Source organism: Halictus rubicundus, chromosome 17, assembly GCF_050948215.1.
Source record: "Halictus rubicundus isolate RS-2024b chromosome 17, iyHalRubi1_principal, whole genome shotgun sequence".
NCBI classification, from domain to species: Eukaryota; Metazoa; Arthropoda; class Insecta; order Hymenoptera; family Halictidae; genus Halictus; species Halictus rubicundus.
This window is the reverse complement of record NC_135165.1, coordinates 6,806,719-7,960,151: the sequence shown is the minus strand read 5'-3', so window position 1 is coordinate 7,960,151 and position 1,153,433 is coordinate 6,806,719. Positions and strand designations below refer to the sequence as shown.

Here is a 1,153,433-nt window from a genome sequence, read left to right as displayed (position 1 = left end):
CGACCGATCTACACCGATCCACCTTTGTGGGAGAGTCGGACCGATTTCATGGTCGTTCGCTGTCACGGTCCGGTCGTCTCTCCTCATCTCGACGGCGGCTTTGTTGCCTCCTCCGGTCCGCGTGTTAATTGCATTAGTGTAGAACGAGGCTTCGGGATGCATCGATCGATTGCAAGAGTTTCCGCGAAGCTGAAGACATTCATCGCTCCCCGGGTTCTGTCTGTGTGTCGCAAGCCGACCACCATCGAGCAGCAGCGGGCAGATGCGTCGAAACGTTGCATCGACCCGACGTTATGAAACCGATCGGGACTGGCATTTCCTGTTGACCCTTAAACCGGCCCACTGTTTCGTTTCATCCGTCCACGGAATCCGGGGGAGATTAATTAACCAGCCCGGCCGAAGATAGATGCGATCTACCATTTATATTTCTGCGCCGATCCACCGGACAGATACCGGGCAGAAAATTGCTTGCACGGCTGCTTTCGATACGAATCCTACGATTTTTTTAACTCCCCAACGATGCACTGATTGCATCCGGCTTGGAACACTGTTCAACAAATTTTCTTCTCTTTTGCGCTTTGATAAGCAGCGAACGATTCGAATTACTTGAGACGTATCGGGACTGGTGTCTCTTGGCCCAGTTAAATGACTGTGCTATTAAGCAAAGGGAAACAGAATTATTACCTTATATTTACCCTAATTTTACCCTAAAATTATTAACGAAACAGTGAAATTTTTATTTAACCCCTAAAATGCATATAGATAATTTTTATTAAGCAGAAAGATCCGAAGCCAATTAAATAGAAATGTTCAACCAGTTTTAAATTTCAAAATATAATGATATATATTTCTGATGTTTGATCAATTGGAAGATAATGGAACTTGTCAGCCCAAGAGTTAGAGATTTCAATATTCAGTTAAAAGCCTGGAAAGCTTTATTTCGAGACCACTGTGCGATCCGTAGACAGTACACTGCCAGAGGCACTTCAGAATATCGAATCATCCTACGTTGCGAGCACCGCAAAACTACAAGCACGACTGTCCGAGGGATCCGATCGGATCTTTCGATTAAACAGAAAGGGTTAATTGAAGAGCACGTACGCTGGACACCTTCGACCTGACGACCCGAAGGATGACACGATCGCAACTTCGTTAAAAACCAACGTCTCTTAATATTCTGGTACAACAATGATGAAGTTGTGCTCGCTTGCAAGCTTCCCATCAACCAGTATTGCAACTTGCTCCTCTTCGGTAACATGGTACTATTTTATTCATTTCGCTCTCGTACAATGAACGATTTGTTTTATTGCTTGCGTTCCTCATTGTGTTCAAGAAGAACCGAAGCGTTTGATGCAGCATTGTACTATTGTTTCGGTTCTTTACTTTGTTTTTGGGAGAACTGAACCGTTTATTGTTGCAACCTGCGATTGCTTGGGTTCATTATGCTTTTAGATGTACCAGAAAATTTATTGTTAGATGCGTCATGCGATTGAAGAGAATTAATATGAGCCAACTATTGAGTCATCGTATATATCACAAATGTTCAATGTTCAATTCCTAACATTCTACAACGAGTTTTCAATGCTCAATCTTGAACATCTTTTGAATAAGGCTGAATGTTCAATGTTTAATGCTGAACATTCTAAACTGAATTTTCAATGTTCAATTCTGAATGTTCAATGTTCAATGTCCAATGCATAGTACTGAATGATTTATTACTTAACGATGAGAGTCAGTGTTGAACTTTCACAGTTCAATGTTGAACGTTTAGTGTTCAATGTTCAATATTCGATGTCACTGTTCAATATTCAGTGTGCCAAGTTCAGTGTTCAATGTTCAATGTTCAATGTTCAATGTTCAATGTTCAATGTTCAATGTTCAATGTTCAATGTTCAATGTTCAATGTTCAATGTTCAATGTTCAATGTTCAATGTTCAATGTTCAATGTTCAATGTTCAATGTTCAATGTTCAATGTTCAGTGTTCAATGTTCAATGTTCAGTGTTCAATGTTCAATGTTCAATGTTTTGTGTCAAATGTTCAATGTGTAATCAAGGACAGCTTGCCACGAACCTCTAGAAGTTGTTTCAATTAGTACGAAAACTCTCAATGAGTTGTAACCATCGGAAGGCGAGACCTAATAGTTCTCCATCACGAAACTGGAGTGTGAGAGTGTTTCGAACAACCGCGAGATTGTTTACGCGCGGTAGCTTGGGAACACTTTAGATTCAATTTTCCGTATGCTCGCGTATTACGTACGCCGGCCTCCGTAGAAAAGTAGTTTAACTCAACCGTTAATTGCCTGATCGCGGTTAATTCAATGCGCGGTCTGCATTTCGTTTCACGGTCCGCTGGAGCCAGACTCCGGCGCGGCGGGTCTCTCGTTCAAAAATAACGATGGAAAAATTCCAATTAATCATGGTAATGCGGGGCTCGGTGCTTGCCGGCGATCATTGTCGGCGTTGGTCACGCGCGTACTTCGCCTCGGACCCGATGACCCGTTGGATGACATCATAATTCCTTTACGGGGCACTGCTGCTTTTGCACGATGCTTTCGGATGACATAAAGGGGGACGGGAGTTCCTGCCCTCGGCGAGGACGCCTGATTAACATAACTAGAATGCGGATGTTTATGCTCTTTAAATATTATGAAATAACATGCGAACATTTAGACGGTAATATATGCACGCAGGAAGTGTGAGACGGAATGTTCCACAAAATGTGTCCAATGCTCAATGCCTAATGTGTTCAATGCCTAATGTGCTCAATGTTCAGGACGTTCAATGTTCAATATGCTCAACGTTCAATGCGTTGAACATTCATTGTGTTTAATGTTCGATGAGTTTAGTATGGAATGAGTGCAAGGTTCAATGTTCAATGTGGGGTGTGTTCAATATTGGATGGGTTCAATGTGCAATGAGTGCAATGTTCAATTTTCAATGTTCAACGTGTTCAATGTTCAACGTGTTCGATGTGCAATGAGTGCAATGTTCAATCTTAAATGTGTTTCATGTTCAACGTGTTCAATATGTTCAATGTGATCAATGCTCAATGTTCAATGTGTTCAATATTCAATGTTCAATGTTCAATACCAAATTGTCCTATTCCGAGGATGATGTTTTACACACTGTCTCGGGATTTTCGCAAAGGATTGGAACCATCGAGTCCGAGGAATGAACAGTTACGTTCTCGGAGGTGTCGGGTGTAATTGGCTTCGGAATCATTAAGCGGAAATGGGCGATTCGGTGGCCATGAACAAATTCACAACGCGACGTCTCACCGATCGTGACAGTCGACTGATCAGAAATTGTGGGACCGTGAGATGATGATCGGCGAACTATCAGAAAAACAATGGTGAAGGGACCAGGTAAACAATATCAGCGTCGCCAGCAGCGTATCAACAGGCTTTTAAGCCCTAACCGCAATGACTGACTATTTTTCGGATCATCGGGTATCCCGGCGAAATCGTATACTGTTACCCGGCTCTCGAGACTCGTAACGCTTCCATGGCATTGGGAAATTAATTCTACGATCCCTGTTTAACTATTCTCCGACTGAGGTATCGCAGAATTTCAAAAAAGATCTGTTGCATCGCATCTTTGTTTTACGAACACTGTGAAATCATTGTTTTTAGAACAACAGGAACACTAGTGAAAGCGAAAGCAGTGAACCCGTTCTCGTAGGAATTTGACACGTTTTTTGTCGTACCTACCGAAAGTTGTGATGTAATGTACACTGTAACTTTACTATTTCTGGACTAGTTCAATTATTTTTAAGCATCGAAAGGCTGACCCTTTTAACAACTGAGCTATTGAGAATGCTTGGGAACATTTGTAATTTTATTTTTAAACTTTTAGATATTTTTCCAAGTGCAGACGCTTCACCAAGCGTTAATAAAAAGGTTGTGTCTTGATACACAATTTATCGAATTCTGATGATTGAGCCGTTCACAATAGCGGATATCCACGCAATCAACCACGTACTTACGTGTTTAGACGAGGCCAAAGGTCACCAGTAATTACCATGTATTTCATTTGTTTGTCTTATTCACAGAATCAACTCGATCTTAGTACTTTCCGATCACGTTCAGTCCAATTTCGCTCGTATTTTTCCGAGATCGTCCACATGTTTATTATTATCATCGCATTTACGACCGATAATCAACGAACTCTAAATAATTTTTTACCAGAATAAACTTGTTTCCCGACGACTCATTAGCTCTTCTTACACCGTTTTCAACGTACAATTATTACGATTTCTATTTTTCTACATCCTTAACACGTAACGGGAAATGCACTCATAAGCACGGTAATTATGACCCTTTTTTTGCCAATCCTGATAGGTTAATTGACCTCTATTAGTGCGTAGGGGAGTGTAATTTTTAATTTTACCGTATGGATCCTGTATCGACCGATTACAAGGCTGATCGTTAATATGAGAAACTTCGATTGTCCTAGTTATCAATCTTGATACGCAGTGGTGTGCGTCAATTGGTCAGTAACAACCAAAAATTGTGTTTTGCAAGGAACATATACCAGAAGCATTTTTTTTATTCCACGTGGAGAGCAGTGCAACAATTTTCTTCCGAGTTAAAAATAGCAGAATGGAAATTTGCATACATGAGTGAGCACAATGATGCTAGAGACACCCAAAATTAGTATCATTCTTTTTTAAATTGAATATGCACTGTTTTCTGTTTGTAAACATGCTTACACATTAATTAAATTTATCGACATTAAATGCGACAGTTTTAGTTTGACATTAAGCATGACATTTTTACTGTGACATTTAATGTGACGTTTATTGTGAAATCTGTACTAAATGTTAAATAAGATTTAATTTTGTAGACGCAACTAAAAATAATGTTACTTATGGGTACCTCTGATACAATGTAAAGAATTGCGTATATTAATATTATTAAATTGTGTATATATTATTTTTACACCAATCAGTGTGATGATACAATTTTGCCATTAATTAGCTGCTAGAAACACATTCATATTTATTCACATGTTTCGTAATCAACTCTGGAAAATAGGAAACTGGAAAAAATTTCTAGAAAAAAAGTAAAACAGCGTGAACTTTGTGAACATCAACTATTTTGCACCTTAGTATACCAAAGGCCGAGCAATATGTAAAAGTGAATGAATATCCAAAAAATAAATGAAGATCAATTTTAGTAATATCATGAAGCTCTCCGACGATCCTAAAATGGAAAAATTTAAGGCGATGCTTTTATGAACTGTGTAACGATCGGTAAGTGGTTCTCGGCGGTTTTTGTTGTTCGCATGATCTCCGGAAGTGGGCGAGCACGGCCAGCAGCCGATTAGGAGCATGTAAAGAGACACTTCCTCGTGAAATCCCATTGCCGGGCGACACGAGAGCACACCAGCAATTAAAATCGTGCTTGTACAGTTCGCGAAAGAGAAACGGGATCGGTCGAAGGGTCGAGCGTTTGCCGGGAGCAACGTCCCCGGCAACCTTGAACCAATTATGCACGCTAATTATTTCGCGAGCTGCTCGTTTTGCATCCACAGGCGAGGTTACCACGTCGGCGGTTGCTCGGCTAAGCGCTCCTGACAGCGTCGTAAATTTAACTGGTCGTTCTCCGGACAAGGTGCGATAGAAAATAGAACATAGTATTAATAACAGGAGTGGTCCCGAGTTCATTATCTCGGCCGTGCGAATCATTTTTGATACGCTGATATTCCCAGCGGTTGTGCTGCCTGTTACTGTGCGAGATGGAAACCTTTCTAAACTCTGCGGAACTGCTTGTGAATTGCTTGAAACAGATCCAGAACGGCCAGAGAGACCAGAAATGAAAACGCAAGGTCCTCGGAATGAGAAACATTCCAAGGGAAAATAAATATTAAGCGGTCGCTAAACTCGTCCACGAGACAATTAACCTGCTCGGCTGCTGGACGCTATCTGAATCTAGAAGACCGACAAAGCCATCCTCAAACTGGTATAACAGTCCTTTCTTCTCACGCTTGTATTCCGCGCTATCGGAATTTAGCCTAACCCGTTTGCTTCAAGGGCGGATTCGTTTAACGGAAAAATGTGTATTAAAAATTATTTCTGGTCGGCACAACTTCTAAAATTTATTTTTCTATCTTCATGAATTGAAAGTACAACGTTTGACGAGTATGTTCGCTAACTTTTGAGGTGGAATTCGCAAGGATAATGACGTTGCAAATTATTTAGTGCGACAGCTATGCAAATAATCCACGGATTCCAGGTAATTAAGATATGCAAAGATAAAGACGCGCCTTTAATCTTTCCTGCTATTTTATTGCCCCAAATAAAATGTATACGATAATCATTCACTTTCCAAAACCACATATCAGTGCATATAACCGCGCAAATCAATCAACTCCACGTATCTGATACGAAAAGTTCGTATTAATATGTGTAAATTACGTTCCGATACCTTCTTGTTTCATTGGCCGAAAGGATATTGAAGGTAGCTGCAACGTAGAAGCCGCATTAGCATAGATAAGCCACTCGAACAACAACGTAGCAGGAAATTTAATGTACTCTGCTAGATTCCCAGACTTCGCTGCACCGTTTGATTACTGGTTCCCACTTTAAAAATCACTTAATTAGATAAAGACCAGGAAGCGTCGTGCTGCATCTTCGGAGGATACGCACAAATCAAGTTTATCACCTGGCTATAGCTAATTTCAGGAAATGGGGCTAAATCCTCCGCAAAAAACTGTTCTCCCTTCTTGCATGACACTTGCACTTAGCAAAGCGGTGCATATTCTTGTAAGCTTGCTCTTGTTCCACCAGGAAAACACTGCATTCGTTCTTAAAAGTTTCAGTAAAAAATATTTTTCAAAGTTAGCGTCGAAAAATTGTTTTTAACAATAATAGATTCTTCAGATATTCATACTCAAGACTCCGCCGTAACGCCCCAGGCTCTAAACATTTTTCTATTCGATCTACGAAAGACTCTAGACATTTTTATACTTGACCAATCAATCCTTGGCAGGATCTAGAAATTTTTATACTTGATCTACCAACCCCTATCAAGCTCTAGAAATTTGTATACTTCATCTACTGACCCCTAACAAGCTCTAGAAGTATTTGTACTTCGTCTACCAACCACTAACAAGCTGTATACATTTTTATACTTGATCTACAAACCCCTAACAAGCTCTAGAAATTTGTATACTTCATCTACCGACCCCGAACAAGCTCTAGAAATATTTGTACTTCGTCTACCAACCACTAACAAGCTGTATACATTTTTAAAATCCATCTACCAACCCATAGCATACTCTAAAAATTTTAATAACCCGCCTACCAACCCCTAACATGCTTTAGTATTTTTCACTAAATAGCCTCCTACATTTTCGTATGAGTACCGCGAGACCTCCATAAAATTTTAGAAATGCCTCTATCTTCTTCAGACAAAAATAAAACCCCAAACAGAAAAAAAAACAAATTCGTTCTCGCCTCCAATTTCAATAAATCAGTCCACGAACTCCACATTTGCATAATAAATATACAAGTCCGGTAACCGCCCACGCAAATATCGAACTGACATCCGGTTGGAGCTGATATTTGGCTAACTGTGCATCGCCGAGGCTACGCGATCGCCTAATTGCCCTAACAGATCACGAGAGGTGGTCGCGATGGTTTATCGCGGCGATTGCTCGACGAAAACGCGTTTCGCAATAGGCGACGGGCGGGACACGCGATTCGGACAACGCGCGGATTTACTTAATTACTGGGAACACCGTTAACGGCCGAGTGCAGCTCGTCAACTTTCAATGGCGCGAGCAGGCCGTGTCCCCCGGTTGCCCTCGCGAAATTTACGAGGCACGCTTAGAATTTCCGCACTCGTTCCCCTAACTGCCCCGCCCCGTACCGAGGACCGTTTCGAACTAGAAACGGGTACAGTTAGAACGGAGATTCAAGCATGTCTGGTCACAAAGAAGTGTGCTCGATGTGGCAGGAAGGGAGTCGTTAGTAGATGACAGTTTCGGGGCCTTTGACAGCGAACAGTGCCATCCATGATGTCAGGCAACGTGGGCCGGTCGCCATTTGTACGAAACGTGATGAGAGACTGCAGATCTTTGTGCAAAATCAAAACTTGTGTACCGGAATCACGAGAAACTAGAATAAAATACTAATTTATTTTAGTAATTCTTTACTAAGTCCAATGGGTTAAAAATAATATATGTTTCTATATTCTTCTAGTATTTTTTATTCTTTTGTGATTCCTCTCCTCATTCACAGTCTGGTAATGAGGACGCAGTAATTCTGTCTTTTATTCTTTTCGTTCGTATAATAGAGAACGGTTCTATAACTGGAGTTTTATTTGCGTGAGTTAGAAAATTTATTTATAGTCTCAATTTTTATGTAGCACTTAGTTTTATATATTTATTATTACTTTTATGTATTTATGTCGTTTTTGATTTGTTACAAGTTGGTATAATAAATTGTTTGCTACCGGTAAATGTGTTATTACCAATTAGTAGATTGCGGAGTTTATGCATTTATTTAAAAAAATGAGTAGACGAAATATAAAACAGTGAAAACATTAAATTTAGAAATACTGCTGTACCACTTTTAACATATTAAATTGATTTTAAAAAGAAGTAAGCATTTATGCAGCTCCTGTACCTTGCAATTTAACGTAAATTATTTATATTTTGTATAAAATTCTGCAGTCTTCTCATTAGAATTAATTGTTTGTACATTTAGCTGAGAATTTTCATGGGAATAAAGTTGAACTGTTTCATAAATCAAAAACGCCCTTATATAATAACGTCGAAATAAATAAAATGAGGTAATACAATTTGCAGAGACAATGTTGTAGACATTTAAATTGGTTAAATTGAGAAATTCCACTACTTTGAAAAATACAGGTGTTTTAATCATGTCGTGTTTGTAGCTCACAGCGAGTTCAAGTACACAATCTGGCGAGCGGCAGAATATTAAACGGTACTACGAAAAACGTTGAAGATCTTAATCAGAATTTATAAAATTCCCGACAACAGGAAGTTAGATGTTATTTAAATGTACGAAGAGTTTCAGATTCGTAGAGTTTCGTGCGGAGACCTACCGGACAGCAGTTGGACGGGTTAATTACCAGGTACAGACCAGTTTTATCTTTAGGCGGACAGCCTCTAACCGCGAAAAGTTTCTCGACCCCCCGTAAATTCAAGGATCACTTGTTCCTGGAATCGTAATTATATTCATTATACCTTGAGACCCTAATACCTTCCAACAAATGGGCATTGTACCCTAGGGAGGCTGAACTTGGACTGCCTAACAATTGAAATCAGGATTACATTCAAACTGTGAGCTGAAAAAAAGAAGATATTTTATCAAGTGACAAAACACCTTTCAATCTATTTATTAAACAAATATAGAATCCAGACTTCCAAGTGATGACGACAAATCAGAAACAGGGAAATATTTTACAAATGAAGCCACCCTTAGAATCTATTTATTAAACAAATATAGAACCCAGACTTCCAAGTGCTGACGACAAATAAGAAACAAAGAGTCAAAGATTAACAGTAGACGAACAAGTTTTTTAACAGAGATTCTTTCGTTGTGTTCAAGTGCTATCTAAATATGTATAGTGAACTTAGGATTTTCCACCGATTGAAAAGATGCTCTTCACAACTTCCAAAGACATCCTCTTCTTTCAAAGAACCATAAATTGAAAAGAACTTCCATGGAGGACCGAATGGAGTGTTCCAATTTAAGTCCACGTGAGCTCCGGATTCAAAACATAATGCTGTGAAAAGATCTGAACCTCATTAGGGTTACCTCTTATGAATGACGTCTCTCCCAGGGTGCTAACAAGTTCATTATACATCTTACCACTAGCCTATTTAAAATTTTATATCACAGCCATGGGTTTGTAAAATGCGGAAAAATCTTCATATTAACCAATAAAACTCAGAAAATTCTCGAATCAAAAGTTTCCTCTTCTACCTATTATAAAAAATACTTAATACCCAGATATTTATACCATTTAGAATTCTGAAATTAGACGGGACACCCTGCATAAAAATGTCAAACTTTTTCAGTCTGATATGTTCATTCTTCCTACTCCAAAAAATACTTATTAGCAAGTTACTTGAAATACTTAGAATGCACAAGTTAGGTGGGTCCCCCTGCATAAAAGTGTTTCAAACCTTTTCAGTCTGATATTTTCATTCTTCCTATTCCAAAAAATATTTAGGGTACTTAGAATGCACAAGTTAGGTGGGACACCCTGCATAAAAATTTATCAAACTTTTTCTGTCTGATATGTTCATTCTTCCTACTCCAAAAAATACTTATTAGCAAGTTACTTAAAATGCTTAGAATGCACAAGTTAGGTGGGTCCCCCTGCATAAAAGTGTTTCAAACCTTTTCAGTCTGATATTTTCATTCTTCCTATTCCAAAAAATATTTAGGGTACTTAGAATGCACAAGTTAGGTGGGACACCCTGCATAAAAATTTATCAAACTTTTTCTGTCTGATATGTTCATTCTTCCTACTCCAAAAAATACTTATTAGCAAGTTACTTAAAATACTTAGAATGCTCAATTTAGGTGAGACACCTTGCAAAAAAATTTGTCAATTTTCCAGGGGCAGAATTTTACCAAAAAATGGACTTGCCCAGGATATCTGTAGCAAACTCCTCAATTTCATCTGAACTGAAAATTTTGCACCTCGCGTCTCGGACCAGTGTTCTGAGGTGATGTTTTTGCATAATTCCGTGTTACGCAACGGCTCGTCATCTCCTCGTCTCCAGAGAATGGTACCTTCCGCGTACCTGAAGAGCATAGAACGGGTAAAATAATAACGGCAGGGCCCGGGGACGGGCAAAACCAACGCGAGACCCGGCCGTCGCTATTTAGCCGGCGCCGGCAACTATGTAACGCGTCACGGGGCCCGCCATTAATTACCACGGACGTCCATCAGGCTTAACAGGGCAACGTTGCGTCCATTCATCGGGGCCCCGACGCAGAATCAAAAGACTCTGGTTGCCCCGATCCGGTAAAAAGGGGGCGACGCACACGACGCGACGGGACCGAACGCGATCGCAAACGCGCGGATCGGAAAAGGCGATCGTTGAACCGGCATTGAACGATCACCGGAGAGCTGATCCACAGCGGCTCGGTAATTGCCTTTTGGATCGCGGCTGATATAGATTTCGACGTGCACGACGCTGATTTCATTGAACCAGTCCTCCGATGACGAGCCGATCCGCTTCCCACGAAGAATTCGATTCGCCACGGATACCCGTTCGAGGAAAATCTAACCGCTGTGACATTCTATCGACATGCTTTTTGACCATCTCGAACTGCAGTCCCGTTTGCCAGGTATCATCGGCTATCAGGAAGATGTTCATTCCGAATGCGCGTTTCACACCGGCATTGTTTGGCTAATGGAGGAGCGGATCTCTTGCTTGACAACGTCTGAAAGCGATGTTGCAGTGCACAAATCGACCGTGAATCGCTTATCTTTCCTGACGGATTTTTGCCTTGTTTTATGCCATGCTACAATAGGGTTAACGCTTTGATTAGGCGATGCGAAGGTTTCTTGTCTTGATGCTACACAGTTAGAGAAGTTGTGACTGTCAGATCTAGATGTTTCATTGTGTTCAGAAATGTTGTCTGATGTGGAACGTTTTGCGCAGAAAGAAGGGGTAAGTCACGGTAACCCAAGGTAGCCCACGGTAGACCAAGGTAGCCCCATCCAGCCCAATCTAGCCCAATATAGGTCAATATAGTCCAATGTAGCCCAATATAGTTCAATGTAGCCTAATATAGCCCAGTATAGCCCACTGTGGGGTCCTCCAGAGTTATTTTGGGCTACCTTGAGCTACCCTCGTTCGTCGGTGACTGGTTCCGAATCGCGGTCAATAATAATAACAATAATGATTCCTTTTGGAGACAGATCAACACGCGAGAATCCTTGATTAACGCTTGTGATTTTGCAGAACAGATCAGTATCGCGATAGCTCGCGCAGAGCCTTGCCGCGAGGACGAGTCGGTCATGTCCTGATAACCAAGGACGTAGGAATCTCCTTGCGAATTTTATAGCAGATTCGAAGTAATTGGAAGAGTTGAGCAGGAAGAATGCCACGAAAAATACAAATTTCTACCACCATCGAAGTAAATAAAATTTTATAAAATACCCAAATCATCTAAATAGCTGTTACCGCGAAAGATCGAACGAAGTTTAACCCTCGTTCCCACAGCATCGCCTAGAGACACTCGCCCCAATCGATCATTTCTCACGGGCCTGGCAAAATCAAGCAAACTGATCTCTCACGATGCGAGATCCTTCCCTTCTCATAAATTTCACCGATTTTTAAAGGTCGGAAAACAAGACCGAGAAAGACGGAATAAGGTTCAGGAAATAGCCGTGTTCCTAACACGCAACTCCATACGTCGGTATCTTCCAATTTCCTTCCTTGACGCAAATCAATCGTGCTCGAACGCTTGACGATCTTCGATCGTTCAGCGGCGGATCCGAGGACTCCCATCATCTTCCCCGCAATCGCAGACGCGTGTATCCCACCGAATAAATTCTCGATCAACTTTAGGCGAGCGAGAGTTTGACCCCGGGGGTCGTTTCAATCCCCCTCGCGAAATTAGATTCCATCCTGTTCGGGTACCGTGGTATCCGCGGAACGACCGATCGAAAAGAAAAGTAACACCGAACGAGATCGAGCAACTCTCGCTCGGACATCGTGTACCACGGTGCCGGCAACGTTGCATCATAGCCTGATCAAAGAGATTAACGAGGCATTCGTACCGCAGGTATAATGACTGGCCGGGAACGAGCAGGACACGGTGCAACGTTGACAACGGGCGTCATTCATTCAGCTGTCGATCGCTGTTGATGTCCTCGATTCAGTTGTCGATCTGCGAGTGATGCTGTGCGAAAGAGTTTCTTGGGGACAACGTTGTCTTTAACCCCTTGGCATACAAATTAAATGGAGAGATCCTGCAGCCTTTACGTAAGCTCATTGGCAATATTTATTGTTAACCCCTTGCCGTACCTTTTAGCTCGGAAGACTTCGGGCCCAAGCGCCAATTCGTGTTTGGTTCCAACTTTTGAATACGAGTCAGACTTGTGATATACAGGGTGTCCCACATAAACGGGAACACCTAAATATCTTTCGTATTTACAGTCCTATCAGAAAACTTCAGAGGACAAAGTGACACTATTGCAGGGGGCTATTTTAATGGTGAAGAAAAAAATTTTTGATGTCGTGTTTTTTAATGAAATTTCAAGGTGACCGATGTTTTTTTAAATGGAATAGTATATTTCTTGTACGATAGCATGATAGACAATAAAAAACTGAATTTAGTGGATACCACCTTTTTGACCTTGAAATGACCTTGAGCAAGAATAATCATGTTGAAACGGATGAAATGTGGAACTTTAAAACTTACGTGTTTCAGCAAAGATTGCGCGTTGGTTACGTCGGGTTGACCTCTACATATGATAGTAAATGTTCGAAATGTTGACCATCCTCATTTATGCAATGTTGCAATCTTTTAATAAATGATCTGTAGGCATTGTCCATTTCCTGAGACGCAATTGAAGCACATGCTGCAGTAATCCTTTGCCGCATATCCTCTGGCGTTGTGGGTTTATCGTACTTTTCTATTTGCAGTATTCGTGAAATACTACTTCTGCTAATATCGGACTCTTGTTCGAGTTGTCGCAAACTTACATGTGGATCATTAGATACTTCAGCTAGGATATGAATTCTATTTTCTTCGTGAGTTACAATTCTTTGTTTATTACAATTTTTAGAACTTACACTACCGGTATTTTTAAATTGTTATACCACGACGGAAAGTGCGTGTAACGAAGGACAAATACGATTCACAAATTTTTCACGATACAAACGTACTGCTTGCCTCAAAGATTCGTGGCTTTCGCCATAAGTGAAAACCATATCGATTCGTTCCTGTACAGTATAACGTTAACGATCTCAATGATACATACTCTAACATAAACATACGCTGTTTACTATGAAAACTATTTCGAACATTTATTATGATATGTAGAGGTCCACTGAAACACGTAAGTTTTAAAGTTCCACATTTCATCCGCTTCAACATGATTATTCTTGCTCAAGGTCATTTCAAGGTCAAAAAGGTGGTATCCACTAAATTCAGTTTTTTATTGTCTATCATGCTATCGTACAAGAAATATACTATTCCATTTAAAAAAACATCGGTCACCTTGAAATTTCATTAAAAAACACGACATAAAAAATTGTTTTCTTCACCATTAAAATAGCCCCCTGCAATAGTGTCACTTTGTCCTCTGAAGTTTTCTGATAGGACTGTAAATACGAAAGATATTTAGGTGTTCCCATTTATGTGGGACACCCTGTATATGTTTGACGTGATATTACGACTACGAACCTGACTCGCAATGTTAATGTTTACGTTTGGTCCGAAATTCTCATGACGAGCCAGACTCGTCAAAGTATGGCAAGGGGTTAAGCAACAGAACATTGTTTTTATCAGCGGTTTTTATTCAGTGGACATCCTTTTTATGAAGAGGACATCGTTCTTCCAGAGACGCCATCACTCTCAAGAAGAGAACATCGCTTTTACGAAGAACACTTTTTGGAAATCGTTTGGAAAGGATCCAGGATGGAAAACGGCAATTTCATTTGCAGATCGTTCGAGGAGCTTCCATGTGCCGAACAATGGTTTTAATTGCTGCGTGTGTGTCCACCGCGCGGCGAGGACGGTACCCGTAGTAGATTGAGTCGCTTCTTCAGGGTGACAATCCTGGCCCTCGGCCTGCCACTTGGCTGCTCGTCGGTGGTCTTCAAGGACCTGTCACGGGGACTGCTTCGTCATTGTCACCGGAAGCTGCGTCCCCGCAAGCCTAGAAGCAATCGGGAATCTCGACAAGTGCGGCAGAAGCTATCGAGTTCCCCGTGTTATTTTCGCTGCTCGTGAAAACTGAAGAAGAGTTCTTTCTTGTCCACGCTCCGCCAGCGAGCGTCAAATATGCTTAGAGCAACGCGGCAGAGGATCACGGGTGGTGACTGGTCACTTAAGACCGAATAAAACGAAAATCCAGACACACAGTCAGGTCACCGTCTCTCTCTCGCTCTCTCGCTCTCTCCCTCGCTCTATTCCTCTTGCTTGAGTCAATGATCTAGGGGTCGATGCTCCTCGATCGCTCCCTGTTTCAGATCCCCGTTGACGACAGAATGAGCCGCCGTTAATCCTCTTTACCTAATGATACTCAGCGTAATCATTTATGAAACGATGAACCAAGTTGTCTCCGAATGTTTGCGCTACGTCGGTGATCGAGATCGAAGGATCGTTGTAACCACCTGAAAAAAAATCGGACGATCATGTGTCTGGGATAGTTTCAAAGGGTGAGATCTTTACTTTGATACAGCTGAGGTGTTGTTTTTTACAGAGATGCTTTGGATAGATTGCATTACGCGTTGTTTCATGCAGGTGTGGCTTTGAATTATTGCAACGTAAGCGGCACACCTTTCGTTTGAATTGCTGTAAAATGGATATAAAAAATCGTGCATCGTTTTGTGAGAGCTTGTTTTAAAGGGGAGTGCTCAATCTATCAATTCGCAGTGGTTTGAGTCGCGGAAAAAATGTTTTGAAGCCTGCACAGGTGTTTGTATCGGTAAAATCTCTTTATAAGCTGAGGAAAAGATCGTCTCCCTATTTCTGCTAGCTTTATAGTACAAAAGGATTTTTTAAATAAAACAGATACAGCTAGTGAAAGTAGAGACTTCACGCTTTAAGATGAGCCTAGGTAGAGTGCAATCGAATAATTTTTCACTAAGCTATATCAGCTTGAATATCGCGAATTTTTCACCGGAGATTTAGCGATCTTTTAACTTTTAACAATGATTAAATCTTAGTTGAGACTGCTTCAGATGTCAGCATGTTTTCGAAGCGTTAGGGTTCTTCATGAACACCCGAAGCGTCTCAAGCGATCGGAAAAAGAGGCAAGAACGAGTCGAGAAGAAGCAAACGGAAAGATCCTAAAACAATATCACCGGCCCGCGGCAATTTTCAGTTTCACTGACTCCAGCGGAAGTGGCTTCCCGTGTTCACGATGGAATTGAGACGTCGTCGTTGTCCTCGTCGTGGATCGTGGGCAGTCGACATCGTTGGATCCGGCCTAGACAAGTATTACTGCGTTGACTAAGAACGTGGGTGTTGCGGCAAAAAGTCTAGAATGTTGTATAAAAAGGTCTCATTGTGTCTAACTTGCATTCTTGAGCGACGTGAACGTTTTCCTTTGACACCTTTTCACGACCTTGATCACTATACGATTCTCACTTTTCGCGTGGGTAGCTCTGACGATGCTCAAAATAACGCGAGACAATGTATAAAGGGTAAACAGCTACACAAATTGACAATGTAAATAAACGCTGAAGATCTAACGAACTTGGAGCTGTCGACAAACAAAGCACTTCTTTTGTGAAAAATAAAAATGTTGAGACCAAATGAAAATTTCATTGGTTCTTCAACAACTTCGATGGGCTAGAAATAATTCACCGTTATTCTTAAACGATTTCTTGAATTTGTTAAATTGCACTTGCTCGTTTTCATCGTAAACGCATAAGATCCGCTAACGACTATTAATCCATTTCACCAGTCGAGTGAGCCCATGCGCCACCGTCGAAGGATTAAACAAACTCAGAAACATTCTCCGAACCAACAATCTCGCCAACATGCACCAGAGAACGAGAGATAACCATCGCAGAGTCGAAAGAACTAAAATGATCATCAACTTTGACTTTAGCCTACATACCATCGATTCTTCATCGTTCGATAATCACGCTGGCATAATCCCGGGGAATCATAACTCTCGGCTCGCAGTTTGAACAGAGCACCTACCGAATCAGCGACGATGGAAACCGCAAACTCGGCGCGTTTGCAATCTCGCGAGGAAATCTCGCGAGCAAAGAAAGTTCAGCGCGAAGAAAACAAGAGTCGCTCCGGGACTCGGCGAACACAAGTCGACGAAGAAGAAAAGGAAGAGGAAGAAGAAGTAGTAGAAGAGGGTGAGGAACACGAGAAGCGCAGGAACCACGAAAGACAAGGATCAGGAAAAGGTCGCGAACCAACGGGAAGCGAGGAAAGTCAGGCGAGGGAGGGGTACGAGGCGGAAAGAAAGAATCGAACAAGAACAGTAAGGAGCGAAGAGTCGCACGGTGCTCCCATGGGGATAGCGGGCCCCGACATAGCGGTAGATGCCTCTTGATAATACACTCTCATTTACATAGGCTACCGCATAAATGAAAAGTAATGCGATGATGCATCGGGCGGCCGCGCATATCGCGTACGAGTTACTTAGATCTGGGTGAATGTGGATGCAGCAGCCGGCTGCTCGAGCCGCACACCTTCCGACGATTATTTTCGACCTCGAGGAGACCCGCAATGCTAATCCACTTAACCCTTTCGCTCCGACATGCTTTTAATAAAATATAACCGAATCGAACGTGACGCTCGCAAATTGGTACAAACACGATCTCGACGATCGACGCGAGCTTGCACACCGTGTATCATCTACAATCGAATTTTCTGTATGCAAAGCGTGCGATCAAGTTTATTCCAGTCATTTTATTACATACCCTACGTTACTGATATGAGTGTACAGTAAATAGTGTGCTGAAATTCCTGCCCTATTTTGAGCTAGTACAAATTTAAGCTGAAATTCCTAGAATAACTTAAACCAGCAAAAATATAAGATAAAATTCCTACCCTAGTTTGAGCTAGTAAAAACTTAAGATGAAATTCCAGCCCTATTTTGAGCTAATAAAACTTTGAACTGAAATTCCTGCCCTATTTTGAGCTAGTACAAATTTAAGCTGAAATTCCTGGAATAACTTTAGCAAGTAAAAATATAAAATGAAATTCCTACCCTACTTTGAGCTAGTAAAAATTTGAGCTACTCAAAATTTGAAATAAAGTTCCTACACTATTTTATGCTAGTTAAAACTTCAGATAAAATTTCTGTCGTACTTTGATCTAGTACAAACGTAAATTTGTAAGCCAGTAAAAATTTCAGGTATAATAATTAATATAATTCCTGTCCTACTTTGAGCTAGTTAAGCTTTTGACTGAAATTCCTGCCCTATTTTGATCTAGTGAGAATTTGAGCAGAAAATCCTGTTCTAGTTCGAGCTGCTCAAAATTTAAGATGAAATTCTTGTCCTATTTTGAGCTACTTAAACTTTAAACTGAAATTCCTGCCCTGTTTTGAGGTCGTGAGAATTTTTAGATGAAATTCCTACCCCAGTTGGAGCTGCTCATATTTTGAAATAAAATTCCTGCTCTATTTTATGTTAGACCAAATTTAAGATAAAATTACTAGCCTAATTTAAGCCAGTAAAAATTTAAGATAAAATTCCTGCCCTATTTTGGGCTAGTAAAAATTAAAACTGAAATTCCTGTCCTCTTTTAAGCTGGTTAGAATTTAGGCAGATTATTTTTAAATGAAGGAAGAAGAGAATCATTGTCAGTGAGTCGTTGCGCCACATTAATCACAGTCATTTAAATTTCTGTTCGACAATGGCCGTGGGAAGCAACGTAAATGTAAATAATTATCCGATGATATGGGTTACGTGAATATATGCATTTTTCTTTCGTATGTCGGCGATTCGCGAAGGCAATTAGGTCTCGGTAATAAGACTTTGCCATTGAATTTCTAATTTCATTAGGCGCTTCGTTTGATCGTCGCTACTGTCAGCGTTTGTACAGCTTCCATAATTATTAGATCGCGGAATTTGCGCATTTAAAACAAAAGTGCCTTTGTTGATTAACGCGTTCACTGTCAGCTGTTTCACGCAAGCCCCGCTTTGGCTGTGCATTTGATTATTGGAGTCTTTTGAATTGGGTTAATTAATGATTATGATTTAAAACTGTGATTACCAATCTAGCAACCTGAAAACGTCTGTACCGTTAAAGCAAATCATTCCGCGAAATAAATATTGAAAACTTAACATGTATAGTACTCATTATTCTTTCAATATTCTTGCATTTTACAGATGCTAACAAATATGGTACACTGAATGTATTAATGCAAAAATTCCTTTTTTTAGATCTGGACAAACAATGCAGTCATCCATATACAGGTGACATGACAGGCAATGTGTTAAATTAACACCTAGCACTCAAATGGCGACTCTGAGGCGCCAATAGAAATTGCTATATCATTGTTCACAATATCTTCTACATTTTTGTCTCTATTTAATAAATTACGGAGCATGTAAATAAAATGGAAAAAATTATATAATATTGGAATATTCTAGATCGGAAGAAATTTTTCGAGTTACAATGACTCCGAGTGCGAAGGGTGAAAAACACAAAGTAGATGGTTCTTGCAATTTACACATGTGTGACGCTGTTAACGCACACCTTAAAAATAATTTTCAATTACCACAATGTTCCGCGTATTAAATTGTAATTTAATGCTCTGTAGGACAGATTTGACCCTGTTAATTGGAATTTCTGTATCACCAGACAATTTTTCGTGTCCACGTGCTGTGAGCGAGCAAACATCGTCCCGTGATTGGATTGACCAGCTGCCGCGACGCTATAATTCGTCTTCCCGATCGCAATCATTACACGGCCGCTACACTTGCCATAATCTCGCTCGAAACTTCTATAATTTCGCCGACAGGCTCGTCGATCCATAAAAATGGCCTGAAATTAAACAGTGGCAGTCTTCGCGTCTTCGTTCATCTGTAACATTGTCGATAATTCGTTTAATGATGATTGCGCAAACTGACCGCAGTCTGTGACCGTTTCGACGTTTGGCGTCGTTACAACGTCTTTTAAGCGCGAAACTAACTAATTGTAAGTCACCGTCGCGTCGGTGACTTTTGATCTCCGACCGCAGTTCGATTTAATAGCCGCGGTTATTCGTACAATTATTTCAGGAACAGAAAAACATTATAGACAATACCACCGGGATGGTGCAGTTGTCGCGGCACGGCGGCACGGTGATTGATCAAAGGGTGCAGCCAGCGCTTGAACGCGGCCGTTCGACCGGTGCACTCGTTTTACATCTTCCTGTCATTTCTCGAAGTTACTCTTGGGTGGTAACACTAACGTTTCCACGCGAAACATTCACGGTTTGCCCGCTGTTAGACAACGAGTCTTTGAACAACTTTTAAACACCGCCGGTGGCTAACATTTATGATACGCATCCATTAGCCCCAATCTTCATTAAGTGTTTCTTTCCCGTTCTTCTGCAAACAGTATCGTGGCAAATTTTTTCCGGGATTGAATCTGGCACGGGTTTGAAGATCTAAACGTCCCCTTTACAACGGCGTCTTAAAAATTGGTCTACAATCTTTTTTATGGCGTTTATTGTACTCCATGAGGGCGAGTACACCATCAGGGCTTCGCACGAGTAAACACATTCCTCATTTTTGTTCTATAAAATAATTTTTAAAAGTCGTATATTAAATTCTGGAGCCTCCTTATAAAGGGAAAGTTCTAATCTCCGAATCTGAGGTGGTTTCAGTTCGGAAAAAAATTATTTCACATTTCCAGAATCGTTTCTCTTCGTACCATTTTCAAGAAAATTCTTACGCATCAATTTCTCAGACATGTCCCCCATTTTTGTTGCACAAAACAGTTGGAAAAAATCGTACATTAAATTTCCAACGACGGTTATAAAGTGAACGCTCCAATCTTCGAAACCAATTTGATTTCGGCCCCTAAAAAAATTATTTAGCGTTCTGAGAGACGTTTCACTTCGTACCATTTTCGAGAAAATTCATACGCATCAATTTCTCAGACATGTCCCCCATTTTTGTTGCACAAAACAGTTGGAAAAAATCGTACATTAAATTTCCAACGACGGTTATAAAGTGAACGCTCCAATCTTCGAAACCAATTTGATTTCGGCCCCTAAAAAAATTATTTAGCGTTCTGAGAGACGTTTCACTTCGTACCATTTTCGAGAAAATTCATACGCATCAATTTCTCAGACATGTCCCCCATTTTTGTTGCGCAAAACAGTTGGAGAAAATCGTACATTAAACTTCCAACGACGGTTATAAAGTGAACGCTCCAATCTTCGAAACCAATTTGATTTCGGCCCCCAAAAAAATTATTTAGCGTTCTGAGAGACGTTTCACTTCGTACCATTTTCGAGAAAATTCATACGCATCAATTTCTCAGACATGTCCCCCATTTTTGTTGCGCAAAACAGTTGGAGAAAATCGTACATTAAATTTCCAACGACGGTTATAAAGTGAACGCTCCAATCTTCGAAACCAATTTGATTTCGGCCCCCAAAAAAATTATTTAGCGTTCTGAGAGACGTTTCACTTCGTACCATTTTCGAGAAAATTCATACGCATCAATTTCTCAGACATGTCCCCCATTTTTGTTGCGCAAAACAGTTGGAGAAAATCGTACATTAAATTTCCAACGACGGTTATAAAGTGAACGCTCCAATCTTCGAAACCAATTTGATTTCGGCCCCTAAAAAAATTATTTAACGTTCCTGGAGACGCTTTGATCCGCATCGTTCTCAAGAAGTGCCATTCGATTGATGTGTTCGATTGTGCACCGAGACGGGCCGGAACGAATCGCGTCAACAGGCAACGAACTTTCTTCTGTGCCCTCTCGGTAGACGATTCGAGCAGTTGGTGGCGGCAAACGTGATCGTTGTCGACGGAGAACGGCAACGGATGTGTCGGTCGATCGCGAGGATTTCGCGGGAGAGTTAACAGTATCGGGCCTCGATGCGGTTCCGATGCGACTGGCTGCCGGCGGCCGTACCCACGGCTGCGACCGTTTTATTTCCCGTGGAAAAGAAACGATCGAGCGAATAGCGGCCGTGAAATCGCGATACGACGTCTTCGCGCCCGTAAAGAATGATTAGAGCGCGCCGTATCTCGGTCTCACGCGCGAGCACAACGCTCTTCCAAACCTCTTTTTGCTCGACATATATTTTTGTTCGTTTTCGTAATGCACAACGATTCGCGCGATTCCTGTATCGAATCGGCGAAACACTCATTCGTTCGCCATCCAACGAGAGGAAACCGTGCTCGCTTTATCGACACTGGGTACATGTTCCTACAGTGACGCCGGAGAAGTTGAGGATGCTGAAGAAACGCGGTTGATTTAGTCATACCTATAATTGAATGGCGAGAAAAGGGTTTGATCGCGCGGTCGTTAAATGATTCAACGCGTTGCAAAGTTTCAATGTTTCAATTCTGCTTGTCCTTGCGGAGATCAATTATTAGCCCACCTCCCCCACCCCTCAACAAATTATTTTACAGTTATAGTGATTAGAACTTCTTTGTAATTTCTTAAAAGAAGAATGTTTTTATTTACTGTATGGATTCTCCAATGGCTGTACGCTATTGTAAACTCACCTTTCTAAGATTAAGTCATTCGTTTTTAAAGTGTGTCCGAATATTTTTGTCCCCCACTGTACATATTTAGCAAATTCTGTTCGAAGCCTTCGTCACGAGTCGTACTCGGTATTATAGTATAAGAGGTCAAAATGGTTCCCTAAATTAATTGGCCCAAGAAATGAAAAATTCTTCCGACGAGGGATCCCTTTTTTATTTGAAAAGTAGAGGGAAATATTATAGAAAAGAACGCTTGCAATCCGAGAGGATTTAATCGAAAATTGTCCAATTAGTGTCGAGAGAATATAAATAAAAGTTGTCTGCTCTCAATTTTCCCAATCGTGTAATGTCAATTTTCAAATTCTCGCGAGTGTCAAGCGAATGCAAATGTTTTATTAGCAGCTGTAATTGCCGTGGCCGTAAGAATCGTCGAGGTGAGGAAAAGAAGCAAATTGTTGCAACCTGTGAATACGAACAATTTTCCGAGCACGTGAACCAGCCAACGCTAGTACGCCATTTATATTTAAATTGGACTAACAATGTGAAGCTGTTCATAGTAAACGGCGCTGCGTGAATGAAGGAAAAACGGGGGAGCAATGCCAACACGTTTTTCCCCGAGTGTGTAACACGCGTTCTGGACGCATGCTCGCCTTCCGCAATTTATTCGGAATGCTGTCTTAGGCGCCACGCTGTTCTTATGTGGAACGACCAAGAAAATGCGGAGCTATTCCGAACGATTCGGATCTCTTCGTGTTTTCTCTCCTAGGGACAGTTCGAGTAAACAGACGTTCGTTTCTGATCACCGCGAGATGCACAAACGCATTGCACTCTGCGCGTCGTCGTGCGTGTAACTATTACGATGTTCATCGAATGGTATATGCATGTTACACCAAGTCGGTTCGAAACACGTGCATTCAAAATTAAATCATTGACTCCGTTAATTGACTCACAGCCCAGCATTTATTTGTCTAAAAATAGTTTTCAATTAACTTAAATATACAAATAATGTCGTATATACACGCGCGTATGCGGAAAAGTAGCATATGCGTTGATTAAAGCGATCCTGTAATTCTTAGTTAAATACAGACGATAACACTGCTAATATCATCCGCACGGAGAGATACCAGGCTAGATACTTTATGGTTAATTAGCGCTATCAACGGCACCGTAAATATGTTTCATCCTGAGGCTGACCCAAAGATAACTTTTACACGCAGACTTTACTTGGAGCACATCGGAAGCAGGAGTATAAATAAAAAGAAATAGAAGAAATAGGACTAAATTCCTCGATGATGAATACTCGTAAGTTCCATTATCACGTCGTGAAGCTGATTACAGCAACTGTTTTAGTGCTGGGAATCTCTGCACTATTCCAGTAAGAGGATGAAACTCGAAGAGAATGGTACATAGCTTTTATCTCATCAATTACCTACAATTACTATCTACGAACTAAAAATTCCAGTCATGTCATCCAGACATGAGAAAAACAGCGACAACCTCTTCCTTCGCGCGGTCGCCATTATGTTCAATCGATAGCAACTATGAAAAGGCAATACCTACCAATTTCATTCATTATTAGATTGCGGATGTTATGCGTTTATGGCGGAAATGAATCGATGTTATTCAAAGCCCTGGAGACATTGGAAGAATTTCAGAACATTGTTACACCATTTATTAAAATTTTTTAAAGGAACAATTTAAAATAAAATTCCTGCCGTATTTTGAGCTAGTCAATATTTAAAATTAAATTCCTGCCCTATTTTGAGCTAGTTAAACTTTAAAATGAAATTCCTGTCGTATTTTGAGCTAGTACGAATTTCAGCTGAAATTCCTGCCCTAGTTTGAGCTGAACAAAATTTAAGATTAAATTCCTGTCCTAGTTTGAGCTGAACAAAATTTAAGATTAAATTCCTGCCCTAGTTTGAGCTGAACAAAATTTAAGATTAAATTCCTGCCCTAGTTTGAGCTGAACAAAATTTAAGATTAAATTCCAGCCCTACCTTGAGCTGCTCAAAATTTAAGACGAAACTCCTGCCCTAGTTTGAGCTGAACAAAATTTAAGATTAAATTCCAGCCCTACTTTGAGCTGCTCAAAATTTAAGACGAAACTCCTGCCCTACTTTGAGCTGAACAAAATTTAAGATTAAATTCCAGCCCTACCTTGAGCTGCTCAAAATTTAAGACGAAACTCCTGCCCTAGTTTGAGCTGAACAAAATTTAAGATTAAATTCTTGCCGTGATTTATGCCAGTCAAAGTTGAAGATAAAATTTCTGTCATAGTTTGAGCTAGCTAAAATTTGGACAGATCATATTTATGTCAACGAAGGAGAGAATCGTTGTCAGTGAATCATTGCGGCAGATTATTCACAGCGCCATTGAAATATCTTCCACAATGCCCGTGGGTTGCAACGTAAATGCAAATAATTATCCGATGATATGGGTTACGTGAATATATGCATTTTTCTTTCGTATGTGATTTCTTGCGATACGCGTGGGCAATTAGGTCTCAGTAATGAGGCTTTGCCATTGAATTACTAATTTCATTAGGCGCTTCGTTTGACAGCGTTTGTTTCAGCAACGGCTTTTATAATTATTAGATTGCGGAATTTACACATTTAAAGCAAAAGTACCTTTCTTGGTTATCGCGTTCACTGTCAGCTATTTCAGCCAAGCCTCACTTTGCCTGCGCATTTAATTATAGGAGCCTTTTGAATTGAGTCAATTAATAACTATGATTTAACACTGCGACTACCAATCTAGCATCCTGAAAAAGTCTGTACCATTAAAACAAATCATTCGTGAAATAAATATTGAGAACTTAACATGTATAGTACTCAGTATTCTTTCGACATTCTTACATTTTACAGACCCTAACAAATGTGGTACACTAAATGTATCAATGCAAAAATTCGTCGTGCGTGCAGCCATGACAGTGTTAATCGTGTAGTGTATGCATGTTACACGAAATCGGTACGAAACACGTGCATTAAAACTTAAATCATTGACTCCGTTAATTGACTCACAGCCCAGCATTTATTTGTCTAAAAATAGTTTTCAATTAACTTAAATATACAAATAATGTCTTATATACACGCGCGTGTTCGGAAAAGTAGCCCATGCGTTGATTAAAGCGATCCTGTAATTCTTAGTTAAAGACAGACGATAACGCTGTTAATATCATCCGCTCGGAGAGATACCTGGATCGAGTGGATCTATTTGGTACTTTATGGTTAATTAGCGCTATCAACGGCATCGTAAATATTTTTCATCCTGAGGCTGACCCAAAGATAACTTTTACACTTAGACTTTACTCGGAGGACGTTAGAAACAGGAGTATAAATAAAAATAAATAAAAGAAATAGGACCAAATTCCTCAATGATGAATACTCGTACGTTCCTTTATCAAGTCGTGAAGCTGATTACTGCAGCCGTTTTAATGCTAGAAACTCTGAACTGTTCTCGTAAGTGGATGAAACTCGAAGAGAATGGTGCATAGCTTTTATCTCATCAATTACCTATAATTACTAACTACGAACTAAAAATTCCAGTCATGTCATCCAGACAAGAGAAAAACAGCGACCAGCCTCTTCCTTCACGCGTTCACCATCTTAGCAACTATAATAAAGCGTCTACCTACCAATTTCATTCGTTATTAGACTGCGGATTTTATGCATTTATGGCGAAAATAAATCGACGACATGCAAAACTCTGAAGATATTGGAAGAATTTCAGAACATTGTTACACTATTTATTAAAATTTTTTAAAGGAAAAATACATTTTTACTCCATTTCTGTTTCTGAAAATGGACTTAGAAAATGTTTATTTTTATTTAATTAGGTTTATATATTTATTGCATAAGGCTCCGCAGTCTGTTCACTATATTGCTACAAAAATTAGTCCCTAAAATTGGAAATCTGACATCAGATCAACAGTCTAATCGTAAAGTACTATTTCCAAGGAACAATTTTCTATGCGTCTTTTCGAGCAGTAGATTTATCCGCATGGGACAGACCAGATAATACAAGCTATCGACAATTGTTTCTCAACATTTCCCTTCGCTTAATTGTTTCCAGAAGAGCCTTTCAATTAAATTGTTTCTACACTCGTTGTCCTAAAGATGAACACTAAATGAAATTGTACACTATTGACATGAAAATAAAAACTAAATGTACACTCATTCTCCTGAAGAATGAACACTACAATACATAAAATTGTACACTCATTGCCCCGAAGGTTAATTGTTCGATTAAATTCTTTCTGCACTCATTGTTCTAAAAATAAACATTGTACACAGAATAGTACACTGTTGCCTTGAAAGTGAACACTAAATGAAATTGTACAAACCGTATTCTGCGAATGAACATTCAATTAAATGAAATATAAATTCATAGCAGCTACATTTAAAAAAAAACACAACCTCTTAATCATTGCCAATGTGAGTTAAAGTTTAACTCACACATCAATAAATTAATCGCGCAGTTCAATCTACTAAGGAAGATATCAAGAATCGAAAAAGTCTATAAAAAATCCTGCAACTTTTCTAAAAACGAGCTGAAGATAATCCGTAACTGCAACGTAATTTATAGCCCGTTTTAACCAAAAAAATTCCAATAGTTACTTCAATAGTGTAGTGAGACACTCTTGCAATTTCAAAAGCAATAGCTTAACATATTGATCAAAATAAATTCACAAAATCTAGTCGCTTTTGAATCGATCATATCAGGCTCTCCTTCGGAGTCATTGAGCAGTAGACGGCGGATTTTTATGCAAAATGAAAAGATACAGGAGCTACATGGACGTTTATTTCTCTTCTTAATAATTTTAGTGAGTTGAAAATAACTAAATTCGCAGTCTACTGAGCAACAGGAGTATCCACGGAAGATCCTGCCGAAATCAAGGAACGTAAAGTGATCATTTAGAGGTTGACAGGACGAAGAATACGTCTGTTAGGCCAATCGAACCTCGGCGAGGGAACTCGAGCGGTCGCAATCCTGGCAGCACCTTGACTTTCTCCCATTGTGCAGATCGCCGGGGCGCATACCTATTTTTCTGGACACGCGTAATTACTCGATCATCGCGGACGTGTCGAGATCCCGGGCGGCCGATAAATCCTCGTCCACACGAAAGCCGAACTCCGAGGTGTGTATACGGGATCGAGACGAACGAGCATGTGGGTGAAGGCTGCGCGCAGGGCTCTCCAGGATGTGTCGAAAGTGAAACCCAAGGCCTCGCCGCGTGCGGACGCGCTTAAGGAGTCGCCGTGGCTCGATGATCGTCCTCGACTCGTCCGATCATCGTTTCGGATCGGTATCGATCTCCGGCGAGGCTTCGAATCTGACCGTGAACAGAAAACCGCGCCGGCGAAATACCCACGATCGACCCGGTCGGTCATTGTGCAACCGTCATTCTCCTCCCCAGTCGGGTGATTCTCGCTTCGATGAGCCACCACACTAACTCCTCCGGCGCACACTATCCTATCGCCGGTATACTCCGTCGTAACCTTTTTCTTTTCTTCTTTCCACTTTTCCACGCGGCTTTTACGAGTCCGTGCGATTTTGAAACACGCGAGCACGATGCGAGTGAACGATTGTTCGCCGACCGGATCTCCAACCGAAGCCAAAAACTATAGAGAACTATAGTGAAATCCGGGCCAGGCCAGGATACGATCCATCAGAATCCCGGAGAGAGAGAGAGATATATACTCCTTGGCCGGATAACTCGATATCGTGACGCAAACTATGGCTCTTTCGCCCCGATCTATTCTCGGATGGCCCAGTTACCAGATATTTCCTCCAGATGAAAAGCATCTCCGCTTTCCATGGAGAATTACTGCGAGAACTTCGGACGAAGTTTGAATTTCTAAGGAATGTGTCCTTTTTATTACTCCGGCCTTCTGGATCGAGGCAGCAGACATCCTAGGAAGATGCAAGCTGAAAGGGAGCAGAGTTACAGTGGTTTTGGTGTCGGAGAATTTTGGGATGAGGACGTTTCGGGATTCTGTTGCTTACCTAGTACGAACATTGATAGAATTAGGATCGGAGCTAGGCAGCCGTATTCTAAGAGCACCGGGAACACCATGTTGCCTATCATTGAGCCTGTTCTGCCGAAACACATCACTAGACTCACTGCCATCGTCCTGGGGGTGCAAATTGTCTTGTTGGTGGTGTTAAATATTTTTCTTTGGGTTATGCGATGTGTTAATAGCAAAATAAAAATTTTAAGATTCGAACCTCAGAGACGTCGGGAAAAGGACAACAACCACCCCAACGACGACGTTCACGGCAGTGTTCATCATTCCCGTGAAGACGCAGGTCAGCGCCAGCGTTATCATCGTGTTCGTCGACCAAATCATGTAAACTATGCAAGATAACGCAACCCCGTATGAAATAACTGCAATCAACCGAAGAAAACGGCGATTTAGATACCGAACAATGTAGACGTAACAATAATAACGTCTAATAACGCGGACACTCACAGAGCAGATTCTTGTGGGTCAGAACCTGCGAGATGAAGCTGGCCGATAAGAGGAGAACGCTTCCTGCGGTGGATATGACAACGATGTTCAGGTAAACGGACTGACTAACGACGATCTAAACAGAGAAGAAATCCCGAATGCAAATGCTTGCAAATTCTCTGGCATTCTCGGAAATTTCGGGGGAAAAAATTCTCCACGGCTCTCTTACATTCGCGCAGGCTGACTGTTCGACTTCCGCTGCCTTCTGCGCGGTCGAGTAATCCAGGATCTCGCAGAACGATGGATCCCGCTCCGTCGTCCCATTATAGTTCACGGAATCGAAATTGTCCAAAATGGTGAATAACTGAGGCTGCCATAGTCGAATCGTGTTCATCCTGAAAGCAGAATCCGCGGATGCGACAAGGCCGTTCGGGGAATCAGAGTGCGAACTCGATTAAAAATCTGACGTTGTGTCTCGGAATTGTGTAACAATTATTGCCTCGATTGCGTATGCTCCCTAATCAATGATCTTCAGGACTGACGTCAAGAATCACGAGAGAGCGTCAACGCGTTTTCCACTGGCGAAAGCAAAGACGACGTCTACGCAGATAAAACGAACGTGTCGCTGGTAATGACGGAACTGGTTCGCTGATACGTAACTCCTGCGCGCTGATAAAATAGCGTAATCGTATGCTAAACAGAGGTCAACGATTACACGGCCGCTCTAGCACGCTCTTCGATCTTGTTAATCACGAGCTGTTCGTTCAATTACTCAACTTCGCGAAATAAAAAGCATAGAACGTTGATGGAACAGCGATTCTAAAAGTTCTCGCAATTTCTGTCAGCGTTGTTGAGCCCGATTGTTAGACTGCAATTTTTAGGCAAAGTGAAAATTACATCGATTGTAAGATACAGGAAATAAATTTCTTATATTGAATAGACTGCGGATTTCATGCATTTATGACAACAATCTAGTAATTTCTTTCATAAAATCCGCAATGTAAAAGTGCTTTCACGAGCATTTTTAGGTAAATCGATTTGGCAATGTTTATACGAAGACACACTCAACGAGACTGACAATAAACACGTGCTAGCACGGCAAATACTCGGTACGCGTCGAGTGTTAAATCGTGGGTGGACTCGTCTCGTTCAAGAAAATAAGTGATGGAACAAAGCACTCACGTCAGCATCGTTGCGAATTGCATAGTAGCGACCAAACAAAGCCGAGGGCAATGAGGATACGACAAAATTCTTGCCTTTGTGTCTTTCTCGTTGCCTTTCGACAGTTTCCTTAAGGACCTCTCCTCCAAACATTGAATCTTGAATGAGAACAACTTCTATTAACGAGGGAATTTCTCTTCTCTGGCGAAAAAAATCGATCTTTTACAAAATCCTACAATTCAAGTCTTTAAGAATCTCTGTATAAAATGTGAAGCTGTATAGATCCTTTTTAATGTCGAAAATATGGAAAATTTTGAAAACGGAATTCTGAATATGGAAGTTTTTGTTTGAATTTCGATTTAAAGTTACTTACCGGATAGTCCGCCTCAGGTTTTCCGGTGTTCAGCCGGTAAATCGTTCGAAAAACTTTCAAGGCCTCGTCGTTGCGACCTTGAGACATCAGAAACTTGGGACTTTCCGGGAATACGGATAGGCAGACGACACCTAGCAGCATTGGGACGCCACACAGGGAAAGGAAGATCCTCCAGGAGTTGTAAACGAAGCTGCCATCTGCCAGGACTATGGACCAGGATTGGGGAACCACCAGCCATGCTAGTACTGAAACAAAACATGATTTGGACAATTTCTGATACGTTCACAATCTCACATCCCATACCATACATAATCCATTAAAATTAAACAAATTGAATAAAATCAACTTTAAAACCTCGTTAAAGTTTATAGAACTATACTTGAATAATAATTGTATTTCATACTTTTATATCAAAGTTTTTGGAGTTGGAAGAACGCTACCTAAAAGATGACTGATTGTCATCGCTTCAAAAAGAGCCCTTGGCAATCTATATGTTTAAGGTTGAATGTTCGGGCAAAGTGTTAATATTAAATTTGGATTGGTCCTCTAGGTCATTACCTGCAGTCACGATGTTTCCAAAAGTAATGGAGAAACCAAGGATTAGCGGGATCCTAGCTCTTCCTTTGATTCCGTAGAACTCTGAGCAGTATGTTACGGTGGCAGCATGGGGGCCGCTTATGCTGCGACGAAAAAGTTATTTGTACGTGGCAAAACAGTGAAATTAGTATAAAAAATAATCAGCTCTAACGAAGCTCTATTTCTTCAATTGAGCTTCCCAACTCACATAAATCCGCTCAAGAATTTAAAAAACACAAGCGTCCAAAAGTTCTGCGAAAATCCTGACAGTACATTGCAAATCCCGTCCGCCAAATATCCATAAAGAAACACAGTCCTTCTACCTCGGCGGTCAGCTATGTAACCCCACAGGAAACCACTCGACACCATTCCTATTAAACACATGAAGACATTATTCCCAAATAAAATAAACACTTGATTAATTAGACCCACCTACAAACGTAACTGCGTTCAATAGCCCTTTTTGAAAGAACGTGATCTGTAGATCGCATTCTGCCGACGGTAGTATGATCGAAATGTTGGAAGTGTCGATGCTGGTCGCCCAAGTCACGGGAATGATCGTCAGTAGCAGCAGATACTGAAACTTTCCGTAACCAGCGGCGGCGATTGCGGTCTCAAAGTTTGCGTGCTCTTTCCTCTGAACTTCTCCATCTGGATAACGCAATACACTCAAGAAAAAATTGAACAGTTATACTTTAGCTTGCTATGACACACTGAAACCCTCCCCAGACCCTGGAAAAATTTATACATCGATTTCCGCTACTATATAGTCAGGCAATTGCAATCAAGAAATTTCTTTCGAACACCTAAAAATCTTTACAAAAATTTTTACAGAATTTTTGGAAATAACTACTATTTTGCAATTTGAGAAAACAAGATACCTTGGCAGGGTTAAATATGTCTGACCCCATCGAACTTTTATGAATAGTTTCAAATGCATCTATTTTCTGTTCCAACCCTCCTAAGGCGAATGCATTTAGCGATATGGTGGTATTATTAATATAATTAAAATGTGGAATTAAAATGGAATTAAAGCACAAAATGGATGAGCATCGACCGAAAAGCTTCGGTAAAGTTATTTTAGAGGCACATGTGAGGGACAAGTTTTATGATAGAAGAAGCGTGTATTCGATAAACGCAATCGACATACTTGCATCATTTCCACTCTCGTGAGCCAACTTATCGACGACAACGTTGACACTGTTTCTACTGTCGACGGGCATCTTGAAGCAAACCGCGATCTTCCATTCGATTCGACGATCTACGAAGAACAGCACAAAAACGTTCCTCCCTCAGTCTGGATCTCCGGCTTCAATTAACGCGGCCTCGTGTGTGTGTGTGTGACATTCGTCTGCGGTCGAAAACGAGTTAATTCGCTCCAATAATGAGTCCCGCTTGTACCAGACCCTCCTCATGCATCGCAAACAATTTTATCGCGTATGCAAACACCGTCAATATTTTCGCGTTTCCCGGTTCGAATTGAGCTGTCATAGCAAACCCGGTGAAACGCCACGCAAATTCTGTTCCTCAATGTCGAATTTCTGATCACGAAGACGTCAATAATAAGAGATTATTAAGAGATGTCGTTTCACGACAAACATTTGGTTAATTTGATATTCGAATGGCGCAATCGATAGACCGACTGACGTTACATAGTCTTGTTCGGTTTTATATCGCGATTCTGCTCGTTTGTCGAGCAATTCGACCTCTTCTGGACAACTGTTTGCACAGTTGTCACATATCTGCCAGTTACGCGCTCCCAGCGGGCTCCTGTGTAATAACTCAGCTTGTTTATTAACGACTTTCGTCGTTTTCGAAGTTTACGAGGCCTTAAATCACTGGCTGATGCTATTATGTAAATATCCTGGGTAAAGCACCGAAGTATTCCGACCGTGTTCATAACTGTTCACTGGTTGCTCCCCCTTTGCGTTGATCGCGGAAAATGTACAATCAAATTGCATTATTACACAAAGGTTTTTTGTCATTTTAGCCCCTACAATTTTCTGACAACTTATCCAATGGATGTTTTCCAGGATTGTATGATGAACATGATGAGGTATCATTTAGATGTCTCTTCTTCAATGGCAGGAGCTGGGTCTGTTTTGACCCAGAATTGTAAATGTTCCAGCTAAATTTTCATTCTTTAGCTACCAGTTTACCACTCACAAGTCCAGTAAGAGGAATAATAACTTAATCAATTTTGGGGCTGAAAGAAGTGGGTTCAAAAATGTGTAAACTAGAAATTGTATAGTAAACATTTGAATGGATCTAGCTAAGCTTTCTTTTTTTACCAGTCCGATTACTCTTGTAATTTGTTGTTGGATAAGAGTAGCTTTATGTCAGAGTACTTTCTGCTAAAGATTTGACTCCTTAAAAAGTGAACGAAAATCTAGTAGAGGATTAAATGAGAACCGATGCGGTTAGCGTACAATTCCAAGTGACAGATCGTTTACAGATCTAAGAGAGATAAAAAGCTGGCAGCAAAACAGGCCACGTGGACGAAACAAACGTGTCGCGTAACTCGCCGGCTCGAAATTATGCAACTATCCTTTCTCGTTACATCGTTACAGGACAGTTGCCAAGGTACAACATCGCGGATTCACGCTCACGATTTTATCGATCAAATTATGCTTTTCCGTTCACGAAAACCAGCCACTGTGTTTCAAAAGTGTTCGAAACGAACGTTCCGCGTTTCGCAACGGGTATCCGGTATCCTTCGCTTCCGATTAGGCGATTGCAGTTGCTCTTGTGCTGCCTTCGTGTTGGAATGCGTTACTCTATTGTTTACAATCGTAGAAAATGTGTTAATAACTAATATTCAGATATTCAATATGTTCGTTAAGCTGTTGCAACTTACGGAGTCCATTTTGCAAGTCTATTTGTGTTGGAAATGATTCGTTTCACTTAAATAGATTGTTATTTTGTCTGGAATATATGGATTTCCACCAACTAATTCAGTAAAAATGGACACTAAATATGCATTGTGTTGAGTCACAGATCATTTCCATATTGAACAACAAATTGCAACGAAGCATTTGTCATTCTAATGACTCATTACACTCGAACCGCCTCGTAAATGACAAAAAGTAATAGCAAATAGTGGCGAGCATGTAAATGGTTAAGACACAATTGTTACTCCATTTACCTGGTAGACAATTCGGCGTGCTGAAATAGAAACTATTTACGACTCGCCCGAATATATTAATTAAATTGTAATTTTTTAAAACTAATCTGAAATACTGTTGACTTAAACTATAGTTTAGAGCACGAAAAGTGACTATTTCTCGTTACTTCATTTTTTTTTATATATAGGTACCGAAGAAATAAATTTGTTGAATAATTCCTCATGGATGCATCTTTGTAACCCCGATAATCGCAAATTAAAAATATTATAACGCGTGGTGTTGATGATAAATTTAAAATGAAAGGTGAATCTGCCGGTTCAGTAAAAATACCAAAAATAGACGAATGACGTTGTTGCAATTTTCGAAGTCAATTTTGAGACTCTACCTGATAAAAACGATTTGCTTCGAGAAAACAGTGCGTTACTTTCTCCGAATTGTCAGAGGCGACGGTTCTGCTCGAACGTCCTTCTGGAACCGTTTATCGAGCCTGCTCAAACGATACGTCTCTCGGAAATCGGCGGCACGTAATCATAAATCATAGCACGTATCAGAAGGCAGAAGAAACAAAAAGCGCGCGTAACTGCGCGCGTCAGTCCAGATAAAGTATTCGTTGCCGCGTACGGTGGAAAATGGTATGCAATCTCGACGGCTATCAATGCCAGTTGCCCGAGAACGGTCGTAAACAATCGATTAAAATATTCCGAAGGTGCATCATTGGTGCATCGACAAAGTGCATCATCGGTGGATCGACGAAACCATGGGAGCAATTAAACGGATCGTTGGGATCTTGTTGACGATCGAACGAGCGCGCCCGGTCATTTTCTTTTAAGCCGAACCAGCTAGTTACACGCTTCGCGTACTTTGCCCGCCGCTTTGTTCCTTTGTTGCAAGCAGCCCGATACAGGAAATATCATGTCCACCCTGACCTTACGTTCACGATACCCCCGACCAGATAGCCGTTGAAAATTATCCGAGTTCCTACAAAACCGACGGCCATTGTCTCCTCGTCAGTCACGTGAGAGGATTACACTCGTACGAGTCCTCTTATCGCCGAAATTCTAGTTTTCCTATTTGCACTCGATGGCGCCGTTGCATCATCGCGTCATGCGCTGAATCATCCGTAGGGTCGTTAATTAGGCGCGCATAATTTACTCCACTTGTGGATTTTGCGGTGCGTATATCGTACTGCGCGGTCAATCTTTAACTGCTAATCGGTAGGCTGTACGATTTTATACATTTATGGCAAAAATGAGTTGATGCAATTTTAAATAATTGACTCTCCGTGGGCAACCTAGGTCGTTTATGTATGTATTAACACTAGTTTTACGGGTTGCGTTCTAATTGATTGTAAACATGAAGATATAATAAAGATGCGGAATCCATGAAGAGCTTGTTATGTCAAATAGTCCTTTTAAGTGCTCCGTAAACCTAGTGTTAATGCTTCAAACATTTGACGTTCCAACAATTATACATTACAATTGGGACTTCAGCAAATGATCTAGAATTCATAGAACTGACCTCAGATTTTTTGGAAGCCTAGGAAAATAAAAGAGAATTAACAAAAACGACCCAAGTTATCCAGGGAAGGCGCAAAAAATTTGGGAATGTCAATACATTATTTTCATAAAAATTGGTGAACCAATTTCAATTAAAAATTGTACAATTGGGTATACATATAAGTAGATCAACGGATCCATCTAAAATGCCACTAAAAATATTTTTAAACCAATTGATGGACAACTGTCTAAATGGAACTAAAAATTGCGATATAATAATCTTCCGTCTTTTGAGTGTTAAAGTCAATATAATTCGCCTCGAAGAAGCTTGTCTAGTTCCTCATCCACTTCCGAAATCCGTCTCACGTGTTATGAAATTTCCAAGCAGTTATACAGACAAACTACGCATGTAAATACAGATAACTCTGTTGACAGATAGTGTACACAACATTCCACGAGAAGTTACGTTCGCCATTTATCTCGCGAAAGTAATATTTCGAGCGTGCCGTTCGCGGAGCAATACGCTCCCTCGGCCACCGCGGCTGCAAACTTATCTTAAAAATACACGGGTTCGGAATCAGTATCAAAAATAGCACGTCGCGATCAAACCGTCAAAATATGGCCCACAAAGCAAAGACGCAGACCGGGATCGAGTAATTATGCAATGTTTTTATTCGCCGACATTTGCGTCACGGCCGACCACCTTCTTGTCCTCGCAATGCGAATTGTTTATGGTGTTCCGAGAGACGCGAGAGGGGCTTCGATGACGCACAAGGGACCGTCTTGGTTGAATCTGATTCTCGCGATCGGCTCTCCGCGCGCCTAAAATCTGATAAGCCTCTAATGAAACTTACCTTCGGCGCCGGTAATTGCTACACCGACAATACTAATGTTAGTTCAATACTAACAGAAGGTCACGACGCTCCGGCGTCTTGGTTCGAGCTCGCGAAACCCGGAGAAATGTTCCCCGTCGTCGGTGAAGAAAGAGAGATACGGTAGTGAAAATAGCATCGTCGGAACGAAAATATTGGCAAAGCGCGTGTTTTCTCAATTTTGATCGTTTACGGGCGGAGGTGGATCTTTCGGGGTGAACAATCGCTGGTTCGTCTTCATCTTCTGCACGTGGTAGTCCTGGCTGGCCTCTCTCGCCCGACGATACTCCAAAGAGTTCATGTACTCGGACACCTTCGGCGAGAAAAGAGTTACAAGGTCAGACGGAGAATTGCCGTATCGGGAGAACGCGGGGCTCGTTTCGCCGGAGTAATTAAAGTTTCCTGTTCTAAACACGCCCGGGGTCGTCGTTGCGTGTCAAACGGCCTGTTTACAGCCCGCTCAAACGACTCCCTGGTCCTCTTTACCTTTCTAAATCCTTTTACCAGCCGACAGACGTCCCTCGGACGTCCGCCAGCCGACTAGAGAGCGAGCTTCCACCTCTGACGTTTCCTCAACCACGCATTGTAGCCTAAAAAACAATATTTCCTAGCCGAAACTCGAGTTTTTCAACTGTAATATTTCTACACTGTAACGGCCGCTGTCACGTGTGCGTGAGTTCGTTAAGTGATGATTATCGGGCTGGTGTCATTAACACATCTTGCGCGGGCACTTTGCCGCCAAAGTCTTACCGTGTTGCATTCATTCTTGCAACGCACGTTTTGTATTTTTGCAACGCGTGTCTATCCGATTTTATTGTACAAACACATCGATAACAATAATCCATCAATAATCCGTGGAAAACGACTTTAGTCGCTTCCCGCGCAAGATGTGTTAATATATATCCTTCTCATGTTTTGAACAATTTGTTCTTTTTAATATAATTTGTGCGAAACGATCCTGAATACTGAAGCTATAAAGTTATTCGTTCATTTTGGCTGCTCATGCCAAATGTAACGCACCTAATCGCACCCTTGACACAATCTCCCGACCGCGAATAAATTCCAATTCCCATGAAATGCAACATTGAAAATTGCAGCGAACCGGCACACTTTCTTCTAAAACAACAATTTAGTAGTGTTTAATAGTCTAGTTTTCAACCGATTGACCATCAACGCCTAGTTCCGGTGGAAACGCGAGAATTCCGCAAAGATGAGAGATCGGACCACATCGAGACCCACCTGAGCAGTTAAAGCTCATTAGGCTGCTGCTCTGTTTCGCCTCTTTGCTACTTATTCAGGATACACGGCGATCGCATAATCACCGCATGCGGCATTTAACCGTTCCTCTAAGAAATGATTTCTGTTATTCGACGCGTTTGATTCCGATCTAGGTGTTCGCCGATCTCTTTCCGGAGTGTGTCGAGCTTCTAGCGGGATTCGTAGCGGTAAAGGACGATTAATATACGCAGAATCGCAGTCGGATAATCGGTTTTTCTCCCCCGGGGAACTCGGTTGGGGAGAGAAAAAAATAGGAGAAATGTACGTCGGAGACGATAAGATGGATATCCGAACGGCGGTGGACATTCGCGAACGCTTCCGCGATGTGCGAAAATTAATCGAGTCGCCTTTCTGTCCGGTTGACGCATCGGCCTCTATTCTAGAGCCTTCTATGATTTATTTCCCGGTGAAATTGTATTTCCGCGAATCCAGAGACGTCTTTCGAAAAACCCCTGTATCTACTTTACATATTTGGTAACTGGGAATCAGAACCTACCATCGTCAATCAAATTCTTCAGTTTACAACTGAAGACGTTGGTACAACTGAGCAGTTTAATGCAAAAGCGACGCAAATCAAGACAGTTATTGCATAATGCCTGGACAGTGGATCTTCATCCAATATAAAATTTGTCCGAATCAATTGTAAGAAATTTTTAATAAAAAAGTACTTCTTCTTTCAATAATGTCCATAAATTTTCAAAAGCCAAAAATTGGTTGCGTCAAATCCTTGTTTTCAAAGGGTCTCTCAGTGATCTGAGCTTATTGATCCTCGAAACCGTCGACCTCGACCTCATTGAAGTCTCAAAAAGACTTTGGTTATCCCATAGGGATTCTTTAACGGTCGCTTTAATATCTTGAATTGCTCGGACCTCTTTCAATAAATATTCGCAGTCCCTAACATGCTTCGATTACGTTCGAAGCCTCCTAGAACATCCACGAAAGCTCCGGTAAAATGTCGATTTGCTCGAGAAATTTTCAGAAAGAGAGTGTCGGACGCGTTAAAATGTGGGTCACTGGCGCGTTTATTGCTCGCGTGACGTTCGCTCGATTGGAAAGCGACTTTTCGCGACCGCGTCACTAATTAATGCTAAATTCTCGGCCGCGAGTTTGCACGCGTCGCATCATTATTAATCAGTCGTTCCGAGCAACGTTCGAATCGCCGCTCGAATACGAAACACGGTATCGCGTGTTGCGCCGCGTCACTTATGCGATGCAATAACAATGTTGCAGATTTTACAGGCGAACGCGCGCGCAGAATTCTGTGTATCGAACCCGCAGAAGCGTAATCGAACAGTGCGGTAATTAATAGTACACCGGCTGCCATAAATCTCGCTGGGCCCGCGGACGCATTAAACCGAGACCTTTTATGTGAAAGATTTTACACGATCAATGTGCTCCCTAATGAGCGGTGTCGACACGTTGAATTGATGATAGTGTCCGAGAGTCATTCCCGACCGCTCCGCCGAACAATTAAATCGAACGGTGATTTACGGAGCTCGCATAATAGCTCTCTTCCACGTTCGACGATGGTCGCGAAGGAATTCGGGACTGACCGAGTATGCTTTGAATTGTTTGTTTCCCGGTGGACTTAATTGTCCGGTTAACAGCCCGCTGGAGCAACATCGTTCTCGCTAATGGCGTTAATTGGCTGCCGCGAACGACCAATAACGAATATTAACCTCTTTTTCATACTCCTGGTGACCCTTGAATATCCCGTAGGACATCACGCCGATCATCGCCAGCAAGATCATCCTCTGCACCGCGATCCTGCTCGATAGCCATCTGAACTTGACCATGATGCGTCGGAAGCGTTCTAGGATCTCTTCAACACGAGTGCAATCATTTTAAGCAGACTTCTTAAACGGTCTTTTACGTCTCGGTCTTTGCCAGACGCTACTTGCAACTCGTTTCTTCGATGAATTTGATTAGGAAATCATTTTGAATGACACAGAAAATTTATACATTCGCGGTTCGACTAAGCTCTGCGTCGCGAACAACTTCAAGAAAGATATTGTTGGTTGATACGTTCAATTCAACGAAATTTAATTATGATATAACAGAATTGCTTTTAGGATCTGTGGATCTGTTCAATAGGTATTGGATCACTTTAGGCAGACTTATCGATCGAATAGTCTTTGTTACAGGATAATTTTAATGTTTCTTGGGTAAATTTAGTTAAAAGTACATTTTGAACGACGCAGAGAATTTATGGATTCACGACTGGGCTAAATTCTGCGTCGCGAACAACTTCAAGAAAGATACTGTTGGTTGCTACGTTCAATTCGGCGACACTTAACCATGATACAACAGAAAAGTTCTAGAATATGTTGCACAGGGTGATGCTATTTTTGCATACCGTTAAATGATTAATTCCTTTCTGTGTCGTGAGACACCTTTAAAATGTGACGCAATAAATGAAATATAATTTGTTGTTTTATAGCAGAAGTGAGTGCAATATTATCCTAAATCTTTCCATGTAACTATTTCTGAGGAATGTATGGCAATTAGGACCATTTTAAGCAGACTTCCTAAACGAATAATCTTTGGTAAAGGCTTTCTTGAATGTATCTTCGATGAATTTAATTGAAAGGACATTTTGAACGATACAAAGAATTTGTGAGTTCACAGTTAGGCTAACTATAGTGAAGAACCACTTCAGGAAAGGTGCTGTTACTTGCTCGGTTCAGTTTAGGGGAGCTGTGTGTTTCAAACCGCTCAATAGCATTAGAGGTTCAGTTCGAGAGGAAAACAAGTCCAGCCGCTTTCGCAACGTAGAACTTGACTTTCCAGGCGATAAAACAATCTCACTCGAATTTACCATGGTGCAATTTATTTGTCACGCTCGATGTCGTTCGTGATCAAGCGCCGTCGCCGATCTATCACGCGAGAGCCGACTTTCTTCGGTTCAGGTCGGACCGCGCATTCAATTAATACCATTCACATTTGTTCATTGATAAATCTCGCCTTCGGGCTTATGTAACGACCCGTTTCGTCATTGCTTTTCTATATTAGTTTTGTTTCTACTATCGTGAGACAATCTCTATTTCAGGCCGGATGCGGTCATCGAGCAGTGCTCGCTTCTTCCGGCGCGAGGAAACAATCTACTGTACCTGCTGTTGTTAAAGTTGACTAAAATCGCGGTGTTAATTTTTTAATGATTTCTTTGGTTGTTTCTTTTACTTCTCTATTTTTGGAAAAAAATGCTTGTTGCATTTAATATATTGGCGACCGGTTGTTCTTCACACGGTTAACGAATCTGTAATGCTTTGTGATTTTATTACATTTTAAAGAAACTATTATAGTTTGTTAAGTAATTGATACGTCCGACTTATGTCGGAGGTGAAGACAGAATTTTGCAGAATCTAAAAACGCATATGGGCGTCACCCGGAGCGAATGTGTTAATTAAAGAAAATAGCAAAATATTTTTTCGAGCACACTCATTATTAACCCATTTGCATTCTAGAGAAGAATAAAAACTCCATTTTCTTAATTATGGTTAAGCAGAATAATTGCAAACGATAATAAAAAAAACTGCATATTTCAAAAATAGCGCGCATCTACATACGCAAATGATGTAAATGGGTTAAACACAAACATGAACAAAACATTAAACGAACTACTTTATAATTATCATCATTCATTTCTAAAAACTTCCCCACATTCTCAAAGTAATATTAAAAAAATACAATATTTCTAATAAAAAGTAGCTAAAAGAAACTTAAAAGAAATTCACACACCTTAGTAGTTTAAAAGCAAACGCAAAAATTTAAGGGGGCGGGGGGGTATTCTGGTTTTTCATTTTCAAAAGATCGCTTCTCCATTGTATACCGCTATTTTGTAAATAATCAAGATTTTTAATTCCATCTGATTCGGACGATAATTACATTCATACCAATTAATAAACAAATCCATTTTTTTGTTTCCGATCAGCAGAAAGACCGGAATCATGGCAACCTCCGATCCATATTTTTCAAAACATGCTCTATAAAAGAACACACAACTCACGTAATCTTGATTATTTTTACATAAAAAAACGTCACGCATGTATTTCAAGTACCAATAAATATGTGTGAAAAATTCCGATGCAAAAAACTCGATAATTCTTCTAAAAAATAATTCGTAAAAATTCGTGCAAAAATGGCCTCTAAAATCCGAATAGTAAGCAACTTTAGACTCTCAAAAACCAACAATGCTTCGAAATTTTGCGCACACATTCAAAAACTCTGCGATATTTTCGTCCCGATCGCGATTGTCGAGTTCCGACTTCTGCAATAAATATGTGTGAAAAATTCCGATGCAAAGGGTAGAATAATTTTCGTATAAAGATTCTGAAAAATTCGTGCAGTAACAGGCTCGAAAACAAGAATACCCCTCTGTGTAATAAAGAGCGGATCGAACGGAAGGGGTGATCGAGCAGAATCGCACAACAAGCCGTGTTCAGAAGCGGGTTCAACCGTTCGTTGTAAGATGTCGCTGCGGCCGGTGCAAGATGGCGTCCGGTCAATAGGCGAATAGCAGGGAGGCCGGAGGCGCTCTCGAGGTTCGTGGGTGTTCTCAGCCCGGAGCTGGAGAGGCTTTAGGGCCGTGCTTGTGCCGTCGCAATTTTCCTGTACGGTGACCGTACATCGGTGGTACGGTGTGGTGATCCTCCGCGAGAGAAACCAGTGGTGTTTGTCGTGTTGTTCGCGGTATCTTTTTGTGGCGATGTACGCGGGACTGCGCGTCGCGAACGCGTCGGCCTGAGCCTTCGGCGTGTGTTCAACACCCCGGACTCTCTTCGAAGATGCTGGCGTACGAGGCGGCGACAGAGGAGGCGCGTTCGCGAAACTGTCAAGAAGATCGTCCCGGCAGTTGTGCGTGAGTCAGTGCAGGTCTCCCGTTGTGGATCGAAGGACGAGACACGCGCGTCAACCACAAAATGGCTTCGGGCGACAATGTGGACGTGATCGAGGTGGTCGAGACGAGCTTCACGGGCCCGGCGCAGACCGCCGACGATCATCTCAGGCCCGAGCTGACCGCGGACGACGACAGTGAGTACTCTTTCACTGTACTACCTCGGAAGAAGACTAGCGAGAGGAATGCGGGGTCTGATTGGTTATCGGGCGCACATCATTTCGCTATTGGTCCGAGTGACAATGTCACCGAACCAAATTGCAAAAAGCTTTTCTCCTGCTGCTGTTCTACTTTCCAGCAACGCACCTACGTTGCTACTTTCGAGGACTAACGAAAGGGTTCGATAACCAATCAGGTGCACATCATTTGCTATTCGTCCGAGTGACAATGTCACCGAACAAAAATTACGAAAAGTTCTTTTCCTGCTGCTTGTCTTCTTTCGAGCAACGCGCTCACGTTGCTTCTTTCGAGGACCAGCGAAAGGGTCAAGCAGAGACAATGTCAGATCAAATTATGAAAAGTTAGAGTCATCTCTGGTCTTCTTTTCAGCACTGCACGTTGTTGGAAAGAAGCCTAGCGAAAGGAACACGTTCCTGATTGATTATTAGTTATAATTTTGCTATTGGTCGCTGTGACAATGTCAACGAGTCAAATTATGAGCAGGTAGAACCTCTTCTTGCCCCTTTACTGTCTCGCTAGTCTTCTTTCCATCAATACACTACACCCGTCGGCCCGCGTCTCCCAAATGTCACGAACATAACCTAGAAAATCGGGAGCCGCGATACCAGACGCTCCCACAGATAGCCCCACTCTCTCTCTTTCTTTCTTTCTCCCTCTCTTTCTCTCTCCCTCTCTCTCTCTCTCTCTCTCTTTCTCTCACTCACACGTTCTCGGTCTTCCTCCCTCTCAGTCTTTCTCTCTCTCGGCCAGGCCAGACGAGAGGAATAGGCGTGATCGATCGATTCCGGACGATCGGATTTTCGTTTCGCTTCCGCATGCCCGCGCCACGCAAACGTCCGTTAGAAACTCGCCTGTCACGCGATCAACCGTACACACTACGGCATACGGCCGTCTCTCCCTTAGCTAGGCTAATCCAGTCCGCGATCTGACAGCTGATGGGTGTCAACCGTACTGTCCCCGGACTACCAGAGATGGCAACGAGCGCTCTGTGCACTCTGCCCGATGCTTCGAAACAGACTAGGACGACAAGGGTTTTTTTTCGTGTGGGCGATCGTGGGACGAATGGCCCTGACATTCGAATGCCTCGGGTCGAAATAGCGTCGAGTTTCTTTTTGATCTTGATTATTAGCATTGTCTGAGGAGTTTAGTTTGGCAGCCCTTGGGCCATGTATCATGCTGTTGTTACTAGATGGAGAGGTTTGTGGGAGTTTATAGGTTTCGGGGACCGGAAGTGGAAGAATTTGGTTCTTGTGTTGACTCGTGACGCGACGAGTAGAAAGTCAAAAATTTGTTTTATGACTAGACTGCGGATTTTTATGCGATATAATAATTTTATTCAATTTCTTTAAATGTTTTTACTGTATCGTACTTGATCTACTCGTTCTTTTCATAAATGACTGGACGACATACAAAACTGTGAAAACATTAAAATCTAAGAAAAAATCAATCAATCAGAATCAGAGCAATCAACCAGTCAATCTGAATCTAAAAATGTTACTGTATTACTGTCAGCTCATTCAAATTATTGGAAAATGAAATAGATGTCTATTGACAATTTTTATTTTGTGTAAAAATCCGCAGTCAATGACATAGAAGCTGAGTAGTTGAGATTAATTATTGCAACAATTTTGAAGGAAATTGAAGGTTTTGGTAAATTAAATTGTCGTTTAGGGAAGCACGTATAACGTCTATGACATAGTATTTAGTTGTTACATCTCATATGTAGATGATTTTACTAGTTTCGGAGATTAAAAGAACCGGAAGTGGAGGAATTTCTTGTTTTAACAAAATTGAATTCATCCAGCGTACCATCATTGAAAATTAATTTTTTAATATACATGAATTATTGTGACACCTGTGTGCGAGTGACAGCAGCTGTCAAAGTGTCAGAATTTAATCGAACAGAATATTATGGGTCTAAATTAAATGATAATGCTTTAAATGAAGTTTATACATTTTAAATCGTCAGCATTCTAATTAATATTGATACTAAGTTACTGGTACTCGAGTTCGTCTCTCGATAGTAATAGCTGCTCCAAAATGTCAAGTCGATCGGTCTAAAAGTGGATCACTCTGTACTTAAAACAACTAATTTGGACAAGAATGTCTATGATACATTCGTACGGTATTTAATTATTTTAAATACGTAGGAAATTATGAACTTACATAGACAATTTCTTTTTGTATTCTGCAATCATAATTGAATTTTATTCCTTTGTATAGCACTTCGTGGAACCGTACGGAGCCTCTGTGTGCTTTCAACGGGTTTTTGCCTCCACCACGTCGTCCAATCGTCGTTAACGCTCCGTAATAGAATTATTTTTCACTTGGCTGGCGCCGCAACCCAGCGCTGAATCAACTTCCACGAAAATCGTAAGGCTCATTGGAAAGTCCTGTTTCGTCTCCTGCCTTTCTTTTCTTAAAAAAAAAAAAAATACATTTCTATAACAAGCCTCTATCTTCATTTTTATTCCACGTCCCAGTGTTTATATATATGCTCTTTATCTCGGAAGGCGTTATCGATAAAAACTCTCTTCGCAAATATTATTGTGTCGCAATCTTGCATTTCGAAGATCCACGCGAACACTACCTGCAGTGATTACAACTTCTTAGAATCCCCAGATAAAAATCTCTCGACAGAACTACCTGATAGGGACGCAGTCTAATCTGAAATCGCCATCTTAAATCAATACGTCCACTTCATCATCAATCACATCTTTTTGGGGCAACTAGTGTGAAGAAATGAGACAGTGATCTTTAAAATGACATGTAGGGGTCACTTAAGAAGTACATACCTGTCGAAACGAAGTGCAACTATCCTGCACAACTTTAGAAATGATCGCTCAGAAAATGACTCCCCGACAAATGACTTCAATGTATGTACTCGTCGATATACCTAACCCGAACCTTGTGACCTACAGATAACTTTAAAAATAGCGAATTGTCCTTTATGATCGGTTGATATAAAAATCGCGACAGATTTGTAACTTTGATTAGCAATAACAATTTACTGATTGAGTGCCAGGAGTATGTTCGTGAGACATTATTTGCTCGAAACCATGCTGTTACTTAACAAGCCATTTTTCACCCCTTTAGGGTGACAGCCACCATAAAAATAGTTCTATGAGGGTAGTTTTCTGTCATCCTAGACTTCCACGCACCAGGAGATCCCTTAGGTTAATCTCGCTTGCAACGAATGAAGTATAACTAACAAAGATATGAATCGTGTCTCTGTTTCGGGGCAAATTGATTACTATGCGACCACATTATAACTGGATCAGCCAAGTTTCACCCCCCTTTAGAGTAACACAGCCCCAGAATTTTCGAATGAACCGATCACTCTGATGATTGTTAGGAATGAAATTTTGTCGATGTCAGGGAATAACGGTGTTTTCGACGTTCCCGCTGTCAATAGCGACTCGTGCACCCGGTGCGTGTGCACGACTTTCGTTTTTGAACTCGGTTAACGTTCCACTTTCTCGTTTCTTTCCCGGAATATGCATCGGTTTTAACTGATCGCACGGGCATGCGATTCTCGTTCCACCGCGGGCCGCAACTTAGAGAACGGGACTTCAGTTTCATTCACTAATGGCCGACCGCGTGAGTATGGGTGTGTACGAGCACGGGCCGACGGTTACGTGACCCTATTTCACGGCGATACACATGTTACCTATGCTTTTTTCGATATGTTACAGATAAATCCACGGGGGACAAGGTGACGGCGCTTGACGTAAGTTCGAAACTCGCATAGTTCCATAATTATGATCTTTCCAGACGCGAAAATCATGGCTCCCCTTTCCAGGTGCCGTAAGCTAGGGCTGCGAGTGTGGCTCGAACTGTTCGATTTGTTGCAAACCGGTTAACTTCTTCAACTTGTTGCTTTTACCCTGTTGAGGCATTTGATTTTGTGATAAATTTAGTTCGCCAGCAGCAATAATTAAAAACTCCGCAAACTCCGCGAATTGAATTACAAGCTCGAAAGTTCGAACGGTTGCATCAGCCCTAGCTGGAACCTGGAAGCGGACTATAATTCCCGTATGAATTATGAAAGCTTTTACCAAGAGAAATCGAAGGATACAAGAGAAGCAATCCACAAACTAGTTTCGAAGAGGGCTATAAACTTCGGTCGACTGAAGAGTGCTATTTTTGCAAGCGCAGGAAATTGAAAATTGATTTTACATTCAATTAATGTTCCGCCGATGAACTTGTGAACTAGAAAACGTGCGTACAGCGTCTACCGATAATTAAACGTGTTTTTAATCAGTGGCACTCTGGTCCGTTAGTTCCCCGTTACAGAAATTGTTAAACGCGAAGAAGCGAACCGTATTACGGTGAATTTAAACAACAATTTAATATTGTGCAGCGTTCGCACTCGCATGATTCGGTGCGACCCGGTGAGCGGAATAGATAACCGATGTGGGCACATTATCGAAATTCTAGAGGCGTATATCGCTCTTCCGCTCCACCGGTTTGTTTCTATGGCTGAACCGCAACCGCATAAGATGCATTCAACAAGAATTTATATTCGAGCTTCTAATCAGGCCCCTGAGTTTTTTCAAACCTTTAAAACCACTCTAATAACCAACATTTCGTGCAAATAATCATTCGAACATTTAAATAATGAAATATTTTTCTGTATTTCAATCTCTTGCGATAGTCGAATCGATTAAACAAGGAATGCACTTCCTTTAAACCTAAATAAAATTTTAATTTCGATAGGTATAAAGTTAATTTTTCTATAGGAACTGATTAATGAGAAAAAAATTCTCATTAAAAACTATATTAATATCATTATATATATATATATATTATATCATTAGAAACTATAAAAATGTTTTCACAAGAAATGATTTAATACATTTTTTTATTTAAGTACATATTGCCATAAAAATCATAGGAGATCTGAATCCTATTATTACTATAAAGTACATCAGTCGAGTTTAAAGCTCAATGGTTCTACCGTCGAACCAAATAATGACATTTTAATTTCGTTCATTCTGTTTCTTCATATTGTACAATATTAATCGTATTACATCAAAAAGATTCAATTAAATTCGTGCGCGCAATCTGGGTGATTCTCGCGAATGTTTAAAGTAAACTACCAAAACGATCGGCGCAGAAGCAGCAACATGGCGGATCGTCGAACGGCGCGTTAATTATAATTGTTAATACAGCGTACTATAGCTGACTCTATCGCACAATTACTTTCGTTCCCTGGCGTCTAGGTATAATAAATCGCTGTTCGTGACTGAGCTCGTTACATAAAAAAGAATCCTGGTTATTTATGTAACCGTAGGTGTTTGCATCGGTGCTAGATTTAAATGAAAAAGCGCGGCCAATGAAGTAACGATGCCACGGAACAGATGTAGCTCACAGACACGGCTGTTATGTAAGAAAAATCCTTGCTATCTCCCGCTGTTCGATTCGCGCATTTTCGCACGTTTCATTCTTGCTCGTCGTGGAATGTCGACAGTGCCGCGTCGATTTGCCGCGTTCAAGGTACATACACACTGTTTCCGACCGATTGCAATTTCCCTCCGTCCGTGGACTCGCGAAAAAAAAACTGAGATCAATCTCTCTCGCTCTCTCGACGCGCAAAAATAGCATCGCTTCAAATCATTTCGCTTTCGTGAGTTGACGGAATCTTGGATCACGCTGCCGCAGAGCCTCTTCGAATTTCAGTCGTAGATCGTTTTGGTGAATCTCGAATGCATTCTCAGAAATACAATCATCCTCGTTGATGTAACACCCTGAAGTATGCAATTAACACCACAACTAACATCCACAATCGATGACGTAGATACGCGCTAACATCCACAATTGATGACTAGACTGCGGATATTTATGCAAAATAAAAATTGTCCAAGTCGATTGTAAAGAACAGAGATCAAACGAAAGTGTATTTTCTCTTTGAATAATATGACAACATCATTCAATTTGCCTAATGTATTTACACTCTTATGTTTCACCTATCCTTTCTTGCCAGAGATGCGTAAAATCCGGAGTCTAGTAATATTTGTATGTGACGTGTTCCTCGGTCTCGAATTGTCAACGATCGCCAGCCATGCGGCAGTTGTGAGGTTAAACGCGTGCAAATTCCCGGTTTGCATAGATATCGACGACACAGCGATCCCATTGAAAAATCCGCACGATCCAGGAATAGCGTCATGCACATGCACCAGTATGCGTCACCATTGTCACTCGGTTCTTCAAGGTTCCATCGCCGTCGAGGACCTCGAATGCACACGGCCGGTGGACAGAGACACAGGCTGTATCGATTCCTTTTAATTTCCTGTCAATGGTCGGCCGAACGCGTCGCCCGTCGGCTCATTCAGCGGAATCGCAATCTATTTTCACACGGGAGTGGCGTTAATCAATCTGTCGTCGTCGATACGGTGACGAAGATCGTGACGTGAGATTACGAGCGATTACGCGCGCGCGTCTTTCGCGATTCGATAAGCAGCGTTCCCTATCTTTTCGCTCCGATCCGAACAACTTCGAAAACTGCAACACACATTTGAGCATAATTCTATATGACAGCAATTTTGCTCGTTCCCCTCCTTCGGTGATTCAAAAATTTGCACATTTTTCAGAATTGCCCAAGCTTTCACACAGATGAAACACAGCGACTAGCGATTTTAAAAATTTCTTTACTCTTTTGAGAACGAATGTCGTCGCTTTGGAGACAGCAGGTATTCAATTTTAAAGTTTCAAATCAATCATTTGCACACTCTTCATAATTGTTGTAGAGTCTAGCAATTTAAAGAATTTCTTTAATCCTTTACAAGTATTATTTTTAGTATACTATTCGATGAATCGAATTCGATTAATTGCCAGATCACTACCACAAAGGTCTTCCACAGAAAATCAAAATTACTCGATTGATGGAACCGAAATTGATAAAACGAAACTGAACGTACCACGATAAAAATTACTTAATTAGAATTTGAAAAGTAGACTTTGATATAAAGACTGCGCGTTGACGACGAGCGAAATGTACCTCTTATCGCGAACACCAACTTTAACAAGGTGAATCGGTTTTCTGAGGAAAAGTTACGCGAGCGATAAAAAAAAACGAGCACCGACTAAGCGTGGTAAATAAGACAGCGTGATCGTCGCGAGCTAGATAGACAGCGGCGAGAGACTAGAATAGTCGTCTAATTATTCATTCGGATGACGCGTAACTGCTTCCTCTTATGTTTGTCTTCTTGCCGATAAATGGTCACGAACTGTGTCATCGGACTGTCCGTCGAATTGCCCAAGCTCGTTGAATTTTGAAATAGAATAGTGGCTGAATGGGATCGTAGACGTTAACGTGAATGGCTTTTGCTTGGATCCTGGACTGATCCAACTTCCATTTGCGAAGGGTTCATTCATAAGCTAGAGAAGTCATAAACTAGTTCCATGCAAATCCTCGTGAATAAATTTTACGTATTTATTTTTTTTTTAAATATTGTTCAGTCTACTCTTTTGCTTACTTTCATCGATCCTTTTATTTCTGTCGAAGGGTAATAAAAAACTGAATTTAGTGGATACCACCTTTTTGACCTTGAAATGACCTTGAGCAAGAATAATCATGTTGAAGCGGATGAAATGTGGAAGTTTAAAACTTACGTGTTTCAGCAAAGATTGCGCGTTGTTTACGTCGGGTTGACCTATACATATCATAATAAATGTTCGAAATAGTTTTCATAGTAAACAGCGTATGTTTATGTAAAAAAAAGGAGGCCAATAATAGGCCCGTACTTTATACAAGGAACTCTTACTGGTATAAAGTATGCTGCATTTTTACGCCAGGAGTTGTCGGGTCTTTTAGAAGAATTACGTTATTCGATCGGGAGCGCATGCGGTTTCAACATGATGGTTGTCCAGCGCATTATTCTAAAGTTGCTAGAACGGTGCTAAATACGAAATCTCCTGGACGCTGGAGTGGGCGACGAGGACTAATTCCATGGCCAGCCCGTTCTCCGGATCTGACACCATTGGACTTTTATGTATGGAGCAAGATAAAATGTATTGTGTACAAAAATAAACCCACAACGCCAGAGGATATGCGGCAAAGGATTACTGCAGCATGTGCTTCAATTACGTCTCAGGAAATCGACAATGCCTACAGATCATTTATTAAAAGATTGCGACATTGCATAAATGAGGATGGTCAACATTTCGAGCATTTACTATCATATGTAAAGGTCAACCCGACGTAAACAACGCGCAATCTTTGCTGAAACACGTAAGTTTTAAACTTCCACATTTCATCCGCTTCAACATGATTATTCTTGCTCAAGGTCGTTTCAAGGTCAAAAAGGTGGTATCCACTTAATTCAGTTTTTTATTGTCTATCATGCTATCGTAAAAAAATATACTATTCCATTTAAAAAAACATCGGTCACCTTGAAATTTCATTAAAAAACACGACATAAAAAATTTTTTTCTTCACCATTAAAATAGCCCCCTGCAATAGTGTCACTTTGTCCTCTGAAGTTTTCTGATAGGACTGTAAATACGAAAGATATTTAGGTGTTCCCATTTATGTGGGACACCCTGTATAAGTAGGTAATAATTTAAGTTGACTGTTAGAATTTGGATGGAATGAGAACCCTGGGTCAAAATGGACCCAAGTTCGCCATCAGCAGATTAAACTCTGCAATGCATTTCGTTCATAATCAACATCAATTCTTTTTTTTTTATTGATCTATAGATTTGAATCTATAGAAACTTTTAAGCACTTGCAAAGTTAGATCAGAAGTACATGTAATAAAGCAACTAAAACAAAAATTTTAACGCTTTCTAAATCTTTTCAACGCCCCCGTTAAGAAACTGTGGCTTAGATCAACGATATTTACGCTATTACTCGGGCACCTTTCTTTCAAATTAAATTGTTAGTTATACGAAATGTGTGAAATGAAAGAAACAAATTTTTTGCTTATTTTTTAAACTAGAATCACCTAAAAGTGACAATATGGTATAAACAGATGGTCTACCATTACACGTAATGTTCACCGTATACCAACAGTTCCATGAAATAAATCTATTAGGGTTTACCACACCCCATATGAGTAATGCTGGGTGAAGGGTGAAAACTACCCCTGAGCACGTGTAATGCGAGACCTTCCCTCCTTGTCACATGTTATTCGAATTATTAAATCTACGAAATCTAAATAAACCACAGTCGCTAACAAATTTTTTCTGCTACATAAAATGTTAATTCGAATTGTCTGCATACTGGGTCGTTTTTGTGACAGCTTATTCTTTTTAGGCCTTGAAGGCCTTATTTTTATACATAAACGTTGGAACGCAAAATGTTAAAAGCATTAATAGGAAAAAATAAATGTTGGAAAGAAAGAAATTCAAGAGTGACCCAGGCTGCATACGGAGGGTTAAACATAAACAAATTGAATAATGTAAAAAGTATTTTGGATAATGATACAGTCATTTCTAGTGGCGGCTCAGAGTCGTCACTCGAGGGCTAAGGGTTGAACAATGAACTTACGTATCCTGCACCGCACCGATGCAAACCACGAAAATCAAGTAGCGTCATCAATCACAATTAGTGGCCCCAAACTTGCTGTCACTTGTCACAGTATTCCTGCGACGAATATACTGCAAACTCTGCCACAGGTAGCAGCAACCCCACGAATTGAAATAGCATCGTAGAGAGGTTAACTTGACCTGTTCAGCGCAATCAAGGTATTAAGTGGGGGGGGGGGGGGGGGTTGAGGTGGTGGTAATCAACGGAGATGATAAGACCTCCAGGAGAAAGCTTCTTTTGTAGACTTGAATTTCGACTGGCAAGCATCACTGCTAGAACAGCCGTCGTAATTGTATTGTACTGTTTGCAGAGCTCGGTAACACAGCATGGCACCACGGGGCTCAAAACCCCTGCGGGGGTGTCGAGGAACAAGTCGGAGCGAGAAAGAAAGATTGGCCACAGAAGAGTTGGGGTGGGAGGTGAAATCACGTACAAAAAGGTGAAGTATTGAATTCTGCAAGAACGTTAATCGATTCGCTTCAGATGGAAAAGAAATTCTAGCAGGAACAGAGGGTGTTGGGGCGAACGTAACTCTAATGCATGTACTTTAAAAGAAAGTCTCCAAGAAACTTCCCAACGTGATGAAATATTTTGAGTAACGAGAAACTTGTTGGCCATTCTTTATCGAATATCCATCGCTAGCAATGCCCTGCAGATTTTATGCATTTTCGACGAACATGCAACATCTAAGGAATTTGAAAATACTGTAATATTTTATTGCTAATTGCAATTATTAAGAAAATAAATAAACGTTTATGTAGCTGCATCTTGCAATTAATACAGACAAGTTTTATGTTGCATATAAATCCGCAGTCTAGTCATCAATATTATTCATTGCTAGACACTGCAGATCCTTATGCAAAATAAAATTTTTATTAATTGCAACAAATCAGATAAAAGTTTCCTCTTCTTTTACTGATTGTTGCAAGTTGGAAATAATATTCTTAAATTTTCTGAATCTTCCTGCTGCTTAATATGTCATAAGTGCATAAAATCTGCAGAATTTTTTCGCTATTTAATGAATCATTCATCTTCTCTTTACGGTAAAAATCATCTTGAAGTAATAATATTATTCATTGTAACGGTATTGCTATTTGTTGTAACGGTATTATAATATTGATTGTAGTTTGTCAATTATTTGAGAATAGAGCTGAATAGTGATTCGTTGCTCGAGCAAAGTAGTTCTTCACTTTTATCTGTAATTGCATTAGAATTTTGGCTTCCTCTGAACTTTGTATGGAACGTTGCAAATTGATTGTTATTTTCTATTATGAATTTGTGTAGATCCAAACGACACAAATCATGGGATCGATACAATTGGGCATACAGCACGCGGTGGGCGGTCTGGCGTCAAAGCCGGAGCGTGATTTGTTGATGCAGGATTTCATGACCGTCGAAACGACGAATTTCCCCAGCGAAGGCTCGAACCACACCCCGGCTCACCATTTCTCCGAGTTTAAGTTCAAAAACTACGCACCCATTGCATTTCGCTACTTTCGAGATCTCTTCGGCATCCAACCCGACGACTTTTTAGTGAGTAAAACGTGCTGACTCGTTCTGTGTAAACGGTGAAGCAACGACGAAATCGCTTAAAATTCCTTCACTGCTTATCGACGATGCTAATCGTTGTTTACAACGTCTAATCGCTTGCTTGAATATTCAGATGTCGATGTGCAGCGCTCCGTTACGCGAATTATCGAACCCGGGCGCTAGTGGGAGCATCTTTTACCTAACCGATGATGACGAGTTCATCATAAAGACTGTGCAACACAAAGAGGGAGAGTTTTTGCAGACCCTTCTTCCGGGATATTATATGGTATCTAATTCGACACTGAGAAATGCAGATTGTTTTCGATGAACCTACAGAACAGCTGCTTACCCTCCGATGTCGATGATTTTTGGATATGTTGTAAATCTCAACATTTTGAACAATTTTTCCCTTCGCACGATAGGGGCGGTCTCGCTTAGTTTACGAGATATTCGCGAAAACTTGTCGGTACCACCAGTGTCGCCAGATGAAGGGAGGGAGCACGATTTGAGGGGAAAAAGTTACCCTTTCTCTGCCAATACCGGAGTATGAACGACAGAGACGAAACTCGTCACGTGACCGGGCCGTAGCGGAAGCGTGGGGAATAGCGTGGTGGAAGGGGAAGTGAGAGTGGGGACACAAGTCTTGATTCCCCTCCAGACCGGGGAAATTGAGGGGAATACAGTTACCCTCTCTCTGGAAATTTGTCTCCCACTCTACCTTACCCTTTCTACGACGCCATTCCCACATTCCTTACGCTTCGTCTCCGTGGGCCAATTAGAGCGCGGCTACACAAGATCGTAGGGTGGGCATTGGCCGAGCCAGAATTCGTCCGCTGAAGCCGCGCTCCGATTGGTCCTTGTTTTTCGTTAATAACTCCATAACAAAACCGCGGAGAACATTTTCGCAAAGGGAAAAGTTACTTCAAATGACCTCAGGAATCACCCCTTTCAAGGAAGTACATTTTTGGGACACTCTGTATAAAATTGTTCGAAATATCGATTTCTACAAGATATCCAAAAATCATCGAAATCTAGGTAGCTGTTCTGCAGGTTCGGTACCTGTTTTCCTGAATTTTAATTTGTTTGATTCTTTCGCAGAACCTGAATCAAAATCCGAGGACGTTACTGCCAAAGTTCTTCGGGTTGTATTGCTATCGATGTAATAGTAAGAACGTTAGATTAGTTGCCATGAATAATCTGCTGCCCTCGTCGGTCAAGCTGCATCAAAAGTACGATTTGAAGGGGTCAACGTACAAACGAAAGGTAATATTGTTCATGTATCATTGCTCAGTGGTTTGTTGTATTGGGGATGTTTATTGACGTTGATGGTTCTTCTTCAGGCGTCGAAAACGGAAAGATCCAAGTCTTCTCCGACGTACAAGGACTTGGATTTCATGGAGCATCATTCTGACGGGATCTTCTTGGAACAGGACACCTACAATGCTTTGGTGAAAACGATCCAGAGAGACTGCAGGGTGTTGGAGAGCTTCAAGATCATGGACTACTCTCTGCTCGTCGGCATCCATAATCTCGATCAGGCGGCGAGAGAAAAGACGGTAAGTGTGTTGCCAAAATTCATAAAACACTGTTACATTATACTCAACTTCTTACTACTTACTTCTTCAACGTACTAATTTCTTTTAAGTGGAAATGAAATTCTATGTCGTTCATGTTGATACGTAGCCATTGGAGAATACACGGCCAGATCTAAATAATTGAAAATGGTATTGTTTGGTTGCAGCAGGAGCAGAGGTTATCGGCCAGCGGCGACGAAGAGGTTGGCGACGTGGCAGGGGATGCTTCAGGGCCTGCTCAAGCGGAAAGAGAACGGGAGAGAGAGGATAGAATAGGAGCTGGAGCTCTGAACCGATCGCGAAGCATAAACCGACAAAGGTTGGTCGCGCATAGTACCGCTATGGAGAGTATCCAGGCCGAAAGCGAGCCGATCGACGAGGAGGACGATGTACCGTGAGTATCGCCTACCGATCCTCTTTACGATACTTTACACCACGGATTCTCTAATAACGTGATTTTTAATTGCATTCCTGTTCCCTAGCAGTCCAGGTGGGATCCCAGCTCGCAATGCTCGCGGCGAACGCCTCTTACTCTTCCTCGGTATCATTGATATTTTGCAAAGTTACAGGCTTAAGAAAAAGCTCGAGCACACTTGGAAATCCATGATACACGACGGTGTAAGTAACATCAATTCTCATATCGGTCGAGACTCTTCGATTCTGTCCCCCATATCAATTTGATACAATTGGACACGTTTTCTATTAATTCTGTAATTTATTCCTACTCTCTGTATGCTGTATACTTTGTTTAACACGTAGAGTGCCACGTCAATGTCCATAAGAGTCACTTAAGATCAAAACTAGAAACTGATCAAGAATAGAAAGAAACAGTTTATCGGAACAATAATTTTTATGATATTCTCACACCTTGTAGAACTTAATAAAATTTGGTTTAATAGATTGTAGTAAAAGTTGATTTTCAAATTTAGTAAAAAAATTGTGGCACTCAAAGTGTTAATTTCAACTTCTCAACTTCTATTTGGAACTTCTCATTTTAACTAGGATTTTCATTTTTGAAAAAGCTTGCAAAGTTTATTACGATTATATTACGTTTATAAGTTTATTGACGATTTCTCACTGTATCAATGTGATACCAAAGGACAAATTAGGTTTGTAAGATAAGGGATCGACGAGTGTTAAGAGGAATTTATGTTCAATCTAACTGCAAAATTAATTGTTAATCTCGCCAACTGATGACTATTTAAAGCCAAAAACATCGTCGATTTCTATTATATGATAGGCGAAATGATTGTAGAGTGGGCCACAAGTTGTACCTTTATTTAAATAATTAATAACATTCTTTTTGTTTTGTCTGTTGATCGAAAGAGGAGACTCTAGCTCTTATGATTAGATCATTTCGGTTTAATACACTGCCGTGTTGGTTATACGTAAATGACACAATTGTTTGTTGATTCTTAAGAAGCTATACTTTTCCGTAACTGGACTGCAACCTTCATGCATTTATGATATAAAGAAATGTGTAAAGTACAAAAGTATACAAAAACATGTACATTACACATTTCTTTATTTCCAGAAACATGAAAATATTTTTAGTTAAAGTACAAAAGTATACAAAAACATGTACATTAACTAAAAATATTTTCATGTTTCTGGACCTGGAGCCTCTCTTTCGAAAAACACAGAAATTCGACTTCAAAATGTAGAAAAGAATAGGCGAAACAAATACTGAACTAAGCAAAATGTTTCTAATTTTTTAAAAGTCACCCGGCCTACCCAGAATCGAGTGCAAATGATGAAACGAATGATTTGTTTCCGCAGGACACGGTATCGGTGCATCGGCCGGGCTTTTACGCGCAACGCTTTCAAGACTTCATGGCCAAGACAGTATTCAAGAAGATACCGTCACGTAAGTACCATCCTAATCAGCCTCTTCTAACAAACCTGACCTCAATGTTAACACTGAACAAGGCTCATTCCTAATTTGTAAGCGGTCTCCTTTCTATCAGTTTCCAATTCGCGCGGCGTACACGTATCGTTTCGATTGATTTCCTGTTTCTTTCATACCTGTGTGTCTAGATACAGGAACCGTCATAATAAGTACGACACACAATTGTTTATTTCGGCTTGACTCTCTCGTTCGAAGCATAAAGTACAAGTGAAATTCTAGGCTTTAAGTAGAGTTTAGTAGAACTATATAAATATATATACACACTCACCCACAGCACACACACATACACGCACGCAAACACAAACATCACGAGAGAAAAATTTTTGACACGCAAGACTTTTTTTGGAGTAACTCTGTGCATCGATCATTGTGATTCGACTATTGGACACGATGCGAATGTTTCGCGTCTTTTATCGGATCGATGAACAATACAAACATAGAAAACAACAATAAGTGAAACCGGGGGGAGGGGACAGGCGTACGAAAAAAAAGAAAAAGGCTCATAAAGCGTTGTACTTAAAAAAACGTTACTCTCTGCCGTTTACGATTAAGTAGCAATGTACCATTGTCTTTGTTACTTAAGACATTCCAGTTTGTATAGAGCAGTAAGCCATAAGCTAGAGTTACGTATACACACATATATACATATATATTTTTTAGCTTCTTTATTATTATATATACATACATACATACATATGTACACATAAACGAATCGCCATCACCGAACGTTCAAATTTCGTTCGCCGATTCGGATAAATTACGCTTTTACAACGAGTTTACGTTCGGCGACGTGTCGGCATATCGTGTGTTTAGCACAATCTACGATCGAGATCGAGCCAGCCGATCGAGAGAAAAGTATACTAGATACAATAGATCTTCTTTTATGTTTTCCCGTCTTCATCGAGCGTGCGCATCATTCGCTTTTTCATTTTCGTCAGACGATCGAAGCGAGAATGAACGAGTCTTTGTTTCTATTCTTTCCTTTTTTTTTTATTTGATTTGATTTGATTTTCATTCTCCCTCGATCACACATCATCACCACCACCAACCATCATCATCACCATCATCGTCATCGTCACGAGAACAAACTTAACCGTCCAAGAGAGATTCTAACGAACGTAATAGTGACGTAAGGTAACGAAAGAGAAACAACAGATCAATGACTGCAGAGAATGCGACGAGTCCTGTGCGGATATCCGAAAGCCGAGTATATCATATGACAAAAATCAAAGACAATGCAAAACGAGAGAATCGATGATATCATTAACAATTAATCAGCAGCCCGACGTTTCGGATACCTGCATCCCTACGATTCACGCTGTCGAAATCATCCTGAGTTTGGTCGATCATTCGATTAACACTTCGAGCGCCGCGTCTCTCACAAATGGGAGACGACATTGTTCGTGCGGATTTATAAATAAATTTTAGCGTTGCGTTTAATGTACCGCGCATCTCAACTTTTTAACTTTTATCTCCTTAAATAAATTATCTCACACTCGAAGTGTTAATCTTTGGGTTTTAATTTGATTGAATTTTTATTAACTAATCGCTAACACGATATAACTGCACATGGTTTGTTCGACCGTTCAGTTTCTCACGACATCCCACCAACGTTTGCTTCTCCATGTTTGTTTGTTTTCTTGTTTGCTTTCGTTACGTATTTTCTCTTCGTGTTCACGACCTCATCGTTTCACAGTCAAGATTGTCTTCGAGGCCGGTTAAAGAAACAAAAAAAAAGATAAGAAGAAAAAAATAATTGATTGACGAGCACAAAATGACCAGTCCACTGGTGTCCACATACATAGCTGAGTATTTTATGCATCGGTATCGTGTTGATCATTCCTTTGTTTCGCGATCTGCGAAATCGTGCGCGCACACGAAGATTAGGCGTGAAGCGCACCATTGCGAAGACAATTACGCTCGTTGCCGTCCTTCGTACGCTCAAAACGAACTATCGGTACGTCGAAAATAGTTGCGTTAACAGGTGCCGGTCGTCGGCTACAGGACGATCGAGGTGTTATGTTCGTTGAGAACCTCGGTTATGGTCACTGTTCCAGTCGTCCCGAATTCTGTCGGTAGACGTCCGAAAGCGACGAATTCAATAATTTTTAACGAATTTCCCAGCTGCAAATCGTTAACGTTTCGAATCAATTATATAACCGCTGTTAAGTAATGTGTTAAACGCAATCCAACTTTGTACTTTGTTGGTTCTTAACCCTCGTGTCAACAACCATAATTTTCTACGATATTCGACGACGCTGCACTTTATAGTTTCAACTACTTTTCTGCTTCATATGTAAATTAATCAGCCATCGCTAGACTGTGGACTTTGCGCGTGAAAATGGGTCGATGCAACATAAAACAAATGCAAAAATAAAATAACTGAATAATGATATACTATTTGTTAAAATTATGAGAGAATAAAATGTGTTTCTGGCTCCCATCTCTTGCAGTCTATGCAGACAATTTTGCGTGAAGATCCACAGGCTAGTGATCAGAAAAGAACAGAAAAATCTATATCATCTTAATTAAATCTATAATAATTTTTATTTCTATATCGATTTTAAAAAAGGAATCAGAAGTGGGTAGCCGGGTATTGACACAAGGGTTAAAAGTGTTTAGACACTATGAACGCGCAAAGATGAGCAGTTTGTGATTTTTTGCTTCGACGCGGAAAGGTTGTGATTAATGAACGGTGACCGTAAACCGAGTATAGTTCGCCCGCATAATCGTGTGATTTCGTGTTCGAAGTTCCTTGTTGATAACCACGTGCCAAAGGTTTTGTAAGACTACCGCGAGCCTCGTGTTCCTAGTAGTGTACAGGGTAGACGCAGATTTCGATTTCGAGGACTGTGATCGAGGCTTTACATGTCACGGATCGCACAAAATTCACGAAATTATAAATCAATTAAGAATCGATAGCAATTCGCGAAAGTAGAAACTGTGCCGCATACATTAGCAATTTATCCTCTCCGCGAGGCTGAATAAATAAAGATTGTTATTTGCAATTTGATGCGAATTTCGTCTCTTTCTTCTCGCGTATTCGAACGATTTTGTGCGATTTACTGATCGACGTAGTCCTCGAGGTGTGTATAGTTGTCGAGTATATTTTTCGACGAAGTTAGTTCCGATGTGATAGTGAGAGAAAGAAAGACAGAGAGAGAGAGAGAGAGAAAGCGAGAGCGAGAGAGTACAAGAAAGTATGTGTGAGAGATACGGTAGAAGTAGATGAATTTCTTTTTTATTGTGAAAATATTCAGCTATCGGCTCGACGTGGACACCAATGTACATATTTATATATTTTGCAATAAACATTTTCGCTGTTTACCAACTTCATTTCATTTACGAAGCCTACCCGAAACAATTAACTTTTCTGTATAACCGTTTGTCTGTTTTCTTCTCTTTAATTGATTCTGTTTCACCCCTTCCTACCACTATACTCTGGTCATTGCTATGGCTACGTCGTGATTGGGTTGTCGCAGGAATTCTACTACGGTAACCATGTCTTTTCACCTGACTAACAATTTCTAATCTTTTCGATTTTTCACTCGGAGAACTGACTGTACGGTTCGACTAAATTTCTGGAATGTGTTTGCAATGTTTCCCTAATGTTTCACTAACCAATTGCTTTTCTCTGTTTGGAGTCTGTGCTGTGTGTGACGAGTACATTCGTCGTGAGGAGATGGCAATTTTTTGTGTTATGACAAATATACTCGTCAAATGAAAGAAATAATTACTCTTTTCTTAACTTAGATCAGAATTTTTGTGAAAATTACAGCATATTCGTAAAAAAAAGCAATAAAAATGTATACAATTCACATGGAAAATATTAAGCACAACGATGAAATATTTGCCAATTTTAGCTACACAGCTAAGAAATGAATTTTTACGTAGATTCTGGATCCTACTGTGGCTGTGAAACGTATCGACAGAGCAAGGTCACTGCCCCCACCATCTTTTGCTCCTCCCACCGACCAAATAGTGGGGATAAAGTGGGAGGAGCATGGCTCGAAGTGGGGGCAGCTCTTCTGAGGAAAGCACAGTAGTTCATACAGAAAGAATTGCAACAGAATTTCTACTGCGGGTCAATACTAATTCCAAAATACTATTTCATTCACTACAGCAGAGGTCGGCAAGAACTTTGTCCGGTTTTAGAGGGTTACGCCCCCTTTTCCGGGCCGCGCGTCTCACTCCCCGTGACGGCCCTAGTTCTCGAGCCAGCTCAGGCCCGTACCTTATGAACTGCGTGCGGCGCATTAGGGTGACACCCATATCATTAGATTTAAAGATAGAGGATAGGATAGGATAGGATAGGATAGAGGATAGGATAAGATAAATGATAGGATAGGATAGGATAGGATAGAGGATAGGATAGGATAGGACAGAGGATAGGATAGGATAGAAGATACTATAGGATAGAGGATAGGATAGGATAGGACAGAGGATAGGATAGGATAGAAGATACTATAGGATAGAGGATAGGATAGGATAGGACAGAGGATAGGATAGGATAGAGGATACTATAGGATAGAGGATAGGATTGGATTGAGGATACTATAGGATAGAGGATAGGATTGGATTGAGGATAGGATAGGATAGGATAGGATATGATAGAGGATAGAGGATAGGATAGGATAGGATAGGATAGGATAGGATAGGACAGAGGATAGGATAGGATAGGATATGATAGAGGATAGAGGATAGGATAGGATAGGATAGGATAGAGGATAGGATAGGATAGGATAGAGGATAGGATAGGATAGAGGATAGGATAGGATAGGATAGAGGATAGGATTGGATTGAGGATAGGATAGGATAGGATAGGGTAGAGGATACTATAGGATAGAGGATAGGATAAGATAAATGATAGGATAGGATAGGATAGGATAGGATAGGATAGGATAGGATAGGACAGAGGATAGGATAGGATAGGATATGATAGAGGATAGAGGATAGGATAGGATAGGATAGGATAGAGGATAGGATAGGATAGGATAGAGGATAGGATAGGATAGAGGATAGGATAGGATAGGATAGAGGATAGGATTGGATTGAGGATAGGATAGGATAGGATAGGGTAGAGGATACTATAGGGTAGAGGATAGGATTGGATCGAGGATAGGATAGGATAGGATAGGATAGGATAGAGGATAGGATAGGATCGAGAATAGGATAGGATAGATTTACTCTATCCTAGATTTACCGCGGGTGTCGCCCTCGCAATGCGCCAAGCACATTTCATACGGCACGTGCCTGAGCTGGCTCGAGAACTATAGCCGTCAAGGGAAGCGAGACGCGCGGCCGGGAAAAGGGGGCGTATCCTTCGAAAACCGGCCGAAGTGTGAACTTCTTGCCGATCTCTGCACTGCAGGATTTGTTCATCCCTCAATCCGTAGTCGTAGGTTCATCTAAATTTGATTTTCTTATCACTTTTTGTACTGTACCGATAACGAATCGTGCGACATGCGTTTGTTGTTTGTGTTTCAACGTGTGTTTATCATCGCGAACCCAGCGATCTCAATCGCTGATTAGAATCAACTAAACTAATTAGAATCGATCAAGGACCACTCAAAAAATCCCATTCATTTTTTTATTCAGTCACCTACACTGCTGCTCAATGTGTGGACACGTCATGTTAATTTACTAGATCAGCCTACCGGATGTAGGATATTTATTCGAAAATATTCGTTTATATTTTTACAGAATGATATATTCTACCAAATAATATAAAGAAATTCTTCACCTGATAAAAGTCAAGAAATGAATGTTAAAAAACAAATCTTGGCGTCAAATTCATTTTGTTGTCCGAATTTAAAACGAACAATACATGAAAAAACAAAATGATTTATAGGATGGTCGAACATTAAATACATTCATAAATTGTTTCGCATAAAAATGATTTAACAGTTCGCACACTTTCGAGCGGCAGCGTGCATGTAATTTACAACGCTGAATAATTCGCGCAGCGGAGCCTAGTTTCGTTCGAGCTGTTTGCAAATACACAAATTGGCCGGTTTGTGCCTAAAACGTGTACACACCGCCGCGGTTTAATTAAAAACGATCGTTTCGTTAAATCGTTTAATTAAAACGCCGCTAATCGAATGCAATTAGAAAACCAACGTTCGAGACGCATGGAATTCGCGAGATCCTCGAAAAAGAAAAGAAAACAACGGCGAAATCTTGGTGAGGAGGGGGAGGGGGGAAGTCTCTCCGGGAAACAAGTTGGCGAGACTAACGACGTAGCCATTTAAAGACGAAAAATCATTACAGTATTCTCTGTGATCGAGATCCAGGTCAGTGTTCTGCCGGTCAAGGCAGCCCCGCGGGTAAACACGCTCGAATAATCGAGGAGTCCGCAAGGACGGGTCCAGCAGGGATCATTAAAAGGGAATCTCGTCCGCGATGATCGGACTGAACGCTGATGACTTGACGGTGACGATAGAACGACTGTTGATCGTCGCTTCGTTTTCTCTTTCTTTCCTGCACCGGTGCTCGAAACTTTCTTAGACACTCTAAATCATCATCAGAATAAAGGATTTACATTGATCTTTTTATTAAACAGTGCACTGCACGGTAACGAGGAGCTGTACAATTCTAATGAACATCTTAGTGAATTAATTGAACAATGCAAGACAGGTTCAGGGTCGATGCACTTGGAAAAACATTTGAGCAATGCTTTGTGATTTTGAAAAAGTATTACATCTTCCTAGTTTACATTCTACAGTGTATATACTAGAAAAGTTCAATTTAAACCAAGGTAATAGAGAATTACATTATAAGACAGTACTATCATTGATTATTGTAGTCCAAGTGAAACTCTATTATTTTCGCTTAACAGTTTGTCTCTGTACATAATGATACAATTATGTACATAATGGTGCACATTGTTCCTGTTCTCCATTATCAAAGATTTTTATACAAAGTTAGTTCTTTAACCAAAATATTCTTAAAAAATCCTCTTTCACGGAAGGTTGAACTAATTTAATAAAGATTTATCTAATTTATAAAGATTTTGATTACAAACAGACGATTCTGTTTCACACGAAATACAGTGATTTCTCTATATATGTCGCCAAGGCCTGGATGATACACTTCGCGGAATTATCCCCACTACCGCGGGGTATACCCCGTGAGGGGCCTCGGACGCCGAGGAGTATAATCATAACACAGGTCGGGTATGTCTCCTGGACGATACACGACGCTGACAAGACCCGTGTTGTTGACATATATCGAGAATTCACTGTGCTATTCGATATGGTACGAATCCTTTACGCTGATGATTTTTATGGTGTCTTTTAATTTCGCCCACCTCTGTACCTATTTCTCTGTCTCTCTATCTATCTCTCCCCGTTTCTGTATTCATTTATCTCGACCCCAGCCCGAGGCAAGAACGTGTGGCGCCCGCTTTCCTTAGTTGTTGCTATAACTATTATTCTCGGCAGTCCCCCGGTGATCTATGGTTCTGAACACCGAATATATATATATATATATGTACATATATATATATAAACGTATATATGTATATATACACACAACCATCGTCTAAGTACCGCTATTATACAAAACGTTCGAAGCTAAATGTTGATGTTTTTGTGTCCCGTGCACTTCTTTCCGTGTCAACCCCCAATGACCTGATCTGACCTGCTACCGATCGAAAACTCGAACAATCTGAATACCAAAAGTGGACCTGCCTGGGATTAAGGGGAATCATCGCAAATTCCGTAACCTCGTCACCAGCTACATAGGTAACTTTGTCTGTCTGTCTGTCTGTCTATTCGTCCGTTTGTCTATCTGTCTGTCCATTTTTCTGTATAATTGTACACGTATGTTCATTTTATTTTCAATACAAACCTCCTGTATCCAGAAAATTTTAAGAAGTCTCTTCTCTCTCTCTCTCTCTCTCTCTCTCTCTCTCTCTCTCTCTCTCTCTCTCTCTCTCTCTCTCTCTCTCTCTCTCTCTCTCTCTCTGCTTGTTTGCCTTTCACAATATCTATTTCTGATATTTCCTTGGATCCTGGATCGTACTCGAGCCCTAGATCCTCCCTCGATTCTGCTTCGATTTTATTTACCAATCACCTGTATCATCGATTTTCCTCCAGTATGCATCTTCAAACGACTTTTTACGCTTCTTTAACCGTTTTTCTTTTGGCTGGCGTCTCTTTGCTCAATGCGATTTCTCCCGATCTAACAACTCCTGATAATTCGGATTGTACCGTAAACTGTTGAGACACCGTTTGGTCATTGTGTCGATTGTCGCATGCGAAACTTACAGAGTACGTTTGTCCCTTGTTCGTAGTTTTATAGATCCTGTATGTAGGAAGATTGTACACTACACCCCCCCCCCTTTTTTTCCCGCTGAACAACGCTCTCTCATATTCGAAGCGAATTGCGCCTGTTCGTTTGAATATGCAACGTTGTTTCGCTGAGATTCGCTTACGGTTTGAAATCTTGACTTATCTTGACTTGTTTGAGCTTGTACTTTCTGTACTACTACCTCTTGTATATTCTAGCTCCCTTGTTCTTTAACACTTTTACCCTTGTTCTATCAAAACCCATACAACTTTGCACTCGTGTTTGCGACGACGGACTGCAACGCTTCTTTTCTTCTCACCCAATCAAACTAACTATAAGTCTTGATATATAGATGTGAGTTTGCGTGCGCGTAAGTATGATCACACAGGTGTAAGGTATTTGGACACTCGAAAGAGTGTTGCAAGCGTTTCTGCCGGCAATGCGACGGTGCGTTGAGAATTTGATGTGATTTTTGTGTTTTTCTTTTTTTTTTTCTTTCGGAAAATCTCCTCGTTGTCGGCAGGAACGTCGGATTGTATTGTTTGCAACAAAACCGGATTGATCTCGTGTTACTATTTATACTTCTGGCCCAATTTCTGCTTCTGCGATGCCCGTGGGATCCGTGTGTGCCTGGACAGAGTCTCTTTCCCGTTTTGTTCACCACTGTCTCACACCTTTTTCTCTCTCTCTATCTTTCTCTTTTTACGCCTCGGACACGTTCACTGTTGAGTCAAGGACACGTTGTCAACAAGTCAACCACCCGTCGCTGAATCTCGGGTTTCTAGGTCGTCCTTATCTCGAGAGGAATACGTCGACGCCGGAAATTTATTCACGTCCCTCGAATTTTTCGCGAGGTTTTTGTTTTGCTGCCCCCTATATCGTCCCCTTTTCAGTCAAGTTGTCAACAGTGAAGATGCGATTTGAGAAGAAGAAGTTGAATAAGTGGAGTCGGAGACAGAGTTGAGGCTGTTTTTGATGAGACGGAGCTGTCGAATTTGATTAAGTATTTTCTTTGTAATCGTTTAGTTGGGACGCAAATGGCGATTGTTAGACTGCGGATTTTTATGCGAAATAAAAATTTTTGTCTATTATTTTTCGTCTATTGTAAGAAATGAGAGCAACGCAGAAATTAATCTCCTTTCTTTGTAGGTTTAACAGGTTGAACATAACGATACTTTGTCCAACGTTTGTATTGTTTCTGCTACACATTTTTGTCATGAGTGCATAAAGTCCGCAGTCAAGTGATAGTATTATGTGTACTAATTAATTCGTGACCTCGTCTCCGTTTTGTTGCTTTCAACAAAACATATTGTCTTGCAAACAATCCCCATCATTCTCTATGCATTTACATCATTTTACAGGGATCTGTTGAACCCAATGTAATATCGAACTTAATTCTCGTTGAATAAACATTTAATTTAAGGGTTATGAATTAATTTGTACACCTAATTTAACATGAGGTTATTGGGAAAGTTACCACCACCGTATGCACTGATTATTCGTGTTTCTAGTTTTATTAAAATTGTTTCAAAACGTGTTCGAAAGTTTAGAGACTTCCATGCAGTTTATGAATGTTATCAATTAGTCTGTTTTCATAATTCAACGTTAATCGCGCCTCAATCTTGCTCAATTAATTCGAATGAATTATTTTATTAGCAATGTAGAGTGTGTCGAAAGTTGTATGATTTAAAAGAGGTGATTCTAAAAGAATGAATCCAAAACAGATTCCAGACCTCTTTGAATTTCTGATTTTAACTTATTTTTTCATAGAGAGCCAATTTAACACTACTGTTATTAACAGTTCTAAGTGACGTGCAGGTGTCGTGTAGAAATTAATAATAAATATAAGAGGAAGATTTCATTACTTTTTCAGTATAAAATCCATTTCAAATGAATACAGTGACTAAGGTGGGGGTCAGTGACCACGATCAACCCGGTCAGTGACCACAATAACCATGATCAGTGACCGTGATCACTTCGGTAATTATCTTTCCCGTGTCGGATCGATATGATCGCCAATATTTGCGACAAAAAATTCGATTTCTCTTCACCACGAACTACAAATGGTTTGAAAGAGGAATCGCTGTACCGTTTTAGAAACATTGTTCCTTGCATAATCGAATTAGCAAGACTCACGGTATATCGTTCCGGTCTAGGATCAAACGTCTCGCTGCGTGCCTTAACTCTGTCGCTCATTTCCCCATCGCACGTGTCAGAACACTTTTGCACAGACCCGTGGCATCTCGGGACGCGCCTCGTTCTAGTTAACATCATTATCCGGATTTTAATCAGACCTGAACCATCGCCGAGATATTAGTTTAGCCTCTAGCGCACCGGGAGAAACCGCTCCAACCAAGTCTGTCGCGATTTCTATATCGAACCGTCTTCCATGTACGTATCGCATACACACACACGTATAAATTAGCCAAATGTGAACGTTCTTCTCTTTGCAACTAATCGTTTCAGTTACAGAGGCATGACAGACAGTAAGCGTAACCGTCGAGCGACACACGTAACGATATTAGCGATCGGCACTGGTCGACGAAATTGACGTTCTCTTTCTCGTCTCTTTCATACCAACTAAATCAAGTTTCATGCCAACGATTTCGAATAGATCGCGGATCTTTGGGCGAAATAATTATTGGCATCGATTGCGAGAAACTTTACCCGTATAGACATCCCTTTTCTTCTTTAAGATTATGCTTACCAGCAATTTTTTAGTCTTTCCAAAACCAAAGATGAACAGAAGTTTTCAATCGATTGTTTAAAAACGACAACAATTTCTTTTATAGTTTAACAAACTTCTAGAATTAATGTAATGTAACAAATCCTTCTAAAATTACTATTTAAAAGAAAATTGTTGAGTTCTGTTTATATACAGCTCAGTTATTAAAACGCCCATTAATAGGCTGATTCATGTTGACCAGTGTTAGAGAAGACGACGAAAACACACACTCTTGTTGCGGTCTCCAAGTCGTCGGCCGCGAGAGAGCATAGAGAGCTTTCGGTGTTATCGGCTTGATTACTATACTATCTCTATCTATCGTCGTCTTACGATCATCTCTTAGACACCAGAATAGCTCCTGCGAGGAGGTCGATCGTAGTTTTGCGATTTCTTTACGTAGAGAAGTATTGTAGAGGTATACATACGTCGAAGAAACGTAGCACCGCGGTGAGAAAGTTAGACATAGTTCTTGGCAGACAGTGCTGTAGCGAGAAGCGATCCGCACTGGTGCTTTCGGAGGGTTTTTAGAAGTTTGATTTTGGGATTGAAAATATTTAGAATCGTTAATCCCAAAAACACTGGCACAAAACTGGAACTGACGTCTCCTGAAAATGAAAAAACATTTAGGTTCCCTATACGCTGGGGATCAACATTCTAAAAAATTAATTTATTAAGCCCCTCGGCAACCCAAAATTTATTTTAAGAAACGTTCTAGTGACCCTAGAAACTTTATCAAGACGAACAACTCTCTGAAAATTATTTTTCCAATGTTCCTGCTATTTTCAGAAAACGAAGTTGAAAAAGTAAAGTTTAAAAAATGGTCAGAAACGCTCCTGAAAGCTCCTGTGCTAGCCGACCATCGTTCTAACGAATACGAAAATAAGTCTCTCTCCCATAATGCGATTACACAGAGTACTGCGTACAGTTATTGCGCACGCAGAGCAACTGGGAGAAAACTTTTTCAAAACAAAGTTGAGATGCTTCACGCCTAAGCTAACACTTGCTACGGTACTGACGTCAGCTTTTGTAGCGTTACCTGGTTTGATCTAGCCTCGATAGGTACCTGGCAGACAGAGGGACCTAATCGAAACGTAGACTTTTAACGATTAAAATGATCTAGGGAGTAGTGTACTCGAGTTGCTTGTATTTACATGACCGTAGACGTAGAGAATTGTTTACAAGATATTTAACGATGAAATCGTGTAGTCGAGTTGGTCTGTATTCGTAGAAAGTAATTGCACTGTCCAACAATTTTCTGGCGAAACTCAAAAGAGAAAGAATCAAACTTTGTTGGACAGTGTAATTTTTAGAATAATCGGCAAACATCCGTAACAGATTATTGTAAATATGTAGAGCTGTAAATATTCCAGAGAACGTAGATGTGTACAGTTTGTAAGCATACTATAGGACTCGGTTATCTGGTCGCAGCTCTGATGACTATGACGAATACGTCCAGATAACTGCGATACCAAATATCTCGTAAGCTATCAATTTTCTAAGTCTGAAAAAAGTTTATTCACAGTTCTAGAGTCGCAACCTGTGATTCACAGTGAAACATGACTCAAAAGAAAAAGTCAACGTTTTAATTGGTTCTTCTTGCGACACTTCCAACGAATTTTTTCGATCTCCGCATCGATGTCCTTCTGCAACTGAATCATGTGTTTGCATTTATAACCTTGGCGATTTGTGTTTCAGCGTTGAAACATACCCCGCCGAAGAGAAAAAGCATCGGCGGCCCGTTCAGGCCCATGGACGACGACTTCGTTTCCACCGGTGAGTTTGCACACGCGTTTTATAAACAAATATTTTGTTCAAACAATCTTTATGCTTCACACGGTGGCCACACGTCCGGAAGTTCATCGATTTTCGGAACTTTTCAAGACATGCCAAACATTTTTAAAACATTCGAGACATTTAACACGTTTTTAAAGCGTTTCAAACATTTCTAAGACAGTCGTTCTGCATTCGATCGTTCAAAATTGTTTTTGTCTGTACAAAAGAATGAAAGAGATTTCTGATGCTATAAGTAAACGTCATTACCACTAGATTGCAGATTTTGTACATTTACGATTTGAAAATATGAACATACTGCACGTATATCACTAGAATCCAAAGTAAAAAAGAATAGAGAGCGTCGTTCTAATTATTTTTTTATGGAGCTTTTACTAACATATTCTTCACATTTTTCTGGTTAAAATGATACCAAACACGATACAGTTTGGATAATATTTACTTGGTTTAATTCACGATGAAGTTGAACCTCGATTATCCGAACTATTCAGAAGAACGTAGGCAGTAGTTGCAATGTTAAATTAAATCTTTACAGACTTGTACAGTGAACAATATGCTGTATATATATGGCTTCAGATTGAACTCTTTATAGCACGTTCATTAATATAATCGGTTCGGATAATCGAGGTTCTACTGAATCGTGAATTAAACAAGTACACATGGTCCGAATGGTGTCATGTTTGGGCTCATTTTAATCAGGAGAACGTCGCAAGTACATTGCCAATCATCTCTTTCTAAAGATAATCAATTTTACCGTTCAGGATTTGCAAATCAATTTGATCTTCCACTAATATGAGAAACAGACTGCGTGCAATTTATTTACATCGTCACTCGAGAAAATTAGAAAGCGACGCACAAGTTATTTGTTTACAGCTTGCAATCGATCTCTTTTCTTGATCTCTCGGTACAGACAACAGCAACACAGATTTCTTGCTATTGGTATTTGCTGAATCGACACAGATCGAGGCGTAATCTGATCAAGGGTCGAGCGTTCAATCCTCGGGACGAATGCGAGGATGAAACGCGATCGTTTCTTTGTTTCGAACGAAAATATACGATCGTATCCGTTCCGAAAATCGTGCGGATGATTCGAACGAAAATCTTCCACGGTTCTATTATTGGCTTTGCGCTGAATTTCACGTGTGTAGCCAGGCACAGCGATCAGTGCAGTAAACTTAGATGCGGCAGTCCCACGATACCCGCTTCCAAAACGTTCACCATGCTCCCTGTTCATCGCGGAACCAAGAATCCCTACTGAATCATCCCTTATCGGCGTGCCGTTCCATCCAGAAGGTACCCTGTCGCTTTTACGAAGATTGCCCGCGCGTGCTTCCACGTGCTAATGACGTACGCCTATCGTGTTTCGTGCTGACAGGTAATTTACTGTCACGTTGCACCGGGTACAACAAAAACTACCACGAATCGAGACACTCCAAAAACCTCGGCTGCCGAGAAACCATGTCGATTGCACAGGCGGTTTCACTAAAAACAAACAATCCAAGCGGCTGATAATTCGAATCGAACGCAGACTTCGTGCCCCTTTTCTTGCAAATTTTTAGAAACTACTCTGCCAAGTAAATGAAATAAAAATTCAATTAACGTGCTGAGTTTCTTTTTTATGATTAACATGTTTGCTATCATTATTCTTTAATTTTGTTTTGAAAAATAGTTTTTATAATTATTCCGTTATGAAGTATAGAAATTATGATATTGTCGCACGAAGTTCTCTAAATTTGCATAAAGATCTCTGTGCAAAGTAAAAATGTTCTACCTGATTTGCAACAAACTAGAGTGAAAGAGAAGTTTTACTTTCCTACTATGTTCGATCTCGCGTTAATCTTTATTAACATTCTTCAACGGAGACGCTTCCGATTGTTTTTGTTTGCGAAATGTTCTGTGCACTCGGATTGTTCGGTATGTTTGGTATACGACGCTGTTATCACAGCGTTTTACAAATTGAATAATAACGAAAGTGTTTATTGGATTTGGTCCGAGAGAATAGTCTGACAGATTAGTTTATGTCTGTCGAGCGTCGAATCGGCTAAAGTTCCGTTCGATTCTGTCTACAGACGCGAAGACCGTACGTATTATACAGCTTTCTATCGTGAATGTCAGTCGAATGCGCGCATTCCGACCGTTCAATCCTTCTGTTTGCCTCGAACGTCCCTTAAACTCGAATCCCTGTTTCGTCTTGGGACACTCTTCGATACGTGACTGGACAGAGAAACTTGCAATCGATCAAGAATTCCGAGACTTTTCTATGAGATCATCCCTGAGAATTTGTTCCGATCACACTGTGGATTTTTTATACGAAATAAAAATACTCTAAGCCGGTTCTAACCCTTTGCTAGGCACTTGCCATCTGTGAAACTGTAATTTGCAAATTTTTGTAATTTTTACCAGGTTTACACGGTTTTAATTTAATTTGTGTTTGTTGGGGTATGGATGAGAGAAAAATTAATGTTCAAATTCAGTTCTTAACTCTCACTTTTCTATTCGCTCCTGATTGGACCAGCCAGAAATCAAATAATACTAATTAAATTCTTGTAATATCTTCTACGGTTTTAATATAATTTTGCGTTTATTAGAGAGTCGATGAGAGAAAAATAAATATTTCAATTGAAACAAATTTCTCGTTTTCCCATTCGCTCCTGATTGGAGAAATCAAATAGTACTAATTAAATTCTTGTAATATCTTCAACGGTTTTAATATAATTTTGCGTTTATTAGAGAGTCGATGAGAGAAAAATGAATATTCCAATTGATACAGATTTCTCGTTTTTGCATTCGCTTCTAATTGGACCAGCCGGACACCAAATGGTACTAATTTAATTCGTGTAATGCCTTCACAGTTTTGTCTTTCTCATCCACGGAATCATGTCACAAACGCATAAAATCCGCGGTCTAATTAAATCCGTCTCTCGAAGATTGGAAATCTCTCTGTCCGATCAAGAGACGCACTCATGGTGATACGGTAATGGTACATGGTGTTATGTGGTGGTTTAGCGGTGCCGACAACCGGAAGTACGACAATGCATGCTACGTCACCCACGAAGGCCGGTGAGTCTCATATACAGATCATTTACTTTCCTATCGTCCGTTGTCGTTTCAGTTCTTCACTCTCGGTCTGTATGGAGGATGTCGATGACATTCGCAAAAATGTTTCCTAGACAAAGGGTATCGATCATAACAGGACCGTCGATAGTGGAACTTAGCACGAGTACTTTAGTTTTGATCATGCTCATACCACCCCTCTTTTATATTAGCGATATGTTGTACGACGAGAAATTCAACGTTGCTTCGATCTTGACCGCGAGAAATTAATTGAACGATCTTCGACGACCTTAAATGATCTTGGACGGCCTTGAATTATGTTGAATGACCTTCATATAATATAGGTCATTGTCCGAAAGCGTACTATTCGAATATGAATTAGAAAATATACTACTTTGTTGGAAGAAACATGGTTGAGGCCTTTATGTCTACGACCAATAAGAAAAATTAATGAAATTAAATTATAGTCCTGACCTGTTAACTGATCTAGTGACTTGTTTGAAGTGTTGGTTACGTACAAAGTAGTCTAATATCAACAGTTTCTGTACATTTGACGTGAGTTGATAGCTAGATGTGTTTCCTTCCCATCAATTTTTGTGGAATGACCTATCACCTACCTTTATGGAATCATTTTCTTTAATGGAATCACGTCACGTCCGCTTGTACCACCATTCCTTGGACACCTTGTATATTATTCACTTTTAGTTCTCGGTACGTTGAGTGTTTAACCCTCGTATCAATAACCAACATTTTCTATGATACTCGATACTTAGTCGTTTCAATGCCTATTTTTATCCCTCAAATGTAAATTAATTTTTCACCGTTGAAGAACATAAAAATCTACAATAATTTTGCTATTTGTCGACAAAAATATTAGGCAAAGCATAAAAGGAAATTGAATGTGGTTAATTGACGAAGGGTGAAGAGTTGACGGTCTACGTTTGACTACAGTTGAACAGCGCACAATTTACCAGAGATCTTTCTCAACGAACATTCAAATGTACAGTCGAAAAGAAAGAATTTCCGCAGTCAACGAATTGAAACCAGCTATATCAATGGCACGTAAAAGTCAAGGTCCTGGTCGAAACTGTCGAGGAGTTGAGCTCAAGGTCGAAGCAACGTTACAGATCTCGCGATCACTTCACAGTCTCACCGAGCTTCTCTGTTTCTCTCTTTCACCCGTCTGCGCGTCACTGTCCGTTCCCCGTGTTGACCCCTTCGCCTCTGTTCGTCGTCGCACGACCTTCGGCCGACCTTCGTGCGACCTTGGCCGAAAATCAGTGACGCCGACAGACCCAATGATCAGCACGACCAGCACCGCGGTGTCCGCCGGTTCGGCGCCGATCGCCACCTCCACCCCGGTTAACTTCGCCAGCGGCCCGGTGAGCCCGCCCCCGTTGACCTTGGCCTCGGGCCCCGCCCACCAAGAACCAGTCCAGGCGAGCTCGACGGCGTCGAAGGCGAACGCGAACGCTAGTTACCCGGCGGTCCTGAAGGGCAGGACCGCCGCCAGCCCGCCGAACCCGAACCTGGTGCCCTCCGGCAAGGTGCCGCCCCCTGTACCTCCAAGAGGCACGGGTCAGTCGAGGGCCAGGTCCTCGGAGGAGCACCGTGGCCCCGGAACGGCTACCTCGACGTCCTCGATCACGTCCAGCCGAGGTGACGAAGCAGCCATAATCACCAGATACCGCTTGCATGACCGTTCGAGCTACCCGCACCACCAAAATCCCTCACCCGACAGCCACACCACCGCCAACGTCACTAACAATCAACACCCCGCCAAGGCTGCGAGTGCCTACCACACTGCTAACACCACAACCTCCGACTACCATGCCACTTCATTCACTGCCACAACAACAACCACGACTCATACATCCGACGTACATACGTTGCATGCACGTGCGTCGACACCCGCGTACCTACCCCCGAAGTACGACAGCCTGGCGATGATCGAGCGATCGAGGAACGTGGCTGCTGCCTTTGATGCTGTCTGCGAGGAAGACGATCGCTGGGACAATTGGGAAGAGAATATCGAAGAGGATGATGAGTTTGTCAGCGTTGAGAAGGTGAACGGATCCTACGTGATCAGAACCAGTCCGTTCCCTTTCAGGCCCGAGAGAGGCAACTTTGTGCATCCTAGGGTGCAGCCTACACAGATTGCACCTGCGAAAGAGGAGCAGACGAAGCCACAGAGCGACACCATGGACAAGTTCACGTACTTCTTGAACCCCGCTGCTAGACCCGAATTGATGAACTATAAGATGTCCAGGAAGGATAAGAAGCACTCCGAGACGTACTATGAGAGGATGAAGAGGAAGCAGAGGGAGCTAGAAGCTTCTCTGAATACTATCACCACGTTGACAAGACGCAGCGAACACGCGACCAAGGTTTCCGATGAGAAGACGATCCAGAAGGCTGATAGAGCGATTGCTAAGATAGATAAAGTGGAGAGGATCGAGACGAAGAAGATCGATAAATTGCCGGAGAGAAGACGAGAGAGTCGATTGCTGAAGAAGATCAGGGAGAAGTCTGCGCAGAGGAGGAAAAAACTGGCTCCAGAACCGACCCTTTCGATTCAGACCTTCGACGCTGTGAAGAGGATCGATTATAGCTTGAGGGATTCTAGGAAGAAACCGGAACTGCCTTTAAGACCTAGCTTCATCAGTGAACGGTTGGCTAGATCTACTGGAGATGTTAGAGACCTGCAGGCTGACAAGGCTTTGCAGTTGCAGTCAGAGAAGAGGACGTTTATGATCACCAAAGTTGAGGAACTGAAACGCGAAGGCTCCGGGCTGATTTATGCTTCATCACAGGTTAAGATTGAAGAAGAGTCTAGGTTGAAGACAGGAAATGATGATGAGTCCTTGAAGCATGATGATTATCATCACAGTAGAGAGAATGTTGCAAGAGTCCATGAAGCGAACACTTCGAAATGGAGCGTAGAGGCCAAAGAGCAGTTGAAGAAGGACAAAGGTCTTAACGAAGGGTTAAAAGGCTCGAAGGAGGAGATTCGAGATCGATCCTCTTCGAGGTTGAAGCCTAATCGATCCTTCTTGCACTCCTATCAGCTTAAGACAAAGAGATACTAATTCCCTAGTTGAAGAGGAGTTCATTGTAGAAGTTACACAGTCTTGAGATGTCGAAGATAGAAATAACGAAGTAGAAGAGGAGTCGGACTTGTGTCATTTGAACAACGAGACAAGGGACCAAGTTAGAGGATTTTAAGGTTTCGAAGAAAAGTACCTGTTTAATTTGAAAATTCAGACAATGACCAAGTTATAGATTAAAATGTCGAAGTAGGAAAGGAATCCGACTTGCTGAATTTGAAAGAGAAAAGGGGGCCAGTCTGTAAAAGCTTAAGATTTCGAAGCAAAAAAGAAAAGGATCCAATTTGTAGTAACTTCAGATTTCGAAGATGCAAAATTCCGAGAAGAGAAGCAATCTTGTGTTGGAATGCCGGCAGCTTGACCAGAAAATTGAAAAGACAAGGGACCACGAAGATTTTTAAGAAGAATCCCAGAACCTCTCCGAGACAACAACTTTCTCTCGTGCATGCGCAAAGTACACATCACTCCGAGTTACTTTTCGTTCTCTCATCTCATCACTCGATCTATCTCTCGTTGTCAGTTTTGTCATACGGCGACCCGTTCGAACGAGTCTTCCTCTATATGTATAAGTAGCATCTCTAGAGAGCGAGGAGAAGTTCAGTGGCTCGGCGACTCGCGTCCTCCTCGCCGGCTAGATGCGCTTTGTTGTTAACCGTTCCATTTTGCGCACTTCGTGCCGTTTTTCCCCATCGTCGATTTTACGGCGTCGACGAGAATTGCCGTACTTACTTTCGCGGCCGATGTCGAACCTACGATCGGCAGAAACACGAAAGTACCACGTTTCTAGAACTGTCGTAGTGTGTAAGGATTGGTTTTCGTTTCTTGTACCGGTTGACAGTGTGTCTTCTGCATGCGTAGACCTTTCTCGTTGACGGGGATGGACGCGATCGATCCGAACGCGTTCAATTTATTAACACTAAACCTACCATCGCTGGTCAAATAATTCCGATTTTTAATTCCGCAATTATTGAAATTATAAAGATGTTTTCATGAGAAACGTTCACGAAATTTCATGAGAAATAAATCCTAAACGAGTCGAATCTTTCAATTTTTATAGTTCAGTATCTGTCAGTCGCGTTTAGAGCTCGGTAGGTTTAATGTGAAGCAGTTCATCCTGCTGAAAGTTCGCTTGAAGAAGATTTTTGATCATGTTGAAGATGGTCGCGTCCATTTCCGAATCGATCGATCAATTTTCTACTTCTGTCGACACATCGTCGTCTCGAACGATCAAACGGGAAACGATCTTGTAGGAGTGATTGTACGGTGTGTGCTCTCTGTATCACAATAAAGGGACGTTCACACGAGTGTGCTCGTTACACTGCTAAACCTGTGTTCGGCTAGTTCGCCTACTCTGCTGGCTACGTAGCTTGCTGTTTGTGCGCCTCTGTAGACACGCAAGTAGATGGTAGTGTACACCTTGTTGGTAATCGTTGCTGTTTTGCGGACCTTAGAATGGCTTGTTCGGACTGACTTCAATAGGAAACGATCGGTCTCGAAGGTTTCGACGAATCGATGTTGCGACCGATGACGTTCTCCAACGTAACACGCTTGAGATGCTGTTAGTGTTACTTGGACCGTGTGCTTAGTACATGTCACCGACGACACAGCGTTGGCTAGTATTAAACCCCTGTTCCCCAATAATGGAGCTTGAACTCCTCGAATTAACAGAAAGTTATTTTTCGGACATTTTCTTTTTTTTTTTTTTTTTTTGAAAAAGAATAGAGATCAAAAGAAATTTTTACCTAGTCTCACGCTTAGCTTACTGGTTCCACCGGTTGATATTGGCTTTCTGTACGTTTTGAATAAGTTGTCTCACTGTTGCAATCGGTGATTTTCATTGTTTGTCGTTGGTGGGAGCGACGAGGAGCTTTTTGTGCTAGGAACACCGAATCCCTTTAGAATGTCCCTCAGATGACGAACCAAGCACACCGTATTCTGTTCATTAGGGCTAATTGTAGTGCGCTTTTTGTAGGTGGCACCCTTCCTTCCACCTGCTCCACCCCGCCCCCGCCTTTTGACGATGCAGTGCGCTCGAACGACCAAACCCTGGCTTCCGGTGGTCAACTGCAGCAGGGTACGCCGACCACCAACTTAACGAGCAGTCTGAGCAGCGCTCACTCCAAGCAGAACAAGGTCGTGCACCACGTCACCCTTACCAAGACCTACCACGATGCCGTCAGGTGAGTCAGTCGTCCTTATCTGGATCTATCCCTTGGTCGTCCATTGTCCCCTTTGATTAAATCGCCGCCGAATCAGTCAAAAGAATTATCACCAAATCTACAAACCTTCAGTCACGTTAGTTGTCCACTCTACTCCAACAACTTTAGACCCCCAACTGATTTCACCAACATATCTGCGACATTTTTCTGATTAAAATGAGTCCAAACACGACATCCTTCAGTTGAGAATTCAGTAGAACCTCGATTATCCGAACTGATTATCTAAATACGCGTGTTACAAACGGTTCAATACAAAATCGTACATATACAACACGTTTCAGTGCACAGGGTGTATAAAAATGTCACGCCTACCGTAGCTGTTAAAAAAACGCACCGCAAAATTGGGCTTGTCCCTGAAAATCAAGGTCAAAGTGTCGAAAAACTTTTTTTCTTGCATCGTATAGTAATTTTTCGACACTTTGATTTTCAAGGTGAAGGTCAATTTTGCGGTGCATTTTTCCAACAAATCTCCACCGATCGAGAGGTGTACAATCACGCTATGGTGGTCGTGATATATAATTTTTATACAGCCTGTAAAATCCTGTAAAGATTAAATTTGAAATTTACTAGTTTGGATAATCGAGGTTCTATGATATCGCGAATTAACCCTTTGCACTCGAGTGGTGACTCTGAAGCCCCACTAGAAATTGTCGTGGCATTATTTCAAAGAAATTACAAAAAATATTACAAAATATTTGTTACATTACAAAATTTGTATTCAATAGATTACTAAACATTTCAATATTATATGTAGAAATCGGATCAGTTTCGTATGAATAAAATGAAAATATTGTAAGACGGAAGAAAAATTTAGTTTTAGATTGAAAACAGCGCCGAGTGCAAAGGGTTAAACCAAGTAAATATGATTCAAAGTGTGTAATCCCGACCGTACTCTATCGGATTGAAACGTCGGATCAGAAATAACAAGTTGAACGGACGTGTTCTAGTATATCCGACGTGCATTTGGAGAGCAGCGGCAGCGGAAGTGGCAGCGGGGGAAGGGAGACCAAATCGTCGTTGAGCGTCGAAAGTGGTGGTAGCAGTCGTGGCGGTGGTGGTCTGACCTGGACACCACCTGCGGGCAGCAACGAGGGCTCGACACCTACTTGGACCGAGGGCACTCCGTCCTACACAGAGAGCTCCAGCAGCGGTGACGCAGGTAAGTTACTCTACGCGCTGAGCATCTACTACAGCTCCTGAAGGGCCCCGCTACGTGCCTCGAAGACTCCTTCGTTTTCTTCTTCTGCTTCTTCTTCTTCTCCTTCTTCTTCTTCTACTTCGTCGTCGTCGATCTTCGCGGCGAACGGATTTGCATCGGCCGTTGCTGACCGGTTGATTGCCCAATCGATGATTCCTTCAGGTTATCGTTAACTTAACCCCTTGCGTTGGTAATCAACATTATTTTTTATATCATTACTATAGATCAATAACGATCCTAGAAAGAGCTGACGGCTCGAAGAGATTCGTATGCGTACCTCGAGATTCTTGGAGAATGTTGTTGGTGTTTTTGTGAAAAATGCAATATTGAAAATTGACCTCTTCTACACTGTTCTTTTGTATTTATTTTTTGAGATAGTTTTTAGAGAATTCGTTTATTGAAGGTCTGAAAGGAGGCTATTCAAAAGACAATTAATAATTCCTCTGAACAAAAATTAATATGAAAATCAATCACTGGTGTTGGTGTTCAGTATCACTTTTTATAGCATTATAAGAAGAATCAATTTTGGAATCCTTCTCGAAGAAGTGCGTAATATAAAGATAATTCACATCGAGAAATAGCAAGTAAAATTTACAATTTCTTTAGGAAGAAAATAATATTAAAAACCCCACCCCTTGTGGTGATATTTAATACCATTTTTTGTATCATTATTATGGATCAATCAAGAAATAAAAGCTTCAAGAGAAGGATCCTTGAAAACGAAAATTACAGACAGAACTACTTCCACAAAAAAATAATGGTAAAAATCAATTCCTCGCGTTGACATTTAATATTATTGATATGGCGAGGGGCTCCGAAACTAGAAATTGCGAAAAACGCTAATTCACGATGTTCTCAAATAAAACCCTACTTTTACCATCAACTTTTTGAAAACCAGGATTAGATAGACTATTCAATTGAACAGTAGATAGAAGTATACTAATATAAACTAGAGAATAGAGGTCACCAGATTGTCTTTAAAGGTGGACTATATTTTTACTAGTAGCTTTTACAATCTCACTCCGAATCACAAAACTCTGGTCCACCGAGAATTATGCCTTCGACTATGTAGCTAGTCCCTTCGTATACAAACAAACGAATCAAAACAATCTACCATAAAAAGATAGCGTCACAGACTTCAACTCAGGGGGTTAAAAAAAAACGACGGATCACTGTTTTTAAGAAACCAAATAGGTCCTTGAAGGAGACAGTGAATTAACCGAAAAAACGTAACCGAAGAGAACTGCAATCGAATGATCGGTGCAAGGGCGTTGTAATTAATACGCCGCAAGGCCGGATGCACCGGCGAGGATAAATTAAGCGAAATAGACGTTTTAATCGTATCGAGTAACGGGCAATCAACGCGGCTCTCGCGCCAGCAACCTGAAGTCTGATTAACGTGCCACGATTTTGAGGTATAGTGTTCGAAACAAAATGGAGCTAAAACGAGAAATAACAAAGAAAAAAAAAACGGCAACAATGAGCGTCGTGTGTATCATCATTAAATTCGAGTAGCTCGGAGCAAGCACACCGAGGGCATTGAACCATTTCAATTATACGTAGATACGCAACAAGGAACCATAATCTCTGTAAGAAAACGAATCCTTCTTCTATGTAATAAGCGTATATGGTAAGCCGTACGATTCAGATATCGACATAATCAAATGTAGCTATGAAGGCGATGTAACCATGGTACCGGAGAATAGCTTTTGCCACTCACGCGAATTTTAGTTGTATCGTAGCATCAACCATAACCGATACACTCGATCAGGCTTGGTCGGTGCAAGATCACTACATAGTAGCTACCTCAATCGATCTCGATCTATCGCGCTCGAACGGCACCGACACACCAATCATCAGGCTTGGGCATTGTTCAGAGAAACATGAATTGACATTCGCTTCGCCTACTTGTTTCTGCCATAAACGCACAAAACATCCACAATCCAGTCTGGTTATTATTGGACTGCGGATCTTCATGCAAGATCAACATTTTCTACATCAATTGGGAGAAACAGGAGACAAATAAAATTCTTTAATCATTTCTGCAAGATTAAAACAGTACATCGATATTCTTGAATTCTTTTAGTCCTACTGTATTAACCCCTTAACGCACAGTTAAAAAAAAAAACCGGCCAAAAAAAATCAATTTTTGATATACTAAACTTTCGTTCCATGGAAAAAGGCTATATTTTATTCTTGAATAAATAAGTGTTATAGCTTACAATCCCATGTAAATGATAAATATCATTAAAACGATTTTTTTTTCCTTTGCTTTCACATTGTTATTTTCAATTCTCGATTATATTCGAGCGTGAAAAATTATAGCAGCATAAAATACAACGCCGCTCGAATTATCTCGAGTGTGTGCAGTTTGGTCTGTTTAGCGCGCTCGAATTAACTCGAGCGTACAAGTTAAGGGGTTAACCCTCCGTATACTATGCCCGAGTCATTCGTGACCTGTAGCGGTAGGGATAAGGTCGAGATAAGCTATCTTATTCCGATATAAGATGACGCTTTTTATTTCGAAATAAGAAGTCCGCTGTTCTCTCTTCCTCTTTTTCATCCGAAATACGACGAAAGCCGGTCCCGACACATCGCCCTATATCGAAAGAAAACTAGTGAAATATCGGCGTGGGTCAGAAATGACTCCGGCATAAGCCTAGAACTCGCAGAGGGTTAAATTTCATCTACTCAGTTTTGCCATAAACGCGTAAAATTCGCAGTCTACCTATACTTTTTATTTTGTGTCGAAGAAATTTTTATTTCAACTATTTCGCAGTGAAAATGTCTCTGAAGTGACGCACAACTGGACTGCGGATCTTTATGCAAAATAAAACTTTTCTGTGCCAATTACTGGAAATAGGAGGCACAGAAAAAATGTATTTCTTCTCCTGGTAATTTTAATTTTCCCACAAGAATGCGTGCTCTTAATTCTTCTGTACTTCGCTCGTTTTTGTCATAAATGCATAAAATCCGCAGTTTACGCATAACGCAGCACGAATGTCTTTTCGACAAAACATTTGAAACAAGAGCAACCTCGAGGGAATATACGATTGTCATTAACAAACTTTGAGTACTCTATTAAATTTGCTTCTTCGTGTCAAGTATGAATAAATTCGGATAAAACGGCGAATAATCTCCTCACCGAGATTGTATCACTAGAGATTATTTGTTCTTTCGTTCGAGCGATCTAATTCGCTCCGAAAAGAAGTTTCTTGAACTTCCCACAAAATCGAGTTACACTCTCCGTATTATTTTCAAAATAAATCTTTATTAATATACAAAGAGAACGAGCCCAAGCCTGCCACTGTGACCGAAGAAAGCGTGTTTGTGTTCGTCCAAGTTCCATCAGCTGCGTTGTGTTCATAGAATGATTAGAGCTAGTCGGATCCGTCGACTCGAACCGGAAGTTCCAGTGCCTAAAGTTAATCTCATTGTCTATGTGTTCTAGATTGTAGTTCAAGGTTGTCGTCCGTAAGTGTTACTTCAGAGAGAATCGGACACACGAGATCACACTTCGACGTGTTGCATCGTGATCGAAGGTGCTCGTCGCGAAACAATCGATCAGTCAAAACGCGATTAATCCGAGGCAGTAATTAATCGCCTGGCGGGCGAACACCTTCGACAATGCGCGATCTGTCAACTCCATGAACGTGTCCTGCAAAAGTACAATCGAACAAACACAGTGTCTCTCACATACACATACAAACACACACACACGATTAGTCCTGTCTAGGTAACTACGTTGAAAGCCTTGTCAAAAAACACTCTTCGAGAACTTTCTTTTTTTCTCTTTCTCTCTCTTTCTCTCTTTCTCTCTATTCCCTTTTCCTCGACAATGAGAGCGACAATAAAGCGACAATTGCAGAAACACCGGATCTCACTATCATTAATGAAACCCCAGTTTTCACACGCACCCAGAACTTTTTACTTGGCCGTACGCACTCGAAACGACGACCGGTGTGATACCTCGAGAGATAAGTTTTGATTTTTTCTCTCTTTTTCAAACTTTATCTATCTATCTACTCTCTCTCTCTCTCTCTCTCTCTTTCTTTCTCTCTGTACTCGTTCTCGCTATTAAGGCATATATACAATTAGATACACACGCTTCTTGTCACCTGTAGACACGGATTCCTTAGGTTCTGCACGCTTTTCTAATCTCGATCGCATCTTGGTGACATTGAATGTCTGGTGGATCGCTCTGGCGACCAACACTGGCTCACATAATTATGAATTGTTATCGATCAATCAGGAAATTCAAAAATTTCAACTAGCAACAGCACCAGGAATTTCATATGAATTATTTTACATTTCTGTTAGCTGTAGGAATTAATTCGTGGACTCTTCTCCATAAAATTATTTATGCACACACGATTTGTACACGTTTACTTCGTCTTGCAGTTGAACGGTGAATCTGCTCTTGGAAAAAAGATTGTTTAGCTTTGTTACCAAATCGTGTTGAAGACGACGAAACAGTTGATAATCTATCTAATAATTTATTTTGTATGGTGAATATACTGTAAGCTAAAGCATCGTCTCTTTGAAGCGAAGCATTTCTTCTTTGACCTCGAGAACGTTTCTAGAATTGAAATACAAAGTGAATGCATGTTAGATATGCTGCTTAGTAGACAGCGGATTTTATGCATTTACGAGAAACATGAGTAGGTGTAAATTAAAAGAGTAAGCATTAGAAGAATTTCAAAATACTGTGATTTTGTCTTGAACCTCTTAAACATGCTAAGCAAGAAAATAAAAAGCTAAGCAAGCTTTGTAACAGGTAGATCATTTTTATTTTGTATAAATATTCGCTGTCTACTTATTACTCGACATCGTACTCGGCAATGTTCCATGTTCTTGCACAGTTCTGTTATGTTCTTTTCGTTTTGAGGATTGACACTTCTACCTCATTAATGGTGAGGGCCACGAATTAATTTGTACACCTAACACAATTTTAATTTAGCCCTCCAATTAAAATAACTCCGAGTGCAAAGATTTAATAATCTGACCTCGTGTAATAAATAAACAGACATCGTCGTTAATAGGTTGATCAATTAATGGTCAAACGAAATGATTCTTTCGTTACTCTGTATACGGTAATTCAGCGAATTTCACCAGTAAATTAGAAAGCGTGGCAAAGAGATTGAAGAAGTCTGACCAGTATGAAGTATAATGTATGGTCGGTAGAGTCGTCAGAGTGATCCTTGCGGAGCTGAACACTTGAGTCCACATTTTCTACCCCCTAGATTGCCGACTCGACGCGAACTCGACTCGAACACAATCGCTAGGCAAACACGTATCTGCGATCCGGTGACCGTCCAGCTGCGACCGGCGCTGACCTTTCTCTTTTCTCTTGCACTATGACGACTAACGATCATTTTAGGTTGCCCGACGACGCCGATCAGGGGTAGCCAGCGTCAGGAGGACGGGGGGAAGATCGCTGCCACCGTCGAAGAGGCGCTAGCCAGTCTCACTACCGAAATGGTAAGTTGGTAATCGTAGCTTTGGACGATCGGTCGATCGGGAAGACAGAGTCAAACATCTACCTCAAAATCATCATCCTTTTACCTTCGATCTTTGTCTCGTTACTCGATAATCATTCTTTGAAAGCGCACCCTCTATCAAAGAATATTTGTTAACTTCAACTACAGACAGAATTACTAAATCTCGAACTTGATAAAGATCTCAAACTCTTCTCTCGAACACTGACTATAGTAGAATTAAATGCCATGTCTCTGAGTTAGGGGAAAGACTATAAGACTATAAAGTCATTTTTTGAAAGTGCACTCTCTGACAAAGATACATTTTTTAACTGCAACGTAGCTATAGCAAGAATTTTAACTGTTAAAAAATCTTCTCTTGAACCACAGGCCATAATAAAATTTAATGTCATGTCTCTGAGTTGGGGGCAAGACTGACAAGATTAATGTCACCATAAGGGTTGATACCACCCTCAAGATAATCGTCCACTAAAATAATTGCTTTGTCTTATACACTCGTAAAACTGGATCAAAAACAAGTATTTCTGGTTCAAGCCCGTGGTTGCTTATTGAAAATATTATTTGTGATTGTAATCCTCGCAAAACTAAATTATTAATCAGAGTTTTCGAGACGCACAACCCTGTAAGTTTGCCAGCAGCATTAAAAGAAAGAATTGCTAAATGAGATCTGAAACCAAAATAGCAAGGGTTGATTTTACCCCAACCAGATAATTATCTGCTGATGATTTGATTGGTCGCTCGTGAAGATTAACTGAAATCAGAATTTTCGGGATGCGCAATTTCGCACGTTTGAGGGGAAATGGTAGCCAAATCGTGAAATGCTAAAATCGTTGAAGACTCTGTCCTCCCCGACCGATTCCACCAGAGGGTAAGTGCACCAAAGTCGGTGGCCTATCGATCGGACTGTGTAAATGTTTCCCCGAGTGGCCGAGGGTTTCTTTGTAACTAATAAAACAGCCCCCCTTCCCCCAAAAAAGACGTCGACGCGCTGTCAAGCGAAAAGAAACGTCTGCATCGCTCAGCACTGTCGTCGGCTAGGCAAGCGAAACGCGCCGACGAACGGTGACACGCTTCGAAAGTCAGCATTCAATCGTCGTGCTTATAGTCTCTCCTGTTCAGTTCCCTGTCTCGTAGAATCCCCGATGGAGCGCCGCTTCAGTCGCGACTAGAGCGTTCCAAAGCGAGCATTCAGCTTCATCTTAGAAAAATTCCTCTCGTTTAGGATCACTCGTAGGAAAGATGCACGAGGAGTACTGGTTACGGAAGATTTTCGAGATCTTCCTCTTGGCTTTGAGCATCTTGGGCTGAGTCTTGGCGTAGGGCAATTCCTTAGCTTCTTGACCACAGTATTGCCTCGATTTATGTGGAAGAAATATGTACAGTATTTGTTAAAAATTGATCTCGACTTTTTATCTTGGATTAGTATTTTATGATACTTTTACCAACGCATTTATCACATTTTTGTGATTGAAATGAGCCCAAACTTGACATCATTTGAAGTATACTTGTTTGTTTGATTCACGATTTAGTAGAACCTCGATTATGCGAACCGATGATAATTCTTCATTATGTGATATGTAAATGTGATCGAAATTGTGTCGAGTTTGGTATCATTTTAATCAGAAAACTGTCAGGAATGTGTCGATAAATGTTTCATACCCGAAATAATTATACGATATGAATGACATTTCGAAGTTTACACATATATCGAGGCATTGCTGCATTTTCATACTTCACTGAGGCATCCTTTTAAAGGATATTGCATGAAGATGGTTCGAGGAGCTCTCTTTGCTTCTGTGCCTGGTGATAAGCTTGTACATGGAACCCATAGCGAGCCTATAGAGAGGTGAACAGGCTTTTCTCAAAAGTATCATTGTCAAACCAAAGAATTATTTTGAATAGCAATTCGAAGGAGTCGAGCGACGATAAATAATTTTGTTAATAAATTTGAAGCTGGGGAAACGATATTTTTCAAATTTTACAATTGTAGGAGGCTCGAAGCTATGTGGTTTTTCTAAAATTAGTTCACAGAGCTAAAAGTTTCATTTTCAACTTGAAAATTGTGAAATATACCATCGTTAACTAAATATTCGATTAAATGTGCATTGTTGCGAACTATTGTGAATTGTGGAGCTGCAATCTTTTGAATTGGTCAATAATCGAGTCTAGTCATCGACTCTGGGGTCGAAGTTCCTCGGACCACCGGCCAATACCAATTTTTCTTTGCCGCGTGACGCCACGTCGTACGCATCCTCGAATTTCTGCACGCTTGCATCGTAGTGTACGCAACCAAAGATCAACCGTATCAGCGTTTACTTCGATCTTTTTCGCCAGTCGGTGCATTATTGCACGATTCACACGCAAGCTCTCGGGTCGTCGTCGTTGTTTAAAAACTTGCGACACGCGAAAGAATGCTGTGTGCGTTGCGGCCGCGTCAAATTCTCCCCAGGTAATTCCATATTAACCCAGTATCACTTCGGGAACACCTAGCGAAGCATTTCGAACGATCTTGTTAGCGAAACAACTCCGACGCATAACTGCGGACTGTGTACAGGGTGCTTCGACCCGTTTTATCACCATAGTAACATGAATCATGAATTTCTTCACTGTTCATTGTTAGGTTTACGAATATTTTCATTATTTATTCTCAAGTTTATGAATTTTTGTTCACTATTCATTATCAAGGTCATGAACTTGCTCATTGTTCATCCCCAATTTTTGTGAATTTGCAGTTCCTTGATGCAGACATTGATGCAGTTATGATAAGAATGGATGAAAGAGAAAAAAGATATGGAATAGTAAAATTACCGTAAGATCTCATGAATATTCGAATGTTATTGTTAATGTATTGACATTGTTGAAAGAGGATTTAAATATTGATTTCATTTCTGTTTCTTGCACGTGAAAATGTTCTTATATTATTCTCAATGAATATAAATTATTAAGAGATGAACTTTTTTCAACTCCTGTTTGTTCCATTTAAAATTATTTGTATAATATCCTTAATTTATCAACTGCTCGCACTTGAAAATTTTCTTATATTATTCTAAATCTATTGGTATCATTACGGGATGAACTGAATTTTTACTTTTGTTTTTCAATTTTAGTTTTTCGAATTTAAAAATATTCTCGTATCACTCGCGATTCACTACAGCCATTAAGGGATGAAATGAACCTAAGTTCAACTCGTATACTGTAGAATCGATGCTCAACATAGTTATTTCGTACAAAAACTTCTAGTAAATTCACAACTACAAATCTCGGACCACAAAGATTATTTTTCAGCTGGAAAAATCTGATAAAAATCAAAGATTTGTCGAACTGCAATTTTTGCGCACAGCAACGGCGAATCGCCCTGTACACCGTCGAGCAAATTTCCAAAGGATTCGAGGTTTTTCTCCGGGAAGAATTCTGGCGTAACGAAACACGCAGTCGAACAGAAATCATTCGCGTTCCGGTTTTTTCCACGGAATCGCGATTTCCGCGCCGAAAGCGAGACGAACGCGCTTTGGAACGCTCGTTCGCGAGTAGATCAGCTGCGATCTGAATGCTTTCTCTCTATTTCCTCAAATCAGGAGATACTGCAGCGCGAGTGAATGCACACAACTCGTCCCTCTAACCCTCCGTCGGTTCCGTGTGCAGTTTTGGATGGCCTGCAACCGTGGAATCTTCGAAATACAAGACGATGAACGGGAAAATTAAAAAAAAAAAGAAAGAAAGAATGTTGATAGAACAACGGATACAAAACAATAGAAAACGTTTGAACGAACGGGTGGGTGGGGAAGAAGGATTTTTATTTCGTTTTCTTTTCGCGCGAGTCGATTTTCGTGATTCGCATTTTTCTGTGTCGTAGACGGTACGATTGTATATTCCATACTCTGTACTTAAACATTTTCGACTGGTTCTTTGAGGGGAATTCCTTGAGGGGACTATTAATCATCCGACTTATTAATCTTACATGTATCCGCGGCGCGATAAACGATTGTCTAAACGATTTCCGCGAGGATCATTCGATGAGGGCTCGTTTTTTCGAGGTTTCGGAGGTTTCTCGTGGCTGGGAAACGCTGCTTGTGTATCGTGATATACGAAACCACGGCCTACAGTATTACAGGACTGTGTATCATACTTATTCAGGATCCTAGTGTCCGTGGATGTTTGCTATTTTGTAATGTCGGGCCAGTTCGCCGGGTAGAGATTCGTGGTTACTTGTCGTCGATGATGTTTGCGCGTCGAACTGACTGTGATGACTGGATGCTAAAAATCTTACGCTCGGTTTCCTCGTGCATTGGGGAAATGCATTTCGCAAATTTAGCAAGATAGGAGCAGGCTTTGTTCAATTTCATTTGCTTTGCCGATGGGTTAAATGTTTCAAGATTGGAGGAAAACTGTTTTACTTTCTAGTTTATGATTTTGAGAGAATTTATACGAGCCGTAAATTGGTACATCGTTGCTGGGTTCTTGGGGGATTTTTCAACCTGAGTTGCAAGTATACATGTGTTCCCAGTAGAGTATGAAAATGTAAATAATACCGGACATCTCGGAACAGAATAATTGACAAGTTGAGGAAGAAAGTGAATTGCTGTTTGACTCTTGTTTGGGAAACAATGACTAGACGAAATACACAACTATGAAACATTTAAAAAATCGCTCTGCATTACTTTCAGCTCATTGAAATTGTAGGGAAAAGAAATAAATATCCATGTAGCTCCTGTGTCCTGAAATTAAATCGGGTTTATTTTACATGAAAATCCTACTAGTTGGACTGCGGATCTTTATGCAAAATGAAAGTTGTCTACATCAATTGAAAGAAATTGGAACCATAGATTTCGTACCTTCTTGAATTACTTCGAAAAGCTGGAAAACAATGCTTCGATACCCTTAAATTCTCTTAAATATCGTATTCTGTCAAATTGCATAATTTTTGCCATAAATGCACAAAGCCCGCAGTCCAGTTATCACAGTCAGCTCGCCGTCAGAGTCCGAGGCAGCAAAACAATCGAATCGAGTCGCTCAGGTTCAGCGTGAGTCGTCGAGGAGACTTATCTCTGCTCACCACCCCTTCATCGTTACTAACAATTACCTCTTGTTATATACATATGTATATCGTTTAATAATAAATAATTGTGAAACGCTGAGAGAGAGATCGAGGCCGCGCGCACGCGCACGACAACGATCTACGAAACGCAGTAAAACCGAACAAAATGGTATATGGAAAGAATGTAAATAATTCCATTACGATCCAATTAGGACGCAGCCTTCAGTCCCGTTTTTATTACGATTTAACAGTAGAATCGCCAGTGGGTGTACCTAAATTACATGTATACCTATTGTCTATACATATATGTGTGTGTCTCTCGCATTATTTCTGTCTTCTTCTGTACGTATAAAATTATGCATACGATTCTATACACAATGCGCGCGCTTTAATTGAAAGCGTGTGCACAACGCATACTATATCGGGTGGCCAATGAACTCCTGGGAGTGTGCTGAAGGCCGAGATAGTCGTTAATTTTTAATCTCGTTTTAATTCATAAAGTACACGACGATCCTCTTTTATCCGGCGGATTTATATCGTTCGCCATTTTCACACTTCGAGCAGAAACTTAATTGAAAATTGCAATTATGTTTATTTTAATGTAGGTGAACTACTAGCATTCAAATCAATGAATATTAGAGGAGGGATTTAAAATTTTTAATGAGCATTCTGTGAACACGAATAAGTTGATCTGTCCAAAGAATGGACACTTAAACCCTGCCACTGTATCGCGATGAAGAATTCGGACAGAGATATGTGTGTAATTAATTTCCTTCGAATCAAAATAAAATTCGATTTTGTTATAGTTGATATTCGGCCATGATCTTCTTTTTCAAAGTTTTCACGCGACAAAGATATATTTGCTATAACCGTAAAATAAATCATAGTGCAAGAGGTTAACTGCACGTCGCGGATTTTATGCATTTATGGCAAAAATGTATGGAAAAGATGCAAAACAGTGAAAACTTTAACACGTTGACTGCCATGTCACCCATATGTGAGTGACGGAATTATTTGCCCAGGTTTTAAAATGAATTTTTATGTTAATATATTCGTTGTACCAAATTTGATTAGGAGCAGTACAATGTAAGAAAATTGGAGGGCTACTCAATATCATACATTTAATTTTTTTCAATTTTTATTTCATTAAATAACTTACTTTGATTTTATGGAATTTTTGAGGTTTCTAGTGTGGCAGTCAAAATGTTAAAGCAATTAACGAGCACTGTTCTGTTCTTTTCAACTTCTTAAAATGACTAAAACAGGAAACACATTTTTATTCGACCCCTGTTCCCAAGAATTGATCGAGACAATATTTATTTTGCATAAAGCTCCACTGTCTAATAATGATCTACAATTTCTGCATTTGAAACTGTATTTTTTCACTGGGCAGGTCAGCCTACATCGTGTTCATTCTTCGAGTCCAAATCAAAATTTGCAACGATTCTATAGCGTATTCGAAAACGGTGATTACCATTTACAGATAAAATGAATGAATATTTTAGAAGCCAATCAAAGATTTTTAATAAGTATTCTGGGAACATATAGTTTTTTTGTGTGGATCGCAGTGAAACTCGGATTACTGCCCCGGTTTAGTGTCACTGGGAGTCGTTCCACGCTCTTTTTCACTAATCCCGAGTGACTCGCTTTAGCGAACGTGTTGTTAGACGAGTCTTGACAGCCCCCCGGTATAGTGATTTCCACGAGTCTATCGCTAATCCGACGGCGTTGCACCCCCTCTGAACAATTCCAGGATTGTGTCTGGTATCCTTGACGCAAGGTCATTTTCGTTCTAGACGTTATTGAACGAGTCGCTTCAGGTTCTACCGTAGAGAAAACGAACATTTGTCGTCGGAGAAGTATCATTGGCCATCCTGACGCATATTATACATACACACGACTACGCAAAAAAAAAAAACAAAACAGAAAAGAGAAACAAAAAGAAACTGTATTATACGCGATACGACAGACGTTAAACAACGTTAAACAACGTTAACCGAGTGATCGCCGGGATTCCGATGCTACCGTGTACGTATATACATAATTGAACGAGCAAGATGTTTATACATATATAGTAGATGAGAAAGAAAGAGAGGGAGAGTGAGAGAGAGAGAGGAAGAGAGAGAGAGTACATGAGGGAGAGAACGGTAGAAAGCGAGAGTGAGAGAGAGAGAGAGAAAGGTTCCAGTAGTCGCAGAGCAAAGAAAAATATGTAAACCGCGTTGCTAATATTTAATAATAGACGTGAGAGTTATCGTGAACGTTTTGAAAAACCAAAATGTTGTTCAATTTCACGTATTACATGTACGTGTGCGTATATGGATTATGGTATTGTCCTTGAGAAAGCGCTTTCGACAGTCGATAAATATATATATATATAAATATATTGTATTTAGGAAGTGGTGGTAAAAATGAAAAATCTAGTCGCAACTCGGTGATCGGTCCGCGTTCCTCTTCGACGGATTTCGTAGACTTAATCGCGTTGTTACGCTCTCTAGACTTTTTTTATTCTCTTGTTTCTTTTTTTTTAGGTTTTTATAGTTTGGTCTTTATAGTTTTCCGAAGTCTTCATAGATTTTTATAGTCTGCCGTGACAGATATAATTTTTTCGTGTACAGGCTTTTATTTCTTGGTTCTCTTGATAGTCTCTTGTAAATCGATCTACAACGATTATTGTGTAAGATGTTCGATGGGTTTCTGTTTTTCTGCCGCGATTTATATTCGCATAATGCGGATCGAGCGGCCGAGAGAGAGAGAGAGAGAAAGAGAAAGAGAGAGTGAGAGAGAGAGAGAGAGAGAGAGAGAGAGAGAGAGAAGCTTGATAAACTCGTAGCTTTGTTAACTCGATACTCTTCCACGAGTACCAATGTATTTATGATCATTGTTGTTATCGTAGCCATTGTACGAGGGACAGTACGGTCTTTATTAGCGATCTTGAAAGTGTGATATTTTTTTAACGAACATATCGCAACGTAACGTTCCGAGCTCGGCGAGTGATTTCAATGCTTGCGGCGTAGAGAACGATCTCCGATTTCGGAGGACTGAGAGAGGATTAAGAAACGGGATCGATGGTGCAACGATCGTAGATCGAATCGTGTTAATACGTTTGTCCTTCTTCTCACCTTGGCAACCAAAGAAATCTTTTTATCTTCTTTGTCCGTTTATTCCGATTTTTCTGTCATTATTCGAAACATTTTCTCTGCAATTAGATCAATACTAATGCCAACAATTTTTACTGTTAACGATGGATAACTAAGCTAGGTAACTAACATGCTTGCAAATTAAAAACATTAGTGTAATTAGACCTTTTTTATTTAGAAATATTTGACCGTGATAAATGAAACGAAACAATCATATTTAGTTATACACAGACTGCGGATTTTATAAATTTATTTCGGTTAAATACAAAACTGTAAAGAGATTAGAAGGACTGAATGAAATTGGCGTATTGTTCTACACTTATCAAAATCATTAGAAGAGTAAATACATTTTTATTCAATTTCTGTTTCCTACAATTAGTTTGGACACATTTTATTTCGCATAAAGATCCGCAGTCTAGAATTGATTAATTGAAACATTTGACGTATCATCTAACATTACGAGTCGTAATTGTTAACGGTTAAATAATTTCTGTTTCAATCGATTCATCTCGAGCACCGTCGATTAAAAACGTATTAAGAATAAAGATCTGCTGTTTGAAATGTGTATCTTGTAGTTTAGTAGTTTGTGACGATTCCAATAGTAATTCCAACGCATTGAAAAATTCTCAGGGAGAATAAATCTTCGATTGCCAAGCGTTAAATAAAATAATTCCAGGTTAATCGAAGATCCGTCGCTTCTTACGCTTCTCTTTGTCGCCACATTTCGTGCTTATCGATGATCGTTGAGCTGGTAAACCGGCATACTATCTCGTCTTTTGTTCCGTGTGTGCTTTGAAACAACAATTCGATAAGGAGAAAAAGAGTGCACTAACCTTGTTTAGACATTAACCGTCCATCGTTGATTAACATTGATCGTGGTTTGTGCTCTCTCACCGTTCACGTCCTGTTTCTGTGTGCTTCCTGTTACGTCCTTTCGGCGAACACTAAATCGTTCATATGGCACAACAGTCGGAATTCAATTGCAAACATTCATTCGATTTCAATCCCTTCACGGCATATAGCAATCTTAAAAATTGGGGATTTTGACAACTTCAATTTGTCAGTCAGATCATTTTGTATTTAAGAATAAGAGCAATTTAACTGACACTGTGACGATCAATTAAAAAAATGTTCCAGAAATAATAAAATTGTAATCCCTTTACTGACTGAAATCATGAACATCTAGGGAGACACTACGTAAAATAAATAAAATTGACATATCAAACCTTTTGCTGCAAACCTAAATATATCATAGTTTGTACCACTATGGATATTATGATTAGACTGCGGTCTTTATGCAAAATAAAAATTGTCCGAGTCAATTGTAGAAAACCAAAATTAAATGAAAATGTATTTCCGCTTTCAATCATCTTGAAAACTCGACAATAATGGATCAATGTCCTGAAATTCTGCTAATGACTTCGTCAATTTTGCCATAAATGCATAAAATTCGCAGTCTAATTGTGACGCAATACAACGAAAGAACTACTAACCGAATTGAGAAGAAATTAAAAATTTTAGGTGAAAGAGTTCAAGAGAAATACATATAGTGCAGTTCATGCCAATATGAATATCATGACACAATAAAATGAGAGAATCTGTAAATTCTTTACAGAATCTTTTTGTAAAAATGATCACTGTGATCCCAGTGATAATTTTTATTTCATTGCAAAATTACTTTGACTTTGTGAGATTTTTTGGGGCTAATTGTTCTGTGAAGGGATTGAAAGGGGACGTTCATTTAGCGGTTAACGATGTTGTCTGTCCACAATTGTGAATGTAAAAAGGAAATAACAGGAATCTGAGGACTGATCTGTTTTGTGCTCGTGTTCAGAGGCGAACGAGTGACACCGCGATGGATCACGTGGAGCAAAGATCATCCCTTTCGATGTACAGACAAGTGAGAACGAGTTTTAAACGCGTCATCGCGAACCACGTGCCGGTCATGCGGAGCAGGCAAACAGTATACGTTGTTGTGGATCGGAAACCATGAAGGATCCGAACGTGTAGAATCATAGGAATTTCGTAAACATAGAATTAGATTCTACGGCTCTAGAATTCTAGCGGTATCCACGGTGTTCCGCGCGCACAGACGATCGATTCAGAATCAGTTCTGAGATCTGTGCTCGCGCGAGAACCTCGGACGATTCAACAATGTTTGACGATCGAACAATCGCTGACAATATTGATATTCGGAGAACTACGAACGAAACTTTCCGCGGAGCGATCTAGGAATTCGGAAAGTTGGAAAAGACTCTCTAGGAAAATTCGAAATGAGTTACCTCTATTTTCGAGCCACCAGCACCTGTTCGAGTTTGCTCGGCCATTCGCGTTTTCTATTTTTGTAAAACAAAATTCTTGCGGACCTCTTCTAACAATAACTGTCATCTCGATTCTAGCACTGAAATGTTAACCATCGCACGGTTCCTTGTTGTCTCGCTGACAAATTGCTGTAATTATCACGTTTAGTCTCGTGTCATCCTTCGTGAATGAATGTTGCTATTGCAGCAGTAAAAATATTAGTGGATCCTTAGACAGAATAAAAATTGTTTGCATTAATTGCAGGATAGAGGAGCGATGTAGGAGTTCATTTCTCTCTTTTGTAGTTTTACGAAAACAACGATGCTCTCAGATTCTTTTAATTTTTCTACTGGCTCTAATAACACCAACCCACTTTACTCATGGATGCATAAACTCCGCAGTCTACTATTTTCAATTCATAACAATTAATGTTATTATACTATAAGGAGGGGAATTCAACTTAAACAATGATCTCTTCAGATCTTAATTTTATTTTATAAAGAGAAAACAAATTTATTGAAATACAATTTTTAAAAAGTACTCCTCCGCAAAGGATTGCATGTTCACCTCAATGTTAGAATGTAATAGTGATTACTAGATCTTCTGCATTTCTATAAAAAATGAACAAGTGCATAGCACAGGCACAGATTAAAAAAGTGCAAAAATATCGTTGGAGTAGTTTACCAAAATTATTAAGGAAAGAATAAAACATTTCTGGTTCTCGAAAACGATGCAAACAATTTTTATTGTGCACAAGGATCCGTCCCGTGATTATGTTCGCGAGGATAGCTCATCGAATGATGCGGTAAAGCAGAGAGGCTTTTCTAACGGTCACACGGAACGTCACGAAAACCGATGCCTGTTTCCAGTTTCATCAACGATCAGGCACAATTTCGGTCTTAATCCTCTCGCGACTGTAGCTCGTCGTCAGCCTTGCGTCTAAGTGTCTACTTAACTAACCGGGTAAGCCTTAGTTCGTCTAATTCTCCTTTTCGATTACAACACCCCCCCCCCCCCTCCGGTAAATTCTCGCGCGACCGTCGAGAGAAAGCGGTGCGAGGTCCAAGAGAAAAAAAAATGTCAAAGCAATAACGCAGGATCGTCTTCGCGAGAGATTACGCGTGCTCGCTCGATGAACGACCTCGCGATTTCGCAATTCTTGGCCCGAAAAACGTGCCAAGGAATCCCGCAGGACGATCCGATCGGACACACGGCTCGCTTCGCGATTACTCTTGTTCGTCCTTTTTTCTTTTCGCGTCCTCGGGACCATTTTCGTTCTCCTCGCTGAATCCTTCGGCAGTGTCGCAGAGTTTTCGAGATCACGCAGTCGATCGTGCGCGTGAACATTGAACCAAAGGCGCGTGGGAGACGCCGCGAAATGGCGAAGATCGTTCATTTTAGCCTGTTTTGCGAACGAATACCGATGAAGTTCGATCTTCTTGGTTTTCGAAAACTGGAGAGAGTAAACTAAAGAAATGACAGTAGCGTGGGAGTAATAACAATTCGAGGAAAATGATTTATGCTCGAAGCTACGAAACTAATAGAATTTCTTGTCACTGTTTAATTATTTGCTTCAACGATCGAGAAAGTTTCATTTTGTATTTTTTAAAGGCAGAGTACTTTCTGAATATCTTCTAATGTGTTTTAATAATGTTCGCCGCGGTTTTTATTCGTTCGGAAAGATTGTACTTTTGTTCGAGAGTCGTGATTTTTAGTTCGCGCATGATTTACTCGTGCCTACAACTACTTAGACTACCTAGGTTACCTAGGTTACCGTCGGACAATTCTGTTGAAATTTCGCAATGAACGTTTTATGCGGAGTGACGAGACGTCGTAGAACCAATGTGCCATGGGAAAGGAACATAATTAAGTGTGCATGCACAATTGGGGTTGGAAGAACTGATGCGAGCGAGCTGGGGTTTTTAGGACTAATTAACCCTTTAACAGTACTGTTTCTATGAAGAGAATGTTCATAGATGAATCACTAGACTGCGGTTGTTGATGCAAACTCTCGTGTTTCACTGCATAATCTTACGAAATAATGTTCGACTTGAAATAGTGTTTACAGTAAACTTTACTCGTGCAACAAGGTATGCAACATTCCCGCAGTCTATAATGTTCTAGTCTGAATCAGTGATAAACACTAAATGAAATTAAAGCCTTGATTCTTTGATTGAAGGTTAAATTTTATTCTCAGCCTATTGAGATCCTTGACGAAATACGGATATTTCTTTTGTAAAATTATTATGTCTTCGAGCTTGCACTGGCGACCATAATTAACACGTTCACAGCAATTCTTTTTCATTCTTTTGATACCAAAGGACGATTGAAATTTAAAAATTGAAAAACTGTCTATCGTGAGCTTTCATCATTGAGATAATGATAATAATTACGAAATCAGCTCGCGAGAGACCGCAAATCAAAAGCTTAGGGGAATTAGAAGCGCTATTTTAAATAAATTATATTCGCATCAGTGGTTGCGAATGTGTGAAGAATTTCGCAAAAGTGCGAGCTATGAAGCACATATTGTTGTATAAAACGAACGTTGAAGGGTTAAAAGGGAAGAGCGAAGGACAGCCATGGTCTCGGGTCGCAGAACCTAATCGCCGACCATCTTGTCGGCCGCCATCTTGGTTCGAACGAACGGAAACGCTTCGACCCTATTTTTATTAGCTAGGGAGGTTGTTTCTCTTCGGGTTGAAGACGAATATAAATATCGAGATATCGCGGCGACCGGTCCATTTCTGTCCGACCCTGATATCCGACCGAAAACGAACTATTCCACGTTTGCCATAAAAATTGATGAACAAACGTCGCCGAAAACGCATCCGAGAATGCTGTTCACGAAGCGAGCTGTCGCTTGAGCGAGACTTCCGGCAATACATATTACGATTATTACCATTACCATTATGATGATTACTATCACCATGATTACTGATATTATTTAAATAAAGCAGTTACTATTATTCTTACGATTGTTTCTGTTGTACACACGAATCGAGCCGATCATTTCCGCCGAAAGCATTTATGTATACATATCATCAACGTTGTTTCATCAGCTGTTCGATCATTTTTCAACAAATTTTCGTTCACTAAAATTACCGGGTTCTTTCATTAAAAATCTAATAAAACGATCGGTAATTTGTAAGGTTTTCTGAAGATCGTTATGGAAATGGAAAATGGTCGATTCGTACTCGTACTTGCGAATGTAGCCGATCATTTTCGTCAAAATTGTTACCTTTGTGTTCCATAATTTGTTGACTGTTTTCTTCCACAAAAATTTAGTTATTCTTTCGGTAAGAACCTTATGAACTGATCAGTAATGTACAGGCTTTGCTGAAACTCGTTGCGGAAACGGAAACACTGATGTTTTCCGTCGATAAATTTTCGGTTGCCTTGTATAATTGCTTTGTTTCCGTTTTAAAGTTTTCTTTCCCCCTGTTTAGAACGATCGATCGTCGATCGAGCATCCACCCACGTTTTCCACCCTCGGCGCACTTTATTTTTACTTTCTTTTCATCGCAATTTTTTTCTTACCCTGGTTTCTTTATTTGCACCCTTTTCAGACCCACCTGTAGCGAAGCGAAACGAAGATAGTTCTGTACAAAGACAAAACGAAAACGAAATAACGAACACTAGTACGCAAAAAATTATTGCATGAACGTGAGAAAGAGAGAGAGAGAGAGAGAGAGAGAGAGAGAGAGAGAGAAAGAGAGAAATTGACTGCGGAGCTTGTGAACCCTCGCTCTGTTGGCGTATTTAGAAAACCCTCCCCCTACGGAATTATCGTGAAAACGCATTAGGACGTTGATGTAAGTTCACCAAACCGCGTAGGCATAAGTGAGCGGAGCTTAAAGTTATATTTATAGGGTGTTCCGAAAATATCCGACCGAGGAAGCCGCTTCGCGTTTCCGACACGCGTTCCAACGGATCTTTCCGTCGAAAGTTAAAAAAAAATGTTGTTTCCAACGCCTTTTAACCTATCTGCAAACTTTACAAATCGAAAACCATTAACAATCTTAACGCTAGGTTTACGGAGCCCTAAAACTCACCATTTTACATTACTTTATAAAAATAACAGGAATGCGTCTATTCAAATTTCTAGCTATATTTTTAATTACATGTATTCAGAGAAATAAATTTCTTAAATAATTTCTCATGGTTGCATTTTTATGATAATTTTTTAGTAATTGTATATTCAAAATATTAGAACACGTGAGGAATATCAGTAGTATATCGATTACTATTCCTGATTACTTCCTATAAATTCATTGTCAAGCTTCGGTGTTACAGGACAGAGGACAGAAAACTGACAAACCCAACAAAAAAGTGACTTCGGATAATTTCGGAACATTTTATATCTCTAGTGAATAAGCGATCGACCCGAGACGGCCATTTTATCACCCACGAACGTGGATGGTTTCCTGGAGGTTTTCTAGATCTCGATCGAGTCAACATAAACTTTGCATTCCGAATTATTTTTCAATGTTGTCCTCGATAATTCTCTGTCATTTTAATGAAACGATAAAATGATAATAAAATAGAAAAATAATAGAAAAGCCGATCGGGCCGATCTCGGACGACCGAACTAATTTATTTCATCTTCCCCTTTACCGTCACGAATTTTCAGTTTCCCTCGTAAGCGTTTCCTCTTCGGGACAGTCCGCGCGTTAGTATCGTTCACTTCCTCTTTTCCCCTCGTCCGAGTATCTCGCAGATGATCGGGGAAATCTCAATCTGCAATAATTACGGAACGATTACGAATGCCACGCGGTTCGATTTCTCGGCTTTTCCACCATTATTCCGTCATCTCGTCTCTCGCGGATCGTGTTTTCGTTGTGTACACTGCCCAAAAGGAACGATAGTCGCACACCGTCGCGTTTCGGTCGTTGCGCTGGACGACGATTGCCTGCAATTGTCCTTCGGAGAATGGTGTATCGTTTCTATAAAGACCCTTATGTCGTCCTAGTTTAGCCGTAAAAATTCGTGCAGCTATTATTTTAACGGTCACGCGAGATACCGGTATCAGAAACGCCGATCGCGAAGTTTTCGCTCCAGCAAATCTCGTGCGAAAATTGTGGCGTGCTCAATCCATTCCCTAGCTTAAAGCTGTGTCTCGTAGCTGTCCTCTTCGAGTTCGATTTCTTGTCGCGAAGCCAGACGCGGGGTACAGACTGTTTTATAAACTGTGGACGACCTTGGAGCCGAGCATCTGCCGTGGAAAATTGCGGGAAGGTTTCATTAGTTCTTTATCAATGGTATCTGTCTTTACGATTAGGTATGACGTGCACTCACGAACAATTATCTCCTGTGATAAGTCACGCTTTGGAGAAAGTCGCTTCTCTTGTCTAGAAAAAGATAAGGAACAATATCTTGAAACATGAAAAAAGCTAGAGAAACAGCACAACATTTATTATTAAAGAGTTCATCTTTATCAAACGTACAGTTTGTACATTGCCAGTGCTTCTATCAGCTAAATATTTCTTCGCACCTCGCAAAAGATTTTACAAAGAATCGCGATTACAGTTTTCCAAATCGTCCGAATGAAAGCGTGTCAACAATTCTTTAACAAATTCGAGCACACGAGCACAGTTTATGGAGCATTCTGTTTGAACCACGGCTGGCACATCGAAAACCGAAGACGGTCGATCGATGCAGCCCGCAATAATCACTATTGCAGCCCTGCATCGTAATAAATGGCATCATTGGATTTTTGCAGGAGAGCTCGATACGCTTGGCGTGATCCAAGCGTCTCTCGCGACGTTCTTCTCTGTACATATTTATTTAGAGGATATTTCCATTCATGTATAAAAGGAGAAATATATATATATATACATATGTTTATATAAATCTGTACACACGTAGATGGGCTCGTCGAGTGTATGTATACGTCGAATACATTTATATATTTGTGTGTATATATATATATATATATATATATATATATATATATATACATATACATATACATATATATATATTTGTACGGCGCGATCGCGCGCGTTCCTGCATTTTCCTCGCGGCGTTTTCGTCCCGATACCTCATTCTAGCGCGTGCAAAAGATCGCGGCGGGTGTACGATATATATACACATATATATATTAAGGGAGATGATAAATTATTATTATTATTACTATTATTATTAGTATTATTGTTGCGTTCTATTTATTTAACCGGGGGGAGCTGGTCCTCCCGCGGAGAGAGAGAAAGAGCAGACGCGATTTAGTCGAAAGGTTTCCGCTCGGACGCCCCGAGGGACGATCTTCCTGGCAATAATTGTTGTAACAATAAAGATTTGCGAAGATAACCGGTGTATAGTAATCTCCTGAAACACACCCTCTCTCTCTCCTTCGATTTTCCTTTCGTTCCACAGGTTTTACTCGCCGAGGTAAGTGTTGCAGTTAACCGTGTTCCTGCACATTGCACTCGTGTTCAGCACCGGATCATTCCTAGGATTGAATTTCTATCTTAAACATTAGGAGTCCCGTCTATTTTTAATTTGTTAATGATAATTTTATGTCAAAGACGAGTAGGTATATACTTAAAAAAACGCCCCTAAAATGGACCGTTGCTTTCAAGGACTTTGAAGGACATTCGACTGCGGATTTTATGCACTTAAGATAGAAATGATAAAAACTAAACAGCGTGAAGATTGAGGGCATTTAGAGTATGCACAAATTATTTTCAACTCGTTGAAATTATTAAAGAAACAATGGAATTTTTATCTGACACCTGTTTCTGGTAATTAATGAAAGTTTTGCAAGATCCGCAGTCATCAAGATCATGAACATTTGGGGAGCCGTTCCTGGCAATAACAATACTAACCACCAGTTGTCAAATACACCCTAAACACTACTCTGTTTGGTTCAATCTTAGTTCCGCAGGTTTTCATCGCGGGTTTCAAGGTAAGTGTTGCACGGAGATTCGTCTGACGCATTCTCATTCGCCTACTCGGCGAGCATGACCGTGCTCGTGTTTTGAAAATCCTCAAAACGAACCGGGATTTCGAGGAATTACTGGGTCGCGTCGCAGATACCATCGCGGACGACGGAAATGGACTAATAAGTCCGAAGAAAAATGATGGTGCCTGAGAACCGGTCGCCAAAGCCAGTGACGGTGGAGAATTTATGATAAACAATGTACTGTTAACTGTACAGCGGCTTGGAAAAGAGAAAACTTGATGTATATACCTTCAATTTAACGAGATCGAGCTCAAAGTTCAGGCACAATAATCATTTTTATAGTTTGAGAATTAATTATTCTTTTAACGAGCTCATTAATGAGTGTAAGTTGACGTGAAGAAAAATTGTATGCTGTCTATTTGCTGGGCGGTGAAATTAATAGTAACGTAAATTACGAAGAAGAGAACGTAAAACTAGATAGATGTTATCAACTTATTTCTTTAACGATTCAATTAAAGTTATTGCGGCAGATAAGTTTGAAATAAAGAAAAATATGCTGTTACAACTTAGACAGAAACACGACCAGCGGATATTGCGTGTCTCTTAGTTTAATGTAATTACGATGGAGACTCGGTCGCAAAAAGTATCTTATGGCTGAGGAATTAATTATTTCTTAAACGGTTCCATTAATAACTCATTTCTGTAGGTCAACGTGAAACGAGAAAAAATTGTGTGGCTGTTCAATCTGCTGGATAAGGATGCTGCAACCAGGAAAGATAAAAATACTTTTGCATGGTCCGTACACGAGGATTGCTGAAGACCCAAATATAGTTTCAAAGCACCGCATCGATATAGATTTACAGTGGCTCACGAAAGTATTCGAACGCTTACGTTTACAAATTTTACTGAATAAAATAAGATGTACTAAACTAATCTGTATAGAACAATTTGGTATCTGTAGTAAGGGGGAAGTCTCAAGATTATGTCAGTAAAATTTGAAAAGGATACAACAACGTAGGCAGAAGTTATGATATATTTATTAGAAACATGCATAATAAGTGACTCACAAAAGTATTCGAACGCTACAAATATTACTACATTATTTAATGTTAATATTTTGTTGCACCACCTTTAGCATGTGTCTCAATCGACGTTCCATACTCTAAACCAATGATTTTGTAAAAGTACACTCAATGGAATTCCATACTTCTATGATTTTTTGTTTCAATACCTCCTTTGAAGTTATTTGATATTTATTTAATCTTTTTCCGATTTCAGCCCATAAATTTTCAATTGGATTTATGTCTGGACTTTGCGGTGGAGTAGTTAACATATGTCGTGTGTTATATATGATCCATTCTTTCACAATTCCTGCAGTATACTTGGGATTGTTATCTTGTTGGAAGTGGAAGTCTTCCAATAATCCTAATTTGCGGGCACTTTCTTTAAGGTTGTTCTTTGAAATATTTAAATACTTATATTTATCGAGTATTCCATCAATGAATACCAAATTTCCGGTGCCACTTGCTGCCATGCACCCCCACACCATAACCGATCCACCTCCGTGTTACACTGTTTGGTGTAAATTTTAATTTCCAATTCCGTATTTGGTTTTTTCCAAACATAATTTTGACCATCTGAGGCAAAGATGTTAAATTTAGACTCATCCGAAAAGATGACTTTATCCCAGAAAAAAAGATCTTCATTGAGATATGCTTTTGCAAAACCAGTCTTTTTTTCGATTTACCGCATTAATATATGGCTTCTTTCGTGGTACACTGCCATGAAAATCATTATTTCGTAAGATTCGTCGACATAATTCGGGATGAACTTCTTTATGAAACATATCAGCTACCATATTTGTGAGTTTAGGAGCGGATATAGTAGGATCTTTTTTTATTTCGCGAATGATAATTTTCTGTTCTCTTTCAGTTAATTTCTTTCGTCGACCTGATCGAGCGTTGTTCGCAATTGTTCCTTCATTTTTTGATTTTTTAATAATATAATGTATTGTAGACTTACTTCTGTTTATAATTTCTGCAATCTCGTTATATGATTTTCCATCCTTATGCAATCGAAGTATCATTTCTCTTTCACACTTTTGCGTTTCTGACTTTTTAGTCTTCATTTTAACTACTACTGTGCACAGTTCTACGTTGCTGTTACGGAATCGATGCCTTAACATCAACTGAACATACTAATGTTTTCATTTAGTAGTAATGAGTACATTCCTTTCTAAGAAAGATGAAAACATATCGACAGCGTTACAGCGTTCGAATACTTTTGTGAGTCACTTATTACGCGTGTTTCTAATAAATATATCATAACTTCTGCCTACGTTGTTGAATCCTTTTCAAATTTTACTGACATAATCTTGAGACCTCCCCCTTACTATAGATACCAAATTGTTCTATACAGATTAGTTTAGTACATCTTATTTTATTCATTAAAATTTGTACACGTAAGCGTTCGAATACTTTCGTGAGCCACTGTAATTCTTTCTTTTCGGTTGCGACGATCGATCGTCCGAGTTATTATCACGAACGTGTAAATTCTAGAGAAGAAAAGAAATTGTATGACAAAGTAGGGGCTAACGAGAAGGTGACTCAACTTACTTATAAAGCCTTATGTCGATACGTAGAATTAGGACAGAAGGTGGCCCGACCTCGCCGGTGCAATATATCCTGCATAAGGTAAGTACTAACTAAGGACACTCGCGTATATGCGTGCGTACAGCGATATAATGACGGGCAGTGTTATAATAAGCAGCCTAATTGCCCAAGGATGTCTGCCTTGTTAATTGCGTGAACGCCGAAATATTAGGTCGGCCGTATGCAAATCAGCTTTTTACTTTCGAACAATCAATAATCGTTGCGCAAAGCCTTAAAAACGAGACTTTCCCACTTGTCCTGCAACTTCAGAAATCATTACGAACAGACTGTTGTGGATCTTTGCGCGAAATTAAAATTGTCTACGTTAATCGTAAAAGACTAGGGCCAACTAGACATTTGTTTCTTTCGTGAATAATTTCAACGATCTTAATTTACTCTTTTTAATTTAATCTTAATTTACTCCCTCGTTGCCATTTTTAAGTTGCGACTTTGTTAAACATTCACAACCTCAAAAAAAAATATACCATTCGTCAGAGTCTACGGAATAATTTTACACGAAAATCATCCTCCTGTCTTTTACAATTTGCTAAAAAAAAATTTCTAAACTCAAAAATCTTGAGGACTTCTCCTTTCGAAATGAAATTTCTGAAAAAGAAAAACCAATGGAGGAAAACGACTTCGGTATTTGTGTTCGGCGGATCGAGGTCCGTAGGAGCCGCTAATTGATTTTCGAAACGCGAGATCGTTGTTAGCGTAATTAATAAATAGTTCCGCGAAAGTTGCTCGCCGTGTAGCGCTCTTGAGGAACGCGAAGATCGCAGATAGCGAAATCCTGCTCGGGTTCGTTCTAGTTTCCGATGGCTGACTAGATCGGTGTTCACTGGCGTCGATCATCATGAACACGCATCATATTCATTGACTGTTGGCCGCCGATCGGTATTTAAAAAGCGTGCGCTCGTAGACGCGCCGCGCGCCGGCCGGTACTTAAACAGGCGGGTATATATGAGTCAAGGCTGCGCAGGGACCCTTACCTACTTTTTCCTTTTATGGTTGTGAATCGGACCCGATGAACGTATAGGATGTGGCGACGACCGATCTTACGCAAAGGACTTCAGGCAGCCGACAAATTGCGGCGCGCGAAAATTTTATTGCTCTCCCGTCTCCCCGAACAAGCGGGGACTGACGAGTTGATTATTGTCTGTGCATGAGCCATCGGTGCGTTGTCAGGAAAGGTGTTGAGAAAGGGATTGTCAAAAATGTTGGTCACCGTTTTGCGGATCTTCGCGATAAGGAAGGCGCTCGAATTATTCGATAAATCGCGGAATAATTGCGCAACCGCTCAGGCTAAAAGCGTTGTCCGACTCATTGCGAATTGACCATGACACGAGTTGACTCAAGGAGATCGAGTGAGGTGCCTATAACCCCAATGCCAGAATTACCGCTGCCTAATATTAGGACTTTCCTGCTGGACACGTTCATCGTTCGTTTTCACACGTCCATTTCACCTAGTTTCATAGACACTACTAACCACTTCCTGGTTGACGACAAAATTCGATTGGTTAATTGGAGACTGTGGGAAGATTGAAAGAATTGTAGAGTGTTATATTTTACATGTTTCTTTTTGTCAGAAGTGCACCAAATCTACAGTACATTGCCCGAGAACGAAATCATAGTTGAACAAATCAAAAGTACCATTTTTATTAGAAGACATACTCTTACACTTTTATTAGGTGTACACGTTCATTCACAGCGCTAATTCGTTTTGATAAGATTTTATATCGTGTAACCTTCATTTTCACTGTAGCAGATAATTTAATTTAAATTTAATCCTGTGTCATAATAATTTAATTTTGTATCACGCAAATTTCCAGGTGCATTGAAGTTGCACACACAAATTGTATGTGAAGAGAACGAAAGGAGCACAAAATGTCTACTGTTTTGTTTTCTGTAGAATCATATGATCCCAAACAGTTGCACAGCAACGCAGCGACCTTTTGTCGTGAATCACCGACTCAGCCTTTTGTAGACCATTAATTATGATGGATCTTGTCCCCGCACGAAACTCTCGTGCCATTTAGTTGTAATTTATTTATGAGTCGCGGCTAGGCCTAACGTGTCATTAGTCGTTTTAGCGATTGTTAGAATGCTGCTACATGCACAAGATAATCGTTTGCCCGATAAGTGCGCGGCAACCTTGCAAGTCCGCGTGACTTTGACTTTGCCGGGAACTAGATCAAGGAATCAACCGGTGCGATCTCGGATGGATCTTTCCCTCCGACGCGCGAAACTATTCACTTTCCCTATCGAATTGCAGTATCCTAGATTCGATTACTCGATCCGGGCCGGTCTGAATACACTTTTACTATTCTGCTCGATATACGTACAGTGAATTCCTCTGCAATGTTATAGCGCAGACAGAATTTGCGCAAGTTTCATTTACGGGATGCTAAACCGACCTTAATAAATAATGCAGCAATGCAAAAATATTGCAGTCGATCTCTTTTGAATGATATTCTCTTAACAATTTGATTGTCAACCTAGCAGTCTCACGAAATTCTCAAGATCAAAGTAATTGATTGGATATAATGATAATTGAAAGGCTAACACGTGCAATACCGAACACCCTTCCAATCTTCTTGCATTTTGCAAATGCTGATCGATACACTGAACGTAATAGTGCAAAAATTAATTTTTAAATTTGGAAAAATAGTTCTGCCTCTCATTTCTAGAAGACATGACTCTCGAAGTGTTAAAGAACACTTATATTAATTTTCAATCCTGTGGAACAATAATTTCACTGTCTTAAAAAGGGGAAATTTAACGTAAGCATCAAAACTTTCCTATCTTTATTCTGCTTTAACACTTATCACTGAAGTAATATTATCAAGCATTCTATTGCAATTGATAACATTGTTATCACAATTTTTGTGTTTCAATGTACGCGCACTTACAGTACGCCATTTTTAGCTACAATAGTACAAGAAACGTTTTCTGTGCGATTTAAATTGAATGCCTATGTTTTATTATAAAGGCCATAGACTTCCAAAAATTATAAACTAATCACCGGTAGGTAATGCGTTAATTTTGACGTATTAATTTTCGTCGCGAATGCATAAAATCCACAGTCCAGCGATCACCTGCAAAGGATTAACGCCGCTCGAGACTCTCCCAGCATCCGATCTCGATATCTCCGTGAGGATCCTCTATTTTCCTCTTCTCGGATCCTGTTTACCGAAGAGCATTCCGCATCCCTTACCTCGCGTATCGCTCGCAGGATCAGCCCATAAAAGCCGCACGAACATCGACATACCCCGAAGGAGCCTGATCTCGCATCATCGGAAGCCATTGTCTCTATGTTCCTGATCCTCCTATGTGTCTCCAGTTTCGCGAGAGCGCCGCGTTGGCCTCTCCAGGCCATCATCAAAAAATAGAGCCCTGAAGAAGAAGCGGCTCGGTGGGCCCGTGGCGAGCCCGTGTCGCCGATTCTAAAGATAAATTCCGCGCCGGTGTACGTTTTCAAAGGCCCGTACGTAGGAAAATCGTGGGCGAGGGGTTTGTCGGGGGGAGCCAACCGGAGTGAGAGAGAAAAAGAGAGAAAGAGATAGAGCGAGAGGATCGCCTTCTCTCGCGAGGGCCGACGTCATCCTCGTCTTTTACGATCACGAAGAGCAGAGGAGTAGCCCCGCAAGAAAAGGTGGGAGCCCCGAGAGCCGTGTGTAGCCGTGGCTTTCAGCGGCCAGTCGAGACTTAGCCTGCGAGTCAGACGCATCCCGGACGACGAACGAACCTGAGCACTTGCCCCGTGAGTAAGCATGTGCATATCTATCTTTCTGATCCTTTTCTTCTTGGTCCCACACTTCCTCCTCGCCCGTTCTCTTCCTCGCCCATGGAACGCGCGAGCGAGTTCTTCAGGTGTGAGTGAAGGAAAGTGACGTGAGGACGTGGTTTTCGCCGTTGTGGCCACAAGAGTGAAAGATCTTCGGTCTACCGCAGCAGCATCCCGATTTCTGAGGACTTCGGGGTCTTCTAGAGGAGCCTCTTGCTGGAGAGGTCTCAGCTACTTTCGCCTCCCCAGATACCATTCTAGAGAGACGCGATAAAGATCTGTAGAGATCTTCGATCAGCATCGATCTTCAGGGACTCGATCTTCTTCAGGAGCTTCTTGCTAGAGGTGTCTAAGTAACTTTACCTTGAGAAGTAGAAATCCGTAGAGATCTTCGTTCGCCCAGGATCGATCTTCAAGGACTCGGTCTTCTAGAGGAGCTTCTTGCTAGAAGAGTCTAAGTAACACTCTAGGGATCTATAGAGATCTTCGTTCACCCGGTATCGATCTCCAGGGACTCCTCGTTAGAAGTGTCTAACATATACCTCCGCAGGTACCGTTCTAGAGAAACATTTTAGAGACCTCTAGAGATGTGTCTATTTCTAACGAGAATCGGTGTCTATTTAGCCCAGTACTATAGTATTTAGTACAGTACTGTAGGACTATTTTGCTCCCTTCTCAGGATTATCGTTCCTCGATTGCTAATTTTGAGCGTCGGGCTTGCGTAAATCCGGCAAGTGTTCAGTCGACGACTGTGACTCATGAAAAATTTCAGGCATTCCCGGCTCGAAACCGTGTGACAACATTGTCCGGACTGCGCCGATCTCCTTTCGACGCGGCCAGGAATTTCTGCGAACGACCGCGGCCGACACCATTGTCCGGATGCGAGCTGATAACCGATTCGCGAAAGAATGCACGCCGGTGCAAAAACGTTGCGCTTTCGACCATCGCGAAACAGCGACGAACAAAGCACGACGGACGCTTAATTGGAGCTCGCGATAGATACTAGAATAGATCTTATCTGGTTACAAAGTGTCATCCTATTTTTAAAATCATAGCGATGCCAGTGCAAAATCTGTTCGATCGTTCCATTTGTCTTCTGATTATTGAATTTAAAGGGATCGTTGAATGAAATTGGGATTTTCGATGCTTGATACACCGTGGAGAGCAGTTGTGAACGTTCGAGCGTGTAGAGATTTGTGGGATTCGTGGTGGAATTAATTGCGGAATTGTTGAGGAAGGGTGTAAAATCCTCTTTCAGCGTAACTAGACACCGATCCGCACGCAGAAACGAAGCTCTAACCCGAAAAGGTTCGACGGCAGAGCGACTGTTCCGCCCTCTCCTCTCTCGCGAGTAAAAATAACCCTCTCGCGCGATACGCAAGCTTTTAGGACCCGCCGGCCACGCTTATTTTTCATGTTACGCTATTTCGAACCCACGATCGAACGCTGTCGATCCTCCACGCAACACGCTCGGAATCTCGACTCCCACTTCGAGGAATAAGGGACTTTGACCTCCATTTTGGTCCGACATACTTCGACGCTCGATCAACAATTTTGTTTCTCGATTTCGGAATGTGGGAGTACTGGTGACCTCCATCGAGGACTGGTCTTTTGGAACGCTATCGATTTCGAAGGACCTTCGGAAGTTTTAGTTTCATTTCCGACTTCAATACATAGGAATACTCGTGACCTCCATTTTGGATCCATTTATCTTTAACCTCCTACGGTGTTCCATTTCCTACATTATTCAGAATTTGTAGGAGGTACTGGTGACCTGCATCTTCGACTATATTTCAGTTCTTTTAGAATGTTATTGACGATCATCATTGATTTCGAAGGATCTTCCGGGAAACTTCCGAGGATTTAGGATTGATAGTTTCGGTTTTCGGTTTGCAACAGTGGATTCAATAGTGAGATCATCGCGTCTAGGATTCCGGGTCCGTGCAATCACACTGGAAGTCCGTTTTCCTCTCCCTTACTGCTTACCCAGCATCTCTGATTACCAGCGAGCTCGGAATCGCGCACATTCGCTCACATGGATACCAATGACGCGGCTACAGGAATCTGCGCTACCTTGCAATGGCGTAGATTCAATGATCGGTGACCAACCCTCCCATAAAGTCTATGGTATCCTTCGCGAGATAGTATTACATCTGCATGATGTTCTTAGAATATTTATATCAGGAAATCATCTGAAAAAATCAATGATCCATCGTAGCATTTTAGTTACCGCCTATTAGTCTATTAACCTCAATTAATTACAATGATTAAAACCTTTAGAAATCATTGTTCAATAGTAAATAGAAAAATAAAATTTGATTGCCTTTTAAAGGAAATTAATAACAAAATGTATTATAGTAGATTTTGAAATTATCATCACGAGTTTGATTATCTGACATCAGAAGACAAGGGGTTAATAGGATTATCAACGACTGTGACACAAAAGGAAGTTTATTATTTTAAGAGAAATGATTGGAATGATTGGTTTCCGCGAATGACAACTTCTTAATTGAAAATTAATTAATACTGAAGAATTTATTAATGAAATCCTCAGTACCCAATGTGTTCCTCAGTTACTTACCTTCGACAATCAAGGATTATTAGCAAAATTAATAGAAAATTCGGAAAAATTTGAAACGGCTTCCCATCAAACGCGGAATTCCAGAGTCTCCAGTCTCTGCTTAGTTGTCCAGCGAGAATTAAATTACAGCATCTTGTTCGTTTTGCGGCGGAACCCTCGCAAAACGGGCCTGCCGTTGCTCCATGGCGAAAGTGTCCAACCAGTCCCGAATAAAACCATTTCAATCCCTGGTAGATACATTCCAAACTTCCTGAGATCAACGCTGTTATCAGGGGTGGTGCGAAATTCCCTGTTGACGAGGAGTCGACCCTCAAAATGATCAGATGCACGTTAGTGACCAACCAATCCAAATAAGACAATATTTAAATCCCCGAGTATAGATGTTCCAAATATTCTGGGACCAAGACTATCAGTAGACCGCGGATCTTAAGCATTTCTGAAAAAAATTAATAAATCCAATTTAAAACAGTACAAAAATCAAAGAACCTAAAGATCACATGTTCCATGTAACACCGTGGCAGTCGCAGGCTCGCATAACGCATACAGGCAAATATTTAATACCTAAAAATGTTTTAATAAATGAAATTCACATATTGTGCCTGGCATCTTTTACTTTTCTAAAATAAAAAGCTATCATTTACCAATAATATCGACTTATTGAACCAATTTCTTGATTTTCGCGGATCACTGAAGGACTTAATGGTGGAAATTGCACTTATTCTGTTCCCTCAAAACGGACGCAGAGATTATTTTTCTTTCGCATAGAGTTCCGCAGTCTAATTATCGGGAACGGTGCGAAATTCCTTGTCGTAAAGGGCTCGGGAAGGGCGAGCTCGAGGAATGTTTCCGCGAAGAGAATTAACCCGTTGGTCCCAGCGAAGCTCCCTGTTCTGGTTCGCGACGTTTCACCGCGGCACTGCTCAGCTCGGCGAGAGAAAGAGAGAGAGAGAGAGAGAGAGAGAGAGAGAGAGAGAGAGAGAGAGAGAGAAAAGAGAGAGGAACGAGCGCATAAAATGCGAACGGTGCCGGCGGAGGATCCTCTCGATCCGAGCCGGTGTTCGTCCTGGAGGATCGCATACCTGAGCGGCTGACGTCACTTTCGCGAGGAAGAAGAAGAAGAAGATGAAGAAGAGGAAGAAGGAGGAGGACGAAAGCTCGCGGAGCCCCGAAGAAAGATGTTTGATTTCATATGTACATATACACACGGACACGGTACAGAGGCCCGGGCCTTCTTGAGCAAGAACCTGCCTCTATAAATAGGATATCCGGTCGTTCGCTAATTATACTTCGATGCACGCTGTCCGCGGTTGCCTCGCAAGCGAACGGCAAAGCGAATCTCGGCCGGTCCCAGAATTTCCACGGCAATTATCCCGCCGCCGCGGAAAGTAGACAGCGAGACAGGGAAAATAGGAACTAAAGCGAGCAATTAAGACGAGTCGCCGTTAATTGCGAGGCCGCGATATTGTCTCACGGTCGTTGAAATCACCGGGCGTTGAACGATGAACGCCGCCGAGGTGAGATTCCCTCTTGGGAATCGATCCTCCGGGCGATGATTAAAAAGCACCATTTTTTCTGTAGACTGGCGCATGGGAAGCTAACGGAACGATCTTTCGATGATTTTTCCAGATATCCCCCTTTTTCTCTCGTGAACGAGTAGCGAAACAACACCGCCAACATGGACGCGATCAAGAAGAAGATGCAGGGAATGAAGCTGGAGAAGGACAACGCGATGGACCGCGCGTTGCTCTGCGAACAGCAGGCTCGTGACGCGAATGCCAGGGCCGAAAAGGTAAACTGCAGGCAAAAATTGATGCATCTCTTTCAGCTTCTTCGCTTAAAAATTACTTAACTTTATGTCCGATCGATTAAGAATTTGACAAAGTTTAGGACGCGTTGTAAGTTGATGTATCGTTCAGACTCTTTGCTAAAAAATTACTAAAGTTTTCGGCTTGATCCGTTAAGAAACGAATATATTGATGTACCATTTAGTTTCGTTGCTAAAAAATTCCTGAAGGCTACACCTAATCGGTTGGTAAGTGTAGGATGCTGTGGTATAAATAAAAAAAGAGTAATTTGATATATACCGTAGTTCCAAAATTGCCTGTTTACATTCCTACCAGACGAAAATAGCGATGAAATAATCGCACCGTAATAAAAATGCAATATAGGTTTGGCAGTCGTTCAAGAATTTTAATTATAGATCTGGAACTTTCGCATTCTCTGCTTTGCTACATTATTCACCGTGTTATAATTTTACATGTTACCTGTTGAGATGGTTACGTTGAACTGTGATACACAATTAAGTGACGGGGAGATTGATTTGAGCGTTTGTTGTTGTTGAAAAGGCTGAGGAAGAGGCGCGTGCTCTGCAAAAGAAGATCCAGACCATTGAAAATGAACTTGACCAGACCCAGGAAGCCCTCATGCAGGTCAATGCTAAACTGGAGGAGAAGGACAAGGCTCTGCAGAACGTGAGTACAAAAACAATTCATAAAAAATCGACTGCGATCAACAGTCGGTAATTATTATTACATATATTGCAGAAGTCTATGCATTTATCGAGTATACTGATGCATAAAGACTGTAAAATGAACATTTTCATTGAACGTTACTTCAAAAAGAAAATATACTTTCCAAATATCATTTTTATGAATCAGTGTATGAAATTGTAAGTGAATATACACTTGCAGTCTATTTGTGATAAACAAATTCAAATAAAAAATTTTAGATTGCTCTTATAAATGTCTCCCAGAAATCTAAAATTTCAGTGTAAAACTTAAAGACTTTAGAAAACAAGTTTATTATTTCAAGAATTGTAATAAATGTAACACGAACGGGAGACTCTTTTAGGGTAGAGCTTTTTTACTATTAGCCTGTGGATGTTGGTCAAATAAACAATTACTTTCTGCAGGAAGCACTGTAATCCTCCATAACACCATGATAACTTTCAAGTCAGACGGTCAATGTTTATTCTATGTTTTAAGCCTTTCACAGCAACCAAGAAATATGTCTCTTACGACTTGAAATTTCTCTAAGATGAATACCATTACACACTTCTTTAGAAAAGCTCTTTGAAAAATGGATTATACAAACTTAACATACTCTTTGTGAAAAAATCTTTAAAAATTGATTGTAGACATCTAAAGAACTACCCCGTAAAATGCGATTAGGAAATTCTGTCGAAAAAACACAATTCACAGTGTCCACATACACTGGTATATCGTTTAAATTGATTTCTAATTGCATTATACCAAAACATTCTATACTTGCAGAAATCGATCTTTAGAATATGTGAAACCAGTATACTATCATTAAAAAATTACTGAGAAAGACTATGTACACGCGCAAACGTACATGTTATTTCTGCAATTTTCTAACGGCACAACGCGTTGTCCTACAATACGGTGTCTTATTTCAAATTCGAATGCGTCAAGCGCGGGAACCCGTCCAGTTACCCGTGACGCGTCGTTACCGACGACGCAGTGACGTGTTCCGATTGGTAGATGTCGCTCGGGTAGTGCGCAGCCGCGGCGCGCCGAAAGATTTCAGATTCGCGGGCGAAGTGGAGATGTCCAGTCGAGCGTTAGTACGCGTGGCCACCGTTTCGTGTGGCGCTCGCGGAAGGTTTTCGGCTGGTTGTGTTGGCGGCGCGGGTGGAGGGGGTAACCTGGTTCCACGGATAGAGCCAGTCGAGAAAGAGAGAGAGAGAGAGAGAAACAGAGCGATAGAAAGGAGGATAGAAATCAGAGCAGGACGGTGCAGAGAGCGGAGACCAACGTGTCTCCTCTCGTGCATGCGTTCGTCCGTGCGGCACACGGTGTGTGTGCGCGTGTCACACTGAGCGAAAGCGTGAGCGTAAGAGAGAAAGGGAGGGGGGTGACAGCAACAAGAGAGAGATAGATAGAGATAGCGTGGCGGTGGGAGGGAGAGGGAGGCCCGAACAGAGATAGAAGGACGTATGCGTGGCGCGGTGAGAAACGTGTTACGAACAGTGACAGACAAGATGGCGGTGAGCCTTGTGCGGTGGTAGTAACAGTGGTGCGTGTGACACGTTGAGAGCAAAAGAATAACACGACAGCACGGTGCAAGGAAAGGGGTTGGAAAAGGGTTGGCAGCTGGATAACGTGGTATGGAGCCAGCTCTTGCGTCGACCACGAGACGTCGCGGTCATCAGCATCATCCGCGACACGCTACGCGCCGACGTCTCGACGCCTCCAGCAGAGGACCCGCGCAGTGTGGCCCTGCTGGCACAGTTACAAACACAGCGACCGGTGTCGAGGAGACATCCTCCGCATCGGCACCGGCCAGGCTCGACGAGAAGAGCTGTGTCACCGAGAACAAAGATTGCAGCACCCCGGTGACACGAGCGGCGACCGTCGGCGCGAGGTGGCACCGAAACCCGGCCACGGTACCAACGATCACCAAAGAGATTACATCGTCACCGAAGGACAACACAACGACGACGACGGACATCCGACAGAGGCTCGCGCAGTGTAGCCCGGATGTCCAGGACGAACGACGCGAACCTCCTCCACCTCCTCCTCCTCCTCCTGCCAACCGGTCCTCCCAGCGCAAGAAACAGGACGAACAGAACTACGACATCTTGGAGGCATACTTGGATGCGTCCTCCCGTGCGAGACCACATGGCAAAGACACGTCCGACGACGAGGTTCTCGAGCAAAGAAGCAAAGAGACATCGCCGGAGCCTGAGCACGCGGTCGCGAGGGCTCGCGGCGACGGGAACTCCGATGACGACGAGGATCCCGAGCTGGTCGAGCTGGCCAAGCTGAGATGTCCCAGCGAGAGGGCCGAGGTCCAAGCTGAGAAGGAAGCGAGAAGGCGAAAGAGATGCGCCGATTATCCTGGACTCGCGTTCGGCTCCTCCATATTCTCCAGCGAAACGATGATTAAGTTCCGGCTGATTAAGAACGAACTGCAGAACACTATGGGCAACCAGCTGAAACGGGTCAGTATCGCATGATGCGGCCGGTATGTAGACGCGTGGGAAGGTCACCGCGTGACGTGACCTTGACGAACCGGTGACGTCGGGTAGCTAGGGGTCATTCGGCGATTGATAATGGGCCGAGTCATCGGTTAAAGTCCTGCTTTCTCTCTCTCTCTCTCTCTCTCTCTCTCTCTCTCTCTCTCTCTCACTCTCGATCTATCTCTTTTTCTTTCTCTTCTCCGTCGACATTCGTTTTGCGCATAGGCATCTCGTCATTATTTGTCCGCTGTCTGTCATTTCGAGCATAGCTTATCTACATGCAGAGGCAGCGGATCAAAATGCGAGTGGCTAGGTGAGGTGATCCAGCGGTTAGCCGCCGTGACGTTACGCGGTCCATTAAATCGAGAGCCGTGTTCGAGCTGGTAATTAATACCGTTGTTGTTACTGCATATCACTCGCTTTAAATGAGTTCTCGTAGACCAGAAAAATCGACGGCCTCGAGACTGATTAGAGAAAGGCCGATCCTCGCAGCTGTCGACGACTGAAAATCGAAATCGCTTGGTTTCATGAATAATGCGCCGCGACCGTCGTGATGTCCTGCAATAATAATTAAGAGGCCATTAGGAGCGGTCCGAGCGCCAATGGACTTCTCGTCGGTCTTAACGACGCACGAACGCCCGACAAAGAACACTTATTGTTAGGGTTAGTGAACGGGGACAATGGGTTAAGCGTGATTCTCGCGCCCGGTACGATATAAACGACATTCTTATGTGTATAGCCGGCCAGACGATCTATGGATCGAGTATCCCTCTGATTATTAACGAGCCCGTGTCGACGTGCCGAGGCAACGTGTTTTCACTGGTTCATTTTTGGAACGCAGCCACACCTTTCGCTAAACATGACGTGACTCCGGTGCAACGATACCAAACTTGGCGGTATTATCAGTTCTCCGAAGCGGCACGGTTCGATACGAAAGCAAACGCAATCTCAAGATAGCGACAATTTCATAGATAGACTAGTACAACTTACGAAGAGTTTATAAATATCGCGAAAATAATTTGTACCAGAGAATAAAACTCTCTCGAGGGGACTGCTCGGTAGGTCTAGAACTGGTTGCTAGCCTGCGGTGTTTCCACGGGATAGGATTCTTGGTGGTCGTTAAAATGCAGTTTCGTGAGGAGAGGGGATGTGGAAGGATCTTGTGTAGATCGTTCCGGGTGCAAGGCTTTCTTTTGGCTCGGAACTGTTTGAAATACTGATGTAAACCAAACACGCGAGCGGCCGTCAACATTCTAAAAATACATGGCGACCCTGCACACGGATCCAGCAGACTTTTATTCGGCGCTCCGAAGAGGGCATTGCGTAAGCAACGCTCCGGAACCCGCGCTCCCACAAATCCGGCTCGTTAGCAGCGTTTAAACCGACGGCGACGTGTTACGGTATAGTGAAACGTCGTTGCAAAACGTCCGTTCCGTATTGGTCGCGAATTTAGAACGTGTTCCGTATAGCACGTCGATCGACGACCTTTGGAACGCCGGTCGAGTTTTCTTGGATCTTATCTGCGACGTTTATGCGTCGCATTCCGCGATTTCGCGCGATCATGCTGCCATCTGTGCAGCATTGTTCACTCCTTTGCGAATTGCAGGAATTCCTCTGCAAAATTCAATCTGAATCCAACTGATTGCCCCCGATTCGACTCGGTGGTTACTTTTGACATTCGAATTCGGAGTTGGATCGCGGAATGCTAGATGTCGCTACTGTGGCGAGAATTGCTCGAAGATCTAGTGCGCACAATCTAGGCGAACCAAGTCTTGAATCATTTGAAAACATAGTGAGGGATCTAAGTTTTTGTACAACTACGAGATGGATAGAAAGACTACATTTCAATTAATATTTGGTGTATTATAATCGTGCGTTATTCAAATGAAAGGCGTTTATAAATTAAATAAAATTTGAGTTTGGCAATAAAATTGAAACCTTGTCCTTGAGTAATGATCACTATGAAATATTTGAATTGTGTTTCTATATGGATTTATTAAGGCAATCAATTGTGTACGTTATTCTACTTTACACATTCGAAAGTGGTAATCGATATAGGATATATAGTTATTTTTAACGTTTCTCCAGTACAAATTCTTCCACTCTTCACTATATGATTTAAATTAACAATTTATCATTTCAAGCTCCATCCAGATTTAAATATTCAGCGCTGACGTCATGATTTCATTCAGCCTTACCACTTATCAACAGAATAAAACGGTCGTGTCACTTTTAATTTCCGTTTACACGGCGCAGTCGTAGATGGCGCGTGCATATGTGTTTTGTACCGTTACAATCTGCGCTAGAAACCGGTCCAATGATTACAGAACAACACTTTGATCATCGTTAGCGAACATCGAACATCAAAACAGACGACGCATGCTTGAAAGTAAACGTCAGATTTGTCCCCGTTTTCATCCAGTTCAATACAAAGCCCGCAGTTTGGAACTATCGGCAGTTGAAACATGAACGAGATATAGGAATAGTCTAATCACCATATGGAGTGTATGTCACACAGAGTGACATAAGTCGCGTGGTTCTATTTTTGGAGTAGTCCCGTTCGAAATTCTAAACATCAGTTTGTTATCGTTAGCAGCCAAAGTACAATGTAAATGTACTTTATCTGAATTTACATAATTTTCTTTTGTTGCGATTACCGGCGATGACAAATACGAACATTGATGAAGGTAATTGGGATGGGAGATCGCTTGGGATTAAACTTTTCCCAATTGAGAATGAGGTACATCTCAATTAAACTGAAATGTTTGAAGATATGAGTTATGTTTTGCCTTGTAATTGCAAAAACAAGCAGAGATAATGTCTGCGATATGGTTGCTCTGTTGACAATATGCCGATGATAAGGAACCGTTCTTATTTTTATTAAAACGGGATTTCTACATTGCCGTGTATTTTAACATTTTGTGAACAATATAAATACGCGAAGATCTATAATTTAACTAGGGTAATTATTCCAGCAGTCAGCCATCTTAAGCGTTATTATTATTAATATATTATTTCCCAACTCCTTTATACGAGGACATGAAGAAGGTATACATTGAATACACTGACCACAGCGCTCATTCAAACGTATAGAAGTTTGTCAGTAGATTACTTCTCTATTTCAGGAAAGCCGTCTACTGGGTGGGGGCTGAAATAAGGCCAATTACCCCATATTTTTTGATTTTAATTCCCATCGCGAAGAGCGCTGTGGTGTAAAACCAGTTCCAATCGATACGGTAGGATGTAACGCGAAAATGGTAATGGGGCAGTGCTCGTCCCGCATGGAAGATGCATCGGCTGATTGGGACGCTTCTATATTTCGCGTATAGCTGGAAGAAAGGAAGTAATCGCCATCGATATCTGAACAGGGAGACGCGGTGACCCTCGAAGCGGATGGCAAAGCAGGATGATGCATCGAAACAACGCAGGGATTGTTGTCGAGCGTCCATTCGAATGGTTGGGCGCGCTCGGGACGGGCGCGGTATTTCCGGGGCTTTGCGCGCGACGACACGTCGATCGGCGTAGCAATACTCGGCGTGCGGCGTCGCGATTCGTGACGCGGTCGCCGAAGCTTGCAAAAATGATCGTATCATCCACCCGAATCCTCCCATCGTGGACAATCGTCTAACCCATCGTACGATGATCATTCTTCCATTTAATCCATTCGAAATATTTCAAAGAATCGTGCGAAAGGGGTACAGGAACATCGATGGGGGACTATTTGGCGTCCGCCGAGCAGCGCAGCGCGCATGCGCTCGTCGGCCGGGGGCGGCCATCTTGCTTTCCAGCGAACAGCAGCCAGTGGTCGTCAGTGCACGACAGCTCGGAGGCTACGAAACTCTCTCTCTGTCGCACGGGTGCCGGTCGCCTCTCTTAACACTGAAGTACACATTATTCTCGATTCTTCGTCGCGTCGTGTAGACCGTAGTCCACCTTTGTGTCTGATCATACTCGAGTGCCGAGTCGTAGAGAAGCCGCGAGTTCCGAGGCTCGCGAGAATCGCCTTGTTTCGAGCCAGTGTCAGAGGAGGAACGCTACACGCGCCATCCGGCCAGCAGCATGTCGACCCAAATGCAGGGTAACCTTCTCGACGTGCTCAAGAAGAAGATGAGACAGACCAAGGAGGAGATGGAGAAGTACAAGGACGAGTGCGAGGAGTACCAGAAACGGCTGCAGGTGGAAGTGATGCGCCGCGAGGAAGTGAGTGAGAGAAACCGCTTCTCAGCGAACCACCTTTTCGCCATTCCCCCCCACCCCCTCACCCCGCGCACACCGTCTAGTCCATGTCCTCGTATCTACCTTGTGTACCCCGGGTATCTCGACGGTTCCGATTACTCCCGATCGTCCCCTCCGGTGTCGGTTAATTCGCGAGAGAATTCCGCGCGGATCCGCGACGACACCTTCATGGAAACGTGAACCAAGCTGGGACTCGGACGCTGCGCGCAGACATACAGGGTGTTCGACTTCGCATGGCATTCGACGGGCTCGGACAATGCGAAAATGCACTGTGATCAGATTGCAATCCGACTCCGTTTTCGAGATAGCATCTTCTCTTGGCAACGGTGGTTGTAGCGTTGAACCCTGTTCTAAAGGATGAGACAATGCGAAAATGAACGGTGGTAAAATTGCGAGCCGACTCCGTTTTTGAGATGGCATCTTCGTAAAGGTGGTTGTAACGTTGAGTCGTATCACAGAGGTGACTATAGTTGGGTTATTGACTTGTAGGGTAAACGTGTCTTATCTCGACCTCTACCCGGTAGTCGACCTTTCTGAAAATAAGTTGCTTGAAAATAGGAGATGTCTGCTAATTAATTTCTATAAATTCGTGCGAGTAGAATAGTTAGCTAATTTCTCACTTTCAATGTAGACACTTCGTGCCTTCGTATACAAAATTTAAAAAATAATGCTTAAGATAGCTGGCTGCTGGAATTAACCTAGACTGTTTTTCAGATTTGGAGAGTTCCGTCTAATATGTGACTCAAAATCCGTTTTAAAAGACCGTCTGTGCACATTTATGTGAATGTACAGGAAAAATAAACAAAAACATGTTTGGAATGTCTGTACACCTACTGTCACAAAAAATACATACACACAGTCGTTTCAAGCAATCTTTTATCACGTTGTTGATAATAACGTTCATAATAGCTGTCCACCTTACTCCTGCATTTTATATTCGACGAAACAGGTGTGCGGTGGACATCTATTATGACTGTGGGTGTTCTTAAAGATCTCTCTCGAAAACAGAGTACAACAGCTCTGCTTGTTGTCAGAATTTAATTGTCCTGGCGTGTATCGATCTACAATTTCTCGCGTATGAAATCGGAAAGTTGGTGGGTGCTATGCTAGAGCTTACGGACAGATGTGCACAGAATTGTCTCGGGACGAAAGGGTTAGCAAGTAAAGTCCGTGAACAGCCCCGCGCCGGTCAGCTTTCTATCTCTGTCGCACTCATAACGTCATTGATGTGACTGGTATCGAAGAGATTTCGAATCACCGATGACTCAAACGCGGATCCGAAACCGCAATTTCCTGAGTTTTCAGTTGTCTTTGCGTCATCGGCGCCTTTTGAATATTTATTGCGTTTCGAGTGGTCTCGTGCGGCAGGTGGCTATAGTAAGATTTAGGAGCCCGAGGATTAGGAAAAAATTGTAGGGTCAGCGAAAGGAAAGTTACAGCAGAAGGTAGCCAGGAGCAGTGCATTGTCGTAGGACCCGAGGACTATGAAACAATTGTAGGGTCGGCGAAAGGAGAGTTAGAGAGGAAGAAAAAGGTATCCAGGACAGTTCAGCCGACGTTGAATGCGAATGGTAGGGGGTGAAGGGACTGATACAAGGTTGCTCGGGGCCTGAGAGTATAGTGACGCGGCCCTGACGATGTCTAAACACCCGGTGCTCTCTCGGTATTCGGTTCGAACTCTCTGTTCGTCGCATGACGCGAATCCTGCCGGTTTCACGACGGATTGATTCGTCTCACGGTCAATTTCATCGTGCACACGCACCGTGTACGCACCGCGGCGTGCCGCTACAACGGAAGTACGGTGCTCAACCTCAAAGGACACTCGGTCGAGAAAAGTATCGATCCCCGGCGATGGCCGATGCGTCAGTTTATTCACCCGGGAACCCGGTGATTTTCCGATACGACCGCGATCGCCGGCCAATCGAAACAATCCGAGACGGTTCGCCTCGAGACGTGCCGCTGGGAGCGCCATTATATCGGGAAACGGAGGAATTTTTACACAACGAGTGGCAACAAGAAACATAATCTTGCTTCGGCAATCGACAACAGAATAGACAATACTGAACCGAAACACAAGTTTCTTTTCTTTGTTAACACTGATGTGGGTACACCGGGTACCCAGGTACCCGATTTCGAGGTCGTTTTAAAACTTCTTTAAGGTTTTTATTGACCAATAACAAGATTATTATGACATTATTATTTATGGCAGAAATAAGTAGATGCTGTTTAAAGCAGTGGGCATACTAAAAAGATTTAACGCTAAACATACCACGGCCAAATAACCGGTTCATATTTTGTAATTATTGCTGTGTTGTCATTTTCATAAAGCAACATTTATCAGGTACTTTTAATGTTTGGTAGGTTAGTGTTGAGGACATCAGCGTCGTAGTTTCAGCTCAGTAAGATAATTAAAAGAAGAAAGAAATTTGTATTGTGCCTAGCAACCAATGAGAATATTTTCTATTTTGCATACAGATCCGCAATCTACTTATTGTAGTTGTGGAACGAAGAATGTTAGACTAATGAGGAGGAACGTGAAAGATGGTTGAAGGAATTGAGCTTGATAGAACGAGTTATCTCGTCCTACCCCAGTTAAAGGGTTCGTGGGGATTAGGGGTTGATGGAATCAGTATAAATGAACTTCCCCACAGATCACATTGTGTTTTAATTGTGCTATTATTCCTAGGAACCAAGGAATCTTAAACTAACAAATGAGAGCGCGGAAAATACTAGAGAAATTGACAAACCGGGGACCAAAGAATTTTCAACTAACAAATGGGATCGCGAGAAATACTCGAAGAATTAAGATCGATGGGACGAATTAACTCGCGGTAACCCAATTTTCACGTTTATGGGACCTGAGGATGGTTGGAATAAGTGAACATGGAATTTCTAGGGACACTGGGTCTTTGGTCAGAAGAACAACAGGATGTGATCTTTTTCATAGCGATGGAAACGAGCAGAGCCGGCGTCCACACGGCTTTAGAATCGATCGTGAGTGTCAGGCACGTCGTCAGCCTGGGTTGTGGCTCTGGAAAGAAGAGGGGTGGGGAGGGGGGTTGTGGTAGGGACACCACCGACTCGACTCGCACTCGAGACATTCTTGATACAACGAGGAGACTCGCTTGAAAACTTAGCTCTCGGTATATTCCCTACCGTCTGCCAACAATCCGTGCACCTGAAAATATTCGAACTGTAATTTGGGGTGTTGATCGGTCTGCGCAATGCGCCGAGCGGGTCCCATTTCTCCCCCGTGTTTCTACGCGATCCTTTCGAAGCGGAGCTGGTCGATTTCTGCACGCGAACGAAGCCCTTGCTGCGGGGCAAAATAGAAAAAGTATCGACTTGATTGGGGTTGCAACCCCCTGGGGAACCTGAGTCACTAGGAGCAGCTAACTCTAATCTGACTGGGCACAAATGAGCTCATTTGGCAAGTTGATTAACCTCACGAACTGAAAAGTAGGGATGACTGATGGAACAGTGTGTATACCTTCTCAAAAGTTCTCTAACAATTTTTTGCGTTCTGCGGTGTTAACCCTAGTCGTTAAGAAAATTGATCTCAGATGGTTAGACTGCAGATTTTTATGCAAAATAAAAATTCATTAACCGACAACACATAGAAACCAAACGGGAATTTATTACTTGAGTAGTTCACAAAGAATTAACAAAGGACTGTATTAGCATTGTCTAGGAATTTTTTTCTTCCGAAGTTTGACCCAGTACTCAGTTCTGTTTAAACAATAATTAAGCGACATGTATTGGCACTTTCGAACGTTGAGTCAGTCGAATTCAGGGTAAACGTTTGCAAAGAGCACACAGCAGCGAGGCGGGCATTGAATATCCGTGGTCTGAGCGTCCATTTAACGGATTCGCACTATAATCTTGCTATTTTTGCTCCTTTTTTGCTCGAACAGTGCGGAACGCGCTGCTCGGTAACCATGTTGTAAGAGATGTTCGAGTTCTTGAAGCACCTAGGCCTCGAGTAAAATTCGTTTTACAAAACCAGCTTCAACGCCCATTTATTTAAACAATTCTACAATCCAATAATCAACGGTGACCCCAAAGAATTACTTACTCCACTTAATAAATACATTAAATATATCGGAACGTATTTAGTAAACTCTGTTCGAAATTTTCATCCGAAGTCTGACTCGATATCACAGCGCGAGGGGCCAACAAAGATTATGAATAAGTTATCGAGCGCCTGTCTACATTTGCATTACCGATTCGTGTAATTACCAGAGCAACGCACAGAGGGAGCAACAATTCCCCTAATGAAAGATGTAAACCTAAGGGCCTGCCTCCATTTGAGAACAAAACTGTCGCGAGTTACTCTCGAGAGTCATATTCGTCAGTGTACACGCTATTGCGAGTGCTATTCCTTTCGTGCAACTCACCGGTACCATTCTCAATAGCGTGTACACTGTACACTGACGAATTTGACTCTCGAGAGTAACTCGCGATAGTTTTACTCTCAAATGGACACGCACCCTAACATCGTTCCCTCTCGTCGTGCTCGAGTACTCAACGTAAACAATCTCGTCCTCGCGTTTAGGTTCCGTCGTAAACGCACGAACGCATTATAAAGCAGATTCCCATAATGCCGGATACGTGAATATTCAACGTCTGAATATATTCGAGTAAACCCGGCCTCTGTACTCCCGACTGCGAGTGCATACTCGAATAACTCAACCGGTTGATTCACCAAGAAGAAGAAGAAGAAGAACTCGTTGAAATTCTATGGCCGAACATCGGCTTGGTAGAAATTCGAGTAGGATGACGATGCGGCGACGGTACGTGCTCGCGTATCCGAAACCGTTGTTTCCTTTTTGTATAGCTGTTACCCCCCCCCCTGTAACCTTTATTTACACCGGTGACGTACACTGTCTAATATTTAAGGTCGAAATAACATTATCCCGTGACCTTTTTCTTGTATCGAGGAAACACTACCCTGTTGGCTATTGAATTATCGATTAGAGCTGTAATTAAAGGAGACGTCTTCGTGCGAGTATCATTTTACGTGCTCGTCGTAAAAACTGTTTCAATACAAACAGATGTCTGCAATGCAGATCGTTTTGATTTCGTTTCGTGTAGGGTAAGGGACACAGTTACTGCGAGGGTGTCAATTACTGTGCCTATATTAATTATACTTACTTTTGAACCATAATGAATATTAAAAAAAGACATATATAACATATATATTAACTGATTTTAATATACAAAATGTAACATCTGTGTTTTAATATTCATCATGCTGTGAAAGTAAGTATAATTAATATAGGCACAGTAATTGGGTTCCTTACCCTAATTCAGGGCTGTTTAAATGCTATGTTCATGGATCAATTGCAGGAAATAGAATCCTAAGTTTTTTTCTTCTTCAGTGATCTTAATGGATTGAATGTAAGTTATTAACATCTTTAAATTCTGTTAAAGGCTCGTGTCTTTTGATTCTTAAGTCGCTTTTAAACAAGTTCGCTACTCAAAGCCCAAGCTTCTTGATAAATTTTTCTACTCTCCGACAATATCCTTTTACCAAACAATTAATTCTATTTATCGAACCATTTCTGTCGCAGCTCTAATGTTTTTTCCATTCTAAACACCTTCATCAACACCCCCAAGTATTCGTCTTTCTAAATGCGTTCCTGTTCTCGATTTTTGATGGTTCCAAAGGATCCGATCATCTCGCAGAAAATGCTTACAATTACCGAGGCAAGAGTAGACCCATTACGTCCGATTACACCATACAGATTAACCTTGGATACGTTCCAAAAAAAAAAAAAAAAAATGTCAACGTGTCCCGGTGACAGCGCGCAGTTTATGGCAAGAACGGCTGGTCCTAAAAGGCCAGCGGGTTCAAGCTCGCTGAAGCTTCACTAACTAGCTTTTGTCATCGAGCAGTGAAGTGCACTGCCGAGGCGGACTCCTTTTTCGTTTCCTTTCGCCTAACTCGATAACTGGCCGACACGCGCCTCGGTATAGCGTTTATTGTCTCACCGGGGAACTACTCAGCTTAGCCCCTTGCGATATTGACGTCGTCTTCTGGGATAACGGGGTACCACACCCTGCTTGTTACCATGCGCGAAACCTTTTCGGCATGGACTCATGAGCACGTTAGGGGAAAACTGCAGCCACGTATCTCCATCCATTTATTATAATTTTTCCCTTTGAAATTAAGAAACTTCCCCTTGAAGTTCGAAATTGAGCAGTTGTTTCGTCGAATGAAATCATCGGTTATAATTACTCCTGCCGAATGCAATAGGAAATTATTTTCAACGTGATTGGCGCACTGCGAATCGCATTGTGCTTCGGAATCGAGAGACTTCGGTGCAGGGATGATTTTTCTTTTTTGCCGCCACTGCACGTCAAAATCAGATGGTGGACAGGTGGTTCGCGCACCCTTTGTCAAACGAGGCTCTTTATGTCTTCGGGTATCGCGGACGTGAAGCGTCTGGTTCATTGATTCCCCCGGCGTCGACGGATTTAGCTTGAATCGTGAAAGTGACGTTACGTACGAGCCTCGACGAATGCACGTGGCGGCTTTATTGACCGGTTTACATAATCCAGCGTCGATTGACTCCGTCCCGTCAGCGAATTTATTAATAAACAAACAAACATCGCGACGTGGTCGTGTTAAGCCGATTAGACTCGTTGATCTAAGGTAATTGACCAATGTGCGTAGCTTCTGTGCCAGATATCTACGATCTTTTGCAGTCAAAGGATTAATTCAGTCATTAGCGGACATTTGTGATAAAAATGAATTGCTCGAATATAACACTGAAAAGGCATTAGAAGATTTTCAGAATATTCTTCTATTATTTCCGACCACTTGAGATGATTAGAAGAGAAGATACGATTGAAAATAGATATTCAGTTTCTTACAATAGCCGTGGACAATTTTTATTGTGGATTATTTATTATTCTTACTTGAAGTACATAGGGTGTCCCAAAAATGTTGTGTTTGTTATTAATGTTATTTGAAGTAATTTATTCCTTTGCGAAAATGTTCTCCACGGTTTATTAAGGAATTCTCAATAAAAAAAAGGATCAATTAGAGTTCGGCTACAGCGGACAGATCCCACTAAACGTGACGTTGGCATTGGCCGAGCCAGCTGACTGGCCCGTGATTTTCATTAATAATTCCGCCGCGGAGAATATTTTTGCAAAGGAAGAAGTTGCTTCAGTTGACATCAGTTAACTTTATTGACCAGTTGGGTCGCTGATCGAAGGAGAAGGCTTGAAAAAATATTTTTTGATCTTGAATGAACGTTGTCTAGCGACTGTCGTTGTCGAATAATTATATTTGTGATTATACGAGGCAATGGGGACAGTGTGAAGCGTATAATTTTTGTAGAATGCATTAAGTTTTCTTAGTACACGCCAGATGTCTTAATACCCGTGGGCGGGAATGCAAGGATTTAATTGCGAGTCGAATGACAATCGTATCTTTGACTCATTAACCGCGCGATTTTTGATACTTGATCGACCGCGGAGGTAGAATTCGAGGTGAAGAATGCCTGGGCGATATTCGTGCGAAAATTCAGTTCGCAGTTATAAAATTGCTGATCGGTCATTTCTAACATTTTACATGGCCAGAATAATTTTGTAAAATAGAATCATAGTATTATTTTATTAGGTCACTGCAAAAGTGCGTGTCTAATTTAGTATCAACAACAACGAATCGGGCACGATTCCAACAACGAACTTTTGCACCGACCTAATAAAATAATTTGATATTGTTTTCACCACGACTCTATCTCATACAATTGCTGCGACTGCGACGAAAACAATATTATTATTCTCTCTGAGTGAATTTAGAACCCTTACTAAAATGAAATTTTAATCTCGCATCGCCCATCTTGTTCAAAAACTTTCTGCCACCAATTAGGGTACTTATTCACAGTTTCCATTCTCGCAACATTCCATTGATGCAAAACAAACGTGTCTGTCTCAAGTTCGTATCAATTTCGTAGGGAGTAGATTAATTGACAGGAATTTCTACAAAAATTGGTGACAGCAGCCGGCGCCAAATTAGCAGAGCATAATGGAGGCGCACCGGAGGGTGATCCATGGCGGATGTTTGGCACACTTACCAACATTGCCGTAGATATAATCGTCGAGACCTGTTCGACTATGGCATCGCGCGTGGGCGTGTCAGTTTCCTTTAAAACACAAAGTCGGTGCAACGTTGACGAGTTAATTGTCCAGTTAATTAGGAATCGTTAGACAGGTTGCACCAGCGATTGAATTACTGTAATTCGATGATCGCCTAGCTTTGACTTGCCACTGATCTAATTCGAACCAGAGATATAGTATATCAGAAAATTTCACTGAAATCATCAGACAAACAAGATTCAGTACTGTTTCGATTCTTATAGCTGTAAATTAGGATGCGATTACACCTAAGAGCTACGTTTCTAACGTTATATTATTGTTATTAAACATTATGCATTTATGATCGAAATGAGTAGCTTCTAAATTCTTAGAAATTTAAAACTTTTTTATTTAAATTTACTGCCACATTATTATCAACGAAGATTATTTTGAAACGATATTGCTCTTTAATTCGTACTTCTTGCAGTGCACGCAATTTTTATTTTGCATAAAAATCTGTGGCCTAATTATTATAAATATTCCACAGGTTTTTTTCACGTTCATCGTCGTTGCTTTGAATGTTATCCAGCAGGGATTCGTTGAACTCCTTTACTCGGTCAACGAGCATTTAACGGGACCCTACTAAATACACTCCAAGTTCACAACACATTTCTAGTTTCAGTGTGGTGATGAACGATTCATTGTCTCGCATAGTTTTAGCGACTTGTTAATGTTCAAACCTCTTTGTTTCGAAAATTGCCAATCGTTTATGGAACAATCAAACACGATTGACTTGCAAAGATACTATTTTAAAAATTGAACCTGGTGATTTTGTTGGATTTGTGATTTTCCTTTGAATTTTTCGGAGGGGTTCGTTCACCGAGTTCGCGAAGCGTTTCGCCAGATATGATAATCGGAGCCGAATCGGTTCGTTGTTCGACGACTTCTGATTGACAGGGGGAAAACTAGGCGTGTCGAACGATCCGGATGCGAGGTTCGTAGTACGTGGCCGGGAAACAGTAACACGTGCATAAAAGCGCGCGTAACGCTCGGCGTACCCGCGCGATGAATTCGAATTGAACCGTTCTGTGTACACAATCGCCGCAGGTGCAGCCGGTTAACGGGGACAAGGGCCTGGAATTGCGTGTATACTCGTGGTACACGTGTAATCGAGCGTTAAGTCATTTACATTTGTAAGGGCCCACGGTTCGCCTCGTGTCTGACGTAACGCCGAATAAATCCCTTGGACCGACCCGAATCCACTCAAGTTCGATCACCCGGCTCGGACGCGGGACTTTTACCGTTTCCCGATTCGTACTTCACTGTGAACCCTCTATTTTCGATCTAACTTGTTAAATTGAGTGTGCAGACTGTCCGGATATTTTTAGCAACATTTTTGTTACGGTAAAACATCCCCTAGATTGATCAGAAGCCATTGCAATTCGATTACCAGGTGCAAACGCGTGAATTTTTCTATTTTTTCATTCATAGTTCAGTTTGTACCTCCTCTTTTTTATGTAATTTGTTAAATTGAGTGTGTAGCCAGTCCTGAAATTTTTAGTTATATTTTTGCTATGATAGAACATCCCCTAGATTGATCAGAAGCCACTGTAGTTCGATTACCAAGTGCAAACGCGTGAATTTTTCTATTTTCTAATTCATACTTCAGTTTGTACATTTTCTTTTTTTATCCAACTTGTTAAATTGAGTGTGTAGCCAGTCCTGATATTTTTAGTAACATTTTTGGTACGGTAGAACACCCCCTAAATTGATCAGAAGCCATTGTAGTTCGATTAGCAGGTGCAAAAGCACGAATGTAAATTAAAGAGTGAATGTAAAAATTCTTTTCTAAACCCGAGCAAATAATTACACAAAACGCAAATAATTACGATGCTTGCATACGGATGACGCAGCGCGTTGAAATGTGACAATACTACTTTAGCGATAGGATTATCTAGCAGCTTAACTAGCGCTCGCAGACGTGTCGCTAACGTGCGAGTTCGCTTAAATACTTACGGTTACATTGAAACTGTGTGAAGCGCTAAATGTGCCAGCACTGTCAATGTACTACTCCAATACAATTAAAGCACTTATTGGACTATAGATTTCTAGCAATTGCCATTTTGTTTCGCGAAAATCCGGGAAAGCAACAGAAACCCTATTTTGTCGGTTTAAAAATATTTCCCAGTAAAAGTAAATTAAATATCTCACCGGTGAATATAAATATTATCGCATCTACTAAAAATTTTAAAAGCAGTATTGTGCATTCGCGACAAAAATCAGTTGGGGAAACACGAAACACCGAGTTCAAAAAATTCAAGAATCCATTATTCTCAAATTTTTCAAACTCTCAAGGCAAGAAATAAATTCTATATCTCACACAGTATTCGCAATGTTTCCAGCAAAATGGAAGCGACACGAGAGCGCACTCGTTCCAATTCCAAGCAACTTCGCGTCACGAAACAGAATAGAAACACGTCTGAATTTAATTAACCGAGATTATTCGGAATCGGCTTTCGTGGGGGACATTAGAGACACCTATTCCATTGCAACAGGACTGTGGTCATTGTTTCACTTTTGGAAAGGGCGAATTTCGATACGTTTTTCGTGGACGGGAAGCAAAATGGCGCGGATGCTGGGATAGTTAGTGACGCGCTCGCTGACCCGTTCAATTAAATCGGTTGAGCACGAGCTCAAGGAAGCCGTGGGTCATTGATATGCGAACGGAGCGAAGACCTTGGCGATCTCGTCACGGCTGTTCCGTTCTGACGAATCGCAATCACGTGTCGCACGTTTGCATACCGGGTTTTCTTCGTTTTCTGCGATCCAGGGGAATCCGCGGTGAATCCTTAACGCGAGAACTACCTTGCGAGACGGTCTGACCCATTTTTACGCCTCTTCTCCTGCGAAATTGATAATTGAGTTTGTCTGCCCCTGGAAACGCTCATTTTTATTCATTCGTTCACGGTAGGACTACCAAAATGGAGAGACTGATCAATTTCTGGACTTCTTGTGCGAGATTATTAAATGCATTTGTTCACCTCGGTGAATGCGCATTTTAATTAATTCTTTGGCACTGGAACTACCAGAATGGTAAAAATGACCCACTTTAGACTTCTTCCTGTGAAGCATAATTGTAAATGTACATTTAGAACCACCAGAGCGATCGAGATAGATCGTTAAAGATCTTTGAATATTTAATACATTATCATGTTTTTCATTATTTATTTGATAGATCACTATTGATTAGCAGATTTTATGCGTTTCCGGCAACAAGGAGTTGGTGCAATTTAAAACGGTAAAGAAATAAAAAGAATCTAAGGACGTCGATATATATTAATTTCAATTCATTATGATTATTAAATAAAAAAACAGAAATTTGACTATGTCTTCTGGTTCTTGCAATTGATCCAAATGGTTTTCATTTCGGATAGTGATACGCAGTCTACTAATGAATAATTAAGGATGGACTATAATGCCTACCTTTTACGTAGCTTGATTTTATGAAAGTTTCTCATTACCAATTATAGAATTTCATCGCCCATAGGTGCAGATGAAATACCAGATACACTTACATACATCATCATATCTGGAAGAATGAGCCTCAGCGATTTTGATGGGTAATTAAAGACCAGTTGGTTTAACTTAGCGAAACACATTACCGGAAGGTAGTTAATAAGCCTCTCATACGAGGATTTACAGCCGAGAACCTGTTAGTCAATTTTTGTCCTCCGTCGCTAATTCCAAGTGCGAAGTAATAAACCAGTTTGAACAATAAATACAACGTTGTCGCCGTAGAGAAGCGTTTTAATAGGAATTACTTAAATCCCCGTTGAAAAGCGTCGTTGGCGAACCACTAATTGGTTTTAAAGTGGAAAAATGTTAACACTGTGTCTGTAATCCGTTAATTAGTATTCCTGGGAAAATAGAAAATCAACAGATTTTTTGACACTAGAAATGTAGGTGTCGACAAAGTAGCAAGTTTGTGAATTTGTAATTGTTGAGTGGAGAAAGATGCGTTTATGGAGAATTTTATTTGAGTAAATTTACTGTTAAAAAATCCAAGTATAATGTGTACTTGTTACATATTACAATTTATTGATCAGTTGATGTAGCGTTAATAAATTGAATCACAATAATTTCAGATTGTTTTCTCTCACAAAATAGTATAATAGATACCACAATTTATGAAAAAATAGAAAATAAACCGATTTATCGATCAGTAGACATACTGTTAATAAATTTAGCTATAGTAATCTCAAGCAATACAGTTTTCTCTTGAAAATTTTATTTAAAAGGTGTAATAGTCTAGATGCGACACCGTCATTGGAAAACGTGTGAACCCTCCGTATGCTATGCCGGAGTCATTCGTGACCCTTAGCGGTGTGGATAAGCTCGAGCGACCGTCAATATATACAATTTTATTCCGATATAAGACGACGCTTTTCATTTCGAAATAAGAAAATGGCTATCCCCTATTACTCTTCTTCATCCGAAATACGACGAAAGCTGGTCCCGAGCCATCGCCTTATATCGAAAGAAAATCGGCGTGGGTCAGAAATGACTCCGGCATAGGCCTAGAGCTCGCAGGAATCCGAGGGTTAATAAGCTTCTAGTATTTAATCTGTTAATAGGATAAAGAGGTGTTGGCACATTTTGCACCATAAATCCTAGAACTTCCTCATTTCAATGAAAAACTATAGCCATTTACACAGCCTTCTAATTCTTGTTTAAAATTCTGGAGCAATTTTACTTCAAAAGCAACGCGTCTTTAATTTTATACACAAATTCTGTCAACAACCTAGTCAATTTTCTACGCACCATCAAATCATACAAACTTCAGACTCGTGCACAATTCATTTGTCAGAAGACAAGAGCTCGAATTAATTGGAGAAAATTGTAAGATTGAGAAGGCGGGAAGCCCACAGGGTCAGGAAGGATCTGTTTAATGGCTTTGTTTAGCTTACAACAATAAGATGGTCACATCCGAGGCTGAATCAGTTAAAAACAAGCAAGCACTCTGTGTCAACATAGATACCGTATCTTTCTCTTTATCTGAACTCCGTCAGTTCGTTTACGCGCTGACAAATGCTAGCTTGCAGTTTGCCAGCTGAGGAAATCTTAAACGATAACTGGAACGTACACGTTCCGATATTCCCGGAACATATGTACCATTTGTTGTTTTCTTTTCAGGAAGAATGAGCTGATTTAGCTGGTACTTCGTTATCTTGTACTAATACGTTGCAAATTATCTCGGAGCTGACGACACTGCACAAATCTAGTCGATAGGACTGTGTACACTGCTCTTGCAATTTGTCTGGCTCGAATCTGTGCGAACACACCTTTACGGAGCCACTTTGCAAAGTGTATTGAGGAGCGGAATGCTTTTGATATGTCATCTTCAAAATGTTCTTAAAAAAATATTTCTTTGATGTTCTTTGGTAATATCCAATTAAATTTAATTGCTGGTAGTAGTTAAGGTAATCAGTAGACTGCGAATCTTTATGCATTTGTGGTATTTACATATTTTAAAAATACATGAAAGCATGTTAGCGTTAAAGTTAACGACACTTTTACTCCATTTATTCCAGAAGGAATTTTCTAGTTGATAAACTGAATTTCTCCGTCATTCTGGTTTTTATAAAATAATCTATGAAAATTGGAATTTGCATATAGATCCGCAGTCTAGTTACAAGATTTTTTGGGACTGAGAAATTGTTTAGCATCAAAAACATGTGGAAACACTTTGCTCGGCAATGTTTCAGACTTGGTATTGCGAAACACTTTCATAATCGCGTCATTGTCATATCAGTGTTGCAAGTAGTTTCATCAAGTGCCTAATACCGTACTGATATCATATCGCTATTAAACCATGAGTCTGTACCTCGGGAATCAGTATTCAATCTATCAGGACAATAACTATTCCAACCAGAAGAATTCTCATGCAAATATCAATCTCAGTAGGCGATGAATGATAGTATCAACTAGTATGCTATTATTAGGCTTGGGTAGCCTTGTGCGCTCTCGGCGTATGGAACCATTTAACAATGAAAATTTTTGAATTTGTTTTTACCGAGGAGAATCTTCTAATCGGTGAAAAAAAGGTCCCCCTTAAGAATAAGAAGTCTATACACATTGACCGTCTGTATTTAATTTTATTTCAAGAAAAAAGTTAAATGACCAACTCACAAATAAACATAGGATACAAGTCTAACAACGAAGTTAATGGTTAACCATTTTCCTCGGAGAAAAATGTCTATTTGAATAGCATTGTTAAATCCAACCCTATACCAGAGTCGCCAGATCAAGACTTGTTTCCCCCACTCCAATTTCCCCTTCTACCGCGCTATTCCTTCATGCTTCCGCCACGGCCCGGTCACGTGACGCGTTTCCGGTACTGGCAGAGGGAGGGTAACTCTTTCCCCTCGATTCGTGCTCCCTCCCCTCATCTGGCGACACTGCGTGTAATATATTGGCCATCTCCACACAATTTCTCTTCCGGAGAGCGTTAAAATGACGAGCCGATAAACGCAGCTCGCGACTCGAACTGCCAATTTAATGATTTGTCCCAGACCGAAATGAAAAGGCGTCCGAATTAATTCGCTTTCTCGTTTGATTGCAGGCTGAATCCGAAGTCGCCGCCCTGAACCGTCGCATCCAACTGCTGGAGGAGGACCTTGAGAGATCCGAGGAACGCCTCGCGACCGCCACTGCTAAATTGGCAGAGGCGTCTCAGGCCGCGGATGAGAGCGAACGGTAAACGACGCCGCATTATCGTCTTCATTTCTCCTCGATGACGAGCGGCCGAGCGCGACCGACGTAATTTTTATAAATACCCGCCTAACGAACGGGGCCGGTTCTGTGCTGTGCTCCTTAATGAGCAACTTCTCTCAATGGGTATTTATAAAGAAGCTAACTTGCGTCGGAGACGTGTGGCCGCCTCTGATACTCTCAATGGGCGGATAATAGCAACCGTGGGACTTATCGATTCAGGAAGAGCAGAGTGCACTTTACTCCGTGGAACTCGTGGTGTTCTTTTTAGATTGGAAAAGTTGCACCTTGAATGGATAAAGTCGCAGTATACTCTGCATTGCAGATGCAGGTGATTGCTTCAGTTTGTGTAATTGTAGTTTGTTAACGTGGATGCTGAAGAGATCCGAGGAACGTTAAAAATTCAGTTCCCATTTGTCTCATTTATTTTGATTTTAATCTTATTAAAAAATCTGAGGGAATTTCAGTTTTCAATTGTTTTGTTCACTTTGATTTTAGACTTTTTGAGAGAGAAAAATTGTGAGCAGGACTGAGATTGGAAATTTTGATGATGCGGGTCGAGTAAAAGGAGACTCTGCATTGGGAGCTGTTAGCTAAAGCAACTTAAGAAAATTGTTATAGCAGAAGCTATGTAGCACTTTATTCAGAGAAAGTTACAATCTGTTTCGTATCAATTTTAATCTACTGAATATTCATATTAGAAAGGCCACTAATAACGTCGTTTTTATCGTTTGCTTGAATGAAAAACTGCTCTAGATGGTTCGTTCCGCTATTATCTACCCTGCAAGAGTCTAAATAATAAATTGCTTTCAGGTTGCTCTGCTGAAGTTGTTGTAAGGAAGATTAATTCTATAACTTCTTTAAAATTAAAACAGTCACATTAACCCTGGAGAACTAAACTATCCTGCATAGAAATGATGCCAATTAAAAACACGAATAGAGTTATACACTTTTCATTTAACGACAAAGGTGTTTTACCTTACAAAGAAGAAGGATACATGAAATGAAATAGTTTTATTTAATATTGAATTTATTGATTGAAAAATTCCAGTCGTCATTTTTATGAAAGATTAGTTTAGGGTTGAAAAGTGATTTATCAGAAGACATTTGAGCTTGAAATTTTTGAAGATCATATTCCAATTACGACTTCTTTAAAAACATAAAATAAACCGTAGTTCCTACAGCTGAGTGAGTTCTTCAATACAAAATGAAAACTCAGACTTATTTTTTACCCGTTCCAAAAAATGATGCTTATCATTTCTTTTACAACAACTTTAGCAGAGATTTGAGCGAGCAGAAGGGAAGCGATGTTTGTGTGAACGAGCACAGAATCGAAATCAGCATCGGTTGTTCAAAGAAGTCGAGTCCAAAGGCAGCTATCCTCGAAATTAAGTGTTCTCGATCAGATCTATAAATAAATCGCAATACAGTGCCGCGTTATAATCATTCAGAAACGGCTTACACTTATCTAATAATCGAACGCACTCACAAGCGTAATTTTTCTGCGGAGAGGGTACGAGGCCACAGGCAAAGCGGTAATTACCGATTTCACACGAGGTGGGCGTTTAATTAGAAAATCATGTAAACACTGCCACGGCGTTTGATTCAATATCGTTCGATTCATTATACAAATTGCTGTAATTTTTGTTCCTTGAATTATAAATCAGAGAGACTCTGCGTGATCGATGGACTGGGAATGTTTATGCAGATGTCTACTTTCAAAGCATACTAAACATTTATCGACTCGATCGTACTTTGAAAAATTGTACATAATCGTGAAAATTGTAATATTGAAATCTTTTCCACTGAGATGAATCTCTTTGAAATTTATAGAAGTCAAACTTGTTGAAAAATTCTATAAGAATTTCTAAAATTCTTCAGAAGTGTCCTAGAATTATGCGAATTACAGAAATTCTTCTAGAATTCTGTTAGTGGTGTAGGAATTACAGGAATTCTAGAATTCTGTTAGAATTTTAAGAATTGTTATAGAACTTTGTTAGAATTTTAAGAATTGTTATAGAATTCTGATAGAATCATAGGGATTCTTATGAAATTCTGTTAGAATTTTAGGAATTCTAGAATTCTACAAAATTTTAGGAATCCATACAGAATTCTGTTACAATTTCAACAATTGTTATCGAATTCTGATAGAATCGTAGTGATTCTTATGGTGTTCAGTAAGAATTTTATGAAATCGTGTATTCCGCAGAAATTTTGCACTCTCTTAGTGTATCAATGAATCGAAGATATTGCAAATGCTAGAATTAGTTTTACTTTTGTTTCGACTTCGTTTGAACATCAGAATGCTGTTTATCGGTAGGACTAACCTTTCGACGTTGAAAGAACTTCGAGATTACTGTTCCGGAATTCTCCGTCCCGACTGTTGCCCGTACCGATAAGGATCGTCGATTATCAGAGCGAGTTTAAAGTCCTGTTGGACTATTGCGATCGTGATTGCACGCGCGTACGCAAAGTAGTCGACACGCATTTTATCGCGGTTGATAAGAGTATGGCCTGTTTGCGGTTTCTTGTCGCGAGTACGTTCGATTCTTTGCCGTGTAGTTCACAATTTTGACACAGAAAACTTCTACGAAAACTTTGCAAGTTTCATGGAAACTTACTCTTTTAAAGGCACTTTGAAACCGTTTCCGTTCGAAATTAATCGTGCCTTCAATTATACTTTACACGGCGAAATTCGCATAAGAATGTTGTGTTTGAACGGATGTAGAATTTCGCGAGATCGTTTAAAATAGGCTTGAGAGGATCGACGAGACCTTTAATCGTATTTCTTTCAACGACGACTAAGTAGACGCTAAATCTCGAATGATAATCGATCGCTAGGATACGCAAGGCACTTGAAAACCGTACCAATATGGAAGATGACCGGGTATCTTTGCTGGAGCAGCAACTAGCACAGGCTAAACTGATTGCTGAAGAGGCGGATAAAAAATACGAGGAGGTGGGTCAACTGCAAAACAGGATTTTGTCTATTCGAGCGAATTGTCGATATTTTCTAACGAACCAGGTTCTTTTCTTTAACCTCACAACCACAAGAAAAGATTCCTCTTCCCCATACTGAGAAAAACAATTCTAAGAAATATCAACACGTTGACTGCTACATAAACTGCTAAATAAATAAATATTAAATAAATATGAATTCTGTCATCGAGCAGCAAATTGAACGATGGGGAATTATAGATTCGATGAGAAACAGTATTTCTTCCGTAGCCGCGCGGTTCTACTCCGCCATCTTGCCAACTGCGTGCCCGCTGACCAATCAGGGCTTAGGTAGAATAGCTTCCACTATTCCCGAACGACTCGCCGTGTTTTCCAAGTCGCTGTTCACTATGAACATCAACAATTTATGTATTCCAGTGTCTAAATTAACCATTTCTTCCGATAAATCCTCACCAATATAAATTTGTAAACTCAATTCCCCGAAAACAAAATGGTTGAACATCTCGCGATAGCTTCCCAAGTGAAAAGGGATCAAGTTCTAAATTCCTGGTTGCTTAATGTTCAAACAAGCCGAGTTTCGCGAAAAATATTCGCAAATTCGCTCGATCAAATGTAATTTCCAGGTGTCTAGGTCACGACTAGCATCACGCAGCAGAGCAGCTCGGTTCCAGAGCGGCGGATCGTTTTAGTTTAAGTCTGAAGCCGATTATCGCCTGTACAATACCGTGTGTCGTTAATCCGGATTCTTTGTGGTAATTATTAAAGAGCCCGCAAGATTCTTGAGAATCGCAGCTTGGCCGATGAAGAGCGTATGGACGCCCTCGAGAATCAGCTGAAGGAGGCCAGGTTCCTCGCTGAAGAAGCTGACAAGAAATACGATGAGGTTGGCGAGCTCGCGGGTCTGACTTGTGCTGGCTGCAGTGACAATGATAACGATAAAAATAACGATCACGGCGACGAATTGATTCCAGTCGATGGTCGTGATAATAGTGCCTAACCCCGTAACTCTTTTGTTTTCTCTCTGTGTGCTCGAAACCCCGCGTGGCCCGGATAGAAATCTCGATCGATCGATCGGTTCCGTCGTCGATCGATCCCCGATTCGAATTCTCTGATCCGCGAAGCAACTGGTGAACCGCCCCCGATCACCGCCTCTTTAATTGATGAAAAAAAAAGTAAAAGAAAACGAAAAGAAGTGATTCGAAACGAGGGAAGTCGTGAGTATAATGATCGTCTGTGATTTTCAGCAAAGTGAGTCGACTGTTAGCAAGTGCAGTGTTCGCGCGGAATTGAAAATATTTGAAAAAGAAATTTGTTATAGATACACAAATTGTTGTCGCATTTGAGAGAGAGAAAGCAATTTAGCAAAATGGGGGAAAAAGTGGTGATAAGCGTGTAGATATCAGTGTCACGTGTTTTTGAGCGCGACTTAACGTAGAACTACCATATATCTGTGATTTCCGAGTGTTTGTTCCAGGAACAAAAACCTTAAAAGAGTATATTATATATATATATACATATATACTTGGAAAAGTATATGTATAAGTTTCTCAAGTGCCAGTTTCGTAACGAAAATTCAGAGAGAGAAAAAGATGAGAAATTAGTCCGTTTGATAGCAGTTTTTCACCGCGATTTAAAACGATCATCGTCCCTCGATCGTCGATCGGCCCGCGTGTTGTTCGGTTCGTTCCTCGAAACAGAAACTGGCCCCCGAGTTATGGTTAACTCTGTGTTGTGATACGCAAACATGGGACCTGGTTCCTGGGTCCTGATGCAATAATGGTGCTGCTTTTGTCCAAAGACCTTACCCCCCGTTCTCGCTTTGCCGGAATTTCGGAAAATAGCTCCGAACTCTCCGAAAAACCAAAATCCATCCGTTATGGTAGGTGGAGATTACGGTCGCGTCGAAGTTACTGCAATCGGACTGCCGATCTTTGTACCGAATAGAAATTTTCTTCTTTCATTTTAATAAAAATCACTGTTCTAAATTTCACCTGGAAATTTCAGCAATCAATGCATAAAATCTGCAGTCCGATCGTTATGAACCATTCGCATTCCAAGCTGCTTCCTCATTTTTACAATGTAGGGTGCTTACGTAAATATAATCGAGTCCCGAGAAATTTAATTCCGAAGTGACATGTTAGATTTCTTTTTTTAATTGTATGAGCACATTTTTATAAAATCGTAAGGGCACATTTGTTAGGAACTTTTACATAAATTCAATCATCAGTACTTTTGCAATTTTTCATTAGAAATTAAATACGAGTCACTCGAATTGCTCGAAAATTCTAGTGTGAATCATCAGGTACTCGTGTTACATATCAATTTTGATGGTATATCTTATCTAAAATCAGAACAGAAGAGAAATTTGTTTGTCCTATTAACAGTTTTATCGCATTTCACAGACGATAAAAATCTCGTCAAATTTTATTCAAGGATTCGTACACTCATTACGCAATTTTCCATATTTTCTGTGGCAATAGCCTTCGCTAATCGAAAGAAAATGGTACCTTGCATCTTTTTACATCTTTATAATCCATAAAATTTTGTTCAAACATTTTAAAGGACTCGTACACCTTGCACGCAATTATCCATATTTTCAAATTCAAAAATACTGCGCCAAACATTGCATCCAATGGCCTTCTCTAATCGAAAGAAAATGGTACCTTGCATTTTTTTTTACATTTTTATAATCCATATTTCCAAATTCAAAAAATCCGTGCCAAACATTATTTCCAATGGCCTTCGCTAACCGAAAGAAAATGGTACGTTTTTATAATCCATAAAATTTTCAAACTCACATTAAGAAATTCATTGCATTCTATAAAATAATTACAATCCACAAACGGGTAAATATGGATAATTGAATAACTGCACGCGTTGCTTCGATTGTACATACAGTGACTCGAAAGTTGCTAATTTCGAAGCCAGTGTTTATCGTCACGGTAGAGTTATGGGGACTCGATTATGCGACGGTGAAATTCGGTTTCCACTTCGACGAAACCAAAATTACAATATTAAAGAAACCAGACATGTTCGTGGACCGATAAGCACGAATGTATTACAGGCCGTGCGTGATGTTAACACAGTTGGTAGCGTTTGCCGGGCAGAAAAGAAAGCTCGGCCAACGTGAAAACAGAATCGTTCGGTTTGTTTCGTGCCACTTGTTCTGGTTTTCACTAGAATCGATACACGAATGATTATCTAGTTCTGAAGTATCCGCGGAATTCGAGCCTCATCGTAACTTCGACGTTGATCTAAGAACCCAGATATCTTCGCGAACGAGTTCGCTTTAAATCATCCTGAGAACATCTTCTTGCTCTCTTCATATTTTTATATTAACCAGATAGATCGGTGGTAACCAAGGTGTGCCGTTAATTAACATTTTGATTGCAGTGGAGTGGCGTTCGCTTGTAATAACGATTTAACAAAAATTATTGCAGAAACCGTCGGGGAAACGAGACTTAACAGCAACCATGAGTGTGATCATTCCTTTCCTTTTAGTTCTGTTCTATCGATGATCGTTTACCTTTCCACGGTGATGCGCGAGCGTTACGCAAATCACTCGTTAAATGGTAAATTTATGCTGATGTTGTTACGTCACTGGGATTGCTGACCGGTGAAAACGTTCGCTTTGGAGCGTCCTTCTGATGCTCTTCGGACGGATTAATCATTGCCGACGGCCCTTGGACGTGGGGGACCATCGTTTTATCTCATTTCTTCCCACCACAAATATTGCCTTTTTTGGCGTTGATTTTTGGAACGTTGGAACCCGATCGGGGAAAATGCTGGAGCTGGCACACGCGACATTACAACTTGAAACATCGCCGAAATTGGTCACCAAAAATCCTCCTTTCGTTAAATTCAAAGGAATTGTGCCTCCACAATTTTTCTGCTAATTATTGTTTGCAAAATAGCTGGAGGCTCAGGCCCGATCAATTAAAAAATCAAAGGGCTCCAACTAGGGAGAATTTATTTTGTACTTCTAAATTCCTACAAACTTTTTTGATGTGTCAACAATCAGAACTGGGGGTATAGAGACTAGTAAAAATTGTTGCACTGCAAACATGCAGTGGAATGAAAATATTACTCGATATAAATTTTTTAAACTGTAGTTTGACTCTTACTCGGATGGACTGTTGAATAATTATTGCACATAGGTTCCCACTATTGGAAATCAAAATCAATTGCACCAATTGGACAAAAATTAATATTTCACATTTTCCAAGTGCAATCGAGAAAACTCATTGAAGGGTTCACCAGCCCTTGAAAAATCCCGCAGCCTCGCAAGCCCCCACGCTTCATAAAAATCGCGTCCGACAATCGTTTCCCACAATCATTTCCAACAATCGCTTCCAACGACCTCTCCCAACAATGAAAAATCCCCAATTAGCATACGACCAAAGCCAACTCCAATCAAAGGGGGCCAACGTTCCGTGCAAACGAAGTGCATTATCGATAATATCTCAGCGTCCGGGGGCCAAAGGCAGCTGCATTCGATAAATTCATTTCGAGTAGTCGATCGAGCAATTTGCCCGATACCTTCCATTAAAGCTGTCACAGTGCCTGGCTAGCAGAGCCATCAGGAAATTCATTACCGAGTGAAATTGACGGGAGGAGCCATTTTTCCGAGGCAGATTGCGTCACGCTCGTCTGTTACATGCATGATCGTCGTGGACGAGAGCGACGGAGACAGAGGGCCCGGGCGATCGACAAGAGCCAATCGGCAGGCTATCGATTTCGAGGTCGACGAGGATTCCTCGATTTTTCTGCGGTGACCTCGGTCCTGTGGGTTTTCCATCCGTGTTCGTGTCGATCGCCGGCTCCAAGTCGCGAAACAAGCCTGCTTTTATCAGCTGGCTGGCCCTCGAGAGAATCTGCTCCGCGACTCGAGCTTAGGCTCGTTTTCATAGTCATTATCTGCGGTCCGTGCTCGCCAGTGGCCACGAAATGTTAAACATTGGGTTGGTACGTTTTGTTATTCCCTTTTTCGTCCTTGGGGAAACTGTCCTAAACAGATGCCTATGTGCTCCATTGTTCCTCTACATTGATGACTGTGACCAGAGAATTCAATTTTTATGGACACCAAGATCCTCCATCAAGATAGTGCACAGGAAACCTTCAGCATTGAGTTGTCCCATTTTTGAAAACCCCATTTTGGATTTTCGAATGTGAAAATCGTTCTCCGTGTCTAGCTTAATCAATGATTATAACAGAAAAATTCTAGTTTCACAGACATACAAGCCTCCGTTAGAAAAGTGGACACAATATCAGTATTGCAATAATTTTTATGTAGAAAAAAAATTGTCTGAATTAACTGCAAGCTACAGAGGCTACATAGACATTTCTTAACATTATTAATGGGTTGGAAATAGTATAACAGTATTTTCAAAATATTTTCATTGTTTTGCGTTTGATCTGCCCATTTTTACCAGAAATGCATAAAATCTGCAGTCCAGTTATTTCATTTTGAGCCTCCGTGTCTGAAAACCGTTCTGCATAGCTTCTCCGATGCACCGCAACTCCCTCGAATCGACGACCATAATCAGAGAATTCAGGTTTCTCGGATCTTACGAGAGCCTCTATCGCGAAGGTGGACATCAAACACGCGTTCAACCGTGCATTCCTCTCTTGTTCGCGGAGCGAGCACAAAGCTCGTTCCGCGAGTACAGGCTTCTCTCTAGTCCAATATTTGCGATTCCATCGCGAGGAGTATTGTTAACCTAACCTAGACCTAACCCTTAGGGGCCTCTGTGTTCACCGATGGAGATGTTTGCGATGGAATGCGGTAGATCTCTGCGACAGAGGAAATAGAAATTCCGCGATTGTTGTGTGCACTTTCCAAGTTTGTTGGTTCCTGGTCCGATGAAGAAGATCAATGGCTGCTGCACATTCTCGTTAAATCGTCCGACGTCTGTGAATCGTCTTTGACTCGACTGATTTGCAGTTGTACTTTTCCTTCCTCTGGCTTTCTCGTTAAGAAAGCAAAGAGACTTGTAGATATTAAATATTGGAGACGTTCGAGATGCAGTTTTAATCGTAGAGAAAATTATTGATTCTTACAGAATCGCTAGGATGAGTAAAATTGTAACTTCGATGATGAACGATCAAAAAAAGAGACAGCTTCCCTTGCTACAATCCTTAGCAAATCCTTCCTCCATAAAACAACAGAAACACCATTCTTCGCCACACTTCCACGAAACAATTCAAGTAAGTAACATCTCCCAGAGTAGATCAAGATCAAGGGAACGATCCTCAACTGATCTCTATCACACGCACACAGCATCCTATCCTCTATTCTCGAATAACCTTCACGACCACTCTCTCGACTAACCAAAGCAATTCCGTGCGATTCGTTTAACAAAATCGTACTGCTCTCAACATCCACTTGTCTTCCGATATATCCACTGTGTTTCTTAACACGTTGACACAATAATGTCGAAGTTTGATTTGTCTTATGCAAGCCACGCCAAAATTGTATTACAATTGTTTAACGGCGATTGGCGGCGAAAATGAATAGGCTTCCGGTAGATAAAGTGCTAACACGAGATCATTCAAATTCCTTGAAACCCTGATGGAATCTGCGAGCATGGTCGCGAAAGAGGTGCCCGCACACGAAAAACTCGCGTGATTCAACGATCGGACGTATAAGGAGCGGAAACGTCTTCGTAGATCGCGGATTCCTCGAGTCGCGGAGCAGCGAGATCGTCGATCCGAGATCGGGAGGCTGGGATCGTCGATCTTGGCCCAGATACTGGGAAACACGGCTAGAGAAAGAGGCTGGAGAGGCCGGGAGAGACGAAACGCGCGCGATCTCTTTGGAGAAACCGTTTCTGTATGTGTCGTTTACACAGGTCGCCCGTAAATTGGCCATGGTTGAGGCCGATCTAGAACGTGCCGAGGAACGTGCCGAGGCCGGAGAGTCGTAAGCATCCCTTTTTCAAACTGAAAACAGTTTTGCATCCCCCTCGCCCCCGAAAACCTGACGCACAACACCCCCGAAGTGACCAGCGAGTTTTCCGAACCCTGTTTTCTGCCGATCGCACCTAATTCCGCATCTCTAGGACGTGTTTAGCACTCACCCCCCTTAGAAACCTTAACGAAATCATGTGTGAGGATGTTCCATAACATGTTTTATCTTCTTTTGCCATGGTAACACCCCCCAGTTTTAGCTAACGAAACTTGCGTTCGATTGCGATTGTTCATAGAATTCACAGCTGGTTTTTCACTGTTGTTTTACTTTGGTGACCAAAGGGAAGGTTGCTTCGATGTCTGACTTGTTAAAATTTGAGACATCTGGAATTAATTCTTTATGGTTTATTAGGGCGGTCGCAAGGTCTTTGCATTTTTCTTCTTAGTCTAACGATGGTTGTAATTGCTAGAGTACATTTTATAACGAAATAATGACACTGCGAGGTGGCAGAATATTTATATTCTTTTAGTATTTTATCAATTTTAATTTCATAAAGTAGAATTTATCTGTGAACATTGAAAGATGTAAAGAGAAGAAAACTTCAAATTGCAATTAACACAGTACATGTAATGCTGAAAGATCAAAAAGTGCAAGAAAGTGACATAAGTATGCAATGCTCTTGGATCCAAAAACATGAGAAACTGAATTCAGTATGCAAAGCTCAAACATCCAAAAATACGAGAAAGTCAATTAAGAATGCGACGCTCAAAGATCAAAAAGACGAGGAGGTGAATTAAAAATGCGACGCTCAAAAATCCAAAGATATGAGAAAATAAATTAAACATGTGATGCTCAAAAATTCAAAAATATGAGAAGCTGAATTTCCCTTTGGTCTCCCATCCAAGAGAATAGTGATTATTTATGGGTCAGATTAGTCTCTACTCGTATTAGAGTCCGTAATCATTCTCTTGGATAGCGGAACAGGTTTTCAGAATGCGGACTCGATGAATTTCGAGCGGTTCAAGGACAACGACGCTGCAGTCCCAGGACAACGTTTGCATGAGACACATATAATTTTTCTGTTCTTTCTCTTCATTTCTCTTTTGTAATGGTTCTCTGTTTTGTTTTTAAGTTCCTATTGTTCCTTGCTTCTTTTTCGCATGACACGTGTGGCTGTTGATCACAGGTCGCCAGAAAACTAGTCATGGTGGAACATGATCTCGAGCGAGCCGAGGAGAAGGCAGAACTATCGGAAGGGTAGGTGATTCAATTTGTGCACGAGCTGTCTCCCATTTTCGATCCCTTGTCCGACTATACTTGTGTCTGACGTGGACGAACACTGGTCCCCGCAAAGGAACCATCAAAAATTTCACAAAGACAACGAAAAATTAAAAAAAAAAAATTAAAAAAAAAAGTTTACTCAGAAATTAATTTTTACTTTTTATTAAGAAATCTTAATCATTTTCACAATCAAGCGGATGTTTCTGGCTATTAAATAGTTGACGACGATTCGGTCCATTTAGAGTCTAAATTACAATATTAGTCAATATCAGATTTTTAGTAACATTTTTGAATCGATGGATTGCCAGCGTCGGTTCATCTGCTATCGACTTGAATTTATTATTTTTATTTATTTTATACGTATCAGATATATTATTTTCAATTTATGTTTAAAATAAAAACTTTCCCATTGAATTGTGGGGAAGTGAAATGAAACGAAAATGTAACAGATTCGTTTGATATCTTAAAAATCAGCAATCCACTCGTGACGAATGAAAATGCATAGAAAGCATGTTCGCAATTTTATTCGAGAGATCATAAAGCAATTGTTTACTTAAATTCAGCGCATCCGTGATTATAAAGTGCTCTAGAAAGTTGAATATTAAAGAATGTTAAAAATGTAAATTCGAAGATAGATTGAATCGAAATATTCCAAGGAATATCGATCGTGTTACCGGATGATTTGAATTGGTATTAAACGATTGTGTGAATGGAACGGGGCCAAGTGTTCGTCCCGAAGGAAGAAAACTCGCTCAGGTAGGAATCGCTTCGGCGGGTCGAGATCAGGATACTAAACGCTGACTCGTTTTACAGGAAGATCGTCGAGCTGGAGGAGGAACTGCGCGTGGTTGGCAACAACCTGAAATCCCTCGAGGTCTCCGAAGAGAAGGTAAGCGCCACGGACGATTTACAGTACAAAAATATTCTATACACTTTCTCTTCCTTTCGAATTCACTTTCGACGGAACCGCGACAAATACGCGGGGACGAACGTGTTCGTTCTTCTTGGTGTAACGAGCGCGATGAACCTCCGATGTAATCAACTGCTTCGTAGTAATTCGTACGTCCTATCAATTGAATCTATGAATTTTCTCTGTGAATTGTCTACATGAATTAATTCTATGAACTATTTTTATGAATTCTATGAATTTTGTCTATCAATTATTTTATATGAATTGTTGCTGTAGATTCATTTTCCATGAATTATTTTTGTGAATTGAGTATAAATTATTTGTATGAATTCTTTCTATGAATTGATTTTTAAAAACTGGTTAAATCGCGGAGGTTCTGATGTACAGAATGTCGCAGAATTAAAGGATTATAGTGAGTCAGTTGATCAAAGTATTCCGTGGTCAGAAACCCGCATTTTCATAGATAAAGTATGCCTATCTAATTTTGTGGCATCCTGTACGCTCTTTTCACATTTACGTTAAACAGATTTAAACTCTAACACCTTTCACGCACTCGGATATTATAGTGCACCAATAAATTCAATTCATATTAAACCATATGCAATATAAAATGTTAGTTTTCATCTGGTTCCCCAATAAATATGAAATACAAAAATAAAGTGAAAAATAAAGTATAAAAATTGTTAGACTTAGAATAAGATGTGTGAGAAGTTTTTGAATTCGAGTCAAAGAATTGTGCGTTTTCGAAACGAACAAAATTTCGTACGTTTTTTCGATAGCAGACAAATAGAAGTAGAGTCATGGATCTATGATCTTCCAATTGGATCGATAATTTGTATTTTCGAGATGAATAACAGTCACGTTACTGTACGTAGGCCAACCAGCGCGAGGAGGAGTACAAGAACCAAATTAAGACCCTTACCACTCGCCTAAAGGAGGTACAGATCCTTTGAGGGTGTTCTTTTTTTTTGCACCCGGTTTTCTCTGACCAGTGTGTGATTTGTCGTCGCGAGATCTATGGATCGTTAACCGCCTAATCACACTCACCCCCCAACAAACCACTCTACTCTGTCTTTTCTAACCGATTTCTCTTTTCTACTTCCGTTCTTTTTCATTTTTTTTAAATTTTTGTAATCCTAACCTGAGCTCGTTTTTTTCTCTTTTTTTACGCTTGACTAAAAACAGGCGACACAAAGAGAGGAGACTTTCGTTGGACAGGTCAAGATTCTGGATAGTCAATTGAAGGAGGTAAGTAAACCGGAAGTTGGGTCACGAGGCGGGAAACTTGAAAAGAAAATTCAAGAAGAAAGTCCATTCACTTTGTTACGATTTTTAGTATTTCTTCTGGGGTCGGTTAATCAGTTTTCAAATCATAATCGTTGGTAGCTTTTAGTTCACCTCTTTTGTACAGTTTACTTTTACATTTTTGCACACCTTTCACGTTCCGGTAATAGTGTTTTCGCATATTACGCATAAGCAGTAAAGATAATTACGGAAACGTTTCTCTTAATAACCGATTTATATTTATCGATATTTAATTTTGAAGATATTTAATCTCGGCTGAGGGATAGAAGGAATTCGCGATTATGAGGTAGGAGTGTTACAGTGTTTTTGTGGAGAATATCGAATTGATAACAGAGCCGAATAGCGTGTGCAATGAACTAACGAGTTGATTTATGAGAATAAAATTGAAGCATGGAGTGAGGCTTACTAAACGAAATAATCAGAACGAGTTTGCTAATATGAATTTTCTAAAAATGATTCTGATTCCGTCGATTTTAAAAGAGGCAATCTATTTTTCTCATTCTTAAAATTTTCTAGAGACATATTCATTTCTGTTTGTACTAGTCGATCAAATATATTGTTCACATATGCGTGATACGTCTTGTAAATTACCACCGGACTGCAATTTCTGTGCACCGATTTGCTTTTATTTCATTTGATGTGCATACTTCGGTGAAAAATTTCTGTCTGGAAATTTTTGTTTAATTTTTGTTTGTGGTCCAAATGTTACGTACGCATGAGGACATCTCGTAGAAGTAGACGCACAAAATTTTAAAATCGACGACAAATCACGTAAGCTCACGACTTTGTCCATGTGTATTAATATATTTTCTGTGGTACAGGCTGAAGCTCGTGCTGAGTTCGCGGAAAGATCCGTGCAGAAACTCCAGAAGGAGGTCGACAGGCTCGAAGGTGCGTATTCAGACAGCATTTCGTTCTATTCATTTCTCACCACGTTATCGAAACTCAATCTCACAATTTTCATGAGTTTTCTTAGTTCTTAGCAGTGATAAACATAGATTAGACACCAATCTCCTGGTACAAGTAGAATTTTTGCAATTACGTTGTAAAAAAGAGAGAGAGAACTGCTAAGCGAGAATTATAAATCGAAGGGAGCTAAATATGAACACTGAGAGGATTAAGATAATTATGTTAGGAAATTATCGATGACCATTTACTATCAACTTTATACGAGAAATTTTTCTTACAATTAGTAGGAAAAAAAGTTGTTCTAATTGCGGACGACAGAGTACAACTTAATATAAAATATTTTTTCATAAGATTGAACTTTAAACGCTATTCAAAAGCTTCTTCGGTAGCTAGTTCTTCAATTGATTATGATTATAATGCGAATTTTTATGTATTTATAGCATCGGCGAGTTGGTAAAATACGAGAAAACGTGTAAAAGAGTTAATTTTTCTTGTATTTTTATCAGGAGAAACTTGTCGGACAACAACAGAATAAGAATGTTTGCCACATTCTTTTTTTTTGAACCTATATAGATATACATAGTATACTAAATATACATAAATATTTGCAGTTTAATCACGATCATTTTTAACATCTCTGTCGTCTGCAAAAATATCAGAGCAATTTAAAATCTGTCCCGAGAGCCCCAACCCCTAACAACCCTCAAGGGAGGAAAGCACTGACCTAGAAAGTAAGACACGTTATGAATTTTTACTGAATGACCATTGCAAATAAATCAATTTATTATTTATTGCAGTTATCATGCCATTGTTGCGGAATATAAACAAAAATTTTCTACCAAATCAACGACACGCTCACTTTGACAAGAAGGGGTGTGCACGAAACGCACGGTTGAATTTGGCTGAAAATATTTGTGTACACTCTGCAATATATGCACGCGAACTGTAACTAACAATAAGTTAATTTACTCGCAGCGTTCGTCCGGGAAAAATTCCAGAAAGTGTACTTACCCATCGGGTTTGTTGCAAATTACCTAAAATTGTTTTCCCCCTTGAAAATGATCTAATACCGCCAACCACCGGCGAGAATCGCCGGCAAAATTGCAAAAAGCGTGCACCCTCATTGACTAACCACCCCGCGGAGTGGATTTTTGCATCGAACTAGCGTGGCTTGGCGTGTGTGCGCTTTCCTCTAACAAGTAATCTTTCCAGACGACCTCGGCGTCGAGAGAGAGAAAAACAAATTGCTCCAGGAGGAGATGGAAGCCACCCTGCATGACATCCAGAACATGTAGATCGTGTTTCGGGGCGGACAGAAACACGACTAAAAAAAAAATAATAAAAAGAAAACACACACACACGAATCAGAGAGAAAGAGAGAGTGAGAGTGAGAGTGAGAGAAAGAATCTGGGGGGACGGAGAGCGAGAGATAGGGTTAACGAACAAGAGGGAGAGAGAGACACGTTGGTGGCAGAGAGTGTTAGAGATAGAGGAACGATCGCAAAAGCAAAATGGCGCAGCGAAAATCGCCGTTCGAGCGAAAAAAAAAAAAAGAAACGATGGTTGACATTCTCGAAAAGAACACGCGGCGCGAGCGCTTTCGTGTGTACGGTGCACATCATCCCCCATTAACTTCCACGGACAAAACCACACGCAGTCCCTTTTAGAATAGAAACTCGCGCGTCTCTCCCCTTTCTTATTGTATCAGCAACAAGCCGGTTGCGCATTTCTTTTTCATGTGTATGCTCGTGTGTCCGATCGTATGAATCCTGACTGCTGCTGCACGCGCGTGTATCGTATGGGTGCGAGTGCGTTTGCGCTTTTGCGCGCTGCAAAAGCGAGACTAAGAGAGAAAGAGTGTGTGAGAGAGAGAAAGAAAGAAAGAGAGAGAGTGAGAGAAAGGCACGATGACGGCGAGATCGAGAAACGACGGATAAAGTTGGGGAGAAAAAGAAGGAAACATAGGGGTGCGTTTCGTCAAAGGGGACATTATCGCAAACCATTGTTTCTTCCCTTTTACAGCAGTCTTCTGATTTTTTTTTCTTTCGCATTCGACGTCCGAGTGGATTTTTTCCTTTTCCGCGAATCCACGTTCCCTCGATGACGATGAGACACATTCTTTGCGAGCGAAACGTTGCGAAAGGATCGAGCGATCGATCGATCAAGCGTGCACACTCGTCGAGGAGGAATTTCCAAGCGGCTGGGCCAGCTATTTGCTATTATTGACGCGTATAGCGGTTTCCATTGTCCGAGGACTTTGTATTCTCCTATTTTACCTCGATCACGCTGATGATCTCTTTCATAGCGTCTTTTTGGACACGCTGGATCCACAGTTGACGAAGTTACAAACCGAGATCTGGTTATCGCGTGTTTCCACCGTTGTTGGTGACAACAGTCTTCTAATTTTATGACGTGAGTTCCAACGTCCGTCGCCAATTGGAATGTACTGAGTTGTCCGTTGGTTGGATTAAAAGTGAACAATTCAATGTTCAATTGATTAAGACTTGACTGGTTCGATTTCGCGAAGAAATTTCTTCTCGACCGCTCGCAAGACTCCTTCTTCCACGAACAATCGTTCTTCCATTGTCAATATTCCATTGTTTGTTTCCTTTTTAAGAAAAAAAGAGTAATAACGCTCACTGCCAACATTCCTAGATAGAAGACGATTCGATTGCTTGGTAGAACAAAGTAGATGTAGCTAGGTGAATCGTATCTTAGCCCGCCACAGCCTGAAGTTTCTCATTAGTACCGCTGACGGCGACGTTCTACAATGAAGTTTTGTACCTTTGTACTCGAAATCTATACAACAGACTTCCAGCAGACGCGATTCGATCGAAACGAGCCTGTCATCCGATTCCTCGCGAAAAAACAAATCGAAACTGTCCTACAACAATTTCCCTTACGAACCTCCGTCTTCGACTAAATCGCGATCCAAAATTCTCGGAGAGCGCCGGTGCGCATGCTCCGTTGCTCGCGCGAACTTTAAACGCGATTTACTCCGGAACGGAGAGTCCTGTCGAAAAAATTCTTTCTACATTTCCGATGCAGTTTTTCGCGACGAATCGCGTTCGAGGTTGGCTCGAACCGCGTCTTTTAGGATTCGACTGTGTAATTAGCGAGACTCGGACCATTTTGGCAGATGATCTCGAGCTTGTTTCGGCAAGATCAGCCCCGATCGAGAACCTGTGATCACGGGACACATTCCTGGCTGGCGAGCATATGCATTTAACGAAAATCGATCGGCTCAGAGCTCCGGACGAGCGAATCGACGTTCAACAATCGTGCCTGTACATATTTATTCTAGATGTATAATCGAGCGGGGAACACGATTTCGTATACGAACCGTTGGTAGAGGGAAAGCGGGCCGAATCCGCGTGCAAACGAAAGGAAAATAATCGAACGGGAAAGAGGGAGAGAGAGAGAGAGAGATGGGAAATACAGAACTTCCATTCCGCGACGCATACTTATTCGCATGTTAGGTCCGCCGTCGACGCCGCTGATTCTCGCGAACGATTCTTGTCGGCGGGATAGACTCTTTTCTCCTCTTTGTCACTCGGAACTGCCCCGAACCGTTTCAGAACGCGGTTCACAATACTCGACGATCCTCGTTGGTGCGATTTTCATAGTGCGTATACTCCCCAATTGTCTTTTTGAAGTATGATCGCAGTTTGAAGACGCTGCTTACATAGTTGGAGACGCTGCTCTGCAATTGAGAGGCAACTTTTCTGTAATTTTTGTAATTGTTAAATTGACTGCTTTTAACGTTTCCCGTAAATTGACAGTCAATATCTATTCCATACTCAATGCATTATTTGAAATGCATGTTCATAGACTTCTGTATTCAATGTGAAACTTGTATCTTTTTCAAAAAGAGACATTTTTGAAATTATTGAACAATCTAATTCTAATTGGATAGTATTAGCAAGGTAAATTATGTGCCTACAACGAAACGTTGTAGTGGCAACAATAAGATTTCGTTTCCACAATCATGTATCCTATTTCTTCTTATGAAAACAAAGAATTTTGTTTCTCTGATAAATTGGCTGTATTGAAGGTGTGATGAAAAATGACAGTGTTGACATTATGCTTCTAATTATCGTATAATAAATGCACTGAAAAACATCATATTATCACCTTGTTTTAAATAGGATGTGGAACCAACAATTATAAAAAATGGAGTCCTCTTGATTGCAGGGAACGCTTCAATTCGTGCAATAACTTCAGTAGTTTCGTTAAAGATTCGATTCGTACTATCCGCACAGTCACGGAACGTTTCCGTTTCAGAATAATAATACTTCTTTTGTTCAGTTTCCGATATGTGTCCGTGCTGATGCGAACCGATAGTAGAAACACCTACATTAAAATGCATTAAAGAATGTTTGCTCGGTGCTGAACGTTCGCCGTACCGGGTCTGTGCGAATAGTACAAATCATTTGTTTTAAAAATTGATTTACTCGAGTGTGTTCAAACAGACATTTTGGGGAGAGGCCGTACGTTCTCCAGCACGACGATCGAAACGAAGAGAAAGCACAATAATTAAATGATTATCTCCACGCGTCCTATACCGTTAACGAATATAACGATTTTTGTTATTCCGATTTTTCACCGAAGAATGGCTGAAAGAAACAGAGAAAGAGAGAGAGGGAGAGGAAATAAAAGGGAAAGAATGTGTGCGAGAAAATTTGCGTGTCTGTCTCTGTATGCATGAGAGAAAGATTGTGAGAGAGAGGGAAGAGTATAAAAAAAAAGAATAAAAATAAACAAAGGAAACGCAGATACTTGAGTTCACGAGAGAGTTTTAGTTTATTAATTTACTTAATATTAATAAAAACGAATGGAACGATAATAACACTAATATCATTGTAATGATAATGATTATTATATATATTGCTATTATTATAAAACTGTTTATAATATATATTTTAATTTTGAAAAAATCAGTGTGTCGTTTTGTTTTTTTTGTTGTTACGTTGTTTTACGTCAAGCTAACGTTAATCCACCACTACTCCCACAACCCCCCCCCCCCCGCCACCCATGCTACCCTAAAACCCTTGACAACCTTTTCTCGAACGTTAACAACTGACTGCAACGTGTTCCACGCGAATAACAACGCTGCGTTGTGTTAGACAGTCGTGTGTAGTTGTTGCATGCCTCGTACAACGCCAAGGACCTGTGGTACGTATCAATACGGAAACAACGGTGAGTAAAGTTGCTTGTATTTTTTCATGGCTATCTTCACATCGGGAAATTAATACGTACTCGCCTTGCATGACTCCGTCCACTTCCGGTTTTCTCGTTCTCCGATCCCCTGTTATCTTTTTTCTCACATGGATAGTTAGCTCATTTTATTTTCCGAGCTGAACCAATTTTCGAAGCGGTTGGACGTAGCAAACAAGCTCTGTCAAGAATAATTTCGTTCTCTACGCGAACAGTATTACTAAATGATAAATACTAGTAGACTGTTAAAGATTGAAAATATTTCAGGACTATTCAAAATTGAAGATTAAAGATTCGATTAAAGTATACTTCAGGAGATTTTCAAGATGGATTTTTATCTTAAAGTTTGGAGGATGTAGGACAGCAAATAATTAAATGATTTAGTTCCCAAGACTATTAAAAGGCCATTAATTAGTAAAAGTGTGCTCGAAGTCAATTGTAGCACTTGTCAATAGTGTAATAATTTGTTAAATTATTGAATCAGTTGCAGCAGATTTTGAAACTCACAAGACAGTTACATATTTATTGTGTCCTTGAAAGTAGAGAATTAGTTTTAAGTTACGGTGCCTAGAAAAATGCAATATCTATTAATTTATTATATTATGCTCGAATTCAGTTATAGCAAGTTTCTAGCTGTTCTAGCATTAACATCGGGCAAATATTTACGTAAACTAGTAAGATTAATAGTGATTTCAACGCATGGTATCCATCATACTACAATCTGGAGAATCGAAATTATCAGAGCTTCACAATCGTTGCTTCAATCCCACATTTTCAACGCAATCTTCAATTTCATCGGAAATAAAAACGATAAAATGTGTAACCATTCTCAGCTATTACAAGGAGTCCTAGTTTCCACGTGAAAAAGCTAAAGTCAATAGTCTAGAATCAGCTCTCATTTTATGTTTCTCTCAACGTATGAACCGCCAATTAGGCAATCAAATTTCCATAGACAACTGCATGAAAGAAATAGCATAGTCTAATTGTAAGAATAATTGTAGACTTCATGCTCCTCTCGATCAACGCGGATCCTAGCCAATTACAGGATTCTACATTCTAGACATATTAGATAGAAACTAACTAACAATCTAGAGAGTACTTTATATTTTATACGAGACGACTAACAATTATAAATCTGAGCAATATTTCTGATATATAATATTATATAGTTTTAATGATTTACTGGATGTTCGACGTTTTCAGGAAAATTTCACAGACCACATATCATTCATTCTAATACCTCATCCTCGTTGACAGACTCGACACTGACTCCCCTCTAATCCTCTTCATAAATTCTTCGCAAGGCTTTATTCGAACACTGAGCTTGCTAAACAATACGAAATCGAAACTACTGTTCACGGGACAGCCGGTGCAGACGATTACAAGAGCGAATCGTGCGCGCCAAAACGCTTTTCGAATAACATTGCGAATACTTGCAGATGAAATGGTGGCTGAGAAGGAGAAATTCAAGGAGATCGGGGACGGCTTGGACCAGGCGTTCCAGGAGCTCTACGGCGTCTAACGAGCCAACTAACCGCAACCCTTCTAACGCTTCGATAAAAAAATCATCACATATCAAACAAACTATCGATCATAACTTTTTCATAGTCTCGCTTGCTCTTAACAATCTTAATCTGTAAGTTACTTGCGCTACGCTTTTTTAACACAACTTTCCCATCGACGCCTAACCGATTCATCGTTCAAAGAGTCGAACACAAGCGACTGCCTTATCCGCGACACCTTATCACACTGATAACCCTCTTCGATGAGCCATCCTGTTTTTCTTGTCTTACGCCGCGAATTTTTTGACGATTTTTTCATATCGACAATCGTGCCGCAATGGGTTAACAGAATTATTGTAGTATTTTTTGTTTCTAATTTTTACTCGAGTCATTGGAATTATTTTGCTTGAATTTTCGGATATATTTTACTTGAATCATTGGAATTACTTTGCTTGAACCTTTGACATTATTCTACTCGAATCACATTGGAATTATTTTGCTTGAATCTTCGAATATATTTAATTCGAATCATTGGAATTATTTTGCTCGAGTCTTCGGATATATTTAACTCGAATCATTGGAATTATTTTGCTCGAGTCTTCGGATATATTTAACTCGAATCATTGGAATTATTTTGCTTGAGTCTTCGGGTATATTCAACTCCAATCATTGAAATTATTTTGCTCGGATCATTGGATGTATTTAACTCGAATCATTGGAATTATCTTTCTCGAGTCTTCGGATATGCTTTACTGGAATCATTTGTGTTATTTGAATCCATGGCACTATTTTGCTAGAAGTTTTGTAGCCACGTCGAAGTCCCGAGCTGTTTCACTTTTTCTAACAAAGACAAGAAGTTCATGTTTGCACTAATTTTCATACTTCACGAGATGCAGAGTACCATTGGAGGAATAAACGAGTTCCCAGAACACAGACACACCTTAGTTATAAGAACGCAATTTCTGGACGTGTTTTCTCTGGTATTCGATTATTAACATCACCGTTTTTACCTTGCAGACGAGCTTGTACACGAGAAAGAAAAGTACAAATACATCTGCGACGATCTGGACCTTACTTTCACCGAATTGATCGAGAAGAATTAATCGATAGTCGGCGATCGAACGTGTCCATCGGCCGTCGAGGATCATTGGCCGCCATCGTAAAGGAACGACCGGATACGATCATGGTCGTTTTACCGAGCCAACTCGCTTACGCGTAACTTTGTTATTGTAACCAACAACAAAAAAAGAAAGAAGGACTACGTTTCACCGAAAAAGAGAACCGAAAAAATACGCGATCAATCCGGGTCTTGTGTATTTTTTATTTGTTCATCGACGACTCTGGTCTGCGTTCTTTATTCGTTCGTTTTCTTTTTTTTTTGTTTTTCTCTCTTCTTTTCCTCTTCTTTTTTTTTTAAGTTAATCGACTCCCTCGATCTAGAATCGCAGTCACGGTTTGTGGATCCGTTGTTTTCGGTATTTTCTATATTTTCTGTCCCACTTGCTCGGTAAGTACTCGCTTACGGGGTTTTCATACGGATATCGAAAGGAAGCGTCGATCCATGTAACCGGACAGACCCAGGCTAATAAAGATTCAGCCCAGAAACGGTGTATTTATTCTATCAGCGGATTATCACCCGAAGATATATTGTCCAATCGACCATGTTGCAATAAAAAGATCTGAGAATTACGTGATTGTTAATCTTCAAACACCTGAATTCAATTGCAATCCCTCTCCGAATTGAACCCTTTGCACTTCGGTTACGAGCTGAACCATACGCTCGATGGTAATAATTACCACACTATGTTTATTTGTACTAAAATGAAGCAAATTAACAGAGAAAATAAAAATTTTGTTCCGATAAGAGAAGATTCTTGTTTCTCAAGAATTTCCTTTGAAAAATTAGGGTTGATGATGGCGTCAATAAATGCTCGAAGTGCTGAGGGTTAACTTTTCGACAACACTGAACAACTAGTCTGTAAGGGTGTAATTTATAAACATTTTCCTATGGGGAAGTAAATATAGAAATATAAGAAACCTATGTCTTTAGTAATTATTGAAAGGTTGGACTGATTAACAAACCCTACTAACGACGACAACTTGTTCCTAGCTCCCTTACTAATCTAAAACCTCTCTCTCTCTCTCTCTCTCTCTCTCTCTCTCTCTCTCTCTCTCTCTCTCTCTCTCTTTAACGACACTAAGCTGCCCTAAATAATAAAACTTCTGTTATTCTTCAAGTGTCTAAACTTAAAAACATGCACTAACTTTCTCAAGTTCTAATTATCTTGTAAAATATTTAAGACACGAAACAATGTTCATGAAGAATCATGTTCATTTAAAAACTATAAAATTTGTTTCGTACATATTTTAAAAGATAATGCTTTATAGTCTATATATACGGCACCGTATCATTTAAATGTTTAATTTTCTGCACAAGTATTTAGTACATTATATCCGTATCATAATTGTGTAACAATAAAAATAACATTTTTGAAATTACAAAGATCTTGCCAAGAGAAATGAAACAACAAATTCAAGCACATATACCCCGTGTCTAAATAATTTCAAGCTTGTTAATTTTATAAGGCAACACATACCAGTTACTTTTAGTGTTTACAGACTAAAGCTTCATTGAGTAAACTTAGTATTACCTACTGGTGCTCATCACCATTACCTAATTACACTAAAGTCTTGATCTAAACCGGATTCTCGGATCCGTGTTTCGACATATGTACATAGTGTAGGGCCAGTGTCTCCAGATGAGGGGAGGGAGCACGAATCGATGGGGAAAAGTTACCCTCTCTCTGAAGAAAGGGAAGAAGGAGTTAGAAGGGCGCGGTAGAAGGGGAAATTAGAGTGGGGGAAGAAGTCTTGATCTGGCGACCGTGTGCACGGCTACTATTTTTTGTGACCTTACCGACCGTACCGAACGTAGAAAAGGACGGCGCACTGTATAGCGTCAATTAAATCACTAAATACAATTCAAATTATATCGTGTTTAGTGTCATTTAAAAGTCCCATAAAAAAATAATGAAAAATAAAGAAATTTGTAACTGAATTAGTAGTAGTTCACCCGTGGTTGGACCCGGTATAGGATTACCCTCTCTTCCTCCGATTAGTATACCGCTCGCGGAGGGGTTAGGCAACTGACTAAGATCGTACAGCTCCGTCCGGCTTAGATCAAGACTTTACTGTGGTACTCATTGCCATCCTCCGAACTTCAAACCCCCTCTTCCACACCCAATTAACAAAACATCTAACACCGTCCAAACTAATGCCAAATTCCCAACCTTTTTGCATTGCAGATGTGGTGGTAAACGAGCGCTGTAAGTACAAAGCGATCGCCGACGAGATGGATCAGACGTTCGCCGATCTTGCCGGATATTAGCAGCCTTGAAGCAGCATTTCTCGAAAAAAAAGGAACGGGGGCGTAAACTACGTGCATACACATGCGTAAACACGACACACACACACCTATAATTGCGTATACCTAGACAACAAACAAGAGAAAAAGAAAACGGACGAAAAAAAAGATATATCGTACGAAAGAACCATGCCACGGTAAAAAGAGACACTGCCAGCACGCGGACCTTTCAACGCACGACGCCCAAAAATGAAAACTATTGTTCATCCCCAAGACAAGAAACAAAAGGACGCCCTGGCGTCTTCTAAGTGACACCTGCACAGCGAGATGGATCGCCGAGTGTGTCGATCATCGGTCATCGATCTTTAGATTTCGTTTAAATGATTTATTATTCTTGAGCGATAGAGAGGAATTTAAGTCGTGAAGATTTTTTTAGCAGTCCATGATAGTTCTCTTTTTAGATTGGATAACTGTAATATGTAGGATTATTAACGGGGTACTCTTGTAGACTTTTTATTGTCGAGCAACAAGATTAACATTCTGTTTTTGGGGTCGCAAAATTGTGAATTTAGGTCCAAAGATTGCCTGAGCATTCCATGACAGTTCCATTTTTAGATTTGATATTTTGGGACGTAATTTTTTATATCTACTGTCTTAGATTCTTTATTTTTAAGCAAATAAGTTTGATAACCTGTTTGAAGTTCACTGAAAATACTGTTGTAGCATGACTGTCTAATTTTTAAACTTGACCACTTCGAGACGTGATTTTTGGCACTAGATTTTTATCTTGAATGATCTACTCAGCAATTTATTTGAAACCTTAACAAATAAGATCTAAAGATTTTTATCACGATAGTTTTGAGTCGAAGGATGAGATGTAATTTTTTATTCAGTCATTTTCTATTAGTGTTCGAAGTGTTATAAACTCGCTTAGAATATCTTGAGAATTGATTTAGGAATTAGTTAACTTTCAGACTGAAATCCTTCCGTTTCTTCAGCAAAGATTGCATCGTTAATTTGTAAAGCTTCTTAGTTAGTGCAACATGTATTCGAATCTCTTGTTTTTATAGTTTAAGCCAGTAATGATTTTCCGAAAAATTTCTTACCTTTACTGAATTGTTTACTGAAATGTTTTTGTAGCTTTTGTTAGAAGAATTCCGTTCTTCCTTTATTTTATAAAGACTTGTACCCCCAACATAAAGAGACAACGTAACCCAATTATGAACCACCATCCACGTGACTGCAAACCATATTGACGATTAAAAATGGCGTGCTGTCTCTTGTCAGTATTTTCTTCTATATCGATTTCTCTCATTATGCGCTCTACGCACTCCTTTCTCATTTAACGACATTTTAATTGTAAACGATATTTTAACACGTTCACAATCCATTGCCTCATACTTATACGAAGATTTAGACTAAAATGTAGCACACATATTTAGGCAACAATTTCTACAAGTAAAGTTAACTTTAAAGCCTGTTTAAAATTTGTAGAATAGAATAGTGTAATCGACTTAAGAGGAGACTTGTCATTTTTAAAAGAGTCATTGACTTTTTCTGGTGCTCGAGCTTAGGATACTCGGACTGTGAACGTGTTAAGGACAGCGAACCTGTTCACGTTTCGTCGAACAAAGGTTCTATCTTGTTTGAATGGATTCATCGCTGTGTAGGCAATCCCCGTTGCATTTCACCCCTAATCGCCCATGGCTCCACGCTCGCCAACGAGTTGGTCGTTCAGTATAGCTTGCCACCGCACCATTAACTATGTCGTCACGTACCTGCCATCATTTCTCGCCCTGAAAGAAACGGCTTTACTTCGTGCCAAGAAATCACGCCAGCCTCCGGCGTGCGCCGGGAGCAAGGGTTAAACCGATGTCCATATCGTCGAAACGAGACTCTCCAATTAGCGCGAATACTTAGGAATGATAATCGAGGAAAGTCTGGTAGCGTCGCGACAAACAGGAAAGTCGAGTTGCTAGGAATCGTCTCCGAAATCGCGTTCCATCGAGGAAAAAAGGTAAAACAAGCAGACTCGTGCATTTCGTCGGTGCGATCGAGGAACGCGATCCATCGATCATATCAGCCGTGTCTTTTAGTATTTAAGTTCGCTGTTGCATCGATCCCCAGACTGCGAAACATGCAAAATTAAAAATAATAGTAATAAAAGCAAAATTTAAAAAAATAATATTAATTATGATTAATTAATTAAATTAGACATTTCCTTCTTCAATAATTTCAGTGAGTTGCATCGGTTCTATAATTTTCCCGATTGTTTTACTTTTTGTAAATTACACCCACCAAATTTTCTCATAAAATGCATAAAGTTCGCAGTCTTTTGATCACGTGTCGTCGTTCCACGCTTGCTTCATATCGCCAAAACATTATATTTCGCGAAGAAAAATTTTGGACGCTTCGGGTTCTGTTGTCTTTCGATCGAGGCGTTGATTTCTAGGTAAATTGTCGATCGTTGTTGCTGAGTTGGGGGGATGCCTGTAAACAAACGATTGCGAATTGATCTGACGGAATTAGAAAAAGTGTTTCCAGTTCAACGATTTTTTGTTAGCCGAATTTTTCGATAACCAGACGCGTCACCGTCAATTGCCAATCGCGACCAGCTCCGCAACAGAATTGGGCATTTTTAACAAACAGATTCTTAAATCTTTCGCTTTTGTAACCTCGATTTGTTCTCGAAATTGATTGCTCGTTAGATGAGACGAATCGTTGCTTGAGTAATCGTGGGAAACATATTCTTCGCCCAAGTCTGTTCCACGCAGCTCAGTGTCTAAAATGCGCACCGATCGCTGCGACTTCAGTTTTATACAAGATTAACCCGTCTACTGTACTTATATCACTTTCAATAAATCTGCATTTTTTATACCTGAATGCCGATCCCGTTAATTGCTGTTTGTGTTCAGTTGCGAAGCGTTCATTCGTTGTGCTGCTTCTCGTTTTGTTTCATAATGACTGCCATTTAAGACTACACTCATCTTTTCAACCTAACAAATTATTGAAATGAAGATTTTGCTCAATTTATGGAAATAGATTAATTTTTTAGTTAGTCCTTGTACGATCCTTCTGAATGGTTTTGTAAAAATCTTGAGAGAATGCTTCCACTATTTTCGTAGCCATTATGCGTAACCTGATTTTATGCGATAATGTTCAAAGAGAGTGTCCTGCTCCAAAAAATTCAATTCTAATTATTAAAAATTTGTACACAGACTTTTATGTTCCATTATACATGAAATAATCTTCGAATGCAACGATGAATAAAGTCGGGAAGGGATCAATAACGAGTCAACAAGTTTACATAACATATTCATTGTTTATGATCTCGTTTCATAATATAATATTATCTGCTTTAAACAACACTAATATATATATCTATATATATATTTCTGTATGTTTCTCATTCATAATCGTAGATCGTCTCGTCGGCGTTCTATTAATTACAAAAAAGAAAGAAAAAGGAAAGTATCGCTAACACGTTTCCAAAAATATGAATACATATATCTCTCTGTCTCTGCTCGCTGTATCACGAAGTGTCGAACGACGGTCCCGCAATGCGCTCATTTAACAACATTGCTGATCATCCGATCAGTTTCTCTCGTCGTTTCGCAATTTCATCTAAACCTCCTAATCTCAGGTAAGAAATGCATGCGATTACGTTTCTCGGGCTAGCGAATTTTCACAGAAACTTGAAAAAGTAGAAAGGAAAGAAGGAAAGAATCTCCACGATGGCGGCAAGAGACTACTCTTCGTTGCCGAAGACGCTCCTCGATCCTTTATAATTATTATCTGTACATCAACTGGACGTTAGGCGAGTAGAAAACTATTCTATGAAGATCGAGAGACCATCGCGGAGATCGCTCTCGTATTTAATCTGGATCCTATTATGCGGGAACTTGTTCCAGAACGCGATCGAATCCTTCCGGCGCTGTTTTGTGTTCGAATAAAAAACTATACGAGATAATCTACGGGTTGATAACTGTGTAACTGCATGCAGTTACCATGTAAATTTATCTATATAAAGTAAATTAACCAGCGATGTGGGTTTCGTGGTATAATTTTGATATTCTCTTCGAAACGAAGCGTTTACATTATTGGTTTCCGAAGTATATGGAAATAAATAATACTAATAAAAGATTATTTACAATAGGTATTGTCATATTGTTACTCATTTCAAGAGATTCTTGATGCCTGAAAGATCCCATGCCAGTTCTGGAGGAAACAGAATTTAACTTTACTTTTGCCCTCAACCGATTGAAATTAATTTTATTTATTGCATCTCTTAATTGATAGAATTTCATTTACGTTCAGTTCTTTGAACCTCGAACTTTTCTTTTACTCAAACGAAAAATTTCGTTGCAGAATATCCTGTAGACATTTCTTCGCTACCATCAAGATGGCGTCACCTGTTAGCACGAGCGCTGCTCCGGTGATTTCAATGCCTGGTCGAGCGTCATCGTCGTGTCTAACATTTTTTACAGTTTATTTGTCTCACTTTTTGAAAATCCTAAACTATCTTATTTGCTCGTCAACGTCATCGCTTTTATCCAAATATTTTTTAACAATATTTTAAACTCGTTGGTCGTTTGAAATTAAGGCACGTACGAATGTGAATAGATATATCAAAGTTTCGTTGATAGATTTCTTAATCGGTCAAGTGGTTCACAATGCAGCACTGCAATTTAAGCCACTATAATATTGTCTAACTTCGAACTCCTGTTTACGTAACTTCTACCACCCTAAAAATATTTATTCATCGCGTTTCCTACAATATAGTGATGATGACAATAATTATTATTCCTAAAAAGAATCTTAGAAAGATTTAAGGGGTGCCGAAGTGATTTACCCCGAACAATAGCAAGTTAAATCCAAAAGATCACAGTGAAAGTATCCGAAAAAACAGGACGCAACGTTCCAATACCTCTATCCAGCGCCGGAAGGATTTTAGAAAGCCGAAGAAGCGTACTTCGCGTGATAAAACTGCACAGCTATTAGGTAAATGCTGGTTAATGTCGTTAATTAATGAGAACAGCGGTAATCAAGTTTTCAACGGCCGTTACTTTCCTCTGTAGTTCATCGTCGAACAGGCAAAATTGTAACGAAACAACTCCTCGTATCAACAATAACATTACGCTCATCTCGTTAACCTAACTAGATTTCACTTTCAAAAAATATAGTTCTATATAAAAAAAAAAAGAATTCGGGAGAAGTCGAAAGAGACAAAAAAAAAGGGAAAATAGAAAGAAGATGATATCGTTCAACTCGCGGGCCACGTATACTCGACGAACAGACACGTGCTGCTCGCGAATCTCTTTCTTTCCTGGTCCGATCTGGATCAATCCTGGATCGATTCGATCGGATCGTTTCTAATTAGGGATCTACGTATATAAGGCACATTCGTTCCTTCTGGATCACAATGAACGGTGCGGCGTAGCGTAGCCTGCGCCATTTCCTCGTTAAAAAATTGACACGTTCGGATATTGTCGGTCCCTCCGATAAATAATAACTGTTTGAACGTTAACAACATTCCGTGGACGGTTCACGAACAATTGGCAACGTTCCCAAGGCAATGGACAGAGACTGATGGGCGAAAATCATCGACGATCGTCGAGGATCATCGACGATACGCATGCACATACGAAATTCTGCGTACGTCTCGCGATTCGTGTTCTTAACCCTTAAGCGAACTACATATGCTACCGATGCATTATGCAATTTTAATAATTCTCGCAGCAGTACTGGGAGCAAATGTGATTCTTCTTACAATAAATAAACTCCTTAATATATTTTTTTTTTCCTCGCTATCTGAAGATTTACAGACGACCGAAATGTACAAACAAATTTAAAGCTTCACCAACTATAATTAAGGAGGAGAACAGATAAAAATTAGTGTGGAAAATATAAAAATGAACTAAAAACAATCTCAAATGAGCTAATCTTCCAAATTCATCTCCAGAAGTTCACTCGAGGGTTAAAAATCGAAACGGGACCAGAAACCATGAACCTTCCTGGGCTCTCTCGCGAATAGTCAACGACAACAACAGTGTGGAATTAAAATAAAAAACAGAGTGGAATCCTCGAAGCAGCGGAATGATCTCAACAAAGCTCGCAATGAGATGCGGCTACGATAAAACAACGGTGTTTCGTCCGGTTCCTCGTGTAGTTCGTGAAAGGCACTTTTGCGAGGTGTTTCAGGCGAATCGAAATTGGTCCCATACGTGGAATAGCTCATCCAATCGGCGACTTGAATGCGAGCACTCGGTTGCTCAGAAAGAGAGAGAGAGAGAGTACGAGAGAACGATCGATTCTCTGTATCGCGAAACAACTTCGTTCCCCGAGTCCTTCAAAACACTCCCCCAAAAAATGAAGATCGACGATTTCGAATAAAAACAACGGACGGGACGAATCGAGACAACCGGGATCTCGATTCATCGATCTCGGACTAAATTCGCAGACCTCTCCTCGCAGATCTCTCGATCTCTCGATCTCTCGTTTCGCGAAGAGATCTCTGCAAATGGTCTAGAACTCTTTACTTTGCAGATCTCTCAATTGTGGATCTTCTCGCGAAGAGATCTCTGCGACCGGTCTGGTACCATTTAATTCGCAGACTTCTCTCCGCGGATTTCTCGATTTTGAATCTGTTTCGCGAGATCTCTGCGACCGGTCTAGGACTAATTAATACGTAGATCTTTCCGATTATGGATTTGTTTCGCGAAGAGATCTCTGCGACTGGTCCAGTACTATTTAGTTTGCAGATCTTTTCGCGAAGAGATCTCTGCGACCGGTCTGTTGGCATTTAATTCGCAGAGATCTCGGTTTTGGATCTGTTTCGCGAAGCTCTGCAAATGGTCTAGAACTATTCACTTTGCAGATCTCTCAATAGTGGATCCTCTTGGGAAGAGATCTCTGCGACCGGTCTGGTACCATTTAATTCGCAGACTTCTCTCCGCAGATTTCTCGATTTCGGATCTGTTTCGCGAGATCTCCGCGACCGTTCCAGGACTAATTAATACGCAAATCTTTCCGATTATGGATTTGTTTCGCAAAGAGATCTCTGCGACTGGTCCAGTACTATTTAACTTGCAGATCTTTTCGCGAAGAGATCTCCGCAACCGGTCTAGGACTATTTAATTCGCAGATCTCCCGGTTTTGGATCCGTTTCGCGAGGAGACCTCTAGTCTAAACGCAGTTAGGCGACCGCGATCGCAGAGATTCGAGCGATCGTCGAGCAACGGGAGGGAAGACGTCGACTGGCGCGGCTTCCGTCGTCTTTTCTGATCATCGTTTTCCTTTTGGCAGAGCCTTCACCCTGTGCACCCTGTTCACTGTCCGTCTATGCGCGGTTCACGCGCGCCACTATTGTCGTTCGCTCGGGTTTCTTTATCTTTTGTTGTTCGAGTGCCCCGACCACCGCATGCGGGAAAACGAGGACGATGAGGACACGTAACACTCGAAGGGTGATTCCTTCTTTGATTCGTTTAGATCTGAGCCGGCTCGACGTAGTTCGCTGGCAGCATGCCGTGGCGGCCCGTGCGCTGCACCAGACCGGTCATCCAGCCCTCGTCGATGGCCGTGCAGTTTACGATCAGATCGCCGTCGCAGAAGCTCACTTCGTCAAGGTCCTGGGCCTCGTAGTCGTACATCGCCCGGTACACTCGCTGGAAAACGGAATTCGTTAACACTTTGATCAGCTGGTCGTGAATCTGCGTTTTGTAAACCGTTTCGAAGAGATTCAGATCGTTCGAGAGAATTGCTCTTGCCTTCTCGTTATTTGTGCAAACGGATACAGGGGGGCGTGGCTTCGTTGCTCTTGGACTTTGGGGAGCTGGCACGGTGCCACAGGGGGCAGCTTGGGCACAAGTTTAGGTATTACATTCTCTAGGAATCTTACTAGAGAAGCTACTACTGGAGATTACTGTAATCCTCTATTCTGAATTTTTCCTTTTTCACTAGCAATAAGTAAATGTTTATGATGCTCTCCCTTTGTGGATTGCTCCGGTGGGCGGGGCTTCGTTGCTCTTAAAGTTTGTGCCCGTATATTCACCTCATAATAATACTATATTAGAGAATACTCGAAGTTGAAAACCTCTAACTTTATTCGAACTTGTCTCCATTACTATGTAAAATATCCGAATAAACCAAACAGCAAATAGTACCTACACATTATCTTTACATCGTATAATTTTTTCAAAATTTTGGGTTAATCGTCGAGGTTAAAAAAATTACGATGAATTTAATTAGTGCCCTGAGCTACCCCCAGGACTTGAAGGTATGGAATAAAAATATTGTTTTGCTTCTTTTTTTAAAATGTTGTTAGGGTAAGTTGTCCCAATGTAGCAGACATTACAAAATTTATTACCACTAGATTATGAACTCTGTGGGGTTGCAATAAAAACAGCAAAATGAATTGAAGTTTCTTTGAGCCTGAATGTAATCAGACATTTTTGCCAAGATTTGCAAAAACCATCGATTCAAATCAGATTCTGCCATTTATCTTTGTGAAATCATAAAATTGTTGTAAAGGGTTCGTTAACTTACCCCGACGTTGGTGGGTGGAGGTGGCGGCGGTTGATGTTGTGGAACATGGTTGTTGTTCGTGGCGGGCGTCAACGATCCATAGTACTCGTTCAGAGGGTCTATGTCCGCAACGGAGCCGATCTTTCTTGTTGGTGGATTCGTCACTAGAACGATTTACTTGATCATTTACCGGGCAATAGCCATCAATCAACATAATCTCGTTGAAATCATCCTTGGAAACCAACAACCGACAGTGAAACCATCCGAGAAACGAATGTTAACAGGCTCGAAAACGGTGTCGAACGAGTTCCCGGTACGGTATGTACTGTGCAACGAAAATGGTGAACAAACACGCCGCGAAAGCGGTAAGTGCGCAACAAGATACGATGAAAAAATGAAGGATACTTTGACACGAAACGGAGAGAAATACTGTCGGGACCAGCCACCGTTAGCTACAGAACAACTCTCTTGACTCCGTATTAACTGCACACACAAGGAATGGAAAAGAAAAAAAAAAGACAAAGAACTCACCGAATGCAACGAAATGAAACGAAACAGAGTGTGCACATATACATTTGTGTATTAGAAACGCAACATCCAAACGATAGGCGTTCGAGACCCGGTGTGCATTGTCCGCGGGAGAAGGTAATAATTGACGTTACAATAGGAGCGGCCCAAACCGTATCCACCTATTCGAACTAATCCAATTAAAAGCCGATCTATTGAAACTAACTGCTACCGGTTGCGCAACCAATGGCCAACCCATATGGCCACTCGCGCACAGAATAGGGCAATGATATACACCGCTCAACTATTGTTTCACTCGGCGTTCCATTTACCATGATAAACATATCCGAATAAATTTCATTTTGTTCCAAAGACTCGTTTCAATCTGGTGACGCTTTATCTTCTAATTTCGAGTTTCGTTTTCGGGGAACGTTAGCCATTGCTAGACTGCGGATCTTTATGCAGAATAAAAATGGTATGTATAAGTTACACTTATATCATTACACTTATTTTCGTCAGAAATGCATAAGATCCACAATCTAGCCCAGAGCTGTTCAACGTCTGCCCGTTCGGGCAGCGATTTTCTTGCCCTGGGCGTACACAGATCGGCGGGCACGAAGCCACGCCCCTGCGGGCGAGGCTGCATGTATTAGCCGCACGCGTTGTCGCAGCTAGGTGCCAGCTACGGCTGTGTTACGGCTTACCCCCACTCCGCTAGGTCACTTGCCCGTAATTGTGCCCACGGGCATCGGCGGGCACCCTTGCCTGCTAATAGGCATATTGGGCAGCTCTGTTCCGGGGGTTGTTTTGGGGATCTATCACGCGAAATCGGCGAGAACTCACCTGGTCCCTTGTCGCTCGTATAGATCACAGTGGTGGCGGCTTGTCTGGCGGAATAGGGGCTGGGTCTGGCCTCGCTAAGGGGATCGTAATCGGCGATCCTACCTGGTGTCCTCTGCACCGGCGAGCCCGCGCTTCTCGCCGCCGGAGGATTCGCGTTCACACCTGTTGTAGGCGCGATCGTACCGTCCGTGTACTCTACGTACTCTAGATCCAACAAATCACAAGCTGCCGATTGATCTCGACGAACGAGCTACGCCGGGAACTAGACGCTATCTCGAGATCGCCAGGATCTACGCGCGGATAGCGGTCTAACTAGCTTTCGATAGAGGTAGATAGTGTTGATAGACTAGCTGGTGCAGGCATGTCCAAGCTAGAGCTCGAGGGAGCCAAAGTGGGCGTGGCGTGACACGCCTACGAGCACGGCCTTGAGCCAGGCCACGCCCCTACAGAGTAGATAGAGCCAATAGAGTCTGCTGGAGCAGACATGTCCAAGCCTCAGTTCCCTGGGAACCTATTTGGACGGAGCGTGACACGCCCACTAGGCAAGCCACGCCTCTCGGGAGCCAGAAAAATGTGGTAAGGATGATTGGTTTTAGCGAAAACTACAAATGGTACTAATTCTTGGCGATATCTGATAGATTAATTTTCATTGTATCATAGTCGAGTAGATCAAATTGGATTAGGTTTTGGATTCCAGGCGTGGTTTTATTAATTAAATTCCTTTGATTTTGTGGAAGATTTTTAGGATTTTGATCCGGTGGTGAACGTGTTAAGTTCTTCGTCTGGCTTGTAAACCAAGGCTTTGCTTGGACATGTCTGATCTAGAAAGGCGTTCGTACTGTATTCATATGTACATCTAGAGATCTAAAGTATTAAGAAGACTGAAGAAGAATTGTTTTTTTAAAGAGATTATAGCGTGAAAGAGACTTTCAGGCAGAGATCATTCTAGGTTAGTTCATAACATTCCGCGATCATACAGGTCGTAGGTGTTTGCTTCAGATAAGACGATAAGAAACGAACTAGCATTAGTCGATAGCCGAAGGAAAAGTTCAACGATATTCACCTCTCAAGGTTCAACTATCCTCTATTTAACCCCACCCACTTGGCAGCTGAGTGGGGAAACGTCCTTGAGCAGTCAATATATTCTACCCTCGTCGCAATCTACAGACTCTACGTATCGTTCCATAGACAGTTTGCTGAGAAAATGATAGAGAAAGGGAGGAGGAGCACGTAACGATAGCGATTGCAACCTACTTTCTCGGTGCTAGTATCGAAGATAAAATTCTGTTCGAATTCCTCGCGTGTAGCAAGCGTCAGCAGTCATTAATTTGCCGGAGAAAAAAATGTGCGAAGCGCTGCAAAAATCGTGATACAAGGTAATTTCCTCGTTGGAAAAGTAGGTTCGCTTGTCTCGGTCAGTGTAATCCGTGAAAGTTGTTTCTTCGGGAGAAGCTTTAACATTTCAGACATATAACAAATAACACACGCGCACCGAAACCAACCAATCGTTAACTCTTGTTAGACAAATGTACCACAATTTTCACCACGGTTATGCTTACACACGTTAACGCTACGGGCGGTGAGCATGAAATTTAGGTCTCTAGACTGCTCAATTAAATCGTTGTGGAATCATTGCGTTACTTTCTTTAGTGTACGTCTTTGCTGTCAATCGCAATGGCGTTGTCGGACAAATCTATTTATTGTTCTTGGTTCTTGAAGACCTTCTTGCGAAAATTAGAGGAACCCATCTTTTAGTAAAATTGTACTTGCTGAAGCTTTTAAAACTTTTTCAAACATTACTGATCATCACGAAAATTTAAGAAACAAAGACATACGATTTTTGAACCGACGTTGGTACTGAAATTTTGCAAGCCATCCAGTGCCAGCATGCATCAACCCTTGCGTCCATATTTCAGCTTCTACATCTCACCTACGTTCAAAATATTTTTGATTCCGTGAAAAAATAGCGAAGCTGATTGGAACTCAAATTTCCTGAACAATTCTCGCAAAAAGAACGAGACAAAGAATGCCGAAGCTGTTCAATGACTTCAGCAAAACGATGATCGACGCGAGGGTTGAGGGGGGACCAGTCTAGGGATCAATTCACGATCTAGCGATTAATTCGCAGTCTAGGGACTTCGCAAACAGCTCGACTAAGGAATCGATAAGTTGAATAAATCTCTACGGATGCGTGTACCATCCAGAGCACGTTCAGCAACACATCGAGAATGTCTGAATGGTCCCGTTCACTCAGACCGTCGGAATGGATGCAAACATTGAAACGACAAAGAAGCGCGTTGACGGGCAGAGAGAGAGAGAGAGAGAGAGAGAGAGAGAGAGAGAGAGAGAGCGTGCAGAATGGAAGAAAGACAGAAACCCAGGGGAGTAGGGAGAAGAAGAGAGCGCAAGAAAAAGAAAGAGGGAGAGAGAGGAGCTTGACTCACCAATTTGTTCGCCGTTCTCGCCGGTCATCGTCCTTTTCTGCTCCATGATCGCCTTCTTCTGGAGCTCACCGTGGTACGCGACGTTCGAGATGATCTTGCTGTTCTGCTTGATCCTCAGGGTCTCCGGGTCGTCCGCCACCTGGGTGAACTTACCCTTCGCCTTCTCGAACTCTGCGTGGTACTTCACGTTGCTCTGGATCTTCGTGTTCTCCGCGATACGCTTCAGCTCCGGCGTCTCTGCCATCGTGGTGGCTTTCGCCTTTGGTATGTGTCTGAAACATCGCCAAACAAAATTATTTATTACGCGAATCAGGTGCGAGGTATACGGAAAAACATGGTACAAGATGGGATTGCATGAAAATGCTAGTTGAAAAAATTTAGACCAGAATGTGGGATAAAGAGTTCCTCCATTTTTGGGGCCTCTCTGGAAAAGTTCTCTGAACGCTATCCTGCATTTCATGAATTTGTACAAGCTAGAAAAATGCATGAAGATGCACAGTCTGCTAACGATCAACTGTCTAATGCAACTAATAAAATAGAATTTTATTGCCAGTATTAATACAATTTATTAATTTCAGCAAATCTTCAAGAGCTCCCGACCCAGATCCAATCACACTGATGAATAGATCGGATTTTATGCAGTTATAGCAAAAATGGGTAGGTCCAATTTGAAGATTTACTAAAATTGAAAGTATTTTTAGCTTCTTGAAGCTATTAACACTTCGACTGCCAAACTAGAAACCTCAAAAATTCCATAAAATCAAAGTAAGTTATTTAATGAAATAAAAATCGAAAAAATTAAATGTGTGATATTTTCAGTAGTCCTTCAACTTTCTTGCATTTTTTTACAGATCCTAATCAAATTTGATACTATGAATATGTCAACGTAAAAATTCATTTTAAAACCTGGACAAATAATTCCGTCACCCATATATGGTTGACGTGGCAGTCAGCGTGTTAAAAAAGGAAAGAAATTGCTACATGGTTCCAACTTGTTGCAAACGATACAACAAATAAATGTCTATTTCACATAAAGATTTCTGAACCAGTTATTTCAATTTCACGGATCAGCAGCGAGTCGTTGACAAAGTTGGTCAACCAAAGTCTGCGATTGTACAGCGTTTCGACGATTTAATCCCGTTCAATTCAGTTCCTCCTCGTTCTACGCTCTCTGTCGGACCGTTATCAGAGTAGTTCTGCAAAGGATGCGCGCGATAGGGAGCCAGCGTCATTGACCGCTTGTCGTTCGCTCGAAACACTTCTTCCCGCCGATTTCCATATATTTCTCTTCGCGCAGGAAGTTGCCCGCTGGAAAATATTACCTCAATTGCAACGCGAGTGCGTTCGTTGCATCTGGCCGATCGTAATCTTGATACGGGGTGCTCTGTCGGCCGTGGATTAGCTTCAACATTATTGTGTTTAACGCGTCGGTGCGCCAACGGATCGCGCCGGAATTCGATCGTTGCATCGCCGATCTTTGCCGCTCGCCGTTGCTAATTGTATTAGGGGTACCCATAAGTAATCAACTATTTGCAAAGAATTTGGTTCGCCTTTAGTTCTGTACCGATCGTTGAAGAGGAAACGCGTATTCTTTTACAGTTTTCGGTAAAGCAGCCTGTGTTCAAAATATTCTAAAAAGTATAATTTTTTTACAATCCTGTAATAAAATGGCGGCGTCCGTACCTTCCGAGGATCATATTCGTCATTGCATATTTTTTCATTTTCATGCGGGATTTAATGCGACGGTAAGAACAAAGAAAATGTTGTTTATGGAGATGTATTGAAGGTCAACAAGTGTCAACGTTGGTTCAGAAGGTTTGCTGCTGGTGATTATGATCTCTCTGACAGGCCTCGAAGTGGGCGACCAGTTGAATTTGATATTGACACCCTAAAATCTCTAGTGGAAGCTGATCCAAAATTAAGTATACAAGAATTATCGAGAAGCCTTGGGTCCACATGGTCAACTATACAAAGGCACCTACACGAAATGGGAAAGCCATATAGGCAAGGAATATGTGAACCGCATCAATTATCTGAGATCAACAAGAATATTCGTCGATCAATTTGCATTTCATTGCTATCCTGATTTCGTAGAGATCCATTTCTTCGCAGAATCGTTACCGGTGATGAAAAATGGATTCTTTATGATCACATAAAGCGTTCCAAGCAATGGTTTTCTGCAAATCAAATCGCAAAATCAACCCCTAAACCTAGCTTATCATTTAGAAATGTGTTACTGTGCATTTGGTGGGACTGTCGTGGCATAATTCATTTTGAGTTGTTGAAACCTGGAAAAACAGTTACTGCTGAGTTGTATTGTCAGCAATTACAACAGCTGTATTCAGAACTATTGAAAAAGAGGGCATCTTTAGTCCAGAGAAAAGGTATAATACTGCAAATTGACAATGCCCAGCCCCATACAGCGAAACTCAGTCAGGAAAAAATCAAAGAATTGCAATGGGAAGTTTTACCGCACCCCCCGTACTCACCGGATATTGCTCCCTCTAACTATCATCTTTTTCAGATCTCTGGAGCATTATTTAAGAAATAAAACATTCATTTCTGTAGAAGATGTAAGGAAGCACCTAGAGTCAAATTTTGCTTCACGAACCCTGGATTTCTATAAGAGGGGGATTGAAAATTTGCAAGGAAAATGGCAAACTGACCTTGATAATGATGGAGATTATATAATAAATTAAGAAATAAAAACCTGAATTTACTACAAAGTTTGTTTTAGATTTCAAAATAATTGACTACTTATGGTTCCCCCTAATATATAACACCATCGAGAAGTTAGTTGACCGCCGCACAGTGGTCCAGAATCGTAAAGTAGATGGACAAAATTCGCAAAATTGGATGACATGAAATGATTTAATATTTGGTCTACAGATAATTTAATACTCCTCTGAATCCTATTCAAAAAGTGGCGGTCATTGATCATGTAATAGTTTAGAACTATTCAATTATAAACATTCAAGCGTTGATGTTCTCTCGAAACAGTAATCAATCGGTGTACGTGACGCGACGATTGAAAACACCATATATTTTTTCTACGAAAGATTTATTTCAAATAAATAACGAATTCCTCTAACACTGATATTTATTCGCTTTTTTTTTATTTTTAAGAATTTTTAACACTTACTAAAGTAGTAATTTGCTACTACAGTTTCACGTCAAAATAGTAGATATCTCCTAAATGAAGGTTATGTTAAAAATGCTGTAACTTTTTTAGTGCAAATAGGTGCATAAAAATTTTTTCAATATCGATTTTTGTAAACACTATTGTTATAATTAAACTAAAATTTATCTGCGTCTGTCTGTGTCTGTAAACGTAAGACATTTTTTAAAAACATGCATTTTTACATATTATAAAGCCCGTTATCAGAGACTGTTTCATTCAATAATTAAATAATTGTTAATAAACTATATAAATGTGTAAAAAACATCTAATTAAACAAAATTTGATGTGATGAATTTATAGAGCTCCATTTTTATAATGACTTTCACCTAGAATTCTGAAATATAAACTTTCATTGATTTCATTAACACTAATTTTTTAATTATACAGTTTCGTGAGTATGTTTACATAACACTATATGTCTGAAATGATGTTTTAAATCAATTAGAGAATTTTCGATTTTATCGGATAAAACTCCCCCTCCTAAGTGTAGCTTTATAAGGGAATTTTTTTATATTAGCAAAAAATTAATATCAGATTCGAATTCTACGAATTGAAAACCCCTAAAGCTACCTTCTTTATAATAAATACTGCAAAGTTAAAAGAGATATGAATTTTGTCCAGTTATTTTACGATTCTGAACCACTGTGCGCCGCGTCACAAGATGGCTGACACTACTCTGGGGATCTTTATGCGAACTAAAAATTGCAAGATACAGAAGCTAGAAATATGTATATTTCTTTTTTTAATAATTCTAGAAAGTAGAAAATAATACAATCTTTTAAAAAATCTGTAAATATTTTCACTGCTTTGTTAGCAGCATTAAAAATAAAAAGTTCTTTCTCTTTTTAACGATTTTAAAAATTTGCAGCGATGCTCTCGAATTCTCTTAATGCATAAAATCCGCAGTCTGGTCTGGTCAATTTTATCTTTCGGTGTTTGGATTGCACTAACTAAATGATTTTGATTTTTCGGGAATTTTTGAAGGCAACCGACAGCCAACCTATTAAAAAGACCGTACACATGTATATTATGCGGCAACGACTGGATAAACTTTTTGATAGCGTGAGCCTGTTACAAATCGATTTTAATTAACGCGTGTGACATTCTCCTCTCAACAATTTTGATTAGCAGTCGAAGATAAGCTAACAGCGTCCTTAACATGCAAATTAAAACGCGTTCAGCAATTTTCAATAAAAATCAACCGAAAGAGAGCAAAAATCGGCGGACCGGTAGCAAAGAAAGGCTCTCCGGACCGTGAAGAAGCTGGCTAGGATCGCCGAGTCAATTTCTCGGACACAAAAGGTTAAACACTGAAACTGAATTATCATTCGATCGAATTGATAGATCTGGATCTAGAAATGCACCGTGAAACCCGGTGAAAGAGCCCCGGACACCGACTCATTAATCTCGCTTAAGTCTCCGGGGCTAACCGGTAGCTAATCATCGACACACTAAACGCATCGTCATTGCCAATCTCTCTGGCAATTAAATCCCTGAATCGCGAGCGTAATTATGCTTTCTTGAACGCTATCCGGCGTGAATTCTAAACCGCCTCTACTACTAACCGATCGACAGATTCATTTCCGCGTGGTCAAAGATACGGAACAGTTTGAAACAAGGATTTCGTTTTTCATGGGAGGCCTGTTTCTTTAGAAAATTAATTGTTGCGCGTTTAGCTGGGTGATTGAATAGGCAATTAAGTGCAGTGATTTTGCGATCGGTAGACTGACAGCCTCCGTGCGTTTTTGGATGATAGTGATCATTGGATTTGTTTCGTTTCTACGTAACAATATCAATATCATAAACTGCCGCCAACATATATAAATCCATTTCTGCAAAAAATCACACAAAAGTCAAGTCTTTGAACTCTTCCAACCCTCTTCTAAGTATCAGACTGTGAACGATCCCAGACCGACAGCGAGAAGATCGGATCTTTACGAAGTAATTCAGGAATTAACGCTAGCTCGAAGGGGTTAAGAATAAATATTTTCTGGGCCGTAAACCGATGGCGGACATGAGAAAATCTGTCGACGGACTCAGCGCGCGTGAAGAATTCGGTACGCGGGACCGTGAAAAAATTTTCCACGAACGAGCCGCGAGGTATTTCTGTAATTACTGGTAATTCGTGCGCGGTCGGTCATTTTGATTCTCCGTAATTAAGTCCGAACGAAAAGGAAAGCGCAAGGACGGCCAGACGAGACGGAGGAGGAGGAAGAGGAGAAGGAGGTGGAGAAAAAGAAGAAGAGTGGAGAGGACAAGCGTGGAGCCGCGTCGCAATTAAAATCACAAGCCTACTGATCGGTCGACGTTAATAAGCCAGGCCCGGGCCCGGATAGAAACGTTTTGCTGAACAAGCCGGTCGATTGAATCGATACCGGCTCGTATCGGGATCGAGATCGACGGACACGTAAGATCGACATGTGTGTCGGTGTATTTGGATTGCTATACCGCGGATATCGACGAGGTTATCTGCGCCGAGGGTCGATCCCGAACGTGGCGTAACTAATTTCGAGGAGAATCGTGCGAACCAGCAAAAATTGCCAGTTTAAAAGCATTTTGCTTTAGGAGAAATCTGGTATGCTTGATTCTTGGGTCACGGAGTATCACTATGACCGAGGATCTTTACGTAATTTTTCGTTTCCATGAAATGTTTCACGGAAGTCGGAATTTTCCACTCTTAGGGAGGTTAAAAAATTAATTAAACTGCGACGAAAAATTGTAGATTGACTTTTACGGGCTCATTGTAAAGAGGAGAGTTCCCTCTATAAGATCACATCGACACAAACACGAAAAAAATGTCTGAAGCTTTGTACAGTCATTTGAACACAATTGTTTATGCATAAAATTCAAACGAGAAACAGCTTTTGATTTTTAATTCTCCTCGTAACAAAAAAAAAATTGTAGATCAACTTCTGAGGGGTCATTGTAAAGAGGAGAGTTCCCTCTATAAGATCATATTCATACGAACACGAAAAAACATTTCTTAAACTCTGTAGAGTCATTTGAATGGAACCGTTTGTATAAAAGACAAAAAGAGCAAAGCAGCTCCGTATCATTAATTCTCCTTGTGATAAAAAAAATTGGAAATCAACTTTTCAGATCTCATTATAAAGAACAAACTTTGATACAAACGTGGAAAAAATTGTTTAAGCTTTGCAGAATTGTTTTAATGTAATCATTTATGCATAAAATTCGAAAGAATAAGGGTAGCTTCAGATTTTTAATATTTCTTGTAAGACAAAAAAATCGTAGATCAATTTTTAAGGTCTCATTGCAAAGAGGCAACTTCCCTCTATAGTATCACATCGATACGAACGTGGAAACAATTTTTTTAATCTCTGTGCAGTCGTTTGAACGCAATCCTGTGAGTGTAAAATTCGAAAGAAAAATGCAGTTTCGGATTTCGAATACTTTTTATAACGAAAAAAGATCAATGTAAAATTAAGTTTAAGAGAAGAAAGAAGATTTGAGAGGATTAGCTGGAAGTTTGGATTGGAAATAATTGCGCCGATGTATCGTATGCAGTTCTATCGATTAAATGTCACAACTCGAATGCATCGGTGGTGCATCTCGTCGATGCAGGCCAGAATGCGATCCGGGAGGGAAACCCCGGCGACAGGAAGTGTTCTAAGCAATGAAATGGTGGCACAATGTAGGGGCGCCATCAACGGCAGTGTTTCGCGGGCCGGGCCGGGTCGGGCCGAGCCGGGCCGGGCCGACAAAAGGCCCGAGGTGTACACCTATTATTCGTACACCGCGCAACAACGTGTTACGTAACGCCGCTGGCACAATTACCGGCTGGTAGACAACGTTATGGTTACCGTATATGGGAAACGAACTCGTGACACAAATCTCGATTACGCTTGTGTGCGGCGGAGTAGCTCTCGCCTTACCTTCGCGTCTTCGAAGAGAGCGCACCGAGGGACAGATGGAAACGTATTCGCGATCCGTGCCGCGAATTCGAAACGCTAACACTCTTTATTGCCTTTTAGAAAATCGCGAATAAAGCCTTTTTCATCGTCGAATTAAACAAAAAAAAACAATCGTAAACCTCGTAGGAATTACGCTACTCCACAAAACTAAAGGATCGTAAAATCTGCAGTCTAGTAATACCGTTTCATTATTTAGTTCTCCTATAATAAATGCGACCTGAGAATGTGGAACATTGCGCGTCTGCAGTCTAATTGTAATATCGGAGTGAATCGAATATTTAAGTGCATCCTTGCTTGCGTCTAAAGAGATTTTTTGAACGCCGGAATTCAGCGTTCCCAGGCATTTCTTTCCTTTCAACAGAAAAGTCATGCAGTTCCATTATAATGGAACACAGTATCCTAATTCGGCACGTTGCACGCGATGAAGTTGCGTAAGACGTGGAAAGATAGAACGTTTCAGAGATCGTCAAAGTATAGAGTCACTGCAATAAATTATAATTAAAAGAGTCGTTAGTAGCTTAACTTAAAACATGATATATAAGACCTACCATCTAGCTTGTATGAACATAGTTTTATTTATATACCGGAAACTGTTCACGGATGTGGCTCCCAAACTTTTTTGTCAGAAAAGATTTTGTAATCGAACGGCGACAGAAATAAATGCCACGTAACAGTTTTTATTTATACTGAATCTATACATATTTGGACAGTGTATGAGCGAACGAGTGAGTCACTGCATCCAGATGCCTCTAGAATCTAAAAAAATTCAATCTGCTGGAATAAATCGCAATAAAACTTGATTAAAAAATAACACGCTTAGAAGTGCATGGTCCTAAAATGCTTGGTACACGAATGCCCCAGAGACCGTGTAACCAATTGTCCAAAAAGACGTTTCAATTAGGATATCCAATGACATTTAGCTTAATGAAGCAGCCATTGGACGCACGTAGCTCGAAACATGGCAAACGCAGTACCAATTTGCATCATTGGTGGACAAAGCTCGTTATCGAGGCGTTCGCATCCAGTGTCCAATAATTTGCACGGCTCTGAATAATAGGGTTGCGCTCGCGTGCGCGCGCGCGCGCGGGCGCAAGTTGGCGCAAAATGGAACACGACAAATCGGTCGCTCGTTATGCTTTCATCGCGGCTCATTGAATTTCCCTCGGCTCGGTTTTATTAGATATGCATCGTATGCGAGAGCCCGCATAAGAATGCAGCGAGAGTTCAAGTGTATCTGCAACGCGACAGAACACGTTAACGAGCCTTCGAGCGGCCGCGGCGCTGATTAGTCATTGCATTACCATGCGCGGCATAAATTATATTCAGCCGTTTTATGAATCACGCGGATTGGTACGCAGCGATACCTACGCCTTTTTCCAGAGTTCTCTTTCCGTTTGTTTTTTTTTTTTTCTTTTTTTATTGTTCGCGAACTGTCCGAACAAACGCGCACACGCACACGTCGCATTTTCCTGCGCGAATTCATTCACCTGATCGGCTACGGTCGCATGGCTCTCCACGAGTATGCCAGCGGGCAGCGGGAATATGTATTTAATAATCCAATTTGCGCGTAATAGTATTTAATCGATCGATCGAGTTCAATTTCGAGGGCGACGACCTGGAGGATCACTGGCAGACCATGTCTCCGACGAGGGTTGAATGAAACTTTCTGCCGAAACCGCCATTCATAGATTTTACTTTCTTCGAGGCGGAAGAGAAGCATTTAATTGATGGCCGTCCATTGTTCTCGGTAATTAATTCTTTCGTGGGAGATTAGCGTTTGTGATCTAACAGTCTTCACTCGGAAGTGTACAAAATTACCATAGACGAGGCTCAGGCTATATATTTTCCCTGGGACCACTTTGTTTTGCCCCATGGGGCAATGTAAGAGAGAAAGAGTAGATTCTCAATTATGCGATTTAGGCAGTATCGATGACAGGAGACTGTCTTGGTCTCTCTAGCTAGGGGCGTGGTTTCGGCGAGTAGGCGTGGTTTTGGTGAATAGGCGTGGCTTCGTTGCTCCAGATGAAGCCACAGCTGTGCCCCGTAGGGCAATCAGCACCTAGTCCTGGTTTATATCCTGCACCCTCTAAAAATCTAGCTCCAAAGGTTACAATAATTTTTCTCTCTGTCATCTTTCCATTCTTCGCGGAAATAGACGCGATCGACAAGCATTGTTTGTGTTGAGAGTGCTCTAGAAATTGTCCCTAGAGGCAACGTTGTTTAAATAAACTACTCAGAGAAATAGTCAGAGAACTATTTACCTACTCTGTCAAGATTACTCTAAGCGGGCGTGGCTTTGTTGCTCTCGGTTTCAACGAAGCCAGAACAGTGCTCACCGAGCAACATATACCCAGTGATCTAGATTTCTCCTACAAACAATTTTAAAGTAAGCTACCCCGAAAAAGAAATGGTAGATTATTTATCTTGTTCTCTGTGTATAGATTGCTCTGAGTGGTCGTAACCTCGTTGCTCCCGATTTTAATAAAACTAGAACAGTGCGCTAGAGAGTCTACGTCCAGTGTTATAGATTTCTCCAAGGGACAATAATTTTTAAGCAAATTACCCCAAGAAAAGCACATACTAGATTGTTTATCTTGCTCTCTCTCCCTGTAGATCGTTCCCAGTGGGCGTGGCTTCGTTGCTCCCGATTTCAACGAAACCAGAGCAGTGCCCCAGAGGGCAATCTATGCCCACACTTACTCCAGAACCACTAGAAAGCATTCCCAACTTAATTCCGCGATATCTTCGCTGGAAAAGGAACAAGAAATGAATAATCCACTGCAGTGGACTGATTAAAATGCATCGAGATGCATACCCTGTGAATCCGCACTGATCGCGAGTACGGTTATCAGGTCACGGCAGACCGTATCGTATAATTGTCGACTAAAGCTTCCTTGGATTACAAGCTGTTTACAAGCAGCGATAGCGACCACGTGATTTATCGAATCGGGGGACGATCCGACACATGCTTGCTGCTTGGTCTCTAGCAGCCAATGCACCGGCGATGATAGTGCAGCTGCACCTGGTTATCGTCCCGTGAGGAATCGATACGACGCTTCCACGTTCAGAGTATGTAGATCCGTCGAGCTTCGAGCACTGTTCTCTCTCCCAAGAGAGAGAGAGAGAGAGAGAGAGAGAGAGAGAAAGAGAAAGAGAAAGAACTTGCTGTTTGAACTTCAGCTGCGCGGCCGGACGCGTGCTGTGCTCGAAGATGCATAAATGCAACGGAATGCGGACGAGCACCGAGCTGTTTCTCGTTCGATATCGCCGCGGTGCGTGACCCGTGACATTTCGCGTCGCTTGTCGCCCGCATTGTGCGATTATTTTGTCGATTTTCCGACGATCTACAATTCTTCTCCGCTCGAAAATAGTATCTCTTCCGAGCCAAGCTCAGCGAATCGTCTCGAACGATTTTTATTCGCATGAATGTATAATATTGCTTTATCCAGCCTTGCGGCCAAGAATTGGTCTCGGTTTACAATAACCTATAATTACCACAAAATAACTATCTTATCCACGCATTCTCTCTCTCTCTGTCTCTCTCTCTCTCTCTCTCTCTCTCTCTCTCTCTCTCTACCCTGACTACTCTACCTATATTCTGCCTATTCCTATTCTTATTCCGATTATTGCACCATTTCCTACTCTGTTATCTTTGGTTTACGCTTCCTTATATTACATTTATATTTCTGCTCGCTTATCTCTCTTCTTTCTATCCTGATCCTTCCCTCCATTTCCCTGCATTCTCTTGTTAGATGCTCCAGATTGCCATACCTGTCCCCACAGCATGAATGTATTCAATGATATTTTGCATAAAAATCCGCAAGTTCATTTCGTCCGCAGAAGCGCGTCAAGCTAGGAGAAGCTCGCAACAAGTGACACGACCACGCGAATCCCGCAAGAATTTTTGTAAAAGAATTTAGTGGAGGAAAGTGGCTCATCCCGAGAATGGTTTGCAAAATGGCGTAATTAGAGGCGCACGGCGCGCTTGTAGTGGAACAGGTATCGTTCGGCCAGGCAAAGAACAACCACAAGGTCTCCTTTTTCCAGTGACGTCTCGCCAGGAGAAATTTTTCCGAAACTGGTCTTATTGGATTCCGTTACTGCGGTTAAGTCCGCGAATGGCTTCGGAACTTGCCGGCGCGCGCCGTCCTACCAACAGAACGAAACCTTACTTCGACCGCATTACTCGAATTCCAACGAAGGCCGAAACGAGATTCCCGGTTTTTCTCGTTGATCCGCGGGATCGCTTAAAAATATCGACGGATGCACATTCCGCGGGGAATTAACGCGTCCCGCGCGTGCCTAGCTCGATCAAAGATCGAGCCGCGTCTTTTCCTGCATCGGGCCGTGCTACGAAGTTTTCGGAGTTTTGCAGTATACTTGGTTAAAGGCCCGGGTTTTTTTCACGTGACTTTTTCAGAGTCAGCAGGCGGTAACTGCTGTATAATTTCCATTCGCAGCCTTCAGACACAGACTTAACCCTTTGAACTCCGCTGTCCCCTCTCATGGGACGTCGTAAGTCTAGCATATCACTCGGATGTCCCCACTCATGGGACATTAAAGTTTATTAGTGATTACGGGGAATTAAGTTATTTCGGCGCAACTTTTTGAGACATGCATGTTTCCCTGAAGTTTTCTCTTGAAATGGCACAAGAAATCAAATCGAAATATAGTAAAATTACTAAGGTATAGAAAAAAAAATGTCAACGGGTTTTATCGCACTTGAAAAGAGCGATAAGGAGAGTTTGTAGAAGAAAGGTCGGTACTCGCACTGTATAGTGAGATTTATAAATATAAATAAACAAGTCTAAAACTGGAGGAAAAGATTTTCAAAGCTGAGCTCAGTCTGGTTTGAAGCGTCAAGCGGTATAGATAGATCTAACGAGTGAGAAAATCGGAAAAGTGACGCTTCGACGTATTGTTTTCTCCGTAAGTCGCTGAAATGGTGGAGGAAGTTATTTTTTTGGGGGTTGGAAATGTGTGTCATTAACTCCTACATTATTCACCGCGTCTCAAAAGAAACAAATAATCAAACGCCAATGACGCACCACAAGTTTGTCAAGGCACTCATTGACCAGTTGAGAGGTGATTTTCGTGAATCGAGAACGCGTCCATCCACATCTTCTGCGGACAATAGATTAGATAATAAATTACATATTCCCGATGTGGGACAAAGAAAACGGGATTGCATTGTTTGTTCTGACCGGAAAACACCTGGTGGCAGGCGTCAAACGACTTATTATTGTCAAACGTGCACAAATCAGCCTGCAATGCATATTGGGGAGTGTTTTAAGGTTTATCACACTGTACAAAATTATAAAAAATAAAATATTGATAATTTTGCAAATATACATTTCTCGATGTCAACCAATTCATATAAGTCCAATATCATTATAATACGTTACTTGGTTCCAAAACTATACTAAATAATACGGGGGTCTGTAAATACACGTTTCTGCCACAAAATAGCGCTGAGTAGCTGATAGCCAACGTCCAGAATGGTTCGGAGTGCAAAGGGTTAAGATACGTGTTGGTCTTGATCCGACGGATCTTAAGTCTGTAACTAAACTTGTCACATTTTTTGCTCTGTATTATCGATATTATGAATTCTGACGTCAGAAACGTGCTTCAAGTTTTCGGCTTTATTTCGCAGAAAATCAAGACAAGATATAGCTCAATTTGTAGCTGGAGATATTTTCTAGCACGCGCTACTCCCGATTTCATCCAGAACTCTCATCCAGTGGCATAAAAATGCTTGGATTCCACGGCATGCACATCGTTAATTTTTGGCCTACTTCTATCGCTTATATTTCAAAATATCTGCATAATCTCGTCAGCTCATGACCAGCGCGCACTAGATTGAACCTTCCTCTTTCGAATGAGCCCTTTCCCAGCGAAAAATATTCTCATATAAGGACGAAAAGTTGAGGCACGTAAAACCATTTTTCGCCTATTTTTGTCGGTAACATGGTCACTCTACCTTATCGCGAATCTACAGAGTCTTGGCCCTTAAAGACTACGTTAGATGTTAAAATATCCGGCATAATTTCGTTTCATTTTTATCAGTAGATCACCATGGAAAATAAAAATTGTCTGCGTCAATTACGGGAAAGCAGAGTTACACGAAAATTGATTTCTTCTCTTAATCATTTTAATAGGTTCTACACAATGAATCTGCAGTACTTTATGCAAAATTGTTTGAAGTCTCATTCTTTCTCTTATAATTTTTTTTTTTTGAGAATTGTTGGGAATTCACGAACCGTTAAAAATTGTCCGGACCTCGAGAAAGAACGTAGGAGTTATAAAAAATATTTATAAAAGCTGTCATGTGATATGCTAGAGCAAGAAGACAAGTGCAGTTGTATAGAAAAAAAAAATAATAAAATTGCAACTGCAAGTCTAACGTCTGCTAACGTGTAAATGTCAGACCAGCATAAAATTCGAATTCCCGAGCCCTAATAAAGAACGTGAGACGAACGTTGTCGCAATTGTCACGAAGTTTCATTCGAACAGATTGTATGAGATGTAAATTTGCCATGGCGACGTAACGCGACCGGTTCCGCAGAGCCGATCGACATTCGGACGTTTAAACCCCATAGCGTCAACGATTTATGCATCTAGTTGGCTCATTTGCTGCAACATTTCACGTTCCATTACTCGAAACCTCCACAGTCGCCGATCTCGATCGATGTCAGCAGATTTCGATCGATACGAACTGTACCGTGTCACGGCTCTTTCAGAATTTCAGCACAGAAGCTTTCTTTCAAATTAGCGCGCGCAACATGCACTAATCAGCGAGCTGTTTCGTTTCGGTTCATGCACGACGTACGGATCTTCGATACGCCGCGCCGGAAGAATTTCCACCGAGTGGGAAAAACACGCTGTCTTAATTACACTAATCAACGATAGCATCGTCGTGGCAGTCGCTTCCTAGTGTCGCGTTGCATACTCCACGGCAATTAACGTCTCGTAAACAAATTTCAACCGACCGCCATTTTCTATTTATAGAGCCTCTGGTCCCAGGATACTTCGATGAAAGTTGAGATTAATTAGTACGCGATCTTCTTGGTTTCCTGTTCTGCTACTCTACTGGAAAAATACAAATTGATCGTCTGAGATTAAGAAGAGTGATCGAAGAAATTTAAGTAACATTTCTCTGATATTGAGAATTCATTTAGAGGCTCTAATCACAGGATAATTTTATGAAAGTTGCGATTAATTAGTACCTTTAATTAGTATCTTTTCGGTTTCCTGTTCTGCTACTCTACGAGAAAAATCCAAGTTAATCGTACGAGGTCAAAAATCGTAATTGAAGAAAATTAAGTAACATTTTTCTGATATTGAGAATTCACTTGGATCAGTATAAAGTTTCAGAGAATCCTATACAATTTGTCTGGAGTTACTAAAAATTATAAAAATAAAGTGTGCTCCATCTTAAAGTTAAAACACACATCAATAATTTAAAAGGCTGAATATAAGTAATATGTTTAACACGTTAACTGCCACGTCAGTCACATATGACTGACAGTGATATTTTGACTGGGTTTAGAAATTCATTCTTATTATGTGATATCCAGATAAACCGAATTTTATTGGAATCTTTCGAATTCGAAAGGATTAAGACAACGTCCCCTATAATACATTTTAAATTTCTAGTTTCGGTTTCATTAATCAAACTACTCTGATTTTGTAAGTGTCTCTGGGGTTGATGTTTGGCGCTTAACGTGTTAACGAAAATTAAAGAAAAATTTTTGAAATTTTCCAAACCAGAAAAATTCTAAAAAATTATGAACAAATATCCTTTAAGAAATATCGGAGTCGTACGGTGCAACAAGAGGCAACGAAAGTGATTCGGAGCACATAATCCCAGTAAAACATCGCGTACAAGTGTTTTAACCGGCGCTACAGCCGTGTGCAAATATAGTGGCCCATTTGGGCCATGAAATAAATCGGAAACATGAACCAAAAAATTTCAAAAAACTCTGGACAAGTACTCGTTAGGAATAGAGAGCAGCGTACAGAGAACAAGAGGCAAGAAGAGTGATTCAGATCGCATGATCGAGGCAAAACATCGGGGAGAACCGGACCAACGGTTGTGGACGAGAGTGTAAGTCTCGCCGCCGTCTCGAACGGTACCAAAAAGAGCATTATCGCTGCGAGCAGCATCCTTGTGTCTCGCAATGCATCGCGCCGGTTGCGGAGCAGACGGCGAAGTGCAGCGCGTGTGACACACAGGGTTGTAAAATTACATACTGGCTGGCATGGTGGGGCACGGAGGTGCATTGTGGGACAAGGTCGGTTCACCGTAGCCATGCAGCCGGGTCACGCTACGCTGGCCACCCCTTTTACTACTAGCTGTTAAATTGCTCCAAGTTAAAACTGCAACGCGACAGACGGCTATACTTCCGGCCCCTTTCTTCCTCCGGCCGTTTCTCACGTGAGCCACTTAAACCTCCTAACAGTCGCTTCTTCTTTCGCGAACGAATCACCGTTACTTCGATTTATCGCTCCCTGTAGATCCAGAGAACGTTGCTCGATCGCCGAGTAAACGCGTTGTCTCGTATCGTCGAAATTCGACGTTTAAAATTCATTTTCTACATTGGAGTTCACGTCGAGCTCCAAGTCGAGATTATTAACCCTTTGCACTCGAGTGGTGACTCTGATGCACCACTAGAAATTGTTGTGGCATTATTTCAAAGAAATTACAAAAAATATTACAAAATATTTGTTACATTACAAAATTTCTACTTAATAGATTGCTAAACATTTAATTATTATATGTGGTAATCGGATTAGTTTCGTATGAATAAAATGAAAATATTCCAAGAGGGAAGAAAAATTTAGTTTTAGAATGAAAATAGCGCCGAGTGCAAAGGGTTAAGAACAATGGGGTTTCGCGAAGATTGTACATGTCCGTAGCGTTTTCGTTAGTAAATAAATACCGAGTGCGACGGGAAATGGCGGATCACGCACTCGCACGACCGAGAAGATTATCTGTAAGTGGCCTTACATAAGCCTTCATTATTTTACTAATGATATCTTAAGCGCGATGATATCACTCTTATCGCATCTATTCTATTCCGCGACCAACCGAGAGAATGTCTTCTAACGCGTGCGCGCACTTGATGATTTGATTACACAACTTCCAAGTTGTAATGTACAACAACGCTTTGGACTTCAAATGACCATTCACGAAAATGGCGTACGTCATTTATTTATATTATAGAAGAAGGGATTAAATAAATTCATCCTCGTCGCATTAAAAAATTAAAATAATTGTTTCTAATTTCCAAAATAAAAATCATACGAAATTGAACAGCGTTCAAATACGATTTTAGTTGGCTAAAATTTAATTTAAAGAAATACACAGGTTCGTGTATTAACCCTTAGCACTCGAATGGCGACTCTGAGGCACCACTAAAAATTGCTATATCATTATCCAAAATATTGTTTGCATTATTAAATTTGTTTGTACTTACTAAATGACTGAACATTTAAATATTATACGAAGTAATGTATCAATTTCATATGCATAGAGTTTAAAAAAATCACGCGGAATGAAAAAATTCTCGATCGGAAGAAATGCAAAGAAATGTAATACCAATCCATTGTACGTGACATTTTTCTTGTCAGCGATTATAATCGACGGACCACATGAATAAAAAGGGCCGAAGGAAGTCGCAGAGTTGCAAATCACGAAGTGACTCGAAACAAAGAAATGGAATTAAACGATTGTGGCATGAACGACAGGTGTAAAAATAGGATAAAGGGCGAGTTGCAGCAGAGCGATCTGTCTCGTAACGAAAAACACGTTTCACCGTGAAGGATCGTTCAAAATGGCTCCGAAGAGGCGCGTACACGCGTAATGACCGGCGTTTTACGGTTCTCGAGTTTCCCTCCGCGTCAGATTTTGTTCTCAAAGGCCCGTGTCTTATTACACTAATCGTCACATTCTTTGGCCGAGTTGCTGTCAGCGGAAGCGCGTGTCTCTAGCCGAGAAGAAGACGAGAAAGAACAGGAGGAGAAGGAGGAAGAAGGAAAAAGCAAGAGGAAACAGAAAGAAGCAAAAACCGTGAAACGGTGTTCGCAGCGGTGCACCCGCGGCCGGAATCATCTGAATCAGAGAAGACGAAATGACTTGAGATAATTAGAAACGTTTATCGTCGTTTGAGGTGAACCGCACGCGTTACAAAGCACACGACATCCTTCTCTGCGTATTCTAAATAGGGAGGAACGAGGGGAAGTGACTCATTCGTGGTGAACCGATGACGATCCGCCTCGAGGATGACATCATTCCCCGGGATTTATTAAAATATCACGCTCGATCCTCGATCGGCACGGAATCGTCGGCAAATTCACCATGCCAGAGATCTAGCGACGCAAATGAGGAAATTTGACTCTCCTATTAGGAAAATTACCGATTCTAAAATCGAGCGAGCTTAATTCTATTTTTATAGAATTTTATTCTCGCTTTGGTATTTTCGCATTGGGAAATTGGCCGATTTCAAAATCGAGAGACTCGAGCTCTATTTTTATAGTATCTCAATCGGAACTCTGAGATTTTTCTATAAGGAAACTGATCAACTCTATAAAGTAGTGACTCGTGCTCCATGTTTATACAATTTTAATTCTCGCTTTGGTATTTTTGCATTGAGAAACTGATCGATTTCAAAATCGGGGGACCCGAGGTTCATTTTTTATTTTAATTCTACTTCTGACATTTTCGCATTAGGAAATTGGCCGGTTCCAAAATCGGGAGACACGAGGTTTGTTTTTAATTTGAATTCCACCCCTGATACTTTTGCATTAAGAAATTGGCCGATTCCAAAGTCGGGGGACCCAAGGTTTGCTTTTAATTTTAATTACTGATACTTTCGCATTAAGAAATTGGCCAATTCCAAAATCGGGGAAATCGAGGTTTATTTTTAATTTTAATTCCACCCATGATACTTTCGCATTAGGAAATTTGGCGATTCCAAAATCGGGGTACTCAAGGTTCATTTTTAATTTTAATTCGAACTCTGGCACTTTTGCATTAGAATATTGGCCGATTCCAAAATCGGGGGATCCGAGGTTCATTTTTAATTTTAATTCGGCCCCCGGTATTTTTACATTTGTGGGACACAGTAACGACAGAAATCTCATGGCGAGGGAAAATCAAAAGGAATCAGCCAAGCAAAACCGACGGAACACGTGTTACCTTTTGCCATAGGCCGAGGAATACTAAATTCAGCGCACGTCGGACAGCTCGCAACCCGGAACAAGTGTCCACGCGCATTTGTAAGTAACAACAGTACGTACACCGTGCTCCCATCGTTCTTGCAATTTCAATCATGCTTTGTGCTAGTCTAGACGAGGGGAGAATCACTGGGACACTGACACGGACTAGTCTTCGCGACACATATAAATAGCCTCTGTCGAAAAATTCCTACTTGAAATTTTCTATTTCGATTGTAACAAACACCGATTAACCCTTATGTCAATAACCGGTTACCCACTTTCAATTTCTTTCTGAAACTTCTTTAATACTTTTGTTGACAAATAGCAAACTGTTGTAGATTGTTATATTCTCCTGAGACAAAAAAAAGAGAGGTGTATAAAGTTACTGTTTCTTGCAATTCATGCCAACAATTTTTATTTTGCATAAAGATAGGTTAATTTACATTTGAGGCATAAACATATGCATTGGAACTACAAAATGCAACATCATAGAAAATGTTGATTATTGACATGGGAGTTAAATAAATATATATTTTCTTGCTCACTAGGTTTAATAGGCTGCATGCATGTTTTATTCACCCAGAGATAAGAAAATATTAATTACTTGAGGAAGAAATCAACGAGTCCGAATGGATGCCATAAGACAAGAGGTTAAGAAACGATGGTGTAATCGTGACAGCGATGAACATGAAACACGAGCAGATTAGAGGATCCCACAGGAAGCTACGGAAGGCGGTGAACTTCGGGTTTCAACGTGGAAGGCATTAATTCACTGGACTGTACATCCACAGAGGACTGTCTCGCTTGATTCGAATTATTTTCGTCGGTCAACGACGTGGGAAACATCTGGTGGAAGGAAAACGAGATTGTCCGCATCGATGACGCTTGCACCGCGCGAACTATACTGGATATACTGAATCATAGATCGCAGACTATGATAGATCGGGAGTTCCTGATGAAATGCAATTGAGAAGACAACTGCGTAACTTCGGAATCTAGTTGGTACCAAAATTCTTGTTGGTACTCCTCCATTATGCAATCAGAAATATGTATAAATTCGCATAGGATCTGTAACAATTACATGCAGATTATTTGCACATAGTCGTACGGGAATACATACTGATGAATAGACTGCATATTTTATGCATTTATGTGCAAATTTGAGAAATGCTAGCACAGTAATGTCTTGATCTAAGCCGAACGGAGCTACACGATCTTAGTCAGTTCGCCTATCCCCTCCACTGGGGGGTTATCACCGAAGCTCGAGATGCATAATCCGATACCGGATCGAGTATATCGGTGTGAACCACTACTAATCCAAATCTAAAACTTCTTTTTTTCATTATTTTTTATGAGACTTTCACTAACTTATACGTGGCATTTTTCTGATTAAAATGACACTGAACACGATATAATTTGAACTGTATTTAGTGGTTTAATTGACAGTATGTAGAGCTGTCTTTTTCTACGTTCGGCGCGATCGACGCGATCACAAGAAAATAGTAGCCCTACACGATCTATGTCTAGTGTTCCTTCTCGAGAAATTTTATAATTGATTATTTCTCATTCCTCGAGAAAAATTACAGTATTTCTCGAGAAATTTAAATTTAGGAAATTCTTATGAATCTCATTTATTTTATAACGTATAAATTCTTAAATTCTCTTAAATTCTTATTCAAAACTTTAGAAAAACTGAATACTGAATTGAGTAATGAATTTCTTGTTGTTAGTAAAGAAGAAATATCTAAAAGAAGAGACAAAATCCAGAATCTTTGCAAAAAGGTTCAGAAGATACATTTTTTTATTTAACATCCAAGGCAGATATGTATAAAATGGCAAAACAAATTCTAAGCAGACTTTATGGAAAATATAAGAATGATTCTTATGAAAATAGTGAAAAACTTTCAGATTCTCAGAATGCGGAACTATCACTGGAAAAACAGTTGGAATTAGAAATTGCAGATAGCCTTCAAGAATTTAGTGTCAAGAGTTTAGCGGCAGTAGAAAATAAATTCCGGATTCTAACAAACGAATTCCAAACTTTTGAGTCCACTGAAAAAAGGACATCCAATCTTCAGCAACTTTTGGATGTTCTGTATACGATAAAGCCAACATCCACATAAAATGAAAGAAATTTTTCTACGGCTACAGATTTTGTTACAAAAAAAAAGAAGTAGATTGTCTGATTCTACATTAGACGCATTATGCTTCTTAAGAAGTCCTTTCAAAACGAAAACGTAACGTTTCACTTTATAAAAGTTTGGTCAAGGTTCCCAATATTTTTTTATGCTATTAAAAATTCTCGAGAAATATAGTCTAATTTCTCATTTCTCGGGAAATGAAAAATGTCGAGAAATCAGGAACACTATCTATGTCACAGCACGGACGCGAGGATTGGGCTTGGATTAAGACTTGACTGTAAACATCAACAAGAACTAACAAAAATTCAATTTTATTTTTACAACTAATCTTTCGGTAGATGAAGCAAATTGTGTTTTAAATGCTTATTAAACATTTATGAAACAACGAACGAGAATGAGAAGGGTTAAATTGATGTTTTCCATTGGTTAGAAGTGAAAATTTTCATCGGGCCGGTCGATGCTCACGAAAGAGGTCATCGAGCACCGTGCATCGGGTCGCAGCCCGCACATACGGGCTTATAAAAATTAAATGAACGATGGACAGACGCGAGAAAGGGGGAAGATAAAGCGCAAGGGAAATGAAGGCGAGGATGCGCGGGGGGCCTCGAGGGGGCGGCTACCAGACGAATGAATGAATCTCACGACTCACACGTGTTCTGCTTTGCTTATTCGGCCCATCTCGTCCGATTCGACACGCATTGCCGACACATGCGCCGCCTGGCTAAATACCGGCCCCGTAATTCGCGAATCTTAACCAGATACTCGAACATCTGACTGGGAAATCGATAAATCGAGTGCGTATGCGCCGATGATTCAGGCTGCGGATCTTTCTGCAAACTAGTAATTCTTCCTTCGTTCGGTAATTTTCAAAAATATTGTGACAATAAATTCCTTTAACGTTCTTACAGTTTTGTTCTGCGCTCATGTAAGATCTGGTAACCACTTAGGTATTTCTTTAAGAATTTTGAAAAATTGAAAATTGCATAAGGTGGAGTGGGGTAAAACCGATTCAGAAATTGTAAAGTTTACTTTAAACTGATGTATTTTCTATCTATTCCACTAAAACCTAATAATCTTAGTGTTTTTATTTAGCGCATGGTTTATTCTTTAAGTTGCATTAATTTGGATTAAAAATATCTTCTGAAACTTGTGATTTTCTTAATAAATTAAAAACAGTGCTGCTAGGGCGGACTTCCCCGGAACTGGGGCAAAACTGCACCTACCTGTTTAAAAATTATTGAATCTTATTTCCTTATATTATGGGGCAAAAGCGGAATTATTATTAGTAATAAAATAACTTAAAAATAAAAATTCAAATTTTTATTATTATATTATCCAAGGTTAACAGTCCATCGGAAAGACGTTTTTCATTTTCACGTGAAAGTACGGTGTTTCTTCCTCGGGATTCACTTTTTTGTCCACCTTTTCCTCGGATTCGATCACTAATTGTATTTTTTGGTATTTTATAGTGCTTACTAGCTCTGTAAACAGTCATTCGGACAGCTTTAATTTCTGCCAATGCTTCAGCCAACATTTCCTTTGTATAGTGCGGTGTTGTTTTCTTTACATAATTTCGGACCATCGTGGGGTTGCAAAAGTATTATCAGTCTAAAAAATTCAAAATTAAATGCCTACCAAGAAGGGAATTTAGTGAAACAGTTGAGTAAGTAAGAATTAAAATGTAACATTGAGTAAATTCGTACTATAGTGCGGTTTTGCGCCGATGGATAGTCCGAATTTGCCCCGTGCTCAAATATTTCCTGAGTGAGGTTAGACTATTACTTTATTAAAAAATATCAAAGAACTGATATATTTTATTACTATAAAGGAAACTTACCTTACTATACGTTGTGCCTATCGAAGATAAACACATAGATTTGTAAACTATTGCTTAAATTATCGTTTTATAATGCTTAACTCGATCTTTGCTCTGCACCTGGAAACACCATGCACTTTGTCGAACGAGTTAATCGCGGGAATCGCAGAATACATGGCAGCTATCTATGTTGATCATTGAATACTAACCAAAGGAAGATTTCTACCTTACAGTTGGTACAATGCAACGTATATTCGAATAAATAAGGGCCTAGGGCCTTTACCCCACTGCACCTTAATTCTTCCTTCGTTCGGTAATTTCCAAAAATATTGTGACAATAAATTCCTTTAACGTTCTTACAGTTTTGTTCTGCACTCATGTAAGATCTGGTAACCACTTAGGTATTTCTTAAAGAATTTTGAAAAATTGAAAATTGCATACCGATTCTAACCTTCTTCGTCTTTCTACGGATTTAAATTTCTCCTATTCATTTTGTATAAAATCATGAATTTGTTTGGAATTTTTACTTACACCTCCACTTTCATAATCACTGGCACGATCCAGCAATTGCGCAGAGGTGGTTCCACGAAACGTTCACAGCCCTTCCGAAGAAGAATCTTCCCGGCCGTGAATGGCGAAACGGGTTACGCGGCGAATTACGCGGCCGCGGGCACGTAACAGGAGAGAAATGCAGACTCGAAACCCGATGGAAAATGATTTCGTCATCGCAGATGCTCGAGAGCGGAATACTCCGCGAGTCACCGGACCCGTTTCACGGTGAAACGTTGCATACCGATGTAACCGGCCCGCGAGAAACCGCGATCGATCGATTCCTGCTCGCGAATTAAGTTGTCGATAGACTGAGGACCGGTAATCCTTATTTAGACATTGAACGAGGCGATGGTTGGAGCACATTGAATAATGTCTGCACCTTATCTTTGGATCGTACGATAATCAAAAAGTTTGAAAACTGCGTCAAAATTCGCCAATTGACGACTCTTATCTCGATTTGTTCCCTCCCCCCCCCCCCTAACGTCTCGTGACGCAGTCGATGATGGTTCTGTTTGTTCTATAAGTCATGCGCTGTTGACTAGTTGCTAGCAAGTGGGAAGTAGAGTAGACTGTTCGATAAAGAACAGGGATCTTGATGGAAAATAAAAATTGTCCAAGTCAATATAAAAAGGCAGAAACTAAATGAAACTATATGTTCTTTTTTAATAATTTTAATAAGGCGAAAATAATGTAACAGAATCCTTAAATTATCCTAAATTCTTTACAGTTTTGCGTTTGACCTATTCTATGCATTTATGGAAAAAATGAGCACAAATGCGAGAAAATAAAAATCAATCATTTTCCACTTTTTAGAATTGTTAAAGGCAACAGGGAATTTGTATTTGACTGCTGTCGTTCACAATTGATGCTGTAAATTTTGCATGAACGTCCGCCAAAGTTCAGTTACAACACATTAATAATAATATTTACCAAATTTCATTGGGAATGTACAAAAATTCGCTGGGTGAATGAAAATTGTGTTGTCGAAGTTTCTGTCAACTTTGTCGGATGCTCAGAGTATCGTGCATGATTTCAGTGTGCAGAGGTCATCACAAAGTAGCGTTAGACTGTGCACGCTCCTTCCTCGGTCCTCGGCAAGGTGCAAAGCACCATAATTTGATCTACGTCGGCGACGCGAAATTGAACGTGGCTCGAGATCAATTTCGTTGCATCGTCCGACGACGATTTATCAGCGGAGAGCTTTCCGATCGGTGGGACCGGATGCGTTCGTTAAATGATCGATCTAGCAATTGAGCCTATCGAGGCCACAGAGTTCGTTCCTCGTTGCGCATGGGCGTTACCGATTTTTACAACTCATCCTGCAATATTTTTCTACAAAATAAAAATTAAGAAGCTATCCACACATTCATTTTGATTTCTGAATCGCATTCGAAAATAATGCATTTTTAAATTTCTCAAACGCTTCGACTTAAATCTGTGTTTCAAATATATTTTTTTTCTACCACTCGCGGTGAGTTTTGCAAAATTACTTTAACGTATTTCTATAAACAGCTCAAGCTACATCTAATATTTTTCATAGATCCCAATACTGATAAATATAATTATTTAGCCTCACCCACCCCGACTCAACAAACACATAAGGATCGCCGGTTAAGTAATAAATTTCACGTTACGATAACTTACAGCCATAAGTTTTTCATGTAATGGAAAACGGTAGTGATAATCAGCTGTAGGATGATCCCGCATCGCCTAACGAGGGCTCATTGATCAGCCGGATAACATAGTATCACCAAATCGAGCGTTCGTTAATATTCTATCGGACGACTCGTTATTAGAGGATATTAAAGACTTCTGCGGTAAACACTGTAATTATGCTGTGCACCTGATTAGCGAATAGGACAACTTTGTCTTGTCATTCATGTTAGAATATAATTAACAGAGAGAGAGAGAGAGAGAGAGAGAGAGAGAGAGAGAGAGAGAGAGAGAGAGAGATACCATATCGCGTTCCTATTAAGTTCCGGAAATCGTGAAATAAGAGGATCGTTGAATGTTGATTAAAAATCGTATTTAACAGAACTTTCCACTTGGTGCTAGCCTAACGATTTCCTGGGCGTGAATGAAGTGAAAAAGTATGGGTACGGGATCATTTATCATCCTTGAAACCGGTACACATTATCGGCCCGAAAATGGTGTTGAGCTTTGCAGCTAATCGTGCCACTTGTTGCACGGTTTATCAATATGGGAATCACAATGTGTCCGTCCTTTATGCGTTTTCATTAGTTTCTTATTCTTTACATTGTTCATACAGTTTGAAATGATAGATATGAGGTAAACCAAACGAGGTTAAAAATAATTATTAATGCGTTTAAAGAAATTGTGCGTAACACTACGGATTGCACGCTACGATTCGCAATTATTCAAAAGTTACGTCTCAAGGATACCAAGTAATTTGTAAAGCGTTTCTTAGAGGCATCGACAATAAAAGTTTCTCCAGCACGCATCGCTGTCGGAGAAAAACTATTTCGAAATTCCTAGTCTATTTACATTTTTCAAGCATTAAACATTCCATTAAGAAACCTTCGGATACTTTCGTGACTCACGGCGTGCACCATTATCCTTGAAGAAATTAAGAAAGCTGAGAAACACTGGCTCTACCTACGAACAAACTTTCGCAAAAATTGGATCAACCGATCGGACACGTGGATTCGAGAGCGAAATCGTATTACATAAATGAAAAATAAATTTAATGACTCATTCCCCATAAACGGATCTCCTCAGAAACTCGATAACCCGTTTGTCAATTTTTACGGTTCCCGTGATTCTAGTGCTTCAATCATTTTTATCAACTATCCACGGTACGATAAAAATCGCACGCAGTCTTGAAGAAACTGTGAAGGAGTTATATTGTAATTCGCGCCTTTATATATTCGGCAGTCATCTGACGTGAGCCACAGAGTGTAGGGGGGCTAGATGCATGCGCTAGAACAATAGACGACTACTCAATATGGCGATTTGTAACGCGGAACGTGCAGAGCACGTGTTTCTGTAATCTAATTTAATCTTTATTAGAATAAACGCATTCGTTAAAATATATAGTAAGGAGCAAAACTGAACACACATACGACATTTTAACAAAACTAATTTTTTATTCAATATTTGCATGTAGAATACAAAAGAAACAGAGTACGTAGTATTATCTACAATCTTTTGGCTTTTCAAAACAAACTTAACATTTGTGATATTATTATTATTTCGCTTCACACAATTTTTTTTCGTGTAGTCGGTTTTCCACCGTACTAAGATTCTCGGGATTAGGAACTGTAAACACAGATTTTGTAAACAACTTGGTAGTCCATCACGGTCAATGCCACGACCAGGAGTGCAGTAGTCATTAGTTTATCGTTGTTCATGCGTTAACACGCACCAATATAACATCATGAAGCCATTATCTGAAGATATGAAGAATAATATCATTTTCGTCAAGAAAATTTGTCGTCAATCAGGGAGTTGTACGTAAGATACGGAAAAATTACTGTAGTAAAGTCCCTGCATCTTTTGGAGGCCGTCCAAAATTATTATCTTGTCAGGAGAAGAGAAGATTGACGAGATACATTACTTCAGAAATTGCAACGATGGCATCAATGGCTGCAAAGTTATTAGAAAGCGATGTTGGAAAGAAAATTAGTAAGTGGACGGCTCGAAGGGCATTAAAAGAAGACAATTTTTCAGCAATTGAGAAGAAAAAAAAACCTGCTCTATCAAAAAAGAACGTCAAGGCCCGTCTGAGTTTTGCAAGAAAATATTTAACCTGGAATATAGAGCAATGGAAAAAAGTAATTTTTTCCGGCGAATCTAAAATCAATCGAATTTCATCGGATGGACGTTCATGGTGTTGGAAGAAGCAAGGCGAACCTCTTTTACCGCGTCATGTGAAGCAAACAATAAAATTTGGTGGTGGTTCACTTATCGTGTGAGGGTTAGGTTTAGGGCGTACGGTGTAGGTTCACTACATCGAATAGAAGATACGGTGAACCAGTATACGTATAAGGATATCTTAGAAAAAAATTTACTGGAAACAATTGAAATTATGCCGGTACCAGAGTGTGATGTCGTATTCCAACATGACAACGCTCCTGGGCATTGTGCGAAGAGCGTAAAGAATTGGCTGCAAACTCAACCATTTCAAACCATGGAATGGCCTGCTCAAAGTCCAGACATAAACCCGATTGAAAATGTCTGGGCATACTTAAAAATGAAGTTACAGAATAAATATAGTGCTCCCCCAACAACGATAACTGATTTGTGGCAAAGAGTGCAGGAACAGTGGTATTCTATTACACCAGAATATTACGAAAATGTAGTATTAAGTATGCCTAAACGTATTCAGGCAATTACCAAGGTTAAAGGTTCATGGACGAAATATTAAGTGTACGAAAATCTGACATGTTTACTCAAAATTAGTTGCGGTGCAAAACCGTCTACACGAAAAAAAATTGTGTGAAGCGAAATAATAGTAATATCACAAATGTTAAGTTTGTCTTGAAAAGCCAAAAGATTGTAGATAATACTAAGTATTCTGTTTCTTTTGTATTCTACATGCAAATATTGAATAAAAAATTATTTTTGTTAAAATGTCGTATGTGTGTTCAGTTTTGCTCCTTACTGTATATCCACGCATAAACTCTAACAGAAACTGCTTCAACAATTCTCCTAAATAACTGCAACCGGCCCGTTTAATGGATTGCTCTTTTCACAGCGAAAAATAGGCGATTGCGGATAAAGGAGCAGCTGAAAGATTTCTCGTAGCAACACGTAGAACAGACGCCGTAGAAGGTGAAAGAGGAGAACAGTCTGCACATTTCCCGTGAGCAGATCTACAGGTCTGTCCAGCATCCCGGTGCTTCAGGATCCTTTCACCAGGATCCTCGAAAGAAACGTTACTGTTAGGCCACTCGCCGTTGCACCGCTACCGTGGACGCACGGCAAGGACGCGCGCGCGGCCGGTCGAAAGGAGCCCACGAGGATAAAAGGAGGATCCCTTGGAAAGCTACGACAGCCGTATATTATCCTGACCGCAGGACCGCTCGCTTTCGCTGCATCGACACGCTTGGCATGCGTTTAACTATCAAAAGACTCGCAATACCGCTCGCAGGCGAACGGTCCCGACCTTCTCTCCCGTCTGCAACACGCCTCGAAACCCGCGTCTCGTCGAATTCCAGTTTATTAGCCAGTAAATTGCTCCCTAGGACAATGATATCAGCCGGAGTCTGCACGCGAATCGTCGACCGTGCTCTAACTCGTTGGCAATTTTGTTCGCTAGCTCATGCTCGCATTTCTTTCTCCGGGAGTGCGGCTTGCAGAATTTTTCTCGGAAAGACTGATTGAGAGAAGTTTATGGAAGTTTGCAGGCTTGTTTACCTGTGTTTGAACTGTACATGTTAATTTTTTTATGTCGTTAGCACTAAAAGTGTGGTACATATTAATTCATAAATGTACGTGTGTCAAGAGCAAGTGTAGAGATCATTTTTCTTATCAGGAGGTTGTGTTTTGGGAATTTTTTTTTAAGGAAACGAAATGTTGGATTTTGATGAAACTTCGCAGGCTTGATTGTGCATATTCGGACTGCATTTATGAATTTTTTCTTTTGTATAGCTATCGTTAAAGTTGTCGTACTAATTAATTTATAAAAACAGTACAACTAAATTTTGAAGGTATTAGAATTGTTCTTTCCAGGGTTGCATTTTGAGAACTTTTTTCAAGATTACCGACCGATATACGTTTTTGAAACTTTGTAAGCTTATTTATGCATGTTTGAGCCACATTTATAAATTTTTTCATATCGCTATCGGAAAAATTCAATAGCTATTAATTAACATATCGATAGTAAGAAATTGAATAGAAAGGAGTTATGAGTATCGAAACGATCTGGCGATAATATTGTATACAGATTAGGGTTAAGAAGCAAATAGACGAAGTAGGTGCGTCCCGAATAAACTCAGGAGCGGGAAAGACAAACAGAAAAGGGCAGACGGGCTATATTACTTACGCCTCACAGTATGGCTGTTTGTTGAACCCTTTGTATGTCCGCATGTTCAGGATCATCCCGCAACCCTGACATTTGAAGCACTGTTTGTGCCATATCTGAAACAATAAAGCAGTACAAATTAGTATAATAAAATAGGAAAATGCACGAAACAGTTCCAGCATTTTTATATTTAAAAATAGAGAGATTATCGAATGTAAAATAGAAAAATTATATTCCAAAAATCGCAAACAACGCTGGATAAAATTAAATCGTTGCGACGATTTATTTAATATCCTAAAAAAATTCGATTTTACGTAATAAGGGGACAAACTATACATTAAATATTGTCAGAAAAATTGTATGAAAGAGTTTCAGTATTTTAATATTTAAAACCCTTGCGACAAGTTATTTATTATCCTAAAAAAAGTTGATTTTACGTAACAAGGGGACGAAATATACATTAAATACTATCAGAAAAATTGTATGAAAGAGTTTCAGCATTTTAATATTTAAAACCCTTGCGACAAGTTATTTATTATCCTAAAAAAAGTTGATTTTACGTACTAAGGGGACAAACTATACATTAAATATTGTCAGAAAAATTGTATGAAAAAGTTTCAGCATTTTAATATTTAAAACCAGAAAGCGGACGATGCATGGAAGATCGCAAACAGCGTCGGATAAACGCGAACCGTCCGGCGCGAACTATCGCGAACTTTCCGTCGCGCGATCCGGCGAAACAAAAGGATTCAACGACCTTTGTAGCAGTGTTACTCATCGCGGGCATCTATTATCTGCCGACGAATCCTCGGTGGCGTGCGTTTTCCGTCGTGCCGCGGCCATAGATCATAGTCGATGCGCTCTCCGGTGCTCGCCTACGCGCGTTAGATCCGTTTCGAGCGCGGTAGACAGGCGCGGTGAAATACGATCGTTTAACGTGCTCGATAAGATCGTGGACCGCGCGATCCGGCCGAGTGAAAAGCGCAATTATCGTTTGATTCCGGTGGCCAAGGTCGGAGAACCGACTTCTCTCTCTCTCTCTCTCTCTCTCTCTCTCTCTCTCTCTCCCTCTCTCTCTCTCTCTCTCTCTCTCAGAGAGAGAAGAAAAGAGAAGAGAGAGAGAGAGAGAGAGAGAGAGAGAGAGAGAGAGAGAGAGAGAGAGAGAGATCTCTCGATGGGTCAGCTTCCTCTGGGGACCTTGAACGGCGGCCTCACCACCACGACCGACCACGATTCGGCCCCAACTATACTTTGCTCTGCACTGGTCTCCGAGAAGGAGACTCTCGGATTTGAATTACAATTAGCCACGTTCTAAGAACCGCTGTCGGTACATAGATACACGGTGTCTCGGCTGACCCAGAGATAACCGAAGGCCATCGTAGGCGCTCGTTGTTCGCCGATAATTGGCAAGGCTGCCGCCTGTCGGATATGTCGAATAAGGTCGCGGATCTACAGCCGAGAATCGATCCGAAGGTCTCTGTCTCTTCTGAGCTGAACCCGCGCGCGCGCGCACACACACACACACACACACAGCCGGAAACACTGAACTGAGTCACAAGCCAGTGAGTCAACTTTGAGGACCACAAAGGGTTGGAACTGAGTCGTGAATTTTTTGCAATTTTGTTTAACCCCTTGCGGTCTCTGTCGTCCAGATTGACATTTGTCCGGTTTCTTATTTTATCGATTCACGTCACACATTCGTCAATAACGTCACAGTTACAAGGAAGTAAAACTGCAGCGTTTCTTATCTTACATTGGTCAATAGAGCTGCCTGTGGGAATATAAACGGACCGTATAATTTTCCAACGAGTTCCGAAGTAAAGGGTTAAATTTAAAGGACAGAGCACATCTTGAGCTGGTTAATTTGTTCAAGTAGAAATCAGATATCACGGAAAATTGTTTTTCTTAGCTGATTCCGTGCCATAAACGCATAAGGATCCGCTGTTTAAGTGCAATTGAACTGCAGATTTCTGTGCAATTTAGATTAGATAAATCGGAAAGAGTGGAACGCTTCTTTCGCGGATTAGCCCTGTCTCCTACTGTTGAGAATTTTTATTTTGAACATCGCGGTACAATTAATTAGTTTCCGAATAGAGGAATAACAGACTGGAAATTTTACAGCTCTGACAAGAAAACGACAGGTCGAAATTGCAACACTGGACTCAACTTTCTGCCCAGGGCGGCGCCATTGCAAAACCTGGGAAACAAGAGACCGGAAACTGAAAGGCGGGGCCTCGATCCGCGTTAACGATCGTTTCGAAAAGTCCACTTTGCCAACAGTTACGACATTCTACCGCTAATCAATAGTTGAACGCGATCAACTATCATCGTTTAGATCGACCTGTTCGCCGGCTAACTTTGCGCCGTTAGGAACGTGCTGACGGAATCGGCATACATGATCCTATAATTAGTATAATTTTCAAGAGTTGCTTCGAGTAACTAATAATCCATACAAACAACTAATTAGATACAGAAAAGCGTAGGGTAATCGGGAATTTAACAACCACGAATTAAGATAAAGACTGGAGTACACGGTTACTATTTAAATAAATTAACATTAATGGAAAGATTATAAACAGTAGTAAAAACATTTCTGGAATCAATGAAGATAAAGACTATTACATAAATGGACGATAAGACTAATCTAAGCAATACAAAATCTGAAAGAAAAGTCTTCCATTCATCAGGCAACTTTCTTAGTGAATAATTAACCCTTTGCACTCGAGTGGCGACTCTGAAGCACCACTAGAAATTGTTGTGGCATTATTTCAAAGAAATTACAACAAATATTACAATGTATTTGTTACATTACAAAATTTGTATTTAACAGATTACTAAACATATATTATATGTGGAAATCTGATCAGTTTCGTATGACTAAAATGAAAATATTCTAAGACGGAAGAGAAAAATTTAGTTTTAGAATGAAAATAGCGCCGAGTGCAAAGGGTTAACACAATTTTTAACCTAGTCACGTATAAAAATTCACAAAAATAGTTTCAACATACACAAATAAGTCCGCAAAGCTCCGTAAAGCTATCTCATTGATTTTCTCAGAAAAAAATTCGCAAAGTGCATCCTGCACCGGACGAGATCACAAGATGAAAATGATCGAGCAACAGAATTTTAATATCTGAAAGATCCCCGATGATTTACGATTTAGCAAGCAAAAGAGCGAGCAGGAAGGATTCGGAACGATCGATCAGAGGAATCCTCGGCGTCCAGAAAAAGGAAAAGAAGAGGAGAGAAGTACCGCGCGTGCAAGTACCACTTCGCGCGCCGGCAATGGCGCATTCGCAAACGCGGCACGTTTCGATTTCTAGACGATGCAGGTCGTCAGTGTCAATCCGTGAGCCGGGACGGCGGAATGCAGCGTGCACTGAGTGCAACGGTACCTTATTTGTATCGCTCGGCCAATGTTAATCGTGCGAGGAACACGGCTGTTCCCAGCGAACGACGTTGCATTCGATCCGACGACGTCCGACGCGCCTGCATCGAGCACGTGGATCTCGTTGCTTCAATTTAGTTGCAATTAGTTGGCCGCGATTAGCGGTAATTACCGTGGTCCCGCTTTTCGAGTCGTCCACGGAACAGTTAGCCGACGGCCGAACCCTCGGACTCGATTTTCAAATTGCTCGATCAGTACCTACAAACTATACGATTTTAAATAGGAAAATGATCATTAAGAAATTCGTTTATAGTTCTGCGTTGTGCAATTTTGTCTGCTTTAACAGCCTGCAAAGCTTCAAAATATTCTCAAAGCGCACTTTCCAAAAGAAAACTGTCCATACTCCGAAATTGAGAATTTGTGCTACTCTTACTTACATGAATTAATAAGTACGATAATTTTAACGATAACAGTACGAAAAAATTCATAAACGTAGATCAAACGTGCACAAATAAGCTTGCAAAGTTTCAAGAAATTCCATAGTTCTGTTTCCTTAAAAACAATTCTCAAAGCACACCCTCCAAATGAAATCTGTTCATACTCCAAAATTGAGAATTTGTGCTACTCTTACTTACATGAATTAATACGTACGATAATTTTAACGATAACAGTACGAAAAAATTCATAAACGCAGATCAGACGTGCACAAATAAGCTTGCAAAGTTTCAAGAAATTCCATCGTTCTGTTTCCTTACAAACAATTCTCAAAGCACACCATCGAAAAGAAAAATATTCATTCCCCAAAATCGAGAAATCGCTCGTGCTATTCTCTCATTTATGAATTAACGAGTACTGCACCTTCGAAGGTAACAACCCCAAAAAATTCACAAATATAGTTGAAACATAGACGAACGAACCTGTCAATTTTCGCAAAATTTCACCGGTCAGTTTTCACGAAAAAAATTCGCACTCTTAGAAGAGGAAATGCTTTTTTTTTTTTCAAGCTTTGCAACTTGAAACAAAGTAGTTCGGAAAACGACATTAACGTAAGAAATCGATGAAAATAAAGACACGGGGGCCGAAGTGGAGCGAGAATAAATCACGGTTGACCCACGTAGAAATATTCTGGAGGCTCGTGTCCATATTTGATTCTCGTTCCTCTGGCCTCTTGCGAAACGAGGACCGGGCTGTAGCGCGACCGAAAAACATTCGAAAAACGAGTGAAAGTGCACCCTGTCAGCGTTTCGCGCCGCGGTCTGTTTGTAAATATTACCTGTGGATACGAGATCCGAGCGCAAACATTGTAATTGAGTAATCGAGCTGAATCGCCGCGGATCCTCGCGTCATCGTTCGATTGCGCGAATTCAATCATCGACGGGAATGACGAACTCTGTCTGCCGGTCACGTATATATGTACACACATGGACGAAATCGTTTATTACCTTTATCTTTATCGCGAGACCCCTCGATGATTCAATTAACTCGGCTGATCTGCCTCCGCTCGAGAGCAGAGCAAATAAATTTTATGCTCGGGGACCATTGTGCCGGATCACGATCTGCAGCGGGATGCTGGAGTCAAGTGGAAATTCATATTCCCCCGAATGATTTTGTAATCGATTCATTTTTCAAATTAAACAGATTTGCGACAATATACATCTTTCGTACAATCGAACCGCCATAGCATTGCGAAAAATCACAATTTTTCAACGAAAAAGTACTCTTCAAGGATTGGGAAATATGACCATAAAATTTTAAGCTGATAGCTTCGTTAGTTATGTCTTAAAAAATTCCGGTTGCCGCATAAATTTATTACGCTCAGAATAACAGCCTCAGGTACAGGTGTACCTTATCCAGATTTTCTATTTTAATTTTGTTTAGAATAAATGGAGTATGTTTTCAACTGGCATGCATTCTACAGAACGCTGAAACCACGCAACACAGTGTTTCCTTTGTGCAAAGGAGACATTAAAAAGTAATTGAACAGTTTCGCTGCATACATTTCTTAAAGTGGTCAATTACGTTTAATCACCCTGTATTATTCTCGGTTAAAGAGGCGCACGCATAAATGCTTCCAATCTATCTGGAATCTTATCGGGAAGAGTAATTGTATAAATCAAATGTATAACGATGTTGGGGTCGCTGCTGATTCTTTTCGCAGATATGTATTATACGTTTGTGATTCTTTATCTGGTGCTGAATGATAACCAGCAGTCGGAACCACAGTTTATAACTCGTATCGTGATCTATAATTTGTCGGTGTTGGAGAGTGTTCCTTCGGCAAAATGAATAAGTCCATTCTGCCGACGGACGATATAAGCCGCCAATTACACGACACCGAGTTTCGTCGACTTGAATTAAAGTTCATTCTGCTACCGTAAGTTCGAATCAAAATGTTCGATTCTTAATTTGACCACGGGTGTTCGTACATTCCTAAAACGCACATTAAAGAATCAAAAAAAAAATATTACACTGATAAACAATTTTAAGAAAGCACAAAAGTCTAGGAAATCTTTTAAAGCACATTAAAATTCCCTGTACAAGAAACTTTTACGTTTACAAATTATTATTGAACTGACTACAGGTGTATGTGCATTTTTAATCGGTACAACAAAGAACTTAAAAAAATACGGCACTGCTAAAAATTTCGTGACAGCACAAATGTATAGTACAATTTTTAAGACAGTTAAATTCCCAGTACAAGATACAAATTAAATAAATAAACCCTTTGCGGACTAGGATTTTCTGAAATTCAAATACCTTCCTCAGAGAACTAGACAGCAAAAGCTTTAAATAAAATATGTGCTGATCCATTGGCACATGCATAATTAAATTATACATTTAAGTACTTCAGAAATGAAATACATGATCCAAAAGTTGTAAAGATTGCCGGTCAACTCTGTATTAGTGCAACTTCGCATAAATGTTTCATCGAATAATTTATCGGGTGGATAAGAGTGACTTGTTCACCGTGTCCAAAAATATTTTCGTTCGATAAAGCTAAAGTTAACTCGACAGATTGCAACCCGCTGCGCTGGTGGTACATAGTGCGCAACGTTTGATATTTAACGGGTCGCAAAGGTCGCCGGAGATCATTCGGCTGTCATTGTTGCGGACGAGCAGCAACCATAATCCGGCAATTTGCTATAATACGATCGAGCTTTCACTTTCGTCGACGACGACGACGACCATGTAGATTTGGTCTCGATATACGTAATTCCGCTGCGCACTTTTACCAGCTGATCCAATTTCCTGCGATGCACTTTCTTCGTCGGGTGCAATGGCCGCCATTCGTACTGATCACGGTTATTTAACGACTGATCGTGCTCTTACGGGATTATTATTATTTCGTCGCAGTTGCCAGGTTTTTCTTCCTATGCCGAAGACGTATTTCGAATTTATGAGACAATTTTCAGGTGTGCACGGTAAAAGATTATGTATAATAAAGTGCTTTTAACCAATTCGATGTGTTTAGCAAATACATTTAATTTTATGTTTCGAAGTTTATTTCGAGAATGAAATGTGCTGGCTAATTAGGGTGAGATTGCAAAATTTTTATGCGAAATAAAAATGTTTTGTATCGAATGCAAGAGACAGGGACAAAATAAAAATATCGCTCTTATTCGTTTTTGTCCACAGTCTGGAGACGATTAATTTATAATTTTATCGAAAGATTCAACGAAAACAATTTTTGTAAAAATTATTTTAGATTGCAGCAGTGTTAAAAATATTCCTGACACTGAATAAAATAAAAATTGTCCTTCTCAACAAACAGGAGTAAAATAATAATTGTTTTTCCGCTTTTAACAAGCTCAACATGTTAAAAGTGATGTAACGATGTTTTAAAATTCCTCCGACATTTTTACCATGTCTTATGTCATCTCTTAACAAAGACAATATACATACGCAACATGTAAATAAACATTGCGAATTTATTTTCCGTCCAAAAACTTCCAATCATTCGCGAATGACGCAAACATAATTGATACGATTTTCGGAGTTCTGATTAGCAATTGAACATGCCAACGAACGAAGTCAACAAAAGTGGATAACAAAATGAACTCATGACCGTTCAAATAGGTCATTGGTAAACTTTTCCGCGAAGGAGATTCACGAGGAGAGTTCTTGGTTTCTTTTTTCCACTAAGAGTCGGTTATGTTTTATCGTTCTTGTAACGCATGACGCGGAGACCATTTTTTTCCTGGTAAGAGGTGTCTAGTAGATGTTACTCGCGTACGCAGAATAATTATACGCGCTTTCGCAATAGACAGTGGGAAACAACCGGATGCCGCGTCGCATCGTTGGCATAACAGAAATTTCTAATGGCTGAAACCGCGATTCAGGGATCCGAGAAAGTAAAAGGCTTCTTCTATTCCCGTCGAATTCCCGGTTGTTGCCTCAGACCATTTGTTACACGATCATGTAATCTTCTAAAAATAATCGTCCGCTGAGAATTTCTCGACGACTGTAATCAAAATCGCGTAAACCTGCTCGCGATACAATTCGAATTTTCTACGCGGAGTCGCTTGGAGATCCTGGAAAATCAAGTGTAGTTGTCATGCTCTGAATTTTAGGCTTGACGACATTTCTGTGGCATGAAAAAGCGGTCAATCTTCGCGACAATTATGTATGAAAGTCGGGTTAAGTCTGGCTTGAGCTGTAATCAATTGTATTTCATTAAAAAACCCTTGTCTTGAGTTACGATCAACTGTATTTCTGAAATGAGAAAATCGCTATCCCCTCTTCTTTTTCTTCATCCGAAATACGACGAAAGCCGGTCCCGAGCCATCGCCTTATATCGAAAGAAAAAGATTTATAGTGAAATATCGGCGTGGGTCACAAATGACTCCGGCACAGGCCTAGAGCTCGTAGGAGTCCGAGGGTTAACAAATCTTGCAGTTTCATATCTCTTTTCACTGCAACAATTATCACATAATATTTTGCGAAGATAAATTTAAAGCCTGCAGATAACAAAAGATCTGATAAAGTTAAAAAATGATTAACGTTTCGAAATAGTAACCTACGCCTGCAATCTAACAAAAAAGAAATATAAAGAAATAGTGTTTTTGATGTTCTAACGCACTAACAAAAATTATCACAAAATATTTTGCGAAGATAAATTTAAAGCCTGCAGATAACAAAAGATCTGATAAAGTTAAAAAATGATTAACGTTTCGGAATAGTAACCTACGCCTGCAATCTAACAAAAAAGAAATAAAATGAAATAGTGTTTTTGATGTTCTAACGCACTAACAAAAATTATCACAAAATATTTTGCGAAGATAAATTTAAAGCCTGCAGATCACAAAAGATCTGATAAAGTTAAAAAATGATTAACGTTTCGAAATAGTAACCTACGCCTGCAATCTAACAAAAAAGAAATAAAATGAAATAGTGTTTTTGATGTTCTGACGCACTAACAAAAATTATAATTGTTTAATTAGAACTGGGTGCGACATAATGCGAAACTAAAATCGCGTGGGACCCAGCAGAGTTGAATAACTTCAAATCGCACGAAGTGAAGAAGCGGTCAAACGAGTCTTACGGGAATTAATGTTTCTCCTTCGCTTAATTGACAGTTCTTGCTTGGCTAATTAATAACCAAACAGCTTATCGCAAGATGCTCAGTCCCTGCTGGTTCGTGTTAAATGAGCAGAGACGGGAAAGATTGTGGACGGGAGATGATAATGGAAATCGATAACAGAAAATAGAAATGTTTGTGATCCGGAACTGGAATGAGCTCGGACGCCACGGCTGATCGAAAACATAGATGGTGGTGTAAGATCGACGTATTTTTGATACGACGTAGGCGCAACAGGTTGCGAATGACTCCCACCTGTTGCAATCGTACGCCAGACCCACGCGCAACGAGCAACCTCCGACTGGAATTCGATTACAATTTCACCGAACCCTGTTCTTCTTGGGAACCATAACCTGTGCTGCGATACGGCCGAAGGAAAAGTTCGCTTTCGAACGGAAGGATACGTTTCCTAGCATATTTTTTGCTGTGAATATACACTTCTTGCTGCTTCCTGTCAACGCTTGGAGGCACGAGGTCGATTTCAGGTGCAATTCTGATGAATTCGTGCTGCAAACCTTCGAATTCACAAGCAACATTCGAACACAATATTTCTGCAGACTGCAGACTTGTATGCAAAATAAAAATTGTTTAATCGTCAGATACAGTAGCCACATAAACATTCACTTCATTTCTCAGCGGTTTTCATCGGTGGAAAATAGTGCAACAGCATTTATAAATGGCTTCCACCGATCTTCATTCGATCCACGCATTTTTGTCATAAAGTTTTAATTCACTTTCCAACAGAGTTCAGACTGTAACCACCAAGTTCAAGCTTTAATTTCAATTTCAACGATTAATTACAGTCTCTGATAATATTTTAACTTTGAATTACAATCTAAACATTCAGAGGATAAGCTGAAATACAAACGTGTACTCTAATCGATAAAATCGAACTGAAGCTTCGCGATTGAAAGGGAGATTCTAGTTTCGAAGGGAAAAGCGCACGTTCGCAGGCCCGAAACGCGCGTCCAAATAAATTATTTGTTTCACGGCCACGCCTTAATTCGATAGCCGCGCACACGAAAAGGGACAGCAATAATATCGTGGGTAGTGGGTGAAAAAACAAAAAAAAAGCGGCGGGCGGTTCCTCTTCATTAATGGGACGTGGATTAATTGCCGCTACACCAGGATGCGTCTGGCGCATATGCGGGTCGGGTAAGTCGAAACGAGACGCTGTTCGAGCGCAGTGCTGTTCTCGATTATAACGAGATCGAACAAATAATGAACTTACTCGACAAACGTACACCTAGCAGTAAACACAGCAGAGTGCATATATCGCAAACATAAGTGCAAACACAAAAGTACCACGCAGTTCTAACATAAATAATAGATTAATCTGATCGCTTCTAGACCGTTTCGAGCGACTGCATTTAGTCGCGCGGCTCCTCCGATGCGTACAGCCTCGTTTCGCGAGTAAAAACGAAAAGCGAAGCGGCGGCCAGCTTCGCCTCGCTTTTAATTATTCGTTGGTGCGCTTTAATTCGCCTGTTCGCTCCGTTGACCGCGCTCCCCGAGCGAACGTTTCACTCTTTCGTTCGAGGCCCTCCGAGGAGGGACCGAGAGGAACGGAAATGGCGGACGAACGGCCGAAGAAAGAGAGAAAAAGGGAAAGAACGAAGAGGGCGGGATGAGAGACGGAAAGGAGCCGTTCTATACGCCATTCACAAGCGTGCGAGTACGAGCACGAGCGAGGCGAGTAACGAGCAGTCGCCGCCGCCGCAGACCAGGGACAGGAAAAATCGGCGAGCGTGCTAACGGAGCTCTATCTTTCGCAGAAATAATCATTTCATTCTTCGCGAGCCTTCATTTTCCTCTCAAACACAATTTTAGTCGATTTATCTAATCGGAAGCTTCCGAATTAAATCAAAAGAACTGCCCCGGTCCTTCGAGGACGAGAATAAAGCAAGAGTTAAATTGAGAAAAAGTTGTTACGTTCAGTGAAAATCTAGTTAACATTGCTTGGAAATATCCCTCTATGCACTCTTTGCCCGAGAACTTACCCACTTTCTGTTTTCAGATACTCCTAAATTATTTGTATATTGTGATTTAATCTATAAGGTTACTTCCTCCAAGTAGGATGCCTTATGCAGGATTCTTCCGTGCGTTCCAGAACATTTGTCCTCGGCGGTTTTTAATTTTGTTCGCCATAATGTGCTGGTATTGATAGAAGCACGCAACTAGGAGCAACCCATTAAATCTTCAAAGCGTGAGACAAGCGCCCTACAGAAGGCTACCAAAATATACAAGATGGCGGTAGGAGTTACATCAACATCTTAATAGGAAACTACCGAAGATTACAAGCAAGGCATAGAACACTCCAAAAATATACGACTCGACTACAAAGAGGCGTGGAGGTAGAATTTAGAAAACCAACGTGGCGATTGCGTATCTCGATACATCCAAATTTAGGAGAGGTCGCCTCTTCTTGACTCGAGCCTGTTTTCCGCCTACGCGGTTCCGGGCTTGTTAGAATCTTATGCTTCTTAAATTGCCCCTTTCAGAACCAATAGAAATTAAATACTCGTTTATCCAACCATTTTGGTCGCGGGATATTTAACAGTAAACCTGACCACCGCCGTAATGACCGGTTTCAGACTTTTTCTCTGACAATTATTCAAATTGTACAAATGCCTTCATGAGAATTGATTCATACTTTATTCAAGTACATATTATAATAAAAATCTAAATAATTTCAGTCTTATTATTTTTATAAGACGACACAATTAATGCTCATTAGTGTAAACGCATTATCTACAATTATTCCATAATTTTTGGAAGTCTTCAGGAGCAACAGAAACTAAACCAACAACTCAACGACTAAATCTAATAATTTCGTTTCGGGTTATCGTGTAAAAGAAGATTTGAAGCTTCCATTCGGTGCAGCACAATTATTCAAAATTTACGTAATACGCTTCCGGGGACATAAATTGCTCTATAATTTTTGGAAGTCTTGAACAGCAACAGAAACTAAACCAACAACTCAACGACTTAATCGAATAATTTCGTTTGGGATTGTTGTGTGAAAGAAGATTTAAAGCTTCCATTTACAGCTCAATTATTGACAAATTATGCGATACGCTTCCGGGGACACAAATTGCTCCATAATTTTTGGAACTCTTCAACAGCAACAGAAACTAAACCATCCTAATAATTTCGTTTGGGGTTATCGTGTATTAACGAAGATTTGAAGCTTCCATTTGGTACAGTAAAATTATTGAAAAATTATGTGATGCTTCCGGGGACATAAAGAGTTAAGCGCGATGCACCGTACACAGCAATAAAAATTCTCAACACGGAATTGGTTGTTACCATTCCACGGAAAGCTTGGCGCGCAAATATTTGACTTGCTAGCAGACGTTTCGCCTGGAAATAGTAGGATGACGCGTTTTCAAATACGCGTTCAAGTGCTCCGCGACGATGCAACGTCGTTAACGAGTTCACTTTGGCGGAAGTGTTTTGCGTATAGTGCATCGTGCGCTGTAGGAAACTGCACGTGCCGAGTTCGTTGCTATTGACGCGGTAGCTAACCCACTGACATTTCCACAAAGACTTTTCAATGACTCGGTTGTTACTGGAACGACTTCCCCGGCGAGTCTTCACCCCTTCAAGCCGCCAGACTCGCCAGTTTCTTCACACGAAAGTGGACTATGGATTTTCAAAATTTTAGAAATCAGTTACGGGAAGCAGGTGCCAAGTAAAAAATTATGTCCCCTTTTAAATGTTCTTAAACAAAGAATATGCTCTGTCCAGGTGATCGAAGTTCGAATAATGGAGATTCCACAGGAAGGTCCACGAAAGGGTCCCATGTGTACAGCGTTTCAGTCTCGGAAGATTAGCCAGAGGGAGGAGCCAGGTCATTTCTGACCTGCACTAAAATTTTCCATTAGAGTATTTTAGAATCACTCGAAAAACGTTCATCTTCCCATGGGGAACATTTATGCGAAGCGACAGATGGAGGGAAAGCTCGACAATTTCAACTCTCCACCATTTTTAACAATTCTCGTATACCTTTCCAATTTTATATTCTTTAAACAGGAGGATGTTATTTTAAATATTTTCGAGTAACTAAGCAAACTAAACTTACTTTGTAACACAGGCTGGCCCTGTCTAAAAAGAAATTTACAATGACAAATATAGCCCTCCCCCGACAAAATTTTGCAATAATACATTTGGAAAAATCACTCGCGCAAAATCGAAATGCTCCATCTGGAAATGAAAATATTTTGTTTGGAATAAAGGCAGCTTTGTCAAAATATTGCGCTTCCTTCTTTGAACGCACTTGCAAAAATCGCTGGAGCAAGTTCAAAATGTTTCACCTAAATCTCTGGACGGAATAGAAATGTTCTGAGCAGCTTCCTATGAAAAATATTATTTGAAGCGAGTGCTTGGTAGGTTGAATGGTGCCGGGAGTATTTTTTCTGCGAATGTTAGCCAGCTCTGCGCTTCAGTAAGCGGAACTGAACGGGAACGGTACATCCAACGATCTGTTGCAAAAAGCCTGCTCACCACGCGATCCGCTCGCGCAGCGGGATCGTTCTCAAAGGATCCTCCAAGAAAAGGACGTGCACCAGAGAACCACCAGGTAAACTTGAACGAGAGAAAGGACCTCTTATTGAGCCGATGGATTCGTGGTCGAACCTCGGATTGCTCCGTGCCTGTTCAACTGAAAGAACGTGAAACGCTTATGGCTCGAACCTTATCTCCCGATTAGAGATTACGGATTTAATTATCAGCGCAAAGTCCGTCTGGTGTGGATCTAGTGTAATTCTGACGTGAAACAATTGTACCATTAGTGTGAAATAGAAATAGCGGTTGAGAACCTTGAGCAACCGGAGACTCAAGGATATTTTCATTGACGACCAAAAAACAGCTTTGTTATAGGTCTTGAGGTATACGTTGTTCCTTTCGGAGCGTTTAATTATTTATTTATTACCAATTACTGTGCCTGTATTATTAAAGCATAATGAATATTAAAAAAGAGATACATAACATATATATTAACTGATTTTAATGAAAAAAATTTAATATCTCTTTTTCAATATTCGTTATGCTTTAAAAATAAGTATAATTAATATGGGTACAGTAATTGCTATTAATTAAATGGAAATTATTCCTATGGCAATAATTCACTAGTTTACTACAAATCTCATAAAACCATAATTAAAAAATTAGTATAGCGATATTGTACGCTCCCTTGAGTCGAAATAAACCCTAAAACGACGAATCCTAATTGACAAATGCAGGATCAATTTGGATCCACAATAATTCGACAGAATCACACGCTTGTATTTTTTGAAAAGGTTTTCTATTTGTTTAATTCACAAATTATCTGCGTCTGTAATGAATTTCTATAAAATTTCATTGAATTGCTGCAAGAGTTGTTATTATTGTATGAAAATTTAATTCTTACAGTTTATTTTACAAAGGAAGATATCTCGGGTTCATCAATGGTCACAGTCACAATAGCTGTCCACCCTACTCCCGGCACAAAACATGTGTGTTACCGGAACCCGGTGGACATCTAATATGACTGTTGATGCGTCTCAGGTTTCTTATTTCAAAAAACAAATCACAGTTACCGTGTTATATCTAATCTCGCTATGCTATACATATATGTTAGTTCGTATCTACAGCCTTATTAATCTTTTAACAGTCGGCGTGGAAAAATGTTTAATAATATCGAACAAGATCTTCTATCGTCACTGGAAAAACATAAAATTGTAATTCCTCGTCGGAATAATACCATCAGCAGAGTAAATACTATTTGTTCGATTCCATATTCTCGTTTCAGTAATTATTCTTTTATCAATTGACAATAAATATCACGGGGTCCGAATAGACCCAGCAATCGCAGGCGAGAGATAACCTCTCGGCCGCGATCTATCGATCAGAATCAATCTTAAAACCAAATTTAAAATCACCCTCTAAACATTAGAACGATAAAACAGAATGTTCGCGGACTTTTCAAGAAATTCCCTGATCAAGATCATTATGTATTCACAAACAGAATACGATAGGATCAACTGACGCTCGCGTCAACTTCCCGAGACCTGTTTCGTCAGACGCAACAATGCTACTTGCAGAGAACGAAAGCAAAGCTACAGTATACTATTTACACTTCCCAGCAGGATGCGTTTCCTCGCCGGGCAAAATAAATTCGCTAAGATCACTGCTGGAACGATCACTGTGTTTCGTGTTTGCGGCGGAAAGACGTACCTTGTCGAGGCACTTGAGCTCCTCGATCGGGTAGACCGTTTTCTCGCAGCGGGCACACGTCTTGCTCATCTTCTGCTTCTTCTTCCTCTCCTCTCCGTCGGTCGTTCGAAGTCGCAGTTCCGCGTACGTGTGTATCTCTCTTCGTATTCTTCGTCCTCACGAAACACTGCGCGTACGTAAAAGGAACACGTGCAACACTAAGGACACATCAGCGCGGCCCAAATCGCGTCGCTGCCGATCCAGAGAAATCGATGATTCTTATTGAACTCGCGATCTGCGATTGATCTACGATCGTTCGCGTTTGCTCGATCACGGGACAACTGGCTCGGGAAAATCCACGCCAAACAGCAAATCGAGATCGGGATGCACGGGTGCCACAGAGCCGCACCAAACTGCACTGCCCTCTCGTCCTCGTCTAGCCACAAAAACTCCTTGAGTGACAGTAATGGTGGGGTACCGTACTAGTCAAACCACCGTCCGAGACTCTTCTCCAAGTTCCAAGTCTACACTTTTCTTGCGGAAACAGGCCTTGAACCTGAACATTCAATTAACTGTATCGCACCAGACTGATTTTAATGGGTTTCGAAACAATTTCTGACGGGTGTTTATTGTCGCTAAACTTGACTATCCATGCGCTGCTGGGTCGGTAAAGTAGAGCGGCTGGAGAATTCTGGATAACTGTAAACAGAATTTATAGAATTGTTTGTTTCGAATTTGGATTGTTAGATTTATAAGAGAATGTTGTAGGGTGTGTGTATTTAAAGGGTGAAATTGTGGAGGAATTTCTAAAGAATACATTTTGAGTGGAAAGTGTTTGAACTGGAGATGGGATTGGCACACTGCGCTAATCAATGGAGTAATGCGCGATGTGGGAATTTATTTATATTAGTGTTTTTACGGTATTAGAACTAAGGTTGGATCGTTAATGCACATTTATTGTTGCGTTTGTATACTTCAGATGAATGTAACGTTGAGAAATAAGATGTCCATAAATGATGGAATATCGATAAAGTTGTTTCCTGCTGACCAAATATAAAAATGGATTTTTTTTGTTTGCGATTTGTTTCTTTATATTTGGCGTGTCTAGGTTGTATTACTTTGGATGCCGAGTAATGTACAACAATTTTTTATTATTTTTTTTTTTCTTTGTTATCGATATCCCGCAAACGACCTGTCACCTAGTGCCCTCTATGCACCCATGTTTTCATCAATAATCATAACAATAGACCGGTTGTAGAATTCTCTCATCTAGTCTCTGATATTCTGTTACTTATATTTCTTCTGATTAAATCCCTTGAGACGAAGATTTTTCTAAATATTCCTGTATATTTAAAATATTTTTATGATTTTTCTGATCCATCTATTTTTCGTGTAGATTTAGTTAGAGTGTTTCCATGATAGATGGCGAGAGCTTTGCGATGTCCATGGCAAGCCAATTTTTAAAAAAACTATGATCATAAATAATTATGAAGTTGTGAATAGAATACATCAATCAAATATACAGGGTGACCCACATAACTCTGAACAGCTCAATATCTCGAAAACTATGCCATCGATTTTAAAGTTCTTAGTCTTAAATTGCATGGAACTGAAGGGCCTTTCTGACTACATAAACGTGAAGTGGCCTCCCTTCCCCTTTAACGGGGGAGGGGAGGTACCTTTGTAATTTTAAATGGAACCCCCTATAAAATGTTACATATTTAGATTCTACCGGAAAAAACAAGTCAATTTTGTCTGAAACATTTTTTTGTCAGATACTTCCATGATGAGATATAACAGTTTGAAGTTTCGAGTTGTAGGTACTTGAAGCGCTCGGAAATAGCGTTATGGAATTATACGCGCTTGAGTCCTTTGCTTATTCGTGAAGAAATAAAATGCACTTTAAATTAAATGTTCAAAATGTCCACCACGGGCTTGTAAACATTTATTTACTCGAAACATCCAAGTTGTTCTAACATTTTTTAACATTTCGGGAGTCACTGAAGCGCAAGCGTCGCGTATTCTTTGTTTCATATCCTCTTTTGTCGTCGGTGGTTCAAACATAACTTTGTCATTTACATATCCCCATAAGCAAAAATCTAATGGTGTTAGATCGGGGGATCGAGGAGGCCATTGACGAGGTCACCCACGACCTATCCATTTGTTCCCAAATTTTTCGTTCAAAAATTGCCTGGTGATGATTGCAAAATATGGAGGAGCGCCGTCTTGTTGGAACCATATTTCTCTTCTAACGTGCAGTGGCACATCTTCCAAAAGCGCAGGCAAATGATTTTTTAAGAAATCACAATAACTTGCAGATGTTACAGTTTCTTGAAAAAAATAAGGTCCAATCACAAAATCTCCTATTAGGCCACACCAAACATTTAAAGACCATCGATGTTGAAAGGGAACACATCGCATCCAATTTGGGTTTTCCACGGCCCAATAATGCAGATTATGTCTATTTACATGCCCTGAATTCATAAAAGTGGCCTCATCGGAAAAAAGTATTTTGCACAAAAAGTCATTTTCCACAACAGCCTGCAGCCACTCACAAAATCTTACGCGGTGATCGTAATCTGCTATCGAAAGCTCTTGTGATAAAACCATGTGATATGGATGATACTTTTGCCGTTTCAAAATTCGTTGAATTGATGAACGACTAATATGTGATGTTTGTGCAACTGTACGTTGACTAATATGAGGATTTAATGTAATTGCAGCAAGAATACTGGCACTATTATTTTCATTAGTGACAACTTTAGGTTTATTGCGAGTTTTTTTACACAATTCACCGTGCTCGCGAAGCCGCTTTTCTAAATTCTGAAATGTTGCATGACATTTTTTGATCCCATAACGTTCAAAAAACATCACTGCTGCACGCCGATAATTTTTTTGGCATTCACCTAACGTTAATAACATATTCACTTCTGTGTCAAAAGTAGCCATAATCACAATGTTACTGCTTGAATAATAGCTCTAAACTGAAAACGTTTTCATAGACAAGTGAGTCAAACTCAAGAATTGTAAATATTATTGTTTGTGTTTCTTCATGAATAAGCAAAGTATAATTCCATAACGCTATTTCCGAGCGCTTCAAGTACCTACAACTCGAAACTTCAAACTGTTATATCTCATCATGGAAGTATCTGACAAAAAAATGTTTCAGACAAAATTGACTTGTTTTTTCCGGTAGAATCTAAATATGTAACATTTTATAAGGGGTTCCATTTAAAATTACAAAGGTACCTCCCCTCCCCCGTTAAAGGGGAAGGGAGGCCACTTCACGTTTATGTAGTCAGAAAGGCCCTTCAGTTCCATGCAATTTAAGACTAAGAACTTTAAAATCGATGGCATAGTTTTCGAGATATTGAGCTGTTCAGAGTTATGTGGGTCACCCTGTAGAAGCAGATCATCTCCAGTAAATAAAATATTTAAAAAAAACATCAGCAATTCATATTATCACAAAGTAAAATATATCTTTATTGAAGAAACGAACAGACCAAGTCAGTGACAATTACTTAGAATACAAAATCTCAGTCAATATCACTTTCGCCCCTTCAAAAACTGATAAACGATACTGAAGTCTTTGTCCGAAAATCCCTGCGTTATAATCGTCCTGAAGATCTGATGCGCTATAGATCCCAGCGGGATAGCAGCCTCCACTTTGGTCGCGGCAGATTGCGCCAGTCCGAGGTCCTTCGCCATTAAAGTTGTCCCGAAACCACCCTACAATTAAACCACACTAGCCACCACGCTCTCAAACCAACCAAGAAAATCTGTCCGACGGAGTTTCCAGCGGAATCCGCCGAAATTCAGACATTCGTTAATATCAGAGATCCAAGTGACCGAGTTACCTCGTAATTCTTCGAGCTGGGTACATTCTCGAGGAGACCGGGAACAGGGTTATACAATTCTGACGACCAACACCTGCCGGTGCTCGAGTTCACGATGTCAGCTAACACCTTCGCGTCCAGACCGAGCCTGTAACACGATCAGCTTAATGAGACGAATTGGATCGGTCATGCAATGTTCGCTGAAGCTTTAACGCGTTACTTTCGGCCAAGGTTGAACGCTTCCGCTGTGCCGATCATGCTGATGGCTAGGAGCATGTTGTTGCACAGCTTTGCAGCTTGGCCCATGCCAATGTCCCCGCAATGGACTATCCTGGCACCCATCTTCTCCAAAAGAGGCTTCGCTAGCTGATAATCGTCCTGGGATCCTCCGACCATGAATGTCAGCGTGCCATCCTTGGCTCCATTAACACCTGGGTGAAAATTTAAAAAGAAGATTCATCCGAGGAGGGCCCATATTTCTACATTTCACATCTACATCGAGGACAATAGAACCAGTCGAGGAAGTAGACTTCAGCTTGCAAGAAACTCAATTTTTTTCGCTCATAGTTATTTACAGTGGCATACACTAAACTTTTGTTGATACCTCCAGAGACTGGGGCGTCTATGAACCTAACTGCACTTTTTTCAGCTTCTCCTGCGAACGTCTGAGACACGAAGGGGTCTATCGTGCTGCTGTCGATGCAGAGCGTCTTCTCTTTCGCTGAACTGAAAGGTAAAAGAACTGTACAGGTTATAAGCGAATTGTTGAATATTAGCATACCTTAACACTCCTTGCTTTCCATTGTACACGTCCAGAAAGTGTTGACTGGATGGCAGCATCGAGACGATCACTTCAACTTCTTTAGCTACCTCTGCAGGGCTCGAAGCGGCTTTTGCACCTGCTTCAGTCAGTTTCGACACGGTCGCTTCATTAACGTCGAAGACGGTCAATCTGTGGCCCTGCAATCGTTAGCATTACCAAATGAAACTCGACTTCCGAGGAATCCCGCGCCGGTGATTACCTTCTTCAACAGGTTCCTTGCCATGTGGCCACCCATGTTGCCTAAACCGACAAAACCCACTCGCGAGAAGCATCTTGTTCCTGTATAGAGCACAGAGTAAAACGCGTTAATTAGTTCTGGCACACGTTCGTTAAACGAGAAAGTCACGGAAATTGATTGTCTCGGGATATCGGCACCTGGGCGTTAACAGTTTGCTTAACGAAACCCCGTTAACACCTTAGTCATTCAAAGACCGCGGATGTTTATGCAAAACAACATTTTTTGAAGTCGATTGTAAAAGCAGAAGTTCATTGGAAATAATCTAGAGGCTCTCATCTTTGCGACAAAGTGTAAACACGCTTGTCCGTCTCAAAAGGAAATAACGAGAATTTATTGTTAAACAATAACCCTTGAAGGAACTAGCGACGATCGCTATGCGCGAAACAGCTGGGCTCATAATGGCGCCTGATGATTCTTCAAGTAATTGTGTTTGTCTTGTGACATTCGCGTAATCGCGAAACAGCTGACAAAAGCGTTAATACAATTATCACTTTCTACAAAGAACATATGTTTCAACAATCACGATCGACTGCAAGCCACTATTTGAAAGTAGACACTGAACGCAGTTCACACGGAGTACGGGAAGACACTGAATAACATTCTCCATCGCAACAACAAGCCTAATCGGGGATGCTTTTCGCCTACATTACCTTTTTATCGCACAGATAAACCTTGTTGATTCTCTGCAGCCATATGTATAATCACACTAATCGCATACGACATACGAGTATTGCAAAAGAGCTCTCTTGATACATTATATAACGATAATTAGCTACTTTATTCGAACGTTCGTGATATACAATCAGCTGCTTGTGAACGACTTAATAAAGACAATACAGTGATTACACTACATTACCGAGGCCATTACAAAAACAGTTGTAAAACACGGGTCAAGTTATTTTATTCAAAGTATATGCGTTTATAATACAAACGAGTGGAGCAAATGTTGCCCTATGCCGGGGTCATTTGACCCACGCTGACCCACGCTGATCTTACTACATTTATCAGTTGATATAGTTAGAGTTGTATCAAATATGAATAATGATCACATTTTTATAAAAATTGATCTGGTTTTCATAAACAAACAACCTATTTTAAGTTATTTATAATTAAATATGAAATACAACTGATTTTAATAATGGATTTTTTGTTTTCTCAGTTATTGTACCGTAAGGTATATATGTTAAGATATAATACAAAAATATTCCATTATGTTATGATAAATATGCTTTTTTAATGTCTGGCTCTTCGGGCAAAAATTTCCGAACAGCGTCGTAGAAGTTCAACTTTACGTAGACCTACAAAATGCTGTTGGTGCAAATTTTTGCAATAATGAATTTATTGATTCATTGCCTTCAAGATGTGACTAAGCAGATAAAATATTTCAAAGATCAAAATATTTCAATTTTTACTAAGCAGTGTTTGGCTACTTTGTATGGTACAGAGGGCACGAAGACACGACTGCCGCGACTTTGCCGACAAGCTTGCCACTTGATGCCAGTGATTTCTCTGTATATGTCGCCAGGGACTAGATGATAAACGTCACAGAATTATCCCCACTACCGCGGGGTATACCCTGTGAGGATACACGAAGCTCGAGAGGCCTCGGACGCTGAGGAGTGTAAACATAACACGGCTCGGGTATGTCTCCTGGACGATACGTGACGCTGACAAGACCCGTGTTGTTGACATAAATCGAGAATTCACTGTTTCTTATACTTAGAAGTATACACTGCTATTCCAATACTATGTATACTTTGTTTATTTAATGAAGAAACAATTGATAATTTCCTCTGATTTTATGCCAATACCTGTCGACGAATTCTTCAGTCTTTCAGTGAACAATGTATGGTTATATGTTTCGACGCAAGGAAGAAATTATTGAATAATGATCACTTGAGTTTGTATTTAGCAATATCGTGTCTTTAAAATCAGTTGTATTTTATATTTCATTGTAAATAACTTAAAATATGTTGCTTGATTATGAAAACCAGATCAATTTTTATGAAAATGTGATCATTATTCATATTTCATACAACTATATCAACTGATATGTCCAGCTGGATTGCCTTCTGTTCCGTACGAAGCACACAAAAACCGCGTAATAAAAATTGAAATATTTTTACCTACAGCACCTCTCGGCAGCTAAACTTAGTTGGTCACATCTTGAAGCCAATGAATCAACGAATACATTCGGCAAGAATTAGCACCAACGAGCACCAACAACATTTTGCAGGTCTATGTAAAGTTGAACTTTTACAACGCCATCCGGAAAGTTTTGCCACAAGAGCCAGACATTAAAAATGCATATTTATTATAAGATAATGGAGTATTTTTGTGTTAAAATGCATAAAAGTATCTAATAAATAGACTTTGAAACACTACGTTCTTTATAATTCACAAAAAAAGGGCTACGCTACATAGTAAAATAGATCGACGGAACGGTCGACTTTATCAGGTGCGATGGCCATTATACGTCATAAAATTAATTTATAGATGTGGTTTCCCTTGTTCCGGACCTTTTCCAATAACTTGCAAAAAAAAATTCTGTGATGGTCATCAAAATTAATTTTGTCCAGCTAGACTGGCGATCCTTTACACTGTGCCACGCCGACATTTCACTACTGTAGGGATGTGAGTGTGACTGAGTCAGGATGTATGGTTGTAAATGCGACTATGTGTGGTGTGAGACGCTGAGCCGCGTCGATAGCGTTTTGCTTTTCGAAGGAACGTTTTTGTTCGTCGTAACGTTTTTGTTCTTCGTAACGTTTTTGTCCTTCGTACCGGAGCAGGTTCAGTTGAGCGAGAGTCGCGAGCGAGTTAGTTGTCGAGACAGAGCGAATATCGAATTGTAGCTTGAGACGTCGAACTAAGATAAAGTATTTTAGTGAAATCGGTGTCAATCACTTCACCCGATACGTCACACCTGAGACGTAGGAGTTCAACATATTCCTACACTACAGTTTTCTTTCGATATAAGGCGATGGCTCGGGACCGGTTTCGTCGTATTTCGGATAAAGGAGAAGAATAGGGAATAGCGATTTTCTTATTTCGAAATAAAAAGCGTCATTTGATATTGGAATAAAATTGTATGTATTGATGGTCGCTCGAGCTTATCCCCACCGCTACGGGTCTCGAATGACTCCAGCATAGCACACGGAGGGTTAAAGAATTTAACACAAGAACTACTGAGCCCGAAACGAGACTGATGTATATACCTTTACAATAATAACAGGATGAAATTTATTCAGATTGCATATGATTTTTATAGTGACATGAATAAATCAGTATAAGAAAAAACATCTCAAGAAAATATTTCTGTAACTTCACAAATTGTAAAAGAATCCGTCGTTTTGACGAACTCGGTGGTACTAGCGTTAAAAATACTGTTGCATTATTTTCAACTAATTAGGATGAGTACCAAGTAAGCGTAGCTCTTAATACAGATAATTTTTATTTCGCATCCCGCAGTGTACTTCAGAGAAGTAAATACGTAACGATACTCGTTTCGTCGTGTAGAACATATTGATCAGCGGTGAGCAAGCATAAACGCGTCGAGCCTGTAATAAAGCTATTCTTCTGTCAGTGGTAACTATCGTAACGCCAATGACAAGTCTTAAAATGGAAGCAAGCCTGAACAAAGATAAGCGTGACCGGTCGTTTATGAAATAAACGCGAGCAATCGAGGATCGTAAAGTGGCAACATCTGCATAATATGAATACGACCCGTTCATTACAAGAGCAACCGCCGCGATAACAGAAGACCGGACAGCAAGAAATGTACGCTGCGTTTAAATTACAGTACACACAAAGATAAAAAAGATGAGCGACCCCGGTGTAAAGACTATACGCTAATCACACTATCCGATCGGCATCGTCCTCTTGTCTCTCGGCGAGGGAGTCGTTCGCGAATTAATTTCACGAGCAACACGGTCGTAAATCTATCCGCGGGCGTAAAGGGAAAGTGTAACACGCGTAACACGGTGAATTAGGTTACCTTGATCCACCAAGTCTGACAATGGACGGGCGATACGGAAGCTCGTCAAAAAAGCCCCGAAGCTCCCCGGTCATAATTACATTTATAGCGTCGGCCGGCGGCGGCTATAATTCTGTTTACACCGGCTTCTTTATCGCACCGGTTATCTGTCGTCAAACTGCACCTTGAGCATCCATTTCCCCGCGACTATAGTTCTGAAGGGCGGCTAGACCGTTACACCGCGCCTGTATGCATACGGGACAGTTGCATATACAGGCGCAAAACCGTCAACCCCCTGCGCTGAATCGCATACTCGGAACCGGAACGCATTATTGCGAGAACTGCGTTCGCGTGCCGCTCCACGGAACTGGAAGAGCGAGGATCGTGGCTCAAATCGCGGGATTAACAAGCGGTTCCCCTTGTTTAACTGTCGTGTGAGCGACCATCAGGTACACAGGTATACAGTTCACATATTTTCTGAAGCGATTTCGTTCAAGTTCTTATGATAATTGGCATGGAATCCTGAATAGTTTTTGGAACTGTTAGGTTCCGGGTTTTAGGTGATCATAGGGATTTTTAAGATTTTGCGACCCTTGCAAGCAGGATCATTTTGAAGATCTCATGGGAATCGTGGATAGATTTATTCGAATTTTTACGTATCATTTTTTGTATGTTAGACTTGAACCTACTTCTTTGAGATCTGTTTATTGGGTTGTAGATATGCTAGAAGATCATTCAAATATTATATAACTAGATAATCGTTTCCACAAACTTTATTTTTCAAAAACGTATTAATCCTCCCCAGTCTTAGACTTATTACTTGCATTGCTTTTTTTTTTATCTTAACTCAAAATAATAACTTTTTTGCCAAAATAATGAATATTATTGTCTTAACTCTGTATTATAATAAAGCCATATTTATATAAATCTATGTTTGTAGAATGTTTGTAGAATAATTAGAACGTTCGTTAGAATTAAGATTTATGTAAAAATATTCTATGTACACTATAGTTGTGATATTATTTGTACATTCTCGTCATTGTGGCAGGAGCAACGAATGACGCTTATTTCCAAGGATTACGGTTCACCATGAAGATCTTCGTGCTGTGCATCATCGAAGTGGTTCTTCAGGCACTGGCGAGTAGAAGCGACATACGCGAGCCTGAAGGCAAATCTTGGATCTCTGATCAGAATTTCGAGATTATGGTTAGATTGTCGTTCCCCTATTCCACGTGCTGCAATGTTCTTTTTAATGGTTGGTAGTAGAAACAGCTGGTTCCTTTATAACAAATCTTCGGGCTACAGAGGTTCTCGGAAATGGATCTCTTCGTGAATCTAGAAACACGTAGACTTTTGGAGATTTGTCGGTCTAATAATTGTTCTTGTCGTTGACGCAAAGTTTAAGAAGCTTTCCATTGCTGTATCGATTCTGACATTTTGTTCAGCCCCGATCGGAGACACGGAGATACTGTTTAGCCAGTTCAGGAGTGTCTACCCGTACGAGTACCTCTTGAGGCGAAGCACCTACGAATGCAACGGATACTTCTTGCTGGGATCGAGCGACGAGGAGATCCTGCGACTGATCGAGAAGTATGACAACGGATCAATCCGATCATCCTTCGTCATTTAATCGATCGTTCCTCCGGCGCAGAATACCGTCGTTAACATGGAAAACAGAGATCCTCGTCGTCGTTGCGAACAACCAGACTTCCGATAATTCCGGCATACTCGACGATTCCTTGTACGAAACGGCGAACGTAAACGTCGTGTCCCGATCCGGGATTTGGAAGCTCGACGAGAACTACTTGAAGCCGCGTCTGTTCACCAAAGTTAGCCGGTAACAACGTTCAGAGCTTTCTGCGAGACAATTATTCGATCGATATTCAACATTTGTATCGCTTAGGCTAGTCCTTCGTAGAAACAGCATAGATTCGATAGATCTACAAGAAACATATTTGTCCCTCTGCACTCGTATATGTTAAATATACAGGGTGATTCACCGGATATCACCACCTTGATTTTTGTCATTATTATACAGGGTGGCCCACATAACTCTGAACAGCTCAATATCTCGAAAACTGTGCCATCGATTTTAAAGTTCTTAGTCTTAAATTGCATGGAACTGAAGGGCCTTTCTGACTACATAAACGTGAAGTGGCCTCCCTTCCCCTTTAACGGGGGAGGGGAGGTACCTTTGTAATTTTAAATGGAACCCCCTATAAAATGTTACATATTTAGATTCTACCGGAAAAAACAAGTCAATTTTTCTGAAACATTTTTTTGTCAGATACTTCCATGATGAGATATAACAGTTTGAAGTTTCGAGTTGTCGGTATTGAAGCGCTCGGAAATAGCGTTATGGAATTATACGCGCTTGAGTCTTTTGCTTATTCATGAAGAAACACAAACAATAATATTTACAATTCTTGAGTTTGACTCACTTATCTATGAAAACGTTTTCAGTTTAGAACTGTTATTCAAGCAGTAACATTGTGATTATGGCTACTTTTGACACAGAAGTGAATATGTTATTAACGTTAGGTGAATGCCAAAAAAATTATCGGCGTGCAGCAGTGATGTTTTTTGAACGTTATGGGATCAAAAAATGTCATGCAACATTTCATAATTTAGAAAAGCGGCTTCGCGAGCACGGTGAATTGTGTAAAAAAACTCGCAATAAACCTAAAGCTGTCACTAATGAAAATAATAGTGCCAGTATTCTTGCTGCAATTACATTAAATCCTCATATTAGTCAACATACAGTTGCACAAACATCACATATTAGTCGTTCATCAATTCAACGAATTTTGAAACGGCAAAAGTATCATCCATATCACATGGTTTTATCACAAGAGCTTTCGATAGCAGATTACGATCACCGCGTAAGATTTTGTGAGTGGCTGCAGGGTGTTGTGGAAAATGACTTTTTGTGCCAAATACTTTTTTCCGATGAGGCCACTTTTATGAATTCAGGGCATGTAAATAGACATAATCTGCATTATTGGGCCGTGAAAAACCCAAATTGGATGCGATGTGTTCCCTTTCAACATCGATGGTCTTTAACTGTTTGGTGTGGCCTAATAGGAGATTTTGTGATTGGACCTTATTTTTTTCAAGAAACTGTAACATCTGCAAGTTATTGTGATTTCTTAAAAACTGATTTGCCTGCGCTTTTGGAAGATGTGCCACTGCACGTTAGAAGAGAAATGTGGTTCCAACAAGACGGCGCTCCTCCACATTTTGCAATCATCACAGGCAATTTTTGAACGAAAAATTTGGGAACAAATGGATAGGTCGTGGGGGACCTCGTCAATGGCCTCCTCGATCCCCCGATCTAACACCATTAGATTTTTTCTTATGGGGATATGTAAAGGACAAAGTTATGTTTGAACCATCGACGACAAAAGAGGATATGAAACAAAGAATACGCGACGCTTGCGCTTCAGTGACTCCCGAAATGTTAAAAAATGTTAGAACAACTTGGATGTTTCGAGTAAATAAATGTTTACAAGCCCGTGGTGGACATTTTGAACATTTAATTTAAAGTACATTTTATTTCTTCACGAATAAGCAAAGGACTCAAGCGCGTATAATTCCATAACGCTATTTCCGAGCGCTTCAAGTACCTACAACTCGAAACTTCAAACTGTTATATCTCATCATGGAAGTATCTGACAAAAAAATGTTTCAGACAAAATTGACTTGGTTTTTCCGGTAGAATCTAAATATGTAACATTTTATAGGGGGTTCCATTTAAAATTACAAAGGTACCTCCCCTCCCCCGTTAAAATGTAGTCAGAAAGGCCCTTCAGTTCCATGCAATTTAAGACTGAGAACTTTAAAATCGATGGCATAGTTTTCGAGATATTGAGCTGTTCAGAGTTATGTGGGCCACCCTGTATAAGGTTAAATGGTTTCGAGAGATGCATACTTTGGTGTTGTCAGTTTTTTGTAGGTGGCCGTGTAGAAGAGATATGAAGGTCATCAGTATTTTTTTAAATGGGATCGTATGGTTTTCCTGCACCAATCGATGAATCGATATTCTCTACAAAAATGTATTGACGTATTTAATATCGAAAAACCATTAGTTAAGGAAATATTTTAATTTTAGTCTTGTTATGAAATCACCACTCTCTTAATAATGTTGTAATGATTTTATTCACAGAAAAGTTTACATCGCGACATTCTCTGAATCGAGAACGTTATTATTGTTTTATATTATGTTATAAAACTGGTGGTATGTTATTGCATTCGGTGACGATACGATATTTCATATCAGCAATTGAAGAGCTCAGGGCAACACACGGTCGGCTCGGATTTTCGGAATCGTTCGGAACAACAAACAGTCACAGCGACTGTAAACATTCGGGGCAATAAACGGTCAGCTCGATTTAGACATGACTGTCCACTTGGAGTTTTTAAATTTTGGGAAACAGTCAAAAACGTCTCATGATATGACCGTTTGTTGCACCGAACTGTCGAAAGAATTTGTTCTTTTACAGTGAAATCGAAATCGAGCTGACCGTTTGTTGCCCTAATCTCTTCAATTGTAGTCGGAGGCTCAGCGTATACTTTATCTTTCAAGTACCCCCATAAGAAAAAGTCGAAGGATGTTAAATCAGGCGATCTTGCCGGAAAATGAATGGGACCACCCCGTCCTATCAAACGATTCAGGAATATTTGATTTAGCGCATTTCTTGTTATTCATGCATAATGTGCAAGACAACCATCCTGTTGGGGAAAAATTATGTAAAAATCCATCGATACTTACATTTCACAACTCTGTTGACTACATTCGTAAACAAAGCTGGCATTAAGTAAGAGAATAACATCGATACGGAAAGTGTTGCAAAATGTAAATAATTACAATTTGTAACATTATCAATAGAGTCGTGATTTCATAACAAGACTAAAATTAAAATATCTCCTTAACTAATGGATACTTTTTCGATATTAATATTTCTTTTTCGATATTAATTCGATTTTAATACTTTTTCGATATTATTATAATACGTTAATACTTTTCTGTAGAGAATATGAAGCTTCATCGATTGGTGCAGGAAAAAACATAAGATCCTATTTAAAAAAATACTGATGACCTTCATATCTCTTCCACGCGTCCACCTACAAAAAAAAATCTCGCAACACCAAAGTATGCATCTCTCGAAACCATTCAGTTTTATGTAGACGTTCTTTGCTACGAATAATAATAACGACGAAAATCGAGGTGGTAACCAATCTACTAAATATGTATCAAGAGAAAATCATTATCCGAGCGAACAGGTACGAAGGAATGTTGCACAACTACGACCATATCAACTTTCGAGGTAGAAAGTTACATATTGCCAGTATCCATCGTCCGCCGATGACATTCTACAGGCTGCCAGTTAAAAAGACTATCGACGGCCAAGAAATGGACGTTTACCCAACAGACCACGGTAAAACTATCCACCTCTAATCCTGCCATACTCTTATTAATTAACCACGAAATTAGGGTTCGACGGTATCGAGGTCCAACTGTTCCTCGTCATCGCGAAAAAATTGAACTTCACTTGGACCGTGAGGAAACCGGAAGGAGATCTGATGCAAGTATTTGCTATATAAGAATTTGCTATCTTTGAATTGAGTGCGAGGTTGTGGACGTCACGTATCTGTGACGGCGGTAGCGGACCATTCTATTGTTTTAAATTGCATCTACTTATTTTTGCCACACACGGACAAAAATCTGCAACTTCATTAAGTTTAATTGCTCACAGGTGGGGCGAAGTGATCAACGGCACATGGGAAGGTGGTATAATAGGAATGATCTGCAATAACAAAGTGAGATCGCTAGTTAATGACAGGTTTTCAATGTTTTTTTTTTGTCTCTGTTGAGTCTATTACGTTTTTCCCCCAGGCGGACATAGCTATCGGCAGCATTTTGGTGACGCAAAAGCAGAATCACTATGTTCAGCTCTCGGAGCCTTGGTACAAAATGTACGTGCACCTTTTGGTGCCTCGTCCACGTCGCGTGACCAGCTTCTGGGCGATTCTCAAACCGTTTCCGGATAAGGTCTGGTACATGCTATTGCTGGCGATCATGCTTTTCAGCGCATACACCTATGCTCGAGCTTGGATCGATCCAAAATTCCCGAAACGTAAGTTTATCAGAGCACGTGTGCGCAATTTGCGCATCGAACTATGGTTTTTTCTGATTCGCTGAGTGCAGAAAATTTCACGTTTCCCGTATCTGATTAATTCGGATTAAAGTGGCCATCAAGCGGCTTCCAATAATAGGCTGAAACGAATCGAAAAGCTTATCTCACTCTGTTGACACGCGCGCGGGTAAGTTTATCGATTCATGTTGACTTTGTTCCTCGGAGAGTGCCGCTTTATATCTTTTCGATCTTGGTCAAAATAATATACGTATACAAATTCTTTTGATCTCTCTTCCGTTTTAAATTTCATTTATTCATACAAAAAATCTTGTTTTTTCTATTCTTATTTTGTGAAATGACCTGCTGCGATTGTTATACGTCTTGAAAATCGTTGAACGCAATGATTTACCGTTGAGGTCATTCTATTGATCAACATTTCTGAGAACCGAGTTTCGATGTGCAAGGTAATAGAGTGTTCCCAATGCGTCATGGTTAATACGTGCGACGATTACGATAATTGCACAGGATAATCCGTATTCTTCAGGTTTTCGGAACTACCTAATTACCGTGACCGACCTGATCGGTTGTTTGCTGAGCAGTTCCGTGCCGAAAACTGTTGCGAACAACAAACTCGAGATACTTCTCTGGCAGACCGCGGGATGGTTAATAATTACCGCTTATTGCAGCAGCCTAGCATCCAGACTAGCAACTTCGGAATACGAAAGCAGGTAATAGCCGGTAGAGTGCCGGAAAGCTTCGGGGTTGTTTTGCGAACGGGAATAAAGCGGGACGGTGCACCCTCGTTGATGCGTTTCCAGAATCGATACCATCGAACAGTTCCTCGCGACGAATCTGTCATGGGGGAATATGGGTCAGAAGCCGCCATTCGAGGACTACATCGATTCCTCGGTAGGTCCGATTAACACGTTAACAATTACAACTGGACTGCGGATCTTCATGCAAAATAATAATCAAGGACTAGGAGCTACTTAGGAATGAGTTTCTCTTTTCTGTCGAAAGCAATGTATTGACGCTCCTCAATTTTTCTTAAGCTTTCCCAAATTGTAACTATTTCTTTTTATCATACATGCATAAAATCCGCGGTCCAATTATGATCGTGTAAGAATCACGCTGATCATTAACTATATAAATAATTGTATATTGGAACATAATTTTATTAAGGTTTGTAGAACGCAACAGCGTTAGAGTTGCGTTCACTATGATCAATTTTAACTTTCTGGTACAGTGAATTCTCGATATATGTCAACAACACGTGTCATGTTAACACACCTCGGCGCCCGAGGCCTCTCTGATAGTGGGGATAATTCCGCGACGTTTATCATCCAGGCCTTGGCGACCTGTACAGGGTGGGACAATAACTGTGTCCACTTTGAATATTGCCGTTATTTGTAATAATATGAAAAAATGTTATATACAAAACTTACACGGTATAGAGGGGAGCATTGAAAAATGCTGTTTATCAAAAAGTACCCACTACACCAGAAAATATGAAGCAACGGATAATTGCAGCATGTGCTAGAATAAGTTCGGAAAGGTTAAGACATGCACGTGGTACAGCGATACGAAAATTGCAACTTTGCATTGACGCACACGGTCACCATGTCAAAAGTTCATTTTACTATCTCACTACATGTTTATTTGACGATGTACGACAATTTCCTTTGGCAGAACTGCATATTAGCAGGAAATTCATATTATTATTCATTTAAAAATCATTTAACAATTATTTTCATGCATACAAATTTTTTTTTTGTTCAATTCATTAATTTTATTGTTAAATTTAATTTTTTGTGACTAATTATCATTACATATGCATTAGTGACCAAATTTAGATTTTTGTAAAAAAATTTGGCCATGGAGGCACTCTCTAAAGTGCCAAAAATCGAAAAATATTACATTAACTGTAAATGAGGGTGCAATAATAATTTTGTGTAATGGAAACTGTTTACCAAGGAATATGCATTCTTTTTACATTTAATAAAATAGATTTATTTTTTGTACAAATTTTCAACGGTGGTTTTATTTGTTAATTGCATATAAAACTTCAAATTAACATAAAACAAAAACGGCAAAATATATCCTGAGATTCATGCATATTCGGATACGTTACTTATTATAGTTTAAGAATTTCATAGTTTTGTCTGCCACTTTTTGCGACTCTTGATTTTATAAACTTTTTAAGAAGTGTCCATACCTTTCCTTTAGGATCTATCGTGGAAAATTGGTTATTTTCTTTTTAAATGTATTAGTTATATTGTTATATTTCATTTTCTGTGAATAATTAACAATAAGTATACATTTGTAAACAAATTTGGATTTTTGTAAAAAATTTTGCCATTTGTTCGCCACAGTTACAGTGGGGAATTTACTGGAAAAGTTCAATATTCGTGTATATCACGATATGAAATACATTTCTTTAGAAAAACATGCGTATTAGGATGGAAATTGTTAATAATAATCATATAATAATCATTTTTATGCAGAATAAAATTTTGCAATAATTATATATCAATCATTTTTATGTATTCTTAATTTGTTTTTAATATATGTTTGATATGATATATGATGATATATGATTAGATTTATACATTAGATTGAACATTAGATTTATACATAGAAAAATACAATTGGTACTACATGCGTATAATCATATATAAAGTTAATTCATGGGTGTGACATTATTAGTCATTTTGATGTCCCAATGAGACTTCTGTCTGAGGAGGCTTTAGAAGCGAGACACAAAGAAATCAGAAAATATTGTCTGAATTATACACGAAAAACCAGTAGACAGGACACAAACACCGACTTATTCAATTATCTTTTACTCACATCCGATCCGCTTATTTCAACACATCGAGAAACTACAACAAAAAGCAAATCTTGCACTTTTACTGAAATTGATCAGTTCGTAATAAGAAATGAGCAAGATCACGAGAGTCAAAGATTTTGGATCGCAATCAAAGTACTGAAAATGACTCGAGTAGCGAATAGGGTTTTGTTAAGTTTATTAATTTTATTTGCAAGTATTATAATTTGTTTAAATTTATTATTGTTAATCTTATATATGGTTCATTTATTATTAATTTTGTTCTAAACTTGTGTGGCATCATGATAGGTCGATGAGAGAGTGAGTGAGCGAGAGAGAGAGAGAGAAGAGATAGAGAGACACGGCGCGGCAAGCGCGATACGGGAAAGGTAACAGATCGGTTGTAGCCGCTAAGAAGTAAACACGAGATTTCGCACATACGCACCTTGTATCTTATTATATTATACTACTAGCTGAGTCGTGTAGCTAACACTTGTTAGTTTTTAAAAATGAATTTGTTAATTTTTAATAATACATTTTTTTTAGATTGTTATTTTTTTTTTTTTTGTTAAAATTATGAATTATATTGGTAAATATAATTGTCTGTAAAAAATTTCCTCTATATATACATTAATAACCAAACTACGAGAAGTGCCGAAAACAGGCCATTTGTCCGCACTGTGCGTCACACAATGGGCAATTTGGACAAAATCGGATTCAAAATCAAGGAACTTTCGATAGGAATCAGGTAGAGCGATGAAATTTTTTTTAAATGAAAGCTGCAACTTTGTAGAATGTGGGAAAAATAGGGAGATTATTACCATCCAATTATTTCAACGAAAAAATGACTTCATTAGTTTTTGTCATAAAAATGTATTTTTTGCAAAATCCTGAGGTCGTAGACTTTTGAGACCAGATTTGAAATCAGCGTGAAAAAATCTATGGGAAATGATGTATAGCATGTTAAAAAAAAATTTTTTACGCGAATTTATGCGCGTTTAACGAATTTTCTCGAGGTTAAAAAACGTTTGTACCACAATCTCTCTATTTTTCCCATATTCTACAAAGTTGCAGCTTTCATTTAAAAAAAATGTCATCGCTCTACCTGATTCCTATCGAAAGTTCCTTGATTTTGTCCAAATTGCCCACTGTGCGTCGTCCCAACACTGGCTATCACATCGCGATAAAAAAAAACATAGCATTCCATTAAAAAAATAGAGATGACCCTGAAATCTCCTCTATGCCTCCACCCACGCAGAAAATGTTTGTGTCACAATATGTCCCCCTCTATACCGTGTAAGTTTTGTATATCATATTTTTTCATATTATTCCAAATAACGGCAATATTCAAAGTGGACATAGTTAGTGCCTCACCCTGTATAGAGAAATCACTGTATCGGGTTTATTGTATGGGGATTTTTGGGCTTGATATTCTTAAGGTTTTAATTGAAATTAAAATACGCGAATGTCGTACACCTGATTCTCGCAGGATCCTCACTCGGCGCAGCTTCCCAGCAGGTTTCGACATGTTGATAGCGTCGCGGAGTGGAATGAGCTTACTGCACGGACCAATTTCGTTGTTCCTGGGAAGATGATCGGCTCTTGCTTCTTCCCAGAAGAATATGTGCCAAATGACGCTCTAAAGGTGTGTGATACTGATCGTTGAGCGTCCAGATAAACGTGGACGTTCGCTATTTTCTTTCTAATCTCGCCCATACGTATTCATTTTCTTCTAATCTTTAGATTAAAATAAGACTCTTTGTTTTAATGTAAAGTCTATTATTATATTCACCTCAAAATTGGGGTTGAACATTTTCGTATAATTGGGACTTAGTTCCATAAATAACAAATAACAGGTCATTGCAAATAAAAGTAACATGAAAGGGTCTAGGTGGATAAGACAGGTCTAGCGGCCCCGGCGGGAATTTTATTGGTATTGTGTGGAAAACCATCATTTTAGGTTGAAAAACAATCCCCTAAAATTTTAAGTCGCTAACCCTTCATTTAAAGGTGATATGAGGGTAAACACCCTCAACTTTAACATTTTTTTTCTCGGTTGTTAATTAAGATATTGAGATGAAATAAAATCGAAAATATTCGAACTTACTTCCTTCATATCATATATTTTTTTCATAATTGTAATTAAATTATTAAGACTAGAAAAAAATTATTTAATTTTTAATTTTTTTTAGGCGTGGGGGTGGCAAGCAACCCTTCGAGTGACCACTTCCAAAAAATTCAAGAACAATGTTCTGTTACCTATCTAATACGTACAAAAGTTTCAAGATCGTCGGATTGGTGGAACATAGTTAAATATTGAAAAACAAATGAAATTACGCCATTATAATAGTATAATGTGTAGTGCAGTGTTTCTTACGACTAATTATTAATTAATAATTCTTATCAGGAGATTATGTCCCTCCTTGATCAATAATTCGCATCGTATTATATTCTATTCCTGTCTTCCCGAATTTGCAATATAAATAGACATTATGTAGGTGTAAAAGAAAAGTTTAGGAATCATAATATAGATTTATTCAATCTTCGTCACTATTTTCCTCAATTACTGGTACAGTATGTGTCGTATCAAATATATTGGTTAATATCTCCGCTTGTTTTACAATTTTCGATTTAAATCGCCCATGAGATAAATAGTAAATAATGGTAGCGACATGGGAGCAGCAACCTACTGTTCTGTTGCCATTAGCACAGTCGCATGTATATCGTGTAATAGCAGTATAACTAATCGAATGTGGTACATATTCAATGTAGCATTGATAACTTTTGCGATTAATATGCCTCGAATGAACTTTCACCCTTATAATATTTTTAGTTTCCTTTAAATATTCCATATTTAAAATATCATCATTCCTCATTAACTCCGCTAGATAGCATACTGCCTGGGTTAATTGAGGTACCTGTACATAATATTACATAAGTAGCATATAGTTTTATATGTGATAATGTTATACATATGCAAGAAAGTATGTTACCTGTGAATAAGATTTTCAAATCTTTCTCAGTCATTTCTGGAAAATCCATTACAACGTTTTCTACGGCGATTTAATTTTTTTTCCTTCTACTAGTTCCTGAAGCGTGTTTGTTTTTATCCGTTGATTCTTCATATAATCAATAATTAAATCTATTTCTGGATCTGTATCTAATCTTTTACCAAATTCATTGTGTAGAAAGGATGCTATTCGACACAATGATTTAAGACATGGTAGAAGTTTATTGTCCATTTTGTGGTGTAATAAACGATATTTTTGTGCAATATCGCCATGGACAGCTTCAACAATCCATCTTATTTTTGTTACGAAGCGTGATGAATTTGCTTCTGCTGTTGTCAATTGTGCTCGATTTCCTTTACAAGCTGGCATTAAAACATTATATCCTCTATTTTTATATGCTCGACAACATCTCGAAAACCACGGTCCACAACGCAAAAATCATTGGATTGTAAAAGTGAACTTATTCCGTTAGGATCTACTAATAAGATTTTCATGATTGACGCATCATTCATGGTACCATTAAATGGTCCTGTCGTGTCAATAATATATCCATTTGTTGTGCAAATTGTAAACGGTTTACATAATGATGTTTTCTTCTGTCCAGAATATGATTTCCTTTGATATACATTATTTTTACTTTTCTCGTGTCTAACATATGTTCCATCAAAAATGACTACTAATTCAGAATCTTTTATTTCAAAAAGTTTCCTTGGTGCGTACGCTGTTTCATTTAAAATGAGGTCGGCTCTGGATTTTGCATTTATTCCGAAGTGATTTCCCAAAACATCCTTTTCAAATGCGTTAATTATTTGATGGAAATATCCTGACACTTGTTGTTCATGTTGCAGACCAAATATATTTTTAATAATTACTTTAGAACTGCCACTTCTAAGTTTAAATAAAAATATAATTAATGCTTGTTTCACAGTCGAGCGCGATGCAGCGGGTGTTTGTGATTTTGGGTTCAAGACCGAGCGAGTGTTGGGGACTTTTAAGTGGAAGTCGCAGAGAAACCGAATGAGTCTAAGAGTGCCACGCTGAGAATCGTAGCCAGAGTATCTTAGAATCAATAATAAATACATATTATCAGTAATCAAATCTACCACCAATAGTACTATCCCTACTTTATAATTCCGTAATTTCATTTGTTTTTCAATATTTAACTATGTTCCACCAATCCGACGATCTTGAAACTTTTGTACGTATTAGATAGGTAACAGAACATTGTTCTTGAATTTTTTGGAAGTGGTCACTCGAAGGGTTGCTTGCTACCCCCACGCCTAAAAAAAATTAAAAATTAAATAATTTTTTTCTAGTCTTAATAATTTAATTACAATTATGAAAAAAATATATGATATGAAGGAAGTAAGTTCGAATATTTTCGATTATATTTCATGTCAATATCTTAATTAACAACCGAGAAAAAAAATGTTAAAGTTGAGGGTGTTTACCCTCATATCACCCTTAAATGAAGGGTTAGCGACTTAAAATTTTAGGGGATTGTTTTTCAACCTAAAATGATGGTTTTCCACACAATACCAATAAAATTCCCGCCGGGGCCGCTAGACCTGTCTTATCCACCTAGACCCTTTTATAGTGGAAATTATAAAAGTGAATACACAGCAAAATCTTATAGGCATGCAATACTGAATAATTGGATTGCCATGAAAGCTGATAACAACTTTGTTAATAATAGAGGAGACATTTATAGTAAGGCAAGCGATAAAGAGGTTGATATCTTTTCAAAGGTGTATTTGATAATTATTTCTTTTAATTTAGGCAGGAATTTATTAATCTAGCATATTCTATACTTTGATATCAAGATTAAACGTGAAAGGAAGTCACAATTAACGTAGCATGCAAATACAATTGTGCGCAGGAGGAATAAAAATTGAAATATGCCCCTCTTACATCTTGCGATGTCGATCTTTTTTGGCATACAAATTAATATTAACTAAAAAACGTCATAAATTTAAAGTTAATAACCTTGAAAAAACCATGGTAATTCAAATTGCAGCAATAAAAAATGACAATGTAAATGATACTACGTTTCATTTATGTGCTGCATATTTCGTGCATATTTACTTACACTTTTCTTGCATATTTGTTGCATATTTGATCAGTTTATCCGCAGTATAATCATGACTTTCGTTATTTTTGATCGATAACAGAATTACAGAGTCATGAAGACACCGATAGGAAGTTTCTACACAGCTTTCGGTCTGCAGCAGTGGCTCTTAACACCAGTGAACAGGGTAACAATATATCGATCCTTTCATTAGATAATAGTCTTAGCTGATGTTGAACGCGGCAATTAACGCGCGTGAACTTTGACACCGGCAACATGCTTCAGCTACTTTCAAATAAAGCTGGGACAAGGGAGCCACTAAATCTAGAATCACAATGAGAGATTTCTATCTTCAGAGAAAGACAGTACAGAAATTGTTGTCGCGTTCGCTTCGAAGCTCTTATGATCACTGCGGAGTTGAGTTTCTCTATGTTTTCGCAGATAATGTTATCGTTAAAGGAAGCTGGCATTGTGGACTGGCATCTGAACGACGTCACGCGCCGTCACAATAGTTATAATCTTCGCGAAGTTCTCGTCGAGCATGACGGATACGACGGAGGGGTGCAGGTCCTCGGACTGATGCCTCTAGCAGCCGGATTCTCCCTGTTGCTTCTCGGTTCCTCGATAGCGGTGTTTGTATTTTATATGGAGCTGAAACGCGCCGCAAAATCGTCCTCGATCCGCCATATTCTACGAGCCATCGACGGCAAGCGTAAACGCGCCGAGGAAAATGACGGAGAGCTCCCCAGGGTCTCCGAGCGCAACGGCTCTGAAGTATTCCTGCCTCGATTTCAATCGTTTCCGAATTGATCGGCTTGGTAAATTGATGCGAGCCGATTCTGGAATACCCCTCTGTCGAACGATTATGATTAGACTGCGGATTCTTGTGCATTTATGGCGTTCTTGGTCCTCCGAAACACTGCTAATCTTCAGAAACGCTTGTCCAGGTCTCTATCTGTTTGATTTGTTTCTCGTTTGCGATTATTCCAAATTGCTTTGCCAAAATATCCGCAGTCCAGTTGTGAGAAAAGTGTGAAAGGCTATTTTCCATTTTTTTTTTCTAATTATACAAACAATCGATATATGTTTTACGTATTTTTATGTATCTTTGTACCTAGAAAATGATAAACATCTATTGCTTTCTAGAGGAAAAAATGACATTAGTTGATTTTTCTGCTGCACACGAGAATCCCTCCTTTGAGTTGACCTTGCTATTTGTTATTCTGTGAAGAGTTCAGAACGGACAGCAGAAATCGGGTGCAAAGCGATAGTCTTCAGAGGTAGATAAGCAGGAGTTAACGCAGTGAGCGATTACAGACGTATTGAATGACACAGATGTTAGGTATTCTAATTTGTAGTGCTCGCATGACTCATTACCAAGTGCCCGTACATTGAATCTATAAATTCCTAAGCAAAGAGAGCATAAATTATTGTTTTTAATTCGACAATCTCTCGAATCTCCTTCCTTAAAATAATAACTCAAGTTCAAATGTAAAGTTCAAAATGAAATTAAATTTAATACTTCATCTTTTACGACTTTCTGCAAGTCAATGCATTTGAAATTCTAATCTGAAGTCTGAACATTGTATCAATAGAGAGATTGCGGAAGGAACGATGAACGTAATGTCAAATTTATTTTTGCTTGCAATTTATAAGCGAAGTCGTCGGGTGGAAAATTTCAGAGAAATTCTATTGGCTAAGTACAAATAGGCGAAACTCTGATAATTATTTATGCATAGGTTTTTACAGAACCCAATGGAAGTTTTAAGCCTTTGTTTCAAAAACATGTTGAGAGTTTTAATGAGATAAATAAACCGAAAATATTACCGACAAATAAAGGTAAAGATAATTGGTATTTTTATTATAACGATCAGGATACCGGTATCTTGATTAAATATTAATTATCATTCACCAGAAATAACGGTTTGCACTGCTATTTTGTATTTCGGTGAAAGTCCCTACAGTATCCCCTCCCCAGTGACCGGGAACACAAACCGTTATGGTATCGCGAACAAAACTCCTGTTCTTCCTTGCTGGCGCTGGCGGCCATTTTTCCGACTAACCGTGGAAAATTCTACGAGTGTGCGGATTTAATGACAGTTGATCGGTGCAGACGACTCAGTTGCACCGCGTGTGCAGTCGCAGACGCATGAGGCGTGTCTAGTGTATTGCATTCTCCCGGCTGCGATTCTCTCCTCGCTCAACTCGTGTGTTGTGAAACGCTGCAGTCGTGCACTGCACATTATTAATCTATCAGTGTGATTATATCAGTTGTTAACCTACATTTCTACCTACATTTCTCGTGTAAGTAGCAAACGATAGGCAGAAGATCATTGTCACAGTGACAAACTGACAATGACAGAGTTATGGTAAAAGTGCGCAGAATAAAAGTGTACGGAATAAAACGGATTATGCAGCTGGAAATAAATATAAATAAGTTTTATTTATAGCTCAGCTTTTGGCCATCGAAGTAGGAGGAATATGCCGATCTTTCAGTTTTATCACTGAACGAAACACGCACACGCTGCATTAGGATGATTAGAACCAGGAATTGTGCAACACTGATTGTTAACGCTAATCCTACCAAGTATTCAAAGTGAATAAAAATGACAAGACTGAATTTATTCCGATTCAGCGTCATTTTTATCGAAGCATAGATTTCATCAAAGAAATTTCTTCAACAAATTTTCATGAAGACGTCCCTATAATTTCAGTAATTGTGAAATAAGACATCGATCGTTTGACCTTGGTAGGTTTAGTGTTTAGTGTTAATCTACTAATGACAAAAATTATTATCGCCTCTAGATAATCGAGACACGCGATGTAACAATGACGATGATCTTTGTCTGCACGCGTGCATAGCGTGCTGCTCACGAATTTAGTTTGAAAAGTTAATAGACAGAAGTCCAATTGAAATTGCAAGCGGCTTCTATTGTCCTGCGTGAGAGAAATAATTTTGTAATTATGTCGTTGGTGTGTAAAAAATATAGTGATTATCTCCTGATTGCGTTTTTGCTTCGTGAGTACTATGTATAAGTGGACTGCAGATCTTTATGCAAAATAAACAGATTCAATATTTTTCGACCAAGAACTAATTTTTTGCTATAATATATCGGAGAGAATTCAATTTTATTAGGACTGAAAAATCCGAAAGGGTTAAAGGAATAATCGCTATGATTATCTTTCCACTTTTGATTTTACTAGTAAAATTACTTTGATTTTGTTGGATTCTCTGGAGACTGTGATTTGGCAGTGAACGCGTTAATCATTTTAGCGTTGTTCTTCAACTATTTTCATTTCCCTCCTATTCGAAATTGCACGAACGCACTTCTTTTGTAAATCCACAAAATCTGCAGTTTACTGACGTTGGCTAAATACTTGAAAGTTACGCATGATGCCCGTTGGTGTTATCATCGTTTATCGAAGCTATTATCGCGCTATCGACTTCGAATACATATGACTCGAGGAATCGTCGTGCTAATTAGTCGTTCGTCATACTTGTTACAGCGTGTCTGTGCCGTTTGTGAACCATGAAAAAGGAAGCGCACATCGACGATGGTAAGAGCGAGGCTTTTGTAGTTTTCGAAGCGTCGTTTCTCTATTGTTTATTCTGTTTATTGTTTTGTGACAGTTCAACCACCCTCGGTGGAGGAACACTTTAAATTGCTCATGGAGGATAGATCCACCATCGATCCGGAGTACGTCGAGATCACACCGAAAGATCTGCCGCACTGGTTCGACGAGAGGCTGTTCAAGATGTAAATAAAATGAAAATGTTGAACCAAGTTTGTAGAAAATATTCGAATTTGTATAAGAAAGAAGATGACACAGTGTGCGGACAAGCGAAGTCAATGGCTTCGCGCAGTAGCGTTCCGATCAGAGTTCGTTCAGTTCAAGGATGTTGTATCTCTGAAACCAGCAGAAGCTTTAATAATCATTAATAAGATATATATTATATCAAATCTTTTTACAATGCTCGCGTTCACGAAAGCGACTGATTACTTTCACTTTTTCTTTTCGCTTCAGAGGTCAAGATTATTATATGAACAATTTGCTAGCCTTCGCAGTCTCGCACTCGACCGGCCTAATGTCGATATTATGCGTTCCTGACATAATAGAGGTAACTGTGGCGACATATCGAGATCGATCTCGAGTAGATTCAACATACACGTGAAGTTTTAATCATGCAGGTGATGCAGTTCACGAAGAAGAGTGAAACCGTCCTTTCATCCTTTAAACGATACGCGGAAACGGTGCTGCTCATGATCGACCTGTACAAATCGGATATGCTAAAGCCGGATTCTGTGTGAGTTTTTGTTAAACAAACAATACAGTGTTTACTGGATATATGTCCAAATCAAGGGTCTAGCCAGGGACAGATATTGGCCAGGAGATACTATTCTTTGATCCTCGTCGGACGTAGAAAAGGACAAGCCCCTCACGGAGTATACTCCGCGGCAGTGGGGATAGTTCTAGGACTTTTATCGGCTAGGCGTTCGGGACATATATAGAGTAAACACTATCTAGCGCACATCTTTGCTTGGAATTTATTTTTATTTATGAGAACATACTCGTGATACTTTTCTTATTGAAATGACACCAAACACGACAGAATTTCGATCATATTTGCTTGATTAATTCACGGTAGAGTAGATCCTCGATTATCCGAACTAAGTGTTTAGCTACAGTGATGGATTAAATATTCACTAGAATAAATCATGTTGTGCATGGATCGTTTTAGGTTGAATTATTTATAACACACGTGTTGAGATAATGGAGGATAATCGAGGTTCTACTGTATCGTGGGTTAAACAAGCAAATATGCTCCGAATTATGTTATTTTCGGTCTCGTTTTAATCAGAAAAATGCCACAAATATGTTGAACAATTAAGAATAAAAATGTTTTGTAATCGGATTACTATTATCCCACTGATATCTCCAGACAGTGCTGTAATCAGCATGTTGACGTTTAAAATAGATTGCATCGTCCTTATCCATTTAACTCGTTTGTTTCATTATTTAGTTGTTGTTCTTTGAAAATAAGATAGGCGTCAATAGTTTCTTTCACGAAGCGATAACACTCGCAAGGTCGTCGCGTCGCGTCGGTAGAAAAATTACGCCGACGGTCGTCAGTAAATTTTCTTAGCTCATTGTGAGATTTTTATATGCTAACATTTAGATATATATAGTGTTCGTCTCAAAGTCTGCACAATTAACCGAAGTATACTCTGTAATACACACTAAAATCGTCCTCACAATTAAATCTGTATGATATATAAAAAAAATTAACAAAAATGCAATTGCTCTCAATATGCAGAACTATTCACCTAACATAAACACTCTAAATATCACATGTTTCATTGCCAATAGAAAAAAGTTTCACAGGAAGAAATGATTAACCAGTTAGCTGTTGCGACTTCTTTGAAAAATGTGTACCTAAGTTGCGTCGCAAAAATTAACCGCTGTTTGAATTATAGCTGTTTTGACGAGTATACTCGTCATAACACAAAATATTGCAATTTCTTCATGACGAGTATACTCGTCAAACACAGGTGGTTAAGCATGAGAGCACTTTCTCATGGTCACGATGTTCGAGATTTCATGGTTATCAATGTTTTACAAAACATTTAAGAAAACACCGATGACCCTCCTTGAATGTTTTGAGAACACATCGATAACCTTGAAGTGTCGAACACTGTGAGCTTGAGAAACATGTTTTCCTTGCCACAATAATAAAGAAGACACTTGGACGAGTCCCATGAATCGTCCTGTGCATTTATGTGAATATTTCAACGTTCAAGGTGGTTCAAAGCACTAAACACGATACGATGGAGGCACTCGGTTGTGAGCAAACGACGCATGAAGCAAGGACTAAATGCAATCTACCAAAAAGACATGGTGATCACGCAGTTCGGATTCGTAGGGTTCATAATGGTATGTCCTCATCGCGTGGGACTAGCGCACAGCACCCTCGAAGAACAGATGGGCTACAATCACTTCTGGCGAGTGACGGGTCATCTTCTGGGCATATCAGACCGGTAATTATATCGAATCCCTATAGAAATCGCTTTTGATACGACCACCAGGACTTTCCAGGTTAAACTTGGCTCGCAAATCCGTGGCGGAGACAACGGAACTTTGCAGGAGAATCGCGGCAGACATGCTTTCGAAGCACATGAAGAATCCCACGCCGGAATTCATGAAGCTGGCTGGGAACGCGATTGAAGGCTTGTGGTACGTCGATTTCAACTTAAACAAGGACGCCTTCTTCGAGCTGACGTACTCTTTGGTTGGTTCGAAATGTGAGTTTTAATTTTTAAGATGAACACACAAGGATTAGGGAAAATACTGCATATGAATCACATTGAAATTGCTGTGCTTTAATTTATTTACACAGAAAAACAATATTTTTATTTCTAATTACATTGCATTGCTAATCACGTTCTTTTTACACATAACACTGTATCGTCATCATTTGCTCCTGTCGAGAGGCTGTTTTTATTTGCTATTAAAATTTGATTACACACAAAATGGCTTCCTAGCTGGCAATCGTCGAGAGTTATCGTTTACATTCGAGACTATTAATTTTAGAAACATAACGCTCGAATTATATGCAGCGTTTTCATTACTTTGCCCAACTTTTGGAACTTCTTTCAATCGTCTAACGATTTTTCTTTGTAGATCCGCAGCCGCTTGACTGGTACGCGAGTTTCAATTACAAGCAACGCGAGTGGATACTATATCTGCAGAGTAAGTAAAGGATTTAGAAGAGCAAAATGACTATTGCTCAAGTCTTTTAACCGATTTTATTGCTATCCCAATCTGAATTTGCCTCCTATATTCTAATTAAGACTACTTCGGATTGCAGGTGCTCCCTATATCGGTATAGTGTTGAGAACAGCGTTTAATTACTTCCTATTGGGACTCTATTGGATGCTTAATAACTATCCAGTATTGGCGTGGCTCAAATTTGGCAAAAAGGAATCGCAATTCTGCGTCTATGCGAAAATAAAGTGATTTTCTCGATTCGATTGTAGTTATAGATTATTTGTGTAATTATAGTCTAATCGAGGTAAGCAATGAATAAATGTATACATTTTGTACTCACAGTTACGAGCATCTTTTCAAAAAGATTTTTAAAGGCATCGTCGGAGCATTACCTATAGTCGATACTAATGGAATCGCGAGGAGAGAGGTCCGTTAATCATTCTGAGCGCCAGAGTTCGCTGCCTGTCGCAAATCACTAATTAAATATCTCGGCAGAAGTTGCCGATAGATTTTAATTCATTTCTCGTTAATTAATACCGTTAACTTACGCCGACGATTCTGGCCAGTCTATCCTATTAATGCTGAGATTGTTAATGATAAATCCAATTTGCGAAGACACAGAAGCGCTATTCTGATGTCCCTCCTTCTAGCTTACTACCCCCTTTTAAAAATTTTGATTATTCAATACACAATATACAAGGTATCTCAATCGATAATTTTTGAGCTTCAAAAAACCATTAGATTTCAAATAAAGATAATAAAGAATAGAGAAATAATTGCACCCCCTAGATCTCTTCAGCCCCCAATTTCAATTTGAAACTCTGCGTGATCAATAGTTTTAAGAGTAGCTGAACTTACAATTTTTTATTTTCATGAAATAATTGGATTTCAAATAAAGACAACACAATATAGAGAAATTATAACACCCCTAGATCTGCTCAGTGCACTTCCATTGAAATATGCACCGGAAGGGGTTAATAATCACATGAGACCATATTCGCGGATCAAAGTGCGCTAGAGTAAAAGGACCAACGCTCTAAAACGACAGAGCTCGCATGACTGTGATATCCTGTTGGATCTACGGTACAATTTTCACGCGAATTGCCCGATTCTAACTCGCAGGGTCTCAGTCGTTACGAAACTGTAAAGCTCTTAAGGCCTGGACGATCCATAGGATCCGAGATACGATTTTTATGCGAGTCGCGTGATTCCAAGCACGAGGGTTAGGACCGACGCCGCTATAAACCTACAAAGCTCGTCGGGCTTCGACATCCTGTTGGATCTATAGTACGATTATTATACGAATCGCGTGATTCTATGCTCGAGGGTTAGGGAACTGGTGCTATAAAGCTGCAAAGCTCCTAGGACCTATCCTTTAAAACTGCAAAGCTCGAAGGACCTTGAGATCCTATTGGATCCGCGGTGCAAGTTCTACTCTAGGCGCTTAATTTTATGCTTGCAGAATCTTCGACGCTCTCAAACTGCAGAGCTCGAAGGATCTCGACATCCTATTGGGTCCTCAGCCCGAGTTCTCCGCGAGTCATGTGATTCTACGCTCGCAGGATCTTCGACGCTTGAAAGCTACAAAGCTCGCAGGATATAGGGGCCCTGTAGGATTCTCAGTCCGACTGATACTCAAACTGCTTGACTCTATGCTCGCAGGATTTTCGACGCTCCAAAGTTACAAAGCTCGCAGGACCTAAGAGCACTCTGGGATCCTCAGTTCGATTTCTCCGCGAGCCCCGTGGCTCTATGCTCGCAGGATCTTCGACGCTCCAAAGTTACAAAGCTCGCAGGACCTAGGAGTCCTGCGCGATTCTCAGTACGATTTCTCCGCAAGTCATGTGATTCTACGCTCGCAGGATCTTCGACACTCCGAAGTTACAAAGCTCGCAGGATATAGGGGCTCCCTAGTATTCTTAGTCCATCTGCTATGCAAACAGCTTGACTCTACGCACGCAGAGTCTTCGACGCTCCAAAGTTACGAGGCTCGCAGGACCTAGGACTCCTCTGGGATTCTCAGTTCGATTTCTCCGCGAGTCCGGTGACTCTAGACTCGCAGAATTTTCAACGCTCCACAAATCTTGCAAGACCTCACACGTCCTTTATGATCCTCGAGCGCAATTTCCTCGCGATGACCAAGAAGTGTCGATCGCTGGTAGCCGGTCGCATCGGATTGCGTGGGGATCGTTGATCCACCGATCGGCTCGCGCTCTCCGGGGCAGGCCACACCGTCATGGTACCAATATAGGGGACCGTTGGGGAGCGTGCACGAGGAAACGCACACCTGCCCGTATTGGCGCAGCGCGGCGCGGCGCGGCACGGCGCGGCGTCGCGTCGTACATGGAGAGGAACGAAGGCGTATGTAACACGGTTCCCGAGTACATAATACACAGCCATATATCCTTCTGTCCCGTAGCTACTCTCCCTCGACCCTGTCGCGCCTCTCTTCTCGGTTCCTTGGCTCACCGGCCGTTCCCCTTCCCCTCGGATACCCCTCCGTCGACTCCAACAACGACAACGACGACTCCAACGTCGACGACGGTGTTCGCATCGCCGCAGCCAACGATCCCTCCCCCTCAGTGCCACCCGGTCCTCCCGACGTCGTCGTCGTCGTCGTCGACGTCGACGTCGTCGTTCCCGTGGCATCGTAGTCCTCCTCGTTCCCCTCTCGCACCGCGCCAGGGCGCTTGCACGACCTAAACGAGATGACTCGTCGCGAGGACAGAGAGGAGAGCGGCGTCAGAGGAGAACGATCCTCTCGGCTCTCTCTTTCTCTCTCTCTCTCTCTCTCCCTCTCTTTCGTGGTTCTCCGGTCGAGTTTCTCTCTCGCATCAAGGAAGAACGAGGATGAGAAACCGGCGGGACACGGGCTCGCGCAACGGAGGGGAGAAGGTATCAGAGGCCGTCCAGAGAGGAGAAAGAAGATGGCCCTGCGGCCCTCGTGTTACACAAAGAGATCCGCTCGCTAGCACGGTCGGCTAAAGCCCGATCCATACGCAGGCGACGCGCCGCTCTTTCTCTCTCTCCTCGAAATCGTTTTGCGCCGCTGTAAATTGCCAGACATCGACGCCTACGACGATCATGCCACGCGGTACTTCCTCTTTTGAACTTCGCCAGACGTAGAATACGCGAGAAAGGTTCTTGGGGACCGCTAGGAGATCTATCTGCAGGGGTGTGGCCCTTGCACCACGGAGTGAGCACTGTTTTTGGAAATGAGCTGTTGATTGTGATTGCGAACGTTCATTGCTTTGTCTCTGATTATCCAGATTTGTTCGTGGATCATTTACATATTATTGAACGCGTTTCTCAAGTAGACTGCGGGTCTGTGTGCGAAATAAAAGATGTTTCCGTCGGTTGCAATTCGCAGAAACCAATCAGAAATTTATTACACTGTTTAATGACCCTAACAAGTTGCAAGTAATGTCTTGATATTCACAAATGCCTTTATTTTTATATCGTTTTTGAAGTTACACACACCCAGTTTTGTCACAAATGCATAAAATCCGCAGCTCATTCTTCAAGTACTTTTTCTTGTAGGCATGTTAGTATCTTTGTAGCTTCCGTCCTAATGCGACGTCTATTTGATAAACGACGCGCCGTAAAAATACGAACTGCACGCATTAAAACCATGAAGTCTTCTCAAAGCCATGGACCTCTCAGTTTTTATTTTGCTTAAATTGATTTCAATGCTTTGATTTCAATTTCTGTGGTCGGTCAGTCAGCGATCAACGCGTTAAAGAGTGTTTATGCGATCTTGATCAACGGGGATCGTTAGCAGATCATGAAATTACGAAACCGTTCTTGATTTTGGCGATTAATCAACAAACCACTAGGCGTTCTGATAGAACATAGTCATTGAGACGGCTCCCGGTAAAGTAATGTGGTAAATGGAAAGTGCTCGAAACAATGGAAACGAGAGGGGTGAAAGAGAGAATGTGCGGATTTGTGGGAAGAGAGCTAAACTGCTTGGAGCCCATGTAACAGCACCCCCTCCCTCGCTGCGTCGAGGAAGGGCTGGTTAGAAATCAACGTAACATAAACCTACAAAAAGGAGATCGAACGTCCCGTTGACCAGTATGTCTCACTCCGATTTCATTTAGTTTTTACCGTCCCCAGCTTGTTGCTCGCACCCCACGTTCGCACACGCAGTAAATGGAAGATCATCCTGCGCCGTGTTACAGCGTGCACCCGGATCGATACGCGGTTATGATGCAACTCGGAGATTCTATAACACGTGTTCCGCGGTGCAACAACGCATTAGCGATAAAATTGTCCCACGTTTCTGTTCTCCCGAAGGTTAGGGTGGTGGTGGCGTATATGCGACATGGGGCACGGGAGAAGAGCACCCTAGATGAATCTAGGAAGTAAGAGCCTGCGCATGAAACTGTGTCAAGGTTACAATAAATATGCTCCCGCGTCGCTTTCGAAGGGATCAATCCTCGTTAATCTTTCACCGGGTTGGCTGCACATATACATACCTAACGCACATGCACCAACACACACACACACACACACACACACACACGTTCGTACAAAGATTCTGGACGCGCGCGCGCGTCAGTGTATGTGTTACGTAACGACTTTGCATCTTCGCGGATACTTCGCGAGTCGAGTGCCGAGGCCGGCCGCCTACTTGTTCGCGAAAATATTTATCTTCCTCGCGGCCGCGAATCGCGCATTTACGAGGCCCGGCCCGGCTTCCCCGTAAACACTGTACTAAACACCCCTAACATCGAAACATACTTGTCGAGTACAGAAACACCCTGATTATTTCATTCGCTCTTCGTATCGGACTCGATACTAATAGCTCATAATTAGAGGATTTCACGCATTCATCGGAGAAATGGGGTCGCACCATTTCAAACAGTGAACATATTACAATCATTTCACCCATGCGCTGCGTAATGGTGTAAAATCCCCAAAATGTGGCAAAAATCCGAAAAATATTTCTATAGTTAAGATCAGGATATTTTGTGATTACGTAAAATAAAGTGTACGCATGTAGAAATGAATTATTATAATAATAAATCAAAAGAAAAATTAATAATCACCATCCAAATGTGTTTATTTTAATTTTTATAATTGAAAGTAATGTTCTCACTGCACTGAAAAATATTAACACTAGGTTTACGGGCCACTAAAAGTGACTATTACCTTATAGGAAGAGCAGAAACGTATTTATTCAGATTTTAGCGATTTTTATCATAAATATGCCCACTGAGATAAATGTATTTACAGATGCATCTCTATAATCTCAAGAATGGTAAATTAACCCCTCGCACTCCGCTGACCCCTCTCATGGGACGTCGTAAGTCTAGCATATCACTCGGATGTCCCCTCTCATGGGACATTAAAGTTTATTAGTGATTACGGGGAATTAAGTTATTTCAGCGAAATTTTTTGAGACATGCATGTTTCCCTGAAGTTTTCTCTTGAAATGGCACAAGCAATCAAATCAAAATATAGTAAAATTACTAAGGTATACAAAAAGAAATGTCAGCGGGTTTTATCGCACTTGAAAAGAGCGATAAGGAGAGTTTGTAGAAGAAAGGTCGGTACTCGCACTGTATAGTGAGATCTATAAATATAAATAAACAAGTCTAAAACTGGAGGAAAAGATTTTCAAAGCTGAGCTCAGTCTGGTTTGTAGCGTGAAGCGGTATAGATAGATCTAACGAGTGAGAAAATCGGAAAAGTGACGCTTCGACGTATTGTTTTCTCCGTAAGTCGCTGAAATGGTGGAGGAAGTTATTTTTTGGGGGGTTGAAAATGTGTGTCATTAACTCCTACATTATTTACCGCATCTCAAAAGAAACAAATAATCAGACGCCAATGACGCACCACAAGTTTGTCAAGGCACTCATTGACCAGTTGAGAGGTGATTTTCGTGAATCGAGAACGCGTCCGTCCACATCTTCTGCGGACAATAGATTAGATAATAAACTACATATTCCGGATGTGGGACAAAGAAAACGGGATTGCATTGTTTGTTCTGACCGGAAAACACCTGGTGGCAGGCGTCAAACGACTTATTATTGTCAAACGTGCACAAATCAGCCTGCAATGCATATTGGGGAGTGTTTTAAGGTTTATCACACTGTACAAAATTATAAAAAATAAAATATTGATAATTTTGCAAATATACATTTCTCGATGTCAACCAATTCATATAAGTCCAATATCATTATAATACGTTACTTGGTTCCAAAACTATACTAAATAATACGGGGGTCTGTAAATACACGTTTCTGCCACAAAATAGCGCTGAGTAGCTGATAGCCAACGTCCAGAATGGTTCGGAGTGCAAAGGGTTAAGATACGTGTTGGTCTTGATCCGACGGATCTTAAGTCTGTAACTAAACTTGTCACATTTTTTGCTCTGTATTATCGATATTATGAATTCTGACGTCAGAAACGTGCTTCAAGTTTTCAGCTTTATTTCGCAGAAAATCAAGACAAGATATAGCTCAATTTGTAGCTGGAGATATTTTCTAGCACGCGCTACTCCCGATTTCATCCAGAAAACTCATGCAATGGCATAAAAATGCTTGGATTCCACGGCATGCACATCGTTAATTTTTGGCCTACTTCTATCGCTTATATTTCAAAATATCTGCATAATCTCCTCAGCTCATAACCAGCGCGCGCTAGATTGAACCTTCCTCTTTCGAATGAGCCCTTTCCCAGCGAAAAATATTCTCATATAAAGACGAAAAGTTGAGGCACGTAAAACCATTTTTCGCCTATTTTTGTCGTTAACGTGGTCACCCTACCTTATTGCGAATCTACGGAGTCTTGGCCCTTAAAGTCTACGTTAGAAGTTATATCCTGCATAATTTCGTTTCATTTTTATCAGTAGATCACCATGGAAAATAAAAATTGTCTGCGTCAATTAGGGGAAAGCAGGGTTACATGAAAATTGATTTTTAGCTGATAGCCAACGTCCAGAATGGTTCGGAGTGCAAAGGGTTAAAACGATTAGACCCCTCATTTTGACGGGTCTCGTATATCTCGTGTTCTATTACGATCTATGATCGATGTATTGTCATACTGCCACATACATTTTGACAATAGCGATTCCATAGTGAACGAATTATTGCCACGATTTGGGAGTTTTGCGCCACTGTGCGCCGGCTCGAAGCCATCGCATCGGGGAGGACAGTCGTTTCCCATCCGGAGGAAGAGAGGAATGGTCCGTCGGTTCGGTCGCGTACCTCGCGAACCACGACGCGTAAAGAAAGAAGAAAAGGAACGGGAGGAGTGAAGGGGAACAGGGGCTGAAGGGGAACACAGCGGCGGAGGCAGCAGCGGCAGAAGCAGCAGCCTCAGCTTCAGCTTCAGCAGAGAGACACGTTGCGAGGGCGAAAGGGGCTGAGAGGGGATTCCTGGATCGAAAGACGGTGGAAGGGATGTTTGAGGGGGGCGGGCGAGAGGGGGCTCGGGACAGGGAACGAAGGGGGCAAGACGGGAAGAAGGGAAAAAAGGCACGTCGCCGCCGTCCGAATGGATGCGATACGCGCCGGAGATCGTACGCAACGCCCGTGGCTATCTAGCTTAAGGGGGCCGGCAGGGTTTGAAATCCATATGCTTATGCATGGGTCAAAACCTTTTCAAACTATCGCTTCAATATTGCAATGAGCAGTTTAAAAGTGGTCACTTGTGTTTCCTAAAAGTCCAATTTATGTCTGTATAGAGCCCAAATTTCGAATTTCCACCTCATCGCGGAGTAATTAACAATATTCGGCAGAAAATTCGAATTCTGAAGCAAGTATGACGTCACAAGATGGCTGCCGCTGAGAGATTCTCTTAATTTCGCGAGATTTAGTGTTCGTATCGAAAAAAGGGCTCTATACAGACATAGCGAAGACATGTACAAACACGGTGGTATGCATTTTTAATTGATTACTTACTTATTTAAGACGTAAAATGTCTAGAAAAAAGGCACAGGATAACATAGCGTGACAGTCAAGGCCAAATGCCTGCCGGCCCCCTTAACTCGTGAAAGCCTAACGAACACTCTCCTCTCCTTGCCGCTCCTGATGCCTGCGTGAATTTCTGTCCTCCGCTCGCCGTCTACGCCGGACACCTGCGAGATAATGCCTGGTAATAGCTAGCGCACCGCGCGCTATGCTACCATAATCCTCGTGGATGACTCCAACGAGAAACACATACCGATCTGACATCCACGGGTCCCGATGAAGCCCGGGAACGACGTGGTTTTTGCACAAATCGTTGACGAAGACCTTCTTTCTGCGGTCGTCGTTCGCAAAGGGTGCTAACAACCCTCGAATTTTGGAGATCGGATTTATCAGGTCGAACGTCTTAGAAATTGTTGAAGCTAGAGGGACAGTATGTTCGAACGAATCGAATTTTATTAGTGTCTTTAGAATGCGAAAGGGTTAGCAGCCACCATGACATAGTCCAGACGATGCTGAGAAAACGTTTTTGGGTACGTAATGTCGAAAAGCGTCAGTTGCGTTTCATGTACAAGAAGACGCAAGGACAATTCGTTGCTGGACGCAGCGATGAAAGAATAGGCAAGTGTAACATGCGAGTTATAGCATCTTTAATGCCACCGTCGAGTACTAAAAGCTTTGCTGAAGTGATTCGTGCATCACAGTGGCACGCGTTCGACAGAAAAACTGGTTCAGAAAGTTTGGAACATGTGCCCTTTTATTAGACACTCGTGCAATTACGTTTCCACCGTATTGAGTTTTCACTGTCGCGCCAATTTGACATTGGGGGACAGATTAAACTGTGGAATTGAGGGCTGGCAGAGGGTCAATGGGGTGTTCTGCTGCCCTAAAATGCCCTAAGATCGCTTAAAGCTATCACACTAATGAAACGATTTCGTTGTAGAGCGTATCATTAAACTGCGGATCATTGTACAAAATAAAAATATTGTGCATCGATTGCAGGAGAGAGGAGCAGCATATTATTTCTTCTCTTAATAATTTCAATAAATTACGAATAATATAGTAGTACTTTAAAATCACAAGGTATTTTCACTGTTCTCATTTTTGCCATAAAATCCAGTCTAGCGATCATAATAGCTGATTCACCCTACACAATTTAATTTACACGTCGAAAAACCGTAGTTTTAGGAATCTCTCCCTTCAAATTCCTTTACGAAGCCACAGCACATTATTCCTCGACCCCAAACCACCGTCGATTCGCCCAAAAAACAGAAAGTAAGCAGGAGAACGTGTTGCGCGTTCAAAGGGTCAACGATGCAATTGATACCGATAATTAACAGCGTAATGAATCGGACTCGGATCGGCAGGGGAGGGGGTGTGGGGAAGCAAGAGCAAGCGGAAGATCATTTGTAAGTAGATTATTGGTAATTAATGGGTAATCGCGGTCGCTTTCCGCTTTCGTTGCCACGGGTAGAAATAACCGGGGCGATGGCCCCGGGTTTATCTTGATCCCGAAATGTTGTTATTATCGGGGAATAAAGTTTCTCCGGTCGCATGGCGTCGTCTGTAGCATCGGTGGATGTGGATGCTACGGCGTCGCGGCGCTACCATCGACGCAGGCATTCCGATGTCGCGTTTTCACGGATATTGGCAACACGGGGGCCGAAAGGAACGGCTCCTCTTTCCCTCGGATAAGAAACGAGCGTCCGCCAATGGTTTCGAGTCGGCGCAACGCGAACGACTCCCGACGTCGACAACGACAACGACGACGACGACGACGACAAAGTGCGAGCCGTTGTAATGAGTTTCCTTGAAGCCCCTCTATTTCCAAGATTACATCGAACGACAGCCACGGTCGGATTCGTTGCACGCGCTCGTTTTTCTTCGTTTTCCCGCAGAAACATCCGTCCGCAGATGTAAATAAGGAAGCGCGCATTATGACGCAACGAGGCTAATCGCACCGCGCGATAACGGACACGGGAAAAAGTGCATAGAACGCAGATGCACTGGTCTGCGTCCTGCATGACGTAGAAAATCGTCCTGGAAAGTTTTGGGAGTCAGGGAAATCTCTGTCTCGGTCTCGACGATGCTACACTACGCGGACGGATGTCGCTGAGGTTGCAAGAGAATCATTATCGTTAAATAATATCGAACCAATTTGCATTGGAGCAGCATGTTCTTTTTTCATTTAGTTCTTCAGTCTATAATCTTGTTCATTGATCTGCTATTCAAGAAGACGTAACAAAGATTTCAGGATTTGTATTCAGTTAGGTCTTGTACGAGTCGGAAATCATCCTGGAAAATTGAAAAAAATGAATGATGACGATTAATTAAGTTACCGTCTTAAATTAGAGTTCGGGTATTAAAAATTCGAACTGTAACACGGAGACAGAGGTCGCGTAGAGCGTGCAGGTTGTTCGGAGGCCAATTAACGTAGTTATCAGGAACGGAGTACGAGAACGGCGAAGGTTTGATTACGACGCGAAGGTAACGAGCAAGCCGTATCAATCATGTCGGAGTTGTACGCCGACGAATTTCTATCGGAGCGCGATTATTGCTAATAAAAAAGTTTCACTTCACGGGGCGCTAATTTCGATCGTTTAACGAACGAGCGAGGCTGATTTAATAATTGTGTGTACGTGTTGTGTAAGCGAGCGCCGGACAGATTGAAAGAGGAAAGGGAACGATTGGAAACTGTGTTCCAAGACACCCGTTAGAGGTAGCTTCGATTCTTCTTCCGGCGTTCGCACACTAGAGCGAAAGCGAAATCGGCAGTAACGTAACTTTTAATGTATGCCCGACGCGGCTTCCCGAGAAATGCAGATTTCGAAGATAATTCGCTTTTCCTTCTACCGCCGCGTAGAAAGCGACATCGTAACGAACTGCTGGATGTTCTTTCATAAACTGATAAACAAGGAGCCGTGGCGAGGGGAGAGAAAACGGTGTCCGGACGCAATTAACGTTACTTATGCATTCGATCAATTTTATGTTTATATTAGGTTGCTTCTGACGAGGATAACGGTGATCGAGTTTGAACGGCAAGATTGTGTTCCAACTAGTTCGGGTTGTTCCGGGCCTGTTGCACCGTAACAGGCCCGGAATGCAGCCGTTGCTGCTCCTCTGCATTTTTCGGGGACTATCAACCGGTTGGAAATATTAACTACAATTTGTAATTAAACGCTCTATAGGTCTCTATAGGCTCGAGCGATTTGAATGCAACAGTTTTTGTTCTAGTGGAATGAATATCGTGTACGCCTTCGTTGCGCGAGATTGTTGATTGCGATGCAAATTGTATCTATAAGAAGAGAGCAACAAGTTCGTGTTTGTTCACGTTCGAACGATTTGGATGGTGCAGGTTTTACTGTACTAACATGAACATATTGCCCGAGGTTGTTGATTGCGAAGCAACGTGTATGAATAATAAAACAGCAGGTTCGCGTGCGAATTAGATCAAATAATTCAATAATCTTTTTTTCACGTCAAGCAGTAAACTAATCGTTCTAACTTCTCAAAGAAGTCGTAAGGTCCAATATTAGAAGATTTATCGTCCTTTTAAAAGTGTTCGAGTATTACTGTGATTCGCTGAATATGCATTATTATTTCCTGTATCGTGACAGGACGTGCGATAGTAATGTGTTTGTAGTCTGTACTTTACACAACAAAATGCATAAAATTAATTTGACTATTTACAAGCACGTTGCCAGACTGTGGTTGTCGCATATTCGCGAGACGGCGCTATTGAACGTGTTAAGGTCGATTGACAATGGCTGCTCGGACACGGAGCGGTTCCGTGCAGTATAATAATGCTTTAATAATATTAACGGTCCGGAAGTAGTTCAAGTTTACTTCCCACCAGGTCCAAACTATTTTTCATACGAAGAGAAACTGTGGACTCAACATTTTTAAATTTAAATATTTATATTACTAATTATTTTGATTTTTGCCGCCATATACGCGGCATTGGACCCGGTAAGTAAAAGTGCCATGCCGCTTATATGGCGGCATTTAACACTAGGTTTACGGGACCCGTCAAAATGGCGGGTTCTAATATTTTTAATTTACGATTATTGAGATTGTGAAGGTCCATCTACGTGGAATTACTCAACAAACTTAATTCCTTAGGTACATATTATTTAAAAAATGACTGAAAACTTGGACAGACACATTCTTCTTATTTTTATAAAGTAATGTAAAATACTCACTTTTAATGCTCCGTAAACCTAGTGTTAAGGATTAAGAAGCGTAAGCGGTATAATAATACTTAAATAATGTTATGAAATGTTTTGTTTTGTTGCGATCGGATAGTACAAACAGCTAGGGTAAGGGACCCAATTATTGTGGGGGTACCAATTACTGTGCTTATATTAATTACACTTACTTTTTAAAGCGTAATGAATATTAAAAAAGCGATATAAATTTTTTTCCATTAAGATAAGTTAATACGTTATGATACATCTCATTTTTAATATTCATTATGCTTTAAAAATAAGTATAATTACTGTAGGCACAGTAATTGATTCCCCCCCCCCCCACAGTAATTGGGTCCCGCAGCCTGTATTCAAATGCATTAAGGAATGTTTGTCTGGTCGGTGCTGACCGGAACGGTTCCGTGTCTGTGCGGATAGCGTAAATTGTAAATCGACGTTAAATCGACGTAAAAGCCAAAGAAAATCCAGAGCGAGAGCAGCGGATCCACGTTTCCCCGAAGATCCTCCGCTAATCGGAGCTCGAAATTCCCGTTGTATCTGTTCGGACACCCGTTATATGGCAGTGTAGTAAGGGGAGGCGGGCCAGGTGGTCCGTCGGTGCGAATATCCATTATAGATTCGGCGGAGTGTAGCTGTCGTACGACCCTACTCATTTTCCGTGTATTCGTGCGCGGCGTATTTCTGGCATCGGCTAGGGAGAGCGAGCGAGATCGCGCCGCCTGCACACAGAGGGGCCGCACGCACGTACACCGATCCACCAATACCCCGGCAAGGCGATCCAACGTCGCGGCGACCGTGTTGGTGGGAGTGTCGCGCGCGTGTTGGTTCCCGGAAAGGCGCGTTAGTTCGCGAGGGCGCCTGTGTCGGGTCTCGCGGCGCCACCGGTTCATTCCGCCATCGGCGCCCGCGACGTACGGACGTGTATAGACGCGATCGCGACACCCGTTCTGGGCGGACAACGTGAAAAACCCCCCCTTCGGAGAAAACTGAACACCCGACGAACCGGCTTCGGGAGAACCGTAATCAACCGTGTACACGATCGCCTGTTCCACGGAGAATCCTGTGATAGGACCACGGAGGAAAACCCGGCCGGTGGAAGAAATATCGGACGCGGCTTGCCGACAGAGAAACTAAAAAGAGAGAAGGAAAAGAGGAAAATAGCGCCGCGGGGACAGCGTTCGCGCGGGTTCGCTTGTGGAACGAAGACCAGTGTGCGTACCTCCGAAAACAGTGGGAACGAGGAGAAAGGAGAGGGGAGGAGAAGATTGTCCTTTGTGTGATCCGGGGCTTCTCGTTCCTCGGGACGCCACCGCGACGTGTCGTGCCGGGGCACAGGAAACCAGTGAGAGAGCAGTCTCTCTCGGCTCCGTTGTCTCTCGTCGCGTTCGAGAGGCCCTAACGTCGTCGCGTTTTGTTATACCTGTTCTCTCTCTCTCTCTCCTTCTTTTTCTCTTGTCCTTCTCTCGCCAAAGTGCTCGGGGGGGCCCCCGAAGGTCTCTTTCTACGGGTCTCGAAGGTCTCCCTCGGCCTCGTGTGCCTGCGAAGACAGACGTGGAATGATACCTCATCCAAACGGAGCTGTGCCGATCGCGAGCTCAGGCTCGTCTGCCGCGACGACGACGACGACGACGACGACAACGACGACCAAGACGCAGACGACGTGACACGCGAGACTCGATCGGATGATCTAGACGTCTCTCGATCGCGGTTTTGCGGAAAACATCGGCCCCGGTCGGCGAAATACACGGGTCTCTTTTGGTGAAGTTAGTCGTACATCACGAATGTACAGTTTCCTTGTTGCAAAGTGCGGGAACAAGAAGGATCCTTGAGGTCCGAGATATTGTGACACGGTTGTGCTTCGGTGGATAAAGAAGTCGCTCGATCGTAAACCGATATAGGTGAGATCGACGTACACACAAAGCCGCGCGTTAGTGCCTCGTTCACTTTTTTTTTTCTCTTCTTTTCTTTTCTTGTTCGCGTCAACGCTCGTCCGGAGAGATATAGTACATGTATATATATATATATATGTACGTATCTATACGTATACGTACGTATTGTGTTTATCTTGTTAACCGAGTACGATCTTAAAAGTGCAAGCAAGATAAGCGGGCAGGCGTGGACGCACGAGGAGCCCAGCCGTTTTTAGGTAAGATACATTGTGCTCGTCCACGTTCTATTCCATTTGGATTTTCTGTTATTGGGGACCGGGTAACGGTACGCAGTCTTCGCGTTGCAACGCGACCAGGTTAGGCTAGATACCTGGCCCCTAGAAAGATCCATTGTCCTGTCGCGATCCAGACCCCCGGACGAACCTGCGATTCCAGCGAAAGAATCGAACGGTGACGCGCGAGACCTGACAGCTTTTGAAACGTTTCGAAATGCGATTCGAGATTCGAGGAACATCGAGGCGAACTTGGTCGCGCGCGTTGACTGCCGGGAATATTTGTTTCAACCCTTAGCACTCGATTATGTCTCCGAAATTAGAACGTTCGGTGCAGCCCAGAGTATTTTTGCGACGTACGACCTTTCTCATTTTATTCACATAAAATCAAGTGTATTTACTGACGCCATGCTCGAACGTTCAGCAATCTATTTAGAAAAACATTTCGGAATATTGTTTTGAATTGTAGTAATTCTTAATGGTGCCTCGTAGGGGACAGTAGAGTGCAATGGGTTAATATCATTTTTCCGAGTAACTTTTCTGTTTATAATCAGACAGCGGATCTTTATGCAAAATAAAGGTTTTCTACAGGAATTGCAACAAGCTGGACTGAAATAAAATTTTGTTTTCTTAATGTGTTTAATAGGTTGAAAATAATATAACAGTACTTTTAAATTCTTCTAATGTTTTTACTTTTTACTCATTTTTGTCACGCATGAAATCCGCTGTCTAATTATAATAGAGTGTTAAAGTATTATTTCGCGTTGCTCGCGAACGTGACAGCGTTGTGAGCTAAATGCGACTCGAGGAAATAATTCGAGGAATTATTTGTTTTTAATTTTGTTTTCGGGAAAGTTTTCGTATTAGTGTGATCAAGTGTTGGCGTGACATCTCTCGAAACATTTGATGTGATTCGAAGGAATCGAGCATCGAAGAGATACATACACTGCCGGAAATATGTTATTTAATATTTGGCTTCGATGAAACTTTTTTCTGTTATAATAACGGCGTGGAATATTAAGTTAGGTTGAATTGCGCGAAATTGTCAGGTGTTTCGTGCGGCTACCCGTGACCTACAGGTGCAACTTCAGTTGTAATTTGTTGTGAATGTTATAGAATTATTGAACTTGAGGAAGACATTAAATATAGGTGGTCTATGAAAGTGTTTTTGTATGTACGGTCAAAGACAAGTTTATTGTATTGATTTTTGGGACGATTGTATGCGGTTTGAGTGTTTACTATTGGCTTTGCCATTGACCTTTGTTGATTGAGAATTATAATTTCGCTGGATGCAACGATATTGCGCAAAGACCGCACGAAAAACATCAATGAAATCGCTGTATCTAATTGACACAGTGACTAATTGAAGATTTTCACCTGGTTTCCGAGACTCGTAGCTTGAAAACAGAAATTATGTCACCGAAGAAAAAATGGCGTGGTCAATGAAAAAATGGAGTAGCGATCAGTGTTGAAGGGTATTATGAAAATTTTGAATATTCGTTGGATTTATAAACTTGTGTTATTTATTTGGGGAAATTTCACATATTTTTATCGAGTTTGTTGACTGACCTCCAACGGGGTCAACTGAGAGTTGCAGCGCCGGTCACCGGTGACCGTCAGCCAGTCAGCGTGATGATCCATTAAAAAAATCACGGAAAATGTGATTGATTAATTGGTGCTCCATTCGGTCTGTTTCGAGTGCGTACCCGTGAAGTTCGATTATTTATTGTGAGCAAACTGTGGAATTTCGTGTTTTTATACGCAAGTGTAGAAAAACAGATAAAGTTGATAAAAATATTCAGCTTAATTTCGGAAAGCATCGTTTTATTTTGCAGTTGCTGTGAATATCGACACAGAATAGAAGGTTTCTGTGAATTACCTCATAAAAAGTTCACAAAATCAACGGTTAAATATGTGAACAATTAGAATTAAATTTTTTCCAACCCTTATAGCGAAATCTTTTCACAAATCTAGCGACATTTTTGTGTCATCATCGGTCATGTTAGTTTTGATCACTGTACGAGAGATTCTTGTGCATACTTCAAACCAAATTTTTACCGCGAGCCTAATCTCCTCCGTTCCGGAGGTATTTTAAAGTATAATTTGCATTAAAATACCGCCGCGAGCCAAACATACTTAGATTTTTACTTCAATTTAATTTAAAGTGCCACTACACGCGTTTCCACCGTACGACGCTAAAACATACTTACTCTCAGCGTATCCCTTCTTAATTATTACTTAAAAACTAACAAGCTCGCAGTACGATTAACGGACAATTGCACAATTAATTAAACAAACCGATAAAACGAACTTTTCTTCAACCAAGCATTTAAATCGCTTCGAGAGCAAAGGTTAAAATTATACTATTCAAATTTACTTCAAGCGCGCGGTTATTCTGTGACGCGTGGCGGGATATTCAAATCTGCGATTGCTCTTTGTTAAATTGTTTAACACTTCCATTTCAATTACACACTACAATTTTTTGACTGAATTTAAATATTAATTCCTGCGATAACAGTAAAATTTCTCTAGGATCAGTACAAAAAAGTTAAAATAGCAGTGACTGATAAGTGTCCGCTTATTAGTCACAATTAAAAATTTAATCAGATTTCTTTTGACTTTGGTGCATGCTGGTACTCAACGTTACATCTACCCCTACCGATTAAATGATCGATTTCATTTTAATTTACAATTATTGCAATTGTGGAGATACCTTCAAGCAGGTATTATAATAATTGATAAAAATTTACACAAATTCAAGCTTGTCATTTCTGAAGGATATATTAATCAGTTTTAGTGCTCGGTAGTACTTTACCTACCATAAGCAAATTAACACTTTGACTGCCAAACTAGAAACCTCAAAAATTCCATAAAATCAAAGTAAGTTATTTAATGAAATAAAAATTGAAAGTAATTAAATATATGATATTGAGTAGTCCTCCAACTTTCTTGTATTTTACAGATTCTAACCAAATTTGGTACAATGAATATATTAGCGTAAAAATTCATTTTAAATCTTGGACAAATAATTCCGTCACCCACATATGGGTGACGTGGCGGTCAACGTGTTAATAAGGTGTTCAATAATTTTGTAGTACCAAAAGGAAGCCCAGAAATGATCTGTTACGTGAGGTAACGTTACCGGGAGTGACTCGTTGGCTCGCAATTGAAATTTCTGTAATTGCTGATCCACTAAAAAGTCCCTATCCACGGACCATAAAAACTATGCAATCCGCCGGTAAACAATTAACGTGCTAGCACGTTGCATACGTGTGATAACTGTCCCTGAGAACAGATGCCGTGAAACCGGTGGAAGGAAAATGGGGGAAGGCACGGGAATTCTGGGACGACGTGCGATACCCGAAAATTATTGACGTGCTGTGCCGTGGTCGAGCGACTATAAGCTCGGTTTTTACGATGTCACCGTGTGCCTCGGCTCGTCGAGCGTAAATAGCGGTGGCAGGGAAACGCGCGGGTCTTCCGGGCGGCCGGTGATCGTTTGAAACCGTGCAACGCTCAAGAACGTTCCACGGTGACGCAATTTTCGTGCAGGTGCAATTACGCGCGGTCGCGGGGCACGTCAGCAAAATCGAGAGCCGTCGTAACGGGTCTTCGTTTGGTTTCGCGGGCGCAAACGCCGCCGTTTTACCGTTAACGACCTAAATCGACGCCGGCGGAGGAACGAGATGCGCGCTCTTTCGCGAGTTCCTACCAGTGGGCGAGAGAGAAACAGAAGAGAGAGAGAGAAAGAGAGAAAGAGAGGTTTTGCTTCGTCGCTGTCGAGGGCCGCAGACTGGAGCAAGAGAGAGAGAGAGAGAGAGAGAGAGAGAGAGGGAGAGGGAGAGAGAGGCGGCTGCGATGCGCGACCGAGTTCGTAGTTGGCAGAAGTCTTTTCGACCGTTTCATTCGATGACTTCAGAGACGGCTCGAGGAGCATCGGGTAGCGCGGATGATCTTTCACGGCGAATGCGCGTCCGCGAAAACGCGGAACGCGTTCTAATAGCGTCGACGCTGCGACCTGACATTGGCGTAGACGCCGAACGAACTCTCGCCGAGGCTGGGTCTCGGTTCGAATGTTCTCTCCAACGTTATTCCAACGATTCTGATCGCCTAGACAGCGTATTCGGTGATTTTCAGCTGATAAACGGTTCCTCGGATATTTGGGATACACGATTTACGGTTTGGGACCTGGTGGCCAGGTAGATTTCACAATGGCGTAGGCATTTAGCTCACAGGCGGTTTGGAGTAAAACCCTGTCCTCGTCGTTCTTCCAATGATTCTGATCCGCTAGGCTGTACATTTGCTCGTTTTGCAGTGAAATACGATTCCTCAGATATTTGGGAAACGTGATTTGCGTATCATTGGCGTAGACGCTGATCGTATATGTTGAGGGCAGTGTACACCGATTAGAGATTCTTGTAGTAATCTTGTCAATCTCTTTCGTTCACAGTACAGTAGAAACACAATCACTACCATCATTTTCTTCGTTGCTTATTCTCATCATTCAAATACTTTGCTGACTGCAATGTACCTCCTTCATGTACCTCCTTCGAATCTTGAAACAAGTTAGCAAAGAAAAATCGTGGAAAGAGACTCCTGAATATTATGCTATGCTGTACGATTTTCAATAACAGGCATAAAATTAATTGGACCAGTTTCGCGTAGACTAGAAGATCATGGGCGTCACACGTGCGTGACAGTGTGGTATCGAATGTGTTAACCTTTGTAGGTTCTATTATTCTATATGTAAGAGCTATTTGCTCGTGGAAACAATTCAGATCTCAACGACCTCGATGAACAAACTTCTACGGTACAATTATCGAACAACCCCGCTGTTAAATGAAACCTCTTCAGCTCCCCGAAGCGTCAGCTCAGATCAGCGCTGGAGCATCGCCGTAAAAAGCGGCAAAAAATAGCAAACGGAGCAGGGTGCATTCTAAACGAACCCATGGGTAGGTGTGGAACCGCGTCACGGCGCACCGTGGGAAATGGGGTGGCCGGAGGGTTGAAATTCGTGAACACCGCGCGTCGATCGGCTGTTATTCGAACAACGTTTCGAGCCCGGTGCGAGCTGGTCGCGCGTTGCTAGAAAGCCACGAAGAATCGAGCATGATCGAACGCGGTCCGTAGGTATGCTTATCGGTGATATGGGTGTCCCGTGTGTGCCGAAGGGGGGGGGGGGGGGGTGCGCGGAGGGTGGTCATGGGATCGGTCAAATGATAACGCAACGGAAGCACGTACACAACGATAGCCCCTCATTCGACCGCGCGCGCGTCTCCTCCTGGCTTTCCAGTGAAATTGCGGGGTCTACGGCGTAATCTCGACGCCGATGCAGCTTACATCGATGACAAATAGATCGATAACATCCCGAGAAACAGTTATCCGCTCGCGGATAGCCGGAGACCGGGTTTCCACGCAGCCGCGATGCTTTATTTCCGCGTTTCGTTTCAACGATTCGGGATACTTCGAGCGTGACGCAGCTCTACGTCCGCGAATCCGCTTCGTCCTCTTCGAAAACTCGAGCAGAACCATCCCCGGAATCGACGGGGGATGAACCATTTTTCCCCTATCCAGTGGCTACTGTCACCCCCCTCCCCTCTCTCTCCCCTCCCCAACTTGTTCCTTTGATTGTTTATTCCGGTCGAAAATGAAAGGGAAACGACAAAGATTGGAGATTATTCACGCTTGATGGCACACCAGGCAACCTTGGACCCGATTGGTTCATGATGAGTCTGATGGTCTTGGAAACGGTCCGTTGAACTCGCAGAAACTATGATCGGTTAAACAGTGTTGTCTTTGACGCGTTGCCGTGAGTCGGTGGTCACAAACCTGAAGCGAAAGGAATTTCCTGGATCGTAACAAGTTTTTCATTTATTAACGCTTTTACTTAGTGCCCGCCCATTCAGCAGCTGAAGACATTTTAATCGATCGGTCGTGTCGTTCCCGACTGCAAGTGGCTTCTTTTCGGTCACAGTCGTTTACATTTGCAACTGAATTCCTTAACTGCGAGAGATTAAAGTGAAAAACATTACCTGAGCGACGAGTTAATCTTTGGCCACTACGATGGTGGCCAGGGACAAACTTGGGAATTTTGCGTAACATGTTGGTTGTGTATACGTGCGAATTTTTCGTAAAGAAAGTTCAAGTTTTCAATGGAAAATCGACCCTCTTAAGTAAGCAAATGAATTTTTACTTAACTACCGTTCGACATCGAAAATTTTTATATCACATGAACATCAACTGGCCGACATAACACGTTCGCGGACGCAAATGCTACAACATTCATTTTCATAGTGATGCACAATGACGTGAATGCTATAGCATTCAAGTTTTAAAGCCAATTTTTATTCATTTAATTTTATACAACCTTAACCCTTTGCACTCGAAGCTGTTTTAACTCCGAAAGGAAACATTTCTTCCAACCTAGAATATTTCCCTTCTATATATTTGTTTTCATGTTATACAGACGAAAATGGTGCGATTTACGCGTACAGTATTGAAATGTTTAGCACTTTATTAAATACAACCAAATTTAATAATGCGAAACATATTTTGAATAATAATACAGCAATATTTACTGGTGCCTTACAGTCACCATTCGAGTGCTAAGGGTTAAGTTTTTGTAATTAATATACATTTCAAATTGAAATTTGTCTTTGTAATTAATATACATTTCATTTGTCATTACTAATGACAGTTAACTTATTATTATTGTTTATTTCTAATCAGATTTCGGATAGTACGACTAGTTTCAAGAAAAATTGCCTGTCTATTTTTGCAGCTCACTGAAATGTTTACTGTCCGTGAACGTGATAATTAGGCTCGGTTGGTAGCCAGGCAATTTTTCTCAAATTAATCGCGACCCGCGGATTACGCAACAAGCAGTTCACCCCTCGGGTGCTGGAGTACCGTCCGGCTCGTAAAACTCGCATGTTCGAACGATAACTGTCGTTGGAGAAGATAAAGTGCGTCGCTATTAGAGAAAGGTGATGCAGTACGGCTCGAGTCGACGAGGCTAGAAAGAGAGACAGACGGATCTTCGGGAATCGATCGTCTTATGAAATCGAAACGTGACTAATCACGGAAAAAGACGGTCCGCGTCGGTTACTTCGCAACGTCCTTTTCCGTCGACGATCCGACGAGGATAGATCTCCGAACAAAAAAAAAAAAAAAAACAGAAAAAAAGAAACAACACCGGAGACGTCGTCGTGTGTAAACGTTTCGCCCGTTTCCCGCTGGTGAATCTCGTGACTAATCGGTGTAATCCGCGGTGCGGCCATTAGCATACATGAATAAAGAATCTATGAATCCTTTAAGTCAACTAACGCGCCGTGAATGAATACGTATTTATAACTTGGCTCGCGGGGCGAGCCGAGCCGAGCCGAGCCGAGCCGAGGAACTTCGAGCTCGCTTCTTCACTGGGACAAATTCGCGAACGGAGAACACATACATATACAGTTCGCCAACATTTTCGTAGGCGTCGCGTCGCGACGAAATCGAGTCGCGAATGCGTCTACTCGAGCTCTGCGAATCCTACTTATTGAAAAGAAATTCTGCGGAATGCGACGTTATCGCCGCCTCTGGGAATTGAATCGCTGATAACGAAGCGAACTTCAGATTCAGACTGGACGGTTTCGGATTGGATTTGCCGGTTTCGCGATTGCCAGCGATTTTGTTATTTCTCTGCGGGGAGTTTGAAAGAATTTCCGATAGGGGGGGATTGTGAGTTAGTGATCTGCTTGTTTGATCTTAAATTTTTCTCAAGTTTACCATTATTATGCGGATTTTATGCACTTATGATGAGAACGAGTAAGCGAACAAAGAATTTGAGAACATCGGTGCAATTGATGCAATTTTTCTTTTGCGTAAAGAGACACAGTTTGTTAGGGTTCATTTTGGACGCAATCTTTTTCTCTTCGAATATTTTGAAAGCTCTTTCGAATTACGAAGTCTCAATTTTTATATCACGTCTCGGAATCGCCATCGAACAGCAACAAACTCGAGTTCCTTCGAATCATGGCCTCCCGAAGCCAAGGGAACCCTGTCATCCTCTCCTTTCGCGGCAGGAATCGTTGTTTACGGGAACAGTGCGACAGAGGGCGGCTAATAAAAATGTAGGATCGTAAAGTGCGAGGACAATTTTTCTTTTTTTCGAGTTCGTCGCGTCGTTCGCGCCGGTTATCGACGTTCAGCATGACGAGAACGAAGCCGAGTCACTTTATTTTCCCAGCGATGCACGTCGACGGCAGGGAATAAACTTTCACACCGATACCCTAAACCTTTTACCGCTCTCGGCGAATTGCTCCTCGTTCTCTCCCCCCCTGACCCTATTTTATAGCGCGGGCTAGTACTCCATTCAGAATCGACTAAACGCGGCTAACGAATGCCGGACCGCGATGGCGGGTAAAAAGTAGAAAGAAAAGAAAGAGAGTGGGGCCTCGTACTGGAATGGAGTTCCCAGATTTTTCTTAGCTTTCACTTGTTCCGGTACCTTTTTCCCTCTTCGGTTAACCCTCGATCGGGATCGTTTGGTTCCGGTACCTTGTAATCGATGCAGAAAAAAATGTTTATTTTGCCTAAAGCTCCGCAGTCTAATAATTATACGATTTCAAATTAAAATCGTGAAAACAATATTTTTGCCTTTCGAGTGCACTTTTAATTGCGTTTTCCTCGAAAGATAAAGCCCCACCGACTTCGTTATTCTTGATTTCCGTCTCGTTCTGGAGGAACAAAAGGAACGGTGGAAGGGGAAACAGTAACTCGAAGGAAAGTTTTCGTGGGCTCGTTTTCGGATCCTCTCCCGCCGTTTACCCACAATCGATTCACCTGTTCGCCCGTATAAGTAGCCCCCGTTTACCGCGAAACGGCTTAAGAGCTCGCAGGTACATCCAATCATTGGAATTCGTTTAACCGGTTGCCGGGAAAAAGGGTACGACGGAAATATTTGCGAGGCTGCTGGGAACACTGGAAATAACAGAATTACCGCTTCGTTTTTAATGGATTAGTCGGCCGCGGATTTTATGCCTTATTGCATCCGTGAGCGTATAAAACCCCCTGACAAAACAATTTATTTGAACCCTTTGTAGGAGAATTGCCGCCCCTATTCTCAAATAGTGCTGAAGACACATTTATTACACGTGACACACTTTAATTCTGATGCGGGACTTCAGTGCCTTCGGAACTCGCGTTTCGCGGAGACTATGTAACGAAACATGTAATTAGATACAGCCATAAAGACGCAGCAAATGTCGCAAAATTCAATTTTTAATGTCGAAACTTCAATTTTTACCTTAGTCGTTGCCTTTTCTCGTTTCTCCGTATTTTGTGAAACCTGAATTTTTCTGGACACCTAATTCATTTTCATCAAGAATTAATCTTTAAATGTAGACAGATGTGTTACTAGATTGTTGGTGATGAACACCGTAGTGCAAGCACCATATTTTTACGAAGGAATGGTTTTGCAAAGTAGAGAGGGAATATTTGTATTTGCATAAATGCGCAGACTGGTTATTAACACGTGAATGAACAGTGAAAAACTTTTCCTGTATGTAAGCAAGACTGAATTCAGTCTAAATATTTGTACGAGCAAACTTTTCAATAAATATTTTTATTTTTGTAGAACCAATATTTGGGAAGAACGGTTACGATCGAGTGAATTAACGATTGTTTTTATTATTTTACAATCCGTTTGGAGTAGAGAAGACGCAATGATGCTTTTGTGTGAAATTATTAAAGAAAATTTGAATTTCTCATACGTTTATTCTAATCGCACGAGATGTTTTTCGATTTCTATGTAGAAATAAATTGTTTGAGATAGGAATCGAGCAGAAATGCATTCCTTATTTTAAAAATTTAATAAATTCTGTCACCTATATTCAGTATCTTCGTTTATTAAACAGCGACAACATTAATTGAACGCGGGGTTCTTTTATTAAAATGACTACCTGTTATATCGGAATCGAACTTATTCATGCCATAACCTGATATATTAACCCTCATCAATTCATCAGGTTGAAAATGGTTGTACCTCTGTTTCTAGATGACAGAAAATATTCTACATTCCTCCCGTACATGAGAAAACATAATAAACATTATTCAGTACAACAAACTCTGCAAATAAAATTAGCTATGAAGTCTACAGTCACTTCGAAGTTCATACGACAACACTGCACTGTATTTACAAAACGACTGTTTGTTATCGCATTTTAAAAAAGTCCTTATGCACGTGTCACACTTCATAAATCTCCAGTTTCTTCGAATCTCTGCAAACAATTTTTCTGTTGCACAGAGATCCACAGTCCACGTATAAACAAAGCAAAATCTCATTGCAATCTTCAGTGCAGTGTCCCACGACACTGGAGACCCTCTGCGGACGAAGATTTTCTGAAACATCAGAAACCATTTCCCCAGAAAACGGGACTATGCATCTGAAAAGGAAAACACGTACCAATCTGGCATTACAAATTCAACTAATTAACCAGTCTCCCCGCAACTCCAGGAAACAACTGCTCGATGCTCAACCGGTCCTCAATACACACCAATCCACCTAAACTCCTTCCAAGTATAGTGCATTGCGTATCAGCCGTAAAACTGCTCGGTGTACTAATTAAAAACTGTTCGAGCAGCGAGGCTCTCGTCACGCCCAATCCTCTCGGTGGGCAATCAAGCAGCCATAAATCCCCCGTGCCAAAATCATCCGAAGAATGCCAGCCGAAATGGTCGCCGGGTCTCGTCGTTGCCTTTCGAAAGACCGTAAAAACCAATTTCGAGGCGAAGCCCCGTCAGAGAGTCAGGGGTTACCGGGTAGGTAAATATAAAATTTCCTCCGGTATTCCGCTTGTGTCCAGGTATTCGAGTCCGTGGCTCGTAGTATCGCTTCCGTCGTCGGACGAAAGAGAAAGAGAAAGAACACGCGCGCGCAAGAGAGAGCGAGAGAGACAGAGAGAGAGAGAGAGAGAGAGAGAGAGAGGGTCGTTGGGCGGGTTGAAAGCGGAGCCGCAGGTATCGGGCATAATTTTCCATCTCGCCCGGTAAATTGATCGGGGGTTACGTCTCCCGGTCGGTTCTAGTCGGTTGTAAGAGAAAAGCGTTCCCTGTGCACCGTCACAGAGAAAGAGAGAGAGAGAGAGAGAAGGGTGATCTGCGAGCCGCTTATTATCGGGCTTCGTTGGTCGTCGTTCGGTCACGCGAACCGCTCGGGCTTGTGTATCGTGGGACCAGGCTGTCGAACGAGCTCGTTTGCGATCCGAGGAAGGAAGGAAGGAACGAACGAGAACGACTGTCGTTCCGTGTCCGTCCGCGTTTTCGATGAAAAATCGATCGGCCCGTTGAAAAACGCCCGTCGAGCGCTCGCACTCCGAGGAGACGTTACGTGCCGACCTTTTTCCGGAGCCGTTCCTCGCAGCCTTCGGTTCCAGGGGCAAAAAGGGTCCCCGTGGCACTCCCTCTCTCCTTTCCCGCCCCCTCTCCCTCTGTGCTCGTCCTTTCGTCCTGACTCTCCGGTACCCCTCCTTTTCTCCACGCCTCCCTTTCTTTCCATCCGCTTCGACCTCTGTCCCTCTTTCTCTATCGCGCTTTGTTCCCTTAGTCGGTTTCTCTTTCGCTCTCTTGCTCTTCTCTCCCTTAACCCACCCCTCTCTCTCTCTCTCACACACCCTCAACCTCTCTCTTTCCCTCTCTTTCTCCGTGAAACTCTGCGCTTCTCTCTCTCTTTTCCTCTTTCCCCGGTCGCACGCTTCGGGCAACTCGCTCTCGCACTCGACGAACGGGGCGAGTTCCCGAAATAATCGTGCGTATCGATCCCCACGCGGGGCGTGCAGGGTGAATTTATTCTCGTGCACGGGGAGAACGAGAGAGCCGAGGCGACTCGTACAAGCTCGCCTCGTTACTTAATCGTTCCGCGTTAGAAACGGAGGGTCTATAGCGTGGAAACTATAGCGGCCCGTTCTCCGCGCCGCCGCCGACGCCAGCGTCGCGCGTCGTCGACGTGGCCTCCGTTCCGTCTATCGTCGCCGGAAAAATTCCCGGAGCCTCGCCGCTTTCGCCTCAGCTTTTGGGGAATCGTGCCGAAATTATGCGTTCTTCAGGGTGGCTGCAAACCGAACGGGACTGCTATCATAAGAGGTCGTGAGTTCCCCACTGCCCGCAGAACTGCATTAATGCACTATTATCAAGCATCTAGTAGATGATGCTATAAACTGTACTATTATATACAATCTTGTAGATGAGGCTGTAAACTGTACTATTATAAACAATCTAGCCAGACGAGGCTATAAACGGTACTATTACAAAATAAATACTAATCGAATAATACGGTAGCTGAATTCATTTCTTCTTGGAATAATTGCAATTGAAATAATACGACAGCACTTTTAATCTTCAAGTTTCTTTAAGTGTCTTTAAATTTTGTAATCTAGTTAATTTCAGTAGTGATAAATTGATATTCGGTGGCATTAATTTTATGGCAATCACTCCTAACCCTTGACACTCGAGTGGCGACTCTGAGGCGCGACTAAAAATTGCTGCAGAATTCTTAATTTTGTTTCTGTGCAATGAATTACTAAACGTACATTGTACGAGTAAATTTCAACAGTTTCATATCCATAAAATGAAAGAAATCTTATTGAATGGAAATATTCTAGATCGAAAGAAATGCTAGAAAGTGCTAAGTGTTCCGAGTGCTAAATGCATCAAATCCGCAGTTTACTTATAAACAATCTAGTAGATTGGGCTCAACTTGGCACTTTCAATACGTTTAGATGATTTCTTCGATACGTATGTAGATTCGATCGGTTTCCGGTGAACGATTCTCGGAAATTTCTGTTTACTCTTCGCTAATTGGGCTGAATGCCACTTGGAGAACAATATTGCGAGCCGGTGGGTTGCAGAGGAATTTCCATTGAGTGGGTGGTCTTTTTGACATTTTGAATGCCGAGCATGGGTCACGCGATTGTTTGGATTTGCAAATTGATTTGTAAGTTGATTTGTAAGTTCGTGTGGCGGATGGCATTTTTTTGACATTTTCGTTGCGTGGGTTAACTGCAACTGTGGATATTAACGGTAGATGTGTGTATTAACCAATGACAGTAAATTGTAATTTAAAATTGTAGCGTTAAGAAGAAATTGTTGAACGAACTTTTTTTATTGAAGCACCTATATATTGTAACAGGCTGCGGATCTTTGTGCAAAATAATGATTCAATTGTCAGAAGCAGAAATTTAATAAAAATGTATTGTTCCTGTTAATTGTTTGAATAAGTCGAGAATAGTGTGACAATATTACAATCCAATAAATTCTGTTCGAATATGTTGTTAGTAGACTGCGGATCTTTGTGCAAAATAAAAAATATTTTCATTAATTGCAAGACACAGGGGCGAGATAAAAATTTCTTTCTTCTTTTAATTATTTTATTTTGCTGAAACCAATACGCCGTGCCCTTAAATCTTTTTAATATGTCCACTGCTTGAAATTGTGCTTGCCCACTTTTGTCATAAATATAGTTATTAGATTGTGGATTTTTAACATAAAAATTTGCATCGATTGCAAGAGACAGGAGCTGCATAGACACTTATTTCTTCTGTTAATAATTCTAACGAGTTACGAATAATAAATTGCAATTCTTTCGACATTGCCACTATTTTGTGATTCACCTATCCATTTCTGTCATAAATTAATAAAATCCGTAGTGTAGTAATGAACTGTATAACAATATGTTTGGCTGTGTTCAAAATGTTGAATATGAGTATGTACATTCGAACAATGCTAGCGCATGTAGTTTGTTCGATGTGGACGTCTCTCGCGTACACAAACGATGAACACTCGAAGTGTACATTCTTTTATGAAGATCCCGATAGTTTATCGGGTACGTTGTTCTTTATCGCGCCGCCACTTCCATTTTCCTATCCATAATGAGATCGTAACCATTGTTACTCTGCGTGTTGGAATACATGGCCGTACTCTAGATACTATCAAAGTCCGTGTATCCGTGAAAATCATTGGAACGTACGAACGGCACGAGTACGCGTGAAAATTCGCGGTGCGGTATAGCACACGAGTGGTCTGAGATTTATGGGTGCTCTGTAAGCGTTATTGCTGCTGTTCTCGCTCGAATTATATCGTGCTTGAAAATGTGAAGCAGGTTCTAAACTTCGGACAACCCGATATCCTTTCAAAACGTGGTTGGGAGTACAAACATCTAAGCTATTGGACAAATTTTTAATCTTTACCAATTAGCCAACGGCATTCTCTAAGGGACTTTCTTCCGAACAAACGGCTACGAATTCTACTTTTCTACGATTTCGATAAAACCTTCGCAATAATTAGTCAAACTGGACGCACACTCCGCTAACCAATGCTCAATAAACATTTCATGTCACTAAAGCCTACGTAAAATCGTCAAAGACTAGAAAAACAATAGAAACGTCAAACAATAGAAAATCTTGCAAAAATCGTCGAATCTTCGGAAACGACGCTCCATGATCGATTTCTTTCTGCTCATCAAAATTGATCCAACTTTTAAAAATTCTTAAAGGAAGAAACAAACGTTTTATTTGGTTCCAGTACCTTGTTAATGACGCAGGGAACGTTTGTATAAAGATCCATAATCTAATAATAGCAGACAAAAGTGTCTCGCATCGAATAATCTACCGAGTATACATAATCAATTATAGAACACGTTACAGAGTTGGTCCAGTATGCAGACGTCAGTAATTATCAAAGATCCACAGTTTAACAACAACAATTCGGTTTCGGACAATCGGGCAACCCTCGCGCAAGATTTTTCCCTGGTTGCAAGGCCGCTTTCCGTACTGGCATCCAATTAAAGTGTACTCGGCCGATCGAAACGCGGTCGAACAAAGATCGAGCGTCCCCGATCGACGTTGATCGACATTAGCAGGATCCAGATAGTCTGCTGGATCGGTCTGGTCGTCGTGACACACGGAAACGTCCACTCCTTGACCATTTCCGCGGCGCTATCTCCGGCAGTCGACGAAAAGGCGTGTTGCGAATCCCCTTTTCGATATCTCTCTTTCTCTCTCTCTCTCTCTCTCTCTTGCGTGTCCTCGCGAACCACGTTCGCGTTCGCAAACCAGTCGGGAACAAGTTTCGCGTCGACTGACCACAGAATCCTCTATCGCTGGAATCCCCCGGAGTAAAAAGAGCAACGGAAAAAAAGAAAAAAAAAAAGAGGCGAACAACGAAGCACGCGCGCGAACGTTTCTTTCGCGTTTTCGCTTAGGCGAGCGGTGTTTTTCGAGCGAGTTTTTCAGGATCGAATCTCGCGCGTGTTTTTCGCGGCGTATTGTTCGCGTTTTGTCCGCCATCGCGGCGTATTGTGCTCATTGTTTAGAGGCGAAGAAGAGGGCACGGAAAGGCAGGGGAGCCGTCGCGTCGAGGAGGACGCCTTTCCTTTATTTTTCTACCGTGGCATGGGGTGGGGGGGGGGGGGCTGTCTAAACGCGGCTGGAAACTCCTTGCCAAAGCGCTATGATCAAATATTAATTTAGTACAGTCTGCTGATCTTTATCGATTTTAATTTATGGAAATTGTTCGGATCAATTCCAAGAAGCAGGAGACACATTTCTTCTTTTCTTTAACGATCTTGAGAAATTGAAGGAACTATTTTAAATTGCACCGATTAATTTATTTCACCAATGCATAAAATCCGCGGTCTAGTAAAAATAATAATGTTCATTTAGGCTGTCTTCGCAGCCCTGCAATGTGGACTTGGTTTTACTGATTTTTCCCTAGCTTCCGCTCATTCCTGTACCTGCTTCCTTTTATATTTATCATCATGGCCTTTTAAAAATGACAACATTCGACATTTATTTAGTCCTGTTTCCGAAGAATCGTTTAACCACGGTCCGTTCAGTATCGAATGCAAGGGAAAGTTGTTTCGTTGGTCAGACGTCGTTCCTCAATTAAAAGCGATTGATCAATGGGGTAAGTCGGATTTAATCGTGTTAAAGTTTCATCGAGTGGATCGAAAGAAACGAGCTTTATGGGCCTTGATGATCTACGTATTCTCAATTTAATCAGCTTTTGAAAACTGGTTCTTTATCCCTGTTTTTTCGCATTTCCTCGTTTCTGACAGATCGTTTTCCGGTCTTTCAGATTGCACCATAGTTTCGGTTCCGCTTATGGAGGATACCGATCGCGGTTTGCCATGGAATTCTTTGTGTCGTGCCCGAGAAAAACTGAGGAAAGAATTTTCCCTTGTACTTAATACTCGCAGCCGTTCTTCGCGATCGTTGGTATTCGCGTTCTTGCAGAAGTGGAGCGATTGATGTAGGTAGCATTCGTGATGCATCGAATTGTAAACGCTCCACGCACGCATGTGTCGTGTATCGGCTTCAATCCGAAGATGTCTGCAACGAAGATTGCCTGTGAATGTGATACGTGATATAATGGGGAATTGAAATTAGGGATACGTTCGTCTCTCCCGCAAAACAACATTTAATAATTCCCTGCAACAGCTGAAACTTCATCGAGAGACCATTCAGAATTTCCAATTTCCTTTCCTCGGAAGTGGGTCATTTTTTGGACATCCTTTTCTGGAATAATACTTCCTCATATCCGATGCGGATCTCTTTGAACTACGGAAATTAATTTTCTAGAGTAATACCGAAAGCTAGGAGTGGAAGGAAATGTTTGTCTATGGTTGGGACAAACATGAATTAATTTAGTCGTTCGCTTTCAAGCGGATTTTGGAAAAACAATTGCACAGAAAATGATGTAGTAATTCAACTAGCATTTTGTATTTTTAACAGCGGCCTGTTTCAAATAAATGATTACAGTTCAGACAACAGCTAGAACATGTTCATACATAAGACTAACCATTCTTCAATTCACATGAACCGGAGTGGCGAGGTCACGCTCACTTCATCATTCAGCCTTTATGCGCATTCCACCTGAACTTCAAACTACCATTACTTCAAAAGTACCAGTACATTCGAAGCCACAATTTGCATACATTATCTTTAAGGGTCAGTGAAAGAGCTCAACAAATATCCAAGCTGTATGTTCATTGTTTATATATTTAAAAAATTGTCAAAACGGAAATTGACAGGAGAAGGGAACAAAGCTCGAAAGGAGTGAAGAAGAGGTGTAATCTGTGCTTCAAAGCAGCATGATTCCAAAAGTACCAATCCAATCTAAGTCAAATTTTTTATACATTATTTCCAAGGTTCAATCAAAGTCCTCAAAAAATATCCAAGCTGTATGTTCATTGTTTATATATTTAAAAAATTGTCAAAACGGAAATTAACAGGAGAAGGGAACAAAGTTCGAAAGAAGTGAAGAAGAGGTGTAATCTGTGCTTCAAAGCAGCATGATTCCAAAAGTACCAATCCAATCTAAGTCAAATTTTTTATACATTATTTCCAAGGTTCAATCAAAGTCCTCAACAAATATCCAAGCTGTATATTCATTGTTTACATATTTAAAAAATTGTCAAAACGGAAATTGATAGGAGAAGGGAATAAAGTTCGAAGGAAGTACAATGTCGTTTCCCACTTTTAAACAAATTGACAATGTAAAATTGACAACAAAGGGGACCAAAGTTGAGAAGTGGGGAAGCTCGCAGAATTCCGCGACCAGTGGGGATCGGTTAATTTCTCGCGTGCAAGCCGGGAACGGGTATGGTCGCGTCTCGTTCCTGTGGAATTCTCGTGCAGGAGAACACGCGAGAGCGGGCCGGGTAGCTGCATCGAGCAAGTAGTTGCAGGTCGGACTCGAAAGTTTTCCGTTTACCGTTAGTAATCCCGAGGACCGCCTCGGTTAGGGTCGTTGCGACGACGAGTGACCGTAGGCAGTTTTAGTATACGTGGCCATTAGGCCGTGCGATCCGTGCCTCGTCGTTCCAGTCCGATAAAATCCCGGGCCCGAAAACGCAGCTTGTTATTTAACAGCTGGAATAATCGTTTGCTGTAAAACGTCTGTTGGATCGCGCGCAGAAAACGCCACGCTTTTGTGCTCCCTAACAGCTCCGAAACAGTCCTGTTTAATTTAATAATCTCTGTTATTACCGTCGGGGAAACGGGACGGTAATGATCGGTCAGATTCCCTTTCGAGAAAAGCGACGAAAGGTGAAGGCGAAACACTTCTTCACTTCGAATCAAGGTGAAAACCCCGGAGTATTCATACGCTTTCAATGATTCAATTCAATTTGTTGTGTACATCAACGGAGCATTAAAACTGAATGATGAAAATACTTGTTTAAATAGGTTTAGACTTGTCACTGGTGTTTCATGGTAGAAACTAATCCTATTTTGTTCACTAATCATTTTGGATGACGATTTTGGGTGAAACGCAAACGGAAAAAGTTTCGCACCTTTCACTGGATGAACCATCCTGGATGCACGTCCAAAGTGAAAAGTCTGAATCCGCTGCGAGGCTCCGAGGAGCTCCGGATGATTTAAATGACAATGACCGCGCGTCGCGGCCCGAGTTAGTCCCATCCACTCGATCGCCACTCGTTCTCGCCATTATGATAATGAGACGTATTGTCGCCGATCTCCGAGACCGAGATCCGCTTAAAAATCGATCGCCTCGAACCTCGAGCGTTCGTCTCTGTCCGATTGATTTCTTCCACGGTAACCGGATTCTCGGCGAATCGTTCGCATAGCAAAGCTTTCAAGGCGTTTCGTACCGAGATTGCGAATCGTTTCGGAGCGTAATCAGATCGTTTATGTGATCCGTGTTAACGGGACACGTTTACTCTGCACAGCGAGAACTGTTCTATAATTATTGGCTTCCGTCGGTTCATTCGAGGGAGTTTACATCCCCCTATCAACCCTCCGCGCGTCACTATTGCTCGAATTATCTTTAGTAATTGCCAGAGGATCTGAGAATGTGCACGGCAAATGTATTTTACGGGGAAGAAAATATTTTCTCAACTTCGCGGGGCTCGTTTATTCAATTTTTTTCTTCTGCATTTATGCCAGAGGCCCTAATTAAATTAATAGGCAAGTTTGACGATGCCTGGATCTGGTACGATGTTTATTTTTTTATTTTATTGAACACATTTGTTAAAATAATTTTCCTAGGCTCGTTATGTTTGTTTTATTACTGCGGATTTTATGCATTTATGGCCAACACGAGTAACATAAAATGGTAAAAACATTAGAATAATGTGAAAATATGAGCAAGCCGATTTCAAATATTAAAAATTATTAACAGAATAAATAGATTTCTAACTTCCTTTTTTTGCGAATGATGCGCAAACATTTTATTTTGCATAAAGATCCGCAGTCTATTTAGTACAATAAATTGGTTCGAGTTGATCGTCATCATTTAAGGATAAAACCAGTGTAATAAGTAAACTGCGGATTTTATGCGAAATAAAAATTGTCCGTGTTAATTGCCAGACACAGGAGCTACATAGACACTCGTTTATTTTCTGAATCATTTTAATCAGTTGAACATAATGCAACAGTACTTTTACATTCTTGAGATGTCTTCGCCGCGTTCCGCATTTGATCTATACATTTTTCTCATAAATGAATAAAATCCAAAGTCTAGAAATGACTGACCGAACTAATCCGAACAAAAATTCAGAATATCGCAATTTTTGCAGTTTATCAAAACTCTTGAAAGAAGAAATACTCTTTGATGGAACCGCTGTTTCCCCACAATAGGCGTAAAACATTTCGCATGAAGACGCGCAGCCTAATGACGATAATCAGCAAAATGTTGTGCGGTCATCAGCGTCGAATAAAGCCGGAGCGAAAAGCGTCGGCGAAAAAAAAAAGGCAAAAGAGGAAAAATAAATAAAATAAGCGAAACGCGCACGCACCGGGCAAAAAAAAAAAAAAGAAACGCGATAAGGTTTGCACAATTCGCGCGCCGTTCGTTCGTCGAGAAATCTTTTTTGTGTTTGTTGCGCAATGCTTGAAATTTTCGCCACGGCCGCGTAGTCACGTTGGTCGTTACGCGCAACGCCCGTTCGAAAATCCCCCGATTATATCGACGTCGTTATTCACGATGCCCGCGCGACAGTTGTTACCGCTCGTTACGTCTCCGGGTGTCCCTGGTTTATTTAGAATTTCGGGGCGAGCGCAAAACGCGTCCTCAACCCCGCTATTTTTTTTCCCTCGCCGATCTTTCCGAGCCGCCGCCACCGCCATCGCCTCTCCACCCCCTCCCCGTACGAACTCTCGCCTCACCCCCGCCCCTCTTCGATCTTCCTCGCTCGCAGTTTTATTTCCGCCGTGTTAAAAGCGAAACGACGTGCGCGCTAGTCTCGCTCGATCGAGATTTTGTGGAAGGGAATCGGTATAAGGAACCATTTCGGATGATTGGATCGTACACTGCGACGTCACAAGCCCGGACAAATTTTTGAGTAATTTGATTATACGAGTACTTGAAATCGGCAAATTAAAATTGATCATCAAAGTGCCTCCTTCCTAGGGTTTCCTTCTAGATACCAGGTGAGTAATCGAAGACCTCGGTGCAAAACGGAGCTCTATATGCTCTTAATTATTGCTGTTGACCCGAAGCAAAGGATTAAACAATTTTCAAAACTGGGCCGAAACTGCACTTTCAATTAATTCATATGTAGCCTCTCTTATAATCAAACTCGACCATTCAGTTTTCCATCGACTTGAGTCCAAGTCGGACCTAAATAAGAACCTAACCCTTTACGGGCTTTATTCTCTAGATACAAATTAATAATGAATTCGCAGATTGGACAAAAATTGAATAATTGACAATAGCATAACTTCCTTGTTCATGTAGGTGACATGACAGGACAGGAAACGTGTGTTACATTTTCCGTACCAATACAATTAGATAAAAAACTATTGATATATCGGTGTGTGACTTGGAAGTTACAGGGAACTAATAAAGGGTTAAAATTTCACACGAATGAACAGACAGCTACAAGAGTCGAATCTTCACTATTATCCCCACTTTCAGCTACGGAGCTAAGAGACGAGCGTGCCGTTCGAAGGCAACAGAAGCATTATTTCCGATTTTATTCGGCATTCGGCGAACCCATACAATAACCCAAATCCTGCTGCATCGATCTGCGTCCGGCGGGACGCTATTTTAAGGGGAGACAATCAGCCATCCCCTTCGTGGCAATTACGAGCGCTGTCTCCTAAGAAACCGACCAACAGAATCGTTCTGCCCTTAGCTCCCTCGCCGGTTCGTGTCTCGGCTCGAGCCAGCCGATTCCTAGTTTTTAGGGCACGCGAGCTTGCAAGAGAAAGAGAGAGAGGGAGAGAGAGAGAGAGAGAGAGAGAGAGAGAGAGAGAAAGCCATCGGAGGTGGTAGCTAACTTGGCTAGCTATCGCACGCGGTGGCACTCGGGCTGGTATCGATCACGCGACAGCTCCGGTGTAAACGCATTTCTCCCCTTCCCGCGCGACCCGCCGGGCGACATCTAATGTTATAATGATTCGATAGACATCGTTAGAAGCGTTCTATAGGCGAATTCGATTATCGTCGGCGGCTGGTGTATCGCGAGGCCGCCATTAGTGTCGCCGCGCGAGGCCTCCGGCTCAACATTTTTCGAGAAACCAACATCCTCTCCGTCGGAGCAGAATTTTTGTTTTCGCTCGCCACTGTGTTTGCGGACGAGAACCTTTTTTAGTTTATTTCCCGATGTCTCAAATGTACTTTTCCCTGTAAAACAAGAGCTGAGCAAGAGTTAAACGAACATCCCGTGGTTAATGACAATTCGTGAGGTATTATCCGAGAATTATTATTATTCGAAACTGTTGACCAGAGTACTGTCCCTAGTAAAGTGTTCGTGCAAATCTTTCACACGGAAATTACTATATTATGGCCTAAGGGAGTAGAATTTATAGTGATTTTTATTGTATGACAATTCAGCAATTTTGCAAAGGACCTTCTGGTCAAAAGAAATATTTCTCGTTTTCCTTATAGAACAATCGACGACTATTTACAGTATGCACAAAAACTGCTAGTTATCAATGCCTGTCCATACGGAACTCCCGATCAGACTAGTCTATGTGTCTGTGTCAGAATATGCAGCTAGGTCTCTAAATCGAAAGGTGACCGAGTGCGATCCGCGCAAATGTAAAACCGCATGCGGTCCCTTCGATTATACCCTTGTAAACAGCATGCATCGATTGCGCGACTCTGGACAAATCCTCCGGGCATTATTTATCGGGCAAGCGGAAGAATTCTAATTAATGGAATGAGTAAGCACACGAGTAAACACTTGTAATCCGTTTCTATTCATCATCCGGTACCCGAGAGCCGTTCTAGCACAGAACGCTCGCATCGTTGGCCAATTCCTAGGCCTGTCGGGTAGCAATCGAATATATTAGACGATTGCACAAAATTCGTGGCCGATTTGAAAATGAAACGCAACCAGTTACATATTAAAGTAACATTTTTATTCGTCAATAATCAGTTCTCTATCACGTTGACTGCCATGTCACCCGTATGTGGGTGACGGAATCATTTGGCCAGGTTTTAAAATGAATTTTTACGTTAATATATTCATTGTACCAAATTTTATTAGGATCTGTAAAATTCAAGACAGTTGGAGGACTACTCAATATCGTACATTTAATTTTTTTTAATTGTCATTCCATTAAATAACTCACTTTGATTTTATGGAATTTTTGAGGTTTCTAATTTGGCAGTCAAAGTGCTATAGTCAACACCATTGTATAGTGTCTGCCAACGTTTTGCAAGCTGGTGCATTTCTTTTTCATAAGAATTATGTGACTTTTCAGAAAGGATCTTCGAAAATCGAGCATGAACTGTTGCAATTATTTAAAATCTGGATCTGAATCCTCCTTTGAAATTCTCTCTTGATCTCCGAATTCTGTTTTGATCTCTGAATCCTCTCTTGGTCTCCGAATTCTCTCTTGATCTCTGAATCCTCCCTTGATCTCCGAGTTCTCTCTTCGTCGCTGAATTCAATCAGAGCGTAACTTTGCATCTATTAGGGGTACCCATAAGTAATGAATTATTTGCAAGGAATTTGTTTTGCCTTTAGTTCTGTACCGATCGTTGAAGAGGAACACGTATTCTTTTACAGTTTTCGGTAAAGCAGCCTGTGTTCAGAATATTCTAAATCAAACTTGCCATCAGACCGCAATATCAACCCCTAAACCTAGCTTATCACTTAGAAAGGTGTTACTGTACATTTGGTGGGACTGTCGTGGCATAATTCAATTTGAGTTGTTGAAACCTGGAGAAACAGTTACTGCTGAGTTGTATTGCCAGCAATTACAACGGCTGTATTCAAAACTATTGAAAAAGAGGGCATCTTTAGTCCACAGAAAAGGTGTAATACTCCGACTCTCATCTTTTCAGATCTCTGGAGCATTATTTAAGAAATAAAACATTCACTTCTGTAGAAGATGTAAGGAGACACCTTGAGTCATATTTTGCTTCACGAACCCTGATTTTCTATAAGGGGGGGATTGAAAATGTGCAGGAAAGATGGCAAACTGTCCTTGATAATGATGGAGATTATACAATAAATTAAGAAATAAAAACTCGAATTTACTACAAAGTTTGTTTTAGATTTCAAAATAATTAATTACTTATGGGCCCCTCTAATACTATCTGCAAGTGTCAACGAAAGCCCTGAAAAAATAGTCGAGCAGTGCAACTTCGTCTTCCATTGACAAAAATTGACAGGAAAGGGGAACATTGTTTGTCTCTGAATTCTCCTTTGGCCCCTTTCTCTCCTTCTCTTTCTCTTCAGGTTCTTGTAGGAGTCGAGACAACTCAGTCACAGGTTTTACGCTTCCGAGCGAGATTGCATCGCGGACCACGTCGCTCTGCGTCGTTCGACGATTACTTGTGCGTTTTAATATTGACCTTACCGCTATCCACGGAAGCTCGAGATAACGCTGACGGATATTACACGGTACAATGGAACAATGGCAGCGGGTGGAGGAGGCGGAGGAGGAGGAGGTGGCGAGGCGAACTGGGAGATCGCGTTCGCGCGATCGCAGCTCACTCTCTCTCTCTTTCTCTCTCTCTCTCTCTCTCGCAACTCGCAGCTCGCTCGTGCACGCACGAAACTCATAATAAACGAGGATGTATGTACGGGGAACGCGACTCGGGTTTAAAATCACGCCGAACCGCGTACACAGCCGCGACGTTTGCTGAAACGGGGCACGCCTCGACGAGAGACCGCGCCAAGACGAACGGACGAGACTCCGAAAACCTTGGCGAAATTCGCGAACGCTTTCCGCGCGTGAAATGTCAATTTCTGTAATTTGAAACAGCAGAAGGATTCAAAAAACTGAAGCGTATCGACATATCACACCAACGACCTACGAAAATAAAATCCGCAGTCTACCGATCTCATTTACGATTCATTCAACGCGGCACTAAAGAGAATTGCTCTTTGAAATTCATCCGAGAAATGAAGATGCAAATAACCCATCGTACAAATTCGCATTGCTGTAGAATCTACGATCTCATAAATCTACAAATCTTATAAATCTCCGGGCATTCGCCAGATACGAATTTAGAGTCATAAGGAAGAAAAGCCGGGCGGCAACATTTAATTCGGCATTCCGGTTTGCCGGCGAAAAGTATAATTTTACCCACAGTTTTCCGATTTTCCGGGACGCGTCGAGACAAAGGGTGGCGGATGCACAATGCTATCCCGGAATGATTACCGTCCCCGTTGGATTAATCACTGTGAAAGTACGTCGGTTCACGTCCTTATGCGCTGCGGGCGCAATCTATTTTGATTAAGATTAATTAATCAATTATCTGCCGGCTTATCGGGGCCACGGACACGCGAAGAGTCGAATTCACGGATCGTTCGGAGGCTCGATTCGCTCGTTTCTGACATTCTCGATGTTCGGGGCTTGACACGGTATTATTGAATATCGGCCAGATAGATAACGAGGGAGAGAGACAAAGAGAGCGAGCGAGCGAGAGAGAGAGAGCGAGAGAGAGAGAGCGAGAGAGAGAGAGAAAGAGAGAGAGAGAAAGAGAGAATGGTAGAGGACAAGAAAAAGAGATAGAGGAATTTACACGCCTCAACGATTATCGAATTGCGATCGAAGGGAGACGGTCTGATATGATAAAGCCAGATAAGAATAGATCAGGCGAATTATTAAAGGAGACGAGCTGTAGAACGCGCGCGCAACGTGTCCCGGTTCTACTCGCCGTTCGTTTCTGAATGGAGGCCCCAACGGTGGCAATTTGTGTGTTGAATCAATATTTAAAGCATAGCTCCGAGCCCTCCCGGGGGGAGCATAATTACCACTCGATCCGGAAATTTCTTCTCATTTTCTTAGCGAAGCAATTACCCCGTCACCAAGCGCAGCTTCTGTGATCCCGCGCCGCGTCTGGATCGCTCGATCCTTCGCCGATTCCGTGTCCGGTCGCAGTAACATTCCCCGGTTTTTTTCTCGGCCAGGCGGGAAAAATCTCTTCATGCCGCTGGCAGGCAGTTCGACGATAGAAATTGCTCGAGATCGCGTTGCCGGTCTCACCGGGAAATATTGAGTGCAGAAATGAACTCGGTGTCCTTGCCTCCGTTGACTCGTTTCAAATCCGTGTGGATTCCCCTCGAAGGTGCCAGCTTCAACGTTTATACACCGCCTGTATAATTCCACCGGAACTCTTCGACTTCGAGGATTAATGGATTTGGACCGTTCTACTGAAATAACGAGCCTCGCGAATTTTGCGCGCTTGTCTCGCACACTTTGAACCGCATTTACATATTTTCGCGGTATGATCGTCGGTGATCTGTTTGAGCATCCTTCGATCTTATTTAGCACGTTGACCAGCAGAAAATTCCAAAACTTTTTCGTTTGTATAAACGATCTTCAGGTTAAACTTTACCTCAGGAAACCAGAATTTTTCAACTTTTTTAAATGTAATCCCGTAGATTTTGGCGAGGAAATGCCGAAAATCCAAGTTTCATCCTAGGAGAACAATGGTTCAAAAGTTATGCGTGTGTAAAGATGTGCGATTTTTACCCTTTGTGTCGCCCGACGATTAACGAGCGGAAAGTTAAGCCGATCTTTATGTAAAATTTAAATTGCAAGATTTAGGAACCACATAGGAATTTCCTTCTTTCGTTAATGACTTTAAGAAGTTGAAAATTACATATCGTCTAATTTTTCTACTGCTTCAAATCTCTCGTACTTATTCTTTTCATTAAAGTGAATAACTTATTTCAAACGAATGAGAAGTTTTTTAGATGAAGGAACATCTTCGATCTTCGCAGCTAAAAACGGATGGCCCTTCGCGGAAATGAACGATTCCCGATGAAGACAGCTTCATAGGAAGTATCAGAAGCTTCCAGGTGCTCGAAAATATACGTATACCGATAGACTATTCAGTTTCCCGATAACGAAGGCAGTGCAAATTTTTCCCCTCTCTGTCGTTTATAGCCCCGGAATTCACCAACGGAGCACATACAGAAGTTAGGGGGTTGTTCTGGAGAGGGAGAGCGCTGGACACAACTCTTGTCTTAGCGGGCACGGATCGACCGCTGCTGGAAGTAAAAGTGCAATTAATGCGAGTAATTAACGTTCCCTTGCCTCTGAGCCAACGTTTTCAACCGTCAAAGAGAATACTTCTACAGCGATGTATACAGACGTTAAAATTACGTCTATATACACTTAACGTATGCAATTTCTAGCGAAAAAATTCTCAAATGTTGCCCAATATACTCGAATGTAGTATTAGTAACGTTTCAGTGAAATTTGTCCCCAAAATAATTAACAAAGAACAGTTTTTTGGTACTTGGCTGAGTTGTTGGTCCATGGGAGGTTAGACCACTTTGAGATTTTTTTTTTTTGGAGGAGTGGTGGACTGAATTAAAAAGTTTTTGCGTGGGCTTTGTTGCTGGAACCTTGAAGAGTACTAAAACATTTTTTGCTTCTCGTTGTTGTATAAAACAGTGGTGTTGGAGACGAGACTCTAGATGTGTGCTTTGGATGAATGTTTTCGTGAGCGCTATTTTCACATTTTTTGGCTGGTTACCTTGAAGTTTAGTGTGGGGACTCTTCCGCATATCTAACACGCAATGTAAAGAAGTGTTTAAGCATTGAAAAATTATTGCTGGTCAATGTGTTAATAAACAGTATCGCAACATTTTTATAAATGGACCAAACGACTTCAGTTTTTGATGATGTGATGATCATTTTGGAAAAATTGCCTTTCGTCTGAATTATGAAAAAATAGTAAAAATTGCATGCGACGGTGCTGAGAATTGAACACCACACGGTGACCTGCCGAGCTAAAAACGTTAGGCAACGTAGCTATGGCGCCACAGTTTTGCAGAGTGAGACATAAAAAAATAAGTTTGTGTTCTCAAAGATGCACATGGTAAAGCCGTAATAGCAATTGTTTCGACCAGTGTTGGTCTTCCCTAGGAAAAAATGCGCAGCACAGCTATAACTGTTAGGCCGTTAACGAACCCTTTAAACGGCGCGCGGCGTAGTCGTAACGCGGTTTCCCGTAAACATGTAATTATCTCGAACATATTAGACAGTCGGGTTCGCCTCTCGACCCGTGCGCAGCCAGCGAGCGGAATATATCCGCGTCGGTATCGCAAAGATCAGTTATCTAATTATCATACGGTCTGCGCGTGGATCACGCGATCGCTTGAGACGATTTAATTCGCGCGCGTTGTAATTATCGGGTCGAGGCTCGAAACTGGAGCGATTGTAGGTCGGTGTGAGGCCCATTAACCCCTCGGACCCGACGTCGGTACACGGTACGCGAGGAGTGTTTAAAAAATTGGTGACAGAAGCTAAAATTATTAAATACGACTTGTTTTCATTTTGTTGGCTTTCTAGAAAATGAAATATGACTGGGACACGTGTTACAACTACTGCGGATTTTTGTGCAAAATAAACATTGTTTACGTCGATTACAATGGACGGGAGCCAAACAGAAATTTCTTTCTTCCTTTAACCCCTCCAAAGGTGGCATTTTTTGGTCTAATGACAAGTGTAATCGTGTATGAAAAAAATTTGCATTTGTTGAAAAATAACGCTAGCTTAAAAATGAAGCAAAACGGTTAACAGCTTAACCCTTAGCACTCGAATGGCGACTGTAAGGCGCCACTAAAAATTGCTGTATCATTATTCAAAATATTTTTTACATTATTAACCCCTCAACGCACAGGTTTTTTGAAAAAAACAGACCAAAAAAAATCAATTTTTGATATACTGCGCTTTTGTTCCATGGAAAAAGACTATATTTTATTCTTGAATAAATAAGTGTTATAGCTTACAATCCCATGTAAATGATAAATACCAATAAAACGATTTTTTTCTTTGCTTTCACATTGTTATTTTCAATTCTCGATTATATTCGAGTGTGAAAAATTATACCAGCATAAAATACAACGCCGCTCGAATTATGTCGAGCGTACAAGTTAAGGGGTTAAATTTGTTTGTATTTAATAAATTTCTAAAGATTTCCGAACTCTACGAGTAAATTGCACCATTTTCGTATGTATAGTATGAAAAAATATATATAGGAGGGAAATATTCTAGGTCGGAAGAAATGTTTCGTTTTAAAGCTAAAATGGGTTCGAGTTCAAAGGGTTAATCATTTGGACGAGCTGAGATTAATGCCGATTGAATTCTTTTAATCTCCTGTTTGAAATTACACCGACTGGTTTTTACCAGAAATCCGCAGACTAGTCGCAACATATAATATAACGTCGACCGTACAGAAGAAAATCGGTTGATAAGGAGCCGTCAGTTTGTTGCTCAAAAGTGATACACTTGTCCGATTACGCAGGAGGCAACGGCTCGACCGCCTCTGGCAATTATTCGTTTCGCGACACGTACAAACGCGTACACTCGCGTTTATTTCCTTCGGCTGTTTCTCAGGCGTACCTGCCCGCACGCGATTCCATATAAGAAGGTCGATGCTGAGGCCTCCACAACGTGCCTCCTGAAACTCGATACATCCATGTGTGTGCGAGCAGCACCACGGATTCGTGCCACACCGGCGCACACGCACACATGCCACACTGGTATTATCGACTGCAGTTGCACGTACGCGACCGAACGCATACACACAGACGCGTCGTACAGCGATCGAGCGAGCTGCAACGTGCTCGACATTTTTCCCGCTCGACTGTGCCCGCACAATGATCCTAGGCCCGTTCTCGCACAGCTGCCGAAGAAAAAACCCCTAAACGGATCCATGAAACGCTTCCGACCGTCTGCCGGCACGCATTCAACCCCGGAAACGGAAGCTGCAGACCCGAGGCTCGTCTTTCGTCGATTTAGAGCGCTAGGAACACTGTACGGATCGCGATGGATCGTGTTAGGTTCACTGTACACTCAGATTTTGTGATTTTATCCAGTGCCGGAGCTAAGTGCTCCGTGGGGCCTGGCCGTCCAGGAGACCCGCGGGCCAATAGGCCACGCCTACTGCGTGGCGAAATAAGCCTCTGGTGTGTTTGCTCTAAAGTAATACTCCCTTTGGGCAATCCACTTTCTGCGTAGATTCCAGATTTTATGCATTTGTGACTAGACTGGGAATCTTTATTCAAAAGTAAAGTTGTTTGTAGTAGTTGCGGGGGACAGGAGCCACACAGGAGTTTTGTGACTTTGCGTAGTTATTTTATTAAGCTACTGCTTCCAATTATACACAGCCATTCTTGTCGTAAATGCATAAAATTCGCTGTCTATTTATGGCAGACATGAGTACGTGTAATTTGAAACAGCGAAAAGATTACTTCAGAACTTATTACAAAATTATATAGTTCATTTATAGTCCCGTAGGTAGCGCTATCAAACTATTTAGAACAAATAAGAAAACATACGTGTGGGTTCGTTGGAATTTAGATAAATCTTATTCGAATCTAGTAGTTCATTAGTGGCAAAATAAAAATTCAGAGTGATGGGTTGATCATCAGAGTTACACTGTTACGAGATGCAGAATTTCTGTGCAGCACTGCTCTGGGTCCGTTGAAACCGAGGGCAACGAGGCCACGCCTCCTCAAGCCACGCCTATTCAGAAAACTCTGATGGTAACTTCAAGTTAAAACTTTAAATTAATACGACTATTTTCGAGTAAATTTCGAGATTGCGAATCTCACATATGCGCGACGGTGGTAACGAACGCGTTAACGCTCGCGTTATGATCGCCGCAGCAGATTCTTTCGGGAGCAGGCTCGCGATTCGCGATATCGGTTTCGCAGAAATCGCGCGCAGCGATACGGTTCGACTTCGTTCCCGAAGAACGCGCTCCGTTCGTCGCTTCGAATGGGACAAGTAGATATTGTATATGTATGTATACACGGAAACGGTTGGTTTACGGGGCGAGCGGAGGGTGCTCCAAAGTTTCGAGCGGCGGAGAGCGCGTATCCCAAGTAAACAGAGAGGGAGAGAGTGAGCGACGTCGAACTGTTTCTAAAGAGACAACACCGGGATGCATAATACGCGGGCCGAAGTATAATCTCGGATCGTAAATAGGAGTCGTGAAATTACACCCGTCGTTAAGCCGTAGCAGTTAGCGAAAAAAAAGGGAAAACTGAAGAGAAACCAAGGGAGAAAGGAATACACAGAGAATGGAAGAAAGAGAGAGAGAGAAAGAGCGCGTCAAAGTGGAGGAGATAACGGGCAGTTAAAATAAAACAATCGATAAGACGAAGAAAGAGAGAAAAGAGAGAGAGAGAGATAGAGGGAGAGAGAAAGAGAAAGAGTGAAAGGTGGCGGGAGGCGAAGCGGAAACAGAATAAAGAGGAAGCCGGCGCATCGTTGATCCGGAATACCGAATACATTAATCAATAACAAGAGGGCTGCCCGGTTCTCGAATAAAACGGGAACAGGAAAAGCGAGCGATTTCAATGGAGGGACGCGGCCGCGCAATATAACGTGGAAATCCTGAATAGTGGCATTAGTCGGTCTCGCCGGTGAGCCGTTCAATGCTTAATATGTCGTAATTAACGTCGACCCTTACGTTTTTATCGCAGACAGGATCTTCGGGATGCTCTTGTACCCGCGAAATCAACCGCGGAGAGAGAGAGAGAGCACGCTGCCGGTTACGCTCGTTTTATAGTGGTTACATTTTTGTCAGACGACATCGTTTTCATCGAACGATGAATGCCTCGATTCGAGAACTAGCCGCCGTGCTTCGACGATACGGGAACCGCATTATCGACTACAATCTGTAAATCACGATCGAATAATATCTCGCGCCGTAGATACGACGGAGTAGAACGGACGGAGTACTGCATCGACTTAAGATAGGATTAAATAGTGTTTCAGATTTTGTTTGATCAAGTAAAAAATGAAACGATCAATTATCTCAAATAAATTCCAAATAACGAAATAACCGGAAGGAAAATTATTTGCCTGCTCAAATAAAATGACACGCAACAAAATAAGATGATATTTATTTGGATAGTACCCAAGTCTCGTATACATATATTGGAATTCCCGAATTCGCAAATTTTCAAACTCGATTTTCTCGAAAACGATGCCCCGTATGAAAAAACTGTGTTCCTTATTTTCGACTAGATTTTATGTGAGGAATCATCCCCCTGCGGGTTGTACCACGATTTCCCGAACACCATGTATGAATGGTGCTGTACATGAAACGCTTGAGATTGAACCGATTAAATGCGTATTCGAATAACGAAGAATTCGGACATCGAAGATTCGGATAATCGAGGTTCTACCGTATTTTATTCCCTGCGTTCTCGCGCCCACTTCGCGCAGAGTCTAGCCAAGGGGAGGACCCAGAGTAGAGCCCAGCCAGGGTACACAGATTCGTAAGAACCGATAAACCGCGATCAATGATCGCCAGGAGTTATGTGTGTCACGGGCTGATAAGATAACAATGCCGCACGTCCGACGACGATCTGACGGACCGCAACCCTCCTAGGACGCTCCAGCCTTACGCCCACCATTAGATTACCCGGGGGGAGGGGGGTGGTTTAATGCCGAGTATGGAAAGCCTCGAACGAGATACACCACCACCCTCGGGGGTGAGAAACACACAGGGGTTGTGCAAAACGGGGCTCGAAACTTTCGTCGGCGACGATCGATGCCCGGCCTTCTCTGAAGCTCTCTCTCGCGTAAATACGCGGGCTGTTTTTGTTGCTCGGCTTGATTGATTTATGAAACGGTGCCGGTAGAGTATTAACACTAAACCAAGCACGAAACGTATAAAAGTGAAGCACCTTTTAAATGCGGGAAGATTGAATTTACTTAAACTTGGTACGGTTTTCATTGCAACATGTGCTTACATAAAGAAGTCAATTCAGTCGTTTCCTATGAAAATGTTTTTATAATTTCAATGATTGAAGAGCTTAGTCGAGGGACTTGTTAAGTGACATTTTTGAAAAAATGGAGATTTCCCGGCGGTAGAACATTTGATGCATCCGCTAAGCTCGTAAATTGCGAAATAGAAAACCGGTCACTTGACCCTGGTTGTTTTAGTGTTAAAAACAAGTCTCTCGACGAGCATCATATAAATTAGCAGAGGTGTGTAACTACATGTACAAGAGTCAGACAATATCCAGTCTAACTGAAGGGCCAGCAAGGGTTCATGGCTCCTGAGATGTCTCACTCTCCCAGGGCGACAAATTCATCCCCCACTTTCCAGCACCGAAATTTCGAATCTTCCATCCCTGGTTGAAATCCTTCGTCCCAGGGTCCGATCTGGCGATCATGGTCGAATCTTCGGTGTTAGGTACGCTGGGGCCCGATGCACTCTTGGTCGGCCTGTAAAAACGCAAGCATTTCGCCGGGCTTGTCGGTCGTGCGAGATGCGCGACGAGTGGAAAGAAAGAAAAGAAGTCTTCGGCTCTGGCGGGGAGATGACGACTACGACGACCACGCAGAGAGTCAGGCCCGGCAAGTCAGCAAGCAAGCAAGCAAGCAAGCAACGAAGCAACTCAACGAAGCAGGCAAGCAAGCAAGCAAGCAAGCAGGCAGGCAGCCCTGATCTCTCTTCCCTGGTCGTCTTTCTCTGGAAGGGCCTCTCTTTCTGGCTCGCAGCGGGCTCTGCTCTTCACTCGTTCTGTAATCTGTACGGCACGGAGGGCCGCGATTGGACCGCGGGAGGGGTCGCTCGTGGAAAGGGACGACGCAAGAGAGAGAGAGAGAGAGAGAGAGAGAGAGAGAGAGAGAGAGAGAGAGGAGAGAGAGCGAGACAGGGGTCGTAAGCGAGGAAAAGGGACGCCGGGACACGACGCTGTGGAAGAGGATGAGGAGGAGGTGGCTGGTGGAGGGAGGGTGTTACCGTCGCATTTCAGAGAGGACTTTAGCGCTCTGGATGGAGGTAGGCTAGCTTGGCGAGCCGGAGAAAGAGAGCGAGCGAGGAGAACGCGAAACGGTAAAGGCGAAGGAGGAGGAGAGAGTCGGCCGAGGGAATAGCCCGTGGGAGAGAGAGCGAGAGGGTAGGATGCCAAGGGGATCCACAGAGCCGACACGTCTCTCTGGCTATGCTGTATGCCGGCAGGCTACCCTGCTTCACATTGCTGCTCCATCTTTCTCTCGCGTGGCCGTTCCCTCTGTCGTTCGCGTTCGGAGAGCTCTCTCGTTTCTCCTACCCTCTTCTTCTCTGTCCCGCGTTTTCGCCTGTCTCCCTCGGTCCCGTTGCTCGCGTTCAATCTCTCTCTTTCTCTCTCTCTCTCTCTCTATCTCTCTCTCGCTCTGTTACTCTCTCACTCTCTTCGTCGGTCGCCGGTGCCTCTGGTCTCCTGGTTCCTCTCCTCGCGCTCGTTCGTTCAATACTCTGGGAGAGAGTGAGGTAGGGGGTGGGAGAAGGTGGATGAGGAGGAGGAGGAGACGGTTGCGAGGGGAGGCAGAGGGAGAGGGAGAGAGAGAGGAGAGAGGCCAGAGGGAGAGAAGCGGCAGCTCTCTCGCGCAAACCCGACGGACTCACGGAACACGATTCCACCGTTGGTTGGTGGGCTACGGATGGTTTGTTCGCACGATCGAAACCAGCCCGGCCGAAGGAGAGCCAAGAGAGAGAGAGAGAGAGAGAGAGAGAGAGAGAGAGAGAGAGAGAGAGAGAGAGAGAGGAGGGAAGAGAGCGAGCCTCGCTTCGCTGATACGGAATGGAACCGCGATCGGCTGAAACGCCGCGCCGACGAGCTCCACGCCGAGCAGAGCCGAGCCGAGGCTCTCCTCTGAGCCTCTCCGAACACAGTGTATCGCTTCGAAATAGTCGACGACGCCGGCTACGAGGCTAATGTGGTTTCTAGGTCGATGGCCTGACACCGGGAACGAACGCTCTTCGAATCCGACGCTCTGCGTGCGTTCCTTACCGATGTCTAATCGCGATCTAAGAGGATCCAGGTTGATCGCGGTGTACTGGATCGCGAGGGATGCCTGGAGGGTTCAGGTCGTTGCGTATGGGGGATCTTGGATGTAGGGTTGTCGAGAGTTGACCTCTCAACACGTCGACTGCCTCCGGAAATTTTATGCAGTTCGCCCGAGTTTCGCCTATTTCCATCGTAGAAGCCATCCATCAGCATCTTTGTTAGTTACTTGATAATGAAGCTCTCTCGGCTCACGCTATATTCCTGTTAATTTCAGCATTAATCCTCCGGAGGCACACTCGGTCCAAATTTCACTTTTGAATCCTTCCAAAGGTAAACGAGGAGAGGCCTTCATTTTTCCGAACTTGCGAGATTGTGATCTTCTACTGATACAGATATTAAAGTGGAGACTTGTATAAGTATCCCAGAATTTTTTCATATCTTTTAAAAGCCAAAAGCAGTGAGAAAAAATAGCCCTGGGCATGAACGACCCAGTGTGCCTGCGGAAGGTGCGAAAAATAAATGTGCCCACGGAGGGTTAATAAATTGATGTTTGCTGGTATTAATTTTATGATAATCGTGTCTAATTTCATAGCGCTGGCTACGAGTGACCACCGTAGCCTTCAACGTGTTAAATGAGGAATAGTGGCGAACATGTTGGGTGGACGGTGGCTAGGTTGCCAGTAGAGCTTGAGGTATGCGTTCCGGGTGAAAGAGACAGTGAAATAGGGGTTATGGAGGGTAGAGGCTATTGCGTATGGAGGTGTTGGTCGTGGAGGGGTAATTGGTGGGGATTGACCCCTCGGTGTTAAGGTTTAAACGTTTAAGTGATGAGTAGAGGTGAAAATGGTGGTCGGAAAATGACTAGTTTGCTTGCAATTCTCTAGCAACCTTCTACCGATGTTGTTGGAGTCATTCGATCTGAGTGAAGGGGACAGTGAAATAAAGGACTAGGAGGAAAATTGACGCATCATGATCTTGGCTGTAAAGTGGCGGTTGTTGTTAATCCCTTGGTGTTATAGGTTAACCCTTCAAATGACGAATGGGGGTAGAAAATCGGAAAATGAGTAGGTTGCTGGTACGACTTGCTTTTGTTACTCCTTTGGGATGAAAGAAAATGTGAAATGTAGGCTTATTGCGTATGGAGACCTTGGCTGTGAACTGCCAATTAGCGAATAGACGTGAAAACTGTGATTGGAGAATGCATCAATTTCCATTAGAATTTAAGTTAAGTAATTCTTTCTAAAATAAGCAATGAGATGGAATTACGATCTGTATCTCAAATGATGACACTTGAGATATGTACCTCGCTAGTAGTGATAGATGTCCATTGGATTCCTTTAACCTACATATCAAGCGCTCGAAGTAGGATGGATATCTATCATGACCGTCGATGAACTTTAGACCCCCTCTTTCGAAAAATATACTGTGCCGGTACCAGAGACAATGAGAATCTGAGTTTAGCAATTGCAACGAGGTGGATATCTATGGGATTGAATACAGTGTGAACTACTTTAGGTAGTTGCGTTGTTGCGATCAGTTCCCAAGTGTCAGAAATTCTGTGTATATTGGGTAAGCAACGAGATTGACAATTACACAAAGCTTTTCGCTACCTGTATACTAAATTCGATAACCGCAAGCTTTGCCTATTCATCGATCATAGATACTCGGACTAACATAGTTGATTTTAGGGATGACTGTAGGTCTATTTGTAGAGCCAAATGTACGAGATTTTACAGGGCTACGTTGCATGCGAAAATGCAAAAGAAAAATGCTGAAATAGCAAACTTAATTTGAAAATTCACGATCTAACGACGATGGGGGTTCAAATAAGGACATTCTGAATAGCACTCGAGTTGGCTAAATTGTGTGGTGTGGATGAAAATCACAGGACAGCATCAAATCGATCAATATTTATATTCCGTTGTCTAGTCATTTAATTATGCATATTTATACTATGCATTTATGGCAGAAATGTGTAGGAGCAACTTAAAACAGTAGAAAGGATAAAATGATATAAGAATGGTAATTGATTATATTCAGCTTGTTAAAATGATTAAAGTAAGACTGAATTACGCTATCTTGCAATAGACGCTGACAATTTCCATTATCCACAAAGATCTGCAAGTCACGACTAGACAGGCGTGCAAAATTAAAATCACCTGCACCAATTGCAAGGAACAGTAGCTACATAGAAATTCCGATTCTGTTAATCATTTTACTGTTTTCGATCGCAGCCACTCATTTGTGGCATAAACGCATAAAATCCGCAAACTGGTCACGACTCAAATTCGCGACAATCTCAATAACGAAAACTAAACTGCCATCCCGCCGAACAATTACCGCACCCCTCTCCCCATCCCAGAATCCACTTCACGCGCTAACAGTGCCCGATAATTCACAGCCACCCTAATATCAGTCTTCAGACAGCAGCGCCAGCAGTGTACAAGACGCGGACATTAAACGCAAAGCACACGGTAGCCTCGGGGCTATTGTTCCCGGCGGGAAGTGCCCTCTAACAAGGAGAGGGTCCTGCGGAATCACCCAGAACCCAGGATCTTCCTGAATCCTCGGTCAATCCTCGATCCTCCCATGAGGTGTGCTCAAAGTAAAGAAGTCCTCGCTGGGTTTGTATACGGAAGTAGTCATTGCAGAGTCTTGGTACCGGTGAACTGCCAGGTTGGCAGGCTAGCTAGCAACCAGGCATAGGTAGGCAGGCTAGCAGGCGAGTTCAGTCAAGTTAGCAGCGTAAAGTCGTTGTCGGTTCGTCGACTACCTGTCCGTCTTTTTCTCCCCCGTCCCCGTTACTCCCTCTGCCTCCCTTCTCCCCCCCCCCTCTCTCTCTCTCTCTCTCTCTCTCTCTCCATGGGCTGTGTTTCTTTTTGCGCGGGTTCTCTCAATACCGCGGTCGCCTGCAATCGCGGCGAACGAGCGAGCGCGTGTGCAAGTGCAGCACACTGTGCGCGAGTCCGCGTTGCACGTGCATACCTATACATATGCACACATTTACCTATCTCGAGTCGTGACCTCTGGTGATCAATACAGAGTGCCGCTCATTTGCCACGAGCTGGAACGACTACTACTCTTCCCGTCTCGTACCCTCCACCCCCGGTTTCGCCCACCCCCGCAGCCAACTTTTCGTTCTCCCTCTTCTCTCTCCCTCTCTCTTTCTGGGTGTCTTTGCGCTCCCGCCGCGTTCTCTCGCCCTCTTTCGCGAGCGGTGACGATCTTCCTACCGACACTCGACGAATAATTAGGACGGGTTCGTTGTTAGCATGGAGATTCGTCGGCGAGTTTTACTTTCTACTCTCTCGCTCTCTCGTCCCGGTTCTTTTCCCTCCCCCCACCCCCCTTCTCAAACACGCTCGAGTAACTTACGCTCGGAGATAGAAAGAGAGAGAGAGGATCGACGAAAAGACAAAATGAAAGATCGAGGATGCCAGCGGGAAGAGAGAGAGAGAGAGAGAGAGAGAGAGAGACGCCAGAACCGAGATCGCACCGAGTTTGGGATAAAATTCAACGTGGCCCGAGCCTCTCCTTCTCGGACCTTCGGGCTCCTCCCTCTCTCTCTCTCTCTCTCTCTCTCTCTCTCTCTCTCTCTCGCTGTTTCTCGAGTCTCTCTTTCCTCATTTCCCCATCGGCTCCTCTCTATAGACTCCCTATCGCCCCACGTTCTCTCTCCGTTTCTCGTTCTCTCTCCGCTCCAGTCTCGTTCTCCCTCGGTGTCTTTCTCGCTCTTTCCCCCGGCGGCTCTCTTTGTTCTCTCTCGCACGAAACGTTGCTCTTCGTGGCAAAAGGGACTCTGCACTCGTTCCTTCACCTCGCTCTCCGGGAGTGTGCGTTTTTTTCCAACTCGTTTCTCAGGTATTCCGCCGCTCTTAACGGCCGGAGAGCCGGCCGCTGCTGCTGGAGAGGAGAGCGGACGAGCTCGAGAGACGTTCTTCGCCTTCTCCTTCCCCTATTAATTTTCCACAATTCGTTTTGTTCCCGAGGCCGTCCGTGAGAAACAGTTATCGTTACCGGTCTTCCCACTCGACTAATTCCCCGATACTATACTCGGACACGCGGCGATACCACGATCGCGCGCAGTGTGTACGGTAATGATCGCTTAATGCGAGGAATACTGATGCGCCTCTGATCGATCGAGCTTTTATAGAGCTCCTCGGGAAGAAGCATTACGTTTATCGAATTGATGTAGTTCGCGCGATTCGCAATTTCACTTTTTTCACGAACGTCGCCTAGCTAAAAGTTCTACAGGTTTGTGATACAAAAATCCTAAAGCCGCCTAAGGTATCTGGTTTATATAGAAACCGATCTCAATACCTTCGCAACATAATTAAGTATAACGAGCTTAGTTTTGGTTTTCCCTTTGTCAATAAATTCCTGGATACTGTTCAAACATGAACAAAAGCGTCTACAAAACTCCCGTAACAGAAAGTTCCTCAGTTTCGTATCTAAAAAATCCCACAGTCATCTAAAGTGTCTGATCCAGAAAACCTCCACCAACACTTCCATAACACAATTACAATAAGTCTAATTTTGATTTTTCCTTTGTCAAAAAATTCCTGAACACTGCTAAGTCTTGAATAAAAGCGTTTGAAAAAGTCCCACAATGAGAGGTTCCCCAGTTCCGTACGAAAAAAATCTCAAAGTCGTCCAAACTGTCTAACCTAGAGAATTCCGTCAACATTTCCATAATATAATTACAAGTTTAATTTTGATTTTTCCTTTGTCAAAAAATTCCTGAACACTGCTAAGGCCCGAATAGAAGCGTTTAAAAAAAGTCGCACAACAAAAAGTTCTCCAGTTGCGTTCCAAAAAATGCCAAAGTCGTCCAAGCTATCCATACCTCCCTAACCGAGCCGTATTGGTTCCGTTTTGCGACCAATATCAAGGCAGCCAAACGATTCGGCAGCCATGTCCCTCCACTGACTGTCACTTGACGGCCATAGCGCGGAAATATCGAGGTGGGGATGACAGTGCGACACTAAACGGGCTTACAGTGCAAACGGCGAGCGTACAAGGCTGCAATTTGTTTTCGCGGGACGATATCAAGCCGGGAATAGCCACCGGTGAAATAAGAGACGAGAATAGACTTTTATCGCTCGAAAAACCAGCTCTCGGGAACGTTTGCTCGCGGAAAGTGCAGGCTCAGGGCTGGTAGATCGTTCCTCGAACGAACGAAGCCTCCGCGTTCGAGTTTCGCCACGCAACAAGAGGATCGAGTCCTCTCGGATCGTCGCGTCGCGTCGCGTCGCGTCGTTTACGCGTTCCCGCAAGGTCACCAACATCGTCATGGCCGATCTGGACTCGATCGGCGTGTGTGTGTGCCGCGATCGTAAATCCAGGAAAGGCGCGCGTTTCACCGTGAATTAATCTTCGGGCCCGGTCGGATTGTACACCGGCGAATTAACCGCGTAGCGAATTAATTCGATTCCGAGCGGCGGGACGCGATTACATATTCGCTCATCGGCAGTCTCATCGTCCGCCATTGCAATTACCCATTGCAGCACGCGAGGAAACCGTTAGGCCATCGAGCCAGACAGAATTAACCCTTTCTGCGGGTACTCATTTCTGTATATCTGGCTCAACGGCCCGATCTTTTCTTTCCTCTTTTTTCCTTTGTGGAACTTTTATAAATCCTCCTCGGGCGCCCTCCTCATCCCTCCGTCTATCGTAAAACGCGCTTTCGAAATGAGATATGCTAAATTTTTCGCAGTAAAATCTTCGAACTTATACGCTCGTTCGCTAACCGGTTTACTCGAATCGAGTACCTGTACAGAACACGTTGGAGTCTGTAAATTATGAATGAAAGTTCGACGTGGTAATTGTGCTGGATTTTAAGTTCTTAATTAGCGTTTGTTTACCGCCAGGAATTGCATGAATTATAGTGGGATATTGTGAATAGGAGCTGGATGGTGTATTGGGTCGATTCCTTTTTGGAGAATGTGGAATGGAAATTTTATCAGGGACGAATTTGTTCAGTATCTTAGTAAAAGTTGTGCTCTGTTTGATCGTATTGTCATACCAGACCATGGACTACGATTTTAAGGAAGCTTTTCTCGAAGATCGTTCAAATCTGTACATTTTATTTTAGTTCGCGTGTTCTTTAACATTACTTCCGTAATTGTGAACGCAATTTCGACTTTTCCTTCATCAAAACATTCACGAATACTGTTAAAACATAGATGAATGTATACACAAAAGTCCAATAGTGATAGGTTCTACAGTCTCGTAATAACAAAAATCACAGACGTTCAAAGTATCCAGACTAGAACGCCTATTTCAATACCCTGTTTTCGCGATATAATTACCACGAGCTCAATTTCGGTTTCCTCTTCACCAAAAAATTCACGAACACTGTTAGAACATGGAAAAGAGCGTCCGCAAAATTCCCACATCGAAAAGTTCCACAGTTCCACAACAAAAAAATCCCAAAATCACCGAAGTATGCAGACTACAATACCTTTAATTTTAGTACCCCATTTCGCGATATAATTACCACGAACTCAATTTCGATTTCTTCTTCACCAAAAAAAAAAGACAAAGTTGCTTCAAACCTCCTTCCTATACAAAACAATCCAGCCTTCAACAATCGCAGAATTCACAAGAATGAAAAGTGTGTCCGATCAAAACAGTTACCAAACTTGAAACTGGCTCTGGTAGCAGACAGCCCCCTGCACGATTTATGGCGTGGTACAGCGAATTTACGACATGGTGTCATCGATTATGCGTTACAAAATGGTGCCGTATATCTGCCATATTTAACGATACGAACGAACCTTCTCGATAAACGGCAGGAATGAGGAACCCAAAGAGAGTAGAACTCGCCGGTTGCAAGAAAACGCAACGGCGAGACGAAAGGGGGACATATCCGGATGCAATGCTCCAGAAGGCACGTACCGGGGGTCTTCCTTTGGCCGATGCACCGAATCGCAAAGGGCTTTTATCGCGATATGAAAGATGAAACGGAACGATAAACCGTGGACCGACGTGCGCGCCACGTGCGTTCCCCGGCGAAATTGAAATGTATTGCCGCGCCGTTTCGCCTTGTTCCGCCTCGTCTCGTTTCTCCTCGCTTCTCCACGCTTAGGCTAAAGATTATGGCAAGGCAGGTGCTCCTCTCTCGTCGTACACTATCCGGCTGCAGTTTTGCCTGAGCAGTTAGAACGCAACCGGCGCGGGTCATCCGATACTCTTCGCCCCGCGACATTTAGGATCATGGTACGCGTAACTCTTTCGCTACGACGCCCTTGCGAGACTCGTGTACCTTTACAGCTTCTTTACAGGCGGATTCAAACGCTTTACAATGCTCACGGCGCGTGTTGATTGCCGCTGTAATTGGGCCGACGCGACGGGTTTAACTGTTTTCGACCGGCGCGAATTTTAATCTGATTTCGTGTTTATCCTGCTTTTGATCTGCTGCAAACCTTCCGAAATTCCACTTCGACCCGCGACGCGCCCTCTGAGCCTCGCGATGGGTGTCTTGATAGCAGAGTCCTCGGTTTCACCCATTAATGATTCGTTTTTGTGGACGTATGAACGATGCTCTGGCCACACGTTGCTGTAAGTCACAATCAGGCTGACGGATTTATTTGTGCAGAATTGGAAATTAATTTCTGCATTACTACTAGGTTGCTGCATATGAAATGTTCGATTTCTGACAGAGGCATTAACACTTTGACTGCCAAACTAGAAACCTCAAATATGCCATAAAATCAAAGTCAGTTATTTAATGAAATAAAAATTGAAAAAAATTAAATGTATCATATTGAGTAGTCCTCCAATTTTCTTGAATTTGATAGGTCCTAATCAAATTTGGCACAATGAATATATTAACGTAAAAATTCATTTTAAAACCTGGACAAATAATTCCGTCACCCACATATGGGTGACATGACAGTCAACGTGTTAAACAAACATAATTTTTGTCCTAAGTAAATCTTGTTCACCGAAGCAAGCACCATTGTAATCAACATGATCGACTTGATCTCATTACAGTAGAAATTTAATTATTTTAAACATCAGTTTTGTATGTATCTTGAAGTTGTGGAACCTTGTAGTTAATATAATCAACTGCTCAATTTTCATCTTGTTACACGTTTTTTGAACTTCGAATGAAGTTCTCTCAGATATTTGAAAATTGTTATGCGCAAAGGGACAATATGTTCGATTAATTTTCTACTACTCCGGAATACTGCAAACGAAGTAAGAGCTACTCTCTGATCTCTACTCTACCCCGAACTTCATTTAGGTTCGCCGTAGATACTCGAAATCCGCAATCTATTTATCACGTTCTACTAATTGGCTATTATCCCTTGATGGAGCCATAAAGTGGTCAAGAACCATCGCCGTTGGTGTAGGAATCGGTAAAGCAATTATCAGTCTAAATCAAAGCCACTGATAGGATCAGGTACACTTAAGAATCACTCGATAGGCTGTAACTTTATCCTGCTGCGAGATCGGTCTAATTTAATTGAATCGAACTTCGAATCTGTTGAAAAAGAACCATAATGATTACAAAAATCCTATAGCAATTCTACTTGTATCTGACTCCTGCACTCACGGTAGTCTTTGCCTAACTTGCACAGACCTTTTCTTTGACTATTAATTAAATAGAGAAAAAATCCTCCGAAAAAAGTCCTCTGAAAAAATTTCAAAAATAAATCGAAACAATTCTACTTCGACGGCGGAGCCTGGGTGCATTTTGACCCGGAGTATCGATATTAAATTCAATTAATAGCTGTTATATTAGGATCAACAGAAAGACTAATGTGTCTGCGAGAATCGCCACAAAAAATATGACTGAAAAAAAGGTTGATAAATAAAGCAGTGAAGTCTTGAAGATCATCAATTATTATATTGTGAAAATGGTGGGCCGTCCGAGTGTTAAGCGAGCACTATACCGTGATTCCAAAATAGTTCACTGGAATTTAATTTTTCATTAATCCAGCTTTCAATGATTTGATTTCCTTGTCTGAGGATAAATGAAATCGAGTCTCCGTCGTGTTAATAAAATTCCAGTGAACTGACTTTTCAACGCACGGGGCACCATGGTAACCCAAGAATACGCGAGTTCAAGAGACCGACGAAAGACGAGCCGGTGTTAACGCGGGAGACGGTGCAAAATTTTACGTGGTCGTTTTTACGGCTTGTTATTTCCGATTGCGTAACGCACCGGCGTGACGTAATGAAGCACCCTTTATTCTTGAACGATCTCCCGTAGCAGCTCCATTCATGAAACATCGCTCGTCTGCTGAATCGTATTTCAAACAGCGATTACGTGCAACATTACCTTAGAGAGCGGCACAGAATTTTGTCAAACTTTCTACCTCGTTATACAGCGCTCGCAAATGTTCCGCTAAATATCCAGAATTAAATCCGGGAATCAAAGCGAACTATCTTCACTTTTTACTAGAATATTTCATTTGTATTCAGTATTTGTTACAATGTTCCACTAAAAATCTAGAATTAACTGCAGGTATCGAAACGAACTATTTTCTATTTTTATTATTTTATTTGTATTATTTGTTTAGTGATTGAACAATTTCCTAATCCTCGGACTCGTGCGAATTCTTCACACCGATATTTTACTAATGCAGTTTTATTCTGATATAAGACGATGGCTCGGGACCGCCTTTCGTCGTATTTCGAATGTAGCGGAAAATTATAAAATGGCCGGCCGAGCAGAGATACAATCCTTCAGCGATATCTTTCGCTGGAATAGGGTAGAATATGACAACTTCAAAAGAAAAGGGATAGTGATTTTCTTATTTCGAAATAAACAGCGTCGAGTAATACCACTATCGCGACGGGTCACGAATGACTCCGGCATAGCATACGGAGGGTTAATGTTGATGAATAATATAACATGTAGAAAAATTGTTATTTTTATATCTTTTACATTTTATTCAATTTAAAATTCTTCTTTATGGATTCTAGCCGGGTTTTTTAAAAATGTTTTACTGTCGATTTTTAAAATAGAATTCATTAGTAAGTAAATATTACTCAACTCTATTCGTAATTCTATTCGTAATGAAATGTTATATACAATGTTTGGTTTTCAAGAAAGAAAATTATCAAAGCGAGTGAGACCCGCGCGCTGTTGCGGTTTGAGTAATGTGTCTGATCATGGCACACTGTTTCTACTGCTGGCAGCAATGCTTCTACGTTTGGCGAACATTTCGAGCCGATTTTCTCTTAAACAAAGCAACATACGGAAAAATTATATTTTATATTTTCGACTCTATATTCTCCGGTAGAGTTCACTGGGGGATGTATTCTTTTTATTGTGTGCACCAATTGCACCAATTGCACCAATCACTTTCTCCAAAAGCATACTCAAAAATGATATTACGCATATTCGACTCGCTTTTATCTCACAGAATGAATTCGTAGAGTTCCCTGCCACGAAATCCGGGCTCGTCTGTATGAATCAGCAGTATTTAGGGCAACAACCGAGGCTTCTAAACGTTAATTAATTCTGCGTTCCTCGCAACGATAATTCCTCGTAGGAACAAATGGCGTTGTTCGACGCGCCGGTGCATGGGCGCGCGCGCGCGCACGCACGCCGATCCCGCGGGTGCATTAAATCGGGAATTTCACGGCGAAACGCATCCGCGGAAAAGTGACCGGCCGGTTGCGTCGACTGGAAAGATGAAGTTTCGTTATTACACCAATCGGTGCGTTATAAATCGCGCGAGCAAGCGTGAGTCCGCGTTACGGTGATTCACGGTTATAGACGTGCCGTAAATCATTGGCAGCCAGCTCGAAATTTTCCGAATTACGACTCGCATAATTTCGCGGCCGCGTCGCCGCGATATTTCAGCGGCTCGGTAATCCTTCCATTAGTAGGCAGTTTTATGCTAAACGTCCGAAAGAACTGGCTGCATAAACGCCTCTCCGTCCGACAACGTTCATGTTCGCCGCACGAATTTCAGGAAAACGGGAATACAGTTTATTGTTCCCAGCTCGTCGTTCCTCGATCCGAGGAAGATCATTATGAATCTGGAACACGTGTTTTGTATTTAGTATACATTCTGCGTGGTGTCCAAACAAACACTTGGGCTCGCTTCGACCGTAAACAACTAGGCTATTACATGTGGTGGACATTATTAAAACTTTCAATTGCAACAAGCTGGTGTGGATTTATTTATTTTTCTTGACAATAACCCATGGTGTTAGAGGATCGTCTGATACCGCAGAATTTAAATTCTTACGAAATTATTCTTTTCAGTCGTTTTTACGAATGATTAGTTGAATCCATTCTTTCTTATTGAACTTAACGCTAGATTTACGGGACTCGTCAAAATGACGGATTCTAATATTTTTAATTCACGAATATTGAGATTACAAACATGGATCCATGAGGAATTATTTAACAAATTGATTTCTCTGGGTATATATTATTTAAAAAATGGCTACAGATTTTGATAGATATATTCATGTTATTTTTATAAGGAAATGTAAAATAGTCATCTGGCTATTAAACAAATAAATAATTAAACAAATATTAAACAAATTAAAATCATTGATCTGGCTATTAAACAAATAAGAATGTACATGCAACTTGTTTCTAACTTTGAGTCCAAATGGGATTCGGTCCTGCAATCTACCGGTTTTTGAAAGTTCGTGAAAAGAAGAGGCCAGGTGGAATGATCCAGCGGCGGGGATCGAATCGATCATTCCCTGTCAGAAGAATTACAGAGAAGGCCAGACGGAGTGACAGTAAATCACCGAGCAGGACAAAGAGTTCGATACATCGACGATACTTCATGGTGTTAGGGGTAGCGGAGGAGGGGAAGGGGTGGGGGTGGGGGTGTCACCGTCACGGATAGGATCGAGGAACGTCGAAATAAGGGTTTCCTTGGATTTATCACCTTGTCGGACAGGTGATTGGTCGCCGGTGTACCGGAAAGCGTCCCCGCGAAATTTGATTCTCGAGATATCCCGCGTTTAAACGAAATCTCCTCTCGATGACGTTGGCGTCGCGTGCGCGAGCCCGGGCTCCCTCCCTCTCGAGCTGTAAATCAGCGGAACAATGAACCCGGCCAGTAAACGTCCACCTCGATATAATTTATTTCCGTGCGCGAGCGAGCAAGCGATAATTAGCACCGACACCGTGGCACCTTCTCTCGCGGAGCGGGAACTATAGGTCGCGATTTTTTACGGCGAGATCAGGTGCCGCGCACGCTAAAACGATGCATCGTTGCATTGCGCCAATGGTGCGTGTGTATGTTTGTGTATGTCTGTGGTGCTCGTGTCGATGCATCATCGGCCGCGGCCGCATCGACGACTCGGACGTAACAATTCGTAGAAAGCATTCATCATCCGGTGACGCCTGCCGATAGATTACGCTGATAACAACCGTGATGAATGTTAAGGTATCACCGGGGATAATTAAGTTCGCCCGGCCGACGAATTAATTAATGAGCGAACGATACACGCACGGCACCGGGTCACTGATTTATCCGGAACTTTCTTTATAGATCGGCGGGGTGGTGACGGACCTCGCTATAGGTCAATTAGCGACGATTAGACCGCGGATTCTTATGAAAAATTCAAATAGCAACAATTGCAAGAGACAGCAGTCGTTTCAGAGTTTTTTTCTTCCGTTAGTTATCCTAATAAGTTGGATATAGTTCGTCAACATTCTCGAGTTACTTTTATATTTACATCGTTTGAAATTTCAACCTCTTCTTTTTGTTATAAATGCAGAAAATTCGCGGTCTGGCGATGATAATAAATTGGACTTGTTGGGGGATGGTTTATTGTTACAAGTCTTATGGGAGCTTTTGTGGAAAGGCCATTTTTGTAAGCATTTTTCAGTAGAATTGTACTTGTTGAAGTTCTACGTATTTTCATATGTTGCCTATTGTTTGAAGTAAAAGTTAAACCATTGTCAAATTCTGTACTTGGTTTTTTCACCATTTGGATCGTGAATATATTAGGTATACGAATTAATTAATGACTCTCACAATTCAGTCAATTATAACTTTGCTTTAAATATAAATTTGTTGCCAGATTCGTTAGTTACCTATCTGTTGGTCGGATATGTGTATAAATAATAATGGGAATTGTTTTGTAGATTTGTACTTATTTCAACATTTCTTAAATAAACAACAATTTTATGAAGAAAAGACCACGAATTAATTTGTGCATCTAATTGCATTTTTTGATTGTTTGCGACTGTATTTTTGCAACACTACGTTCACTGTTGGATATTAATGTAGAAAATGATACTTTGTTCAACTAAAACATATGTATTAATATAATGATTATTTGTGTTTCAGGTAATGTCTGGTTGAATATCCATCACTTCCCCAGCGAGAAAAAATAATTATGGCTAACGGACCGCAAAGGATTAACACTAGACCTACGGAGCGCTGAAAGTATTATAATTATTTTAGAGTAACTATACTTAACAACTCAATGTAAATTAACAATAACTCTAGCGATTCTATGGATTTACGACAAAATTGAGTGGGTGGCTAAACTTATTGACACGTTGGACGCAATGGGGGTCAGCGTTGACCCACGCTATGAAATTACTCAAAAACGATTGTCATAAAAGTAGCACCATTGAATATCAATCTATTAACGCTGAAATTACCTAGATTACAGTGCATGGTGAGAACTTTTTTATCAAGTAATCAACAATTGCTATTGATAGCACCGATTGCTTCGATAAATGAAACATTTTTTGCCGTATCTTGCAAGCAATGCAAAAAAATTGTATTTTGTACAAAGACCCGTAGCCTGATAATAACAATAAGCTTAACATTTCTTTCAAAATTGATGTAACGAGTCTTCGCTATCCGCAGCTCTCGAACAAACAATCTCATAATCGACTTGCATCCGCAAAACCATGCCATATAAACTTTTACTGCTCATTGTACCTGCTCACTTGCACCACATCCTCCTTACGAGACAAAAAAAAAGCAAGAATGACCACCACCGCAGTGCGTGCACGTCCAAAAACGAAAGAAGCAAATCCTCTGGTGGTCGAGATAACAAGAAATCGAGTCGGCATGAGTATGAAACGACCGTCGAAAAATCGGGCCCGCTAATTATCGACCAAATTTGTCCAGAATTCCTGCTCGACCCTCCCCCCCCCCCTCTCTTTCTCTCTCCTGTGAGAGCAGGAGCGATAGGAACACTTATCGCGTTCGTGCCGGTATGACCTAAGTTAGGTATGTACGTCGGGGCTGGCCGCTCGAGAGAGGACGCAGAGCATCGCTGACTCCCACTCTCTCTTTCTCTCTCTCTCTCTCTCTCTCTCTCTCTCTCTCCCTCTTTCTCGGTTTTTTCTCTTTCCTGTTCTGGTTCGTCGGCTCTTGAAACCGCTATCCTTCTCGCTCCGCATCGCTCGTATGTTTACTCGTCGTTACCATCGTCGTCGCCGCTTCTGTTCCTGCAGTGGCTCTTTATACTCGACCACACGCACACACTCGCCTCTCCTATCTGTCTCCTTTTGTACGTGTGCTCGCACGTGCGTGCACATGCTCGTTTATGTGTGCGTATGTTCACGCATGTATGCACAGGCACACGAGCCTCTCCCGTCTCTCTGTATTTGCGTGCACGCGGACGTCTTCGCGTACGTGCATATGCATTCGTGGAGGTGTGTGCACGTCCGTGTATATGTGAACGCACACACGAGCCTCTTCCGCGTCTCTGTATCTGTCTCTCTACGCGCGTGTGCGAGTGTTCGTGTAGGAATTTTATATGTATACGAACAGAAGAAATTCATATGTGCACGCACATACACACACACCTCTTCTACGTCTCTGTATCTGTCTCTCTGTGCACGTGGACGTTCGTGTCCTGCACATGTACGCGTCGTTGCATGGCTGTATATGTTTGCTCGCGAGTGTACGCGGCCGCTCGACCGCATTTGGATCGGCGCACGATTCATGCGACGGCGCGGCGGGTCACTCTGCACGCGTGAGCGTGAACACGAGCGCGAGTGCATCCGATATGCATCCGCGGATAGGCGCGCTCGCCCGCCTGCAACATGCAACTGCAACGCCGACGGTGGCGGTGGTGGGGATGTATGCAACTGGCCGCGAGGAAAGCGCGTTTAGCGCAGACACGCGTGTTTTGGATACGCACGCTCCCGATCTGTTTGTGCTCGCCGCCGGTGAGCACACACGGGAACAGAGGTAATTAGTATGAGCGCAAACATCCGAGGTTTTTGAGGCGAGCCGCAACCGGTAGCTAGCCGCTCATCGAGTGTCGTTCGGCCTGCGCGAAAGTTCCTCCGTCTCTCCCCCTCTTTCCCCTCACCCCCTCTACCGTCCCGGTATGTGGAACCACTTTCGTTTTGGATGATCGAGAGACCCGCATTAGAGACTTTCTGCTCTTTTCTTTTGATCTTGTTTGCTTTTCTGCGGTTAGTTTTTGTGAGGTGGCAAAAATTATTATTGTTGTCCAGCTGGGGACTCTGTGTTTAGGCGAATTTGAAGACAGCTGCTGAAACTGGCAGATGCATTTTTGGCATTTGGGTTCTCTGAGTTGCTTCTTTCTACAAATATTTTTGGGAATTTTATTGGTTGACACTTTGTAGTCTTTACCATTTGCTATATTTGATCTTTTTAATTAATTATATCTTTTAACGTTGGTTTAACAGCAGAGATCATTAGCAACGTGGTACAATTTAACAAATTACGACTTAAATTACAATCTAATAAATTACTGCCACGGTGGTTATGCGTGACACGCTATTCTTCGTTCACGGTTTAATAAATTAATTTTTATGGTCGAGTAGATTAAGTTGAATCAGGATATGAAGAATGTAGTTCAAGGAGTAATTAATATAATTTTGTCTCTTCAGTTTCGGTTTTATTAATTACACTCTTTTGATTTTGTGGAAGATTTTTAGAATTATGATTCGGCAGTCAACGCGTTAAACTAATTGATAGTAGCATCTGTATGTGAATTTCTTATAAAAGAATAAAAGATTTGTCATCTTTAGAAATTGAAGAAGGTTTGTCTTCGTGCGCCTTGTATTTTGGGGGAATTCTGGCAGACAGTTATCCGAGCAGGTATTTTCTAGCTACTTGCAATCATTGCATCTTTGTGTGGCATACATTTAGCAGTCGTAGAATGAGTACGTCAACGATGAAGTCTCACGGAGAAAACTGCTTGGTCACTAACGACCGGTGCAAGTTTTTATTTGATAGTATTATGATCCAGCAAACATTTGTAATCGGTATTCACTGTCCCACCGTGATTTACATTTCAAATGAGTCGTCTGCTGCACCGCGGTGTTACGTTGTACACTTATTAAGCAACGATATAATTACAATATTACGCAACCCGCGTCAACAACGGTGATTAACGACCGATTTTAGTCGAGAAAAGAAAAGGAATTCCGATTTACTAATCTATATACAATGTTAATCCAACCACGTTCCAACTATTAATAGCGCGGTATAGGGTTCAGATGCACAGTCATCGAATTAGTTTCTTCACTATTGAACAATTAGGGGTTTCAGTGGACACTTATCGGGGCAAACAGATACTTTTTGATTCACAGTCGATTTTAGTCGAGAAAAGGAATTCCGTTTTACTAATCCGTATACTGTTTTAATCTAACCATGTTACAACTATTAATAACGTGCTATAGGGATCAAATGCACAATCATTGGATAAGTGACTTTACTATTGCACGTTTAGGGTTTTAGTGGACACTATCGGGACAAACAGATACTTTTTGATGCACAGTCAATTTTAGTCGAGAACAGGAATTCTCTTTTACTAATCCGTATACTATTTTAACCCAACCATGTTACAACTATTAATAACGTGCTATAGGGATCAAATGCACAATCATTGGATAAGTGACTTTACTATTGCACATTTAGGGGTTTTAGTGGACACTACCGGGACAAACAGATACTTTTTGATTCACAGTCGATTTTAGTCGAGAAAAGGAATTCCGTTTTACTAATCCGTACACTATTTTAACCCAACCATGTTACAACTATTAATAACGTGCTATAGGGATCAAATGCACAATCATTGAATAAGTAACTTTACTATTGTACATTTAGGAGTTTTAGTGGACACTTATCGAGGCAAGTACGCATTTTTTGATTCACAGTCGATTTTAGTCGAGAAAAGGAATTCCGATTTGTTAACACATATGTATTGTATAAACTTTGATCCAACGATGTATTAACTATTAACACGTTGACCGCCACGTCGGCCATACTTGGGTGGCACAATTTCTTGTCTGTCTTCAAAAATTAATTTTCCTCATAACTGCGTATACTGCGGATTTTATGTATTTATCCCATGGATATTAATATTCCTGATACATTATTTATGACCTATTACAATTATTCAGAGAAGAAGTCAGTTTTTATGCAACGCCTTTTTCTTGCAATTAATGACTTTCATTTTGCGTAAAGATCTGCTAAGCTTTATCTCTGCAGTTTATGTACTTTATGAGATTTTTGCGAGGCGATCGCTCAACAGCCAACGTGTTAATGTCGGGGTGATCAATAATACGCTCGGTCATCGTATAAGTGACTTCCCTCTTGGTGGAGTTATCGAGGAGTGATCGAGGATACGTCGAATCTGGGCACGAATTAGAAAGAGTCTCGCGTTAAATGGACACGTGTATCAAAGGACAGCAGATAAACGATTCGCATGCGCCAGCATCACGGGACACGTGACGCTCGCGCGTCCATTGGAAGATCGTATCGTCTGACTTTACATGTTCCTCCTACCTAGAAAGTCATCTCTCATCGCCTAGCTTTACATATGTGCGAGTGCCGGGTCTCTGTGCGAGCACACGTACCTATCTCGGCTCGCCTTCGCACTGCAGGACGATTCAGAGAGACGAGTGAATCGAATCAGGATTCCTTTTGCCCCGACTCTCGCCAGTAATCCTTTCAAGAAACTTTGAAAGTTATTAAGAGGAGAGCCGCCGCCGCCGACGCCGCGCGCTCTACACCGAGAGATCATTAATACATTGATTGCCACTTGAATCGGCTATCAGTGACACAATTTGCGGCAAGCGGACGTCAAATTAACCGGCGATTTATAAAGTGAAATTCTGTTGCGAAACAAGGATGCGCCGGCTTATGCAATGCTCCGTGGATGCGGTGTAAAATGCAATTTTTCGAGCTGGATTAGGCGACGCACGGAGCTTAGCGCGGGGGGTGATCTAGTTACGAGAGCCAATCGTATAAATTGATATCGAAACAATCAGGTTTTGAATGAAATCCTAGCTACTCGGACTTCTCGATATTGTTGTACGATGTATGGTAAATTGATCAACTCGTCAAAGACATGTTTTTCTTGCTAACATTCTAGCATCGTTGATGTACTTACAGTAAGGAGCAAAACTGAGTCCACACTATTTGAAAGAACATAACTTTTTTAAAATTAGACCAAATGACTTGAATGTTATTGAGAAGTTAGAAGGATTAGTTTATTAGACGAGGTGTCAAAAATTTTTGAAAAAATTTGAATTGGTCGGAATCGCAAAAGAAATAGTAAAAGTTGGTTTTTTCAGCTTTTTTATCTGAGCCTGTATTGAAAATTTAAAGAATGTGTTTGATTCGTTCGAAGAAATTATATCTATGCTGAAAATTTCACCGATATTGGTTAATTCGTTTACGTCGATTTTAAGTCGAAAATCCTGAAAAATGTCAATTTCCCCACTTTTAAGCGTTTATAATTCGTAAACGAATTAACCAATATCGGTGAAAAAGTTATGTTGTTTCAAATAGTGTGGACTCAGTTTTGCTCCTTACTGTATATCAAACGAATCATTGTTTGTGACAAATGTCTGACCACTGATCTCTTCAGATCTCTGCATGAATCTTGATCTTGAAGCTGTTACTTGGTATACAGTGAATTCTCGATATATGTCAACAACACGGGTCTTGTCCGTGTTATGCTTACACTCCTCGACGTCCGAGGTCTCTCGAGCTTCGTGACCCCTCACGGGGAGTACCCCGCGGTAGTGGGGATAATTCCACGACGTTTATCATCTAGGCCTTGGCGACATGTATAGAGAAATCACTGTAATGCCTGAAGAATGGACGTTCGAAGCCAACAAACTCGGCTAATAAAATTAACTTTGAAATCTGTTTTAAATTTGTGGAACACAGAGTAACCTTAACTATAAATAAGAAAAAAAATCGCTTGCCTAGAAGTGCATTGCATTCGAGCTTAGAAGCACTCGGACCGCGTTAGCTCGTAAAGAATCCGTTCGGAGATCATGTTTTGTGTTTACAATCGCGAAGGGATAGCGAAACGGCGATTAATAGTCGGACTATCCATCGCGCACGTTGTTTATCCAACGAAATCCGCGCGAAGGGAGCTATAAAAGAGAGAAAGGGGTGGCCCGGAGAGGTCGGAGGTTGTTCAGATCTTCTCGGAGATGGAGCAATCTTTGAATATGTTTCCCGGGAGGGCACTATATAATCTGGAAGGATGATCGACCTTGCACAAGGTGATCGGAGATCGATGGTAACCGAGGATTCGCGTAGGTGGGGCGGGGGGCGATGGAAATTTGCGAGTCGTCCTGCCAGCTTTTTTGCGGTTCGTCTGGATCGACACGGGTTACGCGTCGCTATGCATTTGACGAAAGAGAGAGAGAGAGAGAGAGAGAGAGAGAGAGAGAGAGCATGCTTCTCCTCGAATCCATATGCAAGGCACCTGGGTTTTATTCAACGATTGCTTCCTCTCCATCTCGATCTCCGCTCCTCTGAACACCGCGCAACCCGTTATCGACACTCGAAAACCTCGGGAATTCTTTCCGTCGGAATTTCGCGGAGATTGAGCACTATCGGCGATTGTTATCCGAGTGGTCCCTGTCGTTCTCGCGAAATTTCAGCGCGGCACAGACCCTCGAAAAGATGTTGAACGCGTGTGCGCCTCGTTCTGCTAGCCTCCGTTTCTACCTGAAGTGTTAAAAACTGTTCGTCTCGAAATTAGCTGGGTGCTAGTCGTGATTCGAGCACTTCCTGTTAAACTAACTAATCTCTGTTTCGAACCTGTCAGCTGTGTACGACCCTCCATGGAATAAAATGACTCGCCATTTACGTTGAAATTGTTGCCGCCAAGTACATTCGTAACGTTATGACGTTTTAAAGTTCTCGAGTCGACGACGAAACGAAGAAAACCAACGAAGAGATTGAAAAGCGACCAGCGCGATGAATAAATTACTTGAAAATTCTTAGCACTCGTGAAATCAAGCTGTACACAGTGGCTTGCTAATTTCTTAGAAGAACGAAAGAAAATTTATATCGCCTTTCATTTTCAATTTCTCTGCGGGTCGAAATCAGTCTACAAAAATCAGTGCAATTTGATCGTGCTACCTCACAGGAGTCGTGATGCGTAATTGTCCCCGGACTGGACAATCGTCGCGGGAATTTCACTCTCGAAGCGTTGGATAATCCCAGAGCCATTTTGCCGTGGCTTGAACTTGAAAGCGTTGAAGCTCGCGTGAGCAGAGCACAATTCCACGGAACAGGGACTCGCTGATAAGATTCTCCTTTCCTGTGGTGGTCACCGTGATAGTGCTCGTATCACGGATCGCGATTTAAATGCCCTCTCGCAACGCGGCGCGGTTACGTCAGCGGGTTGCGCAACGGATATTCGAAAAAAGATCGGCACCATAAAATTGGAGACTGTGCGGCCCGTTCATTGTTATGCAACCGGCCAGTTTACGTGTTAAAACCGCGGGCCCGAACGATGGAAACGCGTGCCCGTGTTTTTAATTGGCGATTCTATTCTCGTTTCGGACGAAGCCACGCTCCGGCGCTGGAGAGCTGGAAAATGACGCGGCCGTTGCGAGGGGATCAGTTTCCGCGAGAGACAGACGCTAATTGACGTGCAAGATCCGGTCAAGAAAACCGATTCACGGTGTAACCGCTGCTCGCTTTTTCGACAACCGGGAATTATTCATGCGACCGGGCTATATGCGATCGCTATGCAAGTCGCGAGAAGTGAACGTGTATTCTGGGACCGCGAGTGCTATTCGAGACGCTCGTTTTGTTGAAGCGATTAACTCGGGAAAAGGAGCGGAGGAGATGAAATAGCGTAAGGGGAGTCGGCTCGATACAGATTCTTCAATTTCTCATTTCTGCGATTTTTGTTCGGGTTACGTGGAAAAAAGTATGTGAAAGTACTCGTCGAATTTTCCGCTTCTCATACCGTCCGTGAAACTTTTCGAAAAACACGAAATAAGATATAAAATATTTGCCAAGCGTACCAGCTTGTTCCAGTGGGGGACATTTTGATACATTTTGTTTCTCCATTTAAAGTCTATTTTCATTTCTCATATGTTAGTCATATTGGTTACATAATACAGACCTAAATAGCTATTTTTATTCAAAGAACTTATAATTTTTATTCAAAGCCATCAACTTTCCCCGGTCTCCTCCTCTACAATCGTTTCTAAAAGATACTTCTATTTCGTTTTTTGGTTCAGTCATATCGAGCTTGGTTCTTCAGGAAACTAATTTGAAATGGAAAAAATTGAACATCGGTGAAGTGCTTTGACTGTAAATGGCCGAAACGAGTGGATCGTTCGGTATCTGGAATGAATTTTTTAAATGGTTTTCTGGAACAATCTTCGGAGTCGGCACTCCTGGTATCAAACACCCAACCTCTCAATATTTTCCTTATCTTCAAGAATAAAAGAAACTTATGAAGTGCTAGGACCGACAAAGAGAGAAGAATAGTCCAACGCAATTACCTTTTTACCAGCTGAAAGCCCTCCCAGAGTCAGTGCCAAACTTTCCGCTCAACCAGCATTGTCTGCGAGGGAGTTTTGGCTAGTGGAAAAATAACTGAGTCAAACCAACACAATCTTCATTAGACCCAGCCACAAAGAGCTTGCAGTATTTTCAAAAAACTAAAAGCTAGATTTGCGAGAAACAATTTTTACATTAATAAGGTGATAGGCAACAGGACGACACTTTCAAAGATCATTCCAATAAAACCCTCACTAAAATCGTTTCCAAAAATATATTACACTATCACATGGGCGCATACTGAACGAAAAAGCAGCTTTTTGGAGCTGATCGCTAAAATTAAAAAAGAAAGGCACTTTCCAGTGACAATAATAAAATGGAAATCACCAGAACAGTCGAAACTCGTTTTATGAAACCTGCAGCAAAATCGTTTCCAAAAGTGTCCCGAATCCTAACACCAGCACATAGTTAAACAAAAAGCAGCTTTCTGAAGCTGACCGCAAAATTAAAAAAGAAAGGCACTTTCCGGTGACAATAATAAAATGGAAATCACCAGGACAGTCGAAACTCGTTTTATGAAACGTGTAGCAAAATCGTTTCGAAAAGTGTCCGGAACCCTAAATCGGTTAAAGAAAAAGCAGCTTTTTGAAGCCGATCACAGCGATTGTCAGGACTGTAACAATTTCATGTGTCCGATTCATTGTTAAATCGTTTGTAGACGTCTCCCGGGCCAATTCTACGACTCTCTTCTCGAGCCTCTCCTCGCTCTTTCCGCCCATCCGTGATTCACGACAGCAACGACGATGATTCATGACTCCGTCACCGTGTTTCCTCGTTCGACACGCAGAAAACGGACTACTTTCACGAAGCGAGCATGCCCGTCCCGTCGCCGCGCGGATTCACCTCGAGGATCGCCTTTGAAAGTATTTTTTTTTCGGCGTTTATCGCGAGATCGCTGATCCACCGACGATACCGGGACTTCTCGGAACGATTTGGGTGCGCCAGACACTCGGCTATTCTCGCTTAGGCGATCCGCTATCGGGTACGACCGGTCAATTGTCTTGTTTTTCGCCACCGGGCGCCGATTTTGCTCGTTGGAGATTCTCGAGAGACCTTAGATCGTGCTAATCCTCAGAGTCCCCGCGATCTATTCAGAAACAGTGCCGAATTTTTTGAAAAATTTCTTACAGTTTAACGTTTTAGAACAGTGACGATAGCGTAACTAAGTGATACATTGTTTCTTCTGTGTTTGTCTGCTTAGAATATCCGAGAATAATGGTGCACATATTTTTTGCTGTGCGCTTTACAGTTTATTCTAGATGACTAAGCTGTCGTATGTGGAAATAGCGTATTTATTGGGTATATATAGCGTATGTATGTGGATGTAGTCGTATAAAAATACAGATATAATTGAACTGTTTTTATTCGGCAGCAAAAATGTTTTGCCGTATGAAGAAACACGACACATGAATTAAATGAATTAGTTACATTTAGTATTGAATTTATTAGCGCTCGCAAGACAGATACTTTTAATGTATTCATGGTATGGCTCTAATTATTCAAATTCTTATGCATCAATTCATTCTTCACATATTTTTGCGCTTGTTTCTTCGTCAAAATCAAAATCTTGTCAACTCTGGGTCAAAATGGATCCAAATCCTGCCGTACAAGGGTCAACTAAAAATTGTTATGGATCATCTGATTTTACAAGATTCAAATACTGTTATACTCTTATTCGTAATGACATATTTTAAACAGATGCGCTTCGAACCGCAAAAAGAAAAAAGAAAAAGCTTCGAAGTACTTAAAGAAGGAAACCGTGAATTTTCAGCCTGCAAAGCGTAATTAACAAAAAAGAGTTCCTTAATTACTTATTAAGGAAGTAAAATCAAGTCTTGCCATTCTTTGACGTGTCGGCGCAAAGAAAAGTGAAAGTCGGCTACATCGGTGCGTTAATAGTTACAAACGGACTCGGATGCGTAATTAACACGAGCACGGGTAATAAAGCAGTGAGTTCGCTGTACGTAATAATGTCGCAAAAGTTTGATTTGTAACTCCTACCGAATGGTCTGCTCTTGACAAATTTCGACCGTCTTTTCGACCCTGCTTCGTCGATTAACAGTCCCCGTGATCGAGAGTGCTCGCAAGCGATGTGGACTGCTATTAACTTCGACTTAATTTCGCTATTAATTTCGACGTAAATAAGCAGCCAGATAAGATCTCCGTGTCCAGTTAAACAGTACCAAGCAGCCTCGGAAGCAGATGGCTGCCTCGATAGAGGGGTTTTTTTTTCTTCAAACGGTTTTCGTGACTAGCTCGAAAGTGCCAGCCATTCTAAGTAATTTAGAATGCACCGAACGGAACAAGATGGAACAGATACGGACTCATCACATTGTAATGAAATTAAGACGTTGATTTCTTCGACTGCGGAGCCAACTTGCCGTGGCCTCTTCGAGCCGGGCGAGCCGATCCTCGGTTGAAATTCCCTCGGCTGTTTCGCAGACGGACGCGATGGTGTATGTGGTAAAGAGACGTAACGATAAGCTCGTAGCGTTGCGTGAAAGTATTACAACCTCCTTTCTCCTGTTCGATGCTCCAGCTCTCTGCGGAAGATCGCTCGACGTCGGTATAAAGTCGTTTGCCGATGAAGATCGTTCGAAACAACGCTCGCACCATCGATCTCCCGCGGGCTGATTAATTCCTCGAACCCCTACCGGGATCTCTACAGAGCCTCGCGATCTCTGGAATACAGGAAAACGTTTGTAATTCCTCGATTTCACTTCTGAGGCAAGCAAACTTTCGTTTTGTAGCGCGTTCTTCGCTGTCACCTCGTGTATGTGCGCGCGCGCGCGCCCGCGCGATCGGATCCTTCGGTCGAGTGTAGAAATTCGTTCTTGTTACGATAGGCTCGGATTAAACGACTATTATCGAAACACTTTCACATTTAATATGGTCATTGCTACGTTGATCACGTGTGTATGATAAAGATCTTCGTTCAAGCTCAGAAATTCATTTGAATTGCGATAGGGTAAAACTATACAATACGCCCCATTTTTAAAGAAAAATCAATAAAAAAAATATTTTTCAGTAATTTTTTATTTTATCTGTCAAATCATATAAATTGTTCATCTCTCTTCACAACTGTTCCTTGATCACGAATAAAACGTAATAAAAAGTAGCAGAAAATAATTATTTTTGTTAACCTTACGTGGGGCATATTGTGACACAGTAGACCGGTAAAATGCCTCATCCATGTGACAATATGTACGCCTCTGCATAAATTATTTACTACTTTAGGTATATTATGCTTAATAAAGTATTATAAAAGTTTAAACAAAAGCAAGAAATACTACAGTTACGACGAAATATAGAGTAATATCTAATGAAATTTATATTATTTCTTATTAAGGACTGCTCTTTTGGCTTTTCGACCACGACGATTGCAAAAAGGATTGTACATTGTACAGAACTCATGTAACCAAGCTAAACATGATGTACATTGTATCCAGTCTTCTGTTGATTTAGTACAATAATAGTATTCAGTAGACTCTACGCACTTATTAGTGTCTTGATCGGAAATTTCTTCTTCTGAAGTATCCTTATTCACTTCTAACTCATTGCTACTTTCAGAAGAAGATGTTCTATTCTTACTTCTTTTTGTCTTTGGTTTCTATTCAGGATGTTTATTCATGGCTAAATCTTTAGTATGTTCTAAAGAACAGTGTTCTGTTTAGCATGTTCTTTACCAAGAACTGTTGAACGACGTAAAGGAACTTTAGATTTTCCTGTACTAATATGCCTTCTTAGAGTCCTTGCAGGTATACTGAACACTCTAGAAGCTTCGTTAACTCCCATTTGTTTGGTTTTTACCTTCTCCATTACCTCATTGAGATCTTTCTCAGACCATGATGCCCTTAATATAGTCCTTACATATTTACGCGGTATTTGTATTGACAATTAAGAAAAAAATGCGTCATAATACATAAACAGTATGATTTTGAAGGTGGGGCGTATTATCCAATAACGATTGGGGCGTTTTGTAAATTCTTCGATACAAAATGCCTCGGCGTAAATTTGGCAATAAATCATTGACAAGAGGCGTGGGTAACATCGATTTAAAGAGGTTAGTTTTTCTACTTTTGAAACATATACGTTAATTTAACATACAAGAAATAGCGACTTAGAAAGCTGCATTTGTTTAGTACTCACCGCAAATTGTTCAGAAGCCGAAATTCGAAAGTTTTGAATATTTTTCGATGAAATGTAATAATTACGCATATATCTTAGCAGCGTCTGTGGGCGACTGAGATAGGTTCGATCGTGTCGTTTGCAACGACGTATCCTTACTTATATGCGTAATACAATGGTGAGGCGTTTTGTCAACCGGGGCGTATTGTATAGTTTTACCCTAGATTTAAGCAAATCAACTTTTATAAGGCTCTATCCCTTCTTTAATGGGATAAACAAATAATTCCCAGGATACATGGTGGTTGTCCAGCTTGGATTCCGTTAATAAATTTGATCTTGAGAAATTTTAACGCATTGACTACTTAATTTTCGGCTGTACAAAATGGTCTCGGAGCTATTTCTCTATACAGTGAATTCTCGATATATGTCAACAACACTGCCAGCGTCATGTATCGTCCAGGAGACATACCTAGCCGTGTTAGGTTTTGTTGCCCTTCACGGGGTATACCCCGCTGTACTGGGGATAATTCCACGACGTTTATAATCCATACCTTGGCGACATATATAGAGAAATCATTGTACACTGTTTTCGTGTGAGGCATAAAAAGGAGAAGTATATACTAATTCCAGATGAAGACTGAAATCCGAAGAGCCTAAAAGAGCCTAAACTGTGTACGCACAATGAGACAAAAACCTAGAAGCCGGAAGATAAATAACAAAAATTGAAACACGCGTATCTTCCAACGCACAAAATAAATGACTTCTTCCTCTGTTCGAGTTTTAACAGAACAATCTCCGGAACAAGGAGCTCGGTCTGAATGGTTCAAAATTTTCTTTAGAACATTTAGAGAAACTGGAGACTCGTTTCTAGTGCGATCTGCAGCGAGCAGCGTCCATAAATCACCGGCGTCGAAACGTGTCGAGTTATTAACCGCGCTCGATAGCTATGAACGTCGGAGCGTGTAATTAAATGATATACAGCATTAGGAAGAAGTCGCGGGCCGCCGCGCCGGGCAATTAAATAATACTTCGAAGGCAGCTTCGCGTGCTTTCTTTTTTTCCTCTCGAATGATCGAGGTCGAACGAGGAAAAACCCTGTGCTCGACCAGACGGTCGGGTTTCGACGAGCGACGCCGCTAATGTGCTCGACGGCGACGGGTGAAAGCGACGTTTGAAAAGGTAATGATCGCCGAACGAGCCTCTCAGCCCGTTCCAGCGATCGCGGGCTTCCGATCGTCGATCTCGGGGACTCCGCGATATCTGTCGCGATCGATTCCGGTTCGCCTGAATGCCGAAATTCTCTTCACACCTGTCAAACAAATTATAAGGCAAGAATTGTTTTTCCTCGTCGAAGATAAACACGAAGGATGAAAATTCCGAAGCGGTTGCGACGCTACGGAGGAAAATCCTGCACCGCACCGAAGCACTCGATCGCTCCCGGATCAATTATCCCGGCCGGCAATCTTGAAAATAATAATCCCCCGTCGGTATAGACTCGGAATTCCATCTCGCAGAAAACCTTAACGCATCCTCGAAGAGTTGGCCAGGGTCCAGACTCACCGGGGGTGTCTCGCCGAATTTCCCATACATATACTGGCCACAGAGAACGAGCGAGAACGAAGGCTCGGTCTCTTCTATTTCGTCGTCGCGAGGTCTGAAAAACTGTCTGAAGGATAGCGCATTCGGCTGGGTCTTCTCTCTCTCTCTCTCTCTCTCGCATCGGTCAGCTTTCTTGCTTAAAAAGGGAGGAAAAACGAAAGAGACAGACTGGCGAAGGGGTTCGGGCGACTCGGCGTTCTTCGGCCACGGTCCACGAGCAACGACACCATCTCTCCTCGTTACGTTTTTGCCCGGAGGAACTCTCCTCTCTGTCCCTCTCTCGGGGAACGCGAGATTCTCTCTCTTCACTTCATCTTTCTTTTCCATGCGTCTCTCTCTCTCTCTCTCTATCTGGGCTCTTTTGCTCGCGAGCTTTGGAAACGCAACGGGACGGAGATGGAGGGAGCGGGAACTCTGCGAGCGCGAGAGAGACGGACGAGGAACTCTCTGAGAAAGAGAGGAGGCACTTTCTGAGAGGAAGAGAGAGAGAGAGTGAGAGAGATGGGGTGGAGGACGAGGAGAGGATCCGCGCGTCGCAGACACCTGCAGTTCGGCTCCCACCGGTAAAAGAGAGAGAGATGGGAGAAGGTCGGGGCTTCGCGCAAAGAGAGTCAAGATCGTGGAACCAACAAAGAGGACGATAGGGGTGGGGGGAGTAGGAGAGGAGGCTCGAGCGGACCAAAAGACGATGCCAAAGAGACGACGAAACGAAGCAACGCGAAAATGGCTCCCGAACGATACCCGGCCAGGGACCCTCGCCAGTTTCGAGCGAAATTACCAGGACCGGCGCGCATTCGCCGTGCCCGGTTCGCCCGGTTATTTACTGTAATTTCATTACCGTCGCGCGCGCTTTCGCCGCGGAACCAAGCGGAGCGGTGCAGAGCGGTGCAGAGCGACGCCATATCGCCGGACTTTGTATGAAGACGCCCGCCATTAACCTTTGTTTTCGGAGCCGCGGCGCAGTTCAAATATTAGTGCCGAGGTTATTATTAATTCTCGAATTAGACGGCCGCAAATTAAATTACTCCGCGGACTCCGGCTCTCACCAGCTGCGTAACCGGCAGCCGCTCGCGCACGTTATTAATTTTTCGATTACGCTCTGTATATGGTCTGGGTATTCATATGAAAATCACTGTCTTAATGCGTTTGAGAACTCGCGTGTGGGCATCTCGCTCGATGCCCTGGTCGCGCTTTTGTCAAAATTTGATGATATAGCGTTGTCGAGGACCGTTGAAGATCCTTCTGTTTTAGTTTTGAACGATTGTGAAAGAGGGATGGGAATTTGCACGAGATTAATACTGTGGTGGCTTTCATTTTCCAGAAACAGAGAATTTGGGAGTAGGTATTTCGAGGATTATGTGGTACGGAAGTCGTCTGATGCTCGGGAAATTCAATGAGCAAGCTTTTTATAGATGGTTGAATAGACCTGCAGAATGTTGAACGATTCGATCAATGTATTTAACCCACGATTATGGGTCACTCGTGATTACGCACATTAATAGTTATGTTCATTCATATGTAAATTAATTGTAACGCGTCGAAATCACAACCCGCCGAATTTCGTACAAATTTCAGTGCATCGAATTTTTCAACGCGTCAAAGTAGAACATATTGAGTTTTGAACGAGTCGAATTTGAAAATCATCAAACTTGATACGCTTAGAAATTTTAGCGCAACAAATATTATAACGCGTGAAAGTAGAGCATATTGAGTTTTCAACGCGCCGAATTTGAAAATCACCGAATTTGGTACGCACAGAAATGCCAGCGCATTGAAATACAACAATTGAGTTTGCGTCGCGCCGAATGTGGAAATTGCCAAATTTAATACGCTTAGAAATTTCAGCGCAACAAATATTACAACGTGTTAAAGTAGAGCATACTGAGTTTTCAACGCGCCGAATTTGGTACGTACAGAAATACCAGCGCATTGAAATACAACAATTGAGTATGCATCGCGCCGAATTTGGAAATCGCAAAATTTGATACGCTTAGAAATTTCAGCGCAACAAATATTACAACGCGTCAAAGTAGAGCATATTGAGTTTTTAACGCGCCGAATTTGAAAATCACCGAATTTGGTAAGCACAGAGTTCCCAGAGCATCGAAATACAACATTTGAGTTTGCAAAGCGCCGAATTTGATACGCTTAGAAATTTCAGCGCAACAAATTTTACAACGGGTCAAAGTAGAGCATATTAAGTTATCAACGCGCCGAATTTGAAAATCACCGAATTTGGTAGGCTTCGAAATTTCAGCGCAACAAATATTACAACGCGTCAAAGTAAAACATATTGAGCGTTCAACGCGGCGAATTTGAAAATCTCCGAGTTTTAAACATTTAGAAATTACAACGCGCCGATTATAAACGCATAGAATTGAGATTTGCATTTATTCAGGTACAGAGATTCTTATTTCAAGAAATTGCGAACTACAATGAACTTCTAATCACTGCAGCTAATGAAGGGATATCGTGTATGCTATAGCTTGGATCTGCGTGTTCGGTCTGTGGTGTTAACACCGTGCGAAGAGACAGGCTCGAGCATAGGTCTATGACGATTCGAAAGTTTATGCAGCCGGCGACGCTGCCGCGTAGGATGCCGCGCGCATTAATGCTGTTTTTCTCAATGGCAGATTCACGAGCAATGTCGAACTCCGAGGATCGTGGCTGAAGAATGCTGCCTCGACTCGTCAGGCGTCTCCCTCTCTCTCTCTTTCTCTCTCTCTCTCTCTCTCTCTCTCTCTCTCTCTCTCTCTCTCTCTTATTCTCTCGTTCTCTGTCTCGCAGCGCTCTTTCCCCTCTCTTTCGTGTATTATTGTGGACCGTGGGGCTACCGGCAGGAACCAGACTCGTAAACCCAAAAAGTTTGCTCGCCGGCCCTCGCCTCTCGATATCGAAGCGTTATTCCTTTGTTAATTCGAACCGCGTTCCCAAGATCATAATCTCCGCCTGTAGACACGATCGAAGAACAATTACCAGCTCTATATGAACTCTCGACGCTCCGTTCTGCTTCATTCCAAAATTTAGAAACAGAATTTTTCCTGTTTCTAAAATTAATAAATTTAACGATCTTTTTAATTGTTCGTGTGTTCGAACTGGACTGCGGATCTTTATGCAAATTTTGTTGCGTTAACGAGACGACTGCCGGATAGTAATCCAAATAAAATAAATTCTCCAGTGAAAGTCACGAAACAATGAAAATCTGAATTCGATTTGCATTTTCATTCATAAAAGAATTCCTCGGGAAACAGAAATACAATACCCAGTTAACCAGTTCTAATATTTGTAATTCGCGATCGTTGAGATTGTAAAGATCCGAGAAAATGTATTGAACAAATTTACTTTTTGGGTACATATTTAAAAAATGGCTACAAAATTTGGTCAGACACGATATTCTCGTTGCCTTTGTAAAGAATTGTGAAACAGTCACTCTCAGTGCTCCGTGAATCTTGTGTTAACAACGTTCCCAAAAAATCTCGCACCTCGTACTGCATTTTCATCGGCAGGCGTTCCGTCGATATCATGCTCGATTGATTAATCATGGCGAGCCCGTGACGGGCGTAGGACAGGCGTAAGTCGAAAAACGTATTTCCCATGAGTGGTGATCTTGAAATATTCGTCGGAGCGAAATTCATCGACAAACCAGTTATTTATGAACCGCGGTCTGAAATATTTCAAGCAGGCTCGTAGCGAGATCTCCCGCTCTCTTCCCCCTCCCTCTCTCTCTCTCTCTTTGGTTTTCTCTGTCTTTCCCTTTCTACGGCCCTCTCTTTCTCCTGTCGCTTCTTGTTCCGTGGAGTGGCCAGTGGAGAGGGACGAGAAGTGTCTTTTATCGAGCGGAGACATTCTCTCCTCGAACCACTTCGTCTCCTTCTCTCTCTCTCTCTCTCTCTCTCTCTCTCTCTCTCTCTCTCTCTCTTTTCTCTCTCTTCTCTCTCTTTCTCCCCTACCCTCTGACGAGGCGACGTTATCACGACGCGGCAGCGTTAATTTTCTGGAATTCCCACGTCCCTCCCGAACGATTCCTTAAATAACGCGACAGAAACGATCCGGGCCGTGTAAACCGCTCGAACACGCCCCTAGCCGGCCCCGCGAAAACTTTGCAGAAATCCGTGCCGAGTTCTACCGCTGTTCCGCCAGTTCCTCGGCCATAAATCTTTCATAAGGAAGAATACTCCTGATCTTTTATACATACATTGTTATCGCATCATAGATCCGGCGAAATAACAGCCCACGAGCCGGCTCGAACGTTTCATTATCCTGTTTGCTGTACGACGGAGCGATACAAGGGCGAAAAGATACTGCTTCTGACGGCCAATGGAATTCTAAAGACTGCCGTTTGTCCCGCGAAATTAAGCACAAGGAGGAACTGTTCTATTAGCTTTATTAACTTCAACTCATATTTCACTTATTAAACTTACTATTTCACCTTTTCTCTGTTCCCATTTTTCACAAATACGGCGACATTAATTCTCGCAAGGTGGACGCTTTTTGACGATTTTTGTACAGTAATTTGTTCGTATATCTTTCAACCTATTTCTTCAAGATCAACGCGCGTCTTCTTATTGAATCTAATAGAAATAGTCAATGAAATTGGTTAGTCGAAAATTTGAATATAGACTTCCTCTTAATTTGACCAGCTTTAATTTACCAGCGATTATTTGATCATTATTGAAAGTCCATGTGCACTGGCTAAGGATTTTTTAATGGATCTTTCAACAGCAATTTTAATCGTAGATCAACAAGTCACGTAACGTAATTATTTTGTTTCGGATTATTACGCAAACAATTTTTACGCTTCCTTTTCGTACAGCACAGTTATCGAAAAGTTAAGCTCTCGAATGGCGACTGTAAAAATTACTGTGTGATTATTCAAAATATTTTTTACATTCTAAAATTTGTTTCTATTTAATAAATTACTAAACATTTCAGTATTGTACGAGTAAACTGCACCATTTTCCTATGTATAACATGAAAAGAAATATATAGAAGGGAAATATTCTAGGTTGGAAGAAATGTTTCATTTTGCAGTTAAAATAGCTTCAAGTGCAATGGGTTAATAGGCTACCGGTATGTAGATAAAGTGTTATTTCGCTCGTATTTTTCTTAGAGGCCTGCATATACAGTGTTTATTCTATATATGTCCGAAATGTCTGGCCGATAAATGTCCCAGAACTATCCCCACTGCCGCGGGCAGTGGGATTTTTTCTATTCGGCGTGGATCAAAGAATAGTATCTCCTGGCCGATATATGTCCCTGGCTAGACCCCTGTCTTGGACATACATCGAGTAGACACTGTATTTCGAAAGGGTGGAAACAGCCCTTGTAGAGTGATTTTGGCAGCAAAAAACTCGTCTAATGCACACACAGGCTCACGAATGTATTCGAACGCCCTTAAAACAGTATAACTTTTTTTAACTTGAACCAAACGACCTCACTTTTTTGAGCAATTAGAATTAGGATGACGTGTAAAAAAGATTTTTAAAAAATTGAAATTGCTAGAAATTATAAGAGTAATTAAAAAAGGCACTTTCCAAAACTTCTTTACTTGAGCCTGTAATGAAATTTTAAAATATGCGTTTTGTAGATCTATGTTAGTTATACATATACTGAAAATTTCATCGAAATCTGTTGTTAGAATCTGTAGATTTTAAGCAGAAACTGACCAAAAGTCCTGAAAAACTACGATTTTCACCACTTTTAACTATTTGCACCTCGTGTGTATATTGATCGATTTCGATGAAATTTTCAGCATGTGTACAACTAACATAGATTTACAAAACACATATCCTAAATTTTCATTAGAGGCACAAATAAAAAAGTTGTAAAAAGTGCCATTTTGCCAGTCTAAAACAGTAAAACCATGAGCTGTTAACCATTCTTTGGTGATATTTGCCTTGTGTTTAGGGTCGTTATCGTGCTGAAAAATAACTTCTTCTGCGTTCTTATTCCATTTTGCCGAACTTCCAATTAAACTTTTCTGCAGGATGAATGTGTATGATGTTGTAGTCATTCGACCTTCAATTTTTTCAACGCATCCGATGCCCTCACTGGTCATACAACCCCAAACCATGATATGGCTTCCTCCAAATTTCAGTGTTGGATGAATGTGATGCGACCGTACTTGTTCTTTATTTCCTCGCCATGTCCATTCGCGTCCATCGCACCCAAAACGATTAATTTTCGTCTCGTCCGACCATATTACTCGTGCCCAATCGAGATCTGTATAATTTTTATATTTTTCGGCAAACTGCAGTTGAAGCTTCTTGTGCCGCTTTGTAAGAAGAGGTTTCTTTATTTTTGCGCGTCCTCTTAAATTCACTTCTCGCAGTGCATTACGCACTGTTTGCGTAACCAGTGTTGACTGGCAGTTTCTTAATTGCAATTTGTTCAAAATCCTCTTTGCACATCATTTGGAAAACTAATTCTTCTAATTGCTCAAAAAAAGTCAGGTGGTTCGATCCAATTTAAAAAATATTGTACTGTTTTAAAGGGCGTTCGAATACTTTCGTGAGCCTGTGTACCTACATATACACCACGTATCCCCAAAGTTTCATAATCTTTTTGAATTTCCGTATTCGGGATCATTGAGCGTCATGAGGTCGGCGCGGAAGGTACGCAGGGAACGGCGTCGACGATGGAATCGCGATTCGCCGTTAATCAAATGCGTGGAAGCGCCGACGAGGGACAGGCTCCGTTACCGGGTAGCAGACGAGACGAGCCGGCAATTAGGCGCGCCGAGGGAAAGAGATTGTGCAAATTATTAAGATATCGAGATGTTAATGGCGCGATGTGTTTTATAATAGCCGCGAACCGGCGCGGCGGGAGCGTGCGCGACTACGAGACGCGCAGCAATTATTCGCCCCGAGTAGCCGTAATTCGATTCACAAAGGAAGCGGCGTTCCGTATCCGGCGCGCATCAGTTTTCACCGATGGAAAACATTTTCTCGACTATTCCATCGCCCGTGTAATTTCCCTTGTTCTCGCGTTGGCAAGCTACGTTGTTGCGTATGAAATGTCCGATCTCAGAAAGCAAATTTTATGAAACGTATCGATCAAGAAACACCATTACAGTCTACAGGAGTATAAGGTGGAGTGGGGTAAAACCGACTCGGGAATTGTAAAGTTTACTTTAAACTGATGTATTTTCCATCTACTCCACTAAAACCTAATAATTTTAGTGTTTTTATTTAGCGCATGGTTTATTCTTTAAGTTGCATTAATTTGGATTAAAACTATCTTTTGAATCTTATGATTTGCTAGGGCGGACTTCCCCGGAACTGGGGCAAAACTGCACCTACCTGTTTAAAAATTATTGAATCTTATTTCCTTATATTATGGGGCAAAAGCGGAATTATCGTCGAGGATTTAGGAATTAGCGAATTATTAGTCAAGACATCTCTCACATTCATATTGTTTTTTTTTTTTTTGATCCTTTGTTGCAGTTTCCACAAACCCAGTTCATGCAATTGTGATTTCTACCTTACAGTTGGTACAATGCAACGTATATTCGAATAAATAAGGGCCTAGTGCGGATTTGCCCCGTGTACGGATTTACCTTTCAGTAATTATCAGTCATTACCTTTACCACTTTCAGGGCTAAAGCTAATTCCTAATGGCCGATCTTCAATTCTAATTTATTGGGTCATTGTTAAGGTCTTGACGCGTTTCTAGCAGATATTATTCACAGACGACAAATTGTGTGCTGCTATTGAAAGGAGTGCATCTTCAGTTATTGTCTTTTCAGTGATTAGGCTGCGGATTTTATGCATTCATGGAAAAAATGAGTAGCAGCTGCAGTTTGAAACAGGAAAAAGATTAAGAGAATTGAAGAACTTCAATAGATCACTTTCGGTCTGCTGAAATTATTAAAAATAGAAAGACACACCTCTGTTCGTTGCAGTTAATACACAACATTTTTATTTTGCAAAAAGGATCCGCAGTCTAGTTATGACCGTAAATTAAACGCAATTTCGTCATGTGATGTTGTATGAGTTTTCGAAGAGGTTAGCCGTGAAAATCACGCAACAGGTATCCAAGCAAGATAAAAATTGTTCGCATTAGGTCCAGGACACGGGAACTTCGTGGAAATTTATATTTTGCTAGGTCGCAGGAAACGTGTGAAGACTCTTAACTTCTTTTAATCTGTTCACAACTTCGCGTTCGTCCATGTTTGTCGTAAATGCGTAAAATCCTCAGTCCAGTTGTTAGCCACGTGTGAGCGATCGATGTGTCAACCACGAAAAGCTTAAAGTCAGCGTTCCTAGAACGAAGATTCGAAAGATCGGATCGCGTCTATGAAATCCAATCGTCTCTGCATCTTGTTGGGGAACGGTCCAGAGGATTCTGTTCGCAATCTAGGAGCCGGGAAGGCTGATTATGGCAGGGGACCGCGTCGGCAGCGGTTCCAGGGTAAGTTGGCGTAGGCTGTTCGCGGCTCCTCGCGCTGCCAACCGTTATTCGCGGTGGGTCATTCGGTTATTTATGGCTTGGTAGTTGCCAACGAGCTTGGGCGAGGGGTTGCTACGTGGCAGGAGGGCAGCGGTGTGCTCCGATGCCGCGGCCACCACGAACAGGGGTGGCGATTTCAGGGAGGAAACGGTTCGTAGCTGAGGCTGACTCTTTCCGCGTGTCCGTGTGTCTGGTGACGACGGTGTTCGGGCTGGAAAGAGAGAGAGAGAATGAGAGAGAAGGAGAGAACCGTCGTAGGGCGGCAGGGGCGAAGTGAGGAGAAAGAGAGAGAGAGTTGACCAAGCTTGTACAGCGTGTGTAGTGTAGAAGTCTATAAAGGAGCACTTTATTGATCTCAGTTTGAACGCACGCTAGGATACCGATATAGTCTCGCGCGCGCTATAACTCCGGCCTCTGAATAAGGGGAGTTCTTCAGATACAGGGTGTGTCTGATCACCAGCAGCTTTCCACGCGAGCTTGGTCAACCGGTCCGGATCCGATTATCCGGAAAAAATTTTAATCACTGCTCCGACGAATCGATCGCATATCGATGATATGTACTCGGATCGAGACACCCTTGCTCGAAGGACGACTGGACTCCGTTCCGCAGGGGACCAAGAGTATAGATGTTAGGTTGTTGCATGCGAACTGTTCGATCTTAGGATGCAAACGTTATGAATTCATTTGTTCGATCAGTCCAACAGTTCTTGTCCGATTTCGCGTTAAAGAAACAACGAGAAAGCGGGCAGGAACTTTTGCGCTGACCTAACGTTTCATTTTAAGGCAGAAAATTGATCTTTAAAGTTCTGTCCTCAGTTTTTATTCAGGCGTCTAATTTTAGTTTTAAATCAATTTTATGTCGATCAATGTGCTCGTAGCGTGTTCTTTTTATATCAGCGGAACAAGTGCACGTTGACGATAGCATTGATGTTTGGGGGAAAAAAACAATCTTATAAATGAAGAACATGCGCGATCCAAGGATTCTGTTTCTACGGAGAAGTTTGTAATTGAGAATTTTTGTAGTGGAGAAGCTTGTAATTCGTTGAGAGAATATGTTGCTTACAGTGGTGTTTACTTTGATCAAAAAATTTATTTAGACACAGTTTGTGCTTGCTTACCGTTACAGTTGAAAATCGGACGTTTCATGTGCAACGATCTAATACAAATAAGCTACACTTTTGGTTCGTTACGGTATGACAAAGTTCACGAACTTTAGTATGCAAGAGAAGTTCTGTCTTCGGACGTCGATGTATAGTTTCGAAGAACCAGCTTGTGACACTTTTTCTGACTATGTAGGCGTTCTCAGTATGCAGAGTTGGTCGACTGTTTTTTCCAATTTATCTGGATGTTGTCATTGTAATAAGGCGGTTTTCTATGTTGGTCTGTTCTATTGGTTTGACATAGTTGGTTCTATGATTTTCGTAGAACTCGCTTGCAAAGTGCAAGGAAAAATGGGCTCGTCGGTAGAAACTCTGAACAAGTCTATTTACACCATTCGTGTCGATTCTACCATTCAATGACACCGTTAGAGTTGCACACAAAACATTTATTTATATTGCCAGTACAGCGAAGGAGATGTTCAGGTGACTCCCATCGATCGTGATGAACCATCCTGTATAAAAATACACCTTTAAATACAATTTTACTAAAAATTAGCTTGGTTATGGTAGGGAGGTCTTCAATTTGTCTTGTATCGTTCAAATTGTATACAAAATAATTTTTCATCGTCAGAAATGAAGGATTCACGTGGCTACCTTTATAGGTGAACCATCCTGCATAAAAATACTCAAAATCTTGAAATACAATTTTACTAAAAATTAGCCTGGTTATGGTAGGGGGGCCTCCAATTTGTCTGGTATCGTTCAAATTGTATACAAAGTATTTTTACATCGTCACAACTGAAGGATTCACGTGGCTACCTTTACAGGTGAACCATCCTGTACAAAAAATACTGAAAATCTTTAAATACAATTTTATTAAAAATTAGCCTGGTTATGGTAGCTAGGTCTTCAATCTGTCTGGTATCGTTGAAATTGTATACAAAGCATTTTTACATCGTCACAACTGAAGGATTCACGTGGCTACCTTTATAGGTGAACCATCCTGTACAAAAAATACTGAAAATCTTTAAATACAATTTTATTAAAAATTAGCCTGGTTATGGTAGCTAGGTCTTCAATCTGTCTGGTATCGTTGAAATTGTATACAAAGCATTTTTACATCGTCACAACTGAAGGATTCACGTGGCTACCTCTATTGGTGAACCATCTTGTACAAAAAATATTGAAAATCTTTAAATACAATTTTATTAAAAATTAGCCTGGTTATGGTAGCTAGGTCTTCAATCTGTCTGGTATCGTTGAAATTGTATACAAAATATTTTTACATCGTCACAAATGAAGGATTCACATGGCTACCTTTATAGGTGAACCATCCTGCATAAAAATACTGAAAATCTTTAAATACAATTTTATTAAAAATTAGCCTGGTTATGGTAGCTAGGTCTTCAATCTGTCTGGTATCGTTGAAATTGTATACAAAATATTTTTACATCGTCACAAATGAAGGATTCACATGGCTACCTTTATAGGTGAACCATCCTGCATAAAAATACTGAAAATCTTTAAATACAATTTTACTAAAAATTAGCCTGGTTATGGTAGGGAGGTCTTCAATCTGTCTTGTATCGTTCAAATTGCATACAAACTAATTTTACATTCACAACTGAAGGAGATATTTAGGTGGGTCGATGAACCATCCTGTACAAAACTACACAAAACCTTCAAGTGCAATTTTACTAAAATACACTATTGCTCGACAATTGCACGATCTCCAAAATTTGCTGGGTGCAGCGATGGTTTATTGGCAACACTACCAAATAGTTGTTCCTTCTAATAATTTAGAAAATCGTCTTACCACTAAAAACTTGACTGACCCATAAATGTTTCTACGGTCCCGAAAACTGTTGGCATCGTGCGATACTTTACAGGTCGACGATACTTGAGGAAGAGTGTTTCACTGCTCCTAGCGATTTGGAGGATCGGTCGAGCATCGGTGACGAGCACACACATGTCGCAAGCTAGCAAAGGAGATCACGGGGCGGAGGCGGCGGCGGCTATCCGTTCGATTGGGTTTCCATCCTGCCGACGATTCCCATTTAGCGTCCCGTATCGATTCGTTCTGAAGACTACGCATCGCGGACGTGCTCGGGATAAGTCGTAGGGAGAGAGCCCCGTATTTCTGGAATCGCCTTTCTTTCCGATACGCGAGGAGCGCCGGCGGAACGCGCGTTCTGGAAATACACGCGCGCTCGCGGCCAACAACGGATTTACTCTCTCGGATCAGTAATCGGATAGAATCGGAATGTCAGCGAGCAGCGACTCGTGGCCAATAAAATAGTTTACTGCCTTGCATCGCGGACACGGTGGCCACGATCGGTTCTCGGCTCGATTTACGATGTCTGCGCGCCGAGCAATTTAATATCGCAACGTAAACTGCGCGAAAAAGACTTCGGCTTTCAGCCCTTTGCGGCCCGACCGCGAATAATCCCTGACAACGTTTTGATGTTCGATTAGAATGCAAAACTCCAAAAATATGGGAAATCATGCTCGATTTTACCAGAGTGTACGTGTATTTTTATGATATTGTATTATGGATTCTGTGGGCCGATGGACAATGATCGATCGAACGTGCGTCACCCGTTGAACGAGAAAAACAATAATTATTAGTCTACCGCGGATAAGCGTGTTAAAATTATTAAAAGGAAGAAGACATTTGTATCTTATTCGTGCCTCTTGCGGTCGAAGCGGATCATTTTTATTTTGCATTAAGATCCGTAGTCTGATTATCACCGAACGCGTACTCTCCGAAATAATCTGACTGCAAAGGGTTAATCTCTTATGTGGGATCCCTTGGGTCTTTCCCTTGTATTAAAAATAAATTTTAAAAAGTCTTTTACTTGGACTCGACTGTCTCCTCGAGTTCTCTAAATTTTGTTGACTTGAATTAAACACCGGCGATTTCGGTTTTGGAACCGGGCTGAAGAAGGGGGAAAATTACAAGTAACCGAATCTGTAGTACAGTGGACACCAACAGAGCCGCGCGATGCAATTTTCAGCCTAAAAGCTTACCGCAACGCGCGAGTAACGAGCAGGAACATTATCACAGGTCTACTCGCTCGGCCATTATCAATGCGGTCGCGCAATACCTAAGCTCGCTCAACGATGTTTCACTGCTGATTGAATGGCCCCAGGCAAGAGTGATTGTTAGCACATGAGCATGAAGGTTTGTTCTAGATAACCGCCAAGTTGCATCGAGATCACGCGATCCGTTTTCGTGATACTCAACGCGATGCTTTCCTGTCTCTTGACTCTCTCCCTCTCTCTCTTTCCTCGGTCTCCCAAAAAAAAAAAAAAAAAAAATATCCTATCAATTTACCACCGTGGACGAACTGCGGGATGTTTCATACTTGTCAGTAATCGTCTAAAAACCGCCGTCGATGCGAAATTCCTTTCCGTTCCAGGGAAAACTGACGAAAGACGTAATGACAGAGACCCTCGAGACATTTCGCTCGCGATCTCAAAGGTTCCGAGAACCAATACTTCGAATTCTCCGCATGATCCCGACATAAGTGGCCGTTGTTAGGCGTTTATCGGCGGATGCTACGGCAAGTTTGTTGTTAAGACGCAGTTCACACGAGCACCGGTACGTTTTCCTCGCGAATTGCCGGTCGCCAAACGAGAAATCGTTGTAAATATCTGGCATTTACATCGTTCGTGGTTAGCCGCAGAGATCTCGTAGACGTCCGCTCCTCGTTTCAACAGGAAGCTAGGGAGACCTGTTTCCCAGATGAAGTTGTTTCCCCGCTGGGAGGAGGTTAGTGCTCTTACCTGAAAATTCTATGATTCACAGCCTTTGCAATTCATATAGGGTGTACCCCGAGTTCGCGGTACCGTTGCTCTTTCACCGATGCAACAAGAACTTCTTAAAATCGTGGCTTCGTCGGGCACTAACAATTTAGTCGCTCGTATCTTACATATACTAATTTATTTCATGCACGAGTGGGGATGATAGAACGCATTGCGAATTTAAACGAGACGATTTGTCTGTATCTTCGAGTCTCTATTTGAAAACAAAAATGGTAACAGTTCGCGCATTAATTACTCGGTTGTAACACAAATTTTCTCGGTTATCTTAAATATTTGTCCCCATTTATGTGACCCAAAAATGATTATTTGATTTTTTCTTGTAGTTGTTGAAGGTGTAAGAATGTTTCCAAATTTTTGTACAAACTTCTTTGCCCTTAGTTTTAAATTAAAATTCAAAGATAATATTCAGATATTTATTCGTAGATTTATAATCATTTTTATCGGTATTATTATTATTCTTATAATTCGTATTCTGTTCTGTTACTTTTTGCCATTTTTGAGGTAGCTTTGTATTGAATAAACCTACGAATAAACATCTTAATTTTATCTTTGAATTTTAATGTGTAAATGCTACGAACTTTCGTCCCAATACAATATTATAATAAAAATCTTAGGAGATCCGAATGAATTAAACCAGCTTTACAACTATTAACACTAGAACTACCGAATCAGTCAAAATGACTGGTGGATGATTTCTTCTTTCACGATTACTGAAACTATGCAAACGTTTTCACGAGAAATTCTTTAATATATCTCTTCTTTGGAGTACATGTTACCATAAAAATCGTATGAAACCTGAGCAAATTCAATCTTGCTGTTATTATAAACGGATAAGTCTAAGTCACGTTTAGGGCTGGGTAGTTCTAGCGTTAAGAGAAGCAACACATTACGCTCTAATTCATTTGTATTTTGTCTGAGAACTCGCAGTCCGATCCCGGGCGATACAATTTGAACTACAAAACATGAACTTACATGGGACTGGAAAAGAGTGAATGGGAAGGTGTTGGGTTCGCAGCTGGACACCGAGCATGTTGGAATTTATTTCATAAATGTAGAACAAAATCAATCTATTATTTCTTTAGAAGGTAGGATCGATTGAACCGGCTCTTGACCTGTATATGCATGCATTGTATCTACAGTTAATATACACTACCGGCCAAAAGTAATTGACCACATATAAAAATCGCATAATTTTCTTAAAATTGAACCAAACGAGTTGAGATTTCTTGACACGTTAAATGACAAAGTTTACTAAGTAACGGGTAAACGAAATGTTGAAAAAATTGGTATTGGTCTGAATTGCGAAGAAAAAAGTTAAAGTAAATTTTTTCAACTTTTTTATCCAAGCCTGTAATGAAACTCTAATCAATACGTTTTGTAGATCTACGTTAATTATGTGTATGGTGAAAATTTCATTTAAATCGGTGAACGTTGCTATGAGCAATAAACATTTCAAGATGAGAGCTTAAGAATGAAAGTCGCAGATATTCGGCATTGTCAAGGAATTTCACCCTTATGTGATCACAGTTCAATCTTTATAACTCATAACGATATTAACCGATTTGGATGAAATTTTCACCGTATATATAAATGACGTAGATCTACAAAACGTATTGAATTAAGTTTCATTACAGGCTCGGATAAAAAAGTTGAAAAAATTTACTTTAACTTTTTTCTTCGCAATTCCGACCAATACCAATTTTTTCAACATTTCGTTTACCCGTTACTTAGTAAACTTTGTCATTTAACGTGTCAAGAAATCTCAACTCGTTTGGTTCAATTTTAAGAAAATTATGCGATTTTTATATATGGTCAATTACTTTTGGCCGGTAGTGTAGATTGTATGTTGTCCCCGGCATGGGACCCTCGATCTTCAGTTGTTCATATTGGACTGTTGCTCCTCGGTTTCGATCTCTTGTGTTTCATTCGTAACGTTTCTTTCTCTGGATAAAGACGTGTCTCACAACGTGCATCTAGAGTTACTATTCAAATATAAATTCTATTTCATATCTTATAATAGTGTGGTTTTCTAACATACCCATATTCCAATAGAGCACTATGAAGGTGTGCGCCGCGCGACTTACGTGTATCTGCAGTCGGGTCAGCCGGATCGAAAGGGTTAAAAAGAGCGCGGCTCGTCAGCGGCCGCGTCGAATATTGATCCGCAAGTTTGTCCATTCGCCGGCGTGCAAATCGAGTGACGCCTTTCAATAGGAAACGAGCGGAACGAGTGGAACGAGGCGGGCACGGTCGCGCGTCCGGTCGAAATTGTCTTCGTCGAAGGAGTCGTCCGCGCGTGTACCGTGCGAACTTGCCTACAAGCTGCATCGACGCGACGTATTATTGCAAACGCGCTGATAAGGTGGCCCGTGAGACGTTTCTCCTTCGCTGCTGAACATCCTCTTCAGACGGTTCGCAGATTCCACCGGGAATTTTTGCCCTATTCCCGAGTCCGGTTTTCTCCGACGAATGCTTGCTAGCTGGCAAAACGCGAGCCTGTCGTGGGACGATGTCAGCTCGGCGCGGCGCGGCGCGGCGCGGCGGTAGCGCTCGTATTACGCGGTGTATTTCGTTTCTTACAGATCGCGCTTGATTCGCGTGCAAAAACCGAGAACCGCACGGGATTTCGCAACCGCGTCACGTGCGACCGTGCGAGACCGTGCGTCCGCTCGCAGTGCGCGCGCGCGCACGCGAACGCTCGTCGGTAAGAAACGCGTCGCTGATAGCGAGCTACGTGTAACGAAAGCGCGTTCGTGCCGTGTTTGCATAATTAAGCCCCGCCCCGCTATATCGGGACAATGTTGTCCAATTTATTCACCGGGGCCCGGAAAAATTAGCCGAGATAATGCAATTCGCCGGTCGAATATCTGCAGCGATCGACGCGAGGAATTTTCTCTTGTCGCTTCTCTGATTAACCTGGAAAAACAGTTCGGATAAAGAGCGGAGCGCTTAACGAGGGAGCGTGGATCATTTCGGGAGAAATGAGTCGAAAATGAGCAGTACGGTTCTCTTGTAGGGGGGGTTCTGGTTTCGAGGAAAACGGGTTTCGATGATCCGAATACGCGCGTGCGATAATATGCAGGAAGTAGAAACGGCGTGTCATGAACGGACACGGTGAACGATACTTGCTTGACAAGACACGTGCCTTGAAAGTTTTCAAACATGTTTCTGCTGATATGGACGCCTGCAGAGAACGATTTTATTAGGAGATTGGCGGTTTCATACGTCCACAATAGTTTGAAAAATATTTTTCTAGAATATCTAATCACACGGAAAGATAGAAACGCATGGTTTAATATTTTAAGAATTTATAATAACCAGACTGCGAATTTTGTGCATTCGTGTGGAGGCTTGTGGAGAATGATTTTATTAGCATATTAGGTTACTCCTATACAGCTATCTTAAAAAAGAAAAAGAAACGGACAATGCAAGTCAGTCGACTTCGGATATTATGCATTTATGACAAAATTGAATAGGTAAAATCTAAAACAGATTGCAAAATTTTTAGGATGTCGGTATGCTGTCCAAATTCAGAGAATTTTTAGAGCAAGCAAGATATTTTTATTTGGCTTCCTTCCGTTGCTATTAATCCAGACAATTTTTATTTCACTCAAAATCAATTTCGCTCAAACGAAAATGGTTGATTTCAATGAATCTACCAGCACAGAATCATGTTTGTCGCCGACAGGTTGATTCCATCAACCCAGTATCGATCCAGAGAAGAGTGCCGAGACGTTGTGGGATTTATCAGCGTTAATCTGCCCGATATCGATCCGCCGATAACGCGTTTCCAATAACACGTGACCGCCGGTATGAATACATGATCGAAACTCCGTTTACTCCAAGTTTACGACCCGTGACTCCTCGGTGTCGGTGTTCGAAGAATCGTTAATTGCATCGTTAATTAATACGTCAGTGTGCGAGTATGTACATACATATGTGTATACGTACATATACGTTCGATGTTTCTACGGTTTGCGTTCGGTTTCCCGTGACTCGAGGTGGAAATCTTGACGCGGTCTTGACGTTATGTTAATTCGCAACAGATCTAGACGGTGTTTCTCGCAGCAGCATACCAGGATCGGCACACGATTCTAACACGCCACACGAACCTTCATGACACGATAATAAGCGCTGACTGTCGGCTCGTTTATATCGTGTCATGGTCAAAGCTTGCGAGGGTCAAAGATACAGCTTGTCAGCCTCGGCGAATGGTACTGCACGGTATTCCGCGGAACGCGTACGCGATCAAGGGAGTAAAAGAGGGCGTTCCACGCGTAGGACTGATACTGACAGAGCCCTGGTACTATGGCAGAGGCGAGCCTAAACGTTGTCTAGGGCACCGTCACGGGAGAGACAACGAATTTCGAGACGTCGTCGATCGATAGTCGGCGGACGGGGAATTTCCGAGTCTCTGCGGAGACTGCGACAGATTTTTCATTAATTATGTCTCCTCAATTTTCTTTGTGCAGTTGTCTGATTTTTAGACTTCGGATTTTGGATGGTCGCGGTTTGAAACAATGACGAGATTTAAAGAATTTTAGTATATCGATCGCTTGTAATCTAGTGACACTGCTAAAGAGAGATATAAACTCGTATTTGGTTGCCATGTGCCGCAATTATCAATTTTTATTTTGCAGAAGAATCCACAGTGTAGCGATAACAAATTGCAATGTTGTCTTAGACTTGAATGTACCTCGAGAAACGAACTAATGAGACGGAGAACTCGAACTTTCCGAGACGAGGATCGATATTTGGTTAACGTGGAATTTCCAAGTCTAGATGAGGAATCGACTTTTCTTTAATTATGTCTCTTGAACTTTCTTGGCGAACATTTATGTAATTGTTCTTTGAAACATTTGATGCTGACGGTATCGTTACACTTCAAGTACCGGTGGCTAATATTTCAATGCTGTTTCAGCAATTAACAAGCAGACTGTATATTGGCTCGGCCACCTGTGGCACTGGAATCAATTAGACCGCGATATTGAAATAAACTGTAATATTTGTACACTTTTCAGTACCGCCGATACTATAACATTAACTCAACTTCAGCGAAATGTATTTACCTTGACAGCGTGGTTTAATTCTATTATTTCATTGTTTATTAGAGTGCTGTTATTTAGATTTCATAGTCTATACTAATTTTGTAACATCAACTCTTTCGCATTCCAACTCTTTGGCTTCAGGAAACCTAGACCAGAGCCGGCCAACTGGCTTCCCCTGTTTTTAGTGTCTCCCACCATTCGATTAGTATCTTATGAAAGAAATAGCATGCGGCCCGCGGGACCCAGTTTCCCGGCTCTGGAGATAAAGTCAAGCTAGGAGTGCTGCTGAAGAGCGGGAGAATCGACAAACTAATGGTGGGGAAGAAGTTGCCCGGCTCTAACCTGGACCAAGGACACCTTAGTTTTAGATTGTTATAACCCCCAGATACTAGTGCAAAGGGTCCACAATAATAATTTCCAAGTTGTCACTAGTAAGTTGAAGCTAGGTAAATCTACTTAAAGCTTACAGGACTTAAACCTTATTAGTTCTAGACTATTGGCACCTCCAAGTCTTAAAGCACAGTATTCTTAATTCACAATAATGATGTCCAAGTTACTAACATTAAGTTGGAGCTAGTTAAGTCTTCCAGGACTTCCTTCTCAGTTTTAACCTGCTAAACCCCCAGATCCTAGAGCAGAGCGTCCTTAACACAAAAAAAAATTATGACCGAATGGTCACTAGGAACTCCTAGCCAGTTAAGTCCCAAACCGTGTAGCACAGAGTCCTTAACTCAAAATAATGACGTGCGAATGGTCACTAGGAAGTCGCAGCTAGTTAAGTCTTCCAGGACTCAAAACCTCAATGACTTTAAATTATTGGCACCCCCGAGTCCTAAAACACAATATTCCTAATTCGCAATAATGATGACCAAATTGCTAAGATCAAATTGAAGCTAGTTAAATCTTCAGGACTTCCTCTTCAATTCTAACCTGCCAGACCCCCAGATCCTGTAAACTCAAAATAATTATGTGCGAATGGTCACTAGGAAGTCTGAGCCAGTTATGTCTTCCAGGACACAAGTTCTCAAGGATTCTAAATTATTGGCACCTCCAAGTGCTAAAGCACAGTTCCTAATTCCTAATTCGCAATAATGATGACCAAATTGTTAATATCAAGTTGAAGCTAGTTAAGTCTTTTAGGACTTCCTCCTCAGTTCTAACCTACTAAACCCCCAGATTCTATAGCACAGAGTCCTTAATTCAAAATAATGACGTGCGAATGGTCACTAGGAAGTCGCATCTAGTTAAGTGTTCCAGGATTCAAAACCTCAATGACTCTAAATTATTGGCACCCCCAAGTCCTAAAACACAATATTCCTAATATGTAATAATGACGACCAAATTGCTAATATCAAGTTGAAGCTAGTTAAGTCTTCCAGGACTTCCTCTTCAATTCTAACTGACTAAACCCCAGATCATATAGCACAGAGTCCCTAATCCAAAATAATGATGTCCGAATTATCACTAGGAAGTCCCAACCAGTTAAGTCCCAAACCGTGTAGCACAGAGTCACTAACTCAAAATAATGATGTGCGAATGGTCACTAGGAAGTCGCAGCTAGTTAAGTCTTCCAGGACTCAAAACCTCAATGACTCTAAATTATTAGCACCCCCAAGTCCTAAAACACAATATTCCTAATATGTAATAATGACGACCAAATTGCTAATATCAAGTTGAAGCTAGTTAAGTCTTCCAGGACTTCCTCTTCAATTCTAACTGACTAAACCCCAGATCATATAGCACAGAGTCCCTAATCCAAAATAATGATGTCCGAATTATCACTAGGAAGTCCCAACCAGTTAAGTCCCAAACCGTGTAGCACAGAGTCACTAACTCAAAATAATGATGTGCGAATGGTCACTAGGAAGTCGCAGCTAGTTAAGTCTTCCATGACTCAAAACCTCAATGACTCTAAATTATTAGCACCCCCAAGTCCTAAAACACAATATTCCTAATTCGCAATAATGATGACCAAATTGCTAAGATCAAATGGAAGCTAGTTAAGTCTTCCAGGACTTCCTCTTCAATTCTAACTGACTAAACCCCAGATCCTATACCACAGAGTCCCTAATCCAAAATAATGATGTCCGAATGATCACTAGGAAGTCCCAGCCAGTTATGTCTTCCAGGACACAAGATCTCAATGATTCTAGTCTATGGCTATCCTCAAATCCTAAAGTAAAGGTTTCGCAATCCACCAATATCCCATAGTCTTAACTACCAAGTCTAGCTAGTTGAAGCTCCCAAGCCAGATGGTCACGCGAAACGCCGAAGCTCTAAAGTATTAGGGACCTCTGTGCGAGTGATGGTTCCGAATGAGTCTCTAGGCGTGTGAAGATCACGCAGCAGTGTTATTCGTGACTGGACATCGGTCACGGATTACCCCACTATGAGAGACTTCGGTGCATACGGGGCGTGGTTTCGCTAGCGCGCGATTCTTGGCACTTGGCTCGCTAAAACTGGCTCGTACGAGCTGTAGCTCGAACAGGTCTGGATCACAATTTCAAGGTAAGCGTCTGTCTCTCGTTCTTACTGACCTGACTCACGCGACGATACGGATTTTTCATCGTTTTTAATCGTCGAACTTCGGCCCCATCTTCGGCGTGGAAAGTTCCTTTAACGACAACCGTGAATCGACAATTCATAGTCGAACGGCGACAATTGGAACAGTCATCATTTATAGTTGAACACCCTGTATCGTATCAGCTCGTCTCGTAAGTGCGGATTTTATGCATTTTTGGCAAAAATGAATTACGACATATTCAAATTATTAAGAGAGGAAATGCATCTTCAATTTATATTTTGCATACAAATCCAGTGTCTACTTCTGAGTGCATGTATGACAGAAACGAGTTAGGGCAACTTAAAACAATGGAAGAATTGAAAGAATTTAAGATCGTTAGTACATCATTTGCAACTTATTAAGATCATTGAAGGAGGCAAGGAACTTCCACTGTTTCTTGCAATGAATGTGGGCAATTTTTATTTTGTATAAATATCGGCAGTCTACTCATAACCTATGCGAACTTGTCTTCATATTTCTGCAAAGTGAAATAAAAAATCACAATCCTCAGAGCTATTGTATTTTCTTTAATTTTCCACAAGCTTCGATAAAAAGGATTCGAAGCAAACGATTCAGTCTTGAAGCAATTGCGTTTACTAGCTGACAAAGTATAACTGTGACTAATCTTCCAAAAATATTTCAGAAAAATCGCACGTCTTACGAGATGAAACACTTAAAAACACTTAAAAATCGTCTATTCTCAATATTCCATGGACTAGTTGATAAAATGTGTAAACGGTCTAGTTTCTATGGATTCATGCAATTCACAGCCGTCAATAATTACAGATGTTAAAAAGCTCGATGCAGAATAATTTTAATGAACGTTCTGCTCGTTCTCGTTCATCGCTTTTTATCGACGACGCGGAGTGCCGTTCGGGCCGATGATTTAAATAATGAATCAATCGTACGACAAGAAGTCACGGTTGGTATCGGCTCGCGTTTTATCGCGATCCCTGGATATTAGTGTCGCGACAGCTTGCTCTCATTACGAATTAATAATTTATTCACGGCGGTTCTCGCGTTGCGAAGCAATTGTCGCGGCGGAAACAAAGCTGCGTTTTGTTCTTTTTTCTTTTTGCCCGGTTTGCGCGTTCTGTACGCGCGCAATTATATGAGTGTTTTATTCAGCTTATATTGCGAGAGAGAAAGAGAAAGAGAGAGAGAGAGAGAGAGGGAACGGAAGAGAGAAAGAGGAATGAAAATTTTCCCGCTACAGTGATAATAGAAATTTATCGCTCGCCGCGCGTTGAATCGCGGAGCACAAGGGGCACTCGATCTATCAGCGCTCGTAAAACTTTTCGGGACTTTTCCTGCGAAGCAACGTGTAATTGCTTTCATAATTACGTCGACCTGCTGTACGCTCACTTATTCATTCTTCGAGCGTTTAATGTTTCTTTTTCTCCGCGTACGCTTCATTCGAGGCTTTAATTAATTACGAGCTGCGGATCTTCGGGCAAAATGTTGGACAGCCATTGTAAGAAACCGAGCCATGCAAAATGACTTATTTAATGACTTTTATAAATTAAAAATAGTATATAATAATCTTTTTGCCGTTTTAAGATACACCCACCCATTTTTCTCATAAATCCATCAAATCTGCAGTCTACTTGTGGCTGTTCTGAAATATGTTTATTGTCAAGAATTAACTGGCGTTATTTGTACAATTTCATGTGCATAAGAATGATTGAAAAATCAAAATTGTTTAAGCAAATTCAAGTTTTGAGAACCAACCCCTAAAATTACTGCTTACAGTTTCTCCATGTCATTTTTTTTTTGCCTGGACAGTTTTTCTGTCGTTTTTCTGCCGTGCAAGAGAATCAACAGTTAATTACCACCCAGTCGTAAAAAATCGCGATATCCACGTAGCATGCGCAACGCCGCGTAGCATAATTAACAGCTGTCGCAGATTTGATAAGGGATCGTTTAGGGGTGAAGCACGGTTAAACCTGTAAATTGGGTTTTCTCTCGAGGCGAGCACGGTACGAATGAACATCGGGGATGGGTTACGATAAAAATAAATTACGCGATATTTCTTGTCGGCGCGGGGGCTGCGATATTGTCGCGGGGGTGGTATCCTCCGGTTACAAATTCTTTATCGGCCACGGTATCGTACATTTTATTTCGATGTCAGTGGAGCAAATCAATGGTCGAGCATTACACCGTTCGAGTAAGAGAGAGAGAGAGAGAGGGAGAGAGAGAGAGAGAGAGAGAGAGAGAGAGAGAGAGGGAGTAAAAGAGAGCAACAGGGGTGGTTGGCGTTGGTGCAGGAGAAAAACCGAGGGCGTGGAGGATAACGACGAGAGCCGTCCATAAATTTGTGTTTGCCCGATGCGTGAAATGTCTGCCAGTTTTTGATGTATACGCGCCGATTACGTGTCTGCACGCATTGCGCGCTGAACGACGAAAATATTGCGCTCGCGGGGGTGTGCGGTGCGTAGAAACTGCGCGCGATGTATTACAATTAAATTGAAATATCGCGCTGATATCGCCAGCCATCTATTAACCAAACATATAAATTTCAAAGCGGGCTCGGACAAAGGAAAAATCTTTCCAGGGTGCAGGAAGTTCTAAAAAAAGGGGTGCCGGTCAAGGAATTAGGACCTGGTTTACGCAACCGTGTCTGAAAAACCCGCGCAGCACACTAAATTCGCGACTTTTTCCACGGGCCCCTCGCACACCATCTTTTCCAAGCGACGTAGATGAGAAAGATCGAGGAAAACAGAGAGAAATGGCAAGGAAAAGCCACGTCAGACAGCGTTTCGCGGATTGTTGTTCCGCTTTGTATTCGCGAGCGGAAGGCGAGAGCCGTTTCGCGCGGAAACATTTTTTTAATGGGTTACGGGTGGCAAAGGGTGCAAAAAGAAAGAGCGAGGAGGGGGTTCGAGGGGGTGTCGTTGCAGCAGGACTCGGTGGTGGGACTGGAAACAATGCCGACCAGCGTGGAGCAATTACTTAAGCGTGGTCGAAATTCGCGCACCGCTGAAATTCCGATATTTATCAGCGTTTTTAATCCGAGTCGAACGTCGCGCCGGCCGATTACTTTATTGCCGGCATTATCATATATTAATGGCGCCGTGCAACGTTTCGATTGCCACCAGGCCGCGCTCGTTGAAATCGATCTACAAGCGGCAACGCTCGAAACCCGATTGCTCTAACCGAACAACAAGCGATTTGACCGATATTACGCGGCTGTCGGGGCTGTTCGCGTTCGTGTGCCATAACTATACTCGGTTGCACATGCACCGACGTCGCCCGCATTCATTCATAAGTCGCATACTCGTGACAGCAACGACGTATGCATGTATATGCGCAGCCGGCGCGGCACAATCGATTCGCGCCACCGCTTTGCACGGCTCTCTCCTCGACTGTCCGGCGTTTCTTTCCTTTTTTTGGAAAGGGTTCGGCTTGGAATGGGTCGTGGGATGTTCGATGCATTAGTATGACGCGTAAGAGACATTGACGAGGTTCATTAGAATCCGATCGATCCCGGAGAACGTCCTCGAGGCTCGCGGAAGTCGTCAAGCTTTATCGTCGGTTCTAGCGGTGCCTAGGGCTTCCGCTTTCGCGTCGCGTTATCGCGGACTGAACGCTTGTGGAAATCGTTCTTGGTTCGGTCTGTGCTAGTCGATAGTCCCAAGACTTTGTGGGAATTATTAATTTTAATTATCTTTCGGTTCCACGAGGATCTAGGTTCACGGGACGCGTCAAAATGGTGCGTTCCAAAATTAAACTGAAGGTGCATCCATGAGGAATTATTAAACTTTATTTCTTTGGGTAAACGTTATAAAGGAAATGGCTAAAAATGTAGATATACTTGTAGAGTTGAATTGGCTCCACTTGAGGATTTTGTGAACGCGTGTCCTTAGTTTACAGATATTATATTAAACCGAATTGCGTACTGTCAGAAGCCTCATAGCTAATTTAGAGCGTGAAATAGTCAATGCAACTGATGCTAAAGCGGTTAAGTTCGGGCAATGCGTGCCGAGCGATGATTATATGAGAACAGCTCTGTTTTGTAGGCAGTTCCGCTATCGGTCACCTTTGATTTCTTATCATACTTGCTATCGGATACGTTAACTAATCAACTTGTCTAGTCCACGCGATACCTAAACATTTCGCTCGACGTCTACCAATCCTGTCGCTTCCAACTCCGCTCGGAGGCTGCGCAAACAATTCCCGGTGTCCAAAGGCAACTCTGAAAAAGCGTCTTGCAACCTCATTACCACTTTTCCCATTTCCCTTTATCGCAGCCTCCGAGGATCTCGCCGTTTTCGCCGAACTGCAACCAATAATTTCACCGTACGAAGGACCACGGCGTAGTTTGTTACCGGGCCTCAATTACCGGTAATTAACTCGTTAATGACATATCGGGAGCGTCGACGAGACCTGACGGATCGTTAGCCTGTCCAAGGACGGGCTAAAAACCCGCCCATCGCAGGCCCGCGTCGTTTTCAGCAGGATCCGTGCGGCTGACGCGTGCACGGGATCCGGGAGCGTTACTTCGAAAAGTCTCTCGCAAGAGAGGAACCGGGAGGAAGCGAGGCCGAAAGAGAGGAAGCAAGGGGGAGGGAGCGAGAGAGCGGAGGTTTCTCAGATATTCCGGAGCGTAGTCTCGCGCAGAGAAGCGCCGTCCATCATTTTCTCGTATTAATTATCGGGGCTCCTTTATCCGCGGCTGCGAAACTTTCCGGCACTCCCGGCGCGGTTCCTCTCCGTCCTCGTTCTCATCTTTGGACGCCGTTGGCGGGGTGCGAGAGAGAAAGAGGCAAGGAGTGCGCCAGGGAGAGAGAGGCAAGAGGGTTGCTTTCAGGCCCGTTCTTCCGGTGCAACAACCCGGAATGCCTCTCTCGGATCCCGCGTCCGCAAACGACGTCCGTCTCGAACGTGTCGGTACGCTGCGGCCATATCTCGTTCCCCTTAAGCCCCCGGTGGGCTTGCGTTCCATCCCCCGATATACCAATTCTCGGCCAGCGCTTTGCGATGGAACGTGAACTCGCCTCGGAGAGCCTCTCTGCGCCCGGCCCCCGGCCCCTGGCCCCCTCCCACACCCACCACCGGTGTCTCATACAAACGCCGAAGCGGAACGCGAGCCCCGTGGAGATCGGTTAGAGGAGAAACGGAGCGGGATATACACGGACGTCGAAACAGAACGAGAGAGAGAGGGAGAGAGGAACGAACGATCCAGCGAGCGAGAGAAATGCTTTAGAGAGAGAAATGGTAGTATAGAACGAGAGACGGGGGAGAGGCCAGGGTGGCGAGAGAGGAAGAACCGGGGCCGGCGAGCGTGTGTATGCTCCCACGAGAGAGGGAGAGAGAAGGAGAGAGAAAATCGCTGGCACACGGACAGAGAGAGGCCACTCGCGCACAGAGTGAGAGAGAAAGAGTGAGACAGAGAGTGAGGTGGACGCAGAGAACCGATGCGGCGGTGGCGGCGGCGGCTGTCGCGAGGAAGAAGAGTGGACGGGTGGTAGCTGCGCGTGGGGGGCGGCGGCAGGGAAGCTGGTTGGAGTGTCAGGAGCGAGCCCGGGACGGGTAGCGAGCGGGTTTAGAGGGGCGGGAGAGCGACGAACAGCGAGAAAGAGCGAGAGGAGTGTCCGACGAGGACCGACGAAACGAATCGGGAGAACGAGCGCGTAAGCAGGAGAGGATCGAGAGTACGTGCACCGCGAAGAAAAGAGACGACCGTCCCTCCCGATACGCTGCTGGCGTGGTGGTAGTAGCCGCCGCCGCCGCCGCTTCGCAAAGGTGCGCGAGGAGAGAGTGGGGCTGAAGGGAGGAGGGCACGAGGACGAGCGAGAAAGAACTATCCGTGGAACGAGGGACACGGCCAGATAGAACTCGAGCCTCGAAGAGTAGTAGCGCGTGCTCACAAACTCAGCCAGCGCCTCTCGCAGCGTGTGTCTCCCTCCTCTTCTTCATCCTCCTCCCGTACCCTTCACCCTTCTCTGATCTCATCCTATGCTACGGGTACGCGCGCTCTCGTCTCTTGGCCCCACCGTCCGCGCCTAACCAACCTCATACCACCGCCTTCTCTTCCTCCTGCTCCTCTCTGCCTCTTCATCCTCCTTCACTCCTCTCTCTCTCTCTCTCTCTCGCTCTCTCTCTCTCTCTCCTCTCTTTCCTGTCCGCTTCTATCTCGGCCCGCTACGCTTCCCTCCCGGTCCACCCACCGACCCACGAAACCGCTCGTTCCCGCGCCGACTCACCCCACGGTAACGCCGGCTCTCTCCCTATTACCCGCTAGCTCCTTGCACCCCTCTCTCTCTCTCTTTCTCTCTCTCACTCTCTCGCTCTTTTACCCTATTTCTCTCTCCATCTCTCTCTCTCTCTCTCTCTCTCTCTCTCTCTCGCTTTCTCTCCCGGCTGCGTTACCTTCTCGGTTCGTGCGTCTTCTTTCAGAGACTCTTCCTCGTTCAACGCTTCCGTTCGTTTCTCTCTTCGTGGTGCACCCCCGGCTCCCATCTCCGCCCAACCACCCCCTGCGACCTCTGGGTTCGTGTCACCGTTCCGACGCGCCGGAAGGAACCACCGCCACGGACACGTACAAAGGACCTCGATTGTCCGACTTCGATTTTGATGAGCTTCAGGGAATGATGGAACAGTGGGACAGGGGGTGGTTTACTCTCGGAGCGAACTGCGTGGCCCTCACGGGCAAAGCGACGATGGAAAAGATCTAGGTTGTTGTTGACTGGAGAGTAGGCGTGGTTTCCGTGATCTCGATTTTGGCATAGGGTCCTGGGACTGTTTGGAGGACGTCGATTCTCCTAGCATCTTGGATTCGGGTTATTGGGAAATGGATGTTTGTAGGGGAAGGAAGAGGAAGCACCAGTGGATTGAGTATCGACCTAGGTTGCATGTAATTTATGAAACAATTTAATAGACGACTGCGGATGTTTGTGCAATTTAGAATTTTTGTAATTTTCTGAAAGTGGAGTCAACTAGAATTTTATTTTCAGCGGCAGTAGACTTTGTACATTTGAAATGAATAACAATCGCGCTAAATTCTGTCGAATGTTATGTTCTAGCATTTTTTGAAAATTCTCAGAAAACATAAATGCATAAAGACCCGCAGTTGTTCCACTGGATTATACATCGATCTGATTGACCCCTCGTGTAACCAGTTGAGGGTTAATGACAGTGTCGTACTGATACCAGACACCCTTGACGGTGCATCCGCGACAGTGCACCGTTGACTGATGGTGTCTGGGTCCACGTTGACCCAGGTTTCTAAAGACTTCGCTCAACGTTTCAACTTCCGACTGAAACTGACTTAAACTTCACTTTATTTTGATGAAGCTTAGCCACGGGGTCGACTTGTTGGGAAGTGGTGGAACGGAGAAGATATTTACAGAGATTAAGAAGTAAGAATTTGCATAAGAACCTAGACGCTGTAGTCTATACTGTTTTTAAAAACCTTCGTCTCAAGCTACCTCTAGGGTTGAACATTTCACTGTAGAATGCTTCCTCGAACAATGCTGAGGTTAGGGACACCTACCATTCTACATAGTTTGGGACCACCCCCATAGTTTGGCTTAGAAATAAGCATGATTACCAGACTGTAGATTTTATACATTTATGACAAAAATATATTAGTATAGTACAAATCTGTGAAGGCGTTAATAGAATGATCTTGGTATATCATTCTCCCCTTATTAACCCTGCGACAGCGGAGTCCGGGTCCACTTTGACCCAGAGTATTAACACTAGATTTACGGGACCCGTCAAAATGACGGATTCTAATATTTTTAATTTACGAATATTGAGATTGTAAAGATGCATCCATGAGGAATTATTTGACAAATTGATTTCTTTGGATATATATTCTTAAAAAGAATGGCCACAAATTTTGACAAATACAATCATGTTATTTTTGTAAAGTAATGTAAAATAGTCATTTTCAGTGTTCCGTAAACCTAGTGTTAAAGTCGTCATTGGATGAATTCGTAGCGATTAAATTGAATGTATAGAATGTTACATTAGGACTATCAGGGACAACATTTATCTGAAAAAAAATTTGTTTCAAAATGTTGATAAATAAAGCTGCGAATGGTGTTAAGCAAACTCACCTTTACAAGTGACTATGATAAGTTTGTTTGGATAATTATCATTCACCGGAGCACGTCCGTTCATTCGTTAGAAATTGATGTTCGTTCATTGGTCATTTGGCCAATTTTCCATTTAATGTCAGATTTTGGGTACAAGCTACCTACAACGGAATATAGTTAGAATCGTGTTCTGAAAGGTAAGAACAATGACAAAGCCTTCTTGTAGAAATAGCGCCGAGGAAAAGAAATAACGACTTGCGAATACTAATTTCAACGGAGATGCAGCTTAAGCGTTGATTGGGCAGGAGACCCTAGCACGAGGACGAATGGTTTCTCGGAAGAATGTTTCGCAGTCCCGCCCGCCGCCTACGAAGTCAAAGAAGCTCGCAAATCGTGCGAGCAGAATCCCGTAGTAATCGGTAGTAGCCGGCGTACATCGATCGCACAAAGTCTCGTCAAGATCGAAACCGGACGTTTGAGGTCCTGGATAGAGGAGCGCAGGGAGAGAGAGAGAGAGAGAGAGAGAGAGAGAGAGAGAGAGAGAGAGAGAGAGAGAGAGAAAGAGAGAGGCAGCCGCATCGGCAGCGGGCGCGGGTATACGGTTAGAGGTACGAGACAGCCGGGGCTCTTCGCGATTATCTTTTGTCCGATCGTACGCCGACGGTTTCGCTCGCTAGCTAGTTCGCTCGTCGCAAACGCGTGTGCAGTGTGCACCCCCGTGTGCCGGCTGTGTTTGTTTGCGCGCGGGATGAAAGCGCGCACACGCGCGGCTACACATGCCCTCGTGTTTCAGTCTCTTCTGTGTCTCTACTGCTGCTGCTGCTGCTGCTGCTGCTGCTGCTACTGCTACTGCAACTGCCTTCCCTCCTTCGTCCTCCGTTTCTCTATTCGTAGCCTGGGCTGGCTCTGTATATGGACGCTTGTACGTGTGTCCCGCGGCGCGCCGCCAGCGTTGCGCTGCGACGGCTAGAACGACGAGCTTTATATTATCGTCGCTCCCGGCGATGCCGCGTACCACGGGAAACCAGTAGCTGCCTCTCTTGCCTCGAACCTGCGAGAGAAAGAGCCAGATCGAGAGAAGGGAGAGGGAGGGAGGCGGAGAAGGAGAGAACGAGAGGCGGCGAGTCTGGAATTTTGCGCAGCTCTGCGGGTCTCGATGGCCGGGAATATGGGTATTATCGGTGGGTTGCTTTTTGAAACTTTGGCTCGTTTGGTCCTCTTTCTCCTGCGCTCGCCCCCCCCCCCTCTCTCGCTCGTCCTAGGAGCTTGTAATTATTTGCGCGCGTGTACCTGTCTATCTATCCACCTCTCCTCTCTCTCTCTCTCTCTCTCTCTCTCTCTCTCTTTCTCTCTCACTCTATCTGTCTGCGTGTGTGCGCCAGCCTATAGCCGCGTTACGCGGTCGCGTAGCTCGATACAAAAGTAACGCTGTCGGGCATGCGGCAAATCGACGGTTCGCTGAGTTCAGGTCGATAGATGTGTGCGCGGGTGTCTCTCGATCTATACGTGTCTGCGAGAGACACGCTGCTTGCGCTCCTCTCTTTCCCTCGCTTTCTCTGTCTATGCGAGCACCCGCGCTCCCAAATCAGACTCATAGACGAACCAATTCCTAGCCTCGGACCATTCGTCGTTTTGACCGACTAGAGACACCATTAGAAAGAGACAATTTCTCCTACGTCATGTGCCTCGTCAGATTTTCTGTAAACTTTCCTGCCCAAATTACAATCTGTTTTATGGTTGCAGCGACTCGTACTTCTTTGTAGCTCATAATATTATAACTACAAAATGTATATCTATTGTATGCCTATGTGTTCTCCAATGGCTGCACGTTGGCTGTACGACAGCGGTGCTCGGGTCTATTTCGACCCAGAGTATCGAAATTCTCATTCAATTAGTTTCTGACGATTAACCCTTTGCGGTCGTATGTCTACTCTCAGTCATCAAAGCTTTCTTACTGTTCCAGTCGTATGTCTGCTCTCAGCCACCATAGCAAAGAACCATATTGATCTTACATTATATTAAGTTTTTACGTGACATAAAATTAAAACATATTATTGTGTTACATATATCTAAAGTTTAAAAAAGTATTAATAAATGTTGTTTTTCCTTCATAATCTTGCATATTATGTATTACTGTTCGTTCAACGAAAATCAATTCCGACCAACATGACACCTATATATAAAATACGACCGCAAAGGGTTAAATGAACAGCTGTTGCTACGAACAACAGAAATACTGACGCGCCTACGAAATGTACCTCTAGAAATCTGTTTCATCAAATTTGTAAATAAACCGGTAGCCAAACATCAAATAATGTCCTACGACTCTAGTCGGATAAAGGGTTAACCATAGACTTTTCCGTGTGCGGTGGGACAAAAGAGAACCGAGAAACTTCTCAATTTTCCACCGACGACATGCCAGCCGCAGAAACATGCTCGCAGCTCATTTACAAGTTAAGACCAGCACACCTTCTAGCTCGTCGAAGCGTGTTTCGCATAGTCTTCGGCCAAACAGACCCGCAGCGTCGTAACAGGCGTCGAATCAAAGAGCAGGAGGACTGAAACGGTAACGGAAGCATCGCGAAGGCGAATTTTCATCGGATTCCTCGAAACGCAGGTTCGTTCGATCGGGAGAGCTAGGCAGCTCGCGTTCCTCGCGTCGGTAATTTCCACAATTAGCGTTCGCGTCTCGGCGCGTAGGTCCGCGCTTATTTATAGTCTTGTCCGGTATGTCTCTTAGTTTCGCAAGGAAGACTATCACACCCAGCTCCGAATCTTAACCTGATACGCCAACTCTTCGGGGACGATGTACGACTCCGCAATTTCCAAATTTTTAACCGTTTGCCCTCGGAGAATTTCTAACTCCGATCATTTCTTCTGACCTAGAATATTTCCATTGCACATCATTTTTTGTTCCCTCTGCGCATATGCAGTTCAAGGAAAATACAAATCTTACGCATGAGTTCAAGAAAAATTGATTTCGACTCTTAATCGTTTTAATCAGTTGACAATATTACTATCACATTCGTAAATTCTTCCGATGTTTCGTTTAAGTTTCGACTATTAACCCATTAACGCCCAAGAATTTTTTTTAAATAAAATGAATAAAACACACATAACTGTACTGGAAGCGATATATATATATGTGGTCAATCGAGTACAATGGGCTTATGAATGGTATTGGATGAAACAGTCTCTTTCAGTACACAATGTAACCTTACACTTAATGCATGCCCATCTCATCCTCGTATGACTATCGTTTCTACACTGTACTGAACGGATATCAACAGAGCGTGCAAGGACTCGCAGTATACCGGACTGCAGAATCAAAATATGTGCGAATATCTCATTTATGGTCGGTAAAAAAGAGATAACCATTAGCAATACAGCTTTCTACATGTTTAGTGAGTACTTGCAAACGATGGACAAAACATCTAGTCAATCTTAGATGGCGCTAGAAGCAAACAAATATAATCTTGTTATCCTGTACTCAAACGAGTACAATGGGCGCTAACGGGTTAATTTTTGTTCTAAATGCATGAAATAGTCTCGTACTTAAGAATTTCATTAGAAATTTGAGAAATTTCTACAGTCGAATTTTCTATCGCGCGGTTGACTTTCTGTTTGACGAAGCTTAGATGCTATTTGAACAGCTAATCATCTATATATAGAAGATTATAGCAAGAGAAGATCGCGTTTTGCTTTCGGAACGGACGTCGATCGTGGTCCGGTAGTTGAGCAAGATCGTGGACAAGGTCCATCGTTTCTGTATCGAGCTCGAGCGATCCCGAAAGACCGTAATCAGCGAAGAATGTGTATAAGAGCTAGAGCCTGGCCGTTGGTGGATAGGTTCGTTTCTTTTTTGTGTTTTTTTTTAAATACCATCCTTAGAACCTGAAATTTGGCCGTGGTTGCACGGGTAACGATCTCGGGACTCGTCGAACGCCCGATCGGTATACCAGATATTTCTCGATGGATACTTAGCACGTTACCGCGTTGAACCCGCCGCGATAACGGTTTTCCATGGTTCGTTTGTTGCGTGTAAATCACCCGTTCCGTGGCCACGTATAATTTGTACGTTATATGCTCGACACTCGCTCCGGCAACCCTTTCTACGACTACCGCTTCATCGTTTGTAAGCGCTCGCGCACCGCCCGCGCTCGAGAGAGAAGGAGAAGGCAAAGGGTGAAGGCAGAGAGAGAGAGCGAGAGAGAGAGAGAGAGGAAGGGAGAGAGCAAGAGAGCGCTCCCCTTCTTCAGCTGGCAGCGCAGCCTCGTTATCTGTGCGAGAAAGCCCGATTGATGTCGTTTCACGCACCGGCGATCGCTCACGGATTTCGAATTGATGGCCGGACGAAGAGGAGGATGAAAGGGTGGACTGGGTCAGAATTAATTTCACTTTTCTTTATTTCATCCTTCTTTTTTTTTTTTTTTTACTTTCGACTGCAATTACAAAATGGGAAATCGGACTCCCACCACAGGGACACGAACGTTAACACCGGGAGCAGGTCGTTTTTAATCCATTTTATATTACGAAGCAACTGCGGTTTTTCAAAAATTAAAGTTGAGTGTAACGGGAGCGCGAATACGCTAATTTCGTTGAGCCCTGTGGGGTCTTCAGAAAGTACTACATTAAGGATCCTATTAATGTACCTTTACTGCAAATCCTGGATTTTTTAAAAGACTGAGGATGATGTATTAAGTCTAGACTGCGGATCTTTGAAAATTGTTTGTATTAATTGCAAGACGTGGGAACCACATAGGAATTTATTTCTTTCTCTGGTGGTTTTAACTTTTTTAATTTTTATACTGTTTGAAATTACACCTACCCATTCTCGTCGAAAATGCATAATTCGTAGTCTAGTTATGACAATTTTTTAATGGAAAGCTATACTGCAAACTTATTGTCTTGTGAAGTACCTATGATTACTGATTGCAAAAATGTATTTAGTGACTATGTTGGTAAGATTATGCGTCTCATGGACGGACAATATGCTTTTCGTACCGTGGCACTAATAATCAAATTAATCGTTCGCTGTAATTCCTCCGTCGATTATGCAATAGCAATTCCAATTGCCCATGGAGAAGTTACTTTGAACAATGCTACGAAGCTTTCTTTAAAAAGTCCTCAAATTGTGCCAACAAACTATATTCGATTCGTAATCGTGCGTATTAATGAAATGACGTATACATGGTATACTTTAATGAAAAAACATGAATAGTACGAAATGGTTTTACCATATACGTTCCGTAAACAATTATAATTGCATTTATTTTAATTGAGCTCTATGCATCGTTATGCAGTTCATACTGCATCATATGGCGTAAACAAAATCCTGTAAAGTTTGTTTTGTTTGTTTTTTTTTTAGATCCTAATTCGATCGCAACAGGGAGCGAACTTTCCGTTCAACCCTATGGAAATGGAAAATGGGTGAGTTTTCATTCTGATGGGATATCTTGGGAAAGTCGTGGTGGATGGGAGTTTCACGGACGAGGATAGCACACGTTCAATATAATAGATACAGGTACAGTCGTTTCTCGATATTTGTCCACAACACGGGTCTACCCAGGGACATATATCGAGAAAACACTGTACCTATATCTATTATATTCTTCTTGGCCCCTCACGGGGTATACCCCGCGGCAGTGGGGATAGTTCTGGGACTTTTATCGGCTAGATATTTGGGACATATATCGAGAAAAAACTGTATTCTATTTTACGAGATTATAGAACACAGTGAGAAAAATTATTTTATTGACGAGATAAAAAACGAGGTCTCTAAAGAATCAACATATTCCCAACCAAGTACATTTACAATATCTTAAGCTATAAATTGAATAATCTGTAGAGGCTTATTTAGGGCACCCGCCAATGCCCGCGGGTACAGCTGTGGGCAATGTGACGTCAGCGGGAAAAATATTGTCATAGGCTGAACCCTCGAAAGGAGGCGTGGAAATTTTCTGCCAGCACCAGTGTCGCCAGATCAAGTCTTGTTCCCCCACTCTAATTTCCCTTTCCACCGCGCCCGATCACGTGACGCGTTTCGTCTCTGTCCGGTATTGGCAGAGAAAGGGTAACTTTTTCCCCTTAATTCGTGCTCCCTCCCCTCATCTGGCGACACTGAGAACGCGACTGATTTAGACCTTTCATGAATTGCTATTAAAAACGTGGACAGTAAGAGAACTGTCTTTCCACAGAAATGCACACCTACGTTCATAATATCATTAGCTATCTGTTAACACTAGGTTTACGGGACCCGTCGAAACGACGGGTTCTAATATTTTTAATTTAAAATTATTAAGATTCTACGGATACACACATGAGAAACTATTTAGCAAATTTATTTCTTTGGGTACATATTACTTCAAAAATATTGCTGAAAATGTAGGTAGCCCGTTCTTGTTAATTTTACAAAGTAATACAAAATAGTCACTTTTAGAGCTCCGTGAACCTAGTGTTAAGCAAAAGATCTGTAGGGGAATATTTGGACCAGTTCGACATCTTGTTCTCGAAATCTTTTTTTCTGGAGTACTTCCTTGTCTCGGAGAAAGTTAGTCGCCGGGTTCGATGAATATCGCCATTTATCGGCTTTTCGTCGTCTCCGTTTATTAACCTCATCGGATTTTCCATTCCTCCGTAGCCGGTGTAAATAAAACGGAATAGTATTTCGCATTAAGTTCCGCGGGCACGTCGAACTCCTGCGAGTCGAATAAATTGTCCCGATGACGTCAACGGACAGTTCTGTCTCTTACGCGGCGCGAATGTACGTGCACTCTGATTGCAGTACGCGCATGCTGCACCTTGCGCATGGAAATGCAGGCCGCTGGCGGTGTGTGTATGTGCTCTCTCTTGCTCTCTCTTTCTCTTTCTCTCTCTCTCTCTCTCTCTCTCTCTCTCTCTCTCTCTCTCGCGTGCGCGCGCGCGAACTCCACGGAATGAGTCAACCAGCGACGCGTTTCTTCGGCGAACTCGGTTCCTCGTTTGCCGATCGAAACCACCCACGCGATCGCCTTCACTTTCGCAAATTGCACGACTCTCTTTTGTCGCTACATCATTCGCTGAATCTTTTTGCGAAATTTCCTACCACGCCGGAGCCTTCCGTATCCGTACTACGTAGTAGTAACTATTGTAACGAACATACAATTACAAGTACGAAAATTGAAAGTGCGATTGCATTGCGATTAAAGCCACTGGTTGTCCCTTTAGATTTCCATTAAAAAATATACCGAAAACCGAACTGTTGCAAACAGAAATTTGTCATTTGCCATTCTATTGTACATTGATGACTAGACTGCGAATTGCACGTGTTTATCACAGAAAAGAGTAAGTGAATTTTAGAAGAATATTTCCAGGAGAGAATTTTAAGGTGTGGATAGATTGTTATCAATTAATTACAATTATTAGAAGAAGAAACATATTTCTATCTAGTTTCTGTTTATTTTGCATAAACATCTGTGTGTGAGAACAAATGTTCCGAGTCGATTGCAAGAGGCAGAGATTCGATGGCAATGTATCTTTTCCTGTGATAATTTTAATAATAATGCCCACTATAATAATGCTCTTAAATTCTTTTGAATGTCTTCCTAGCTTTGTGTTTCACCTATTAATTTCTGTCATAAGCGCATAAAATCCGCAGTACGGTTATAATCGAGCAGAGTTTGAAATCGTTTCTAATATTGTACGTATGGTGTGTGTGTGTGTGTGTGTGCTAAAGAGTTTGCGAATTAAAAGTACGTCTACGTGTTGTTAAATAAATAACCTACCAGTTACGAGCCAATATTTTACTATATTTCATGCACACATATTTTTATAATTCGCCTAATAAAAGCCAATCGAGCCAGACGGACGAGCAGCTTTGCGAAAGCTGGTCAGAAAAATGATATTAGAACATGAGGTTTTGTAGTCGGCTATCAACGTCGGCGATCCGGCATTCGCGTGCATTTTCACGGATCTTTCGCTGATCGAGGAAAAGGAGAAAGAGGATGAGAGAGAGAGAGAGAGAGAGAGAGAGAGAGAGAGAGAGAGAGAGAGGGTTAGGCGGAAGGAGAAAATTTTTTCTCTTCCGTCGCGTCGGTCTCTTCCCCTTTCCGTTCGCGAGTTCGCGTACCGAATTTATGGCGGAGATAACTCGGCCTAAGTAGGAACTTAAGCGACTGGAGGGGCGTAAAATATTTTATGGTTACAGTAAATTTTATCGGTTTATATCTCCGCTCCGTTAGCCGTATTAATATAAGGTGATCTCCGGGCGAGAGGTGCGCGACGACGTGGTATTTTAATGGAACGAATCGCGCCGGTTTCCGCGATACCGCGATTAATAAATTCCTCGGAAACGGTTTTATGAAACACGACGCGTTGGCGAGCCCACCTTTGAATCGACCACGCTCGATTTATCGCGCAACGATACCCGACAAGCGGTTATCGTCGCCCGAAAATTTACATCTAACCGCCTATCGATCGTGTCCACCATTTTCCTCGTTTATTCATCTTTTCCCCGATTTACACAGGGTGTCGTCGATCCGCCGGTACGAAAATAGTGTACTGTTTTTTCTCGTTCCAGCATTCTTGCACCAGCAGATCAGAGACACCCTGTACGCGCAACATTTTAGCGTCGTACCTCTTGCAGCCGAGCAATGTTGCGCCAGTTTCCCCCCGCCGCGGCATCTCTATGCAAATCCCATTATTTCTACCCTTTGTTTCTACGCTCCCGTGTCTCTTACACGCTCCGAGCGGAGAATAGATTTTAAAATTCGCGCCCCGTGCGTGTCACCGGCTCGCGGAGACGCGGCCTGAATGCATCACCGGAAACCTCGCTCTCGTCTTTTCGGAAAACCCGGGCTGCAACGCCGGGAACTGTGACTCCTGCAGCTCTTGTCACATGCACCCTGCAATTGGTCTAGTTGCATCGACAAGATCTGCGGTTGAGACGTTCGAGGGTTTGGTTATTATTGGGATATGGGTATATATAATAAAATCACACTCTCTATCTGTATACGAAATAGAATTTATATTTCAACAGATTCTCTAAAAGCACGTTGTCGGACACGTCTTTACGGTTTGAGAGGAACGTCGCGAATGAAACAAGAAATCGAAAACAGAGGAGCAACAGTCCAATATGAACAACTGAGGATCGAGGGTTCCATGCCGGTGTTACGGTGAAATGGCTGGTTTCGCGAAAGAACGCCGTATTTCACTTTCGCGATTGAATACTTAAAGATTTCGGGAATTCGAAGATGCTTTTTATTTGAAAGTTGGATCGGCGAGACGTGCCGTAGCAGAGGTAATCGTCGACTGCCGGGTACACGAGTTTGGGGTCTTATATATTAATGGGTAATCTTGTTTGGGGTACAAAGCTTTGGGACTGTTTCATGGTTCAAAGTGTTGGGTGCTGAATCGGTCGTGAACTTGGGCCTGGTGACGTGTTGCGAGGGTTGTTGTCTTGGCCTTATCGGGCCGTGACACCGGGGACAACATGCAATGTATATTAACTGCAGATACAATGTATATCAAAAGCCGATTCAAACGGTCCTTCCTTCTAAAGAAATAACAGATTAATTTTGTTCTATTTATGAAATAAATTCCAACAGTTATCTTACAAACGTTAAGAAAAAAGTGCTATTTTTCAAGATGTTGTATCAACAAATAGTGACATTGGTTATCTATTCTTGCAGATTTATACCTCGTAGAAAAATACACCACTTTCCCATTTGAGCCACTCCTCCAGCTGTAACTGTTTCCGAGATATTCGGCCAAATATGGTTCCAACCCCCAACTTTGAGGGTTGTTTTCACCCCTTCAATGCGGACGATGGCATTTCCCACAAAGTTCCATTAAAATCGACGTCTGTCATTTCGGTATGTTAGTGCAACCAGCTTTAGGGGACGTTCTTAATCGAAGAAAATATTTTTGTGTTCGATGAAACTCGTTCTTAATTTTTGTATAATTACATTCATTTGGCGTTTCTTCTATTTTGTGTTCCACCTACTGATTTTTACACATAAAATCGAGGACTTCGCATCATAGAGGACACTTTAGATCTAATGTTTCGTTGTCTCCATCCAAATAAAAAACATTTAAACAAATACATTACCGACACGAACATTTCAGGAACTTATCAATCTCTTGATTTGATCAAGCTCCCAATTTTTGTATCCCGATCAAGATAAGCTGAGGCACTTTGGACCAATTTTTCCAATTTTCTTCGTGGCATGGTTAAACATTGATTAGCAGCTTTCAATCATAAAAATGGCGTCAAGCAGGTAAAGATACGGGAATATGGCCACGAGTATGAATATTTACCGTATAACGAGGGTCGACCACGCGTCCGTTCCCAGAACCAGTCACGATACCCACGTGATTTTGCCGAAACTATGGTCGGGGCTAGAGCGTCGAACACCTATCGAGGTCCCACGCAACAAGAGGCCGCTCCACAACCGAAGGTATAACACTGCCAGGACATTGTCCCGCGGACCCGCAAACACCCACCCCTTGGACACAATGCGCAGCGGGTAACACGGAAACGCTTGGCAAATCCTGTGCGGGTGGTCTCATTAAAAAATAGCGTTGCGCCAACTATGCTGGACCGATGCGTCAAACGCGGACCAACCGTGTGCAAACTTGACCCGTTGAACCTGGTTGCAGTTGCGACGTTAGCGAGGATTAGAAAGGATCCACCTTCGGGGCCAATTAACCCTCACAGAGCCAACTGGAATGTATTGGCGATTGTGCGGTTTGCACTTTTACGAAATTCTTATAATCGGATCAAACCTTCTGCAACCACTTCAACTTGGCTCGGTATTTTTTGACATTTTTCTAATCGATTTTCAATGGGACTTTCCCCGAGGTAGGGAATTATTAGGTGACTCGTATGAGTTTGTGGGGTCGTTCACAGGCATTCCGACCAACCAGGGCCAACTGAGACCAAATATATAATTTTTCACGTAATTATATCATTGTTAGAACAATCAATCAACGTGACACATAATAAGTACGAAGATGAATTTGTTCGGAGCTTTGAATTTTACGTATTATATAATATTACGTGTTACATGTTATCCTGGTGAAACATTTGTTTACCAAGTCTATCTGAAAGAAAGACGACACTTCGCTCTGATAATCACCGGCGCGTACGTGCACATCGACAGGTACTTCGATTCAAGCGGAAGAGTTATTGCTGGTTCATTGCAAAAACCACGGATCTTGCCTGCAATTCCGGTCTCGTTTCCTTACGACGAGCCGGTGCCTGGCGCGCAAGCTTTTCGAAGCCCGAGACGGTGGGATACGCCGAATGCAGTCGCGAGTTTCGGGCTCGATTCTCGGGTCTGAGGCTCGTACTCGTCGAGTCGAGTCGAGGCGAGTTGGTGTCGAGAAGCGGAGGCGATGCCCAAGCCTGGCGAGGCGAGGCGAGGCACCGCGGACAAGGCGAGGTGAGGCGAGACGCGGAGTGGAATCGTTGCGGACGCATGAAACGGCGTTAGCTGCGCACGCCACCGTCTCCGCCGGAAATTATGCCAGCTCTCCGTTTCTACGTTCGGTGTAAACGAACCGAGGTAACGCCGGGCGGCCACCGCCGACCATGCCAGTGCGGAACACGCCCCCAGGAACTGCGTTTCTCGTGGGCGACGGCCTGAAATATCGAGCGCCTTGCCCGCGTACACACGCGAAAACGATGGAACCCGACTGTCCGGGAAAGAGAGAGAGAAAACCGATCCCCCCTCCCCCTCAAGAGAGAAAGAGAGTCGGAGAGAGCGAGCCCGTTGCTCGCCGGGACGAAAACGAGAAGGAAACAGCCGATCGGACAGGTTCGACGGGGAAGGAACGATCCTGGTGGCCCAACGACCGCGGGGAGAGCAAACGCGGACACCACCAAGACGAGAGGAAGAGAGAAGATACCCTCGACTCGGATGGTGGGAGACCGAGAAAGGGTCCGCGGCTTTCGAGGGATAATTTTCCGTCCGACCCTCCTCTGCTTAGGGAAAATCTCGACCGGAATATGCTTCCACGGCTCGACCCTGCGAACAACCCTACTCCCTCCCCCTAGGGGAGCCACTGAAACTCTAGAAACGTTTACTCCAGGCCTACACGCTTTACGTACCTGGCCAGTGCTCTCTGGGACTGGCGAGGATTCCACGAAGCACCGTGTGTCAAGCTTAGTCTTCTTCTTCTTCTCGTTCGATGATGGTCTTTCAGAAAACTCGATGCCTCGAGGTGGCGTTTCGTTAGGAATAACTGTATGGCTGTGGACGTGATCGGGATTTAGATGCGTTTGGGATAATCTCCTTAAAATGTCGTTTTATTGTTCCGTCATATTAACCTCCTCCCACTAGGATTTATTTCATGGTCGCAGCGCAAAAAGCTTCTGGAAGAACGAGAACATTTATATGTGTTTATATTTTTTCTAGCGGCTAAACATCGATGACAGAAAAATAGAATTTTATACCGCGTTATAACAATTATTGTAATCCGAAATAATATACCCAATTTCATTATGAGAATTTTAACCAGTTAACACTAGATTTACGGGACCCGTCAAAATGATGGATTCTAATATTTTTAATTTACGAATATTGAGATTGTAAAGATGCATCCATGAGGAATTATTTAACAAATTGATTTGCTTGGATATATATTATTAAAAAGATGGCCACAAATTTTGATAGATACAATCATGTTATTTTTGTAAAGTAATGTAAAATAGTCATTTTTTGTGCTCCGTAAACCTAGTGTTAACCGCGTTCGTCGTGTATACACGTCAATCCAAAACTCTATTGCGGTGCGGTTAACGTTAATGAATTGTTAATTTCTTATCGAATAAAAATGTAATTCTTTCTCATTTTGCTTTGCTTTTTTCGTAAAATTTATAATAGCGGCATTTGGCCTGCATTCGGCGTGTATATTCGTCATTTGGCTTGATTTTAATTCCGCGCCCGTGAGGGATTTTTAAAATTAAACTCCGCAGTTAACTGGTTAATTTAGAAAGGAGATAGGTATAACAATATTTCCTAAAAATGATATCAAACTAGAAAAATGGGAGTGTATCGATCGCAACAAACATGAGTCCAATAAAAATTGATTTCCACTTATTTTAATAAACTGACAATATTACTTCTTAAATTTTTCTAATGTTCTCACTGGTTTAAGTTTCGACTCCTAATTTTTATTATAAATGCGTGAAATCCGCAGATCACTATGAACTTACAAATATGTCCTAATCTGTTACTCGCACAGCGCCAATTTCAATGCAGACGCATATGTGTATTTTATATAAAATACTATTTCACAAAGTAATGTCTTACGATGACAAGCTATCACGTAAGAAACCGTGCATGTTGCGAAATTAAAAAAGTCTAAAATTTAACTCAGGCATTTCGGACGTTTAGGTATCGCGAGTCTCAGTTTCAATCACGATACGGTTCAAGTAGTCGGTGTTGGACGGCTGACGGGTATAGAGGGTTTCCCTTCTTCCGTTCCGGATTTCCTTTTCTTAATTGACCGAACGCAGAAGATCCTCTCCTATTAAAAACGCGGCTCTGGAACGTATAATTTCCCGTTCTTGTTAAACGAGATCCAATAAACTTTGCTTCCTGTCGTTCCTTGTTGTTTTTTTTTTCGTTATTTTTATTTTTGCGTATCGGAGGATAACCGGAAACAATGGATCAAGATAAAATTTATCTCCTACACGCCGGCTTTTCATTGTAGCCACCGTCAGCTGGTGTATACAATGGAAAATCGTGTTTGGCGAAATGCGTGATACTTCCACGTGTATTTCACAGTTTGTCCAATAGCATTTCCCACTTTGTTCAAATAACATTTCCCACTTTCGTTAACTGCGAAACCGGAGATCATACTTTTAACCGCACGTACGCGCGTTCATGTGGCTCGTGCTCAACCGTTCACCACCGCATTTCTGTGCAACCTATTTGTTAAAGCTGCTCTGTTAAGTACTGATAAATGGCTCGAGCACTCAACATCGTAAGCAATCTTACAAAAATGATTGACGTAGCCACAGGATTTTATACATTTATGCATATGTATGTATTTATTGAGAACGTCTTAGGCACAATCTGCCCATAGATCCAAGCACAAAAATAAATATATTACAAAGTTTAACAATGAATCTAGTATAAGGCATTGCGCATGTTTATCATACAAAACTGTCTACTAGCACAAATTAAATTCACCACGCTTTTACAGTATTGTCCCTCAGTCTCCTGCGAGTTCTAGGCCTATGCCGGAGTCATTTCTGACCCACACCGATATTTCACTACAGTTTTCTTTCGATATAAGACGATAGCTGGGGACCGGCTTTCGTCGTATTTCGAACAAAGACGAAGAAGAGGGGATAGCGATTTTTCTGTCATCTTATATCGGAATAAAATTGCACATATTGACGGTCGCTCGAGCTTATCCCCACCGCGACGGGTCACTAATTACTCCGGCATAGCATACGGAAGGTTAATGAGGGTAATTTTCATTGGCAGCGCAATTTATAAAAATTTTACTTTTACTAGAATTTTCTGTTCTATCAATTTTATAATAAGATGGGTAGAATATTTTAACGCATCTAGCCTCTGTGGTGTGATTCTACAATTTGAAAATTAAATTGTAGCAAATTAAATATTCCGCACTTTTACGGTATCAACGCAGACAATTTTCACTAGGAGCACAATTTGGGAAGACTATACAGGATTTTTATTACCGGACCGTGGATTTTCATGCAAAAATACCTAATCGTAAAAAACAGGAACCATGTAGGAACATGGTTCTTCTATTAACGATTCAACAAGCATTGCACTGATTGCCATTCTTAAATTCTTTTCAATCGTCTGCTTTAAATCGCGTCAAATCATTTTCGTCATAAATGCATAAAATCCCCAGTTTAGCTGAGGAAAAATGTATATTCGTTACAATCGTCGTTTTATCAATCCCGCAACATCACGAATAAATTATCTCGGTTCACCTAGCCTCTGTAACATTGACAATTATACAAAGCTGGTCTCGCACAACGACCAACCCGCGCGAATGAAATTTTCCCACTGTCGTGACATCGAAGCGGACAATTTTAATCGCGCACAGCGGCGCGCGTAATCATTTCCAAACAGGCCCCGTTCCCGAAATTGCGGATGGGCACCCGGTAGATCGGCTATCGCATGAAATCTCCGGGGCGTTTAGCATAATTCGGCAATATGCACCGCGCAAAAATTCCTCGGAAGTTTCTTCACGCAAAGCGTATCGCGCTCGGTGTGGTATGTAGTATGTAGTATGTACAAGCGTAATAGAATGGTAGCGGGTCGCCCGGCTCGCGTAACTGCCGGGCCGCATAATGCTGCGCGTAAAATTGGCCGGTATTACCGTGTCGTTGTTATTATTACCGTTATCACGGGACGGCGGCGGACGGCAGACGCGAAATCAGTAACTTTTTAAACGGGGCGATCACGTACGGCCGCGTGTAAACGCGAGAGCGAAGTCAACCGGCTCTGGCGTTTTCGCGGGATCAAACAGAGAGAGAGAGAGAGAGTGAGAAAAGAAGAGAGGGGCGGTGGCGGCGGCGGCGGCTACGAGTTGGAAATTAGATGCCTCGGGAAAATAGAGGGGAAAAGAAAAACAACGGCCGAGAAGTTCCTGGGGATAATTTTCCGCCTTCCTAGCTGGCGGCGCGGAGTAAAGCAGAGCAACGCGTTTTCTAGTTTCTTGCCCGCGGGAAACGCTGCCCTACGGCTAGGCGAGGTTGACGCATCTATTATGAATTACGCGACAGTGCATTAGCATTTTGTCAGCTGCTTTATCACTCGCTCCGCGTTATTCTGTTCGCAAAACTGCGGCCGGCTTTCCGCGTCGTAACGCCCGCGAGCTCTAATCTGTTTTGATCAGGAGAGGACGTGGAAAAGAAATTTACCGATTAGAATAGGTGCCGTAGAATTTCACGAGTTTCCAGAGTGTAGATTTCAGTCGCTTCTGTCGCCTGGAACTAGGGGAATGAGGTATTAGAACAGCCTAAGTAGAGTGGAGTAGAAGCTCTACAATTTTCTAGCTTTCCAGTGTGCAGGCTTGACTTAACCGTGTCACCTGGAATTAGAGGAATTAGACATTAGAACCGCCGAAATAGAGCTCTAGAATTTACTGATTTTTCAGAGTGTAGATTTGAGTTAGTTCTGTCACCTGGAATTAGAGGAATTGGGAATTAGAGCAGCTGAAGTAGAGCTGTAGAATTCGCGTTATAAAGCTTTAGAATTTACTGATTTTTCAGAGTATAGAGTTGAGTTAATTCTGTCACCTGGAATTAGAGGAATTAGGAATTAGAGCAGTGGAAGTAGAGTAGAGTAGCAGCTCCAGAATTTACTGATTTTTCAGAGTGTAGATTTGAGCATTGCAGAATTAGAGCATTGAAACTAGAGCTCTAGAGTTTACTGATTCTTCAGAGTATAGAGTTGAGTTAATTCTGTCACCTGGAATTAGAGAAATTAGGAATTAGAGCAGCCGAAGTAGAGTGGATTAGAAGCTCTAGAATTTTATGATTGCTAACTGTGTCAATTGAAATGAATTCTACCGCCTAAAATTGGAGGGACTTAGAGCAACCAAAGTAAAATAGAGTAGATGCACTAGAATTGTCTGTTTTTGGTTGTGTCTTAATTCTACCATCTGGATTTAGTGGAATTAGAAATTAGAACAGCCGAAACAGAGTGGAGTAGAAGCTGTAAAACTTGCTGATTCTCGTAGAGTTGGTAGCTACACTTTTCTGTCACTAAACTCTTTCACAATCGAAAAATGTTCGGGTTCGATATTCGACACTTAACGCGTTAATACAAACACAAATTACCACACAGAAATATTTCACGCGAGCAAACATCGAATGGGGCCGTTCGGCAATAAAAGCGTTTGGTCGATCGTCGCGTTCGAAAAAATATTCGCGATTCATATTCGTAGCAGTCGGTCGGAACGTTATTTCCGTCAACCAAAAATAACAGAAAGATATTTCGATTTCGAGCGCGCTCGCGTATTATCTTATTAAAAGAATGGAGAAGGGGTAGGGAGTGGGGTGTGTGACCGTGGTATCAAACTCTTCCGATCCGCGGAATGTATTTGCCGATTGTTTTTTATTGCTGACATTACGTGTTCCGCCGTCCGCAAACATTTACGAGCCGTCGATATATGGAAATCACTGGCGCGAGCGAGCGTTTTTAATCGTTCGGGCATCGAACAATCCGCTCGCGTTTTTCGCGTTACATCCACCCACGCGTCCCGTCACTCGCGGTTAAGAGGGTTCCGCGTGTAAAAGTCACCGTTAAATTTTGATTTTCAAATTTCCATCAACCCGGGAATTACCGGGGTTGCCGCTGCACCGACGCGACGGCCACGCGCGAGAATTACTCTGTTCTCTTTTTTTTTTTTCATTTCGACCGCGGTTTCACGCGGACTTCTCGCGATTATGCGAATCTGTTGTTGGTTTGGCTGGTGTTTCGCGGTCACGGGACCGGAAAGGCCCGCGTGATCTTCGGTTCGTTCTCGAAATTCCCCAGTCACTTGCGACTTATGAATACGTAAGTTAGAGCAGCTTTATCCGACACGAAAAATTTCCGAGCACATGCCAACTACTGTCTTCTGACGATCTCTGACGTTACAGCATTGTTGCGACTGCTAGCGTTGGGCACAATGAAATACGACTTGTGGTTTGTATGTAATATTTGTAGGAGATCGAGGATTTTTGTGGAAATATGAATTTTTCTGTGTTTGTTACGAATCGAATCTAGTTCTGCTGTTAACGTTCTCTATTGGGGCCGACGAGGTATCAGTCTGCGGATGTTTATACAAAATGAAAATTTTCTATCTCGATTGTGACGAGAAGAAAAGTTGTCCTTTTGTTACGTGATAAACAGAATTTGCTAAACGTTATTCATGTTAATGTTATTCATTTCTTCTGTTTTCTTCTATGGAATTGTTAAGCATAAAACAATTTTAGGAAAATCAGTCCACAAATTTGGGAAACCTATGCCACAAATTTGAGTAAACCTGGCCCACAAATTTTGGAGAACCCAGTCCACAAATTTTAGAGAACCTAGTCCACAAATAGCAAACATAGTCCATAAATTTTGGCAAATCTAGTCCACAAATTTTGGCATACCTACTACACAAATTTTAGTAATCCTAGTTAGAAAATTTTAGCAAACCCAGTTCACAAATTTTGGCATACCTAGTCCACAAATGTTGGCAAACCTAGGCCACAAATTTTAGTAATCCTAGTTCAAAAATTTTAGCAAACCTAGTTTGCAAAACTAGCTGAAGCAAGTCAAAAACAAGCTAGAGCACAGAATAAAATCTCTCTCGATCTTTTTCACAGTTCCAAGAGAGCAGAGCCACAGCCAGCTTCAACTCATACTCTCTCCCACTCGCAAATCATGCCATCACATTCTGAAGCCTATTAGTATGACTCCCGATGACTAATCAGAAAATCATCTTTTAAAAAGTAGTCCCAGAAGAAACGATTGGATAACGTTGCTTACAGTGAACAGTTGGTTCATCACTGAAATTCCCGTTGCAGTTGAATAACATTTAAAGAAAAGCTGTTTATCCTAAACGTTCCAAATGTTAATTCTCCAAGCGTGAATCTTCCTGGGCCAAGAGGTTTTCCGCATTCCATTACAAAAATCGCGTCCGCAGTCCAGATTCGCCTAAGATTCAAGAGTCCGAGGGTCTGCAGCAGGAAGCATCGCTCGATTTCGTTAATTTCGCGTCGGATTTGATCCGGTAGGTATCGTGAGACTCTGGACGATCCTTTCTCCGTCATTCTCGAGCCGGGGCCGGCCTCTTCTCCGTGTTTCTCGTCGAAAGGAGCAGCCCAAAGCAGTAATTCGGCGGTGCAGAATGCAAAAGAGGAGTCACGGCGCGCGGCGAGGAAGAAGCCAGAGGAAACGCGAATAAAAGAAGAAGGCGACGATCGCGAAAAGGAAGAAAAAGGGTTCGGGGCTTGCTTTCGCTGAAGCAAAGGCGCAAGAAAGAGAAACAGAGAGAGAGAGAGAGAGAGAGAGAGGGGGAGAGAGAGAGAGAGAGATAGGTGGAGAGGAGCGCTCACGCAGAAGGAGGAGGAAAGAGAGAGGGACGTAGGACGGTTCGTTGCTTGAGAAAGAGACGCGCCGGGGAGGAGGAGACGATTCTTTTGAGCCTCGGCCAAGTTTTGTGGCCTGTTGGCCGGCCGGCTCGTGGAATCCAGTCGCAGGCGATTTCTCGTCTCTGCGCCTTTTAACCGTAGTACGTGTCTCGCGTTCGTTCGTTCGTACGTTCGCTGGTTCGTTCGTTCGCTCGTGTACGGTCTCTCGCGCGGGCATATGCCTGCGAGAGTGGATGAGATCGAGGGAGGGAGGGATCAAAAGATAGACGAGGATACGATCGAGTAAAGAGAGTGAGCGAGAGAAAGAGAAATCGACCAGAGTGACGAGTAACGGAGCAACGGAGACGGCGAGCTTCGTAGAGGATGCAAGGTGCAGATACCACGAGCAGACAGAGAGAACAAGTCGAGAGAAACGAGAGAACAAGTCCAAAGAAGCGAGAGAGAAAGAGAGAGAGAGAGAGAGAGAGGAGGGAACGAGAAACCGTACACGTTTATTACACGCTGTCCCTTGGATCGCGCTGCAGCCGCTGGCAAGACGTTCCATTAACGTCGCTCGGTACCTACGCAATTATTATACTTCCTTGTACAGCGCGTTTAATCGCGTGCGGCACGGTTTTCTTAATCCACCGGACGTCGCGCGGCCGCCTCTCTCGGGTGCATTACGCGGAGCCCGCGACCACGATGCGACGCCGACCACTATACACCGAAAGATCGTATGCGCCGAACGCTCGAACGCTCGCAAACGCGAGCTGCCCGATCGTCTGTGTCGCTGAGACACGCTCGATTCCTCGTTAGTGCACGCGAACACGCTCGGGAGATCGTAAACGCGCGGATTCGTGCAAATCGTAAGCTCAAACGTCGTCGTCTGCGCGTTCGTAAATCTGTGTGAACATGCTCAGGCACCCGTGCATGTAAGCGTTTCTGCAAATACTACACACTCGTAGATTACGCATTCGTACCAATACGTGTGCTCAAACATTTCCTACACGCTCACATATCTGTGCTTGCGAGTTCACACGCTTGCAGATGCGCTCACACAATCATCCGCGTCGTGGAGACATATTAATATGATCATAAGTGGACGCGAACATGCTCAGGGACTCGCAGATTACACATTCGTGCCAGTACGTGTGCTCAAACATTTTCTACACGCTCACATATCTGTACATACAAGTTCACGCACTTGCAGATGCACTCACACAATCATTCGTGTAGTGGAGACATATTTAAATCATCGTAAGTGGACGCGAACACATGCTTAGGAACACGTAGATAACGCATTCGTGCCAATACGTGTGCTCAAACATTTTCTACGCGCTCGCATATCTGTGCATACATGTATAGACACTTACAGATTCACTCAGTCAATCTTTTGTGTCGCGAAGACGTGCTGAAATTTTTGTGAGTGAACGCGAACATGTTCTCAACGCACTCGGAAATGCACTCACACTTAGACAGTCGTATACATGCTCAAACATATCCTGCACATCGACGAATCTGCGCAAACTTGCTCACATAAACACATTGAATCAGCACAAACAAATGCAAACATGGAAAATATGTACAATATACGCAAACAACATTAATCATTTGTAAATCGACGCATTCGTGGTCTCCCACATGTTCGAACACGCTCAACTCGTTCAAGGGAGTCATAAATTCAGGTACTTGTACATACGTGAGAGACTGCTCGAATGCTTGTATGTAGATACGCACGAAAATATTTGACGACCGAATGCACGCAGACACACGGAAACAGTGATAAATTGACTTGGATGCAATTAGCACGTGCATAAATAGACGTAGGCACAATCGACACGTTTCTAAATCTATGAAAACACACTCGGACATTTGTAGATTCGCGCAAAAATACTCCGACACTTATAAATTCGCGTAACGCTGCTCAACGCATTCGTGAGTATACGCAAACACGTTATAGCAGGCAAAACCAGACCTAGACGCAATCGAAGCGCTTATAAATAGGCGCAGCATAGTCAACGCACTCCTAAATGCGTACAGACGTGCCACATCAATTACAAACAAACAGAAATGCAGTCAACGCTTTCATAAATTCAAGCAAGCACAGTCGAACATTCAACAATGCACACCAACTCAAACATTCCTAAACACCCGCAAGCATACTAAAATTCTTATAAACACGTTCAGACACAGTCAGTACACTTGTAAACACCCTTGAATACGATCAAGGCGCTCATAAATCTACGCGCACACACTCTGGAACACTGAAAAATGCACGCGTACACACTCGCAAAGCACACTCGATAGCTCTTAAACGGAGACAAACGCATCGAAAGACTCGTCAAATATATATGCAAATATACCCGGCGTTTATAGTTGTGCTCAAATACTCTCAAACGGGCAAACAGAGGGAAACGCGAGTACCTGGATGAAACCGAGAGCCAAATAGAGTATCGCAGTCTCGTAGCGGAAAGGTCGAGCGCTTCCCGAGCCACGAAAAATATATGACCGTTATAACATCTAATTTTTATTGAAAAATATTTAGGGTGTGAAACAACTAGAAAACGTATATAAATTAATTTTATCTTTTTATTTCTTTCTACCGCCTTTCCTTTCACTATTTTAATCTCATAACTCCATTTTAAGTAGTTAATTACAGTAATGACCAAAATAATTTAAGATAATGCGCTGCCAGAGAAGTCCCAAATAAAGTCATACAAAATCAAGACAACTTACTATGAATTATTTAAACGAATTGCTTTAGTAATGTTCTTGCACCAGGTAGATCCTAACAAACTTTTGTGTACGTAGAAAAATTGTAATAAAAATTGAAATTCGAGTCTGAGAAAAATATTGCATCACCCGATATACGGGGTGGTCCACGCAACTTGCACACCTATATAACTTCCAAAGGATGCGTTGCACGAAAAAGTTTTGTATGCAGAAGTGTATTTATTTTTTTTTACAGGTGGAAGTGTTTCGGAGATTTGAAGGTCGACTTTGTTTTTTTAAATGAAATACTATATTTTGTATACCAAAATATGGAAGAATGTCGAATTCTGAGTAAAAAAATATTGACCTTCATTAGCCCTAAACCTAACAATTAACGAGTAATTTCACTTTATTTCTTGAAAATTTTCTTCGCGTAATATCAGGTTAGAAAAATAAAAAGAAAATTAAATGATTTTTTTTTTCTTTGTAAGAAAATTAAACTACTAAACTACTTTATTTCCTGAAAATTTCCTTCGCGTAATATCAGGTTAGAAAAATAAAAAGAAAATTAAATGATTTTTTTTTCTTTGTAAGAAAATTAAACTACTAAACTACTTTATTTCCTGAAAATTTCCTTCGCTTATTATCAGGTTAGAAAAATAAAAAGAAAATTAAATGATTTTTTTTTACTTTGTAAGAAAATTTTCAGGAAATAAAGTGAAATTACTCGTTAATTATTAGGTTTAGGGCTAATGAAGGTCAATCCTTTTTTACTCAGAATTCGACATTCTTCCATATTTTGGTATACAAAATATAGTATTTCATTTAAAAAAACAAAGTCGACCTCCAAATCTCCGAAACACTTCCATCTGTAAAAAAAAATAAATACACTAAATTGTGTACCCGTTCAGACCATGCAACTTCTGTATACAAAACTTTTTCGTGCAACGCATCCTTTGGAAGTTATATAGGTGTGCAAGTTGCGTGGACCACCCTGTATAGCCGACATGGGCATGAAAGTGTTAAAGTAAATTTTACTTCGACTTGCAGAAGCGTCGCAGCGGAGCCGGTGAGGAAAATAGTTGTGTTGTAGTGGTGGGAGACATCAAGATTCGACCGTGGTATCAAATGATGAACAGAATAGAATCGGCATCGGCAGTTTCGGATTTTGTCTATCCAGTTTCGTCGAGACTGTCGACTCGTGCGCCGCTTCGAATCGGAATTCGCGTTTCGTTCGGTGCCGCTGGCTCGGCCGGTGATGTCGCGTTACGTGCAGTGTCCTCCCGACTCCGATACGATCCGCTGCATCGTTGCATCGTTGCATGTGCATCGGGAGACCGCTTCTGAGTAATTCTCTCCTACAGATTATTGCGTACCGGCGTGCCGTGCCCGGCGAGCGGTCTCTCTCGGTGTCTGGCTGCGTCTCTCCTCGAGCGAGTGTTTAACTTCTCTCATTGTGTGCGCCGTTGTGTATATTACGTCTGTGCTCCTGCTCGCCTCCCCTTGCTTGCCTGTGTACGGTGATGTGATCGTGGCCGAGAGTCAGTCAGTGTTTTTGTGCGTGCGTGTGTCGCCGCGCCGGTGCATGTGCGTGCACCTAGCTCGCCGGATTTTGAATCGCCGCTAATTGCTGTCTCCCTGGAAACCGGTGCTCCGAATACTCTTCTGTCCTTATTCTCGAGTAGACTGTGCACAGTGGGTACGCGGCTGATCATGAGAGCGGTCCGACGATCGGGATTGGATACCGTCAGTAACAAGGTAACGGAGAAACCAAGTCGCCGAGAGACTTCGTTACACTCGCATCTCGATTTTCTTCCTCGCGATTCGCCGCGTTCCTCAGCCCCCCCCCCCCCCCCCCCCCCCGTGCACGCTCCGATGAAGAATCGGTCTCGCCTGTGCGCTTCGGCGAATTTTTGTTCGATCCTGATCAATACTTTTTCGATATTCTAGTCTCCTGACACGCGTGACAAATTTCGGACCGAAATGTTACTTGTATCGTGCACAAGTACTCTTTCTTTGATTTGATGCTGAACGTGCGAACATCGGTGAGACTAATTCTTAAATCATTCATGATTTATTTACGAAGCTTTTACTAACACATTTGTCACATTTTTCTGGGTAAAATGATACTGAACATGACACAGTTTCGATCATGTTTACTTGGTTTAATTCGCAATACAATGAAACCTCGATTATCGGGACCATTCAGCGGAGCAAGTATTTCAGATAACGGATCAGTGATCTAGCTGCAAATTTTCTTTGATTCGTATTATTGATCGTGTTGAGATTGAACTGTTTCCACGTAAAATTTGTATTAGAATAATGGAGAATTCGAATAAATTCTAATAAATCGCGAATTAAACGAGCAATTATGCACTGATTGATGTCATGTTTGGGCGCGTTTCAATCAGAAAAATTTCACAAACGTGCCGGTAGAAGTTTCATATAAAAATTATTTAGAACAGCAGAGTTTAGTTATTGTTAATGTTACTCCCAGCGAGGCATTACGGAACTTTTGAAACGGACGTAGAAATCATTCCATTCGGTCTCCATTCCAGTTTAATGAATTGAAGTGATTAATTCTCTTGAATGATTCAGTATTTTTGTTTCGAAGCGACGATGGGAAAGAAGTTTTCGGTTGAAGTAGAGGAAATCGAATAAGTTTTTCGGTCAGGTTCAGTCGATCGAGCGAAGTAACAGGTAATCTTAGAAAGTTGTGTCTGTGGCTTGTCTATTGACTTTAGAACAGAAGAACCTTTGTTACTTGTGACAATCGACATTGTTCTCGCGTGTAACCTTTTATCGGAGCGGCAATTATTAGAGGCCATCCTGGGAAATTATCTGGATGATTATTTAGTCAAATATTGCAAGTTGGTAAGCTAAACAATGATAAAATTCGGAGAGAAAGCGTTCGTTCACTCAAGAAAGTTAAGTATAATGTTTAAATGAGTTAATATTTGTTTAATCGGAGTTCGTGAAGATCGGAGCCGAGGGAACGAGGACAATAATAAATTATTACTGTATAAATGGTGGACCGTGGAAGTTTGTTAAAAAGACGTAAAAGCATTATAGTGAAAATTCTATGAAATTAAGCCAGATGAGCCAGATACTATGATATCTAATTACCAGAGATTCCGGATGCTTATACGAGTTTTCGTTTTTCCGGCGAACTCTCTTGAACCTGTAATAAACTGGAATTTTATGTGCTATATTCATCGCTTTAATTGGCTGAAGACAACGTGAAAAAGAATGGAATTTTACTGGAGCGACTGCTTTATTCTTCTATAATGACCTTTGGAAGCTATAAACGCGCCGAGTTACGCAGTCTGATAAGTCTATTAAATTAAATATAGACTGAAAAATGTTAAAAAAAAACGCGTTGACATGGAAAAAGCTTCGGATTTTAATTCGCGTAGTATTTATGTAGACGAAAAGGCTCGATTCCCGATTTCTAACAGCGGCGATACGATTGAAAATTACAGTGAAACGTTTAAGGATTTCCTAGTATTAGCGAAAATTTCCCTTGCCCCGGTAATTCCTTCAAAATGGAGGAAGATAATGTCCAACTTGTATCGAGGTAACGTGTACCGCGAGAGTACTCTGCCAGACTGGCTGCAACTGGGTGAATTTCCATTACACGAACTTTCCAGTTATCTGAACCATCTTGTCCTTCGGCAACTTCGTATAAATGGAGTTCCACTGTACTCCGAATTTTATATTCGTTAAGCATGACTCACTTAACACATCGACTGCGCTCGATTATGGCAGGATTCGCCGGAATTTTTCTGTTTCGGGTGCGCTCGATTCGCCGTTTCACGTTTCGATTGGCACGTTTATTTTCCCATTGCTATTTTTTCTGCTAATAAATCTCCAAAGTATTGAATCAATAAATATACTCCTGCAATTTTTATGGGAACTTAAGGATCATTCGATTCTACTGTTCAGCAATTCTGCCATACAGTTTTGATCATTCTCTAAACTACAATATCCCAGCCAGTGCAACTGAACTGCAAGATGTTGGCACTTATCAGTTTTAACCCTTAGCACTCGAATGGCGACTGTAAGGCGCCACTGAAAATTGCTGTATCATTATTCAAAATATTTTTTTCATTATTAAAGTTTGTATTTCATAAATTACTAATCACTTCAGTATTGTACGAGTAAGTTGCACCATTTTCGTATGTATAACATGGAAAAAAATATATAGAAGGGAAGTATTCTAGGTTGGAAGAAGTGTTTCGTTTTTATGTTAAAATACAGTGACTCCCACTAATATTCGGACGCTTTTAAAAATCGTATATCTTTGTCAATATTAGACCATACGACTTGGATTTTTTTAAACAAGTTGGCACAATTGGTTGCTACATAAAGTGAACAAAAATTTTTACAAAAATTGCAATTGGTCGAAATTGCAGAGAAAATACTAAAAGTTATATTTTGCAACTTTTTTATGTGGACTTGCATTGAAAACTTAGAAAGTATGATTTGTAGATCTGTATGAACTATACATATTCTGAGAATTTCATCAAAATGAGTCAACCTTGCAATGAGCTACAAATGTTTCAAAATGATCACACAAGGGCGAAATTCCCTGACAAGGCCAAAATTCTGCGACTTTCGCCCTTAAGCTTTCATCTTTGAACGTTTGTAGCTCATTGCAACGTTGACCGATTTAGATGAAATATTCAGAATATGTATAATTGATACAGATGTACAAAACGTACTTTATAAATTTTTAATATAAGCCCGCACAAAAAAGTTGAAAAATACAAGTTTTAGTACTTTCTTCATAATTTCAACCAATTGCAATTTTAATCAAACATTCTTTTTCACGTTATGTAGCGATTCAATTGTTCTAACTTCTCAAAAAAATTCAATTAGTATAGTTCAATATTGACAAAGTTATGCGATTTTTAAGAGCGTCTGAATATTAGTGGGAGTCACTGTAGCTTCGAGTGCAAAGGGTTAATAAATCATTCTGAAGTCTCTCGAACCTTCCCACTGTTCTAAATTGCACCTGCTCACGTCACAAATGCCTAAAATGCAATCAATAAAAGATAGGCCATCACCTTTTTCAAAATTCTGTGCATCGTGGAAGACCCTGTGCCCATCAGTGTACAAGAAATTGTAAAATATTGTCGAGGTTTAATAAGAAGAAGTCAGAAATAAATTGTGGCACGAATGCATTTCAAGTGCGCGAAGGACCATCCGGGAGACAAGAAGACGCGCATCAGAGTTGGATAACGACACAGAGTTTTTTGGGCTTGAGGCTTTTTTGTCAGATTTGCTTCAGGCAGCGTTATGGCGAAGCTTCATGGCAGGGTTCATCCGAAAACAAGTTTGGTTGCGGGTCTCGATCGGGTTGCAATTCGGATTTAAATTGGCGAAGTCGAGTGCGCGCTTAGCGCGGCCGCTCGTTACGAAACTTCGTTACTGCCGAGTATTTTCAACCCCGAAGATTTCGATGGCCCCGGGGCGAATCCATTAAAGGTAAAAGCTTCTCGTTTACATCTGCCGTTCTCCCCTCTCGCACTTTCTCTTTCTTTCTCTTCTTCCGTGCTCGCTCGCGACTCCTTCGTAACCCACGCTCTCTCTCTCCCTCTCTCTCTTTCTCTCTCTTCTCTCGCGCAGGACGTTCCGATTCTTTCGAAACGTCAGCTGGTTAGCGAGCATTGGTTGCTCGAATGCACTGTCCATGTGTTGCACCGAGAGTCGATGAACAGAGTACCCGACACTCCTCGCGGAATTGAACTGCATACGACCCGGTGATTAGCATCTAGGAACTCGCGCTCCGGTTCGCGAACCGTTGTTACCGGGATTGCAGAATCGCATACTGCAGCCGATAAATTGCATCGGTTCCTGGACCTTGTTTTCGTATTTTTCAACGCCTGCGCGAGCTCGCCGGTTACTCTGTATTCACCGCGGTCTTTAAAACAATTCTTTTATCGCAGACACGAAAGTGCTCGTACACAGGAATGAAGTTTCTTCCATTTAATTTGTTCGTGGATTTTTAATAGCGTTTCTTCTTTTTGGGGAGACGCGGGGTTGCATTTAAAGTGGAACTTTTAGTCGGCGAATTTTCTTGTAGAATCTACAAGAAAACTGCTTTTACTTCTTTTTTTTTGCGCAGATTATAAACGAACATAACTGAATTCTTAAACTGCATCCGCTGCTGCAACAGTATTTTATTCTCTCGTTACGATCTTGTTTCGTATTATGCATTTTATTTGGATTCCACAGTGTGGAGTTAATTTGCAAACATATGCTGTTTTACTCTCACTTGTTTACATATTTACGCGTTTGCAAAGGATTGCGGATTAAGAATTTAATGAATAATAATTAAAAGAGTTTTGTGAAAGGTTTTACCTGTTGAATAAAAATTTGTATGTATATTTTACGTCGGTCCAATTTTGTTCTATTCCTTCCACAGAAACTGTATCTTCGTAACAATTATAATAGATTGCATATTTTGAAGTGCAATCACACATTGTCGAGCTGATTTTATATTTCTCTTTGTCCAAGAAAACGATTCGTTAATTTCTGAGCGGGACATAAAAATTAACTTCGAAAGTGTGAAAACATAACAATTTTTACATTTAGCAAAAACTATCACTTGCAAGTCGATCTTCCGTGACATTATAAACTCTGCGTGGTAAAAGAATATTACCCAAATCCCTAAATAATCATTTCCGAAAAAATTCGGATGTGTATAAATATCCGTTGTCCATTAGGATTGCAATAACACGAACGTTCGAATCCATGCAAATGTTAATTCCGAGACACTGGTATTTTTAAATCGTCGCCGTTTCCGTGGCCAACACTGCATATTTGCAGCGACGTGAGATTATTAGGTTGGATCTGCGGAGTCACTGAACAGGAAACCACCTTTTTTGGAAATAGCTCGCCAAGTTGTTCGTTCGTATAAATAGATACGATCGATAGATCTAGAGTGATTCTTCCAGTCATATTTTCCACGGGTATTTGCGTGCAACGTTGCATAAAACGATCGGTTCATGTCTCCGAGACGTCAACGTCTTTCTTAAACAAATATCATCTTGGATGCAATGGCCACAAATAAAACTTTCCGAATCACACGTACTTCAGCCACTCTAATTTAGGACTGTTTGTTCCGAGGAGATATCATAAATTGTTCAAGAAATTAACTTAAAGCATGTGAGAATCTATTTGTAGAGAATTGAATTGTCCATTCAAGCAAGCTTCAAGTACAAATTTACTCAATAAAATTAACACTAAACCTACGTACGCGCGGTCAAATGACCGTTTTTGAAATTTCGTTTAGAATTTCTTGTATACAACGTTACTGTATCGCCATGTAACGTATCGACTTTTCCTATAATATACATACAACCCATTTTTCAATATTCACAACTTTCTTTATTCTTTACTTTCCGAAAAAATTTCGTAGCATGTCTTTCTATATTAGAATACATTTTTTTTTTTTGAAGCGGTCATTTGACCGCTCATGGAAGGATTAGGTATACATGAAATGTCGGTAGATTTAGTGTTAAATAACTCTTATACACAGGGTGTCCCAAAAATGTTGTACTTTCTTGCAAGGTATACCACAATTCCTGAGATCGTTTAAAGTAACTTTTTGCTTTGTGAAAATGTTCTCCGCGGCTTTATTCAGGAGTTATTAACGAAAAACACGGACAAATCAGAGCGCTGAGTCAGAATTCGCCTGCTGTATCCGCGCTCGGATTGGTCTGCGTTTTTCATTAACAACTCTTTAACATCGCCGCAAAGGAAAAAGTTACTTCAAATGGACTCTGGAATCATCCCTCCCAAGGAAATACAACGTTCTCGCGACACCCTGTAGAAACGGCACAGGCTACGTTATATAGCAAAATTAAATAATTCTACCGAAGAATGAAGGTGTTAAAAGAGAACTGAAAATTATGATTCAACTTTCAAATTAGCGAGCGAGCATCGAGACGAGCTGTATTTACCGCGAATAAAATGTTTACGGTCTCGCTCCTTTCGTTTCACTTGCGAAATACGTAGCAATGTTAATCTACCGTGGAAATGTCCAAATTTTACTGTCCGGGGAGAAGAAATTACACCGGAAGCCACATCGTCGAGGATTAAACCGTGAAAAGATTAGGAGGTCGTACTCAGATTTTGACCTACTTGGAGACCCTGCATAAGGAGATTGGGAATTTCCGTGGAACAGCTCCATAAAAAGTTTACGCCCGTCTCCCGTCACGATAATATAAAAATAAGAAATATCGCAGGGTTCCGGAAGAGCTCCATTACCGAGTCGGCCGGGTTCCAGACAAACGAAAAGTGCCTGCCAAAGAAATCCTGCGATCGGGTCCCTGGTATCCTTCGCAAAACGTGCAGTCAGCGTCGTACACCTCTCAGAAAAATTAATTATCTTCGTAAACATTGAGCTACAATAAGAGAATAGTAATTATTGGAAAGTGGACACTTGGTATTAAAAGAAATCATGTCAAAAAACTGAAAAATCTACAAACGTAAACTGTTACGAAATCTATTTTCTATGAAATTTTTTACACTAGCTTTTTTCAGATTTTTTTCTGCAATAGTTCTTCCCTTTCAACGAAGAGTGCATCTCGCGAATGAAATGAAAGACGACATTGATACGATCTTTTTTGAGCATTCGAGTGTCTAAAAGTTTCCCTGTTAAGACAAGACGTCCAAAGCGACTTTCGGCCATCGATCCGCGCCGAATTCCGCGCCGCGCGTTACGGAACTTGGCGAACAATGGCGCCGCTGGAAATTCATCGAGGAAATCGGAACGCATGTCCTGACAATGGGGGCGCGGGCTCCGAAGGCGAGAAATCGCCGATCGCGCTGCTCAACGGGGACAAAAACGCGATGAAAGAATGGCGGACAATGCGGAAACGCAACATGGGGAGTCGGGCTTAAGTGCAGCTGCGAGTCGAGCCGGCAAAGAGAGAGAGAGAGAGAGAGAGAGAGAGAGAGAGAGACAAAGAGAGAAAACTGCTCTCGTAATCGCGCGAGAACGTGTGTAACGTGAACGGATCGGAGAACGCCACCATCTTGCATGCTCCCGCAATGACCTTTTCCCGCGGTCCCAAGAAATTGCGTAGATCACGCGCCGCTTCGATCGACATCCGTCGATCCTCGCACCTGCGTGTGCAGTCGACTCCGTATTTCCTTGGTTAATCGAGCACCAAACGATCCAGAACCGTCTTGAACCGTCTGACGGAGCTAAACAGGTCTGCGATAGGTGTCTACGTAGTTATGCTCTGTTTCTACATAGTTTTCGATGTTGTGACGGCTCCCGAGAAGTTTGTTGCGTTGTCCCGTTCATTGTTTATTCATACCGCAGTTGTAAACACACATGTTTTATTCCGGCTCATTGCTGAGGAATTGGATTTAGTTTACAGACACCTGTTAACACGCCGAGTGCCACGCCAATGCTCATAAATAGACTTGGCGTATTTATAAATAGATTTTATGTATTTATGAGAAAAGTAAGTAGCACATAAATAATGAAGTGAAAAAAAAGTAGTACATTTAAAACGGTAGAAAGATTAATGGAGGATATCAATATGAAATTTGCGATTTCTCAAAATTGTTAAGTGATTCCCGTGCTTCGCAATTGATGCAAACAGTTTTTATTTTGCAAAAAAATCCCCTTTGTACACATTTATTAACTTAGAAGATATTTCAACTTCAATTTTGTCGAATCCTATGGATCTCATTTACTATATTTTCGTGTTTATCGATCAACCGGAAATTAAAGTTGAAATATCTCTAAAATTAATCATTTCTTGACATACATAGGTTAATATTTTTTTGCATAGGATGACAAGCTGCATCGAACAGCGCATAGAAAAATATGTTTCTATTTGAAAAACTGAAGCTGACCTTGAAATCTCCGAAAATCTTTCACCTACGGAAGAACCGTTATTGCAATATTGTAGTTCTCTTTATACAGGAAAACTTTGGTTTGCAAAGTTTTTTCATATTTTCAAACTAGCTGATGATGTGCTGATGTGTCACCCTACGTATATCACGTGAAGAAACTCAAATTAATTTTACGCATATGCTTATTTAACACTAAACCTACCACGGTCAAAATGACCGGTTTTCTATTCCACAATTATTGAAATTATAAAAACGTTCTCATTGGAAATTACTGAATTGATTTCTTCATTTAAGCACGTATTATAATGAAAATCGTACAAAGTTTAAGTAAACTCAATCTTCTCCCTTCTATAAGACGTTTCACTTTTATATGTTTTGTGTTTGGTAAGTTTAGCGTTAAAATTATAACAGCAAAATATTCGGAAAACTTATTACTTTTCTGTGAGAATAATTCTTCCTCAGCTTGTACAAGAGGGTGCGTTGTATTTAACCCTTAGGCACCACTCAAAATTGCTGTATCATTATTCAAAATATTGTTTACATTATTAAATTTGTTGGTATTTAATAAATTACCAAACATTTCGGTATTGTACGTAAAATATATATACAGAAGGGCAATATTCTAGGTCGGAAGAAATGTTCCAGTTTTGAGTTAAAATAGCTTCGAGTGCGAAGGGATGATACAATGTTGTGACCATGTTGCTGAAATAAATGCTGAACGTGTTAAGCAGTTTGTTGTCAAAAGATTTTTCGTACTGATTGTTTCGTGTGGTTTTTCCATGTCTAGGGTCTAGTAATTCGGCGACTGGTTGTAATTGCGATAAATACTGAATAAATAATCGTAGATAACACTTCGGTTAAATTTCGCATTAAATGGAACACTCGGATGATTCGCGGCACGTTCATCCAGAAAATCGATGCAATTTCCGGGGTGTGGGCGATCTGCATGCGTTCCTCTTGTTCACCGTTCGCCGTTCACTGTCATCGTTAGCACGAACAACGAAGGAAACTTGCGCCACCGTGCAACGCTGTGTCGGGAAAGCAAGCATAGAGCTGTGCGTGCGCATGCACGGCCTCTCCGTCTCTACCGTGTAATCTCTCGAGTATCTCTGCGTTTCGCGCCGCAAGAAAACTTGCAACGGTAATCGCGTACCTGTGCAGTTTTATGAACCCGCGTGCACCGCCGTTTACGAGCTCTCCGACGGAAATCACGCTGCACCGGAGCCCTACGATCGATCCGCGATGAATCTTGCACGATTAGGCGACCGGGGCTCGTTCGGAATGCTTTACTGTGCTTTCGCAGTGCCCGGACTTAATATTTGAACGCTCTCTGCGGTGGTATAATTTTGTTAAACCTGAACCGAACAAGTTCATCAGATCCATAGAGTGTTTCGTTCATGGAAGCGTTTAGCGTTGATAATGACAATTGTATTCTAAGTATTCCTCTCGTAAATTGAAACCTTTTCCCTTCAATTTAAGCCCTTGTGCGTTCAAAAATTCCCACGGGAACACATGCTAAAATTAATTAAAAAATGGTTCACGAGACAGCAACAAGTGAGCATTGCTGTGTATCACTCAGAATGATGACGGAAGGACTATAGCGACGTGCAATAGTTAAAATCATAAAATTCCACAATTTATATTATTTCGTCTTTGATTCGGTTTTCGATGCCTTTAAATTTTTTTTAGACCCCAGGCATAGTTACCCAAAATGAAGAGAAAACCAAGGGATAAAAGAATTGCAGAAAATGAGAAACGAATGGAGTTCAAAATTTGTGTACATTGCAAATGATGAAAACTCCACAATATATAATTTTGTATCTGGTTCTCTTTCCAACTTTCTCACAAACCGAACACTATCCCCAGGTAAATCTCTAGCGAAGAAACGAAACGGTTTAGTAAAATTCACGAATAAATCACATTAAAGATTTGTACGCACCGCGAACAATTGAAGGAAGAGACGTCATTTAATATGACGAGGTGCGAAGAGCTCTTAAACCTCGCACCCATCGTAAACTAAAACGAGCGTCTAATTCCCGCGTTCGCAGCAGGCTGCCGATTCCTTTTTGCAGTTTTGCTCGTGCAATTTCTTTCGGCGAGTCACCGTTATCCTTCACTGGCAGCGTAGCGAGAAAGCGTTAGGCGGTCTCGCGTCGCGGAAGTTCGCAGCGTGTCTGCGCGACTGGTTTTGTTGTCTCCGTAACGTCTCGTCACGGCTCGGCAAAGGATGGACGCTAGAGAAACGCGGCGAGTCTGGATTTCTTCGACTACGGTTCCAGGAAACTCGTTTTCTCGCGGGTCTTCCCGAACGTGTCGCGATTCGACGAATAACGCGAGATAACGAGCCGCGCTGACGTCACGAGGAACGCCTAACATCAGCTGTGCCACCGTGGACAGCTGCGTGCGGTGTATTGTGTCGGCCGGCTCGCATAACAATCGCTGGAGTACACACGCCTACCCCCACTACCGGCGCGCGATGATCTCCTCCTCTGGTTTCGTTGCGGCTATAACTATAGCGTGGCTCACTCGGAGCCGAAATAGTCGAAATAGTCGAGATTCCTGATAATTTTGGAATGTTGATTAAATTAACATTCCAAATTATCACCGCCTCGTTGCCGGTGGCATTTTTCACCAAGAAATGATACGACCCTCATTGTTTCGGTTTAATTCGCCGTGACGTGTAATTCTAAAGTCGCGTGTCGACGTGCCGATTCTTTTTTCGACCAAATGCATTCTTAAACGCGAATTATCTTAAGGGATTAAAGATCATTGTCGTATTATTTTTCACGCGTCACGACTGTTAACACCTTTCTATTTATTCCTACTCGCGAAGGGTACAGAAAATTTTTGTTTTGCATTAAGATTCGCAGCCTTGTCGTTAGAGTTGTTTCGTAAATATTATAGCTAAAATTCTAATGGCTAAAAAGCTCTGCTAAAGGGCTCTGCAATTTTGAAGAAGTTCGAAGACCATCGTGTACTATACCTTTCATATCTTGTTTCGCGTAGCCCACGTTTACATTTTAAGGCATCGGTAGTGTGCAGAAATATAGATTTAAATGAAATTTTTCTGTAAACTATTCAATCAAGGGTAATTAGATTAACGGAAAACCATTACTAGTGCATCATCATTGGTGCTAGCTAGTAGAAATCGTCAGCAATGACTGGACACATAAACGAAACCGTGATAAATTCATAGTACAAGTACTCCTGGAATTTACAAGTAGATATAACCAGCAATGGACAGACACGTCGATACAGTCTTGGTAAATACATAGCAAAAATATTACTGCGACACATTACAAGTAAAAATAGTCAGCAATTCACAGACACATCAATGATACCGAGATAAATACGTAGTACAAAGCACTCCTGGAATTTATAAGTGGAAACAGCCAGCGGTGGACAGACACGTCGATCCAATCGGAATAAATACACAGGATAAATTACTACGAGAAATTGCAAGTAGAATCAATCAGCAATTCACAGACACATCAACGATGTCGTGATAAATATATAGCATAAATATTCCGAGTATTTACAAGTAGGTACAGCCAGCAATGGACAGACATGTGGAAGCAATCGAATAAATACATAAGATAAACATTACTACGAGAAATTACAAGTAGAAACAGGCAGCAAATCACAGACACATCAACGAAATCGTGATAAATATATGGCGTAAATATTCCAAATATTTAGAAGTAGATACAGCCAGCAATGGACAGACATATATTGATAAAACCGTGATAAATACGTAGCGAAAATATTACTGTGACAAATTACAAACAGAAAGAGTCAGCAATTCACAGACACATCAACGAAATTGTGATAAATATATAGCATAAATATTCCGAGTATTTACAGGTAGACAAACAAATATTGATAAAACCGTGATAAATACATAGCATAGATATTCCGATAATTGACAAGTAGATACAGTCAGCAATGAACAGACGCCTCGGTGCAACTGTAATAAATACACAGGATAAATATTACTGCGAGAAATTACCAGTAGAAACAGGCAGCAATGAACAGACATATCCATAAAACCGGGATGAACACATAGTAGAAATACTCCGCAAATTTACAAATAGAAAGTCAGTCGTGGACGGACATACACGCCAATTTACAAAGTCAATCTGTACAGACCCTCCAACCTGTGATCATACTATTAGACTGTGGATTTTGATGCAAAATAAAAATTGTCTGTATTAATTGCAAGATATGGGAGGAGGACTTGTTTCTTCCCTTAATAAATTCGTTGACTACATTTTTGTCCTAATTGTATAAAATCCGGGCATATATCATCGATATGAATCCAAATGAATTCCATAACATTTTTTGACACAGTCTCTAATCAAATATGTTCATTAGACAAAGATAAACTTTAACATCTTATCGATCATAAAATTGAACACGGAACGTGTCTACATTTTTACGTTGCCATAATGAACGTTACCGTGCCAAATCATGCGGTACGTCAAACATTGCATTCAGAAAATAAATTCGTCTTCGCCGAGTTCCATTTTCCGATCTCTTTCCGCGGGGTTCATCTTGTCATCCAGCGACACTGGCCGAAATTTATTCATACGAACTTATTTATGGATCGCATTTATTTACGACCGGGGGCCAGCATAACGCGGGCTTACGCTGAATTATGGTCGCCGGTCGCGCAGAGACGCGGACTTTTCTACGGTACCTGTGGCGCTCGCGTAATTGTTAACGCACGGACATTTACGTTTGTACAATTTATTTATCCACAGCCGCCGACAACAGGTGTATATGCATAAATCGCGAGCGCTATGCCGCCGGTGGGCCGCGTGCTAGCGAAAGGGGAGGATTTATATAAGTCATACAAATAGAACGGGAGTGTCGGTAGTAGGATGCTCCGTAAATTTACATTTATTTAATATCGAATATATCCCCGTACCGCCGCGCCGCGGAAATCTGCATATTAATGTTTACCCTCGAGTCAGTGTTCGTTCGACTGTTTTATTGGGCAAGCGTTAATGGACGGGGTGAGCGGCGAGGCGGTGTTAAAGAATTTAGAGTCGTCGATAATGGAGATATCGTAATTCCAAGTGGATCCGGTGTTTTCGTTGTCACCGGGAAATATGCTTCCTCTGATCCCGACTCCGTTTTACACTGTATTTTTCAATGGAACCTCACTTTTAGATATTCTTCTTTGAGTATAACCATTGCAGAAAGTGTGTGCAAAAGTATTCCTCTGTATTCGTAAAATTACAGTAGTTACAGGCAATGCAACTCGCGTTGCGAGACATTGGTAGTCGAATCTTTAAACACGTTTTTCTAGAAACCGCTTTTAAAAAATTTTTTTCTAGTTTGAACCATAACGACATTCATACTGATTAATAAACAACTTCATCTTTTTCCGATCAGTGGAACCATGGCAACCGTCGACCCATGCTTTGCAAAACAATCTATGAAAATATATATAACTCGTGTAATATTGATTATTTTTACTTGATAAAAATTACACGTGTATTTAAAACACCAATTAATATATATGCAAAATCCCAAAGTAAACGGTTCAATAGTTTTCGAGGAAAAGAAATCGTAAAAACTCGTGCGCAAAAACGGCCTCGTGAACCAGAATACCACTTTAACGAGATTAGGCGAAGATTAGCGCTGTCGGCTTAAGCGGACGTTTGAGGACGATGATTAGACATTAAGCGGTTTATTTGATTTTGTATTAGAACCAGCGGCTATGGAAAATTGTTCAAACTTGGTAAAATAAGTGTGTTAAAGGGTTAGACTGCCTTGGCGTGTTGGAAATGTATACTGAGTTTTCGGGGATTCATTTTGTGAATGGTGAAATCCGAAAGTTTGTGACACACATGTTTCATGCGACACGAATAATATATACACATTTTTATTTTCAATTTTTCTTTGTGCTGAAGATAGAGACTGAATTATATTTATACCGCTGCTACATAGTGTTTTAGTTTATCAAATCGCATCTGATTATCTGACTACAATTTCGATGAGCCGACTGCGGATTTTAACATTAACAATATTTAAAAATTTTCGATATATTGTCTTCGACTTGCTAAGATTGTTAAAAAAGAAAAGAAAGGTCTGTATGGTTACTGTATATCGAAATCGATGCTAAACATTTTGATTTCGCGTAAAGATCGCCAGTCTATTGATCAGATTTTCTGACAGCATGGAACTCGAATCGATTCTGGATCTAACGATCAAATATTGGATCACTGGAGTGAAATGGAACAGGAAAGGCCCACCTAGTCCGCGTTAATTCAACGAGCTGTCGTTAGCTCGTTGACCGGCGCCGAGATCCGCGAAGTCAGGGACAGAGAGTTAACATTTCACTCTGCCGAGAGTTATTATTTCAGGTGAAGAGAGAGAGAGAGAGAGAGAGAGAGAGAGAGAATTGAGGGTGCTCGAAGACGGTACATCCACAAAGGGAAGAACGGGGCTCGCGATTAAAGCGTCGCTCCCATTTTCTTTCCTCTGTTGGCCGCGAATCGATTACCGGCTGAAAGGCGCCATTGAGGACGCAATACGTCGTCGTAGACGTTGCGACGCAACGCATAGTACTACGAAACGATCACGGTAAAAAATCTGTGAATCTGATTCTACTTCACACAAACATTCCCGTCCACAAACTCCTTCCAAGGATGCAAGGAATCTTCGCAGGACACTTGGGTCGTTGCTAAAAATTGCCAATGTTTAATCCATTATAACTTCGTAAACAAAAATCGTACAAAACTCTATCTAGGCTCATTTTAAAGTTTGAAGCCTCCACTTTCAGTTCCCTCGTTAAATTTTTCTTGTGACATTTGTGCTTCATGTACCAGAAGCATGAAGCAGGAATGATTAAATTACTCTTCTGTTGAAAATTTTGCAAATTCGACCGTTTCTACGGGGATGGAGAAATTATTTTCCTGCTTGAATTCTTCGTACATTTTAAAATCGAAGCCACTTCTTTAAAACGAACCGTCGAAACTTGCCCTACGATTTTTCGTAGCCGTTCTATTGCACTTCGAAGAGTGAGAATGCGATTGAAAGATGGAGCATAGTTCACAAAAAAACTGAAGCAGCTATTAAAAGAATGAAGCGTGCCGTAATACGCTACAATTAGTTTTTCCTCGAACAGCATGAATTTCCTGTACAATATTTTCGATCTCAGGAGCGACGATTTCGAGAATCGAGGTCGCGAGGCGTAACCGAGACTCGTCGAAGCGGATCGAAAGATCGCCGAAAAAAAAAGAAAAAAAAAATGGAGGAAACGATATCCGGGTCGGTTGCATCGTTCGATTGTTAGAGAAACTCGATGTTTAACAAAGTGTAGTCGAGGAGCAGTAAATAACCGGCAGTGACACGGGAAAAGACAGAAAGAGCGAGAGAGAGTGAGCGAGAGGGAAATTCACAGCGTAATTCCGCGCCGACTCCATTTCCGTCCCCTCGAGCGCCATAGCTTCCACTCTTTTGAGCGTAGAACACTTGAAAAATTATTTTTTTTAATTATATACCGCCCGACTCGACGCCGAGGAGCACTAAACACGCGATTGTTCTTCACCGTGCCTCGTTGCGCTTCTCCATTCCCCTCTCTTTCTCTCTCTCTCCCTCTCTCTCTCTCTCTCTCTCCCTCCCTTTTCTCCCCTTCCCCTCTCTCCGTCACTCTATCTCTATCTCGCCTTTCTCTCCTTTTTTCCAAATTAGTCGTGGAACGTCGCGCGTGATTTTCGTGCTGCATCTCGGCCCCGAAAAATCGCGGAAATGCACCGCTCGACGAGAGCGCGAGTGTTTATTGTCCCGGCTCGTCACTGTAATTTTATTGTTTAATGGGGATCGCTTCCGTGCATTGTTCCGTATTGTTATCTGTTGCTTTGGACATTTTTAGAGAGAACACGACGGCGGAGCTCGAAATATTGAGCTGGGACAAAGCCTTTTTTTTTTTGGGAACACTGCCTTGCAAACGTATTTATTTTCACGGTGACCAAGGCGAACGGAGAGGAATTGTTGTTGATTAGATACTGCGGTTCGTTGCCAATCTAGCGACCATGTATTAGAAGCAAGAATTCATCGTGTACTCTTTGTACTCACTGCATTGTCAGGCTCTTTGTGATATTTGAGAAACAAAGAGTTTAAGAATTACAGATGAATCGATTAATGATAAAAAAAGGATCGATGATGGATGATTATTAATGATTATTTGTTTGCTTGTTTTCTCGGTTTGTGATTAATCAAACGACAGTGTGCTACAATGTATGATGAGCAAGCTATTTTCATTAGCGTAATTATAGACGTACGTATCATGTTATTATTCCTTGAATGCATCACGCCCATCAAAATAGCGGAATCTTTTAAATTTCTCAATGTTTACGTCAATACTCGGATGGTCTTTAAAATCGCATAACTTTGTCAATATTGGACTATACTACTTGAATTTTTTTGAGAAGTTAGAACAATTGGTTCGCCACATAACATGAAAAAATGTTTAATTAAAATTGCAATTGGTTGAAAGTGCAGAGAAAGTACTGAAAGTTGTATTTTACAACTTTTTTATGCGGGCTTATATCAAAAATTTAAATAGTACGTTTTGTACATCTGTATCAATTATACATATTCTGAATATTTCATCTAAATTGGTCAACGTTGCAATGAGCTGCAAACGTTTAACGATGAAAGCTTAATGGTGAAAATCGCAGAATTTTGGCCTTGTCAGGTAATTTCGCCCTTATGTGATCATTTTGTAACACCTGTAACTCATTGCACCGTTCACCGATTTTGATGAAATTCTCAGCATATGTATAATTCTCAATATAAGTCCACATAAAAAAGTTGCAAAATTCAACTTTTAATATTCTCTCTGAAATTTTTGTAAAAGTTTTTTCACTTTATGTAGCAAACCAATTGTGCTAACTTCTTTAAAAATCCAAGTCGTACGGTCCAATATTAACAAAGTTATACGATTTTTAAAAGTGTCCGAATATTAATGGGAGCCACTGTATATGTTATATGAATAGACTGCGGATCTTTATGCATTTATGGCTGTTGAAAATTTTCAAATGATGCTGGCATATAAAATTCGTACGACTTTCATTTATTTTGGGTCTTCAAAAGCTGTTTCCGTTGAAAAGGGGATTTTATTCGATTCCGCTTTCCTAAAATTTGTCTATAAAAATTGAAAACGGCATAAATATCCGCAGTCTGATAACTTTTATTCGATGACAGTTATCCGCATTTGCAACGACTCGCACATTGACGTTCTTAAATTCTTTTAGACTTTCCTACTGTTCGAAATTTCAGCCATCCACTTTTCCCATAAATGCATAAAATCCACAGTCTTTATATGAAATTTTCTAAAATTTGTCCTGAACATTTCTGAAGCTGTTGTTCCTTCTGCTATTATACGTACCCAATACTAAACCTTTCACGATTAAGACCGATTAAAGCGATTTAAAACGATTAAAACTGGAATAAAATCGTAGAATTTAAAAATTCTAAAAAGAAACTTCCGGCTTTTAACGAACCAAAAAATTGTACTACTTCGAACGTCCTTAGCCATTCATCGAACGACAAGAAGCAAAGTTGCAAACAGTCCAAGCGATATTTCTGACACACCCGGTGTCCTGTCTGATCCAGCGTTCGCGTAAAGGCAGCAAAGCAGAGAAACTCCCACAGTCTCCCGCGTTTCCTCGATGTTTTCCTCGATAATCGTCGCTCGCAGCAGCAGCAGCAGCACACACGGCCACTTTTGAACCGTCCGGTACACGCGGATGATTTGTTCCTGGAAGTTCAGGAACTTATTGATTCCCGGCAGCTACGTGGGAGACGTGGACTCGCCGCCGGTTTCGTGTCGTGGCTCGCGATCACGATTCACCGGCTGCATCCACACGATATTTCCAGCCTTGTTGTGCAACCGGCGCGTAATTATTCAAAAGCATCGCGCGCGCGCGCGCGCGTGCATGCCGCCGATCGACTCGCTCTTACGATCTACGATCTATACGTTCGACGATTTCGCTTCGTTTCCGCGATCCGGCGGCGTCGTTTGATCCTCGATCAATATGACCGACGAGTCGCGTCTCGGAGAGCAAATTCGAAGATGCATCATTCTGATCGGTAGACCGTCGATCTTTATGCAAAAGTTGTGCATTAATTCTAAGAAGAATTAATTTTAAGAAGAATTAATTCTGCATTAGTAAGAAGTCAAACAATCTTCTTTGAGTAATTTTTTCGAGTTGAGAAGAACGTAACAACTTGCGTTCTTCGTCTTTAGAATTTGGCATTCCACCTAGTCGATCAGCAATTTCCTTAAAACTCGTTTGTACATTCGTTAGGTTGGAAATATTATGTATGAATATGTTGTAATATTAACGATTTGTATTGCGAGTCGCTGCAAACGCAGATCGAATAAAAATTAATTCGACTGCGGAATGTTTATTCAATTTTCAATTTTTATAGACAAGCGGGAAGAGCTTTTGTAGGTCCAAAATAGATGAAAATCGTACTTGATATGCGGGATGTTTATTCAATTTTCAGTGTTTACAAGCAAATTTTTATAGACAAGCGGTAACAGCTTTTGTAGGTCCAAAATAAATGAAAATCGTACTAGACTCAACCGAGTTGTATGCTCTTGGATTTTTTGAAAATTTTCATTAGTCACGAATGCATACAGATCCGCAGTGTGTTAATTATACTCGACGTTTTCATAGCTGCGTGCATTATGATTTATAAATTCATTCAACTGGAGCTGCATACAAATATGTTCTAATTTTATCGATTTGTATTTCGAGTCATTGCAGATGCAGATAACCGATTAAATAGAAACTGTTTATAGTCGATGATTATGTAACCGCATTATGGTTTATGAATTCGTTCGGTTGGAGATACATATAAATGTTCTGTGAACGATTGCAAGTTATATCACAGCGGAGAGTGATTTTTAACTATGAAACGTATCCCGAATCGTAGCAGCGTAGTACAGTAATATTTCCCCCGGCTTCTCTTTCCCTCGTCGACCGTCTTCGCGAAGAACGGGAAACAGAGGGAAAGAAAGACGGAGAAGAGAGAGAGAGAGAGAGAGAGAGAGAGAGAGAGAGAGAGAGAGAGAGAGATGCGCCCGACTAAATTCGTTACGGCTTGCCACGGCGTGTCGTTCCTCTTTCGACCGGCTCCCAGTTGGGTAGAAAGTCGACAGGGGCTATATGAAAAATGTCGGGACCGGAGGAAAGATCGTTATATGGAAAGGATCGCGAGGCGACAGCTGCCCGGAGGCTTTGCCAGAGCCAGTCCTCGTTCCACGATCGAACCAACGAACGAGCGAGCGAGACGAACGCAGGCCAGAGAAAGAGAGAGGTCGGCCCACGCCGGATCACTGACGTCATGCCCCTTTAAAATCGAGACCACGACGACGAGGACGACGATTCGTTCGCTGCGACAAACACCGATTTTACGTACCCGACATTCTTCGACACCCGCTTTTCTTAACCATCTTGCAATCTCCCGATCGAGTCCTGCCTCTAGATCGTTCGCTAGAGCAGTCGCTACCTCGATCGATAGATCTATCGGGTCTCGAACTCGCGACTAATAAGCAGACCGTGTACCAGCAGCTATTTCTTAATCTGATCCTCATATTATTAAAAGAAAATGTTCCACACCAATTTAACACTACATTGCCGGAGCAAGTCAATTTGACTCATTCACGATTTTATTGCTATATATGTAGAAAAACTTAAATAATATTTTTTAAAACATGTGTTGGTTTTTAATAGAATTATGAAGGTAGGAATCTGATCAACCCCATTATCATACAATACCACCAATCTGTCAGAGGGAATCACTAACTGGCCAGATACCTTCTTTTTCATCCGGCAATCTAGTGTTAAATAAACTGAGCGACGAAACCAGCAGCAGTCTTTGAAGCTCTAGCTCTATCGACGCTGGGATCTAGTAACTGTTCGATTAATCAAGTCACACACGAGACTATGAATGATATGAAACGCTGAATCACATGAATTCCGAAGGGAAAGGGGTGAACCAGGCTCTGGCCCTTGAAGGGTTAACGATTAATTTATCAGGTTTACGGGAGAGTCGGATCGAACGGATTCCGTAGGAGGCAGCGAAGAATGCGGCAAATTTCAATAATTTTCAGACACGTCTCTCCCGGCAAGAGCCTAGAAATATACGGATTCCTGAACGACAAGCCCGCGAGTGGCTTTACGATCGGTGCATCGTCTTCGACGCGGGTTTTCCACGAACCGACGCAACATCCATCTGACGCACGATCGGATTTCAGAGCGCGACTCCGCGTGGGAACGTGTGTACGCGTCGATTTCACGTGTGCACACCGTTGCAACGGTTGCAATGCGTTGCAGCCGCCGCCGCCGCCGTGAGCCGTACCAACCGGTCGATTCGGCGAACGTTCGCAATGGAAACGTCCGACAGCACTTTTCCTCGTCCCTTTTCCTCGTTTCGAATAATTAATAAAACGCCGCGCACTGTGTTCCGTCTGCTCGCGAGCGGATCGCCTTTTGTAATCTGCGAGACCGTCGCTTCCTCCGCTGTTAACCTTTCTCCGTGAACGCTTAGAAAGTAGCCTCGATACACCGAACAACCGCTGTCGCAATTTGTATTCGACCACGGCGGACGCAACGTCCGCTTGCAGACGAGCCCGCGATTTTCATTTCTGCAACGGGATCCTAAACATTTTCGAATAAGAGACGAGTTTTTTTTCTTTTCTATTCTAGAAAATCTCGTAAAAGATTTATTTCAATGCGAGACGACTTTGCTGGAATTTTCAACCCTTCGGGGAAGATATTCCTCCTTGATAATTGTTACAGAAAATCCTACGATATTCTTTTCGTCTGCTCCATTCTAGTTTTCTTCCAAGTATTGCAGTGTTATTTTTGTCGCAGTATTTTGTACGTTCCAAGTGCGCGGTTCTTTATGCAGAAGAAAGATTTACTTGGAAAAACATGGAAGTCGAACGTTCCTTTTTTTCTCTAATAATTTTGAAAGATATAGCAAATTGATGCTTCCTGCAAATTTTCCCTGTCAATTCCAAGAGTTGGGAACCACGCATTTAATTGGTTTTATGAACAATTTTAACGAGTTGGAAATAGTATATCTTTATTCTTCAATTATTTCTATTTTTCTCCCGTTCTCAAATAAAATAGAATACGCAGTCTAGGTATGACCGAATGTCCACGAAGTTTATTTCATTTAATTCGCTGATCGGATCTCGTAGAATTTTTATGATTAGACTGCGGATCATTCTGGAAAATACGAATTTCCTGTATCAATTGCAAGAGAATTATAAGCACTGTGCACACAATCGGTGTGCCGTGCAGACAACGTCTAAACAACGTTAGAGTTCGCTAATTTCCTCGAGGTCAATTAACCACATTTTGCACGAGGAACACAAACGAGAAATAAGCACACGTTTTATTAGACCGAGGATTGCGGGAATGGTCATTTCCATGCGCACGTAAGTGCACGCATTTAGTTGAGTGCAATATGATTTCCAGCGCTTTAGATTTCATTAAGATTTATATTTTATTTGTTCCCCGAGCATTTTTACGAGCCATAAATGCAAGAGAAGCAGCCCGCCGCGCCGACCAACTGTATATCCTTTAGATCAACCGTTTCTTAACGTAAGCATCCTGCTTTGCTGCCTTCATCCAGGGGCAAAAGGTGTTCACATAATCCAACATAAAGTTCATCCAGGATATCGCGGATGGAGAGTGCCTCTCGAACGAGGATTTCCGCGTTGGACGACTCTCGCAGCGAGATGCAGCGAGCTGCAGCGGGGAATGCAACCGTGTAATGGCTGGTCTGAGTAATACACGTACACACTGCTGGCCCATAAGTGTTTCAACAAATCATCTTAGTCCGTGGAAAATATTTATGCTTTCTTCCCTGCTTTGCCAACGTGCTCGATTTGCAATGAGCTTTTCCTTTGCAGCCGTTTCAGTTTGTTTCGAAAGTCGATTTTGCGAAACGGAGATTATGAGGAGAATTGCTGAACCATTACTAATCTGTATCGGCCCCTGAATTATCAACACCCTTTAACCCTATACACTCGGACACAATGTTAACTCGGAGACATTTTCATATATGACCTAGAATATTTCATATCTGACAATTTTATTTTATGAAACTGGTGCAACTCTTATAATACTGATATTTTTGATAATTTATTAAATATACATTTAACAAGATACGAAATATTTTGAATAATGATACAGAAATTTTTAGAATATCTAAATTCTATAGATTTTTTTATTTTGTACATATGGGACTGATGCAATTTACTCGTACTGATATGTTTAGGAATTTATTAAATATAAATTTAATAAGTAGGCACCGGATCTTTATGCAAAATGAATTTTTTTTTGTCATGATTTTTTTCTTTATGAGTTGAATTTTTTTTTATGAATTTTGTACTTGAATTGCAACTAACTGGAGTGAAATAGAAATTTATTTTCTTTCTAAATATGTTTAATGGGTTGAAAATAATGTAACAGTATTTTTAAATTCTTCTAATATTTTTATTGTTTGAAATGACACCTACTCGTTTTTGTCGTAAATGCATAAAGTCCTCTGTCTGTTAATAAGGTACAAAATATGTTGAATAATGATACAGCAATTTTTAGAATATTTAAATTCTATAGACTTTTTTATTTAGTGCCTATGGAACTGATACAATTTATTCATACTGATATGTTTAGTCATTTATTAGATATAAACAAATTGAATGAGGTACCAAATATTTTGAATAATGGTACAGCAATTTCTAGTGGCAACTCATAGACGCCACTCGGGTGCTGAGGGTTAAATCTTCTTTGTCCCTTTGTAAGTAGAAACACATAGTAAGACGTACTGAAAGGCAAGGAAAATTGTAAGAAAATAACGCATCGAAAAGGGCACAGAAAACGAAACAACGAACAATTATGTACTAGATTGATCTAGGAATAGTAATTCGTACTGTCCACAAGTTTGCAAAATTAAATCCTGAGGTAAATTAAAAATCTTGAAGGAGGAAACCATGGACAAGGAAATTTTAATGACGAAGACAGTTTATGTGAGAGGGGTACTAAATAGTCTCCAGAAAGGGTACAAAAATCCAAGAAAATCGACAATTATGTACTACATTGATCTATAAAATCAGCAATATTGAGGCTCGTTGTACGAAGGCTCCAAAGCCCAAAAATACTGTCGAGGAAAACTGAACTTGAACAACCGCGCTAAATATCGCCATACCAAATAAGGGCCTGCGAAGTGACCAACGAGTCGGAAATTTGCAGATCAAGTCCCAGACCGAGGCAGCTCTCTCCCGAAAGGCCGAGAAAACGCGAAATTTCGCACGGCTCCGAAGAAGGAAAAGGATCGTTCAGAAACGTCGCCCGGGGAAACCCACGGCGACGATAATTGATAGCGTCGGACGATATCATTAGCCTTGCGCACCAGGAAGGAATTAGCACGCGAAACGTCGTTGCAGAGGGCCGGTTATGTTCGGGGACGATATTTATACTCGATATACGTCGTCCGACGCGTTCGTGGTTCCATTTTGAATAATTGCGGCGAGAAAGGGGGGAGGGGGATCAAACTCTCTCTCAAACGAGACAGAGAGAGAGAGAGAGAGAGAGAGAGAGAGAGAGAGAGAGAGAGTTTTTCTCGAGTGTCGGTGAAGCCCGGAGGAGGAAGCCGATAAAACCATATCTTCCGCACACAATACGGCAGCCATGAAACGGCGAGCCCGTAATTACAAACTCGCCGCGCGGCGTATCATTATGCACTTAAATCTACCTGCGCCGCGTAATAAATTCACCTGCATATTGCGTCAAAATATTACATTGTGTGCACCGCCGAATCAAGGGGAGGACAGGCCTGCGCTCGGAGCGGGTTTCGCGAATGCATCGGGCCGCGAGGCTTATCGATCTTATCATAACTGCATTCGGGAGCCCCGGACACCCCTTATTCGGGCAACGCGCGCACACACGTGCACACACACTCGAAAAAAAAACTATTATCGATCATTCTCGCCGGCAATTTCCATGCCAGACCCGATGTTCCACCCTGCGTGCAAGCGTCGTCGGATACTCATCAACCGGAGGGCCATCTTCGCGGATCCGAGGCGACCAGTTTTTGCAACATCCGACGTCGACAGGGAGCCGACCGTGAAACGATGGCCTCGCGAATTTTCGAACATGGACTTCGTCATTTGCAAGGAAATAACCCTCTACGTTCCTTACATCGAACGTACGAATTTTCGTGCAAAATTTATGCGCGTACCATGGCTGCGACAAATACTTCAACGCTTAATCTTTGATTTCTGACAAGTTCATGTTTAAATTGTTGCAACTTTGCGACAACGAATCGTACGGCGACGATATTAGGCTCATTTTGAAGCTTGAAGCCTCTAGTTTCACTACCTGTCGGTCATTCTTTTGTCGCATGATTTTGGATGATGTAGCAGGTGAGAAACCGGAGAATCGTCCAATGACACATTGCTGCATCATTCGCTTATTTTTTAAACGCATGTTTAGCTTAAAAATAAATTTTTATTGCGAACCTGTTTGAGACAATTTTGTAGCCTCGTTTTCCCTCTTTCAAATGCATCTTGAATTCGTTTATTTGGTTAGAGGATTCTTTTGTTTCTGCTCGGTGCAAGTGTCACAGTGTCGAGTTGGAAAGAAAATTTGCAACACTTCGTGTGGTTTTAACCGCGAGAAGCTAACGGGAAGAATTTTATTAACACGAGAGATCGTGTTGAAAATGTTCTGTTTTTTTCAACTTAACGCTGCACAGTTCTTGGCTTGTACAGGAAGAAATTTCTAACTACAGTAAAGGCTTGATCCAAGCCGCACGGAGCTACACGATTTTAGTCAGTTTGCCTATCTCGAGTCTGAATATCGGTGTGAACCACTATTAATCCAATTACAAAACTTCTTTATTTTTCATTACTTTTTTATGGGACTTTCACCAACTTATTTGTGGCATTTTTCTGATTGAAATGACACTAAACACTATATATGTCCGTATTCACGCGCGCTGTCCTTCAAGAGCACAAGAAAATAGTAGCCCTACACGATCTATGTCGCAGCACGGACCCGAGGATTCGACTTAGATCAACACTTTACTGTACATTAAAAAATTGAAAACGCATTTGGCAGAGCAAAAGTGAGCCATCAATTTTTAATTTTCAAAGGGATCTACGAATTTGGAATATCTATTTCTAACTATATATTTTAAGTTTATCAAATTCTATTTTGTATCTTCTTCACGTCTAACTGTTTGCATAATTTCTGCGCAGGGTCCAGTTCGTGAATAAAAGGATGTCCGATGTTCCCATCTTCGGCTAGCCGTGAAAATTATGCGATCTACCTTCACGGTAAGTGGAACTACCGAAACAATCTGAACGGATTCGCACGAACGTGCGAATCGATTTTTCCAGGTACCAATTTCATTTCCGCTAAAAATAATCAAGACAATTACCGTGGATTTTATTGTATTTATATCAACCGTCTGAAATGAAAAATAAAACAGCGACGCAAACTCCGACGATCCAGAAGTCAACTGGATTCATCTTGCTCATAAATAGCATCATTTGCAAGTTTGCATGAACGACCGACTCATCAGCTTATCATTAAACTTGAGATTGGCCTTCCGATGATTGAGAACATCGTGCCATACAATTATCGCGTACAAACGATACTCTGCAGTCCCGACTTTAGTGCGAGTCAATCGTACCCAGCCGGTGAATGAGTTTCCAGGAACACTTAAACGGATTGTGGCCGCAAAAACTCGGTCAGTATCACTATAACTTGAGATAAGTGACCGGCACTAAAGAGACAGGAAAAGGTGTCTTCATCGGGCACAGAGAACTGAAGTATTGGGAACGATGGATTGAGGATGGTTCGAGTTACCGCTTCAATTTAATGCGCTCATGGTACTTGTTGAATGCTTCTGAAGCGGCCTCATAAAATTATGGAAGCGGTCCACGCGTCAGTACTGATAACTATAAATTCCAATAAACACAGATTGGCTTCCAAGAATCGGCAAACTGTGTATCTCCAGCGATCATTCTGGGTTCACCTAACGTGGGAGACTGAACATTACCGAAAATCGATCTGAAATTATTTGCTCCACAGGAGCTAGACAAATATCAGAAATGACCTGTTAAGGTCGTATATTATTATAAATATAGATGATGGAATTTTTTCACTCAACTTGAAAAATCCATTTTTACTAAAATCTACTAAGTGAACTACATTTTATTCAGATTCACAAGGTGTGAGCATGTTACAAAAATTATTTGACAAACTTCCTCTTTTCTATTCTTGCGTTATTAAAAATAAGTTGTTTTAAATTTCCGTGGCTTTTATATCATCAAGTTTCACAGTCTCATGGAATGATTCAAAACCTCACTCTCCTAATGACGATAACTTTGTACATCAATATTACCATAACAAAAACGTTTTCAATATTTAAATTAAAATATCTGCCAAGCCCAGAAAACTGCATCGATTGCTGCATAAAGAAATATACAGTTCCATTTAAAAACTCAAAATTGACCTTTAACACTAGGTTTACGGGACTCGTCAAAACGACGGGTTCTAATATTTTTAATTTACGTTTATTGAGATTGTGAAGATCGATCTACGTGGAATTACTCAACAAACTTATTTCCTTAGGTATATATTATTTAAAAAATGGCTGAAAACTTGGATAGACACATTCTTCTTGTTTCTATAAAGTAATGTACAATACCCACTTTTAATGCTCCGTAAACCTAGTGTGAAAATCTCCTAAAAGCCTGCGCATATACAGAAGCGACGTACACCGAATTTCGCCCCACTTGACACCATGTAACGTTTGTGGAAATAATTTTCGTGTACAACGCATAATTTGGAAGTTATTCGAGGTGAACGAGGTGCCGCACTCTGTCGATGAACGCCATATTGCAAAATACCTAGGGGAAAGCTATATATAGATCCGTCGATCATCCTTTGGGACTGCCATGGTTATCGAGACACGGTTGAACAATCGTCGGGTTAAGGAGAGCCCGAGCATCCTTGACAAAGCTCTCCAAGTAACGTCCTCGAACGGTTCCGGGTCTCGCAGCGAGATTTTGGCAAGGGATTCGCGGTATCGATTCCGAGTCGTTCGATATTCGGGCCGAGGCTGACCGGGCTCTGCCAAATTTTTTTCCTCTCGGATTTCCGGGGGTAAGGGGCTGGCCCATAGTGAGCCGTCCTTTCGAAAAATCATTCTCGACCGTTGCAAAATGCGATCTAACCGAGCGTTTTTGAGTCGGCGCCGTCATAAGTAGAGGAACGCGCTATCGGGAGAAAGCGGAGGAGCATTTCCGAAGAGCGGTTTCGCAACGGGTCTATTATTCCGATTTAATTAGCATAACTCCTTTCGCGGCATGTGCCTTTCTTTAGGTCGAAACGGAAGCCGTCCCTCGCGGTGTCCACTCTAACCGGTGTGGATCGAGGATTATGGCCGGTACAGGTTAATCTTGCAACAGTAAAAACCGGTGGAAAGTACTCGTGCTTCCGTGATGTTAGGCTTGTGTGACCTACTCGCCGTTTTATCGTCGATATTATTGGGAAAGGATTGTTGGCAAATTGGAGCGAGGAGTATAGATTTTTTTAAAAGATTTATGTGTGGTAATAATAAATCTGCTGGTAATAATTAAATTCTAATTGCGATTTTTATCGTTTCAGTCGATTTTCTACGAAATTAGTGATTCTAGAAGATTAGAATACGTGAAATATACTTAAAGACGTTAACAATCATGCTATTTAGTCTATAAAATATTGGGAATGAACACGCCTTTATTTTAACATTACATCGCCGTTCAGGAGCGCGATATCAGGTTCACAATTAATGAAGGAAGATATTATTACTTTATAACGATGTAATAAAACCTGTGAAGTCAATAATATCATAGACAGTGATACGACTAGCGACTGTCAGGTAGACAGTTATTATTTATTATATTGCATGTTTACAGCTGTGTAATAAAATTTCTCAGATTAATAGTATTATAATTAGGCCGTAGAACTTTATAGCGTAGAACAATCTCGAGAAAGTTATAGGCTGTAATGTTTAATTGAATATAATACTACTTTTCTTTTATTTATGTGGGATAATAATATAAAAGAGGACGTTCTCCTTTGAGTGAAATATATTATATTTTTATTATGGTATGTAGTTCTACAGGGTGTCTCAAAAATGTTATATATCGTTGAAAAGAAGGGTGATACCTAAGGTCATTCGAAATAACTTTTTCCTTTACGAAAATGTTCTCCGCGGCTTCGTTAATGAGTTGTTAACGAAATACACGGACCAATCAGAACGCGGCTATAGCAGAGGGATCCCGGCTAAATGTCAGGTCCCGCTGAGCGCGGCGTTAGCATTGGCCGAACCAAAATCCGTCTGCTGCAGCCGCGCTCCGATTGGTCCATGCTTTTGGTTAATAACTCCTTAACGAAGCCGCGGAGAATTTACGGACATGTTCGTAAAGGAGAAAGTTATTTCAAACGGCCTTAGAAATCACCCTTTTTAAGGAAATAAAACCTTTTTGGGACACCCTGTATAAGTCCTGCTGTAACGCATCTGTCACGCTTTTTAAAATCGATCACACAAATCCTAATCCTCGGTCCTCCATCGTTTCATAGATTTTAAAAAATTCACGAAAATACAGGGCGATTTACGGAAATCCTCAAGGGCTCCGCGCACAAAAGCTCGAAACCCCTATCAACTGGATTTCCAATTTTTTCAAATCAAAATCCTTTGAGAACACCTTTCCGAGCCTTTCAGACGTCAACGATAAGGCTAATAGTTCAGAATCCCATTTTTCCATCTCTCCATCCGAATGCCCAACGAAATATATCAATGCCAGCAAATCTTCGAGTTGCTCGAAACATTGCCGCACGAATAGAAGGGCTGAAAACGTATGTTGCGGTCGTATCGTGGACAGGGAAAACTGTTGGTACTTCGTCATCGAGCGCTTATTTCATCGAGTCTGCGGGATTGATCCTTTCTGGCCTCAATACCGGCGGAAATAACCGCGAACCAGCGCGCGAACTTCGCAATATTTCCCCGTAACTTGCTGGACAAAACCCAAAATTGAAGTTGCAAACACAAAGCTCCAGTCATCTTCCTTCGCAAATAAATAACCGAACCCACGGTCAATCAATTCTGTCAGTAATACGGCGGATAATGTACTGCAAATATTTTTCCATTCAATTTCTCGATCAAGACCATCAGTACCGCATAAATGTACAGGTTGTATAAAAATTATATGTCACGATCATCATAGCGTGATTCCACACCTCCGGATCGGTGGAGATCTGTGAAAAAAATGCACCGCAAAATTCATTTTCACCTCGAAAATTAAGGTCAAAGTATCGAAAAATTTGAGTGATGAGTACTATACGACGCAATAAAAGAAAATTTTTCGACACTTTGACCTTGATTTCCAAGGTCAAGGTGAATTTTGCGGTGCATTTTTTAAACAGATTTCCACCGATCAAGAGGTCTAGAATCACGCTATGGTGGTCGTGACATATAATTTTTATACACCCTGTACTTTAACCCTTAGCACTCGAATGGCAACTATAAAGCGTCACTAAAAATTGTTATATCATTATTCAAAAAATATTTTTTACATTATCGAATTTGTTTGTATTTAATAAATTACTGAACATTTCAGTACTGTACGAGTAAATTCGTATGCATAACATGAAATAAAATATATTGAAGGGAAATATTTTAGGCCGGAAGAAATGCTTCGTTTCGGAGTTAAAATAACTTCGAGTGCAAAGGGTTAAAGTGGTGCCTTGTGTTGGCTTCCAAAAATCACAAAATTAAATTTGCCCACGCAAGATCAGAAGATAGTAAATGTTCCGACTTTTCAAACAATCTTTTCTACATTTATTATACGTTTGCTCCGACGGGATTGATGCGTTGGTCCAAATTAGGCCGTTTCTTTTCCAAGGTATCGAATGCTCTGAAGGAATCGAGATTCTCTGGAGTGCATTGTAGAGCCCGAAAATGTAAAAACATAGTTGGACACCGTGCTTCCAGGCGTTCAACATGTCGCTTGGCGTCGGTTCAGCGCCATATTTTCGGTAGGGGGGCCACGAAATGGGACTCGGGTTTCTCTTAACGCTCGCCACGAGAGCACACCGCGGCGACTATCGATCGGTCGAACGAGCCCTTCTGACTTATTCAAAGTATCTTGATTCCCCGTCGATGTTGTCTATTCTATTCGCGGCCCGCCGCGACGCTGCGAATACTATCCGTCCTGGTCGCAATAGAAATAGAATGCCGGTTGAATGGCATCTGACGGTCCTCTAATTGGTTGGAAATGCCGAATTAGAGCGTCGATCGGGGTTGAGTCTCTCTCTCTCTCTCTCCCTCTCCCTCTCTTTCTCTTTCACTCTCTCCCTCTCTCATACAACCCACGATCGACGAATTTTATTCCAAAGATCGTTAGCCGGCAGGGATCGACCCGCTGCATGATTAACGAGCCTGAAACGCGGATCGGGCCGGACCGGGCCGGACCGGGCTTATGGTCGATTTCGCCGATCCAGATTTACTCGCAAATTTCCTGCGATGCTGGACCCTGCCGCGTTGAGATTAGCTTCCTTCCAGGCCGTTAAGCTTGTCCTAATAATTCCTAAAACTAAGTATTATTATTAACCCCTTGTCGTACTTTGACGAGTCTGGCTCGTCATGAGAATTTCGGACCAAACGTAAACATTAACATTGCGAGTCAGGTTCGTAGTCGTAATATCACGTCAAACATAAATATCACGAGTCTGACTCGTATTCAAAAGTTCGAACCAAACATGAATTGGCGCTTGGGCCCGAATTCTTCCGAGCTAAAAGGTACGGCAAGGGGTTAACAATAAATATTGCCAATAAGCTTGCGTAAAGGCTGCAGGATCTCTCCATTTAATTTGTATGCCAAGGGGTTAACAACGTCGCCGGACGATGTCATGTCAATATCAACCGTGCACGAAGAATGTTTGAGTAACATTTTTCTGTCCAACACGATGATTAACAAAAGTTTTGCAGAGGAGCGTCGCGCGACACCGAACGACATTGATTTCGGTACCAGGCGTAGATCGTGCGATCAATTGGCCGAGGGGTCGTTATATAAGCACGGAAACAGTGGCGTTTTCGCGCGAGAGACCGACGCCGATTATTTTTGGAGGAGAGAGGAGCGGTTTACCTCGACCGCGAGACCAACGCCGAAGAATTCCGCACCGCGTCGATCGCGGTCGCGTTCTTTCTGCTGGCCACGGGCCGGAAAAAAAAGTTGTATGGCTTGTGACGACGAGCACCTCCTGCCCGACATTTTCGAACCGAGAAGCATGAACGGACGTCCGAACATTCTGGGAAGACTTAACCCTTTGCACTCGAAGCTATTTTAACTCCAAAACGAAACATTTCTTTCGACCTAGAATATTTCTCTTCTACATATTTTGTTTTCAATTCAATGTTTGCAATTTACTCGTACAATTCTGAAATGTTTAGTAATTCATTAAATACAAACAAATTTAATAATGTACAAAATACAGGATGGCACACATAACTCTGAACAGCTCAATATCTCGAAAAAACTATGCCATCGATTTTAAAGTTCTTAGTCTTAAATTGCATGGAACTGAAGGGCCTTTCTGACTACATAAACGTGAAGTGGCCTCCCTTCCCCTTTAACGGGGGAGGGGAGGTACCTTTGTAATTTTAAATGGAACCCCCTATAAAATGTTACAGATTCTACCGGAAAAAACAAGTCAATTTTGTCTGAAACATTTTTTTGTCAGATACTTCCATGATGAGATATAACAGTTTGAAGTTTCGAGTTGTAGGTACTCGAAGCGCTCGTTCGAGATATTGAGCTGTTCAGAGTTATGTGGGCCACCCTGTATTTTGAACAATGATACAGAAATTTTAAGTGGCGCCTTACAGTCGCCAGTCGAGTGCAAAGGGTTAATCCTTAATGATTATCTCTGCCTCGCTCCGCTTTGACTATTCGATTTTCAATCCGGCGGAGTTTAAAACGGGATTGCGGACGTCTTGGCTTAGAACAGACATTTTTGATTGGGTTCCTGTACCGTGTATTCTCGTGTTCAGAATAGGTAATTTGCAGGGAGGCTCGCAGGGAAGACGTGAGGTTTGTGGATATCGTTTCTCCGCTTTGCTAATTCGATTTTCAGCTATACTCGGTTTAAAATGGGATCGCGATATTTCGAGCAGACATTCTTGAGTTTCTTTGGTGTGTAGTAGTTATTCATTCGTGCCTACTTTTCCCAATTAACACGTTCGCTACCATAATCACACGTATGTGATGTTCAAAATCAACATACTCAAAGATCGTCGAATTAATTTTATACGCATTGCTACTTGAAGGTGTAGCACACAATATTTCTAAGACTTTGGTGTATTAAATCGTTTTAATGAAATGGATGAGTTAACACGTTCGTTGCCGCGTCACCCATGCGTGGGTGACGGAATTATTTGTGCAGGTTTTAAAATGAATTTTTACGTTGATATATTCATTGTACTAAATTTGATTAGGATCTGTAACATGCAAGAAAGTTGGAGGATTACTCAGTATCATACATTTAATTTTTTGCAATTTTTATTTCATTAAATAACTTACTTTGATTTTATGGAATTTTGGGGGTTTCTAGTTGGGCGTTCGAGGTGTCAAGTAAAATATTTTAACAACGATGCTAAGCAACAAATCCTGGTGGATCAGTGTTATCGATAACAATTGTTAGTTGACAATGAAGTGACGTTGACTTGCACTCTAATCTAGTTGATTCCAGCATTAATAAATTCGATGGTATTAATTGTTTAATTAGACTGCGGATCTTTATGCAGTTCTCCGCTTTTATAGCTAATTTATTCGAAACTGAATTTAGAGGAAAATCTCTTTCGTTAATTAGAAGATTCGTTGCAGGTGAACTAAACTGGAAACGTCGTTATTCCTTGATAAAGTGCTTCGGAATATTTCATAGATTTGCACATGCCATAAATGCGAACAGATCCACGGTCTATTTATGGCAATGGTTTTTAATTCCAAAGCGCCGGTCACCGACCCCCGTGGCGTTCGACGAAACACACTCGAGACTGTCTAAGTATCTAGAATATCGAAAATTTGGGATAGCTGAATAAAAACGGGACATTAATTAAGCATCTCCCACGGTGCAGTGTACAGAAACGTTCCAAGAATTAATCTCCTGCCGTTCACATATAAACGTTCTATTCTAAGCAGACAATTCAAACTATATCTGCATTAAACTTAAATACTTTACCTACCGAAATCCTATTAAAAAGATTTTCAATAATTGTGCCGCACAAGAAGGAAGCTTAAATATCTTCCGTTACGTTATAATCCCAAACGAAACGAGTGACTCGTTGGTTCAAGAATGAAATTACTGTTGCTATCGAAGGACCCATTAAAAAGTCTTCAGCCACGGCGACTTTTAAAAATTATAAAATAAGATTATGAATACGCGTTAACCCCTTGCACTACGATTTATTTTACGGTTTGAGTGACCAAAACTTTTTCGTAATTCGTAATTTCCTAAACAAAGGAGAAAATTTATATCTATTGTATGCCCATATGTTCTTCAATAGCTGTACATTAAGAACGCCAAAATAGAATTTTATTTCGGTTCGAAGGAAATTAATAACATACATATTTATTAGACTCTGGTCAGAATCTTCGTCATGAGTATGGCTCGATGTTGTAGGGCAAGGGGTTAATAGGAAGATTTACCTGGAAGAACAGTGTTGAAAAATGTGTCAAAGTGAACTGATGATTCCGTCAGAATCCAGTCCGAATCTGTTCTCCCAGGTTAATTAAAATTCAGCCAATTCATTAGCCAGATTTGTGGGTCGACCGACCGACTAAGTGATCGAGCCACGGTTTCCGTGGATCGGTACTTGGGAGTCGCATACACGATGGATTAACGAGGAGAAGGTTTCTTAGAGGGGGATGTTCCGTCGATCGTAGAAGCAAACTCTGAAGCTGAAGTCTCGACGGCTAATCGATATCTCGCGTTTCCGAAAGATCCGAAAAGGGATAACGGTTATAAGCTCGATCGCCACCGAGCGGCCGATATACATATATATCCTGCGGGCAGGTGCGAGGACGACGAATTAATTAATAGGCCTGGGTGACCGTAATTAAGCTTAATTAGTCCGACCGTTGCTGGCTGTGTTTATACAATGCCAAAGTATCGGGCAACCGTCACGTTGAAAGCCACTATTATCGTTCGGCGTATCGATGAGCCGCGACCAATTTCTACCGTCTCCTCGTCTGACGCACGAGGAGGAAAAAAAAACGAAAAAAGAAGAAAGAACATCGACAATACTGATTTTCTAGCTGCTATTGCTGTCGCTGTTGCTGCTCGGCAGGTAATTTCCGAAACTCGCCGGGAAATTCGGACGACCGAGGCCGATCGAAATCACGGCGATACGGCGAAAATTATTCTGCTCGTGGAAAGACCGTCGTGTGGGTGGATAATTGTTTACCGTGCCGGATGCACGATTCATCGACTGCAATTTTTCCAAGCTTACAATTCGGTGGAAGTCACTGCGAGATTAGAACTTTGGTAGAATCATGCGTTTATGATGAATAGACTGCGGATCTTTATGCAACATAAAAATTGCCTGCATCGATTGCAAGAAATAGAAACCAAGCAGAATGTTATTTCTTCACTTGCTAATTTTAATAGATGAGAAATAGTATATGGACATTTGAAAGTTTCCTACAATTTCAAATTTGATCTGCTCAATTTTGTTATAAATGCATAAAGATCCACAGTCTAATGATGAAAATTTCACAGATCAGATATCAAACAGTGAAAATTCAATATTTGACTTCGCTTTGAACAAGCATTTAAAACTGCTGTTGTATTATTTCGAACCCGTTAAATTTAATATGAATCATTGGATTTATTATGATTTCCTAATTTATTAAGAATTCATTATGAATGAATGAAATAATTGACACAGAGTATCGATTTGGAGCTCGATATTACAAGGTGGATGACACTGATGGGTTTTCATCGACGGTTATCGGTGTTCTTTTTATTCGACGAATGAAACTTGAATGATTCGTGGAACGTTCATCTTTCGGGCTGAATTATTCGCCGAGGTGAAATGCAACTCTCGCGGGGAGGAGGAAGTATAAAGAATGTACGAAAATTGAATTTTTTAATACCTCCGCCGTTTTCTCTGTGTCCACCGGGAGTCTTGAATTCCGATGGCGCAATTGCTGGGGACAAGTAATATTCGCGGGACACGAGTGTCGCTTAAATCGTTGTCCATCATCGCTACCGGCGGATATAATATTTTTATAAAATATCCGGGACACGGAGAAATACTCGATTATTCCAATCGGAGTCAATTATCCGCCATTGCTTAAAATATATTGTACTCCCGTTTTCACGGAATTCGGCAAACATGTAAAACAGGAGTTGGACGCGAAATGAAATTTCAGGGAAGTTTAACAACCTTGCAGAATATTGTTTAACCAGTTAAGCGCGTTTGACGTGTATACACGTCGGACCAAATCTCTATTGCGGCGCGGTTGACGTTAATGAATTGTTAATGTCTTATCGAATAAAAATGTAATTCTCTCTCATTCTGCTTCACTTTTTTCGTAAAATTTATAATAGCGGCATTTGGCCTGCGTTCGACGTGTATACTCGTCATTGTTTGATTTTAATTCCGCGCCCGTGAGGGATTTTTAAAATTAAACTCGCCTTGCCTTGTAAAAATGGCAACCCTAAGATTGAGATAGTAATTTTCAATATAATAAATGCTTGGACAACGAAATTTATTTCACTATTTTCCATAAATTAATTTTTATAGTATCAATAATTGTAGAATATAAAACCGGTCATTTTGACCGTGGTGGGTGTAGTGTAGTGTTAAAAAGTGATCGCACCGTTGCATCCTTAATTTTTGTAAATGAAGATTCCAAATTCATCAGTTTACCGTGGAGTACTTGATTAAATAAATTAAATTAAAGGCTGCGATAAGCTTTAGCTCTGCAATTTTCATTACAATCATTAAATCACTTCGCGCGGGACTTTCGGGGGGGGGGGGTTGTTCGGCAGTGAACGCGTGAAAATAACTTTCCATTTCCCTCCAGTTCGTTGGAGTTCGGCTAGAAAATTCTGCAAAAACATCCCCCGTCGGCCATATCAATGAACCAGCATCCTCGACTCTTCCGATACGCCCTGAAAATCGTCACACTCAAAATCCCAGACCCAATTATAATAACGACCGTTTCCAATCGCCTCTGCATCGATCAGAGTCCCGGTTCGTCGGCTCGGTCGTGCTTTAACGATCCGAAATCCGTCTCTCTCTCTCTTACTCTCCTCTCCTCTCCTCTCCTCTCGGATTCTATATAGCGTCTATTCTCCGATCTAAAACCATTCGTGAATTTTTCCGCGAGTAGGAGAGATCGTAACGCACGGCGAGTCGCATCGTGACAGGGGCGCCGAATAAATGTTACCCAATGGAGCCTGATCGATCTTTTCTTCGCTATACCCCGTTCTACCCCTGTGTGCTTCTCTCTCCCAGCTCTCGCTATCTCTCCATCTCTCCTCCCACCAGCAGGGTCGCCAACACCACCACCACCACCACCTCCACCACCACCAGCACCACCGCCACCCTCTCTCGGTGTGCCATCCTCTATATCTATCTGTCTCCGTCGGTGTTCGTCTCTCTGTCTGTAATTCGTATTCCACGACAGTTGTATCCCGGATCGCCTGCAGCTCCAGCGAGCTGCAGCAGCGGCACAGCGTTCACGTACAGGCTCTGTATTTGCCGGCACGTCGGATAGTTAGTCGATGATGTCGGACGACTAATGCGCCGGAGGAAGAGTATCGACGTATCCTACTGCGTCTCGGGCGCAAGCGAGCCCCTTTTGCACGTGCACCCCTCTCTCCTTTTCATCTCTCACCCCTCTCTCCCTCTCTCTCTCTCTCTCTCTCTCTCTCTATCTATCTGTCACTGTACACCTTCCAACCCTCCTCGCAATTTTAGAACCGGAGGATGCTGCTACTGCCTGCTGCTGGTGATGCCGCGCTATACCCGTGTGTCGCCCGTGTTGCATCTGTATCGAGATCGACGATGAGACTGCGACTCGCCAGATAGAACCGCGGGGGTGGATGGGACGCGGGCTTTGTTTCAGCCGCGTCGTTCACCAGACGGGTTTCACGATACACCCCCGCCGACAGATTATATGCATCGGATACCCCGGCGACGACGCCGCAGTGGGCCAGAAACGCAAAAAGCTGGACAAAATTCATGCGTTAATTGTTACATTATTGTATATTACTGACGGGACTAATTTTGGTATTACTTGCTTGCTACAATCAAAAACTGTCTATGAAACTACCCTTGCAGGGGGTGTTTCGTCCAAGCAATTCAAACTAAGCTTGCTTGCCCTACGATATCGAACCATACTCGTGATGAAGATTCTGAACAGAGTCTAATAGATATGCATATATGTAATTAGTTTCCTTGAAGCTGAAATAAAATGCTATTTTGGCATTCTTAATGTACAATGTAAATTTTCTCCTTTTTTAAGGAAATCACGAATTAAAAAGAAGTTCTAATCACTGAAAACGTATAATAAATCGTAGTGCAAGGGGTTAAGGAGTATGTTTTGTGGACCTATATCGGAAGTAAATCGTTGAAGAGTTGATGTTAACGACAGTTACGTAGTCTATGACACTACCCTTGTAGGGGGTGTTTCGTCCAAGCAATTCAAACTAAGCTTGCATGCCCTACGATATCGAACCATACTCGTGTTGAAGATTCTGAACAGAGTCTAATAAATAGTGCATATATGTAATTAGTTTCCTTGAAGCCGAAATAAAATGCTATTTTAACTTAGAATACGTAGAATAAATCGTAGTGCAAGGGGTTAAGGAGTATCTTTTATGGACCCATATCGGAGGTAAATTATTGAAGAGTTAATGTTAACGACAGTTACGATTTTTAGTGATTGCGAGTTCGACTACTGAAACGAATTTTAACACTGAACCTGGCGACCATTAAAAGTGAGTTATTTAGATTTTTGTAACTTATACTTGAACGAAGAAGTGGGTACAAACATTTCAAGTGGAAGCATCTTTATAACTTCAATAATAGTAGCATATATAATCTGGAAACGGTCATTTCATCGGCAGTGGTGGCTTTAGTTTTAAACGAATAGAGACTAACAATGACGGAAGAACGTAATTTGAATAACAGTTAGCATGGAAATTGTTATTACTGTGCGACGCCATAGTGGGCCGAAAATGTCACTTTAATTCTGTGCGGACGAAGATTTTTTAAAATATTAGAAATATTACCTCCGAAAAACTAAAATATTATAAACTGTGTACCAAATAGTTCCGATCAATCTGTCCTACCGCAATCAATTTTGAATTAATCTATAAAATACGGTGCACAGCCCTGGTTTCTAAAAGGTTAATCCTCAGTAGACGATTTTTTAAATATTAGAAACATTACTTCCGAAGAACTAAAATATTATAAACTGTGTATCAAATAGTTCCGATCAATCTGTCCTACCGCAATCAATTTTCAATTAATCTATAAAATACGGTGCACAGCCCTGGTCCCTAAAAAGTTAATCATCAGTAGACGATTTTTTGAAATATTAAAAACATTACTTCCGAAGAACTAAAATATTATAAACTGTGTATCAAATAGTTCCGATCAATCTGTCCTACCGCAATCAATTTTGAATTAATCTATAAAGTGCGGTGCCCGGTCTCTGAAGCAATGCGAAGGGTTAGCATGGCGTGTAATCAAGAAAGTGTTACACAGTGTGCGTGAAATCGCGCTTGCTAAGACAATATCGATGCGTGGAAAACTAGTAGAACAGCCGAGGAATGCACAGATCGTTTCGTTATCGCTCCGTTTTTGTGCAAGAGTATCTTTTTCGCAGTCGTCGTCGATATCGCGTTGCAGTCTCTCGAATCTAAAAAATCGCCAACGGTCTAAGAATAGGGATTAGCGCAGTGCCGATGCGATATGTAGAAGTACGTGTCATGTGCAGGTTGCGTTATCGTGCCGAGACACGTAATACTCCTCTCTTCCACGCATTAGTTCGCTTTTACGCAATGCCGCACGTTGCCGTGTGTACCTACCTGTACGTATAGCCCACGTTTGGTCGGCTGATTGGTCATTTTCATGAATTAATCCGCGGGAAACCATCCGATCAACCAGAGAGCGCGCGAGCGAGCGAGAGAGAGAGAGAGAGAGAGAGAGAGAGAGAGAGAGCTCCCCGTAACAGTTATCCGACAAGCAAATGAAAGTTTTCGCTGTCGGATATTCCCCGAGCCGACATTGTTCTCGCGGAGGGATTTTATTGGACCGCGCGTATTCTCGCGAATCGGAATTTTCACCCGGGCGATTCGAAGAAACGATTGTCGGGTTATTAATTTTTATTATTCGCGGCATTATTGAACTCTGCCGGGTGTCGTGCGAATTTTATCAAGCTATTTGAAGCGGTAGAATCATATCAGAAATTAATTTTGATGGGAAATGAGTTTCATCGAAGGATTACCATCTTGCGACACTCTCACAATTTTGACGCTTCCGTAACTATGTTACAAATTCGTAAGATTTTTTAATTCAAAGCATACTCTGGATAATCCACCAGTACAAAAATCCTCTGATATTTGTCGTAAATTAAAAAGTTCTGCCTGATAATATAGTGAACTGCAGCTCGGAGCACTCTGGGTAATTTGCAGATTTGACCATCTAAGCACAGACATAACTATCAACATCTCCAAGCTGTGAGAAAGCTACATACCGCGCAGAAATTCGTCGACTTCCCCTTCGAAAAATGTACTAATTAATACAAAGCACTGCGAAATATAGTTGTGTCGGCGTTCGAAGCAGAAACTCGGACTAGTTTCTCTACAATCGTGCGGAGACACGCCTTCAGACCGGGTCCCGGTCATCCACATCCTTTCCCGAAGCGTAACGTTCGTCAATGCTCATTACCAGAGCGGTAAAACGCGATAAGACGGATGGTAAAGCGATACCGGGTATCTAGAGCACCGATAAAAGCGATTCCTCGGGTTGTCTGTCAGCGCCGATTCCTATATAACATGTTCCCATCTTTTTCCGGGATCCTGGAATCTTCTATATCTTCAATATAAAAATCGTACTGTTCCGTCGCGAATTGGCGGAGGTTCTGTTCGAGCAGCTACGAAGGACGAGGCGGAAGGCACGCATATTTCCGAGCGTGACGCACCTTGGACGCTGGGCTTGGCTTGCCAGCCGAGATATCGGTACGCTGCTTCTTGCACGCGCGTGCAAACTCGCGAATGTTAGGCCCTGTTCACAGTCTGCGAGCTCGGACACCAGTATCCAGTCAGTAACTCGGATTTCTTGGGTTAGGTTACGAAGGAAATTTCAGAGTTTCAAAGCGATCTTTGGAGAACCTGCAAAACACTCACCTACCGAAGAGTTTTGCATACGTTATAAATCTCGAAGAACTTTTCCCTTTGCAGGATAGCGGCGGTCTCGCATAGTTTCCGAGATATTCGCGAAAAACTGTCGGTGCCATTAGAGTCGCCAGACCGGGGAAATTAGGGGGAATACAGTTACCCCCTCTCCGACAATTCGTCTCCCACTCTGCTCTCTCTACGACGCCATTCCCCCATTGCCTTCCGCCACGGCTGGGTCACGTGACGCGCTTCGTCTCTGTCGTGTAAGTGTCACAATGTCGCGTGACTGATCCGGTAATGACAGAGAGAGGGTAAATGTATTCCCCTCCATTTCCCCTGACGACACTGGGTAACTCTATAGTGGATCCTGTCTATACCGCGTCGGTATAGGTGCGGAAAGGTCCCGTGCACAATTGCGTATCCACACCTGCAAGAAATGTGTGTTATAATTATTCCACGCAAGCGTTGGGGCCAGCCTTGAAGCGGTGGGATTACTAAAACTAACCCAAACCAATACAGTCACTTTTAATTAAGTTGTAGCACACCTTTTTTTCATTCTCGTGTACGCAATTGTGCACGGGACCTTCAGTTTTAATATAAACTAATCGAGTCGATCGCTGATGTGGAAAATTATTTAAAATATCGGTTTCTACAATGTATTCAAAAATCATCGAAATCGAAGTGTTCTGCGGGTTCGCCCGGTCTTTCGGTTTCTTTCCTCGAAAATTTGGCGTTTCTTTTGCGGAAGTCACCTACGGAGACGGTAGGGACCTAAGGTCGCAATTCTTGCGAACCTAATAGGTGTCAATGCACAAAACGAGCGTGGTTCCGGCGTCACGAGGCCCGCTGAGTAAGCGGTTTAATTTTATTCGTCTTGCGCCGTAACTCCTCCGCGGAAAAGCACCGTCCGACGACGCTGTCCATAATAGACGCGACTGCTAGGCGCCGCTAATTCCACGACGATCGGCTTCGAATTAACTATTCAGACGCGGCGGAAAACGTCCGCCGATAATGAAAGACGGGGCGACACCGGCGTCCGCCGTAACGCGGAATCGTTGTGGTTTTTCGTTGCTCCGAGCGCCGACAAGATGGCGAACGCGCCGAGGTCGAGGATCGTCGCTGTTTTTCTTACGTGACTTGAGCTTTTGCTTAGTGTTTATAGGCAACCCGTGGATAAATGGACTTTTATTCTTAAACGCGGACGAGCCTGCCAACACTTGAAGCACCACGTGCGCCAGATACGGGAAACGGTATTATTTGTCTAGATATGCAAGCGAATTTTCACGTTTGTGTGTCGGGTGTTGCGGTTATTCGAAAAATCTTGATATTTCAATTTTTTATTTGACTTACGCTACTTTGAGTTTGTGGTATTTTTGAGGCTGCTCGATTGGCAACTGGTTTGTGTATCGAGTGTTCTTTGCAGAATCAGAAATCTCAATATTTCAATTTTTTATTTATTTTAGACCACCTTGAGTTTGGGGCTTTTTGAGGCTGCTCGATTGCCGACTGGTTTGCGTATCGAGTGTTATTTGCAGCATTAGAAATCTCGATATTTTAATTTTTAATTTAACTTACGCTAGTTTGAGTTTGTAGTATTTTTTAAGCTGCTCGATTGGCAATGTGTTACGAGGATTTTACCGTTCTTCTTAGGTCTGTGTGAAGTAGAAGTCTATTTCTAGGGTTCAATGAGTACATTCAATGAATACGAGACTAACGCAACTGGATAAATGCAATTTTTTTTGAGATGGTTGATATTGATGGTGCTAATCGGGGATCTTTGTGCAAATTGCTAGGTAGCTAAGAGGATGTGTCTATTAAGAAGATCAAGACTATCCCACCGTTTTTCTATGGTCTACATGAAGTGGAAATCCATTTCTGGGTTTCAATAACTAAACAACACTTGAGGACAATGTACAATGTTATCATTGTAGGTAGACTTTTGTAATTCGCGCACGGACGAGCAGATCGATTAGAAGAAAGATGGTTTCGATGGTCTTCATCTTTGCTGGGTAGGTGCGGCTAGAATTTCCCATCGATGCTGCAACGAACTGCAAGAATGAAGAGAAGAAGCGACAGGGAAAAGAGAAGAGAACGCTAAACGAGCAAAAGGTGTTTGAAAGTAAGAGATTGATATGCGACGAGGTTAGGAACAAGCAGCGAACGTTAAGATCGAGAGGCGAAGGAAGGCGCAAGCTATCAAAGCGAAGGAGAGCTCTGAAGATGAAACAGAAAGAAGAAGCGATCAAACAGGAAGAATTCTCCATACCCGAGATGAGAGAGAGAGAGAGAGGGAGAGGGGGAGAGAGAGAGAGAGAGAGAGAGAGAGAGAGAGAGAGAGAGATGGGAAGCTCTGAAACAAGAAGAAGAAGCGCTCAAAGAGGAAGAATGCTCCAAAGACGAAATGAAAGAGAGAAAGCTCTGAAGTGAGGGGGGGAAGGTCCTGAACATGAAACGAGAGGAACAATCGACCGGTGAAAAATCCTTCGAACTTGAAATGAGAGTAACTGGTTCGCAATTTAAGAGAACACGCTGACCCGAAAGATAGCGGTGAATCTGTACAGAGAAAGATGAAGAGGGATGGACAGAAACCAGAGAACGAGCAAAGACTTCGATCAGAGAAGAAGCAAAATAGACGAACGCGGCGAGCAAGAAGATTTGAAGAAACGAGAGAAGAAGAAGAAGAAGAAGAAGAAGCGGATGGAGAGCCGCTTCGGCCACGCAAGACGCGTATAAACGGCGCGTCGCGACTACACGCGCCAGTATCTCTGCGTGTGTACGCGAGAGAGCACAGTGCACACACGATTAACCAGGCGGTGTTCGTTCGTTTTCTGCCAGTGCGGTCGACTCTCTTTATACCGGTCGCTTTGCAGACTGCCAACCGGTACGCTGGCCGACTGCCGTCGTCGTCCGCGAAACGAGCGCGAAAGAGACGGAGAAGGAAGCGGTGACGGAGACGGACGAACCGCAGGGCCGTGCTTAAGCACTTTTAGTGCCACCAGCCTCACAATTTCCAAGGGGAATGCACTCGTTGCAACGCGGTCGTTTGCGGGTCTGCCTGCGAGCTCGTTCGCTCGTTGCGTTCGAGCCACGATACGCGGTTTCTTCTTTTTCGCGAAGTCTTGATTCCTTCGCGAACGCGATCCGCTCGATCTTCCGCCGGAGCCTGGACAGATGCTTTCAGGTGGAATTTCGAAATCCAGCACCTCGTTGCGCGAGTTATGCTGATTCGAGGCGGATTTAAGGAATACGCACGGATCTACGAAACGTGTCACTTCAACATCGAGGCAGTCCGGGGACGATAATTTCGAAATCGAAATTCTATATGGTTATTATCGGTATTTAGCTATTCGAATAAACGAAGGCACGCGATAAATAAAAATTGTTTATTCCACACAAGAAATTGTGTCTGTGATACAGAAGGCATCACAGTGAAATCATAGGGTTAACAGGCTTTTAGGGATCAAAGATTAACAATTGGGGGCCATTGAGAATTCACTTTAAAATCGTGTGTGTACGAGGGTGGTCTGGAAAGTTTCCGACCTAACAAAGATATAAGGCATTTTTTCCTCAAAATTATTTTTATTTCTCTACATAGTAACCTTGTAAGTCTATACACTTCTCCCAGCGATGCTCCCATCTCTCCAGCTCGTCCAAATAGTACTTGCCGTCTTTCTCTGCAAAATAGCTATTCACAAAGGTGATGGCTTCCTCATTTGATGAAAGTCTCTGTCCTCCGAGTGCAACTTTTAACTTGGGGAACAAAAAGAAGTCGCTTGGAGCTAGATCTGGTGAGTAAGGTGGGTGATCGAGCAGTTCAAACCGTAATTCGTGGATCTTTGCCATGGCAATCGTTGAGGTGTGAAACGGCGCCATTGTCTTGGTGGAACAAGATTTTTTTCTGCAAATGTGGCCGTTTTTCCGCAATTTCTGTCTTCAGCCTGTCAAGTAATAATGCGTAGTATGCTCCTGTAATGGTTTTCCCTTTTTGAAGATAATCGATAAAGATAACTCCACGACTGTCCCAGAAAACAGTCGCCATCACTTTCCCAGCCGAAGGAACAGCCTTTGCCTTTTCTGGCGCCGATTCCCCATAAGCAGTCCACAGTTTTGACTGCATTTTTGATTCGGGAGTGTAATGGTGTATCCAAGTTTCATGAACAGTAATTAGCCGGCGCCAAAGCTCTGATTTATTGCGCCTAAATTGCGCCAAAAGAGCGATCGAAATGTTCATTCAAACACGTTTCTGATCCAACGTGAGCAAACGCGGCACCCAACGCGCAGACAGCTTTCTCATGCCTAAATCTTCATTCAGTATGTGACAAACACGTTCTTTGGATATATTCATAGCCTCTTCTATCTCTCTAACTTTAACTCGACGGTTGTCTAGCACCATTTGGTGAATTTTAGCGATGTTGTCGTCACTGGTTGCAGTTTTTGGGCGTCCCGAACGTTCATCGTCACCCAATCTGGTACGGCCACGTTTAAATTCAGCTGCCCAAAATTTCACGATGGTAAATGATGGTGCATAGTTCCCGTATACAGCGTCTAACTCTTCTTTGATTTGCGTAGGCGTATTGCCTTTCGAAAATAAATATTTAATCACAGCTCGATACTCGAGTTTTTCCATTTTCACAAAAACACTCACAGCAACTTACTCAAACGACTGTTAAACAATAACTGAGCGTCCGAAATGGCTGAAATTTCGGTGAGTACCTGTCAAAGCATGCACAAACACGCTCCAGTACTTTTGTCGACGAATACTGCCATCTTCATGTTGAGATCGGAAACTTTTCAGACCACCCTCGTATTAGGGATCGGTTATCGGTACCGATCAATGTGTCCTCCGATCCAAGATGAAAGTGCTGGCGAAACGTTAGGAAACAATTCGAAGCGTGCATCGCATTCGATCTCCGGGAATAATCGTCGGCCTCGGTCGATGCGTTGTCGATGCACCGTCCAGATGCAGCATCGGAGAGCGGAGGTCAAGGAACCCGAGGACACGTTTTCCGTCGTCGTGGGTCCAGTAACGCGCGACGACGACGAGTTCCAGGTGCGCAGACATGGAGGGACGGGGTCGCGAATATTCGCATCGCGAGATATCAGCGCGACGCGAATCAGCTTCGCTAGCTCGCTCTGTCAAGCTGCCACTCGCTTCGTCGTCGTGACGAGGAAAAACTATTTTCACGCGGCCTCCCAGGACGATCGATACCCGCTCCTTCGGTCTCCTCGCTTTCGCTCGGCTCTCGTCCTTCGCTCCTCCGCAGCCGTATTTTGAATTCCACTAATTTGTCGCTGTCGGCGCTACCAACAGCTGAAATGAACAACAACCACCCACTGAGACGAATAGTTGCACACCTGCTCGGGGGAGCCGCGTTGTGCGCTAGGTCCCAAATCAGGATTTGATAGCTCAACATTCGTAGAAGTAACTCTTTCAAAATTTTAAAATAAATAAAAATAAAAATTGCAGGACACGGGAACCAAATCGGAGCTTGCTCCCATCTTTTCTATTTTTATTCAGTTGCATACTGTGTGACGGCACTCTCAAACTCTTTCGATTAGTTCCTATCCATTTCTGCAATCAGTACACTGAGAAATTTGATAACAAAATAATAATTACATTCCTTGGAAGTTATAGGAGGTATATAGATATTTATTTCCTTTCTTAATCATTCCAATGGGTTGGAAATAATACAATAGTACTTTTATTGGGTTGTCCGGAAAGTTCGTGCCGATTTTTAAGGGAAACTCAAACGCAGTACATTTAAATTTCGATATACATTTATTGACTTATTACTATCACCATTAGTATTACTAGTACCATTTTGTTCCATAATCTTTCTCCATTCTTCGCGTAACTTGCGTTTCTCGGCGAAAAACTTTTAAGTATGATTTTTCATGTCGACCAAAGATTGCAGTTTTTGTCATTACGGGAACTTTGTATTGACCTCTTTAGGTCAAAATGAAAAAGGGTCAGATGAAAATCTGAGGGTGTAATGTCTGGTGAATAGGGTGAATGGGGTAGTACATCCCAACCAAGCTCCAACAGCTTTTGGAAGAAAAAATCATCAAATGCTCACTCAAATGCATTCACTCTGTTTCCTTCCATATTTAAGAGCGCACAAAACTAACAAAAATTAATGCATCCTAATCAAACTTTTTTCTAAAAATGCCTGAAAGATCACCTTTTTAGACTATGTACACATAACATTTGTTTTCAATTATTCTGACATATTGAGACCTATCTTAATGCCAACTACAGAAAAACGGCACAAACTTTCCGGACAACCCAATAAATCCTTTTGAATATTTTCTGTGAATATTTTCGTTCATATTTCAAGCACATGTCTGACTCACCGCTACACTTACAATCGAGATGTACTGTGCCCAATAGTTAGATTATTCAACAACCTCTATCCGATTGTCGAGAATAAGAAATTAGCCGGTTTTTAAAAAGTATGCGCAGACATCGCTGAAAACGCCTGGGACGTTCTCAGATATTAATTCGCGTCTTTTGTGTAAAAATTAAATGATCGAGGTTACAAAGCAACGTTGCGGGTCAGCGTGTGCCGAGGAGACAGCCGAATAAATTAGCGAATTCGACCACGTTCCAATCTTCTCCGGGGCGCATTGTGCCAGATTTCTCTCGCGCGATGCAAGGACCTCCTCTTCGTCCTTCTCCTCCTCGCTGCGAATAGAAACGGAAACGAGAATCGATGAACCGGATGAGGGGTTCTGTTGCCAGGAAAGTTTCTTCTGCGAGAGAAGAGGAATCGGGAGGTCAGGGAGGCTGGGCTCAGGAATCGATGTCGGAAGCTAATGTTGCGATTTTCGGCGTTGAATCTCCGGGCTCTGACTTTCGGAGCTGATGTTCGAAAGTTCTATGGGACTTTGCTTTCTTCATTTTTGTAGTTTGCGCCGTGGACTTTGTTGTTTTAAAACACACTCCGAGATACGTTCTTTTCTAACTCGTCTACGAGCCGCAGGAATATTTGGCTATGCTAATCATTCGACTGGGGATCTGTGTGCAAAATAAAAATTTTCTGCGACATTTACCAGATACTGGAACCAAATAAAAATTTCCTGCACCGTTTACGAGGTACTGGGATCACGTAAACATTTGTTCCTTCCTTTAATAATTTTAATAAGCTGACGATAATGCATCCGATACTCTTAATCCTTAACGGTCCGGAAGTATTTCAAGTTTACTTCCCAACAGGTCCAAGCTATTTTTCATAGGACGAGAAACTGTGGACTCAACATTTTTATATCAAGTATAGAAAGGAAAATATTTATATTATGAATTTAAATATTTATTTTATTAATTAATTTGATTTTTGCCGCCATATACGCGGCATTGAACCCAGTAAGTAAAAGTGCCATGCCGCTTATAGGGTAAAACTATACAATACGCCCCATTTTTAAAGAAAAATCAATAAAAAAAATATTTTTCAGTAATTTTTTATTTTATCTGTCAAATCACATAAATTGCTCATTTCTCTTCACAACTATTCCTTGATCATGAACAAAACGCAATAAAAAGTAGCAGAAAATAATTATTTTTGTTAACCTTACGTCGGGCATATTGTAACACAGTAGACGGGTAAAATGCCTCATCCATGTGACAATACGCCTCTACATAAATTATTCACTACTTTAGGTATATTATGCTTAATAAAGTATTATAAAAGTTTAAACAAAAGCAACAAATACTACAGTTACGAACAAAAATAGAGTAATATCTAATGAAATTATATTATTTCTTATTAAGGACTGCCCTTTTGGCTTTTCGACCACAACGATTGCAAAAAGAATTGTACATTGTACAGAACTCATGTAACCAAGCTAAACATGATGTACATTGTATCCAGTCTTCTGTTGATTTAGTACAATAATAGTATTCAGTACACTCTACGCACTTATTAGTATCTTCATCGGAAATTTCTTCTTCTGAAGTATCCTTATTCACTTCTAACTCATTGCTACTTTCAGAAGAAGATGTTCTATTGTTACTTCTTTTTGTCTTTGGTTTCTTTTCAGGATGTTTATTCTTGGCTAAATCTTTAGTATGTTCTAAAGAACAGTGTTCTGTTTAGCATGTTCTTTGCCAAGAACTGTTGAACGACGTAAAGGAATTTTAGACTTTCCTGTACTAATATGCCTTCTTAGAGTCCTTGCAGGTATACTGAACACTCTAGAAGCTTCATTAACTCCCATTTGTTTGGTTTTTACCTTCTCCATTGCCTCATTGAGATCTTTCTCAGACCATGATGCCCTTAATGTAGTCCTTACATATTTACGCGGCATTTCTATTAACAATTAAGAAAAAAATGCGTCCTAATACATAAACAATATGATTTTGAAGGTGGAGCGTATTATCCAATAACGATTGGAGCGTTTTGTAAATTCTTCGATACAAAACGCCTCGGCGTAAAGGCAATAAATCCTTGACAAGAGGCGTGGGTAACATCGATTTAAAGAGGTTAGTTTTTCTACTTTTAAAACATATACGTTAATTTATCATAGAAGAAATAGCGACTTAGAAAGCTGAATTTGTTTAGTACTCACCGCAAATTGTTCAGAAGCCGAAATTCGAAAGTTTTGAATACTTTTCGATGAAATGTAATAATTGCGCATATACCTTAGCAGCGTCTGTGGGCGACTGAGATAGGTTCGATCGTGCCGTTTGCAACGGCGTATACTTACTTATATGCGTAATACAATGGTGAGGCGTTTTGTCAACCGGGGCGTATTGTATAGTTTTATCCTATGGCGGCAAAGGTCCGTTAAGGGTTAAATTCAACAATGAATTGTTACGGAATTGACTCTCGTACGCTCCTCGGAAGTAGTTGCACAAAGGATCCTAGAACAATATCTCGCCAAAATTTGCTTTTCTCTCCGCACCAATGAAGGAAAGATACGATTGCATTCTGAATACTAAAATTTGAAAACGGTAGCGATCATCGCGACATTAGCGGACAGCGTCGTTCGATTTCGTTTGCGAGCGATTCGGTAGCCGGGTGCAACCCGAGGCAGCTCGTTCCGATGCACTCGTCGCGGCGAGGAGGCAACGTCGCGATAACAATTGGTTGGCTGCACGAGACGCACTCGCACGTTGCGCCGCGACGCAATAATCCCGGCTGCAGCCCGTGGAGCCCGTCGCCGTGCAGCCTGCTGTGACAATTTCGCGTTTTTGCACGTCAAGACGTTCGACGTGATCCGCTCGGCACAGCGACCGAGCCGAGCGGAGCCGAGCGGAGCCGCGCCGGATAATTGCATCCGCTGCCGCGGAATCGAGAGCGTGCACCGGTGTGCATCGATTCTGCAACGGTGTGCTCGAAGGATCACCGCGCTGAAATTATTAAACGCGAAACTTCGCCCCTTCTATCTCGCTCCGTTGCCTTTTTTTTTCCTTCCCCCCAACGAACACGTTTTTCGTTAACCAAAACGATGGTGCGTCTTGTTTCAATTAAAATCCGTCTGAAAATTTATCCGCGAAACCGTGGATCATCCGCGCGTCGGTCTTTGATCGCTGCGTGATGGGCTGACCTAGTTCGTTAATTGCTCGAACGCCGGGACGAATTAGATCACTGGTAATTATTAGCCGGCGCGAATTTATGGAAATTCACGCTTTTAAAAACTGACGATCGAGGAAAACGAAACCAATTTCGATTTTGCGAGGGAATGGTAGAAGCGAGGGACGAAAGCACGAGGAGGTGGTTCAAGTCTGGTTTTCTACCATTTGGTAATTTTTTGGAAACTATCTTGTTTGCTGGAAATGTATAAAAAATCGGCGATTTAGCGACTGCAGGAATTGTATGCAGTTAAGATATATGCAACTGCGCCAAAATGACAGATTTTCAATTTTCTTTTCATTTACGTTTCAATACAAGAATTCTTTTACTGATTTTTATGGCTGCTTCCTTATTGTTAAACGTTTATTCAATTTTTCGAAAATCGTCTACATCGTTTCGCTGTTCTTTACTAGCTTAATGTATTCGCATTCAACGCATTACCTACTTCTTAAAAGTAAGACATGAACCATTGAGAATTTCTCAATCAATCTTACCATAAGAATTTACTGAACGAAACAAATTTATTGAATAAATTCCCTATAAGCCTACCTAAATTCTTATATAAAACATAGAACGGAAATTCGAACAGAATCTTTTTAAAAACTGAAGATAGCTATTTGATCCTCATACGAAATAAAAATTTTCTACCTGAACTGCAACAAAACGCACTGAAATAGAAATTTCTTTTCTTCCTTGATATGCTCAACAGGTTTTGGATAATATAATTTCTAAATTCTTCTAATGTTTTTACCGTTTTTATATTACAGCTACTCATTTCCGTCATAATCCTCTTAATAATTTAACCAAGAACGAAACTTGTACTATTTCCTAACTTTCCACTTACCTGGAACATTGTTGTCTGAAAAATTGATGAAATCATGAAAAGCTCGTGTCCAGCAGAGATGGCCCACTTACCCGACGTTCGAAAATTTGATTCAGGCCGTCAAACACAGCCTGAATAATGAACGCGCTCGCGAAAACTGTTCCCCGTCGTATCTGTAGTCGGCGGACGAGGAAAAAAAAAATAGGAAAAGAGCGTTGTGTTCGGTCGGAGCCATGTTGGTCGGACGGTGCGTTAAATAATAAAATAAGTCGCAGTGCGGAGGTTCGATACAGGTACGACGCATTGAAATGCAGTTATTATCCGCAATTAGACCGGACATGGCGAAACGATTCTTGACGCGCTCGGACGTAGCTATTAAGCAGCGCCGTGTCGGCGGGCGCTTCGAGAATTGCATAAACAATGGTTACATAAAAATACCACGGAACTGTGCCGATGCAGAACGCCGCGCAGCGCTACCGAATTAGCATTTACCTGTCCAACGTTTACCGGTATCAACCATAAGCAGCTTTTGAAACGTTTGGAAGAAGGGATTGTCCATTAGAGGTGTACCAATGTTTGTTAGATAACAGTTTTTTAAATAGATTCTTCGACGATCGTGAACCAAGAAATCCGGCTGAACAATGTAACCTAATAATTTGAAATAAATATGATTTTAAGTTTCCTTTTGGTACAGCACAATTACTGGAAATCCTATTAATTGGTTTCCGGTAGATAAAAATAATTTTGACTGGCATGGTTTAACGCAAAGTATTGAATGCACTCAATAAAAAATTGAATAAATATCTTCAGTAAATCACCTATTACAATAACAACTGCACAAAGTCAAAATAAATTGAATCTTTTAATTTTCATCCCTGTCAGTCAATTTTAATGGTCACCAAGTTGCCTATCAATTCAAAGTTAAATTAGTTAACGAATATTAAGGAAAGACGGAATAAAAATTGATTAGAAAATATAAGAAGGAACTGTGCAGCCATTTGCCCTTACATTGATTTTGTACAACGCGTTTCCGCGTGTAGATAAATTTTTGAAATGCTAGAACGACGTTGCACCGCGGCTAGAACGTCCCAGTGCATCGATGCACCGATGCACCGCGAACACGAGCGTCTCTGGTGTCACCGTGGAAAAACCGGTCGAATAGAATTCCAGATGGGTCCATCGACGGTCGACGGTTTTCGAAAATCCCGGCGAAATAACGGGCCACGTGCCTCGATAGAATATTCGGTGACTCTATGGTCGATACGTGCCCGATATCGATAACCCACTCGAAGTGAACGCCGCGAGAACGTGTACAATCCAAAATCAACCCTCCGCCGGTTAGATCGAGTCTCGGCAAGTCCACGAAATCGACTGTATCAAAAACAAATAACATTTTTGCGGTGCGACCTGTTTTAATTCGGGGCTGTCGAAAATTGGAACATTTTGCTTCGCGGAGGAAAGAGATAGTTGGAAATTCACTTTGGTGGTCGAGGGTTGGAAATGATGAGGATTAAAGCGGAGCTGTGATCTAGATTGCGGGAAATTGAAATTTATAGAATTGTATTGAAAGTGGAAATTAAAAGCTCGAATTTATAAAATTGTGTTGAATTTTAAAATTAGAATGTGCAATTTGTGCAATCGTATTGAATGTGATTATTAAAAAGTGAAACTTATACAATTGTGTTGAATATAGAAATTAAAAAGAGGAATTTATAGGAACGTATTGAATTTGAAAATTAAAAAGTGATATTAATAGAATTGTGTTCAATTTTAAAATTAGAATGTGCAATTTGTGCAATCGTATTGAATGTGATTATTAAAAAGTGAAACTTATACAATTGTGTTGAATACAGAAATTGAAAAGAGGAATTTATAGAAACGTATTGAATTTGAAAATAAAAAGTGAAATTTATAGAATTGTGTTGAATTTTAAAATTAGAATGTGCAATTTATGAAATCGGGATGAATTTGAATATTCTAAAGTGAAATTTGTAGAATTCTGTTGAATATAGAAATTAAGAATTTGTGGAATCGTGATGAATTTAAAAATTAAAAAGTGAAATTTATAGAATTGTGTTAAATTAAAAAATTGAAAAGTTGCAATTCTCGTGCGACCCCTAATTCTCCGATTCTTGGATAATGTGTTCACGGAAAAATGAATGCCTTTCATGGCCAGATTTATGAATCATTTTTATTTCAAATGAAGGAACTTTTCAAGCATAAATCGCCCAGGTGACAGAATCGGGAATACCATTGGCCCTTTCCTCGATCGACTAATTAAAAAGTGTCGAACTGCGCGCACGGATTTTTTAATACTTCCAGTAACAAGCTCGGGGAACTTTCGCTCCAATAATTATCTTACACTTTCTCGGCTGAAGTGGAGAAGCTTAGGCTCGACAAAGCCTGCTGAAGTTACTTCAAAGTCAATATTTGCGAGAGAAAAGGTGGCACGAAAGCGAAAGAACAATTGTGGTTTACAATCGAACTGTAATTGACTTTATACCACCGTGGACGGGAGTTATGATCACTGCACAATTTTAATTTCGTCGGAAAAATCGTACTGAATGGCGACAAAAACGTCTTTTCGGGCTAACTGAATATTCAAAGCGTACATTAACTAGTTGGAATCCATTATACTCCCATAACATAACCGGAAATTACCCCTATAACCGTCACACGTTCAAATTAACCGTCTTCTGTCGAGACAACTTTTTATGCAAAGATGTTATACTGTTCTTTAAAAAAGTTGTGCCTAAATTTAGTATAATTATTATCACTGCATTGTTAAAACTTCAGACAATTAGAGTAATTAACACTGAAAATACCAGATGAGTCAGATGGATTCATAATTTTGAATTGTTAAGATCACTAGAATTATACACCGAGGGAATTATTAGATAAACTTACCTTTTATGTACACTTTTTCAATTTAGATTTCACAAATTTATTAATAATATCTGAACAAATACACTCCGGTAATTTGCATAAGAGATGCACAATTTGCTTGTTTGTCGCTGACGGTTGTAGATTTAATGACGATTGTCGCAGGGCTAACGACGAAGATCGACACAATGGTGACCCTGGAGAGGGGATCCTGTGCATGATCCTACCTGGAAAATGGGCCGTTACCTAAGTAATGCGATCCAAGGACGATTCAGTTGTTTCGCGAACGTTGACCGGCACGTGTCGTGGATCCTTTGAGTGAGTCTCTATAGCGTCGAGTGAAACGGTTCTGTGAAAGTCCTTGTTCCCTTGAACAGCGATGACTGTGTTTGACATTTCTGTGTTCAAACATAATTCATTTTACCATTCTAACTCAATTTAAGTCACTGCAAATGTCATCGTTTGAGCAAATCCACCAATTCTCCCTTCGCGATCACCGAATTTCTACAGTTGTATATTAGGCATACATTGTTTGCACATTGGTTGTACATTGTTTGTAAAGGATAATTGGAGAATAGATCGATCGTGTGCAACAAGGATTTATACGAAATTTAGTTAAAGGTTCACGTCACCTTTCAGTGAATGAAAAATTATTCGCCTCCTACCGCTTCATATTACAATAATTTGAATATAGTATGGGGGTTGAATATACGTATTCCTTCTGATGCAAATATTTGAATTGACTCGGGCTGCAGACGTATAGATTATTACTTTCACTTGCTTCCATTCATTCGATTTCATAAACCCACAGTGTGGGAACTAAAAAATTCCAGTGTCACAAAATTAATTCGTACAGCTGACATTCATTTCAACCCCTATTGAAAACCAATTAGGGCTGAAACTCGACCATGCATCTTCAACCTCGACCTTCTCGAACCTCCCAAAATCCTCCCAACTAGCTAATCCACTCCCACAACTTCTTTCAACCCCAAAATCGCGCAAGAAACTCGAATTAAAATCAAAAGGAACTGAACCAGACGCCACGTGGTTAAGAACCCATGTTCGACGCCACTCGTTCATCCGTGCAACTTTCATTTGAATCCCTGCTAGAACCCAATTGACTCTAAAACTCGACGATCCCCTAAACATCGCCCTCTTCAATCTCCGCCTGGACTTCTCAAAATCCACCCTGTCGCAGAACTTGCTTCAACCCCAAAAATCGTGGAAGAAACTCGAACTGAACCAGACGCCATGATCGCGGGTTAAGAACCATTTTCGGCGCGACTCGTTCCGCGACAGAGAGAGAGAGAGAGAGAGAGAGAGAGAGAGGCAACAGTGGAGAGAGTATCGATCCCGATGCGGCCTCCAATTTCACGGCGAAACCAAACGGAGATATACCGTGTGTGTGTCGTGTACGGCATAGAGAACCGATTCGCCTCTCTCGTAGCTCGGGGTGGACGTGCTCAAAACGCCGTTTAGAAGCCTTAAAGCCCCCCGTGCCCCTTGCGAAGGGAGAGAGAGAGAGAGAGAGAGAGAGAGAGAGAGAGAGAGAGAGAGAGCGAGAGCGAGAGAGCCGCACCCCGATCGAGTTTGTCGAACGTCGGTTGTTTTTGTTCGCGCGTTGCACGCTGAAAACCCTCGGTCACGCACATACATACACCTCTCTTCGGTTGCTCTCCGGGTTCGGAGGGGGAGAGGATGAGAGTGAGAGAGACGCGTCGGCTCGGCGTAGACAGAGGAAGAGAGGAAGAGAGAGGGGTTGGGTGACCCCCTCCTCCAGGGTGGGAGGAAAGGGAACAGGAACCCGGGAACGAGAACGGGAAAGAGAGAAACGGCGGAACGAGGTTTGAGGACGATCTACGTGTCCCGACCGGCGGCAGGACCCTCATCGCGGTCGTCAGCAACCTGGGGAGGTTGGGACACGGGTTGGGGTTGGGGTTGGGGTTGGGGTTGGGGGGCCACGACAATGCCCCACCCCGGTTTCTGGTATCGATCTGTCGCAACGAAAGTCGAGATACCGGCCTGAAAGTATCAGCTGGACGGATAAGCCTGAATTATATTCCCTCTGCCTCTTTTTCTATCTTTCTCTCTCTTTCTCCCTCTCTCTCTCTCTCTCTCTCTCTCTCTCTCTTTGTCTTTTGCGTTCTCTAGCGCCTTCCTCGTTGCACGCTCTTTCGCTCTTGCTCTCCGTTAGTCTGTCCTTCTTTGTTGATTTTTTTTTCCTTAGTCTCTCTCTCTCTCGCGCTCTCTCGTGCGCGCTCGGTTTCGATGTGCTCCTCTGTCCCGGTTCGCCTCGTCGTGCGTGATTCCAGTGCGCGAGGAAACGCGACGCTCGAAACCGCCGTCCACAGCGAACCCGATCGACGATCGTGCAACGACAAGCACTGGATCGGTTTCCAAAGGCCCCGACTCTCTGCAGCGCGCTCTGGCTGCTGCGATTTCTCTCCTCGACAAATGGTAATTTCGCCTTTTGTTTTTCGTTTGTTAGCGAGACCGGCGCGGCACGGCGGCCGGAGTTCGCTGCTCGAATTTTTTCGTTCGGCTGATTTGAGATTGAAAACTGATTGTTCGGGGTAACGATAGGATGCGCGTCGACCGTTGTTGCGTCGAAACACCTGCTTCTTTGCGTGGCGTTAGCTGCGATTCCTATTTTCCTCGCTTGGTAGTTTCGTTCTTAATTAGAACGCGTTTTCGTTCTTAATCCTTACGTTGGATTCCAGGTTTTAATTGGCTCGTGACTTTTCGGATGATTCGAATCGGACGATGATTATTTTGGTTACTGTAGGATGCAGGATGATTTGACTTCATTGTTCGTGGCGACATTTCTTTGGCAGGAAAACCGCCGCAACCTCTCTGTAAAATCGCAGTATTGCAATACTCAGTATCAGTATCATTGAACTCAGTATAGTTGTATGAATATCATTCAACTCAGTAGGTATAGAGTTGTGTCAATATTAGTATAATTGTATCAATATCATTGAACTCAGTGTAGTTGTATCAAAATATCATTGAACTCAATATAATTGTATCAATATCAATATCATTGAACTCGGTATAGTTGTATCAGTATCAATAGTATTGAACTCAGTATAGTTGTATCAATATCAATATCACTGAACTCGGTATAGTTGTATCAGTATCAATAGTATTGAACTCAATATAATTGTATCAATATCAATATCATTGAACTCGGTATAGTTGTATCAGTATCAATAGTATTGAACTCAGTATAGTTGTATCAATATCAATATCACTGAACTCGGTATAGTTATGTGAATATCCTAATCGTTGAACTCAGTATAATTGTATCGATATCAATATCATTGAACTCAGTACATGTAGTTATGGCAATATCAATATCATTGATGTCAGTATAGTTGTATCAATATCAATATCAATATCATTAAACTCGGTATAGTTGTATCAGTATCAATAGTATTGAACTCAGTATATGTAGTTATGTCAATATCAATTTAATTGAAGTCAGTATAGTTGTATCAATATCAATATCATTGGACTTGGTAGAATTGTATCAATATCATTGAACTCGGTATAGTTGTATCAATACCAATATCATTAAACTCGGTATAGTTGCATCAATATCAATATTATTGAACTTAGTATGGTTGTATCAGTATCAACAGTATTGAACTCAGTATAATTGTATGAATATCAATATTATCGAACTCAGTACAGTTCTATCGATATCAATATCATTGAGCCCAGTATAATTGTCATAACGATATACGTACATGCATGTATAAATTCAGGGATTAGATGAAGACGCTTAAGTGTTAAATGTACGACTATCCGGTATAATGCAGTAACAATTGAGTTTTTGACCGCGCTTGAATCCACTGCACGAATAAAAATGGTTTAAACGGTGACCGAGAAAGAAAAGGCAGAATTCAAAACGGTAAAAGCAAAAAGATCAGGGTGCGTCACAGCCCCGGGGACAGTTAAGGGTCGCCATTTCATCATTTGTGAGCAACACGGTCGCATGGATTTGATTTTTGTTGTACGAGAATGAAAGGGAGAGCTTGTAGATTCGTGGATCGAGATGAATGACAAATTGAAGCTGCTGCGTGCACTTTTACAGGTCTGTGCGAGTCGCGTGGGCCGAATGGGCGCAGGCTATTGGAAATCTGCGTGAAAGTTTGTGTACGGGTGTGAACGTTCGTTTTTCGGCGGGTATATTGTTTGGGAGAAAGCATGCACAGTATATGTGTACGTGTATACATAGAACACAGCGGGTGTACACGTTCCGTGTTGCGCGAATTAGATCGGTTATACAAACGTCGATTACGCGTTTCGGGACGCGTATTGACTGAATATACAAGAGTCAATCACTCTGAACTATAAACAAACATTTTAAAAACGTGACTGCGACACCGTTCCGTTCCTTCCTTGTTGCGAAACGCTATGGCCTATTATTGGGACGCGCTTTTGGTGATCCAATCTCTTAGGATAGGTAGTGTCTTAGTTTCATACCTAATCTCTCAGAGTAACTATTTTCTTAGCATGCCTACTCTCTTAGGATAACTATTCTCTTAGGATACCTAGTCTCTTAGGATACCTATTCTCTTAGGATACCTATTCTCTTAGGATAACTATTCTCTTAGGACCCTATTCCCTTAGATTAACTTACTCTCTTAGGATAACTATTCTCTTAGGATACCTACTCTCTTAGGATAACTGTTCTCTTAGGATACCTAATTTCTTAGGATAACTATTCCCTTAGGATACCTATTCCTTTAGATTAACTACTCTCTTAGGATAATTATTCTCTTAGGTTAACTATTCTATTAGGATACCTATTCTCTTAGGATACCTAATTTCTTAGGATGCTTCCTCTTTTAGAACGCCTACTCTCTTAGAACTCTCTTGAGATACCAATCTCCTAGGATACTCCTTCACTTCTTCTTTGAGAAAATATATAACAGAATTCTCTGTAAACCAGCAACCATTTCTCTGCAATAAACAAAAGCTTGTCCAGTCTATACCTATCTCCAATCACATTAAATTCCATGTAAATAAAGTGATTAAACAAAAATTTCTGTGGATATAGAAACAAATTAGTACAGTTCACACATGTAACATTTAAACACAAGAACACGATAAAAGCAGACAAAAATTCTCTTAAAGAATCCAGCAGACGATGTACAAAACATTCCGAAATTTGTGCTACTCACTCACGATACAGTACCAAGAGGTTCAAAATGACTCGTCTCGGATAGCAACACACAGTTAGGACAATTGTACATTATCGCGGTAGACGAAGGGAAACCGAGCGTTGTTTCGCGAGAGCGTTCGGTACGGTTGCGGGACCGCCGCCATTTCTATACAATAATTGGAATGATGGAAAGCATCGAAACCATTGAAACGTAATCACCCGAGGTTGAGACGGCCGGCAAAGCCGACAGCTGCGACTACGCTCTGTATGGCGATCGCGCCCGTGTAGGTCGTCGTTATGGAATCGACTTTCACAGAGACAGACAGACGGACGGACGGGCAGACACCGGGTGCACACGTTGCACACGGTCCCGCACGCCCACATCGTCGATCGTCGTTGCGACGAATATGATGCACACGCTCGATTCCGCCTCGGTGTTCGCTTCGTTCCAAGCTCTCGCTCTGACATTTCTGTGTCCGTCGCGGGAGAGCAACTCTTCTTCTTCTTCTCCTTCTTCTTCTTCTTCGTCTTCGCAGAGAACCGGACCGCGTTAAATACGCCAGCTCGGCTGACATTTCTCGTACAGGCTCGTTGCGAAAGTTCAGTAGCTCCGTTTATCATACCAGACTTGCGTAACACCGAGGGTGGTACGTTCCGCATCCAATTTGTACTTGTTAGTCGACTTCGGTTACGAGCAATCGCCATAGATACCCTAAGAGCATCGACGCTAAGGCTCTTACAGCCTCGTACGCCAGCGCGCGCGCGCGCACGCGTGCGTGTGTGCGTGTGCGATGTTAAAACCGGTGGGTTTTTCGAAGGACATAACTAGCGAGAACCTGATCTTGAGACCTGGTCCTTGATGGGGACCTTGAAACACTCGCTTCAACCGATTCCGAACCTTCTGTCCTGAACTAGGCTGATTCTTCGTTGCTATTTCGTGGCTCACTGGTTCCTCGCTGTGTCCAGATGAGAGATTCGAGTTCGCCCTTCAGGATCGAAGTGCACGTTCCTCGGGATTGTCCTTCAGTTTGCCTCCACACACCTTTACGAAACACTTCGAACTGTACCACTTGCACCAGCGCGATTATGCAAATGTATCGATTGCGATGAACTCAAACTCGTAATTATACTAGACTCTGGATTTTATCCATTTTTGACAAAGCAGGGGAAAGATTAAAAGACTTTAACACTAGATTGCCGCGGATGAAAAAGAAGGTATCTGGTCAGTTGGTGATTCCATCCCACAGATTGGCGGTATTGTACGATAATGAGTGTGATCAGATACCTACCTTCATAGTTCCATTAAAAACCAACATATGTTTTAAAAAATATTATTTAAGTTTTTCTACGTATATAGCAATACAATCGTGAATGAGTCAAATTGACTCGCTCCGGCAATCTAGTGTCAAGAGTATTAATATTTAACCCTTTGCACTCGGCGCTATTTTCAATCTAAAACTAAATTTTTCTTCCGTCTTACAATATTTTCATTTTATTCATTCGAAACTGATCCGATTTCTACATATAGTATTTGAATGTTTAATAATCTATTGAATACAAATATTGTAATGTAACAAATATTTTGTAATATTTTTCGTAATTTCTTTGAAATAATGCCACAACAATTTCTGGTGGTGCTTCAGAGTCACCACTCGAGTGCAAAGGGTTAATATTTTGCTACATTAAAGGTATTAGAGACAAGCGTAAATTTATATTTAGCTCCTGTGTCTTGCACAAAATTCGATGCGCAAAATTCTCTCGTAAAATGTGAAAGAGATTAAGTTAGAGATTCTCCGAGTGTCGTTCTAAACATTATAATTTTGAGTACACGGAAAATTAATTCGGTTTTCTTTCTCGCACGAAATATAAAAAGCCCTCGGGCCGCCGAGGACAGGTGAAAGTGGTAAACCCTGTAGCACCGTCTAGAAATTTGACAAACGATCGTTCGGTTGTAACGCACGTCCGTTATCCGGTTGATGTAACTTCCGGAAACTCTCGAGCCGGAGGCCGAGGGCGAAAGAAACGAAACGCGCGCGGGTAAAAGAGAGAGTGAATGAAAATGGAAAGGGCAGGCACACGCATACACACACAGACTTTTCCGTTCATGGCCTGTACACTTTATTTTCTTACAATTTCTTTGAGAACTACACCGGAGAGGGCTGGCGGTTGCCTAAGCATCGCTCGCAGAACTTGTTACCCTATGTACGGTGTACATAATATGAAGTTGGCCGAACTAATGTCGAAAGTTTTCGAGTCTGAATGCACTCTCCCCGCGAGTTCACGTGCCGCGTTTACGCGGATTTCAGGGTTCGGAAGAAACTTCAACTGCCAAGTGATTAAACCGCGACAATGCGAGATCGCCATGACACCGAGTTGTCCTCCGCAATTTTAACGATTTTGTCGCGAAACAATGAGATCTTGAAATGCCACTTCATGAACCATTCTTAGACTCGAAGCAATCTAAACGTCTTTTATCAGAATATAAAATGGTACTTTGCTGCCTTGCTGCCTTGTTTCAATTAAAATACACAATGGTACTTTTCAAACTAACTGTTACTCAAGCGTAGACCATTTCTAGGCTTCAAATGAAAGTACACTATCGAAAATTACATAGACCAATTTTTGGGATTTAAATGTAAATGGCATTCGCGCATAATTAAATTGGTACTTGGCGCACCGAGAGATAGACCATTTGTACAACTGCATTCTTACGAATTTTCTAAATTGTAATGGTACATATAATTCTCGTGGTTCAAACGTGGTTACCATCGGAGTAGTCGAGATGCAAAATGGTACTTCGCAGCGTAAGTAATGTATTTTACACTATCTAAAATTACGTAGGCCAAGTTTTGAGATTGAAATGTAAATGGCATTCGCACAAAATCAAAATGGCACTTGGCAAGCTGAGAGATAGACCATTTGTACAACTGCATTCTTACAAATTTTCTAAATTGCAATGACACAAATTATTCTCGTGGTCCAAACGTGGTTACCATCGGAGTACTCGAGATGCAAAATGGTACTTCGCAGCGTAAGTAATGTATTTTACACTATCTAAAATTACGTAGGCCATGTTTTGGGATTCAAATGTAAATGGCATCACACAAAATCAAAATGGTACTTGACAAGCTGAGAGATAGACCATTTGTACAACTGCATTCTTACAAATTTTCTTAATTGCAATGACACAAATTATTCTCGTGGTTCAAACGTGGTTACCATCGGAGTACTCGAGATGCAAAATGGTACTTCGCAGCGTAAATAATATATTTTACAGTATCTAAAATTACGTAGGCCAAGTTTTGGGATTCAAATATAAATGGCATTCACACAAAATCAAAATGGTACTTGGAAAGCTGAGAGATAGACCATTTGTACAACTGCATTCTTACAAATTTTCTAAATTGCAATGACACAAATTATTCTCGTGGTCCAAACGTGGTTACCATCGGAGTACTCGAGATGCAAAATGGTACTTCGCAGCGTAAGTAATGTATTTTACACTTGGAAATGTAGATATGCTCTCCATCAGAATTGCTGCTTATATTTTTATATTCGCCCTTCCCGCTAAGGATCGTTTGGAAAAGCTCCAGAGCACTATTGTTTCCATTCCAAGGTACCCGTTCAAGTGATGACATTTCGAAGAGTACCTTTTGCGCGGAGGAGCAGTCGGTGGTTTACATCTCGCTGGTATTGCGCTCTGTATTTTATTAATACAGCTACGAGGTTGGTATGGCATAGTTTTTACTGGGTCGCGGCAGACCTTGGACACGGGTCTCGAGTTTTCAGAGATCAAGAGGGCGTGGGGGCGGTGTCTTCTTTGTCTTCCGGCTAGAAACGGATTCCACTCGACTTCCATATAATCGGCTGAACGTATTTCGAGTCGTCGTGACGCAATCGTTACCTGGTTAGAGGCGATCGAACGGGAAACCGCTCTTATCCTTCGAATTTCAATGGGAATTCCATCGTCTAAACCAAAATTACGAAAACACCATCCTGAAAATCAACATTTTGTGCCAAATTAATAAATTAATTAATAGACGAATTAAATTCTGACCATTCTGACATGGTCCATATGTTTTTCGTTCAATGCAAATTAGTGCCTACTTTTATTCGCGACTCGTGGACTGTTGTTCTTTATACAAAATAAAAATGTACTTCATAAATTTTATGGAACAGACTTCTATTAAAATCTGCAGTAAATTAAAAATGGCGTGATGGTACTCGTAAATTCTTCGGATGTTTTTTCTGCACCGTATTTCACTTATGTTTGTTATAAACGGATAAAATGCACTGTCCAGCGAATACGTATATTTTTGTATAATATTGTACCCGATAGTCCCACTGTATACTTTGAGAATAATTTAGCAAGCGGTATTTGCACAGAGACTTATTCATCCGCAGACAATAATAAAATTGTCCGCGTAACAGAATTATTTAATCAATAAATAGAACAGTTATTATAACATAATTTACTTTGCCAGTGACATTTACAGGGCCACCCTGCACCCCACTTAACGTTCGAAGTGACGCAACACTAGCGATAGTGCAAATATAAATTCATTTATTTCGCAACTCAGGATAAAAATGCTTCTAGGATTTCGATAACTGTGAAACTGATAATCAGAAATCGTTCATTTACGACGGCCAATATTCATCAGCCCCATATTCTTCCCCTCACTTTTTACTCTAATTCAACGCCACGATAATTCATTCATTTTCCCGTCGTTTTTATTATCCGGAACGAAAACTGCGCACAAAATGACGAAGCCGGCGGCGAAAGAAGCTGTCGGGTGTTTCACAAATTACTTTATAATTAAATTAATGACGCGCGTAGGTGCGATGGAAGCGTAACACCAGAGCAGAGTTGCGCTGCGTTATCCGATTGCGACGGATTTTCATGACGCTCACGCGAATTTCGTTGCCGGTAATCCGATACGAAAAATCACGTAAATTAATAATAATGAAGTTACGAATAGAGAGAGAGAGAGAGAGAGAGAGAGAGAGAGAGAGAGAGAGAGAGAGAGAGAGAGAGAGAGAGAAACGGCTGAGCGTCGATATTAAAACGTATCGTCGGGGAGCGTAACGTTGTAATGTCCTGAGGGAGTGTACATTGAAATCAATGCAGAAAAAATCGCGTTCACGGAAATTCAACGCGGTGTAAGTAGACTGGGGAAATTTATGCACTCGCACCGATTAACAATTTTCGCAAATTCGTTAAACGAACAGTCTCTTTAAACATGTGCACACAAATGTCGATTGTAGAGAATATTGTTTTTCTTGTTGCCTTTTTCTCTGTTTCGAAATACGGTACCCTGACAAACAAAGATTTTAAAATTACCAAAAATGAAACATGTATATCCTTATACTGTAATATCGTTATAATATAAATCATATTATAATGTCATTGGTAAGGAAAGTAGTAGGATTAAATACATTGGTAAATTCAAACTCCATTTTGGATAACATACGTCGCCATTATTACGAGAAAAACCAGACATAGAAAAGCCATACAAAAACGGGTTCTATCCACGCAAAACAATATGGCTGACATAAGATTTAATACGAACATCGGGAAAGTTCATGAATCATCAGTTCCTCGCCGTAAAAATTGATCGTAGAAAATTGCAAACATTCAGAGAACCGGCGAAGTATCTCTATAAGATTGCCAATCAATGAAGGCGTCGCAAAAGGGCGCAGTTTTGCCCAGGGAAGCTCAGTTTTTCGAAAAAAGAACTCGCTGTTCAAACCCCGATTTCACACTGCATTTCGAGGGAGCACGTCCACACGGTCTCGTCCACGATCCTTTCGACCGTCCGATCGATCGTTTGGATAATGTCATTGGTAAGGAAAGTAGTAGGATTAAATACATTGGTAAATTCAAACTCCATTTTGGATAATATACGTCGCCATTATTACGAGAAAAACCAGACATAGAAAAGCCATACAAAAACGGGTTCTACCCACGCAAAACAATATGGCTGACATAAGATTTAATACGAACATCGGAAAAGTTCATGAATCATCAGTTCCCCGCTGTAAAAATTGATCGTAGAAAATTGCAAAAATTCAGAGAACCGGCGAAGTATCTCTATAAGATTGCCAATCAATGAGGGCGTCGCAAAAGGGCTCAGTTTTTCGAAAAAAGAACTCGCTGTTCAAACCCCGATTTCACACTGCATTTCGAGGGGGCACGTCCACACGGTCTCGTCCACGATCCTTTCGACCGTCCGATCGATCGTTTGGAAAATGTGGGACGCGGGTTTTACGGGTACAGGGAAGAGAGGAGAGCCTTGCGCACAAAGCTGGAGAAAGGATGGCGAAAGACGACGCGCCGCCGAGGGGGAGCCCGGTCTGATTTATAGGCAATACCGTTCAGCCGTTTTCACTGCGTAACTTCCGTCGGTTACGTTTCATCCCGACACGCTGCGAGCGGAATTTCCGGCTTCTAATCGAGCACCTGGCCGATCCCGCCGCGAAAGTCTGAACTCCGCTCCGAAAATTATTTTTCCTTCTCGGATCCGATGAAATAGATTTAGAGCGATCCTATCTGAAGATGCGAATCCATGCCAATTCAAACTGATTCAGGTAAATTGCAAATTTGTTGTTTGTGGACGTTGTGCTTCATTGTTGATCGTACGGTTTTTAATTGTCTTTGGATTGCGATAAAATGTTCTGCACGGCTTCAGACAATTTTTATTCTGCGCAAAAATGCGAAGTGCAGTCGCATTTCTTTCTGGTTTGTGGACGTCGTGCATCTCTTGATCATGCATAGCGTTCTTATTCATTATTTTTGACTTTTGTCTTTCTGTATAATTTCCATTTAACTGTTGCTCATCACCACAGGAAAATCGTGAATTCCGCGAATATCGTGTTAGAATGTTATAAATTTTAAATATTGGATACAAATTTTGAAATGCAAACCGTGGACGTTACGCACGAGTGACGATTGATAGCGAAGGTATTCGATTATTAGGGAAAGAAAATAATTTCTATTGAAGTCTCTAGTTTTCTGTAATCGATGCAGAACATTCTATTTGTAGTCATTTATGAATAATAAAAAGAAGAGGGAATTGTTGAAAAGAAGAGGGAAAATCAACTTTCTCACTCCCCAGGTTCTTCGAATAGGTTCACATAATTTCCATTTCGCATAAAGATCCGAAAATCATACTGTTCACAAATAGACTGCCAGTGCTATGCATTCATGATAGAAACGAGTACATGAAATTTAAAACAGTGTGCGCATTGAGAGCGTTTAATATATTCGACTGAAATAAATGATTAAATAAAGAATTTTTATCTGGCCGCTGTTTGTAGCAGCTAATGAAGGAAATGTTTATTTTGCATTAAATGTGCAAACATTGCAGTAAATAATTGAAACGATTGGGAGGGGAAACAAGTTTCCATTCGGTTCTCGAATTTCTAGCAAACGATCCAGACCATTTTCGCAGAAAGATTTTTCAATCCACGAGTCCGAAGCGACGTGCGACTGTATTGCGAATCGTTTGTCGGCGACAGGCGCGATCGGAGAGAAATTTGCCCGACGGTCACCGGTGTCCGATAACCGGGCAGGATATTCGCATATGTGCGTGTCAGAGGAACGCTCGAGAAAAACCATGCGAAAGAGACAAGAGCCGCAAGGTCTATCGTTCGCAGCTCGCAGGCGAAATGTGGGCCGTGCGACTCTGAGAACTGGAACGTGCGTACAGGTGTGAAACCTCGCGGCGCACCGTTCGTTGAAATCCGCAGAACGAGCGAGCGCTCGCTCGCTCGCCTAAGTGCGCGGGTTTTCCTTTGAATCCGCCTCGATTTAATCGATCCGCTGAATTTCAAACCGTGTACCCAGGCCTCTCGCCATCTTTAGCAACGTTCGCCTCTCGGATCCCATCCAATAATTATTTTTAATTGCCGGTCGATGATATAGCGACCAGAGAGGGAGGAGGGAGACAGACACCGGTGTGCGTGTGCGTGTGTGTGTGTGTGTGTGTGTGTGTGTGTGTGGCTGTCTTTCTTTCGCCTCGACGTGGAACTGTGTCATATCAACGGTGTGTGCGAGCGAGAGAGACACCTGCCACTGCGAATCCAATCCGTGCCTCCGGATAAAATCGCGACTCCGTTAATTACTTTCGTTACTCACCGTCTGGAAAAAAAATCGTCGCGATATTACCAACCGACGATGTGCCCTGAGCCTCTGCGAGAGCATTCGATTGATGGGTTTGCACTTGTTCAGACATATTTTGGCGATTTATTACTTGTCAAGAGACTTTTTCGAGACTTTGCGAAGGGCTGGGCAAGTTTCATTAGCTTAATTATCAGAGTTGTTTGACGACAGTGGTGGGTGAGGTTGTTGTTTTGGGCTTGGGTTGATTCGTTGGTCGATCTTTTTAGTACCTTCCTGATCGAATGGGTTCAGCAAATGATATCTCTAAAACTAACGATGGCACGTATGGTGACTGTGATGTTAGATATAATAAATTTGATCACTTTCTTTGAAACTGTTACCAGAGTGGGAATTTTTATGTATTTATGACAACAATGGATAGGTGCGTCGTGAAACAGCAAAGACAGAAAAATTTAAAGTACTGTTGTATTACTGTTAACGCACTTAAATTATAATGAAAAGAAACAGCATTTTATTTATGTTTGCTTTTGATGCTCTCAACACGAACGATAAAGTAGAATCGAGGTGAATAGAATTAGCGTTGCACGTTTTAACCCGGAACGTGCGGACGGTAGAGTTTAACCTAAATGTCAGGGCTAATGTCAATCTTTTCTTGATTATCCGGTGGATGCAAGTTTAAACACTAATTTAAAGCTTTGAAAAAATTATACATATAGCTGTAGACAGATGTACATTAAGTGATTCATCGTAATTCATTGTAAATTCATTGGAACACCCAAGTATGTCCAACCCTAAATACACTTTCCCAATTAACACGTTGACTGCCATGTGTGACGGAATTATTTGTCCAGGTTTTGAAATGAATTTTTACGTTAATATATTCATTGCACCAAATTTGATTAGGATCCGTAAAATTCAAGAAAGTTGGAGAACTACTCAATATCACACATTTAATTTCTCTCAATTTTTATTTCATTAAAAAACTTACTTTGATTTTATGGAATTTTTCAGGTTTCTAGTTTGGCGGTCAAAGTGTTAATTGTTCACACCTTCGATTATTGGAGACATTGTTGGCGATGTTCTTCGCAACCACGTCTAACAAAAATCGTCTGGCTTCAGTGTTTTGTTGCAGTCACGTTCAATGAAGATCGTTTGATCATAATGATTTGGGTAGAAGCAAGAAAATGGGGGGGAGGACGGATCGATATTGTTTTAGAGATTTTTTCCTTCAGTTTCCCGGTAACTTTCGAACAAAGTTTGTGTCGGAGGAGGCTGAACGGCGGCCGTTGTGTTTCGCGAAAATCGTCGATTAAAACTTTGAGGTCGGCCATTAGCCTTCACCCACATTGGCTCGATCGCGGCGAGCTGCTCGAGACGATTACGGCCAAGACGTGTCCGATTGCCGGCGCAACGTACCGAGAGAGGTGTTGCCCGTGGATTTAATACATGCTTATTATCCGTGATTGCCTAAGTACCCCCGATAATATCGAATTCTTGGGCGGAGGAGGCGAGCGGAGAGCCGGCGAGACGCTCGGCGCTCGCAAACGAGCCGTGATTGACGCGGTTAAACAATTCGCTCGGCGGAAAAGAATCTTCCTTGATGGATATCGAGTCACTTCGACACAACAATATTTCCCCCTCCCCCCTCTTATTGTCTCTATTTCTCTCTCTCTCACTCTCTCTCTCTCTCTCTCTCTCTCTCTCTCTCTCTCTCTTTGTAGGTGATTGTAATTCTTGTTAACCTCCCAGCTGTGCAGCTTAACTTTTAACACTAGGTTTACGGAGCATTAAAAGTGAGTATTTTACATTACTTTATAAAAATAAGAGGAATGTGTCGATCCAAGTTTTCCACGTGGATGGATCTTCACAATTTCAATAATCGTAAATTAAAAATATTAGAACCCGTCATTTTGACGGGTCCCGTAAACCTAGTGTTGAAATAGGTGGTAAAATTTTAAAAAATTGTATTGATCGCACCGATCACTAGACCGCAGATTTTATGCGTTTCCAACAATATAAATTTTATGGACAATTTTTATTTTAAACGAAGATCCGCAGCCCACCTAAACAGATTTTTAACGAAGAACAAAGAAGGAAAGATGCCTGAAAAATGAGGGAGAGCGTCCGAGAGAAATTCCGAAAAAACGTGGAAATCGAAGGGGGAAATGACGCGGGGGTTTAACGGGGATGACCTTGGCATCGAAAAAAAGCGGTGGTTTAGAAAATGAAGGAAAATCGAGTCGGGAAATACCGAATCGAGGCTCGAAAAGCCACTCTCGAGGAAGACACTGACCCAGATACCCGTATACACGGGGAGGGTCGTGTGGAGGCACACACGTACACGCACCAGGGACCTATATACCCCGAGTACATAGAGGTATGTACATACGCTCTCGGATGAATAACGTACCGGCATGGCAGCACGTGTATCCGTGCACGCGCACGCACACGCTCGCACACCGCGTAACCGTAAATATGGGGAGCGCGCGTGCGTCCCTCACCCACACAATAGTCCAGACACATAAAATAGAGGGTTATGTATTTTCTTCGGTCTCCCGCTTGCTGGAACCAGCCCATTTGCTTGCCTCTTACCGGCCCTGTGCTCGTGTGCTCGTTGTGCTTGTGTGTTCGTATTTACGCCCTCTTCGTCAGAGTATCCCTTTTCCACCCCCGTTATTTCCGTGTGTACGCACTGCGTATCCTCGTGGAATGTAGCGATGGCTACGAGCTTTACTTTCGTCTCGTTATTTCTTTATTTTGTAATGGACAATACTCGGTACCAGAATGTACAATTAGATATCCTATTGTCTGCCGCGTTAATTGGTACTTCTTCCGTATTAGCGAAAATCCAAAAACTAAGACGATTACAAGTATTTTTCGCAGCGTTATTTACCAATCCATGTCCCCGCATTAGCGAAATTCCGAAATCAGCAGAATTACAAACGCCCCATTCTTTGTCGCGTTAATAAATAACAAATCTCCCAAAAAATACAAAAATTAAAGCTATTAGGAATATCCTATTGTTGCATGGTGTTTATTTGTTGCATATTTGTTGGTGTTGCATTTGTTGCATATTTGTAAACATTTCGGCACGGCAAGGAAGTTGAACGATCTTCGCGGAACAACTTCGCGAATGTTCAACTTCCGAAACACTCGAAAAGCGGAGACATCGAAGAACCAGAAATTCACCGGAGTCTCGAGGACTATGGAAATATGCAACAGTGTCGACGTGCCGAACAGAAGTTCAAATCACTTTCTACGGAAACTCTGCCGAGCTCTGTTTCGAGGTCACAATAATTACTTTGACACACCTCCGCGGTTCGTTGTTTTCGACGCTTGCACCTTCGGTTGGACAGGCTCCCTAGCGAAAACGAGCGAGTGCCGTGTAACGTGGACGTTATAGTGACGCACGGTAGTCACTATAATCACGCGCTGTCCCCGTTATAGTCGAATCATCGCTTGCGTCACGAATCTAGGTAACAGTGGGCGAGTTTTATGCCAATCTCATTCGAGTCGGGACAAAGATGGGGGTTTGTCATAGTGTTAATTTTTGGATTTTTGCTTGTACGGGTCACATAGTATTAATTAACACTATTCAAAATTGGATATTTTTAATAGCGTTAAATTTGGGAAATTTTGCTAGTAGGGACATTATCAATTAACGCTGCGAAAGATAAAGCTTTTGTAACAGTCTCAATTTTGGGATTTTTTGCTAATAGGGACATTATCAATTAACGTTGCGAAAAATAGGGCATTTGTATTAGTCTTAATTTTTTAATTTTTGCTGATACGGGACACGTATTATTAATTAACACAGCAAAAAAATAGGATATTTGTAATAGTGTTAAGTTTGGGGTTTTTTTTAATAGGAATATCATTCATTAACGCTGCGAGAAAATAATTTTGCGACTAGGAACATTGCTAATTGAGAATAGTTCATTTTGAATAGTGTCAATTTTGGGATTTTTGCGAATAAAGACAGGGATTATTAATTAACACTGTGAAAATAGGGCATTTGTAATAGCGTTAATTTTTGGATTTTTGCTGATACGGGAGTATTATTAATGTAATTTAATAACACGCTTAATAACATGTGAAATAGCCTGTTGAATAACGTTTGTTTTCAGGATAATGCGTTTAAAACCGTGACTATCATTTTAATGATGTGTTTAGAAACACGATTCAAGAGCATTATACGATTTATCTGCTTACATTAGCGGTGCCGCATGTAAGAGTAGTTAACGAGCCAAGTTCATTCACCACACAGTCGATACATTGCGCCGATACATAATTACAATAGCTTGTTTATCGCGCATTACAGTCAATATTATCATATAAATCCTGAATTGCTATCGATACAATTAATAATGAACTTCATTTATACCCCTCGAGGTCTAGGTCGTGTTTGCGTGTGTGCGTGCCAGACAAAATAACTGTCACACTCCTGTCGACAGAATAGTTGTATTCATCGGATTGATTCGATTTTAATTAATTAGTGTGCCACTGGTTCATTCAGTCGTATCGAAACTTGACTCTGATAGGAGATTGACGTGCGCGTTGAAATCTGTGGACCTTACATTTCCAATTTATAATTTCGATAATCGATTTAGACAAATTCTGGGCAATATGCAGCAACTGTTTGTTGATGCAGGAGACGATTATGTCAATCTAATTAATCGTTAGACCGTGTATCCTTAGGCCAAATAAACATTTTTTATATCAGTTGCAAGTTGCAACAAAGTGGAGCACAATGAAAAATATGTACATCAGTTGCAAGTTGCAATAAATTGGAGTAAATTAAAAATTATGTACACCAGTTGCAAGTTGCAACAAACTGGAGTAAAATAAAAACTAATTCTGTTTCTTAATAGGCTTCACAGGCCACGTTAAATAGACTAAGGAGATCTAATTAATCGTTAGACCGTGGTTCCTTGGGCAAAATAAAAATTCTTTATGTCAGTTGCAAGTTGTAACGAAGTGGAGGAAAATAAAAATTAATTCCCTTTCTTAATAGGCTTAACAGGCCATAATAAGTAAACAAAGAAGACATACATATTTCGAAGGAATCTTTTCGGTAAAAAAATATCTACAAAAATCGTTCACCTATGGTTAAAATATAGTTCAACAACAGCTATAGTCATTTAATGTCAGCAGCATATTAGAAGTTACACAATCTAATAAAGAGACCAAATTTATACAAAATTGATTAAATCCAATTCAGGAGGATCATTGATTGAAGCTGTACCTAATCAATTGAAACCATTTTACTCACCTGAACCAAAACAGTAGAACCAATACACCTCGAGGAACTCTGCCTCCAAGAATCGATGTCCAATGTTTAAAGACTAGAAATTCTTTATAAAATGCCTTTAAAAAAAACATTCAACAACGACTATAACCATTCATAATGTCAGCAGAAGTTACACAATCTAAAAAAAGAAAGAAAAACCAAAAGAAGGAAATTGATCAAAATCGTTTCAGAAAGGTTGTAAAGTGTTCACAAAACGATTTCAAAATTGACTTACCGATTAAAGCTGCACCCAATCGATTGGGACCGTATTTAGTGACACTTGCCTTAACCAAATTAGGAGAACCAATACACCTCGAGGAACTCTACCCTCGCGAATCGTTCAGCAACGTTTAAGAAATAGGGTCCATGTTTCTATAGGGAACGGGGTGCACTCTCGATGTCGAAATAAGAATTATAGAACGAAGCGGTCGCGATTGAAGTCGATTATCCAATGGGAGCCGGTTATAGAGAATCGGCGGGGCATTTTCTCAGGCTTAGAAACCGGTGAATCGGCCGCGGTACAATAGTGTTCCTCGACCCGGATAACTTCTCGACCCGTTTCCGAGATTCTATCGGGGAACCTTGAATCTCGCGATGCGGGGGAGGTGGTAGTGGTAGTGGTGGTGGTGGTGGTGGTGGTGGTGGTGATGGTGATGGTGATGGTGGTGGTGGCGAACGCGTGAAATTGCTCGAGAAGCTGAGAAGGGAGGCAGGCATATCGGGGCACACGGTTGCAGGTACACGTGCACGGGTTCGGGCGCACGTGTGCGCATTTACATACGGTCCTTTAATAGGCGCACGTGCGCGCCGGTGTGAGTAAGTCGGCCTTTACGTTTATGAATGGGATTGTAGTAGTGACGGCCGGTGCACGTACGTGCGTAAAGTTATATTGATGACTCAGCCTCTGTCTCTCGTTGCACTCGCGCGATGTATTACGCTCGCTCTAACGTTCAACCTATCTTCCTCTTTCTTTCATTCTCTTTAGACATATACAGGGTGTCCCGTAACTGGTGGTACAACCGAGCAGGGGGTGATTCTACATGAAAAACTGAGTCGAAAATATAGAATAAAATTTTTTGATAGAAGGCTTTGTTTTCGAGAAAAATGAGTTTGAACTCGGCTTACTTGCGGCTCAACGGACTTTATTCTGAGTTACCTCAACCTTTTTTCGCAAAGGTTTTCGAGGTTTGTATACATCGAATAAATCGAAGGTCGAGGTTACAATGTTGGAATTACCTTTGAGCAATTCGTTTAATTCATAAATTGCTGGAAGTGCTGTCCACGTTGTTGTAGACATAATCGTGCTCTTCGTATTAAATTCCTTCGAACCTATTGTAATGTGCAATTATTATGTTGCTTTAAGTGTTCGAACGCTATCACAATTTTTGTTGTAATTGTTCGATGCTCGTTATGTCATCACGATACACGATCGATTTCACCTGACCCCACAAATAAAAATCTAACGGTGACAAATCCGGAGATCGTGGCGGCCAAGGTACTCTGCTACGGCGACCGATCCAGCACTGATAATTTTCACTTAAAAAACGTCTTACTTAGCAAATGTAGTGCGGTGGTGCTCCACCCTGTTGAAAAATTAGCGTTCTTCGAATCCCGTTGAGCCGCAAGTAAGCCGAGTGCACGCGCACTAGACAAATTTTCAAACTCATTTTTCTCGAAAACAAAGCCTTGTATCAACAAATTTTATTTTCGACTCAATTTTTCATGTAGAATCGTCCACTGCTCGGTTGTACCACCAGTTACGGGACACCCTGTATATCCACACCACCGCCACCCACGCCGCCTGTACATCTTTGTTTTCTTCCCCGCTCTACTGCAGCCGAGTTGCCAATTTTTTTCTCGTTTTCCTTCGCGAAACTTTCCGTCGAACTTGCTTTTCCACGTGAATTCCGCTCCTCGAAGTTTCCGCCTTGCGCGTGACACCGCTTTCGCAATTATTTGGAATTTTGCTTTTAATTGTGGACGATGGAGAGGTCTCCGCCGACTTGTGGATCAGTGAGTAATTAAGGTCCTCACTAGAATTTATCCTTCTCTAACTATTTAAACACTGTTCATGAAACTATTAGTCTTCTCTGCAAATGTTTCCTGCAGGAACAAAGCAATTTCTGTTCGGCTTCTGTTTATTAACCCTCGGTCTCCTGCCTATGCCGGAGTAATCAATTAATTAATAATTATTTAATTAATTTTTATGCCCTATAAGTCATTCCTGACCCGCGCCGATATTTCACTACGGTCTTCTTTCGATATAAGACGATAGCTCGGAACCGGCTTTCTTCGTATTTCGGATGAAGAAGGAGAAGGGGAAAGCGATTTTCTCGATGCCCACAATTTCTATTTTGCATAAAAATCCATAGCCTGCTTAGTGGTTTACTTAAAAAATTGGATTTATGAGGCTCGTGATTGCTTCTGCTCCCGTCCCAATTTTCAAAGGAACCTTAAGCAATTCTATACAGCGCGTTCGTACATTTACATTCCTTTATTCCAATCACAGCCATTCTGAATATCACAATAGCGAATTGTTTAGCATGTTCTTGCAGCAGAGAAGGGATTTTGAAACGGTGAAATATGACGTCTGAATCTCGTTACGTCGCGTAACATATTGCGCGTTGCCAGAGGATTTTGGGGGGCAAGGATTGAGGGGGTCGGACTGGATGCCACTGACCTGTTTCCATGTTTCCGGAATCTGTCGGCGTTTCCTCAATTTTCCCCAAAAATTTTCAACATTTTTATCTCGCATAATTTTCGCTTTCTACGCTTCCCCATTCGCTTTGTCTTAATTAAATTTTTTCTAGTTTTCCACATACTCTGGTATCGATGCACTGCGAATACTGTTTGGTATAATTGAGAAATGCCAGCTGCACCAACAGAAATTTAAAGACAGGGCCGTGGAAATGCGCGGAATGCATTAGTAAACGAATATCGAACCCGCGAATTTAAATTATTTGAGCTCGGCGACTGTTCCACACATATTTGGAATTTTAACCTTTTGTCGCACTGTTCACAGATGGTTTTCACAGGTCATTTTTAACAATTTTTAAATGCCTTTAAATTCTTAAAGTCCGTGGACAATGTCTGTGATATGTACAAATAGCTCAGATACACGTAGCAGAAGTTTAAATGTGTGTTAGGGAACTTCCCAATGACGTATCTCGCAGATTTTCGTATTCTTGGAAACTTTAAAAAATTCATGTATGTTGTCAAACTTGCTAAAAATACATATGCCTGGTAAAATTTTCCAATTATTATATCATAAATCATTAAGTTATTAGAATTATTAAAACAAGAATTTTTGATACCTAGTAATCGATGCAGAAAAGCTTTATTTTGCATAAAGATCCACGACATAAATAATAAAATGTTTTATTTAGACGCGCGGAGGACACTCACCGATAGTCATCGGTCGGATAGAAAATTTGTCAAGTACTCCACCTATCATTAGACAAATTACTTTAACGTGACACTCATTAACACTGGTCATTAACACTAGATTTACGGGACCCGTCAAAATGACGGATTCTAATATTTTTAATTCACGAATATTCAGATTGCAAACATGGATACATGAGGAATTATTTAACAAATTGATTTCTCTAGGTATATATTGTTCAAAAAATGGCTACAGATTTTAATTAATATATTCATGTTATTTTTACAAGGAAATGTAAAATAGTCATTTTTAGTGCTCCGTAAACCTAGTGTTAACAACTATTTCCAACGAACATCTCACGCTCGCGTGACAGCGGCCCGCACCGTCCAATAGCGTACCCAAAACAAGCAGAGATTGTAAAATACACGGTGAACAAACTACTTGTCGGTAGTTTTCGTTCCATTCTCGGGGACATATCTCTGACACGCATTATCATATTTTTCGCGTAACAGGTTCATGCCGCAGACGAGCGACGTTTCGAATTTGCATGAGGTATGAATAACGCATAAGCTTCTAACAGTGTGACAAACGGTTCGAATTACCGTGACGATCGAACCTGAATAAATAACTAATGTTAATAACAATCCTCTCTCTGGATCCAACGATCCGCGGAATTGGCTGATTTTTAATCGTTTCTCGTTGCGATCCCAGAATTCGCATTGTCGAAACTTATGCTCGCGTATTAGTAGCCTTCGCATAGCATTCGGAGTGTCCGCACTGCCATAATTAAACCGTGGATTTTATGCGTTTATGAGTGAAATGACCAGGTGAAATACGAAATAGTGACAATATCAAAGATTTTTAAAATTCCAACATGTTATTGGTAATGTATTAAAATTATTAAGAGAAAAATAATTTTATAAGTTCCAATATGATATCGGTTACTTAATAGAGTTATTAAGGGAAAAAATAAATGTCTATGTAGCTCCTGTTTCCTACAATGGATTGACCAAATTTTTATTTTGCATAAAGACTGCATTCCAACCATAATTGGTGATGATGAAAGTGGTGTGAATCAAAATTCCAAACAAATTGATCTGTTTGCTTATTACGTACATCGATTGTTTGTGCTAACAATTACTAACAATTACTAATATATATCATCTCATCTCTATGAAGGTAAAATATTTGTTTTTCCAAATCACACGCAAAAGTGTAAATATCTTTAAAAAAAAGACATTATAACATGAGAAATCGAAGATAACTCGCGCCATCTTTTTGTCCGTGTGTGAAGAAGAGGCACCATTCTTCGAACCCGTGGAAAGTCTGGAGAAGTTGTGGTAGGTCAGGGATCCCCGCTATCGCGAACCAGATAAGACCGTCCCTTCTTAATTAATGAATTAACAGCACCCAGATAAGCGTCGTCAAAATCCTTAATCTTCACGGCCAATTTATTCGGTTTACAAGGCGGCCAATTAATTAAATAAACGCGGAATATTTGTTTTTGTAATCGTTAATCGATAGCGACACGACCTCGTCCCGATCGGAGAGCTCCCGTTAGAAACAGAAAAGTTTTATTTTAATTTTATACAGGGTGTCCCAAAAACGTTGTATTTTTACGGCTTTGTTAAGGTTTTATTAGCGAAAAAACGCAGACCAATCAGAGCGCGGATACAGCAGGCAGAGATTCTGACTCAGCCAATGCCATCGCCACACTCAGCGGGATCTGTCGCCGAGCCAGAATCCCTCTGCTATAAACGCGCTCTGATTGGTCCATGGTTTTCGTCAATAACTCCTTAATTAAGCCGCGGAGAACATTTTCGCAAAGGAAAAAGTGACTTCAAATGATCTCAGGAATTATCCCTTTCAAGGAAATACAACATTTTTGGGATACCCTGTATAATTGGAACAAAATCTGCACACAATATGAATTCTCGATATATGTCAACAACACGGCCAGCGTCATGTATCGTCCAGGAGACATACTCGAGCCGTGTTATGTTTACACTTCTCGGCGTCCGAGGCCTTTCGAGTTTCACAGCCCCTCACCGGGTATATCCCACGGTAGTGGGGATAATTCCGCGACATTTCTCATCCATGTCTCGGCGACATATATAGAGAAATCACTGTATAAGCTACATTTTTGATCCCGAATTTTTCAGATACATCGACAGACTGCTTTAATTCAGTTTCACGTATTGTACTTTTATTTTTGACGTCTGCGTTCATTTACAAAGTGAAATACGAGACAGTGTTTTGACTTCTTTGCGCGAACCCGCCGGTTTTTCAGTCGCTCTCGAAAACACTGTGTACACAAGGTGCATCGATTGCAGCGGTGAAAACACGTTGTTCCCAGGGCGTGTCGGGAAATCCATCGTGATCCCCTGTGCAGGTACTTCGGCGCGAAAATCGGGGGTGTGCTCGCGAAACTCGCGGGGATTTCTTGCCGTCGACCGAGAAATTAGAACCCGTTTCGCATAATGCCGTTACGTGACGGTACATCACGTCTTGATCTCCTTATTCTCCCTCTCTCTCCCCCCTTGCCTGTCGAATGGTAATTTAGTTAATGCGACAAAATTTGGATTACAGCCAGATTGCGGTTACGGCCGCGCATCCGGCTCCCTTCGACGTTTTCGCGCGATTAGATCAACGCCGATTTATCCATAAATGGCACGCGTCCGGAAAGGATTGTTTTCTATCGCGCGGACAACTACCTTGTTCGCAATTTAGGTGACGGGCCCGGAATAACAATAATTTTCGGATGTTAATTAACCCTTAGCCCTCGAACGGCGACTGTAAGGCGCCACTAAAAATTGCTGTATCATTATTCAAAATATTTTTTACATTATTCAATTTGTTAGTATTTAATAAATTACTAAACACTTTAGTATTGTACGAGTAAATAGCACGATTTTCGTATGTATACCATGCAAAAAAAATCTATAGAAGGGAAATATTCTAGGTCGAAAGAATAATGTTTCATTTTGGAGTTAAAATTTCTTCGAGCGCAAAGGGTTAATTCTGCGAGCTGTTGCTAAGTTGATGATGCAGATTTTATTACATATCGGTCCACTGTTCTGTGCGATAATTTGCATTTGTTGCGAAATGCTATAAGCTTGGGTACTGTCGTCTTCATTTAACTCTTCGTATGCTATGCTGGAGTGATTCGTGACACGCGCGGTGCAATTTTATTCCGATATAAGACGACACCTTTTATTTCGAAATAAGAAAATCGCAATACCTCATTCTTCTTAAGTTTTTTTTATGAAGCTTAGTATCCGAACGAGACGGTATGTAATAGTCTGTCCTTTTCCGACGACAGATTTATAGTTTGCCACTATATTCGCAATTGTCGTTCACTTTCGGTCCACTCGAAAACAAAGTGGAGCCGTGTAGGTACCCTCATCCGAAATACGACGAAAGTCACCATCTTATATCGGGATAATAATGTATTAGTAAAATATCGGTGTGAGTCCAAAATGGACTCCGGCATAAATCTAGAATTCGCAAGAGTCCGAGGGTTAAATAGTCCTTGTTCCTGGAACGCGAATTTTCTCAATTTCTTCAATCCTAATGATGTTTGAATTTCGTATGCTTACGGAACACTGAAAAAGCGACTAATTTACAATATCCTGTAAAAATAAACGAGAATCTGAGTATCCAAAATTTTTGTTTTCAAAATACATCCCCGAAGAAATAAATTTCTTGGACGATTCCTCACAGATGCGTCTTTAGAATCTCAGTGGTCGAAAATTAACCCTTTGCACTCGGATGTCCCCTCTAAGGGGACATTATGAGTGTAGAATCGATGGCTCCGAGTGCAAAGGGTTAAAAATATTAGAGCGCGTCACTTTTCACCCCGTAAACGAACTGTTATAGTTCACCGTCGCCTCGTCGAAGTAAACGCTTTCCTCCTGCGCGCGGAATTCGCACTGGCTCTCGGAAACGGTCGTTGGCGAAAAAACTGCAACGATTCCGACGCTGCGATCGAATACTTTAGCCGGCGAACGCGTCCGCGGGCAAAGGGAATTAGCGGTCGGTGCATTTACATCGTTGGGCATCGTTGTTTCCGGCAATAACCGCATCGGGGGCTGTCTCTCTCCTTGGCGGAAAATTGCGTTGGCCGTGTGACGGACGACAAAACGGGAGAACCGGATTTTCGAAAATCGTCGATGAAAGGGTTGACGTGCCGCGCGGGGAGGGGAGGAGGGAAAATTAATCTCGCGCGAACGAACCGGTACTTTGCAGAATTAATTTTAGCAGCGTCGGCCCACTCGAAAAATCGTCAGACGAAAACGGAACGCGCGCGCGGACGAAACGGAGCCGACGGATACAGGGCCCGGCGATAATATTGATTTCGTATTAACGGACGCCTACGTTTCCTCCCCCGCGTGTCGTCGTCACGAGCGTCGTTCTGTATACGTTCTCTCTCCCCCTCCCCTCCCTTCCTCTCCCAACCCCTGCTTGCCTCTCCGCGAGCATCGACAAATATTACCCTCGCTCGTTTCCAGCTCGAAATCAATTTACTCGTTTGCGGTATTACTTTCGTGCCTGACGCCGACAAAGACGAGTCGGAAGGGGGCGATCGCGTGGCTCGATACGGGGCTATGTAAAACTCGGAAACAGAGTATTGCCGCCATAGACTAAAACCATAGACTGCAATCGAGCCGCTCGTGGTACGACGGTGGGCCAAAAATTGCCAGCATTATGCCCGTAGAATTTATTTTTACGCTGGAACTACCACCACCGCACAGTGGGCCAAAAGCGCCAAAACGTGGCCAAAATGCAAAAAATTAATTTCACGTTAGGGGTATGACTCTTGCCGTATTGGATTCTCATGTAATGACTGTATAAGTAGCCGAAGGTAAAAAAGTCTTACTACCTATACCTGCGAAATGGTGGGAGTACAAATATTCCATACAGTCGTCGCGCAGTTTTCGTGCAGTGAACTACGTTGTGAAAAAGAGGACAATTTACAATTTTACAATTTTACGGAAATTGAATTTTTTTTTGTGCGTGTACGATGGATGCTGTTCCTGGAAGTAAATACTATACATAATAATAACACTGGATTTATATTAATTAATGTTTGGAATGTATGAAGTGAACGATAAAACTTAGTGCACAGATTTTACAAATGTATACTAAAAGTTGTATATTCCACAATATTCCACGGAGTTTCTTGTCGAGTCTTGTAGTAGATACTATTATTTAACATTATTTTGAAAAAGTAGCTGCCCAAAACTGCCCCTTTCGTAATGCGATTCATTTTTGTGACGCAGAGGTAGTCATAGTACTGGTTACAAGCATGTTTTCTCGAGAAATTTAGAAGTTACAATAAAATTTGTTAAATAAGCATTGTATGGTTCCACTTATAGAATTTTCTGATACAACAATTTCTTTTTTAACAATAATTTTTTTATTATTTAAAAAAAATTTTATTTTTGTTTTTTGTAATTTTGACATCAGATTCATATTCGCCGGCCCGAAAAATATGGGAATACTAATTTTCAGGAAAGTCCAATCATTTTTTTGGTTACGCATCCGCCATATTGAATCCACCATTTTGTTTTTTGTAATTTTGACATCAGATTCATATTCGCCGGCCCAAAAAATATGGGAATACCAATTTTTAAGAAAGTCCAATAATTTTTTTGGTTACGCATCCGCCATATTGAATCCGCCATTTTGTTTTTTTTTTAATTTTGACATCAGATTTATAATCAGCGACCCGAGAAACCTGTGAGTACCAATTTTGAACTAAATTGAAGTACTCCTTCCTATTTTGGCCACGTTTTGGCGCTTTTGGCCCACTGTGAACCGGTCCGATCACCCGTTTCGCACATTTTATTCTGCGATTATTCTAATTATTAAAATCTTTCCATCGGGAATGGGTGAATACATCTTTTTCGTGTGAGCACGTATGATAATTAAAAGCTAAGTCAACGTTCGTTCAGTCTTTTAATTTTTATAAGGCAACACGTTCCAGTTGTACTTTTCACAGTAGAACTACCAAGCAGTAAATGCGACTGATATACAGGGTGAGTACAGAATCGGTGATAGAAGCTGGAGTGGGGTGATTCTACGTCCAAAAGTAAGCAAGAAGAAACGAGTTACATTTTTTCGGTTGACGACTCGTTTTCGAGAAAATTTTGTTTGGAAGTTCGACAACGGTAGCGAGTGTCCTAGCGTTCGCTGAAAGTAGAATTAGTTGGACATGGTCAGACACAGTCACCAATTTTCGAACTTAATTTTCTCGAAAACGAAGCATCAACCGGAAAAATTGCTTTTTTTCACATAGAATCACATCGTGTCCACTCGCATCACTGGTGCTGTAACATCCTGTATAAAAACGAAAAGATTTAATTGATTCTAATTTTCTACGATTTTTCGTGTACTTTATTCTGTTAAGATTTTTCTAACTCTGATTAGAGTTTTAATATAAGTCACTTTTTTTTTATCTTGGAGGTTTGAATTGTATTTTGTTTTAAATTAATAGTGTTTATTCTCCAGTAGACTGGAGGCATTATAACACATAATTTCATTCTTTCACCGCATGTCTTTTTGTTCTCGAAAATTGAATACCATTTTACAAACAAGACGTTTAATATAATTTCACGAATACGAATGAGCATCCATTTAAATCTTTATTTTTACATTTTTCTAGATATATTTTCGAAGAAACACCTCTAATCAAAATGAGGAGAAAGGTGAGTGAATGGACCAAAATATTAAAAAACATATAACCCGTTGGGAAACAGCAATTATAATTCTAACAAGAATAGCTGAAAATCTGTCTCGAGTCCTCAGAAATTAAAGCTGAAGCATTAAAAAAAGTTTCTCAGATTTGTGCTTGTTTAAGAACTAGCAGTCGACCATTACGTCGATGCATAAACCGTGATTGTTCAACGATAGTAATTTTGCCGAAGATAAGATCAAGCTAACGTGGCCAGCCTCTGAAGTGCACGTGAAAAATATATTGTCGGAAGAATTATACATGTAATGATAAGGCTAATTTTTATGTCGCGTAGAATCAGTCTTATTAACACTTTCGAGCTATTGATAAAATCTAATAGATCTCAAATCAGCGTTCAGAGGTCTCCTCTTTAGTTGTTGTACGTACCTTAACGTTCTCGGACAAGCTAGTAGAAAAAGTTTAATTACTGAGGAAAGCGTGCTTGGTGGTGGATGTTGGTATTACAGTTGGCATGCTGAAAAGTAATAGCTTACGACCGGATGCGCTTCAAGATATAATACCTGCAAAAACGTAGCTATCGATCGGATCCTCATTACTAGCGGATGTTTATGAATTTATAGCCGAAGCGCACTGTCGCAAAACGATACGAGCTTTGTAAAAGTACAGTACGAAAAACTTTATGCTTCATCGTACACGACCGGTCGTGCTAACGTGATTTTCTACGCACAATTTGCCTCTGGAAATTACAAATCACACGAATGCTGGCTTCTTTTCGAAAATACATCAAAATTCGTATTCTCTGACACTGAATACGACGTAATTTAATATTTCTTTTTACAAAAATTATTGGAATGACAAAGATCCATTCATGGGAAATGGTCGTATAAATTCCCGTACTGAAGCTGCGATTATAATAAAAATTGTACAAAATCGAAATAAACGCAATCTTGTCATTTTTATGAAGCGATACATGAAAATTTAAAAATATACCTAATAATCCTATTAGAAAGGAAATTTAATTTCTATTTTACTGCAGTTCGTTGCAGCTGAGGTACACTTTCGTTTTGCATAAAGATCTGCAGGCTACTCACCAATATATAAAATGATAACAAACCATAAACAGCTGAATTAGTTGCGTCGAATTATTCGACTGTTATTGAGAAGGGACGCAAATTCTCTGGTCCCATGAAAGGGATCGTATCGAGCGTATTCAAGCCGAAGAATGCAATCGCGTTCGCAGTTATGGCACCGCGGCAAGCGACTCGCATCGCCGTGGGTCGCGACATTATTCCAAGAACTTCCGAATCAGGTGAAATTAAATATTTACCATTCACGTGTATCGCCGCGGCGTGCACTAACGCGGTTAGCCCCCGTAATTCCTTGTGAACTGGGCGGTCTATGAATATGAATGATGCTAATTGCGTGAGCCATAATAGCCGGTTCGATTTAAATAGCGGCACGACGAGTGCGGGTTCATTGAGACCACGGCCGACGGTGAATGAAAACCGTCGCAGTTCAAACTATCGTAAACAATTTTTAATTGCTCTCTAGAAAGAAAGAAAAAAGAGAAACACACGGGAGAATTTTCTTTCTCGCGCAACCGGACACTGGAAGCGACTCGCAGGAACAAATTGCGGATCCGACGGGCTCGCCGTGATAAACGAGTGGAAAACAGTCTAGTTTATATGGAAATGCGACACGGAGATCTCCTAATAGCCGCGCGTTTGCATCCTAATAGCCCAGAACGCCGATAGAGGAACTCGCGGGGACCATTCGACGGCGAAATATTAATGGGACTGCGTGTTTCTCTGTTTCAGGTGTGATGGAGCCTCGTGGAGCCGGCTTTTACTATGAGTTGAGGCCTCGTAATTAATCGTGAGTGCTCCAGATCGCTTTATTTTTTTCCGCCGCTTCTCGCAGAAAATCAGAGCACGATCTTGTCAAACGCGGGACTCCTGTCGGTTCGAATCTCGCGTATTCCGTTCGTTCGCAATTTTTCATTCGACGTTTCCAAAATTAATCTTCCAGATTGTCGCGTGTCCCAGTTTCAAAATATTAATCATTCTTAGCCTCCAATTACTGTTCAAGTCGTGGTTCGATGTTAAAACATTTGATACGAGCTACGGATTACGTTGTTTTACCGAGTTGTATCTGCGATGTTGCGCGAACAAAAATTTGGTGTATATTGCGAACGCATGCAGATTTTTGTGCAGCAATTTTTAGTTTGCTTCGATCTGGTCATTCTATTTCAGGCGGCAAACGTTTTCGACGACTGCACGAGAATTTGATCTTCTCGATGAAGTTCTTCCAATTACGCAGTCGCAAATATTAGGGGGACCCATAAGTAATCAATTATTTTGAAATCTAAAACAAACTTTGTAGTAAATTCAAGTTTTTATTTCTTAATTTATTATATAATCTTCATCATTATCAAGGACAGTTTGCCATCTTTCCTGTAAATTTCCAATCCCCCTCTTATAGAAATCCAGAGTTCGTGAAGCAAAATATGACTTAACCCATTAACGCCCAAGAATTTTTTTTTAATAAAATTAATAAAACACACATAACTGTACTTAGATGTTTATTAGAAGCAAATCCATATATGACAGTAATAGAAAGAGAAATAACAGGAAGCGATATATATGCTCAATCGAGTACAATGGGCTTATGAATGGTGTTGGATGAAACAGTCTCTTTCAGTACACAATGTAACCTTACTATCGTTTCTACACTGTACTGAACGGATATCAACAGAGCGTACAGGGACAAAATATGTGCGAACATCTCATTTATGGTCGGTAAAAAAGTGATAACCATTAGTAATACAGCTTTATACATGTTTAGTGAGTACTTGCAAACGATGGACAAAACATCAATCTTAGATGGCGCTAGAAGCAAACAAATATAATCTTGTTATCCTGTACTCAAGCGAGTACAATGGGCGATAATGGGTTAAGGCACCTCCTTACATCTTCTATAGCAGTGAATGTTTTATTTCTTAAATAATGCTCCAGAAGTCTGAAAAGGTGATAGTCAGAGGGAGCAATATCCGGTGAGTACGGGGGGTGCGGTAAAACTTCCCGTTGCAATTCTTTGATTTTTTCCTGAGTGAATTTGGCTGTATGGGACCGGGCATTGTCAATTTGCAGTATTACACCTTTTCTATTGACTAAAGACGCCCTCTTTTTCAATAGTTATGAATACTGCCGTTGTAATTGCTGACAATACAACTCAGCAGTAACTGTTTCTCCAGGTTTCAACAACTCAAAGTGAATTATGCCATGACAGTCCCACTTTTTTAAGTGATAAGCTAGGTTTAGGGTTTGATTTGCAGAAAGCCATTGCTTGGAACGCTTTATGTTATCATAAAGAATCCATGTTTCATCTCCGGTAACGATTCTGCTAAGAAATGGATCTCTACGAAATCTGGATAGCAATGAAGTGCAACTTGATCGACGAATATTCTTGTTGGTCTCAGATAATTGGTGCGGTATCCATATTCCTTGCCTATATGGCTTTCCCATTTCGTGTAGGTGCCTTTGTATAGTTGACCATGTGGACCCAAGGCTTCTCGATAATTCTTATATACTTAATTTTGGATCAGCTTCCACTAGAGATTTTAGGGTGTCATTATCAAATTCAACTGGTCGTCCACTTCGAGGCCTGTCAGAGTGATCATAATCACCAGCAGCAAACCTTCTGAACCAACGTTGACACTTGTTGACCTTCAATACATCTCCATAAACATCGCAAATTTTCTTTGTTGTTACCGTTGCATTAAATCCCGTATGAAAATGAAAAAGTATGCAATGACGAATATGATCCGCGGAAGGTACGGACGCCGCCATTTCATTACAGCGTTGTAAAAAATTATACTTTTTAGAATATTTTGCACAAATTCTTTGCAAATAATTGATTACTTATGGGTACCCCTAACATTAATTGTTTGCTAAGTAGGTAGATTTTTGAAACGCCGGGTCAGAATTGACCCGAACAATTAACACTCGCGCAGTTTATTCGTGTAATTAATTATATTTCATGTCGATTCGTTGAGATCGAAATTTTTGTACTCGAAAGAGTACTTTAAAATGTACAGAGGGAGGGAGATGATTCAACGTAAACAAATAACGACTTAGAATAAAATGACAAAGTAAGTTCAGTATAGAGCATGAGATGACATTTTTTCCCGCAGGCCTCCATTTCCGAAATAATCGACTTCGAAAGTTGAGCACGCTTTGGTGCGCGAAGTAGAAACGGTCAGCCATGCACAGACTCGCCTACTAGCTGGCACGCGCGAGGCGGAACTTGAAATTGAATTATCCCGGAAACAAAGCGTCGTTCGCAAAAATTGTATTGTTCATTTTCGACTCGTCTTTTCACGTAGATTCTAGCCACCGAGGCTTTATCTCCCGTTGTTTAATCCTTTGTGCGCTGCAGCCGAATTACGGACACGTTGTTCCTCGCAACTGTATCGTACGTAGATATAATCGTAGTGTTTTTTAAACTGTATAAACAAGTGGCAATCTTGATGTCTGTGGGTGTGACATCATTAGACGCGGATTTGTATGCGAAATAAAAATTATCAATTATCAATTGCAAGCTGCTGGAACCAAAAATTTGGTGGGGAAAAAAAGCGACGGAGATTGGCCGAGTCGGCGCTCGCATGAATGAACCGGAGAATCCTGATGCGGCCAGTTAACCGGTCGGCGAAGCCAGTATTGTTCGAATAATACTACGTACTTGAACCGATAATTACGCGGCATAGTTCAATGCTGCGCGTTTCAAGGGCGAAGAGAAAGGCTGTTTAGTTGGACGTTCGCGATCCACGTGAACTTGGATCCGTGGCGACGAGGTCCTTGACACCGTCGACTCGCTAAACACCTTCCACACAAATATACACACACGCGCACCCACCCATACACATACACACGTAAAACTTGTCTGAATTCTCTCGGAACGGTTTACTATTGCGTCAGGAATTACGTCGGCAATTAGCGATATGAGAAAATCATTTGCGAAGAGATTGCGCGATCGTGTCTCTCTCTCTATATATCAGCGGCGGTATTCATAGAACGGTATACAGTCAATTTTAGTCTTGTCAATAACCATAGACTACAACAACCCGCTATTGACGTGCTAATTAGCTGGCCTTCCCACAGCCGTAATTAACGACGAATAAAAACAACGAACTTTGCTATTTCCGCGCGCCAACGGGATGAAATTTACACTGATAGAGACATTATTATACGATTAGCCGCTCCTTGTCGCGTTCACCTAATCGAGCAGGCATTAAAGTATATAATTTCTAATGGTTTTTAATTGAGTATCTACACTAAACTTCTTTAACCCCTCAGGGACGTTTGGACACCGTATAATAGTCTAGAACGTGCTTCAAAATTGATCACCGTGGTCAGATTATTAGACACATCCATCATCGCTAATGGTTCAGAATTAGAAGTAGGACTGCGGATTTTATGCGTTCATGGCAATAATAGCTGGGTGCAACTTTAAGCAATAAAAGGATGACAAGAATTGAAGAGTATAAATACATTTTCTTCAAGTCAATAAAACCATCGAAGAGAGGAATAAATTCCTATTTGGTTTCTATGTCCTGCAATTAACGCAAACAATTTTTAAATGTTCAATACAGACCCACCTAAAAAAGTTGTGAACAACTTTCACTATCTTTCACTTTCACTTCTCTGTAATTCCGACGAGGTTGAAAATTTTTTCAAAATTTCTCTTCGCGTCATGTAGTAAATTGTTCTAACTTCTCAAAGAAATTCAAGCCGTACGGTTCGATGTTAACCCTTTGCACTCGAAGCTATTTTAACATTTTGCACTCGAAGATATTTTAACTCTAAAATGATACACATTTCGATCCGATCCAGAATATCTCCTTTCTATATATTTCTTTTTTCACGTTATTCATACGAAAATGGTGCAATTTACTCTTACAATACTGAAGTGTTTAATAATGTAAAAAATATTTTTACTAATGATACAACAATATTTAGTGGCGCCTTATAGTCGCCAATCGAGTGCTAAGGGTTAAAAATGTCATCGTCCTTTTAAACGTGGCCGAACATTACTGTGAGCGACTGTATGCTCATTTCGCATTATCGGCTCGTTTTGGTGTGCAGATATTTACCCCCTGAACAATAGACATGCATCATCTATGAAATGTAGAAAAAATACAAAGAACGCGTGCGCAACGAGCCTCAGCCACCGCGAGTATGACCGAAAGCCGAAGCCAGAAAGTGTTACAGTGATTTCTCTGTATACGTTGCCAAGACCTGGATGATAAATGTCGCAGAATTATCCCAACTACCGCGGGGTATACCTCGTGAGGGAACACGAAGCTCGAGAGGTCTTGGACGCGTAACACCGCTTGGGTATGTCTCCTGGACGATACACGACGCTAGCAAGGCCCGTGTTGTTGACATATATCGAGAATTCACTGTACAGCGGCGTTCCTCGCGGAGCGTAGAAAAACGGATAGCATCTCGGGCCGAAACCGCGTGCGAATGACACGCGTATCGCGCGCGCAATCACCGGTAATCGCAGGTAACTGGAGATACGTCGTTCCGAGCAAAGCGGAGCGGAGCGGATCGCAGGCTGAGCACAGGACCGTCAGAGCACCGTGGCAGCTGGGAGCGGGTTAGGGGGCGGGTACGGGCGGGTGCACGGTGCTGCGAGCGTACGAAAGTCCCTGTTAGCAACGCTCTATGCCCTATAGCATCCATATAACCGTCGTATTCGTGGCTGTTAGGGGTGCGGAGCGGGTGGCGCTTGTTGAAGAGAGAAACACGCGGAGCCCGTGATAGAAGGCAAGGGGGGGAGAGCGAGGCGAAAAGCGAGAACGAACCGAGGACGAAGCGGGACGAAGCTACCACGGGGACAGGGTGAAAGAGAGAGGGGAAACTCGAGGGATGGTTTTGCTCTGGTGGCTCTGTATTGATTGCTACTCCTCCTCCCCTCCTCCTACTCCCGCGACCATATCTCTCGTTCTCTCTTTTTCCCCCTGGATCTCTCCGGCTGCTGCTGCCTCTGCCTTCCTCTTCGCTGTATATTTCTCCTTCTACACGTACCTGTCTTTTTTCCCCCGTCTCCCCGCGACCGACCGTCCTCTACCACCCACCCCCCCCCTCCCCGCTCTTTCAACCTCCCCATCCCGTAGCACATCCCCTATCCCGTCCTTGTCCTCCCGGTCGTTCGTCTCGTTTTCCACCCCCTGGCCCGGTCTCTGGACGCACACCGACGCAACGGAGACCCGTAACGTCGACCAGCTCCACGAAACCATCAAGACCCGAGGTCCTAGGCTATCCACCTCTCTCTTCCACGCTTTCTCCGTGTTCCCATCTCTTCACCGAGCATTTCTCTGTCTTTCCAGCTTGCTCTCGCCCGCTTTCCTCTCCATCTCGCGTGTCCTCATCCCCAAACGCCCCCGCGTCTCCTTCGCAGCGAAGGAACTACCGAGTCCGCCTGTAATTGACGCAGATGCGAGGAACGTCCGCGAGATAGGACGACTGCTTCCTTCCCTCTCTCTCTCTCTCTCTCTCTCTCTCTCTCTCTCTCCCTCTCTCTCTCTCTTTTTTTTCTTTCTCTCTGCCTGCCGGAAGCTGTTATTCTTCGCGCTAACAGGGGAAATTGATTGATACGCAGTCGCGACCGGTTCCATGGGGATAGAGCTGGTTTTGATAACTGCCATCAGCTCGCGGACGCGATCGTTCTCGCTCTGAAGAACTGCACGATGCACCGTTTGCCGCTGGCTGATACCGTTGAGGGTATTCGGAGATGTTGAGGCCGGAGGTGCTATCGTTACGTTCTGGTCCCCGGTTTTACTTCTACCGAGATGTAAAATACCGGTACGGTCAGCTGTAACGCGATTAATGCGTACCGTGTTATGTGGAAACCGCATTACAAGGATCTCAGAATTTGTACAAATCAAGTTAAACTCTGTTTCACAGAAATCAAATCGCAATTTTTGCTTATGAGAGTACCCCGTTACAGCAGGATTTTCTATTTTAGACCGGTATTTTTCGGTTGCACCTTCGAAACCCTTATGGAAACCGAAATAATAATATACCGATAATGTCATACCGCTATATAATAAAAATACCGGTTCCCTATAGTTATAATAAAAGTTATTGTGATCTGCAAAATATTTTTAAGCACACATTTGGTACCAGTATTATTTTATCTATCTCTTTCTTATACAGTGTGTCCCGCGAGCCTTGTTCACTTGAATATCTTGGTTATTTCAAACAATACGAGAAAATGTTACTTACCGAAGTTGTAGGGTTTAAGAAACTACATTATATGGTATAAATGATATTCTTGCAAGTGGAGACGTAGAGAAGATATAGAGGTCACCTTTGTTTTTTTAAATAGAATGTCCAATTTTTTATGCTCGATTTCAATAGATTGGCGTAGTCTGAGTATAAAAGTACTAAAGTGTATTTGTCCTGAAACTTACCGTTACTGAAATATTTGACTGTTTTTATGAAAAATGTTCGAAATGTCGGCCATCTGCAGCGATGCAACGTTGTAATCTTTGAACTGTTGCATCTCTTACACGTCTTATTGTTGGAGCGTCTATTGTAGCACACGCTGCGATAATTCGTTGCTTCATATCTTCCGGAGTTGTTGGTGCAACTCGATACAGAATATTTGTCAATGTTCCCCACAAGAGAAAATCTAGGGGTATTAAATCTGAAGTTCGTGCTGGCCAGCAAATGGTGCCACCGTGTCCATTGATTTGGGAATATTTCATTAAGTGTACTTCTCACCCTTCGAGCGTAGTGTGTTGGACATCCGTCGTGCTGATACCACATTGTCTGACGAACGCTTAATGGCACGTTTTCTAATAAATTTGGCAATATATTTCTTAAGAACGTGTCATATTTTTGACCAGTAAAAGTGCCGTCAATGAAATGAGGCCCAATTATTTGTTGCCCTATGATTCCACACCACACATTAATGGACCAGCGTCTTTGATGATCAATTTCTCGTAGCCAGTGAGGATTTTGTACTGACCCATAATGCGTGTTATGTAAATTAACACGCCCAGTGCTGGTAAAAGTAGCCTCATCGGTAAATAGTATTAAAGAGAAAAGGTGGATTGATTTGTAGCTGCTCCTGAGCATATCCACAAAATCTAACACGATTTACATAATCCATGTGATGTAATTTCTTGTGAAGGCTAATGTGGTACGGATGATATTTGTGACGAGTGAAAATTCGTGATGCACTACTTTTGCTGACTTCAGATTCGCGCTGAATCTGACGTACACTGACATGAGCATTATGATGTACCATTGCAACAACATTAATTTTATTATCTTCATCACTACATAAGGGCTTTTCACGATTCATCTTACGAACAGCGAGAGTTCCAGTTTCCTTTAATTTTTTACACAATCTTTCAAAAATCTTGTATGAAGGGCATATGCGGTTTGGATATCCTTCACCGTACAAATTTTGACCCACAATTGCGTTTCTCTTACATTTTCCATAAATTAGAAGCATCTCTAATTGTTCTTCGAATGAAAATTTCATATTGACTATCGTATGTTCACTAACTGAGAAACTGACTGCCACCGAGAAACGTCGAAAGCCTACCAATGTTTAAATTTGACGTAGTGAGCATATCCTTGAATACGTTCCATAATGAAAGTAATAGAATGAAAACAGTCAAATGTCTCAGCAACGGTAAGTTTTAGGACAAATACACTTTAGTACTTTTATACTCAGAATGCGCCAATCTATCGAGATCGAGCATACAAAATTGGACATTCCATTTAAAAAAACAAAGGTGACCTCTATATCTTCTCTACGCCTCCACTTGCAAGAATATCATTTATACCACATTATGTAGTTTCTTAAACCCTACAAGTTCTGTAAGTAACATTTTCTCGTATTGTTTGAAATAACCAAGATATTCAAGTGGACAAGGCTCGTGGGACACACTGTGTAAAGAAATATGATATTACAATTTGCAATAGTTAACGTATGTTATACATAGAGTATCGTTTGGAGGCGAAAGGAAGAAATTTTCGTAAAGGTTTCGGCATTCGTGCCGAATAATTCGAACAACGACGTGCACGAAGTTAAATTGTGCTATTCGGAAGTTGCATTGCAGAAGTCTTAAAATGTGAATACGTTGAAGAATATCGGAATCAGAGTGCTATAAACATTCGGTAACGGGAGAACCCACGCGACGACAGCGACGCGACGGTGGCAGGTGTCGATTCCAACGTCACCGTTACTTTCTGCCATCGGGGCTCAATTATGCAAGTCCGCGGGATCTTAGCGTTCCGTGGAAACGTCTGAAATATTCATACGGGTGCACGCGCGCGGATAAAACGAGCAAATCGGGAAATGCACCGAAGGCCACCTCGAGAGATCGTTTTCCGATAGATGATCGATTAGCCCGAGGAGGGGGTTGGCTAAATCTTTCTGTTTAACAGCAGCCGGCTAGCAGATCCTCCCTCGGAATTCATGATCCACTTGAAATCATCTCGCGCCCGGGAAATTTCTTTCAATATCCGACTCGCTCGTTTGTACACTTCGAGATGAACGAGCATCGACTCTTCAACCTCTTAACCAGCTGATCCGCGGAGTATGAATATTCACGAGGAGACATAATTTTGTACCGATGCAGACTCGCCGGTGACGCAGCGAAATGCAAGAATTATTAGTCGGGAAATGAAAGGCTGCTGCTGCATCCGCTCCGGCGACGAGTTAACTCGTCTTTTATGGGGCTGAGGATGTGTTCGGTAATGGTGGAGATTTCCTGGTTATTGAATCTTACGGACTTTCTGGGAGATCGTTTTTCTACTGACATAGGTGCAATTTACTCTGGATAGGAATAAAGTGGATTTTTAGGAGATTATTTATGTGTAAATCGTTCTTTTGCAAATTTGTTGAAACAAGAGTTCGTCCGCCAAGAATACGATTTATTAGATGTACAAATTACTTCTTCGCCCTTATAATTAATTGTAACCTCATTTCAAATTCCAATCTTCTGCTCCTCATATTGGAGACTGATTAATTGCTTGTGAGATGGTAAGATAGTATTATTCATTGTTTGCAAATAATCCATTAATTGAATACGAATTAATTTGTACACCTAATATATATTCGTGTCTTAATTGGCATCGTTATTTCCACACATGATAGCTCAGCTATTTATTTGACTTAACTATTCAAAGTTGATTATCACAACACCCAATAATGGTCTTCATGCGGACACAAATTTTGGTAGAATAATTTATAAAAATTGTAGAGGGAACAACCTTGTCCCCCCTGCAAAAAAATTAAAAAATTACCGCAATTTTAAGGTATCAAAATTTATAATTTGAAATAAAAACGATAAGAATGTATTTTTATTATAAAATATCACGTGCGTACATGATACACGATCGACCAGACAATTCTAGCATGAGTTCATTAATATTATGAATTTTCATGTCGGGTATACAAAGGACTCTACGATGAATTATTAATTTTAATGGAATTCGTGCACCAAAGTGGAGTACAGATAATTCGTGCGTCTATTAATTCGACAAGTTTTATCATAGATTGAAAATATGTGCAAAGTAATTAAAGACTCGGCAGCCTGTCCATTATGATGTTACTTATCTCGAATCGAATCGAAATATGCTCGACTGAATGTTCAACAGAGAAAGCAAATTTAATTATCTGCATATAGTCGATGATATTTTCGGCAAGTTAATTAAATCTGGATGAACTTTCATAATTAACATTTCAGCTAGCGAAAGTCTGTCAATAAGCGCCTTTAACGACAATGCGAGAGTGCTGTGTCTAAAGGACGTTAAACAATATTCTTTCAAAGAAAAATAATCTTCGGAAGAATTTATTAGATTACAAAAATGCTGTGCTCAATCTTCAACGCTGAAATAGTGTAATAGTAGTAGGCTTCGATTAGGTGCAAGACCATAATAAAAAAAAAATGCATTCAACAATTCCGACAATAATTAATCTACTTAATTGTTCAGTCATATTCATCACTAGACTGCGGATGTTCATGCAATTTTCAATTTTTGTAGGCAAACTTCAGGAAAGTGAAAACAAATAAAATCTCATTTTTAGTGGTAGTAGCCTTTGTAGATCTGGAATAAATAAAAATCGTACTGAATTCTGTGGAACTTTATATTATAGCATTTCTTGAACATTTGCAGAAGCCCTAAATGCATAAAGGTCTATTCATCACTAAATTGTGGATTTTATGCATTCACGATAAGTTGGTGTCATTTAAAACAATAAAGGGTTGAAAGAATTTGAGAATGCCGATTCAATTTTCTGAACTTGTTAGGATTATGGAAGAGAGAAAAAAAACTTCACCACTGTCAAATATCATATTGTCTTGACAATATGACCACTATGTTGACAATTTTTATTCTGTCTACTAATCGTCGCAAGATTAATTCCGCAAAATAATGCATCCACCGTGTCCGCGGCTAAGGCAATCATCGTGTAAATTACAAATTGTTGGAACAGATTCTTAGGAACAAGATGTTCTGAAGATACCGTTCGCGCGAAGACCAACAATAGTAAAAACTACGGGTACTCGGCGGAAGCGGAAACGCGATTCGTTCGGTCGCAGATTTCTCGGAAGATTGTTGGTCGAAATATTCGGGCCGGGTCGCGGATATTGGCAGAGTTCGATCAGATGCCGAGGGCATCGGGAGAATCATGGTCCGTTCGATCGAAATAAAACGGCGACGCATCGTCCTGGAGGCACCGAAACCAGTTTTATAGACGACGCGTCACCGTCGGCGAAATTACGCGCGCGGCCAGTCCGCTGCGACATGATGGAGATATCGTTTTATCTCCGTCAATTACGGGCCAGACGCTTGCCTACGGACGATTCGACGCAGAATAGTCGGAAAATGTTCAAGTTACCCGGAACCGAGCAATGTTTCGCGTTTTGTTGAGGCCGACGGACGCGGCTGACCGCGATTACACTGCGTACGCGGAAAAAGTGCAGTGAAAAGTGCAGCAAGTTATTCCTGGTTGAAAATGCGACCGAAGCTGCGACGATATTTACTCGTTCCTTTTAATTGCATTATAAAGTGGATTTAACACTGAACCTATTCTTGTTGGTCCGTTTTCGCATTTGTTGTTCTATTGATGTTGATATTGGGAAGGATTTTCCCCTGGAAAATTGTCGAATAGATTTCTTTATTTAAACAGACATTACCTTTTGTAATGCTTTTGACACGATATTAATTTTCTTCACACGAATTCTATTTTCAATATAATTAACAGACTGTGGATTTGTATGCAAAATAAAAATTGTATTGATAACGATGAACAGGAGTCGATCAGAAATTACTTTCTTCTTTTAATAATTTTCATAATTCTTTTTAAGCTTGGACTAATGCATTGGAACACCTAATACATCGCCTGCTTTAAATTGCGGCTACCTATTTCCACTATTCAAAAATTCGCAGTCCAATGATTAGTGAAACAGATTGTCCAAGATTGGTAGCAAAGTGTTTTGAAGTACATTTTTATTAAAACACTTGAAATAATAGGAAGTTGTTGGGAACAAAATTGAGGAACAATTTGGAATGCAAATGGTTAAAAATAAAATTCGTGAAAAACCTAAATAAATTGTCATTTTCTGCTCGGTAGGTTTAGTGTTAACGACATGCGGTGCAATTGAAGCAGACCTTCGAATGAAGCAATTGGGGAAATGATGGTTCACGTGTTCTCGCTGGTATGTTCGAGGCAATTAATCGATCGGTTGGTAGCCCAGTTGGCAGTAATTTCGAGTTCAGATCGGTGACTCCTGATTTACGAAAAGCTGAATGAAGTTATCATCTTCTTTGGAATGCATTATACTCCTAATAGAGCTAAATTACGGCCGGCAATATGGTCACTGCAAAATAAATTGCGGAAATCATAAAATTACAAAACTCACGGAACCCCGTGAAGTCTTTGAAATTACAAAATCAAAAGACTTCACAAATATAGAAGGATCACTATCTCGACAAGTTAATTTTAGAAATAAAATTATTTAACTCACGGAACCCCGGGAAATCTTAGAAATTACAAATCTCATTTTCCAAAATTAAGAAAGGGTCACTATCTCGACAAATTAATGGCAGAAATTTGACATATTAAAACCGACGGAACCTCGTGAAATCTTTGAACTCACAAATCCCATTGTCCAAAATTTCAAAAATAAAGTAACAAATGAGAGTATGAAGAAAAAGCGGGACAGAAAAATTATGGGAAGCAGATTCGCGAATTCGCGGGCGTAGGCGAGGGAGGCATCGAAAAAAATAAATTTCGCGCGGTGAATAAACCCCGGCGCATGTTTCCTCCGCGGGCAGATGATTTCATTTGCAGGAAAATGTTCCACGGGGCCGGCGCGTCGGTACACGCACAGGTACGCAACAAAAGCTCGGCTCGTTCTCTCTCTCTCTCTCTCTCTCTCTCTCTCTCTCTCTCTCTCTCTCCGGGTTCGAGCTGCAACGCACAGAGCGAAGAGAACCAGGGGTAGGAACGCGTTAAACAAAGCGAGAATTATTTACTGATCAACGTGTACGATAAACTACGCCGCCAGTTATTTGCATAATCATTTATATTTTATTTGTAGATTTCAATCGTTTAATCAGGACCGCGCGTGTGTCTCTTTGTTCCCGGCGGTACCTCGCCGCGCTCTGAAACCTCGCGGTATGAAATAATTGTTTGCAAATAATGAACGAAACTCCGATCCACCGCGAGACATTGTTTACCTTTCGCGCAGGCACCGTGTTCGATAGACAATACGGCTCCTTCGGGCTTTTTCATTTGTGCGACGTTTTACCGGGCAATTAGCGCTATAGGTGCGACAGACGCGTTCTCCGACGAGCTGAAACTTTGAGATTTTCTGCAGATTTTACAGAGAAATCAATTTTTAGGATCAAAGTTATAGAAATTGGCATCGAAATAAAATTTCCTAAACATAATAAGGGTCGTATAATATTTCAAAGATGATGACAATCACATTTTCTAGAAGTTACATACAGAATTAAAATTTATTTATTTTATTTTTTGAAAGATTTTCTATTATCCCCTCGCCTTACAATTCAATTCCAAGATGTCAGATAAAAACATGCTGTTCCATTTTATCTAGCAATATAAAAAATAATTTATATTGCTTCAAAATCAACGTAAAATTGTTAGGTTGATATTACGCGTGTTAATTCATGATGGACAAATTCGATTGTTTTCAATTGTCGTCTGAAATCCAAGACGATTCCGAAGCGTCGTTTTAAAGGCAAGGGTGTACGTCAGCAATTCAAAAATTTGCATTCCAAAAATGCAACAGAAGATGCATCGACATCAATTACAACGAGAATAACAGCCCAGTGGGTCCAACATCCGTGCAAACGGAAATCGTTGAAACCAGTTGAAAAGTGAAAAAAAAACAAAAATATGTAAGCTAATAAACGAGTAGGAAAAGCCTGGCTGGACGTGTTAAACGGCCGTAACAAAAGGAGAAACTAAATAAGATTAACATTTTCATTGGGGAGGCTCGCCGACGCGTAGAAACGCGAATGGCGAATGGTCCGCAAAGAAAGATGGCGGCCGGTCCGGCGTGCAACAATAACATGGAAATGGATGCGGGGGACGCCTCGTATATCTTGCTGAACACGCAGCCGACTGCTCTCTCTCTCTCTCTCTCTCCTCTCCCCCCACTCCCACCTATCCAACCCCCTTTGCTCCCTCTTCTTTTTCACTGGTGCATCGTGAAAAGTTTATCGGTTATTGCGGCGAGCGAGCATAGTGACCCAGACATCGCTATGAAAGTTTTCCCCGGTGTGCTACGCCGGCGAAACTTCGCCATTTTATGATCGACTGTGGCCGAACCGAGCTACGCGATCCACCGATCTTTGACCGAGCCCGGTCCGGGGGAATATCGATTCGAGCCGGGGATATTGCTTCTAGGGAAATTTCCCAACCTGTGTTCCCCCTTCGCGAAGTCCACCCGTTAAATTCTTCATGGGGACGCGCGAACACTGGCGCGAGAAAGGGGGCGAGTTTGCCACACATAATGTCTCCGATCCATGCATTTGTTGGCGAATTTTCTTGGCCCGTTCGCGTTCAATTTTTATCAAGACTGGACGCTGAGAAAAAAATTTCTTTTTGTCGTGAATAGCAGGTCCAATATAAGACCGTAAAGACAATAGATAAATTCTATTTAACTTATTATCCCTTAGCACTCGAATGGCGACTGCAAGGCGCCACTAAAAATTGCTGTATCATTATTCAAAATATTTGTCACATCATTAAATTTGTTTGTATTTAATAAATTCCGTATTGTACGAGTAAATTGCACCATTTGCGTATGTATAACACGACAAAAAATATACAGAAGGGAAATATTCTAGATCGGAAGAAATGTTTCGTTTTGGAGTTAAGACAGCTTCGAGTGCAAAGGGTTAAAATTATTGAAAGAGGAAATACACTTTCGTTTGACCTCTGTTTCTTACGATTGACTTGGACGACTTTTATTTCGCATGAAGATTTGCTGTCTGGCGGTTTTAAGAGGGTACACCCCTGTTTAACCCATTTGCATCATAAGGAAATATGAAAAGAAGGCCTTTATCATCAAACTTTTCTCAGTACTCCACAGAACTTCATATTTCAGCATTATAAGAAAAAATCAGAATTACTACTTTCATCTCCAACAACACGCTCCATTTCTATTTTTCAGCTAACGAATAATGATAGTGACCAACAAAGTTGAGTGTATGCATACGGCTCCGGTGATAGTGACTAGAAAAATTGAGCGTGTGTATACGCTCCGGTGATAGCAGAGCAGGAAAATTGAGCGTATATATACGCTAACGATGCAAATGGGTTAAGGGTGAGCCGAAGATGCAAAAGTAAAAATAGACACAGACTACCGTCGGAGGATTAATAGGACTTTTAATAATTGTGCTGTCCTTAAAGGAAGCAGAGAGACCTCCTTACAATCCCAAACGAAATTGTTAAATATCATTTCTGGGTGTGAGTTGTTGGTTCGCAATTAAAGTTGCTGTTGAAGGATCAATTAGACAGTCTTTATACATGCGCTTTGAAAAATTATGGAATACTCCAATGATTAAGATTTACCCATTATTGACGTCACTTGCAGCATTGTCAGAGGAAGCAGTTCTTTTGCAGTTCTGTTTCCACTGCGAATTTTATTTATTTTTCGGGGTGGGCGGTGTTCGAGGGGTGGTAACGGAAACAGATTTTTGCTGGTAGCAGCGATTGTTCCAAGGCAGTTTCGTTGGACGAATCGTCAACAGTGCACAGAAGTTGATGTAACGGGATAGAGCGGGGGGTGTCTTTTTCCGGGGGTTGGCGCGAGTAGGGGATAGAAAAGTAACGGAAACGGGGGTGCATTTTTGCCGGGGAAACTGATTGGAGCTCGTGACAGGGAGGAGCTGGAAAAACGGAATGGCGGGACTGACCAGCGTGAAGTTTTTTCCCGGGGCAGAGCAGCGGCGATTGAAGATCGGTGGATTCGGGGGAGGGTGAGTTATTCGTCGAGGACGCAGGCGACATATTTTCCCCGGGTTTCCGACGAGTTTTTGGTCGGTTACGATCGAACCCGTCGACGAAATAATTGTCGGAAAAATGCGACGGTGCTCCCACACACACACGCGCCGCCTTGAACACATACGCGCATACACCTCGGCTACCTAAATTTACAGACCCGCTGTATAAAACTTTCCACCTAAACTCTACCATAATCCGGCCGCATTACGGGACTCAACGAACCGCGAACTTCTTTCCATTCCTTCGCACATAAAGAGGCGATTCAGAAGCTACTCGAAGCGGACCTTGAACTTTTGCGAACCCGCTGTAACCGGGAGAAGGATAAGAAAAACGGAAAATGAGGGAAGTGCTTGATAATTGAGATGGTTATGCGAACAGGTCGCAATCTCTGTATGTCGCGCAGTGATCCATTATGTCGTTTTACAGAAATGAATCGAATGAATGTTATTCATATAGGAGAATATGAAATCAGTTTTCATCGTGTCTGAAGACATAGACGCTCAATAATAACATTTTTACGTTTACCATTTTTAAATACAGACACTCGTAAGACTTATGATAGAAATGAGTAGATCAAATGCAAAATAGAGAAAACATTTCAAGAATTTTTAAATTCTGTTATTTCTGACTTCGATTATCAAGAAAACTCCACGTTGAATTGACTATAATATGTGTAGTAGCACCCTAATCCTTCTACATTGATTTGGAAGCTACGCAAATTATGTTATTTTCCATGTTTTAATCTGAAATCTCGGAATTAAATTGTGAGGCAAAAGAGGTTAATGCGTGAAAGAATGCTGAACATAACCGGACTGATGTTATAAATATGTATTGATTCGATCTTGAAGAACTACAACTTACGCATATCGATACTGAACTGCTGAATACCGATTTGGAACGACAAATATCGATTTCCCGAAGCCGTGAGATTAGAGAAAACGGTCTGAGCGGAGCATTGTCTGCGCCACGTCTGGATTCCGGTTAATTATGTTAATACGTCGCCGCGCGTTCTGCCCCCGCCCACGCAACGAGCGCCGAAGGACGGATGGAGAAAGAAGGAGAGAGAGAGAGAGAGAGGGAGAGAGAGAAGGAGAGACGGCGAAAAATCCGCGTTAATATTTCAGTCACGCGCATACGTAAGCACGTCGGTGTCTCTCGCATGTTCATTCGATGACTGTTTGCCAGCCGAAGAAAGGCTTCCTCGAGCGCTTTAAATAAAGGCCGTTCTCCCCTCCATCGAGCTTTCCCCTCCAGCGCTTCGATCAGCTGACTGGCACACCCCTACCGCCCCGTCAGCTGTTGTATAAATATACGTGGTTGGTTGTTACGTTCACTCGGGTTAGGCTGCTGCTAGGATAGACACCGTTTCGCTGCCACCGGTGCCGTTATCATCGTGCGATGCACAGACAGTTGCCAGTCATTCATTCAAATTACGTGGAATTATTCTAAACAGTTTTTATACGTCTTGAAATAAGTTTAAACTGATTGGAATTAGGCGTCTCTATTATATTTGATTGAAATAGACTGACACAGACATCTCGTCAAGATAGATGGAATTGATCTGGACATTTTTGTACGTCCTAGAACAAACTGGAATTTATTAGAATTAGGCGTCTCTATAATAATTTATTGAAATAGACTGTCACAGATATTTCGTCAAAATAGGTGACATCGATCTGGAAATTTCTGTGCGTCCTAGAACAAACTGAAATTTATTAGAATTAGGCGTCTCTTTAATAATTTATTGAAATAGACTGTCACAGATATTTCGTCAAAATAGGTGACATCGATCTGGAAATTTCTGTACGTCCTAGAACAAATTGAAATTGGAACTCCTTGTGAGCTGATACTTGAGATCGGCTGAGCAAAATTTATACTTCTATCTGATCTTGTTTAATGGATAATATTATAATTTGTTCCAGTGTTAATAAGTACTACGTTCTGTTTGTAATGGGATACATTTCCCGCAGTTGACAGTGGATTTTTATAGTACTGTTTTCTTACCTCCTGTTGAAGTCGTAATGCTGTACCGTCGCATAAAATAATATTTTTAACTATAGTCGAGTACTGGACGTTGATACTCGCGTAGAACAATTTTCTATCGACTCATTGTTTGTCGATCCATGTAACATAGCTCAGTTACTCAACGCCCGGTAAAGAGAAAAAAACCTATTTGCACAAGGATTATACACGTATCAATTATTCAAAATATGTTTCCGATAATGTAAATCAGTTGGCACAAGTACGGGTCCAGATTGAACGAGAACGATTTCCGAACTAGGTTTCACGGGTTATCCCAATTTTGTTCACTCGACTCGACTCGAAGTGGAATAATCGACGGTACGATACGCAATCCAGCGATGTTTGGAATAATAATAGAGGATGCAGGAAACAGGTGGCACCCTCGAATAGGAAGCGATTTGAAAAAGCTGGTGAAAAATGTCGGATGGAATTGTTTCACGCCCGGCATCGTTGTAGGGAATCCCAATTTAACAAATTCCACGGATTCTTATATTTAACGCGACCGATCAACGCGTCTGTGTACTACTGGAGCATGCCACTTGCGAAAATCGATTTACAAAGCTGCCTTCCTATTTATTAATCCTTCAATTAATTCAATATTACCAAATTGATACCATTTCACTTTTTAGGACGACGAGTTAATTCGACATTTGAGATCCTCATCCCCTTCCGGATGTCTCAGACGTTTCATTTTCGTCTTAATTCTAATTCTCTTAAGTAACTACTTCGATCTGACATAGTATTAAATCTGTATTCATTATTGTAAAATTTCCGTCATCTCAATTTTACTTGTCTAATAACAGTGACACAAAAAGCTAGTCACAAGACTGTTTATTCAGTTTTCAAGTTTTGTGGATAAATCTTCAGCAAGTGTAATCCAATAACATCTTACTTTACAAAATAAATGAAAGACGTAGTAAATTCGGTCGTATTTTATATGTTAGACTCATTGGTCTAAAAATGGTCTAACTAGTCTACAATTAGTTTTTATGTCTGCTACATGAATTTATGAACCGTCTGTTCATCGTGACACGCGATAAAACTTTCAATTTGATTAGCAAAAAAGTGAATTTAGACAGCAAAATGGCGAATTTCGAGTTTACAGCCTGTAGAACAGGAGTTGCTAATTGCCCTCCGAAACGACGAAACGTTTAAAATCACGAATCGAAGCTCGTGTTGATAATGGGACTGACAACGGGCCGCGGACTATATCTCGTCCGGATTGTCTCTCGGGATCGCCTGTGCGCTGCCAAAACGTCCGAGCGGTGTGACACGTCCGATTTGCACGCGTCAAAATGGCGGCGGGGGTTTAAGAAACAATCGGTGGCAACTTAAGCGCCAATTAGCGGAGAGGCCAATCAAATTTCCTCGCGAGCGATCCTAACAGCGGCCGAGCTATCAAGAGGGATTGCCACTCGCTGGCATAATGGTCGCGGGTCCACTCGACCGATACTTTCGAAATACCATTCGGCCGCAACGAGGCGATCCCTTGGCGAGTGGCAGTCGCTAAAAATTCGCAGCTCACAATCCCGGTGTTCCCCGGATACTCGTTCCATGCGGGGAATACCAAAGTCCCCTGTACGAGCGTCGAATTCCCGGTCGCTGGAATATCGGAGGGGGTGCGCTCCGCTCGGCTTCGCTTTGCTCCGCTCCGCTCCGTTCCGTTTCGGGTCAGCGTCGCATAACGGCCGAGAACGTCGTGTCGCATGTTCAAGAATTTTGCTTGCACAGAAACACAAAAGATAAATTAGCGTAAAGGCGAATGGCTTTTAACCTCCTTCAAAACGTCCTTGGAATATGGAGGCAACGAAGTTCCGCATGTTCAGGAATTTTGCTTGCATCGAAAAATAAAAGGTAAATCAGTGTGAAGAGAAATGGCTTTCAACCCCCTTAGAAACGTCTTTAACACTAGGTTTACGGAGCATTAAAAGTGAGTACTTTACACTACTCTATAAAAATAAGAGGAATGTGGCTAACCAAGTTTTCAGCCATTTTTTAAATAATATACACCAAAGGAAATAAGTTTGTTGAGTAATTCCACGTAGATGGATCTTCACAATCTCAATAATCGTAAATGAAAAATATTAGAACCCGTCATTTTGACGGGTCCCGTAAACCCGGTGTTAAAATATGAAGACGGACTGGGAGTGAAGTTTCGCACGTTCGAGAATTTTGCTTGCACAGAAAAAGAAAATTAGGTGAATTAGTGCAGGCAAATGGCCTCCAACCCCTTTACAAACGTCCTTGGAAGTGGAGGGATGAAAGTTAAAATTAATATCGTTGTTCGGCATTGAAAGGGTTACACGCTGCCCGAAGAATGCGAGTCTAATTTTAAAAGATGCAGGGAACATTTATCTGCGAGTTTTGAGAAGAATCGAGCAAGGTGCGTCGTCTCCCTTTCTTCAGGCTCGCGAGCACTTCAAGGTGCTCGTAAATTGGCGGCCGAGAAGAGACGACGAATACGAAGGAAGTCTTCGGTCAGAGAATCGAGTTCCGCGTGGCAAGGAGAGAAGAACGGCGAGAGGGGAGGGAGGGGGGAGAGCGACATCGAGGGGCGGTGAATCTAAAAGGAGAGGAAGAGAAAGAGAGAGAGAGAGAGTGAGAGAGGGAGAGAGAGACGCAGCACGGGCTCCGACCATCGATTTCTCGACCGGTGTTACGCTCCTTCGACCGGGAAAAACTTGCCGCTCGAGGATTCGCGGACACACGTCCAAAGAAAAATGGTGGCCGCGGAGATTACGCTGCTCGTATTCGCGACGCGTGCGTTCCTCCTTTCCTTCTTTTCTTCGGTCTTCACGTTATGGCCGATCTTAATGGGTTCCTGATGAGCCTTCTCGGGTTCTCGGTATTTTCGGCAGGGATTTTTGCGTCCCCATAAAGTCGTATTAACGCGTTAGCTGTAACGTTGTATTATGCTGGCAGTTTTGTAATAGGGTCTGCAAATGTGTGATTCACAGTTGCAGAATCGCTGTGACTTTTTCGGTGGCTGGGAAGACGTTTAGTCCAGCCTTTGTTGGAGTTTCAGCGAGAGACGAGAGAGCTACGCGAGTTACATTTTAAGATAACAGTTAATCTTCGAGATTCACAGTCGCCCCCATTTTCTGGAATTATGTACTAACTAATAAATATAGTAACGCTTCACAGATTTCACTGTCTTCAGCAAAGGTTTTCAGGACTCCGAAAATCGAGCATGGAGAATTAATAGCGGGTTGAAAAAATGAGTAGGTGTCGTTAAGAACGGTAAAAATTTTGGAAATACTGTTATATTATTCCCAACCTACGAAACATATTAAGAAAGAAATCAAATTTCTATTTCTCTCCTATTAGTCTAAAAATTAAAAAAGCACTAAATTGAAAAATTGAACTGCTATCTTTGAACTGCAATAGCTTCCTTGGATTATTATCAATGATTATGATTATATAGACGTTCCTTGGATTATTCTAAATGCTTGCTGCTCACTTTTCATTCGACGTTCAATAAGATGGCAACGAAAAATCGTACGTCAGTGTTTTCAAGCTCGTTCTAAAGGGAAGACTTCGCTCTGAAACGCAATTTTGAATTCCCTAAAAATTAGTATAATTCGCGGAGCCTTAAGGTTTCCCCACTTGGTTCGCAATCTGTTCGTCCCGACGACGTTCTACCAACCGAATCAGAAGAAGCATACATCGCTTGGCAGGAAGCACGCTAATCGAGAGAGGGACCCGGTAACCTACATCTGGCCGGTTCCAAAACTCGTACCATTAACCGACGGTTAAATCGAGTATGCGGGAGAGCCGCTGTCTGGCAAACAACAATCGAATCGGCCGAAAGAAAATCGGGCAAGGTTGACGCGTCTGAGAGCGAAATTAAGATGAACGTGACAGGAGACACTCTGGCTAATCATTTAACCTTTGCCGTGACTGAACAAACATCATTTACAAATGACTGCGACATTCTATGAATCTGCAGGAGCGTACAATTTTTAGCGAGTTAAATTTTTAGGGAAAAATGCAGCGATATTTTCGTTATGCATTTATGACAAAACCAAATAGGTGAGGTACAAAACTGGGGAGATATTATACGAATTTAAGAATGTCATTACATTGTGTTCGACTTATTCAAATGATCAAATATACAGTTTTATTTCATTTCTGTCCCTACGATTTGGAATGCTTCTATTTTGCATAAGGATTTCTAATGCTTTAACAAAGCAAACAAGCTATTGGTCAGACGCTCATATAAGAACACTCCAAAACACTCGAAATTCTTCATGAAAGTCAACTTCATAAAAGAATGAAAATTCCAAGATTTTCAAGAAATTTCAATTTTGCAAGATTTTCATTTAACCATTGACTGTTTCAATGTAAAATCGCCAGTCTATGTAACTAGCTTTAACAATTCACAATCACCTACTGTATACCAAGCCACTGTTTCTCGAAGAATAATTATCAACCGTTAAAGAATTCGCCAATATTGTTAACTCCATGAAGGAGAATAAGAATTTAGTGTTGCAGCAAAGTTTTCACTTAACAATCGACGGGTTCAATATAAAATCATTTTCTTAGTGACTGTAACAATTCAATCACCCATTGTATGCCGGGTCACTATTTCTTAAAGAATAATTATCAACCCTTAAAAAATTTTCTAATATTGTCAACTCCATAAAGGAGAATAAGAATTTGGTGTTGTAGCAAGGTTCTCACTTAACAATCGGCAGTTTCAATATAAAATCATTTCCTTAGTGACTCTAACAATTCATTCAGCCATTGTATATAGGTCCGCTATGTCTCAAAGAATAATGATCAACCCTTAAAAAATTGTCTAATATTGTCAACTCCATAAAGGAGAATAAGAATTTCGTGTTGTGGCAAGGTTTTCACTGAACAATCGACAGTTTCAATATAAAATCATTTCCTTAGTGACTCTAACAATTCATTCAGCCATTGTATATAGGTCCACTATGTCTCAAAGAATAATTATCAACCGTTAAAAAATTCGCCAATATTGTCAACTCCATAAAGGAGAATAAGAGTTTAGTGTTGCAGCAAAAGGTTTTCACTGAACAATCGGCAGTTTCAATATAAAATCATTTCCTTAGTGACTCTAACAATTCATTCAGCCATTGTATATAGGTCCACTATGTCTCAAAGAATAATTATCAACCGTTAAAAAATTCGCCAATATTATCAACTCCATAAAGGAGAATAAGAATTTGTTGTTGCAGCAAGGTTTTCACTGAACAATCGACAGTTTCAATATAAAATCATTTCCTTATTGACTCTAACAATTCATTCAGCCATTGTATATAGGTCCACTATGTCTCAAAGAATAATTATCAACCGTTAAAAAATTCGCCAATATTATCAACTCCATAAAGGAGAATAAGAATTTGTTGTTGCAGCAAGGTTTTCACTGAACAATCGACAGTTTCAATATAAAATCATTTCCATAGTGACACTAACAATTGAATCACCGACTGTATACCGCTATTCCCCAAAGGATAACTATCAACCCTGACGAAATTCCCGACAACCGTCAACCCTTGATCCATCACCGAGGTTTCGCAACGTTCCCCGCCGAATCGCTATAGCGCGCATCGTCCGCAGAATCGAATAAAGCGTATCTACCTCGAGGACAGCGTTACAGGGGGCTAATATCCGCGGCCGTAACTCAGCTAGTATCCCGGAACCCCGGGAGAAAAAAAATTCACAGCAGTCAGCTGCACCGTTTCCTTTTTCTCATAGGGTTACTCCTCCCTGATCACGAGCTCCCATCAGTTTTCCCGGCAAAAATGTGGAACCACTGCCGGTACCACCGAGTCAAGGTTCTTCTCTCTCTCTCCCTTTCTCTCTCTCTCTCTCTCTCTCTCTCTCTCTCTCTCTCTCGGGGTTTTCGTCGCGGCTCTTTCTCGCTGCCGCTGTTCGACCCTCCTCCCCCATTTAAAACGGAACCGTTTCGCCGCGGTGTACGAAGTTAACGGCTCTAACGAAACGCTGATGCACGTTTTCAGGGGACTGGCATGGAGAAGGAGAACTCCGCATCGGGCGGAGGCGGCGGAGGTGGCGGAGGCGAAGCGGCGGCCACGGCGACTCCGGGCGCCACCTCCGCCTCCGAGAAACTCCAGGCGGACCAGGCCAATCCGTTGCTCGATACGAGTGCGCTCTTCGGCGGTAAGTAACTTTTTAATTTTACTCCGCGGCTAATTTATTTCCTTGTTTCCTTTTTCTACACCCTTCGTTCCCCCTCTCCCCTGTCGTCGCGCGAGCGCGCGCGCGCCAGGGGAAGAGTTTATCTAGATCTATGAGGATGAAGATTTCAACGAGTCCGAGGAAGCTTCATTAATGCGAACGATCTCCATAAGGTGAATCGTCGAGGATTATTCTGATATTAGTGGGTCGATAGAAATGTACCATGCAGTTTAGAGAGATTGAAGATGGTTTTATTAGGTCAGTGCGTCGTGCCCGATTTCTTACTGAGATACAACAAGAAATTTTTCGGGAACTTTTGCACTGACCTAATAGTAATACGATTCGAAATGAATTTATTTATTTATTTTATATTTATTTTTTTGCATTTTGGACATGTTCTCCAGATCTTCAATATTGTTCCGAGGAATTCTCTAGCTTCTTATTTGATCTTGATCGTAAGACTTTCTGAACGCTTCAACCCCAAGACGATTATGTTTGAAGTGATCGTCGAATCACGCTTCTCGCGCAGTATTGCTGAAATGATGTTTGTCTTGATTTTAATAATTCGCGGAGGTTTGTGCGTTATAGCGCAGCTCGTAATCCGGAAATTTTAGTAGAACGTGGGATTTTATAAGAGGATTTAACACTGTATACACGTCGTTACGAACTTACTAAACACCCGTAGTACAGGAAGTAAAATTCCACTTCGTTTTTACTTCTATGAACGCGCGTAAAACATCCGCGAACTTCCTTTTAACGCCCTCAGCTTAGTGATAAGTGGTCTTGATGCGTCCCCGTGCGTCTATAGTTCGCACGAATGCTTAGAAACCATTAACACTAGAACGACGGGAGCAGTCAAAATGACTGCTTCCTAATTTTTTCTTTTACAATTACTGAAATTGTAAAAATGTTTTCATCGGAAATTTTTTAATGAACCTCTTCATTGAAGCACATATTACAATAAAAGTTGTATGAAGTCTGAATGGGCACAGTCTTGTCACTGTTAGTCAGTATACGTCAATATACGTCAGTCGCATTTATTGCTCCGTCGTTCTAGTGTTAAAATTAGAATCTCAATTCTTCGGCCACTTCGAAAATTATTGCTGCAGCGAGGTCGGCTCTGCTTAGACATTTTTTCATTCTATAATCTCGGAAATCGTTGTATTCAGAAATATTGTCCTCTGTGCATCTATTGTAAAAATGTTCATAACCCAAGTTCGGAGACAGGAAACCATTGTGATCCGATGGGCATTGTCCGCGTAAAAATTTCAGGACTCCGTTGACTGTTTAGCGAGGGAAACATGGCGCAGACGGGGGTTTAAAGGAATGGGATCACGGGGATCAGATCGACACGATTAACAATACGGTGATCGATGCACAAAGGCGTTGGATATCGAATGAGGTTATCGTCGCAATCCCTTTTACCTGCCGCCGCGCTGTGTTTCATTAATCAAACTGTTTTCAGTGACGCGAAATAGCAGAGGGAAGACGAGGAAATCCTCTTTCCAATTCTGGGTCAGAACCGACCCTATCGACAGGAAATTTGCTCCCAGAATGATCTTTGTCACCGTCATATGCAAAATACCAGCTGATCGACGGGACAAAAGTTTTCTATGAAAAATTGTCTTCTTCGAGATCCACCGTTGATATTGTTAAAAGTTTCGGCCTTCGCAGGGTTCACGAAGTTCACACGTACGATATCGACTTCCGTGGTTCGAGCACAGTGTTCTACTTATCGTTTGAGGCCGCGGCACGATTGCACGGTGACCTTGAGGCCGCATATTACGCGTAAGTTCAAGGTCGAACCTTTCGAGCTACCGCTGCAAGAACTCGCGATGCAACGTGCACACTCGAGATCACTTGGTTACGCGCTTGTGACCTCGAGCGGCCTTGAACTCGATGCAAAAGTGACACGTTATGCAATTGGCTGTATATTTCCTTAGGACGAAGGACGTCGACGCTAACACCTCATCGTACCTGTCGAGTGCCTCTTCAAATTCTGATTATTTTGTGTTTTGTTTTGTGTTGTGATTTGATTATCCTTTTTTTTTTGCCACCAACATCTTAAAATTGTCTTCAAGCCCTAGAACAAGGGATTCCTCGAGTTCGTCGTTTTCAAGGACCATTTCTAGAGAACAAATTCGTACATCTAAAGAAAGGCAAATACTGTGATTGATCTTTTTGAATCACGATGTTTTTTGCCACCAAGATGGCATCCTAAAGTTCCCTCCAACCCCTAGAACTAAGAGAATCCTACCAAATCATCCCGATTCTTCAAGTTCTAATTTTCGGTCGTTAAAATTTCTTGAACCGCGAATCAGCTGTGAATCGTGAAATAAATTCGTCCGAGGAGTCCGGGTTTCGAGAACGATCACTGTGAACATTTTCCACGATTTCCTCGTCGCCGAGCTTATGGTCTCTTCGGAGACCATCCAGCGCGATTTTTTCGAGCGACGAAGCGCAAGCCATCGGCCGGTCGTGTTTCTGTACGCGCGCTCCCGGAGGGCAGCGAGCAGCTCTGTTCGTCCACTTACTTTAATTACGCTACTTACACGTTCGCAATCGAGCCGACTGCTCGGTTAGCCTTTCCTCTAGCGGTTCGAGGATCCTTCTGACGGGTTGTTCTCTTTTTATTTTTTTTTCCCCAACCTCCATCGCGCCGAGGACACGCGCGGGCACTAGCTATACTTTCTCTCTCTCTCTCTCTCTCTCTCTCACGACGAAGTATCGCAGCGTGTTTCTCATCCGGAGTATTTACTTTAAGCGATTTCATACTGGGACAGTTTCTCGAGAAGCCCGCCCCCTCCTCTCCTCCCGAACCTCGATAACTTCCATCCGTCCCGGTGCTATTAACTAATTAAACGGTAACGCCGCGCGGCCCGCCACCGTCTTCATCAACGATATTTAACCGGCGTCGGCTCCGGAGCCGTCAGGGAGGGAATTACCGAGTCTCCCGGCGCGATTTTCTTGTTACAATAATAATAATAATATCGCCGTTTCGTTATGCAACCCCTTTACGCGCACTCGCACCGTCACGAGAACGTTTTCCAGCAAACGCGCGCGCTGTGGCTTCTACTCTTCAAAAAACAGTACTTTTTTCATCATTTTGCAATTAGCGGTGCTGGGGACGTTCCCAGGTTCGTTAGTCAATTTTTGAGAATACCCTTCTGAAGGCAATTCTTGCAAAGTCGTTCGTCTTTCTGTTGTTCCTAATGTGCAAGGTGTTTGCTCAATTTAATCGTCGGAAGTTAAACAATCGAATGAGGATTTTAGCGGAGCCACGATCGCGCAACTCTGCGATTCCAACGCCACATCCGATCTTGAATGTGATTTTATCCGTTAGACTCCGCGGATCGTGGAGTTCAAACTGCAGCTTCTTGATCACCGCGTTCTACATACACATCTCCGGCAGAGTTTAATCAACCTTACCAGTTCCGGCAGTTCGAGCGTTCACACACAATGGCCGCGTTTACCAAGATGGACTCTCCCCGTAGAAGTAGAAAAGACGCGGTGACAAATTGACTCAAGGGACGAAACGGTGTAGAACGAAACTGGCTCGAGTTTTACCTGATTGCTCGGCGAGGACGAGGTGAACTCGCCCTCTCTACGCCACTGTGTCATCGTCCTTCTCTCCTAGACACACCAAAATTCTGTATTCAATTGGAACACTTTCAGTCATGAACGTCTTTGCCCTCTCTCAAAAATTTGAAAAATTTTGAAAATTTGAATCTTGCGACATCAGATGACCCACCAAATATGTAAATTCATGTTGGAATTTATCTCATAAACGTAGAACAAAATCAATCTATTATTTCTTTAGAAGGTAGGATCGAGATTGAACCGGCTATTGACCTGTATATGCATACATTGTATCTACAGTTAGTATGCATTGTATGTTGTCCCCGGCATGGGACCCTCGATCTTCAGTTGTTCATATTGGACTGTTGCTCCTCTGTTTCGATCTCTTGTGTTTCATTCGCAACGTTTCTTTCGCTGGATAAAGACGTGTCTCACAACGTGCTTCTAGAGTTACCATTCAAATATAAATTCTATTTCATATTTTATAATAGCGTGGTTTTCTTATACACCCATTTTCCAATAATTCATAAATTAAATAGAACAATTAGAATTCTCTTATTCTGTTTCTTTCGAAGGTATCGTATTACTAAGTAAAAAGCGTTCAAAATCGTATACCCAACCAATTGTTGTCGTTATTTCTACATAGTTTGGTCATGTAGGAACCGAGCATCAAGCACAGGGAATCAAATAGCAGTACGCAGAGCTGAAACCACAATGAAAAGAGCAGGACACTAATCGTCGCGAAGCGAAGATGACCCAGAGCTCCCGTTCCGACCTTTGTCTCCAATCGTAGCACTGAAATTTCGTAAGAGAACACGATACCGAGCACGGTGAATGAAACAGCACAGCGCGGACAGGCGAAATCGCAATCAAAACAACAGAATGCGAATCATCGCGTGGCAAAGGTGCCTGTCGGAGCTTTCTCCCGGAAAGTCTGTGACCGGAAGTCTTTGGTGATCGGTCGCACCCTTATAACGGGGTCGTGGAAGCGATACCAATCAATACCAAACGACTACATTTCCCGGGATAGATTCGGTAGTCGGAATGAAATCGTTCGGTGGCATCGAAAGCCGGGCAGCAGCGAGCAGCAAGCAGCAGCAGCCGATACGTTAATTACCAATCGGCAGGGTAGTAAGCCGAATTACAGGACTCGCTGCGGCAGGGAAAATGCTGTTTGCCTCGACTGGTAGAGCTGAGACATAGTTCGGTGTTCGGGCGCGCTGTAATGGGAGGAATCCTCCTCGTTCTGGCGGTGGGAGAGAGAGTTCGGGTCTGCTTTGTGCCGGGCCAGCTATTCTACCTCCAATTATATTCAGGCAAAAAGTAGCCGAGAACTCTATCGAAGTATAGAGATCGTGCGCGGACCACGGGGAAAGAGGACTCGTGGAGAGGAGAAAAGAGAGAGAGAGAGAGAGAGAGAGAGAGAGAGAGAGAGAGAGAGAGAGAGAGAGAGAGTGAGCAGCAGTTAGAGAGAAGCCGGCGGAACACGTTCCTCGGGCCGTAGCATCGCGCAGGATAGGATTTCGTTTATTTCGTTGGCTCACCTCTGACCTCCTGGGTTCCTCCCCGCGCTTTTCTGGACCCTGCCCCCTCTCCTCTTCGACCGGGTCCTCCTCGTTGCTCCTGTCTTTTCAAGCAAAGCCTCTCCGGATCCTTCGCACCCCCTGCCAGCCCCTCTAGCTCCGTTCAGTTACGTTCATCGTGTCCCGCGCGCCACCCCCAATTCTCTCTATCCCCCTTTCAGCTCCAGCCCTCTCTCTCTCCCTCTCTCTCTCTCTCTCTCTCTCTCTCTCTCTCCGGTTAGATTCGTGGGGGCTTTGGGGACGCAAGAACGGACCGAGAGTCGGACAGACACGACGAGCGCTTCTCCACCCTCTCCTCTCCCAGCCCTGGACTCTCTCTTCTCTCTTTCTCTCTCTCTCTCTCGGTTCGCCGTTTTTCTCTTGCTCTGGCCGCCGCGATCTCCTCGCTGCACCTCTCTATCTCTCTCTGGTGCCGGTTCTGTATATTTATTGATTGCCACCTCACCTCGCCTACCATGGCCTCGGTCTGCGGCAGTTTCCCCTCCCTTCAGCAGTCCCTCGTTTCCCTCGTCCCAGGCTCGTTCTGCAGCAAGCAGCACCGGCACACCACCAGCATCGCGCTACGAGGAGAATCTCGCTCGCTCTCTCACCCCCTCGATCTCCACTCTCTACCTCTCTGTGTGCCGCTCTCTTTCTCCACTGGTCTCGCTTTCTCGTTCGGTCCCGGTTTATCTCCAACGTTCCGTCCTCTTCCGCCTTCGCGGAACCCGAACTCTCTTTCATTTTCTCTTCCTCCGCGTCGCTGACTAACTCCACCCCCTGTCTTTCTCTGCTGTCCCCTTCTGGGCGCGCGGGTCTCTCGCATCCACACGCTCTCTCTCTCTCTCTCTCTCTCTCTCTCTCTCTCTCTCTTGCTCTTGCTTTTTCTATCTGTTTCTATCTATCTCTGTCTCCGTGTCGCTGGCTCTTCTCTCTCTCTCTCTCTCTCTCTCTCTCTCGCATCCACGCTCTCTCCTATCTCTAGCTGTCTCTCTCCAGCTTTTTCCATCTGTCTCTCTCTCTCTTTCTCTTTCTGGGTTGGTTCGACCCTCCGCGGTAACCTCTCGCGCTTTTACCTCCTACGCTCGATACAAACTCGTTGGACGCGTCGGAGTTTTCGTTTGAAGCCACCCTCCGGGCCGCACGGCGAATCCGACACCGTCGGATCGTACGCTGATATTTCTTGCAATCTCCTTCCTTCTTCTTCTTCTTCTTCTTCTTCTTCTTCTTCTTCTTCTTCTTCTTCTTCATCTTCTTCTTCTCCGTTCTCTTCCTTTCTTCTTCGCTTATTCCGCTGCTGCTTCCTCCTTCCTGTTCTCCTCGGGCTTCTCCTTTATTCTCGAACGACTCGGTTCGGGCTCGTGTCGTTAACCTTTTAACCGGGGATCACCAGCTGATTCATCTTTGCAGTTGGCTGACACATTTTGGAAACTTTTCATTTTGCTCCGGAATTTGATAGATATCTCTTTCGGCTGGTATTCGCGTTACGGCGAGCTGATTCGGCGTTGGAGGTTGCTATCACATTTTTGGACGCTTCTCGTATTGTTTTTAACCCTCCGTATGCTGTGCCGGAGTCATTCGTGACACGTCGCGGCAGCTGTGCGACCGTCAATATGTGTCAGTGAAATATCGGTGTGGGTCAGAAATGGCATGGGCGTAGGACTCGCAGGAGTCCGGGGGTTAACCCCTTGCAGTACGATTTGTTTTACATTTGCAGCGATTGGGACTTATTTTGTAGCGCATGTTTTCCTTATGGAAGAAGAAAATGTATATCTATTGTCTTTCTATTGTCTATGCGTTCCCCAATTGCTGTGCATTGACAGCGACAAAATAGAATTTTATTTCGGTTTAATGGAAATTGATTTATTAGACTCTGTTCAGAATCTTCTGGAGTCCGATTTGATGCTATAGCACGAGGGATTAATTAGATGAATATGCCTTACATTTAGTATTATTAGTAGACTGCGGATTTTATGCATTTATGACAAAAATGGGTAGGCGTATTTTGAAACGGTAAAAACATTAGAAAAATTTTAAAATACTGTTACACTATTTTCAACCTGTTAAACATATTAAGATAGAAAATACGTTTTTATTTCACTCGAGTTTGTTGCAATTCAGGTAGAACATTTTTATTTTGCATAAAGATCCGCAGTCTAATTATTAGTATAACGAGGTGACGATTTATTATTAGTAGACTGCGGATCTTTATGCGAAATCAAATTTTTACACGCCAATTGCAGTCTATAGGAGCTAAGTAAAAATTTATTTTGCTCATTAATCATTTTTATGTGTTAAAAATGGTACATCTACATTGTTAAACTTTTTTAATCTTTTCACCGTTTTACACCTACTCATTTTTGTCATAAATGCATCAAATCCACAGTCTAATTACACTGTCCAACACCAGAAAAATTTTGCGATACCTGTTGGGTGATTCTTATACACTTTGTCATCCTAAAACCGAATCTGAAAGTAGAATTGCTCCATCACGCAACGTTTTCGAAAAATTTTGGTTTTTGTAAAAATGCCCGATTTTGATACGAAACGACGTGTTACGCAAAAACTAAACACGTGAGAAAGTTCAAATTTGAGTCAAGAGATAGAAGGGACTCTCCTCTACATATTCATATAGTCAATTATATTTTTATGGACTTCCTAATAGTTGTAAATGGTTGTTAAAGTTTGAAAATGTGCCGACGCGGGTACTTTGTACGCTCTATTTTTGTATTTATGTGAAAAATCCTTTATCTAGCAGGAATTTACTATACAGGAATGCATTCTACAGACATTTCTGGTAAAGAAACCATTCACGAAAAGTATTTGGTTCCCTTAATGTACGAGAAGGATCAGAAAATGTTAATTGACAGCGTGTGCGCGACGCGTTCGCGCCAGACGGCCATTGCAGCCTTTTCGCGACTCGCCAGGGCCGTCGCTATGCGTAGTCGACGTTGGTACCACTCATGTATGTCTTTGCTTACTATTTACATACATTTTTTTTTGTCTTTTTGGGTGCCAATCATTACAAAACATTATAAAAATACGAGTTATATTCACATTTCATTGTGGAAATGCTTAATAAAGAAAATTGAATACAAAAACTTACCTATTTCTGATGTAAACAAATTTAAAATGTTTCCACCTTGCTTGACGTTTGTTCCTGGTATCCCGATTTTCAATAATAAGTGTCCAGCAGTAATCAGCAAGCATCCGCACATAAGTCTTTTCCTTTGTAACGTTTTTCCATTGTTGAAATATCTTGATGAAAGATTAATGCTGGAATTGTATTCCTTGTTTTGATTTTAAAATAATTTCGTCATGAATATAACAAAAACAGTCCGGCTGATTTATACACTTCCGCGAGATTTTATCGATTTAATATAGAGCGATCTATGTCTTAATTATGTACTTCGATCAATAAAATCGATAAAAATAGTCCCATTTACATAGTGTTTGGACTTATTTTAATCGGAAGAATCTTGAATGTCCATTGGTATTACAATTATAAAGGTAAGACAACAATTACTGAAAATAAAATTTTCCAGTCACCGCATTGCTGCGGTCAATTTTCTTTATTAAGCATTTCCACAATGAAATGTGAATATAACTCGTATTTTTATAATCTTTTGTAATGATTGGCACCCAAAAAGACAAAAAAAAAATGTATTTAATTAAGCATAGTAAGCAAAGACATACTTGAGTGGTACCAGCGTCGACTACGCATAGCGACAGCCCTGGCGAGTCGCGAAAAGGCTGCAATGGCCGTCTGGCGCGAACGCGTCGCGCACACGCTGTCAATTAACATTTTCTGATCCTTCTCGTACATTAAGGGAACCAAATACTTTTCGTGAATGGTTTCTTTACCAGAAATGTCTGTAGAATGCATTCCTGTATAGTAAATTCCTGCTAGATAAAGGATTTTTCACATAAATACAAAAATAGAGCGTACAAAGTACCCGCGTCGGCACATTTTCAAACTTTAACAACCATTTACAACTATTAGGAAGTCCATAAAAATATAATTGACTACATGAATATGTAGAGGAGAGTCCCCTCTATCTCTTGACTCAAATTTGAACTTCCTCGCGTATTTAGTTTTTGCGTAACACGTCGTTTCGTATCAAAATCGGGCATTTGTACAAAAACCAAAATTTTTCGAAAACGTTGCGTGATGGAGCAATTCTACTTTCAGATTCGGTTTTAGGATGACAAAGTGTATAAGAATCACCCAACAGGTATTGCAAAATTCGAAAAAAGTTTAATTTTGTTGGACAGTGTTATTAGTATAACGAGGTGATTCGTCATTGGGGTTTGCTATTAGCTAGCAGGAAATTTTCATTTTGTTCATAATTCGAATATGCTTTTCATTTAGTATTCGTATTAGTACATGACGAGGTGATTCGTTATTGGAGTGGAGTATTACCCGGCAGAACCTTCACATTTTATTCTTAATTCAATGAATCTTTCACTTAGTATTCACGTTGGTATGAACCCATGAACTATGTATGTTGTACTTGCGTGAAGCTGTTCATGTCTCGATTTTACGTGTCTTTCGTTACGGCGTCGTGTGTGCTCATAATTGCAAAGTCACCCAGTTAAAAGGTTAACGGGGCAAGCTTCGCGGAAGATGTAGGAAACGAGATGAAAGAAGGAGGTTACTATTAACGCTTATACAGTGACGGTATCGTAGCAGTGGTCTTCAAAGTTTGTCGACTCGTAACCCTTAACACCTGCGGTAATTTTCTATTTTATTTATTATTAAACTGCAGCTTCTCATTTTTGTCAGAAGTGCTTAAAGTAATTTTGTAAAGTTCAAAAACCAAGTGAAAAATGCTTCAATATTCAATAACTTGGTAAATAGGATAAATTCTCGTAGAGCCAAATTATGTTAATGAGTGACATGTAATGATTACGTTTTATTGTAATAATCATTGTATGGTGTACGGTTGCTTTCGTTTTGCGTTCTGCACAACCAAGGGGTTGAAATTGTGGCGTTTCTAAATTTACAATTTACTACATCTAAAATTTACATTTCCAACATCAATTGAATTGCAGAACATTCTAGAACAACGAACGGGACTAGAAACGTGAGCATAAGATAAAAATACGCATATTTCAATATACCGTCGATTCCACATTAAACAGTTCTCATAGTTTACAAATAATAAAACTACGTATTAAAGGTGCACTGCTTTCCCAGAAGCAGTGAAAAATTCGTCAAACTGACACAAGAGACCAAGGGTTAATGGAGTCGTTTACTTTCCGGTATAAAAGTTACGATCTTCAGATTAAAAGAAGACTATCCGCACCATTGACAAATAATAAAATATAGAAGGCATTATTTCGTCAAGAACAGTGAAAAATGCGCCAAATTGACGCAAGAGACGAGAGTTAATCTGGTAATTTTCTTTACGCGACAAAGATAGCGACCGTTACGTCAAAATAAAATTGCTTTTAGCCAGCCTAATAATAACACGTCGTGGAAAACGTACCGCACTACAAACAAATCGTTGTACTCTGTTACAATCGAACACAATAAATCGGCACGAGAGACAGACGATAGTCACTGTATTATTTTTTTGCACACGATGAAAGCTGCAATTTCGAAATCCTGGAACACCGAATGAGAATCAAAGAAAGGAGTGACACGTATCTGTCGCGATCCAGCTCGTGTTTCGAGAAGAAGCTGACCCTCCTCGAAGTCGTCTCACAGTTCTATTTCACCGCGAGCGTCGCGTGGGACGGGGTCCGCAGCTTTCGTTTGAGCCTCCCTGGTGCCTTTTCCTCGTCAACGTCATCTGTGTCATCGTCATTACGCGGCGTGACGGAACGCGCCTGGCGTTTCCAAGAAGCTTCGCGCGCGGATGGAATCCTGTTAGCGGACGCGCGCGCGTCGAACTTTCGGCTTTCTCTCTCCTCCTCTCGCTCTCCCTCTCTCTCTCTCTCTCTCTCTCCCTCTCTCTCTGTTCGCTGTACTCCGCCCCCGGCCCGTCGGTTTTTAATTTCGCCGCACTCCGATACACCGCTTTTATCTCGATCGATCGATGCAAACTCCGCCGCTGGATGCGGCCAAGTTTTCGTTCCCGGAGCCCGCGTTTCCGCTGCCATCCACCCCCGCGCCGTCCACCCCCGCCGTTCCGGCTTCTGCTTCTGAGCACGGCATCGTCATCATACCAGGTGTGGACAAAAAGTTCCGGGAACGAGCTGTTCGCGAAATTTCCTCTTACGTCTCTGACCCTGGCACCGTCCCCTCGATTGGAACGTGTTGACCTTATCCACGATAAAAATTAGAAAAATAGATGAAGTTTGAAATCTATTAAATAGTCCCCGGTTCAAATTTGCAAGTAAAACGTGTCTAGCGGGAAACGGAAATTCCACGGGGATGTGCGGGCTGTGAACAAGAAAGTGTGGAAAAATGAGCTCCAAAATTAGCGGAGCGTTCAGAAAATCGAAGACCGTTGGAAACGTTGTCGGGAGGGGTTCGTGGCTGGAAAAGGAAGAGCACGGAGCGAGTGCTTGCTCGGAACTGGCGATGACGCGTGGGACGTTCTCTCCCTCTCTCTCTCTCTTTTTTTTTCTCGCTCTCTTTCTGCGCTCGTGTACGCGCGTGTACGTAGCCGGTACGTGACTTCGCATCATCGTGTCCCTAGGCTACCGCGCTAGCTAAATGTCACGTTTGATTCTGTGTGCTCAAGTTTATGTACGCGTACGAGTCGCGCGCGCGCGCCTACGCCGCGCCGCTTTCGGCGATACGTCGCCGCGAAATGGAAACTTCGAAGCGGTTACGAGCTCCGTGGAATTCGCGGCGATTCAACTTCGGCTATAAAACGGTCGCACCTCTCGTAGCCGGAATACCATGTTGCAGAAACGCGTGCAAAAGTTTCCCGTGCCCGTGCGCGCGAGTATGCGTGCACGCGCCCTTGCAACCATTGTGCGGATTGATTCCGAAAGATCTGTAAATTCTGTTTGCCTCGCGATCGTAAAACGGCCCCAGTCGGACGGTAAAACTGAGACGATCAGTCTTTAAAACTCGTGCCGAACGGACCGAAATGGTTTCCTCATTGATCCGTCATTTGCGTTCCAGTCGGTGTTTACGCGTCTGTACGATACTTCACCGCGGCTTATGACACTTGGATGACCTACAAAATTAACCCTTCGCAATCGAAGCTGTTTTAACGTCGAAACCAAGATAGTACGATCTGGAATATTTTAGTCACTCATAAAACGCACAAAATTTTAGCAGTTTATTAGACAAAAATTAATTTTAGCAAGGTAAATTGTTGAATACTGGTACAGCAATTTTTACTGGCGCCTTAGAGTCGCCGTTCGAGTACAAAGGGTTAATAATTTGTGAACGGTATCTGCAACTAAACGTCCTTAACCCCTTGCACTATTATTTATTTTGTGATCATAATGATTAGAATTTCTTCATCGTTCAGAATTTCACAGAAAAAGAAAGATATATTTATTGTATACCTATGTTTTATCCAAAGGATATATGTCAACTACAACAAAACAGAATTTTATTCTGGTTTAAAGGAAATTAATAAAATATATATTTATTATGTATTTATTATGTATTATATGTATATTTATTATATTTATTATGTATAATATATGCATATAATATATATAATATATTTTTAATATATGATTTATATATCATATATATTTTATATATTATTTTTATTATTATTATTTCATTATATATTTAATATATATTTATTTATATATTTATTTACCACGAGTCTGACTCGATATTGCAGGGCAAGGGGTTAAGCCGAGTCGATTATATTGCTCGTTCCAGTCAGCAAAGTGCCAATCGCTAAATTCTACAAAATCGTTTGTATGATAAACCAAACAGTGGACATTTTTGTAGAAAAGTTAAGCACAGCGCAAACAGTGGATTTACCTGACGATCTTTTTTCTCTCCCGACCACGTCTCTCCGGAGCCACAGAATTTCACGAGTCTCGCCAAAATTCCCGAAGCCTCATTACCTCCTCTCGACAATTTCCCACCTGCTTTCGCTCTCACTCGGCCTTCGCTCCACCCTTTCGATTTCTCTCCCGATGCCACGAAAGAACGATTCCTGTTCCACCCTCGCAGTTCCTCTAGACTCTTGGTTTTCCATTCTGTCTTGTATTCCTCCATCTTCCTCGAGAGAAGCTGTGCTTCTTTTTACTTCGGCACCTCGGGGCTCTCTTCTCCGACGTTCTTCTCCTCTGGCCCCCTTTTCCCTCTCATCCCCTCTGAGTCCCTCTCGTTTTCCCTCGTTCCTTCCCTCGACACCGGTCGAGGCAACGTGTATAGGTTGATAAATGCGCTCGGCGTGCCTCGAATCCGATATAGGGGAAGATAGAAAGTCAGAGAGAGAGAGAGAGAGAGAGAGAGAGAGAGAGAGAGAGAGAGGGAGAGAGGGAGAGAGGAGCGGGTCGAAGATGCTCGATAAGAAAAGACACTTGGTACAATAATAAAAGAGGGGGAGGCGGCTAGAAACGTGCGCCGCCGAACAAGATCAGGCCGACGCGACGCCCCCGGGAAAAAAATATCAATCGAAATCTCCCAGGAGCGTACCCACCACCGTGGCCGCAGCTCCCTCTTCCTCCCCCACGTTTTAAACATTGAACCATTGAATTATGTAGCGCGGGTAATCCGGACGGAGTTTCTTTCTCGAACGGAGATTGCGAAGAGCACGCGAAAACGTGGGACGTCCCGACCAGACGAACTTTCGCCCGCGGTTTTGCGATTTCGCGGACCCAGAAGGCTATCCCACCGGCGAATCTGGTTTCCTTAAGGAGCCGCGCCCCGACCGATTGCGAAACCTGCATGTGAATCATCGGCCGCTCGAGATTTCGGGAATTAAAACGGTCCCGACCGTTTCTTGTTAATCAACCGAGCTGGTTCGGCCTCGAGATGGCTGTGGAAGAAACAGCGTTTGATTCTTAAGGGGACTGTTATTTTGGTAGAAGAGTTGCTTGTCTTCGGGGTTGTTGAGGTTCTTGGTAGAGCAGAAAAAAATTGAAAACTTCGGTTTTTGGTGGTTGGGAGCTTCGAATTTGGTGTGGAGTGATTCTGAAATTAAAATCTCGTGTCATAGAGGACAAATAAATCGAACACTCTTTATTTATAATTCTGGAAGTAATTCTGATATGTGGCTCATATTTTTAATTCACAAAATGACAGCTCGTTCATCTGAACTGTACAATTTTTCTGAATTGAGTGACATTTGGAAAAGGTTGAACAGCTTTCTGACATCACAATGTTATAATAATTATAAAAGTTATATATTATACTATTCTTTTCTTGTCTTCGTGGCTGTTGAAGTTTTTGGTAGTTGGATGCTCCGAATTTGGTGTAGAGTTCGTTTCAAGCGAAAAGATTGAGCAGTGAAGCAGAAAAAATTTTAAACTTCGAGTTTTTAATTTTACCGAGATTTGTCTTCGCGTTCGTCAAGGTTTTTAACGGTTGGGAGTTTTGAATTTAGTGCAGAGTTAGCTCGAACTGAGAATTTTCATTAATAAAGCAGAAAATGTTCCATTTAGAATTCCAGCAACGCTGGTATTTCATCATTTTTATCGTAAATGTACAATTGTCTAATAATTGAATAATTGTGAATAGAACATTTGTGAAAAATTGCGAAAAATGATTTCACGTACCCGTCACTTTACACGATGTTTTTTTATGAAATCGTATACACATATTAACTTTCATTCGTCCCGTGCGTCAATTTAATACATTTTCCGCGCGCAAAGTGCACGTAACGATGAATATTAAAAAGCACAAACGTTCGAAACGCGTCACGCACGAACGCGCAAAAATTTCATTCTTTTATTTGTATTTGATCACGAAGAGAGAGAGAGGAAGCCGTCGCGTTTATTTGCCCGAATTACGCGTAACACTTCAAAATTTCACGTTGAAATTAAGCAAAATGTAGTACAGTACAATGGTGAGCCAAAAAAACAGTGGAGATGAACAAGTTGGCATCGCGTTACCTTTTTTTAACTATCGTGAACTTTTCTATTAAATTACTACTCGAGTGAAAATCACTGTATTTATCTTCCAGCGCAATTTTTGATATCATTGAAAAGTTGCCTTGAAAATTATAATGAACTACATTGGACAAAAAACAAGGTCTATTGGTTCATGACTAACATTGTGCTATTAAACAATGTTTTCAGAAACTCTGAGCTGTATGTAATAACTCCACCGGTAATGTGTAGACTGCGGATCTTCGTGCAAAATAAAATTTTTGTGCATTAATTGTAAGTTACAAGAGTGAGCTTTTGTTTCTCTCATTAATAATTTTAAGACGTTGAAAATAATAGACATTCTCGAAATTTTTAAATCTTTTCACTGTTTTCAATTGCACCTACTAGTAAAAAGAGCAGTTTAGGGTATTTTAAATTGTATATATCGTATTACTGTAAATTATATTGTATTATTGGAAGTATATTTAGATAGTAATATATTAATGGAAGAATGAAAGGTTAAGCTAGAATTGTACTGATTTCTGTGAAACAAATCCAATTTCTTAATCGCGAGACTGAAATAAAATATATATTATTAAATTGCAACTACTCATTTCTGTCAAAAATGCACGAAGTAATATGTTAAAGTTTAAAAACCGAGTGAAAAATGTTTCAATAATTAATAACTTGGAAAATATGATAAATTCGAGCTCAAAATTTTACAGAGATCTCCCCAAACTACAATATGGGTATCGCAGAAACAAAGTAAAAATCGTTTTCGCTTGCCTAGAAAAATAGCGCGGTAATATTAGGGGACCCTTAAGTAATCAATTATTTTGAAATCTAAAACAAACTCTGTAGTAAATTCAAGTTTTTACTTCTTAATTTATTATATAATCTCCATCATCATCAAGGACAGTTTGCCATCTTTCCTGCAAATTTCAATCCCCCTCTTTTAGAAATCTAGAGTTCGTGAAGTAAAATATGACTCAAGCTGCCTCCTTACATCTTCTACAGAAGTGAATGTTTTATTTCTTAAATAATGCTCCAGAGATCTGCAAAGATGATAGTCAGAGGGAGCAATATTCGATAAGTACGGGGGGTGCGGTCAAACTTCCCGTTGCAATTCTTTGATTTTTTCCTGAGTGAGTTTCGCTGCATGGGGTCGGGCATTGTCAATTTGCAGTATTAAACCTTTTCTGTGAACTAAAGATGCCCTCTTTTTCAATAGTTGTGAATACTGCCGTTGTAATTGCTGACAATACAACTCAGCAGTGACTGTTTCTCCAGGTTTCAACAACTCAAAGTGAATTATGCCACGACAGTCCCACCAAATGCACAGTAACACCTTTCTAAGTGAAAAGCTAGGTTTAGGGGTTGATATTGCGGTTTGATTTGCAGAAAGCCATTGCTTGGACCGCTTTATGTTATCATAAAGAATCCATGTTTCATCTCCGGTAACGATTCTGCTAAGAAATGGATCTCTACGAAATCTGGATAGCAATGAAGTGTAAATTGATCGACGAATATTCTCGTTGGTCTCAGATAATTGATACGGTACTCATATTCCTTGCCTATATGACTTTCCCATTTCGTGTAGGCGCCTTTGTATAGTTGACCATGTGGACCCAAGGCTTCTCGATAATTCTTGTATACTTAATTTTGGGTCAGCTTCCACTAGAGATTTTAGGGTGTCATTATCAAATTCAACTGGTCGTCCACTTCGAGGCCTGTCAGAGAGATCATAATCACCAGCAGCAAACCTTCTGAACCAACGTTGGCACTTGTTGACCTTCAATACATCTCCATAAACATCGCGAATTTTCTTTGTTGTTACCGTTGCATTAAATCCCGCATGAAAATGAAAAAGTATGCAATGACGAATATGATCCTCGGAAGGTACGGACGCCGCCATTTCGTTACAGGGTTGTAAAAAAATTATACTTTTTAGAATATTTTGAACACAGGCTGCTTCACCGAAAGCTGTAAAAGAATACGTGTTTCCTCTTCAGCGATCGGTACAGAACTAAAAGCAAAACAAATTCTTTGCAAATAATTGATTACTTATGGGTACCCCTAATAATAATCGATCAGGAGGAGGAGAAGGAGGGCAGGAGGTTGTTGCAACCACGGTTTTCGGACGTCACTATACCGGCGGTGGTTGTGCGACGATGTCGAAAGGATTCGCACGTTTTCGCGAGAGAAAGGTGTACGATTTCGAGGGCACTCGTTTCTCCATCGGCGTTTCGATCGTTTGATCCCGGCCGCCTCTCTCGGTCGCGGCGCATTATTCAGCGGTGGGTCCGCGTGCAATTATTAACACGCATCCGTCAGGCATGCGGAGCATTATGTTTACACAAACGATTCCCATTACCGGCGTTAAACATAATTTACAAGTTCCCCGGACCGCCGCCGCCGCCGCGCCGGAGCAGATGAATCCGCCATTACCGCGACCGGTCCTTTATTACATCGTCAGCCGGGGCTGATCCTATATTTATAACAAAGTTAGCCGACGCGCGGTGGCTCGATTATGTTTAAAGAAGGGAGCTCGCCGGTCCGCGGCGCCTGTGACTTCGTTAACGAGAAATTAATTAGCACGAAGCCAGGAGCAAGACACCGACACCGCCTCCCGGGCATACTCCCCCACGATTTACAGCCTTTTTACCGTGAAAATCATTTTACCCCGTGATCGGACACCGATATCGTCGATTGTGCTTCTGAAAAGTTTATTGCTTTTCTATTTCGCCCCGATTTTTGTTCCTTTCTATTCGACTGGCTGATCTTTAACAACGAGGATTATTACATATACCGGCGACTACTTACTTCGTTCTTGAAAGTCTACTGTTCGTGGCTAAGGATTTTGTAATGGATCCTTCAACAGAAGTCGTAAACCAACAACTCCTAGTAACATAATCTAATCATTTCGTAAGCGTTTCTTGTATAAAAGATGATTTTTAAGCCTCCTTTTGGAACATTACGATTAGTGAAAATCCTATTTATAGGCTTCCAATACATAATGTGTTGAAAGTAGTACAATTCTAAACCTGACTGATTTATATACGTTGTACTATAGAAATGGCATGATTGCGTTTTGCATAATTTTGATTACAACGTGGGCTGGGATAAAGAAGTTCCGACAAAAGCGAGGACACCTTTCATAAAGATTTTGTAAAGTCTGTAATTGTAAAATAAATAGTTTGATACCGCAACGTATCGATGCAATACCTATATTTTATGTTTTATGAACATTTGGGCCATTCCAGAGAAATTGGACCTCAATAAATTTGTTGTAGTCCTGAACGCAGAACCTCGTTCTACAGAGGAAACAGTCGAAATCGTTCGACCTGCCGCAAAATACAATAAAGTTGTGGTCCACCGCGGGTTAAAAACAATTTTCCCAGCAACAACGATTCGTACTTACAAATCCGTCACTCCGTAACATTCTCCATCTCGAATTCACCGCGTGGCGAGCCGCGAATGGCAGAAACACGTCGGGAATCACGAATCGTGGGCGTCAAAGACTAGTATTTTTTTTTTTTTTAACGAACGCAGGGAAACAATGATGATTCGTTTCGTCGACAGTGGGACGGGAGGGAGGGCGGGAGAAGGAGGAAAGAAAAAAAGAATATCGCTAGACCGTAGGGCCATTCTCGGTGTCTCTGTCGCTCCGGTTGGTCCGTCGCGTAAACGAAATTAAAGCGATTTGGAAGCGAGCCAGCCATCGCTGCGACGACGGTCGCAAACGCCGCGCCGCCAACCCCTCTCGGCATTCCGATCCCTCGATCGATCTTCTTCCTCGAGGGACAGGATACACACGTATACAGGGTGAACCACGGAACGTGATCGGGCTGGATTATCTCCTCTTATTAATTGTCGCATTCGGAAAATTCCTCGATCTTCGCCTCTAGAATTTTTACTCGACGAAATGCGCGACACTTCTTCGAAAATACCGATTTTCTTTTTATCAGTTGATTCTCTTTTTTTCTTTGGGTATTTTCTCGAGCGAACTTTGCAAGGAACTGTGGTAGCAATCATTCTGTGAAAACGTTCGAAGAATCGAGTGGTGTTGTTATATTATTTTCGACGTCCTAAAATTATTAAAATAGGTAATACATTTTTATTCAACTCCTGTCCCTTGCAATTTTGATTTTGCGCAGAGATCCGCAGTCTAAAGATTAAGTACAAGGTGCCAACTGGTGGTTAAGCATCCCTTGTATTCGAACAGACAGGTATCGTTGTACTAATGATATACACCCCGACAGATGTAGCACAAAATAATCAGTCGACAGCGGAAAAAACTGAGATGAAGTTTCAAACAGTGAGGGAATTCCAAACATTTCAGATTTAGAAAATTAGATTAGATGTGGAAAATTTTAATTTTGCAGTATCGCGATCGCCGTCCGTGGCTCGCCCTGTACAACGCGCATCACCGGCTTTCACGGAGGCCAGCTGAATCGCGATTGGACGGTTATAAGCGGAAACGGCGACGTTAAGGTGTAAAACCGGAGGGGATGTCGTCGATATATTGGATATCCGCGTCTTTCTGGCCTACGGGCTTAAATAATGCGCGGCTACGCCGGTAATTGCGTTGCACACGGACTCCGTTGTCTCGGGGAAAAGCTTATTGGCTCGCCGCGCGTTTTCCTTTGTTCGCGGATTAGCCGACGCTGTACTTTCTCGTACTCGACTGCAATTACCCGGCGTTGTGTTTTCTTTTCTTCGCGTGGGCGATCGGATACGCATTTCTGTCTTTTATTTGAGAATCATTTCTTTCATGCGAGACCGTTCGCGCTGCCTCACGGTTTCTCAATCTTTCAGCTGACGATCAGCCTAATCAGTCTAATCCGTCATTGCCTTTCTCATTCGTTTCGAGGAGGGGAAATTTTTTTTTTTTTAGTAAATTTAACCCTTTACGGTCGTATGTCTACTCTCAGCCACCACAGCAAAGAAACATATTGATCTTATATTATATTAACACTTTATCGACCTCTAGCCTATTAATCGGCTTTTCGATTGCCAATGCTTATCGACCGCTAGCCTATTAATCGGCTTTACACTCTAAAGAATTATTAAAAATTGAATTACTGTTACCTTGAATATATTCTATGTATATTAGTTTATAAGGCCCTTTATTATATAAAATAAATGCAAAATAAAGTATAAATATCAATAAAATTACATTCCTTTCAAACAAAAGCAATAAGCACAAGACAATGAATAGCGAAAATTTAGCCGGTCCTTACTGAGTGGCAGCCTCAACCACGACCGGTCGATAAAGTGTTAAGTTGACAAGGAAAATATAAAATATAGTTTTTACATAACATAAAATTAAAACATCATGATCTTGCATATGATGTATTACTGTTCGTTCGACGAAAATGTATTCCGACCAACATGAACACCTATGTAGAAACTTAATACGACCGCAAAGGGTTAAAAATGGTTCTTCCAACAACCTGACGATTCTCGGAAAAGAATCCGATCGTCGACAGCGAATTAATTACCCAGCCGGGAATATTTAACGTGCCCAGGAAATAATTCAATGGTTTGAATAACGAGGAACGTTCTTTCTCGAGGGAGCGTTTCGGCACGGTTTCGCCTGCAGCTTCCTCGGGGTGTTCTTTTCGCAACAGCTCGATACTTTCGCGCGAGGGGCGCAGTGTCCGAGGCCGGATTGTGCCCGGAGAAAAAGGGGGCCTGGCACCATTGAAGAAGTTAAGCACGGCGCAGGACGTTCGCTCCGGGATTACGCGAGTTTTATTCGTATCTCGCAGCGAACACGCTGAATGAATATGCCGGCGCGTTAAATCTCTCGGATCTTTCATTCCGTCGCCTTTCCAGCCGGTAAGATTCGCGTCGTTCCATGCCGCGCCGTTGGTCCGGGCTATTTTCTTCCCGGCACGTACACGTTCTCTCCTCTTCTTCTCTTCTTCTCTCTTCTTCGTCGGGGATGCTCCGACGGCAACCCAACCAGGGGAAAAAAAGACGAGGACAAAGGATCCCGGCCCGTATATTCCGTGCCCCGAAAATAGCAGCCCCGTAGTCACGTTATACCCGGCCCGACGAACCCGCGACCTCCGCGGGTCCTCCGATCGTAAAAATTTAATTCCTCCGAATGATGATTCGAAGCTGTAAAACGAGCTCCCTCGGACCCCACTGACACCGTGAAATTTGATTTTCAGAGGCGCGCTGTTAGCCCCTCCTCGATGAGTGCTATCTGACTTTCGGACGATCGCCCCCTGAAGTAGCCGTAGAAATCATAATTAGACAGCGGATTTTTATGCAAAATAAAAACTGTCTTTATTAACCCGTCGCACTCGAGGCTGCTTTAACTCCAAGACGTTTCTTCTGACCTGGAACATTTCCAACTAGACGGCGGATGTTTATGCCACATAAAAATTGTGCTTACTCGTTTCGAGCTGCTGAAGACACGTAGACATGTAATTGATTTCTTAATAATTTTATACGGGTGAAAACATGCTGCAGTATTTTTTAAATTCCTTTAACTGTTCTTACTGTTTATTCATTTTTCCGCGCGTGACAATTGTACAGTGATCATGTACTTTTGAGGTATTACGTTGGACAATGGTAATTGCGAGGGTGTTTAGAGTGGTCAGATTACAGGTTGATTTTTAATATTGGTCAATATGGGTCATCGAGTTCAAATTTCCATTTCTTCAGAATTTTCCGTCGAATGCTTGGTGTTCTTGTGAAAAGGGATTAAACTTTTGAGTAAAATATAGCTTGCATATTAAAGTAGAGGCCGCATTGAGTTTCTCGAAATGTTGTCAGATTGTTCAAAAGCCCTAAACTACAAAAGATCGGACTCGAGAAACCCGTATCACCGACGGGGGATTAATTTTAAATAAATGAGTCATCGTTCTATATTTTACGAATTACCCGTCCCTCCGTAATATATTGAATGGAATGGTTCAAGAGAGGGATTTCTACATGATAATGCAATCACGATAATCAGACAGCGCGCGTTATTCATTCATAGCCCATAAAAATCTTCCAATAAATATAAAACCCCCGGCTTTAATATCATTCACTGCATTCTCATTTCGTTTGTAATTTACTGAAAGCATCGACGAAGAGGGAATTTCTTTTAATCTCGATTCCTCTAAACCGAACTATAGAGACGTAAATTTGCACAAGAATTCGCGTTGCGCAAACACAGGAGCAGAGGAACTAACAGGATCAAATAAAAATGCATCGAAACAAAGCGTTCCGAACACAAATTCGAAAACTGAGTGAATGAGGAACGTGGTATACCTGCTCCAGAGATGAATTAAAAACTGCAATCACAGAGAGGTCGTATGCATGTGTTGAACAATGCCAACAATTGTGTTACTGATTTTATTAACCCTATGGTGGACAGAAGGGAATCGTTGCCAAAATGTGAATTTGTGCAGCAAATTTTATACATTGAAAATTTTGGACGTATTTTCACATCATGTAACACTATTCGCGTGTTCCATTTGAAACATTTTCATACATACGTATGTGTTTTCATGCATGCATATGAAATCGAATGCATTTATTCGTACCACACTTAAACGTTCAGCAATACACTAACTCATCGACGGCGGTGTCTGGGTCTTTCTTGACCCGGTGTTTAACAATCTTTTTCATTTTGTCCGTATGAAATCGAATGTATTTACTTGTACCACACTTGAACGTTCAGCAATATACTAACCCATCGACGGCGGTGTCTGGGTCTTTCTTGACCCGGTGTATAACAATCTTTTTTATTTTGTCCGTATGAAATCGAATGTATTTACTTGTACCACACTTGAACGTTCAGCAATATACTAACCCATCGACGGCCGTGTCTGGGTCTTTCTTGACCCGGTGTATAACAATCTTTTTTATTTTGTCCGTATGAAATCGAATGTATTTACTTGTACCACACTTGAACGTTCAACATTATAGTAACCCATCGACGGCGGTGTCTGGGTCCTTCTTCCAGTGTACAAAAATCGTCATTCACATCCCTTCATTCATGAAATATTGCTTAAATCATAACTACTATATTTGAATTATAAATAAAATTGAACGTACCTATTGCGCTTTGTATACATTTATATATTGAATTATAATGTAGTCATCTTTAGCGGTGTCTCAGAGGGTGTTGAGTGTTAAATAACAATAACATTGTATAGAATCAATTCGACTATTTCCAGGAGCGATGAAGATGCTATATCTAGTATCAAACGTGTTATAACGCATCGGAAGAAATCGTTCGAGATGCAAAATCGATGCAACGACCATCGACGGCGGTCTCTGGGTCTTTCTTGACCCAGTGTATAAAAATCGTTATTCACATCCCCTCATTCATGAAATAATGCTTAAATCGTAACTATATTATTTGATTTATAATTAAAATTGAACCTATCTATTGCGCTTTGGATGCATTTATATATTCAATTATAATGTAATCATTTTTAGCGGTGTCTCAGAGGGTGCTGAGGGTTAAATAACAATAACATTGTATAGAATCAATTCGACTATTTCCAGGAGCGATGAAGATGCTATATCTAGTATCAAACGTGTTAGAACGCATCGGAAGAAATCGTTCTAGATGCGAAATCGATGCAACGACCATCGACGGCGGTCTCTGGGTCTTTCTTGACCCAGTGTATAAAAATCGTCATTCACATCCCCTCATTCATGAAATACTACTTAAATTATAACTACTATATTGGAATTATAAAAAAAATTGAACCTATCTATTGCACGTTGTATGCATTTACATATTGAATTATGATGTAGTCATTTTTAGCGGCGTCGCAGAGAGTGCTATGGGTTAAATAACAAAGTGTATAGAATCTATTCTACTATTTTTAGGAGCGATGAAAATGCTGTTTCAAGTATCAAACGTGTTAGAACGCATCGGAAGGAATCGTTCGAGATGCGAAATCGATGCAGAATAAATTAAAAACAATGTTGCAAGACGCAGAACAACGAGTAGATCCCCTCGAGCCAGTTCCGAATTTCGGTCACGGCGGCCAGGCAGGAACCATTCGTAACTCCCGGTCGGTTTCCATCGCGTTCTCATCATCCCCGGGTATGCACCTCTCTCTCTCCCTCCCTTTCTGCAGCAGCCCCTCTCTGAACAACCCCCTAGCCCCGACTCCCACTGGCCAGAGCACCGCGATCGATTTAATAACACGGCCATTTTCCCAGCTCACGGACCGAACACATTCCCCGAACCGCTGCCGTAACGCTTCTCTTCATCTACGATCTATTCTCCTAACTTGTTTAGCTTCCCTTACGGCGTCGCTGCTCACTCGCTCGTGTCCCAACACCCTGCAACCCCCATGAACCCCTTGGAGGCGCCACCCCCGCGGCTCTCGCTGATTTCGCCCCCGTGAAACAGCCGTGATTTGTTACCTATTCGTTGAACGGAATCTCGGCCTCGAGGGTTGTTACCTGGTAATCAATGACGGATCTATTTTCATTTTAGAAACGAAGATACCAGCCAGCGATCATGCTCGCGAAACTAAGAGTTCTGCGATGGTCAAAAGTGTTTGCGGATTTAACTGTTTCGCTACTGGTGCTCATTTAACCCTCCGCGAACCACGTGAATAAAGGTCACACCCCGGGACATGTAGGGTTAATTTTACCCCCATCATTATGCATCTAAAAATACATCATTTGAATGAATGCATACTTTGAAATCGTCTTTCGTTGATTTTATAATAGGATCAGATCCGTCATCTTCTGATATGAACGATTTATCTTCGAAAATGCAAACATCTTTTTATTAATAAGGAACAATTTTCTCGTTTCATTCTACCTCGCAAGGTAACTATTTTGCATAGATTAAGTCCACCGTAGATCGTCTTTATGAATGAACAGAACATAAATCATGGCTATGAAAGACTGTACTACAAGCGAACTACCGGAACAATACGCCACCGCAGAAAATATGCAATAATTTGGAAACCAATGGAGACAATCGTATAAAAATTTTACTGTACCATCCTGAAACAACCTAGAACATATCCACAAAATTTTAGAACCCCTCTCCAAGGAAAAACCTCGTCTTCAAATTCATCAAGTTTAATTTCACGGAGAACGTTTTGATTTGTTTGAATTTCCGGGCGCCGATTTTCTGAAATTTTTCAGAGGTCCGCCAAGGATCGATGGATCTCTCGGTCGGCAACCGATCACGACGGCTTTTCCGCCGTTGTTTCCTGAAATCGGCCGTCGAACGAACGTGTCTTGGCATAAATTCGTGCGCGCGTACCTACACATCCGCCTCGGAGCACGCGCGATCCGGCGCTGTACTCGCAATAACCGAACTTTCCGCGACGCGGACGTTTATTGCGCGATTTTAACGATTTTAACGGCGGCAGAGAGCTTTCGGCGTGGCCATCGATTAGGGGAAAAACAATGCACGCCATTTCTCCCCACCAGCAGCCGTGCCGCCCCTTTCGGGTGCCAGGAGTGGGTGGGTCCTTTATTAACGTGCTCGGAAAAACAGGAAATTAGCGACGCGCCACGACCGTCGCTACCAGTCGACGCCGAGGATGATGACGTCCTGAATGAACGACGATGACCTCGTCGGATTCAACGTCTACCCTCGTTTACTCCTACCCCTGCTCCGCCCCTGCTTTCAGGACGCGAGCTCTTTTTATTTGGCAAAACGAACATTTAATATGTCATTTATTGATGCTGCTGTTTTGGTGCAACGATGTGACCAGCATATTTCATCAAAATGAGTAGGTGTGATTTGAAACAGTAAAATGTTTAGAGGAGTTTATGAAAACTGTTAAATTATTTTCATCCTGTTAAACGTGTTGAGAAAGAAAATAAATTTCTATTTCATTCCAGTTTGTTGCAATTCAAGTAGACAATTTTTATTTTGCATAAGGAGACGCTAACGGTGAAAAGTTTGGTTCCCATTTTTTAAAAATTGTAATTAGGGAATTGTTCTGGAAAAATCACAGCAGTGAGGGGTGTTACAGATTGGAAAATATCAGGAGCAGATGGGGGAACATTTGAAGCTTGTTCGATTGAAAGCGTCTCCAGTCCATCGCTAATCCTGCCCGCCCTCATCCTCGAACCGTGATCCCCCACCATCGACCAGCTTGCTCAGAAGCTTAATCATAAATCGATAAACGTGACGCATCGCACTTGAGATACGTCCGCCTCGTTGTCGTCGCTTTATCTCCATTCCCCGAAATACTCTTCCAGTTCGGATTTTCGGGATCCTCTTCGAAATCCTGTTTCCCGAATTTTCAAGATCTCGACACGTGTCACGAGCCTCCGATTTTTCTGTATCCCACGATTCCACGAAGCAACGCGCTCTCGATTGCTTGGCAATTTGTTAGGAAACATTTTTACAATTGTATTAATCCTTCAATCGTTGCGGATAAAATCGTTTTATACTAGATCAGTTGTATCAAGAATTCACGAGGGGTGGAATCATGTCAAATATTAAAACGTATTGAATAAAAGGCATGCTTCAGCTTGTAAGATTCTTAAAATATTGTTTATTTTATTCTCAAAGGTGTGTGAGGTAGTAGATAATATTTCAGAATTTTTTCGTTAATTAATGGCAAACGAAAGCAAACCGTATTTGAATTAACAGGATCTGAAATCTTGAAAATTCAGGAAGTGTCTTGAGTGAGCTATAACAATTTAAATATTAAATAAAGGACTAACTGGAGTTGGAAAAATTCTTAAAAAATTATTTATTAACCTCGAAGGTGTATAAAACACTAGGTAATATTTCAGAATTTTTTAATTAATTAATGGCGAAGAAAAAGAAACCGTATTCTAATTAACAGGAACTGAATCTTGAAAATTGAGGAAGTGTCTTGTGTCAGCTATATCAATTTTGAATATTAAATGAAGGACTAACTGAACTTGGAAAAATTCTTAAAAAATTGTTTATTAACCTAGGCGTATCAAACACTAGGTAATATTTCAGAATTTTTTCATTCATTAATGGCGAAGAAAAAGAAACCGTATTCTAATTAACAGGAACTGAATCTTGAACATGTAGGAAGTGTCTTGATTGAACTATATCAATTTTGAATATTAAATAAACGACTAGCTAAACTTAGAAAAATTCTTAAAAAATTGTTTATTAACCTGGAAGGTGTACAAAACAGTAGAGAATATTTTAGAATTTCTTTGTTAGTTAATGATAAAGAAAAATTGTCTTGGTAGAGCGACAAAAATTTGATCCATTATACCAACGTTCCAGTATCGACCATGACGTTTCAGTATAACGGACTCGAGCTTGTCACCACAGTAAATTTCACGACACTATTTCTGAATCACGGTTGCGTATCTCGCTAAGCTCTAGGTTCGGAACTTTCATACGATTTATTCGTGAAATAACTTTTCAACGAGAATAAATCCCATCTGTACACACTATTCAAGAGTCTATCGGTCCTCGATCGTGGATCCGTTAGATTAATACGATTCACACTCGGAAACAAGTACGCTCTCCACTCTGCACGATACGTAAACGAAGAACTTTTTGATAAAATTATTTCGTGCAAACGGGATTACGATTTTAATTCCTCTCCGTTGCACGGATCCGCGTTTACGGTTATTGATTCGCTCGCTCGCGCCGAGTCGTTGATATTTCCGAACGTAAATCTTCGTAACTGGTGTCTGTACGAAAACCTTTATTTCTCGGTATCAGCCCTCCCTTGGTAGGGATGCAGAAAGCGTACGTGTTTTATAGAAATACGAGAAACGATCGTTAATAGAAACGCTTTACGTGTCCTATTGTTCCTGGGACGCCCGGAAAAAATTCGATACATCGCTTGCTTGCTTTCAATGATATCGTAAATTCATTTTTAAACATTCCGAACTCGGAATACCAGATTTACAACAAAATTATTTCGACGATTGTTGTACTGTTGGTATTCAGCAGAGAAATCGAGAATTAAACGAGGAATAAAATATTAACCCTTTGCACTCGGCGCTATTTTCATTCTAAAACTAAATTTTTCTCTTCCGTCTAAGAATATTTTCGTTTTATTCATACGAAACTGATCCGATTTCCACATACAATATTTAAATGTTTAGTAATCTGTTAAATACAAATTTTGTAATGTAACAAATACATTGTAATATTTGTTGGAATTTCTTTGAAATAATGCCACAACAATTTCTAGTGGTGCTTCAGAGTCACCACTCGAGTGCAAAGGGTTAAACTTGCGGGTGAAGCTTCTTAATATAGCATTAGCTAAAGAATCTAGAGTGTTAATATTGTTATACTTTCGTAAAATAGAATCTTCTATTTTCGTAAAATAGAAGCTTCTACTTTCAGACCCCGCCGTTCATTTTCTTCTAAGTTGTTTGTGTATAACACAGCAGGTCAGAAACTGAGGACACGTTTTTGCTTGAAAATGCTATAAAGTGGAATATCTGAATGTCTGAAAATTCTTTTTCCAAGAAAGTCTAAATATTTAAAATTTATCTAAAAATCGAGGATTCGGTGTTCATTCGTTCAGTAACAGTTTTATTAATGAAGCTCGGTTCGTATCATCGAAACATTACAAAATAGCAAATGTAGGACAAGAAAAACGAAGAAGCAAAGGGCTGGAGTTCATTAGGGTAGCAGCAGTATACAACGAAGGGGTTAATTGTTTGGCCCCCGTGAAACTAGGTTCAACCAATAACCGCTATTTCTCCGAAAAGTATGTTTAAATATTCAGCAGGGTGGAGGAAGTCTTCTTTTATCGGCGAACCGAGGAACATCCCCGAAAATGGCGGCCCGGTTTAATGCTCTCGGCTGGTCGGTCGATTACTCGAATAATGGATTGCTATTAAAGAGTTCGGATTAAAGAGGAAAGCACGGGGTGGCACGCACCCGGCGTCGTTGCCTCGTTAAAAGAAGAAATTCGTGTCCGCATTAAAAGTCAATCGGGAAATCGGTGTAGCATCTTAAACGGCGGGGTTGCGCTTGGACATAAACGATCGAGCCCGAGCGTCCGTGACGGCATGTAATTTCCGAAATTATTTATCAGTCGATCTCCTTCATCACTGTCAGCAATTTCCGGATCGGTTGACGATGGGAATGTCGTAATTAAATGGCAGCTTGCTACACCACGTGGTAATCGTTATACCCCTTTGTGGAACTGAAAATGGTCACACCTGTCTCGAAACATTATTTTTTTTTTTTGCTTGATCGTTTCAATTTGTCCCTGGCGGAGGTTCAATATTTTAGTTAATGATCCTTAAGCGATTAGCCACCCTTTGGGGTGAGAGATTTTGTAACACGAATATCTATAAAAAAGAATTTTTTTATATATATTTTAATTTGAGGACTGTATAGTGAAGTGCGTAGTATTGGGAAAAGAGACAAATGTGTACTAATTTCTCGATATTGAAACAGTTCAATTATCGTTTCGATGGATAGTTCGTAGAATGATGTAAATTTTCAGGGATGGGCTCGTAAAAATTTGCAAACTTTTGGGAGCTCAAGTTGAAGCTGAGAGATCACAATTTAAGATAGATTCATTTAAAATCGCGGAAAAGTTCAGACTCACGTAGGAAAATTGTCAAATCTCGACTGATCGCTCCAAGAAAAATTATTGGATCGCAAGGTACTTGGAATCAAGTTTTAAACGCATTACCGAGCGAACCAACTTTTAAGTGTTGAAACCAATTAAAGCTGAAAGATCACGGAAAGAATCCCTAAAAGAATTGGCAAAAATCACGCACAGAGTATTATGCTCGTCCGATTCCCAAACGAATTGCAGTCGACGACCGCCGGCCCCGTCAGACCGAAAGAACGAATTCGTAACAGGGATGGAAAGCGAAAAAGAAAAAAAATTGAGAACTAGCGGGGTAGCAAACGAAAGGGAAAATCCGTGAGGCAAATTTCAATCCGTCGGCCGGCGGCGGCATACGTGTGCATACGCGGGCTCGTATGTATATATGTATGCACCTAGAGCCGCATTATGCAGCTGCTCAGCCGGTGAAGTAGTCGTATAAGCCAGCCGGGGGTTCAACGACCGGTATAAATTAAAGCGGCGCTTGGATTTCAATGCCACGGCCTTGCTCAAGGCCGCGATACTCGTAGAAATTCAACGGTACACTCGCGGCCGCGTTTGTAACAATAAATTGTACAAACAGGCACAAGCGCACAGAGAAGGTTCGCGTGGTTCGCGACGTGTCCACGAGGAGGACGTATATTTTCGGCGGTGTGCTCGTCGCTGGAAGGAGTAGAATTTTCGTGTATCGATCCGAGGCTCGAATCAACGGAAAGACACGTAATGCGAGGGAAATTTCGTCGTATGAAATATGGCCGACACGGGTTAAAGCCGATGTAGGAGTCACGCGTTGAGTCACGCATGCTCTCTCTCTACGACGCGTGTTCTTTCAGTAATTCCTTCGTTTAATTGGCATCGATTTAATTCTCCATCGACTTTTCTTGGCGATCGAATTCTGAATGTGGAGAAAACATTTTGATAAAGCTTAATTTGATTTCGTTATTAATTGCACGAATTTGTTTAACAATGTTTGCAATTCAATAAATGTTGAAAGGAACAGGCCCGTAGGATTTGACGTGCGGCAAGTAGAAACAGTCTGCAACGTTCAGACACGCGTTTGTTCGTGAAGATGTATTCGTAGGAATAAATTTCCTTACTCAAGCTCGTATTGTATGATAGTAAAATCATTGTGCAATGTTTTGTTAATTTTATAGGACAACATATGCTAGCCATTTTTATTGCTCGGTAGGTTTAGTGTTAAGGAATTTTTCGCAAATCTTTTTGAATCCTACACAGTCCGGAATCTCGAAGGACCTCGTCACATATTCTCTCAGCATCGTTGGATCGTTATATCCTTAGATTGCACACAACCTTTTCGCATAATTCCATCCTATGCAATTCGCCAGATCTGCAAAAATGCGGAAATCTATTATTTTTACGGAACTTTTGAAAATGCAGAACGTACGCGGCAGCCCAACGTGTCGCGATGCGTGCCGAGCAATTATTTCAACGGAGAACACGGAATAGATTCTCCGTAATCCACGATAATACGATCGCATAATGAATTACATAACAAAGCCCGGGGGTTACGGGGTTCGCGCGGTATGGTAGGGGAGGGGGAGAGCTCATGCTCTCGCGCTAGCTCGCGCGTAATTGTTAATCGCGACAAAGCGGGGATAGTTTAATGAAAATTGTTGGCGGTTTATGAAAATTAGAAAGTATCGAGGTGTTCCGGCAGGGCATTTTTGCGGCGGCGCCCCTGCGAACGGCATTACCATAACGAGTTCTTAGCTTCTGCAATTTAACGGGCTTCCTGCCCGCTGCAGTCCGAGCGAGTGCCGGACCGTTGCGAGAACCCGGCCCGACCATGATTATTATTATTATTGGCGACGCGACTTAATACTTTAATCGTCCCTCGGCTGATAGGGTAAAGCACGCACCCGATAATTCCAATCTGGATGATTTAGTTAACCCCTCGCACTTTGCCTCGCTCTGCGGAGAACCACGGTTATTTATTTAACCCTCGCACGCTTCTCGAAAATAGTTAATCCGAATAAATTGTAGCTTGTTCGGAATTTTATGTTTCAATACACACGTGGAATTGCAACACCAGGTTTTTAATATGTACGTACAGTGATTTTTATGTTTTTAATACTATAAATGGAATTGTGGCGCAGTAAAGAAGTTGGACATTTCAATTTAGAATTTATTTACAAAAATGTGTCCTGTTAAAATCCGTTAGACAGCCCTTATATTATAAAAAAGTTTATTACGCGAACAGAATATTTACACCGTGACTATATCAATGTAAATGTGTTATTTTATTTACTATGAGAAAGCAAATTTTTTAAATAGAATTACCTGTAATTTTGTACTACGTTTTTGGTTATTTTCCAGGGCCTTCAAAAGATTTTTCTAATTTTTCCTTTGTGCTTGAATATGTTCCACGGAACGGGTTATATATTTTCGACTAGAATAGTGAAAATTCATAATGGTCCTCGGGGAAAATAATTGGTCCGCGATAGGGAACAACGGGCGCGTTGTTTCGGCGCAACAAAATTTTCTATATTCGGTAATCAATCAGTAATTTCTCGTGCCGAGCACCGTCGATTAAATAATTCCAGGATTTTACCGGGGCGCGTGTCCGCGAGCGAATAATATCGGGCCGCGATTTATTTTCGAACGGCTGGTTCTATTATTTAAACCCACCTTCGCGTGTCCCTGTCCGCGTCTCCTCGTTGGATTTTCGTGCGGCGAGGTTGCAGCATTTCTGTCTCTCCCCCTGTTGCAACTTTCCAACCCCGCTATGCAACTCTCCACCCACAATGCGTTTCGCTGTCCCTCTAACACGGTTACGGAACGGAAGCAAAATATTTCGGCAGTGCGTGCGACCGACCAATTATCCTTCGGTCTCTCGAATTTATAAACATTTTTCGACGTCTCTGCTCCTCTCTCATCCCCGCTACCCTCTGTCTCCCTGTATCAACCCTAATCTCTCTCTCTCTCTCTTCGCTCCAAATTAATTTGGAAATAGTTGATTAACTGAAATTGTCGTTGATCGTCGATAAAAGTGCGAATTGCAGTACAACAATTTGCAAAAAGGGAAATACATTGTCAAATTATGTGGAAGTGAGGAATATCAGTGTATTTTAAGGGGTTAGAGTTGATTTTAGTATCTGTTCCCGTAGGAACTTTCGCGTGTTTGAGGACTTAAATTAAAGGTGGAGGATGGTACTTCGTGACAGGTGCATCAAGGTTTATAAAAACATGCATTAGCATTTCGAAAAATTGACATATACTCACCGTATGCTCGGACAAAATTCACTCGATTTTTAGGGAGAATTTTGAATCGATTTTGGAATGTATTCCCGCAAGAATTTTTGAACTTTTGACAGCTCAAATTAAAGCTAGAAAATCGTACTTTACAATACAGTCACTTACTTTTGCAGGAAAATATATTGTGATGAAAAATCGATAAATTCCAATGGACAGCTTAGAGAAAATTGATTGAATTTCAAGGGGTTGCTTCGAGTTGATTTTATTGTGTGCTCCCATAAGAATTTTCAAAATGTTGAGGGGTCAAATTAAAGATGGAAGATAGTACTCTATGATAGATACAATTAAGTGTAAAGAGAAATGTATTAGCACTTCGAAAAATTGTCTAAAGTGTCAAAAAAATGTTCCCTTATGAATTTTCATACTTTGAAGGACTCAAATTAACACTGAACGTACCACCACCGATCAAATGGCCGGTTCTAGATTTTTTATTTGACAAGTTTTGAAATTATAAAAATGCTTTCATGAGCAATGATTAAATAAATATCTTTAGTAAAGCACGCATGGCAATAAGAACCGCGCAAAGTCTAAATAAATTAAATCTTGTCATTTTTATAAGGCAACATGTATCCGTTACATTTATAGCTCGTTACGTTTAGTGTTAAATAACTTGTACATTTCGATGGCGCATTGTACTATACTTCGTTCCAAATTGATTCGAATTCTGACAAATAGTTGCTGGATTACCAGAAATTACCGCCGGGTTGTCTATAGAAAGGTGGATCGCAGTTAAACAATTTGACAAAAGGGGAGTACAGTGTCAAATGAAGTGGGGGAAACAGGGAGAAAAAGAATATAATATGGCGGCGGTGTATCGACGCGAGTCTCCGGTCGCCACGGCGGCGGCCCCGTTCATTAATTTATTAATTATTTCGATAACAAGAACCGCGCCGAAAGAGGAGCATTTTCCTATCGTAATTTAAACAACGCGGCCGGCGAAATTTCGCGCTGTTCAAATTTGATGGAGGTATCAGTTTCCATGGCCCTCCCAGTCGTAATTATCCGAGCCCGTCGCGAATTCGAATGGCCTCGTTATGTGCGAATGTGTAAGTATTGCTGGACTTAATGCCTTTTGAATTTGTTAAACATTCTACAATTCCGCCGCTTTCATCTCGATTTGATCAGAATCTGATTAAATTACCGAGAAGGGTCAAAGGTTAAAGTTTAAATTTTATTTTCCTTGTTTCCGATCTAACTCTGTAGCATACAAAACCAATATTTATTACCCAAAGGGAGTAGGAAACAAAGAAGAAGTGCATCGGGCACCACTATTATAATCAGATTGCGAATTTTTATGCAAAATCAAATTTTCTACCTGAATTGCAACTGACTCAAGTGAAATAGAAAGTTATTTTCTTTTTTAAATTGTTCTAATAACTTCACTGTTTCAAATATTTGTCCTAAACGCATAAAATCCGCAGTCTAATTATAATAGTTGCGGAGACAAATGAATCTTCCTACATCGACCAAAGGCAAACAGAATTAACAATTGTTTGTCCTGCGTTAAATTATTGATTAAAAAGCCGTAGGATTGATCAACTCACGTAAACATGTAACTCTCACGCGTTCCTCGCTGTTCACACTGGCCGTTCACGCGTCGAACCTTGCTGAAACGCTGTGTTGAACGATCAATAACCGCTGTCGAAGATTATTTCGTCCGCGCGTCGGTTGTAAATAGGGGATAACCGTAAACGCAGAAGCTAAACAGACAATTATCGGTTGCCGGTTGATGGTAAAAAATTAATTGTCCGCCGGTGCGGTTACTTTTCCGGGACTTGTGCCACGGGTTGTAATCGATAGCTACTTTGCCGTGGAAACGGATAGTGGAGATCACGGTGCCGGGGCGTATAGTGTATATTCGATGTAAAACCGATCCGAAGGCTGGAGTAGGCGAGCATTATAATTGGACCGGTTCGTTTTCGTTTTGATTGCAGCGTATTGGCCGCGGGGCGACAGCGCAGCTTCGTCGCTTTTCGGTGGAATGCCCGGTGGATATGGGTTGGGGGCCCACCATTTGCCGTCGGCTTACGCCATCCTGGGCCGAGGTGGCTCTGCTCCCGGTTTCGGGGGCCACACGCCGGCCTCTGCACCACCGCCGCCCCCATATTCGCACAGCAGCCTTGGAACACTCAGCGTGGCCGCCAGTCAAGCTGCCAGTTTAGGTAAATCACCCCCTTTCGTCATTCCTTAGTCAACTAGTCAATATCTCCCCACACAGCCAGCCTAAACGTTGATGGCTCACGCTTTAAACCGGGATAACTCTTTTTACAAACAACTTCGAACAAATCAATTTTCAGTCTTTCTTTTTAACGTCGCATCGATATTGATGACTGTGATTCACTGTTCACATTTCATCCCATATGTCTTTCACATATGAAATGAAGGATAATGGAAATTTTTGAAAAATTGCGTCTAGTCTGAAAGACATAGTTGCTCACAACCTTTTTATTTGGGCTCGAAGAAGAGCTGAAGTCGTTTGATCCATTTATAAAAAAGTTATTCCGATTTAAAGTGTGTACCATCATGATTGACTTCGTATGAAAGAGATGTGCACGATATTTGTGAAATATGTGCCCCCATCACCTCAGGATGGGTACTCTTCTTTAAGGGGCCCAGATGCTCCTAGAAGTTTGAGATAAATCAGTGAGACAATATTAACTCCTTGTCAGTAGATATCTGTTTTCAATTATTCCTTCATGAAACTTCAAGCAACAGATTGGTGGCATTTTACCGATTAAAACGAGTCCAAACACGACATCATACGGAACATATTTGCTCGCTTGTTTCACGATTTTGTAGGACCTCCGTTATCCGAACCGACGTGAAATCCTTATTATCCGATCACGTATTTCTGAAAGCAAGCAATTTACTCCGATTGTTTCATGGATGATTCTTCCATAAAAATAGACGAATTTTCAAGGGGTGATTTCGACCCCTTAAAGCGAGTTTGGGCAGCAAAATCTTCAGATTCGGAATCTTTTCTTGTCAGTAAAGATTTGATCTGGCAGTGTGGCTAAATAACTGTTCCGTGTTGTGTTTGGTCTTTTTGTTTCGTTTCCCGACGAAATTGTTTTGAGTCGGTGAAATGGCGTGTATCATTCCCTGCCACACCCTCTAAACGTTAGTTACGCGAAGGTTGAAGATGCAAGTGGTGTAATCGTGTGATGATGATTGGGTTCAGGTATCAATCCAGCAAGCGCAGCATGGTGGACGATGGCCTCACACCTGGCGGCACACGACTACCTCGCGAGGTTACAAGGAGCGGCAGGACTCCCTGGGTTTCCACCTGGTGCTGAGAGCCTCCTGCCACCCTATCCTGCCTCTCTACTTAATCCCCCGTCCCTTTCGTCTCACAAGTCCAGTAAGTGTAAGTATCGCAACGTTTATTTCATCTTATTTATCATTACCAGACTGAGGATCTTATGCTCTCGCAGCAGAAACGAGTAGGCGAATATTAAAACAGCAGAGAGATTGAAAGAATTCAACGTACCAAAATTGTGAATGAACAAACTCGATTTCTATTTTCACTCGATTTTAACTCAACTGTGCCGGTGATCATGAATGCGAAGTAAGTCGTGTCTCGTTTCTTCGAGGTATTTAGACTTCTGCGTCTGATTTGAAAACAAAAATATTGACCATGGTAATATTTAATATGTGATACGTAATATCTAATTTTTCAATTCACTATACAATTAATGGTAACATTAGTCGACGTAATACAAAGCAAAAAGATCGATTTGTTTGGCTTTCATCATTTTGACTTTCATAATCACCGGTGCAATTGATCCTCACAATTTTTATTTTGTGTAAGGCTTCGCAGTTAAAGTTCCCGTTTAATCTCTGCTATAATGCCAACTCGTCGGTAGAGTAGCGTTGTAAATATACAATTTTCAATTTTTATACTTCGAAATGCCTTTTTCAAGAATTTTTTCGAAGCAATAATAGTCTCCCTACCGTTGTGCGATCATGTTACAACACATCAGATTCATTGTCGTACTCGAAACAGTCATCGGAATACAATCTCCCCACTCCCTACAAACATGCATTGTCAACTTTAGTAATTGCATCGCCACTTCTCCGGTGCATCTAGAGGTTAAATTCCAGGCTGGCTGTGTTTCAGTCCCTCCAATAGTCAGTCAGTGGGATAAAGTTGAGAAGGCAGTGTTCGCCGTCCTCTGTAATCATGTTAGCAGTCCCGACCCTGACTATAAATTAAACTCATGCTGACAACTACCGGTCGTACAACTATGTAACGGCTCTTGTAAAATCGTCTGTCTTCCGTCGACACTTTTATATGCATCTGGTGCCCGCCACTAAATTATTCTAACTATCTACTTTGGATTTTAACAGACTCTATTATCTTTTTCATAAATTACAGATACTTGTGCTTTAACATCTCCCCCCGTTCCTAAGTAACACTAAATGTTCTTGATCACTCTTTTAGGGTTTAAAATTGTTATTGGGGGGTCCTGTGTCATTTTCGTAGGCCCCAAATTTGTCATAGGCTCTAGGCTTTAGAATATAAACTCTAGGCTCTAGGCACTTTGGAATTGACATTCTATGCACTACTAGATTCTCTTTACTACCTTCTGGGGGCATTTAACATTGAACAGTATTTTCATAAGCCCTAGGCTCTAGATTTGCACTCGACATACTACTTTCTATACCCTAGCTTTTCCTCCGTCCCTGCACAGTACTAGATTTTTTTACAACTTTTCTATAATATTTTTCTGGGCTCTGAATTTTTCATAGGCGCTAGACTCTAGACTCTAACACTTTTGCATTGAAAATACTATTCCCTATCTTTAACTATTCTTCACCACCTTGTCAAAGATTACTCTATGTATTGCAGACCCTGGAATTTCGAATACTGTAATCTTGATGAAAGTGTCTTGCTTACGACAATGTTATTCTTCTTCGAATCGCGTCTTGCTTTGAGTTTCCACCGTCAACAATAAACAAGATATTTAACCCTAGAAAGACCAAGAAGAAGAGAAGGCTCCTCAAGAATATCCTCCGCATGAAAAATGTTGTTTCTCCAAAAAATGTCGAAAAAGTGATTTACTGTCGCTTGTAGCTCCAAGATTGATATGAAAGATTCGACGATCTGTTTTCTTCCTGTCTCCTTTGGACTTGAGGATGAGCCTCATGATCTTCCCAGGGTTAACGCGTTAAACATAGGCGGCATCCAGCGCCGAAAGACGAAGAGTAACTGTTTGAGCAGCGATTTAGAATAGCGTGTTCTGTTTCCGGGGCCACGCAGCTAAGTCAAGCAAGAGTCACAAGACGCCGGCGAACAGCAGCAGCAGCAGCTCGACGACGCCGAGCATGACGAGCAGCAGTTTGCCGGTCTCGACTCAGGCGCAGGTCACGTCCTCTCATCACAATACCTCGGCCAGCAGCACGCCAAATTCGCAAACGAACGTCGTCAGGTAGGTGTAGGAGCGTTGCTCGCTCGTTAAATCGATGCTTTCTCTCTCCCATTATTTTTTAACTGACGACAACGACGCCGCGTCCGCGCGGCGCACTTACCTCTACCCATTAATTATTTTTCCATGCTCGCCCCGATACCACCCCCGCAGCTCAGCGAAAGAGGGCAGGTGAGAGAGATCGTTAAGAATGAAAAGTGCATAGAGTACAAGAGAGGAGCCGGTAACAGAGGGAGAGGAAAAAAAAAGAAAAAAAATAACACGAACGAACGACAGACCGCGAATAAAACGGAAGAGATGCTGCCCCCGCTCGATCGATTTTTCTCTCGCAACAATTTCTACCGTACACCCACCAAACCCCGTAGTAGTAAATTCCGTATTATCCGGCCACCCCTTCGCGGCAGCCATCCCTCCCTGCCCCCCACCCCCGGGCGACAACGGTCATTTAACTTTCATGCGACGCTCGTGACCATGTAATTTCGTTGTTACGATTGTTCGATGGCCCTTAACGCTGACCGAGCTTTAAACAATTTGTCTTTCGACCGGTTGCGCGCACCGCGGATTTCATATCGCGGTCGCCGAAAAAATTGCACGCGAAAGCGACTGTCGTTCGGTCGGCGCGGATCCTTTGAGCGATGTGTGCGCAAACAATTTATTCGGTTGTTTTTGGAACATATTATTTCTTGGAAAAATCTGCTACGAACATGTGAGATGCATCGATAGATTATATTATAGACAAAATTATAGACATTTTACTTGTAACTAGCAAAATGGAAAAGCAAAAATCTTCGCATTTTCGCGGCAGCACTCGAGAGAAGTTCTAAAGTCAAAATTCTAAAATCGCTTAAAGATTGAACAATCGTGGAACAAAGATGGGTTGGCTAATGACTGTAGACATTGCAAGTGTCGTGACTGGCATAATAGAATCGCCAGAGTTTTCGTATCCGCGACGCAGCGCTCAAAGGGATCACGAGTCAAGATCTAAAGTTAGAGATCGTTCGAAGATTGAACATGGCAGGATTGACTTGTCTAATCGAATTGCGTTTCATCCAGCGATCCTAGCAATATATTGGGAGGTGTGCGGCTGCCTCCCGACACGGAGATCATCAAGTACACGTCGAGCATAGTCGGTCCAAAGGTTCCTGGCACAACGAACCGCGGCAGGAAGAAGACTATATCCTTGGACACGCCGAGCGTGAGCGTACACCCGCCGCCGGTGCCAGCTCTCACTGCTCATCAGACGAACACGACAACGACGTCGCTGATGATGGAGCCGAGAAAGTACAATCGTGCTACGGTAATTGCTACTTCTATGTTAATGCCGTAACGCGGCATTTCGACTTCGAATAAATTTTCACCTGGTTCTTTGAGACGAAAATCAACTCTATCCTAGCATGTTTAGGTTTTTTGTCAATTTTTACCGTTGCCACAGACATCATTCTTGTCTGACAGTGTTCAATTGCTTCCCTTCAGTAACAGGTGGCTTTGTGAAGACCTAATAGAGTCCTTGAAGATCTCCTCGAGCATTTATCTCCACAATTTCCTAGAATTGAATTCCACAATGTCCTGTATAAGCATTGATGGAGTCCTCAAAGATCCTTGTCTCTGCATCAGTCGACTAATTAAGCAAATGTGTACCTTGAGGAACGCGTGGACAGGTTCTCAGAGCAGATTGATCTAAGATCCCCGATCGTTGTGTCTCTTCAAGCTTCTAACACCACCATTTCCTAGAAAAATGACATAGATATTAAAAATTGGAGACTTGTACCTTGTAAAAGAATTAATAGAGACTTCAAAGATTGTTGTCTTTGCATCAGTCGACTAATTAAGCAACTTTGTACCTCGAGGAACGCGTCGACAGGTTCTCAGCGCAGATTGATCTAAGATCCCCGATCGTTGTGTCTCTTCAAGCTTCTAACTTCACCATTTCCTAGAAAAACGATATAAATATTAAAAATTGGAGACTTGTACCTTGTAAAAGAACTAATAGAGACTTTAAAAATTGTTGTCTTTGCATCAGTCGTCTAATTAAGCAACTTTGTACCTTGAGGAACGCGTGGACAGGTTCTCAGCAATGGATTGATCTAAGATCCTTGACCGCTGTGTCTCTTCAAGCTTTTAACTCCTCCATTTCCTAGAAAAATGATATAGATATTAAAAATTGGAGACTTGTGCCGTGTATAAGCATTGATGGAGTCCTCAAAGATCCTTGTCTTTGCATCAGTCGACTAATTATGCAACTTTGTACCTTGAGGAACGCGTGGACAGGTTCCCAGCGCAAATTGATCTAAGATCCCCGATCGTTGTGTCTCTTCAGGCTTTTAACTCCTCCATTTCCTAGAAAAACGATATAAATATTAAAAATTGGAGACTTGTAGCTTGTAAAAGAATTAATAGAGACTTCAAAGATTGTTGTCTTTGCATCAGTCGACTAATTGAGCAACTTTGTACCTTGAGGAACGCGTGGACAGGTGCTCAGAGCAGATTGATCTAAGATCCCTGACTGCTGTGTCTCTTCAAGCTTCTAACTTCACCATTTCCTAGAAAAACGATATAAATATTAAAAATTGGAGACTTGTACCTTGTAAAAGAACTAATAGAGACTTTAAAAATTGTTGTCTTTGCATCAGTCGTCTAATTAAGCAACTTTGTACCTTGAGGAACGCGTGGACAGGTTCTCAGCAATGGATTGATCTAAGATCCTTGACCGCTGTGTCTCTTCAAGCTTTTAACTCCTCCATTTCCTAGAAAAATGATATAGATATTAAAAATTGGAGACTTGTGCCGTGTATAAGCATTGATGGAGTCCTCAAAGATCCTTGTCTTTGCATCAGTCGACTAATTAAGCAACTTTGTACCTTGAGGAACGCGTGGACAGGTTCTCAGAGCAGATTGATCTAAGATCCCTGATCGTTGCTGTTTCAGACCGAGTCGAACGACTACAGGGAACCGGTAGATCGCGTGGAGGTGATCAAACTACCGGCACACTCGACGAACGGGTCAGTTTTACCGGCGCCCACGTCGTACACGACGACCACCAACGCGAACAGCTCGAACGATTCGGACGCGCCTCTGAATCTATCCCTGAAGCCTGCGACGACGAGCAGTAGCTCGCCGATCTCCAGCAGCCAGCCGCTCAGTCAGCTCAGCAATTTGAGCCAATCCCTACTCGCCTCCGATCGAACATGTGAGTAACAATCGTGCTGCGCTCGGATTAATCGTTCACCGGAACCAGCCGTACTAACAACTGAACGTCATAAACACGTAACCAACCGGGTAGAACCGTTGAAGCCGGGGCTCTCTACGCGAACCAGACGTGAGTGAACACGGACAAAGCCGCTTTATCCGCCGGCAGATCAAAAGAACTCGCGATCGCTTCTCTGTCTAGTACTGGCATCGATCCTTGATCGGAGTATGTACCGACGAAAACACCAGTTACACTTTAATGGAAGTCGTGGGAAGAATCAGTTTGGTTGATGGGAAGATGAGTCGATTTGGTTGTGCTTCTTCGCTTTGTTTGATTCTTGTGTTTCAATTAGAGGATCGTTGTTAGACTGCCAATATTTGGTCAGGATTGTTTTCCGTGTCTGTTGCAACAGACAAGAGTCATTTCGCAATTTCTTTCTTTCTTCAAGAATTTTTGTGCCTACCTTTTTCAAAGTAGCATTGATCTTCTCATGGGGCACTCAAGGGGCGGCTCTGGGACGCCACTAAAAATTGCCACACCAATATTCAAGATATTGTTTATTCAATTTGTTCGTGTTCAATAAATTACTAAACATTTACGTATTGTATGAGGTATCTATTACATCAGTTTCATATCCATAAAATGAAAAAAATAATATACAATGGAAATATTCTAGAACGGAAAAAATGTAAATAGATTTTGGAATTAAAATAGCTCAGAGTGCAATGGGTTAATACTAAATTTTGTCTACTCTAAAAACAGTGTATTACCAAAGGCAAGAAAACAGTAGTTTAGCTACCTCGCTGCCATAGAAGTGCACCGTTCCTGAAGAAAGATGAATAATCAACAATCTAGTCGAATGAAGACATCCAACTGTTCTCCAATCGAACATTTGAGTTCTTTGAACAAACTTCCCAATCATAATCGTTTTCACTCGACCATCGTCTGGTCCAAGGTAGACCCGGCTTCGCGTTCCATCTCCTTCACCGACCATCCCGAACCAATCCCCATCCAAACATCATTTCGCGATTAGATTCGCCAAGCTGACAGATCTGAAGAAACTGTATCGTTGCTCTACCCCATTCAGTCCCCTTTCAAATAGAAAAATTTGATTCGCGCCCCGCAGCGAGGCGAAAGCCGGGCCCGAAACCACGAAGGGTGCCACAGAACTCGGTCCCGGTGCCAGCGTCGCCTAGCCCTTCTTTGGCGCAACTTTTCGCCGCAGCGGATTCTCCGCAACGACCTAGCAGCGGAAGCGAAGAAAGCGAGAGCGCTAGCACGACTCATCACAAAGATGGCCGGCCGAGGAATTTGGGCCGCGGTGTTTCCAAGCCGAAGAAGAACACCGTCGCCTCGCTGCTGGCCCAGAGCAGAGCCCTAGGCATCAAACCAACACCGACATTGGACCCCAGCGTGCCTCTGTCTCATCAGGTCTCGTTACTGAGGTCCAACATCCTCGCTGCTCAACTACACGCCACTGCGACTGGCCAGGGCGACGACAAGAACCAGGTAGATGAGTATTCTGAGGTAGATTCATCTGTGCTGGGTGTCGCTATCCGTTGAGCCCTTGTCCTCAAATGTCTTAATTCTCGGGCCAGTTTGATGCACTTTGATGCACTTAGCTTCATATCATAATCATAAATATATCATTATATTGAGAAAAATATGTGGATACTATCAAATCCTTTTAATCTTTTTACAGTTTTAAATTGCACCCACTCTAGTACGGACCTCAATGCATTTATAACACCTGTGATTTTTATAAAATTGAAAAGGACCGTGTATCGATAAAAATCAATAGCATTTTTCTTATAAATATGTGCTGCACAAGAAACTCTGTATCCAACGAAGTAAACTTTCACTTCCCTCTCATTGAGCCAACTTCTTTTTATAGAATTGCCTATCAGAACGCTTGCATAAGAACCCACAATCTAACCAACTAATCTTCAAGGATTTCGTATGGAAAACTTGGACGATTATTCCAGCACAGATGATGAACCCAATTATTTCTACACCCAACGAATTTTGGTTTAAATTATCGATTCAATCCTCGTTACGTTCCGTTCGATTATCGAGTCATCCGTAATGATTTATTTTTTCGTCGACTTTATTTCATTTCGAGTGAATTGAGTTTTTTTTTAAGATTCTATTGAATTTATTTGTCATTGACCAAGAAGATGCGTGTCGCCGACGACCCAGGGCCGATTTGTTTTTTCTTCTCTTATGATTTCCGCACTAAAACCCTGCTCCCTATATAGCGGTCTTTGCAGGAGAAGATGAAGAACAAACTGCTGGAGGTGTCCGGTGAAGAAAGCAACATGGACGTGACCAGCGAGAGCGGCAGCAACACCGACGTGGTGACGGACACCGACGACGACAACACGGACGGCGTCTCCAACGCGAAGAGAAGAAAGGTGAAGCCCAGCGAGAGGGATCTTCAGGTACCCCTGGAACGTGGCTGGAAACGGGAGACAGTGATCAAGGGATTAGGGAAGTCGGGTGTGATAAAGGGCGACGTGTCTTACTATAGCCCTTGCGGAAAGACGTTCAGGAGCAGTCCGGACCTGGCCAAGGTAGGTCACGTCCTTCCGGAAGATCTTGATTTCAATTACGATTCAGACTGAACCGTTTTAATCCGCTCGATCCCCTCGAATGGGAGATTGACAAATTTTCTTAGCTAGCCAGAGTGCTTGTGGGACGAAAACAAACTGGGATATTGGGAAATTAAAAGGTGTTCCATCTTCTGGGAGCAAATAAATGTTCATTGTTCGATAAAATTGTTGATATCGAAGGCTAGTAGAGCTGCCAGAGATATTTTTCTCGGGCAATGAATAGACCAATCGATTGCTTAATAAATTTAGTGTTAATACGAAGGCTGGTAGAGCTACCAGAGATCTTTTTCTCGAGCAATGAATACACCAATTAGTGGACCAGCTTTAATGTCCAGTACCGGACAGAAAGGATCTTTCGAATGAATGGTTTGTTTGATCATGGACTGGTCTTTTTAGTTCCTGGAGCAGCAGAATCCTGCCGAGTTGACAACGGCGAACTTCTCTTTTTCGTCCCGTCCACTGGTGGGCGAGTTTCTGCAACCAACTATGGGACTTGCAGAGGCGGAATTCGTTAGGCTAGGTGCCCAGGAAGTGGCCAGGAGGTTGGAGGAGCTTAGAGCAGCCGGTGGCTTCAGGGATGTGCGGACGAACAATCAGTATGAAAGGGAGAAGCTCGCGTACGCGAAAAAGCTGGCGAAGGAGGAGGCGCAGCGGCACAAGGAGCAAGCTAGGTCTGTACACAACCATCAACAGCGTCATTCTTCATTGTGCTGTACACAGGAAATTTTGATCACGACTTGTTTTCATGTACTTAAACTTTGAGAATTAAATCAGAGAAAATTTTGTTTCGTATCTAAATCACCTGCGGTCCGGTTATCTGCTATTTTATCGCTGCCACTAATAATTGTACAGAACGTCCGTCTCGCAAGAATTAGTAACAAAAATTGTACTCCCTACAAATGATGGAGAGATCCCCTACAATTAGAGCCCGTGAATTATTGTACGAGGAAAATAATGGTATCATGAGTTAATTGTGCGGTTAAAAAATAATTGAGTATTATGGCAGACTTAACGAAGTAATAATTGAATGATTTTTAATGACTGTCGCAGGTTGATCAAGGAGCAGGAGAAGTCGGAGCGTCAGGAGGCGGTGAGGCGAGAACGGGAGATTCGAAATCAGCAGCTGCTCGAGGTAAGTTGATGCTCTCACACGAATCGTGTCTTCCTTTTTCACGTTTTTGTCTCGATTCTCGTTGTTTCGTTCACAAGGAATCTGTTCTCTTACTCTATTTGGGATACCTACTACGTTTTTTGTATTTTGTCCACCTGTCGTGCGTGTCGCATGCTCTCTGTGTGTGTCGTATTTTATATTATACATACATATATATATTATTTATATTCTTATTACGTATATATATATACTGTTCCATCTATATCTATTTTTACGTATGTGTATATATATATGTACATATATGTATGTGTTGTCACATACATACATTTATATATATGTATATACACACACACACATACATTTTACTATTTCTCCAGTGGATATTCTTGTAACCAGAAACTTTTGTAAAAACATCGCAGAATTATATATATATATATGAACCCCCGTACCCTAATTACGATCCGTCAAAAACCAACCAAGAAAACGTCCCAGGACACACGAAGACCACCCAAGACCCATAGTCGACCAACAATCGCTAGCAATAGTGACAGGAGAACCCAGCATGTCCTCCCAAAGTCTCTTTCTCCGACTGACAACACCCCTTAGTCCAGCCCCCCTCTCTTTTTGTTTCTCTTAATTTTTATTTTCTTTTTTTTTTATTAATTTTTTGATGCTCTCTCCGACACACCGTTAGTTTTTGACTTTTGTTCCGTTGACACCCCCAGTGAGTCGAACGTCTTTTAGTCGTTGAACGGAGATCGTTTGTGGCTGCATCTCGCTTCCGGGTCCTCCACTCATCGGGAATTGACATGATCGAGCGAGGACCCGGCGATTTGTTCGGTTTCTCGGGCCGATCGATCGCTGCGATCGGTTCAGATCGAGAAACTGGGAGAGAAAAGGAACGCTCGTCGAGAAAATCGAGGCTGGGACATGGAACTTGTCCTTCGTAGGAAATTCAGATCGCCCAGTTTGTGGAACTGTTGGTTTTCCCGTGAAAATCAATGGAAGTTGATTTTTTATTGTGACGATGCGAAGCCTTGATCTTCCCGAGGAGGCCAGCGTTCCGCTAATGAGACTCGAAATTTGTTGCTCGAAGTCTGTACAGTCGTGTGAACTCGATACCTAGCTCCCGACGCTTTTTATGTGCGCTGTAGACCAGTCTCAGAGTACTCGGTTTTGCCGTGGCATATCCTCCTAGATGAATCTCATAGACGAAGGCGAACGACCGTGTAAGTTGAGCGACGACCGATCAGAACATATACTTCATTCTTGCCCTGCGAGTTTTCCAAATTGCTTCGGACAGCTGACGTTCCAACAATCGATCACTAAAAATAAATCCGCTGAAAGAGATCATCATTCTAATCAAATATTCTGATCGGAGTGACACGGTCCGCCTTGCTCGGAAACGTTCTCGAGCGGCCGCGGATCGAGCCTGACCTCTAGATCTTTTCTCGAGTATGTGCAGAGAGAAAAGAGTCGAGAATCGTGTTCCGGCAAGGTCAAGCCCGGCGAAGTAGATGCGCGAGTGTAGAAACACGTTTTTTGATAGTCCCTCCACTGTGATAGTTGTCCAAAGTATCCGATCGGGATCCCTTTCTCGAGCGAGACACACCAAAAAGCTGCTCCACCAGAAAAGCCCTCTCTTCAATCACTGTCACTCATTCGCTCTCATTCATTCCGCTACCTCGTCCATCCGCAATCACTTGCATCCACCTTCTCTCTTTCTCTCTCTCTCTCTCTCTCTCTCTCTTTCTCTCTGTCTATCTATCTATCTATCTCTCACACACGCACTGCCCATCACACGTGTGCCCCGAAAACCCCCCTCAGAAACCACCTAACCACCCTAACCACCCCTTGAAAACATACACGCAACACAGACCGCGTAGAACGAGACGTTAGAGAGAAGAACGTCGACGAGACAGGGAAAAGTGGATATGTAGATAGAGATAGTGGGTTTACTGTCTGGGACAAGACACCATAGGGATGCCCATTCCACTAATAATCGATCCTAATCGATCCCTCGTCCGCTTTCTGTGAGGAAAGGCTACGATCATAGTCGTCGCTTCGATTGAGGATCGTTTCGAGGCTGTTTCGATTGTCTTGTGTGCGATTTATCGACCTAAAATTAAGATTCATTTGTGTCACTGCATTTGCGAATATTCACGCGTTGGTTTTTGATAGTGTTCGTTGTGGAAGAGGATTGCAGCGTGTTGACGTGCGAGAAATGCACTTTGTCTCCCGGCGAAAATAAAAAGAACACAACTTACAGCCTCAGTAGTAGAAACAGAAGATCAACACGTTTAGGGCCAGCATTCATTTCAGCCTTGATACTTAGAGTCCCCTAGTTGCCTCTTCTGAAATATGAAAAAAGATATTGTCACATCAAAGATACCAGTTTTAAGTTAGAATTATAAATATGTGACGCTGGTCGTTGGGGACAATCTTCGTGCACAAACGCATAGAAAGCAGCCATACGTTATTATTTCATTGACTGAATGGTCACAATGGTCATTGACTGCTTTGGCCACCTAGAGACAGACAAAGCAAGATCATTCCTTGGGACTGAAATTTAAAGAATGAATTTGAATGAGCAATTTGCGGTATAGGAATTTGGCATAGCAACTTGGGACATTTTCTATAGAGCAAGCTAGCAAGATACGACCAGAATCAGAATAACCTCTCATCGGAGGTTACAACTGTACAATAAAAGAAAAAAAAAATACGAACAGAATACAAAGTATATCGCCTAATCAACGGTAACCTCGGTAATAAAAATCGTCAAAGCCATCGCAAACAGTCTCCTCTCGATCATTCGTCTTCTTGGTCTCTTCCATTGCGACTTCCAGTTGCCATCGAAGCTCGAAAAAGGCTCAGCCCAACCTCTTCATAGAGAGACCCCACCACGAACCCGACCACCACCACCACCACAACCACTACCATCACCACTACCACCACCACCACAACCAACCACCACGATCACAACTCGCCACAACCAAACCCGAGCTCTAAACGAGGGTCGCGCGTCCTCTCTGTCAGAGGGCGTCGCTTGTTAGAGAGCGTCGGGTGGTAACACTCGCACGCGACGCTACTACCACCACCTTCTCTCTCTCTCTTTCTCTCTCTCTCTCTCTCGACACACGAACCGAAAACCCAGTAACGAACGAACCGCGTCGATTAACACGATCGATTATTGGGCATCCCTAAACCTACAAACGCAGGGTCGAAAGCGGCTCGCGTTCACGATCAAGCAGAAAATGAAGATCATCCAAGAGATCGAACGCGGCAAGAGCAAGAGCGACGTGGCGCGCGAGTTGGGTCTGGCTAGCAGCACGGTGGCCACGATCTGGAAGAATCGGGAGAGCATCGCGGAGAGCTGGAGGAACCGCGACATGATGCAACACGCTGACCCGGAGGACGGGAAGAAGCCGGTCGCAACAGGCGGCGGCCTGTCTTCAGGTTCTTCCTCGTGCCTGGCCTCGTCGGCCTCCTCGAGCTTGGTCTCGTCGGTGACCTCGTTGCCGGCCAGCACGGTACTCGGCAACGCGAACACCATGACAGCCAGCATCACGACACCGTTGCCCGCAGTCGTGGTGCCACCCCCACCCCCGCCACCTCCGCCGCCACAGCCGACGGTCCAGGTGGCACAGCCACCCCCGCCGCCGCCGACCATAACCCTGACGACCACCTCGACCACCGCCGTGTCGTCCAACCCGTTGCCGTTGACGCAGTCGCAATCAACCACGCAGCCCAACACGCCAACGTCCAGCACCGCGTCCACAGGCACCACCACCACCAACGCCAGCATGGACAATACCCAGCAGGCCCAGACTCAGACGCAAAGTCAGGAGCTTCTGGAGGTAAGATCGTCGTATTGACGCCTCCTCAAAAAAAAAAAGTACCACCCCCGTATACTCCATCCCCCCATGAGACCACCCTGTGTCGGACACCCCTGGCGGTTTGTTCTGAATGGACGGTCCTTTGAACTTCGGATCAGGAGGCTAGGTAGCTGATGATGGATCTTGAAGGAACGGTCTCTGGACTGGTGGTTCTTCGATGCTTTAGAAGGAGGGTCTTTTAGGGTCTGTTTGGAGTAGTCTGTTCACTGGACTGTCTCGATAGAAGGAGCAGACATCTGCAAGATTGTGAACCGGTTAGGCCCACTGCAGTATACTCATTGCCGGACCCAAGGCTCGATCATTGAGAAGTGTAACATTTAGACAGAACGATTTTTCTATGAAACTTTTAGCGACATGTTCGCGACACTTTTCTGACAAAATGAGACCAATCGTGATACCATTTGAATCATATTTACCTGTTCAATCCACGATCCAGTAGAACCTCGACTATCCGAACTATCCGAAGCATTTTCAGTTTTCAAATAAAGCGGCCCATTTACAATACGATTTAATGTACCAATCACTACATATTTAATCTAACACTGTAACTAGGAAGCCGTTCTATTATCCGCACACTCATGTTCCACTGATTGGTACGGATAATAGAGGTCCCTCTGTATCATCAACTAAACAAGTAAATACGATCCAAATTGTCTCGTGTATGTTGGGTATCATTTTAATCAGGAAAAAGGCCGTGATAAAAGTTTCATTAAAAAATTATTAGAAACACAAATGTTTTGTCACTATATAATTAAAAGAAACGCAGTTCTGGACATATCGTCGGGATGTCGACATTCGTCCTGAAAGGACTAAATATTGGAAACTTGTCAGACTTCTGTAACTGGTTGCACTAGAGTGCAAATCTTTAAAAACTAAAGAAAATTTTATCTAAAAAAGAAAGCTGTACTTAATTCCAGTTTGTCTGAACTTGCGCGTCGAAAAATTGAAAAGATCTTGATATGAACTAGGTCATTGATGAATAAGATTGTGTGCAAAATTATTTACGAAGAACCACCACCTAGGGCCGGCCCTCGGAGACAATGACCATCACGGCAATCGCCATTGGCCCTTCCCAACAGTTGTTCTCTCGACGAATTCCCTATTCGAGGAATTTTATCGTCTCATCTCTGCCTCGACGGTTCTCTAAAAGTCGCGAGCCCCGACCGCCCACATCATCATCGAAAACCCTCATCGACTTCATGCTGACAATGAACGTTGACTGTTCTTCCCCATTGCGATTCATTGGTCCACCGTTCCCAAAACCCCCGTTGTCTTTTTTATTTCGTCTGTTTCCACGAGGACTAATACGATGGACCTCTCGAGGTAAGACTACGATTGCCTGGTTTTCTATGTTGTCCTCCACATTTTTTGCAAATCGTAATCCCGATATACGCCCCCCCCCCCTACAATCCCTGAAATCAAATTCGCTCATTTAACCCTCTCACCGAATGGATTAAAGTTTCACTGTGTGAACCACACCAGAGGTAAGATATATATATATATAAAACTAGTCATTCTCTCTTTCTCTCTTATTTATCTGAACGTTACATCATGTCAGTTTCATGTGTATGTGGCCATAAAACATTCTGCGTGACCGATTACATCATTTTACATCAGCCACCCCCGCCCCGCCCCCCCCCCGGATCTCGATCTTCGACGCGTTTACTTAACCATTCTCCCGTTTACTTTCGTTTCTATTTTGGTTTCTACATTCTGTGCGCGCGAATACAGTCCTCGAGGATCTCTTTCGAGGATCTTTGTCGCGGTATCGATCTTTGTTTTCGGGCCCGCGCGCATTCCCGAGAGCGACGAAGACGTTGCGTCTCGTCGATGTAAGAAGCTGCCCGCAAATTCTACCGCTGGATAACAAACAAGTCCGACGGAAAGTTAGACAATACATACGAGGCGACAAATCGATAAAACGGTTGACAGCGCATCGAAACGAAAGAGGACACACCACACGACACGCGCCACGCATACCTAAACGCACACGCGGTGCTTTCGTAGGATACCTAAATGAAAACGATGGGTGATACCACTTGGACAGGCTCGGGCCTTCATGATCGACAAATCGAGCTCCTGTTCGAACGCAAAATAAGAACGAGCCTTGATAGATGCTTCGTTTTTGATAGATCATTCGTTCATTATAGGTGTTTGTATTCATTTGAAATTTTTGTAACATTCGTTCTCATGAAAATGCTTTTATTGATTGCCAACCCGAATGCATTGGTCAAAAGAATGACCAAAAAATGTCATTCGAATAGTGAAACAATTGTTGTACTATAGAATTAAATTGCCTTATACGTACAATCTTATTTGAAACGATGTAATTAAACACTGTTGGAGTACTATTGAATCATATTGTCACGATCTGTGCATAAGTGTTTGAGAATAAGGGTTAAGTCGCTTGTGTATAAAATATTAACAAGAAAATTAACGAAGACGTACATTTACGAAGTGTTCTAATAGATCGATGATCTAATAGAATTGTCATATTTTTATAATTTTGAAACCACGCTTCGAAACAGACAGAACAGCAAAGTCGTGGTCTTTCAAAGGCCTGTTTAACGATGCTGTTGCATTTGCAGAGTTGGTGAACGATTATATCAAATTCAAAATCGTCGAACGAACGTTTACAAGCTCGAAATTTGCGTTTTGAAAAACTGAGTCTCGATTTGCGTCGATCAAAAATGAGAAACATGCGAGCTCCTTCACACGAGACATCGAGTATGAGTTTGATCTTAAAAAGATGCTGGAAATTTGAGTAGAACAAGTGAACAGACGAATTAGCTTGTAACTCTCTGACGAGTTTGCAATATAAAATTGAGGATTTTGAGAGCACGTGTCCACTGTGAAGGAGCCGAAAAGAGCTCAGAACCATAGCGATCGAAGCTGACACAATATTGTCTCTAAAACCAGATCGGAAAAGGCGAAACAAAGTATCTGCGCATCCAGTAGGACGAATGAAAATGGTAATACCGACTGTCGTAACGCTATCCTGTGCTTCTCCTGTCACTATACAAGAAATAACAGCTAGCTACATGATTATCCAGCATGCCGTAATATTATTTTCCGTGTTTTCGGCGCGTGTTCCTCGAGATCGTCGTGGGAACACCGCTCGGCCTCGAATCGGCCAAGAATCGCTTTTCTGTTTCCTTTCCAACTCGCTCTATTTTCTTCTTTCGCTACCAAAAAACAAAAAACAAAAAAAAAAGAAAAAACAATGAATCGATCCGCGATAGATTCACAATCGATCGATCGTCCGTCGCGTTCTAATTATCGCTATTACCGCCTATCGCCGCTGTTAATAATATTGTTATTATTCTACACACCTAACCGCCGGCCACACGATCACGTTCTCTATCACAGCTGTTCGGATCTCTCTGCCGTCGCAAGACAACCTATCGGCTTACAGCGATTGATATAACACACTGACAATTATTACTCATGTGCGTAACCATAAAGGCGAGTATATCTGCTTGGCTCCTGCATGCGCTGATTATCTCTCTCTCTTTCGACATATTTTATACCACTTTCTACGGCTGTATTCTTCTCTAATTTATTTCACCATTTCCCCCGATCTATTTTCTCTTTCTCTCTCTCGTACGATTCTGGTTTTAACTGTGTTTCAAGGTTTTTATAAAATGGTGGTGGTTTATACATATTTACATATACATCTATATGTATGTATACATATTTCTCTTTTATATATTCTCACTTTCTATCTCTCTCTCTCTCTCTCTCTATATATATATATATTTATATGAATATTTTATATATTTCTCTCTGGTAGTTGGTCAGAAGCTTTTCGTTTTCACGAACTCTTTGTTTCCTTCCGTTCATCGTATATACACATATACCTATGTACACACGACGTTTCACGTCGACTTTTCCACGGAAACGGAGGATCGTCTTTTTTTTATTGTGCCGTTCATTTTCTGCTTGGCTGCTATTTTTCTCGACATTATGTATAAATATATCACGAGGTTTTTATGACAGCATGCCGATCTCGCTACTTGTTTTTTTTTCCTATCTCTTTCTCTATCTCTATCTCTCTGTCTCTCTTTGGTGGGGTGTACATGGTTGTTTTTTTGGAGGGAGGGAAGGGCTTCTCTTTGTTGTGTCGTTCAATCGAATTGTTACTCGTCAACAGGACCACCCTACGTTGCCAAAAAAAAAAAAAAAAAAAAATCGTTTGTCATAGTCGAGGGGAGACACCGATCTCGAGCTACCATCTAGATATCCCTTCCGATCGAACTGGACGGGGAACACGATTTTCTTTCTTTCTAGAGCGATTTTGTTTTCTCGTTGTTCCGAGATAGAGTATGACTACGTCACTAGACAACCTTAGAGTAGTGCTTGTCACCGATTCTGCTGACATAGTCGCGCTTCTACACGTTGCTTTCGAATCACTACACGAAGGGGCCGGATCCACCGCGAATCAAAATTCAGAAGAATTACTATCAAGGCCTACAGCGATTGTAGAGAACAAAGAGTTTCGCTAACTACACATATTCCTCGGTTCGCGATCGGGCGAGACACCGTTCTGAATAGAAACTGCAACAACGTTACAGAATCTGTTATTTTTTGTTTCCTTGTTTTCGTGGGCGATTTTCTGCGGTAACCGTTCGAACTGACTCACGAAATTGTTGAATGATAATAGACAAAATTGTTTGTTAAAAGACAAAATTTCGAAATGATGGCAAATATCGTCCCCGAGTTGCTCGCGAAATTGTTAAACGATGAGTTTGTTATAGAAAATATCATCCCCTCTCTTTACACTTATAACGATGAGGTAAAATAGCAATAGATTAGCTAAAATAGCGTAAGAGAGTGAAACATGCGCGTTGAAAATATGGCCGAACGCGTTCAGCGCGAAGATGGCGTCCCAACGCGCATTGAAATCACCGGAGCGACGTGCCCGTAGTACCGTTCTCAGTGTCGTTAAATTTGAACAGAGTAACTTATCGATTCAAAATTTGATGCCGCTTAATTTACAGTCTATCCCCAAATTGTGTGACTAAAAATAATTCGGAATTTGTAGAAATGAAATATTATTCTCAACGCCCTCCGCAATCGTGTTCACAGTACAGACATTACTCTCGTAAAGAATCCCTTTGTTTTGAAGAAAATCAAATTTCTAAGATCAAAAAGCTGTTCTATATTTTTATCAGATGAAAGGAAGATAGTGTTAATTAGACGTGATAAGTGTTGACTTATTGAGAGAACGGTGAAAGAGTTAGAAATTGCCCGAAACGACTCTCGAAAGACAGATAGAAAAGAAAGCAAAAATCCATTCTGTAAATTTGCTCGCGAAATTGCTATTGATGGATGTGAGTGACGTGTGTATATGGCATTGTGCGCAGGCCCGGAAAAAACGGCAGGAAGAGGTGGAGAAGATACGACTGGAAGAGCAACAACGGAAGCAACAGGTAATCCTAAAATCGTTGTTACACGCACCCTCGGCTTTTCTCTGTGTTGGCCACCCTCGCCTCGTCGCCGCCCCCTCGGCAGAGAATAAAAATTATCGAGAAACTCGCCCGACATATTTTCGCGACGCTCGCAAACGTTATTTAGCCGGGGAATTCGCTTTTAGAACGTGTTATTCAATTTGAGCTCCGCCCGCGCGAATAAATTGCATTTCCTTTGCGACGGGATACCCGGTTTTAAAATTATTTTCAATTAGAACTGGATCTATCCCGTGTGACGAGCGTTATTTGATTGTCCGGGAATTATCTCTTGATCTTTAATGCGATCGCGATACACCGGCACAAAGGAAATCCCATTTTATTGCTGCCACGAAAACACAACCGAGCTTAATAAATGTTCGTCTGGGATCCTCGCGCTTCTGAGTCAACAAATTAGCTTAAAATCCTTAATTGCTTCCAAATGGAGCAACCAGACAGCAACACGTCGGAAAAAGAAACTAATTTGTTGATCCTCACACGTTCCACAAAATAAAACTTTACTCTTTGTATATTGGTGTAGATGCTTCTAGATTATTTTTAATTTTGTTCTGTTAACATCGTGAGATGTACTTCCTTCGAATGTGATGTAAACGCAAAGTTGTTAAAGTTGTTATATTAATTGTATTTCACGTGTAAGTCGAAAATGGAGGAAGTACTCTTGTGGTATCTTTTGTGTAAGCGTTTTTGAGGAGCGTGCAAGGGTTAACAATTGAGAGATCGAAACGATTCAGTGACAATTTGGAACAAATGGAATTCATACTCGTTTGCGGACAACCCCAGAGTTGTTGCTCGATAAATCTCGTTTCCCGCAATCAGATCCTTCGATTATCCGAGTCGGAATCGGCGATAAATGCCAATTGCGCACGCACCATGTAAACGACGATGCTAAACCGTAATTAATTCTGATTTCGCAGGAACGAGAGCTGAAGCGGCAACAGGCGGTCATGTTGAAGGAACAGGTGAGTCCCATAGATCACATCAGCCCCTAGATCGTGTCATTGCTGTAGACTAGAACGGTGTGCGTGTGTGTATTCCGTAGAAATATTAGCTTTCGTTTCATTATCTCCATCGCTTTCGTTCATCGTTTCTCGTACTACTAACGTACGCGATATCATAAATTCCAGCTGATTGCCTTCGCATTTCTCTTCCGGTACGATTTCCTTCGCGATTATCGTGTACACTTCAATAACCATTAACGATCTATTAACTGCTCCCGATGCGACGATTCGCGTCGATTCATCTCGCGAGTATACATACAATCGATTTCTGGTAAAACAAAGCTGTACGACGGTGAGGAGATCATGATATTGCGTTTCGCTCAATTGTACTCGGTTTAACTGCAGACTCTCTCTCCTTCTTATGATCGTGTCTACCTCTTCTCGATTTGTATTCATAGTTTTATGCTCTGTCGAACTTTTGTTACACGTTTGCTTCTCGTTTTTAGTCGTTGCTACTCGTGTCTTTTTGGTTACGAACGTAGATACATACGTACCGTGTCTTCGAAGAACGCGAATTTTGTGCGAAAGAGTTTCCGCTGTATAGCGGCCTCGAGAAATGAGAATCGGCCCGGGAAATCGTGAAACGGATCGTGATTTCGTGCAAAATCCAAGGCCGGAAACGTTTTTTTCCAATTTTGAGAAGGATCGAGGATTTATAGAGACGGAGAAGGAGCATAGATCCTCCAGAAATTCGGTTTCAAAACGGGTTCGGGTCCCGTTAAAGAAAGAAGTGCCGCGAGAAGTACCGATCGTAGGGGTAGTTTGAGCACTGGTGGACTGTGGATATGTTTTGTGCCGCAGATGTACATGCAGGAGCTCACCAAGCAGCGCGAGATGCTCTACACCGTCGAGCTGGTATGTCTCATACCCAATCTAGTTTCATAAGACAACCTCACTAAACGGTAACCCTGTCTCGCGACACCTTGAACCCTCCACGCAAGCCTCGGTCCGTTGCCGATCGCTAGATCCGCTTTCGACGGGACCTCTTGCTATAGTCGCAAACAAAAAAAAAACGATCGTTATCTTGCATTGCACGCGGCGCAACGAGGAGTTCGATCGATCGATCATGGATCTAATTATCGACAACAGGTTGGAGCCTGGCAGAGAAGGTTGAAGTTGCTCTGCTGCGAGACAACGCATCGTAGTCGATTTCTCGTCGAAGACGCGAATTATAGATCTTCCACGAACGATCGACGAACGAAGGCGTTTCCGATGATTTTAACACCTTCTGCCGATCTCGGTCGTCGATTGATTCGCAAGCTTGTTCTCGGACTTTCAGCTCTCTATTTATTAATTCGGGAAGTTAAATTAGTACTGTTGCAATGGGTGACAAATTTCTTTTGATCCGGAACTGTTTTTAGAAATACCTATTGAAACTAGTCTTCTAAATTAAATGATCCTCAAAGAAGCATATTTTCTATTCTCTTGGTCGAGACAGTAGTCTGTAATTTAACGATACCGTGCACGAGAAAATAAAGAATCTCCGGTGGAATCATTTGAGTTTCGAATTTTTTAAAACAAGGCAACGAGATGAAAATGCGGGGATACAGCTTGGCAATCGCGACCACGCGAGCGTTTGATCAGACAAAGCCCTAACAATGTTCAATTCGATAATTCTCACAATCGGATTTCGCGCTGATAATAATTATCCGAAGGAAGCTGTCCCCGGGACTTCCTCGAACAACGTCAGCCACGTTAATAGACGCTTTTCGGGATATCCACGTTCACTAACCAGTAATCGCGGTGACAATACATGTTCGTGACCAGTCATACGCATCGTAGACGTTCCATTTCGCTTTATTCACACCGATCAAAGTGTCTCGCGTAATTAACGTTCGAATTCTATCCGCATTAGCTAGTCTAAACGAAATTGACTCTCCGGGGTTGTTCGCCCAATGGACCATCACGATTTCAATCGAACTTACATATGTCATATACTTATTTTCGAAATCATTATTTACATTCAAAGGGGGACCATCGTCTTAAAATTGAAATGACAAATTATATTTTGTAATGTTTACACATTTTTCGAGAGAGTATTTCATTGGAATAAAAATCTAAACTTGACAGACGATGGGAAGAAATATGTTCACTGATTTTTTCGGCAATGTACAGGGTGTATAAAAATTATATGTCACGACCATCATAGCGTGATTCTACACCTCCGGTCGGTGGAGATCTGTGAAAAAATGCACCGCAAAATTCATTTTGACCTCGAAACTTAAGGTCAAAGTATCGAAAAATTTGAGTGATGAGTACTTTTTCGACACTTTGACCTTGATTTCCAAGGTCAAGGTGAATTTTGCGGTGCCTTTTTTTAACAGATTTCCACCGATCTAGAGGTGTAGAATCACGCTATGGTGGTCGTGACATGTACACCCTGTACAGTGAAGTGAATGATATAGAAATATTTTAATTGGGGAGATGAAGGTGTCCACGAGAAATGGATTTAATAAATATGTGCAGAAAAAGTGAGAATGAATAAGTAGAGGTTTAAATGCACCTGATTATCGTCGATTGTGCAATTGTACAAATCGTTCGCGTTATTAAAACGTTGATTAAAATTTCTTGAAATTGTTTTTCAACGAGTCGCTTCTGGACACGAATGACGTTCACCAGAAGAATAAGTTCGATGAAAATTGTTGATTTTGCCATTCGGCCGGCAGCTCTTGTAAAAATTGCAAGACAGTGTGTCGAGTAACAACAGCAAATAAAATGATCGCGGGAAAGCAACGGTAAGTCGGTTACCGAAACGATCGGTGTATGTGCCATAACCGAGGAGTGTGGTTGGGTAAAACAGTTGCACGACACTTTCTGACCAGAAGAGACCGATCTTCGGCGGGCCTTCATTTTGCATCCGTGTATACATATATCACTGTCATGCGTAGCTTCCTGAGAAGTATTTGGGACGGTTGTAGAGTTTGTCGTAGCCCGTGCGTGCCAAAAGTTGTGCTTTCGAACGAGTTGTCACGAAACCTCTTTTGTCAATGCTGCATGAACGTGTTACCGGTTCGCGTATTCGCCACGTTGAGTCGTTCCGTTCGGTACCACAGGAAAGGGAGAGAAGGAGACAGCACATGGCGTTGGTGCGGGCTCTGGAGAACCGTCGGAAAATGGAGGAGAGAGAAAAGAAACGTCTTGAAGCGAGAGCCGAGAGAATAGCGTCGAAAGAGAAACGCGCCGAGCAGAGGAAGATGGAGATGGAGCTGGTCGAACAGATCAGAAAACCTGTCGAGGACATGGAGCTGACAGGTACACATCTGATACGAGCTGCTCTTAACACTAGGTTTACGGGAATCACCAAAATGGCGGATTCTAATATCTTTAACTCATTTTATCAAGATTATAAGGATCCACGATGAATTATTCAATTTTATTTCTTTGGGTATAAACAGGGTGGTTCTTTTAAGTGAGGCCACCTAAAAATCTCTTCAAGTAAATGTTATTAAAGGACCAATATCTGGTAAGAATAATTTTTTCCAAGGTCACAAAAAATGGCTAAAAATTTGGATAGATACATTTTTGTCATTTTTATAAAGTAACGTAAGTCAGTTTCAGTGGCCCGTAAACCTAGCGTTAATTCATTGGAGACGTTTCTGAGACTAATTGGTCCTGGTTACAGATCATAGACCGCTGCCAGAGCTGAAGAGACTACCCGGACTCAAACTGTCCGGTCAAGCCTTCTCGGACATCGTCATGGTCTTCGAGTTTCTGCACAACTTCGGGGAAACTCTGGGCTTTGGTAAACTATTCTAAACTGATCATTTCTAGAATATCTGATAACACTGTCCAACAAGTTTTCAGTACCTAGAATCTACTAGACCAGAGTCTACTAGACAATTCTTAGAGTTAGCGGCCTACAAGTCAACGTAAAAATTGTTGTTGGACATCAACATCATTAGAAGACTGCGTATTTAATGAATTTATAACAAGAATTAGTAGTTGACATTCAAAACAATGACAAAATTAGTGATTTTATTAAGGTATTAAAATAATTGCGAGTCGAAATCAATGTATATGTAACTCCTGTTTGTTGCAATCGGCGCACAAGATTTCTATTCTGGATAAAGATCCGCAGTCTAATGATAATGAATTTCTTCTTTTAATAATTTTCATTCGTCGAAAATAATGCAACGGCCGCCTGATGATGATCCTATTTGCCTCCGCAGACATGGACTCGCTGCCAAGTCTGAAGAGTCTCCAGCTAGCTCTACTGAACGACGAGGAAGCCGAAGAAGAGATGCTGTCGGTGATGACGCACCTCCTGGTCTGCGCCATAGAAGATCCCGGGATCCCTCAGCCAGCGAGACACACGACAGGCCTCGGTCAAAGTCTCCGACAAGCGGACATAACGCACGCGAACATCAGCGAGGTCCTGCGAATTTATCTGTACGCGAACGCAACCGGCGAAGTGAAAGCGTTGACCGGCGTCTGCCTCGAGAGGGAACGGGACAAGAAGTTCGCCGATCATCATCAGAACGGCGGCGACTACGCGTCCACCTGTTCAGGGAAGAACGCCCAGTTCTACGAACATCTGCATAACAACGAGACCTGGAGGATGTCCGAGAGGCTGAGGGACAAGCCGTTCCTCGCGCTGAACTCGACGCACAAGGCGCAGATGCTCGCGTTCCTATGCAACGAGCTGTTGCAGAACAAGGCTGTGATCAGGCAGATTGAGGGGAGCCTGGAGACCGTCGCCCAGCTCAGGAAGGAGAGATTCGTTCTGGACACCAAGATCAGGAAGTAAGTGCATCAGCAGTGCCGAAGATATTTCATAGTTTCATCATTTTCCCATCTATCAACAGTTGCTATCATGTACTGTTCTTGTATTCTTGGTCTGTAGAGTCCCCAATCTCTATCATATATTCTTGGTCACTGGAGTCTCCAGTACCGAGTCTCTGTCGTGTACGAAAATGCAACTTTTGCTTAAAATGTAGAAAAAGATTTTTACATAGCTATCTAGAAGATCACAGTCTAATTATTTCGTCCACAGGCTCAGACAACTGCATAGCCGAAAGGTGCGGATGGAGGCAGTGGGCGTGATAGTGAACAAGACAGGGGATACCATCACCATAGAGAAGAAGGAAGTTGACGAGGAAGGAAATTCAACGTCGACGGCAGTGGGAACGACGCCTACACCGGACGAGAGTCATCACGAAGACGAGGTGGAGGACATGTCCGAGAACGAGAGCGAGGGAACTCAACCTGAAGAGGTAAGACACTAGAATTGGCCTTGCTGTGCCGTTTTCTAGAGCTTATATTAACCTCTGTGTTTTCAAGGAGGAAGACAAGAATTTGTCCGGCGAGGAGCTGGGCAAGAAGTTGGACAAGCTGCTGAAACAATCGGAGGAGCAGCTCCAGAAGTTGAACAGCTCTTCGAAGCAGCTCCGGGCGCACATATTCGGCCAGGACAGGTACTGGAGAAGATACTGGGAGCTAGCGTGCGCTGGTGGCATCTTCGTGGAGGCTATGGAGAGCGCGGAACCGGAGACCTTGGAGCTACAGGCGGAATTGGACGAAAAGTACAAAAACATGCCGGTCGAGGAGAAGCCGAAAACGAAGCAGGAAGAGACCAAAGGGAACTCTGAAAATCGAGAGAACGAGGCTCCTAATGATGTGAAGGAGGAGAAGAAATACAACTCGAACGAACAGGAAGAGGACGTGAAGCCGCAGCTGGAGAAGACCAGACCGGAAGCCGAGGACGTCAACTGCAAGGAACAGGTGCAGAACTGCGAGAACTCGACGAGTATCAAGGAAGAGAAGAAGCATGAGGTGGATGGCATGAGCGACGCGAAGACCAACGTCACGTCCGAGGAGATCAAGCAGGAGACCGAGGTGATCAATATGGAGGTGGACGTCAAGATTGAAGACACGAAGAAGGAGAACGAGGACATGGACGAGGACATGAAGCCCGTGAAGGTGATGGAGGATAAGATCGTCGAGACTATTCCCAATGGTGACAAGTTCAATCACATTAACAATCTTCATAATGGCAAGGAGCTGAACGGCACCTTTATCTCCAGTAAGATTCAAGATCTGTTTATCTGTTTTGTTATTAGTAGACAGCGGATTTTATGCATTTATGACAAACAGAAGTAGGCGCAATTTAAAACAGAAAATATATTACGAGAGTTTAGAAGCATCGATGCATTATTTTCAACTTATTAAAATTATTTAAGATCCGCAGTCTAGTTGTTAGCCACGAATGCGTTAATGTTGTTTTTGTGCTTTTTGTTACAGACAACAGCAACGAGACCAGCTGGTTTTCCATCCTGCCACGCGAGACTTGCGACACGCCTGGACCCAGCACCAAACAGATCTTCGGGATAGCCGAACCGACTGAACTCAGAATACCAGTATTCCCACCCCCGGCTAGCCCGAACTACGACAGGTGTGACAGTCCAGCACCTTTGATCCTTACGCAAGACGAGGCGGCCCAGCTTGAGTATCTGAAGGTGCACGGCCTGCCGCCTCCTGGAGAGGCCAAACCTGTACCTAAAGGTAAGATTCAAGGTGGTCGGGTTGTTCACCCTGTAGAGAAACAAATTAGGCTACAATTAACACTAACGGTACAATAAACATCTGTTTAGATCACCGGTACGGTTGGTGGAGAATAACGGACGTGGACACGTTTCAAGAACTGCTGGAACACCTGCACTCCCGCGGAGTACGCGAGAAAGAGTTGAAGCGTACAACGTGGGCAACGATGGAGTCGTTCCTTGCCGTGACAGGCAGGATCAACGTGGATCCTGGTAACCTAACCGCCACCGAGCTTCAAGCAACACCGGATGAACCGGATACACCGATTCCGAAGCCAGATAATCCAGAGGTTTGGAGCGAGCAGGTCGCGTTACGAGTGGACGCTCAACTTTTGGAGCAGGTCGAGGCTCTCGAGGACAAGGTCGCGAATGCCAGCATGCAGGTCAAGGGCTGGAAGCTTCCTCCACGGGCGGGCACCGAGGAGGCCGAGGAGATCGAGAAGCTGAACGAGATGGAGAAGATCAGCGCCGTCGAACAGGCTAGACAGAGGTTACTGTCCCTGGAGGCTGCGATAGAGAGGAGATACCTGAAGCCGCCCTTGGGAGTCTGGTAAGCGGACACGCATCTTTAAGGACACTTCGTCAACACTGTGTGACCACTCAGTATCTTCATCTCCTTCACTTCGGGAATGGGGATTTTTGTCAGGAATATATCATTTTTGCTACCTTGAGGGTTTAAATCCTGTTATCATGAAGCATATCATTCTACTTTAAACAATTCCACCTATAAAAAGGACTAGAGACACAAGATTACACATAGGCTCTTCGAAGGCAAGCAAATATCACCTGATGCAATTTTCCTATCGTCAATATCGTGATGAACACAAGGTACAGTATGTTAAGATGAAAGATTGTGAATGTTGTATGGTGTTGCAGCACCGGTGATCCAAACCTGGCAGCCTTGAAGGCGGAACAAGCAGCGGCCGCGAACGCGAACTCGAATAACTCGGATCAGAGCAATCAGACCCCGGTGCCTCAAGAGGAGACAACACCTAGGGGGTTGAACAACTGGCGCGACGCAACAGCTCGAGCCCACACGTCGGCTCAGCTCGCGATGGCGCTATACATGTTGGAGGCCAGCATCGCCTGGGACAAGAGCATCATGAAGGCTGTGAGTCTAACACCAGCTAGAAACTCGGTCTGCGTCAAGCTACGAAACCGCTGCGTCTCACTCAAAGCTACCAATCAGTACAATCAGCTATTGACTACTTCTCAGGCCTCTGTGGGTATTCGCACTAACTTACTAACCAAGCTAACCTTTATTCTCCTTGCGTAAAACTATCGCCCGTCCCGCAACACAGTGAACCACAGAGAGCATATCGGTTTTTATTTCCACTGTTGTGTCCGACAGGGGCTCATTGAACGATCGTTACATTATTCTTATTAAACGAAATGCTCTTCGCGTGGAACTTCTCTGTACAGGGTGTGCCAAATATAGCGTCACAAACTGTTTTCTTTTTTAACATAATGAATGTGTTGACTTCGTTTGTTTTCAATAAAATGCCGCGAGGGGCTGGACTTCTGGTATGCAACAAATATTTTTCGAGCAGATGCTGTGGGAGAAAGGGTCCTCGATATTTCTTTAAATCAGATTTACTTCATTTTGAACATTGATTACCATTTTTTTAATTTCTTCTCGCTCCCCTTTGTTTCTTTGAAGTTTCAGTAAATCACTGTGCAATTGCTATGCAGTTTGACAAAAGCTGTCAGCATTATAACATAATGCCATTTAAAATAACAATAGGGACCCTCCTTTTCTCCAGAACAAGTACTCTAAATAATTTTGTTGGATACTGAAAGGGTAGCCTGCTTACGGCATTACGATTAAAGAAACAATGAAGTCGATGTCGTTATTTTAAGAAAACCGGTTGTAACGCTTTATTTGGCACAGCCTGTACACGATATACGTCTAGAATGGTAAAAGGTCTTTCGCCAGTCTATTCGCGGGTGTGAAAAATGCGGCAGCTATTATATTATCGTTTAGTTTCGTTCAACTTTGATCAATGGGAATACAAGCGTGTAAGAAATAATTTATTAAAAATGCTCCGACGATACAGAACAGATATGATGCGTTAAATGCATCGGATGGTGGTCAGAGTCTAACGTAACGGTAGCATGCCAAGGAATATGCCGCTTATCATCTAGTAATATTTTCCTTTAACGCTTCGTATTTATCCTACCGCAGAGTATCTGCTTATTTATTTATTATGCTCGTTCTACCTTGTTGATCCAAGCGAGATGCATATTATCGAATCGATTTTTATTTGTTCGTCGTATACAGATTTCATTTCGAAGTGACACGGGTGATATTGCACGACAATTTGTAAATACAGCATTTTTAGCATTAGTTCTACATTCTTTTTTTTTTTCTTTTTCTTTTTTGAACTACAATACATTTTGAACACCAGCTTATCCCATTTGATTGTGTCTCGGTGAATGATCCTTTTCTGTTACAATTAACATTGATTGCATCGATGTAATAATTTTTTCGTTTGAACGCTTTACCAGAACGGCGCTTTTAACTATTTCAAAAACGTCACACACACACACACACACACACACACACACACACACACACACGCACACAGTTTGATTTCATACGAGGTAAACGGTGCAGTGCGAGATATTAAAATTCGAGAGCTTTCTTTTCTGTTACAGAACTGCCAGTTCTGTCACAGCGGAGATAACGAGGACAAGTTGCTACTGTGCGATGGCTGTGACCGTGGCTACCATACTTACTGCTTCCGTCCAAAAATGGAAAACATTCCTGATGGTGACTGGTGAGTACCGTTCGAAATTCGACGAATTTTACGAGCAATTTTATTTGGAATATTAACTTTCATTATTTGAGCGCTTCAATGTCAGTTTGAGGTACCTCCCTTTCCGCTTTCAAACGCATCTCGAATTTTTTTATTTAGTTAAGATTTCCTTTTGTCTCAGTATCAAGAAGAAAAGGACCAAGACATTTTTAGCGCGTTCTTTTGTTTGAGTTTAGTTACAGAGTTAAAACAATGGAGGCTGTCGAAAACGATGGCAATGTACTGTAGGTAAAAATGGCTGTCCTTTATTAAGCTCAAACAAAAGAACACGTTGAAAATCTTTTATTTCAATTTAACATTCATGAATTGAAAAGTTCAAAATTCCTTTGGTGATACAAAATGCATAGATAGTAAAGGTTTATGTTTAAAATAAAATGGCGCTTGAATACATAAGTGATTGGATTTATAAATCAATCCAATGATAGCGATCTTTGCCACTAATGAACTTTTTAAATTGTTTGCAGGTATTGTCACGAATGCATGAACAAAGCAACAGGAGAACGAAACTGTTTGGTATGCGGGAAGAGGGTTGGTAAAAACTTAGTGCTGTGCGAACTCTGCCCACGCGCCTACCATACCGACTGTCACAATCCTGTTATGCCAAAAGTGAGTTGATTCACTATATCAAGTAGATCCAGTCATAAATTATTTCTGTTTTAGTATGTCAATGTTATTTAATAATAAAATGACATACTTGCCATCCAATATTTTTTGATTCAAAATAAAATGCAAATATCCTTAATTTTTATTAGTACGCATATTTTCTTGTATTCTAAAAATTTGCACGTGCCGTGAAAGGATAAAGATCCACAGTCTAATTGTCATTAAAAAGCGGAAATTATTTAAGGCTTGACTCAGTACTTTCAGCTTGTCGAATAAACTGAAGTGTGATGATCATGCGGAGGATGGATCAATGACATTGTCTGATATGCATTGTGATTTCAGATGCCAAGGGGAAAATGGTATTGTTCAAATTGCCACAGTAAACAACCAAAGAAGAGGAATAGTAGTCGAAGGAGTCATACCAAAGGGGGAGGCACCAGAGAAAGTGAAAGTTCAGATCATCCACCAGCTAGGTGATTACGTTAAAAACCAAACAAACATTGCCGACTACTCGCTGGCTTGACAACGTTGTTTCATTACGAATGTACAAGTAGACAGAACACATACACATGCACACACACACAGCCATACGAAAGACACATACGAGCTGGTCAGGCTAAAAAAAACCGACAACACGATTCCAATATAAAACACTCGACGAACGAACAATGGTGAACGGATAGCTTCCAATATATCGAGTACGAACTACAAAAGTACAGGTTTTAGAGAACGGTATCGAAACGAACGAAACATACACACACACACACATACAGATACACGTACAGTATATATGCGATTCCACCGACTTCTATATATTTTATGTACATATACATATAGTATATATAGATATATCCTCGGCCCGTGTCGTACACTCGTCGAAAAAACCAGAAATTGTTGTTGTATGGAAGTATTTATATACCGTATACAGGGTGTTCCACGACAGGTGTTTTAGCTGTAATAACGCTTCTACGTAAAAGCGAGAGAAAGAGAGCGAAAGAGAGAGAGACGCAACCGCCGATCTTAGAGATTAGTAGGTTCTTCCCTCAAGCCCCCCGTCGTTTCCTCTAACGTGCCCTGTGGTACGTAAAATGGTATATCTCGTGTGTCAGGTCCCTTCGTAGGGACACCCTGTACCCTCGTGCAGCGTGTTGCTTAACGATCATCGACTATGGGATGGGTAGTTTCTCAGAGAAATTCGTCGTAAACGGTGTAGAGCTGGCCTTCGGCTTCTAACGAGTTGCTCGAAAAAAGACTATATAGGGGAACGAACGGCGAGAAACATGCGAGAGCCGGAATATAGAAAACCTAACGAATAAATATATAAATATATATATACATATATATATATATCAAACATGGCGAGACAAAATAACAAACATTAGAGACGAGATGACAGAAAGAGTCAGAAAGAGACGAAAAAAACACTCCATCGAGACAACAACGTACCCGTCTCAAGCGGACAAAATAAAAAGTACATAAATAGAAGTAAAAGTAACCGACAAAAAAAAACGCTAAAAAATACAAAAAAAAAGTATAAAAAAGTGTACACGCTCGAGTCTTATGCGCATTCGTCCAGAAGCTTTTGTGACCGAAAACTAAACAAAAAAAAAAAAATAAAACAAAAAGCGGAAACAAAAAAACCTCCTGCGAAAGAGAAAGCTAAGCTATACGGTGCAAATAATTTCTCTGTTGTTTTGCGTCGCAGTCCAACGCCGTCAACGGCATCGAACACGCACGTAGAGGACGTCAGTTCATCGGAACCGGCAACCCCTACCGCGTCGCCACGGAAGGAGGGGAACAATAGGACGCTCACGAAGAAACAACAACGAGAGCTGGCTCCGTGTAAGGTGCTACTCGAACAGTTGGAGCAACAGGACGAGGCCTGGCCGTTCCTTTTGCCGGTGAACACCAAACAGTTCCCGACCTACAAGAAAATCATTAAAACGCCCATGGATCTCAGTACGATCAAGAAGAAATTGCAGGACTCCGTGTAAGTTACGCACGCGTACCAACGAATCTACTACCCTAGAGTTTTAACTAAAAAAAAAAAAAAAAAACAAAAACTTCTTACTACCAAAAAAAAAATCTAAAAATACAAAAAGTCCATTTATAAAAAAAAACACCCATCTCTAAGATCACTACTAGCCAAAGCTCTCTAACTTGAATCCCGGTCGAATCAGCTTCGATCGACCAAAAAAAAAAAAATAGAAAATAAAAAAAAACAACGGACCAAAATCCGACAAACAAATGTTCCAACGAGTGCTTCTCGATACAGGTACAAGTCTCGCGATGAGTTTTGCGCCGATGTGAGACAGATGTTCATCAACTGCGAGGTATTCAACGAGGACGACAGTCCCGTGGGCAAGGCGGGACACGGGATGCGCAGTTTCTTCGAAATGCGCTGGACCGAGATAACCGGCGCGCCACCACCGCACCCGCAAACGCATAGCTGAGGATCGGTACGATCTCGCAACACCTGCAACAGTTTTGCCCACTTCTACTACTAGAAGGCTAGCCCTCCCCCCGTTCCTCCGAGAGAAGAGAAGATCGTCGTCAACGTCCTCGTCGTCATCGTCGTCATCGTCGTCGTCGAACACAGACTGAGCAGACTAGCCAACGCGCGTGTCCGTTTTGCTCGTCGGCCTCGTTCTAGCGGCCGACCCTAACACACGTCCAACGAGCACCCTAACACACGCCGACAACAACGTTATCGTAGAGACAGAGCCCCGTGTGAATCGCGCGGACACTAACAGGGCTCGTCGTTAACGCGCGCGCGTACCCGCTCGTACTCCTTCCTGCGGGAAAACGCTTCGGCTCCGACGACGCACGCGTCGGCGACGGGTTCGATACTTACTCGAGAGAAAACGGTCTCCTCCTCCCTTCTTAACGGCCGGCGTTTCCTTTAAAACGAACGATCGCAAAAAAAAGACAGCCCGGGAGGATTCCCGTTCCCGGCGCCTGACGTTCGAATTCCTAGCTCCTCCCAAGGACGCTTTCGCCGGGCGACGTTCCGTATTTGAACCGGACATAGGGATCGTTTCCGACGAGCGTGTATAATGTCGAGAAGCTTCATCAAGAACTGAGCGAACGAGAGGAGACTCTCCTTCTCGGGACACGCGGTAGAATTTCGTGCCGACTTCCGATTTTTAACCGCATCAGACCCCGATGACGGAAACACACGACGATGGTCACTGTACTTACCCGAGTTTAAGATTTTTGCCTAAGCGAACGAAAGAGAATGCGCGAAAGAGACAGAAAGAGAGAGAGAGAGAGAAAGGAAGAGAGAGTGTGTAAGATGCGAGTTGTATCATACAGGCTTAGTGTGCCGAGACTCTGTTCTCGGCAAAAGAAATATTTTGCAAAGTAATGAATGTGAAAAGATACCGAGAAGAATGGAATATATATATATATATAAATCTCTATATATATATAAATGTATAAATCATGAATATAGTGTACATGTATACTATATATATAGATAGTCACGTCACACGAGAACATTTTGCAACACTCACCAACACACGTTTCGAATCAGCTGTTTGCCCGCGCGCGCGAGACTGAGGGTAACATTCTTCTGATGCAGAGTAAGATAGAGTCATCGAGGACCGATTTCAATTGCCATTCCACGGATCTTTCATGACAATTCGGTTCCCTTTGTTTACTTTTCCGTTCGATTCGCTTCTATCCGTATACTAGAGTCACGAGATTAAACAGGGAAACGCAGATCTCGCGGACAGAGTGTTTACACTATCATTCGAATTGCTCCAGGATTCGAGCGTTCCCTCGAAATTTGTGTTTGCCATGATCGTTGCACTGCAGCTCGAGTGCATTGTTTTTCTATTCACTGCCGAGGACGCGAAATTCCTAATTAACGAACGAATCCGTAGGCTAGGGCGTGAAATTGAACAAGGATCGCGAGATTATTGTAGCCGCTTTCCGTTCGTTCGACGACCGTGACGCAGTTCAACGAAACCGATTCTCTCCGCGGAAGACAAAGCAATACTTAAGGGGTTCAATTAAAACGCTCGTCGAGCCGTCGAATGGCAGTCGCTTTTAAAGAGGGGGTTTTAAGAAAAACGAAAAAACAAAAAAACAAAAAAAGACGGCGTTTTCTGTTCTCTCCCGAGAAGAGCGATTTTATCCAAGAGAGCGTTTGCCGAATTTTAGCCGGTTTTCGGTCGCGTCGCGACAATGGCAGTTGTCGACATAACGATTAAGGGAATTCTATTGTTCGTGAGCGTGAGAGATTTAAAAAAAAAAAAGGATAAGAGACGTTCGAGAGTTTTTCGATTGTAGGACTTAATGGTAAAAACCGTAAATTTTTCGCGCAGTGTACCCACGCAGGCGACGGACGAGATATTAGGCAGACGATTTTTGCAAATCGGAGAAAAGATAGAAATGTATCGTGCGTTAGGGTGTTGTAAGAGACACACAGCCAAGTTATGGAACACGAGACGAGATGGTGTCGGTAGTAATTTCATGGGAGTTTCTAATTAACCCGCGGTACCTTCTGTGTAAGTGTGACCATCGCGCGACAACAAACGATCGACTAAGAGAAACCGTTAACGATGATATCTTGTTTTTTATGTAATTGATGTACATTATTGCTCGTAATAGCGGATAGTTATATTATAACGAAGATTACAGAGATCCGGAGTGAGAGAGAGAGAGAGAGAGAGAGAGAGAGAGAGAGAGAGAGAGAGAGAGAGAGAGAAAGAGAAAAACAAGAGAGCAAGAAAGAAAGAAAGAAAGAAAGAGAGAGAGAGACAGAGAGCATGAGAGAAAGCGAGAATGAGAAATAGAAGTGGTTCGACCGTAGTGATTGTGCTAAACATTCGTAGTATGTAAAAGTATTAGCTAGATTATTAAAAAAAAATGCCGCGTGAAACGATTACGAGATAAAACGACGATTAATGAACGCTGCAGGGTGCGCTGGACCGGGGTGCAACGAATGCACTTTTCGCGAGTCGAAGGACCATCCGTGTCCGGTGAGATCGTAACGAGTAAAACGCGCGCGTCTCTTTTCAAAACTGCGATCGCGTTTGTTGATTTTGCGAGTCGATTATTCGATGGATATAATCTCTCGGTTTCGCGTTTAATCGCCTTCCCTTGGATCGCAATTCCGTGCGATCGTCGAACGACACGCATGCATTGTTTTCCGGGAGTGAGAACGAATTAGGATAACACGACGCCACGGTTTCGGTTGTACAACTATGATTTTTCGCGAGAGCGCGACATCGGGGCATTTCGCGATCTCACCGGATGTTCTTCGGATCCCACACACGTTTTTTCCGAGAGAGGGATATCGAGAGAAGAGAGAAAGAGAGTGAGAGAGAGAGAGAGAGATAGAAAGAAAGAAAGAGAGAGTACGCGTGAAAAATGTGTACGTCACTTTATGCACGCCTTGCACCCTCGTATTATAGCCGATGCATTAGACATCTCTTCATACATTCAGACACACCACCACTACTACCACCACCACCACCACCACCAACAAGAACAAATAATTTTTTAAGGTTCAATTATTATTTAAATAGTACAGTTACATTGTTAGTATGAATAACGACGCTTTTTATACGAATTTTAGTTTTTAACGTCGATCTTATGGTATATTATATGATATAATGATAATGACAATGGTAATAACAATAACGATAAATGATATCGATAATGGAACAGAATTAAAGAGAAACGGAGGAAATTTACGCGTAAATGAGATAAGAGAACGAGAGAGCGCTAGAGAGGGAGAGAGAGAGAGAGAGATGGCACGAGAGGGCGAAAGAATGAACGAGTGAAAGACGAAGAACGAGAGAGTGTGAGAGAGAGAGAGGGAGAGAGAGAAGCTGTCGAAAAGACAGAATTTTGAGAGCGTGTGTGCGAGAGTATGCGTGCGTTTAAGCTAGATGATTGTCTATAGTATAAAACGAAGGCGTACGTTAGGTAGCCTCGATGCTATTTAAACAGACTTAATTAATGTATTGCAAATGAATTAATAAAGTGTAAGCGAAGCGTGTATCTGTACAGTGAAATCTTTTTTCTGTGAGTTATTTGAGTCGCTCGGTGCCGATCGACGTAGCATTTTCGTTTGTTGAGTTTCTTATTGATTTCACGCCATTTTGTACAATAGTCAAATTCTGCTTAAAGAGGGATTCGAATTGAACTTTGTTTTATTGATTATGCGATACGGTAACATTTTTACAGCGATAAGAAGACGTTTAGCTTGATGGATTTACACGACTTTGACGGACATTTTGATTTTCTACGTACGGAACGGATTATGCTAATTATCTTTATATTTATTTATATAAATTTTTATACTTTTTAAGGGATAGCAGATGTTATTCTTTTTCTGGATAGAATAAAGATAATTAAGCTTTCGATTTTCCGCAGCCGCCATATTGCGGTTCCCATAACGATAAATGTGTATCTCTGTGCATGCGGTATTATAGTATTTATTCGTTGATCTGTATTTTTATAATTCTTTTGGACTAATGAATGTCATTCTTTCTCCGAGTAAAATAAAGATGATGAGCATTCAGATTTTCCGCGGCCGCCATACTGGCACTCCTATCTCATTCGATAATAAATGTCTGTCACGCCATTCGAGGAACGCGCAACTAATGCTTGGGGTGACATGTGTCCAGTATTCTCGCCGGCGGAGAGGTTAGAAACGTTCGGAAGCATTTAATGGTTTTATTGTCGCATAGTTCGGTACGCACGATTCTCACGTGAGCCCTTCGAACAGAATGCCATGACGACGTTCAGCCATCTTCGAAGAACTGCCAGTAAGTAAATTTGAAGTCTCACCTAATTCTTTGAATGGTGCGCGTCGTCAGCTAGCACGAATGAATACTGGCTAAACAAAACACAACTTGTGATCGTGCCTTCGGAACGTCAGTGTTCACCGAGCGCATATTTTCCCTATGTTTTTGAATTGTTCAGGGACCAGTATTTTTTACTTTATAGCGGCATGTTGAAATGGAACTTCGTTCGTATCACATATGAAACTATTTATCGCAAATCGCAAGGTACAAGTTGGGAAAATACATAACGGGATAAATTGAACGGTGTAGGTGACAGTGTTTATAATTAGTAATCATACCACGGACAAGGTGTAACGATAGACATAACATCTTATGGCTTATGGGCACTCGGTCTGCTCGTAGCACATATGTAATTGCTGCAGTACCAAACTGAACTTGTTGCAACTGGTTGTAGCGACCTCTCCGCATGCACGACGGAGAGTTTCGAAACTATTTGCTACAGTAGAATTGGAATTGAAAAGTAGAGCATAAACTAGGGTGTAGACATAGACCAACCACATTACGGGATTTTCTGCCACACAATCTGAAATACCGACATTACTAAAAATAATGGGAAGAATGGCACTTTATGCTATACAGGGTGAGGCGCTAGAAACAGGCCATCTGAATAACTCGGCTGCTATTGGCGTTAGGAAGAAATGCATCAGATGGAACTTGCTTGGTTTCGAGGGGACAGTTTCTGATGTTAGTACCTTTTTTGTAGGTGGACGCGTAAAGGACATCTGAGAAAGGAAGTCTGAGTATAAAACCGTTGACCTCCATATGTCCTAAACCTAATAGTTAACGAGATATTATCCAAAGAAGAGAGAAAATTATTTCAATAATATCTCGTTAACTATTAGGTTTAGGACATATGAAGGTCAATACAGTTTTACTCAGAATTCGATAGTCTATCGATTCATGATACAGAAAGTAGGTCTTTCCATTTAAAAAAAAATAAAGGTGACCTTGAAATCTCTATGCGTCCACCCATGCAGAAAATGTTTGTGTCACAATATCCCCCCCCCCCCCCCCCATACCGTGTAAGTTTTGTATACAACATTTTTTAATATTATCACAAATAACGGCCATATTCAAAGTGGACATAGTTATAGGGAGTCACGGGGGGAACTTACACGGTATAGGGGGGGAGGCATATTGTGACACAAACATTCTCTGCGTGGGTGGAGGCATAGAGGAGATTTCAAGGTCACCTTAATTTTTTTAAATCGAAAGATCTACTTTTTGTATCATGAATCGATAGACTATCGAATTCTGAGTAAAACTGTATTGACCTCCATATGTCCTAAATCTAATAGTTAACGAGATATTATTGAAATAATTTTCTCTCTTCTTTGGATAATATCTCGTTAACTATTAGGTTTAGGACATATGAAGGTCAACGCTTTTATACTCAGACTTTGATACTCTATCGATCTATGGTATAACAAAACGGGACATTCCATTTTAAAAAATGAAGATGACCTTCATATGTCCTTTACGCGTCCACCTACAAAAAAGGTACTAACATCAGAAACTGTCCCCTCGAAACCAAGCAAGTTCCATCTGATGCATTTCTTCCTAACACCAATAGCAGCCGAGTTATTCAGGTGGCCTGTTTCTAGCGCGTCACCCTGTATACATAGAAGCACTTGGGTTTAAATAAAAAGACGAAAGCATGTGGGAAAATTAACAGAACCCGGCTGTCAGGTCGGACGAAATTGATTCGATTTTTAAGGAATTTTCCAAGTGAATTTTAAAATGTATTGCCATAGGAATTTTTGCTCTTCCGAGAGTTAAAATTACAAGTCAAAGATCTAAGATAGGGCCATGAAGGTTTAAAAGAAAGGTCGAAAATCATGTCGGGAAATTGATCAATTCCGAAAAGTAAGGTAAAGTAACAGAACGACAGTAGTTCGAAATAATCTTATCCACATTAAGGGTCCCGTACACAGCTGCTCATACTATGACAATAAAAGTCATGTCTTCATTACAGAAGCTCTGAACTTCCTCCAACCGTGCAAACATAATGTTTGTGCCGGTCTCCGACAATTTCTTCGAAATGAATCGAGCTTCGTACCGAAGCGGGTGCTTATCGTGGGTAAATTATCCCGTTATTATTTCGAAAAATTGCGGGAACCTAACCTGAGCGAGTCAGAGCTGAAAAAAAAACTCCTGGAAAGGGGTTCTAACTATGAAGACATGTTAGCCGGTCACATCGCAACTTTAAACGTTCAGCAACAAGTGATCGATTTGTTGAAGAAGAAAAACATAGATTACAGAGTAGTAAACAGGTAATGTTCATGTTACACCTATGTTAAAGTTTCATATTTCTCCCCAGCTAATTAAGAAAACCATGCAGGCAAAATATTAATCAATCGAGTTTCTCCTGGGCCGACTTGATTCTTCCGATTGGCGGAGATGGCACGTTTCTATTGGCATCTAATTTAATATTCAATGATAAAAAACCGATAATTGGTATTAATTCGTATCCAGAGAGATCAGAAGGATTTCTCTTGCTGCCTCCAAAATATACAAAAAGGATACCCGACATTTTTGAAATGCTGGAAGCGGGACATTACCGAACCTTAATGAGGAGAAGAATTCGAACTACGTTACAGGGTGATGATATCTGGGATTCCCCATTCCACACGCATGAAAAAGGCCGCATTATTGCTGGGGGAAAGTAATAAAATTAAACAATTAATTGGTACAACACAGTCTAAAATACGGTTTAAATTCATACCCTTCTATTTTCAGATTTTACACACAGAACTCTGAGAAACCAACTTCCAAGAACTTACCGAAAGAGAGACGTTTACCCTGGTTAGCATTGAACGAAGTAAGTCTCGATTTCGCATAAAAGTAGTGAACAACTATTAGTAGAGTTTAACACTTTTCTCAAACTAGGTTTTCATAGCAGAGACACTGTCTGCGAGAACAAGTGACCTGCTGATCAAACTTGATGACAATGAGAAGTACCACACTGTGAAAAGCTCAGGATTGTGTGTCAGCACAGGAACTGGATCGACATCTTGGCACAAGTCGATAAACAGTGTTAATCCGCAAATAGTACGGGAAATAATTAACGCTGTTGGCGATACGAAAGAATTCAGTAAGGAGGAAATTCAGAGAATTTGCAGTAGTTTTAACGATACCCTTCGTTTTCATGCAGGTAAGCATTCTATGTAACAACGATTCTCGAAAATGGACTCTAACTATTTTATATTTCAGAGGAATTAAAACTATGTTATGCTGTGAGGGACATGATAGTGACCGATATCTGGCCGGTACCAAAATGTTTGAATCCTCGTGGATTTTGTAAAAAAGTAACAGTTAGATCGCAGTGTTTCGATGCTGGTTTAGTTCTCGATGGTGGAATTGCGGTGCCATTTAATTTTGGAGTAACTGTGGTGCTGGAAATGTACCCTGAAGATTCCCTGAGGACGTTCGTCCTTCCAGATTAATTACAGTATATTTCTATAAGGGCTAGTAATACTTATAACATCGATTTTTTAACCTGAATGTTAAGGCGTAATTTATGTATACATAGCTAACTGGAGGGCGGTGCACAGAACAGTCAACAAAACCAAAATATACAATAGTACTAATTTCGAGCATTTTCATTACAAAGTGGGCATTTATGTTAAACTAGACGCACTGTATTTTAATGTAAAACAGTAATAGAACCAATCTACCAATTACACGTAAAACATATTTTGTAAAGTATATTTCGTAAGAATAAAGACACTAAACTACTGTATTATGATTTACTTATGGTTCAATTCGGGATTCAAACGAGGGAGTTAGCCGTTTGCCGTTGATGCCTGTGTTTGCTTATGATTTTTGCAATACTATTGGAGCGGATGCGGCGCCCGAAACACCAACCAGCAACCGTCAACGACTTCCCGACGAAAAACCCGTTTGAATCCCGACCAATATCATAAGTATCGTTACGATTAATAATTGACCGACAGATGTCTTATATAATACAGTAGAATCCCGTTTATCCGGCTCGAACGGGACCGGATCTGATCCTGATGACCGAAAGTCTGGAAAATTCGTTAACAACATAACACAAATACATTTTACGTAGTTTATTTATTGCATGATTTATATGTATACTTTTACAACAATATTGTTAGCATGAAGCAAAAGACATATACATACGCTATAAGTTTAATTTAATTAGGATGTTGTAAAGAAAGAATTATTTTTTAATTAAAGGATTATTTTTGACAATCGACGGAATCGACAATTTGACAATTGACAATGAACGGAATTTTACTGTCATATAAATTATACGTGTAAGTAAGTACAATAAGGACAATTTCAAATTTCGCTTCTAATTTATGTCGACATACTGAAGCCAAGTTCATACGATCACGTGGCCCACGTCTCCTACATTTATCTTCTGCTCACTTCTGTTCAATCTGGTTCTGCTCTCTAGTCTAGTGAGTTAGCTGAAATAAGTTACAAACTTGGAAGGTCACATGGTCGCACGGTCGTTTAGGCACATGGTTGCATGATTGTAACAGGTACACAAAATTTATTAACTTGTAATGTAAAAGTATTTCGTAACGTAAGATAAAAAAGTATGGGTCTGCCAGTTATCGCGAAAATAGGAATTGGATGGTAGGTATGTGCAATTAAATCAACCGTGTACGTTATAGTTTTAATTTATTCTTTCTTTTGTGGTTACCCGCTTATTAGATAATACGAGTACGAATTAATGTTTAAGTACAAACAAATGGTGTATTCACCCCTACTTATTATCTTGCTGTAATGTTATGTATTTCTCGGAATATTATTCTGAAAATTACTATGTTGTGTGGTTTTTCTAGGACTCTAGCTGTTGGTGTGGGAATATATTCTTTTATATTGTCGAAGAGGGATATAAATGCGAGACGATATGAAAGAATGAAAGAAAGGCGACGCTTGAAAAACGCTAATCTTCAAGGCTAAAGTACCTGTTCAAAGTTATAGTAATTATAAAATAATTAAATATGGCTGGCTTACCTCAGCTCGGCGAAGACCAGTTGAAACTAGTGCAAGAATTGGAGATAGAGATGATGTCTGACATGTACAATCGAATGACATCAGCGTGCCATAAAAAATGTATTCCACCCAAGTACGTTGAGGCAGAATTGACAAAAGGAGAATCTATATGCCTAGATCGTTGTATCGCTAAATATCTAGATGTACATGAACGTATTGGGAAAAAGCTAACTCAGATCTCTATGCAAGATGATAGCTTCTTGAAAGGCAAAGTCGCAGAGCAACCTAAAGCAAATTAAATAAAATAACAGCTTGTTAAATGAATGGTTAATGTAAATCCATGTCTTTTGCATTTAATATGTCCTTTTGTGTAGGTAATTCAGTCGTGACGGAAATATTCATCTTTAGGTAATAACATTAACGCTACAAACGTTACGTTATGTTACGTAACATAACGTTTTCAGAGTCATAAGCTGTAGTCTTAGAAGTATTCGAATAAATTGTAAGAAAACTATTCTGTATTTAGCTACATAGATTTGAATAAAATAATGTTTTGTAATGATTGTTAACTGCCTGCTTAAAACCAATATAGAAAAGTAAACTGAATTACCTTGATCGTACCTAAATCGTACTTTAACTAAAACTAAAGTACCGATAAGTTATACTGAAAATATACGAAGTACTTACAACGTTGATACTATTTTAGTATAAAAGGTCCGAAAAAGCGATAATAAAAAATACATTTTTTTGTTATTATCGGTTTTAAGAGACTTCAAAGTAGTTTAATATTTCAGAATGTTTTGTTACATTACTTCAAGGGCATAGGTGTATAGTTTTCAAACTTCGTGTGTAGAAAAATGTTTATTCATATATTAAACATTACAAGCACAATGATGTAATTTTTGGTGGAATAACAACTTATGTACAATGTTTCATCATTGCCAAAAATTGCAATATATCATAAACTATGTTCTCAATTACAATTCCCCATTGTCGTTTTTACGGAAGGAGATCAGGAATCGACTTTTTCGTTGTGCAATTTTTGACCACATGATGATACATAAAATTTAACCACTCATTTCAATTAACAAAAATTCTTTTCTTCCGCTCAAGAAGTCATAGCTAATGCTATCGTGTGTTGACCTCCGCCTGCCACACGAACTATTTTTTTTCCTTCGAGCTGCTTCCCTTTAACTAGTACAGGTTCTTCTACGTCTTCCTCTTCACCTGTACCTAGTTGGCCACTCGAACCCATGCCCCAGGCATACAATTCTCCTGTAAAATGACGAGCTCCGTAATATGGAATGAAAATAAATCGTTGGATAATAACGCTAATAACAACAAGTTACCCGAGTTGGTGACAGCAAAGGATTGGGCACTCCCTGCCGCAACGTCAACGCAAGAACTTAACGAAGGAACTATTGTTAATTCAATCGCATCCGTGCATTGGGGACCCAGTCCGAGCCGGCCATACTCTTTGCGCCCCATAACAAAGACTTGGCCAGAATCATCCAGAGCAATGGTATGATGCTGCCCACTACTGATGTGTCTCCAAGTCCTTCCACTGAAGGTTTTCGCTACTTGTGGGCGAAACTGAGTCACAGGATTCTTCAAACCTGGAAATCATTATATTGTAACGACGCTCATAATTTTTGTTATAATGTCATCAATTAACTTACCAATCTGATAATAGTTATTTAAACCAAATACATATATGTCTCTTGTGTACTGTTCTTTTGCAAAAGTACAATACGTTCCAGCCCATATCTCGCTGAACTTTAATTTCCTTTTAATATTAAATTGTACTAGTGCTGGGGATAATAAGGGATCCATACCACGTCGAGTATTTCTGTCAGCTGCTCGGGGAGAAACTCTACCTAATTGACCTTGCTCAGCGCATCCACAAGTGTATATTTGTCCTTCCTCGCTAAGTAAAACTAAATGATCAGCACCGGATGCTATTTTCAGTACTTTTATATTTGGCAGCATTTCTATCGGAATACGTTCGTTGCCCTTTGATGTGAGACCCATAGTACCATGGGAGTCCTATTAAACAAATTCAAACTTAGTTTCCTTTATTCCAAAAGCGTGTAAAAAAGAAAATATATAGAAATATATACCCTGAAAGAACCCCACGCGTAAACTCTTCCATCTTCTAACAAAGCAGCACTGTGGGAGTCTCCAGCCGTCACTTGGATTACTTTACCAGGCAGATCGACAGTATCTGGTTTGGTTTCAGAACCATCTGCAGAAGTGTCTCGTCCTAATGCTCCCTCATCGTTGCATCCAAAAGTTAATATCTCTCCGGTTTCTCTTAGGCACACGTTATGCATGCCACCGGCTGCTATGGCTACAATATCATGGTACCCAGGAATAACAGCCGGGCGCAATTTCTCCATAACATCTTCTCCCAAACCCAGCTGGCCCACATCACCTTGTCCAAATGTTAGCAATACACCACCCTTCGTAGACTGGCGTAAGTCTGGCTTTGTAGCTGAGGGTGAAACACAAAATTGCATGTAAGTAGCTGGTTAAAAAGGACTGTGTAATCTGCAGGGGGTAAATAAATTAGCAGAGAGAATGGTATCATGTCTCATGATTAACCTGTACGATTCGATAAAATTCTTACAGATTTAATCTTGAGTATGAAATTTTTCTTTTTTGGGGGGAGGGGGGAGAGTTATTTGTGAATTAATGTTCATAAGCGATTATATTATTTTTGTATATGATGAAATATTGAAATTACGTAAATGTGCTGCTCCTTTACAGGAAATTGTCTCCAAAAAACCGAGCGTGCAAGTACTTGTTTGACCCACTGTATTTCAATTGAGGAAACCCGACGACACGCGACATTCGCGATGATAATCACGAAAATAATGTTCTCACGGTTCGTTGAATTGCAAGAATCGAACGGAGAGGCGAGTTTCAGATTCCACTCGGAGATGAGTAACAATTTTATCGATCGTTACTTTGAAACACATGTTTGCATCGTGGCTTCTTACGTTGGATAAAACACTCCCGCCATGGAGTTCCGCGCCAAAAAGATATCGCCGACAAGACCGATTTCGAGAATTAATGAATACCGACGAATTAAATACTCACCATCGTTTATCTTAATCTGTTTCGGTTCGCTGGGATTGCTGGAAGAAGAACCAGCGGCCCGTTTTCTTGCTTTCCTTGGCGGCACTGAAACCATACCGAGGTTATGTTTAGAACAACCGGCGTGCAAACGATTTTTATGACTGCAACGTGCAGGCGAACGACTGTTCCCGATATCGGCGACCGTTTACGTACTGATCTCTGTGCGTGATTCTCGCGGGAAAAACTGGACTAAACGGCCGTGTGCAGTCGGAGTGTTAGTTGGCGCCAAAAAGTTGCAACGGTGCAGAGATCTCGCGGCTGTGTTGCGCAACTCACTCGAAGGCGATCACGACTCGCTTGCACACACACCGAACTTAAATGCCTCTCTAACCGTTTGATTTTCCACTACCTGCGAGGCGCTCGTTTCCGTCGTGCATACAAAGGAAACTTCTTGTAACGGAACGAGGCATTCTTATACGTATACAACCGTCGCTTGTAAGAGTATTATGTGCCAACGGAAATGCTATCCCTACTCCGTCGCCCGATGCGCCTGTTTGTAAATATGCCGGGACGTTCTAGTGTCCCTTGGTAATTACATTTGAGTAAACGCGATGAAATAAGTCTAGAAAGTCGTACGCAGTATAGAAACATATTGTTCGAATCACCATGCATTAAATCTGGTTAATTACTCGCTTAAAAAAACAATTTCAATTACGATTTCAATAACGTTCGACCCGCATCCGGTCTTTTTGAAATTCAAACGAAAAATTTCAATGCCTGGCTAAAACATACTTAGTAAATAGTACGGAAAATAGACAAATATTATTTGAATTACAAAGTACAAGATTTCGTTGATAACTCGCTTAAAAAACAACGATTTCAATTACGATTTTAATGGCGCGAAAAGTTCTATCCGCATCCGATGTTTTTGAAACTCAAACTTGGAATTTAACACTAGATTTACGGGACCCGTCAAAATGACGGATTCTAATATTTTTAAATTGCGAATATTGAGATTGTAAAAATGCATCCATGAGCAATTATTTAACAAATTGATTTCTTTGGGTATATATTATTTAAAAAATGGCTACAAATTTTCATAGATTCATTCATGTTATTTTTATAAAGTAATGTAGAATAGTCATTTTTAGTGCTCCGTAAACCTAGTGTTAAATGCCTGACTAATAACCAAATGCATTTCTGACAAATATAAACAGAAGAAATGAAAAACTGTGAGAACGTCACACGGGCTTAACAATACTGTGGCATTATTTTCGACACATTAATATTGAATGAATATTGAATTAATATGAAAATTCACGCATTTGCTCTTTTTACATAATGTAAAATGATTAATTCCTTCCTGTCTGTGTTCCAAGGCATATTTCTATCAAATATGACACTATAAATGAAACATTTTGTTGATTTAAAGTGTGAAGCAAAAAAGGGTGAAATATCATCCTAAGTCCTTTTATGCAACTATTTCTGAGGAGTATACGAGGGTTAAGAGAAGGCGTTAAATCAATTTATTTTTGTACTAACACAATTGATTATGTTTCATAAAATTTAATGTAATCATTAAAATGAATAAAATTTCATGATATTTAAGTCTTCACTGCACGAATTAGGTTTGTGAGACCCATGAATTGAATGTGTACCGTTTTAATTTTCTTTAAATATATCTTAAAATTCCCCAACGAATTGCAGTAGTTTTCTAGAGTATAACAACAATTGCATTATGTATGAAAGGCTTTCAGTTTTTCGAAGAAATGTGAACGAAAAGATGGATACTTTTGACCCTTCCGCTGGAGGGTTAATAAAATGTAATTGTAAAACCAGAAGCCTGAAAAATGAACCGTTTTTTTTTTATTCTTCTGGTAAGACTAGAGTTAACAGCTTCTTGTTCGACGAACGCCCATTAATCGCGGCCGCCTATTAATTATTAATAATTAGGTCGTTAAGAATTATTTGCATTGTTAACCGGTAATGCGAAATCGCGCGGGCTGCGGCGAGCAATAATTTACTATGTGAAACAGGAGGATATTAAACCGCAACGTCTAAAGTTTCTTAGCAAGAACAACCAGCCATCGAATGTTCTCCCTTATTTACGTACACGTAACGGTATACATAGCGAACGCTCACGCGTTATTAAAATCTATCAAGCTATTACCAACTTCGATTCGTTAAGGGAAATCTCTTCCGCAATCCGACTGTAAGATCGAGTAACACGATTAACCGGCGCGTGGAATTACTAAAGTTTCTTCTTAACAGTTACAGCTATCCTCGACAATCTGTTACACGTAACGTGTAACTTGCAGAGCTTAGAACAACGACAAATTTTGTTTCCACGCGTTTCACGCCGGGTCGAATAATAGTCATAAATAAACCGCGATGGTTCACGCGGAATATTTCAATTTCGAAAAGTTTAATAAATCCCGCCGACGTTGGTTTCATATATAACGGAAATTGAACGTTTCAATTACATTGCTCGATAATTCGTTTATAAAAATCTGTATTCCTAACTGGATATTACTCGTTATTCGATGGTAATTAACAGACTGTAGACCTTTATTAAATATAAAAATTGTCTAGGTATATCGCAATAGACAAAAGTTAAGTACTTTATCAACGTATAAATGAATTAGTTTATTCATTTATTTCATTCACGAGTTCGTAAACGTCAATCGAGGTCTCTCAATTTTGAGGAATTTGTGATAATGGTCGTTCTATTGTTTTTGGTTAATCGTGTTTTAATTAAATTCAGCGTGCAGAGAAAACGAGAGAAATATTTGCGTGGCGATTGATCAGTGGAAAAACAAAACGAAATAGTTTCTTTGTTCGTTATATTAATCGGCGTTTGCAGAGGGGGCTTGTCTTTTGTCCCTCATTCTCTCGTTTTCGCTGTATTTACCTTCGGTGACGCAGTCGATTTTACATCTTTTTTCGAAAAGGGCAGTTTTCATAACGAAAAGTCATATCCTATTCAATGGTTATCAATAAACTATGAATGTTGATGCATTTGTATCGAACGAACGCGACAAATATAAATAAAAGCTGAAACACAGTCGCATTCGATATTGTTTTTACTTCATTGGTAATAGATTGAATTCGTTGGAAATCGTTTCGGAAATTTTGTTTTTCATAGAGATTCACAGCGTGGTTATTAGTCACATTATCTGTTAGGTTACGTTGCTTTACTAATTATATTTTTGTCTGCCAGAAGTTGAAGAAAAATTCAAACGTTCATACCTCTGCTGAATGTAAGAAGTTCCTAATGTTTGTAAATATTATTGATCATAAATTAGGTATTCTTTTTCATAATATTATGTACAACCACTGGGTGTGTTGCTTTAAAAGGGAATTTTCTTCGAATGTAGATGGTCTATTACTACAGCGAGTACAATTCTAATTTTTGCATGATTAGAAGTTTATTCAAGGTACCACTACCGATAATATTTGCGTAAATACTGATAATATTGGAATATTATTAACACTTTGAACGCCAAACTAGAAACCCCAAAAATTCCATAAAATCAAAGTAAGTTATTTAATGAAATAAAAATTGCAAAAAATTAAATGTACGATACTGAGTAATCCTCCAACTTTCTTGCATGTCACAGATCCTAATTAAATTTAGTACAATGAATATATCAACGTAAAAATTAATTTTAAAACCTGCACAAATAATTCCGTCAGCCACATATGGCTGACGTGGCGTTCAACGTGTTAATACCTCAACAGAGGCAATAAAGAGGTAATAAACAATATACAATATACGGAGGTAATAAACCATAATAGATATTATATTAAATGATATAAGTTATGTAAATATATATCGGAAGTGGTGCTGGAACGTTTCAGTAGCCATATTATGTTTATACCACTGTGCAGTCATACAATAAGATTTAATTTAATTGATATTTGCTCGTTCATATTCTATCATATTTCCAAAAATTTTCATTTGTGAAATTAACGAATATTTCAGCGTATTTATAATGAAACAATAAACTAGATTAAAAATGTGAAGAAGTGGGTGGCAAACAATATATCAACTTGTTCCGGTTTTGCATTTATGCCTGCATTTTTAATCTGGTGCACTTTATGCATGGAAATCCATTTAGTCCACCAAATTCTAACGATCTATTGATCTCCACAAGTTTTTACAGTGAAATCAGTTCCGTTATAAAATTGTTGGCAACAATTAATTTTTACTGGTGGCAAAGAATTTTGTTATTCACATATGACCACCGTTTGACAATCAACTTATTGATATCACAATAATGTTACCAGATTGTGGATCTTTATGCACTTGTGATATCTCTACCAATGTAAAAGGACGTGTTCAACTTCATTGGTAAATATAATGTACACGACACTTGTTGAATATTCCTTTTAACAATAATGAAATATTTCTAAATAATTCCGAATTGAATAGCGAATTTCGCATCGATGGCGCCATAAATCAAAACTCTGATAATTCAGTTGCGTTATTGTTGGAAGAACTGAATAATACGTATCAAAATAATCAATGTAATAAAGCTTTTGGGACAGGATATAAAATTACATATGTTTGAATACAGGACTGCAAAGTTGGAAATTCACATAAAAACCTATTGTGCAGATGTCACCCGTACCCGTTTGCATTTGCTTCATTGTTCAATCTTAATTTAAGATCTCTTCGGCCTCAGATTTTCATATTTTCAAATGCACAAATTTTCGAATATTCAATTTTTCAGATGTACAAATTTTCAAATATTCCAATTTTCAAGTATTCAAATTTTCGAATATTCAAGTAAAGATATTGTTACATATTCAGTGACAAATATCCAAATATTCAAATTGTCTAGTCTTCAAATTCTTCGAATTTTCGAGTTTCTTAACAAGACCGAGTAACAATTACGCCCCTCCCTCGCCTTCCTGGACAAATTCGGTCATTGAAAATATGATAGTATTTTTAGCGAATATTTCGGAAACTAAAGCCGACCGCCTGTTACACGTATAGGAAAAAGTTGTTTAGAATGACGATCTTAACAACATATTTCAATCTCATGAAAATCCACAAGGTAGAGGCCTCTCGACAAGTTTACTTTCCACTTTCGTAAAATACATCTATAAAAATAGCAAATTGCATAAGCATCCGCAGTCTAGTCGTCAGTATGACAATCAAACCGTTATTAAACTCTTCTCCAAGGCAAATCATCAGCGTCTCCGTTTTGTTTACAGTGTCCCCTCTCTGGTGCGAAGACAGCACGTGGTTCCTGTGGGTGGCATTGGTCCGAGGGGTGGGAGGGGGTTGGGTACGCGTATAACTCGGGGCAATAAATTCATTGTCCTTTTGGCAAGGTGGCGCGTGGCCACGATTCACGTTAAATCGCAAATTAGTTGGGGGCTGGTTGGGGGGTGGGGGGTCCTGGATGACGATATGCAGAGAGAGGAGCTCTCGCGCGCGATGTGGAGAGGGTTGAACCAGCGGGGGCTGGCCGGTTATCAGAGGGTCAGATACGTCTGTGCGCGCCAGTCGAAGCCGAGACTTCGTCCGCGCAACTTCTCTTCCTCTTTGTCTGTCGGATGCTCTGCTCGCACGACCGTTCACAGAGCCTGTCGATCTATCGAACATCGAACGGCACACGTTCAATCCCCGAATTTCATCTCTGTGCCCAACCACCCGCGAAAATACCAGACAAATTTGTCGTCCGTTCGCTGGAGAACGCTGCCCCCGTGACACGCGTCGGTTTGTGTTGTTTAACGCGTCGATCCGTCGAACTGCCTGTAAAACAGTGAAAAACAGAAAATAGTTCACCAGCCGGGAACCGGTTCATGTAGAACTCCGGAACCATGACGAGAGCGAGACGATACAGATTCCTGCCGCTCCTGGTGAACATCTTGCTTGGCGGTGAGTTTGAACTTGTGCTTTCTATTTTTTCAAATCATTTTTCTAGATAGCAGGGTGAAATTGCTTTGTCGAGGTCCTCTTGTTTTGACAGGATCATGGTGTTCTTCTCACATGTTGGGTTTTTAACGCTGAATCTATCAAAAGTGGTTGCCTTATAAAAGTGACAATTTATTCGAATCATGTACGATTTATAATACACGCTTGAGTAAAGAAATTAGTCTATCTAATGGAGGAATTAATGTGCTTAGTATTAAAAGTGGCTAATACTTGTGATCTTATAAAAATAACAATATTGAATTCATTTCGATTTTCAACAATTTGTATGACGTGGAAGCATCTCTCAATAATTTCAACAATTGTAGAATAACAATAGTAGTAGTTTTAATCCTCTTAGGAATCGATCAGTTTAACACGTTTGCAAACGTTGGATGTTTCAAGTTCATTTTGAATTCCGCATGTACGTCGTTCCTCCGATGAGATTATTGATACGGGACCATTGTGATATGGGTTCATTTTATTAAATCTTAGAAACATTCAACTTTTACAACTATTCTACAGCCTGGCCGTAGAACATAAAATTGTTAACGTATTACCTACAAGATTGAGGAGTTTGTGTTAACAGTTTCCAAATGGTTCTCATGATCCATGCTCTGAGATTTTTTTTAATAAAAATAGATTTAGATTTCTTTATAGCAGTAACAGTAGATGCAATTGCGAGCCAATTAATTCGACAAGCGGTTAATCCCAAACGAAGCCGGCTTTCATAAAACAGTCTGAGAAATCTTGGATCTCGAAACGATCTAAGCGCGACTTGTTGAGTCTCCGACACGTTACCCATCTCGCCAAGACCACAGCATGAATTTCTCGCGCAGGTTTCTGATCTCTATTGTTTAGATATAGGATGGGATTAGATATCGCATTGGAACCGCTTCGGATCCATGATCGAGTGATCTCGTACATGCACGCGATCTCGCTCTCTTCAGAACTCCCGCGCGGCGTTTTCAAGAGATTTTTAATCTTTAAGAAACACAATACCTACCTCTCTGTCGAGGCCGTTCACCGGCCTCTCCGAAGAAAGCAGAGAGAGAGAGAGATTCGAGTATTCTCATGGCTCCGGAATCGTGGAGTTGCTTCCTCGACGATCTACGATCCCGTAGCTCTTGAGAAGCGAGTCTGACCGATATCGGAAATTTTCCGAGTCCTTCGTGTCTTGGTGCTTGCGACGCTCTTTCATGCCGGGCCTAGAATCGCTTGTTCTTTTCCGTTTCCGTGGACCCTCGACGCTGGTTGCCTCGATGGAGGCCTGGGAAGAAACACCGGGTGATACTGTACGATTTCTTCGGGATTTACTCTGTCCATCATCCGACCGATTCTGTAACCTTTACTTCGTGTACAATCGTGTAAATATTGTATGGAGCAGTTAAAATTGTTTTGTATCGTTGTCCCCCTCCGTAGCGTCGTACTCTGGGGACCCTTTAGGATCGCGTTTCTATCCCCATCATCTCGTGTTTCGGTCAATTCTAAGGCATCAGTGGCAGATAGCCAACAATGACGAAAAGAAACTAGTGTCTACTGTATCTTATCGTCTCGCGGTAGCAACAGAATCGCATAAAGAAATATATAAATGAACACATTGTTCTATTGCGAATGGCAATTGTTACTTAAATTATGCCAAAGGAGGATTTTCATATTAATTTGTACAATTACTCGTCGTCCACAGTTAACTCTTTGGGGCACGGTGGGATTAAAAGTGTCCCACCTTTTTGATGTATTTTACGGCATGGTGGGACATTTCTAGTCCCACCTCGAAATCTTGCAATAGCTGCATGTGCATAGATTTATACTTCGTCTTATTTACGTAAAGCAGTTGGTAATGTCTTCAAGCAATGTTACAAATGTATTCACTTGTGTTGGCAACATTCCACACGCCATTACCGGTTGATGTTGTACCTTTATTAATAAAAATATACCAATTTTGTTTCATTTAAAACCCGATAAAATTCCTGTGCAACATGGGTCTATTTTTTATCTGAAATCCTGTGCCGCAAAGAGTTAAAGCTTGAAGATCACATTAACAGTGGCCCGCGTCTAATCTCGTATATTAGGTCAGCGCCAAAGTTTGTGCTCGATTCCTTGTTCCATTTTAATACGAAATCGGGCACGAACTTTTGCACTGACTTAAAACAAGAATTTCATTCCTTCCATTTAATTCTATTAATTTTTACATCCCGGATAGCTGAGCTGACTGTCAAAAGTGCAATTTAATTAAACGGACCGAGCTTCGTCTTTGCGTACGAACATTATCGTACGAATCAATTCTCCCGGCAAAATAAATTTCGTGAAATTTTCATCAGTTTACCCATCACGAACTGTAACCAACTGAAAACTGGGATTCTGTCCATTCCGAAGGATAATTCGGCGTGGAAATATGAGGGGTCATTTTTCGTGTTCCGCGGATCGCGCGAATCGATCCTTTCCGTTTCACGAAAGTTATTTTTCCAACTTCGGGGTGGCGTGGGTTTGCTCGTTTTTCTTCTGTTTTTCGTGTATAATCGCCGGTGTGAAATCCCTTCGCGTGGTTCCCATCGTTTATGCGCACGCCACTGCCGATGCAGGCGCGTGAAAACAGCTAGAATCGAAAGGATGTAGGAAAAAAAAGCCCGTACACAGCTCTAACCCAGTTTCTTCGCTATCAATCATCGGTGCTTTGAGGGGGAGGGGGGTGGTGGTGCTGGTAAAGGGGGATGAGGGGGATTCGTTCATCCGGTGCTGATAGAATCCCAGCTATGGAAACTGAAGAGCCGAGCGGGCGGCCGTGTGTGTCGGACGCGAGCTGAATTAGTTAGAAAAATCCCCCGATAGAATTCCCGGGGCTGCTCGCGAAATTTATCAAATATTATTTTGATCGACAACCGACACCGACACCGAATTTGTCAAACGCAGAGCCGGTTCGATCCTCCCTGGAGTAATTTCGCAAGGTGTTCTATGTATCGATTTAATTGTCGAGTCGCGTTAAGCGCGAGATGAACCCGGAGCGCGAAGTTTTGCGGATTTCAGCGGGGGAAAATGGCGAAGCAAGTAATCCTTGCAATATGGCCAGGGCTCTGGTACAGATGGAGTCGGATTCGGGGAACTGCACAAAGGACCACGCTTCGAAACAGAGGCGAAAAAAGAAACATTGAAATCCCACAACCCAGTTTTCTCGTGATCAATCATCCTGCCGATATTTCGAAGAAGCCGCAGAGAAAATCCGATGGCGATGACCGCCGGACGATTCCTCGGGAATCCGATAATCGTCCTCGGAAGCTCGTCTCGCGAAATTATGTTTTTCCTGGCACGTTCGACTGCCAGCTGGCTGATTGGCCGGGGCGCGAACATTGAAACTGACGGAGACGTGACTTCTCGATCTAAACTATTGAATTAAAACGCTAATCTTCAACACATATCTTGTTCGAACTAAAATGTTTCTTCATAACGAGTATCGTCTTTCGTAATCGAATCACTAACCCTTCGTGAGCAACCAGGGTGGTTTATGTCCGTACCAAAATTTCGATATTTTTTCCCGTTAATGCTTTAACCCCTTAACTTGTACGCTCGAGTTAATTCGAGCGCGCTAAACAGGCCGAACTGTGCACACTCGAGATAATTCGTGCGGCGTTGTATTTTATGCTGCTATAATTTGTCACACTCGAATATAATCGAGAATTGAAAATAACAATGTGGAAGCAAAGAAAAAAAATCGTTTTATTGATATTTATCATTTTCATGGGATTGTAAGCTATAACACTTATTTATTCAAGAATAAAATATAGCCTTTTTCCATGGAACAAGGGCGCAGTATATCAAAAATTGATTTTTTTTGCCGGTTTTTAAAAAAAAAACTGTGCGTTAAGGGGTTAAACATTTGACGTTGATCAAATAGCGACTTCGATACGTATTCCAGAATTTTTCAAGATTTTTTGAAAGCCTAGAACAGTTAAAAAATTAATCGTAAACATAAACTATCCAGTACGCAGACGGTGTACATAAAAATAAGGTTTCAGACGAAGGGCTAATGGTTTCCTAGGCAACGAGGATATTTTTGTGCTCGTGAAAAAGTCGGGATATCAATTTGTTAAAAATATGATTTATTCTGCGACAAATATAAACACGACCCAGCATGAAAGTCGAAATGTCAACTAGGATCGAAAAGCGATTGGTAGCTGGAGTTTCGCATGATTTATTCTTCAATAAATGTAAATATGACCCGGTGCGAATGTGGAAATGTTAACGTGGCCTGTAATAGAGATTATCAACCAGAATTCATGTTTATTTTCTAATAAATGTAAATCTGATCCGAGTCACGCTAGCCTGAATATTCTATTACGGGTCAGGGAATCTTCCAACAAAAAAGATATTCATTTCCATGCTCGGTAGGTTAACGAAACTCGAATGGCAGCTCTTCGAACTAGTTCCGAACGAATGCAAAAGAGGATATTTCCCAGACACTGAGCACCAGTGTTTCGTGGTTGTACAAACTTCCGCGAGCGCGTCGTGTGCGCAATAGCAAAATCAACGGTATAGAGTTTTCTGATCGGCGAGCCGTAGCGATGCGCGCGTATCAAAAAACAGGATTTAATTACTCGGTGAACCGTTCCTCCGATTCTCGACAAAGCGGTTAAATTTAATTCTGTTCGTTGGCGTGCGCTCGTAAACAGCATTACTGTTTACCAATTAGTCGCGATGTATGCCGTACGCGTTTACTTTCCGAGAAAAAGACTTTGAGCACCATTGTGGCGTGACGGTGGTGCGAATCGATGTTTTATATCCTGTGTCTTCGCAATGTTCCAATAAACTGATTGTCCCCTAACGTTAACTGACTTGCGAGACACTAGAGAGCAGTGCGAATCCAATTTCGACAATGCTTTGCTCTTCGTTTTCGAGAAAATCTCGTTCGAGATAGATTTAACTCGATGTTTGATCGTTTTCGATTAGGATCTAGATGTTTTAACCCCGTTGCGTTTCTCCGGTGTTTTTTAAATCTATTTTTATTCCTTTTTTTTTGTCATTCAACCCTTCCTCCTTAGCGTCACGTTGTTTAGAAACCCAGCGAGACGGGAATAGCTTGCAACAGTTGCGTTACAGGATGACAAGGAAAAAAATACGACGTTAAGGGGGTCGAACACATCGTTCATTTTATTACGAAGAAATTACTGAAAATTTCACTGCTCGAAGTATTTTACCGTGTCTTTTAGAGCCGTTACGGAGGAAATATTCTGTTGGTTACTCACGCGTCGTTGCAGTCGATTGACATTTGCGCCAAAGCTCCGACGGAAGAATGACTATCGCGTGCAGGCGGCGCACGAAGTCGCGGAAAAGTCGAGCCGAACATTTTCTTCTGTTTGTCTTTCCCGGCTTGCATGGTAAATAAGCAACAATAGTTCGTTACCGCGCTTCGATTCTCGCGTTCGGACGTCACCGTTGCGTCCCGCCGACGGTAGACGTGCATTGTTTGCGCACCCTTCGCGACTGCACACGAGAAAATTCGCAACGCGTCGCTGAAAACGCGCGGCTAAACTCGCCGTCTGGGCCTTCGGTGCTTCTCGTTATTGAGTCGACATCGACGGGCGAATGTTTGCGCCCTCGTTCTTCGCGGAATTTCCGCCAGACGGACGAGGGAAACGTATTTTCGGGTCGGCAATCAGCGGACGCCAATCGCGAATGTTTTATTGTCTTACACTCCGAGCGCCAGCTTAGGCAGCCCCAAAGATTCGAATAAAAATAATTTATACAACGACATGAAAGTCGAACGGCTGACCCTTAGGGTAACACTATACAATACGCCCCATTTTTAAAGAAAAATCAACAAAAAAAATGTTTTTCAGTAATTTTTTATTTTATCTGTCAAATTACATAAACTGTTCATTTCTCTTCACAACTATTCCTTGATCACGAACAAAACGTAATAAAAAGTAGCAGAAAATAATTATTTTTGTTAACCTTACGTCGGGCATATTGTAACACAGTAGATGGGTAAAATGCCTCATGCATGTGACAATACGCCTCTACATAAATTATTCACTACTTTAGGTATATTATGCTTAATAAAGTATTATAAAAGTTTAAACAACAGCAAGAAATACTATAGTTACGAACAAAAATAGAGTAATATCTAGACTGCTCTTTTGGCTTTTCGACCACAACGATTGCAAAAAGGATTGTACATTGTACAGAACTCTTGTAACCAAGCTAAACATGATGTACATTGTATCCAGTCTTCTGTTGATTTAGTACAATAATAGTATTCAGTACACTCTACGCACTTATTAGTATCTTCATCGGAAATTTCTTCTTCTGAAGTATCCTTATTCACTTCTAACTCATTGCTACTTTCAGAAGAAGATGTTCTATTCTTAATTCTTTTTGTCTTTGGTTTCTATTCAGGATGTTTATTCTTGGCTAAATCTTTAGTATGTTCTAAAGAACAGTGTTCTGTTTAGCATGTTCTTTGCCAAGAACTGTTGAACGACGTAAAGGAACTTTAGATTTTCCTGTACTAATATGCCTTCTTAGAGTCCTTGAAGGTATACTGAACACTCGAGAAGCTTCGTTAACTCCCATTTGTTTGGTTTTTACCTTCTCCATTGCCTCATTGAGATCTTTCTCAGACCGTGATGCCCTTAATGTAGTCCTTACATATTTACGCGGCATTTCTATTAATAATTAAGAAAAAAATGCGTCATAATACATAAACAATATGATTTTGAAGGTGGGGCGTATTATCCAATAACGATTGGGGCGTTTTGTAAATTGTTGGATACAAAACGCCTCGGCGTAAAGGCAATAAATCATTGACAACGTATACGTTAATTTATTATACAAGAAAGTTTTGAATATTTTTCGATGAAATGTAATAATTAGCAGCGTCTGTGGGCGACTGAGGTAGGTTCGAACGTGTCGTTTGCAACGGCGTATCATTACTTATATGCGTAATACAATGGTGAGGCGTTTTGTCAACCGGGGCGTATTGTGTAGTTTTACCCTAGCACTCGAATGGTGACTCTGACGCGCCACTAAAAATTTGCGATATCATTATTCGAAACATTGTTATTAAATTTGTTTGTATTTAATAAATCACTAAACATTTATAGAATGAAAATAATTGAATATAGAATTGAAATATTCTGGGTCGAAATAAATGTTTGATTTTAGAGTTGAAATAGTTGAGTGCGAAGGGTTAATATGTGCGATGCTGAAAATACTAAATAAATTTTCTACATTTAATATCTCTGGATAAATAAATACGGGGAAATTCAATTGTGGGTAAATAATTTCTTCCAAAGCAATTTCACTCAAAGTGTTAATAAGATGATATAGTTGTATTAGAGGGGACGTTAAGATCCTCAAAGAAAAATTGTTATAAAATCTTGAAAGTACAATGATCACCTCAGACAGCGAATCTAGGATCTAGACAAATTTTAGGATCTATGAAGAGATAGTATGAATTTAAGAATCGAAGCTCGTTACCGATTCGCCATCGACAGGCAAATGTTTACGCGTTAGCATTCGCAGACGGTCGTGTTTTTTCGCGAGGATCGGCAATCAGCGTCGGGTACGCAGTGGATCGAGGAGTTTTTATTAAAATCGAGGACGTACTTCGCGGCTTTAGGGGATATCCGGCCACTCGTAGCCATCCCCGAGGAGAAGATGACGCGACGAGGCGACGTCCCGCGAAAAAGGAAAACAACCGTGATAAGCGGGGCCTGGACGAAGGGGATGGACAAGGGGGAGGCTACAGTCGGAAAGAATAGCGATCAGCTATTCCCACCTCGAGAACCCGCTGAATATGCATGAAACAATCGCATATCTCATGCAATTAGCCGAGGCAAATCTTCTCCCTTTCTTCGTCCGCTTTTTCCGTCGGTACCTTTTTCCACCCCCTCGTCGTCTGCACCCTGTCGCCGTCTTCCTCCGTACCCTTCTCCCCCTGATTCTCGACAGTCGCCATTTCATCGTTGGTCTACGGAAAACTTGGCTCTAATCAGAGCGCATTTGCGATTTCCGCGGCCAGGCGCCGCCGATGCAAATTGCATTTTGAATCGCGCTGACACCCGCCAGGTTCGTCGACCGATAAACTCGTACCCGGCCGTGTTTTCTCCTATCCGGCAGTAGTCGGCAAGATCCGGGAAAAGGTTTTCTATTTTCTTGTTTCGCCTCGCCAGGATATTCGTTTTGCTCGAATCATTTCGCGGGTCGTCGCGATGCCCCGAGGTTCTTGATGGCGAGCATTGTGCTTGCGATCGGATTCATAGTCAGTTTAGTGGAGGTTTGGGGCATGAATTGACCCTTCACGCTCCGACTATTAATTGTGAATATACCGGCAACTCCAACTTATTCTCATCATACTTCGACTTGCAAGTTTTTAAGCGTCGGATTTTAAATGCTACAATGACGTGTAAATAATAATATTGAAGTCACTCAAAACAATCTTTATTCGTCTCAGATGTAATATAATTTTGATTACAACATTTATATTAATCGGTCGCACAACGGTGGTGCCTGAGAGGCACACTTGGAGCGTTAAGGGTTAATAGCTTGATGGGTGTACATTTGTCTCTAGTGTGCTCCTTCTCTTATTTAAAATAAATATTACATACTGTGAATAATTGCAGAATTTTATCGAATTAAATGGGCTCCTGTTATGTAAAGCTTTGTTTTACGAGATAAAGTTTAGGTCCTAAATGGTTGTCCTGCATAGGGATCTTTGGACAACGAATTTTATGCATTTCCAACAAAGATGGGTAGGAGTAATTTGAAACGGTAAAAGAATTAGAAGAATTTGAACATACTGTTGTATTATTTTCAACCTATTAACACGTTAAGTGCCAAATATCATCAGAGATTCTTACAAAATCAGAGTAATTTAATTAATGAAAGCGAAACTAGAAATTTTAAATGTATTATAGGGGATGCTGTTTTAACCCTTTTGAATTCTAAAGATCTTATACGTCACAATAAAAATGAATGTCTACACCTAGTTAAAAATCACTTTCAGTCATATGTAACTGACATGGCAGTTAAAGTGTTAAAAATACAATATTAAGAAAGAAATTTTATTTTACTTAAGTATGTTGCAGTTCAGGTAGAAAAGTTTTATTTTGCACAAAGATCCGCAGTCTCTTGATTTTACGTATATTAAAAAAAATGTATAGAATGAATAAATAGAAGGAGCGAATAATAATAATGAACAAATTTTTATGGTGATATATTTGAGTAAATTAATTTTCTGTTGATTAAATTATTTTGATTTTGTGTAGATGTGTACGTATATTCTTTAATACAATGAGTACCGGAAATGCAACCCCACAAAATCGAGGCAATTTAGTTACTACTCACTGTTGCAGGAAAGTTAACGTTCACCCCACAGACCCATAAAATTTAGTTTTCTGGAACTCCAACCCTTTCCTAGCTAATTATTTCACTATCCCCTGTAACGCGATAAGTTTGTTTTATTCAAATTTTTCTGGCAATAAAAAATATTACGGTCACGTCAACATGTAATCGTTAACTGAGCGGTGGGTATACAGTGTCAGCTGACATCCTTGTACGTGACGGCAGCCGTCAAACTGTTAATGCCTGGGAGTTGGTTGAAGATAGGTTTGATGCGATGTTTTATGCATTTATGGGTAACAAAAGCTTGCTAAAGCTATTAAAACCGGAACTTCTGGGACGTAACACGGTTTCAGCTCGATGCTGATCTAATGAAACCGATGGTACCTAAACTTTTACTTTATTGCGGTTCCGCTACGCAAGTTTCTTTATCTGCAAAATTCTGTAACACTTTCCACACTGTTCCCGTCACTATGTTCGAAGATCCCAATGTTCGATTTTGCGAGATTGCTGTTTTAATTTTTTTTTTAAATTTCAACAAAAATTCCGACCTGCTCACCAGCAAACTCCGCAGCACTTGACCCAGTCCAAGCATCCTGGTCTCTGTCCGCGAGACGTTGACGCTCGCTAATCTGGGATTCGCAAGCAGAGCGAGCAGGTGTCGCGGTGCACCGTTGCGACCTCTCGTTTGGACAATAACCATGGCCGAAACCACGCTTTAATGTCTTTTATCGACTAGGTAGAACCCCGAGGGGTGGGGCGGGGCTCTCTCGCGAAAACACGTTCGGTTGACTCTGCAAACATTTCTCCGCGCCTCTTTCCACCGATACCAGCTCCGCAGCCACGGATCTCTCTCCCTCTCTCGCGAATACCGGTGGTATTTTCCCGAGGAATCGTTCTTTTTGTCGAGAAAGCGGGCTCTCCGCGCGCGGTAAAAGAGCACTCTGTGACTCGCGCGATCCGTGTGTTCTCAGAAAACATCCGTCCGTGTGACTCTCGGTGTACCACGGTACACCAGTCTCTCTCGCTCTCTTTCCCCGTGTGTATCCACGTTTCACCGTTCGATTGAGCCGTAGTTATTTTTACGCTCGGCTGTTCCCTTTAACGAACATTCCGCTCATAACCCAGGGAATCTTTAACACCGTCGGTTTCGTTATTGTTCGGCGCTGACGTGTCCAAGTTGCTAGCCGCCCACCGCAACAACCGTCCAAAGCCTGAGAACTTCCAGAGAGTGGCGGGGTAATTTAATTCACCGTCGTGAATACCGATGCACCCTTTCCGACCCAAACTTCTCCTAAAAGCACCGCGAGCAGTCTGTGCGTCGACTCACTTTCTCATTGTTTTTCCTGTTTCGGAAAATGCGAGGGTTACATTAACCTGATTTTGTATTGTACGACAGCATAGTCTGTTCGTAACACCGTCACAGTCTGGCAGTTCATAATCAAAGTGTACGGTATAATATTCAGGGATTCCGTCAGACTTTCTTCTGTGAAATTGTTTTAACGTTCCATAGAGGAGGTGTATTCTTTGAAAAACATTTTTACGCTGCAGGCGAACAACGAAATGTACTGGGTGGAGAACGTGTTAAGGGGGCCGGCAGGCATTTGGCCTTGACTGTCACGCTATGTTATCCTGTGCCTTTTTTCTAGACATTTTACGTCTTAAATAAGTAAGTAACCAATTAAAAATGCATACCACCGTGTTTGTACATGTCTTCGCTATGTCTGTATAGAGCCCTTTTTTCGATACGAACGCTAAATCTCGCGAAATTAAGAGAATCTCTCAGCGGCAGCCATCTTGTGACGTCATACTTGCTTCAGAATTAGAATTTTCTGCCGAATATTGTTAATTACTGCCCGATGAGGTAGAAATTCGAAATTTGGGCTCTATACAGACATAAATTGGACTTTTAGGAAACACAAGTGACCACTTTTAAACTGCTCATTGCAATATTGAATCGATAGTTTGAAAAGGTTTTGACCCATGCATAAGCATATGGATTTCAAACCCTGTCGGCCCCCTTAAGTGGAAGTTGAAGTAGACGTGTCTTACACTGGAACTGCATCGCACACGCTACTCCACTTGTCCATTTTCTCGATTGTACCCCGAAGGACGAATGAGCGAATACAGTGATTTCTCTATACATGTCGCCGTGGCATGGCTGATAAACGTCGCGGAATTATCCCCGCTACTCGAAGATCGAGAGGCCTTGGACGCCGAGGAGTGTAAACATAACACAGGTAGGAGATATCGGTGTGAGATCAGGAGACCACTACTAATCCAATAACAAAACTTCTTTAACCCCTTAACGCACAGTTTTTTTGAGAAAAACCGGCAAAAAAAAAATCAATTTTTGATATACTGCGCTTTTGTTTCATGGAAAAAGGCTATATTTTATTCTTGAATAAATAAGTGTTATAGCTTACAATCCCATGTGAATGATAAATATCAATAAAACGATTTTTTTCTTTGCTTTCACATTGTTATTTTCAATTCTCGATTATATTCGAGTGTGACAAATTATAGCAGCATAAAATACAACGCCGCTCGAATTATCTTAGTGTGCACAGTTTGGCCTGTTTAGCGCGCTCGAATTAACTCGAGCGTACAAGTTAAGGGGTTAATATTGTTACGATGGAAGCTGTCGATGCGGCGATCGAGAGAAGTTGGCCGTCGTATCGCCTCCGCAACAATATTAATTATTTTGTATGAAACTTTCACCAATATATTCGTGTCGTTTTTCTAATGAAAATAATACCAAATATGACACAATTCCGATGATATTTACTTGTGTAATGAACGATGAAAGTTACTTCCCAGTACAATTATATTAACGGAAAATTAGTGTAAATATGATCCGAATGATATCGCGTTTGATATCATTTTCATTAGAAAAATGCCACGAATATGTTGGCGATAGTCCCATAAAAAAATAATGCAAAACAAAGAAGTTTTGTTATTGGATTTGTAGTGGTCTCCTGGTCTCACACACCGATATACCTGACCCGTGTTATGTTTACACTCCTCGGCAGCAGCGGCTCTCGAGCTTCTTGGCCCCTCCGGGGTATACCCTGCGGTAGTGGGGATATTTCCGCGACCTTTATCGTAGAGGCCTCGGCGACTTATATCCCGGATTCACTGTATCGACTTCAAAATAAAAATTGTCTACCCTTTTAGACGGAGCTGCGCCTAGTAGCAAGATCTGCGTTTCCAAAATTCAGGATTCAGGACATCCAGAGTAAGAGGAACATATTTCGGCTATTATCAGGAGTTCGATATCAGCAATACGAATTCGTGGAGGTCGAATTTCCAGGGCGATATGTACAGAATTAGTCGGAGGATCGAATGTTGCGCTTTCAGGATCGGCTTTCCCCGATGTTTAGAAGGTCCGCGTGATGGATGAATGGAAACACACGGCTCGGCCGCCGTCCATCCGAAAGACAAAGTATGTTTTGTATGCGACCGCTGCCGGCTCGTTAACGAGCATTAACTTTCACGCCGGAAAATATGGGTCGAAAGTTAGCCGCAAAGCGATGAAGCGTTGCGGAGCGACGAGGACCGTACGAAAAGTAGGAGGCCACAGACGACGACGCGCGACGCGACGGTTGAATCGTAAAGCGGAGAGAGAGAGAGAGTTAGGCTTGGTTTTGAAACGGCTTTAATCCGTCCCAAGTTCTGTTTGGCTATCCAGTTTAGCGCCACGGCTCTTTGAATCCCCTGCCGGAATCGCGTTTCGCCGAGGTTATTAGTTCTTTGTCTCCTCCGCTCCGAAAAGAACAGGCTCCCTTCCGGAATTCCGGCTTTGTTAGCTTATTTCCTTCGCGCAATCGGAGTACTGTTCCTTGATGTTCTGAATTGGTTCTCTCCGTCACTTTGAAATCCTTCTGCGTGCAGGAAAATCGATGGAAAAGTGGGGATTATGGGGGAAAGAAGAGGAAATGCTAGCATTGGATTCCGGGTTGCGCAATCGAGTACAACAATGTTTATAAAATCACAGAGCAGGTTCGATTACGCGTTCAAATGTACTAGAGGCTCGGTTTGCTTGAGGTCCGAGTCTAAATCTACTTGAAGTCTGTATCTACTGTGAACCTACTCTGGTCGCTTCTTCAGAATACAGTTACATACAGGTAGTTCAAAAAATGTAGTATTTCCTTGAAAGAGGTGTTTTCTGAGGACATTTGAAGTAACTTTTTCCTTTGCGAAAATTTTCTCCGCGGCTCTGTTAAAGAGTTATTAATGAAAAACACGGACCAATCAGAGCGCGGTTGCATCGGAAGGGTTCCGGCTCCGCCAATGCCAACGCCGTGCTCAGCGGGACCTGTCAACGAGCGGGAATCCATCTGCTGTAGCCGCGTTCTGATTGGTCCTTGCTTTTTTGTTAATAACTCCATAACAAAGCCGCGGTGAGCATTTTCGCAAAGGAAAAAGTTACTTCAAATGACCTCAGAAATCATCCCTTTCAAGAGAATACAACAATTTTGGGACAGCCTGCATACAGTCAGCCAAAAAAGTCTCCATATACCCTTAAAAATAGAATAACTTTTTTGAAAGTGGAATAAATGTCTTGACCTCTTTTAAGGACTTGATTAATTTACTACAATGATCTACTATATTTGTGACAAAAGTAGCTAGATAAAATGCAATACAGTAAAAAATTTAAAGAATTTCTGACTTATTGTTTTCTACCCAATAACATTATTAACCAGTTAGCTGTTGCGACCTCTTTGAAAAATGTGTACCTAAGTTGCGTCGCAAAATTTAACCGCTGTTTGAATTATAGCTGTTTTGACGAGTATACTCGTCATGACACAAAATATTGCCATTTCTTCATGACGAGTATACTCGTCAAACACAGTCAACTGGTTAAGAAGAGATCTAGATGTCGTCGTAGGTAATGTGCCATGTGTTTAATACAGTCAATTCTCAGTTTGCATAAAAATCCTAATGACGCGTAAACACAAGTATGATGTAGACAACACTATCACTGTTTATTGCATCCCTTGACCCCTTGCACTACTATTTATTTCGTGATTATAACGATTAGAAATTCTTCACCGTTTAGAATTTCATAGAAAAAAAGATAGTTTATATTTATTGTATGCCTATATCAACTACAGCAAAATAGAATTTTATTTCGGTTTAAAGGAAATTAATAACATACATATTTATTAGACTCTGTTTAGAATCTTCATCACCAGTCCGACTCGATATTGTAGGGCAAGGGGTGAGGTGTTCATGATTTTTCCCGGAGGGGACTAACCTAATACAGAGAAGGATAATGTGCGAACTATGATGTTTCACGATGTAGTCGATTTAAATTCGCGAGAACGCGGCACCGCTTCGATCCGGAATTAATTTGCCGTCAAACTTTCGACACGGATACGCGAACCACGGTAGAATTAGGTTATACATCGCAGTTACACTGCCACGGGCTCGTTAATGAGTTGTTTGGGAACGAGAACGTTCCTCCTCGTAGGCGGGCAGCCGTTTTCACGGATCGTTATCGCGAGTTTTTATCGGTGAGACAGTGCTGTCCGCGCGAACCCGATTTCGACGGTGTCCGGCTGTCGGTTAGGGTCGTTTACCCTGGAAGCATTTGCCGGCAGATTCGAGGTCCATGAGAAATTTGCTGAACTGGAATTAAGAAAAGCGGGAAGACGGGATAATTTACAGTGGAAAATTAGAGGGCCACCTTTCGGTCGAAAATTATCGTCCGTGATATTTAAACTGGTAGAACTTTGTAATGAAGAATCGTAGGATAATCATTCTAGACTCGTTTTCAAGCGCAAAGCCTTCATTTTCAACAAACCTAATTAGTCCCACCAAAGACACATCTGTATCTTAAAGGGTAGCGAAAATATACCTTCTCCTTTTGATCGTTCCCTTTCACTTTTCGAAGTTCAAAGTCCAATAAAATGGCGACGAAAAATCTTGCATCAAGCGTATAGAGATTGTTGTAGGGGTGTTCTAATCTTCGAATACCTGCTAAAATCGGTTATGACAAAAATGAATAGGCATAATTTAAAAATTAGTTGCATTAGTTGTATTAATTGCAGCTTGTAAACATTATTAAAGGATGAAAGAACGTTTTATTTGGCTCCCATTTTCGCAATCTGTGCATAAAATTGGTACTTTGCATAAAGACCCGCAAATCATCAGCATAAATTCTGCCGCAGGCAGACATAAAGAATAGAAGTGAAGGATCTTTGATCTACAGCCTCATCTATCGCTTGAAAAACTGATTTAACGTGGAACCAAGATAGGGGTGGCTAAATGGTTCTAAGGGTGTTTTAACTGTCGCATGAACCGAACGCGATCATTTGTCACACGGACGAGAAAATCGCGAGTCTCGAAGGGCAGTAAGGCGAGTCTCCTTGCGGGATTCGCAACAGGATTCAATTTCCCGAAAGAGAACGTTTTCCTGTGTCTCACCTTCCGCGTCTGGCGCACACACAGGGACCTCGTCGTCGTCGGCGGAAAACTTGGAAAGGATGTCGAAGTCGTTGGATTATTTCGCGGCGGCAGCGCGCAAGAAGTTTAAGGCGGATCCGCGAGACGCGATCCAGGACTGCGTCCGTGCCGGCGCCGGAAGTCTTTCCGAAGTTTTATTAAACTCGCACTAGGCGACGACGGTGCGTGATCGCGGAAAACCGTGTGCTCCTGCGAACTTCCCGACGCGTGTACTTGCATTTCGATATCGTTGCCCTTCCTTTGCGAAACGTACAGAATCGTGGGAAAAACTTCTTGGAAAAATCGAAACAAGCGAAAATTTTCTTGCGCTTACCAGGAAACTTCCTTCGGGTATCTGTTGCATTTCACATTACGAACAATTAAGGATGATGGATGGCAAATGAAATTGTAGAATGAGACGGTTTACTTCTTGCCTAATAGTATAATATGTTGGGTGAGTCACCTAATGTTTGCACCTCAAATATCTTTGTTGTTTCTAAAGATACGTGAAATATGGTAAGGACAAAGTTGAATGGTACAATGGGGCTGACACGATGGCAAAAAAATTTCGTTTTTATGTCATTTTTTTTAGAGATATCAAGGTGACCTTCACTTTTTTAAATGGAACCACCCTTTTTTAAACACCTATAATGATAGTCCCTTTCATTAGGAATTCAGTGATAATAATTATTCCAAGGTCATTCAAGGTCACAGACAGAGAAAACGTATAAGATTTAGAATATGAAAGCAGAATACGTTTATCACGGTTGAGATTTGTAGTAAATAGTAAACATAGTATGGTCGTAGTTAAAGTAAACATACTAAGGTCCTTCAATGTTATTGTTATTCAGCATTCTTATTTACTATCAGTATGTTTCCAAATGCGATTCCGTCTTATTCAATGACTGAAAAGTGTGATGTGATCACGATTTACTGTGAATGTAGACAAAATGCAGTGCAGGCCCAATTACTTTATGAAGAAAGGTACCCCGAGCGAAACTCTCCTTCTAAACAGACTTTCATTAATACGTACAGGTTGTTTCGAAGTACTGGAAGTGTACATGCAAGACAGCACAAACGGAAGAATCGCACGACTAATGAAGACAATGAAATTAATATTTTAGCAGCTATAGCTGTCGATCCTCACGTGAGTACGAGAAAAATTTCCCGGAAAGCAGGCATAAGTCAAAGTAGCGTAATACGAATTCTGGCCCGACATAAATTTCGTCCGTTCCACATATCGCTCCATCAAGAATTGCGCGGGAATGATTTTCAAAATAGAATTAACTTTTGTCAATGGGGATTGCTTCAAAATCATTCATTTTTTTCTAATGCCTTGTTTACGGACGAAGCAACAATTATACATTTATAAAATACAGGTATTCTGCTTCCATATTTTAGTTTCATACGTTTTTTCTGGCCTTGACCTTGAATGACCTTGGAATAATGTAGTCACTGCATTCCTAATGGAAGGGACTATCATTGTAGGTGTTTAAAAAAGGGTGGTTCCATTTAAAAATGTCAAGGTGACCTTGATATCTCTAAAAAAATGAAATAAAAACAAAATTTTTGATGTCATTGTGTCAGCCCCATTGTACCATTCAACTTTGTCCTTACCATATTTTACGTATCTTTAGAAACAACAAAGATATTTGAGGTGCAAACGTTAGGTGACTCACCCTGTATATCTAACACGTTGACTGCCATGTCACCCATATATGGGTGACGGAATTATTTGTCTCAGTTTTAAAATGAATTTTTACGTTGATATATTCATTGCACCAAATTTGATAAGGACCTGTAAAATGCAAGAAAGTTGGAGGACTACTCAATATCATGCATTTAATTATCTTCAATTTTTCTTTCATTAAATAACTTGCTTTGATTTTATGGAATTTTTTGGGTTTCTACTTTGGCAGTCAAAGTGCTAATGGAGGGTGGCTTTTCTTTATGATAAAAATGAATAGATCAAATACCAAATAGGAAAAGCGTTTAAAAAATTAAAAAATGCTATTAAATAAATGTTTATATAGCTCTCGTGTCTTGTTACGAATGCTCGTTGCATAAAAATCCATTTCACTAATAAAATATCCAACGAAGTCGCTATCTTTTGCAATTTCTAGCAAAACAGCTTGCAGTATTTTCTAGGGCCATTCAATTCGAAGTAGTGATATCAATATTCTTATGGTACATGTTGAGACTCCAGGGGGTGTCTGAAGGGTTAATCGCGTTCACCGTCGATTCCGTGCCGCGGTCGGAATATTTTTATCGAGCTGGGGCACTCGAAGCGATTACGTTGGTAATGCCGCGAGTACGCGAGCGTACAGAGCATTGTCGACCAGCGATTTGAAAGTCTGATGCGAGCTAGAATGATTTTTTCGCGAGCGGGGGGAAGGGAGGGGTCGTGACTCGTGTTCCACCCTCGTGCGCCGCCACCTGTTGGGACGCGAACCCCATAAACTCCGTTCTCTCGGTCTTTCTACTCGTAAACAATTGGAAGCTTTTAAGTAATTGCTACGTTCTTACTGCCGTGTTGCGAGAAGAGGGATCGTCCGACCGGCTTTACGGGAACTAGCATTCGTCGAGGCTGCTGTTTCGGACTCGGGATCCTGTATTCGATTACCCTGAATCTCCTGGAACGACACCGAGATAAAACGCCCTCCGTGAATCCAGACGACGGCCGCTCTTCCTTGCCTCCACCGTCGATATTTTGCAAATTGAGATTGCGAGGAACAACGGCGACCTGGTACCGATAACCTTGTAACGCCGGAGAACCATCGCCGTTCTCCGTGGCTCGTTTTTTACGGATCTATCGACGAGCACTGTTCTCGATACCGAACGAATTTTCACGGTACAAATAACACGTCACTCAATAAGTCTCCGGTCTAACTAAGAAAAACAATTTTTTTTTAGAAATTCCACTTTACTCATCAACATAGTCTCCTTCAAGAGTGATACATTCATTCCAACGCTCCTCTAACTTTTCGATGCACTTTATGTAAAACGATTTGTCTTTCCTCTCAAAATAAGCCTAAGTTTCGGCAATCACTTCTTCATTTGAGCCAAATTTCTTTCAGGCGTGTAGTGGTGGATCCATGTTTCATCCATTGTCACATACCGACGCAAGAAATCCTTTTTATTTCGCATGAACAGCTACAAAAAGCGCTCTGAATCGTCGACGCGTTGTTGTTTCTGGTCCGGTGTGAGCAAACGCGGCACCCACTTCGAAAGCAACTTGCGCATGCCCAAATTTTCATGTAAAATTGTAAAGACACTACCTTCTGATATCTTCAAGGTGTCAGCTATCTCACGCAACTTCATTTTACGGTCTTTTAAAACTATTTTGTCGACATTTTTTATGTTTTCCGGAACAACTGCCGATTTTGGGCGACCAGAGCGTTCTGCATCATGGGTGCTTGTACGACCGCGTTTAAATTCAGCATACCAGTCAATAATAGTTGATTTCCCTGGTGCAGAGTCCCCATAATGCTTATCAAGCCACTGTTTAGCTCCAACAGTATTTTTCCCCATCAAAAAACAGTGTTTAATCAACACACGAGATTCCTTTCTATCCATTGTCTTGAAAATTACAAAACTGGGACCACTAAAACGACTGTAACCTCTAAACTAACGGTCAGAATGCCATGAAATTTTGACACGTACTGTTTGAAGGTTAGTACTACCCGGAAATCACGTGGGTCTGTCAACAATGTTGCCATATATGTGTCAGACCGGGGACTTATCGAGTGATGTGTTACCAGTCAGTACCATTGGTTTTTAATTTCACCGGGAAATCCCGGAGAACCGTTGTTTTTCAAGTTTATGTGTTCGAACGTTTTAATCGACCTCGAAAACGGCGAGTTCACTCGCCGGATAACGGTGTTGCGTTTCGTGAACGGTTTATTTACAACACTTTCCCTTCCCGTGTTTATCTTTGGAGGTTTTACCGTCTATTGAGACGCTCGAGATTGGCTTCCTTTATTTCTTTATCTTGGTTTTCGGGAAAATTCTTCATAGGTTTCACTGTTTCAGTTTCGCATGTTTTATCTCTTGCGTGGGATTATTTTATTTGCTGCGCTCCTCGCTGAAATATGATGCGACAGCAGCCGGGAAAGTATGCAATGTGATCCGAGTTGAAGAAACTGCAGGCTATAAGAGTCAAATGTAACTTCAAAGTTGACTTTATAAAACACTTTTCTTGTGTCGAAGAATTACTGCTGAAAAATAATTACTACTATTGGATCAAGAAGTTTGAAGTGTTGTTCAACGATGTGTTCGTTCTAGTATTAACCCTTTGCACTCGAAGCTATTTTAACTCCTAAACGAAACATGTCTTCCGACCTAGAATATTTCTCTTCTGTATATTTTTCTGCATGTTATACGTACGAAAATCGTGCAATTTTCTCGTACAATACTGAAATGTTTAATAATTTATTAAATACAAACAAATTTAATAATGCAAAAAATATTTTGAACGATGATACAGCAATTTTTAGTGGCGCCTTACAGTCGCCATTCGAGTGCTAAGGGTTAATTCTTAATATATTGACTGTCATGGCGGTTGTATGTAAATTCATGATTCCTCTCCACCTGCAAAAAATATTATTTCTCTTCTAATGTCCAAGAATTTCATTAGAAAAATCATTTGTAGAATTTAAAAGAATCAAAGGATCAATTGTTAACCAAATCACAGCGATTTTGTGCAAGTTCCCAAGCTGGTACACCAGCTAGTCAAGTCACGCTTAGTCAATGTAAAGGATAATTAATCCGCAGTCGTCCCGAAGGGTAGTCAACCCTGGAACATCGGTGTCCAAGTCTATCTAGACCCAGAAAATCGATAATCATCATTTAGAGAGCTCAGAAGGCAATCAGCCAATGAGCCAGTCCCTGAACATGAAAATTGAGATGACCCAGTCCTGGAGCATGAAAATCGAGATAATCATTGAGCAGACTTTTCCAATTCATAGAAAAATATCATTGCGCAAAACCATTCAGCGGAAGACATTTATTAACAGATAACACGCAAGCCTACACACGAAAGAAAAATAAAGCTAAATCGCCCATGGTTCAAATAAATCGATACGAGATTTAATTTACACTGATCGGTTTCTGACCACTTCATTTAATCGTTCAGCTCCCGTCAATTAATGTCGATCGACGTTTCCGAAAAGAATTAAGCTGCTTAAAAAAAAAGCACATCCGCAAAATATGTTGAAAAATGTTGATAAACGAAGCGATAAACGGTCGAAAGCGCGTGCCATCTGTACCGCGAAACCGACTCTCTGTTAAATCCGCGGAAACCAATGGAAAAATAGAATTCATCGCCTATATAATTTAGCGGCGGAATCCTAATAACAATTTTCATCGGGTAATTCTGTCGGCGGTCAGGATAGAAACCGGGCAGGATTGTGTTCATTAATGTGAGTCGTTGTAATCCGCGATTCCATTATCGCGACGAGAGTTCGGCTTGCCAAAAAATAGCGAGGAATCCGCGGGCCTCGGGCCGGTGTTAATCGAGTCGCGGCTTTAAACGGCTTGTTCGGCTTAGGGGATGAGGGGGTGGGGAGGGGAGGGGAGGGGAGGGGGGGGGGACTAGCATTATTCCCGCGGCTTCCATCGATCGGTTTTCAGATCGATTCATCGCGCCACCGTAGTACCCCGTTCCCGTTTCGCGAGAACTCCATAGGCGATAGTCCTTCCTCGGCCATAATTAACTTCTATGCGCGACACGTCGCCTGCAGCTTTCGCTAAACGGCCAGGGGATAAGCTTTTAATCGAAAGGTTTAGTCCTGGAGGGAGAGAGAGAGAGGGAGAGACAGAGAGGAACATTATCCGCCGCGATGATTCCCTTTCAATTTTAATGCCGCGGCGTTTGCCGTGCAATTAACATACAAAGGCAAGAGCGAGCAGTGGCGCTCGTCGGCGCGCATTATTCGCGACAACATTAATTGCGCGCACGCGGGCCACTGTTACTTTGTCCGTGCCGCGGGCCATGCCGATTGCCAGAGAATTATGCGAAATTGGAGGAAATGCGGAAGTTTGACCGCGCGTTTTCACTCTTTCAATGACCCGTCGAACTCGCGAAACCGTCGTCCTCTTTCAATGAAGCCGGACGCTCGCGAGCTATCGGTCACGAGCGTCGCCGGGTTGCGGATTTTTACGCAGATTTTCGCGCTTTGTTTTGCACCGGAGAAACAGTAAATTGGACTGGAACGATACATTTGTGTGTCGAACAGGAGAAGAGTCGCGGGCAAATCAGAATGACTCGTTTCGAATGTTTCTTTGTGTAGTTACCGAAATTGTAGAGGTTCCTTTGTGCGACTAAAATTATGTTTATTGCGAATATAATTCACACTAGGTTTACGGGAGCTGTCAAAACAGCGGGTTTCGATATTTCCAATTTTGGGATTATCGAGCTTTAACAAAATTGCTTTGACATCATTTCCACACGATGCCCTCCTTGATAACCTTTCACGTCCGTAGAAATAATAATTTGCACAATTTAGAATTTATTCGAGGTGAACAATATATAAAGGACTAAACCGATTAACGGACGGAAAGGACCGGGTAAACATTGAAAAGGGGATCGGTATAGAGTACGAACAGCGGGCGCAGGGATCCTTTTTCTAGCAGTTTGTCCGCAGCTATCGGTGAAATCGTGCGGGATTACGCGTTTCCGCGACACGAAACAGATAGCGGGCGAGCTGCGGGGGCCGGGGTTTCGGTCGGAGGAGCGTGCCAGAGCGTGTCGGCCCGGCGATAAATGTCTTTACAGTGAATAAATTCAAATGGATGCCTCGTAAAACAGTTTTCCGAGGTGGTCTTCTTTTTTTTACCCCGGCCCGGTGTTTTACGGGGTGAAACGAGGGTCTCTCGACGCGGCGCGTAACTGCGGCGGAGCGAATCGGGAGTCGTCGCGACGCCGACGCGGACGTCGATCGTAACTTCTGCTCTCTCCTCCTCCTCTGCTCGAGACGGTTCGATCACCGAAACTTTGTTTTCCATTTTCCGTTTCCCCGACGCTCCTCTCCACGCCGCTCTGTTCCGCCCGGCCATGAATCCGTTCCGCGAGCGCGGATCCCGGCGACGAATTCTCTACTCCGCGTGCCACGGAACACTTGGTTTACGAGCCACGAAACCGTAACCGCGAACCACCAGCCACGTGTTCCCGCAGCTGCAACAATCCGCGGAATAAGCGGCCCCGCGCGATGCATCAGCGTGTTTTCCGCGAGACGCTAATGGCGCGAGCACGGCCGAAAAGTTTTCAGGCGCCCCGGACGCGGATTTAAGACTCCCAGACAAACTGCCGACCCGTTTCCGCAACGTTCCGCTCGCGAACCCGCTTGGAATACATCGGGAAATCCGAGGCTCGCACCAACTCCCCCTTTTTGTCATGACTGGATCTTTATGCGAAATACTAATTTTCTGTCAAATGCGAAAAACGGAAGGCTGATGAAAATGTATTGCAATAATTTTAAGCCTTAGAACTCGAATGGCGACCGTAAGGCGCCACTAAAAATTGCTGTGTCATTATTCCAAATATTTTTTACATTATTAAATTTGTATGTATTTAATAAATTACTAAATATTTCGGTACTGTACGAGTAAATTGCACCATTTTCGTATGTATAGCATGAAAAAATATATATAGAAGGGAAATATTCTAGGTCGGAAAAAATGTTTCGTTTTCGAGTTAAAATGGCGTCGAGTGCAAAGGGTTAACGCTTCATTTACCGGAAGTCTAGTAACCCCTTGCGCAACAATTTTTGTCACAAGTGTGACTCGATGCCATAGGACAAGGAGTTAACCTGATAGAGCCAGGGACAAATTTGGCAATGTTGCATAACATTTTGGTTGTGTGTATACATAGGGTGTCCCATTTGATGTTTTGCAAGCAATTAGTTCCCAAACTATAGCTCGTTGTAGAATATATTTCAAATAAAACATTGATGAATCTTATGGTGGTCACAAATTTTCTCTAGGTGAAGTGCTTCCGTCTAGCTAAGCTTTGGAAGGCACCGAATGACCTTGAATGACCTTGGAGGACAACAGTATTGTAGATCAGTGAATTCGTTCCGGGATAGGCTGAATGCTTACCTAAATAAAAACATACAGATCCGTATAAAAAAACACCAGAGATCACCTTGAAATTTGGAAAGCACGACCACCTAGAGAAGATTTGTGACCACCATAAGATGTCTCCCCCGAGACAGAGTAAGTTTTATGCGAAATACTAATTTTCTGTTAATTGCGAACAGAAGACTGATGAAAAAGCATTACAATAATTTTAACGCTATATCTACCGGAAGTTAGTAACCCCTTGCACAACACTCCTCGTAACGAGTGTGACTCGATGCCATAGTACAAAGGGGTTAACAGGGCCAGGGACAAACTTGGTAATGTTGCATTACATTTTGGTTGTGTGTATACATAGGGTGTCCCATTTGATGTTTTGCACGCAATTATTTCCCAAACTATAGCTCGTTGTATAAAATATTTCAAATAAAACATTGATAAATCTTATGGTGGTCACAAATTTTCTCTAGGTGAAGTGCTTCCGTCTAGCTAAATTTTGGACGGCACCGAAAGACCTTGAATGACCTTGGAAGACAATAGTGTTGTAGTTCAGTGAACTCGTCCCGAGATCGGTTGAACGCTTACCCAATTAAAAACGTACCATTCCGTATAAAAAAACCAGAGGTCACCTTGAAATTTGGAAAAAACGACCACCTAGAGAAGATTTGTGACCACCATAAGATGTCTCCCCCGAGACAGAGGAAGTTTTATGTGAGATACTTGTTTAAAACGAGCTATAGTTGGGGAAATAATTGCGTGTGAAACTTCAAATGGGACAGCCTGTGTATAAATATACCGGGTGTGGCCGAATAACGAAGCTCCGGATAACCAAAATTTTATTCTATATTTTCTTCTCATTTTTCCATAAGGAATCGCCTCGTGCCCGCTTGTACGTTTTCGAGAAAATCGAGTTTGAAAATGCAGCGAATACGCGTGATATTAGATATGAATATTCTGGCGCGTCTGATCATGACCGACCAATTCTACTTGTTACGAATGCTAGAACGCGCGACGTGTTTTCCCTCCATTACCGGATGGAAATTTTCATGTTTTCCATATGTTTTCCGCAAGACGGAGTCGACGAGTATAATCAAACAGGTAGTTGCTTCATCTAACTTCTCAGCTTCCGACAGCTTAAACACCTCGACCTGTCTGCCGTTATATTAGATCCACTTGGAGCTGTGCAAGAGTTTCCGAAGTTCTTGAACCTTTTACCGCGGATGCTCGAAACCGGAATCGATCTTGCGAACAATTTTTTCGAATTCTTTCCAACAACATTGATTCATCCGCATTAGGCGACGTTCGAAGTTTCTCCGTTTCTCTGATACATTCTCAACGTTCCCATTTTGAAGGGACCGATCCAGGGGAAGAAACAAGACTTCCAATTCAATATTTTCCCGTAGGAAGCTCCCAGCGTTCCTGTTCCTTTTTACCCCGGCACTTCAGACTGTTTCGAACAATGGAAAACTGATAGATTCGCGAGAGCGTCGAATAAAACAGCGAACAACGGTCCCGTTCCCTTTCTCCGTTCTAGATCGACCGGGAAACTTTGGTGAGCGGAACTTGTCCGAGAGAATATGCGAACGCTGGGAGAAATAGGTGTGTCGTTCTCGCCCTGTATCGCCGAGGGAAAGTCAGTCGAATAGAATCTTGCTGGGACGGCGATCATTAGCCGGTTGTATGTGTATCCCGGTCACGGGAGCCGGTGAATGGGGCAGAACAAGCTGGTTGTGTCCCCGTGCATGCACACGGGTCTGTATGCGAGCAGGGACACGTGTTCGAAACGCGTCGCGTCGTTTGCCTCGGATAATCGTTCCCTCGGAAAACAGACGTTCCGATAATCGAGGGAACACGATGCAGTTGCCCGACGCCGTTCTCGCGTTATCGAGCGACGCGACGCACGCTCCAGTCCGATCGACTCGATCATCCATGGTCGATGCACGCCCCACACCATGCCCAATTGCACGGGTTTCTTCCAAATGAATTTTTTCCGCGCCGCGGAAACGAAGATACGACCTATGATAAAAAAGAACTCTGACTCGCGAATTTGATGGCCCTTCTCTGTACCCTTGTGCACGAATGTGTCCAATTTCATCGACCTGCGAATGTCTCGATAAGTGTTAAAAACTGGCTGCGGATTTTTCTGCAAAATAAAAATTGTCTGCGCTCATTTCAAGACAAAGTGAATTCTCGATATGTGTCAACAACACGGGTCTTGCCAGCGTCATCTATCATCTAGGAGACTCGCGAAGGAACAAGATAACATTTGATGGCTTCGCTTCTCTGCACCCTTGTGCACGAATGTGCCCAATTTCATCGACCTGCGAATGTCTCGATAAGTGTTAAAAACTGGCTGCGGATTTTTCTGCAAAATAAAAATTGTCTGCGCTAATTTCAAGACAAAGTGAATTCTCGATATGTGTCAACAACACGGGTCTTGCCAGCGTCATCTATCATCTAGGAGACTCGCGAAGGAACAAGATAACATTTGATGGCTTCGCTTCTCTGCACCCTTGTGCACGAATGTGCCCAATTTCATCGACCTGCGAATGTCTCGATAAGTGTTAAAAACTGGCTGCGGATTTTTCTGCAAAATAAAAATTGTCTGCGCTAATTTCAAGACAAAGTGAATTCTCGATATATGTCAACAACACGGGTCTTGCCACCGTCATGTATCGTCCAGGAGACATACCCTAGCCGTGTTATGTTTACACTCCTCGGCTTCGGAGGCCTCTCGAGTTTCGAGACCCCACACTGTAGTGGGGAGAATTCCACGACGTTTATCATCCAAGCCTTGGCGACATATATAGAGAAATTACTGTACTGCAGCTACATGTACGTGTATTCCTTTCCTTTGTAATTTTAATGAATAGGAAATAAACGGCATTGTTAACACTAGGTCAAAATGACGGGTTCTAATATTTCTAATTTACAATTGTTAAGATTCTAAAGATACATCCATGAGGGATTATTTTAACAAATTGATTTTTTTGGATATGTTATCTTAAAAATTGGCTACAAAGGATAGATACATTCTTGTTATTCTTCTAATGTAACGCAAAATAGTCACTGTTAGCGCTCCTCCGTAAACCTAGTGTTAAATCCTTTAAATGTTTTACTGTTTTGCGATCCTTGCGAACGAAGGCTGCCTATTAACATTCTAGAACACACTTGCCACTATTTTAACCGCAAACTGTCGGAAGTTCCGCTCGATTCTCCAACTTCCAATCTAAAAGAAAAATCATTAAAAGAAGATCCCCACGTCCGCGAAACGGATCCCGAAAAATCGACAAACCGTCGTTGGTCAATCACGATATTCCGAAGACCTAACCACCGCCCAGGAGTTAATTGGATGGTTGAAACAACCGGAGCAGACTGTAGGCGGATTCTACGATATGTGCCACTCGGAAAAGTCTGCAGTGTCCGGCCCGCCTGATTTGAACACACTAAAAATCGACAGACAGTTCCGGCCGTAAAATCGTTCGAAATTCGCGACCGCCGAAAGTCTCCGCGTTTCACGAACCGGAAGAAGACGAGTCCCGGACGGTTCTCCGGGGGTGAAACCGGAAATCAATCGGGTAATAAAGTTATCGGTCGCGGGCATAAAATTGGCCCCGGGGCTTCTGGAAATCGGTGTCGGGGACGCGTTTGCGCTAAAAGGAACGCGTCCGTGGAGTCGGTTAATTGAATCCTTTCTGGTCGGCGAGTGCGATGGAAATTCGTGTGGGGGCCGTGTGTTTGCGGAGCTCTGTAAATCGAGCGACTGCGACGACGACGTTTTATCGTCGAAGGGCTGAACCAGTTCACTCTCTCTCTCTCCTCTCTCTTTCTCTCTTTCTCTCTCCCTCGGTCTCTCGTTTGGTTGTAACTTTTGTCGACCGGCCAGCCGCGCAGCTCGTTTGTTTGTTTGCCGCCGCGTTTACCACGGTTCCGATCTTTGTACCACCGGCAATCCCATTTATCCGAACGAAAAATTCGCTCGCCTCCGATTACCGACCTCTCGCCACCGGAATCAAATAATTCGACGGTTCAATATTTTCGAGCGACTCGCTCCGCCACCGATTAATCTCCTCTCCACCCGCTCGACGACGCGCTGACGGGCCTCCTTCCTTCTACGTTTTCGATGGCGATCGTAATTTACATTGAATGCTGTTTTGGAAGCTGGAAGATTGTGATCGCAACGAGTAACACAACAACTGCCACGCCAATGCTCGTAAAGATCACGCGAGATCAAAACAACGTACAGTAGAACCCCATGTATATGAACCTGTCGGGGCACAAGTTGGTTCACATAATCATATTCATATAAACGGAATTCCACTGTATTTAACCCTTTGCACTCGAAGCTATTTTAACTCCAAAACGAAACATTTCTTCCGACCTAGAATATTTCCCTTCTATATATTCTTTTTCATGTTCTACATACGAAAATGGTGCAATTTAGATGTACAATACTGAAATGTTTAGTAATTTATTAAATACACACAAATTTAATAAGGTAAAAAATATTTTGAATAATGATACAGCAATTTAAGAGTGAATAATACGCGAATCGAACAGACAAAGTTTATCGCAACAATGATTGAGTACACGAAATTTAAAAGTGTAGGACAGTCAAAAATATTTGAAGATGTCAATATAGTATTTTTCATGTATTAACCCCTTGCCCTACAATACCGAGTCATACTCGCGATGAACATTTTGAACAGAGTCTAATAAATATGTATGTTATTAAGTTCCTTTAAACCGAAATAAAATTCTATTTTGGCGTTGTTAATATACAGCTATTGTAGAACATATAGGCATACAATAGATATAAATTTTCTCCTTTTTTTTTTAGGAAATTACGAATTACAAAAAAGGCTCTGGTTAGTGAAACCGTAAAATAAATCGTAGTGCAAGGGGTTAAAATTATTAAGAGAAGAAATAATATTCCATTTGATTTCTATTTCTTGCAATTGATGCAAACAATTTTTATTGAAGTCTAATTAGAAAACTTCGAGGTTCGTAACTTCCTTGAAAGCAATTAGAGCCTTTCTACGAGGATATTTAAGACTGTACAGACTTTAACCTCCAGGTAGCGACGTCCACTTTTAGTTTTACCTTTCCTTGCACAGGGAGGAAGTCTTCGGAAGACGCGTGCAACCCCCTGGGAGAGGGTTGCGAGTCACTATGTGATTTTTACGTCCGGCTGCTTCCTAGGAGTCTATTTGAAGCTCTTTGAAAGGCTTCATCTAACTTCTCGACTCGCGACGGCTAACTTTAATGGTCAGTTAGTTAATAGTCCGAGCGATAAGGGGACAGGTATCTCTGGGCTAGTATATCTAGATCGTGTCAACAAGAAATATGTTAGGCTTGCGTCTCAACACTTTGAGTGGCAGCTCAACAGCCGACAAAATTTGACGAAATTAAACCAATTGATTTAATAAAATGGAACTTTGAAAAATTAAGATTAAGTACTCTCTCAACATTCTTCCATTTTATAGTCGAACCAACGCAACGTTCAACACAATAACGCCAAAATTCATTTGTAAGCCAATCTATTTTGTATTTTCCCGAGATATGTACCTTTAAGAGCCAAGGGTAGTCACGTTACTTTTGCAGAGTCAGCAGGTCGGTAACTGCTGTATAATTTCCGTTCACAGCCTTCAGCCACTGACTTAAGATCCATCTTGATCTTGATCCGACGGGTCTTAAGTCTGTGATTAAACTTGTCACACTTTTTGCTCTGTATTATCGACATTATGAATTCTGACGCCAGAAACGCGCTTCAAGTTTTTGGCTTTATTTCGCAGAGAATCAAGACAAAATATAGTTCAATTTGTAGCTGGAGATATTTTCTTGCGCGCGCAACTCTCGATTTCATCCAGAAAACTCATCCAATGGCGTAAAAATGCTTGGATTCCACGTCATGCACATACTCAATTTTTGGCCTACTTCTAACGCTTATATTACCAAACGTAATCTCGCCAGCTCATGACCAGCGCGCGCTATATTGAACCTTCCTCTTTCGAATGAGCCCTTTCCCAGCGAAAAATATTCTCATATCAGGACGAAAAGCTGAGGCACGTAAAACCATTTTTCGCCTATTTTTGTCGGTAACGTGGTCACTCTACCTTATCGCGAATCTACGGGGTCTTGGTTCTTAAGCATGCCCGTTTCCTTTTGATATAATTTGATATAAGACTTTCGACGTATTGCGGATGGGGGTACCGATTCGGCTTGACATTGTTCTTGAGTGGACTGAGAGTTGAATGAAGTTGTCCGGCAGACCGTAAAGTGGTCGAGTAGCGATATCTTTCGATGGAAAAGGATAGAATATTCAAAAGAAGAAGAGGGGATAGAGATGTTCTTGTTACGACAAAAACATCGTTGTCTTGTATCGGAAGAAAGCTGTACAATTTCAGACTAAATAATCGAATGTTCTGAAGAAGTTACAGAAACTTGATATTCGCAATTATCGTGCAATAGTAAAAGTTATTGTGCAGCAATTTTTTGGAGAGACCCCAGTATAGTTAAGGGATAATCGCGCTATCTACGAAAACACGGTTCGAAGATTCACTCGAGAAGCCACCGTGTTCTCCGGCTCATTCTCGCACAACTTTCGAGCCAATTAGGGAGAAACTCGCGAGCGTATTGTCCGGAAAAGTTGCAGTTAGGTTGGAATTTTCTCGGACGCCATGGGTCCATTCAATGGTCCACCATGGACGTTGAAACACTACCCAGACAGCCTGCTTAGGAGTAACTCAGCGACCGCGATCGGACGGCTTATGAACACGAGAAGCTTTATTACCGCGTTAATTAACGCGTCTCATCCTCCATTCCCTTTGCGACCTCCGCGTCGTTTCTCTCTCTCCCTTTCTCTCTCTCTCTCCCTTGCCCTCTCATTCTCTCTTTGCCTTTTCTATCTCTCTCCCTTTCCCTCGCTTTTTGACGTTTCGATCTACCGTGGACCGCGAGAACTTCGGGTCGCGATTCGGCCCGTGGAAAATAAACACTAGCCGTCATTTCCAAGCAAAACCGCGCGTCCTTTCTCGAGGATTTGCTTTCCGATTCCGTCGCTGTTTTCTCTGCGCGATATCAACTCTCCCTTTGTCCTTTCGTTCGTTTCATATCCTCCTCCGCCACGATCGGGGATACTCTGTACGAGGATTCCGCTAGGCAGAGACTGGATGTTAATAAAGTCCCTATTTTTAATGTTTGTGTTTGTGGAACAATGTTTCCGCACCGAAATCTCATTTCCAGAAGTCCGGGATACCCACTCTGAAACACAGAGTGTCTCGTTTTAATCTAACCGGACAAAATTTTGGCGACCATTTCGCTGTAAATCGCACATTGCAAATCGAAGCGAAGGACGCGCAATGCTTGTCACGATAATCCTAATTCCTCCCGAGCAATTGTAGAAGAACCTGAGGATATTTACGTAGCAGCACACATCCTCTGTTATTGATGGAGATTAACAATAATTCACATGATTCGTTTCGTCTGACGTTCACGAACGAATCGACAAAATACTCTGGCCAAGTCTTGACGATGTTCAACGAAGCTAAGATTTGGACAGAAATAAATGACATTGACCGACCTTGAACGACCTTGGATCACCAACATATTTAGGTCAATAAATTCATCGTGAAAGTGGTTGAAACACACAAAATTGACGCGGCAGTCAGCGTGTTGATAAAATGTTACTGTGAAGGCTATTGCTGAAACAAGCGGCGGTCGCGAACGAGTTGGGAAATGATTATGTGATCAAATTAGACACCCTGTATACGTAGAATGACACTGTCAGATTTGTTCAAATTCTTTTCGCCAGCAGGAGAACCACCCCTAATCGATTCTCGCTTTCTCGACGGTTCTGTTAACTGTCACGCTATCTTACGCTGTGCCTTTTTTTCTACACATTTCACGTCGTAAATAAGTGAGTAATCAATTAAAAATGCATACCACCGTGTTTGTACATGTCTTTGATACGTCTGTATGGAGCCTTTTTTTCGATACGAACACTAAATCTCTCGAAGTTAAAAGAATCTCTCTGCAATATACGTATATGAACTTGCAAGGGTCAAAATCTTGACAAATTGACGCTTCAATATTGCAATGATTATTTTAAAAGTGGTCACTTGTGTTTCCTAACAGTCCAATCTACGTCTGTCCAGAGCCCAAATTGCGAATTTCTACCTCATCGTGGAGTAATTTGTAATATTTGGCAGAAAACTCGCTTTCTGAAGCAAGTATGACGTCACGAGATGGCTGCCGCAGAGAGATTCTCTTAATTTCGAGAGATTTAGTGTTCGTATCGAAAAAAAGGCTCCATACAGACGTAGCAAAGACATGTACAAACACGGTGGTGTGCATTTTTAATTGATCACTTACTTATTTAAGACGTAAAATGTCTAGAAAAAAAGGCACAGCGTAACATAGCGTGATAGTCAAGGCCAAATGCCTGCCGACCCCCTTAACGCTGTTGTACACGCGAACACGACTCGGCCGGAAGTTCGAACCAGTTCCATTGTGTCGCGTAAGGAAGTGTGGAGCCACGTGCTCCTTACGATCGCACAGGGAGCCGGTGTGGGACGAAAACGAGACGACGCGGGAAGAGACGCGCGTATATTCCCGCACGTTTCGCCCGACTTCGGACGCGGCCGAATGGGACCCGGGTTCCGCGGGAACTTTTCGCATTAATAATTCCATCGCGCGTTCGGAATTATAAATCACGGGTCCCTCCCTATTGGAAATGTTTGAAATTCCGACGGTTCTCGAAGGGGATGTACTCGGATCGCATAGAAGTTCTCACGGAGTTCTTTATTCCCTCGCGTGTCCGGAACCGCGGGCAGTCTCGTCTTCTTTCGTTTCCACCCCCCCGCCCCTTTTCTTCCGAATCTTCCCTCTAGTACCGCGCGATTTCCCCGAACCGGACGTCGTTCCTGCAGGAAGAGGACTTCCGACGGGACAGCGGACGTTCTTAATTGCTAATCCACGTATCCCGGATATTCGCTGACTTACGTGGCGCGCGTGCCAACTCCGCCCACGTAAATTCCCGTAACGAGACCCAATTTCGCCAGTCCCGTGCACCCGGCGTTAATTGCCGCCGCCTGATAAAAAATAAATACCGCCTACCCCCGCCGCGCCACCGTCTGCCGGGACAACACCGCTCGTGCGACCTGTGTTTCGCAATTTTCCCGAATTTATTCGGTATGCATGCGCCGCGATCGCCGCGCAATTCGTGTACCAAAATCAGCTCCACTGCAGCGCACCGGGACAGAAAATTGCATTAGTTCGTCAAAATACAGATTTTTAACTCTTAGCACGTTGACTGACACGCGTTCGTTACCTGCGACCGTCAGCGAGACATTTTTACGAATTATTAACGCGTTACTTTGACACTTTTGTCAATTAATTACATATATTTCACCGTTGTCTAAATTTCACTCCTCCTTCGTGTCACGTCTTTGTAAATGTTCACAATTGCCGCTCAGTTGGAAACGTTGCGAAAAGGATTAATTTGAGGCGAAAATGGGAGTCAAAACGACGAAAGTTAGAAACGGATGTACAGGCAATCAAATTTTGCGGGGGTGTGTACGGTGCGGAACACCACAGACCCAACTTTTCGGTTGTTCCCCCGCTAAATTGTTTCGATTTTATAGGATTTTTACGGTTAGCGGTTCAGCGGAAGCCGTTTCGACGCAACGATATTTAGAAAAAAAGAAAAAGAAACAATGTTCGTTCAGCGTCCCATTTTTACGAGGACTGCTGAATAGGTCGAAACCGAGGGGGACGGAATCGTTTTATACGGTGACTTTTATTTCGCACTTTTTACTTTCGATCGGGCAAAAAGGTCGCGCCGGTTTCCGGTTCTCTGGGCTGAAGCATCCTGTATCGTTCGAGATTCGCAATTTCAGCGAACGGGTTCCGCGAAGTCAGCGAAAAAGAGTTAGGTAGACCGGCCAAGGTCCGGACTCGTGGAGAAGGAAACGAAGAAAGTTTCGTCGATCATAGATCATTGGGAATCCCGCGGAAGGGAGGATTGCGTTTCCGGGATGGCCGTAATCGAGGACGATTTGCATCGAAAACACGGGCCTGCTTGCTGGCCTCTCCCTCTCTCCTTCTCTCTCTCTCTCTCTCTCTCTCTCTCTCTCTCTCTCTCGGTCGGTATACAGTGGTTGCGTAAACATGCAAACACGGTTTTTCAAAATTGTCGTAATTCCCAGTGACACGTTGCAGGCCGGCGCGGTGGTGCACGGCGGCGGTGCAGCTGTTGCAGCCCCGGAATGGGAACTGGGTGCATACAGGGGCATAAACTATGACAAAATGCGCCACAACCCCCTGGCGAGAAGTTTAAATCCCGCGGCTACCCCACTGCATAAACTTGCTACCCCGTGGTCTTGATCTAGTCTCCATGGATGCGACGTCGTTCCTCGCGGCTGCATTGTTCTCTCGCACAATAAAACGCAAACTGATAGCGACGGTAGTGATAAGAATTTTATTTAGTGTCAATCTTCTTGGCGCGTGCAAAAAATATTTGAACGCAGAGAAGACATAAATCGTGCGTACAAGAAAAGAAGAAGAATGTTACTGTTACTGCAATTATTCACACCTGCATCCCATGGCACACTTATTTGTCATACCTTCGTGTCCGGCTTTCAAAAAATCTGAAGAATTCCGGGATACTTATGCAAGTCTCTACTCTAATACTGCTATCATTAGAAATAAAAATTTCAGAGATTAAAAAGTGAGGATCCTTTTTGTTTGAAAAGATTCAAAACTGAAATTTTCGCCTAGGTATAAACGACCCTGTGTGCCCACCGAGGCTTAATTGCAATAACAGAATGAACATTTTTTTTCTGTATAAATCTACTAAACAGTAAAAGTATCTGGTAAATGTTACCTTACAAAAATGGCAACTCTACATTTATCGAGATTGTCTGTAATTTTCAATATAATACATGCTTGGACAAGGAAATTTATTATTTTTTTGCATAGATGAATTTTTATAATGTCAATAATATTGTGAAATATAGAACCGATTATTTGACCGTGGTAGGTACAGTGTTAACCCCTTGCCCTACAACATCGAGTCAGACTTGATGAAGATTCTGAACAGAGTCCAGTAAATGTGTATGTTATTAGTGTTATTAATTTCCTTTGCACCGAAATAAAATTCTATTTTGCTGTAATCGGAGAAAACGTAGACAATTTTCTTTTTGTTTCTATGAAATTCTGAACGATGAATGAATTTCTAATCACTATAACCGCAAAATAAATATGTAGTAGTGCAAGGGGTTTAAGAAACAGTTTCAAAAATATGTAAAAGAAAATGGCGATTTGAGTGAATGTAACTGTGGTTGCTATGAAATCGTCAAGAACGTCTGCTATCCAAGGGTTGAATAAGAGCATTAAAATTATGTATCAAAAATTTTCCCAACTAGTATAAACGCGTGTGTGAACAAACTACGAATCTTGCGCGTTGTCATAAGTCAGAGGCGTTCTACCAACGATCGAGTTAGCATAACAACGTTACGGTGGCGGCGATACACACGTTTCGCCTTAACGCGACAGATAATTCTGTTTCTTTTGTCCGGGCTGAAGCTGCGTGCACAAGCTCCGTGCACAAGCAAGAGGGGTGCGCGACAGGTTAATAGAATTTTTCGGGAAGCGGTGAAAGAATCGCGCTGGGAGTAAAGGGAAAAATTGTTGGGGTCGCGGCAGCCCCGGAGGCTCTATAAAATCTGATATCCCGGTGGCCCAATCACCGCCGTCGAGTGTTATGCAAATTTCCATCGGTGCCTGGGCCTCTAGCGTGCCTATCCGAGCCAGATCGCGGCAATTACGCGCTCTACCAACGATATTTCTTCCTCCACGATTCATTATTATCTGTACAACGCTCTGCGGCAGAAGGACGTGATTACCGGGACGAGTAAATTGCTACCGATATACTATTTGCCCTCCAGTTTTCTAAACTCCAAAAAGCCACAAAATGAACAAAATATTTATCACTCGACTGCGTACCTTTATGAAAAGTAAATTTTCTGCATCACAAGCTACCGAAACCAAATGAAAAATTGTTTCTTCCATTAATAATTTTAATAAGTCGATGATAATATATCGCTACCATTAACCCATTTGCATCATTAGCGTAAATATACGCTCAATTTTCTTGGTCACTATCGCCGGAGCGTATATATACGCTCAATTTATTTTTTCTTATAATGCTGAAATATGAAGTTCTTTTACTTGTAGCCATTTTTGTACTTGAATATAATAAAAAAAAAAGTTTGGTGATAAATGCCTTCTTTTCATGTTTCCTTGTGATGCAAATGGGTTAAATTCCTTTTATCTCTCTACTGATTCATGTTTCATCTATTCAATGTTGTTATAAATGCATAAAATCCGCAGTCTATCAATCAGGTTTGCTACCTGCAATCATTTCGCTTTCTTTGTTGAAATGTTTTATTAAATGCAACGTGCCTACTATAGAAAATATTAGGATATTTTAACAGTGAAAATCATGGATTGTGTATCATGCCCAGAGTCGCCAGATTAAGACTTCTATCCTCACTCCACCTTCCCCTTCTACGACGCTATTCCCCCACGCGTTCGCCACGAGCCGGTCACGTGACACGTTTCGTCTCTGTCGCGCATGTGTCACAATGCCACGTGACTTATCCGATACTGGCAGAGGGAGGGTAACTCTTTCCCCTCAATTCGAGTCAATTCCCCTAATCTGATAAAATTAATTCGACCATCTTCAAGTACATTGCGAGACTGTGGTCGTGGAATATTTGTGACGATGGTAGTACATATTAAAACCATCGACAGAAATGTTAAAATGCAGAATTGTGAGAGAAAATTAAACAATAATGAAGGGATGTATTTTTTATACGTCTCGTGTAACCGAACAATATTAACACTAAACTTGCCGAGCCTTAAAAGTGACTAATACATATTGTCTTATAAAAATGACGAGATCGAATTTATTTGGATTTCGTGCGGTTCGCATTATGCTCTTCTAAATATAATAATCTTCTATAATTATATAATCTATAAAAATATAATAATTATATATAATATAATAAATATACATAATATAATAAATATAATAAATAAAACATATAATAATTATATATTCTATAAAAATATAATCTTCTAAATATTTCCCACGAAAGCTTTATCTTTACAATTTCAGTAATTGTAAAATAAAATATCTGGAACGGTCTTTTCGACCGGCGGCGCACAGTGGGCAATTTGGACAAAATCGGATTCAAAATCAAGGAACTTTCGATAGGAATGAGGTAGAGCGATGAAATTTTTTAAAAATTAAAGCTGAAACTTTGTAGAATATGGGAAAAATAGGAAGATTATTACCATCCAATCATTTCAACGAAAAAATGATTTCATTAGTTTTTGTCACAAAAATCTATGTTTTGCAAAATCCTGAGGTGGTAGACAAATTTTGAGACCAGATTTGAAATCAGCGTGAAAAAATCTATGGGAAATGATGTATAGCATGTTAAAAAAAAATTTTCCGCGCGTGGTATTGGAAAAACTAAAATTTTCTTGAATTTGTGCCCGTTTAACGAATTTTCTCGAGGTTAAAAAACGTTCGTACCACAATCTCTCTATTTTCCCCATATTCTACAAAGTTGCAGCTTTCATTAAAAAAAAAATGTCATCGCTCTACCTCATTCCTATCGAAAGTTTCTTGATTTTGAATCCGATTTTGTCCAAATTGCCCACTGTGCGGCGGTAGGTTTAGTGTTAAACGTGCACGTTGCTAAGGAAACTTTTGGAACAACCTAACATATTTCGAAGAGCTACAACTTTTTAAAGAATTGATATTTTTAAAATCGACTTCGACAAGGACTAGCTCCTCGTTGCCTACTTCGAGGTAGAATCGAAGGAACGGAGAACTAGGATCTTGTTGGTAAAATGATTTTCTTCACGCGTTCGTGATCGCGGGCTCCGGGAATATAGAAGATCGCTCGAAATCAATCGCGCGGAGCTTCGGATCCTATTTTTTCGCCGATTCCCGACAGCAGTCTCGCGCACGGGGGTGGTGTTTGCGTTACAGGCGAGTAATACGAAAGGAATCCACGAAAGCCGAGCCATCGTTTCCCAGGATCGAGCCGGGGCGTCTCTCCAGGGGCATGCAAAACGCGATAGCTCCGCGATCTCGTCGGGTGGGTGGAATTCCGAGTCGCTGGTCGGTAATTGAATTAAAAGATTACCATTCCTCGAAGGCTCGGGGATAAATCGTCAGGATTATTCCCGGGCACCGATCGATTTTTCTATTCCCGCCGGTGGCGAAAGGAATCGCCTTTGGCGTCGCGACGCCGTCGGAGTAGATGGTCCTTCCGAACCCCGAAGAACTATCGGCCGAAGTTGTTCTCTCCCCCGTTTTTCGGGGGTGGGTTCGATTTCGGATCTCTGGAACTTCTGGCCCGCGTGAATCGTTGGCGCCGTTCCACCACCGTCAAGGGATCCTGTTACTTACCAACTCCCAGCTAAAGACAGTTTGCTGTCGTTCGGCCGGCGAGACAAGTCCGAGAATCCGGGAAACACGCTATCAAACAAGAACAATCGAAACTTGTCCGACGTGTAATCTCGCAGTCGTATCGCCGCGCCGGTCTATCCGTACCGCATCACTTTCCGCTTACTGTAAATCACTATTGTCGCAAACTGTGGTACGGCGCGGTGCCGGTTTTGTCATTTCTGGGGTACGCACAAATTCATTTCTATCGAAAACAACGACAGAAGAATTAACCCTTAGCACTCGAGCGGCGACTCTGAGGCGCCATTAAAAATATCGTTTACAGTATTAAATTTGTGTGTATATTATAAAATGAAAAAAAAATCATAATTTCAAAGTCCTACTGAAAAAGAAAAATTTCAGTTCCACTGGGTGTATTGGTCCGACGGCTCTTGTGTACATAGAATGGAAATATTCCAAGTCAGAAAAAATGTTTTGTTTTCGAGTTAAAATAGCTTCGAGTGCAAAGGGTTAATATGCACGACTAGACTGGAAATTGTATTCAATTTTGGTAACAGTGACTAGTCGAAACACAAAATAGTAAAAGCGTTAGAGGAATTGATCACTTTAGCGCGCTCCAGGAAGTGTTGCAAGGCCTCAAGTGCATAAAAACTTATCTTGGATAGATCTTAGATAGATCTTATATGGACCATCTATTCTATAAAATGGATCCAAGCCTGTCCACCGGAACAATCGTCAGAACGCGGTTCCCGAGGCTTAAGAGCCAAGGGTAGTCATGTGACTTTGCAGAGTCAGCAGGTCGGTAATTGCTGTATAATTTCCGTTCACAGTCTTCAGCCACTGACTTAAGATCCATCTTGATCTTGATCCGACGAGTCTTCAGTCTGTGACTAAACTTGTCACATTTTTCGCTCTGTATTATCGACATCATGAATTCTAACGCCAGAAACGTGCTCCAAGTTTTTGGCTTTATTTCACAGAGAATCAAGACAAAATATAGCTCAATTCGTAGCTGGAGATATTTTCTAGCGCGCGCTACTCTCGATTTCATCCAGAAAACTCATCCAATGGCGTAAAAATGCTTGGCTTGCACGGCATGCAATTTTTGGCTTACTTCTAAAGCTTATATTACCAAATATCTGCATAATCTCGTCAGCTCATCCTCTTTCGAACGAGCCCTTTCCCAGCGAAAAATATTCTCATATAAGGACGAAAAGTTGAGGCACGTAAAACCATTTTTCGCCTATTTTTGTCGGTAACGTGGTCACTCTACCTTATCGCGAATCTACGGAGTCTCGGCTCTTAAGGATCGATTAAAAGCGCCGATACCCGTCCAGCTCTGTAACGCAGAAGCACACCGCTGTTACATCGCGACAACCATGTTCTCCGAATTTACAGACTATCCTTGTCCGAGTTTCCGCCGTGAAAGTTTCATTCGAAGGATCGGATTAACGAGGAGGGTTGCGAGAGACCGGGGTTTCGCGGCGCGCAATGCCGATAGTTTCACTGACGGGATCGATGCAGCTATCCAGGATATTAATTAACCATTATACAGAGGGAGACAGAGAGAAATAGAGAGATCGGGTTGGGGGTGAGGGGGAGAGGGAGGGGTCAACGAAATAACTGAGGGCGTTACATCGCCGGAAGACGCCGTCGCGGACATTATCAGTGATCCAGGCTTTTCATTTCGAAAGTTTACGATGGCCTGATCAGCGTCCTCTCCGCGGCGGTCTCTCACGGATGGCAGCATTATCGTGCCGGCGCGGCTCGCTTCCAACTTTGAGAGCGAGCCTTAATGAAGAATATTCCTGAAATGAAAACTGCCGGCACTCTGTTCACTCTCTCTCTCTCTCTCTCTCTCTCTCTCTTTCCCTCTCTCTCTCTCTCTCTCTTTGGTCGCGGACTATATCGCGTCCTCGGTAAAACAAGATCATGCAGCTACAAAGCGGCAATTCACCGACGAGCGGATACCAGACGGTTTGTTCCGTATTTATTCCATCGGGACGGAAGTTGCGAGACACGCGTGCCTCCGCAATTTGTTGTTTTCATTCTTTCGGTTTTGTTTGTTTGTTTTTTTTTAAATTTTGTTTTCCCTCGGCCACTCGAAATCACTCGGCTCTCTTTGAAGCGGAATTCGAACGACAGAGCTCGCCCAGGAGGACGGAGAGCGACGGAGCAACGAGAGAGCACCGTTGCGTGCGTGCGTGCTCGAGAATATCGAGTTTGTCGCGCGACGAATATACAGTTCGACTGGAAAGTATTCTAATTATCCGCCGAGAATTGTATCGCTCGGCACTCGAGCGCGGCTGCACGTTCGACGAATTATTAACGGAACGTAACTAACCGAACACGCGAGCTCTCCTCGAGAGAAACTGATTGCGAATGGAACGAGTGTGCACGGTGGACGAAACAATGATTCTGGGTAACGTTTTCGGGAACGTTGTAAAACGGAGAATTTAAATAGTTGATGCCGCAACTACCGAGCATCTGACGCGGGTTTGTTCAGATTTATCCGGCTGTTCCACGAGTTTTCTTACATGCGCTTGAATTAACCCTTTGCACTCGAAGCTGTTCCAACTACAAAATCAAGACATTTCTTCTGACCTAGAACATCTCCATTGTACGTGATTTATTTAGTTTTAACGCTAGAACTACCGAACCAGTCAAAACGACTGGTTCCTAATTTTTTCTTTCACAATTACTGAAATTATAAAAATGTTTTCATCAGAATTTTTTGAAGGAACTCTTTCATTGAAGCACATGTTAGAATAAAACTGGTATTAGGTTTGAATAGATGTAGTCTGGTCATGATTACAAAGCAATATTCATCAGTTGTATTTATTACTTGATAGCTCTAGTGTTAAGCATATTTCCCGTATTTACAACACTTGAATTTTTATCAATCTTTTAGATATAAATGTAGTGTAAAAATCGGCGGTCGTATTAACTGTAGTAGCACAAAAATATTGGATAAATATCTTTTTCAAATATTGGAAAAATACAAGTTTATACATAGGTGTTTTGCTGGTCGGAATTAATTTTCGTTGAACGAACAGTAATACATAATATGCAAGATTATGAAGGAAAAACAAAATTGATTAATTCTTTCTTAAGCTTTGGATGTATGTAACACAATAATATGTTTTAATTTTATGTAAACATTACATTTTATATTTTTCCATCGGAATCACTAGTATAAATATTTTAAAAATATTCGTTATTACTTTCTATATCAAAGGCACTGTTCAAAGAGTCAAAATAAAAGTCGTGATCGCTACTTTCAATTTCACGGTACACTTGTTTCGGTAACTTTCTTTTTGCCATTTTAGAGTATTATTTTTAAAATATTTTAAGAAGTGAAAATGCCTAATCACACTTAAACACTATTTGTAAAATATTGTTTCGAATTCTACGTATCTCCGAAGCTTGCCCACTTAATATAATATAAGACCAGTATGGTTCTTTGCTGTGGTGGCTGAGAGCAGACGTACGACTGGAACGGTGAAAAAGCTTTGGTGGCTGAGAGTAGACATACGACCGCAAAGGGTTAAAAGATAGTGTGGCAATTTTCAGTGGCTTCTTAGAATCGTCATTCGAGTTGAAATTTTCAGCATCTGTATAACTAACATAGATCTACAAGACGCACATTTTAAATTTTCGTTATGGGATCAAATAAAAAAGTTTCGGAAAGTGTCTATTTTCTTTCCTCACGTAATTCCCAGCGATCGAAATTTTTCCAATTTTTGCACGGCATTGGGTAAACCAATTCTTCTAATTGCCAAAATAAAAAAGTCAGGTGGTTTGGTCCAATTTTACAAAATTTTCGCTGTTCTAAAGGGCGTTCGAACACGTTCGGGAGTCACTGTATTTACTTTTCGATTTCGCGTTCGCTGGAATCGCAGATTGCCGCGCAATGCGGCGCGGCAGAGGGTTATCGTTATCGTTTGGTAAAATCGCGAAGGTTATTCGAAGCGATGAATCCTCGGGCCGCGTCGAATCGAGCCGGAATTCAATTTAGGCGTGCCGCTAATTGGTCGGATTAGCTTCCGTTCCGCGGCGCGCAGGAAACGATCCGAAAGCCGCGTGAAATTCGCTTAATTAGATGAGCAAATGAAGACACGGAGGAGACGTAAATTCCCGTTTCCCGCGAGCTTCTCCTGTCTTAGAGACCCACCCCTGGAACTTTCTCTCGTGCTCTCTTTCTCTCTTCGCGTCTCCTTACGGTAATTGCCCATTCGTAGAGCCGGCCCTCTGCCACGGTGGTCCACTTTCGCAGCAATTTAAGTCCGCGAGCGCGAGCGCGCGCGCGCCTACGCCTCTGTGTTTCGGTAATTGCCCGTCTTAACCCCCGTGGAAACGGTCGTTCCACCGTTTTCGTCAGGAGATTTTTCGCCGACGAGCCGGAGGAATGCGATCTTTTGCCTGTTCTCTTCGACATAATTGCGTTTCGTTCCTTCAGCGAGCTTGGAATCGCGCAACAATGCGCGAAGACAAAGCCGAGCACGGCACTGCCGGTCCTCGTGTTCGACTCTTTGAGAATCTCGTCGTCCAGGGCACCACCGTTTTTCCAGCAGACCTTTAACCGCTGATCAGCCAGAACGACTCGTCGAATCTCTCGCTTGCCGGGGCAATGAACCCCCGATGGCCGTAATGGGAATATGAAAGAACGAGAACGAACGCCGGTCTTCTCCTTCGTCTGATTGAGAAATCAGTGGCGCTGTTTAGCAATCTATCTTGGTTGCGGGCTTGAACGTCCATTCTCACTGATTTTTCTTTAAGTGGTCGTCGTATTCTGAGATTGTTGTTTGCTGTTGTTGCTTACAAATGAGAATTTATCTTCAGATTTTTACTGTTGTAGCTTGCATTGAGTACCTATCTATCTTGAGGCTTTTGTCGGTATATTTCGCATCGAGTATGAAGAGATTAGTCGAGGCTGCTTGTTGACAGCAATTGTCCTTTAGATCGATTAGAATTGGACCTGAAAATCTTGTTGGTATTCGAACAAATACGATAATAAAGACGGAATAATCACAAGAGAAAGAGAGAGAGAGAGTACCCCAGAAGGAGAGTAGCTTGGGAGGGGAGAGAGAGAGGGAGAGAGAGAGAGAGAGAGAGAGACGGAGGGAGAAAGAGAGAGGGAGAGAGAGAGTAGTCGAGAGAAAGAGTAGTGAAGACGGGGAGTAGTCGTCAGGAGAGTAGTCGAGAGGAAGAGTAATTGGAAAAAGAGTAGTCAAGAGATAGAGTAAACAAGAAGGACAGCAGTTAATTAGAATCTAGTGAAAAAAGGAGATTAGTGAAGAAGGAGAGTAATAAATTAGCACAGTAGTGAATTGGAAGAGTAGTGAATTAGGAGAGCAGTGGATTGGTAGAGTAGGGAATTAGGAGAGTATTGAATTTGGGGAATAGTAAATTATGAGAGCAGTAAATTAGAAGAGTAGTGGAGAAGGAGAATTATAAATTAGGAAAGTAGTAAATTACAAGAGAAGTAAATTAGGAGGGGAATGCATTAGGAAAGTAGTACATTAGGAGAGTAGAGCATTAGGAAAGTAGTAAATTAGTAGAGTAGGAGAGTAGAGGCATAGTACATTAGAAAAGTAACGAATTAGGAGAGTAGTGTATTAGGAAAATAAAAAATTAGAAGAGTACTGTATTAGGCGAGCAGTAGATTAAGAGAATGGTGGTTTAGGAGAGTATTGTATTAGGGCAGTAGTAAATTAAAAGAGTGGTGGTTTAGGAGAGTAGTGATTCAGGAGAGTAGTAATTCAGGAGAGTAGTAAATTAGGAGTATAGCAAATTAAAAGAGTAGTGAATTAGGGGATTAGTAAATTAAGAGAGTAGTGATTTGGGAGAGTAGTAAATTAGGAGAGTAGTGCATTAGGAAAGTAGTAATTTAAGGGAGTAGTGCATTAATAAAGTAGTAAATTAGGAGAGTAGTAAAGTAGAGGACTACTAAATTAGGGGGGTAGTGAATTAGGAGAGTAGTGCATTAGGAGAGTAGCAAATTAAGAGAGTGGTGGTTTAGGAGATTAGTGATTTAGCAGAGTAGTGAATGAGGAGTACAACGAACTAAAAGAGTACTAAATTAGGGGAGTAGTAAATTAAGAGAGTATTGATTTAGGAGAGTAGTAAATTAGGAGTATAGCGAATTAAAAGAGTAGTGAATTAGGGGAGTAGTAAAATAAGAGAGTGGTGGTTTAGGAGAGCACTGATTTAAGAGAGTAGTGAATTAGTATTATAGCGAACTAAAAGAGTACTGAATTAGGAGAGTAGTAAATTAAAAGAGTAGTGATTTAGGAGAGTAGTGTAATAGGGGGGTAATAAATTAAAAGAGTGGTGGTTTAGGAGACTAATGATTTAGGAGAGTAGTAAATTAGGAGTATAGCGAACTGAAAGAGTAGTGTATTAGGGGAGTAGTAAATTAAGAGTGTAGTGATTTAGGAGAGCAGCGAAGAAGAAAATGACGAGGAAGCTTAATCCAGAGGAACCCTAGTCAATAGAGAGTAACACAATAAAAGGGGAAAGAAATCGCCTAAACATTTTCATTAAAATTCAATATCAGAACGCCTTATCTTTCGTGCGACGAGTGGTGGATGACTATAAACTATTGCGACTGTGAAATCATAGTTGAAACACATCTTCCGACAGGAACGCGCGAGAAGACGATCAACCTCAGCAAACGTAGTCCCGTTGTGATTCATAGGGTTCCGTTAACGACTGGGTAACAAATTTATGGTGTCGTAACGGCGAGGTATACATATAGCTACTCGGCCACACAAGCGAACGTGTTATATTCGTATATATATGTGTGTGTGTGTGCGTGTGTGGAACGCTGACGACAATAGTAGCAGCGTGGCAAGTCACTTATGGCTTATACGGTCATCGTATAGAAGTTTTCGGATGCGAGGCGCGTTTGTTTGGAGAAATTATCTGTGGTTAGTTCAACTGACTAATTAAAACTTCTGCGAACAGGAGAGTGTGGGAAGAGTATAGCGTGTCACACATTCGTTTGTATATCTTCATCGGGCAAACAGTGTGGCGTACAGGCGTGCTTTAACACTTCTGTCAATAACTATACTGTACACAGTTCGAATTTTTCGAACATACATTTTCGTATTGATTCTATTCCTCTTCAGCACTTTTCCTATTAGAACAATACCGTAGCAGTTCGGTTATCCGAATGTTTGTAATCTGATAATTTTTACAATCCTCTTTTATTTGAACACACTTCGCGTGAAAATTGTTCAATCCAAAGCAACAGAAAATAAAAACAAAATGACAAGTGAAAGTTTAAATGAATCCCGCGACGATTGACACCAAATCGTCGACATACGAACCGTGGACCTTCTAATTATCATGGATTACACCCAGAAGACGGTTCTCCGTGCACCTACTTCGAACATTACGGATCCCAGACCCTCGAAATAAAGAATTTAACAGATTCCATGCACTCGCCGACAAAAATCTACGTCCGCATAAAAATACAGCGATAACTTGAAAACTCGCGAGCACTTAACCATCGATGGTGCATCCGCGTTTCCGGTGCCCCGGCAAGAGGGATCAAATCTAATATCACGGTGTAGTTGTGACGAACCTTTGAGACGCGAATTCGGATGAAATTTCGGTGAAACTTGCCGGCGCGTAACGCTGGCCAGGAGCACCGGTCGCGAATAAATATGCAAAATGAAATGAACGCGGCAAAGTATAGAGAATCAAAGGGACTGGTGCGCGGGTGTACATAGTAGCGACAAAGCTAGAGAGAGAGAGATCAAGTGACGGAGAGAGCGAGAGAGAGAGAGAGAGAGAGAGAGAGAGAAAGAGAGATAGTGTACGGGAGGAATAAACGTTGGCGAGAAAGAAGCAGGACGGCAAGAGAGTTGTAACGAGCAGGAGAATATGTTAATCTCGAGACCGACGCTATACATATGGAAATGACTAGCGCCGGAGTAAGCGTGCAACGCGTCGTCCGACATTTTCTTTCAGCAGATTTTATCCCGGGAAAAAATCCGCAGGATTTTTTTTTTGCCGACCGGTCCGGCCGTTCCGCTCCGGAAACGCCGCGAGACCGGTCCGAATTTACGCGTAACGAACGCACCGATGGCAATGGCCGACCGATTGCCTCGTTGCGAACGGTAACGACGAATCATTAGCGATATCCGGTAATTACTAATTTGACGGATCGTTTAATTGCCGCCGAGATAATCGAGAGGTTGCGCGCGTTCACCTTTCCGTAGGCGATCGTTGCGAGGTCCGTGACGAAGGGACTTTTCAAATTTTTATTCGGAAAAATTTCTCGTTTTCCGACGCACAATGAGCGAAGGAAACCTGATCCGCAAAGTTTGTGCAAAGTTGTGCTAATTATCAGAAATATTCGGGAGTTCCGAGGAGCGCGAATCCTTCCTCTTCGGCAAACTTTCTGCACAATGTTCGCCGCAGAATGTGTCGCTTGCGGTGACGCAAGTTGGCGGATGACCGATTTGCTATGCTCGAGCAGGTTAATGAATTCATGCGGTGATTAACATGTTCAGATCGTGCGGAGTATGTTCTAGTTGCGAATTTTTGGAAAAATCACTCCCTCCGTCCACAATCGTGATCCTAGAAGTTTTGTCGCTTTTAATGCCTTTCTGGTTGCTCTGTATATGTGCTACTGTACACACTGATTTCTCTATATACGTCGCCAAGGCTTTGATGATAAACGTCGCGGAATTATCCCCACTACCGCGGGGTATACCCCGTGAGAAGCCAGGAAGCTCGAGAGGCTTCAGACGCCGAGGAGTGTAAATATAATTCGGGTATGTCTCCTGTACGATACATGACGCTGGGAAGACCCGTGTTGTTGACATATATCGAGAATTCACTGTACAGCTATTGATTTTTATGTATACGATTCTATGACATTGAATTTGTCTGTATGTTATTGAACAATGTTGGGAGATCAATGAATAGCACAATGATCGAAGAATGTTGGACGAACAATGAGACCTAGCGTTGCAAGTGTTAAAAGAACGAAGTGTAGCACAGAAGTGGAAGTATGAACACTGATCGAAAAATGTCGGAACCCCGAAAAACAGCATCGTGTCAATTATTTTCCGCCGACAAAAGAGCAAGGAGGCTTCCGGAACAACACGTGCATCTTCGAGGGGAGTGGATGAAGTCGGGGGGAGATTCTAGAGAGATGAAACATCGATGTTATCGGGCTCAGGCGTGGGTGGACGAGCCCTTACAGCATACTCTTGCGAACGTGTACGCGCGAAAGGGAGTCTCGCGGTGTGTCCCTCCCGGGGTTCGATTACATCTCGTTATTTACAGACTGTCGAGGCGGTAGACTTTGTCCGTAGCACTTTGTCGGGCCGTATCAACGACAACGGGACGCGTGTACAGGAAGTCACGTACGGGGGTGTAAATCACGCGCGACCAAGGGACGCGACGTTTAGCCCCGAGGACTGCGAATCGCGCGTTCGCTCGCCTCGCCTCGCCTCGTCTCGCCTCCTGCATATTTATGTACACGTATCTGCCGCATGCAGCTCCTTTTTCGTGGCGGGTATTTCGCACCTTTTGTTCCCGCAGCGGATAAAGAAGACCGTAACGAGACCGTCACGGAACCAATCCCATGGGATTATATGTTCTCGATACGGAACCGAAGGGTCCACCCTCCGTAGGGTCGTGACCAATTTGTTGTTATCTCTTTTATAAATTGCGTGGGAATTTTGGGTATTTATAGTTTTCGGGAAGATACAAGGGAGATAAGGGAGGATCAAGGAGGGACGGTTTAGGAAGGGGAAGGTCAAGAGTTGGGAGAATCTAGGGAAGGGAAGATCTAGGGAAAGGAGGGTCTAGTTAAAATGAGAGGATTTTCAGAAGGGAGGATGTAGGGATGGGGGACCTACAGACAAGAAGGGGATCTAGAGAAGAGGAGATCTAGAGAAGGGGAGATCTAGAGAAGGAGAGATCTAGAGAAGGAGAGGTCTAGAGAAGGGGAGATCTAGAGAAAGGGAGATTTAGAGAAGAGGAGATTTAGAGAAGGGGAGATCTAGAGAAGGGGAGATCTAGAGAAGGAGAGATCTAGAGAAGGGGAGATCTAGAGAAAGGGAGATTTAGAGAAGAGGAGATTTAGAGAAGGGGAGATCTAGAGAAGGGGAGATCTAGAGAAGGGGAGATCTAGAGAAGGGGAGATCTAGAGAAGGGGATATCTAGAGAAGAGGCGATCTAGAGAAGAGGAGATCTAGAAAAGGGAACATCTAGAGAAGAGGAGATCTAGCGAAGGGGAGATTTAGAGAAGGGGGGATCTAGAGAAGGGGAGATCTAGAGAAGGGGATATCTAGAGAAGAGGAGATCTAGAGAAGAGGAGATCTAGAAAAGGGAAGATCTAGAGAAGAGGAGATCTAGAGAAGGGGAGATCTAGAGAAGGGGAGATCTAGAGAAGGGGAGATCTAGAGAAGGGGTGATCTAGAGATGGGAGCATCGATACAAGGGAAGATCTAGAGAAGAGGAGAAAATCTAGAGAAGGGAGGATCTTGAGAATAGAAGGAGATCTAGAGAATAGCAGGGGATCTAGAGAATAGCAGGGGATCTAGAGAAGAGATGGGGATGTAGAGAAGGGAGCATCTAAAAAAGAGGAGAAAATCCAGAGAAGGGAGGATCTATAGAAGAAGAGGGAATCTAGGGAAGAGTGGGGAGATCTAGAGAAGGGAGCGTCTAGAAAAGAGGAGAAAATCCAGAGAAGGGAGGATCTATAGAAGGAGATGGAACCTAGGGAAGAGTGGGGGGATCTAGGGAAGGTCATAGCAATTTGTAAGTAGTGATATCAAGAATGCTACCATGTTTTGGCTATATCAGTACTGTAAATGACACAGTACCCTACGTTGTGGTTCACTTCTGTGTCGTTCGAGCTGTCGCATCTTCTATGGCTCTAGCCAAGAGTTCGGAAAAATTCGTTTGAAATATCTGAACAAAACTGGATGGTTTGCGCAGAGGACAGGTGATTCGAGGCTGGACTCCGCAAGAAAATTCCGCGCTCGCGAGCGGGACTTGCAGTATCCGCAAGATCTCAGCGAAAAGTTTCCCATTACCGAATTTAATTAAAACGCGCGGTGGGTGTGGAGGGTGGGGGTGGGGGGTGTCCCCCGTCGCGTTTCGATCTATTTGTTCGAGACTATCGAGCATCAGAAACAGTCTGGCCGTCCTCGGTCGGGCGAAATGATTTCATTATAATCTCGAGACCCGTTCCGGCGTGGGGCGGTGCTCTCGTGTAACCGCGGCCGGCCGGGGGCCGCCGTGGAAAGTCAAATGAAAGGGAATTAAAAAAGCGGAACGAAGGCGGAGGGAGCGAGAGCGAGAGCGAGAGCGAGAGAGGGAAGTTTTAATGGGTTCCGAAAAAAGAGAGAATCGACTGGAAGAAGTTCTCGAGAGCGAAAACAAAATTTAATTAAAGCCCGGTGCCCCCTGTGCAGCCGCCTCTTGCTGCTTAAAGCGCACCGTCGTCGCGGTCCTCGGCCGTTGCCGTTGCTGTTGCTACCGACGTTATCAATTTCGGTGGATATACTTGTCGGAAACCGGCAAAAGCGTAGCCCCTCTCGCGGATAACCGTTATCGTAACGGCTCGGTGATACGCGTCCGCGATCGTCGATAGGGAACTGTATCGATACCCGGAGGCGTTTTCAACCCCTCGATATCCACTCTCGATCCCAAACACCCCGCGGTGGAACATTGTTTCGAACTTGACGTGCTTGCGACCGGAGGTCCAACGGGGAAAGGGTAAACGAAGGAAAATGTGCGAGGATGGGGCGCGCTGTGTGTGCGTTCTTTGACTCGTGTCACCGTCGATAGTGCTTCCAATCGGCGAACGTATGAAAAAGAATCGTCGTAATGCTTGGAAATAATTCCAAACGTTTTTTCTGTTTCAATAGTTGAGGGCCTCGATGGCTGGAATTGAAAAACTGGGTAAGATTTAGAAAACTGATTCTTCCTTCGAATCAGCAACTTCAACAAATATGTAAAGCATTAATAAGCACAGGGTTGCAAGGGAAATGAAGTCGGTTTAATGAACTGGTTTTTCCACCGAGGTTTGCAATTGTTCGCAGGAACTGATCAATGTTGCTGGTTTTTTGTGTTCATACGAATCGAGAAGCGAATGCATAGGGTTTATAAAATTCATGATATGTCGATTATTTATTCAGTTTGGATTAATTAAAATTAATTAGTAATTTATATGCATCATGCAGAATTTTATTTGACCGCGAGTGATATAGAGAATTTATTAAACCTTCGTTAACCGTGTATCCTGTAAATGCATAAAATCTGCAATGTATGTACGATTAATTAAAAGAGTAGACACGAGTAAGAGTAGATAATCGAAAGACAGTTTTCTAATAACTAATATTCATGCGTAATATTAAATGATATTTTGTGTAAATACAAGTGACAGTAATTAGAGTTAAATGAAAATGATTTGCCTTGCCCTTTTTTTAAATTTCAGAATATTTGGAATTAGCAGTTGTTTAAATTGGAAAAGGTCCAGAAAGTGAAGGTAATTTTTACTAAAACGGTCACCACGAAGATGAGCTTATCGAGGACATAATATTTTCATTATTTATGCATTGGAGGAGAAAACGATGTTGAAGATAACCCATCCATATTATAATAATAATCACCAGCTCCTGATTAGATTCCACCAAGCGTGCAAATGCACATGCACGCCAGTGCAAGTCAATAACTTCACATAGATAGATATAACCCTTCCGGTGAGTTCGCCTATGTAATTACAACATCCATACCGTTGCTGGGAAACTGTATCCAAAGTAAAATTATCGGAAAATTTATTAATCCATAACTGTGTCGTGATTCAGAGAAAAGGAGCCGTATAAAATTTATTCAAAAGCTTGTGACGTAAAAAGAACGGAAAGTCAAACAACCCTGTACACCGGTGTATTTAACCCGAATCCATATGAGAGTTGAAAAAAAAAGTTGAAATTCAATTAAATTTCCCCTCGTTCATCGATGCTTCTAGTAAATTAAAATTTCATTGGAACCTTATTGAATACTATTCAATCTCGTACCTTGGAGTTTTTAAATCAGTTTACCTCGATAAATGAAAAAAATTTAGTTTAGAAGCGCTTTCTAAAAATATCGATTTTTCTTGTTGACTGTTTGTATAATAAATTGTGTTTGCAATCGTTCGCCAAAAGATTCGGGCGCTTTATTCGTATTGCAGGGGTGCGTTAAATTATGTCTAAAGTGTGCTCAACTCTTTTCTGCTATATTCAGAGTTTTCGGAACGTTGTTAACAATGTTTGGTTTTGGCAATACGGAATTATGAAAACCGTGTAATCCAAATATTTCGAAAATAGTTATATGGAGTTTATTTAGAGTTTGTGCAGTTCTTATTTTAATTTAGGCTGAAATAGATATTTTTATTCAATCATTTCCCATAAATACGACTTTATAATTTCAACTTCTAGCTTCGAGAGAAATTAAAAAACGCTTAACCCTTCTGCCAATAACCAAAAATTTCTATGATATTCAAGGATGCTGCACTTTATGCCTCAAGTATAAATTAATCAGTGATCATCAGAATAAAAATTGTTTCCATCGATTGTAACAAACAGGAGCGAAATAAAATTACCGTTCTTAACACTAGATTTACGGGACCCGTCAAAATGACGGATTCTAATATTTTTAATTTACGAATATTGAGATTGTAAACATGCATTCATGAGGAATTATTTAACAAATTGATTTCTTTGGTTATATATTATTTAAAAAATGGCTACAAATTTTGATAGATACCTACATTTTTAGCGCTCCGTTAACCTAGTGTTAAATTCTTTCAATCGCCGTTTTAAATTTCATCTAGTCATTTTCGTCATAAACGCATAAAATCCGCAGACCATCCGAGAAGATAAAAATCTACAATAATTTAGCTGCCATCAAAAATATTAAAAGAGTTCTAAAAAGGAATTGAAAATGGGTACCCGGTTGTTAACATAAGGGTTAAATAGTAATAGCTTGTGACGGCTATGGATTAGCACTCATCGTTATTACAACGAAAAGCGACTTTATATGGGAATCCGAGGCAGGACGCGTGTGCATACTAACTTCTTGCAGTTTCCCCGTCGTGCAGGTTGCACGGGGGGTGTTGCATACTGGGGAACGGGCTGTATACGCGTCGTATATCCTACGGTACGTACAAAAGAGGGATGAAATGGTTGGCGGAGCCATCGGCTCTGTGCTGGGCTAGGTACAAGGGGGTTAGAGGCACTCTATATAAAAACAAAGGGTCTGATATTTTTCGTGGCGCGGCAAAAGAGAGAGGACGTCGATACTGCGTCCCGACGCGACTGCATCCTGTTGGCCGAAGTGCGCGAACGTGTTCCATTTCGTCCGGGGGCACATATGCCGGCTAACACTCGCGCGTACGGGTTGTTCCAAAAATGTGCCCAAAATTCCGAAAGATCCCGTCGACGGGATCCGCGCGTGCATGTATGAATAACGAATCAGCTTATTCCACGGTACGGTCGCGTTTCCGTCCGATAACATTTTCATCTTGCCCCAGATGCATTCCCCGTGCAGTCGCGTCTGGTCGATTATTAATTTAATTAAAGCACGAATCGTAGAACGGTTCATTTTATTCCTACTAGGATCCCTCTGGATCGTAAAACGAATTCAATCAGACGAATTTTTCTGTTCAGCTACCGAGCTACGTTTAAGATCTCTTTGTGACTTGATGAAAATGAGGAGCTCGAGCGGATCACTTTACGTGATCGCTGGGACTGTGGATCTCTCTGCGACTGTATCTAGTTCGAATGTACTACGCTGGTGTGCAAAATTGATGGATCGCTAAATTTTCGTTCAGAAATGTCCAAAGTGTTGCAACTTCTTGAAAAATTGTCGTGGAATATTCGTTCTAGTCACATTTTCAAGCTTCGGCCTTCTACTTTCGAAATTCGTCTCTTTTTCGTAGGAAAGCTTTTTCCACTATCTAACGGGTGAGAAAGTGAATGTACTTTTCCGTTTTGACAATTTTGCAAATTCAAACGGACGTTGAAAATTTTTTTTAATGAATGTAAATAACGCAGGTTTGAAGATTGGAGTCTTGCCTTTAAAATGAGCCCTCGATGGTTGCCGTACGATTTTTTGGGGTCAAGTTATGGAACGTTGAATGAATAGTGTACCGCCGGCATGATACGAAAAAAGTACGTTGACTTTCTCACCCTTCACATTTGGTAAAAAATTTGTATGAGAAAAAGGAACAACGGATTTCGAAAGTGGAAAGTTCGAGCTTTCAAACGAGACCAGAACGAATTTTCCATGACGTTTTTTCATGGGGTTACAACACGTAAAAGTGACCCTTTAACACGTCGAATGCTATGTGCCCTGGGGACCGACGGTATCGAATTTATAAAGTAATATATAATATGTAATTCAATTAAAACGGATCAAACAGAAATGAGACAAGCGAGTCTCTTGCTTGCGCACGGGTGTATTTTCCCATTTAAATATAAATAAAAAGTGAAATGGAAAGCGAGACAAAATTAGCTCCGCGTTTAACGTGTTAAAAGTTCAGTGGTATCTAATATTAGGGGGATCCATAAGTAATCAATTAAGTAATCAAACTTTGTAGTAAATTCAGGTTTTTATTTCTTAATCTATTATATGATCTCCATCATTATTTTCAAAATATGACTCAAACTACCTCCTTACATCTTCCGCAGAAGTGAATGTTTTATTTCTTAAATAATGCTCCAGAGATCTGAGAAGATGATAGTCAGAGGGAGCAAGATCCGGTGAGTACGGGGGTGCGGTAAAACTTCCCATTGCAATTCTTTGATTTTTTCCTGAGTGAGTTTCTCTGTATGGGGCCGGGCATTGTCAATTTGCAGTATTACACCTTTTCTGTGGACTAAAGATGTCCTCTTTTTCAATAGTTCTGAATACAGTAGTTGCTGACAATACAAGTGAGCAGTAACTGTTTCTCCATGTTTCAACAACTCAAAGTGAATTATGCGACGACAGTCCCACCCAATCCACAGTAACACCTTTCTAAGTGATAAGCTAGGTTTAGGGGTTGATATTGCGTTTTGATTTGCAGAAAGCCATTGTTCGGAACGCTTTATGTTATCATAAAGAATCCATTTTTCATGTCCGGTAACGATTCTGCTAAGAAATGGATCTCTACGAAATCTGAATAGCAATGAAATGCAAATTGATGGACGAATATTCTTGTTGGTCTCAGATAATTGATGCGGTACCCATATTCCTTGCTTATATACCTTTCCCATTTCGTGTAGGTGCCTTTGTATAGTTGACCATGTGGATCCAAGGCTTCTCGATGATTCTTGTATACTTAATTTTGGATCAGCTTCCACTAGAGATTGTAGGGTGTCATTATCAAATTCAACTGGTCGTCCACTTCAATGCCTGTCAGAGAGATCATAATCACCAGCAGCAACCTTCTGAACCAACGTTGACACTTGTTGACCTTCAATACATTTCCATAAACATCGCAAATTTTCTTTGTTGTTACCGTTGCATTAAATCCCGCATGAAAATGAAAAAGTATGCAATGACGAATATGATCCTCGGAAGGTACGGACGCCGCCATTACAGGGTTGTAAAAAAATTATACTTTTTAGAATATTCTGAACACAGGCTGTTTTCCGAAAACTGTAAAAGAATAAGTGTTTCCTCTTCAACGATTGGTACAGAAGTAAAGACAAAACAAATTCTTTGCAAATAATTGATTACTTATGGGTACCCCTAATAATTGCACCGATTTGCAAGGAGCTTCAACGATGATTTATGAATATCGTGCCTACATTGTGCAGAGTTCGAAGGAAGGAACGAAACACTTTTGGATCAGCCAGCAAACGATTTCCCGCCGCGAAGGAAATACCGTGTTCCAATCCCCGGGATGCGGTCGATCCCCGAGCCTTAATGAAATTATAGTAGCAGAATCTATCGGCGCGCACTTTCGCTCGGCACGCTATTCTCTCCGATTCCTTTTATGCCGGACGAACTCCTTTCTCTCTGTCTAACCAACCAGCAGCGCGAAGTCTTCGGTTCATTGACAATTCGATTCGTTCGAAACAACAGGATTCGATGTTGGAACAAAATCGAGAGACGGGAGAGCGTGGATCGGTGCCTCGAAGAGGTCAAGAACCCGTTCGGGATTGCAGATACATTGTTTCAAATTCTTTTTGTCGGGTTTACGATGCAAACGGTTGGCACACTATCTTCAGATGGATTTGCAGAAACTGTTTCAGCTGTCGATACTCTGAAGCTAGACCACGTACATGCGAATACCGAACATACATTTTTCTGTCCTGCATTTTTGGGGTTCGTTCGACTTCGAGGGGACAATTCGTCAGTTTTAAAATATGTTACCGTGGGGATTTTTCAATGTTTGAGGGCTTCAATTAAAGATGGACGACGGTATTTTGTGATAGGGTTATTTTGGTTTTAATAGGAGTACCGTGGCGTGTTTAAAACTTGATAGAATTCGACCGAAATCGGACCACGTAGACTCAATATTGTGGGGATTCATTGGGTCGATTTTAGAATGTGTTCCCGTGGGAATCTTCGAATGTTTGACGGCTTTAATTAAAGGAGGAAGATTGCACTTTATCATAGGGTTCTTTAGGAAAAATCCCAGAAAATTGAGTACGTTCGGCCACGAGATACACTCACCAAGAACGAGTCGGTAATACTCGTAAGCTTTTTAGTTAAATTAGAAAACGAATAGAACGTTTCGCTTTTTGGCTAGCTCCGCCAATCGTTCCACTTTTTTTTCAAGCTCCTCTAAAAGGTCTGGGAGCTCGAAATCCCAAATTGCGGAACGCAAAGCAGCATCTGGTCCGATCTGCGGAGTAAGAAGCAAGATTCCGCGGAAAAGTCGACCAGCATCGTCGAAACTCGGCGAGAAACAGGGAAAAGGGTCGGGGGGAAAATGCAGGGGGATGAATTCGCCGGGAGGCATTCGCGGAAAAGCGAAGTTTCCCCGGTGATTTTCAGCTCTCGGCGGGGATTCAGCGGATCGAGAGCTCCGCGAAAGTATGCAGACGTTTATGCGCGCGGGCCGCGTTCCTCGCGCGGCTCCCGCGCGCGTTGCTGACCGAAGATAAACAGCGGCGGTCCGTTCCGCGTTAAAAAGTTCGAAAAAAGCGGCTCGATGCGCCTCGGGGTGAAGAGAAGAGAAGGAGAAAGAGAGAAACGGAGGAAGAGAAAGAAGGTAGGGGAAACGAACCGCTGGGAGCGATGCGTGCTCGGGGAACCATAGAAAAAGGGACGGCACGGTGTACACCGGCGCGAGATAAAGCGATATATCGGTATCCGATCGAGTGAGACTGAAATGCTTAAGAGCTGCCGGTTCGCAGAGGAAATTGCCGAAAAATTCTCCGTATCGAGGAACCTTTGCGAAATCCGTAAACGTTCAGTGCACGTGGAAAATCGTCGCGGCATTCTTCGGAGCTGCAGAACCGCTGAAATTTATTTGTCTGCGCGAACTCTTAAATCACAGCTTCTGACGCCTGCTGTAGGCAACCCCTAACGGTGCGTAGCAGTCGCGTGTGCACGGAAACCTGTGGTCCACCCATTTTGCATCTTTCTTCGCGGCCGCGGTGTCTGCTGGTTGCAGCCTATCGGGGACAGTGGTTCTGCATTGGCGTGGACGCGCTGAGGAAAATCGTGGAGGCAGTTTTCTGCGGTTTGCACCAGTTGAATTTATTTGTCTGCCTGAAATTCTAATTCTTGGACCGCGTATAACGCTTATAAATATTCAATTAGTGGTGTTATCTCGGTGCGAACTGTGTCCGAAGCACTCTAATAACTATGCGTGGACAGAAACATACGGAGCATCCGTTTTACCTGTTTTTTCCGTATGTACCGTCTGCTGGTTGCAGCCTACCAGGGGCCGTGACGTTGCATAGACATAGACGCGTTGAATAAAATCGGTGTTGCATTTTTTTACGGCCTGGACCAGTGAAATTTATTTCTCTGCACGTCTCTTGAACACCAGTCGAACTCTCTTGAATATCAGTTCACAAAAATATTAAAGAGTTAAAATAATTTACTTAACGGACCCGAAACCGATAAGTAAAGACTCATCATAGAAATTGCTGCTTTAACCCTTTGCACTCGAAGCTATTTTAACTCCAAAACAAAACATTTCTCCAACTTAGAAAATTACCCTCCTATATATTTTTTTTCGTGTTATACATACGAAAATGGTGCAATTTATTCGTGCAATACTGAAATGTTTAGTAATTTATTAAATACACACAAATTTAATAGTGTAAAAAATATTTTGAATAATGATACAGTAATTTTTGGTGGCGCTTTACAGTCGCCATTCGAGTGCTAAGGGTTAATCCTCTTGTATCAATGGAATTCCAATAAAATTTGATTGCTCCGAATACAGCACAATACAGACGAATTTGTAAAACTGAAGAATTTTTAGAAGAAAATTGTGACTCATATGAACCCCGTGGCAGTGAACACGTTAACCTCTTCCACCCCGACTCCGGCGCCGGCAGGTTGCAGGCTATCGGGCGTTGTGCTGTCGCATAGACGTAGACTCTTGGAATAAAATCGCGGCGGTATTCTTCTGTAGGGAATCGTCGAAATTTATTCGTCTGCACGGCCGCTTAAATCACGATCCTGTCGGCAGGCCGGGTGCGTAACATCGACGCGTGCACGGAAAGGATGCGGAGCTCTTTTCACACTTTTTCTTCTCGTTCGTCTGCCGTCGGTTGGCGTCCTACAGGGGCGACGCCTGTCCCTCGAGACCGGAGGCCGCGGTTCTGCGGGGAACAGCCGCGCATATTTTATTTTCGGAGCCGGCTGCATTGACAATTTGCAGCGGCGTTATGTAAATGCAGCGTCACGTACGCTGCGCGCCTCGTTTCTTCCGGGGGAGGAAGAATCGGGGGTGACCGACGCGACCGTGTGCGAAGAAGAGAATCCGTGGATGTGGGATACGTGCGCGGCGGAGAGAATCGGGGGCGCGAAAGTAGTTTTGTCGAGGACCGATCGTTCGGAAAACTGCACCGGAACGTGCATTTCTGCTGGCGCGATGCGCAACGACGCGACGCGTCGCGACGCGCGATGCTCCGCTGGCTGCTGCTTCTCATGCCGCGAGGACGACGCTCGTTCCTGACAGATCCCTTTCAACCGCCTCTCTCTCTCTCTCTCTCTCTCTCTCTCTCTCTCTCTCTCTCTCTCTCTTTCGTTTGCTCTCCTCTTCTCTCTCTATCTCTGTCGCTTGCTTCAAAACGGAATACAGCTCTCTCGGAGCTATCGCGCTCGACGACCCTCTTCGATTGAAACGCTCTCGAGTTGGTGTGCTCGAGGGACACACAGAGATCCCGCGAATTTTCGAGTCGCAGCGTTACTTCGGCAAATGCTGGGTCCTCCACTTCGCAGGTGGAGAGAGGTACCGACAAGATGGGCGCCGGATGCGAGCTGCTTCGTTTGTGAAACTCCGTAACCGTGGGATTAGAACAGTTTGCGCTGTCCACGACATGTTTTGATGCATTTTTGGCAACTTTTCTTGGACGATTCGTGTATGTACGTGCGTAGATGGAAAAGATCGGTTAAGTCGACTTTTCTCACATCTATCACTCCTGCTTGGTTAATTAAAACCGTGCTAGGTAGTTCTTTTTGATGGTGAGGTGTTTTGAGCGGTAGAGAAATTGGACAACTTGTTAATAACAATAACTCGTAGGTTAATTATGACGACTGTACAAAGATGTAACTAGTTGAGAACTGATTGAATACAAACTGAAGACTGAAGACTCGCACGCAGAGATGGGTATTTAAGAGATGTGAAATTGGTGGTGGAGGTGGTAAATGGTAGAGGGAGAAAACTGGGGGTGAGTGGTTAGAAGTTGTCCAGACGCTGTCTTAAATTGATATGTGCCGGAAACTCGCAGAGAAAATGGGACGAGTCCCGTCGTTTGGGTCTCAAGAGTCTTCGACTCTTAGGTTAATTTATTGCCTCTAGCAAGGGTGGTCGAAGTGATCGGGACTCGGCGTCAAATTCGAGAGACCCTTTCGTGGGTCCCGCATTGCGTTGCGTCTCAACAATTCGAGTCTCCTTTTGTTCCTTCACACGTTGACTGCCGAGCAATCATCCCTAAAAATCCTACAAAGTCAAAGTAATTTAATCATTGAAATTCAATTCGCAGAGTTAAAGTTTATCACAGGGATTAATTCCGGAACTCTTTTAAATCGTACTGATCCTAATGATGTTCGGATCAAGCAACAGTATTATGAACAAAAGTAATTTTTAATAATTGTATCGATAATTCTGTCTCACGACAGCTTGCCTGTAATATTGCCTACAGACATTATTCTCTTTTTAAACGATTAATCCAAACAGTTCCATCTAATTTATTTCAAATGACGAATGAATGGAAATCGATTAAATAATGTCAAGCTTGTAGAACAACATAATATAATAAATCCATCGATTACAGTGACTAAATAATTTTTATTTTGTAGGATTTTGGGGGGTAATTGTTCGGCAGTCAACCCACTCAATGATGTAAAAATATTTACATTATTTTCATGTCTCATGGCAATTTATCTATACCATTGTCCACAAATATTTCTCTTTTCCCGAACACAGTCCTATTTGTTCTACCCGATTCATCTTAAACGACGAATAAACGAAAATCGTCTGAATAACATTTGTAGAACGACATGATAAATTCACGAAAGAAGCTGCATCTGAAAAATGTTTATACAAAGTCTGCAGACACAAGGACAGGATAAACGTGACTCTGTGAAAAGCTGCTGTTTATTCGGAATTAGGGAGTCAAGCTGCCGCGAGGGGCGGGCAAGGGTTAAGAATAAATGAGCTCGTCTTGCGACGAATGAACAGTTGAACAGTTGAACAGGTGAACAGGTTAATCCACCGCAAATTGCGGGAGGGTTCGTCGCGTCGGAAGATCGAACATCGAACAGGGAGAGAGTGTAAATTCGTCGGGCACAGGGTCGAGGAATTCGTCAGAGTCGATTGCGCCGCGCCGGGCGACCGAATCGAGGCATGGTCGCGTGGCCAATAATTTCGGATCGCGCAGATTAAGCCGTCCCATTTCACTTGTACGCGACGAGCATATTCACGCGTTTGCTGCCTCTGCGTGCCAGCGAACCGCACGCGAACGGAATCGCGGAAGTTCGCAGGAAAGTCCGATGTTACGTTCACTGTCGACCAATCCTGGATTTCTACACGTTGCGCACACGATTTTGCTAACAACATTACGTCGTGCTTTGATATCAGGATCGAAGTTCCTAATCACTAAACCGCGGATGTTCATGTAATTTTCAGGTTGACAAATGTTAAGCAAGTGGAACCGTATAAGATATTCGTTGATAGCAGCTTTGGAGATCTAATATGAAATAAGAATTGTACTGTAGAATTTTATATTCCAGCACTTTTTGAACATTTTCTACAGTGGTTTCTCTATATATGTCGCCAAGACCTGGGTGATAAATGTCGCGGAATTATCCCCACTACCGCGGGGTATACCCCATGATGGGCCATGAAGGTTGAGAGGCCTCGAACACCGACGGGGTGTAAACATAATACGGCTCGGGTATGTCTCCTGGACGATACATGACGCTGGCAAGACCCGTGTTCTTGACATACAGTTCCACGAGCTCTGTCCACTTGAATATCTTGGTTCAAACAATACAAGAAATTGTTACTTACAAAAGTTGTAGGATTTAATAAACTACATAATATGGTATAAATGATATTCTTGCAAGTGGAGGCGTAGAGGTCACCTTTGTCTTTTTAAATGAAATGTGCAATTTTTTATGCTCGATTTCGATAGATTGGCGTATTCTGAGTATAAAAGTAATAAAGGATATTTGTCTTAAAACTTAACGTTGCTGAGATATTTGACAGTTTTTATTTTATTACTTTCATTATCCAGTTAGCTGTTGCGACCTCTTTGAAAAATGTGTACCTAAGTTGCGTCGCAAAAATTAACCGCTGTTTGAATTATAGCTCTTTTGACGAGTATACTCGTCATGACACAAAATATTGCCATTTCTTCATGACGAGTATACTCGTCAAACACAGTTAACTGGTTATGGAACGTATTCAAGGATATGCTCACTTCGTCAAATGTAAAAATTGGTAGGCTTTCGACGTCTCTCAGTGTCAGTCAGATTCTCAGTTAGTGAATATAAGATAGTCAATATGAAATTGTCATTCGAAGAACAATTAGAGATGTTTCTAATTTATGGAGAAAGTAAGAGATACGCAATTGTGGCTCGAAATTTGTACGGTGAAAGATATCCAAACCGCATATGCCCTTCGCACAAGATTTTTGAAAGATTGTGTAAAAAATTAAAAGAAACTGGAAGTCTCGCTGTTCATAAGATTAATCGTGAGAAGCCTGTATATAGTGATGAAGACAATAAAATTAATGTTGCCGCAATGGTACATCATAATTCTCGTATCAGTGTACGTCAGATTCAGCGCGAATCTGAAGTCAGCAAAAGTAGTGCATCACGAATTCTCACTCGTCACAAATATTATCCGTACCACATTAGCCTTCACCAGAAATTACATGACATGGATTATGTAAATCGTGTTGGATTTTGTGGATGGGCTCAAGAGCAGCTCCATATCAATCCACTTTTTTCTCTTTAATACTATTTACCGATGAGGCTACTTTTACCAGCACTGGGCGTGTTAATTTACATAACACGCATTATTGGTCAGTACAAAATCCTCACTGGCTACGAGAAATTGATCATCAAAGACGCTGGTCCATTAATGTGTGGTGCGGAATCATAGGGCAACAAATAATTGGGCCTCATTTCATTGACGGCACTTTTACTGGTCAAAAATATGACACGTTCTTAAGAAATACATTGCCAAATTTATTAGAAAACGCGCCATTAAGCGTTCGTCAGACAATGTGGTATCAGCACGACGGATGTCCAACACACTACGCTCGAAGGGTGAGAAGTACACTTAATGAAATATTCCCAAATCAATGGACGCGGTGGCACCATTTGCTGGCCAGCACGAAGTTCAGATTTAATACCCCTAGATTTTCTCTTGTGGAGAACATTGAAAAATGTTCTGTATCGAGTTGCACCAACAACTCCGGAAGATATGAAGCAACGAATTATCGCAGCGTGTGCTACAATAGACGCTCCAACAATAAGACGTGTAAGAGACGCAACAGTTCAAAGACTACAACGTTGCATCGCTGCAGATGGCCGACATTTCGAACATTCTTCATGGAAACTGCCAAATATCTCAGCAACGGTAAGTTTTAGGACAAATACACTTTAGTACCTTTATACTCAGAATACGCCAATCTATCGAAATCGAGCATAAAAAATTGGATATTCCATTTAACCCTTTGCACTCGAAGAAATTTTAACTCCAAAATGAAACATTTCTTTCGACCTAGAATATTTCCCTTCTATACATTTTTTTTCATGGTATACATACGAAAATCTTGCAATTTACTCGTACAATACTGAAGTGTTTAGTAATTTATTAAGTACTAACAAACTGAATAATGTAAAAAATATTTTGAATAACGATGCAGCAATTTTTAGTGGCGCCTTACAGTCGCCTTTCGAGTGCTAAGGGTTAAAAAGACAAAGGTGACCTCTTTATCTTCTCTACGCCTCCACTCGCAAGAATATCATTTATACCATATTATGTAGTTTCTCAAACCCTACAACATCTGCACGTAACATTTTCTCGTATTGTTTAAAATAACCAAGATATTCGAGCGGACAGAGCTTGTGGTACACTGTATATCGAGAATCCATTGTAGTTAAAAACCAATCCCAGATGAGCATACTCATCGCCAACCGCAGCGTCCAGAAGGAATCTCATCCCAGTATGGCGGGATTCGTGGTCTCCGAGATTGCCAAGGCGAGGAATCGTTCCTGGGACCGGAATCGGTGAGAAATCGGTCACAGGTAGCCGGTATCGGAGGCGTTTAACGCGTCATAGACGCGGCGCTCGTCCGGCGAATTGTTCTTGAGCAGACTGCGTCCGTTCGGAATATCAATGTCGCCGCGCGACTAGAATCGGAAACAGGCGACTCTGAATTGTCGTGCATCAAAGACACCCGTACCAGAAGCAGAAGCAGAAGCAGAAGCAGCCGCAGCTACGGCAACGACGACACGCAGCCGACAGAGAACGCGTTCCTACCGTCCTGTCCGTATCTCTATTTATCCGTGGGCGCTTTAGAAGGGCAATTCTGTTGGGAACAGCGGCTGGCTGCTGGTTTCGTTCGTTTTGCTTATCTGCGCGATGCGTCGCGTAGCCTTTCAATTCTGCATGAATCGCGTGCTGTACCTCGTCGCGGTTCCTACATAAAATCTACTGTTTCGCCGGAGTGTAAGTCGAAGAGAGGTATGTGCACGCACGAACGAACGCACGCACGCACGCACGCACGCATATGCAGACGCGTATGCACGCAAGCAGAGCAAGCAGAGGAAGCGGGCAGGCGAGCGCACGCACGGTTGTTTCTGTGGCCGTGGGTGCACGCGCGGTCCCGCGGTGCCGTCGTGTCGCCATACAGAGCTGACGATGCGTTTAATTAAACCGGCTGTCGCCCCGTCTCTTGGCATTGTTCCCCGGCCCTGAAAAGTTCTGTCCCGAACCGCCAGCGCCATTGTCAGGCACAAGCTCTCGTTTGCGCCGCGCGCATTCCGCGCCCAACAATACGCCGTTATTTGTTGCTCATTTGACGGACAACAGAAACATATCAGTCACAGCCGGCTGTCCCGCGATCCCCTAACTATCCCCTAACCATACACCGCCGCCACCGTTCCCCCCACAGTCTCGACGTTAGCGTCGTCTGAAGGTGGGATTTCCCGATTTTCTACCCGATTGTACTCTGTTCGTCAAATTCGATCGGATGTGGTCGCATACGTGTATTTGACACGCGTCCGGACGCCCATTTCTATGGTGGTCGCAGGTCACTCCTCTATTCTCTTATTTTGTTTAACGGAGGAATCTCGTGTAATGATGCGTTGAAGAAGCCATTTTAAGAAGAAAGACTACAAATACTATTAAAGTTGACAGATTTATTATACTCGGTCTCCCAAAAATGTTGTACTTCCTTGAATGGAGTGATTCCTGAAGTCATTTGCAGTAACTTTTTCCTTTGCGAAAATGTTCGCCGCGGCTTTGTCAAAGAGTTCTTTACGAAAAACGTTAGCCAATCAGAGCGCGGCTACCTCGGGCGAAAGGTTCCGCTAAGCGCGGCGTTGTTATTGGCCGAGACGGAATCAGCCCGTTGTAGCGACGTTCTGATTGGTCCGTGTTTTTCGTTAAGAACTCTTTAACAGAGCCGCGGAAAACATTTTCCCAAAGGAAAAAGTTGCTTCAAGTGACTTCAGAAATCACTCCTTTAAAGAAAGTCAACATTTTTGGCACACCCTGTATATCATTTGAAGGTACAAAGCTAATCACAAATATGTTCACTGATCAGTCAATGATAGATGAAGCTCAAAAATAAAAATGATAATCTCAAAAAATTCAATTTTGATCATATGATAAAAAAAAACTAACTATTCGCTGACAGAATACGATTACAATGGCGCATACTTTATCCGATACATTTTATTTCGAGAAAATTCATGTTTGTTTCAAGTTACTAACCGGACGTTTCGTATGCAACAACCCAACACCAACAATCTGACGAAAATTCGGCAAGGTTCACGGGGTCATTCGAAACAGTAATACGCTGTCACTTTCGCGTATAGGAAATTACGACGAACGGAGTATAAATCGCCAAACGCAGCGGCGTGGCGCGATCAGGTGCGCCCATTTTAACAGATGTTCCGCGGATCGCTCCGGGAAAAATGTTGTCGTTCGACGAGAGAAAACCGCTGAAGTAGTTCCCCGACGACGACGACGCTCGAAATGATCGAGCCAGCGTAGGGATAAACGCGCACGCCCCCGGATAAACAGTTCCTCTCGATGCCAGGCGTGGATCCTCCATGGAACTCTTCGCCCGGTCTTTTATTTCCTCGTAAAACTTCTTCATACTTTCGCGGGACTTGCCGTTAAACGGCTCCTCTGACCTCGACTTTGCCAACTAGAGCCGTCAGACGAACCCGCCCCTAGATAAAATCCCAGCCGCTGACTAGCTGATCTCAGGCCGGTCTCTATGTCGGTCTCGGAGATGCTCTGGGGTGGATCTTGGCTGGATCCAGACTGGTTTAGCTGCGGAATTAATAGATACTGATTTAGCCGAGTCGGAGGGACACTGTCGAGTGTACGTAGTGGAATTCGGAATTAAAAGGACTGATCAAGAAGAAGGTTCGTGATTTAGCTGGAGAATTAATGGATTGTTACGTATGGAGACGTTCTCCACGTTTATTTCGATTAGAATTTCTAATCTCTTTTCTGAGAACGAAAAGCGTCCCAACAGGCCCCTTTTATTAACGAAAGATACTGTATGCCTTCTTTATACCAAAATCTCTAAACACTCCCTTCTGGCATCCGTTAATCAATATTCTGATAGGAAATAGCCCGGATAACCTTCATTAACCCCTTTCAACGAAAATCTAACTGATCTATCTGATCTATCTAATCTCTCTGCTTTTCATTAGAAGTGACAAAAAATGTGACTGTGACCCTAAGCGACATCAAATCTTAAACAGAGTACCCCTTTCATTTTCAAGGTATATAAACCCATTCGTTTTCATCCTCTTCGGTTAGTCGAGAAGCGGTTCAGTTGAAATTCAGAAACGGTTCCGTAACGTTATAGTAATCGTGCAGTCACGTCGCGTTACAGAGTCAAGTCTAGTGAGATCGGGTTAAAGTCCCTTTCGAATCAATTCATAACCTTATAGATTCCGTTAGTTCGGTAATTATTCTATTTGGCATTCAACAATCGCCATCTAACCCCGCATTGCCAGTGCGTCAACACCGTGCAACATAGGTAAACAATTCCTCAAATTGTACATTTATTATGTTCATTCGCGACACGAACAACAACACTTGTAGTAATTTCAATTCAGAATAAATTGTCTTGTTTGTTAACTCGCGTACTCTTAATTATTGCCAAAAATCCTAATATAATAACACTGTCCAACACCAAAAAAATTTTGCGATACCTGTTGGGTGATTCTTATACACTTTGTCATCCTAAAACCGAATCTGAAAGTAGAATTGCTCCATCACGCAACGTTTTCGAAAAATTTTGGTTTTTGTAAAAATACCCGATTTTGATACGAAACGACGTGTTACGCAAAAACTAAACACGCGAGAAAGTTAAAATTTGAGTCAAGAGATAGAGGGGACTCTCCTCTACATATTCATATAGTCAATTATATTTTTATGTAATTCCTAATAGTTGTAAATGGTTGTTAAAGTTTGAAAATGTGCCGACGCGGGTACTTTGTACGCTCTATTTTTGTATTTATGTGAAAAATCCTTTATCTAGCAGGAATTTACTATACAGGAATGCATTCTACAGACATTTCTGGTAAAGAAACCATTCACGAAAAGTATTTGGTTCCCTTAATGTACGAGAAGGATCAGAAAATGTTAATTGACAGCGTGTGCGCGACGCGTTCGCGCCAGACGGCCATTGCAGCCTTTTCGCGACTCGCCAGGGCCGTCGCTATGCGTAGTCGACGTTGGTATCACTCAAGTATGTCTTTGCTTACTATGCTTAATTAAATACATTTTTGGGTGCCAATCATTACAAAAGATTATAAAAATACGAGTTATATTCATATTTCATTGTGGAAATGCTTAAGAAAGAAAATTGACCGCAGCAATGCGGTGACTGGAAAATTTTATTTTCAGTAATTGTTGTCTTATCTTTATAATTGTAATACCAATGGACATTCAAGATTCTTCCGATTAAAATAAGACCAAACACTATGTAAATGGGACTATTTTTATCGATTTTATTGATCGAAGTACATAATTAAGACATAGATCTCTCTATATTAAATCGATAAAATCTCGCGGAAGTGTATAAATCAGCCGGACTGTTTTTGTTCTATTCATGACGAAATTATTTTAAAATCAAAACAACGAATACAATTCCAGCATTAATCTTTCATCAAGATATTTCAACAATGGAAAAACGTTACAAAGGAAAAGACTTATGTGCGGATGCTTGCTGATTACTGCTGGACACTTATTATTGAAAATCGGGATACCAGGAACAAACGTCAAGCAAGGCGGAAACATTTTAAATTTGTTTACATCAGAAATAGGTAAGTTTTTGTATTCAATTTTCTTTATTAAGCATTTCCACAATGAAATGTGAATATAACTCGTATTTTTATAATCTTTTGTAATGATTGGCACCCAAAAATGTATTTAATTAAGCATAGTAAGCAAAGACATACTTGAGTGATACCAACGTCGACTACGCATAGCGACGGCCCTGGCGAGTCGCGAAAAGGCTGCAATGGCCGTCTGGCGCGAACGCGTCGCGCACACGCTGTCAATTAACATTTTCTGATCCTTCTCGTACATTAAAGGAACCAAATACTTTTCGTGAATGGTTTCTTTACCAGAAATGTCTGTAGAATGCATTCCTGAATAGTAAATTCCTGCTAGATAAAGGATTTTTCACATAAATACAAAAATAGAGCGTACAAAGTACCCGCGTCGGCACATTTTCAAACTTTAACAACCATTTACAACTATTAGGAATTACATAAAAATATAATTGACTATATGAATATGTAGAGGAGAGTCCCCTCTATCTCTTGACTCAAATTTTAACTTTCTCGCGTGTTTAGTTTTTGCGTAACACGTCGTTTCGTATCAAAATCGGGTATTTTTACAAAAACCAAAATTTTTCGAAAACGTTGCGTGATGGAGCAATTCTACTTTCAGATTCGGTTTTAGGATGACAAAGTGTATAAGAATCACCCAACAGGTATTGCAAAACTCGAAAAAAGTTTAATTTTGTTGGACAGTGTAATTGAACGTTCCCACACGATACAATCTAACCGCTCGGATTGTATCAATTAAATTATATAGAAGTTACGAGGCTTACTAATACTTAAATTCAATTCAACGAAGATTTCTCCAACCTAGTGGCTCCTCGATTTCGCATTGAGTGCGTCCACGAAATTATACCATCCTAGGCGGATCCCCGATTTCGCATTGGGTTCTTCGGCATCCTAGCAGCTCCCTGATTTCGCATCAGGTGCGTCCGCGCTCTTATACAACCTCCTTTCGTATCGGGTTCGCCGCGTGTTCCCTAGTGACTCCTCGATTTCGCATCGGGTGCGTGCACGAAGTTTCATCCTCCTAGTAGCTCCTCGATTTCGCATCGGGTGCGTCTGCGTTTGACACCAACCTCCCAGAGGTTCCCTGATTTCGCATCAGGTGCGTCCTCGACGTCAACTATCCTAGCGGCTCCTCGATTTCGCATCGGGTGCGTCCGCGTACCTAACTAACAATTGAAACCATATTCCTGAGGTAAAAATCCCCTCGCCGGCCTCTCGCGCTGCTCATAGCCCTGGCTCGTAACAGGATACTGGGTGAGTTAGGAGGAATAGAAATACAGTGACCTCAGGTTACATACCTCGGGTCTAACCTGATAAACCCCCAGATCGTGTAGCACAGTATCCATAACTCAAAATAATGATGACCGAATGGTCACTAAGAAGTCCCAGCCAGTTGTCTTCCAGAACACAAGACCTTCTCAGTTCTAACCTGCTAAACGCCGAGACCGTGTGGCATAAGTCCCTAACCCAAAATACAGTGAATTCTTGATATATTAGGGGAACCCATAAGTAATCAATTATTTTGAAATCTGAAACAAACTTTGTAGTAAATTCAAATTTTTATTTCTTAATTTATTATATAATCTTCATCATTATCAAGGACAGTTTGCCATCTTTCCTGCAAATTTTCAATCCCCCTCTTATAGAAATCCAGGATTCGTGAAGCAAAATATGACTCAAGGTGTCTTCTTACATCTTCTACAGAAGTGAATGTTTTATTAGAGATCTGAAAAGATGATAGTCAGAGTAGTGTTCCTTCTCGAGAATTTCTCGAGAAAATTCTTATGAATCTCATTTATTTTATAACATATAAATTCTTAAATTCTCTTAAATTTTTATTTAAAACTTTAGAAAAACTGAATACTGAATTGAGTAATGAGTTTCTTGTTGTTATTACAGAAGAAATATCTAAAAGAAGAGACAAGATTGTTGCATCCCTTGTTGCATATAACAATGATTCTTATGAAAATAGTGAAAAACTTTTAGATTCTCAGAATGAGAAATTATCACTGGAAAAACAGTTAGAATTAGAAATTGCACTCTAACAAAGGAATTCCAAATTTTTGAGTCCACTGGAAAAAGGACACCCAATCTTCAGCAACTTGTGGGTGTTCTGTATACGATAAAGCCAACATCCACACAAAATGAAAGAAATTTTTCTACGGCTACAGATTTTGTTACAAAAAAAAAAGAAGTAGATTGTCTGATTCTACATTAGACGCATTATGCTTCTTAAGAAGTCATTTCAAAACAAAAGCGTAATGTTTCACTTCATAAAAATTTGGTAAAAGTTTCGCAATATTTTTTTATTTTATTAAGCATCTCCATAAACATCGCAAATTTTCTTTGTTGTTACCGTTGTATTAAATTCCGCATGAAAATGAAAAAGTATGCAATGTCGATTGTGATCCTCGGAAGGTACGGATGCCGCCATTTTATTACAGTGTTGTAAAAAAAAGAAATTATACTTTTTAGAATATTTGGAACAGGCTGTTTTATCGAAAACTGTAAAAGAATACGTGTTTCCTCTTAAACTATCGGTACAGAACTAAAGGCAAAACAAATTCTTTGCAAATAATTGATTACTTATGGGTACCCCTAATATGTCAATAACACTGGTCTTGCCAGCGTCATGTATCGTCCAGGAGACATACCCGAATTATTTTTACACTCCTCGGCGTCTGAAGCTTCTCGAGCTTCGTAGCCCCTTATGGGGTATACCCTGCGGTAGTGGGGATAATCCCGCGACGTTTATAATCCAAGCCTTGACGACATATATAGAGAAATTACTGTACCTAAACCTTTGTGGACTCGTGTCTGCTGTCAGTCAGAATGGAGACAGTAAAAATTGAATGCAAATTGATGAGCGTTGTTGCTGTGCGACTTCGTGAATCAACGAGCAGGCGTTCGGAACCAATTAACAATCAATTCCAAAGCCCCAGGCCTTCCACAGAATCCCACCATTTCGGTAAACGTTCCCGCCAGATAAAGAGGATTAATAAATCAATCTTCGCATCAGCTAAAATGTTTATCCTGCCAGATTTCATTCGCTAGCGCTTGCTAAGTACACAAGGATTCCCCGTTCAGCAACCCCGGGCCAAACAAAACCACAAACCTTCCATTCCCAAAGCTTCGAGACACTCATACCATGATATACACATACAGGTTCGTAGCAGCACAGCTTCGTGGGTCAACTGCGAGAAGTTAAAGGTTAAAGCTCAAGCAAAAGTGGTTATCAGGATTGTTTTGGCACGAATCTATCCCGGATCGGTATTTCGGATCACTGCTAACGAGAAAGACGAATTCCCCATCGCCTTCGGGCATTCTCCCCAAGAAATTGTTTTCTTAGCGGGAACCAATAAGGCTGGGGCCATAATTCGAAAGTTCGGGAACTCGATGGGATATTGCGAAAGATAATGGGCGGCGGAAGAGGAGGAGAGCCTGTATGGAAAGCGCGGGTGAAATATTACTCGCGGCGGGGTCTATGGCCGGTGTTCTCTCACGTCCGTTTCACTGAAAACCGTTCTAATGGCTTAATGGGAAATCGGCTGGGAAGCGTGCGTGCGTTTCCAACCCGTACGTCCATCCGCCCGTCGATCCAAGGAGGTCGGATTCGCATGCACACGCCGATACGAGCGCGTCTGTCGAGCGATATAGCGAATTTCCAGGACGCGCAGTTTACCGATAGCGACCTAATTCCGCGACGCGCGCGCACACAATGCCGCCTGTCCGCAAAAATCGAAAAACTCATTGTCCAACGTCCGCCGATAATGCGGCCAAATCGTGCCGTGATGTCCAAACAATCATGTCCAATCATGCTTGTCAACGTACAATTTATACTTTGCGGATCGCTCATGAATATCGTCTTTTCACGTTCGGTACACTCTCGAGACAATGAAGCTGCGAATAAACCTTGAAAGCGATCTTATGTAGGTCTTTCTAAGAGTCTTTTGGGCTATTCTCAGTTTAGGCGAAGCTTGTTAGAATACGAGGCATTCATCTTGTATTCAATGAAAACCGAAATGTCAATCATATCACTTACCGTTAGCACCTAACGTAGGAAAGTGATTAGAACTTGTTTGTTTTTAATCATTTTGTTAAAGTATACATTTAGAATGCATCTACGTACGAAAGAAAAAAGGCTCCTCTATCCCTTATACCTGGGTTCTCCCTTCTGCGTTTATGACCATCCTTAAATGCGGCAACTGTCCGAGGACAGTCTTCGAACAAGTTCAGTTGAACTGAAGCGCTTGAGCGAGAAGCTCCTCCTGTATTCACTCCTGAATAAACTATATATTCTGGTTTTTTATTTTTCACGTACTACGGACCTTTAACTTATTTTCATAACCTACAGGATAATTAACACATTTTTATTCTGTTACCTACATATTCGTGACATTTTTCTGATTTAATTGATACCAAACACGATACAATTTGGATCGTATTTGCTTGTTTAATCCACGAAATAGTAGAGTCTCGATTATCCGAACTAATCAGTGTTGTGATCAATGTAACTGATCTGTAACAATGAATTGTGCTGTATACGGATCACTTCAGACTGACGTTTACGCGTGAAATACGTGTTCAGGCAAATGTGAATTCGGGTATTGTATTATGGGTTCGGATAAGAGAGGTTCTGCTAAATATGAAACAAGCAAATATACTCCGAATGGTATCGTGTTTGGGCTCATTCTAACCAGAAGAGTGTCACAAACATGCTGATAAAAATAATTAAATCCAAAATAAGTGAAGATACATTTTTCACAAATGCACACGTTTATATCAAGACATTATTGTACCGGATACGAAGACTTCGAAATGAGCCCATTCACAAGCATCGTACAAATTTCTACATTTTTATGTTTTATATTCTGCAGATTTGTATAAGCTTTTATAGCGCGTAAGCACGAACGTCGAGCGAGCACCGCTACATTATTAAGTGTTTGCATACTTCATGTACACGACAATTTCGTTTATGCTGTATGGTCAGTGTAAGGGGAACAAACTGTACAGATTGTTGTCCAGAAAACGGGTTTCGCGCCGGTCGTATTCGAAATATTGTTTCGCGTCCTCGCGTTTGAGGTTTACGCCGCTGCACCACGCCGCCGGGCCGATGGCAAACAATCGCGGACGAGTTTGCGAGCTCTAATGAGACAGAGTAATTTCCATTCCCGGCGAAGTAACTTTTTCGCTCGCGACCAATTCTCGGCTTAATATGTATTTTTTTTACGCGCACGCCGGACCGCCCGGCTCGCTCGCTCGCTCGCTCCGCTCCGCTTCGGCCGTTCGAGTTCGTTACGCGGTATTCAGTCGCGAATCTGGGTCGCCGTCGAATCCACCAGAATTGATAGTTAATTAAGAACGTTTGTTCCGCGGTAAAACGGCACCGTTGTCCCACGAACGTTTCAGCCGGCCGCTGGATTTACCTTTGTTCGCTTGCGAGCGTAATCGATCGGGTTAGGTACGTTGTCGATGAAAGAACCGCCACGATCTTTGGAGCAGAGGATCTTCTTTGTAATAAGCGTCTTGGGAGAAGGGTTCGACAAAGCTTCTTATACAAAATTGTGCTGTTACTTTGGCCATGTATGAGGGTACCTGTAAAATATCCATTTGCTAGGTTCGATTGTTTGTTTGAAATTAATTCCTCAATACTCGATATACAGTCAGTCCTATGAGCATTCGTACTCTCTTAAAAATCGCATAACTCTGCCAATATTGGACTATACTACTTGATTTTTTTGAGAAGTTAGATCTATTGGATCACTACATAAAGTGAAAAAATTTTTTACAAAAATTGCAATTGGTCGAAATTACAGAGAAAATACTAAAAGTTGTATTTTGCAACTTTTTTACGTGGACTTACATTGAAAATTTAGAAAGGACGATTTGTAGATCTGTATGAATTATACATGTTCTGAGAATTTCATCAAAATCGGTCAACGTTGCAATGAGCTGCAGATGTTCCAAAATGATCACATAAGGGCGAAATTCCCTGAGAAGGCCAAAATTCTGCGACTTTCGCCCTTAAGTTTTCATCGTTAAATGTTTGTAGCTCAGTGCAATGTTGACCGATTTAGATGAAATATTCAGAATATGTATAGTTGATACAGATGTACAAAACGTATTTTTAAAATTTTTAATATAAGCCCGCATAAAATAGTTGCAAAATATACCTTTTAGTACTTTCTCTGTAATTTCGACCAATTGCAATTTTAATCAAACATTTTTCTCACGTTATGTAGTGATCCAATTGTTCTAACTTCTCAAAAAAATTCAAGTAGTACAGTCCAATATTGACAAAGTTATGCGATTTTTAAGAGCGTATGAATATACTTATGGAACTGACTGTATGTCAACAACACGGGTCTTGCCAGTGTCAAAAATCTATATACGTCTCACGCGGTATATCCCGCGGTAGTGGGGATGATTCCGCGACGTTTATCACCCAAGCCTTGGCGACATATATAGAGAAATCACTGTACTAACAACACCGAAAACATCTAGACTGGTACACCCACTTAAGGGTTAAAAATCAATATTTCTTGTGACACGACATTGAAAATAAACTTCTCCTGGGATCGACGGAATGCAGAATTACATTTAAATAATTAAAAAGAAATTACAAGAATTATTTGGAAATATCAGCCCCATCAGATGCAACGAGATTTGTTGTTCAGGAAAGTTGGACCAAAAAGTTCGCGAAAGTCGTATTCTCCCGAGCCGGCTGACAGAGTTGCGACTCCTTGAGAGTGCAATTTTCTGCGATCGTTCGGTGTCACGCGACAATGTAACAATTCCATTCGACACGGTGCACACCGATCTCCCGTTATATGCACTTTGTTGCGGATCCCCTTTTTCCTGGCGAGACCGCGGCAACATCGCGGAACCGTTGCGGCTTGAAAAGCTAATTCACTGGTGATCTTGGTGTTCCTTGGCTGGGGCGCATTGTGGTTAATAAACGAGGGGAGATTCGCTTTAGTTTCGCAGTTCTCGGCTTTCAATACCCCGGGGCATAAATGCGACGCATCGAGTTAACGTTCGCGGAATAAGCTTCTGTGTCCCCTGACGCGAGTCGCTGCACGCGCTCGGCGAACATTCTCTCTCTCTCCCTCTCTCTCTCTCTCCCCCTCTCTCTCTCTCTCTTCTTCTGAAGAATATCTGGAAGCCAGGTACTGTAATTGAAAAGAGTGCTCGATTAAGGCTCGTTGTTTCCCCGGGCTCCCGCAAGTCCCGTCGCGACCGAAACGCGTTTCGACGCCGAGGCGTGTTGTTCCGGCGGCCGATTTTATGCGTCGCCGTGCTCGTAATTCGCGTCTTCATCCCCGAGACCGATCCCCATCCGCGAAATTACCATGCAATTACGTGTACCGTTCCCCGTACGAACGCGAGCAACGCCGATCGAAGGCAGCTGCGCGTCGATAACCTCGCGAGTGCACCATTAATAGTCATTTATTAACGGGTCAGGGCCTCCCTCGGTTAATGGACGAGTCGTACACCGAGAGGCTCTGTTAACGAGCAGTCGTAGAACTTTATTACAGATTTTTTTTCACGCCGAAACGCGCCGCGTGTCGGCTTACGAACGCGCGCACGAAAAAATCGTTGTTAACGCGGGCTCGCCCGTTGTTCAGTTCCTCGGAACACGCGCGGAAAATGTCGAATTTTAATGAATTACTCCTACCAATGCGATCTCAGAGAAGTGATCTCGATGTTGGTTCGGTACGAAAGGATTTCGCCGGGCGAAATTAAAATTCATTGAACTATGAATCGGCGATGCGGTCGGGAAACTTTCCGTCGTCTTTCGGACGGTTTCGTTAGTATGATAGTCTCTCAGAATTCGGTGATCAACGGCTGCGAGATTTTCTTTCGGGGAGGAACTCTCTTTGTAGCATGAATGTTCGTGTCCATGGTTTTCCTTAGTTAACATTTTTCTAAAATTTCATAGAGGAGGAACATTATTGTAGGAATATTTTAAGAGAAACTCCTACGTCTTAGGTGTGACTTGATTTCGCTATAGTCCTTTAATTTCTCTCTTAATAACTCGATACTTAACGCATTCGCTCGCGACTCTCGCTCTACTGACTCTCTCTCTACCGACTGACACTCTACCGACTGGCACTCTACTGACTAACACAACATTCTTCGCATTCGTCCCTTTTATACAAGGCCCACTTTCATTCTTCCTCTCTCGCACTCTCATTCTCTCTCTATCAGTTTTGCATCCATTCGGAAAACTCAGTCAGTCACGTACGCCCTACGCTTGGCGCCCCTAAACACTTTACCCCTACTACCGAGACCCAAACATTCTTCTTTCACACTTCAGCCCAAACAGACTCCCTTTCACGTCGGACCCAAACACGTTGGCGCCACGATGTCGCGTTCACAGTCACTCTAAACAATCACTCTAATACAGTGTCTAATTCATAACCCTACATTATGAAAACATTTCAATGATTAAGATAGACAGCGGACCTGTTAAAGGCTGTTTTTACCCCTTCAACGTTTCATCAAAATTTGCTTGTGTAACTGTTGCCTTGTAAGAACAAAATCGAAGTCCTCTTCAACATAGAAAACGTTCCAAAAAATGCCTAAATGGCCTCAATCGAGCCCTGTGTCCTGATCATCGAATATCGATCAAAATTTGGCAGAATCGTGCAAGTTCCGAACCGCGAAGGTAGAACTTCGTGCAAAAATAATCGTTTGTGAAGTGGCACGAGGAAGTTGGGCATCTCCGTTCCGTCCGTTGATCGTTCCACGAGCCCAATAGTAATTAGTAATAGGGGTGTAAGTCTGGCGAGCACCAGGACGGTTCGAGCTCGGTAAAAGTAGTCGGGTCGTCGAGTATCCGTGCACGGGAAGTCGATAAGAGGTTAGGAATGCCCGGTGGAAAGGCAGCGTGTCGGTGCAGAGTCTCCGTGGATGGGTTACGAGTAGATATGATGCTTTAACTTGGCGCGTTTTTAACTTCTCGAGAGCACTTTGCGGTTCGCCGTACCATAGAAAACGACGCGACGTGGCTGCCGCGCAAACCGGTAGCCGTCGACTTTCCGAACGCGGCCACGGTCTCTTCTGGTAACGAGCATTTAGGTTCGCGCCGGTCTTGCAAGGAACCTTGGATTCGTCGAACTTTCGACAAGGTTGTTTGCCCGCTGTTAACAACCGCTGCCTTGTGAGCGAACGAACGAACGAGCGAGTTTCGCGCAACGAGCAACGAGCAACGAATGCCGCGGGTGGCGAATTATCCGCGGCTCGAACCACAATTTCCCGGCGACCGTTTCATAAACCGAACCGCGAACAAACGATTTTTCCTCCTTTTTCCAACCCGGCGACCGATCGAGTACCTTCTTCGCCTCTGCTTCGCCGACTGCGCCGCTCCCCGGACAACTTTTTCGTTTTATCGAGCAGCTGGAACCCCGCGATTTATTTCTGCTGTGCGGCGCCAGGCAAATTATTTTCGAAGCAACTTTTATCCCGGATCGCTTTTCTTATTGCCCTCCGTTCAACAACCGGGAATTTCGTTTCATCGAAAGTAATTGGATCGCGTTTCTGATTAAGGACTTCAACACTGTACTTCGACGGTTACAATTGTGGTAAAAAACGGAACAACTTCTCGGAGATATTCCACAGAAATTTTGTATGAACGTTAGATGCTATTCTCGAATCGACTTCTCCGTCGAATTGTTCAGTTCAGAATTAATAGACTGCGGATCTTCATGCAAAATAAACATTGTCTGCATCGACTGCAGAAAACAAGAAGGAAATGTGAATTTCCTTTTTTCTCGAATGACTTCAATCACCTAGAAATAATACTCGTTAGCCATCGTACTATTAGGGGGACCCATAAGTAATCAATTATTTTGAAATCTGAAACAAACTTTGTAGTAAATTCAAGTTTTTATTTCTTAATTTATGATATAATCTCCATCATCATCAAGTTTTGACAGTTTTCCATCTTTCCTGCAAATTTTCAATCCCTCTCTTATAGAAATCCAGGGTTCGTTGTTGGTCAGAGAGATCATAATCACCAGCAGCAAACCTTCTGAACCATCGTTGACACTTGTTGATCTTCAATACATCTCCATAAACATCGCAAATTTTCTTTGTTGTCACCGTTGCATTAAATCCCGCATGAAAATGAAAAAGTATGCAATGTCGATTATGATCCTCGGAAGGTACGAATGCCGCCATTTTATTACAGGGTTATAAAAACTTTTAGAAATTATACTTTTTAGATCGTCTTTAACGATCGGTACAGAACTAAAGGCAAATCAAATTCTTTGCAAATAATTGATTACTTATGGGTACCCCTAATATTTAGTAAGTCGATTTATAATTATCCAACTCGGTAAAAATCTGCAAAGCTGAGAGACAAGTTGCTGGTACATTGTAGATGTCCAAGAACGTTGAATAGAAATATTATCCATAATTGTTAGCCGCCGCAACTCACATAAATTGTTCCGGAGTGCACCGTCCAATAAAATTATGGTTGAAAACGTTGCCCGAGAGCACCGCGGACGTTCATGTTTTCCGAATCACGGGATGAAAGATATTTAAGATTCTCGTTTGATTCGCCCTCGCAAAAAGAATTTTGCGAACCCCGCACGGTCGCTGACATTTTGCCAAACGCTTCGGAGCTCCGTTTGTTTATCCGAATGCTGCTCGCACGAACGGGCCAGGGTAAACGTGTCGAGCAAGCTTGGTGCATGCTCCCTAAGCATACTCGCTACTTCCATCGAAGGGAAATTGGTTGGATTGTCTGCGAACGGGTCTGGAACTGTTCGCGGAAGGCAAACGGCGATCCTTGGTGTGACGGATGCGATCGAATATATTCAGAAAGGAGCAGGAAAATTGTAGGGAACATTCGACTCGTTAGTTTGTCTACTGGAGGACGAAGATAGAACGTTTTATCAAACGAAATTATCAGGAAGAAAGGCTTGGCAATTTTTTTTTTAATAAAACGAAGTCCCGAAGTACTTCAACATTATGCCTGGTGCTACGATTGTGAGTAGCAAAGTGTGCAAAATTAATTACTAGATCATCTGTGCATAAGTTGCGAGATTGCGAACGTCACATACGTGTGACGGTGGTAGTGAATACGTTTAATTCTTTAAATCTTTTCACTGTTTCAAATTGCAGCTCCACATTTTTGTCACAAATCCACGAAATCCGCGCGTTTATATTCATTCTTTTTTCAAGGAGTGCAAGCTATCTATTTAATGCATGTCTCACTGGTACTCTTAATTTCTATAAAGTCTGTCCTTTTTTCTTCTCTGTAGCATTGTAACTCCAAAATTGTAAAGCGAAATGGACTCATTTGGGAGTCTAAACAGCGTAAATAAGAAATAACCGCTGTTACACTGGGAACAGCAGAAGGGCTAACGAGAAGCACGTTCAAAAATTGATAAACGAAGCAGTGAATAATCCCGAACATGGATTATGTAATTGTTAGAACGGTCAGCCGTCCGTGGGTTAAAGATATAATTCACTCGCACGCTTCCCGGACCTTCTGCCCGCGCGACACAGATTTTCTGCAGGCTCGACAAACACGGGGGTTAATGTTAAGCGGGGAGCGATAAAAAATCGGACGGGGTCAGGAGAGCAAGCGGAAGAGTGACCAAGCCTGTCTAACCGACAAGCACCCCGTCCCACTCCCATGCCAGGCCCATGGTTCCATGCGCTCGGATCCCGGGCATCGAAAGCGGTGCGCAGCCAACGACAGGCTCTCGCGTCCCGTAATCCGATGATATTAGAGAACGCGTGGGCGCGTACACGACCGTCCATTCTGCGGTGCCGTGTAAACTGTCGGCCGATGACACACTGCCCTGTCAAATTCAGAGGCTTTCCGCGCGGCGAAAAAAATCGCGGAGCCACGGGGAAACGGCGCCAATTAAAAGTCGAGAGAGATGGACGCGACGCGTCGCGCCACACGCCAAGCCTATTCCTCTCCGCGCGGTTTCTCTCTTCCTCGGCCTCGGCGCGATGTACAAAAAGCGAACGAGCCTCGTTTGCGCGGAATAAGAGACGCTTTGGCCACGCCGCCATCGCCACGGCGCGGCGCGGCGCGCGGCGACTCGTTAGCCCGACACGCGTCGCCGAGCCGTAAACGAGCCCAGACGTCAGCTAATTGGACTTGGTCATCCGCGAGGCTGGCTAGTTTCGTCTGAAATTGATCGGAAGATCGAGAAGAACTCCTCGGAAACGACACCTTTTTCGCGGCAATTCGATCCGAGAAGGGTACGTGGAAATTGCAGTTTCCTCCGTTGCGTCCGCTGACCCCCTTAAGGTCGTCGCAGGCCTCCTTCTTATTGTGCACCAATTGCGAGACAGCGGCTTTTACAGCGCAAATAAAATTAAAACTGAAAGAACTCCTCAAATTGTGTTAGCTGAAATATTAACCCTTAGCACTCGAATGGCGAATGTAAGGCGCCACTAAAAATTGCTGTATCGTTATTCAAAATATTTTTTACTTTATTACTAAACACTTCAGTATTGTACGAGTAAATTGCACTATTTTCATATGTATAACATAAAAAAATGTATACAAGGGAAATATTCTAGGTCATAAGAAATGTTTCGTTTTGGAGTTAAAATAGCTTCGAGTGCAAAGGGTTAACCATTGGGTTAACCACGAGTGGCGACTCTGAGGCGCCGCTAAAAATTGCTATCCCATTATCTAGAATATTGTTTACATTAACTCCTTGCCCGACAATATCAAGGCAGACTCGTGATGTAGATTCTGAACAGAGTCTAATACATATGTTATTAATTTCCTTTAAACCGAAATAAAACTCTATTTTGTTGTAGTTGATATATACCCTTTGGCGAAAACGTAGGCATGCAATAAATTATTCTGAACGTTGAAGAATTTCTAATCATTATAATCACAAAATAAATAGTAATGCAAGGGGTTAAGGGATGCAATAAACAGTGATCGTGTTGTCTACATTATACTGGTGTTTACACGTCATTAGGATTTTTATGCGAAATGAAAATTGTCTGCATTAATCGCAAGGCACGTGAGATACGCCGTAGTTAATAAATTACAAAATATTTAAGTGTGAGTTAATATATCATTCTCATATTTATAAGAAAAGATCATATACGTGTAGAATGGAAATATTTTAAGTCGGAAGAAGTGATTGGTTTTGGTGTGAAAATGGCTCCGAGTGCAAAGGGTTAACATAGTGGTCTTTAAAGAAACACATCAGTGATTCAAATTTTAACCCTTTGCACTCGAAGCTATTTTAACTCCAAAACGAAACATTTCTTCCGACCTAGAATATTTCCCTTCTATATATTTTTTTTTTCATGTTGTAGATACGAAAATGGTGCAATTTACTCGTACAATACTGAAGTGTTTAGTAAATTAATTAAATACAAACAAATTTAATAATGTAAAAAATATTTTGAATAATGATACAGCAATTTTTAGTGGCGCCTTACAGTCGCCATTAGAGTTCTAAGGGTTAACTGTGAATTATAAATCCGGTACAACATGTGAGCCAGAGCAAATCAGGCTACCTTCTCACACAACGTGATCGTAATTTAGAAAATTGCCATGTGTACGCACGAACACGTGGTTAAAAAATATGGAAAAAATATAAAATAAGTGATAAGATTGGAAGCTTGAAGAGTTCCACATTTTTGATCCTCTTCCGTCCACAAATGCGCAAAGTCCACAGTGTATTCACAAGTAGATGCCTAATAACTTTCAGCCGGAACGCGAGACGTCACGCATCCTGTCCAATTGTAACCAAAATGATGCTGTTACTGTCAAATCTCCGCGACACAGGGAACTTCTTGTAGACCCCCGTCGCCGTCATTAAACCGGTGTTCTACTTGGGACAAGAAGATCGGGTTGGCGCGTAGTTCGCCTAAATCACTGGCGGCGCAGCTGTTAGCTGGCTGTTGGCGCGCACGTACGCCTCGACGTGCCAGTAACCGAGAGCGAAGGCAATAACCAAGTCCCCGGAAGCTGCGAAATTGCGAGAGGCGTCGCGACCGACTGCAAAATCCTCGAGGAGGGTGGGTCGGGTCCGGCGGGTTCGCCAGTTTTACGAATCTTCGTCCGCTTCGTTCACGCCTCTCGATTTTAACGCTGCGGCCACCCTGGAATCAATCCGAACCCAAACACATTACGCTTCTCCATTCCAAGCATGAACGTCTAAAGAGCATCTGAACAAATTCTGTTTGCTTCTGAACGGAATAAATATTTAATATAGCACGCCTGCATATGCATTACAGAATTAAACAACAAAATGTAGGATTGCGATCAATCATTACAGTCAAACAGTTGTAAAATAGTTGACTGAACTGGTTTGTATTTAACACGTTAAGTGGCACGTAAGTCACATATGACTGACAGTGATTTTTGACTAGGTTTAAAAATTCATTTTTATTGTGACGTATCCAGATAAACCGAATTTTATTGGGGTCTTTCGAATTCAAAAGGGTTAAGACAGCACCCAGTATAATACATTGTAATTCCTAGTTTTGGTTTCATTAATTAAATTACTCTGATTTTGTAAGAATCTCTGGTGTTTTTTTTTATTAAGCTATAAAACCCTACATGAGATTATTAGCAGCATGCACATGGCTGTGCATGCTAACATTACATTACACAGGTGGCTTATAAACTAGGATTGAGACAATATAATGAACATTTTCGAACACAATATTAACACTAAAGATATAAACAGTGAGACTTAAGAAATGAATGTATGAAAAATAGAGGACAAAGAACAAACCCTTGTTGCAAAGTTTGCGAATCAGAGCATCTCTATTATTATCATAGATCGAACATTGCCATAACACATGATTAGGTTGATATTTGACACTTAACGTGTTAATCACTAGACTGCGGATGCTCGCGCAAAATAAAAATTGTTTGGATTAATTGCAAGACGTAGGAGCACGGTAGATATTTTTCTGAATCGTTTTAAACAGTTGAAAATCATGTCTTTCTCTATTCTCTATTGTTTTCCATTTGATCTAACGATTTTTGTCATAAATGCACAAAATCCGCACAAATCACAACAATAATTTTTGTAACGCATCCGCCGAGATCCTGATAGTTTTACTTAACCCTTTGCACTCGAAGCTATTTTAATTCCAAAACGAAACATTTCTTCCAATCTAGAATATTTTCCTTCTATATATATATATTTTTTCATGTTATACATACAAAAGTGGTGCAATTTGCTCGTACAATACTGAAGTGTTCAGTGATTTATTAAATGCAAACAAATTTAATAACGTAAAAAATATTTTGTATAATGATACAGCAATTTTTAGTGGCGCCTTACAGTCGCCATTCGAGTGCTTACGGTTATTAGCTCGCAGTGAAGATAAATTTTCATATGTGAGCGACACGGCTGGTAAACTGTTAAACGACTGGCGTGCACGAAGGAATTCCACGTTGGTCCTCGTACGAACGGATTCCTGGTCCGTACACGTCGGTATACAAGCCGGCGGTGGTCCGAGAACGCGTGTAGTACAACCGTGTCCTTAAGTCCAAGATGGTAAGAGGAGGATGTCCTCGAGAGACGAAAGGAGACGACGCGTAACGGGTCTGCGAGAGGGCCGGGTACCGTACCCTCGTGTTCGGCTGTAGAAAGCGAGGCGGGTAGCTCTCTCGCAGGAGGAAGGCCGAAATCGCGCACAGGCGAGAACCTACAGACATCAGAGTAAATGCAATTACCCTCCCACCTATGTAACAAACTAAGTTAAACTTGTGACCGAGGCTTCGTCCAAACTGTTTGCATTATGTATCCGCGGTCCCGCGCTTATGTGCCACATGCTGCACGCCCGTTACACGCGCATCCCTCGCCTTCCGCACGGTTCTCTCTCGTCGCTCTCTCCAGTCTCCTCTCCTCCCCTCCCCCTCCTTTCTGGATTCTCTCTGTTTTCTATATGGTTCGCCAACCTCCACCAAGACGATCCCGGACCCCATACACACGGTAACCGCGTCTACAACAGATTCACCGTGTCCCGCCGATATGCGCGTGTGCTTTCGACGACAGGGACGCAACGAGGAGAGGAGCGGAGCGGAGCAGAGCAGAGCGAGGCGGAGCGAAGAGGAATGGAGCAGAGCGAGGAGGAACGAAGAGGAACGGCGCGGAGCGACGCCGGAAAAGGGGCGGGCAGAATTCGATCGAGATGTAGCACGCCAAGACGAAACTTTGGGAAACTCTGTCCCTGCTGCGCTCGCAACCGCCGTCAAGTTTAGTCGACCCGGGCCCATCCCTCCGTAGACAGCTACCGTCCGACAAGATTTACCACTCAACCGAGCCCGTCTCCGCGAGAAGAATCGTCCGGCGGGGACCCGGCAAAGAATCTGCTTTGTTATTAGCCTCCCCGGACCGATCCCACGTCCTACAGTCCATCGATCTTCGCGGGAACCCACTTCGCTCCGGGTCTTCGCTGAAACACTCCTGATTAACCCTAGGTTCACGGGACCTGTCAAAATGACGCGTTTTAATATTTTTAGTTTACGATTATCGAGATTGTAAAGATAGATTTATTTCTTTCGGTATATATTGTTCAAGAAATCTGTGATCAGGACCTCCCACACCAAACCAGTATGGAGATTAGGAAAAGTCAGAGGATTCCATGGGTGTGCTCAAAAGCTTATTCCCTATTTTTCCTCAAACCCAACAAAAATAAAGTAGAACACTAGGTTCACGGGACCTGTCAAAATGACGCGTTTTAATATTTTTAATTTACGATTATCGAGATTGTAAAGATAAATTTATTTCTTTCGGTATACAGGGTCATCCGTTTTTAAACGGCCAAACGTCAACCAGCTATAGAGAACCCCAAATGGAACAACTTTCACCCATAACACTTTGTTTGATTCGAAGTTATTTCATTCAGTCTCCACGGCGTGCCCCATGTCAAAAAAACCAAGATCCAAAGGTCATACAAAAAAGTTGACTGAATAAAAAAGATGCCCCTATTTATTTTAAACCAAACAAAGGAAAAATCATCAAGATACATAATTGCAGTCCTAATATATTTAATCTTAAGTGAACGCAAAAAATGACAGGTTTTTGCAATTATCTAAAAATCAAGACCGAATCAAAGAAGTGTTAGGGGTGAAAGTTGTTTCATTTGGGGTCCTCTATAGCTGGTTGACGTTTGGCCGTTTAAAAACGGATGACCCTGTATATTGTTCAAGAAATCTGTGATCAGGACCTCCCACACCAAACAAGTATGGAGATTAGGAAAACTCAGAGGATTCCATGGGTGTGCTCAAAAGTTGATTCCCTATTTTTCCTCAAATCCTACGAAAATAGCTAAACATTTGGATTGGCACATTTTTGTTATTCTCACAAATTAACGTAAAATAGTGCTCCGTAAACTTAATGTTCAGAGCTATCTTTTTCGTTGAGAAAATGAGTGACTGTAACCTCCTCCCCCTCTTCCCTAGGAGGACTTATTGCGTGGACCTTGAAGAGTAGGAACCACTTTATGATGTGCCGGATGACATTATGGAACCCATAAATTCTCGGCCCGCTCAAGAAGCAGTATCAAACCGAACAGGTACCCTCATCCGCAATACGTCGAACGCCGCCAAGAACCGTCGTCTTAGATCGAGGGAAAACTGTATATTCAAATGCATTGAAGAACGTTTGTCTGCTCGGTGAATGGAACCGTTCCGTGCCTGTTCGGATAAATCGTCCTTAAATTGTACTCCTGCCATTTTCCGCCCGTAAACGCAACGAGATTGTTTAGCAGGTTGATTCGGTGGGTAACGAAGCGAATGGTGGAAGACGCCGACGAAAACTTCCTCCTCCGTCTGTTGCCGGTGTTTCGTCAAGCACGTGTTTCGCGTGTCGACGTTTCCGCGAATGAACGATTATTCGGTGAAACAGGCCGGTACGCGACGGCGTTTCTCCGCGCACACAGACACGTGTTCGCCGGAACGCCTGGCAGTCGATATCGGTGCAAAAATGTCGTTTCGTCGATACAGCGAGGCCGTAGGTGCCACGTTTATGGCTTACCGGCTTCGGTCGTCTCGAGAGCCGCGCGCGCGAGAGGCACACCAGCTTCCTTTCGTCGTGCTTTATTTACAGACAGCTCGGGTGGCGTGCCGGGTCTCGCGCACTAACCCGACAATTTATTCATCATCAGTACGCTTGGTACCTTGCCGCGATACCCCACGTAGGTATACGTTTCCTGGTATCTGATTTCATCGTGCGCTAATTGTTCAATTAACCCCGGGCGCTCGCGCGGCGATATTAAATCTCGTCGCTCGCTTACTCTCGATTCGTTTAATCGAGGCGGACGTGTGCGCGCGAATCTGCATACGGGTTCTCGAATTTTTGCCCGGTAAAACAATATTGAAATCCTGGAATTGCGTTTTTTAAGACTCTATAGTGCGTTACAGGGATACTCGGCTGAAAGTTCGTTGAGCTGTACTACTTATTCTATGACAGATCTTCCGTATTTGACTTCGGGGCAGATTTCATGCATTTGTGGCAAAAGTTGGTGAAATTGGATATACTGGAATGATTAAAAGAATTTGAGAATTTTAGTATATTATCTTCGGCTTGTTATACTGTTCCACTGGACTACTGTCTTTTGCAATTGAGGAAGACAGTTTTTATGTTGCATAAAAATCCGCAGTCTATTTGTGTCAAAATTACCGTATTCTACTTGTCTAACATCAAACGGCACTTTTCTTATCTGGTTACATATCGTCTCTATTTTACTTGTCTGGCTGTAGTAGATCAGTTCTGTTCTAACTGTCTGAGTGCGGTCCTATTCTACTTGTTTTCTCGCAGACTGAATTTATTCTACTGTGAAGACAAACTTCTGTGAAGACAAACTATTTCTATTCCACATGTTTGGCCTCGGCCCGAGGATATTCTATTCGTCTGACACCACCGTGGCCTTATTCTACTTGTCTAACCAGAAGTCGTCCTTGTTCTACTTACGTCACCATAACAGATACCCCTGTTTCATTTCGATGATTACTGGTCTTCTTCGTGTTACTTGTCTAGTCACTGTGTGTCTTTATTCTACTCTTTCAACTGTCTGAACATACCACTTCTACTTCACTTGTTTATCTCCTTGTTTAGTCATTCATCGTTGTAATTCCACTTGCCTGTTCGTGAATTACTATTTCACTGTTTGTCCAACTATACAGGCCCTTATACTACTTGTTTGACAATTGATAGCCTCTATATTACTTACCTGATTACAGATTATCTTCATTTTACTTGACTGACTGTAATTAGTCATGCCTGTTAAACTTGTCGGGTCATATAAGTATCTTGTGCTACTTGTTTGGCTATTGCTTCTCTACTTGTCTGACCATACGTGATTGTTCTACTACTTCTTCAATATTTGGTCGACTTGCTAGCAGAATGTAAATATTCTGAAGCGTTAATACTCTAATTAAGAAATAATATTATAATCGACAGATTTGTTTTATATCATTTCAAGGTACAAAGTTAATCTTTAACGCCCTGTATTCAGTTTTTAATTACACTTTTAAGTAAAGCTGATTTCAATACCAATCAATGAGGCCGACGCGTATTCTCTTTATATGGGTGAGAAAATAAACATATTGAAGAGAACATAATGTTTGGTCAAAATATGGTGATAAATAAATACACTGTTCGTCGAGGGTAGAAAAAACTTAACGATAGAAACGACGATCTCGTAACTGAAGAACATAAATGACTAAAAAATTACGGTGGCACAATTGAGAAATTTGTCCAATGATGCTTTCTGGCATGAATAAACTTTAGTCAAAAAAGGGTTACGCTCCTTCAAGGTTGCTGTTAAAAATCGGACACTTCATATGCAAGACTCTACTACTTGTTCGACCACAAACCATTTCTATTTTATTTGTCTATGTTTGAATCATCTCTATTTAACTTGTATGACCGTAGACACATGTTATTCTACTTATTTACAGATCATCTACACTTGCCATTGTTTTCCCCTATTTGTAAAGCTTACAACGACGTGGGAAACGCATCCGATCGGTTCCTAAGTATTACGAAGCACCGTTAAGCCACTGCAAAATTTATCCCTAGTTCTCAGTGGATCTTTTGCAGGGCCTCGAAAGTCGGACGCGGAAAACATCCGGATTTCCCGGAACCCTCTTTTCGCCGCGAAGGCGTCTGAAGGGGGAAAATTCCGATACCACGTTTTAAAGAGTGAATCGAGGAGCTCGGAACCGAGAGAGCCACTCCTCGTGTCGAGCCTCGAATTATTTCATTCCACGGTCTCGCCTCTTCCCGCCGTTAATTCAAATTAGTTTGTAATTAAAAGGAATCGATTCGACGTCGGCCGGGCACGGCCGTTGCGCAACCGGAAATCTCGGTCTCCCTGGAGGGCCGCGCCTCCCCTTCGATTTATGCAGGTCCTGTCCTTTGTTTCCGCTACCGATTAAGTGGGCGGCCCTCATAAGCCGTCCTCAACGTTAAAATTAAAAAGAAGACAATCGCACTCCCTGCCGATCGCTTCAGACCCGCGTGTCTGAGTTCAGTCGCAACTTCTACTGTAACAATTTTCTGTTGGCCCGACGTGAAGAGGCGTCAGTCACTGCTAATGGGTTTTACCACCGAGCGAAACGGACGTACATTTTTATGGAATTTTTCATGTCCCGGTGAAACGTACCACTCGTGTAAAATATCCACCGCGATGGTCCGCGAGTTTTAAAAATACCTGCAAATTTTATATGGAAATTGTATTTTTTATCAGGAAATGGTGCTGTTATAATACGACAGAATTTGTAAAGCAGCAAGCGCGGTACAGCAGTATGTGCTATAGCAGTAATCAACGGAAATATTAACGAAATTCTAGGAAATGTCCTGTTTCCTACTGTACTGGGCAGAATTAAAGCGAAATATTAATCAGCGAGCCACTGTATGCTCATCTGTTTCCAATTTTCTGAAAGAGTAGAAGAATGAAATTCATATCGCAAGTGTGCTTCTGCACAGGTGGAATGCATCTCGTCTGGGTTTTCAGATACAGGTGTATTATTTTGAGCTGCGAGATGCGATACATAGACGAGAATAAAATTAATTGCGGAATATAAGGCAACGGGGGTGCACGCCGGTATTTATGATCGGTAAATCGACGCACATCCCGAATAATGGACTCCGGCGAATCTCGTGGGAGGCAGGGCGAAGGTCGCGACCGGCAGGATTTTTCCCGGCGTTTCTCCTTTTTTTTTTCTCTCTCCGGCAGATTCACTCGCAGCGGCAGCCTACGTGGCAGTGGCTCGACTCGGTTTGCTGAGGTTAGTCGATAAATCAGTCGACGGCTGCGGCACGCCGGCTGTGCGCCACTTCCGTGCCACCTTTTTGCGCCCAGCGCGGCTCGGCGCGGCTCCGCGAGGCGTTCCTCTCCTCCGCCCTTTCTCACGTATTTCTGCTCGTAAGCTGCTGAAATTTGTCGTTACGTGCCGTAAAATCTGCACACGTGCCAGCCCCGGGAGCTCGAGTTCTCGCCTCCGTCGGCATTGGCCCGCCCGTTCGAAAATCCCTTCAACGATATCGGCACCGCATCCACGGGGATCGAGAAGTCATCCTACACAGTTCGAAATCTCCATGCTCCGATAGCTTCTCTTCTCGCGAATATAAGCCCCCGTTCCGTACAATTCTTTGTTTCAAGAATTCGCAATTTTCTTCTTCTTTCAAACACGTAACGTGGATTTTATGTCGCATCGACTGTGGATTCTATGCATTTTATGGAAATACTATTTAAAACTAATCTAAATATTAGGGGGACCCATAAGTAATCAATTATTTTGAAATCTAAAACAAACTTTGTAGTAAATTCAAGTTTTTATTTCTTAATTTATGATATAATCTCCATCATTATCGAGGACAGTTTGCCATCTTTCCTGCAAATTTTCAATCCCCCTTTTATAGAAATCCAGGGTTCGTGAAGCAAAATATGACTCTAGGTGCCTCCTTACATCTTCTACAGAAGTGAATATTTTATTTCTTAAATAATGCTCCAGAGATCTGAAGAGATGATAGTCAGAGCGAGCAATAGCCGGTGAGTACCGGGGGTGCGGTAAAACTTCTCATTGCAATTCTTTGATTTTTTTACACCTTTTCTGTGGACTAAAGATGCCCTCTTTTTCAATAGTTCTGAATACAGCCGTTGTAATTGCTGACAATACAACTCAGCAGTAACTGTTCCTCCAGGTTTCAACAACCCCAGTGAATTATGCCATGACAGTCCCACCAAATGCACAGTAACACCTTTCTAAGTGATAAGCTAGGTTTAGGGGTTGATATTGCGTTTTGATTTGCAGAAAGCCATTGTTCGGAACGCTTTATGTTATCATAAAGAATCCATTTTTCATCTCCGGTAACGATTCTGCTAAGAAATGGATCTCTACGAAATCTGGATAGCAATGAAGTGCAAATTGATTGACGAATATTCTTGTTGGTCTCAGATAATTGATGCGGTACCCATATTCCTTGCTTATATACCTTTCTCATTTCGTGTAGGTGCCTTTATATAGTTGACCATGAGGACCCAAGGGTTCTCGATAATTCTTGTATACTTAATTTTGGATCAGCTTCCACTAGAGATTTTAGGGTGTCATTATCAAATTCAACTGGTCGTCCACTTGGCCTGTCAGAGAGATCATAATCACCAGCAGCAAACCTTCTGAACCAATGTTGATACTTGTTGACCTTCAATACATCTCCATAAACATCGCAAATTTTCTTTGTTGTTACCGTTGCATTAAATTCCGCATGAAAATGAAAAAAGTATGCAACGACGAATATGATCCTCGGAGGGTAAGGACGCCGCCATTTTATTACAGGGTTGTAAAAAGAAATTATACTTTTTAGAATATTTGGAACACAGGCTGCTTTACCGAAAACTGTAAAAGAATACGTGTTTCCTCTTCAACGATCGGTACAGAACTAAAGGCAAAACAAATTCTTTGCAAATAATTGATTACTTATGGGTACCCCTAATAGTTGAAGCATATCGATATACTATTTTCTACTTGTGAAAATGAAATTTCTATCTGGCTCCTACTTCTTGCAATTGAAGCAGAATATTTTTATTTTGCATAAAGATGGGCAAACTTTAGCGGCGGAAGTGTTTTATATATAGACTTTTATATATAAATCTTTATGCTAAATAAAACTTTGTGCATCAATTGCGAAAAACAGGAGCCATAGGATGATTCCATTGGGGCACTTCCATTTTGCTCTTTATCAAGGCTTCGCGTGTGATTTCGGTGTGACTTTAGCGTAGACACTATGGATTTTGAATTTGCAATTGTTGACAAGGAATTGTTCGAATTTCCGCGTGACCGTGTGTTGTCCTCGTAAAGAGGTCGCCGACTTCATTCCGCTACTAAATCTCAGTTTATACCAGAGTAAATCTTGATCCGATGCCCCGGCGTTGCTGCTCTGCTTTACGACGCGTGGACACAATTTTTACGCGACCTCCCTTCCGCGATATTTCCTGCGACGCAAGCGGAACTCCTCGGCGTACGATGCACGGCAAAAACGCCATAACCCTGTCCAGATTATCCTCGAATAAATTTCATTCAGGTGAGCAAACTTATCGCAGGAAATTTTCGGTGTGGGTTTACCCAGCATCGACCCGGTGTCGTCGAGATCAAGATGGGTGGATATACATGGCTGAATACAAACTATACTTGTTTCACTCGATGGATCACCGATCGTATTCATAGTGTTTGTCCTACTCGGTTCGGGCTGATACTACCCACTTTTATATTCACCATTCATCGCCTGACCATACGTCAGTTTTATTCTACTGGAATAGAGTTTATGCTTCTTGTCCGACTAGAACTGACTACCTGTGGATTTATATTACTTACTTAACATATTTTAAGTTGTACCATGTATCCGAACCTCGACTATTTACTTTTATCGTTTGTTTGAGTTTCTATCGACCTATACTACTTGTTCGCAACTCCACTATTGACTTGTACTACTTGTTTGATTTATATGATGGATTTGTACTACTTGTTTCATTTATATAAATGACTTGTATTACTTTTTTGACTTGTATGACTGACTTGTACTACTTATTTGGCTTGTATGAGTGATCTGTACTACTTGTTTGACTTGTACTTGTAATTGTATTGTTGACTTGTACTACTTGTTGGGCTTATACTACTGAGATGTACCACTTGTTGAGCTTATACTACTGACTTGTACTACTTGTTCGACTTATATGACAGATTTGTACTACTTGTACTTGTGTTATTCACTTGTATTCCTTGTTGGGCTTATACTACCGACATGTACCACTTGTTGGGCTTATACTACTGACTTGTACTACTTGTTCGACTTATATGACAGATTTGTACTACTTGTTTGACTTGTGATTGTAATTGTATTATTGACTTCTACTACTTGTCGGGCTTATACTACTGAGATGTACCACTGTTGAGCTTATACTACTGACTTGTACTACTTGTTCGACTTATATGACAGATTTGTACTACTTGTACTTGTGTTATTGACTTGTACTCCATGTTGGGCTTATACTACCGACATGTACCACTTATTGGGCTTATACTACTGACTTGTACTACTTGTTCGACTTATATGACATATTTGTACTACTTGTACTTGTGTTATTCACTTGTATTCCTTGTTGGGCTTATACTACCAACATGTACCACTTGTTGGGCTTATACCACTGACTTGTACTACTTGTTTGTATACACTAGTGACTTACACTCTGTTGACTTACACTGCTTGGCTGAACCTTTGCAGATTTGTACTACTTGTACGAGTATCTTAAGATCTGTCGTACCTGTCCGAATCTCTGTGTATCTTCACTATTTGTTCGAGTCTTTGTTGGCGAATACTACTTGATTCACCTATGATCGCAGTCGTTTTTCTCTTCTCAGGCAATGGACCGGTACAATTCTATTTGTGAGCGTCTGTGATTGCAGCGGAAATAAATCGCCATTCGATCGAGCAATCTCATGTCGCAGAAGTTTTCGGGCGTCGAAAACGTCGTGGATTTCGCGGAGATCAAGACGGGAACGGTTGCGCCAAAGCTTTCCCGATGGTTCCAACTATTATATAATTGAATGATCAAAGCCGGTTCGAAACGGTTCGAAAAAACCGTAACGCTGGCTATGTATGTACACAACGTACACCACTGTACATATGTATTGAGATGCGGAAAGCGCACGTGCGCCGCGGTTGACGAGCGACGAATATTTTTCTTTGGTAAAGTAACGTTTCGTCGAATCGTAAATCGTGTGCCTCGGAACGCGGACTGAAAGACACGGAAAAAGCAGACGCTGTACGTATTTTACGTTTATTCGATCGCGCGGCCGTTTGAATCATTCATGAACCCGCGTCGAAGTTTCCGACCCCTCCCCCGATCGAACGAGGGGAAAGATCGTGGGTGCTTTCTATATTTTTCTCTCTCTTTCTCCCCCTCTCACGCTTTATCATTCTCTGTCTCTCGTTTTTCTCCGGGCTCGGTCCAATTTTCATGGAAACTTCACCGGTTCTACCGCTGTCATCCACTTTTGCCTTGACTGGTCGACTATCAATAATCGTTAACCAATCGTCGAGCGTATTTCCGATTCCTTCGGGGACGTACCGAACTGACGTCTCGATCTTTAACCCTCGACTGATCGCGCGGACTCTCGTTGGTATCTCATGAATCTTTTTAAACCGACCACCGTATGGTTATATTTACTGCGAATAAAATTTATGCCACCACGGAGATACGGTAGACCGCCGTTCCAGTTTCCGAAGTAACTCGATCCCGTTCGCAAACCTTCTTTCGTGCTTGCTATTTATGTTACAGGTATGCAGCTGGACTTTTCTGTGCATTCGAGCACCATGTGCAAAGACATTATTCACTTAATCTACCGGAAGTCTATTAACGTATTACCTACCCGTGATTATTTATTATTTTCCAGAAGCCTATTTATTATTCTCAAGAAAACAATTTCAATCGTGAACCAACAAGTTATTTCCAATAACTTCGTTTAAAAATTTTGCTTCAGATTGTAATGTAAAAGAAAATTTCTAAGCGTCCTCTTGGTACAGTACTGCAGTGGCAGTACAGTGTTAATAACTTTTCAACAATTTTGTTGTACAAAATTATTAGATTATATTATTCAGAATGAGTTGCTGGTTCACGATTGAAATTGCTGTTGAAGGATCTATTAAAAAATTCTCAGCCATGAGCTAAAGACTTAAAAATTACTGAATAATCTTCGGTAGTTAATGTGTTAAAACGATATTTAAATTAATTAAGTTGATGCTTCGATGTACACTGCTCTTTGATTTCAGACCATGCTAGTTCTAGTCTGACCACATACTATTTTACTTGTCTCGTGGAGAATGACCCTACAACCCTTGTTTAACCACGGGCCAACCCTATTCCACTTAATGAGCGCAGACCATTTCTATGCTTATTGTTTCAGTATAGAACGGGTAATTCTACTTGTGTGGGTGCAGGTCATTCCTATTCTACTTGTCTGACTATGAGTGTACTGTACCATTTACTTGATTACGAAATTATTCTAATCCATTTCGGTCAGATCAACGCTACTTTACTTAACGATCACGGATTATGCTGAATGGTTGACCGTCGGACAGGCATATCATACTCGTGTGAACACAGATTAATTCTATTTGTTGGACCGTAATCACTGTTCCACTTACTTGATTATAAAGTGATTCAATTTCACTTGTTTGACCACAGGTCGACCCTATTCCACCCAATAACCACAGCCTTATGTCAATTCGCTGTTCGTAGAAGGGGTTTATTATATTTGTGTGAGCACATGTCACTGCTATAATATACCATCATTATTTCAAGTGTCTGTCGACAGGTTACCCGCTACCCTACTTGTGCAAGCACGGGCCACCCCTATTTCAATTGTACAAGCACAACTCTCAAACGCAACTCTGACATTTCAATTTTATATCCAACGATGAAGACAGTAGCCTTGAAAAACAGTATCGCACAATTAACCTGCGCCTGGTCCTTGAAATTAATGCGCACAATAGTTAGTTTGCAAATCCGTAATCAACTCATGACCTTCGACGTTGATGCGACTTAAAACTCCGTCATAAAAAAAAAAACAGTTCACAGAGTCACCTCAGCAAAACTTGAGGATACTGTTACATCTTCCTCAACTTTTCCAAACTATTACAAGAAGAAATAAACTTTGACTCGACTTTTACGGTCCGCGCCGTAACTTCAGACATCTTTGACCTTGCACAAGAAACTCCACCGGACACGTATCTCATTGCATAACTGCCCTTCAACAAAGGGAGTCGCAAGGCATCTGGACATCTCGCCGAAGGGAACAGTCGACCGTCTCCAAAAATCCGGTTCCCAATCGCCGCGAGTTCTCGCGCGGAAACGACCCGCCCCGGTAATTCGATAAACCGTTCGCAAACTTTCGCCGCGATGAAACGAAAACGCGGCAACGATCTCGGAGGGCGCACTCACCGTTCTGAAAAGTTTCTCGAGGCGGTGCAGCGAACCGGCCCAGGTCCGTCCGAATTCTTTCCCGCCGGAGTTTCCGTGGCCCGGGAGGTTTCGTTTACCATGGCGGCAGCTAACGTCAACGTTTCCGGGCCGGTCGTTCCACGGCGCCGGGAATTTCGTTAGCTCGACGAGCGTAAAATTCAATCCAGCCGCGGTTTCGTCGTCACAGCCAGCGAGCGTTCAATCTCGGTCGTTCAAAGGTCTCGTCCCGGAATTCCGTCGCGGAACGCAAAAAATGGACGCGCCACTCCTGCATCTGCCTATCCCTCGGTGCTACCCCTCGTTCCGATCGGTTGTAACTGCTTCGTAAAATGGGAGGTGTGATCAAATAATTTTTGTTCACCCGAAGCAAAATATACTGACACTTCTTCATTGAACTTGGTCCTGTCAGAGAAGTTCTCATTGGATATAGTGATAGCCAGTCTGCGGTTCTATGTGTAAAGTCAAAATTTTATGAATTGACTGTGAGGGACAAAAGTTAGATTTATTTTAACCCTTAGCACTCGAATGCAAGGCACCACTAAAACTTTGTATTTAATAAATTACTAAACATTTCGGTATTGTACGAGTAAGTTGCACCATTTTCATATGTGTAACATGAAAAAAATATATAGAAGGGCAATATTCTAGGTCGGAAGAAATGTTTCATTTTGGAGTTAAAATAGATTCGAGTGCAAAGGGTTAATAAGTCGGAAATAGTGTACCAATATTTTTAACTTTGTGGGTAGGGTCTATTTATCATTAACTAAACTTTGCTGGCGAACTTACTTTAATGTCTATATGTACATGTAGTGTTCGCGACTGTACAATTTACGCGAGGTGTCTTCGGACAACGCTCGACGACTGTCTACAAAATACGACGTGTGTCTCGCGACGACTTCCGACTGACTCCCCGAAAGTCCTGTACAACTTAATTCTAACGCCTTCGTTTGCCCTGGTAAAAATCCTAAACAACCCTGATTGGCTAACCCACGCTTTGGGTCCTTCCAATCAGAGCTGTTCTTTTTCTTCGTCTCACCCCCGTTCCTTCCGCCCTTGGCGTGTTTGTTTTCGGAACGGCGAGGTGATCGGAGAAGATGATGGGACTTTCCTCCGGGCCACCCATGCTTGACCCAAGTGTCGATAGACCGTTGGGTCCGCTTCAAGTGCCCTTCAGTTCGTCTCTTAATTTACGACGGTCTCAGTTTGCTATTGAGGACTTTGGGACAAAACTCTAATAAACATACTTCGACTAGGTCTGGAAAATGTCCACTCAAAAATAGCTTCGTCGAACGAGAGTCGTAAATTGCGTTGGCCGTTTGCACGAAAGAAAGACTCTTTTGTGTGCGTGCGACCGGACGCTACAACTTCTTCCAATGTCTTCACAGTCCTATATTTCTAATCATAAATGCATAAAATAAGCAGTCTAGTAGTAGTATACTGTTTTGTATTAGACGCATGAGCAGATCCAAAACTATAAACTATTTACAAATATCTTCGCACAACGGACACCGAAACCTTTTCTGCAAAGGACTGCAAGGTTCTTCACCCTGCATCTGCGATGCATTCCATTCTCCTTGGACGCTCATTGTCCGGTCCGATTATTATGCATATCTGGTGCCGATCGATTGTTGTCCCCGGTGTTTGCGCCTACTTGTTTGCGGAGGGCAGCGCGGATCATTAGGACAGGGGACCGACTGTCGACACCGTTCTCCCTCCCCGAATTAATATTTAATAGACACTGGGAGCAAAATAGCCGGCGATCGGTCGGCAACCGTGCCAAACCGCGCCGCGTCGTCGGGAATAATCAGCGCGTCGCGTCGCGTCGCGCCGATTTCCGACTGACTCAATATTGACCCGCATTTAAAAGCGTCACGCCGCGCGCAAATTATCGCAATGCGGCGCTGCTGCGTCCGGGCCGCAACTTTCGCAACGGGGGTCTCGCTTTATGGGGAAACCTGATCCCCTCTCGATGTTCGGCATCTCGATGGAACGCGCGATGCAACCGCCGTCGCCCGTTCCCCGTTAATTTTGCAGGTTTCGGAATTTTAGGGGGAATTTGCGCGGATCTACGCGGGAATGCGGAACGAACGCCGATGCGCCGATAGTCGCGGCGCGGAATCATCGGTTCGGCTGCTTTCTTCTTACACACCTTCAATTTTGTTGGCTCGGATTAGTCGGGAACGCCGAGTAAAATACGAGTGATCTGCGTTCACACAAGTAGAATAACCCAGTCATTGATCAGACAACAAGCAGAGGAACAGTCTGTGCCCAAGGAAACCCCGGTGTCTGATACACGCCGATTCTTATGAGACCTTGCAAAAGTGTTCATTAAACCTACCTAAAAATTTAGTCGCATTTCATTTGTGCCCGTTTTTTACTTTAAGGGAGAAATCAGCCCTTCTATCCTTTTAGGTAAGTGCATATAAATCGAAAACGACAAAAGATATCAAGAAATGGTTCAAGTGAAAGTTATTTTGTATCTTTGGGTCCATAAATCTCTGCGAAATTTTTTCTGTAAAAAGCACTTTCAAAATTTTTATTCTCAAATCATGATTTTGTCAAAAATATATCGGACTGATTTATCGGATATTAGATACCATATAACTTTTACTTTGACCGTTTTTTTTATATCTTTTATCGTTTGCGATTCATAGATACTTGCCGAAAAGGATAGAAGGGTTGATTTCTCCCTTAAAGTAAAAAATAGGCACGAACAAAATATGGCTAAATTGTTAGGTGGGTCTAATGAACATTTGTGCTAAGTTTCGTCAAAATCGGCGTGTATCGGTCCCCTTGTAATCTGGAGGGCACAGACTGTTCCTATGCTTATGGTCTGATCATTGAAATAGGTTATTCTACTTGTGTAAATATAGATCACTTGTATTTTACTTATATGACTATAGAATGTACCGTCACTGTTCCACTGGTTTGGTTACAGATTGATGTATTCCTCTTGTTTCATCACTGGCCATTCTCATGCTGGTTGTCTGACAATATGACGAGCGTATCCTACTTGCGAGGGAACAGATCACTTGAACTTTACTTGTATTAATACAAGATATTATCACTGTTCCACTGGTTTGGTTACAAACTGATCAATTCCACTTGTTTAACCATAGGCAATTCTGATGGTGGTTGTCTGACCATATGACGGGCGTATCCTACTTGCGAGAGCACAGATCACTTGAATTTTACTTGTATTAATACAAGATATTATCACTATTCCACTGGTTTGGTTACAGACTGATCTGTTCCACTTGTTTAACCATAGGCAATTCTGATGCTGGTTGTCTGACCATATAACAAGCGTATTCTACTTGTAAGAGCACAGATCACTTGAATTTTACTTGTATCAATACAAGGTATTATCGCTGTTCCACTAGTTTGGCTACAGACTGATCTATTCCACTTGTTTAACCATAGACAATTCTGATGGTGGTTGTCTGACCATATAACAAGCGTATTCTACTTGTAAGAGCACAGATCACTTGAATTTAACTTGTATCAATACAAGGTATTATCACTGTTCCACTGGTTTGGTTACAGATTGATCTGTTCCACTTCTTTAACCATAGGCAATTCTGATGCTGGTTGTCTGACCATATGACGGGTGTATTCTACTTGCAAAAGCACAGATCACTTGTATTTTACTTGTATGTTCATGATATATCATTGCTAGATTGCGGATTTGATACATTTGTGACAAAAATGTTTTGTAGTCTGAAATGTTTTAAAAATGCGTAAACAACCTGGTTATTACTTTACGAATAGATAGAACAGCGACTGCAAAACGAGCAACCGTAAAAATGCCAGCATATACCGACACAACTAAATTAATTTTTATACCTGCGATAAGTAATTGCATCGTCCATACGTGGATGACGCGACAGTTAACGTATTAACAGTGGGGCCGTTATTGCAGAAATTTATTTTTGTCCAGCACTGTAAACACAGCTGTCATATAATTCTTCCTTACCAGAAACGATTAAAACAACTTCTATTTATTTTCTATTATTCCTGTAGATAACAGAACGAACCTTTCACATGTTTTCTCAGGACTACTTCAAGAACACTGTTCTTGATTGCCTATACCTAAAATTGCTTATTGTTAACGAAGGGCGGCGGTGTTTGGGTCCATTTTGACCCAGTTTCGCTAAAACTTCATGTAACTTCTCACCTTCCGGTGGCTATCTAAAGTTGGCCATACTACGTCCAATAACGAGGTCGACACGTCTTGAATATAGAAGCAAACGCAGTGCTGCAAACTCGCTCACGTATCTACGGATTTTTGAAAAAGGCTCCCACACGTAAACCATAAATATTAAAATACGGATTCTGTACAATACAACTTTAAAAACAACATACGAGTTTAGTTCAGAAAATTGGAACCTATTCTGTGAATTAAATTCGATTAAAATTGACTACAGACGTTAAATAAATTCACATACTTCAGCCAGAAAAATTACAATTAAGAGCAGAGGCCAGCTTTTGAATTAAATTGTCCATGCGGTTAATATAATATAATTCATTTTGCACAAAGATTCAGTGACAGTATCGAGCAACACACGTACACAGAATTCCAAAAAATAACAGACACAAAAACACAGATACGGCTCTAAAACCTCAAGGTAGTCATGAGAGCCATAAGAGACAGGATCAGCGATTAGTCCCTGAGATTCCCCGCGTTTCTCGGTCGAGTTAGGCGATATGTATCAATTTGAGGCGATCGATAGGATCGCTGAACGTCCGCTCGTGAGACGGAATTTCGCCGAATTGACGAGCTCGGTGGCGGAAAGAGTAGGAGCAGCGTTTGGTAGTCGTACGCTGTTCTGCCAGTAATAATCGGAGTGTCTCTGTCAATAAAGCGACCGCACATTATGGCCGTGGGGGTGTATGGGCGGGCGGCTGTTGTGGCGCGGCGCTCGGGGCGGAGAACGAAAATGCACTGCTGCCGGTGTTCCGCATGGAACTGGGAACAACAGCGGGGATTATTGGATGACCGGAACATAATTTCGACGATCGGTACACACGGGCAAACAGCCGGCCCGGCCCGCGAAACAACGTTTCCGCCCCCGTCGGGTCGGTTCGTCGTGACGCGATTAGGTCCGCGTTGCTCCATCGCCTAAACAAATGTGCGCCGGCTAGGCTCGACACGCCGCGGATCCGCTCTCGGTTTCCGCTCGGTCTTCGCTTGCACTCGCTTGAATGGGGGCGGGGAGAAGCTTTGCCAAGAAATTAGATTATAAATTTAACGGTGGGCGCGATACACGAGCCAACCTAGGCGAATGTCTTGGCACCACCTGAGCCCTCATGCATACATTCCCCGGGAATGGAAAAGTAGCGAGAGTTCCCGCCGCCGCCGCGCGAGAAACCGCTCGCTCAGGATTCCGGATTATTTTTACGAGCTGCCGCCTTAATTTTCAATTCCTACGGATACGCCGCGGATAACGGCCGACGGGATCGAGCGGTGATGGATCATTTCGCGCATGCGGTACCCACCTGACGAGACGAAATCGTCGGGCTTTGAATCTTCATTTCATTATTCATTGCTGTTTTACGGCCGTATCAATTCTTAACCCGGTCCAACACCGCTTGCACGACTGGCTTTTAGAAATCGGGGAAACGGAAATTTATTGGTAATTGGTCAGCCGATATACAGCAGCTTCAATAGCAATTTTTTGCTGATTTAATTTATCTGCAGACTGGAAGGTTTGAACATATTAATTTCTCAATTTTCATTTCATCGGACAAATCCTCTTGATTTAATTTTTAGAATTATGTTAAAGAAATTCTTCCTTCGTCCTAGTAAATGCAGCTCAACGCTGAACTGCAGCCATGCACTGCAATCACATGGTTATTCCTAGGGACATGCTCAAAGTGTCTCACTCTTTAATTTGTAGAGAGCTACGGAAAACTTGGAGAAGTCAGTTTCTCTCGGTGAAGTTCCAGACTCATTTTGTTCAGCATTCATACAGTCGTTCAGAAACTCCGGGTTTCTGATTGTTTGGAACTGATAACTATGCGAGTGAAGCATTCAGGCTTGAATTATTGTTACAGTTGCAAAGGTACAGCTTTACAGGACTGTGATTTTCCAACGCGTTGGGAAAGATTGCCAAAATTTGATTAAAATAGTTTTTAATTCGGACTGAAATTATGTAATTCTAATCACACGAACAGTGCTACACCAGGCTTACAATTCTTAAGCTGTGTCCACACTGAAGCAACATTCTTTTTTCACCGAATGATAGAACAAGGTTGCTTCAGTGTGGATACAGCTTTACAAATTATGATAATTGTGTTTACGAATTTTCGTGTAATTCAAGTACCCTATTGTTTAAGGGCTGTCTATAATTAATTTCTCCAACGACAGTGCAACTAGCTTCACATTTTACATAACAGGAACTCTTTTACCTAACAAACTCACTCCAACATAAAATAAAAATGACATTGTTTCGACGACCAGAGCGTTCAGAAATGCAGTCGCGCCGCAGACTGTCGAAAACGAAAACCGGAATTAAAAGTACCGCGGGGGTGGGTGCGGGTTTGCGGACCGGCTAGACGTTAAATATTTATTGGTAATTAGCGGCGAATCGGCGGGTATCGATCACCGATAACGGTTAATCGCGGTTATCTATGCATTTCCGACGCGCAGTATTTGTTTCCAACAATACGCGCACCCCCGTTCGAATTTTCTACCCCTCTGCCACATTGGTCGATGAACGGTGGTTGATCATGAAGGGATGATTTTTCCGGTCGCTTTGCCTCTCCTGATGTTTCCTCGCAACTGTCCCGTCTTTGTGTCGCGTTTGCAACTCGTTACGTGATATTTATTCGTTGAGCTGTCGGCCGAAATAAAATTACCTGTTACATTCCCCCGGATTATGGGCGGGGGTAGCGTGTGCAATTAACGGCGTGACAGATGATCGATAGCTGGCGTGGCGCTCTGTTCGGCGCGCGTTCGTTTCGCAAAGCCAATAATTATTAACTCTTCAGTCCGATCGCTGAATTTTCCCTTTGAACTTAGATGATTGCACGAGGTACCATCTAATATTTGATGGGACCCGTTAAATTGGGAACGATGAGCTTCGGGAAAACCTTATTTACGAAAATTCTTTATTCATTTGATTACCACGTTCGTTATTTTGTTTATCCTTGGATGACGGATATTTTCATTTTCTTCTTAATATAAGCTTTAATTCTTTTTCTTTATTGCAGTATCCGTATCGCAGTATTCATATTATTTATTTATTTATTACTGCTTTAAACCGAGTGGTTTATTTAACAAGTATTTATATTGGTACAAATTATTGGGCGTGCTAATTAATTCGTGTCCCTTTCTACATAAATTTATTGTTTATTTACAAACAGGATCATTTACAATGTGATTAGCCTGGAAGGAATTATTGTATAATTAATTTGAATTTGCAACAAAATTACAATTGACTAATCCTCAGTCCAATACATTGTGTTTACATTATTTACCTCAAGTCTAGGTTCATTCGGATTGTTATTTATTAATTGTTCTATAGAAGAATCAACCCCAAAAGTTAACTCTAATAACAACGGTTTAAATAAGAGGTTTAATTTAATTTTTAGAAGCGGAGAAGTCGAAATCAATCCCGGCACTGTCCACCAATTGCTGAATTATTTTTTCACTTACATTATGAAGTGATCTTTTGTTTATGACTCCTGTTTTCCCATCCGTTTTGGTTTGTACACTTTATTTCAATGCCTTTTGTTTTTTGTTGAACACCGTTTTCAGATAAACCCGGAATACGGTTCTATGATTCTACCTGGAAAAGTGGGGGTTGCACACCCTATAATACGATCTAAGGAGAATTCAGTTGCTTCGTGCACGTTAAACAGAGCGTGTCGGATTTCGTGACAAGATAGTGGAAGTGAAATCGTTCTGTGATAGTCCTCGGCTTTCTTGAGCGGTGGCGTGCTGTGCTTGAGGATTTGGCGAAACGTAAGTGTTTGTTACAAACAATTTATTTCGCTTTATATGGTGACATTACTTCGTTGCTTTATTATTTCAATTGTACTTCTTCTTCTAATTTGACTGTTTTCTTGTCTGTTGTGCAACATTCCGACCAAATTATAATTACAATATTTCACTACATACATTTTGTCGTACACGTAGTTCACTATTTCATAATGAAACGTTATCATATATTGGTACAATTATAGTCTGTCACATACACTTTACACACACACACTGTAAATCAGAATAGTTAGTCTTTTCCGTATTTGTATACAAGATGAAAGAATAATATTAGCCTAAACTTAATTGATTAAGAATACCTAAAACACTCTTGTGAAGACCTATATCGCTTTCAAACTTGTTTTGCTATATTTTTTTTTTTTTTTTTTTGGTAAAATGCGAGATGAATCGTCAAGACAAATATGTTTCGATTTTGTCCAATTTTCGTGCGTCTCAGCGAATGATGAACGTATTAACAGCGAGTCGTCTCGTCATCCTAAGCGCATTGTCGTAATAGAGGACAAGTGAAGGACCTGACTCCGTCAGGTTCGCGAAAGTGCGCATATTTTACGAAAGGTGGACCACCGCTGCGATTAACAGGTAGAACGTTGGAGCGTGATCGAGGATCGTTCGCGTACCGCGATTAAGAGGCGTTTCGTGCGGAATTCGTGCGGACGATAAATTAAGAACGAAACGAGCGCGGGGCGGCGCGCTTTCGCAACTCGGGGACGATACCCGAAACAGGAAATTACGATGGTGTGTTCATGGGTCGCGATCGAAACACGGCACGGGGACCAGACCGACCGGCGGGCGCCGATTAACCGATATCACCCGGTCACGAGGGTACAAATCGACGCGTTCCGCCGCTAATTACGGATAAATATTGGCGGTGCGCACGGAATAATAAGCCGTGAAATCCGGCGGACGGTTTTGCCAAGGGACGCGGTCGCGTTCCGCACCGCTTTAATAACCATGGATCTGCACGATTCAATATCCAACGCACGCTCCGTTTAACCGGGCACAAAGAGCCCGCTAATTACGCTAATTAACTTTTATTCGGCGCTCCCCCCACCCTCCCCCCTTCCTCCTTCCGGAAACCCGTCCAAGAAACGGATTCACGGACGACTCCGTTGAAAACTACGTCCGCCCGAAAAGTCCCGCTCGAACGATGTCGCTTCTTCGAGCGGAATCCGCCCGGCTTTTCATTCGGCCTGATAGATGACTATTAACCCCTAAATGCCGCTGGGAACTGCGACAGGTCGCGTGAAAGTCTTGCGAAAATTCTGGCGAACTCAATTTGCAATGCTGAAATACCCACGGATAGAGTCGAGAGCCACGAGAAACTGTAATGACTAGCGAAATTTTGTGCATTTGTGAAACAACCAGCTGGGTGAAACATAAAACAGTTACAGATTACAATGATCCAAGAATATGATTTTTACGACTGATTTGTACTACTTGTTCGACTTATACGACTGATTTGTACTACTTGTTTGACTTGTCTTATTGACTTGTACTACTTGATGGACTTGTATTACTGACTTGTACTACTTGTTTGACTTACATGACTGATTTTCACTACTTGTTTGACTTGTATGACTGATTTTTACTACTTGTTCGACTTACATGACTCATTTGCACTACTTGTTTGATTTATTTGACTGACTTGTACTACTTGTTTGACTTGTATGACTGATTTTTACTATTTCTTTTACTTACATGACTGATTTTCACTACTTGTTTGAATTATTTGACTGACTTATACTACTTGTTTGACTCGTATGACTCATTTTTACTACTTCTTTTACTTATATGACTGATTTTTACTTCTTGTTTGATTTATTTGACTGACTTATACTACTTGTTTGACTCGTATGACGGATTTTTACTACTTCTTTTACTTACATGACTGAGTTGTACTACTTGTTTGATTGATGGTATGACTGACTTGTACTACTTGTTGTGCTTGCTGAAATACTCTCAAGACTGAAATACTCTCGGATAGTTGACAGCCACAAAACTGTAACGATTAGCAAAAAAAAAAAAGAAATATTTGAAATATCCAAGAATATTGTAATGTTGCTCTCAATTGAACATAATAATTCCAGGGATGAAATCAATTTTGTTTAACTCCTTCTTTCCACAATCAACGCACAACATTTTGAGGGGGCTGGGGTTAATTTCGCGGGATTCTCGGATTCGATAATCGGCATCCACCTCGTTAAATGAAACGCACCTCGCCTCGAGCTATCCATAGCTCCCATAAGCATCGGACAGTCGAGTTAGGTTCGGAAGAGTCAGGAACCTGAAGGGAAAAACGTAATTGGCATTATAGCCGGGGCTGGTCGACGCGGGAATTCGAGCGACACGCGATAGCGCGATCAATCACGGCGATAATGGGAGCAACGTCGATGGAGGGGCGGTTGCGGGGTTGGATGGTGAATCGTTGGCGAAACGTCGAGAGTTTGGCGGTGTGGCTCTCTGTCGGATGGAACGGCAAAAGTGGCCGGTAATTGCCGTCGAAATTGAACGAATTTCACGCGTCGATTGCGTAACTTGGCGGCGCCTCGCGACTCCTGGTCGGTTAATTAATTAAGACGCATTCAGGAGTATCCGCGTTGGTGTCCTGGCTAGATCGGGGTGGGCCGAGAGATCGACTCGACTCGGTCGAGTTGCGTCTGCAACGCTGTCAGCCAAGTTGGAGAGACATATATATACAATATATATATTGAGAGAGAGAGAGGGAGAGAGGGGAGGAGTGAGAGACGAGTACACTGTGTGCCGTGTGTGTCTGCGTATGCAAAGCAACTCAATCCGTGTTTATAACTGTGGTTTCCGCGCGCCTGCCGGATTATCTTACGATTAGTTTGCCGTTACGAACCTAAAGTTCAAACCCGCCTGAATCAATTTCGCCCCGTTCCTCTCGCAAACCCCGATCGCTGAATATGTTCGTCACTACTGCTCTGCGGCTCGAAACCCTAAAGGGGAACATCATCCGAGAGAGAGAGAGAGAGAGAGAGCTCTGTACGTGTCTGATTCACGATAATGGAACAGATAATTCGATTCGCTGTGTTTTCGCGTGATGCAGACTGCAATCGCGGATACGGTGATCCCCGACGGCTCATGGAGCGCGAACTCGCCAGTTTGCGCAGGATCTTTAGGTGGATCCGGAGTTAATCTATCTTTTCCGGCGTCCTCTGACGCTGGGGATTCGCTGCAGATACTCCGAGAGGTATAACGGCTTGGTCTCTCTACGGTAAATCCCGGCTATGTTCTTCTAATTTCTACAGAAATTTAAAGTCTTGGGAGATCGCGCCGGAATTAGTAACATTAGCTTGTTATCTTTACGGTGGAGGATACATGCTTGTTCAGGAAGTCAGTTCCGTTTGGATCGTACAAGTCCTGCTGGATTAACACGTTTGCTCCCAGCGTCACAAATCCGTGCCAAGTTCGGATCAACCGCACGACACGCGAATCAAACGTGAATTTGTTCTTCGAATTTTTCTACTGTTTGACACCTTCAGTGTCACGCAAGCACCAAGGCTCCAAGATCTCGAATTTCTTCAATGAACCCGTAACTGATAAATAGACTGCGGATTTTATGCATTTCTGACAAAAATGGGTAAGCACAATTGGGAGCAGTGGACATATTAAAAAGATTTAAGGGCACCAGCGTATTGGTTCTAGCTGAATAAAATAATTAAAAGAAGAAAGAAAATTTACATATTAAATATTTAATGGTAAATATTTGAATAAAATAATAAAAAAGTTTAATAGTAGTATCATTTATTGTTCCCCTAGGGGTTACAATCCGTTCCACATCTCTCTTCTTAACCTAACTAAAAAAGTTTAATATTAAGTAGTAAATATTTTTTATTTTGCATAAAGATCCGTAGTCTACTGATAAATCAAGATTTATTTTAGTCAAATGTAAACAAGCTCAATCCGAGTCAAACAGCTTCAAACAGCTTTAAACGAATCTGAGACAACTTTAAACAAATCTCAAACAAATGTTAGCAATCATCTGCATGCGACGTTCAAATTGACTATTAACTTCGTTGAATCGATTTGTTAAGTGATCAATGTCGAAGAAATTCTTTTCGCACGGACCGATGGGAGACGGCTAACTGAATCGATCGAAATTCACACTGGCCACTTCGAAATCTACGGAAATTTGATCACGAGGGTTTTCGGACGACGCTGTAAAAACGACGTTTCCGAGCGGCTGTCGTAATTTCTGGACTACGTGCATCGGCCGTGAAAGTTTATCGCGACTACGGACGACCACTTTGCCGAACCAATACGCTTCTGCTTGCCGTCTGCTTTCCAATTGATTACCGGAATATTCTCGCGTATTACGAAGCGAAATTTACTGACGGATCTTCCGGATTGCAACGACAATTTTGTTCTATGTACAATGAAACCCACATCTCACATCTTAACTCGTCTAAACTGGTCCCTCAATTTGTCCAATCTATTTAATCTTTGACAGACTCGAAACTGAAACAAAAATTGTATTGACTTAAGAGTGATGCTGATTATTAAACCGAGGATTTTTATGCAAAATAAAAATTGTTTGCTTTAATTATAAAAAAAAAGAAACGAGAATCAGCCATTTTATCCTTTCTTTAATTATTTCAGCAAGTTGAAAGAAAGTTTCAATAATTCCAGTTGCTTTACTGTTTTAAATTGCATCCACTCGTTTTTGTCATGAATGCGTAGAATCCACGGTATACTGATTATTAGACAGTGGATCTTTCTGCAAAATAAAAATATTGTACATCGATTGCAAAGAACAGGGGCCAAATAAAAAATTTTTTCCTTTATAACAATTTTAATAAGTTGAAAATAGTACATAGTTGCTTCTAAATTTTCTTCATCTGTTCAGCATTTTAAATTGCCTTTATCAATCTCTGCTATAAATGCATAAAATCCGCAGTCTTTTGATTGCAGTGGAAGGTACACACCAAGTTTGAATAAATTCAATCCAAACGGAGTCTGAAATGAAATAGACCCAAGTTAACAAAACGATTTTTAACAGAGTTCGAACTGCAGATCGATTCTTCTGTACCAGTAACAAAACTAATTCCATCAGTGAATAAAAGAACGCAGTTTGAGGTAGAAAATCATTTAGGATAATCTGCCAAAAAATAATTTGTTTGCCAACGTCCGGAGGGTAACACGGCCTTAATCAAACTTTTGGTTCAGAACGCAGTTTCCTCGCAGTACTGGGAGGCCCGTCGACCAAAAAATTAGGTTTCCCGGCCGGACGTCGTTCCGCGGGACACGTACGCCAACAATAAGCATATTTTCGCGGTCCGGTGGTCCGCGGACGCGTAACAAGTTCGGATCCGGTCGAAAGTCGGCGGACAGCGACTGGGAACTCGTAAGCGTACCAAAAATTGGATAGACGACGACGACGACGACGACGGCGGCGGCGTGGCAAAGTCGGGGGTTGGTACCGCGGGTTCAGGGTGAAAAGGGGGTTGGAAGCAGTTGGGGAATGTCGGATGGGGGTTTGGACACTGTGCTACCGCCACTCTCGAATGCCGCATAACTCTCGTAGCCTGCTAGTGCCGGGGAATCGGGGGAATGCGCGAGAAGCGAAGGAAAATCGAGGAAGAATCCCGGGAAAGCTTGCTTGGTCGGGGTCGGGCAGGGAAAAGTTCCTCCCTCGTTTTCCCTCGTCTCGCCGCTGCTCCCTCTTTGCTTTCCTACTCTCAGTGTTACCTTTTCGTGCGAACATCAACCGTCAATCAGCGGTTTTGATGACGTTTTTCACATTTGTAGTGCAGCCAAATGTTTTTGACACTTATTTTATCTATCAGCGGAAAGACAGGCCTAGGGGGTGAAATTACCCCTGAAATCGGGGGTTCAGAATTCTTTCAACCTTGATAACAATAAAGTAGGGATAGCAAAAAATGATACAAATTACTTTTATAGAGAACAGTACATAATATATAAAATAACTAGATTAATTGATACCCCTGTTAAATCTTCGCATGAAGAGTAGACCTGTATACAAAATAAAAATTGTCTGCATTCGTTACGACACACAGGAGCCAAATTTATTAATTTTCTTAATCATTTTGAGAAGTCCAAAATAATACAAGTATCTTTAAACTCCTGGAAAATTTTCACTGTCTCGCATACGGTTTACTGATTTACGTCAGAAATAAAATTCGCAGTCTAATGCTCGATTAAAAAAAAGCCTGCCCATATTAGGCAACTTTCCTCTACCTTTTCGTTTCCCTCTCCGGTCCCCTCCACATTTCTTTCTACGGTTTCCTCGTCGGCGTTCCTTCTCTGTTGATCTCTCCGGCTTCCCCCCTCGTTTCCCCCTTACTTTTCCTCGTCGTTTCTCTGTTCCGTTCCCCGGGAAGAAGCGGACGACCGAGGCGGAAACTTTCTTCCTCGTGAATACGCAGAGGCCGGTTGTTTGGCCTGGCGATGGGGCGAGCGCGCGAGAACCGGCCCTCTCCATTTAAATTCAAGGGAAACCCTTTTCGCACGGCCGCGCGTTTCTAATTCATAGCCAGGTTACTGCAGGGAACCGAGCCAGAAGCAGGAGAACCCGACCGCCGACGATGAAAGCGGACTACACAGACTCCTCGAGCGATTCGCGCAAAGTCCAATTGTATCCGGCAGCCTAGCCAGGTCTTGTTAAGACGGACCCTGCGCCGTACTCTCGCCACCAACGTTGTTCTTTCGACGTTAATTACGAAACCCGCGTCCCCTTTCGATGCGGGCCCTCTCTGCTCCAACTTTTCCCTCCTCGATTGCCGGACACTTGCTCTTGCACGAGGACGTGTTCCGGGCTCTAGAGAAATTGACCGGTGCAACGTGTTACGTCCCAGGTGGGACGGATTATGGTTTTTAGGGGATAGGACGCTGTTTCGAACTATCTACCTGCATTCACCGGCTACGGTTCGGGAAATTGAGGATTATTTAAATAAGCTTGTACTCTTATTTTCAAAAAACAACAAAATTATTGATTTATTCAGAATTAGGCTCTGAATCAGATATTTAAAGTTTGATTTTACAAATAGGGATTATATAGCTGGCGCATATACTAGAGGGCTTACAAATATTTCGCTCTATAACAATAATGTTAGTTTTACCGAGTCGCTGGTTTCTGGAGATCGCTCGCAAGTCGTGGTTGTTCGCCAAGTTGGTCGGTCACTACACCACTTCGCGGAACTTATCAACCGAAATTGGATTTACGAAAAATATATTCTTGTTGTGATGGCGCGACGCGTCTAATGCACGAACCTTTACTGACTGAACTAAGGTGGAGAGGGGTAAAACCGACTCAGAAATTGTAAAGTTTACTTTAAACGGATGTATTTTCTATCTATTCCACTAAAACCATGGTTTATTCTTTAAGTTGCATTAATTTGGATTAAAAATATCTTCTGAAACTTATGGTTTTCTTAATAAATTAAAAACAGTGCTGCTAGGGCGGACTTTCCCGGAACTGGGGCAAAACTGCACCTACCTGTTTAAAAATTATTGAATCTTGTTTCCTTATATTATGGGGCAAAAGCGGAATTATTATTAGTAATAAAATAACAAAAATAAAAATTCAAAAGTTTTATTATTATATTATCCAAGGTTAACAGTCCATCGGAAAGACGTTTTTCATTTTCACGTGAAAGTACGGTGTTTCTTCCTCGGGATTCACTTTTTTGTCCACTTTTTCCTCGGATTCGGTCACTAATTGTATTTTCTGGTATTTTATAGTGCTTACCAGCTCTATAAACAGTCATTCGGCCAGCTTTAATTTCTGCCAATGCTTCAGCCAACATTTCCTTTGTATAGTGCGGTGTTGTTTTCTTTACATAATTTCGGACCATCGTGGGGTTGCAAAAGTATTATCAGTCTAAAAAATTCAAAATTAAATGCCTACCAAGAAGGGAATTTAATGAAACAGTTGAGTAAGTAAGAATTAAAATGTAACATTGGGTAAATTCGTACTATAGTGCGGTTTTGCCCCGATGGATAGTCCGAATTTGCCCCGTGCTCAAATATTTCCTGAGTGAGGTTAGACTATTACTTTATTAAAAAATATAAAAGAACTGATATATTTTATTACTATAAAGGAAACTTACCTTACTATACGTTGTGCCTATCGAAGATAAACACATAGATTTGTAAACTATTGCTTAAATTATCGTTTTATAATGCTTAACTCGATCTTTGCTCTGCACCTGGAAACACCATGAACTTTGTCGAACGAGTTAATCGCGGGGATCGCAGAATACATGGCAGCTATCTATGTTGATCATTGAATACTAACCAAAGGAAGATTTCTACCGTACAGTTGGTACAATGCAACGTATATTCGAATAAATAAGGGCCTAGTGTGGATTTGCCCCGTGTACGGATTTACCCCACTGCACCTTACGGAAATAACGTAACGACGTAACGAATCGAGCTGAGCAAAACTCTATAACGGAATGAATGACTTTGGGGGGTTGGTTCCCTTTCATAAGATGGACAGTTCTTTGTTTCACAAATATGCTGACTCAGGAGTCTCTACATTGCATTTTTAATCTTCTAATCTTCTTGATATTTTCTGGCTAATGTGTCGTCACTCTTACCATGAAGTCAGCGTCCTTCTTGCAACTTAGCATAATTGGACACCCTTTCTGTTTGTTCTCAGGGTGTAACCGATCTTCACTGCGTGTCTCGCAGGAAGATAATTTAACGCGTATCTTAATCCTATTTGTTTCTTCTCCTCGCGTGACATCATTGGGTTTGCACAATAGTTCATAATAATTCTTTATCTGATGTTTTATTCATTGACGGTCGAACCACCGGACGTGACAAATATAAAAGTGGTACAAGTCAGTTTTGTTCCGATATAAGGCGCAGGCTCGGCACCGGCACGACTTTGTTCCCGAGTGGGCCGAGAGTGAACAGGAAGATTTTACCAGATGCTCGAAGCGGCAAACTACAAAGTGGTTGGCCCAGCAGCGACATCTTTCATACTCTCTCGTTCTGGCACTAAGTGTCGAGCGGACAACTTCAGTAGAACAAGAGGGGACGGAGATTTTCCTATTTCGAGCTAAACATCGTCGTCTTATATCGGAACTGTTGGAAATGTCCTTTAACGGTACGTTATTCAACAAACTACACTTTATATCGTATATACTTTATTAGTATTATAAGGGTATTTCTCTAAATAACGGCACAATGTTTCCGCGTATCCTGTGTTTAATCCTTATGCAAATAGTATGATATAAGTGAAAGCTCTTTACAAAGTTGCGACCTGCACAGGCTAGCTGCTTCTACCAGACTGACTAACAGACTACGGTCTCGACTTTATGACCCCGCCTGAGTTCTTCTGTCCTTGGGAGAACCGCCCCTTACGCCTAAATCCTTATACCTAAGACGCTATGGTATCGTTGAATTCCAACAGGAACAAAGCCTGCGATCTATCAAGATACAAGTTTTACGTAGAACTTTAATTTTTGGAGCTCGAGGTCACTTGAAGGTCATGTTATTATGTATGTTTATGTATGTTTTGTACAGTACACAAAAAGGAAGTTGTTTACGTCGCAATAATTTGAAAAGATTTTTAGGTGGCCTTAAAAGGACCGCTCTGTACAATTGTATGAATCACCACCGGAGTTGAATATATTTGTTGTCTCGGTTCTCGGCTGGACGTGTTCGTTTAGGCGAACAACTCCTCCGGAAATCGCCGTTTACTCTCGCATCAAACGATTAATCGTCGTTACAGTTTGCCAGCGTCACCGAAAATCCCGCGATTCATCATTTCGTAGGGATGCAAGAAGCGATTGATCATCCGGGCGGATTTGTTTTGCGGATCGACGTCGCCGTGAACGGATTAAAAGAGCAGTTCGGGACGAGTTTGCTCTCGGCTCGCTCGGCTCGATTTCAAAACTTTCGAACGAAGTTTCGCGATGAATCCGGCTGGGAAGCTGTGCAGAGCCGTAGGAGAGCGGGAGAGAAAAGAGAGAGAGAAAGAGAGAGAGAGAGAGAGAGAGAGAGAGAGAGAGACACGGTGGGCTCTGTGGAGCTTGCGAGGGAGAGTTGCAGGTCGCGTTTCGTAGTAAATTTTAATTCGAAACAGGGAATTTATGCGCTCTCGCGTTCTCGAGACACGGGGGCCGGGTCCTGAACCTTCGATTGCTCGCGCGCAGTGTCTCCGCTCGCACGGAAATTGGGTAAATTCGAAGCACTTTGCAACGGCAAAATTAAATGAAGCGGATTTCAGCGAGGCAGCGTAGGAGGAGGAAGAGGTAGAGTAGGTGGAGAGATGGAAAAGGGGAGGCAGACCGATTGTTATTCAGCGCGAGCGAGACGCGAGAAATTGAAGCGACGACAGTGCTAGCGACGATCGCCCGGAGAGACCTTTCGTTTTTCCAGCGTAACTGTACGTTCGTTACGCGGCCCGCGAACCGAGTAACGCTTATTAAAAGGACAGCGCGAAAAAATCCAATTTACCAGCCAGTCTTGGCCCCGGCACCGGCTCCGGCTACGGCTACGGCCACTGTACCGTGGAATTAAACTTACGCCCGCGGTTCGTCTTTCCGCTTCTCGTCCCCCCACTCCCACCCCCTTCTTCGGCTAATCGAATAACTCTTCCGAGACCGCCACCGTTTCTTGCCAGTCTGATACATTTTTGGAACAGTCGCTTAACGCGATCCTTTAACGCTCCAGATAGCTCTCGATGTCTTTAACTGGCCCTGATAGGATCGAGCAACAGTGGAAGTTCACAGTCTAGGTTGTTTCAAGTAATTTGGTAGCTGCGAATGGCACTGCTAGCTTCAGGTGGTCCTAATGCCCTTAATGAGTGACATCTCCAAGTAGCCATGATGGTTTCGAGTGATCCCGATGACTTTGAATTACTCGGAAGCAGCCCAAAAGCCTTCGAGTGTCTTTGATGATACTGAACGGGCCATTCAACGCGATACTGGAGCCAAACCAATTGCATCTGACGATTTCGAGTGGCCTTGAGCACTTTGAGTTGGGCTAGTAGTGTTGACATGTCCACATAGTGTACTGACTAATCCAAATAGTGTCCTGACGAACATAAATAGTGTTCTATGGAGTCCAAGTAGTTCTAACTAGCTCAAATAGCGTTCCGGCGATCCTAAATAATGTCACGACTAGCTCAAATAGTGTTTTAACACACCCAAATAATCCTGGTAAGCCCCAATAGTCCTGATGAGCCCAAATAGTACTTTGAGGAGATCAAATAGTGTCCTAGCGTGACATATAGTTTTAGCGAGTCTAAGTAGTCCTGACGAGCCCGAATAGCGTCCTGATGCTTCCAAATACTGTCCTGACGACCACAACTAGTTCTGATGGTATCCAGTGGTCCTAAATAACAAACTGATCTTCAATAAAGGTCCGATACAAGTGTAAAAGTTCTCCTGCATCTCAACTTGCAATCTAATGCACTTTTTCTTTGGTTTTTTCCTTCAACATTGCTTCTAACATTCCGAGAACACTATCATGGAAACGTTGCCCTAAGACATTTTGGACGACCCTGCTTTAACCCTCCACTCGCAAGGTTAAAGGAGCGGGTCCCGAAAGGCTTTCATGCTCTACGAACTACCCACTAACCGTTTATAGGATATATTTCTTGAAACATAAAAAGGAGACACTTTTTTCTATTGAACAATGTTAGTTCTTTTGCAAGTAACTGGGTACTCAGCAACCTACTTTTATACTTTCATTAAGAATTCTTTTATGTTCCCCTAAAAGTATCGCAAAAATGCTCGGGTCCTTCATCCTTTGTACGTTGTTACGTCGACTTGCGTTTTATGGGGAAAAACTGCGACCCCAAACTTGGTCATATATTTCGGTTCTCCTGGAAAAGATCAATTAGGTCCTAAAGTAAAAATCAAGTGACCACTGTTTAGTTTTAGTCGTAGACACCATTGTCTGTCGAATCATTTCTTTTGTATCTGTCTCATTTCGATTTCGAATTCTTATAATCCTAACAAGTATACTTCTCGAGGCTGTTCAAACATCACACAGGGTAGGTACAAATATTTTTTTTTAGTCGGGTCTTTACGAACTCGGGTCGCACCCAACTCGAACCCAAAAATAATTCAGATCGTATTCAACTCTGCACTCAAATTGAACTAAACAAGAACTCGGATCGCACTCAACTCGAACTCCAAAAGAACTCTGATTCTACTCAGCTCTAACCCACAAAGAATTTGGATCGCACTCAGCTCTAAATCAAAAAGAATTTGGATCGCACTCAATTCGAACTCAACTCGAACTCGGTACACATACAAAAAGAACTCCGAACTCAAAAAGAACTCGAATTCAACTCATACTCTAAAAGAGCTCAGGACGCACTTAACTCGAACTCAAAACCCAACTCGGTCACCTCGAATTTGAATGCGAATTCGGATCGCACTCAACTCAAACTTGGATCGCACTCAACTTGAACTCAAATAGAACCCGAATCGAGCTGAATTTCATTAAAAATCGCAGCATATTGGAGTTATAGTGACAGAGCAATGAAGATGGCACTGTAAGGGACTTTTTAGGATTTGTAGACACTGTAAAATATTTAAAAAATTTGGAGAAAGAGATGTCAGTGCGGAAATTTGTTAACACTGTAAACTTTCGATGTGGCAAGAAACAAACTCGGATTCGTTCGAACATTGTCATTTCTCCGTCCCTCTTAGTGTTTCGTTGAATTTGCGTAATTCAACTTGTCCGTGGAACGGTCTGGTTCATTGTTCGCTAAGAATGCCTCGGCGAGCACGCGTAATTCAAGCTAGGCCGCGGTGAATTATACACGACACGCACTTTGAAACATCGGGCTGCGGTGTACCCTCGGGTATAATCTGTTGTACTTAAATGTTTCAATCGTTTCGTCCCCCTTCTACAGGGCAGCACAAAAGGAAAGTACGCGTCGCGAAACCTTTATTAATATTTGATACTCTAATAATGTGTTCATCTTTCTTTCAAGTTCTTCCTCCAGCTGGAAAGAAATTATTACTGTCTCCTTGTCCGTATTACGAAATAATTAAATGCACGAGTGCTGACGGAGACTAATCATTTCACAGGAAAAAAAAAAGAATTAAAATACATCGAGCCAGCATTTTATATTCTTTTTTTCATTAGCCTCTTTTAAAGTGTAATATGTTTGTACCTGGTGTGGTAAAACGTGGCACGAAAAAAATGCTGAAAGCAGAGATAAAATAGAGTAAAATATTTATACAAAAAAAAAATGGAACGCGAAAAGGTAGAAAAAACACTACTTATAAATGCATTACAAATATTCAAATGTTTATGGTGTACAAAAATCGTTAAAAATGTATAGAACACTGGACATCGTAGACTTTATTACACTTTTTATTACAATTTTTTAGTCTTTTTTCTTGGAAGTCAAAAAAGTATTTAAATTTTACTAGATTACAAATTCTCAAAAAAAAAAAAAAAGGAACACATTAAACTTGCCTGTCCTCCCTTTCAGTAAAAAGGTGCATGAAAATGTGCGTCAACGAGTGCATTAAAAAAATGCAAATAGCAAATGCGAGGGGAAGGGACATAATGCAGAGAACGTGATCACGATAAGGATTAAAAGTAGCATTCCAGGTTAACTCTTTAAGGACGATGTTTGTGCATTGTACTGACTCTAACGAATGTTCCAAAAGCCATTGCAAGAAGCCAGACAATTAACCCTTTGTAAAAACCATACTATTAAGATTTAATTAACCCTTGTCAAATTAGCAACCTCAAATATACCATAAAATCGAAATTAATAATTTAGTGAAATAAAAATGGAAAAGTTAAAGTGTATGACACAGACTGGTCCTGTAATATTGTTGTATTTTTCTAGAATTTAGCCTTTGGTACAATGAATATAAAAAATTCATTAGCACAACAAAGGTAAAAATTCATTTTTATATATTGAGAAATGATTCCGTCAACGTTTGAACACGTTCACTTTCACCGTCACACACATGTGACGTTCGCAATTTCACAATTTATTCACAGACAGTCTAATTAATTTTCTACACTTTATTATTTACAGCTATAGTACACAATATTCAGACTTCAAGACTGTCTTCTATTATATTAAAATATTAAGACATTTTAACGGTGGAGGTAGGCTGCGAAAAAAATGATGATAGCGAACGTCTTAAGGGCATCCTCTCCGAAGGGTTGGAGTTCTCTCGTTTAGATCAGCGAGCAGAAGTTTTGCGACTTGGTTCTCCAATCTTGATATTGTTGCACCCGAGCAGCCATCTTGTCGCTGTTCATCGCAGCCTCCGAATTCTTCCGGGGTCCCAACGAAACAAGGAAACAACGCAGCCCTGGAGTCCGGCCAAACAATACGAATCGCAATTACGTTTTCCGCGGCCGTGTACCCAGGACATTCGTTTCTTTCGCGTTCGCTTTTTTTCGGTTGCAAAGCGTTCCCCGTATTTTCGGCCACCGTGTACAATTCTGGTCGGACTTATCCTCCTTTCCTCCGCTGCCGGATGGTCCTGAGTGGGTTCTCTTAAGACAAAGGACGACTTAATTGCCGGGAACCGGGCGAGCGGGAAGCATTTATAAGAAATTAGTCTGGAAGACCGACTGGATCCTCTTACAAGAATATAGATATCGCATATTGAGAAGAAAAGCGCGGAAGGAACGATCGAGAAGGAAGTCTGGGTTAGGGTAATTGAACCCGGCCTCTCGTCCATCGAATGGGGACTCTAAGAAACGTCGAACAATGACGAAGAATGGCGCAACTCTTCCTCTCGCGAACAGACGGGTCACGCTCTGCTTGCAGGATCACTATATACTCGTGTTTGGATCCGTCGAATCAGCGCAGCCGAAAAATAAAAACAATCGGTCGGGAGTGCTCCGCTGCGATGTTTTCAAACCTGATCGAACATTAGAGCCTCGCACATTGTCGGTACTCGACGCATCGACAAATCGCTGCTGCGTAAACAATTCGCTCAACAAGATACCGGTAATCGATCCGCGCAACTTCATCGAGTTTTTTGCTGTCTTCTTTTTCTCGACTTGGCTTCCACAGTATAAAAAAATTTTTTAAATTAGACTTATTTTTGGTTCGAGGTATGAGAACGATTTTATTCGAGGTAGAAGCATTTGACTCTGAGAAATGGGAATGAGTTGTTGGTCGATCGTAAAATGTGGATTTTTGTGCTTTTATTGTGTGTATTTATGGTTTGTAAGAATTTATCATAAATAGTGTGGTCATTAACAAACATGCTCTACTTGTCTGCTCATTGACGAACTTGTTCTACCTGTATGGCCATTGATGAACATGTTCCACTTGTATCACCATGGACGAATTACATCAACATGTTTTACGCGTGTGACCATTGATGTGCATGTTCTACTTGTCTGACAATGGACAAATTTATTCTACTTGCTCGACCATTGATGATTCTGTTCTACTTGCATGGCCATTGGTGAACATGTTCTACTTGTCTACTCCTTCACGAACCTGTTCTACTGGTATGGTCATTGATGAACATGTTCCACTTGTCTGACCATGAACGAATTTATTTTACTTGACTCACCATTGACGATTCTGTCCTATTTGTATGACCATTGGTGAACATGTTCTACTTGTGTGCCGATTGAAGAACCTATTCTACTTGCTTGATCTCTTTGGCCATGTTGACGTGGTTGGTCATATATAATTATACTGTGCACAATCATAATATTAAGAAAAATATTTTTGTAATATACCAGTGCTGATTTCATCGTGTAAGTTCAAAGAATTGTAAAGACAATGAAAATGTGGGATCAAGGAATGGAACACAAATGACAAATGCGAAACGAACCCGTGTGAGAATCATGAAAAGATCTTCTGTGTAATAAGTAGACTGTGCGTTTCACATAAATATAAATAATATTATCTATAGAAATATAAAACTGTGGAAACGTTACATGAAGTTAGGAATGTTCTTGTGGACGCAATAAAATTTTGAAGGGAAGGAATACATTTGTATGTAACTATTGTTTCCTATGACAGTTAGACAATTTTTATTCTCCATAAAGATCAGCAATCGAGTAATAACGTTCGAAGAGCCAATGAAGGGTTAAAGAATTTAATTCGTATATAATTATTATTTATAATTGGGATTAACGTAGGAAATACTGGTGAACGAACCCATTTTGTCAAAAACTTCATTATTCGCAGTTTACGTGCAACTTCGCAGATCTCTCTCGTTGTAGGCTCGCGTTCCTCGACCCCGTCGAGGCTTGGCTAAAAGCTCGACCCGAAAAGGTCGCAGAAAAGCGAACGTGCGGATCGATGAAACGTTTCAATTATCGGGCACATCCATTAACGCCGGCGGTCGTTGTTTGCAGCCGGTGATCGTAAGTGGCGCGCGCGGAAAAGTCTGTCGACGACGCGCTTCGCTCTCGCGGATGCGTTGCTCGGTTAGGGGGTTGGAACGTGATGCTGTAGGGCGAAAGAGAGAGAGAGAGAGAGAGGAGAAGAGCGGGTTGAAAAGGTTGGAGGAAAGCCGGAGAAACGGCGCGGAGGAAAACGAAGAAGAAGGATTGCCGAAGCGAAGGAGAGGGCAGAGCAACGATGGAAACGTTTTCGCGGTCGTGTGGCTACAGTGTACATAACGGCAGTGTGTTTCCAATGAAATTCCCTGTCGTGCGTCGACTTTTTCCTTTCTCTCTCCCTCCCCATCCCCCTCCCTACTCTCCTCTTGTTGCCCCCCGGGCAGGTTCGCTCGTGGCACTCGTAACGCGCGTATTAATTTTCCGCATTTGCCCAGCTCTTTTTTGCAATCGCAACTTTTAATCCCGGCGATACGGCGACTCGACGCAGGATCGAGGTTCGCCAGAACCCTCGGAGGTTATTTCCGGCGAGAGCAGCACGCTCGCGATATCGTTTTCCGCTCGGACGACTGTTGGCTCGGCGCGCCTCGAACTTTTGCAAATAATTGTTGACGCGCTCGCTAACGGATCTGGAAAAAAATCCCGGCAAAATCGGAACGGCGTGTCCAGCGAAATTGGAACCGAAAGGTTAAAAGACCCAGGAAGTGATCCTTTGATCGGGCTGTATTTTGCTTAGAGAAAGTTCTGTCGATGCCGCTTGTTGTTCACTTCGTATCCTGTCAGTTTATCAATCTGTTCGTTGCTCGTCCTTTGTACCTTCACTGTCGGAACAATACGTCATATACTACTTGTCTAACATTTACGGATTCGTTCTACTCGACTGTCCATTGATGAACATGTTCTATTTGTCTGCCCACTGATGAATATGTTCGACTTGTATTGTCATTGCCGAGCCTGTTCCACTTGTAGGGCCATTAACGAACGTGTTCTACTTGTCTGCTCGTTTTGGAACCTGTTTTACTAGTATGGTAATTGACGTACGTGTTCCACTTGTCTGATCATTGACGATCCTCTTCTATCTGTCTGTTTTACTTGCCTAACTATTGGCGAACATGTTCTACTGGTCTGACCATTGAAGAACCAATCTTACTCGTTTGGCCTGTTTGCTCAGCTATTGACAAATCCGTCTGCTTATCTGATCATTTTATAATCTGTCTATTTGTCTGGCCATTCACGATCCTGTTCTACTTGTATGCCCATTGACGAACGTCATGTCATATGCACGTTGGCGAACAACTTCCAATGCTATTTGTATTATTTAGAAAAATGTCAGAATAAATTCCTGTGACTTTTACAAAGTAATGCGAAATAGTCACTTTTGATGGTCCGTAGATCTACTGCTAAATGCGAGCATAGTAATTTCTTCGGCCTCGGGGTTAACCAGTTAGCTGTTGCGACCTCTTTGAAAAATGTGTACCTAAGTTGCGTCGCAAAAATTAACCGCTGTTTGAATTATAGCTGTTTCGACGAGTATACTCGTCATGACACAAAATATTGCCATTTCTTCATGACGAGTATACTCGCCAAACACAGTTAACTGGTTAAATGCTGAATATTGATGTACCTATAGTACTTGACTGATGTAGACAAATCTGAGCGAATAAATTCTTGTTACTTTTACAAAGTAATGTAAAATAGTAACTTTCAGTGAATAGGTCAATAGGTCTCTTGTCGAATTCGAACGGAATTTCTTAAACACGAGGTTTGAACGATCGATTTATCCGCGAGAAACTCGGTCATCGTGCCAATGATCATTGAGGGGGAACGTATGGCTGTAAGCTCGACTTGCGGTGACTGGATGCGGGTCTGAATTCGATCGACAATGCCAGCGCGTCCTCCTAGTCCCGGGATCTCTAAACAAGCTTGTCCAATCGCGATCATGGTGCGCAACAGTTTGATGCAACGCGGTCTGGCCCGTGCAGTGCCAAACTGATTCGAGCGCATCCTTCTCCGCTGTCTGATTACGGTCCATCAGTGTCCGTTCCGAGCCGATCAGAGTTCACTGATACGGCGCACGCAACCGAGAGAGGCCAACCGACCACTGTCTACACACAGCTGACAGTGGAAAATCGTTTCTCCCGCCCACTCGGTCTTCTACACGAGCCTACGGAACGATCGATCGATCCTCGCCGACTCGCTGCTTAACCTTGATCCGAGTCGTCTGGGATTATCAGACGCAAATTGTCTCGACTATCCCGTTACCGGCTACGGAACGCAACGCTTCTCTTCTTCTGCCTCGAATGCGATTAAAAAGTTTCGGCCTCTCGCGCGAGCATGAGCGCAAGATTCCCTCGCGAAATCCCCCGGCGAACCTAACGGGTTACTTTCAGCACAATATGCCCGGGAAAATGAGAAAAGTTAGCTCCGCGAACGTGTTCCAGCGTTCGCGACCGTGTAACGCGACGATGTTCGATCTAATTAAGAAACCTTAATTGTTTCGCGTCTCGTTCGTCGCGAAACGCGATACTCTTGTCGTCGCTCGCGAGGCTCAAATGAGGTTTCGCATGGTCAAATTTCGAATTCTGCCCGGAATGAAACTTCCTGGAGTAACATTGATGCAAGAATTATACACGTCATATTGATTCGTGTAGTCGTTCGCACACCCTTTAAATCAGGATAACTGCTTTATCGCGTTAAGTGTCGAATATCATCTCCAAAAATTCCCGTAAAATAATCTAATTAATAGAACCGAAACCTCTGCATCCTAAAAATCCGCATCAAATTGGGTTTATTCGACTGTGTCACAATAAAAATGAATCTGGGGAGCTGGGCATAAATTAATTTCACCCATACGTGACCGGCGCGGACCTTGTTAATCCTTTGAGAGCGAGTATTGTCATGCTGAAAGAATCAGCTCCGTGCATCCAATTCCCAGGGCACAGAAGCCAATTAAGTTTATTTATATGTCTTCTGTGAATAATTCTTCTAAACTTTTATATGCACTGGTACATTTCTAAAAGGCTGTTAACTCGAGTTTTGAAGGTCTTAATTATTTCAGTTTTCATCCCCAGGGTCTTAAACTGATTGGCTTCTGCACTTGCTACATAATTCCCTTTGACAGTATACAATTTTTATAACTGTCTTTCTAGAAAAACTTAAGCTTCTGGAAAGTGATTACCTACTTAAAAGAAGCTTCAAAATAACCCTGAAAGAAACGATTGAATTACATTGATAAATAAGTTGTCCGTTAAGAACGAAAGAATTGGTTTGACATTTTTTAAGAATCCGAAACTATTTTCAACCACGAACCAGAGAATTTAAAAAGAGAAAACCACAAGCAAATTTCCAGCAGGAAAACGGTACCAAGAAGCGAGTAAAAGGGCAGCAACTGCGCAGTCTATCCTCATTGACCAGGCGAACGGGGTCTGTATTAACTTGGGCGGAAGTTACAGGCTCGTGGCAGCGACGACTAACAACTTAATTACCGGAAAAGCTGGTAATATGCTTAGAACGCGGGTCGTAACGAGCTCGGTGCTTGCGCTTGCGCGCCATTAGGCTGCCAGCCCGGTGAAAAAAGATTTTTTCCCTTGCGAACAGGGCGGAACGGCCAACCGTGTTCCAGCGGGATCTCGATCGTTTTCGCGCGCGCATAAAGTGATGGCGGTAGATTCGCGAACGAACTCGCCACGGATTCGCGTACCCGTGGTTACGGTCGTCCCGTTAATTGACAGGGTTATTGGATTTGTTTTGCGGCAGGCCGGCCCTCCCACGGAAATCACGGCGGTTTAACGAGCCGCCGCAACCGTTTGTCGACGAGACGAGAGGGATCGCGTCTCGGTTTCGCGAAACCCGACACTGGCGAAACTCTCCGCTCGCGGATTGCAACCTCTCGATATTCTTCGAACCGAGACGAGACCATGGATCTATCAGTCGAGCTAAATTTTTTCACCCGAGAGTAATTTGGAAGCACTGCGCCCCTATAGAAACTGATAATAAAGTTCTCTCTCTCTCTCTCTCTCACTCTCTCTCGACGGCAAACTCTCGCCGGACTGATACTTTCCAACGATTATCCGCCGGAGAAAGAACCATTCTATCCATTAAGCGAAATTTTATTCGGAATCGCGGGGCTTGCTTCCGGCAGAAACTATGAATGATATTGAAATAGTTCTGATTAACGGCCGATCTCTCAACCGATCGTTTCATCAATAGCAACCCCCTCGTTTCATCCCCTCGATGCTGATACATATGCTGCTGATGTATTGTCTTTTAATGCGATGTGAAGCAGATTGTAGAACAGTAAAGCATCGTTCAAGGACTATATAACATTGTCCATATCTCGTTGTACTCTTTTCGAACTTTTTATTTAAGCCTCGTGCAAATTGTATCCAATGCCAACGACAACTTCGTACATAAAGCATCATGCTCATCTTAAGGGCCCGGGATAGTCACGTGACTTTTTAATTAATCATTTCCATTCGCAGCCTTCCGACACAGACTTAACCCTTTCGCTTCGAGCGCCGGATATATCCGGCATCTGCGCGACGACTTGTGCGTACGAGTGCCGGATATATCCGGCATCTATATGAATGTATATAAGTACCATCTGTGGCTTTTTTCTTTAGAATAATTAATATAATATTGTATTGCGGCCACCACGGCGCTGCCCTACGCCGCTGCCCTACGCCGCTGCCCTACGCCGCCGCCGTTCAGAAAACTTCTTACTTCCTCGTCATATTCCTCTCCTATTGTTCTCCGTTCTGCGCGGGCCTGGTCAGTGCTGGTTCACATCTGGCGACCAGACCCACGCAGGTCTAGTCCTCTCTTTCATCTTTCCCAGGTCTCGCTTAGGCCTGGTTCAAGGTCTACGGCCAGGCCCTGGCGAACCTTTCCTTTTTACGGCATCCTTTCCTGATTGCCTTCTTCCGCTTTTCCCGTTTTATAGCATCCTTCCGCGATTGCCTCGTTCCGCGGGTCCTTACCTGATCCTTCGTTCCTCCTGGGTTTGGCCGTACCATCTTTCCCTTACTTTCCTTTCTTCTTACTTTCCTCTCCTCACTTCCCACTTCTCACCTTCCTCTTCTTACTTTCCACTCCTTACTTTCCTCTCCTCCATTTCTTACCTCCTGCAGAGGGTTTTCCAAAATCGTTGCCAGGACACTCCATCGCTAACTCCTGTAGAGACAACTTCGGGTCTCCAGTCGTACATCGGAAAATCTTGAATAAAACTTGTGTCGAGGAATACTCCCGTCGCGCCTAATTCATTCGATCGATACCTCCACAATATAAATCTTTTCATTTTAAAAATATAAAGAATACGTGCTATATTAGAGCAGTAATTGTTTTATTAAGCATAGTAATTATTTAAGACTTAGAAGAACGTATGTACAAAAACCACGCGCGCTGTGCACATTTCTGGCGCATGCTTCCGTTCGGTGACGGCACTTCCGCGGACTGGACTGCCGAAGCGAATGGGTTAAGATCCGTCTTGTCCTTGATCCGACGGGTCTTAAGTCTGTGACTAAACTTGTCACATTTTTTGCTCTGTATTATCGATATTATGAATTCTGACGTCAGAAACGTGCTTCAAGTTTTCGGCTTTATTTCGCAGAGAATCAAGAGAAAATATAGCTCAATTTGTAGCTGGAGATATTTGCCATCCATTGGCATAAAAATGCTTGGATTCCACGGCATGTACATCGTCAATTTTTGGCCTACTTCTATCGCTTATGTTACCAAATATCTGCATAATCTCGGCAGCTTTTAACCAGCGCGCGCTAGATTGAACCTTCCTCTTTCGAATGAGCCCTTTACCAGCGACAAAATATTCTTATATAAGGACGAAAACTTGAGGCAGGTAAAACCATTTTTTGACGGTAATGTAGTCACTCTACCCTATCGCGAATCTACGAAGACCGGGCCCTTAAATAACACTGAAAGTTATTGTGTGCAGAAGAATATAATCGTGCTTCCTTTTCATACAACACGATCGTTAAAAAGTCTATTAACACTTCGCACTCGGAACTATTGTAACTCGAGAACCATTTCTACGTACCCAGATAATTTTTTTTAATTTTATGTATAAGATGCATAAAATATTTTGATATAGTAATTTTTAGTGGCGCCTCGGAGTCGCCACTCGACTCCTAAGGGTTAAGACGCGTTCTTAATAAAATCATGCCACGGCAGCATTTTAGCAAACTTATTATTCTAATGTGCATCATTCCCGAGCTCGAACGAGCACACACTGCCATATACTCCTTGAATTAATTAATTTTAAGTGAACTTTCAGCGAGAATCGAGCTCAAGCGTGATAAGCCGAATAAACAGGGGCATATTCCTCAAATTCATTTCGCCATTACATTCTAGCGATCTTGTTCAATGGGGTAACACAGCATATCGCGCTCGAACAGCGTACTAAGAAACTTTCGGTACTTTGCGTAATTTTCGCTGTTACCGAAACTTTTCCGAAAGTAGTCGTCGAATATTCGGACTCCGGTGTGAACGCAGCCGAATCGTTCGCGCCGGTCGTATTACGGAGCGGACCGAAAAACTAGTTACTTGGCCGACGTTTCCCGCCCGGTTATTAATTGGAAAAAAGTCGAGCCGTTTTGCACAACCCCACAGGGCTCCCCCCAACCTCCCCTTCTCGCACAGAGTCGCGACGTACAGCCCCCGAGAACAGCTGCGAGTAGTTCGAGCCTGGAAAAGCGAGCTCATTAAAGCGATAAAATTAATTTAAACCTCCGCGCGCGCGCGCGATCTAATTATTTTTATCGGTTCAGCGGGCCGTATTACGTTCGGCACGCGTGCGGCCACGCTGAAGGAAAGAATCCGCGGGGGATTCGAGTGCTGCAGACTGATCGGGGCGTGGAGGATGGCAACTTGACTGTCAAACGCGTTTCTGCTGGGCTGACAATCGTGCAAATTCAGATTTACGTGGGGCTTTAACACGCGATCTATCGAACCAATCCAAGTGACTCGTTCCTAATATTTTATTTTATTGTGAAGTCGTAAAAACATTTCCGCAGAAAATCATACGGTTAATTTATTTATTCGTGCACGTTCTGCATTAAAAGTTGTGTCAATGAATACAGTTTCGTCGTTCTAAAAAAATATTGAAAATGTATCACTTTATCTACCGAGTAGTTCTAGTGGAAACACTTATGTCTGACCAATGGCTGTGTTTTCTACTGATTTTCTTCTCTGCAATGTAGCGACTAATTTTCTTGTTTATTAGTTCTCTTTCGATTTCTTTATAGTTCTTCGTAAGCAGTATAATATTATACAATTTACCTACACGTTTGTAAAATACAAGAAAATATTTACATTAACAAAGATAAAGAACGTGTTAAAGAAGAAGGATACCAATAGGGTACCAATCTTTTGTTGTATACAAAATTATATATTTGCAACTTCGGGAATCAGATGTATAGTGTCATCAATTACTGATTGATAAAACAGAAATTGCATAGAAGCTTCTTATCATACTTTACTAAATAATTACTACATAAAGAATGATGCTAAATCTATACTCAAGTGTATTAAAACTTTGGACTTGCTGTGGATTGTTAATCTCGTAGTTGGATCCACTACAAAATGTATGTACTAGATCATAAATATGGTTCAAGATCCCCATCGTGGAAACCTTCAAGAAGAATGTTTCCGGAGTCCACAAAAAGCAATTTGGAATAAAACCGCGCGCGCACCCGAGCCAAAGATTGAAATCAAACATCATGAAACTAAAAAGTTGTTCCTCGAACTCGGATGCCGTATAAATTTCCGCAATTCGGTCCGAAACTGACCGTATTCTACCTCCTCAGCAAGAAATCAAAGACTGTGCTCGGCAAACGGTCGGAAAAGCTCCTAAGCGTGCAGAAAAATATTGCTCTGTCTCTGAGAGCGAGACTGAGCGGACAATGGCATTCAATCAACAATTTTTCGTTCTCCGTTCTCTCCTCGGGGTCAATGTTTTCAACAGACTAGTCCATGCGGCGTTCTTTTTCTCTTATCTTGTGCTCGCATCGACAGCTAATTGTTTCGACCGGTGAGTAGCGGACGCCTCGTTATTGCTCGCGTTCGTCGATTCTCTTCTATTCCCTCGATTTTCGTCGATCTATTCGGAATCGTCAGCGTCGTTGAGCTTCCATCCGTGTTCGTCGATACACTTGGTCGAGCGAGAAACGTTTGTTAGAAAAGGTTAAGGGTGTCAAAAACACGCTTCAGCCGATTTAAGCCGGAAATGGCTCGTTCGATGGCGTACCAACAAAGATCCCTTTCTGCCAAGTTTCAGTCTCGTGCCTTGTCTGTAAGGGTAGTTGCGAGAAATAAACGAAAAACCAGTTTTGACCCCATTCTCTCCATCTAATCGTATCCAAAAATTCTAAAAAAAATCTGTCACATTTAGCATATCAAACCATAGATTCAAGAATTTTTTCCGATTTTTCAGTTGCAAACACTCGTTGTAAAAAATGAAAAAGACGAAAAACTAGGGGACTTCTTATTGAAGTTTGAGAGCGACCACTCTGGAAATTGATTCTTATGATGAGATATTGTTAAGAACGCTATCTTCAAGTTTATTCTTATTTTTACCTAGGGTGAGTCATAGCTAAAAAATTAAAAACAATTTTTTCGAAGCTACCCCTGTTCTTTCTTCATTCTTTAAATATAAAAACTAATACTGATTGTGATAAATGCATAAAATTGACAGCCTACTCATCACTCTCTCGTAAACATCCCTGTGAACAATTCTGTTCCGCCCGACAGATCCCCATTGAAGAGCTGACGAGAACCAAGACCCCCATCGCAAAGCTAAGAATCGCCTGAGCAATCATTCCTCGATTTTCCTCGAAACACGTTGGCGTTAACACGTTCTAGGAGCAGGAGAACTGCTCAGTTGGCCACCGAAATTATCGACGTGCCGGCTAATAAATTTCCGCGAAGGCTCGGACGGTTCAAGGGTTAATTGCTTCCTGGACAGCTGTTGCGATAAGCGAGGGCCCTTATTTCGTTATCGTGCCCTCGGAACGGACTCGCCTTCTATTTCACTTGACGCGGTCGATCGTGCTTTGTGCCCGGCGCGGCGGAAAAGCGTCGGAAGGCCAGGAGATCCGACGGAAGCGAGAACAAGACAAATTCCCCAGACGTATCGCCGGACTGTGCGCCATCCCTTATGGCTCTAATAAATCCGAGGAATGTCGCCCGGGCTCGGATTTTTCTTTTCGTTTCAGCTCGCCTCGTCCTGCCTCGCACGACCGATATCTCGGCTTTCTCTCGGCGCTCGTACCTTTTCGCGCGACAACTAATTGCTTTAAGGCTCGAGACACGGCTGCGCCGATCGGCTATGGCTTATTTCATTACGTCCTACCCTCTGCCCCTCGTTCCACCACTCTCTCTGCTCTTCCTTTCTCTCTTTCTGTCTTTTCATCCCCGTCCACCGTTTTCTACTTTTCCGTTCCTTGTCCTTTAATCCCGCCGCGCCGCTTCTCGACGTCTCCCGGCGGCGTAATTCCACGAGCAGAAAGGAGGAACGACGAGGGAAAAACAGAACACGGTTGCCGCGTCGAAGAACATCCATCGACAGGGATCCCAGAGATTACCGGCGTGAAATCCAGGTTACTTATTAACCGTCCGTTCCCTCTGTCAAGGAATAATTGCTTCTCGGATCGCTGGGCAGCGACCTTTCTGCACGCTCGCCTCCTTCTTCTGATGTTATTACGTGAATTCGCATTCTTCGGATCGTCTGTGCACCGAGGTTTGCGATCAACGCGATTGGAACCTGTTGTTTTGCTCGTAGCGCGGGACATTTCTGCTGTACGATAATTAACGTCGGAGCCGGGCTTACGTCGATTCTTCAAGCAGGGGACCTCCTTAATTTTTGTGTTACTGTCTGATTACTATTTCTATTGCATTTAAATGGTAGTTGGAATTCTTATTGTACAATTAATGGTTGAACATACACTACTGATTTGATCAAGATTGTTGTTAGACTTTTCCTTAAATTATTCATGGTGAAAAACACGCCACTGCTTTGCTCAAGATGTTTCCTACATTACTTGTCTGACCATTCACGAATCTGTTCTACTTGGCTGGTTATTGAGAAAATCTGTAGCGGTTGTTTGATCATTAGACGGATCATTTTGCGGATTTCTTACTGTTCCGGAACAATTTTAGAATGATCTAAGAGGTGTCCCTCGTTGTTATACACAACTTTCGCGATTTTATTTAGCAGCCTGTTAATTCCAAAAGCAAAAGGATATACACTGTTTCCGTGACACGCAATGAATATCCATTTTATTCGGTCGGAGTATTCGCGTATTTTTATTTTAAATCCTCGTTGCCTGGCGATAAACGAACCTGTTCTACTTGTACAACCGTACAGCATGCCTCTTCCACTTTTTCCCTCACATAATTCTATTATGCGCAGAAACAAGTCCACCAAACATACAGTAAGGAGCAAAACTGAACACACATACGACATTTTAACAAAAATAATTTTTTATTCAATATTTGCATGTAGAATACAAAAGAAACAAAATACTTGGTATTATCTACAATCTTTTGGCTTTTCAAAACAAACTTAACATTTGTGATATTATTATTATTTCGCTTCATACAATTTTTTTTTTCGTGTAGTCGGTTTTGCACCGCAACTAATTTTGAGTAAACCTTTAACCTTGGTAATTGCCTGAATACGTTTAGGCATACTTAATACTACATTTTCGCAATATTTTGGTGTAATAGAATGCCAAAGATAGCAAAAGATGCAGGGACTTTACTACAGTATTTTTTCCGTATCTTATGTACAACTCCCTGACAGACGACAAATTTTCTAGCAATTACTCGCGTTGATAAACTCGATATTAATTGGAAAATGATATTATTCTTCATATCTTTAGATAATTGCTTCATGATGTTATATTGATGCGTGTCGACGCATGAACAACGATAAACTAATAACTACTGCACTCTTGGTCGTGGCATTGACCGTGATGGACTACCAAGTTGTTTACAAAATCTGTGTTTACAGTTCCTAATCCCGAGAATCTTAGTGCGGTGCAAAATCGACTACACGAAAAAAAATTGTATGAAGCGAAATAATAATAATATCACAAATGTTAAGTTTGTTTTGAAAAGCCAAAAGATTGTAGATAATACCAAGTATTTTGTTTCTTTTGTATTCTACATACAAATATTGAATAAAAAATTATTTTTGTTAAAATGTCGTATTTGTGTTCAGTTTTGCTCCTCACTGTAGTTCACACAATGTTCACGAAACACTCGGCGTTGAAGAGAATCACCTGGAGTTCCAATTCGTTCGGGGAGCATTTCGTATTCGGCAGAGTTCGTGGACAGCAAAAAATTGTGACATTTCGTCGATAGCTGGACGTCGGAATAATGGAGCACATGGTGCGAACGTCGCGATGGGTTGTAGGCTTCGCACAGTAATTCGCGGCGATTGGTTTTTTTTTGCGGACGGCGTGTCCAGTCGAGCCGGAAGTCCTCGCGTAGATCCTCCGGAGGAGTATCGTGGATGGCGTCGCGCTATCATCGGGCGGTTCTCTCGCTCGATTGATTTCGGCATGTAGGTCGTACGTGATACTCCATCTGGCCGGCCATTATCGCCGCCATTCTTTTCATTTTCCCCGGGTGTTCTGCCCGGGTTCGACCGTTTCTTTCGAACGGGCGCGCGTTCATCTTGCTCTCGTCGCCGCCGCGCCGGTGGAATTGCTTGCCGTCGAATCGCGACGAGGATTAAAAAATCACGGGAAAAAGGTCGAGCGAGTGGAAAGCCATGGGAACGAGGGGCGGCAGATAATGAGAGAGCGAGACAACGTATTTCGCCCGGTATTTTACCGGAGACATCGCCGTCGCCGGCGCTGATTCATCCGAGTTACACGAACCGAATCGCAACCGTGTCCGGAACGTTTTGCCCCGACGTTTAAACAGGTAATGCGAGTGGATAGATATCTCGGGGAAGGTGTTTGCACAGTCAACGGGAAATATTGTTTCACTTTGTAGCGGAAATTTTGCTGTGTCCCAGGAAAAATACCTAAAAGATTCCAATTACGAACTCGTCCCTCTTGGGAATCTCTCTCGCTTACGAGAGCGATGATAATTATTCTACCGTCGAAACTGCAAGGGAATGGAGTAGTAAAATCAGTATTTATACTCGCGATCTATTGCGAGAGATAATGAGTATAATAATGAGCTGGTAATGACCCTTCTTGTACCGCCTCACGAAGCTTTTTTAAAATTTCTTATTCCTGCAAACCGTTCGTTGCGATGACAACAATACTCGAGAGTACTGAAAGGTTGACGTCAAAATTGTGAAATATAAAAAACAGCCCCAGAAAGAAGTTTTAGTTCTCAGTTGTTGTCATCGCGATGGTACGCAACGATAGCGAATATTCGCTCTGAAATTCGTGCTTGCCTCTTCGCACATAATCAAATTATTTAGCAGCAAAAGCCGCGAGTATTAAAGACTTATCTACATCCCGAAACAGCTACATCAACATAAACCAAAAACTGATTGAAACCATTAAAAATCAACAATTCCACGGTTTCACCCCGTCCGGAATTTTCTCTCTTGTTTGTACAAACTTTTTTATTGTACACAAAGTGGAGAGTTCCCCGAACGATTAATAAGGCGTGCGATTAAACTAAATAAAAGGTATCGCGGGCATTTAATCTGGCAATTTTCTTTGAGCTCTCCGGCAGCAAGAGTTTAATTAGTTTTATCGGGACGCGATAGAGAAGCGAGAAGTTAAACACCGATCTCCGCTGCCCGACTGTTTGAGAATTAGCGTGAAATAAATTGTTGTCCCGGGGTGTGCGCGCCTCTCGATTTTCCCCGTGTGTATGCGGGGGTGGCCGCGGAAAGTCGATCCTCTCGCAGCTGCCTGGCCGGGGCGACGTTATTGCGAATTTAACGCGACCTAATCGACCGTACGCTTTATCGGGTAATATTCCGTGCGGCTGACTCTCGGTGCACGGTTGATCCCTTTTTCACGCTTTCCCCCTCTCTGCCCTCACCCTCCCCAAGTTTTCCTGATTTCAAACGCTCTAATGTCCCTTGCCACGTTTATCTTTTAATCGTTTGACTCTGGAACGCCGCGCGCAACCGATAGTTCCATTTTCCGTGGCAATAAGGGACGGGAAGCGCTAACAACTTTCCGGGGATATTGCAGACTACGCTCTTCCGATGCACAGTGGTCCAGAAATCATTGTGGTCGAATCTCTTTCGAATTGAATACGATCGTGGATGTCGTACACCTGAAAGAATTTTATAAATCCCAAGAATTTAACGAATTTCATAAATTTTACGAATTTTATAAATTCTGCGAATTGTATAAATTGTATACATTGATCGTAATACAAAATGTTGGGATTAAATATATTCATATATCCTTACTTATGTAAGCTCGTGAATATCTAAATGTGTACCATGCAAGGTTTGTTAAGCTTATCACTTTTAATACACTGTAACTGTCGATGTAAAAAACACCGTACTTTTTATTCAAATATTCTTGAAATTTAATTTTCAATTTTTTTCATTGTCACGTTCTCACGAAGCGTTCCTATAAACAACCCTGTGTTCAACAAAAAACACTGACACATTTATTTCGACGGCGCTTAAAAGTTAACGCTAACGGTCTCGTATAAAGCGTTAGACAACTTGGTCGTGAATTATCCCAGATCATTTAATAAATTATTATTAAGACGACGCAGGCTAAAGAAGAACAGCGGATAAGCTTCCCCGGGAGTAAAATAGCGACAAAGAATCTCTTCATACTTCGCAGAGCAACTTCTTCGAAAGTTTCCCGGCCATCAGGCATCAATGCCGATGTTCTTTTTCAATTCGCGCGGATCGAGAGCGTTCGTTCGCGGGTCTACGATTTATGGGGATGAAAAATCGGGAGTCCCGTAATTGCGTCACGCGTGTCGATGTAACCCGTAAATTATCAGGAGCATCGGGAATACCCTATATAACCGGGTCACGGGGTGAAGCTCGGTGAAAACGGGGGCCCCCTCCCGAAACTTTCGCCCGGGTTACGGACGATCCGGGCCGTAAATCTTCGTGAAAGAGCTCCGCTGTGCGAAATCGAGAACGATTTCCCAGCGACGACACTCGTGTCCGTTCGAACAACGCTTTTTCCAGCCGTTTCCCGTGCATTTTTCCCCCCGGCGCAAATTCGCTCGGTTTTCGATCCTTTTGTTTCCGCGGCAAGGTCGTCGGCCAGATAGATTCGGTGAAAGTGACTGTATCGAGCTGCGAATCGCGCTCGACAACGTCGACCACTGTTCCGAATCGATTGCCATTCGAAATATCCAAAGAATTTAATCCCGGCCGCCTCTGGATTTTATTTTCTTTCGGTTTTACAATGGTTACGAAAATATGCCACCTCCGACCGAATAAAATGAATATTCATTATGTGTCACGAAACAGTGTATATCCACTAGAACGACCGGAGCAGTTAAAATGACTGCTTCCTAATTTTTTCTTTTACAATTACTGAAATTGTGAAAATGTTTTCATCGGAAATTTTTTAATGAACCTCTTCATTGGAGCACATATTGCAATAAAAGTTGTATGAAGTCCGAATGGGCACAGTCTTGTCACTGTTACAAAGCAATATACGTCAGCCGCATTTATTGCTCGGTCGTTCTAGTGTTAACAAGCTGCTAAATAAAATCGCGAAAGTTGTGTATAACAACGAGGGACACCTCTTAGATCATTCTAACATTGTTCCGGAACAGTAAGAAATCGGCAAAATGATCCGTCTAATGATCAAACAACCGCTACAGATTTTCTCAATAACCAGCCAAGTAGAACGGATACACCAATGGTCAGACAAGCAGTGTAAGATACATCTTGAGCAAAGCAGTAGCGTATGTTTAACCATGAATAATTTAAGAAAAAGTCTAACTACAATCTTGCGCAAATCAATAGTGTATGTTTAATCACTTGACACGTGACTTAGACACATTTTATGCATTCAACGTAAAAATAAGTAAGCAAAATTTAAATAGTAGAAAGAGTGGACCGATTTCAGAATATTTAACCCTTAATGCTCCAAGTGTGCCTCTCAAGCACCACCGATGTGCGGCGTTCTACTCCAAGTGTGTAATCAATATTGTAATAAACATTATATTACTTCTGAGACGAATATTGGTTGTTTTGAATGACGTTAATATTATTATTTACACGTCATTGTACTCCAGTTTTAGACTTGTTAATTTATATTTATAAATCTCACTATACACTCTCCTTATCGCTCTTTTCAAATGCGATAAAACCCGCTGACATTTTTCTTATATACTTTAGTAATTTTACTATATTTTAATTTGATTTCTTGCGCCATTTCAAGAGAAAACTTCAGGGAAACATGCATGTCTCAAAAAGTTGCGCCGAAATAACTTAATTCCCCGTAATCACTAATAAACTTTAATGTCCTATAAGAGGGGACAACCGAGTGATATGCTAGACTTACGATGTCCCATGAGAGGGGACAGTGGAGTGCAAAGGGTTAAAAGTCGGAATATTAAGGGTTAAAATCTATTTAGTTCCAGCCTGAAATAATCAAGACGGCATAAAAATCTGAGAAATTCAACAGGTACGATGTTGCTAAACAGTAGATTTGCGTGGTTGTGCGCAGGATCTTCGATTCAGCAGGCGAACACAGACTACTTTCGCCGCTCGCGGGATCGTTTATGAGCCCCATGTTTCCGTGGTAACTTATCTATAACGACTTTAGCAATAATTTCAGTGCCAGCGGCCAGAAGGCTCTCGCCCTCGGCCGAGCAAATTTCGTTCCGGGCGTGTTTCCGGCCAACAATCGATTCGCCGTCGTTGTCGATCCGATAATCCCAGACCGCTTTTTCAATCTATTCTCGCAGCTATCCGTAAGCTGCGGTTCAGGTGCGAGGTGTTAATTGGATAACTAACGGTCCGCGTCTCTCGAAATGTCTCTCGGCCACGGACAATCGTTTCGGTGTCTTCTTTCGCCCATCGGAAATCCGTGTAATGGCTAAAGAGAATCGACCGGGTACATTGTAGCCCGTGTCCCAGAGATCAAATTCCCAAGACCGGGCCGACGATTAAGCGATCCCGCAACGAACCGGGGAATGCTTGGATCGCGTGGATCGTTTTCAGGAATTCCCCGAGGGAGAATCGGTCCGACCACTCTTTTCGCAACGCTCTTCGACCGGGATTTCGTCGCTTTGAAACCCTAACTCGCGATCCGACTTGTTCCGCGAGAGAACGATAATTCCCCGGCCACTTTATTACCCCCTGATCTCAGCGAATTCTTTTAACACAGGAGAGTAATGATATAGGAATTGTTTTAAATTATAGTGTAGTAATTTCTTTTTGTGTGGTGCCACGCCCATTTTATTCTGTTCTCAGAACGAGTAATCTTCTTGAGAACGCAGTAGTAAATGTCGAAAAAATCCAAGCCTGCTTATCGAATGGCTAAATCGATTAGGCTAGCGCTACGTCGGAACAAAGAGGCTCACAGTTATGAATCCGAGCACGCAGCAAACCGAATGCGTCCGTATCTCCGGCCTACACCGGTATAAACACGTGTTCTCTTTGATCCCGTTCCCGGAGCTGTTCGACCGGATTCGAAACACGGAACCCGATGAACCGAAAAGAGATATTACCCCGGCGCGGCTGGGAATGATACTCGAGGCCACGTATTTCATATTCCGTCGCGGACGAAGACGGAATATTTAACGACCCGGTGTCGGATCCGAGAGCAGACGCCGACGAAGAGGAACGATTCCGACTCGTAAAATGACGGCGGGAAGGGGTGAGGGGGAGGGGGAGAACGTATCTACCTACCCCCGGAACGAAATTCATGACCGACGTCGCGACAGGGTTCTCACGAAAACGACCCCTTCAAGTCGATGGGATTCTTCGGTAAAACTTTGCCTTTACGGGCCGAGGTATTAACCCGACATTTTGTCGAACGGAAGCCCGTTAATCCGGCGACAATAACTTGTGCGTCTTTCGACCAGCCAAATGATTTCTATTTTCCCGGAGGAAGAGCATTGTACGAGACAAGTATCGTAAATACCATGTAGGTAAATGAAAGGGACCGAGCCGTTTGTGTTGATCCATAAATGGTGAATCAGATCGTCTATCACCGTGTTGCATCGAAAAGAGACTTAGAGTAAATATTCTCTTCAATCAGAATCGCGAAAGAAATTAGTTGCATTGAAATTGTAATTATTGGAAGATTGCCAATGAAATTCTGAACTGTGTATCACTTTTAGAATGCGTTCAATTTTGATAGAATCCGTAAAACATAACGATAATGAACATAATAAATCTGAATTTGCCGGTGGTTGTAAATTGTATTGAATTGCTTCGATTTAAGATGAACCAGTGCGAGAGCATATCTTAAACATTCTAGGTCTACTTTCGACCCATATTCATTTTTTTACAGAAGCAATTAAATTGTTTCAAGTTAAACAAGTGCAATAGCACATTTATAGGCATCCTAGGACTACATGCAACCCATAATAAATTTGTTACATTGCAATCAAATGGTTTCAAGCTAAACCGGTGCAAGAGTGTATTTTAGACGTTTTATATCCTCCTTCAACCCATACAAAATTTGTTACGCAGACAATCAAATTGTTTAAAATGAAACCAGTGCCAGAGCACATTTTAGACGTTCTAAATCCACTTTTGATCTATGATAAATATTTCCACATGCAACGATTAAATTGTTTTAAGTTGAACCAGTGCAATAGCGTATTCATAGACGCTCTAGGTCTACCTCCGACATACAACAAAGTTGTTGCACATACAATTAAATTTTTTCGAGCTGAACCATTGCAAGATGCGTTCTAGAAGTTTTATGTCCACCTTTGGCCCATACAAAATTTTTTAAACAGATAATTAAATTGTTTTAAATTGAACCAGTGCCAGAGTGCATTTTAGACGTTATAAATCCACTTTCGACCTATGATAAATATTTCCACATGCAACGATTAAATTGTTTTAAGTTGAACCAGTGCAATAGCGTATTCATAGACGCTCTAGGTCTACCTCCGACATACAACAAAGTTGTTACACATACAATTCAATTTTTTTAACCTGAACCATTGCATATCAGATTTTGTGCACGCGTAGCAATTTTCTCAGAAAAATCGCCAAGACTATGCTGACAAAATGCATTGCATATTCGACAGTTTCTACGGTGTCGTAAATTTGGAAGAATCGTTTGGATCGTTGCCGCGTCGCGTAGGACGCCTCGCGAGGCGATATCCAGTGCTCGCGGGAGATCGACCTATTACGGAATTATTGTTAACGTATTCCGGCCGCGTCTGTGTCATTTGGTAAAGTTCCAATCTTCGCGTCCTATTGTCGCCGTGGCGCAGACAGTGGCAATTACCGGGCAATTAAGCCACCTCCGACCTCTGGAGCCGCGCGTCGGGTCCCGTTCCTACGGGCTGGTTGCTGGTTGCTGGTTGCTGGTCCTCTGGACCAAGCATCCTCGCCACCACCACCACCACCACTACCCACCAAACCTCTCATCCTCTACACTATTTCCGGCTTCCGACGCGCGTCACCCCTGGAACACGGGACAGAAACAGAGGGAAACAGAGCGAGAACAAACGGTAGGTGGGAGAAGACACCTCGAGGTAGCGCGCCCGCGGGCCAACACTGCACTCTCGGCCCACGATGAGAACGTTTGTTCCCATGGCCTTCCTCGGGGACGCCGATGAGTATTCGACTGTGCCTGATGAGATTTTACCAACGATCTAATTGACTGCAAACCCGAACGCAATCCCCTCGGCCTGACACCGGCTCTCGCCCCATTTCGCACGGATTTTCGAGCCCTTTCTCCCTTCTCCTCCAAAATACTATTAGGTTACTGCACATGAAATGTTTGTTCCGTAACAATTTCTCGAAATAAAAATTATTCGTCAAGGTAAGCACCATTATAGTCATCATATTCTGCCGACGAATTACAAGTTTCTGTTGTTCATAACACAATTGTGGAAATGGATTTTTATGTAAAATAAAAGATTTTCTTTTCAGTTAATCCCTCTTCAAAGCACTTTTCTCTTCTAAATATACAGTTATGTCTCTATGTGACAGAAATGTGCTTCGTATTTGTGTAAAACGATGTAGCCGGATAAGGAGGTCAAAAGTGCCTCCAAACCAAATTGAATTTGCCATTCGATGGCTTATCCAAAGAAAATACCTTGTGTCAATTTTCAACCCTGTCTGTCGATATGGGGGGTAGTAATGGGGTAGTAAAAAAACCGGTGTTCCGTAATATCTCTTATCCTCTCCAGTAGAAAATTCTGAAAAAAATCAGGAACATTTTAGCTGTTAGAATACACATCTATGAATTTTTTCAGAATTTTTAACTTCGACATGGGGGTAGTAATGGGGTGACAAAGAAAATCAGGTTTTTGCGTAATATCTCTTATCCTCTCCAATAGAAAATTCTGAAAAAAATCAGGAACATCTTAGCTATTAAAATGCACATCTATGAATTTTTTTAGAATTTTTAACGTCGACATGGGGGTAGTAATGGGGTGACGAAGAAAATCAGGTTTTTCCGTAATATCTCTTATCCTCTCCAATAGAAAATTCTGAAAAAAATCAGGAACATTTTAGCTGTTACAATGCACATCTATGAATGTTTTCAGAATTTTTAACTTCGAAACCGAATATTAAAAAATAACAAAAATTTCGAAATGCCGATTTCTTGTAGAAGTTATGAGGTACTAAGTTCATATTTTTACAGTTTTAGCAACTCGTTATGATTGTTAACATATAATTTTTCCAGATTTTTCAAAGTGGGGGCACATAGTTAAAAAAGTCAAAAACCGTTATTTTCTTAGTTTTTCCATGCCCATACTACATTCGCAGTTTCGTTTCACTCGGCGTTGACTTTGCCAGTTGTATGATGCTATTTAAAAGGGTTCTGGTAAGGATCTACGAGTAATCTGGCAGGGAATTTCAAGTATGGAGAACAGTACAGAGTCAAAAATAATTAGTTATGCGCTTTCCGTCGTTCCTCAGAATCTCTTTCCTTTCCATTTTTGAGATCCACGTTGGAAGAATCCGACGAATTTTAACTCAAAACGATTTTGAAGCCATTCTCGTAGTACCACGTGCCCGGTAGAAAGAAATTCCTTACAAAGCGTTCCACAGAGAGAACGGAAAAAGCTAGTAATTCAAGGTCCAGCGGGTAGGCAGGATGCTGGGGCAACCTCCCATCCAAGATCTTGAACGACCATTTTTGCTAAGCTTCCTGTGTGGTGCTCGTTCTTATTCAATCGGGACTCCGTAGCTTTTAAAGCTTTATTGAGGACATGAAGCGAAGACTTGTAGGAATTCTGATACCCGCTTCAAAACAAGAGCAACTTTTGTCGAATGAAATTCATTGTGTCACGAAAAACTGCTCTTAACCGCATAAAGATTCGCAGTCTATTTATTACACATTTGATTAACCATGTTTCATATTCGATACTTGTTATTTGATAGCTTATGTATTAGGTTGTCCGGAAAGCTCGATTTTTAAAGGAAACTCCAACGCAGAGCATTTAAATTTCGATACACATTTATTGAATTATTATAAGTGCCATTTTGTTCCATAATCTTTCTCCATCTTTCACGCAACTTGCGTTTTTCGAGTTAAAGTTTTTGCCATTATGGGAATTTTGTATTGACCTAAAGCATCAAATGCCTATAATTCACTCTGTCTCCTTCCATATTTAAGAGCGTATAAACCTAACAAAAATTAATGTATTCTAATCAAACTTTTTTCTAAAAATACTTGAAAGACCACCTTTTCAGACTATGTACACATACCATTTGTTTTCAATCATTCTGACATATTCAGACCTCTCCTAATGCCACCTACAGAAAAACGGCACGATCTTTCCGGACAACCCAATACAATGTTTGCGTACCACAAAATTATACAGACACGTCAACAACTATTAATGCCATGAAAAATGTATTTATACCAATTTTGTAAAATTTTGTAAATCGTAAAAAATTCCAGATACGCTACCATTTTGCCGCACAGTGTACAAGACAGTCTGATAAAAATACTGGACAGAAAACGTATAAGGATTACCGGTGATAGCCGAGCGATACCGAGACGATTTTGCTCGGCGATCTTTGCACACGTTCGCATCCCTCGCTCGAGCGGCAGTGTTTGCAACGTATTGCGGTTAAGTTCGGGACACGTTCGGCTGATTGAAGATTATTCCGCGCGGCGGTTTCGCGCGAGATCCGCCCGGGAAATTTGTGATTTACGACGATCGAATAATTCCGCGACGGAAGGGATCGTTGGCGAGAAAGTTTAACCGCTCGAGAGACAGAGAGAGAGAGAGGGAGAGCTAGGTTCGGGCGAAGAAGTTCGTCGTGTCCGAGAAGATAGAATAAGTTTCGCCGGTTATCCGATCATCTGACGTGGTCGGTAGGTAAACTGCTCCGACGGGGACGAGGGATGAACGGTTTCGACGAACATCTCGAACGTTACACCTCGCAAAACCCTTGAAACCTTTCGATCCTTGGGGAGAAGGAAATTGATTTCGATTACGCCGCGAGCTTACGCCCCACCGAAACTTGGATCGTTTCTCTTCGAGATTAATGCCCGACAAAAAAAAACGAAATCTCGTAAATAGTTTAAAGCGCGATCCTTCCTGGATTTGTTCGTTTGCTCGCCGAGCTGGGCTAACTAATCGCCGCGTTAATGGCAGGGCTCAAAATAAAGTGGTCTTCGTGATTTTTCGTTTTGGAAGCTGCGAACCAATTGTTCTGAAGTTTTTTGATTAATTTATCGAATTCAAGCAAGTACTCGGATGACACTGGCTGGAACCATACTCGCCGGCAACAGACTTCCGTCTCAGCTGCAGTAACTTTGAAGGATAGGAATATTATTTTTTTTTTTTTATTAAATAAATATTCACGGAAAGGTACAGTCCTCGAATGTTGGTTAACAAGCTTACCAAAATTAACACGTTAACTGCCACGTCAGTCACATATGACTGATAGTGATTTTTGACTAGGTTTAGAAACTCATTTTCATTGTGACATATCCAGAGAAACCGAAATTTATTAAAATCTTTAGAATTCGAAAGGGTTCGAAAGGGAATACATTTTACATTTCTAGTTGCGGTTTCATTAATTAAGTTACCCTCATTTTGTAAGAATCTCTGGGATTGATTTCTGGCATTTAACGTGTTAACATTATTCTACTCGACGCCGTCCTCATTTCTGACCTTGTATGACCTTGGAAGTGTCTTGACCCACGCTTTCGTTTCACAATAAAAAATATATAGCGTTCTATTAAAAAAAAAACTGAAGGTCACCTTCGTTTCCAGAAGAAAAAAATAATGTAAAAAAATTGACATAGGTTATCGCGTTGCCAGTAAGATATACCGTCTTCCTCGTCCGTTCTTATGTCTTAAATGAATCTCGTTATTCACGACAAAAACGAGGGTCCAATTTGCCGGGAACAATCTGGACGTCTTGTTATGAGAATGATCCGCCGTTCGATGGTTAAATGAGTCTCCGCTATGTAAATCAATTTACCAGCACTTGTACGCAATCACTGGGTCCCAAGCGTTCATGTTCCGCGTCGGGCGAGGGCGGCGCAACTAAATCGTCGCTCTAATGTCGCACAAATTGAACGGTTTTTACCGGGAGCAAACAGCTCGGGATTGCAGCGGTTTTTTCCCCCCGGTGAAACTTTACGTGGTCACCTGCTCGCCGGTTTTTTCGCCGAAGCAATCTTGTAACCTGGTTCGAGAACCGGGAGCAAAACCGCGCGACGAATCAGAAAAATGAGAGGCTTTTGATCGCGCGGCGTGGAAGTTCATCCTGGCCTTTGATCATCGCGACGAAAACCATCCGGAGCAAGGGTGCATCGATTACTGTAGCCCTGCACGCGACGATAGCCTAAGGCGTTGCTCACCCCATGTCGAAACGGGACGCACACCCCGTAGATTCTAATGGATCTTTTACGGAGGGCTTGCGGCTCGCTATGATCGCTCCTCGACTTCCGGCTTCGGGCGATTTTCGGGACCCCCCGTATTCATGATTTCGAAATTACCTGTCTCGGTAGGGTGCAGAGTGGAGACGCGAGTCGAGACTTCTGCGGACGAACGTGCACTCGGCGAACTGCAAATGGTCGTAGATCCTCTCGTTCGAACTCGATCTCAGTGGTCCGAAACGTTAGATCTTCGGTGATCTTTCGGGCCTCTGATGTAATTGCACTGCGAGGTGCCCGCTAAGAACTATTATTAAGCTCGAAGGACCACCTTCCAAAGGGATGGAAGGAAATGAATGGAAATGTTGGTTCAGATAACTATAATTCAAACTAAGCAAGTGAGAACGCTGCTAGAAGGAGCCAAGTCACTTGTACGAGCTATGGATCTATTGGAACTAGGCGACTTTTTTAAGCTATTTGACTTCCCGCAGCGATCTGGTTGGGAGAACACGAGTTGCAAATAAGCTAACCTCGGTTCTCCCCACTAGTCTAAAGTTTTAACCCTACTTCGAGGGTTTGGTGGGAGGATCTAGGGGCTGGGTGAATGAAACAGGTCCAGGGCTCGCCAAGGCCACACATGCTTGGCGACCGAAACCTGGGTTTTTCCAAACATCTGCAAACTATTCGAACTGCAGTTTCAAGCACCCGCATGCGCTGAGCCTAAGAGACCAACGGTTTTGAGTGTTTTATGGCAAGGGACTGTATTGAAGGGACCCAGGCACGGACGGTGACACCATTAAGCTAAGTGGCGATGACAGGCCCATCGCCGTAGCCAAACTACGAAAAGTCATGTACTGGGTCTGATGCAGAATGTCAAGGTCCCTGCCATAAACCATTGCTCAACGCGAGCCCCTACAGTATTGTTTCTTCATTTCCGACAGAAGCTGAATTTTCAGGCTTCAGGTTGGACAGGGTGTAAAGAAATTATATGTCGCGACTGTCGTGGCGTGATTCTACACCCTCGGTTTGGAGGAAATTGACGTAAGAAAGGAGAATTCATTTCAAGGTCAGAGGGTCAACAATTCTTTTTTATTGCGTCTTATTCTGCTCATCGCGAGGTTAAAAAGTGCAGAAGAAACCATTGAGCTAAACTCAACCGTTCTCTGAGAAAAATTATGATAAAGTCTCTTCATTATCAAACTGATTTTATTGATATTATATTTTCGATATATATATTTCACGCGCGGCGAAATAATTTCCAACGGCTTCATCAACAGCGTACATATAAACTCCATCTGACTGAGAATGAAAATCTAATATAAATAAAATCAGTTTGATACTGAAAAAACTTTACCACAATTTTTTCAGAGAGCGATTGACTTTTGATCGATGGTCCCTTCTGCACTTTTTATCCTTGCGGTGAATAGAATACGATGCAATAAAAATAAATTGTTGACCTTTCGATCTTGAAAGTCAAATCCGTGTCTGCAGAGTTCGATGATTCTTTATGTTTGATAAAAGGATTTGTATACATATATTTATGTAAGCTCATTATTTCTACAAAGTGCGGCTGTACTACAAATGTTCTTATCGCCGCAGAATAAAATGATCCGAATCGGTTCCGGGTCTAAAGGGGTTAACCCTTTGCGGACGAGGCGATTTTTGCCAATGTGTTGAGTGACTTACATGATACAATAAAATGATCTTACACATAAATTATCTTATAAAAACGTTATATTTCGATTGTTTATCTATATTTACATCTTTAAAACTATATCTTTACAAAAATTATGTTTTGTAGTTTCGCTTTTTGTGATACTTTATAAAGCATTGACCAAGATGCATTCTTGGCTTATCTGGTCATGTATCACAATAATATGTCGTCTCATGTCTTTCACCTGGTTTGTTTCGGGTAGAACAAACTTTGCAATCCTTCTTTGTTCCAATAAGAATTACATGAAGCTTTCCGTTTAGACGAACTTCGTCAGGGTTGGAGGTCGTTCACACAAAATCACGTTAAACAAATTCTTCTGATGCTTTTGCCACGCTCGCCGAGTCTCAACTGATGTCGGAACCATTGTCAGAGCTACACTCTTAGAAGAATCTTTCATTATCATGTCTCTGTTACGATGTGTCATTTCACACATCGTATAAAAGACCGCTAACAGCCTAAGGAACCTTTCCAAGAACCAATAGTGCAACCCTATCGGTTGGAGATAACAAAATCTAACATGTACACCGACTGTCGCCTCTCGTCCGCAAAGGGTTAATATCTTAGTGAAGAGGAGTGTCTGCGCTCGATCTTCGATCGTATCAGCCTCCCAGAAGCCTTCGGTGTTTCGCTGGCTCGCATACCCGGCTGCGCTCCCCAACGGAGATCGATCGGAGCGTAATTAACAGGAGCGGGAACGATACGCGATCGTGCGTTGCCGTAAATCCACTGCCGTAAACTGACGCGTGTCCGACTCGCCCAAGATCAGATACGTCCGTTCAGGTACGCGGTCGCTCGCGCACGCGAGAGAGAGAGAGGGAGAGAGAGAGAGAGAGAGAGAGAGAGAGAGAGAGAAAGCTCGAAGCGCATCGGGTCGCGCCATGCAAATGCCCGGTGTGATTTATTCCGGGTTGCCTCGCATAATTCTCCGGGACGGCCAATTATCATACTTATTCCGTGCTCACGTCGACCGGCGTAATTAACAGCCGACGCCGGCGAAAAAGTGCGTTCTCGGCGTTCATACTGTGTGCTAAACCCCGCCGCCATACCAAACCCCACATTCTTAGGTTAGTGCATCGCCTGCTGCTGGTAATTAAATTAATGGATCGGCTTCTAAAAGTCAGAGGTTGATAATTAATGCGTTTTTAATCGATCGTTTATCCTTTCACTCCGACGAACGTGTATATTCAGTGGACCAAACAATATTTCAACATTAAGTTTCTAATCCTTGATAAATTGTTGATATTTGAACAGTGATAACTTCCTTAAAGAAAATAGTACAACAATGAATCTAGACTCATTTTAAAGCCTGAAGCCTCTAATTTTACTGTCCGTAATTCATTTTTGTCAAAGAAATTTTTGCATGATGCAGCGGATGGGAAACTGAAGGCACGTCTTGTTTCGAACATGTTACATACTCAAACGGCTGTAAAATCATCGAACAATTTTTTCTGAGAATGAATCTACCACTGATTTAAAGACTGAATCTTCCCCTTTACAACGACACCTTAAAATTTCGTCTACGATTTTTTTTTTTGGACAGAAATGGATGAACGATGGATACAGTCACATTAAACTGCTTTTAGCGCGGTCCTTAAGAAACCTGATTGATACGCTGTCGCTTTTTATACATAGGTACTTAAGGTGTTAATCAATTTTCCAATAACGATAAGCACTTTATTCGCAAACCAACAAGTTATCGCTAGTAACACAGTGAATTTCTTTCAGAATTTTTCCAACATCGTCACCGGACAACCTATTAATTGGCTCCGGGCAAACCGTTAATATCGCTGACCTCTCTCTCTAAAGATGGTGTTGATGAATGGCTAGGAAACTTCTTGCGTACACGGAGAAAGTTTTAGTAGTTCCGAAATAAAAGTGGTAGACGACGTAAAAGTTTAGACGGTCCGCTTTATATTCAAGGAATATAAAAGATATATAAAAGATTTTTTACTGGGTACACCGAGCATAAAAAGCAGAGTTTATATGTTAAATTTAGTCGTAGTTTCGGTGTTGCTTCTGAAGTGTCAAATAAGAAACTTTTATGTGTCACACGATCTTTCTGTGCTTGCGAGTTCCTCCAGTGTGTTAACACGTAGCATACTGATTTGCGATTAGAGAAATTCTCGAACACAACCATTTGGGAAGCCCATCGAATCAAAATAATTTAGTCATTCCCATGGAAACTGCACAGGTGGAGCTTGACAGACAAGCAGTGCTTATTTCTGGAACTCTTGTAGATCGCATAAATCCCAGTGATCTCTAGTTCTAGTTCTGCAACTTGTAATATTAGAAAAGTTGAATTTTAAAGCTAGACAAAGCATTCATATATAATCAACAGGGCAGTTAACATGTTGATAATAATAAAGTGTTAATATTCATTAGGCCTCCCATTTTACATTGCATATTTTTCCCATACGAAATTAAAAGGGAACTGTGATTTCATGATTATATGTTTAATGTTTAATTTAAAAATATTCGATCATAGAAATGAATAGCAGTCAACGTGTTAATAGTTATAGCGTGTTAATATTCTTTAGGCGGTCTATTTTACACTGCATATTTTTCTAATACGAAATTAAACGACTGGGTACATAATTAAATTTTTCAAGCTCTGCGGTCTACTTATTGAAAATGTTCGATCACAGAAATGAATAGCAGTCAACGTGTTAACAGTAAAACCGTGTTAATATTCTTTAGCCGTTCTATTTGACACTGCATATTTTTCCAATACGAAATTAAACGACTGGGTTCATAATTAAATTTTTCAAGCTCTGCGGTTTACTCATTGAAAATATGCGATCATAGAAATGAATAGCAGTCAACGTGTTAACAGTAATAGCGTGTTAATATTCTTTAGGTGTCCTATTTTACACTGCATATTTTTCTAATACGAAATTAAACGACTGGGTTCATAATTAAATTTTTCAAGCTCTGCGGTCTACTTATTGAAAATATTCGATCATAGAAATGAATAGCAGTCAACGTGTTAACAGTAATAGCGTGTTAATATTCTTTAGGCGTCCTATTTTACACTGCATATTTTTCCAATACGAAATTAAACGACTGGGTTCATAATTAAATTTTTCAAGCTCTGCGGTTTACTTATTGAAAATATTCGATCATAGAAATGAATAGCAGTCAACGTGTTAACAGTAATAGCGTGTTAATATTCTTTAGGCGTCCTATTTTACACTGCATATTTTTCCAATACGAAATTAAACGACTGGGTTCATAATTAAATTTTTCAAGCTCTGCGGTTTACTTATTGAAAATATTCGATCATAGAAATGAATAGCAGTCACGTGTTAACAGTAATAGCGTGTTAATATTCTTTAGGCGTCCTATTTTACACTGCATATTTTTCCAATACGAAATTAAACGACTGGGTTCATAATTAAATTTTTCAAGCTCTGCGGTCTACTTATTGAAAATATTCGATCATAGAAATGAATAGCAGTCAACGTGTTAACAGTAATAGCGTGTTAATATTCTTTAGGCGTCCTATTTTACACTGCATATTTTTCCAATACGAAATTAAACGACTGGGTTCATAATTAAATTTTTCAAGCTCTGCGGTCTACTTATTAAAAATATTCGATCATAGAAACGAATCACACCGCAAATTCATAGCATTTCTTTTTGAAAACAAATTACTCTGCACGCCGTCCAACGAGGTGAAGACAAAAGGAGGTCCCAGGGCTTTCGAAGATTCCGCGGCACTTCCTCAATGTCTCCACAAGATCGCCCGATATTACAGAGGAGAGAGCGAGCATACTTCACAATTTTCCGGAAGACCAAAACAGAAGGTGTCTAGAGTCTGAACCTATTTTACGAGTACACGTTTGAGACCGTACGAGCGGCCCGGAGATCTAAACCAGAGGGTTTCGATGATACTCGCAGCTACCATAGACTATCGAGGCCTGGGCCGCAATAGCGATCCCCAGGCCATCGATCGCAGCGCACACAGTCCTCAGTTCGTTCTAATTCGAGTGGATAGCGGAGATCGAGACCGAGGGCGCGTATTATCGACAAACATATTTATTGGCTTTGTTTCGGGGCGAACGGTTGGTCGCAGAACACCATTAGACGGCTGCCGGATTTATGGTTCTCCGGCTGTTCGCAATCCCGAGTGCTCCACTGTGCTAGCGACGGATAAGACGCATCCCGGCGAGCAAGATGACCATGATTTATCCCGGGACTCGATGCTCGCCTAACGGCGATATGAAGATAAACCGCGAGCTTTTCCCGATGCTGTTGCACATTTTTGGTCCTGACGTTCCGAGTGAAATTTTTATGGAAGCCACAGCTTCTTACTGCTATTTATTTATATTTATTGCCAATCGGTTTATTGTACAGTGGACTTCCCTATCGTAGTATTTACAATAACTTTATATTTTATGCGACAGTATGTGTACAAAAAATTATTTGAAAATACTCTGCGCCTACCGAGACAGAGGCTACAGCTTGAATATTTCCATTTGTGATAATATGAAAAAATGATATACAGTGATTTCTCTGTATATGTATGTCGCAAATGCCTGGTTGATAAACGTCGCGGAACTACCCCCACTACCACGGGGTATACCCCGTGAGGGGAAGAAGCTCGAGAGGCCTCGGACGCCGAGGAGTGTATGCATAATACTGATCGGTTTCTCCTGGACGATACATGTCACTGGCAATACCCGTGTTGTTGACATATATCGAGAATTCACTGTACACCTACTGAGACAGAAGGTACATACAGCGTGGGGCAATAAATTTGTCCGGCTTGAATATTTCCACTTGTAATAATATGGAAAAATGATGTACACATTTTCACAGTGATTTTAGCACAGAATAATCGAATAATCACGTCACCTAATACGCAGACCGGGACGGAAGAGGGCGTTCCGCGTCCCCAGAAAAATTGGCGTTTCTTCTGGGAAATCGCGGGATCTGCGAGCTCTCTGGGAATCCTCGGTGACGGTTGGTTTTCCGCGAAGGTCTCGGATTGTCAGAGGTGCAAGACCCGTTCCGTAAATCGTATCAATTTATTCCAATCTCCGCGGCGGCTAATGGGACCGGAGCGGCGCGGTCCTTGCACTCTGGTCGGAGCAGTTCCTTTCATGGGAGAAAGACGACCGTTGGGGAAACTGCCATGCCGTCGCTCTCTAAACGACGGTTAATGAGCCACCGGCGAGCCCTTCGTTCCCCCGCAATATTTTATCATTTATTTTGCGCTCGTTACAACGAACCGCGCCGCGCCGCGCCGCGCGAGAATTCACATGCTCGCGAAATCGTTTCGGCCCGCGAACAATGCTCGCTCTCTTTCGCCGAGGAAGCTCTGTCGCTCTGAGCTCCTCCGTTGCTTCTTTGGCAATTAAAATGTGCAAATCGTTTCGGTTTATGGTTTATTTCATTATCACGAGAAAGTTCAGAGAAGAGCGAACTGCACAGAGTGCTGTTTCCTTGGTTAATCTGTAACGTTTAACACATTTTCATAAACTTTAGGGGCATGAAATTTTGTCTCCCCCGGTTAGTCTTTGTTTGCCCCTTTATTACGCAATTGAATTTGTTTCCCGGTACGAAATTAACATGGTACTGATGGAAGAGCACAACGAAAGATAACGTAATTCGTAAATTCCTCCTTTGAACACAGAGAATTGTAATAACAAAGCGAAGCGCGCAGAGCGTTATCATTTTCCGCGAAAATCAGAAAAAAGTGTAAGTTTCATTTAATTACGCTTTAATTGTACACGAACTGCACACGCTCTAGATACGGCTACGACGTACTCGGATAGAACGTATTCACTTGAAATTGTGTCAATGAGTCTAAATACCGGAGTGCCTTTTCACTTGTTCAACATTTCAATGTAAACTGCCTTTGAAACGTTAACTGTGGAAATTAAAACGTTTAATTCGGAATTAATAAATTTAAGGCTTGAGGTACTCGAAGATAAAACACAGGAGTACGCGACTACATATTGTACTAGCTTAGCGGCGAATTTATGATCTTTATCACCGAAATTTATTTAAATTTTTTCCAGCTGTACAGCGACCAATTTTGTCACAATAAATTCCTAACAATTTCTCGCTCGAGAGCTCGTTTCAGGAGTTTATCACAGGATAACTAAATACTATGGGGGCAATAATAAATATGGTTAAACATAGTATGCTATAAAGCTATACTGTTCGATCAAATTCGAACAAATACCAACAATTTTTCCGGATCTATATCGTTCAATTTTTCCACAATGAATTTTCAAAAATTCCTCGCTCCTTCTGCAAATACTTGCGAATGTACTCTCAATCGAAACGAGAGCTCGATCCAGGAATTTATTATAGTCAAACTAAATACTATGGGGGCAATAATAAATATGGTTAAACACAGTATGCTATAAAGCTATACTGTTCGATCAAATTCGAAGAAATACCAACAATTTTCCCGGCTCTAGATCGTTCAATTTTTCCACAATGAATTTTCAAAAATTCTTCGCTCCTTCTGCAAATTCCCGCGAATGTACTCTCAATCGAAACGAGAGCTCCATCCAGGAATTTATTACGGTCAAACTAAATACTATAGAGGCAATAATTAATATGGTCAAACATAGTATGCTATAAAGCTATACTATTCGATTAAATTCAAACAAATACCAACAATTTTCCCGGCTCTAGATCGTTAAATTTTTCCACAATGAATTTTCAAAAATTCATCGCTCCTTCTGCAAATACCTGCGAATGTACTCTCAATCGAAACGAGAGCTCGATCCAGGAATTTGTTACGGGCAAACGAAATACTATAGGGGCAATAATAAAAGTGATTAAACGCAGCATGCTATAAAACTCTATACTATTAGATCAAATTCGACACCAGAAACATTCCCATCTGCACGTTCAATTCTTCCCAGCTAAATTCCTAAAAATCTTTCCCATTGAACTGACTTGCTCTCAATCGCAGCGAGAGCTCTTTTCATATCGCGAGCCTAACTCCCCTTGGCTCTAACAGGAACGGTGCTGAAACCAGTGGTCGCAACTTGGGAGTTGTTTTAGGCCGAGCAAACTTTTCCGATTTCCATCAGGAATTCCGGGCGGGCAGCGGTTCTTCAATATCCCTGAAAGATTTCAGAGCCGGCGGGCGACTTTCCGCGCGATCTTCCTGCAGGCCGGTCCATTAACTAGAATGAAGGGAACAGAGACCGGGGAAGACTTCATCCTCCGATCGCATAGACCGAATTCCATCGAGCGGGGCCGAATTCCGGCGCTGCGACGCGCCGCGACGCGCTGCAACGCGCTTCGGATCGATGCACCGCGCTGCACGGCGCTGCAACGACTCGATGGTCAGGTTTTACGATTTATCGTTACCATTACCGTGAAATATGTGCCCGTAGTCCGCGTTACATGGCCGAAGGAAAAGGTCACGCGGCCCGCGCGACGATAAACCGGGCCGCATTGTGCGCGACCCGCTCCCGATTGTATTCCACGATTTTTGCACACACATACACACACGGCGAACCGTTGTTGTGCGAAACGGACCCCTCCAGCGCTAGGAAGTCGAGCCCCCCGAATCGGGATATCGAATCTAGACGATAAATCGCGCACGCTGATGAAAAGGCCGCTGGAACACGTGTGTTAAAAGAAAATGGAATCGAGGCTCGATGGGAATTGGAAGTCTGCTGTTTGGGTTCGGCCGAGGGCCGTTCTGTTCCAATGGAAATATAGATTTCGTAAACGCCGCTGGAAAATAATAGCCGGCGCATCCTCTTTGCAGCGCACGGCGCAGGACGTCGTCTAAAAATGTTTTGATATAGGTAGATTGGTTAGAACTAATTTTGGAAGGAAAGGCTCGTTACACTGTGCGAGAAAGAATCCCCTAGGACGAAAAAGATCTTTGAAAACAACACGATGTTAGGCATCAGAAGGTACCCTATCGCACGGAGTTGTGCAGAATTACAATTGAATTACTCCAGGAATTATAATTACACAGTAATTGAATTACATTGTAATTCAGTTATATTGTCATTTATAATTCAGATCTTCATTTCGTTCATTTTAAATTTCTATGTAATTCGTAATTGCAATTGGATTACAATTATAAAATACTTCGTGATTAAATTAAATAAAATAGTGTTACGTATTATGAACGAGGACGAGGAATAGAAAATACGCCGCATAGACAGCAAACAAGTATAAGAAAGAAAAACATAAAAATATATCGCACTTCTTCAAAGTTCTGGGCTATAATATGGGGAGCTTTATTTTAATTATATAATTAGTAATTGAATTAATTGAAAGATTTGAATTATGTAATTCAGTTACGACGTAGTTGAATTAATATATAATTGAAATACAATGTAATTCAATTGTGTAATTGAATCACAATGTAATTGAATTAGCACAACTCTGCTATCGCAATTCATAAGAATCGTAATTATTCGTTCATAGTGTTTGAATTGTGAATAAAATATTTACGTATTCTTTCTACGAATGAATTTATAATCTGCGGATGTTTATGCAAAATAAAAATTATCTGCATCAATTGCAAATAACAGAAGCTACTTTCAAGTTAGAAGGTTAAAAGTACTGTGCTCTAACATGAACGGACACGAACAATTGTCATTGAACAAAAATAGGGTTCCGAATTCGATAAATCCAAGGATCAAGTTTTGTTTTTCTGATGGAACTCTATACATATAGTCATACGATCCATCTAGCCATTATACGATCTTAAAAACGTACGTCGTTCCATTTAAAAAATGAAACTCGATCATCGCGTTCCCGAAATTAACGGTGTAAAATTCGCCTAAAAAATTGACCCCCTTACATCTTTAACCTTTGTCCGGGAAGAGGATGTGTTATATTAGCAATTTACCATGTTCCCCCAAAAATATCATAAAACCACTCTGAACACCCTGCGGCCAATTTCCGTGTTGAAACATCAATTTAATTTATTAATAATATAAATAACGAGCTACTCGAGAACGATGAATGATTAGCGTGGCAAACGCATTAGACTGCGAATTTTACGATCAAAACTACTAATAATTCACAGTTTACACGAAACTAGTCAAATTTGATATCGAAGATTATTTTCAACAGAATGTATTATGATGTTTGTAAATCGACCATATCACAAAGAAAACGAAACCACCTGTGCACCCAGTAAGATGAGCAGTTTGATAATTAGATTGTAGATTTTATGCATTAATAGCGAAAATGAGTTAGGGCACTTTACAGCAGTAGAAAGAGTGAGAAATTTAGAAATATTGCCATATTATCCCCACGTTATTAAATTGATTAGAGGAAGAGGGAAGTGCCTGTCGGGCTTCAGTCTCTTGCAATTGCAAATTTTTATTTTGCAGAGAGGTCCGCAGTCTTTGAACCGCTCGCCGGTATTCATAAAGAAAATCGAATACTCTAAAACGTCACAGCCTACAATTCCCCGTAAAAATGTCTACTAGCATAATCTCCCACGATATGCCCTTTTATAAGACGGAATAAATCAGTCACGATTGCTCACAATTTGCCACCGCTTCAATCGATAAGTATCCATAATATCTAATGAAATATCATCGATAGCAGTTCCAGTGCTAAATGTCCACGATCTGATAACACAAATACTCCCGGCAGCCCCGAACGATCTCCCAACGAACCGATCTACTACGATATCGTGTCGTCCGGTTAGCATAATCACGAGCGTTACACGATTCCGAGTGTTCGGCCAGCCCGACGGCGAGCTGGATTTCGGATCAGGAAATTGATGTGATTCGCGAGTTGGTGTTAAATCGGAGTCAGCTGCGGCGGTTCAAGGGTGGAGGGGGGGTTTGGCTCGGCATAGTGAGAGTTTCGCGTGCGCAGTCAGATTTCACGCCCGGGAACGATGAACGGGCGCATTGGCTGTGAAAGGCCGAAAACATTAAGCGGAAAAAATGTTCCCATCGAGGTCCGAGCGCCAGGCCATCCGAAAATGCGACTGGCTCCGATCGAAGCCTTTTCCGCGACAACGGCAACCTATTTACCTCTATCCCTCACCTCTCCTTCTCTCTCTCTCTCTCCCTTTCTCTCTCTCTCTCTGCGGCTGATGTTCGGCCGATTCGACTGGAAAAACTGGGTCGAACGTGATTGGCGTTACTCCTGATTTTATTGTGCGTATTCGGTGCGTCGCGCGCGCGGTTCGCCGGTTTGATGAAAATACCGGCGGACGGTTTGCGCAACGACTCCAACAGAGCTCGTTTTTCGCAACCGCGGAGCAGGAGGTCGCGTCGCGTCGCTGCTGACACCGCGTGTCCGTCGAAAATTCGCGGACCTGACCGGTGCGAATTCTACGCGCGAGGTCCGCGAGAGGCCAGCGCAAAAATTTTGATCGCCGAGCACCGCGTTTGCCCCGGCCCGGGCACGGAAATTCGGTTGAAATATTAGCAAGCTCCCGGCGAAAAGGACAGCTGACCCCGCCGCTGAAATAATTAAAATTCCTCGCGGTTCTGTTTCGCTGCTGCCGCTCTCGCTGATGCGCCACGCTCGCTGTTTGATAACTCGATGCTTTGCGCTTTGGGCTGGTCCGGGGTGCGGCTAGTTATCGGGCGGCCAATCATCAACGCGACCTCCTCCTCCTCCCCCCCCCCATCGCCACTACAGTTGTAGCCACAGTGACTCCCATAAATATTTGGACAAACGCGACGACAGCTTTTTTTAATATTGGACCGTACGACTCGGATTTCTTTGAGAAGTTGGAATATTTGGTTTACCACATGACGTGATAAAAATTTGTAGGAAATTGAAACTGGTCAGAATTGCAGAGAAAATATTAGACATTGTAGTTTAGAATTTTTTATGTAAATTTTCTTTCAAGAAAATAAATATTGCGAAAATACTAATAATAAATTGTTCGAACCCTTCGCAGTCTGAAGCATTGAAGAGCTTTCTACAAAATGATGTAGTTCAACTATTTTCTCAGCTCCGTTAACTCTTAGCACTCGAATGGCAACTGTAAAGTCAATAATTGCTTTATCATTGTTCAATATACATTATTAAATTTGTTTGTATTTAATAAATTACTAAACACTTCAGTATTGTACGAGTAAATTCCACCATTTTCGTATGTACACTACCGCTCAAAAGTACCCGGACAATTCCGAAATATGTTTTAGCATTGCATAAAAGTTATTTCAGTGCCGAAAATAGTGACTAAAATCGATTTTTATTAGTTTCTTATGAAATATCTAACGTTTGAGACTAAAAATTAAATATGTGGAACTTACCAATACTACACTAAAATTAAATACGAGATTCATCGACGTATCTACCGCGGAGTGTCCGGATACTTTTGAGCGGTAGTGTATACCATGAAAGAAAAAAATATGTAGAAGGGAAATATTCTAGGTCGGGAGAAATGTTTCGTTTTGGAGTTAAAATTTCTTCGAGTGCAAAGGGCTAACCTATTAGATTGGCAAGAAAGTAATTTCGGTTTTCACTAATAGATGGCTTTATGTTTTCTCTCTGACATTTCATAACTGCATCTTTTAGGTTACTTTTGAAGCAAATTACACGTAATTTTGATTAAAATTGTTAGTTCTGTGTCAATTTGAACATGGAGTGCAAAAACGAACATTATAGGCACGTATTGCTTTTTTATTTCCGTAGAGGTAAAAAAGCTGCCGAGGCTCACAAAGATATATGTGAAGTTTATGGTGTGGATTGCTTAACAGAACGCACGTGTCAGAATTGGTTTAAAAAATTCCGTTCTAGAAATTTCTCACTTAAAGACGACCAACCTCACTTCTGGTCGACCATTTGAAGTTGATGATGACCAAATGAAAGCCATTATTGAATCGGATCGTCATATAACTGTCCGAGAGATTGCAGACAGGTTAAATGTCTCGCATACAACTATAGAATATCGTTTAAAAAGTCTCGGAATCGTTAAGAAGCTCAATATTTGGGTTCCACACGAATTGAAAGAAATTCACTTAACGCAACGCATCAACATATGCGATATGCATCTCAAACGAAATGAAATCGACCCTTTTCTGAAGCGAATCATCGCTGGTGATGAGAAATGGGTTGTTTACAATAATACAACTCGAAAACGATCATGGTCCAAGCGTGATGAACCAGCCCAAACCACGCCGAAAGCTGAATTGCACCAAAAGAAAGAAGATCATGTTGTCAGTTTGGTGGGATTACAAATGTATTGCGTATTTTGAGCTTCTCCCAAGAAACCAAACCATTAATTCAGATGTTTATTGTCGACAACTAACAAAACTGGTCATGGCAATCAAAGAAAAACGGCCAGAATTGGCAAGTCGCAAAGGAATCGTGTTCCACCATGATAACAATGTTATTGGAGCTTTGTTGGGAAGTGATGTCACATCCACCATATAGCCCTGACATTGCACCATCAGATTATCATTTATTCCGAAGTTTACAAAACTCTTTGAATGGTAAAACTTTCACTAATGATGATGGTCTGAAATCGCACTTGGATCAGTTTTTCACCGAAAAGGATCAGAAGTTTTATGAGCGCGGAATTATGAAGCTACCAGAAAGATGGCAAAAGATCATAGAACAAGATGGAAAATATTTTATCGATTAAAGTTCATTGCTTTGATAAAAAAAAATTGGATTTTATTTCACCTAAAAATACCGAAATTACTTTCTTGCCAACCTAATATTTAGAACACATAAGAACCATTACAATCTTACTTACGTACCATGTGACATACGTCTTACGTGCTTGTGACGTTATTGATGCACGTAATGGAAATCGATAAGGAACTGTTGGTGCAAAAGTCGATGTCGAGTTCGGTTCGATACAGGACCCCAAAGGCCCTGGCCTGGCTTGATAAAGCTGTTGAATGAAAAAGCTAACAGTGAAATACAGTCGTTCCGATGCATGAGGCTGCTGTATTCCGGAAGGTAGCAGCTGCCTGACCGGCTGGCATATGAAGAATCGGCTGTTCAGGATTCAGAGGGTTCGCCGGCAATAACCGATTCGCTAATTTCGCCGGGGATCGCGATAGTCGGACTTGCTGACTTCTCGCGCGAGACACGGGGCTGTCAGGCCGACACGCATCGTCGGATTTTGACCACGAGGGCAACGGACGGCTGACAAGGGCTAGAAGAGAGTAGTATGCCGATGCCATGGGGGTTAGCTCCCGAGACCGGGGAGGGGGGCTGTGCCGTACCGCGGGGCGGCTGCATGTAATTAACAAGCTCAGGCATTAAGCTCCACTCCGCGTGATGAGTCACGTAATTCAAAGCTTAATGCGCGCGGGTATCTATATGCGTGTGTATCGAGTTGAGCCATCGGGCATCCATCGTACCTGCGATGCGAACGGCCACCAGCTGCCACGAGTAGACGATCTCTTCCGTCTCCCCGCACGCCCCCGCAACACTCAGTTCGTTATGCATATGCAAGGGACTCGCTATTTATTCGGTGCTCCATCGGCAGCATCCCCGACCCCATCTCTGGAATATCTTTAGACCAACGTTTTGATAGTCTCGAGTGGTTGCCAGCCAAGATTTAGGTCCAAGTTGAGCCTCGATATTCTGGGAACTGCATGATTCTCTTCGAGCTGCAACGTACACTGACTCGGTAATATTCGGTCACCTTTAAAAGGACCGTAACTTTTTTAATATTGAACCGTACGACTTGGATTTTCTTGAGAAGATAGAACAATTAGCCCTTAGCACTCGAATGGCGACTGTAAGGCGCCACTAAAAATTGCTGTATCCTTATTCAAAATATTTTTTACATTATCCAATTTGTTTGTGTTTAATAAATTACTAAACACTTCAGTATTGTATGAGTAATTTGCACGATTTTCGTATGTATAGCATGAAAGAAAATATATAGAAGGGAAATATTCTGGGTCGGAAGAAATGTTTCGTTTTGGAGTTAAAATTTCTTCGAGTGCAAAGGGTTAGTTTCCTACACAACGTGGGGAAAGAATTTTGAAAAAATTGCAATTAATCGGTGTCACAGAGAAAATACTAAAAATTGTTGTTTACAACTTTCCTATGTGGGCCTATGACGAAAATTTAGAAAGTACGTTTCTATGAAAATTTTATCTGGGGTTGGAAGAAAATTTTATTCGGATCTGTGAGGAACCTAAAGCTTAATGAATCGTGGATAATCACCGTGATAGATGTCGATCTATGATTTCGTAGAAATCAAGTACTTGTTCAAAAATTTATTTAGGATTTCCCTGTTCTTCATCGGAGCAACTGCCATCTGGAACACCGTTGGCCTACTCCGGTTAGGCTCAGGTCAGCGATAGAGCTTGTCAATATTTTGAGGAGAGCAACCGACGATAAAAGATCGGTTACGAATATCGGCGATCCACTTGACGACGAAACGCTTTCCATATTTCAATGGAATGAATTGGTATTTCTATATGGAATGAGCCGTACATCTTTCATGAACAGTATATTCTACTTTCCGTGAGTTTCCGACAGGCTTTAGCAGTTTAGGCCATAGATAGAGGTGAAACTAGACTGCAACAAAAAGCGCACAACTTTGCTGAAATGTTCCGTGTTCCCCTTTTTGGGAGCGAGTCTTCAACAAAATATTTAGCAATTTTCTAGAGAGTAGAGCTTCGCTTCATTTTTAACGGCAGCACTCTGTTATTCTTTCCGCAACAGTTTCCCGAGTAATCGAAGGTAACAAAGTTAGATGATTCATTCGGTTTTCAGATTTCAATGGTGGCCCCGTTCCCTTTTTCTTCCGTGGAATTTATTTTCGCAATAAACTGGAACGAACGAATGAATAAAATGGTCGCTGCGAATGCATAAAAAGAGCATTCGCGGATTGTAAAGTGCAAGTAATCGAAGGGAAGTCAGCACTTTAGTGCTGGGAAATGTCAATCATTAAAAGTCACTGCTTAGGGGATTATAAGTAGATTGGGAGTTTATGAAAATGTATTTATTAACTGCAGAAATTAGTTTGTGGCTCTATCTTCGGGAATTTATTGATTATTTGCATTGAAAATACAGCCTACTGTCGACAATTATCTGCAACAATCTCACATTAAGAGAGAGAGAGAGACTGCATTTAGACATTTTTTTCTTTTTTTTTACATTTAGACTATTTTACAGATAAGTGATGAATCTTCAATTTGCCAGATTTGAATTTTACCGAGTGAAAAAGGCTGAACCTAATTTATGATACTAAACAGTAATCCATAAATTCGAATAAGAAATCAATTCTAATGTTACAGTGATGAAATATTTGAATAGAATGAGACGAGATTCTAATACTATTAGAAATCTATAAACTAAAATAGAACAATTTTTTGCAGGTCTTTACTGTTACAACTGACTAATTGTGACGGTGACGAACTAATTTGCCAATAAATTTACGATACAAAAAATTTGCTGGAAAATAAATAAAGAAATTTGGCGAACTATTCTACATGGAAGAAGTTGAAAGAATCGAAAGGCTATCGGCCTGCGCATTCCAGTTTCGATAAAAATGCACAGTTATTCTTCCACAACAGAAACGGTTGTCCAAGTAATGAAAGGGAACAAAGTCAGGCGACCCATTCAGCTTTCATATTTCAAAAGCAGTGGTCGTCCTGCTCTCTTCCATCAGCCGGCGGAATCTATTCTCGCGTGCAATAAACCGGATTGAACGAACAAATAGAATTCAAACAAATAGCCTATTCACAGGCCAGGTAGTTCGTGACGCGCGAGCGACTGTTCGTCCGTGTCTGTTCGCAATTTCTGATATAAAATCCGCGTATCTCCGGCCGCGTGTGTCTCCCCGTTTCCCTTTGAGAGACCGTGGCGACGCGTTATTTAATTCAGGAAAAAATAGTATCGCTTCCCGCCGCGAGTGATTCCGCGAGAACACGGCCGCGCCGCCATTACGGTTTCGAGCCGCGCGTTGCAGGATGGAAAGCGTTCGGTTTCGCGGGTCGTCGGCGGTTGACGCATTTACGCGCGTTTAGGGAAGGAAACGGGATCGAGATTTGGTCCGTTTGGCAATCATTCGGCGAGGCACTCGACCCGCGAAGAGACTCGGAGCCGATAATAAAATCGCGGCGTGCAACGGGGAAAGCGGCTTATTGGGAATACTCGTTCCGCTCCATTTCGGCTCCGCTCGTCGGGAAAACGCTCTCGCGAGCGCATCGCGAAGGGTCGAATGGCAGAAGGGCGCTTCAGAAACGTATAAATTCCACTGATCATTTCGATCCCGACAGGAGACCCGGCGGAAAAAAAGAAGAATCGACGCAGAGACGAGTCGCGCGCGCGCGCGCGCGTTTCAAAATCCTCTCGCCCCCCGGTCTCTCAAACCCTCGTATTTCCAGCCACGGAAAATATTAATTCATTAACAGGCTCGCCGATCCGCTCGGTCCCGCCGGGGTTTTATAAAATAAGACTTCCCCGGCGGATATGAAATTCCGCGGTAACCCCGTCACAAGAAATTCCGCGCCGCGCGACTCGTGAAATTGACCCGATAGTTCTGATCCGGCTGGAACGGCGGCGGCTACAATTCATTTTGATTAAATGTTTTGGAGACACAGCATCGTATTACGCATCCTAACACATTGCTTGATTTTTCTGCAAAAATACAAATTGTCTGCGGTAACTGCAGGACACGGGTGCTAAATACATAGACATTCTTCTCGTGACAATGTTACTGCGTTCAAAACAATACGACAATACTTCAACAGTATTTTCACTGTTTTGCATTTGATCGTGGTGGAACGACCATTGATTTCAATTAATTGTTATGGAGTCACAGGATCACACTACGCATCTTGGCGCATTATTAGACTGCGGATTTTTTTGTGTCAAATAAAATTAGTTCACCTGCATAGCAAGCAAAGATTCAAATGATTTTAACACTAAACCTACCGAGCTTTAACACACGTTGAACGCCACGTCAGCCATATGTGGCTGACAGAATTATTTGTGCAGGTTTTAAAATGAATTTTTACGTTGATATATTCATTGTACTAAACTTGATTAGGATCTGTAACATGCAAGAAAGTTGGAGGATTACTCAGTATCGTACATATAATTTTTTGCCATTTTTATTTCATTAAATAACTTACTTCGATTTTATGGAGTTTTTCGGGTTTCTAGTTTGGCGTTCAAAGTGTTAAAAGCAACTAACACATGTTGTCTTATAAAAATGACGAGATCGAATTTATTTGGATTTTGTGCGGTTCGTATTATAATACATTCTCTCCTAAATATATCGATTTAATCATTTCCCATGAAAGCACTTTTACACTTTCAGATTAAAAAATCTGGAACGGCCATTTTGACCGGCGGTGGTAGGTTTAGTGTTAAGTGATGATTTTAGGAAGAGATATTAAACTTGAGGGGGGGGGGGTAGGGGGAACATTACCACTTGCTGTACTTCATTTTCCAGGATTTAGTTGAAAAGAAAAATCCTTCCTTCGCGTCTGCGGGTCGATTATCCTTCCGTGCAATTGCTTGCGCGAAAGCTGGAACACGTCCACCGAAGCGTCGCGACGCAGCGTTTGCAACGCGTTCGGCCCCATTTCTCGCGGAATCGCGACGCTCGCCCGCGAACAATCCTCGCGTTTAGTTTCTCCCCGTTGAAAAGGACGAGCGGGGGTAGCGGAATCGTCGGGACTCGGTGTGCGGCAAGACACGAGTAAAAGAACATGGGTTTTTCTTCGTTGTGGAGAAGGATACAACCTGATGCGCGCGCGAGAGAGAGGGGCAGAGAGCGAGAGAGAGAGAGAGAGAGAGAGAGGGGTGGCGAGCGAGCGAAGGCAGAACGCTAAAAGCCGATGGCACGGCGCGCGCGGTGTGTTAACGTGGTGCGTTTTTATTTTGCATTCCGACTGCGACCCCGCTGCACGTACGGGGCCGGTCGTATGCACTTCCATCTATTTCCAGCCGTAGGGGCTGGGAACGCGGCTTGAATAAATATTCAACGACTCGCGCGCGCGAGCGCGGACCCGGACACGCTCGCCCGGAGATTTTTCCCGTCTCTGAGAGAACTGAAATCGAGGTGAACAAAGAAGGGGTGAACGACGACGATCGGGGAGAGGACTGTCGTCGGTTTAATGGTTTTCTAAAAGCATCCCGTCGATGCCGATGATCTTCGCTCTCTCCTCTGCCCTACGTCGCGCCCGATAGCCTTCGGTCGCGTGGCCCTCGAAGAGGATCCTCACCCCTCGAGGAGATCATCCTTGGCGGGAGTGTCCTTCCGGTTTGATGCGCTCGGAAAATCGAATTTTTATAGAAAGTGGAAATGTTCGGGAAGCTACTGTTCGAATCTTGTGGCAAAGTTCCGATTATTTCGGGATTTACAGTCGTATCTTATGCATTCTAGGGAAAGCGATGTTTACGCTCATGTGCGCAATTAAATACGAATGTGTCGGAAAGAGTCGCCCGGAGTTATAAAAATATTCTCTACATTCTTTTCAAGTGTAGTAATAAACTGGAAAAAAATCGCAATTTTTGGCGTTTCTTATTTTCATTGAAAAAAATATCCGAAGTTGTCTCATGTTTCAGTAGTCTAGGTCAATCTGTAATCAGCCGTTAAACAGGTCCGCTTTCTGAATTTTTTTTAAACAAACGATGCAAGCAATTCAATTTATTGTTGCTTGTGGTTAATGTAGACATATCGAACAGTGTTTAAGAAATTTTTCATTAAGATTGATCGATCGTTGCAATTGCAATATATGAACAACCATTAAAATTCCCTAGGACGAAAAATTCTGTTATGAAACGTTCAATCTCTGTCTGTTTATTTTGTTAAGATGTATTTCTTTAAATTGTGAAATTACAATTTGTTAGAATAAAATTGTTGTAAACCGTATACTGAAAATGAATGATGTATTATCCTAGAATCTCTTGTACAATTGAAACAAAGCCCATTGTGTCCGTCTAATAACCTCGTGTCATCCATTTTGAAATATTCGTCAGTGCTCAGACGTGTCCCTGAAGGGTTAACACAGTTCACTGAACATTTTATCACCCAACAAAGCTGTTCTCCGTGGTTTTAGGGAGGAAAGTAAAATCTCCTTGGTCTTTCCACAACGTTTAACCCTTTGAGAACGAATATGACCATATAGACGCCAGCAGGCTTACTTATCTATCCCCTAAAGATACCAATAAATAACATAACAGCGTCCATAACAGTGTGAGGCAAAAAATAATTTTTCTTTTCTCGTGCCATTATTTACAACTTCGACGCATGGACTCGATCCTCCAAAGAAAGCGTTTGTAACATTTTAACCTTTTGCACTCGAACAGCACATCTAAGGTGGTACTAAAACCCGTTCTATTATTTAAAACAATTTTTACACTACTATATTTTTGTAAAAAATTGATAAAAATTTCATCCTCGGCACACCAAATTTTTCCTACTATTCTTTAAAATAATTTTTACATTACTATACGTTTATAAGAAATTGATACAAGTTTAACCCTTAGCACTCGAATGGCGTACGTAAGGCGACACTAAAAATTACCATAAAATTACTTAAATGTTTACATTACCCTATTTTTATCTAAGAAATTGGTAAAAATGTAAGTGTTGTAAGAGCGAGTAGTAGCAGTAAACTACGTATGTATAAAAGGAAATTTATCGTGTACAGTAGAAATATTCTAGATTAGAAGAAATGTCTTGGAGTTGGAAAGCAGCTTCGGCTGCAAAGGGTTTAAGAACTGCTGGCCCGCGAAGGATTAACTTTCTGCGATCGTCGTGGACGGTTTATTTTGGTGGAGGGTATAGCTCGCGAAGCAGCGTACCGATACGGCAAAGAAACGGTGGGACGAACGACGCCGATATTTCTCGGGGGTTGCAGCAGCTGGGCGGAAACGGAGAGCCGCGGATAAATTCCGGGCTCGTTCGCGGTTAAAATATCGGCCGGTCGACCGCGAAACACATCGGCCCCGTTTTTCATTTTCCACGGTTTTTCCCTCGGTTCGTCGTCACCGGCTTATCCGTGCGATTTAACGGAATTAATATCGGAGCGCGTGACCAGATCGTTAAGCCGGGACCTGCGTGTGTACCGACCTGTGTACACGAATAATCTATAGATCGGCTGCCGGCGGGCCGTGCACGCCCATCGCCGGATGACCCGTTCGATATGGCGAACATCCGAACATCCGGTCACCACGGACGTAACCAATCGCTCTCTCGTCTCTCTTCGGAGAGACCTTATTTGCCTGTGTGCAACGGCCTGTCAACAGAACCACGACGATCCCGCCTCGCCACCGACGAAATCACCGGCAGAAACGATCAAACGCATCGATCTACGAAATATTGATCGTCCCCGACGCTCGCGAACACCCGTCCCTAATAAATCGGTCTCGTCTGCTGATGAATGCTACTCGAATCAAATTTTATTTAAACGATACGTTCACATTTATTTAGTTTCTACGCGTACAACATACTGCTGGATAGTGTTCCCTCTCGAGAATTTCTCGAGAGATTTAAATCTAGGAAAATTCTCATGAATCTCATTTATTTTATAACATATTTTCGGAAATGAATTTTCAGTTACATCAAATTGCATATTGCTAATCAATCGCGTGCGTATAAGCATATCTACAGGCAGCATATCAATGCCTACGTATGCATGTTTGCAATGTGAAAATTTATAATAATTGTTGCGAATGCATGTCGATGTGAGGTAATGCACACCCAAAAGGACACCCAATCTTCAGCAACTTTTGGATGTTCTGTATACGATATAGCCAACATCCACACAAAATGAAAGAAATTTTTCTACGGCTATAGATTTTGTTAAAAAAAAAAGAAGTAGATCGTCTGATTCTACATCAGACGCATTATGCTTCTTAAGAAGTCATTTCAAAACAAAAACGTAATGTTTCACTTTATAAAAGTTTGGTTTTAAATAAATACATTTATCGGTTATATTTAGCGTCTATTTTTTCCTTGTTTTTAAAGTTATGTACATATTGAACAGGAATAAACACTGAATTAAAGTTTTTCGCCCTTTCGATAAATAGTATTGACGATATTCCAAATATTATAAGTTTCCCAATATTTTTTTATTTTATTAAAAATTCTCGAGAATTCTCGAGAAATTTCGAGAAATGTAGTCTTATTTCTCATTTCTCGAGAAATGAAAACTGTTGAGAAATCAGGAACACTACTGCTGCCGTTTGATCGTTTTTAAACCGAGAACGCCTGTATACGTTCTTCGAACTGAAAGGATTAATAGAATGTTACGAATTGCCGATTTTATGCGTTTATGACGAAAACAAGTAAGTGCAATTTAATGCAGTGGACGGATGAAAAGAATTAAAAAATATCAATGCGCTAGTTCGAGCTGATTAAAGTCATTGACGAGAAAAGAAATCTCTCTCGGGCTCTTGCTTTCTACAATTTGTTCAATTTTGATTTTGCATATAGATCCGAGAGTTCACTGTGAAATTAGTTATCGAAACGAGTGCTGCCAACGAGCTAAAGATTGAATACATTTGGAACCGGACAGGAATTATGGAACCTGGTGGGCGGATTTTTCTGGAAGGAAAAGTGGAAATCGTTAGAGTAGAGATGCGTGGGCGTGTAAACCATGATCGAATCTCACGCAACACCGACTGAACGGTGTCCCGCAGTCTCCGGACGGCTCCGCTCCGATACTTAATATTAATTAGCTCGGGGAGCGGCCGGTGGGCCGGGTGCATTCACGCCTCCCGGTTACAGCAAGCGTGCGCGCGCGCCCTCGATCCGGTTGCATCCGTTCGCATCCGGTGCGGCCCTACATCGCCATTAAACCTCGGCCAGTACTACCGCTTTGGGACGAGCGACAACCGGAAGCGTGGCCGCGTATATTTGCGTGCAGTTAGACGCGTTTCTGCGATAAATTTCGGCGACGCGACACCGGCCCAATAAATATGACCGGCGATCTGATTAACGTCGCCCCATAAAACTAAACTTCGCAAGACGCACCAGACACGCGGAATCCCGAACCCGGGAGCGAAAAAGTTTGCGCCGAGCCCCTCGTATCTCCCGACACGTTCTTTTGTTTTGCGATCGAGGAGACCGGACGTTTTGCATTAGATTGTCCCAAAAGTTTCATTCACAATGTGCATATAGTTAAACAATGCGAGCGTGTACAAACAACGCGATTATCTGCTCGTTAACGTAGAGTTGGTTTTTTTAAAAATGAAAATTGATGCTGACGCAATGATTGTTGCTTTTTTTGTTGAATTTGCATTGTGTACATCACGAACGTACGAAATAAATTGTTATGCACAATTGCTTGTGTATAACGAAATAAACTGTTGGGGCAACCTAATACTCTTGTAAGGCTGCCACTTAACGTCCTAACACGTTGTTTATTATTAAAGTGCAGATTCTATGCATTTATAGTCAAATTGAGTAGATTGAATTAAAAAAGGTGAAAATGTCTCGAGGATTTCAAAATACTTAAAATGATTGGGACAAGAAATACATGTATATGGAGCCTGTATGTTGCAGTGAATGCAGACAATATTTATTTTGCATAAAAATCCACAGTCTAGTTGTTAGCTACTTGCCTTATGCTATGGAGCCAGACTCGTGTTGAAAATGTTGAGCCCAATTTATGTACGCCAGACACCAATTTTCTTTTTCTTGTAGGAAATTGAAGAAGTTGTAATCACTGCAGCTGCTAAATAGTATGCACTGAATATAGAATACATTAGAATATACTGAAATATACTAGAATATACTAGAATATACAAGAATACACTAGAATGCACTAAAATAAACCAGAACATGCTAGAATGTAGTAGAATATACTGGAATATACTAAAAAGTACACGGATATACTAGATTATACTAGATTATTCAAGAATATACTAGGCCATACTAGAACGTACAAGAATATGCTAGAATAAACTAGAATATACTAGAATATACAAGAATACACTAGAATGTACTAAAATAAACCAGAACATGCTAGAATGTACTAGAATATACTGGAATATACTAAAATATACACGGATATACTAGATTATACTAGATTATTCAAGAATATACTAGGCCATACTAGAACGTACAAGAATATGCTAGAATAAACTAGAATATACTAGAATATACAAGAATACACTAGAATGTACTAAAATAAACCAGAACATGCTAGAATGTACTAGAATATACTGGAATATACTAAAATATACACGGACATACTAGATTATACTAGATTATTCAAGAAAATACTAGGCCATGCTGGAATATACTAGAATATACTAGAATAACCTACAACATACTAGAATATTCAAGAGTACACTAGAATGTATTAAAATGCACATGAATATGTTAACTGCATGTGCTAGTTTATCCTATTACGATTTACAAGGTAAATCGTAAGATAAGCGTACAACGGTGAGACAACGAGAACAAGAATTTTCGCATACACCTACAATCTCGCTGCAGGGCCCTGCAATTGCCATAAATAATGTTTTCCTGGCACAAAGCTGCGCAGTCTAATGAAAACGGACGTTTCACGACTCCGTTGCTTATTCTCCGGCAATAAAACTGTTTCCAGGGCCGCGTGTGTTCCTCCGAATTCCGATCGCGCAGCCTAGCCGGGGCTTTTCCTCGGTTACCGGGCGAACAAAAAGAACTGTTGCCCATTATAGCGGCATAAACGCGCACAGTGAATCCGAGCGCGGCGGATAAGCCGCGAGCATTATACTTCGCATGAAACTCGGTTATGCTGCGGGGTTATCGACGACGGTGGGATCTGTGCGCGAACTTCCTCGCGATATTAAAAAAAAAAAAAGAAAAAAGAAAAAAAAGAGAAGAAGAACGACGGGGCGGTTGGGGCCGCGTTTACGAGCAGTTTCGTCCGGCGAGGAACGCGGAGCGGATGATTCAGTGACAAGCGGCCGTACGGCGGCGTATACACGAAGCAAAATAAAAACGGCGAACGGTACGTGCCGAGGGTTCCGCAAACCAGGGGCGAGTTCCGTAAACGCGGGTGCACGGGGGCGGCTAAAAATGTGCACCGCCGATTCCGGGATTCCCGGCGTCCTCCGTATATCAGGCCTGATTTAGGAGACAAACCGTAGGACACGCGCGCGGCCGGAATCACAGCCAGCATTGTCGAGCTTCGTCACGTACAGAGAGAGCATCCCCTACGCCGGATCAGGGGTCGCGACCACGAATCTCCGGGGGTGGACGCCTCTGGTCCAAAGGGATGACGGGGGTGGAGACCGCGGCTACTCTTCTCGTCCTCGTTTCGTATCTGGCCCTTCCAGCTTCCGGCTGCGGGAGGTCCTTTGTGACTCGGACAAAGATCGAATATTCCCATTTCCCGTGTCTCTACCACCCCTCAATCCCCCCCCCGGAAACCTGCTGTCCCCCGGAACAGCGTTGCAATTCCATCGTTCACACCCCCGTTTTTAAATTCTTCCGCTGAAACAGATGCTGTGTTGGTACCGCCAACAATTTTGTTACAATCCTATCTATTAAGTCTGTTCAGATTCCGCGGATTTAATTAACGCGTTGAATGCCGCGCGAATGTCACGTGCTTCACACAAGTTTCATTTATTCCGTTCATAGATCCTGTCAGCGGTATTAAGGACAATTGTTAGTTACTGGATAACTGCTTCCCACCTTACACTATAATCTCCGTTCAAGTCAATTGCAAGAAAAAGAGGTTAGGTAAAAATGCATTTTCTCTCTTAACAATTTTAACCCCTTAACTTGTACGCTCGAGTTAATCCGAGCGTGCTAAACAGGCCAAACTGTGCACACTCGAGATTTATGCTGCTATAATTTTTCACACTCGAATATAATCGGGAATTGAAAATAACAATGTGAAAGCAAAGAAAAAAAAATCGTTTTATTGATATTTATCATTTATATCGCATTGTAAGCTATAACACTTATTTATTCAAGAATAAAATATAGCCGTTTTCCATGGAACAAAAGCGCAGCATATCAAAAATTGATTTTTTTTTGGCCGGTTTAAAAAAAAACTGTGCATTAACCTTCCGTTACTCGCGGCTTCTGCCGGACAAGTATAGTCGCTCTGTATCTCTCAGATACACATATGATTAATCAGAAAAACAAAACAAATTTATGTGTTTAGAGTGTCGAATCATATGTGATCATGTGTGTGTGTGTCGATGTGATACTCTCCAAACAAAACATAAACACGAGCTCGATCCCCACCACAAGTTACCTACCACTTTAGACGTATTCCATGCAAGCCGTGTATCTGTGAAATACGCGCGAGTAACGGAAGGTTAAGGGGTTAATCAATCGAAGATAATATAACATTCTATTCTTCTAATGTGTTTGCAGTTTTGTATTTGACCATACCATTTTTGTCATAAATGCATAAAAGTAGCAGCCTAAAGATCACATTCAAGGACGACATATTAACTCGTGACACCAAGACTGGATCTCGAGTACTCGAGAGTGTAGACTTCGTTAAACCTTGACTATGTCCAGCATACAGTTAAAGAATGATTGAGGAGTGATACAAATGGAAATTTAACTATTCTCTCCGGAGATCACGAATCGGATTACTTTGTTACGGCTAGTAACAGGTCAAGAGGTTATCTGGTGGAACGAGATCACGCGTGTGCGATCAACGCGCAAGTGTGTCCCGACAGGGGAGGAATTTTCTCCGGTTGGGCGGCTCTATCGGACAAAGGGACCCCTAATAAATTCTATTCGACTCGGTATCGAAGCGCAACCATCCAGTATTCTCCTCCATCCCCCGGCCCTCGTTTCTCATCGACGGTTCGGCCGCACACAGCCTGTTCGACTCGTCTTTTTCCGCGGGCGCGCGCGCGACGTCCGCTGGAAACTCGCGGGCCCGTTAAATCCTGCCGGACCGAGATTTACGATCGCCGATTTACGCCCACGCGCCTTATTTACGATCGATGGGTAAGAAGAGCCTCCTCGATTCGGTTTTCCCCATTGTACCAGTAGTATCCTTGGAATCACAAGTGTTGGCACAGGAGTGCTAAAATATAGAAGTCAGTCCTATTTCTCAGACTGTCTGTCTCCGAAAATTTCCAGACGTTTCCTTAGCTTTCTCGATCACTCGGTGACCGCCGCGTTTAGTCGTTCAAATGTTGTTTGAATTTCCGACGTCCCTGAACATTTAATTCAGAGGCAGCCCTGCAATTTCTTTGTCACTCGGTGGCCTATGTGTAGGGCCATTCGCCATAAGGAAAATAATCGTGCTTTTTTACTATGTATCTGTGCTTCAAAATCCTTCTTAATATTTTTGGGACCAGTCGCATGTTGCTTCAATTTTCTTGGTCCCTAAAAATTTAGTTCAGAGGCAGCCCTTTGATTTCTTTATCACTCGGTGGCCTATGTGTAGGGCCATTCGCCATAAGGAATATAATTGTGCTTTTTTACTATGTATCTGTGCTTCAAAATCCTTCTTAATATTTTTGGTACTAATCACATATTGTTTCAATTTTCCAGGTCCCTAAAAATTTAGTTCAGAGACAGCCCTTTGATTTGTTTATCACTCGGTAGCCTATGTGTAGGGCCATTCGCCATAAGGAAAATAATTGTGCTTTTTTACTATGTATCTGTGCTTCAAAATCCTTCTTAATATTTTTGGGACCAGTCACATGTTGCTTCAATTTTCTGGGTCCCTAAAAATTTAGTTCTGAGGTAGTCCTTCGCTTTCTTCGCCACTCGGTGGCCGTTGTAGGGGACCATTAGCCAAAAAGAAAAATAATTATACTTTTTAAATATGTATCTGTGCTTCAAATTCGTTCTTAATATTTTTGGGACCAATCATAGACTATATCAACTCCCAATAATACCGTTTGCTGCTAGAAAGAAGACAGAGACCGCAATAAGGGAAAATGTCCCTTCTCACCTTGACCAACAGCAAAATTATGTATGCTTAATAACCAATCAAAAATATGTATGTCTAATCCACACCAGCGATACTTCCAGGTGCCTCTTTCCTAGCACCGTACATCTTGTATTGCGGATTCGAAGCCCGCCATTGTTTTTCAAGCCTCGGCATTTCGTGGCCGTAAGCCGTGTCCTTTTGGAAAAATTATGCCAACGTTTCGCTAACGCTGCAGTAGAGCCGGGTCGAGTGAGACACTGATACCGCTGCCAGTCGCGTGGTGGTTCACTATTAACCCTTATGTCAATAACTGGGTACACTTTCTTGCTACATGCAAAACCACTTTGGTTCTCTGCCATTCTTGCGACGATTTTCCATCGATTTTCGTTTACCACTGAAAAATGTACTCTGAGGACTTTGGGTACTTATGAAACACTCAGAGAGATTTTCGTTTCTGATACAAAAAATTAATCCTTTACTGTACCTCATTTTCTCGACTTGCAATTACTTAATCTTTTGCTGCGATACAGATCATTTTTTGCTGCCAAATTGATATGATAAAAAAGTAATACAGTAAAGAGATTATTAAATCAGTGATTTGTTTCTTGGGAAGTAAACTGTGACAGGATACAACAACGTATGCAGAACGATACTTGAATTCTCTACGAGACAAACACTGGATTTCGAAGTAAAATATCTTTAATTCACAAGAAATTCTTAAAGATTTAAGTTGCAAATATCACAACTATTAAACTCGCCAAGTATTGAAAGTAAATAGTGCATATTTTTAAAAATGGCAAGATTGGAGCTATTCCGATTCTGCGCAATTTTTATTGGAGTATTTACCTAAACGAAGAAATCTCCAACAATTTTCCATGGAGGCAACTCTATAATTTCAGTAATTGTGAAATAAGAGATCGGTCATTTGACCGTGGTAGGTTTAGTGTTAATGAAGCTCTTATAAATTAAAAACTGGACATTTCTGTAGCAGAGCCAGTTTCAGCAATGAAACTGCAAAACCCGAAAAAACATTGGAAAAGTGGGCGAGGCCGGGAGGGTAGTGTTACTGTGTGCGAGATGAACACGATACAGGAGTTAATAGATTACAACGAGCGGGTTGTCGGCAGAGAGGGGTGGTAGAGGTGCGGCAGAGGGGTGGCAGAGGGGTGGCAGAGGGGATGCTCCTCCATTTTATTACGCGTCGCCCGAGGTGCGTGGCATTATTCGCGGGCGGAACAAGCATTCTTCTCGGCGCAATACTCGCGCAGACAGGTGCATCGAATCTTTTCAAACTCGCCCAGCCCATGTGCACCACCGAGTCCGGCGTCATTTGCATTTCGCGCGCGGCACACGCATTGCCGGGAGAAGCAACACAGGCAAGAGTGCACGGGAACGGTAGTGCACATACGTTCCTCGTTGTCGCGTCGAGGAAAAAAATCGCAGCAATATCTGGGCCCCTGTGTTGCTGCAGCACGGGGACAATGGCGAGCCGTTGGCGAATTTTCGTTGAAATAACAGTTGAAAGCACACGGCTCTGTGAAAAATGTCGTTCCTCACCCTACCATCTCCCTCCCCCCACTCTCCTCCCCTCACTCGCCCTTGCTTTTTCTCGCTCTCCTTCTCTCACACCCCTGCCCACATTTCTCCGCGCGCGCGACTGCAAAGCAAATAAAGTAGAAAAAGGGGGGCAAAAGCCGCCGCCTCCACGGACACGGAGCCGCCGCCGCCACTGGAACACACTGTTGTCGACGCGATTGCTACCAACACCAAGATTCCTTGAACGTCCGGTTGTCAGTGACTTACGTACTTGTACCAGGACAGCAGCATTTATTTGTGCAAATTGCAAACACCTTTCAAAATTTTTCCTTAAGCCCCCAGTGCCCTACTGAGACCCTGGAATCCTTGGAAATATTCTGTGTCTGAGTTTAGTAACTCTATTGTCAAGTATTCTCTGCAATTTGTATTTGAATTATTCATTTTTATAATTGCATAATACCCGCAGCCTGTTAATTATTCCTCAGGAATAGAGCTTGGTACGTGTCTAATTGTACGGTGAATTATTCGAGAGCTTAATACCTCTTTGTCAGCCGTGTTCAACCCCCTTAAATTCGGTCTGACCACTGGTTGATGCATTCTACTTATGTATTATTATCTTCGTTCGCTACGAGAAGACATTAATTTTGATGTTTCTATATCGTTCCCATTTCTAAATATACTTTCACTCTAATTCCTTGCTCCAGTCTGACCATTGGGTGATACATACTACTTGCATGTTATTATATGTTTCACTTACTGAGAGAAGAAGACATTCATTTTTATGTATCTGTATCCTAATACTTTCGTTCCTGTGTTTACATATATTTTCACTCTAAATGTCTGAGACAGTCTGACTATTGATTGACACATTCTACTTGCTTGTTATTATATACTTCACTTACTAAGAGAAGAGCACATTAATTTTCATATTTTTGTATCATAATGCTTTCGTTCCCATTTCCAAATACATTTTCACCCTAAATTTTTCCTTCAGTCTGACTATTGGTTGACACATTCTAGTGACTTGTTATTATATACTTCACTTACTAAGAGAAGAAGACATTAATTTTGATATTTTTGTATCGTAATGCTTTCGTTCCCATTTCCAAATACGTTTTCACCCTAAATTTTTCCTCCAGTCTGACCATTGGTTGACACATTCTACTTGTGTATTGCATAGACTCGCTACAATAACTTCAAATGCTATTGTATACAAATCGTTTTCCATCTCAGTTTTTCATACTCGAACTTCGCAGTACATGATTATTTGATATCATCGCTCCAGTCTGATCATTGACAAGTGTACTCCACTTAAGTAAATTGAACGCTGTAGCACGCGAGCCATTTATTATCGTATTTTACAATTGAGGGTCACTCGAGAACGAATTTGTTTCACTGGCATTATCAACGAGAAATAAACGAATTATTTCACCACAATTTTCCGCGAACTATATTTTCAATTCTTTAGATTATTAACGTCTTAAGTAGTTTTTTATCTTCGGGTTTTCGTCACAGACACTATCTTCGTATTTTAATCTAAAGACTATTCTTATCTTGTTCTATTTCCCAAATTCATTTTTAGAGCTGCACGAATAATTGCTTCATTGATTTATGAATGACGCGATAGTGAACGCGTTAAAAGCTTACGTGGAGCGGAGGATCTGAAAATTGGATATTCTTTACTGGGTTATATTGACCTCGGTGTAAGGGTTAATCGCGTCACGAGTAACTCGACGCGACGTTAATTCTTCGATTTTTCCCCGCGCTGAACACTCTTCGCCGTTGTCGTACATTTATACCTGGCGTTAGAGTCACAAAGATCAGGATTACAATGCGAAGGATTTCGAAGTCGCCATTGTTCTAGATTTTCCTCCCAAAAATACCGACTCGCATGTTTGAACCTGGAGGCCAGTCGAATTTATTTGACCGAGTTTCGCGTGGTATTTCGAGCTATATTAAAATTAAGAAAAATGTGTTGGGCGCGTTTTTAGTTGCGATATATGCAATTTAATTTCTGGACCGTTGTACCTGAAAACAGTCATCCAAAAAGATCACGTTACATTATGTTTCTCTGATATTTCAGTGAAAATATTACTGCTGTTAACATTTTGAGTACCTTGTGATTTCGGAATGGAAATCGTATAAAAACGTTCAGAAATCCAACCGGTAAGCCAGTTTAATTTGGTTCCATCAATTTGGAGCCACTGTACGTAAAAACAGTCATCGAAAAAGATCATGCTGCGTTATATTTCTCTTATACTTTACCGAAAATAATTGCTGCTCTTTATATTTTAAGTACCTCGTGCTTTCGGAACGAAAATCGTATAAAAACATTTCGGATATCCAAGCGATAAGCTAGTTTATACACATTTCGGTCGCCCCACGCAGAGGTTAAATAAACTTTTAAGCTAAATGAATACGAACGAGCACATCCGTGCGATAATTACGAAGCGACAAGCCATTTCTACATCCCACATCGAGGAATCCCAGGAAAGTGCTCCACCACACCGGGAATAGCTAACCAAATATGATCCGCGTCCCGCTGTAACTTTCGCGGCGACAGGTTTTAATTGCAAATTACTCGCGACTTCCGCCGGGGTAATCGTTTTCTTATTGCGTTTTCCGGATCCCGGTCATCCAGCCACTTTTTCCGTTCGCCGAGCTCCCCGAGGAGATTATGGGCAAATGAAATCCTTCGCGGCCCCACTTCACCCTTGACGCCCAACGGAAAAAAACCCTCGAACCCTCTTATTTGCATCCCATAATCTCCGAACTGTGGTGTTCAGCGATTCCGATGCTCAGAACAGCGATCTCCAAAATCTCGATACCACTGGAAAAATGATCTGAAGGAAGTTTTTTTAAATTTTGTTGCTGATCATGCTTTCACTATTTCAAATTAACCTAATGTTGCCTCAAAAATTGAATTAATCGAATGGATCCAAAAGGTAAAATTTACTCGATGGATCTCTCATAAAATTATTCTAGCGAATCTTTAGAGTATAAATTAACTTAATGCAGCTTTATATGAAATTATATAAATCAATTTAAAACAGGATTCGGACTGATCATTGGCAACACATTCTACTTGCCTGCCATTACTATATTGATTATTATTATGCATTTATAACGAAAATGGGTAGATCAAATACAAAACTGAAAGGACAGAAGAATGTAAGTACTATTATATTATTTTCAATCTTATAAGATGATTGAAAGAGAAAATACATTGTCATTAAACTTTGCTCGTCTTACAGTTTACTTGGACAATTTTTATTTTGTAAAATCCGCCATCTGGTCGTTTTATGCTTGATTCGATAAATGAATAAGATTTCAATTTTGACGTGTTTGTGTATTGCAACATTTTTGCACTTTGAATCTCTGCTCTGGTCTGACCACTGGTTGACACATTCTACTTGTCTGCTGTTATATTCTTCTATGACGAGGACCTCAGTACCGATATTTCTTTTAAAATAATCATGAAAATTAATTCTGAGAATCTTAATGCTTCCAGGTAAGCGAATGCAGGATACCTTTAAAACCTGTCCATTTTAATTAAAAAATTGATCAACGTCTCTAAACTGCATAGAATTTTAGCTTCCACATTCTGTGAATTAAAGAAAACACTCTTTAGAGTCGCTTTTCTTCTAATTTCTCGAACAATGTGTTAAAAATTCAGTCATGTGGGCATGGATGAATAAAATCTTATTCTCGTGCAAACAATGAAAAAATCATGAAATTTCACAAACAATTAATGTCGAGGACCACTGTGCTGAATTGTGCCGTGGTAGTCCAGACGTTGACACGGTCGACGTCCCACAACGAACCTCTCGTCAGCCAAGGTAATTATATATCGGCGGGTGAACAAATACGCTCTCCACGAGCAGAGAGAAAGAGAAAGAGAGAGGGAGAGAGAGAGAGATAGAAAGAGAAAGAGAAAAAGAAAGGGGCAGAGTCAATCGTCTCGGGAGAATTCCCAGCGCGTCCGAGTAAAATTTAATTTCCTCGGCGAGAGATCCTCGCGCGAAGTAATAGAAAATCTTCCCGATGCGACGCGAGAGCAAAATAATCGATATAGCAGAGCGTGGGCTTCTCTAACCGAGTCCGTAGCCTCCTCGCCTTGGTTCTGTGGTTCCCGGATTCGTTCCCGACACTTTATTCCCACTCGCATTCTACGCTTTTCCCAGAATCAAGCGATTCGTTTCTAGAAACGAAGAACTCGCGCCTTCGACGTCGGGTATTGTCGTCTAGGACGGTCAGGTCGGCGCTGCGCTGTTTTCACCGAGTCCTGGAATTTAACCCCTTCGTTACGGAGCAACTGGCTACCGTTATACTGTTGTCGTTTAGGCGATTGCAGCTTGCAACCATCGTACGCTCGTCAGAAATTGTTGCACAACATGTCCTCGCATTGTTTTTCAACTATTTTCATCTGTTTCGCTGGTGAACTCTAATTTGAACAACTGTGTTTTATTCCTTGGCTTACAATTTTGAACGAACGCGCTAAAATGCAAGTCGGCCCACGCTTAGGGCCGCCTCGTCAAGAAGCGTAGAAAAGGGCTGCCTGGAAAGCCCTATTGTTGTCTTGCAGCCGGGACCGCCCGAGGGTATTAAGAAACATAAACATAAACATAACCCACGCTTGGCTTGTAAATAAATTCGCAATCAGCGAAGCGGTGATTTCACTGCGGATTTTATAATAAGAATGAGTAAGTGCGGTTTAAAGCAGTAAAGAATTACAATGTATTAGTTTCAGCTTATCAAAATCATCAATGTTTCTGTTTGGCTCTTGTTCGTCATAATCAATGCAAACCATTTTTATTTTGCATAAAGATCCGCGGTCTAGTGATGACTAGACATTCATAATATGATGACCTTCGATTGACATTGAGATACCAAATTTTTTTCTTCAATAATTTTCCTCTTTCTTCTACACAAAATAGTTCCAAAAAAAATTTCTACGAACACGGTACATTCGTTTCCCACAGTCCAGGAAATCCCAAAATACGAATTTTGATTTTGAAACGCCCTCAAAGCTGAGAGGTGAATGTTTTAAGGGTTGCAATAGAACGTCGGCGGTGTTTTCCAAACAAATAATAAATATTTGCACCGAACTGCTAATTTATGTCTAGCCGACGACGTTTCTCCCGCTAGATTGTTGAAATGGTCCACTGTGCGCCGTCTGCATGCTGGGTCGTTTAGGTTGACAAATTGTTTACTGTTCTAGGTGTTCAAAAAATCTAAAAAAATTCTGTAATACGTATTGAAGTCTCTACATTAATATGTAACCGTTGGCACGTCAAATGTTCAAAGCATTAAAGGGACCGGCAGGCATTTGGCCTTGACTGTCACGCTATGTTACGCAGTGCCTTTTTTCTAGACATTTTACGTCTTAAATAAGTAAGTAATCAATGAATAATGCATACCACCGTGTTTGTACATGTCTTTGCTACGTCTGTCCAGAGCCTTTTTTTCGACACGAACACTAAATCTCTCGAAATTAAGAGAATCTCTCTGCGGCAGCCATCTTGTGACGTCATACTTGCTTCAGAAAGCGAGTTTTCTGCCGAATATTACAAATTACTCCACGATGAGGTAGAAATTCGCAATTTGGGCTCTGGACAGACGTAGATTGGACTTTTAGGAAACGCAAGTGACCACTTTTAAACTGCTCATTGCAATATTGAAGCGTCAATTTGTCAAGATTTTCACCCTTGCAAGTTCATATACGTATATTGCAGAAAAATTCTCTTAATTTCGAGAGATTTAGTGTTTGTATCGAAAAAGAAGCTCTAGAAAGACGTAGCAAAGACATGTACAAACACGGTGGTATGCATTTTTGATTGATTACTTACTTATTTAAGACGTAGAATGTCTAGAAAAAAAGGCACAGCGTAACATAGCGTGACAGTCAATGCCAAATGCCTGCCGGCCCCCTTAAGGGGAAAAAATAAATATCGAAAAGAAAGGCATTGAAGAGTGAAATTTCCCTGGTCGGCCAGGAAGGGTTAAATATTTCTGACACCGTGCGCAGCAAATTAGGGGTTAAAACCGATGGTCTCCGGTGAAATATGGGGTCGGTGGATCGATGTCTGGCCGAGGGCAGGGTCCCAAGACCCCGGTACGCGTTCTAAAACGCGAAGCTCGTTAAAAGGAACGGCCGGATATGCCCGGCGGAAAAATCGATGATCGTTTTCGACCGGCTCGGCACGGCGCGGCGCGGTGCGGCGCGGCGGGACCATATTTCATCCGGTGGATGCGTCGAAGTTGAAAACAAGGGCTCCGACGAAGGGTTGGCTGCCGGGGATGTCTTCTTTCGACAGTGACGCTCGCAGCCAGCGGTCTGATATGCGCTCGCGGGGCTGGCAGAGGGAAACAAAGAGGGTTACTAATGACCCGGCAAACGAATCGGTGACTCGAACGGGAATGCATTCGGAACGGAGAGATTTCCCGGGGAAAACGTCGACGTCGACTAATTTTTCATCGCTCGCTCCGGCTTCCTGCCCAACCGACGCGCGACTCGGCGCGACACGCCCGCGAAACTATTGGCCCCCGGGAAACTCGATTTTCGGTTTTCCGAACAATTTTTTACTCTGTCAACTGCGCGCTTTTCCCGGCCATTATTCTTTACATTAAACGTTCGGCATGATTTTCCGTCGTTCCCCGTCGCGACCTTAGCTGCGGGTTACGCGGAACAACGGCGTATTGTTCCGACTGCTGGAACAGCACGAATTGTTTCGCACTCTGGGCGAAGATAAAACAAGAATTTGTTTACCGTTTTTTCTGTGTTTGGAAATTCATTTCTCGCTGAAAGAAACTGCTCGTAACGATTGCAACTAAACCACCGTTCACCGACCATTGCGAACGCGACCGGAATATACAATTTTGAGGGAACCTCGATTATCCTCGGCTTTAATGAGATTTTTCCAGAGGGTTGCTGCGTTATTTTAATTTAGTTCAAATCAACTGACTCTGTGCGGTCCGCAGAACACTATTATGCAAATTGGAACACTATCTCTGCCGCCATTGAAGCGCAAGCCGTCTCCAAACGTGTTTTCACATCACGTTTTTATTTCAGAATCAATTTCCCCTGAAGCTGCACACGAGAACACAGAGCATGCAAACTTCAACACTGTCCAACACATGTTTAAATTCACAAGTTCGCGCGGCAGCATTCCTGATAGATCTCCGCGAGCGGCATACAAATCCGCAAACTTTTCCGCAAAATTTCCGCGACAATGAAAATTTAAAAAATCTCGCAGATTTGTATGCGCCCCGCGCACAGCTATTAGGAATGTTCGTTGCAAGTTACAAATCCAAATATGTGTCGGCCGGTGTAATTTTTGCCGTGGCTCTTTTGCAGCCCGTGCGCGTTCCGTCGCATTTTAATCGGCGCTTTTGCGTGCCGGTCCGCGGTCTGATCGAGCGGAATATATTCACGAGGAACAATGGGCGCCGGTTTCCGCAACGTCGGCTCGTACAAAGGCGTCGCACAGTGGCAATTATTTGACGGCGATCGCGTCGCCATAAATATTGTATCCTCGGCGGGTCGTCCACGTACAAACGCGCTCGTCTCGCGGGAACAAATGCCGATCCGATCCGAATCGGTTGCGAAACCGCGGAAAAGAAATTAGAAGATCACGTCGGCGTTCGAGTCATCACATTTTTCGTATCGTAAGAGAAGAAGACATTAATTAAAACAATCACTTAGAAAAAAAACAAAGTTTTGTTATTGTTATTGTTATTGTTATTGTTATTGTTATTGTTACTCGAAGGCAGGTAGTTCGGAGAGTAGCAAGAGTGAGTTGAAAACGTGGTGAGAATAAGATACTGGTCACGATTCGTGGTTCACCCTGAATAAGTAGGAAGTAGAAAATAAACCAATGTAAATTAGTCGCATTTAGTGCTCCGCGAAGCTACGAGGGTGGTCTGAAAAGTTTCCGACCTGACAAAGATATAAGGCATTTTTTCCTCAAAATTATTTTTATTTCTCTACATAGTCTCCTTGCAAGTCTATACACTTCTCCCAGCGATGCTCCCATCTCTCCAGCCCGTCCAAATAGTACTTGCCGTCTTTCTCCGCAAAATAGCTATTTACAAAGGTGATGGCTTCCTCATTTGGTGAAAATCTCTGTCCTCCGAGTGCAACTTTTAACTTGGGGAACAAAAAGATGTCGCTTGGAGCTAGATCTGGCGAGTAAGGTGGGTGATCGAGCAGTTCAAACCGTAATTCGTGGATTTTTGCCCATGGCAATCGTTGAGGTGTGAGACGGCGCATTGTCTTGGTGGAACAAGATTTTTTTTCTGCGAATGTGGCCTTTTTTCCACAATTTCTGCCTTCAGCCTGTCAAGTAATGATGCGTAGTATGCTCCTGTAATGGTTTTCCCTTTTTGAAGATAATCGATAAAGATAACTCCACGACTGTCCCAGAAAACAGTCGCCATCACTTTCCCAGCCGAAGGAACAGCCTTTGCCTTTTCTGGCGCCGATTCCCCATAAGCAGTCCACTGTTTTGACTGCATTTTCGATTCGGGAGTGTAATGGTGTATCCAAGTTTCATCAACAGTAATTAGCCGGCGCCGAAACTCTGATTTATTGCGCCTAAATTGCGCGAAAAGAGCGATCGAAATGTTGATTCGAACACGTTTCTGATCCAACGTGAGCAAACGCGGCACCCAACGCGCAGACAGCTTTCTCATGCCTAAATTTTCATTCAATATGTGACAAACACGTTCTTTGGATATATTCATGGCCTCTTCTATCTCTCTAACTTTAATTCGACGGTTGTCTAGCACCATTTGGTGAACTTTAGCGATGTTATCGTCACTGGTTGCAGTTTTTGGGCGTCCCGAACGTTCATCGCCACCCAAGCTGGTACGGCCACGTTTAAATTCAGCTGCCCAAAATTTCACGGTGGTAAATGATGGTGCAGAGTTCCCGTATACAGCGTCTAACTCTTCTTTGATTTGCGTAGGCGTATTGCCTTTCAAAAATAAATATTTAATCACAGCTCGATACTCGAGTTTTTCCATTTTCACAAAAACACTCACCGCAACTTACTCAAACGACTGTTAAACAACAACTGAGCGTCCGAAATGGCTGAAATTTCGGTGAGTACCTGTCAAAGCATGCACAAACACGCTCCGGTACTTTTGTCGACGAATACTGCCATCTTCATGTCGAGGTCGAAAACTTTTCAGACCACCCTCGTAGTGTTAAAAGAGAATTTCTCAGGTCCACCACTCTCGCGAGTCATTTCCATGATCTCCGGACACCGATTGCTCGACGATAACCTCGTTCCTCGCGTATAACGCATAAATATCCCGGAAGGCAAGTTTCTGCGCGTTTAACGGCATTTGACCGAGCCCCGAGCTGTTATTGTTGCACCCCGTGCGCCGCGGCGCAACAAAAGCCGGCAAAAATCTATGTCAAGCCCGTCGAAGCGTCGAGATTGCTTCTTGTTCGGATTCCCCGGCGAGCCGCAGATGCTGTGCGGGAAAGTATTTCGCGCGCAAAGCCCGGTATTAAAATATCGCGGGGGTTTTTAACGCGAAGGGGAATCGATGCGCCGCGACAACGCGCGTCGACGAAAATCCTTTGCTCGACGTTTTCTTGGCTGCGAACCGGGGAAACATACAAATGTATATCGCGCCGAGGATCAAACGAGGTGGGCGGGGGCGGGGGTTGGCGTTGCACTTTGTGGTAAAGACCGTCGATAAGTCACGCCGCCTCCTTTGACGTCTCCGTCGCCGCCGCCGCCGCCGTCGTCGTCGTCGACGTCGCGAACTTACTTTCCTTTCTGCCGATCCTTCCGTCTTGAATAATTTTTTTCCACCCCCGCCCGGAGAGACGGTTCAACGGCGAGTACACACCCCCGTTGCCAACTAATGCGGCTTTTATTACCCTCGATGGAGCGACAAAAGGTTCCACTCGTCCTACCGCAATTAATTCCTCTCCTCGAGAGGAGGCTCGCATTATGGAAATAAAATACAGAGAATAATTTATAACCGGGGCCCCAAGACTCCATGATCGAGAATCTTCACCCACGTTTCTTCTATTCTACGAGGATCATGAAAGTATCCATGCAATCCAAGTGATGCCATCTGAGCGTCCATCAAACGAAAAATACATAGTTCACGAGTTTCTTCTTGTTGGTTTAGGGGATGAAACTATCCCCGAAAGCAAGGGTTCGAAAAACTACCAAGTTGAATAAGAACAGGGATGGATTCAAAGAATTCTTTATGCTGATACGAAGAAAATTATTTAGATTTTTATACCCCTTTAGATCTTTAACCCCTTGACGTACAAAGACGTTTTGGATGTGTCGTGTATTTGTTATGATTGTACACGTTTAAGTAAAATATCGCTTAATATTATCAGCAGTAGATCTATTATCATCCTAGGAACATGAATGTACTGAAATTATACAAACATTCATTGTTAAGCTTACACAAATCGTATATTAAATAGTAGCTTTTGTTACGTCGAATTTCACTTAATCCGTATGTGAAGGGAAGAGATTAGTTGATAAAAATAACAGGAGTGTGTTCATTCATTCAGTCGTATTTTTAGCATTTGTAACAAATAGATTCAGTTTTGTAGACAAAAAATTCCGTGGCCGTCATTCTGACGTGCATAATAAACTACTAAGAAAACAAGTTCATAAATAATGCCACTATAGTAAAAAAATAAAACTTTTCACATTACTGCCACAACAATAATTATTAACATATTTCCAAAGGAATACATTTCTTGAATAAATTCTCCATAAACGCATTTTTAATTCGATTGTTGTTATTCTGTGTATAACAAACCATTAAGAAAATCAATGAGCACCCTCGTAACCTTAATAACAATAATTCTGTGGTTCACTGTACGTCTCTTTTTCCTTTTAATTTTCTTTGGATTTTTCTTCGCGACGATCGCGGCGGCGGTAATGGTTATCCGGTTTCGTTTCCGTTCGTCGCACACGTTCATCCCTTCCGAGCCATTTTCCACCGACCTCCCTCGCTCTTTCTGTTTTTCCACCCCCAAGCTTTTTCGAGTCGATGCACTTTTTCAAGACCTCCTCGATAACGATCCGATTCGCCCCCACGAGCGCGTGTACTTTTCAGTGTCAACCGTTGCTTTCTCGTCGCGCGACCATCCGCCCCTGGTCATTCATCGTCGGCAAGCTGAAACGCGCGAGTCTGTTTCCTACCCCCGTTTTGCACCCCTTCAGCGTATTGTTTTCCCCCGATCAATCGCCGAGCGACAACTACGACGAGAAGAGTGTTCCACCCCCGTTGCCTGTTGTCACTTTCACGGCGTTCTTGGCGATTCTTCGGATCCATCGAACTCTATCAAACGGGACGATCGAATTATTGTCTGGTCGATCGACCGCATCCCTGTGCACTTGTGATCATAGAAAAATACTTCGCGAAGAAATATCTGATCCTACACGATCTGAAGAACACGATACTTGGAAAAAGCAGCACAATTTTGAGGAGTTCATTTTTGTTCTATCGATGAGATTATTAACACATATCCGACTGGAATTTATTTTCTGATCACCTTTCTGTTCTGTCTTTTTCTTGATTTGATGAATTTATAGCAAACATTAGTAGAACAAGTGCAAAACTTCTATTATTTCCAGCTTAGTAGAATCATTAAGAAATGGATCTCCAGGTGGCTCCTGCTTCTTGAAATTAATGCAATTTTCGATCTCGCACAAAAATCCGAATCATGACGTCTTTCGCTAATTTGCAGGAACTATTTTAATTAATTTCGATTTAAGGGAACTAGAGTCATTTGTTTACTGCAAGATACAGCGAACAAATACTGGGGGAGGGGTGTTAGGACGTGTTAAGATCAAATGTACAATATTCAATGAATTGTAGCAGATCTAAACGTGTTAATCTTAGCCTATTAATCTTAGCTTATTAAATTAAAAATGAAATAGTCTTACTCCAACCAATAGATCATTCCACTAAATGTGATACAATTTTCCTTGAACCATCATATCGTTAAAATGAGAATCAACCACGAGACCATTGAATTAATACTGAACCGCTTCAGCTCTAACCGGCGTACTATTAAAATAAAATGTTTATAGGTTTCAATATAAAACGGACAGCATTTATCTGAATAATTCGATGTACAAGGAACACATTACAGTTACGTAAACACGAATGCCAAGCAGCTCCTCTGCCGGGAAGCATAACGTCCCGGCGATCATTGCATAAATGTACAAGAACTCGCCGGTTCCGTAAAATCTAGCCTGGTACACTAGTTAGCTCTCGGTATCGTATTCGAGTCGAATCGATCCGTAATTGATGTATCGTGTTTCCAGGCTCCTCTTTCCGCGGACGGAGCAGTCTTCGGTCGTTCGACGCACCTCGGCCACACATTATGCGCGCGGCCTCGTGAATAATGGATCCTGTCCCGCAATCGAGTCCGGTATAAATAAATAAAACAATCGGCCGGCTGTTGTGCTCGATGCCTTGCCGGTACTCCGTATCGATAAAAGTCGCGTAAGGAGACGCCCGTTGCTCGTCACTGTCGTCGTTCTCCGAGCCGCATTTAATAATTCACGATATCGGCTCGGAAGCCGCATCTTCCGCGCGATTTTTCCGCATCGTTCCGACAGCTTACCTTCTCGTCTGATTTTTGTTTGCGGCAATCTATCCTCGGCTATCGGGCCACTTTTTCCTTTGCGCCCGCGAGCTACGATCCATCTGATCCGGCTCGAGTCGCTGCTCGACGCGTACTCCGTCTTCTAATTTATATTCCGCGGTTTCCGCAAAACGGATCGGCGTTTGTCCCGCGAGTCGTGCACGCTGGCACGTCAACGGTCCGTCGACGGTACAATATTTATGGCGACCGTCGTCAAATCATTGCCCAAACTCTTGCGCAATTTGAAAAAAGAAAGTTTCTCAACACTGGGTTTACCACGAGTGACTGTTTTGCATTGCTTTATTAAAATTACGAGAACGTTTCCATTCAAATTTTTAGCCATTTTTTAATAATATATACCCAAAAATTCCTTAGGGATGCGTTGTTACACATTCATTAAACTTGAAATTGACGCGTCCCGTAAACCTAGTATCAAGTCTATTAATAGGCTTCCGGTCGATAAAGCGTTAAGATTCGCAGAAATAATTGTCGTGATTGCAATGAAACAAATGCTACCAGGTTTGTGGTATTTTTCCGGTTAAAATGAGCCCAAACACGATACAATTTGGATCATATTTGATGGTTTAATTCACGACTCGGTAGAACCTCGATTATCCGAACCTTCGACAGCTGAATTCTCAAACGTTGACGCTTCAAGCTGCATCAAACGCGTTTGTCGGTTGTTATTGAACAATAGTCAGTGTCCAGAGATCGTAGAATGAGTACTCACGAATTTTGGACTGAAGAAATTCCTTCTCAAACGGCCTCCAACACTCTTAAACTTCCATTAGTATGCAACTAACGGGAGTACGAACACATAGTATGAAACATTGAGTGAGCTACCTCAAACACAGGCAAACACTCCTAAATTGGAGAATATTACACCGACGCGATTGGAACACGAATGTTTGAACACTAAGACGGTGGGTATGCAACAATTTTTAGTAGCCAGCGTCAATTTGCTCGCAGCATTAATTAATCACTGTTGTTCCATTTGCTTGGAATGAACAAGTACCAGCAAAAACTGTTTGAAATCAGTCACCGAACGTCGAACCTATTTACAGCCAGCTGCGCGATAGTAATTTATCAACGGGCATTCGGCTATCGCGAACAAGCGATCGACCGGTACGAATATCCCGATCGTGAGCTACGCAGTAACATGTATCATTTCTCGTGTCGTGAATCAATACGCATCGATGGGCAACGCCAGATGACCTACTGAAAATAAAGAATTCATTACAATTCGTCAAACGGTTGAATAATAATTCAAAGGAATCTTTTACAAGATCCGCTGAAATTATTAATTGCAATATAAAGAACGCGAAACACGTTAACGAATCGCCGTGTAAAATATGAGGAATTATGCTCGCGTATCGGAAATACACGGGCGAATGGCGTGTTTTGTGCGACACGGTCCACTTATCAAGAGGCATCTTCGCACTTCAGTCACCACCCTCTCACAGACTTCTCTGTGACAACCCTTCTACTTAGCGCATCCTCCCCCGAGGAGAACTAAATCTCTATACCCTCCGAAACCTGAATAGCAATCCCCTGTAGAATCTTGTGACTTTGAAGTCGCACATTCGTCGTTCATGTTCATCAATCTCCGGTTCTAATTAATTATGCTCTACTACCCCTTTGCAACGCAATTTAATTTCACGCTATATTTGCTTTGGCATCGTCTATGTTCTTCGTCGTACAATGACGAAGAATCAAGCTGTGAGCTTAATTCATTTCGAAAGAGCGGGACGGGATTTAGGTCAATTTTAACCCTTCCACAGTCACATGAACGATTTTATATTTTTTTGTTCTTCGATTATTGAAATTGTGCTTTCATGGAAAATGATTGATTGCTTAAATTGACTTCTCTATTAGACTTGAATAAATTCAATCTAGCCATTTTTTCTGAGGCAACGCGTCAGTCACTTTTAATACTAGATAGATTTAATGGTAGATACTTATCATTACACGCGGATTTTATGCATTTATGACAAAATTGAGCAGATGGAATAACACTAATCCTACCAAGCATTAAAAGCATTTGGTAAACGTTACCTTGTAAAAATGGCAACACTGAATTTCTTGTGAATGTCCGTAATTTACAATGTGAACAGATGCTTCGACAAAAAAATGTATTCCATTAATTTCCATAAATGAATTTTTATAATTCCAATATTTGCAAAATATAAAACCGGTCGTTTGACCGTGGTAGGTTTAGTGTTAAACTAGAAAAACGATTGATGGTATTTGAAAGTATTGCTGTATCATTTTCATCTTGTTCAAACTATTAACACTAAGCCCACCAAGTATTAAAAATACATATTGCTATCTAAAAATGTCAACATTGAATTTCTTCCATTTTTATTGATGTATGAACTTCAACAAAGAAAGTCCAACAATTTCCCACGGAGGCATGCCTATAATTTCGATAACTGTCCGAAGAAAAATCGAAAGCAGATCGTTTCGGTTTGTTCGGTGTTCCGAGTGCTACAACAATGAAAATCCCGGCGTGTATGTCAGGAACGAGTTAAAAACCGGTGCACAGTTCCCGGATTTAAGAGTGCAGATTTCTATCGGAGGTGGCGCTTTGCCTCGCGCCGTTCTTTTGTCCGCGAGAGCGGCGTCGAAAGACGGGGGAGAAAAATAGGAGAGAAAGTGTGGGAAAAAGGAAGGGGAGGGGGCGGGGGAAACAGGGAAACCGAAGTAGGCGAAATTTCGGCTTGATCGGCAGAAACGCTTAATGGAGCGCCGTCCGTAATGAAACGTCGGAGGGTAGATCGGTGGCCGAGGGGGTGCAAGAGGGTTTCGGGGCGTCGAAAAGAGTTGGAGGGTCCGCTTTATTTTCTATTTTCTCGTGAACGTCGATGACCCGCGGGAAGAACAAAGGCGCGGGGGAGCTTCGGGTACGTTTGGTGCAGGCTACGAGAAAAATTGATCGTTTTCCCACGGGCAGAACGGCGCGGTATGGAGCGGTGCGGAGCGGAACGCGGCGCCGGGAGCACGGAGAGAGGACGAGGTCCGGCGCAATTAAGATCAAAAGTTCGTCTATCGGCGCTACTTAATGAGCAAGCAAAGGCGCGGGAGAGAGAGAGAGAGCCAGACCCTTTCACCGGGGGTTGTTTCTGAGAAGCTGCATAAAATTAGCGATGCTCCTTTCACGGCGAGCGCTCCGAGCGCGGAAATAATACGTATAATCGCCGTGGAAAAGAACGTGCAAAGTGACTTCAAGACGACGTGGCTGCACCGCGATGCAACTGCATCCCGATGCAACTGCATTGTGATGCCTACTGCACTGTGTTGCCTTCGTGAATTTCTTCCGGCACTCGCATCCTTTAACACTAAACCTGTCACGATCAAATGACCGGCTTTCTATCTTGCAATTATTGAAATTAATAAATGACTGAATTGACTTATTTGAATACCTAGTATAATTAAAACAGTACAAGGTCTAAATACATTTAAACTGTTGCACTGTTTTGTACTTGGTAGGTTGTGTATTAATATTGGATTGTAAGGCGTCGCTTATGTTCTGGAGCTTCATCGTTCAAAGCGCAAGGTGTGCTGCCAATAATAAATATCTTTACTCCCGTTGTTTAATTTGTACCAATAGTGGTTCGCGTATGAGGCTGTTCTGGATAAATATTCGTTATTTTCACGAGTTACAAAAATTCAGAACCAAAAAATCGGCATAAAGGCAGGTAAAATCTGTTAACATTGTGACTGGCATGGAACAATTGACTGTTAACTCCATTACGAATGAAATATGTTTCATTGTCTGGAACAGAATGTATCCTCGAATAAGTTACTGCGAATAAATAACTTCTGATTCAACTTGTACATTATTGTTACTGGGCTTGAAGATTTTATGCTCTTAACACAAAAATTATTACAGGTGCAATTGAAGACAGTAGAATTCAACGAATCATTAAAGAAAGAAAGAAATATTCATTTGTATTTGCCCGCAATCAATACACAAATTTAGCATACACAAAGGACCGTAGTCTAATTATTGCCAAAAACAAAACCCGAACCAATATGTCGCATCAATGTCACGGAATCCATAGTCTAATTGCTACCACATAGTAATTCTACTTTACCAAAAATGTTTACCAATGTATTACTCCGTTATTATATCACCATCAAATGTTAGCGGAAATTATAATTCCCCTAATACGGGAAATTTTTTTTAATTAATCACAGATTTCACATAGATAGATGAACATTTTTAAATTTTGCATTTATTACTGCTAAATAGCTAACCACATGCGAATTTCTTTTCGCATAAAAGAATAAAAGACAAGAAATTCACATAAGGTTTGCTATTTATTAATTTAACTCTCCAGGGGTCAGCATATTTTTTTACACCTTCCGTGGGCAACCTGGGTCGTTTATGCTCACGACTAATTTTTCACTTTTCTAGGCTGTCGTAGAATCTGAAAAAATTCTGGAATACGTATGAGAATCCGTATTTTAATATGCAATCGTTGCAACGTCAAAAGTTTAAAGCGTTAATAGGAAAAAATAAATACCGGAATGAAAGAAATTCAAGAGTGAAATTTCGATCCGAACATAAACGCCTCGGGTCGCTCACGGAGGGTTGAAATTCTACCACGTTGCTAACGACCTCTGCTGTTAAAGCAACGTTACAAACACATATATATATATATTAAAGAAAACTGTAACTAATTATAACACTAGATTATAAAATATATTTTTTACACCGTCCCATATTCGGAAGCCTCAATAGGCCACTTTCCTCTACCACTATTATCGCAAGAATCATTACACGAGCAATCGCGCAAAAGAGTGCAACCCTCGGCCGATCGACTCGCGCATAAACCGAGAGGGCGCCGATGCGGCAGCGCGGAGAACGAGCTGCGAAAAAATAAGAATTCGCGGAGGCAGTGGAAAAAGCAGCTTGGGTATAGTGAGCGGGGATGGGTGCAGCGTAACGTGAGGTGGGTATGATGAAACGCGGCGGGGGTGGATGGTAGCTCGCGAAGAGGCGAGGAAATCCTGGGGGCGCAGCTGGACGGTGGCGAAACGGAAAATCTCGCGGCGCGGCGGAAAAACTGTAGAAACGGGCGCGAAAAGGGGAACGGAGAGTCAACGGTAACAGAGAGAAAGGGGTGGAAAGATAGAGAGAGAGAGAGAGAGAAAGAGAGGCAGGAAGAGAAGGAGAAAGGGCGTGCATAAAGGCGGGAGGAAAAACGTTCGCGGGGGAGGGGGAGGAGTAGGATCAACAAACAGATTAATCTGTGTTACGCTCTGGACGTGGCTCATGGCCGAGATATACGGAGGGGCGAAAAAAGGGAATGGAACGGGGGTGCGGGGGTGGTCCGGCTCGAAAACGAGAAAAAGGGTGACGCGTGGCAGGACAAAAATGGGAGAAGGCGCGACCCCGTCCGGAGGGAGGCGGCGGATTTAATTCTCCAGGGGTCGTTTATCAGAACACAAAACGCGAAATATTCTCTCGTCGGAGAGAGGCGCGTGCTTTCTCTCTGTCCCTCTCTTTTTCCCTCTCGCTCTGGTCAGCCTCTCTTCTCCCCTCGCCACATCCCACTTTGTCTTGTCAGCGACGCTGTTGCCCAGGTATTTCCAAAACTCGTCATCGGGCATTCAGCGCGGCACGAGCGCGGCTGTTTGCGTGCACCGTGTTTCACAACAGCGGGGATGGGGTAACTCGTTGCACCGCCGCGCTGGACAGGTGCTCGACTGTTTTTGACGGCTCTTTCCGCCGCGTGACCCATTTTCATTACACACGTGCACGCGCCCCCGAGATCGGCCAAGATCGCCACTATTTAAAATCGTCCAGAATATGAACCAGTGTCTTCCGGTTTTGATGGTTCACGCCCGGAACTGTTCGAGTGGTAACACCGTGTACAGTAGTGTCTCCCCCCCTTCGGTCAAAATGAAGTTTGAAACTAATATGAGCTTGGAGCGATACCCGAAAGATTCGACAGATCCTACGGCACTTCAATCACTGCATGCAGAGATTCTCAATAGTGACCCATTAGCAATTAACCCTTTGCACTCGAGTGGTGACTCTGAAGCACCACTAGAAATTATTGTGGTATTATTTCAAAGAAATTACGAGAAATTTTACAAAATATTTGTTACATTACAAAATTTGTATTTAAGAGATTACTAAACATTTAAATATTATATGTGGAAATCGGATCAGTTTCGTATGAATAAAATGGAAATATTCTCAGACGGAAGAAAACTTTAGTTTTAGAATGAAAATAGCGCCGAGTGCAAAGGGTTAATATATACACGGATGGCTCTAAAACAAAAAATGGTACAGGCTGCTCCGTGATAACCCCGACTGTAACAAATTTTTATCGACTAAATAACATCTGCTCAGTTTTCGGTAGCGAGATCCTAGCTTTATCCAAAGCGCTAGAAATAATCATAAAGTCCACACACACACACACACAGGGAATAGATTTACAATCTTTACAGACTCAAAGAGTGCTACTATGGCCATTGAAGATTTGGAAACAACCGATCAATGTATACAGGAAATACAAGAAAGTTATAACTCGGCGGTTGAAATCGGCAAATCCATTACTTTTTGCTGAATTCCATCGCATATGGGTAAACAAGGTAATGAAAATGCTGATGGAGCAGCCAAATTAGCAGCCTGCAACACAAAAATGAAACATATCACCCATTATACCAGGCTAAACGATCTTAAAAACCACCTAAATGAAATTCTTAGGAAACAGGTATTTGACAAAATTAAAAGGAATTATATACAAAAATATCATAATGAAGGAGCGGATTTTGAGTGGCATAAATTTCCAAGTCCAGTAGATCGTCAAGTTCAAACTTCAATTTCGAGAATCAGAATTGAGAATCACTATTTAACATTCATTTTTGTTAAATAAGAAAGAAAGTACGATCTGCGATATATGTAAAGTACCAATTAACATAAACCACCTAATAATAGAATGCAAAAAATATGAGAATGAAAGGAAAAATGCTAAGTTGCCTAGATCCTTACCCATTCTGTTAAGTTCTAAGGAGTATATCGCCGGTCTTGCCAAGTATATCAAGGATAGAAATATGTATAATATATTGTAAGAAAATGTACCGTGTTGCTAATGACCTTTGATGTTGAAGCAACATTAAACAAATAAAATAAAAAAAAGTTCTATTAGAGGTGGTACATTTTTTTGTAGTGTTTCGAACCTATAGCGAGTGAAAAAGAAAGAGGGATTGAGGTTCGACTTTCTTTCACGCCTGAAACTTTAATCGCTTATTACACAAATAATTATGATCGTAATTGTACCGTGTTTGGTGTCATTTTAATCGGAAAAACGAGACGAATACCATGGAAACAGTTTCATAAAATAAAAATCAAAAATTAGAAAAGCTGCAATCTTTTGCTTCGCTTGCTGTTTACCGCTCGGCTGGTTCCAAGGGTGATTTCCCCAGTGGTGGGGATAAAATGTTGACAGTTACGGTAGAGAGCTTTGCGACAGTTACGGAGATAATACTGTACTCACAAAATACACTCAATGCACCCTTCCCTTTACAAAAGTTTAATATAAAAATAATGTCACTATCGCACCAGACCAATTTGGCGTTAACCTCAAAGCCATGAGAGGCAATAAAAAATGTTGTAAAACGTTTCGAAGCAAGAGGAATGTATGTTCGACATATTCCATCTGTTGGGTTCGAGTAGCCTCCTGTTGGTTGTACGAGGATTAATATCCTCTCGGAGGACAATGGAGTCCGAGTTTCCATTCCATCACGATACACCGAAATCTCGTAATGAAAACGGGCGGGCGAGGGGTGGGTAACGGGGGCAGGAGGATTCTCCTCTTGGAGCACGGAGACGGACCAGCTCGCAAAAAAGAGGGCAGAGGGTCGGGGGTTGGAGCATGGGTTAGCTCGGGTTTGTAGTACGCGATAATTCACTCTCGGTCGCAGGAACGGCAGCCTCTGGAAATGGAGTCACCATCCCCGGAGAGGTACCCGCCGGGTGGCCGGAAGGGTGGCCGGCTTAAACGGGTTTGTATCCTCGATGAGGGTCAAATTAGGTTAGCGCGAAAACAGCCTATACACTGTGATCCGCTTCTCTTCCGTGCATCGGCTCTCCTGCCCCGTTCGTCGCTCGGATTCTCGAACGTCGAAGGACGCGTCGTTCACCCCGTGGATCCCGCGAGAAAGGCTTTTCCATTCAATTTCACGCTGCGAAGATTCCGCGCTTGTCCCCGAAACAAACGAGTCGAGCAGAATCTACTCGGAGCACGCGTACTCATGCTGAAAGTCCGTCGATGACCGAGCATCGCGAAAACGAGCCACGTCGAGATGAGACGCTGATGATGGTTTCTGTTCCTGTTGGTAACAAGATTTTTCGGTGGTGAATCTGGTACATACAGGGTGAGTCACCTAACCTTTGCACCTCAAATATCTTTGTTGTTTCTAAAGATACGTAAAACATGGTAAGGACAAAGTTGAATGGTACAGTGGGGCTGTCACGATGCCATAAAAAATGTTGTTTTTATGTCATTTTTTTTAGAGATATCAAGGTCACCTTGACTTTTTCAAATGGAACCACCCTTCTTTAAACACCTACAATGATAGTCCCTTTCATTAGGAATGCAGTGACTATATTATTCCAAGGCCATTCAAGGTCAAGAACAGAAAAAACGTATGAAACTAAAATATGGAAGCCGAATAACTGTATTTTATGAATGCATAATTGGGCCATGATTAGTGAATGTTGTTTCGTCCGTAAACAAGACATTAGAAAAAACTGAATGGTTTTGAAGCAATCCCCATTGACAAAAGTTAATTCTATTTTGAAAATCATTCCCGTGCAATTCTTGATGGAGCGATATGTGGAACGGATGAAATTTGACTTTGACTTATGCTTGCTTTCCGGGAAATTTTTCTCGTACTCGCGTGAGGATCGACAGCTATAGCTGCTAAAATATTAATTTCATTGTCTTCGTTAGTCGTGGGATTCTTCCGTTTGTGCTGTCTTGCATGTACACTTCCAGTACTTCGAAACAACCTGTACGTATTAATGAAAGTCTGTCTAGAAGGAGTGTTTCGTTCGAGATACCTTTCTTCATAAAGTAATCGGGCCTGCACTGCATTTTGTCTACATTCACAGTAAATCGTGATCACATCACACTTTTCAGTCATTGAATAAGACGGAATCGCATTTGGAAACATACTGATAGTAAATAAGAATGCTGAATAACAATAACATTGAAGGACCTTAGTATGTTTACCTTAACTACGACCATACTATGTTTACTATTTACTACAAGTCTCAACCTTGATAAACATATTCTGCTTTCATATTCTAAATCTTATACGTTTTCTCTGTCTGTAACCTTGAATGACCTTGGAATAATTATTGTCACTGAATTCCTAATGAAAGGGACTATCATTGTAGGTGTTTAAAAAAGGGTGGTTCCATTTAAAAATGTCAAGGTGACCTTGATATCTCTAAAAAAATGACATAAAAACAAAATTTTTTATGTCATTGTGTCAGCCCCATTGTACCATTCAACTTTGTCCTTACCATATTTTACGTATCTTTAGAAACAACAAAGATATTTGAGGTGCAAACGTTAGGTGACTCACACTGTATATTAGATTGACGTACAAGTCTCGTTTGCTGAACGTAATTTTATCTGGTAAAACAATTTTTTAAGGTGTAACATGGGGTTGGTTTTTGTTCCTGTTGGTAGCAAGGCAACATTTTTCGCTGGTACAAAAAAGGTCCATCTTCAAAGTGTTGTAACTTGAAGAAGAAACGGCGTAGGATATTCGTTCTGGTCTCATTTTGAAGCTTGAACCTTCCACTTTCGGAATAGATTGTTCATTTTTCTCAAATAAACAATAAATATTAAGAAAAATAATAAATATAAACTGTAAATACTTCTTTGTTTCGAAAATTTTGTAAATTCAAACGTTCGTACAGAAGTCAAAAAATTTTTTAATGAATGAAACCAACGTTGATTTGAAGATAGGAGTGTCATCTTTAAAATGAACTCTCAATGGTCACTGTACGATTTTTTATTTTTTGGCAAAGTTGTGGAACATTGAATGAAAAGTGTGTGTCTGGAATGTATCATGGGGTTGGTTTTTGTTTCCGTTGTTAACAAGGGAAGATCTTCGATGGTACGGCATATACATACTGCGACTCGCGTAGTTGATCACACACACTCACACGCACTTTAAATCAGAATAACTTTTTTATAACTGGACCAGTCGACTCCAGTTGTGGAATGATTATTTTGGAAAAATTTGGTAGGAATCTCGAAAAACACGATCAAAGTTGCTCCGTGCACTTCGGTGACAGGAAAAACATCCACGGCAGCGTCGCGTGCGGATCGCGAAGCGGGCTCGATCGATTTATTCGCGAACCGATAAGTTTATCGCCGCTGCAACCGAGCGCGGCGTTAAGCGTCACGCAGAACAACGAACACGCTCCGCGCAACAAGTATTCGGCGAGAGGATCCGCCAAAAATGACGCGTTTTACGGCCTGCTAGAATTTCTCACCGGATTTATGAGATTGCCGGACGTTGCTGTTCTTCCGGCGCTGGAAAAACGAGCTGCGTCGCCGATAATTTTGGATTACCGTCGGCCAGATGAAATCGTGATGTATACACTGCGCATTCGAAAAGTTCGTGGACCCGTGTGAAATAGCATCGAGACTTATGGTCTGTCTGATCGAAGCACGTTCCGAATAATTGATAGGGAACGATGCTACGGTTGGACCTTGCTTATCCGAACCTGCCAGAAGCGAAGAAGGAAATAGAGACTCTCTATTTATTGTTCGGATAATAGAGGCTCTACATTTATCATTCGGATAACGAGGGCTCTACATTTATCATTCGGATAACGAGGGCTCTTCATTTATCGTTCGGATAATAGAAGGCCTGTTACTAGTTCACATAATTGGCTGTGAATAAAAAGTTTGCTGTATTCCAGCACAATAATGTTAAAAATTCCACGCCCGATTCTACATAAAATAAAATGTAGTTAATAAAATTTTTCTCAACCTGTTCATTAACACTAGATTTCCGTCAAAGTGACGGATTCTAATATTTTTAATTCACGAATATTGAGATCGCAAACATGGATCCATGAGGAATTGTTTAACAAATTGATTTCTCTAGGTATATATTATTAAAAAAATGGCTACAGATTTTGATGGATATATTCATGTTATTTTTATAAGGAAATGTAAAATAGTCATTTTTAGTGCTCCGTAAACCTGGTGTTAAATTTGAATGTTTCAAAATCGAGAAGCAAATTGAAGCGCGATTAGCATTCAGTTCAGATTTAATTCCGAACTGGCATGCAACGTGTGCAGTGTATTAACGTCAAATTAGTTCATATATTCCTGTAATAAAAATTACAAGAGAAAGCTAGGGCCAGCGTTAGGATGAAACAGACTCGAAGCGCAAGAAAATGAATGCAACGTTCGCAGTATCGCTACGAGGAATATTATTCGTACTCTTGTGTTCGTCCGCGGGAAACATCTGCACAGAAGAATAGCAGTTGACGTGGACAAGGGGCGGAGCATTCGCCGAAAATGTTCCGCGTGTCAGGGAACGTGTTAAGTCGGAGAATCCAGAGACCCAGCAGACGGTGCCGGAGACGAGCTTTTCCCTTCTCGTTCTTTCTTCCCGGGTTTTTCCCCCTCGGACGTGGGCACAAAGGTCCCGCGATCCTCGTTAACGAGGAGATCCGCGACAGTTTTTGCGCAGCCCCCTTTTTTCGCGCTTTCGGAAACATCGTTAGCAAAGGGCGCGCGAAACGGCGCGGCGCGGAACGGCGCGGAACGGCGCGGACGTAGCACGCGTCCGGACGCGTTGCGATATTTCCTCGCGAGAGTACACGCTCGCTTTCCTCTGAATTCGAGGCTTTTGTGACGCACCGTTTTCCGGAATCGTCCCAGACGAACGCCCGGCGCAGGACACTCGCGAGAAGGAACGCAATTAACAGCTAGACGACGCCGCAGGTGTCTCGTTAGCGGCGAAGAGCGAGGCTGCGCTAGGGGATGAAGATCGCGATTGCGAAGTAACAATCGGACTCAGCCCTCCCGCTCGAGCGTTGTTCGGAGCACTCGTTTCACCGTAGCTTGGCGATTTTATCCGAGAAGTGGACCCGTAATCGCTCGGATCATTGTTTTATCCTTTTCCGAGCGGAGACCCTCTTTTGCAATTGCTGAGACTCTTGAAACGGTCCTCTAAGAATTTTATTTAAGATAGTTTTAACGTTGGAGACTTTCAACCGTGCTCTTTAAAAGTTTTACTCGCTAGATTGGTCCTTACGCTCCGAACCAAACGTGTAAGTAATGTTACAGTTTTTGCATTGAAAAGTCTTCGCATAAAGCTTTATATTGACGCCGAACCTGCCGAGCATTTAAAGTTGACGCAATGAAATTTATTTAAATTGTGCTTGAATGGGGAAATATAATCGTGTCCATTGGAAACATTTTTACAAGCATTTAATTTCAATTCCTTATAATTATCACGAATTGAATAACAAATTAATGAATGTACTCGAAAGCATTTTATATATAGCATTTTTTCGGATAGCATTTACACTTACGAATAGCATTTTTTCGGTCGACGATTCGGTTTCGAAAGAAACGAGTTTGAAAGGTCGACGGATTCGTGTATGGTAGAAGAAGTAGAATTGGTTTGTCATGATCAGACGTGCCAACCGATTCCTCTCCTACAACACTCGTTCAAAGAATTACACAATCAGAACGATTATATGTTTTTAGAGGAACAAGAAAATTTTTTTAAGTGATTATAGCAAATGGTTTTCAACATAAAGGTTAAAGTCATAATTGGCTCGCGGATTTTACGCATTTATAAGGAAAATAAGTAGGTGCAATTCAAAGTAGGAAACAGATAAAAAGAATTTAAGGACTCCAACGCACAAGTCCCAGCTTATTAAAATTATTAAGTAGCAATGAAATTTCTACTTGGCTCCTGTTTATTGTAATCGACGAAAACAATTTTTATTTTGCATAAAAATCTGCAGTCTTGTAATTATTTCATTGTACAAACGTGGCAGCTTATTCGTTGCAGTTTTAGCCCATCAGAAACGGATTAAAGGAAATTAAAAAATTTACTAAATATTAAACTATACAACGCAACCCAAAACGAACTTCGAGCGATGTAAGCAACAAAAAGAGTACCAAGTATTTTTCCCCGTAAACTTTCTCATAGGCAAGCTCCGGAAAGGCAGAAAAATCCTCGACGACGAAGTCTCGTCAAGGAAAGAACTTCCGGAAGTTCCGCGCGGCATCGCGACACACAAATTAGCTCAACTTTGTGCCGGCGAGTTTCCCCGCGGTTGCATAAATAGCGTGGCCATTTTCACTTTCGGTCTTAGGCGAATCGTCCCGCGCATAGCTGTTCTAGCTGTGATAGTTCTGCAGTGGGGATGGGGGTGGGAGGGCGATTTACAATGCGGCCCGTCGAACTTTTCACCGTGGAACTTTCGCGGCCTGTATTCCGGTCTCGCTTGGTGCAGAACGCGCGCCGAGAACAACGGGCCGGCTTAATCGAAAAAGTGGCGCGCGAGCGAGAACGCGCGCCAGATTCGAAGTTTAATCATGAATCTTGAATGAGAATGCGCGCCGGTGGCACGTCGATCTCCCGAGGGTTGTTTCGATATTTCCTGCAGACGGTGGCGCCGCGCCGTTCTCGGCCGCGTCGAGTACTCCCGTCGCCGGGACGGGGCAAACGCCGAGCGGAGCCATCAACGACAACGCTCGACCTCCCAATGCAACGTTGCTGGTTTTTCCTGTTTTTCCCTCCGCCATTCCCCTCCCCCTCCCTCTCACTCTCTCTCTCTCTCTCTCTCTCTCTCTCTCTCTCTCTCTCTCTCTTTCTCCGGCTGTCCCGCATCCAGGGAAATTCCGCTCGAGCGTGTGTCTGTGACCCGATTCCGCAGCCGGGTAAGCGCGTGATTTAGCTTCGCGACAACCACAGGCCTCGTATTGTTCGATATTGCGAACCCGAGTCGGGAATCCCGGTGTTCTTCGAGTAATGCAAAGGTATTCTTGGAAGCTTGCGCACTTTCCGCTCCCTTATCCCACTTTCGGATTAGATGCCGAAGAAACGGCTGCCGAAGAGCTGCTCCGCACGAAACGCTTCGAGCACCGTGCTAATCCGTCGTTTTCCCATGCTTCTCTGGTGGTCCGTTAACGGATACAGTTTCTAGGGAGGTCATTCTCTTTATTTTTGATCGAACCTTTTTAACACGTTCACTACCACGTCCCTGATATTTGGACTTTACCGGATATTTGACGCGAGCCATTTTCTCCTGAAGGAGTAGTATAACCCGTTGCGCTCAGACGTATTGTAAGTCGAAACAGAAGCATTCCTTCCGATCTAGAATATTTCAATATTATATGATTGTTTTCATTTTATGCATATGAAACTGATGCAATGTACTCATACTGAAATGTTTCGTAATTCATTAAATATAAACAAATTTAATAATGTACGAAATATTATGAATATTTGCAATTTTTTATATATCAATTTTTATTGGTGATTTACAATCATCTACTATTATTTCATAATTTTTGAAAGTCTGTGGGTCATGGCAAAAAAATTCTTTACCAGATCTTTCAACAGCAATAGCAACTGCAATCATGAAACAACAATTCACCGCTAATAACGTTATCTAATCTAATAGGCTGCCTCATTTAACCTTGCCACCCCCAGTAACGGTCACCCCTAGTTATGTATACAGACACAAAGAAATGTTTGGTAAGAAAGTTATCGTATTTGGAGAGGAAGCTGTGTGGGTGAATGTCGTCTCAAGGTCATATTTCCCGAAATCTTACGAACAGTAACGTTTTTGTTTAACACTAGGTTTACGGGACAAAAAAAAACCCGTCAAAATGACGGGTTCTAATATTTTTAATTTACGATTATTGAGATTGTGAAGATCCATCTATGTGGTATTACTCAACAAACTTATTCCCTTAGGTATATATTATTTAAAAAATGGTTGAAAACTTGGATAGACACATTCTTCGTATTTTTATAAATTAATGTAAAATACTCACTTTTAATGCTCCGTAAACCTAGTGTTAATGGAACGATATGGTATTTATTTACATTTTGTTAGGGCGTTTCGAGTCGAATACCTCATGAAGGCCATTCAAGGTTACTCAAGGGCAGCTGCAACGGAAAATTGTATAAATTAGTAGACTCAATGTACCATTGTAATCGAATTATACTGTTTTATTATACGACCGTGTTTCTCTATTTAGTTCGGATAATCGAGGTCCTACTGTAATTTGTTCTTAAACGTTTCTTCGCTCCCACGTGGAATTTGATAAGACAATGCTTATTAATTAACAATTAACAATTAATAATAACTACTGGACAGGTGAAGCAAACTGTTTCAGATTTATTCTTTTATAATTATTCAAGTTGCAAAAGTGATTTCATACGAAAAGTTCGAACGAATTTCATTTTATAGAGCACACGTTACAAAAATTGCATGAATGCAATTTTGTCATTATTATTGATATACAGGTCCCCCTCCAACTCACAAATCAATTAATATTCGGTAAACCTAAACACATTTCACCGATCCACACGTGAATCCATAACTAATCGGCACAGCCCACAAGTTCAGTGAAAGAGATAAAGGAAAACAAAGAGCCTTTTTCAAAAACGATTCCAGCGTTCGAACACTCGCGAGCAGCACTTTCCGCAAAATGTTCACGTGGTCGAGTGCACCGACGCCGCGCAAACATACGAAATCGATTTCCGCGGAAACGAACCTTTCTACGAACAAATTTTACGCTCCGCTTTTCGACATACTTGTGCCTGTAGAACGACATCTCACCGGCGCCGCGCGGCGCTTTATTACTGTGTCACGGTGGAACACCCTGTATATTAGCGTACGGAACAGCCCCGCGGCCACGTAGTTCTCGGAAATATAATAATTTCGCGGGCGAATTGGCTCGGAAACGAACCGATAATGAAGCCGCGGCGCTTCCATCCGGAAATTCCGTTGAACGCGAACCTGGTGGCGAGGCCGATCGCTGTTTTTTACAACGCGTTTTACATCCTGATTATTTCCGACCAACGGCGGCGGGGCAGGGGGAGGGGGTTACATCTGCTGTGACCAATCGCGTCAATTCCCGGCAATTATTCCCGTAGATGTATTGCGACTGTTTCTGTGAATACGTTGTAGGCGTATTACGGTAGTGCCTCGATAAAAGACGCTGTCACTTGACATGCTTAACACTAAGCCTACCAAGCACAGAACATATAAAACTGAAACGTTTTATAGGAGGGAAAAGATTTAATTTATTTCAATTTTGTACGATTTTCATTATAATATGTGCTTAAATAAAGAAGTGAATTCAGTACTTTCCTATGAAAACGTTTTTATAATTTCAATAATTGTGAAATAGAGAACCGGTCATTTTGAGAGTGGTAGGTTTAGTGTTAAATTGGAATAATATATGGATAATAGCTCTTCGGCATTTGAATATACTCTTTCGTGCAGAAGTTCAGTTGCAGGTACAAGAAGTTACGGCAACTTGTCCGCAACAATCTGACGATAAAAAAGCAAACAGTATAAAGACGTCACTCGTTCAATTTCTCGCGTACTTTATTACCCAAGACATCGTTAACTTACCGCCAGTAAAAGAGAGGGATAAAAAAACGTTCCCAGAAATTCTCTCAGCCGAAACAGTTCCAGAAAGCAACACGAGCCTGCGTGTACTATGTAAGTTAAAAATTCCGTCAATTACACTGTCCAACAAAATTAAACTTTTTTCGAGTTTTGCAATACCTGTTGGGTGATTCTTATACACTTTGTCATCCTAAAACCGAATCTGAAAGTAGAATTGCTCCATCACGCAACGTTTTCGAAAAATTTTGGTTTTTGTAAAAATGCCCGATTTTGATACGAAACGACGTGTTACGCAAAAACTAAATACGCGAGAAAGTTCAAATTTGAGTCAAGAGATAGAGGGAACTCTCCTCTACATATTCATATAGTCAATTATATTTTTATGTACTTCCTAATAGTTGTAAATGGTTGTTAAAGTTTGAAAATGTGCCGACGCGGGTACTTTGTACGCTCTATTTTTGTATTTATGTGAAAAATCCTTTATCTAGCAGGAATTTACTATACAGGAATGCATTCTACAGACATTTCTGGTAAAGAAACCATTCACGAAAAGTATTTGGTTCCCTTAATGTACGAGAAGGATCAGAAAATGTTAATTGACAACGTGTGCGCGTCGCGTTCGCGCCAGACGGCCATTGCAGCCTTTTCGCGACTCGCCAGGGCCGTCGCTATGCGTAGTCGACGTTGGTACCACTCAAGTATGTCTTTGCTTACTATGCTTAATTAAATACATTTTTTTTTGTCTTTTTGGGTGCCAATCATTACAAAAGATTATAAAAATACGAGTTATATTCACATTTCATTGTGGAAATGCTTAATTTTTCGAAAACGTTGCGTGATGAAGCAATTGTACTTTCAGATTCGGTTTTAGGATGACAAAGTGTATAAGAATCACCCAACAGGTATTGCAAAATTTTTTTGGTGTTGGACAGTGTTACCGGGGCATTACGATAATGCTCAAGTAAACGCGGTTCGCCGGTCTCGTTAACGCGAGGTTATAATGGAAAAGAAGGGCCGGGGGTGGTAAACGTGGCGGAGCAAACGGCGGGATCAAATCGGCGAACGGAAATTGCCGGACGAAAATGTCGAGTGTGGCAAAAACAAAAACAGAAAAAAGAATTCGGCAGCCCGGATGACGTCCCGTCGGAAACGCACAGGATTAAATCGATCGAAGCTGCGGCTCCCGGAACGCGGAAGTCGACGAGGATCGCCAGCTCTCCCTTTTACTTCTTCCCTTCTATACCCTTCTGTTTCTCCGCTTTTCACCGACGGGAACGAGAGATCTTTATCTCCCCGTGCCTGGAAACCCGAAGCTGGGAAACGGATTCTCGTTAATTAGATTGCCACGAACGCCATCCGAACGTCCGCGCAACGTTCCCCCTCGCGCACAGAAACTTCACCGACGTATAATTTAATGGCCGATGCTCTTTGCCCGGGCGCATTATGTTGGTTCGCTAATTTTACGCACCGATGTAAGCCGAAGCGGGTCCGAAGTTCGCGACACGTCGCCGCGAGTCCATCTCCCGAGCAGAACTTTTTTCCGGCGGAAGTTTTAATCCGCCGCCCGTGAACTGTCTTTGATGTCTCGCGTCTGCGAGAATAGTGGCGTTGTTGCGTGTAACGTGTCCGATTTTTAACAGGAATATTAACACATCTTGCGCGGGCACTTTGCCGCCAAAATCTTACCGTGTTGCATTCATTCTTGCAACGCACGTTTTGTATTTTTGCAACGCATGTCTATCCGATTTTATTGTAAAAACACATCGATCACAAAAACCCATCGATAACAATAATCCATCAATAATCCGTGAAAAACGACTTTAGTCGCTTCCCGCTCAAGATGTGTTAAATAAACGCAATCGTTCCATCACAAATCTTCGTTCTTGAACGAAAGCATTCTTGTGGGATACCAAAAAATGATTAAATGCATTTAAAAAAGGCCTTGTAAGGTCGATTGACCAAATCCCCCACCAGGTACACTACAAAATCGCCTACTACAATTTATGATCGTATGAACACCTGCAGTAATCACTTTAAGACATGCGTCAGCGTAAATCACAGGATTTCGAGAGACCATGCTAAATGTACTTGCTCAACTTCTTTCCACACGTACACCTTTTTTACTCTTAATTGTCTTAGCTACTTTGTCCTCGACTGTTTTAAATCATCTGCTTTGCCGGACAATGCGAGACAAAAGTTCCCCGAAAAAAAAACGTTTTCCCTTTGTATATAATTTTTACGTCACTCTTAAACCCCGTTTACATTAGGCAAGTTTTGGTCGAACGACTGCAACCACAGTGTCAACCAAATTGAAACAACTTCTCATCGTTCTACCATAAGTATCCTATTTGTCTATTTTCGGTTGAATTGGATCATTGATAATAATGATCTGTGTGAGACAAACAGCGATGGAAGAGATTAAAATTAAATTTTGGATTGGATCTACAATTGAACCCTTCGATTGGGGAGCTCAGGTACATTTTGACCCAGAGAACAGAAATTGCCACTTTAGAGTTACCGATAGATTGCGGATTTTATTGTATAATCAAAATGGATTTGTGCAATTTAAAACACGAGAAAAATTAAGTTTTCCAGGTGTGAAAATTATTCAAATAGCTTTATTTATTTAAATGTGTATCAGGGTTAGGCCTCCCATCTCTGACAATTCATGCAGAAAATTTTCAATCCTGTTATTATTATAAAGGAATACACGTCAGTCTCGTTTAGGGCTCGGCAGTTTCAGTGGTAAATTAAACTTTTTAGCACTAGAACGACCGGAGCAGTCAAAATGACTGGTTCCTAATTTTTTCTTTTACAATTACTGAAATTCTAAAAATGTTTTCATCAGAAATTTTTTAATGAATCTCTTCATTGAAGCACATATTACAATAAAAGTTGTATGAAGTCTGTATGGGCACAGTCTTGTCACTGTTACAAAGCAATATACGTCAGTCGCATTTATTGCTCGGTCGTTCTACTGATAATTGAACGACTTGAGGCTGATCGACTCAATCGCCGAACCAAAAGTTGCCTAACGTAAACGCGGCTTATGGGGATCGTCCGTCATCGTCGAGCGACGACGCGACGCGACGTTTCGCGAAAATTAATTTCGGCCGGGACGCGAGGATTTTTTCCGCGAATGGCCGACCAAAGGGAGAGTTTGTTTGTCGGCGTTCGGATCGAACCGGATCAAAAACTGTATCCTACTTGGCGGAAAATAAATACGGACGCGCCGGGCGGACCCGGTGCGCTCTAGAAAAATCTCAATTACAGGGTGCCGTCGAATGAAACGCGGCTCGTTTGCACAGTCCGTGCGTGAAAAATGGAAAGGCCGAAACCGCGGAGGACTGTATCAACATAATTTGCCCGGGGGAAGCTTGATGCGAAGCGTGTTGGTTGACGAGTCGCGGAATACCCGGGCCGTGTGCCTATCAAAGGCAGATAACGTTCTGCGGAACAGTGCGCTGCGAATAATTATGGCAACGATTGAACGACGAAATTTGAGAAATTAAAAATATTACGGTCTCCGAAGCCTTCGCGCTTCTATTTGTTATAAAATTCTCTACTGTAAAGCGTGTCAATAACGATTCATTCGTTATTATTAGATCGAGGGAGTTTATTCTCAAACAACAGATAGTGAATGTAAAAATAAATTGCATTTAGCAGTCTATTTTACGTAACAGCAATGATCGACTGTTGAGGGAAAAGAGCGTGTGCAATAGTTATCGTGACTCCCCGTTCGGGTCCACGAAAGGCGACCACAAATAATTTTCACATTTAATACTCCACACGCCCGGATTCTCGATTTAAAACCGCGCAACTTTTAAAAACTTGTTTTCCAACACTCTGCAGTTGCCGCGTAAAAAAGAGTATATTTTCATCCCTCAATTTTGATGGCAGTTTTCATCCCCCCAGCATGGACGAGCACACAAAATGTATATCAAATATTTTTCCCGGCATCCACTCCCCATATAAATTGCATCAAAATCGGCGTTCTCGAGTTTGGCTCGTTCTCTTGCTATATGAATTCGTTCTTTCGTATTTACATAGAACCGATGGCTTCACAAATTCGTTGAGCAGGTCCTCGAGGATCTCACTCGAGACTCGGTCAATTCGCACAAATACACCTCTGGAAATCTCTAAAACAAAATTCAGCCATTCGACTGCCGTCAAACGCTAAATGTTCACTACCGAAATGTCGTTAAGCGTCACACGGAAAAATTCCCTGTATTTTTGTAAGCTGTAATTTCCCTGCGTTTTCCTCGCGTTTGATACGTTCAATAATTCATACACAATACATTACGGATTGAGCATACGCGGCTGTGAATAAAACAAACCGGATGGAATATCATCCAGTGCTTGTAATCGTACAAATTACACCGTATAAATTACTGTGCATTTCCAGGGATGCAGGAAAGAATTAATATTTATTCGACGATCGAGCCACGGATGTTTAATTAATATTATTTTTACATTTGCGTAGCCGACCCGCGGTATTCCTTGGTGTTTGCGATGGATTGGCGGCAGGGGCGCAGTAACCCGATAAATAAATAAATAAAGCGCCGCGACGCGGAACGGCTGAGAGGGTTGTTTCCGAACTCTTGGCCCGACGGATTGGCTCGATTCGTCGGGAAGTTTCGCCGGGAATCAACTGGCGCGCGTATATATCGGAGAACTCGTTTCGTGGTCGATGGCTTGATTTCGGTGGCAATTACAAGCGCCGCGCCGGTTTCTAAAGAGCGCTCCGCGCGGGCTCCGCGTTCCGCTCGAGATCGCGAGAAACAGCCGTCCGCGCGGGACAAGGTGAAACAAGGTGGGACGAGGTGGGACGGGGTGGGACGGGGTGGAACAAGGTGCGACAAGGTGAGACCCGACTTTCCCGTGTCGCGCCACCCCCTTTTAAACCGGTAATTTTTCGGTATAGTGACTCCCGCTCGCCTCCGAGCGTATTTGCGGCGAAAGTCGGTCTCGAACCAGACTCCAGGAAATTTTCCGCTTTCCTCGATCGATGTCGCGCCGGCTGTGTGCTTAGCAAAGTCGTTTTTCAGCTCGGTTTTACGCGAAACGGACCTCCACTGACTATAATAGTGGTGGGCTGATCTAACGCTCTACGCACTGGTTTGTTAACCCCGGAATTGTTGCTTGTAGCATCCTAATTGTTTCTACATGTCCGTTTTGTACTTTGAACGAATGAAACGAATTTGATTGGTTTGTACACTCCCATACAAAAGGATAGCATGCTATCTTTAATTTCTCGTGTTAAAATTATGGTAGCGTGGAAACTCTGTGCAGTATGTGAAACATACCTTCTGCGAATATGTAAACAGAACATAGATTGACTTCAGTTCAATGACGTCTTTTAGTTGAGAGGGAAGCACATAATCCGACGCAGTCAAAATGATAGCACACTTGAAAAATAAAGATATATATTTCGCACAACACAAAAATATGTTTCATAAAACAAAAGTATACATATTTGTTATAGCAATATATACGCCAAACTACATTTTTTTAATAATGTGTGGAACCTCCTTTGTTTTCTATGACTTCCACCATCCTTTTAGATAAAGAATTATATAGTTCTTTAATTTTTGCCTGAGCTAAATTTTCCCATTCAGTTGCAATGCAAGTTTTTAATTCATTTATGTTTGAAAATTGTCGGCCTTCAGCAAACACTGCTTGCGAAAGCATTGCCCAGCAATTTTCAATAATAGTCAGGTCGAAGAGTGGAAATATTTTCGTTTAAAAAATATTCCTTAATAATTTTAGCAGTACGTACTGCAGCATTGTCCTGTTGGAATATATATGGCGTTTTCGCAATGCGTTCTCCATATGTATAAATTTGATTTTTTATTAATTCGAGATATCGGACGCTATTCATTGTTCCTTGAATAAACTTGATTTCCGTTTTTCCTTCATATCCGACACCAGCCCAGACCATTACTCCACCTCCATGCATTTGACGTCGAATTTTTGTTATTGGTTTCTTACGAATATCATGATAATAATATTTTTAAACCTCTTTTCGTCCGTAAAAATTGCTCTTCTCCAAGTCTTCTTCCAAAACACATGTTCTCTTGCAAATAACAAACGTGCCTCCTTATGTTTGGCGTTTAATGATGGTTTCGCTATTATTCTAGACCGATTTATAATGTTACTAGTCTGAAGTACACGACGAATATTTTGTATATTTGTTTCGACTCCAGCTTTCTTAGCGATCTCCCTCGCAGTACCACAAGAATTAGAAGCAGCACGTATAATTGCTCGTGTATCGCGTTCAGATAATGCTGCTGACCTTCCTGTACTTTTCTTCTTTCCGTATGCACTTGTATCTTTCAACAAATTATATATAACTTTTCGACCACGACTAACTTCTTTTGCAATTTTAGTAATAGACAACTTTTGTTTTCTCAGAGCTAAAATTGTGCTAATTTCGCTTTCACTAAGTTTTTTGCCACGACCCATTATGAGAATAGCAATATGACAAAGCTCTAGATACAAATCGAACACTGTAACTCCGCGCAAGCTCACGAAACACTGAAGAATATGTAAACATAGTTCCAGTGTGCTATAATTTTGTCTGCGTCAGATTATGTGTTTCTTTTTCAACTAAGAGAAGGTACGTAGAAGGTACATTTTCCATATATTTTAGCCCTTTGCACTCGGCGCTATTTTTATTCTAAAACTAGATTTTTCTTCCGTCTTACAATATTTTCATTTCATTCATACGAGACTGATCTGATTACCACATATAATATTTAAATGTTTAGTAATCTATTCGATACAAATTTCGTAATGTAACAAATATTTTGTAATATTTTTTGTAACTTCTTTGAAATAATGCCACAACAATTTCTAGTGGTGCTTCAGAATCACCACTCGAGTGCAAAGGGTTAGAGTTTCCATGCTGGCATAATCTTAACACGAGAAATTAAAGATAGCACACGCGTGCTATCTTTTTGTATGGGAGTGTAGTTACACTTTCAGCGTCAGTCCATCACAGTTTTCAACATTTCATAAAACAAATATGATTTATTTAGCGAAGTGAAATACTGAGAGTGCCCTCTATCACCTCTCTAGTATTTCGCAGATTCATTTACATTTACAAAAATTGATTTGCAAGTATAGGCGTGTAAGTTGATTAGAACGGCTGGCTTTCGCAAGAGATTTCGTGCCAGCGTTCAAAGTCAACGTCGAAGAGCAGTTTTTCGTGGCAGCGCAACAGTAATTACTGTTTTCTTTTTTTTTTTTTTTGTTACACGCGTTGAAAATAGTGAGCGGTAACGAGTTTTTCCGGCGCATCGTGCTTTTTCACTTCCGTAAATGCAAGAATGCAACGCGAACGCGAATGAAGATTTATGCTTTGTGCATAGAGAACGCGTCGTAAACGAGCGCGTGCTAGGGAGAAGTGGTTTTCGAAATTACACATTCATTGCAAGAACCTGTCGACACTTTCCTGTCAATAAACACGTTGCACGGTGCACGGTCTCTCGATGTAAGACAACAATGGTTTCTTCGCAACAAGAAAATCTCTGTCCCCTCTTCTCCTTTTGAAATTGTCCGTTCTACACCGCTTAGTGTCAGAACAAGAGCGTATACTCTATTCTTTGCCAACGAAATTGGCCGACATGAGGGGATCCATAAACTCGGCCTACTCAAAAACAATGTCACGCCGAATAGGTACCGCAATACGTCGAAAGCCGAGACCGAGCTATCGTCTTATATCGAAAGAAAACTGTAGTGATTTATCTGTTTCTTCACATACCCTTCTCTGATCCCTACTCTTCCCAAGATCCCCTCCTCTCCTTTAATCCCCTAGATCCCCACTCCCCTAAGTCATCCCTTTCCCTAAATTCTAGGTCCTACCTTCCTTTCCCTAGACGCCCCCTACCCTTCCACTTTCATCATAAACATAATTTCTCCTAACTTCCCTTCCCTAGATCCCTCCTTGTCTCCTACTCTACCTTACACCTTGTACGACGCTGTTCCCCCTTCTCTAACACCCCCACGCTTCCGCCAAGACCCGGTCACGTGACTAATCCGGTACTGGCGGAGAGGGGGTAACTGTATTCCCCTCAATGTCACCGGTCTGGCAACACTGCGTGGCAACGCTGTCCATTTCCTTTGTCCCGCTAGCATCAACGAAGCTACTTCAGGGTCGGTTGTTTCTCCAGCGAAACGACCCGCGTTTCTTTATTCATGACAGATTAACCGGCACTTCTGCGAGCAGTTTGTCCTCGAGCGGACAAAAAGCCCGCGAAGAAGCGGAGATAGGATCCCCTCTTCGGAACGAGCACGCCGATGTGTCTCTCGGCTCGCGGAACAGTTTCCGCGACCAGGGGAAAATTAAATCGAAACACGGTCCCAGGGTACGGAGCGCTAATTACTGCCGTGCGTAACTATTTCATCCCCGATACGCGCTCGATCGCCAAGCGGATTTAAAATTTCACTCTCGCGAGCCCGCGCGTGTCGTTGACCCGGCTCTCTCTCTCTCTCTCTCTCTCTCTCTCTCTCTCTCTCTCTCTCTCTCCCTCGTGCGCGCGGGTTTACAATACGCCCCTGCGAATTCTGCGAAACGGCAAGAGAAGCAAGGGTGGGGCCTGCACCAGATACCTACTCGCAGATTACGTTCACGAGCTATTAAACCCGCGAGTTCCGCGACTTGGCGAAATTAATCAGCGAACGGGGAAATTGGTCGTGGCCAGCTTGCTCTGGAGGCAGCTTCTGCTCTGGTGTTTCTTTGGAACTTTTGTGGGTGCACTGAAAATTGAATCTCCTAAAAAAAACCGAGCATAGCTTTCTCATCTCGCATGGCTATCTCGGGAGCACGAGTTCCGGTACTGATTTATTCGGAGAACTGCTTCATTCTTAAATGATTGTTCGTGTTGGTATATTCTTTTGAAGATTATAGGATGTAGAACTTATCAAGTATGTACATTATAGAATACTTTGTGAGAGGGACATTTAAGGACAAAAGCTGTTTCAACCCTTGAAAGATTTTATTATCTGCGATAGAAGAACTTCATTTTATGTGGAGTTTCTCTTGGTATTATTAAAAGGTACAATTATAGATGACACGCACTTGTAAAATTCGTATTTAACCACATCATTGTTAATAAATATAAATATGCTTGAGGCGAAGGTAACCGAAAGATTTTTCTTGGCAGGATTTTTTACGGCAGCTTGCAAGAGTTGAGAAAAGAGAAAAAGAGTGAAAACATTAAAACTAAAAATGTGGACTACAATATTTAATGAATGTATGATGTCGATCACCTTTCTCTCTATCCAATAATTATTTTCGTGATGTTGAAAAAATTCCTATAAATTTGCAAGACGAATTAGAAACATATTCAAATGTCCCATGCTCCAATTAACTCCAACACGGACTGTTTAATTGAATCATCTTGTCGGGAACGGAGAATATATTTTTAAAATGAAAGCTTTCGCAAAACGTTTAATGGAAGAAAACTTGAAAGAACGTTTGACAGTTAGAAATGCGACGTGTCAAAGCCGTAAGATAAGGGTAGAAATAGGCGAACCGAACGTCAACGAGTCGAAGGAAACGATTTACACGAAACATGCAACAAAAATGAAGAAACACTGCCGTAACATTTCATAAACAATACAACAGTTCATCGTTCACAATCATCCATCGGGCTCGAAATATTTAAATTGCTCGAAAGGGTATCTCTCAGTTAATGATCGACAAACGCGCCGATCCGCTCGCATCGAAATGAAACCCGACAGCAGAATAAATACAAAAATGGGATTTTATGAAACACAGAGAATACGTTCGCGCGACTCGCAAATGCGTTAACAACAGGCCGCGATAAAACAATTTTCAGCCGGCGCGGCCGACCGGACGGTGTAACTAAACGATTGTTCGACGATACGTTAAACATCCACCGGAAGAGTGTATTATTGGCCCAAGGGGGGGGGGGTTCCCGGTGACCCGGCAACGTGGCTCGTATCTGGCCAAGCAGTCCCGCAATTGGTACGAATTTTAGATAACTCGATATCGCCGGGCTCAGTCCTGTTGATATATCGTGATAAAACGGGACGCGCCGCGGACTGCACGTTTATTGCCGATGGAGCAGATAGAAAATTGCGAATTCAAGCGCGTACACCCTGCTCCCGAAAGTTGTGTACAAGCGCAAGACTCCTCATTAAAAAACAAACAAACAATATAGAAAAACATGCTTTCGCCTAGCGCTTGGTTCTAGAGAAAATCAAAGTTGAATAGCCTTTTCGTATTAACGCCGTTTTTTCAAGACTATAACAATTAAATTAGATTTTTTTCTTGCATCTTTATACAGAATAAAAATTTGGTGAGTCAATCGTTAGCGACAGAAATTCAATGAAAATGTACTTTTTCTTTTAATAATTTTAATAAGTTGACAGTGGGCATCGTAGTGCTCTTAGATTCGTTAAATATCTTCACAATTTTGTATTTTACCAATTCAGTTCTGTCGCAATGCATAAAATCCGCAGTATAACGATTATATTCAGCTGAAACTGACACATTGATATTTTACATTCTTTACTAAAAGAATTAAAAATATACTAAATTAAAAATATACATACTAGTGCCCACTGCTCTACATTGCACTTACCCATGTTTGTCACAAATGCGTGGTCACGAGAGGATAGAATTTTATTTCGACCTAAACGAAAGAAGTAATTTGCATATTTAGAAATGTGCGTCGCGAGAGTGACTTCCTATTATACGGCAAAGAATTGATTAATAATTGTAAGACAAGATTTGTCGACATACGATGTTTGTTGTGCTCGCATAACAAGGTACTCACGAGGTCCTCCGGTATGAAAACAGCACAAAAGAACTATTTCATGAAACATTGTGTTGCTGTTTGACCGAGTCTTCACAATTTATGTTCGCCGTGTGGTTGTGAATATTTCCAAGGTCTTCTTTATAAAATCTGAACAAACAAATTAAACAAGTTATTCAATCTTCAGACCCCACCGTGACTTTTAGCCCATCATGTACATACAACTTCCAGGAGCAAGTACAGTGATTTCTCTGGATATGTCGCCAAGGCCTGGATGATAAACGTCGTGAAATTATCCCCACTACTTCGGAGGAGTGTAAACATAATACGGTTCGGGTATGTCTCCTGGACGATATACGACGCTGGGAACACCTGTGTTGTTGACATATATCGAGAATTCATCGTATACGTACAGGGTGTATAAAAAGTAATGGTCATCTGTCCTAGGGGTGAATCTACACCTCTGGATCCGTGAACATTTGTCAAAGAAACTTGCCACAAAATTGTTTATAACAAAGAAAATTGGTGTTGAAGTTTTTTTTTACATCTACACCTTCTACACAACGAGAAAGGAAAAAGTTTGAAAGCAACCATATGTCGCAAACAAATAGTTATTAAAACATAAGCTGTTAAAGTTTTTGCAAAATTTGATTGTGTGGAATTATACGCATAGACAAAAGCCGCTAATCGCTTCGCTACCACGGATGTGTTAAGGGTCATATTATGCTAGGCAGGTCAGACGCCGAGGATCTATAAAAATTAGATACGAAAACAAGGTAAACAAATTCCGTCGGCTGAATTGCCGACCCGGTTTCCCGGAACTCCCTGTTTTCCTATTTAGTGTTTACTATACTCGGCGTCTGACCTGCCTAATATACCCTTACCCTAACACGTCTGTGCGAGCGAAGCGGCTACAATCGCAGTATTATTTTGTTCGTGGTCGGACTAACATCTTCTCGTTCGCTGTCACGCTTTCGTTAAATCTGTTGTGTAGAGTTTAGTGATTCTGGCCCAATTATTCAGACGTATTCGCGTGAGTCAATAATAGTGTGTTGTGGATCCGACAGTGGAAGAGATGATTCTGAAAAATTTGTAAGTACACTTTACATTAGTATTTTATAATGTATAATTAGTATTCGTATGTAGAACATTGGATATAGGATTTTCTTTCATACTTTGAAAATTGAAATACAGTGACTTCCACTAATATTCGGACGCTCTTAAAAATCGCATAAGTTTGTCAATATTGGACTATACTACTTGAATTTTTTTGACAAGTTAGAACAATTGGTTCGCTACATAACGTGAAACAAAGTTTAATTAAAATTTCAATTTGTCGAAATTGCAGAGAAAGTACTAAAAGTTGTATTTTGTAACTTTTTTATGCGAGCTTATATTAAAAATTTAAAGAGTACGTTTTGTACATCTGTATCAATTATACATATTCTGAATATTTCATCTAAATCGGTCAACGTTGCAATGATCTACAAACGTTTAACGATGAAAGCTCAAGGGTGAAAGTCGCAGAATTTTAGCCTTGTAAGGGAATTTTGCCCTTACGTGATAATTTTGATACATCTGTAGCCCATCACAACGTTGACCAATTTTTATGAAATTCTCAGAATACGTATAATTCATACAGATCTACAAATCGTACTTTCTAAATTTTCAGTGTAAGTCCACATAAAAAAGTTGCAAGATACAACTTTTGGAATTTTCTCTGCAATTTCGATTGCAATTGTTCTAAATTGTTCTCAAAATGTGTTCTCAATTGTTCTGATATAGTGAAACAATTGTGATAACTTTGAAAAAATCCAAGTCATATGGTCCAATATTAACAAAGTTATATGACTTTTAAAAATAAAAGTCCGAATATTTTTAGTGGGAGTCACAGTATATAATCCTAATGGGCAGAGAGACAATGACTTGGTACAGGCCTAGTGACGAATGTCCCTTTAAATTTTTTTTTGTCGCAAGACACGCACAAGATTATGTTCCGTCTCATCGACACGGTCAGGTGGACTGTAGTAGTAGGCTTCTCACTATATGTATAACTCTACACAATCAAATTTTGCAAAAACTTTAACAGCTATATCTCAATAAATATTTGTTTGCGACATATGGTTCCTTTCAAACTTTTTCTTTCCTCGACGTATAGAAGATGTAAATAAAAACTTCAACGACAATTTTCTTTGGTATAAACAATTTTGCGGCAAGTTTCTTTGACAAATGTTCACCGATCCAGAGGTGTAGATTCACCCCTAGGACGGATGACCATTACTTTTTATACACCCTGTATACCCTGTATATCCATATACGATGAATTCTCGATATATGTCCACAACGCAGGTCTTGCCAGCGTCGTATATCGTCCAGGAGACATTCCGCTGCCGTGTTATGTTTATACTCCTCGGCGTCCGAGGCCTCTCGAGCTTTATGGACCCTCACGGGATATACCCCGAAGTAGTGGGGATAATTCCGCGACGTTTATCACCCAGGCCTTAGCGACATATATAGAGAAATCACTGTACTTGCTCCTGGAAGTTATATACATACTTCCCAGTATGCTACGGCGGATATCGTGAATCGTGGTCGGAAAATGCAATGAGATCTCGCAGGGAATCGCAGGAAAATTCGCGCTCTCGCGGAAGGAGGTCGCAGGACAAAGGACAAAGGCCTGGAGACATCGAACGTATCTCTTTGCCACTGTTCCCCGAATCGAAAGCTCGGTTTCGGGGGTGAGATCAATATCGAAAAAGTCGTATCAATCTGTCCTGCGGTCGGCTCGCTGCGGCTGGTAACAGTGACGATGTGTATCGCGGTGCATTTAATTCGCAAAAACGTCCGCGACCGACCAAGAAGGCTCCTCCATGGGAAATATACAGAGGCCGGGGGAGGGGGGAGCAGCGGCGTCGATACCGGCGAAAGTCCGCTCTCTGTACCAGTAAAAAATGCACGCGAACCGCAACCGAATACGATACACCGAGTCACCAATAACGTACTATTGCGATTAAAAACTGTCACGGTCGACGATATATGGGGACCGCGCTTTTTCTTGCCTGTTTTTACCCGTTCGTTCCGTTATCCCATCTCGGACGGCGCCGTTTCATTCCGGTATAGCAAGAAACGCATCGGAACTGTTCATTATTTACGAAATCCCGCGGTTGAACGTTCGCTGGAACAGGTAAAACGTTATTCAACCCTCCATGCTCCTTTGAATGTTTCCTAGTAATTTCTACATCGCTTTAACCTTTCAGTATTGGTCAGGAAGTTGCGATGCGTTTCGAGAGTACAGATGCTGGATCATTTTACAAGTTGAAACGTCTGTAGAATCGGTGAAAAATTTTTTTCGGGAATCAATCTACCATAGATTTGAAGGTTACAGCTTCCCCTTTACAACGAAATCTTAAAAATCGATGTACGATTTTTTTTTCGCCGTTTTATAGACCCAAAATGAGGAACATATGGTGTGCCTGAAACGTGATACGAAATGCTGCAAGTTAAAACGTGTGGCAAAACGTTAACACATTTTTTCGGGAATGAAACCACCATGGATTTGAACATCGAAGCTTCCTCTTTATAACGACCTCTTAAAAATTAATTTACGACTTTGGGGGGGGCTGTTTTATGAAACAAAAATGGGGAAGAAGATCGTGTAAAGCGTATTCGCATAATTGGCAGTGCACGTTTCGTTTAAAGTGCAATGAGTCGGCAAATAAAAATCGTATGACAAATTTTGTGGTGTCGTTGCAAACAGGAAGCTTCGATCTTCAAATCTTCGGTGGATTCATTCAGGAAAATAATTTTTTACTGATTTCATTAACTTTGCAATATGTACAATTTTCGTAAGACGCGAAGCAATATATACAGAGTGGTTGGTAACTGGTGGTACAAGCGGAAAGGGGGTGATTCTACGCGAAAAAAGAAGTCGAAAATATAGAATAAAAATTTTTCGTTTGAGGCTTTGTTTTCGAGAATATTGAGTTTGAAAATGCAGCCAATGCGCGTGTTATTCGATAGGAATTGTCTGCTGCGTCTGACCATGACCTACCAATTCTACTTCCTACGCATACTAAAGCACGCGACCCCGACGGATCTTTAAATTCGATTTTCTCGAAAACAAAGCCTCAAACGAAAAATTTTTATTCTATATTTTCGACTTCTTTTTTCGCGTAGAATCACCCCCTTTCCGCTTGTACCACCAGTTACCAACCACCCTGTATATTCAGTTTCCTACTCGCTACAACGTGCAAAAATATCATAGACAAAAATGAGTGATGGATACTGAATGCAGAGGCTTCATGCTTTAACACTAGAACTACCGAACCAGTCAAAATGACTGGTGAATGATTTTTTGTTTAACGATTAGTGAAATTATGAAAACGTTTTCACGAGAAATTTTTTAATGTATCTCTTCTTCGGAGTATATGTTACCATAAAAATCGTATGAAGCAAATTCAATCTTGCTGTTATTATAAAGGGATAAGTCTAAGTCACGTTTAGGGCTCGGTAGTTCTAATGTTAAAATGAGTACAGGTTAATTATTTTGCTATTTTTCTGGACGAAATTATCGCAGTTTCAATGTCAACAATTTCTCAAGAGTCAGATATCGAGCGTGCAAGTACATATCAAATGCAAATAGATTGCGAATTTTATGCATTTACGGAAAAAATATAAAACACTGAAACGATCAGAAGTATTTAAAAATATCGATACATTTTCAGCTTGTTATTAGAACAAGAGACAACTTTCTATCTGAATCCTGTTTCTTGCAATTGTTGCAAAAAATTTTCTTTTACATAAAATAAAGGTCTAGGGACTTAAACTGCAATTTTCTAAGGACTTGAAAATTAGGTACAGAGTGAAAAAGTGAGATAAACAGAGACTGTAGTAAACGATCGGGTTGATCGCCGGAGCGAACGTCCAAAAATCGATCCACCCATCGAGCATCAATAGGGGACGTCGACTCGAAAAACGCTCGATGTTGCTTTGGGGCTGCGCGTTTGAAAAGCCACCTTTCGCGAGAGGCGACGAGCCTTTTATCCGGGCGACATAACTTTTCCCCCGATGGACAGGTTCCGAGGGAAAGTGCCGTGGAAAACGCTGCGTCCTTTTGAGTTATCGTCGCGCGTGCCGACGGATCGATAGAAAACACGCGAGCAACGGGAACGGTAACCAGCCTTACGGCGAGTCTGTTTATCGGAAAATTGTCTGCTACGATCCCGTCGCCACGAAGAATTTACGCTGGTTGCTGCTGCTGCTGCTGCTGCTTCGCTCCGGTGCCGGTGCATTCATTCGGTCGCAATAAATCGCTGCGTCGCGGGCCGGGGACAAACAAACCGCCCCGCCAACGAAAAGTTAAAGTGCACCGCTGCATTCGAAATATGAAGTCCGAGCGCGATCCTGCGCACACCGGGTTAATTAACTCGTGCGCTTTTCAGAAATGGAGTGGCTCCCACTAATGCTTCTTCGCTCCTCCGAAAAGAATTGCTCGTTCCATGAACGAATGTTTTAGCACACACCCAATATGCTCTTTCTTACTTTTATACATCGTGACTTCATCTTTCGGTTACTGCTCAAGGATTATTTGGTTAAACTTCCTCTTGGCAACCCAGAAATGTTTAACTTTTTACTATATAATCCTGTACATCTTAACGAGAAAATGCCAAAAATCGATGTTTCAAGGCGAGGAATTCACTGGTTCAAAAGTTACGCGTGTTTAACACTAGATTTACGGGACCCGTCAAAATGACGGATTTTAATATTTTTAATTTACGAATATTGAGATTGTAAAGATGCATCCATGAGGAATTATTTGACAAATTGATTTCTTTCGATATGCAGGGTGGTTGGTAGTTACCACCAGTTGGTGGTACAAGCGGAAAGGGGGTGATTCTACGCGAAAAAAGAAGTCGAAAATATAGAATAAAAATTTTTCGTTTGAGGCTTTGTGTTCGAGAAATTCGAATTTAAAGATCCGTCGGGTTCGCGTGCTTTAGTATCCGTAGGAAGTAGAATTGGTAGGTCATGGTCAGACGCAGCAGACAATTCCCATCGAATAACACGCGCATTGGTTGCATTTTCAAACTCAATGTTCTCGAAAACAAAGCCTCAAACGAAAAATTTTTATTCTATATTTTCGACTTCTTTTTTCGCGTAGAATCACCCCCTTTCCGCTTGTACCACCAGTTACCGACCACCCTGTATATTCTTAAAAAGATGGCCACAAATTTTGACAGATACAATCATGTTATTTTTGTAAAGCAATGTAAAATAGTCATTTTCAGTGCTCCGTAAACCTAGTGTTAAAGTTGAGCGATTACAGACTGTTCTGATTTCAAAGAAGAGATGTGATCCAAGATCTCGGAGGGAAGGTATAATCCCAGTTTGCCAAAACTGATTTCGCTCGTTGCTTATCAAAACAATGATAGCGCGTTGAATAATCAGCCAGCAGAAGTTTGCAAAACGCCGGAAAGAGGGCCCGAGGGAGCCCGTGAGATATCTGACGCAATTTGTAAGTAGTCCGCGCGGTAAGACGGTGTCGTTGCCGCGACAAATGTCAATAATTAATAATACGGGACAGCGTTGCGCTCCGAAAGTAATTTTCCGTCAGCTCGTTATGGCAACCGGTAGGAAAATCTGTCTGTGTGCGACGGCGGTCGGTAACCGACACCGAAAGAAGCGAACGTCATTTTTCTTGTCGGCCCGGGGTTGGTGCGATTTGGATTTTCATTATGAAACGCGCGATACCAGAGGCCGTGTAATAAGCGCGCGGTCATCCGTGAATTTTCTGCGAGCCATCGCCCCCGGTCGGAAACAAATTACGAGTCGTCCCGACGATGTCGAAAAGGTCAGCTCTTTAACCGATCGGACACGAGAGGGAAGCGGTGTAATTGCTTCGTAATCCGTGGGCACAATCGAAACCGAATCGAACCGGGAGCCGGCCGGCGTGAAATTGCTCGCATTGCTAGCATTACGTGGGTTCATTCCTAGACAGGATTTCGGGTTTTTGCGAGCCCGTTGCCAGCCTTACCCGGCCCGGTCTCGCCCGTTGCTACACTTTAACCTCGCGAACGGTTCTATTTCTTTCTTCTTCTTTTTTTTTTTTGCGCACTTCCTAATCTCGCTAGAACAGTTCTCGAACGTTTCTCTTGGTGCAGATCGTTGGGTTGGTTTCCGAGGCTTCTGTGAAATCGCCGACACCGTTTCCAGCCACACTGGATCGATGACGTTACCCTTAGCACATTACCGGTGATTAAGCCATAATTTTATGAAAGCCACCCATGAGACTATTTTAATAGATCCCGCAACAGCAACAGAAACTTCAGTCATCACTCAACAACGTAATCTAATAATTTCGTTTGCTAGAAAACCTTTATTTTGCACACAGAACCTCTTCTCATTGTTAGGTCGTTCCATAAGCAACGTGTACTTCAAACTGTTGTAACTTCGCGGAAAAAAATCGTACATTAAATTTTAAGACCTCATTTTCAAGAAGAAGCTTCATTCTTCAAACCCACGGATGTTTCAATCGTGAAACAAATATTTCAACAGCAGCAGAGACGTTCGAAATTGCGCAACTTCTGAAAATGGGAAGTACGTTTGTTTTCGCACCCGCTACATGGTATAAAAATACCAAAATAAAAAATACACCCAGGGTAATAAAAGTCGAAGTTCTACGCTTGAAAATGAGCCGAAGAAAATCTTTTTCCACGAAGTTATTACAGTTTGAATATCCACTTCATGAGTGCTCCCTTGGTTTCGAATTCGTGCAAAAGATTGATACTGATGAATGAGGAGTTTTAACGACGAGAAAATACAAATTTTCGAAACGAGTAAAATTGTGCAAGAGGTACGGTATAACTTGCGACGAGTAGCTCAAGACAAGCGGTAGTCTGGATGGCAGAGCGAGCCAGGAAATAAATCAGGGACGCGGCTCGTGCAAGGTGTTACTAATAAGCTCGGTACGTGCTTGTCCCGTAAACTCGATTAATAGGCACAGTTCAGCGAGTCTGGCAACGACCTATCACACGCCACCTGACCGGCTCAGTTCCCGCGGAAAACCGGATGAGAGATTAATAATTGGACGATTCAGAAGCCAATCAGTGGGAACCAGCGAGACGGAAAACCGTAATGCGGGCTCGAGCACCGAAAGCGCGTCGGTAGATGAAGAGGGTGAACGCGAGCGCGCGCACTTACGCGAGTTTCCTACAAAAGGATACAGAGATAGTGTACATGCTAATCACGGGAGAAAAGATCTGCACTCGCGACATCGCGGGAAACAGTCTCTGGGTTATGGTACTTTCTGTGTCTCGAGTGCGGTGATCCGATTTTTAGTTGAAACTAGACTGAGGATTTTGTCTGCTTGTGACGAAAATTGATAGCAAAATATATAAACAGTAAATATAAAAGAAATATAGGATATTATTGCATTGTATTCGACTTATCAAAATTAACGGTTTGAGTTCCGATCTCGGATATTCTATAAAACCAAAATCATTTATTTATTGAAACAAGGATTGAAAAGTTAAGACGTGCTATGCCAAGCACTTCTTTAACCTTTTCGCATTTTGCATATCCTAAGAAAATTTGGTACACCAGCGTAAAAATTCATTTTCAAATCTCTTGTCATAAATGTGCATCGAAAGCGCAGTGTATGTTGCGACGCGTAACGACCACCCAATCCCTCAACGGTTTTCGGACCGTCCTTGAGCTAACTGCGCCCTCACCTTCCTTAACAATGACCTAGGCGAGCCGTCTGTCCGCCACGTGCCTACCGAAAAAACGTTTTTAACGCCACTACCGAGACGGGTCCGTTTACAACCCTTGCAAATCTAAATAAATTACCGTTTATGACATAGCTACAATAAATCCTCGAAGCCATGGGACAGATATTTAGCGTCCGATTTTTAACTACAGAAATACGTCTTGCCAGGTCCGAAGCGCTTCCTTGGTTTATTGTCTGCTACGGTCATCCTCCGAATTCAATTCCGCCAATCACAGCCCCTAGGCCACCTTGAAAACTCCTCCCAAAAAATGACGAAGGGAGGGAATCGTAGCGGGAGTAGTTATAAGTATCGCCAAGCACTAACATAGGCAGATCAGATCAACAAGAGAAATCGCAAAACCAACGTCGTAGCATTATCGTATCGTTAACATCGGGCAGTCGCTGGAACGCTCGCAACATCGTTGTAACACCGTATAAGTTGTGAAAACGTGAAGAATTGCATCGGCCGAGTTTAGTCAAGTGTCCTTACAGTAAAATAAATTTGTACAACCAACGACTCTTACATTCATCTCAATGAGTTCAGTTTTTCGTTAAATCGAAAACTAACAAGAGCAGCGCGAAACGAAAGTCGCGGCATCGCTCAACAGTGTAATTACAAGCGTTTCGTCAGAATTTACTGGAACAAGATCAACATGTCAAAGAAGTTGAATTATGAACTGTATAAAATTGATACCTGAGAGACTTTGAACGTCCTACCTTGCAATCGAGTATCCCTGTTTACAATGGATTTTAATTCGGGAATTGTTCGCTGTTCGGTCAAAGGGAGGAGGTACACTTGACCACAGTCGTAGCTAATAACAGGATAATGGCTTTTGCTCGACGTATCGATTCACCGGAAGAAAACTTCTCGTAAATTTTCCGGGGCTCGCCATTGGCCGACCCCGTGCAGGGGTGCATTCGCGAGCCGTCCAACCGCTTGCAGTCTCGCGATGCATTTAATTCCACGGACGGAGGTAAGCAACGCGCACCCGCGTCCGCGGTCCCGTGAAAGGAATATGCGAGGAGTTTTTTCCCGCGAGAGCCGCGATTTTATCGTGAGCACCTGTAAATTGCGCGCGGCCGGCTTAAAAACGACCGGGTTTTTTCGCACGCACGCGCTTCGCTTTTTCCTTCGGAGGATTTACGGCCCCCATAGAAATATCCCGACTTGTTTTCCCTCGCGCGGGAGAGAGAAAGAGGGAACGTCGAGCTGTTGTGTAACGCGCGATGATTTCTTCTTTCGGCCGCGACGTATAAATTCTCTTATCGGCAGCCGGCGATCCCATTTCTTCGAATCGGAAGCTGCGATCGGATATCCTGACCGGTACATAATTCTCTTACAATTTCTGTCCGACGAGCACGGAACCGGAAAAAACGGGTACTCGTATACAACCGGAAGATAGCGCCATTTTCAACAGATTTACGGACGTTGATTGTGTACAGCAGGTTTAATAAATTTTTCCTGCGACTCTAATTAACGCGCATTCGAAGATTTATGTCTCCTCTGTGAAATGGTGCCAAAAAATTTGATGTGCGATTTTTCGAAGGCCGTTTTGCAGCGCATCGAATGAAGAATATGGGACCATATCGTCACATTCTTAAAAGTTTGTTCATAATTTATTGTAACGATCTCAATTTTGAGTTTTTCTTTGTATAAAAATTTGTGGGGGTAGTTGAAATGTCGCTAAAAGTGTACGACAAAATTCGATGATGAGAGGTCTTGCAGTTTGTTAATGAAAAAATCTCAAAATTGAGATAAATTTGATTAAAATGTCACTGTAGGGTGACAGAGTGTCACATATTTACACATTACATGGTCATAATTTGTGTATCACATATTTACACATTACATGGTCATAATTTGTGTTAATACTTCTCAAAAATATTTCCGATGCATTGTGTTTTCCTACCTCATTATGAAACGCCGCAGACTGTCCCGCAATTACAAAAGAATTGCAATAGCTTGGCGATATTATAGTTGGTAGACTAAAGAATTGGATGAATTCCATTGCAGCAGATGCCAGAGGCAGTATCGGTTACTATACTCGGCTCCATCCCCGCCATGCGGCAAAACCATATATCTGAACCTGTATATAAATTACTTTTCCTTCTCATTCTCCTGAAACAAATGTAAATCAATTTTCTTCCCTGTTTACCTGATCAATTTCCCTGTTACGGTAACGTCCCGGTACATGTGAAAGAAATGTGCACTTATTTATGAAAAATTGATTCCCATTACCGTGAGATGCTCTCAGAAGCTCGATATACGAAGTCAAGCTACAACAACAATACCAAATCATTGTTGTATTTAATTAGTTTTTAATGAAACTTTTACGAACATATTCGTGACATTTTGCTGATCAAAATGAGACCAAACACGACACCATTTGGTGCTAGAGAACTATAGTATTAGCCAAACAGTCGTACTCCACTAATTAACTCGGATAATCGAGGTTCTACAATCTCGTAAATTAAATGCGTGAACTTGATCTGTATGGTATCGTGTTTGGTATCATTTTAAACAGAAAAACGTGACGAATATGTTGGTAAGAGTTCCATTAAAAAATTCCAGAAAATCAAAATAATTTATCGATCGAAATAAAAATTAAAAAGTTAACTTTCATTCTTCCAGTATTTCTCCTAATTTTTCCTGAACTCAATACATTAACGGAAAAATTCAGTTACAAATCTGGACAAATAATTTCGTCTCCAATTTTTGGGAGGCGTGGCACTCGAGGCGTAAAAGAATAATTAGCTTCTACACGATACAAGTCACATTTATAAATCAAGATACTGATTTAATCTCAGCCTCTTCTGTGCCCGATAGGCGAATTCCATTTTAGTATTCCATTCTCTCAGAGATCGTAGGTGTTGTTTTATTGTTGCCGGGTTGTTTACCGATTTTAATCTCTGTTCTTGCACCCGGGGCCTGCCAAACAACTTTGTTTGTTTACCGAACTCGGCCGGGCTTTATGCAGTCCGTGGCCCAGGCAGTATAAATTGGGGGAAAAAAATTGCTCGCTGCTTATCGCGAATCGTGAATCCGTGCTGAATCACGGGATGGTGTTCTCCGCGCGATACGCAAACGCAATTAGCAAGTCGAACGTGTGTCAGGCTTCAAATTCAACCCGGTGAAACGCTCGACCTGTTGCCAAAGAGCTCGTGTTGCTCGCAGCACTCTCCTCTTATCGACGATCGCGCAGTCTCGCTTCCCGTCTTATTTGCTCTCTTTGTTCCGCAAACAGAGGACGATACAATTAGAGAATGCTGAATGCACCGGGAGTTAAAGAGATGCTTCCTCTTATCGTATTTTTCGTGTGATCTGCTCAATCCCACTGGCGCCGCGGGTTATTTTAACGGTGGAGAACTGGCGTGCACCAATTTGCATTTACGTAGCGGAGCAACGAGATGCATTATTTGGAGTTCGTGCGATTTTTAGTGCAACGCGTATGCGAACAAGTGGGCCGAGAATCTAAATAAACTAAGTAATAGGATCTCTGTTATCGGTCGACTGGAGAATCTCCCTGCGTTTATAGCATGAGCGAACTTGTATATCACGGGAAGACGTCTATGTTAATCAAAATTAACTGGAGCTTCACTTTATTTCTATTTGGAACTGTTTTTTACTAAGATATTTTTTGCGTATTTTGTTTGATATACAACAATGAAACCAGTAATTTTCACAAAAATCCAGTCTTGCTAATTGCATTGTCTCGCTTTTGTTTTTGTTGTATTGCAATTGTATGTATTTCTAATTTGTCATAAAACCATGTTTGCAATTTCAAGCTAAAATAAAAGCCGTTAGTTCATAATTTTCATGATAACTCTAAGATTAATTCTGGGACAGGTTTCGAAACAGCTGACTGCAATTTGTCGTTGCATAAAGTTTCTAAGTTTCTGTGTGCGAAAAAAGAGGACACAGCGTAAATTAAGAGCTGCTTGGAAAACAGGAGATCGTAACAGTAAGTGAAAATAAAAATGGCATTGCTGACGCAGAAATGCAAAGTACAGTTTTAAGCTCCGTTTAATTTTTAACCGAGGTGTGTTGAATTTTTCCCCGTCATTTTTATGAAAGTATGTTTCCTCCATTTGGACTCTAAATGGAACATATTAATACAGACTTTGCTGGCTGGTAATTTTTATCATAACCGGACGATTTTCCATTAGAATTCATATAGGTGCGATTAAACTGTGAACGAAATGGTTTAAAGTGATTTATAACATAATGCACAAGGAATCATGGCGATGCATATTACTGAATGTGTTATGATACCGTTGAATTCAAGAATTCTGTGGAAAATAATTGAAAAACAGGCTTCCATCGAGTTAAATACGACAGTATTGAGAAGAATGCAGGTAGAATAATAAAATATCCATGCGATTATACTTGTTAACTCCAGTTACTCTTTACAATTATCACTAATTAATCTGCATAAAGGGCGAAATGCAACTGAAAGGCCATTGTTAACGTAATAAATTATGTTCAATGTTGAACTCTTCGCAGTTCATTAGCCTGATCAAAGTTTCCGTTTCAAGCAAAACTTCGGAGAATGTTGAGATGAAACTTTGTTCCTTGTAACAATAATTTCGGTAGGTAAAATTATTAACGTTGTTATTGGTACTGGTAAAATGAAAAGGATAGAATACTTTCAGAGTTCACAAGTCTTCCACAGCTTGAAAGATTGAAATCCAGCTTCTCCAGCTAAACCACAAAGACTGCTTTATTTTATAAAAAACGAATAAATTAAAAATGTGGCCCCAAACCACATTGATCTTTCATCATACCATTCGACAAGGCCCCAAAGAAAATTCTTTGTGGCAAGTCTCAAGTCTCTATTTCTTGTTTTGCTTAACAAAAAATTACGAAAAAATTCATGAACAGTCCTCCGAAAAGCACACACGACTGTAAATTTGTTCAGAATTTTTTACTGCGAAATCAATTTTTTAAAAATTCCAGAAACCTAAAAATCGCTGATTTTACATGGAAGTTATCGAATGATCATTTGTGCCATAAAATTAGCAATCTACTGATTACTAATCGACTATGACATGTAAATTCAAACGTTCAATGTAAAATGTTCATTCAACTTTAACACCTTTCCCATAGTGATCGCGGCTTTTTCCGAAGAGCGGTTCAATTGTCCCGGTCGACTCGATGGGCCAGAAGCGTTCGGACACATTGGAATCGCGAATTGCAGAACATGAATGCGATTCGCAGGCGAGCAGACGCGAGTTAGGATCTTCGATAAGCTTCGCGCGGGCGAAAATAATTTATGACGGTGATTCACGGCCGAGACAAAGACCTTGCCAGAAGTTACGATGTAACTTCCAACCCCCGTTGAATTATGCAGCCTCGAGAACACCGGGGAGGACTTATTTTCGCCGGGTGCCAGAGATAAAGCGCCGTTGGAATTCAAGCGAGTTCGCGGCTACTTGTTTGCGGCGCGCGGCGGTCCAGCGACCTCGTCCCCATCCCCCGCCTTCGATGAAATTAATATCACGGTATCGAGAATACTTCGCGAGAATATTTTGGGGTAAACTACCCCGAGCGGTTTTCGAGTTTGATCGATACTACGAACTTGGGCAATATCGTGAACTTCGCCCTTGGAATACCGATCTCCGCGCTCTTGTTTCGTTCGGGATCCCGTTTCTCAGATACACTCGCCGAAATTTCTATAAAGTCACTGTGTTTTGTAATGAATTCTTATAATTATACCATTACCAATGAAAAATTTGTATTTGGTAGCATTTCGGGATTACATAAAGAAAGCATACACGCCGATTTCAAAACATAAGTATAACATTTATTGATAAAAGAAAACAAAAATATAATTTTACACAGAACAGACTGCGAAATTTCTATAATGTCAGTTTCGTTTTATACGGATAAAGTTGAAATTAACAATTGTTTTTTTATTATATCTATTTTAATATTTAGTGTAACCTCCATTTTTTGAATTACATTAAAAATGCGATTGGGCATTGACGAAACTAACTTTTGTAGCGTTTCTGTTTTAACAGACGCCCATGCTTCAATCACCGCATCCCTTAGTTCGCTAATGGAGTTGTATTGTTTGCAGTTTTTATAAACTTGTCGCGCAATGATACCCCAAACATTTTCAATAGGATTTATGTCCGGAGAACAAGCAGGCCATGGCAAAACATTGATATTTCTTTCAAGAAGCCACTGCTTTGTGTGCTTCGACGCGTGCACTGCAGCATTATTATGCTGATAAATAAAATTGTCATCTTCAATATTTTCTGTAAAGGGTATTAGAACCATGTCTAACAAATCCGTATAATTTTCAGAATTCATTTTGTGTTTTATGAAACACACTGGAGTCCTTTTGTCAGCATTGAACGCAGCCCATATCATTAGGGAACCACCGCCAAAGTTACGACTCATTGTTACACTTTTCTCATTTCTCAGATCATGCCAATAATATTTACAGCCATCAGGCCCATCCAAATTAAATTTTTTCTCATCTGAAAAAATGACAGACTCCCACTCTTTCGTCCAGGACATGTGTGCCCGTGCGAAATCAAGACGGGCCTGTTTATGTGTTTCTTTAAGGCCTGGTTTACGTTGCATTTTTGTCCACACAAATTGCCCAGAATAATTTAAAAGTTGTTGCACACGTCTTCTTGTTACTGGGAGCTCCAATTCAGCTCGCAATTGTGCTGCATTTTTCGTTTCCTTAGCCGCAGACCTCATTAATAATGAATGTTGTCTCTTTGACAATTTTTTATTACCACCTTTAAAATGATTTTTTCCGTAATTTTCACGTAAATTGATATAATTATTAATCACAGTATATGACCGATTAATTTTCTTAGCAATTGCGCGATTAGAGCAGCCCATATTTTTATAAGCATCGATCGATGCTTTTTCTTCAATTGTTAGTACTTTTCCTCTCGGCATTGTACTACACGCGAATCAAATTATAAAAAACAGGATTTCTATGAGTTCTAATACTAATACTTTTAGAATGTTTGCAATTTCCCGTAGTTCTCTGCTCAGAATCCAGAGAAACACTAAGTGACTTTATAGAAACTTCGCACTTGTGTTCTGCACCACGCAGAAATAATTAAAAAAAAACGTAAATAGTAAACAATGCGGTCTTGAGTGCGCGGTCCTTCTATCCGAGTGTCAACAAAGCACAAGGCCAGATACGATAAAGCAACAGAAATTGTAATATTTTAAAAATATCTATGAAAATGACGATGACTTTATAGAAATTTCGGCGAGTGTACGTGGCGGCGGCTGAACAGTCGACATAGTGATCGCGGATTCACCTCGAAAAATTCTACCGTACCAAAAGAACACATAGAAATCTTCTTTTACATTATAATTCCACACGAAGTAATAAGACGACGCACAGTGGGCCAAAAGTGCCAAAACGTGGCCAAAATGCAGAAAATGAATTTCACGTTAGGGGTATGGCCCTTGCCGTATTGGATTCTCGGGTAATGACTGTATAAGAAGCCGATGGTAAAAAGGTCTTACTACCTATGCCTGCTAAATGGTGGGAGTACAAATATCCCATACAGTCGTCTCGCAGTTTTCGCGCAGTGAACTACGTTGTGGAAAAAAAAAGGTGTCAAGCTCACAATTTTACGGAAATTGAATTTTTTTTGTGCCTGTACGATGGATGCTGTTCCTGGAAGTAAATACTATACATAATAATAACATTGGATTTATATTAATTAATGTTTGGAATGTATGAAGTGAACGATAAAACTTAGTGCACAGATTTTACAAATGTATACTAAAAGCTGTATATTCCACAATATTCCACGGAGATTCTTGTCGAGTTTTGTAGTAGATACTATTATTTAACATTATTTTGAAAAAGTAGCTGCCCAAAACTGCCCCTTTCGTAATGCGATCCATTTTTGTGACGCAGAAGTAGATATGGTACTAGTTACAAGCATGTTTTCTCGAGAAATTTAGAAGTTATAATAAAATTTGTTAAATAAGTATTGTATGGTTCCACTTATAGAATTTTCTGATACAACAATTTTTTTTTAACAATAATTTTTATATTCGCCGCCCCGAAAAATATGGGAATACTAATTTTTAAGAAAGTCCAATAATTTTTTTTGGTTACGCATCCGCCATATTGAATCCGCCATTTTGTTTTTTGCAATTTTGACATCAGATTTATAATCAGCGACCCGGGAAACCTATGAGTATCAATTTTGAACTAAATTGAAGTACTCCTTCCTATTTTGGCCACGTTTTGGCGCTTTTGGCCCACTGTGCGACGTTACTATAGGTGATTTGGTTGTTCACAATTGAAAATGTTGTTCCCCTTGAAGGTTCCACTAAAAATTCTTCATCTTTTAAAAATAATCGCCGGTAGGTAATGCGTTAAGAGACGCAGGCTTATTTTGCAAGAGGGTGTCCAGAAAATTCTAAAAGAGGTCGCTGAACCTGGGCCATTCAGTATCCCGGCAGTATAGTGCATCTAGAGAAATCGAAATCGAAATCGAAATCGCGCCTGCTCGCTGGCTAAAACCGTTTCATCCGGCTGCGAAACGCAGAGCCTCGTCCTGACGAAACGAATCCGGCTCTCGGGCGGCTTGTTAATTTTGCAAAGTTATTTCCCGTGGCCGCGTAACCGCGGGGGAACGGGTAGAGGGGCGTTTGGGCGAGGAGTGCGCCCAGGACACTCCGGCAAAAACCGGGGCTTTATTAATCATTCTTCTCTCGCTGAAAAATTGAATTTTTAACGGCGCAATCCGGCCGCGTTCGCCGCGCAGCACCGCGCGCGCGTAAAACTTTCACGCGGCCCGCAACGAGAGAACGAACCCGCCGAATTCGCCGTTTCCGGTTTCGCCTAACTCGGCCACACGGGTCACGGGACTTTACTGTCCGCAGATGAGGGTGGGAGAGGGTGTAACGGTGTAACACGCGCCATCGCTCCGATTGCGGGCGCGGTTTGTTGTATGCTCGGCCACAAAAGGAAATTCCGTCTCTTGGCCCGCACTCTTGTTGATCCGCTTGTTTATTTATCGTGCGCGCCCGCTGGCCGAGTGGCTCTTTGGGGTGCAAATGAGGTGCTGAAACATAAGTGAGAATAGAAGATAAAGAAGATAAAAATCGCGCGTTACAGCGACGTGAATTAGCGGATCTTTGAAAGCGATACCCAGAATGGGACAAAGGGAATCGTACATTGGCTTATGCTACTAATTACACTGTGGATTTTATAGAGTCGTGTGAAACGTTATATTTATTTGTATTCGTATTTGTGTTCGTATATAAAATATTGAAATACAGCCAGGAACACTCGTATTTTATTATTGTTATTTTATTGCAATTCCTAACGCTTTGTCCGCCGGAAGCTTCCTAATCGGATTATCTAAAATTGCACCAGAAAGGAGCTTTGAAACGGTCTTTTCTACAATAATCCCAAACGGAATTAATAGGTTACGTTACTGGGAATGAGTTATTGGAGGTGTTGAGGGATCTATTAAAGAACGAATCAGCCATGAACCATCGCGCCACAAAATGACAATTATTATGCCTTAACACCCCCCACGATCGAAAGATTAATGAAGACGTCGCCGAGACCATTGTTTAGGCTAAGTATGTTTGCTCTCGGGGGCTTGTAGTGCCATAAGGATATCGAGAAACCATTAGCAAGGACATGTGTGTCTACACAGAGGGTGGTACCGTCGCCTAAGGGGTTAATCATCGGAAAAGGGTGCATCTGTTATCGAATAAGGAGAGACAGAGAGATTTCGCGAAGAAGTAATCGAGACGCTGATCAATCAAGGGACTATTCGACTGTGTCTGGGGCGTGTTTCGAACGAGGGATGCGATTATCTACTTGATAGAATTTCGCTGCTTGTGTATATGCGTCGAGGGTGGTTGTATCCGTACTACAGGGTGGGTTAAACGAATTCCGTCGAAGTTGCGAATTAAATAACAACTTTAACGAGCAACTGCCTGCTTTAATAGCCGGATAAGCTTTCACCTACCAACCCCCTCTCCCCCGCCCCCTTATCTCTTTGCCCTCTTTCCAGCCTTCGAAACGAAACAACTTTCAGTTTATATATTCGCCACGCGAGGATTCGCTTTTTCATCGACCGATACACATAAGCGCGCGTATCCGGACGCACGTTGCTGCTCCGCTTTGACGACGGCCGGGCTCCCACGTTGATCCAACCGTGTACGGCATAGCAATCGCAATCCGTTAATGAGTTTTTTTCGTTGTGTGGTTGCAGTGTGTCGTGGCATACAGCAGTTCGAGGAGAAGCCGCAGTACACCGAAGTGAATCCCGGACAGGACGCGAAGCTGATCTGCCGGGTACTCGGCAAGAGGGGCCAATGCATCTGGCAGAAGGATCAAAAGGTTCGTGGAAATTTAGAGTCAGCTCGATTCATTCTTTGTGGATCGGGTTCCGGGCTTGCTGATATTTCAAATATTTATAATATAAATGGTCAATAACATTTGTAAGTATCGAGCAATCTTAGGGTCACGCCACACTGGGAAAAAAATCGAAAATCACAAGATTCCAATACTTCGACCTTCATTTTCACGAAAGACCCACAAATCGACAAGACCCACAACTCGACAAGACCCACAACTCGACAAGTCGCACAACACGCTACGAAAAATCGAAAATCACAAGATTCTAATACGTCGACCGTCATTTTTATGAAAGACCCACAACTCGACAAGACCCACAAATCGACAAGTCGCATAACACGCTAGGAAAAATTGAACATCACAAAATTCCAATACTTCGACCTTCATTTTCACGAAAGACCCACAAATCGACAAGACCCACAATTCGACAAGTCGCGTAACACGCTAGGAACAATTGAACATCACAAGATTCCAATACTTCGACCGTCGTTTGTACGAAAGACCCACAACACACAGGAAAAAATCGAGTATCACAAAATTCAAATATATGAAACGTCATTTTTATGAATGACTACTTACCTAAAGTTACATGTCTAAATTGACCCACAAATTGAGAAGACCCACAACACAACAAATCCCACAATACATAAGAAAAATTGAATACCTTTATTAATACCGTCATTCTTACGAGGAAGTACCACCTAGGATTAAATGTCCCAGAAGACCCACATCTTGACAAGTCCCACAAGCCACAAGCAAAGATCTAATACCACAAAATTTAACTGTCACAGTTCGATCTTCATTATTATGAAAGATTACTTATTCAGAGTAACATGTCTAACAAGACCCACAACTTGTCAAGTCCCCCAACACACAGGAAAAAATCGAGTATCACAAAATTCAAATATATGAAACGTCATTTTTATGAATGACTACTTACCTAAAGTTACATGTCTAAATTGACCCACAAATTGAGAAGACCCACAACACAACAAATCCCACAATACATAAGAAAAATTGAATACCTTTATTAATACCGTCATTCTTACGAGGAAGTACCACCTATAGGATTAAATGTCCCAGAAGACCCACAACTTGACAAGTCCCACAAGCCACAAGCAAAGATCTAATACCACAAAATTTAACTGTCACAGTTTGATCTTCATTATTATGAAAGATTACTTATTCAGAGTAACATGTCTAACAAGAGCCACAACTTGTCAAGTCCCACAAAATACAGGAAAAAATCGAGTATCATAAAATTCAAATATATGAAACGCCATTTTTATGGATGGCTACTTACCTATAGTTACATATCTAAATTGACCCACATATTTAGAAGACCCACAACACAACAAATCCCACAATACATAAGAAAAATTGAATACCTTTATTAATACCGTCATCCTTACGAGGAAGTACCACCTAGGATTAAATGTCCCAGAAGACCCACAGCTTGACAAGTCCCACAAGCCACAAGCAAAGATCTAATACCACAAAATTTAACTGTCACAGTTCGATCTTCATTATTATGAAAGATTACTTATTCAGAGTAACATGTCTAACAAGACCCACAACTTGTCAAGTCGCACAAAATACAGGAAAAAATGTGACGCCAAAAAACGCTCCTCTCGTGTGCACTCGCGTGACGTTCGACGTTTTAATTTGGCGGGAAAAGAATTAGTCGAAATCATTTCCCGCGGAAGGAAAGTCGAAAGGGTGGTGAGCCGCGGTGTCGCTGGCCGTCTATCGCGATTCGGAGGGGTTCATTGTTGCCGGTGCGGTGAATCCACCCCGTCGACCAGAAAGGCGAGCAAGCAGGGAAGCAGGGAAGCAGAGAAGCCGAGAATCAAGAGGGTGGTTGGGCAACTTTTCTCCGTTGGCCGGTGCCAGTAAACTTCGGTTCGAGATAAGTTTCTCCGTGCCGAAAGTGGACGTAACGCGTCCGTCGACAATAAATACTGGTTCGTCGTGTGGCCGCGTGCTGCCCGAGAATCGAATGGTCGAACTTAAGTGAAATACTGGCGACGTTCCGTGTCGCGTGTTCTCCGTCGCCTGTCCATTAACTCGGACAACGACGCCGTTCCCGAGGAATACGATCGGGGGGGGGGGCCAATAAAACGAGCAAATAATTCAGCCGGAAGAATAGCGCGCGGAACGGGCAAAAGTGAATCGGGATTGATGGAAATCCGGCTGGGGAAAGCGGGCGGGGGAAGGGAGAGCACGCCGAGGCTCAGGCGAAGGAAAAGCTGAAATCGATCGATGACAACAATGAGCGAACAAAAAAAAACGAGCGAGAGAGAGGGATGGGATAGTGGGAGGAGAGAGGAACAAAAAAATCGCCGAGGGGATAGAGAATGGATACGGAAATACGCGCGAACGGATCCCGGCGTAGATTATCGGCCGGAGTGGCAGTATATCATGCGCACGCACGGATATTACCTTTTAAATTAACAAATCCGCGAGATAGGAACACCGGGGCTCGATAAACCGCGCTACGCCCATATTGGCGGTCGTGTAAATCCATTGTGAACGCGGGATCAACGCCGGCCGAAGCACCGCCACAAAATTGAAAGTCAAAACGGAAATGTTATTTTCATTATGCCGTGAATCGCCGCCGCCGTTACGCCCGCTGACGACGGGGATAAAAATTCTATGGCGTCCACGGTTTCACCGCGATACAACCCCTGTGGAATAGGCTACCCGGAGAAATAAATATGCAAAGAGTCCGCGCAATGAAACCGGCTCTTCGCAACTGAATTGGTTCGTATTTTTTCCAGATTCTCTTCACGGTGAACCTGGCGAACACTAAGAACCATATACATTCATAAGAATAAGATTGAATTTATTGGGTGTACAGATTAATTCCTGACCCTTAGTTAGTGAAACTTTGTTTCAAATTCTTTCTTACTGCTGGGTGTAAAAATGAGTTCTTTCTAATTAATCGTATAGATTCAATTTAGATATTTAAAATAACTAGGGGTGTGCGAGAACCCGAAATATCGGGAACCCGATGGTCGGGGCGAGTCGGGAAGAGGTCGAGTCAGATCGGGTCGGGTTCCCGAAAATTTCGAGGTTCCCGAAAGAATCGAGTTTCCCGAAAATTTCGATTTCCCTGTAGGGAATCCCGACACTTTCGAGAATCTCGAAATGTTCGAGTACCCGTCCCCAAACCCGAGAAAATTTCGTGTTCCCGACCCGTCCCGATTTTTCGAGTTCTCGCACACCCCTAAAAATAACCCTTATACGCTCCCCAGAAATATCGTGTAATGTTAAACTGCAATAATTAGACTGCGGGTTTTATGCATTTACGACAAAACTGAGTAGGTGTAATTTAATAAATTTCTATTTCACTCTAGTTTGTTGCAATTCAGGTAGAAAATTTTTATTTTGTATAAAGATCTGGAAAATAAAATACAAAAGATGTGTGCTGAAACCACAAAGTGCAAGATCGTTGAATAAAAAATGTTGGTTATTGACGTAAGGGTTAGAGGGTGGCTCGCGTCGCGACGTCTTCGCCGGAGGAAACGCTAAGGGGGTCTTGCAAAGAAAAGCCGCGATGGCGGAAGGAAGTCGATGGCGGGTCGGAAGTCGGTGAACGGCGCGAGGACGACGTCGCTGCGTTGGCGGAACACCGGGGAAAAACCGGGCCGGAAACGAGCCCGAACGGCGCGTTTAGCTCGGCAATTGCCGTAATACAATCGTCCCGTCTTAAATCTACCGTCGCGGATGCGATTTCCCCGGGGTTTTTTCGTCGCGGGCCGCGCACGCTTCTTCGAACGCTATAACGCGTCTGTTTGTTCCGGAGGGCGACGCGGAAACGACGCGACGCGACGCTGCGCGACACAACGCCCCCGGAAAAAGACGAACGGTAAACGGAGCGCGGAGGGGGCTGCTGGAAAAGCAAGAACCGAGAGATTAAGAGTAGTTACGGGCCTACCGAATTTCAGAGCACGCGGCCAAGTATTTTCCTCGTGACCCGGCCCAGAGGAGCCGACGGAGAGTGTAATTTGCCGGCGCGAACGCCAGAAAAATTGCGACTGTTGACCCGGCCAACAATGCGGCGAGAAAAACCAGCTACCCTTTCTCTTTCTCTGTGTGCGCGACTACGACGGATTTGCGTTTTAATGCGCGCGGGCCTCTTCCTGCTTCCGGTCCTAACCCTTCCCTGTCTACGAGACCTCGAGGGATGATTGGTCTGTATCCCCGATAAACACTGCTAATTGTTGCCTCCGTTGATCTGCAATTTTTGTAAAATGCGAGACACACTTTAGAAAAATTGTATTATTTGTGGGTTGGAATACGCTGTTTTCTTTACTAGACGCCATTTTTATCACTCTGAAGATTCATTATGCACAATGTAGTAAATGCATAGAAATTATTCTCGAGGATAGAATACATTTTGGTTGATTATAAATGACCAAAAAATTCACGAAGAAAGAGCTACGAATTAAAAAGTAGCTAATCAATGACAGTAAAAAAAGTAGCTAAAAGTAGCTAATCTGTGACAATATTTTTCATTAAATATGGGGGCTGCTGCCAAAAAAATGTTTTCAAATGCGACATGCTACGAAAGAACTCAAATATTTGAATGTGTCGAGTAGATTATTCTGCAATGAATTTAGTGGCCACGTGTTCAAAAAGAAATCGCGATAAAATGTTGTAGTACAGCATTACCGAGGAAAAGAATCTAATTTCGCCAGTTACGGTGTCTACCATGGGACGCCTTCAATTATGGGAAATCCAGACCAATTGTTCCGGCAAATTTCCCCGAAACGACGGAGGCTGCGTTAGACCCGAGCTATAGCAATCTCCGCTATAGCGATCCTCGTCATCTAGCAGACTGCATCCAAGTCGACGGATCCGAATCTCTTTGTGATAGCGGTGTTTACCACCCCCGCGGTATCATGGGCCGCGCGCGTAGCCAAACATTAAAGGCCGCGGAATCGCGAGGGCTGCGTCTTTGTCGTTGAAGATGGTAGCCAGCCGAGCCCCGATTGTTGCGCCATCCTTTCATCATCCGCGCACCGAGCCTCCGGCCCGTGAAGAACTTAATTACACGGGGAGAAGACTACGCGAAGGAAGCCAGGCTCAGAAAAGAAAGTAGGATGCCACGGGGTGGTGGGAGGGGAAAGAAAAGGGGACGAGGAGGCCTGCAAGGCAGTTGCGCGCGCGGCGGAATCAAGTTTTCCTCGGGATTAACGATAACGACGATAATGAAACCGACTGTCGGCGACGGACGATTATTGTCCGACGTCGGATATCCTCGAATCGCGCCCCTTTCTTCGCAACCGGTTCGCCGATTGTTCCTTCTGCGGCCATTGATCGCGCACCCTTAAGGGGGTATTCTGATTTTCGATGCTGTTTTCGATCGAATTTTTCGGATTTTTGTCTGCAACACTGTTGAACCTTTGGCGCTGGAATTTTTCGCACATCTTCATCGGTGTTTTAAGAACACTTGTGATTTTTTTTAAGTAATAATAATCAGGATTACGTGAGTTATATATTTTTCACAGAGCATCTGCTGAATTTTACGATTGCCCCACAACCTTCAGCACATATAGGAATTTTTTTCAGAAAAACTTGTGAACATTTTGCATTTGAATTTTGCGCAAATGCTTAATGGTATTCGGAGAATATGCATGATTCTTTTTAAGTAAAAATAGTGGAAATTACGTGTGGTATAATAACAATTTAAGAATTTTTTTCTTAAGAATTTTTATAGTAAAATTTAAAAAATTTTTTTCAGAAAAACTAGTGAACATTTTGCATTTGAATTTTGCACACATGTTTAATGGAATTTGAAGAATATGCATGATTTTTTTTAGTAAAAATAATGGAAATTATTGGTGGTATAATAACAATTTTCTTCGTCGTAGAAATACAGTTATAAATGGTAACTTTTCTTCAAAGTTATAACGGTAGTAGGAATTTTTTCAGGAAAATTGTACGCCGTATGTTTTTGAAAATTTTAGTGTACGCTCCTGCACATCTTACAAAATAGAAAACATTTTTTAACCAACATTAACCATCCCCATGACATTTAACCCGATTTTCAAACGCAAGTTTCAAGGCCCTAAGTTTACAGCACCCTGCAACGTACTTCCGCAACGCGTAGGAGAAAAATCGATTGCATCTCTGTCCATGCTTCGAATTTCGCGTTGAAACTTTATAGGTATGTTTCCAAGGTTCCGTATCACTGGTCCACGAAGAAGAAATTCGATTTTTTCAGCCGGTTCATGAGTCGCGGAAGAAAGAAAATGATCGACACGGAGGGGTTTCTTTTTAGCGTCGTTGTTTCACGCAGGCGGTCGGTGCGTCCCAGTTATGAAATCGCATTTGGTCAACCGTGCGCGGCGGTAATGCCGTTGGAAACGACGCTGGCCGCGGTCACCGGGTCCACGAGCGGTCACAAAGGCCGCCCTAGAGTCTGTCCCGGGGCTATTACACCGTTCGTTAAGCTTAACACCGTTGTGTACCGTTCCACGTCTTTCTGACGGCCGGGAAAGTTCGCGTGCCGGGCAACCGCCGGTCAATCAGGACACTTCCTCCTCTTCGTTTCGTTTCGTCTCGTCTCGTCTCGTTTCCTTCTCGTTTCTTTCGTTTCTTTGGTTTCTTTGAATCCGGCGTACACGGCCCCGAGCGGTCTGCCGCTCCGAGTTTCTGCTGTTTCGTGCCTGCCTTCCGGGCTCCTCGCTTCGATCAAACGCTGCACGAACGAGGCCCCGGTTAGTTCCACGGCGAAACAACTTATGCCGCGTGCTTTGCACTCGACCGGCATTACGGTTTGATCGTTTATAGGGCACGTTTCCTCAGACGTGCGAAGAAGTTGCTCTACTGGACTTAATTAAAGGAAGATTGACCACTCTGACCTGCCTTTGATGTTGCTCGGACAGCGTCCCTGTGTCGGTGCCGTGTGAAGCGTTCCAATTTTGGCAGAAATCCTTTTTCCTATTTAACCTTCTGTATTGAACACAAAAGCAATTTTTTTCCACCCTTGGACTGCGTGTTGCAAATTTGGGGAGAAATAGTCTGCACTTATGAATTTTTGATCTCGACAACCACTCACCCGATCAGGCTGATTCTTTTTTTATTTTGAACACAAAGGCTGGGGGGTCTATTGTGAGAATTTTGAACGGAATTTTTACACCCGAAATAAAAATTTATAAGCCGCAGACGATTTTCGTGAGAATATGTAAAAATTGATTTTCCCTTAAAACTTCAAAGATCTGTATTGTATAGACAAATTCAGAAAATGATGACTTAAACTACCCCTAATTCTGTATGTTTCACATCATACTCCATTTTGAACAAAATCCTTGGCGCGGGTGTTCTATAAATAACAAATTCACTAATATTTCAGCAGAAAGGTATACTACTCAATTTCAAACTACCACGTACATACATTAAATACATTTATAATTTGCAACACTACAAATCGAATTTCTCTGCGAAACATAACATTCTTGTCTTAAACCTTTCCTTGTGAATTAAAAAAAAATCAACTCGAAAAATTCTCAGATATAATCTAATGTTCCTTACTGTCCTAAGCCTTCACAGAACTAACATAGTTCAAACATTTCTATTGCGTGAACGAATTCGAAACCAGCAAAACGATGACCACCCCTAATTTCGCATGCACTACATTCTATTCCGTTTCGACCAAAATTCCCGACATCGTCGTCAAAAAGGTGATCGATTTGCAGTGACCTGCGCCACATGCAAGCAGCACATCGCAGTATCCACACAAATAGCTTCGGTGACGGTTTGAGCTGAAATTTTTCGAAAAATGCGACCCGTGTCGTTTCGCGTTATGATCACAGGAGCATCCAGCGCTCTCATCTGGCGAACGTGGCGTGCATATCCGCTGGAGAAGAGCTGTTGGAAATACACAAATTTCAGTTCAGACTTCTTTGATGTTGCTGCTTTTATGGCTCCCCATCTCCGCGATGACCTCTGCCATCCCACAAATACTTCACAAGAAAATTGTCCAGCATACTCCATAAAAGGCAATCGAGACCACGACGAATTTCACAATTGGTCCAAGACATAAGCAGCAACACTTCACGACCAATTCTATTTAAATAACTAATTTCCGCAGATACTAAATAAGTAAATACGTCCGATTCGCTGATAGGTGACAGTCAACGTGTTAATAAACGCTCAAAGCGGAGAACAGAGAAGTTGCTATACCACCGGACTCCGTAAGCGAGACGTCGAGAGTCATCAAGAGAGAGAGCTCCCGTAACGGCCACAGTGGTCTAATCGATGAATTAGGAGGAAAAAAGTTCAAAATTAAAGGTAAAGAAAAACACGTATCAGTGAATTTTTTATGTACTATACATCCCACAGAGACGCAAAGTAACCTCTGGCATTAGTCTCATTAACAATGAAACGAATGACGAACGCAAATATCGCGTCGCAACGCATAATTTTTTTAGGTTACTCGATCGCTTGTCGCGAAATAGTGTATGTGAAAACGTGTGTTCTGATTACCTGGCATTATAAATACTTTTATATTCATAATAATATGAATTCCACAGTTGGAGGTAAATATAAAACTACAAATTTATTTCAATTTAGTGACTCCTATTATTATTTCTACTTCGGGACATCTTGATATGGTCCTCGTTTCTTTTGTAAGCTATTCCACGTTTTGTGGAGTGCAGAACCCAAGTTACTAAATGTTACTAATTCAAACTATGTTTAAGCAAGAGTAACACTCCTGTACTCGATATAAATTCAATAGCGTTTCGCCTATAGTTGCCATTTTATGAGAAATTATTTTTTTAAACAGAGTGCGTGATATAACTCGGCGGAACATGGTTATTCACCTGAAGGAATTAGGCCTTATGCAATCGACTATGACCAAGAATCGCCATATGCTCATAAATTATTTAGAGAATGAGCTAGAAAGTGCAGGAGGTCAAAATTTTTCAAGTGGAACGGGTGCCCGCGGGCACAGCCGCGGGCAAGTAGAATACTGAATTATCATCAGAGGAATGCTAAATTGAAAAATAATCATCTGTCCCAGTAAGTTATAAATTTTTTAATCATAAATTGCATCACCGTATCTCGAAAACTATTAATCGCATCGTCTTCGTTGTGGTCTGATTCAATTTAAGAATGAAAAAATATTTAAATAATGGTATTGTGCTCAACAGACAAAATGATTTTAGTATTTTTTCCTCCTAATTCGTCGATTGGGACCACTGTGGGCAGTAGCGAATCAGTGACGACCGAGATGATCGTTCGCGGAACGTGACCCGGTGCACAGAACGGACGAGCGGATTTTCTTTTCAGGGGTGGGATTCGTTTTTCGCGAAACTTGTACCGGCAGCTCGCGGAACCGGTTGAATGCTCGCGATAACAAAACTGCTGGCTTCCCGCGGGCTTTAACCAGCCAATTGTACGTAAATGAGCGGCGCCCCACCGGTCTGAGACGTTTCGCAAAAAAATGTCGGCCAGCCTGAAAGACTTCCGGCTCCGCGATTTAATTAAAAAATTTTTTCAAACGGGATAGCCGGCTCGTCGTCCGTGAATGCCCGGCATTACCGTGCTACTTTCCTTAACCGTCCTCGGTGACATTCACTTCGCCGATTTATGCGAACGAACCTGCGCGAAACGGTGGCAACGTGGACGCGTGAAACACGACCGGGATTTGCGCGAAAAATTTCGATTCGCTCGTGGATGATCTTGATGAGCACCGATGAAGATCACCGGCAATCGAAATTAAAGAACCGGTGGATTTTTAAACTTTCGCAAGATTGTGCAAAAAAATCGGATGGTAGTCTACCTGAGCCATTTTACAGGGTAAAGTTTCTATTTTTAGTTGCTCGAAGTGTTTTAACTCGTTGATTGCCGTGTCACCCATAAATTGGAGTTGCTTGTACAAATTTAACAATTAATCACTACGCTAATATGGTACCACATTTGGTTAATATCTGGAAAATCCAAGGTTGAAAGACTGCTGTCGTACGTGGTAGCTTTTGAATAGTTATTTTATTAAATAAATTACTTCGGTTTTATGGAATTTTTTAGATTGTTGCTTTGACAGTCAAAGTGTTAAAGAAATATCTGTGTGAGACGAGAAGCTGGGACGTGAAGATGGTCTCTTTGTTTGAACATTTTATAGATTCAGAGTCCACGGAGAATTTTTTCCGCGACTCCAAGTGCTATGGATTTGAGGATTGAAGTCTCTTCTTTACAACGACACCATAAAATTTGATGTACGATTTTTTGTAGCCGTTTTATTGCGCGTCGAATGAAAGCCGTGCAGCCGACAATAGAAGGCGCGGATCTGACTGGATTGTTCCGAGCTTAGCGAAGCCGTGCAGTTCGATTTTAATGAAATGTATATGAGAGATGGTTCTCGGAGAAATATTCGACTATGTGTTTTATTCATCGGGTCACGATCGCGTTGGAGGGATGAAAACAGGATTTGAATTTTATAGTTTCGAATCGAGTATCCAGCCGGTGTAAAAAATTGAATTCCTCTCGATTGTTTACATGATCCAATTGTCGACTTCGTGCGGTGCGATATAAATAAAAAAATGTCTTCGTGCCCCTTCTATTTTCCAAGATATTTCCAAATATAAACAGGCTTCAAATTTTATAGTAAGAAATTGAATTCTATTTTAATGTTTACATGATGTAATTGTCGAGTTCGTACCATGCGATGAAAACAAAAAAATATGTTCGTGCCCCTTCTATTTGCCAAGATATTAAAAAATATAGATTCAACCTCGATTTTGAACTGTTTTCTCTGGTTTAAATATATGATTCGAGCAAACGATATTTTTATCCAGTTTTCTGCACGAACGTCCCCAAAAACCGATCACCGTCTCCTATTGGTAGCAACCGAGTATCCACATTGTGAAACTTTTATTGGAATCGAATATACGAGCGTCTACATAATGGAAACCGTTTCCCACCGCCGTGCCACCCGTAAGACAATGGATATTATCGGCGGTCGATCCGCGAGAACGCGGCGTGTTTTAAATGTTAATAACACCGTTGCCTAATTGCGTGGGTTCACAGTGCCGTCAGCAAGTCCGCGGACCGTATGAAAATTAGATTAATCCGCATAAACGGTGCTCCATTATATTTAATCTGTATGCGCATATTGTACGAGAACCGTATTACCAGATCTATAAATTAACCGGTGCTCGGTCAATCGAGGTTACAATTTTCACAAAATTGCTAATAACCATCGTGTCCGATCGCGTCAAACTCGCGCCAAACTCGCGTCAAACATGATGCAACGAAAATCACATATTCGGCGATTCCTGGATGATACTCGGCTGTCAATGACCCTGTCAAAACCTCCCTCTACGACCTTATTTTTATCGTCGCCCTCTGCATAATTTTTTTACTGTTTTAAAAAATCTAAAACAAAGTCTGGAATACGTGCTTCAAAAAAATTTTCAGAAATTCACAAGTGAAATTTCGCTCCGGACATAAACGACCCAAGTTGCAGACGGAGTGCTACGGAGTAATACGTAATCGCTGGAACGTCAAATGTTTCGAGCATAAATGTGCCCATAATTATGAAAGTGGTCTAAGTCATATATTTCTTGTTTCAAGATATTTAATGAATTGCATTTGAATAAATTAAAAGATATTTTTACATTATGCGACATTTTAATTTATAATTTTATTAGTCTTGATTAATGGAAATTTATTATGAATATGAAATTTTGTGTGAATTTCATACGAAAATGTTGTTTTTAAAGTTTGAACTGACTTGGACCATTTTCAAAATTAACTGACTGTCCTATAAATGACTTAAAGCAATAAAGAACTATGAGTTTTATTTGAAACAATAACTTTAATGAAATAATTCATGAACATTTATTAATTATTTTTAAAAAGTAATCCATTTTTATCATTTCGAGTTTTGAAGGTTCTTAAAATGTTCCTGAAAAAATGGAGGGATGTATGGTAGTAAACACATAATGTCTTTATGTTTTTCTTCCGTTACTGATCTAGTGGTGGTGTATAATGGAAGTAATTTAATATTTCCGTATATTTTGAATTCCATACAATGTTGAAATTACAACCACTATCTAATGGTTCATTTTTTACGATATCGTAAGAATTACATTGAATAAATTTAGTTTAAAATAATGTGGTGTGAAATAACTGATAAACTCATATTTTTTTAAATTTTCACTTAGACCACTTTCATAATTATGGACACAAATGGGAAGAAATAAACGTTGTAAAGAAAGAAATTCTCGAGAGTGAATTTTCATACATATTTAGTAGATTCCGTTCGAAATCTTCATCGCGAGTCTGACCCGATACAGTGCAAGGGGTTAAAAAGGTCTATCCCCTAAATAGCGTCACAGTCAATTCACTTACTATAACCCAGCAAATATTTTTCTCCACGAGTCTACATACCTGAACAAGACCGAAAGCATTGTTCCCCGTGCCCCACACTGCGCCGTGAGTTTTCTTGGCGCTCCCTCCCTAGCGTCTCGCTAAGGGGATGGAAACTTCTCTCTCTCTCTCTCTCTCTCTCTCTCTGCAGTTCATTGTAAAGTTCTTTCGTCCCTGTAAATTGAAATCGTTACAGCGCCTCGAATGAAAAAACTCGCCGGTCCGCGATGAAAAGCTTGGGCGTCGCGCGTTCCCGTAGAGCTAAGGTCCGCCCGAAAAAAGAAAAGAAGTCCTCCCTAAGAGCGAACGAGACGCTAAACAGGCTGGCGTCCCGAGGATCGACGGGCTCCCCAGACACGCGGAATCTTTTGACCAAGGGGAACTTTAATGCAATCTCTTCTTGCACGCGCGTTTTCAACGCCTCCCGCCTCCGTAAACGAGCGCGCGGGACACGCGCTACGCTACTGAGGAACGGCCGAACAATTGACGCGCAATTCGCCAGGCAGAGAGGGAGAGTGGGTTCTCTCGCAGTTTAAGGGAAACAAAAGAAATTTACGGAAAGTCGAATCCCCGGGAAAATGGAAGAATCGTCGGGGCTTTGTAGGGACCACCTGCCGACGACGACGACGACGACGACGACGACGACGTTCGCACACGAGAGCGTCTTTTCTTGAATCGAATGAATCCCTTTGACGGCTCGGAACGCGCGACTCCGCTCCCGACGTTCCTCGCACTCAGTCGCATTAATTAAGAGAGTAAAGGCGACGTAATGAACTGCGATATAAAATATTATTGGACACCGGCGACAAAAGGGAAACAAGTGATACCGCCCGTGCATTAGGTCACTCGCCAAAATGAAGCTGAAGACGATTGAACGTTCTCTGTTGACGGAGAACGAGACAAATTTTGTCGGTCTGAAGACCTGTTCGCCGTGCTAATACTTGCTTAATCTTTAGATGGAGGAGTGGTGTATTCTTGTTAATCGAGACTGAATGTATTATAATCCTCGACAGGATTAGAATATGTACGCTTTTTAGGACCATACGTTCGGCGTTAAGCCAGTTACAACGAAGCTGAAGACAGTTGAACATTTTCCGATCACTGAGATCGACTCAAAGTTTGTCTATTTAAAGATCTGTTCAGTCTGCTAACGATATTAACACTAGGTTTGCGGAGCATTAAAAGTGAGTACTTTACATTACTTTATAAAAATAAGAAGAATGTGTTTATCCAAGTTTTCAGTCATTTTTTAAATAATATATACCTAAGGAAATAAGTTTGTTGAGTAATTCCACGTAGATGGATCTTCACAATCTCAATAATCCTAAATTAAAAATATTAGAACCCGTCATTTTGACGGGTCCCGTAAACCTAGTGTTACCCTTGGCACTCGAATGGCGATTATAAGACGCCACTAAAAATTGCTACCATCATTTTATATAACATGAAAAAAAATATATAGAAGGGAAATATTCTAGGTCGGAAGAAATGTTTCGTTTTGGAGTTAAAATAGCTTCGAGTGCAAGGGGTAAAAAGCCTAACAGAAGCAGCTCGATATCAAGAAGCGTCCTCTTCTCATTTGAAACCAATTGTCATCCCATATCTTATGGGGGTGGTTGCACGATCCCATAGCCCCATCCGTCCTCGGAGGATTAAATTTCGTCCACTCTCATTTTTGTTACGAATTCATGAAATCTGCAGTCTAGTTACGTTTGCACAAATATTGCAGTCTAGCAACATCGAAATCCTAGTCCACGCCGCTCAGTATCGGAACACATCCTCTCTCAACAAAACCAACAGACACCTTCCATCTTACGGAGTGATTGCGCTAATAGCGAAGACTCGCTTGGCAGAAAACCCGGTGCAGGTGGAATACAGATTTCCTGTAATCCGGATGCGATAAGCGGGGATTACTCGTCGAGTTAATATTCAAATTAATGTTCGAAAATCTATCGGGTCGGAGATTGGACGGGCCGGTCGAATCGCGGGGCGGGATCGATGTGGTATGAATCGATTTCGATGGGCGCGAGTGCTAAACGCGTCGCACACGAGCAGCCCGATGAAAACCTGCCGGGTAAACCCTCGGAGGGTGTGGGTGGCGGCAAGAGCACGTGCAGGGGCGGCGGTCTAATATAGTGGAAAACGGTTATGAAAACGTATTTATATACCCCGGGATATTCTTGAAACAGGCCCGGCGAAGGTGGTGCGTATCTGCCGGCCGCGTTTCCCCTAATCCAGATGTCATTAAAGCGGATTACCCCCGGCGAATTAATATGCAAATTCATGCACGCACCGGTTTTATATAGCCGGGATGACGGTTGGCAGTGTGCGTGCGGCTTGCACGTGCAGTCGCCGGATGCGGCGGCTGGCCGCGTGAAATAAATTCGAGAATATAGTGTGCGCGGGCGCGCGCGCGCGCGCGTGTGTGTTTACGTGTAGGTAGGTTTGTGTCAGTGCAGTCGGTCCAGTCGGTGCAGTTCTCGGTGCAACGGAGACGCAGACAAAAAAACTGTATAGCAGCGGAGCCTGGCCGCGACGAGTGGAGACTCTCGAAACGCATTTAGCCTGCGGCCGAGGCGAGCGTCCGAGACCACAATGCCGCGAATACGACGCGGAAAGATTAAATGATAAATCTCCAAAGCAACCAGCGGCCACTCGACCGCCACTTATCCGTCCACTTTGTGCCCGAGCCCCCCTTTGTTTGCTTCCCCCCGGAGGCACCGGTGGAAACCGGCCGCCACTCTTATTCTTTCTCTCTCTCTCTCTCTCTCTCTCTCTCTCTCTCTCTCTCTCCCTCTCCCTCTCTCTTTTTCTCTCTCACACTCTTTTGCTTTCTATTTTTCGCCTCCTTCTCTGTCCATCGCAACCCTCCGCCCGGTTACTCGGATGCAAAGCACGTCTGTCCCGACCCGACCCCGTCCATGTCGGCGAATGCATAATTAATTCGAGTAATTTGCCGAAAACGATCGCGACAAAGCCGATGAAGAGGCCGCAGACCGTCGCCGATCGACCTACTCGACGATACTCTTCGTGGCCCGATCGTTTCCCAGGTTGCGCAACCTCCTTCACCATCCCGCGACAAAGATACCAACCTGGTCGGCTCAAAAGAATAGGGAATTACGTGTTTACCCTGATCTTCGAGGGGTTTACCCTCGACCGGGGTGGTTTTTGGAGTAGGCTAAATTTTAGACTAGTTAAGGAGCAGCCCAACCAGCTTCATCTTGCCGAACTTTTTCGAGAGCGATACAAGTCAATGATGAGCGCAAAGGTTTTTCTAATCACTTCATTGGACTTTTAACGATATTTACATATTTTTATTTATCGTGGAAAATTTAGAATAAAGCCCTCCACCAGGGTGGTTTAGAGGTATCCTAGTGAGCTGCATCTTTCAGAATTTTTTGGGAGCAATCGGAGTGAGTGGTGTGCACAAAGATTTTTCTGATGACTCGATTTGGCTTTTAACAATATTTATATATTTTTTTTATCAAGAAAAACTTGGTGTAACATTTGAGTAATCTAAATTTTAGAAACGGTGGTCTAACGAGACTCGTCGTTCAGACTTTTTCGAGAGCGACACAAGTAAGTGGCGTACACAAACCTTTTTCTAATGACTTAATTAGGCTTTTAACAATATTTATATATTTTCTCTATCGTGAAAAAGTGGGTACAAGATACAAAGAAGGTGCAAAGACAGAAACTTCAGTCTAGCTAACGAGCCCATTCGTTCAGACTTTTTCGAGAGCGACACAAGTAAGTGGCGTACACAAACCTTTTTCTAATGACTTAATTAGGCCTTTAACAATATTTATATATTTTCTCTATCGTGAAAAAGTGGGTACAAGATACAAAGAAGGTGCAAAGACAGAAACTTCAGTCTATCTACCGTGCCGTGCGATGCAGACAATTTTTGATTCGCCTAGAGCTCGGTTGCCAATTAATTACCGCTGAATAAAGAAACGGTCGATAGATCAGCGGGTGTCAGAGCTCGGGGGAACAACGGGAGCAATTTGTCCGTTGAAAATGCGGGCTCCCACGCGTGGCCCCGGAGCAAATACAATATTTCCCCGGTAGCCGATCGCGAATTCATCTTCATTACCGTGCGACTCGTCTTCGGGGACGGGGCCGCGGGTCCTCGATATTTCGCGGCATTAAGATTTATTCGCAGCCGCGAGACGCCATTTTTCCGAAGCGTTTCGAAAACACCGTGAAATATCGAGTCGCCGGTAATCGACCCACATTAACGTGGAAACCATTTTTCCCATCGCGTCGTCCCCGGGGAAAGAACAGCTCGGCGCTCCCTTACGCGAAAGTGTATATTAATTAAACGACACCGGGGGTTGATCGCGAGAACACGCGTCGCACGGTTCCGCGAGCCGCGCGATTATATTTATATTATATCTCGGTGCGAGGCGCGAACCAATTCCCGCTCTCGCGGCTAAGAAACGACGAGAGAAAAAAGGAGCAATGTCGGAACGGCTGGCCGACGGCGAAACCGGCGGAAATTGAAATAATTTCAGCCGGGCGGCCGGGCCCAGCGGAATTAGCATCCGTTCGCGAAACGCTAATGAAACGCGGCTGTTTTTCTCGCGAAAAGACTCCGGGAAACTTGCCTCCATCAGGCGAACAATTAACCGGAAACGGCCGCCTCGTGTACGTCCCGGCCAAATATTTGCTCGCGCCAGCTATCTCCGCGGCTTCGACTTCACACCGCGAACAATTCCGTTCGCGAATTTTCCCGGAGCGTCGACGTCGCAAATATTAGTCAGCTGTGCCGAGGAGGTCCGTGCGATTTACCTAACACCGGCCGGAAATCGCTGCATAGTGATTCAAGACTCAAAACAATGCCGTTTCCCACAGATTTTTAGAGAATCGAACGAAAACCAGCTTCGGGTGCCCTCTTCGTTTTTTAATGGAAATAGGTCTTCGTAAAAAACGCAAGTTAGGGATGTGAACGTAGAAGATTCGCCCTTCAAAATGAGCCTAGGTAGATGATCGTACGATTATTTTTCACGAAGTTATAGCAGGGCAAAAATCATCTTTCCTTCAAACATTGTTAATCCTTTAAAAGGGTACCGTGGTTGAACACGCTAAAAGTAAGACAACTTATGCTATTTTTTTTTTTTAACAAACTACAAAGCAGATCTTTTTGAAATTTATATAATAATTTTCTCCATATTCAAGGAACATGTACGAATTTTTTCATTGTGAAATGTTCAGTAGAAGTAGATATATATAAACATTTGTGCGATCGATTCAATGATCAACCATTTCAAGAATGCTGAATCGAGCTTCCCTTGATCAAGGAATAAAGCGCACGTATCTGAATTACGGTTGTATCCATCAATCCAAAATTTTTACACAATCTTCCAGGACCTAATCTAAAGGTGTCCTTCAAATTTAGTCCAATTCCATGCGGTAGTTTTGTAGAATTCTTTTCACTGTGTTGAGGCAGTACGAAGCTCGGTGCTCGCGTCTCAATTTGCTCGGAAAGGGATCAGTAATTTCGATCGAGCGAAGGCAACGGTCAAAGGGGCAGACGAGCGAAACTGCGCGGATGTAAACGAGTTTTCCCGAAGCCATTCGTTACCCAGTACCGTTTAATCATTTGTAACGGGTATGGCGAGGGCTGTAGGCGCCGCCCCGCGCGCCAGCTTTCGGCGGGAAGACAGCCGTTGCTCTCTCGCGCAGCTCCGAAACTGACAACAACAAATTAGCGACGGTAATCGAATCCCTGAGTCGACGAACAGTCGACGTGGAAACAAGGAACGGGAGAAGTCCCGCGAGTTACCGAGGACTTGCAAACGCGACAACTAAAATCGAGGGCGCACGGAGTTCTCGCAGAATCGACGACCTTGAAGTACCTCTGCCAGCATACACAACGTTAACACATCCTTAAATTGACGCTCGAGTCTCCTCTCTGGATCACTGGATCTAACAGGAACGGAGAGTACAACCGAAAAATTAACAACGTTGAATAACATACAATTTAAGTATTTATCGTCGGAATTATTAGACTGCGGATTTTTCTGTAAAATAAAAATTGCCTGAATTACAAGTAAGAGGGGTCAATTAAAAATTCCCTTCTTCTTTCAATAATGTTGACAAGCCGAAACCCGAATATCTTTAAATGTTTTTAATCTGTCCACTGCGTTACAGTCGGTGTACAAAGTATTCGTACACCTTTCAAAAACAAATAACTTTTTTAAAATCGGAGCAAACGGCTCGAATTTTTTGGAGATGCTAGAAGGATTAATTTACTAAGTAATGCATGAATAATTTTTTTAAAGAATTGCTATTGGTCGTAATGGCGAAGAAAAATGTTGAGGTCACGATTTTGAAATTTTTTATCTGTGTCCGTGTCTGTAATGAAAATATAAAAGCTGCCTTCTGTAGATCTGAGTAAGTTATATGTATACATGCACAAAGTCTCGTCGAAATCGATCAAGATTGCTAGGAAATATAATTGATCGAAAATAGCAAAAATTGTGAGAAACTGCGAATTAACCCTAAATTCAAAGGTTTTTGCAATGCCTATAGTTTTTTTATACGTCAACTGATTTCAATGAAACTTTGTGCGTGTATGTAACTTACTTAGGTCTGCAACAGGTACCATTTAAATTTTCATTACAGACACAGATAAAAAAAATTAAAAATCGTGACCTAAGCATTACTTAGTAAATTAATCCTTCTAACATCTCCGAAAAATTCAAGCCGTTCTAATTTTTAAAAAGTTATTCGTTTTTGAAGAGTGTACGATTACTTTGTACACCGACTGTGTATTACAACTACTCATTTTCGCCATAAACACATAAACTCCGCAGTGCAGTAATAATATCTGCTTGAATAAAGAAATGCGTATTATCATTTCCAATGGAAGAACCCCCGTAATTTCAATAATTGGGAAGTAAAAAATTTGAAACCGGTCAAATTGACCGGCGGTCTTCAGTGTTAAAGACTGATCGACCTTCTTCCCTAGTTCACGTAAGTAGTTCCAACGGCGACGTCATGGCGCACGGAAGTCACGAGGAAAATCCGAGTCTTCGGACCTGCGGGACGGGAGTTTAAGGACCGCGATGGAAATATTTTCCAGGAGGTTTCCCCAGCGAACACGTTTAGGTGGCAACAGGATCGCATTACCGTCTAGGGTAGCGAGGTAGCCCCTTGCTCGCGGGAGGTGATCCTGAAACGAGATCGCCTCCGAAAGCCGCGAGATTTACGCGCTCTGCGGTTCCTCGTTACTTCCTGCGTTGAACCACGAGTCCTCCCTTCCTTCGTGTTGAACCCGTGAACCCCTCCCTCGTCCTTCTCCGAGCCCTCCGCAAAGCGCACAACCTGCTGCTTCACCTACCCCCCCCCCCCTGCGACTGCGTCGCCGATCCTTCTTACTCCGTTTCCCTCCGCAGGCGGTGAATATTTATGAAAGATGTAAATAACGAGCAGGATAATTTTCTCAGGAGATCCGAGCCACTCTTGTTTACGACGCCGCGGCCGGGAAGCCGTTCCTTCGGCCGACTTTCCGCGAGAACACCCTCTTCGGCCTCGTTTGTCAGCGTCTCTCGCGAACCCCGCGACGCTTTGTTCGAGCTTCCTTCCGATCCTCGAGTCGCCTATCGAGACGCCTACCACGACCCTCTTGATTCGCGCACTCTGCCAGGGAAATTGGTACGGCGATATTCCTGGCAAATTGGAACGAGCCGCTACCAAGAAACGTGGCAGGACTGGTGTTACGTATGAAGACGTTCGCCATATTCATTTCGACTAGAAATTCTAATCTCTTTTTCTGAGAACGAAAAGCGTCCCAACAGGCTCCCTTTTATTAACACAAGATACTGTATGCCTTCTTTATATCAAAATCTCTAGACACTCCCTTCTGGCATCCGTTAATTAATATTCTGATAGGAAATAGCCCGGATAACCTTCATTAACCCCTTTTAACGAAAATCTAACTGAGGCCTGCTTTTCATTAGAAACGACAAAAAATGTGACTGTGACCCTACATGACATTAAATCTTAAACAGAGTACCCCTTTCATTTTCAAGGTATATAAACCCGTTCATTTTCATCCTCTTCGGTTAGTCGAGAAGCGGTTCAGTCAAGATTCAGAAACGGTTCCGTAACGTTATAGTAATCGTGCAGTCACGTCGCGTTACAGAGTCAAGTCTGGTGAGATCGGGTTAAAGTCCCTTTCGAATCAATTCATAACCTTATAGATTCCGTTAGTTCGGTATATATTCTATTTGGCATTCAACAATCGCCATCTAACCCCGCATTGCCAGTGCGTCAACACCGTGCAACATAGGTAAACAATTCCTCTAATTGTAAATTTATTATATTCATTCGCGACACAAACAACAACACTTGTAGTAATTTCAATTCAGAATAAATTGTCTTGTTTGTTAACTCGCGTACCCTTAATTATTGCCTAAAATCCTAATATAATAATTGAACGTTCCCACACGATACAATCTAACCGCTCGGATTGTATCAATTAAATTATATAGAAGTTACGAGGCTTACTAATACTTAAATTCGATTCAACGAAGATTTCTCCAACCTAGTGGCTCCTCGATTTCGCATTGAGTGCGTCCACGAAATTATACCATCCTAGGCGGATCCCCGATTTCGCATTGGGTTCTTCCGCATCCTAGCAGCTCCCTGATTTCGCATCAGGTGCGTCCGCGCTCTTATACAACCTCCTTTCGTATCGGGTTCGCCGCGTGTTCCCTAGTGACTCCTCGATTTCGCATCGGGTGCGTGCACGAAGTTTCATTCTCCTAGTAGCTCCTCGATTTCGCATCGGGTGCGTCTGCGTTTGACACCAACCTCCCAGAGGTTCCCTGATTTCGCATCAGGTGCGTCCTCGACGTCAACTATCCTAGCGGCTCCTCGATTTCGCATCGGGTGCGTCCGCGTACCTAACTAACAATTGAAACCATATTCCTGGGGTAAAAATCCCCTCGCCGGCCTCTCGCGCTGCTCATAGCCCTGGCTCGTAACACTGGTGAGAGTCTTGGGTTTGGTTAAACTTCGCTTTAGGGGACCAAAAATTTTCACTTTTCCCTACCCATAGATTTCGACGAGAAAATGCCAAAAATGTTAACTTTAACCTTTGTTACTCGATACACCCTAGTTCGTGCTGTTACGAGCCAGGGCTGCGAGCAACGCGAGAGACCGGCGAGGTGGTTATTACCCCTGGAATATGGTTTCAATTTGTTAGTTAATTTTGAAATCTTTGTTGATTTGAATTTAAGATTAGCAAGCCCCGTAACTTATATATAATTTAATTGATACAATCCGTGCGGTAAGATTGTATCGTGTGGGAACGTTCAATTATTAGATTAGGATATTAGGCAATAATTAAGGGTTGTAGATTACGCGAGTTAACCCTTTGCACTCGAAGCTATTTTAACTCCAAAACCAAATATTTCTTCCGAACTAGAATATTTCCCTTCTATATATCTTTTTTTCATGTTATACGTACAAAAATGGTGCAATATACTCGTACAATACCGAAATGTTTAGTAATTTATCAAATACAAACAAATTTAATAATGTGAAAAATATTTTGAATAATGATACAGCAATTTTCAGTGGCGCCTTACTGTCACCATTCGAGTGCTAAGGGTTAACAAACAAGACAAATATATTCTGACTTGAAATAATTACAAGTGTTGTTGTTCGTGTCGCGAATGAATTTAGTGGGTGTACAATTGGAGAAATTGTTACCTACGATGCACGGTTTTGACGCACTGGCAATGCGGGGTCAGAGAGCAATTATTGAATGCCAAATAGAATATACACCGAACGAACGGAATCTATAAGGTTACGATTTGATTCGAAAGAGACTTTAACCCGATCTCACTAGAATTGACTCTTATGCGTGTAACGCGACGTGACTGCACGATTACTGTTTAGGATTCAACGATTCCCGCGAATTATGATGTTGTGAATATCGTTACGCGATACGACCTCGCGGGAGCGCTACACAACACAGCGACGAAAAGTGCGAGTCGACCGCTAAACTAGATCGATTTCGTCTATTGTCATCGCGAGACGACACTTTCTTCACTTGTATCACGAGACATTGTACGAACCACACGCGCTTATCGCTTACAGTCGCCTATCCGTGCCAATCACGGTGTGTCTTCCGCGCCCCTCTGGATTCGACGTTATTAATATATATATTATCGTTTCCGGAGTGTGCCGTGATTTTCAATACTTTTTTTGTTCAATAAAGTCAATTCTTTTCGGTTGTGCGTCCAAACCATAAGTGTCGTTTTCTTTGGTGTTCGTCGAGTCACTGTATATCTTCGTCAAGATAATTCCGGCAATCCTTGTCGCAACAATTACTGAACCGCTAATGAACCAAAGATGATGAAAATGGTCGGGTTTATATACCTTGGAAATGAAAGGGATACTCTGTTTAAGATTTAATGTCATGTAGGGTCACAATCACATTTTGTCACTTCTAATGAAAAGCAGGCCTCGGTTAGATTTTCGTAAAAAGGGGTTAATGAAGGTTATCCGGACTATTTCTTATCAGAATCTTAATTAACGGATGCCAGAAGGGAGTGTCTAAATATGTTCATACAAAGAAGGCATACAGTGTCTTCCATTAATAAAAGGGGCCTGTTGGGACGCTTTTCGTTCTCAGAAAAGAGATTAGAACTTCTAATCGAAACGAACGTGGAGAACGTCTCCATACGTAACAGTGGATTCTTCTGCACCCCGGTGAGTCAAACCGAGACTCGCTCGCACGAAACGTTTCTTCGGCTTGGCGAAAAAGTTGTTAACTTCGAGATTCATTGCAGGCTGTACCGAAACATGAACAGGTCCGTTCGGGATGGGTGGCCAGGTTGGTTGCCGGGCAGTTAGCGCCGCGACTCGCAGTCAGCGGGGTTGCGGCAGGTTGAATGGGCGTAAAAGGCGCAGCGTAGGGTTGCCTCGCCGCTTTCTCCCTCTCTTCTCGCTTCGGAATTTCTCCGGTGGTAAAAAGGGGCTGCGAAGAAGCCGGATAAGCAGACGGCTAAAGAGAGATCGGCTGAGAGGGACAAAGATGGGGGGGACGAGGTTTCTGGTAATCCGGTCGGAGGCGATTCCGTACACCTATGTCGCTAAAGTGATTTCGTGCCTTCGAAGGATTCGACGATTCCTCGCGGAAAGTCACACTCTTGGTCCTGTGTGCGAGCTGCCCTTTCCCTCTGGACGCCCTATCGCCGGCAAAGTGCATCTCGTAAAACTCCACGCGCATGTCCTTTCCGTTCGTTTCTCGATACCGACGGCACTGGACTGCGGATTTGATGGATTTGCGACAGAAATGAATAGGCGATGTACAAAACTGTGGCGATACCACGCGAATAGACAGCGGATCTTTATTAACATTGGTTTTTCATCCCGTTATATTGTAGCACACATCGAGACGAGTTCAACGAACTCTGACACCGTGACCTTTAAATGATCTTGAACGAAAAAGATCACAGGGGAGGCAGAAAGACCGTTATTGTTCATATTCTGTAAGAAATTGTTGGTAGCATTTTCAAATACCTTGGACCAGGAGGAAAGGAATGTATTATAGATAAAAAGATTTTTGTGTAGCGCAAGATAGAAGAAACATCCTGTATACAGAGAAAAATCCGCAATACCTTAAAATGAAGCGCGTTCTATAGCTTCAATCTTCAGAGTAGAGATTTCCCGTTAACCAGTTAGCTGTTGCGACCTCTTTGAAAAATGTGTACCTAAGTTGCGTCGTAAAAATTAACCGCTGTTTGAATTATAGCTGTTTTGACGAGTATACTCGTCATGACACAAAATAGTCATTTCTTCATGACGAGTATACTCGTCAAACACAGTTAACTGGTTTAGATTAAATAAAATTTCGTTCACCGAAAAGCAAGACAGGTAAAAATCGAAGGGGTGGGGACGGGTAAAGTGAAAAATCGTAGGGGGGAGTCAGGTGGATGCGTAAGACGCTAATATCCGTGTAATTGCGTACGCGTCGCTTCGTCTGGCGACGGAGAACGTCAACGTGCTGGCAACTCATTATTCTTCTTGTCCTGGGGGTGCACAGTCGTGCCGCGCCCACTCCCCTACGCCCCTCTTCACCCCCTACTCCCGCGTCGCTTTCATCCACGCTTCGCGCAAATAATCATCGCGAGGATTTCCCATTGTATTATTGTGTCTGCTGTTGAATGATAAACTGTGCTCGCTCCCTGCGGAAACTGTGTCGCGTTCATTACTAATATAGTCGCGGGATGCTATTCGCAAAGCGCGGTGACAAAAATCTTCTTCCTGAAGTGGTTCCAGGCCGAAATCGGTTAGATCTCTGACGACAGACGTCGGTGGGATGTACAAATGTATAATGGTGCTCTAAGACGATCACGTTCATCGAATTTTTCTAGGTCCCTAATACTTTTCTCTTCAAGGCTATGAAGCTTTGAAGAAAACCAACTCCAAGATTTCATTAACTTCCGCAGATATACAGATTCCTCAGGTCATTCGAAGTAACTTTTTCCTTTACGAAAATGTTCTCCGCGGCTTCCTTAAGGAGTTATTAACAAAATACACGGACCAATCAGAACGCGGTTGCAGTGGACAGATTCCGGCACGACCAATGCCAACACCGCGCTCAGCGGGGCCTGTAATAGCCACGCTCCGATTGGCCCGTGTTTTTCGCTAATAACTCGTTAACAAAGCCGCGGAGAACATTTTCGCAAAGGAAAAAGTTACTTCAAATGACCTCGGGAGTCACCCCTTTCAAGGAAGTACATTTCTGGGACACCCTGTATAGTCGAGGAACTAAAGCATTGGTAGCTCGTAATTGTAAATAAATGTTCAAATATTGTGAATTGTGCACACTGTATTTCAACTAATCTTAGATAAGACCGATGCAATGCACATTAAGAACCATGCTCACCAGAATGCTGATATAGAACGGAAATATTAGGTGCACAAATGAAATTCGAATATTATGTAATTTGTTGCAAACCTCCAATGCAGCAGGTAAAATATTCGAGTTTAGACTGAAGTTCGAATCGATTCGTTCCGAGAGCCACGAAATAAAATGTTATTTCTCTGTCATTGACATTCAACGATTAGTCGAGGCTCGTTCCGTGTAACAAACGGCAGAGCGGTTCTAATCAGAGGACACAGAAAGAAAAAGTCGAGGAGAGCAAAGGGGCGTACGGACGGCAAACTTGTTTGCGAGGGTGGGTTTCCCCGCAGCAGTCGCTATAAAACCGACGAGCTCCGCAGACAATTCCGACAGCGCCGTCGATCGTCTAACAACGGTACCGACAAAACGAAGGCTAGACAACGATTCCCAATTCGGGGTAGTACATTGGCGGCGCCTTGGCTGCAAGTCGAAACTCGCGCGACAAGCGAGACGCGGTTGGTCGGACAAGGTGCCTCGCGTGTCTCCTCGTGTAGAGAGGGTTAGAAGACTGGAGCTCAAAGTGGAAGAAGAAGAAGAAGAGGAGAGAGAGAGAGAGAGAGGATCAGAGGGCGAGTCAGCGTCACCGGCGTCATTCATTTAAAGGATTAAAATCCACGCGCTCGCGCGACCATCCGGGAACGTGGCGGCGTTCACTTACTTAACGGAAAGGGCCCTTATTCCCTTTCCTCCCGCTTCGAGGCTGGTTCACGGGCTTGCTAGGGTTCGCAGCATCTTCGTTCCACCGCAGGCATCGCCGCGCCGGCACGGCAGGATCCGCCGGCACCTTCCCACCTTTTCGTTCGCCTCTCTGTTCTCGGGAGAGAGGGCCGCGACCAGCAATCAGCGTAATGCACCCGCAGACACACCCCGCGACCCTCTTTCCCCGCGACCCTACCCTACCAGCTCCACGTACCTTGCTGCCTCGGGTTCACACAATCGCGCGCCTATCCCACATCGACGAGCCCACCCACGCTCTCGGCCTGCGCGACCCGCGCACGTACGATCGCTGCAAGGAGCGAACGGCCAGGGTGCACACCCCCCCTGGGCCAAAGCTTCTGATAACACGAACCACCACACAGGCTGAACCGTGCAGACGCAATCTCCTCGAGAGCCACGAAATAGATCGCGGGGAAAGCCTCGCGGAAACCTTCGATTCGAACAGTTTGCTAATACGGTTTTCTTTCGATATAAGACAACGATGCTTTTTTCGCAACAAGAAAATCGAGACAAGGGTATATGTCATATTCTATCCATTTCCAACGAAATTGGACAACTTTTATAAACTTTCAACCCACTCAGGCCGAATAGGTACCCTCATCCGCAATACGTCGGAAGCCGTCCCGAGCCGTCGTCTTATATCGAAAGAAAACCGTACCTTGTCAAGGTCCGATCAAGCAATACTATTCAATTGCTGATTAAGTTGTATACATGCTTCTATATCACGATCTTTTGTGGGATTTTTGTGAGATCAGGACAAAGTTGATCAGCTACGTTCCCTCTTTTTCCTAAAATTCTACATTATATATGACATATACATTATACAGGGTGGTCCACGCAATTGTTTCAAGTCATAACTCCGTTATTATTGCATTTACGAAAAAATGATAAAGGAGAAAGATAAATGGTTCGAAGGGCACTACATCTGTAGGCCTTTAAATTTATTTTAGATGCAGCAGTGCATGTGCAATTAACAATTGCATCGTTTCTTTAAATAGAAATGCATATTTTTTGCACAGATCGATTCTTCCGTTCATTCTACGTAAAAAATGATTAGGGTACCATGGCAAAAAAATTATTAGATCTCGAGATATTTTCAAAAAATGTCTCTATTGAAAAAGATGCTCAAATGCTTCTCCATTACATTCTAAACATTTCTGATAACGTTTTTTTTATTGTTTGCATAACTGCAATTAAATTATCTGCAGTTATTGCTGTACATTCCAGTATGATTCTTTCTCTCAGATTCTCTACAGAATCTATGGGGTGTTTACCTTTACAACATAGTCATGAAGTGTTTGAGTATCTTCTTCAATAAAGCGTGGAAACAATTGCGTGGACCACCCTGTATATGATATAGGATTGTAGGATTCATATACATTATATATGACACATTATATATACATTATATATACATTATATATATATATATATATATATATATATATATATATATATATTATACATTTATATTAGATTTACATTTTTATACAGGGTGTCTCTAATTTAGTGATGTCCCTAATTTAACAAAACCGCACGAACTTATGTTCCAATATAAAGGCAGATTATCTGATAGGGCGGTAGATCGTTGATTAAATTCCACACGGTTGGGTTGTCCATGGTAAGCCTAAACGTTAGATGACTCTTCCGAAGGAACAGGCCAAAATCGACCGAAACGGGCCAGTTGGAGGGTCGCCCAATAAAAGTCACCGCGTATTAACGAAGATCCAACCAGAAGCCAGCCGAAAGATCAGGGAAAGATCGTTCGTGTGGCGTGCCGAAAATAGTGATTCCCGGTGAAATCGCGGACCCAGCTCAAGAAGGATTTAGCATGAGGCAGGCCGGTCGACCGGGGGATTACGGGAACTCGTTAAACGGCTAATGGCCTGAAATGACGAACGACCAGATTTTTCCGAACGCTATAGGATCGAATCCGAGCGGATCGATGATCCAGTTCCTCGCGGCGCGCCAGACAATATACAAGAAGTATTACAACGACAGCATCCGATAAACCATCAGCCGAGGTGAAAACGGCCCTGTAAAGCAGGTGGGGACGGCTCAAGGGGGAAATGAGAGAGAGAGAGAGAGAGAGAGAGAGAGAGAGAGGGGAGAGAGAGTGGAGAGAGTAGATTATACGGGCACCGTGGAGAATCGATCCTTGAATTACGGCCACATTATGACTGCGAAACTTGCTAGGGCCGCACTTTCCTGCCGGCAGCGAATTAATCTGTCGAGAAAGAAGGGAAGAGCGGCTTCCAGACCCCGGAGCCGATGATTCATTTCGAAGGAATCGCGATCGAGCCGACCGATCCAGAGAGAGAGAACCGGAAGACACCGCGGGAACGAGAGGAACGATCGTCGATTAAGCGATCGCTCGAAACGCTGACACACGCCGGACGATGCATATCGGGTCCGCTCGGGCCTGCTCCTGATCCATCGGGCATCGTTTACTATGAATCTCCTCTACTCAACGTTGTTTATTGCCAGACTGCGGATTTCGTGCATTTCTAACAAAAATGAGTGAATCAGATGCGAAACAGGGAAGATATTTAAAAGTTTTTAAACTACTACTGCATTACTTTCAACGGCATCAAACAATTTAGAAAAGAAATCTACGGCAATTAGCACACTATCGGCGGGAAGGGTATTAATATCTTTTCCACAGACTGACGCCAATCGGCGGGTCGGGTATTAATACCTTTTATGCAGAACGTACGCTAAGTGTTAGTAAAGCACTTACCAATGCTTGTTTTTTTCAAGTAATGAATATTTTGTTTTGCACAACTCTTTGTAAGCAACCTTCAGGTTGTTTTGGCATACCGTAGATCCCTGTCTTGCTCTTCGTCATAAAAAAACAATCCAGATACGCGTATGCATTTCCTGGTGCAATAAATGAATTTTAAAAGAGACAAGAACCCAGATGTTTTATTTCTTTATTAGAAAATTGTTTGAGGTTATTATCTTTAAGGTGTTTTCTTTACGTTATAGAACAGGCAGAATTTTGAACGGAAATTCTATCCAGTAGTGCACTTTTTTCATACTTCACTAATTTTCGCCCGCTAGACGTGTGAGTCAAGCTCATGGTGTTACCCGCCGATAGTGTGTTAGTACGGACAATTTTTATTTTGCATAAAAATCCAATGTTTATAACAGTTATGAAAGTAATCCGACCTGGACTATATTTTACAATTGAATTTGAAGAGGTCTACACAAGATGAGGCATTTAACATTTTTGTCCGAAAGATCTTCGGTTTTTTTTTATGTTTTTAATATAAATAATATGAAACATGCTTGCTTCATTTCTGACCTTGCATAGCCTTGAATTCATAATACAAAAACATATGGACTATAGCATTTTAAAAACTGAAAATCATTTATGGAAAAATATTTGGGACATAAAAAATTGATGTACACCATCACATAGCTTATAAAAAAACTTTTCCCTCTCACATTTTTTTCCAGTACTCACCGTTTACGAGAAAAACATTGGCTAGTACACCTCTGAACACTCTGTACACTTCTTCCTAAGATCATGCGCACTATATTTTAGAAATTGAATTTTAGGGAGTCTATTTATAATTTGTGATTGATCCTGTGATTAGTATATGTCTCGAGAACATTTGTCGACGAACGTCAATTGACTAACGTTCTGTTGTTTTTGCCATCCACCGTTGAAACTCCACGGAGTTCCACGGATCAACAATAATTTGTACTTGTTATACACCGAATCCGAATGCAGCTATTTGCACAGTTAAATTAGATTAGTTCCTAGGAAAACACGAAAACTTACTGTACCGAGACGGAGGATGAGGCTATCTATTCTACACAGCGATAAGACGATGTGGTTGTCAAATGGGAGGTTGAGTTTCTAATATGTTGCTTGATAAAGATATGGCGACCAGCCGCGGTATTACGAGGGGATGAAAATGGTTTATGGAGTGGTCTTTGGAACTGCCAGGCCCAGGAGGGATGAGTACTTAGCGAAACCATTAAGTGCTGCGTTGCTTCTTCTTGATTGGAACACTTCGATCACTATATTATTGGGAACCAGGATATTATGAGTGTTTCCTGTAACTTATAGCGACGATGCTAACTAGGTGATAGCTGAAGAGTCTATTCAATCGTAGGACTACCCCTAAAAATCGAGTTCCATCAACTTCTACGTCGCCACTTCATGCTTAGGACGCCCTAATTCCTGTATTATAGAGAACTGATAAAATACAAAAGATTGCTATAACACCTATTTGCAATACTAACTTGGCAATAGCTAAGAAGTTTATTTAATTATAGGACTACCCCAAAAAATAGAGTTCCATCAACTTGTACGTGGTACATTCATGCTTAGGACGCCCTAATTCCTGTATTATAGAGAACTGATAAAATGCAAAAGATTGCTATAACACCTAGGTGCAATACTAACTTGGTAATAGCTAAGAAGTTTATTTAATCATAGGAGTACCCCAAAAAATAAAGTTCCATCAACTTGTACGTCGCCACTTCATGCTTAGGACGCCCTAATTCCTGTATTATAGAGAACTGATAAAATACAAAAGATTGCTATAACACCTATTTGCAATACTAACTTGGCAATAGCTAAGAAGTTTATTTAATTATAGGACTACCCCAAAAAATAGAGTTCCATCAACTTGTACGTGGTACATTCATGCTTAGGACGCCCTAATTCCTGTATTATAGAGAACTGATAAAATGCAAAAGATTGCTATAACACCTAGGTGCAATACTAACTTGGTAATAGCTAAGAAGTTTATTTAATCATAGGAGTACCCCAAAAAATAAAGTTCCATCAACTTGTACGTCGCCACTTCATGCTTAGGACGCCCTAATTCCTGTATTATAGAGAACTGATAAAATACAAAAGATTGCTATAACACCTATTTGCAATACTAACTTGGCAATAGCTAAGAAGTTTATTTAATTATAGGACTACCCCAAAAAATAGAGTTCCATCAACTTGTACGTGGTACATTCATGCTTAGGACGCCCTAATTCCTGTATTATAGAGAACTGATAAAATGCAAAAGATTGCTATAAAACCTAGGTGCAATACTAACTTGGTAATAGCTGAAAAGTCTATTCAATCGTAGGACTACCCCAAAAAATCGAGTTCCATCAACTTCTACGTGGCACATCCATGCTTAGGACACTTTAAAATCCCTATTCTACAGAAAATTGGCAACAAACAAAGTTTTGCTATAGCATCTATACGCAATGCTAACTCGGCAATAGCTACAGCCCTCGTTCAATCACACAACTACCCCAAAAATCGTATTTCATCAACTTCCTCATCAATTAAAAATCTTTAACACTGCCGAAGTAGAAACCTCAAAAAACACGATAAAATCAAACCTAACAAATGAAATCAAACTTGAAAAGATTTACGACGCTGAGAGTACTCTTCTAACCTTCTTGCATTTAGCAGACCTGAATCAAATTTGCTACGCTCGATACGTTAACGCAAGTATTTATTTATAAATCTAGACGAATCATTTTGTCACCGATTTCCGAGAGACGCGGCGCTCAATCCCTATTTTATAGAAAACTGATGGAACACAAAAGTTTGCTATAACCATCATACTAACTTTTAGCACCCCAGCACCCTATACTAACTCTCCGGTATCTAAAAACAGCATTTAACTGCGGGTCTATCCCGGAATGATCGCGTTCCATTCGTCCGTATCGTAAACCGGTACGGGTCCCAAAGCTGGCAAAGAATGTGTTTTTTACGGTGCAACAATCTCGCCGTCGGTAATCACTGTAGTAGCATAACGGCGGTGTAGAAACGTGTCACTGTGTAACGAGCAGCATCGACGCGGAGCAAATTGTTCGGGAGGGAGGGATAGGGGGGAGGGAGGGTTTGTATATAGTGCTCGGCCACAGCGGACGCAACCATGAATGAAAAAGCCGCGAGGCGAACGGAACGAGGGTTCGCCAGAAACGGGCAAGGGTTTAAAGTGGGTTAAAGGGTCGGCTGGGTTCTAATCGATTGATTGGCACAATCGTCGGTACAGCAAGAACTGAACGAGGATCAACCCAATTGTTTCAGCCGATCGGCATGCACTTGAAGAAGTACGAGTGGGTCGGCTCGCCGGACATCGGCGACTGTTCGTTGTGGGTCAGATCCGCCACCCTGGAGTTCGATGATGGCTTATGGCAGTGCCAGGTCACTGCCAGCGACTTCACCACGCAGGACGCGTTGGCTTCCGAGCCTGCGAGGCTGGTCGTCAGAGGTAAGACACTTTTCTTCAGAGGTCACTGCCGATTCAAATTGCTGAAATTGCCGGTAACCTTCGATTAATTATAGTAATTAATAAACAAATATCAGATTCTTCTTTAACACGTTGACTGCCATGCAACCCACATGTGAGTGACGGAATTATTTGTCCAGGTTTTAAAATTCATTTTTACGTTGATATATTAATCGTACCAAACTCGATTAGGATCTCTACAATTCAAGAAAGTTGGAGGACTACTCAATATCATACATTTAATTTTTTTCAATTTTTGTTTCATTAAATATCTTATTTTGATTGTATGGGATTTTTGAGATTTCTAGTTTGGCAGTCAAGGTGTTAAACATTAAATTTTATTTACCCTGTATTTTGTTAGATCGTTGTGAGTTTGTTATTCAAATTGTATTACACTGTTAGACTGTTAAGAAATTAATAAAACAACTTTCGGGCCGTGCGATTAAACTACTGTGGCGATCGCGTGTCAGAACAATTTTAGACCGTGTTACACAAATTTTCAGGTAATTGTAATGTAATTCGGGTGCTGTGTTCTTTAAAAGTTGCCTGCACTGAACTCCAAACACGATACTCACTGCCCTGCAAAATGAAAGCTTCATTGAATTATGTCCGCCAAATCGATCTTTGAACTCCCATAACTTCGTATAGGAAAATCGTAGAATATTCCTTCTACGCTTATTTCAGAGAGCGAACTCTCTACTGTCACAGCTGTGCCCAATTTTCTTTTTTAAATCTTCCGTTTTATTGTAAAATATAGTGAGAACTCGAAATCGCTTTCGCTTTTTTCAAAATTGTATAAACCACTCGACAGCTGTGAAAATTTTTTCCCCGAAATGATGTTAACTTGATCTCAAAAAAGGAAGTCTCCCTTTCACAGTGAGCATTGAAAAATTCATCTACGATTTTTCCCCATGGTTCTGTCGCGCTTTAAACAAAACGTGTCCCATTAGGATTTTTGTTCGAAAAAGAATCGGAAGATAAGGGTCCGAACGGACCTGGTCATCGCGCAAAAAGTTATCAAAATCGTTCAGCGCCCCCCCCCCCCCCCTCCCCCACCCCAACCAAAATACAAAAGCTCAGCTTGTAAAAATTCTCGCGTTTTCAATTTTGATCGCGACGGACGTTCGCGTACGGAAAAATTGCCACAATCGTGAAAAACCAGGCTCCTAGGTTTTCATCCCGTGTTATTTCCATTGTACCGAGATCAATGGTTCTCCGAATCGACCAATGGCGCAGTGCATACACTATCGTTCAAAAATATTCCGAGTCGAGAACCACGGTCGACGATGCGAACGAAAGTAATTATCTTGTAATTATCATCGTATTCGGTGAATCAAGCTCGAGTGCGTTAATGCTGAAATATCCGGTCGGATTTTATCCTGCAATAAAAAAAAGCCGAGTACATTGAATTAGCGATCAAATATGTTCCGAACAACGATTGTACACGCTTGCTGGAGGCCGGTGTAAAACGGCGAAACGGCGAAATGGCGAAACAGCGACAATCGGCGAAAAATCGGGCACAATCGAAAATAACATTATTCGTCGCAACAACTTTTTCGCCTGCTGAAAATCTGTTGCGCGGCAGCAATAAAGTTGTTCGTTTATCTCGATGAAACCATCCACTTTTATTCTTCTGTGTGTCCGAACGCTGGTCGGCTGTACAATACTCGGCAACTGTATGTGTATGTGTTTTTTTTTTTTTACAATTTTCGATAATCGTCGCACACGTTGTTCCCAGTTTTCAGCGCTCGATCTACAATGTCGAAGTTTCGAGCGTAATCGGCAGAGTGCAATGCTTCAAAGGAGGTTGGAATCAAGTTTATATATATTTTTTTTTTGTTTTTTGCTTTTCTCATAAGTCAAAATTAGACTGCGGATACAAATGTGTTCCTCTTCTTAATAATTTTAATACACAATATTCAATTCTCTTATTTTAAAAACTTACACTGTGGATTTTTATGCAAAATCAAAATTGTCTGCATTCATTGCAGGACACAGAAAGTACTTTTCTGAATAATTTCAACGAGTCAAAAATAATACAGTATTTCTACATTCTTTTTTTTTACTGTTTCCGATTTGATCTACTTGTTTTTGTCATAAATGCATCAAAATCCACAGTGTAGCTAAGCGTAATTGACACGAAAGCTCCAAGAAGCATTTACCTGTCAAAAGGAGAGACACTCCGTATAATAAAAAAGAATGGCACAAGATTCAGAGATAAACGTTCAAAATAAATAGGTGTTTATTTAGTAAAATACCAGGGACTGTCATTAGGCGAATTCGCTCTGCGATCGGCGTATTTTTCGTAAACGTCTGGTTTCTTCCGGCTCGTTGTTCGAACCGCGGCCGGATGAAAAATTGAACAGTCGGATCGGCGAAATTAACCAGCGCTAATTTTCTCATTCCAGTCAGCCCACAGCGACCGCAGATAGAGTACGCGGATCGTCTAATTCTGCCCGGCAGCAACGTGACAGCTCGAGCAGGTGAGATCGCTACGCTCACTTGCAGAGCGCGGTATGGGAATCCTTCGCCTCTAATTAAATGGTTCGTAATCGCTGCACCGTTGGTTCCGTACTACTTAACCGTTTCGCCGGCGACCCCTCTCGTCGCGACCTTTTTCTCCATCCCCCTTTCGGACCCGCACCCCCAGAGAAATTGGGGCCGTCGATCGATACCATCGAATCGAGCGAAGCCAATCTTTGCCGTCCCCTCGATACGATTTTCGAGGTCTTTGTCGCTTCAGGACCGACTGAAATAAAGCAGAACAAAACCATTAACACCGCTCCGTGCCAAACCAATTTTTCGGCTACTTACCACGTCGCTCTAAAACCGCCTGGGTCGTTTGAAGCTTATTAGTCATATAAGTTCAATGACGAGTCAGCCTTGTGATGAAGATTTCAGACAGACCGTAATAAATATGAATTGTTAATCCTCTCTTTTGAAACAAAATCCCATTGGAGTTTGAACGTCGACAATTTTCAAGAATCGGGAAAGTTTTCGAATACTTTTTGAATCCACTGTATATTAGGTTGGCAAGAAAGTAATTTCGGTATTTTTAGGTGACATAAAATCCAATTTTTTTATCGAAGCAATGAATTTTAATCAATAAAATATTTTCCATTTTGTTCTATGATCTTTTGCCATGTTTCTGGTAGCTTCATAATTCCGCGCTCATAAAACTTCTGATCCTTTTCGGTGAAAAACTGATCCAAGTGCGATTTCAGACCATCATCATTAGTGAAAGTTTTACCATTCAAAGAGTTTTGTAAACTTCGGAATAAATGATAATCTGGTGGTGGAAATGTCAGGGCTATATGGTGGATGTGACATCACTTCCCAACCAAGCTCCAATAACTTTTCACATGTTACCAAAGATGTGTGTGGCCTAGCGTTATCATGGTGTAACACGATTCCTTTGGGATTTGACAATTCTGGCCGCTTTTCTTTGATTGCTATGTCCAGTTTTGATAGTTGTCGATAATAAACATCTGAATTGATGGTTTGGTTCCTTGGGAGCAGCTCAACATACACAATACCTTTGTAATCCCACCAAATTGACAACATGATCTTCTTTTGGTGCAATTCAGCTTTCGGTCTGGTTTGGGCTGATTCATCACGTTTGGACCATGATCGTTTTCGAGTTGTGTTATTGCAAACAACCCATTTCTCATCACCAGCGATGATTCGCTTCAGAAAAGGGTCGATTTCATTTCGTTTGAGATGCATATCGCATATGTTGATGCGTTGCGTTAAGTGAATTTCTTTCAATTCGTGTGGAACCCAAATATCGAGCTTCTTAACGATTCCGAGACTTTTTAAACGATATTCTATAGTTGTATGCGAGACATTTAACCTGTCTGCAATCTCTCGGACAGTTATATCACGATCCGATTCAATAATGGCTTTCATTTGGTCATCATTAACTTCAGATGGTCGACCAGAACGTTGGTCGTCCTTAAGTGAGAAATTTCCAGAACGGATTTTTTTAAACCAATTCTGGCACGTGCGTTCTGTTAACCCTTTGCACTCGACGCTATTTTCATTCTAAAACGAAATTTTTCTTCCGTCTTAGAATATTTTCATTTTATTCGTACGAAACTGATCCGATTTCCACATATAATATTTAAATGTTTAGTAATCTGTTGAATACAAATTTTTTAATGTAACAAATACATTGTAATATTTTCTGTACTTTCTTTGAAATAATGCCAAAACAGTTTCTAGTGGTGCTTCAGAGTCACCAGTCGAGTGCAAAGGGTTAAGCAATCCACACCATAAACTTCACATGTATCTTTGTGAGCCTCGGCAGCTTTTTTACCTCTACGGAAATAAAAAAGCAATATGTGCCTATAATGTTCGTTTTTGCACTCCATGTTCAAATTGACACAGAACTAACAATTTTAATCAAAATTACGTGTAATTTGCTTCAAAAGTAACCTAAAAGATGCCGTTACGAAATATCAGAAGAAAAACAAATGCAACGTTAACAGAAATCGATCAAACAAAACATAAAGCCATCTATTAGTGAAAACCGAAATTACTTTCTTTCCAACCTAATACAAAAACAAAAATAATAAAACATAAAGCATATTTAACCATGTTTCGCTATGGACAAAAATGACATCAGAGAGTCCAGCAAATGATCGGGTCTCAAAAACCACCAAAATGGCTCGCCTATGAGCAAGTTGGGTCCTGCAATGATAGTAACCGAGTACTGTGCAAGTCGCAAAGCCAGTGCCAGGTGGTGGGGGGAACGAGTGACAACTAACTCCGCAAGAATCGCGAACACTAAGCGAACACACTGTTGTATCCTGGCACAGGTTTGCTTGCTTACCGTGTAGCGTCGGTCTACCTCGCACAGCTGATGGAATTAGAGCAAGGGTCGAAGGGGGTTTATGCCAACCAGCGAAACTCTCTGGTTCTCTCTGGTCGTCTCTTTCTCCCGCTCTCTGTTTGCATATCTTTCGACCGTTTCATTGACGAAACGCTGACCCAGCGGAAGGCTTTCAGCCACCAGCATCGATACTCGGTTGCGTAGCAAGTTAATCCGCGCCGGTTGCGGAAAAGTAAATGTTTCGTACTCGAAATGAGCACTTGATTAAGTGGGCGGAGCGCCCGGCACCCAACCAGAACGGCCGAGAAAACGTTCCTCGCCTCAAAGAGTCCGCCTTTTAGCCATCAGCTGTGCGCTATAGGTGGGTCGAGGGAGGGGGACAACCCCCTTCCCCCCACGGTTTTCAAGGGAAAACGTTTCAATGCGTTCTAGATTGCGTGGTTCCCCCTGCCAACCCCCTCTTCCCCTCTCGTCTTCGAGGAACGTCTTTCTCGGGGATTCATTCGATTAGCTCGCGTCAGTCCCGAGTTGATTTCGTTTCACGGACTTCGGACGACTTAATTCCAGCCCAACCGTGTCTTTCGCGCCTCCCTGGGAAGGGTTTCTCGATAATCGAACGATTACCGGCTGTAATTACTTGGTAGGTCTCGTCGAAGCGGTGTAGCACCGCTGGCGGTCCGCAATTTCTATTTCTGACGCGAAAAAACCGTTCACGTTTAGCACTTGCGGGTACTGTGCAGAATCACAAAAAATTGGTCTGTCGGTGGGCCCCGAACTATGATGATTAGGATCTTTCCGTAAAATAAAAATGTATCCAACGGTGATCTCTGAAACGGTGCATGTCAAAACAATTAATTATCGGATAACGAGGCATTGAAATAAGATCTTATGCAAGCGACGCTGAAATCAATTACAATTATTTCGGTTTGACAATTAGACCCTTCAGACCGTGTTGAACCAAACAAATATTTACTTGCACCACTTCGTATTCGGTTGGCTCTGTTTGAAATCTTCGTGATGAGTCTGACACTTTAATATCAGTCGGCGGGTTAACCTGTCATTTCGGTTGAGGGTTACGAAACCGAATGCGCTTAGCTTATCGAGTGAATCGAACGGCGAGTAATGCGTCGACTGGATCGCGCAGGGAAAGATGGATTTTTTAAGTGAAATTTCCCGGCGTTGGCCGCGTCGACGCGGTCGGGAACCGGTGGCCGGCTTTATGAATCGTAACTGGGGATTTAACGAACGGCGAAAAGGAGCGAGCGGGGTAGAAAACAGCACTCCGGCCTCTTCCACCGGTTCCGAGCTATTATTTCGCCGGGGCACCGATATCTCTGACCCCGTATCTTTCGCGAATGCACGCGCATATTCGCATAACCCACGCCCCCTCGTACCAGGCTCTCGCTGGCAGCTCGAACGAGGTTCGTTTCTCCCTGCGCGAACATCCTCGGCCCCGTAATGCACCGTTGCGGATCTTGCACCGATGGTATAGAGAGAGCAACTACCCCTCTCTCTCTCTCTCTCTCTCTCCCCCTCTCTCTCTCTATCTGTTTCTCTCTCCGACTGCCCATGAATAATCATGATCCATTCCGGCCTGGGTATCCAGACGAAGTTAAGGGGCTGCACGGTTTGCTTGCACCCCCGGGGGGAGGGAGCGCAGAAATAACAGAAAGCTCGGCGACGGAACGAAACGGTGGAATAACGGCTCGACGGAGGATGATAAGCTACGCGAGAGAACGTTAATTAATTTATAGGCGAATGCAAAACGAGACCGACCCCGGGAAACTTGGAAGTTCGCGGCGCGTGCCGCAGGAACCCGCGAATACCGATGGAAAACGAGTCTCTACCCGCGCGTCTTCGGGTACCATCTTCCCCTGGGAATTTACTTAATTGACATTGCATGACACCTGGAGACACGTTAACCGGCTGCGATCGGTGACAGACTGTTTCCGGGACGTTGACTGTTTGAGTGGTTCGAGGACACTTCGCGAAACGGGATTGTGTTAGTCCTGTGCACGTTGTTATACGTTGTAAGGATTCCTGAGAGACGAATGGTAAATAGCTGAATCGTAAATAGGCTGGAGGACGCGAGAATTCGATAAGCAGGCGCGCTCCGGGCTGTGTACAACGGTGGGCGTGGTTTACATTGTGGAGTAGGGGTCTCCGCTTCACGGGGAAAAAGAAAGTCTGGCCCCAGGGGGCAGTGGGGGGCAAACAGCGCTCGCTGGCCCCGCCCAGGCCACGTCGTGTAGACGGAGGGGGCGGTTCTACGAGAACGTATCGGCGTTTGGTAACAGAAGTTACGGGTCTGAGAAGCTTTCGGACAAGATCGTGGCCCGAAATCCTGCTCTTGGCGGCACTCGAGCTAGAAAATCGTAATTCCCTCGCGACTGGGACCACATCCCCGCGGAGCAGCGAAATCTCCGCTTTAGAACTCGAGACACTTCGGGATTCCCGAGTGGAGAGGCAAACCCTCGGGGCGATTACCCGCTTCAATCTTTGGTTTCGCTCGCGAAGACGGAGCGAGGAAGGAAAACATGGGGACGGAGATGGAACTGGGACGATGGAGAGTACAGAGAGAGAGAGAGAGAGAGAGAGAGAGTAGACAGAGTAGACGGAGTGAGAGAGGGAAACAGTGGTATCGAGGGGGTTGGTAATAGTTTAGTGAGAGGGGTGAAAGGGGGGACGGAGTATAGCAAGTCGAAGAAAAAGGTCTAGGGTAGAGGATGAGAGCGACGACGAGGGGTCGTCGGTGTCCGTGGGATTTCACTCCGCGCAGAGTTGTTACAGAACGGCCATTGGAAATGCAAATTTTCGGGGGAAATGCGCGCAGGTACGTGGGCGAGACCGAAGTGAGGACTCTCAGGCCCCAGGTAAACTCGACGGAGATAGATAATCCCCGCACTTGGGCCACGTACAGCGTCTGCGAGATTATGGCGGAGCGGTCGCGCTACGGCCAGCCGATTAGGTGTGTCGCCATTCATCCGGCGTACGCCAACCCGACCATGTCCTCCAACACCGAAGTGAGGTTCGACGTGCGATGTAAGTACACAATCTTTTCACAACCTTCTCAATTCCAGCATTTCAGATCATCGATTTGTGTCTTTGATTATGGGTAGCCATCGTGCGTGGAAATGGCCAAATAGAAACTCGAATGTAATTAAATTAATTTTATTTGTTTACAGTTTAACAGTACTATAAGCATGTTTTTCGTTCGGTGGCTCCAATAATTTAATCTGGAAATTACATTATATAATTCGAAGCAATTTTCACGTCGCCATATTCATTTGCCCTTCAATACATTGCTGGAAACTTAAGCGTGGTGCGAGTAATACTTGCATGCAATTTCAATGAATGAATTATTTATTCGCGATGCTCAAACTTCAATACAAAAGCGTAACGTCGCCATCGAGGAGACATTCGTTCTTAAGAAGTTAAACTAGGGATTCCAAAGCGAATTTACATTTTCGTAATCAAGAGTTGCGAAATTGAGCACAAATATAGGTAACATCGAATTTCCTGTATTAAACTTCGGGAAACGGAAATTTCTGACTGCTGTACAATTGGCGGTGCTTAGGCGCGTTTAGGTAGACGCTCACTTGTCTACATACTTAACTTAACCCTTAGCACTCGAGTGGTGACTCTGAAGCACCACTAGAAATTGTTGTGGCATTATTTCAAGGAAATTACAAAAATTATTACAAAATATTTGTTACATTACAAAATTTGTATTCAATGGATTACTAAACATTTAAATATATGTGGAAATCGAATCGGTTTTGTATGAATAGAATGAAAATATTCTAATACGGAAGAAAAATTTAGTTTTAGGATGAAAATAGCGCCGAGTGCAAAGGGTTAAATGATCGAATAGTATTACTGAATCAAACAGCACTTGGGCGCCGTAGTCCAAGAGTTAACAGTCTCAGTATGATGAAGGTAACATAAAAAATAAAATTCTAAATACAAAGTTCCTAACCTATCCTAAATAAACCTATGATAAATTTCATAGATAATAAATAACTGCATATCTGTATGCAAAATAAAAATTGTTTGCACTAGTTGCAAGACGTAGGAACCAAATAGAAATTTATTTCTTTTTTCAATAGGTTCATTAAGTCGTAAGAAATGAGTTGATATTCTTAAATTTTTTTAATCCTTCCACTGCTTGAAATCACACCGACCCATTTCTGCTATAAATGCATAAAATCCGCAGTAATAAGCAAATTTTAATAATAGTCAATAAGCATACTATCACCATAAAAATAAATTTCTAAATCCAGACAAATAATTTCCCCACCTAAAGTGTAGATAACATGCTGTAACAAAGGGTACAAAATTAGTTTGATTGTCTTCAAATATTAGCAAACATATTAACACTAAACCAAACACGGTCAAATGACCGGTTTTATATTTCGCACTTACTAAAATTCTAAAAATTCATTTATGGAAAATAATCGAATAAATTTCCTTGTCCAAGCATCTATTATATTGCAAATTACAGACAGTCTGAAGAAATGTAGTGTTGATTGTGCCGGTGCGGTACCATTCGCGACCCACATAGCGAAACGACATGGAAGCTCGAGAATCGCAGTTCGTGCAGGATAATCGAGTAATCGAGCGACAGAGTGTCCACGGCCGATATCGAAAGCAAATGTTTTTCCACGGGTTTGGCATTTTAACGGGGGAACGGTCGACTGGCGGCTGGCTGAACAACGGATTAAGATCGAGCGGAATTAATTCCACGAGCTAATTTCGCGTAGACCGGTACAGACATCGATCGCGGTTCCGAAGGGCCGGGATTTAGGTTTATCGCAAAGCGTCCGTTTATTAGAGGTCTTTATCAACGATCCCCCGATACTGGTCCTGGTTTCCAAAATTAATGTTTAAGAATAACCAGCAGACGAGCGTGCCGAACGAACCATTCCACCATCGAGAACTTTCCTCCTCGCGTTTCCTCAACTCTCCTAACGAGATTCCCGATGGTGGAAACAATTTTTCCCCGGGACCAAGTAATTCCGAGATATCGGTCGGAGTTCGATCGCACGGCTGCCCGAGCGCATCGAATTTGTTTGAATTGCAACGCGCGTTGCACCGCCGCCGTGCAACCCGGGGCCGAGAGTGAGATTAAAATCGCGGTGCAACGCCGTTCGCACGAGCACAACGGCCGCGAGCCGGGAAAAAGATGCTTCCCATTTACCCACGCGACGGTCCGTTCTTTCTTCGTTCGATATCGGGAACATCTCCCGGTCCCAGACAACGTTATTTCGTCGGAGCCGATTGTCCGAACCGGAATCGCTTTCAGTAATTTATGTGACCGAACAGGTGCATTTTCCGCATGAAAATTGATGCTGAAGCGCATCGGCCGACTGACGAGTCCCGATAAAATATGATAACGATATGCTCCGAGCTGGGGGCGCGGCGGAAATCTCCGTTGTTTTGTTCACCGCTGTGCAAAGGAAATCAACGGCGAGGCAGACTTATTCTTACTCGGAACAAGAAGCGATTGATATTGTAATTTTCGACAGAGCACTGGCTGTTGTAATTTATCAGGAAGTATTCAGAATTATAATATACAAATTGTGCCCTACCGAACACGGTTTTCATTGCTTTTAGAAATGGAGGACGTCTTGTACGTTTATTATTTATGCGGATCTTTACGCTAAATAAAAATTTCTACCCGAATTGTAACGAACTGGACTGACGTGGAAGTTTATTTTCTTTCTTAGTATGTTTAATAGGTTGAAAATAATATAACAATATTTATAAATTCTCTGTTTTTACTATTTCGTGTTATAGCTACTCACTTTTTCTATAACTTCATGAAATCCGTTTATTTGTGAACAATGCGAGCTATCTTAATCTTGCGTTTACTTTGACACATTTGATCATTGTCAAAGAACGAACTTGTACGAATATAGAATATATTGTTATGCAGGGTACAATGGAATATATAGGACGAATTTAAATGTTTATTTATGAACGAGAAAATGTTATTAGGCATGTATGCACAAGAGTTAAATTTCATTGAAATCATATCAGTGCAGTATCAGTAAACGTTATAAATATATAAACGTCGGCAGTTATTAGTGATTTATTGATACGTAAATTCCCATGTCACTTAATGTGTGTATGCGTGTTCCATTAATTATTTTGTATAAATAATAAAGAGAAAAGAGATGGAACTTCGTATTCAAGGAACGGAGGATTGGAAATCTTAAAATTTTAGTATAAATAGAAAAACATGAAATTCATTCGCACACGATTTCAGACAGTGAAACATTTTTCTTGAAAACATTATGGGATTAATAAAAAATCTATCAGCAGCATTTTATTGTGCCTATCTTACCACCGTATTTTATTATTCTGTATTTTATATTATTTTCAATAAAATGGTGGTGCTAAAGATATTTTACTGGGGATCGTTTGAAGAAAACCTATCATTTTCAGCTGAATGAGTTTTAAAGGGTGTAAAATACTGTCGTAAAGGGGCAGTCCAGCCGCGATTGTTCCAAAGATCTATGATACAAGTTGTGCTACAAAACTTTTTATCTAAATTAGTGAAATTTGCTTCCGGGACTGTAAATTGTTATTCCGGCTAAAAGTTTCGACTTCGTCCCACTTCCAAGGGGGTGCAACCCTTTAAAAACGTACAAAACGAATGTTTTCCCCAAGGCGTCAGATTTGGAACGTGATTTCGCCGTTGTAGACTCGGTGTGTACCAGAACTTTTTATTTGAACTAGTAAAATTTGCTTCCTGGACTATAAATTATTATTTCAGCTATAACTTTACAGTTTGCCATGCCCCCCCCCCCCCCCCCGGTGTAACCCTTTAAAAACATAACAAGAAATTTCTTCAATCCATCAAGTAACATATGGTTTAACCAGCGTGGGTGAATTGTGTGCCAAAACATTTTATCTAAACTTGTTTCGCCCTGTACCATTTCCAAGGGATGGAACCCCTTGTGAACGTACAAGACGAACATATTTTCCGTGTACGCGCCGGTGTAGAGCTGTTAGCAAGGGAAGAACGAGACGCGCAACAAATAAATCGGTGTTAACGACAGCGGGACAGGAAAGCTGCGTGTGCAGCGAGAGCTGACCTCAACCCCCGGGGGCGGCCGAAACTACCCCCACCGTGCGGCAATTTAACTCTGTACACACGCTGCTAACCGCGAGCCCTCATCAATCTCCCTCAAAACGGCGCGGCCTGACATCCTGCTTTCCGACCTTATCGACAATTCGAGCTCCGCTGCATCGTTCGACAATTTTGAATCGGTTTTTGCGAAACACCGTTGCCCGCGAGCTACAGTGACTAATGGCCCGCGAATCCGCTCGACCGACCGAAACGCCGTCTTCCCCTGGCGTCCGCGTTCGGAAAATCCGTGAAAAACACCCGCGTCCGATGTAGAAACTCGACTTGATCGGCGCCGGAATCAACCGGAAAATATACAGGGTGATCCTCCGTCCATCCCGCAATATACGGAAAATGTACAGGGTGATCCTCCGTCCATCCCGCAATATACGGAAAATGTACAGGGTGATCCTCCGTCCATCCATCAAAATACCGCACGGGTTTCATTTTCAAAGTACTGTAAACTTCAGCGATGAGTTACGTCTCCTTTTCGAATTGTTTTCCCAAAGTTTTGCAAATAGGCATTGCAACGAGCTTTATCAGGCACGATATCGACACCGTCGGTATCGTTAAAAAATAATTTTGACATCTGTACGAATATGCAAAATTTTCGAAAGTTTTAGATTTTTCTTCGAATCAGTGTGTGAGTCATTGAGCATTATTGATACAGATTTTAGAAAAGGAAAATGTGAGATCTTTTAGTTCTCTCAGGAGGCATACCAGGTACATAAATGCTTTTGTAACTCACGATCCAGAACCTCTCCCCCCGCCCTCCCTCTCGTTGCACGCTCGATGTTGAATTGATATCGCAGAGAAGATAGATGCGATTCGACGCGGTTAACGTCATTATCGTAATCTATTTACAGAATTATTACCTTTACAATTGAACGAATTTATCGAGTGGACATCGATGATCGAGTGACGTAATTTTATCGTGTATTGTTCCCCGGCGATTCATCAAACAGACCCTAAAATAGCTTGAAGTATGGACAGTCCTGCACCCCTCTCGTTTTACCCCTTCCGATGTACGCTCGCCTTGTAATTTGACCACAATGAACAGTCCTCGTAATCGGTGGAATCGATTGGGAACGCGACAGATAGAGACGACATTTTTCTTTAGTTAACTACGTTGCTTTAGTTAACTCAATAATATTGATATCCTTGTATGATCATAGATAATTTACATTTTTAGGCATGAGAACATGCGTTGAAACTATATATTGAAAATAACGCGTTTATATTTTAATAATGTGGTTTATTTTCCGCTTTACACAAAAAAAAATGTTAAATAGAGTAGCAACACGTCGTGTCGGTTGCCTGTTCAGAGTTTAAACTGAAACATCGGTGGCATCGCAAAACGAACATCGGTGGCCTCGCAAAAACAAAAAAGCAACGAAGAGAGCACACCGATTAATGAAATCGGTGGGCGCCTTCTCATTGGCTATTGTCACGGCACAGAGTATGAAAAGCTCACATTCCAACACTATAAAATACATCACTGAACATCGTAGAAAATTTTGGCTATTGACAGAGGTTAACCCTTAAGTGCACAGGTAAACTAATGTAGGAACAGGATTTTTATAGATAGAAAGTATCTGCCCTTTATTTGTAGAAGTGTCGAAAATTACAATAATATCGCGAGAGAAGAACAAATAAACGTATCCGTATTCGTGGTCCTTTAAACATAAGCCGTAAATCGTAATCGTAATCGTTAATCCTTTATCGTAAGCCGTGAGTTGTAATCGTTCTAATCGTTAATCGCGTTCTCGTGATACTCTTGTTGATCGCGTTTTCGTGGTACTGTCGTTTTTCGCGTTTCCGTGGTTCCGACCGTATCGTCGCGTTTTTCCAAAAGACGTCCGGCATTCGACGATCGGGTGCGCGACGCTCGTTTATGACGCGAGGGCAACGACCCGGTCAGCTGATGGCCTTCACAGCTGATGCGATCATTCCCACACTAAATATTAGGAACATGAATGCATACATGAGGTCCATTGAGGACCCCACTTACCCAATTCCTTGCTAACTTTGATTACAGCAACAATTTATTTCTGTAAACGCATTAAACATAACCTAAATATTGACAGAAGCAAATAGTTGAACTCTCAGTTCACAAATGGCGCGGCTAAAAATGTTAACACAAAATCCAACACTGGGGTCCTTTGCAGACCCCACTCGTGCATTTAAGGGTTAAATCAACGTAGAACAGAAATTGCCTCGGAGCTCGCCGGTCGCGTTATGGCCGAAACAGGATGCGAGGGGTTGATCCGCGATGGCGGCGCAAGCTGCAATCGCGATGGAAGAATCCGCGGCGCGTCCATCCCGGTTATTTTATTTCATTGTGATCCAACTGAAAAGATTTCCACGGCGCCTTTGCTCCGACTTCCTTTTATAAGGGGAATCCGGAAATTGGCGAGGAGCCTGTCCGAAACAGCGGCAAACAGCGGAGGATCCATCGGGCGCCGGCTTGAAGAGTGTATCAACAGAGTGCAAGCGGTCGTTGCAGCAAAGTAAACCTGGGGTGTTGAGAACAAGAAGGCGGGGGCTGGATTTAAGATGGTGCAAGAGCGAACGGGACCTTGCGAAATCCCTGTGGGCGTTCGTATCGGCGCGTCATCGGTGTATATCTTCGCGCCCGAAGGGGAACTTTTCAATTCGCGGGGAAAAGTTCCTAGCCGGATAATCCCCCTAATCAATATAGGCGATCAACCACCCATACCGATCGCCTTCCCTCGTCCGCAATACCTGAGAATCGTATCTAGAACGCTCGCTGGGAATCGTTGCGAGGGGTAGATCCGAACGATTCTCACGTTGATGCGAAGGGTTGGAAGCGGTTAACCCTTGTTCGCCGATGATGGGGTCCATTTTGATCCAACTTTAGCAGATCCATTTAATTACTCGGATTCTGGGGGCTAATTTGAGTGGATGCTTCTGCAGGGTGTTCGATGAAGGGTCACAAGAAAGATCTTTGACGCGATTGCCGGAAATGCTTGTCTCACGATTGTTATTCTCTGTTCTTAACACTTTGCTTACCGGCAATTTTCTACCTAATTAAAACTAAAGATCAACCGTTGAAAATTTATCATTATAAATTGTTGAAAAGAGACTGCAATTTCATCCGTAATTCAACAAACTTATAGAATTATATTATATTATTATTTAAAAGAAAATTATTCAGTTTCTTTTATAACAAGTTCAGTCATTAAAAAATCTTCCTTGAAGAAAATGTTACACAGGAAAATTGTGCTGTTCGAGAAGGCAAATATGACGATATAAAAAGTGTTCCGATTGTTTTTGTCTTGAAGGTCTTGTGAATGTCATCGATGGTTTTTTCAAATAGCAACACATTTTTATCTTCGTAGTGTCGACGATAAGATGTCACGACGAATTCAGCGACGTGGTGTACTATCACCTTCAAATGACCTTGGACTCAAAAAGTGACGACAAGCAACGACAACTTCGAGAATACGCAATCACTTCGTTGAAATTAAATTAAATGTTCGTAATGAAGAGCTTGAGCAGTAGCACAACGTAATTGTTTCTATTAAAATTGATGTACAGGATTTAATTACTATGACCTTCGAATGACCTTTAGCAGAACAGGGCAATATATTCGATATTTTAAGGAACGGTGAGTTATTAAGGGTTAATTTGTGCTGCCAGAAGTGCATCGACGGCGTCTTACGAAACACCGCTCTATCAGATAAACAATAAGATTGCGGAGTTGTACAAAGGACGAGTTTGCTCCGGTAAACAGGTTAAGTTTAGCGGATCGGGGGATGCGTCTTTCGCGAGGGACAGCCGTAAACAAAGTTGTTCGAAAAGCTACATCTCTGGCAAGGGGACAGGCGGCACGGGTCGCATTTATGCACGGTGGATGCAGTTTCGGACTGTGCAGCTGACACGAGACGTCCGACGGCTATTCGTTCGACCGTGTTCCCTGGCAAAGTCGTTCTTTGAACAAACTTCAAACGTCCCTCTCTGTTCTCGCGAGCCGGATCGAACAAACGGCGAGCTCGAAAGACAGAGAGAGAGAGAGAGAGAGAGAGAGAGAGAGAGAGAGAGAGAAGGACTGGGGAAAAAAAATAAAGAGTACTAAGAAAGAGAGTGCGGGTTTCGAGGACGTAGTAATGAACGTTTTGTCGTCTTTTGTATCGCGCTACGGGAATTTCTGTTTCAACGTTTTTCCGGGGAGAATTTTTCATCGCGCGCCGACCACCCAACCGTGCGTTCTCTTTAATTAAGCCATCGCCCGCGAATTCGTTAATTAACTTTTATCCGGAGTGTCGTCCGAAACGTGCGCCTCCGCACCGAACAAAAGGAAACGCCGACATACGCACAAATATTTAAATGTGAACGCATGGAAACTGTGTATCCTGTTGTTCGATATGCTCGTCTGGATTTTCGTGTTTTCCAGAAACGGCGCAGCTTGTTTTTTCTAGCGGTTACGTGGATTTGGAAGAAAATTAGTTGTGAGGTTTAATCTTTTTAATTGACGAGGAAAATGCTTGTTTTTCGTAAAAATCAGCAATCTATTTACGACCAAACATTAAAGAAATATTACGTTTATGTGATCGGTACAAATAAGGATAATTCAACTTTGACCTCTTAAGTGACTTTCCCGCGACGGTAAGGACTCGCGTAACGCTTACAGGAAAATTTCTAATGTCTAGTAATATAATATAAAAAAAGTTATAAGTGACATTCGTATATTTTGGACGCCATCTTTTACTTTTTCAAAATACAAAGCTACTGGACCACTTTTACTGGACTTTTTGGACCACTTTGTCGATTCTCGCCAAGACTCCGTAGATTCGTGGTAAGGTAGAGTGACCACATTACCGACAAAAATAGGCGAAAAATGGTTTTACGTGCCTCAACTTTTCATCCTTATATGAGAATATTTTTTGCTGGGAAAGGGCTCATTCGAAAGAGGAAGGTTCAATCTAGCGCGCGCTGGTCATGAGCTGACGAGATTATGCAGATATTTGGTAATATAAGCGTTAGAAGTAGGCCAAAAATTGACGATGTGCATGCCGTGGAATCCAAGCATTTTTAAGCCATTGGATGAGTTTTCTGAATGAAATCGAGAGTAGCGCGCGCTAGAAAATATCTCCAGCTACAAATAGAGCTATATTTCGTCTTGATTCTCTGCGAAATGAAGCCGAATACTTGAAGCGCGTTTCTGGCGTCAGAATTCATAATATCGATAACACAGAGTAAAAAATGTGACAAGTTTAGTCACAGACTTAAGACCCGTCGGATCAAGATCAAGACGGATCTTAAGCCAGTGGCTGAAGGCTGTGAACGGAAATTATACGGCAGCTACCGACCTGCCGACTCTGTAAAAGTCACGTGACTACCCTTGGCTCTTAAGGGGTTAAAGAACTGTAAGACGTTTTCTATATAATTTGACATGGACTTCATTTCACCATTTTTAAAATTGTTTTTCCACCCTAAATGCACACGTTTCCACAATGTATTTACAAATCGGTGCCAACCGGACGAATTTTCTGTTGCTTCAGCATGTTTTTAACCGACCAGCAAATCCCCGAGTAAATCGCGGCGCAGGTCGCGGTAAGTTCTCTGTTCATTCTGGGTCTCGAACCGGATTACTGCTAAATATATTTCCACGCGCACTGCAGCGATCGGGTGCATTAACGAACGGGCTTCTAAAACCATAATTGGTTCTAGACCGAACCACCGGTTCACGGTCTGCGCGTGAGAGTCCGTAACCTAAGACCTCTTTCAGAGAGCCCATTCCCCGAAATTCGTTAACGTTTACGGGTAACCGTTTGAATCTGTAATTTGACCCGGTACCGGGCGACCCGACCCGACCCGATCCGACCCGAGCCGACGTGCAGTCGAGTTTATTAGCGAATAATTCTTCTATCGGATCGCGTGCGCGCGGAATATTTACGCGCGAAAGAGAGCAGCGGGCTGCAGTTCGCGAACGACCGAAACAGTAATAACTGGAAGCCGGATCAATTGCTCGGTGGATATTAAATTAATGCGGGTGACACGGGGGTCGGCGTGTTTTGCTGTGATTTCGGCCGGATTCGATTATCGGCGAGCAATACGAGAACAGGGGGACGGACGCGAACCGAACCGAACCGAATTACACCGAACCGAACCGAACCGAACCAAACCAACCTGGACCAAACCGAACGAAACGAAACACGGGGGTGGAATATCGATCGACCTGGGGAAAAAAAAATTTCGTATTCAAGCTGGGCTGTTTCGCGCGGCTCACGAACTACAACGTTATTACCGGGGGCGACCGTTTTTGAAGTTTACCGAAGACTGCGGCGAAACACCCCATCCCAGCAACCGCCCCACCCCCTTCCCTTCACCTTCCTCTGTACCCCCGCAACTCGACTCTGGTGCATTCGCAAAACTACGTGCCCGTTGCGCATAAATCGCGTCAGTCTCTCCCTTGGACTTTTCAATAAATTCTGCAGCCTGGTATTCGTTTTCGGACAATGCTTCATGAATATTCGATCAGCATCGGTGCCAGTAAATTACGGGCAAACGAGCGCAACGTTGATCGAAACAAATTCATTATCGTGCACGGGGACGGGTGCCGCCGATAAATTTTCCGAAAGGCCGCCGGAAGAGTGGCCAATCAATGGACGGGCCATCCCGTTACATGGTCGCCGTTCTCTCGAACCGATAACCTGAAGAGACGGCTCGCTGTTCTACGTTCTTCGAGATCGTGGGTGGATTCTACAGACCTGTCTAGATAATAGTACCGAGATAGTCGGATCCTCTAGCGATTTCGTGGGGGCAATGTTTCCCTCCGTTTAGCTATAAATCGTGAACGATTATGGTAGCTTAGCTTGTCAATCAACGAATATTGCTCTAGCGTCTCCAAAATTGATCACAAGAAGATGAGCCTCTTGTTAGACAGCATTGAGCCCCGTCTAACAAAACCTCATCCCCCAGCAATCCCAAAGGTGTAGTATTTTTTTCAATCTGGCTACCAATGAAGTCTCCAAGGTTGATCACAAGAAGACAACTCCCCAGTTGGGGGAAAATTGAGTCCCCTCTAGCAACCCCAAAGTGCAGTATTTCTATCAATGTTGCTATGAATGAAACCTCTACAGTTAATCACAAAAGGACAAGTCCCTGGTTAGGGTAGAATTAGGTCCCCTCTAACAACCCCAAAGTGCAATATTTCTTTCAATGTGGCTATGAATGAAGCTTCTGTGCTTAATTATAGAAGGTCAAATCCCTAGCTAGGGTAGAATTGGGTCCCCACTAACAACTCCCATCTTCTAACAACCTCCATCCTTTAGCAACCCCAAAAGTCTAATATTCCATTCCATCTGGCAACGAATAAAGATTCCAAGGTTGATCACAAAAGAACTAGTTTCTAGTTACGATAGGATTGAAGCTCTCTGGCAATCCCAAATATTTCTTTAAATCTGGCTACGAATGAAGTCTCCAAGGTTGGTCACAAGAGGACAAGTCCCTAGGTAGACTAAAATTGAGTCCCCTCTAGCAACCCCCACACTCTAACAAGCCCATAGTGCAATATTTTTTTCAATTGGGGTATGAATGAAATCTCAGTGGTTGACCACAGAAGGATAAGTCCCTGGTTGGGGGAAAATTGAGTCTCCTCTAGCGACCCCAAAATGCAATATTTCTTTCAATGTGGCTATGAATGAAGCTTCTATGGTCAATCATAGAAAGTCAAATCTCTAGCTAGGGTAGAATTGGGTCCCCTCTAACAACCTCCTTCCTCTAGCAACCCCAAAGGTGCAATATTGTTTTCAATGTGGCTACGAATGAAGCCTCAATGGTTGCCCACAGACGGACAAGTCCCCTCTAGCAACCCCAAAGTGCAATATTTCTATCAATGTTGCTATGAATGAAGCCTATATGGTTAATCACAGAAGTTCAAGTCCCTAGCTAGGGTAGAATTGGGTGCGCTCTAACAGCCCCCATCCTCTAGCAACCCCAAAGGTCTAATATTCCTTTCCATGTGGCAACGAATAAAGTTTCCAAGGTTGATCACAAAACAACTAGTCACTGGTTATGATAGGATTGAATCGCCCTAGCAACCCCAAAGGTGCAATATTTCTTTCAATCTGGCTACGAATGAAGTCATACTTGAGGATAGTATAGAATAGTAAATTCCTAGGGTGGTATAGAGAATAGAGTCTAGGATAGTGTTGGAAATGTTCTTTAATAGTACGTTATTCAGCAAACTACACTTTATTCCGTATATACTTTATTAGTATTATAAAGGTGTTGGTATAAATAACGGCACAATGTTTCCGCGTATCGAGTGTTCAATCCTTATGTAAATAGTGTAAGTGAAAGCTCTTTCAAAAGTTGCGACCTGCACAGGCTAGCTGCTTCTACCAGACTGACTAACAGACTACGGTCTCGACTTTATGACCCCGCCTGAGTTCTTCTGTCCTTGGGAGAACCGCCCCTTACGCCTAAATCCTTATGCCTAAGACGCTATGGTATCGTTGAATTTCAACAGATAGTACAGAATTTCATCCACCAACCTTATAGGCGTACTACTCTTTCAATCCGGCTGCGAACAGAGTCTCCAAAGTTGATCACGCGATCGAATCCTCCAACAAAGGCAGTATCGAGTCCCTAACAAAGATAGCATTATGTTACAACGTCGGTAGCGTTGCAATCCTTCTCTTGCGCCAGAATAAACCGAGAACAGAGTTCAGCAGAGCTATCAAAAGTGGATGCAACGTGAAAGTGGGCCTGTTTGGAACAGTTGCGGAGGCTTTTTCCGCGGAGAAACACGCCACGCGACCACGCGAATGCGAGCAAGCGAGTCCGGTTGCGGAGATGCATCATCGTGCAGATGCACCCACACCTGTGTGCGACCCTCTATAAAATGCCGACAAGTACGGGCGCAAAAGGGTAATAGAGGGGAATGGAGAGGAGGAGGAAGAGGAGGAGGAGGAGGTGGAGGAAGAGCGGTGTGGACGGAGGAGAAGGCGCGGTAGAAACAGCGGGGAAACGGGAACAGAGAGAGAATGTAGCTGAAATTGTGAATGGGTCAGCGAGTGTTCGTTCGCGCGTATTTCGGAATCATTGTTACGTGAAATGAACAGCTGCGCCAGCTACCTGCACGCCGTCCATAGAAACGGCGATTCGATTCGTGAGTATCCCGCCACCGACAGCCGACTTTTTCATCTTTCACCTTTCACCTTTCTCCCGCCGAACGAGAGTCCAGCTTGTATTCTTTCTCCCTCCGACCGGGTTTTCCGCCTTCGCACTCGCGGAACACGGGCGCTTCAAAGAAACTGATTTCGGGGCCGAGGTTTTTCAGGTCGATTCCTCACGGACGCTGCTCGCCTCCAATCCCTCGACGAAACCTTCTCACGTTCGACGATATTTTTCCCGCTCGGATTAAACGGATTCCACACGTTTGTTTCGGACAACGGTTCCCGCGATGCCCCGCGGGTTCAAACCTGTGAAGTCAATCGGTTGTTACATCTGCAAGGATATTGCTACGATTTGTTTATTGTACGGCTTTGGGGAACCGGCGAACCGTAACAGAATTTTTCGACGCTTGGTTGCTCTTTGTTGGATAGATGTACGTTACACGTCGGCTTTCAGAGATAACATTTTTGGGAAACGATTTTTTGAATAATGTTTATGGTATCCTGTTTTAAACCTTTACCGACCAATACCGCCATATAAGCGGCATGGCAGTTTTACTTACTGGGTCCAATGCAGCGTATATGGCGGCAAAAATAAAAAAAACATAAAATATAAATATATATATATAAAATGAAATATAAATATTTTCCTTTCTATACTCGATATAAAAATATTGAGTCCACAGTTTCTCTTCGTATGAAAAATAGCTTGGACCTGGTGGGAAGTAAACTTGAAATTTAACCTTTAATTTCTAATTTAACCTTTTTCTTGCTGTTGAGTATGCAATAATTGTGCCATCACTCATATCTACTTCACCCATTTTATTATTATAATCGGCAACTACTTCGGGTATTTTTTTTTTATTACATTTCTTTTTTGTATCTCTACGAGATCCAGTGTTACTGCACTGTTTACGAGTTAGCTCTCAGGAAGTTATGAATCCAACTCAAATTATTTATAATTTTTATTTGCTTCTTTCATTTCGTCTTGACCTCTAAACATTTTAAACATATTCAAATTTACGAATATAGTTTAGTTTTCGCCAAAATTACAATTTAAACATCAAATTGTAACAAAATTTTACGCATGACGGATATAGTCGTCATGACACAAAATTCTGCCACATCACCATGACGGATATAGTCGTCAAACACGCTTAACTGGTTAAAGGTTAAAACGATGTTTTAACCCTTAGCACTCGAATGGCGATTATAAGGCGTCACTAAACATTGCTATATCATTTTTCAAAATGTTTTTTACATTATTACATTCATTTTATTTAATAAATTACTACACATTTCGATACTGTACGAGGAAATTCCACCATTTTCGTATATATAATATGAAAAAAAATATATGTAAGAGGGAAATATTCTAGGTCGGAAGAAATATTTCGTTTTGGAGATAAAATAGCTTCGAGTGCAAAGGGTTAAAATGATTGCGGCCTCGTGTGTTTGAACGCAGATTTTTCTACAAGTTACTTCATTATTTGGCTATCGGATCGAACAATCCTTTATTCCATTTGTGTTTTAAAAAATTTTTAGTATGAATAAAGATTTAACATAGTACCATCAAGAAAGAATTAAAATATTGTTACTATTTTTTTAACTTTTTTACACATGGTATAATTTAATATAATAATACAATTATTAATAACACGAATAAGATGAGTATATTATTAATGGTAACCACAGAAGGGCGTGACAGCGAATCATGAATAACGGAGAGAAAATTGAATATTTAATGCAAGTGTTTTGTCACTGCAAAATTACAAAATCAGTGTACTCAGGGAACTATATTTCAATAAATACCTATTTGCATACATCACAACATAAATAATTAACGTCGTCTTGCACATATATTACCACCAGAATGTAAAAAAAAAAGGTTCAAGTGTCCCAGTTTAAATCGTTCTGCAACAAAATTTCATTCTAAAAATTCGTTCTCCGCAAGCACACAAAAGATTGTTAAAGCAGGCATGGAACTAGCTACCCAATTACCCACACAAATCCAAGAAAAAGTTGTTAAGCGTAAGTGAACTTACCGCGACATGCTTTCTTCCCGGTTAAAAGACACGTTCTATAGAAAGTGAGTCAGAAAGAAATTCAAATTAGCTTAAGGCTAATTATGCTTAAGGCTACGTTGCTCAAGAAGTCTCGTTTGAAAATTCGATTTCCCTTCGAAGAGCATCATCGAGAGTTTGATTAATATCCTTGGACCTTGAAGTTCTACTGAAAACCAAGAAGCAGCCCGGCGCCAAGCGTTCAACGACCGGGGCGCTTAAACGTTTGTTAATTCGAGGACAAAAGAAACAATTAATCGCGGAGGCAAATTCGTCGGAGAGAGTCGCGGGCAAACCGGAAAGACAGAGAGAGAGAGAGAGAGAGAGAGAGAGACGCGGAAGCTATCCGCAGCTACCGGTTCTCTTTGCGAGTTGCGTAATCGCATTTCCAAGTCTGAATGGGAGCTTGTTATTTTTGACCCCCGGGGAAATAGGTCGGAGGCAGAAATTATTAATTAATACAATTTGGATCTGTGCTCCAACATTAATTAACCGTCATTTGTGACATTTCTCGGCGGTCGGGACGCTGTTTCATTGGTTTAAATCAACGGGAAGAGCCGAAGGACGGCGAGGGGCTGCAAGAGGGCAGCAGGGGATGAAGGGGTGGAGGTTCAATGGGATGGGAGTAATTGCGTATTAACACGGTAAATTGTTTTCCGTGCCCGGCCGCGGCAAATCGCGAGGGCTTTGTCCGAAAACGAGACTGGGACTAGCATCGGCCAGCGAAACTTCTCGCGAAAACTTTTCGAGACGGCCGAGCGATCCGCCGACACGACCATTTAACTATGCAAATTGCTTTCAGGGAAACCAAAGAGCGAGGTCATCCCGCCGCGGCGACCCTCAAACGAAAAACATTGACTTGCTCCAAAAGTCCCTCTTATGCTTCGATCGCGATTTTTTGATCCCCGGAATACACTTGCCTTATCTGTAGAGTTTGTATAAATATTAATATATATATATTATAAATATATTATAAATCTTACTCTGACGTATGTACTGCAAAATCCTTCGTTTCATTAAAGTCTGCCTTGGTTGTAGGTTGATCCTCGTTCAACCCTTTTGTCAATTGGACAGATTTTTCAAAAATTTCGTTTTTTTAAAACGTACTACAGTTCTGTCTCGAGAAACGGCACCAATGTTTGTTTTGAGGACATTTCTATCTCCCTCTTCTTCTTTTGAAGTTGTCCGCTCGACACCGCTTACTGCCAGAACGGGGGTGTATGTCATATTCTATCCAGTGTCGCCATATCAGGGGAATTGCCTCGAATCGAGGGGAGTACACTTATCCCCTCTTTGCCGGTACCGGATTAGTCACGTGACATTATGACACATGCGCGACAGAGACGAAACGCGTCACGTGACCGCGCCGTGGCGGAAGAGTGGGGGAACACCGCCGTAGGAGGGGAAGGGAGACAAGTCTTAATCTGGCGACACTGATTCTATCCTTTTGCCACAAAAGGTATCGCAGCTTTGCCGACAACTTTATGGTCTGCCGACAACTTTATGGGACCCATTAAACTCTCGGCCCACTCAAGAACCAGTCGAATAGGTACTCCCATCCGAGAAACGGCAGAAGTCGATTCCGAGCCACTGTCGTTCTCCGGGACAAAACTGTAGTCTGGAAAATTAGCTCGCGAATGACGATTTCTAAAAAGTGAACACTGACACTTGTACCATTTAACCATTCTTTGTAAGAATTTCGAGGGTGAAGACTAGCATCTATAAGAGGAAAAAAGGTTCTTCATTTGAGCGTTTACGTCTTAGAAAATCAAATTTGCAAACTTGAAACGCATTCGCCTAAGCAAGAGCAGGTCTACAAATCGACGAGAAACAAAGTTTAAAAAGAACGCTCACCATCACGATAAAATTGCATTTCACCCTTAACAGACTTCAATAGACCAAGTTACGCACCCGTCCATCGAGCCAGTAAACAACATCCGACACATTGTTTACCTCCGGCAGGTTTCTCGAAAATGTAAAAATCGAAGAATCTAGAAAAAAATATCTTGATGAAGCTGTTGGTAGCAGGCATTCGTCAATGTCTGGTCGCATTAATCAAACGCGTTGTCTCCGTTCAAAGAAATGCGTCGATTTGATTGACAATTCGATCGGGCCCGCGATCTCGCGCTTTGTTTTTGAAGCGTGTTGCGAGTCCGCGGGGTCAATTAACATCCTTTGTCGGGTCGGCCGGTTAATCGATCTTTCCGGCTTTCGATTCGACGATTAATTATTCCCAGAGGGGGACAAAAACTCGGAGGCAGAACGATTTTTCCGTGGACCTAGGATCGATTAACTAGCCGAGCGGAATAGCGCACCCTTCGTGGAACGGCCCGGGGATTAACGGAGCGCAGGTGTAATTGAATTTTTCGCGGGCCGCGCGGCTAACTAATTATTTCTGACAAGGAATAACGAAACGCCGCCACTACGGAGACCGGCAGACTCTGATTCATTATTTCGAGGCCGGAGCGGAGCCGGAGCCGGAGCGGAGACGGCGCGACGCGGCGCGGCGTTCGAAGCTCGCTCGCTCGCTCGCGAACGCGTTGCTCGCTTAACTGCGCGCGCGCGCGTGCTCCATTGTTTTCCATTCCATTATCGGTTTCCCGATCGTTCTACCCGGTTTTTTCTATCTTTCTCTCTCCCTCTCTCTTTCTCTCTTTATCCGCCATGCGAACCGGCTCTCTGTCCGAGGCACACGACACGAAAATCGATCGGATCTCTAGGCTCTTTCGCGGAAACGATCGACGAGAGTCTCTCCCGCGTGCGCGCTCGCGCGGCCTCTCGGATCCACTTTTAATTACGCGCTCATTAACGAAGGATTTAATCTGAAAACTTGCTACTCCGGGGGCCACCGCCGACGCGTTTACTCTTCCGGCGCGGCGGCGAGTGTTTATTTTTCGCAGTGTTCCGCGCGCTGCGAAACCGCCTCCGCGCTATGATTAAAACCGTGATAGCAATTCCCGACCCGCGATTCCGATTTAATCTCCCTTCTCGTTTGTCGAACACCATTGCCGCGCGTCGTCCAGCCTCGACCCCTCCCCCCTCCCCCCCTTCGGTACACCGGCAAGCTTTTTTCCACCTCGGAGAAAATTAATTTCTCTAGCTTAGAGCAGCAACGGGGTCGTTGACTGCGCGAACGTAATTGAAAACTTGCGGACCCCTCCGGAGAGACCGAATCGAATCGCCCCGTGAACACAGTTGCGAGAATGCACTGTGATCGAACAATCCCCAAGTGCTGTGTCCTTGGATTGCGTTTCGCCAAAGTGGATTTCACGTTCGCTATCCAGGTGGTAGCTTTTTATTAGTGAATTTTCCGTTTTTTATGTATACGCGATCTGCAATTCCGTCCGCGAGCACGACACAAGCATCGTCGACGTTCGAGTAATATGCACATAATGGCAGACAGAACGCAACCATGTATTGCTCGGTAAATGTTTGGCCATGCAAATCATTTGTGGTACACGAAAACCATATTAACACGGTCCATACCGGCGAATTGTTGCTGTTGCAAACCAAACGATGTAGATTTTTCTACTATTTCGGGTTAGATAAAATAGCGGTGAACTGCCTATCAAGTAGATTGTTATTAAATCTGAGTGTGGTCGAGTACAGTGTATCCACATTCACTGTGTCCAGTTAGTTCGAATTAATGAAACAAACGTGCAAAATGATACTTGATAAATGAATGGAAACGAAGCACTGTATGACTTAACATAAGAACGTACTTTTACATGATTAAAAAACTTTTCTTGTGGTTACATAGAGCCATAAATAATTGCTGCAGCATCCAGATCGTGACCCATCCAGTAATTATGGCAACTACAAGAATTCTTTTTGATCGCAAAGAGTCGTAAACAGGAGCCACAAAGAAACAGGAGCCATATAGAAAATTCTTTCTACCTTGAATAATCTTAATAAATTGGAAATGATATATTAGGGTTCTTAAATTCTTTTAATCTTTGTACCATTTCAAATTGCACCAGCTCGTCCCTGCCATAAACGGATAAAATCCGCGATCTAGTCATAAATAATGCTGTAGCATCGAAATCATGATCCACCCATTAATTATACTTCCGAAAATCATTTTTGGTCACAAAAAACCGTGAATAAATCTGTGCCTTGTTGTGGTACCTATAAAAATTGTTTTTGGTCACAAAGAGTCATCAACAGACTGCGGATTTTTATGCAAAATATGTCTGCATTAATTAATGCAAATTAATTAAATACGACTGCCTTGAATAATCTCAATAAGTTGGAAATAATATATTAGGGTTCTTAAACTCTTTTAATCTTCGTATCATTTCAAATTGCACCAGCTCCTCGTCCCTGCCATAAATACATAAAATCCGCGGTTTAATCATAAATTATGCTGTAGTATCGAAATCATGATCCACCCAGTAATTATACTTCCGAAAATCATTTTTGGTTACAAAAAGCCGTGAATAAAGCTGTGCCTTGTTATGGTACCTATAAAAATTGTTAATGGTCACAAAGACTCATGAACAGACTGCGGATTTTTATGCAAAATATGTCTGCATTAATTAATGCAAATTAATTAAATCCGACTGCCTTGAATAATCTCAATAAGTTGGAAATAATATATTAGGGTTCTTAAACTCTTTTAATCGTCCCTGCCATAAATACATAAAATCCGCGGTTTAATCATAAATAATCATAAATAATGCTGTAGCATCCAAATCGTGAACGATCCAGTAATTATACTTCCAAATATGAAATCTACGGAAATTGTTTTTGGTCGCAAAGTGTCATCAATAATGCTGCAGCTTCCGAGTCGTGATCCACTCACTAAATCATGATACTTCCATAAATTATTTCTGGCTATAAATAGCGATAAAGAACGCCTTAGCACTAAAATCATAATCCGGCGAATATGATGCATCCTAAAACTGGCTACAAAAGGCCATAAACAACGCCTGTACCATCCAGATCGCGATCAATCCAGCAACAAAGACGAAAGGACATTCTGTGGCATAATGTACGGGGATCTCTGCGGACGTCCCCCGGGTTGTGGATATCCTCTGACATTGTTGATGGTTTTCAGATGCGCCGGAAACGAGACTAGTCGGCGTGCCGACGGGTCAGCTGGAGGAGGGCCGAGATCAGCTGGAGATCCGCTGTTTGGCCGACGCGAATCCCCCAGCCTCGATCCTTTGGAGGAGATCGAAGAGCACGGGGGTGACAGAGATAGCCGGAATAGGGGAGACTCTTCTCTTTTCACCGATCTACAGGAACCACGCGGCTGAATACATCTGCGTCGCGGCCAACACCGAGGGCGAAAGCAGCCCCGTGTCCGTTAAAGTCTTCGTCAACTGTAAGTGTGCCCCGGCCTCCTTTTCCGCCCTACAACGCACACTGAAAATATCCCCGGGCAACCCTTTTACCGATAAAAACGGTCTATTAAGTAAGAGGCACACGATTGATCTTCGGTCAGAAGAAACGACTCTCCGAGGATACAGGGCGTCTCAGCGACCGTGGTGCACTGGGTCATCCTTCTGCTTCTGGGTTTTAACCCTTTGCACTCGAACCTATTTTAACTCCGAAACGAAACATTTCTTCCCACCTTGAATATTGCCCTTCTATATATCTTTTTTTTTTCATGTTATACAAACGAAAATGGTGCAATTTACTCGTACAATATCGAAATATTGAATAATTTATTAGACACAAACGATTTAATAATGTAAAAAATATTTTGAATAGTGATACAGCAATTTTTAGTGGTGCCTTACAGTCACCATTCGAGTGCTAAGGGTTAACTTTTTCTGGAATTTCTTGACATATTGCTGCCGGTGGTTTTTCAATTGTTTCATCGAGGTTTGTGACTCGTAGCTAAAGATTTATTTTTCATCATTGCAAAATCGTTAAGCTTCTGACTGCGATATCGCTTGTAGATTAAATTACAAACTTCAATGAGTACCTCGGAATTTTTTCAGGTTTTTCAAAAACCTAAAGCAACTAGAAATCAGGCATAGAAATGAAGAACCCTTTACGCGAACGACGTGAATGAAAAACCATATCTCGGCGGAGCGGTAATTGTTAATATAAGTAATAGTTGCAATCATGAAACGACAAGTTATCTACGGTAAAGTAACTATTTCTACCGAGATTGTTGTTTGTAAAAAGATTTTTAAGGGACTATCTACGCAGCTTTTCCAACGAAGATGGTAAACTTCGAAAAAGTGGTTTCTGAACCAGGGAATAATTCTGCAATTTTACAACCTTTTTATTGTAAACAAAATATGGAAATACGAAGCTGGAATTTTTATATAGAAATTTACGCGTAAAAAATTTGCAAAATTGAAACGGTTCAAAATTGGAACGCTTTAGATTATCGTGCACCGTTTCAATAGCTTAAAAAATATCCTCCTTTATTTGCCACAGATTTGTGAAATTAAAATGATTTTACTATCAGCGAAAGAGGCTGTACTTTTTTTACAATAATATGGAATAAAGTAATGTCCGCCGGACTTACCCGTGCAAAATTCTTCCGTCGAAAATTCTACCCTCGCACTCGAGGATTAATGTATTTCCCCGGGAATTGCTTATACCATGGAATTCCTCATTAAAAAATCCACAATTTCGTCTGTCATCTACAGACAAGACCGCGGGAAAATACGTCAAAGCCATAGAATAAAAATGTTTCGCGGAGAATTTCATTTCCGTCGAGGGTAATTTGAACATTTTTCAAATACGATTAAATAGAGTTTATACTCATTGCGATTTTCAGTTATAATGCATGGAACAACGTTCATCGAATTTCATTTCGAAGTTCATCGAATAAATCACTGCAAATATGATCGCGTTGAATAGCGTAACAGCAGGAGGTCGCAGTGAAACTTCTGACCACAAAGATTGAAGTCTGCGTCGAATAAAATAGCCAAATCGATTTCGTCGAATACGAAAACTTTGGTGGAAACGTCATATCTGGAAAATCCAGATTTGATTCATTTATAATGTCATTAGTAGACTGTGGATTTTTATGCCTTTATAGTATGTGCCCATTTTTAAAATACAAAAAAACATGTATAGTGAGAAACATTAACAACGTCAATGCTGTATGTTTGCCATAAGGAATTTTCTAATTGATAAATTGAACTTGTTTCGTCGTCCTAGTTTTTATAAAATGTACCACGAAATTTAGAATTTGCATAAAGATCCACAATCTAGTCATTAAGCATACAGAGTCTAATAAAGATTTCATCATTTTAAGGCAAATGTTATTAGATTTGATACAGGCTTGATGCATTTATGGTGTCATCAGGTATGCAAGATCTAACAGAAAGAAACCATCTCGTCATTGTACTGTAACTACAGTAAAGTCTTGATCTAAGCCGAACGGAGCTACACGATCTTAGTCAGTTCGCCTATCCCCTCCACTGGGGGTATACCCCGCGAGCTGCCTCGGTCGCCAAGCAGTGTATTGTGTAATCATGTCAAAACTTTAATCATCAAAACTTCTTTAATTTTCATTATTTTTTTATGGGACTTTCACCAACTTATTTGTGGCATTTTTCTGATTGAAATGACACTAAACACGATATAATTTGAACTGTATTTAATGATTTCATTAACGGTATGTAACAGTAGCCCTACACGATCTATGTCACAGCACGGACCCGAGGATTGGGCTTAGATCAAGACGTTACTGTACCACTCGATTCTATGCAGACTGGATGCATTTATAGTGCAACCAGGCATGCGAGATCTAATGAACGCAATGATCTAATCATTTTAATGTAACCACCACAGGACTGCAGATTTGTGCAACATACGTATGCATTTATAATTATTAGCCTGCGGATTTTGCGCATTAATGACAGCAGTAGGTGAAATACAAGACTGTGAAAATACTGGAAGAATTTAAGAACATTAATCATTTTCAATATTAAAATTATTGCAATAAAAACTACATTCTTATCTGTCTTCTGTTCTTCACAACTGACTCAGAAAATTCTTATTTTGCCTAAAGATCCGCAGTCATCCGCAATTCATTTCCAACATTCAAATCAGTTCATTTTCAATATTAAAATTATTGCAATAAAAAGTACATTCTTATCTGTCTTCTGTTCTTCTCAACTGACTCAGAAAATTCTTATTTTGCCTAAAGATCCGCAGTCTAATAATTCTATAAAATACACGTGAAGAACAATTTCATCGAGCTTTCACCACCTTGTCCGCCACGGTCTCAATTTCTAAAATTTCTCCGAGGCTGAGGTGCACGTACGAGCGATTTTATTTTCGCAAAAACGAGGCAAAGAAATTCGCGTTTGCCGGAAGACACGGAGTCTAACGGTGACACAGTTCTTTTTAATTGCACCGCGACGCTGGGACGCACGGTACAGGCTTATTTACGTCGGGGACGGTGACGAAAATAATTTTATTGTTTCCGAGCCCGGCCGGTGTACCCGACAAGCTGATTAACCGTCGCGTAATTACCGTCGGAAGGTGTACTGACCTAAGCGTGGCTAATTTTAGAATGCTTGTCGATCGCGAGAGGAGAAATCGAGCAAAGAGCGCCGCGACGCGTCGTTGCACGGCTCGTGAAAGGCTCGAGACAACGCGTCGAGCATTGTCGCGGACTAATTAGACGTTAAAGCAACCGCCTGATCATCGGCCGACAAGTCCCGACAGTTAATTCGCTTGACACGGTTCCGATTCATAGCCCTCCGCGAAACGATTGCGCGTTCGTCGTCGATGAATGCACATGCAGTCGGACGATGCGTGTGCATACACGCGGGAACCCAATCAATAGGATCGTCTCTCTCGTTCTAATGCAGATCCGCCGACAATCAGCTCGGTCGGGCCCGATCGGCTGACTACGGCGCTGCTCTTTTCCGGTGCATCGTTCGAGTGCACCGCCGATGCAATGCCGCCGGCCGAATACAGGTGACTTAGACGAGAACGATCGACACTTCCATGCTAATACTGTTCGCTGTTTGTTAGTGCTGTCGCTGATCCTCGACAAAGTGGCCCTTCGATTTTCGTGAAAATTACCGAGTTGCCCCCGGTTTTCATTTAACACTAGATTTACGGGACCCGTCAAAATGACGGATTCTAATATTTTTAATTCACGAATATTGAGATTGCAAACATAGATCCATGAGGAATTATTTAACAAATTGATTTCTCTAGGTATATATTATTTAAAAAATGGCTACAGATTTTGATAGATATATTCATGTTATTTTTATAAGGAAATGTAAAATAGTAATTTTTAGTGCTCCGTAAACCTAGTGTTAATCACTCAATGATAACTAGAAGAAATAATTCTTCTAGAAGGGATAATTCTAGAAGAAAACATTGTGATGCGCTTTTCAAGACGGTACTGGGTCAATTTCGACCCAGACGTAAAACATTGGCGCGCATCTTTGCCGACTGTCAGCGATGTCAATATAACCCATGGGGCTAATGCCTTGATCCATATGTTTTATTAATTCTGTAATGGCACCCTAAGTATTGTATATGTATGTCATAGTAAAAATTTGTTATCATACCTTTAGGTGTATACTTTGAGTCTACAATATCCAAATGGTCGAACGATGATAAAGAAATTGCATACATAATAATTAGACTGCGGATTTTATGGATTTATCACAAAAATGCTTCAATTTAAAACAATAGTCTATATATTCCAATAGTTCTAATAGTCTATATATCAAATACTTTGGTCCCAAAAAATTTTCTGTTTGATTCCTAATTCATGCAATGGCTACAATTTATATTTTGCATTAAAATCCGCTGTCTAATGGTGGTAAATCAGTAGACAGAATATTTTACTGGAACTGTGAAAGAGTTCAGGGTACCATTACAGGGTTAAATTAAATAATGATTGCATAAGGCCGCTGTCTTTCATTAAGAATTGTGTAGAACCACTTGAGGAAGGCTGTTTGATCATTTGAATTTTGAATTATGCTTCATCTGCAAGCAGTGTTTTTTTTTTAAGTTGTCGATTTAATAGATTCGCTCGTTTTTATTGTTGTTGTTGCATGGACCAGTACAATTTACATATATTGTTGCGATTAGTGAAGGTTATAGTCGTGGCTAGAAAATATGATCTAATGACCTAACAATAAGGTTTCTCTTATACTACCCAGTGTCTCTATAATTTTTTCGGTCCCAAGAATTCCTTTTAAACAGAGCATGCAGCCTTTCAAAAACGTTTCGTGTATGTGTGTGCGTTTTTTATGTGGTTAATGATTTTATTTTTTCCACGAAATATTAAGTAGATCAGAAATTGTGTTTGACAAAGGCTGCCAATGTTTGTGGTTCTTTGCAAGCGCAAAAATGATTTGAGAACAGAGCACGGTTGACGGTTTATCATTTTACATGTGAATTTTAATTGTTATTAGTAAACTGCGAATCTCCATGCATGCACATTTCATGAAAACCTTAAAAAAACAAATGTTACATCAGCATATCATTCTTTAAGCTCGGCTCCAAAAATACAAATTTGTATAAAGCTTCGCAGTCTAACCATTACATTTCATTAAACCATTTATGTTCTCTTGAAACAAACAGACTCTTTTCTCGGTACCAGAGATGGGTAAAATTTAAACACAAAAATATATTTCATATAAAATTTTAAAATGCGGACGCAGGATTTAAATAAGATTGTATTTTAAATTCGAAGCACAATTTCAAAGCACAAAATAGTACTGTTGCTAAAGAGAAAATATTTTCATTTTACGAACCTAATGCATATTTTAGAACGTTTTAACCTCGCGTTCCGAATATTTCTTGGTAAAGAAGCAAATTCAAGGAAAAAATAGCTTTGTGACGCAAGAAACCGTAGTATACATACCTGGCAAAGTAAATTCGCGTTTCATTTAAGAACTATTTGCATGTAAGAGAGTACGTTCCTTGAACCTTATTTTAACGATCGTTTACATCAAATAACACTTTGTGCTTAATTATTGTATTTCTCATATTCACTTGTTGTCTTTACTTGTCTTACTGATTGCACTTAAATTACACAGTTTGTATAATTTGTACAGTAACTTAAAATAATATTTCCTTGCAAATTAATGCAAATTGAGCTTACAAAATTTGTTTAGACGATAAACACGCTATACTATATTCGAAGTGGCAAGATTTACAAAATTCGAATTAAAATCATACAACTGAAGTTTAAAAAAAAACCAGACTTAAAATTTTGCAACAAAGGTAACATTTTAACCATCTCCGGCTCGCACGTTGATCGCATAAAAATCGGTAGTCCACCGACATTTAATTTCCTTCATGAATTACGTTGAATGCCGCGCCCTTAAGTTCCCTATGTTTCTTTTTTCCAATCGCATAGTGGTCCCAAAAACGCCGGAAAACACGGCCAGAACCTAAAATATGAACTTTCAGCTAGGTAAGTTTTAAGTATGGAGTTGGTTACTCTAAGAGTGTTTCTAAGTCAGGGTAAACAGCAAAAGGGTCATTTTTTTATACCTGACCAACAGTCATAGTCCGAACTTCGAGTTGATTACACTATACCTTTTTAAGCTTGTGAAGCACATTGCGAATTTTAAGTGCACAGTGTACAAATTGTGTTGAAACGTTTCGATTTTAATTGTGCATTATGGATGCTGTTTGTGGAGGTAAGTTGCATAGTTTTCGGCTGTTCATTTGAAAACATTCCAGCCGAGTATCTCGAAAAGTATGAAAAATATTAAAAAAGTGTAAAACACGTGTCCAAGGCAGTATCAGTTATTTATTTGGATGGCGTTTTCAAGGTGATTTGAAGGTCAACTTTGTTTTTTTCAAATGGAAACCTATATATTTTATTATTGGATCTTATAGTACGTAACAAGACCAGCAATTCTTCAATTCTTTCTTCTTTGGGAACTATGACGTGCGAATAAAATACCTACTTTATACAATACAAAGGGTAGAGTTTGCTATCCGGAGAATTAGTGTTTCCCCTCGTTCAGGTCAATATGAGACAGCGAATTTTCTAATTTCAAGTTCAGATTCGTGGTCAGCGACCCCAAAAACGGCCTAATACCAATTTTCAAGCAGAACCAATAATTTTGTAATGTATATGTCCGCCATATTGGACCCTCCATTTTGTTTCTTCTAATTTCAAGTTCAGATTCGTGATCAGCGAACCCTAAAACGGCCTAATACCAATTTTCAAGCAGAACCAATAATTTTTTAATCTATATGTCCGCCATATTGGATCCGTCAATTTGTTTCTTCTAATTTCAAGTTCAGATTCATGGTCAGCGACCCCAAAAACGGCCTAATACCAATTTTTAAGCAGAACCAATAATTTTTTAATCTATATGTCCGCCATATTGGATCCGTCAATTTGTTTCTTTTAATTTCAAGTTCAGATTCGTGATCAGCGACCCCAAAAACGGCTTAATACCAATTTTCACAAGTTGAACCAATAATTTTTTAATGTATATGTCTGCCATATTGGATCCGTCATTTTGTTTCTTTTAATTTCAAGTTCAGATTCGTGATCAGCGACCCCAAAAACGGCTTAATACCAATTTTCACAAGTTGAACCAATAATTTTTTAATGTATATGTCTGCCATATTGGATCCGCCATTTTGTTTCTTCTAATTTCAAGTTCAGATTCGTGGTCAGCGACCCCAAAAACGGGGTAATACCAATTTTCACAAGCAGAACCAATAATTTTTTAATAAGTTGTGAGGTTTTGACCACGTTCTGGCGATTTGGGACCACTGTGCATCGCTTAGACAATTTAGCACGTTCGCAAAAATCCCGTCCACAGTTGCACGCTAGTAGGAAACTGTAAAGATGAAATTGAAACCGGGAACAATGGTGTTTTGTCGTGCACGAGCAGATGGGCCCAGATCTTCACCGACGGTCGGATGCCGTTGGAGTGCGGCTCCGGGCAGCGATTGATCCTGACGAACGTGACGTACGAGCAACAGGGTCAATACATATGTCTCGCCTCGAACAAGATCAATGGGAACGTCCGGGAAGTTAAAAGCGACCCTGTGTCTCTGCAAGTGGTCGGCGCACCGAGGGTAAGATGCACGAGCGCGAGTGTGCACGTCGATGCGGGATCGACGTGCGCGCCGATAGTAAATCGGCCGGTTGCGTTCCAGTCTCGGGAAACGAGCGGAACGCGCCGGGATTTGTATCCGGCTGATACTCGCCGAAAATTAGCTAGACAACTCTCGCTCCACCGGCGCTAAATCGATCGGAACCAGTTCAAATTTAATCGCTCTCCGGCCACCGGAAATATCCTGCGAATCGTGGATCGGGAATCGAAAACCGGCCCCGTTTTTACGCGTCCTGCTTCCCGCGAAGCTGCGTCCTCGCTAATGCAACAACCATGCCGGCTTTTGTCCACTGACACATTTGTCGAAACTCGTTTCCTTCGCGCTCGAACAGCCTAATCTATCGGATCGCAGGTTCGTTCACTTCTGATGACGTAGACTGCGGATTTTATGCACTTGTAACGAAAATTAATAAGTCAAAAATTTAAAGGAGGTTTCTCTCGCACGCAATTATATATTGTCTGTACTATCGCAACTCGAAGAGGTGGCCTCCTTTAGGGACGCCCTGTATATTAGCGGAAAAATTCATTTGCAAATCCAGGCAAACAATACCGCGTCCCATTTCCGGGCAACGCCGCGCTCAAAGTGTTAATATATGTTTGTGAATCGAGCGACAAAGTGTACAGCCTGGAGCAATATGTGTTTCTGTTGTTACGGGATGTGCAGCTTGTTCCCTATTTTTCTTTGATTTTTACCGCTCTGAATGGAGACAGACAGATATTTGTTGCTGGCAACAGAAACACGCACGACCAGCCTGAAATATTCGGAAACAAGCACCGATTTTTTTGGAAGAAACGCGATACACCAACGAGAAAGAGTTGCTCGCGTGGACGTAGCTTAACAAGATAGAAACGAGTAATTAAAACCATATAAAAAATTGTTCTCTATAATGAAAAAGCAGCTGGATAAACTACAAGCAACAATTATACCGTAAACCGTACCATCGTTTTGGAAAAAATTTTTCTAAATTGTTAAATTTCGCAACGTTTACGTGAAACTGCCCCCGTAAGGGGTATTCTGGTTTTCGAGGCCGTTTTGAAACGAATTTTTAAGAAATTTTTTCTGGGAAACTATTTAACCTTTTGCATTGCGATTTTACACACATATTTAACGGTATTTGTAGTACGTTCGTGATTTTTTTCAAGTAGAAATAATCAAAAATGAGTTATATATTCTATTTTTTTTAGAGTTTGTTTTGAAAACACGGATCGACGGTTGCCACGACTCCGGTCTTTGTACTAATCGGAAACAAAGGATAACGTTATCTATTTGATCAGTATGAATTCAGTTATGGTCCGTATCAAAAGAAATTACAATCTTAATTATTTACAAAATGGCAGCATTTTCAAATTACCAATTTTCTTTATATATTACGGCCTTTGAAAAAAATAAGAAAAAATATACAAATATTAAAAATGTTTTGTTCGTACGATAACAGGGTGTGTGCTGAAGAGTCTCTCAAAATTTCAGGTTTATCGTTCAACTAAAAATTGAGATATAAATTGAGATTAACTATTGAACCAAATTGAGAATAACTACATTAATGCCTATAGCTACGTTAATTTTACGAATTCAAACAAATCCTTTTGCACACATATTCTACAACACTTGAAGAAAAATCAAATTTTTCAAAAAGAAAAACCCGAATACTCTATTAACGCGCGATTGGACCAATTTTGTTTTGTTTATCGGGGTAGAGTCGAAGTAATCGAGAAACATGCTGCCGCCGAAAGGGGCATAATTAACAAAATTATTAGACGACCGGGGCGCGTTCGTCGACCTGTTAAAGCACAGCCGGGCCGGTGCCCGTCGCGTATTTAAACGGGAAAAATTCATATTTAACCGTATAGAAAGAGGCCGGGGCTATGGAACACGCAGAGAGAGCGCCACGGTTAAAACGTCATTTCCACGGAACATACTCGGCCCCGGTTGATTGCAGGCTACAATGTTTTCGCTCGCATCACCTGCAGATTTTCCGATCCGAGCGCGACCCAAGTACCGATTGCGGTCCGGCGCTGATATTTCATGGAAACTGTGATTCCCCCGACCCGACGAAACATCGACTCGGACGAGCATCGCTGCCAGAAAGAATCGATGGCGATTCGAGCCACCGTGAAATTCGCATAACGACCCGCGAATTTCGAGCGAGGGGCGGAGCATGCGACCGAAACACCTGCAAACCCCGTGGCGGAATTATTGTTGACTTCGTCGTGCAGTTAACAAACTAGCATGGTGGAGCGAATAAATGGACCATAGATGTATACAATCATTGACAAAAGCGGCCATGTGTGACGCAGCTGGCTTTTGTTCATACGAAGTGAATAAAACCCTGTGCCTTACAAATTCAACCTTTGCACTCGGAACTATTTTAACCCGCCAAGTACTAAATGTTTATTTTTAAATTTTTTCTCTAACGTATCAGCATTTATATGTTTAAAGTTCAATCAAATTTGAAAAATGAATTATTGTAATGCTCGACTGAGGGAAAATAGTATTGCTTTAAAATCAATGTACAGTGGCGTGCAAAATTACAGTATGACGCAATTTTCTATAAAAAATTGCCCGCGTTCAATGTGTTGTAGGCATCCTTTTTATAAAACATTAAATTTAACACGTTAAGCGCCAAACATCAACCCCAGAGATTCTTACAAAATCAGAGTAGTTTAATTAATGAAACCAAAACTAGAAATTTCAAATGTATTATAGGGGACGTTTTCTTAACCCTGTTGAATTCGAAAGATTCCAATAAAATTCGGTTTATCTGGATATCACATAATAAAAATGAATTTCTAAACCCAGTGAAAAATCACTGTCAGTCATATGTGACTGAACGTGGCATTTAACGTGTTAAATGACACGAACTTTTGAGACAACCTAACAGTGCAGCTCGATGACCAAACTCGCGGTGACTAAATTACGACTAAATCGAGTCACGAAACGAATAAACAAATGCTGATATACGATCCGAAAAATGTGATCCGAGTTGTTCGGGCGCGAAAAGTTCAAAGCTTGGGACAACAAGCGAGGGTTTGATCCCTCGGGGTTGAAGCCTGTCGAAGGAAGTTTGGGCTGTTGACGTAGGGGTTAAGCGGGCTAGCGAAGATTTGCTGGAAGACCGATTGAAGGGGTTGTTAAACGCGTGTCGTAGGTGGTGAAGCCGGCCATCACGGAGAAGTTCGTCGTGGTGACGACCGAGGGAAGTCCGGCGAAATTAGAGGTCCGACTGTGCGCCGACCCGAAGCCTCAGATCGTGGCTTGGGAATGGGGCAGCACCAGACTGCACGCCGGTTAGCTTACAGCTACTCTCTCTTCTTCGTGTAGCTTGCAGACCCTCGTACCTACCGCCGAAAGTATATCCCAGTCTTTGCCCTTTCGGTTACCTTACCGCCCTGCTATTCCCGGTTGTTTCTTTTGCGTACACGTGCGTACTCTTCTCCCTAATTGGCACTCCTTATCGCTGGAAAGTGGCGCGGCCGCGATTAATTAATCCGAGCATCCTCGAATCGCGGGTTTAAAGCGGCCACCACGGCATCCTCTTTAATTACCAGCCTTTTTACAGTGGCCCCGGCAAGCCAGACCCTTCGATCCTTGGCGATCCTTCGAGGATCAACGCCACTTCCACAATTGTCCTTCGAGTGCACAGATCTTTTTGCTTTGCTTGCGTGCTGGGTCATCTCGAAAGCCTCGCGAGGAAAATTGTTATTCTTTTATTGCAGAGCAACCTTTTCCGAATTTAGATTAGTATGCTTACTGGTGGATTTTTACAATCTGTATTTCGCAGCCAAGGATTTAAATACAATATACAGTATGTCCCACGCGCTCTGTTCACCAATACGAGAAAATGTTACTTACAGAAGTTGTAGGGTTCAACCAGTTAGCTGTTGCGACCTCTTTGAAAAATGTGTACCTAAGTTGCGTTGCAAAAATTAACCACTGTTTGAATTATAGCTGTTGTGACGAGTATACTCGTCATGACACAAAATATTGCCATTTCTTCATGACGAGTATACTCGTCAAACACAGTTAACTGGTTAAGAAACTACATAATATGGTATAAATGATATTCTTGCAAGTGGAGGCGTAGAGAAGATATAGAGGTCACCTCTGTTTTTTTAAATGGAATGTCCAATTTTTTATCTCGATTTTGATAGATTGGCGTATTCCGAGTATAAAAGTACTAAAGTGTATTTGTCCTAAAACTTACCGGTGCTGAGATATTTGACTGTTTCGTGAAGAATGTTCGAAATGTCGGCCATCAGAAGCGATGCAACGTTGCAGTCTTTGCACTGTTGCGCCTCTTACATTTCTTATTGTCGGAGCGTCTATTGCAGCACACGCTGCGATAATTCGTTGCTTCACATCTTCCGAAATTGTTGATGCATCTCGATACAGAATATTTTTCAATGTTCCCCACAAGAAAAAATCTAGGGGTGTTAAATCTGGACTTGGTGCTGGCCAGCAAATAGTGCCACCGCGTCCTATCCATCGATTTGGGAATATTTAAGTGTACTTCTCACCCTTCGAGCGTAGTGTGTTGGACATCCGTCGTGCTGATACCACATTGTCTGACGAACGCTTAATGGCACGTTTTCTAATAAATTTGGCAATGTATTTCTTAAGCACGTGTCATATTTTTGACCAGTAAAGGGTGCCGTCAATGAAATAAGGCCCAATTATTTGTTGCCCTATGATTCCACACCACACATTAATGGACCAGCATCTTTGATGATCAATTTCTCGTAGCCACAGAGGATCTTGTACTGACCAATAATGCGTGTTATGTAAATTAACACGCCCAGTGCTGCTAAAAGTAGTCTCATCGGTAAATAGTATTGAAGAGAAAAAAGTGGATTGATTTGGAGCTGCTCTTGAGTGCATCCATAAAATCTAACACAATTTACGTAATCCATGTCATGTAATTTCTGGTTAAGGCTAATGTGGTACGGATGATATTTGTGACGAGTGAGAATTCCTGATGCACTACTTTTGCTGACTTCAGATTCGCGCTGAATCTGACGTACACTGATATGAGGATTATGATGTACCATTGCAACAACATTAATTTCGTTATCTTCGTCACTACATACAGGCTTTTCACGATTCATCTTACGAACAGCGAAACTTCCAGTTTCTTTTAATTTTTTACACAATCTTTCAAAAATCTTGTGCGAAGGGCATATGCGGTTTGGATATCTTTCACCGTACAAATTTCGAGCCACAATTGCGTTTCTCTTACTTTCTCCATAAATTAGAAGCATCTCTAATTGTTCTTCGAATGAAAATTTCATATTGACTATCTTATGTTCACTAACTGAGAAACTGACTGACACTGAGAGACGTCGAAAGCCTACCAATTTTTACATTTGACGAAGTGAGCATATCCTTGAATACGTTCCATAATGAAAGTAATAGAATGAAGACAGTCAAATAGCAACGGCAAGTTTTAGGACGAATACACTTTAGTACTTTTATATTCAGAATGCGCCAATCTATCGAAATCGAGCATACAAAATTGGACATTCCATTTAAAAAACAACTCCACTTGCAAAAATATCATTTATACCATATTATATAGTTTCTTAAACCCTACGACTTCTGCAAGTAATATTTTCTCGCATTGTTTGAAATAACCGAGATATTCAAGTGGACATAGCTCGTGAGACACACTGTATTTTATTCTCACATGATACAATAAAATCAAGGACTTATTGATTGCATTAACAAACTAACATGTTGCTTAAAAATGTTAACGAACGGTCCGATTGTCTTCCCTGAGAACCTCAACAGGTGAAACATTAACGTACATTGTAACACATTCGCGCAAACCTAAATTCATTGCGATTTATACGATGTAGCTCAACGAAAGAAGCAATCAATCAATTCAGCAATTTCGGTCTCATTAACTGAATTACTTTGATTTCCTGGGACGTTTAACAACTTTTGTTCTTGCCGCTGTTGACTCGTTCGCTGACTACACAGCTGCGTCAGCGAAAGTGTATCGAACGTGCCAGCACTCGTTTGAACTAAAAATGTCGAGTTTCAGTAGAGCTGAGTGAACTTTTGGACGTTTAAAAATTAGAATCGTCTAGCAACTTCGATTGGTCGCAGAGTATATAGACACGCGGAGGTCTCACCACTTTGATTTCTTCTGATTACCCGAGGCTGCGAAGTTCCGGTGTCAGTATCGCGGAGTCAGTTCAGTTTATCTTCCGCAGTTTATTCCCTTCTGATCGCCCTTAAGCGATGCCCTTCAGCTCTGCCATCGAACCCAAGCAGACCGCAATTGTCCGACTTCGATTTTAATGAGTGGACTACGGATTCTGTGCATTTATGGTTAAAATGAGTATTTAAAACGAGAGATTGATTAAACGAATTGTTGCGAAGTGTCCGATTTTTAAGAGTAACGTTGACCACACATAATCCAAATAAACTTACGGATCAAGGTGAACATCATTGATACTTCTAAAATCGGACATATCATATGCAACAACGTAATATTAGTCCCAGCTTATTAAAATGATTAAAGGAACAAAGAAAATTCTGTTTGACACCTGTTCATTGTAATCGAAGCGAACAATTTTTTGTCTAAAAATCCGCAGTAATTGATAATGCACTTCTGCACGTATACGAGTCTGTAGTACAGTAAAGTCTTGATCTAAGCCAAACGGAGCTACACGATCTTAGTCAGTTCGCCTATCCCCTCCACTGGGGGGCATACATATAACAATAAAATTGTAAATGAGTCAAATTGACTCGTTCCGGCAATCTAGTGTTAATCCGATATCGTGTCGAGTATATCGGTGCGAACCACTACTAATCGAATTACAAAATTTCTTTAATTTTAATTATTTTTTTATGGGACTTTCATCAACTTATTTGTGGCATTTTTCTTATGGAAATGACACTAAACACGATATAATTTGAGCTGTACTTAGTGGTTTAATTGACGGTGTGTAACAGTAGCCCTACACGATCTATGTCACAACACGGACCCAAGGATTGGGCTTAGATCAAGACTTTACTGTAATGGGATAAAAATAAATTGGCGAATAAATAAAGCGAATAAATTGGACATTCGTGTTCGAATTGCTGGCAGATGACGTTATTTATACCTTCAAAGCAATCAAATGACTGCAACTAATATTCTACATGCATCATTAAATACTCGTGTACCATTATCGTACAAAAGCTCATTAACACGTTCGCCACGAGCATTTGTTCTGTAGCTATCCTTCATTGTTGAAATGTTTTATTATTATACAACGTAACTCCACGATCAAATATTGAAACGATTTAGAAGAAGATAATCGTGGAATCTCTGAATACTGTATAGCGAAGTGTGTGCATGTTAAATTGACTATTTTTAACTACACTGAAAAATATTGGACGTCACATATTTGTGACAATGGTGGCGAACGTGTTAATGGATTTTTTACATTTATGGCAGAAGTCGGCGGATATTATATCAAGTAGGAGAAAGATTACAAGAATTTGAGAGTATCAACACGTTGTTTGCATAAAAATGATAAAAAATAATCTCCTGTATGATAAAAATAATAATAAATAATCTCCTGTACGATTCCTGTATTCTAATAATGAAAACCATTTTGCATAAAAATCCGCTACTCATTAAAATGGGAGAGTTGGGGACCTTTTACGTTGCAAATGCCATAATCGTTGGTATGCTCGTAGGAGAGGTCCTGGAGTCTCGGTACCGGGCTCTGGACCTGGAACCACTTCCGGGCGAGGACTGTTACTCCGCCATTTTGGAGTTGACCAGCACGGTGAAGGAGGACCAGCGTCTGTATCATGTGATCGTGGAGAACGAGCGTGGCAGCGATCGCCGGTCGTTGATGCTGAGAGTTGATGAGCCGGGCCAGGTAATTAGCATAATAACGATGTCGCTGTGACTGCGTATGAGCCGTGGCAAAAACACGGAACAAAGAGATAGCACGGTCGGGATAAGGCCAAGGGGAAACTGTATAGCAATATCAGCAGCGAGGACGCTAATAGAAAAAAGAGGGAGAGGGGGAGAGAGGGGGGGAGGGACAAGCAGAGTAATAAATTAATTAGTAAATGAACGAGAGTATAAGACGGAATACCGAAGACAAGGTTGAACGACTAAGCGCTGTTATTAAACGTAAGCCGGATATAATTTGGCGAAGATGAAAGGGCGAATACAGAGAGGAAGAAGGGAAACGGGAGAAATGAAAGCACAAAAGCGATAAAAGAATAAATCGCGCTCGCACAGATTGCAACGGAGTAATAGTGGAGACGCGATAAATAGAAGAGGAGAAAATATTGTAATAATGTTTCCGGCATGAAGCTGGAGTATTATCCGTTCGAATGTTTGCGATGTTCCGAGCGAGCGGAACGGTCTCGTTCGCGTGCCGGCGCAAGTAATCGACGGCCCAATTAAACAATGGCGAACCTGTGCGCTCGATATTTAATTAAAGTATAAGTATTCGGAGCCCGTACGCGAACAGAGTCCGCTCTCTCTCTCTCTCTCTCTCTCTCTCTCTTTGCTCGCTCCGATGTGGTCGCGTGTAAAAGCTTTTTTCCGTTCCTCGTATTTGTTACAGATTCCGCTCGTTATCGGCGCCGTCGCTGGGTTTACGGTGCTCTCCGTCCTGATAATGGGATTCGTTTGTTTCCTACGTTCGGATAGATGCTGCGTGGCCAGAAACACGGTGCCCGCTCTGCAGCAAGTGCATTGGTAAGCACGCGAATCCACGTCGCGTCGCCGTCCCTCTCGCGCGGCGTCGTCCCGTTTGTTCGTTAGCCGCGAATAAACGAAGTCGGAGCAATTTACATAGGGAAAACGGCGGGATTCTCCTCGAGCGCTCGGCCCGACCCGGCCCGACCCGGCCCGGCCCGTCGGAACCTAATGAATTATTCTTTCATTAGCGGGACCGCGATCGCGGCGATCCGTCACTTTTTTCTGCTCGCGGAGGAAAAGGCTGGCTGGGAAAATCGATGGAAACTTATCTATTGTTCCGTGCGAAAGAGGTGAATCGACGGGTACTTTGCAAGTAGAAATGGGGAGCATTGGTCAGACCCTGTGGAAGAAGGTACATTTATTCGGGTGCGGCGGTGGGGGACTTTTGGAAACTGGTTTTATTGTAATTGGTTAATGGAGGCACGGACCGGGCAGTGGAAAATCAATACTTAGTCGTGTATTGTACTTTATAAAAGAAGTTAATGCATAGGTGCCTGTTTTTCAAGTGGAAATGCGGATGATTGGTCGGGCCATGTTGAAGAGGCTATGGCGTAATCAGACACTTTCTAGTACTTGTGTTAATATAACTATTTAACACTGTTTCCACTAGAGATGTCAAAAGACACCTTTTACAATTTTAAATGAAAATTGATCGAGACTCCAAAGATACAGGAAATATTATTAACACTAAACCTACCACGATCAAAATGACCGGTTTTTCTATTTCACAGTTATTGAAATTATAAAAACGTTTACATAGGAAATTACTGAATTGACTTCTTTATTTAAGCACATGTTATAATAAAAATCGTACAAAGTTTAAGTAAATTCAATTTTTCCCTTCTACAAGACGTTTCACTTTTATATGTTTTGTGCTTGGTAGGTTTAGTGTTAAGACTACAGTACTTAATACAGGAAAATCATTCAATAAATCCATTTCTATTTCATTTTTAATGTACAAGGTAACATTGGTAACTTGTGGTACAATTTAAAAGAGGGTGATTCTACATAAAATAAAATAAGTTGAATAGAAATAGGGTCAATAGAGTAACGGACTAGAAAATTCAATAATAATGTCTATTGTTCTCTATAAAAGAATTTAAAATATAGGAGCTTGTTGCTGCAAGTAGAAATGCAGAGCATTGTTCGGATCGTATTAAAGACGCCACATTTATTCGGGTGGTGCAATGGGATACTTTTAGGAACTTGTTTCCGCGCAATTATATAATCGAAAAACGAGCTGAGGCATGAAAAAGCAATAAGAATTTGTCTATCGTTGTCTACAAAAGAAATGAATAGATAGGTGCTTGATTTTGCCAGTAGAAGTGCAGAGCAATGGTCAAACTGTTCTTAAGAATCTACAATTCCTACAGGAAGTGCAATAGGACTTTAAACATAATTATTTAATAGTAAAATAGTCTAAAACGTATAATAGGTTACAGACACTTATCCACTGCCCTGTGCGCAAGAGATGAATCGACAGGTGTTCGCGTTAACAAGTAGAAAAGTAGAGGAGTGGTCAGACGGTGCTTAACAGTGAGATAAACAGGACAATTTTGATAGTTCTTTTTTAACAATGTAATGAAAATAATTTCTATAATGGAGAGCCGGCTGCAAGGTAGAGAATCGATAGAAACTGATCTATTATTCTACACCGAAGTAGCGAACGAATAGATTCTCGTGTTCGCAAGTAGAAATGCACTGTAATGATCAGACCACGTTTAAGACGCAACATTCACTTAGAAGGTGTAGTGGAACACTCTAGAGAATTGTTTCATGTAATTGTTCATGGAGAAGCATTCTGGAAGGTAAAAACTCGATAAAAATTGTGCTGGTTAAAATCGAAGGTATTTTCAATGTATTTATTTAGACAACGAATTTCTCTCAGACAATTATTTTTGAAAATGTAATTATACGGAAGTCGTTACCTTGTACGTAACAGCGACGTACAAAACAGAACATTTCCAAGAACACATCTGCGAAAGTGTGTAATTCCAGGAACATGCACAGAGAGAAACTTTTCTAATTAATACTTCTATGGACGTTTCTTTGAGAATAAAAACGGAAAGAATTCCCGCAGGTAGATGAACAAACACATACCCACCAGCCGGTTCCTTAACTTTTTATTTTCTGGAAAAAAGACGAGAGATTATTTGAACTCTTGTAGAGAGTAAAATTCATTACACAAATTCAAGTTGTAACAGAACGTATTGAAAGAACACTAAAATCAAGTACAATATTTCACGACTCACTAAAATGCGTGCAGCTTATTATCTCCTCGAGGAGGTATTACGAAATCGACTGAATGTGAAAGGGAGGTGGCGGAACGAGGTAAAATGAATCGAACGAAGACAGAAGAGTCGATCTGTTCCAGCACGAAGGCCTCGAACACGATGATCGAGGATCCTCGCCTGACGGTGGACACGATGGAACGCAACAGCCAGCAGTACGCCTCGGAAAAACGACCCAATCACGTTCTGAAACCGGTTCCGTCGCAGCAGTACCAACAGGAGTGCTATCAGCACGATCCCCCGCACCAGCAGTCGCACTATCAGAGGCATCATCATCACCACGGGCAACACCACGGGCCACAGTACACGCTTCAGGTCAGATAAGTTGATAGAAAGAGAAAATCAAGAAAAACCAAAAAAAAAAAAAATACAGAACAAAACAAATCAAAATAAGAAAGAACCTGTTCTCACAAAGTAGAGAACGATGTCGCTGAGCGACGTCCCTCGGACTTGATTTTATTCCTCCCGCAACACGTCACGATCCCAAAAGCATCTCCTCGAACGCACGAACGACACGGGCGCGCCCCCTTTTTTTCTCGGCCGCTTTTCTTTTTTTCGCCCAACCGAATTTTAATATCTCGTTGGCGGCTCGCTTTTTCATTTCGCAAATTTTTCGGGCTAATCTAGAAGAGTCGGTGCCGCCTCGCGCGCCGTTTCGCGGTGGGCCGTTCTCGTTTCGTCGAGCCCGAGATAACGTTCTTTCAACCGGATTCTGCTTCCTCTCGCGACGAAGAGGAACCACGCGGGGAAACGCCACCGGAATTCTCTGTGCAGCTCGTTTCGTTCCGTTCGCTATATCCTCCCCTCCGTTGCGATGCGATCTCGTTCGATAGAGGCAACGAAGCATGATCCCTCTACAGCAAGAGAGTTTGCGACAGAATGAGAGATAGAGGAGACTCTCTCTTAGTGTTTGATTGCTCGTTGTACGATAGTAGCTGGCTGGACTCGAGGGCCTCGTCGTTGCGACTGGCGTGTCCAAGCAGGACTCGAAAATTAATGATAATCTTCATTCTTGCGAATTCGTCTGGAAATGTTGTGCCACTGGAGCTTACTTTCGATGTAAAACAGTCGTTCGAATTGATTAAATTTTTTGTCATTTTCTTGGACTTTTAATCGAGGCACTTATCAATAACACTTGTTCACGCGTTTCAATAACACTTCAGCTTACTTTCAACGTGAGTCAGTCGTTGAAATTGGTTGTAATTTTCTTGGACTATCAATCGAGGCACTTATCAATGACACCTCTTCACGCGTTTCAATAACACTTCAGCTTACTTTCTACGTGAGTCAGTCGTTGAAATTGGTTGTAATTTTCTTGGACTTTCAATTTTATACATCGATAGCACTTCCTGTAGCTCATCTATGCTAGATAAAAGAAATAAAATGTTTATTGATTTAAAAAATAGCGTTGTTTATGGGTCGCCTTAGATGGGGCTATTTCAATTGGAAATGTCGGATAGTATAGTGACGTCAGTGGTTCGAAAAATCGAGGTCGTACAATGTTAAGCATTAAAATGAATGAAGTTAATGGAATTAACAATGACCAACGGAGGCAAAGCAAACCTAATTAATTCGTTGTGAGACACCATAGAGCCCGTGACTAGCAGAAATTGGATCTTGGAGTACCTTCTTGGACACGCCAGCGTTCTACACACCTCTCAGCCACTCACGCAAGACTTTTCCGCAGAAAACCGGACATTCCGGTGAGGCATGAACGAAACCCCCTCCCCCGCCCCCTTAGTTTTCGATCTAGTGGTTAGAATGGAGTTTCTGCAAGCGTTTGCTCGCCCTCGCAAGCCAAGATCGTTTTTGAATCACACATACCATCGTAGCGTGCTTGTCGACGCACCCCTTGTCCGTTTCGCTCCTCCGAATCGCTCGAGTCCCCTAAACGTGCGCGCAACTCTCGATATTTCCATTTGTTTTTCCTTCTGTCTCCCACTCTCTCTCTCCTCGCTCTCTCTCTCTCTCTATCTCTCTCTCACTCTCTCTCTCTTTCTCTATCTCTCACTCTCTCTGTTCTCATCCTATCTTTCCGGTCGCACTTGTCGGGAAGTGGTCTCGCGAACAAAAGCATCGACACTGGTACATATTGAATCGAAAAGTGAGAGAGAGAGAGGGAGAGAGAGAGAGACGCGAACGCGACGAGTGCACGTGCTCCACTCGAACGCTGATAATCACGGTGAATAAGAGCAATCCACGTACTGGGCCGGGATGATTTAATTCTAGCTGTTTTTCACCCCGATCGGTCATATCGCCCGTCACGTTGACGTCCTACGGACCGAGAACCCTCACAAATGGAGAACAACCCTTCCGGAAAGCTTTCGAAGATGTCGCTCGGGGATTAACCACCCGGCTTCGAATTTAATCGATTTATTTCTCTGAAACGCACTGGTCAAACATTTTTCGGTTTAAATATATCTGGACCGAGGGTGCATGCAAAATAAAAATTTCCTGAATGAATTGCGACAAACTGGAGCGGAACAGAAATTTATTTTCTTTCTAAATACATTTAACCCTTTGTACTTGGATGACCCCTCTTAGGGGACATTATGTGTCTAGAATCGACAGCTCCGAGTGCAAAGGGTTAAAATAATGTAACAGTATTTTTAAAACTTGTTTTTACTGTTTCCAATTACATCTACCCTTTTTTGTTACAAATGCATAAAATCCGCTAATTATAACTCGTGTGGCGCATGATTCTAACCCGGGCAGTTAACACTCGACCCTCCCTTGTCTTTTAAAATGATCACTTTAGCTACCGATTGTGTTATACTCCTTTAAAAATCGATTATACTCAGCTAATATTTTAGCTTCTTAACAATAGCAATGACAATTTCAATCGTTGACCAAGAAGCTACTTCGAGTGCGATCTAATGAAACCTTCTTTCAGGATTAATGTGAAAAAATAATTATCCAAGAGATTTTTGAACATTTATCTGCAGGAAGCCTGTTAACACATTAGCTGCCTCGTGAGTCGAACAATGGTGAGAGGGTTTTATAAATTAATTTTTATTACGGTATATTCGAGTACATTAAATTTGATTAAAATTTGTGACATAGAGTGAAGAAGTAATCAGTATGATAATTTCATCTAATTTCGGTTGTACTGACTAAATGATTCTGATTCTGTGGGAATTTTGGGGATTGTGATTCGGCAGTCAATGTGTTAATGTGACTTTCGACAATTATACCAAAAGGAAGCTCAAAAATACTTTTTCGTATAATAATCTCAAACGAAATCATTAGACTACATTACCGAAAGTGATTCGCTGGTTTATGATTGTAATTGCAGTAGCTATTGAACAATCTACAGTACCGTTGGGCAAATTGTTAAGCTAAGTGTCGTCCTCCTTTGGTGTCAAATTGACTCTTGGGAAAATATTGTGACAAGATTTCTCACTTTCTCACGTGTCGAATTAACACCCAGATCCATCGAGGGTTGAAAAACGAGCGTCCCGCACCTAGAAATCACAAACGTTTTAATCCCCCGTCTCCAAACATTCGAACAAATCGAATTCTACCACTTAGAACCGTAGGCTCGCACAAGCATTGACCAATCGGCACCGGTTCCCCTCGGTTCGCCGTTCACCACCCCCTCCCCGGCAGATCAAGATAGCGATTTGAGTGATTTATGCGGTCAGCGGAGTGCATTACGCATGCATTTGGTTGCATCCACTAGCCGCCGTGCCGGTGTCCCTTTCCCAATTACCCGCAATCTCCTTGTAGGTAATTTAATTTAGGTACGCGTGCCTAAGTAGCGCCGGATACAGCCACTTCTACCATAACGCGATTACGATCTTCCGGGGCAGCCGAACCGTACACCGTTTCGCATTAGTCGAGATCGTTAACGTCGGCCCGCGAAACGTTTTCCCGGCACGGTGACTCGCGAAACTGGGTCGAAACGAACCCCGTCTCCGAAGAAACTGTTGTAGAACTCGATTCGGAATCGTTCGGTGTATATACTACCAATTGTGTCACTCGGTCCCCGATATTGTCGCTCGCGATTGCACTTCCGGCTCGATCACACTTTTGCTCTTCGGTGCAGAAATTAGCGCGGCAACTCTCAGAAATTCACTCAGCTCTCGTACCTTATGTACGCCTTTTAAACATAGTAATATTCGCAATTGCTAAGTTTGTTTCATCCTTGAGGCGATTGACGCGTCCCCTCGTGAAACAAAGATGGCGGCGCGGTGTAGTTATCCATACATTTCTGGACTTCTTTTAGTCGTCTCAACCTTCTGATTTTAGCCTGAAGTAAATACAAATAAATTTATATTTTTCATGTTCTTGTAAGAATAATACAGTGAATTCTCGATATATGTCAACGACACGTATCGTCCAGGAGCTGTGTTATGTTTACACTCCTCGGCGTGGCCCCTCACGAAGTATACCCCGCGGTAGTGGGGATAATTCCCCGACGTTTATCGTCCAGGCCTTGGCGACATATATAGAGAAATCACTGCAGTTTAAAATGGTGTTTAGTCGTTCTTAACCTGTTAACCGGGGAATTCCCTTTTTAATTACGCAGCACATAACGGGCGCGAACTCTTTCACTAGGACGTGTAAATACGTCACGCCCGGAGGATGTAATTTCATATTATTATTTTGTTTTTATTTATGCTTAAAATAAATGAAAAGACTATGAAATATATATTATTTCGTTTATTTATATATAAAGCACGAAGGAAAATACTAAATTACAAACAAATAGAAAAGGACGTATTCATATGTCCTACCCGTATCCGATATTGTTTACGTTTGACGTATTTATACGTCCCGCTCGGTTAACAGGTTAATGCTAGGGCCATTGAAGCAGTTTAAAAAGAATGTCCAATGTTACGTTACTCATCGAAACACCATCGTGTTTAGCAATGTTTCTTTCGTACAAAAATATATATATACTCACATTTGAAATTGTGCTGTACTATAATGGATTCAATGTAGAAGCATCGCATCAATTTCTGCACCGCACAGAAGTCCAGTGAAAAGATCCTGACACTATGTATTTTAACACTAAGACCCGAGGAACACGATCCACTCGAAAATCATGCGACGTTCGACGAGCATCTACGATAAACTGCTTTACATTAGAGGATCGGTAGCACCTGCATAAATAACTGGATCGGAGGGTTTTAGTGTTAAAGACAGAAGCGTAAATCGTTATCAGACCTGCACGCACGATTACCAGCCGACTCTGGTAGGATCTAATGCCAACTGGTCAAAAGTTACAGATCGCTTATTCGACGGGTTACGGACTGGATCAAAAGGTTTGTTTCTTTTCTACCTGAAGCTCTCTCTCTCTCACTCTGTCTTTTCTGAGCGAAGCATGACACTACCATGAGAAATATTTCTTTTAGCGTGACCGTAACCGAATCCTGCCCCGCCTCGAGCCTAGCCCAGACCTAATCGAAGTTTATCCCAAACTGACCAATCCACCACGGACCTAAACTTCGTCGTCGTCGTCGTCGTCGTCGTCTATTGAAATATATAGTAGACGCATTCGGTCCTGATACAATCCCGGGGTTTTCGGACCCAGCGCGAGTGTTACGCTCGGTCCGCACGACCGCGCCGTCGTCCGAGCTAATTTCGAGCGAAATTATTCAGCCTGGCCCAGTTTCGCGAGAGACACCCTGAATAACGAACGAATACCGCTGGCGCGTATCAGGGTGGTGTATCGCAACTATATATTAAACAAGAAACGGGTCCAATGTATGCACGACGCCCTTGTTGTTGTTCCGTGCCGTAGAAGAAGCGATCGCATCGACGAGAAGCGGCTGCGTTCCGAAATTTCGTTCCGGCCAATCTGCAGCTTTAGTGCCGCTTTTGCATCGGAAGAGGGCCGTTTCCGGTTACGCCCGCGCACGTGTGTCCCTCCTCTTTCAAAATTGAAGAGTGAATTAAGCGTGTCTGTTCCGCGAAGCGCATCCTCGGCCGAACGAGGTCGATCCATGTAAACGGGGACGAGATTTCAGAGTTTACGGTTGTGACGATCGTTATTAGAAATAAATCGTTGCCGAAGAAATCCCGCTGACAAAATGTCCGCCTATACTCCTTGCCTCGACGTAAAGGGCCTAGCCGAATAAGATGGTCAAAACTGCCCTTAGACGTTTTTCAATAATTAATGAACCATTCGAAAGCTGACCAAGAAAAACCTCTCTGAGCCAAATTTCAACCCCCTATCTTGCTCGTGAGGGTAGTTACAGGGTAAATTAGATTTTGAGCTTTTCCGTGCATTTTCCGCACTCTGATGCTTCCCAAAATTCTGAAAAAAATGTGACATATTTTGGACCCTAAGGCGGATTTTTGAGAATTTTTTCCGATTTTTTGGATGCAAACTGTGGTCGTAAAAAATGAAAAACCTCAAAAAAATCGGAAAAATGCAGGTTTCTCAAAAATATGAAAACATGCTATTGAGCTGTTTAGTGCCCCCATAAAGTACCATAACAGGCAGTGTCCTCAATTTTTTTTAGATTTTTTCTTGTGGGCACTTTTTGTCCAGACAAGAAAAACCGAATTTTTTCGACGTTTCTGCTATTAGGAGGAAAGTTACACTTGTTGATTTTATCGCAAGTATATATTTAGTCATTTTTAACGTTATTACATTGAAACAAGTAAGTGTTTGACCTCAGAAATATGTTTTAAGAGAAAAATAAATTCTATTTCGTGCGATATATACCAGAATGTTCGCAACGTTTACAACGTAGCCGGTTGGCCGAGCAGTCAAGGTGTCGGACTACGGAGCGGAAACGCTGGGTTCGAATCCCGTCGAGGGTAAAGTTTTTTTTTCCATACATCATCTTTATTTTTTCAATTTCTTATATAGTTTATTCATGTGATTTTAACAATATTTTTTAAATGTTTTTAAAAAATATTGAGGTAACATTTTTAACTAACTTTTATTTATATTACTCCGATTTGACTTCGAATTTAATGATATTATTTTCTTGGATTAGGCAATAAATTAATATTTATATTATTGTGTTCGTCCACGATTTCCGCCAGATTAGAAATTGCTTGCGAAAATTGGTAAGATTCCGTCAAAAGAATTTTTAAATCTACTTCTGTCATTTCCGGAAAATCCAGAGTATCTACCGAGGATACTGTTTGAAATGGAGTCGTTTTGCAGTTCCAATTATATCCAATTTTTGGAAAGGTTTCGTTGTCTACTTGTTTGTGTAGAAGCTGGTACTTTTGACCTTGTATACTATACATTGCCTCTACAACCCAATGAATTTTCGTGACTTTTCAGGAATAATTCGACTCTTTCGTCGAAAGTTGAGAACGATTACCTTTTAAAGCAGGCATGAGAACTCTGAAACCAAGACCTGTTAAATGAGATGTAACATCTCGAAAACCTCTGTCGACAATACAAAAGTCTCCCCTCTTCAATATGGTTTTCAATCAAGTAACTATAAACGGAAATACATCCTCATGTACGTTACAATAAAGAGGAATGGCTAAGGCTTATTTGTACCTGATACCTCACTTTAAAAATAGTGGTAGTATGTAGCCCTTTTCTTTCAATTTGACAAAAACCAATACTTTGCTGCGCGTTATTTATTCAGAATTCTTCTCATTTCCTCCCTAATTTATGAAGACGCAAGGCTTAGAAACCAGATTAATGAATTTTAATATTAAGAATGTTAGAGAGGACCGTAATGAAGATCATATACAATTAGAGAATCGAGGAAGTGATAGATACTCTAAAACTATATTTACATATATTTTACTCAAAAATGTTTCTTAAATATTTTTAAAACATTAAAAAAATATTTTAAAAATCACATGAATAAACCATGTAATAAAAAATTGAAAAAATAAAGATGATGTATGGAAAAAAAACTTTACCCTTGACGGGATTCGAACCCAGCGTTTCCGCTCCGTAGTCCGACACCTTGACTGCTCGGCCAACCGGCGACGTTGTAAACGTTGCGAACATTCTGGTATATATCGCACGAAATAGAATATATTTTTCTCTTAAAACATATTTCTGAGGTCAAACACTTACTTGTTTCAATGTAATAACGTTAAAAATGACTTAATATATACTTGCTATAAAATCAACAAGTGTAACTTTCCTCCTAATAGCAGAAACGTCGAAAAAATTCGGTTTTTCTTGTCTGGACAAAAAGTGCCCACAAGAAAAAATCTAAAAAAAATTGAGGACACTGCCTGTTATGGTACTTTATGGGGGCACTAAACAGCTCAATAGCATGTTTTCATATTTTTGAGAAACCTGCATTTTTCCGATTTTTTTGAGGTTTTTCATTTTTTACGACCACAGTTTGCATCCAAAAAATCGGAAAAAATTCTCAAAAATCCGCCTTAGGGTCCAAAATATGTCACATTTTTTTCAGAATTTTGGGAAGCATCAGAGTGCGGAAAATGCACGGAAAAGCTCAAAATCTAATTTACCCTGTAACTACCCTCACGAGCAAGATAGGGGGTTGAAATTTGGCTCAGAGGGGTTTTTCTTGGTCAGCTTTCGAATGGTTCATTAATTATTGAAAAACGTCTAAGGGCAGTTTTGACCATCTTATTCGGCTAGGCCCTTTTACTGGGATGTCTAGATCTACTCCAGCGATCGGCAAATGTTCGTATTTCGACAAATATTTCAATGGTTTTAATCGTGAAGGCAGCCGATAGGAGGCAAGCGTGGACAGCTTGCACTGCTCCCGAGCGTCTCCCCGTCGCCCGACCCGCGCGATCTTACAGAGACCATGCTGTGTCTGAAATTGAACTTGATTACAAGGCAAGGGGTTGACCTAACGAACGCGAATAATCGCTTCCCCTTTTTCGCTGACGATTAGAAGTTCAAAGGCGAAGAAGAGGAATCTACAGTATTCCCTCCATAGCGTCGCGGTTCTATCTCCACGATCTTCGTCCTTGATCAGCAAGAGAATTTCCGGAATTTCCAATAGAAAATAGTGTCCATTACTGGCGCCGTCGATCGATGCGACGCTAATGAGGGAAAACTGTATTAATCCCTGATTAATGGGGATGAGCCAAGATGGCGGACGTGCCATCGAGCGCGAAGTTCCGGCGAGCTGTAAACGCGTGTCCGTTCGAACTCGGCCCGCTAAAGGTTTACGCGGGTCTGTTTATTTAAATCGATACACCAAGAGAGAGAGAAAGAGAGCGTGTGTGTGCGCGCGCGCCTGTGTGTGTGTAGGAGACAGATGCAAAGAGAAAGAGAGAGTGGGAGAGGGAGGCATAACGTGCACGCTCGTTAGCGGACCGTAAACGATTTAATCGCTCAAGGGTATTTCCGTTGGTTGCGTTTAACGACAGCGATTCCGGTGCCCGCCACGATATCGTCGCGAATTCGTTTTACGAGCGCGCGCGCGATCCGCCGTCGCGTGTATGCTCAAATTACGTTTACGTACGCGTAATAACGTTACATCGGGCCCCGCGCAGTCTCTTTTCTCCTATCGCCGCGTTCCCCATTAACTCTTTCACAGTACCGGGACAGACCAGCTGTGCCTAGCGAGAACTCTCCCATCGAAACAACTATTCGGCCGTTTTATACCATCGAACGTGATTTCATTCTTTTTCTTTAATTATTTTCGATTTCATCGACTCGCTAGTCTTCTACCTGTTGATTGAATTTAATCGTGAGAAACGGAGGATTTACACGACGATTTTGGTACTCTGGGTCAACAGAGGTCCACGCCAGTTATTTGCATATTTCCCATCGTGTTTTGATGTAAATGAAATATTTAAGCCTGAAGGCCATCGTTGATCACTAGACTGCGGATCTTAATCCAAATTAAAAATTGTCTGCCATCGATTCCAAATAATAGCTAATAAATAGAATGTTATTTCATCCCTTAGTCATTTTAATAGACGATAAATAATATACTGACAAAGTCCTGCTACAATTTAAAATTTTACCTACTCAATTTTCCTATAAATGCATAAAATCCGCAGGTCACATTTCATCCCCTGCGAAATTTAATAATATTATCGAATGACAGGCTAATATTTGTGTAGGTGTTTGATCAGATTATTGATGACGTTATTGTAAAATAGATTAGGTCTCCCACGTATTTTGTTAGAAATAGAGTGGTGGAGATCTTTACAAATTTTTCATTATCCATTTCACTTTCATTACGAGAAATCTTCGAACCGAAGAAAGAAATTTTCCTTCGATCGATTTTTAATGAAATAATCTAACGAAATAGAAACATGGATAAACATTACAGTAATAGACATAGCGAGTTTCCAGTGACATGTTTTGACATTTTTAAAAACTAGAATGGAAACGGGTGCATTCGTTTATTAACAGAACACAGTGCAAAGAAAGTAGAAGAAGAAAGTAGAAAGTAGATCACCGATTTAACGTTTTCAATCACATTCAAGCATTTAGAGAATTTTTTAAAAAACAGCCTTTTTAAAAAAACAGTTCTGAAAACTGAAAAAGAGAAGCACGGTCGTCGGCCCTTAATTTGCCCGAGCGAAAGAAGATATATCGTTAGGTTCATTTAAACGAAACGCTTTACTCGCGTGCAGTGACACGCGTTCTTTCAGCAATGGCGGCATTGTAACACGCGAGACGTCTCTGAAAGATGTAATTACTGGACCACGGATCCTTATGCATTTACAGCGAAGATCTTAAAAAGAAGATGCGACACGTGGTCTCCGCGTTCCTTTTTACATCGCTTTCAGCCTATTGAAATTATTCATGCAGGAAGAAAAACTCCGTCCTGGACATCCGCAGTCCAGTAATTACAAACAGCGAGATGCCCTAGTGAAGCAGTCTGAGGTCACTAGAATTTCTTCAGATCAAAAAGAAACATTTCCCACTCTATTCGAGGTAGAAATAAAAATGTTCTGCATCGTTAGCAGCGGAAACCTTCTCCCTTTTTTTTTTTTTTTGAATAATTCGAATGAGCCTGAACGTATCAATTTTCTAAATTCTCCGAATTTCACCCACTGATTTTTGTCGTAAAATAAGATAATTGTCGTAAATCTCCGCTAATAAAAATCGCTCTACGTGTAACTTGAATCTATTGAGTTTCGAATATGAATTGCGCGCAGGATTCACGGGCTAGCACCGAGTAATTCAGCTTGCAAAAATGATGGATGATCTCGGGACCATTTCCGGTGATTTTAATGGGCTGTGAAGGGGTTGTTCCGATCGCGGACACGGCGCGTTTCCATTGTGACGATTAATTCGCCGCGTCGACCTCGGTTAAATCTTCCGTCGCTGTAATCGAACGATCGCGACCTCGGGCGACGCTGTGCGCGATATCCTCGTTAAAAGGTAATCGCACCGGCACTCGCGTGTCTATACGTCCGTTTCTACCGAACATCCGTTCATTTCAACGTCGCCGTTCGCGGGAGAACCTCCCGTAACCGAACACAAGGCTTCGCGTTCAAACGGTGCAGGATTCCTCGAAGTGAAATGTAACGCGAAACGTAAAGGAGTCCTGTTTTTCTAATTTTGCATGACGCGAGGCACCGAGCATCCCTCGGGATCACCTTTCCGATCCACGGGGACGAAACCGAAGCGTAATGTCGGAGACTCTGCTCTCCGTGAACGGAATTCACCGTCGAGCGAAATCAGACGGCTCGAATGTGCATTCGTGATGCTCGCAACGTTCTGCACCGTACCGATTTCATTAACGTGCGCGGGTGCATTTACTCCGCGCTCTAGAGGGGGTGGGGTCACCCCGTATCGCCATCTTGATTTACGTCAATAACGTTGTCCGCAGAGAGCAATAAATTAAGTCGTGCATTTCAAAGGGAAATGCCGAACGAGTTTGACTAAATTTTGCCAACAGCCACTTCGATCGATCAAGAGGATCCATTGATTTTATAAACACGCTGGCTCCTTTGTGACAAAATTACAGCACGACCAGTACTATGAATTTGGCAAAAATTGCGTACGTTCAATTTTCTTTACCACTTTGAAAATTCGGATGGATCCATTGATTGTGTAAACAAGATTCCCTTGTAACAAAATTACAGTGCAGTAAGTACTAATTTAGTGAAAATTGCGTACGTTCAATTTTCTTTGCAACCAGAACGAAATTATAAAAATGATCCGACTTTTTATTGATATTTCTCTGTTGGTAATGAAATAAATGTTGCTAACAGACACTTTGAAAATTCAAGTGGAAAATTCGAGTGGATCCGTTGGTTTTACAAACAGGTTTCCCTTGTAACAAAATAACAGTACAAAGAGTACTAATTTAGTAAAAATTGCGTACGTTCTATTTTCTTTGCAACCAGAACAAAATTATAAAAACGATCCGACTTTTTATTGACATTGCTGGTAATGAAATAAATGTTGCTAACAGACACTTTACAAAATTCAAGTGGAAAATTCGTGTGGATCCATTGATATTACAAACAGGTTTCCCTTGTAACAAAATGACAATACAGTGAGTACTAATTTAGTAAAAATTGGGTACGTTCAATTTTGTTTGCAATTTTACGTTCCTCTGCTGGTGACGAAATAAATGTTGCTAACAGACACTTTACAAAATTCAAGTGGAAAATTCGTGTGGATCCATTGATATTACAAACAGGTTTCCCTTGTAACAAAATGACAATACAGTGAGTACTAATTTAGTAAAAATTGGGTACGTTCAATTTTGTTTGCAATTTTACGTTCCTCTGCTGGTGACGAAGTGAATGTTGCTAGCAGACATTTTGAAAATTCAATGGATTTGAATTAACTGGAGTTCTAATTTAGTAAAAATTGCGTACGTTCTGTTTTGTTGGCAGCTGTACGTTTCTCTGCTGGCAATAACATTCACGTAAATCACGTACCAAATTGAAACACGCACGTAAGCGCGTCGTCGCCTGTCGCGGGTACAGAACACATTCCGTTTCATACCGCCGAAGCAGCGTGAACATTTCCAATCTCGATTTACTCCGACGAAGAAAGTACTCTCTCCACTCCAGACTGTACACTGTAAATACACACTGTAAACTGCATGGTTTGAGCTCCCCTTAATGCATCGTCGACTAGCTACCATTAGAGAATGAAGAGTTGATTAGTGTCCAACGAGTGAAATCCGCTTACCTTTTCATTTCACGTATGACACTGCACAGATAGCACGTGTTCCCTATGGCTGGAACAAACTCGATTGATCGCTCAAGAACTCACAGATTGAACTGAAGTCGATTAAACGTAGGAACGCCGTAGCTTATTCGAAAGGAAACGGTACAGAGTGCATCGATTGTCGCTGAATAAAGGATCGATCGTTCTATCACACCAGTAGTTTCTGTTCCAGCGTGTCCATTTTATGGCACAATCAACAACAATTGTATCTTAGTCAATTATATTTGTACAAATTAATTCGACATGAATTTCTTGTTCATTCGCAATCGTGATGTGCTTGAAAAATCTCCATTATATTCTACAAGGTAATTTATGAACAACAAATAACCGTTGAGACAAAGTTACATTCGCCTAATCGTGAGGGCTACGAATTAATTCGTATTAGTTAGTCGCATATGTCCGATTTTTGACAATGAGGTTACACAAAGTTTTTCTTCTAAATAAACTTATTGGTCACAGCAAGCATCATTGTAAACAACGTAGTCTGTCAATGAATTACAAGCTTCTTGACTGCATTCCATAGACGTCACATAATTCTACTGTCAGTATGTTGTTTTCCCATTTATATAAAACGAATAGATTGATTGGACGTTGAAATTCAATCATTTGAAAGTGAAACTAGTTTTGTAAATGAAAACTAAAACTAAGACCTTAAAGATCAGCCCTGTACCTTAAAAGGATATATAATGAATCATAATAATATAATAATATATAATAATATTTCTTGGTCAAAAAGCTTATTTGCATTCCAAAATCGGATATTTCATATGCAGCAACCTAATACACCTAATATGATTTATTTATCGGGTGGTTCTAGGGTGAAAATTTAATAAGACAATGAATGCATCAATCTTTTTCGAGGAACAAAAATGATTCGTCAATTTAATAAATGTGGACAACCATTGCGACCATCGGTGCACCTGAAGTCTCTTTCCTTGGCGAATAAACTGCATCGTTTCGTATTAACCCTCATACACCCCTTAATTTCCGTTTCTGAATTACAAATGAAATTATATAGGTTATAAATATAATTATAAAGAATTATTAAATAGTGAAATTGGCTATTATCATAACATTTTTGTGCAATTATTTCTGAAGAGAATATGAGGGTGAAAGGTTTCCAAAACGATTCCCTGTCGCCTATTCGCGATGATTCCTCGACCTCGCCAATTGTCGAGTGTTTTCCGAACAACGTGTTTCTCCCGCGACAGAGAACTAATCTGTCGGGTAAACTCCGCGCGAAACGAGTCGTAAATGAGCGAAAATGCGTGAGGATCGTCGAGCAATCGATTTCGCTCCGGCCAGAGTTCACCGTACCCCGTAGAACCCTAGAGATCGTTCGAAACCGGTTATGTTCCCCGGTGCAAGCGCAACGCTCGCGCATCATCCCCCACGATCATCGAAATTGTACTGGTGGTAGTGACCCCTTAAGATCCTTAAGATGAAAAATTGTACAGGGGGAGCAGCTGTTTCTCAAACCAGATCGTTTAGCGACACTGAAGCCCCACTGCAAGATCGAGAAGCCGCCACAATACACGACGTTCAAGCCGAGCTCGAACAACTGAAGATTTTGCTATTGTCTATTTTCTATCGATATACACACGCAGTACACGCACACGTCGCGCCCTAGGGGAGAGAAACGAGGGAGGAGGATCGCAGCGGGAAGGGAGAGAGAGGGAGAGAGAGAGAGAGAGAGAAAGATAGGAGAGAATGATGATCGAGTGTGGTGATCAAGAATGATCGATGGGAGGAGACTGAAAAGTAGCAAGCAATCAAAACAAGAAGACCGCCAACGCGCCGGTAAATCGCTCTCCCCTGTTCCACGGTTTTTCGTTCGTAAATGTGCATTTTTCTGGCAGAGCAGAGTCGCCAGATCAGGGGAATCAACTCGAATTGAGGGGAAATGTTGCCCTCTCCCTGCCAGTACCGGGTTAGTCACGTGACGTTATGACACATGCAAAAACGGAACGCGTCACGTGACCAGGCCGTGGCGGAAGCGTGGGGGAATAGCGCGGTAGAAGGGGAAGGTAGAGTGGGGAAACAAGTCTTAATTTGACGACTCTGGAACTTAGTCGCCAGATGAGGGGAGGTAGCACGAATTGAGAAGAAAAAGTTACCCTCTCTCTGTCAGTAGCGGGTTAGTCACGTGACACTATGACACATGCAAAAACGAAACACGTCACGTGACCAGGCCGTGGCGGAAGCGTGGGGGAATAGCGCGGTAGAAGGGGAAGGTAGAGTGGAGAAACAAGTCTTAATCTAACGACTCTGGAACCTAGTCGCCAGATGAGGGGAGGCAGCACGAATTGAGGGGAAAAAGTTACCCTCTCTCTGCCAATAGCGGGTTAGTCACGTGACATTATGACACATGCAAAAACGAAACACGTCACGTGTCCAGGCCATGGCGGAAGCGTGGGGGAATAGCGCGGTAGAAGGGGAAGGTAGAGTGGGGAGACAAGGGTTAATCTGGCGACTCTGGAGCAGAATAGATAGTTCCTGGAAGGAGTCCTCGCCGCGGAAATGGACACCCTGCGCTCCTTGCTCGCGTGTCCTCCTCTCTCTCTATTCTACAGCGTTCGGACTCTATCCATCGGCCGGAAATTTTGGAATCGATCGAATTTGAAAGTAAGTATAGCATTCTGGAGCCTGAGAGTAACGTCTGTGACTCCAGGTCAAGGATCTGGATCATAGTTTCCTTGGCCCACAGCCTTCGAAGTTCTTTTCTGCTCAGCGTTGGGCAAGTCATCTCGATCGTTAAAAGTTCCAACGGCAATTTTGAAATCTCGAAAAGTTGGATTGAAGACAACGAGAACGAAGCAACTAAAAGCTGGAATCTTATCACTGCCTAAATCTTCTAACACGTTGGGAAACTATGATCTAGAGGCGAGATAGTCATTGTCAAGTTCTCGCGAGTCTCTTCTTTCTCCTGCTCCTTGGCAAAGAAATGTTCTTAACTTATGGCGGTGGTTAAAAATGTTCTTTGTATATGGCTAGTTTTATTGTTGCATTTTCTTTTACCGCGAGTGAAACTTTTTCTCCTGTCCAATATACGAACAGTTATAACGACAGGCACCGAGTTCATTTGATCGAGCACTCTCCGCCATAAAATCTGGACCTTAAAGAAAGAAGAGTTCTCTATCGGGCACGTTATATGGCTACGAGGATATTGAGAAACCCATTAGAGCCGCCGTGGTCGATAGCAACGAGACCTTTAGTGTCGTTTTGAACTGGATGCCCGTGATCGGAGCAAACCACTGCCGAAGATGACCGACTTAGATCGCACCGGTCGCTATCAATTAAATGTTAACGCGTTCACTGGCTTCGAAAGAAAGCGGCTTATCTCGATGTAGGCAATTTGAACGGGTCATTTTTACGATTCCAAGCTTCCAGTCGATGATTCTCGGTATTCGTCTTTCGTCTCGTTTCGCGCGACTCCTTCCGGAAACCATTTTCTCCGCTTTGCCAGACTATCCGTATCACTAACGAGTGATTCTCGTCGTCGTCGGATAATATTCGAGATGTCTCTCGACTCGTGCTGTGCCAGCGAGCTTATTTTTTCTTTTCTTTTTTTTTTCCAATTTTTGTCGCGCCGACAAAAATCGCGTCCCGAATTTTCGCACCGGCGGAACCCGAGAAACCGGAGGGACGCGAAAAACCCGCTCGCCAATTCCTCAGCCGATAGAGTTTTCTTTCGATAGTGTGATGGTCGTTCTCTCGCAAAATAATACTGCCAGTACACGTACGTTCCGACTTTTCAAAAAACAGACGAGAATAGAGAGAATCTGTACGACAAACACCGGTCACAGAACCAATCAAAATGAGAAAACTATTATGAATCGTATTTATAATGCTTACGATAATGTTGTTAATAAAGCGGTGATTTTCAGCAGCTACTGGTTTTATTCGTGATAACGCGAACGCAACGCAACGTTCTGAAACTCCTCTCTTTTTCTGCGCCGCCGATATTATTATCGAGAAAAACCTTCAATAAAGGAATTGTGCAAGAACCGTCTCGTGTAATTAATCCCCGATTCCCAGCGATTCCCTGTCATTTCGATGACTGAATATATCTCGCAAGTAGACTGCGGATCTTCATGCAAAATAAACATTGTCAACCTAAATTGCAACAAAGTACAGAAAAAAAAACCCGTTTCCTTTTTTTAAAGGCCCAATAGGTTAACAATAATACGACGATATTTATCAAATCTTTTCATGTTTTTACTGCTTTGTATTTCTCCCCTTCGCTAAAATCGGTAGTCTGCTCGCAAACAATACGAACTCTCCTTTTATATTTTTGTTAGCTGAAAGAGAAGAATATAATTGCAATCGTTAATATTTTCTATATTTTGTATAATTTTCTACAGTCCATAGAATAATATACAAAAGCAAACTTATGTTACCAATAATATTACGGAAACACTTTCGTTACATCTCACAGAAAGTTGTTGGTAATATTTTTCTTCTTTAGTTCCACGTATCTAAATATTACCTATTTGTAGTAAATAAGAAGTAAATTGATGTTATAAAAACCACATCAGACTTGTAGCAACTTTTTTTCTTAAAAGATATTTATTTTATCTTCAGAACAAAGGTATGTACAATTTAAATTATAACATATAATTATCGATTTCCACTAATCCCATAGCCTCTTTAAGTTGTTACTAGCATGAATGTTTATTGTAACTTATAATTTTGAGTCAGTGAAGAACAGTCAGCTGATAAGTTAACATATAAAATTTACGCTGAATAAGATACAGGGAAAGAATTATAGAAAATTAATTGTAGTACAATATTAAAGAAATATTATTTGTACTATCCCAAATTAAAGAATTGCTATTAAAAGCGTTTCTTCATTCCAAATTTAAAAATGTAATGTCCATTGCGATTTCGCGGACTACGAAACACTATAACCACCTAGCGGCGAGTCCAGAACTAAAAAGAGCGTTTCCCGTATACTAGGCAACCCGTTGTGCATCGGTACACGAAGGGTTGCAGTAGTTCAGGCGCTGACATAGTTCGATTGTTTCCCTGCAGGTGGCAGCAGCAATCAGTCATAAATTAAATAATACTAGATGGAAAATCAAAATATTCGCTGCAAAAATTTCGGTGCACTGACAATCGGCGATAACGACTATGTTCACACATATATATCTGTACGGTCAAATGTTTGCTTGACGATAAAAAGAATTTTAATAGATAATCGATAATGCAATTGTCGATCACACAACTAATTAAATCATTTATCGAATCGATAATTTATAGAGCTATTTCCGTTACTTCCGATTACTATCAATGAAAACAGATAAAATCGTGTGTTGCGACTAACAGCGAAACATTTCACTCGATAACGAAATATTGCGCAACATTGGTTTCAACAGATGCCACAAGATGTACGAGACGTTCGAATAGGTCAACCACTCCTGTCACTGACTCAGACAGAGTCTACATATAGTCAGCGTCTCGTGAGACGTACTCCTCGTGTTAGCGTCTAGGTTAGCGTGTTGTCCGGACTTTTGACGCGTCGTTTTTTCAAAATTCCTTCCGAATTCGAGCCCGTTAATGTAAATTGCAATTGTCCAATCATGGCGGTACGTGTGCAATTCGAGAACAACAACGAAGTCGGCGTTTTCTCCAAACTGACGAATTCTTACTGCCTGGTCGCAATTGGCGGTTCCGAGAATTTCTACAGGTAACAACAGATAAGATAATTGCTCGCATCGATCTCTCTCTTCCTTCGAACAAACAAATCCTTCAGAGCTATCTTGGAACAGTAATTCTGCAAATTACTGTAGATTCTGTGAATCTTACGAGCTCTGATTGCTTTCGCGCAAAGTGCAATGAAAACATTCGCTGCTAATAACATGCATAACATCGTAATTACAGTGTATTCGAGGATGAACTATCCGAGATCATTCCTGTTATTCACGCGTCGGTAGCGGGATGTCGGATTATTGGTCGACTGTGTGTTGGTAAGTAACAATTAAAAATTGTTAACTGCAAAAAATTTAACACAATCAACTATATAGAAATTTTAAACAAGATGAATTTAATCAGGAAACAAAAATGGTCTCCTGGTACCGAACACAACGACAGACACAGAATTACAGCACATACGAAATTCACTGCCAGATGACGTTAAAGTCCAGCGAGTAGAGGAGAGGCTCTCTGCTCTTGGTAATGTTATTGCATGCAATGATCATGTGGCTCTGGTGCACCCTGATCTCGACAGAGTAAGTGTTTATTATTGGTAGAGACGAGAGCAAATTTTATATTTTATTCCTTTTCTATTTTAAAAGAAACTCTAGCCCTTTATTTTTATTTTCTCTCTCTTACCCCTTACTAACGTTTCTCAACTCCTTTCCTTTTCTGTTGTAATAATTTGGACATTTACATTTCTCACTGTTAAGGCACTATGGTGTAAGCCGTGTCCTGGAGGAATTATTGCATCAGTGTGTCTTCGACCCCCTGATAAAGCTAACTGCAATGCATGCGAAATGGAAAAATAATTCCTCCACGAGACAGCTTACATACAAAAGCTTGAACCATTAGAACTATATAACGCCGGACCATGAAAGCCTCAAGTCTCTAATTTGAATGTTTGTTTACAGGAAACTGAAGAAATTTTAGCCGATACTCTAAAGGTAGAAGTATTTAGGCAAACTGTGGCAAGTAATGTCCTAATAGGTTCATACACCGTGTTATCGAATCAGGGTGGTCTGGTACATCCGAAAACTTCTATACAGGACCAAGACGAGTTGTCGTCTTTACTACAAGTGCCACTTGCTGTAAGATCGTTTAATACAGCTATATAACAATATACGCAGTGTGCAAAAATATTTAGCTATTTATTCTTGTATTAAATAGGCAGGAACAGTAAATAGAGGCAGCGACGTAATAGCTGCAGGAATGGTCGTAAACGATTGGGCTGCCTTCTGTGGCATGGACACAACCTCGACAGAACTCTCAGTTATCGAAAGTGTCTTTAAACTAAACGATGCTGCCCCAGCCGCGATTACATCAACTATGCGCGCGTCGCTTATAGAAAGGTAAATATATAAGCGAATTTTTGGATCTGTTACTTAATTGATTGTATCGATAATCAACGTTTTTTCATTTGTTTCAGTATGTCGTAAATGAATTAAAACTTTCTAAGAGAACGTGGACAGTTTGGTGAATGGTAGAATTGCACTGTGTACATAAATTGAATATTTATGTTATATTAAATTAACTGAGAGAGTGGTACATTGCAAGCGACATACCTGCAGAAACCATACTTTCTTTATAATTCCATCAATAGACTACGATAGAACTGTAACGTAATATTCTGTACCAAGGTTTATACAAAATGTATCATCATTAAGTTCTACCTGATCACCACCATAAGGAATTTTTACTGCGTACCGTGATTTTGAAATACCTCGTACGAAAAGACGGACGGCGACAATTAAATACAAGAAATAATTACTTACCTCTTATTGTTAATAAATGATTACTTACCGAACGTCGATTATATGTTGCGATATAAGTCCCGTGGATTTTTAAATATTTTAAGCTTTTTTTTAAAGTGTATACAAAAAGAGAATGTACGATTTCATTTTTGTCGAAAGTTCTTTCGAAATTCACGAATTTATAAATATAACTGCATATAAAACGGAAATATTTTATTGAAATATATTTCAATTGATAATCTCTTTGAATATAAACATTTTTTGTGTCAAAAAAGTAAATCATTTCAATTCTGACTCTCTAACTGCCTTATATATAATAAATGAACTATTGTAAACAACATTGTGCGGACCAGCCTGCTAATTCAGTTTATTACAAATAAAAAAAAGGGAGGGCAGCCTGGATTCTATAAATTTTGATTAACAAGACTAGAGTAATGGTAATTGTTCAGCATGTAACAACTCGGAAGCAGCAGCGGAATCTGCACACATAACTAATGTAATACCTGCTTGATAAGACGCAGGGATACGAATGTGAGTTGTACCAGTATTAGCATTACTAAGCTGTCGTGTTTGAGTCATTGCTTCTCGTACCATATTTACAACTTGCCCTGAAAAAAGGTTGAAATATTACACTTCGTCGTAGCAATTAACACGAATGATTAATTACGTACCGAGAACATTGAGCTTCCGCCACCTATGATTCATAGTGGCGAGTGGCGTTAGATCTGTATTAGCGTTCCAATGAGCCAGAACATCTGCTCTCCGAATAAGCAATATACTAGGACTTACAAGTTGATGCCACACGTACTGAAAGAAAAATCAAAACTCGATACGATATAAGCGACTAACGATAAGTTTCTACAATTTTTTCAACCAACCTGTTCGGGTAAACACTCTAACGGATTGGTTAAATATATGCCTGCCTGTCCCACACCAAATATCATTTGATGATGCCATGCATCCGGAATATCGCATCCTTCTCCACAATGTTGTAAATTCAACGTTGCGATGGGCGCAGCTCCTTTAAGAGAGATTTTACACTTGTACAATAAAGATCAATATATTTGACAATCGATTTTGATCAATATATTCGACTTTCTCAGTTGCACACCTTTCGAAATCCAATAATGCAGCCAGTGAGACAAAGAAACTTTTCTTTCCGGATAGAACGCGAAGAATTTCGTGATAACTGAACCGTTTGTACACGAAGCTATACCTCGCGCCAAATCTCTGTGAGTCGATCCGGCTACAGATCGGCTGTACAAATATCTCGGTAATGCTGAGCCTGGTTCTCTTTGTCTAGTGTTCACACCGTTTAGTAACGCCTCCAGCGAGAATGATACATTTAAAGCCAACTGTAAAAATGTTCCTCGATTAGATCTCCCATCATTACTATGCATACAAGGTAACCAATTATACATACCAAAGCATTGATCGCAGAAGTAGCACCGCACGCAGACGTTTCAATTTGGGTAACTTGTTTCACCGTAGCTTCCTTCTCGCTCCATAACATAACTTTTTCTACCGGTAAGAGCCCATCTAATCGTTCATTGGATAATTCGCTTTCCTGTGGAAGAAAGAAATTCGTATAAAGCGGTACAGATTTTGTACAAGATCGTAATGCTAAAGCATATTAACTAGATTCGAATCGCCGCTCTGGTTGAACTCGGCCTGTTTATTGAGCATCAGTTTCTTTGCCATGATACGATGATAAAGGGTCGAACTGAGATTCACTCTTCCAGAGTTTATATTTTTAAATAACAGCTTCAAGTAAGAGCTCTCCGAGACTGAAGCCATCGAAGATTCAGCCCACAGCTCTGATTCGGTGTCTCTGTTATCACCGGGTGAAATAAGATCTCCACTTGTGTTGTGATATCCATAAGATTCTCGCAACGGACATCCTGTATTACGATATAAGCCGGCAGTGTCCCATTTTTCTATAAAATCATACATAGATACGATCTCTGTGCAGATTCACTGCTCAAAACAATTGGGGAACATTTTATTCTCATCGATGTTAAGTTTACTTGTCTGTTAACATACCGAGTGCCGGCTCAACAGCCTCAAAAATTCCATAAAACAAGAATAATTTATTGAACGAAATAAAAGTAAAAAGTTACCTCGGGGGCGTAGTCTGTGCACTGACTCTGACGAATATTTCATAATTTATTACACAAAGTCAGATTATCAGGTGCGATACACTTTCATGCATCATTGTTTACTCTCTAGAATTTGCAGGTAGCTGTGAAAAATATGAAAAAGTAACAACCGTAATACCATAAATCGTCGATCATACAAACAGAAATTGACGATCAGGCGTGGTTCCTGAGGGATCAAGATGCGTGATACTGAAAGTATCAACCTTCTTGCATTTTGCAGATCTTAGATAAATCAAATTTTAGATAAACCTGGACAAATAATTTCGTCTCCCATTTCTGAGAGACGCGGCACTCGAAGTGTTAACAAGGAGTTCATGCAATTTGGTTCAAGAATGTAAATATTGTATTTATACCTCGCTACCAGAACTTTTATATAATATCCCCTAATTGTTTTTAGCAGTGTACATTCGCGTGGTAGACCAGAAATAAAGTATACCGGTTGCGCCACTGGTACTTGGCATCCATGGCGAAGGATGAGTTGGTTTTACGCTCGGTTCTGGTGTAGGTTGGCTAGTTGATGAACAAGGTTGAGGTTCTACACGATTCACGTTCTGTACGCTTTGTTTTAGATGTTGCGACGTAGATGCAATTCCTTGTCGTGATACAACTTTACCGCTACTTAAATCGTTTAATACTGGATCCTGCTCTACGTTGTCTAACGCTATATTCTGTATGTCTTCGTTTATAGAGGCCAAGTCGCTATCTCCAGTGTCCTGTGAGGATGATACTGCCGTGAGAAACGAGTTACGCTTCCATCACGATCGTTCAATACCTGTTCGCAGGAAGGCCCAGGGTCAAAATCCATTTCTAAAAAGTCCATCTCTGGACTGGATCTACCGCTATGAGATTGTCCGTCCTCCTCGCCTTCTTCCAGTTGTCCGTGGTTCGCCTCTCCTCTTTGAGCCAAGTGAACCGCGTCGTCGTTCCCCTTGTATGTGTAAATACAATAATCTTCCCCGTCCGACATGTCGTCCTCGTTTCCAGAACTAGAATCTCTCCTCTCGTTTTGCTCTCTCTGCGTGCTTTGCTACAGAAGAAAATCGAATAAATATTTATACAACAGCAAGCAAAATTATATTTACCAGGTTCGGGTTTCTCGAATATATCGGGATTCTCGAGAATAATCCCGAATGTGGCCAGGAATCCAGAATATTCTCGAGAATCCAGAATATTGCACGCCTCTAGTATTTACCTTTTGCAACCCGCTCGGCCCTGCCACTTCTCTGTTTCCATTAATATTAGGTCTTAAGAAACAACACGTCCCTTGACTTGTAGAGCCTACGCTGCCTCCTATATTATTTAGTACACATTTAGAAACATAGGATCTAGATGACCAGGCGCTGCCCACTTCAGGACTAGAATCTGAACTGCACGATACTTTTGATGGACACTTTTCAATTCCAGATACATAATCTACGTTGTTCTTCATGTCAATATCCTCGTTTGGTCTAGGTAGCAACATGTTCGGTGGAATTGTCGTTGCAACGGATGCTGTGTTATTTAAATGTGTAATCGGATTGGATGCGGTGCCAGTATTGTACGAGACTGGTACAAAATTATGATTCGAATGTGAGTTACTTTGGTTAGAAGATAAGTTTAAATGCATCTGAGGCTTAGGCAAGTTTAAAGCGCTCGTGTTCATTATAGTCTTATGCTTCAATTGACTCGTGACAGTAGAATTTACAGTTTGAGGCTTGATGCTATTGGTATTTAAAAATATGGAAGATACACTTGCGTTCACCATGTCCTGATTCGTGTCTTGGTCCATAGAATTATTGAAACCAGATGTGGCGGCTTGCACGGATCTTGTACCATTAGCCAATGCGACCGAAGGCATAGAAGTCAGAAGGTTCTTGGCACTGTTCTCACCTATCTTATTATTTAACTTTAGTTGATCTCCACATAGTCTACTTTCGATCGGTTGATTACTATTACTTTTCTTTAAATGTCCATCCACTTTTGTCTCCGTTTTGTTTTGGTTATTGCTTGTACCTTCTTGAGAATTCATATTATCTGGAAAAAGGAAGGGATCAATTTATCTATTAAAAAGTAAACGAGAACGCGACCGAAATGCGACTGACAATTTCGAATTATCGAGTTAGCGAGAGACTTTATTACATGAAACGGAATTTCACCAGAAGGAAAATGTGTTGGCAAGTTTTACCTTAAAATTATCTTTCCGACGGTTTAATGATTAGGCGGTATTCAACATTAGTGTACTCTTGCGCGAGTTTACGGTATAAATGAATCGAGTGTCAGTCCTTGATTGTTAGGTGTACTGGGAAAAATAAGACCGTGTGTTGTTCGGTTGTTAGAATGCAGCGGTGTCAAGTGAAAAGAACGAGAGGCCTCACTAACTTCGTCTCCCGTACGAGTTCCGGAAGTCAGCTGATTGTTAGAAACAAGTGTAGGTACGCGAAGATTCGTTGATTAGCGTATTTTTTTTCGAAATAAATCTATGCAGTCATTCATAGCGATAGGGAACAATGTCGCACATCGCTTTCGTTAGAAACGAGCAGAAGTGACTTCGAAACAGAATCGGTCTGACTTGTCTCTTGCGCATTAATTAGATTCCCTCGGACTTTCGATATTTACAAACTATTACCGCACAGGTTGCATACGAAATGCATCTATCATTTGCCTGAAAGAAAATGCTACAGTCCGATTCCGATCGCAGTTCTATATGTATTCTATACGATAACAACTCACTGCTATCCCCTCTATCATTTTATATCCTGCTTATCTCGTTATAGGAGCGAGCGAAAAAAGAAGCTCCAGTCACACGATGCGAATTAATGGAAAACTCCACTTGGGCGCCGTCTTTCGGTTTGTACACATAACAAATTCTACTACTTCTATTGTATTAACATTATTGTATTAACATAATTAATATTCTATTGTACTGTATTAAGTATAAAATCTATTCCAAATCAGACCTGGGCATTTCTCAAATTCTTTGAAATATTATTTCAAATAACATCTTATTTTAAGTTATTTCTTATTTTCATTTCAACTAAAATTTTTCCAGGTCTGTTCCAAGTTCATAAGAACAGTCTTTACGTGATACCCCATTCTGAATATCTTCCGAGATTTTCTAAAATGGTTTTGTCCTATTCTTTTATATATAAATGTCAAATAATTGAACGAATATTTATTATTATTAACTTTAACTGTTAGATGTAAGCGTCTCCGTAGTTTTCAGCATCGTGTGATATCGCCTTTGAATGCTTTGCGCTTAGAAGCCGATTATGTGGAGAATATAAAATACACCACAGCCTACTCTTACTAGAATATACACACCACAATAAGAGCTCGTTGGCCGACCTAGGGAGTTGCTACCAAAGCTGTCAATTTTAATTCAGACAATAGAAATTTATAATACAGATGAAGAAGATCAACCAAATATTCAGTAAAAAGCTCTATACGAATAACGATAAATACATGCATGATTTATTTATATTTGTACATTAATAGTTTTACCGCCGAAGATGAATGTATTATGGTATTATCTAGAAACTATAGGATGTAGATAACGTTGGACGACTGAAAGGTTCGACATCGCTAGTCCCTAGAATAACACGTTGTGTTGTTTTGGTTTAGATCGAGTTTAATGATTTCCTTTGTCCCCGATTCTTCGTGAAATTATCTTATTATATGCACTTTTACATTTTATAGGTGTTTTAAAGGGTTTCCTTTGAAACTATAAAGTGGTCGAATTGGAGAAGAGAAACTATGTTTTCTTGCACGTGAAGAGTGAAATCTAATCTTATCAATTAACAATCGTCCACGATGAATATTATACGTATTAATGCGAAAAATGTGATCTTCGTTCTTCTGGCAATTCTGATGACCACTGTGAAACATGTTTCTATGGGTTATGGTAAATATAATGGTCTCCAATGTTTTCATAATTTTTTGACAATGTGTTTTCATGAGACATTTTCTTCACAGATAGCATGGTTAGTAACATAATGAAGGAGGTGAATGTAAATTCTACACCAGCATACACTAATAAAAAGGTAATACCACAAATTATTTCATTGCCAATTTCCGAAACATTTATTTTACAACTGTGTCGTTTACAGGAGGAAATATCCAGACTATGCCCAAGTGGTACTATGTGTTCAGAACTGAGCGGAGAATGTTTAAACTGTAATTTAAATTCAAACTGTGTATACGGGCAAGTGTATACTGCAAATTGTACAGTCTTAGATCAGATCGATTGTATTGTAAGTAAAGTAAATATATACAATATTCTAGCATTTCTTGTTTGTGCAATAGTAATTCATGAATTATACTTTTAGGGTGAACAAACCTTCCAAAAGAAGTACATATGCCGCTATTGTTATCAAACAGAACATTGGGAGCACCATTGTCAACAGAAGAATTCTTGCAGTTCTGTGGCTTCTCCTAGACAATACTATAAAACAAATTGTACAGTGAATAGTAACATTCTCTGTCTGGGGAGACGCAAATTCATGAAAAATTTACTGTGTAATTGGACTGTAGGATATAGGTGGTCTACCGCTCTAATTTTAAGCATTACTTTAGGAGGCTTTGGAGCTGATCGGTATGCTGTTATTCTACTATTAAGTAGTAGCCTGGTATTACTATTAAATTGATAGAAGTACTACTATGATTTTTAAAGCATAAATATTCTATATTGACTAATATCCATTGTAGATTCTATTTGGGTCATTGGCATCAAGGAATTGGAAAACTGTTAAGCTTTGGTGGTCTCGGTGTATGGACACTGATCGATGTTATACTCATTTCTGTAAGATACTTAGGTCCAGCAGATGGATCATTATACATCTAACTGCCATTCGTATAACATAATCTATATTCTTTACAGAAAAGGATGAAATTTATAGTTTAATTGTTGATAGCAATGATTGATCTTATCTAAATTTACTATGTAAAATATGAACGTTTTATTTATTATGTCTAAAAGAACTGAATTGTAATGTGATATGTATATATATATATGTATGTTGAATCATTCTCATTCATAAATATAATATTTTTATTAATTTTAAGTTGTTACCTGATATGTACAATTTCTTAAGTGTATAAAAACAGATATTGTTGATATATCTCTGAAATATGTAATAAAATATTCTTGAATAAGGTTTTCGCTTATCTATATTTATTTATAACATTCCTATTCTTTTTTGAGTTTGTTCTTTCACATTAAAATAATTAGTAAGGTAAATTCAAATGTTACGTAGCAGACGATACTTGCCAACATTTACATTCCTCTTTACGGCGAGAGCGAAATCTTTTTTAAAAACAATTGAACATTTTTTCCCGTTTCAATTGTTGTTATAATTAGCAGCAGAGAGGATATGAGAGTACTCATGCCCGGGGTTTTTTAGGCCTCCACTTTTGTCAAACCCAGATTTAGCATGGAACAAAACCCACACAATCTTTTAGCACAGACGAGGTATACCGTCAGTGCTCATATCCTCTCTGTTAGCAGCTGTGCTACAAAATTAGCTCAGATTATATGTAGACGGCGCTGTAGACACCTGAGGTTAATTCTAACCTAATAAAATAATAAACACAGTTTATTTAAAATGTTAGAACTGTATTTATTTTCTTCTTATGAACAATATCGATACAGCAACATCGATAACATAATCTGACACTATCTGAACAAAAATAGAATTGCTATAATTTTTATGCCACTGGATATCGTGACATGAAAAAGACCTTGTATTTATTCTCGAACTTTCTCTGTATAATTACTTGGATAAATAGTTTAAGATCGGTATGCACAATGATGTTTACTTTTAACCATTTTTTAAAGAGATTGACTATATATTAATTGCCAATACGGCACTTGAAATGCACGATTTTCTTTTGTATATGCAACGAAAAACTATGTATGACCCGTTTCTCTTTTTTTAATTTATCTTATTTACTATTAAAGTATGTATTTATTTTTCAGCATATCAATCTTTTCAACAAACGTACTTATGTAACATGAGTACCCTATATTTTTATATCAATTTTTTACGAGAACTAACAAGATTGATGAAACACAATTATAAGTTCATACTTTTTTATACATTTGTACGTTATGTATTTTATAAACTTAAAGTATTAATGAACACAACATTCAAGTGGAAAATTTTGCCAGACTATGAATTCAAGAATGTGCTCAAACAATCATATGATGAAGCAGAGTATTACATAGATTGTAATTCTTGTTTACTGGCAAATATAGAACTGTTTAATGTGTGTGCTCCAACTTGGTTTTACGTATGCTCCACAGTATCTTTCAAAAAGTACAAATTACTGGTTGTGCCACTAAATGATTCAGATACAAACGAAGTATTTGTAAGTGAAATTGCTAGACATAACATAGAAAATGCACTTCAATGTACAATTGATAATTGTTTCTTATGTAAGTACAAAATAAATATTTTCAAGAAATATCTGTTTGCAATAATTATCTAAATAATAAGTACCTGTATTTCATTTCAGTGCCGATAAAGGATAATACCGTTAACTTTGCTGCAGTGGCAAGAATTTCTCTGATATCAAATTCACACGAATACACAAACGATTTAATTGCTACTATACTAGAAGATTACTTTTCTGAGCCTCGATTTTTAAGAAAAAATGATTTATTTGCCATAAATGCAAAGGATCAAATTTACTCACACAGTAATCCCTTGTTGTCTGTGATATATTTTAAAGTTAATACTATTAAAGCTAAAGAGAATGTAAATTGTAGAGTGAAGGATGGTTGTTACATTTTGCGAGAGGAGACAACACTTATTCAAGAGTCAGATGTGCATAGTTATCTACCTCGAAGACACTCTTATCTTGATGCCAAAGAGAAACTAGTGGAACCGTATCCACCAAATTTTACAAATGTTTTGATACATTTAGAAAATTGTATTTTGCCATTTATTAAATGTGATATTCAATTACCTATTAAGCCAATATTTCTGATTAAGGGTTCACTGGGTTCTAACAAACGCAAATTGGTACAAACAGTGTCAGAAAGGATTGGTTTAAATTTTCTTTACACGGACTTGGCAGAAGTACAGGCTTTAACATCGGCACAAACGGAAGCTAAATTACGCATTGTATTGCACAATGCTGAGCAATCGGTGCCATGTATACTTTGTCTAAGCAACATAGAAGTCTTTGGGAAAAACTCTGAAGGTCAAAAAGATGAAAGAATTATATCCACCTTTTCGACAGAAGTAAATACCTTGTACAATAAACATTTAAAGTATCCAGTTATCATAATAGCCACAGCAAATGAGTCTGAGATACCAGCAGAATTAAACAGAATGTTTATCGAGACAATTCAGATGGAACATCTGAATAAAAATGAAAGAACAGACCTGATTTCATGGTTACTCAAAAAACGAAACATAAATTGTCAATCAAACCTATCTAAAGTTGCAGGAATGTGTTCTGACTACAGATTCGCAGACTTGAATGCATTAATACTGCATGCAGTCAAATTCCATACCAAGCACAGTGATGCTGACTTGAATTCGTTAACACTGACTCAAGAAGACTTTGACAAGGCTTATGGTAAAATTATAACATAAAAAAAGGCTTGGAAGTATTACTTATTTTTTAACTTTCTCATTATTTATTTATAGAGTATATGCAATCAATATACACCGACTGCAAGGGTGTACCTCGTGTACCAAAAGTGTATTGGGAAGACATAGGCGGCTTAGCGGAACTGAAGCACGAAATTATGCGTCGCATTCAGCTACCTCTCTTAAATGCTCTCGGTTTTGGTCAATCTGGACTGCTTTTATACGGGCCACCTGGGACTGGAAAAACTCTTCTCGCTAAAGCCGTTGCAACGGAGTATCAACTCCACTTTTTATCCATTAAGGGTCCAGAAGTGTTGAACATGTATGTCGGCCAAAGCGAGAAGAACATCAGACAGGGTAACATCATTTAAAAACCTGATCTTGGTTCTTGGTTTTTTAACACGGATTTAAAATGATTCTCGGACTGGTCCCAACATGGGGCTAAAATTAGGTTTCATCTTGGGCCTTCCAGGTCCTACGGTTTGGTCACATGGTCAATTTGATTATTGCAGTTTGTAAAGCTGTGAATGCACTATCAAGTAACTTGCAACATTTTTTGCAACTTGCAGAAGCGTTTACACTTGTTTGCAAATAGACTGCGGATCTTTACGCAAAATAAAAAACGTTGGCATTGATCGCAAGACAAAGGAACCAAATAAAAATTTCTTTCTTCTTTCATCTTATTAAGCTGAAACTGATAAAATGATGTCCTTAAATCGGTTTTATATGTCCCCTGTTTTAAATTGTACGTACTCATTTCTGTCATAAATGCATAAAATCCGCAGTCTAATTATGAATATATTGTTTCGCTCTCTGAGAGCAACTGCTGCAACTGTGTTCGCACCTTTAGCAATTATTTTCCATTTGTAAACTATTCATCTGGCGAAGTATAAGTATTAATATTGTACTACTTTATTGCAGTGTTTGAACGAGCAAGATCAGCAGCTCCATGCATAATATTCTTCGACGAACTGGATTCGTTGGCACCGAATCGTGGCCGCAGCGGTGACAGTGGAGGGGTGATGGACCGCGTTGTGTCCCAGCTACTTGCTGAAATGGACGGTCTTGATGGTGCCAACAACATCTTCATTATAGGAGCGACGAACAGGCCAGACCTCATAGACCCCGCGCTCCTCAGACCCGGTCGATTCGACAAATTGTTATACGTTGGTATTCATTCCGACCGCGACGCTCAACTCAAAGTGCTGGAAGCATTGACTCGTAAATTTAAATTGCGCGAGAACGGCGAAGAATTAGCACAGCTGATAGATCAGCTACCGGCTCATACTACTGGGGCTGACCTGTACTCAGTCTGCTCCAATGCGTGGTTGAACGCCGCGCGTAAAGTATTGAGCAAACTCGAACAAAATGATTTAATGGACGACTTGAACGAACCTATTACCGTGGAACTGGAGGACTTCTTGAAAGCTGCTCGCGAAATGGTCCCCTCTGTCACCGAGGAAGAGGCAGAGAGATACAGAAGAATGCAAACAGAGTTGTCTTCGTCATAGTAATTTGAAATACCGAAGTCGAGCGACTTCTGCCGCAGACATTAACAAAATTATTGAACGAACGCTTCCGATGAAGCGTCCGCTTTTCGAGGGTGGAACATCTTTCAATATTATAAACGACAGTCGATCTTTTTATTTCGGGAAATATGTAAAACAATTTTTTTACAACGAACAGTTAAACCAAGAAAGGTATTATCTACGCTCTATCCCTAGATATTGCACCAGAACGGTTACTCTTAGACGCTAGTGCGTGACGAAGAACAGCAGCAGTGCCAAATACCTAATTTCGAGGGCACGATCCTTGAACGGTTCCATTTCCTACCTTATTAAAAATTCTGTTACAATATACACTGATCCGAAATATACAATGTAGAAAAATAGGATAGCTAAATCCACTGTGTACCTATACCGGGCATGAAATTCAGTAACAAACGAATAAGGGGTTCCTTTACTGGACGCGATTGGATTAATTGTTCTCATGCAAATTCATAGCAGTTGAAATAAAGGAATACATTTACTTTTTCTCTCTCTTTCTTTCTCTCTCTGAACATGGTCAGTTCTCTACAGTTAACTCTTAGACTCTGTGCCCGGGACCTTTTAGACTCAGTAGTTCAAAACATCTATTTTCTAAAGTCCCCTTTCATTCTATGCATTTCAACACTAAAAATTACTATTTTACATTACTTTATAAAAATAGTAAGAATGTGTCTATCCAAATTTTTAGCCATTCTTTTTTAAATATATACTAGAAATAAATTTGTTGAATAATTCCTCATGGATGCATCTTTACAAGCTCAATGATCGTGAAATAAAAATATTAGAACGCGTCCTGCAAACCCAGTGTTAAGAACTGATAGAATCTCCGAAGATCAATGTACTCCAGAGAAGTTTCTGTAGAGATGTGATTAAGAAAAATTAATCAGCAAGAGCTTGTGTAGGCCCGAGCACCAGCAACCGTGTCAGAGGCGTCCGAATTCTAAGGGTTGAACGACTAAATCGTGTTTCATTGGATTTCCGCGATTCGTTTGTGGAGCAAGGCCATTCGAAGTGGTATATCTCGCGAGCGTAGCCCTGCGACACGTGCCCTGATTTCTTTGTGCCAGGGATTCTCAACCGGATCACTAACGGGATCGTAGAAAGATAAAAGATAAATATATATGTATATACATGTACATGTATATCCACAGAATTATGGTCAGGCGTTGTCACGCGAAAGGGTCGAGAACCCCCGCTCTAAAACGGATTGAATCGCGCTATCGGGAACGTACACACAGTACACAGGCTCTCACGAATTATTCACTTCCCATAGGCGGCGGTCAATAACGTACCTTTGGTATGATCGCGAGATAAGATCGGTTCCGTTTACAATTGCTTCGATGTACGAACTTGTGTATGACTTTCCTGAATTATGCCTTGTCAGCTAACTTATCGTTTACACGACAGAAGAAAAAAAAAAGGAAACGCGTTTCGCACACGCGTACATCAGAACGTCGCGACCTTTCAACAATACAAGATATGAATCGATACGACGAAAGCCACGGGATTGCGTGGGCGTAGCCGTTGCGAACGTACATTTAAAACGCGCCTCGCGAGAGAGAAAACTTTTTAAGAATTACGAGTATTTTTATTCTTGAATCATTCTAGAAATCATGTCCGCTTGATAGCTTCGTAAAAGTAAAAACCATCTTCCGTTGCTCGGCCGTCGATCTGTTAACCGGTTGACGTTCCTGTGTTCGATTTAGTAAAACCTGTTTAACTTATAAGTAAGAAAATAAATTGATGCTCACATAGAATGTCCACGACTTTGCACCGATACTCGACACAATAAAATCTAACAGTCGTCGATTAAATAAATAAGACTTCCTCGGTTAACAGATTAACACGAAGACATCCGCGAACATGCTCGCGGATCAGCCAGTTGGTTTCGTTCGTTCCGTTTTTTTTTAATCGAACTACAGAAAACGTGATTACTTTAAATACCCTTATAATTTTTCTTTTTTTTTGTTCTTTCTAGATTTTTCCTTCTAAAACGCAGATACACTAATTACCGGGTCTCGTTTCTCTTGTATCGACAGGTTTATTTAGTGCGGTCGAGGATAGCGGCGTACGTAAGTACACACGTACGCTAACATAAGTATCACATTCGATAAATACGCTAATCGCTGCGCGCGATGCAACAAAAGAAATCGACAAAAATCCCGTGCGAACTCAGTTCTAGGAAGCACGTACACTTCAAATGATATTTCGCTTTTCGAATAAAAAGTAATGGATATTCCTCCTCTCAGTGACAGACTCGGTGATAAAGAGGAATACCGGCGAAAGGGAATTACAATCAGCCTACGCGTAGATATTTTGGCCATTGTACGCTTACGTGGATGCATGCGATTCACTGTTTCCCTGGAGGTAACGATACAGCGAGGCACTACATTTCCTCCGTAGCGTCGCACCTTGCGGCCCCCTATAACATCCCTACCATCTCGTAGTTATAGATCCTTCGAATGTTGACGTACCTCTTGGCCTGGACATTCGACAATTAGGATATTTAGCCAGAACTAAGACAACACCTTGAGTCTCCGGAGCCGCGCGACGTAATGGGGAAAAGACTGCATAGCAATCAACCCTATAATAGTATCTTGACCTTGGGTATTTGATAGCTACGGTGTCCGGCCAAGACGAAGATAATGTTTCTTTACGTTTCTGGAGCCGCGTGACGTTATGGAGGAAAGACCGTGTAGCAGTAAACCCTACAACAGTAAATCCAGCGAGTTGTAGGAGGTATATCTGCACCCAGAGGTCGACAAAGGGGGTTGTGACGGTAGAACAGTGACAGTTTAGTGGGAAGCGGCTCGTCTGTAAATTAATTGTTTTTCTATCAGACTAGTTTCGAAAATGTTTGAGATGATGAAGGTGGTCTTGGGCATAAGGACCTCTGAACCCGATTTAGACTAGAAGAGGGAGCTTCCGTTTGCGGAGCCGCTAGGTTTGCCAATCCACTATGCGTCGCTACCTCCAAGCATACTTGTTTTAATTACCGCTTTAAGTATACGAATGAAATACATAATTAGACTACATGCGAAAGATTGAAAGCTACGAGGGGGGAGGGAAATGGTCGAGTGAAATCGCTCGGTCGACCGCGGTTAAAACGAAATACTTTGTACTCGGCGGGCGTGAACTTGTTTCGCGAAGTTCAACGTTTCATCACTCGTACTTATAATTAGTGTCTCATCGCGGTTATTTCTTTTTTGTTTTGTTTAAGCAGTCTTCTTTCTGTTTGTTTGTTTCTTTCTTTTTTTTTTTGCTTTGTTCATCTTCTTGTATACGTACACGCATGCGCGTTATGTTCGAGGAAAAGAGATACAACACTGGTGCTTCTGAACATCTTCCCACAATAAAGTGTTCGGTAATAAGACCCTAAAAGAACCACTGTTCGAACGCGTGCAAAAATAATTTTCCACGCAGTTGATTTTTCTCTCGAGACAAACCGTCGAGGACGCGCGTCGCCCGGCTAACTTGAGAGGGAATCTTTTTTTGTTTCATTGTTTCCGGGATGCGTATTGCTCTCACAGAACAAGAATCCCTGAGCTGTGGAAGTTCACATTCCTTCCACGCTTCAGAGTTCATAAATTCTACATGCTTCTGCGCACAAGGAAGGCCAGTTATGACCCCTCTGTGTTCGACCCTGGAACAAAAAGAAGATCGACTGATTGAGATAATACTTATGCTTCCCTTAAAGGTGGTAGGACTTCTATCTTCTGTACTATGTCGAGTTTATCAACTGTTTAGGCATTTGCTCTTACTAGATTGGTGCGTATAAACTGTCGTCTTTTATAGCTATTGCAACACCCTGTTTAGATCTGCGTTTGATTTTACATTCTACCGGTACACGTTCTGTAGCTTAATGATTGGAAATGTTAATCATGTTAATCCTTAGCGTTACTTAGCACAATGGTTCCAATTGCTTTGGCAATGTACTTCTTTAACACTTTAAGCACCACGTCTACAAAAGAAAATGGGAGACGGAATTACTTGCCCAGATTTATAAATAAATTTTAGCGTCGTTACATTGACGCGAATTTGCAAGAAGGCTGAAAGATTATTTTCAATATCACATGTCTTAAGTTTTCAAGTTTTATTTCCCTAGATAAATTACTTTCGCTTTATGAGATATACGAGGCCGCTGTGCTGGCGCTGAAAGTGTTAAAAAGACACTTCGCATTTACCAATCTAGTATCGCAACAGACTACTACTGATTAAGAGAATCATGGATAAGATGGATGTATCGCTGATCGTTTTAGGTTGACATGATTGAAGGTGGTATATCGCATGAGTTACTCGAAGGCAGGTTTTTTGTTTGGTAGGTTTGCATTTTTACGCATACCTGGTCAAGACGATTTCGTGGCAAATTCGTGCAGTATGTCACAAGCCATTTCAAGATCGTTCCTAGTTATAACGAGCGCTCTAATCACGGCGTCTTGCGCGAATCCGAGAGCCGTCAGCTTGGAAATGTGTTCGACGTTGACGTTCTCGTATGCCGCGGATTCTGGCTTAGCAGAACCGGTGGGATCGTCCTTACCTCTCATTAGGGCGGACAATCGTGCCGTATTCGCTTCCAGATTAATGTTCCTCACGACGTGCTGTCTCGTACCGGGTATCACGATCGTGTTCTCGTAGTGGTGATCCTGTCTATTGTGCTCTTTGCCGGACTTTGGGGGTCGCGGCACCGATAACGGCGGCGGAACCGGCGGCACGCTGTTGCTCGACGTCGTTTGACTCGACGCCGAAGACGCGCCGCTCGAACGACTAGGTTTTTCAGGTAATGTGGGCGGCTGTGGCTGTGCCACGGCTATGTGATTCCCTTGCGTTCGACGCACGTGACTTCTGCTAACCGGAAACGGCGCAGGCGGTATCGGCGGCGCTGGCGACGGCGATGACGCTCGGTGCAGCATGTCGTACCCTGCCTCCGAATTCACTGTTGCAACAAAATCGGACATCAGTATCCTCAGCATCTCTAATCTCTCACATTATCGCAAACGAACGCTTTTCATTGGCTCAACACTAGGTTTACGGGGCACCAAAAGTGACTATTTTACATGACATACACCGTGTATTCGCGGTAAATCGAACCAGTGTTTTTCTCGTAAACAGTGAGTATTTAAAATAAAATGGGAAAGGAAGAACGCACAGTATATCTCACTGGCAACGCGACAACCTATGTAAATTTTTTACATGTACATCATCATTCAAGAAACAAAGGCGACTTTTAGTTTTTTAAATGGAATGCTATATGCTTTCTTTAGTTTGTATGAAAGCGTGGGTCCAGACTAATTTACTCATATGTAGCACAATGACCCCCAAGGTCGTACGAGGTCAGAAATAAGGGAAATATTTAGATCAAACATTTCGACTATTATAGTTCAAACAGCGTTGCCCGGTTCTATTTTAACAGTTCATCTACTAGCAGTTATTTAACCAGTTAACTATGTTTGACGAGTATACTCGTTATGAAGAAATGGCAATATTTTGTGTCATGACGAGTATACTCGTCAAAACAGCTATAATTCAAACAGTGGTTAATTTTTGCGACGCAACTTAGGTACACATTTTTCAAAGAGGTCGCAACAGCTAACTGGTTAAGCAGTCCCGAGACAGTCGCTGATTAACACGTTCACCGTCCAATCATCCAAACTCGATCATAAAGCATGACAGACATTTTCATAAGCGATAATAACCACTCGTGTCTTGAATAGATTACAATGTCGCCCTCCAAACTCCAAAGTTCAAGTGCAATTCATCGAATACAAGCACTTCATTCATTTCATAGATTTTTGTTTACAATCTCCATGAATGATACACGAGGCACGGAACTGTGGCCGTGCTAATAACACTAATTTTAAGTTTCCATATGAAAAGCGCGCGTTTAGATCTTGCATTGCCTCTGAACTGGCTTGCTAGCCATCCGATACTAACTATTGTTATTCAGTTGATTGTCAGCGCTCGAATTAAACACGGCGTTAACAGCGGACGAGGGTGGCGGTGGCGCATTCTCCTTCGGCACAGTTAAATGACGACTTCTCGAATGACTATTCGGCGTTGGTGACGGTGACAGTCGTCGCGGAGGCAACGGTGGACTTGGCACAACCCTTCGCGTCGACACGGGCGAATTCGTTGGGCTGGAGTCTTCGTCTTCGTCCGAGTCCTCGCACATGGACCCGCAGTGGCCGTTGCAGAGGTCCATGATTTCCTAAAACATCGAGAGTACCAGGAGATTGCATTAACTTTCAGTATCACTAGATAGAGAGAAGAGACAGGTCCCGGTTCGTTCTAACGTGTACAGGATGTTCATATTCAAAACTGATAGCCGCTAGGAGGCCAGAGGCAAGAGTAGCATAGAAATTTTCTAGACATAGAAATTTTCTAGACGAGGCTTCAACGATTTCTCTTAGATTTTTAGCGATGCTTCGATGATCCTATGAGAGTATCTCCTTTGAAATTTCAGGTCACATGAAGATCCTGTACAACTGTTTAAAATGCAGACTCGGTGTTAGACGTCTCGTTAAACAATTTCGACATTCGGCAATGGAAATTGATCGACAGCTAGCAAGATGTACAGGGAGCTTTCAGAGGGAACGATCGGTTGCAAGAGTCTCGATCGTCTGGGTGCGTTTATACAGAAAGAAATGAAAAGAAAACTGGAGCAGGGTGGTGAGAAAACTATCGTTCTAGTTCGAGGTAGTATAGGCTGTCGAGGCACCCTGCGTTCGCGGGAACGTGTCGTACAATCAATAGCGAGCATAAGTACAAAGCGTGAAAGCGGATAGCCGTAATGCGTTTGTCCACTTACCTGCGTCCAGCAACGAAAGAGATTCACCCCCGTCGCATTATCCCCGTCGGCTCTATGTACATTACCGATTAGTTTTCGATCATGCAGCGGGCAGAACAACGGACCCAGTAGATAAACGTTATGAAAATAAAGGTAAAAAAAAAACGATCATGCGAACAAGGATAACGATTTACACCTTGGCTCGAGTTTTGTGTCGGGGATACCCTGTTTTGCTGAAACAAGTGATCCAAAAAAGAAAAAAAATGGAGAAGGCTCAGACGAGGATCGACGACGACATGGTTTCGCAACAAACAAACAAAAAATATATATATGTATAAACGTGAAAAGAGAAAAGAAAGAGAAAAGGAACGAAAGAGAGACTTCTCGGTTCCCCTGAGAAAAAATGTACAATGAGTAGGAGAAAACGTAGGCTATGGGTTAAATGTTTACGAAATATTTATTTTAGACCCCTCTCGTTGCTGCTGGTGTACACAGTCAGCGAACGGATCTGAACAGAAGTCGGATCGATCAGCAGCACTATTCATTGTACGCACAAGACACGCTAAACGACTACACGTGAACGCAGCGAACTGTGTCTATCATCATCCTTTCCGTCTCTGTTTGCTCTGCTTTCTTTTTGTCTCTCCCGTTTCTCTGCCGCTCTCGACAGACATGCACGAATATGCTCTCTCCGTCAACTTTTGGCCGATCTTAAGCGTACTAACAGAAAGAAAGAAACAAGAGAGGAAAAACGAAACACAACGAGTACGACTTTTTTACTTAAGTTCCAGGCTCGTGTACGGCGTTCGCGCGCACAGGATCTAGGATATTCTGTATATAATAAGAAAGGCCGCACAGTAGAACCCCCATTCTACCAGCTTTTTTAACGGCAAAACGCTATTGTTCCGCCGGGACATTCGCCGGCGGCCTGAAACTCCACAAGCGAAACGCGAGACAAGAGAATAGCGCAAAATCATTACACTGGGTCGATGCATGAGCCCCGTCGATTGTGTTCGAGCGCAATCTTTTAGCTGGAAATTAAACGTCTGTTGTGTATGCGTTTTTGGCAGAAGTGTGCGGGGGAACCCGAAAATGTCGGGTCGGGACGGGTCGAGAATTTTATTTGGGATCGAAACGAAGGTTTCGGTCGGGATTCTAGAATATATCAGAATTCTCGACAATTGTCGGGTTTATTCCCGAGTATATTACGGTTCCCGAATATATCGGGATTATTCTCTATTCTTCTCTACGTTCCTAATCTTTCTCCACTCTTAATCTCTATTCTATTCTTCCTCTTCTGAACGGTAGAAATTGCGTACACAACGAAAGTTTATTTTCCAGGTAGAATTGCGATTCCCAGGTAGAACATCGGTAACAGGACTTAGGTATCGGTCTAGTGAAATGCGAGGGCCGGTGAAAATGAAGGGGCCCTCGTTAAAAATCCTACAAGCGTAGACAGGATCGGCGAAAGGGTCTCGAATGGATCGGCAAACGGAAAGAGTCTATCCTTGCACGATTAAAAATACACTACGAAGCATGAAGGACTATAGAGGATGCAAGAACGTGGCAAGACACCGGTGGATCCTCTCGTCGATTCGGACAATGGGGGTTCCACTGTACGGAGAATGTACCCACGGAATAGAGATTCGGCGTTCGACCAGCACGATCGCTGGCGTATAAAAACAAAAAGAACAGGTTCGTTAAGATAGTTTGCATTATATCGTGAACGGAATAAATAATAAATAATCTAAAGTAAAGAAAATAATAAACATCTTTGCCCTGGTAAAGATGCCGCATTGTTGTTACATTATTCCTATCGCCAACAGGTACGTAATTAAGTCTAATAGAATACAAAAATTGAAAATCAGAAAAACAACGAACTGGGGTGTGTGTGTGTGCGCGTGTCCCTGTCCGTCTATAAGCTACACGGTTCATGGCCGTTGCTCGATATAAGCTATGCTACTTCCGGCGGAAGAGAACTACGCTTTTATCTATCTCTCTTGTCCAAGAGCACTATCGAGACCACCTTTTTTCCATTCGTTTCTCTATGCCTTTACCATTGCTTACACAGAATACTGATAAAGTACCGATTTTAACCGGAGGGATTCCGCCATCTGCGCGACAAACGCGCAGAGAGACACCATTGAAAGAAGCATCAACCCCTTCGCAGTCGATCGAAATGGTAAAAAATCGAATAAAACAGATCGAATCGTACGTAAGGAATTTCAGACTGTACAGACAACGAAATGTTTACTGGATTTCGTACTGTTTACAGAAAACAAACCGAACCGCTTACTTCAACCGAAGATAGTAAGCCAAAAATAAAAAATTGAAGCATACTGTATGCAACGATAATCTTTAACCAAGCGAACAGATATCAAACTGCTTAATAAGCAGACCGAGGATCTTTATTCAAAATAAAAATATTCTGCGTTAATCACAAGAAACAGTTTTAAATTTCACCTCCAAATTTAATATTAAAAAAAGAAAATTATATCGCCTAAAATAATTCACTAAAATAGTCCTTACGAATCACAGACTTTAAACAGTACTGAATGTGACTGGAAATATTGTGCGAAACAAAATTGTTGAACATTTTTCCGCAAAGGAGACTTTGTAGTTTCAGTCAATGTAGAATTAAAAAATGGACTGTGAAAGGGTTGACCTAAACGTTACAAGTTGTCCGGCGAGATAACAAAGCTTCACTAACTTCAACAGTCGTATATGCATATTGCAAGGGAGCCGCAGCTGCCAGCTACACACAATTGGCACATGCATGCGAAATGTCGGCTCGTTTCGTAACTGGTCGCGTGCGAGAGAGAGAGAGAGCTTTCCCTCTGTCGTGCGCGAAAAACAAAAGCGGATAAACCGTAATAGTGATGATTCGCGGGTTACGCGACTCGGCGTAACTACAATGTTACTTCTAAAACATTATGTCCCCGACGTAGGTCTGCCTTGAAATAAATCGTTGCACGCAGCAACCGCGACCAATGGACGTGTACGCTTGAACGACGTGTATAGCGTTCTTGTCACTAGAAAGCATGAATCATAAATGCAAACGCCTCGCGATCAATGAAACGAGAACGAATGAGGTACACGCTAAAGCCCTTGAACGCGGTGTAATGCAACAAAAGCAACCTACCTTGCGGTCTCCATTATTGCCAAGTCATTTATTTAATTTTTGTTTCTCACTCACTCTTTCTCAATTACTCTCTTTCTCTCACGCTCTCTCTCTCTCTTTCTCTCTGCCTCGACAATTGTACTCTTTTAAAAACGGAAACAGAAAAAGAAACAAAAACGTGCTGTTACAAACGAACACGTTTGCGCGTGTGAACTGCAAAAAAAAACGTTTTTCCATGAATTATTCCATTTCGTCAAGCCATTCTGCGAGTTTTTATGTACATAACAAACAAATTAGAAAAAAAAAATATGAAAACAGTAGGATAATGGAAAAAGAAAAAAATGAATCGGACAAAGCTTACATAGAGACGAGAAAGTTGGTCCCTTGTTACATTGCTCGGTTTTTTTCTGAACATTCATTCGTGCGACCACTGTCGATGCTGCTTTTCGTTTTATGCTTAATAAGCTTCGCGTACCTCGCAAGAGGTAACGCGTCTGTCTCGATGACTAATATCTCCTATAAATGATATATGACAATGACACGGTCGTAGAAAATTCGAGATCTCGCGGTGAAATGCGTCAGGCATTCGTCAAAAAAATATGAGGCGTGTTGCGGGGAGAAGATGTTATACATAGAGCACATTTAGTGTAATGAGGGGTAGATGCTACTCCTAGTCGGATACCTCGGTGTCCGGGTCAAGATCCCGTGTCGGGGTCGACGCGTTACTAGCGGACGCCGAATGTGTTCCTGGTCGGTGTGTTCTTCGAGGATCGAACGGGTCAATGACTATCTGTTCGGTTCCCTTTATTTCAGCTCGGCAAAACGGACAACCTTGCCCTTCGGAGTCCTGCAAACCCGAACAAAATAAGGTTTACTCTTTTCCTGCGGATACGAGGCTTTCGTTTCTTATGGCACGTTTATGTTGGAGCTGCGACGAACGATCAAAGCAACGATAATAGATTCTTCTTTGCTATTGTCAACGTTCTCGTCACTGATTCATAGACTGCGGATTTTTATGCGAAATTATCTGAATTTGTTACCAGGAGCTAAAATAGATATCCATTTTTTCCTTAATCAGTTTAATCGGTCGAAAAGAACACCACAGTATTTTTACATTCCTGAAATGTCTTTAACGTTCTGCTTTTTGATCTACAAATTTTTATCATAAATGCATAAACTCCAAAAGCAGTCTACTGATTCATAATTTCCTTGAGGATGGATATAGAGAAATTAATAAGCAAATGATACTGTAGTACTATTACTGCTTGTATCGCAGATGCAACATAAACAAGCACATCCTCTTCACTCCTCTTAATCTCAACTATGCCTAAAGACAGGTACAGATTCGTACGAAGCTCGAAAAAGCCTACCAGGAATGCCTGTTTAAAGGTGGAAATCGAAATATGTTGTACGATGTTATCTTTTTAATTAATTTTGATGAAATTAGTCTTAGTACCTGCCAGGCTGTTAAACATGGAGTGCAAAGCAGATGTCCACAGGGTTCTATCCTAACGTCCTTGTCGTTCTCTGCACAAATTTTACACAACTGGAATGTGCTACCCATTTCACAGTACAGTTCGTATTGCTCAGCAGTGACTTTTATATGCTCCTCTGGCGTAGGCTGTACTGCCCATGTTAGGTCTGGATTCACATTATGACCATCGGGATATAAGTAACTGAAATCGAATATTCAAATGTTAGGGATTGATTATAATTGCATTGCAACGAAGAAAATTGTAGGGAATACTCACAAGCCTTCCCGATATCCATCGAGCAGGGCTTGACATAAACTTTTATTGTGAGGTATAGTTTGAAGAATATCCCCATCAGATGTGACATAGCCAATGGCCCACTGCCCCAGCCTTGTGCAACTTAATCGGAACACATAACTCCCAGGTCTGCAATACTTTTGTAAACGTGCCTTCACTTCGTCGTAAGTGAGGAAAGCTACGTATCCAGGATGAGTCACAGCCAAAATTTGCCAGTTACGTAGAAGCGTAGACCATGGTTGAAATAACCTGCAAGGATTCAAACGATATTAGCATTGCTAGGCTTGTTATCTTACACATGATAATTAATTTTCACAGTTGAGAGCTTACCTTGTAAATACATCAAACTCAAAGTTGGAGATGTAGTCATTGCACGTAAGGTCTATCGTAGATTTCAGTGCCATGGCTTGCAGTACAGAACTAATGGGATGAACCTCATTCAACTTATCCCTGAATACTTTCCATGGGACCAGCGTACTGAAAACAAACAATAGAATTGCTCATCAGTGACCTATTAAAACATTTTCTGCTAAATATTTGTACGACAAATTTTTTAATAAATCAGTATTTGCTAAAAAAAGAATCCTACGTACATCCATGATAAAACTGTTTTTTCTTCAGCTTAAATTACGGGATCGTAATCTACATTGCGAAGAGAGTGGTTGCGAATTAAAGCTGCATTAAAAAAATTCCAGCGGAGCGATTTTGTAAAAAAAAATATCAAAATATTCTTCAAGGCTTGCCTAACAAAGGGAATATTCGAAATTTTGCTTCGATTACATTCCTGTACGAGAGAAAATTGTGGAAAGTTACGATTCAAGGTGGCCTAACCCCGATAGTCACGTCTTCGAAAAATTTCAAAAACGCTATCATTTTGACGTAACTAATGGAAAATTGAGATGGATGAAACATGAAAGTCATTTTCCACTGCGATGAACCATGTACCGTGGCATCATTGCCTACACCGGTTCGCGTCAGCGATGTATGTGTGTGTAAGCCGTGTAGACGCTGGTAAACGCTGGTAGATTCGCGGCCGGCTCATCAGTGCGAGAACAGAGCTGCCACCGAACGGTTCACGGCTTCACCTTTGCAAGATTTGTCAGCGAATTATTGGTAAGATTCGTTTATATCATCATCGAAACGCATTGCTAAGCACCGGGCACACATCATCGTCGCTTATATACTACACGCAAAGGCATTCATGGTTCAAACTCAGCAATTACATTCGACGAAAATATTGCGCGTCTCGTGCAATACGAGGCGACGGTTTCCTCGAGACTCGCGCAACAAACGACAGATGGCAATCGATTGCCCGTGCGCAAAATTTTGAACGTCGCAGATCGTGTATTTGCCACACCGCTGAAATAGTTTCCAAATTTTTTGGTAGTTTCGAATTCTTTCGCGTCAAAATTACGCCAAGGTCAAAAAATAGAAGTTTACAATCTTATCTTCGCTCGGTTATAGATTCGCTTGAAACAGATAACGTTGGAACGATCGATAACTTTCCAATTTACTATTATTTAATCCGTAGTATATTGATCCTAGATTTTTGCTGAGTCATGTGTATACTAGGGTGGACCTTATTTTTCGACCATCTGATTTTTTTTATGCGACCCCCTAGATCTGTTCCAGATCAAAAAAAAATAAGTTCTGCAGAAGAAGAACTCAATTGGACAACAGGAAAGGGTGTCGCAATCGGTTTGAAGTTTGAAAATTTCAGTAATTTCCCTTTAATTTTACATGCAACTCAAATTTTATGTTTTAATGATAAGAGTTACTGTTATAACATAAAAATATCATCTTTTGGTTGTATAATAAGAAATTTTACTTGAAAGTTTCAACAATATTGTCAATATTTTGGTTTATTACATTACGGAGTATAGCTATGAGCGCACCAAACGGTCGCCAACAGGCCCGAATATTCAACTTTTTAAAAAATTTCAAAATAGTTGGCCTGAAATTAATAAAAATAATTACATCCCGGGAACGCACGACGATTACGTTCTGAAACATATTAATGATATACAAAAAAAATCGAAATTTTTAAAAATTACACAAAAATGAGTCACCCAAGAGATGACTACAAAGAACTTTTAGAATTAGCAATAATTTTTCTTGGGGGGATTCCTTTGGGTGGCATTTCATTCAAAATGCCTGGCGCATTTCACCATGCGAGGTGGATGGCTAAAATAATATACACTTTAAAAATATTTATTTTTCGAAACGAATTTCCTCTCAACCAGGAAGAGTATAGTAGCATTAGAGATACATGTGTATTTCTAATTAACATTTATATTGAGCCGTGGATTTTGACCCCAATAGCTGCTATGGCGCCACGTGTAGATCTAGAATTCATCAAAAATATAATTCATTACAAAAATGTTAACGAAGAAATAAGCGATGTGGCATTAAAAAAAATTGTGAACCATTTATGGTACTTGTCACCGGAGAATGCGGCGCTATCGTTTTTTGATAAAAAAGTTTCAATAGAAACAAAAAGATCGATGGTGCAAGCACTACAAAATGTAAACAATAATAATAATTATAAGAGATACATGACAACGACTATAGAAATTAAAAATCTTGCGAATTTGGAAATACAACATTTCGTATCATCTGAATCAAATAATTTTTTCAAACGGTTCAATATAAATTCAGATTTTCTTTTAATTGATCCAGCACTATGGGAAACTAATAATAATTATATCGAAGCGATAGGTATTATAACAAAATTAGAAGTTGTGAATGACGTTGCAGAAAGAGCAGTAAAATTAATGAAAGATTATAATTTAACGTTATGCAAAAACGAAGAAGAAAAACAATTCATATTACAAATTGTAACCGATTATAGGGAAAAATACCCAAAAATTGATAAAACAACATTAAGTACAGATTTTTAAAAATTATTTATACTCTTATTATAATTAGGCCTATAAACAAAATATTCAATTATAAGTATTTAACTGTCTTTTTCCACTTTTCCTTATATTAATGTGAGATCAAATTTTATATTTAAAAAATAAATATTAAAAATTTTGCTTAAACAAATTCATTAAACAATTTAATTTTTGCTTTGATATAATAAGAATATTACATTAAAATAGTGTTTAATGACCAGTGGGATTGAAAAAATGTGTACTTTTTCATTTTTCGCAAAATTAAAATTTTTTGCATAAACAAACTCGTTGCGACACGTCTTCCCTTTGTCCGATCGACTTGAAATTTGGAGGGAATTAGTTTTTTACCGAGTAGAACAGATTGCAAGGGTCGCATCAAATGAATTAAAAAAAAAAATTTTGCACAAGAGCAACTAAGGTCCACCCTAGTGTATACCGCCAAGGAATGTCGTCATATTAGGAGATGTCGATTATGATGAAACTTGACATACAGTTAGAGGTAGAACAAAATGCTAAATACAAAAATTGCGTATATTTTTGTAATAGATGAAATGACATACACGAAATTTTTAAACATTAGTAAACGCCGCTAACTTACACGGTTTCTCTTTTTGTTAGTATGCCCTGAGTACTGAATATTTTTTCGTTGTAGTTCTTGTTTTGTTTTTTGATATTTTTTCGTTATATTTCTTGTTTCTTTTAAATATTTTTTCGTTATATTTCTCGCGAGTAGTCGAAGTAGTTGCGTAGTAAAAGTTATATGTACCACAGTGTTTGCACTGACAGTTTCAGGAACACCGTCGTGCAGATACTGCGTACTTCGCGACGAAGACATGCATTTTATAAAATTGGTGCTGCCGATGGGCTTTACTCAAGTTATCCGAACTTTCGCAGGCACGTAATCCGATAAGTTTGAGAGCTGCCCCTCCCTCCATTCCGTGATCCTCTTACAGTGAGAACAAAATAACGGTAGATTTTTGTGTGGAGGATGAAATTTTATGCGGGCTTGATCGTTGCATGGGTAGAATTGGAGGGATCTTATTATTACTAACCCTTTGCACTCGAAGCCATTTTAACTCTAAAACGAAACATTTCTTCCGACCTAGAATATTTTCCTTCTATATATTCTTTTTCACGTTGTACTTACGAAAATCGTGCAATTTACTCGTAGAGTATTGAAATTGAGACTGCTTTTAGTAAAAACTAGGAAACATACTAAATCGCGTTACAATTAAAACCGAGACGGCGCACTGGGATTAATGTTCCGCCATTGCATTTCTATTGTAACAATAGATTCTATGCACATCAATCGATTTCAGTTGCAGCAACAGCCATGAGCGGAAACGAGAACTACAAGGAGGCAAAATCCATTTACGATTTCACCGCGAAGTCTATCAAAGGAGAGGAGGTTCCTCTATCCAAGTAAGAAGCCAACTAATCTTCGTTAAAAAGAAGTGACTAATGAAAGGTGTATTAATAATAATGTATTCGCAGCTACAAAGATCACGTATGCCTGATCGTGAATGTGGCGTCGAAGTGTGGCTTAACAGCGACGAACTACAAACAATTGAACGAGTTATACGACGAGTACGCCGAGTCGAAAGGTAAAGCGAAGAAAAATGTCTATCTGAACAGTGAATTAGAAAGCAAAACACAGATCATTGAATCGATGCGTTCGCAGGTTTACGAATTCTGGCCTTCCCTTGCAACCAGTTTAATGGACAAGAGCCAGGAGGCAGCGACGAAATATGCAGCTTTGCCGACCGACAAAAGGTATTTCAATATTCTCGATAATGCACCTCGCTATTTTCGTGCACGTAGTCTAATAATTCTAGCCGCTGGACTCGTAACGCTATCAGCGGCAAGGACTATTTATGTAAAGAGTATAGGGATCGATTTATGTTTTCCAAACATTTTACAAAGAAAAATTGTAACAACGCCTACGAGTAGGAAGTTTAAACTGTAATCGTTTGAAACGAGAACGTACGAGTTATCGGCTGCTCTTTCTAGGTGAAGTTTGACCTATTCGAAAAGATCGACGTGAACGGCGATGACGCACATCCGCTATGGAAATATCTGAAGAAGGAGCAGGGAGGAACCTTGGGCAGCTTTATCAAGTGGAACTTCACCAAGTTCATCGTGAACAAGGAAGGCAAAGTGACGGAGAGGCACGGGCCCAACGTGGACCCGAGCAAATTGAAAAGCCATCTCGAGAAATACTTCTAATTCCGCATTCTCTCTACATGTTATAATCTAAGTTTGCGTCGATTCCACACTTACTTCGAACACACGTGACGAACACGTAAATTATTTGCTCTCGTCTCACACCTACACACTGCAGACTTTAGATACGTATCTTGAATCTTACGAATCTTTCTTCCTGTTTTTATTATCGAGCACAAGTGTATATCGTGCGACCTGTTTGATGTAGACTATGCTAACAGAATATGAACTCATTGTATGAATATAATAGACTATTAGACGTCTTGCAACGTGTACATGTGAATAAAAGTTGCAGCACCTGCAATTTGTAAAATCATTGCGTTTAATCGTTTACTATTGTGCCGAGCTTTTCAGAGACTAGTTTTCTTCGTTCGCGGAGACAATTTAGGTATTTTTTTATAGTCACCTCGCCCCAATGAAATCAATGACGAGCCTCGCCTCGTTCAGAGAAGATTCGCGCTACTTTTGGACGGGGTTTCGTACTAACGACTGGAGGTTCGGTCTCGAGGGCGTTGAAGGGATCGTCGGACAATTAAATTGAGTCGCCTGAAAGGCACTAATGACGCTGGAAATAGACCCGGTCACGAACGAAACGTAAACGGTGGTGACATACCGTCAAAGTATGTACGCGCGGCACTCGACGCGCTGACCATAACCGAGAACAATGAACGGCGCGTCGAGGAAACTTATCAGCGGTATAAACATATCCCGTTCCTTTTCCTTGACGGATGATCGTCGACGCAATATCCGGAACGTAGGTGAATCACCCCTTCCGCAGACGAATTCCTCCGGTGGCCGCAGCCTCGCCACACATCTGGTCACCTGTTGGCTCTCGGAACAATTTAAACGAGGATGCAACAGTATTCTATAGCGATTCGTCCCCCCCACCCCCTAGGCAGCAAATTCTTTTCAGCAAAAGGTTAACACGTTGACTGCCGAACAATCTCCCAAAAAATCCCACAACATCACAATAGTACAGTCATTGTAATAAAAAGTGCAAAGTTAAAATTTATCGCAGGAATTACTTCTTGAAATCTTTTAGATCGTGCAAATCCCAGTGAAGTTTCGTCTCGAGCAATTGTATTAGGAATTACTTCTTGAAATCTTTTAGATCGTGCAAATCCCAGTGAAGTTCGTCTCGAGCAATTGTATTGTGAACGAAATTAATTCTTGAAGATAGAACTGTGTCACCCACATATGACCGACGTGGCAATCAACGTGTTAATAGCGCCCTTTTCTTTGAACTTTTTGATCAACCTTATCGAGGCGGAGAAGCCAATGGAACTTTAATTACGTTATTGATGGTCGCTTAATGGTACCGGTACCTTGTATAAGTTACGTATAAACCTGGTAAACTACCACTGGTAATTAGTCCGCGGGTTTTATGCAATCCTAGCAATGTTCACATTAAAATATCTGCTAAACTAACCATTTTTCGACATGCATGAGTTAATACTTCTTGTTTATAGAGAATAGAAAACTGCGGTGCATGAAAACGTGTACAGTCCCATTTAAAAAATCAAAGTTGACCTTCAAATCTCCTAAACGCCTTCAATCATAATGAAGTCATGTACGCCACATCATGTCCCGCTCGATATCATGTAACATCTGTAGAAATAATATTTGAGTTATCGAGTTTTAGTTATTGGAATTGATCGAGTTAGATGCCTCGTCCTGTCTACGTAATATGGTAGTAAATGTACAATAAGTGTGAAAAACATTGCTGTGAAAGATTGCACAGTTACTGCCGCAGAAGATGCATCCACGTACACTCTATTCTTCTACAGTAGCACTGTAGAAGTCGACTGTACTTTAAATGCCGGCAATTTCAATATGAATTGGGAGCAATGAGAAGATCAGCGAGTCCAGACAAAGTGCATTTAAAAAACTGGTAAACTGACTGCGGTCCCGAGCATCAGCGTCCTGTTAAAACCGTCCTCTTTCCGATCCCTAAGGGTTGCCAGCCGCAAAGCGAAGCGCGGAAAAGATAATGAATTCGAGATAAAGGTAGAAACGATGGAGGGTCGCGAATATTAATTTCGACATCCGATAATGCATTCGAGGAGCTTCTTCAGAGCGGGCGGGTCAACGATTGACCTTTTCCGCGAGGGTTGCATCCATCTTCGTCCCAGTTGGTTCGGCTCGGGAAAGTTTCCCTGGCTCGGCGAAGTTTTCCGGGACTTTGGCCCGATTGGAAAAATATCGGAGCGTGACCCAGTAGTAGAGCTCGGAGGCGGTTCTCCGTTGGTCTGAGACGAGTTCAATCCACGGTTCTCCAGCAGAAAAATGGGTCGATGTGTCCCGGGCTACGCGATGATATAATTACAGGGCATCCGCGCCGAGTCCCGTGTGCCGCGAGCGGGTCAAGGATGAACGACGAACAGTCGACACGTTGCGTCGCGTCGCGCGAAATACTTTTCTTTCGTCGTTCGCGGTATAGTCCCGTTTGAAATTTATATTTCGAAGAAAGTAGGCGACTACGCTCGTAACCCGAGCAACGGGATGCAAGTGGGAGAGGATGCAGAGAGGCTGGAGGGGCGAAGACCAACGATTCGCCGTGGCGCGTGTCCTTCCTGAATTTCAATCCTGAGCCGCTTTACGTCACCGTTAAACTGGGTCGCGTCCTCTATTGCAGGAGTACCCCCCGCCTCTGTGTGTGTGTGTCTCGGAATCCAATGCTCCGAATGCGATACGTGTGCACGCAGCAAGATGCAATTCGAAAAGTAGTACCATAGAGTTATCCCCCGCATCCTTGTTCGATATACGGGGCTACCAGCTATGCAATCTTTTCGTTGAGGACGGTACTTTCGAGGTATCTTGTTTAGCACCGACACACATCGCCTTGGATCGATTCCAAATCGGATGGTGCTTCATGGCTGCCCTTAACTTGGGGGATGGGTAGACCACCGGTTCTTTTTGCGACGAAATTTATTTGCCTCTTCGGGCCATTAAGAACTTATTAAGGTTAAGAGCGCGAAGTAGACGAACGACTTCACGGAACTCGATAAAATTAATACCGAGGGTAGTTGGAAGTTCGCGGTAATTACCGCAATTGGTCAAATGAAGATCTAAGATGGTGTGTACGAAACAAATTTAGGTTCCAGCATTCGCAATAAAACAGGGAAGGAGGTGATTTTTCGCAATAGTTTGAACCGCTCGAGTTTGATTCAGAGAGTCTATAAAATTTTTTTAATTAATCACAATTTCCATGTATTCCAGATAAAATGGATACTAGATAGCAAAAGCGTAGGATTTAATGTGCTGGTTGCTTGGGTCTGAGGAAAGTTACTTTTACCGAGCCAAGAAAGGGTTGGGGTAGCAAGAGTCAACCTCGGCGACTAAGGGTTAAGTTTGCCTTCCACGAAAGTGAAACTTCAGGCTAAACAATCTCGTTCTACAGTTTCGAATTACGCTCGTACGAGAAACACACCTTGTTCTCCACGGTTACTAGCACACCGGCGCTGTATATAAATATATAATATGTGTATACACGTATTATATATAGTATATACGGTGCGTGGTTAGTGTACAAAACGAAGCCGAGAGATACTAACGCTATAATTAGTCGTCCTTGCTTGCCGACTGATCCGAGGCTCGCCTCCATTCATAGATCCGCCGCTTTTCCAACGCGCCGACGCGACGCTCTGTCTTCCACATGACCGTTTACAAATCGAAAATTCAACACCGTGAATTTTTTCAATGCATCTTTAAATTCCCCGTTGCAATGGAGACGATCCAAATCAAATATTCAACCAGCACATTTTTTACATTAATTTTCAACCTCCTTGTAGCAGAAGAAATGACTGAAATCAAATATTCAACCCCGTACATTTTTGCATTCATCTTTCAGTTCTCTATAGTAAGAAAAACCACCGAAATCGAATATTCAACCTTGTATATTTTTTACATCAATTTGAACCTGCCTACAGAAGTGGATCCAAATCAATTATTCAAGCCCACATGTTTTTAACATTTATTTTTAACCTCCTAGCAGCAACAGAGATGATAGAAATCAAATATTCAACCAGCACATTTTTTACATTAATTTTCAACCTCCTTGTAGCAGAAGAAATGACTGAAATCAAATATTCAACCCCGTACATTTTTGCATTCATATTTCAGTTCTCTATAGTAAGAAAAACCACCGAAATCGAATATTCAACCTTGTATATTTTTTACATCAATTTGAACCTGCCTACAGAAGTGGATCCAAATCAATTATTCAAACCCACATATTTTTAACATTTATTTGTAACCTCCCAGCAGCAACAGAGATGATAGAACTCAAATATTCATCTATGTATATTCTTTATGTTAATTTTTATCCTTCCTACAACTCTCAGCAGGAACAGAGAAGGGTTCAAATCAAATATTTAAACCTGTGTATTTTTTACATTAATTTTAATCCTTCCTACAGCTACAGAAATGGATCCAAATTAAATATTTAAACCTGTGTATTTTCTACATTAATTTTAATCCTTCCTACAGCTACAGAAATGGATCCAAATTAAATATTCAAACCCGCATATTTTTTATACTCATATTTAACTTGCCAACAGCAAAAGAAATAATCCAAATTGAATGTTTAAACGTGTATACTTGTCAGATTCATTTTTAGCCTGCCTGTAACAAAGGAGATGCTTTCATCGGCGACTGTCACTTGAAGTTGCGATTGTAACCGGAGTACTCAAGAAGATGGGTTCGAGCAATTCTCTTTTACTTCGATCTTTACAATGCAACAATGTCGAGGAGACCGCGGGCCTTGGAAATGCAAAGAAGGTACAGTATTAACATTTCGCATTTATTTTTACGAGAGAGAATATTGAAATTGTCGTGGCTTGCGACAACTGGAAAATTGGAGAATCATAGAAAGAACCCGTATGCGGCTACATTATCTCGTCTCCCGCCTTGGTTACGTTCCAAAGTAAAGGATGACGAATACCTATACGGGCAGATAACGAAAGTTTCACAGAAGATAACAGGATACCGTGGTACACACCTGTCCAGATATTCTAATGTTCGCTCGCAAAGAATGCACAACTTCCTGAAGTCACTCGATGATGCTTTCAGCGTTACTCTCTCGGCTCGGCAACGGTAACTAACGATTACAGGAACTGGGACTGAAAGCTCCCTGGAGTAAGATACGACCCTAAAATACTCGAGCTTTATACACCGGGTGGGCCGATAACTTTCAATAACCAAGCGATACACAGCGGATTCTTACACGAAATATAAACTTTCTACGTCTGTTGGGACAAACTGCAGTAGCAAAGTAAATAAATAAACATCTATACAGGGTGATTTACGCAATTGTAACAAGCTATATCTGTGTTTCGGTTGAAGTTACGAAAAGATGAATGGCTTCTAAAGAGCTACAAGATGGTGTCCATCGTTTCTCCCTAGCGGGAGGCCTAGCGGTCATATGAAGGTCATTCGACATTTTTTTAAACGGATACCTACGTTCTTTCTACACACATCGATACATGAGAAAGTATTAGGAGCACACGGCCGAAAAATTGACAGTTAACAAGACATTTTGAAAAATGAAAACAATTAAAGTAAATGTTCAAACTCTTTTCCATTACGTTCTAAACACTTTGAGCATCTGGTCACTCACCAGATGAATTTGACAGGTACAAAATTTAATTTGCGGAAAGGTGAATTTTGTCTGTGTGAGGATTAATTTGCAAAGATTGTATTTTGGTCAGAACGGAGTTAACGTCAGAACGATAGTAAACGACGAACCAACGAAAATACATCGGATACCGGACTCTAACAACAACGAGGCGCAATCTAATGGCGCACAAAGTGGTTAGAATAGTTCGACTGCGGGAACCCAGCCTCGGCTGGATATCGTGCCTTCGGCGGAAGGTTTCCAGCCACCGCGCCGGCACGGCGTGTAGATGCAATTACGCAATATCCAGCGAAAATACACGCCGATGTAAAATGTCAGTGGAACGGCCGGAGAACCGTGTTTCAAGGATGCTTCGTCTCAAAGGCTCCTGGAGCTGATGGGAGCCCGTGAGACGGAGGTTCCCCCGACGATGCCTACCGTTAACCGCATTATCGACATTATATCGAGCACCGTCGTCGTTCGACCGAGCCGTGGATGCTTTTACCGTCACGCAGGCCTGCACCGCGTGCAAGCCTCCCCTGCACTCGTGAAATTTCCGGACGCTTTTCAAAGATTCGACCGCCTCTTGTCCTCCGACACAAAGGATGAAATGGCAGCCTGGAGATAAGACCTTCGGCTGCGCTCCGGGGCCAGATACATACTCTAGGTCCTCGAGTTCAGGACCAAAATTTGAATGCTTTAGAACATAGTCAGGCTCTTGGTTATATGTTTAGATAACTTGCTGATTACTGTGGTTTTTTATGCAAAATATTGTGCACCGATTGCATAACACCTCCAGCAGGGTTGGATGAAATCGTTACTAGTTATTATGTTGAACAAATAGATGATCTCATAAATGCAACTCATAAATTCAATATCAAACATAACGCATTTCCTTTCTGAAGTGTTCTTATAAAATTATTTTTCTCGTTAACGGAGACGTCCCGAACGACAGGTTATTTATCTAGGGTTACGATAAAATGTACGCAGCTTTGGTCCCTAGACCAGTAATGCCTCTCTGCAAGCTTGGGTCTGGGAACCAGCGATCGATCGATTCCCCCCTCGCTTTCTCGAAGTGACTGTCTCGTGCAGTGCTATCTCAATTGCATCGCGGGCTTGTGTCACGAGGTCTCTTCTGTGAACTCAAAAAATAGCTTCGGTGAAAACTATCAATATTACAGGAGTCAGATCATAGACAACGCACGGCATCGTAGTGCAACTTCTCCTCCATAAGGTCTCGCGACTGAAAACACTGCGAGCACTTCGGGAGCAGTGGAAGCTGTTTCCTCTCGACGCTGATTGGTCCCCAGCCGCGCGAGGTGGTGGGGACGGTGACGCGACGCTACGGAGGGAAACAGTTGTAAGCCCGCCCAGATGCTGAAGTCCAGGGTCACCAGACGATGAGTATTCCCCTCTACCAGTGTCCCGATTCTCCTCTAGTCACTCTCTGCACGAGGAGAATACGTCACATTATGCCTACTACCGCATCGGTGTCACATATTCTCCTCGCGCAGAGTCGTCAGAGGGAGGCTGATGGTAGGGAGGGAAGCGCAAAGACTGTTTCTGGCAACTCTGCTGGAGGATCGCGGGTAAATCGTCGCTCGTCAACCGTGCAGACGAATTACGTGATCCACCGTCGGGAACAGATTCCAATTTCCGATACACGTCTCCTGGACAGGTGCGTGGAAGCGGTCGCCGTGACGACGGCCGAGATACGACACGATTTTGATCGGCGATAGCGCTGGCTGACAGTGAGTCAATCCGCGGCAACCTCGTGTCCCGATGAACGGCGCATGTAGGCAGACGATAGTCGCGAGAGCACGGTCACGCCGATTCGTACAATTCGCTCGTTTAATTCGCTTTAATCGCGACGTCACGTCCCCTTCCTTCCTCTTCGGCTACACGTCCGGATGCGAGCTTAACTCGCCAGCTGGCAACGGGGGCAGGAGGGGCGACGACACCACCGTTCGACAGAGAGAAAAAGAGAGCGAGAGAGAGAGAGAGAGAGAGAGGCTTTTTCGTACCCAGCTCTTAAGACACGGATAGCCGATAGACACATCGGGCCGCCTATCAATGCTGTTCAACCCCCGCCGACCGGAATTAATACAGCGAAAGTGACCTCCGGGATGAATTCGCTTTCCAGACAGCCAATATCCTTCCTCGCCTACGCAGATTCCCACCAATATGCCGGGGGAATTTTCCTAGGACGATCCTGTCTCATACAGGACAGCTTCGTGTCGCTTTTCGTGAAACGGTGCAGATTGCACCGGAAAGAGAGACGAGGATGATCAATTACTACAGCTTCTATTGTTTCTTTTCAGTCCGTGAGCTACTGGATATCTTCCGCTCTGCTGGTTCATGGAGAGTTCTTTTAAAAATGTACAACTCAGTGAACGAACATCTTTGGTATAGTCCTGGCGCGAGCCACAAGTGACCTAGAGTTGGCTGAACGAGTGGAAGGTGTATACAGTAAGGAGCAAAACTGAACACGCATACGACATTTTAACAAAAATAATGTTTTATTCAATGTTTGCACGTAGAATACAAAAGAAACAAAATACTTGGTATTATCTACAATCTTTTGGCTTTTCAAAACAAACTGAACATTTGTGATATTATTATTATTTCGCTTCATACAATTTTCTTTCGTGTAGTCGGTTTTGCACCGCAACTAATTTTGAGTAAACATTTCAGATTATCGTACACTTAATATTTCGTCCATGAACCTTTAACCTTGGTAATTGCCTGAATACGTTTAGGCATACTTAATACTACATTTTCGCAATATTCTGGTGTAATAGAATACCACTGTTCCTGCACTCTTTGCCACAAATCAGTTATCGTTGTTGGGGGAGCACTATATTTATTCTGTAACTTCATTTTTAAGTATGCCCAGACATTTTCAATCGGGTTTATGTCTGGACTTTGAGCAGGCCATTCCATGGTTTGAAATGGTTGAGTTTGCAGCCAATTCTTTACGCTCTTCGCACAATGCCCAGGAGCGTTGTTATGTTGGAATACGACATCACACTCTGGCACCGGCATATTTTCAATTGTTTCCAGTAAATTTTTTTCTAAGATATCCTTATACGTATACTGGTTCACCGTACCTTCTATTCGATGTAGTGAACCTACACCGTACGCCGTAATTCACCCCCACACCATAAGTGAACCACCACCAAATTTTAATGTTTGCTTCACATGACGCTGTAAAAGAGGTTCGCCTTGCTTCTTCCAACACCAAGAACGTCCATCCGATGAAATTCGATTGATTTTAGATTCGTCGGAAAAAATTACTTTTTTCCATTGCTCTATATTCCAGGTTAAATATTTTCTTGCAAAACTCAGACGGGCCTTGACATTCTATTTTGATAGAGCAGGTTTTTTTTTTCTTCTCAATTGCTGTAAAATTGGCTTCTTTTAATGCCCTTCGAGCCGTCCACCTACTAATTTTCTGTCCAACATCGCTTTCGAATAACTTTGCAGCCATTGATGCCGTCGTTGTAATTTCTGAAGTAATGTATCTCGTCAATCTTCTCTTCTTCTGACAAGATAATAATTTTGGACGGCCTCCAAAAGATGCAGGGACTTTACTACAGTATTTTTTTCCGTATCTTACGTACAAGTCCCTGACTGACGACAAATTTTCTAGCAATTACTCACGTTGATAAACCCAATTTTAATTGGAAAATGATATTATTCTTCATATCTTTAGATAATGGCTTCATGATGTTATATTGATGCGTGTTGACGCATGAACAACGATAAACTAATAACTACTGCACTCCTGGTCGTGGCATTGACCGTGATGGACTACCAAGTTGTTTACAAAATCTGTGTTCACAGTTTCTAATCCCGAGAATCTTAGTGCGGTGCAAAACCGACTACACGAAAAAAAATTGTATGAAGCGAAATAATAATAATATCACAAATGTTCAGTTTGTTTTGAAAAGCCAAAAGATTGTAGATAATACCAAGTATTTTGTTTCTTTTGTATTCCACATACAAATATTGAATAAAAAATTATTTTTCTTAAAATGTCGTATGTGAGTGTGTTCAATTTTGCTCCTTACTGTAGGTATACAAAATGGATTTTTCTAGCGATGTAATTGGAGACTCCCCTGCAATCGCCGAGCGAGTCCGGATTTTCAATCAGCAATATATTATATAAACCTGTATAGAAGTTAATCAAGTGAGATTTTACTGGAAAATGCTCTTATCGGGGTTTTCAATCGGCAACGTGTTATGAAAATGTATAGAAGTTAATCGGGTGCAGTTTTACTGAAAAATAAACCTGCTCGGTCTTACACCAAGGTCTTCAATTACAACTCGGTTACGCTTCGCTGTTCGAAGCACGATTCGCTACAGGTCGTTCCAGAGATGCAGCGAGAGATCGGGCTAGATTCCGTCGAAGCGAACGTTCGCAGCGGCCGGCAATCCGGGAACATGACGGAACAATACTTTCACGGTGATTCGTTCCGAAGTGTAAGTTATGGTTCAAGCGAAAGGTCAACGAGACTCGATTCACCGGATCAACTCCCTTTGAACCGCCCCACCGGCCGCATACGCGAGCGAATCTGAAGCGTGTGGCTCGACCTTTCGCGAGAATCTATGCACTTACGTTATGATACGTGCAACGAGAACCGAACGCAGAACTGCGGGGGCTCCGGTTTCACGGAAGTCTGGAAAGCCGCGCGTGCTCGAAAGAAAGCTGGAGCGGAAGAATCGTTCCGGGGCTCGCGTGTGCCGCGCCGCGCCGCGATATGAAAAATTAAAGGGATATTCAAAGGGAACGTCTAAAGCCCGGCGCGTGGGTGATAAAATAAACATCGTCGTCGAGTTCGAAAGCGGAAAATACTTTCCCTTCGGCGGACGTGTACCGCAGGTACCATATATCGCGTCGTGAACACGCTTGCACCCGATTCAAATTCATCGACGACATATTGCGTCCGCCTCGCTTCCGAGACCGAGCAGCATGTGCACCTGATATCCGATATCACCGGGATAAACACGAGCCGTGATCTTGTACAACACGTGACGCGCTCTGCAAACGGAATTCAAAATATATCGATCGATCGAACACGCTAGCTTGTTCTAGCCCCGATACGCTAATTCAGCGATTTTGAGTGTGGAGCCAGCAATAGGCTGAATTTTAGCATTTTCAATCTGCTTTTAATCCGTCAATTGGGGATGTATTCTGAGAAATAACGTCCCTCAACGAGGTAATACAATTAAATCAGAGAATGGACTGCTTAGGTCGATTTAAATTGTATAAACATACAGGTTTAACGTTAGAAATGCTGACTTAATTTTAATAGATGATTCAGTTCATTTTTGCAGACCCTTGAATCATGAAAAGGGACTCGGTTGACAATAATTAACAATTTTCATTAAGTTCGATCATTCGTATCATGGCCGACTTAATTTCAATATACAAATGCAAAAGATTCATTGTAATTTTAACGTATTTTTTTAATGAAGTATGTGAGTCGGTCTACAGAATGGAAAATGGTAGGATTAAAAGTATCCCACCTTTTTAATGCATAAATATGCAGATGCTATTTACACCACCTCGAAATATTACAGCACGGCTATTCACATTAACTCCCACGTGTTTTGAAATTTTCCAAGAATAAAATTACTGAGCAACACGGTCCATTCGTATTTTTTAGAATTCGGTGCTTCAAAGAGTTCGATGATTGTAGGAGTGAGTGACAGACCGTTCTCTAGGGATCCCCTAATTTTAGATCACCCTGTAGAGGACAGAGAGTTGCCGCAAAGATCGGCTTACTTTGTCCCCGAAGGCGAGGGCTAGATTCAATTAGATTTACCGGGGGAAGTAAAGACACGTTAATGAAATAATCGTAGGAGACAAGAAACCGGAATGCTCAACCTCGTTGAATTCCATTCTGCCTCGCCACTTTTTTTTTTCTCATACAGCTCTTTCCCAGCCCACATCCGGATATCGTTATACGTATCGTTGAGGAGAGGAGAGTGAAGATTCTGCCTCCAGCTCGCACACCGCGCCGCGCCGCTTCGAACTACGATCCTTCACGGGCCTACAACACAACTATGTCTCTCTCTTTCTCTCTCTTTCTCTCTCTCTCTCGGCCTCCTCCTCCCCCGCGTTTGCCCCTCTATGTGTCGGATAGAGATGACTTCGGTCTCCTTTTTCGATAAAAGCTCACCCCTTGCCACCGACTTCCGGTACACTCATCACTAGAAACATCCATTAGCGGAGCGGGTCGCCGCTCGTGTTCGACGGGAAACACGAATTTAAATTCGTTCGACTGGAGAACACGGCCGGCGACGCCGCGAAAAAATGGAGCACGTTTCAAATCTTTATGTAGGTACGGTGCTCATACTCTGTCGCCGATGTATACTATTCCGCGACTCGCTTTCGTTACGCCTGCTTCTTTCGAGACTTTGAATAATTTGGTGGGCAAGAATTTTTCAGTTCGAGTTGGAGATAGCGAGCATCACTTTCTTCGACTGCAATGGAATTATGTTTTATTTGATAGATAGATGGATAAAGAAATTTCTATACGACAGATTAATCGTGTTTCTGAGAATTGAATCGACCCGTTCATTCTTTAGTACTACTTTTTTGATCTAGTCAAACCCTCATCTTGTTAAAGGCGATCTTATACCGTGGAAAAATGTAAAAACTTTGTGGCTAATATTTGTTCTCCTTTTCTCAACAATATGCAGTAGCCGTTCTATTACTCGATTGTCGGGTAGGTATGCAAAAGGATGTATCGACACTTTACTTACCGGCAATTTTCTGGCAGTCTTAAAATCAAAGATCAACTATTGGGAATTTCTCGATAATTGCTTAAAAGCGACAGCACTTTCATTAATGATTCAACCAACTTTTAGAATTAACATAGTGTAGAAATTTATTCTGAAATTCTCGTTGAAAAGAAAATTAGATCGCATCTTTTATGTACAGCTCAATTAAAGATCCTATTAATAGACTTCCGCTAGGTAAATTGTTAACATTTATTCTGCATTTTATACGTCGTTAGATGAAAATCTATGCCTGCAACGATGCATTTATTAATATGAATGAAATAAATAGGGTGCATAAGAAACGGATTAAACTCAAGAGAACTTTCTTTTATATGCTCGTGCTTTGGAAAATCCTGTTAGGTCCTCGCGTTTTTGAACGCGCTGTATTTTCTCCCAGCAGACGCCGGCAATATGACGCGGAACACGACATCGAAAAGGTCGAATAAAAATATATCGCGGTGCTGATTTTTTCGAGATACCGCGTAGGCGTATTACCGATAAATATTATTTCCGGCGCGATAAATCGCGTAATGGATAGGTTTATCTTATCGTCGGAGCCGAATTAAAGGCGCCACGAATTTCACGTGCCTCGGTAGGACTCGTGCGCGTTACATATGCTTTTTTCCCCCAAATCTCCGTTCATTCGATAATTCCGCTGGCTATTAATCGACAAGTTGGAAAACGGCGTGGATCGCCGCTAAAAGGGCCCATTGTCCTCGGAAACAGGTTACAACTGGACGGACACTAGAGGGGAAATAAAAAAGAAACTAGGGGGGACTCGCGAGCGACAGACACGAAAAGAACGGCACTCGAGCTTGTGCGAACGGTGGCCGGATGTCCGCGGATCATTTGACCGGAAACTGAAAGTTCGCGCATCGGCGTAATCGAGTCGGCTGGCCGCACGTTAATCATGCTGCAATCGGCCGCATCCTACGTACCGAACGCGAATGCCCCACCGATAATGCTACGGTCGCATAAAATGCACCTAAAATGTCTGGGGAAGGCGTCCGCGCGTTCGCTAAAATTTATTTTTCCAGGGACAAGATAAAACGGCAGAATAAATTCTGTTATTCCCAATAAAAATTCCATTTAAAAAAAAAACGATACAACGTGTATACGACAAACTGCGAGTTTCTATTCAAAATAAAAATTTTATGCGTCAATCGTGAGAAATAGCAAATATATTAACCCTTTGCACTCGAAGCTATTTTACCTCCAAAAGGAAACATATCTTCCGACCTAGAATATTTCCCTTCTATATATTTGTTTTCATGTTATACATTAGAAAATGATGCAATTTACTCGTACAATACTGATTTGTTTAGTAATTTATTGAATACAAATAAATTTAATAATGCAAAACATATTTTGAGTAATGATACAGCAATTTTTAGTGGTGCCTTACAGTCACCATTCGAGTGCTAAGGGTTAAAGGTTCTCTTTTAGTAACAGTAACTTCTTTTTGTGGACAATTTTTATTTTCCATAAAGATCCGCAGTTCTCTAATAATTGAACCCTCTGCGGGTTTTTTAAAATACATACATATTTACAATTAACAATACAATTAATAACACAAATTAACAATACATACTGATCTTTTCTATTATACATAATTAAAATACATTTTTGCATCTTCAGAAGTTAGATGCGCAACCTTAAGATCGTCGAAATATCAACATTCGTCCTCAAAGGGTTAAACTTGCTGCTAGAAGATTAGAATATACATGGAACGCTTTTTACTCCGGAACAAAATGGACTCTTTCCATCTGAAGATTAATGGTTCCTTTTTTTTAGCACTTTTAGTGCCACGGCAATGCCCATAAAACTCGCACAAAATCAACTTACTTAATAATACACGACTCAAAAGGACAAAGTTTACCGTAACGATACTTTTTGTAATATTCCCACTTGTAGATTTGAATAAAATTTTACTTAATAGATTGCAGTAAAAATTGATTTACAAGTATGGAAAAAAAATTATGCCGGTGATATATGACGGCACCCAACGGGTTGTCTTAAGATTTGATCTTTAAAATCTCTTGAACGGTCTTTTTACGTTTCTGTAATAGCTAGACCAGGCGAGTTCTCAATGAAGAAAGAAGCGGTTTTTTTCTTCACAAAAATCGTATGGAGTCCACTGTGCGCCAGTGCTCATCGTTCTCGGAATACGACGCCGCGCGTGTACTCTCGTTTTATTTCTTACGAGGAAACCTCGTGCGAGATAAGAAGAGAAAACCGGGATGAAGCGAGAGATTGAAAGAAGTCTCCGGAATCAATGAAATAAAACCGAGGGACGAGCCGCGAGCGCTCGTCTGTATACCTCCCTCTCTCTCTCTCTCTCTCTCTCTCTCTTTCAATTTCTCTTTCTCTTGGCTTCCGCGTGTGTCTAATATAACCGATCTCGGCCGCGGCTCGCATCAAGTATTAATATTTGATCGTTTCCCAGGAAGCTTATTCTATTTTCAGCCGGGCATTTTCTAATTTCACCGCGCTCTTCTGGCTAGACGCACGCCATTGCTCGGTTATTATTCCATTGTCGGCGGCGGCACGTGTCGGAAAGTGGGAAAGCAGTTGAAACTCCGAAAAAGAATTGAAATTTATCGGGCACCGTAATCCCGACTCTTTACAGAACGTTGAAAACAGCGGATCAGACGGAACTCCGGAAAAAGGGGTTTAAATTTATCGGACGGCGTAATCTCTGCTTTTTATAGAATATTGAAAACAGGAAATCGGTTGAAACGCTTGGGAAAAAAGAGTTCGAGTTTATTCAGCAGACGAAATTTCTTACAGAACTTAAAAGGTGCATGGAGTTGCATTCAGTCTCAGTTTTCTTAATTGAATTACATCAAAGTTGTGAAATTCAGCAGTTATTTGGACCTTTCGAGCAAGGCGGGAGAATTAGGAGGAGCGACAAAAAGTTGCTCGATGTTGCTTCAGTGTGGATATAGCCTAAGGTAGCTCGAGTCCTGCGAGTGCTACCGATCAAGGAGGGAAGAATGAAAGGCGTTCAATCTTTCTCGAGAAGAACCGTCATGGTTCCTCGTCCTTCGTTCCGCTAAGTCGGAAACGGCTCGCGGAGGATCGAACGGGGAAAAGAAGCAGATCGAGAGACTTCGTTGGCAACAGAACCGGAAGGATAGTTAGCGTATTAGCAGAGGCTGCTTCCGTTGTAATCGGGATTTCCATTTATACTTCGTTGAGGAGCGTCGGACCGTGTAAATCGTCGGGACGAACACCGTTAGCGGGTGCATTGTCAGTGACCGGTTGCTGACTATTGGAGGTGGCTATCGGTGCTGGCAGAAGAAACGCGAAAGGGTATTCTCGACGAGTTTCAGACGGACCCTGGGGCGACCCGAGCCCATCAAATCAGGATTTCTAAAGGGGATAGGCATTTTGTTGGTACATTGAAAGCAAGCTTCCATGTTCCTTTTTCGCAGTAACCATTCGACCCATCAAGCTAAAATTTAGCATGCTTTCGCTGGTAAGAATGACACGTATCTTAGCCCAAGACTTTTTTCAAATTTTATTGGCAGCCTGATTGATAGCATCGTGTACATTGGAGGTAAGAGTTTAAAAAGGCCACACATTGATTGGGCTGTATAATGTTTTCTAATTGCTATTTCAAAATTTCCTGCGATTAAAACGCACTTCCAGTATGATACTAGATGCACCAAAAATTTGAAGTTGATAGCTGCAGTAATTTCTTTGAAAAAGATGCATGAAGCTCATTCGTTTGACGCCTAGACATCAAAGTACCAGCAATTAACACAGTCACGACCACCGTCACAGATACGTGACGCCCATGATCTTATAGTTCACTTAAATATAGACAAATTAATATTACAGTGTTTTCTCGATATACACGGGTCTACCCAGGGACATATATCGGTTATGTTACACTCCTCAACGACCGAGTTCTCTCGAGCTTCATGGCCCCTCACGGGGCATACCCCGCGGCAGTGATAATTCTGGGACTTTTATCGGTAAGATATTTGGGACATATATCGAGAAAAGATTGTTCACGCTTTGTTGTCTGAAGTCATAATTAGATTTCATGCATTTAGGACAAAAATGGATTGGTCAAAAACTTGGAAGACATTGGAAGAATTGAACGATGTTATATGATTTTCACAGTGCTTTACCAAATAGTTTCAATATTTTATGCAGGATGTACGTTGCGCAGGAAACATTTCAACGAAGCAACGGAGCGACGCTGGTCGCGAACGTGTTAAAGTGTCAAGCAGACGGTCGCAGCCTTTCAGAATTAAATGAGACACTTAAAGGATTCAACGATAATCCCAACAGGGACTATTACAATTTCGAGTTGGAAGTTCCCCGGTAAAGCGTTGAAATAATGAGAACGGGCGGATAAGGCAGAGCCGCGTTCAGGAAAGAAGGTCTCGGAGAGCGAATCCTCGGATAGAATTCGGCGGAAACGACCGGAGGAATTAGCGGTCTGGCTGACCGTAGAATTTCGTGGAACGGGGTATAGTCCGCTCGGTTAGATCCGTTTCCTGATTACCCGCGGGGCCGGTCTCAGGGCGATTCGCGAGCGGAGAGAACGGGGGTGGAGAAGCGAGAGAGAAAGAGAGAGAGAGGAGAGAGCTCGCGTTCCGTCGGTGTCGTTTTACAAAACGATACGCACACCTACTTTTACTGGAATACGTCATAACGCGGTTGCCGGGCTACGTGCCGCCACCGCGTAGCGATTTATCAGCCGGTATAAATAAACGGCCGGAGCGGTTCGAGCCAATTCATGAATGACTACTGCCCCTGCCGCGCTCTGTCCTACGCGCAGATCCTCCCGTTTTCGCCAGCCAACGCAAAGCAGACTGGAAACCTGTTCTTCGTGACCGAAATGCAATTTTTCATGTCTCATCTCTTGAACAAATTTTTGTACGCATCTATCAGTAACCCTTCAAAGCTTCAAACTCTGAAATATTAACCATTTGAGATAATTATACGTGCAATGTAGACTGCAGATTTTTATACAACTTAAACATTTCATTCATCGCAGGAGCTACATACGCATTTATTTCTCTTGCCAATCATTTTCATGAAGTGGAAGTATTACAATAAAATTTTCAAGTTCCTTGAATATTTTCAGTTTGGTATTTCAGCTAGTCATTTTTGTCAGAAATGGGTAAACGTTGCACTCCAGAGACTGCAGATCTCTATGCGAATATAAGATATTTGGATCAATTGCAACACGTACAAGACATTTACCCTTCATGAAGTGGAAGTATTGCAGTAAAATTTTCAAGTTCCTTAAATATTTTCAGTTTGGTATTTCATCTAGCCATTTTTGTCAGAAATGCGTAAACGTTGCACTCCAGAGACTGCAGATCTCCATGCGAATATAAGATATTTGAATCAATTGCAGCACGTAGAAGACATTTACCTTTCTCTTCAAATTTTCCGTTTTTAATTCCACCCGCTCATTTTCGTTATAAGCGCATAAAGGTTGCACTCCACAGACTGGGGATCTCGATGTAAAATAAAACAAATTTGCATCAATTGGAGGCGATAGAAGCCAGACAGACGTTTCACTCTTCCTTTAAATTTTCTGGTGTTTTAAATTCCGCCTACTCGCTTTTGGCGTAAATGCATAAAGTTTGCATTCTATTCTTGAAATTCAATGAAAAATGTGTTCAGTTGCTGACATACAATTTACGTTGACAAACAAGGCCAGTCAAGATAGAGTTACACATATTTTAATTCGTGCTGATTAAAATCGTAGGGGCACATTCGCGGGGAATTATTCGATAAATTTTCATTTTTATAAAATGATATGAGGTTGTCTCTTACTGCTTCGCAATTTTTAATACTAAAAAGCTGTTCAACTAATGCAACAAGCCTGGCGAAAATGGTATGAGTTATAAAGAAGATATCGTTCATGTGAGAAGGCTGATGATAGCAAAATTAGCGTACGCAACGTTAGCGAAATTCGATTGGCCGAGTCACGATTACTTGAATGATGGTCAAGCAGCTTTTTCCTGAGTACTCGAACAGTTCCGGTTGGAACAGTACGAAAACATGATAAGGCTAACCGAATACGTTCGTTTCGTATCGTTCGCAAATCACAGTGGATTAACATTATCGTCGCAGCCAGTAGAAGCCTTATATTATTGCTTCCCACATCGTGCGTGTAATTATATGCGCACTGATAAACAATAAAATACATTCCGAGTTCCCACGCGAGGATATCGTTGTATGGAAGCTTGTTTTCGTGACCTAGGTCTTGTGAAAAAGCGAGATCCATAAGCTGCGATAGTAAAGACAATGATAAAATAGCAAATCCATTGCGACAATAGATTATTAGAATTTACGTTCGTTAATCCGTCTATTCGATCGAATATTTAACCCCACTCAAATTCTAATTAACCTGAACGATATACGACAGATAATATAAAAAAATTATTTAGCTTTGTGGATCGGTGGTGAATACAGGTAGTACAGAAAATTGATCAGATGAAAATGGCATTACGTCTCCTGTAATCAATTATTGTTGAAAAATAGAAAGTAGTCCATTACTCTTTCTCACTCTTTGATCGGTAGTGTTTAATGGGAAGCAAATTGTTTTTATGTCTCAGGAAGTGGCCCTAAAGAGGTTAACCTGTTAGACGGTAAATGTACACTACCACTCAAAAGTATCACCGAACATCTACACGTTAGTGGCTATAGAAAATTCTAATAGATTCCTTTAATCGCTTGCTATTGTACATTATGTTACAATTATTACGCTATCAGCGAACAGTATAAGCAACGTTTTAGACCTGTTAGACAGCTTTTCCCAGAAAAAAGTCTAATCGCCCAACTTTAAACACACATAACTTTTGAACCAATTAATTCCTCGCCTTAAAACTTCGATTTTTGGCATTTCCTCGTCAAGATGTACAGGATTATAAAGTAAAAAGTTAAAAATTTCTGGGTTGCCAAAGTGAAGTTAAGCCCATTTTACTAGTTTGTTCCCATCATAACGATGCATTGGACAAACTATATGATACATGTGAATGGTACACGGTCAAATAAAAATAAGTCGATCCCTTTCAAGTATCAAAATCGTGCGTAATATTTGATACGTCGATTAGGGTAAGGGACTCAGTTACTCGGGGGTAACAATCTTATACTTATTTTTAAAGCATAATGAATCTTTAAAAAAGAGATGTATAACACTTATATTAATTAATTTTAACGAACAAAAATTTTATATCTCTTTTCTGCCTTAAAAATAAGTACAATTAATACAAGCACAGTGATTGGTACCCCCGCAGTAACTGGGTCGCTTACCCTATTCGTAGAAATCAGAAATGCATCGGGCTTCGCGCGGACATTGTCGCCGCGATTTTTGGAACGGCCTGTACGCGAGTCAACGCGTGAAACAGAACACTTCCGGCCGACGAAATACGTTTCGCATACGGCGTCAGCTGCACACGAGCCGACACGTCCCGGTTTTCGGTCGCACGATAGGTAGGTAATGTCAATATCAATGGGAGACGCGCAGCCGTTTTTAGGTTAGGTGTGCGCACGTGCGAGGGCCGCGACAGCACACGTTTATTATTCGTCTTCACGCACACGACGTCGTGTTCGCGAAACGCACGCGGCCACCGCGCCAGAGACAGGTGTGTTCTGTTTACGAGATGATCGCGAAACACGGTAGGAGGAAACGAGACACGAACCGGAAGTCGAGGAAACAACGGGTGGTTGAATGGCGGGTTACGCACCTGATCCCGAAGCTCTCCTTCCAGAACTCGGCCGCGTCCGCCTTGGTGATGCGAAACTTGTGCCCGGCGAACACACCGTTCGGGAAGATCGCCTTCAGCTCGGAAAGCATGTGACTGAAGACCAAGCTCAGTTTGGTCAGGTTGCGTCGGTAGTGCGACGTCTCGTCGAACATCTTCTCCTTGCCCTCTTTGAACAACTTGATCGCCTGTTTACACTTTCGCATCAGGTTGTTGATGAAGACGCAGAAGTGGTCGTTGCTGTGCAACATCTGCATCCTGTCCTCGTACTTGCTATAAATCAGCCGTAGCCGCTGATACGTGTCGGGCAGGATGTCTAGGATGAACGGGGGGGAGTTTTTCAGGTTCATACGCTGGTGTTGACACAGTTTCACCACCTTGTCCATTAGCTTCCAGGTCTTATCCAGCATTCGCTTGTCAGTCGAGAGTTTCGACACTGTCATCGGGTCAGCGAAACGACCGTGAAGCTTCTGGAATATCGAGCCTATGTGCACCGCTCTGGTACGACTGCTGTGTCCTCCTGACGACATCTTGACGTGAGCGTGCATATCCCTCCGACACACCGGGAACTCCTCCGACGGTGGTGCGGTGCTCACCTTCGGACGCGAGAGAGTCCCCGCGCGCACTCTTTTACTTTTGCCCCACACTCACACCTTCGCGGAGAGAAAGAGAGAGAGAGAGAGAGAAAAAGAGAGAAGAACCACCAACAAACAAGCCCTCGCTTAGGTTAGCCTGGCCTGCACTCCCGCGATACGATATACCGCATTTCCTCTCTCAGCGAGACGCGTTCACTATCTCGACGACCTTCTCACCAAGCCCCGACCACCGGACGTACCATAATGTTACGCGATACCGCATCCTAGTCCAGCTACACACCGTACTGACAACAGCGGACAGCCACAACGAATCGACACTGACACACGGGCCAAGCGTGCCCGTGCTTCGTTCCTTCTGGTTACGCGCATGACCGCGTGACGCTTCGCGACGCTGCCGTCGCCCGCCAAATTCAAATCGCCTCGAACTCGCCGTACAATACGACATCTACAGTAAGCAGCAAAACTGAGTCCACACTATTTGAAGCAACATAACTTTTTTCAAATTAGATCGAATGACTTGAATGTTATTGAGATGTTAGAAGGATTAGTTTATTAGACGAGGTGTAAACAATTTTTTAGAAAAATTTGAATTGGTCGGAATCGCAATAGAAATAGTAAAAGAAAATTTAAAGAATGTGTTTGATTCACTCGAATAAATTATATCCCTGCTGAAAATTTCACCGATATTGGTTAATTCGTTTACGAGTTATAAACGCTTAAAAGTGGGAACATTTCCATTTTTCACGATTTTCGACTTAAAATCGCACTTTTAAGCGTTTATAACTCGTAAACGAATTAACCAATATCGATGAAATTTTCAGCATGGATATAATTTATTCGAGCGAATCAAACACATTCTTTAAATTTTCAATACAGGCTCAGATAACAAAGCTGAAAAAACCAACTTTTACTATTTCTTTTGCGATTCCGACCAATTCAAATTTTTTTCAAATATTTTATACACCTCGTCTAATAAACTAATCCTTCGAACTTCTCAATAACATTCAAGTCATTCGATCTAATTTGAAAAAAGTTATGTTGCTTCAAATAGTGTGGACTCAGTTTTGCTGCTTACCGTATATTCTCATTTTTTTTGTCACAAATTTTCACCCGACGTAACAAACATTTACTTCCCCGAAAAAGTAAGTGATGGGCTAATTAATTAAATAGTTTCATTGGTGAAACTGCTGAAATGTATTGGTTAGCCAATTAAGCGTGTCGTTAAAAGTATTCTTATATTTAATTTAGACGATATTTATAAGGCAAAGGCAATGATAAAACTGGATATATGTACCGTAAATATTAACATAAAAATGAATATGCTTATTCTTTTATAGGCACAGAATAACACTGATTGAAGAAGGTATTGGAATGTTAAAAAGCATTAGATTGGTCATACTACTTCAACTTTTTAACAATTTTTACATAACCGTAAACGGTGTCTTATCTGATCTTATATTTTGAAAGAGGGTGACAGAGATTTTTAATACGTGTCCAAATAATCCTTTCAACAATCACATTCATGTTCTTCGCTCGAATATTTCTTGACAGGGATAGGACAATTTTTCGTTTTCTGAAAATTCGTTGCCAATCAAATTCGATGATTAAGAACGCTCTTCAGAGATCAACAATATTAAATTGCATAAACTTCAGGGACCACTCTGAACAACTTTCTCTTAATGTCAACCTAACACTCATTTTTTAAGGTGAGCTCCTCTGAGAACATCGAATGCTCTAGTAGATTTATTACATTTCGCAATATATTGTTTAGGGATGTGAATATATTGATTGAAGGTAGAAACACGTGGTTACAAGACAAACGTGTATTTCCGAGTACGCTTTTATAATACAATGATCTCAAGCAATATACATACAGAATCGTTTTTCGAGGTAACAAATAAATTGAAATACAAAAGAAGAGAGCGTACAAATCAGATAAATAACATTCGTTATCGATACTTTAATAAGACCTAACTTGTACAAACCTATGATTATAAAAAACATACTTGTAATCGCATCGACCTGATATACCTGTACCGTGTACAGCGATCGATTATAATGCGAAATACCACGTTATCTTGCATTCAAAGGATCATAAAATATAGTGCCAGTTTTCAATCAATGCGTGTGCATAATTTCCTAATGCTTTTCTTTCCGAAGTTTCTAACCATTGAAAAGAATTTAGCATTTCTTTGAATTGTTCTACCTAGACCCTTCCATGGCAAGCTTGACCGGAAGTATTAAGTGATTCTATCGCAACGGAACGGTTTTCGCGTACTATTTTCTTCCTCTTGCAACCGTATATTATTAATTAATAAAACCGTATTCTGGACTACTATTGTTGATTAAGTTTTTTCTTGGCAGTTTCGCTGCTATCTGCGCTTGCAATTAAAACATAGGCTACCTGCCGGCTAATTGGCCCTGCCCGTCGATCACGTGAACGTGTTGTCACCGACTTTCTAAATAATAACTCAATCGTAGCAAGATAAAACTCGTCATTAAGAACCAACTCGCAGGGATTGACGCCAGAATGCAGTATCTCTCATCTGAAACAGTACAGGAAAACTTTAGTACAAGTACGAAAGACAAGAAGAAAAAGCTATACAAGCAGTAGCTGTTATCAAACTACAATGAAGGAACTCGTGGGGAGGAATGGCGGAGAATCATTTTATTTGTTACATATTATTTGATTGACATGGGATCTCATTGTTTCATTCGTAACGATCAGCGAATACACGCAACATGAAGTTGAAGACGGTACCTAACATGTTCAGGGAGGTGTTAAATATGAAAACACAGCAGAGGAAAAGGCGGACAAGGGTAGCATTGCAAACCCTAAAGATTCGATCGAACCTGCAACCACAGAAAAGGATCCTTAGGATTTTACCTGTCATTTGTTCAGACTTCTTAATCTCGACCCATCCTAAACTTCTCTCGACCGCCATCTTCCATTTTTTGTACCTAGCATCCCTCTCTGCAAGAAAACAAAAATGATTAGTTAAATGTGAACATAAATAAAATAGAGAAAATTTTTTAAATTACCTTCTGTTGTCGTGGTCGGTAGAAACGTGTCCTTCGCTACAGTCTCAACTTCTTCTGGTCCCTCCAGTTCCCAAACACCTATGCCCTCGGCATTACCCGCCGCCATAGCTGCTCCTAAAGCTGTGATGTCCGGCATAGTTGACCTAACTGTTGCACGACCACGATTAATATGTCATTCCATTCACCCGTGGAACCAATTGCATCAAACATACTCACATACTGGTGTACCACAAAGATCTGCTTGCAGTTGCATAAGGATGTTGTTCGTTGACATTTTTCCGTCCGTGTGCAACTTGGTCAGTGGGAAACCACAGTCTTTGTACATAGCTTCTAAAATATCCCTGGTCTGGAAGCAGACAGCCTCCAACGATGCCCTAACTATGTGCTGCTTCGTGGTGAACGCGGTGAGACCGCAAATAATTCTGAATCACAGACACGTTCTCGTTCGAAACATTTAAAGGAACATGAATTTGCAACGGCAGGAAATAATGCTTACCCTCTAGCATCCTTTCTCCAATATGGAGCGTATAGACCCGTAAAAGCTGGCACGAAGTACACATCCCCGGTACTAAAAACTTTTTCAGCTAGATGTTCACTCTCATGGACATCCTTTATAATCTTCATGTTATCCCTCAGCCATTTTATTGCTGCGCCAGCCACCGCAACTGACCCTTCCAACGCGTAAACTGCGGGATTGTTTGGACCGAACTGGTACGCCACTGTCGTGACCAATCCGTGGGAAGAATACACCCTCTAAAATATACTTTCTACCAATCAGAAATGTCTCGAAATATTTGATTATTTCTTAACGCTGGATAACTAATCTTTCGTGAAAATGGCGATTGCAACATTTAAATCATGCGACATCAGATGATGCAAATTAGCTTCAAAATAGACTTCAATTAGCAAATTCAATACAAAATAAAACGGTTACATTTCGTGTATCCTGCTCCCTTGAAGGGTAAAGTGTTGTTCGTTGTTAACTACAAAGAGATCAACTGTATTTGCGATTTTATTTGGCGTCATCATTTTCACGCATGATAGTTTAGTTATCCGGGGTTAATACTTTTTATTAAAAGTACCAACCGTTGTTCCGGTATTACACAGCAGAAAGCACCCACTCCTGTAAGTATTTTTCGCTTGACCCTTTTTCAAACAGTTCTGCCCAACCAACGCTGCTTGCTGATTACCTAGAATCTGAAAGAGGAGATAAAGAGACTCTCAGTGAACAGAAATTGTACCAAAGGTAACATCGTGGTCGCTAGTTTTCGGATCAAACGCAACCCTGACCCCTGACCGATAAAATCTCGCAACCCCGACCTCAGAGTGAAATGAAGCTTACAGCCGATATGGGAATACCCTTCAGCGGATCGATCGCTATGGTCCCGTAAATTTCGGCGCTGCTCCTGATCTCTGGCAATATCTGCATCGGGACGTCGAAGTACCTGCACAACGTGGGATCCCAGGACAGGGTTTCTATATTCATCAACATCGTCCTCGAGGCGTTCGTTACGTCAGTGATGTACAATCCGCCGTCTTTGCCACCGGTTAAGTTCTAGAACCATTTGATTAATGAATTTTCTCAATTAATCTAATGTTCGTTCATCGTTAGACTGCAGATCTTTATGCAGATAGCATGTGTGTGACAACCCTCGAACGGTGGCTCGTTACTACAAATTGCTATATCCAAAATTTAAACTACTATTTACATTACTAAAGTTGTTTCTATTTAATAAATTTCTGAAAGCTTAAGTATTGCATATGTGAATAAAATTAGGCTCAACTTAATATGCATAAAATAAACAAAATTATTTAGAATGCAAATATTCTAGATCGGAATACTAAAATAGTTTCAAGTGCAAAGTGTTCACAGGAGTCGGTAGTATTTTTCCTCAGGGAGCTCTTGCCTCACTTCTATCTTTTATGAATTCCTATCTTATCTATAAATTCCTACCTTATTGTATCTTTATAAATTCCTATCTTCATAAAAGGTCTATGCAAACGGAATTGGCATCAAGATCTACAATCTAATCGTCGTCCGTCTTGCTAGAAAGAGGATGGGTGTATTGTGACGTACCCAGACGATCCAAGTGTCCACGGTCCCCACTTTGCACCGCTGTTCCCGTATCGCTTTTCTAACGACAGTGACATTATCTTTCAACCAACGGATCTTCAACGCGGAGAAGTAAGAGCTGACCGGCAGACCGCACAATGGTTTTATGTGGTTCTTGCTCTGATCGGGGAACCTGGCCACTATTTGATCGGCGATCGCGGCGGTCCTTATGTCGGACCATACTGTAACAACAACGTCAATAAGCTGGGGATTACTCTGTCGAATATTTCCACCCGTTGATATTACCTATCGCGTTGTATAACGGCTCGCCCGTGGTCGCGTCCCACGCGATAGTGGTCTCCCTCTGATTCGCTATACCGACCGTGATTATGTCCTCCACCTTCAAGTCGAGGCTCTCCAATTTTTTCACGACGTCCTTCATGCACGCCTTCACCGCGAATAGGATCTCCCTCGGGTCCTGCTCCACCCATCCTTCGCGGGGGTTGATTTCGTCTATGTCTATCTGGTGGGAGGCCACCTCTGCTACGTGCTTCGCGTTGAACACCTGCGCGACATGACATTTTAATACCACGATGATCGCTCCTTCCACAGAAAAGACATTGCAAACATTTGCTAATTCATTGGTGACTTCAACCCTTGCGTGGGAACCTGGAAACCTATTTCTGTCTTTCCCTTTTAGCAATCATGAATTAATAAGCTCCCTCGTCACTGTGCTCTAGAAAACAGAAGCTCAAAAGTTTCCTTTCGCGTTGTAATTCCTGAAGAAATTACCGAGGGTGACTCATTAGTCCATGATTCGGAAAACCGTGGCTGCAAGAATGTTTTACTAAACTTCACGAAATGCGTGTCCGTTCGTTACACAGTAGCACATTTTTCAAACAAAGACGGATATGCCATTTTCAGATCGCAAAGCGTCAAGAGCTCGTCTACGCATTTTGTTGCCCACGCAAGGATTTCAAACCGCTATTATTGATGATCCTCCAACGACCGACGTGTTTGCAATAACAGAGAAAAAAAAAATGAATCGTTCCCAGCTCACAGAAACGCATGACAGATGCTCGGCTGCAGTTCGACGATGACGCGTGTTCCATCAAACGGAACCTGCAACCTGCACGCTCCTCGCGCGTTTATGCGAACGTGGAACGAGCAGAGTGGACGCGAACACGTGACAAAGTTGAAACCCGTTGGTTATACACCTGGTTGGCGAATTTACCACTCCGTTAATTTTCCTTAAAACGAAACTCATTTTTGCTATACTTTGTTAGTTACTTCAGTTAGCTTAATCACATTCTTCAAGGTGTTTCTTGTAGGTATGTTAATTCTTTTAATGATCCTAATGGGACAGCGTTAGATAGACCTTAGTTCATCGAAACCGCCATTAAACATAATAGTTAGGTTGTTGCATATGAAATGACCAATTTTCAATAGTAACGTTAACAATAGTAACGTTATATTCTGTCAACGAATTGCAAATTTCTTGATTATAGTATAGTAGAAATTGAATTCATTTACCACCACAATTTGACCAAATATCGTATAATACGTCGTCAATATATTTATTTATTCACTCGTGTAAAAAGCATGCATGACAATCGCATTGACATTGAAATAAACATAAATATATAGATAAATACTGAAGACAAGGCCTTAAATACCAGCTTCGTAAATTAAAGTTGTGTATAATGAATACACCGCGTATATGCAATATAAAAATTGTCCGTATCTATTGCACGACACGGGTGCTACATATACATCTATTCCTTTTGCTAACAGTATTATTAAATTGAAGACAATGAAAATTAAATTCTTTAAACGATTTCACTGTTTCAGTCTGTCGCGGACTAATAACGAACCTGCAGACTGTAACAGCATATCTTGACCAAAACTCTTGACAAAATTTGCATTGTAAAATCGGACATTTCAATGCGACAACCTATCGCAGCAGTTTAACCAGCTTAATGCGAGAGGCCAAACAATTTGCCGTTCGTATTCGCGTCAGCACGAGTCCGAAATTTTTCGGTTTCCCCGGTATTCGCCGTGAGATTCTAGTTCTAATTTATACTGAAGTAGTCGTGGGTGTTCCTTTCTGCACTTCGGCACAGATGTTCAGTAATTTGCATATCCAAGTGTAACGGTGACTCACCACAAAGCGTACGGTTCGCGTGCCGACATCAATTACTCCGATAAGGGGGCCCGGCCTCTTCGACAAGCCCGACATTACGTCTGTAAGATAAACACTGTGTTACACATTGTTTCCCCGGCATTCGCGTACGCGAATTTCGCGGTGCCGAACGCGACGGCATAGTTAGAAAGCATAGAGCTCACTCAGAGGAACGGTACCGTTGTCTCAGGGATTCCTAACCCGCGAATTCGCCTGGTCCTCGCACGATATCCTGAAGCCAGCGACCTAACACATTAAACACTGGGCCAACCGGAAATTCATCGAAACGGTCGCCGGTATTCCGCTCCGTTGTTCGCGACGGGCCCGCAGAAAAACTGCCGCGTCCATTACGCTGTGTTCTTCTTTATCGTGCTTCATTACGAGCTTCGGTGACCCGCGTGGGCTGCCGCGATAATGGCAAGATTAGGCCCGTTACGATCGTTCACGGCGGGAAGCCCTTTCGCCGTTCGACATATCGCCAACACTCGATTCTATTAAAACGCATAATTTTAGCCTCGCGTTTGCCCTTGCCGGATTTAAGGCTTACGCAGACCGAGCGACCAGAACTGCGAAGTCGAGCTTGAAAGCTTTACGCTTGTTGTAGTTCGTTTAGAAGCTGACATAAATCATTTTATTTTTCCCTATTTCTTCCCAGCGGGAAGAAGCTTTAACTCGGTCGGTTGAAAAATGACTTATGTCTCTCTTATGATAAACGGCTTATGCGAAAAGCGATACGATTCCAATTTATAATTTATGAATCGGCGGAGGTTATACCGTGATAAATTTTCATTTGTTCCTGCTCGGTGTGATAGAAACATAAACGTTTGCCGTGTTTGATATGTGAGGGCCTTCACTGCGATCGGTCTAAACACGATCGGAGACTGTATGATTGATACTTCGCCCGATCTGTGTCTATTATCGTGTTATTTCGTGTATTTTAATTTCTAAGCTCTGTACATTTTTCTGATATCCTCGCAAGAGCACCTAACGAGTTTCGTTCAGTCTCAGAATCCAGTCTGTGCGTTATTTCTAGAAACGTCTACAGTAATTGATTCTACCAATGATCCGTGAAGGACGCGCTGAAATATTTTTATCTCAGCAAAATATTAGCATCTTAAAATAACCGGCATAATCTCCGGTCTCTAGTCTCATCGAGACGTTTCGGTTCAATATGGAAAAAAAACGAAGCGGCAGGAGAACGATTATGGGAATTGTATAGCATAGCAGAAAACGGGAATGTCGATACCTGAAGACCGGTAAGATTAATTGATTTCACGTTGCGGAAATGAAGTTACAGCTGCGACGCAACGAGAATAGCCTCCATATGTCAATATATCACCGTTGCAATTCACTGCACTTGCAATTCTAAAAATTCTAAGAATTATTTTTCAAAATATCCACAAATTAATTCAATGCTAACAAATCCTGAAACTTACTTCTCAAATATTCACGAGTTAATTAAATTCTTGGAACGAATAAAAACTTTACTCCCAGCTAACAAGTTCTGAGAATGACTCCTCAAAGTATTCAGAAATTAATTAAATCTTTGGAACGAACATAAACTTTACTCCCAGCTAACAAGTTCTGAGAATGACTTCTCAAAGTATTCAGAAATTGATTAAATCTTTGGAACGAATAAAAACTTTACTCCCAGCTGAAAAGCCCTAGAAATGACTTCTCAAAATATTCGCAAATTAGTTCAATCGTTGGAATGAGTAAATCAGTTGACATACGGAGATTGTAATTCGTGTAATGTTGATTTTTGCAAGCTACTCGGGAGGATGCACGCGATTTACAAATTAAAACGAAATTCATTACTGAACAGTCACCCGCCGCTTTGCAAGCCAGTAAATTCGAACAGGAGGTGTAACGACGAAAAAGGATGACCGACGCGCTCCAAGAGCCATCCGTTGGAGGAATCGACCGGCAATTAATCGTGGAAGCTTTTTCCACTAACCTGCCACGGATGTTGAGCGAGCCTGACACTGCAACTTCAACCGAGCGTGCCCTTTCCTCTCCACAACAACGATCGACTATCTTTTCCCCGGCGGCTGGGAGTCGTCGTTTCGAATCTCACAAGGAAGTTCCAACGCGCCTTGCGGCTTTTCCAGGTCGAGCCGGTAGAAAGTCGTGCAATACGAAGATTGCAATAAATTCGATAGTTCCGTTGACCGAGATACTTCGGGAGACTTTCGAGCGACTTTGAGACACTTCGGCGGGAAACTTTTTCGCAGGAGGATTCGACGACCTCGACAAGTTATATCGCATGACCGTCGGAGGACCGGTGACTTATTTCCGCGGCACTGTTCGAAGTCGTTGACCGTCCCGGCAAAACTGAAGAGACCCGACCGAGAGATGGGAATGACCGTCTAAACCCGAATTTTTTAATCGGAACACGGTCAAGCATGCGTTTAATACTGGAGAAACGCGATTCGTCCGTCGCTGGAGGCTCATTATCCCTAACACCCCCTCCTCCTTTTCTAGATACACTGATTACCTACGCGAATATTAGAGATAAATAAACACGCTCTTGCGTGTTCGCTTTGTGTGGTATCGCTCTGAGAATCTCGAATTAGGATCATAAAAAATATTAGAGGACAAACTGTGGGGGTTTGATAAGGCCGTTATGATGAAATTTGTTTGCAGTCTTAAAAAAACGCGTTTGTTTTGGGAACGTCATTTCGAGCTACATTATTGTCTACTGTGGTTGTTCAAAATTGCCGATGGAAATGATCGGTTTCAAATGGAAGTGTTTCCTTTGACGAAGACGATAGCAGATTTTGACGTCGTGGGAAAAAACAAATTTCATTATAAACGCTGCTAACACCATTGCTGCGTCCATGATGCAGAGAGACGAGACTTGACGCAGCCATGTGCACACATAAACATATTTGGGAAAACTAACTCGGGCCGTGACGCAAGCAGATACGAGAAGAAATACATAGTGGTTGGTCACGAATGTGCGGGGATCTTCCTAAGTTTATCTGTTCGTCGAGAACGGGTTGCATAAGACGTTTCGTATTCAATCCTCCCACTTGAGTCTCCTTTTTTATGAAATCTGGAAGTTACCGAGACGATAAAAATTCGCCGCGTTATCGAGCCGGGATTACAGCCAAAGTTATGTAACTTGGACTTCTCTCCTCTAGCAACAAGTTACACTCCAGTCGAGCGTTCAACGGGACGCAAGCTGAATTCGTAACGAGCTCAACTCTGCAATCGGAAAGATCGACGAAAAAGATTCTTTGCTTCCGGCGAATCATACCAAAAAAAAAATTTTTTCCTGTGAATTTAAGACTGCGTTTTCCTCAACAACTCAAGTTGTTTGTCTCCTTATACGCTTCCTCGTTCAGTGTTTCCTCATCCGATTAATTTATTCAAAAGAATTTCGCTCGGGAATTTATCCTCGAGATTAAAGTTCATGCATCAAATGGCGACTCTGGAGAGTCATATACACATTGCTAAAGTTGTTTGCGTTCGATAAATCTTACACAAACAGAATCATTCTTACTTGTGCTTATTTGCAAAATAGTCTGAGTTACCGCTAAAAATTTGCGCATTACTAAAGGTGTTTGTACTTGAAACATTGCTAAATATGTTAACATGGTGTGAGAATATGATGTCACTACCTTTCTTACATATAAATAGACGGCGGATTTTATGCATTTAAGCCAAAAACGAACAAAGTACAGAACTGTGAAGGTACTGGTACAATTCAAGAACGCGATTGCATTAATATTGACTTATTAAAATTATTAAGAGAGAAAATATATTTTTCTATTTCGTACAATTGAAAATCGGAAAATTATTCAGAAAAATCCGCAGTCTACCCGAACCGTCTGTTTTAATCTCAGTACCCAGAAACCCGATCTAGAAAATTTTACAGATGGTTTGAAAAGTGGGTTAGACGAATGTCTACTCATGAACCAAGTCGTGGAATAAATTTTGCAACGAAGGGCCGGTCGTTGAACCGCAAAGAAATCCTGAAAAACCGGCAACGCGGTGTAAGCCGGCGGCGTTCGCCTAGTTTTAAGAGTTGAAGAGAAAAATCGATGCGGCGCGGCGATGTGGTTCGGTATAACCAGGCGAAGAGAGGAGGGGAAGGGGCGAATAGAACAGAGCAGGGAATCCTGGTGCGCGATGAGTTATGCAACTTGATTCGACGTTGACGTGCCCCGCCAAGAAAAGAAGAGTCCTTCGTGGGATGTGGATACGCCTAGCGCTCGATAATGACGCACCGCGATTGTAAATGCGGACGAGCCTCCCCAGGCCGACCAATCCTCGAGCAAGTCTCGTTGCCACGTTCTGCAGCCTCTCTCGCGATGTATTCTATCGAAAGACGGCACAGATTGCACTCGGAACGTGCGCGCATCGCATACACACACCGTAGAACACGTGCGTTTTGATGAATCGGTGACGCACGTGCACGGTTCTGCGCCCACGCGAAACCTCGGCTACGTATCCGAATTATTGCTCTACAGTATAGTACAGTAATATGGTAATATAGTCATTCTGTATACACTGTATAGCAGTCCCGTTCACCTATCGCCCGCGCGAGCAGAGAATTTGATTCCCCTGACGTCACATTGCCCTCAGCTATGCCCACGGGCATTGGTGGGCGCCCTCGCCCGCCGCGAGGATTGCTGAACGGGACTGTGTGTGTATAGTAATGCGTAATCACTTTTTTCGGAAAACAATTTGATCATTTTAGTAACTGCAAAGCACGAAACCTGGGGTGGGCCATTTTAATAGTTCCATTGTTAAAATGTGCTGTTTTTTATCTACCATTTAGCTTTACATCTTGATTGCGATGGTCTCAGGACGGCAATTGCTCTATATCTATTACAGTACCGCGGATCTGTATTGTCGGAATAAATGCTAAGCCGCGTCTGCTAGAGTGGGTTTATTTAACACTAGGTTTACGGAGCACTAAAAATGACTATTTTACATTACTTTACAAAAATAACATGATTGTATCTATTAAAATTTGTGGCCATCTTTTTAATAATATATATCCAAAGATATCAATTTGTTAAATAATTCCTCATGGATGCATCTTTACAATCTCAATATTCGTAAGTTAAAAATATTAGAATCCGTCATTTTGACAGGTCCCGTAAATCTAGTGTTAAAATATGTTATAACGTTGTTGCACAACTGATGATGTTTTAGTGTCGGAGCCGCAGGACATTCCTTCGTTTTTGATTTATGACACCCCCAAGTGTCCACGTTGCTTTCTGACCTGGATTCTACGACAACGGAAAGTTTAGTCGTCGAGGGAACGTACCAAAACCTGCGTTTCCTCACATTGTGCATAATAAAAATTGTTTACATCAACTGCAAGGAACGGTAGCCAAGTTTCTTTGTTCCTTTAATGATCTTCGTGAGGTCAAAACAATTTTTAATATATTAAACCAAAGGGATGAAACAACGGTGGTATTAACAGTCATTAACAACGAACTCGGGTAACTGCAATTTAATCTTGCTCTTCCTGGTCTTCTAAATTTGTTATTCCTGAACGCTGCAGTCTTCTATCCATTCGCCCTCTCTTCGAAACCGATCACCAGCAACACGATCCTCCCTCTCGTAGCCTAAACACTTTTCATTCACGCTCTTTCCATCTCCCTCTTTAGAACTACACGAAAGTCCTAAACGTCCCTCGGAAGAAGTCGTCCCATTGTTCATTGAGAGTCGCATAGTCGAAGCTGTCAACCAGATGTTGTCAGCCCGCCATCGAAGGGCCATAAGCAACTCGGACTTCGTCGGGAAAAGTCAGCGAAAGTTAGCCTTTTCTTTTCATGCGCTTCTCCTACGGTGCTAAAAAATCAATGTGGTCGTTTTACTTTCGTTAAACTGTGTTCATTTCATTCCCGAATCAACCGGTTTGTGCTAATGTGATCCTTTTGTGCGCGAGATGTTGCAGAAATTCTGCGGGTAGCAGACGTGCCTTTTGCTCGTCGCCAAATTTACTTTTCCGTGTACAAACACTTGAAGTGAATCGCGAGGAGTGTCGAACATGCGAATGGACGATCAAGGGTGTCAAGGGCTCGAAGTGATTGCTTGATCAGAGGCGCGTGGAGATGGATCTAGAAGGTAGGTACTACTTATTAATCATTTGTAATAACAGATTGGCATTTTTATCCACAATTTACAGACTGCGGAAACTATTCTCTAGATTCCCTAGATTTTCTAGATTTGCATCATGTAGCGATAAAGACAGTGCGCAGAAGGTTCAAACCAATGGTTTTAAAAATTTGTATACTTAAGGGGGTCGGCATGGTTTGAAATCCATATACGTATGCAAGGGTCAAAACCTTTTCAAACTACCGCTTCAATATTGCAATGAGCAGTTTAGAAGTGGTCAATTGTGTTTCCTAAAAGTCCAATCTACGTCTGTATAGAGCCCAAATTGCGAATTTCTACCTCATCGTGGAGTAATTTGGAATATTCGACAGAAAATTCGAATTCTGAAGCAAGTATGACGTCACAAGATGGCTGCCGCTGAGAGATTCTCTTAAGGGGGGCGGCATGGTTTGAAATCCATATACGTATGCAAGGGTCAAAATCTAGACAAACTGCCGCTTCAATATTGCAATGAGCAGTTTAGAAGTGGTCAATTGTGTTTCCTAAAAGTCCAATCTACGTCTTTATAGAGCCCAAATTGCGAATTTCTACCTCATCGTGGAGTAATTTGTAATATTCGGCAGAAAATTCGAATTCTGAAGCAAGTATGACGTCACAAGATGGCTGCCGCTGAGAGATTCTCTTAATTTCGAGAGATTTGTGTTCGTATCGAAAAAAGGCTCTATACAGACGTAGCAAAGACATGTACAAACACGGTGGTATGCATTTTTAATTGATTACTTACTTATTTAAGACGTAAAATGTCTAGAAAAAAAGGAACAGCGTAACATAGCGTGACAGTCAAGGCCAAATGCCTGCCGGCCCCCTTAATCTATTAATTTAAATCTTCCAGCTTCGCAAAAAAAGAACTATAAATCGTTGTGTCCAGTTTTAAAAAAAGCCGTCCCGTTTTAAAGAGTATTTGATCAAATAAGTCACTGTAAATTCGTACAGAATTTGTTTAAAATTGAAATGTAATTTCATTTGTTTTCGATCCCACGTTTCTATGATAAGCTATCATCATTGATCCAATCGTTTATGGCAAAGGTAAACGCCTCCCAATAAATCTCGAAGGAGAGGGTTGAGAGAGCGTTGCATCGTCGCTGAAGTCATTAATAAAGTCGTCATCGGATCATTTCCGTGTTTCGAATTCCGCGCGCGTACGGGGATACCGGCACGGCGTTATTTTTAGTTAGTTTGAAAAAGATTTGCGATCCACGCGATACCATCGAATGAAAACCGGTTCGGTTCCCGTCGCACCCACACAATGAAATCGACACGCGTCTCTGCGTGCAGTATGCAGCTGCAATGAGTTCCTCGTGTTACTCAACGACGGAACACCCGAGACAAGTCGATCTCGTGATGCTTCACGCGATGCATTATGCACCACCTGGCGATGATGCATAATGCCAGCAGCTCGTGACCCTTCGTCACCGACGATTGCAAAATCATTGCAAATCACACATTTTATTGGACATATCTGTAGCGTTTATGTCATCTCCTGCATTTTGACATTGCGGATGCATCATGTTGCTATTCGCGAATTGTTTACCTGTTTGCTACTTCTACCTGTGCAGTGGAACGCGTTCTCTGTAATTCTTTTACGCGTCCCACTACATTTTCATTGACTGATTACGTTATTAATGGTCCCTAAATAGTTTTATTTTTCTGAACTGCTTAAAAAATCAAATTGTCCTACGGAAAAATGGGAGATTATTATACGTAAGCTGGAGATTTTGCGATTTTGCTCTGAATGAAATATGTTGTAGTTCATGTAAAATTAATGGGTTAGGAATTTTCATTTCAGGAACTGTTTGTCCGATTGATCTAATTCTTTTTTTGTTTTATTCAGAAAGGATTGCTAGATTGTAAAATAATTTTTTCAACTTTGATAATTAACTTTATAATGTCGAAAAATGTAAACGAATTCTTTTTTTACGGTTTTTTCGATGAGGGGGCATTTTTAAAATTTTGAAAAAATATGGCCAGATTTCTTTAAAGTTTTCTCATCAAAATGAGCCCTTCAGCAGAATGGAGAATTGAAAATTGACGTCACAATGAGCTGGGAAAGGGCGCGGTGTGCCCTCGGTTTCAGATAGGCAAGTCGTGCGCTTCGCTATTATGGTCGGTTGTCTATACCGCTGTTCTCGAAGCAATACCAGCAGACCTCGTATAAGACTAAATGACCCTATTTATACCTCGAGAACTATATTAGTAACCACTCTTGGCCAACCTTTTTAATCATAACTTCATTTATAGATGTTAATTTCTGTACTAATTGAATATGTTTTACAAGAAAGATATGTCTTTCATACCTCGATGGAAACTACGAGAAGGTGGAGGTTTTCTTCCATCGGCAAGGGATAAGATTAAATAAATAGACGCTCGCCGTGTCACGTTGTATTCTGAAGAGGCAGTTCTGTTTTCACTGTCTACACCTTATTTATCTTTCGTATTCAATTTCATAAACTTTAGATAAGAATCCTTCTTCATTTGTTGCACGTTTCTCTAATCACATTCAGTCTTTCACTGAATGTGGTAAGCGAATCATCTTTATGAAAGTTTTATTTGGTTTTATATACATTTAGTTTTATATTACCTAAAAATTTGTTTTCCAATGTTAAAATACATATATTTTAATATATTTGACATATCTTAAATAATTTATCAATAAAAAAAGATATGTTTCAACAATCTCTTGTTTTCATTAAATAGAATAATCGTATAAGCATGTTACCAGACATCTATTTAATCGAATTGTGTGATAAAATATAAATTTCATTTGAAAAGAAGATTTTTCGAATTTTGGCCACTAAAAATCACTTTCGGATCACAGTTAGGACGATTTTTCATACATTTCCGATGATCTGGCTAAAGAAGATTTCCAACAAAAGTTGATTAGTATTCAATGTTCTACAAATCTCAATATAGAAAATTTAAAAAAAAAATAATTTTTTATAAAATATGAAGGTCACCTCGATTTTTTAAATGTTAATACACATTTTTTACTTCATAATATTCTAGCTGGTATTCAAGACGAATTCAACGATATACGATACTATAACCTTAATCCTTGAAATAGCCCTAAAATAATTTTGGCCACAAAAAGAGGGCTCCTGGACCACTGTGCAGCGGTATAGACACCCGACTATAATAGCGAAGCGCACGACTTGAAGGGCTCATTTTGAAGAGAAAACTTCAAGGAAATCTGACCATATTTTTTCAAAATTTTTAAAAACCGTGGCCCCTCATCGAAAAAACCGTAAAAAAAGAATTCGTTTACATTTTTCGACATTATAAAGTTAATTATCGAAGTTGAAAAAATTATTTCACAATCGCCCATTCCTTTCTGAATAAAACAAAGAAACATTCAGCTCAATCGGACAAAAAGTTCCTGAGATAAAAATTCGTAACTAAAGCTCATTTTCAATGTTTTCCAGTTGGGAAAACATTGCAAATTTTGGAGGCCTGTACTTTTTAAACAAATTCTAAACCAGTAAAACGATGACTTAAACATCCCTTAATTTCACATGGACTACAACATATTTCATTTAGAACAAAATCGTTGATGGTGATGTCAAAAAATGATCGACTTGGCATAAAATGACCCACAAATTTTCTGCAATTATGAAAAACAAGAACCGAAAAAGAGTTCTTTCGTTCTTAATAATTTTAATAAGATGAAAATCACGCATGCTCCTAAATTCTCGTAATATGTTTTCTGTTTTAAGTTGCACCTACTCATTTTTATCATAAATGCATAAAATTTCTATATTTAAAGCTGGTGTTCTTTACAGTTCGAAAAACGATGGTTCCTAAAATTAACTTTGTCGAGATCTGTCCGCTAGTTTTTGCTGTACATTATTTTTGCTGGCCCGCTCAATTCGGACGACCATACATAGAATGGTTTTAATGAAAGCTAGCTCTGTGCCTTTAGAAATACCTGACCTCTGATTACCTACACGTTCGACCTCGTGTCAAGGTTGTTCGTTAATTTGGAAGAAATAAACAGCGCCGGTTACAAGGTCTATCACAGATTTACTTTAACCATAAATTCGTCGATGTATAAATAATTCTTAACACACGCGTTTGCAGGAGCCTTCCAGGTTCAAGTGTAAAACGTGTTTAACATCGTTAGTTTTTTCGAAGGCTCAGCCGTGCATCACCTTTTCGCCGGATACCGGTACGAATGTATCGATGTTTACCTACCGATGGTACAGTAAGAGGAAAAAGTATTCACACGTATCATAAATCACTTTCAAAGGTTCCGAATCGATAACCGATTTTTGATAAAAATTTCACGAAGTATCGGTGAAAATATTACGAAATATTTCTTGACTCGATGGCAATATTTGAAAAACGCAGCTACTGCTAATTAAATTTATTAAACCTCGGCGGAGTCAAGGTCTTCTTTGACCCAGACTATTAAAATCGTCATTCGTCTACTCAGTTTCCGGCGAATTAATTAAATTAACCAGCTACCACGTTAGGTACGAAAACGTGTTTTAAAAAATTCATAAATAAAACAGCGAATGGACCTCTGAACATCCTCGATTACATAATTAATGAAATGATCCGCCGTTTGTGGGTTAAATATAGGGAGCTGAGTTCTTGTAAAAGAGTCGAACACAAATAACGTGTAACGAGTTGCTGAATCAGTGTACAAGCATCCGAAAAGAGGAGTAACAGAGTCGAAATACTTTGTCCCCTTACTGTACTCGGATACAAGTCACGCAGAGCGTGTGGACGTCGTTTGTGGTATGTCGTCAGACAGCACGCTTTTATTTTTGGCCGCATTATTATTACAAATTCAACGTGCGCTGTCGCAGAGAACACACACCTCCGACCGACCTCTCTTACACCTTAAATCAAAATCAAACCCGACGATATCGATCATTATCACAGGTCGGCTTCCGATTGATTGGAGAAGGAATTTTACCGCAGACTCGAATCGACGTTTCACGATTAAATAAAGGTCGACGATTCAATTTCCCTTGTCACCTATCAGCAGACATCAACGATAACTTTGAGATCTACGTACCTCGAGGTCAGAAATCCTCGGTACCGTCGGATTAAAACGAGATAATCAAACCACGACAAAACATAGCCTAATCAATTGTGCGAACGAAAATCTTGATCTTGATCTTGATTCAAGATTAATCCGGATCTCCTCTGGCCACCGCGGCCGATTTTACGAAAGTGCCTGCATTTTATCAATTCAATTTTATTCATTATTTGAACATAAAATGATATCGAAAGTCCAATACTGTTAAATTAAATCGAGCTTGGGAGAATAAAACTTTCGAAATTCTCGTTCATTTGCATAATTTCTTTAAAAACAGTTTTCCATTTTCTCCCGTGGAACTGCTCGTACTTTATTCCATTTATAATTATCCAGTCCTTGAATAGCTTCATTCAATTCGAACAGAATTGTAGATCGACGGAATTCGACGAGTGAGAACCTCGCTACCAAAAATTCCAAGAGCACAAATTAAATAAGCTGCGTCCACGTGTACGAACACATTTTTGCGTTTCGTACCTTGACCCCGCAGGTTCGTCTTCGCGTGAAGACGCATTTGAGCAGGCGCATAGGATCGCAGAGGACGTTCATAACGAGAAATCGGGGGGGTACTCACCTTTTCCCTTCTCCTCGAACGAGTAGTACTTGAAGATGCTCGTTTTCCGTCCAGTTTGTGTGCGCTCCAGCTCCGGGAAGATGGCAGTCTCATCCAACGTGCCAACTTCGTCCACCTCCTCCTCCTCCTCCTCCTCCTCCTCTTCCTCTTCCTCTTCCTCTTCCTCTTCCTCTTCCTCAGGATCCTTCAACTTCTCCTTCTCCATGATCGAGGATCGGCACGAATTAACGATAGGTTGAGAGAGAGACAGATAGCGATGTTGTTAGCGTGTGGCGCGGACTAGGGGAATCCCTGTCGTCTGGGACCGCCTCGTTGCTGCGAGTGCTCCGGAAAGCCCCTGGGCTGAGGAGCCGAGAAACAAAATCAGTCCTGAACCGGTGCGAAAGAGGCGCGCGCGGGTTGTCTTATCGTCGGGGCTCGCTCATTAGCGCACCGGCAAGGTGCACCACACTCATTCGGCCGAGGGAATACGCGTGACTCGATACGCTTTGGATCTCCTCCTTTCGGCTTCTGCCGCACGAGGCTTTGCTCGCCTCCCTCTTCGTCTTCGCGCGCGGACCTATTACGTGCTGGTTCGCGGTTTCGTCTCGTCGCCGTTTAGTCGTCGTCGTGTCGTCTCTCGTAGTCATGGCCAGCGAGCATGCTCTAAAATTAAACCGTTCGACGATTTGGATCCCGCGTTACTCACTAATCCACTAACGATTATATCACCGTTCTGACACCTCCTCGCACGTCAGACAATCAGTCGACGACTCGTCCGTGGTGGAACAGCCATCAGGCTCGACACTGTTATGGGAGCGAATACGCGAGGGAACCCCTCTGCCTGGAACCCTTTCGATTTTTACTTGTACTAGTCACGGAGATGGCAAATTTTTATTCGATCTCTTGCATGTTTTTAATCCTGACCATTTATTAAATATTGACAGGAGGAAAACTGTTTGTTTGGCTTAAAAGAAATTAATAATATCTGAAAAATCGAAAACTTTCCGTCTCGTTCCGCTCCCCGCTTTAAGGGCCGTTTCAGTTTGAAAAGGGTCGTTGCGTTTTCATACGCAACGCTTTTGTCGGGTCACGCATTGTTATGGCGGTGGTGCTGAATGCTGTGCATTATTGCATGTTAGAGTCGTTCTCATTTTTATTATTCCTTGAATTATTTCAATAGAATATTTTTGCCATGGAAATAAATTTGTGTATCGACTAATAACCACGGCAAACTAAAATAAACGCTTTTTTATTGTACATATACAAATTAATATAGATTCAAGTCCCAAACTTATGTCTTAATGGTCTGTTCAAATTTAGACCAAAATAAGGATCTGACGACGACATTAGAATTATATTAAAAAATTATTTGATTTCAAGCCTCGTTTGCCCGGCCCAAATTTCGAGTTCAAATATCTGGTCACCCTACTTTAAGTGGAAATAGGTTAATCCCCTGCATGCAGCAGGTCGTTTCGAACGGCTAGTCAAACAGGGGAAGATTTTCCACGAGTCGATAAGCTTCGACAATCAGAAAAAATGCAAGAGCAATTTCCAATGCGTTCGCGTTTCCTCAAATAACAAGATATCCATGCTAATAAACGAAGCTAGGGTTGGCACCGATCCGGAGCGCTATCGATTGGTACTATGTTTGCCTGGAAACTAGGGTGTCAACTGATCGTACCATTAATGCTAGATAGTTTTCACCGGTACCAATATCCCGTCGTCATTCGATCGAATCGATTTGCTTTCAAATACCCGAGCAAATAATAAAAGACATAAAACGTTCGCAGCACACGTAAAACGCCGAGTCTCGTCGAGGTACTAGAAAACGCATTTATGACACCGTGCGCAGAATGCAAATCGGTGTGCCGATAAGGGGAAACATTCGCATCTAAAACCGTGCCGTTAACGTTCAACCGGCGATGTTAGTACGAACATTCTGTAGAAGCGCTTCTAATTAAATTACACTGACCGTATCTTCGAGCCCGGGCGACTCGTTAAAAGTTTCGAACTTACGACATAATTAATGGCAGACTCGTAATTGGCGTTCGGATCAATGGTAATTGAATTATCGTGATAAAACGGGATTGAAAGACGCGTTGAAATATCGCTGCAGCGACGGTTGACGTAATGCTGTCAGCGCGAATCAATTGAGCGCACCAGTTGCGCTGATAAATCGCCGTCGAAATTCTAATTGCTACACTACTGATTTCATGCGTGTGTACCGTCCATAATTAGTCGAACAACAGGAATTATCGAATAAAAACAAACGACCTAGGGTGAGGGACGCAATTACTGTCGGGGTACCACTTACTGTGCCTATATTAATTATACTTATTTTTAAAGCATAATAAATATTTAAAAAGGGATGTAAAACATATATATTAACTGATTTCAATGAAAAAATGTTATATCTCTTTTTTAACATTCATTATGCTTTAAAAATAGGTATAATTAATATAGGCATATTGGTGGGTCCACAGTAATTGGATTCCTTTACCGTATGCGATTTCAAGTTTTACTAGGCGTTTTACTAGCCGCGGAGCCCGTTAATAAAATTTGTTGACGAGACTGTGTCCAGTAACGAGAAGAAACTAAATAATTTTCTTTCAACAGTTCCCAAAGAAACTATTTAAGACTATTCAAAGATGATTTTAATACTACTACTATACACTGTCCTTTGATTTTGAAAATATTAAATTAAATCATTGTTAGCGGATATAGCAATAATAAATATCTGATAAATAATATTAACACTAGATTTACGGGACCCGTCAAAATGACGGATTCTAATATTTTTTAATTACGAGTATTGAGATTGTAAAGATGCATCCATGAGGAATTATTATTTAACAAATTGATTTCTTTGGGTATATATTATTAAAAAGATGGCCACAAATTTTGATAGATACAATCATGTTATTTTTGTAAAGTAATGTAAAATAGTCATTTTTAGTGCTCCGTAAACCTAGTGTTAAGAAATGTAGGGCCGTTATAACAAAAAGTGACAAAAGAGATAGTCCACGGGGTTACTTCCACAGTAAAGTTTTACAAAGTAAACACAATTGATTTTTTTTTGATGGACACTGTAAAGCCAGTAGACGATTGACGGTACCAACGTCGGAGTAACGGACGTAATGTAGTCTGTAAATAGTCCGTTGTTTTGCCTGGGAAGCATCTGACTACCGATAGTACACTACTTGTCTCGAGCTTATATACTAATCGAGGGACTTCCAAGCACTTGCGAGAAACACGAGATGTTGAGGGTAGCCACCTAACGGTGACTCGAGAACTGAATTAGTTTCATACTTTACCACCAGTGTCGCTGTACGTTGTTTAGCGGGGAAATACGAAATTTTGTTTTATTTTCCAAGGACTTGCAACGTACAAAAATTCGAATGCACGAAAGAATTTTTATTTTCAAGAAATATCTTCTTTCTCGCCGATAGCGAGTAAATAAATTGTTGACAATTCCCAAGACGCATTATGCGTTCAATGTAAAGTATCACTCTGCTTTTCACGGTTTTTCCTTATTTTAGTTCTTTTTATCAATAATTCCCGCGTTGAATACGTTCCAAGTTACGTTCGCGTTTCTGGTTGGAATTTGATCTAGTTAACAAGTGACTTGACGCGGTAATTGGCAGTTACGTTGTATTAGGAAGACGAGGTTTTCACGCGACACGAGAGGAAATCGTGATAAAACTCGACGGTATTCATCAAGTAATTGCGAGGCGCGACTGATTTAAATAACCATCCCGAATTAGGGCACCCACGGCCCTGACCATCGGATCGGTTATCATGCTCGACGTACCACTGACCCATTAACTGCACAAATGACATTAATGTTTCAACGGTAATTGAGTTTTCCGCGAGATCGACAGAAACTGCAACTGACGCAAGAACATTTGTCACGAGAGGAAAGAAAAATCGCGATTACTACTGTTATGTAAAAATTCACCGCAGTCGGTTGCCCTACTTTATTTTGGTAACGCTTGCACACGATCGAACAGAGTATTTCAAGACAGCGCCCAATTACAAGAACTCGCTGACGAATCGTCGTTTTTCCCCGCATAAAAATGTAAATGACATGTCACATAAAAAAACGCACATACACACAGCGATAAGACGGTACGCGGTGGGCTCTGTTATGCTCGAATACAACGTGCATTGCCCACGTGCTATGGAATTCAGGGATGGCCGTCTGTCACCTTTCGATTCGCAACGGTGAAAGGAATACGCGAATCGTTATCGAGGAACGCGATGCAGAGGCTTTTTTAAACGTTGATGTCGACGGTGGTGCAACGGGCAGGATCTTTTAAGTCAGCGCAACGGGAAGAATGAGGTAAGTACTTACAAAAACGTTGCTACTGGCCGGCAGGCAAACGCTTGACGCCCTGTCGTGGACGTGAACGGAATAAGTAGTTAAGTACACGAGCATCGGGTATCGTTCTCGAGGATACTCCCTTCGAGGCGGTTGTGCAGGAGGAAAATCATAAGTCACAATATTGGCGGCACTAACACCAAGGCACTGTACGACTCATGGGTCCGGTTATACTACGCCATGGCTAGTTGTCGTCTGCTGCAGAACTCGGACCACCAGCCGCCATATGCCGAAGCTAGCGCCTTACTACACTTTCGGATTTTGTAGATTTATTGTAAAGATAAATCCCCGAAACACGTTCAAATGAGAACCCATAAACAATCGTTTTTTTTTTTTTTATTAGTTTACTCCACTCCGAAACTATACTTTTGTACTATTACCATATTTTCGTTAATTAAAACTTCTTGTAAATTGTGCTTCAAGAAGTTGCATTTACATAAACGTACATACGACATACTTGTCACATTTTACTTTTAAATTTTGTACTTCCTGACTGTTTTAAAACCTGATTGTTTTAATTTGATCTTTGTTAGTCACAATAATGTAAAGATACTCACACGCTACGAACCAAAAGAAAATCGGTCACGGTGATCGTATTTCGCGCCAAAACCAGCCGCTTGCTTATTTCTTATTCGATGCCTTCGCTCTACGCAAAAGAAATATATTAAATAGGAATTATTTTATATTGTGATTATTACAAAAGGTTGTAATTATAGTTCGAAAGAATTAACTGTTCATTATCCATTTTTCTAAAATAAATTTAGACATCCAGTATGGTGTGTCACGTATCTATAGATTGTCCCACGTGTGACGAGTACAGAGAACAGTATTAACCTCTGTGCCTCTGACAAATACCTTTATAAGAAAGTTAATTATAATCGAATGTTACGTGTATTCTATTTAAATTTGAAATGACTGTTCACCCTGGTTCGACTCCGCGGCCGCAGGATGATATCGATCTTGTCGAAGAAATGTTAAAAAAAACCGGTTGTATGGAATTGCATTATCAAGTTCAAGTATAAACTTTCTGAATGCGATTACAGGTCAAATGCTTATGGTACACAGAATATTGTAATTTTTCAACGTATTTTTAGGAGTGTATAGCAGAAACTCAAGATTGGAGAAAGTGTCAAGGTGTACTCAAAGACTTCAGAAAGTGCATGGACACTTATCAAAAGACGCGGGAGAAATAACTTTATAACAATGTTAGCTTTGATGAAACGTATAAAACGTGTGTTCAATTATGCTGTAAAGTATCCAGACACTGTATTCTGTAAAATGGTACTTGTTGTGAGGGCTGACATCGCCATGGGAAAAGGAAAAACTGCAGCTCAATGTGCACATGCCGCCGTAGAATGTTATCGGCAAGCAGTGGACAATGGGAAATCTCAGTTGTATGAATCTTGGTTAATGCAGGGTCAACCGAAAATTGTTGTACGAATACGTAATCAGGAAGAATTAATGGTGTTAGCTAAGAAAGCTCGAAACGCTGGTCTCATTACCGCGATAATAAAAGATGCGGGTAGAACTGAATTAGTGCCTGGTACAATTTCTGCTCTTGGAATCGGACCGGGTCCTAAGGACACTGTAGATAGTCTTACTTCAAATTTAAGGCTGTTATAACATTTAATATTGGAAAGATTCATAGTGTTACATTTGTCCAATATGTATAAAGAATCATTTAGCTGACAACTATAGAATAAATCCATATTGAATTGGACGTTTATGTTCTTTTACGAATTCCTACTTTATTAAGCAATCAACTTTTGTTTTAACTATACTTCATACATATGGTACAAATGATTATAGTTATATATAGCATAATGAACTGAATAAATTAGGACACTTTGTTTATCATACTATATATTCCAATTTTTCAAATCAAGTTGTTCGAACCTATACATCGTCATTGTACATTACATATACCATGAACAGGATGCATTTGAAAATTAACATTTAGATTAATGAGGAATATTTTGTTAAAATTTGTTACTACATTAAAATTACTTATATCAATGACAGGTGGTGAACTTCAGGCTCTCAGTTCTAATCTATGCTCTGTAAATCTTTAAAATTTCCATCAAAATTTGTATAGTTTCTACAAACATTAAACACTTTTTCTTTTTACTATAGAAAAAAGATTTTTATACATCTGTGATTCTTTTAGAACCATTTTTGTTCGGATTTGGTCTTGTATAAACAAAGGAAATGTGATGGTTTTATTATGTTTTTGCATTCAGATCAATCGTATCTCCTATTTCTACAATACCAATACATTACGTACATTGCACCACTATTTCGATACACACATATGCGGCTTATAAAGGTTCTAAGAAAGTATATACTTTGTTATTCTAATACTTAATTTATTATAAAATTGAGCAAAAATGTCATAGGAAACTTCAGTGCAAGCACAAAATGATATTAAAAGATCTTGTTTCTATGTAAAGATTCAGTATTTTATATTTTAAATGTCGTAACGTGTCGATGCACAAATATCAAATAAAATAGTAAAAAGTATTACAAGAACAAAGAGATTTCAACGTGATAATGTTGGTCATTAAAAGATACATATATATATAAAAAGATATTTGAATTTCATTGTAATACTGAAAAAATTACGAGTGCGCAAAGAATAGTTTTTCTTTATGGTAGTTCGTGTGATACACACATTCATTCACTAACATTGCAATTTCATATAAACTGAACATGAAAGAGGTCACACTGATTTTATTTTTAGTTTTCATACTTGTCCAAGCACATATCGCGATAGTTTTTTTCGTACAGAGCAACTGTTGTGTAATTACAAAATGCTGATTTAGTAGTGTCATGAAAACGTGTAATATAGTACAAGATTAGAAAGATCTTTTAGATAAAGTTGTATAAGTAGATTATTAAATTTTCTAAATTTGCTCAACAGTGCTGGAAAATAGTTAAATGTTAAATTAGAGTTATCAATGTTAGTTGCATATAATCCAAGAGTATGACATGAGTAAAGTTATTACATTACATCGCAATAACGAGATAATTCGAAAGAAGCGATAGAAGACTATGTGTATACGAGTATGGCTAGTTACAATTATATTAGATGTAATGTTAAATTTTTGATGGCTAAATGTTATTCTGTTTTGTACATCGGCGTAAAAGTTATAAATATACATTCATTACACGTTATTACTGTATATTACATGAACATCGTACATTAACATTATCACTTTGTATCTACAAATATCTAGAACTCAATTTCACGTTCATTTGCTTGCTAAACGAACATTTAATTACTCGAAGGTACTCATATCATACTCACCCATGTTATTTTTCTTTTTCGTCAATTATTGACTCCCTATCACATATGTAAATTTGATTATTAATAGATCTCTAATTACAGAGTGTGTAGAATATATCAGTCTCAAGTAGCATATAGCAGAGTATTATCAACTCTATGAATTTACCGTTTTGGCAAACATAGCGAGCATAAAATCGTCGAAGTTTGACCAAAGATCTGTGTGCTTCTCTGCCCTTTGTGATCTGATATTAAGTAATTATTTTATTAAGTTCCGGAGGTTCTACGTAATTATTCAACACGTGCGGCGCCTCATTGAATTCGTCGAGTTCATCGCCATTGTCTGCTCCTTGTGCAAGTAAAAAATATTGTTCGCTCCGTGTCGGCCAAAGTAAATGGGCCATCACACAATACGCAAAACAATCGGCAGAGTATGTAATACCTATGGATACATTGTGAATGAGAAAATGGCGACCTTACTCAATTTTATCATTTACTTACCTAGTAACAGTTTAAACCTCCACAATGCGCTCACTTGAAGAGCTATTAGTGCTATGATAGGTAGATAAATAAACCAAACTAAAGAAGATGCGCCAAAATGGAGTAAAAAGTTTAACTTCTGAGTATTGTGTTCGTATGTCATAGTATTTCGAAGTTCGCACAGAAACCATATCATTATTGCACTTCTAAATAAAAGTATGAACCAGCCTGGCCATGTCTGGTACTCATCAATGTCTTCGATTATATCAACTTCCGTCTAAAAACAATGTACGTATTTTATTTTGAATTACACCGCTGTGTGAATTTATTTGAATAAAGCCGTACCATATTCCACACATATAGCAAGATATGGACCACTCCGTAACAAAGCCATATAGCAAAAACTAATGGTTTCCATGTCAACTCCATTCTTGTTACCGCCCATCCCTTGGCTAGTAAAAGGAGCAGCAACATAAATGATGTCTAAACACAGCAAAAAACTAGTTATTAACAGTTATATCGCTACAATTGAAATAATATCAAATAGAGAAAAGAAATTCTACACTTACCCGAGATAGAATATCAAAAATATCTCCAGCAACTTCTAATTGTTCGTAGCCGACTCCGTCGAGAGCGAATTTCAGCACATGTATCAAAATTAAGCATACTGCTATGAACTCTAACAGAAGACTGGCAGTGAACAGTCTTGTCACAGGGTGTTTTTGCAACCTTACTGCGTACAATTGTAGCGGTACAAGTATTATGTAGCACATGAAGAATAGCAAATACAGTTCTATAGTGTTCTGCCTATCGTACGAGAATTGATAAGTTAAGCTATTTAGGCCGCTAGTATTCGGATTACCATTTACCAGCCAAATGTCATATTCTAATTCATCTTGCTTATCATAATACTCCCATTGACAGGTAGTCGTGTTTCTGTAACATGCTACCAGGCTCATATACCAGAAGCGTGGCTGCCAGAAGTCTTGTATGACATACGTGAACTGATGTCCCTTCACGATGTTCCATATGGAGTCTTCGTCCGGGCATAATTTACCCTTTGGGCAAGGTACTCTCCTTATCAAGGGAATGCAAATCGATTCTTTAATACAATTTCAACGATGATACGTATGAGATCTCGGTGATACGTACCTCAAGAAATCTTGACCTTCCTCGTTACAGTGTACGTCGTAAGAACTTTGATTGAGGGTATTGAACATTAGAGTACAGGCTGTGCTCTTGTCCTCCAACGTTCTGTTTCCGTAATACTCTATGAAATGACCTCGGTCCAACACTGCCAACGTGATCGGCACAGAGAAATTGGTCTTCGACGTCACGTTGCCGAAAATGTAGCCGTACGAGTCCTTCTGTCGATGGAGATCGGTTTTTTGGAAACCGAACTTGGTGAGGAAACGAAAGAACTCCCTCGTGTTGAAGGTTCCCGATATGTGTGTGGTTTCGGCATAGTCGATCCGGGACACTACGTACGACGCGAGGCAAACCAGCAAAATCTGTCCGAGTGTCGTCATGGTTATGCGTAGTATGGTGCACAGAGTATCGTCTCCGCAGTCCGATGTCAAGAAGCATCGATGCCTGCGGAATTCCTGGACATTTTCCTCCGATCGAGCACAGCTGTTAATTGATTACCGTTTTATCACTTCGCGGAGGATGTCGCGGCCGCGCGCGTCAACAGAGAACGCGTTTCGGAAGTGTCATCGCGAAGGATCCACGGCCGTGGACACATCGCACACGCACCCGGACACGCTCCAAAATAATACCACGCGTTTCATCCGCGAAACGTTAATGACCCATGCCTCTGATTTCAACTCGGTTTTCCTATTGATTTTCCCCACCCAACGTGACAAACCGGCTGCTGCGAAACGTTTTTGTCACTGCTATATTGCTGCACTCTTAGAAATTTTCGCGCGCTTCCGCACACCGAGACACGGCCCGTCTACAATTAAACTCTACGGCCATACTTTAGGCAACACAATATACATATCCGTGCGCAAACAAATCAGCTCGTCATTTATCTGAATCTCTGGTTGGTTTGCTTGTTTCTCAGGCGCGATGTAATTCTATTACAAATTGTGTGATGAAATAAAGTAGCTCGAGTTGAAAGTACATCGAATGATTTATATATCCGTTTGTAATATGGGCTTATATGGTTGTTCCTGGTTGTAAAATTACCCGGTTAACTGTTTTCGAATTGACTGGCGCCGCCAGAAGCATTTGCCCATGTTTGTTTTATAAACGACTGCCAGTTATGGTATCAATGAATGGCTGTTGGCTAGTGTCCCTTTTCGGTTGTCAGTTGGTTGTATTTGTGAAATGAGCTTCCAGGAAATTATTCAAAACCAGACTTAATGCAGAACCTTAATTTTAATGGACATAACCTCAACGTGAACTATTAAAATATATCTACTGCCGTTGTGTTCAGTTATGAACAATTTAGGCAATAGAATAGAATAATAGTAACTTCTTCAGCCCTTATCCAACTCCTTTAATCGAGTGAGTAGTAGCGCGAATGTGTCACTGTGACGTTACGAAATATGTAATCGGTTTGACTACCACGCTCCTCGAACGAACAGTTAAGAATTATTTCTAACAATTTAGACTCCATTGTTGAATGAAATTTGTTTAATTTGTACACATTATATTTGTGTCTAAATTTTAACGGTTCTAGAAAACGATTAATGTTTGTTATCCTTTCCAGATTAAAGGCCCCTTTCCAAAGGGGCTCGAAAGATTTTACACGTTATGAGAATGGCATTTTACTTTGCAGACGTGCATAACTTTGTTAACAATTCTCTGATTAAACACAGAATTTTCCCAAATTCTTCAAGCCACTGATACACTCCATGATCATACTTATTTCCATGAATCCATTAATGAATTAGTTTCCTCATCATTCTCGAAATGATGACTCGCCACGCATAAAATACGAAAATTAGGAAGCGAAGACACAATATCGCATGATCAGCAAGTTATATACGCACCGCAAAATTTCTTTCTGTAACAACCTGTTACAAGTATTCCTACTAGAATAAAAAGATATTCCGAATGAACAATTCGCAGAGTGTGGATTACACCTGTTAATTGAAAATGACGAGACAAGCGATAATTTTTATTTATCTGTATCTTACGATTATTTCTTTTTTTTTTAACTTATCTATTTGTTACACAATTTCATGGTATTGTTTTACTACTACACTTGCGAAGAAATCATTCGAGATCATGTTTATCCTTGGACTATGCTCGGTAGGCGATCGTGGTCGAAGGCTCGGTAACAGATCAAGGATATTAAAATCTGTATTAAAAATACATTTTTGAAAATGCACAAAATATTGCTGAAGGGTCCTATATTAATTATACTTACTCTTAAAGCATAATAAATATTAAAAAAGAGATATTAAATTTTTTTCATTAAAATCAGTTAATATATATGTTATATAACTTTTTAAAATATTCATTATGTTTTAAAATTAAGTATGATTAATATAGACACAGTAAGTGGTACCCCCACAGTAATTGGGTCCCTTACCCTAGTAATGTTGTTTATCTGTCTGCGTGCAAACAACAACGCTAAAACCACACCGGATGAGATCCGTTCTCTCGTTTCGAATGTTTTCTACATCTTTGCACGCGGAATCATTATATCAAATGCCTAGTCAAACTGTTATTCATTAGAGTAACTGCTTAAAAATTAGGCAGTTACGTTATCAATAACAATATCAATGCACTCCTACATTTCCGCAAACTGATAGTCATCCATCTTTGTGAACGCATAGAACGCGACATCCCATCATTTTACGATGCACCTTTGTCGAATAACTAACAATATTGACGATCGGGTATTAGTTTCCGCATACAATGCATAAATCGCACATGAACATAAAAATTACAGACCTTTTATCCAAAATTGTAAAAATAGAAGTCGCACGACGACGAACTCGTGTCGCAATCATCTGGTCGACCCATTCCCAAATATTTCATGAATTTACTTTCCCCTTCACGATTAGCATACATCAATGCCTACAAATATATTTAACAGAATATGTTCTACCATGGGAGTACCCAGATTCGTCTATTAAATACCATATAGATAACATTAAATATCCGCGATCCAGCGATGCGAATGAGGTTATGACTTTCGTAAGTTACGTTCCTCGCGATCGCTTTTCGTGGATTTCGATTCCGTTTATTGTTTCTCCGTGGTTTTGCAATATTATTTATTTGCTGTGTGGTCGGATCGTATCTCGACAAGAAATGCAAAAATTTTTTTTTATTATACACGATCCCGTTGCAAAATATCGGGACGGTATTGGTGGTCGTTCTGTGGAGGGATACGAATTCCGGCAGTACCTATTTTAAACTCGAGATACTGAGTATACGGGGCAATGTTTATGGAAAAACGGACTATGGTGGGAAGCAACAGTCCCATTGGAATCGATCTTAACTGATATGCGAGGAAAAATTATGGATAAATCGTCGATTTTTGTTATTTTTCCGCGACATGTCTCGGTCCCGCGAAAAGACACTTGTCGGGAAATGGTGGCGTTCTCGCGACTCGAGCGGATTTATCGGCCGGTGAACCGACCCAAATCGAACTAGATACACGTGGCCGTTTATTCGCAGAGTTGTTTCACCGAGATCTACAATAACTAGCAAGAAATCACGATCGGAATCGGATGATCGTTTACCGCTTTACCGTTTTTCGAGGATCTTGCCGCTCAACATATTCGCCGGGACTCTCTCCATGGTCCGTGCTCGCGCAGTATTAATCCGTTCGGCAGACTCACACCCCTACAGAAAGTTCATTGCGACCATTGCGACTATTCGGTTCACTGTTTGTTGTGAGATAGAGAAGTTTGGGAACAGTGACGGTCAGTGAAACAACAATGGAAGACAAAGAAAACGTTAGCACCAGTCCGGTCAAGTCTGAGAGCGGAAGCGTCAGCCCGACGAAGAAGGGTGCACAGAAGTCGAAGACGGCGAAGACAACACCGAAGGGTGGAAGCAAATCCTCCCATCCGCCCACATCCGAGATGGTGAACGCTGCTATCAGGGAGCTGAAGGATCGCAAAGGATCCTCTCTCCAGGCTATTAAGAAGTACATCGGCTCCACGTACAAAGTGGACGGAGAGAAGTTGGCGCCGTTCATCAAGCGGTACTTGAAGTCGGCCGTCACGTCTGGCGCTGTCGTTCAAACCAAAGGGAAAGGTGCTTCTGGATCGTTCAAGTTGTCCGTGTCGAAGGGTACCGAATCGAAGACCAAGGTTCAGCGAGCGGTGAAGGTGGCCGAACCGAAAAAGCCGAAGAAATCTGTCGAGAAGAAAACGACGGCCGCTCGTAAGCCAGCAGTCGCAAAATCACCAGCGAAGAAGGCCGAGGCAGCAAAGAAACCGGCCGCCAAGAAATCTCCCGCCAAAACGGAAAAGCCCGCCAAGCCCGAGAAGAAATCTCCCAGTGAAACCACCAAGGCCATATCCAAGAGCAAGAAGACAGCGAAAGCACCAGCAGCCAAGACCAAGACTCCGAAACCGAAAAAGACCGCAGCGTCTAAAGCGGTTAAATCAGCAGCCAAGAAATAATTGGTCCTACAACACATTTTCCAACACATCATAAACAAATGGCCCTTTTCAGGGCCACAAATCACCCTCAAAACCAGGAATGACGACTATTCGAGCAATCTACTAACAATATAAAGGTCGATTTATATTATACTATCTGCACAGACACGGAACGGGTTCGTTTCAGTATAATAATATGTAAGAGAGGAGTGTTCTTGGCAGGATTAACAATTATTTAATAGAGTTTGGAGCTTACATACATACTTGATTGCCTCATTGACCGTTGATCGTACGATTCGCGGAGGCCAACATGCATTAAAGAATGTTTCGTGTCTGCGAATGCATAGTATAAATCGGCCTTTATCCGAAAATTATTTGATTGCAGACAAATACACTGTGATATACGCGTATTGTATTATATGTACTGCATAACCTATAGATCGTTTTTTTTTTATACAGATTAGATGTAAGTGTTTGGGTGTGTACATATGTGTCGACAAAAGTATCGACTTCAAGAAATATTGATTTTGTAATAAGGTTCTTGTCGTTTATTTATGATTACTTTTGTTTAGTCAAGCAAATGTGACTCAATTTTTTGGGATACCGTTAGGATAGTTAAATGCTGATCTTGGAGCGTAGTTAATATTCCAGCATAATTATATGCTAATTTCTGTAAAAACAGTTCTTGCATTTTTGTGTGATCTACACTTATAATATTTCCTCTGTAAAAAGTTTGAAAATAAAGACTTTTGTACCATGATATTCTTGTTGTTTGAACCTACCTACCTACCTATCTTTAGTTAATCGTTACTTACCTTGAAATTTGACTTCGTTTACTTATACTGAAAAGATTTAAGAATTTTAAATTTAGAAAATGAGACTTAGTTGACATTCTTGTAGAATAAATGAATAATAAACTTATCTGTAGTAACCTGTAAAAATTTATTTTGTAACAGCTTGTAGTAAAAATGAGCTCCTATCAGGATACGGTAATGAGAACCGCGATATAAATTGACGGCGCGCTTTAAGATTTATTTTCGATGTCGCTTATATCGTAGCATAGTTCTACCTGTCTCAGAGTTTAGTATGTCTAGCAAAACCGCAGAAGCGTCAAATGTCAACTCAGGTGTCTGCAGGAAAACGATAGAAAATATTGCTTTAACGAATGTCAAAGTCGATATGTTCGACTGTCTGGAATAAATACGTAAACTGAAACTACCATGAGATAACGATTTGACTTTCATTTAGAATTAGACTCTCGCGTAAGTATCAATGAAATACTTGAACTTCTTATATGACGCATACAAATTTAAACTTTAACCGATCATGAGTTACAGGGCTAACTAAATGAATTTGTATCATATTATACTCATGCACGAAATTATGTACAACTTTTAGCAATAGATATGCTTCTATACCGAGTAATACCAAGTTTAAAGTGAATATTAGTATTCTGTTTTACCAGTTTTAATGCAATTCACTGCAGATTTTTCAATATGTATTATAGGAAAGCTATCAATGATTTTTTAATATTTGTAGGGGACTGGGGTTGTATAGCATGGCTGACAAATTTCCAACGTATGAAATATTTGTGGCCCTGAAAAGGGCCGGTTTGATGATAGTGAAACGTGTTCACTTCGAGCTGGTGTACTTGGTGACGGCCTTAGTGCCTTCACTGACGGCGTGTTTTGCAAGTTCTCCGGGTAGCAGTAGACGAACAGCAGTCTGGATTTCCCGGGACGTGATGGTAGATCTTTTGTTGTAGTGGGCCAAACGGGATGCCTCGGCCGCAATGCGTTCAAAGACATCATTGACGAAACTGTTCATGATGCTCATTGCTTTGCTGGATATTCCAGTGTCGGGATGCACTTGTTTCAGAACTTTGTAAATGTAGATTGCGTAGCTTTCCTTCCTCCTGCGCTTTTTCTTCTTATCGGTCTTGCTGATATTCTTCTGGGCCTTTCCTGCCTTCTTCACAGCCTTTCCACTTGCTTTCGGCGGCATTGTCGAAACGGGAGCGTCTTAACAAAATTCGTAACGAGACGAAAATGTTGTGTCGAATGAGTTGCCGCAAGTTCAAGTCTCTATTTATGTAGAAACGGTGGCCCGACCCCCTCGCCAATGGAAGCGCAGTTCGCCCCACTCTCACGATCGTGCGCTCTCATTGGTGCGGCGCTGGTAGTCGCCGCCGGTATATAAAGGGGCGTCGGCGCTGCAAAAATTAAAATCTAGAGACTCTTCGTCATTGAACGTTCTCGTATATCAAGAAAGCGCAGTCAATATGTCCGGACGAGGAAAAGGTGGCAAAGTTAAGGGAAAGGCGAAGTCCCGCTCTAACCGTGCTGGACTTCAATTTCCCGTTGGTCGTATCCATCGACTTCTGAGAAAGGGAAATTATGCTGAACGCGTCGGTGCCGGTGCTCCGGTTTACTTGGCTGCCGTGATGGAGTATCTGGCCGCTGAAGTTTTGGAATTGGCTGGTAACGCGGCCCGTGACAACAAGAAAACCAGAATTATCCCACGTCATTTACAACTGGCCATCCGTAATGACGAAGAATTGAACAAACTACTCTCCGGAGTTACGATAGCACAAGGTGGCGTCCTGCCAAACATTCAAGCGGTTCTTTTACCCAAGAAAACAGACAAGAAGGCTTAATCTCAATCTTCAGTATCAAACGGCCCTTTTCAGGGCCATCAATTCTATAACAAGGAGTCATTTTCAATTCACTGAATATCTAATAATTTTTACTTGCAAATCTCTCAACATATAGAGAGAAATTCGGATCATACCTAACCCAGATTTATGAAGGGATCGAATTCTGATCGTACGAATTCGAATGAACACAATGACGAAATCCATACGATTTTGTTTACTGCATAGCAATTAACGCGTTGTAATATGATTAAATCTCGTTATAAGTATTACGATGCAATTGAATAGAAAGAACAATTTAAAGATAGATTGTATTATCTATAAGAGGTAGATTCCGAATTTAAAATATTTAAAGAATAGAATATTAAATAATCACATAGAATATTTACATAGAATTTTAAATATTTCAACATAAATGAGTACGTGAAACCCAATAATACGGTGCGACTATCAAAGCAATTTCAAATTGTAATATTTTCAACCTATAAAAATTGTGAGACAATGTATGTGCACTTTTACTTTTCATAAAGATGCGCAGTCGAATGATAGGTTACCATATTAGCGTCATTTTTCGTATCTATGTTTATATGTTTAGAGTTAGGATCTATGCCTAACACGTATTTGATATAGATGGCATGTTTTTTGTCATTATAAATACTGCGAAGTTGTAAAATAAGCGTGTCACAAACATTATACTGAAATTATTGATTCGTACGAATTCTATACTTTATTGATTCGTATGGTACCTAACGGTTTAAAGACGAAAGCGAAATCACAGTATTCCTGTCGGTAGAATTACGTTTGGCAACCGTGTGCTCCATAAGAATTTGCGATGCGAGTGTGAGGTGTCCAGATGGTGTAACGTGGCAACACCGCACACGGCCATCGTGTATTACTTTTCTCGTCGATACTACAAGAACTGTGCATGAAGCACAAATAAAATAAACTACTGAACAGAGGATATTTGCTGTCCCACTGGTTAGAAAAATATAGATTCGTTTCATAATATTCCAATGCAAGTCAAATGTCTCATGATATTCAAACTAGTACTTCAAAAAAACGATATCTTTTGCGTAGACTTTGAAGTTAGAGCTTTAGAATAATGAACATAATAAATATTCTACTATGCAGGAGCGTGACTCACGACGATTTTAATACGTCGCAATCATAACCTATGAACTCGGAACACGAAATCAAATTTTTTATTATTGTATTCACTGAAATAGTACACAACTAAAATCGAATTGTTGATTTCTACAATATCGATTATAACCGGGAAATTATCTATTTCTGAATACGCCTATGATTTTCACGAAATCAGTTGGATTTTTTTCAAATTTTCGAAGTTACAGGGATTTCATATAAAGGATGAAGGTATGCATCTCAATTGTGTTGAACATGTTTCTGCGTTAAACGATTGTGGCCCTGAAAAGGGCCGTTTTTGCTTGACGATTGTCTTTGCAGTCGCACGTCAGTGATGATGATGATGACGTCTGGATATTTCTTAACCTCCGAAACCGTACAGAGTACGTCCCTGTCTCTTCAGGGCATAGACGACGTCCATGGCTGTCACAGTCTTCCTTTTGGCGTGCTCGGTGTAAGTGACTGCATCACGAATGACGTTTTCCAGGAATACTTTCAGCACACCACGAGTTTCCTCGTAAATCAAGCCGGATATACGTTTGACACCACCACGACGAGCCAGACGACGAATTGCGGGCTTTGTGATACCCTGGATGTTATCACGAAGTACCTTCCTATGACGCTTCGCTCCTCCCTTTCCCAATCCCTTTCCTCCCTTACCACGGCCAGTCATCTTCGAGAATTGAAAAGTTTCTGATACGACGTGAAAGGTTCGACGAACGAAACACTTCTGATGCTTGGAGCTGGTTCTCGCCGTGTTTTATAGAGCACAGCTGTAGTTGATCCCCCACCACTGCGCCGACAGCCAATGAACACCTGCGGCGTGTACCGCCGAGGTTATAAATATGACCGCAGACCAACATCTGTTCCAATAGAAAGGTAACCGTCGTCCGAGACTGGTTAACGGGTTTTCTATTAAAGTGGCGCGCATTAATCAATACAATGCAGTCAAGGAAAAGAATAAACCGCCGTCGGGGGAGAAGGCTCTCAAAGAAATACGCCGTTATCAAAAGAGCACCAAATTATTGATTCCTAAGCAATCTTTCGAACGCCTCGTGCTGGAAATAGCGCAGAATTTAAGGAACGATACAAAATAAAATACTTCCCTTGCCCGTTTGAACAACACGGTTTTCACTTCCATTCAAAACGGCTCTTTTTAGAGCCACTAACTTTGCGAGGAATGCTTCTGTTCTACTGTCGATTAACATTAAATAATTCATCTTACAGTACCTTAAAAATTTTTTAACAATTTTGCGTAGTCTGTCGCACGCAGTTACAATTGTTTAAGTCGAGATGGCGAACTGCTTAGTAAATTCAGACTAGAAACCTTGAAACTTGCTCCAAAATTTCATAATTTCATTCATTTCAGAACTCCAAAATTCTGGAGTTCTCCTGCATGCTTCTATCTCTTCTACTAAAAATAATAAAACAAACTAGTTGGTAAAATGTTCAAACCGTGCATACGCGAACGATATTGAGTAACACAGACAGATTTTATTCATTTGAACACTCTCCAGGCACTTGGGCTGGTCGGGTAGCTTCCGTTGCCACAACCGAAGATGCCACTTGTAGTGGTACATTGTTCCTCACGACAAAGAGAGGGCTACTGCTATCGCCCTGAACGTATGGAAGTCGTTAGAAACCCTAAAGACGAAGCGTGGCTGCGGTCTACCAAATTCTTTCTACCTGGCAGGCATTCTGACCAAGGCCATCATCCGTCCATATGTTCCTTTCTGCCGGCTCTGCTAGGAATCGTCGTTGCCGATTATACGCAGCGTGGCGCACTTTAGGGCCTTTGTACCTGAGCTGGTCTGCCCGTCCCTTCCCCACCCAACCGCATAGCCGGTCATGTCAAAGAAAGATTCTCTCGCCTCGCTCGAGCCAGCCAGCTGTATCGGTTGAATTTTTTCTACGAGGAACAGCGCTACTTCAAGCCGGCCAAACAAGCCTAACGTTCGCTCGCGTTCGAGTATTCTGTGGTGACTAGGGTAATGGACCTCATTATTATTAACCCTTACCACTCGAATGGTGACTCTGAAGCACCACCAGAAATTGTTGTGGCATTATTTCAAAGAAATTACAAAAAATATTACAAAATATTTCTTACATTACAGTATTTGGATCAGTTTCGTTTGAATAAATTGTGTAGGAATATGTTGAACTCTTACGTCTCGGGTGAAATGATTGACACCGATTTCACTAAAATATCTTATTTTGGTTCAACGTCTCAAGCTACAATTCGATATTCACTGTCTCGGCAACTAACTCGCTCGCGACTCTCGCTCTACTGCCTCTGCTCCATTACGAAAGACAAAAACATTACGAAGAACAAAAACGTAACGAAGAACAAAAACGTTACAAAGAACAAAAACGTTACTTCGAAAAGCAAAACGCTATCGCCAATCGAACGACATCGACGCGGCTCAGCGTCTCGCGTAGAGAAACGAAGCCGCTCACGCACACGTGCATCTCGCATTACACACAGTCGCATTCATAACCATACATCCTGACTCAGTCACACTCAGATCCCTACAGTTGAAAATATTGTAAGACGGAAGAAAAATTTAATTTTACATTGAAAATAGTGCCGAGTGCAAAGGATTAACTATACTTACTTTTAAAGCATAATGAATAATAAAGAAGAGATATACAACATACATATTAACTGATTTTAATGAAAAAAATTTTATATCTTTTGTAATATTCATTATGCTTTAAAAATATGAATAATTAATGTAGGCACAGTGAGTGGTACCCCCACAGTAATTGGATCCCTTATCCTAGGCGTTTATAATTCTACAAATTGGCTCTAAAATCACTAGACCATTTCAGCCTTTCAGGGACGACGTCTGTGCACCGTGACTCACTCTAGAGTGCTTTAAAATTTAACAATAAAATTTATTTATAAAATTATGTTTTTTTTTTATCAAGTCAGTATGTATGTACATCTTATTAGATAACGTTCAAGTAGCATTTGTTTATGAATTCAGCAGTTCTACAAATTGCCAGATAAAACTATGGAAGAGGGAAGAATATACCATTCGTCGAATATACCCTATTCGTCAGAATATACCATTTATGAATTATCAATTTTTTATTCTGCCAAAAATATGCACCGGCTTAAAAATCAACAGTTGGGATTGATCTTGGAGAAAATCTTGATTCATTCGATGCACCGTGGCAAAAAGCAATTTTCCACACCGAACAGAGACTTGATCACTATGATAAAAATTTGTGCTATTGTCCCAGCCACCAGAGAGGTAATATTTAGCACGTACGATTGAAAGGAATGTCTGGAGGCATACGCAGCAGTCCGACGTCATTCGTGGTGTGATAATAAGGCGACGACGTACGACGTTATCATGGAGATGCCAGAACCATGGTTATAATTGTATCCTATCCCTGCCTTATCAGCGACACCGAACACGACGAAGAATTTACGCGGGAAGTTGTGTATGCAGTGTCCCTCCGTCTGAGCCCACCGAACGGGAAATTATGGTGCCGCCGCATTGAGAAGTCGCCACGCCCGGCATTAATCGATGCACCACCGCCATAAAAGGAAATTGCCCGTCCACGGTGTAATAGCCACCGACTGTTTTATTCCAGTCGACTACGGCACCCGAAACAAACCCAAACGTGTGACGATTTCCCAAATTGCTACTGCGAAATATGCAAATTGTTTCAACCGCTCGGAACGGGATTACACTTACAATCGCGAGGAGAATAGAAAAATCTGGACGCCATAGACGGTGTACTAGAATGTTCCTCGGCATAATTAACCGAATTCACCTCCTCGCGACGGCCATTTTCATTTAGAAGCCTAGAAACGCCAGGAGATTTTCGAACGTATCTCACACTGACGGGTATACGCCCAATATCTTGGTATTTATGGCTCAACGGAAAATTACCCAGAGGCTGTATATTTTATTGGTGTTTCAAAATAAAACAATAAAACACGATTGTAGTGTTAAAAGAGCACCGTACAAATTTATTGATTTACACAAATGCGGTGGTTGCGTTAAACTGCGGTGGTTATTCGCTTTGGTAAATTGCTCGCGTCATTTCTAGCGTTTAAAGCATAGTCCCGTGAATTTTTGGATCCAGTCGATATAGCTCAGTCGCTCATTTTTTGAGTATTTATGGCTCAACCGAAAATTACCCAGGGGCTGTATGTTTTATTGGTGTTTCAAAATAAAACAATAAAGCACGATTGTAGTGTTAAAAAAGCACCATAAAAATTTATTTATTTACACAAATACGTCAAGTTGCGGTGGTTGTTCGTTTTGGAAAATTGCTCGCGTCACTTCTAGCGTTCAAAGCATAGTCCCGTGATTTTTTGGATCCAGTCGATATACATAGCTCGGTCGCTCATTTTCTGGGTATTTATGGTTCAACCGAAAATTACCCAGGGGCTGTATGTTTTATTGGTGTTTCAAAATAAAACAATAAAGCACGATTGTAGTGTTAAAAAAGCACCATAAAAATTTATTTATTTACACAAATACGTCAAGTTGCGGTGGTTGTTCGTTTTGGAAAATTGCTCGCGTCACTTCTAGCGTTCAAAGCATAGTCCCGTGACTTTTTGGATCCAGTCGATGTAGCCAGTCACTCTTGAGAACACGCCGGGTCGGCCGCTGGGACAGTCCGCGTCTCCGTAGCTGACAATTCCGATTTGAATGGGAACACGATTTTCGTACATGATCAGAGGACCGCCGCTGTCGCCCTGCAAGAGAAAAGGAAACGGTTGATACTCCAATTTTTAGTTCTCTCGCCGCAGAGGGCCGCGGCAGATTATTCGGAGAACGTCTGCATCGTGCCACGAAAAAGAAAACATCTGTATGCAGCATGTGCACTCGTGGGACAAAGGAAAAGGGCCGCCGAGCATGCATGGCGGGACCGGGCGTGGAATGTGCCTGCCTGGCCCTTCGAAACGGCTGCGAGCCTTCCTGTGTAACCTCCAGACACACATATATTTTTATGGCCACGGGCACGGTATGAATACGTGTGAAAATTAATGCTTTTTTTTATATTTTACTTGAATTATTTTATACTAGTTTTAACCCTCCGTCTGCAACCTTATTTTTTATCGACATCGTTTGCATACCTAGTCGTTCTTGTTCGCGACTAATTTTTGTTCCAGTTCTAGGTTTTCGAAAAATCTAAAAAATTCTTGAAACGCTTATTGAATTCTCTATTTCAACCCTTTGCACTCGAAGCTATTTTAACACTTTGAACGCTAAACTAAAAACCCCAAAAATTCCATAAAATCAAAGTAAGTTATTTAATGAAATAAAAATGGCAAAAAATTAAATGTACGATACTGAGAAATCCTCCAACTTTCTTGCATGTTACAGATCCTAATTAAGTTTAGTACAATGAATATATCAACGTAAAAATTCATTTTAAAACCTGCACAAATAATTCCGTCAGCCACATATGGCTGACGTGGCGTTCAACGTGTTAACTCCAAAACGAAACATTTCTTCCGACCTACAATATTTCCCTTCTATACATTTTTTTCATGTTATACGTACAAAAATGGTGGAATTTACTCGTACAATACCAAAATGTTTAGTAATTTATTAAATACAAACAAATTTAATAATGTGAAAAATATTTTGAATAATGATATAGCAATTTTTAGTGACGCCTTACAGTCGCCATTCGAGTGCTACGGGTTAATAAATAATTGTTGGAACGTCGAATTTTTAAAGCATTAACAGAAAAAAATAAATAACGAAAAGAAAGAAATTCAAGAGTGAAGTTTCGCTCCGAAAATAAATTGGTTGCCCACGGAAGGTTGAGGATTATTATACTTCAATATACTTGAACAATCTCACATTTTTTTCAATAACTACTCTATTATATGGTATTGTGTGTATGGAAAAGTAACTGGGTCGACCAGTTAGACATTAATTTTTCAAGTTTCATTGGAAAAGAGAACTGTGCTGTGTCCGAGTCATATAAATTATTTTATGGAAATTCGAGTGAAAGAAATATTCTTATATTCAAAGTTCTACTGTACATGAAAGAACATGAACATTTCATTAAATTCCGCGCCGCGTTCTCCAAGATCAAAAGTGTAATAAACGCGCGAACTTCGCAGTCTAGTAATTAGTGAAATGTAGAATAGCTTCCGGGGTGAAGTATGAAATGTTACCTGACAAGCATCCTGTCCGTAGCCAGGTGCTGTGCACACGTGCTTTCCCGGCGTTACGGCCCAGCTCATGCCGCATTGCGCGTTCGAAATGATCGGCAATGTGGCGTATTTCAGCGATGTCGTTCCTATGCCGGTGTTTCTATCTTTTCCCCACCCGAGAACGATAGCGAACCTGCCGTCAAGATCCTTGTACATGCTACTGTATCCCGCCACTTGAATGGGCTGGATGCTTCCTGAAATGTAACGGATTCTGTGAATTAAACCCGAATACGGTACAGGATGGAAGGGACCGGAATGCCGCGATAATCGTGTGTCTCTCTTACGTCCAAATGGAATATCCTGTGGCATGTATAACAAGCCGACATCGTTTATGGTCGGCTTGTAGTCCGGATGAAGGGCGCCCGTCTCTGTCATCATGGTGATGCCAGGCCCTTGGTAGAAATTGTAGCCCATGCCGGACTTATCGTTTACGCCGAACAGCACGAAGAATTTCCGCGGCTCCTCGGCCACGCAATGACCCGCTGTCAATACCCATCTGCTGGAGATTATTGTTCCGCCGCATTGGGCAATGTAGCCCCTGCCCATCAACCGGTGCACCACAGCCATAAACGGGAACTGATTCTTCCTCGCGTACCTCCCGCCGACGATTCTATCCATGTCCAAGTCGTTGTCTGTCAGAACACTTTCTGCAAATGAAAATTACAGCACAGATCACAATAAATTCGAATTATCGTAAAACCTGAGTCGTTCATGCCCGCAGCGAAATTTCACTCTTGAATTTCTTTCTAACATTTATTTTCTCCCGTTAATATCGGATCGGAACGAAAGTTCGCAGCGTTTTTAAATTAAAATTCAAAGATAAAATTCAGATGTTTATTCACAGATTTATTCAATAACATATTTCCCACGAGGAGTCTTTCAGTTGACGCAACCATTTTTCCCTGAATTCTGATTTGGATTAAATAAGAAATGAAAATTTGCATAAAGATCTGCTGTCTGGCCGTGAATCTTGATGTCTCGGTTATCGTTTCGTTAAATAAACTGCAATTTCCTAATGTTTCTCTCTGCTTTGAAAAATTCTTTGGATCAGTTGCAAGAAGCAGAAGACAGCTTAACATTTCTTTGTTTTTCTTTAACGATCGTGATCAATTCAAAATAAACTATCGACCGAGGCTGTTTTAAATTGCACCAACTCGTGGCTGCCGTAAATTCATAAAATCCGCGGTCTAATGATTAAAAAACGTACCATCCTGTGTAGCAGAAAAGTGTCCGAGACCGTTGATGATCGAGCGGCTGCTGTTCAGAACTTCGTTCGATTTGCCAACGTTTGGAGAGTTCTTCAACAGCGGACTGCAAAGTACGTTGCCGCCCAAGGTCAAGGAAACGACGACGAGGAAGAGCGACATTACGTTTGCGAAACTCATCTTGAACTGTGCAAAATCTGTGTACCCTGGCCTCTTATATACGTCCACCCTGTTTCTACTCACCCTGTCGCACAGTGTTAAGGAGTAACGGTACATTCCTAGGTAAGAACGTACAGATAAAATCCCGAGGGAGTAGAAACAAAAGGGAGCTTTCCAGTTAACATCTTCGAGACCGTGTCCAGCGCCTCGATGATTCCTTAAACTCGCTTAAGAGGAACATCGCCTTGTTACAGTTTGCTGTGATTAATGAGCCTGCCACCCCATGGAATTACTACCTGGCTTGACCCTTGCGTCCGAGAATTTTCCCGGAAAAGGGAATGGTCAAGTCTACCCTATAAGAATTCATTTGGCAAGCTTTGGGAACTTCCTAGATACCTGACGAGAATGCGATTTCAGTGTACACCGTTAGGATAATCGGAAATGCATTTCCGCCCTTGGAGACTAACTTTTGTTATCTCTTAGGCTTAGACCTTAGGGAGTCGCCCTCTTCATCCCATCGGTTTCCCTTCTCGACGCAGATGCTTACGCACAAATCGATTTTTCTTTTCCTTTGTCGAATTGATTTCCCGCCACCCGGTACAAGATGAGTCCGCTTTATTATGATTTAGAGCCCGATTTATTATGTGCAATCTTCGACTCATAACGGCAGAACACAAAGATTCGCAATTTGTTCGTTAATATTTAATTGTCATGTTTTAATTCAAGTTTCGAATTCAATCAAATCACTAAAATATTCATGTATGAGGAAATATTGTACCAAATTACTTTGACATGGTTGTATATCTATACAAATAAATTTATTAAGACGGTATGATTTTTTAAAATGTTAGTGTATGGAAAATCATTCTAATTACGAGAGCTCTTGTGCGACAGCGTTGTAACATATTTTAAATAAACCCGCATTAGCAGACGCGGCTTGGTACTTATTCTGACACGTTTTTAATGTTTTTATACATTCATTGTACGCTGTTAAGTACGCTTTCCATAGCAGGATACAATAGTATCGTCGAATAATCGAAAATATAACATTTTTTTTATTTCGTTTGGATATTTGAATTTGATAATTACATAGGGTAAGAGACCCAATTACTGTGGGGGTCCATGCATACTGAATATTAAAAGAGAGATATATAACATCTATATCAACTGATCTTAACGAAAAGAATTTAATGTCTCTTTTTTAATATTCATTATGCTTTAAAAATAAAATAAAATGAATATAGGCACAGTAATTGGTACCCCCACCGTAGTTGGGTCCCTTACCCTATTATGTGCCTGATTTTTGTTTTCTACAGACTGTTTTCCGTATGCTAAACGTAGGAGAATCTCGCTCTGCTTGAGAGACCAGAGTGCGACATTTGATCAACTGAGAAACAGTGTGCTATTATAGATTTATACTGCAGTATAATTTGAAAATATTCTGTACATAGAAAAATTGAAATGTTTCGCTGAAAATCATGAAATTATTTCATAAGAATTTACTCGAGCGATGTTTATTATAAAAGTGGAAATGCAGATTCTCTATTATCGTTTCTCTGAGAGAATGAACGGCATTCAGGCTTATTTCTCATGGTCAACAAAACAAAGCCCGTTGCTCGTCTCCTCCTCGTTACAGTCGCGGTAACCGTAATCGATGTTGTCGTCGACAGGTTCGAACTTTTCGAAACGTTGAAATCGTCCAGTGTGTGTGTGTGTGTGTGTGTGTACAATCTCGTCCAATGAGAGGACAAAGGACACAGGTGATTCTAATAAATGTACGTCCAATTGGAGCAGCCGTAGGTATCGTTCAAGCTATAAAAGCGGCAGTGTCGTAGCCCCCGTGCAGTTTTCTGGAAAATTTACCAGCGACATAGAATACACGTGTTGTTCTTTGTTTTCTTGTTGATTTTACAGTTTTGACGACTCATGCCGCCGAAAGCCGCGGTTAAATCCATGAAGAGGTCCGGCAAGGCTCAGAAAAACATCAACATGAGCAGTTCGGACCTCAGCAAAAGGAGGAAGAAGCGAAAGGAGAGCTACGGAATCTACATATACAAAGTACTGCGACAAGTGCACCAGGACACGGGTATCTCGAGCCGGGCGATGAGCATCATGAACAGCTTCGTCAACGACCTATTCGAACGTATCGCCGCCGAGGCGGCCCGATTGTCGCAGTACAACCAAAAGAGAACGATCACCTCGAGAGAGATACAAACCGCGGTCAGACTCTTGTTGCCGGGGGAGCTCGCGAAACACGCTGTCAGCGAAGGCACCAAGGCAGTTACCAAATACACGAACACCAAATAAATCTCTCCAAGTCGAGTTTTCAACAACAATCCTCTCTCAGGCATTTATTAAACGGCCCTTTTCAGGGCCACCAATTTCATCACGCGCTCGAACAACGTCTCTTCAACTATCTGCTTTTACCTCGTATCTTCATGCAAATTTGTATTTTCTGAAGCTACTCTGTCGAAATTGGCACGTTGCATTCTTTTAACGGACCCGGTTTAAAGACTTTAAAGACCCACGATGCTAAGAATAAACTAATGGCTCATTTTTGTTCCTATACACGTTTCCTTGGTCTTTTAGAATTTGCACGTGCTGAAAGTGAACCACGGTCAAATGACCGGTTTTATGTCTCACGATGTTGAAAATTATTCACTTCTGGAAAATAATGAAATAAATTTCCTTGCCGGAGCATCTGTTGCATTGAAAATAACAGATAATCGCAATAAATTAAGCGTTGCCGTTTTTATAAGGCAACATTTACCAGGTACTTTTAATGCTTGGTAGGTTTAGTAATATTTGAAAGAAAGAAAATATTGCCTAAAATTCCTATACATTAACTTGGATTGAAATGACTTAACACGTTCACGGACAGTAAAAATTTTCAGTGAGCTGCAAAAATAGACAGGCAATTTTTCTTGAAACTAGTTGTACTATCCGAAATCTGATTAGAAATAAACAATAATAATAAGTTAACTGTCATTAGTAATGACAAATGAAATGTATATTAATTACAAAAACAAATTTCAATTTGAAATGTATATTAATTACCAAAACTTAAGGTTGTATAAAATTAAATGAATAAAAATTGACTTTAAAATTTCAATGCTATAGCATTCACGTCATTTTGCATCACTATGAAAATGAATGCTGTAGCATTTGCGTCCGCAAACGTGTTAAAATACTATTATAAATGCTTGTTTATTTCTGCCTATTCAGTAATTCAACATTATTTATATATTTAATTTAAGAGACATACTATTGAAGCTTTATTCTTTAAATGTATATTCTCTGTTTATTTATTGGATTCGTTTGAATATACGTTCAGTTAGTTATAATTTACGAAATGAAGCATAGTGAAAGCAAGAATGGGAATCATCGACGACAATCTGTATTCTCTAATGCTGTGTTCACAACATGGCTACTGGAAACGATCATAAAGGACTAGGTTAAACATACCAGGCCTATCTACGGGTTCGGGATATTTTGAACAAGTATGGTCGTTGAAATTTAAACCATAAGCCACGCTTCGTGCAATAAAGATTTCTATGTCTGCCCAAATTTCAAAAAGACACGTATACTCCTTTATCCTGCCAAAATTATTGTTACAATATTATAAATTTTGATGAACCTCTCATTATAGTAATAATGAATTTGTATAAATAAAACCAGATTGAATAAACTGCAAAATGTGTTTCTTCCTCTATGAACGCAGATTTAGGTCTATTTAGTTTACAATATACGATTAACTGCTACAAACGATATTAAGGATAGTATTAAATTGAATTTCCTGTCGAAGGGTTAAGGGAACGAGGAACGGTCTTGGTGAACAGGTTACGCAGGTTATAGGAACAATATTTTTGCTATAGATGAAACTGAATGTTGCCATACGTTTAAGCGATTTGTTGGCCCTGAAAAGGGCCGATTGTATTTTGTAATTATTGGCTGACAACACATCTAGCCTCCAAAACCGTAGAGTGTTCTGCCCTGGCGTTTCAAAGCGTAGACAACGTCCATGGCCGTTACAGTCTTCCTCTTGGCGTGTTCAGTGTATGTGACGGCATCTCGGATAACGTTTTCGAGGAACACCTTCAAGACACCGCGCGTTTCTTCGTAGATCAAACCGCTGATTCGCTTGACGCCACCTCTTCTTGCCAATCTGCGAATAGCGGGCTTGGTAATGCCTTGGATGTTATCACGCAACACTTTCCTGTGCCTCTTGGCACCTCCTTTTCCCAAACCCTTTCCACCCTTTCCACGTCCAGTCATCTTGTACGAAAAACTTGTGAGAACTGTGAGGATCAACGACTGCGAGTATCAACGAAATATGTATGTTCAAAAACTTCCAGCGGCGGTTTATATGTTTAGAACCCGGTTCCCCCACCACGCCGGCGACCGCAACGGATGTGTGACATATGTTCGTTGGCGTTCCCCCACCACCGCGCAGCGGGCCAATCGGGTGCGGCCAACTGGTGCACCACAGGCCATATAAGCGGCCGTTTTCTGGGTCCGATCGCAGATTGACTGTATACGTTTCATAGAAGCAGTACGTTCGTTTCATACTTTGTTGATCCTATCGGCATCACGATGGCTCGTACCAAGCAGACGGCGAGAAAGTCGACTGGCGGAAAAGCTCCCCGCAAACAATTGGCGACAAAGGCCGCTCGTAAGAGCGCACCTGCGACCGGAGGAGTGAAGAAGCCTCATCGCTACCGGCCTGGAACAGTAGCACTCCGAGAAATCCGTAGATATCAGAAAAGCACTGAACTTCTGATCAGGAAACTTCCGTTCCAACGACTTGTCCGTGAAATCGCTCAGGACTTCAAGACAGACCTTCGTTTCCAAAGCTCCGCCGTCATGGCCCTTCAGGAAGCCAGCGAGGCGTATCTCGTGGGTCTCTTCGAAGACACCAATCTCTGCGCTATCCATGCCAAGAGAGTAACCATCATGCCTAAGGACATCCAGCTAGCACGACGAATCCGTGGAGAGCGAGCTTAAGTTACTCTCAACGCGAGAATTTACAAAAACGGCCCTTTTCAGGGCCACTAATATTTTATCGAAGGAATAAACCTCAATTCACTGAATCACCTTCCCTGATATCCCAATCGAAAATGAAAAATGGATTGAAATCCGTTTTTATAATAGATCTTACTGTAATCTTCCAGTTACAATTTTATATATACAAGTCAACATTATTTCGAAACTATGCTATAGCTGTTGGCCGACAAAAACGCGGGAAATTCTTCACCCGTGTTTGCTCCCGCCATTTTCTTATTCTATCAATGATTATATTTTATTACACAATATCTTTGTATAGAGCAGTATTTAGCATTATTTCAGTAACATTTTTCAATAAAAATAACGAATGAGTCATGCAGTTGTTTATTGTTTGAGTTTATTCGTTATTCATAGTAAAACAGACAAATAATGCTTGAAGCGACTAATTATTTTCATAAATTACATTTACCTATAAACCTTAATTTTACATTAATCAAGCTTTCATTTCAAAATCTTTTGTAACGAATAGCTTCAATTTGTTATTAATGAATAATGAAAACATTAAATAGCGTTATTCGTGAATCACAATTAAATTGAATATGTTCGTTAGATTTTCTCCGTCATGTTGCATAACTACTGTACAACACTCAAAATGCAATGAATTTTATACACTTATAATGTTTTTGATCTAGAAGTCAGTATTGAGAGATACTGATAATTACAAGATATCCTCAACCTATTTCAGGTTAAGTTGTATTTGCATTTATGGCGGCAAAATCTTTACCGTATCAAGTGTATTTATATTTCTTGCACTTTATGTATTTTAATAATTACATAGAAGCCTCAACCATTTAACGTATAACAATCGCAGTTTTCATACGGAGGCGCTATGCGAATTTGCTGCAAAAACAAGAATTGTTAAGAACTATACATTTAATGTTTTCGGCAATTCTAAAGCTCATGGCACCATTTCTTACTGTACGTACACATTATGTGTGTTACGATTGGAGCATTAAATAAATTAAAAAATTATCAAGGTGAAAATTTGTGTTGACATATAGGTTGGTTAAACTTCTTACCGAAATATGTATTTATTTATGTATGTATTTACGTATGTACAGCTGGTATTAACAATAATATTTTATATAAATTAAAGTTTTAATTATTTTACTTGTTCCTATGTTTAGTGATTGTTTACAATTAGATATAGAAAATATATTTATAAATTGTATGATTTAAACATGAAACGTACCAAGGAGAATCGGTTATTACGTAAATATATTCGTTGAGACCAGGTTCATGGTTGGGACACTATTATATAGGTTATCTAATTTTAGGAAGTACAAATTGATCAGTATTAATTGAAGAGTTTAGTGAAATTCAGAGGTAAATAAATACATTTTATGATAGTATTTGTTATTTTGTTTATTTTGTACTTTGTTTATTTCATATTTTTATCGATATATGTAAGTAGAAATTGTAGAGGTTATGGTACAAACCCATATGTTCTGTGTTATCAAGCTTATAATTGGAGACCTAGGGCAAATTTAGATTTTAAAAACTGTTTAATTGTTGCACCAAACAGTCAGCAATATATAACAATATGTAAGAACCTTCAACAAATACAGCTTTACTAAAAAGCAGATTTGCCTGGTTGTGGCATCAAGTTCTTAAATTCTATACTCATTGTCAGTCTCTTTATTCTATATAAATGTTGACTTCATTTTAGTTAAAATATTTTAGTTAGTTTTGACTTCATTTTAGTTGAAATCACAAATTTAGTTGAAAGACAAATGGCCAGCTTCTGCATCAATCACATTGTCTGGATAGACACAGAGGTAAATTATGAAAAACTGTCTACTCATTCGAATTTTTTACCTGTAGTGAAAAAGTATTTCTACCCTCAGTTAACAGGTCTTGACATAGAGAAAGATACAATTTTGGAAGTTGCTTGTTTAATTACCGACAAAGATCTAAATGTAATTAGTTCAGAATTTAATGTTGTGATTAACCAGTCGGATGCAGTATTATGCAATATGAATGACTGGTGCATGGATTACCATAAGAAAGTAAGAAAATTTTTGTAAGAAGAAAACAATTGTTTTAGTCACACTTCTTTTCTGACAATGGGCATATATTCGTTTAGACAGGATTGATAAATGAGTCGAAGTCAAGTAATGTTACCCTAAAAGAAGCTGAACAAATGTTACTTGATTTTTTGAAGACATATATATCGGAAGGAGTTTGTCCATTGGCTGGTAATACAGTCTACATGGATCGTATGTTTTTGGCAAAACACATGCCATTGGTCAGTGAATATTTACATTATAGAATCATTGATGTGAGCACGATTAAAGAACTTGCAAGGTTGTATTATTTATATTGACATTATTCATATATTTCAATTACGATCGTGTTGCTTAAGTATAACATGAAATTTACTTGTAGTAGGTGGAATCCTATGACTTATAAAAATGTACCTAAAAAGAAATGCTATCACAGAGCTTTACCAGATGTACAAGAGAGTATACAAGAACTGAAGTACTACCAGCAGAATATATTTTTAGCTCCTTAAAAGCAAATGAAATGACTCAATTAGTAAAAAAATTTGTTGCGCATAATAGAATCAATTTATAAATAGGCCACATTCCATTTATGAGATCTATAAGTCCAATTTTATGAAAAGTATACCAGATAATATTCCAGAAATTAAACACTACGAGGAGAATATATTTTTAGCTCCTTGATAATAAATGAAATGAATCAATTAGTAGAAAAATTTGTTATGCATAATAATAGTTATAGGAATCATGTTTCAATTATAGCCCGATCAATTTGTAAATAGGCTACATTTCGTTTATGAGATATACAAGTCCAATCATCATTGTCTGAAAATATACCAAATTTTATAGGTTTGAATTAGAACGATTGTTGCAGCATAAATTAATGACATATTTATATAAGCATGTTATATGAATGAACGACGAGCAGGAAGCGATAAATGAAAGAATTGTTGAATAAAACTCTATATAATTGTAATTATGTATATATAAACGCAGCGAAACAGAATGTATACAACGCATAGAATGTATTTTATATTATCTGCAACAGATAAATCATAACAAGTAAAGAATTGCCTTACTTTCTCCCCCCCCTATTTATACTTTCAATTTTTAACATTGATATTTAATTATTATAACAATTCCATGAATTTTGCGATATTTTACGCGACACAAGCGGTCTCTGTTGGGATTTTCGTGAAGCGGCCAATTTAAATTTTTCAACGGTCAACACCGCGAAAGGAACGTTAGAATACTGAATGCACAAGAGATAGCGTGCTATTCCGCGGAAAATAAACGAATGTGTGAACGAAAATAGAGAGTGATTGGAAGTTGAGGAACATGCATTCCATGAAGATGAATGATGCACGTAACGGGAAGAAAACGAAGAAACAACATATACAAGTTTTCGTTCGTGTCAGGTAATTGTCTATCAATCTGTTGGCCATTCACTAGATTTTATTTTAAAATGTAGCGTTATTATTGATGTTATTTTCTATCACATTAGACCGATCAACGATGCTGAAAGGGCTGGAAAATCGGTGATAGTAGTGGACACACCGTCCAACAAAGAATTAGTCGTTCACGAGAAACCGTGCGATAAACGTACAAAGAAGTTCGCTTTTGACAGAGTATTTGGAGCTTTTTCGAAACAGGTACGCTCACATGCTTTTTACAATGACATCGTGTGAACATTGTTGATGGTATAATATTTGAGTCATTTGTGATCAACACTCAGATCGAAGTATACAATGCAGTCGTCCGACCATTGCTGGAAGAAGTTTTGGCTGGATACAATTGCACGGTGCTCGCTTATGGCCAAACGGGTACCGGAAAGACATTCACCATGGAAAGATTCGATAATGATTCACTGCTAAATTGGCAAGCGGTAAATACAAATGATCCAAGGCCTTTCTTTTCATTATAAATTTTTGTAGAACATCTGTGTAACTTGTACAGGATACCAATGCTGGGTTTATACCACGTTCTTTAAGTCACTTGTTCGATGAACTTTGTATCTTAGGGGTGCAAGAGTACTCGGTCAGAGTTAGCTTCTTAGAGCTCTATAACGAGGAAGTGTACGATTTATTGTCTGTGAACAATGGAGCTGCCAAAATAAGGTAATTATATCGTCTATATTTTCCAATGCTTTCGCTTGATAAAATATATTGTTTGTGGTGTTCGAAAAGAATATACGAAGATTCAACCAAAAAGGGAGCAGTAATAGTAAATGGTCTAGAGGAGGTGACTGTATATAACAAGAGCGATGTATATAAAATCCTCCAGACAGGATCAGAAAAACGACAGACAGCAGCTACATTGATGAATGCTAATTCGAGGTGTGTATTACATTTAATTATCTATTTATAACTACTGCTTGCCTAATGTTTTCATTGTAAATTTTCAGTCGATCTCATACAATATTTTGCATCACTGTGCACATAAAAGAGAACACCATTGACGGAGAAGAGCTGTTGAAAACAGGGAAATTGAATCTAGTTGATCTAGCTGGTAGCGAAAATATTGGAAGATCCGGAGCTGTGGATAAAAGAGCAAGGGAAGCAGGCAACATCAATCAATCTTTGTTAACTCTGGGACGAGTGATAACAGCACTCGTAGAAAATACTCCACATATTCCTTACCGGTACTGCATCCTAATATATAGAAACTGAATACTTCCTCTGCCCCTTATTATGATACATTATATTTCTTGAAATGTACAGAGAATCAAAGCTGACGCGACTGCTTCAAGAATCGTTAGGTGGTCGTACAAGGACTTCGATAATTGCCACCGTGTCTCCTGCTAGCGTAAATCTTGAAGAAACATTGTCTACGTTGGACTATGCGCATCGGGCGAAGAATATTACGAATCGACCCGAGATTAATCAAAAGTTCTCGAAGAAAGCGTTGCTTCAAGAATATACGGAGGAGATCGAAAAATTAAGGAGAGATTTGTCCGCAACCCGCGATCGCAACGGTATATATTTGGCTCCGGAAAATTACAATGAGATGCAGTCGTTGATAGATTTTCAAAACAAAGAGATAGAGGAGAAATTAAATCATATTAAAGCGCTGGAGGACACTTTGCATTACAAAGAGGTAAATACAAAAATGATAAAGGCTTGTCAGTATTCTGTGCTCACCGTATTTATTATTGCAGAAAATATTTAACGATTTGCAATTGAGAAACTCGGAGAAAGCAAATGAATTGTTGAATACAAAGAATCAATTGGAAACTACGACGCAGACATTATTGTGCGCAACATCGCGTTTGGCGATCTCGGAACAAGAGAAAGAAGAACAGAAGTACCTTGTTGAAAAGCACGCGTCCACCGAAAATGTTCTTCTATCGCAAGTAGAATCAGTTTTAGAAGTCGTTGACACGGCCACTACAGACGTGCATAAACTACACGATAAAATTTTTCGGAAAATGTAAGTTGTAATGTGACATGCGGAATGTTAATGACCATCGTAACACATGAAAAATTAATGGCATGGGGTTCACAGGGAAATAGGACAACGGAATAGCTCTCTTGGACAACAAGTTAAACATAATATCAAAGAACGTTGCAGGAAAGTAGAAGCCGATCTTTCAACGCATACGAAGAAAATGACGCAATTCTGTCAATCTTTGAATTCCTATATTAGTAAGTATTATTTTTCATGGAAGGGGGTGCAGTTTGGAATTAACTTTGTCTGTTTTTAGATGAGCAAACACTTTCGTTGGGGGAACGTATTGACAAATCCATTCAAGATATTTCGATTAATTTTGCTGATCCAATTACAAATGCGAGTAGTACATTGATAGGTCATGCAGAAGATTCTGTAAGTGATATAAATGCAATTCATATGTTCTGGATTATTGAAAATATATTATGTACTTTTTCAGCACTCGAGGTATCAGAAATGTCTTGAAAAGGAACTTGAGAATGTGGCTACCATGACCGAGCAGAACTGTAACATAAACAACGGTTGTTCCATCGAAGCAAAGAAAATACAACACCTGATAGACAACCAAATACCCGAAAACTTGAAAAATTTGAATACTAGTGTCTCTCAAAAGATCGATACTACAACGCAAACTGCTATGAAATTCATAAGTTTAATTTCGCAGGCATCGATCAACGAGCGCGATCTTTTAAATAATAACATTCAGGATATCAGGGAGAATATTGAAGACATTCGGCAAAGTCAAAGTAGCATTATGCAGAAGCGATTTAACTTCGCGAAGGTACGTATTTCTTCAAATTGATAAAGCGTCATTTTTTTAATGATTCACACTTACAGATGATGGAAGATTTGCAAAAGAGCTTCTGTCAGCTGCAAAACGAAGATAAGGAAAATCATTCATCTATTTGCGATACATTGAGCAATATCGATGAAACGTGTAATATTATAAATTACGAAAATTCAAATACATGTAGAGTAAAAGCGGAAAAAGAAAATTCTATAAAAGAAAAACTTCAGAATGATTTACAAATAATAAAACAGACGGTATCGGAAGAAACGGAGAAGGTATAATATATATAATTTAAAAACTTATAACTTATAAACTTATAATTTAAAACTGTTTTATATATAGATGAAGAGAATATCGCAAGATTCAGTTGCTGAAGCCAAGACGCTTATCCGCGAATTCCAAGCAAGCTTAGACAATAATTGTGACACGTTAATGAAGTACCAAAATTGCGTGAAACAGAATATGACAGAAATACAACGAAAAATGAAAGAAGATAAAAGTCTCATTTTATCATTAATCAATGTAAGGTTCAACGCTGTATTAGTTTAATCTGATTGTATACCACTGTTGTTTATCTTACATTTAATGTTTATAATGTACAGGATGTATGTACGGTAGTTTATAATGTAGGCGATGAACGTTCGAGATCCTTAAACAGTTTGAAAACAGCGTTCGTAAGAGCTTGCAGTGAAATAAATGAAACACTGGAAAGTGGAAATCTAAATTTTGACACTGCGAATAGTCAAATTATTGCAGAGTTGCAAGCGATCCGCGATCGAGTTGAAAAATTCTTTGTCGAAGATTTGTATCGTGATATTCCTACAGGTACGTCCTCATTTTTCATTGGTTCACGCTTAAAGGATTCTTTATTAATCTTATCGAAAATTTTAGGTCAAACTCCTGTGAAGAGAACCTTCCAGTACTCTAAAAACCTTGCCAAAACATCTCCACCGGACCGTATACTCCAAAGGTACAGAGAAATGCTCAATGAATCAAATACTAAAGAAAATGAAGTAAGAGCTTTACTATCAACTTAATCTCAGTAAGCTTTACACAACTAAAAATGGTTCGTTCAGTAAAAGCAATTCTTTTCCAGAAATTCCCATTTCTAAGCAACAACACATCCATTAAGGAATCTTTAAAAGAAAATTATAATGCGAGCTAAGGATACGTAGCTCGAATAATTGTAATCTACTGTAAACTCTACAGGATAAGTGAATTTTTTAATTGTATTATATGTACGAGAAAATAAATACGAAGCGTCCATGACTTGTAAACATGACGAAGTGACAAAGTATAGTTTTTTATATAATTTTTATTTTTCTCACATTCATTTTATGAAGATCAGATCTCTGTAAAAAAATACAAATTTTTACGGGATAAATGCAATCAAAGTACAATTTTTCTATACACCTTTTCCCTAATTTATTCATTTATTGTAGTTCATGCGTTGTTTGTATAGTTGAGTATTACGAAAAATCGAAAATATTTTTCGATTTTTTAATGTTATGTAGGTAATGTTGTGGGACTCCTGGACAAAACTTATTGGACGATTTTGAGTAATAAAAATGTTGCTTAACGTTCCCTATAGAAATATTGGTTTTTTACCGATTTGTCATCGGCAAAAAATTTCAGAATCGCTTATTTTTTTTTTAGGCTACCAAGTTTTTAATTCAATCGATTGATTAAATGTGGTTCAAATCCTATTTTCAATTAACGAAACAATCAAGAAAAGGAAAAATGACCACTCACGTTGGCGCATGTGGCACTTTTCGTGACATCCATTACGCTGCCCCGTGGATTGTTTTTATTGTTGGGTTCTGTCAAATATTAAGACAGCAATTAGACGCTTCGCGATGCGAAGTGCGTGCCACGTGGTTAAAACATGGGTTTCTTGGAGGATACGTTCGTGATTCTTGTTACACAGGTGTAAATTTATTTCCTCTCGTATTCATACATATGCCGGTACTCATAGACGTTACACAATTAGGTTATGAATGATTAATTTTCCATATTCGAAAGAAACAACAATTGTAATCGTTGTCGCACTTGACGATGCGTTATTCTCACTGCAAATAAAATGTCCAAAATCCTATATTTTTAAATAAATATTGTACGATATTTTAATTAAAAAGTTCAATCGTTTAATAGTGTTCTAAGATATACTGCAGACAGAATATTTGTCTTCATGATAAATTCGTCGTTAATGTATTAAATAAGATAGCCAATTGTACTATTTACATGTAATTTATACTGATTGTATTAATGCTGCCGCAATAAATTGGTGGTTTCGAATTGTGTGGTTTATTTTACAAACAGCTACATGTTTTTAGTTAATCTTGTGTAACTAGATTGTGTATTGTCAAAGCTCAATAATTTTATGTGTGCGAGTCTTTTATTATTCATTCGTGTTACACATTCCAGGTCATCTTCTTCTTAGGAGGATGGGTATTTTTTGTAAAAAAATTGTTTCGAGATTACGAAGTTCATCACAGATTAGTACAGTTAATTTTTTCCACAACATTTTCTTTGTCCTGTACTATGTTCGAGCTAATTATTTTTGAAATAGTAGGAGTCCTTGATTCTAGGTAAGCAAGCGTTATCTTGTCTCTCGAATAACATTTCTTGACACCACATTTCATTTAGTTCTAGATATTTTCATTGGAATACTGGTCTCTATATGCTCCTATTTATGGTAATCGTGTTGATTCCATTTTATATAGCATATTTTATTATCAGTAATATAAGATTCGGTATGTATTGATCGCAAATGATCGCTAGACTGCAGATTTTTATGCACTTATTGTCCATGCAAGTTTCCAAAATATAAGAAAACGTGTATATTAATAGAAATTATACTTTGGTCAGTGAAAGAAAATTGGGATTTGCATGAAGATCTTTGGTCTAAGGATCGTACTGATATTATCTGTTATTATTACTGACCTTATGTTTTTTCTGCAGTAAGACTGAAATTAATAAGGCCGTTAACAGTCGTTGTATATCTCTTTTATCTGTATCTGTTCTGGAAAGTGGGAGACCCGTTTCCAATCCTAAGTCCAAAGAAAGGCCTACTGTCTATCGAACAGGGTGTTAGCCGAATAGGAGTAATTGGAGTTACTGTGATGGCATTGTTATCAGGATTTGGTGCTGTAAACTATCCATATACCTCTATGGCTTACTTCATGAGACCTGTAACATATACTGACGTACAGGCCATAGAGAAGAGATTACTGCAAACAATGGATATGATCGTTGCCAAGAAGAAAAGAATAGCACTAGCTAAAAAGGGAGAAGTTGTAGGGCATACTGAAGCACGGTCTAGACTGTGGGGCATGTTGGGCCCTTTGAGCGGTGCTAAAAGTAATCAAGAAAGTATGTTTTTTACTTTCGAATGTTCTTGAAAGATGGAATAACGGATTGCATAATAGTACGATCGTTTAGGTATTAAACAGTTGCAAACGGAAGTGACCGCCTTAGAAGAATTGTCCCGGCAATTGTTTCTGGAGGCACACGATATTCAGAACGCGAGGGAACGTTTGGAATGGGCGGCTACTTGGCAAGGAAAATATTTCAATGTTTTGGGATACTTCTTCTCTGGTTATTGTACTTGGAAGATATTCATTGTATGTGTTAATATTAGTCGATTAAAAGGCCACACAGGTTGCTTCGATATTCATGTAATATTTTCATGCGAGAATTTTCATTTTTCAGTCAACAATCAATATTGTTTTCGATCGCGTGGGTAAAAAGGATCCCGTGACCAGAGCAATTGAAATTGCTGTACACTGGATGGGATTTAACATCGACGTTACGTTTTGGTCGCAACATATTTCGTTTTATCTCGTCGGCTGTATCGTATTGACGTCCATCCGTGGATTATTACTAACACTTACGAAGGTATGCGCAAAAAACATCTCCTTATTCTGATAGAGTGGTCTTTGATATTTATTAAGTATAATGTGGTATGTACATGTTACATCAACATTGTAAAATACGATTGATACGTCGTTGGATCATCAGTCTTAGAAAATGCTTATTAGGCGGCTAATCTTATTTCGTTCTATTTCAGTTTTTTTATGCTATATCGAGCAGTAAATCATCGAATATTATTGTACTTATACTTGCTCAGATAATGGTAAGAATTACCTTCACTAACGTTAATAATTTGTAGATATGTTTGGTAACGCAATTATGCTCTGTTTCTTTATAGGGTATGTATTTCGTATCTTCTGTACTTTTAATGCGAATGAATATGCCAGCGGAATATCGTATTATAATCACCCAAGTACTAGGAGAATTGCAATTTAATTTTTATCATAGATGGTTCGACGTAATCTTCTTGGTATCCGCATTATCTTCTATAGTGTTTTTGTATTTAGCACATAAGCAAGCACCGGCAGAACGTGTTTAACATAATAAAATGTTTTTTAATGAAATATAGTCATGTCTCTGCATTTTCTGTTCACCGTTCCTTCATACAAGAATATTGCACGACTAAATCAATTTTTTGTTCAGGAATACATCCATAGATGAAGACGGGCAAAATTACGAAATATATAGGCAATACAGGATTCGATATAGATTAAGAAAGAATCTAAATATTTTTTTTTTAGAAACATGTTTATGACGCTTCTATTTCTAATACATTTAATTATTTTATCAAAGATGACGTTTATGATTATAAGCTTTAGCGATCGTACAACGATTTTTGTTACTTCCAACCACTCAAGTAAACAGAAAAGATCTTTTTAATTCGCTAAAGTAATAAGTATGCCGTTTACATAATATCTCTAGGTTGTATTTGCTCCGTTATAGTATACAATGTCCCCTTGATCACAGACAGCTGAAAAAAATGCGCGGATAAAAAGAAAACTGGCATTATTGTATAATTACTAAGATTACGATGGATAGTTCTGTGATTCTAGTAAATTAATTCGATCGTCCATTCTTCTCCCATATTTACACCTGGTTTCCGCACGGTTAATACGTTATTATTTGGATTATATTTGGCTTCCAAAGTAACTTTTCCCAAACCTGAAACAAATAATGGTAGTTTTATTTAATAAAAAATTCGAACAATCGATCATACATTTAAACTACAATTACTTACTGCGTGATGTCAAGACGGCAGACGTTACTCCTCGCGGTGGATTGGCAATGTCTACTCTCTCCAACCAACTTTCCGTTCGATAAGAAGCTAATTTATCTATAAACGTCGACGTTAGTTTATTCCCTTCTAAATTGAACTTCAAATACAGATATTTTCCGTGGCGGTATTCGAAGCTGGATTCGTCATCGATGTATAGCGTGCCGTTAGCTTTGCCTTCAGAATCGGCGATGACTATCAAAGTGTACGGATCGTTCTTCATGGGGACCGTACTGCGACGTATTCTCATCTTGCGTGGAACTATAGAACCACCTCGTTGAAACACCGGAATTTTGTGAAGGGTCACGGGTATGTTAACGGAACCTCCTTGGGCATAGGGTTGCATGGTATCGATGTCGTACCAAGTTACTTTGCCCTCGCCAGGGAAGTAAACGTTAACATCGGTAGTAGACGGTTGAAAAACTGGATGTACGAGAATAGAGTCTCCAACGAGTATTTCATCGTCGATGGTATACGTATCTGTTTCAGTGGGGTAGTGACTCCACAAGGGTCGCACGACTGGAGTGCCGTTCACTTCGTGTTCTCGGAAGAGTGTGTACCATAACGGTAAATACGAGTATCTCATTCTGAATGCTTCTCGAACAATTTGGATTGTTTCCTCGTTGAACGTCCATGGCTCGCGACGCTTGGTCTCGATGTGAGAATGTTGACGGAAGAAGGGAAGCCAAGCTCCAGCCTGATTCCACCTGATGAACAGTTCCGAGTCTGGGTTCTTGAAGAAACCTCCAACATCCGCACCGCAGAACGACATACCGGCAACGGCCATACTGAGACACATCGGGTAGCTAATCCGGTAATGATCCCAGTCAGCCGCGTTGTCGCCGGTCCACATAGACGAATAACGTTGCGACCCAGCAAAGAAAGATCTTGTCAGTATGAACGGTCTTAGAGAGCCACCGGATCTTCTGAACAAAGCATCGTACGTGGTCATATGGTTACGGAGTCCATTGATGTTGTGGAGACTTCTGTGCTCCCAACCACCGTAATGGACGAGGTCCTTGGGCATGGTCATCTCCGGGCCGTTGAACACGCTCGGCTCGTTCATGTCGTTCCAAATATATACGTCGTTGGTAGTGCCATGGAATTTGTCTAAGCTGTACTGCTCCATGTAATAGAGTCGTACTTTCGGGTCGAAGAAGTCTAAGTACGAAGACGATCCTGGCCAGCACCAACCCTCGTAGTCCTTTCCGTCTCTCGTCTTCACGTAGTATCCCAATTTGGTAGCGTCGTTGTGGACGAAATAGTTTGAATCGCGTTTGATATGCGGATCGATGATGACAACCAGTTTTCTACCTTTCGCGGTCAAGTTGTGTATCATTTCGATGGGATTCGAAAATTTCCGTGTGTCCCAAGTGAAGTACTTTTTGTTATCGGTGTACTCAATGTCTAGCCACATAGCATCCAGCGGTAAGTCGTACATATCGAAGTTGTCCGCGATTTGTATCACATCGTCTTGATCATTGTAATTCCAACGACTCTGGTGATAGCCTAGCGCGAACATTTGCGGCAATGGCGCAGTGCCTGTTAAGGTGGTGTATTGTCTGAACGCATCCATAGGCTGAGGGCCCAACAGAAAGAATACATCGATAACACCGTTCTCGGACATGAAGTGAGCATCAACTTGAGACTTTTTGGCAGAGCCGGATACAAAGTTTACGATACTTTCTACGACATTGTTATCGGCGCTTGACAGAATGTCGATCCACGTTTCCGCGGCGTTGTGCCAAAAGACGCCGGTTGTCCTCTCTTTGCCGTGGGCATAGAGAACAGGTATTGCTCCATAAATTGACATTCTCTCGTTGACTTCATATTCGAACACATCCAAGTTGTACAGTCTGTACGGGTGAGATTGTTTCGTTGATTTTAAAGCGAAAGAATCGGCATGCTCCGGTATACCGTACGCGTGTTCTGCTCCAGGAAAACTGAAATCCAAAGCTATCGCTTCTGGACCGAAAGGTTTCGAGTCGTGATGAGCCTTGAAGTTTTCCTCCCATGCACCTGGATCACTTTCTGCTCCATCGCCTGGGAATTGACTGTTGCTTGTAACTTCAACGTTTTCTGCATTTTCTTCTTGTTCCGGTTTGCTATTGAAAAATAGTAACGAAATTGTTAGTTAGACAGACTTCAATGTATCAGGTAATTCTTGTTAGACATACTTAGGCTTTGCACGGTGATGTTCGAATCTCATGAGACCCCTAGCATTTGCAGACACGACTAGTACATCTTGAGAGTATACATCTACCCTAAATGGCGAAGCGTGCAATATGGCTTTGTTTGCCCCGCTCTTTACAGTCACCTGATCCACAGTTTTTTCAACCAAAGTTAATTCAACTGTTTGAGGCTGATCCACAAGGGCATATTCAGGTTCGTATCTTGGGTGCAGTGGATTCTTTTCATTGATATGAAGCCTGAATGTATTATCCTTTAATGCAGTTAACTGCAGTACATAAAGAATACCTGTATCCTTATTAAATAAGTCTGCAGTGACACTATGATCGTTAGAAACGATTGTGTCTATTAATAATTGGTAAGGTGACTTCCCGGGTTCAACTTTTCTGCAGCGTCTATTAGCACAATGTGGAAATAAAAATATATGTTATACAAAGAAGCAGGTTGCTATGTAAGAGAGATGACTTACCTGCAGAAACTGCTTTGATCACATGTTTTAAATGTGTCTCTATTTACTGCATTCACGAAGAGAGGAGAACAGATTAATAAAAACAGTAACCCCGACCTGCAATACACATTCCTAAGTATACAAGACATGTTTACGGGACAGTGATAGTCGAAGTAGTAGTTTTATGAACATTAATAAGATTTTATTCCGTATAAATGCAAGGAGGGATGAAAAAGTGCTGGTATTATGTCAGCCTAGTAGAACGAGCTTTATAGCGCTTCTAAATGACAAAATCGATCTTTAAATGGGTTCAGATGGAAAATATTGATTCTACAAAGAAATCGTCGCTAGCAAAGTAGCGCCGCGTGTCGTACTGTTCGAAAAAAATTGCTGTATATCGAAAACGATGTTATCATGGACACGTCAGCGTGATTATTATTCAAGTAAAAGAATAAACATTAACAGAGTGAACGTTACTGGAAAGTGTTCATGACGGAACGTCCTGCGAAACTAGTATTTCCAGACGGAAAATATCTATCTTGATATTTTGAAGGTTAAAAGACCGAAAATAATTAACTTACCGCACATACGAAGCCATGTTGAGAAGTAACATTCACTATACCGCATTCTTGCTAATTCGAACGAGGCACCATCGAATTTTACAGATGGAGCTTCGTTCGCTTGAATCGTCATCGGCAAGTTATCATTTCCGAACGCTATGAAACATGTAAAATCGTAATGATTACAAAGGAAGTGTGCTAATTTATCGGAAAAACATTTTTTCTTCCTAACTGTTCCGATTGTTCTTTATTTCTCCGAGAATGTGAGGTACTCGAGTCGAAGTGGAAAAAGAATTTTCAAATTTTCGCGGGCTGGAACTTCAACGGGCTTACCGGTTTCTTCAATCTTTTTAACACCGTAAACACGAAGTTAATTTTGTTCTGCTTCTCAATTAAGCAGCAGGAAAACACAGAAAACGCATCGGTGCATGAACAAAGGACTTGCACACGGTAAACCTTATTTTTGTGTACAATGTTTCCATAAAATCTATTAAAACCGTGTAGATGTCTAGTCTAACCCCTTAATCGAACAGTATTAGTAAGCAAAGTCGAATGAATAAGGAAACTAAAAGGGAACGTGACACGTATCGTTTAAATAACATCGCACATTCAGTTTATTTGAATTACAAGAGTAATGCGTTCAGTCGGCAGGGAAAATACAGTCCTATGTATGTATAACTATATATTACACAATATAGAAGTTTGGCACTCGGATCGGTTCATTTTTCGGGGATGGTAAAAAAGCCTAACTGTTCGGTTTCTAGCATATTCATTAATCAACAATGGATGTTCTGACAAAAACTTGCCTGTCTTCGATTCTCGTATGATCGGAACTATTATATTAATGCATATGCTATGAATTCATGAAACAGTGTCTTCTATGTAGGAGTGTACGTATTTCATATATTTATGTATATATATATTTATAATATTCATATATATATATAAAATTTATATATATACATAATATCTATATATATATAATATTTATATATATATTATAATAATTTTTACTATTATTATTATCACTATATTAACATCGACGTTAGAGCGTTTCCTTAATTACAGTTCCCTAAGGTGTAAAGAAGTCGTCGTTAATTAAGGTCACTGTGAGTTTGCGCAGGCCCAGAAGACGTAATATCCGTCGAAAAATCAACGAGCGCGTGAAGAATTGACGACCAATCGAGCGTATCGTTGAATATAATACTGAATAGAAACCGAGCAAACCGTTGTCCGATCGACGGGTGATAAAATGCGGCAAAGAAAAGAGCTATAGCCGAAAAAAGACTACTAATTAGTTGTGAATTGTTTCAAGATCTTGAAAAATTGGCCCACGATCTGTATAGGATAAGATGATCCGATTCGGTAAGGACGCGGGAAAACAAGAATTCACACTTACCCCTACCACCTGCATAGTTCGCCATTGGGTAATGGATGATTTTGAATAATGCATTTTGGACCGGTATAACCGTTAAATATTCAAATATCAAACGGAGACGTTCGTCGGGGGGGGGGGGGGGTCGTGTTTAGAAAGCGAAAGATACTTGTTGCGCGTCATCAAATTGTTTAACCTGTTAAACGGCTGCCTATTTTTTTTAACTCTAAACGCTCTGATCACTATATCGTTTTATTATTGATATTTTTGGTAAATAATAGAAATAGTATCGTGTAATATTATCGCAGAATTAAATACAGGCGTTTTCAAAACAATAAATAAAGTACACATGCAAATGACGATACGCGTTCGGCAGTTGAACAGGTTAAAAATTCTGTTAGAGAGCGGCGCCATCTTTTGGTCTTTCCTTCAACTTACGTTCGCCAGAAGTCGTGAACGAAGTTTTTGGCGTAGATTATTTTTATATTCCGCTCGACGGATAAGAGTCGCAGAACGGGAAGGCTCGTCGAAACGCAAACGGGAATTATTGAAGGATGAGTGTACGACGCGGGTCAGTAGAAATACGTGGGAAACGTGTAAAAAGATATGTGCAAAACTCGTAGTGTTCCTATCGTACAGTGCGCATCTAACGCGCGCGTTTACGCCATTACAAAAGTCGCTTTATAATTTCTATACATTTCTCCCGGAGGTGTATATAAATCTCAAACACGCACTCCACCTTGCAGTCACCTCTCTTTTTCTCATTTTATAAACGTTAGGTAATTATGTATAATGTTTCTGCGCCCGATACTCTGTACAAACGCTCCCGACATCGAGCTATACCGAGTAACGGAAGTATTCAAATCTCTTCCAGCCGTGGTGCGGGGCGCGAAATTCAAATCTCGGAGCGTATAAAAACAAATTAACATGACTAGCGTGGTGAAAACGTAATGTTTATTTGAGAAATTAATTTTATTCTCTCCTTTCGAGCTTATTAATCTGTTAATCGGGTAGTGCATCGATCTTGTTAATAAATAATGACTGAAACATTGTCTGACATCAATTTGGCGTTTCGAAAAGTGAACGTTCATCGGACAATGTAATTAGTAAGAAAACAAAACGGTTAATATTTCAAATGGAATCGTCGCACGAATATTTTCGTTACTCGGCGCACTTGTAAACGTTGGCTCTCGTTTTCAGCGATTCGACCACAGTGATTCCTCATCAAGAGAAGCGAAGTACCATATACCGTGGAACACCGAAGGAATAGAAATATTCTGATTGACGTAGTTCCGGCCGGAACGAGCACCGGAAACGATCGTGTCCGGACAGAGGATATTTCCAATACGACACCGAACCAAGAGGAAGGACAGCGGCGAGGTCTCGCCCCGACGAAAAGGTATTCTTACAAGACTTGGTAATTTCTTAGGCACATTCGATCCATAATAGCGACTGACTTAGTAGTTCTGTATACTTGCTTAGCGAGCCTATAGTCGGACCAAAACAATTCTTCCGCTCGAGGACACCGAGGAGGAAACCATTTTGCTCCAATTATAATCCCCTCTGCATTAAGGGAAAGCTACAGTACTACACGAGATACTGCTACTTGGGGTACGTATATTTATCGTTCCTGACAGATTGTTCTTTTGTACCGAAACGAAAGAAAGAACCGAAAAGGTCGACGGAAACTCCAGTCCTATACCTCCCGTCACGAGAATCCACAACCATAAGTGACACGAGTTTTCGTTCATTCTGCGTCTGTCCATTCTGTGTACCGAAGAGGAATAACGAATCACCTGAATAGTTCGGTTGCCATTGACGATAGAAAAGAATATATCGAATGAAACGGTTATGGACTGTGATGGCGGGAAGCTTAGGTTTTCTTGCGGAAACTGTACACAGTATCTTGCGGAAGCTTCCGCCACGGTATTGTTATAAAATCGAGGCTTCCGGAGCATACCCCCACATCCGCAGAGTCACATCTCTTTAGGCACATTAAGACCATGATAATCGACGACTAGTTCTCGAGCAGTTCGTAAGAAAAGCACAGTCTTTCGTAGAACGGAGGAAGTGTTACGGCTTGGTTCGCATGGTCCGCGAACAGCCCTCCTTTTGCTAGACCCAGTACTGGTTTCTTCTTAGCAACGGGTTGTTGGTCCTCTGTGTGGTGGCCGATGGGCAGGGCAGGTCCGATGTGTCGAAGCTGCTCCATTCGTCGCCGTCCGCGACGCCGTAGGGGTACCTAGCCGAGACGTCGACTTCGGAACCTGTGATGCTTTCCAGCGGACCCAGAGGTATCACTTTGCACGGAGGTAGCGTGGAGGTCATCGTGGGCAGCACCGGCAACGGTGTGCTGGCGGCCACGCTGTTGTGGTCGTTCGTGAAACGCTTCAAATGAGGCGTCGTGGGCATCAGATGGTCCGGTGGCCTTGGAAGAGGCATCACGCCCACCGCCGGCGTCGTTTCCGGCTTCTCCTCTTCTGCATGCTTGTATCTGTTGTGCCTGCACCTGATGGTGACGATCACCACCACGCCCAGAAGGAACACGCCCAGAAGCATGCCCAGGATGAGCAAGTAGTCGTTGCTCATGTTCGGCGCAATCGCCATTTCACCCTCGTGTCCCACAGGGTCCATAGGTCCTCCCAGAGTGATATTGTACTCGTTCATGTCCAGTTTCACGCGAAACTCGAACTCTCCGACCGCGGGCTGAAAGATCGAGGCTGCCAGAACGAATGTGAAACTATCCAGCACACCGTCGTACTCCAAAGTGGGAATCTTCCTGCACACCAGGTAGATCACACCGGAAACCACCTCCTGGTGAGAGAACTTCGCAACCTCTTTCTCCCGAATTCCTCGCTTCTCACCGGAGGACGACGAGCTTCTGATGATTCTCTTTACCTTGCCAAACTTCGGCTTCTTTATCACCGTGTAGACGGGGTTGCTACTCGTCAGCTTCGCCAGAGGAGTGGCGTCCATGTACTGCAAGGTGATCCGAGTCTTTTCTCCGGCTAGCGCGACCATAGGGTTCATGATCATCAAGGGCACCACTTTGATCTCGATTTTGATCTGCCTCTGCTCGAAGCCGCTCAGTCGCGCGGTCAATACCAGACTGTCGTTGGACACCGTCATGTCTGTTTGCATGAACATCACGCTCTTCGAGAGCAGATCAGTCTGCTTGAAGCTGGCTGCAGCGCCGTCCCTGACGTATAGAACCCCGTACTTTGGAGTGCTGGTGACCTCGTAGACGACCAGGTCCTGCCTCGCGTTCGTGTCCAGCTTTACGTTGCTCTCGGAGATGAGCGCGACGTTCGAGCCCTGCTGAAGGCTCACCGGCCCGGTAACGGTGACGTTCAATCGGATGGGCAAAACGTAGACGTTGAACACGTCGTACTTGTGGGTGAAACGGCCGTCCCACACTCGGAAGTAGAACGAGGCTGCCTGGAGCGGCCCGTTGTGCTCGTACACTAGCCGATTCGAGTCCACGTCGTGCTGCGTGAACTTGTTCACCTGCCTCACCTCCGAGATGTTCTCGTTGAACGGCAGCAACAACAACCGGCCGTAAGTCGGCGCCGTTATCACGTCGTACACGATTTCCTCGGGAGGTGTGTCCGGGTCGATCGTCAGCAGATTTTCTCTGGTTATCGTCTGGTTCTGGTTTTGGACTACCTTGATGGACGGCGCGTTGGTGATCAGCTTGAACGGCTCGTCGTTCACCGGCCCGATGGTCACCGGGATGCTGGTGTTGCAGAGGAGGATGTGGCCAGGCGTTAAGTACAACGAAAAACTGATACGGTCCTCCAACGTGTCTGAGTGATCGTGGTAGTAGGCGATCTTCCCGCTCTCGATCTGCGGCTGGGAGAAAGTGGTCACGTTCAAGTCCGGCATGATCATCACGTGGCCATGGCTCGGTTGATTGACCAGTCTCGAGAGCACCACCGGGTTCGAGATGCCCGCGTGAGTCTGGAGGAACGACACAATCCCTGAGATGTTCATTATCACCTGGGCGGAACTACCCTCCTCCACCCACACGTTCTTCGCGGTGATGTACCTGTCCAACCCGCCGCTGGATACGGAGATGTCTATTTGAAATACCTGGAACGGAGAACGGAACAATGTTAGTGGAAATTGTTCATTGGCCAGCATTGTTACCGGACCATCCCTTCCATTCATCGACTGCTTTATAAGCAGATTATGTGTCTTTATCTTTAACACGTTGAACGCCACGTCAGCCATATGTGGCTGACGGAATTATTTGTGCAGGTTTTAAAATGAATTTTTACGTTGATATATTCATTGTACTAGTCTTAATTAGGATCTGTAACACGCAAGAAAGTTGGAGAATTGGAAAAATTGCAATTATTATTTCATTAAATAACTTACTTTGACTTTATGGAATGTTTGGGGTTTCTAGTTTGGCGTTCAAAGTGTTAAACAGCTGTTTTACCGCTTGCATTTCACAAGGGGAAATATCTCGAAAAATATGAATGATATGAAGAAGTGTTTTGAATAGAAGCTGTATGGTTTCGCCGGGGACACATGAAGCTGTTATTTATTCGATTTTGAGATGACCATGAAAATGCTTATGAAGGTCAACTTTGAATTTGTAAATTAAAATCAATTTTCTATAGACAAACTTGCCTGATTGGTTAAGGATTCCGCGAAGTGCGCCTCCGTATCGAACACGAACGAGTCGTTGGCGGTGAGGTCCATAAATTGTTTGGTGTGCTCGTAAAACACTTTACTGTTATTAACGTCCATCTGTGTGAATCGATCGACGTTCAACCATGCGCCCTCGCTTGTCTCCATGATAATCTTGCCCAGACGAGGCCCGTCTCGCACCGTGTACTTTATTTCCCGAGTTTCGTCCGAGCACCTCGTTAACAACAGCTTTTCCGATATCAGTTTCCTGGTTAGAGGGAATACGTTCAGAGCCAAATTTCGCTCGACGGACAACCGAACCGGCTTGGCACCGACCATCACGTTGTAGGGCTCGGATGTGTGCACGCCGTCCGAGAGGACGAAGTTGAATTCAGCGTCGGATCCATCTGGAAAAAGGATTGCTTGAATGACGAAGAGGTAAACGACTATGGAGGTTTCGATTAACTTTCGTGTTAACACTTGCACGGCCGTCGGCGGGTCTTTTTAGACCTAGACATCACAGTTTTGTTCATATTTTAAAAATAGTGTACTCTAGTACATTGTTGAGTGCTCGTGATTATCAGAATGATGTTCGAGTCTTAGCTGTATATTTACACGTAAAGTGTCGACTAAATTGACAAGGGTTTTTCCTCTCATAAAAAAAGGAAACGTGCTACGCCTTGGGAACGGACACGATTGGGAAAATTAGCTAAAACGGTGACAAGGCCACTCCGTACCTAATTTCTAAAAATCCCCAAAGTCACGTTCCAAGAACGTAAAGCAATACCCATGCTATAACCAGATGTCCCAAGCTGGCCGCTACATACATATTAAAAAATAAATGAATTAAACAGTTTTTTTTGTAGGTAAATATTAGTAAAGAAATGTTTGGGTCTAAAAAGACCCACCGATGGCCATGCGAGTGTTAATCAAAGGAACTTGTTGAACAACGTAAGCATCTTTTGTTTCTCTAACAGCCTCAAATAACTCCTCTTTGTCTCTCACAGTTTCTCAAAGAACCATGCAAAGAAGATCATCTCTTACTTGTATGCGTGAAAAGGACCATCCTCTGATCAACCTGTGCCTGCGTGAAGTTGTAGACGTCCATCATCGGGTTCGCGTTCACAGAAATGAAGCCGTTCCTGACACCGGTGATGTTGAACGTCAAATCTCGAGCCGCGGTGTCGTTGTCAATCGCTGCCAAGCTGGTCGATGTCAAGGAGATCGAGCCACCTTGCCAAACGTACAGCTTAGTCTTGTTAACTAGCATCGGCAGCTCGTCGTTAACGGGTTGCACGGTGATCCAAACGTCGAACGGCTCGCTGTTCTTGTCTCCCGCAACGAGGACCATCTTGAACGAGTCCTTGGACGTCTCGTCGCCATTGTGTTTGTATAAAATCGTGCCCGCGGTCAGATGTTTCTGCGAGAACTTCTTCACCTGCGTGTTCTTGGTCGCGTCTACGATGGTCCCGTGTTTCGGTTTCTCGGTGACTCGATAGTCGGTCACTTTGCCAGCGTAATAAGGCGTTAGTATGACGAAGTTCTTCTCGTCGAGGACCGTGCTCTTCCCTTCGATCACGACGAGACTCTTCGCCTCGACGTACAGCTTCTCCGGGACGATCACGAAGTTCACGCTGAGATCGTGCAGCCACGTGATCCCGTTGGTCGCGTCGACGACGAACCTATCGTTGGTTTGATTGATCACAGACTGCACGTAAAACACTCTGCCCTCGTTCACAAGTCTCTGATCGAAGCTCTTCACCGCGTTCCCAATGTAATCCTCGCGAGCTTCTTCGGTGTGCTCGTCGTGGATTTGCAGCTCGAGGTAACCGTTCTGCGGCCATTCCTTCAGGAAATAAACGATCTCGGTCGCCGGTATCTTTGGATGCATCACCTCCAGGCTCTTCCGGTTCAATAGCACACTGGTTGCTTCCTCTACGAACACCGTTTTATTGTTCTGCACGATCAGTGGCTGCCAGTAGCTCTCCGGGTAGATCTTCACTGGGAACACGCCTTCCGTCTCCGCTCCCTTCGTTGACACCTTGAACCTGAAGTCGTCCTTGGCCAGCGAGCCACCTAGGTGTCTGTACGACACTATACCGTATCGTAGGTCCTCCTCGGTGAACGATTCCGTTTCCCTGTTGTGTTTCAACAGCACCCCGTGCTTCGGTTTCTCCAACACCAGGTACTTAATCTCTTTCTCCGACGTGTACACGTTCGTCTCGATATCTAATTCGTTCGGCCGCAGGGCCGTCGATCTGTTGAACTGCACCACGGACCCATTGCTCTCTCTCAACCTGACGTACGGCGGGCTAGCTTGAATTTCGAGAACACCGGGTGTATAGAAGTGTCCGTCGGTGACGCTAAACTCGAACTTCCCGTGATCCTCGCCCTGATGCCTGAACAGGATCTGTCCGTCGTTGATGTCTTGCTGGTTGAACTCGTACACTTGCACCGAAGGACTCGACACTCGAACGATACCGTTCCTCTGCGTGTCTCTTCGGGTGTAGATCAGCTCGCGGGGCTTCGTGTCGACGTCCTTGTCCACGTACGCCAGGTCCTTGCTCGTGATCAGCCTCTCTCCTTTCGACACAACGTGGAACACTTTGTTCACCGATCGTTCCGGCGCGTTGTCGTTCTTCATGGTGACCTCGACGCGGAACAGGCCGACGTACATGAAGTCCACGGAGTCCGTGGCGATCGCCACGAACTGGAACGAGTCCTCCCGCGTCTCGGAGTCGTCGTGAACATAGTAGACCTTCTGCAAGGCGAGCTCCTCGGACGTGAAGTAGAGAGTGTTGTTTCTCGGATAGGATCTGGAGTTGTTGACGACGGTGAGCCAGCCGTGGCGAGGCGGCGTGGTCACGTTGTATGTTAACGAGGAGACCCCGTAATCCTTCGGGTTGATTTTATAGATCCTGACGGTGACCCGCGAGCCTTCGTCTACACGCAGCGTCTCCACGCTGTCCAACGGCTTCATGTTCTGGCTGAGGTAGTGCCGGAACTTTAAGCTGGCGTGCAGGTCGATGCACTGCGGCGCGCTCACCTTGAACCCGATCTCGTCGAGGATCGTCGAGTGGGCTCGCTTGAAGAGACGATAGGCGAGTCGAGCAGAGTCGATGTCCTCCTGGCTGAACGTGTCCCCGACTTCGAGCTTCTGACTCGAAAGGAACAGGTTACCGTATCTTGGTCCCTTCGCGACGGTAAACGTGATCTTGCCGGACGACGTCACCAATGGATTCGTTTGGTACCTCAGGTTCTGCCCGGTGACGATGACCTCGGCCACGTTCGTGAAATTGATGGGCACCCGCTTCGCCTCTTTCAATTCCAAATCGATGAACGTGATCCTGAAGTCGTAGGTGTGCTGCGCTCGGACCTCTCGCACGCTCGCTTGGAATTTGAACTCGTCCTGGTTCGGACTGCCCTCGTTGTGGAGGTACCTCACCGTCTGCAGCTCGACGTCCCTGCTCGTGAAGTAGTTGACGTTCGTCCAACTGCTCGAGACGTCTTTCAGCTTCTGGATCGTGCCGAACTGGGGCGGCGAGACGATGTCGTAGCGTATGTCTATAGTGTTGTCGTCTGAGTTCGTGGCGAAGGAAAGATTCGCCGGGGTCAGGTACGAAAAGGATCGATGCACCACGACCAGACCAGTGTTGTGCATTAGCTTGATTTCCAAAGGATGAGCAGCCACCCTCAGGCTCGCCGGCTTGCTGCTCTCGATCCCGTCACTCACCTGGAGATCCAGCTTTGCGTTCGGTTTCGCTGCGGGAAAACAATCGGAAACCGAACGGTGAATTACACTGTTCAACAAATTTTAACTTCTTTTTTAAATCTCGGTAACCAGGTGGAGATTTTTATAGATTTTGTAGCCCCAAGCTACATAATTCTTCATCAGTACTAGCTTTTGAGAAAGTCACATTTCCAACTTTTACAATTTGTCTGCTTTGACCTAGATTGGAGTCCTGGATCACTAATTGGAGACTTATGTAGATTTTGAAACACTAAGCTTCTACATAATTCTCCATCGCTACTAGCTTTTGAGAAAGTCACCTCCTGTCTTGGAAGTCGTAGGTCGATCGTCTACATAAATATAGATGATCTATCTACTTTATAGGATTAATAGTGGCACGTTTCTCATGCCGTAAATACTCGCTCAATAAATTATTTACTTTTCAGATCAGAACGTTGGGGTCATGCCCGCTGTGAACACTTTAAATATGATCAAGCATCAGTTTGAGGGATTCCTTAAGCTTCCAAATACAAGGGACTGGAATCCTAGGATTAATTCTAGGATGAAGCATCTGGTACAGACCAGAATTTGAAGCAAATACTCCCTATTGCGTTAGATAATGAGTACAAGATTCTATTTTTCCGTCTACACAAACACCAAATTAATCTCTGCATTTTTCTATCTTGTGATCTATTGTAAAAATACTATTGACGCAAACTGAACCCTTAGCACTCATGTGGCGACTCTGAGACGCATCTAAAAATTGTTACATCGTATTTATTTCATATTTAATAGATTGCTAAACATTTACGTATTATATGAGTAAATTACATCAGTTTCATATGCATAAAACAAAAAAAAAAAAAAATCATATGAAATAGAAACATTCTAGGTCGGAAGAAATGTTTGGTTTTCGAGTGCAAAGGGTTAATATTTTCTTTCGATAATTGGTGGTGTCCAAAAGCACCATGTTTCAATTTAGTTCCTGTTTGTCACCAATTTGACTTCAAAAACTTGGATTTTTATAAGGGTTTGCGGACAAGTCTGAATGATATGATAACGTTACCATTTCCCCGGTGTACGTATGCAATTAATCCTTGCATCAATTCGGCCTGAGTGAACGTGTCGATGGGCCGCGAGGGGTAAGTCACCCTCTCGACGTAGCCGGCGTCAGCGTCGGTACGCAGAACAGTGTAGACCAGCATGTCCGACGGCGTGTCGGCGTCGATCGCCCAGACCAGTTCTTTCGTCAAGATCTTCCTTGTCCCCTGAGAACGATTAAACACCCTAGTTTATCCTCCCCGTGACGCATCCGGCTTCCGATCGATTTGCTCGAGATCCTCTAGACCAAGCATAGCCACTGGATGCTCTAGCTTCACGAACAACAAAATCTACTCGGAACGTAGACGAATATATTATCAGCCACCGGCGACTATTCCATAATTCTTAAGTCTATGGATCGTGGCTAAAGTCTTTTTAATGGATCCTTGAATAGCAACAACTAGACTACGGACCTTAATGCAAAATAAAAATTGTCTGTACAAATTGTACGTAATTGGATCACTGTGGTCTCCAGAGCTAGATATGCAAGATATAGAGATATAGAATTTAGGCTAAACCAGGGCACAGACTGCTCCTTGGGGCATTGCAGCGACTCCGTTGAAATTGAGAGCACCTAAACCACGCCCACCCAGGGAAATAAACACTGTAACTTTTTTGTCACGCTGCAGCACAAGATCGTGAGACTTCCCTTTTGCCCCAAAGGGCAAAGCAGGTCGCTCCCAGGGCAAAATCGCGTTGGTCGCTCATGGCTAGCCAAGGACCGGCACCCGACCGCTCGCCTAATTATACCAGACGACTGTTCCGTCTCGGAAAAGAACTCGAACAAGGTATTCGCGGGGCATTTCAATTACACGAGGACTCGCTGGTCGGAGCGCACTCGATCTCCGCCGGTATCTTGAACCCCGAAGGGGTTAAAGCTTAATTTGAACGGCGCAAGAATTATTTCGTTTAAGAAGATTGCTGGCTTAAGTGGTTAATTAAGGGCAGCGTTTGAAGCAGCGACTTAAATCGATTTCGCTCCGGGCCGGGCCGGGCCGGGCTGGCCTGGGCCGTTCGTTCGTTCGCCGAGGACGAGGAACGTAGCACCACGATCTCGTCGAATCTCGATTAATTGATTTACTGTGGCGAGTCGGCAAGCGTGTCGGCCGAATTCGCGGCAATTACGTTAACGCGGTCTCCGGCGGTGCCGCGCCGGAAAATTTCCGTGGTGCGGGAACAGAGCCGGCAGGAGATGACCTTTGCCGCACGGTGTAGGGCCTGGGGGCTTCTTCATCCTACTACTAGCCGATCGGCGCAACTAATTGAAATCCACGTGCCTCGATTTAAGACTTTAGGCCTCGGCGTTATACTCAACAGAAAATTAAGAAACCATTCTACTCAATAACACATATGGCTGAGGATTTTCCCCGAAGTTTTGACATTGCAAAATAGATTTTTAAAAAATTCCAGGAACGGCTGATTTTATATTGAAGTTGTCGAATGACCCCGTTTATATTATCATAGTAGTGGCGTCTTATTATGATTATAAATGTGTACTTTGTTTCAGATTTTTTAGGATTATGCAAACATGTTTCAAAAAAACTCGAAAATCTTCAAAAATCCGAAAAAATGTGTATTCGTAGAAATTTTAGAAATAACAGTTCTATAAAAATTCAGTAGTGAGACATTCTTGAAAGCAATGTTCTCAATTTTGTTCAGATGTTTATGAAACATCGATTTTTCTTTGCTTTTCTGTACGTATATTAATGCTACATTGAACATTTCTATATTCAGAGAAACAACGCGTGACTCTTGTTGTGGGGTTGAAATGTTGCGTGCGACTCAACAGTGCAAGTATGCGTGCCTAAGCTGACCTGACCAATAAGACCCGCATTCCTTTCGCATTGCTTCCGAGTCTCTTCTCTGCAGACCGCAACGACACTCGTAACGCAAAGTAAGGATACCAGGTAGTCGGTCACAGATACTTTCAAGCTACCCTATGCCTTCTTTTCGTGGGCGAAGTATAATTCACTGTTCCTTCTTTAAATCGTTTCAGTTCAATGGAATAGGATATAGTACGAAAGTCGAGGAAGGAGCTGAGCGTGGTCCAGAATTTGAACAGCCCTGGCGTAGGTTGGTGTCTTACCTGAGCGAGACGTAGCACTTTCGCGGTCGATATCTCGAGCAATGGCGGATCATTAACGGGCGTAACGTTGACGTGTAGCGGGAACCTCAGTCGTCCTTGGAGATAGCCGGGCAGCGTGTAACCAGCGCCCGCCACCAGTGTCACCTCCAGGATCATGCTGTCCTCGGTGGTCTCGCTGCCGTCGTGCATGTACTGTATCTGTCGCGGATTTCATCGTGATAATGAGACAATGCGCGACGTCTGGTAAACAATGTTTCTGCGGAGGACTTATGAATATGGATGCTGCGACAGGGCCGAAGGCGCACGCCACGGAACGAGAGACGCTCGAACGAGAACGACAACGACAACGGCAACGGCAACGACAACGACGTCTCCCCCGTGCTCGTCGTGATTATTTGTCTCGCGACGGCGACTTTATGAAACCGCGACAATATCCGGATGAAAAATGGCGGGTGTATGTGCACGCAAGCGCGCGCCACCGGTCTCTCGAAGTTACACGAAGATTTACTTCTTCCCGTGTTACGGTTTATTTACGAGTTCCAGCGGCGGGATCGAAATTTTTCCAACCGCTCCCTCTCTCTCTCTCTCTCTCTCTCTCCCACCCCTCGTTCTCGTTCCTTTTTCTCCCCCAGGTTTCTTAACGAACCAATAAATTCTTTGACAGGGAGAAAGAGAGAGTGTCGTATCTCTTGTGTTTTTAAAGCGGGACTGGTTTAAAAATTCTCTCCCGCCCCCGCACCGGTGAATCACCGAGGGCGTTAAATTCACCGATTCATTCCCCGCCGCCGTTGCCGTTGCTGCCGTTCTCCCCCTGTCGTAATTAAAATTAATTGGAGCGGACCGGGTAAGCTTATAAATCGGCGATTAGCATACCGAATCGACGGGGGTTCCGGACGCGCGTTCCTTCGCCGGGATTTTCGGTACGAGGCGGAGGCGTCCCGGTAGAACAAAAGGAAAATTAAGGGTATCGGGAAAGAAATAACCCCGGTGGTAAAACGCGGGAGCCCGGCGTTTAATGGATACGCGGTCCCGGCACGACGCGAGCCCCCACGAAAAACCATTAATGAGCGGTGGTGGTGTTTATAAATAGAGCACCGTCGCTGGATAAATTGAGTGCAAGTAGAAGAGGAACAGACAACCGAGAGGTCCGACGACACGAGGAGCACCGCCACGCGGACCCCCACGGTTCTAAAGTTAGTTCTTCAACCGGCAACTATCTATAGCTTGTCCGTCCTATGACGAACTGGAAGAGCGCACCGCCGGTTTTTCATCTGCCGACCTTTTTGCTCGAATAATTATCATCGAATACACCATAGTTCCTCCACCTTTTTTGGCTCCGAGCCGCCGCTCGCTTTTTATTCAGCGGCCCCTTCGCGCGTGTCAGTTTTATTATCAAAATCTTGAAGATTTGTATATCAGGATCTGTCCAAGTGTGCGTGTAATTCTTGGATCTTGCAAAGGTATACTCCAGGATAGAGGAAATATTGTTGCAACGTAAATAAGTTCAGTTGCAAGCATTAACCCTTGGACGGCGGACCATCTTTGTAACCGTACAATTGATGATGATCGATGATTTATTTTTACGGTTGCAGTGATTAGAACTTCTCCTCGTCGTTCATAATTTGCTAGTAGCAGAAAATTGATATCTACTGCGTGTCTATGTATTAGCCAATAGTTACATATTGACGGCAATAAAATAGAATTTTAGTTTAAAGGAAATTATTGACACAGATATTTATTGGACTCTGTTCAAAATCTTCACCACCAGTCTGACTCGATGTTGTAGTGTAAGAGGTGAAGACAGATTTATTGGTTTGCTTTGTTCCTAATACATTAAAATACATGTTGAACGTAAATGAATTTATATATATGGAAACTGAAAGATTAACGGTGGGGAACTATGTTGTATACGATTCTGTTAGTTTGTCTACAAATTTATAACTCCTAATTATATAATTAAATTATATAATAGTCACAACCTCAGTTTAGTTTTTTTCTGAAAATCGCTTTATTAGATCGAGTTGTAATTCATTTCTGTTTTAGTATATCAATTTTATTAATCATATATTCGCCATCGTTTTCATTGTTGCCATTTATCCGATAGAATGAGCATGACGAGTCATTAGGATGATAAATGCAGCATAATAATGGGTTCTAGTTTAGGATATTATTAATGGCTGTATCTAATGTATTTCAGTTACATATGTATACAGAAATTGTCAATACTGGATGTGCTCCTCTTTTTTGAACCGAATAGCCATGGTCTTTCGCTGTGCCTCTTCTTTTGCAGACAACAATGTTGCTTAATTTTATTTCGCAGACTTCGTTGCCATTTTTAAAGAAATCTATGCACCGTGCATTGAAGAATAATAATTATATCTATTAAACGAGTGAACAAACTGCAGGAAAAAAAGAAGAAGTATTCTAATGAAGTATTCAATAACGAAAAGAGTTAAATTTTTAACGTGCCAAGCTCCGAGAGAAATTAATTATACATACTTCTTTAGGGGCCCTAAGCGGATTATTAAGTTTGAATATTGAAAACGATTAAGATCATTCGGCGCTTGAAAAAGAAATACCAAGTCGTAAATCTGCGCTGTTCTAAGTTAAGAAGTCCAAGAAATGTGTACGGACCGCAAATTATGGAATTCTTCGAAGCCATGTTTGACCGACAGTAACGCTGATCGTCAACAACACTGATCGACGCCAACTTTGAAAACACGCGTATACTTGTACTTTAACCTCCGAAGTACCGGGAAACCTCCGTTATCGGTATTAATAAGGTGAACACGACGAAATCTTCTTTGCTGCTAAATACCACGAACTTTTTAACAAGTTAAACTATGCTGTTAACAATGTTAATGAAACGTGCGGGTAATCTTTCTGAAAGGTAAAGGCGAAGTGTATAACTATATCACGCGAAAGTCTGAAAACTTGTTCGTGTAACAGAATGTTCTGGGAGTGGAACGTTCTGATGTTACGGTACGATACGAGAAGTTCCAATGGGCAGAGGGACCTTGCTCTTTCGATAACGGAAGTAGAATCATCGGAAGAAAATTGTTTTATCAAACAATGCCGTAGACTGATCCTTAAATGCCCAGCTCTTCGAAGTTTCGTTCTGCCAATCAATTCTTGGGTGATACATCGCAATTGTTGTATTCTCCCTTTGCGTATTATAATTTATCAACATTCATATTCAATAATCCATATAAACAGGTCGGATTAAACCAATCTGTCTATATATCGACAAATGTAATTGAAAGCAAAGGTGAACAATTGAGTGAAATTAACACGAATGATCACACGAGAGTTGAATTGGTCGAATGTTATAAAAATAATAATACAAATATTATACAAGAAATGGTTAAAAATTTGGATAGAGACAGTCTCTAGTAAAATACTAATAAATATATATAAAATAGTCATTTTTAGTGCTCCGTGGGCCTAGCGTTAATAGCGTTAACTTTTGCGCCAATTACTTATTTTACTGATTTACTCTGCATTCATCAATAATTCCACAATTTCATAGTACGTAACATTAATTCTATTATTTTTCAGGTTTTTTGGCCAGCGACGCTGCATATGAAAATATAATTGAATTACATGTCGAAGCAAGCACTGCAATAAAAGAGAGAAAATACTTCGGACCGCAAAGGGTTGGGGCTGCTTGGGAAGGGGTGTTTAGTTGGCAACGCGTCGATAACACTTCTAATAATTAGTCGCCGGCCGACGCACAAGCACGTTATCGATCATCGGCGAGACGTTCCGGTTCCGGCGTGAATTTTATTCCGGTCACGTGTCCCCCTTGTGAATTCGACGGCAGGCATGTGTTCCGGCGGTTAGGGTATTACCTTATCTCGATTAATGTCTTGGAGAGTGAAGGAGTGCTCTGTTCTGGTCGTTAGGAGGTCCAGGTTCAGGTTCCCGTAGCTGGGCGGTGTAACCAGGGTGAAGATAACGCCGTCCTCTTCGACCCCATATTTAGCGATGTCTAATACCATGGCAATGTTATCACTCGTCACCGGCACGTGTTCACCCTCGGATACGAGCAGCGGGCTCAGCGAGAGTATCTCCAGGTTCACGGGTAAATTTCCCTTCGAGTACACCTGCAAAATTCGAGACCGAACATGTGTGACCGTGCCACGACGAGAGGCCGCCCCGCAAAAACGGGATGTACCATGGACCTGATCTATAGATACAGTCCGTCGGGGATGGTAGTATAATCGTTATGGCGCAGCGCGGACACTGCGACTGGAAACTGGTTCGGACATTGTCAATATTAAAGCGATCCGCCGATAATATGAATTCGGCCTGGAATAATACAACTGGCCGGGAACTTTTGCAATTGAATTTCGAAAAACTCGATGCAATGCACAGGGTGTCGCCGATCTGCTGGTACGAACGAGTCGAAAAGAAACAATTGATAGAACAGGGTTAGAGATCGCAAAAATAATAATGATGCGCACAAGTGCATTCGCGAAAACCATTTAATAGGTTGGAAAATTGCGGGATAATACAAACGCGTGTAAGATCTCGTGGAACACAAAAGAGGAAGGCAACGAAAACATAACTATTATAATGTGCAAGAACAATGGAGGCGCTATGCAGCAATGCTAAGAACGTCGTTTCCCCGAATAGGGCGTTGATTGCAAATTCCCCGAATTCTATCAAGAATAATGTTTCTTCGTTTTCAAGAAAAACAAGTTTGAAGACTCATTGGGTTCGCGAGCTCTAGTATTTGCAGGAAGTAGAATTGGTAGGTCATGACCAGACGAGTCAGTCAGCCGTGAAAACGAAATCTCAAACGAGAAAAGATGATTCTTTCTTTAAACTTATTTTCCACGTAGGTCTAGCTCTTTCAGGCTCGTACCACCAGATCGGTCACACCCTGGATTCTTTGTATACATTAATCGAGGAAGCTTATCATTTTCTCGAAATTATCGCGATTTAATTATAGGCAATTTTTCGAGAATCGGGTATTTAGTGTTCAAATATTTCTTGGATTTACTGTATGTAAGTTTTGAATGAAACAAGAAATATATAAAATATTTATTATTTACGCGCATATGCATACACAGAATCTAAATATAATATAGTAAAGTAGTGTTGATTGTTTTATAAGAGTCTACTACTACATTCCCAGTGACCACTGCGATCGCATCTCAGAGCAAAAAAATAAATTGCCGAAGAATACTTTACTTTGCCACAACATTTGCTGTTCGAACCAGTTGCAGAGTAACGCGATTTTCTAAAATTCGATGGCTCCCTCTGAACTTTCTTCTGAATCGATATGCACGAGGGCGGACAAGACCATATTCTCGTTATCTCACGAAAAATTTCTCATGTGGGTGTACCCGCTTTTCGATACTCCCTCTGTGTATAAGGAAATCTGATCGTACGTCCCTTTACCGACTTAAATTTAGCTGGCTAAATACGGAGCGGAGGTAGATCCTTCAGCTCCGTCGTCTTGCTTACAAAATTTTGTCCACCCTCCACCTTCCGTACCTCCGTAATCCGTTCCATGCAAATTTTTTCCTTCGCCCCTCTGGCCGCTCACCCTATCCCAATCACTCCTCGCAATCACACCGCGCATCTAGATCTCGAGCATGCTTTCTCGCGAGGCATCCCTCGCTTTTCAAAATCCCCTGCTAGCTAGATACCCTGATAAACTTCGCGACAAATTTTATTTGGAAACATTACTCCCCGATGCCGAGTATATAATTCGCTGTATCCCACCCTCGCGCTTTGCAACCTTTTTACTTTCCGTTCAGACTCCCCCCACTTTCCAGCCTCTTGCCCGGTATCGCGACATTAGTCAAGTCAGCTGATTTTTAACAGAGTCCAGATATTTTTAAAAATATTTTATACAATGAAATGTGCGTTGAAAATTAAATCTCGTGAAATCTGTATGCTGTCTCAAACCCATTAAATCTTTTTATTTATTCAATTTCAAATCTTTTTTCAGGGAACCGAGACGTCTGCTTCCTCGCTGGACTTTTTCAGAGCAAGTATAAAGACGATCGACAATGCCCTAAGTGACACAAAATCTGTTTAACCCTCAAAAATAGTTGCAGAAAAGATTCTACGATAATATCTAGACTGCGGGCGTTTATCCAATTTGCAATATTTGTAGACGAATTTAAAAGAGAAATCGTACTAAATTCTGTCGAATTTTACCGCAGCATGTTTTGAAAATTCTTAGAAGCCATAAAGATCCGCAATCTAGTAATACCTCAGTTATTTTTGCTTTACACTTAAACCAACAAATCATGGTTCATCTATAACGTCACAATTCGAAGAAATACATCGTACAACGCACACAGAAATCATTTTTCAGTATGTAAAAGTAACATTGAGACCATACTAATCATTACAGAACTCGCAGACAAGAAACGATCCTGCAGATAGCACGTCGCCAGTCAAGGGTTAAATCGTCGGGCAAGAGATTGCAATGCGTCGCGGCAGTATGTATTCCGAAGATGGATCCCCAGTCTCATGAAAGAACATCCAGCAATAATATTTGTATGAACGATCGTAAAACATCGGAATTGTCTCGCGTCGTCAAGGAGCAACAGGGTTAACGGGGCTGTGTACCGATCGTTGTATTCCCGGCCGCTGTATTCCTTGAAAATTTTATTCATCAAAGCATGCCGCGCCGGCACGGAAGCAGCCCGGCCGCATAACCCGTGCACTTACGTTGTTTACGTCCAATAATTGCTCAAGAAAAACGGCGGAACAGTAACAATATTTTCGCGATAAAGCGGCGGCGGGTACCTCGATCGAAGCCCCCAGTGTGCCATGGATAGCAGAAGCGAGGCGCGGGACGGGGTAGAGGAGGATCGTTCAATATTTGCCTTGTAATCCTCGGCGTAGGTGGGCTTGATGCACAACGGTTGATCGCAGTCGCACTTAAACGAGGTGACACCCAGCTGGGAGCAAACGGCGTCGGATAGGCAGGGCTCCGCCTCGATGCACGGGAATCCCCAAACACAGCCGACCACGATCCCCTGGCTGATCTTGACGTCCGGCAGGCCGAGGTCCTTGTTGTCCAGCTGCATACTTCGCAGACAGCCCTTGTAGCTCAGGTCCCCGGACTTGAGACCTTTGCCGAGGGCTCTGGCTCGCTTGTTCAACTCCGTTCCACCTATGTACAGGGTGTCCGCGAGGTCCAGGTACCGGTTGCCTCCGCTAGGCAGGCTGATCGTTCTTTCCTGACGGTCCACCGTGATCCCGATTCCGCTCGGATTGAAATCGACGACCACTCGGTGCCATTTACCGTCGTTTACCGGCGCGCCGTGTATCAACTCCGTCGGCCCGTTCCCTTTGTTCATCAGCAGACGTATTTTACCCTCGAACAACTCGATCCCGAGGTAATCGGCGTACGACGATTGCCCGGTGTTGTAGAGCAGCAGACCGGTCTCCGCGGCCGTCTTCAACTCGAACTCCCATCTGCAACAACCCGGTCGGAGAAAATTGAAAGGAAGTCGCGGGGTTGGGACAAGAGACCCCCGGGCGAACCTCCGGATCGCTCGTTCAAACCCCCTTACCCTCGCTTCGACAGAAATTATAGTTCGACCTTGTTAACGTTGCGGTTTCAGCATTTGTAATTGCCGACACGGCGCCGCTGAATTGCTAGCCGAAATTACATGGAGGTTTCGCGAAGGTCGGATCGGCGACGCTAATGAGGAAAAACTATGTTCACACTTTGCCGTACGAGCTTCTTGAATGTGGTTAGAACCTCTCTATTTTCTATTGTACTCTGTTATTTTCGACAGACAACACTCCTATAACGCGATTAAGTCGCACCGTGTTATGAGCAAATAGGAATTAGTCCAAATCGGATCAAATTGATTCCAATAAAATTGCTATTTTTGCTCCGCGTTTTTGGAGGGTTTACTGTATTCTCTATTGATGACGAGAGAACAGAGTTTCACTTTGATTGAACACGTTCATATCACGCGGCCGCTGCCTCGTCGTGAATGATTTAAACGAAGTGGTTAGCATCGGTGTCTCGTTCGAAATCTTCGTCAGGGGTCTGAATAATATTGACAACATATTTGTGACATATTTCTGATTAAAGTGGGTCCACACATTACACCATTCGGAGCACAAGTGCTTATTTAACCCATTAACGCCCAAGAATTTTTTTTAAATAAAATTAATAAAACACACATAACTGTACTTAGATATATATTAGAAGTAAATCCACATATGACAGTAATGGAAAAAAAATAACAGGAAGCGATATATATATATGTGTGTGTGTGTGTGTGTGTGTGTGTGTGTGTGTGTGTGTATATATACATATATATGCTCAATCGAGTACAATGGGCTTATGAATGGTGTTGGATGAAACAGTCTCTTTCAGTACACAATGTAACCTTACACTTAAGGCATGCCCATCTCATATGACTATCGTTTCTACACTGTACTGAACGGATATCAACAGAGCGTACAGGGACTCGCAGTATACCGGACTGCAGAATCAAAATATGCGCGAATATCTCATTTATGGTCGGTAAAAAAGAGATAACCATTAGTAATACAGCTTTCTAAATGTTTAGTGAGTACTTGCAAACGATGGACAAAACATCTAGTCAATCTTAGATGGCGCTAGAAGCAAACAAATATAATCTTGTTATCCTGTACTCAAGCGAGTACAATGAGCGCTAATGGGCTAATTCACGGTAGAGTAGAACCTCGACTAACCGAACCGACGATACTCCTAAATTTTCCATTAAATAAATTTCAGTAAACTGGTCAAAAGTGATACATATACAACACGATTCATTATGAAAACCAGTAAGACTTTAACGTAGTATCGCAGCTGTTATCGGTTCGGATAATCGAGGTTCTACTCTGTCGTCAATTAAACTAGTAAATATAGTCCAAACTGTATGGTGTTTAGGGTCATTTTAATCAGAAAAATGTCAGGAATATGTTAACACGAGTCTTATAAGAAAAAAAAAAAAAATGAAAAACAATGTAATTTCATTGTGGGATCTTATTTGTCAAATAAGACTATGCCGCTTGATGCAATGTCCACAGGACGTTATTGAACTCAACGCTGCTCTCGAGGATTTACCTCCTCTTTAAACGGCGTTAAACGTCACAATTATAAAATGCGAAAGTGAAAGAGGAAATATGCGATGCTGGTTGTCCCGTGAATTTGGAGCGGAATACCGGGCTCGGACCGTGGCAAATCCGGATCGAATCCGGATCGAATGGGCTGGACCCAGGACCGGGCCGAGCCACGGTGTCGAGTATTAGGGAATAACGTTAAAACTCTGTAACAACGCCGCCGGGGGTATTCGCGATCGAGTTAGAATTTCGCAGTTGACTTCTTCGTCGGGTTGCGACTCCGCTCTGAATGGACCCGTTAAACCGTTAACGGAGCGTTAGCGGAATTCGGAGTTTCTTAACTGTTCGGCTCGAATTACCTGGCCGTTTGCATCTTTCGCCGCCGGGGAAAGTTCGGCTGTTACGCGCGAAACGTGACGCCAAATTGATTTAGCCGTGTTAAACGCATCCCCCGACGCCCTCTCGAATACCTGTTTTATTATTAGTCCGGCGCAGGTCTCTCTATTTCATGCGCCTTTCCCTCCCCTCTCTTTTTTGACATATCACCCCCGCGCACGTGTTCCGAGCATAACCATATTTTCGCGCGATACTTTAAATATACAAACCATCTTTTACCGCCAACACGCTCGCCTATTTTCGAGATAAAATACGGCTTTAGAGACATTCGCGATAACGAATTTCGAACAGCGTTTCCCGGGGTAGAAAAGTACCAGTGTTTGCTAATCAGCCGATTTCCTGGCTCGGTAATAAACGAATGTTCACAGGTTCTCGTAATAAAATATGGGAAAGCTCGGACTAATTACGGTAAATGTGACGACGGAGCGGCGGGAAAAGCGATATCGATAATCGCGAATACGCGTTTTGCATCCCGTTTTTTTGCGCGTATTCAAAGTTTCGGTGAAATATGGATTCGTTATTGCACCGGTACGCGGTTTTAGAACGATTACTCTTATTTTTAATCCCTTCTTCTGGTCCGTTTTGTACGCGTTGATATTTGCGGACGAAACCTGCTATCGAGGGGAATTTAAATTACATCGTTTTTTAATAAGGTGATCACAGCCAGTAACTTTTCCTACATACGTGGATTAAATGGAAAATGCTTCCAGGTTTCAATTTGTGTCGAAACGATGTATTTTAATCAACGGAACGATTTTTTAATAATTCTCGCATAATTCCTTGAATTTGCATTTTCATTTCTCCATGTCATGTTCAATTTTTCCCCGAGCATCTTGTCCAACGATAGTTTTCGAAAGCTGTGATGCAAGAATTGATGATCCTGAGCGTTCAGCAACTTTCTCGCAGTCCTTTCCAAGTCTTCATTGATTTCAAACTGGCAGTCTCGAAGATGTTCCTTCAAATTTCGGAAAAGGAGGAAATCGTGCGAGGGTGGAGTCTGAGTTTGGAAAAGACGGAAGCGGTCGAATGCGCAAGATGGTCAATTCTTTCTTGACGGCTTTCAAAAACTTATCCGACCTTGCTGGAACTCTGCAGGGAAGCCGACTGCGCGGAAAAGTTAACACGACGAATCAAAGGGCGAGAATCAAGAATCATTTTTTCTTCCTCTCTCTTTCGCCAATTTCCATGTCAATAACACTGATCGATAAATCGATCCTACACCGTTTCTCTACAACTGACTTGGGTTAATCAATCAAGATTAGAGAAAGCCTTGCAATTATTAACTTTAATATGTCCATCTTCACTTAGGAAGTCTCATTTTCATCTCAATATTTAATTCTTCTCACAAAATTCCAACACTGGCTGCCGAATCAGCAACCTCAAAAATTCCACAAAATTAAAGCAATTTATTTGACACTAGATTTACGGGGTCCATCAAAATGAAGGCTTGTAACGTGTTTAATTCACTATTATTGAGATTGTAAAGATGCATGAGGAATTATTCGACAAATTTATTTTTTGGGTGTATACTATTTATAAAGAATGGCTAAAAATTTGGATGGATATGTACTTGTTATTTTTACAATGTAACGTAAAACTTTTAGTGTTGCGTAAACCTAGTGTCGGTGAAATAAACCTTCAACAGTCTTGAATTTTCCAGATCTTAACCACATTTGATACAGTGTGTGTATTAGCACGGAAAAGAATTTTATGGACACATAATTTTATGGACACTTTTTTTGATTCGAAGTTATTTCATTCAGTCTCCACGGCGTGCCCCATGTCAAAAAAACCAAGATCCAAAGGTCATACAAAAAAGTTGACTTAATAAAAAAGATGCCCCTATTTATTTTAAACCAAACAAAGGAAAAATCATCAAGATACATAATTGCAGTCCTAATATATTTAATCTTAAGTGAACGCAAAAAATTACGGGTTTTTGCAATTATCTAAAAATCAAGACCGAATCAGAAAAAGTGTTAGGGGTGAAAGTTGTTTCATTTGGGGTCCTCTATAGCTGGTTGACGTTTGGCCGTTTAAAAACGGATGACCCTGTATATGGATGACACGAGAGTCAACATGCTAACACTAAACCTACCGAGCCTTCAAAGTAACTGATGCCATGTTGTCTTATAAAAATGACGAGATTGAATTTATTTGGATTTTGTGCGGTTCGTATTATAATACATGCCCTGCTAAATATATTTACTGAATCATTTCCCACGAAAGCATCTTTATAATTTCAGTAATTGTAAAATAAAGAATTCGGAGGCGGTCATAATAGGCGGTTTATAATACTCAGAATTAAAATTATTCTAGCGATTATTGCGACGAGAAGTAATTTGTGCGAGCGATGAACGCAATGTGCAGTCGCACTTCAGAAACATCGAGAAGTACGAGGGCTCTATTTCCCGAATAATCGCGAGCTGCGCAAACTATCAATTTTCTCTGTCCGAATAAATGAAGTCGGGTGTTAGAGAATTAGCCCCATTGTCCGAACAGAGTTTCGTCTTCCAATTGAGTGGGATACACAATGCCGCGCGCGACCCCGATTTCCCTAGAAGTTCGAAAATCGTCGTTGGGCATCGCTTGTCATTCAAGCCGCGTAATAGCGCCGATAATAGCAGTTTCAGGGTCAGAGCCGTCAAAGGGACAAAGGCGAGCCGGGGAATGGCGGCCAGTTTCCGCCGTGAATCATACTCTAACGAAGGCCCGGAAAACCTCTATGGTTCCCCGGATTTCCGTGGAAGAAAAAGCCCGGCGGTTAGTCGCGGACCATGTAATTAGACGTAACGCCCTGCCCGGCATGGCCCGGGGCGCAAATGTGGCGAAAAACTGCTGCGAAAACATGCTCGGCCCCGTGGATTAATGGCCGCCGAGCGTCGAACTTCCAGTCGACTGCCGAGGGTGGACCACGAAAACTGGCCGGGCAAGCTCTGATCGCGATTAACGTCTTGTTTACACGTCGGTCGGTGGATGCCCGACGGATGAGCGACGGCGCATAAAAGACGCCTACGTCGATGCTGCGTCGTCCGTCTAAGTGGATACACGAGAAATATCGCCGCCCTTCGTACTGCATTTATGACAGAAACGAGTGTGTATAATTTCAAGTCCCACGGCAATTTAAGAGCATCAATGTATTATATTCATTTTGTTAACGTTATTGAGGAGGATTTCCATTCTTCGAAATTGACGTAGACAATTTTTATTTTCCATAACGATCCGTGATGATTCGTAAACACATTCGTGACATTTTTCTGATCAAAAGGAGTCCAAACACGATACAATTTCGATCAAATTTACCCGTTTAATACACGATACAGTGGAACCTCTACTATCCGAACGATTCAGTGCTGGATTAAACCGTCGCTGATTTGCAAAATGAATTGCTGCATATTGAACCGTTTGTATGTGAAACACGTATTCAAAGAATTCCAAGGAATTCGGGTCTCAACAGTTCGGATAATGGAGGTTCCACTCTATCCTGAATTAAACGAGTAAATGTAGTGCAAATTGTATCGTGCTTGGTATCATTTTAATCAGGAAAATGTCACGAACACGTTGACAAAAGAGACGTTGGCGTATCTGTAACAAGCCACGAGTGGTCTCAGGAAAAAGAGACATTCCTCACGGCGGCTCGAAGCCACGTGACTCGCGCGAGGTTTCGCAGAAGATGTTATCGTAAAACCAAGTCACAATCGATCAAATTGTGGCTCGAATTAATCGGGCCAGTTGAAAAGGTCGCTAAACAAGAAGGACTACAGAGGAGGACTATAGAATCGCGGTAGACGTCGCGTTGGATGGACGATTTCGAGCGTTTCGCGACTGCGCCGGACTGTTTGCCGTGGAGAGATGCCTCGGACTGTTGAGTTCCCGAAGCGTGTAGCGTCGTCGAACGAATTTCGAAGCGCCATACAAACACGAGGGTGTCAAGGCGAGGAGGATTGTCGGCATTGTTTCGACAGTGGTCCGCGAAGCACGCAACAGGTCCTCTCGTGGGCGTTTACCGCGCCTGAAACGAGCCACGAATTAAGAATCGCGTTGCGGAGGATGGGGCTTTTAATTTCCGAAGGACAAAGGCTTCCGGGCGACGATGGCGAACGAACAGGGCGCAAACTCTCGTTATTCTGACCCCGGGAATGGAGTTCGAAGCGTGGGAAACGCTGCTCGTCGCACACCCCGCGCTCGCGCGATTATGAAAAGTCATTCCCCGCCGCCGCGATATTGCAGTTTCGGGAAGTGCGCGTTACCATAATTAACGCCGCGGTAACGTTCAACTTTCGGCGTCGGACGGGCTGGAATCCGCGGCGATTTTCTCGCACGGCCAAGCCGCAATGATCCCAAAGCTGCTCGGAGCCGACGCTCGATTTGCCCGGGATATGCAAGAGAGAGAGAGAGAGAGTGAGAGAGAGAGAGTGAGAGAGTGACCCCGTTCGACCCCCCGCGTGTGTTTACTGCGATTAATCGTAATTAATTATTATTGATAATCGATGACGTTCCGCCGGCACAATTATCGCGCGCATTAATTGTTAATCCGAGCATTGTCCGCCGATTCATTGTCGGACTGCTGCCCCGAGACTATCCGCCCCTTTCTCTCCCTCTCTTTCTCCCTCTCTTTGCCCCTTGGCCTCTCTCGCTCTTTCTTTCGTTCTCGCATCAAACGGTCCGTATCGTTTCCGGACCACAATATCGTGGCCCAATTAGTTCGGATAATGCGCGGGCATCGTCTTCGATTTTTTGACCTCGCCTTTCATGCACACACGAAAAGCCTGCCAATTAAAATCGGAACTCCTCCGGAATCGACGACGAAATCTGTAGCGGCTCGAATCGAACGCTGCTACGACGGACCTGAGCGATTTCGTCGCGTTAAGCTATGTCCACACTGAAGCAACAGCGAGAAACTTTTAGTTGACGTTCGTTGCTTCAGTGTGGACATATGTAGCTTTACGTGCACCGAGTGACTTTTCTGCTGATTATAGAACCGGGGGGAAAAAGCATGACGTTTTAGTGGACTGCGGAGAGGAAGTAGAAGCTGCCGGTTGCTATAGTTTTATCGAGTTGGACGTTTGTTCATCGGTGACCCTTTTTGAAAAAGAATCTTGGCCTTTGAGACAGAATGAACTCTTTGGAAGCTTCTCCATTGTTCCCCAAATCTTGAGGCCGAAATTCATTGAACCACTAATTTTTATTGGTGCAAGAGAAACGATTTTTTTCACGATTTTGTGTTTGCTCCACTGTTTGATTTTCACTCTTCACCGCCTTGTACAAGTTACCTTACACAATTGGGAGACTTATTTATTTCAACTAACTTTGAACTGGAACAATATAAACGATTCGTGATGAACAGCATCTGCCGTTTAATCTTATTTAGAAGAATTCAAGCTTTTATATGCACCGATCTATTATAGCACATAGAATGGCTGTTGCAAAAGTGATCCTTATAATTTTGTACAAAGTTTGTTTTTATTTAATTGTCGTCATTAGAGAACGGATCTTGGTGCAAAATAAAAATTCTCCACCTATATAGCAACGATCTGGAGCAAAGTAAACATTGATTTCTTAATAGGTTCAATAGGTTGTAAATAAAATAACAATAGTTCTAAATTCTTTTGATGATGTTACTGTTCCGTGCTACGGTCCATTCTTGACGAAAATGTAGTAGTCCACAGAGTTAGAATAACACGACATATTTTAATAGTTCCTCTCAGGAATGATTAATTACAGAGGAAAAGTTTGACTACGTGGCTTGTGTGTATCGTTGTGCATTTAATTAACCCGATAAAAGTACACGTGATCTCCATTTTGAGGAATGTTTCCATTTCCTACGTTTAACTGACATATCGATTTCTACGTTACACACAAGTTTCATTAAAATCGGATGAAATCTGTTTGAACAATGGCTCCGTTTTCGAGGATATCGATTTTTGAGAATTTATATCAGATTCAGTTCACGTCCGCGTACCTGGCAGTACCGATTTCATAATTTAGTTATTAAATAAATCAACATATAATAATTACAAAACAATCTACACATGTTCCACCCGTGTTTTAACAATGAAGAATTAATTTCGCTGCGATTGTACGGATACTACCGCTGCACGGATTTACCGTGCTTTATTTAATTTCATGCTGCTTCATTAAAAATGCATTTCGTGTTAAAATGATATCAGACAAATATTCGCCGGAAATGTATATTTATTGTGCATAAATATAGGACGATTATGGATCCGGAAGGGCTCTTTGCCCGTTGGTGGATTGCGAAATATTCGATGATTAAATTCGATTGCCTGTAAAACGAAACTTTTGTGTAAAACAGGCATCGTTTCGGGGATTTATTGTGCTGCGCATTGAAAAATAACGAGCCAAAATATGTAGATGTTACAAAACAAAACCTAAATGTACAGAAATAAATGGGAAAATCGATAGAAATATTATTGGAAATATATACATAATATAGATAAATACATGAAACTATAAATAAATATATAAAATGAATAAGGTAGCCAAAATAAATAGACTGAATAGATAAAATAAAGCGGATAGTATAATGAACGCACTGTTCGTAATAAATGGAAGCCAAATAGGATATCAACTACGCGCACGCTAATCCACAATCTCCCGCTAAAAATGTTGAATATATAAATAATAAAATATAAAACTAAACGCGAGAAATGAAACCAGAAGAGAATATCAAATATGGATGACGGGCGTTGATTCACCGGCTTCGCTAGGAATAATAAATACGCAAATTATAAAGTATAATATGCGATACAAATAGTAGAATGCTAACTGCAACACACGAAAATAGCGTTTCATTAATAAACTACTTTTACCCATAATTTCCAGGATTTCAAGCGTAGTTGAAAAAAAAAGAGAAAAGTGATAAGAGAAAAACGTAAAACGACAAATAAGATAAGATACACATGTCTGGTTAAGGATCAAAAGACTTGCATGTTAGAGCGTTAATTTTGCAATAAATTCAATTCTTCTCAGATCAAATAAACCGCTCGTTTCTCCTCCGCAATATTTAATCAACAACTATAAAACAAAAAGGGGGAAAAAATCCGAAAGAATCCTTATTTATAGCAGCGCAAATGCAAAACAAATCACGAGACGGGTCCAATAAAGCAGCGAAAAATCAACAAAAAAAAAAAAAAATAAAATCCAAAATGTCGAAAGCGTAAAAATGAGTTAACGTCAGAATCGATGGTTTCAGCTATCCGTTTCCAAATTCGCCACCCCTTACAGCCGAATTTATTGTCAACCAGAACGGATCGATGCCTGAAAGCGTTCGGCCGCGTCTTTCAATATTTATTCAATACCTGGTTCAGTCGACACTTCGCGGTTCCGCTTCTCAACGGTATTAATTTCACAAGCATCGTTTTTTTTTTGTTTTTATTCGAGCCCGTTGAACGGCATAGAAGAGACCTGCGAAGAAACGGCGACGGCAGCAAAGCGCGCGAATGGGGTGCGGTGGAGGGGGAGGGTGCGGATGGTTTACCATTGTGATTCCCGGGCGACAATCGAACGCCCTGTCTCCGAAAGTCTTTGTTATTCTGAAAAGTGGGATCAAAGTGCTTCCGTCGAGGACGTAACGAGAGCTCGTTGTAACCATTAGCGAGCGTCTACCGTCGTAACGCGATTACGCTTGTTGTTCGGACCTTTCCTTGCCGTTTTAACGACGCGACGACGACGGCACCGCGGGATTCCGTCGCGTCGTCGTTGCGCTGAGAAACTAAAGCGCACAGAGAAGAGCACCCCGCGCGTTCGTTAGTTAAAGAACTGTTTGAAAACGGGCTACTTGCGAACGCGAGCCGATTACCGAGAGGATCTCGGTTAACCCTGCAACACCTGCGACTCCACACCAATGGAAACTGTTTGCAGAAACGAAGACCGGGGTGAGTTGACGCAATTTTCAGTTTCTCAGTTCTGCAATGTTTGTTTGAATCAATCCAATGTTTGTTTACTCGATATATGTCAAAAAACACGGGTCTAGTCTGGGACATACAGGGTGGCCCACATAACTCTGAACAGCTCAATACCTCGAAAACTATGCCATCGATTTTAATGTTCTTAGTCTGAAATTGCATGGAACTGAAGGGCCTTTCTAACTACATAAACGTGAAGTGGCCTCCCTTCCCCTTTAACGGGGGAGGGGAGGTACCTTTGTAATTTTAAATGGAACCCCCTATAAAATGTTACATATTTAGAGTCTACAGGAAAAAACAAGTCAATTTTGTCTGAAACATTTTTTTGTCAGATACTTCCATGATGAGATATAACAGTTTGAAGTTTCGAGTTGTAGGTACTTGAACCGCTCGGAAATAGCGTTATGGAATTATACGCGCTTCATAATTTAGAAACATTTCATAATTTAAAAAAGCGACTTAGTAAAGCTGTCACTAATGAAAATAATAGTGCCAGTATTCTTGTTGCAATTACATTAAATCCTCATATTAGTTAACGTACACTTGCACAAACATCACATATTAGTCGTTCATCAATTCAACGAATTTTGAAACGGCAAAAGTATCATCCATATCACATGGTTTTATCACAAGAGCTTTCGATAGCAGATTACGATCACCGCGTAAGATTTTGTGAGTGGCTGCAGGGTGTTGTGGAAAACGACTTTTTGTGCAACATACTTTTTTCCGATGAGGCCACTTTTATGAATTCAGGGCATGTAAATAGACATAATCTGCATTATTGGGCCGTGGAAAACCCAAATTGGATGCGATGTGTTCCCTTTCAACATCGATGGTCTTTAAATGTTTGGTGTGGTCTAATAGGAGATTTTGTGATTGGACCTTATTTTTTTCAAGAAACTGTAACATCTGCAAGTTATTGTGATTTCTTAAAAAATCATTTGCCTGCGCTTTTGGAAGATGTGCCACTGCACGTTAGAAGAGAAATGTGGTTTCAACAAGACGGCGCTCCTCCACATTTTGCAATCATCATCAGGCAATTTTTGAACGAAAAATTTGGGAACAAATGGATAGGTTGTGGGGGACCTCGTCAATGGCCTCCACGATCCCCCGATCTAACACCATTCGATTTTTTCTTATGGGGATATGTAAAGGACAAAGTTATGTTTGAACCACCGACGACAAAAGAGGATATGAAACAAAGAATACGTGACGCTTGCGCTTCAGTGACTCCCGAAATGTTAAAAAATGTTAGAACAACTTTGATGTTTCGAGTAAATAAATGTTTACAAGCCCGTGGTGGACATTTTGAACATTTAATTTAAAGTACATTTTATTTCTTCACGAATAAGCAAAGGACTCAAGCGCGTATAATTCCATAACGCTATTTCCGAGCGGTTCAAGTAAATACCTACAACTCGAAACTTCAAACTGTTATATCTCATCATGGAAGTATCTGACAAAAAAATGTTTCAGACAAAATTGACTTGTTTTTTCCTGTAGACTCTAAATATGTAACATTTTATAGGGGGTTCCATTTAAAATTACAAAGGTACCTCCCCTCCCCCGTTAAAGGGGAAGGGAGGCCACTTCACGTTTATGTAGTCAGAAAGGCCCTTCAGTTCCATGCAATTTAAGACTAAGAACTTTAAAATCGATGGCATAGTTTTCGAGATATTGAGCTGTTCAGAGTTATGTGGGCCACCCTGTATATTGGCCAGGAGATACTACTCTGATCCACGCAGAATGAAGTTCTGGGACTTTTATCGGCTAGGCATTTGGGACATACATAGGGTAAACAGTGTATTCGAGTTCTTTGCATATCGTAAGTGAAACTTTTAGAGAAATACAGTTTTCACTTTCTCATTTCTTCAACAGTTGTTTGAATCAATTACCTAAATAAAAAGCATGCGAAAATATCACAGTGCTTACTCGATATATGTCCAAAACACGGGTCTAGCCTGGGACATATATCGGCCAGGAGATACTACTCTGATCCACGCAGAATGAAGTTCTGGGACTTTTATCGGCTAGGCATTTGGGACATACATAGGGTAAACAGTGTATTCGAGTTCTTTGCATATCGTAAGTGAAACTTTTAGAGAAATACAGTTTTCACTTTCTCATTTCTTCAACATTTGTTTGAATCAATTACCTAACTAAAAAGCATGCGAAAATATCACAGTGTTTACTCGATATATGTCCAAAACACGGGTCTAGCCGGGGGCATATAATGGCCAGGAGATACTACCTCTTTGATCCACGCAGAATGAAGAAGTTCTGGGACTTTTATCGGCTAGGCATTTGGGACATATATAGGGTAAACAGTGTATTCGAGTTCTTTGCATATTGTAAGTGAAACTTTGAGAAAAATACGTACAAAACAAGCTATAAAATATTTACTTGATCGATGCAAAATGTATTCAAGGGACTGTATTTAAGTTATATTTAAACTGCGGATTTTATGCATTTATGAGAAAAATGGGTAAGCACAATTTAAAGCAGTGGACATATGAAAAAGATTTAAGGGCACCAGCGTATTGGTTTTAGCTTAATAAAATAATTAAAAGAAGAAAGAAATTTTTATTTCGCTCCTGTGTCTTGCAATCAATGCAAGTATTTTTTATTTTGCATAAAGATCCGCAGTCTAGTTATATTGGTTAGTATATAAATGAAACAAATTAAAAGAAATATCTGCTTTTATTTATAGAATAGCAGAACAATAAAACATCAATTCTAAACTCGTTAGTTTTAAAAATGGTCTAATCTTTTAGTCTGCCGATTTCCTGTTAAATACGTTATTCGCCATTTCTGGCATTTCTATTGACAAATCGAACCTCGAATGTGCCAAAAATTAAACAACAATGACCAAACAATCAACGAACGTAAAATAAAAAAAAAAACAATGCATTTCTACAGCTATTGAGTACTGTTGACGAGAACTGGTCGACATTCGCAAAGCATGGAAACCAATGCGCTAGATATGAAACAAATCGATAATTCCTGACAAAAGCATCGTTACCATTTCGACTAGCAAACCTAGCGTCAATCATACGTCGAAATAATCAAATTTCACCGCAGCGAATTCCCTCAGGATTTTAGCGGGGCGAGTATAACGAGCCTTGGGGCGATCGTTATACTTTGCGCGACTATACGCAACCTCGGTAATATAAGGAAAGGGTTAACCGAGTTAATTGGTCCTCGGCGAACTGATAACAGAGGCAGAATTGGTTCCCGTTGATTGCCACTCGATCCTGCACGCCGTCGCCTCGCCTGCCGGAATTTATTACAACATCGTCGGACGGCCGGTTAATGCGCGGCCATTGTTTGATCTCGCCGCGCGGCCCTGCGCTCGATGAATTAAATGAAATTGTTGCGCGACGGAATTAAAGTTTCACGCCTTTGGCCCCGGGACCGGGACCGGGCCGCGCCGGTTAGTTGTTAATGAAACTGTATTTAACGGGATGATCGCGCGAGAGTCGCAACCGCGAATCGCGAGCTGCCGCGAAACACGAGCACGAGCCGGGAATTGAATTCGATGAAAGCCCCCGGCCTGTGTGCGCGCCGCTTCTACGGCCGTTCCAAGAATTTATGGAAACAACTAGTCGGAATATAGAAAAACGAGGAGCACGGAGCACGCCGGGGATTAAAAGCCGGCTTTACCGGAATTTCCGGATCGCGTTCGAAACGCTACCACCCCGGTATACCCGTTGGTTTAACCCTGCAACGACCCAGAAGACAAAACACCGTTTCTCTTATTTAAAAAAAAATTCATAAAATTATTTCCCCTGTTCGCGAGGGAATTGAAACTACCAACTTGGTTCGTGCAAGGTGCTTGCCCGTAGCCCTTAGAATCGCGTAGTGTTCGTTGACACAGATTGCAAATGCACGACTCGATGTGGACGTCGCGAGTCCTTGTAGTGCGTTCATTACTGGGGAAAACAATTAAAAAACATTATTAGTGGGAGGACATTGTTAACAATATTCTCGAACGAAAAATATAATGGTGGCAAAAAGTTCACTGAAGTTTTCGTAATTGGAGAACATTTTCTCCGTTAATGGTAATAATTAGTGAGGGAAATTGTAAAAACCTTGTTAACGAAACGACACCGTCAAACCTTTTCTTGTTTACGATGCAATAGTCTAGCTGTCTTATAAAAAAAATTACGAACAAGAATTAGAAGTGTAAGAATGCCAAAAAATTCATCAAAGTTCAGAGCCCGCTCGGGAGCGTTCTCAAAGGATTAGGGTGGGTGTAATATAACTTTAGGCAACGAGGAGAAGATTGGTGGTGCTTGGGCGGTTAGGGGAAGGCGGAGGGGAGGAGCCTGGCGTAATTGGCACGGTAAAAGGGCGCCATAGGTGTACGTACCTCGATCCGGAACGGGGAATGGGCCTCGGGATCGCCGTGAACGCGCCGTCCTCGACGAAACTGACTTCCGTGTTCCTCGTCGCGTCGAATTCCGGCGAGCAGCCCCACGTCACCGCCGTAGCCTCCGACTGGCCTTTCCTCGACTTCGCGTACTGTATCACCCTCGCACCGTTGTAGATTATGTCCGCCATGCAGCCCCTCAAGTAGTCCGTGTGCCCTGCGAACATCCGAGAATTCCGTGCCGTGTCACGAATATTTCTTGAGGCGGTTCCGAGACCGTTGTTCCGCTTATCCCTTCGCGGAATTCGCAGTACTACCGATCTCCGAAGGGTCCCGACGTTTACAACGCTCTTAGCAAGGTTGAACACTAGTTACAAGGTAGAACCATACGTTGCTCGAATTATTCACCGTCTACGGCGCGCTCTTCGAGATTTCTCCGACGTGTAGAGTTCTAGACAAATATTTTAGGAATTTCTTTTGCATATGTAGTGATTGTAGATTTTCTTTGTAACTTCGAACCCGGAAGTTGCCGTTTCGATGGAACGCAGAAGTGCATAGTTTTGTTATCAATCTAACTGGAAATGTTTAACGTATAGGGTTGGGAACGTTCTAGCGGGAAACGCTGTTGGCCTTGAAGGGAGGGAAATCTTTCAACAACGCGGCTTCAGAGGGGCTGAAGTATCTTTATAATAATTAAAGTGGGGATCTTCTTGCAAAATAAAAATATCCCACCTCGATTGCAACAAACTGGGGTTATGTAGAATTTTATTTCCATTTTTAATAGCTTTAATAGGTTGAAAATAATGTAACGATACGTTTCTTCTCATATCTTTACTGTTCTGTATTCCGCTTAGTCACTTTTGTACAAATGCATTTAAAAGTAGGGAAATCTTTCAAGAACACGGCTTCAGAGGGGCTGAAGTATCTTTATAATAATTAAAGTGGGGATCTTCTTGCAAAATAAAAATATCCCACCTCGATTGCAACAAACTGGGGTTATGTAGAATTTTATTTCCATTTTTAATAGCTGTAATAGGTTGAAAATAATGTAACGATACGTTTCTTCTCATATATTTCCTGTTCTGTATTTCGCTTAGTCAGTTTTGTAATAAATGCATTTAACCACTTGGATCATTAGATTAACCCCTTGCAATCGGAGCTATCTATGCTAGACTTACAATGTCTCCTTAGAGGGGACATCCGAGGGCACAGGGTTAATAGAAACGTGACTTTGTGGGTATTTTGACGTCATTCCTTTAAGCAGGTGCTATTTTTACTGTTTGTGTCAATGCAAACTTCTTATTAAAGATTTATTTCAGACTGGAACGATGACGTACGAACTTGTATCATTAGAATACAGCCAAAAAACATAATGATGTTTAGAGTTTAACATAAATAGTGTTTTAACAAAAGTTTTTTTATTAAATTGATCACTTTCAAAGTGTGTAGATTTACTAATATATTTTTCCTAAATACACGTCTTTATATGTCTTTAATTGAACATAGTCATCTAATTCAAAGTCATAGAGGTGACACGGCGGCGTCTCTAAGACGGCGTCCTCTACAGCCAACAAAATGGCGGCTGTAGCAGCTTCACGAATCTAAAAGGTTAATCCGTCCGAACTGAATTAAAACCGAAACAAAAAGTGACTAGAAAGTATCGAAATACCACAAATCTAAACGAAAAAGCTTGAAATTTGCGAAAGACGATGTTCAAACGAGAAAAATATGTATTCCCAACGTTCTAACCTCTAAATCATGCGGCGCAACCTATTCTTCGAGCTCGCCTCGCAGGTTCGCGTTTTGCGACTACATTTCCACGGTGCCAGGCTGCGAGCAAAATTCAAAAGAAGTTCGCCGTACCTTCTTCGGACCGTTTATCGAGCGTCTTTTCGTAGTAAAATCAAACGCGAGGATCGCGAGAGGAATAACGGTGCTTTCAGATCAAGAAAGATCGCCCGCGCGTCAGGGTAGGATTGCCAAGAAGCCGGGGGTCTACGTGTCGCACGGGAAAATCGCGCGGGCGTCGAAAAATTCTTGGAGCTATTTGCATGGTGCAATTTTTCAATCGAAGATATTACTCCCAAGGTGTGTCCCCGATGCGATTTTATTGGAAGTTGGTGCTCGCCTCGGAGCCGTTTCTGCAGGGCCCTCGGATCGACTGTCCGTGTACACCGTCGAAGGAGGAGAGAGGTCGAAGCCGGAGGAAACTCACGGGGATAATCGTTGATCCGCGAACAATACCATAAACGGTTTTATTCGCGAGAGGAACCGTTATCCGCGGGGGCTCTCGCTCTCTCTCTCTCTCTCTCACTCTCGCTCTCTTTCTCTCTCCTCTCGAGTCGCAATTTCCTTCGAACGAAGTTCTCGCGCGCGAGCAAATAACGAAGCGACGGATATTAAACCCCGATGACCGGCGCGATTCTTAGCCCTCCGAGGGCTGGGAAAAGCGCTTTGGCACGGGTTTTCCTCCCGGGTATCGTTCGCCGATGCGAATCCACGGTCGAACCATGGCGAGGGAGCCCCCTGCAATGAGAGCGTCAGTTGCAAACCGCATTTGATGAGGTTGATGACCAGATAATCCCAGTTTCGGGGACTGCCAACGAACAAAGTAGGCTATCGAATCTCTCCCGGCGCTCGTGATTTGCGAGAGACACTGTCCTCTTCCCTCTCCCCTCCTCCACCCCTCGCGCGCGTTCTCCCCCACCCCGTTTCTACCGTTGCGCCCGTCGAGTTCATTTATTTGATTGGATCCGGCGTAGTTAGCGGGTAGCCTCGTGGCAATGATATGCCGCCAACTTAAATTCCTTATTATTATTCCTATCCGTCGCCCGAACTCCGTAGGAACTCGACGAACCGGCGCAGCACCGGCCCTCGAAAATCTTCAATCTGAAATTCCACCGACTCCCACTTCACCCAATTAACAACCGAGCTCGGCGCCAGGAGACACAGCCCCGGAGAACCGTGTAACCGTGTGTCAATCACGTTCCGTTATATATTTTCTTTCTGTATGTTCGATCGTCCCGCGGGGTCGGGTCGTGTCTCACCTAGCTTCGTGCATACTGCACTTAAGGGAGTATTCTGATTTCCGACGCTGCGCTGTTTTTCCACGAATTTTTAGGAATTTTTTTCTCGGCAACTATTGAACTCTCCGCGTTGAGATTTTGCAAGCGTGTTTGATGGTACTTGAAGGGCACGTGTGATTTCTTTCCAGGAAAAACTACACGAATATATATATGATTATATAAATAAAATTAATATATGAATACAGTGACACCCACTAATATTCGGACGCTTTTAAAAATCGTATAACTTTGTTAACATTGGACCGTACAATTTGGATTTTCTTAAGAAGTTAGCACAATAGGTTTGCTACATAAAGTGAAAAACAATTTTTACAAAAATTGCAATTGGTCGAAATTGCAGAGAAAATACTAAAAGTTGTGTTTTGCAACTTTTTTATGTGGACTTACATTGAAAATTGAGAAAGTACGATTTGTAGATCTGTATGAATTATACATATTCTGAGAATTTCATCAAGATCGGTCAACGTTGCAGTGAGTTACAGGTGTTTCAAAATGATCGCATAAGGGCGAAATTCCCTGACAAGGCCAAAATTCTGCGACTTTCACCCCTTAAGTTTTCATCGTTAAACTAACGTAGTTCATTGCAACGTTGACCGATTTAGATGAAATATTCGGAATATGTATAATTGATACAGATGTACGAAACGTACTTATTAAAATTGTTATATAAGGCCAAACAAAAAAGTTGCAAAATCCAACTTTTAGTACTTTCTCTGCAATTTCGACCAATTGTTCTAACTTCTCAAAAAAAAAAAAAAATTCAAGTAGTATAGTCCAATATTGACAAAGTTATGCGATTTTTAAGAGCGTCCGAATATTAGTAGGAGTCACTGTATATGTGTATAATTCACGAAATTACATGAATTATACATTTCTTCATGGGCTACGAAAATACGGGTCGACGGTTTTTCTATTGATCGGGAAAAAATGAATTTGTTTATTAATCAGTGAATGTAGATATGGTCCGAACTAGAAGAAAATAATAATTTTGATTATTCACAAAATGGCGGCATTTGGAAGCGAAATTACTGATGTGTTAAATATTTGAATTCAGCACGATAAAAGAATAAGAAAAGATTGAAGGATTTGAAAAATTTTAAGTCGTGCGATGACAGTGTACGTGCTGAAGATGCTCCCAAAATTTCGTTTCAATTGGTCAACTGGAACTTGAGATATCGTGGAAACCGTTTCGAAAGAAGTGGTTTCGGGGGAAACGCGTTTAAAGATGCAATTATTAATATCTCGTAGTTTTACGAATTCAAACAGATCCTTCTGCACACATGTTCCACAGCACTAGTACTCAAACGAAAATGCAAACGAAGAAAAATCGAATTTTTCAAGGTTCTGGACCAGAAGACCTCTTTAAGTGTTGATACAGCCTCGAGTTCTTTGTGGGATCAAATCATTCTTGAATTGTGTATAAAGGAAGATCTTCATTGGGATCTTTTCCGATATTCTTCTTCTAATTCTTCTGTGCCCGTTCGAATTAACCCTTTGCACTCGAGCGGCGACTCTGAAGCGCCATTAAACATTGTTGTGGCACTATCTCAAAGAAATTACAAAAAATATTACAAAATATTGGTTACATTACAAAATTTGTATTCAATAGATGACTAAACATTTAAATAACATATGTGGAAATCGGATCAGTTTCGTATCAATAAAATGTTAATATTCTAAGACGGAAGAAAAATTTTGTTTTAGAATTTAAATAGCGCCGAGTGCAAAGGGGTAAGCCTTCTTCAACCTTGCAAGCTGGCTGCTTCAGAGGATTTCATGGCGTTCGTAGTTAAATCCATTGAAATCCGTCCGCCTAAAGTTTTTAATATAAAAATAAAGTGTTTTAAGCGGCGTACCAAAACTCGGGAAAAAATGTCGTCCGAGTCACGGGACGGGCTGCCGAGAGCGGCGCAGCATGATCAAGAAAGCAATCCCGGGGCTGAATCCCGTAACAAACTGTTATCTAATCCGGGACAGTTCCGTGGAAGAGGCCACGACGGATTCGTCTCTGGCGGACTCTTCGCCGGAATATTACGTTTCCGTCGAACAGGCAGGTGTGGGTGGTGGGAGAGAGATGGAAGATAGGAAGCTAGAGGGAGAGAGAGAGAGAGAGAGAGAGAGAGAGAGAGAGAGAGAGAGAGAGGAGAGGTAAGACGCGCCGACGTATCAGCTCCGTCAGACATTTCGTTTCCTCGTTGTAAAGGGAATTCCATGCACTGCCGCACCGACGGGCATGATCGTATTTCTATGACGGATCAGTGGCTGGCTGGGCTGGTGCGGGGGCGTGTGTTGTCGGTGCATGGAAGACGAGGCTCGGCGCGCACCTGTGGCAAGGTAACACGAGCCGCATAAGGGAAAAGCGAAGCGTGTTTACGTACACGGGGGGTGGATATCTGCGAGAGGACGATTTTCCGGCGGCGGCGGCACCGCACCGTGCCGCAATAAACCGGGCCCGTTTCACAGTGCGGTGAATCGCTCATCCCGCAAACCCCGCCGCAGCTACCCGTTCTACGTGATCCGGCCGCGCGGCCCGCGATTACATTAATTGGAGAAGTTTCGAGCATGGTTTTTCCTAAGCGACCGAAGATACTGCGGATAACCGCTAAATGGACCGGGGCTGCTGCTTCGAGCCACGGCGACGACTCCATTCGCCCGCGAAAACCCGTTCCCCGTTCCCCCGGGGATTTTAAGGACACGCCGTGTCCCGCTTTATGAACGACACCGACCGGAAACCGTTCCAGAGATACGAAATAAATGATGGCCGGTCCGCCTCGCTTCCTCCCCCCTCCCTCGCCCTTTCTCTCGCTGTCTCGTTTCTCGTCATTAGTCCTCCCTTTTAGTCCTGTGGAACCGAGCGATACGCTATGCCACCGTCGCGTTGCGAGATCGCAGATGGAATATTTTCCATCCGGGTGCCACGGGTTTTCAAAGTATTGCGGGAAAGATTGCACGCGGACCTCTTCCTCGCTTCGAATTGAATTAATACGTAAACGGAACGAGTATTGCTACAGGCGAAATTACAGCGCGTCGCCGTAAGTATGCGCTCGCTCTTCGAAAGAGGACAACTTCGGTAGAAGCGGGCCTGGAATTTGGATCTCGAAATGACCTGGATCTTTTCGAGAAGAGAATTGCTAGATTTAGATGCAATTTTCGAAATGCGTAGGTATCTTTGACACGTTCGCGGACGTGAATGCTATAGCATTCATTTTCATAGTGATGCAAAATGACATGAATGCTATAGCATTCAAATTTTGAAGCCAATTTTTATTCATTTAATTTTATACAACCTTAACCCGTTACCCCCGTTTTTGTAATTAATATACATTTCAAAGTAATGACCAACTGTCATTACTAATGACAGTTAACTTATTATTATTGTTTATGTCTAATCAGATTTCGGATAGTACAACTAGTTTCAAGAAAAATTGCCTGTCTATTTTTGCAGTTCACCGAAATTTTTACTGTCCGTGAACGTGTTAAACTTTTCGTCTGATCTAATTTAGATTTATCAATTTTCTGAAACGTATTTTTGAAGGTACAGAAAAGTCTAGAACTAAGCCCAATCCTCGGGCCCGTGCTGCGACATAGATCGTGTAGGGCTTCCATTTTCTTGCGACGCGTCGAACGTATTAGCAGCTCGAGCTTCTTGGCCCCTCGCAGGCCAACATACTCCCAGTGGAGGGAATAGGCGAACTGACTAAGATCGTGTAGCTCCATTCGGCTTAAATCAAGGCTTTACGTTTATGGTCTGGCAAATTATTCAGAGATAGACAAATTAATTTTATACAATTTTCACAATGTTCACAATTTTGTTCTACTAAATTGTTTTGATATTCACAAAGGCGGCACGTTGCAATTAATAAAACATTGTAACACTGAAGATAAGCAGCGAAACAAATTCTCGTAGTGAACCTGTTAATGCTTGTATTGTTTCTAATAATACAGCTGTTCATTTAATTAATCCGTCAGAAACTTAGTAACTCTGTGACGATTTTAATACTAATTTAAATACAGGACTACGCCGTCGGATGGTTAGGACGTATTTAAAAAATTTTTAATACAGATTCATTAATTTGGTAGAGATGCTGCTAGTACGTTTTTATGCGACAGACTATAACGCTGCTTATGTGTACCTACATCACTTTCATTTGGAAATTGTGTATGTGAATGTTTGGGTTTTTTATGCAGCTGTTCATAATGAAGGAATGGAAAGAATTCTTCGTGAAATAAATTATTTGCAAGTTATTTATTTGTCGAACGTTTGATTATATGAAATAACGATACGAGATAACGAATAAGTTTTTCGCACATCGTAGATACAATTTTAATTATGAGTGCTCGCACGCAAGCACGACGCACGTTAAATTGATATTGATTGATCTTTTAATGACGACAGGTAATTGAAATTCTGGAATGCGTAATTTTGTTAAAAAAGGCTCTTTCTTTAAGTAGATATTATAGAATCATATAAACAAAAACAACAATAAATAATGTAATTGTACGGAAGAAGTATAATATAAACACTACAGTATAAATGAAAATATGTTTACTTCCTGGCGAAAGTTGTACGGCAAATATCCATATTAAATTTCAAACAAAATAATAAATGTTGGAATATTTCATTTAAAATTAAATAAAATAAACAACCAGGGCAAATATAAAACAAAACAAAGTTTCTCCCAAACAATTATTTTACTAAAAGTTTATTTCGGTAATGACCAGAACTACGAGAGAGAACTCGCGCAAAAGTTCATATTTCCCGGCAGTGGATAATTTGAAACTACGATTATATTTTCGAAAATACAATCAATTTTCGCAAATGAAATTTCTCGAGTTCAAATTTACTACGTAATATATTATAAAATCTATAGAATGAATCAGTTAAAAAATGTTAAAGTCTTCCTGAAGCTGGAAGTTAAAATACAAAATCCGATTGGAGAATAATGAAAAATCATTGTACATTTATTTCATTACAAAATTTTATAAATACATTAACCTAACACGATGCAAAGCGTTGTCTGTGTCTACAAGTGTGATAAAAGATTGTAAATTGTACTTTTATTATCAGACTGCGAGTCTTTCTGCTAAATAAAATTTCTTAAGCCATTATTCACGAAAATTGTAGTTAACAATTTCGCATTGAATCACATACATCAGATTGCATACGCATATTATTGCATTTCTACTGTTCACATTTACCATAAGCTCACAAACGTCCGCGAAGTTCAACAGATACTATAGTCCACATCTACTCGACTAAGTTTGAGGTCCGCGTAGATACAACTATCGAGGCAAGCAAGCACTCCCAAAAATTGTCCACTATCAATCGCTCTTCTCAAGAGCAGCGGGAGAATTTCAAACCTAGCGAATAAAGTCTACGAAAGAATACTGAACGGGTTATCCTGCGTCTATTAACAGGGTATTACCGTGCTCGGAAGATTCAAATGACGTCGACTATCCGAGCATAATCCGAAAGTTTATTTCGATGGACCATCGGTCTCCCGTTTTTCGGTTCTTTATTGCAAGCTCGGTGGGTCCGAAAACCGGAAAAATTGCGTCTCGGTGGCGCTGGGTAGTTCCCCGTGATTTCGTTAATATAATGAAACTCCGGTGGTGTATCCGCGAATTGGACGGGCCCGGATATCACGTCGATAACACGTGAAAGCGTGCAGACGCACGGCAGATATTTCGCCTGTAATATCGCGATTTTTCGTTGCTCTGCGACGGCAGTAATATCGGAAACATTCGACGAGAACTATTCCAGATATTCGCGGCCGTGAAACGGGAGTCATAAAATAAATAATTCCCCGTGTCGCCGCTTTCAAGACCGTTTCGATTTATTTGGACGTTACCGTGATCGAATGTTTCTCGATAGAACATTGACACGGACGTCTCCAGCCCTCGTGTGGGCGCCGCGTCTGTATACTTTTATTGATTCCGAGGCCGACTCTCTCTCTCTCTCTCTCTCTCTCTCTCTCTCTGGGCGTTTGTGCGACTACTACCAGGGACAACGAGCTCTCTCTCTTTCTCTCTCCCATTCTCTCTTTATCTCCCTCTCTCCGTTTCCCGGGTAGTCGTGGTAACGTCATTCGATAAAGGAAACTTATGCCGGGGATTTCAAAGACAAGTACTTTTCCGGCCGCACGCACACGCGGGACATAATAATTCCTCGGCTGTGCCACGGCCGAACCGCGCACAGCCTGCACCGTTGAAACGCGCATAAAGTATTAGGACAGTTCTCCTATTCCATCATCCACGTCGTCCCGCCGCGTCGTGCGTAACGCCGCTTTTCATCGGAGAACACAAGCGAGTCACCGCGAATTCCACTTGCGACGCGAGACAACCGTTTCGACGCTACCTCGGGCGGAAGCGAATTCGTAGGAACGTTAAGTGGATTTTAAGTTTCGGGCCCGTGCAAAGGGCACTTTTCCGACCTTTTTGCCCTGGGGAAAATGAGGCGGAATTTTAACAGTGCTCAGCTGTCACCGCGGATGGAGCCGTTACGTAAAACCGGGAATTTTTGCGGTTCGATCCTCGCTTTCCGACGATTTCGTTAGCTTGGATAGATCCATTCGTGTGCTTGGAAATTGTCTGTCCTGTTTTATGCGTTTTCGTACCTATTGCTTTCAGATCAGAAACAGTCTGAAATCCGCCATTTTGGCGGTCTTGGTGGTACTAGTAATAGCAGTCTTGGTAGCAGTTGACAGGACGAAATGATTCAGCCATTCTCGCTCGAACGAGATCGTTTTATTAATTTACATACAGGATACGAAGATTGCAACTTTGCATTGACGCAAACGGTCACCAATTCGAGCATCTCCTGTAAGGCAATAAAGTTTATTTTACTACCATATTTGACCTTGCATGATCTTCAATGATAACTCGCTGAATTCGTCTCAGCACTGGCTATCACATCGTGATAAAAAAAACATAGAATTCCATTTAAAGAAATAGAGTTGACCTTGAAATCTCCTCTATGCCTCCACCCACGCAGAAAATGTTTGTGTCACAATATGTCCCCCTCTATACCGTGTAAGTTTTCTATATAACATTTTTTCATATTAATACAAATAACGGCAATATTCAAACTGGACATAGTTATTGCCCCACCCTGTATTTAGGATGATAAAACCAACCGCGTTTGGCGTGTTAAAAAGTCCTTAGAATTGTAGACTGTGAAAAATGTGTTTCTTCTTCTGTCTTCGTAAGAGATTAAAATGTCACTGAATTAACAAGGTGCCATTAAGAGAGTAAATCATTTACGAGAGAACAGCCAGAAAAATAGCCTTTTTCCCGCGGCAATGATAGTTTCCCTGGCGCATGCGAGTTTCTAAATCAAAAATGAATTCCTCGGTGTCCTGCCGGGGTCGGTGGACAGATCGTCCGCCTTCTTTCCCGTTCTTTATTCCCGGGCCATGGGAATTTAGCAGGGCTGGCGGGGTGACAGGAATTAATAAGAGGTTCGCGCCGGGGGTGGGTGGTCTATGTCGTAGCATGGGGTACAAATGAATTGTCATGAATATGTAAATTGAATTTCGAGCTGGTCGGCGGGTCGCGGGCCGCGCGCCGAGCCGAGCCGAGCCGAGCGAGTTGCGCGAGATGCTCGAAAGGGATAACGCCGGAGAACGGGCGTCACCGGCGCCCTGTGTTTGTACCGATGCTATTCAATTTGGTTCGCGTCGCCTCGCTCACATTTCCGATGAATTTTTTCGCTTTTTCTTCCGTCCGCCCCGTGTACGCAGAAAATTATTACCGTACGCCCCCTGCCCTCCAGTGTATCGCCCGTCGAGTCAACGTAATCACGCGTGCGTACACTCGGCTTGCGAAACCGCTCGGACTAACCATTGTTCGCCTTTTTCATCGACAAAGCTCTGAAACCTTGTCAACAGGACGAATCTCCTGTACGAAATTTATAACAATGTACTTTTACAGCGGGATTCTACACCCTCGGTTCGGTGGATATTGACGTAAGAAAGGTACAGCAAAATTAACTGTAATTTCAAGGTCGAAAGGTCAACAATTTTTTTTTACTGCATCGTATTCTACTCACCACAAGGATAAAAAGTGTATCGGTCAAAACTCAATCGTTCTCTTAAAAAATTATGGCAATGTTTTTTCATCGTCAAACTGCTTTTTTCGTTAGTTGTTAAACCACGAGTTGTCAAATTGCGTACACGCATTATTACGAATTTGCTACAGCAAAGATCAGACGCGTATTATATTTTATCGTTGTCGTTTATACCCGGATGATCTAGTTTAAACAAGCACTTTTATTACAACCGCATTTGTGCACCTTCCAATTAAATAAACCGATAACAGTTAACACTTAAATATCGAAGAGAGATCGAATTCACAATTGTCCGTGTTCCATGCATTGATCACAAAGCGTAATTGAACAGTAGCGAACGCATTGAAAATGGAGCCGCTCATTAGCGAAATTGTTTAACTCCGGAAAAGTCGAGAAAATTTATTGCAATTACCACTATTTTCAGCTGTCTCGAGGACTCCGAACTGTCCTCTTTACAACATAGATCGCGAAGTATCAGAATTTCGCGAAAATCCAAGTTACCAAGTCCTTGAAGGGTCTCCAGAGATTCCCGGGGGACCGAAGAGGTTCTTCGAGGTCTCCAGACACCACGAAGCTCCTTGAAGGACCCACAACAGTCTCCGGAGACACCTGAGAGCGCGAAGTGTCCTCTCGAAAGGACCTGTGAGATCTCCACGGCCCTCGGAGATTCTTCAACATCTCCGAAAAATCTCCAAGGGACCAAGAACGGTTCTCGAAATTCACCGGCGGCTTTCGAAGGATATTCAAAATCGTTATTCACACTCTCGCTACAAACGAGCGTTCTCCTCGAAACAGCGAAGCTCAACAAATAATTTTACCCGCTAACAGATCCCATTTGCTATTAATTTCACGAGGAGCGGCGTTGTAAAGCGAGCTTCCCGCGAATTCCCGGCCGTTTCGTTCATGGTCTTTTTGTTTTGTTTTCTCTCTTTTTTAAACCCTGTAACGTTTCATTATGTAGCTTCCAACGGCACGTTGTAATGAAGAGCAGTAAAGCAGAACGGACAAAACGGTGGGGCCGGAATTATGCAACTTTGCGAAGTTTGGCTTCTTTTAAAACGATCCAAGCAAGCTGCCGGCTCGCATCCGGCTTCCATCTTGGCAGGCGAGCATCCGCCGCGGCGGCAGCTCGACAGCTCCTAAACGTCCGGTCCATGTGTACATAATATCCCTGTGCCCGGTGAACGAAGGAGATCGATAATTAGACTGTCGATTGCTAGAAATTAGGTTTACGGAGATCGGCCCGGGAAGCACATCGGCGGAGGCCTGTATCGGTATATTCACCGTGATAATCTAGCTCGATGACCGGCAGCGATGGTCCCGGCTGCTGATGGATGGAGCAAATATCTCCTCTGACACGCACTAAATAATACTTGGACGGCCAGACACGTCGAAGGATGCCTGGATGAATCGATAGGCAACGTGGGCTCGCGAGTTATTTTCCCTGATAACGATTAGCAAACAGCTTTTTATCGGGCAAACAGCCCCGCCCGGAAACGGATCGTACCTAATTCCACGGGATTCCGTCCGGGGATCAAATAATCGCGTCCTGGCTCCGGCTCTAATTTGAAAGTCAACAATTTTTCGCCGGCGAGGCAAAGTTTCTATTTATCGGCAACTCGACGACTCGTTTTACCGATCCTTTTTATAAACGCCGCACAGTGGGCAATTTGGACGAAATCGGATTCAAAATCAAGGAACTTTCGATAGGAATGAGGTAGAACGATGAATTTTTTTTAAATGAAAGCTGAAACTTAGTAGAATATGGGAAAAATAGAGAGATTGTGGTCCGAACGTTTTTTAACCTCGAGAAAATTCGTTAAACGCGCACAAATTCAAGAAAATGTTAGTTTTTTCAATACCACGCCCGGAAAAAAATTTTTTCTAACATGCTATATTGTAGTAGTAATGTAGTAATGTAGTATAAATTAGATATCTATTGTCCATAATTATATTTTCATTTACAGAGGAAGTAAGGTAAGTATTTAATCTTTTTAACTTACGCATTTTCTTCGACGAAGTTTCTACATTCTGCTGCTATTTTCTTTCTTCGGTACAACTTTAATCGATCTTTTAGTAATATGATAGAAATTTTCGGGTCGGTTAAGTGCATTGCGCGATTAAAAACATCTAAGATTCTATTTTTTCGACTATTTTGTCGTGAGTGAAGTATCATGTTTTTTCTGTACAGTTTATGCCACGATTCATTTGCATCTTCTGAATAATAAGCTATTGGCAATAGAAACTGTTTTGCTATTTCGCAACCATGCTTTAATAACTTATGCAAGGTAGGACTCATTCGAGCCCACGGAAATAATGTATAATGAAAACAATATGTCTCCCAACAGAATTCTTCGAGCTCTTTTATTTTTAAGGGTTGCTTGCATTTGAAGACTGATAATATTGTAGCAATATTTTTTATAAATTGCACGTCGATCTCCAAAGCTTCTGCAAATATTGTCGGATTTTCGAAAATATAATTATGGACAATAGATATCTAATTTATACTATATTACAACCACAGACAGTTTGCAGAAAGTGCCAGTAGCAATAACAGCGATACGTCAAGTGGTGACGAGATGTGAAGCGCTTCATGTTCCGTAAGTAACTCAAAACGTTCAAATACGTCATTATTATTACTTTTATTGAATTTTATATATGAAAATACAATATACCTTCAAACTAGAGTGTTATAAAATCATTTTCACGAAAAAATGACTTCATTAGTTTTTCGTCACAAAAATCTGCTTTTTGCAAAATCCTGAGGTCGTAGACAAATTTTGAGACCAGATTTGAAATCAGCGTGAAAAAATCTATGGGAAATGATGTATAGCATGTTAGAAAAAATTTTTTTCCGGGCGTGGTATTGAAAAAACTAACATTTTCTTGAATTTGTGCGCGTTTAACGAATTTTCTCGAGGTTCAAAAACGTTCGGACCACAATCTCTCTATTTTCCCCATATTATACTAAGTTTCAGCTTTCATTTAAAAAAAATTTCATCGTTCTACCTCATTCCTATCGAAAGTTCCTTGATTTTGAATCCGATTTCGTCCAAATTGCCCACTGTGCGCCGCTCGGAAAGTCGCCAGACGTCCCTCGAAGTGGGCCAGCTTTTTCAAACCCTTGGCGCTACGATGCGTTTTACGGGTGCAGCGATCTTCTTTGCTGTTCCTAATTTCTTATGCGTTTAAACGAACGAATGCTTGTTTGAATTTCAATCTTGTCGGAGTTGGGGCCGAAGAGGGAAAAAGGAAAATATATATATTTTATTAACCCTTTGCACTCGGAGCTATTTTAACACCGAAACGAAACATTTCTTCCGATCTAGAATTTTTTCCTTCTATATAACACATCACTCAATAAGTCCCCGGTCTGACACATATATGGCAACATTGTTGACAGACCCACGCGATTTCCGGGTAGTACTAACCTTCAAACAGTACGTGTCAAAATTTCATGGCATTCTGACAGTTAGTTTAGAGGTTACAGTCGTTTTAGTGACCCCAGTTTTGTAATTTTCAAGACAATGGATAGAAAGGAATTTCGTGTGTTGATTAAACACTGTTTTTTGATGGGGAAAAATACTGTTGGAGCCAAACTGTGGCTTGATAAGCATTATGGGGACTCTGCACCAGGGAAATCAACTATTATTGACTGGTATGCTGAATTTAAACGCGGTCGTACAAGCACCCATGATGCAGAATGCTCTGGTCGCCCAAAATCGGCAGTTGTTCCGGAAAACATAAAAAATGTCCACAAAATAGTTTTAAAAGACCGTAAAATGAAGTTGCGTGAGATAGCTGACACCTTGAAGATATCAGAAGATAGTGTCTTTACAATTTTACATGAAAATTTGGGCATGCGCAAGTTGCTCTCGAAGTAGGTGCCGCGTTTGCTCACACCGGACCAGAAACAACAACGCGTCGACGATTCAGAGCGCTTTTTGTAGCTGTTCATGCGAAATAAAAAGGATTTCTTGCGTCGGTATGTGACAATGGATGAAACATGGATCCACCACTATACGCCTGAAAAAAATTGGGCTCAAATGAAGAAGTGATTGCCGAAACTGAGGCTTAAAAGTTAGAGGAGCGTTGGAATGAATGTATCACTCTTGAAGGAGAGTATGTTGGTGAATAAAGTGGAATTTCTAAAAAAAAATTTGTTTTTCTTAGTTAGACCGGAGACTTATTGAGTGATGTGTTATATACTTTTTCATGTTATACCTACAAAAATACAATACTGAAGTGTTTAGTGATTTATTAAATACAAACAAATTTAATAATGTAAAAAATATTTTGAATAATGATACAGCAATTTCTAGTGGCGCCTTACAGTCGCAATTCGAGTGCTAAGGGTTAACCCTTGGTACTATAATATCGAAACTTGTGATGGAGACTTCGAACAAAATCTGCTGAACACAGTATGTTATTAATTCCCTTTGAATTGAAATGAAATTCCATTTCATTGTACTCAATATTTAGCCACTGGCGAACAGGTGGGTACACAAGAAATATAAATTGTTTTGTTTTCCTGGTAAATAATAAACGGTAAAAAAGTTCCAATCGTTGTAAAATAAATCGTAGTGCAAGTGGTTCAATTTTGGAAACCTCGCTTGAGGTTTCTTTCAGCTCGAGTTTGTGTCGCAGATAAAGTTAGAGACATGAAACTTAAATATATACTGGGTGTCACGCGTACCGTAGAGAACCGATTGGGAGGTAATTCTACACGCAAAAGGTAGCCGAAAATAAAGAATAAAATTTGTCTGTTTGACGCCTCGGTTTCGAGAAAAACGAGTTTAAAGATCCGCTAAGCACGCTAGTATTTACAGTAAGTAGAATCGGTATGTCATGACCAGACGTGTCAGAGCAGACTCCTATCTACTACCGCGAAAATTCGGTGAATTTTCAAACTCGATTTTCTCGAAAACGAAGCGACAAACAAAAAACAATTTTATTTTTGTAAAATAAAATTGTTATGTTTGTCAAATAACAATTTATTTGTTATTTTTGTAAAATGACAATTGTTTGTTTTCTACGTGTACAAGGTACAAGTTGTTCCCCATGTTTGTTCCATAAAATAGTCGAAAAAATCGCACACTAAATTGTAGATGATTGTAAAGGAGAAGCTGCGATCTTCAAATCTATAGTAAATTGATTGACGAAGATGATGTTCCAACGTTTTCGCAGACGTTTCAATGTGTCAAGTTTTTAAGAAAAAGTCTTTCAAGAAAATGAACGATGGATCGGAAAAGTAGAAGTAGAGGCTTCGAGCTTTGAAACGAGTCCAGGCTTATCGTTGTACTATTTGTTTTACGAGCTTATCACGGTTTAAATATCGACAATTTCCCCGAGAATCGGAAATGCTCGAATACTTTTTGAATGCGCTGTGTGACTGACAGAACAGTGGAAGCGTAAAATATTGTCCTGTCCCGTTCGGGGATAAGGAAACGAGCGCGCAGGGGATGCGAACGTGAACGACCATTGATCGGAGCGACGCGACGCTGGGACCGCCGTGGACGATTTTCGTTCGCGGATTTTCGCGGCGAGGCTCGGAACGAGAGGGGGGGGGGGTATGTAGATTGAAACGGGGGAAAAACAATGTAGGATCGCTCGATGAGAAATATTTCAACGGAATGCCCCCGAGTGGGATCGGAGAACGACGCGGGTTCTACGCGTCCTCGTGGTAGTGAGGATCTCTGGAAAAATTCATATTTTTGCAACAGCGCCCGCGCGGATTATACCGAAGGGCGAGGGCGAGAGCATGAGCGGAGGGCACGCGTTACTCGATCTCGCCCCGTTCGGACGCAACAAGAGGTTCGAATATTCGTTTAGTTTTTGTTACGGCGTAACATCCACTCTATTGCCTGGATTTTCTCCCCGTACAATGGAAACGAGGAGTCCCCGGCCGGTGGCGAGGATGTCGGCGCAATGCTTCGTGTTATTATTCGCAAGCCGAGCGCAATCGAATCTGCAAAAACTTTAAGTATTTTCCATTCGCCGCACCGGCCTCCGCTCTGCGCTCACGATTCCCCGCGTCAAGTTATCGAAAAGCAAAAGAGGCGAGACAGCACGGTCAAAATACGGAATCATTCAATCCGGCCAAACAGCATATCCGCAAAGTCAGTTTCGATTTCCTATTAACCCTTAGCACTCGAATGGCGACTGTAAGGCGCCATTGAAAATTGCTGTATCATTAGGGAAAATATTTTTTACATTATTAAATTTGTTTGTATTTAATAAGTCATTAAACACTTCAGTATTTTACTGTTACCATTTTTGTATGTACAACATGAAAATAAAATATATAGAAGGGAAATATTCTAGGTCGGATGAAATGTTTCGTTTTGGAGTTAAAATAACTTCGAGCGCAAAGGGTTAAACGTACTGAGAAAGAACATAAATTTCTATTTCGCTTCAGTTTGTTGCAATTCGGGTAGAAAATTTTCTAGTCTGCGGACCTTAAATAAAACCAAGGAACATTTAATTGAAACTACCTATGCAAAAAATTATTCTGTATGACGAAAGGGTAGCTAAGTCAACTACAAAAAGAAAATTATAACATAAGACGTACCATCATTTTGGTAAAAATTCTGGAAAATTGATCAAGTTTTCAGCGTTTACATGAGACAGCCCCCTTACATGTCCCATGAACCTTGTGACGAATTTCTTATCTCGATTCACTTTTGCAAGTAGAACACGTCATGCCCGCTTGTACCAGTGTCCCAAAAATATTGTACTACCTCGAAAGGGATGATTCCTCAGGTCATTTGAAGTCACTTTTTCCTTTGCGAAAATATTCTCCGCTGCTCTGGTAAGGAGTTATTAACGAAAAACACGAGCCAATCAGGACGCAGTAGGTCCCGCATGGGTCCCGCTGATCATTGCGTTGGCATTGGCCGAGCCGGAGTCAGGCCGCTGTTGTCGCGCCCTGATTGGTCCGTGTTTTTCGTTAATAACTCCTTATCAGAGCAGCGGAGAATATTTTTGCAAAGAAAAAAGTTATTTCAAATGACGTCAGGAATCACCCATTTCAAGGAAATCTAACATTTCTGGGACACCCTGTATACTAACCCCGAACGAAATTATCAACTTGCGTTGCTGTTGGTGAAATGTTTCATTGATATCATACGATGCCATTGTCATAGAGCTAATAAAAAAAGTCTTGATCCATATACCATAGCCTTTAAAAAATTGCGAAATAATCTCTGGTGGATACCGCGTTAAGCTGCGAGTTCTCGACGCAGAAGAACGTTATTCAGTGAAAGGGAAAAAAAAACTCGGACAGAAAATATTAAACTTCCTCCGGTTATCCGGAAAAAGAGGAACAATTTTCTCCCCGGGAAAATGGTATCTACAAAGCGTTAACGCAATTCTGATAAAATTTGATTATTCCCGTCGTTGCCGTGAGCGTCGGATGTTCAGAAAGCGGTATAAATTCGATAAATATCGACGCCGAAAAAAATCGCGCTTTTTGACAAACGAACAGCTATGAACGAACACTTAAGCCGCATGGTTGTATGGTATGGTTGTAATTGGTATTCGCCGATCGCTATTTCATTTGCTGAGTGCTGTGTCATTGTTAAGTTGTTAACAATATTTGACGGTTGTAAAAATGAGCCAAATGACCAATGAATCAACATCAATTTCCAACGAATGATAATTATTCAAATAAATTTATAATAGGATCATTGGACAACCTCAAAATACAAATTGCTAATCGATCGCGATTAGGCGATAGATTTTATTAGGCGACAACAATACTTACCTCGAATACGTGGGATGTGGTTCGAACAACTGTTAAACAAATTAACCCTTTGCACTCCGTTAGCCCCTCTCATGGGACATCGTAATTCTAGCATATCACTCGGATGTCTCCTCTCATGGGACATTAAAGTTTATTAGTGATTACGGGGAATTAAGTTATTTCAGCGCAACTTTTTGAGACACGCATGTTTCCCTGAAGTTTCCTCTTGAAATGGCACAAGAAACCAAAACAAAATATAGTAAAATTGCTAAGATATATTAAAAAATGTCAACGGGTTTTGTGTCAGAAGAGAACGTGAGAAGCGTGCAAACGACGGTCCGAGCACTTCTCTTGAAAAGAGCGATAAGGAGAGTTTGTAGAAGAAAGCTCGATATGCGAGCATACCTCGCACTGTATAGAGGGTTTTATAAATATAAATAAACAAGTCTAAAACTGGAGGAAATGACTGTTCTAACAGTCAATAAGTCTGAAATGGATCGTGCGGATCAATACGCTTCGTCGTATTGTTTTCTCCGTAAGTCGCTGAAATGGTGGAGGAAGTTACCTTTTTGGGGGTTGGAAATGTGTGTCATTAACTCCTACATTATTTACCGCATCTCAAAAGAAACAAATAATCAAACGCCAATGACGCACCACAAGTTTGTCAAGGCACTCATTGCCCATTTGAGAGGTGATTTTCGTGAATCGAGAACGCGTCCATCCACATCTTCTGCAGACAATAGATTAGATAATAAACTACATATTCCCGATGCGAGACAAAGAAAACGGGATTGCATTGTTTGTTCTGACAGAAAAACACCTGGTGGCAGGCGTCAAACGACTTATTATTGTCAAACGTGCAGAAATCAGCCTGCAATGCGTATTGGGGAGTGTTTTAAGGTTTATTACACTGTACAAAATTATAAAAAATAAAATATTGATAATTTTGCAAATACACATTTCTCGATGTCAACCAATTCATATAAGTCCAATATCATTATAATACGTTACTTGGTTCCAAAACTATACTAAATAATACGAGGGTCTGTAAATGCACGTTTCTGCCACAAAGTAACGCTGAGTAGCTGATAGCCAACGTCCAGAATGGTTCGGAGTGCAAAGGGTAGTGGCGAATGTTTACAAAAAAAAAAAAAATTAGACCTGTTTATGGAGACATCTGGGAATTTGCAATACAATTTCTGCATAAATTCCACAATGAGGAGGGCAACGTAAATGTAATTTTTCTCGTTGTGAATACGAATTATGTTCGTCCCTTGGGAGGTGTTCATTGACCGTATACGTCAGTTCCGGTGTTCCGATGCGTTGTCGCCACTGGGATCACGGTGTCGAAGAAAAAGCGTCGCGCGAAGCGTGCGGGGCTTTGTCGCACGTGGTTTTTGTTAGCTGGCACCGCGGTCACGTGGCGGGACGATTTATCCGAGTGAGTCACGGTGCCTCGGCATGGCAGCGGGGCGTCTTACCTAGAAATAGCTCGTTGAAGTCACCCTGCCCCCCGATGAAGACGCCGTAGTGTATGTTTAGCTCGAAGAACCGTCCCGGCAGCAGGGACCTGGTCGTGTGTATCACGTCGATCCTCAGCGTGATGTTCGCCTCCCTCCTGGTCAGATTGACCTCGTGCCAGCTCAGGTCGTTCAGCGTGAGTCCTCGGGCGCTGGCCATCTCGCTCTCCCCGGCTCCCAGATTAATGTGGACCTGCGGGCAGCCGACAGAACGAGAAGTCGATGAGAGTGGAGAAAAAAGGAACAATCTGGGCATATAGCAGAGATTACAGAGAGAGAGAGAGAAAGAGAGAAAGAGAGAAAGAGAGGAGATCGGTCCTCTCTAAATCATCCGAGCGGAGGCAAATAGTTCGGGAACGCTCGGGCTTTGGGGGCGGGCGATAACACTTTTCGAATCGTGGACCGACGCGCTACCAATCCGCCCCACTCCCGAAACTCTCTTTTTCCGAGAAGTAATTATTCTTTGGACCGTCGCGACGCCGGAGACAGCGGTTTCAATGGAGAGATATTTTCCACGCGGCCGGTGTGAAATTCCGAGTGCATCCTTATCGGCTGGCGGGACCGTTTCCATGAAAAGATTCGGGCTTTGCGGCTCGTTCATACGATATTTTCTGCATTTTTCAGCGACCCCGGATCGAGAGAGCAAGAGAGAGACAGAGAGACAGAGAAATCGGAGCAGAGAGATAGACCGAGTCACTCGACGATTCAACGCCTCGGTTTTTCCACGCGTCTAGCTCTCCGGCCGAGAAGGCAGCCGAAACGCCGTCAAATATCGATCTCTCCGTCATCGATTGCTCGTTTATCAGTCGCTTAGTCAGCTAGCTGGAGAAGGTAATCGGATTCCCGAAAAGTTTTCCGGGTCGTCACGGCCAAAAAGAGGGAAGGTAGCCAGCCTAAGGTACAATTTCTACCCTTTGCAGTGACTAAGTCCCTATCTGTGTTATTAGTCGGCGATTAGAAAGTCCTCGAAACTTTCTCCTTCGGCTAGATGTTCTACAGGGTTCTGCGCGAGTCTGCACAGTTTCAATTTTACGCAACCTAACTTGTACAACACTGGGTTTATTCGCGAGTTCTATTTGGTATTGCCGGGGACCTTGACTGATCTCGAATGACCTTCATAGTACACGCAACGACCTTCGGAATTGTATTCGTCTTAAAACGCTCTATCAAAATATAAATAAAAGATTTACGTTTTATTTATGACTCTATACAAAAATGTACATAAAAAAATGAGCTTCGCAATGTAGGCAATGACCTTCACCATCAAAATAGAAATAAAAGTACATTTCATTCACAATAACAGGGTTCGCCTTTACATCTTCTTTATATCTCTATATAAAAATGTACGTAAAACAAAATGAGTGACATCTGACTTGATTGATCTTGAATAACCTTCACAATGTAGGCAATGACCTTCACCATCAAAATGAAATAAAAGTACATTTCATTCAAAATAACAGGGTTTGCCTTTACATCTTCTTTATACCTCTATATAAAATTGTACATAAAAAAAAAGAGTAACATCTGACTTGATTGATCTTGAATGAGCTTCGCAATGTAGGCAATGACCTTCACCATCAAAATAGAAATAAAAGTACATTACATTCAAAATAACAGGGTTTGCCTTTACATCTTCTTTATATCTCTATATAAAAATGTACATAAAACAAAATGAGTAACATCTGACTTGATTGATCTTGAATGACGTTCACAATGTAGGCAATGACCTTCACCATCAAAATAGAAATAAAAGTATATTTCATTCAAAATGACAGGGTTCGCCTTTACGTCTTCTTTATGTGTCTGTACAAAAATATACATGTGAAAATTAGTGACAAAAGATTATAGATTCTTTGAAACCAAACACGTTGCATCTTCATCACATTCGACGCTCGTCGTAATGCATTTGTGACAACAATGGATGAGTGAAAAGCAAAAGTGAAAATATATTAGAACAATTTGTGGACGTTGTTATATTATATTTAACTTACTAAGATTATTGAAAGAAGAAATACATTCTCACCTAGCTTCCATTTCTTACCATGGATTTAAAAGATTTTTATTTTATATGCAAATTCGCAGTCTACTTATTAACAGTAGAACTACCTAAACCAGACTGATGTATATTCCTTTATACTAATAACAGGATTCAATTTATTCAGATTTCGTAGGATTTGTATAGTAACACGTACTTCGATGAAGAAGTACACTAACAAATTTCTATAACATCACGAATTGTAAAAGAAAGGTTCTGAAATCCTTCATTTCCACGGGCTCGGTGGATCCAGCGTTAACACTAGAACGACCGGAGCAGTCAAAATGACTGCTTCCTAATTTTTTCTTTTACAGTTACTAAAATTGTAAAAATGTTTTCATCATAAAAATTTTTTAACGAACCTCTTCATTGAAGCACATATTACAATAAAAGTTGTATGAAGTCTGAATGGGCACAGTCTTGTCACTGTTACAAAGCAATATACGTCAGTCGCATTTATTGCTCGGTCGTTCTACTGTTAAACACGAATAAACTGCTACTTTGTTGACAGACTTCCGACGTCTTCCGCCACAAAGGAGTCGTAATCGCCATCGACGTAAGATCGCAGTGCAAGCGGTAAAGGTCCTCAGAGTCGCCGAGTGAATCAGAAGAAAAATTAGCATTCGTTTAAGCGTCGTTTCGCCGTTTAATCGTGGCGGTGGAAGGTCCGTCGGTTTTCCAAGCTTAAAGAAAGCGTCGGGCCGGGGTCGGGCTAATCCCCGAGCCGCCGTTAAAATGAAACAGTTGTCAGAGGGAAAAGTAGCCGGTGCATTTTATTAATCCGCGGAGTGTTTCGCGACGAGTCGTACCGGGTCGGGCCGGGTCGACTCGGGTCGCCGCAAACGGTCGTGGGATTATACCTTCCACGGCGTTTTTTTGTTCCCTTTGGCGGGTCTTTGGCCCGTCTTGGACCCGGCTATAGAGGGTTTCTAAGGCCGTCTCGGGGGGGACGGGCTTCCGAGTAATGCATTATCGAGTTAGCGGGGGTTATAGCGCGCGACACGCTTTGCCAGGGGAAGGAACGCCGAGCCTCGGCCTCCTGATAAAGAGTCTTTAATCGCGACCTAAATCGAGCCCCGCCGGAGACTTATAGCACGATGTCTTCGTGTAGTTTGCCTCCGTCCGCGACCCGCCCCCGCTTGATCTCGTATAGACGATCGAGCCACGTCGTCGACGACGACGACGACGACCAAGGTGGTCGTATCTTAATGAAAAGTCGATCGTTCGCGGAGACGGGTTGAAATTACGGTGGCCACGATTGGCGCCCGAGCACAACGTTGCTACAACCACACGCAGATCTCTCTCTCTCTCTCTCTCTCTCTCTCTCTCTCTCTCTCTCTCTTTCTCTCTCTCTCTTTCTCTGTATCTGTGCGTGTGCGAGTGTGCCGAAGGTTTGGGTCTGTTCAACCCCCGCACGCCGCGCGATCGATCCGCTCCTGTAATAAAGGCGCGAGCTTTTGCCAGTCGCAAGTTCAGTCGGTAGTAGTAGCGCGATGTCCGATGACTATGCAGAAGCCCATTAATATGTATAAGCGCGGGAGACACGACACTTCGCCGAGTGTAAACGCGAATCTATACGTTTCGAAGGTCGAGAGGGAGAGAGAGAGAGGAGCATAGTGAGAAAGGGTGAGAGTGCGGGGAACGAGGAGTGGGTCGCGTCGGTGCATTATCGATGCACCGGTGATTGGAAAGCGAGCAATGATCGAATATTCGACTGGTTCGGTTACACCGGCGAAAAACGCGGCCGACCTCTCATTTTTTTCACCCCCGGCACGGCCAGAGACGGATACGGAAACGGCGTGTTTCACGCCGACACCGCGTCGGCGAGCATTTTTCGATGATAAAGCGGCACGCTGTAATAGGCGGCCGAATGAACGTGCTCGTCACGCCCCCGTTGAAAGAAGGCAAAACAAACATATCATATTTTTTTCACCGGATCGAACGGTGCCCGTGGTCAGGCCTAGGCCCGTAAACTCGAGCGGCCCGGTGCGGCCGCGTTTGCAGATTTCACGTTGACACTCTGAAGCTACGCACCGCTAAAAGTGACTATTTTATATTGGTTTGGGAATGTCACAGGATCTGCGGACCATCAAAAGCAACCATTTGATATTGGTTTGGAAAGGTCACGGAACCTACGTACCACGAAAAGTGACTATCGTAAATTGGTTTCGAAAAATGACGAGTTCTGCTGACCATCAACAGTGGTTATTTTAGATTGCTCCGTAAAAATTCATAGAATCTACGAACCACTAAAAGTGACTATTTTAAATTGGTTTCGAATAGTGTCAGCATCTACGGACCACCAAAAGTGACTATTTTATATTGCTTCTGTAAACGTTTACAGAATCCATGGAGCGCTAAAACTGGCTATTTTATTTGGCTTTGTAAAAATTTGCAGAATCCATGGGCCACCGAAAGTGGCTATTTTATTTGGCTTTGTAAAAATTTACAGAATCCATGGAGCGCTAAAACTGGCTATTTTATTTGGCTTTGTAAAAATTTACAGATACCATGGAGCACCAAAAGTGACTATTGTATTTGGCTTTGTAAAAATTTACAGAATCCATGGATTACCGAAAGTGGCTATTTTATTTGGCTTTGTAAACATTTAAAGAATCCATGGAGCGCTAAAACTGGCTATTTTATTTGGCTTTTTAAAAATTTACAGATACCATGGAGCACCAAAAGTGACTATTGTGTTTGGCTTTGCAAAAATTTACAGAATCCATGGAGGACTAAAACTGGCTATTTTATGTGGCTTTGTAAAAATTTACAGATACCATGGAGCACCAAAAGTGACTATTGTATTTGGTTTTGTAAAAATTTACAGATACCATGGAGCACCAAAAGTGACTATTGTATTTGGCTTTGTAAAAATTTACAGAATCCATGGATTACCGAAAGTGGCTATTTTATTTGGCTTTGTAAACATTTAAAGAATCCATGGAGCGCTAAAACTGGCTATTTTATTTGGCTTTTTAAAAATTTACAGATACCATGGAGCACCAAAAGTGACTATTGTGTTTGGCTTTGCAAAAATTTACAGAATCCATGGAGGACTAAAACTGGCTATTTTATGTGGCTTTGTAAAAATTTACAGATACCATGGAGCACCAAAAGTGACTATTGTATTTGGCTTTTTAAAAATTTACAGATACCATGGAGCACCAAAATTGACTATAGTATTTGGCTTTGTAAAAATTTGCAGAATCCATGGGCCACCGAAAGTGGCTATTTTATTTGGCTTTGTAAACATTTACAGAATCCATGGAGCGCTAAAACTTGGCTATTTTATTTGGCTTTGTAAAAATTTACAGATACCATGGAGCACCAAAAGTGACTATTGTATTTGGCTTTTTAAAAATTTACAGAATCCATGGAGGACTAAAACTGGCTATTTTATTTGGCTTTGTAAAAATTTACAGATACCATGGAGCACCAAAAGTGACTATTGTATTTGGCTTTTTAAAAATTTACAGATACCATGGAGCACCAAAATTGACTATAGTATTTGGCTTTGTAAAAATTTGCAGAATCCATGGGCCACCGAAAGTGGCTATTTTATTTGGCTTTGTAAACATTTACAGAATCCATGGAGCGCTAAAACTTGGCTATTTTATTTGGCTTTGTAAAAATTTACAGATACCATGGAGCACCAAAAGTGACTATTGTATTTGGCTTTTTAAAAATTTACAGAATCAATGAAGCGCTAAAAGTGGCTATTTTATTTGGCTTTGTAAATGTTTACAGAATCTGTGGACCACTAGAATTGACTGGTTTACATTGCTTTACAAGAATGACAACATTAACGGACCATTAAAAGTGACAGTTTTATATGGAGTCGTTTAGTACAAACGTGGAAATGAACGTTTGTCTGTTTAACACCACATCTGAATGGTTTAGCCGTTATTAAATAAAATAACTGTAATAGAATTTTAGCGTCGTTTGCCAGATCCATTGATGTTACAGTGGATTATGAATTGCATTTATATGAATGAAATGTTAACTGAGCCTGGCTGGCTGAGTTCTAACTGAGCGAAATCCTGTTATATGAACCGTGAACTCTTATTAAATAAACCAGAAATCACAGCAAGTGGTGGGGGACGGGTGGACTTCTATTACATGATCCACCCGATTACGTGAACCAACTTGTCTCCCAATAGGTTCATACAAATGGAGTTCTAGTGTTTCATATAACTTTTACTCATTATCCAATGATTATTTTTACTTGCACCATTTTTCGAGCAGCGTCTAATAAATACGTATGTTATTAACCCTTTGCACTCAAAGCCATTTTAACTCTGAAACGAAACATTCCTTCCGACCTAGAATATTTCCCTTCTGTATATATTTTTTCATGCTATACATACGAAAATGGTGCAATTTACTCGTACAGTACTGAAATGTTTAGTAATTTATTAAATACAAACAAATTTAATAATGTAAAAGATATTTTGAATAACGATACAGGAATTTTTAGTGGCGTCTTACAGTCGCCATTCGAGTGCTAAGGGTTAATTTCCTCTAAACCAATATACAATTCTATTTTGTCGGTAACGCACAACCATTGGAGAACATATAGGCACACAATAGACGCGCGTTTTCTTCTTCTAGGAAATTGAGAACTACAAAGAAGTTGTGATCACTGCAACCGTAAAATAAATCGTACTGCAAGTGATTAATGGACCTACGAGAACGTGCATATTCAAAGGGGGTAAAGAACTGCAACGAAGACGAATATTCGACCGTCGAAAAAACGTAAAGTCGGCGAAGCCTTTGCGAAGAACTGAACAGCTCGGGAGCGAGAGGCGAGCCTGACGAACCTCCGTTGCACTTTTTGCCGGGCGCCGTTTATCCGGTTCTCATCCTCTTTAACGATCGTCTTAACAAATTTAATTAAGCCCCGACACCGGCACCACTCGTCGCCTCCTCTGTCCCGATCCGAATCTTCGCGGACTTAGCCCATCGCGAAATTAGATTCGCGCGGTTTTCACGCCGGATTCGCGCGCCGCGCGCCGAAACGGCATTTTCTCCTTTCACCGCTTGCGCTCTCTCGCTTCCCTCCCTGCGCCCCTCTCCTAATGCACTTAGACGGTATTTGAGCGTTGCATCAGGGCACCGGATTACGAGAGTTACCGTCTCGGGGCTCAAACGAAAAGGACCCCGAAGTTCGCCCGCTCGGCTGCGCCGTACCAGCCGCACCAGCCGGCGAATTATCAAGCGATGCCGCCACTCTCGCCGAGTTCCAAGAGATTACGACCGAATTTCTATTAGGTGTACAAATCCCGCCGATACCTCTTCCCGAGCAGGCGAACTTTCCCACCCGGAAGAATGAAACGCATTTCTATCCGCCGAATATCCGCCATTTTCGATCGCTCTAACCCTCTCGCCACCGACGCACCGTTACACAGTGTGTCGTCCAATGGAAAAAAGTCCGAAAATCAAAGTGTAAGATCTGCAAATTTATGTATGCTAAAATGTTCGTAACAAAACGTAGTTTCTAAAACTGCCTTAAATTTTAACTGAATAAATCAATTTGTTATTAAAATTGAGGCTGAAACTTCACTGTCAAATTCCGCGCATTTTTGAAAACATGCGTCCCTCGCAAGCTATTTGGTTTTTTAATTTGATTTTTACAGAGTGTGTTTAGCATTATTAGACCTTCAATCTCCCAAAAAGTTTTTTTAAATTATCGCAGTTTGTCCTAATTTTTTATGTTTAACATTTATCAACTTTGATTAGAGTTTTAAAAAAAGTACATCAAAGTACACCCGTGAATTTTTTTACAGTAATTGGTGGCACATTAAACTTTAATTTCGCATTGGTTTAAATCTGCTCACATTTGCTCAAGCGGAGAAAATAATAAAAAACCATATTAAGACGCTCGCGCACGGCGGCTTTCTGCGTAGTCTTTCGAGGAAATTTGCTGCAATTATTTTTAGACGCATGCCATTTGATAAGTACTTACATATGTGTTCAATTTTATTCTTATAAATTATATATTTAGTTTTAAAATTGTTTAAATGTTTACAATCTTTCAATTCAGTATTAAAGAAAGTACCCCAAAAGGTTCCTTTGAGATTTCGTATTATATTAATTTAAAGCACATCAGACTTGATATGACGGTCGACCTTAAGTGCATAAATATACACAAATGTTAAAAATAATAGAAGTTCGCCGTCCACGCCTTTAACGTAGTCTATCGAGTTCCCACCTGCAGGGATTTCCGCCACAGGCCTCGTCATCCCCGCTATGGGCCTATTTATTATTAAATGAAACATCCTACTTATCAGATTCCAACTCAAACACTTGTTCTGATGATAGTGAAGCTGAAGTAGTATAGTACGTACACATATTATTTAATAACATATTATCTATGTTAATTTATTAATTAATTAATTTATTCATTTTATTTGTTTCTAGGTAAAATAAAGGAATTCTCTTAAGGATTCCTAAGTTTTAATTCCTCCTTGTGAAGATTTGAATAAGTAATGTATACAGTATTGTACTTTTTTTTTAAATTTTCGTTAAAATTGTAAACTACGTTTTATGCAGTAAAAAAACATAAGAATTTATTAAAACATAAGAGTTATCGCAATTAAAAAAAAAATTTTTTTATATACCAATCGATTCGCCTTTGCATTTTATTTAAAAAAGTATTAAGGTACTTTACTCGAAAATTTCATAATTTAAGAGTTATGACTTTTTTCCCGAATTCCCATATACTCGACACACTGTGCGTTACTATAAAACGGGTGGAATTGATTAGAAAATTTCATCTTATCAAAACTAGTTCTTTTCGTAAGCTAATACTCGATTAAGATAAGGTGCAGTGGGGTAAATCCGTACACGCGGCAAATCCGCACTAGGCCCTTATTTATTCGAATATACGTTGCATTGTACCAACTGTAAGGTAGAAATCTTCCTTTGGTTAGTATTCAATGATCAACATAGATAGCTGCCATGTATTCTGCGATTCCCGCGTTTTCCTCGTTCGACAAAGTGCATGGTGTTTCCAGGTGCAGAGCAAAGATCGAGTTAAGCATTATAAAACGATAATTTAAGCAATAGTTTACATATCTATGTGTTTATCTTCGATAGGCACAACGTATAGTAAGGCAAGTTTCCTTTATAGTAGTAAAATATATCAGTTCTTTTATATTTTTTTAATAAAGTAACAGTCTAACCTCACTCAGGAAATATTTGAGCACGGGGCAAATTCGGACTATCCGTCGGGGCAAAACCGCACTATAGTACGAATTTACCCAATGTTACATTTTAATTCTTACTTACTCAACTGTTTCATTAAATTCCCTTCTTGGTAGGCATTTAATTTGGAATTTCTTAGACTGATAATACTTTTGCAACCCCACGATGGTCCGAAATTATGTAAAGAAAACAACACCGCACTATACAAAGGAAATGTAGGCTGAAGCATTGGCAGAAATTAAAGCTGGCCGAATGACTGTTTATAGAGCCGGTAAGCACTATAAAATACCAAAAAATACAATTAGTGACCGAATCCGAGGAAAAAGTGGATAAAAAAGTGAATCCCGAGGAAGAAACACCGTACTTTCACGTGAAAATGAAAAACGTCTTTCCGATGGACTGTTAACCTTGGATAATATAATAATCAAAATTTGAATTTTTATTTTTGTTATTTTATTACTAATAATAATTCCGCTTTTGCCCCATAATATAAGGAAACAAGATTCAATAATTTTTAAACAGGTAGCTGCAGTTTTGCCCCAGTTCCGGGGAAGTCCGTCCTAGCAGCACTGTTTTTAATTTATTAAGAAAATCATAAGTTTCAGAAGATATTTTTAATCCAAATTAATGCAACTTAAAGAATAAACCATGCGCTAAATAAAAACACTAAGATTATTAGGTCTTAGTGGAACAGATAGAAAATACATCAGTTTAAAGTAAACTTTACAATTTCTGAGTCGGTTTTACCCCACTCCACCTTATTGCACAAATCTAGCAACAAATATGCCAAAATAATTTGCATTTACCAGGGCACTCTAAAGTTCTTAACACTAAACCTACCACCGCCGGTCAAAATGACCGGTTCCAGATTTTTTATTTTACAATTACTGAAATTATAAAGATGCTTTCGTGGGAATCCAAAATCCGAATAAATTCAATCTCGTCATTTTTATACGACAACATGTATTAGTTACTTTTAAGGCTTGGTAGGTTTAGTGTTAAATAAGATATTAAATATATTTCTCGGTTAGTATTTTGGATCGGTGCAAAATTGAGTCGGGAATGAAATACTGTAACTAGTACATTAAATGTAATAGAATTAAAATACTCGTCGTTTCTTATCTCTTAATCATGTGCTCCTTAAGTTTGTTGTGATCCCGTATTAACCCATTTGTATCATAAGGAAATATGAGAAGAAGCCTTTATCACCAAACTTTTTTTTTATTATATTTAAGTACTTCATATTTTAGCATTATAAGAAACAATAAATTGAGCGTATATATACGCTCCGGTGATAGTGACCAGGAAAATTGAGCGTATATATACGCTAGTGATGCAAATGGGTTAATAAACACATAGATAATGATGTCCTGGAGAAACGGTTCCAAATGGTATCGTAATTGATATTTAATTCTAGAAGAGGTCTACTTCTCAACAGCAGTGCATTGTGCGCAAACGGTTGACATTCAATTAACTTGTGCACTGTCGCTGTAGACACACAGGTACAATTAGAGGCTCCGCTTTCGGGTCAAATTGTCCCGAACACCGCGCGAGAGATAATATTCGACTCGTTCGAGTGTTTTTTATTAAATTCATCTCTTTATGAAACGTCGGGAAAGTGGAAGAGGAATTTGATCAACTCGCCGAACGGCACGAGCAACGCAACCGGCTTGAAATAAAAACGCACGCAGAAGTAATTTGATTTTCTTCATGCGAAATGCGGAATGGTTGTCAGAAATATTGACGCCCGTGGCGAACGTGTCGAAAATCGCTGTGAAATTGACAATTCATTCGGTCCGAACCCGGAAGCAGATTTGAAAGCTGGGTCGATCGCTTGTCTCGGCCAGCAAATATACAAAAGACGAGACGTCGCTCACAAGATTAAAAGACATTTTGCACGTCGGTGAAACGTCAATTAAAATGGAACAACTAAAATATTGGTATTATCACTGGGCTGCGGATTTTAGAACAAATATTTATTAACGGATCATCTTCAGTAACGTCATCTAAGAATTTCGTTTCGGATTATAATTTAAAAGAAAATTTCTAAGTCGTTTCTGATTTCTATTTCTTCCTTCTGGTACAGTACAACTACTGAAAGTGCTGTTAACACTTTGATCGCCAAACTAGAAACCCCAAAAATTGCATAAAATCCAAGTAAGTTATTCAATGAAATAAAAATGGTAAAAAATTAAATGTATGATACTGAGTAATCCTCCAACTTTCTTGCATGTTACAGATCCTATTCAAGTTTAGTACAATGAATATGTCAACGTACAAATTCATTTTAAAACCTGCACAAATAATTCCGTCACCCACATATGGGATTCAACGTGTTAATAGGATCCCGGTAGGTTAACACGTTAAGCGGCAAACATCAACCCCAGAAATTCTTACAAAATTGGAGTAATTTAATTAATGAAACCAAAACTAGAAATTTAAAATGTATTATAGGGGACGTTGTCTTAACCCTTTTGGATTCGAAGGATTCCAATGAAATTCGGTTTATCTGGATATCGCACAATAAAAATGAATTTCTAAGCCCAGTCAAAAATCACTGTCTTTAGAAAATGGTGGATTTTTCTCAGAGTTGCAGACGTTCCATCAAAGTTTTAACAAGCCGATCGCGCGACCGGTTCGCAATCTTGCAGATTTCCAGCGGATTCGTTATGTCCGTAAACAGATAATTCCTGATCGATCCGTTCGGTTTTCGGGAAGAGTTCCTCGGCTGTAACACTGTTGATCCAGGGCGTTATCGCAATTAGAGCCGCTTTCGCGGGGATCCTCTTGCGGGCTTCCGGTTCCGGACTCGTTCCTCGGAATGCGGTCCCGTTCGCGCGATTTCGATCCGCAAGTTCGCGCGGCGGCGATCCATTCGATCGGAAACGAGCTCGCTCGCGCGATCTGGAACACTCTCGCGCGATTAACTTGTAAAACATCATCTGTCTAGTGGGCCGGAACGAAGACTTAGTTTAGCGTGACTGGCGTTCTTTCCGAACCCGCGCACCTTCCGGCTCCACCGTATCGATTCACGTTCGAACGGGTCGATTAACTCCGGCCAATCCGCGCTGTGAAATATCGCGATCTCTCTCTCTTTCTGTTTCTCTCTCTTTCTCCTCCTCTCTCTCTCTCTCTCCCTCTCTTTCTCTCTCTCTCTTTTCCCCTCGAATTCTACACTTCTGCCGCAGCGGAACACGAATTTTTCAAACGGCCGACGTGCTCAAAATTTTACGGAAAAAATCATTTGCGCGAGCGAGCTGGCAGCTAACCGTTTTCATGGTTATAAATAAAATAAATTTTCATAGTAATTAAACCGGCCACTTTTTCACGCAAGTGGCAAGCACGGACAGTTCTCTGCCGACGCAGCTTGACGGAAACGATGCGCTCTAACTCGATTAATTAACCCTCAAGTAGCGGGTCATGTTGACAACTATACAAGGTGTCCCATTTAAGTCTCTCCAAAAAAAGTTGAATGATTTCGAGGGGAACGTAATGTGATGTGAATAGCTTTTCTGTAGGTCAAGGCGTAGAGGACACATGAAGGTCAACTATATTTTTTAACGCAGTGATTGATGCTGCGCGTTGTTCCCAGTAGAAAATTGCTAACCTATTTATAATATCGAAAAACCGTAAGTTTTGGGAGATACTTTACGTTTTTTTACAACGGTACTCAATTCCACTGTAGCTATTGTAACACTGATTGTAATACATTTTCGATTGTATTAAATATTACCATGGTAAAATATTCTTTTTATCAAACCAGCCGCAAAGTCAGCAGACTGCGGATGTTATGCGTTTATAGCAAGAATGAGTAGGTGCATTTTAAAACAGGAATTCAAACGATTCAACCCCGTTCCGTATAATAACGAGTCAGACCCGTGAAATAAATAAAATCTACAAATAAAAATAAATAAATAAATCAACGATAAATCTACAGTAAATCTTCAAATAAAATCTCTTTTAGGTCGAATTGAAATTCTATTCTTGTATAATCAAGCTTTATTCCTGTGAAATTATTGCGGATACAGAAGTTCTAATCATTGTAGCCGCGAAGACAATCGCATGGCACGGGTTAAGAACAGCAATGTATTCTTTTCAACTTGATAAAATGATTAAAGCAGTGTGGTGGCGATATCACCACGTACGCCAATGCATAAGAATTCTTCTAAGAATTTCTCTTTCCTTTCCAACTCTGTTACGCTATTATTCTCTATTTCCTGTCTGCTAGTCGCACATTTGGTGACCAGCCTTTCACGAATTCCCAATGCATCCTTGAGAACGTCACCAGAGTTCTGGTTTTCGTTAGGTCTCTGTTTATGACTCTTTTCCGCTGTCCCTGTCGCTATCACTGTCTTCTCAAGTTTTCCTTTTCTATTCTCTTCTCTTTTTCTCTCCCATATTTTTGCCTTTTCTAACTCCGTCGTGTTTAAGAATGCAACGAGAGTCGCCAGTTGATTGTAAGCCTCCGAGACAACAACACCAGCACTGCACTGACATTCGCGCTTACCGATATTGTTAATAAACGAAGCGAGGACAATCTCTGTTATTTTATACCACCTTATCCACTTCAGCAGGATTCAAATCCTGCTCCCGTCTCTTGCGATAGAGGCAGACAATTTTTATTTTGCACAAAAATCCCACAAACGTTGCCGCTGTTTCGCATTTGATCTACTCACTTTTGTGATAAAGATTAGTCTAGTGAAGCCAAATGTCTAGTTGTCGTGTCTAGTATTAGTCTAGTGAAGTCATCTCCTCGAGAGATTAATTAGGTCGTGTTTAGAAGATTAAATGCCCGATCTTTTACCCCGGAAATGAGTCTGGTTGCTTAGCAAAGTCCCCGAAGTTGTTCCGGCGTGTTGCCCTGTCGCGGCTAGATCGATCCTCGCAGTTGATTGCGAGACGGAAGTATCGTGATCGAAGGAACTCTCAACCGGGGCTGGTGTCCCGCGTGCATTAACGAGAACGTTATTAACGAGGAGAGCGCGAGAGCCCGTGGAAACAGGGGACACTCGGAATGAAACTGCACCGTGGAGCGCGAGGGGGTAGCATTACGAAGAACAACGACGCGCCAGGGACGGGACGGGGCCCAGAAGGGCCACTTTACTCTTAGGTAATAATCGTCGACGAGCCCTGGTTACAAATTACGATTCCGTGAGAAGAATCCGAGACCGAGACCGTGGACGCCAGACGAAGAGAGGGAGAGAGCCAAGAAGAACCGGCCACGGGATACACGCCGCTTCATAACGATTAATGTAACGCCCGGTTCATACGCCGCGCCGACCTCGTTACCGCTAATTCGAATGTATTGTACCAGGACACTGTCCAGCTTTAATCTGACCAGTTTATCTCGCAATGTATGGACGATACGGAAAGATATTCCCGCGCGACGGCTGCAGCCGGATTTAACGCGATCTAAAAAAAAAAAGAAAAAAATTCCCACGCAGAAGAAGCGAAATAATATACTCTTCGTATGCTACTCTAGAGCACAGATTTTCCCTGAAACCAAATTTCTGGGAACCAGCTGGCAGAATTTTGTACAATTATTTGCCACAGAAAAGTAATTAAATTTTTAGACGGGTGCCTATTTCAGAAATCAAATATTTTTAGTTTGTTTATTAACGGAACTTGCTGCACCCATTTTTCCTCTCTCCGGTCCCAGAAGTAAAAGCAATGCCAGTTGCCCGTTACTCGATATTTTGCAGCAAGCTGAATTATCGCCTAATTCGATTTTCGATTCGCACAATACGGTTGTACATTGTTATTGATCGTCTGGGGGCCGTTTATTGAATTGCTTAGGGGGGATAGGGGGTGGGACGTCAATAATATCGTACAATATGATTCCATAACATTATCGAACGTCTGGGGAGTCCTTAATACTTGTTCTTTCTTACGTAAATCGGCCGTAGTAATACGAAAATTCGTCTCGCTCCCGATCGAGCCTCTTTCCGCCTCGTAAAAATTGCTTCTCCTCATTTTGTCCTACATTGGGAATATATTTGTTATCGACAAGCCGGGGAGTCGAGGAAATATGATTTCGCCGGGAATCGAACGCGAAATATGTATTTTGCATCGATGAATACAAGCTCGAACGTCATTTGGCAGCTTTAACCCTTTCGTGGTTCTGATTTTATGGTCGCGGTGTTTTTTCTGTTGTTTTGCTTTCTGGGCTCCTCCGCGGTCACGGTGTTCTCTTAAATGCGTCCCCCTCTATTAAATATGAAAAAATGTGACAAAGGAAAGCCGTAGATTGGAACCCAAAGCGCCTGGACCTTTATGCAAATTAGTAGAATACAGTAAAACGGTCGGGCTAACGAACATTAATATTATTTCTACCTCATTTCAGCCATAAGGACTCTTTTAGCCCGGAGAAATAAATTTTTTCCATTATTCCGGAGCCGCGTAAAATAATCTGTGAAAATGAAAATTCACATAAAAATCCGCAGATTAGTTGTAACTTTAAATAACAAAGAGCGGCCCGCAAGAACAATTTGACTGTCTCGCATGAAACACGAGACCCCGGTCATTATACATACATGGCACTCGTGATAAACGCATTAAATTATACGCGGTGCGTTAATATTTTTTTACCGGGACGCAAATGGGCTGGCCGTTTCAATTGAATTAAAACACATTTTTTATAAATCGTTCTGCACGTTCTGACGTTCTGTGAACAGTGGTCCAACCCTTAAGTGGTCAAACAGACTGTCTGTTGTTCCACGAATTTTTAAATAAACAACGTTATGGTTATATTTGCTGTTAATAAATTTTAAACAACTTTGTATCGGTACAAAAATATTACATTCAGTGCTACATTAAGATGCAATATTAAATTGAGTTTTGAAAAGTTGAAGGATTCTTGGATAAACCATTGACTGAAAGTAGCTTAACCTTCAATTGGTCAGACAGGTTGTCGAGTATTCCATGAACTTTTAAAAGAACGAAATTATTAAATTAACTGGTAACAATAATGTTACTTGTACCACTATAAATGGTCTATCAAACGTTAAATCAAAATCAAAGAAACAAGATCGAATTTTTAATTATTTCCAGATATTTAAAATGTTTTTAATATTTCCATATATTTTAAATGTTTTTTTATAAAACATTTGAACGGAAACCGATAACAACCCGCATCCCTCACTTTCCAAACACGATTGGTATCGAATCAACAGCCGGAAATCAATTTGTTGGGAAGATAAACAATAATATTCAAATGAAAAGCTGTACAGATTGCAAAAACGGTACTGCGTTTTCAGGATCGGTGAAAAATACGCGAAAACCAGTACAACATTTAGGGAACGCACCCCGGAGGAGATCGAGCGGGTAGTCTACCACCGGATGTTCTCGAACAACAGAGCTCGGTTCCATCCGCAACTAATGAAACGTAAGTAGCGTCACTCGTTCCCGTGAACATACTAAATCCGAGGAAAGGAATCGCTCGTCGTAAACCGCCCGATCACTTAAGGGTTCAAGTATTTCCGGGACGCGAAGGGTTAACGAGATCCGGGTTTCACCGTTCAATGAACAGGTGCTTTAGCGGCCGAGGTTGATCCCGCAGTGTTTCAACGGGGATTTCGCGGCTAGTCCTACCGGAAAGTTGTCGTGTTTGTCGCACGGTCGATCAGCATCACTGACTTTTTCGTCGCTGTTTGTTGTTTCTTCCCGTCTCCGTGGAAAAGCGAACAAAAAATCAACGCGTCTCTGCGAGTTACAGTGCTGTACGCGTTAAGCGTCCACAGTTGGGACCGAATTGCGGACACTTAAGCGAGGTACGTGGCCCCTGAGAATTCAACTGAAAGAAGGCAGTCTATTCTGACTGTCTGAGTGCTTTAATAGCTCTAAGTAACTACTCGGGCAATACCAAATCCAATCCTTTTCTACTTGACATCCATAATTTGATAAACTCCTACTTCACGGAATCCAAGAAACTGTTTCTTTTTTGGATCCCTTCGCATATTGGAATCACGCATAATGAGAAGGTTGACGTACTAGCTAAAGAAGCATCTTTGTTGGCCATTTCTTTTAATATCCTGGTTCCTTACTCTGATTTTTCCTACAGCTTTAGGAAGCAAGCTAGAGAGCTAACCAAAAACTTTATTCTCGCTGAAGCAGGGTTCAAGGGCACAAAATTTTTCAGCTCATTTTATCATTCTGGGCCTAAACCTTGGTTTGCTCACCTCAGGCTCCCTAGAGAATTCATTTGCTGGGTTAATAGACTTCGATCTGGACACTATCAACTAAGGGCTTCCCTTTTTAAGATTAGACTTGCTGCTGACACAGGTTGTCCATGTGGTTGTCTGGTACAGGATCCTAATCATGTGCTATGGCAGTGTCCAATCTTTGACAATAACAGAGACGCTTTGATTCGCAAACTTTGCAACAAGGGGTTCTTTCCACCCTATACAATAGACTCCTTTTTGTGCGGACCCTTTCTTTGCCCTCTATTTTTCATACACTCATCTCTTAAATCTCACTGTTTATATCTTTAATGTTAATTTTGTACTCGAAAATGCTCGTTATATTGTCTCAATCCTAGTTTTTAAGTCACCTATGTAATGTAATGTTAGCATGCACAGCTATGTGCATGCTGGTAATAATCCCATGTGGGGTTCTATAGCTTAATAAAAAAAAAAAAAAAAAGGCCAGGGGATTTTCTATTCGAATATCTTGAGTACAACAAATACTTTTAACAAAATAAAAGTCTTTTCATCTGAATTGCAATGAGTAAAATAAATTGTTTTTTGTTTTACCTTTAGTTTTTCAGTCGTGGCATTGCATACGTTGTATGCACTCTCTACAGGCTTGACTGAGGTTAAGACACTGAACGGTGAGTGGGGCTGACTCGTGTAAATTTAACCGTGCACTAGTGGAAAGGCACGTTAGGAAGCCGATGCCGCAGGTTGTTGATTGTGGATGGGGGTTCGGATCATTGTCGCAACAACGCGTATTTAAGCGGAATCGATACCGCTATTATTCGTTTTTACACGCGCGATGAGCTAACGCGGGCAATTCCGCGTATGTTCGACAAGCGGGCGTCAATCGGTTGCCGATGTCCAATGTAAATGAACACGGGGAATACATTTTTCGCGGGACTCGTGAACCGACAGAAAAAGCATCGGGAGAGATCGGCCGGCGCGCACACCCAACTAAATTGCAATGTTTTATTTCGCACGCCACCGCGAAAGTTAAATTTGAACACGTCATGTTTAATTCAATTAAAAATACTCGGCCGGCTGCCGAACGACCCGACCCGATCCGAACGACCCAACGAGCCGCTGTCCGGCCCGATGGCGTTTTATTTTTGAGACGAGCGACAACCGAGAATCGTCGAATATCGATCCCGCACGTTCCCCTCGTTGCATTCACATATTCTCTCTCTCTCTCTCTCTCTCTTTTTTCTGTGTCGTCGCATTTCGAGTTTCGACCGAAACGATCGCGGTCCCCACGCGGCGATCGAGCACGTCAGGCCAACTCTGCTTTCCGATTTTACCATAATCTTATTTTCCAAACTGCACGGGATACGCTCCGGTCGTATCAAAATTGAAGGGAACTTAGGAGGGTTCGCCGCATATGTCGATTTTTATGAAACTTACATGAGAGTTTTTCCAGAAATATTTCATACGCAGTCGATCTTCATTGGGGTTCGGGGAACGGGTGAAAGTGATCCTCGACGGTTCAAGTTGACGCTGTACACTTTTCGGAAATCTTTCTTAACATGTAGAGGGTGTAGAGAATTTTTTAAAAGTTGTTTCAATTTCAAACTTCGATTTATTAACCCCTTGCACTCGAGTGGTGACTCTGAAGCACCACTAGAAATTATTGTGGCATTATTTCAAAGAAATTACAAAAAATATTACAAAATATTTGTTACATTACAGAATTTCTATGTAATAGATTACTAAACATTTAAATATTATATGTGGTAATCGGATTAGTTTCGTATGAATAAAATGAAAATATTCCAAGACGGAAGAAACATTTAGTTTTAGAATGAAAATAGCGCCGAGTGCAAAGGGTTAACCCTACTGACACACATGAAGTCTTAACGAGGGAGAAGTGAAATCAAGGTGACAAAAATTTTATCATAGTCAACGCGAATACAGTATAGTTTATACAAATAGTCATACCAACGACTTAAGGAAAATGTTAAAAATCTCTGGAATTGCTATCACTGTGGATTCTTAATAGTTGATTTCCTAAAAATTGAATTCAGAGAAAAATCTCTTTCGTTGATCGAAAGATTCATTGTACAGAAAAAATAAATGCTTTCTTGTATATCGTAAATTTAAAAGTGCCATAAATGCATAATGATTTTCCTATTTGGTTCAGTAAATTAAACTACTAAAATCTATACTTGCAGAAACAGTCTATTTTTTGGTTTAACAACGAATCGTTCAAAGAGATTTTCCGCTCTTTGAAAATTGATTTGTTCGCGTGTCCGACCTTGATCTTCGAAGTCCACGTCACCGAAACGAAATTTCTGAAAGCTACGGCGCATTGTGGGTTCGCTGGACGCATCGTTGCCCTAAGCTCTCTGTATGTTTCGGGTAGCTTCTGCAACACTATGCCCCAGTTTGAGATCGCGAAGTAACTCTATTCGTAAATTGCAGTTGCTCGTATTCGAAATGTACGGACTCGAATTCCTGCAAACAATGTAACAAAGTAACTCGTTTCCTGTACAAGACTAAATTTCATCGTCCCACAACACAGTCAAATAAATACAACAACTGCGACAGAGGTAACGAGGAAAAATCGAGCATACATTTTCCGCGAACCTGACGTTAAAAACAAGACGTAAATTAAACAAAAACATTTTGATAAATACAGTTAAACCTGTTTTTGTGCGGTCCTTTTCTATGCGATTTTTTTTTGTGCGATATGCGCGTTTTGGACTACGACGAGTAGTATTGAATTATGTGCATTTTGAAAATTTCTCTGTGTTTAAAATGAGAAACTAAATTTTTTTTAAATGTTTGCATGTGTAATTTAATTTTTTATTTTATTTGAAAAGCACTTTCACGCTATTTCGTAAATCTTTGACATATTATCTAAGTGGTTCCTCTCCACCGCATAAAAAAGTTTTCTTGAATATGTTGTAAAAAAATAATTTGTTATAGCTATTTATGCAGTTTGTGAATATTTTTTTGTGCGGTTCCGTTTATGCGGTCCCTACCTACTGCACAAAAACAGGTTTGACTGCAGTGGGATTTCCATTACGCTCAGTTTTCGAGGAGAAATGTGCATAAAACATTTACGTCTACTTTTAACTGCGTGTGCCGTGTTAACGTACAATTCTATATACACATAATCATTTAAATAAACGAGTGAAACGAATAAACGCGGCTACATCTATAACTGGGTCAAAACGAACTGCGTTTGCTATAAGAGGATTACCGCGAAAAAGCTATACCTGCGCGCTATGTCGCAAGTTCGGCTCGAAACTTTCAATTTTTGAAACTCTTGAAGCTTTTAAAAATAAACACGTACTTTTACACAAATCCTATTCAGAACAGAAATAAGTGGAAGATTTATTTTGCAGGAGCCTCCTCGTAGAAAAATACTTTGAAATAATATTTCTTAAACGCTTGCTCGTATTTCCAAGATCTACAATTGTAGATGCCAGAAGACACAGTCTGGTAAGCACGAAGTTTTCGTGCGAAGTAGTGCAAGGCTCTCCTTTAAATTACAAAATGTAGAACCCCTCAAAAAATTTCAATGACATTCTCATTTTCTTTGGAATGCTCTGGCGCCTCTACGAGAGAGGGTAAATTCTTGCAATTTTTATAAACTAGTTCGTAGCAATTTACAGCTGTGTAACACTCCTAAATTTCCTGAACACGAATGTTATTCGTTCAGACACAAAATCACGAGAAAATTCTGTTCTTTTGTTGTTAATATTTCACCCTTAACGGACCAATGCAGTCATATAAGCGGCATGGCACTTTCACTCACTGGGTCCAATGCCGCGTATATGGCGGCAAAAATCAAATCAATTAATAATATAAATATTTAGATTTATAATATAAATATTTTCCTTTCTACACTTGATATAAAAATGTCGAGTCCACGGTTTCTCTTCGTATGAAAAATAGCTTGGACCTGGTGGGAAGTAAACTTGAAATACTTCCGGACGGTTAAGGGTTAAATATTCCAGTGAAAGGTACGTAATAAATAAAATTTGATATTCCTGCGAGGAAATTGTTGATGAAAAAGAAGCTCTAATCATCGTAACTCCGAGCGAAGATCGTAGAGCCAGGGATTATCGTAAAGCGGACGGTATTGTGCAGCAAGTAGAACCAGCCAGCCCTGGTCAGACAACGTTCGAGGTCGATTTTCTCGGAAACGAAGCCGCGTAGGAAAAAATGTCACACCGCGTTTCCGACGTATTTTCGCACACATAATCTCGAGAGCGCAATAACTTTCTCGTACTCCGCCTCCTCGCAGAGGTTCCCGTAGCCTTTGCAGGAGTCCCGATCGTCGAGTTGGGTGACCATTTTCGAGTGATTTTCCGTTGCAACTTTCGAGTGCAACGATGCTCGACGGCTCGAGTGCCGGCTGATCAGCCCTCTTCGTGTTTGAATATCGGCGAGCACTTATCGACGCGTATAAATCTTGATCCTGCTACTAGTTAGCGAGTGACGGAGCCGCGCTCGCGAAGAAATTAGACTCGCTCTGATACGTGGAAAGGGGTCGAGCGGGCGAGCGTCGGTTAAAGCACGCGACAACGAGTGCCGTAAAAAAGGAGAACCCGTGGCGAGATAAAGAGAGAAAAAGGGGACGATTCCACGCACACGTGTAACGACGACATTCCGCCGGGACGGTTTTATAACTTCGATAAAAACCGTGTCTTGATTTTAACAACGTCACGTCGTTGCCACGTTTTATTCGTGCCATTAAAACTCCGCGAGTAAAAGCATCTTATTTATGTGCGCCGTTGCCCCGACGAAGGACCGCCGTGGGATGTGGAAATGGCGGAGGGCGAATGGGGGTCGGGGGGTTGATCGATGCGTTTCATTTTACTAGAGAAAATCGAGTTTATCGAGAGAGAAAAAGCGGTGAAAGGAACGCGGTCTCGGCTCGCGCGGAACGCTACGGAACGGAGGAACGGCACGGAACGTAGGAACGGCGTTCGTTTCGTTCTTCTGCCGGGCCTGTTTGTTTCATTACATTGAGAGGCAGTCATAAAATTTATTCACGGCGGGGGTAACGGCACCCCTTTGATTCAGCGCGAGGCAATCTCGCGGTGTTAAGTTCCCTCGTAAATCACCGATCCGCAAGCTCGCGTCCAACGCCGAGCCACGGCCGCGGCGAACCGTCAAGCCAATAATAATGAGTTTCGCTTCGTGGCACCGTTGTTGTAGAAAATGAACGGGCCCGCGATATTCATCCGCCGCGCGAGAAAGAGAGAGAGAGAGAGAGACGCCTTTCCGGTCTCGAAACTTTCGATCTTGCACCCTTGAACGGTCCGACGCGACCCCCGCAATCCAACTTCCTCTTGGAAACTCGCCTTACGTCGAACTAGCAACTTTCTCGGGCCACTCCTCGCCGTGTTTCGTTAGCAACGGCCTAAGCTCGGAACAATTCTTTTGCATCCCACTTGGCAAGTTCGCTGTCCTAGTTAATACATTTTTATTCTCGTACTTTACGCTTTGAGACGGCGCCGAGTCCTCGCGAAGCCGGTGATGATGACCGGTTCACGTAAATCGGTCAAACTTTTGTTGCAGTTCCTGATGCTACGATATTTTTATACAGGGTGGAGCGGAAATCGTAATACAACCGGGACTGGGACTGATTCGATGTAAAGAAAATTTGGTGTAACATTTTTTTATGCGAAACTTCGTTTTCGAGAAAATGCAGTTTGAAAATGAAAATCGAGTCCGACGCGTCCGATCATGACCAACCAACTCTACTCCCTGCACGCGAACCCGACGGATCTTTAAACTCGATTTCCTCGCAAACTGGGCGTCGAATGACAAAATTTTATTCCTTTTTTGCGGATTTATTTTTACACGTAGAATCACCCCCGCGCTGTATATTCCAGATTGTTCGGTGAAAGAATTACACGATTTTTTAGATCTGGATTTACTCGATTTTGCAATATTTTGGAATATTTAATTTGGAGGATAGAAGATTTGGTTTTAAAATAATTAATGGATTGTGAAGGCAATTTGTCAATCTGATGCGTGCATTTAGCTGTTTTCAATATAACTAGTGATATAGAATTCTTTAAAATTATATCAATCAAGGAATCGTCTCGAAGTAGGTTTCATATAAAGAACTTAAAATAATAAAGAGTTGTTGGGAACAATATTTAGCTATTTTCAATATAACTATTAAGTTGATATGTATGGAATGTCCGATTTTCGACAGTGCTGTTAAACAAACGAAGCTCTTTTGTAAATAAAACTAATTCATCAAAGTAGTCAATATGTTCTGTCAATGAACTACAAGTGTCCCGATTGTATTGCAGTTGAAATTGCATTTTCCCATTTACCATATGTCACCGTTATATTTGTTTTTCCAATCATATAAAAAGAATACACAATAGTATTGATTGGCATTGAAGTGAGCTTGATTTGAAGGCTTCAATTAAACATCCAAATAAAAAGATAGAACCTTAAAGATCAGCTTTGTACTTTAAAATGATATAAACCAGTAGTACTATGGTAGTATTTCTAGATCAAACAGCTTTCCAACATATGCATTACAAAATGGGACATTTCATACGTAACAACTTAATATGAAAACAAATTGTGTGAAATGATAACTGGACTGCGGATTTTATGCATTTATGACCAAAATGGGTAAGTGCAATTTGACTAGGTAGAAAAACTAAAAGAATTTTGGAAGAACAATGTATACAGTTCAGCTTATTAAAATTATGAAAAGAAGAGCTATTCTACTCGGCTTCTGTTCTTTGTGATTGATGTAAACAACTTTTCTTTGCATAGAGATCCGCAGTCCAATTATAACCTAAGAGGGAACCATTTTTCGGAGTAGATTTTAAAAATGCTAGATGGTATAGTGAAGACAAAAATTGAACGTCAAAGGGCACGGTAGAATAAAAGTGTAGTCATTGAAAGCGTGGATCAAATTCGCACGATCCAGCTACAGCAGTCTAACAGTAATCCATCAAGCTGCGTGAAAAGGATGCACCGACTGCACCGATCCCGTTCGATCGGGATCGACGCCGCAGTCGATCCGATCTGTGCGAGCGACGATGCGGCACCGCGTGACGTGCGGTTGGTTAACGACCAAGCCGGGCCCCGAAAACAGAAAGCCTATTAATAGAAGCAAGCATTGAGGGCAAACGAACCTTCAATCTGCCGGCTTCGAGTTTGATCAGGCAGTAATCCGTCTTGCCGGCGGCCAGCAGCAGCATAGCGTCCGCGAGATGAGTTCGGAACCGGAAGCTGATATCGGTTGCACCCTTGGCTTCTTGGACCGGGAGATGAATGTAGCTCGCCCCGTAGAACGACACTGCAATAAATTTGAAAAATTTATTGTTCCTTCCGTGCTGATCCTCTCCTTCTCTCTCTCTCTTTCTCTCTCTCTCGTCCCAGGGCCATCGACGCGTGAAATACAGGTTTGCCCGTCCCTTTGAAGCGCGTCGCGTCGCCCGACCGCGTGTAAAGTAACGAGACCTTTTGCCGCACCCACTTTTAAAACGAGAGAGTAATCGCGAGGTTTTAAGGCGGGCGCAGATCCTTTAAATAACGAGCGACCGGATGGGATTAAAGTTTCCCCGATCCGTCTTCGCAAATGCGCCCGAAGATAATGACCACTGAAAGCCGGTCGCGGGTATCCAATACACTAGAACTTTCGAAATTTTTGTACGCGATTAAATCCTCCATTTAATTCCTCACCGTTTAAAGAAAATTTCAATATCCTACGCCCTCTACTTTCCGAGATATTTCACAAAATCTTTTCAACCCCCAATTCCGCGGTGGTTTTCACCCCTTCAATGTAGGTGTTGAAAAAATGAGTCGAATATTTTTCTGAGAAGTACCTCTCCGATAAGATTCATTAAGTTCTGCTTTTGGAGTTTGAATATGTTTGTCTTATTCTTCTTATTCTAATAACCTGAAAGCTTGACATTTTTATAATGCAATGCGAATCGATGTTTGGTCGTCATTAACGCGTTCACTACGAGCGTCACAGATACGTCACATCCACAATTGACTAATACTATATTCGTATTTTTTAAAAATCTGACGTTATAACTGGGGTCTTTATGCAAAACAAAAATTGTTTGCATCAATTGCAAAAAAGTAGGAGCCAAATAGAAATCTCCTAATTTTAATAACCCGAAAGTTTGACATTCCGAGAATCTTTTAATCCGTCTACTGTTTCAAATTGCACCTTTCGTCACAAATGCGTAAAGCCCTCAGTCTATAAGTGAAACATGATTTGCTGATTTAAAGCGAGAATCGTTCTCCTCGATGCAACTGTTTTTGAGGTACTAGACGACGATCTATCTGAAAAGTCAAGAGTGTTAAAACAGTTGAACAAATCGCTTGGATCCTACGGAATCCTCTAGGCGGTAGGTCAACTTTTCAGTGAAAATAAGTTACCTCGTTCGAAGCGAGCTTTCCGAGCCGCGGCTGTTTAGAATTGTTCCTTTTTTCGGACGGTCGATATTTCGCAGAGCCCGCCGAGACGCGTGTTGTAAATTACAAAGGCGAGCTTGGTTGATTTGACAATGGCGCGGTACGTTAACAACGGGGGAATGTTTGATGGCCTCGTAGAGGACCGGCTGGAACTGTCGTGTGTAATTCGTGCGCATAGCGCGTTCATTAGGGGCAAGGAATCGCGGAAAAAAATTGCGCGCGGGTCTGCGAGAGGTCGGTCACGGTAAGCAAATAAGGAGGGGCGGAGCTTTCTCTCTCTCTCTCTCTCTCTCTCTCTCTCTCTCTCTCTCTCTCTCTCTCTCGGTCGCTTCTCTACGTTATAGAGACACGTAGGATTCGTTTCTGGATGCTCGCGTCCGTCCTTTGCGGTGAACGCGGCTCGTTTATCAAAGCCCTTCGCCCTGTTACGCGAAACAGCGGTGAAATTCATCTCGAGGTACTCCGCCAGCCCGCAGGTATCGCGAAATTACCTGTTTTCTGTCGCGCGCGTTAACGTAAGACGCCGATGCTCTAAACGTTCCTGTGGCAACGTGGACATTAAATTAGGATCGCGAAAATTATCATTCGCTGCGTGGAGTTGTTATTAAACACCGTAGACGAGCAAATGAATTTGTCGCTGTCGCGTTGTATCACGCGATTTCGAAACTACTTGTCTGCCACGGGCCACCGCAATAGCTAATTTAAAAACGAGCATTCTGGTGGGTATTAATTGGATGGTAAATGGTGCTGTTACTGTTTAATTACGTCTATCCGATTAACGCTAGATCTGTGAGGCATTGAAAACCACTGTTTCACGTTGCTTCATCAAAATAACTGGAACGAATTTAGTCTGATTTCTAGCGATTTTTATTATACAAAGAAATAAATTGTATCGAATAATTCCCCGTGAATTCATCCATGCATTTTCAACAATCGCGGATTATGTTTTCATAACATAAATTTAAGTGAATGTTAACCAGACTGCGGATCTTTATGCGAAATAAAAATTTGCCACGTCAACTGCATGAAACAGAAGCCAAAATTGTCTTGCTTCTGTTAACAGTTTTAGTAAATTGAAAATAGCACAATAAGTCCACATCTCACTTACACGCTTTTGTTATAAATGGACTGCGGGTTTTATGCATTTATAACAGAACGTGCTGGCGCAATTTAAAATAGCACGAGGATTCAGGGAATTTAGGAACACTAATATATTATTTTCAACTCATTAACAATTACTACAGAGAGAATGAATTTTCACCGTGGCTACTGTTTTTTCGAAATTGACGTTGACAATTTCTATTTTGCATGAAATTCGCAGTCTAATGATAATATAGTTTGATTTTTGTATAAATTCGCTGAAACCCTTTGCGGAATAATCTCCATTGATATTGAGAGACTATTCTCAAACCATTTTCACAACGTTGAGGTAATAATCAACGGAACAATACGTTTAAAGGACTCAAAAAGGGCCAGCACGTTAAACACGCCGTTTTCAAATTGTGTTTTTTCACCGCCGGCTTTTGCAGCCGGAGAACTCAGAATTTTTCGTTGCCACCTGGCTGTGAGTGGTGGTAGACACTTCAAAAACGGTAGAAATACAACGCTGTGCAGCCGAGGGGCATAAATATGGTCGAAAACTTACTATTGTGCGCTGGCAAATGAAATACAGGATTCCGTTGCCGAAACTATTGTATCATACTTTTACAGAGTTATCGCTACACAGTAGTAAAACTGTAGGAATTTCGTAGAAAACGTTTTTCTACACGCCATAAGTAATTGGAGCGTCCATTGGAAAAAACTATGCTCGTTTTTAAAATCACAATCTTGCAAATACGCGCTCTGCATTCCAAGGATAAATAGACATCCCGCGAAGCTATCTGCAAGCAAGTTTTAAGTAAATTGGATGATTGCTTTTTGAGATATCATGTCATCCAATTACAAAAATCTCGTTCCCGGGGAAACGCGTTTAAAGTTTCACGAACAGTTTCGAAGTACACGGGAGATAGCCGAGGACCTACGAAACCGGTAATATTTCGAGTCTATTTGCAATACTTTGAAATTAGAGCTGACTGGACCGTTTCTCGGAGAACGCTTGCAGATCAACAAAGAATTAATTAATTTAACTTTGTAACTAACAAAGGGGGTGTGTTCAAACTGTACAAGCTGATTTTAATGAAATCTATGCCAGAGATATTTAGAAAAATGTATGACGCATTTTTCCATCGTTCGTATTAAAGGGGTGAAAACAACCCCGGAACTGGGTTGAAAACATTTTGTAAAATATATCAAGTTGTAAAATATAATAAGATTCCTATTTGGCTCCTACTTTTTGCAATTGATGCAAACAATTTTTGTTTTGCATAAAGACCCTAGTTATAACGTCGCATTTTTAAAAAATACGAATATAATATTAGTAAATTGTGGATGTGACGTATCTGTGACGCTCGTAGTGAACGCGTTAATGACGACCAAACATCGATTCGCATTGCATTATAAAAATGTCAAGCATTCAGGTTATTAGAATTAGAAGATTCCTATTTGGCTCCTACTTTTTGTAATTAATGCAAACAATTTTTGTTTTGCAGAAAGATCCCAGTTATAACGTCACATTAAAAAAAAGTACGAATATAATATTAATAAATTGTGGATGTGACGTATCTGTGACGCTCGTAGTGAACGCGTTAATCACGACCAAACATCGATTCGTATTGCATTATAAAAATGTCAAGCATTCAGGTTATTAGAATTAAAAGATTCCTATTTGGCTCCTACTTTTTGCAATTGATGCAAACAATTTTTGTTTTGCATAAAGACCCTAGTTATAACGTCGCATTTTTAAAAAATACGAATATAATATTAGTAAATTGTGGATGTGACGTATCTTACGTTAATGACGACCAAACATCGAAGGGTGTCATTATAAAAATTTCCGGGAAAAAACGGGGGATTGTTGAAATTTTGAAAAAATTCGTCCACCGACAAAACTCGGTGAAAGCTGTCCGGGCCAGCTGACGATTTAATCCGATTGGGGCGGGTGTTAAAAATCGTTGTAAACTCGCGTAATACGTTCACGTTCGAGAGGAGAAGCGCGGCGATTGAACGGCCAGGTGAATGGCGTGGGCGTTAATGTCTCCCACGCAGATTCCAGGAACGGTGTTCCTCAACGAGGATCCTCCCCGAAGCGAGATAGCCGGAGAAAAAGAGGATTGTTCGCGCCTAATGACCCGCGGCGGTTGTTCCACGTACCCGAACGCGTTCTTAGATCATTTACACGCCGCTGGGAAATAAACTCCGAGGCGAAGTTTGCCGGTCCCGCGGCCCGGAGAAGCTTCTCGAGCGTGTTCCGATTTCTCGGTACGGTGTCTGATGCGAGATCTCTTCTTCACCGGTCGTTTGAAGGAGTTGAAGTCGCCCATTCATCGGTCTCGCCCGGGCCTTTCAATCGTCTTCTTCTGCACGATTCTTTTTTACCCCCGTTCTCCTCTTTCCCGGCCGCGTTGCTACCGGCCACCGACGGAACCGATGCACTCGATACGCCGGGATGCACACGCTAATGAGAGATATTGTGATTCTGCGACGATCGGTTATGCTTTGACAAGCCGCGCTATTCAATGCTGAGAATCGGGCTGTTTCTTGTACACATCGTAAATTCGTGAAGAAATTGTACAGTTCAAAAAACAATTACCGAGGCTCGCGAAAAATGTTAGAACACAGAAACAATTGTTGAGACTCGTGAAAAAAGTGTAAAGATCCTAAAAACAATTTCCAAGGCTTGTGACAAAATGTTAAGACCCAAAAACGATTGTTGAGGCTTGTAAAAATATGTAGGTCTGATGAGACAATTTTTAAGACTCGCGAAAAAATATGGGTCTCAAAAAACAGTTAGTAGGCAATCACGAGAAAAATTGTAGGACTTAGGAGACAACTTTGAAGCTCGTGAAAAAATGATAGGATTCACGAAACAATTTTGAACTCGTTGAATCCAAATTTTTAGAAGATTAGGGGGAGTTCCCCTAGTACCGGACACTTAAGGTTTTTCTTAAATAAATAAAAGAATAAAATATTTCATGTCTTCTATACCATTCTATTTATAACTTAACAGCATTATCAATCAGTAGAAACCAAGAAAAGAAATAATTTTATTCTAACAATTAATTAAAACTTTGATTGAAGTTTGGTATAGAATTTGCACAGTTCGTAAAGTGTCCCCTAGTACCGGACATTACATACATTGAGAATGTAGCTTAAAAATAGTTTCAAAATAATGTACAGCGATCACAAACATAGTTATCTGCACATTCCGGGATATCGGCACAAGCTTCATGTGCCCATTTTTTGCAGCTAAAACACTGAATCCAGTCTTCTTCATTGCTTTCTAAACAAACCACGCAACTGGTTTTCAAGTTTGACTCTCGTAGGTTTAATGTTCTGGTTGTCTTACGCTTATTTCCCGAATTTTTTATTTGTTCTGTCATCCTCTTTTTGTTTTCTTTCTCCTCGGTCATTTATTTATTTATTTATTTTTTTAATTATTAAAAAAATTTTTTTAAGTGATTTTTAACCACTGAAAACAAAATAATAACAATTACTTCCCAATTATTATCCTTCCTCAATTATTATTAATACGTATATGAATAAGTAAAATTCAGATTTGTATTGTCCGGCGATAGGGGACAATGATCTGTCCGGAACCAGGGGACACCGAAGCCATAAAAAAAATTATTTTTTGTATCAACCAGTGCACCGTATATACAAAATACAGAGGTAATTAAAAAAACTACTTACCAAAAGACATAATAATGCCACTCATAAGTTTTTCTACTAACCAAAATTGATAGATGTAACACTTTATAATTTGTATGATACACTAGCTTGTACTATGCACGTGCGACTGGAATGTGTCGAAACCTGATTGTGCTTGGATCTATCCCCACTACTGCTCACGTGAAATGACGATCGCATTGCATTTCAAATCTTAAAGATATCGCTACTGTCCGGTTCTAGGTGCCGTCCGGTTTTAGGGGAACTCCCCCTAATTGATTTCTCCGTCAATAGAAAATCGAAATACAGTTTCGTTCTTCCACGGTCATTGTTGGCGCAGTAACTGTAGACATTGGGAAACAAATAGTAGATTTTCTTCTTGTACGAGGAAATAATTAACGACGAAGTTCTAATTCTTGCTTTCGCGAAGAAAATGCCGCGAGGTTTCTAGGAAACGTCTGTTCGCTGAATATTTTTTCGGTTCACCGACCACTCGGGTCTTCCGAGTTGCAAACGGCGAAGTCGCGGACGCGACCGCAGTCCCAGAAGGTAAGAACGCAAATCACGGCAGTGAGCGGATAATTGTAAGCGCGAATAATAAGCGTAAAGAACGAGATCTCTTCGCGCTGCGCAACTGCTGTCATCGCGATCGTCGTTCGCCCCGGCGATTCTGCTCGCCGAGACGCGGTCAAATGTTTCCCTCTCGGCGGATTGAGAAACTTGGAAAAAAGTATGACTACACCGTGGAAACTAATCACAGGATTCCGAGCCGGCCGTAACAGGGAACTGCAGTGTCCATGGTGTGGAGCCGGGGGAAGAAACCTCCTCAGGTACTTCGTTCCGACGTCTTAACCGGGAACTTAACTTTCTGTCCGTACGTGACTCGCGTGCCGATGAAACCGATCCCGACGATTCATTCTCGGGACGAATCTGAACAATCGACCTCGCCTGGGAAAAATCGTGGGAGCTCTTGACACGTACGATGATGTGCTATGAAAATGTTCTGTAACTCTCCTAGGGGCACACAGTGGGCAATTTGGACAAAATCGGAGTCAAAATCAAGGAACTTTCGATAGGAATGAGGTAGAGCGATGCAATTTTTTGGAAATGAAAGCAGCAACTTTGTAGAATATGGGAAAAATAGGGAGATTATTACCATCCAATCATTTCAACGAAAAAATGACTTCATTAGTTTTTGTCACAAAAATCTATTTTTTGCAAAATCCTGAGGTCGTAGACAAATTTTGAGACCAGATTTGAAATCAGCGTGAAAAAATCTATGGGAAATGATGTACAGCATGTTAAAAAAAAATTTTTTCCGCGCGTGGTATTGGAAAAACTAAAATTTTCTTAAATTTGTGCGCGTTTAACGAATTTTCTCGAGGTTAAAAAACGTTCGTACCACAATCTCTCTATTTCTCCCATATTCTACAAAGTTGCAGCTTTCATTTCCAAAAAATTGCATCGCTCTACCTCATTCCTATCGAAAGTTCCTTGATTTTGAATCCGATTTTGTCCAAATTGCCCACTGTGGGGCATACTGGCTGGTTTATGTCTAGCCGAAACTTTCGAGTGAAAGGGAGGGGTGCCCTTATTCTTTTTTAATTTAATCCGTAAAATTGTTATTATTTATTGATAACAGCATTAAAGTAGAGCCTTGAATAAGTACCCCAGAATTTTTCCAGACCTTTTGGAAGCCGACAGCAGTTAAAAAAAGGATAGCTCTGGGCATAAACGACTCAGTACATATTTTTGGATCTGTTGGATCACAATTGGTCATTGGAACTTTGTTTTAAATTGAAATTTATTATTGGCTTCGCCAGTCATCTCTCCGAGGGTTGAAGGGGTGGTTGTAAATGATTTCGTGGAAGATTAATAACCATTACAGACCAGTGGAACTTTTATCTTGTGAAGGAGAGGTTCTAACTGATTCGGTGAATATTTCACACGCCTGATCCAACAGCGAGGAGGTGTTAAAATCTCGGGCTCGTTCATCTAACGTGTACCGCGATAGGGGTTGCCGTGAGCAAACTTAATTAAGTATGGGCCAACTCGATAATTATTTTCGCTGTGGCAGTATATCTGTTCGTCGACTGGTCTTATCGCGTGCTGGAGGACACTCTAAGAATTTGCCAGCTCGCTGGCGACGACAAAGTTCGGCTGCAAGTCTCCACGGGTAGTCGGTAAATCGGGACATCTGACCTCGGATCGTTAAGGAGGCCGTTTATCGGCGAGGGGGGGGGGGGGGCGGCCCGATCTGGCCCGAGGCCGCCGCACCGCGCCGCGGCGTTTCAGCCGTTTCGGTTCCCCATTATCTCGGTAATTAGCGACCGATGAACACTTCCGATAGCAGATTTTCAGCTGGTAATTGGATAAGAGAGCCGCGCGACACCGTTGTTTCTAGGCCAGCGTCGATAAACGCAAACCCGCGAAAATAATGAACGCCCCGGAAACGAAAGACGCCGAATGCTCGCCCCGGGCCAGCTTATGGCTTTTCGGGATCGAACCGCGTCAGCACGCTTCCACGCTAAAACGCGTTTATCCTCGAGCGACGCGAACCAATGACACACTCGCATATGCAAATATTATAATTCCCATGCTAATGGAGTGATACAGTGACTCGACGCACGCACAGAAGGCGCGTCGCGGTTTTGTTGCACGCAGCGTTATGGTCTGTCAATTTCACTTAATGACGAGGTTGAAAAGGGTGATGAATAGACTGTGGATCTGTATGCGAAATAAACAAATTATTTTTCTTCCGTGATAACTCCAAAAAGCTAGAAATAATACATCTACATTCTCAAATGCTTTCCATCTTTGTGCTCCCTCAAATTGCACCTACCCATTTGTGCCATAAGTGCATAAAGTCCGCAGTCTGGTGATGAAGGTAGCGGCTTTAACACTTTGACTGTCAAACCACGAGAAGTCCATAAAATTAATAATATAAAATTGTTTTAAATGAGTAAACGTTATAATTTATCAGAGACGAAGATCTGTACAGAGAGGATTAAAATCATTAGGCACGACAAAAAAGAATGTATTGTGCGACTGATCAAAAATGGAACAAAAGACTCGCACACGAACACAAATATGCAAGGCTTTGCACTCTTAATTGTTCTAAAGATTCATTATAATCATTGTTATTGTAATAACATCGTTATTGCCCAGAGCTCGCATTACGCAAAACACAATGGGAGTACACGGGCTATTCAAGATTGTGTAGGAGCGAGGTGTATTCATGTTCGACCCGTTACCACAAAAGAAGAAGAGGAGCAGATATTTAGCACAATAAACAGTAACGTCGGCTAAAAACAGTTCTCTGTTGGTCTCGCGCAGTTCATGAAAATCGTTGCATTAATAGAATAATTCTATCCCTATTAAACTGGATGGAAGTTGACAAAGCTTTGGTGTCAAACTGCAAATTTACTCGAACGGTGTATACGGCTTAAACACGCCTAACGTGAACAGGTTAGATTTGCACAAAAGCAGAACGAATCCCTTTGGCGGAATAAGCTTCACAAACGCCGTCTCATCGACGGTCGAACGCGCTCGAAAATTCCTCGCGCGTTTCGAATAGCACGACACTCTCCGTCGATTGCGGTCGCGGGGCATCTTGCGGATTAGCAATTGATCCTTCGTGGATAGCGACTACGTTAATGCTTCATTAGCGGTTATGCAACCTGCAGGATTTTTCTGAACCTCTCCATTCAATGAATAAAACGTTTGAACTCACGACATAAATTAAAGCGGTCACGAAAAAATTGTACGACCCAAGAAACAATGGTTGAGATTCATAAAAAAATTTTAGTACCCAAAAAACAATCTCGGAGCTCGTGGAAAAATTGTAGAACCCAAGAAACAATTATTGAGGCTGGTTAAAAAATTGTAGGACCCAAGAAATAATTGTTGAGTATCGTAAGGAAATAGTAGGATTTCAGAAACAACTGTGAAGCTCACGCAAAGAATTTTGGACCTAAGAAACAGTGCTGAAATTCATAAAAAAATTGTAGGACCCAAGAAACAATTGTTGAGATTCGTGAAAAAATTGTAGAACCCAAGAAACAATTTTTAAGCTCGTGAAAAGAATTTTGGAATGAAGAAACAGTGGCTGAGATTCAGAAAAAATTGTACGACCCAAGAAACAATTGTTGAGATTCATAAAAAAATTGTAGTATCCAAGAAACAATCTCGGAGCTCGTGAACAAATTGTAGAACCCAAGAAACAATTACTGAGGCTGTTGAAAAAATGTAGGACCCAAGAAATAATTGTTGAGTATCATAACGAAATTGTAGGACTTAAGAAACAACTTTGAAGCTCAGGTCCAACATTTTTTCGTGAGCTTCAAAGTTCAAGAAACAATGGCTGGGATTCATAAAGAAATTGTAGGACCCAAGTAGCAATTGTCGAGGACTATGAAAAAAATTGCAGGACCCAAGAAACAACGTTGAAGTACAACAAAATGTGGGAGTCAAGAAACAACTTTGAAGTTCTCGAAAAGAATTTTGGACTGAAGGAACAGTGGCTGAGATTCATAAAGAAATTGTAGGACCCAAGAAACAATTGTCGAGGACCATGAAAAAAATTGCAGGACCTAAGAAACAACGTCGAAGTACAACAAAATGTGGGAACCAAGAAACAACTTTGAAGCTCGTGAAAAAATGATACGATCAAAAAAAAAAAAAAAATGTTGATCTTATTGGTCTAAGTTTTTGAAAGCCCTTAAATCAATTTCTCCGTGAATAGAAAAACAAAATTATTTTTCACGAATGGTGTGAAGCTAAAAGGCCACTACTTGTAAGATCAAAAATTCGAAACAACCTGAAAGCAAATGAACGTGAGAAAATGTAAGACTGAACGTACACGGGAGGGTGTGCGTGGAGCAAAATAAACGGTGTGACGGTTTCAATTTACTTAACAATCTTGAGTGTTCTCTTGTTACTTCTGTTTTTATTTATCGGAGGCTGTTACGGGGTACCGTGGCGGGCAACTTCGTATTCCAAGGGCGAAGGTGCGCGAAAGCGACCGAATTTCATAGAATTTGCAATAATGACATGGCGTGGGAAGGCAGCCGCGGAGTTTAGTAAGACGATGTAACGGCGTTACGGGGCACTTGCATGACGAGCGAGGTTACACGAACGGTTGTACACGTATGCGTTTTCTGCGTTGGTTGGCAGTGAATCGCGGAAGTGGGATACGCGGAACCAGTGGTTGAGGCTTTACGAGTTCGGCAACAAAGGTGAGAGAAGGACCCACCGGCGTTGTTTTACGTTTAACCAACCGACTCGAGTAGAAACGAAGGAACACGCGCGCGATCCTCGCGGAGGCCATAACGAAAACGCCGGGGCAATTGTTTCGAATTTGTTTGCTACTTCCTCGTTTTTTTTTTCCCCCGGTTCTCGCGCTTGAACCGCAGACGTAATACAAGGTTACTAACGAGTCAAAAGCAAACGCAGGATCTACCGAGAGTGTTTGGCTAAAGTTTAACCGTGCGGTCCACCGATCCGAACGCATCGCCGACTACCGCTCGCACTTTTCCGTGAACAGAGTTCTCGAAAAAAGCAATTACCAACTTCCATAATGATCGTCTGGGGAGAACTGAAAAATACTACCCGTCCAACTGCACACCTGGCGAACGATTCTCCGTTCGAATCCGCCAATCCGTGTCGTTGAATATTATTTAATCGACGTGTCGTCCTCGTTGCGGTTCGAACGATCCCCAATTACGGCGAATCGCCCGCGAGAAAGTAGTTGCCACAATTATCGAACTTCCGGCGGAGAGATTCCAACGGCAGTTCCGAATGCTCCGAGGACAGATGAACTTCAGATGTTCTGTTTCTTTTTCCGCAGTTCGGAATCCTCGAAATCCTCGTAAGACGCCTTCAACTCGATCAAGCGGGATCGGATCTTTATCCACTGTCGCGTGCTTTCAGTTATTATTGTTATACGTGTTCGTTCTTTGGTGCAACAATAATTTCACAATTACTTTATAGAGCGAATCACTTCATCAGCGATCCAACAGGATTTTCTTAGATTCCAAAATCGTTTTGTTGAACCCCAAACTTTTTCCAGAGGTTCTGCATCTTTTTACGGTCCTTGAAGTGTTTACATATCCTCCAAAATTTAATATCTGGTAATTAACTGGTTCCACGAATTTTTTAGAAACCGAGATTAGCCCTTCAGATGGATTTCCACTTCTTCAATGTTTTCCCACGAATTTATATTTTTATTGCTAAGGAGTTTAAATATCTAGTTAACCCTTAGCACTCGAAAATTTCTGTATCATTATTCAGAATATTTTTTACATTATTAAATTCGTTTGTATTTAATAAGTTACTGAACACTTCAGTATTGTACAAGCAAATTGCACCATTCTCGTATGTATAACATGAAAAAAATATATATAGAAGGGAAATATTCTAGGTTGGAAGAAATGTTTCGTTTTGGAGTTAAAATAGCTTCGAGTGCAAAGGGTTAAAGTAACGGGTTCACGCTAGAGTAGAGACTATAATGAGCACCACAGAATTATTTCCAGACCCTTTGGGAATGAAAGCAGAGTTGCTAGATTAGGAGAACTGACTCGAATCGAGGGGAAAAAATTACCCCCTCTCTACCAGTACCGGATTAGCCACGCGACATTGTGACACATGCACGACCAGTGTCGCCAGATTTAACCCTTTGCACTTTGGAATTTTGTAAACACCTGTTAAATGTCGCCTCAGCGTCGACATAGGATTGCAAAGGGTTAAGGCTTATCTCCTACTCTACCCATCCTCTTCTACGATGTTATTCCCCCATTTTCAATTGGCGTGGCGTCTGCGTCGTGACTCATCCGGTAATGGCAGAGAGAGGGTAACTGTACTCCCCTCGATTCGAGTCAATTCCCCTGTTTTGACGAGTCTGTGCACGGCAGAGACGAAACGCGTCACGTGATCGGTCCGTGGCGAAAGCGTGGGGGAATAGCGTCGTAGAAGGAAAAGACAAAACTTCCTCCCTCTCCCTCTACCCTCTCTCTTGCCACCCCAAGTCTGAATCTGGTCTATTCTATGACGTTAGCACTAGGTTTACGGAGCGCTAAAAGCGACTATTTTGCTTATTTTAAAAATAACAAGAACGCGCTACTCACATTTTTAGTAATATTTTTAAAATAATATATACCCACAGAGAAATAAATTTGCTAAATAATTTCTTATGTATGCATCCTTAGAATCTTAATAATATTAAATTAAAGATATTAGAACCCGCCATTTTGACGGGTCCCGTAAATCTAGTGTTAGAACATCCTGCGTTCCCGGCGTTTCCTCTCGGTGACACATGTGCGACAAATGATCCCGACGATTGCTTGATAATCGAATCGGTCTCGTAAAACTAAAATCGTCGAGCGAATTCGTATTTCCGCGGCGGGCTCTCGCTCTCGGCCGCTGTGGCGGCTCGTCTGAAATCGGCGCGCAATAAGGTGGCGGAGGGTTTCATTCGTGTCGACGATTATGGCGCGATCGACGGGCGAAAATGTCGCCGGGGGCTAGCGCAGATTTCCGCTTCTCGCTGGAACGGAACGGGCCAGAGCTGCACGGCATGGCGATTCGTCCATTAAGCCGACGTGGGGTCCGCGTTTAATTAACACAATCTGGCCGGTGACCGCCTTTCCGCTGGAAAACCCCGTCGACCGTGTAAGGGGTGGTTTTCTCTTTCTGTCTCTCTTGAAACGCGCCGGGAGCGGAGCGCACAGCATTAATTTGCGAACGAAATGATGGATTAGAGAAATGGAACGCGAGATAAAGGGGGAATTGATTACACTCTCGTTGCCGACGACGCCGACGCCGCCGCCGCCGCCGCCTATTTCCACCGGTGCTATTTCGACGTTCGTCTGGATTGCACTCGACGCTCGAGCATCGCTGCAACACGGGGCACACGAGGGTAACCAAGGGAGCTTGGGAGGGGGGAGGGGTGGGGACAGAAAAGAGGCGGAGGAATCAGGGAACAGTTTATGTAGAATCGGTACCGATAAATTCGCGAAAAAAGCTAATCCCCGTTTGTTTTCGAGCCCCACCGAAAGATTTCTACCCGATGTAATCCGATCGTGGACGCTCGATATGCTCGCTGAACGACGGATTGCCGGGGCCGAATGAAAAACTGATTACCCTGACCCCTACTCCCCAACCCCCATCCCTGCATCCCTCTCCCATCGTCCTCGGTTCTCTCGCATTCCTTCTCACGGTCCAACGAAGCTTGACGTTCGATCTGAAAAGCTCGACGCGACCGTATCGATACAGAGAGCGTTCACGCAACGCTGCCGACCTCGTTGCACTCTGCGGATGTTTATGCAGTTGCACCGCCGCGCAAGAGTATCGCCGACGGATTTACCAAAAAGAGCCGGGACCCTTTGTTCTCGCGTCGTCGATCCTTCGCTCGGAGCTAATTGCGCTCTGCGAACGGTGTCGCCTTTGTGTCCGCGCGAGAATCACCGAATCGAAACGATCCGTCCCGGATACTTTGTTTTGCGATTACTGTCTTTTAACACTAAACCTACCACGCGAGGTCAAATGACCGTTTTTGAAGTTTCGTTTAGAATTTCTTTTATACAACTAGTGTTCCTGATTTCTCAACATTTTTCATTTCTCGAGAATTCTCGAGATATGTATATATTGGGAATTATTATATATTGCGAAACTTTTACCAAACTTTTATAAAGTGAAACATTACGCTTTTGTTTTGAAATGACTTCTTAAGAATCATAATGCGTCAAATGCATAATGCATAATGTGTGATGCATAATACTTCTTTTTTTTTTGTAACAAAATCTGTAGCCGTAGAAAAATTTCTTTCATTTTGTGTGGATGTTGGCTTTATCGTATACAGAACATCCAAAAGTTGCTGAAGATTGGGTGTCTTTTTTTCAGTGGACTCAAAAATTTGGAAATTCCTTTGTTAGAGTCCGGAATTTATTTTCTTCTGCCATTAAACTCTTGACACTAAATTCTTGAAGGCTATCTGCAATTTCTAATTCTAACTGTTTTTCCAGTGATAGTTCCTCATTCTGAGAATCTGAAAGTTTTTCACTATTTTCATAAGAATCATTGTCATATTTTCCAAAAAGTCTGCTTAGAATTTGTTTTGCCATTTTATACATATCTGTCTTGGATGTTAAATAGAAAAATGTATCTTCTGAATCTTTTTGCAGAGATTCTGGATTATGCAGATATTTTACAAGGGATACAACAATCTTGTCTCTTCTTTTATATATTTCTTCTTTAATAACAACAAGAAACTCATTACTCAATTCAGTATTCAGTTTTTCTAAAGTTTTAAATAAGAATTTAAGAGAATTTAAGAATTTATATGTTATAAAATAAATGAGAAATTCTCGAGAAAGAATTCTCGAGAAGGAACACTATATACAACGTTACTGTATCGCCATGTAGCTTATTAATTTTTCCTACAATATACATATAACCCATTTTTCAATATTCACAACTTTCTTTATTGTTTATTTCCCGAAAAAATTTCATAGCATGTCTTTCTATATTAAGATAGACATTATTTTTTTGAAGCGGCCATTTGACCGCTCATGGTAGGATTAGGTATACATGAAATGTCGGTAGGTTTGGTGTTAACACTCGGACAGAGGACCGCTCATGAAACTGTACGACTGATGTTTAGGACAATTCTTGTGAACACGTTTTTCTGGTCTTCCTAATGCGACAGATGTTAGCTCGATTAATTTGCTAGAACTTGTTGAGTAACGCTTTACTCTGGGTCAAAATGGACCCGCACTCAGCCGTCAAAGGGTTAAATGGGATGGCCTCGTTTTAGACGCTTCCTTAGGCAGCAAGTAGGAAAAAGACGAAATTATAAGGGCTCGTGAGAATTTGTTGTAAAGTGAATTTAACTCCCTTACGGCACTGTTCCTTTCAAAGGCGAGTGTTGAAGTATGCACTCCGTGTTGTTGATTAAGTGTTGCATCAAGTGGAACATGAGTAGCACTAAACAAAAATTTACTTTGGCCAGGACGATGCATCGAACGAGTTTTCCCAGTTTCTCATTTTACTACTTGCTCCTGAAAGGGCCAGCTAAATAAACCATCTAAAACCGTCACTTTGAAGCTCACGAAAAAATTGTAAGACTCACAAAAAGGATTTGAAGCCTACCAAAAAAATTTGGGGGGGCCTGTCGCAACAACTTTAGAACCTCCGTTAAGATCGTAGGCCAAATTGAAAAAATTTTAAACCCTACAGAAAAATGGTAGAAAATACCATACAAAAATTTTAGAACTTACAAAAGCACTGTAGAATATCTGAGAAGAATTGTGAAACGCACAAAACAGTTGTCGAACCTAGGATAAAAAACCTGAAAGCCACAAGATACACTTTTAGCACTAGAAAACAAGTTTGTTGCCTACATAAAAAATTATGGAGCCTACAAAAAAATTTTTAAACCTTTGCAAGTACTGTAGGGTCCCTAAAAATGTTATTGAACTTAAAAAGCCAAGGGCCCATGTAAAAACTTTGAATCCTCTGAAACCAACTATAGGGCCTATAAACGAATTTGTGGGAATCACGAAAAAATTATGGAGTCTATAAAAAAATGTATGGGGTCCGCTAACAAAGTCGTAGAGCACGTATCAAAATTATGACGTCATAAGAAAATCTAGGATGTCTGAGAAAAAATTGTGACCCCTACAAAATTCGTTTCAGGTCTGAACGCTTCTTTTTTACCGTTCGCTACGGCAAGACACGTTTGTTGCTCCGGCATAATTATATGCAGAACCCGGCCCGGCGGCGACGTTATCGCATCGCAACAATCGTCGGAGAAAACAAACTGCAGCTCGCGTGCAGGAAACTTTATTCAGCCCGTAGATCTGCGAGCGGATTCGCTAATTACTCGTACGATCGTTGGCTAAGCGCGAATAGAACCCGATACAGGCGGCTGTTAGGTAGCACGGGCGCCGGGTTAACGTTTTAAAAAGGCAAGTTTTCCCGCGATCGATATCCGAGCTGTTCCTATCGCTATCGTTCGGCTATCGAGTCGGCCGCGCGAAATCGACGCGGATTAATTAGCAAACGTGCGAGCGGGCGCGTGCGTCCATGATCAAACTCCGACAAGAGAGACACGGATGAGCGTCGATCGGCGATCTAACATTTTTTTATTCGGCCCGAATGGTGTCGAGACTTTTATCACTGGAGCCTGTGACACCATCTCTTATCAATAGTCTGTGGATCTTTGTGGAAAATAAAAGTTGTTTGCTCCAATGGCAAAAAACAGGAGCAAAATGAAATGATCATTCTTTCTTTAATAACCACAACAAAGGTAAGAATAATAAATCCGTATTCTGAAATTCTTTTAACACTTTGAACGCCCAACTAGAAACCCCAAAAATTCCATAAAATCAAAGTACGTTATTTAATGAAATAAAAATTGCAAAAAATTAAATGTATGTGTTGGAATATTCGAATTACGCGCGATTCAAGAAAATTCGTGGACCTTCTTTCGTTGTAGTTTCTTTTTTGTTTTTCCCGCTCGAACGCGGTATTCGGTGTGTGGCTGTTCCGCGTGTATGTTGTACGGCGTGCGCGTATTTCTTCATATGTATTTAATGTGTAATAACCTTAATTAAAAATTACTTTAATAAATCCACTGTTCAAAAACTAACAGTACGATTACTGAGTAATCTTCCAACTTTCTTGCATGTTACAGATCCTAATCAAGTTTAGTGCAATGAATATATCAACGTAAAAATTCATTGTAAAACCTGCACAGATAATTCCGTCACCCACATATGGGTGACGCGGCGACGAACGTGTTAATTATGCAAAATGAAAATTGTCTACATTAATGGTAAGAAACAGGAGCAAAATAAAATTGTCATTCTGTCTTTAATAGCCTCAACAAAGATGAAAATAATGAATCGATATTCTGAAATTCTTTTAATTATGCAAAATAAAAATTGTCTGCATTAATTGTGAGAAACAGGAGCAGAATAAAATTGTGGTGTTATTGGTCAATGTATTGTAAGCCAGTAAAATAATTCGTGCAAAAGTTGACGTCGTGTCTGGCTCGATATAGGACCGGGGAAAGTACAGTAAATAATTGAAGACGAATCAGTAAAAATAATCGGGGTAATCATCAAAATTCCGTAGCGAAAGTTAGTGTATTAAAATTTGGTTAGGGTCACAAGAGATCGCAGTATACCAGTTAACCCCTTAACGCATAGTTTTTTTTTTAAACCGGCCAAAAAAAAAAGATCAATATTTGATATACTGCGCTTTTGTTCCATGGAAAAAGGCTATATTTTATTCATGAATAAATAAGTGTTACAGCTTACAATCCAATCCAGCTTACAATACAATATAAACAAGTGTTACAGGTACAATAAAACGATTTTTTTTCTTTGCTTTCACATTGTCATTTTCAATTCTCGATTATATTCGAGTGTGAAAAATTATAGCAGCATACAATACAACGCCGCTCGAATTATCTCGAGTGTGCACAGTTTGGCCTGTTTAGCGCGCTCGAATTAACTCGAGCGTACAAGTTAAGGGGTTAAGGGTTGAATTTCACTGATTCTGAACGAAGTTGAAAATTCGTGTTTTTTCCAGGTATCGACGATTTTGGACGACTGTGCGTCGGCGTCGGCGGTTTCCGGTCGTTTCTTTCGCTTTTCCCTGTCCGGTTTTTATCGTCGTTCAAGGGAACCGTGTTCCGATCTGTGTAGCGGCGTATAAATTGGCATGCGTTCCGCCGCGGTGGATCGTTAAATCGTCTCTCCCTCTCTCCGTGTGTCGGTGTGTATAGGTCGGGGTTGGGGGAGGTGAAACGGAAAGACGACATTGTGAAGAATAAATGGCGCGCGGTATCGCGGGGCTGTATCGTCGCAATTACAGATGATCGAGAGCGCATATCTGCCGGGCTCCTGCACCCGTATGCGCTCCCTGGGCCCGCGCGATGCAACGCGCTGCAACGCGCAGCAACGCCGGGTGCAACCGCGTCTCCCGTATTACTACATTAATCCTTTCCGGTTCGATTTATTTCGGTTGTTCGTCGTCAATCGGCCAGAAGTTGATTTTGCAATTAACCTCTCGATATTCAACGGAGTCTACGGGTCTGTTACCCGGGGATACAGACTTTTGCCGGCCGGTGATTGATACGAATCTGATTAAAAATCACGGGAGATCATGCCGGTCTGCCGCGCACGCTCTTTCTCTCTCTCTCTCTCTCCTCATTTATTTCCCCCGCGATAGGTTGAATCAACAATTACTAAATCACCGGCGAAATGAAAATGTTACTGCTCTCCTTCTCTTTGCTCTCTGCTCTCTGCTCTCTGCCGGTCGCTCGCGGTGCTCGCTCGCCGAGAGGTAATTTAGTTTCGCCGCGGAAATTCATTATTTCGGACCTCCGCTGAAAAAGTCCGTACCGTTTTCTTGTCCCGCGGCCCGTCGCGTCGGAATCCTGCGAAAGACCATCCAAAGGTTTCTTTGCTCGCGTCCCCCGTGCTATTTTTTCAGAAAAGAGCCAGACCCCGAGCGACCGTCGTCCCGCGATGTTGACGAACGACGCTGCACTTGTGGAAATATTTGTGAAATCCGGCTGCGCCGAGTCTATTTCACCGTGCGCAGACAGGACGGGAGATCATGTCAGACCGTTTTGACGATTAAACGGCTGCATCGGCTACGTTTCGTACGATAATTTCACCGAGAAACGTTTCACTTTTCGCGGTTTCAATTTATTCCACGTCTCCCACTCTCTTTCCTCAATTTTTACCTAGCGACTCGGTCGTTTATGTTTCACATTTATTTCCTCGACGTTGCTACAGTTTGGTAATAAACCCTGAGGAACCACAACGTTCATCTCAAACAAGAAATACGGTAGGACCTCGCCGGTTGCAAATCTCGTTCGTTGCTACAAACTCTGGAACTCGCGGTGCGAATTATGGTAGATACGCATGTACAAATTAATGGCCTTGCATTCATACATTTCTTGTTCACTTAAGAACCATCAAAGCATATTCAACTCTTCGGAATGATCCCCATGAAATCAAATTACTGTGTTGTTCTTATTGGTGCAAGTATATAAACAAATATGTTAGTAAAACATATATGATCATTAGACTGCGGATCTTTGTGCAAAATAAAACTGTTATACATCAGTTGCAATCTATAGGAGCTAAGCAAATATTTATTTTGCTCGTTAATAATTTTTATATGTTACAAATGGTACATCGACATTGTTAAACTCCTTTAATCTTATTACTGTTTTGAATTGCACCTACTCATTTTTGTCGTAATTGCATAAAATTCGCAGTCTAATTATCATTATTAAAGATTAAAGATGTCGTATTCATTTGCTGCATACACCAATCGTTAATCCTTTGCACTACTATTTATTTTGTGATTATAATGATCAGAAATTCTTCGTCGTTCAGAATTTCATAGAAAAGAAAAGATAGTTTATATTTATCGTATGCCTATGTTTTCTCCAAAGGACATGCATCAACTACAACCAAATAGAATTTTATTTTGTTTTAAAGGAAATTAATATTTATTAGACTCTGTTCAGAATCTTCATCACGAGTCTGACTCCATACTGTAGGGCAAGGGGTTAACTCACTTTTCGACCCGGCCGTAAGTTCTGTTGTATTCGATATTTCTTCAATTTTCTGTGTAAAGCATGCTCGCAGTGAACATAAAATTCGGTTACGTTCCGGCTCGGTATCGCCGACAAAATATCCCCGATGAACATTTTTACCGTGGAACAGGAGAGTGATTAAAAACACGAGACGCACCGGTTATGCAAATCCTCGTCTTCGAAGATCAACTGGAAGAAACTGGGATAAGAGAAAACAGCTTTCCGGCCGACTAATAGATTCCTCGGGCGCGCGGAAATAAAGCGGGGAAACTCGTTAACGTTAGACAACCTACGAAAACACCATGAATGCATAAAAAATCCGTAATCCACGGACAACATACTTTGAATGTTTCGCGACTAGCGTTGCCGGATAAGCCACGCCCTCCCCGGACTTTCCGGAGTTAATGAAAGGAGATAGCAATATTTTACGACGATATAATAAAAGTTGTGGAGTCAGTAGCTACATGAATTATTTCTGTCCCATTTCGGTATACGAGTTTCGTTGAAACTGCAGAATAATATCTTTCTCCTTCGCCGGTGGATACCCGGTCTCACAGTTTTTGCCCGCATTGAACGAGTGCACCGAAACGCGAGCAACAATGCAATCGGGGGTGGTGGAAACGTTTTCAAGTAGAAAGGAACCGAGGAGTAAACTCGGAATGATTGGCAATAAGAATTAAACTAATAACCATCAACTTTTACCCGGGCCGTAACGAGCAATGTTTATGATAATGGAAAGAAACCACCGTTTATATCTGCTCCGCCATTTTCGTGTTAGCTGCAACACCGCTTCATACGTATTCCGTGCCTGTGCAGTTTTGCGTCGCGTATCCAGTTCATTTTGTTCTCTGTTCTCGATCTGCAATTTGTTAGTTCGCACGCGTTACTCCAATTATTAGGTTGTTGCATACGAAATGTCAGATTTTTAATAGCTACGTTGAACAAAGAACGGTGTTCCGGATAAAACATATCGATCAAGGTGAGCATTACAATGGTGCCAATTTTATGGTGAAAGATGACTTTTTTGCAAACATTTTTTCATAAGCATATATAACAGTATTTCTAGATCAAAAGGCCTCGTTACGATTTGCGTCCTAAAATTGGAAATTTCATATGCAGCTGCCTAATAATTTCTATTTCAGGTTGAATTTTAAGTTAATCTTCGAAAACGAAGACTTGCATTTCCGGTTTTTCCAGTTTTGCTTCGTGTATCCAGTTCATTCTGTTCTCTGTTCTCGATCTGCAATTTGTTAGTTCGCACGCGTTACTCCGATTATTAGGTTGTTGCATACGAAATGTCAGATTTTTAATAGCTACGTTGAACAAAGAACGGTGTTCCGGATAAAACATATCGATCAAGGTGAGCATTACAATGGTGCCAATTTTATGGTGAAAGATGACTTTTTTGCAAACATTTTTTCATAAGCATATATAACAGTATTTCTAGATCAAAAGGCCTCGTTACGATTTGCGTCCTAAAATTGGAAATTTCATATGCAGCTGCCTAATAATTTCTATTTCAGGTTGAATTTTAAGTTAATCTTCGAAAACGAAGACTTGCATTTCCGGTTTTTCCAGTTTTGCTTCGTGTATCCAGTTCATTCTGTTCTCTGTTCTCGATCTGCAATTTGTTAGTTCGCACACGTTACTCCGATTATTAGGTTGTTGCATACGAAATGTCCGATTTTTAATAGCTACGTTGAACAAACAACGGTGCTCCGGATAAAACATATCGATCAAGGTGAGCATTACAATGGTGCCAATTTTATGGTGAAAGATGACTTTTTTGCAAACATTTTTTCATAAGCTTTTTCTAGATCAAAAGGCCTCGTTACGATTTGCGTCCTAAAATCGGAAATTTCATTTGCAACTGCCTAATAATTCCTATTTCAGGATGAATTTTACGTTAATCTCCGAAAACGAAGATTTGCATTTCCGGTGCACTGGTGTTTTTCATCATTCGTCTGTTTCACGGTAAAAATGTTTATCATAGGTGATATTTTATCGGTAATGCCGGCGCTGGAAGGAAGCCGAATTTTATTTTCATTGTAAGTTTGCTTTGTAGATTAAATATTGGAACCAGAAAAATATTGGATTATCGGAAAAGTTCGAATCCTTTTTGAGTTTTTTTTACCGAACGCCCAGGCAGAAGCTTCGCACGCTCAGAACAACGCCGGAGCCCGCAAGATGGCGAAGGATTATCCGCCGGAGTGCCGCACATTTGTTTTCATTCTATTATTGGAAAGGTTTAAAATAAAGCTTTCGATTAATGCCCCGGAAACGGTCGGAACTCTCGCCGCGACACAATAATATTCACTTTCAACCGGATGGAGCGAGTAATTGCCTTATAGTTGTACCGAATGAAATGCGGTTAACAAGTTTATCTTACATTTCCTTACACTTTCGCGTTCTTTGATAATTTCATTCTTAAAATATTATTTTACGTACGTCAATCGCCGCAATAATCGTCTATAAAAGTATCAAAGCGTTGCGAAACGAGTACATACTCCGAGGAACGTTTCGCGGTGTGAACGAGAATTCCGTTTATTGCCGAACAATCCAAGAAACCCGAACAAACAATCCCAACAGGACATTCACCGTTGCACAGAACGCAGTATGATCCTTCGAACGATGGTACATGAATGGTGCTCGAGTCGAACCGAACCGCGATAACAATTACTCCCATTTCGAAACGCGATTCAAAAACGGAACGAAGTCTCCGTTCAGCGGGTATATTGTCGTCTTTCAAGCGCGTCGTCGGTGGCAATAGTTACGGGGACGTCGAATGGCAAAGCGATGCTTTTAAGAGTGCCGTCGAAAGGCTACCTTTTCCCGAGGAGCAACGTTTATATACACTCTTTCGGGCTGCGTTTCTCCCGACGCGATGACTCCCGCGGCGTTCGAGAGACAAGTGTCCCGCGATCGATCGGGTTCCCGCCGTCGAAGGAAGCTCGCTATTGTCCGGTCGCAGGACAATGTCCAGGGTTTACGACTCGGTCGGCTGGTTATTAAAATCCGGGCCGTATCGGATATCATCGGCGTGGAGGAGGACCGTCGCCGTTATAAGTATAACGTATTCAGGAGGGCCACTCGTTCCGCTGACCATAAAAGTTAATCTCTGTCGGTGCTCTCGCCTGGCTTTCCAGCACGCGCGTCTGCCCTCGCAGATTTACGTTCGCTAACGGGCAGCCAAACGGAGCGACGGAGAAAACGGGCGGGAGGAGAAGAGGGACGGATAAAAAGAGAGAAAGACAGAAAGCAAAATCTGGCGTTTCTTTCGTCACCATCGAAAGCCGCGTCCATACATTACCTTTTTCATCGGTCTGGCAGTAACCCAAGAGGGATACGGTCACAGCGAGGAACATTAGCAGCCCCATGTCGTTGGGAAACATTAGGCTCCCTCTCCGGTGTGCGTCTTCCTCTGCCTCCCGTAGTTCCAAGGGCTGTGTGTGTGTGTGTGTGTGTGTTTTTTCTTCCGATCCTGGAGCCCTGTTAGGGGTCCAGGCGACGATCACCGGGCGTGTTCAGGAAGAAGACGTCGCCCGTGGCTCCGGCATTCGTCACGCACAGCACGAACGATCGAATATCCCCGCGTCCGGCTGATTTCCTCCGCAACGTCCCCGCACCGTTCCGGATCTTCCCCGCGGACGTCCAGCCACTGTCAACATCCACCCGGACACTTCCGCTTCTATTTCCGGTACCGCTTGTCGGAAGACGCACAGAGCCGCCGCGGAAACGACGAAGACCACTCGCAGCTACTTTCGCGCGCGAAACCGTAAACGTGAACCGCACTCGGGCGAATTTCGGGATAATAAGGTGACCGGGCACTGTTCACGCTGCGATGCACTCGTGTAGCCTGCAGCCTCCAGCATCGTGCACCCAGCTAACCCAGTCTACTTAGGCTACACTAAGTCTATCTTAGGTATCTGTACGACGACGACGACGACGACCACGACGACCACGATGACTCCTGGAAAGGACACAGGCCGTGCACACAGGTGTAAAGAGAAACGGCGCGTCACGTTTTCGCTACGCGGTTTAATCAACGAACGAGACAGGGATTGGGCTTCGGGCACGTTTACACTGTCCGGACAAGCTGACTACGGGTCTCGGGCGGGGCTCAGACGCTAGACGGACCGACACCGTGCAATGGAAAACGCTTTCGACGCCCCAGCTCTCTCTCTCTCTCTCTCTCTCCCTCTCTTCTCTCACTCTCTCTGTCTCTGTCTTTCTCGTCGCTGATGGAACCTTGACGGGATGGATTAGAGCTGTCGCTCCAGTGTTTGCGGGACTGAGACTAAGCCACGATTTCAATGATTCTTTGGCCCTTTACCGGCAAGGCCAGTCGACGGAAAAATACTCGGCTGTACCCCAGTCGAGAAATTAGGAATTTTCCAAATTTTTCTATCGAGATTGCAATCGTAGAGTTAAAGAGTCAGAACCACTAAAGTACGTATACAGGGTGCCCCGAAGATGTGCTTCCTAGAAAGGGCTGGTTTTCGAGGTCGTTCGAAGCAACTTTTTCCTTTGCGAAAATGCTCTCCGCGGTTTTGTTTGGGAGTTATTAACGAAAAACATGGACCAATCACGGCGCGGAAACAGCGGCCTGATCATGGCTCAGCCAATGCCAACGCCACGCTCAGTGGGACCTATGCGGGACCTACCGCGCTCTGATTGGTCCGTGTTTTTCGGTAATAACTGCTTAACTAAGCCGCGGAGATGATTTTCGCAAAGGGAAAAGTTACTTCAAATGCTCTCAGAAATCACCCCTTTCGAGGAAGTACATTTTTGGGCACCTAAATTGCTCTTCACCATACTTAACCAGCTGAATTTTAAGTTAGTTAAGTCTAGAACATTTAAGTCTAGAAGATAGAGCTACGAATTAATTTCTATGCCTGCTAGAACTAGATGAAAATATGGTTATTCGTTCAGATATTGTATAATTTTTTAGTAACAGCTGGATTAATGTTCAAAGAACTCCTAATACGTCCACACTATGTAAACTATATTATATCCTTCTGAGCTCGTACATTAATACGTTAACTACCACATTATATATTAAATTTTTCGTTCATCTTTAAAAATTAATTTTGTTCATAATACTACAGTGTGCATAATAATACAGTTGCTTGAACCGAACTTCATTGGGATTTAAACAACTTAACATTAGATTTGCGGAGCACTGAAAGTGACTATTTTACGTTATAAAAATAACAAGAACGTGTTGCCCAAATTTTTAGCCATTTTTTTCTAGTTTTAATAACTAGACTGTGGATTTTATGCATTTATGACAAAAATGGGTACGTGTATTTTAAACGGTAAAAACATTACAAAAATTTTAAAATACTGTTACACTATTTTCAACCTATCAAACATATTAAGAAAGAAAATAAATTTTTATTTCACTTCTGTCAGTTGCAATTCAGGTAGAAAGTTTTTATTTTGCATAAAGATCCGCAGTCTATTACTAACATATACCCAAAGAAATAAATTTGTTGAATAACTCCTCATGGTGTATCTTTAGAATCTTAATAATCGTAAATTAAAAATATTAGAACCCGTCATTTTGACAGGTCCCGTAAACCTAATGTCAAGAAAGTTCAACAAGTAATCCCTATAACAAGCCAGAATTATTACAAAGCCAGAATTTGTCCGATTTTGCAAGATCTTGAGGGAGTGGTTGTTCGGCAGCGAACATGTTAAAAATGTTTCGAGTTAAATCGTGAAACTTCCAGAAAGTATATCTTACTGCTTCAATAAATAAGTTCATGGAAATAAAAAAAAAAAGATTCAAGAAGAAGCTCGGTGGAGCACGTACGTCACCGTCGAGTTCTCGGTTTCATCTGCAACGTGCGCATTCTGTCATAAGCCCTGCGGAGCGAAAGGGTTAACCATCGTCATTTATTCTCAAAAAGTTGCGATCCTGAAGAAAAAAGATCTGGGGGTTGATGAAGAGTCCAACTGGCAACAATGCGCCAGATACGAGCCGGAGAACATCGTCGAAGGAGAAAACCAGCCTGACGGAACGTGGACTGAAGGCGAATCTCGCAATGAATCAGCGAAAGAATGCTTCACGGAGGATATTGTTCGCGAGCTCTCACAAAATAACATACTTCCCTGCACGAGATATAACATTATAAAATAAAGGTTGTATTAAACATTCGTGTCATTTCTGCGTCGGAGTACGACGAGATTCCACGCGAGGAAAAGAACTGTTCTATGCTGGGCTGAAATGCTGCCTTGTAAAAATGGTCTTAAAAGTCTTAAAAACAGAGTAAACCTGACTTGAGAATTTATTTGTAACTCGGAGCGAAGATTGTCTGTTTAAAAACCCAATTACTGAGCCTGCAGTATATTCATTTCTCGGATAGGTATACTCTAAGGGTAGGAACAAAGGATATTGAAGCACGATGCTGCATGAACTTATTTAACGACTGCGGTGATATTTAGTTTAAAAGCTATAAGCTCCACGGTATTCGCATGGCAATCATTGTGGCCAGTTAAAATAATTCACAATTAAATTATTGTTGCAGTGAAACTAAGGATCGCACAGCCTCCAAACTTTTTAATTCATTGATCGAAATTTCTTGAGCGTATACAAGATGTTTCCATAATCATGGCACAAGTAGAAGAGTGGTGATTCTATGTGCAAAAATAAGTCGCAAAAGGGGAATAACATTTTTTTATTCAACGTCTCGTTTTCGAGAAAATCGTGTTCGGAAATTCAGCGAGTTTACGTGCCATTAAATTGGACTCGGCTGACGCGTCTGATCATGGTCGACCGATTCTACTTGCTCCGAATAGTAAGGCACGCGAACTCAACGGACTCTTGAAACTCATTTTCCTCGAAAACGAAGCGTCCAATAAAAAAATGTTGTTCCTCCTTTTCGACTTGTTTCTTTATGTAGAATCACCATGCCGTACCACGATTTCAGAAACACAAACGAATGTGAATGTTATTCCTTCCTTTCAACTAAAATTCTCTCGTTCATTATCGACATTTAACACTAGAACTACCGAACCAGTCAAAATGACTGGTGGAAACTATGAAAACGTTTTCACGAGAAATTTTTTAACATATCTCTTCTTTGGAGTACATGTTACCATAAAAATCGTATGAAACCTGAGCAAATTCAATCTTGCTGTTATTACAAAGGGATAAAGTCTAAGTCACGTTTAGGGCTCGGTAGTTCTAGTGTTAAGCAACTGAATGTAGATATGTAATAAATATAAAATTTGTTTCTCTTTCAGGAAATTATCGAGTGCAAAGAAGATCCAATCGCGATGAAAATTATTCGAGGAATTAACAATGGCAATTTTAAACAGACGGTCGCAACGAGCTCGTTTTTCACCGAAACGCATCACAACAATGAAAATCAGTGACACCGGAGCGTGCCGCGAGTTTTCCAGCGTTTGGTAGCTTTAGAAAATATCAGCGCTGAGCGAAGGGAAACACGATTCCGCCGAAAATCGGCGAACGATTCCCACTTGCAATCGGGCAGTGTACACACGGCGAGCTTTTCCGGGATGCTCGCTAAATTCGAAGACTGGAATTCCTGCGCGGAATTCAGCTGCGAGCGCAGTTTGTTAAATCGGGGCAATTATATTCATTGTTCGTTACGTCTAGCGTAATTTATAACGAATAATAATTACGATCTCCGCTCCGAAACGATAATCGCAGGCGGTTAGACAGCGCCGGGAATCGTGCGAGTGCATCGAGGAATTCGCCTATTGAAATTTCGAAGCTCATTTCGCAGTTTTTTTTTACCCGCGAGCGCATTGTGACGCGACAAAGGGCCGGCACGTGGAAAAATTCAAATGATCGATTGCGAGTTCTGTTAACGACCGTTCGTGAAAAGACGACCTGCCATTCGTTGCTCGCCGTGTGTGTGTGTGTGTGCGATCCTGATTTTATTAGGCACAGTAGGAACTCTATGCGGACCAATCATTGCTAAACATATACACGATGATCCACGCATTTGTTTGAGGTTATCACTACCAGTGCACTGGAAAATGTCAAAGGAAAAAGAGAAATGGTTCAAAGGGTACTGCGCATCCGTAGGACCATGTTTTATTTTTTAGAGCTGCAATGGTCAACGTGAATTCAATAATTGTATTTTTTAATGAAAATGCATTGTTTTTACACAGATTTTTTACGTGGATCTGTCTCGTCATTCTACATGAAAAAGTATTGGGGAACAGTGATCGCCCAAGAAATGATTAGGTATCGAGATATTTTATCTTCAATGAAGATGCTCGTGAATTCTAACTCATTATGTGAAAACTGGGAAGAGTAAAGTATTCTTTATTCTTCTATCCAAACAAAGGGCCTTTATTTACCACAAAAAAATCCTGTAAAAACTTGTTTGGGTACCTAATAATTAGACTGTGGACTTGATGCGTTTATGACCAAAATGGGTAATGGAAACGATTAAGAGAAGTTAGAAACTGTATTATTTTCAACTTACTAAAATTATTAACGAAAGTAAACTTTTTACTCGGCTCCCCACAATCGATGCACAAACTTTCAATTTTGCATAGAGATAATAAAATGGAACATTTCGCAACGATCGGAAACTGAGCGAGAGGGAAAGACCGAGAGAGAGAGAGAGAGAGAGATATATATATATATATAGTGTCCATTATTGCGTAGGCGAACGAGCGACCATAAAACATGGTGTTTGCGTTCCGCGGGAAGTATAAAACCGTCGAATCCGAATTACTCAAATATAAAATGCATGTGTGCGCAGCTTCGGAATAAACAAACGGGGCTGCGCGGTAATATTTTGGTTGTATCACGGCGCAAGCATAATATTAATAAATATCGCAGACCAGGGCAGATATCTCGTGGAACGGGCAAACAATTCCAACCTTTCGGCAAATTCGCCGTGCTCGCAGCAATTCTTCCGCGAGATTGTTACATCTTGTTTTAAGAACGTGCCTGCTCACGGTCTATCCGAGGGCATCGTAAATACTTCAGTCGAAACGGATAAATCACCGATCGTGGGAACAAGAAGCGAACTGTTCTGATTCTTTCCGCGAACTTTTTCCCCGTGCACCTGGCACACCGAGTGCGTGTTTGTTTCGCTAAAGAACATCGCGACTCGTGTAAACGCGACTCCTCCATTCGACTACGACGGCGACGACGACGGCGACGACGACGCCTTGCCACTTACGGGACGCTTCGTGTCGGATTCGTTTTTGTCGCATCGAGGAAGATGCTGCGAAGCTTTTTTCCCTTTACTTGGACCCTCTAAGCACTCACGCGAGAAACGCTCTCGATGACCGGCTCCGATTGCTTCGCAGAAATTAGCAGAGGCTGACTACATTGCGCGACGGAGATTTCGCGTGAGAGTGAAACCGATCCACAGCTTAGTAAAAGCTACATTCTGCGAACGCAAATTTATCACGGCATTTCTTTCACTTTTTACGATTTTTAGAACCCAGTTTCTTAACCTTCTTTTGCTCATAGTTCTTCTCAATGTGTTCGCCACCTGTGTCAAGGATGTGTGACGTTTATAATCCCGGAATTTATTTGGAATTAGTCAATTTTGTTCTTAATTTCTTCTGCTAAACTCTTTCAATATTTTATAAAGGAGCGTTTAAAAAGTTTGAACGAAAATAATGAACGTGTTAAAAAGTTTGAATGAAACTGTGTATTTTTTGAGAATAATTTAAATTCAGAATTTGCTCCTCATTTTTGCCGTACATCAATTTTTAGGTACTCATTGCAAAGAGGAAGCCTCAATCTGCAAGCCTATGACAGTTCCGGAAGCGAACAAAATTTTGCAATGTTTTCAACTCTTTGCCAAAAAGTCAAACAGTGTTGGATTAACAGCTGCTTAATTTTCAAAGACCAGCTCATCGTTAGACTGCGGATTTATGACGAAAAAGAAAAATAATTAAAAACGGAAAAAAGATTAAAACAATTTAAGAGTATCGGTGTACTATTATAAACTTGTTAAAATTGTTAAGGAAAGTAATGACATGTCCATCCGACTCATGTCTCTTGGAGTTGTTGTTGATAATTTTTATGTTGCATAAAAACCGACAGTCTACTCATTATTGAGATTTACGCACATTTAAAAAGATATGTAATAATACCGGTAGGTAATGAAAACTTAACATGGACACTTTGGCGCTTCGTGAGAATATAGTCGTCTTTCAGCCACAATTTATAAATGAAAATTTACCGCAGTGATCCTTTTGCTTCATTAAACTTTTTAAACCCCGGGAAAGATTGATGTACCTACTATTTCAGGCAGCTTCCACTTTCTTTTGCAAAATAGTAGCTGCGAGAGCGTCGACGCTCGATAACTTGCCGTTTATCACGAAAAAATTAATAAGTGACTGCCAACGCGTATAAAACAGCAACGGTAAAACCTCCTTGAAATTCAAGCATTATACTCTAAAATTTATTGCGAAGCCTATTTTCTGTCCCGTAGATGCCGACGATTTTTCTTGCCCTGTTAATGAAAAATGGATAATTGACTCTCAACTCGGATTATGCAAGATTCGTTATTAGGACAGAGCCGTCCTCTCGTTAAAATTCAAGTTGTATCAACGAAGAATTTTTTATCCCTTCAGGATTATCCAGATGTTAGCAGTTTTAATATTTAAGGCAATTTCTTTTTTCTTCCATGGATTATCGACGTTTCCTCGTGAAAGCAGCACTCGTTAGCCGTTCATCGTTGAAAAATTAATAATTGCTTGCCACCTCGGTGCATATTAAATACCTCGTCAGATTGAAATCATCTCTCTTATCGAAAGTTCATTTTGGAAATGATGATTTATTGTCTCGTACCCGTTCAGTTTGCTTTGCGCCCAGCACAATTTTGTTTCGTTTAATATCTCGGACGACTTAATTATTTATTCTGCATTCCCGTGGTTTTTGATAAACACCGACCACCGCAGAAAGTAATAACTGGATGCATATAATAGCACACAAAATTCCATTTAGATTGTGTATTTTACGTATTTATAGCATTTATAAACACACACGCAGTAATAAAATAAAATATTCCGATAATATTCAACCTGTAGTATTTCCACTAAAAAATACGTATACCGGTGGCTGCATTAATAACGCGTTCAATTAACTTTTAGTTTATTGACCGGTAGACCTCCGTAATGACTCTGATTTGCAGTTTGTAATTCGTATGATGTGAAATTTTTCCTTCCTTTCCTCAGATAATATTTTATGAAATTCTTCGAACGATATACATAACATTAAACGATGTTGCACTTTATAGTTTCAACTCATATTTTTATGCCTCAAATGTAAATGAATCTGTGATCACCCAAGAACATGAAAATCTACAATAATCTTGCTATTTGTAAATAAAACCATGAAGAAAGTTATGAAAATAAATTGAAAGTGGATATCCGGTTATTGACATAAGAGTTAAATGAAAAATTGTTTACTCTTACAGAGCACTAAAAGTGACTGTTTTACATTACTTTATAAAAATAGCATAACGTATCTATCCACATTTTTAGGCATTTTTAGAAGATATACCATAAGAAATAAATTTATGGAATAATTCCATATGGATGCATCTTTACAATTTCAATAACCGTAAATTAAAAATATTATTATCCGCCATTTTGACGAGTCTCGCAAACCTAGTGTTAAGGAGAAGTAAATCACTTATGCGAGTTACAAATTAATTTGTATACAGTGAATTCTCTATATATGTCGCCGAGCCATGGCCGATAAATGTCGCGGAATTATCCCCACTACGTCGCCGAGGAGTATAAGGTCGCGTGGATCAAAGAATAGTATCTCCTAACCGATATATGTCCGTGGCTAGACCCGTGTTTTGGACAAATATCGAGTAAACACTGTACGTATCATTTCACTACGGGTCCGTTTGGACCCAACGTCCTCTTCTCAGCACATTACCGAAACCATCCACCGTTCTTAACCCCTTGACATACAAATTAAATGGAGAGATCCTGCAGCCTTTACGTAAGCTTATTGGCAATATTTATTGTTAACCCCTTGCCGTACCTTTTAGCTCGGAAGAATTCGGGCCCAAGCGCCAATTCATGTTTGGTTCGAACTTTTGAATACGAGTCAGACTCGTGATATTTATGTTTGACGTGATATTACGACTACGAACCTGACTCGCAATGTTAATGTTTACGTTTGGTCCGAAGTTCTCATAACGAGCCAGACTCGTCAAAGTACGGCAAGGGGTTATAAAGCGACGCTATGTCCAATTGACGATTTCAAACCCAGCAGAAATAAAAATCTCGACGTAAACACAATACAAATACCCATCACAAAAGTACCGGAGTTAATCCTGTGTATTCGGCGGTGGTGGCCGCGGATAAATCAAAATTTAATTGAAAAGCGACAAAATTAAATGAAGCATCGCCAGGTGATCCGATGCTCATAGAAGATAGCAGAGATATCCGAAAGCCAGCGGCGGCACAGGCGCCCGGGACCGGTTAATACAGCGAATTTATTTACCGAAGGAGGATTTATCGCCCCGCTATCTATCCGGAATAGACTCGCGGTCGCGTTCAAAGTTTCGCCGCGCTTTCGGGCTCGTTCGAGCATCTAATTCATTATCGTCGGTCAGATACGTCCGCGTATTGTCGCCGTCCGGATCCGACTACCTCACAATACACCGGAATTTCATCTTCGAGAAGAACGAGGGGAAGTCGCACCCCAGATCTCCCGTTTATCCCCTATTCGCACACGCCGGGAACGAAGGAGCAGTTTAAAGGCGAATTTATACTTCTTCGCTTTGGGTTTTGTACATTCCGGATGAAACATCCACAATTTAAAAGATGGAAACCTGGGTAATTATATTTCTTTAATAATTGTATTCAACGCACGCAAGTTTTCAAAATGAAATTGATGCAGACGAACACTGTTCTCTTGATTTAGGCTTAGACTTTTCAGTGTCGTTTCACTGTTTCATTGTGGGTGAGTTATCTAGTGAAACGGTAGTAGTTGCAAGAACGTAAAAAGAATTTGTTACTTGTATCCATCACAGATTTTATCCACTTGACAAATTACCTAACAGATTATTTCTTCATTTTTCTTCGAGTCGCCAAAAATCCTTTCAGGAAACATGTTTTCAATGCAAAACGAGGCTCTGTGAAATATTTGAGCTCAATTCGACTTGGCCGATTTTCGGAAGTTTAGCCGAATGTTTAATGGATCCTTCAATAGCAACAACTATTTCATTTGCGGACCAAGTCAGCCCCAGCAACCAAGTTCGTTTGATTACAATGTAAAAGAAGATTTTTAAGCTTTCTTCGGTCCGGTATAATTATTGAATATTCTACTTAAAAAATTCTGGTAGGTAAGGTGTTCGCTTCTGATATCCGGAGCTATTGTTAAATATTAAAAACTTCGGCAGAGCATTTTTAACAGAACTGTTCTTTTGACATGGAAAACAACTAGCTGAAAGAACTGTAACCCTTTCTTCCAGGCAGCGATTTTTCAAAAAACGAAAGAGTACTGTTCTATTTCGTAGCCCGCCCATTTAGTGTGATCACCTTAGCCCCGATCTCTCTAAGTGTGCAGGGACGGCGAATTGAGAGGGTGGGGGTGGCCGAGAAAAATATGGCTCGCGTGCCACAGCAACGATCTCGTTTTTCTAGCCGGGGGTCCGGGGATCGTCGACCGTGTCGGATGTCGGTCACTGCAAATGAGATTCAGGGGGGACCGAACGTCCCGACCGAGACCCCCATGACCCCACCCCCGGAACGGATTTCTCGCGAGAAACGCTGTTCGTGGCGTGAATGCAAAGCCGATGGGAAACGGGGACAGAAATCGTGGAAAAAGGACGGCGAAACGCGAGGCCGGGGGGAAACAGGCTCGTTTGAATGTTTAGACTGCTCCCACGGAAACCCTTTTTTCCCTTTCAAGTGGACTTTCGAGTCGATCGACCGCCAAAAAGGTACGCTCCCAGCGCGGGTTTGCGTTTACCGAGGTCGTGTTGGAGTAGTTTCCGATTTTTTAACGGATTTTCAACCCCCGCCGGGAAATAAACGGGGGTCGCACAACTTCATAAGCGATTTTTTATGGGTCGTGACGCTCCCCGTTTAAGGGGGGCTTCTTGTGCGACAACAATGTAAACAAGTGATTTTTAACGTTAAACCTACCAAGCACAAAACATATAAAAGTGAAACATCTTATAGAAGGGAGAAGATCGAATTTACTTAAGGGGGCCGGCAGGCATTTGGCCTTGACTGTCATGTTATGTTACGCTGTGCCTACTTTTCTAGACGTTTTACGTCTTAAATAAGTAAGTAATCAATTAAAAATGCATACCACCGTGTTTGTACATGTCTTTGCTACGGCTGTCCAGAGCTTTTTTTTCGATACGAACACTAAATCTCTCGAAATTAAGAGAATCTCTCTGCAATATACGTATATGAACTTGCAAGGGTCAAAATCTTGACAAATTGACGCTTCAATATTGCAATGAGCAGTTTAAAAGTGGTCACTTGTGTTTCCTAAAAGTCCAATCCACGTCTGTACAGAGCCCAAATTGCGAATTTCTACCTCATCGTGGAGTAATTTGTAATATTCGGCAGAAAACTCGCTTTCTGAAGCAAGTATGACGTCACAAGATGGCTGCCGCAGAGAGATTCTCTTAATTTCCAAAGTTACCAAACACGGTGGTATGCATTTTTAACTGATTACTTACTTATTTAAGACGTAAAATGTCTAGAAAAAAAGGCACAGCGTAACATAGCGTGACAGTCAAGGCCAAATGCCTGCCGGCCCCCTTAAGCTTTGGACGAGTTTCATTATATTAGGGGTACCCATAAGTAATCAATTATTTGCAAAGAATTTGTTTTGCCTTTAGTTCTGCACCGATCGTTGAAGAGGAAAATATTCTAAAAAGTATAATTTTTTTACAACCCTGTAATAAAATGGCGGCGTCCGTACCTTCCGAGGATCATATTCGTCATTGTATACTTTTTCATTTTCATGCGGGATTTAATGCAACGGTGACAACAAAGAAAATATGCGATGTTTATGGAGATGTATTGAAGGTCAACAAGTGTCAACGTTGGTTCAGAATGTTTGCTGCTGGTGATTATGACCTCTCTGACAGGCCTCGAAGTGGATGACCAGTTGAATTTGATAATGACACTCTAAAATCTCTAGTGGAAGCTGATCCAAAATTAAGTATACAAGAATTATCGAGAAGCCTTGGGTCCACATGGTCAACTATACAAAGGCACCTACACGAAATGGGAAAGGCATGTAGGCAAGGAATATGGGTACCGCATCAATTATCTGAGACCAACAAGAATATTCGTCGATCAATTTACACTTGATTGCTATCCAGATTTAGAGATCCATTTCTTAGCAGAATCGTTACCGGAGATGAAAAATGGATTCTTTGTGATAACATAAAGCGTTCCAAGCAATGGCTTACTGCAAATCAAACCGCAATATCAACCCTAAACCTAGCTTATCACTTAGAAAGGTGTTACTGTGCATTTGGTGGGACTGTCGTGGCATAATTCACTTTGAGTTGTTGAAACCTGGAGAAACAGTTACTGCTGAGTTGTATTGTCAGCAATTACAACGGCTGTATTCAGAAGTATTGGAAAAGGGCATCTTTAGTCCACAGAAAAGGTGTAATACTGCAAATTGACAATGCTCGGCCCCATACAGCGAAACTCACTTAGGAAAAAATTAAAGAATTGCAATGGGAAATTTTACTGCAGCTCCTGTACTCACCGGATATTGCTCCCTCTGACTATCATCTTTTCATATCTCTGGAGCATTATTTAAGAAATAAAACATTCATATAGTAGATGTAAGGAGGCATCTTGAGTCATATTTTGCTTCAGGAACCCTGGATTTCTATAAGAGGGGGATTGAAGATTTGCAGGAAAGATGGCAAACTGTAATGATGGAGATTATATAATGAATTAAGAAATAAAAACTTGAATTTACTACAAAGTTTGTTTTAGATTCCAAAATAATTGATTACTTATGGGCCCCCCTAATAATATGTGCTTAAATAAAGAAGTCAATACAGTAATTTCCTATAAAAACGTTTTTATAATTTCAATAATTGTGAAATAGAAAACCGGTCATTTAGACCGTGGTAGGTTTAGTGTTAATAATTTGTTTTTAGAATAACTATTGTATACTTGCAGATCTTTTGCGGGGCCATTTAGAATAATTTATACTATTGAAGTGTAAAATCGTTCATCGACAGAAACGAGAACTAGCTCGTTCTTAGTCCAGTGTCCGCCTCATACGTCGCCGGAACGCGACGCCGGACGACAAAACGAGAACCGCTTGCTACCGTCAACGTAGCTATTCATCGGAACAGTGTGACTCCGTGTGGAACAATCGTTTCTATGTTCACGGGCTCTGTTACCGATATTTACCCCTGGTCGCGATTGTTACACCCCCGCCAGCCACGATGCGATGCGCGAGCGTAGGGCCGAGCTGATCGCCGCGGAGTCCGCGGCCCGTAACAATCCTATCGCCTGTCGTTCCACCGAAAAATCCTCTCTTCCACCTTTCCCTGTCGGAGTAAATATTTCAACCAGCTCTGCTCCTCTCCTCTCCTCTCCGCGCCGGTCTGCTCGCGCGCTGTGGTACGGCCGCGGAAACGGGATCATTGCTGATTTTACGGAGTCCATCTATCCTCTTTACGCCGGCGAGATAAACGTTTCCCGGAGAGCTTTAAACCGAGATAAGGAAATGCACGCGATATCTTCGAAAACTCGTAAAGTCTCGCGGATTTCCATAATGCAATACTGCCGAGATGTATACGTATATATTATGTATACCGGCCCGCTTTACATAGGTGCTGCGTGTAGGTGTGGATGAAGACCGCGAGGTTGTGTATACGTATATAAGCTCGGTGAAAAGATAACAAAGTTTCCGAGGGCTGATTAAGGACGCCAACTGTCGCCACTCCGCGCACCTGTCCGTCTACAGGGTGATCCGAACAGTTCTCGTGATTATCATTGACGTTTCCACCACCATGGTGGCCGGGAATTAACGGGGTTGTTTAGTTGTTTAGTTGTTTAGTTGGTTGCTCGCCTCAGTTGATACGAACTCGACTTCAACTTTATTTCGACGCTCGAGCGAGTTTTAAGTAGATCCTACATTTTTATGCAAAATAAAAATTGTCTGAATCGTGAGGAACGGAAGCTGAGTTCCCTCTTGAAATATTTTCAATAGATCGGAAATAATAAACAAGTGTTGGAATTATTGAAATTATTGAGAAAAAGAAATTTCTATGAGCTACATTTTTTACCATTCAAACGTGTCTTTGTTATTCAGTCGTTGACAACTGCGGATTTTTGTACGAAATCAAGAAACAAGGAACAAGAGTCAAAATTATTTAAATTATTCAAAAAGAAAAGATATTTCTATTAGCAGCGTTTTTTAACATTCAAGTGCCTCTTTGTTATTCAGTCGTTGACAACTGTGGATTTTTGTAGAAAATCAAGAAACAAGGAACACAACTTAAAAGTAATTAACTATTGAAAGAGAAACGACATTTCTATCGAGCTCCTGCCTCTTGCAATCACTGCAGAATTTATTTTGTGTAAGGATTGTACGTCTAGCGATTATATTACTGATTAATTTTCAGTACTCTGGCTGCATTGTTGCTTGAAAGTTCGCCTGCAAAAGTGAGAGAATCTTCGGAAGATAATAATAAACTTTCTGACTTGATACTGTGCCATTTTTTACCTCCCCGAGCGTTCCTCAACATCGTATACTAACTTTGATTGATGAATCGTATTATACCCTTGTTATTTGTTTAGAAAGAAATACGAAAACTTTGTGAATTCGCATACTTTTATGTCATTACTGGAGGGAAGACTTCAAAGCAACAGAAATGGCTGGGAAGACACGTAAAATTGAAGGTAAAAATGTCGTTTGAAGTTGTGCATCGCTAACATGACGCAAAAGCTTGCCAATTTCCAACTTTTCCTGAATAATGTCACACGATTCGAATAATTCTCCCTAACCAAAGAAAGCAAGTACACGACTAGCTCATCAAAATTAATATACTTTATAAAAGTAGCATGAATGTATCTATCAAAATTTGTAGCCATTTTTTAAATAATATATACCCAAAGAAATCAATTTGTTAAATAATTCCTCATGGGTGCATCTTTACAATCTCGATATTCGTAAATTAAAAATATTAGAATCCGTCATTTTGACGGCTCCCGTAAATCCAGTGTTAAAGAGCGTTTAAAAAGTGACAATTCAACTCGAACAACTTTAATAACTTTAAAAATTAATACGAAAGTAACAAAAGCACAGTACACGCGTCATTATACAGCACCGTAAAATGAAAGGGTATGTTCGTTAATAATTGATAAAAATTATCAGTAACTTTTGTCTCGAATAAAATGAACCGGGTATCATGTGCAACAGAAAATTCGCATGACAGCGAACATGTCAAGCCTTTAACTGCGGCACGCTCTGACTCAAAACCGTGAGCTTTTTGCGGTGCGAAATTCGCATGACTGATTACGGTGAAACTGATACTGAATTCGCACTGTTAAAAACAAGACTATATTCAAGCCATTTTTGATATCCAGTTATACTAAATTAATCCCGCACGATCAATAAAACAGCAAACATATTAAATTCAGAAAAAAATGTTAACTGGCGCGTAAATTATTCCTTGAACAGGAACGGACAATAAAACTACGCCACTTTTTCAAATTAAATTTTCTATGATAAATACGACGCGAACGGGACAGTTGCTTTAAATTATTCAAGCGAGGTCTATTAATATCCGATCATGTTTCATAATTCGATGCGACAGTATTATAATAATTGAATTGCGGATTCTGTGCATTTGTGACGAAACTCTGAAAATTGTTTCGGATTAAGAGCATCAAACGCAGAGACATAAAGAAATGGTTAAAATTATTTTTCTCATTAAAATCGCGGAAAGATGTGAAAGGGTTAGTTATTTTCCGATTAAAATTTAGTAAATGAGGAAACATGAGCGTTAAACGAAGGGACGTAAAGAAATGCGAAATGGTTAAAATTATTTTTCATATTAAAACCATACGGAGAAATGTGGGGAGATGTAAAAGGGTTAGAACTATTTTCCAATTAAAATTTAATAAATGTGGAAACACGAGCATTAAACGAGGAGTCAAGAAGAATTGCGAGATGGCGAAAATTATTTTTCTTATTGAAATCATTAAACGAGGAAGTATGGAGGAATGGTTAGAATTATTTTCTGATTAATGTAAACGAGGAAATATGGATCTATTGCTTTAGAACATTCGGATCTTGCATATAGATCCTTTCTAAACAGTCTGGTAATAACATAGACATTTACTGCTCACGGGAGAGTTAGCCCCGTACCCTATCGTGTTAGACTCACGGAGTAGATTACAAACAGAATTTAATAAATACGAATGTCATTCAATCCGTCCGAGTTCAAATAACATGTTACTTCACCGGTGTTAATATTTAATTCTCGCACTAAATATACATTTGCAACAAACACGACGTTCCTCTTACTTGCAGAAAATTATTAACGATTCAACACTAGTGCGACCGGGTACTGCGAATTTTCTTTTGCGATTATTGGTATTGCAAAACTATTTCCATGACAAAGCGAATAGACGTCTTTATTCGAGCACGTATTGTAACAAAATGAATTCAATATCGTTACTATTATAAAGCAATGTGTAATCAATTGCGTTTGTTGCTCGGCAGTTCCAGTCTTTAATTAGCTCCAATTAATGCACACGCGACATCAACTGAACGGTTTTATTATTAAATAAAAAGAATTGTCGCGTTGAAGGTAATGCATTTTTCACGACCTTCTCTGGTACTTACGGGCTTGTAACAGCTATAATAAAGATCAATTACGACCTATATTGCATTACGTATTTGTCACGATCAATAAAACGTCGGATCACAATTAAACGATTTAATTATTTATTGATTGCATTGTAGCTCGGAGTACGCGCGTCAAACGCCATGACATTTTTTGGCTTCGAAATGAAACATGTTTGTTCGAAATCTGTTGGGATAAGGACAAAGTGGCGGAACTGAAAACATTTTCCGCAAAACAAATGTGTCGGCTTCGAACATTTGACGCAATATGACGGCACGGCAAGACAAATTATTAATGGCGTATACGAACGACGTGATAAAGCATTTTTAAGCGCAAACTTTGCACAATGAAAAAAACTAATACAACGAGACATACGCGAGCAGCGTGACTAACAATGGGTAGCACACGTCGCGGTGACGTTTTTCCTTTCGGTTGAATGATTAATTAAATGTGCGGTCTCTTGTTAATAATTTTCAACGTAACGTCATATCGAGGTAGAAACGCGCATTGCTGAAAACGTAATTGGCAATGCGTGCATTTTCTTCCGTCACTGTTTGCATACGGCATCGTATGTATAGAGGAATGCATTTCTTTTGATAATAAAATCTCGCTTTTGCCTTTAGGGCATTCGTTTGATCATTTATCGCGGCTTGTTTCAATTAGTTGAATATACTGCGTTAACGTAAATTTCTAGATGAACAGTATACTTTCCCATATATTTAAATATTGTTATACAGAATCAATTATCTCGATACATCTGACAGCTATATTTTATCACTATTCGTACTTTAATATTTCAAAAATTAACGGTAAACCTAACACGACGAGTTAAATACATCGAATGTATTTTTGATTATTGATTTATGTGAAATGACGAAGATTTAGATTAAATTTTACATCACAAAACCAGAAATTTTTTACTTTTTTTTATATAACCCTGTAGATTTTAGCGAGAAATCTAAGTTTCGATCATAGCAGATCAGTAGTTCAAAAGTTATGCGTGTGAAAAAATGTGAGATGTTCAATGTTTTCAATACATTGTAAAATATTATAACTTTTTAAACTCATTTGATCCGCTGTGGTAGGAATAGGTATACATGAAGTATCGATAGGTTTAGTGTTAAAATCCGACAATGACACAATTGCATAAATATATATATTTTGAATTTTAATAGTATGATCGTCTTTGTATTGAATATTTTTTGCTTGGCCCTTAATGTTCTGAATAAATCGTGGATTATATCAACGTTCGTATTTTAATATATCAAGATTACAATTTGACAATAAGACTAATTGAATAAATAAAATGTATAAATTTTGAACTTTAATGGTAGGCGGTATGATCGTCTTTATATTGAATATTTTTTGCATAGCTCTTAATGTTCTGAATAAATTGTGGATTTTATCGACATTTGAATTTTAATATATCCAGATTACAATTTGACAATGAGACTAATTGGACAAATAAAATGCATAAATTTTGAACTTTAATGGTAGGCGGTATTATCGTCTTTATATTGAATGTCTTTTGCATAGCTCTTAATGTTCTGAATAAATTGTGGATTTTATCGACATTTGAATTTTAATATATCAAGATTACGATTTGACAATGGGACTAATCGAATAAATTTGAATAAATAAAATCCATAAATTTTGAGCGCTAATGGTAGGCAGCATGATCGTCTTTATATTGAATATTTTTGGTCCTCGATGTTCTGAATACATTGTGGACTTTATCGATATTTGCATTTGAATATATTAATCTTAAATTTCGGTAATTAGACCAACGGATGCGACCGAGTCGGATAAATTTTCGACTCGCATGGTATAGCTAATTTCGCGTTGAATACTTTTTCGAAATGATCGGCTTCGTTTCTCGAATAAATCGCGGGCGTACGGTTCATAAATATTTGTATGCCGATAAATCAAGGTGTAAATCTGACAAAGTTATTCTCTGTCGTCTGAGTAAACAGCTTTAACAGGGACTTAGAAACGATTCCGTTTCTCGCATAACTGCTCGGCTTTCCGTCGTCCGACAGTTTAACTGCGAGAACCCTAGAAATTCTGTTCTCTCACCCCCTGCAGCATCATCCGATTTCCCCAATTTTACGGTACGCTTTTAGCAAACATTACCGTTGAACAATGTCTCGTCGAGCAACATTCACAATCAATTATCGAATAATATAGTTCCATAATCAATTAACTATTTTTCCGTTCGAAGCTGTACGCGACGCTGCACGGTCAAACGAATCGCGCCCGGAGTTTTAGTGTTAATTAAAACGTTTCTGCCCGTCGTCGGACGATCGATAATTAACCCAATTAATTAAATATTAACAGGACATCCGTATTCCTCGAAACACCTTGCGCAGAGAATTTCTCGCGTCTCGATAAATGATTCAGTGGGAACGTTCTGTCGTTGTCGACTAATCCAGGATTTCCTACTTCTTCCTAAACACTTTTTACCAGGAATTTCTCGCGTCTCGATAAATGATTAACTAAAAAGACCGCTTTCGTTGTCGGGCGTACCACGATTTTCTATATACTTCGTTCGAACAGCTTATGCACTGGGTGTACCGCAAGCTTTCATTTAAACTTTGCGTTTCCCTCGCTCGGAAATTAAATGCAGCCACTGCGCGACAAAATGTCCGTGAGCGATTAAAAAGCTGAAAATGCGCACCGAGAAGACTATGATTACATATTCTCCGACATTCTTATACAGGATAAGACACCTTGTGTGTTCCTAGATCATCGGATTCTACTCCCCAAATTTTTATTTCATTTTTTTAAACTGCGGATCTTCAAGATTTTGTGACGTTTGCACATTTAATAAGGAGAAACTTGAACCGACGAATATTGGTGATAATAGATTTTTGTCCTATTTTGGATTTTAGCAAATGATCTTCAGATCTCACTCCCTAGGTCTCTGTTTATTCACAGGCAGCAGGACTTTAGGCATTTATGGCATTCGCAAATTTAAAAATGCAAGGAGAAGCCTAAGCCGACAGATATTCTATACGATAGATTTTTCTACTTTTTAAAAAATTATCTTCGGAAATAAAAGATAGTATACAGTAAGTAGAATTCGGTTTATAATTATTTATGACATTTGCAAATTTAAAAGTGCAAGGAGAATCTTAAATTCACAATTATTGTAGACGATTTTCCCCCTATTTTGGCTTTCAAAATTGATCTTCGGGAAAAATGCTTGTACAATGAAAGTAGAATTCGGTTTATAATTATTTATGACATTTGCAAATTTAAAAGTGCAAGGAGAATCTTAAATTCACAATTATTGTAGACGGTTTTCCCCCTATTTTGGCTTTCAAAATTGATCTTCGGAAAAAAAGCTTGTACAAAGAAAGTAGAATTCGGTTTATAATTATTTATGACGTTTGCAAATTTAAAAGTGCAAGGAGAAGCTTAAATTCACAATTATCGTAGTCGATTTTCCCCCTATTTTGACTTTCAAAATTGATCTTCGGGGAAAAAGCTTGTACAATGAAAGTAGTATTCGGTTTATAATTATTTATGACATTTGCAAATTTAAAAGTGCAAGGAGAATCTTAAATTCACAATTATTGTAGACGATTTTCCCCCCCTTTTGGCTTTCAAAATTGATCTTCGGGAAAAAAGCTTGTACAATGAAAGTAGAATTCGGTTTATAATTATTTATGACATTTGCAAATTTAAAAGTGCAAGGAGAAGTTTAAATTCACAATTATTGTAGACGGTTTCCCCCCTATTTTGACTTTCAAAATTGATCTTCGGAAAAAAAGCTTGTACAAAGAAAGTAGAATTCGGTTTATAATTATTCATGACATTTGCAAATTTAAAAGTGCAAGGAGAAGCTCAAATTCACAATTATTGTAGACGATTTTCCTCCTATTTTGGCTTTCAAAATTGATCTTCAGGAAAAAAGCTTGTACAAAGAAAGTAGAATTCGTTCTATAATTATTTATGACATTTCCAAATTTAAAAGTGCAAGGAGAAGCTTAAATTAACAATTATTGTAGACGGTTTTCCCCCTATTTTGACTTTCACAATTGATCTTTGGAAAAAAGCTTGTACAATGAAAGTAGAATTCGGTTTATAATTATTCATGACATTTGCAAATTTAAAAGTGCAAGGAGAAGCTTAAATTCACAATTATCGTAGTCGATTTTCCCCCTATTTTGACTTTCAAAATTGATCTTCGGGGAAAAAGCTTGTACAAAGAAAATAGAATTCGGTTTATAATTCTTTGTGGGGTTTGCAAATTTAAAAGCGTGCAAATTTTCTCTCAATTTGCGTAAAATTAAAAATTTGCGTTTGCAAATTTTCTCCTAATTTGGACAGTAGGAAATGACTTTTGTAAATGTAGACTCGCAGAAAAATGAACAAGAGCTGTAAATTGTTCCCTTGGAAATCAAGCGAACCGGAAGATCGGTCAACACTAAACGCAATGGCGGCGTCAACATCGGACTCGTATCGATAAAGTCAGCCGACACTTCGAAACGCAAACACGCGCCACCGATCAAAAGTATCGGGACATTTGCATGTTTGCCGATATCACCGAAACATCTCGGAGTCTTATATTCGGGTTCTTTTCACCGGTTTGTTTTTTTTTTACAAATATTATGCTACCGAAACATGCGTGGAATATTAACAGAAGATCCCCGACTAGCATAATAGAGAAGCTGGTATGGAAATATTCCGTTTGCGACGAGATTATCTCCCGCTTTGTTCTTTCTGCTCGGCTCGCAGCACGTTGCGCCATGGCGCTGCGCTCCGAGATCTCGGTTGAATATTTATATTCAATTGAACGGTCCACGGTTTGAAATTGATAAATACGTTATTAGCACGACGCGGCCGAAAATTGCGGAACAAATTGGAAAAGTTAGGAGCCGGGCCAGGCGAAATCGACTGGGGATGTTTGGAATCTGAAAAACAGTAGGGGATGATTAAAAACAAGTTGGAGAGAAACATCCGATAACAAGGTACCACAAATTTCACTGCTGTGTAATAAGAAACCGTTCGACTGAAGTTTACTTCATTAAAAAGTTGTTGCATCGTTGCAGAATTAATTTGATATTCGCCTGAGCGCGCCAGGTGTTAAAACAATTTACTCGTTTCGAGTTTTCGTGATTTTTTTTCAATAATTGAATGGTGGAACTCGGGTCAGGACTGACCCAGATTGTCAAGAGTTTCTCTACGACTTCTTAATTTCCGGCTGTCACTGCTGGACCATTGTTAGCTGGCTCTAAAAGGAGATCGATGCGTCTCCGGGAAACGTTGAGCGTGTATATAAATATATAAAAAAAAATGTGCAATTAACTATTTTCTTAATTAAACTCGGTATAATCGTCCGTAAAATATAGCATTCATTAAGGCTGGTTGGATTTAATATTAGATCTTCACGTTCGCGAATTCTGTTACGTGTTCGTCGTGAAATTGCCAATTTGTATGTAAAACAAAATCTGTCTACGTCTTTTGCAAGAAAGGGGAGCTAAATAGAAATTTTTTGCTTGAATAATTTTAACAAACGGAAAATAATAAATTCTTTTAATTTCCCCGCTGTTTGAAATTCAACTTGCCCGTTTCTGTCACGAGTGCATAAAATCCGCAATCTAGCGATGTTATAACACATTCGCGATCGTAAGGGCACAACTCAAATAACATGATTTTCGAATTATCACCACGAGAATGTTACGGAGACAGTTCCCGACCAATTATGAAAATCTTATTCATTTATCTTCATAATTTCGCCGCTCGTGAACAGTTATGTGGCTCTTCTTGATTCCGTGTGTCTCTGTGATGTATTCCACGTATAAATGTGCCCCATTACGAGCTGCGTTCTGGCTATCATTGTGCATAAGTGCATGCTCTATAACCCGCCTCTTGCTCGTAAACATTATCGATAGGATTATGTCTAATTATACTCGGAAACAATGTTTCGCTTCTGCAAACACGTATTCCTTCAATTATTTCATATCCTTTAAATTCTAATTCAATTTAATTCATTCGAATACAATAAAAATGAATTTGCTCGAATATACAATTATTCAAATTATTCAAATTCCGATTAAAATACTAATTCCAACAGACATGAGTTTTCACAGGTCACAAAGTAAATTATATTCTTGTTCGTCATGTTGAAATTAATGTTCTGATTTCGCTCGTCCTTCGTTGCGTGTTCGTAGGTGTTCAAAAACGAAAAGTCACCTAGTTAAAAGGTTAAATGATGAACGTGGGCATTCAACGTGTTAATATGGATCAAAGAGCAGAGTCACCCACGTATGTAGTACCACGAACTTAGGAATTGTTCCCTACAAAGTCCCAAGAAACCTTTTCAAACGTGCTCAAAACTTGACAAAATTGTCCTTTACAAGTCATTCCACCCTGATTTATAAAAGTTATATCCCCAAGGAAATTATATTCCCGACTTAATAATATTGTTATCCCAATTTTTCATGTCCTTCATTACTAGACTGCGGATCTCCTTATGCAAAATAAAAATGGTTTGCACCAACCGTAAGAAACAGGCACCAATTGTCGTTCTTTCTTCCACAATTTCAACAAAATTTTTCTTATAAATGCATATAATCATCACTCGAATTCATTGCTCGAAAGTCACTCAATTAAAATGCTAACTGGGCTGCGCGAGTGTTCGACGTGTGAATGTGGACGAAGAACAGAGTAATCAGCATATGATCGCGACAGTAGCACGAATTCGGTCACCGTTCCCCGCGAAGTCGCTTCCCCGGTGTCTTCCACAATTAACAGACTGTTCTTTAAAGGACATCCCGGCCTAATTTCGCTCGTGCGGCAAAGTGACAAGGATCGGCCCACCCGTTATACCTGGGCGCACATGCTCATCTCGCAGTTTCCCTGCGAGAGTGGCTGCAGCAGCGAGAGAGTTCGGCTATCGGCGAATCGGTAACGTTTATAGCGTATTTACGTTTCCCCCATGGCTGAAGGGCGATAGGGGCTGGGCCAGGAGTGATACCGGCAGCACTGATACCATACTCCCCATCTAATGTAACAAGCTTTCAAACGGGGCGCAGGTATAGTGCGCCGTGTATAGTATACTCGCGTAGTTTCGCCTGTCCGCGAATAAGATAGACTCTCTTCCCGGTGCTTTTCCGGGCGGAGCTTTTCCCCTCGGATGGGAATACACGGAGAAGGCCAGTCGATGAAAGTGTCTGCCACGTAGCAGTGATCGATCACGTTGTTTCGCCTAATCGAACGCTCACGGTCCCTCGGCCGAAAGGGACTTTGAAAGAACGATATCCTAACCCTCTTCCCGCGAGCCCGGTGAAACGGACGCGTCTTTTTTTTCGCGAGGAAGTTGCACATCGTCGCATTTCGCGAAACATCGGGACAGTCGTGGACCAGCATTTCGAAACGATGAAGCCTCGCGGAACGTTGAATAACCGATTCCTCGGCGGATCAACGCTCCAGCCATCCGGCCGTGCCTACGAGCTATGACGACTCTCATCTGAAACGCTGGCACCGGACCAACCGGGCCATTCAACGATCCACGATCGCTAACTTTGGACAAGCGACCAGGTCCCCATCTCCCCCCCCCTCTCTCTCTCTCTTTCTCTGTCTATGCTCATCGTTAAACAGAAACATCGCCGCGGAAGTTTGATCGACGGAACTCCCGCGAAGTTTCCGTGCGAACGGGACCCGTCGGACTACGTTATTCTGACGTGCTCCGAGATGGTCACTCCGTTGCTTCTTTCAACGCGGGGACCCTGTACTTCCGGCTCGACCATGGTAAGTGGGATGCTTTTCACGAGTTCATTGCAGTCGTGGTTGCTTCCATTCAAATTCTTAACTGTCAATTTCCTTTTTATAGATTTTTGGACCTATTTCCTCGAGGACGACGTTGGGTTTCTCACTGGACTCGATACAAGTTGTTAGTGACTCGAACTGGGTACCAGCAAATTGAAATCCAGGTCGAGTGATTTTATGCATATTTTTGGACCTGTTTCTTTGGGAACGACGTTGGGTCTCTTACTGGACTCGATACAAATTGTTAATAACTCTAACTGGGAACCAGCAAATTGAAATCGAGGTCGAGTGATTTTATACATATTTTTGGACCTGTTTCTTTGGGAACGACGTTGGGTCTCTTACTGGACTCGGTACAAATTGTTAATGACTCGAACTGGCTACCAGAAAATTGAAAATGAGGTCGAGTGATTTTATACATATTTTTGGACCTGTTTCTTTGAGAACGACGTTGGGTCTCTTACTGGACTCGATACAAATTGTTAATAACTCTAACTGGGAACCAGCAAATTGAAATCGAGGTCGAGTGATTTTATACATATTTTTGGACCTGTTTCTTTGAGAACGAGGTTGGGTCTCTTACTGGACTCGGTACAAATTGTTAATGACTCGAACTGGCTACCAGAAAATTGAAAATGAGGTCGAGTGATTTTATACATATTTTTGGACCTGTTTCTTTCAGAACGACGTTGGGTCTCTTACTGGACTCGATACAAATTGTTAATGACTCGAACTGGCTACCAGAAAATTGAAATTGGGGTGGAGTGATTTTATATAGTATATTTTTGGACCTGTTTCTTTGAGAACAACATTGGGTCTCTTACTGGACTCGATACAAATTGTTAATGACTCGAACTGGCTACCAGAAAATTGAAATTGGGGTGGAGTGATTTTATATAGTATATTTTTGGACCTGTTTCTTTGAGAACAACATTGGGTCTCTTACTGGACTCGATACAAATTGTTAATAACTGGAACTGGTTACCAGAAAATTGAAAATGAGGTCGAGTGATTTTATACATATTTTTGGACCTGTTTCTTTGAGAACAATATTGGGTCTCTTACTGGACTCGATACAAATTGTTAATAACTCGAACTGGCTACCAGAAAATTGAAAATGAGGTCGAGTGATTTTATACAGTATATTTTTGTTCCTATTTCTTTGAGAACGACGTTTAGCTTTTTATTAGACGTAATAAGAATAGTTGATGATTTGAACTGGCTACCAGAAAATTGAAATTGGGGTGGAGTGATTTTATATAGTATATTTTTGGACCTGTTTCTTTGAGAACAACATTGGGTCTCTTACTGGACTCGATACAAATTGTTAATGACTCGAACTGGCTACCAGAAAATTGAAATTGGGGTGGAGTGATTTTATATAGTATATTTTTGGACCTGTTTCTTTGAGAACAACATTGGGTCTCTTACTGGACTCGATACAAATTGTTAATAACTGGAACTGGTTACCAGAAAATTGAAAATGAGGTCGAGTGATTTTATACATATTTTTGGACCTGTTTCTTTGAGAACAATATTGGGTCTCTTACTGGACTCGATACAAATTGTTAATAACTCGAACTGGCTACCAGAAAATTGAAAATGAGGTCGAGTGATTTTATACAGTATATTTTTGTTCCTATTTCTTTGAGAACGACGTTTAGCTTTTTATTAGACGTAATAAGAATAGTTGATGATTTGAACTGGTTACCAGAAAATTGAAATTGAGGTGGAGTGATTTTATATAGTATATTTTTGTACCTATTTCATTGGGAACGACGTTAAGATTTTTGTTGGACGTAATAAGAATAGTTGATGATTTGAACTGGTTACCAGAAAATTGAAATTGAGGTGGAGTGATTTTACACACATTTTCTCGATACGAATTTCTAATGACTCGAACTAGTTACTAGAAAAATTGAAATTGTGGTGGGGCGATTTTACATATGTTTTTGTAGTTGATGATTTGTACTGGTTACTAGAAAATTAGAATTGGGTATAGAGCGATTGTAACTCTGGGTCAAGATGGACCCAATAACCGTCCTCCGAGGGCAAAGATGTGACCAGATGTTAAGAGGGTGCTTAGTTTGATCATTAACACGTTGACTGTCATTGACTGTGACATTATTCGTTCCAGCAGATTTGAAAATTGATAAGAAGTAATCGTTTTTCGAAATCATGTAGAGCCGTTACTCGAATATTTTTCCCGGTGTATCGGTCCCGTTTGAAAATTGGCGTTGACTATGATATTCGATAAAACATGAAGGATGCAGAAGGGTTATGGTGAAATTACTGTGATCAATATTGCCTTTCCAATTTCGGTTTCATTAGTTAAATTACGTTGACTTTATGGACATATTCGAGGAAGGAAAATGCTATTAGGATTTGAAGGATCCAGAAGGGTTAGACGGTGTGATCACTGTGATGATCAATTTTGCCTTTCCAATTTTGGTTCAATTAGCGGAATTATATTGACTTTGAGGTATTTTTGGTGGGTTGTGTTTGGCAGTCAACGTGCTAAAATTGTTGACACTGATTTTAGCGACAGTTCGCCGACACCAGTCTTGATTGACAGTCGTTTTCGTTCACAAATGTGTCAGTTAGATGTGGGCTAGGTCTAGCTTCTAGACCCAAATAGAAACTAGATCTAATCTAGACAGACGTTGATTAAAATCTGGGCCTGTCAAAGTTGTCAATCAAATCTGCTCTCACTGATTTGTTGTCAATCATGCATACATCGTCAATTTTAATCTAACCCTTGCTTAGGGTAGCTTCTGGCGTCTGTCTCAATCATGCTGGTACAATTCTGCCTCTTTACCACATGTGAGACAGCACGAGTCACCAATTACTACCAAACAATCATGATTAGACTGCGAATTCTATTTCATTTATGACAAACATGAATAAGCACGAAACAGCGAGAATTATTTTTAATTATGAACCCGTCGCACTCGGAGATTTATCATCTACGAGCAACTGAAACACATTTGTTTCTTATATACAGAAATAATTACTCTTTCCAGGCACCAAAAATTTTAGATCTTGTAAGTACCATAATTACCAGCAATCTATTCATGTTCTCTCGGAAGGGACATCCGAGTTGCTGACTAGATTTACGACATCCCCTTGGAGGCGACAGCCGAGTGCAAGGGATTAAAATTATTAACACATTCGTACCGGATGACTCATACTTAATCTTTTAGTTTTCCTCCAACTTGAATGTTGGAATAGTTCTCTATAAAACTATCCAAAATGAACAGTGTACTATAAATCCACTTTAAAGTGAATAAATTAATAAAGCTCTGTAATATCATAACATCGCACGAATTATCAGGAAGAAGAAAATGCACAGTACACTTACGACCCTTTGTTTTCCAATAAACGAATCCAAGAAATGAACTGATGTGCAAATGTGTAAAAATAAGTAATACATCTGTGTAAAAACCCTACTTCTCGCAACCGATGCAAACAATAATTGAGTCGTGACGCAATTACGGTTGCACGTATAAAAATGTTCTGATTCTAAATGTGTATCATAACCATTCATTCCAAATGCAACTGCAATTAACAGGAAGTTGTTAGCATTTGTACCGCTTTCAGTGAAAACAGAGCACTTTCGATCAGCAAAGAACCTAATTCTTCATCAACGCGTTCGCTACCACCGTCACACGACGCCCACAACCTCGCTGTTTCCTTGAAAATAGCCAAATTAATTTTATACGCTTTCTTGTTTGATATTCATAGAGTCCACGGCATGGCCCTGCCAAATTATTTTACCATATGATACAGCAGGCACGTTGCATGTAACAAAATATTAGGTCGTCCCATAAGTTCGTGCCGTTTACTCCTGTACCATTTAAATTCTAAAAATAAAATACGAAATCACCCTTTCATTCCACAACCTCTTCAGACCTTTCTAGACATCGTATCGTCGCTACAAAATTTCTGCGGTTCTTCATCAAAATACTTTTCAATGGTGAATAACATAAACATATCCACGGCGCGAACTTATGGGACGACCTAATATTTCAACGACGAAGACTGGCGACGAGAGAAATGGTGGTAGCGAACGTGCTATAAATCATATCAAACACGGAACCTATTTACGCAGCAACCAAACAGATTGCCGAAACGTCGGCAGTCTAATCACGATATTGGCCTACGCTTCGGCGTGCACACGGCAGCTCCGAAAGTAGCAAACAACATCTCGGACACCGTCAACAAACACCCGTCGGCAGCCCCGCACAGTTCATCCCCAATCTCGAGCCTCGTGGACCCGTTCTTGGGGCCCCATTTTCATCCGAGTCCTCTGTCGGACATCCATCAAGCGGGTAGGCCGTGTAAAATCTATACAGTGTCCGGTTGACGTCGCACCCACGCGGAAAAACACCGGCGTCGTTACGGAGAGCGTCGGGCCTGTGACCCGTCGCGGCGTCGAGAGAGAGAGAGAGAGAGAGAGAAAGAGACTGCTCTGGCATCGGAATACGTGCATAGCTGGGAGCGTTCTCCGCGGGACGAAAACGAAGGAAAAATAGTGGAGAGATTCAGCCTCGAGATTCCGGTCCGCGGACCGTGACCGGTGTCGCGTATCCCGGGTTGGCGGGTCGCTCGGTGTGCGGGTCGTCGAGAGAGTGCCCGAGGACCCGTGTAATGGCTCGCGTACGCGAACCCGAGAGCACGCGGCTGAAATTTAAACCGTCACTACCACCGAAAACCGTTGTTGTACCACTGGCAACACAACCACCACCGCGAACCACCACCACCACCACCACCACCACCGGGGCACCCACGATGATAGCACAAGCACCGACCGACAGCAAGGCAGCACACAACTGCGTCGAGGACCGCGGCCGGCGCGGCGTATCGTTACCCACCCTTCACGGCGTGACGAGACGAGATGAGACGAGACGAGGAACGGAGAGACCGACTATGACAGAGGTGTACCGAGCGGATAAAGAGTCGCGTCGCAGGGGATGAGGGACACCGAGTTGGGTAGAACGAGGCGGAGGATCGGGGGGTTGATAGAGCAAGAGAGAAAGAGAAAGCGAGGGTGACGGACAGAGAGAGAGAGAGAGAGAGAGAGGAGCAAGAAACCCAAGAGAGCCTAGACCGGCGTCGACGTCCGGATCGGCGTGGAACACGGTCTTCGTGCTCTCCGGATTTTGTTTGGCTCACGAGGCCGGTGCCTTCTATGTTCTAGCCGAGCCCCGGCTAACCGTATCTCGATGATTTTACCGTGGTCGCCAGCAGAGTAGTCCCTCTGTACACCGGTACGACGAGCACACACACCAACCGACAGCCTCGCAGGCTACGTTTTCACTCGCAGCGTAGTGCCACGCACCACCGACCGAAGGGAGGCAACGAGCGTGCGTCCGACCAGAGGAGGGAAAGGAGAGAGAGAGGGTCGCCGGAGAGGGTAGGAATCGAGAGCCGGTCGGTGAGACCAGGACAGAGATAGAGGAGAGGAGAGGAGAGAGAGTGAGTGAGAGAGAGAGAGAGAGAGAGAGAGAGAACGAGACGGGTCCAGAGAGAGGAGCAGCGTGCTTCGACCGGGCGTTCCTCGGTCCTCCTCTGCCGCACGACGACTGAATCTTCGGGGTGGACTGGGGAGGCTGCGCGCAGGGTCGGCTCTGCTCTCTTCCCCTCTCCTCTCTCGATCCACGTCTCGCTTTGGCTTCTCTCGTCCCTCTCTCTCGTCATTTCCGCGGCTCTCGCGCGCTCTTTCCTCTTCCGCGTCTTTTTCTGGCTCTCCTCCTCCTCTCTACCACTCTCCCTCTCTCTCTCTCTCTGGCTTCATCCTCTCTAACTCTTTCTCTGCCTCCTTCTCTCTCCGGCAATTTCTCTCGCTCTAACTCTTTCTCTGCCTCCTTCTCTCTCTTTCTCTCTGGCAATTTTTCTCGCTCTTTCTCTATCTAACTCTCTCTTTCCCCGCCGATACTACTTCTTGCTCTCTGCCGCTCTGTCTGTCTACTTGACGTACCCTCCTACTCTCGGCACTGTTCTTCTCTAGCGATGGGCACACACGATCCTCCCAGCGCGACGGTTTTTGGACAATTCGGTGCAAACGGCCGCTAAGACACCCCTCCCCTACCCCGCGGACATGTAAAACCCCTCTTATCGTACACCGGAAGTCGATGCCGGGAACCAGCAACGGGAACCCCGTGTGATCGACGGGTGACTCTCTATTCCTGACGGCTGACACCGGGAGACAAGTTCAACCCTTATGCGTTTAACCCTGCTGCTGTTCACCCTACTGCAGGTTCGCTTCTTTCAGCCTGCCGAGGGAGGGTTGTGGTTTTTGATCGTGTGCTTGGTCTTTCGAACATGGCGTTGGGGGTGTAGAAAGTGTTATTAACCGTACAGTGGACGCGTGAACGCGTTCGATATGTTTATTAACAAGTTCGTTACCACCACTTGTTTTGCCGCCTGTTTTCATCGCTCAAATCCTTTGGTAAATATAATGTTTCGCCTGCATGAAACATCGTAACAATTTAGCACAGGAAAACCACGAAATCTCTAAACTGTATGCTAGATCCGACGATTTTAACACTGAACCCACCACGGCCGGTCAAATTGATCTTTTTTCAAACTTCTGGGTACAATCTCGTGCATACAACATTATCGCATCGCTGTTTATCTTTACGACTTTTCTTAAAGTACGTGTACAATGTATTTTTCACTGCTTATTTTTCATTTTATTTTATTTTTCCAAGAAATATATGTAGCCTGTTCTACCTATCGCGGTCGGCCAATTTGACCGCACGAGATAATATGGTGTTTACTCTTCTAAACCTAAACAATCAGTATAAAAGAAAGGCTATTGTCAATGTGGCACGGCCAACTCAAAATAAGTGAGCCGTCTTATCGAATGAGACGCTGTCAAGTTACGCACGTGCCTGGAAAAAGACTTTATTCGCAATATTAATTATGATGTATAATTTGTAAACAATGTTCAATTCCGCAGACTCAACTTCTATAGCTGAGGGTTTATGCGAGTCGAGTTAACCTTCAGTGTACGAATCCTCTAAGAACGACAGAGGCGGGCCGAACTGTTATTCTTTTGTTAAGCATTTTTCAAATTAGGATATGCTGTGGCCTAACCACTCTGGAATAGACACTTCGTCATTTATGGTAAGTGGACACAAATTGAAATGGAGCACGCTGGCTGTTGCAACAGTGTCAGGTTCAAATGAACTGGCATGCGTCGAGAAAGGGTTAACAGGAATTTCATTCCATTGAGTTACACTTGAAGCGAACTGTGATTACCGGATTTTATGCATTTATTACAAACGCGAGTAATAGCATTTTAAAACAGTGGAAAGGTTAAAAGAATTGGGTCAATATATTATTTTCGATCTCTAATAAAATCTTTAAAAAAAGAAAGAGTTTCCCAAGCGAATGCTGTTTCCTGTAACAGGTGTAGAAAAGGTTTATTTTGCACAAAAATCCTCAATCTAATAACAACATATTACAATAAGGTAGGTTGCAATTAAAGTAAACTGCGGACTTTTATGCAATACAAAAATTCTCAGCAGTAATTACAAGGTACGTGTAGAAGTTGAAATTTCTGTTGTATGACTCTCTTAACGCATTAAAATTATTACGGGCAGAAATAAATGTTTTCTCTGTTTCGTAATTGATCTACTCATGCAGGAGAAATTATTAAGGGAAGAAATAAATATTTTCTCTGTTTCATAACTGATCCAATTATTCATCAATTAAAGTAAACTGCGGACTTTTATGCAATATAAAAATTCTCGGCAGCAATTACAAGGTACGTGTAGACGTTGAAATTTCTGTTGTATGACTCTTAACGCGTTAAAATTATTACGGGGAGAAATAAATATTTCTCTGTTTCATAATTGATCTACTCATGCATGCGAAATCATTAAGGGAAGAAATAAATGTTTTCTCTGTTTCATAATTGATCCTCTCGTGCATGCGAAATCATTAAGGGAAGAAATAAATGTTTTCTCTGTTTCATATTTGATCTACTCACTCGAATCGATAAAATGTACAGTCTAATCCATCGAAATCTATAAATCAAAATAGAACAATAATTTTCGTCGACTGCAGTCATTAATTTAGCGTCGGTTGTTCGGCATCGAAATGGTTAATGAAGCCGGTCCGAATAAATGGTTGTGGATGCAGGACTTCCTTAATTAATGCAATAGCGCTGTATCAGGCGTTAGAGCAGCGTCGTTCCGATACTGCTATTTTATTTTGTTCGCCGCTCGGGTAGGTTCGCCGCGATAGTGATTCCCGGGGATTTTTTACAGCAAGTAATTTGGAAACGTTGATCCTCGAATTAACCCTCGGAGTACCGGAACCGGGACGCAGCTGAGCACTCTATACGGCCGATGCTTATCTAAAAGTAACGAGCGCTCCGCAGCCCTTCCAGGAACTTTCTATTTGGTTTTCAACTGTTGACCGATTGCGCAATGCATACGACGATCGAGCTTTTAATTCGCTAGGTTGATTTATAATTCTTGAGCCTGCCGCGCCTGAAAGCAACTAATGCGAAATTTAAACCTTTAGACTGCGGTTGTTTTTCAATATCCACGCTCGTGCCACGGTATTATATTTTAACAATCGAACCGTGCGTCGCGTCCCGTCGGACGATCAAGGCGGCTCTAATCTCTTATAAAAGTTTAATGTATTCTTTTCCAACTTGTCCGGAGTCGAGTTATTAAAAAGAAACCAGACAAGGTTGGATTCCCTGTGATTCTTTCACGTATATTATCGATCAGAATTTATTAAAATGCTTCTGGAGAACTTGTTCGATTGTATACGGTAGAATAAATCCGTATAGGTATCGTTCTTTTTATCGTTTGTCAGTTATAGATTTTCGTTCAAACGAATTTTTCACGTAACTGTATGCAATTGAAACAGTCGGGATGTATGTGGATAACTGTGACACGCGTCAAAGAAGAATAGTATTCATATTAGAATGAAATGTGCTGGTAGCCTTCAAGTGAACGAATTAAACTTTACGTCGCCTGAACTGCATGGTTATTAACCGTCGGTATTGCGATATATTATGAACCAATTATTCGTGATTGGAACGAGAATCACTATACTGTGTAATATTCAATATGAACGCGAGGAATACAATTAAACGCACTGTTTATTGTCATCGAATATTGTTCGAAGTTTTAATATTAAAATCGGACGTAGAATTTCATTTACAAATAAACACCGGAACATTTTATTTCATGTAAAAATTTACGAAGCACCCTCGAAAAATGGACTAAATACGCGATAATGGTGAACATATAACAAAGATTTAGTTAGTTTACTGCATAAGGATTATTAACACATATAAAAGGCGTGCGTACATTCGAAGATGTCATTTTTAGGCAATTCATCAGATCAAAAATTATGAGGTTATTATAGGTCAAGTGAGTTTCATAGTAACACTGTAATTTCCATGGGATTATCTTTATTATTTTAAATTATTGTGTGACTCCAGCAGTGGATATTTATGCAAAATAAAAATTGTTTCCATCCATCGCAAGAAACCGGAGCCAAATAGAAATGTGGTCTGTCCTTTAATGATTGTAGTAGACTTAAATTAATGTACGCAGTCTAGTAATAACTAAGCTAATTAATAACTTAACTTCATTCTAAGTTGCAAAATGAATGTATATATTGACAGCTTACAACTGATTTGAGGTTATGAGCAACCTAATATTCCAGCTAGCCACAACGATTGTCACGCGACTATCGCATGGCAAAACGCTTACGGCATTGAGTTAGTTAAACAGTGGAGGGTTGTTCAGTTTTTGTTCGGTCTCCGGTGTCGGTGGATATTGGAATTCGTCGAGGCCATCGCTAGCTCTGCTCTCTTCCTTCGACTCGACACCTCGCGATCCTCAAACATTCTCGCCCTTTCCCTTCATATCCCTATGTATCTCGTTTCCCTGCTTCGTTTTCACCCTGGCTCTTCCATCCCCAACCCCCCGATTCGCCGTCGTTACCGTCTCGGTCCGCCCGTTTTTCCCCTATTTTTCTTGTTTCGCCAGCTCTCCTCTCGCCCGACTTCTTCATCCCCTTTTCTTCTCGTTTCCGAATCTTCCTCTTCTCCTCGTCCTTTCCACCATTTTCCTCGTCCATCGAGGGACGGTGGTGGATGTGTTGCATGGTGGTTTAGCGATGCTGGCGATGGTAGTGGTGGTGGTGGTGGTGGTGGTGCTGGCAAGCCGAGACACGGGCCAGAACCGGGAACTTTTAGGATTTCTCTTTGTAGAAAGACGCGTTTATCTCGGGTTCAAAGGCAGCTGGAATTTTTAGCCGCGTTACAGCGAATACCGAGCGGCTGCTTTTTTATGAGAGACTCGTCCATGAATTTCTACTGTTCCGAAATTTATGTCGTCCACCCTCCAAAGCAAACAGAGACAGAGAGGAGGTACGAGGGTTGCCGAAGGGTACCGAAGGGTACGAGTGATTAATCGTCGAACACCGTCGTCGCCGTCGCCGTCGTCGTCGTCGTCGTCGTCGTCGCGATAAGATAAAAGCGAACAGATTTTTCGGTGGAGGGAAGATTCGCGAAAGAGAATGTGCACACGCCCACGCGTTTAACCGCCGCGGCATGGCAGGCCGGCGGGGCCCGCGAGACCGGAAACAATCAGAGTCGCGTTTCCTTTTCGTTCACGGGGTTAATCGCGCTTTTCCACGGGCATTTAGCGACAACGGACGCGACCCCAATAGCAAGTTGCCCGGTGAAAAGGAGACGCGGCGGGGACGTACTTGTTGAAACTTGTTCGACGATCTCTCTTTTCTACTCGCGGGAAGCAACGAAAGAGAGCTAGGGAGAGAGAGAGAGAGTTGCTGTTCGTTCAGGGGGAGGGGTAAACCGCGGAAAAGTAAACCGGTGAAAATATCGGCTCTCCCTCGCGGCCGTTTCAGCCGCGGGAGATGATAATTCGACGATTCCCAGGCTAAGTAGACGGTCGCGGCTTTCGCGACTCTCTCTTGCTCTCCTTCTCTTTCTCCATTTCCCTTCTCCCTCGGCCGGACAGGTTTACGAGTGTACAAAGTAACGCGCTCGAGGAGAATTTTTGTAAGACGCTCGCCGCAACCGGGAAGACGGCCCTGCGCGTCTCTCGAGAGGGCCGTTTCCGGTTCTCTTTCTCCTCCGTTCTGTCTCCCTTTCTCTTTCTGTCTCTCGAGTGCTTATCTTCCGCGGATCGCGCACGTACGGCAATTCCGGGCAAATTGTTTGTAGGGAACCGTCTGCGGATTCAAACGAGCCTATTAGCGCCAGCGAAAGGAGCTTATCCGTACCCGGCACCGCCGCCCCGGTATACCCGGCAAGATCAAAGCTATTCGAATTTCAAATCGTTTTATTGCACGGGGCTTTCTTTGCCCGCGAGTGTCACTCGGTTCCGCTAATCGTTACGCTCTTCCTCCACCAGCAGTGCCTCTGTCGCCGAGCCGATCCTGCACGCGCGGACTTTACGCCGCGAGACGAACCGCAGGGTCAATGCACCCCTCCGAGATGTCTTTCATCAGACCGTGGTTTTTTGTTTAATATGCATGCGTTTCATTGAAACGATCATCAGCTTCGAAACGCTCCGCGAATTCAACGGCGAGCGCCTCTTCAAACCCCCTTTCATCCCCTTCTCGATCCAACCACTCGCGACTTAAGGGCTCGGAATAACGATGAACGATCCAATGAAATTTACAGCGATCGTGATTACTTTTTATTGCGATTTTTATGGAGATACACGCGTTCGTTCTGTAACCCCATGCACCACGTTGTATTTTACGGTTACAGCGATTCGAATTTTCCGGTCATCATTTCTTAAAAGATTACAAATCTTTGTAGTTATATTGTTTTCCTGTGTT

At 41.6% G+C, this 1,153,433-nt stretch overlaps 33 protein-coding genes and 3 long non-coding RNA genes across 109 annotated transcripts; 21 read left to right on the top strand and 15 right to left on the bottom strand.

Moving 5' to 3' along the window:
* Nucleotides 1-27,154: 27,154 nt before the first annotated feature.
* Nucleotides 27,155-42,259, bottom strand: LOC143362431 (uncharacterized). Of its 2 annotated transcripts, none has more exons than XM_076802602.1 (12): nucleotides 42,158-42,259; nucleotides 32,082-32,192; nucleotides 31,364-31,582; nucleotides 31,140-31,302; nucleotides 30,914-31,035; nucleotides 30,356-30,600; nucleotides 30,004-30,140; nucleotides 29,051-29,216; nucleotides 28,843-28,957; nucleotides 28,598-28,757; nucleotides 28,376-28,503; nucleotides 27,155-28,297 (listed from the first exon to the last, which is right to left on the bottom strand). In XM_076802602.1, exons 2-12 carry the CDS (start codon nucleotides 32,152-32,154, stop codon nucleotides 28,248-28,250), a joined length of 1,578 nt encoding a protein of 525 aa, XP_076658717.1. In that variant the 5' UTR covers nucleotides 32,155-32,192; nucleotides 42,158-42,259; the 3' UTR covers nucleotides 27,155-28,247. The 2 variants fall into 2 exon arrangements, with proteins under 2 accessions (XP_076658717.1, XP_076658715.1); XM_076802600.1 differs by lacking the exon at nucleotides 42,158-42,259 and adding an exon at nucleotides 36,407-36,926.
* On the top strand, nucleotides 42,216-99,464 carry Pip5k59b (Phosphatidylinositol 4-phosphate 5-kinase 59B). 17 transcript variants are annotated; one of them, XR_013083629.1, is made up of 19 exons: nucleotides 42,220-42,733; nucleotides 46,472-46,506; nucleotides 52,619-52,747; nucleotides 53,593-53,841; nucleotides 53,972-54,124; nucleotides 54,937-55,101; nucleotides 55,179-55,394; nucleotides 55,580-55,806; nucleotides 55,895-56,030; nucleotides 57,192-57,279; nucleotides 65,004-65,066; nucleotides 70,034-70,111; nucleotides 73,136-73,189; nucleotides 74,465-74,842; nucleotides 78,263-78,470; nucleotides 79,457-79,668; nucleotides 85,088-85,188; nucleotides 92,037-92,268; nucleotides 95,215-95,352. XR_013083629.1 is itself a non-coding variant. In XM_076802598.1 (18 exons), exons 1-18 carry the CDS (start codon nucleotides 42,622-42,624, stop codon nucleotides 88,799-88,801), a joined length of 2,622 nt encoding a protein of 873 aa, XP_076658713.1. In that variant the 5' UTR covers nucleotides 42,216-42,621; the 3' UTR covers nucleotides 88,802-92,030. The 17 variants fall into 17 exon arrangements, 16 of the variants coding, with proteins under 16 accessions (XP_076658713.1, XP_076658700.1, XP_076658701.1 ...); XM_076802598.1 differs by lacking the exons at nucleotides 92,037-92,268; nucleotides 95,215-95,352 and adding an exon at nucleotides 88,781-92,030 and having other exon boundaries at nucleotides 42,216-42,733; nucleotides 55,583-55,806; XM_076802585.1 differs by lacking the exon at nucleotides 92,037-92,268 and having other exon boundaries at nucleotides 42,217-42,733; nucleotides 55,583-55,806; nucleotides 95,215-99,464.
* On the bottom strand, nucleotides 44,539-46,035 carry LOC143362523 (uncharacterized). Its single transcript, XR_013083656.1, has 3 exons — nucleotides 45,423-46,035; nucleotides 44,943-45,194; nucleotides 44,539-44,833 (listed from the first exon to the last, which is right to left on the bottom strand). It is a non-coding gene; the product is annotated as an uncharacterized LOC143362523 (long non-coding RNA).
* LOC143362433 (uncharacterized) lies at nucleotides 80,345-85,078 on the top strand. Its single transcript, XR_013083630.1, has 3 exons — nucleotides 80,345-81,800; nucleotides 82,125-84,215; nucleotides 84,254-85,078. It is a non-coding gene; the product is annotated as an uncharacterized LOC143362433 (long non-coding RNA).
* Nucleotides 99,465-108,843: 9,379 nt separating the features above from the next.
* On the top strand, nucleotides 108,844-160,110 carry Tm1 (tropomyosin 1). 21 transcript variants are annotated; one of them, XM_076802465.1, is made up of 10 exons: nucleotides 108,844-108,996; nucleotides 113,228-113,390; nucleotides 113,947-114,072; nucleotides 135,535-135,668; nucleotides 138,525-138,642; nucleotides 146,738-146,808; nucleotides 147,646-147,721; nucleotides 148,928-148,990; nucleotides 149,869-149,938; nucleotides 151,169-154,689. In XM_076802465.1, exons 2-10 carry the CDS (start codon nucleotides 113,277-113,279, stop codon nucleotides 151,249-151,251), a joined length of 855 nt encoding a protein of 284 aa, XP_076658580.1. In that variant the 5' UTR covers nucleotides 108,844-108,996; nucleotides 113,228-113,276; the 3' UTR covers nucleotides 151,252-154,689. The 21 variants fall into 21 exon arrangements, with proteins under 21 accessions (XP_076658580.1, XP_076658577.1, XP_076658579.1 ...); XM_076802462.1 differs by lacking the exon at nucleotides 151,169-154,689 and adding an exon at nucleotides 157,693-158,364 and having other exon boundaries at nucleotides 108,845-108,996; XM_076802464.1 differs by lacking the exon at nucleotides 148,928-148,990 and adding an exon at nucleotides 148,618-148,680 and having other exon boundaries at nucleotides 108,845-108,996; nucleotides 151,169-154,622.
* A 4,442-nt stretch (nucleotides 160,111-164,552) lies between these two features.
* Nucleotides 164,553-216,793, bottom strand: LOC143362381 (LIM and SH3 domain protein F42H10.3-like). 2 transcript variants are annotated; one of them, XM_076802472.1, is made up of 6 exons: nucleotides 216,367-216,793; nucleotides 201,206-201,300; nucleotides 172,357-172,628; nucleotides 169,913-170,116; nucleotides 168,584-168,726; nucleotides 164,553-167,703 (listed from the first exon to the last, which is right to left on the bottom strand). In XM_076802472.1, the coding sequence occupies exons 1-6, from the start codon at nucleotides 216,433-216,435 to the stop codon at nucleotides 167,524-167,526; spliced, it is 963 nt and encodes a 320-aa protein (XP_076658587.1). In that variant the 5' UTR covers nucleotides 216,436-216,793; the 3' UTR covers nucleotides 164,553-167,523. The 2 variants fall into 2 exon arrangements, with proteins under 2 accessions (XP_076658587.1, XP_076658588.1); XM_076802473.1 differs by lacking the exon at nucleotides 169,913-170,116 and having other exon boundaries at nucleotides 216,367-216,792.
* A 3,005-nt stretch (nucleotides 216,794-219,798) lies between these two features.
* Nucleotides 219,799-241,198, bottom strand: LOC143362382 (3-hydroxyisobutyrate dehydrogenase, mitochondrial). 2 transcript variants are annotated; one of them, XM_076802475.1, is made up of 7 exons: nucleotides 241,174-241,198; nucleotides 221,204-221,283; nucleotides 220,963-221,141; nucleotides 220,786-220,907; nucleotides 220,402-220,612; nucleotides 220,203-220,329; nucleotides 219,799-220,074 (listed from the first exon to the last, which is right to left on the bottom strand). In XM_076802475.1, exons 2-7 carry the CDS (start codon nucleotides 221,237-221,239, stop codon nucleotides 219,892-219,894), a joined length of 858 nt encoding a protein of 285 aa, XP_076658590.1. In that variant the 5' UTR covers nucleotides 221,240-221,283; nucleotides 241,174-241,198; the 3' UTR covers nucleotides 219,799-219,891. The 2 variants fall into 2 exon arrangements, with proteins under 2 accessions (XP_076658590.1, XP_076658589.1); XM_076802474.1 differs by lacking the exon at nucleotides 241,174-241,198 and adding an exon at nucleotides 221,591-221,879.
* On the top strand, nucleotides 225,560-241,048 carry LOC143362513 (putative glutamate receptor). Its single transcript, XM_076802745.1, has 13 exons — nucleotides 225,560-225,675; nucleotides 226,267-226,473; nucleotides 226,664-226,808; nucleotides 226,870-227,055; nucleotides 230,502-230,656; nucleotides 230,713-230,803; nucleotides 230,975-231,038; nucleotides 231,115-231,355; nucleotides 231,900-232,083; nucleotides 232,174-232,264; nucleotides 235,672-235,827; nucleotides 239,365-239,448; nucleotides 239,703-241,048. Exons 2-13 carry the CDS (start codon nucleotides 226,308-226,310, stop codon nucleotides 240,069-240,071), a joined length of 1,932 nt encoding a protein of 643 aa, XP_076658860.1. The 5' UTR covers nucleotides 225,560-225,675; nucleotides 226,267-226,307; the 3' UTR covers nucleotides 240,072-241,048.
* A 164-nt stretch (nucleotides 241,199-241,362) lies between the features above and the next one.
* Nucleotides 241,363-246,370, top strand: LOC143362380 (uncharacterized). Its single transcript, XM_076802471.1, has 9 exons — nucleotides 241,363-241,565; nucleotides 242,769-242,819; nucleotides 242,893-243,019; nucleotides 243,288-243,381; nucleotides 243,452-243,567; nucleotides 245,063-245,299; nucleotides 245,358-245,563; nucleotides 245,943-246,011; nucleotides 246,130-246,370. The coding sequence occupies exons 2-9, from the start codon at nucleotides 242,792-242,794 to the stop codon at nucleotides 246,276-246,278; spliced, it is 1,026 nt and encodes a 341-aa protein (XP_076658586.1). The 5' UTR covers nucleotides 241,363-241,565; nucleotides 242,769-242,791; the 3' UTR covers nucleotides 246,279-246,370.
* Nucleotides 246,371-259,575: 13,205 nt separating this feature from the next.
* Nucleotides 259,576-554,690, top strand: LOC143362424 (bromodomain adjacent to zinc finger domain protein 2B). 19 transcript variants are annotated; one of them, XM_076802573.1, is made up of 33 exons: nucleotides 259,576-260,302; nucleotides 356,440-356,501; nucleotides 400,046-400,123; nucleotides 457,172-457,214; nucleotides 459,019-459,076; nucleotides 482,785-482,944; nucleotides 517,814-518,041; nucleotides 519,061-519,246; nucleotides 521,143-521,311; nucleotides 521,462-521,479; nucleotides 522,362-522,605; nucleotides 524,234-524,495; nucleotides 525,583-526,004; nucleotides 526,754-527,068; nucleotides 527,504-527,778; nucleotides 528,158-528,239; nucleotides 531,437-532,075; nucleotides 537,481-537,546; nucleotides 538,497-538,541; nucleotides 539,382-539,435; nucleotides 541,634-541,832; nucleotides 542,203-542,322; nucleotides 542,750-543,323; nucleotides 543,574-543,793; nucleotides 543,861-544,602; nucleotides 544,821-545,081; nucleotides 545,171-545,669; nucleotides 545,996-546,341; nucleotides 547,778-547,899; nucleotides 548,403-548,544; nucleotides 548,884-549,014; nucleotides 550,247-550,531; nucleotides 550,817-554,690. In XM_076802573.1, the coding sequence occupies exons 6-33, from the start codon at nucleotides 482,794-482,796 to the stop codon at nucleotides 550,992-550,994; spliced, it is 6,975 nt and encodes a 2,324-aa protein (XP_076658688.1). In that variant the 5' UTR covers nucleotides 259,576-260,302; nucleotides 356,440-356,501; nucleotides 400,046-400,123; nucleotides 457,172-457,214; nucleotides 459,019-459,076; nucleotides 482,785-482,793; the 3' UTR covers nucleotides 550,995-554,690. The 19 variants fall into 19 exon arrangements, with proteins under 19 accessions (XP_076658688.1, XP_076658686.1, XP_076658682.1 ...); XM_076802571.1 differs by lacking the exon at nucleotides 457,172-457,214 and adding an exon at nucleotides 373,912-374,619; XM_076802567.1 differs by lacking the exon at nucleotides 459,019-459,076 and adding an exon at nucleotides 373,912-374,619.
* Nucleotides 554,691-554,789: 99 nt separating this feature from the next.
* LOC143362432 (NAD kinase 2, mitochondrial) lies at nucleotides 554,790-559,103 on the top strand. 2 transcript variants are annotated; one of them, XM_076802603.1, is made up of 6 exons: nucleotides 554,790-555,326; nucleotides 557,341-557,638; nucleotides 557,707-558,030; nucleotides 558,105-558,186; nucleotides 558,255-558,519; nucleotides 558,579-559,103. In XM_076802603.1, the coding sequence occupies exons 1-6, from the start codon at nucleotides 555,293-555,295 to the stop codon at nucleotides 558,809-558,811; spliced, it is 1,236 nt and encodes a 411-aa protein (XP_076658718.1). In that variant the 5' UTR covers nucleotides 554,790-555,292; the 3' UTR covers nucleotides 558,812-559,103. The 2 variants fall into 2 exon arrangements, with proteins under 2 accessions (XP_076658718.1, XP_076658719.1); XM_076802604.1 differs by lacking the exon at nucleotides 554,790-555,326 and adding an exon at nucleotides 556,988-557,236.
* A 646-nt stretch (nucleotides 559,104-559,749) lies between these two features.
* On the top strand, nucleotides 559,750-560,905 carry Tim10 (translocase of inner membrane 10). 4 transcript variants are annotated; one of them, XM_076803086.1, is made up of 2 exons: nucleotides 559,750-559,882; nucleotides 560,189-560,905. In XM_076803086.1, exon 2 carries the CDS (start codon nucleotides 560,351-560,353, stop codon nucleotides 560,639-560,641), a length of 291 nt encoding a protein of 96 aa, XP_076659201.1. In that variant the 5' UTR covers nucleotides 559,750-559,882; nucleotides 560,189-560,350; the 3' UTR covers nucleotides 560,642-560,905. The 4 variants fall into 4 exon arrangements, with proteins under 4 accessions (XP_076659201.1, XP_076659200.1, XP_076659199.1 ...); XM_076803085.1 differs by having other exon boundaries at nucleotides 559,816-559,983; XM_076803084.1 differs by having other exon boundaries at nucleotides 559,816-559,987; nucleotides 560,197-560,905.
* Nucleotides 560,906-561,256: 351 nt separating this feature from the next.
* Nucleotides 561,257-563,927, bottom strand: Rcc1 (Regulator of chromosome condensation 1). Of its 4 annotated transcripts, none has more exons than XM_076803081.1 (6): nucleotides 563,637-563,927; nucleotides 563,445-563,528; nucleotides 562,463-562,842; nucleotides 562,022-562,388; nucleotides 561,692-561,958; nucleotides 561,257-561,617 (listed from the first exon to the last, which is right to left on the bottom strand). In XM_076803081.1, coding segments are annotated over exons 1-6 (1,266 nt in total). In that variant the 5' UTR covers nucleotides 563,638-563,927; the 3' UTR covers nucleotides 561,257-561,450. The 4 variants fall into 4 exon arrangements, with proteins under 4 accessions (XP_076659196.1, XP_076659197.1, XP_076659194.1 ...); XM_076803082.1 differs by having other exon boundaries at nucleotides 562,463-562,836; XM_076803079.1 differs by having other exon boundaries at nucleotides 563,833-563,908.
* Nucleotides 563,928-569,058: 5,131 nt separating this feature from the next.
* LOC143362430 (kin of IRRE-like protein 3) lies at nucleotides 569,059-886,548 on the top strand. Its single transcript, XM_076802599.1, has 13 exons — nucleotides 569,059-569,316; nucleotides 800,851-800,978; nucleotides 833,093-833,276; nucleotides 835,703-835,838; nucleotides 840,962-841,170; nucleotides 861,529-861,798; nucleotides 865,265-865,373; nucleotides 869,291-869,477; nucleotides 872,662-872,800; nucleotides 877,206-877,393; nucleotides 878,096-878,229; nucleotides 880,607-880,838; nucleotides 886,273-886,548. Exons 1-13 carry the CDS (start codon nucleotides 569,259-569,261, stop codon nucleotides 886,339-886,341), a joined length of 2,043 nt encoding a protein of 680 aa, XP_076658714.1. The 5' UTR covers nucleotides 569,059-569,258; the 3' UTR covers nucleotides 886,342-886,548.
* A 12,477-nt stretch (nucleotides 886,549-899,025) lies between these two features.
* On the top strand, nucleotides 899,026-901,444 carry Eif6 (eukaryotic translation initiation factor 6). The gene is made up of 6 exons (XM_076803039.1): nucleotides 899,026-899,290; nucleotides 899,485-899,570; nucleotides 899,656-899,831; nucleotides 900,210-900,386; nucleotides 900,466-900,647; nucleotides 900,725-901,444. The coding sequence occupies exons 1-6, from the start codon at nucleotides 899,184-899,186 to the stop codon at nucleotides 900,732-900,734; spliced, it is 738 nt and encodes a 245-aa protein (XP_076659154.1). The 5' UTR covers nucleotides 899,026-899,183; the 3' UTR covers nucleotides 900,735-901,444.
* Nucleotides 901,248-905,865, bottom strand: LOC143362663 (uncharacterized). Its single transcript, XM_076803027.1, has 11 exons — nucleotides 905,567-905,865; nucleotides 905,373-905,486; nucleotides 904,401-905,221; nucleotides 903,981-904,235; nucleotides 903,645-903,921; nucleotides 902,688-902,986; nucleotides 902,473-902,616; nucleotides 902,161-902,404; nucleotides 901,928-902,070; nucleotides 901,721-901,856; nucleotides 901,248-901,657 (listed from the first exon to the last, which is right to left on the bottom strand). Exons 3-11 carry the CDS (start codon nucleotides 905,214-905,216, stop codon nucleotides 901,476-901,478), a joined length of 2,496 nt encoding a protein of 831 aa, XP_076659142.1. The 5' UTR covers nucleotides 905,217-905,221; nucleotides 905,373-905,486; nucleotides 905,567-905,865; the 3' UTR covers nucleotides 901,248-901,475.
* Nucleotides 905,866-906,517: 652 nt separating this feature from the next.
* Amx (TM2 domain-containing protein 3 almondex) lies at nucleotides 906,518-908,339 on the top strand. 2 transcript variants are annotated; one of them, XM_076803040.1, is made up of 6 exons: nucleotides 906,518-906,758; nucleotides 906,884-907,088; nucleotides 907,160-907,227; nucleotides 907,294-907,437; nucleotides 907,513-907,778; nucleotides 907,892-908,339. In XM_076803040.1, the coding sequence occupies exons 2-6, from the start codon at nucleotides 906,998-907,000 to the stop codon at nucleotides 908,025-908,027; spliced, it is 705 nt and encodes a 234-aa protein (XP_076659155.1). In that variant the 5' UTR covers nucleotides 906,518-906,758; nucleotides 906,884-906,997; the 3' UTR covers nucleotides 908,028-908,339. The 2 variants fall into 2 exon arrangements, with proteins under 2 accessions (XP_076659155.1, XP_076659156.1); XM_076803041.1 differs by having other exon boundaries at nucleotides 906,756-906,802.
* Nucleotides 908,340-908,713: 374 nt separating this feature from the next.
* Pex6 (peroxisomal biogenesis factor 6) lies at nucleotides 908,714-914,068 on the top strand. Of its 2 annotated transcripts, XM_076803029.1 has the most exons (5): nucleotides 908,714-908,981; nucleotides 909,162-909,620; nucleotides 909,701-910,771; nucleotides 910,843-911,142; nucleotides 911,707-914,068. In XM_076803029.1, the coding sequence occupies exons 2-5, from the start codon at nucleotides 909,197-909,199 to the stop codon at nucleotides 912,294-912,296; spliced, it is 2,385 nt and encodes a 794-aa protein (XP_076659144.1). In that variant the 5' UTR covers nucleotides 908,714-908,981; nucleotides 909,162-909,196; the 3' UTR covers nucleotides 912,297-914,068. The 2 variants fall into 2 exon arrangements, with proteins under 2 accessions (XP_076659144.1, XP_076659143.1); XM_076803028.1 differs by having other exon boundaries at nucleotides 908,714-909,620.
* On the bottom strand, nucleotides 912,407-950,205 carry Cbl (E3 ubiquitin-protein ligase CBL). Of its 2 annotated transcripts, none has more exons than XM_076803030.1 (8): nucleotides 949,257-950,205; nucleotides 924,337-924,483; nucleotides 923,989-924,255; nucleotides 923,694-923,913; nucleotides 922,920-923,084; nucleotides 918,264-918,537; nucleotides 916,675-917,265; nucleotides 912,407-915,975 (listed from the first exon to the last, which is right to left on the bottom strand). In XM_076803030.1, exons 1-7 carry the CDS (start codon nucleotides 949,820-949,822, stop codon nucleotides 916,679-916,681), a joined length of 2,226 nt encoding a protein of 741 aa, XP_076659145.1. In that variant the 5' UTR covers nucleotides 949,823-950,205; the 3' UTR covers nucleotides 912,407-915,975; nucleotides 916,675-916,678. The 2 variants fall into 2 exon arrangements, with proteins under 2 accessions (XP_076659145.1, XP_076659146.1); XM_076803031.1 differs by having other exon boundaries at nucleotides 916,870-917,265.
* On the top strand, nucleotides 924,999-929,442 carry Gtpx1 (glutathione peroxidase-like 1). Of its 2 annotated transcripts, XM_076803042.1 has the most exons (6): nucleotides 925,004-925,119; nucleotides 927,690-927,797; nucleotides 928,223-928,325; nucleotides 928,398-928,507; nucleotides 928,585-928,676; nucleotides 928,914-929,442. In XM_076803042.1, exons 2-6 carry the CDS (start codon nucleotides 927,737-927,739, stop codon nucleotides 929,127-929,129), a joined length of 582 nt encoding a protein of 193 aa, XP_076659157.1. In that variant the 5' UTR covers nucleotides 925,004-925,119; nucleotides 927,690-927,736; the 3' UTR covers nucleotides 929,130-929,442. The 2 variants fall into 2 exon arrangements, with proteins under 2 accessions (XP_076659158.1, XP_076659157.1); XM_076803043.1 differs by lacking the exon at nucleotides 927,690-927,797 and having other exon boundaries at nucleotides 924,999-925,119.
* Nucleotides 950,206-951,680: 1,475 nt separating the features above from the next.
* On the bottom strand, nucleotides 951,681-973,394 carry LOC143362666 (glycerol kinase). 2 transcript variants are annotated; one of them, XM_076803033.1, is made up of 12 exons: nucleotides 973,240-973,394; nucleotides 968,904-969,245; nucleotides 957,130-957,209; nucleotides 955,272-955,530; nucleotides 954,990-955,207; nucleotides 954,255-954,467; nucleotides 953,999-954,109; nucleotides 953,409-953,665; nucleotides 953,129-953,334; nucleotides 952,913-953,059; nucleotides 952,758-952,844; nucleotides 951,681-952,416 (listed from the first exon to the last, which is right to left on the bottom strand). In XM_076803033.1, exons 2-12 carry the CDS (start codon nucleotides 969,106-969,108, stop codon nucleotides 952,319-952,321), a joined length of 1,881 nt encoding a protein of 626 aa, XP_076659148.1. In that variant the 5' UTR covers nucleotides 969,109-969,245; nucleotides 973,240-973,394; the 3' UTR covers nucleotides 951,681-952,318. The 2 variants fall into 2 exon arrangements, with proteins under 2 accessions (XP_076659148.1, XP_076659147.1); XM_076803032.1 differs by lacking the exon at nucleotides 973,240-973,394 and adding an exon at nucleotides 969,337-969,466.
* On the top strand, nucleotides 972,521-974,038 carry LOC143362676 (uncharacterized). The gene is made up of 2 exons (XR_013083681.1): nucleotides 972,521-973,227; nucleotides 973,368-974,038. It is a non-coding gene; the product is annotated as an uncharacterized LOC143362676 (long non-coding RNA).
* An 80-nt stretch (nucleotides 974,039-974,118) lies between these two features.
* LOC143362674 (peptidyl-tRNA hydrolase 2, mitochondrial) lies at nucleotides 974,119-974,986 on the top strand. 2 transcript variants are annotated; one of them, XM_076803045.1, is made up of 2 exons: nucleotides 974,119-974,256; nucleotides 974,361-974,986. In XM_076803045.1, the coding sequence occupies exon 2, from the start codon at nucleotides 974,470-974,472 to the stop codon at nucleotides 974,887-974,889; it is 420 nt and encodes a 139-aa protein (XP_076659160.1). In that variant the 5' UTR covers nucleotides 974,119-974,256; nucleotides 974,361-974,469; the 3' UTR covers nucleotides 974,890-974,986. The 2 variants fall into 2 exon arrangements, with proteins under 2 accessions (XP_076659160.1, XP_076659159.1); XM_076803044.1 differs by having other exon boundaries at nucleotides 974,130-974,282.
* A 598-nt stretch (nucleotides 974,987-975,584) lies between these two features.
* Nucleotides 975,585-1,118,648, bottom strand: LOC143362668 (integral membrane protein GPR180). Of its 3 annotated transcripts, none has more exons than XR_013083679.1 (6): nucleotides 978,182-979,602; nucleotides 977,599-978,106; nucleotides 977,375-977,512; nucleotides 977,051-977,306; nucleotides 976,719-976,991; nucleotides 975,585-976,609 (listed from the first exon to the last, which is right to left on the bottom strand). XR_013083679.1 is itself a non-coding variant. In XM_076803035.1 (6 exons), the coding sequence occupies exons 2-6, from the start codon at nucleotides 978,556-978,558 to the stop codon at nucleotides 976,801-976,803; spliced, it is 1,470 nt and encodes a 489-aa protein (XP_076659150.1). In that variant the 5' UTR covers nucleotides 978,559-978,843; nucleotides 1,118,637-1,118,648; the 3' UTR covers nucleotides 975,585-976,800. The 3 variants fall into 3 exon arrangements, 2 of the variants coding, with proteins under 2 accessions (XP_076659150.1, XP_076659149.1); XM_076803035.1 differs by adding an exon at nucleotides 1,118,637-1,118,648 and having other exon boundaries at nucleotides 975,585-976,991; nucleotides 978,182-978,843; XM_076803034.1 differs by having other exon boundaries at nucleotides 975,585-976,991; nucleotides 978,182-979,601.
* LOC143362421 (histone H1-I) lies at nucleotides 981,831-983,362 on the top strand. Its single transcript, XM_076802559.1, has one exon. The coding sequence runs from the start codon at nucleotides 981,931-981,933 to the stop codon at nucleotides 982,621-982,623; it is 693 nt and encodes a 230-aa protein (XP_076658674.1). The 5' UTR covers nucleotides 981,831-981,930; the 3' UTR covers nucleotides 982,624-983,362.
* Nucleotides 984,199-984,658, bottom strand: LOC143362375 (histone H2B). Its single transcript, XM_076802445.1, has one exon. The coding sequence runs from the start codon at nucleotides 984,604-984,606 to the stop codon at nucleotides 984,235-984,237; it is 372 nt and encodes a 123-aa protein (XP_076658560.1). The 5' UTR covers nucleotides 984,607-984,658; the 3' UTR covers nucleotides 984,199-984,234.
* LOC143362709 (histone H2A) lies at nucleotides 984,825-985,286 on the top strand. The gene has a single exon (XM_076803103.1). It carries the CDS (start codon nucleotides 984,884-984,886, stop codon nucleotides 985,256-985,258), a length of 375 nt encoding a protein of 124 aa, XP_076659218.1. The 5' UTR covers nucleotides 984,825-984,883; the 3' UTR covers nucleotides 985,259-985,286.
* On the bottom strand, nucleotides 986,694-987,127 carry LOC143362386 (histone H4). The gene has a single exon (XM_076802480.1). It carries the CDS (start codon nucleotides 987,069-987,071, stop codon nucleotides 986,760-986,762), a length of 312 nt encoding a protein of 103 aa, XP_076658595.1. The 5' UTR covers nucleotides 987,072-987,127; the 3' UTR covers nucleotides 986,694-986,759.
* Nucleotides 990,951-993,310, bottom strand: LOC143362637 (chymotrypsin-2). Its single transcript, XM_076802988.1, has 4 exons — nucleotides 993,298-993,310; nucleotides 992,882-993,244; nucleotides 992,559-992,791; nucleotides 990,951-991,121 (listed from the first exon to the last, which is right to left on the bottom strand). The coding sequence occupies exons 1-4, from the start codon at nucleotides 993,308-993,310 to the stop codon at nucleotides 990,951-990,953; spliced, it is 780 nt and encodes a 259-aa protein (XP_076659103.1).
* On the top strand, nucleotides 995,810-996,328 carry LOC143362402 (late histone H2B.L4-like). The gene has a single exon (XM_076802503.1). The coding sequence runs from the start codon at nucleotides 995,888-995,890 to the stop codon at nucleotides 996,266-996,268; it is 381 nt and encodes a 126-aa protein (XP_076658618.1). The 5' UTR covers nucleotides 995,810-995,887; the 3' UTR covers nucleotides 996,269-996,328.
* On the bottom strand, nucleotides 997,878-998,304 carry LOC143362383 (histone H4). The gene has a single exon (XM_076802476.1). The coding sequence runs from the start codon at nucleotides 998,234-998,236 to the stop codon at nucleotides 997,925-997,927; it is 312 nt and encodes a 103-aa protein (XP_076658591.1). The 5' UTR covers nucleotides 998,237-998,304; the 3' UTR covers nucleotides 997,878-997,924.
* LOC143362656 (histone H3) lies at nucleotides 998,489-999,008 on the top strand. The gene has a single exon (XM_076803012.1). The coding sequence runs from the start codon at nucleotides 998,555-998,557 to the stop codon at nucleotides 998,963-998,965; it is 411 nt and encodes a 136-aa protein (XP_076659127.1). The 5' UTR covers nucleotides 998,489-998,554; the 3' UTR covers nucleotides 998,966-999,008.
* LOC143362661 (kinesin-like protein Klp61F) lies at nucleotides 999,748-1,006,691 on the top strand. The gene is made up of 18 exons (XM_076803022.1): nucleotides 999,748-1,000,002; nucleotides 1,000,153-1,000,351; nucleotides 1,002,203-1,002,446; nucleotides 1,002,533-1,002,680; nucleotides 1,002,764-1,002,913; nucleotides 1,002,985-1,003,145; nucleotides 1,003,215-1,003,364; nucleotides 1,003,433-1,003,669; nucleotides 1,003,749-1,004,124; nucleotides 1,004,186-1,004,457; nucleotides 1,004,533-1,004,672; nucleotides 1,004,732-1,004,850; nucleotides 1,004,915-1,005,256; nucleotides 1,005,313-1,005,540; nucleotides 1,005,608-1,005,787; nucleotides 1,005,868-1,006,090; nucleotides 1,006,157-1,006,278; nucleotides 1,006,362-1,006,691. Exons 3-18 carry the CDS (start codon nucleotides 1,002,367-1,002,369, stop codon nucleotides 1,006,428-1,006,430), a joined length of 2,997 nt encoding a protein of 998 aa, XP_076659137.1. The 5' UTR covers nucleotides 999,748-1,000,002; nucleotides 1,000,153-1,000,351; nucleotides 1,002,203-1,002,366; the 3' UTR covers nucleotides 1,006,431-1,006,691.
* On the top strand, nucleotides 1,007,026-1,009,875 carry Gphr (golgi pH regulator). The gene is made up of 8 exons (XM_076803036.1): nucleotides 1,007,026-1,007,192; nucleotides 1,007,690-1,007,853; nucleotides 1,007,912-1,008,018; nucleotides 1,008,227-1,008,637; nucleotides 1,008,707-1,008,888; nucleotides 1,008,977-1,009,162; nucleotides 1,009,335-1,009,400; nucleotides 1,009,476-1,009,875. The coding sequence occupies exons 1-8, from the start codon at nucleotides 1,007,151-1,007,153 to the stop codon at nucleotides 1,009,674-1,009,676; spliced, it is 1,359 nt and encodes a 452-aa protein (XP_076659151.1). The 5' UTR covers nucleotides 1,007,026-1,007,150; the 3' UTR covers nucleotides 1,009,677-1,009,875.
* On the bottom strand, nucleotides 1,010,055-1,013,709 carry Gcs2alpha (glucosidase 2 subunit alpha). Of its 2 annotated transcripts, none has more exons than XM_076803025.1 (5): nucleotides 1,013,631-1,013,709; nucleotides 1,013,071-1,013,166; nucleotides 1,012,589-1,012,996; nucleotides 1,010,376-1,012,516; nucleotides 1,010,055-1,010,299 (listed from the first exon to the last, which is right to left on the bottom strand). In XM_076803025.1, the coding sequence occupies exons 1-5, from the start codon at nucleotides 1,013,660-1,013,662 to the stop codon at nucleotides 1,010,187-1,010,189; spliced, it is 2,790 nt and encodes a 929-aa protein (XP_076659140.1). In that variant the 5' UTR covers nucleotides 1,013,663-1,013,709; the 3' UTR covers nucleotides 1,010,055-1,010,186. The 2 variants fall into 2 exon arrangements, with proteins under 2 accessions (XP_076659140.1, XP_076659141.1); XM_076803026.1 differs by lacking the exon at nucleotides 1,013,631-1,013,709 and adding an exon at nucleotides 1,013,527-1,013,555.
* Nucleotides 1,016,585-1,117,390, bottom strand: Kon (chondroitin sulfate proteoglycan 4-like protein). The gene is made up of 11 exons (XM_076803014.1): nucleotides 1,117,283-1,117,390; nucleotides 1,093,295-1,093,458; nucleotides 1,068,696-1,068,927; nucleotides 1,048,317-1,048,533; nucleotides 1,033,394-1,033,988; nucleotides 1,030,391-1,030,645; nucleotides 1,026,540-1,026,737; nucleotides 1,024,419-1,024,620; nucleotides 1,020,667-1,023,384; nucleotides 1,019,623-1,020,029; nucleotides 1,016,585-1,019,076 (listed from the first exon to the last, which is right to left on the bottom strand). The coding sequence occupies exons 1-11, from the start codon at nucleotides 1,117,362-1,117,364 to the stop codon at nucleotides 1,017,100-1,017,102; spliced, it is 7,047 nt and encodes a 2,348-aa protein (XP_076659129.1). The 5' UTR covers nucleotides 1,117,365-1,117,390; the 3' UTR covers nucleotides 1,016,585-1,017,099.
* Nucleotides 1,118,649-1,153,433: the final 34,785 nt, after the last annotated feature.

Bases quoted from the DNA above. Each gene is read 5' to 3' on its own strand.
- Kon (XM_076803014.1), bottom strand. From the start codon at position 1,117,364: ATGTTTCCCAACGACATGGGGCTGCTAATGTTCCTCGCTGTGACCGTA. The intron at 1,093,459-1,117,282 runs GTAATGTATGGA...AATTTATTGCAG, and splicing joins CTGCCAGACCGATGAAAAAG to TGTCGTTCTACGGGGCGAGC. The intron at 1,030,646-1,033,393 runs GCAAATATTGAA...CGAATTTTGCAG, and splicing joins CCTACGCCGAGGATTACAAG to GTGTACTCGAAGGGAAATTT.
- LOC143362424 (XM_076802565.1), top strand. The intron at 543,794-543,860 runs GTAAGACACTAG...TGTGTTTTCAAG, and splicing joins AGGGAACTCAACCTGAAGAG to GAGGAAGACAAGAATTTGTC. The intron at 547,900-548,402 runs GTGAGTACCGTT...AATTGTTTGCAG, and splicing joins AACATTCCTGATGGTGACTG to GTATTGTCACGAATGCATGA.
- Gphr (XM_076803036.1), top strand. From the start codon at position 1,007,151: ATGGGTTTCTTGGAGGATACGTTCGTGATTCTTGTTACACAG. The intron at 1,007,193-1,007,689 runs GTGTAAATTTAT...TACACATTCCAG, and splicing joins TCGTGATTCTTGTTACACAG to GTCATCTTCTTCTTAGGAGG. The intron at 1,008,638-1,008,706 runs GTATGTTTTTTA...ACGATCGTTTAG, and splicing joins TGCTAAAAGTAATCAAGAAA to GTATTAAACAGTTGCAAACG.
- LOC143362432 (XM_076802603.1), top strand. From the start codon at position 555,293: ATGACGACGTTCAGCCATCTTCGAAGAACTGCCA. The intron at 558,031-558,104 runs GTAATAAAATTA...TTCTATTTTCAG, and splicing joins CGCATTATTGCTGGGGGAAA to ATTTTACACACAGAACTCTG. The intron at 558,187-558,254 runs GTAAGTCTCGAT...TTCTCAAACTAG, and splicing joins CCTGGTTAGCATTGAACGAA to GTTTTCATAGCAGAGACACT.
- LOC143362674 (XM_076803045.1), top strand. From the start codon at position 974,470: ATGTTAGCTTTGATGAAACGTATAAAACGTGTGTTCAATTATGCTGTA.
- LOC143362663 (XM_076803027.1), bottom strand. From the start codon at position 905,216: ATGAATTCTCAAGAAGGTACAAGCAATAACCAAAACAAAACGGAGACA. The intron at 901,857-901,927 runs GTTGGTTGAAAA...TTTTTCTTTCAG, and splicing joins TAGAGTGTTTACCCGAACAG to TACGTGTGGCATCAACTTGT. The intron at 901,658-901,720 runs GTACGTAATTAA...ACCTTTTTTCAG, and splicing joins GCGGAAGCTCAATGTTCTCG to GGCAAGTTGTAAATATGGTA.
- LOC143362375 (XM_076802445.1), bottom strand. From the start codon at position 984,606: ATGCCGCCGAAAGCAAGTGGAAAGGCTGTGAAGAAGGCAGGAAAGGCC.
- Rcc1 (XM_076803079.1), bottom strand. From the start codon at position 563,893: ATGCCTCGTTCCGTTACAAGAAGTTTCCTTTGTATGCACGACGGAAAC. The intron at 561,959-562,021 runs GTAAGTTAATTG...AATGATTTCCAG, and splicing joins AAATAACTATTATCAGATTG to GTTTGAAGAATCCTGTGACT. The intron at 561,618-561,691 runs GTAACTTGTTGT...GTCATTTTACAG, and splicing joins CTTTGCTGTCACCAACTCGG to GAGAATTGTATGCCTGGGGC.
- LOC143362661 (XM_076803022.1), top strand. From the start codon at position 1,002,367: ATGCATTCCATGAAGATGAATGATGCACGTAACGGGAAGAAAACGAAG. The intron at 1,005,257-1,005,312 runs GTACGTATTTCT...TCACACTTACAG, and splicing joins AGCGATTTAACTTCGCGAAG to ATGATGGAAGATTTGCAAAA. The intron at 1,006,279-1,006,361 runs GTAAGAGCTTTA...ATTCTTTTCCAG, and splicing joins CAAATACTAAAGAAAATGAA to AAATTCCCATTTCTAAGCAA.
- LOC143362382 (XM_076802474.1), bottom strand. From the start codon at position 221,639: ATGAGCCCAGCTGTTTCGCGCATAGCGATCGTCGCTAGTTCCTTCAAG. The intron at 221,142-221,203 runs GTAATCACCGGC...TAACGATTGCAG, and splicing joins CAAGGAACCTGTTGAAGAAG to GGCCACAGATTGACCGTCTT. The intron at 220,330-220,401 runs GTAACGCGTTAA...ATCGTGTTACAG, and splicing joins GCGTTCAACCTTGGCCGAAA to GCTCGGTCTGGACGCGAAGG.
- LOC143362381 (XM_076802472.1), bottom strand. From the start codon at position 216,435: ATGAGCAAGACGTGTGCCCGCTGCGAGAAAACGGTCTACCCGATCGAG. The intron at 172,629-201,205 runs GTAAGTAATATA...GCGATGTTTCAG, and splicing joins AAACAGCCATACTGTGAGGC to ACACATACCAAAGGCGAAAG. The intron at 170,117-172,356 runs GTGAGTCAAGCT...TGTTGGATCTAG, and splicing joins CGAGAACGGCGAACAAATTG to AGTACGTAGAGTACACGGAC.
- LOC143362513 (XM_076802745.1), top strand. From the start codon at position 226,308: ATGAAGATCTTCGTGCTGTGCATCATCGAAGTGGTTCTTCAGGCACTG. The intron at 230,804-230,974 runs GCAAGTATTTGC...AATTGCTCACAG, and splicing joins AAACCGGAAGGAGATCTGAT to GTGGGGCGAAGTGATCAACG. The intron at 231,356-231,899 runs GTAAGTTTATCA...CGTATTCTTCAG, and splicing joins CGATCCAAAATTCCCGAAAC to GTTTTCGGAACTACCTAATT.
- LOC143362637 (XM_076802988.1), bottom strand. The intron at 992,792-992,881 runs GTAAGAGAGACA...GTTACATTTCAG, and splicing joins ACAGGATATTCCATTTGGAC to GAAGCATCCAGCCCATTCAA. The intron at 991,122-992,558 runs GTAACATTTCAT...TTTCTCTTGCAG, and splicing joins ACGGACAGGATGCTTGTCAG to GGCGACAGCGGCGGTCCTCT.
- Cbl (XM_076803030.1), bottom strand. From the start codon at position 949,822: ATGCACGCTCACGTCAAGATGTCGTCAGGAGGACACAGCAGTCGTACC. The intron at 923,085-923,693 runs GTACTAAGACTA...TCGGGTTTGCAG, and splicing joins CATGTTTAACAGCCTGGCAG to GACTCCGAAGGGCAAGGTTG. The intron at 917,266-918,263 runs GTTAGTATCGGA...TTGTTGCAACAG, and splicing joins CAATCAACTGAATAACAATA to TGAATTCGGAGGCAGGGTAC.
- Gtpx1 (XM_076803042.1), top strand. From the start codon at position 927,737: ATGCATTTTATAAAATTGGTGCTGCCGATGGGCTTTACTCAAGTTATC. The intron at 927,798-928,222 runs GCACGTAATCCG...AATCGATTTCAG, and splicing joins AGTTATCCGAACTTTCGCAG to TTGCAGCAACAGCCATGAGC. The intron at 928,677-928,913 runs GTATTTCAATAT...TGCTCTTTCTAG, and splicing joins GCTTTGCCGACCGACAAAAG to GTGAAGTTTGACCTATTCGA.
- LOC143362380 (XM_076802471.1), top strand. From the start codon at position 242,792: ATGAAAAAGGAAGCGCACATCGACGATG. The intron at 243,382-243,451 runs GTAACTGTGGCG...TTAATCATGCAG, and splicing joins GCGTTCCTGACATAATAGAG to GTGATGCAGTTCACGAAGAA. The intron at 243,568-245,062 runs GTGAGTTTTTGT...TCAACGTTCAAG, and splicing joins ATGCTAAAGCCGGATTCTGT to GTGGTTCAAAGCACTAAACA.
- LOC143362386 (XM_076802480.1), bottom strand. From the start codon at position 987,071: ATGACTGGCCGTGGTAAGGGAGGAAAGGGATTGGGAAAGGGAGGAGCG.
- Eif6 (XM_076803039.1), top strand. From the start codon at position 899,184: ATGGCGGTACGTGTGCAATTCGAGAACAACAACGAAGTCGGCGTTTTC. The intron at 899,291-899,484 runs GTAACAACAGAT...TCGTAATTACAG, and splicing joins GGTTCCGAGAATTTCTACAG to TGTATTCGAGGATGAACTAT. The intron at 899,832-900,209 runs GTAAGTGTTTAT...GTTTGTTTACAG, and splicing joins TGCACCCTGATCTCGACAGA to GAAACTGAAGAAATTTTAGC.
- LOC143362421 (XM_076802559.1), top strand. From the start codon at position 981,931: ATGGAAGACAAAGAAAACGTTAGCACCAGTCCGGTCAAGTCTGAGAGC.
- Tim10 (XM_076803086.1), top strand. From the start codon at position 560,351: ATGGCTGGCTTACCTCAGCTCGGCGAAGACCAGTTGAAACTAGTGCAA.
- Gcs2alpha (XM_076803025.1), bottom strand. From the start codon at position 1,013,662: ATGTTACTTCTCAACATGGCTTCGTATGTGCG. The intron at 1,013,167-1,013,630 runs GTAAGTTAATTA...TGTGTATTGCAG, and splicing joins AACATGGCTTCGTATGTGCG to GTCGGGGTTACTGTTTTTAT. The intron at 1,012,997-1,013,070 runs GTAAGTCATCTC...TTGTGCTAATAG, and splicing joins GATCAAAGCAGTTTCTGCAG to ACGCTGCAGAAAAGTTGAAC.
- Tm1 (XM_076802452.1), top strand. From the start codon at position 115,731: ATGGAGCCAGCTCTTGCGTCGACCACGAGACGTCGCGGTCATCAGCAT. The intron at 146,809-147,645 runs GTAGGTGATTCA...CTCGTTTTACAG, and splicing joins AAGGCAGAACTATCGGAAGG to GAAGATCGTCGAGCTGGAGG. The intron at 147,722-148,927 runs GTAAGCGCCACG...GACTAAAAACAG, and splicing joins TCGAGGTCTCCGAAGAGAAG to GCGACACAAAGAGAGGAGAC.
- LOC143362430 (XM_076802599.1), top strand. From the start codon at position 569,259: ATGACGAGAGCGAGACGATACAGATTCCTGCCGCTCCTGGTGAACATC. The intron at 835,839-840,961 runs GTTCGTAATCGC...AAATGCGCGCAG, and splicing joins CCTTCGCCTCTAATTAAATG to GTACGTGGGCGAGACCGAAG. The intron at 869,478-872,661 runs GTAAGATGCACG...CGCGTGTCGTAG, and splicing joins AAGTGGTCGGCGCACCGAGG to GTGGTGAAGCCGGCCATCAC.
- LOC143362431 (XM_076802602.1), bottom strand. From the start codon at position 32,154: ATGCCCGTCGACAGTAGAAACAGTGTCAACGTTGTCGTCGATAAGTTG. The intron at 29,217-30,003 runs GTGAGTGCTTTG...TTCTGCTTTCAG, and splicing joins CAATTCGCAACGATGCTGAC to GATGAACACGATTCGACTAT. The intron at 28,958-29,050 runs GTAAGAGAGCCG...TTCTCTGTTTAG, and splicing joins AACAGTCAGCCTGCGCGAAT to ATCGTCGTTAGTCAGTCCGT.
- LOC143362656 (XM_076803012.1), top strand. From the start codon at position 998,555: ATGGCTCGTACCAAGCAGACGGCGAGAAAGTCGACTGGCGGAAAAGCT.
- LOC143362666 (XM_076803033.1), bottom strand. From the start codon at position 969,108: ATGGAGAAGGAGAAGTTGAAGGATCCTGAGGAAGAGGAAGAGGAAGAG. The intron at 954,468-954,989 runs GTACGTCACAAT...AAATGGTTCTAG, and splicing joins TGGACACTTGGATCGTCTGG to AACTTAACCGGTGGCAAAGA. The intron at 954,110-954,254 runs GTAAGCTTCATT...CTCCTCTTTCAG, and splicing joins AGGGTATTCCCATATCGGCT to ATTCTAGGTAATCAGCAAGC.
- Amx (XM_076803040.1), top strand. From the start codon at position 906,998: ATGAATATTATACGTATTAATGCGAAAAATGTGATCTTCGTTCTTCTG. The intron at 907,089-907,159 runs GTAAATATAATG...TTTTCTTCACAG, and splicing joins ACATGTTTCTATGGGTTATG to ATAGCATGGTTAGTAACATA. The intron at 907,779-907,891 runs GTATGCTGTTAT...TATCCATTGTAG, and splicing joins GGAGGCTTTGGAGCTGATCG to ATTCTATTTGGGTCATTGGC.
- Pip5k59b (XM_076802583.1), top strand. From the start codon at position 42,622: ATGGCTTCGGGCGACAATGTGGACGTGATCGAGGTGGTCGAGACGAGC. The intron at 42,734-46,471 runs GTGAGTACTCTT...GATATGTTACAG, and splicing joins GCTGACCGCGGACGACGACA to ATAAATCCACGGGGGACAAG. The intron at 55,395-55,579 runs GTAAGTGTGTTG...GTTTGGTTGCAG, and splicing joins AGGCGGCGAGAGAAAAGACG to CAGGAGCAGAGGTTATCGGC.
- LOC143362709 (XM_076803103.1), top strand. From the start codon at position 984,884: ATGTCCGGACGAGGAAAAGGTGGCAAAGTTAAGGGAAAGGCGAAGTCC.
- LOC143362402 (XM_076802503.1), top strand. From the start codon at position 995,888: ATGCCGCCGAAAGCCGCGGTTAAATCCATGAAGAGGTCCGGCAAGGCT.
- LOC143362668 (XM_076803035.1), bottom strand. From the start codon at position 978,558: ATGACGACACTCGGACAGATTTTGCTGGTTTGCCTCGCGTCGTACGTA. The intron at 978,107-978,181 runs GTACGTATCACC...TCCCTTGATAAG, and splicing joins GAAGGTCAAGATTTCTTGAG to GAGAGTACCTTGCCCAAAGG. The intron at 977,513-977,598 runs GTAAGTGTAGAA...TGCTGTGTTTAG, and splicing joins TTTTTGATATTCTATCTCGG to ACATCATTTATGTTGCTGCT.
- LOC143362383 (XM_076802476.1), bottom strand. From the start codon at position 998,236: ATGACTGGACGTGGAAAGGGTGGAAAGGGTTTGGGAAAAGGAGGTGCC.
- Pex6 (XM_076803029.1), top strand. From the start codon at position 909,197: ATGAGTACCCTATATTTTTATATCAATTTTTTACGAGAACTAACAAGA. The intron at 909,621-909,700 runs GTAAGTACAAAA...ATTTCATTTCAG, and splicing joins AATTGATAATTGTTTCTTAT to TGCCGATAAAGGATAATACC. The intron at 911,143-911,706 runs GTAACATCATTT...ACTTTATTGCAG, and splicing joins CGAGAAGAACATCAGACAGG to TGTTTGAACGAGCAAGATCA.